This window comes from Cydia amplana, chromosome 11, assembly GCF_948474715.1.
Source record: "Cydia amplana chromosome 11, ilCydAmpl1.1, whole genome shotgun sequence".
In the NCBI taxonomy this organism is placed as follows: domain Eukaryota; kingdom Metazoa; phylum Arthropoda; class Insecta; order Lepidoptera; family Tortricidae; genus Cydia; species Cydia amplana.
This window is the reverse complement of record NC_086079.1, coordinates 792,880-1,790,578: the sequence shown is the minus strand read 5'-3', so window position 1 is coordinate 1,790,578 and position 997,699 is coordinate 792,880. Positions and strand designations below refer to the sequence as shown.

The 997,699-nt window shown below is 38.2% G+C and overlaps 28 protein-coding genes and 1 non-coding gene across 35 annotated transcripts; 18 read left to right on the top strand and 11 right to left on the bottom strand.

The window, feature by feature from the left end:
- The first annotated feature begins 13,328 nt into the window (after nt 1–13,328).
- LOC134652033 (beta-1,3-glucan-binding protein-like) lies at nt 13,329–31,170 on the top strand. Its single transcript, XM_063507185.1, has 8 exons — nt 13,329–13,493; nt 18,043–18,267; nt 19,367–19,614; nt 26,108–26,241; nt 27,255–27,421; nt 28,277–28,501; nt 29,020–29,165; nt 30,982–31,170. Exons 1-8 carry the CDS (start codon nt 13,364–13,366, stop codon nt 31,162–31,164), a joined length of 1,458 nt encoding a protein of 485 aa, XP_063363255.1. The 5' UTR covers nt 13,329–13,363; the 3' UTR covers nt 31,165–31,170.
- Nucleotides 31,171–32,506: 1,336 nt separating this feature from the next.
- LOC134651952 (beta-1,3-glucan-binding protein 1-like) lies at nt 32,507–41,726 on the bottom strand. Its single transcript, XM_063507084.1, has 10 exons — nt 41,534–41,726; nt 39,836–40,060; nt 38,712–38,911; nt 37,293–37,426; nt 36,214–36,380; nt 35,199–35,343; nt 34,429–34,508; nt 34,044–34,180; nt 33,476–33,562; nt 32,507–32,647 (listed from the first exon to the last, which is right to left on the bottom strand). Exons 1-10 carry the CDS (start codon nt 41,640–41,642, stop codon nt 32,546–32,548), a joined length of 1,386 nt encoding a protein of 461 aa, XP_063363154.1. The 5' UTR covers nt 41,643–41,726; the 3' UTR covers nt 32,507–32,545.
- A 985-nt stretch (nt 41,727–42,711) lies between these two features.
- On the top strand, nt 42,712–53,842 carry LOC134651950 (beta-1,3-glucan-binding protein-like). Its single transcript, XM_063507083.1, has 10 exons — nt 42,712–42,847; nt 47,060–47,168; nt 47,425–47,543; nt 48,411–48,592; nt 49,627–49,763; nt 50,367–50,533; nt 51,091–51,215; nt 52,706–52,823; nt 52,964–53,094; nt 53,608–53,842. The coding sequence occupies exons 1-10, from the start codon at nt 42,712–42,714 to the stop codon at nt 53,806–53,808; spliced, it is 1,425 nt and encodes a 474-aa protein (XP_063363153.1). The 3' UTR covers nt 53,809–53,842.
- An 8,133-nt stretch (nt 53,843–61,975) lies between these two features.
- LOC134652025 (calcium-transporting ATPase type 2C member 1) lies at nt 61,976–125,283 on the bottom strand. The gene is made up of 18 exons (XM_063507178.1): nt 125,075–125,283; nt 115,749–115,847; nt 109,659–109,824; nt 95,885–96,041; nt 95,133–95,391; nt 92,770–93,007; nt 90,698–90,829; nt 89,223–89,389; nt 88,447–88,592; nt 78,145–78,347; nt 77,646–77,825; nt 75,308–75,493; nt 73,954–74,080; nt 71,371–71,540; nt 69,141–69,304; nt 65,455–65,692; nt 64,807–64,946; nt 61,976–62,614 (listed from the first exon to the last, which is right to left on the bottom strand). Exons 1-17 carry the CDS (start codon nt 125,174–125,176, stop codon nt 64,810–64,812), a joined length of 2,871 nt encoding a protein of 956 aa, XP_063363248.1. The 5' UTR covers nt 125,177–125,283; the 3' UTR covers nt 61,976–62,614; nt 64,807–64,809.
- Nucleotides 125,284–126,863: 1,580 nt separating this feature from the next.
- LOC134651985 (NADH dehydrogenase [ubiquinone] flavoprotein 2, mitochondrial) lies at nt 126,864–133,067 on the bottom strand. Its single transcript, XM_063507135.1, has 7 exons — nt 132,917–133,067; nt 132,660–132,785; nt 132,044–132,234; nt 131,309–131,456; nt 129,925–129,984; nt 128,803–128,879; nt 126,864–127,018 (listed from the first exon to the last, which is right to left on the bottom strand). Exons 1-7 carry the CDS (start codon nt 132,950–132,952, stop codon nt 126,919–126,921), a joined length of 738 nt encoding a protein of 245 aa, XP_063363205.1. The 5' UTR covers nt 132,953–133,067; the 3' UTR covers nt 126,864–126,918.
- A 132,436-nt stretch (nt 133,068–265,503) lies between these two features.
- LOC134651932 (zinc finger protein 3) lies at nt 265,504–350,985 on the top strand. The gene is made up of 3 exons (XM_063507051.1): nt 265,504–266,447; nt 345,882–346,721; nt 347,073–350,985. Exons 1-3 carry the CDS (start codon nt 266,363–266,365, stop codon nt 347,984–347,986), a joined length of 1,839 nt encoding a protein of 612 aa, XP_063363121.1. The 5' UTR covers nt 265,504–266,362; the 3' UTR covers nt 347,987–350,985.
- A 4,348-nt stretch (nt 350,986–355,333) lies between these two features.
- LOC134652152 (uncharacterized) lies at nt 355,334–360,362 on the bottom strand. The gene is made up of 7 exons (XM_063507315.1): nt 360,243–360,362; nt 359,736–359,866; nt 358,935–359,157; nt 357,988–358,140; nt 357,577–357,752; nt 356,260–356,331; nt 355,334–355,653 (listed from the first exon to the last, which is right to left on the bottom strand). Exons 1-7 carry the CDS (start codon nt 360,276–360,278, stop codon nt 355,407–355,409), a joined length of 1,038 nt encoding a protein of 345 aa, XP_063363385.1. The 5' UTR covers nt 360,279–360,362; the 3' UTR covers nt 355,334–355,406.
- A 4,475-nt stretch (nt 360,363–364,837) lies between these two features.
- On the top strand, nt 364,838–375,975 carry LOC134651909 (activating transcription factor 7-interacting protein 1). The gene is made up of 4 exons (XM_063507013.1): nt 364,838–364,938; nt 372,003–374,066; nt 374,167–375,102; nt 375,189–375,975. Exons 2-4 carry the CDS (start codon nt 372,050–372,052, stop codon nt 375,650–375,652), a joined length of 3,417 nt encoding a protein of 1,138 aa, XP_063363083.1. The 5' UTR covers nt 364,838–364,938; nt 372,003–372,049; the 3' UTR covers nt 375,653–375,975.
- A 2,640-nt stretch (nt 375,976–378,615) lies between these two features.
- On the top strand, nt 378,616–549,800 carry LOC134651931 (E3 ubiquitin-protein ligase RNF144A). Of its 2 annotated transcripts, XM_063507048.1 has the most exons (12): nt 378,616–379,047; nt 421,750–421,790; nt 435,138–435,831; nt 463,699–463,846; nt 469,237–469,378; nt 471,690–471,819; nt 512,541–512,703; nt 531,241–531,371; nt 538,502–538,702; nt 546,989–547,078; nt 548,682–548,776; nt 549,491–549,780. In XM_063507048.1, exons 3-12 carry the CDS (start codon nt 435,178–435,180, stop codon nt 549,600–549,602), a joined length of 1,866 nt encoding a protein of 621 aa, XP_063363118.1. In that variant the 5' UTR covers nt 378,616–379,047; nt 421,750–421,790; nt 435,138–435,177; the 3' UTR covers nt 549,603–549,780. The 2 variants fall into 2 exon arrangements, with proteins under 2 accessions (XP_063363118.1, XP_063363120.1); XM_063507050.1 differs by lacking the exons at nt 378,616–379,047; nt 421,750–421,790; nt 435,138–435,831 and adding an exon at nt 439,851–439,963 and having other exon boundaries at nt 549,491–549,800.
- LOC134652372 (uncharacterized) lies at nt 501,460–503,524 on the top strand. The gene has a single exon (XM_063507547.1). The coding sequence runs from the start codon at nt 501,488–501,490 to the stop codon at nt 503,522–503,524; it is 2,037 nt and encodes a 678-aa protein (XP_063363617.1). The 5' UTR covers nt 501,460–501,487.
- A 6,071-nt stretch (nt 549,801–555,871) lies between the features above and the next one.
- Nucleotides 555,872–557,814, bottom strand: LOC134652151 (transmembrane protein 223). Its single transcript, XM_063507314.1, has 2 exons — nt 557,372–557,814; nt 555,872–556,249 (listed from the first exon to the last, which is right to left on the bottom strand). The coding sequence occupies exons 1-2, from the start codon at nt 557,748–557,750 to the stop codon at nt 555,957–555,959; spliced, it is 672 nt and encodes a 223-aa protein (XP_063363384.1). The 5' UTR covers nt 557,751–557,814; the 3' UTR covers nt 555,872–555,956.
- Nucleotides 557,815–558,213: 399 nt separating this feature from the next.
- LOC134652020 (DNA topoisomerase 2) lies at nt 558,214–597,531 on the top strand. Its single transcript, XM_063507173.1, has 19 exons — nt 558,214–558,409; nt 559,144–559,384; nt 559,743–561,642; nt 562,284–562,423; nt 562,834–563,036; nt 564,892–565,040; nt 567,346–567,583; nt 570,205–570,362; nt 571,247–571,455; nt 572,445–572,579; nt 574,892–575,030; nt 577,573–577,696; nt 579,822–579,836; nt 580,561–580,716; nt 583,463–583,615; nt 587,560–587,676; nt 590,952–591,120; nt 593,383–593,633; nt 597,364–597,531. Exons 1-19 carry the CDS (start codon nt 558,395–558,397, stop codon nt 597,529–597,531), a joined length of 4,680 nt encoding a protein of 1,559 aa, XP_063363243.1. The 5' UTR covers nt 558,214–558,394.
- Nucleotides 577,126–920,973, bottom strand: LOC134651923 (uncharacterized). Its single transcript, XM_063507037.1, has 13 exons — nt 920,876–920,973; nt 920,127–920,802; nt 919,916–919,978; nt 913,317–913,464; nt 912,637–912,755; nt 910,859–911,095; nt 910,143–910,299; nt 904,787–904,926; nt 903,095–903,194; nt 897,175–897,297; nt 895,270–895,554; nt 893,064–893,211; nt 577,126–577,172 (listed from the first exon to the last, which is right to left on the bottom strand). Coding segments are annotated over exons 1-12 (2,184 nt in total). The 5' UTR covers nt 920,878–920,973; the 3' UTR covers nt 577,126–577,172; nt 893,064–893,077.
- Nucleotides 602,480–602,592, top strand: Trnal-caa (transfer RNA leucine (anticodon CAA)). The gene is made up of 2 exons: nt 602,480–602,517; nt 602,548–602,592. It is a non-coding gene; the product is annotated as a tRNA-Leu (tRNA).
- Nucleotides 602,747–784,537, bottom strand: LOC134652037 (uncharacterized). Its single transcript, XM_063507190.1, has 7 exons — nt 784,283–784,537; nt 679,150–679,189; nt 632,053–632,291; nt 627,667–627,815; nt 610,578–610,671; nt 610,060–610,214; nt 602,747–603,869 (listed from the first exon to the last, which is right to left on the bottom strand). Exons 3-7 carry the CDS (start codon nt 632,200–632,202, stop codon nt 603,578–603,580), a joined length of 840 nt encoding a protein of 279 aa, XP_063363260.1. The 5' UTR covers nt 632,203–632,291; nt 679,150–679,189; nt 784,283–784,537; the 3' UTR covers nt 602,747–603,577.
- Nucleotides 733,806–736,927, top strand: LOC134652035 (balbiani ring protein 3-like). Its single transcript, XM_063507187.1, has 3 exons — nt 733,806–733,852; nt 734,704–735,718; nt 735,854–736,927. Exons 2-3 carry the CDS (start codon nt 734,721–734,723, stop codon nt 736,917–736,919), a joined length of 2,064 nt encoding a protein of 687 aa, XP_063363257.1. The 5' UTR covers nt 733,806–733,852; nt 734,704–734,720; the 3' UTR covers nt 736,920–736,927.
- LOC134652150 (pancreatic lipase-related protein 2-like) lies at nt 788,473–790,477 on the top strand. The gene is made up of 3 exons (XM_063507313.1): nt 788,473–788,683; nt 789,186–789,486; nt 789,796–790,477. The coding sequence occupies exons 1-3, from the start codon at nt 788,584–788,586 to the stop codon at nt 790,475–790,477; spliced, it is 1,083 nt and encodes a 360-aa protein (XP_063363383.1). The 5' UTR covers nt 788,473–788,583.
- LOC134651954 (uncharacterized) lies at nt 792,412–800,551 on the top strand. Of its 2 annotated transcripts, XM_063507091.1 has the most exons (11): nt 792,412–792,538; nt 793,003–793,149; nt 793,515–793,761; nt 794,254–794,379; nt 795,296–795,435; nt 796,830–796,989; nt 797,386–797,479; nt 798,285–798,425; nt 798,947–798,967; nt 799,059–799,144; nt 800,400–800,551. In XM_063507091.1, exons 1-11 carry the CDS (start codon nt 792,466–792,468, stop codon nt 800,488–800,490), a joined length of 1,326 nt encoding a protein of 441 aa, XP_063363161.1. In that variant the 5' UTR covers nt 792,412–792,465; the 3' UTR covers nt 800,491–800,551. The 2 variants fall into 2 exon arrangements, with proteins under 2 accessions (XP_063363161.1, XP_063363160.1); XM_063507090.1 differs by lacking the exon at nt 798,947–798,967 and having other exon boundaries at nt 798,285–798,446.
- On the bottom strand, nt 804,379–820,263 carry LOC134652371 (uridine-cytidine kinase-like 1). Of its 3 annotated transcripts, XM_063507546.1 has the most exons (12): nt 820,118–820,263; nt 815,082–815,206; nt 811,184–811,363; nt 809,845–809,951; nt 809,024–809,194; nt 808,621–808,757; nt 808,033–808,219; nt 807,417–807,506; nt 807,000–807,159; nt 806,201–806,346; nt 805,333–805,530; nt 804,379–804,546 (listed from the first exon to the last, which is right to left on the bottom strand). In XM_063507546.1, exons 1-12 carry the CDS (start codon nt 820,168–820,170, stop codon nt 804,430–804,432), a joined length of 1,671 nt encoding a protein of 556 aa, XP_063363616.1. In that variant the 5' UTR covers nt 820,171–820,263; the 3' UTR covers nt 804,379–804,429. The 3 variants fall into 3 exon arrangements, with proteins under 3 accessions (XP_063363616.1, XP_063363615.1, XP_063363614.1); XM_063507545.1 differs by lacking the exons at nt 811,184–811,363; nt 815,082–815,206; nt 820,118–820,263 and adding an exon at nt 810,729–810,830; XM_063507544.1 differs by lacking the exons at nt 811,184–811,363; nt 815,082–815,206; nt 820,118–820,263 and adding an exon at nt 810,437–810,503.
- LOC134651943 (threonylcarbamoyladenosine tRNA methylthiotransferase) lies at nt 823,045–829,908 on the bottom strand. The gene is made up of 8 exons (XM_063507071.1): nt 829,736–829,908; nt 829,085–829,259; nt 828,270–828,427; nt 827,556–827,822; nt 826,393–826,558; nt 824,935–825,042; nt 823,997–824,162; nt 823,045–823,478 (listed from the first exon to the last, which is right to left on the bottom strand). Exons 1-8 carry the CDS (start codon nt 829,905–829,907, stop codon nt 823,071–823,073), a joined length of 1,620 nt encoding a protein of 539 aa, XP_063363141.1. The 5' UTR covers nt 829,908; the 3' UTR covers nt 823,045–823,070.
- On the top strand, nt 833,503–880,364 carry LOC134651967 (protein trapped in endoderm-1). Of its 3 annotated transcripts, none has more exons than XM_063507110.1 (6): nt 833,503–833,614; nt 860,939–861,192; nt 866,771–867,017; nt 872,963–873,065; nt 878,041–878,258; nt 879,966–880,364. In XM_063507110.1, the coding sequence occupies exons 2-6, from the start codon at nt 861,075–861,077 to the stop codon at nt 880,327–880,329; spliced, it is 1,050 nt and encodes a 349-aa protein (XP_063363180.1). In that variant the 5' UTR covers nt 833,503–833,614; nt 860,939–861,074; the 3' UTR covers nt 880,330–880,364. The 3 variants fall into 3 exon arrangements, with proteins under 3 accessions (XP_063363180.1, XP_063363182.1, XP_063363181.1); XM_063507112.1 differs by having other exon boundaries at nt 833,504–833,614; nt 878,041–878,246; XM_063507111.1 differs by lacking the exon at nt 833,503–833,614 and having other exon boundaries at nt 860,935–861,192.
- On the top strand, nt 882,992–890,984 carry LOC134652003 (ATP synthase subunit d, mitochondrial). Its single transcript, XM_063507157.1, has 3 exons — nt 882,992–883,200; nt 883,270–883,488; nt 890,793–890,984. The coding sequence occupies exons 1-3, from the start codon at nt 883,082–883,084 to the stop codon at nt 890,977–890,979; spliced, it is 525 nt and encodes a 174-aa protein (XP_063363227.1). The 5' UTR covers nt 882,992–883,081; the 3' UTR covers nt 890,980–890,984.
- A 428-nt stretch (nt 920,974–921,401) lies between the features above and the next one.
- Nucleotides 921,402–927,210, top strand: LOC134652149 (tektin-B1-like). The gene is made up of 8 exons (XM_063507312.1): nt 921,402–921,717; nt 922,276–922,492; nt 923,042–923,256; nt 923,909–924,047; nt 924,796–924,879; nt 925,299–925,436; nt 925,669–925,754; nt 926,975–927,210. Exons 1-8 carry the CDS (start codon nt 921,509–921,511, stop codon nt 927,159–927,161), a joined length of 1,275 nt encoding a protein of 424 aa, XP_063363382.1. The 5' UTR covers nt 921,402–921,508; the 3' UTR covers nt 927,162–927,210.
- Nucleotides 927,211–930,593: 3,383 nt separating this feature from the next.
- Nucleotides 930,594–935,402, bottom strand: LOC134652368 (serine palmitoyltransferase 1). The gene is made up of 6 exons (XM_063507540.1): nt 935,275–935,402; nt 934,542–935,005; nt 934,038–934,305; nt 932,689–932,848; nt 931,654–931,777; nt 930,594–930,914 (listed from the first exon to the last, which is right to left on the bottom strand). Exons 1-6 carry the CDS (start codon nt 935,299–935,301, stop codon nt 930,599–930,601), a joined length of 1,359 nt encoding a protein of 452 aa, XP_063363610.1. The 5' UTR covers nt 935,302–935,402; the 3' UTR covers nt 930,594–930,598.
- A 2,091-nt stretch (nt 935,403–937,493) lies between these two features.
- On the top strand, nt 937,494–938,749 carry LOC134652369 (laminin subunit beta-1-like). The gene has a single exon (XM_063507542.1). The coding sequence runs from the start codon at nt 937,548–937,550 to the stop codon at nt 938,655–938,657; it is 1,110 nt and encodes a 369-aa protein (XP_063363612.1). The 5' UTR covers nt 937,494–937,547; the 3' UTR covers nt 938,658–938,749.
- A 1,870-nt stretch (nt 938,750–940,619) lies between these two features.
- On the top strand, nt 940,620–943,389 carry LOC134652370 (putative inositol monophosphatase 3). The gene is made up of 4 exons (XM_063507543.1): nt 940,620–941,173; nt 941,996–942,144; nt 942,299–942,446; nt 943,168–943,389. The coding sequence occupies exons 1-4, from the start codon at nt 940,678–940,680 to the stop codon at nt 943,380–943,382; spliced, it is 1,008 nt and encodes a 335-aa protein (XP_063363613.1). The 5' UTR covers nt 940,620–940,677; the 3' UTR covers nt 943,383–943,389.
- An 11,750-nt stretch (nt 943,390–955,139) lies between these two features.
- On the bottom strand, nt 955,140–968,965 carry LOC134652148 (ubiquitin-conjugating enzyme E2 W). The gene is made up of 6 exons (XM_063507309.1): nt 968,902–968,965; nt 968,447–968,538; nt 964,819–964,921; nt 958,481–958,636; nt 956,451–956,526; nt 955,140–955,271 (listed from the first exon to the last, which is right to left on the bottom strand). The coding sequence occupies exons 1-6, from the start codon at nt 968,923–968,925 to the stop codon at nt 955,258–955,260; spliced, it is 465 nt and encodes a 154-aa protein (XP_063363379.1). The 5' UTR covers nt 968,926–968,965; the 3' UTR covers nt 955,140–955,257.
- LOC134652255 (cilia- and flagella-associated protein 157) lies at nt 960,242–962,127 on the top strand. Its single transcript, XM_063507426.1, has one exon. It carries the CDS (start codon nt 960,280–960,282, stop codon nt 962,125–962,127), a length of 1,848 nt encoding a protein of 615 aa, XP_063363496.1. The 5' UTR covers nt 960,242–960,279.
- Nucleotides 968,966–969,300: 335 nt separating the features above from the next.
- On the top strand, nt 969,301–987,123 carry LOC134652026 (N-acetylneuraminate 9-O-acetyltransferase). Its single transcript, XM_063507179.1, has 12 exons — nt 969,301–969,650; nt 969,879–969,975; nt 970,458–970,561; nt 971,908–972,061; nt 973,340–973,601; nt 975,122–975,357; nt 977,054–977,329; nt 978,224–978,366; nt 979,190–979,356; nt 982,167–982,408; nt 985,335–985,450; nt 986,582–987,123. Exons 1-12 carry the CDS (start codon nt 969,518–969,520, stop codon nt 987,031–987,033), a joined length of 2,382 nt encoding a protein of 793 aa, XP_063363249.1. The 5' UTR covers nt 969,301–969,517; the 3' UTR covers nt 987,034–987,123.
- Nucleotides 987,124–997,699: the final 10,576 nt, after the last annotated feature.

Here is a 997,699-nt window from a genome sequence, read left to right as displayed (position 1 = left end):
AAAATTTCCAAAAACCGGATCGACAAAAAAGTTTTATTTAGCCATAGAATTCGGTCACAAAATTTTACGAAAATCGGTTAAGAATTGCGACCTGTAGAGGAGAACATCCGGACATACAAAAGCAAAATGCCCGAGTCAAAACGTACGAGGGGTGTTCAAAATATTCTCGGTATGAGAATGAAAACAAACAAGTACGAAAAGTTTGATATTTTTATTTTTCAATATACTCCCCCCCTATGTTCATACACATAAAAGATCGATCAATTATTTTTTTTAATCCCTCGTAAAAATATTTTTTATCTTTCGTGTAAAAATGCTCCTCCACTGCCGCCTTCAATGCTTCATCGTCAGAAAATTTATTTCCACGCAGATCCTTTTTAAGATTGGGGAGCAAAAAGAAGTCGCTGAGGGCTAAGTCCGGACTATACGGTGGGTGAGTAACAGTTTTAAACCCACATTCAACAATAGCTGCCTTGGCAATATGAGCAGTATGGACGGGGGCGTTGTCATGCAGAAGCAGAATACCTTTGGTTAACTTTCCTCGCCTCTTTTCTTTAATTACATCCTTTAATTGACGTAGAATGTTAGCGTAGTACTGTCCTGTGATATTTACACCTTTTTCTTTATAATCGATTAGTAATACTCCTTCACAATCCCAAAATATCGTGGCCATGACCTTGCCAGCTGAAGGGATGACCTTGAACTTCTTGGGATGAGCTGAACCCTTAATGTGCCACTGCATGGACTCTTGTTTACTCTCTGGGTCATAATGATGAACCCAGGTTTCATATCCAGTAACTATTCTTTGCAGCACCTCATCAGGATTTTCACCGCACAGGTCAATAAAATCGGAACAACAAGCTACACGCATGTCTTTTTGAAGCCGAGTCAGCATTCGCGGAACCCATCTTGCACTTACTTTTGACATATTAAGATGGTCATGTATAATATCATGTACGGTACCAATAGAGAGATTGGTTACTTGTGCTATAGATTTTACCTTCACTCGACCATCTTCCAATATAAGTTTTTCCACTTTATCAATATTTTCTTGTGAAGTAGCTACTACAGGCCGGCCAGGTCTAGGGTCATCTTCAATACTCTTCCTTCCGCGTTTAAACTCGCTTGACCACTTTTGAATGGTAGATAAAGAAGGAGCAGACTCACGGTAAACACAATCCATTTCCTCTTTTATGGTTTTTTGATTTTTACCCTGTTTTGTCAAGAATTTTATCACGCATCGATGTTCTAATTTAGTTAACATTGTCAATTCGCACATGATGTTCATGTTTGTTCAGCAATTGCAGAAAAACAAAAGACCATCTCGGTTCGAATTATACTTTTTTTTAATGTCAATGAATAAACCTTAGCGGCCAGTAACGAAAGAAATTTTAGAAGAGGTCGTAAGATATCAATACCGAGAATATTTTGAACGCCCCTCGTAGACCTTCGCTACGCTTCCGTCAAAGAGTAGATAATTGGATTGTGACGTCACATGCTAGTGTTTCATATAAATTCCATGGTAACAAAATCGTTTTGACAGTTCGAAAAAAGAAACTGATTTGACTAATGTTTGACTAGTAGTCAAATTCCTGTTAATACAAATTGAACATCTAAAAATATAGAATATTTTAATTTAACTATGGTTATGCTAAATGATGGTTATTTATGATAACTTTTTGTCAAATAAAACGACCAAATTACACTCCGGTTGCTTTTTAAGTATATTATCCTTATTTTTAGCATATCAGATTGTGATGAAATGTATAAAACAACGGGTTTATTTGAAATTACGAGGTTAAAACCATAGTAAAATGATAAAATATGTAGGTAGGTACTAGGTACATCACAGAATAGATAAAATTCTAAAACAAAACACTGTCTAAATGTATAGGTAATTCACCTTACTACAGGTGTGGTAGGTACAAGCAGCAACACTCCTAACTGTCCATCGGCGGACCTTATGCCTTTTGTAATTAGGTTTAAGGACTGTCAGTTACCAGTGTGGCCGATGGTACTATACAAAGTGCTTACGATCTATCATAGTCAGTATATTATTCTCTACTAATCATGATCTATCACGAGTAGGGGAGCGGGGGGCTTGTTGTAACAGTTTTAGGAAAAAGGCCTGTATTGTCTAAAATATGTATAATTTTATGATTCTGAGTATGAGGGTTTGTAAAGTATTTATCTAAGCACTAATTCCGATTACAAAATAATTTTAAATGTTTACGCATCTTTCACACCAGACACTTTTTGAAAAACTGGGAGTTGTTACAACTTATCCCGTAATTGGGGCTTGTTGTAACCATATTAGGAAAAAGGCCTGTATTGTCTAAAATATGTATAATTTTATGATTCTGAGTATGAGGGTTTGTAATCTAAGCACTAATTCCGATTACAAAATAATTTTATGTTTACGCATCTTTTACACCAGACACTTTTTGAAAAACTGGGAGTTGTTACAACTTACCCCGTAATTTTTTTTTTCAATACCTGGTCGAAACAGAGCTCATATGCACATCCACTCGCTTCGATGTCTGGCAGGGTAATGGCGGTGTTTACGTTATTCCTCGAGTTATAAGAAAGTCATTCAGCAAAAAAAATTAAATAGTTTTTTATTCAAAATTGAGCGTTACTACTTACCCCTGTTACAATAAGCCCCCGGCTCCCCTACTGATAATATATGACCGCACAACTCTTCACCTGAATGACGTCACTGTTGCGTCATAACGTCACTAACGGTTATCGATATCGAGTGATAAAATACATTATGATATTAAAAGCATTGATGGCCTCTTAAGGACTTTCTATGTCGATTTGTAGGTTATCTAATTATTATTATTTATAGACAGGTACATAGATTCTTATACCTTTAAACGAGCAATTCTTGTACATTTACCTACATATATATTTATTTATTTATTTATATATTTCAGGGATCTCGGAAGCGGCTCTAGGATTTCGATGAAATTTGCTATATGGGGATTTTCGGGGGCGCAAAAACGATCTGGCTAGGTTTTATCTCTGGAAAAACACGCATTTTTGAGTTTTTATATGTTTTCCGAGCAAAGTTCGGTTTCCCAGATATTATTATTAAATGTATAAAATAGTTCGCGAAAACCGTTCCAAAGATTTTCCTGTACAAAATGTCACGATATTTTTTTTTAGATTAAGAGGAGGTGGAAGATCACGTTTCCATACAAACGTAGTCCCCATTTTCCTCCCTAGATATTAAAAAAAATCAAAATATATTTATTTCAGGAAATACAATAATCAATAAAAGCAGTACAGTGATCCCCACACTAGGCACAGCCTGTTACGTGGGAATCTTAGAGAAATACCGAATAATAAATTTGCCACTATAAATATCAAAGCAATTACATTTTAGGTAAATAAGAATTTTTTATCTTATCTATATTGACGATATGCGAGCGCGATATACTAATATTGATATAAGATTGGCTTCATACTTTATCTTAATAAATCCCGAAAGTAAACATCACGCATATTTTTTCCTGAGTTACGGCTATACGGTACGTATAGTCAGCTGCAGAGATAGTTGACCCCCTGCAAACAAATTTCTATGCAGGGGTTAGTTATCTCTGCAGCTGACTGTATATCGTCGCCCAGTACTTATAGTACAAGATTTGCTTAGTATTGGTGCTAGGTCTAAAAATCGTTTCTGAATCCCTTGGCACTCAAACGTCAACATGTACATACATGTAGGTACATTCTACAAGTGTATAGGGGCAGTAACTCTGTGTGCTCACCAAATTGCATGCAAACGGTCGTGCTCGCGGCATTTTTGTAGGTTTTGCTTCAGTCACACCGTAGTGAATAAATGATAATAAATAAATAAATATTTTAGGACATTCTTACACAGATTGCCTAATCTCCACATCAAGAAGGCTTATGATGTGGGTATTCAGGTATCAATGTGACTAATTCCGTCATGGGGACTATTCCGTCCATTAGCGTTTTTCTCGAACAACGAAGAAAATTGACATTCATCAACAAAGGAAAGCGCTTGCTTTTAGTTTCCGCAATCAAAAGCAAATGGGTTTTTTTCCTACGATTGAAAATCAAAGAAATATACGCTCGTGGACGGAATAGCCCCGATGACGGAATTAGCTACATTGACCTTATATATAAAATACTTACCTACTGATAATATACAAATAATTAAATACATAGAAAACAGCCATGACACAGAAACAAATATAATGTACCTACTAGTCACACAGCAGCTTGAACCGTTGAATCCTTGAACATCGAACATGTATTTCTGAAATAATAAATTGTCAATTTTATATAAAAATTAGAAGAAGAAGAAGGACAATTTATTCCATAAAGCAGACATACACAGGACAGGACAATGAGATGAAAGAAATAAGACAAACAGAAAATAATTAAAAACAGCAAAATAAAGATAGAATTAGAACGTTTATTGCAAACATGAAAAATTACAAGGCTGCATGTGATATGTGAGTAAGTATACTATAGTTAAAACTCGCAACACTAAGTTACCTACTCCATGATGATGGCATTTGCAACAATTCCGAAATAGTATTACAGTAACTGTGGCGTAAAGCCAATGAGCAATGAGATGGTAACATAGGATTGCATCATAAATATTATTCGGCTTAAAGACATTGTTAAGTAATTTGAGACGGAACTTAAAACGACGGGAGAGTGATAAATTTAAACGAACGTATTCTGAGAACGAGAAAACCAAACGCTCGAAAGTAATAAATTAATAAAACAAAGAAATATAAAAACAATACAATTTATGTTTCTAGTTAGGGTCTAAGGAAGTAAAAGAAAAGCAATATAGACAAGTGTGCGATAAGACAGTCCAAGGAAAAGAATAAAGAAATGTATTAACTCTTAAAGTTGAATACAACCTAATATGAAGTCTATCGCTGACATATACGAGTGATTATGCAATGCAGGCACTACTCTGGTTCCTTCAAATCTTTGCAGAATAAGTCGACATCTGCAACACAACGGGCTGACACTCGAGATCACTTCCCATGCGACTCCAGCGCCGCCGGAGGTGCGAACGCGACAGCGCGGGGCGCCAGTACGAAGGAACGAGACGGAGCATTTGCTGGGAGGGGCTGCAAAGACGCCGGACCAGAGACGAGCGAAAATCATCCCTGTTACATTGTATTTAGGTTAAGATAATATGTAAAGAATAAAGTTGTAGTAATTAAGTTTGGTTAAGTTAGTAGAGAGAAGTTGAGGACACTTATTTGAAAGACGCGGAAGAGATAGGTCGTCTGACTAATTCACCATTTTCACGAACAACAAGTATCTCAATATTGTTCCAAATAGAGAGTTGTAAAGCCAGTGTCGAGTGGCAGACGAGCAGCTAATCCAAAGCTAAGTACTCTGTTAATGTGAGGTGACAAATCGGATATACTGATCAATTTATTTCATCATATTTTCATAGCGTTGTAGGGCAAGGCCGTAGGGCTTTGTCGATTTAGTGCCATAATAAAATTATCCGATTAGTCACTGAAAATTGACCCCATCGTGTGTATTTGACTGTGTTGGGCTGAGGTATTGGTTGAGAAGAAAGAAGAGTATTAATTATATTCTTCTCCTTAAACCGCGCCGCGGTGATTTCGGTATCACTTCACATCATTCCCTTGTTATTTCCTGAAACTTATCAACCAATACTAGGCTATTATATTCTGATTGTGTATTTGTCTTGTAAATTTCGCTACTCTCGTTCAACTTTTAATAAAGATAGCGTAACTAGGCCAGTTTGGGAATATATAGATAATTTGTCTCCATGGTTATAATATTATAATAAAGGGTCTATATTTTTGTATGCGTAAGCTAGTGATTAGGTTAGTTATATTGGTAGTAGATCAGATTTGGTTTGTTGTAAGCAACATGTTAACCTTTATTTGAAAAGAGACCAAAAGAATAATCTGAAGGGGTTTCTTCAGCGATTCTTCCTCTTTGCAGTGTCCACCTTTCCGAATCGCGGGTAATAAACACCTATAAATTGATTTGCTTTTAATTTAGTGTTTCCTCTCATACTATTTCCATACTTGCTCTAGGCCCTAAGCCTTTATAGTTGCCTTACAGCTAGTTTGGACAGACAAGAGGGTATTTTGTTAGATACCGAGCTAATATCCACTTATACCTTACATACCTGGCTTTAATAAACGACTAGAACCGATTTCAGGTAAAGCTCTGATGTGTATTGGTAGTTTTGACGCGGCTAGAGGAATTACACGACGACGCCACCCGGCCTGACTGTGGACGGCCCTAGCACGCCTTTTGGGTTCATTGTAAATTACAGATATCTAATTTCAGCCACTTGTTTGATTAAGGGTTCATTGCTATTATATTACGGGGCGAATAAGCCGTTATCATTGCAACTGCGGGTCTAGGGACTAGATTAATTGCTAGTACACATCACGGTTATATGATTTGCGTAGAACAACCTGTGTCTACCTATACGAGGCGCCGAGGGTTAGCTTATAGTGGCCACTCACAAGTAATAATAAAGGTATACCAGTTAACATCAATTACTATTACAATCCAACATCATATAGTGCACTTGTGCACCTGCTAACCCTCCATACGATAATGCTAGCTAGCTTACACACTTATTAGACACAGGCTCTACGTGGGTAGCTGACGAAACAGTTCTAGAAGTTTTAGTACCTCAGAAGCTGCCTTGTTCAGTACAGTTCACTTACGCTTAGGAAAAACTGTTCCGCGCCTCTCCGGCGTTGGACGCAACACCGGTCGAGAATTAATTACTTTCGTCCCAGACGAACACGAATTATAGTGGTTCAGGCTCTTTCTGTGAGGAAGTGGTTCTGAGGTGTGTGGCCAAGGTTATTGTTTGTCCAAGCTTCAGTCTATAGGGCCAGAATACCATTACAGCAAATGGACTGTATTTTTTGGTGTACCTACTTTACTAACTTATGAGAGAGTAACTGAGCTTACCGGTGTTTTTTTCCTTCTGCTGCTGGCAGAGGCCTCTGCGGTAGATTGCTGCTTCCTGGTTACACTTAAAATAGGTCTCTTCGGTTTTATATTACTATTAGGATATATTATGTTACTCCTCCGCGTGATGGTGACACTAAAGTTGGCAGCTATTATGTTTTCTACACCTTTTTATGTCGCCGGCCAGTAGCCTCGCTACCTCAAATAAGTTAGTATAGCGTGAAGGTGGAATACTAAACAGTAACAGACTCAATAAATCAGAAATATACCTACGTACCTAAGTAGAGACTGTTCGTAAAGAGAAGAGTCGTGGAATGTATTGGGCCCCATACATTCCACGACTCTTCTCTTTCCGAACAGACTCTATTAAGTACCAAGATTTGAGTAGTACATTTTTGCTAATTGTTACCCCCGTCGCGACGTATACAAATTGTACTTTTACTGGTTGTAATGCAATTCCGTAATTCCGTTAAGCTGCGAACGATTGAGTGGTTCCCGCGGCGCTGGCAATTGAATGAACTGCAATATGTCGCGACGAACTATTCTGCTACATATTTATTTTATAAAAACATAAAATCCCTACTTATATTATACGTAAATGTGAAAGTAACTCTGTCTATTTGTCTGTCTGTTACCTCTTCACACTTAATCCGCTGTCCCGATTAAGATGAAATTTGGTATGGATAGTTTGAAGGCCGGGAAAGTTTAGGGTAACATATCAATCATGAATTTATTCATCATTATCATTCCACGCGGACGGAGTCGCGGGCAGAAACTAGTAATTATGTATGTACGAATAAAATATTATATCACATGATTTATAAAATAAAATGGTTTCACAAAAAAAAATGTTTTTACTAAATTCCAATAGTTTTATTGCTACTCATACTCCATTTATACTTTTTGTTCTTGTTCTCCTGCTATCCTAGTAACATTACATTATTTTATGCATTTCGCTCGTACTTGTTCGTACATGTATCTATTGGCGTGAGCGAGACGCAAGAACAATTGCACAAAAATAAATGTAAGTAAGTTTCTAAATTGGCATCTTTATATAATACAATACAATATAAGTCCTCTTTATTGCACAACCTCAGAATAAATGTACATGGAAACACAAATAATACATGAAAACAGAGGTAAACAACCTTCGGCCTTATCGCTAAAGAGCGATCTCTTCCAGACAACCTTTAGGTAGTGGACAAATAAAACTGATATATGAAATAATTAAGAGGTGCAAAAAAACTAAATTTAAACTAGAAAGAATATCTTATTTATTTTGAATAGTACGGTGTAAAGTTCGAAACACTCGCTGGGCAAACAAAGCGTTTAGTGTAAATCGATGACAACAAACAACCCCGTCCAATTAGCACGAGGGTTTATTTTTACGACAAACATAACGAGAAATATGTTTACACGAATATATCGTGAAAATAATGGGGAAACGAGAAAGGAAAGGGGAATTATTGGTCTCACATAACATTGTACGCCCGAAATGGGCAAGCTGATGAACTTCTGTGATATTTATTAAGACCTTTTTCCGCTTATACCAACAAAGCTTTGACAATAAAGAAATCTTACATTATCTTATCTTCACATAGGTAACGGTAAGGTAAATTTTTTTTTGTAAATTTATTGAAACGCATGTTTTATTATTTTCCTTTGTTTCTCAACATTGTAGTATTGTTGGCAGGATTATTTTAGATATTTCAATATACTGTAGGTATAATTATTATTTCAATATTATACATTACAAAAGTGAACCCGCAAAGTATTTTAGCCCAAAATGCTCATTTTAATTAACACTTTCAATGCTGAATATCAAACTAGCGGAGTAAATACTTAGCAGTAAGGGTTAACGCAGGACGTGACCGAAAAGCTGAGCTAAATAATACCTGTTCATAATAGAAGACCTTCTTAAATTATAATAACTATCTGGGAGACCGGGCTATGCTCGGAAAAGATATAAAAACTCAAAGTCACGCGTTTTCCCGGAGATAAGACCTAGCTAGATCGATTTTTCGCCCCCAAAATCCCCCATATAGCATCGAAATCGTTAGAGCTGTTTCCGAGATCCTCGAAATATATAAATGATTATAAACTAACGGTAGGGAGATTATAAACTTAACTTACCTAACCTACATTAGATTATAATCTAACGGGTTCACAATCTTAGTACGGTGTCATATCCAATCTACTGTTTCTAACAAAGTGATAAACAGATTAATCATAAATGATCGGTGTTTAGTATTAAAGTAAAACTGCCTTAGTATTTCGTCAGGCGCTTATTATATAGTTTATTTAAGAAAAATGTACAAATGACGGACTTAATGCGTAAAGGCATTCTCTACCAGGCAACCATTGTATATATTAGTTTAAAGTCTATTTTTTTATTCGGTAGACTAAAATGACATTTCATAGTATGAAATGACATTTTATGTTCATACTATGAACTGTCATTTCAGTCTACCGTATAAAAAAATAGACTTTAGTAATTAACCCTTTACCAGGCTAAAGGATATACAGGGTGGCTAAAAAATAACTGCATTTCCGTTGCCAGGGAGGTTTTGGGATTATACTGAGCAACTTTTACTATGGGACCAACCCCGAAATTGCGAAATCAAAAATTGGCTGTTTCTTTTGGCTGGTCCATTTCTATGGGAAGGTAATTTTTTTTCGCGTAATCGGGGTTGGTCCCATAGTGAAAGTTGCCCAGTATAATCCGAACACCTCCCTGGCGACGGAAATGCAGTTATTTTTTAGCCACCGTGTATAATTCCCACATTTCACACGGCACTTCAAACAAGTGTTCTATTTTCGACCAGTAAGACTGACATTCGATTGTCATTTTTGAACTGTCAGCCTTGTAACGGTGAACTACAATGTGAAAACGCTTTTCTAGTTGGTCAAACCAATTTGTCAGTCAGTAAGAACCAGGAAAACTATACTCATCCTTTTCTTTTGGGTGTAAGACAAATATAGTATGATTATCTCTGTCTATGTTTGAAATGAGACAGTCCTTTGACAAACTATAGTTGCGGCTTGCCCAAAAGCTAAGTGTGACGGGGGAAGTATCCTAATACGAACAAGAACCTAATCCCGAAAACCAATGTCACGTCCTGAAAGTTGCGCATAGTTTTCTATTCTATCTCCCTCTCTCTCCCTCGGCTGTTTCATCTCATCAGAAGTTTAACACCGTGTCGTGGTTAGGTATAAGTTGTTTGACCTGATCATTATCTCGATACGGGCGAAGTTAGGTGATAGCTGATACAATATTAGGTTGGGAACATTTCACGTAAACAACTGTGCGGTTTAAGAGGAATTTCCTCCGCGGACGCTCTGGCTGTGGAATGAGTTCCCTTCCGATCCGAGGTTTTCCCGAGGGTCTACAGTATGGGGTTCTTTAAAAAAGGAGTGTACAGGTTTTTAAAAGGTCAGGTCGACAGCGCGCACAATTAATAGATAATTCAAGAGTCTAATTAAAAAAAAGCGGCCAAGTGCGAGTCGGACTCGCCCATGAAGGGTTCCGTATTTAGGCGATTTATGACGTATAAAAAAAACTACTTACTAGATCTCGTTCAAACCAATTTTCGGTGGAAGTTTACATGGTAATGTACATCATATATTTTTTTTAGTTTTATCATTCTCTTATTTTAGAAGTTACAGGGGGGGGGACACACATTTTACCACTTTGGAAGTGTCTCTCGCGCAAACTATTCAGTTTAGAAAAAAATTATATTAGAAACCTCAATATCATTTTTGAAGACCTATCCATAGATATCCCACACGTATGGGTTTGTAGAAAAAAAAATGTTGAGTTTCAGTTCGAAGTATGGGGAACCCCAAAAATGTATTGTTTTTTTTCTATTTTTGTGTGAAAATCTTAATGCGGTTCACAGAATACATCTACTTACCAAGTTTCAACAGTATAGTTCTTATAGTTTCGGAGAAAAGTGGCTGTGACATACGGACGGACAGACAGACGGACAGACGGACAGACGGACAGACAGACAGACAGACAGACAGACATGACGAATCTATAAGGGTTCCGTTTTTTGCCATTTGGCTACGGAACCCTAAAAACCTATAACAGAGGGTCCAAAAATAAATGGCTTCCATTGGTTGTAATAAGTCCTTGTAGTACAAAACAATTGCGCCTACTCATACATAGGCACAACCACGGCACAACAAAGTAAATTGAAACGTCATGTTTATTAAGCTATTGACCTTAATTACTAGGGCATAAGAACCAAACTCAAAAACCATAATGATCTTGAAGTGAAATAATGACCGGTAAAACCAGACGCGTCTTAATATAGACTTAGAAAAGTAATAGATTACCTGTTATTTTTCTCATTAAATTTTTTTAAATGGTTTTAAAACGGCCAAAGTTTAAAACACGAATTGAACAGGGAACAAAATTATTTTTTTAACCGACTTCCAAATCTAAAAGGAGGAGGTTATCAATTCGGTTGTATGTTTTTTTTTTTTTTTTTTATGTTTGTTACTCCATATCTCCGTCATTAATGGACCGATTTTGAAAATTATTTTTTTGATTGTATGTATATGCATACAGATTGGTCCCGTTTTTGTCAAAACCCAGTTCTGATGATGGGATCCATGAGGAATCGAGGGAACTCCTCAAATCTTAAAGGCACACATATAGTGATTTTTGTATTTTTATCAACAACTCAAGCATATACATTCAAAAAAGTGACATTTGATGAAGTGGAACTGCTGATGATGATCAGAACGGAACTCTTCAACGATGCATAGCACACGTCTGACGATTTGTCCTCTTCGTTATGTTTGTTAAGCAAGTTAAGTTTTTAAGCTACATTTTTGTCAAGCTCGAGTGCTGATGATGGGATCCATGAGGAATCGAGGGAACTCCTCAAATCTTAAAGGCATGCGTATAGAGATTTTTGTATTTTCATCAACAATCAAGCATATACATAAAAAAAGTGACATTTGATGAAGTGGAACTGCTGATGATGATCAGAACAGAACTCTTCAACGACGCATAGTTCACGTTTGGCGATTTGTCCTCTTCGTTATGTTTGTTAAGCAAGTTAAGTTTTTAAGCCACAATTTTGTCAAGCTCGAGTTCTGATGATGGGATCCACGAGGAATCGATGGAACTCCTCCAATCTTAAAGGCATGCGTATAGAGATTTTAGTATTTTCATCAGAAAATCGAGCATTTTCGTTAAAAACTGTCGCATTTGATGAAGTGGAACTGCTGATAATGATCATAACGGAACTCTTCAACGACGCATAGCTCGCATTTGGCGATTTGTACTTTTCGTTATGTTTGTTAAGCAAGTTAGGTTTTTAGGCACATTTATGTCAATCTCAAGTCCTGAACATGGTATCCATGAGGAATCGAGGGAACTTCTCAAATCTTAAAGGCATCCGTATAGAATTTTATATATTTTCATCAGAAAATCAAGCATTTACATTAAAAACTGTGGCATTTGATGAAGTGGAACTGCTGATGATGATCAGAACAGAACTCCTCAACGACGTATAGTACACGTTTTGTGATTTTCAATTTCGATTTTGACTTGGATTGGGCCCCGGACTCCGGACTCGGACCCGTACTCGGACTCGGACCCAGACCCGGACCTTGACCCGGAAAACCACTATGATACCTAAACTAAATCAACCACTATGATTACCATAAAATGTATACATATTACCAAATAAAGTATAATGCTCGTTAAGTGGGTTAGGCTAGTAGTTAGAGAAGTCGGTTTTTTTCTATTAAAGATTATTAAGAGTACAAAAGTACCTACATGATTCTTATGCATTTTATTGTTTGCTCAAATCGTTGACCTCCTGTAGCCATCGTAAAATTAAGAGAGTCAAAAGCTATTTTTTTGAAACATTTTTGAGTACCTATTTGGAATACAAATGAGAAAACGTGATATAACTTTTGGTGTTTCGTCCACAGAAGTAACCTTTTTCTGAATTGTTTAACCCGATGTAGATCATTTTTCACACCGGCACAGAATAAGATAAGATAAGATAAGATAAGATACATTTATTTCATTATAAATACCTACCTAATAGTATTAGGTACAGAAGGTTCACTCTCTAACAAAACGATAGATATGACCGCTAGGTGGCGCAAGCGCGAGCAGGCGTCCGTTTCGTAGCCGTGCACGGCAACTATTATACTATGGCTAGACACCAAAATTGGTGAGGGCAGCATGCGACGCGACGAAACGGAGTGAGCCACGCCTGATACCGGTTAGCTACTTTTTACCGCTGACAATTTTTTTGTCCAGTTCTACCCATTCCTAGCCCAAACCAGCGCCCGCGCACCGACTGACCACATCTCTTGTCCAGTCTGCGCTCAAATACCACCGCGGTCGGACGTCATGTACAAAACTATTGTTTATTTATTATTGATCACCGCGTGCCGCGGGCAGCCTCGGGCGGCGCAGTATGTAGTACCTAATGCTGTGTTGGAAGCTATTTATCCTAAGGGACTTAGGGTGTCGGTGCCAGGTATGTTATATAAATTATAAGCTATATAGCTTATAATTGTTAGCTTGTAAGATTTTTATTATTGTATGTATGTTAGTTTGTAAGGTATGTATCTATGGGCCTTAGTTGCCTGACAATAAATGATATTTATTATTCTTTATTTATTTATTTATAAATAATTATGTTCTAATTAGAGAATAGGTTTATACCCTTCCATCCCAGTCGAGTTCATTTTCGGAATCACCCGGCATTATGAAATCTATTAATTAAGAACTTACCTAACGCCACGGTAAACCTATTATTTTATTTAGTACCTAACAATAATATTTTTGTCTTCAAATAATTCTAATTACTTATTTAAACAACATTCATATACTTAAGCATGTTTTATTGGTAGCTACATTTCCTCCCTATTTTATAAACACAAATCAAATCGTTATTCCATACGATTTTTAATAGGCTTTATATTTATTAAAAAAGTGGCAAGTAGAATTTTAACACATGCCAGCCTTCTTGGCACCCTGCCCCAAGGCACTGAGTTGGAGCCAGTTTTATATTTATAATTTTAGTTGTTGTAGTTAGTTGTAGTTTTTAATTTTAGTTTATATTACTTGTTATTGTACACGTGCATTATTATATAACAATAAAAAAAATCATAGGTAAGTAAGTTACTAAACAAAAAAAAACAACTTAATTTTAACAACATTAATATTATTGTTCCTAGTTCCTACTGATATCAATTTAAGTTATCGTCACAAGTCACAATTTCCCGTGTATTAAATGTAAATAATAACATTAATCTCTTAAGGAAAAAATAAGTATTTTTGTTTTTCCTGTTACTGTGTCACTCATTGTACCAACCGACGTTCATTCAAACAATTAGCATTAATAACGTAATGGACAGGTAAATTCATCAAGTGAATTCAAATACAAATAAAGGTAAGGTCAATGTGGCTAATTCCGTCATAGGGACTATTCCGTCCATTAGCGTTTTTCTCGAACAACGAACAAATTTGATAAATTCATCGACAAAGCAGCGATTGTTTTTAGTTGTACCTATAGCAAATGGGTTTGTTTCCTACGATTGAAAATCAAAGAAATATACGCTCGTGGACGGAATAGTCCCTATGACGGAATTAGCCACATTGACCTTATTTATTCTGAGTACGGAAACAACAACGTTGTTTTCATTAATTTCTCTTTTTTTTCTATTATTATTGTATATTGGTAACCAAAAACTTACATTAGGCAACCATAGATTAATATAATATTTAGGCAACCCCTCATTGAGCAGTATTAAATCATCCTATTAGGTACACTGTAAAAAAAAATGGATATTAATTTTACCTTACAAAATGTTGAACTGGGGCCCGTTTCTCAAAAGCTTGTAACTTGTAATACAAGTGGAAGTCCCTTTCTAACAAAAGCAGTCAAAAAGTAACATCCGCTTGTATTACAAGCTTTTGAGAAACGGGCCCCTGGTATATTATACAAGTCCAGTTAAGACGAAAGTGGAGGACCCACGCGAAATCGCCTTTTGATACAAACGTAGTACTCATTTTCCTCCCTGGATATTAACATTATTGAAAATATTTTAACACAAATAGTTGTATATCAACCACAGCTATGCCCCTACGTATGATTTTTTTCTAATTTTGACTGATTATAAGAGTTAGAAGCATTTAAAAATTAGTATGAAATCTGTTTTTCGCTCCTAATATTAAAATCGAAAATAGTCAAACATAAGCCATGGTTAGACTGACAAATTATGTAAAAATATTTTCCATAATGTCAATATCCAGAGAGGAAAATGGGGACTACGTTTGTATGGACAAGCGGCCGTCCCCTTTCCTCTTAAGTGTGACAGTCTCTTAAGAAGCCGAATTATTGGATTTAGTTATATGTAGGTACTTTTATAATTCCCAAATCGTCCAGTCACTGACTCGCAACGCAATTACCGCTAGCTCCCTAAAAAAATTGCGCTAGCCAAAGGCATTGACCTATTATAGTCTGAACATGGTCTGAACCGAAAGGCCTTATCAAACTATAAGGCCCGCTCTAGATACGCTGTTTTTATCTTAGATCTCTGGAGGTTTGTTAGCCTGAGGTACCGGTTTGGTTGGTAAAATTATCTCTTATTTAATTTAGGGGAAACTGGGGAGGGTTGATCACCCCTTTTGTTTTTAGCATACATTTTCTTAACTATTTGTAGTATTGAAAAACTTTATAGACCATACGATTCAGAATTTATCTCTTCATTAATAGTTTGAATTAGAACAGATTTGTGCAATAAATTAGACCATTATTTAATGAAAACCCATACTGTTGACTTTTACCATGTGTCCCCTATGTAAGGGAGACTTGTTTACCCCTGGTCGGGAGCCTTGATCCTAGGGGGATCAAGTGACCCTGGTTCTTGGGACACATGGTAAACAGATTTTTACCATGTCCCCCGTACCAGATTCGCATTGATTATATAACTCGGATCGCTATTAGCAATGCATCTATAATTTGTAAAATACACAGCAAACATATATATATATTGCATCTTCCATGCTTTGAAGTTGTATTTCCGGTAATCAGATGTCTAAGCCGAAGGGATCAAGTCTTCCAGATTTGGGGACACTTGGTAAAAAGATTTTAAGTGGCAATGTCATATTTCGAGGGTAGTATCTACATTAATTTATTCACTTTATCTACAGAAAATTAATATATGAAGATATCAAACACAAATTAATCCATAATCTTATACTTTTAAAAAACAATGTAATCGTATTATCCATAAAACAACATAAAATAGGGAATCAATTTTTGAACCAAAAAAAAGTTAAAATAAAACAAAAATCTAAGTTATTAACATAAAATTTCTTGTAACAAGCTAAATTTTTTAAAGTTATTATGAAGGTATTTTTAACGTCAGATACCTACAGCAATTTAAAAAATTTTACCCATCTCTGGTCGTTATTGTTTACTATATTAAATAAGTTTAGAAATTTACTGCTCACGTTTCGAGGACGGTGTTTGAGCTGCATAATCCTAAAATCCTTTCTATGGACCGTCGGTTCTATAGTACATAAGGTCGGAAAGCCATTGAAATAGCATTTCATCCATAAAAACAAATATCGCCGGTTGAAAACCAAATATCGTTATAAGTGTTGTTTGTCGACCGAGTAACATCCCATGTGTGCAAAACGTTTAACTTGATAAACAAGACCAAGTGCGGGTATAGTTCGTAAAATGTTGATGTCAACTTTAGTCTTTTCAAAGGGCACGGGGATAATTCCGTTTTCGGAGTTCGGAGTCGGTTGTATAATTAAAAACTGAATTATACGCCATTAAATCCCGTTTTAATAAACAATAATGAGTCAAAAACCTTGAAAGTTTAAATCAGTGTTTCTCTTGTCGTAATTTTGCGGCATGATTTACTAAAGAAAAGAAAATATTTATGATAGCTCTATGAATCATTTTGTAAGTAAATTTATTACAATGTATACTTGATCGCTTTGGGGGTGACATGATCCCGGAAACATATCTCCCCTGAAGAAAAAGACAAAGTCTCCCCATACATAGTAAGATTATAAAACGTGCCGTACTCGAAACGTGTGTTCGCGTATATCAATGTAATTCAAGTTAATCATCACTTCAATAAACAACAAATAAAATAAGCACACTCACTAACATCATTTCCATCTCATATTATAAAATAAATCCAGTTAAAGCTTACCGAAAATTGAATATAGTACGCAGAAAATCTTTCACCATCCGCCATTTTTGAACCACTGACTTTTCCGATACAGTGCCATGACAGAACGTGAAGTTAGGAACGAACGAATGAGTGTTAACAGTGCAAAAAAATGTATCTCGCTTGGTTTGATTAAAAATGAAATTTACCAAGTGTCCCCTAGGGATCGACCCTCCCCACCCTCACCTACTTATAAATTGTGTAGTTTGAGTTTTAGAGAAGTATAATATTTAAGCAATTTAGTTTCGCTGTATGTATAGGAACCGAATATTTTTCTTCTTAGCTCTTTTCATGCAATGTATTAGTATTTGATTTTTGTAGGTCGCTTGTTAATATATTTGCGTTATTTTTGTGCTTTTTAAAATTCAATTATGAGGACATATTTACTACGGCAGTGAACCTGCCTGCGAAATTGACTGTCATTTCAAAAACCCACAACACACGTTAATTTTGGCTAACTGTGGAACTTAGCCGATTTAGGACGGTAAGAGTCCTATGTCCTATATGATTAGACGAGTGGACACATGTTCAGTGACGTTCAGATTAATATAAGTTGGTTCTGTAGCTATATATAATATTTTACTTAATAGGGTATTTGACTGTATTTAAAATTAATTATTGCAAGAAATGCCATGCAAGAAATAAATCACCAGAAGATTAATAGAGAAACGTAGACAGCAGTTATTTTAGACACAGTTTATATTTTAAAACCCGTATAAAACTATAAAGAGTAGGTAATTTGATCATGACGTCACATGCTAGTGTTTCACATAAATCTATCTATCTATTTACTTCTAGTTACGTCTATTTTATAAATTAAATTTCCAGACGATGGCTTTTCCCTTTTCGCCTTCCACGGCAAGCTGAACGAGGAGATGGAAGGTTTAGAAGGTGGCCACTGGTCCAGAGACATCACCAAGGCTAAGGACGGAAGGTGGACGTTCAGGGACCGAGAGGCCCAGCTGAAGCTAGGAGACAAGATATATTTCTGGACGTATGTCATCAAGAATGGACTGGGGTATAGGCAGGATAATGGCGAGTGGACAGTCACAGGTGGGGTTTTTACTAATTTACCTGTTGTTTAGTTGGTAATATATTAAACACCACGAATAGTACGATGTATGTAAAATTTTCTTTGCAGGGGGTCACCTCACCTCTCTCTGCAGCTGACTATAACCCCTAGCCGCCCAGACATCAAAACTTGCCATTACAAATGCAATTTTGATTTCTCAAAATAAGATTCAAATTAGAATGGAACGGGAGACCTTTTTACAGGCCTCTGGGCGACAAGAGGATACATCTTCGTCTAGCTTGTTTTCTGAGCTTCATATTTGCCGATCAATTTAATTTTTCCATGTCTGACGTGCCTCAAAAATGCAATACAATTTGACTTCCAAATCGAGCAGTGTTCCACACATTTCTAAATCCCGGAGCTCAAAAGCATGTTTAGTTTTAGGTCTAAACGCAATAACTATATTACCTATGCATAGGGCTGCTATCCGTCCGGGTTTCCCCGGATTTGTCCTAGTTTTGAGGCCGTCCGGGGGGGTTTATGAAAGATAAAGCGCCTGTTTTTTATAATATTATTTTTGGACACGTCCGGGGAAAAAATGCGATTTACGCCAAATGTCCGGGATTTTTAAGTCTATGTCCGTGTTCGGCGAATTTAGAGATGCCATCCCTACCTATTATGCATCGAATAGTGGACGATAAGCCTCAAGGGTCCGTTACGTTTTGTAGTCACATCGGAAATTGAGTAGGTTATTCACGTGCTGCGAATAATGACATTTGTTTTTAGTTGGGTAAAAGTTTTATTGCAAAGTTTTTGCAAACACGCGGTCAACGCTCGATTAGCCAAACCACAAGTAAAATTGGACACAGTTTTTGTACCACTGTGTACTTAACAGTAAACAAGTTATTTTATTTGTATCTCTAGTTTGTCAAAGGACTGTCTCATTTCAAACATAGAGAGAGAATCATACTATCTTTGTCTTACACTAGTACTAGCACCCAATATTTATATAAGATATAAACGTAGGTTATATTTTACATATCTAGAAACACTACAAGTAACTGTAATACATAAGTTCATCACCTTTTCTTCTTGTGAATTGTCCCTATATTGTATTCACTATATTTACCCAATTTTCAGAATTCGTCTACGAAAATGGCACCAAAGCCGACCCAGGCAACAACCCCAACTACCAACCAGACAAACCACTACCAACCTCCACCCCTACCCAGCCCACCCAACCTCCCCCCACATGTAAACCAACCCCTACGGTAGTACTGGGGAAGACCGTGTGTAAAGGGGAGGTCATCTTCAGTGAAGAGTTTGATAAGAGTGCGGTGAAGGATTTGACACTTTGGGAGGGGGAGAACAAGTTTCCTGATGAACCGGTAAGTTACCTATAAGTGACTTTATTAGTAATGATTAACCGGTAAGTTTTATTTTGAGACTATTAGTAAATTTACAAGTTTACTAATAAAGCTTCTTAAATCTTATACCTTTAAACGAGCAATTCTTGTCTATATATATATATATATATGTCGGCGACGGATGGTCCCGATGGCGGTGGGCGCGTGGGGGTAGTACCTAGATGTATTACTTCACAGCCAAAATAGTAGGTATGCTACCAACGCATGAAGTAAACATTCAGATTCGTTAACCATACTAGTGCCTACTATATTTCAGTACTAAATAATCACGATAACTAAACGATCTTACGATGGAATCGGGTTCAATTAGAATAAAAATATCACATAAAATCGTTCAAATCTTTATTTAAGTCAAACTACACCGGCTCCAACCCTACACCTCTGACCCGAGAAGATTTAACCCGGCAACAAACTCGGCGGGACACATCTTTTCAAAACAACACATAGTTTTTTTATTTTACAAAAGTAAGCTTCTAATGGCACATAAGAAATCAAAATAACACTTGGAATAAAACACTTAGCTAAACGGTTAAACAACGTGAGAATCTATAAGCTTTCAGAATAATCCTTCAGGTGTAAGCCTTCAGGAACGTAGCGAATTAGGCACGAGCTTGGCTAACGTCCGATCTCTAGCGCGGTCCGATCAAGAAGAAGGAAGCCAGTTCCAGCGGTGGAGCCAACCGCTCCCGCCTCCAATTCAAGTTGGTAAACCTGCCTGACCAGTCTACCAACATAACGACAAAAATGCCTGCTCGTGCCTACGTTCACTCAAGATACCCCTCTTGACGTTCTAAAGCCTTCTACCTGTCATCTTAGTTCATCAATACGCCAATAGATGGTGGCGTTACTCTCTACGCAACTTTATGATTCCGTTACAAGCAAATAATATGTAGCCAAACATTGCTAATCGACTTTTACAGGCGTCTAACTATGAACTGTAATGCTGCAATACGTCTTTCTGGTGTCTCGCTCCGACACGGCCGTCCTGCGCTACACACGTCCTCGTGTGTGGGTGTATGCATTTGATACTGAAACAAAACATACAGCACAGTATCTCATCGCTCGGTCATTCCTGACCAACAATTTGGTTCTCACCCAAATTACTATTAAAATCAAACTTTGTTATCAATCAAACCAGAAAAAATAATTGTTCAAAATTACTTTAACAATCCTCAATTCTCTAGTCAAAAATAGTCCATCGAGCAACGACTAAATAAAATAATCATCAGTAATCATCGCCGCTATCTAACGGATACACTCCAATAATCATCGCCTCCATCTGGCGGATACTCTCAAATTTATGTGAAAACAAAACAATCCCAAACATCAAAAACACAAATCAACAAGCTCTAATTCATTGCTCGACAGTATCACTACTATTGTCGTCAATATCAATTTACGGGGAAATTATCTGGCATTAAAAAATAAATTGGTCATATGTGATCTAAATTTTTGTAAGACATCTTAAAATAAATAACATTCTGAATTGATAGTTCCAATTTTACTCATATGAACACAATACATAAACGGGAATTCATTTTTAACAAAACAACACCAGTCCTTCGGTGCATTGCCAGTCCTTCGGCAGATACCAGATCCTCGTCAGAAGTAACCATCTCAGCCGCGTAAGTGCTACTCCTCGCAAAGAGCATTCTGCACATAAAAAGCAGACCACGTGCACCTCTTACATGCTCCGGCACTTCTGATGCGGTCACTAAACAATACCCAGTCCATCGGGCATACTTTCAGTCCATCGAAAGCAAAACAGTATTGCCCAGTCCATCGGGCGTGCCTTCAGTCCATCGAAAGCAAAGCAGTATTGCCCAGTCCATCGGGCGTGCCTTCAGTATATCGAAAGCAAAACAGTAGTGCCCAGTCCATCGGGCGTAATTTCAGTCCTACAAAAGTACAGGTTTTCAGTCCGTCGAAAGCAAAACAATGTTAACAGTGAATTCCAAAAAAAGAAAATAAAAACAGGTCTTTAAATCATGTTACTCAGAACCATTGGTACTATCAGCGTCAACTGATCAACTGAAACTGAACATTACTGATCAAAATCACTAAAGATAGCTTTCTTCTTTAACTTTAAAAACAAACTCGCTCAAGACTTCTATGCAGAAGTAAAACATCTCAAAATAATCCCAACGAAATGGGAACTGCTCACCAGCTTAATAAAGTATGATGCACGCGACCAAGTCAAAGGTGGTGGTGGTGAGGTCCAACCCAAGCACGGAGGCTGATCCTTTCCGCTTGCCGTTGCCGTTGCTGCGGCAGATTGCGAGAGACACGATGTGGTTCAACATAGCTGGCTGTTACTGAAATCATCATTTGCACTGTATCAGGTTTATCATGAATGCAGGCTAAACTCAAAAGGTTTATGAAATGCAAGGTAGCAGACACAAAAAAACATGTTTCCAATGTATACGGGACTTCAAAAATCTCAGAATAAAATTTAAACTTCAATGAGTGCGTTTTATTTCCTTCTATGAACAAACAAACACGTGTTCCAAAAATAAGTAACAAGGTAAAATGGGCCAATACGAAAAGTGACAGCTTATTAGTTACGTTCGACTGTTATGCTTCGCCATTACACTCAAAATAAAATTCACTAATAAACAATTAGAACGAAACCTGTCCTTTTATTTCCAAATCTCCAGCACAGAAGATACTGCACAGCTGCTTCTGTGTCACGGGCGTAATGGTGTCTGCAAGTTCGCTCGGCTCTGGCTGCAGGACACTGTAACATTAATTTTCATATGCGTAGCTCATGTTTCCATAGTATACACTATTTGTGATCTATCACGGCATTACGAGCAATAATTTGTCCCAATTTTATTAATCACTAAACGTTACAGAGTAAAGATTACATAATCCTATGCATTGGCAAATCAGCAGGATCAATTTCTAACGGTGCATTGTATTTTCATGAAAAAAAATATTTTTTGAGGGTAGATGCACAAGTGAGCGATGAAATAATATCACGTCGCGACAGCCAATATTTGATTTTAATTAACAATATGGATTTCATACCAAAATAACTTAAGATCACTTAGATTTAAATGGATTTTAAAAATTAATTGTATGTTCAAATCAATTATTGAGGGTAGATTCACAAGTGAGCGATGAAATAATATCACGTCGTGATAGCTAATACTTGGTTTTAATTAACAGTATGGATTTCAAATCAAAATAACTCAAGATCGCTTCGATTTAAATGGATTACAAAAATTAATTACAAAGAAACATAACGATCCCAGACATGACGTCACGTAACGACCGCTATGCTCGACTGCCTCAATCATAATTCACAATTTCACAATAATTCTCACCAAATAACAATGAATTACACTCACCATTCAATCAAGGTTAGACACGTGAGCTTACCGTTACCAAATGACCAGATTATGGAATGTAGGTCACCAGAAATACACCACGGTCCCAGGTGGCTGTGTAAGCAATACATGAAACTCCGCATCTATCCCACTTGCTGATGTCGGCGACGGATGGTCCCGATGGCGGTGGGCGCGTGGGGGTAGTACCTAGATGTATTACTTCACAGCCAAAATAGTAGGTATGCTACCAACGCATGAAGTAAACATTCAGATTCGTTAACCATACTAGTGCCTACTATATTTCAGTACTAAATAATCACGATAACTAAACGATCTTACGATGGAATCGGGTTCAATTAGAATAAAAATATCACATAAAATCGTTCAAATCTTTATTTAAGTCAAACTACACCGGCTCCAACCCTACACCTCTGACCCGAGAAGATTTAACCCGGCAACAAACTCGGCGGGACACATCTTTTCAAAACAACACATAGTTTTTTTATTTTACAAAAGTAAGCTTCTAATGGCACATAAGAAATCAAAATAACACTTGGAATAAAACACTTAGCTAAACGGTTAAACAACGTGAGAATCTATAAGCTTTCAGAATAATCCTTCAGGTGTAAGCCTTCAGGAACGTAGCGAATTAGGCACGAGCTTGGCTAACGTCCGATCTCTAGCGCGGTCCGATCAAGAAGAAGGAAGCCAGTTCCAGCGGTGGAGCCAACCGCTCCCGCCTCCAATTCAAGTTGGTAAACCTGCCTGACCAGTCTACCAACATAACGACAAAAATGCCTGCTCGTGCCTACGTTCACTCAAGATACCCCTCTTGACGTTCTAAAGCCTTCTACCTGTCATCTTAGTTCATCAATACGCCAATAGATGGTGGCGTTACTCTCTACGCAACTTTATGATTCCGTTACAAGCAAATAATATGTAGCCAAACATTGCTAATCGACTTTTACAGGCGTCTAACTATGAACTGTAATGCTGCAATACGTCTTTCTGGTGTCTCGCTCCGACATATATATATATATTTCGGGGATCTTGGAAACGGCTCTAACGATTTCGATGAAATTTGCTATACGGGGGTATTCGGGGGCGAAAAATCGATCTAGCTAGGTCTTATCTCTAGCGATTAGGTTTTCTGTAGAAAAACAGCACCGGAACAGCCATTTGACGCTCAGTTTATCTCTTAACTAGTTTGTACATATTTATAAAACAATACACTCCTTTTTTGGGGCAGTCGTGTAAATATTCGTTTTTTTTTGTATATTTATAAAGTACTTATAATAAAATTATAGCAAAACTTTTGTGTAGAATTAGCGATTAAGATATTTCGGAGCCACGTCATATCCGCAGTTTACGAGAAAGAAAAACGATTCCCAAAAGCCGGTCGTAACATGCGATTCCTGAATACATCATAGTGAACTCATATGTGTAGATAAAACAGTGTACTTAATTAAGTGTACAAAATTAGGTATTAAGACACTCGTGTGATTCAATGCCTACTTATACTTACTTTGTTCGTTTCATAAACCCGCACACTCGTATTTTAAAGCCTTTCATTATGTAGCAGTCACATAAACTACTATTATCTCACCTCAATAATACTGCCCCACCACGTACGAGTATAACAACAGGGTTTTATTGCCTTTATTGGAAAACCAGTCCGAACGTGTAACTATTTTGTTGCGTGAGAAAACTGTAAAGGCAATAAATAGTATTAACTGAACATCGGTGGACCTTACACCTTTGCAATAAGGTTTACGGAATGTCAATCAACAGTAAGCAGTATGGTGCAGTCAGCTGCAGAAAAAAGTTACCACCCCTACATAACTACTTCTATGCAGGGGTGGCATGTACCTTTTCTCTGCAGCTGACTGTACAATTAAATACGTTCTTAAATCATAGGATAATAAATAAAAGTGTAGTAAGGCTGATTTGTGACCAAATGATATTTTTTGACCAAACTGGTTTTCACGGCGGCGGGAAGCAGTTGTGCATCGTCCCCGGGCCTGAGATGGGCTCTTTTTGGGGGGTATGTGGGCCCCACCTCCGGGCTCTTTCCCACTAAACCCACACGTTTCCCACAATGTGCCGTTTGGGGTGGCGTCGGACAGCGAACATTCTACCACAATCAAACTACACTGAACACACACCCAACTTGTCAGTAGAAAAGGCGCGAAATTCAAAATTTCTATAGGAAGTCAACTCTTCGCACACATATTTAAAGACGCCGTGTGGTGCCGGCGTAGAATGTCACCACCCCCTATCCTCGCTGTGCGTGTCGTAAGAGGCGACTAATGGATCTTACGTGATATGCCACAACTCACACGTTCACCTGGACGTTTGCAAGTCACTGCATTCCCTGCCAGTCGTGTCGGTTACACGGTCCACTTGTGCCAGGAGGCTGGGAACGAGAGAGTGGGCTTGTAGGGGCGCAACTATTTGCTCACAATAATCTAGTCACGCGCAGATAACCCCGGCAATGTTAAATTTGACGTCTTTTTCTACTGACAAGGTTGTTGTGCCAGAGTAGGTATATATCACTGGGTTTTTGAAGTGAAAACTTCTTTAGCTTTTGGGCTTTTTTTAGTTTCTTCGTTGGCCGACCGGTGGGACTCACCGTGGCTGAAGACTGGGTGCAGCTACATGCCCCAGTGTGTCAGAATTTATTTTAAGATTATGTTTGTACTAACCCTAGCTTTAAGAATTAGTATTTATGTTACTAACACATTATGGACTTTTGTTCTAAATAAAGGATTTCAATTTCAATTTCAATTTTAGCGGCGCTGTGCACTTTTTGAGGTGGGGAAAAAATGTTAAACTCGAGACAGATCACGTGACCGTAAGACGGACACGTGACCTGATCGAAAAACTATTACATGTAATGTCATTGAGTTTTTCTTTATTGATTTAAATGCCATCTAGTGAGTTTCGAGTTCGAGTACTAACAGTTCAGTGCTTGGGTTTCAAGTAATTAACGCTAACGCTAGATGGCGTTAACGCCATCTTTGAGGTTAACCTCAATTATACATAGTGCATTTTGCACTAGTCATTGAGTTTTCACTTCTGCCGGCACTCCCTGAGTGCAACCCGTTGTTTTTTTTTTTCAGGATTACCCGTTCAACGTGTACATGGCGCGAGGAACGATGGAACTAGAAAACGGACAGCTGGTCATCAGCCCCAAGTTACTGGACACCATGTATCATGACGGCTTCGTGCAGGAGTCCTTGGATTTAAGCGATATGTAAGTTACACAATACATTGTGACAATGTGTAGAGAAAGGCAAAGGGAAGGTACTCACAGCTCGTCCTTTCAATTGTCCAAATGGGGCATTATCTATGAGGGACCTTATTATCGATGGCGCTTACGTCGCACAGCGTCGCGCAGCATTGTATTTATATCGGAGCATCGTTAATAATGGCGTAAGCGCCATCGACAATAAGGTCCCTTTTCATAGATAACGTCAAAAATTACAGTGCACTGTTCACTCCTTTCACTCGCGTTTCGGGGCCCTTTGGTTTCGGAAGGCACACGCGACACTGAGGGTGCAGGACTTCACCCTTTCGAGTTATTTTTGAAGAGTCCGGGACACACACGCGCGATGTGTGTCAAGCTCGGAGGCAGATCGCATTCTGCCGAGCGTTCCCGAATCATCGCCGTGGATTATGATTTTGGGAAGGGGAGGGTAGTTGGAAACTGCGCATTGTCACAACATAATACGCTCTTGAGCTATAGATCTATAGCCCCATGGCCCTGCCATTTTGCAGAGAAAAACTTAATCGAAACAAAACACGTGACTATTTTCACACGTTATTTAAGTTTCGATGGGATTTTTCTGTCAACGATTATCATCTTGGCTAGCCCCCCTGTAAACCTTCGCTCTCGTTTGGTCAAATACCTGTGAATTATGATGAAGAATTAACAACTTTTATCCATTGCCACCTATTGCGTTGCGGACGCGATATCAGTATTTTTAGGGTTCCGTACCTCAAAAGGAAGAAACGGAACCCTTATTGGATCACTCGTGCGTCTGTCTATCTGTCCGTCTGACGCAGCCTATTTTTTTAAAGTTTGCTTGTACCTATACATACACGTCGCAGTTTTTCTAAGAGCCACTTGCAACATTCCACTAACCCAAAGTTAAGCGGTTGAACCGTTAACCCAGTGTCAAGTTATACTGGTAACCATGGTAACTCCAGATTTAACCGGTTAACGGGGTTAGTGATTGGTGTCCCTAAGAGACAGTTTTCCCCCAGATGCACAGGCACCATAGACACCGCACAGTGCAAGCGAGTTGCGAACGGAGCGGACATTCTACCCCCTGTGATGACGGGGAAGATCACTACCAAACACAAGTTCAACTTCAAGTTCGGCCGAGTGGAGGTGATGGCCAAGATGCCCGCTGGGAGCTGGTTGATACCTGGTTTGTACCCTAATAGTGATTGTTATTGTTAAGATCCTCACAAAAAGAGTGATAATGATGATTAGTAGTGCTGATGATCGTGAGAATGGAGGAAAAAAATCATAAAGCGGACCCTATAGGCTTCGAAGCAGCAACTGAGGTCGCAACCGGGATAAAAGCTAAAATGAAGGAAATACTTATGCCCTAAAATAGCGATTCATCATACTCTTATCCGTATTATATTTGACGATCGACATCCTTTACTTCTAATTTCATCCTTTTCCTGTGTCAGAATGGATATAATAAATAGCACTGTTTTATAGTTTCTAAAATATGCACAACTTAGGTTTAATAGAACTTAGCGCTGTTGCTCTTCTAGCTTCTAGCTTGCTGTGCCTCTGACAAATGATGACTCACGCTAGACCGGGCCGGGTGGGGGCCGAGGCGTCCGACATGTCATTTTCTATGATGGCTGATCAGTGATCACGTGGTGCTATCCATAGTAAACGAAGCGCCGGAAGCTCCGGCCCGGGCCCGGCCCGGTCTAGCGTGAGTCATCCTTCAAACGGAGATGTTGGCCGAGACTAGTTTAATAACGAGCACATTCGGTACCGCCGGTGATAGACAAACACTCAGAATTGTTCGCAAAAACTCAGTTCATATTTTATAGGAACAGGAAAATCGAGGCATGGGACGAGTACATATAGAACACGTAAGAATATTTCTCCCCGATTTTATAGCGAGTTCTTCTACAATGTCACTAACACTGACAGTTTGAACAGCGTTCCGTGTTCCGTACTGCAATTGTTTAACACCCACTCCACAGTGCTTTTTGCTACTAAACGAATTCCTAATTTTATTACCTCATTTTTTTAGAAATCAACTTAGAGCCCCGTGAAAACTTCTACGGTTACCGCCGCTACGAATCCGGACTAATCAGAGTAGCGTTCGTAAAAGGCAACGCCGAGTTCGCGAAGAAACTGTACGGAGGTCCGGTACTGTCCGACACTGATCCGTTCCGGTCGCAGCTGATGAAGCAGAAGATTGGCATTGAGAACTGGTGCAGTGGGTTCCATAATTACACCATGATTTGGAAACCAGGTGAGACTCGTGACATATTTTTCTCAGATTTTCTTTATACATAAAATTGTACGGAGGTCCGGTACTGTCCGACACGGATCCGTTCCGGTCGCAGCTGATGAAGCAGAAAATTGGCATTGAGAACTGGTGCAGTGGGTTCCATAATTACACCATGATATGAAAACCAGGTAAGACACTTGACATATTTTTGTTAGATTCTGTTTGTTTCTAAACTGTATGGCGGACAGGTAATACGAGTACTGTCCGACACGGATCTTTTCCAGACGATTGGCAGTGTGAACTGGAGTTGTATGTCGTTGTTTAACACATTCATTACCACCCAGCCAAACAAGACATCCGCGCCAGGCCATAAAAGTTTCGTCATAAAAAGCTGTAGTACCACAATCCCGTTTATCGGGTCATCCGGCCTGGGAACGAAATGATAAAATACCCGATAGTCGGATTTTCGGCACTGAATGTGTTAAGTACCCACAAACACAAGCCTTATTAAGCTAATTATCTACAATATTGTTTCGCAGACGGCATGGTGATGCTGGTGGACGGTGAGGAGTACGGGCACATCGAGCCCGGCGAAGGATTCTACACAGCCGCACGACAAGCTGCCGTGCCGCACGCCGGCAACTGGCTCAGGGGGAGCAGTGTGATGGCTCCTTTAGATCAACTGGTAATTTTATTTATTATTTATTTTATTTATTTAAACTTTATTGCACAAAGATATACAATTATGTACTAATGGCGGACTTAATGCCAAAAGGCATTTTCTACCAGTCCCTGTATTATGCGTTCGAAAACCGCAAACGGCCAGCATATAAAGATGAACAATTTTCTTAGAAATAGTTATTTGTACAACAAGTGATCAAAGTTTGATATTTCTTCGAGTGCTTATTTTGAGTCCCGTGCAAGCGAAAGATTCTATAATAGATTCACGAGCGTAGCGAGTGAATCTAATTTAGAATCTTGAGCGTAGTAAGGGACTCAAAAGCGCACGAGATGTAAATAACTTTGATCTCGTGTAGTACACAACATTTTTCACCTCAGCGCAGTGAGAACATACCTATTAGACAACTTGAAAAATGTAATCCTTGTTCATCACTTAATACCTGCACTCATGTTTTCTTAAGATATACAAACAATTAAGTTTAATTACCGCAATGGAACACAAAAACAAAACGTAATAATAAATTCCATTAAAATAATATAGAAATAACAAACATTAACTAACACTTCAATCGACAATTTAAAAAAAAAAATCTTTGTAAGATACGGTCCGAATTGCGGATACGGTACTATTTGTCAACTATGGTAGAAATTCTTAAAAGTAAAATAATTAATTTTGCGTGATGATCTGTGTATTTTTTGAGTTCGTTATTTTAATTGTACAATAAAATACCTAAAATATAGTATTTTATCAGTTTTTATCAAATCTTAAACTTTATTTTTATTTATTAATTATTAAGAATTCATACTCGTACGTGGTTTGGAACGATGCGGTCTGAAGTTTTTCGGGGGTCTATTATAAACCGTGAATATACTGTTGAATGTTGTTTTAACTTTTTTTTGTCTATTTCTTTTTGCTAACAGTGTGAAAGGGACAGAGATAATAGAACCCAAGTATTTCGAACTTTTATTAGACCCCGCATGTTGAAATGACATTTGACTATAAAGGTCACTTGAATGTCATTTTGTCTCACTCAGTGAGCAAAATCGCATTTTGCTCACTGTTTTTAAGAATCAAAGTACCCTTGTTCGAGCTGCTGAGGTGAAAAAAATATTATCTGTGAAGCGCATAGTGCAATGTGTGTCGCAATCGATGTAGGCTCTAGACCAGGGGTTCCTAACCTGGGGGTCAGGGATCGGATACCGGTATTTTTTGTATGGGAACGGAAACGGTATTTTTTCGTTCTTTGCTAATTACTTCATTTCTAATTGAGCAATCTAATAATACGAAGTCGTAACCTAAAAACACAACTGAGTCCTACATTTCAAGTATAAAATAATTCGAAAAATATGGCTATTTCTAAGTTTTTACAAAAAACCGGTTCCGATCCCTGCTGGGGGTAATTACCCCCGTGGGGGTAAAACAGGTATTTTACGGGGGTAATAAGCTAACCTAATATACCTAACAATACAATAAACGTACACGTTTTATTTTTTATTTCCATTGGGAGGAGGGGTAAAATCAGGTTCCCCAGTTAGTCATAGGGGTGACTGGACTGAAAAGGTTAGGGACCACTGCTCTAGACTACCTCCCAAAATACCTCTTTAGTAGCTGCAACCAAAATCTGCAAAGATGCTGTGGCCAATGATGAATGTCATTTCATCAGGCGGCCCGTATGCTTGTTTGCCACCTAAGTGGTATAAAAAAATCTTCGAAGAAATCTGATATTTAAAACCATTAATTAGGCTCACCCACAACGATACATTTACGAAAATTATAGTAAGGAGACGTGAAATCCTCAATGAATTAATATTTTTTTCAGTTCTACATTTCCCTGGGCCTGCGAGTGGGCGGTGTCCACGATTTCCCGGACGCCGCGGACAAGCCGTGGAAGAACAAGAATAACAAGGCTGTCCTCAAATTCTGGGAAGCTAAGGACACCTGGTTCCCGTCCTGGCATGACGCTAATCTGAAGATTGAGTCTGTTAAAGTTTACGCTTTATAAGGAAAATGAGAAAAACTAGAACTTCAAAAACTTATTGTATATCCCTCTCTTCCTACCAGTTATCGAGTCATAGAGAGACAAAACATTCGATTCTAAATTAAACGTTGCTTTTGGCCGGAAAATTATGCCGCGGTAAGTTGAGGGGTCTGGTTGCTGTGAACAGTTACTATTTCATTGTTTATATTTGTTATGTGTGTGTGTGTGTGTGTGTGTGTGTGTGTGTGTGTGTGTATGTGTGTGTGGAATTTAAGGTAAAAACAATGCAAATATATCGCGTTAGACCCTTTTGTGAAATTAAATATGAATATCCTCCGTTCACCTAATTTTCATGAGACGTCTCACTAAATGATGACGCTCCGTTAATTTTGACTGTGATACAGATCTATCTAATTTTAGATTAGAGTAAGATGATTTATTTCACGAAAGACAATTACATAACAAGTTTGCATTGATGTCAAAAATATACGAATTTCTATCGTCAAAATAAAAATAAAAATTTAATTATGTATTGTGTATCGACGTCTGAAGTATTAAATGCTGTGGTGGACGAGAAAATAGTACGTAGCACAATGCATTTTGCTGGTAACTTGTGGTACCTATTAAACATGATTTGCCTTCTTGAATGCTTTCAAGGTTACCCATTTAGTGGATTATGTGAGCTTTAGTAGACATGACTTTATAAGAATGAGTAAGTACAAGACTTTGCTATGAAATACTCTCTTTTTGTAAGTAAAGTGGTTTGCCAATAAAAATACAAATAAGAAACAAATGCATTTTATTAACGTACAACATGTCATGTAGTATTAGAAGTATTAGAACAAATTAAATTATTTTCAGAAAATAGTTTAATTTGTTTTTATTTCAAGTAGACAAACTACATTGTTGTAGTGACTACAATATAAATTATAAACTTAAATAAATGAATGAATGGCACAGGCACCTGCCGCGATAGCAGAGGACGCTGGTTCGATTCCAGCCTGGGGCACTGGAGGCCTTGGTCACTTTTTCTTAGTATATGACATTTATTTAAGTTTATGTCATGTAGTATTCATTTTTGAATTAAACAATGGAAGACCTAACTACTAACCCGACTACGAACGACGAATATTTCTATATCATTAATTATTTATTATAGAAGTCTTAAGAAGACTTTAAGTGACATCTACCGCCAGAGTAAGTATATCTACTAAACATTCTTAACAGTAGGTACTAAGTACTAACAATTCAAATTGGTCATCAAAAAACTTACACAATAACGTCACTCACAGTCTCACACACGTAACTCAATTGAATTAGTTTTCCAACGGCTGTTATGAATAGTCGGGTTTTTCTAAAGCTGCTTTAACTACTGCCAAAAAAGGCAAGTTTTTTTTTCTTTCTTCTATAAAGCATACACCCGCACGTAGTCCACTTGCAGTGCGCTGGTGTCGTCGTACCACGTGGCGTACCACTGGTCTCGGCTGTTCCAGAAATTCAACATGGCCTGGAATGTTACAAAATAATTCATCATTTTGCCCTCGCTGAGTTATAGATGGAGTTATTCGTTTTAGTCTCATACTTGTATAGAGTTTTTCGATTTCTACAACAAAATGATTGCGCGATGCAAGTATAAAGCCAGCGCCATCTACCAATGACATGTGCATTTCATACCAGGGATGTTGCGAATATCCGCATCCGCATCCGCAACCGCGGAACTTCCGCATTATTTTCAACATCCGCATCCGCATAAAATCGATGCGTAATTTAGTCATTAGCCAAAAAACCTATCAGAAATGAGCAGTCAAGCGTGAGTGGGACTTAATGTACGGAACCTTTGGAACGCGAGTCCGACTCGCACTTGGCCGGTTTTTTGAAATAAAAATTACTAAAATGTAATATTTGACGTTTTTTATGTATCTATATTGACATCCGCATCCGCATCCGCGGATGTGAGCCTTTAAAAATCCGCATCCGCGGTTGTCAAAAAATCGGCATCCGCAACATCCCTGTTTCATACTCTGACATTGTGAGGTGCGAGCTGCGGCGAGCAGCGACATGAATCTCACGTCATCCCGATGTGTCTTGAGTCAGGCCCATTTGAACGTGCACCTGACGTCAAGCCGATATTTGAATCTCGGTTTGGAACTATTACAGGTACGGACTAGTCAGAGCGATGTAACGCGCGAATGACAGCTAACTGATATGTTTCAAATATGGGTTTTATCATGTTTTATGTCAGGGTACACGTTCGAATTGGCATGAGTGTTGTATAGGCACATTATTCCGTTCGTACCTACTACTTAGGCTGTTTCAAATTTCAAATGGTTCATACCTTGCTGTTAAGATTCTTCCAGGGTTTAATGTCGCTGTCTGGGAACTCTCGTATGCCGCCCACGTTCAGACCGAGGGATATGTAGAACTGTGAAAAAGACAGTAAGTTTAATGACTTTAATGAGACAGAGAAGAGAGAGAGAGGTTGTTGGGTGAGAAACTGACGGCATATTGGCAAAAACAGGAGAACACTAAGAAGATGATGAAGCAAAAACTTGTCTTAATAAATTATATAAAAAAACAGACATCACACTACGAGTAAAGAGAGCTGAGCAGGGATTCAATCAAGAGTTTTTAGATATAGTTCTGTGGTTACAAGAGTGTCCCCCACCAAGACCCCACTTATTAAATATATTAAAAACGGGTCACTCACGTATTTTAAGTCGAAAAACGCTCGACATGTTTCACTTCGTACCGAGAAGTGTCATCAGGAGCTTGCGGTTATGGTGACGGACCGGCGCAGACTGCGGGCCGCAGCTCTCCGCGCCCGATTCGACCCCACACTTAATTTATTTGGTTACAGGATTGTCCCCTGCCAATTCAACCAATGGATTTCCCCGTAAACTTACCAGTTTGTCAAAAGGAGCCATGACGGAACCTTTCAGCCAACTGGACGCGGCGGTAACGTTGTTGTCTTTCGCACTCTGGTAGAAGTTGGGCTCGACCGACCCGTACTCCTCTCCGTCCACGTACAGAGATATGCCGGCTGCAAATAGAAATACAATTGACAGAAAAAGCGCTGGTGGCCTAGCGGTAAGACTGGTAAGAGCGTGCGACTCGCAATCCGGAGGTCGCGGGTTCAAACCCCGGCTCGTGACAATGAGTTTCTCGGAACTTATGTACGAAATATCGTTTCATATATACCAGTCGCTTTTCGGTGAAGGAAAACATCGTGAGGAAACTAGACTAATCCCAATAAGGGCCTAGTTTACCCTCTGGGTTGGAAGTACTTACTTGGTTTCCATAATAATGTGTAGTTATGAAAAGCTGAACTCCAATTGTCGAACCCAATTTTTCCTTTCAAATGCATTGATCTGAAAATAATTTGAAATTATCAATGAATTTTGTGAAGATGCCTAGCGACACCTAGTGTACTGTAGGAGAACTAGACTATCGTAATCGCAGCGGCATCAAATATCTAAAAGTTCTTGCGCTAAAATTAGTTACCACAAAACATCTGCTTACAACTATCCAATGGGCACCTAAAACCTTAACACTACCATAGAGAAATATGTTGTTGAGATAAGACTTTCCGGTCGGTGCTACATCTATTGTCAAGTAGCAGTACTGATAGTTCCGCTACTCGATGCTAGATGTAGACACTGAAATTAATAGTCTTTTTGGTACCAAAACTGATGTATGTAGTGATCTATGTATTTTTTTCTCTATGACACTACCTACGCATCTTGGTATACGAGTAATTCATTGCTGTAACGTACAGTCAGCAGCAATAGTTGCTAAGCGGGCCAGGTGTTCAAAATGATCTTGATGCGACTTTATTGTTAAGAGAATAAGAGCGCGTCAAGGTAATTTTAAACACCTCGCCCGCTTAGCAACTTCTGCTGCTGACTGTACTAGACTTCAATTTTGTTGATCGAATACTCACGCTCCGCGATTGTTACGACATTAGGGCTCTAGCTAAATTGGACATCCATAGCGTAAGTGGGAAATAACCAATTTAACTAGGACCCTAAATGACGTAACAATCCGTGTCGCGACCGTACCTGTAAGGTTCGGTATCGCACATGATAGGTCCCCCATACAGCTGCTTAGAATACTGCTTGTTTCCCTTCAGACACGCGATGCGAAGAACACCTGAGGAATACTTCCATATGCCATATTCTTTGTCACGAGGTTCCAGCTGGATTTCTGGGAAATATAAAAATATTTGATAGTTGGATATTGAAAATATTTCCATGGAAGCCAACTAATGTTACGTAAGTATCTGATCTGTTTTACACAGATCTGTTTGTTTGTCTGATCAGTTCACGCGCACTCAGTAGTTCGTTGCAAGGTCTGCCATCTTATGGCCTAAGTCTAAAACTTAAAGTTTACATTCACATTTCGCGCCTATTAAACAGGGGGCCCCGTAGACAACATGCCAATCGTTAACGCTACGTCACGGAATAAATTAATAGTACTAGGTACAGAAGATTCACTCTCTAACAAAACGCGTCTTTTGCGACAAATATGACCGCTAGGTGGCGCAAACGCGAGCAGGCATCCGTTCCGTAGCGGACCGCGGCAATTACTATGGCCAGACACCAAAATTGGTGTGGGCCGCATGTACTTGTAGCGACGCGACGAAATCGCGGAGTGAGCCACGCCTGGCTACGTAGCTAGGGTTTGCACGGCGGATCCGAAATGTATGGGAATATCCGCGGATCCGGATCCAGATCCGGATAATTTCATACATTTCGGATCCGGATTGCAAACCCTATACGTAGCGAAGGATACGCAACTGTCACGGTCACGCTAATATGGAAGAGTGATAGACACAAAGCGATTCGATTGCGAAGCGCAAGCTCATGCTCCCGAAGCCCGTAGCATCGATTATGTTACTACTTAAACACAAAACAATAGTACAAGCGTCTAAATACGAAGGCCAAAGGCCGAGCTCCGCGTAGGGCCGAAGGCCCGAAGCGTCCAGGATGTCAGTGATTGTGGCTAGGCCGCCTGTAACTGCCTTCAGAAGAGAGTAACACTTCCCGCACGATCCCTATAGAGACCTACACTTACCTGGATACAACCAGTCCCCCAAAGGCATTTTGGCGCTGACTTCGACCCTGCCATATTTGAAGTTGAACTTGTTCTTGGTGGTGATCTTGGCTGTGATGATGGGCGGCAGTATTTGAGGTCCAGAAGCAGTTTGCTCACATAGCGACGTGCCGAGTGGGCCGGTACATCTGAAATTAAGCAATTAGTTATGAAATAAAATACGGGGGTATCGACGCCAATTACAACTTTTGTTCCTTTCGGTGTCGAGACCCTCGGTCCGTGGGGTCCGGGAGCTCAAAATTTGTTTACAGATTTGGCCAAACGGCTGGTTGAGGTCACTGGGGACAAAAGAGCTGGCAGCTTCCTCGCTCAACGAATGAGCATTGCAGTTCAGCGAGGAAATACTGCCAGTATCTTTGGTACTATGCCCCAGGGCTCTTTAGATATAGATTTTTAGTTTTCCCTTTTTTAAGTAGTAGTTTTAGTTTTGTAGGTAGTTTTAATTTTAATTAGGTTACTTTATACTTATTTTGTTGTTAAGATTCATTATGAAAGTTGTTTTAGAAATTTTGAGGTTAATAAAAAGTCACCTCAAAATTTCTAAGGGGTCTCAATTAGTCTAAAACTTTATTTCCCGTTTTTAAGTATATACCTATCCCCATTTGGGAAATAAATTTTTATTTGAAATGGGAATTTGGGTCCCCGTTATCATCAGATCATGATCTGATGATGGAATCTTGGAGAAAACGAGGGAATAAAAAAAATTAAGTTAAATTAAATTAACAATAAAAAGTAACCTAAAATTAAAACTACATACAAAACAAAAAAAAATAAGTAAAAGAAAATTCTCAGTAAACACCTATAAATATGATGTTGATATTTTTATAGCACTCGTGCATTAACTCCATGAAAGCACCGTACCATATTGTCAAATAGAACTGCTGAAAGAACTGAAGAATTTTACGAAGATTTTTTTTTGTTATTTATCAATCATAAAGGGCATAACGGTGATCTCTTTTTTATCAAGGTAATTCTTAAGATCTTTCATTAAAATCAGCTTTTATGGGCATTCTCCGTTGGCAGTTTTACCTCTAACTTACCTAGTCGACAGGTCCAAGGACTGCCTTACGAAATCTTCTCCATATTTGGACTCCAGGAGGATAGGTTTGATGATCAACCGCCCATCTTGAACGCGGAGGTTGCGGTCGTTCAAGTACACGTTGAATGGAAAATCCTGTGAATAAAAATAACTAATGACTAGCCATATGGCTACGAAAATAAGTTTAGATTCTACTATACCTTTATCTATGGGGTATTTTTTGGCTTTAGCATCCCTCATCCCTTGTTGCGTGCAATGTTTTGTGGAAGGCGCAAAAAATAAGCCGGATTTTACTGAGTCATAATTTAAGAACTATAGCAGCTAGAGACATGAAAATTTAAGTACAAAGTAAGTTTTGTCGGTTGGCAGGTAACTTAGATGCTCTGGAAGGACATATGCAGGGTGGCTAAAAAATAACTGTATTCCCGTAGCCAGGGAGGTCTTGGAATTATACTGAACAACTTTTACTTTGGGACCAACCCCGAAATCGCGAAAAAAAAATTGGGCTCTTTCATACATTTTGGCTGGTCCATTTTTTTTACCTACTACATATTACCACCTCTGAGTCTAGTAGGACGTTCATGCATAAAGGCCAAGCCACACCGGATGCGTGTGCGTGACGTGCACGTACACGTACGCGTCTCGCTGCGTTGTAGAATACGAAAACACATAAGAGAGGACACACCGCTTGCGTGACGTGTGCGTGACGTGCGCGTACGCGTGACTTGCACGCAACGCAGCTCCGACGAGACAAACCGGCTGCGTACTGCGTGCACGCGTCCACGCAGCGGAGCGGCAACGTCGCTTCGTTGCGTGCAGTGATGACGTTGTGTTTAACTGCGATCCCTATGAGAGGGCGAACCGAGCAGGTTCGGACACGCACAGCTCGGTGCTGCATAGGTGCTGTGCGTGTACACGCGCAGCTCGCTTGTATTTATTTACAACTCGGTCGGTGCGCGTGCTGGTTTTTAATATGGATTCAGTGATAAAAGAAAAACTAATTAAAATCTTTCGTCAATACGAATGTATATTTACAACATAGCACAAAGATTACAAAAAAATACGTCTTATATAAATAATTTGGCCTGTGGGAACAAATCGATGTTAGGTATTAACCAGGCATGTTATATGTGTAATAATTGCAATGGCGGCATTAGGTGAGCTGCTTCCATTTGCAACGGGAGTCACATGATGTAGGTACTGTCGCAGGAGTATTTTATTTTACTGCACGCATGACTGAGCTGCAGCGTGCACCTGCGTGGCGTGTGCAGCACACTGCGTGGCGTGCGCTGCGTGACGTGCGCGTCACCCGGTGTGACAGGGGTGCTGCGCACGTCACGCAGCGCACGCCACGCAGTGTGCTGCACACGCAGCCGGTGTGGCTCGGCCTTAAAACAGTACGTAATGGTATATTACTCACTGGTTCTTGAGGGAACTTAATTTCCGGCGTCCAAATATTCCCCTTCGCGATCCCAGAGTTGAAGTTATCCTCGAACAGGAGCTGCCCCTTGCACACATATCCTGGCATCGAGACTTCCGTGGTAGATATGACGCAGGGGAAGCCGGCTGGTATGTATTCTGGCTCGGTGTTCACCGGGTTACCGGCTTCGTCCACGTATTCTGGATGGGAAAGGGAAAACTTTTGAAAAACCAGAGAAGCTGGTAATTTCTGGACTGCTGAAAGCCAAACGGTGTATAGGTATGTCGTGTGCTAGAGTATATGTATAGAAGCTTCCTTTATGGTAAATGGTGGCCGCTTACAGACGAAAGGAGTGCCTGGCGTCTGTTGGCTCGTTGGGTGGGCGATATTCGGAAGATTGCGGGTCACTTCTGGGTGAAATTAGCTCAGGACCGGGATAAGTGGCGTACTCGAAGAGAGATCTATGCTCAGCAGTGGGCGATAAAAGGCTGATATGATGATGATGATGAATTGGTTGAAAATGAAGATGGTTGTCACACATATGAGGCAACAGTATGATAGCCACTGGACATCCGCTCTGGCGGCACCCGTCCCAAATACTCGGAGTGTCTATTTGTAGTAATCTAGAAGGTATTTGGCTAACTCTAAAGACTACCAAGAGATGGCGCTGCAATCTATACAACTATAATCTCATTTGTTAATTTTGGTTCACTTGTATTAAAGCTACGACACAAACATGTTACAAAGCCTGTTCAAATTATAAATCTCTCCCGCAGTCAGGTAAAATAATAACTGTGGAATCGATCATTCTTCAACAGATCGCAACTTTATAGAATAACAGATATTTTTATTCGTTATTAAATTGTACAACGGGACTTAATCGCGTATCTAAGTTTTAAGATTCGTTGTCCCCGTGGTCTCGGAGAAGACAACGCCGTCCTCGAAACGTCCGAGGTAAATCTTAAAACTTAGATACGCGATTAAGTCCCGTTGTACAATTTAATAATGTGTAAAAATCGTGAAAGTTTAAATCAGTGTTATTTTTATTCGTAAACACAAACTAAACAAAATACAAAAATTGCTTCTACCAAAGAGAATAGAGTGTTTACTGTGCTTTTACTAACCTGTGACTGTCCACTCCCCGTTATCCTGTCTATACCCCAGTCCATTCTTTACAACATACGTCCAGAAATATATCTTGTCTCCGACCTTCAGCTGCGCCTCTCGGTCGCTGAAGGTCCATCTTCCGTTAATGGCTTTTGTGATGTCTCTGGACCATTGCCCTCCTTCAAGACCATTCATTTCCACGTTGAGGTTGCCGTGGAAGGCGAAGAGGGAAAAGCCATCGTCTAGAGGACAAAAAAAAATGTTATAGGTACAGTGAGCTCTATAAGGCTTGTGTGACAGAACCCTATGGAAGGACCTGGTCTTCAACAGAAGGACGTGATGTCATGAGGACTGAAGAAGAAGATAAGGTTTGTGTTAAAATTGTAGGCGCGAAGAGTTGATCAGTGATCAGTGATCACACATAGAAAATTGAAAATTCGCGCTTTCTTTTTCTGACAAAATGGGTTTACTAAACTTTTCTAATTTATAAATATAAGTTAAATTTCAGTTTATATTAAACGAAATGCCGATAAGGTCAAGTGAGGTAAATGCAACTATGGGATTATTGCGTCTCTCCGTTCTTTCTCGAATACGATTGGTCGAAACGCCCTCTACTATGCAACGTTTCATTTCCAAGTAGCTCAGGCATGAAACGTTGCATAGTAGAGGGCGTTTCGACCAATCGTATTCGAGAAAGAACGGAGAGACGCAATCACCCCATAGTTGCATTTACCTCACTTGACCTTAGCCATAAAATGATGTATTGTGAAACTGCTAATAGTCAAGCGGTTAATTGTTATGACTGCATGTATTGATGTAATACTTGGATACTGTTTTTCGGAACTTACGTACTACTATATAAATATCATTTGATATTTAACAGTCGCTTTTCGGTGAAGGAAAACATCGTGAGGAAGCCGGACTAATCCCAATAAGGCCTAGTTTACCCTCTGGGTTGGACGGTCAGATAGCAGTCGCTTTCGTAAAACTAGTGCCTACGCCGATTCTTGGGATTAGTTGCCAAGCGGACCCCAGGCTCCCATGAGCCGTGGCAAATGCCGGGACATGGACAACGCAAGGAAGATGATGATGATTGATGTAACAGAAAAAATATAAGGACGGTGACCTCAACTAAATACTTTTGACGTCATAAAAGAACTTATTAGCATTAGCACACCTATTGACCATCACTGGGTACCGCAAGAAACTGTTCAAACAATTAACCAATATTTTTTCCTGTTTTAAATATTCTTTAAGAAATTACCCATGCGTCATATCATGTACAGTTAGTTAACAGCAAATAGTTGCTAAGCGGGCGAGGTGTTCAAAATGATCTTGACGCTACTTTATTGTTAAGAGAATAAGAGCGTGTCAAGGTAATTTTGAACACCTCGCCCGCTTAGCAACTTCTGCTGCTGCTAATGTACAACCAATAGCCTTTTTTTCTAGTTTTAATTCAAATTTATTGTAAATACATACTATACATATCTGTAATCTCAGTAATTAATGTTAAAAAAATGTATACAGTATGGTCCCGTTGAACATTTCATTTAAAATCTAATTTAAATAAAATATTATAGTACAAAAAAAATTGTCTTTACTATATTATTATATTGAACTATCGGAAATATTGAATGATTCAATGATTTGCAGCACTTCGTTGATTGCAAATAGTGACTGTGTGCAAGATAATAAAAAAACAAGCAAATACTTACCAGGGACAGACACTCTAAATCCTTTAGGATAAATAGCCTCCAATTTAGCCGGAGGCACTTCATAACATACCACCACACTCACACAAACACACAAATACAATAAAAACATTATATGTTTATTGTAATTATTATTAAAATCAAGTATTATGTCTTATTCCACGAGAATATCACTAGCAGGTCATATTTATAAGAATAAAATGTTTTATAGGTTAACAGAAATTGAACACTCGGAATTGATCAGCAATGAACCTTAAGTCCTTACAAATAAGGTTTACGTATTGTCGATTAACGATGGTACTATGAATGATGACCATACGCATCCACAGCTAATTACAAACTAACCACAAGCTAGACATCGTTCTTTGTAAACTATTGCTCATCAGCAAAGCATTTTATATCTTATGTTGTAGAACTTAAGTCTTATTTCGTTTGGTTTGTTCTGTGTTTGTATTGTTACCGGATCTTCCCAAATGAGTGGCTATGTTAATAAAGATGGTTCACTTTTGGCAAAAAAACTTGTTTTCTGTTGAATTGATGCCTTGATTACGTCAAATACGTAAGAGTCATAATATTTGAGGTACAAACTTAATTAAATTTAAATACACTAGCTCAACTGTGAATAATATATTTGCTTTTCGATTATGATTCCTCAGCACTGTGAATGTACTCGCATTTTCTCAATCGCACAGGCCAATTCGAACGTGCAGTTGACATCAAATTGATATGGAATAATAACATCAATAAATTGCTCTGATAATTAGCTTAAGATAATATTTATGTTAACGATTCATAAGTGCTTGTTGCTAGGCCTACATGAATAAAGTATATTTTGAGTTTGAGTTTGAAACATATCGGTGAGCTGTCATTCGCGCGTTTTTTTCGCTCTGGCTTGTCCGTTCCTAATATAATCCCTACTAATATTTTTAATGCGATAGTATAATATCTCTGTCTGTTACGTTTAGGTACATAAATTGCTGCACCATTTTAGGTGAAATTTAGTACGGGGATATTATTTATAGTTAAGTCCCGGTAGTTTTTATTAGATAACTCATCTACAAAGGAGGAAAAAAGGTGGTGGAATTTTGTATTCATGTGAGATATGGAAGTATTCTACGCAGACGCACTCGCGGGCAGGGGTTAGTAAATAAATAAACCCAACTAGTATGTCTAGTATCAAAATGGCCGTGTCCGCGCTCGGTCGTGCGCTTGCACTGGTTTTCCTGTTACGTCTCGCTAAGGCCGATGACACCTATAATGTGCCCGAAGTCACTATACAGGCGTTCAAGCCTAAAGGATTTCGGGCTTCTATACCAGGTACGCTAGGAATATAATAGATGTGAAAATTATGTGAAAGTTTTTTTTAAGTAAACTTTACTCATGTTTGAAAAAGTAGAGTTTACTAGCTTCTGCCCGCGACTTTGTCTGTGTGGTATGATCACTAGAATGGCGATACGAGCAGGCTACGTGTCGCCGCCGGTTTTGAGCAAACGCTCGCATGCTACTCGCCCGCGCTGACCGAATAACGAAGTAAACATACCTTTTGCGCCACAATAACCTTCAGATTAAGAAGCTAGACTTCAAATCTGTCTAAAGGAGGCGTATCCATTCACCACGCACACAAGTTTTTACTACCATTGTTGCGCGAGTGTTAGTTAGTAAATATGGAGAGAAACGAGCGGCGACACCGTGCACCGGTTCCGATACTAACTGCGCGCGATAGCCATTCTAACCTCTTTAATATGTTCTGTGGGTATGATGATGATTGACAGACACTATTTATATGTCCTTCCCCCGGCCTCAAACTAATATCCCCATACCATACATACAATTCCTTCTAAAAGAACTAGGTAACAAACAGAGTTATTTCGCTTTCAGCAAGTAAGGTAAACGTAATAGTGCTCGGCATACTAATGGCCAATTCGCTAGGTGCACGACTGGTGCCCTGCCCTCATTTTGGCGGACTTTCTACGTTAAATCTTATGGAGTAAAATTAGCTCAAGCGGCTGCCGCTAGTACTAATGGCGGACATTCCATAAGATTACCTGTGTTTGTGACGATCAGCGCCACTTCCCCCTCCACCGACTTCGCACCTTGCCAATAGATGACATCCTGCTGTCACCTCTATTGACAATGACTTAAGTTTCAAGATGACATGTAATACTGGGACCGTCGAGCACCAGTACGTTTACCTTATTAGGGATTAGCAGGAATTGACATCAGTTTGAAAATGTATATTGTGATTGCATTTTGTCGTAAATATAAATATCGGAAACGTGTTATGAAATAAAAGTCACATTCATTCATAAAACGTGTAAATCGACCGAAAACATCAGTTTATCTTATTTTGTCAATGGCCTTACGAATAGGCTAGGTATAGTCCGTCAACCAAATCTTGTCAGTAGCAATGTAAAGCAAACTAAAGTAGGGCAACACTCAAAGAGCAGTATTGCGCTAAGAAAAGCAGCAATGTACATCGAACCAAAATATTTTTTTTTTCCGCTGAGCGCGCCCTGCGTACGTCAGTTCAAATTGTCACTCGCGGTTTATTGAAAAAATTTGAAACGGACGGACAATTTAAAAGCGATGTTAAAACAATGTTAATCAAAATGATGAACAAATTTGAAGATATCAAAAACAACTCTCTATCGTAGTGCTTATATTCTCTTTGTTCCCTATCTATGTCTTCTAAGTTTACTAAAATAAAATCATATCAAAATGCAGATAATTAGATAGTGCATATATTTGTTATTTACAATATAATATGCCACTTGTTAATGTAAATTAGTGTACTCTTCTGGATGAATATGACATACCGTTGTAATTTTTTTGATTGGTATATATTGTACAATAGGATTACATATTAAAAATAAAACAACTGATATTTGGGTGTTTATTTAATTTAAAGGTAAATAAGATAAGGGTCACTTTAGCTTACACTATAATTCAGGTCATTAATTGAAAAAATATAATGAAGTTACCAATGTTACCGGGTCACTTCAACCAAGCATAATACTCTGTAGTATTCTATTGCATCTTTGTAAATAGTCACAACTGATTGCTGAAAATATTAGACATGTGGGCCTATGGACGGTTTCCAGGACACAATTTATGGTCTTGTTGGATAGATTTAGGCATACGTTTTAATTTTATTTATGCCTTTCAACCCTAAAACAAAAAAACTGAACATAATCAGTTCTTCCAGTGTGTACTTGTCATAACCTCAATTTTTAGTAATGTTTACCATCAACGAGCATGATTGTACATTGTAGGCCCCTTAGCTTTGCTTATTCTTATTTAATGTATTGGTATTTAATGGTGACAGCAGAAATATCTCTTGAAACAGAAACGATTCAGAATGAAAACCAAATGAAAACAAATAAGGTGACGGCTGTCGTTCACGATCCACATTCCACAGATAAAACACAGATGACACGCATTTTGGAATTATTCGAACACAGTGTTGCTAACCCGCGATTTTTCAAATTTGCCGCCTTTTACTACTGACAAGATTTGGTTGACGGACTTTACCTATTCGTGTACTTATACAAAATATAATAAACTTCTTCGTAGCATACCTACTTATATGTTTGTATATTATGCATTTTTAAATGATAATTTAGCTAATATAATTTAATGTTTTATGCAACCGTATCTTTACTCGGCTATAGAAATATACTTGGTCAACCAGATCTTGACAGTAGAAAAAGGCGGCAATTTGAAAAATGTAGGCGCGAAGGGATATCGTCTATTGCCTGAATAAAGAAAACATTCATTCATTCAAACATTCATTCATCGTCCCATAACACATTGACATTTGTATAATTATAATCAATTGTTATTTTCCTACTTGACGATGATAATATAAATTCGTATAGATTAGTGTAAAATAATTTATATTGTAATTTCATATTATGAAATAAATAAATCTAAATCTAAATCATAGAAAATTTGAATTTCGCGCCTTTTTTTACTGACAAGATTTGGTTGATCAGCTATATATGTATAGGTACCTAAAGTATCTTTGTTATATAGTTGGTTTAATCCCAGTTACATTTTAACTGGTAGGTAATTAAACTTCCTTAAACAACAAACACGCGTTATCTCTCAATATAATTAACTCAATGCTTCAAATTGCAATAACATAATTAAATTCATAAAGTTTAAACCGTTTCCTGCTAACTGGACAACATAAAAAACATGTTTGTTAAATAATGTGTAGGGAATCCCTGTGTTTATTGGTTCTAAGAACAGCTAAAACTTTCGAGTATTGTGAATCATAAAATACAAGATTATGATACAGTCCATAATTATGATACGATAACGATACAGTCCATAATTATTATACAGTCCATAATTATGATACAGTCCATAATTATGATACGATACAGTCCATAATTATGATACAGTCCATAATCATGATACAGTCCATAATAATGATACAGTCCATAATTATGATACAGTCCATAATTATGATACGATACAGTCCATAATTATGATACAGTCCATAATTATGATACAGTCCATAATTATGATACAGTCCATAATTACGAATACATTTTGTTGTAGGGAAGTACCTGTTACTAAAATTCCCCGCAAATGTTAAGGCGACTGATGACCTCAAACGTCCTTGACATTGAACGCGTCGCTCGCATGAAAAAAACAGTGATATAATTAAGGAATTTTATGAAAATGGCCTTGTTTAAATATTTATGTTGTGGTAATAATTACTTTACAAATAGTTTGGCTACCTTAAAATAGGGTGAGTAGGGACAAAACAAACATTCAAACCTCGATAAAAAAACAACGGGTTGCACTCAGGGAGTGCCGGCATAAGTGAAAACTCAATGACTAGTGCAAAATGCACTATGTATAATTGAGGTTAACGCCATCTAGCGATAGCGTTAATTACTTGAAACCCCTAAGCACATCACTGTTAGTACTCGAGTTATATTAATACCAGTTAGAGCGAAACTCACTAGATGGCATTTAAATCAATAAAGAAAAACTCAATGTATGTAACAGTTTTTCATGTAATGTCATTGATTTCTCTATTGATTTAATTAAATACCATCTAAATGGGTGGCCATCTAAATCTTACGGTCACGTGATCATCTTACGCTGTCTCGAGTTTAACATTTTTTTCCCCGCCTCAAAAAGTGCACAGCGCCGCTAAAGAAGTTTTCACTTCAAAAAATTCACGTGATAATTTCCATTCTTATTTAACCTTTTGAACGCCAAGAACACCTAAAGGTGTCGACTCGTTACTAATCGTGCCCACAGCGCCAAGGACCGCTATAGGTGTTATGGCGGACGCTGTCAAAGTAACCTTAACACTTACGAATAGGGTTTACATTAGCTCGCTTGCGCCCGGGATCTTGGAGTTTGAGTGATGTTTATGTTTATGATAGCATAAAGCGTTCAAAGGGTTAAGCTTCATTCACTTGACTAGGCCTGATGCCTATTCTAGGCCCGTTCAATTCCTGTGTCCATGGACTCCATGGTAGTTTATGAACATAAACTTTTCAGATGCCCCGAACCTAGCCCTCTTCGTATTCCAAGGCAATATCAACAGAAAAATCGAGTCGACACAAGTGGGTGAACTCCACGGCGAGGTGGTATCACCCAAAAATGGGAGGTTAGTATAGAGGTTGAATTTAAATGTAGAAATATATGCATTTGTCTCAGATAATGCCACTTGGCACCATTGTTCTTTGGATAATTCTAAGCTAACTGACTAATTAATATGGCTCAGTGACCCAAAGAGGACCAGGTCATGGGGGTAACCGAACTGAAAAGGTTAGGAACCACTGCGGTAGACCCTTAGATTGTGACGGAGTGTAGAAGTGGCTCCCCTTACGCAGAGTTTCGCGTAATATTCCCTATTAAAATAGGTGGGTGGTGGAGCTACCCGACGTGGCCCTGGCCGTCGGTGACGTCATCAACTACCACGTGTTCGCGTCTGTCAGGAGTGCTGCCTATGTGAAGGACAAGCTGACGTTTACTGTCACCAGTAAGTTCACTTACCGCCCGCTTAACACATTCAGTGCCGAAAACCCGACTATCGGGAATTTTATGAATTCGTTCCCAGGCCGGACGACCCGACAGTCGGATCGTAGTCTACAGCTTTATAATATGACGAATAAAATTTTGTGATCTGGCGCGGATGTCTTTGTTCGGCTGGGTGGCAATGAATGTGTTAATGTTCCGTTAAAACTACTCGTATTTTCTCGGAAACCTTCGTATTTGTCATGCTACTTCAGTCAACCTCAGTCCTCAGTACTCTTTGTACCGAGACTGACTGAAATAGCAAGATATGTTCATACGTTTCCGTAAAAATACGAAGGAAAACAATTAAAATGCACTACATGTGTACCTAATAGCAATTTTCTTCATAGATTTCTAGTTTTAACCATAAGTAATAGTCAGTGACTACATCTGTCATCATCTGCCTATATTGTAACGCCGGAGAAACACATATTAAACTCGTGCCTTTTTTTCTTTATCTCTCTCGGTCCATTACTCATTTCTTCCTTAAACTCTTTTAATTTTTGCATTTCTATTTAAAACTGATTATCAATGAACTTACGCCGTAGTTTAATCGTTGAGCATGACCGGCGATAATAAAAGGTTATCTAATATAAGGCAAAACAATAATAATTAAGTACCGATTGTAGTTTTGCATAATATACATATAACCCTTCAAGTGGCGTTCAACCCGTGAGTGGTCGGATCGAAGTGGCGGTCAATCCGTGAGTGGTCCGATCGAAGTCGCGGTCAACCGGATCGAAAAGCAGTAAACTGGCGGCCCACGGGTCGATGCGAAAACCAGTAGACTGTTTGAGATGTGTAATATACCTATTTACAATTTTTTTTTAAGAACTGGAAGATTACGCGCCTCTTGACGCCCCAACGACCCCCAGGAACCCGAACTGCGCGCCGACTATCACTCGGGTGCGCGGGAGCGTCGCGTGCGCAGGACAGACCCTTTTTGAGGAGAACTTCGATTCATTAAGCACAGACATTTGGCAAGTGCAGCAATATGTTCCCGTGGATCATTCTGTAAGTGTCACAATCTGTTTATCAGCCCTAAGAATCGTGTATTCACTCTTGGCAAAGCACCATCCCAAATAGCAAATCTTAATCATTTAAACGTCAACTTAAGTGACGTACGTCGAAAACTGACGTAACCTTGCTACCTGGAAGTTAGGGATAGCTATCTAATCTATAATGTACAGTCAAGTGTAAAAATATGGGTGCATAAATACAACTTACTCAAAAACATGTCCCATACTTCTTAATTCGCTGACATTTATAAGAGCTATGGAACATATCTTTGGGTATGGTGAGTGAAATTTTTAGGGTTCCGTACCCAAAGGGTAAAAACGGGACCCTATTACTAAGACTCCGCTGTCCGTCCGTCCGTCCGTCCGTCCGTCCGTCTGTCACCAGGCTGTATCTCACGAACCGTGATAGCTAGACAGTTGAAATTTTCACAGATGATGTATTTCTGTTGCCGCTATAACAACAAATACTAAAAACAGAATAAAATAAAGATTTAAGTGGGGCTCCCATACAACAAACGTGATTTTTGACCGAAGTTAAGCAACGTCGGGCGGGGTCAGTACTTGAATGGGTGACCGTTTTTTTGCTTGTTTTGCTCTATTTTTTGTTGATGGTGCGGAACCCTCCGTGCGCGAGTCCGACTCGCACTTGGCCGGTTTTTTACTCTTGACTGTACCATATGTGTGTTGGGTCTCGAATAGTGGCAGTAAATCAGTATTTATGTTTTTGAAGTGAAAATGGCGCAACTACAGTTAGTTTTTACCAAATAAAGTGATCCACTGTCCGGTGCTTCCCTTACACTAAGTAACATGATTCAAAATTAATAGTAATTTAAATACCAAAACTCAAACCCTGTTCTCCCTGTTCTCTGTTTCAGAGTTGAGGATGCAAGCAGGATAAACGCCTACCTAATCAGACACATTTGTTTATTTATACAGGATGAGTTCGGGGTCGTCTAGCAAGAGAACAAGACGTCATACAGAATTCAAAGCTGAGCCTAATGATGTTGTTAATTTGTATAATCTTTCCAGGAGCATCCCTTCGTCTCATATCAACGTTCTGCAGTCTCTGTGCAGAATGGGAACCTGCGCATCGTCCCATCACTGCAGCAGAACCAGCCAGGGTTCACAGCTGACAGCATGCTGGATTCCTTGGATTTATATAAAGGGTAAGACTTCGAGAACTTACCAGTAAAGACCTGCAGTCTGCTCCCCACTTTGGTTTAAAAAAAGGTGAATGAGGACCCTATGCGCGCTGGAGGTGTGGTGTGGTGAGGTGGGGTGTGATGGTAGGTGCTTTAATATAAATTATTCCCATCTGTCCCTTCGTATGGCGGGGACAAATGGGAATACACCGCTAGAGTGAGTGCCTTATCTTAGCCCCTCCTGAAGATCGGCCTTCAACCTTCCACTGAACGAAAGCGATTCGTACCACTTTGTTTGTGATTCTTGCAATGGACTTGCGGGGGAATAAAAGACGAAGTGTCGGTAACCTCTGCCTAGACCAGGACCGTATTAGCGTGAGTTATCCTTTACGAATTCGATTTTAGAAGCATCATCACTACATATTTAGTATAAAACAAAGTCGCTTCCCGCTGTTTGTCTGTCCATATAGATGCTCAGATCTTTAAAACTACGCAACGGATTTTGAAGCGGTTTTTTTTTTAATAGATAGAGTGATTCAAGAGGAAGGTTTATGTGTAATTTGTTAACCCGTGCGAAGCCGGGGCGGGTCGCTATTCAAGAATGAAGACAATGAACATATTTTTCAGATGCACTTCAGAAACATCAGGCGCCTGTTTTGTCCAAGCCAACGATGGCAGCGGCATCATACCGCCCGTAGTCAGCGGTCGTATCACCAGCAAGTCCGGCTTCGCGTTCACGTACGGAACCGTCACTGTGAGGGCCAAACTGCCGCAGGGCGACTGGCTGTACCCAGGTTAGAGTTAAGAGACAAAGACAACTGTTACTTACTTGGCTGGAGCGATGACCCAAAATGAGTCCTGGCCTCTAACACAAGAGCACGCTACTTTGCTCGGTCCAGAGCGGTATCACGCCAGCTTTCGCCGACGCCGAGCTCACGGAGATCCGCCTCCACTCCGTCCACCCAACGATATTTAGGATGACCAACAGCACGGCGTCCCGTTGGTCGACCCAAGTAGGCCCTTTTGGCTGCCCGATCTTCACCCATCCTTTCGAGGTGGCCAAGCCAACGGAGACGATGCGCTTTGGTTTCACCTATTATGTTCGGCTCGGCTATTAGCTGTTCTATTTCGGCATTCTTTCGGATCCTCCAACCGCCATCGTCTCTTATGACGGGTCTGTTAATTTCCTTCATTAAGTTAAATTAGGTAGGTACTTACTGTAGTTTTATTTATCCAAAATTGAAGTTCAGTGAGTGAGTGAGTTAGTAAGTAGGAGTAGGACACTTAATAATTTCTAGTGCTTGAATAATTTTCCAACCTTAAATGACGACATAGCTATGTTCTTTTTCAGAAATCTTACTGGAACCTTTGATGAAGAAGTTTGTCTTCGGCAGTGTGAACTCTGGAGTTCTGAAGATAGCGTGTTCAAGAGGCAACAAGGAGCTAAATTCCGGATCCACTAACTATGGAAATAAAGTAAGAAACATAAATGATTAGGTCCGATGATACTGCCATTGTCTTCACTGGAGACACGTGGGAAGACGTGAAACAATCTGCAGAGCTAGGTTTATCAGAAGTTGCCTGCTGGCTCCGATCTCGTCTCCTTACTTTAAACCCAACGAAAACAAACTATATTTGCTTCACAAACTACAATAGTTCACAACCTGGCCCCATTTATAATATAAAAATCCACACATGTAATAACAATATACAAAACTGTGCCTGCTCTATTATAAATAAAGTTGAAAGTGTTAAATATTTAGGGATACTAGTCGACCAACGCCTATCATGGCACTTGCAAATAGAGCTGCTCATGAGCCGTGTCAGGAAGCTTATATGGGTCTTTAAAAATTTAAGACATATCGCCACTTCACAACTTCTTAAACAAATATACTTAACCCTAGTTCAATCAATAATTAGTTACTGCATACCGGTCTGGGGAGGCGCCACTAAAACCAAATTATTAGAGCTCGAAAGAGCCCAGAGATCACTATTAAAAGTTATGCACTTTAAACCATTCAGATTTCAACCGTAGACCTATACAAGCTTTCAGATGTATTAACAGTAAGAAAACTCTACATATTATTTGCAACTTTAAAAATACACAAATCTAAACCTTATACACCTATCATACGAAATACAAGGAGAAACTGTAACATCATTCCAACCTCTTCAATAAATACCACTTACGCTAGTAGGCAATTCGTCTATAAATCCGGCAAATTATACAATATCATACATAAGCACTTAAATATATATCACTTACCATTTTATGAATGTAAAAAGATTATAACAGACTGGCTTAAATGTAAGAATTATTATGATACAGAAAACTTAATTCAAAATGTTTTAGGACTATAAACGTATGTTTACACACACACATACACATACACACGTACACACACACACACACACACACACACACACACACACACACACACTCATTAGGACTTGCAAGTCCATTTTTTCATTAAGTTATAAACTTATAAGTAATTATTTTTGTTATTCTCTGAATATTTTATTCTCCATATTCATTTAAAAAAAAAAAAAATTGTTAAAATTACCTACTAAGGAAGCGCTGTGCCTCTTAATACAGGTATTTGTTACTTAAAAAGAGGCGCCAACACTTACAACTGTATAAGTAATTCTTAAAACGAATAAACCTTTTTTATTTATTTTTATTATTTTTTTTTTACCTACCTACCTAAGTATATATTTTTAATTATAGGTAATAATTTTATAAAACTGTTCGCTTAGAGTTCTAATAGGCAAACTACATTCCAACTGCTACTTTTATTAGGAATCACTCCAATAAATGGGTCAAAATACTAAAGATAAGCTATTCTAATGCTAACCATTTAACCCTAGGGGTATAGTTAAGGGGTAATTAGGAAACCGAGGGCTGGTCCTGGAAGCATGAGTCAATTTTCCATTTATTTACAAAATGTAAAAAAAATATTTTACAGGTGCTGTACAGCGGACCCGTCATTGATTCTTCGTGTCATGATACATTACTTGTTAAGAAGAATTCTAATACCTTCTGGGGTGACGGCTACCATGACTATTCTGTTAAGTGGACTCCAGGTGCGTCATCATTTTTAGTCGTGTCGTAATCGTCGTAATACCTAACATGTTTGTTTCTGTGCCATCTTTTCTTACCTTAATATTTCCTTGGAAATCCGCCCATGAACCAAGAATTGGCAAGTTTTGATGTATTTTTACAGAGCGTTTGATACTGTCCGTGGACGGACTGGAGTATGGCCGGGTAGAACCAGCATCGAACGGGCTGCGGGGGCTACTACCAGCCTCTTGTGCCGCTGTACAGCAAACTGGGATGGCATCTTTTGATGATCACGTAAGTTGTTGTATTTGTTAGGTATGTAGAAAGGTAGAGGGAACATTCTGCGCAAGCAACTATCGACTACTCGTACTTGGTCCGCGGTGTATCAAGCGGACATGGCACCTTTTGATGAACTCCTACCCATGTCGCAATAGCAATTGTTGCATATTTCTGTGTACCTACTTCATTTCGTTATATGGGCACCAAGAGGAATTCCATTGCAGAACTGAGACAAGTAACGGTATTTTAGTCAAAATCTCGTCACCCTTATTACCTAAGCAATAGAAACTAAAAGTAAAGTAATTTCTGCAAGGTAGATGTTGGTGGACTCTAATATTGCCTAAGTAACGATATTTTGACTAAAATACCAATATCTCAGTTCTGCAATGGAATATCGCTTGGTGCCCATATAACGAAATGAAGTTCATAGATATACCTATCTAATGACCAGCTACTCGTAACTCATCTCTGTTGGTTTTTGGACTATTTTGCCGCAGTCCTTCGCATCATTAGAAACATTTGTTTCAGTTCTACATAACCCTCGGTTTGGCTGCGGGCGGTCATACAGAATTCCCTGATGGTTCGCTATCGCAGAGCAACCATGAGAAACCCTGGAGGAACCAGGCCTCGAAGGCGGCTCTCAGGTTTTGGAACGACCTCGACGCGTGGAAAGCGACGTGGCGGCAACCAGAGCTGCTGGTTGACTATGTCAAAGTGGTTGCTCTATGATTGTGTTGTGCGGTGACAGGGATTGTAAGGAAATAGATCTATCTTTGAAAATGTAGTATAAATTTACCAAAGTGTCTAGAAAGTTCGAGATCTAATCTCACTACGTCCAAGACATTGGTTAATAATGATTTCAGATGTGCAAGTTGCGAAGTTTCCAGGAAGTTGTGAAATTCTCGGAAATATTTACAGGTAATAAATGAAAGTTTCATTTCGGAAATCGATCCTCATAGAAAAATTTAAGAAGTGGCCGAAATTATTCTATATATTCGGAAATTTCGAAACTTTCCGACAGTACATCAGAAATAATGGTTATTCCCTTACCTATCTCGATCTCATCCTTACCTTTACGGTATTATCTTTGTGCCATGTTTATTAATAATACTATCAGGGTGCCTAGCCAAGATGACAATCGCTTACGCTACGACAACGAAACTCCTCATAATAGTGTGACATCACTCTTCTACTTTAGTGCGACAGTGACAGTTGCGTTTCGTTGGCTACGGAGCGTAAACGATTGGCTATGGCTACGCACAGGGATGCCAAAAATGTGACAATAATAAACAGATTTTCATATAGGTATTTGTTTTATTCATACCAATAATTTTACAACTTTCTACATTACAAGAGCTTCAGATGCCTCTATAAGTATCTTAATATCTACAGAGAGTCAATCCCTATTTTTTTTTATTTAGGTACTAAACATTAAGAAAACATCAACAAGCGAATAAAATAAGTGGGTATATATATATCTTGGCTGTTACATGGTGTGATTACTGATTACACACTTTTATTCTAGGGCCAACCCTATAATCGTCAGATTTTTATAGTCTGGCAAACACACCTTGTTAGTCAGTAAGAACCAGGAAAATTTCAATCATCTCTTTCCTTTGGGTGCTAGTACTGGCGTATGAGAAAGACAGTATGATTCTCTCTGTTTATGTTTGAAATGAGACAGTCCAGTACGGATATGATGGTCGTTCTTGTCTACGTGACAGCGTGATAAAACGGTGTCCGTCACTTTCTTTCCCACGGTGTTAAACAGTGACAGTTATTTTATCACGTGGATAAAGATGGATAAAGCTATCCATAATAGGCTGGCTGTAGGGCTAAGATGGTTGGTTTTTTATCATTTGTCATCATGCCTGTCACTTTTTAACAAGTATTTAAGTGCGAAAGTGACGCATGACATGACAAGTGATAAAAATACGACCATGATACTGTAGTTGAGCCAAACTATAGTTTATAATACTTTATATGCAACTGCAATTTTTTCTCAATTTCAGGATTGGTCCCAAAGTAAAAGTTAGTACATCTTACATTTTATATCTTCTGTCAGATATATCGGAGCAACTTAGGGTGCTCAAAAATACCCGAACTTGAAGTCTAATGCAAATACAGACGTGTTCACATATTTATGAGCGTGCTACTGAGCAATGTAATTTGAATTATTGATGGTTCACTTGACTTTTATTAGCCATTGATATTTTAAAAGCCAATTGCAACAATAATGATTGGAAAATAATTAAGCCAAGTGAAAACAATACACAAATATTTATTATACCTGTTTGGTTTTCAATCAGACGATGTGTTATTTTTTCTATGGTTTTACCTATATTTTATTATTTGTATATTTTGTAGCATTTATTTGGTGTTTAACAGTTTTAGTGTAGATTTAATTAAACAATAGTAACTGGCCAGCGGTGTGATTTTTTTAAACGCGTTGTTTTTTAAATGGTGTGATTATAAAATCCTAATATGGCAAATTATTGACAAGTATTGGTAACTTTTAGATGCCGACCAGTAAATACTACATACTTACAGTACTAATCTAAGCCGAGTTTTCTTTGAAAGGTCACTTAAGAAAGTTTCTATAGGCCGATGGAAGTGATATAATTTACAGTGTCGCTATATTAGAAATTCTAAAGATGAAATAACTATAATGATAGCGACGCGAGAAAATTATTGTGATTGTCTAATAATAACTGGTAAGATATGACATGAAAATTTACCTTTATATTTGTATATGTTTGCAATGATTAAATTATTGCATTGCAAATACTGCAATGCCATCGCGATTCCTAAGTTACATTTAATTATTTAGAATGTAACTGAACTTATAGCATTGAAAGCGTATTACGGCTATTTTCAGTCCGTACCGCGTTACCGGACCATCATATGGGGTAAATATTCAAAGCATAATATATACATATATAGACACTTTTAGTATTTTATGTAAAATACGACAGTTAAATGATTCAAAACTAGTTTAAAATATATTATGAGCGGTACTTTCGTTTACTCACGTCCAGAAATGAAGAAAGAGCGAACGTATAAATGCCAAATTTATCTAATATACTTAACCGTACAGAAGATATGACTCGTCACATTGATGCTATTGATACGTAGCTATTAAAAATGCCTACTTAGAAATAATAGTTTGATACAAACAACCCGCGTTTGTCCTTTAATTTGTATTTATGCGCCATTTTATCTTGTTATGTAATCACTACACCTTATAAAGCAAAGTCCTCAGCCGCGTCTGTCTGTGCGTTTGTATGTTCGCGATAAACTCAAAAACTACGGCACGGATTTGCATGCGGTTTTCACCTATCAATAGAGTGATTCTTGAGGAAGGTTTGTGTATAATTTGTTAACCCATGCGAAGCCGGGGCGGGTCGCTAGTTGTGTATAAAGTGAAGTTACGTGAAAAATGTGCAACGTGTAAAGTGTCCATCTTTAAGTAAGGGTACGTATGATGAAAAGCTAAGTATTTACTTTTGCCCTTCTTTAATATAAAAAGTTCACATCCCGCCACTTAAAAGCAAAAGCATAGATAGAATTAACTACATACTTATTTAAAGTACTTAAACGAAAACATACACACGAGCACCATATAGACAAGTGATCAAATATGCCACCAAAGGTAATAGACGGGCTTTAATTACCTCTTTGTTGGCTAGCAACTCCAGCCTCCGCCGATGAACAGCTGCCAATTCCCGGAAACTTGAGCGACTCATTGCTCTCAATAACATACATCATTTCGGGTCTATTAATAAAGTTTTGAGCTGATACAATAAAGGAATAACATAACATTGCCTTTACAGAATACCCAATCATATAATTATTTTCAAAAATAACATTAATTTATTCATTGGTGACATATTCACTGTTTAGACTTGAAAAATAACCTGTCAAAAGTAATTAAAATGTGGCTTCCCATCAAAGAAGGGTCCTTAATCCGTGTGCTTCATAATAAAATCCTTTTTAACAGAATTTCTGTTGGAATTTCAGATAAAAAGGTTCTTATTGCACTTGAAATATAAGAACCCTTTTGTGCTGGAAAGCCACAAATATTCCCAAAATGTTATTGGTGAAGTTATTAAAGTGATAGTTCAAAGCAATCATGCTTTTAACAAGTTATGTTTATCGATTCTATCATGTATACATCTATCAGATCGTATGTATAGATATTCTGAGAGCCAGTAATAAAAATCACATAATTTAATACTTAACACTTTTCATAGACTACAAAGCCCAATCACACTTCTCTCTATTTGCTGAAATATCCCTCTATCTCTTTCCTTAATATCTAAAACGAAAGTGACGTAGAAACAGTGTAAATACAACAACGAAGTATGTTGCGAGCGTATAATACTCGTATCATAAGCCAAATTATAGACGGTCAAGCAAATCTTGTCAGTAAAAAAAGGCGCGAAATTAAAATTATCTTCGCGCCTACATTTTCCAAATTTGCCGCCTTTTTCTACTGACAAGATCTGCTTGACCAAGTATAACGCAAAATATACGTTAGTACGTCAAGTCTAGTTTGAAAATAATCTGATCTTTGCTACTGTTTTACATTATTTTTACTCTAAAATATAACCGAGTGTATTTAGAATTTGGTGAAAAGCTCACGTTGATATGACTGATTGAATGATATCATTCACAGGATTCCATTCATTCAATGTTATTCATTCTCACTAATAGATTGTTGTTAGAAATTAACTATGACCCATTCTTTTAACACAGTAGATATGATTTGTGTAATATCGACCCATTTTTTTTTGTTTTTTATACCTAGACATATTGGCTATGTTCAGGCCATTGCTATTGCCAAGCGATTTTAGACTATATGTCAAATTGTATGTAATTTTTTAGGCCTCTATATATTACTTTTTTATCATTTTATTAAAGAATAAAAGTTAACTTCCAACATACAATAATGGTCCACAATTTTAATAAAAAAAAATGCCAATGATGAGATTTAACTCATACTGTCCCTTCCTCGCACTGTAAAGATGAAATGGACAGAAAAATACATATTATGAGACGACATACAAGTTTTTAAACACGTCTCTAAGTTCTAACTTGTAATCACAATAGTACTTTAAGCACTTTCTAGACAAGTATAACAATTATGTACCTACTAATATTTAAGCCCTTGCTACACGGTCGCCGACAAGCCTTCAGACCGCGTGGCCTTGGTCCGACCCGGACCGTGTAGACAGTTGTTTCCAACAAAATTTGACCAAAACTGACCAAGGTCAGACGGTTAGAAGGCTTGTCGGCGACCGTGTAGCAAGGGCTTTATGTAGGAATAGTCTGGGAGACTTGAACCGTATAAAAAAAGTACCAAGATTCAAATATATATTTTCGCATGCATGTTAATGGAATAAATATCGATAAGTAATAGTGGAGACCTGATAATAGATAGTTTATGTGACTTTTACATAATAAAAGGAGTGTGTGAAGCGTAATGTGTTTATGAAGCGAGCTAAAAGCGAGTTTCATAAAAACACCACATGAGTGTTTTAATGCGTGATTATGTTCATACACTGCTTTATTCTATAGGTATAGGTACACAATATTACGATATTATTATTATTGTATATGTTATTATAACAAAAATGCTGGCCGTAATTTACGATATTTGAATGCATTATAGAGGATTTATGATATCATACAAGCATAACATATGTGTAGGTAAAATAAATACTTTGTTTTGACCCTTTTTTTATAAAACTGTTCAAGTCTCTCACCTGGGCATGTCTCTCGGACCCCCCCTAACCTATACCGTATGGAACCTAACTGGGTAGCAAACATTTAACAAACACCTTAACTGACGTAATATTATAACTATCAGATTTTTATTCGTAATATCTAAATGGTATAACTTTAATGTCATTCCTATGACCATTATATTAATTTTAATGCTGGTTGTTTGAGGTCTATAATTTACAATAATGGCTAAAATGTGAAATAGATAACATAGGCCGTTACTAAACTAATAATTGTAACAAAACTGGCCTACATTTTGTTACGAACCCGGTATGTTAGGAGCAAATAAAATTACATTTATAGACGACCATCGCGAAATTTATTTTATTACCTCCTGTTATAGATCCGTCTATAAATGTGAGTTAATATGTGTTCTAAACGCGAAAGTTTTAAATATACATATAATTAAATTATTTTGAAATAAAAAAATGTGTTAAAAAGTAGAAATACCACAATTAAATTACAAAACTGTAATAATAAATTATTTCCATTTAATTTGATGAATTGTAACTATTGTAACGAAGTGGATACAATATAAGATTTTATTATATAATAGTCACGTTATCTATTTTGCATTTTACCCTAATATCGGAATGGTATACATTTTTATAAGTATTTAGATCATTCAAAAAAAGCTGAAATTCTATTACTGTTAACTGGGCGTCTCTGTCGCACTCTTATTTGACAGAAAATCCAGAAAGAGAGAAAAATGTAATACATACATTTATTAGAATCGGACCATGCTAAGTCTGCATCGCAATGAGCCAATGACAAAGTGTGGCATGTCATCATTAACGTCAAATTTCTATGAAAATATGATGTTAATAATGATACTCCCAGCCTTTGTTCTATTCTAGTCGATGCATAGTTAGCTTAAACTGACTATAATAACATTAATAACATACATATAATATACATATATTTTTTTTTTCATCACTTCAGCTTTTATTAAATGATTAATAAATTCAGTTCCTACCTAAAGATTGAATAGAATAAATATTAATTTGAATACTTAAGAGACCATATGCGGCTATAATTATAAATGTTATTTATTCTAAATCTTCCTACTTGAGATGTTCACAAAATGCTATTAGAAGCTAGCACTTGTACCAAATACTCATTTCTCTGGTAAGTTACTAAACAGAAAAAGATGGTTATATTTATTATGCAACTTTATCTTATGCGTAACAAAAATGTACGTACCCATTGTTCGCAAAATATGCCCAGAGAAGCTAGGACTTATGGCATATACCTCTCTGGTAATTTACTAAACAGAAAGTGAGGGGTGATGTTTGTAACATAACTTTTTGTTATGCATAACAAACACGTACATATCAGTTGATTAAATAAGAAAGAACGGAATTACGTAAAAAATAATCTAGTTTAGAAACCTACTAAGCCTCACTTGCACCGTCCCACTAACCCGGGGTTAACCTGTTAAACCTGGAGTTGCCATGGTTACCAGTATAATTTGACACTGGGTTAGCGGTTTAACCGGTTAACCCTGGGTTAGTGGGATGGTGCCAGTGGCGCTAAGTTACGTAAAGGGTAATTTCACGAAAGTAACGCAAGTCAAGATTTCATTGCATTACTTTTTGCTTAGAATGACCCTAACTCATTGAGTGCCGGGACTCGCTCGGCGTGTTCTGTTCATAGTCGCTTACCTCTACAAAGCGGGAAAACGCTGGGATCGGCTACGAGCGTAGCGCTACGAAGAAAAAGTTGTTCTAAACCAAAACTAGTGTTTACGAATCAAATCCTACACGTATTTTTACTACATATTTTATTTATTTAAAAAAAAATTGTGAACAAGCTAGGCCGTTCTATAAGTTATTTTATTTACACAAGTTTATTTTAAAGAAGGTAGAAATGCTACATTAGTTGTTTTGGTTCTAATATTCCTTACAAAAGTTAGATCCTACTAAAAACATGCCACGGTAAAAAATAAGACTAATATAATCTAGCAATCAGTACAAAACTAAAAACTAAAATTAATTTACTTAAAAAAACGTAATCACAACATATTTATTAAATTACACTTATAAATAAATGTTTAAAAATTCGACAAAATACTGAGGCATTCACAAAAACCGTAGAAAAATAAATTAAAATGAATAGGAAAATATTATGTTACTAATTTCTTCCGCTAGATGTCACCTCTTATGCGATAGCATGTTATGTTCATTTATTTCAAAATAGACCTTATTTACATGCAGCTAGGTCCTTTTTTAAATAACAATCTTTTAAAGTATTTCAACATGCAATCAGGCACAAACCGCAGAAATATCTAAGCAGGTTAGGTGTTCAAAATAAACTAAACACGACTTTATTGTTAAGACAATAAGAGCGTGTGTAAGTCATTTTGGACATCTTGTCCAGTTAGCTACTACTCTGACTGTACGAAATAAGTATACTTGCATACGATTAGGTAATATAGTTCTTGTCCAAGAGAGACGCATTATATGAATGCGTCTCTGTTGTACAAAAAAATATTAAATTTCAGAAACGCGACCCTATTCAGGATTGCCATAAAACAAACCTAACGTAACCTAAGCTACCTATAGGGGATAAGCTTCCGAAAATCCTGAAAAGTTAACGGTTTCAGTATTATGACTAATGATAATATGACAAACAATACATTATGACTTAAAACTTTATGGGAAACAAAGGCAATTGTATGTTCAATTTCATTTAAATAACTTATGATTTTAGGATGTCGCTATACTGCGAGAGACCAAAATAGTATTCATTAAATTCTACTACAATCATTTTATATTGAGTGTAAATGCCGATTATTTGAAATTATAAATTCTTTACAGACAGTTTTACGACTTTTACCACTTAACAATTTATTACATATCTTGGAAACTAGTCTTTTAAAGATGTTTTAGTACAATGCTAATTTATTTTAATTTAGATTCCAAACAAAAAGTGACCTAAGTTTTCCATAAATACTCGTAATGTATGAGTCAGAATTATGACTTTAAATATAAAATGTATATGAAAAATCGTCATAAAACTGTCAGTAAATTCGGGAAGTAAAAGATACATTTATTCTCAAAATGTCGAAAATTAGTTTTCAAGATTTAAGAACTAGAAAGATCCATCTAAAAACCATACTTTTGCACTAAAATTTACTCAATCAAAATCTTACGTTCGCCATCTAAAGGTTCACCAAGCCAGCTACTAAAACATTCACTACCATCCCTATTGACCGTTCTATACAAATCTTTAGCGTACTCATTGTCACTACGAGATAAAAACACGTCGGACACCCTAAGTTGGACCGGATCACCCGATGAAGAGTCTCGGAGGTGCACGAAATTATCATTATGAGACTGTATCACGTTTGAAACTGTATGCCTGGGGACTGCGCTTGATGAAGGGTCTCCGAGTCGCACAAAATTATCACTATGAGATAAATACACGTTTGAATCTCTGAGTAAGGGGTCTTCACCTGATGAAGATTCTCTGTATTGCACGAAATTATCACTATGAGATAGAAACACGTCCGAATCTATGTGATGCCCGGGCTCGCTTGAAACTGTGAGTTGCGCGCCAGATGAAGAGTCTCTGAGGTGCACAAAATTATCACTATGAGATTTAAACACGCTCGAAACGATAAGTGGGTCGTTTGATGATTCTCTAAGGTGCACTGATGATGATGGTTGACACAAGTTTTTTATACTGTCCGTTTCGCCACAAGTTTCTTTGAGTGCGTTGTGGCTTACTCCTCCTTCCGCTCCTCCTAGAATGAAATAAAACAGAAGTATAGTGGTTATTGGCACAAAATGCAGTGTAATTCGGGAAGTTACAATACGCCTAAATGTAGAATTAATTTGGATAATAATACAGGAAAAAAACTAATGTTATAAGATAAGAACATTAGTTTTTTTTCCGTGTATTATTATTCTAAAATTTGTAGGCATTCGTTTTTACAAAAGCGTCTGTGCTCTGACGCTACAATCAAGAGGCGAATCAAGGCTTTTCAATTTAATCCAGTACCGAAAAGTCACTGATAAACATCAAATGATATTCAGGAGATTTCTAATTAACATTATTTGTGGTGGGTGGTTTGAAATTGTGATGTCTACCCCAAACTTTTTCATAGACTTTTCGTCGGGTAGTTATACAAATCTCTGTCATTTTGCTGGGACATCATTTAGCCGCGACCACGACCAGTGAAACCTGTTGCGAACGTCGGAAAAAAAAAACAAATTCGCAATAGACCCGGTTACAAATATGTTAACTTTTATTATTTTATAATATTTAAAACATATTAACTCACATTTATAGACGGATCTATCGCGAAATTTATTTTACAGTATATATGGGGCTACATTTCCGCACTAGTGCGTAAAATAGCACTTTTCGTGCGTATGTCGAAACTTTAAAGTGCCATATGTACTGTAAAACGTTGTTCGATACACGTGCGAATAGGTAATTCGCAACTCGTGTCGATTTAAAACACTCCCTTCGGTCGTGTTTTAATTTATCGCCACTCGTTTCGAATTTCCTCTTTTTTTTCGCACTTGTATCAAAAATAACTATTATTACATCTATTTACCGACGTTTCGACACAGGTTTCACTGGTCGTGGTCGCGAAAACAGAGATTTGTGTAGCTGGTCTAATCAACCTTTTATTGTCACACGTTGCTATGGTTACGGTCTCCTGAGTCACTCGTAAAATTCTAGGTTTTTCGTATTTAAATGAACCAAACTTGCATTTTATCTAATCTAATACCTTTAAACGAGCAATTCTTGTTTATATATATATATATATATATATATATATATATATATATATATATTTTTTTTTTTTTTTTTTTCGGGGATCTCGGAAACGGCTCTAACGATTTCGATGAAATTTACTATATAGGGGTTTTGGGAGGCGAGAAATCGATCTAGCTAGGTCTTATCTCTGAGAAAATGCGCATTTTCGAGTTTTTATGTTTTCCGAGCGAAGCTCGGTCACCCAGATATTGGTAGTTATAAGACCTTTCCATAATGGGACATCTACTGAGCATGTTAGTAGAACATGGTACAGCAGTTCTTCTAACAATCTATGCTACTATTGTCTCCTCGCTGATGGGACAGAATAACAACAAGAAATTGTTGATTGACCCAGCTATCATTCATTCATTTATTTATTATTTTGTACACAGAAGAGCTTGCTTTTAGAATGCTGATGGGACTGCTCCACAGATGCAGCGCCTCAGGTATAGCTGGTCAACCAAATCTTGTCAGTAAAAAAGGCGCGAAATTCAAATTTTCTATGGGACGATATCCCTTCGCGCCTACATTTTTCAAATTTGCCGCCTTTTTCTACTGTCAAGATCTGGTTGACCAAGTATATGTTCGTAGGCGCTCGCGTTGATGGTTTTCACGCCATAATGCGCAAAAAGTACGCGTCAATGCACAGGCGATTGAGGGATAGTCACAACAGCATTCTAAAAGTCATTGCTGATAGGATGTGTAGCTGTCAAATACAGAAACAGTGGGTAGACAGTCTCAAGGGGTGTGTCGTATCTTATGACAAATAGTTTTTAAGATCGAATTTAAGCGAATTTAAACTGTTGTGTCGCGTTTAAACATGTCGCGCGAGTGACTTAAAACAAGTGAGTCTAAACCGTAAAATTATTCAAAGTGTTTAAGATATTATACCTACTGTGATTTTAATCTTTGTTTTATGTTTTTAAAAATTTTAATTAGTTTTTATGTACATACTTAATTTATTAATTTTAACTGTTTTTAATTTTATTTTATTTTATTTATTGTATTAATTGTATTTTAACATTGATTTGTATTATTGTAATGTGTTATTATTATTGTTTTTGTAATTTTATTTAAATTTATCATGTACTTATGGATCATAGTTATCTGAAATAAATGTATTTTGATTTTTTTTTACAGACATATTTCTGAATGTGCTAGACCCACCTGTCATACGAAGTCCAGCGCGTCGTGCGCCTTGGTCGGGAACTTGCCAAAAGAACGCTTCTTGAGCGACCGCTCCACTACTTTCTTAATTTCACTCACGATGAATACACTCGACGTTAGGCATACTAGGAAGATGATATCTGAAAAAAAAAGGATTAAGTTTAATTAGTAAAATTAAAAAGTTATTTGTGCAAAAAAAGTTCTGCAATGGAATTTCTCTTGGTGCCCATATAACGAAATGAAGTAGGTACATAGAACAGCGCTGGTGGCCTAGCGGTAAGAGCGTGCGACTTGCAATCCGGAGGTCGCGGGTTCGAACCCCGGCTCATACCAATGAGTTTTTCGGAACTTATGTACGAAATATCATTCGATATTTACCAATCGCTTTTCGGTGAAGGAAAACATCGTGAGGAAACTAGGAGGACTAATCCCAATACGGGCCTAGTTTACCCTCTGGGTTGGAAGGTCAGATGTCAGTCGCTTACGATTATGATTATGATTATAAAATGACATTCGAATATAAAGGCAATTTGTAGGTATGTCATTTTGTCTCAATCAGTGAGCAAAACGGCATTTTGCTCACTGTGCATTTTTAAGCAGCAAACTATCCTTGTTCGAGCTACTAAGGTGAAAAACAAATGCTCTTACCATGTCCGGTTAGTGATTCAGTGAGGAAAACCCTCTGCAGCGGCGGGAAGTACACAACCAGCATCTGCCCCACCAGACTCAATGTAACAGCTGCCAGGAACATCTTGTTCGAGAACAACCCCACTTGGAACACCGATTTTGTCTGCGAGCGGCACGAGAGGGCGTTGAACATGTCGAACAGGACGAAACAGGTGAAGGTCATTGTCGTGTCGCGGGGCGTGATCTTGTTATCTGACATCTGGGGACAATCAAACATCAAATACAGAAACAGTGGGTAGACAGTCTCAAGGGGTGTGTATCTTATGACAAATAGTTTTTAAAATCGAATTTAAACTGTTGTGTCGCGTTTAAACATGTCATCAACATTTATTCAGCAAATTGACCGAAGAGCTGGCGGCTACCTCGCACAACGTATCAGCGTTGCGATACAGCGAGGAAATGTCGCCAGCATCCTTGGTACAATGCCTCAAGGGCCTATTTTAGATTTAAGCTAGTTTTTTAATTTCTTTTAGTAATACCACTATATATATAGCTGGTCAACCAAATCTTATCAGTAAAAAAGGCGCGAAATTCAAATTTTCTATGGGACGATATCCCTTCACGCCTACATTTTTCAAATTTGCCGCCTTTTTCTACTGTCAAGTCTCCAAATTACATTGCGGGCCATTGAGGTTAGATCAATTCAGCCAACCGATCAAATGACGCAATGTAACTCACATGCGAGTTCTCGCACCGTCTAAGTGAGCCCTAACTATGCCAAAATACGCGACTACACGAATTATTTCCCCCCATTGGCAATTTTTGGTTTACTAATGATAGCAACGAATCCAGCCAACAAAGGCTGTGTCGTTAGCAAAAATATAATTATCGCGAAATCGCGGAGTGAGTCCCGGCCTATAGTCACGTTGAATACATGTATATGCCGGTGGAAAATGTCGTTAGCTAGTTTGCGCACGATACAGCGACATCTACCGGCACATTGGGTAAACGTTATTATTTCATGACAGACGGAACTTTGCTTTGGTTTTATCAAAGTGCAATCTTTTCGAGAGATGGCGCCATAACCTTTGGCCTACTGTCGGGTCGATGGCGTTAATTTCAATATTTAACAAATAACACAATATCAGTGAAAGAATAACGGTTAAAGTCAAATGGCGTTCTAACAGTTTTAATCTTCTGTCGAAAGATGGCAGTAAATTTACTGTGGTTACGTAATTTACCATGACAGTAACTCTCTATACACTCTGTTCTCTTTGGTTTTATTTTTTTCCACCAAAATGCTTAAATATCAAATTATGAGAAGCGCTGGTGGCCTAGCGGTAAGAGCGTGCGACTTGCAATCCGGAGGTCGCGGGTTCAAACCCCGGCTCTTACCAATGAGTTTTTCGGAACTTATGTACGAAATATCATTTGATATTTACCAGTCGCTTTTCGGTGAAGGAAAACATCGTGAGGAAACCGGACTAATCCCTAGGCCTAGTTTACCCTCTGGCTTGGAAGGTGAGATGGCAGTCGCTTTCGTAAAAACTAGTGCCTCCGCCAATTCTTGGGATTAGTTGTCAAGCGGACCCCAGGCTCCCATGAGCCGTGGCAAATTGACGGGACAACGCGATTAAGAAACGAATCCAGCCAACGAAGGCTACATCGTTAGAAAAAATAGATTTATGATATAGGAGGCAAATCCTATAGTTATGATGAAAATGCTATCGTTATGTTGAAAACATGTATATGCCGATGAAAAATGTCGTTAGCTAGTTTGCGTACGATACAGCGACATCTATCGGCACATTGGGTAAACCTTATCATCTGTTATATTAGGGTTCCGTACCCAAAGGGTAAAAGCGGGACCCTATTACTAAGACTCCGCTGTCCGTCCGTCCGTCTGTCCGTCCGTCCGTCTGTCCGTCCGTCCGTCTGTCCGTCCGTCCGTCTGTCCGTCCGTCCGTCTGTCAGCAGGCTGTATCTCACGAACCGTGATAGCTAGACAGTTGAAATTTTCACAGATGATGTATTTCTGTTGCCGCTATAACAACAAATACTAAAAACAGAATAAAATAAAGATTTAAGTGGGGCTCCCATACAACAAACGTGATTTTTGACCGAAGTTAAGCAACGTCGGGCGGGGTCAGTACTTGGATGGGTGACCGTTTTTTTGCTTGTTTTGCTCTATTTTTTGTTGATGGTGCGGAACCCTCCGTGCGCGAGTCCGACTCGCACTTGGCCGGTTTTTCATACTTTGTATGGCGGTCGCGGAATGGAAAGATCGAAAAATGTACGGAAATCTTGGCACACTTTTTTTCTCCTATTAGGATCAAAAGAGCTCATGATTCTGAGTAGAAATAACATAAAAAGTCCCAATTATGGAAAAAAAGTGTAGGGAACAACTTTAAATAAAATGGCCCTAGTACGTCTATCTAATCTAATACCTTTATAATAACGAGCAATTCTTGTTTATTTATTTATTTATTTATATATATATATATATATATATATATATATATATATTTCGGGGATCTCGGAAACGGCTCTAACGATTTCGATGAAATTTGGTATATGGGGGTTTTCGGGGGCGAAAAATCATTCTAGCTAGGTCTTATCTCTGGGAAAACGCGCATTTTCGAGTTTTTATATGTTTTCCGAGCGAAGCTCGGTCACCCAGATATTAAAGTAAATAAGTGAACGTTAAGTTTACTCACCTCCCTGTTGAATACCCACAAAGTCCCAGCTATAATGATGGCGGCCGACAACAACACGTTAGCAAGTAGAGATCTCGAGATAATCCTTCGTGTCGTGTCTCTTGGTCGACGGCGGATATATATATATAAATAAATAAATAAATATGCAAGAATTGCTCGTTTAAAGGTATTAGATAAGTGAACGTTAAGTTTACTCACCTCCCTGTTGAATACCCACCAAGTCCCAGCTATAATGATGGCGGCCGACAACAACACGTTAGCAAGTAGAGATCTCGAGATAATCCTTCGTGTCGTGTCTCTTGGTCGACGGCGGATATATATATATAAATAAATAAATAAATATGCAAGAATTGCTCGTTTAAAGGTATTAGATAAGTGAACGTTAAGTTTACTCACCTCCCTGTTGAATACCCACAAAGTCCCAGCTATAATGATGGCGGCCGACAACAACACGTTAGCAAGTAGAGATCTCGAGATAATCCTTCGTGTCGTGTCTCTTGGTCGACGGCGGATATATATATATAAATAAATAAATAAATATGCAAGAATTGCTCGTTTAAAGGTATTAGATAAGTGAACGTTAAGTTTACTCACCTCCCTGTTGAATACCCACCAAGTCCCAGCTATAATGATGGCGGCCGACAACAACACGTTAGCAAGTAGAGATCTCGAGATAATCCTTCGTGTCGTGTCTCTTGGTCGACGGCGGATATATATATATAAATAAATAAATAAATATGCAAGAATTGCTCGTTTAAAGGTATTAGATAAGTGAACGTTAAGTTTACTCACCTCCCTGTTGAATACCCACAAAGTCCCAGCTATAATGATGGCGGCCGACAACAACACGTTAGCAAGTAGAGATCTCGAGATAATCCTTCGTGTCGTGTCTCTTGGTCGACGGCGGATATATATATATAAATAAATAAATAAATATGCAAGAATTGCTCGTTTAAAGGTATTAGATAAGTGAACGTTAAGTTTACTCACCTCCCTGTTGAATACCCACAAAGTCCCAGCTATAATGATGGCGGCCGACAACAACACGTTAGCAAGTAGAGATCTCGAGATAATTCTTCGTGTCGTGTCTCGTGGTCGACGACGGACTACTTCGTGATCCACGGGCTCCACGCCGAGAGACTGCGCTGGGGGCCCTGGAAAAAAAAACCTCGTATCGCCCAATGTACATTAGGATGTACACCTAGCTTCGATGGAATGTCGACCTTAAGAGGCAACAGGAGTGGTCATTTCTTCATACAAACGTACTCGACTGTTTCCTCCGTGGGTTTTGAAGCTAGAGCAATGATTTTTTCAACACAGATTAATATTGTTAATATCTGTGTCGGACCGTTTTGATTTTTTTTTTATTTTTGTTTTTTAAGGCGCTAGAACTCTTCAAAAATTGCCAAAATGGCCTAATTGACTATGCCGCAATGAGAGGCGTGGTATTCAAAACTGATAGCAATTAGCCAAAAAAGCAAAACGGTCCGACACAGATAATTTCATAATCATTTAGATTTCCAAATTTGGTAACCATTGGTTAAGTTTTGGAGGAGGAAACAGTCGAGTACGAAACCTCGATTTTTGACATTTTACGCAGGATTTTTCGCCTTGTCCTTATCACACTAGTTTTAGAAGCCGCTTCCGTTAGCGAGACGGGTATATTACCTAAAATATTTAAATCTCAGCTCCTGTTTCGTCTTAATCACAGGGCGGACACGCCATACATCAAAAATCATTTGCGTTTATATGTGTGCACGTCACGTCACGTTTGTGTATGTGTGGGTAGTCGCGTTACTGAGAGCACGCCAGAAGTCCGTCAGATTCATGTCGCGGGGCGAGGTAATGCGAGTCGGGGCGGGGCGGTGCGTGGCCGTTCTGTATGATAATACTATTACTTATTCCGTGCCTTAAGAGCCCATCAACGTGCACACTAGCGCCACTGCTAAATAATCGTGATTATATATTACAATTTAACGAAAGATATTAAAAAAAACCGGCCAAGTGCGAGTCGGACTCGCACACGGAGGGTTCCGCACCATCAACAAAAAACAAGCAAAAAAACGGTCACCCATCCAAGTACTGACCCCGCCCGACGTTGCTTAACTTCGGTCAGAAATCACGTTTGTTGTATGGGAGCCCCACTTAAATCTTTATTTTATTCTGTTTTTAGTATTTGTTGTTATAGCGGCAACAGAAATACATCATCTGTGAAAATTTCAACTGTCTAGCTATCACGGTTCGTGAGATACAGCCTGGTGACAGACGGACGGACGGACGGACGGACGGACGGACGGACGGACAGCGGAGTCTTAGTAATAGGGTCCCGTTTTTACCCTTTGGGTACGGAACCCTAAAAAGGGGGCCGCTACGTACTGTATATTGTATTAAAGTACCTTTTGAATACATCAAACTAGTTTCTATGTTGCTGGATTCGACAATCTATAAACTCAAAACAAAAACGGCCGTTTTAACTTTGGACGCATAGATTGACGAATCCAGCAACATAGAAACTAGTTTGATGTATTCAAAAGGTACTTTAATACAATATACAGTACGTAGCGGCCCCCTTTTTTAAATATCTTTCGTTAAATTTAAATAAGCACGCCAGAAGTCCGCCAGATTCATGTCGCGGGGTGAGGTAATGCACCTTAGGATCGACTTTAATCATGAGAATTTTTTCATTATTTTTCCCTTATGATTTCTAGATATTTTGTAATGTCAAGTCTGTCTGTTCGGACTTTGGACTAAGCCCAACATTTTTAGGGTTCCGTACCCAAAGGGTAAAAACGGGACCCTATTACTAAGACTCCGCTGTCCGTCCGTCCGTCCGTCCGTCTGTCACCAGGCTGTATCTCACGAACCGTGATAGCTAGAGTACTAAACATAACTACTACTGAAATCGGAATAAATACGCATACTGATGAGAACCGGGAAGTACCGGTACCGGGTCTTCAGAACCGGTTCTTTCGACACTATAAAATTTCTCGGTTCGGTCGGTTCTCAAATTCCCGGGAATTCCCGGGAGCATGCCCTAAATGCACCGCCCCGCCCCGACTCGCATTACCTCGCCCCGCGACATGAATCTGCCGGACTTCTGGCGTACTCTCAGTATAGCGACTTACCCACACATGCACATTGACGCGTGTACAGACGTGCCGCGCACACATATAAACGCAAATGATTTTTGATTCATTTTCCTGTGACTATGATAACTCACCGTCCATAATAATGTTGATCCACAGTATCTGCATGGCGTTAAGGGGGTTTGGTATGCCCATGAGCGTAGCAAGAGCGATAAGCGATAACGCAGCAATCGAGGTGGATAGTTGGAAGCGGACGAAATTGCGAATGTTGTAGAAGATGCATTTCCCTTCTTCTATCGCGGCGCTGAAAATAGAAATAACAGTATATTAGAACAAATTAAACTAGTGGCTCTGTGAGCTGTAGACCTCGCGAGCAGAGCTTAAAACTGAATAAATGTATGGCAAAAATATTTATTAAAATATAGGTATAGTACATGTAATATAAACAAAAAATTAAAAACTACATAAAGCTACAAACAAAAATTAAATGAATACGCTTAACCCGCGCTTGATAAATAAAAAATACGAAATTTTAATTTTTTCAAAATCAAAAATAAAATAAAAAACAACTATACGAAATTTAAGTATTAAAAAAAATACAAAAAGTTATGTAGCAGTATACAATTACTGGGGATGGAACCAGGGACCTCCCGATGCAAACGAAAAAAGCGGCCAAGTGCGAGTCGGACTCGCCCATGAAGGGTTCCGTATTTAGGCGATTTATGACGTATAAAAAAAAACTACTTACTAGATCTCGTTCAAACCAATCACACAGTCACAAAATTTCACGAAAATCGGTTAAGAATTGCGACCTGTAGAGGAGAACATCCGGACATACAAAAGCAAAATGCCCGAGTCAAAACGTAGACCTTCGCTACGCTTCGGTCAATTATTTTCAGAAAATATTCATTTATAATATTATTTATTAATATTTATTTTATTTTTTAATATTATTTCCAGCCTGGGGCACTGGAGGCCTTGGTCACTTTTTCTTAGTATATGACATTTATTTAAAGTTTAGAAATAACAGTGTTCAATGTGAGTTAACATGTGTTCAAAACGCGAAAGTTTTAAATAATAGAAATAACGGCGTTGATATGAGTATTACTGCAATGTTCTGTCGCCAGAGTGCAGCATTAGTGCACATCCTAAACCATAGTAGAAGAAGGGAAGTATATTATAGAGCAGCGGTCGGCAACCCGCGGCCCGCGGGCCGCATGTGGCCCGTGAACCTGTCACTTGCGGCCCGCGAGCCTCCCTGGCTATTTTGTATGTAATATTGACAAACGACAATGTCTAGTCTAGTCATAAATATTAACAACGTGCGGCCCGCGTCAACTTCGTTAACTACTATGTGGCCCTTGGCTGCTAAAATGTTGCCGACCGCTGTTATAGAGTAACTAAATTTACATTATTTATTATTTTTTTATTTTAGTTATTTATTACACAAAAGTTACAACTTGATAGTAGCGAAGTCATCATCAACTAGTATCATATCGGCGGCCTCCTTACACACGTCAGTTCCTTTTCCCATAGCGATGCCGGCGCGTTTTAAACATATTCCAAACATTTACATGATGGTAACTACATTTACATGATAGTAACTAAACTTACATGATGGTAGCGAAGTCATCATCAACTAGTATCATATCGGCGGCCTCCTTACACACATCAGTTCCGTTTCCCATAGCGATGTCGGCGCGTTTCAAACATGTTTCAAACATTTACATGATAGTAACTAAACTTACATGATAGTCGCGAAGTCATCATCAACTAGTATCATATCGGCGGCCTCCTTACACACGTCAGTTCCGTTTCCCATAGCGATGTCGGCGCGTTTTAAACATATTCCAAACATTTACATGATAGTAACTAAACTTACATGATAGTCGCGAAGTCATCATCAACTAGTATTATATCGGCGGCCTCCTTACACTTGTTTCCCATAGCGATGTCGCCGAGTTTTAAATATGTTTCAAACATTTACATGATGGTAACTACATTTACATGATAGTAACTAAACTTACATGATGGTAGCGAAGTCATCATCAACTAGTATCATATCGGCGGCCTCCTTACACACATCAGTTCCGTTTCCCATAGCGATGTCGGCGCGTTTCAAACATGTTTCAAACATTTACATGATAGTAACTAAACTTACATGATAGTCGCGAAGTCATCATCAACTAGTATCATATCGGCGGCCTCCTTACACACGTCAGTGCCGTTTCCCATAGCGATGTCGGCGCGTTTTAAACATATTCCAAACATTTACATGATAGTAACTAAACTTACATGATGGTAGCGAAGTCATCATCAACTAGTATCATATCGGCGGCCTCCTTACACACGTCAGTTCCGTTTCCCATAGCGATGTCGGCGCGTTTTAAACATATTCCAAACATTTACATGATAGTAACTAAACTTACATGATAGTCGCGAAGTCATCATCAACTAGTATCATATCGGCGGCCTCCTTACACACGTCAGTTCCATTGCCCATAGCGATGCCGGCGCGTTTTAAACATATTCCAAACATTTACATGATAGTAACTAAACTTACATGATGGTAGCGAAGTCATCATCGACTAGTATCATATCGGCGGCCTCCTTACACACGTCAGTGCCGTTGCCCATAGCGATGTCGGCGCGTTTCAAACATGTTTCAAACATTTACATGATGGTAACTACATTTACATGATAGTAACTAAACTTACATGATGGTAGCGAAGTCATCATCGACTAGTATCATATCGGCGGCCTCCTTACACACGTCAGTTCCGTTGCCCATAGCGATGCCGATGTCCGCGCGTTTTAAGGCCACGCCGTCGTTTACTCCGTCCCCTGAAACGATTTAATAATTCATTATTTTTAGGGTTTCGTTGTAAAAAAAACCGGCCAAGTGCGAGTCGGACTCGCGTTCCAAGGGTCCCGTACATTAAGTTGCGCTTGACTGCACATTTCTAATAGGCTTTCCTGTCATCTATAGGTAAAGAACTAGAGGGGGAATGGTCGGACAGACCGATAGACAGACAGAGCACGAGTGATCCGTTCCGTTTTTTCCTTTTGAGGTACGGAACTCTAATTGCACTACGCGTCGGCCCGTCTGTCCGTCCATCCACGGCTTAGAAAGGTAAGTGCTATGAAGTTGTAATATAACTAATAATCTTCTAATAATTACAATATAATGCCCAAAACTGCCGACGATCTCGATTCTTCAATTTGAAATGGATTGTGTTTTTTTGCATAATACTTTTTCGTAGAGTTTCACCTCTTGCTCAAATCAGTAAGTAGCCTGTATAAAGTATTAATCATCACTTACCAGTCCTCACACCAATATTTCATAGCCGTTGCGGCAATTTCACTATCGATAACTTATGTTTCGGCGTGACTCGGTAGAACACGCTAACAGAATCGACCCGCCCCGGCTTGGCACGGGATACCCTTTACAAGTTATACACCTAAACCTTCCTCAAGAATCACTCTATTGATAGGTGAAAACCGCATGAAAATCTGTTCGGTAGTTTTTGAGTTTATCGCGAACAAACAAACAGTCGCGGCGGCGGACTTTGTTTTATAAGATGTAGATAATACATAAACAATGACCCTCAGGGTCATTATTTACTCTATACACCATCATCGTCTTTGTATAGTTTCCCTAGTAATTCCATATTATTTGTATAAAACATCTCTCACCTGTCATCCCAACGATATTTCCTAGCCGCTGCAACGATTTCACTATCGATAACTTATGTTTCGGCGTGACTCGATAGAAAACGCTGACAGAATCGATGACTCGGTCCAACTCGTCGTCTGTCATTGTGTCCAACTGGTCGGCGGAGAGAGATTGAGTAGGAAAAGCTAATTACTTACGTTAAGCGCCATAAATACTATTTTAACAGTGCCATAATAGACTCTGGTATAGCCTACAAGTACAATTTCTCACTTATAATGCCCAAAACTGCCGACGAACTTGATTCTTCAATTTGAAATGGATTGTGTTTTTGCATAATACTTTTTCGTTGTCTTAAATCATTGAGTAGACTGTATAAAGTATTAATCATCACTTACCAGTCATCCCAACGATATTTCCTAGCCGCTGCAACGATTTCACTATCGATAACTTATGTTTCGGCGTGACTCGGTAGAACACGCTGACAGAATCGATGACTCGGTCCAACTCGTCGTCCGCCATTGTGTCCAACTGGTCACCGGAGAGAGATTGGGAGTGGAGCACGTCTAGGCCGACCATTTGAGCTAGAAAATAAAACATTCTAGTTAGGATGGCTCTTATAAAGATATTATCCAAGTAAAGTTAGCATAAAATAGATATGTGATGTGATATTCTTTAGTCTTGTGTCTTCTAAATCAATGGATGGATTTTATTGATTGAGCTGTGTATCGGTTTGTTTTAACCTTGGGCGTATTGGTGGTATTTCATCTGTCAAATTTCTTGGTCCAATGTGTATTTGCTAATAATTTGTAATGAGAGAGTGATTTGTAGATAATTGGGATTAAAAAACTCAGCTTAGGTCGTAGTGGGTCATGTATTCTGCTTCAGTGAATGTTAGTGCAACTTTCTATATACGTACCAACAGGAAGCGCAGTAGGCCTGGCGTCTCCAGTAAGCATTTTCACATCGACAGCAGCTCTACGTAGAGTAGCGATGGCGTCGCACACGCCGGGTCGCGGGGGGTCGCACACTCCGCACACTCCCGTGTATGTTAGTGCGTCAGTCATATCACTATGACTAACTTATTGTATAGTAATAATTATATAAGATAATTGGGATTTAAAAATCTCAATCGTAGTGAGTCATGTATTCTGCTTCAGTGAATGTTAGTGCAACTTTCTATATACGTACCAACCGCAAGCGCAGTAGGCCTGGCATCTCCAGTAAGCATTTTCACATCGACAGCAGCTCTGCCAGCCTATTATGGATAGCTTTATCCATCTTTATCCACGTGATAAAATAACTGTCACTGTTTAACACCGTGGGAAAGAAAGTGACGGACACCGTTTTATCACGCTGTCACGTAGACAAGAACGACCATCATATCCGTACTGCGTAGAGTAGCGATGGCGTCGCACACGCCGGGTCGCGGGGGGTCGCACACTCCGCACACTCCCGTGTATGTTAGTGCGCCAGTCATATCACTATGACTAACTTATTGTATAGTAATAATTATATAAGATAATTGGGATTTAAAAATCTCAATCGTAGTGGGTCATGTATTCTGCTTCAGTGAATGTTAGTGCAACTTTCTATATACGTACCAACAGCAAGCGCAGTGGGCCTGGCGTCTCCAGTAAGCATTTTCACATCGACAGCAGCTCTACGTAGAGTAGCGATGGCGTCGCACACGCCGGGTCGCGGGGGGTCGCACACTCCGCACACTCCCGTGCATGTTAGTGCGTCAGTCATATCACTATGACTAACTTATTGTATAGTAATAATTATATAAGATAATTGGGATTTAAAAATCTCAATCGTAGTGGGTCATGTATTCTGCTTCAGTGAATGTTAGTGCAACTTTCTATATACGTACCAACAGCAAGCGCAGTGGGCCTGGCGTCTCCAGTAAGCATTTTCACATCGACAGCAGCTCTACGTAGAGTAGCGATGGCGTCGCACACGCCGGGTCGCGGGGGGTCGCACACTCCGCACACTCCCGTGCATGTTAGTGCGTCAGTCATATCACTATGACTAACTTATTGTATAGTAATAATTATATAAGATAATTGGGATTTAAAAATCTCAATCGTAGTGGGTCATGTATTCTGCTTCAGTGAATGTTAGTGCAACTTTCTATATACGTACCAACAGCAAGCGCAGTGGGCCTGGCGTCTCCAGTAAGCATTTTCACATCGACAGCAGCTCTGCGTAGAGTAGCGATGGCGTCGCACACGCCGGGTCGCGGGGGGTCGCACACTCCGCACACTCCCGTGCATGTTAGTGCGTCAGTCATATCACTATGACTAACTTATTGTATAGTAATAATTATATAAGATAATTGGGATTTAAAAATCTCAATCGTAGTGGGTCATGTATTCTGCTTCAGTGAATGTTAGTGCAACTTTCTATATACGTACCAACAGCAAGCGCAGTAGGCCTGGCATCTCCAGTAAGCATTTTCACATCGACAGCAGCTCTACGTAGAGTAGCGATGGCGTCGCACACGCCGAGTCGCGGGGGGTCGCACACTCCGCACACTCCCGTGTATGTTAGTGCGTCAGTCATATCACTATGACTAACTTATGGTATAGTAATAATTATTGTATAACTTGACTATGACTAACTTATTGTATAGTAATAATTATATAAGATAATTGGGATTTAAAAATCTCAATCGTAGTGGGTCATGTATTCTGCTTCAGTGAATGTTAGTGCAACTTTCTATATACGTACCAACAGCAAGCGCAGTGGGCCTGGCGTCTCCAGTAAGCATTTTCACATCGACAGCAGCTCTGCGTAGAGTAGCGATGGCGTCGCACACGCCGGGTCGCGGGGGGTCGCACACTCCGCACACTCCCGTGTATGTGAGTGCGTCGAGCGACGCGCCGCGTGCTAAGGCTATGATTCGGAGACCTGTAAAAACGGTCGTTTTAATTGATATAGCAAACAAATTCAACAAAAAAAAAGAGTTTGAAGTGACTTATTTTTTGCATCACGTTTTTAATGAAATTTTTATCATATTTAAATTAACAGACGATATTATGATATTACTTTACTATAGCTTTTTTTGCTAAAGCAATGGACATGAATAAGATATTATGATTGGAAAAGTAATTATATAGTAGTTAGAATGATTTAAACGTCTAAGTCCCGCGCACAATTTTACATATTCCATAAACTATTTTGAATTCTTATACAGTAACTAAGGGTCTATTTAGCTCCGAAAACTTACCCATTCTCCCAATATTGTACGCCTCCGTCATAAAATCGTTCTGCTTTTCTTTGGTGACTGGCGAATAGTTGCCCGCGCTATCTATATACTGTGTGCACAGCGGCAATATCTTCTCTATAGCTCCCTTCACAAACACTTCTTCTTTCAGCTTGCCATCGTTGAATTTTGGGGCACATTTCACCACCATCATCTTCGTTTCTGAACTGTAACAAGATACATACATTGTGAGATAAACTCACACAAATAGATCAGACGGCCTAGCCAAAGAGAATAGATAGAGTGTATAGAGAGTTACTATTATGGTAAATTATGTAACAAAGTTAGTTAAAACTTTGGTTTTCTAGGATAGCAGTGCCGCCACATAGTGGTCGTAATATTACGGACGCAAAATGAATGTTCCTTCAATCACCACCCTCTAGGAAACCGCGCCGTTTTGTTTACATAGACAACGATCTAGTGACGTCATTTCACCGCTGTGTTACGGCCGCTATACGAGGGGCGTTCAATATATAATGAGAATGAGATGCAAACTCTTTAAATATTAGGAAAGTAAATACTGGCCGGTAAAGCTAATCTACCTAGCAGATTGCCATGAAAAAAAACTAACTGTTTTTTGTTTAAAAATAAAATACGGCGATATCTTTGCGATACTATTGAGTACGTTAGCGAAAATGAAGAAAATTGAACTGCGCGCCGTTATCAAATACTTGTGTTTGAAAAAATTTTCTACGGACCAAGTCAATTTAGATTTACGGGACACTTTAAGGTCTAATGCTCCTCCGTATTCGACAGTCGCACGTTGGTGCGCCGAATTTAGACGTGGAAGAACATCGACCATGGATGACCCCCGCTCCGGACGCCCTACTACAGCAGTAACTGAAGAAATTGTGAAAAAAGTCGAAAACTTAGTTTTGGCGGATCGTCGTGTCACGGTTCGTTTTATTGCAGAAAATGTAAAAATTTCAACGGGGAGCGTGCATAATATTTTACATGAACGCTTGGGTATGAAAAAGGTATCAGCGCGTTGGGTACCCAGAATGCTTACTGACACGCAAAAACAAACTAGAGTCGAGATTTGTCAAGAAGCTTTGGACCTGATACAGCAAGACCGGGAACTTTTTTTGGCGCGATTTATAACAATGGACGAAACATGGCTCCATCATTACGACCCTGAAACGAAACTGCAGTCTATGACATGGAAAAGGCCATCATCTCCAACTCCGAAGAAATTCAAGGTGGGCCCATCTGCCGGTAAGGTCATGGGCTCTGTTTTTTGGGATGGTAAAGGGGTCGTAATGATTGAGTATCTCGAGCATGGAGACACTATTACGGGCACTTTATATGCCAAACAAATAGCAACATTGCGCAATGAGATCCGTGAAAAACGGCGAGGTAAACTCTCTAAAATTGTGTTGTTCCATCAGGACAATGCACCGGCACACAAGTCCGCCGTTGCAATGGCTGCAATACGTGATGCTGGGTTCGATATCATTAATCATCCTCCGTATTCACCAGACCTCGCCCCTAGTGATTTCTACCTATTTCCGAGATTGAAGGAATATCTAAGAGGCAAGAAATTTGAAGACGACGACGCGGTAGTCGCTGCAGTACAAGATTTTTTAAGTACTCAAGATGAAACCTTTTTTAGAAATGGAATTTTAAGTTGGGAAAAAAGATATACTAAGTGTATTATGCTAAAAGGTGACTACGTCGAAAAATAAAATAACATTTAATAAAAGTTGTATATAACATACTCATTCTCACTTTTTATTGCACGCCCCTCGTATGAAGTCACTACTCTCAGAAGAGGCTAAAAAGATATTTTTATTTGTTATAGATTTTTTCAAACGGTACAATACCTTCTCATAAGTGGGTTAATCAACTTTTTCTAGTCACACGTTGCTATGGTTACGGTCTCCTTAGTCACTCTTAAAATTCTAGGTTTTTCGTATTTAAATGAACAAAACTTGCATTTTTGGTAGTTATAAGACCTTTCCATAATGGGACATCTACTGAGCATGTTAGTAGAACATGGTACAGCAGTTCTTCTAACAATCTATGCTACTATTGTCTCCTCGCTGATTGGACAGAATAACAACAAGAAATAGTTGATTGACCTAAGTAGACATGTAAGAATCTAGTACATATAAGGTACAATGGGGCTTGCATAATCATGTTACTGATTTAAGTCCCTAAATAATAAATAGAAAAAAAAATTACGTACTAGAACGTTGTCTATTTAAACAAAAGGCGCGGTTTCCTAGAGGGCGGTGATTGAAGCAAAGGAACATTCCTTATGCGTCCGTAATATTACGCTATTGGCAATGTGCGAAGTCGGTGGAGGGGGAAGTGGCGCTGATCGTCAAAAACACAGGTAATCTTATGGAATGTCCGAGATTAGTACTAGCGGCAGCCGCTTGAACTAATTTTACTCCATAAGATTTAACGTAGAAAGTCCGAGAAAATGAGGGCAGCACCAGTCGTGCACGTAGCGAATATGCCGGCACCATTTTCCTAAGAAACCAGAGCTTAAGCCGTAATAAAAAAAACTGGGAAAGTAAGGCTCAATTTCATTCGTTCAATGGTGGGTAGATACATTCACTTTCACTGAATGAATCAGCCACTTACAAAAATACTGTTTATCTACACACATGTCATTAGTGCTCTATAATGCGTTCAGAAACCGTAGGAAATGACAAGCTTTATTACAACCAATTTTACTATGAGAACTTTCTTATCTGTGGTAGTAGGAAAATTTGTACTTTAATGTACATAACGTTATAGATTTTTGTAAGGTTATGAGTTTAAATTTGGAACAGCAGTCAAAACTCAAGTGGTTTAAACTTTCACGATTTTTACACATTATTAAATTGTACAACGGGACTTAATCGCGGGACATAGTAATTTCAATCGGGACGAGGGTTTCAAGATCTCATCCCCATGGAATCCAGTCATTAGTAAATGTAAGCGTAAACGAATATCGACAGTCGATAAATCGAATATCGTTAGTGTTGTGTGTCGACAGAGTGACATCCCTAGTGCGCAAAACGTTCAAGCTGATAAACAAGACCAAGTGCGGGTAGTTCGAAAAACTCGCGCGGTTAGAAGATGTTGATGTCAACTTAAGCCAGTCTTCTCCGAGACCACGGGGACAACGCCGTCCTCGAAACGTCGGAGGTAAATCTTAAAACTTAGATACGCGATTAAGTCCCGTTGTACAATTTAATAAAACTCAAGTGGGTCTCTATTCTAGTATCCATAGATATTAAAACAGTTATCGATACGAAACGTCAATTTAGTACATATGTTTTTTTAAATATAAACCGCACGACATTTGATCTCGAGTGACATGAGAATAGGGACTTCATTCTTTTGTCTAGGAATTAAAAAAAACTACGGATGTGTGACATGCGTAAAAAAAGTTTTCATTCACCGCCATTTGACGTACAGTTTATCTTTTAGTTAGTTTTAAGTATGTGTTTAGGTAAAGTAGTGTATGTAACTGTACATAATTAGGCATTAAAACACTCGTGTGATCCTTTTAAGAAACCCACTGACGTTCGTTTCTTAAACCCACACTCGTATTTTAATGCCTCTCATTATGTAGCAGTCACATAAACTACTTCGAGGTAAATCAAAAGTACACTGGTACGTACATACTACGACAACACAGCGTTAAGATCGGTTTTCCTAGGATAGCGGTGCCGTCATATAGCGGCCGTCTCCATACTAAATTAAAATTATACGGCTAAATATGGATGTCGTAGTATTTGTATGGAGACGGCCGCTATATGACGGCACCGCTTTCGGAGGAAACCAAAGCTTTAGCCAGTTTACACTCGGTACAGCGACATCTACCGACAGATTGAGAAAACACGCATTATACCTTTGTACAGTCGACATTATGTTAACATTGTTCGGTATTACAAAGTGTAAACATATCTTTGACGTCGACTGTATATTGCTGAAAGGTTTCAGTGGGTTTTCCGCGTATTTAAAAAAAAATGATTTTGTTATGTGTCATAGGTTGATATTCCATCTGTCCAATATCTCGGTCCAATGTGTATTTGAGTCTCACATTTTTGCTTAATGTGAGAGTGAGACGCAATGCACATTGGACAAAGAAATTGGACAGGCGGAATACCACCCTAATGTATCTCACTCCACACATCAGTTCAGACTATTAATTTCAGTGTCTACATCTAGCATCGAGTAGCGGAACTATCAGTACTGCTACATCTATTGTCAAGTAGCAGTACTGATAGTTCCGCTGCTCGATGCTAATAGTCTTTTTGGTACTAAAACTGATGTATGGAGTGAGCACTCTATGTATTTTTTATTTCTATGGCCACTAAAAGTGGCGGTTCATCTATTTCATTCGGTACCGAATTACATTCAATGAATGAATCAGCCACCTACAAAAACTAAAACAGTTGGTAATCTCTATAGCAAAAGCTGCATTGAATATTATCAAGAGTACATTTAGTACGTACTACGACAACACAGCGTTGGCCGGTTCACGCTCGGTACAGCGACATCTACCGACAGATTGAGGAAACACGCATCGGACCTGTTGTACAGTTGACGTCATTATATTAACATTGTTCGCTCTCACCACTGACAATCCAACCTCTAGACTGAGCTTAGGCCAATTCTTTCATGAAACCCATGGTATAATAATATACTCCGCCTGGTACTCTCTTCCGAGATTCGCGAATGACCTAACTGTCACTTGCCTACGTCATCATGCTGTTTACAGGTTCTCAAACTTTAAAATGTGGGAGAATTTTAACCAAATGTGAAAATTATTTTAACGGCATTAATTTTAAGTAATTCATGTAGAAACATAGTAAAATAAAACAAATCTATACTGCCCTTTTCACCCCTACTCTTTACAGTTCCGAATAGAACAGCCAACCATTTTCGTAACAAAACATTAATTACCAAGCTTACGACGTGAAAAGTTTGGAAAACACTGCGACTGCTGACACTGAGCGAGAAGGAAATAACAATTAACACGCGTTCGACAAGGATGACGGTCAGGGACAAAATGGCGGATTGTCAAATGTGACAGCGCTATCCTGTGTTGCCAGTAGTGTAAACAGAATTACCCGAACGTCTGAAATTTCTTTCGTGAATCGGAAGATATTGCTAACGAATAATTAAAAATGACGTGTTATTGTAAAATTTAAGATAAAATACAAATAAATGAAAATTATAAAGAAATATTTTAACTTATTAACCATAGATATAATGTACCCATGTAACATGTTATGTTGAAATAAAGTGGCAATGTTATTGTGACGTAGGCAAGTGACACTCTGGGAAGAGAAGACCATGTTTTATTAGACCATGATGAAACCGATGCTGCCAAAAATACGGGGGTGCGGGGGGACGAGGTGAGCGAATCCCGTGCCGTGATTGGTCCGTTCAAAGACACGGACCAATCACGGCACGGGATTGACTCGGAAGATGGAGTAACGCTACCGTATGTGTGGCAGAGGGAGTAGCGCGACTGTGCTATGTCTAGAGGTTGGATTGTCTGTGGCTCTCACTAAGGGTAAGGTACAAAAGTAAACATATTTTCGACGTCGACTGTACATAGCTGAAAAGTTTTTCCGCGTGTTAAAAAAATATTTTTGGTAATCTGTCATCACGAAAAAATCACGACAAATCACGTTGTGGAGGGGGGGGGGGTGGGAATATGAGGAGACCTATCTGACCTATCGCGTATTTTTTTACAGTGAACGAAACTAAGAAAAAATATCTACCACATGAATAGATACTTTTACGAAAATAGATAACTAAACAAGATATATTTACAATTGGTGGTTCATTCACTGAACGGTGAATGACTGTCACCTACAAAAAAACAACTTGTTTTGCTCGACTTGTTGATACAAATCAAATTATACGGTCGTATCAGAGCGGTCTAGTATATTTTACGTTGACGTAGTGTTAGTCAGTTCATGCTCGGTACAGCGACACCTATCGGCACACATGAAACATTAAAATTGAACCTCATTTTTATGCTGTACCACTCCATTAATCCGGTCTCATCTCCGCGCGTTCCTCCCAACAGTTAAGATCGGTTTTCCTAGGATAGCGGTGCCGTCATATAGCGGCCGTCTCCATACTAAATAATAAGGCTACGAGGGTGAATCAAAAAGTCCTTAGAAATAGGGTCAAAAACAAACGAATATCATTTTTATTTTTTTTACTTGTCAACATAATTTCCTTCTTGTTCTATACATTTATTATACCGTTTTTCAAGTTTTTTTAATCCATCATAAAAAAACGATTTTTCTTGAGCCTCAAAAACTCCTCTACGGCACCCATGACCGCGTTGTTGTCGTCAAATTTAGTTCCGCGAATGTGCTCCTTTAGTTTCGGAAACAAGTGGAAATCACTAGGAGCTAAGTCTGGCGAGTAGGGCGGATGATCAAAGATCTCAAAACCAGCTTGGCGGATTGCAGTGAGAGCCATTTGTGATCGATGAGCTGGAGCATTATCATGGTGAAAAAGCACTCCAGCACTCAATTTTCCTCGACGTTTTTCTTTGATTGCATGACGCACTTTTGGTATCAAATCGGTGTAATAGGCACCTGTAATGGTTTTTCCTTTAGGCAGATAATCAATAAAAAGGATTCCTTCTGCATCCCAGAAAACTGAGGCCATAACTTTACCTGCTGTCGGAAATACTCTAAATTTCTTTATTGGAGGGGAGGATGGCCGTTTCCAGGACATGCTTTGCTTTTTTGTTTCAGGGTCAAAATGGTGAACCCATGTTTCGTCCATTGTTACGAAACGACGATAAAAAGTGTCCGGATCATGCAAGATTTTCTTTAGATTCCGCTTCGAAACTTCTAAACGCAAGTCATTGTTAGCCTGCGTTAACATTCACGGAACCCATCTTGCTGACACTTTTTTAAAACCCAAAACATCGGTTAGTATTGAATGTACGCTACCAAACGAAATTTTTAGAGTCTCTGCTATGTATTTAATTGTTAGTCGCCGGTCGTTCAAAACCATTTTCTCAATTTTTTCAACGGTTTTTGCGTTAACTGAGGTAGATGGCCGGCCGGAGCGGGGGTCGTCTTCGCAGCTAGATCTGCCTCTTTTAAACTCGGCAACCCAGAAAGCGACGGTGGAATAGGGTACAGCACTAGTGCCTACGGTTTGCTGAATATCCAAAAAAAATCCTTGGTAGTCATTTTTTTCATACACAAGTACTTTATCACGGCACGTAACTCATTTTTTTCCATAATGGGACGTTTTAGTCGACTTATTTCGCAAAATATTGATTTACCATGTAACGGCGGGAACAATTCGAATGAAACCAACTGTCAAATATTACGTTATAATGACAGTTCAAAACATTGATATAGTATAAAGAACTGGATACCCAATCAGCCGCCAAAAATGGCCCCACAAAAGTAATGTCAAAACAGATCACGCATCACTTTCTCGTTTAGTCTTGTTTGAAACGCTCAAATGTGAAGTTGTCAACAATTACGAAATGTGCCGTTAAAATATGTAAAAATAACAATGATAAAACAAGGAAAAAGGATGGAATGTATTTCTTTCGGTTAGTTCTTTGGATAGCATTACATAATTTATGTAATCTGGTGGTCATTTTATGGTTTTGAATAAATTAATTTGTTAGTACCAAAGAAGGGATGTCAAAGAATAAAAATCTAATGAGTCGATGTGAGGTCAATATTTTTTTATATTTTTATATGGAATTCATAAGGAATAATATTATGTTTAAATTCAAGATTTCCAAGAAAACCTATGCGACGTGCAAAGTGGACTGCTATTTAATTATAGCAAGAGATAGGGGTGATGCAGTTTTAAACAAGGCAAAACGGCACTTGTGTGTTCGGCCCATTTCCGTTTCCGACATATACACCACCAATAAGGGCTTATATCGACTAACTGTAAATGCTAAACCTGTCTGAACACAGTGACAACCACAGGATTTTTTTTATAAAGTATAGGTAGACTTTATAAAAAAAAACCAATCAGTACCTAAATGTCCCCGTGCACCCGTACTATGAGTAAATGTAGATCTTAAATACACAGTTATTTAATAATAGAATTTATTTCAAGGAAATTAGTATTTAAAGACGTATACGAATTAAAAATTTAATTTGTTTGAATTTGAACCACGAATTAATTTTATTTGAGCTCCCGATTAAATTAAATTTGTTTTATTTATTACTTCAATTGGTTTTCCTGTACCGTAATACATAATATTAAAGTGTACCAAAGTGACTCCATTCGTTCATTATTCTCATTTGACGTTGTTTGACGTAAATACGTTACGTTTAGTGCCATCGGACTAAATTTTTTAACAGTGTTGGTACTTATGTTTGCAAATTTGACACTTAATGCTACGGCTTTAAGCTCTTTTCTGTACGAAACATTTATCTTGACTCAAAATTTACGTAAGCGTTTTTTTCATCAATGCAAATGTTGCGAAACGTCATTGGGATCCACATTTGTTGACGTTTTTGTTCTGCTTTGTGTGTCTATTTCTTTTATATTAAGTCAGTGGTTCAAAATAAATAAAAAACTTCATTTAAAAACTTTTTATAAACAGCCAGTTCTAAGGACTTTTTGATTCACCCTCGTAAATATGGATGTCGTAGTATTTGTATGGAGACGGCCGCTATATGATGGCACCGCTTTCGGAGGAAACCAAAGCTTCAGTGTAAGGCCTGAGTGGACGCTCGAAGCGGAGCGTTCGGCGGGGCGTGCAGCGTGGCTGTGGGCTCACTCGTGATGTGAGCAGCGTGCACTAAGGCCGCTCCTATACGCTTGCATTTGTTTAACATGCACGCCGCACGCCCCGCCCCGCTGCACGCCCGACTCGAGCGTCTACTCAGGCCTTACACTTATGCTGTTGCATTTGCTCTTTGAACATAGTCTAATAAAACATGGTCTTTCCCAGAATGACACAAGCCTACGTCACAATAACATTGCCACTTTATATAGCGCTGTCGCATCACCGGCGCCCTGGACCATTACGACAGTTTTCTTGGTAGAGTAGATACTTTTACGAAAATATAAAAATAAATAAACAAGTTATATTTACAATTTACAAGCGGTGATTCATTCGCTGAATGACTTTATCACCTCCAAAAAACGAATAAGTAATAGTATATCATACAGACTATACGGTCGTATCCGCTCTAGTATATTCTACGTTGACATGATGTTACTCAGTTCATGCTCGGTACAGCGACACCTATCGGCACACATAAAACATTAAAAACTAAACCTCATTTTTATGCTGTACTAAAGAGTATAGATTTTATAGAGTTAAGCTTTGGATTCCTCCGAAAACGGTGCCGTCATATGACGGCCGTCATATAGCGGCCGCAAAAGACGGCCTTCTTTACGGTGGCGACATGTGGAAAGTACCACGGCGTCATAACACACCGTCATCCACCAAGGTCAAAGCGGCAAATTTGAAAAATGTAGGCGCGATGGGATAACGTCCCATAGAACATTTGAATTTCGCGCCTTTTCCTACTAACAAGATTTGCTTGATCATCTATAATTTACTTGGAGGATGAAATATCATCAGAAGAGGAAAATAATCGTAGTACGGAATCATTTATTCAAATCTCGTGTCATTTATTCAAAATGGCGTCACCGCTATCTAATAAAACGTTCACGAAACTATCGACACCGTCATGACGGCCGTCATCTTACGTTACGTTGACAATCAACGTAACGTAACGCCGTCTAGGAAACCGCGCCATCTTGTTTACATAGACAACGTTCTAGTGACGTCAGTCAACGCTATATAGCGGCCGTAATATGACGGCACCGTTTTCGGAGGAATCCAAAGCTTAATATGACACAAATATACGGTAGTTTTACTCCATCTTCGAGTCAAGTGTCAGAATCCCGTGCCGTGATTGGTCCGTGTCTTTGAACGGACCAATCACGGCACGGGACTCGCTCACCTCGTCCCCCGCACCCCAGTATTTTTGGCAGCGTCGGTTTCATGAAATAATTGCTCTAAACTCCGTCTAGAGGATTCCTAGTCTATGTTATCAACTGTCTTGCTGGGTAATAAGGATTAATTTTACTTTACTAGTACCAGGCGTGGCTCACTCCGCGATTTCGTCGCTTTGCTACAGGTAGCTAAAAGTACATCCGTTCGGCCCCAATTTTGGGTGGCGCTGTCGCCACTTAGCGGCCATATCTGTGCTGATCGTAACAGACGCGTTTTGTTAGAGAGTGAGTCTTCTGTACTTAGTACTATTATTTATTCTGTGCTAGTACCTGAATGGTATCTCATGCAGCCTGGTATATTGTGTTCTGACATCATCCATTCCGTTCTTCATGGCCGCCGCGAGTAAAGCGCCCTCTGTCGGCTGCCCGTATAGAGTTTCGTCGCGGATGACCGCGTTGTTGCATAGGACGCCCACCTGAAATTAGATTTTGAACGCAAATTGAATCTTATTGTTATGGAAGAGGGTGTGTTTTGTCATTTTGTCACTTTTATTTGTCATTTTTATAGTTTTCAGCGGCCGCAGCATGGTTCCAAGGGAAGATTTTGTATTTTTTTCATGGGAGTCATTTTTAGGGTTTTCGGGGTTGAAGTCATTTAGGACTACTACTTACACACATACTAACATATGTACATAGTTTTTAGGGTTCCGTACCCAAAGGGTAAAAACAGGACCCTATTACTAAGCCTCCTACTGTCCGTCTGTATGTCACCAGGCTGTATCTCACGAACCGTGATAGCTAGACAGTTAAAATTTTCACAGATAATGTATTTCTGTTGCCGTTAACAACAAATACTAAAAAAGTACGGAACCCTCGGTGGCCTTTGGCGGTCAAAAGGTTAAGTGTAAGGCCTGAGTAGACGCTCGAAGCGGAGCGTTCGGCGGGGCGTGCAGCGTGGCTGTGGGCTCACAAGTGATGTGAGCAGCGTGCACTAAGGCCGCTCCTATACGCTTGCATTTGTTTAACATGCACGCCGCACCCGCCCCGCTGCACGCCCAACTCGAGCGTCCACTCAGGCCTTACACTAAGATCTACCACCGTTTTACCTCAAGCATGGTCTGTAGAGCAGATCGCGCTACGTCCAAGTCTCGTCCTTTATAAGCACGTAGTTGGATGTCGCCGCGTGCGTTATATCCCGCGCCGCGAACTTCCGCAATATGGCCGCCGGAAGTAGACATACAGGTAACTGTCATCTCGTTCTTCGTTAGCGTTCCTGTAAATAACGTGTTAATAAATCAATCAATAAATAATATTATAGGACATTCTTACACAAATTGACTAAGGGCCACTTGCACCATTCTAGTAACCCAGGGTTAACCGGTTAAACCTGGAGTTACCATGGTTACCAGTACAATTTGACACTGGGTTAGCGGTTTACCCGGTTAACCCCGGGTTAGTGGGATGGTGCAAGTGGCGCTAAGTGTGGGTACTCAGACAACGATATATATAATATACAAATACATAGAAAACACCCAACACTCAGGAACAATATCTGTGTTAAACACAAATAAATGCCCTTACCAGGATTCGAACCCAGGACCGCGGCTTAACAGGCAGGGTCACTACCCACTAGGCCAGACCAGTCGTCAAAATATAATCGTCGTTAATATTATGTAGGTATTTAAGTTCTCTAGATCCAGCTTTTCGGAATGTCAAAAACCGGCCAAGTGCGAGTGGGACTCGCGTTCCAAGGGTTCCGTACAAGTTCGACTCACGCTTGACTGCACATTTCTAATAGGTTTTCCTGTAATGTATGGGTAAAGAACTATTTTGTGTTTTTTTTTTTTTTTCAAAATTTTAGACCTAGCAGTTTATTTATATATATCTCCGTTGACATTTGCAGGGACGTCAGTCTTTCCGTGATCACAGTTGGTGCAACTCAGCTGAAACGGCGGAATTTAAGGTAAAAACAATGAAACTATATCGCGGTAGACCCGTTTGTGTAAATAAATATACAAAACGCGAGAGTTTATAAAGTGTTAAGATACTACCTATTTGTTGTTTGTATTATCGAACGAGCGAGCGAAGCGAAGTGAAGTTCTTACATTCAACTCAGAGCACACACGGCTGGCTAGGGGCACGTCCCGGCATTTCGATGATTTTAAACTGAACTATCAGAGGATAGTTTGATACACAATAACTTAAGTAAATTTGTTCTAATTTAAATGAAATTGGGTAAACGTGTAGTTGAGGGCATTATATTTTAGTCATTAAATTATGAGCAGGCTCGATCAAGGGGTTATTGAGCTAGAAGAGCTTACAAGGCTAAAAAGCTATTTGTCAGGGGTCTTGCTATTCTGGTCATCTTTTTTGCAAGAAAGTATGGTCGAGTTTGGGTATCAGATGAAAGTGCTCGGCTTACACATTTATAATATTATAGTTTTTAAATTTACAATTTTAAAATAATGATCTAACATTTTGGCGAACCGCGAGTTCTCAGTTCGGGGCGAACTACTAGTACCTTCAATTGGTCTTTCATTCATTCACTCTTAAGATGTGTATAAAATAGTGCAATACGAACCAGTCTTGTCACTGCAGATGACATTAACACAGCCGAGAGTCTCGACGGTGGGTAGTTTTTTCACAATCGCGTTGCGCTTGGCCATCCGCATCACGCCCAACGCGAGAGTCACGGTCACCACTATGGGTAGCCCTGAAATGGAAAAAGACAGGTTAAGACTTGTAGAATTTTCAATCAATAACCTTCTGGCCACAGACAATCCAACCTCTAGACATAGCATAGTCGCGCTACCCCCTCTGCCACACATACGGTAGCGTTACTCCATCTTCGAGTCAATCCAGTGCCGTGATTGGTCCGTGTCTTTGAACGGACCAATCACGGCACGGGATTCACCTCATCCCCCCGCACCCCCGTATTTTTGGCAGCATCGGTTTCATGAAAGAATTGGCCTAAGCTCAGTCTAGAGGTTGGATTGTCAGTGCCTTCTGGCTGACGGGTATTTAAATACAGATGCACTCACAGAGTGTCCATAACAGTAGTTTGTGTTACAAGGGATCAAAATGATATATTTCCGTCAAGGGCGTACATTGAGTCCTGAATGAAGCGATGGATTCTACAATCTGCATTCTAAAGTAGAATCCTGAGCGTAATGAGGGATTCAAGTGTTAACGTCCAAGACGGAATAATTTTGATACCGTGTGACACATACCTACTGCTTTTCATATAAACTATGAGAAAAATAAAAAAATCTTAGTGTTGACACAATCTGATGCTTAAACAGATTATTTAAGCAAAAAAAATAACGTACAAAAAAAATGTAAAAATAGTGTGCTAGAACAGAAAAGTGTTACTTTGATCCCTCCTAGCAGGGAGGAAAAGTGCCACTTTGATCCCTCCTAGCAGGGAAGAAAAAGCTATTTTCTGAATAGGAGGTGTGAAAACATTAGTGTCCATGGAGTGCGCTCTCAAGTACTGGGCGCCTTCAGACCAAACGGTCGGGCGAAGCCCTCACATACTGCACAAAAAGGTCAACATTTGGAGCGCCCTTCGCGCGCTCACATTTGGGGGCGCATTTCATACCAGAAGGAATAAGAGCGCGTTTCGCGCGCCCTCGCGTACTGTATGTAAAGGCCCGACATTAGAGGCGCCTTTCGCGCACTCGCCAGACTCGGCGACAGCCCCTTGCACGGTAAAGCGCTGGTGGCCTAGCGGTAAGAGCGTACGACTTTCAATTCGGAGGCCGCGGGTTCAAACCCCGGCTCGTACCAATAAGTTTTTCGGAACTTAATGTACGAAAAATCATTTGATATTTACCAGTCGCTTGCCGGTGAAGGAAAACATCGTGAGGAAACCGAACTAATCCCAATAAGGCATAGTTTACCCTCAGGGTTGGAAGGTCAGATGGCAGCCGCTTTCTTAAAAACTAGTGCCTACGCCTGGGATTAGTTGCCAAGCGGACCCCAGGCTCACATGAGCCGTGGCAAAATGCGAGTACAACGCAAGAAAGATGAGCACGCTCTCACATACTCTCGGAATTGCCTCAAATCTCATATCTCACCCTCAGGGATCGCGGCGACAGCCAAACTGACACTAATGGTGAACCTGGAGAGCCTTCCCCTGAAGCCAGCCCGTCACCATGATGAAACCGATCATGCAGAAGGAGTATAGGGACAGCTGGGCCCCGAGGATGTCCACTTGAGGACTTCAACTGTCATAGTTCCAGGACTATACTCAGCCTAGGGATTTTAAGGGCATCTAAACTACTATCAAGACAGCTTAGACACAGACAGCCCTATAACCCAAGATCTCTAAAGAAGACTGTGCTTACATATGATGTTTTTGGAGTCAAATTCTTAAGAGTTCTTGAACTTGCAAAAGCCAGCTGCTGTCTTTAGATTCCAGTCGGTTCTACTAAAACGTCATACCTTGAGTGGCTAGACTAGACAGTCTATGAATTTAAATTGTAAGCGTTCACTTGTTCAGGGCTTATTAGAGAAACTCTCACCTCCTCTCGCTTGGAATCCATGGATGTTTTGAGAGAAATCCTCGAAGACTTTGGAACTTCTGTTGAAAGAGTTATAACCATTGATAACTAGGGAATTTTCAGTTAAAAGGACAACTCTGGAACTTACCTTCAGGAATCGCAGCAACAGCCAAACTGACACTAATGGTGAACATCTCCTGGAGAGCCTTCCCCTGAAGCCAGCCCGTCACCATGATGAAACCGATGATGCAGAAGGAGTATAGGGACAGCTGTGCCCCGAGGGTGTCCATGGACTTCTGCAGGGGCGTCTTAGGGGCCTCTTCGGCTTGCATCATGCGGAAAATGTCGCCGAATTCGGAGCGTTCGCCTGTGCTGACCACTATGCCCTGGAAATGTCAATGTTAACTTGTATCTATGGGGCTTTTAAATGTTTTATAAGTTTTAGTCACTCGCGCGACATGTTTAGGAGAGCCTACGGGGCGTTTCTGAAAAGCTTGTAACTTGTAATACAAGCGGATGTCACTTTTTGACATCTTTTGTTAGAAAGGGACTTCCACTTGTATTGTATTACAAGCTATAAGCTTTTGAGAAACGGGCCCTAGGTCTCCATTTATAAGCACTAGCAGTGCGTGAGTAGCGTGGTCCGAAACATATCGCGCGAGTCACTAAAAATATGTCAGTTAAACCGTTTAATTAGCTTAGTATTAGTACGACTCACGACAAACTTTAAGTTCGATTTTGATATTATTGAATTTGCACCTCGTACCAAACATCCAATACTTGGGGAATAAGGGATTATTTAGACGGCGCGCGAACTCGTATACGATTTTAGTTACATTGCGGACCATTGAGGTTACATCAATTCAGCCGACCGATCAAATGACGCAATGTAATGAAACTCGCATACGAGTTCTCGCACCGTCTAAATGAGTCCTAAGTGTCTAGTACGTGAAGCTGTTTTTAATATTTCTGATAAAGCCAAGCTGAAATTTGGCATGATAACTTGTCGTCAAATTCAACCATATATATACTTAATACAGATTTAAACAAGTTATCTATCAAGAGAGTTGCCTCACGCGTCACCGACAAAACTTGTCATTCCGGCGGAATGCCCCGCTTGAGGAAAATGAGTTAAAATACTCTTATGAATTATATATTTTTTATTTCAAGTGTGATACCGATTGCGAATATAAGGATGATTTAGTCTTATGTCGATCTTCAGATTCCTACGTCCGTAAATAAAGGGTAATTAGGGTAGATACCTAAGGCAATATTTTTTTTACCTAATTACCACATATGACCAGCGTTCCCATAAACGCTAAATATACATAATAATCCTTATTCACTCTCCCAGCAGCGGCCTTATTCGGTAGTATATTCTTAACCGCCAGGTCCGTTTCTCCCGTAAAGGAACTTTCGTCTATAGCCAAATCCGTAGAATCCTAATCTTAGCATTACCACACCGCACCAGGGTACCCATAAAAGCTATATTATCCTTATTAACCCTCCCAGCAGCGGCCTTATTCGGTAGTATATTCTTAACCGCCGGGTCCGTTTCTCCCGTAAAGGAACTTTCGTCTATAGCCAAATCCGTAGAATCCTAATCTTAGCATTACCACACCGCACCAGGGTACCCATAAAAGCTATATTATCCTTATTAACCCTCCCAGCAGCGGCCTTATTCGGTAGTATATTCTTAACCGCCGGCTCCGTTTCTCCCGTAAAGGAACTTTCGTCGATAGCCAAATCCGTTCAATCTAAACTTAAGTACGAAAACTAACCTTAGCATTACCACACCGCACCAGCGTACCCATAAACGCTATATTATCCTTATTAACCCTCCCAGCAGCGGCCTTATTCGGTAGTATATTCTTAACCGCCGGCTCCGTTTCTCCCGTAAAGGAACTTTCGTCGATAGCCAAATCCTTTCAATCTAAACTTAAGTACGAAAACTAACCTTAGCTAATGTGTGGTAATCCACACCGCACCAGCGTACCCATAAACGCTATATTATCCTTATTAACCCTCCCAGCAGCGGCCTTATTCGGTAGTATATTCTTAACTGCCGGCTCCGTTTCTCCCGTAAAGGAACTTTCATCTATTGCCAAATCCGTTCAATCTAAACTTATTAACAGAGTGTGGCCCGTGTCAACTTCGTTAACTACTATGTGGCCCTTGGCTGCTAACAGGTTGCCGACCGCTGCTTTAGACATCTAAACTTAAGTACCAAAAAACTAACCTTAGCATTACCACACCGCACCAGCGTACCCATAAACGCTATATTATCCTTATTAACCCTCCCAGCAGCGGCCTTATTCGGTAGTATATTCTTAACTGCCGGCTCCGTTTCTCCCGTAAAGGAACTTTCATCTATTGCCAAATCCGTTCAATCTAAACTTATTAACAGAGTGTGGCCCGTGTCAACTTCGTTAACTACTATGTGGCCCTTGGCTGCTAACAGGTTGCCGACCGCTGCTTTAGACATCTAAACTTAAGTACCAAAAAACTAACCTTAGCATTACCGCATCGCACCAGCGTACCCATAAACGCTATATTATCCTTATTCACTCTACCAGCAGCGGCCTTATTCGGTAGTATATTCTTAACCGCCGGTTCCGTTTCTCCCGTAAAGGAACTTTCGTCTATAGCCAAATCCGTAGAATCAAATAGTCGTAAGTCAGCTGGAACTCGGTCGCCGACGTTGAGATGGACTATGTCGCCGGGAACGAGATTTCGGGCGAGGAAGTGCTCGATGCTGCCCTCACGAAGGCTGGAAGGAAAGTGAGTTTTAAGTAGGTGAACTTAAAGTTGAAGTTTGTTTAACCATCTAATCGTGGACATAGACATGCTAGACATGGTTACTTGTGATATTGTGAACCTTATGGCTTCGTAATTAGAGTTCAACCAAACAAATGGGAGGGACAAACATTGTTCAGTTCTTTTATTTACTATATTAGCGATATTCTTGCACGGATGCCTTGTTTTGTGAAATAGACCTTAATGATATGCAGTTACAGTTTAATTTACAAGTAACAAGTAGGAGAGATGAGTTTATTAAGTTCTTCTAGTGATTTCTCGGAGCGATACTCTTGTACAGTCGACGTCAAAGATATGTTTACATTTTTTGCCTTATTACAAAGGAGCAAGGTGCAAAAGTGTAAACATATTTTTGACGACGACTCTACTAATGCCAGGACTTTATCATGAGTACCTACATGTGATATGTGCCTTAATTATGTGTATGTAGTTAGAGTTCAAATTACCAGTTACAAGTAGGCGGGACGAGTTTATTAAGTTCTTCGAGCGACTTCTCTGAACGATATTCTTGAACGAAGGCGACGGTGACCACGATCATGATGGCGACGGTGATGGAAATGGCGTCGTCGTATTGACGCATGATGATACTTACTACGGCGGAACCTACAAAAAAGAGGAGCGTTAAATAGGGAATAATAGCGAATGCAGGGCGAAACTTATATTGTGAATAACATCCCTATAATCCAAACCTAAATACGGCCCTGGCGAGTTACCGCTGACTACTAACTTAGTGCAGTTATACACGTACAGCGGTGCGCGTATGAATTTAACTTAAGTATGTATTTTAACTTACTTCTACCCACTGTACTGTGACGTCTGTGACTTAACACAACTTTTGGTACTTTGTTATTGTTACTTCCCATACTTGTATATACTTTGTAGATAGAATCAAATTGTCACTCACGGGCGCAAACTAACATAGAATAATATAATAAATTAGTGTAGTAAAGTATCTATCTATAAAATCTAAAATATAATAGGTAGCCTAATAAAACTTGGTGTTTTTGATAAGTCTACGAACTACATGGTATACTAAAAATGTCAGCTCTCTAGCATTATCCAAGCCGAAACTACGAGGGTTCGAAAATACGACGAAACGTGCCGAGAAAAACATGCACTGCCTTTTGCCCTTTGTCTCGTCTTGGCAGATAGATTTAGGTAGGTATTGTAGGTAGCTATAGTAGAGCTATCTCTACTAGGTTGTTTACCTACTCATAACTTTTCATACAGCTCCGCTATGAGCTACCCCTTTTTGTTTTCCCATACGCCCGCTATACCATCGCCCACACTGTTAACTGTCCATCGGTAAACCTTATTACAAAAGGCATAAGGTCCACCGATGGATAGTTAAGAGAGTTGCTGTATGTACATACTGTTGTATATGTGAATAACGAAACACTTCACAGAGACTCGAGTGTATTTCGAGGCAACTGAAAGCAAACATAGCTGTACATAAGTCGGCTGTTTCCTGTACGGCTAGTCGGCTACCATCAGTTTGGCACTGACATAAACACCATCGAGAACGTAATTTACTTTCTATACATCTCGCTCGTACTCGCATATTAGTGCGAACGAGATGTATAGAAAGTAAAGTACGTTCTCGGTAGCGTATATGTCAGTTTTGACACTGTCAGTGACTCATGGTACGGGCTCTGAAAGCAAACATAGCTTTACGTAAGTCGGCTGTTTCCTATATCCTTAAACATGTGTGCGAAACATACCGTGAAATCACTTTTGGCATGGAGTTAGGGAGGCAAATAAATATAATGTCTTGAACCTTTTTGGCAATTTTCGTGGCAGTGGATATATGTTACTAGATATAGGTACACTAGCAGATATACTTAGTACTTTTACGGTGCCGAAATATCTGGAAACTCGCTACAACTTTATGGTAACAGAAATCAAATTTCTTGGTCATAATGCTATTTATTATTTGGCGGAGTAGCAAAGTAGTAAATAACTTCATGATTATTTTTAGCTATAATCTAAATAACCATAACTTCAAATAGTAAACACATACAGTTTCAATTTTCAGATTCACTGAGCGTAAGCTATGATCTAAATTCTAAACAATACGTCATGTTATTCCATTAAGTATGTCTGTTCATTGTCATCTAAATGACACGTGAAGACTCAATAATAGTGTATTATTATCATGATGTATGTATTGACAACCATAAATGTGAAACGCGGTGCCGAAAGGTATTATTATATAATTTATATATTATTGAGCTAACGAGTATGATACTCAGTAACGTATATTATAGAGTATTATATTCCAGACACTACAGATTTATTTACTTATAATTCTAAATACCTATAATTTCATTATATTAGATGTCCATTTTTGTGATTAAAAAACATTCGGAAGTATACAAAATTATAGCGTGTCAGTTTTATTTTCGATTTTCCTCGAATACGCCATATCATTGACCCTTCGACCTCATTTTAAGAGTCACACGAACCCGCCCCCAATAAGCCGCTCCCATACTTACAATCGAAGTTATTCTCTCATTTTAAAACGACATGCTTAAATAACACGAAACTTGGCATGAAGATTTACGTAACGTATACTCGTACATATATCTACATAATATATGGGACATCATCTATGAAAAGGGACCTTATTGTGGATGGCGCTTACGCCGCACAGCGTCGCGCGGCATTGTATTTATATCGGAGCATCGTTAATAATGGCGTAACCGCCATCAACAATAAGGTCCCTTTTCATAGATAACGTCACATATGTCTAATATCTATGTCTGTATATGTAGTTTCCGTTGTTAATATTTGTTATACGAAGAAAATAGAGCTAGTAGAAGTTTTGTATGTAAAATTTCTACTCTCTCTAATTTGTTTGTTGCAATTTTAAGTTCGTGTGACTCTTAAGGCAGCTATGTGAACATTCCAATAAAAATACGGTCAAAGACACAATACAGTATACTTTGATGGGCTAAATTTTCAGTAATCATACATACCAAGATATATATCGCTATATTAGCTATGCTGTGTCACCACTTTGCTGATTGCCCTAAATTACTACCGACAACGTATTAGAGTAGGTACGTTATTATTCATGAACGTATGCTGAAAGCAATATGAATTAATAAAACGTGAGAGGTATAAGGCTGGCGTAGTTTAAAATCTATAATATTAAGACGAAACAGGAGCTGAGCCCGATCTCAATTTTGAGGTGAATATCGCCGTTTATAAAACAAACGAGATATATAGAGCTTTGTGCGAAAAACTTAAATTCGCTGTATTTTCTAAGTATATTGTAAGTATCTGAAGCTATATAAACTAATTACCGAACTAGATATATATATACCTTATCCTATTGTAAGTACAGTTTCAGAGCAATCTAACTAGTCGTTTTAAAATAGATGAATGAGTTGTTAGATGAATAAAAGATCGAGATCCATAGCAGACTGGTTTATTTGCAAATGTGCAACTACCGACATACTTGTAAGTCTACCCTACGTAACACTTCCCTCTCATTTCACAATAATAACTTATACCTAAACTAGTTATGATTTGTAACTACAAGAAGCTACATGCTCATATACCTAAGGCCATGTTCAATTTAACTAATTAAAATGGCACTACTAATAAACATAAACAATGTCATATGTATATCGGGACGCAGGTACTTATTATACATATCTATTATGATTTAGGTACATAATATTTGGTGTAGGTACATAAAGTCCACCATAGTATCTTATACAATATATTGTAAATACAATAGGTATATTTGTTTAGCGTAAGTTAACAAAAATAATGGAATTCTGTCTTAACTTAAAGATCTTGTTAACTGTACCATCGTCCCCATTGTCAACTGACAATAAGTAAACCCTATTTCAAAGACATAAGGTTCACAGGTGCTAAGTTATTGCTTTTTACATGATTTTCCTTATCGATAATATGGATGAAGTTCAAGGTTGTGTTGACACACTTATGCAAGTTATGCAATCTATCATTCTTATCTTTACTTATTATTATGAAATAGGTACTAGATATTAGGTATTGAAGTTATTTGCGGAGTGTATATTAAATTTAGTACTTAAGTAACTAGATCATTTACCTACTTTTTTTGTAATTTTTCTATGCAACGCAAAGCGGCCTGTCGCTTAATTCGACCTTCGACCTGCGGCGAAGAGGGCCCCACTTTACAGTCGGCGTTTTGAACTGGACTTTTTACAGCGGGCAAGTGCGACTCCGGTTCCTCTTCTGCAAGCTGCCACTCATCCACTATGCTCTCTTTTACGATAACTTCTCGTTGTCCGTCATCTGGCACCACAGGATCTTGGACTTTAGTAAGAGAAAACCGAGACTTGCGTTTATCCTGTAACATTTGGTCAATATGCCGTTTGTGTACCAGGCCATCTCCTGTTTTAACAGAATATGATACGGGGCTCTGGCGGTCTATAACAACCCCTTCCGCCCATTTTCTATTCTGCTTGGTATAATCTCTGATAAGGACCGGATCTCCAACGGTAGCTTGGCGTGGGCGCGAGGCTCGGCGTTGCTCACTGGCGACCTGGTGTTCGCGCACGACTTCACCAGCGTCAGGCCGCAGCAGGTCTAGGCGTCCACGTAGCCGCCGCCCCAGTAGCGCGACCGCCGGTTCTCGTCCGGTAGTGCTGTGCTCCGTGTTGCGATAACTGAACAAAAACCTACTCAAGGCTGTTTCTGCGTCTTCGTTTTCAACGTTTGCCTTTTTTAAGGCTCGTTTTACGGATCGCACAGCATTTTCGGCTGCCCCGTTGCTTGCCGGGTGGTAGGGCGGAGTTAGGGTTTGTTTTATACCATTCTTCTCAAAATATGTCCTCAGTTCAAGTGAACTGAAGGGCGGTCCGTTGTCGGATACCACCCGTTTAGGCAGACCGAAACGCGCAAACATTCTCCTAAAACAAGATATAACTGTTGACGCAGAAGTATTGTTGACTTTTTCCGCCTCTATCCATTTAGAGTGCGCGTCAATAACGATCAAATAATATTTATTGTTAAAAGGCCCTAACCAATCGACATTTAAGCGCGACCAGGGTTCCTCGGGCCACGGCCACGAGTGCAGCGGCGCCGGCGCCGGCGCCGGGCGCACCGCGCGGCAAGCGTCGCACTCGCGCGCCGTTCGCTCGATGTCTGCGTCAAGCGTCCCCCACCAAACATAATTACGCGCAATTTGTTTCATTTTAATGATCCCCGGATGCCCCTCGTGGATTTCCTTTAAAATGTCATTTTGCAAGGTCATGGGTATTATAATTTTATAGCCCCATAATAAACATCCTTGATCAATATGAATGCTGTCTTTACGAATGAAAAATGATTTTAGCATATCATCACTTACAGTTTTCGGCCAACCGAACATGACATACCCTATAACTTTACTCAAAACTGGGTCTCGCGCGGTCTCGGTTTTAATATCTTTAAAACTGAGTGGGAAACTTCTTTGAATGAAATTTAGATAACTGCCTGCCTCGTCCTCTCTTTCAGCTCGATTGCCAGTCGAGGGCAAAGGAAGACGAGACAGCGCATCGGCATGGCAGTTCTGTACAGACGTTACAAATTCAATGCTAAAATCGTAAGCAGACAACGTGACAGCGTAACGCTGTAATCTACTCGCAGCTGTGACTGGAATGCCTTTATTTTTACCAAAAATGTAACTGAGGGGTTTATGATCACTACGAAGTATAAAGCGCCTGCCATACAGGAACTGGTGATGTTTTGTTACCCCAAAAACAATAGCTAAAGCTTCTTTGTCCAGCTGCGAGTAGTTTTGCTCCGCAGCGCTGAGCGTTCGCGAAGCGCAGCTGATCGGGCGCTCGCGGCCATCTTTGCCACGCTGCGCCAGCACGCAGCCAAGCCCGTACGCGCTGCTGTCAACCGACAGCACCAGCGGCAGCGTCGGGTCGTAGTGCGCCAGCACGGGTGCGCTACACAACACCTTCTTGATTTTGGTAAACGCAATATCGCAATCGTTGCTCCACACCCAATCAACATCTTTTTTTAATAAATTATACAACGGTTTAAGTATGTCACTCATGTTTGAACAGAATTTGGAATAAAAGTTTACTAAGCCCATAAAGCTTTTCAATTGTGTGACATTGGTGGGACGCGGGGCTGCAACTATTGCGTTAATTTTTTTTGTATCTGTATGCAAACCGTCCTTATCAATGTTATACCCTAAGTAAGTTACACTATCTCTAAAAAATTGACATTTATCGAAATTAATACGGAGTCCATTTTCTTTAAGTCTCTGCAGAACTGCCCTTAAATTAGCCAAATGTGTTGCCCTATCTTTTCCGGTGACGCAAATATCATCTGCAAATACTGCAGTCGACGGCAGGCCGCTAAGAGTCTCTTCCATAATTTTTTGGAAGTTTTCTGGTATACATTTAATACCAAAAGGTACTCTCTGATAAACAAACGTTCCTACATGTGTGGTTATAGCCGTCATCGGCTGAGACTCTTGTTCTAATAGACACTGTTGGAATGCATTTGATAAGTCTAATTTTGTGTACTGTTCACCGCCTCCTAACGTTGCAAATATCTCTTCTATTCGCGGGAGTGGATAATGAAAGTCTTTGAGAATAGGATTTATTGTGATTTTATAATCACCGCAAATACGGATATCACCATTCGATTTAATAACCGGGACGATAGGTGTTCCGTAATCCGACCGCTCGACCTTGTAAATGACGCCCTCCCGCTGCAGGCGCCCGAGCTCGCGCTCCACGCGCTCGCGCAGCGCCAGCGGCAGCGCGCGCGCCTTCACGAACACGGGGACATCATCCGTTAGGTGTAAACGAATACGCGATTTAAAAGTACCTAGACCCTCCGCAAATACCTCCGGATACTCTTTTTTTAACAGTAGTGCCACCGAATCGCTCTCAGATATATTGTGACATTCCATATATTCCAACAATTTTAATTTTCTTATCCAAGTGCGACCCATAAGCGGGGGCCCACCATTTTCAATAACATGTAATTTAAGTTTAGCCGAATTTTGTCCACAAATCACATCTACATCAATATAACCGAGCGCCTCGATAGGATCACTAATATAAGATTTTAACAACAACACATTTTTGTTAATAGGTAAATGTGACAAATGTTTTTCATAAAACAATTTCGAAACTGCAGATATTTTACTTCCCGTATCAACTTCAAATTTATAAAAAGTACCGTTCACGGATAGCTTCACTAAATACGGTCCGTCGTTATCTCCCTTCGAGACCAAATTATAGAAATGGCAATCGTCATCGTCCGAATCGCTACTCTTATTTAAAAAGTACTGACCTTTAGCCGTCCTCTTATTGGAAAAATCGCCACTCTCACCTTTGCGCGCACACATAACTTTTAAATGGCCCTTGACGCCACACGAATCACACGTAAAGTTTTTGTACCGACACTTATTTGGTGGATGAGTGGATTTCCCACATCGCGCACACGGGCCCCGCTGTGGCCCGCCGCCGCTGCCGCCGCCGCCGGCGCCGCCGCCCGGGCGGGCGCGCGCCCCGCGGCCGGCGCTCACGCGGTGCAGGCCGTCGTCGGCCGCGCCGGGGCCGGGGCCGGCGCCCGCGTCGCCGGCCGGGGCGCACGCCGTGTGCGCGTGCCGCTCCGCCGCCTCGAGCGCGCTGGCCAACTCCACGGCCCTCTTGTAGTCTATGTCTTTCTCGGCGAACAATCTAGAACGCATATCCTCGCTGCATAACCCCGAGACGAATTGGTCTCGTAGATTTTCTTCGAGGCCGGTTCCGAAGTTGCAGGTTTTAGCCAAATGTTTTAACCCTTGAAGGTAAACGCGGATGCTTTCACCCTGCTGTTGCACCCTTTGCCGAAAAACGTGTCTCTCGGCTATCTCGGATCTTTCCGGTTCTAAGTGTTTCTTTAATAAGGCCACCAAATCGTCGAAACCTTTGTCCTCCGGATGGGCAGGGGAGCACAAATCACAAAGTAAATCGTAACACTCGCCACCGACCACCGTTAACAACGTGGGCACTTTTAGGTCGTCACTTATGGCATTTAGCTTAATAAACTGTTTTACGCGACGCACATAATTGTCCCAATTAGATTCTAACGAAAATGGTTCTATTTTACCGTATGGCATGTTAAAACGAAGCGTAAAGTACTTTAAATTTAATTTTAAACTCGACTGCGCCAATGTTAGATGAATAAAAGATCGAGATCCATAGCAGACTGGTTTATTTGCAAATGTGCAACTACCGACATACTTGTAAGTCTACCCTACGTAACAGAGAGCGTAACTACGTTTGTATGGAGGATCGAGCTTGCTGATGAGGACTCTAAAATACTGTTTTCATCACACTTACTAGACAGCCGACGTCCCAATCAGAGGATAGATAGAATACAAATAGGTATGCATATCGTAGATAACAAAAACAAATATGTAACATAACATAATCCTTGGACTTTCTCGTATCGGCTCAATTTCGAAACTAAAGCTGGAAACAAATTATCGGACGCGGCTGACGGACGCGGCTCACAGCCGCGACTTATAGGTATCTAGATAATGAATATACACTGAACTGTGCAAACTATCGGAGGTAAGCCGTGGACGTAACCTTGTGCTGACTTTAAGCCTTCGGACATCCGACAGAAATCTGGCGCGCTGGATGTTCCTGACTGTGCACACTTTTATGTCGCGCGCGTCAGCCGCGTCCGATAATTTGTTTCCAGCTTGAGGATTCACTATACAAATATAAATTTCTTGCCTTTCAGACTCACCTATATTGTACAGTCAACAGCAGAAGTTGCTAAGCGGGCGAGGTGCTCAAGTCATTTTGAACACCTCGCCCGCTTAGCAACTAATGCTGCTGACTGTACCCTTACCTGCCTTGGATATTTCATTGCATCTAATCTCAAAAGCCAGGGTTGACCCTTTCAAGGGTCAGCTGGGATGAGATAGGATCACTGTATCTTACATCAAGTCAGGATTACAATCATTAAGCTCAGACTCATGTCACGACAGCAAAACTTAGTGCCTGACAGATTTGATTTAACAGCAAGTCTATCAAAATTTATTATATTACAAGCTTTTTATTAAATTGCAAAGTACCTATGTATCTATGTATGTATGTATGTATGTTAGTATGTTTGTACAACACGTCAAATCTTGAGAGTTAAATTTGACCCACTTCCCGACTTCCAATGAAGCTGAAAATTTGCATACATATGTAAGTCGGGTGACAAATTGACAATGCAATATTATGGTACCATCGAGCTGATCTGATGATAGAGACAGGAGGTTACCATAGGAACTATGTGATAAAACAACGCAACCTAATTGTGTTCAATCAATCAATCAATCAATCAATCATTTATTTATTGCACCATTTATTGTTTCGGGTTTTTTATTTTATTTTATTTAACGTTCAATTCAGGCCAGGAGCCCATACAATTATTACATACAATAAAAAGAATTAAAAATTAAATTACACACCTAAATGAAATAAAAATTTAATTTTAGTATTGTCTCGATGAGTATTAGTTGCCTGTGGTAAGAAAAGTACAGTCAGCGACAAAAGCTTGCACCAAAAATAAATTTTTTGACAAACCCTTATTTGATTGTAGCTGTGGTGTTTTTGCGGACGGTGGCACAGAATAAATAATAGTACTAAGTACAGAAGACTCACTATCTAACAAAACGCGTCTGTTACGATCAGCACAGATATGGCCGCTAGGTGGCGGCTTATGGCTTTCCCCAAAATTGGGGCCGAACGGATGTACTTTTAGCTACCTGTAGCAAAGCGACGAAATCGCGGAGTGAGACACGCCTGACGGTGGTGGCTGTGTGGTGTCTTCGTGTTATGAGAAGATGCAGTCAATCTCACTCACATAACAATGACATAAAACAATGAGGCATGGATCAAAAAGGTTTATTGTTATTGTTAATGGATCGTATCAATAACATTAACATGTCCAACCTTTGCCCTGAACAGGCGTGGCACACTCCGCGATCTCGTCGCGTCGCTACAAGTACATGCGGCCCACACCAATTTTGGTGTCTAGCCATAGTAGTTGCCGCGCACGGCGCGCACCGATTACGGAACGTACGCCTGCTCGCGCTTGCGCCACCTAGCGGTCATATTTGTCGTAAAACACGCGTTTTGTTAAAGAGTGAACCTTCTGTACCTAGTACTATGATTTATCTGTGCTGACATAAGTATCCACTTCTCTGTACAGCTAGTATGGGTACTTAAGTTGGGGCATTTACTGCAAACATTATAATTTTAATACATCATCATAGGCGTGATTATATGTATGTGTGTATGTATGTACATCATCATCATCACCGGCCTATATTACCTATATAGGAATATAGGAACAGGCAGTAGGAACTGCTGAGCATAAGCGTTCCCGGACAAGAGGCTGAGGTAGCGCTACCCAGAAGCTATGCCTAGAGTTGTATCGTTCTTGAAAACGTTCTCCCTTTTGTATAGAGAACGTTGCTCGAGAATATTTCCCATAGTAAATTGAGAATATTCTCGAGAACGGCACAACTATGTATGTAGTCTGAGTATTTTAAACGCACAGGTATTTTCACTCTCACGAGACGTTCACCGGTGTGGCTACCACCAGTTTGGCACTGACATAAACGCCATCGAGAACGTAATTTACTTTCAATGTATCTCGCTCGTACTCGCATATTAGTGCGAGCGAGATGTAGGTAAAGAAAGTAAATTACGTTCTCGTTGGCGTATATGTCAGTTATGACACTGTCAGTGACTCATGGTACGGACTCGGAGAGCAACTGGTAAATTCCTAATACTAGTTCTCACGACATCATTATCATCAAATTCTCGTTCAGCCTGTCTGTCTGTCTGTCTTCTCTTACATACATGTACCTACGTATTGGTTTCCCTGCCTTTTTTCCAAGAGTTTTTTTTTCACTATTAATACCGAATCCTAATAATTTTATTGATAATGACATAGTTAAAGTCAGTGGAGGTTATAATGATAATCACCTGTCGCCGCGGGGTCATTGGCACACGCATGCGTCTACACATTTAACAGACCTAATGTGATCTTTATTACAAAGAAATAAAGTCCACAAATGGCCAGTTACTTGTGGGCGGCTAAATTAGCAAACCTCTTATCTCTTTCGAAAGGTTTGCTTTATGTGGACTTTATGTGTTATTCGCTAAAGTAGAAAATCCCTAATCTCCTTAAAATGGAGTTACGAGGTTTGTGATTTTGGCCGACGCACGTGTGTTGGTCGTCACACCGGTGTTATTTCGCTAATAGCGATAGGTATTATAAAAAATACGCATAATAAGCGTTCATATAAATACAATGCACACATTAATGTATCGTGTAAATTATGCATAGCCACCAGCAAAAACCGGCCAAGTGCGCTCGATCGCTTATTAATCAAAACATACGAGGGCCGACTGAAAAGTTCGCGGCCTTAGAATAAAACCGTGACATGACATGAACCCCTTAAAAATCCTTTCAAAATGAAACAATGAATTAGAAATACCCAAAGAGGGAGTGAGACCGACACATGACGTAGTTCAATATCGCCATAGAGAAAAAAATACATAGAGTGCTCACTCCATACATCAGTTCAGACTATTAATTTCAGTGTCTACATCTAGCATCGAGTAGCGGAACTATCAGTACTGCTACTTGACAATAGATGTAGCACCGACCGGAAAGTCTTATCTCAACAGCATAAGACTTTCCGGTCGGTGGCGACATCTATTGTCAAGTAGCAGTACTGATAGTTCCGCTACTCGATGCTAGATGCTAATAGTCTTTTTGGTACTAAAACTTATGTATGGAGTGAGCACTCTATGTATTTTTTCTCTATGATATCGCTTCGCGTCACCACCGAAAATACGTTAACAATTAAACACGAAAGACAACAAGCGTAAGCGCTGCAAGCTTTCATACATCTTAAAAAAATTATTGTCGCTGGGGATTGTCGCGAGGGCCGACTGAAAAGTTCGCGGCCTTAGAATAAAACCGGCCAAGTGCGAGTCGGACTCGCGCACGGAGGGTTCCGCACCATCAACAAAAAATAGAGCAAAAAAATCGTGTTTGTTGTATGGGAGCCCCCCTTAAATATTTATTTTATTTTATTTTTTAGTATTTGTTGCGATAGCGGCAACAGAGATACCTACATCATTTGTGAAATTTTCAACTGTCTAGCTATCGCAGTTCATGAGATACAGCCTGGTGACAGACGGACGGACGGACGGACAGCGGAGTCTTAGTAATAGGTTCCCGTTTTTTACCCTTTGGGTACGGAACCCTAATAAAAATAAAAGAGAGTATTAAAGTAAATGTTAATTATTAATGGTTAATAATCGTTAGTAATGGCGGTAATATTTAAACTGCCAACGAGGCGGGGAAAAAGTAGCATAGCTTTTTTCCCCTTTTTTCTAGCTTAGGCCGCGAATATTTCAGCCTCTCCTCGTACATCACATGAGTTAATAAGATTTGAAAAATAGAGCCACTACTATTATTTAGCAAGTTTCAGATAGACGGAACGGAAGAAACATTTCAGACATCTAATAAAAGAAAGTTAATTGTTGTGAGTCGGGAATCGAACCGGGCTAATGCCAAGATAATCCGCAAGTTTCTAAAAATATATAACGAATTTTCAAGATAAAATCTCCGCAGAGTATAATTAAAGTATTTTTCACTAGCATTGTTGTTTGACATTTATTTTCCCAGACTAATTAATTAGTTACCTAATCTAAAATATTTTTACGCACGTACATTATATTTTTTATTAGGGTTCCGTACCCAAAGGGTAAAAACGGGACCCTATTACTAAGACTCCGCTGTCCGTCCGTCCGTCCGTCTGTCACCAGGCTGTATCTCATGAACCGTGATAGCTAGAAAGTTGAAATTTTCACAGATGATGTATTTCTGTTGCCGCTATAACAACAAATACTAAAAACAGAATAAAATAAAGATTTAAGCGGGGCTCCCATACAAAAAACGTGATTTTTGACCGAAGTTAAGCAACGTTGGGCGGGGTCAGTACTTGGATAGGTGACCGTTTTTTTGCTTGTTTTGCTCTATTTTTTGTTGATGGTGCGGAACCCTCCGTGCGCGAGTCCGACTCGCACTTGGCGGGTTTTTCAAAGACAGTTCTGAAAATACGCACATATAAATTTGGGGCTTCAAAGTCTTCAAACAATAGCGGTAGGGGAGACCGAGGTAAGTTGTGACATTGTAGATTTTTTGGAACCATTTAAATGTTAGCGAGTTCGCAACAGTGCGCATTTGTTAGTAACTTTAACTAACAAACGCGCGCTATTGCGAGCTCGTTATTAGTATAAGTAGGTAGATTCCAAAAAATTTACGATGTCACAACTCTCCTCTGTCACAACTCACCTCGGTCTCCCCTAGTGAGAGAAAATCAGACACTATAGGAGAGCTAAAGCTTTCAGAAACCAGATGGCCTATTTTGAAGATAATCACAACTGCACTTTATTAATTTATTTTTTTAATTTGATTCTCTTTCTTTAATTTCTATCATGATAACATGATCTTGTACTGCAATAACTTCCAAAAATTAGTTGCTAAATATCAACAATATCTCAGCAATAACCACCAACAGTTCAACACCTGTGTTGAAAGCCCGATAGTTAGTGGCAGACTTCCAACTCTCAGGTGTTACATTTCTAAATGTCACTATTATTTTGAGAATGAGCACTCGTTTTATTATCACTTTTCATTATTGCCTTTACGGATTTGTGTCTGCATAAAAATTAAAATATAGTTTGTCAGAGGACTGTCTCACTTCAAAACCATACTATCTTTGTCTTACACTAGTACTACCACCCAAAAGAAAAGGACGAGTATAGTTTTCCTAGTTCTTACTGACTGACAAATTGGTTTGACCAACTATAGATAAGATGAAGTAGAGTAGGACCAAGTAAGGCTAAGGCTGTAAGACTCTAGCATCCTCGACTTATATGGTCCTCGCCTATTGGCTACCTATCTTCGCTCCACAGCGGATCATCTTTCACCTTTAACTGGTCATGTGAGAAAAAGACGGTTGTATAAAACACCTGGTGAGAGAAAGAGACAGCACTCACCAAGTAGCAGCAGTGTCAACGGGTTCTGGAACTGCTCGATATACTTCTTCCACAGCGGATCCTCTTTCACCTCGAACTGGTCTTGTGCGAAAAAGACGGTTGCATAAAACACCTGGTGAGAGAAAGAGACAGCACTCACCGAGTAGCAGCAGTATCAACGGGTTCTGGAACTGCTCGATATACTTCTTCCACAGCGGATCCTCTTCTTTGACCTGGAACTCGTTGGGACCGACGAAGTTCATTCGGTCGTTCGCCTCCCGCCATGATAGACCGCGGCGGACGTCTACGTGGAGACGGTCGGCTACCTGTGAAAGAGATAGATGCAGTTTAATCAGCCTGAATGAAAGCGAAAGCAAGCGTTGGTAGCAATCAATGTTACCAACGCTTGGTTGCTTTGCTTGGTTATTGTCATGTTGGCAACTTAGGAGCAACTTTCAATTCGGAGGTCACGGGTTAAGCATTAAGAACCGGCTCGTACCAATGAGTTTTTCAGAACTTATGTAGGATATAATTGTAATGGCTCCCCTACACGATGGCCCAGCGCTGGACCAGCGAGAAGGCCATGCGATGGTTATGGTTCCTCTACACGATGGCCTAGCGCTGGACCTGCGGGATGGCCATACGATGGTTGAGAGCACACGCACTATGGAATGGGCCACATGTTGATGCGTACGCACTATCGCTGGCCCACTAGCTTTAATGTGCGGACGAACAACCGACACCGCGGCCATCCCATCGCCATCCCGCCGCGCCATAAGCCATCCGACACCACTACCCTCTCTAGACGCTGGCCCATCTTAGTGGACCAATATGATGGCCTTGATGGCCCATCATGTAGAGGAGCAATAACAGTTTTATTTTGGTGAAGGAAAAGATTGTGAGGAAACCACAGTGTTTCAGTAGTATTAGAAGGCCAGATGACAGTCACTTTCGTAGAAAGTAGCAACTTTTACGGTGCAATAAAGTTTAAATAGTTTTTTGTCTCTTTTATTCAAGAATAAGCAAGCTATGGCTACAATCTTGCAGGACTGAATGAAAAATGTAAGGATACTATAGGGTTTACGTCAGAGCGGACACGTGGTACACTTTCATTGATAAAATCTCTCTTGAAAGATAAGATTATTCTACAAAAATACGCTATCCAAAATCTAAGCTAATGTAATAAAAATCTATACCGGCATGATAAGGTTTTATCAACTATCTGGTTTCCTATGACGTACAGATACTACCTACGTGTGTTTGTTTATAGCTTTCAATGCATGCATTTTCACGGCTAGCCAGTTTATCTTATCTTATCTTATATTTTAAACGAGCAATTCTTGTATATATATTTCGAGGATCTCGGAAACGGCTCTAACAATTTCGATGAAATCTGCTATATGAGAGTTTTCGAGGGCGAAAAATCGATCTAGCTAGGTCTTATCTCTGGGAAAAGCGCATTTTTGATATTTATATGTTTTCCGACCAAAGCTTGGGGCCCAGATATTGATAATTGGGTGGATCAATTATTTCTAGGTGTTATTCTGTCCGGTCAGCCAAGAGACAATAGTAGCATAGTTTGTTAGAAGACTTTGTACACCACCTTCTTCTGAAGTTCTGACACGCTTTGTAGACAACCCTCAATGGAAAGGGTTTATAAGTATCACAGGAAAGCGTGTTTGGTGAATTTAAATGCCTAAAAATCAGGTTTTAAAGAGTGACCCAGGAGAACGTAACCATGGCAACGAGTGACAATAAAAAGTTAATTCACCCAATTATGCCGGTATGCGTCCATGTTTTGCAATAATCGACAACATACACATATAATACAACCCTTCCTTGTCTTTGTTCTGAGCAATTAAATCCCGCACGTCAGTTACAGTCATAGACCACCTGCGATTGACTCCGCAAGAAGTAGCACTTAACGAACACTCATGGTCAATTGGCACCACTCACCGCAACACACAGGCCTTATTATTAGTTGTTTATGCAGAGCAATTGACGACCACCGCTCTACGCCCCGCTAGCTCCCCGTGCTACAATTTTCAATTATATTTTCAATACTACGTAATGTAACTAAGGGATCGCATCCGGAACACCACGCTGCGCTCTAAAACTCAAATAATAGATGTAGCTCGAAAAGCGGCCAAGTTAAAGTGGGACTGGGCTGGTCATGTCTGCCGCATGCCGAATGACTTATGGGCCAAGATAACCACAGAGTGGGTGCCCCGTGAGTCGAACCGGGGATCCGGCAGACCTCGTCGGCGATGGCGGGATAACTTAGACTCCTTTTTGAGCGACTGGCCAGATGTAGCTCAAAATCGGGAGGAGTGGAAGAGGAGGGGGGAGGCCTTTGCCCAGCAGTGGGACACAATAGGCTCGCAATAATAATAATAATAATAATGGCTAAACTTCGTCAACCAGGAGGCGGAGATGACCGCCCTGGCCCGCAGGATTTTATAAGGATTGAGCGAGGAATCTTTCAGGGCGACAGTCTGAGTCCCCTGTGGTTCTGCCTAGCTTTGAATCCCCTCAGCACCCTGCTGAAGGATTTGGGACTAGGTTGCCGGCTCCGGAGTGGGGGTGAAGTCATTTCTCACCTTCTGTACATGGATGACCTCAAATTATTTGCACCAAATAGCCGAGACTTGTTGGAGCTACTGAAAACCACCGACGTCTTCAGTAGTGCCATCAACATGGAGTTTGGTGTCGATAAATGTGCGGTTATGCATGTACAGCGGGGGAGGGTTGTAAATTCAACAAATTTACAACCTTCTGAGACAATGTCTTTCAGATCTATCTCTGAGTCAGAAACCTATAAATACCTTGGTATGTCACAGTCGTTGGGTATTGAGGACGAGGGTATTAGACGGTCGGTGAAGGAGCGCTTTTTCAGTCGGCTCACAAAAGTCCTTAACAGTCTTTTGTCAGGAGGCAACAAAGTGCGCGCCTTCAACGCCTGGGTAATGCCCCTACTCACATACTCCTTTGGCAGTGGACTCAGACCGAGCTGGATGCCCTGGATCGGAGGGTCCGATCACTGCTCACCGCGCATCGCATGCTACACCCACGCTCGTCAGTTATGAGATTGTACATCCCACGGAAATGTGGAGGCCGAGGCTTCCTAAACGCCAAGGATCTCCACAACCGCGAGGTGTACAATCTCAGGAATTATTTCCTTAACAACGACTGTGGGATGCATCGTGATGTGGTGGCAGTAGACAGGAACCTCACGCCGCTCTCCTTGGCAAACGAGAACTGGCGCAAACCTGTGGTACTAAGTACTGCGGATCGCAAGGCGGCATGGGAGAGTAAGGTGCTACACGGGCGGTTCTACAAGGCCCTCACGGGACCCGATGTGGACCTGCTCGCGTCGGTGAACTGGTTACGATTCGGGGACCTCTTCGGAGAAACCGAGGGTTTTGCCTGTGCAATTGCGGACGAAGTAATGATGACGAACAACTATCGGAAATATATCCTGAAGGACGGTACGGTCGACATCTGTCGGGCATGCCGTCGTCCCGGAGAGTCACTCAGGCATATCATTTCCGGTTGTTCTCATCTTGCTAACGGCGAGTACTTGCACAGACATAATCTCGTAGCCAGGATTATACACCAGCAGCTTGCTCTTCTATACGGCCTTGTGGACCGCGAAGTACCGTACTACAAGTATTCACCTGCGCCAGTTCTCGAGAATGGTCGTGCCACGCTCTATTGGGATCGATCTGTCATCACTGACAGGACTATTGTAGCCAATAAGCCTGACATTGTGATAATAGATCGATCGCAACGCCGGGCCGTGCTCGTTGACATCACCATCCCCCATGATGAGAATCTCGTGAAAGCCGAGAAGGACAAGTCCAGCAAGTACCTAGACTTGGCTCACGAGATAACCGCCATGTGGGATGTTGATTCGACGATCATTGTCCCGATAGTCGTTTCAGTGAACGGTCTAATAGCGAAGAGTCTCGACCAACATCTTGAGAGACTCTCGCTAGGTGGTTGGATCAAGGGTCAGATGCAGAAGGCGGTGATCTTGGACACGGCGCGGATAGTCCGCCGGTTCCTCTCTCTGCGGCCCTGACCACCGGCAGCTTGGGCCTTGCCCCGCTGCTGGCGGCACCCTAGGTTAGGTTTTTTATAATATGTTTATAAGTATTTTGTATTGTTTTTGTAAGTGTTTTTGTATTTTATTTTTATATCCATATTATAAAGTAACCTAACTTAAGACCAAAAATAAATAAAGAGAATAATAATAATACTACGTAATGTAATGTACAGTGAGCTGCGAATATCATGCAGAAATTATGAATGAATTCATTGATAAAGTCGCCATGTACTTTTGCAGCTGATGGTAGTGATGGTACAACTACAGCGACCCATAGGAGCATGCGGGCATTGTGCATGTTCTATGTTAAATCTAAATCTGAGCAGTAATAGCAGCCTAATAGGTTTCCTCGGTAGATAATATACGATTCTATGTAGTAATTGATCGTCTAAATAGTAGATGGTCTGTGGTTTCATTAGAGCCAACAGCTCGTGCTTAATTGACAATTAGTCGTCCTTTGTCTAAGGGTAAAGGTCAGCTCTTGACCTAGACGGGTTCGGAGCGGAAGTGCCTAGGTATACCTATAGCTAATATAGGGGGCGTAGGCTACATTTCTAATTACCATAGGGGAGACCGAGGTGAGTTGTGACAGAGGAAAGTTGGCGACTGTTGGCGAGCTCGCAACACACGGTAACAACAACGCTAAAAAGCGCTCACCTCACCATACATCGCCCTCAAGGGGGTATTGGCGGGCATAGCGTTTATAAAAGAACCTGTATCTTCCTATCTAGTGGGTAAGTGATCTGTGGTTTCATTAGAGCCAACAGCTCGTGCTTAATTGACAATTAGTCGTCCTTTGTCTAAGGGTAAAGGTCAGCTCTTGACCTAGAGGGGTCCGGAGCGGAAGTGCCTAGGTATACCTATAGCTCAATATAGGGGGCGTAGGCTACATTTCTAATTACCATAGGGGAGACGGAGGTGAGTTGTGACAGAGGAGAGTTGGCGACTGTTGGCGAGCTCGCAACACACTGTAACAACAACGCTAAAAAGCGCTCACCTCACCATACATCGCCCTCAAGGGGGTATTGACGGGCAAAGCGTTTATAAAAGAACCTGTATCTTCTATCTAGTGCGTAAGTGATCTGTGGTTTCATAAGAGCCAGCCGCTCGTGCTTAATTGACGATTAGTCGACCTTTGTCTAAGGGTAAAGGTCAGCTCTTGACCTAGACGGGAAGAGGGTTCGGAGCGGAAGTGCCTAGGTATACCTATAGCTCAATATAGGATGCGTAGGCGACATTTCTAATTACCATAGGAGTGTTGTGACAGAGGGGAGTTGTGACATTGTCGATTTTTTGGAACCTATTAACTGTTGGCGAGCTCGCAACACACGGTAATAACAACGCTAAACAGCGCTCACCCTACCATACATCGCCCTCAAGGCGGCATTTGCGGGCAAAGGGTTGATAAAAGAACCTGGATCTTGTATCTAATCTAATGGCTAAGTGATCAGTGGTTTCATTAGAGCCAGCAACTCGTGCTTAATTGACAGTTAGTCGTCCTTTGTCTAAGGGTAAAGGTCAGCTCTTGACCTAGACGGGAAGAGGGTTCGGAGCGGCAGTGCCTAGCCGCCTAGATATCCTATAGGATTCTATATAGATTAGTAAAAGATAAAGTTGTTATTTACTGAAAACATACTGGCATTTTGATTTTTTCAACGCGATATTTTTTTATTATGTCAATCTGCCGACGCAACGACAGACCTATATTAATTTATCTCTCGCATCGACTGATGGTCCCTATGACAATTGTTTCAAGTTTGTTTTGCTTGGCGTTAATTAAAAAAATAATTGAAGATACTCATATATGTTTTATCAGAAACCGTACGGTGTGGTTTAACCGTATTATCATTACTTAAATGTTACGCTTCTAAATAAAATAATGCGGTAATTTACCAAAAAAAATGTCTACAATAAATTTACGTGATTCCATATATAGCTTGGCGTTTCTACTATAAAGGGGTATAGTATTTTAAGGGGCCCACTGATTACCAGTCCGCCGGACGATATCGGCCTGTCAGTTGTTCGGAACTGTCAACTTTTTGTTCTAACTGACAGACCAATATCGTCCGGCGGACTGGTAATCAGTGGGCCCCTTAAAATACTATAGGTATCTTGGAAAGGGGAAGGTGGAGTAAAGCTTACCTCCTCCCAGGTGAGGATGGACCCCTCTACGGCGCTGATCCACATGTCGCCGGCGCCTACTCCCACGTCGATCACACGCCGCTCCTCCGGGTTGGAATGCTGCAACAAACACAAAATGTTACATACTTACAGTCTTACATACAAACTACAAAGTGAAATCCCCTACAAATCATTTTTTTATAATATATTAAGGTAAATGTGGCTGATTCCGTCATAGGGACTATTCCGTCCATTAGTGTTTTTCTCGAACAACGAACAAATTTGATAAATTCATCGACAAAGCAGCGATTGCTTTTAGTTTCAGCAATCAAAAGCAAATGGGTTTGTTTCCTACGATTGAAAATCAAAAAAATATACGCTCGTGGTGGTAGTCCCTATGACGGAATTAGCCACATTGACCTTACAAGGCAAACGAGCAGACTAATCCCCTGACTTTTAATTACACAAACGACCTCTAACCGCGATATAGTTTCATTGTTTTTAGGGTTCCGTACCCAAAGGGTAAAAACGGGACCCTATTACTAAGACTCCGTTGTCCGTCCGTCCGTCCGTCCGTCTGTCACCAGGCTGTATCTCACGAACCGTGATAGCTAGACAGTTGAAATTTTCACAGATGATGTATTTCTGTTGCCGCTATAACAACAAATACTAAAAACAGAATAAAATAAAGATTTAAGTGGGGCTCCCATACAACAAACGTGATTTTTGACCGAAGTTAAGCAACGTCGGGCGGGGTCAGTACTTGGATGGGTGACCGTTTTTTTGCTTGTTTTACTCTATTTTTTGTTGATGGTGCGGAACCCTCCGTGCGCGAGTTCGACTCGCACTTGGCCGGTTTTTACTTTAAATAACATCTTATTTTTATAGCTTGTGCAACTCAGTTTTTATTCCATTTTTATTAATAAAAATGTCATGGATAGTTTAAATTATCTACTGTTGTGCTGATTATATATGTCCACTTTTGACCCCAATTCTCATTGCACCTCCTCCTCCTCCTTGCGTCGTATTCCTCAATATTGAGGGTCGTGACCTCCCTTTTGCATCATTTTCTCTCTTACGATCTTCCTCCATCTGCTTCTGTCATTGGCGGCGTGGAGACTGGAGAGCCATATGAACTCCTCAGTCAACAGGGGTTGCAATTCATTATCTCATTGCAATCGAGTCACTAATTATTCAAGGTACTAATCAACTTAATGACTTATTTTTATGTAAGTAGGTACAGGTAGGTACTACGTTCTCGAAGGTCGATCAAATTTAATAAATTTTTATTAATACATTGAACAATCAATAAGACCGTCAAGGTTTTTATTGGTATTGAATGTACATTATTTTTTCCTTTTTATTCAAGTTTTAACACGCAACAAATATATTATCGTTTATTTTATTAGTTTGTTGAGGTTTGCATCCAAATCAATGTTTCTTAGGGTCATTTGTTACGTTCCAGGGTTAGCCAACTAACTCAGAGTTAACCGTTAACTCCGAGTTAGATGGCTAACCCTGGAACGAGCAAGTAGCTCTTACGAGGGGCGTTCAAAATATTCTCGGTATTGATATCTTACGACCTCTTCTAAAATTTCTTTCGTTACTGGCCGCTAAGGTTTATTCATTGACATTAAAAAAAAGTATAATTCGAACCGAGATAGTCTTTTGTTTTTCTGCAATTGCTGAACAAACATGAACATCATGTGCGAATTGACAATGTTAACTAAATTAGAACATCGATGCGTGATAAAATTCTTGACAAAACAGGGTAAAAATCAAAAAACCATAAAAGAGGAAATGGATTGTGTTTACCGTGAGTCTGCTCCTTCTTTATCTACCATTCAAAAGTGGTCAAGCGAGTTTAAACGCGGAAGGGAGAGTATTGAAGATGACCCTAGACCTGGCCGGCCTGTAGTAGCTACTTCACAAGAAAATATTGATAAAGTGGAAAAACTTATATTGGAAGATGGTCGAGTGAAGGTAAAATCTATAGCACAAGTAACCAATCTCTCTATTGGTACCGTACATGATATTATACATGACCATCTTAATATGTCAAAAGTAAGTGCAAGATGGGTTCCGCGAATGCTGACTCGGCTTCAAAAAGACATGCGTGTAGCTTGTTGTTCCGATTTTATTGACCTGTGCGGTGAAAATCCTGATGAGGTGCTGCAAAGAATAGTTACTGGAGATGAAACCTGGGTTCATCATTATGACCCAGAGAGTAAACAAGAGTCCATGCAGTGGCACATTAAGGGTTCAGCTCATCCCAAGAAGTTCAAGGTCATCCCTTCAGCTGGCAAGGTCATGGCCACGATATTTTGGGATTGTGAAGGAGTATTACTAATCGATTATAAAGAAAAAGGTGTAAATATCACAGGACAGTACTACGCTAACATTCTACGTCAATTAAAGGATGTAATTAAAGAAAAGAGGCGAGGAAAGTTAACCAAAGGTATTCTGCTTCTGCATGACAACGCCCCCGTCCATACTGCTCATATTGCCAAGGCAGCTATTGTTGAATGTGGGTTTAAAACTATTACTCACCCACCGTATAGTCCGGACTTAGCCCCCAGCGACTTCTTTTTGCTCCCCAATCTTAAAAAGGATCTGCGTGGAAATAAATTTTCTGACGATGAAGCATTGAAGGCGGCAGTGGAGGAGCATTTTTACACGAAAGATAAAAAATATTTTTACGAGGGATTAAAAAAAATAATTGATCGATCTTTTAAGTGTATGAACATAGGGGGGGGGAGTATATTGAAAAATAAAAATATCAAACTTTTCGTACTTGTTTGTTTTCATTCTCATACCGAGAATATTTTGAACACCCCTCGTACTGTGGGTTATCGGTATAATAATACACAGTGTATTTTTGATACTAGACCTGTGTATCCGCCGTATACTGTAGAAAACGGCCCGACATACAGTCAAAGAATTTAATTTCAGTACCATTTCGTACTTTGTTACAGTGACAATCAATATGAAAGTTACTAGGGACCTTATACTATTGTCATTGTGACAAGGTACGAAATGGTAATAAAAGATAAAAGATAGTTTATTCAAGTAAGCATATTACAATAATCTTATGAACGTCAAATAAAGCTACACCGGCTCCAACCCTACTCCTCTGCCCCAAGAAGATTTAAATCCCCCCTTAATTAGAGGAGGGTATCCCAATATGGGACCGGCAACAAACTCGGCGGGACACATCTTTTCAAAAAATTAAATCTTATAATTAACATGCATTACGAGTAAATAAGGAAAAAAATAAAATTTAAATTACTGAAACTAAATTCCTTGACCGTACGAATACTAACGAATTACGAAAGCAACTTCGCTCTGCCAATAAACCCAACATATAAGCCAGGTAATAGCGTGACGGTTTTCATTCATCCATTAGTTACACTAATTCATTATCACAATCACTACGATATCTGAAGAAAAAGAAAGGAAATTGGCGCGATTATTGTGCCACAATTAAGTAGACTTATTCATTGATAATTGAATACAGGCGCTATTCACTATCACTACTACATAGTATAAAAGAAATGGATGTCGTTTTCTAGGTTCTCGGGGGTACAAAATTCGAAAATTATTACCATTATGGAATCCAAAATGGCGGACACGTGTTTTTTTCGTAAAAGTCGCGATTTGCACTGCGCTGCGCGTGAGTTTACACAGTCGCTTCCCTCTTTCAATTCATGATAGCGTCAAAGGAAAGGAAAGGAAATTGGCGCGATTATTTTGCCACAATTAGGCTCATTGATAATTGGATACAGAGACTACCTATCTGATATCAAAACAGGTAATTCGAAGGTACCAGTTAAACTGTTTCACTACACCTTATGAAACAAAGTCCCTCGCCGCGTCTGCTTGTGTGGATGTATGTTCGCCATAAATTCAAAAAAAGCGGCCAAGTGCGAGTCGGACTCGCCCATGAAGGGTTCCGTATTTAGGCGATTTATGACGTATAAAAAAAAACTACTTACTAGATCTCGTTCAAACCAATTTTCGGTGGAAGTTTACATGGTAATTACATCATATATTTTTTTTAGTTTTATCATTCTCTTATTTTAGAAGTTACAGGGGGGGGGACACACATTTTACCACTTTGGAAGTGTCTCTCGCGCAAACTATTCAGTTTAGAAAAAAATGATATTAGAAACCTCAATATCATTTTTGAAGACCTATCCATAGATACCCCACACGTATGGGTTTGATGAAAAAAAAATTTTTGAGTTTCAGTTCGAAGTATGGGGAACCCCAAAAATTTATTGTTTTTTTTCTATTTTTGTGTGAAAATCTTAATGCGGTTTACAGAATACATCTACTTACCAAGTTTCAACAGTATAGTTCTTATAGTTTCGGACAAAAGTGGCTGTGACATACGGACGGACAGACAGACGGACAGACAGACAGACGGACAGACAGACAGACATGACGAATCTATAAGGGTTCCGTTTTTTGCCATTTGGCTACGGAACCCTAAAAATACTGAATGGATTTTCATGCGGTTTTCACCTATCAATAGAGTGATTATATTGAGGAAGGTTTAGATGTATAATTTTTTAAGGTTTTGTGTAAACCGCGGGTCGCTAGTAATATATACAAATTATTTTCAAAATTCAAGTAAGACGTAAAACACAATGTTTCTTGTACCACTTGCGAGGAACTTTTTAGTTTAGTTAGGCAAATTAGCATTTTGCCATTTAAAAAAAAATAAAAAGTGATTTAAAATAAGTATAGGCCGTATTTCGCTCATTTACCTATCAACTATCAACTCTTGGTAATTTATAATATACTAAAGTGTCATTCAATAGAACTTGCTAACTATGTAAACAAAAGTTACTAGTAAATTGACATTCAGTGTCAATTTTAGTATGGCGGTTTATTTACATAGTTAGCAAGTTCTATTGAATGACACTTTATGTATATTTTAGAGATGGGCCGAATATTCGGTACATGGCATATTTAGCAAGTTGTCCATTATTCGACCAAAGTGCCGAATATACGGCAATTTTTTTTATTATGTTTTCCTTGTAAAATGTAAGTTCCTCCAGAAATGTTCAAGTAGGTACATATATAGTCTGTCGATTCGGAACTGGCCCCGAACGGCTTATCCTTTGTCTACCTCCTCTACACGATGGGCCAGCGCCGGCCACTCCAAGGGACGCAGCCATGCGGTAGAATGAGATAGCAATATCAGTTGCTCCCTCTAACGCATAAATGCGTCCCTTGGAGTTAGGGTTGCCAGATGGTCGGGATTTGGCGGGATTCTCCCGATTTCTAGCATTGGGAGTGTTCCCGATTCCCGACCAAGTGCAAATTGTCCCGAAAAACAGGTTCACGTTATAAAACAATGATTTCAAGTTCCGAACTGTTGTCCAGCGAGCGCGCGGGGCATGCGTGGCGAGAGATTGTGCGGTGAGGGAGCGATGGTTTTTTATTCCCGACTTAAGTCCCAAAATTCCGAAAAATTAATATTTTTTCCCGATAATAGCGCCTTTCGAGCTGGCAACCCTACTTGGAGTGGCCGGCGCTGGCCCATCGTGTAGAGGAGCCATGAAACCGCGTCTACGGACTATACTCTCTTCCAACAGTTTACGTTTTCCCGTTTTCAGTGGTCCGAGGGCGAGGGCCTACTGCGAACCACATCGAAGTGGCTTGGGATAGGCCCTCTGGGGCCCGTTTCTCAAAAGCTTGTAACTTGTAATACAAGCGGATGTCACTTTTCCAATTGTATTACAAGTTACAAGCTTTTGAGAAACAGTATGGTATTTAACAAGGACGAGGTTTGAACGTCATAAATTACGTGTGAATTCACACAGCTTAGTTATTGTCTCGACACCGCCGTAGTCATCCAAGGCCTCCATTAACACCATTGCACTTCCCTCTCTACGTAGACTGTTTGTATATAACATCTGTACAAACTCAGACATACAGTCAGCAGCAATAGTTGCTAAGCGGGCGAGGTGTTCAAAATGATCTTGACGCGACTTTATTGTTAAAAGAATAAGAGCGCGTCAAGGTAATTTCGAACAAATCGCCCGCTTAGCAACTATTGCTGCTGACTGCACATATTGTAACTGTTCTGAATGATTCACGGTTAGTTTCACTAGACTTATATCGACCGGGATATGGACCGTGATTACCTTTTGTATTTTTTTCAAACTCCCGATTATTCGACGCAGTTACATGCATCTTGTTCACGGGTAACGGAACGAATGAGGGTAGACCGAGCGCGATACACAACTTTGACACCCACCCGCTATCTTCAGTTACCCGTGAACAAGGTGCAAACTGCGTCGAAATATCGGGAGCTCGAAAACAGTACAAAAGGTAATCACGGTCCATATCCCGGTCGATGTAAGTCTAGTGATACATATTGTATCCTATACAACTATTCATTGATGATGATAACAAATCCGCGGCCCTATTATGGTCGCCGCTGTATCGTTTAGATTAAAAGTTATGTATCAATGGCCTTGCCATACGTCAGGATTTACCCTGACATGTCAGCATTTTTTGAGGCCTGAGAAAGGACATAGCCTCCTAAGGCTCAGCCATACAAACGAAACACCCAAAATTAACCACTGAAACTTGAACCTAAATTGTAGAAAATAGAGTTGATTTTGCGTTCTATGAAAAATTGAACGAAACAAAGCAAAAGCGACTCTGTTCCAATTGAACATGGTTTAAATACCATCAAACTGAATAGGTACTATAGGTAGGACCTTGGGCCTTAGGAGGATAGGATAGTTTTTATCAATCATCATTATCATTATCCCACACAGATGATGATGAAGTATGTAAATAATATTGTCGTATTGTTACAGATGTACCTAGTGCATAATTATTTTCCATCGTATTTTCAATTTCAGCCAGTCTCGGTACAAAAAGTACTGACATTGACTGAACTAGCATGACAAATACGAACGTTTCCGCAGAAAATACGATGGAAAACAATTATGTGCACTACATCTGTACCCACATATATAAAAGTTACGGATCTACATACTCTATAACACTGATTTAAACTTTCACGATTTTTACACATTATTAAATTATACAACGGGACTTAATCGCGTATCTAAGTTTTAAGATTTACCTCCGACGTTTCGAGGACGGCGTTGTCCCCGTGGTCTCGGAGAAGACTGGCTTAAGTTGACATCAGCATAGTCTAACCGCGCGAGTTTTTCACACGCGGACGCGTAAACGTTCAAGCGGATAAACAAGACCAAGTGTGGGTAGTTCGAAAAACTCGCGCGGTTAGACGATGCTGATGTCAACTTAAGCCAGTCTTCTCCGAGACCACGGGGACAACGCCGTCCTCGAAACGTCGGAGGTTAATCTTAAAACTTAGATACGCGATTAAGTCCCGTTGTATAATTTAATAATACATACTCTATGTTACTTACTCTATGTGTAGAGTAAATAAGCATGAGTTTCTTTAGATGCTTATATTATTATTTCTCTAGCAATGCAATTTCAGCACCAGCCAAAACCAACAGCAATATTTATTACAAATCTGTTCAGTTTCACGGTATGAAGTGAATGTACTAAATATAACTCCGTATGAGTCAGCTTCAGAGAAAATGATTATGTAAACAATAAGAATGTGTGAACTGTTTGAGTGAAAACTATTAGTGTAAGGCCTGAGTGGACGCTCGAAGCGGAGCGTTCGGCGGGGCGTGCAGCGTGGCGTCGGGCTCACAAGTGATGTGAGCAGCGTGCACTAAGGCTGCTCCTATACGTTTGCATTTGTTTAACACGCCGCACGCCCTGCCCCGCTGCATGCCCAACTCGAGCGTCCACTCAGGCCTTACACTTATGAGTGTTTGTAATCCTAGTAGCATGCTAGCAGCAATATGATGTTAACACATTTTTTTTCAATTGTAATGGGATTTAGTTACTTCAAATAGCAAGAATTGATTTTGATAAACTGTTAGACCCTTATTTCTCGCCCTTTAAAGTTGCTGCTGCTTTCAAAGATGAATTTAGGATGGGTACTGCCGTGGCCTGGTGGCCTAGCGGTCCAAGTTGTTAGCCGCATACACCTGGCTAGCATGACTGACTGACATGCCTTCTTGCGGGTGACTATGTATCTAGCGATTGTATGGAGTGAAATAGATGTCATATACTTCACTCCATACATGAAGCAGAGGGTATAAAAATCGCGGTAGGCCTCCAGTACAGTCAGCTGCAGAGAAAAGGTACCCCCCTGCATAAAAGCTTGTATTCAACGGTGCTAAGGGGTATAGCATTTGGATAATTAGTCAAAAACTAGTGTTCAGTCTACCAAACTGAGATTTACTTTTCATTTATATGGGTGACCATCTTAGCTAATTAAATTGACAATTAATATAGGTAACAATAATTTAACTTGTAGGAAATTTCAATTTATTACTTAACCTGTCGTTTCCCACGATATGACGTCACCCATAAGCGTTCTAGCTGACACATTAATTTGTACACATTAGTATCAACATTTCAGACAAAGAATATTTTTTATTCACATTTCTGGTCAAGTTTCACATCATAGGAAAAATTCTTGTGGAAATGTACGGTTAAATTCTTCTAATTGTTATGATGGTAGGGAAAGCCCCAAGTAGATATATTATAAATGTCTGATAAACTATGACCCGAATGAAAGACTTAATTTCAAATGATAACAGTTATTAGTCTACAATTTTTATGAGTATTTATTTATAGATTGTCAAAGGACTGTCTCATTTCAAACATAGACAGAGAGAATCATACTATTCTTACACTAGTACTAGCACCCAAAAGAAAAGGATGAGTATAGTTTTCCTGGTTCTTACTGACTGACAAATTAGTTTGACCAACTATATCTCGTTTTAACCGACAAAGAAAGTCATTTCACTGCAAGGTCATTGTTAGTTTTGAATTCCTTTTACTTGTTGAATTTATTTGAGAAGTAAAAGTGCTTCTCACGTCGCAGAGAAAGTGTAAACTAAAAAAACAAACACGCAAGGTGATTCATTCGAAGTGACACTTATGATACGAGTCCACGACGAAAGACCACACGTGTACTTGCATATGAAAAGTCATTGCTTAAAATCAATAGTTAGTGCATTGCGTCCAAGTAGAAAGATCTAGGTCGTATAGAAATGACGACGTAAACTGTGCCTAATTTCTACCCATCCAGACCTCTACCGGATCCCCGCCCCTATAGCCTATCCGGCTTCCATGGCGCTTCTAGATAGCTTTATAATTTCTACGTACACATAGGTCACCGCTACAACTAACCCTAAACACAACTACCTAAATCAATAACATCTCAAAAGGTACACAATATGAAATCAATAATTTCAACTAACCAGACTGGCGGTGTCTTGACTGTCTAGCGAGTATTTATCAGTTTCCTTCCCTTGCTGCTCGTTGGTGAAACTCTCATATTTACGACTGGGACTACTTTTCATTGTTAACACAACGTATTAGGGCTTAGGCCTCGAAATACATTTTTGAGCACCGAAAACCACAACACAATCCACCAAGACCGACGACAGACAAAAACTGACAGGTGGTGAGTGAATGGCATTGACAACAAGAAAGGAGTGAATGAAATGAACGTAAGAATGTCATCACCATGATCACCGAATGATACAATTTGACGTATTATAATCTAATGTTGCCAGCTGTGACCAATAGACGAAATGCCGGGGATTTTTAGTTACGCTTTTTCCTCGGTTTTAATTGCGGATTATTTTTAATTTTAGCGTAGCTAGGCCATTTTACTTAGCCAGGAATATAATAACTTTCGGTCACTCACATAAACAAGTGCATGTAACTAAGATTAAGCACTTACTTTTCTACTGGGAGGTGTATCCAGTGTATACTCCATAGGAATTTGTGTGTATTCCTTCTCAACATCGTTAGATTTATTGCGGCGGAACATTTCAAAACACAATTCATATTCAATGACACATTTTTTTCCTCAAAAACTTTAAAAACTAATCACAATATACACACGGTTTTCGTTTAGAAAATAAGTTAAAGAGACTACTGTTACTGCACATTATGACTACAATACTGTCACATAATACGAAACACGATTATTTATCAGCGTCTTATCAGTACGTATGTGTAGGGCTTCGTGTAACTATTAAATTAACACGCCGAAATCGTGCCTTATCTCCTTGTCATAAATAATCAGTACTTAGAGATGAAATGAAATCTTTTCTATTAATTACTTCGTTTTTTATTTTATTGTTAATCACGTAAATCACGTTAATAGCATTTATTATCAATGATCATTCCTTACAGCATTAATTGCTCTTCTTTTTTAATTTGTTTAAAAGTGGGTGCCTATGTTTTTTTAGACGTTAGGTTTTTAGATTTATACCAAGAAAAGTCTGCAACGATTTTGACAGCACACGCAGTGCAAGTGTTATTTTAAACGTTAAACTTCTATGAAATAATGACGTATAAATGCCACTTGTGCCGAGTGTGCTATCAAAATCATTGCACGCTTGTCTTGTTCCTAACTCTAGTAAGCCTGACCAGTAATATATGTGACGTTATCTATGAAAAGGGACCGTATTGTCGACGGCGTTTACGCCATTATTAACGATGCTCCGATATAAATACAATGCCGCGCGACGCTGTGCGGCGTAAGCGCCATCGACAAAAAAAAGGTCCCTTTTCATAGATAATGCCCCATATGATCATTGTCAAGAGGGCGCTGTTATTCTCATTGTATAGGGTGACAGTTGACTATACTATGAAGAAAGTAGTTCCCATGAAATTCCGCAACATGGCGCGTGATCATATATTCATGGTCATGCTTTAATAATGGTAGCATTGGGTGCTCAAATAGGCCCCTTATTTGCACTCTCTCTCTCTCTCTCTCTCTTTAGCCCTTTTCTACCCTTCGGGTGTAGGCATCCTTCATTTTACGCCATTCGTCACGGTTCTGTGCAACCTGGAGCCACTTCTTGCCCGCAGTCCTTTTGATGTCGTCTTCCCAGCGTATATTGGGTCTACTTGGAGGACGTTCTTCAGCCCATGGTCGCCACTCGAGTATTCGTTTACGCCACGAGTCGGTCTTTCATTTGCACATCGAACCAGAAGTCCAGTGTTACCAGCCCGAAAATAAAACTCCCCCTGATTGCTAACATGATCTTTATTTAAATACCTATTAAATAAAATTTACATAAACTTGTTACGACTTGAGGGCGGGCTGCACGCCGTAGCCGGGTCCCGTGGGCTCCTCTGTGAGCGACGTTAGTCCTCCGAGGGGCTCGGAAGCGAAGCGCCCGTTTCTGAGGGAAAAATGTCAAGTATTCCACCTGTCCAATTTCTTGGTCCAATGGGTATTTGCGTCTCACATTTTGCTTAATGAGAGAGTGAGACGCAATTAGGGTTACCAGATACAAATTTCGGTAGCGTTGGCCACCCGATTGAGCCGATAGCCGCATCAGCGCAGTACACGGCCCTAATAAAGTGCAATTGTATTATTTTGGTGAGTTTGTAGTTAAATTTAGTCCGAAACAAGATGTTTTACCTACATTAATTTTAATCACAGAGGCAGAGGATACTTCTTATTATATTCTTATCTTTGCAAATGCGAATATTAGATATGATTTCGATTTCTAAAAACATCTAAAGTAAATAAAAAGGTACTTTTTAGAAAAAGTCTATCAATTCAAAAAAATCCTGACATTTTCGTGTTCCGTCCCCATTCCTGATAAAAGGCCAAAATTCCTGACATGTCAGGAAAATTCCTGTCATCTGGTAACCCTAGACGCAATGACATTGGACCAAGAACTTGGACAGAAAAAAAAACGCCATTAAAAAAAATAAAAAAAAACTTGTACAGATGGAATGCTGCTGCTGGAAGCTGGAACTATCTCCTATTTTTTCGGCGTTTGTGGGTATTGGCAATTTTGACGATAGCATCCCTAATAGGGTATTTGACTGTATTTAGAGTCTGTGCGGAAAGATAAGAGTCGTGGAATGTATGGGGCCCAATACATTCCATGACTCTTGTTTTTCCGAACAGACTCTAAAATAAATTATTTTACACCATGCATGAAATCAACTACCAGAAGATTTATAGAGAAACGTAGACAGCAGTTATTTTTAGACATTTCTATTTTAAAAGTAGGTAATATAATTGTGACATGTAGGTAGTCAAATACATATAAGTTACTCTATGTCATGGTATAATAATATACTCCGCCTGGTACTCTCTTCCGAGATTCGCGAATGACCTAACTGTCACTTGCCTACGTCATCATGCTGTTTACAGGTTCTCAAACTTTAAAATGTGGGAGAATTTTAACCAAAGTTGAAAATTATTTTAACGGCATTAATTTTAAGTTATTCATGTAGAAACATAGTAAAATAAAACAAATCTATACTGCACTTTTCACTCCTACTCTTACAGTTCCGAATAGGGTAGCCAACCATTTTCGTAACAAAACATTAATTACAAAGCTTACGACGTGAAAAGTTTGGAAAACACTGCGACTGTGGACACTGAGCGAGAAGGAAATAACAATTAACACGCGTTCGACAAGGATGACGGTCAGGGACAAAATGGCGGATCGTCAAATGTGACAGCGCTATCCTGTATCAGTGTTGTCCTGTGTTGTTGTGTGTGTGTATCCAGTAGTGTAAACAGAATTACCCAAACGTCTGAAATTTCTTTCGTGAATCGGAAGATATTGCTAACGAATAATTAAAAATGACGCGTCATTGTAAAATTTAAGATAAAATACATATAAATGAAAATTATAAAGAAATATTTTAACTTATTAACCATAGATATAATGTACCCATGTAACATGTTATGTTGAAATAAAGTGGCAATATTATTGTGACGTAGGCAAGTGACACTCTGGGAAGAGAAGACCATGTTTTATTAGACCATGCTCTACTTGGAGGATATTAGTTGTATCCTCCAAGATGCTCTATGTCAAATACCATATTCTGTCAAGTTGTCATAATAAATATGAGAATCGACAACTTGCGTTTTGTGTTTTCATATACCCTGAGCATAGTTTTGCTTTTTTAGTTACTCTAAAAGAAAGTGGAATAGTACCTTGGTCCTGGGAGTGGTTTCTCGTCCTTTTTCAACTTCTGGATGATTTCTTTTGTGTCTTCAACAGTAAGATCTTCCTGTAATTTAATAACATAACGTTAGGTGGATCATTTTATTTAAAGTTGTACCCTACACTTTTTTTCTCAAAATTGGGATTATTTTTATGTTATTTCTACTCAGATTCATGAGCTCTTTTGATCAGTGTCCCAAAAGTTCCATACATTTTTCGATCTTTCCATTCCGTGATCGCCATACAAAGTCTTATGCAAAATGGTAACGGAATGGGAAAAAAACCTTGGGACAGTTTTTTACTCCTATTAGGATAGAAAGAGCTCGTGATTCTGAGTAGAAATAACATAGAAATTCTAAATTAAAAAAAGTGTAGGGCACAACTTTAAATAAAATGGCTCATGTGCATTTGACGACTGGTCTGGCCTAGTGGGTAGTGACCCTGCCTGTGAAGCCGCGGTCCTGGGTTCGAATCCCAGTAAGGGCATTTATTTGTGTAATGAGCACAAATATTTGTTCCTGAGTCATGGTTGTTTTCATGTATTTAAGTATTTGTATATTATATCTATCGTTGTCTGAGTACCCACAACACAAGCCTTCTTAAGCTTACCGTGGGGCTTAGTCAATTTGTGTAAAAATGTCCATTAATATTTATTTATTTATTATTATTGAGGTAACTTTGACAGCTTTTCGGATCAAGATTTTCACGAGGGGCAAAGTATGAGGTTCTTCAAAAAATGATTATACTGGTTGTTATAGAGTTGGCAACTCGCAGGTAACAGCTCAGCAGGTACCACTAGCGACATCTATCACGTCTACCGTAAGAGACATACAGGGTGCCCAGTAATTAATGGATAACCTTCTAACCACCGACAGGGCACCTTAGGCTGGTCCAGAAAATGCACTTATAGGTCTAGTAAAAGTTTCGTGGTTTTCGAGATAATCGCACTTTTCTAAATTTGAAATTTGAACTATTAAGAAAAGTTCGATTATCTCGAAAACCACGAAACTTTTACTAGACCTATAAGTGCATTTTCTGGACCAGTCTAAGGTGCCCTGTTGGTGGTTAGATGGTTATCCATTAATTACTGGGCACCCTGTATATGTACTTACATAATAATCGTCGTTTATTTGAACCATGGGGGCGTTCACGCAAGCTCCCAGGCACTCGACCTGTAAATACAAAATGTAGTCATTTTCCCTGATTGTTCGAACTGCAGGCTGCTGGTTTATTAGATTCGAGAGGAAGATGGTACGGCCCATGGGCGTAGCCAGCCAGTGTAGGGGGCGGCAAGTCGATAGGCCTGGGGGGGGGGGGGTAAATTTGAGCTCCAGGGGGGGCAGCTGCCCCCCCCCCCCCGCCTGTTACGTGTCTTTTACTTGTTGAAAGTGAACAGTAAGTGAACATCTAGTTCACTTTCCAGAGTAAGAACAAATGTTTCTTAGAGAAATTTTACCCTGAATAATAATACTATCGATTAGTATAATGAAATAGGGAGTGTTTGATTTTTTAATTTTAGTTGGTTCGAGTCCCGGGCGAGGCAAGCGAGTTTTAGAAAACCTTTGAATGCAGTTTTGTTTCTTTTTAAAAATAAAGGAATGTCTCCTTTAAGTAAAATGAGCCAGCTTAAGGATTTAAGGTAGTCTCCCTCCAGGGCCCGACTTATCTTTCCACACTGTATAGTAATAATAAATACTACACATAAAATGCCAATTATAGAGTGGGTCACCTGTATCGCTAATTGTCAGATTACTGGGCGTGCCGGATCGGCGGCGCTGGGCGGAATACCGAGCGCTACTCAAGCGCGCTAATTATTCTAATGTAGCAGTAGCAATTATAATAGGCTACATGACTAATTTTCGTTTATGGTATCAATCGATCGGGTTTGTTTTTAGGATCAAATGTCTATATAGGACCCATTGCATTAAAGTAACACAAAAGTCAGAAATTGTAGTCAAAGGCCGACAGTCGCACTTCACTCGCGAAACGCCCTATACAAAACGGCCAGAGGCCGTGACGTCATCGCCCATCTTGTAGTATGGACAAAACAAGAAAATTGCGTTTTTGTCGGTGAAATATTGCGTTTATGTATATAGTTGCTATACAATATTTTTTTGGATGAAATGTAAGGAATCGAATGGTATCCTTACTTTTATCGTTTTTGGAAGTTAAAAAAAACTTAAATTTTGAAGCTTTCAGGTCCTGTCATTTTGTAATTTTTCAATATTTTATTTTAATATCCACATTATTGTGATAAATTGCTCGTTTGCTATCTATTTTACTACATTTTGTTATAAAATTCAACATGTGTCATCATCTCATCATCCCTATTATTCTAATGTAGCAATTATAGCTGGTCAACCAAATCTTGTCAGTAAAAAAAGGCGCGAAATTCAAATTTTCTATGGGACGATATCCCTTCGCGCCTACATTTTTCAAATTTGCCGCCTTTTTCTACTGTCAAGATCTGGTTGACCAAGTATATAATGCTTATACCTCAGACAGCGTGAACTTGCCGCAAGGGCTGTTGCCTCCAACCTCGCACCCGGTCTCCTCTTTCAGAGCCTTCATGATGGCATCGGAGCCCCGCAGCCAGCAGGGCGTGGTCGTGCAGATCTGCAAGTGGTATTTGCCGACTGGTTTTCTGAAACGTAATATGGAAGAGAGAAGTTCACAAAACAGCAAACCTTTGAATGTGACAGATAAGGACTAATGATTATTCCACCAAATCCATTTTCTTTCTCTTTTCGCCATTTGTACACAAGTTTTTCTTTTGTGCAATAAAGTAAAAATAAATAAAATGTTGCCAAGACTGGCTCAAACTGTCAAAAAATTATCAGACCTCATATAGAGCCAAGCCTCTAACTCTACACACCCTACAGGATTCTCGACCTCTACATTGGACCCACAACATTTAAATATCCATCTGGATATATAGCACATTTATGGGTCTCTATTGTTTCCCAAAAAGTTTTAAGTCATAATGTATTGTTTGACTGCATTTTCGTTATTCATAATCTATTTTGTTCAGATACATCACTTTACAGGACTGCCATAAAACAAACCTAACCTATCTATAGGATAACCTTACGAAAAGCTTGAAAAGTTAACGGTTTCAGTTTTATAACTAATGATAATACGATAAACAATACATTATGACTTAAAACTTTATGGGAAACGAAGGGACCCCTACATTTATTTACAATATTTTACAGAAATAATATAACTCACCTAATAAACATAGTGTAGAAAGTAGCAACCTCATAAACCCTCATCCTCGGCAGGTTCAACACCTCGGCCACCTTGTGCATGGCGGAGATGGGCAGCCAGCCTCCGCTCTGACGCTGCGCCAGATCCAGGAGCGGCATCATGGCTGCCCGCTTGTGGCCTTCCGGGTAGATCGCTAGGATTGCTTCCATGCGCTGAAGGTAAGAAAAATTACAGTAGTTTTTGAATCATTAGAAAGGAACTTCACAATATACACTTAAATACCAAGTATACAAACTTAAGTGTGCAACTGTGTTTTATCATCACGAATTATACAATTATAATCACTTTCTAGCACTCGTAGGGTGAGTGCTATAGTTATTGGCCGCTCTTAACAATTAGGTTGGCTTTTTTTTTCTGATTTATTAAGAATGGCCAATTACCATGTACAGTCACCAATTTTACTGTAATTTTGCACTAAGTATGAATAAATACTGTAGGATATACTAATTATGGTACATTAAAACCAATAAAACAGACATAAAAACGTGGTTCTAGATTAAACAAAAGCATTTCTTGTCACTAAATCTATGAACACAAATAGAAGACGTTTTAATGAAAACAATTGAAGGTTACCTACCTTTTTATTTTCCGGCGTAAATTCGAAGGGGATACTCGGATTGTCTTCGGGGGTGTCGCGATGGACGAACAGGTTGTCGCTCTGCAGCGTCGAACTTGTCTGCAGAGCCCTGGATGAGGCACGCCACTGCAAAAGACATCTTTATCTGAACCATCGCGATGGTGAACCGAGAAAGCAAGTGTCAAACCGATATTATATAATTGATTATTTATCATAAGAACAATTTTTAGACATGAAATGATTTGGAAATAACGTACTATTCCCTGAACTCCAGTTCTGAGGCTGGACAGCATGTTTGTTTTTGCTGTTTTACGTAATTTTTAAGTGCAAAGTTGCGAAGCACTGTTCGCGAACCACTCGTTTTGATGATAACTTCACCCGAAATACTTTGCAGTAGTTTGACAGCTACGTTCGAAAACATTTTCCAGAAGCAAAGTAAAATATTATGTTTTTTTAATTTTATACGGTTATGAAAAACCACGACACCTACTATTTCTAGTCTCCTGAATTTTGTATGGAACATGATTTTTATGTTCAAATGAATATTAAAAGACTTGTATAAAATGTATTACTGCAAATTGTATGTAATCATAAGTAGGTTTCTGAATGATCTGTCTTTCACTTGTGGCTAATATCCGAGCAAAGCTGTATTCCACTTGCTTTTCAAAAACATAAAGTGGAACGCAGTTTTAGCTGTGTTTTTCTTCTCAAAAATGATTACCTTCTGCTGCCTTCTGCAAAAATACGTACACGGACTGTCATTGTCTGACCAAATTATGATACTACGTTCCGCCGTTAGATGTCGCTAATTATCACTTTTCAGTTTCATAAGTTTCACCAATTCAGTTATTAACGTTTTTATGTTAACTAACAGATAATTTGATTTTATTACATTTGGTCCAGCAGAAACGATTAAAACGAGTTGAAATACAACAGCTCTAAACATCAATCAATACGACATCAATGTACGCGGTAATGAATACATACTTGAACGAGATCAGCGTATCACCGATTCGCTGTAATTGATAATTGGTAAATAAATTTTAAATGGCGATAATTGAAAAAAGGGACTTATTTATTCAATTTCCTATTGTTAAAAATCATATATTTATTTAATAAAAACACTTAACATAAAAACTTATAAATAAAAAATTTGGCCTAGGTCGTGGTCGCTCGGTAGGGTACCCTTAAGGCTGGCCGCATTGCCCCGCTGGATGGCAATGCTGATCCGCTGGGCAAAATATTGGCCAGCCCTCTGGTCACCAGAAGCCTCTATAAGGCGCTTTGACAGCTCCTCATTGTTAAAACATTATCCGGAACATAGTAAAAAAAATAATCTTGGGTGATAAATATGATCAAATTTATACAGGGTGTTTGGCACATGTACCGACACAATATTTTGGAGGGTTTGTGGTGTCATTTCCTTCCCTTTCTTCCTTGGAACCTTGGTCCTAGGAGCCACGGATCTGGAATAAGATTTTTTTATTTTTTTCATAAATCATCTAAAATCTGATTTTCGAAGCCCCATAACTTTTTTTATAGTCTTAAATGCATACTTTGTTTGTTAGTCTTAGGCTTTTTTTTATTACAAATAAACTGAATTTAAATTTAAACTAATTTTAATTTAGCTGATACTGGTAGCTTCGTCGTGTACCAATTGTGTTTAGTTAAAAATTCGATTATCCGCTTTGTAATCGTTAAATCGTTTCTCTAAAAAGTTACGCACACATGGAAACGCTCCAAGTCGCACACATGGAAAGTCTAGGTTTAGTTTGAAATCTGAGGGTAGTCAAATTTTAGGTGGCGTCACGGAAGTGCATGTGGTTGTGCTGCGTCGGTCAATTGTTAACTACGTACGTTGTGTTTGCTACGTTGCTATTATTGACTTTTGTTACCGTTGTTTTAACTTTGCTATTGTCATGCCTAACTACACTAACGAAGAGTACTATGAAAAAAAATAAAAAAAATCGTATCTCTAGATCCGTGGCTCCTAGGACCAAGGTTCCAAGGAAGAAAGGGAAGGAAATGACACCACAAACCCCCCAAAAAATTTTGTCGGTACATGTGCCAAACACCCTGTATGTAGTTGAAACACTACAACTACATAATGTTCAAGTTCGCTGTCAAACAGGCCAACAAAGGTTTGACCTTTATCTTTTTATGGCCTGGACGTAATGTTGAGCATGCGACCTACAGACGTTCTTGGAAACGTCTACCTAGAGATTTAACTGCCGATTTATTGCTATAACTAGTTCCTAAATATATTTAAATGCATATTTACAAAAAGTTAAACCTATGGGTTAAGGTTAGGCTTCTATTTTAATCGTAATAATCCGGTTCGCAGCAACATTTACCTACTTAAGAGCTCTTCAACATGCACACTAGCGCCACTGCTAAACAATCGTGATTATTATGAACTCAAAACAAAAACGGCCGTTTTAACTTTGGACGTATAGATTGACGAATCCAGCAACATAGAAACTAGTTTGATGTATTCAAAAGTTACTTTGATACAAGATACAGTACGTAGCGGCCCCCTTTTTTTAAATACATTTCGTTAAATTTAAATAATCGCGATTATTTAGCAGTGGCGCTAGTGTGCACGTTGATGGGCTCTTAACTTTGGACGCACCAAGCATCAAGATCGCGTAGTCATTTGCTAGAAAATAACGAACTATACAAGTGGAGGTATCTTTCTAGCCTTACATGTAAGAGGCTTCGTTATAGAAATACATAGGATTTACCGCGAAAAACGGATTTTGAATAACAATTAGGTAATAACAGTTTTGAATGATTCACGGTTAGTTTCACTAGATTTATATAGATCTGAGAACAAGATGCATGTAACTGCGTCGAAATATCGGGAGCTCGAAAACAATACTAAAGGTAATCACAGTTCATATCCCGGTCTACATAAGTCTAGCATTAGGTAGTAGTCAGCAAAAATGTACTATGCTTTGTAAATAAAGTAGATCTTACACTACCTCCGGCCAGAAGTCGTGAGCGTGATATAACTTTATCTACACTCTGCTTCATCACGCCATAGGCACATTTGGCTCTAGTTAAAGCAACCAGCCTCAAATTATAGGGCTCCACACGTAATTGTTTTTTATTGCTTTCTGTGGAGCCCGCGGCACGATTCGACGCTTCTTTATAATAATATCTTTGATTGAAATGTGCATTTAGATAAACAAAGATAAACTAGAAATACGCAAAAAGCTTCTTTCAGAATTGAACTGAAGCTAACAGCAATTTGAAAAGGAATATTTTGTAATTCCGGTCTTCTTTCGTCATATTTGTGCATTCACTTATTTGTTTTATTTAATTTATTTAGAAATTTAAAGTAGGCAACAAGACCCATATTAGGTACAAATACCTTACAGACTATAACATAGGTAATATATATGTATTTTATATTTTATAAACTTAAATATTAAACACTATTTAGGCGTCAAAACGGCGTGGCTCCGTTGAATCGTTTGGTCTTGTGTCGGATTCGGCAGTTTGCCCCGGAACCTCCGAAACCTCTCCGAAACACTATGTATTGATTGAATTGATTGAATGTTAACTAACATAATACAAATACCTAAGGCGCAAACAGCCAAGGTTTCAAATAATCTCATGTTATTATAACCATTCAGGACATTATGGTTGGTTGACTTATGGTACTTATGGTTGACTGGTAGAGAATGCCTTTTGGTATTAAGTCCGCCATTTGTACATAACTGTATATCTTTGTGCAATAAATTTTAAATAAATAAAAATAAAATAACTTCTAACGAATCGTCTCAGATGAGAGTGGTAGACATGTAAGTTCAGCCCCCATCAGATATAAAAGAGCAGCCGAGGTGTTCAAAAATACAGTGTCTAAATTTAACAACCTGCAATAATTTACGGGATGAATATACTTATAGTTCTTAGCAACTTTTACTATGGGGCCAACCCCGAAATTGCGATAAAAATTTACTCTCTCATACATTTTGACTGGCTGATGTTGATATATCATCAACATTTCACGCATACGAAGTTGCGGGCAGCATCTAGTGTGATATAAAAACCATTTAAGTAGTTTGTCAATAGCTTTCATTCGCACCTCTTATAAATCAATCTTTAATTCAATAGATACTGCACCACTTTACTGTTATTTATCGGAACGATTCAAATCTAGCATCCAATTTCACTTGCATTGTCGCAGCGCCCAGTTCGGTGTTTAATGTTCCCAATTTAATTTCTTATCTGTGGTGTCGGACCGTTATTTAATTTGAACGAAGAACGAATGCGCCGCCATGTTTGTGGCGCAGTTCGCGCTTTTAATTTTGAGGAAATGTATTGTATAATTGTATTTATATATAGCTGGGCAAGCAGATCTTGTCAGTAGAAAAGGCGGCAAATTTGAAAAATGTAGGAGCTAAGGGATATCGTCGCATAGAAAATTTGAATTTCGCGCCTTTTGTTTACTGACAAGATTTGCTTGACCAGCTATAATATATATAAGTATACCTATGTATATTGTCACCTAGTACCCATACTACAAGCTTTACTTAGTTTGAGGCTAGCTAGGTTGATCTGAGTAATGTGCCCCGAATATATATTATTTAAATTGGTAATGGATTTATGTGTGTCACTTTATTGCGGGAAAGCGAAGTTGAAAGCGAAGCTATCCCTTTAAGAAACTTTTCTCTTCATCTTTGCGTTGCGTAGGGTCAAGGTCTACTTTTGGCAAGCTAATTTCAAGAATTTTCCTTCCAAGAACCTTCCAAACTAGAGGGAAACTACTCATTAAGGGCAAATTTCCTCTTACCGCTAAAACAACTTACCAAAAGTTACCCTCATATCATATCTAATTTAAGACTAAGCCCCTAAAACCCCTAAATTCTAAACCCTACCCTAGAACATTCATATCCCCCTTTAACCCGTTTCTCCCACGGACACGTAATCAGGTCACCAATGACAACCAAAACTCAACTCTAAATTTAAAAAGTCAAGGCCGTTTTTCTGCAAGCAAATTTCGATCCCTAGGACTCAAGGGACACAGCTATCTACATGCCTATTGTCTGCCCGTGCCATGTGCCTATGCTTCCGTTTGAAAAAAGAAAAAAGCGAATGAATAGACAGTGCGATCGGCAAAACAACGACAGGGTTGCCATGACGACTGCCGCATCTATGCAGATGTAATAGCTGTCTATGGATTGTTGGATCGGATGTTTCGGAAATGGTGCATGAGTTGTCATCGTTGTCGATGCCTTATAGACCTTATAGTACACATTTCGGTTTATATTACTATGAATTAAATTGCAGCAAATAAACAAGATTTCAGTCTTCAATTAAAATAAATATTTTCTAAATCGATTAGTTGTATGTTATAAAATGAAATATAGCCGGTCAAACAAGTTTGTCAGTAGCAAAAGGCGCGAAATCCCATTTTTCTATGGAACTACCATTACCCTTCGCGCCTACCTTTTTTTAAATTTGTCGCCTTTTTCTACTGACAGAAATAACTTGACAGACTATAGAAAGAATGACTAAGTCCACCGGTGGCGGGAATCGAACCTTGAACCTCTAGGCTACTTACCCCGTCACGGCGGTACCAGCCCCAATATTTTATCTTTGATTCAAAATATTTAATAAAACAGTTTTATTTGTTCCCTAAGTTCATTGTACGAGTATGTTATACAGAATATTGTTCAATAGTTTGGCAGCAAGCTTTTTTCATAAATGGCATTTAAAAAATTCAGTATCATCATGGACTAACCTATTAGGTAACCTAGGTTAGTCCATGGTATCATGCATTTTTCAAACGGCAATATAACGCTAGTTTTTATCGTTAGTTGACTGAACTCTATTGTAGGAAAAAAGTTACTATTGACGCAAAAAAATACAAAAAAATTTAGTGTAGCAAATTTCGCCATCCGAAAAATCGATTAAAAAACTTTTACGGTACTAAATTGTTTAAATCCGCACCCATGAAATGGTTAACGTCACGTCTGGTTAATAATAAATAAAACAACTACTTATTATAGCTAAAAGGCGTTAAGTTCGGTTAGTTATATTGTTGAGAGCGTAGACTTACGAAATGGATGGACTTGCATTTTCAAACTGCCGGCCTAGCCAAGATGACGATCGCTATCGCTCGCCATCGAATCGCTTTGTGTCTCTCTATCACTCTTACTTATTAGTGTGATAGTGACAGTTGCGTTTCATTCGGTACGGAGCGTTAGCGATTGATTGGCATGTTGGCTACTGGGCCTGTTCGTTTGAAAGTCACACGAACCCGCCGCTGAAACGTCGCTCCCATACAATCGATCATGAACATTTACGTAACATACCTATGTAGGTATGTTACTATGTAGGTGCTTATACATATCATCATCATCATCATATCAGCCTTTTATCGCCCACTGCTGACCATAGGCCTCTCTTCTCTTTTATACTGTAATATGGCAATTAGCCACTTTTAGTGTTTAGCAGTAACTCTTCGGTTTACTGCGACAAAAACGCATATAGCTAGTGTCAGCGCAACCTAACATGTATATATGTATAGGCAGGCATTTATAGAATCACACAAACAAAACACATCACACTTAAGGTGTTTCAATACATAATCCCACCACCTGCTCGAAACATATAGGTGTATAACAAGTCGCCTCCTGTTATTTGAATACATATATAGATATAATATACTTACCAGACATAGGTCACGTACTCTTAGTTTTCGTTGATTAAAATTGTTATTGATATACAAAGAAAATAGAGCGAGTAGAAATTCTGTATGCTAGAGCATCTGGGCGTTTTTTTTAAGTTGTCCCCTACACTTTTTTTTCAATATTGGGATTTTTTATGTTATTTCTACTCAGAATCACGAGCTGTTTCTATCCTAATAGGAGAAAAAAAGTGTCCCAAAATTTCCATACATTTTTCGATCTTTCCATTCCGCGACCGCCATACAAAGTCTATGAAAAATGTTGACGGAATGGAAATAAAAACCTTAGGACACTTTTTTTCTTTATATTTTATATGGTTATAAAATAGAGCTTAGAAAACGTGTCATAATAAAGTTAACGTCAAATTTAAGAACAAATCTAGTCCATATATTGGATGTCATTGAATAAAACTGGGATAGTTGGCTTATTTTGATAATTATTCACTTAAAAATAGTTTCTTTGGGAAAGCAACTATGATTATCCGTATAACAAGGAGTACCAAGTTATGTAAGACGATCAAGTCGTTCAATTATAGACTTTGTTACGTAGGTTTAAAGCTTTTAAGCACGCAACAACATGGCAGCTTTGTCGTCAAATAGATTAAGTGGTCACTTTCATAATTAACGACGCTAAAAAGTAATCATTTACAAGTAAAAAGTTAAAAAAGTATAGGTAAGTAACCTAATTTTTACGCTCCTCCGTGTTTTGAAAGCACATAAAAATGTTACAAGAGCTACAAAAAGCGGCCAAGTGCGAGTCGGACTCGCCCATGAAGGGTTCCGTATTTAGGGGATTTATGACGTATTAAAAAAAACTACTTACTAGATCTCGTTCAAAACAATTTTCGGTGGAAGTTTATATGGTAATGTACATCATATATTTTTTTTAGTTTTATCATTCTCTTATTTTAGAAGTTACAGGGGGGGGACACACATTTTACCACTTTGGAAGTGTCTCTCGCGCAAACTATTCAGTTTAGAAAAGAATGATATTAGAAACCTCAATATAATTTTTGAAGACCTATCCATAGATACCCCACACGTATGGGTATGAAGAAAAAAAAAATTTTGAGTTTCAGTTCTAAGTATGGGGAACCCCCAAAATTTATTGTTTTTTTTCTATTTTTGTGTGAAAATCTTATTGCGGTTCACAGAATACATCTACTTACCAAGTTTCAACAGTATAGTTCTTATAGTTTCGGAAAAAAGTGGCTGTGACATACGGACGGACAGACAGACGGACAGACAGACAGACATGACGAATCCATAAGGGTTCCGTTTTTTGCCATTTGGCTACGGAACCCTAAAAATGAATTCATTGTTAAATCCCCTTCATCGTAATTGACCTGTGCTGATGGTGATGCTGCGTTAGATAGTAAGCGATCATCATAGCTTAAGGATCTATAGAAATATGAACACTCCTTACAAGTACAGGTCGCTTGTCAACACAGTGTATCTTTAGGAGCCCAAACTAGCGCGGGAAATAGCACTTTCCGTGCGTATGTCGAAAGTTTAAAGTGCCATATTATGTACCTACTGTAAAACGTACTTGTACGAATCACGTGCGAATAGGTAATTCGCAACTATAGTTCGTTTTTTTAGCATTAGAAAGAAGGTAAGCGATCTTAATATGTGTTTTAATAAAAAACGCTTTTTAGGGTTCCGTACCCAAAGGGTAAAAACGGGACCCTATTACTAAGACTCCGCTGTCCGTCCGTCCGTCCGTCTGTCACCAGGCTGTATCTCACGAACCGTGATAGCTAGACAGTTGAAATTTTCACAGATGATGTATTTCTGATGTCGCTATAACACCAAATACTAAAAACAGAATAAAATAAAGATTTAAGTGGGCCTCCCATACAACAAACGTGATTTTTGACCGAAGTTAAGCAACGTCGGGCGGGGTCAATACTTGGATGGGTGACCCTTTTTTTGCTTCTTTTGCTTTATTTTTTGTTGATGGTGCGGAACCCTCCGTGCGCGAGTCCGACTCGCACTTGGCCGGTTTTTTTTAACCTTTTCGACGCCGTGTCAAACACAAAAGCTGTCTCTCAGACGCCACATCACCGAAGTGTCAAAACTGAAATTGAACTTTATGCATATGCACCTAGGTCTATGTTACTCTGTGGTCTATGACCGATTAATAGGTCTTTGGCGTTGGACCTGCGGTGCGTATATATCGGTCATTGGCGTCCAAAAGGTTAAAATCAATAACTATTACTTATGAAAGCAGAAGAATATAAATGATCGTATTAGATTCATAATTGTTACATATTCGCCGTGACTTATTTTTAAAACGTGTTTTTCAATTAAAAGACACATAAGTATATCAAGATTCTTTACCTTATTTCTAATGCTAAAAAACGAACTATAGTGTCGATTTATGATAAATTCAATCTGCTATGTCTATTTGTGAAAATGTTTGGTAAATAAACGATTTGTATTTGTATTTGTATTAAAACATTTTAATTTATCGCCACTCGTTTCGAATTTCCTCTTTTCCGCACGTGTATCGTAAATAACTACATATTTGATATTATGACAGTTCGACTGCACCAAACGCCTCTAAATAATTGTCCACGTATCAGCGATCTTTTTGCCGGGAATCGAACCACAATAGCTTCGGATAACGGTCCCATCGAGTCGTCATTACATGCTGCTTTTTGTTGCCATTCTTGCGGGTAAAAAATCTTCTCCAGTGCGGTTGATGAGGATTGGCGCGTGGTGAAGATAAGATTGGTTTTTCAGGACATCAATATACAATGTATAGCCGGTCAAGCTTTGTCAGTAGAAAAAGGCGCGAAACTAAAATGTTCTATGGGACGATTATACTTCGTGCCTACATTTTTTAAATTTGCCGCTTTTTTCTACTGACGGAAATGGCTTGACGCTTGACAAACTACATACATATATCTAATACCTCTAAACGAGCAATTCTTGTTTATTTATATATTTATTTATTTATATATTTATTTATATATATATATATATATATATATATATATATATATATATATATGTATATATATATATATATATATATATATATATATATTTCGGGGATCTCGGAAACGGCTCTAACGATTTCGATGAAATTTAGTATATGGGGGGTTTCGGGGGCGAGAAATCGATCTAGCTAGGTCTTATCTCTGGGAAAACGCGCATTTTCGTGTCTTTATATGTTTTCCGAGCGAAGCTCGGTCACCCAGATATTATTTGATAAGAAAGAACACTCTCGCGTCGAATGATGGATGGTCCATATGACAGTCCCTTCAAGTCTCTTTTGGATGGACTTAATTTAAAAAATAATTGTAGAAATATGTTTTATCGGATTTCTATTACTCTAATGTTACATTTCTGAATAAATTAATGCACTGAAGTTAAAAAAAATGCCTACATTAACATTTCAAGTATACATTTTAGAGTAGAGTAGAGTAGAGAGCGTTTATTCGTGACCAAAAATAAATAAATGAAAGAACAGTTACTCCAAAATTGTTTTTTTTTGGCATAATGCGCACGGGTTTTTATTTTATTTTTATCACATAAAGGAATCGCGATTACAAATTCATTTTAAACTGCTGATACACTATATTATAATAAAATACCTCTATAATGGTTAGTTTCCATTTTCCAATTTCGTAAAAAAATGTGATTCTCTTTTTAGGGTTCCGTACCCAAAGGGAAAAACGGGACCCTATTACTAAGACTCCGCTGTCCGTCCGTCCGTCCGTCCGTCTGTCACCAGGCTGTATCTCACGAACCGTGATAGCTAGACAGTTGAAATTTTCACAGATGATGTATTTCTGTTGCCGCCATAACAACAAATACTAAACACAGAATAAAATAAAGATTTAAGTGGGGCTCCCATACAACAAACGTGATTTTTGACCGAAGTTAAGCAACGTCGGGCGGGGTCAGGGGGTACTTGGATGGGTGACCGTTTTTTTGCTTGTTTTGCTCTATTTTTTGTTGATGGTGCGGAACCCTCCGTGTGCGAGTCCGACTCGCACTTGGCCGGTTTTTATTTTGAATTTGTATCTGTCATTGTTTTTTTTTTTGTAATTTTATTACCTATTTGTATTTTTTGTGTGTATTGTGGCAAACAAATAAACGCATTATACATATATTTAATTCTAATAGAAAAGAGCTATAATAACGTTATTCCAACAACCAATCCAAGCCAACCTCACCACAACAAGAGGCGCCACAACGCGACAAGTGTTAAATTAGAGCCGAGGCGCGAAGACAGGGACAAAAAACAAAAAAAGAACCCGGAGAGAGCGGGACGGAGACAAAAATAAACAATTGCAACGATATTGCCTAGTTCTAGACACTTTCTAGGTCTCTGAAGAATGCTTCTGAGCGATGAAATACAAGGTAAGGTATTTTTGTAAGGATGCTGTACAACTTGTTTGTTTCATTTAGTTGTGTTATTGTCTTGAAGTTAAAGATAAATTTTACTCATCATAAATATATATTAGGGTGTTAAAACTAGAGATGCCCCGAATAGTGGTTTTGGCCGAATACCGAACTTTGGCCCCTCTCTCGACCGCAACGCCGAATATTCAGCGACCGAATACTTATTCGGCATGACATGTGAACATTTTCAGTCACAATCATTATGAAAACTGATCGCCAACAAAGCACAACGGGTGCTACTACTGCTAAGATATATTTTTTGTTGAACAGAATAGGGTATTTGACTGTATTTAAAATAAATTATTTTACACCATCCATGAAGTAAAGCTCCAGAAGATTAAAAGAGAAACTTAGACAGCAGTTATTTTTATTAGACACAATTTCCATTTTAAAACCCGTACGTATATAACTATGAAGAGTAGGTAATTTGATTGTGACGTCACATGCTAGTGTTTCATATAAATTCCATAGTAGCAAAATCGTTAGTGACAGTTCGAAAAAAGAAACTGATTTGACTACTAGTCAAATTGTTGGTGAATAAGTATTATTATAACTAAACTAATGTTTGTAAGTAAAACCTAATTATAAACTATCCCCACAAAAAGGCCTATTTCAGCCATTAGTAGGCATACTGGAAGTACTCCTTTGCATTAAGTACTTTGCATTATTTTCTTTAAAAAACTAAATAATTAATAAGAAATCCCCGCATCTGTAAATGTTTATTAATATTAAGTAACAAAATCTTACACGAGCAGTTTTATTAGTTTTATTACGTATCACCGTTAAAGGTAAGACACAACTGCTAGCTATTTGTCCGTCCATCTCCCAAACGAGAAAATAACACACGACAAAATTAAGAAAATAAACGACACCAAGGCCGCACACTGTCGCATCCAAGTTTAACGCACTTAACAAAAACTGGCGTAATTGTCTCTGGCTCAGGGTTACCAGTCATATTTAAAAGTCAAAACGTGGTACAACACTAGTTCGTCAATTCACCGGAAGAACGAATTTCATTTAAAAATATGTTGGCGCGAAGGGTTGTCCTCCAATAGATACTCGTAATTTGAATTTCGCGCGTTTTTCTAAGGACAAAGTGGGTTTGCAGAGTATACATTTAATACATTTTCGTTTTGATAGACCATAATAATGTCAATTTTGCCTTTTTTCTTTCCTTCTAAATACCTACTTCAGGATTACGTTTTAATTTAACGTCAACTATTCAATGATCAAATGTACTAATACAACGCATCAGAGGTAACAGTTCCTATAGTTATAAAAGATCCAGCCTTCGTTCATTTTTCTTTTGCATTCATGTTTTGTTGGGCTTATTTAGCATTAGAAAAAAGGTAAACAATCTTGACGTGTCTTTTTATTGAAAAACACCTTTGAAAAATAAGTCACGGGCCACGGCAAAAGTAACAATTATGAATCATATACGATTATTTACATTCTTTTACTTTCATAAGTAATAGTTACCTACAGATTTAAACAGCGTTTTTCAATTTAAATACACGTCAAGATCGCGTTGTCTTTTTCTAATGCTAATAAAAACTAAACTATAGCCAAATATCGAGGCATATGAGATCAATTTCCTTCCACCTGTCCTGTAGGTAACCCTACACGCGCATGAATGGCGACTAACCGGGAAAACGATAAAAACGACGCCCCATATTCGAGAAATGATTAAAAAAGAAAGATGGAAATAAAAGAAATGAAGCGCACGTACCGGGTTTAAAAGTAAAAAGAAAACTATCCTACCAGAGCGTGAATGAAAAACGCTACGCCCGCCACCGTAATCTTGTGATTATTATTTTTATTTTCGTGTCTTTTATTTCTTGTATTTTTGTTTATCGTGTACTTATGTAGGTCAGTTCTTTTTGGTGTGCAAGGTCGGTGCTTGTTTTGTGGTAATTATGGGGGTACGTTGAACTGTTTGGATGGTGTATTGACTTGAGGCGTCTAGGTATTGGCGTTTTTGCGATTCTTTTACGCTTTGTCCGTCTGTATTTTCTGGATATGGGATACAGTAGTTATTTGTTTGATGTCAGATGTCAGTTTGAAAACATGAGGTACCTACGATTAGTAGGATGTGGAGTTTATTTATAACTAGGTACCTATATAATGTATAACCAAAGAGAATAGACAGTATACGAGTAGAGTATAGAGCACTGGTTCCTAACCTTTTCAGTCCGGTCACCCCTATGACTAACTATGGAACCTGATTTTACCCCTCCTCCCAATGGTAATAAAAAATAAAACGTGTACGTTTGTTGTATTGTTATATTAGGTTAGCTTATTACCCCCGTAAAATACCAGTTTTACCCCCGCACGGGCGTAATTACCCCCAGATTAGGAACCACTGGTATAGAGGGTTATTGTCATAGTAAATTTTGTAGTCACAGTAAATTTACTGCCATCTATCGACACACGATTAAAACTAAAAATGAAAATGTATGAAAATATAAATATATGTATGTAAATTTTGAAACTGACTGTGACTCATGGTACGGGTACTGATTATAAACAAGAGTTAAAACGCTTCTGATTGTTCTATTACAAGTTGTAATTGTTTACAAGGTTTATAAAACGGATCTCAGCTTTTCACTATTCAGCTATTAATTTTCCATTTTCTGTTACTTTCAGACATACATAAATACTCGTATACAAATATCCCGAGCATTTCTTAAGAAAAGGCGTTTTTAATAAACACTTCCGACTCCTTCTTTTAGCCTTAACAAAGAATGTACAAAGAAAACAAAGGATGTGAGCAGCCCAGAAATTAAAAACAAACAAATTACAATGGGCCCGATTCGGATTTTGAAATGGACATCTATAAGATATCTTTTAGACATCACCAAGATACGATAACGATATTTTTAGGATCTAACCTGTCAAATTTGACATTTCCGCGATTCTGGAGATACTCTTGAACGATTTCCACAAGATATGACTTAGAGATCCAATTCACATCTAATAGATATCTAACTCTATCTAACGTAAAAGTGACATTGGCTGCCGAATTGCGCTGTAAAAGAGAACTAGTTGAAATCTAAACTATAACGTATCTAGAATGGATCTAGTACGTATCGTCTCTTGTGAATATCTTGAAGTTCGAATACGGTAGGTCTACTTTGTTATTTGTTGTGTAAAAATCGCATTTCAAAGTTCTATGCTCCTTTATGTTTGAAAAAGAAGGATTAGTTAGAGTATTCAGAGGGGCTACCGCACAAAACCATGCATTTCGCAAATTGCGGGCACTTTTCTCTGTCACTCTAATTACGCCTTCATTGGAGTAAAAGAGAATGATCCCCGAAATTTGCGGGATTCGGTTTTCGCGGTAGCCCCTCTGGGGTAGACTCTTGTTTAGCCAGCTGTAAATTAAATTGTTATAAATGTGTAAATTAATTGGATGTTACACTTGGCCCGATTCGAACTTTAAGATACCTACGTCAATTAATGGATTTAGAAACGATATGGATTAGATATATTATGTCAGTGTCAAAACTCAAATGTGGCGCTTCTTCAAAGAAAAACGTCACTTTTGACACTGACACATCTAATCCATATCGTATCTAGATCTATTAATTGACGTAGGAAGCTTTGCGGTTTGATTCGAACTTTAAGATAAGTACGTCAAATATTACGTCTAAATACGATATGGATTGAAAGTGACGTTTTGGTTTGAGGAATATGAATATGCCAAAAAAATTAAAATAATGTTTCTGGTTCAGTTTGACCTATAGTTTCATGGTTAGGTATACATATAATTATTGTGTGGTTAGTTTCAAACGCATATATAGGTCTGGCAAGGTGTTCAAGATAACTTGAATACGTTCTTGTTTTCTTCACAATAAAATTGTGCACAGATGATTTTGAACACTCCACAAAACTATTTCTGCTACTGAAAATACTACTCAAATGTAATTCTTCAAGCCCGATTCGGATTTTAAACTAGACATCTAGACATCTATTAGATATCTATTAGACATCGCCGAGATACGACAACGATATTTATTAGATTTATATAGCCTGTCAAATTTGACATTTCCGCGATTATGGGGATACTCTTGAACGATTTCCACAATGTCTAAAACGTCTCGTTATGTATTTTTAGATCTCAAAACGATTTTGAAACGATCTTAATACGATAATTTAAAGTAAAAGTGTCATTGGTTGCCCGAATTGAGCTGCAAAAGATATCTAGTGGAAATCTAAACTACCAGGCGGTCTAGCATGAGTTGCGTTCCCGCGCGCGAGTCCATACTTGAAGTCGCGCTAGATGTATGGAGTCGCGCGCGAGAACGCAACTCATGCTAGACCGCCTGGTATCTATAGGACGCGTATCGTCGTGAGCGTATCGTTCTCTTCTCTAGAAAACGGATCTTGTTTTCCGAATCCATTCTAGATACGTTATAGTTAAGATTTCAACTAGTTCTCTTTTGCAGCTCAATTCGGGCAACCAATGTCACTTTTACGTTAAAATATCGTATGCACGAACGATTTCCATTAGATATCTATTAGATGTGACTTGGATGAGTATCCCAGAATCGCGTACTTAAATGTCAAATTTGACAGGCTAGATCTTAAAAATATCGTTGTCGTATCTTGGAGATGTCTAATAGATGTCTAGTTCAAAATCCGAATCGGGCTCCTATTTTTGACTCATCACCAGGCCTCGGAGTTTTTTTAGCACGGTAAGACTAAGGAGAGCTATGGAGTCTTTGTTAACATTAAAATTAAATTCATACTCATACTCATCCTCATTAATTAAGTTCGTCCGAATCGTTTTATAAATACTTAGACTACTTATATGTAATTAATTCTGTTTACATATATTTAATTAAATGTTATATTATAAAAAAGTAATAATATGTATATGTGTATGTTAATATTATTATATTACCCATATTGCAGTGTCATCGCTCCAATATTTTATTTAAGTACTTAACGTACCTACATACTATAATTACTGTTAAGATAAGGAACTATACGTTGTCACTGGCCGCTTTAGATAATGCACTTAATGCACTGTCAAAGGACTACCTCGTGAGGCTATATCTCTTAAAGATGAAGGGATGAAATCAACTGGATATTGTGAAGATTGCTGCCGTCACTATTGGTGTCTTGTAAATGATGCCCATGAATGCGACTTACGACGTTTATACTGCCCATTATGTGTGAACGAACTGTTTTGTAGACGTAAGGAAGAGTAACGCATAACTATTCTAAAATATTGTAGCTCTATATCAACCTTAATGAATAATAAACAGTTTTAATATCTATGGAATATCGTTTTAATATGTCGAATACGTATTACCAATGTTTATAATCATAGGTTGCATGTCTTAAGTACTTTTTTAAGTGATAGGCCACTTATGATTAAACCTCTTTACCTAAATATGTGTATGAGTAAATCAGATGTCACATTATGTCATGAATATATAGTTACGTATTTCGTTATTGTGATGATCGCTGATATTTATTAGGTCTAGAGCTGTACATAATTTACTTGTACTTAATTAATGAGGATGAGTATGAGTATGAACTTAATTTTAATGTTAACAAAGACTCCATAGCTCTCCTTAGTCTTACCGTGCTAAAAAAACTCCGAGGCCTGCTCATCACCAAGAGTGTTTGGTGTTTTAACGCAACCCCCACCCCCTGCTACAAGATCACGTGAAGAACGTTTGAAAGTTGGTGCGATGAACGTTTTTATTGGGTAAATACGTATATAAAACAGAGCGGATTATTTGTTCTGATTACATTTTTTAATAATATTGTTGTTTTTGGCATTCCCGCGTTGAAGAAAATTTGCACGTGATATCTTCTCTGACCCCCACTTACAAAGTGTATCTCAGGCTTTAAAAACCTAGGTTACTAGGTCATTAACTTTCCATAGAACATAAAGACTTCTTATTTTTATTTCCAACCTAATACAGACTTTTTCTATTTGTAATAAACGGTCAACAGAACAAGTTAGAACGCTAAAACTACCAACATATCGGTAGTTATACAGATAACATAAAACGACTCGCCATCGCCGCAACGCATTTAGTCATCGCTCTTAAAAAGTAAAAATAACTCTGGTCAGAGTCTGCATCTCAAGTCTCAAGGCCAAATCCTGAATCCTGCTACTTGAGACGCAACATACAAAAAGACACAAGCAAAAATAGGACGGGGGATGTCGTGTCTTCGTCCTTTGAAAAGGGAAAGTGGTAGTTAAAGCGTTAGCAAGAGTGAGATGAAAAAATGGACGGAGGGCAGAAAAGGAGGGGTGTAGGGTTAGTGCGTGGGAGGGAGGAAGATGGAAGAGAACCGGTTAATTTTGAAGGGCTTGGACTACGACTATAGGTGATTTTCTTTATGGTTGTGTATTGATTTAACCGAGTTAAGTTTTCTTTGTTTGTCGTAAGTCAATGGGTTTGAAAAAAGAGCTTTTGCGGAAAGAACGGATTTTTTTGCTCTTGCGCAGCTGAAGATGTTTGATCTAGTAACCTTTTACTTTGCTTTTTGGTTATATTTTAGGGTTCCGTACCTCAAAAGGAAAAAAACGGAACCCTTAATAGGATCACTCGTGCGTCTGTCTGTCCGTCCGTCTGTCCGTCTGTCACAGCCTATTTTTTTAATTATTTTTTATGATACAGATAGACGAAACAAATCGACTGATAACAGACGTTACAGAGAAATCGCCTGATAGTAAGAAATTACCGTTGCCTATGGACACCTGCAACACTAGAGGGGTTGCAAGTGCGTTGCCGTACTTTAGGGGAGTACGCTCTTTTCTTGAAGGGTTGAAGATGTAAAGAATGTTGACAACCAATATTTTTATTAAGTATAATCCGTCGGGAGTCCTTCCTCAGGCTCGAGTGCTCATGGCGGCCCGAAACATGTCGCCAATAGCGACTAAAAATTCAAGTGAGTGAAACCGTTTTCGTCTAAACAGACTATCAAAATTGTTGCAGATCTTGGTCTAACCTTAGGTCAGAAATCAGAAATCAGAAATTTATTTGCTTAAAACACTGTCAGTACAAAGGTATACAGAGGTATTAAGTTCCACATGCTTTGTCAGTAGAGACATGCAAATATTCACACTTATTCTAGTAACTAAACTATCTTTACGAAACCATAATTCAATACATTAATTAACATTTAACATAGGTCCTTAATAGCTACGAGCAATTTCATCTCTCTTCAGGAATTCGTTAACAGAGTAGAAGCATTCCTCTAGCAACCATATTGAGAGTTTTCTTTTCAGTTCCCTTAAGGACAAGTTTCTGAGACTATTCGGAAGAGCATTAAATAATCTAATGGCCATCGGATAACAACTGTTCTTAAATAATTTTATTTTTATTCTAGGCAGGTACAAGTTATCTGGGTAACGAGTATTAAAACTCCACACATCACTCACTTTTTTAAATAAGTTTGGATTTGTCTTTACAAAAACACACATTTCATAAATATACAGTGATGGTAATGTTAAAAGTTTAAGCTCTTTGAATAAAGGTTTACAAGAAACATGTTGTCTTACGTCACAAATATTGCGTATGCATTGTTTTTGTGCGATAAAAAGTCTATTTATATGTACCGAGTTACCCCATATCAAAATCCCGTATCTAAGTATCGAGCAAAGGTCTTCTTACTTTTTATCAAATAAGACCAGATTCAATAACAAAAGCAAAACCACACTCATTAGTTCAAATATACTCGCGCTTACTCCCAAAACGTCATAACCGACGCCATTTTAAAAGCAAGCGCCGCCATTTCGTGAACTTTCACTCTCATCCACCTGTAGTTCAATGACCCTTACCTACAACTGAATCACGCGAACTTTATCCTCAAGCGTTGACTTTTCATGCAAAACCTGTTTGGATGAGCCATTTCCAATTACTGAGTCAGGGATCGTTATAGCATGGAATTCCGGTAGCGAGATGATGTATGTAGTTAAGTTTCTTAAAGACAAATTACATCAAGGAAAAGATCAATCTCTCTCTGGACAAAGACGAAATCTCTATTCCGGCTTTGTATAAAGAAATGGAGACCTAGGCTTTCCGAAAATGTCGCGCGAGTGACCAGAAATACGTAAGTTAAACCTTATTAATATCTGGGAGACGAAGCTTTGCTCGGAAAATATATAAAGACTCAAAAATGCTCGTTTTCCCAGAGATAAGACCTAGATCGATTTTTCGGCCCCGAAACCACTGAAATCCGTTTCCAAGATCCCCGAAATATAGGTACCATATACTAGACCCTTTTCTTTCATGTGTCAAATAAAGGTGACAGTCCATTTCCAACCGCAGCCGCACTACTGTTCATTTTACTATGGAAATTGACAGTACCAGCGACGCGTTCAGTACCAGTAGTGCAGCTGCGGTCAGAAATGGAATGTTACCCTAAGTGTACGCAATACATTGCTGCTCCATAAATTTTGAAAAATTCATTACGCTTTAGTGGTTAAGATACTAACTTAAAATTACCTTGTAATATCGGTTCATAGTACTAAAATCTACGTTTGGTTACGGTTTGAGGTAATATTAAAAATACATGCTGTATAAATAACTAAATATACATATATACAGGAATTGCTCGGACTGAATATAGTTGAATACCCTTTTCACTGGGTTATTTCTTCAACCCCTAGGCAAATTTAGCGAGTGAATATATCATACTGAGCAACTAAGCTTTTACTATGGGATCAACCACGATCTCCATTTTTAACCCCCGACGCAAAAAGAGGGGTGTAATGTTTGAAGCCAATGTCTGTCTGTCACTCTGTGGTATCGTAGCTCTCCAACGGATAGACCGACTTCGATGCAGTTTTTTACGTGAAAGCTAGTTTCTTATATATATGTTTGATGTTTGATAAAAATCGATAAAACTCTTTTCCATGTAAGGCATCTTTGTCATAATAGTTATTTGTTTTACAAGGGGGCAAAGTTTGTTCTTTATACCGCTCGTGCTAATATTGTTACCCGAGCAAGCGAAAGATTCCAAAACAAGCTACGCTCGTGGTTCAAAAATGGAATCTTGAGCGTTGCGAGACTTGCGAGGGTTTCAATATTAGCACGAGCGGTATAAAGAACAACTTTGCCCCCTCGTGGGTTAAACAACAACTTTGCGCCCGAGTGAAACACAAAATTTTTCACCACACCAACCCGAAGAAAATATTAACTCTGTAAAATATCAAACAAAAACAAACCAAATCAAATCCAAATGAAATTTATTTACTATCATTCAAAATCATCATAATTTAAAAGTCAATTCAACCAGCAAAAATAAGTAAATTTTGATTACTTATGCCTCACATGTGAATAAAATGCAACTTTGCTATCGGTTTTTAACAATCAAGAGAGCTTTTACCAGTTTAATGTATTATCTAAACCTAGTTATTATGTATCAATATATATAATAAGAGATGGTTCGCAGAAGAGTAGATTCAGTAATGAGAGATGTTGGTGCGGCCTGGCGGTGGATTCGCAAACGTACGAGTCCAAGGTCAAGGGAAGGAGGACATGGGACCCGTGGAGTCGAAAGTGTTTATTATCTTTTATTATTAGCCTATTTTATGTCCCACTGCCAGTGGCGTGACACTCCTCCTTTCCCTCCCTTCCCTTCCCTGCGCGTGCACTATCTTATCTGTGACCACAGATAAGATAATGACCAGAGCTCGGCGGGGATGAGCTATTTACCTTATTATTTGACAAGTCTTAAGTCATATTATAAGGAAAATAGCTCACCCGAGCTTTGATAATGACTTTTGGATTTAAACAACCCAGAAAGGGACAGTGCCATACATTAGAAAGGGGCAGCATGATTCGTCCCTGAACTTCGGTTTTGTAGGATGAAATAACCTCCTCTTTCTTCCGCCACTCATCACGGCTTGGTACATGCTCAAGCCATTCGCTGCAAAAAGCGTTGTCGTCGTATATCCTCTTTTTTAGAAAAGGTAGAAAAGGCCCACCGATCCGGGCTCAGCAAACGTTATTGTGTATCTCGATTATTCTCGATCATAATTATAACTATCTAGGATCTACTTTCTTTCTTTCTTAAATAGAGTTGCAAAACATAACCATTAAGATCGTTTCGACTTTCGATAGATTCACTCATAAAATAGATAAGTAGGTACCACTTGTATGGTGTACTGATGATGCATATTATATTTCACCAATTACACATTGGCTACCTCTTCGTCGTGGAAATATACGTACCATACATAATTATATCTATGTAGAGAAGAAAGGGTACTACATATTATAGGATACGGTATGCGACGGATTTCGACCACCAATTTCATTGCAAAATTTGTTTATACCTAAATAGTACATTAATACTTCACATCAATTTGAATCTCCACGGTACCTCTGTTCCCAAGACTACCAATAAGTATTTGTGTCCACACCCACACACGTACACGTTTCTCGCATGTGTGTCGTGTCCGACACAGTGCACAAGAATGCAACGCGTTGTTGACACAACCAACTTCGATATTCCTTTATTTATTGCTATAAAAACCCATTCATATAACTACGACGGATTTTGAACTTTGTTAGGCAAACTTTAAAGTTGAAATTTTGATTTGTTCTTAAGTTGCAAGTTTATCGCTTAATTCAAGGGATTATGGTATCAATTTCCAGCGTTTCAAAGTGTAAATTGGGTTGGTATTTTTGGGGTGTTTAATCCTTTTTGGGTTTAATACGTAAATGGTATTTATTTGAATAACGATTTATAGGTTGTGTCTGGCATTTTGGCAAGATTGGCGGATAAGGGGGTTGTATTAAAAAGGCGATTTCAGGATTTAAATTCGGGAATGAGATATCACCGCCTTGACCTATTGTTTTAGAATTCGGGAAAGATAAAAGGCTGACCTGATTTAGCTGCTCTTTAAGCTAAGTCCTTTATTTCGCATATTCTTAAATCTTGAAGTCTAATTCCCTCTCTTGTGCGTTTGAATTTCTAAGTAGGTACCAATACCAAGTAAGTTTCTGAAACACTATGCAGATGTTTACAGAAACAATGTTTCAGCTCACATAGTGTGGGCGGTCTGAGATACATTGAACTTGGCGACAAACAATAGTGTTTACTGCAACTGTTTCTGTGTTTCTGAAACACGAGGATTTCTGTTTTTGAAACTGTGTTTTAAAGCAAAATGTGGTGAATATAACGTGGCTTTAATCAGTCATATCATATCCTAATATTACGATAAGCCAAAACGACTTGTACTATGGAGTTGGTAAAAGAAACTAAGGCGATTATATGAGCTTTCGATTATAAGATGATTAAATGCGTAAAAAAATGTTTGAATATTTTTTTTCAGTTCAGCTATGAGGGAAAACAGAAACAAATCATCCTTTAAATGCAATTCTTATTTCTTGTATATTTATATTATTTCGGGGATCTCAGAAACGATATCGATGAAATTTGCTAATATATGGGGGTGAAAAATCGATCTAGCTAGGTAGGTAACCCCGGCGCCTAGGTAGGCGCGGTTTCCCCGTGCGAAGCCGGGCGGGTTGCTACTTGCTAGTTTTACTATAGAAGATAATTGCTCTAACACGGCAGTGTTCTTGTATTGCGATGCACTTGAATGACGTTAATCTAGAATATCTAGTTGAAGCTAGGATGTAGGATCCCTTAATGATCTCGTCAGTACCTCGGACCCTGTCCATCTATCCCTTAATGTTGTAGCCACGATCCTATAAGCACATGTGTTATATTTTTGTGTTTGGATCGCTGGCTCTGTGGAAGCAGGTGAGCTTTTGAATGAAACAAGTCGAATGAAGGAACGTCGCATATAATTTATGATTTCAATAGGAGGTTATCAATTCGAACGTAATAAAAAATCTGTACAATATAGGCGCAATTTTACTGTATGCTCCACTAAGAGCTCTTTCCCACAGTGGGAAATGTACCCACAAAAAGCTGGACGTCAGTAGAAATAAGCTCTAAATGGGCAATTTTTTTTGGCAGATTTTGACAAAAATTGGTAAGATTGAAAAGCTCCTTATTCTGGTCGGAATAATCACGAAATCCAAATTGGGGACAAAAAAAAATTTACCTATGAAAATTCCCACTGAGTTACGAAAAATTCCATACGTGAAAAAATTCCAGTGAAATTGTGCTAATGTTGTAAAGAATAGGGAAGGAAGAAAAATGAAAAAACGACAAAAAATTGCCCAAATTTTCCTCTGACTGAGTTACGTAAAGTATTTTCGTAACACAACGAAAATTTACATTCCTACATTGTCCCAAATTGGGATTTCTTATTTATTTCTCCCAGAATTATCAATGAGGTGCTCTTCAAACTTACCAAATTTTACCGACGAAAAAAGAAAAAACACAATAAACAAAATTGGCCCATATCGGTATGTCCACCTACTGAATATGTAAATTTATTAATTTCCGCTACCCAAAGGTTGTCTGGAAGAGATCGCTTTTTAGCGATAGGATCGCCTGTTGTTTACCTCTGCTTGTATTTCTGTTTTATTTGTATTGTCTTCTTTTATTGAGGTGTGCAATAAAGAGTATTTGTATTGTATTGTATTGTATTGTATTGTATGTCTAAAATTATTATTTTTTTGCTACAACATTGGTCAGCTATCCAGTTAAGACAGGTACATTACGACCCCCGTGTACCTTTTGTTAATTAATGACAATCAGGATCTTCGTGCGTGTGCGCCGTTCCTCGGTATGGTAATCACCTGATTATTCTAGAAACCTTTCAAAACCAGCCTTAAGTCATAGGCGTAACGTACAATTTTCAATACATATTTAGGGAAAGATACGATGTATAGAAAGTTACTATAATATTCATTTGTTCGCTTGTGAACTTTATGATCAAGTGATAAAGTCTAATTTTGGTTGGCTAGTTTAATTGTTAAGTACAGTTCATATAAAACAATGTATTGTACAATAAGTACTCAACATTTATTTCACGTCTCAAACTGAGATTGCTTTAATTCTGTGTTTCATTTAAATTAAAGAAACCAGAAATTTACCGATCTAAAAATTTAAAAAAATACAGGATTAAAGCAACTATCGAAGAACGTCATGCTCTTAAACATTGACATATATCTCAGGACGGGCTTTACGGGCACTAATAAAAACCGGCCAAGTGCGAGTCGGACTCGGGCACGGAGGGTTCCGCACCATCAACAAAAAATAGAGCAAAAAAATCGTGTTTGTTGTATGGGAGCCCTCCTTAAATATTTATTATATTTTATTTTTAGTATTTGTTGTTATAGCGGCAACAGAGATACATCATTTGTGAAAATGTCAACTGTCTAGCTATCGCGGTTCATGAGATACAGCCTGGTGACAGACGGACGGACGGACGAACAGCGAAGTCTTAGTAATAGGGTCCCGTTTTTTACCCTTTGGGTACGGAACCCTAAAAATGGTAGTAGTTCAGCGTTGTCACTCACGAATTGCGACCAATCGCGCGCGTGATGCGAACTGATCAACCAATCGCGTTGTAGCGGTGTCAGACCGCTGTACTGGCCACATTCATGCCCCATTCTTATTGCCCGTAAGGCCAGTCCTGAGATATAATATGTCAATGCTCTTAAAGCACACTTTTGACGTTGGCTAAATCATCATAAATTTGATGGAAGCATTTAAAAGAAGAAGATATAGACTAATACTGAACCGGACAGCTTCAATATGGATCTCCGCAAAGTAACGCCTGATAATTCATTATTCCAAATTAAGATCTTCATCATACATTTCGTCATCTCTTTTCTTCAAATGAGCCAGGTCAGTTTGTAATAATAAAATATTTACCCAAGAATGACATAGATAAACCAAAGATTAACCGTGACACCAACAAAAAATATTCAAATCCAACAGAAATCGAAAGTGGCCGTCATACACTTTCTCACCGAAACAGGTTATCAACAAAAACATTATATTAATTTGGGATCCTCACAAAAAAGCGATCGCCAGACGGAGCAAAAAAACTAATGGCCACGGAAAAAGGATCCAGTAAAAAAGGAAATAAAAAAGAAAGGGTTTGGACGATACAGGTTGATGTTGATTATGTGGGATTGGATAAAATTCTGGTTGTTGTGGCAGGATATTCACCTCAAGCTTTAAAATGACTACACAGTAGTGTGAATGAAATCTTTGTATGAACTCACGTAATTTATGCTGAGTATAATAAATACAATTATATATATTTGAAACAATCTTACACAAATCAGATAGGCGGCCGTCAAACAATGTTTTTGTATGTCTAAGTATTATATCTTCTAGATAATTTTCGTAAGTGACCTTTTCTGAATGTAGAATGTTGCTGCTACGATTCTATTTTAATTATTTTTTTTATAAACTACCAGACCTACTAGGTATTTAAATAAAATGGTAAAATCTTTCCTCTTGCCATAAGTTGTAGGTCAGGAATTTTTTTAGCTGTCTCGGCTGCTGCAAACAGCTGAGCTGATGCTGATAAAAGCAATTATTGATGACGATCAAAGCAATAAAAGACGTAATATTCTGTTTAAGTATAACATTTATTATCGCTTTATATCTTGTCACGAATAAAATTGATGTGTTGTGACATTGCCCATCGAATCCCCCTGTAGAGGAGTTTGACATATTTTTAGTGTCAATGTTAGGTCGGGAATTCTGTGCACCGTCCAGACAGCAGAATGGGCCGTTCTTTAATTGGTCGTTTGTTAAGTAACCTTTAGGACAGTGGACTATCTCCGATTCCGTAGATGTAGATATTGGATATGGAGATCGTAATTGGCTTATTTTTAGGGTTCCGTAAAATTGGCAAAAAAGGGCTCATTTAGACGGTTCGAGAACTCACATGCGAATTTCATTACATTGCGTCATTTGATCGATCGGCTAAATTGATGTAACGTCAATGGTCCGTAATATGTAACTAAAATCGTATACGAGTTCGCGCGCCTTCTAAATGAGCCCGGACGAACTGTAGGTACTTAGTTGTTATTTTCTTTATCAGTCTGTCTATACGTAACGGGCATATTACTCAAACAGTAAAATTTATGTATAATCGTAATAAGTGAGCCGATACTTAGTAGGTACATACATCATTTGTTTATAACCTAAAATAGGATTTTTTGCTTCATTAAATCATTAATTTAAAAAAAACGTAGACTTGCAGGCGCAAAAAATAGTTTTGTGTTTACAGTCACCACACGGGATTGTTATGTCATTTAGGGTTCTTGCTAAATTGGAAATTCTATAGCATTAGCATTGAACAACCAATTTAGCCAGGCCCCTAAATGGCGCAACAATCGCGGAGCGTGACGGTACATCATTTTAATCTTTAAATAACTCGGAAGAAGTCTCAGATCGTTTTAGAGTATAATTAACGAGTCACTATTAGAAATAGCAGTATTATTCAGCCAAACTGTTAGGATTTTGCTAATTTCAATACCTCGTGTACACTCGACAGCTAACTACTTATAATGAGTGTCTGTCCCTGCTGTGACCTATTTACAGTTCACCTACTATCGCATTATGTCGCGGTTTTATTAACCTTTTGGACGCCAATGACCGATATATCCGCACCGTAGGTTCAACGCCAAAGACCGATTAATCGGTCACAGGCCACAGAGCAACATCGACCTACGTACATATATACATAAAGTTCAACTTCAGTTTTGACACTTCAATGATGTGGCGTCTGAGTGACAGCTTTTCTGTTTGACACGGCGTGGAAAAGGTTAAAAAAACTCAAGATAAAGTGTGTTCGGATATCCTTAATCTGATATTTGCTCCGCATAATACATGCATATGCATATCAAAAATCTTATGCGATCCAAACTATATCCATAAACCTTACTTTAATACCGAGATAAAAATCTTATAAATATTCCCACGTTTCCACCCCCTCAGATTACACCTCCAATTCCATCCAATCTCTTAAACTTCGACTTTATTCCATTTTAATAAAAACTATGTGAACCGCATTAATAAATTTGTTAAAGCTCTTAAACTTACATAATCTTAATGCTTAATAATTGCGCCAAAACCAACCTTGTATTCTTAAGATTAAGGGTGTTGTGAAGTGAAAGATAAGTTGGTATGTCTGGAAGGGTTAAGCCGACGGTGCACGGAGATGGCCGAGTGGGCCCGATCGCCGACGGCTCAAACAGGTGCTCTATCCATCTTCTGATGACCGGACGCTACGGTGACGGACAATTCTTGATACTTGATCTTAGAATTACATATTTGACGTATGTACTTTTACCATTTTTTTTTGCCCAAAACTTTGGCCACATCCTCGCTTCACACGTAATACTCGGGTTACGTGAAGCAAAATAAAAAAAACTAGCGACATCTAGCCATCAGAACCATTAAATATTTCGATGGGCAATCTCCCCCTTATGGCCATCTATCTGCCCCGGAATTACCCTATGATCAGCATATCAGCCGAATAACGTTTACCGATATAAGTGTGTCACCTCTAAAAAAATTACCACGACCGGTCCTACGCTATCCGAAATTCCGAATCCAGTGCAACGGTTTACTGCAATTAGATCATGATTGATATATATATGTAATACGTACTTACTATTCATAAGTGCTTGTTGCTATTTATAGGCCTACATGAATAAAGTATATTTGAACCTGAGCATTAAATGAGGAGCTTTCGGGGCTCTATTTTCCTATTCAGAAAGTGTAAGGAGGTGTCGTGGCTACTGCTATTGAGTTTAATTTCAGTGCGTTTCCATTATATCCAAATAGGACAGAAACGGTATATTACAAACTTTAAAAAAGCGTACAACGGGACTTAATCGCATATCTAAGTTTTATGATTGGTGTTTTAAAAAGTGATTGATGAAGAAACCTGAGCACGAAGCCTATTTTAGAGTAGGTAACCATAATGTAAATAAAGTAAAACTTTAACATATATGGTAGGTTATACCATTCGATTGGTATTTAAAGGTTCTTAGATATTTTTTGTTTTTGGCATAATACATTTTGTGTAAAAATTGGTCCTAACCGTAAGTTTTAAACCATAGGTAACTCAGCCACACTAAGTAACCTAAAAATTCAAAATTTTAATAACAATGCAAAGTTATAATTATATGGTCGATCACACCGATGATGGTCAGTTCAAGTGTTGTTGTTATATAAGTGACAGTCAAGTATCAAGTAATGTACGTCCCGTATGAGATCTCACCTGGACGGACATAGCGTTTACGAAGAATGCGTGTTTTGCCTCACTAGGGAACTAATTAAGATTTACGGCAAAAACTAGCATCTAGTGGGGCTAGGCGATCCGTGTGTCAATGGGATGCAGTCATGGCCATGTACATAAAATGAAAATATTCTAACGTTCTTAAAAATTACAATCCGTCTAGGCTAAATGCCCGATTTTGAAAGAACAAGGTGTATAAATGACACTAACTATAAACTACTAGCTTTTGCCCGCGACTTCGTCTGCGTGGATTTAGTAATTTGGGTAGCTTATTTTTTATCCAATCTGATTTTTATCGATTCTCCGTACAAATTTCCACCCCCCTTTTCACCCCCTTAAAGGATGACTTCTGGGATAAAAACTACCCTATGTCCTTCCCCGGGACTCAAACTATCTCTATACCAAATTTCAACAAAATCGGTTGAGCGGTTTAAGCGTGAAGAGGTAACAGACAGACAGACAGACAGACACACTTTCGCATTTATAATATTAGTATGGAATTTTACAAGCTTAAATCTAAAATAGGCCCTTGCCCTTCACATAAGATGATCTTCCAATTTCGATACCTCATCTCCCCCCCTCACCCCCCTAGATCCAGCGCCCGGCGCGTCGAATGCGCCCGCGCAGCGTGACGTCACCGCCATTGTCTTTTTGTCGCTAACGGCCCGATTGGCTCTGGTTGCGCCGTGGTTAACTAGATGGAGTACCTAATTACTGTGGGAGGCATGTTCCAAGTTTGAAAATAAGATTCTGCCATGAATCTAGTATTTTAAGATTTAACTGGATCGGGCATGAGGGGTGGGAGGAAATGACGGAACGGGATAGTCTTATGTATGTAGGAGTAGCAGCGAAAGCGCTTAAATTATTGTTTGTCCTTGTCACAGTCTCACTTTTTTTTTATTCCCCACCGTAAATTAGTATGTACATTATGGTGGGCAACAAATAAATTCGACCAATCATAGTGTAGCATTGCGTATGTTTTGTCCCTCACGGAGGCACGCGTATACCACTTCTATAGGATTCTACCTTCTATGGATTATGCTAATTTATTGAATCAGGCAATACTTTGCGGAAATTCATATGACATCTTTGGCTATCAACGGATATGAAATTCAAAGACGTCAACCAACTTACGCGGCTACAGCCCAATATCAACCTTCGTGCATTCCGATAAGGTTCACGATGACGCGCCGCGCACGTTAGGCGTGGCATTCAAAGGGTTAGAAATTTGTACATTATATTTATGAAGAACCATGTGTAGAGTTTTGAAAAAACCGGCCAAGTGCGAGTCGGATTCGCACGGAGGGTTCCGCACCATCAACAAAAAATAGAGCAAAACCAGCAAAAAAACGGTCACCCATCCAAGTACTGACCCCGCCCGACGTTGCTTAACTTCGGTCAATAATCACGTTTGTTGTATGGGAGCCCCACTTAAATCTTTATTTTATTCTGTTTTTAGTATTTGTTGTTATAGCGGCAACAGAAATACATCATCTGTGAAAATTTCAACTGTCTAGCTGTCACGGTTCGTGAGATACAGCCTGGTGACAGACGGACGGACGGACGGACGGACAGCGGAGTCTTAGTAATGGGGTCCCGTTTTTACCCTTTGGGTACGGAACCCTAAAAATCTCGGCAGGGAATTCATTACATCTGGATCGTTTATGGAAGAAAATTCCTCTAAAACGTCATATTATTTGATTGTACGAATGTTATTTTTCAATTTATTCATAAAGATAAATATGAACTTTATACAGCAAAGAACAAGAGAGAAGAGGTTTTTTTTAATAAAGAACAAGTCGATTGATATGGATACAATTAATGTAAAATCAAATTAAAATGATATTTAGAGAACCTGAATATGCATTCAGAGACGTTTACGCACACAATCATTAAAAATCGTGGGACAATTGAATGGGCATAAAGCCCAATCATCAGTGTCCTACCACTTCGGATTCTGCAGATTTCGGTAAAATAAATCAGATTTCGGCCGAAGGTTCAGTTACACCACCGAAAATATTTATTCCGTTTGCTATATGGGGGTTTTCGGTGGCGAAAAACCGATCTAGTTAGGTCTTATCTCTGGGAAAACGCGCATTTTTGAGCTTTTATACATTTTCCGAGCAAAACTTGGTCTCCCAGATTAAATCACTCCCAATAAAAGTTGTTCAGTATGACCTATAGTCACTACGCAGAGTATGGCTGGTGGTTAAAATTTGACCCTGTATAAGTATTATTGCGTATGAAAACCTTTCCAAAATCTTTTAAAATAGAAACAATACATGACACACCCAGTAACAATAGACTTAGCTCGTACCATGAGTCACTGACAGTGTCAAAACTGACATTTACGCTATCGAGAACGTAATTTACTTTCTATACATCTCGTTTGCACTAATATGCGAGTACGAGCGAGATGTATAGAAAGTAAATTACGTTCTCGACGGCGTTTATGTCAGTGCCAAATTGATGATAGCCGTACTTATGTCACGAATACGTGTCTTCCACCAAACGCTAAAAACACCGAAAACACATCGAAGGTAAATATTAGCCTAGACGTCACTCTTGTTACTGCCTAAATTTCTAACAGCTTAAACACAATATACCCTCCCTACTAGTCAGAATGGGAAAATAGACCATATTTGAACTAGACCCAGCAAACGAAACGAAACGAACGAACCGCCGAACAAACATAACGAACGAAACGTCGGGATGTAGTATAAATTCAATATACGCGATATAATCTGTTTTAATAGTTGTACCTATTTCATGAGTAACTATCCCGGTAACCGAAGACAATATTATAGACCCAGCAAATTATTGTACTTTGCGTGGCTCTTTTGTAGGTGTAAAGTAAAGGTCCCGTTCGGATTTAAAATTTTAAACTGCAACAGCATTACTGCTGCAGTTCTTTGTTGCCGCAAATGCCACAATTCCCGGTGGCGACGTCGATGCTGCCAAAAAAGACTTTTTTTCAAGAAGTTTATTCTAAATGTAACATTTTCTGCAATAATACAAACGGCAGGATGACTGCAGCAGCATTGTATCGCGACATTACTGCAGTCTGCATTGCCTACCTACCTTGTACCTTAAGAGTCTCCCGATTTCTCCAGGATTACTTACTGATCAGATCCTGACATAATTACTACCAATAGAACTGTGAAGTAGAATGCCTTACAAACATAAAATAATTCTCAAATCGGTCCTGCCATCTTCGAGAAATTGGGGAAAAAACCCGAGAACCAATTGAGAACCTACTTTTTTGAAGTCGGTTAAACAATCAACACGCTGGAAGTTATCGGGCATCGTATTTTGACAAAAAAATTCGACAGCAAAATAAAAATCAGCCCACTAGGTACAGAATGTAGTGCATAATTATTTTCCATCGTATTTTCACGAAAACGTACGAAAGTGTCTTGCTATTTCAGTCAGTCTCGGTATAAAAAGTACTGAGGTTGACTGAAGTAGCATGACAAATACGAACGTTTCCGAGAAAATACGATGGAAAACAATTATGCACTATATATATCTGTAGTACTCGTACCTCTACAGATACATATTCTCTAGTTAAATCTATAGTCTGTGTCAGAATGGAAAAAATGTACGTTTGATGGAGTGTAGTTTATCTTTCGCTGGGAAAACAGAGTGGAAAAATATCGTGTTCCAAGGAAAATATTCGAAAATGAAAAAACAGCAGACCGCCGCGCCTAGGGGTGGCGGTTGAGAAAATATTGCGAAAAATTACACGAGAGATGAGAGGTGAAATTAGGCTACATCATTTTGTGACGTGTTTTTAGAGAGATTTTTGTATTTTTAGTCTGTAGCACTACATTTTTGTATATTTAATGTTACGGATCTTGGATAATACCATAGGTCTAGAATGTATAAGATTGCCTGTCAAAAATCAAAAGTGCATCGAAAATGTCAAGTGTCATTGAAAGTATTGAATTCAAAAATATTATGTGAATGCATAAGATATTTGTTTTTTCTTTTAAACCACGCGGCCATTAGCGGCTGCTATGATGCTCAAAAGTCAAAAGTGGTCACGTTTTCTGATTTGGAGTGGGCCTCTTTCACGCTCATGAAATCTTTAATTACGTGATCGCTTCTGTAGAGTCCAGACGAGCTGGGCAAATCGACCGATATGACCAGGAAAATAATTGGCGCCAATCTCATATAGCGTCCACACGTACACAAATTTAATCACCAATTTGCATTCCATAGATACTAACTTCGAAATTTGGCATTTTTGTGTCCGCTTTTTCTTTAATTCGTCCGCTAATTCGATCGGACAATTTCATCAGATTGGCGAAAAATTGTCTTGTCCGGACTCCACTTTCCCTTTTCCACATCATTTAGTACATCACATCGTAGGCAACCCTAGCGTTAACCAGCACTCGCAAAGCGTTGTTTTTGATGCGTTGTTTTTGATTCAGTCCTATAAGCGCCCTCAGACGATCGAATGGGCTCTAAGCCCCACAAATTCGAGCCTATTACTGTAGTAGTGTAGTAATCACTTCCAAAACGTTTAATACCGCTTGTATTCTACTTGCACTTAGATCTTTTCAAAAATAATGCGCACTTACGAAATAATCACTTTCAAAACGTTTTAAACTTGTCCTATTTTACTTGCACTTAAGGCTTTTTTAAATAATGCTTGCGTATGAAGTAATTATTTTGAAAAGGTTTTTAAGGTTACGCGCTGAGCTGTACTTACGATCTTTTTGTGATTAGCACTTTTGTTTTCATAAAATTAAAATAGAGGGTGGCATGTTGTTTTATGCGCATATGCAGTAGAAAAAATAAATGTAGGTACTTACAGGTCGTGTACAGGGTTGAAACATGCATATAAGGACATTCACTCATTAATTGTGCGTATGTGGTAGAAACCTACGTAAATATATTAAGAAACGATGCCATCCTTATAGAGTAAGAAAAAAATAGCTGGATATACGAAAGCATTTTTGCCCAAGCTGAAAAATAGAGACCATGATTTAGACGCTATTACTCGGTATCTATAAAATTTACTGTAAATATGAAAATGTATGTGTTTGAAAACTGTTTTTAAACATTTTTTCTCTAAAGCATAGATAGATAGATATAGGTAGATGTAGAATACTCTTTTTTGGAACACCTCAGTAAAAAGATACAAAAGTAAAGAAAAGAAACAATTGACTAAAAATTGAACCAGACAACAGGCGGTCTTATCGCTAAAGAGCGATCTCTTCCAGATGACCTTTGGGTAGCGGAAACAGAGAAATTAATAGAAAAGGTAGGTGTCCCAAAAACGTTATGAAGCCTACATTTACACACAATATTTAGGAAATGTGAACCAAAATTCTTCAACAGTAATCCAGTTGTCCAGTGGGCACGTATGTTATTCTTCGCTTACCGGGGCCAATATTTTCGCAGCCTAAACCAACAGGGCTGAATATTTGCTGTTCCGTACTTCATTTGGCAAATCTATTATGGGAGTTTGACGAATTACTGGAAATTGGAATGATTATGTATAAAGAAGAACGTCACATTCTGTGTTTGTCACTCTCTGAGGTCGTCACATTCTGAATACCTACGTCAATTTCTGCGAAGGCCACTTTCTGAGGACGTCACTTTCTGAGTACGTCACTTTTTTTAGCATGCACGTGCAACGAACAATGGATACCAGCAATTCCAGCAAACATATTAGCTGTATGGCATAAGGCCATTTTATCTGATGTGAAGTGACGTACTCAGAAAGTGACAGCTCAGAATGTGGCGTTCTCGAGATAGTAACGTAGTCAGAATGTGACGATCTCAGAAAGTGACAAATTCAGAATGTGACATCCTCAGAAAGTGACGTCCTCAGAACGTGACCTAACTCGAAAGTGACCTCCTAAGAAAGTGACAATACTCCGCCTAAACCGGGGATCGGGACTTTTCTTTCTTATCTTTCTCACCAACAGTTTTATTTGGTTAAAGACCATATTAACATAAGTCTTCCATTGAGTCTACCTACCAATATGGTTGCCAGTCATACAGTCAGCGTCCGCATAGGACAGTCGTTCCTAACCTGGGGGTAATTACCCCCCGTGGGGGTAAAACTGGTATTTTACGGGGGTAATAAGCTAATCTAATATAACAATACAACGAACGTACACGTTTTATTTTTTTATTACCATTGGGAGGAGGGGTAAAATCAGGTTCCCTAGTTAGTCATAGGGATGACCGGACTGAAAAGGTTAGGAACCACTGGGTCCACTGGCATAGGAGCTCATACAGTGCATTTTCCAGCTGAAAAATTGGTTGGAAGCTTCGTGCCGTTATCGTACAGTCAGCAGCAGAAGTTGCTAAGCGGGCGAGGTGTTCAAAATGATCTTGACGTGATTTTATGGTTGAGAGAATAAGAGCGTGTCGAGGTAATTTTGAACAACTCGCCCGCTTAGCAACTTCTGCTGCTGATGGTACAAAATCCCCTTCAATTTTTCAAAGCTCGTGTCAAATATTATAGTAAACAAACCAAATTGTCAGTAAATAAGAACAAAAAAACTATACTCATCGTTTTCTATTGGGTGCAAGTACTAGTGTAGTGTAAGACAAAGATAGTATGATTCTCTCTGTCTATGTTTGAAATGACACAGTCCTTTGACAAACTATAGAACAATTTGTTTATTTTTTTCTTAGATTTTCTATTTTAGCCTACTGTGCATAACAATCAACAGCTGAAGTCTAGACATCGATGTCACCATAATCGATTATCGCCTGAATCGATTTTCGCAGCGGCCCACGCGCCGATCGATTCTCCCCACTGTCACGCACGTCCTGCCGGCAACTCGAATCGACGCCGATTCGGTTTTTTGACGACTCTTACATTTTGGGGTTCCATTACTAAGACACCTGAGGGCATATTGAGATTTTCTACAGAACCTTTGGCTTTAGAAATATGGAGAGAATTAACTTTTTTTAAATTTCAGAAAAAAACTACGTCTGTCTACGGCGTCCATGTAAAAAAATCTTCAGCCCTATATTTAGAACTTTAAAGAACTAACATTTCAAGGACCAATTGATATTTATATCAAACGTTTAAAATATGTTGTCATTAGACGCCGGTCCGTCACCGTTAACGCAAGCACCTGATGATACTCCTCGGTACGGAGTGAAACATGTCGAGCGTTTTCGACTTAAAATACGTGAGTGACCCGTTTTTAATATATTTTTTCTACTCCCGTACTTTGATTTGTCATTTAAAGGGTCGTGCACACATCTTTAAACCCCTATCTTATAGTTGTCAAGTCTTTAGTCTATTCCCCAAAAAAGTACTTATTTGTGCATACACTCAGTATCTTTTTGGCACTTTTACGATACTTCGTGTAACCACCACTAAAAAATATTGTATGAAATACATTGTTGCCAACCTAATTTTAATTGTCATCTGTGACAGGATGAGTGAACGATAGACATGTTTTTTTATTTAATTCATTCTTTTCCCGCCCGTACCCTCCCTTCTTTGCTACTTCTTGAATGAAAAATATACAATTTTATTTCAAAGTATAAGTGCTTGGTCGTAGAAAAAGTATTGTATGCAACGTTGTTTAACTGAGTCAAAAAATACTCGTGGCCTCTTTATTAACAATTTTCGGCCTCGCCTCAAATTTTTACTCACGCCACTCGCCTTTTTTGACCTCTCTTAAACAACGGTTGCATAAAATACTATAATATACACCATGATTTTGTTTTAAATGCTCACGGAAGTTTTGTTATTAAAATAATAGTCTGTTTAAGTTTTGCTTCTAACTGTCGAAGATGTTCTCCGTCTTAAAAGAAGATTCTTCAGTAGGTACCTAACCTACATCACTTAAGCTCTAAAGAGCTATCATTTCATAGTCTCCAATAGATATAATCTTCTCAATAGGACTACTGAACCCTCAAGCATCAGGTATTGGAACTATCAGATTTCTCACTTCGCTTTTTTCTCACCGTTTTTTGGCGCGTGTCCGCCCGCGGCAATCTCGGAGTAATATCTTTTTTTACGAACCCCATTGTGCCGGACAACGGCACTGAGTATCAGCCATACCGTGTTTTTATTTAAATACTTACGGTAGCGTACTTTTAGTACAGTTTCGCGTGTTATTTTGGCAAACAGTTGTGGCTTGGCTAGGCTATGGGTGTATTTGATGTCTGGGTCAAGAGAATCAGAAACCTCGGGTATTTTTTATATACAAACGCAGTTATAAAAGATCTTTGATTTTACTTTCCATAGAGAAATATGCTCAAAAAAAGTTTTTTTAATCAATTAGTGCTTAGAGGCATAACGCTGTGCTTAATCGAATTGCTGGCGAAGGCGAGAAAACTGCTAAGTTTAAAGAGTTTTATTCAAGTTGACGCCATCTTAAAGGCCGGCAACGCACGTACAACCCCTTTGGTATTGCGGGTGTCTATGGGCGGCGGTAGTCGCTTACCATCAGATGATCCGTCTGCTCGATTGCCTGCTACCTATATCATGAAAAAGTTGACAGATTGCCATCGTGCAAGATATCACACACAAAAGACCAAACTTAAATCAGTTAACCAATTTATATACCCCCTCAAGCTTGCCATTTTATCACGAAAAAAAAATACACATCTGTTTTTTTTCATCCTGTCTGCCAAAAATCCGTCAAACTGCAGCCTCCGGCGCAGCAGCTGTCAACTCACACGCATTACAGACACGCGAGAGATAACTGCTTGCGCTTGCGCATGCGAACTTGGCGGTCATTTATGAAACGGGTTTACTCGGCTGGCTGCTGGCCGGTATAACTTGGGCTGTTTGACGTGTTTTAATTACCGTGAATTTAGCATATTACTCTTGGACAAGCAGAAAAACTTTAAATGCTACATTTACACGTTTGGCAAGTCTCGACAAGCATCCATAATTAAAAGCGTGTGAACGGGGGTGTTTGGCTTGGCTTGGCTTGCAAGAGCTTATCGCCGATTCGGGTCAGTGGGGCTACCGCGAAAACCGAATTTCGCAAATTGCGGGGATCTTCCTCTTTTACTCCAATGAAGTACGCTATTAAAGTGACAGAGAAAAATGCTCGCAATTTATGAAATTCGGTTTTCGCGGTAGCCCCTCAGTGTCGGTTTTTGAACACGGAGATCAAAGGAATAGGTACAATACCACCTGTCCGGAATACAATAACTCACTTGTAAGCGAGTAAATGGTATTCAAGCGTTTGTATAGGCTTGGAGCTTGTAGGCGGCTTGTATTCTAGGCATATCAAAAGATGGTCCAAGAGCTGGTAGAAATTTTAGGTTAGGTATTTGAGGCAAGCTGAAAAATTGTCTCATACTTCTATAAATATCATACCCTAACTCAGAACAGCAACAGCAAAAACAACCAAAGTTTTATAACAATTCGCTTTATTGAATTTAAATTAGAAAGAAGAAAGGAAAAGAAACATTGATTTAACGCCATAACACAAAACAAGAATAACAAAAACATGGGAAGCTAAAATGGCAAACTGCGGCGCAGTTTTTTAGTGGGGACCTAAGGTATAAACTAAGAATTAGTGGCGACACATAGGTACGCCAACGACATAGACAAACAAAAGACTAAAAGTGTACTTTCCCCTCCCTTTTTGGGGGGTAGGCACGGTACGATCTCGTAGCTAATGGGCCAAATCAGCTTTGTTTGACCTTAGGAACAATCGTGCCAAGCGGCATCGCCTGAGTCAAAAGTGCATACTCACTGCACTCACTTAGCTTACGAGCTTAATTTCAAAAAAAAACTAAATTTTGAAAGGATTTATCTCGGAAACTGTTCAATCTACAGAGACAGTTCTAATCTCATATTGTAGCAAATTTAGTCTTCTTTAAAAACGTCTAAGGAAGGTACTATCAAAAACTAGTCCTTTAGGGTTAGAATCGCCCAAAACTAAAAAAAAACGAAATTTTCGCGGCTTTTTTGATTTTTGACAAAGTTGCGTTCGGCGCTCGAGGTCACAAATTGGATTATTCATTGGACCAGCATCATAAACAAGTCTGCAAAAAATCAGAACTACCGGATTTGACGCAAACGCAAAATGTATAAAATTACTGGATCAATAAGCTTTGTGAATAACAAGGCATCTGTCAAACATGACACGTGCTTTTCGTGTTAAGATTCCCGAACACGCTTTTTTCGGCTACTGGTTGCGTCCGGCACTTACATATCTAATTTGACTGGTGATTACATGTTCCTTAAGGTATGCGAAACTTGTTTTGACTAAAAGTTTTATGCAACATTGTTAAACTTTGTTAAAAACGAAAAGGAAGGCAGCGGAACTAATAATAAGCTTTTAATTAAAGTAAACTATTTTTATTTTATTTAATCATCACTACATAGCATAAAACAAAGTCGCTTCCCGCTGTCTGTCCCTATGTATGCTTAGATCTTTAAAACTACGCAACGGAATTTGATATTTTTGATGCGGTTTTTTTCAATGGATAGAGTGATTCCAGAGGAAGGTTTATGTATAATTTGTTAACCCGTGCAAAGCCACGTGGCGGGTCGCTAGTATTGTATATTAGTCTGTGCGGAAAGAGAAGAGTCAAGGAATGTATACTCTCTTCCCTTTCCGAACAGACTCTACCTATACTTGTATATTACTTATAGTTTGTCAAAGGACTGTCTCATTTCAAACATAGAGATACTATCTTTGTCTTACACTAGTACTATCACCCAAAAGAAAAGGATGAGTATAGTTTTCCTGGTTCTTACTGACTGCCAAATTGGTTTGACCAACTATAGTTGCTAACATTGTGTCTTATTGAGGTGCGCAAAGAGTATTCAATCTATCTATGTTCCTTTGATGGCGCCTTGTAATTTTTGACCACACCGCGGGTTAGTGGGACAGTTTTGGCAGACATTTTGCTAAAATTAATGGATTGTCAGCGGACAGTGAACTCGAGCAACAATTACGAAGAGAGTCGCTTTTGTTAGGATGTTATCTCTTTAGGGTTCCGTAAAGGGTAAAAACGGGACCCTATTACTAAGACTCTGCTGTCCGTCCATCTGTCTGTCACCAGGCTGTAACTCATAAGATAGTGACAGTTGAAATTTTCACAGACGATGTATTTCTGTTGCCACTATAGCAACAAATACTAAAAACAAAATAAAATAAATATTTAAGAGGACCTCCCATACAATACAACAAACGTGATTTTTTTTTGCCGTTTTTTGCGTAATGGTACGGAACCCGTCGTGCGCGAGACCGACTTGCATTGGCCGTTTTTTTTTTGTTTTGTGATATAAAATTTATTTCATACCTACTAGTATTAAAAATGCGAAAGTAGCTCTGTCTGTCTGCAAGTCTGTCTGTACCCTCTTCGCGCTCGGAGCGCTGAACCGATTTAGATGAAATTTAGTATGGAGATAGTTTAGGCCCGGGGAAGGGGATAGGATAGTTTTTATCAATCATCATTGACATTCCACGCAGATTAAGTTGCGGGCAGAAGCTAGTAATAATGTAGGTATTAGGAACATGTAGGTAAATTATAGCTAAGGAACATAGACAAGCATACATAAACATACGTTGTAAGTACATAAATATGAATTTGATTGGTCTGTCTTACTTGTAATAAATTCACTCGATCGTAAAACATTTTTCTACACAACCATACCAAATACAGTTGCAATTTGTTACCACTAATGTCATAATTAAGCACAGCTTTAATGCGTACGCGCACCTAATGACGCGCGAAATTCGCTATCCAACCTTTTACACGCGAAATTTCATAGACAAACCACGATAATAATGTATAATGACTTGCAAAAATAGACCTTAAATCTATGTCATAAGAGTGATGATGAAGGAAAATTTATTGTGGTAATTCTGTAAGTACCATAAACAATGAAGAAGAATCACAGTGAAATTATAAGAAGCTTAATGACTGTCAGATAAATGGGCTGATTATTATTGTGTTGTGATATTTTTTCGTCAGTTTTAATAAAATGTTAACATATTTAACTAGCTATTTTATTCTATAACAATATGGCTTATGATATACTTACAACTAGAAATAAATGGAAATTAGACATGTTTTCTTGAGTTTTGTCGATTGAGCCAACTTTAATCTTTTAAGGTTTTGGTTGGAGTCTGCCCTTGCAAATATTTAGTCTAGTTTCTGTTGTGTTTTTAGTTTTCATGCATGTATTTAGTCATTACATGTGCTCTTGATTAAAAACGTGTAATATTTCAACATAAAAACTACAATTTCCGTTAACAATTTCAGTGTTTTAACATCTAACCAACTCTAAAATGTGAACCATTCATTATCTAGCGCCAGTTTTTGTTCCACCAATTATTTGTCTGTCAATTATTTAGTGTGATAAGTAACTGTCTGTTTTAGCGGTCAGTTATTGGGGAATTCGTGTTAATTTACGATTTAAAGCAATTACCCCTAATTGTTAAGGTACGCGAGCTTCTGGTTCTATGTTATTAATTACCTATCTTATTTTTTTGCATTGCTTCAATGAAACGGGATATAGTTGAGTTGTAGCTTTACCTATTCCAGCTCAGGCAAAAAAGCAAAAAAAAAACTGAAAAGAATTGTAAATGATTGACGTCACATAAAAAAGTAAAAAGCGTTGCAAACTTTTGCGCCCATTCATTATCAGCGGATGTTCTATTATTGCAAAATTACAAACATAACCTGATACAGATATCATCGAAATCACTTCTCTATCAGACTATAAGCGTAACATGTAGGTACAAAAATACCATTCGAATGAGAGCTTCCTCTTCTAAATCGTGCCGTTAAAAATAGCCCTTTCTCCTAATAAGTACTGTCTCACACTGTTAATTTACATTTCTTGAACCTTATTGCAATCACATAAGGTTTATCTATGGTCAAACATTTTTGTAAGTACCCATGTTAAGAAAAGTAGTCGATTACGATCTTTAGATGATAATCGATTAGGTATTCGATTCGAATAGCGAGTATTAGGCAGATGGGGAACTTATTTAACGGTAGCTTTGACAAGCTTGGAGCACAGTGGATGCTATAGAGATGCTATACTGCTTACTTTCACTGTTAAAAATTAGGTGTGTTCACTTTAGTTTAGTAGTTTTGTATTTTATTATAACAGTCATAATACCTACGTTCCACAATTATATACTTACTCTATGACAATCTATTAGGCAATATTTTAAACATTTACTATTCTATTAGATACTCGTATAGGTATGTATCTGTAATGTGGAAATTCAATTGTATAGAAATATCAAATCAAGAACATGTTAATGTCAGTATGTTTACCTTTGTAAGGTTTACGAATGAATATGGAGGGAAGTAACGGGAGAGAAAAACCGAGGAAAATATGGATGGACTGTGTGAGGTGTGAGAGATGATATGAAACGAATTGACAGATGATAGGAAGAAAAAGACATGCTGCGCCGACCCCAAATGAATGGATAGGGGCAAGCGAATGATGATATCAACTCAAGAATAGAAGTTTCAACAAAAAGCGGTCTTATCGCTAAAGAGCGATCTCTTGCAGACCACTGGGGAGTCGCCAATCTTTTAAGTTTTATAGGTTTACTTGTTTTTGATACTGTAGTTCAGCCATACTCTAAGTGTGTTCCGCGGAACCCTAGGGTTCCGCGACACCCCTGCAGGGGTTCCGCAAGAATTTAGAACACTATGCTTTAGTCGCCTCGAAAAATTTTACTATGCCGCTACCGTATTGTAGGGTTCCATCAAGTATTTCGCTTTCCAAAAGAGTTCCGTCAAAAAAAAAGATTGAGAACCGCTGTTGTAGTTTAATTTGATATCATTTCACTACACATCTTGCAGTGTGCTACTAACTCACGTGTATCACGAGTGACGGACGGAAGCTCGCGCACGTACAAATCAGATGTTAAGTGCTTTCAATCAGTAGCAGTCGTAAGTAACGGGGTCGCAGGTTACGATGGGAACAGCCCGTCAGCTATGCTAAATAACATTTCTATTTTTACATTCCGCTTTTTTATCTTTATTGTTTTATTAGAATCGATAGAGCTCGCGATAAGTTAAGTCATAGAATTCTCAATTTTCCCGATGGTCCGTATATCTCGGTTTTCCCCTGTACTTTATACAAAATGATTAAGTTTCATGTGGCTAATTCCGACATCATCATCATCTTCCTCGTGTTATCCCGGCATTTTGCCACGGCTCATGGGAGCCTGGGGTCCGCTTAACAACTAATCCCAAGAATTGACGTACAATTCCGACAATGAGTGTATATTTCTTTGATTTTCAATCGTATGAAAAAAACATCGGCTTTTGATTGCTGAAACTAAAAGCCATCGCTGCTTTGTCGATGAAATTATCAATTTTGTTCGTTGTTGTAAAAACGCTAGTAGACGGAATAGACCCTATGACGGAATTAGCCACATTGACCTTAATTAATCTGATGGTGTCTATATAAAAATTGCATCATGCTAATAACTTGTGACAAATGTTATAACATAATCAATATAAATACACCTAAATCCAAAATTACGTTTAGGTCAACGACCATGGCCAATTATAGGTAACCTATGTGACGATAAGTCGTTTTTTAAGGCATAAGTCACCTTTAATTGACTTTTTTCAAAGGCATCCAAGCCATTACGAGTTGTTTATATTTTATTGATTAGCTTGTCCAGTATATTATTAATTTGTTTACACGTTTATTACTAACTTGTTCAAAGACACCTGTATTCTAAAAGTAAAATTTGACATTTAAACAGGGGGACTACTGTGCTGCCCCCTATAGATCAAAGATCACACACTCTTCACTATCACTTCTAAACTAAATCCCTACTAATATTATAAATGCGGAAGTAACCGTCTGTCTGTTACCTCTTCACGCTTAAACCGCTAGACTGATTTAGATGAAATTTGGCATGGCGAAATGTTGAGGGAGAAACCAGTAGTTTAATAGTTATTTGTACAACAAGAGATCAAAGTTTGATATTTCTTCGAGTGCTTATTTTGAGTCCCGTGCAAGCGAAAGATTCTATAATAGATTCACTCGCTACGCTCGTGAATCTAATTTAGAATCTTGAGCGTAGTAAGGGACTCAAAAGCGCACGAGATGTAAATAACTTTGATCTCGTGTAGTACACAACATTTTTCACCTCAGCAGTGAGAACATATTAGAGAACCCGAAAAATGTATTCCTTCTTCATCACTTACCTCTATTCACTCATGTTTTCTTAAGATATACCAACAATTAAATTTTCACCTCAGCAGCTCGAACAAGGGTACTTTGCTACTTAAAAACAGTGAGCAAAATCGAATTTTGCTCATTTTGTCTCACTCAGTGAGCAAAATGCGATTTTGCTCACTGTTTTTAAGTAGCAAAGTACCCTTGTTCGAGCTGCTGAGGTGAAAAAGTATATATATTCTTCTTCTTCTTCTCACGTGATGGTCTCATCGGAAGACCACCGCTAGAAGCTACCAGCAACATGCTGAGATAAGGCCTTTCGTGGCACTTTAATCTTATTTTGTGTTTTCTTTTATATTATGTTTTGTTTCGTTTATTTTTGCTTACGTTACGAATAAATTATATTCTATTCATTATATTCTATATAAGTCTACTCTCAAGTGATTTATTATCTTAAAGAATAAATTCCGCTCCGAATCTAATATAAAAAGAGTAACCTAGTCTAGTCCGTAAACCTAGCACCTGCGCAATGACCCTAATTGCCATGTAACTGTCGTCGGCGCGTGCGGCGCACATAATTTAAGTATACCAAATCTGAGTCCAGCTACATAGCTACTGGTTTATAATATAGCTAATCTTGAAGGGGCCTAGGCAAGTGAGTACATATCTGACCACGCCTCTATTGTCAAGGCTTTAGAGTGCGTGTTCAGATATTTTTGAACGCCTCGGCCGCTCCGATACATCTGATGGCGACTGCACCTACTGATGTGACGTAGAATAATTTTACGAGTATTTCCAAAAAACTTAATTTTCTATGCACTAGTCCTCATTGAAATCTAGATCTAGTCCGATATCGCTAAGCCTGTCGTCGCGGTGGCTGGCAAGCGGGTTAATCATGGTCTGGCTAATGCTCTCTCCGCGCCGCAGAACCATCTGCTTACATTGCCACCCTACTGGGCATACCAAAAAACAGACACTTTTTTACGTACGGGCGCTAATTTTTTTTATACTTTTGATAAACTCAAAAGTCGATATATTTGGCATGATAACGTTAATAAATTTAAAAGTGGAAACATTACTGTCTTGGGTAAGACTTGAACTCATCCAGAGGCCGTGAGTTCAAATTTCATCCAAGACAGTAATTTTTTCACTTTTAAATTTATTATCAGCAGCATCGGTCGCAGACGTTTCTGCTTGTTAAAAATAAAATTATGATAACGTTATATAACGTAGCTTAATATTCTGCAGGTTATTAAGGTAGCCGCCACCCGCGCCACGTCCCCGTCAAAGCAGACTTATTGTGGAATGCCCCCTGCAAGAAAATTCACGTCTCGGAAACTACTCTGCACAAGTGCACACGAGCTTCGAGGAGCATATCGTAATCTCTCTCTATCACTCTTCTACACTAGTGTGATACTCGTGATAGTGACAGTTGCGTTTCGTTTGCTACGGAGCTTTAACGATTGCATGTTGGCTACGCACCCAGAGGTGATCATTCCATTGCGGGGAGCAACAAAGTTTTACGTAGCACCGTGTATCATTGTATCATTTTATTTAAATACTGGAATAAATAAATATTACAGAACATATTTATACAAATTGTCTAAGCTCCACAGTAAGCTCAAGAAGGCTTGTGTTGTGGGTACTCAGACAATATATACAATGTACAAATACTTACATAAGTATTATACATAGAAAACACCCAAGGAACAAATCGTGAACAAATGCTCGCCACACAAATTATTGCCCTTAACGGGATTCTAAAATATTTTCGTATTACGAAACGCATGGTCACTAGGTCACTACCGACTAGGCCAGACTGGTGTACAAAGGTTTTAGATTTTAGGATGACCAATTAAAATATTTTTAGCTTGTTCCTGATTCCTGCGGCATTGTGAGCGTACCGTCAAATACTTCATAGTCGTGATTTGGTTAGGTTTTTCGGATCAACGGTGTCGTGTGGTTTCAGCCGTACCTAATGATAGTCTGATCCCGAATCTGCAGATTTGCATCCACCCCGTTCAACCTTCACGATCTTTTTACAAGCTTTTATTTAACTTGCTATGTACCTATGTATGTTTGTACGGGTCAAATCTTGCAAGTTTTTGACCCACTTCCCGACTTCCAATGAAACTGAAAATTTGTATAGTATGTGTATGTCAAAAAAGTAAAAATCAACCATTATGGTGCGACTCTGTCCGTCCGTCGGTCTATTTGATGATGTCGGATTTGAAATTTGGAATGTTTGGAATAGTTATTGTCGTATACAATGCGCTCGCGCGAGCCGTTCTCATACAGTCGCCGTCAGATATATTGGAGCGGCCAAGGTGTTCACAATATCTGAACACGCACTCTAACGCCTTGACAATAGTGGCGTGCTCAGATATTTATGAGCACCTTAGCCGCTCCGATACCTATATGATGGCGACTGTACATGTCAGCTTGAGATTGCAGTTTTCTAATTATCATTTTGATTTGATTATCAGTAGGGCGTCGTAGTGTTGATAATAATATTCTATAATGAAATTGTCCATCCGAATGGAGTTGTAGACCAGATTGCATGCTCTTACGGCGTATCTCGGATCTTTAACAGTACCGCTATAATTATTAACTAGAGATGGAATATATTCGGCAAACAGTTCGGCGTGGTAGCGTTAGCACATTTATTTTTGTTGGTCTATTTGTTAACACAGAATCGAAAACATCATCATTATATCAGCCCTTTATCGCCCACTGCTGAGCATAGGCCTCTCTTCGAGTACGCCACTTATCCCGGTCCTGAGCCAATCTCATCCAGAAGTGATCCGCAATCTTCCGAATATCGTTCACCCAACGAACCAACGGACGCCAGGCACCCTTTCGTCTGTAAGCGGCCACCACTCCGTTAACATTTTGGGCCACCTGCCATCACTTTGCGTGGCAACATGTCCCGCACAGCTCCATTTAAGTTTGGTAATGACGTATCCGACGTATCGTACCTACATATGCCTACGTAACATTTATTTTCCACAACGCCGCTCCAGTTTTTCTGCCCACCGTATCACGCATGCGCCGTAAGGAGATGAGCATGACATGCACAACCTGCGGCCTGACATTACTTCATTAAGATTCTATTAACGGAAGCGTTCTGCAACAACCACCGATCAAACAGGCTTAAAAACCAGAGAAAAACAATGAAAAACCAACCTTAAGTTACCGGTATAAGATTGGCTTTCGAATGATAAGCAAATTGGTTCTTAAGGTGGAAATCAAAATGGCAGCGCTGGAAGCTGGAAGTTAAGCTAAAGTAAGACGTATTTTTAAGTCACTAAGGTTGAATTTAGGTTGAAAATTCAATGGTCAATCGTGAAAAGCTTGACGAAAGAGATGGACAGATTTCCTTCTTTTTTTCGTTGCAAAATTGGAGATCGGAAGTCAATTATCGATAAAAAACAACAAGGTATGAATGGTACGCGTAGGAAAATGGATTGAAAGTTACTTTCAAATTGTCTTCAAAGGAATGTTTTTGTATTTCCGTAAACAAGATACCTACAGTAAAAGTTTCCTAAAGATTAAAAAAAAGATTTTGCTCGCCTTTGTACGATGATTTGACGGTTTAAATGATAAGCCAAAAAAATAGTTTGTTTTCTGGTGGTTTGACAGCATTGAAAATTTTTAATAAACCATAAAATTATCTAATTTTATGGTTTATTACAAACTTTCAATAAAAACTTTTGTATGTAAAAAAGCTAGATGCTATAAGCTCCGTAGTCCGTAGCGTTTATGTCAGTTTTGACACTGTAAGTAGGGTTGCCAACCGTACTATATTATATAGTATTGTACTATATTTTGGCTCTCTGTACTATATACTTTTGGAAAAATATAGGTATAGCACGCTAAAATACTATATTTCCTATTAAACGTATATTACACTTATGTTTAGTATATTATCTAAAAGTACTATATTTTTTTGAAATGTACTCGGTATATTTTTGATGCCTTATTGTGGAAAATACTATATTCCACCAAAAAATAGTTGGCAACCCTAACTGTAAGTGACTCATGGTACGGTCTCAGGGACCCGTTTCTCAAAAGCTTGTAACTATTGTACCTAATACAAGTGGATGCCACTTTTTGACAGCTTTTGTTAGAAAGGGACTTCCACTTGTACCTATTACAAGTTACAAGCTTTTGAGAAACGGGCCCCTGTTAAAATAATGTTGTTGTTGATGATTTAAATTTGAAGATGATTTAAATTTTACTAGAGATCGTGCAGTAATATTTTGTTTTTCTTAAGAAAACTAGTTTTAGTTATAGTTTTTCAGTATTTCCAGTGTTGTGAGTGTCCGGAAGTCCTGGCAAGTCCGCGGCTCGGCGCGGAGCCAAGCGGAGATTTATGCCGAAGCCTCTCTCATGCGTGGGCCTGAAGATTTATGGAGTGGGAAATTTGGCCACATAGGTTTTGCATTAAATTCCGATAAATTCATCATCTTCCTCGCGTTGTCCCGGCATTTTGGCCACGGTTCATGGGAGCCTGGGGTCCGCTTGGCAACTAATCGCAGGAATTGGCGTAGGCGCTAGTTTTTACGAAAGCGACTGCCATCTGACCTTCCAACCCAGAGGGTAAACTAGGCCTTACGAGTATATTGGGATTAATCAGGGTTCCTCACGATGTTTTCCTTCACCGAAAAGCGACTGGTAAATATCAAACGATATTTCGGTTGAATATATAATAATAAAAATTCGTTTATTAAAAGAAAAAAGTTAAAATTACATTAACTAGCTCAGGGGCCCCACACTAGGCTAGGCCTGTGTCGTGGTGACCGCTCTATACAGAATTACTACAAACATAAACTTTTGGGGTATCCTCTAAAACTAGACTATACTTTGTGTGATGAAAAAACTATGCGAAATGTGACAGTAAACTCTGTCTGCCTGTCTATCTGTCTGATATACCTCTTCACGCTTAAACCGTTGAACCGATTTAGATGAAATTTGGTATTGAAATAGAGCTCCGGGAAAGACAGGATATTTTTTTAATTAGGTCATATTTCCACGCAGTTCAGCGGTTTAAGCGTGAAGAGCTAACAGACACACTTACCTATAATATTAGCGGCAACAAAAATACATCATCTGTGAAAATTTCAACTGTCTAGCTATCACGGTTCATGAGTTACATCCTGGTGACAGACACACCTCAGACAGACGGGCAGCGGAGTCTTAGTAATAGGGTCCCGTTTTTACCCTTTGGGCACGGAACCGTAAAAACTTATTCAATAATGCTCCAAATCTTACCGACAACAAAAAACGCTGACACTAAACGCTTTTTGCAACTTGGTTTCTCTGTCATTAATTCGCGATTATGAGTGCAGAGATCTATTTTAGCTTGGTACCGACAGCACAACATAAAAGCAACAACAGTTGCACTCCGGGAGTGGCGATAGAAGTGAAAACTCACCTCACTATGTTACCGACGCCCGGTAACACGATACATACGTTTAGCGGAGGTATTCTATTTATTTATTATATATTATTATCATTCTCAAATAAGATCACACTTTTTCATTGACATATTTATTTACATACTGCCATGACAACGTCAAATTATTAGAACATAGGTAAAGACTCTTGAAAAGGAGTCCGCAACATAAATGTCAAATAACATTGAGTTTTTCTTTATTGATTTAAATGCCATCTAAATTATGAGTGGCCATCTAAACCTTACGCCCCTTACGGTCACGTGATCGCCTTACGCTGTCTCAAGTTTACCATTTTTTCCCCACCTCAAAAAGTGCCCAGCGCCGCTGAAGAAGTTTTCACTTCAATAACAATAACATAACACAAAAAAGTCTTAATTTAATTTGTTATTGTTTTTGTTTTGTATATTTTGCGATGCTCGCTGATTTACTTTTAGTAATGTATTCTCATAAAGTGAAATCAGGTACAATTTATTTTGAGAAATAATGTTCTTTAAGCATAATAACTTTAAATTAAAGCCTGACCAGGAATATATGATCACGCGCCATGTTGCGGAATTTCACTGGAACTGATTTTTTCATACTATACTGAACTGTCACCCTATACATGAGAATAACAGCGCCCTTTTGACAATGTTACTGGTCCCCAACTATAGTATATATGTCGCAGTACGATAGGTTATAACCCTAGGGATATAATTATATGTCGTAACAAAGTTATACGAAAGCGATTCATTGCTATCTTACTAGGAATATAACTATAATTAGTTAGTTTAGTAGTGTTAGTTTAATTAGTGATATAGTTATATTACTGGATTAAGTTTAGTGAAATAATTGTAGGTAGGAGTGCGGCGGTGCGGCGGAGGTATAATTATATCCCTAGGGATATAACTATATGCCGTATAATACGTATTATAATCATATTCCTAGTTAGTAATATCTTACCAGGAAAACTAGACGGTTTTGCTAGACGGTAGTCTAGCAAAACTGATAATCGCTATCGCTTCGACAACGAAACGCTTTGTGTCTCGTCTCTCTATCACTCCATATTTAGTGTGACAGTGACAGTTGTTTCGATCGCTAAGTAAGCGATTGGCATGTTGGCTACGCGGCCAGTAGTATAGGTACGTAAGTTTTATTTTGCAGACGCTACGTAGGTGCCTACTACAACAGTGTTCGTCACGCCACGCGACACTAATGGCGGTGTATTGGGTCACTCGTGCCACTGTCAGACACGGTCTAGACTCTAGACACACTAGTAACCGTACCATGAGTTGACACTTGACGTTTACGTTAGCGACTGCGTAAGCTCGATCACAGTACATCTCGCTCGCACAGATGTTTTGGTGCGATAGAGACTTAATATGGTAAAGGTTAACGCATTCGCTGACGCAACGTAGGTAGGTCAGCTCCTGGTAGCGTATGAAAGAGGCTTTACGCATATAAAACTAAAACTTTTAACATAACGCTAGAGCACATTTATAATCATTTAATCCAGTCACGTTCAAAACGTGCGCCCGCGCGCCTCCGCTCCACCAATCAGAGCGCGTATAAAAACAGGCAGCCAATCAGAGACGAGCTGCTATCTGTCATCAGCGTTTGAGCGGGAAATAAATTCGCTATCTTATGCCAAACGGTGGTTTTATGGTTACTTAAACTTAAGTATGTAGCTGTTTAATATGTGTTAAAATAATATTTAAGTTTGTAAAAAATGGAGATCTATGTAAGTAGTTATGTACGAAACATTTGTAAAGAGGTAATAAATAATTAAAGTTTTAAATAATACCTTCGACGCTACTTGAGGAAATATTTTTTTAATACAGTGCCACGGTGTAGGTAATCTAATAAGTAACAGTGGGCCGACGCTTTTGATGTTTGCGTAAATGCCGACACCGCACAAGAACACATCACCTAAACGTAGGGTAGTGCCACGGTAGTGCACACAATATGCACAATTGCACACCTCCTAGGATGGAGCAAACTTGGATTACACGCATTTAGGACCAAATGAAAGTATTAAAACGATTTGCAGCTTGCTGGGAATTAATTCTTGAAAACGCTATTTTTGCATCTAATTTTATTGGCCTAAATTTTTTTAACTTAGTTACAATATTCAGATTCAGATAAGAGTAATTGAGATAACAGGTTAAAACTCGCGCTACTGCCATATGTTTCGTTTCCTTCTAATTTTCTGACTTTACGCCCCTCTTACGGAAGCTATTGCTCCAAGATTAAGATAAGTGGTCATTTACTTGTACAGTCGCCACCAGATATATCGGCGCAGCCAAGGTGTTCACAATATCTGAACACGCACTCTAACGCCCTGACAATACCGATGTAGAGGCGTGTTCAGATATTTGTGAGCGCCTTAGCCGCTCGGATGTATCTGATGGCGATTGTAGTACCTACAATAATGTAACGCATAGAGAGGTAAAGGGCCGGTCACATAGGCGCCTCTGCGACGTCGTAATAGCGATAATAACTAGTTGCGAGATATATGGCGAGTGCAGATTATATTCTGATAGGAAATATATTGAAGTTTTAGTTCAGATGTAGCTTTTAATAGTACAGATTATAGGGGATACAACTATATGTTCTGCTACTGGTATAATGTTAGCAAGGAACTCAGGGCTATAACTGCGAAAATCGAAGTTCACAAATTGCGGGCATTTTTGTCTGTCACTCTAATTACGCCTTCATTGGAGTGAAAGAGAAAGATCCCCGCAATTTGCGAAATTCGGTTTTCGCGGTCCTCTGGTCTTTTGAGTCTAAATTTGAAGAATTTGACTTGTTTTGCGAGACTGCGGTAAAAAAACTTCCGAGTCTTTTAAGGTGACGGTAGAGGTGGGTAAATTTTCAGATTCTGTCAATTTACCCCATTTCACACACAAGCGCACTTCACGCACACTACCTCACTTTACTGGGACAGGTCACTGACCCATCAAGTTTTTTTTAAGATAGCGTTTTGAGTTTAGTGGCCTCCTTTTAGGAAAAGCGTTCCATTGAAAGAAGAAAGAGAAACAATACATTTAATCTTGCTTTCCTTGTCTGTTCATGTCACACGTGACGTATTTAAATTCTAATAATTCATTTGGTTGTTGACAATTTTCTACATTATGGCTTTGTCGAGATACGCGTTTTCTAAAGTTAAACCGAATAAAACCAGATGTCATTAAGTCAGATGTAAAATTTTATTTACTACTCTATACGACTTTTCATAAGGCTCAAAATCAATTAAATGAGAATTTAAATAAATAAAGTTCCGGCAGGGTGCAAAATTTAATTAAGGCGGACAAAATAAAATTTGAAAATATATGGAAACAGTGTTGGCTAATGTACCCCTAATATCTTTACCGATTTACTTTTATGTGGTATATTCGCCTTTTGTTTCACTATTAAATTAATACAATTAAAATAAAAAATATTATACCGGTATTCCACCGGTATTATTTCAGTGCTGAAGCGATTATCTTCGATCGTAGCCTTGATAATGTAGGTGTTGATAGCAGGGATGTTGCGAACATCCGCATCCGCATCCGCAACCGCGGAACATCCGCGTTATTTTCAACATCCGCATCCGCATCCGCATCCGCATAAAATCGATGCGGAGCTTATGCGGATGCGGATGTTGAACAAGTCGGTACAGGAACGTCTTAGCGGCGGCGTAAGTGCTAGGTAATTTCGTCATTACCTATAACGAAATCGTCTAGATCCAGAAAAGTCGGCGAAGTTATTGTTTATTAAATATAACGCACCTATATTCTTGCTCAAATACTAAACGTTTGGTTTTTTTAATAAAAAAATTCTAAAAATGTAATATTTGACGTTTTCTAAGTACCTAATCTTGACATCCGCATCCGCATCCGCATCCGCGGATGTGAGCCTTTAAAAATCCGCATCCGCATCCGCATCCGCGGATGTCAAAAAATCTGCATCCGCAACATCCCTGGTTGATAGTTACTTACGGCGGTAGGAGCGGCAATGAACCCCGTGCAGAGTAGAACGTGAGGTGCGTTGGGATAAGTGCATATATCTACTTATAATTCTTTGGCTGGTTGGTAACCCTCTATATTTTATTTTTTGTTTTACTGTTATTAGGTTAAGGGAGTTTTAGGGAGTGAAAAAAAAATGATTTTCGTTTTATGCGCTCGCGTGTTTGCCGATGGATTATAATTAGACAAAAGAACTTGTTTTCCACGCATCGAATGTAGATCCCTATGACACTTCCTCCAAGTCTTCTCCAATAATGTTTATACCGTATTTTAATTACCTACCTTAAATGTTACATTTCTAAATATTTTTTTTGTGCTATACATACTTCAAAAAAATCGCTGGAGGCCTAGCGGTAAGAGCGTGCGAATTGCAATTCCGGCTCGTACCAATGAGTTTTTCGGAACTTATGTACGAAATATCATTTGATATTTACCAGTCGCTTTTCGGTGAAGGAAAACATCGTGAGAAAACCGGACTAATCCCAATAAGAGCCTAGTTTACCCCCTATGGGTTGGAAGGTCAGATGGCAGTCGCTTTCATAAAAATTAGTGCCCACGCCAATTTATGGGATTAATTGCCAAGCGGACCCCAGGCTCCCATGAGCCGTGTCAAAATGCCGGGACAACGCGAGGAAGATGATGATGATGTGACACATACTTCCAAAAAAATCTACAAATATTTTACGTGACAACTGCTTATAAGTAAATATTATGTAGGTACACTTATAAAGTATAAAGTAGAAAATATCTTATAGGTACATAATATAAAAACCGATCATGTACGAGTAGGATTCACTATGGGTTCCACAGTTACACATTTTTATTGCATATTTTTTGTTTAAGACCAACTCACCTATTATAGGACATAGGTCTTCCATTAATCTTTTGGCGTTGAACTATTTTTTGTATATGTATTTATGTAATACAATTCTGAGTTAGGTTATGGTACATTTTTGCTCACCTACTTATAATTATGTATTATATCTGATATGTCACATGATACCAAAAATCGCCGCAAAGTTAAAAGTTCATTTATTTACGTTACTCATCTTCGGATCACCGACTTACTACTTCCTTACTTGACATATGTGTACGAAATTTCAATTGAACTAGTCCAGTAGTTACGGTGAAAATTGGCTTTAACAAAATGGCAGACACACGAGTGATCTTATAAGGGAGATTATTTTCCTTGAGTGAATGGTATGCATTTACCCCAATGCACCTCACGTTCCACGCGGCGCGGCGTAATCTGGCCCCTATTTCACCACGGTGACAGGTACGACAAAAACATCACTGTTATTGACGCCATAGGCATCCATGGACTACAGTTACCGCTAACACTGATTTAAACTTTCACGATTTTTACACATTATTAAATTGTACAACGGAACCGCAAAACGTTCAAGCGGATAAACAAGACGGGTAGTTCGAAAAACTCGCGCGGTTAGAAGATGCTGATGTCAACTTAAGCCAGTCTTCTCCGAGACCACGGGGACAACGCCGTCCTCGAAACGTCGGAGGTAAATCTTAAAACTTAGATACGCGATTAAGTCCCGTTGTACAATTTAATAATACAGTTACCGCTTACCATCGGGCGGGCCGTATTCGTGTTTGCCACCGTCATTGTACCTATTATTAAAAAAAACTTTATTATATCGGATAAAACAGACATTTCTCTCGCGAAAAAATCTTGTGACAATTGTCACAAGATTTTTTAAAGAATTTTCGGTAAGTCTTGACAGGAAATGAGTTCTGTGTCGCAATTTCGATACAGTTGCCGTGTTTCTTGTGACAATTGTCATTAGCTTCGCAAAATAAGAATTTTTTAGTGGCAATATAATGGAGTTTATTTATTTATTAAAATGTTGGTGGCAAACAAGCACATCGCCCGTCCGATGGTAAGCGGTTACCGTAGCCTATGGAGGCCTGTGACGTCAGCAACAGTGATGTCGACAACTGTCGCACCTGTCATCGTGGTCGTGGTGAAATAGGGGCCAGTAAGTACCTAATAATCGCAGTGGTCTTAAGTGTCACAGACCCTACTGGCGCTTAAGTCCTTTATGACTATTTCTGCCTATTTTAAATTGTTCAAAAAAAAAGAAACCGAATAATTATATCGGACTACCAAATTTTCACGAGAATCAGTTGAGAAATGTGATATGCAAAGGAGAAGAATTCGGACATACGAAAGCATTTTTGCCCAAGTTGAAACGGAGACCTTCGCCAACGCTCGGTCAATGATGGTTTAGGTACAGCTAGCTGCAGAGAAAAGGTACCACCCCTGCATACAATTATCTATCTGGTCGTACCTTTTCTCTGCAGCTGACTGTACACCTATAAAAATGGTTGTCCCTGCTGTAATTTTATACCGGTACCGTACTTTGTATTTCAACCGGTATAGTTTTACCTTCAAAACGAACCGGTATTGATAAATAATAACGGTACCATACCGCTTATACCGTAAAGAAAGCATGATGCAGTCTCTGCTTTGCACGATTATTGTGTGGACAAAATTCTTATAATCACCGAAACATACATACCTACGCACATAATGTCATTGAAATAAAACATTGTTATTTTATAGTAAATTTATATAATACTCGATATATACACATAACAATAACCAGACCGCAGCGGTATTAGCCTGTAAGCTTCATCTCTTGTCTCCAAATCCGCAAAAACTAGTTAGTACTAAATGCTGGTCTTGCTGTTATTTTATTCTTGAAGATTATGGCTTGTTTCTTGATTATTGAGAACAGCACGTAATCGCACACATATAGACGGAACGAACGGCAACAAAGTAGGTGTAGACACTAAGACTTTCAGGTATTAAACGAATTACGCTTCGTATTAATAGGTAAGTAATATTTAAATGAATATATAATATTCTCTAACGTAAATACAAGATTACAATTGACATCAAATGTCATTGACGTACAGAAGTCATATACTTTTTTTTAATGACGCAAAATTGATACCAGCATAATGAAAATCAATCCCAATCAGTAAAACGAGTCTTTAAACTTTTTTCATTTTAAGCGGGTTTTGAAGGAACAAGTTACTTAAATTCAATTGTAATCGTATTGTTTTAGGATAGTTTACTGCTGTTTTCGATCGTTACGACCTGTAAATAACAACAAATCAAATTTTAAATAAATTTATTTACCCTATTTTTTGAAATACAATTTATCTACTGGTATACATTTTCGTATGCGTATATGATGAAATGTCTAAATAATGTCAAAAACGAGCTACAACGACGTACACGTCTGCTTCGATCCAAGGCCAGCGGCCATCTGACTCGAAGAAGAATTTTGAGTGATGTCGTCAATGTATGGAAATTGTACGAAAGTTTACATTTGGGATTGAATTTCTGTGTTGTATTTGTGAGTAAAAATATAAGTAGGTAATAATTTGCTAGTTTAGTTATCTAGCTTTCAAAATCACACAACAACTCAATTACCGTTAAAGGCAAAACTGTAATGCGTGTTGCTCAAACGGAACTCCATATTTTGATTTTTGGATACTTTTAGTGTCGATTTGTAGAGAATTACAGCAAATAAAAAATATTATGCCGTGAAGAGCCGGTACACGGCTTCTTCGTGAACAAATTTACGTATAATTTAATGCAGTTATTAAACATTTCTTGAACAAATTGATTGCACAAAGTGAGCTCTAAATCGAAAACGTCATATACCGTCCCCTTAAGTAAGTAAGTACCGAGCACCCTCTGTAGTAAGGAAGTACTTACAAATGTAGTGCATCATTATTTTCCTTCGTATTTTCACGGAAACGTACGAACGTGTCTTGCTATTTTTATCAGAACTCGGTCGATACTCTCGCCAAAAAATGTATCCCATCAAAAACATTACATGTAAAAAGGTGCAAGTCTCGCAACGCTTTTACTACAAAAAAGTTTTGAGATGTAATGTGAAACCAAGTCGGTTATTTTAATTAATGCCAGGGGGTGTTAAAACCGTATCAATAAGATATCTTTAATTTGTAATACGTATAATGACAGCCAGCACAAAATTACAGGGCGTCGAAAATGGCCTGAGGGCCTACCGCGAACCACGTTCGACGTGTTACTTCCTTGTCACACTTACGTACGAATTTACAAGTGCGACAGAGAGGCAACACGTCGAACGTGGTTCGCGGTAGGCGCTCTGAATCGCTTCGAGAAAAAGATGGTACGGCCGTGCCTCTTTGTTTTGCTCGACTTGGCGGGGGCACTGCCGTGCCCCCAGATTGAGGTTGACTGAAGTATCATGACAAATACGAACGTTTCCGTGAAAATACGATGGAAAATAATTATGCACTACATCTGTAGTAGTTATTAAACTCATCAAAAAGAGGGGTGTAAGACAAAATAAAGATAATCGCCCCTTCCAGATACAAATTTAGTCCAGAATTTTCTCTCTGGATATCAGCATCAGGGATGTCACGGATGCCGATTTTTTGACATCCGCGGACGCGGATGCGGATTTTTAAAGGCTCACATCCGCGGATGCGGATGCGGATGTCAAGATAGGTAGGTACATAAAAAACGTCAAATATTACATTTAGTAATTTTTATTTCAAAAAACCGGCCAAGTGCGAGTCGGACTCGCGTTCCAAGGGTTCCGTACATTAAGTCCCATTCACGCTTGACCGCTCATTTCTAATAGTTTTTTTTGGCTAATGACTAAATTACCTAGCAGTCTAGCACTTACGCCGATGCTAAGACGTTCTTGTACCGACCTGTTCCACATCCGCATCCGCATTGAACTCCGCATCGATTTTATGCGGATGCGGATGCAGATGCGGATGTTGAAAATAATGCGGAAGTGCCGCGGTTGCGGATGCGGATGCGGATATTCGCAAAATCCCTGATCAGCATTACTTACTTATTTAATTTTTTTGACGCAATTTGCTGTTTTGTGTTTTGTGGGTAGGTGGGTGTAGAGTTTGGAGCATTTATAAAATAGTATGGAATTGTTTTTCACGCTTATAATAATCAAAAAGTCCAAAGGAGCAGCTATGGTTAATATTTATAAATCAAATTTCATAACAATATTTTCTATAATATTAATATCCAGGGAGGAAACTGGAGACTACGTTTGTATGAAGAAAGAATCGTCCCCTTTCCTCTTAATTCTAAAGGGTAAAAAAACCGTTTATTCTCTTTGAAGTGAAGACTGGCCAGTAGCGCCTCTTCAACGAGCAACGAGTTGTCTATGCCACATAAATTATCTCAACTACCATCTACTAACAAAATGGCCGCCTGTTTTTATGAGGCGCTCTATGAAATTTTGTTTATTTTAAAATTTAATGCTTTGATTGACTGATGGTTTGATGGGCTGGTTTTTAGGGTGCCGTACCTCAAAACAAAAACGGAACCCATATAGTATCACTCGTGCGTCTGTCAGTCTGTATGACCATTCCCTCCTCCCCCCTTATCGCCGAAATTACTGGGTCTAAAATTTTGAAAAAAAAAAACACCAAAATAGTTCTTAACCTATAGATGACAGGAAAACCTTTTAGAAATGTGCAGTCAAGCGTGAGTCTGATTTAATGTACGGAACCCTCGGAGTCCGACTCGCACTTGGCCGGTTTTTTGGTATATATTTTTAGTTACCTTTATCTTATGTGGTGGCAAATAAGAGTATGGCCCGCCTCAGGCTAAAACTTTAGATTAGCCCATGAACGCTTTGCAACTCTATTGCAATTCCACAACCGGAGCATTCGCCCATAATCTGGGCATATACTCATGTAAGATATATAAGCTGCGAGCCTGTGGGCCCGATTCTGATTTTAAAATAGACATCTATTACATATCTTTTAGACATCACCAAGATACGATAACGATATGTTTAAGATCTAACCTGTCAAATTTGACATTCGCGCGATTCTGGAGATACTCTTGAACGATTTCCACAAGATATGACTTAGAGATCCAATTCACATCTAATAGATATCTAACTCTATCTAACGTAAAAGTGACATTGGTTGCCCGAATTGCGCTAAAGAGAACTAGTTGAAATCTAAACTATAACGTATCTAGAATGGATCCAGTACGTGTCGTCTCTTGTGAATATCTTGAAGTTCGAATACGACAGTGTGACTATTGATGTGCAGTCGAAAAATAATCCAATAATTGCGAAAATGGAAAAAAAACGAGAGCATCATATGTTTGAAAATTGTTCTATTTGCAAGATGATAGTTTTCTCTGTTTTCAGAAATGTCTGAGAACTATTCAAGCCTTTTAGAAACTTTCAGCAACTTTCACATAATGTAGCTGCGACTAAGAGTTAATAAGAATACAACAAACATACCTACCTACTTCACCTATAAAAACCTAACCCTTCTGTGTGGCTTTGGGATAAAAATGAGTTTAATTTCATTCTTATTATCATCCAACATCCAGATCTAAACCTCTCAATAAGACATACACAATAAATATGTAATTATTTCTAAACAGCACCCAAACCCATCGCACACCACTAGTATTCCAACACAAAATCACGTCAGTCACTGGCCATCAGACAACCGTTACTCACCGGCTTTTTAGGCGTTCCTCATTTGAAAATTCGTTCTGCTACAGTTCTATTTTTAAAAAACTCCAACGGCCTTTTTTCTCTACAGTTTGACATTTTGTGATGCTGGCCGGTCGCAATTCGGTTGGAAAATAAAAAAGTTTAATAAAGGTGAAAAACGCGGTAAAACGGCTAATCGATTCGGTTTCAGGTTTTGTGTAACGGGAAAAAAATATACATATAGGGAAAATAAACATTCACGTGGTCATTCTCAAGGTTATAGTTTTATATACCTATTACATAGGTACCTACTTAGTTATAAAATTCTCCGGAGTAGGAAAAAACGGCGAAAAAGAACACGTTTGTTGTATTCCCAGTACAACAAACGTGATATTTTTTGCCGTTTTTTGCGTAATGGGGCGTAACCCTTCGTGCGTGAGTCCGACTCGCACTTAGCTAGTTTTATTTTGTATGTTATTGACACAATGAAAAACTAGGTTTATAAGTTTTCCATTTTCAAAGGATGATGTTCCACTCCGATGAAGTTCGGCCTAACACTCGCTAAACATGGGTGGTATATTATCATCTTATACGAAGTTACATGATGTCTTTGCCTGAAAAATCGCTGGTGGCCTAGCGGTAAGAGCGTGCGACTTGCAATCCGGCTCGTATCAATGAGTTTTTCGGAACTTATGTACGAAATATCATTTGATATTTACCAGTCGCTTTTCGGTGAAGGAAAACATCGTGAGGAAACCGGACTAATCCCAACACGGGCCTAGTTTACCCTCTGGGTTGGAAAGTCAGATGGCAGTCGCTTTCGTAAAAACTAGTGCCTACGCCAATTACTGGGATTAGTTGCCAAGCGGACCCCAGGCTCCCATGAACCGTGGCCAAAATGCCGGGACAACGCGAGGAAGATGATGAATTTATCGGAATTTAATGCAAAACCTATGTGGCCAAATTTCCCACTCCATAAATCTTCAGGCCCACGCATGAGAGAGGCTTCGGCATAAATCTCCGCTTGGCTCCGCGCCGAGCCGCGGACTTGCCAGGACTTCCGGACACTCACAACACTGGAAATACTGAAAAACTATAACTAAAACTAGTTTTCTTAAGAATGAAAGAAATGCCGGGACAACGCGAGGAAGATGATGATATGTCTTTGTCTGTGTCAACCTCCCCGTCCTATCAGCTAATTCAAGCTCAATGCATCACCGTGAACTATTGCCCCTAGCACCGATTCGTGCCCATTTTTTTCTTCCCATTGTTTAGCAATGCTACTAATGCTTTATTACTCGCCATCTGACAATAGCTGCTTAGTCAGCGCTGTAAATCCGTCAGCCGTTGGCCGCTGGCCAGCGGACTTGGCTGACGTGCTAAGGACATAATAGGAATTAGGTACACTACAAGTTGTTCTTTGGCATTTTGTTGAAACATTTTTGCTGTTGATCTACCACACACAGGTTGTACAGTCAAGTGTAGGCAGGCGTGTCCCACTCCGCGATTTCGTCGCTTTGCTACAGGTAGCTAAAAGTACATCCGTTCGGCCCCAATTTTGGGGAAAGCCATAAGCCGCGCGTAGCGCTGTCGCCACCTAGCGGCCATATCTGTGCTGATCGTAACAGACGCGTTTTGTTAGGGCCACCCCACATCTAGCGTCTTTCGAGCGTCGGCGTCTGGTCACCGCTATGGAAAATGACGTCGGCCATAGAGTTGTAGACAAGTAGACACCGACGCTCGAAAGACGCTAGATGTGGGGTGGCCCTTAACATCCCCACAGAAAAGCCGTCATACAACATTTACAGAAAAATATGTCTCATAGCTCTTAGTTCGCTGATATAAGAGTTATGGGACATATTTTTGAGATGATTTGTACACCCATATTTTTACACTTGACTATACCATCGCCCACACTGTTAACTGACATTCATAAACCTTATTACAGAAGGCATACGGTCCACCGATGGACAGTTAAGAGTTGTTTGTACGATGGACGTTCATAAGATCAGTGTTCAAGATAGCTCTCTTGTTTGTGTATGATACGGATCCTGATCGAATATTTAACCCATTTTTTGCTTTTTGTCGAAATATGTAGTAGATTGCGTCACAAGGGAGCAAAATGAAATATTTACGGCGTGGGCGTACATTGAATCCTGAGCGTAGCGCGAGGGATTCTAAGATATAATCCTGCAAGTGAGCATAATAGTCAGGGATTGAAGTGTTAACGCCCAAGGTGGAAATAATTCTGCTACCATGTGACACATACTGCTATTCACATCAACTATAGGTTCTATGAGGAAATATTATTTAAGCTAAAAAAATAGTACTTATGCAAAAAAAAATGTGTCCTAGAACAGAAAAGTGACACTTTAATCCCTCCTAACAGTGAAGAAAAAGCCCTTTTTCGAATAGGTGATGTGAAAAGGTTTTTTTCTGCTATATACAGCACAACCGAATGAAAGGTTATGGGAGGGGTCGAGGGAAAAAACGGCCAAGTGCGCGTCGGGTCACGCATAATGGAAGGTCCCGTATCATGCTAAAATGAATATGTATTTGGTAGTGTCCAAAATGTGTACTTACGTTTCATATATCTTGAGTGGGAGACGGTAACACCAAGAATATAATTTATATAGTAATATATATATATGAAATATATGAATGTGTACTAAAAATCTAGTATATATTGGAATGGATATGTATTAGGTAGTAAGAAATGTGTAGGGTGCATATATCTTGAGTGGGAGAGGCGCTAACGCCGGCGAGCTGGCGGGCTGCCAGTGACGAATTTATGGTCGTGTAGTACGACCATGCTTATAGTATTAGGAATATATATTATCGTATCGAAAATACTATGAAACACGTCGGGAATAGGTAGGGAATGCCTCTATCCCATATGAATGTGGCTCTATCTATTAAATAGCACAATTCTGCCACACCACAAAATGTGTCCAAGTCGTCCCGGACGCCCTTGGGAATATATGGGAATGGGAACATAATAAAAACTAAAGATCTTTTGGTTGTCAGACAAAATGTGAAGTTACTGATATTTTCATTTCACCCCACCTCTTAAATTAAAACTAATCACTATTTAGGCGACAGAACGGGGTGGCTCCGTTAAATCGTCAATAACTATATACCTTGTATCCTCGTATTGCTTTCTTCAGAATCAGAATCAGAATGCTTTATTTGTAATTATGCTATTCTTTTTGTCATTATGCTGTTTTTTTATGATATAGAAATAAAACAAGCAAGTCAATCGTGGTGGTAAGCAATTACCGTCACCTATGGACACCTGCAACAACAGAGGGGTTGCAAGTGCGTATTTCAATACTGTCCTATATTTTCTACCAAAGCATGGCCACATGAATGCGTGCATTGCCGCATACGTCGCGTCTCCGACTAGGTCGCTGCTCTCTGGAAAAGTGCGAGTCTGATCGCCGTTTAAATGATTTATTACTAGCAGAGTGATCAAACTGTGATGTATAAGCCAATTCGAACTGAACTGACATCAGAATTATATCAGACCGGCTAGCATGAGTTGCGCGTGCGAGTCCATTAGGTATAGGTACTTCAAGTCGCGCTAAATGTATGGAGTCGCGCGCAAGAACGCAATAACTCATGCTAGCAGGTCTAGATGGTATTAGTCGTGCATCACGCTTGCGCCAATACATGTAAGTATGGGCAATCATCATTAACTTAAGAGTTATTCTCTTGTCGGTGGAGTATCTTCCAGCATTCCTTATCTTGTGCCAGCTCTTTGACTTTCTGTTACGACACGACCCCTACTTTTTCTTTCACTTGTTCTAAAAAGCTGCGTCTAGGTTTTCCTCTACCCCGCTTGCCTATCCTCCCCTCCAGGATAATTTTAAAGAAGTGGTCGTGTCGTATTAAGTGTCCAATCATTCTTCTGCGTCTGTTTGCAATAGTGTTCAGGATAGCTCTCCTTTCAAGATTCACTCTTCTTAGCACCTCCTCATTCGTTATCCTGTATGGGCAAGTACGAGAAAATGCACAATAGCACAAAAATAATAATGTCATTGCGATGTCAGTGTACGGCCGAATTGGTCTGTACAGTCACCACACAGGATTGTTAAGGATTGTTACGCCTTTTAGGGTCCTAGCTAAATTGGTTGCTCCATACTTATGCTATGAAATGTTTAATTTGGCTAGAACCCTAAATGACGTAACAATCACGGAGCGTGAGTGTACAATACAACACAGTTTGATCACTTTGGTAGTGATGGTAGTGAGAGTTTCTCAACGAACTAAGAATTACTATGGAGTCTGAATGAATGATTGAAAGAATGATTTATTTGCTTGAACATGGTACCTACATTAGTGTTGTGGAATGTATGGGGCCCAATACATTCCACGACTCTTCTCTTTCCAAACAACTCTACCTAAAGCTTAGCTTGACAACGTCAAATATTGTCATAAATTGTGACGTTATCTATGAAAAGGGACCTTATTGTCGATGGCGCTTACGCCATTATTAACGATGCTCCGATGTAAATACAATGCCGCGCGACGCTGTGCGGCGTAAGCGCCAGCGACAATAAGGTCCCTTTTCATAGATAATGCCCAAATTAAACAACTAAAATGAAAGTCAGACGACAAGCTATTTTAAAACATTCAGCAATTACTGAATTAAAAGCCTGAAAACATTTTTCATAACACTAATTGGGTCTAAATTTAGCATTTCACTAATTACCGAATAAAAAGCATAACAAATCAAATGTAATGGCGTCGCTATAAGGAATATTACGCGAAACTCTGCGTAGGGGGCGCCACTCCAACAATAAGTCACAATCTAAGGGTCTACCGCAAACGAGAGAGTCGAAATTTTGTTATCTAACCTCTCTATCACTCTTGCATGTTCGAGCGATAAAAACGCAGATAGCCGAGTTTCGATTTCGCGTTTGCGATAGGCCCTTTGGAAACAAACCGCCTTGATGTATCAAAATCATATTGGATTGTCTGTGAAAACTTGTCAAAAAAACAGTTTAAGGTACAGTATGTCAGTTACTCTATGGTATACTTAAGTCACTAGTGCTGCACTCTGGCGGCAAAACATTGCAGTAATACTCCCTATTGGGCCTAAATTTAGCATTTGACTAATTACCGAATAAGCATAACAAATGAAATGTAATGGCGTCGCTGTTAAGGGTAAACAGAGCCGAAACGCGTCAATGTCGGGGGTGGGGGGTGGTGCAGTTTTTTAGGGGGGCAGCCCCCACAGACTGGTCATGACGGTGCACCGATGTTGTGCGGTTGGAGTGGATTGGCTCGTGTTCTGTGGTATGCAAATTAACACATTCGGTACGGCAACGCGAAACTCAAACTTACTGCCAGTGCGTTACGAGTCATATACTTCCCGTATTGAGAAAGCCAAATTTGCGGCACGACCAACATTTTCCCGTACCATGTCCTGACTTTAAAGGTCCCTACAGACCTGGAATGTTATCGATTTGAACTAAAAGTCATTCTGATCAATAGACTATATTCTTGTGTATATACAGCTGCCGTCGCCCGCGGATCTGTATAAAATTCCAAAAGATATAGGCATTTTTCGAAACCCTTATATTTCGGGAATTTTAACCACCGCCGCACCAGGGGTAAGACAAGCGCAGATAGCTGCCGCACCGGCGGAAAGTCAAATACGGCCAAATGCTTCCCGTAACGCAGCGAATGTGTTAAAATCAGGGATCGGAACCGGTTTTTTGCAAAAACATAGAAGTAACCATATTTTTCGAATTATTTTATACTCGAAATGTAGCACTCAGTTGTGTTTGTATGTTACTACTTAGTATTATTAGATTGCCCAATTAGAAATGAAGTAATTAGCAAAGAACGAAAAAATACCGTTTCCGTTCCCATACAAAAAATACCGGTATCCGATCCCTGGTTAAAATATAATATTGTATTTTTTTATATGTATGTACAAAATGATATGTTCAAACAGATTGTTATTATTGTTAACCGTTGAAGTGCATTTACCTATTATTGCGGTTTTTTGTCACCACCACACCACAGCCTCGAACATACATACTGGGGCAAGTTGAGGGCAAGCGCGCTAGACGAAGAGCTCCTGCAAGATAGTCGGATTCCATTAGACAAGCATGTGGTTCCATGCAGAGGGCAGCCCACATACCCCTTGAGTCAAGGCTTATGATCGCGTTATATGGAGGGGCATAATTGTTGGTCACGGTCCTCAGTCATGAGGGAACGACGAAGAAGAAGTACTGGATAAATTAATGTTGATGTTTGTAATAACTGTGGTAGCGGTTCGCCGCCGCATGCTGCCGCGATTATGGCGTTCAATGGAGCAGATGGAGCGGATGCAGGCGTATTAGGATAGGCGTATCCTATGGACGCCTGCAACACCTCTGGAGTTGCAGGCGTCCATAGGCTACGATGACCATCAGGCAGGCCGTATGCTTGCTTACCAATGATGTGATAAAAAAACCATCGTCTACCCTACTTCCGCTAGTAGCCAGTTTCGTCGCCCTGACTGCACTCGCGTCCATTTTGACGTGTGGATTTTTTCCCCGCTTTATTTCGGCGCACACACGAGCACGATCAGCCATCGATCGATCACTCCCCCCCCCCTCTCCACCTGGACACTATAATTGCGAAACATCAGAACGTTTTCAAAGCAGAATCTGTTATTCAGGAAACTCCATGTCTCGTTCTGTCATCGCAATAAAAAGACACGCGAAGCATAACGTTTTTTCCGCTCTTCGCGTCATTTCAGGATCGATATGACCTTGAAACCTTTAAAAATAGAGGGTATTCCCATCTTAAAGTACGGCAACGCATTTGCGATGCCTGTGTAGGGTTCTGTAGTTATCCGTCCGCCACAATAAACTGCATTGAAAGGGGGCTAATATTCTATACTACTTATACTAGCGACCCGCCCCGGCTTCGCACGGGTTAACAAATTATACATAAACCTTCCTCTTGAATCACTCTATCTATTAAAAAAACCGCATCAAAATCCGTTGCGTAGTTTTAAAGATCTAAGCATACATAGCGACAGGACAGACAGACAGCGGGAAGTGATTTTGCTTTATACTGTGTAGTAAGTAGTCTTTATTGCAACGCGTCTCATAAAGCCTCATATTATAATTACAACTGACCCGTGGCAGCAAATTACCCGCCCTAGTGGTACCGCTCATTTAATGCCAGATGTACACACTCATCGAGAGACCCCGAGATATGCCGTGAACGAGTGCGTACATACATACACGTTCGTCGTCGCAATCGTTGACACAATCGTCTCATCTTATCCTTCTCCAATTGGGTCGGATTTTTGCCAAGACTCTCGGCGAGAGGCTCTCGACAAGTGTGTACAGCCGGCATAACAGTTGTCACCTGCCAGAAAGTATGAAGATTCCACGAAAGTTCATATTTCACCACGTCGTCGCACGTTTCACTTATCGCATAGCCAATAGGGAGCGTGCATGAACTACAGGGGGCAGCACAGGAGCCGTCAAATTTTTGGCTCGAGGCGTAAATGTGAAGAATGTGGGTGGGAAGCGATAGCGATTGTCACCTTGGCTAGGCCGGCAGAACGGTAGATGGCAGCGCTTAAAAAAACTATTCATTTCGCTAAAAAAGTACATACATATGTGTGCAAAATCCCTAGTAAGTATGAGATTATGTGCGCGGTCACTAAACTTGCTTTGGTACATGTTTATGTTTCCGATTCAGGCCACAAGATGGCAGACCAACGCGCAGTGTCCCTATAGAAACTGTATTGTATTGAGAACGCATCTCATAAAGCACCATACATTTGACCCGTGGCAGCAAATTAGCAATTAATGAATGCAGTGAGGCCCGGGCAGGGGGTGCCGTTTTTTGTTACTATATAGGTAGCCTGCACTGGACTAGCGAGAGATTCATGAGGGTAAGTTCTAAGGGATCGGTCTGGGGATAAAAAATCGAATTAACAGTGATGAATTTTGGCCATCCCGAAAAGTTTTAGTTTATTCAACGGCCTCCGTAGCCTAGTCGGTAGTGACCCTGCCTACGAAGCTGGAGGTCCCGGGTTCGAATCCCGGTAAGGGCATTTATTTGTGTGTTCATCACAAATATTTGTTCCTTAGTTATGGATGTTTTCTATGTATTTAAGTACTTATATGTAACTATATATTATATGTATATATATCGTCGTCTAGTACCCATAACACAAGCCTTATTGAGCTTACCGTGGGAGTGGGACTAGGTCGATTTGTGTAAGATTGTCCTATAATGTTTATTTATTTATTATTTATTTATTTATTTGTAGGTTAAGAGGTCGAACAGCAGTAGATTTTGTAAAAACGGCCAACTACCGTTACGGTACTGATCGAGACAAACCGTCAAAACATCGAACTGTCTAACTCTTAACGCCTTAACTTGCCCAACCGCTGGGTCACGTAAATTAAATCGGATCCCTTTGATTGACAAAACATAATGCTTGAAAGTTATAATGTAATGATTAGTCATAATTCTGAAACCGTTAACTTTTCAGGAATTTCCTAAGATTATCCTATAGATAGGTTAGGTTTGTTTTATGGCAATCCTGAAAAGTTACGCGATTCTGAGAAAAACAAAATTATGACTAACGAAAATGCGGACAAACAATACATTATGGCTTAAAACTTTATGGGAAACAATAGATACCCCAATTAAATACATATTACGTTTTTCTAATTTAAACCCATTTCTAATGGTTTCCACAGTAGACTACCTAGATTACTTATAGTTGAAATATAATGTCCGTAATACTCACAATGGTTTGACCGACGTTGCACCTGCACCTTCTAAGCTCAGTGACTTAATCGTCCGAACTGAAACTGATACCCATAACAAGCTGACAGCCTGCAGCAATATTAAATTCTAAGGGCACCATTCACTAACCAGGGGTTAACCGGTTAAACCTGGAGTTACCATGGTTACCAGTACAATTTGATACTGGATTAAAGGTTTAACCGGTTAACCCCGGGTTAGTGGGTTGGTGCAAGTGGCGCTAAGAGGCATTGCTTAGATGTCACTAGATAACACTGTAGGTATTATATTTTAAATATTGGTCTAAAAAGTGAAAAACACTGCTTCTGAATTGAAAAAAATGGGACCATGCTTACTTCACAATAACAATCGCAATAATTTTTAAAACCGTTTGATTTTGTAAGGTCCTGGACAGTTTTCAATGCCCATTTTGCCATTTTTACGTATCATCGTATCATTTTTTGCACAATCACAACCACAAGTTTAGAAGCGCTCTTCTAACCCCGTGTGTTAGAAAGAGACTTCCGCTTGTAAATTGTAATTTGTAGCTTTATTAAATAGGCCACAGCGCTCATCCTTATCATCGTAGCAAATGAATTAAACCTGATATCTTCGGACCGCATCCCTGCCATCTCACCCACTGCACACCAGTCATTTTCAGCTTTTTTCGCAGCGAGCCCGCAGCATTCGTTTTTCTCGCCCCCACCCCCCACCCTTTCAACCCCCTCAACCCCCCAATAGCGCCGTGCGGGGAATTTGATTAATGCAATGTTCACGATAATTATTCCTGTTACTATTTTTTGACAGGCAAAAAAATTACACAAAATCTTTTGGCCGTTTTTTGCTGTTGACGGACTTTGTGGCTGAATTTTTTAATAAAATAGTCTTTTGGACGTTAAATTACGGGTTTGACGTTTTGGAGATTTTATTTTTGAAGGCACGCTATTCGTGGGATAAACGAAATTTACTTACGTAAGTATAGTACGTACGTATAGCTTTACGGCTACCATCAGTTTGGCACTGACATAATACTATTACTTATTCTGTGCTGACATAAACGCCATCGAGAACATAATTTGAATTGGAATTGAATTGGACGTAACCAACAGGTCGCAATGTAACTAAAATCGCATGCGAGCTCGCGCGCCGTCTAAATCAGCCCTTACTTTCTATACATCTCGCTCGTAGGTACCTACTCGCATATCAGTGCGAACGAGATGTATAGAAAGTAAATTACGTTCTCAATAGCATAAGCATATATGTATGTCAGTTTTGACACTGTCAGCAGTGACTCATGGTACGGGCTCTTGTCACTTGTGTGTTTAGCAAGCTATTGCGAGCAAGTTTTGATATTATGTAGCCTTTAGGCAAAAGGTAAAGCATAGTCCGTTGTTCATAGGTTATTTAGGGTCTCCCCACAATTAACAACGCGGAACTGGCAATTAGGGCTTCCAATACCGGGATCCCGGGATCCCGCCTTTTTATACGCATTTTTCAATACCGGTATTTTTTAGCACGCACACACGGATTTTAATAGCACGCGCAGTGCAAGTGTTATATTAAACGTCAAGCTTCTATGAAATTATGAAATTAATTACAAATAACACTTCCACTGCGTACTGGTACTGCGTATGCTATCAAAATCGTTGCAGAATTTACTTGATCTAACTCTAACTGGTCTCTAGTCCGCATTTTATTATTGAAACAAGATCGCTGCCTAATGCGTCAGATAAATATTTGGTGGTTGGTGGTGGCCTTACTGGTCCAGAGTTGCAGAGGACAGAGTACAGTGGAGAAGGTTGGAGGAGGCCTATGCCAAGAGGCACACCGAACTGCGGGACATATTGTAGTAAAAATAATAAAATCGACTTAATAACCGTTGTACCCAAGGATCGGAATAAAAGGCTATATAGATAGATAGATAGATAGGTTGGTGGTAGATGAATCCTGAAGTTATGTGAGTGATGAATATGATAATAGAGTCAGACCAAGAAAAGTCTGCAGCGGATTTGATAGCTCACGCAGTGCAAGTGTTATTTTAAACGTCAAACTTCTATGAAATTGTGACTTATAAACAACACTTGCACTGCGTGGGCTATCAAATCCACTGCAGACTTTTTTTGGTCTGACTCTAGTGACATAATTAGTTTTATAATTTTATCAAAAAAAAAAACGAAAGAGCAAGGATAACTGTAATAATGGCAAACCAATTTTGACGGCAATTTGAAAAAATGTTGTCTGGTTGGTTAAGTTGGACTACAAATGTGACTGGTGAGGCGAAGTCAACAAATTGGATAAAATTATTGCCAACCTGGAGTGTGAAATAAAATTATTGCAGATGGCGGCATTGATTGTTTATTGTTGTAATAGCTTTTAGGATATATCTGGTATTCCAGTGAGCCTTTCTAATTCCCCTTTTTAATAAAACTATATATTTTTAAGCGATTCATATCCAATACCGGGATCCCGGGATCCCGGTATTGATGAAGACAGTTTCGGTATTAATACCGGTATTGTGAGAAGTCCGGTATTTGGAAGCCCTACTGGCAATAGAAAAAAAGCGATATGTTTACGAGTAGGTAATGTAGGTATCAATTATCTCAAACCCAGCAGCAAAAGTAGCTGAGCAGTAGGTGTTCAAAATAATCTGCACTGCAAAATTACCTTATTATCTTAAGTACCTAACAATAAATTTAAAGTGTGTAATTATGCTTTATAAAAAAAATCTAGGGGCAAATTAATAATTAAATCCCGATTTAACCCACGTTTCAGAAAAAAAAGTAAGAATATAGAGGAGCCTCGTCTATTTCATTTTTCAACAGCAAAATCCATTTCCTAAAAAGAACCGCTTCACGCAAAACGGAACCAGATCGAAATTGTTGAAATAAAAACTAAGGTGAATAAGCCATCTAAAACAATCTCCGCAGACAATATCCGGTGCCTTCACTCTTGCATAGAGCGCTCCAAGCTGTTTTAGAATAGTTTTAAGCTGAATTGCACTTTACTGAATACTTGTTTAGAATTTAGAATGAAAATTGCAAATGGTTCACTCTTGCATGCATCCTCCAAGCTATTTGCAAATGACATAATGATTTTTTGCTGAAGCATACAATAGTGTTAAGGATTAGGCGTATTAGTTAACCTAATAGGTACAGTCTGTTTTGAATATTAAACTTTGTTCACGTGACTTTTAAGTCTTGTCACATGTTATCACGAAATTGAGATATGTATGCAAGTATCTAAACTAAAAAAATCATCAGATAGCAAATCCTGAACTTACCTACGTGAATCAAATTTTCAAACTATTTAAATTTATTTTATTTCTTATATCTGCCATAATAGTCATAGGTACATGTAGCCAAAGATAAGTTAAGCTTACATACAGATAGCAAAGAATCAATAATATTACCAGATACATAATATAAGTAAGTAGATAGTAGAACAATTTATCTCTAAGCTTAGTAAAAATAGCTTACCTAATACAAAACCTGAAAACATCCATTTTCCTATTGCAACAGAAAACTAAAGGCTTCGCCACAAAGGCGCGTTTTCCGGGCGCGGCGTGAGCGGGACGCGGCGCGTTTACATATATAAAATGCTCACGCCCCGCTCACGCCGCGCCCGGAAAACGCGCCTGTGTGACGAAGCCTTAAGTACCAGGCAAGCATGACGTCCAAGGCGATGCAACTATTCCATTTCAAAAACGTCTTTGAAACAAAGTAAGTCACCGGCACTTACGTCTTTTTAAAATTCACGAATCACCAACCGCGGTTTACTGCTTAGTTCGAAAACGTCTTATAAAAATATGCTTTGCAAAAAAGCGGGCATAAGATCGTATTAGTATGCCATTAAAGTTTACATTTGTTTAAATAAATATCCCTTGAAGTAACTATTTATGTATTGTCTTTTAGTATGGAAAAAGCTGCAAAAGATTGATGCAAGCGGCAGGGATGAATGGTCATGATTGTACAGTCGCCATCAGATATATCGGAGCGGCCGAGGTGCTCACAAATATCTGAACACGCCTCTATTGTCAAGGCGTTAGAGCGCGTGTTCAGATGTTTTTGAGCACCTCAGCCGCTCCGATACCTATATCTGTTGGCGACTGTACAGTCACCTGCAATAGTATGTTACTCATCGAAGGCCGCAAAAATATGTGACACGGCCTTATAGCTCTACAAATAAGATCGTGTCAGATATTTTTGCGACCTTTGTTGTATAACATATTATTGCAGGTGACTGTACAAAGTTTGTTACATGGATTGTCGTTTTATCTCATTTAAAAGTAAAGAAATTAGGCGTTATTGTATGATTTGTATACCTACAAAATTACTTCACAAATTATACATAAAGATAATGCATTTCGAAATTATTTGTAAAGGACTCAAAGTCTCTACAAAAGACTCGGGTCTCTATCAAGTTAAAAATAACTCGAGTTTTGGGCAGAGAGAAAACCTGGGTCGAGTCTTGAAGCAGAGGACTCAAAGGACTCGAGTCCTACCAAACACTACCCAGAATAGACAGAGGGCCAGGCCCACAGCCAAGCCTGAGCGCCTACCGCGAACCACGTTCGTCGTGTTGCCTCTCTGTCGCACTTGTAAATTCGTACGTAAGTGTGACAGGGAGGTAACACGTCGAACGTGAACGTTCGTTCGCGGTAGACCCTCAGGCCCTCTTAATATTGATGAGGATGATGATCGAGATTAAACTTTCGTGAGACATATTTTATATTCGACTAAAAGTTCAAGTGAGTGAAACCGTTGTCGTCTAAACACTTGGAGGATATAATCAAACGGAGACGCCATGTCTGTAATTTTCTGTACAAAACAGTCTGCCGATTTTTGCGGGGGAGGGGAACGTCAAATGTATGCGTAACGTAAAAATAGTCATGTCAGATAAACGTCAGTCCATACATTAATGTGTATGACCGTTGGCCGCCTATTTTCGACAGAGGGGAAAGCCTGTTAATGGCTACTCCGTTTAGTTGTATCCTCCAAGTCTAAACAGTTATGTTAGTCTTATAAAACAAAATAAGATGAGATTTTTAAAGTTCGAATTGGATGCAATGTATCGCTTAACATACTTACCATTTTGACCACCCGTCTGGGTTTGTATCATTTTCATACTAATGTGAAAATAATTGACAAAAACTGTGGCCACATGACGCGTGTCAACGAAACAGTTTTTATTGAAACTGCTACTTAGAAAGTATTTAGCTTGAGCGAGAATTCTAGTTCATTGTTAAATGGTTCCGTGTAAAATATTATAAAATTTTTTTTGGGGTCCGTACCCAAAGGGTTTTACTATTACTGGGATACGGGACCCTATAGTACTAAGACTCCTCTGTCCGTCCGTCTGTCTGTCTGTCACCAGGCTGTATCTCATGAACCGTGATAGCTAATAGACAGTTGAAATGTTCACAGATGATGTATTTCTGTTGCCGCTATAACAACAAATACCTACTAAAAAGTGCGGAACCCTCGGCGGGCGAGTCCGACTCGCAATAGTCAGGTTCTTTTTTTAGCGGCTCTAATCTCGCGATTTTCGTTGTCTCAGTTTTTACTTCTGAAAATCTGTTAATAATTTATTTAAAACGCAAAAATATCAATTAATGTGCTGGTGTACATAATTAATTTTGTAATTGTAAACAATTAAACTTAAAACATATTTAAATATTAAAAACAAAACTTCCGTGAGGCACAGACATAATTAAATAAGTATATTAAAACGGGTCACTGACGTATTTTAAGTCGAAAACCGATCGATAGTGCCACGATTCTTATAAACAAATAAATCGCGAATAAAAAAATACAAAAAATGTTTTGTGTGAAAATAAAAATATCATATTTCACCCTCCGGTATTTTGTAAATAACCATTAGCCCCACAACTGTTACATCTCTGAATATGCTTCAACTTCTTTTTAACCCCTATTTAACCCTAAAAAGGTTCCCGCGTTGAAAGAAAAGGGTAAGTATCGCGTAATGAGGCGCAACAGGCAGGCCGGTGTGAAACTTATCACTTTGACATTAGGCTTGCGTTTGAATTTCGAATTTAAACACATGTTAGTTGAAAAAGAAATAGAAAAAGCTAACTTTACACCTACTTGAAGCGCTGGTGCCGCTGGTGGCCTAGCGGTAAGAGCGTGCGACTTTCAATCCGGAGGTCGCGGTTCAAACCCCGGCTCGTACCAATGAGGTTTTCGGAACTTATGTACGAAATATCATTTGATATTTACCAGTTGCTTTTCGGTGAAGGAAGACATCGTGAGGAAACCGGACTAATCCCAATAAGGCCTAGATTCCCCTCTGGGTTGGAAGGTCAGATGGCAAACGCTTTCGTAAAAACTAGAGCCTACGTCAATTCTTGGGATTAGTTGTCAAGACCCCCGGCGGACCCCAGGCTCCCATGAGCCGTGGCAAAATGCCGGGATAACGAAAGAAGAAGACACCTACTTGAAGATAACAAAGTAGATTACATGCACTTTCTTCAGAAAGTGTATCTGAAACTACTTTACCTACGTAATATTGCATATAATATTTTCTAACTACACGTTTAATAAGCACGCATGAACTGACAGTACATAATCTGGCAAATAACTATTTTATCGCCTTCCGAACATTCCCAGGACATTACACATGACGGGTCAAGTGTACGATAAAAATCAAAGGAGTTGTTCATCTCAACAAAAACAAACCAAAACACAACCATAACACGTGTACTTAAAGTTTAAAATTCATTGGCACTTTTAAACATCCTTACAATATCCTTGCTGGCAGGTCGTGACTGTCAGAACTACATATACCCACTCGATTTTAAACCTAAACTCTTTAAACTAAGGTTGTTTTCAGGTTGTAAGGATAGTTAGGACGCTGCATGAGGGTGGAATCCGACAAAAAGCGGCCGAACCGGTCGGACCGGCGATTCCGAGACCGCTCTAAACGAATCAAATGGTCTAATAACATATTCATATTTTTTAGATTGATTTGACTGGACTCACCCTCAACCAGGAATGTAAGTAGCTTTTGATTTATTCAAAGATGCTTTGGATGTTGATTCTTGTATATTCCCTTGGGTTTTGCCTTAATATTAGGTGTGTTCCATTTTGGAAGAGATTTAAGTTCTGTGGTCAATTCAATAAGAAAACAGAATCAGATTTCAAAAAATCCGTGATTCAAGCGTAATTGCCACTTTATATTGCAAAAAAATGCGTAGCAGAAAATATAACAAAATATTGGTAATAAAATAAATAGGTAGGGTCACCATTTTTGCTTTAAATACCTACTATACCTACTTATATTGGTAGTGCCATAGAAAGGGTTAATTAATTACCTTCAGCCTGATAAAATTGTATAACAATTTCGGCAGTAGAAATGTTTCAATGTTATTTTGGAATTTATGTACTTACTTGCTTATATAAAACTATATACAGGATGTCCTTAGCCATTGGACACACCCTAAAATCCCACGTAGGGTTACTTTTCAGGAATGCTCTAACGTTAATATTTTTTTTTATTAGAACAAAAGATGAAAAAGGTGTCATACTATTTATTACCTTAAGAGCTAACACATACAGGCAGGCAAAAAATTAACAAATTACGATTTTTTTACTTTGGAGCAAGTAAAAAAATCGTAATTTGTTAATTTCTTCGTAACCGCTACACCGGTTGTTATAACACTTTGTATACAGGTTCTAAATACCCTAATGTATATGTACATTTCGGCTTTGTCCAATGGCCAGGGACACCCTGTATTACATCAATACACATCGTCGTCTAATACGTGCCCACAACACAAGCCTCATTGAATTTAAACCTGCTGTGGGACAAGTTCGATTTGTATAAATAAATTGTCCTATGATATTTATTCATTAACATTGTATGCATTTAGTAAGCGAATACATGTTACGAGTATACGTGGTAAGTAATAATTTAGAATAACAAAAACGCCTGTGTTTTTGCATAACAATTTTAAGTGTTTTGTTTTTAAGTAAGCGTGAGTTGCATGTTGTGTTGCATATGATAGTGGTTTAAAGATCCTTGGTCCAATTTATAAAATTATACCGAATCGTAGAAAAATTATCAGCGACAAGTGAATTTTCAAAAGAAAATATGACGATTTCCGTAATTTGAATTGATATCTGCGCCTATGGTACCTGTATAGTTAGTAACTATAGTCGGACAAAAAACGTTGTCAGTAGACAAAGGCGCGAAATTCAAATTTTCTATGAGACGATTGCTCTTCGCGCCACTTTTTTAAATCTACCATTTTTTTTCCTGACGGAAATGGCTTGACAGACTATAGGTACATAGTAGGTAGAGAATACCTCGACAGGATTTCTACGGAACCACAACTTTAAACCGAGTTCAGTGCTGCCAACAAGTCAACGGTCAGCTCCGACCTTCAGTCAATATCAAGGAAGTTCAACCAGTGAATGTGGCATTCCGACGGCCGATGTAGACCGTAAAAAAAAGAAAAAAGGTTTACGCATGCGACTCTGCGAGTACGCTGAGAAATAAGTCGAGCGTGTGTCGAAGCCGCGTGCCGAGGGTTCCCTAAAATTGATAAGTACTAGGAATATGGTTCACTTGTCCACTTTATTGGTCATGGGTATCCTCATAGGTACCCATAGAGCTAACCGACTTACTCGTACGCGCGGTTGATTAAGGGCACATTTAGACGATGCGAGAACTCGGATCCATTAGGTACATTGCGGGTTTTGATCGGTCGGTTAAATTAGACGTAACAAACAGTGCGCAATGTAACTAAAATCGCATGCGAGTTCGCGCGCCGTCTAAATCGGCCGTTAGAGTCTGTGCGGAAAGCGCTGGTGGCCTAGCGGTAAGAGCGTGCGACTTGCAATCCGGAGGTCGCGGGTTCGAACCCCGGCTCGTACCAATGAGTTTTTCGGAACTTATGTACGAAATATCATTTGATATTTACCAGTCGCTTTTCGGTGAAGGAAAACATCGTGAGGAAACCGGACTAATCCCTAAACGGGCCTAGTTTACCCTCTGGGTTGGAAGGTCAGATGGCAGTCGCTTTCGTAAAAACTAGTGCCCACGCCAATTACCGGGATTAGTTGCCAAGCGGACCCCAGGCTCCCATGAGCCGTGGCAAAAATGCCGGGACAACGCGAGGAAGATGATGATGAGAGTCTGTCAGGTGCGGAAAGAGAAGAGTCGTAGAATGTATTGAATCCCATACATTTCACGACTCTTATCTTTCCGCACAGATTCTACCTAGTTTTTGCTACTGTAATGTAAACCCACCCAACAATAGTCCAGTACTACAACTGCCCAGTAGTTCAATACGTAATTAAGTATCAATACCAATGTTCTTTTTGGTGTCTGAGTTTTTTGTACATGACATTAATACATTGACGTTCTGCAAATATATCACATTTGAACGATGATAAAAATCATCATGTTTCGGTCGAAGGTTCGGTTTCGGCCGAAACTACAGCAAAACCGTAACTACGGTAAAGATAAAGACAGTATAATTTTTTAAGTGGGCATATTACAATGCGCTTATAATCGCTTATGAACGTCAAATAAAGCTACGCCAGCTCTAACCCTACACCTCTGATCCGAGAAGATTTAAATTAGGTACTCCTAAAATTTTCGGCTTCAACTTTCGGTGTCGGCAAAAACTCCGGTTAGAAATTAGTACGGAACCCTAAAAATTTACTTGTACGACCGCACTGTTGTTGGCAGTACGGTGAAGGGGTAATAAATGTAATAATAGTTGCGTTTCGGATTAATACCGTAAATACGTGATTTATCACATAAATATAATTAGGCTTAATAGCATTCTGTCTGTTTCCGCGAATCGATAAGTTTAGGTTACTGAGTTATTTCAGGTACAGTCAAAGAATTTAATTTCCGTAACATTTCGTACCTTGTCACAGTGACGCTCTTATTCTCTTAACAATAAAGTTGTATTTCTCTTCTTTTAAATTTATTCTAAGCTTAATAGCATTGATCGCAGACGTTTCTGCTTGTTAAAAAATAAAAAATAAATAGTATGGGTAGCGCATCGTAACTGGTGAATTTCCAATATGACTTGGAACTCCGGTAGCCGTTCAAGAAGTATAACGCTCTTACGGTAAATAGATGTCGCTCGGGTCCCCTTGACCCATATGGTGGAAAGATTTGCTGGCTATGGATGAGGTCTTGGTGGCTCAGATGGCAGAGCGCTGAAGTATCGATCCAGAGGCCGTGAGTTCAAGTCTCACCCAAGACAGTAATTTTTCCACTTTTAAATTTATTCAAAGCTTAATAAAGTCGCGTCAAGATCAATTTTAACACCTCGCCCGCTTAGCAACTATTGCTGCTGACTGTACTTTCAGAGATACTGAGGAAAAACGTCAATGCGATCGCGAAATCACCATCAACAATCAGTATAGCTCAAAAAGATTGTAATATAATGTTTGCCATATTTGTGTGTGTGCATTAAAATCAAAATATCTGGGTGACCGAGCTTCGCTCGGAAAACATATAAAAACTCGAAAATGCGCGTTTTCCCAGAGATAAGACCTAGCTAGATCGATTTTACGCCTCCGAAACCCCCCATATAGCAAATTTTATCGAAATCGTTAGAGCCGTTTCCGAGATCCCCGAAATATATATATATATATATAAATAAATAAATAAACAAGAATTGCTCGTTTAAAGGTATTAGATAGATAGATAGATAAACTTATGATAATGTGCCAATTATGTTTCTATTGTAATTAATCTGTAGTTTGACAGGTGCCATAAATAAATAATTAAACCATGACAGGTTATCAAGATGGATCCGGTACGAATATCGGCAATTAATCCTGATTACCTTTATCTAATAGGTGTCAAATATAATTGATGTTGTTTGTCAAATGACACAAGCGGGTCGATTCGGACTTTAGGTCAGTATCACGGCAATAGAATACATTATCTATCTTATACGAAATAGGATTTTAATACTTAATATTACGCATTTAGAATATTACTTTTACATTACAGAGGTATTCAGGTAAAATCTCAGTATTTGACCCAATAAATGACACTCTGCTGTCACCTCTAAATTAACATAGCAAATTACCTAAGAAGTACCTACTTATTTTTCCGTACGACGGCCGCTACCTAGGTTTTAGTAAGCGTTTTGAGGGTAGTACGGATGTCATATTTGGACTCTCATTTCTGATTTTCGCATTAAGTACTTATGTACAATTTTTTTATCAAAATGCCGCATTTCTCCGCCCTATAGTAGACTGGTAGAGAATGCCTAGAGGCAGGGTCGACTAATCAAAAATGTTAGACTTTGGATAAAGTCGATGAAAAATATCTCCATCTCTACTTTGCGTACGTGTGTCCTTTCATCTACATAACTATACGCCCAACTACAGAATAATAGGCGGGTCAGCACAGTTCATAATGTATGAGAGCTCTACATGAATTCTCACACTAGAGATTTTTTGAGATGTGATAACCTATGTTGCAAATACTATATTTTTAAAAAAATCTCCACAAAATATGTCACATGGTTTTAATAAATCCAAACTATTATTAAAATAGAAAAAATATATCAAAACATGAATCCGACACTCGAGATTTTTTAATATGCAGTTCTCAAACATATACTCATTATGTATTTATATTTTCTCCCAGCTTGACACCAAAACCAGCTCCCAATAATTTTCTTTATTAAAAATATTTTTTTATATAAAAATAACAACTATGTGTACATAACAATTACATGTTAATTAAGCTCTGTATATTTACTATATCCTACAAAAAAATCTCTCACGTAAATTAATCCATTTAATTACTATTAACCATTTTTGTTTTGAAAATGTTTTCGTTGCTTCGAGAAAATGGACAGTGGGTTTGTTTTTCACTTTCTCAAATCTCTTTCTCATGTTAGTGTAACAACAAAAAATCTCCCACGTATATGTAATATTGTATGGAATAAAACCATTATTAAATCATCCAAGCTATTTAAATTACCCTAAATGGCGGATACTGATTCACTGTAGAGAACGTTTTATCGACTTCCATATCTCCGTCTCACTTCAATGTTCGCGGCAGACGATTGTTCCGCTTCAACAGCCGAGAGTTCGCGATCCGGTCGACCGTTAATTTTCCCATGACTATCTTACCCAGTTTCATCGGTATGCGTTGCGCGCTTACTTAACACACCTCAGGCCAAGCTCCTATAAAACGCGCAATGCATGCATGCATTGCGGTATCTCCTATACGTCACATATGTCAGCTATGAGGCTATGACATGGCTATGACAGACTGTGGCAGTTAGTTCCAAACAAGTATACAGACTTGTCTACCCACCATAAAGTTTAGCGTAAAGAGAATATATCACTCCTTAGTGAAAAACCATACGGTTTGTGCGAAGTTGAGCGTTATGTCAATGCTAATAAAGATGATGGTTTGACTTACGGAAATGAATAATATAATATCATTTTATTTTATATTTCCAATTCCCGTTTCATTTACACCCAATATTAAATCTTTTTCCGTAATAAAATGCGTATATAATTACTGTCAACATCTGTATTTATTTTATTTCTTTAACCCCCGTTATTCATAAACGCGCTACAAACCTCAATTAGCTAATAATAGTAATAATCGTTTGTTCTTATCTGTCACTTTAACTTATGTATTTGTAAGTAAGGGATAAACATAATTGAACTAAATCAGGCCCGTAAAGTTTATGAATAAAGTGGTTAATCTTTATTGCACAAAAGAAAAACCTTATAGTACAAGAGGCGGACTTAATGCCATAAGGCATTCTCTACCAGTTAACGATGGCTTGTCCTCCGGCCCATTTGATCGATGACCTCCTTTGATTATTTATTTTTAATGGACGCCAAAATCCAGACAGGAACTTCGATTTTGACATTTACCACAGTAATGCAGTCGGTAGCAATGTCGCGCTTCAAAATTGCTGCAGTCGACTGCATTGCTGTAGAAAACGTGAAAAAGGTCATTCAAAGGGTAATAGGGTTATATACACCGCGGGATTTAATAACCCGAAAGATTTAAACCAACGATTTTAGAGCCTAATTAGAGTATATAAAGTTATATAACACATAGTCCAAAAACCCTTAATTTAAGAGATATTAATTATTTAAAACAAATCACAAGTAAAAAAATCTCAATTCTAACACACCCTTATGCGTGACGTAGCCACCAACTAATTTTACACGCAGACGCACTAACTACATGGTTATTAGCCAGTTTCACTTAATTAAGTTTGATATCCTACAAAAAGGTTTCACTACCGAAATTTTGTTCTGTTCTCAATCACGAGAGTACAAACTATTTACCTTTACGATAACTGGCTGATAGTTTGACGAAAATGACGAAATTGATGTCAATAAAATGACATATTTCATATGTCACACAAGATAACATCTTTAAATTTGATTGACTGTAATAAATAAAATTCATTTAGCGGATATTCACTTTGTGTACGGATTTGGAAACCCGAAGAACTATGTGCTTCCGGCACGACGGACCCACTTCAGCCTAGAAGTTCGTAAATTGGCTAGACGAACAATACCCTGAGAGGTGGATTGGCCGTGGAAGCAACGTTCTAACCTGGCCCGCCCGGTCACCCGACTTAACGCCATTGGTTTTTTCTATGGGGAACTCTGAAAGATAAGGAAGGAATACTCAATACCAGTGAACTCTGGAGAAGAATTATTAATAAAAATTCGAACGGCTTCCGAAGAAATAAAGAACACTTTTGTAAACCTAAATAATCAAATCCATTTAAAATTAAATCTTTGTGCTGGAAACGGTGGTACACACTTCGAAAACCTAATTCATTAAATTAATAAAAAAGCGTAATTGTTTAACATAGTTGTTTATTTTACTTTACTCGGTATAAATCAACACATCGAGAATTTAAAATACGTACTGATAAGCATGATCGATATTTTAATAAAAGGTCATTCAAGTAATCATCCCTTTCCAGCTGTAGTATGAGTTAAAACAATAAGAGGCATGATTTCTTTCGGATATAATCATGGTTAATGGCTTTGGTTACCTCACTCAAAGGAAAAGATTTTATCGCAAAGTTTCAACAATAATAACTGCACTGTACCTACTGTTGTAGTAATTAATAAAGTTTTGATACAATTTGTGGTATTTTGAGGTGCCAATCAATTGAAATAATTTCAACGTAAACATGATCCTAGACATAACTTGACAATTCTTGTCATGGAACACATGTCACTGCATTCGCCGTGCATCGTATGATATCGGAGTGATTCATGAAATGTCATGCTCGCTCTCTGTTTCTCTACTTGAGATTAATTAAACTCGCTCACTCTCTGAATAAAGGTTTGTTCACAAAGAAGCGGTAAATTAATATGATTTAATTTGTACTGAAATAGTAGTTTAATTAAAATATATAATTGGACCCATGTTGATATAACATTATTTACTCGTACTGTCGTCAAAAATACGTGGTTTAAATCTTTCGGGTTATTAAATCCCGCGGTGTATAAAATGAAATGATGCATTAATAAAACTTTAGTTAATTAACAATATTATATTAAATCATTAACAACTTTGACAGCACGATCTCTTCGCAGGTAGGTGCTCTACAAGGAGTTTATATTACAACATTATTTCCAAGAAATAATCTCTCATTGTTACGAAAATGTTGGTAGGGTGGCTTTAGGTTACTTTTCGTTCATATCGTCTTGGATATGGGTGAACATGGTGTTAATACACTCAGTATCAATCAACCTGTAAAGATATTGTAGCCTGGCCTTTTCTCGAAAAGTCTTCTAGAAAAATTTACGCTCATGTCGTCTCGGATATGAGTATATTTGGTATCAGTGCATTCAGTATAATATCCTGAACACAAATATATGAGATGACAAGCGCGAAAGTGGTGAGGGTAGTTGCTATGACGCAAAGTTTTTACCATTTTTCTTTTAAACATACCATGTGGGGTACCAAATGAAAGGGCCTTGTGAGTAGATCACAAATATATAACACACTGTAACACTTTTACTACTTAATCCAACAAATTATTTGAAAACGTTCAAAAATTTCACAATGAGTTGAATTCCAACTGCTCTAAATTGACTAAGATAACTTGATCCCAAGTTTCCTTGCAATTATACGTAATCGAGGGCCAGGCTCATACTAGTTCTCATGTCGCGATGCGCTAACGCTAACAAAAACTAAGCGTTACGAATTGCTGACATTTGCTTCTTTTAGTTTCACTCTACTCAAGCATCGGATGACAGGATCGTTGAAAAGGGACAAACATATCCTTTGACGTTACGTTACTCTTCTCGTGAATTGTCAAATTTTAAAATTCGAAATTAGCTTTGGAATTTGTCCGGGTGGCTATTCGAAGTATAACTTGGTGGACGGTACTTACTAACCAAATAAGCTTGAGATCCAGTATCATAGATAGTTGTAAGACTTCAAGGGTCTATTTATATCTGACTGTGCATCCTGTATTCTAAACGTTTTGTGAATAGATATAAAAATTGACACCTATCATTTTTCACATAAACACAGACACTTTATGCATTGAATTATTAAACCTTAACGCAATGCCATAAGTCATAAGGTATATTTTCCTAATATACCTTGATGCTAATTCGAACTTTGTTATAAAAGATGTCATTTTATATAATTCGCGCGTGTATTTCACTCGTACTAGATGAAATATGTATTGGTGCGAGCGAGACGGTTGGGCGAATGATAACAAAATGATATCTTTTTGACATCTTAAACAAAGTTTGACTTGGCCTCTGTGGAAGCCTGGAAATACAGCATACTTCATTGACTTTTTATGCTGGAAATTGATTTAATAATTTCGAGAAAAATAAGTATGTTATTCTTCAATAACTTGTACAGTTACTGTCAAAAAACTAGAAATGTCCATTAATTGTGTAGAACATTATTAGCTGTTTGTTTCCAATATCATGCTGCTATTCTGCGAATATAGCAGTTCCTCAGGCAGATAAATTAAACATGATCGAAACAAATACTATTAACCACAATAGTAAACTTTTCTCTCAGTGTGGGATATTCTCGGTCATGAAAAACTTACAAAGTTATTGTTTTTTTCATTAAATCTATAATTAATATTATTGTCGGGAGAAATTCTGACCGTGTAGTCGTGTAAGCTTCATAGCCCATTCTTCAAAAAATCTCTAGTATGAAATTACTGTTTAGGTAGTATAAAATATAAAATAAAAAAAATGTTATTTCTCAAAAACGGGAACAGATATCAAGTTGTTAATTCGCAGCCGGGTAGTCAATATGATATATAATTCACCCGTGTAGAAACATTTGACTGTGCAATTAATGTAACTTTAACTTTATATTGACTCCACTAATAAATAATAGTACTAGGTACAGAAGATTCACTCTCTAACAAAACGCGTCTATTACGACAATTATGACCGCTAAGTGGCGCAAGCGCGAGCAGGCGTCCGTTCCTTAGCGGTGCGCGGCAACTACTATAGCTAGCCACCAAAATTGGTGTGGGCCGCATGTACTTGTAGCGACGCGACGAAATCGCGGAGTGAGCCACGTCTGGCTCAACTAAATTTTAATTTATTCGCTCGACTATCCGCCCAAGGACAGTGGCTGCACTCCGATGCACTATAATGCCATTTAAATTTATAGCTCATATTAAATTAATCGACTTGTTTTTACAAATCCAAGCTGATCTTGATTGCAATTTACATTAAAAATGCGAGTTTTATAGTTTTAGCCATTGGCGCTGTTTATTTTTGAAAACTGCGTAGTTTGTTAATTTTTATAAGATTAGTAAACTGACTAGCCCAGCGGTTCTCAATCTTTTTTTTTGACGGAACCCTTTTGGAAAGCGAAATACTTGATGGAACCCTACAACAAAACAATAGTTTTTAGAAGTGTATTTTTTTATTAATAAGCATAATAATTATGCTTATTTTATTATTCTAAATTATTCTAAATTCTTGCGGAACCCCTGCAGGGGTGTCGCGGAACCCTAGGGTTCCGCGGAACACACTTTGAGAATGGCTGGACTAGCCATTGCAAGCGAATTCGTTTGTGTAGAAATCGTTAAGATGACACCCTGTATACACTGTTATTGCGCTCCCGTACTAACTTTTAGGCCCCATTTCACACCATAGAATATGAAAGAAAACCAATTAAAAGTAGAAAAATGCACTTGAACCCTCGACCACCGGATCGCTAGCCCATCAGTGCTCTGCCATCTGAGCTACCGAGACCATAGGTAGGTACTCAATCTCAATACAGCGAATATTACCACCATATATAAGCCCTAGGGAGACTCATATATAGGCTTAGGGTTAGGGGGTATCTTTCGCAGATGTTTCTGCTTGATGCAAAATTAATTTTTATGAAAACACTAGCTTTTGCCGGCGACTTTGTCTGCGTGGAATAAATAATTTGGGTACCTTACTTTTCAAACAAATCTGTTTTTTAGTCATCCTTCTTTTCATCTCCAAATTGGCCCACTCTATAAATTTCCACCCCATTTTTTACACCCTTAAGGGATGATTTCGGAAATAAAAACTATTCTGTATTCTTCCCAACAGCTCAAACTATCTGCATACCAAGTTTCATCTAAATCAGTTCAGCGGTTATTAATTCCCCCATACGAATTTCCACCCCCCTTTTCACCCCCTTGAGGAGTGAGTTCTGGGATAAAAAGTATCCTATGTCCGTTCCCAGAACTCAAAGTGTCTGTATACCAAATTTCAACTAAATCGGTTCAGCGGTTTAAGCGTGAAGAGGTAACAGACAGACAGACAGACACACTTTCGCATTTATAATATTAGTATGGAGTATGGATTTCAGTTCCACGGTGATGGTCCCACGTAAAACAGGTAAAATGTCATGGAGATCGATTCTAATTTAACAATTTGTAATGGTTTTGATCTAAGTAAGGCTCCTGAAAGGCCACGCCGCTACCAGTCCCCCTGAAAAGTCGAATAGGCCTGTTTTTGAAACATGTTCATATCAGGCTCAGTATAACGTTCTCCAGTTTGAATTCCCTTCCCAAGTCCAACAAACGAGTCTAATTAGTTGCCCTATTTAGGATATGAAAGACTCAGACACTTACTCAGAAAGAGAATGTTGAAAATAACGCCTAATGAGTCACATGTAGAGCTGTGAAGGCAGAATCTTATGAGTCTAAATTAGGATAAGACTTTCAAAGATAAGGCCGCCTTGTCTTAAAATTGTATAATTTTCTGTGTAAATTTAACTTTATGGTGCAGAATAAAGAATATTTACTTACTTATGAACACAGTAAAATTTTACGTGACATTACGCTTTGCTTAAAGATTTTGAGGGTTTGAGACGTGAGTCGTTTCTTATTCTAGTATTTTTGGTGAGAGTCAGAATGGCGGGTGTATGTAAACAAAAATAAACAAAAAGCATACCATATTTTAGTACCTAATTTGTACTATTTGGTACCTCATATAAAAAAATTAGTACCTCACGGTATTTAAAGTTATTACCAAAAAACGTTACACCCGCCAACCTGACAGTCAGAATGGCGGGTGTATTTTATTACGCTATGATCCCGCGATTATTGATAAATTCTATAAAAGCCAAATTTTAGTACCTTTTTAATACTTTAATATTCAGTTATAAATTGAGCCATTTTATTTGTGGTTTCTGAGTTTTACTCATTTGACACTTTGCATTGCTATTCAAAAATTTCAGGCGCTTTAATTTTTCACCGTATCGATATCGTTTTTGAGAAAAAACGCTACGCTACAACTATTTTTATTACGCCAGGATTTAGTACCTTTCATGTGTAATCTGTTACCCTTTCACGGTTAATCTGTTAGGTTCAATTAACTATGAAAATTACGTCTTACAAATGGCCAGGCGCCATGTCAAAGGATTCTTCCTAAGAAGAAATTCCGCTCTTCATTGTGCATGTAATTGTGTACCTAATACCTATTAACAATATACCCACTAGTTACCACCAGTTGTTACCGCTGGTACTTAACTACTGGGAAAAATAATTCCCAATATAGTTGGTCAAACCAATTTGTCAGTAAATAGGAACAAAAAAAACTATACTCATCTTTTCTTTTGGGTGCAAGTACTAATGTAAGACAAAGATAGTATGACTATCTCTGTCTATATTTGAAATAAGACAGTCCTTTGACACACTTTAGTTACTACCAACTCGGTTTGGTGGTACCTACTGAGTAGATACCACTGGCACAGGGCGAACACGCCATACCTACATCAAAAATCATTTGCGTTTATATTATATGTGTGCACGACACGTCTGTACATGCGTCATTGTGTGGGTAAGTATGTCGCTTATAGGGACCCGGCTGACTCTCGTGCGGGCGCAGGGCAGGCGAAGCCGAGGCTTGCCGAGGTCGGCCGAAGTGACACAAGTTGACACGACGAGCCACCCACCGCATGGGAAATTTCGACCGAAATACGGTATAGTAGTTTATGTGTTTAAAATACGAGTGTGGGTTTAAGAAACGAACGTAATAACACAATACACCTACTGTTACACATACTGTTTATGTGCAATAAAGTGACATACATACATGCATACATACATACATACACCGGCATTCTGAATGTTCTGTCATCGCGTCGCTAACCGAACTGAGCGCTCGGCAAAAGCTCGGCAATCTGCTGTCGCGGGGCGAGGTAACCCGAGTCGAGGCGGGGCGGTGCGTGTCCGTTCTATATGATAATACTATTACTTATTCTGTGACTAGATGACAAAGAACGACTGACACTACTTCAAACGTGCGAGTCGCACTTTTGAAGTAGTGACAGTCGTTCTTTGTCATCGGTTCTGTGATTAAAAATGACAAAACGCAATGTGGGATTGCCTGTGAGCATGACGTAGCTAGTTAGACAGTTACACTAAATAAATAAATAAAATTAATGTCTCTGCGCACCAAAAATTACAATACAAATACAATACAAAACAAATCCTCTTTATTGCACAACCTCAGAATAAATGTACATGGAAACACAAATAATACATGAAGACAGAGGTAAACAACAGGCGGTCTTATCGCTAAAGAGCGATCTCATCCAGACAACCTTTAGGTAGTGGAGAAATGAAAAATGATATAATTAGGAGGTGCAAAAAAACTAAATTTAAACTAGAAAGAATACCTAAAAATTAAATGCAAGTGTGTGCGTAAATTGTCTATGTGAGATCTCTAGTTATGTCATGTTACAACATAATATCTAGGAGAACGAGCTTTGCTCGGAAAGCATATAAAATCTCAAAAATGCGCGTTAGCTAGATCGATTTCTCGCCCCCGAAAACCCCCCATATATATACATAGGTAGTAAATTTCATCGAAATCGTTAGAGCCGTTTCAGATATCCCCGAAATATATATTATATATATATATATAAATAACTATATAAAGCTGATGGAAATAAGTAAATAACGAAACATTTAATCGAGGGTATAATCAGGATCAAAATGGATGGAAATATATTTTTCATTTCTCATGCTCTGAAAGAATGTTGTTCTAAAAGGTGTTGATGATACATTTCTGCACTACTTAGAGCATGTTACGTTAAGTTCCAAGTAAGACTGTATTAAATTTTTAACGATAAGCAATTGAAATTTGAGTTTAAATGGATTTGTTATACAATTTCCATTCTGATATTTAACTCCCCATTCCATAAATAACGATACTTTTGCCTAAATCAGCGGTTCTCAATCTTTTTTTTGACGGAACCCTTTTGGAAAGCGAAATACTTGATGGAACCCTGCCCTAGTAGCACGGTCGCATTTTTATCGTTTATCACCATGCCTGTCACAAGCATAATAATTATGCTTATTTTATTATTCTAAATTATTCTAAATTCTTGCGGAACCCCTGCAGGGGTGTCGCGGAACCCTAGAGTTCCGCGGAACACACTTTGAGAATGGCTGGCCAAAATGTTTAATTGTAATAAGTACCCTCAAGATTTAATATATACTTTTATACTTAGTCATGTTTAAAAAAACGTATTTTACTTTGCTCGTATTCGAAATGAAAAGTAGAATGTTTAACTCGGGTGAAAGGCCTCGGACTATTGGCGCTCTCACTGCGTTCGAGCACCAAACTACCTCGGCAGACATGAGTGCCTTTCATCCCTTGGTTAACAATCTACTAGTAACACACCTTTGTTTTTATTATGAAATGATGTAAAAAAAATACCGCGTTGTTATTTGAAGTCGAGTGTGAAAATTATTATTTCTTGTAAAGATTAATAGAGTCTGTACGGAAAGAGAAGAGTCGTGAAATGTATGGGCTCCCTTACATTCCACGACTCTTCTGCACAGACTCTATCGACTAGTCATATGATCAATATGATTCGCCCGGATTATCATAATCCTGACTGACCATAATCAAAATTGCGTATGAAAGTGCCAAAACGCTGAGCGTGACGTGCCTATTTCTGTAAATTTAATGAATGTATAGAGAATGTATACTTAGTGAACAAAATCTAGGTACATTTATTAAGTGATTGTTAATAATAAATAATTACAGCATTCGTTTATTTGATTTGATTTCTAATGGTTTAAGTATTTTCCTCGCGTTGGTGTGGAAAGAAATGTTTCATTTGGTAGCAAAGGTTTTTTTCTAAGCCTCATGCTCTGAAGTTGAAACCCTCGCAACTTTCAAGATTACTGTACTTTTAGAACCACGCACTACGCTCATGGTTCTATTTTTGGAACTTTCACTTACTCGTGTATCAATATTAGCACGAGGATATAAACAACAACTTTGCCCCTTGTAAAACAATTGCACATTAATGTGCCCAATAGGACGGATAGTTATTGTATATTATTATAAATATTATAACGAGCCTTAACAAAACGATCACGTGTACTTTAGGCATTCTTATTGGAATAATTACATCTATCCATTTTTGGGAAACTTTCTGCTGAAAGGGACGGAGAAAACTACTGCAACTCGTAGCAGCAAGTTAGCAGAAAAGTGTCCGGAGGAAGGTTGTATGTGTAACATGAATTATTATTTTTATTATTATAAGCCTATACTATGTACCACTGCTGGGCAAAGGCCTCTCCCCTCGATCTCCATCTTATTTGATTAATCACCATGTACTTAAAAGTAGGTATTAGGTACACAATTACATGCACAATGAAGAGCGGAATTTCTTCTTAGGTAGAATCCTTTGACATGGCGCCTGGCCATTTGTAAGACGTAATTTTCATAGTTAATTGAACCTAACAGATTAACCGTGAAAGGGTAACAGATTAAACATGAAAGGTACTAAATCCTGGCGTAATAGAAATAGTTGTAGCGTAGCGTTTTTTCTTAAAAACGATATCGATACGGTGAAAAATTAAAGCGCCTGAATTTTTTTAATAGCAATGCAAAGTGAAAAATGAGTAAAACTCGGAAACCACAAATAGAATGGCTCAATTTATAATTGAATATTAAAGTACTAAAAAGGTACTAAAATTTGGCTTTTATAGAATTTATCAATCATCGCGGGATCATAGCGTAATAAAATACACCCGCCATTCTGACTGTCAGGTTGGCGGGTGTAACGTTTTTTGGTAATAACTTTAAATACCGTGAGGTACTAATTTTTTTATATGAGGTACCAAATAGTACAAATTAGGTACTAAAATATGGTATGCTTTTTGTTTATTTTTATTTACATACACCCGCCATCCTGACTCTCACTATTTTTGAAGGGCGAATCAAATTGATTCAAGTCTGATTACAAAAACTTCGTAAAATTCCGGGTGGCAACATCGATTTTGACATTTGTCGCTGAATCGGAACAGTACGTTAAGAGTCTAAAGGGGTCCACTGATTACCAGTCCGCCGCACGATATCGGCCTGTCAGTTGTTCGGAACTGTCAACTTTTTGTTCTAACTGACAGGCCGATATCGTCCTGCGGACTGTAAATCAGTGGGCCCCTTAAGAAACGAGTCTAGTTCTAAAGCTAAGTTCAAAACTCGAGTCACTAACAGCACTAGCATATGCCCTACATCGCGCCCTACGGAGAACTATGTCAAGAACTTTCTTAGCTCCGTGTCTTTATTTCACTACTTGCTTCACTTTTACTTTTTATTTCACTTCTACTTGGGTACTTGGAACACGTGGAGATTATAACCGTGTGTGTACAGATGTAATGCATAATTGTTTTCTACCGTATTTCCTCGGCAACGTTCGTATTTGTCTTGGTATTTCAGTCAACTTCGGTACTTTTTGTACCGAGACTTTTCTTTATTTCTTTATCTCTTTATTTATTCATAACAATAAAATTATTGTGTTGAACATAAGTTTAAAATTAAAAATATATTCTACATTAAATTATATGAAATTAAAGGTTAATTAGCGATCCCAAGCTGATGATATTAATGAAAGTATAAATATAAATATATAACTGCACATAATTTTAATTAAAATTGTATCATGGCAATCAAATGTAAGTAAATATCAATCAAGCAAATAAAATGTTAAAAAACTTACTGAAATAGCAAGACACGTTTTTACGTTTCCATGAAAATACGATGGAAAATAACTTAAGAGTACTTATAGAGTTAGTGCCTATTATCCCCAGGAACGCCAGCTATTTTGTCAATATGGCGACGCTTAGCTTGGTATTGACGACTGGTCTGGCCTAGTGGGTAGGGCCCTGCCTAAGCCGCGGTCCTGGGTTCGAATCCCTGTAAGGGCATTTGTGTGATGAGCACAGATATTTGTTCCTGAGTCATGGTTGTTTTCTACTCACGGACGAGCCGGCCAAACAACTTTTTATTGATCTCAGCATATTGACAGTGCCTTCTCTCTATGTTTTCGAGGTCGGTAAGTATGTAAGAAGAAACCTGCATGAGTTCCCGATTGCAAACCCTCATTCCGCAAGGAGGAAACCAAGTCTGGTTGTCCCCGCGCATAGGCTTCAGAAAACCGGCAAGTCTCTTGGTGTAATGGGTGCTAAAATATATAATAAAATACCCGAGCCAATCAGAACAGTTACTTCAGATTGTGCCTTTGTTCGTAAGCTCAAAATTTATTGTACTAAAATGGCCTACCACACGGTAAATGAGTTCCTGGAGAATTTAATGTGATCAAGTTCCCATGGTATATTAGATTAGATAAGATGTGTAATTGTATTGTCATTTTAATTAAACCCAATATGTTATTGTTTTTAATCTCTTAATGAAGTTGAATTATGGAATTGTTGACATTATTTAATTTTATTGACATATGAATCTAAATCTATTAATTATCATTTGTAACGAATTATTATTAAATATGTAACTGACAGTGTATGATTAATACCAATAAAAATCTATCTATCTATCTATGTATTTATGTATTTGTATATTATATATATCGTTGTCTGAGTACCCACAACACAAGCCTTCTTGAGCTTACTGTGGGACTTAGTCAATCTGTGTAAGAATGTCCTTTAATATTTTTATTTATTAAGCTATAAGTCGGTACAACAGCCAGGTCTCAAGTATTCCTATCTAGGTCTCCAGGAGAGTTCTAGAGCCTGTCACAGACCGAGTCAGGAAAGCCCACGTCTGCGGGTGAGTGACACGCTGTCCTCGTGAAGGTCGCAACTAGTCAGTGGATAAAGGTGAGACTATACTGAATAGAGAAATACGTACAGAATTCTCTTTTTAGGGTTGCGTACCTCAAAAGGAAAAAACGGAACCCTTATAGGATCACTCGTGCGTCTGTCTATCCGACCATTCCCCTCCTTTCTTTCTGCAACTACTGGGTCTAAAGTTTTGAAAAAAATACACAAAATAGTTCTTTACCTATAGATGACAGGAAAACCTATTAGAAATGTGCAGTCAAGCGTGAGTCGGACTTAATGCGACTTAACCCTTGGAATGCAAGTCCGACTCGCACTTGGCCGGTTTTTTTAATTGGGTTATAATACCTTACAGCAGACATACATTTATTTTATAAAACTACTACTGTAGAAACGCATGGTTGAGGACTGTCAACCATCTAAGTGGTGAAGACGGAATGTTGAAAACTGAGCTGTCTGTGTCTGTAGTCTTACCTCCACGTGATAGTTGACGTAACGACTGTTATACAACTTATACATATATTAATGGCGACAGCCACAGATGGTGACGGCTGCCTCATGGCATTATCAAACAAAAATGAAATAAAAGGTAACTCAAATGTACCATCAGCTGCAAAAGTGCGTGGTAACTTTATAAATGAATTTATTGTTTAGACTACTTTAGACGACAACGGTTTCACTCACTTGAATTTTTAGTCGCTATTGGCGACATGTTTCGGGCCCTTCGGGGGTCCTTCTTCAGGCTCGAGTGCTCGCGGCGGCTGCAACTCGTGCACTGATGACTCGTGAGTGAAACCGTTGTCGTCTAAACAGTTTAAAATATGTCTCACGAAAGTTTAATATCGAATGAGTTCATTCATCATTTCTCCATGCAATTTCGCAGCTCACTGTACTTTACCATCAGGCGAGATTGTGAAATCGTGGCTTACCTTTACCTACCTAATAAAAAAAACCGGCCAAGTGCGAGTCGGACTCGCGTATGCAGGGTTCCATACCATTACGCAAAAAACGGTAAAAAAATCACGTTTGTTGTATAGGAGCCCCACTTAAATATAATTTTATTTTGTTTTTAGTATTTCTTGTTATAGCGTACCTACACAGAATTACCTATATCATCTGTGAAAATTTCAACTGTCTAGCTATCACGGTACATGAGATACAGCCTGGTGACAGTATGTAATAGGGTCCCGTTTTTACCCTTTGGGTACGGAACCCTAAAAAAAGGTAGCTCTTATGGTTGACATTACAGCATCGGACGGTAACTTAAAGCGGTGCGGTCATACACCAATACACCATACACCTGCTAATATGGCTTCGTTTATTCTTCCTCGTCTCGGATGCCCTGAGGGCATTGACCTATAAGCGGAACCAATTCATTAACAACACAATCTATAAACTAGAATAGGTACTTTATATAATTTATTTTATTTGTTATTTGAATATTGTACACTCATCTTAAATTTATTATTCTTAAAATATTATAGGTATGTCAATATGAGAGATTTACACACCAATAAAAGTAACTTAAAACAAAACGTACGATCTAAATTAAATAATGTCAAAAGAAATCTTAAAAAATAAACAAATAAACACTGACTTAATATAAAAGAAATAGACACACAAAGCAGAACAAAAACGTCAAGAAATGTGGATCCCAATGACGTTTCGCACCATTTGCATTGATGATAAAAACGCTTACGTAAATTTTGAGTCAAGATAAATGTTTCGTACAGAAAAGAGCTTAATGTCGTAAGCATTAAGTGTCAAATTTGCAAACATAAGTACCAACACTGTTAAAAAATTTAGTCCGATGGCACTAAACGTAACGTATTTACGTCAAACAACGTCAAACGAGAATAATGAACGAATGGAGTCACTTTGGTACACTTTAATATGTATTACTGTACAGGAAAACCAATTGAAGTAATAAATAAAACAAATTTAATTTAATCGGGAGCTCAAATAAAATTAATTCGTGGTTCAAATTCAAACAAATTAAATTTTTAATTCGTAAGTATACGTCTTTAAATACTAATTTCCTTGAAATAAATTCTACTTATTAAATAACTGTGTATTTAAGATCTACATTTACTCATAGCGCGGGTGCACGGGGACATTTAGATACTGATTGGATTTTTTTTATAAAGTCTACCTATACTTTATAAAAAAAATCCTGTGGTTGTCACTGTGTTCCGACAGGTTTAGCATTTACAGTTAGTCGATATAAGCCCTTATTGGTGGTGTATATGTCGGAAACAGGGAAATGGGCCGAACACACAAGTGCCGTTTTGCCTTGTTTAAAACTGCATCACCCCTATCTCTTGCTATAATTAAATAGCAGTCCACTTTGCACGTCGCATAGGTTTTCTTGGAAATCTTGAATTTAAACATAATATTATTTCTTATGAATTCCATATAAAAATATAAAAAAATATTGACCTCACATCGACTCATTAGATTTTTGTTCCTTAACATCCCTTCTTTGGTACTAACAAATTAATTTATTCAAAACCATAAAATTACCACCAGATTACATAAATTATGTAATGCTATCCAAAGAACTAACCGAAAGAAATACATTCCATCCTTTTTCCTTGTTTTATCATTGTTATTTTTACATATTTTAACGGCACATTTCGTAATTGTTGACAACTTCACATTTGAGCGTTTCAAACAAGACTAAACGAAAAAGTAATGCATGATCTGTTTTGACATCACTTTTGTGGGGCCATTTTTGGCGGCTGATTGGGTATCCAGTTATTTATACTATATCAATGCAAATAAAACACAAACTCTTAGTCTAAGCTAGCCGAAAAAATCATTCCGCGATCCCAGAAGTACAGTCAGCAGCAGAAGTTGCTAAGCGGGCGAGGTGTTCACAATTACCTTGACGCGCTCTTATTCCCTTTACAATAAAGTCGCGTCAAGATCATTTTGAACACCTCGCCCGCTTGGCAACTTCTGCTGTTAACTGTACAAAAACTACAAGTACAGCTACAGGTAGGTAATAAATTTAGCCGATCGCCGACAACGGGCAAGGTGCCCAGAAGGCTGGCTGGAAGGGTGATACTTTCTTTCTCGCACCTCAAAATATACCTAAATACGAGCGAGACAGACATATTCGAACTTTAAGACACCTACGTCAAATATTAAATATCGAAACGATATGGATTGGATATGTCAGTGTCAACGTTTTTGTTTGAAGAAATGTACGTCACTTTTGACACTGACATATATCCATATCGTTTAGATATCTAATATTTGACGTATCTTAAAGTTCGAATATGGCTGTTATATCAAAGAGTGTCACACTACTTTCCATTTATAAGCTGATCCTCATGACATGAGTGATGTGTCTGCGCGTGGGCGCCTGCGCGTGCCTGACCTTGCCCAACACAACCCGCGTTGTCTAGGCGGCATATACTATATCTGTGGCGGTAGACGGCATCATACATTCAAATACGCGTCGGCTTCCTGTTATCAATGGATATTTATTGTTGTTATTGTTGCAGAATATAAGGAAACCCCTTTGGAAATATATATTGAACCTCTGATATATAAACATACTAGCGACCCGCCCCGGCTTCGCATGGGCAGTTCAACGAATTTACACAAAACCTTTACAAATTATACACCAAAACCTTCCCCAAGAATAAATAAATAAATAAATAATATAGGACACAAATTGACTAAGCCCCACGGTAAACTCATGAAAGCTTGTGTTGTGGGTACTCAGACAACGATGTATATAATATACAAATACTTAAATACATAGAAAACAACCATGACTCAGGAACAAATATCTGTGCTCATCACATAAATAAATGCCCTTACCGGGATTCGAACCCAGAACCGCGGCTTCACAGGCAGGGTTACCTACTAGGCCAGACCGGTCGTCAAAACTAAATTAAAAGAACTACTCTAGGTATTAATAGGTGAAAACCGCATGAAAATCCGTACAAGTAGTTTTTGAGTTTCGCGAGCATACAGATAGACGCGGCAGGGGACTTTGTATTACAATATGTATATTGATGTATTGATAGATATGTCAGTCAAGTAATTTCCTTCAGTAGAAAAATGGGCAAATTTAAAAAAATTTGGGCGCGTATGGTAATCGTGTCATAGAAAATTTGAATCTGGCGTTTATAATGACACATCCTCACTTTGTTCTATTCAAATCGGTGCAAGTTAGCTTACTTTATACTTACGTCTATACTTTGGTCTTGCACAACACGACCTGGGTTGTCTAGCCGGTCGACTTGGACATCATTCATTCAAGTACTTGCCGACATGTGTTACATATCTTGTTGTTATTGTTGCTGAGGAAAATTTTTATAAATTAGATCTTATAGCAGGCATATTATCGACACATCGGTTGAAAGAGGCATACACAAATTATATTTCACTCAATTAAATATGACATAGGTTATATGTACATAAGTAAGTAATAGTATATATAAAACTTTCTTCACTTTCTTCAGAAAGTGTATCTGTAACTACTTTTAAGTTATTTCGCTTTCACTGAACTGTGACGCGGTGGGCAAAATTATGATAATGGGCAAAGTTTCATGATTTTTCCGCACGAAACAGTGTAATGTTGCACGAATTACAAGTATCGGGGTCATCGAGAACAAGGGTAGGTCTCCAATCTCGATTGTCTTCAAATCTTGGCACGTGGACAGTATGAAGACTAGTAATTTTGCGCCAACTAGTTTATGAGAAATTTAAATAAGTGTAATTTATGTATAGAGAATGAATGTGTAAGAATTGGACCACGCTAACTCGGCATGTCATTTTCAGTGATAAAGTTTGGCAATCTGACGTTGCAGTTGGCATGCAGTCAGTGTGCAGTTCCCATACAAATTGCAGTCGGGTTGCAGTCCGTCTGTATCGGCCCTTACGGTTTACCAAGATTATCAAGATAAGAAATATGTAATAAGATATTATACGCTGTTTTGCCGTAAAAATTTATATGAAAATATTGGTGTTTATTATAATGACCCTCGGTCGCCGAGATATTATTTTAAAAAGCTACAATTACCGACTGAAACCACTGCAGGCTTGTGAACGGCATTTCCATTGTCCGAAAGTGTAGCCACTTGAATTTCATCAATACATTCGGGCACCTGAAGTGTACGCCCAAGTTGCCGAGCTTTCCATAAATTAGCTCGCGTCGTGAAGCCTCCACTGTACACTGGAGGACAATATCTGAATATAGTGAATATGCATGTTGTTTTTAGGGTTCCGTACCCAAAGGGTAAAAACGGGACCCTAAGACTCCGCTGTCTGTCCTTCCGTCCATCTGTCACCAGGCTGTATCTCACGAACCGTGATAGACAGTTGAAATTTTCACAGATGATGTATTTCTGTTGCCGCTATAACAACAAATACTAAAAACAGAATAAAATAAAGATTTAAGTGGGGCTCCCATACAACAAACGTGATTTTTGACCGAAGTTAAGCAACGTCGGGCGGGGTCAGTACTTGGATGGGTGACCGTTTTTTTTGCTTGTTTTTTTTGTTGATGGTGCGGAACCCTCCGTGCGCGAGTCCGACTCGCACTTGGCCGGTTTTTTTGCATTCGCAAAATTACATGAGAGCAAAATATTTCACTACAACCCGCCCCGGCTTTACACGGGTTAACAAATTATACATAAACCTTCCTCTTGAATCACTCTATGTATTAAAAAAAACCGCATCAAAATCCGTTGCGTAGTTTTAAAGATCTAAGCATAGATAGTGATTATACGTAACAGCTACTAGTTTCTGCGTACAACTTGAGGTTTACAGGGTGTCCCAAGAAGTAGTGATATACTGAAGCTGGGAGGTAGAGGACCTAGAGGGCTATCTGAATCACCCCCATGTATGTTCCGCGATTTTTCGTATTTTCGGAGTTATGATTTTTTTTAATTTTTCACCTATCGCCGAGTACGATGAGATTTTTATTTATGGTGACGTGAATTATTGCGGTAGATGCTTGATTTTTTTTGTGTGCTAAGCTGATAGATAGGCCAATTCAGTATGGTAACATTTACTATCGTTAGATCTCTGAATGGAATTTAAAAAAAATTTAATGCCAAGAAAGATAAAATTACCCAGTATGTTTTATTTTTCTAAGCGCCCTTGAAGTTGTTCGATGAAATTTGCTATATGGGCATTTTTGAGGTTTTATATGTTTTCCGAGCAAAGCTCGGTCTTCCAGATATTTATCCGCAAGTAGTTACCTAAGTTTTGTTTTATGCCGACAATTTGTGTGGAATTTAATTTTTCTTAACCAAGAAAAACTTGCAACAGAAATGTCCCGTTTCCAATGTCCCGCAGTGCACCGATCTGTCAGCAACTTTGCCCATGCATCGCCGGAAGACGAATGAGTGAAGTTCCCCGCAAAAAGTGCAGCAAACATTACCGCTCCGGGCCTTCGGGCCTTACAAGACTGAAGGGCTTTATTAAAACTTTTATTGTCGTAAAAACTACTGAGAATGTTTTACAGTGAAAAACAATCATATTTTGCCTATTGGAAAACGGCCACCGTAGCCTATGGTCACTTGAAACTTATTTATTCACATATACGCGGATATCGTAGCCTAATAGACGCTTAGAGATGATGTAAAGCTGTAAAGAGATTCATGTGTTGAGAACTTGACAGTAAAAACAAATGTTGACAGTAAGAAACAAATAAAAGACGAATGGCCGCAAAAAGTGCAGCAAACATTAGCGCTTCGGGCCTTCGGGCTTGAAGGGCTTTATTAAAACTTTCATTGCAGTAAAAACTACTGAATGTTTAATGTTTTAAAGTAAAAAAAACCGGACAAGTGCGAGTCGGACTCGCTCACCGAGGGTTCCGTACTTTTTAGTAGGTACTAGCGATCTGCCCCGGCTTCGCACGGGTTAACAAATTATACATAAACCTTCCTCTTGAGTCACTCTATCATGGAAAAAAAACCGCATCAAAATCCGTTGCGTAGTTTTAAAGATCTAAGCATACAGACAGACAGACAGACAACGGGAAGCGACTTTGTTTTATACTATGTAGTGATTTGTTTTGTTATTCGCTAGCTGCACGACTGGTACTCCCTCATTTTGGCAGACTTTCTACGTTAAATCTTATGGAGTAAAATTAGTTCAAGCGGCTGCCGCTAGTACTAATGGCGGACATTCCATAAGATTACCTGTGTTTGTGACGATCAGCGCCACTTCCCTCTCCACCGACTTCGCACCTTGCCAATAGCAGCAACAGAAATACATCATCTGTGAAAATTTCAACTGTCCAGCTATCACGGTTCGTGAGATACAGACAGTGGTAACTGACAGACGGACAGTGGAGTCTTAGTAATAGGGTCCCGTTTTCACCCTTTGGGTACGGAACCCTAACAATCATCCTCCTTTCCTATTGGAAGACGGCCGCCGTAGCCTATGGTCACTTGAAACTTATTTTGTATACCGTGTACAACTAGTGTAACGCCCTTCCGATTGTACGCGGACATCATAGCCTATAGACGCTTGTGAGCTCAGAGATGATGTAAAACAGTAACAATATTCATAGTATTGGTAGTAAGAAACAAATGAAAGACGAATGAGTGAAGTTGGTCGCAAAAAGTGCAGCAAACATTTACCTATCGCTCCGGACCTTCGGGCCTTCAGAGGGCCTACCGCGAACCACGTTCGACGTGTTGCCTCTCTGTCGCACTTGTAAATTTGCACGTAAGTGTGACAGGGAGGCAACACGTCGAACTTGGTTCGCGGTAGGCCCTCTGGACTTCAAGACTTCAAAATTAAAACATTTATTGTTCGACAAGGTTTTTCTCTAGAAACTACCAGTACAAAAAATTCACGCAATGGCATTATGGTCCTGTAAAGTAGGTACCTAGTAAAAAATCGGAAAAATAATCTTCCGTCAAGCTTATAATAAAGTTAAAAGCGGAAAAATTACTGCCTTGGGTGAGACTTGAACTATAGTATATATCTACCAACGGAACAACTCTTTTTTGTGCCGGGGGTTTAAATTAGTAAATATGTATGAAAGCATATATTGTGTATGTATTTCATCGTATGGCAAATACAATACAATTGAAAGTGTACTACAGTTATTACATTATGTAGGTATATGTATCATATGCTACATATACACACATATATTGCCATGTAAACCACAGTTTCACATCACCGAATTTTACACAGCAGCCTTTTTAAACAAAAAGAGCAATTAACAAAATTAACGTCCTATCCAATATGCACGAGCACATGCACATGCAGTTGCATATGCACTATATGCAGTAACAGAGGAAATAAATTGGGGAAAGCTCATCACAAATTCAATTGGGCTTCATTTGCTTTATTTCCGAGAGCCAATCAATTGCCGAAAAAAATGGCAAGAGGTGAACACGAACTGGGGGCTCGGGACCCGTAATACACGCTTTTCTGGGCCATTTTATTCAAAGTGCAGCACCTTTTTTCAAATTTGTGAATTTTTATTAAGTATCTATAGAGTATGTATATCGAGTAGCGACCGAATGGGCACCACAGATCACCCGAGGCAGAGGTAGACCATAAATGAGATGGTGACCTGGACTCATTCTGTGGCGACTGGCGGGAGCATGACGAGTGGCGAAAGACAGGGGAGGCATTTGCCCAGCAGTGGGACACAATATAGGCTATTTAAAAAAAAAATATCGAGTCAAGAGAGACGAGTTATTAAGTAAATGTTAAACTTAGGTACTCTACAATGTATGACATGGCACAAAGTTTTGGAACAACATTTTAGAAAAATATTTTTCTTTTATTTATTTAGAAATTTAAATTAGGCAACAAGGCCCATATTACAAGTACCTTACAGACTAACATATATATACATTATTTTATACACTTAAAAACTAAACACTACGTAGGCGACAAAACGGCGTGGCTCCGTTGAATCGATTAGTGTCAATTATAGCAACTTTAAAGCGGCCCACAGATTATTAGTCCACCGGACGATATTGGCCTGTCAGTTGTTCGGAGCTGTCAACGATATCGTCCGGCGGACTGGTAATCAGTAGACCCCTTAAGAATAATTAAAAACGACTTTGCTCAAAAATGGCTATGGCACAAACGTATTCTCACTTCAGCCGACGAGACACTGCCTACGGGCCCCTGCCCGGGCCCGGGCCGTAGTCCAGCATTGGGCTTAATCTGAAAAATCAACACGCGCTCCAATAATGCCTGTCACTCGATCGAGGGCTAATTGCCGAGACTATTATAATTGACAGACTCAAAGACAACATTTACCTACGACATATATGACTCATTTTAAATAAAATTAAAGCAAATAGCGTAATTATTGCAAATCGAATTTTAAAGGCATAGAACAAATAATTTTTCCGAAGATGTGAACTCAGATCCAACAAGTATATAAATAGTTGCGATAAAAATAAATTTAAAAGGTTTGCAACTTTTGCAAGTAATAGGCAGCGAAAGAGCTTCTATGAAATTATGGCGTTTAAAATGACACTTCCTACCTTCCTTCGTAGCCTGGTAATTTGGGGGCAAAATATACCAGTGCTAGTGAAGTAAAGTGGGACCAAGACAAGTCTGCAACGATTTTGATAACAAACGCAGTACGCAGTTCAAGTGTTATTAAATTGAAACGTCATTATTTTATAGAAGTTTGGTCCAACTTTACTTAACTAGCACTGATACATTTTGCCCCTAAATTACCAGGCTATAATGTTGACCCATACGGTCCGATTCCAATAAGATACGTCAATTAATAGATCTAGAAACGATATGCGTTAGATATGTCAGTGTCAAATGTGACGTTTCTTCAAACAAAAACGTCATTTTTGACACTGACACATCTCATACATTTCGTTTCTAGATCTATTAATTGACGTAAAATGTCATTCTATGGAACTTGTTAACTATGTAAACAAAAGTCAGTAGTAAATACATATTTTTGGACAGTTTCACTATGGCGATTTGTTTACATAGTTAGCAAGTTTCATTAGAATGACACTTTATCTTAAAGCAAATAGACCAACCTCTACTAGTTAGGCGGCTACCCTCGCTTCTCTCTTTCTACATAACTAAAAGTTAATCGTTACATAAAAGTGGTTTAAAGAATCGGTTCAAGTGATCCTCGGCAAGCCCGGCACTGAACCTGCGACCATTTGTTAAGCATCCGTCCGCCGCAAACAGGGATTAATGCATCATGCAGCTAGGGAGGGTTTGAGGCATAAGCTTCTAGCTCTTGAAAATATATCTTAGATTCACACAAATGATACAAAAATAAAAAAAACCTACACGTAGTTTACGAAAACAAAACTTAAAAAAATAGAAAAACTGACTTCAAAAAGGACTATTAAAATTTTGACATTGAAAAAAAACTTGTTGTCGCTCTTAATATCTTTACGTCACCTACGCTACGAGAGGAGAAAACCTCACTTCCTGGCCAAGGTAAGACGTAAAACTTTAGACAAACCACGGGCGGTAATTCGTGAAGCCCCAGATCGCATATTTAGAGCATTCGCGAATTCACCTCCCTAGGTATATAATGTACTATCTTATATCCATTTTTAGCAACGAATAGGTATATAATTATATATGTATATGTTATTTATTATAGAACCTTAAATATAAATACAAACGAAATATATAAAAAATACTTATTCTACCTAGGCGGCGGGTTCCTACGTTTCTTGAGTACCTAAAAAATACTGTAAAATGAAATAAATTGCAGTTCTCTCATGACTTAAGCTCCGCCGCAACCCCAGAGCGCGGTCGTGAAGTAGATGGATTACAGTCGCGTTCCGTCGTATCTATAAGGCACTCTCATTTAGGGCTTGCAATTCGAATATTCGAATATTCGAATTTGTCGAATATTCGACCTGTTTTGATATTCGAATATTCGGCCGCTCAGGTTTCGAATATTCGAATATTTTTTATTACTGTAAAAAAATCTATGTCATCCGCTGTAGTTACAGTTTCTGTGTGTTTTACGGGTATTTACAGCGAATGAGGAACGGTAGGTACCCAAATACGAAGGAAATAATATTTTTACTCTATTTCTCTCGATAGACTTCGTGAATACAGTGAAACTAACTAACCTAACTCAATTTAAAAGAAAACGAAATCAAAAAGTACCTATGTTATTTTTACGGTGCGTAAGTTTTAAGTTAAAGGGTCATTCTGTTTATGCAGTACAAGCGTACGTTAAGCGAATTTTTGAAGTCTAAACCTTGCCACTAGGGCATGCTCCCGGGAATTCCCGGTTCTCAAATTCCCAGGAATTCCCGGGAATTTTACTGTGTCGAAAGAACCGGTACTGAAGACCCGGTACCGGTACTTCCCGGTTCTCATCAGTATGCGTATTTATTCCCATTTCAATTGTAGTTGTCTTAGTACTTTAGCTCCGGTCATTAAATAACATTTTAATAATGGTGCTATGAAACGGGGGACCTAAAAATAACCCGACAAACTAACCTAGTAAATTGGTAATTTGTAAAAATTCACCAAGTTTTCTATTTCAACTTTGTTTTTATCTGAAACATCGTTCAGTACTTTTATGCCGGTTACATAAAGGACTAATGATATTAACAATCCATGTATGTTTGTGTCATATGTCCCAATGGAGCCTTAAAGCTACTAAATTACACCTATTTAGATGAATAAGGTATCTATCTATACATTTTGACCCGGATGACTCAAGCTATAATCTTTAAACAACTTTTAAATTACAAGTAGGATATTATTTATTTATTATATTCGAATATTCTTCTTCTAGGTTTGGTTTTATATGAAAATATTCCGTTCTCTGGTTGAATTTTTAACTCCTGTATCCCGTGCCGTCATAGTGCTGAGTGCATCGACTACGGCCGTGTTGCTCGTTCACCTTTAAGCCCAGGCGCAGGCAAAGTGTGCCGGTTAATTTCGTAAAATAGGTGGGAACGCTAAAAGTGCTTTTTTATACAGGATACTTCCTGTAACAGGAGCAATAAATTAAACTAAAGGCTGTACTCCTCAAACTGACCAAGATTTATTCAGCAACTTTTAAAAATTATGAATCCTTTAAACTTCCTCTTTTTGGGTTTGGGTCATCAGTGGGTTTGACGTTGCTTGTCACGCTTTAAACATAACATAACTTTGCAATACATTACGTCTTAGAATAAACTTTAAAGTGTAATAAAAATCAAAACATGCGTTATTTTCAAAAGTTGCAAAAAAAATGTTGGTCAGTTTGAGGAGTACAGCCTACAGTTTAATTTATTGCTCCTGTTACAGGAAACATCTTATATAAATTAAGTCGTTTATTAATCCTTATGAAATGGTTCATATGTGAATAAGTAATTCATAAAAATTGTACGCTAACACAAACAATTTCTTAAAAAGAATCATATACCTTGAGAACCGGGAAGAACCGGGAATCCCGGTTCCGGCCATGTTCAAAACCGGGAAATAAAATTCTTGGTACCGGAACCGGTACTGCATGCCCTACTTGCCACTTATCGCAATTCTCAAATTTAATCATACCAAACCTGCCCAACTTGGTAATCTAACCATGCACCTTTAGCTGACGAATAATCCACCCAGTACTCAACTAACTTTTTCCCTTAAATATTCCAATATTATATAATTAGCCGACCATTAGGAATAATAACTTGCCAAAACAAATAAAGTCAATAAAGATTCAAAATACAATGAAATTAAAGGCCTTTTTACAGGCCTTTGAGTGATTACAAGTTAATTTAAATCGGAAAATAATTACCTACTAAAAAAAATATCTTACATACCTGTGTTTGGATGGTTAAAGTTATATTATTTCACGCAACGACGCATTTATAATAAGTTTTATCTACAAATATTAAATACGTCTAATTTTGGCGTTTTACTTGTTTTTATAAATGTGGGTCATCTTATAAATAGTAGGATGATAAAATCGAGTCAATTAAGTGGATTTCTGCCAAATATCCTTAGTTTTAGCAATATGTGAAAAAAGCTTTTGAAAAAACGATAATAAACCGATTTCTCGTTCCTTTTCTTATTTTTTGTAATATTCGAATAATTATTCGAATATTCGAATACGTCGTCAGAAAAAGTCGAATATTCGAATATCTGAAAGTTTCGAATATTTGCAAGCCCTACTCTCATTACAATACTTATCCGCTACGTATCCAATATTAAACTCCGTCTAAGCTATCTCTGCACTTGGAACCGACAAAATGTGGTTTATGGTGGCACTGCTACACTCTGCCGCTTGCTACGTATCCAAATGACGGCGCATCTGGCGCTAAACCCTGTTGAAATCTAATTATAAATTCACTCTTTACACTTAAAATGTTTATAAATGACTATTAATAAAGTAAATTGCAGTTCTCTCATGACTTAAGCTCCGCCGCAACCCAGAGCGCGGTCGTGAAGTAGATGGATTACAGTCGCGTTCCGTCGTATCTATAAGGCACTCTCATTACAATATCCTCTACGTATCCAATATGATAACGTTCCACGGAAATTAGTTCACTCGAAGTCGCGGTTGGGGTTGAAACTTTAATAGTGTTTTATACAACCGTTGTATAAAGGGGCCCACTGATTATATTATACCAGTCCGCCGGACAATATCGGCCTGTCAGTTGTTCGGAACTGTCAACTTTTGCGTTTAACTGACAGGCCGATATCATCCGGCGGACTGGTAATCAGTGGGCCCCTTCAAATGCGAAATAAAGGCCGGAAACGTAATTGCAACCCCTCTCGTGTTGCAGGTGTCCATGGGGGACGGTTATTGCTTACCATCAGACGATTCGTATACTCGTTTGCCTCCAAAATCGTAAAAATATCGAATTAGGAACTGGGCTATAACCGCGAAAATCGAAGTTCGCAAATTGCGGGCATCTGTCTCTGTCACTCTAATTACGCCTTTATTGGAGTAAAAGAGAAAGATCCCCGCAATTTGCGAATTTCGGTTTTCGCGGTTCTAATTTAGCTTCCAAGATTTGACCCACATTTTGATACCAATACAAATGTCAAAATAAAAACATAAAAAAAAACTGCACTAGCAATTTGTAATGTTAATTTCATTGGAAAACGTTCTCAGGCTAGGAATTTGATTAATATGATCTACATTTATACCATACCACACCACCACCACCATACCAATTACCATACCATACCATACCATACCATACCATACCATACCATACCATACCATACCATACCATACCATACCATACCATACCATACTATACCATACCATACCATACCATACCATACCATACCATACCATACCATACCATACCATACCATATGACGCCAACTGAACGCAAAATAATTGCTTATCATCACAAAAACCATGCAAGCAAGATTGCACTCTCCATTATCACTTGCTTCGTACATTTAATTCAATTCTTTTCTGTAATCAATATTAAACCATCATTAGCTTCAGAATAAAGTTGAAAATACAACGGCAGAATTGCGAGTTAAGTCGTTTTGAAAACTAAAAAATGCTGAATCATTTCACTGTCAAACAAAGCGAGGCGCTTAAGAACTCCGACAAGTTACTTTTCAAAAGTCATATCAGCTTCTCGCGGCATTTCAAAATGAAACCTTAACTACCTTAGTTTAAAGTTAACTTTCCACTGGCGTTCTAAAGTTAGATATGTGTAAGTAAGAGTAAGAAACAATAGTTTTCTTTGTGAGTGAAAGAGAGGAGTGTAGTTCGGCAGCTGGGTCTGGTCTAAGGTCTAATGCACGATGTCTGGCCGGTGACGAAGATAGATGGGTCTGCTTAGCGCTTGAGACGGAATTAAAAAGAAAATTGTTTCGAACATAGTCTGTGGTCTATTCAAATGTTTGACGGGATTTTGTTTAATGAGACTGTGGAATGAGCTAAAGTCGACCAATCTAACTATGCATGGTAATGACAGTGTGGTTATAAATGTCATCATTAATATCAAATTTCTATGCAATGAAGTTTAAAATGACACTACCTCACTTTGCTCTGTTGGAGTGGGTGCAAAGTTAGCTTATGACTCGTATTTTTAAGTTTAAAGGTGACGTTCAGATGTCAACTGAAGACTGCAGCTGCATTAGTGTAAGGCCTGAGTGGACGCTCGGAGCGGAGCGTTCGGCGGGGCGTGCAGCGTGGCGTCGGGCTCACAGGTGATTTGAGCAGCGTGCACTAAGGCCGCTCCTATACGTTTGCATTTGTTTGACATGCACGCCGCACGCCCCGCCCCGCTGCACGCCCAACATGAGCGTCCACTCAGGCCTTACACTTAAGGATCTCACGCTAGACCGGGCCGGGACCGGGCCGGAGCTTCCGGCGCTTCGTTTTCTATGGAAAGCACCTGATCACCGATCAGCCGTCATAGAAAATGTAGGACGGCCCGGGCCCGGCCCGGTCTATCGTGAGTCAGTTATCCTAGTTGAACGCAAAAAATTAAGTGTCCCGGTAGGCGTTAATTGTTCGTTTTTTATTCGTTCGTACGTAGGACGTTATTATATCGCGAATTACGAGAAATAAAACAATATTTATTGTTTTAATTCTTTGTTGATATAATTATAATGTATTCTCACAACGCTATCCAAACATAAAATTACTTAAGAGTCCGCAGCAAGCTCGGCCTAATTTCAAACGAAATATTAAAGCAAAAACAATTTTTGTATGAATTAAATTTACTGTATTTTTTATTTAAATTAGGTATGGTATCTGAGGCTAATTACAGCGGGCTCAGCATTGTTCCATTTTTATCGCCTATCACTATGCCCGTCACTTTCGCACCTACAATCTACATACCTACTTATTAAAACGTGACAGGCACAGGTGACAAAGCGATAAAAATGCGACCATGCTAACACCGCAGGACTAGATATACCTTATACTATAGTAAATACCTACCTACAAAATTTCAGAGAAATCTAGCTATTCGTTTTAAAATGAGAGCGTAACTGGGCGTTTTTTTTTTAAGTTGTCCCCTACACTTTTTTTTCAAATTTGGGATTTTTTATGTTACTTCTACTCAGAATCACGAGCTCTTTCTATCCTAATAGGAGAAAAAAATTGTCCCAAAATTTCCATAAATTTTTCGATCTTTCCATTCCGCGACCGCCATACAAAGTCTATGAAAAATGGTGACGGAATGGAAATAAAAACCTTAGGACACTTTTTTTCTCCTATTAGGATAGAAAGAGCTCGTGATTCTGAGTAGAAATAACATAAAAAATCCCAAATTTGAAAAAAAAGTGTAGGGGACAACTTTAAAAAAAAATGCCCAACTACGTTTGTATGGAGAACCAAGCGTGCTGGGGACTCTTAACATGACGTTTATTTATTTGTTCATCAAAATTTATCTATCCTGATAATTAGTAATAAATACTGCCTGTAAGCCTCACACGCGTGTTAACCGCCATTTGCCATGAAGCGAATCGTTGCGTGCTTGTACTTTGCTTTGGCCAACGTAACTGGCATAAAATATAATAATGTGACGCTCGACGCTGTCCAAATGCAGTTGCTTGACTTCAAGTTGGAACATCCGGTAAGCATTAAAAAAAACGACCAGTAACTATAGCTGGTCAAACCAATTTGTCAGTAAGAACCAGGAAAACTATACTCATACTTTTCTTGTGGGTGCTAGTACTAGTGTAAAGGGGCCCACTGATTAACAGTCCGCCGGACGGTATCGGCCTGTCAGTTGTTCGGAACTGTCAAAATTTTATTCTAACTGACAGGCCGATACCGTCCGGCGGACTGTTAATCAGTGGGCCCCTTTAGACAAAGTATGATTGTATCTGTCTATGTGTGAAATGACGAGACAGTCCTTTGACAAACTATAAGTATATTTTTTTTCTTAAGTCGGACTCACGCTTGACCGTTGAATCTTTATAGGTTTTCCTGTTATCAATAGGTAAATAACGATCACACACATTGATGTCATCATTATCTAGCTATTTCTGTGTTTTTTCCTAAAATTTTAACCTAGTAATTTCGGAGATACTATGTCAAAGGGTACGCTCGAATTATCCTCCCGAGCTCCCTTTTCCTCACTTTATTCACAACAAAGTCGTGGCTGAACTAACTTAGGCGGACTCTATCTTAGTTACTAACCAACTGTACATCTGTTACAGAAGCCCATAGGAGTGCTAACGACGAGCGCCGGCAAACCAGTCGAGATAAGAGAGTCGGTCACCCTCAACACCGATCACTTCAACAACCCATATTTCTGGGACCTACAGAGCGCTACAGATCTCGAGCGCATTCCCCCGCGCATCGTCCACGCGCGCGGCACCGGCGCCTTCGGCTACTTCGAAGTCACCAACGACGTGTCCAAGTACACCAAAGCAGATGTCTTCAATCACGTAGGAAAGAGAACCCCGGTCGCCGTCCGGTTCTCCGTCCCCAACCAACAAATCGGCGGCATCGACCTCACGAGAGATATAGGCGCTTTAGCTGCCAAATTTTACACCAACGAAGGCAACCTAGACTTACTCGCCATAAGTGTACCAGTATTCTTCTTTAACATGCCACATTTGTTCCCCTTTCTGCCTCATGCAATGCAAAAGAACCCTAAAACGAATACCTTCGATTCTACTGCGCGTTTTGACTTAATGAACCGCATACCTCAAAGTACTCACAGATTCATGTGGCTATTCTCAGATTATGGCCTCTCTAACGGATATAGGAAGATGGATACGTTTACTATACACACATTTGAGCTTGTCAACAAACATGGTGATAGCTATTTTGCGAGATTCAACTTCAGAACCGAGCAAGGTCTAGAGTTTCTCACGGATCAAGCTGCTAAAGCTCTAAGAGCTAATGACCCCGACTACAGCAATAGAGACGTTTACGACGCAATTGAAGCAGGAAAATTTCCCTCCTGGAGACTTGACATAGATGTGATACCAAAACACGATATCGTTAAGCTCAACTACAATCCTTTCGACATAACAATTTTATGGAGAAACGGAACGTATCATACAGTTACGATTGGACGCTTAGTTCTAAACAGAAATCCTACGAATATGTTTAAAGATATAGAACAACTCGCTTTACATCCTGGCAATCTGGTTCCAGGCATTCCTGGGCCACATGATCAAGTCTTCAAAGCGCGAAGATTCTCTTATAGAGACACTCAGAATTACCGTTTAGGGATCAATCACAACAACATACAAGTCAATGAACCGAAATATTGCCAAACCTACAACCGGGATGGCGCACCGCCTGTACACAACATGAGAGACGCACCGAATTACTATCAGAACTCGTTTAACGGTCCAGTTCCGTACGTAGATGTAGCTAAACCTAAAGAAGCGTTATCAATTATGAGCAAACATGCGGTAGATTTACAAGAGGCCGCCCACTTCTACGATGTTATTACAAACACGGAGGGAAAGAAGAACAGGTTGGCAATGAATTTTGCCAATACGCTAGTGAGTACGGTGGACTTGGTTAAGAAGAAGGTGCTAAGGATCCTGTACTTGGTAAGTGAGGATCTTGGTCGTCGCACGGTGGCCGCGCTGCCGGTGGCTCGGGCGCAGATGCAGCAGCAACAGCCCAAGCTTCATGTGGTCGAGAAGTACCCTAGGGTGCTTGACCTGGTACCAAACGTATCCCATTAAGTGCTGTATGTTTATAGCTAAGTACTTTGTTTTTTTAAGGTCAGCCAGCATCTACTCTAAAAATCTAGAGCTAAGCCACTTGTATTCATGGCACACTTTCGCCTGTCATCAGAGTTCACTCATAGTATAAGTAGCTCTAGCCTAGTTATTATTCTAGTATTTTCCTCGCTTCTTTAGAGTAGTTGCATTTGTCCCATAGTTGCATTAATTGCCTTACATGGCTGAATTTACTGCACCATTATGATACTTACTAATATTCAATCCCTGCTTCTCCAATCTCCACCTTACCTTTCTGAGATATTCAGTTTCTTGGCTCCTGGCTGTGGCCACCGTTTACGGTCTAGCGCCAATCTTTCTCTCACAAATCCATCCAATAAGACACGTTCATACAAAAATGTCTTTACTGTCTACGCCGTTAAATTCTAGAACGAGTACCGTGTCCATTAGGTTGAGGTGATCCCAATCTGCAGTATCACCATCACGCAATAAGAGGCTGAAAGAATTGTCGCTTCCCGTCACTTGATTCTGATTTTCTCTAATATTTCTTCTTCTTCTTCTTTCTCTTTGCCTTATTCCCATTCTTTGGGGTCGGCTCTCCTCGTTCTCATGCGCCAGGACCGTCTGTTCTGAGTTGTCTTTGGGGTAAGTTTGGGGTTTTTCTCTATTATTTATTGTGTATTTGTATATATTTATTTATTAGGTTGTTTGAATATTAAATGCAGATTTTATATTTGTCCTAACCTAACATTGAACCTAACCCGTACGTAGGTACCCTATGTAACACACAAATAAATGCCCTAACCAGGATTCGAACCCTGGACCACCTGCTTCGTAGGCAGTGTCACTACGGACTCTATCCTAGAAGGCCGGACTCTATCTGAGCTAAGAGGCCGTTTCACTAGGCTAGGAGGCCGTTTGAGTTCTCCGTACTACTCCGTAGTATAATAGGATAGGTAATTTCTGAGCAATTTCTCCATTACCAAGATAGAATCTCGACCCTCGTAATTATAATGTAAGAATAAGAAATGAAAATTATTGTCAGGGTTCCGTACTCATATTAGCACGCGTATAACCGGGCATAAAGCAAAAAAAATGGAGAAGATTTTTACATTGTTAACTGATCATTTATCTAAAAGTAAGTGCTATATATATTTAATATTAACTGTCGCATGCACCCGGAAAGGTGGGCCCTGAGTGTGACCCACAGAACACCATAGATGGTGCAGGCCAGGGTGTAGGCAGATCGAAAAGGAGATGGCGGGACGACTGCTGGGACGCATTCTATCCGGACTGGTCTAGCCTAGTACTAGTGACCCTGCCTGTGAAGCCACGGTCCTGGGTTCGAATCCCGGTAAGGGCATTTATTTGTGTGATGAGCAGAGATATTTGTTCCTGAGTCTTGGGTGTTTTCTATATATTTATGTATTTGTATATTATACTATATATATCGTTGTCTGAGTACCCATAACACAAGCCTTAAGCTTAAGCGGGAAAGTACAAACAACAGGGTCGAGTGAAGGAATACGAGGAGAGGAGTTTGCCCACACACCTGGAATCACTGGAGGCAATTTTAAAGCTTTCCTACGTATATACATCCGTTTAAGCAAGTAATATGTTCTAAACATATATTTATTTAGTAAGTACTATGCCGCGAAGTAAAAAAGCGCTTTGTAACCCTTTAACTCACTTTTTGCTTCGTCACTATAAGGGCAGGCATAGACCCGCGGAACCCTCCTGTAGTGTTCTGGGGGCTCCGTAGAAACGGAAAGTGGCCGGCGCAAGGACGCCCGGTGTCCCTCGCGAGTTGTAGCGCAAGTCACGAGTGGCAGCGACTAAGTCTGCCTGTCCACTGAAGCGGAACGGAGCGGAGATGTGGGGATTTGGGGAATCGACCCATAGCGTCAATAGATTACAACCAAGCTCCGCTGGGTTCGGAATAGCGTCATCGACGCTATAGGGCAGACATACTAAAAGGCGGCATCGTAAAACAGCGGTCTTGACATCACTACGAGAGCCGGGAATGGAGCAGCATTATGACGGCTGTCATCTAGAGATCGGTTTTTGCGCGTGATCGGCGTCGCGTATTACCTAAGTCCAAAACTCTGATTATTATTGTGATTCCCTAATAAATATTGTTTAAAATGGTGCTCTGGTGTTTTTACCCTTACAGCTTCAGAAGTGCGATAGTGGATTCCCGCCTACTACGATATAATTTGTCGAAATTGACATTACGAAATTTACCGCGCGTAGTCCTTCCTTGTTTCATTGTTCTGATCGTTAATCTGATTGTAATGAGTAAATGCACCAACACCACTCATCAGTTAGGGACTTAAATATACAAAGTCCAAGATTGGTGTCAAAATCATACCTACAAGAATAGCCTACAAAACTAACCTGTGCCGGCTATTGGCTGGCGTATCGTACCTTTGCCGTGTGTTTTGTGTGTTTTGTGTTTGATTTCAGATACCTATTTCAGTTTATGTACATCAATGATCATGACTGTCAAAAATAATACATATTGACAGTGTAATAAGGCTGCTGGCATGTATGTATATTACAATATTCACAGCAGAAGATCACAAGATATAAGCTGACAGATACCATTAGGTACTCTTGAATTTTGATATTGGTATGAATAAAATAAATCCTTGGGATTACAGAGTAACTCAGGTAAAAGTTAACTCAGGTAAGAAGTCTGTGTTGATCCAACACCTAACAATGCTCCGGGCCCTCCGGGGCCATAGTGGTAAATATTCACTGCCTCACTTATATGTTGTGTTATTTTTGTAATCTATGTGCTTTCAGATACATAACATAATGTGATTAAGTATGTCTACATGACATATTAACAAAATGCTATGATCATTTTCTAAAGTTTGTGTCGTGGTGAAATTTACATTCAAGTAAAAAGCATACAAAACAAGTTTGGTAATGTAAACTTAGCCTTGATTGATACTATATGTATGTTGGTATTATGCTTTCATGATTAACAATGAGTGCTATTTAATACTTTATCCTTTCAGTCAAATTAAAATAGATTACAAGTTTTCAAAAACACTGGAATATTGGTTACAACGACAATGAGGAGAAATTACTTGTTGTTTCATATGTGTGTGTGTGTGATATTACACATGCTTATTGCAACTGAAATAATGCTTTGTTGGTGTGTTTTTGGTTTGTGTAATTTCCAGAAATTTGACAGCAATGATTCTTGAATTGAACGACCATACCGTCGTTGAACGCACTAGAGTGACTATCGGGTCAGGCCTCTATAATGAACCCAAATGGACATGGATAATATTTCAAAGTTAGTTGGTTATGGATGCCAGGTATAATATGTCCAAGTGTTCAACTAATTCATTATATGGAGAAAATATGTTGATACTTAATCTCTGATGTCATGGAGAATGAGGTATTTATTTAGAAATAAAATGCTTGTTCATGTTGTACATGTATACTAACGGTTAGTATGTGTTACATTGACTGTGGGTTGGTAAAGTGCGCTTTGTGAATAAGCGAAAGGTGACAGTTATTTGTAGCTGGTTAGTATTGTCTGTGACAAAAGTAGTCGCTCCATGTTTCCGGAGCCTCCTCGGACTGAATATTTTAAAAGACAGTTCATATCACATATAACCTCCTGCATCTTTGCAATTAACATTAAGCTGCAGACATACTGATAAATAAAGCAGTAAATCATTTGAGATGTTGAGAAAATTTCTGTCTGTACATATTATTGATTGGTTCTATGTATGAAAAATGTTATGAATGTTTATACAAATTAATTGCATACAGCTTATAGTATGTTGTGGTTGTTGTTTTGTTCATTGGGATGTTGGTTTAAGTTTGCATTGCAAATATTTTTCACAAAATGTCATGTTATAAAATGAACAAAAGACATATATTTAAACAGACTTACCAAACTAATGAAAGTTATTGGCATGACATTGTCAAGTGTTTGAGTTATTGACAATGATAATCATTTGTGTTCTAACAGTATGTTTCAGATGCATTTCCTTATAACAAAACTTTATTGCTGGTGAAGTTTTGACCATAGTTTTATAATACTTGCACCGATGAAGTATGATTATAGGTGTTTCCAAGGTTTAATCTTGTCAAAGAGATGAACATATTGAACTAGATACTTACTGAGCTGAGTATGACACTGGTAAAGCAGGTTGTTGCTAATGGTAAGCGAGGTGAATACTTTCAGGAGTCAATATGAATATTGACGGTCTATATGATATACATGTCTTTACATACAAGTGCTACTGGACTCTAAACGTACCGGTCAGTTAAGTGTTAAATGGATGAATATTAAACGAAGGTAAATAGCTTGGTTAAAGCTTCCAAATAACTATTTTAACGCATTCTCTGCTAATGAACATTGACCGAAGAATATCATGTCATGAGCTACTGTTTGAAGTTATTGACGGTTTTCGTCTGAACTTGTAGTGTGTTATGGTACCGTTTGCATTAATAAACAGTACACTTTTATTACTTCTGGGTTTCATAAATCAGAAGTTATAAATAATAATATGTTTCACAAATTTTGTGGGTTCACTAAGTATGTATTTCATTGTTTTGAAAAATGCATAAATTGTGGTTTATTATGTTATGAACTCATTTACCTTACAATGTGTGCTTGCATGGCATTTAACAAAATTATTTAGTTTTGTGCAGGTATAATTTAACCTGGATGATGATGTGTTGAGTTATCTATACATAAAATGCACATGCACAGCTGCAGAAAATCAACCATGTGTGTCTTGGGATTGGAAGCTTTATGGTTTAAGCATATGTGCCATGATTTGACTGATTGATCATTATCAATATACACTTCATGATGGTTGAAAAATACAATTTGTGAAACCTCGATAAGGCGAACCTGGGTAAGAGAGGAACCTCGATAACATGAACTTCTGTTCAGGCTCTACTGTAGTTCAATGTTGGTATCAGTGTTGGCCGTAATGTGTAATTCTAATTAACAATTAATCATTTCCATTAACCATTAAATCCGCAATTAGTCAATTGCATTACGCATCAATTTAAATTAAGTTAATTAGAATTGAATTTTGAGACGTTTAATTAAATTGATTGTCAATCTAAATTAACGTTTAATGCAATTAAATCAATTTTTTCATAAACTAATAATTAATGTTACTATTGCTTAGAAACTTGGAGCTAGGTATTAAAATTAAAAATAAGCATATGAATACAAGCTTCAGTGAATTATCAGGTCGTGATATTTTAAAATGAGACAACAAAATGACCCGGAAACCTGGCAGTAGGTACCTACTGGAACTCAGGTTTGGTGCAACATAGACACACGCCGTTTAGGCTATTCGACTCGTCACAATGAGCACTTGGGAGAGCAGTACCCAAGATGGAGCTGATGCTGAACCTTGGCTGTACCTAGTGGAACTCAGGTTTGGTGCAACATAGACACACGCCGTTTTGGTCATCCGACTCGTCTTGATGAGCGCTTGGGAGAGCAGTACCCAAGATAGAGCTGATGCTGAACCCTGGCAGTACCTAATGGAACTCAGGTTTGGTGCAACATAGACAAACGCCGTTTTAGTCATCCGACTCGTCTTGATGAGCACTTGGGAGAGCAGTACCCAAGATAGAGCTGATGCTGAACCCTGGCAGTACCTAATGGAACTCAGGTTTGGTGCAACATAGACAAACGCCGTTTTGGTCATCCGAATCGTCTTGATGAGCACTTGGGAGAGCAGTACCCAAGATAGAGCTGATGCTGAACCCTGGCAGTACCTAATGGACCTCAGGTTTGGTGCAACATAGACAAACGCCGTTTTGGTCATCCGACTCGTCTTGATGAGCACTTGGGAGAGCAGTACCCAAGATAGAGCTGATGCTGAACCCTGGCAGTACCTAATGGAACTCAGGTTTGGTGCAACATAGACAAACGCCGGTTTGGTCATCCGACTCGTCTTGATGAGCACTTGGGAGAGCAGTACCCAAGATAGAGCTGATGCTGAACCCTGGCAGTACCTAATGGAACTCAGGTTTGGTGCAACATAGACAAACGCCGTTTTGGTCATCCGACTCGTCTTGATGAGCACTTGGGAGAGCAGTACCCAAGATAGAGCTGATGCTGAACCCTGGCAGTACCTAGTGGAACTCAGGTTTGGTGCAACATAGACACACGCCGTTTTGGTCATCCGACTCGTCTTGATGAGCACTTGGGAGAGCAGTACCCAAGATAGAGCTGATGCTGAACCCTGGCAGTACCTAATGGAACTCAGGTCTGGTGCAACATAGACAAACGCCGTTTTGGTCATCCGACTCGTCTTGATGAGCACTTAGGAGAGCAGTACCCAAGATAGAGCTGATGCTGAACCCTGGCGGTACCTAGTGGAACTCAGGTTTGGTGCAATATAGACAAACGCCGTTTTGGTCATCCGACTCGTCTTGATGAGCGCTTGGGAGAGCAGTACCCAAGATAGAGCTGATGCTGAACCCTGGCAGTACCTAATGGACCTCAGGTTTGGTGCAACATAGACAAACGCCGTTTTGGTCATCCGACTCGTCTTGATGAGCACTTGGGAGAGCAGTACCCAAGATAGAGCTGATGCTGAACCCTGGCAGTACCTAATGGAACTCAGGTTTGGTGCAACATAGACAAACGCCGGTTTGGTCATCCGACTCGTCTTGATGAGCCCTTGGGAGAGCAGTACCCAAGATAGAGCTGATGCTGAACCCTGGCAGTACCTAATGGAACTCAGGTTTGGTGCAACATAGACAAACGCCGTTTTGGTCATCCGACTCGTCTTGATGAGCACTTGGGAGAGCAGTACCCAAGATAGAGCTGATGCTGAACCCTGGCAGTACCTAGTGGAACTCAGGTTTGGTGCAACATAGACACACGCCGTTTTGGTCATCCGACTCGTCTTGATGAGCACTTGGGAGAGCAGTACCCAAGATAGAGCTGATGCTGAACCCTGGCAGTACCTAATGGAACTCAGGTTTGGTGCAACATAGACAAACGCCGTTTTGGTCATCCGACTCGTCTTGATGAGCACTTGGGAGAGCAGTACCCAAGATAGAGCTGATGCTGAACCCTGGCAGTACCTAGTGGAACTCAGGTTTGGTGCAACATAGACACACGCCGTTTTGGTCATCCGACTCGTCTTGATGAGCACTTGGGAGAGCAGTACCCAAGATAGAGCTGATGCTGAACCCTGGCAGTACCTAATGGAACTCAGGTCTGGTGCAACATAGACAAACGCCGTTTTGGTCATCCGACTCGTCTTGATGAGCACTTGGGAGAGCAGTACCCAAGATAGAGCTGATGCTGAACCCTGGCGGTACCTAGTGGAACTCAGGTTTGGTGCATCATAGACAAACGCCGTTTTGGTCATCCGACTCGTCTTGATGAGCACTTGGGAGAGCAGTACCCAAGATAGAGCGGATGCTGAACCCTGGCAGTACCTAATGGACCTCAGGTTTGGTGCAACATAAACAAACGCCGTTTTGGTCATCCGACTCGCCTTGATGAGCACTTGGGAGAGCAGTACCCAAGATAGAGCTGATGCTGAACCCTGGCAGTACCTAATGGAACTCAGGTTTGGTGCAACATAGACAAACGCCGGTTTGGTCATCCGACTCGTCTTGATGAGCACTTGGGAGAGCAGTACCCAAGATAGAGCTGTTGCTGAACCCTGGCAGTACCTAATGGAACTCAGGTTTGGTGCAACATAGACAAACGCCGTTTTGGTCATCCGTCACATCTTGACGAGCACTTGGGAGAGCAGTACCCAAGATAGAGCTGATGCTGAAGCCTGGCAGTACCTGCAGGTTCAAGATGTGACGGATGACCTAAATAGCGTGAGCCTATGTTGCACCAAACCTGAGTTCCACTAGGTATAGCCAGGGTTCAGCATCAGCTCTATCTTGGGTACTGCTCTCCCAAGTGCTCATCAAGACGAGTCGGATGACCAAAACGGCGTTTGTCTATGTTGCACCAAACCTGAGGTCCATTAGGTACTGCCAGGGTTCAGCATCAGCTCTATCTTGGGTACTGCTCTCCCAAGTGCTCATCAAGACAAGTCGGATGACCAAAACGACGTGTGTCTATGTTGCACCAAACCTGAGTTCCACTAGGTACAGCCAGGGTTCAGCATCAGCTCTATCTTGGGTACTGCTCTTCCAAGTGCTCATCAAGAGGAGTCGGATGACTAAAACGGCATGTGTCTATGTTGCACCAAACCTGAGTTCCACTAGGTATAGCCAGGGTTCAGCATCAGCTCTATCTTGGGTACGGTCTCTCAAGTGCTCATCAAGACGAGTCGGATGACCAAAACGACGTGTTTCTATGTTGCACCAAACCTGAGTTCCACTAGGTACAGCCAGGGTTCAGCATTAGCTCTATCTTGGGTACTGCTCTCCCAAGTGCTCATCAAGACGAGTCGGATGACCAAAACGGCGTTTGTCTATGTTGCACCAAACCTGAGTTCCACTAAGTACAGCCAGGGTTCAGCATCAGCTCTATGTTGGGTACTGCTCTCCCAAGTGCTCATCAAGACGAGTCGGATGACCAAAACGGCATGTGTCTATGTTGCACCAAACCTGAGTTCCACTAGGTACAGCCAGGGTTCAGCATCAGCTCTATCTTGGGTACTGCTCTTCCAAGTGCTCATCAAGAGGAGTCGGATGACTAAAACGGCATGTGTCTATGTTGCACCAAACCTGAGTTCCACTAGGTATAGCCAGGGTTCAGCATCAGCTCTATCTTGGGTACGGTCTCTCAAGTGCTCATCAAGACGAGTCGGATGACCAAAACGACGTGTTTCTATGTTGCACCAAACCTGAGTTCCACTAGGTACAGCCAGGGTTCAGCATTAGCTCTATCTTGGGTACTGCTCTCCCAAGTGCTCATCAAGACGAGTCGGATGACCAAAACGGCATGTGTCTATGTTGCACCAAACCTGAGTTCCACAAGGTACAGCCAGGGTTCAGCATCAGCTCTATCTTGGGTACTGGTCTCCCAAGTGCTCATCAAGACGAGTCGGATGACCAAAACGGCGTGTGTGTATGTTGCACCAAACCTGAATTCCACTAGGTACACCCAGGGTTCAGCATCAGCTCTATCTTGGGTACTTGTCTCCCAAGTGCTCATCAAGACAAGTCGGATGACCAAAACGGCGGGTGTCTATGTTGCACCAAACCTGAGTTCCACTAGGTACAGCCAGGGTTCAGCATCAGCTCTATCTTGGGTACTGCTCTCCCAAGTGCTCATCAAGACGAGTCGGATGACCAAAACGGCGTGTGTCTATCTTGCATCAAACCTGAGTTCCACTAGGTACCGCCAGGGTTCAGCATCAGCTCTATCTTGGGTACTGCTCTCCCAAGTGCTCATCAAGACGAGTCGGATGACCATAACGGCGTTTGTCTATGTTGCACCAGACCTGAGTTCCATTAGGTACTGCCAGGGTTTAGCATCAGCTCTATCTTGGGCACTGCTCTCCCAAGTGCTCATCAAGACGAGTCGGATGACCAAAACGGCGTTTGTCTATGTTGCACCAAACCGGAGTTCCATTAGGTACTGCCAGGGTTCAGCATCAGCTCTATCTTGGGTACTGCTCTCCCAAGTGCTCATCAAGACGAGTCGGATGACCAAAACGGCGTTTGTCTATGTTGCACCAAACCTGAGTTCCATTAGGTACAGCCAAGGTTCAGCATCAGCTCCCTCTTGGGTACTGCTCTCCCAAGTGCTCATTGTGACGAGTCGAATAGCCTAAACGGCGTGTGTCTATGTTGCACCAAACCTGAGTTCCACTAGGTACAGCCAGGGTTCAGCATCAGCTCTATCTTGGGTACTGCTCTCCTAAGTGCTCACCAAGACGAGTCGGATGACCAAAACGGCGTTTGTCTATGTTGCACCAAACCTGAGTTCCATTAGGTACTGCCAGGGTTCAGCATCAGCTCTACCTTGGGTACTGCTCTCCAAGTGCTCATCAAGACGAGTCGGATGACCAAAACGGCGTTTGTCTATGTTGCACCAAACCTGAGTTCCATTAGGTACTGCCAGGGTTCAGCATGAGCTCTATCTTGGGTACTGCTCTCCCAACTGCTCACCAAGACGAGTCGGATGACCAAAACGGCGTTTGTCTATGTTGCACCAAACCTGAGTTCCACTAGGTACAGCCAAGGTTCAGCATCAGCTCCATCTTGGGTACTGCTCTCCCAAGTGCTCATTGTGACGAGTCGAATAGCCTAAACGGCGTGTGTCTATGTTGCACCAAACCTGAGTTCCACTAGGTACAGCCAGGGTTCAGCATCAGCTCCATCTTGGGTACTGCTCTCCCAAGTGCTCATTGTGACGAGTCGAATAGCCTAAACGGCGTATGTGTATGTTGCACCAAACCTTAATTCCACTAGGTACACCCAGGGTTCAGCATCAGCTCTATCTTGGGTACTGGTCTCCCAAGTGCTCATCAAGACGAGTCGGATGACCAAACGGCGTGTTTCTATGTTGCACCAAACCTGAGGTCCACTAGCTAGATAAAAATTACGGGCGCCTTTATAAAATTACGATATATTTTTGTTAATTGATAATTATCAATAATATTTTTAATTGTCATTAAAAATTGATTTAATTTTTAATGGTTTGTGAAGCATTAACCATTAATTCTTTTTAATTTTTAATGGTTCGAAATAAATTAATATTAATGCAAATTGATGTTAATGCGAATTGACAATTAATTTTCCTTCAATGGTTAATGGTTAATTCGAATTAACCTTTTCAATGGTTAATTTTTAATGGTAATTGGGATTAACGTTCGGCCAACACTGGTTGGTATAGTAAGAGCGTTGCCTTTATTTAGGGGCACGGAAGAGGCAAGCCAAGTTGCACATGATCATTTACAATTGGTTGCATAGTAGCAACTGCTTATTATTTTATATTTTCCATGTTAAAGGCAAATGCTGTTATTTCAGGTACCGTTTTCAGATTAAGAACTGACTACGAGTATATTCTCAGATTAGGAACTGAGATATAATTTTATTAGACACTCGGATTGTGAACTGAGTGATTATTTTACTTATATTACTTACTCTCGAGTTTGGAATCGAGTTGTGATTTTGTCTTATCCCAGATTTAGAACTGGGTTACTGTTTTCATACTTATGTGTTTTGTTAACAGGTTTGCCGACTAAAATAAACACATTGTGCTTGATTAATTTTATTAGACACTCGGATTGAGAACTGAGTGTTATTTTATTTATATTACTTACTCTCGAGTTTGGAATCGAGTTGTGATTTTGTTTTATTCCAGATTTAGAACTGGGTTACTGTTGTCATACTTATGTGTTTTGTTAACAGGTTTGCCGACTAAAATAAACACATTGTGCTTGATTAATTTTATTAGACACTCGGATTGAGAACTGAGTGATTATTTTATTTATATTACTTACTCTCGAGTTTGGAATCGAGTTGTGATTTTGTTTATCCCAGATTTAGAACTGGGTTACTGTTGTCATACTTATGTGTTTTGTTAACAGGTTTGCCGACTAAAATAAACACATTGTGCTTGATTAATTTTATTAGACACTCGGATTGAGAACTGAGTGATTATTTTATTTATATTACTTACTCTCGAGTTTGGAATCGAGTTGTGATTTTGTTTTATCCCAGATTTAGAACTGGGGTACTGTTGTCATACTTATGTGTTTTGTTAACAGGTTTGGCGACTAAAATAAACACATTGTGCTTGATTAATTTTATTAGACACTCGGATTGAGAACTGAGTGATTATTTTATTTATATTACTTACTCTCGAGTTTGGAATCGAGTTGTGATTTTGTTTTATCCCAGATTTAGAACTAGGTTACTGTTGTCATACTTATGTGTTTTGTTAACGGGTTTGCCGACTAAAATAAACACATTGTGCTTGATTAATTTTATTAGACACTCGGATTGAGAACTGAGTGATTATTTTATTTATATTACTTACTCTCTTCAATGTCTGCTATAGAGCTTTAATTATTATGTGCTCTTTAAGAAGGGCTGTTACTTTAGTCTTGGCAAGGGATGCTATCCTTAATAGGCTACTTCCTGGCGCCGGTAATCGCAACAGAGGCTTTAAGGAGCGGCCTGTTGCTTGTCACTATCCTTGAGAGGGTGGTTGTTGCTGATATTTGCAGTGTAGGCTTTAAGAAGCGGACCATTGCATGTGATATAAGACTATCCTTCAGGGGATGGTTGTTACTGGTATTTGCGGTGTAGGCCTTAAGAGGCGGACCATTGCATGTGATATAAGACATCCTTAATAGGATGGATGTTACTGGTATTTGCGGTGTAGGCCTTAAGAGGCGGACCATAGCATGTGATATAAGACTTTCCTTAAGAGGATGGTTGTTACTGGTATTTGCAGTGTAGGCCTTAAGAGGTGGACCATTGCATGTGATATAAGACTATCCTTAAGAGGATGGTTGTTACTGGTATTTGCTGCAATGCAGGCCTTAAAAGGCGGACCGTTGCATGTGAGCTTAGATTATCCTTAATAGGCTAATTTTGTTACTGGTATATCTGCAGTGCAGGCCTTAAGAGGCGGACCATTGCATGTGATACAAGACTATCTTTAACAGGCTAGTTTGTTCCTGGTATCTGCAGTGCAGGCTTTAAGAGGCGGACCATTGCATGCGATATGATATTATCCTTAAGAGGACCATTATTCTACTACCGATAAATGTTTTATCTATATCGTATCGTACTATTTGTTGTTGACCTTGAGAGGTTGGCTTGAGACCTTGTTTACAAAAGGATATTTTAATGACCTTAAGACTGATGATCTCAAGGTTACCTTGAAAGGGTTGCTTGCACTTATACCTTCTAGGGATCGCTGGCGAAGTACCGGATCCAGTAGAGTTGGAGGGAGTGCCTGTTCGAAATACCCAGTTGGAGCGAGTGCGTGCACTGGGCTCCGTGACAACCTTATCGTGAAGGGCTGACTTCTACGGTCGTTGCGCCTACAAGGGCAGTGGTGTCCTAGCCTAGGCAGCTCCGCACATGCATGAGACGTGTCCCATGTTAGCCTCTCACGAGTTGTACGCATTTTTGTGCGCGCATGCGAGGGAGTCTTACATCCTACAACGGAGAAGCCAATTGTGAGTTTGTTCCAAGTCTTTGCTTTTAAAACGACACAAATAGTCATTGTTACGTTAAGCGGTCAGTATGAACGCACCGCTCAATGGAAGGTTTGGGTTAGCTGCATGGGTATATGCATGCTAGAAATTTATCAAAATCTAATAAATCCTTCAAGGTTATATGACGTTATTCACAAGAAAATAATTTATGTTAGATGGTGTTACAAAAAAAGGGGGTGGTTTATCTACCTGCCGCTAGATGTCACGCTCATCGCAATATTTTATTATTTTGCATAATTAATTAATTGGTATTTATATCCTCTTGGTGTCATATGCACGTGAATTAAGCCTTTTGTGTATTTCAAGCAAGTGCTGAGCAGACTTGCATATCCTAACACCTCTCATACCACGGATTATTTGGTACCTAGCCTGGTCACGCTTTCTTACATTTGGTTCAGTCGGCTTAAGCCCTTACTCCAATTCGACTGAAATAGAACTAAATATCTTGGTGTAAGTTGACAATAACGAAATAGACCGTTTCAACGGAACTCGAGTCGAATTATTCAAACGGACCAAGGCTTGTATATCGGCTGAGCGTAAAAGGTGCTTGTTCAATTCGCAGAATATTGAACTGGTGGAGGCTACATCCACCTGGTGAAGACCCAGCTTGCTGCGACTGCGTTGGCTGTGGCAGACTTCAATGGCTGCACTGATGACAGTGACCTGCGGGGCGCTGGTCGGGTCAGGCGATGGCCGAGCTAAAAGGCGGCATCGTAAAACAGCGGTCTTGACATCACTACGAGAGCCGGGAATGGAGCAGCATTATGACGGCTGTCATCTAGAGATCGGTTTTTGCGCGTGATCGGCGTCGCGTATTACCTAAGTCCAAAACTCTGATTATTATTGTGATTCCCTAATAAATATTGTTTAAAATGGTGCTCTGGTGTTTTTACCCTTACAATACAAAAAACAAAGTTCGCTGGGATTTTTTTAACTCTCTCTGTCTCTGAACTTTTGAAATCTCGCGTCGAATGATGGTCCCTATGACAGTTCTTTCAAGTATCTTTCGGTTGGACTTAATTTAATTAATAACTGAAGAAATATGTTGTTACCGTATTTTTATTACATAAATGTTACCTTCACTACATAGTAAGTAAAAAATAAATTCGCTTCCCGCTGTCTGTCTGTCCCTATGTATGCTTAGAGATCTTTAAAACTACGCAACAGATTTTGATGCGGTTTATTTAATAGAGTGGTTCTAGAGGACGGTTTATGTATAATTTGTTAACCCGTGCAAAGCCAAGAAGGGTCACTAGTTCAAAATAAATTAATGCTTAATGACTTCCAAAAAATTGTCTACACACATTTTCCGTGACAGACTCCATATAAAAATCAACTTTCATGTTATAAAAATCAGCTATAAAAATGGCTCGAAGTTCTTCACTTGGACCGCCTCTCACGTTCAGGTTCTATAAGATTTGTGGCGTGCGGGGGTGTTTTTCCAACTGCTTACGGCCGTCGAAAGCTCATTCAAACCAGTATAAAAATGATTAAGTACAGGTACAATTATACAGATGTGATTTTTTTTATGTAATAGTCAGCAAACGAGCAGACGGGCTACCTGATGGGAAGCGGTCACCGTGGAGTGGACGTAAGCAACATCGGAGGTAGGAGGAGCCACTTATGCGGTACCAACTCTTGAAAATTTTGAAATCCCAGAAAATTTCTTAAAAGTTGCAAATGTTCTCAACTTTTTTTGGAGAATTTCAGAGAATTTTTTATCTTGAAAACGGAAAGTTTCAAGAAGTTTGCGCCCATTGTAGAAAATTCATCATTTTGGAAAATTTCCAGTGACACAATAGGGTATTTGACTGTATATAAATAAAATAAATTATTGCACACCATGCATGAAATAAAGCATCAGATAATTACCAGAAAAACATAGATAGCTATTATTTTTAAACACAAGTTATATTTAATAAATCGGATAGAAATATAAAAAGTATATGAGTTGACCGCGTGACGTCACTATGTAAGGTTTCATATAAATTCCATATTAGCAAATCGTTTTGACAGTTCTAAAAAAGAAGCTAATTTGACTAGTAGGAAAATACCCTATAGTTACTGGTTTGACTATAGACTCATTTTGTGCGCTACACTCACTATCAGTATAATGTCATTATTTTGTCATTACTTCAAATATATTAAACTTTTTTAATAACTTCATTACCTTCCATCATTCTCTCTGTCATTTCTGATTCCATCATTTCAATCAATTCACTGTCAATAGTAATGTCATTTCTAGTATCATTACTTTGACATAACTCAAATACTGAAGCAAGATATTTAAATAACTTCATTACTTACCGTCATTCCTTCATGCCAATCCTTACACTATCACTAAAAATGACTTTTCTTCAAAGTAATATCATTATTCATGATAGTGTCGGATCCGTATTGGGTAATCGCGCCAGCCGAGGAAGTAAGTAATAAGTAAGTACTGGTTTGACAAAGTTCAACTCGCCTGTAGCCTGTTAACATGTTAAGCGTTGGTAACACACAGGGCAGACGAAGTGAGTTCGTTTGCATGCATTCTTCTCTAAACTAGTTTCGTACGAAAGTGACTAACCAAATATTTCAACGCGGGAACCTTGAAAATAGGTTAGTTGTGGGTTGGGTGTGAAATGGTGCACATTTTGTATTTGTTTTTCTTGAATACGGCAAAAAAGAAAGGATTATGATTTTTCTGCAGTTAGCATCAACAGTAGCGGATAAAATAATATACAGCTGGTCAAGCAAATCTTGTCAGTAAAAATAGGTGCGGAATTCAAATTTTCTATGGGACGATATCCCTTCGCGCCTACATTTTTCAAAATTGCGGCCATTTTCTACTGACAAGATTTGCTTGACCAAAAGTATATGCCATACTGTAGGGCTAAGATTGCCGGCTCTTTATCATTTGTCACCATGGCTGTCACATTCTAACATTTCTAACAAATATGTAAGTGCGAAAGTGATAGGTGATAAAAATGCGACCATGATAGCTGGTCTGAACTATTTTCCAAATACCTACTCGTAGAGTTAAATGTCTACACTAGGTACTGTAAATATTTTTAATCACAATAACTCAGCGGTCTTCCTTGTCTCCCGATTTGTATGAAAATGAAGTGTTTACCACTGCGTTATCATCTTTTTACATTAATCAATTATTATTTTTACAGTACATATGGTGCTATACTTTCCCGCACTTTCCGTGCCTATGTCGAAAATGGGCCATATGTACTGTAAAACGTTGTACGATACACGTGCGAATAGGTAATTCGCCACTCGTTACGAATTTCCTCTTTTCCGCACTTGTATCGTAAATAATTATTTCCTAAAATTCCTCTTTTCCGCACTTGTATCGTATATAACTATTTCCTATTATATCGTTCAGAATCAGGTAGTACAATTTGGGAATACAATTTTTAAACAAGAATCTATTTTTTTTTTTTCTAGCAATAGATTAATGGTCCTGAAAAAGTAGAATGACCCCAGTATTAAATACCGGCGGTCGTCACCCAAGAACCTTCCTGCCCTAAGGCCACCGGTTGTGTACAGTCAGCAGCACAAGATGCTAAGCGGGTGAGGTGTTCAAAATTATCTTGACGCGACTTTATTGTTAAGAGAATAAGAACGTGTCAAGGTAATTTTGAACACCTCGCCCGCTTAGCACCTTCTCCTGCTGACTATACTTGTATTTATTAGTTATAATTAGATCAAGATTAATTCCGCAGCGATTTTGATAGCATGGACTGTGCAAGTGTTATTTTAACGTCATAATTTCACAGAAGACGTTTAAAATAACACTTGCACAGTCTATGCTATCAAAATCGCTGCAGGGTTATCTTGGTCTAACTCTACCTCTCTGTTCCGTGGCCACTGATAGAGCCGGTAGCCAATAATTGTGCTTTTGGTAGATTGACGATGTAATTACCGTGTGTAGTGGCTAGAATAATATGGATAGTACTTGTTTAATATTTATATAATTTGAGCTTGATAAATAAATAAATGAATAAAAAAATATTATAGGACATTTTTACACAAATTGACTAAGCCCCACACAAATTGGTAAGCTCGTAAAAATAAGCAGGCTTGTAAAAATGTAGTATAATTATTAGGGTGTTTGGTACATCGTTTGCCAAATTGAAATGGCAGATACGTTGATAATTTGCTATTTTCTCATGCCCAGAAAAAAATTGCGCACATTTTTTTCTGCTCTACGCCAGTTTTTCGTAAATTTCAAATTGTTACGTGCGCAGTAGTGAGAAAAACCGTGGGCAATTTTTTTCTAGGCATAAGAAGATAGAAAATGACTCAACCTATCTGCCGTTTTAATTTGGCAAACGGTGTACCAAACACCCTGTATAAAGGAAAAGTAATTGTCGTATCCACACTAAGCGAACACTTGTCTTGATCACTCACTATTTACAGATGTGATGTGAGCGAGCTAAGTACGTGCACACGCGCTGGGGGCACTGGCAGTAGATTACACGGAAGTTATTCTAACCTTCTGTAATTTTTGTAGAATCCGTAATGGTAATTTCGCCCCCCGCTATCGTGGCCTTATAGGGTATCGAGCCCTAGTATCGTATCGTAATCGGTAAACCAACATATTTTGGCTAAGGGTCAGTTGCATCAAACTGTTCGTATCGTTAAAGAAAAATTAAATTAAAAATTATTTATCAATCAAGAGTAAATTACAGATACTCATACTCATATATTTTATTGCATTTCATGTGTACAGAGGATCTTAGGGCTAAGTACAGTTTCAACATGAACCCTGCGAGGGTATAGCAACATAACAGACTAACTAAAACTAAACTAAACATCTAGATCTCACTTAAAAAATCTTGGATACAATAATATGCTTTGCTAATTAGATATCGCTTTAATTGCACTTTAAATCTATTTATGTTTGTTTCCACCTGTATTGACTTTGGAATTTTATTATATATATTGACTGACATGGCAAATGGACCAGAGTGGATCATTTTCATGTTTGAGTTAGGGCGGGCTAATCTACACATATAACATTATAGTATTTAGTACCTCTTTTTAAGTAAATTATTACCTGTGTTAAGAGGTACTGCTCTCTTATTTTAACAAAAACTCTTAATTACCTATATAATAAAATCTTATAAAATAAAAATAAAATTAAGAAGAGTTCGCTAAATTTGTATGTATGGAAAGTTTCATAGTAAAGCCGTAGTGTGTGCGCCATCTATCCGAGAATGACTTTTTCTTGATTTCCGAGGCACGTTTTTTCCTTAGACTTTATTCATCTTAATACGGAGTTACATATGTCTATGGTATGGTAGTATGAACCTATTCCCCGTCTCGGTGTGCCGTACTCTCAGTCCAGTTACTGACCTCCTTCGTTTTTTTTTTTCTTTTTCTCCTAATAACGTAGTATTTGGAAGATTAATACGCCAGCGCTAATGCATATCATTATTATGAGTGGTTTTTCATAAATGTGTTTTGGCGTATGGGTATTTGGACTAGTATAATATGGCTGGTATGGCTAGCATGCCCTGGTCAATCTTCATGATTGAAAAAAAAACTATATATTGGACAATCTTACACAGATCAACCTTACAATTATCATAAAGTACGTCGAAGCTAACTATGCACCGAAAGATTGTGAGGAAGTGTCATTATACGCGTCCTATGTAATGACATTTTTACATTTTGTAATTGCAAATGCCATGCAGAGATTGCAGAGTTAGCTTGGTTCAACTCTTACCTTTTCAATGCTATTCAGTCAATTAAAAAAAATACTAAATATGTAACTACCTAAATAAAATTATAATAAAATACAATGTTAAGATAAGTAAAGTTAAGTTAAAAAGTAAATAATAAATGAAATTCATGCCGCAGTCCGACTTGTTGGAAGAGGTGGTCTCGTTATAATTGGGTAGGTTTTTTTTGTAGGTAAGTATATTTTATGGTTAGTGTTTTTTATTTTATTTCTAGATTTAATTCAAGTTTATTTTAGTTTTTAATTGTTAGTTGTTCGAAAAAATAAAGCTAAGGTTAATCTGTTAGTGCTAATATTACATCATAAAATAAATCACTACATAGTATAAAACAAAGTCGCTTCCCGCTGTCTGTCTGTCCCTATGTATGTTTAGATCTTTAAAACTACGCAACGGATTTTGATACGGTTTTGCATGCGATGCCGGGGCGGGTCGCTAGTAAATAAATAGAATAAAATGCTGGCTAAAACTCGTGCTAGCCTGTCGCCTTCTTTCATTTCACTTTGAGTGAAAAGTATAGACAATTTGCATAAGTATTGAAATGGGCTAAGAGATCAGTGAGGGTTCTAAGTCTTTTTGCATTCCTTTATCTAGTTTCCTATTTAACATTATTCAGATCGGTCGATGTATAAATGCAAGTCACAGTTATATGTTTGTCTAAGGTAACTTTGCACTGATGGTAACATAACAAAGTGAGGGAGTGTCATTATAAACATTTTGAAATTTGACATGAATATTTTAATTTTATAATTTTATCCCGAGTGTTCTTAGCCATGTTTCATGAAAATCTGTTCAGCCGTTTGAAGATCATCAGCTCTTATAATTAGCTATAATGGTACAGGAATTATATACATTTCGTTTCAAATGATGTGACTATACGTTTACGATACTACGTTTATAATAAAATTAAACGAATAAATATTATAGGAAAATTTTGCAGATATTTACCTAACCCCACAGTAAACTCAATAAGCCTTGTGTTGACCATTCTTAAATTTATTAATTATTGTTTTTTTTTATGTAGGGGAGGCAGGGGAGACTTGATCTTAAGGGAGACTTGATTCCCTAAAATATAAATGTAAAATAGACCTAAACAACAATTCTAAATATCTACTACATTGTCAAAATAGCGATTAGTTCCTTTTAGGACATTTATTTTTCATTTATTGGCAATCATTATTGGTTTTTTAATTAAGCTGACCATGTCTCCCCAACCAATTTCCAAAATGATTTTGGCAAAATCACGTCAGAGTTTTTGAGACTTGTATTGTATAGGTAGGTGTACATAGTTGTAGTAGATAAATCGGGTTTTAGTAGGTAGTTATTTTTTACATATTTAGTTTGTATTTATATTTAAGTTTCTACAATAAATTTGAGTTCAATAAGTACATACTTCGATCTTGTGAATAGTTATAAAATAACATAGAATAACATAGTTTTATATTCCCCGTTCTTCTAATTCCTTCTAACAAGCTTCCATTTTGTTCCAAAAAACTACACGAGTTTCCTTTGTAACAAGAAAAAGGAAAAAACGAAAAACTGACCGAATGCATCGGAGAATTCGACGAAAATCATAAATCGAAGAGTGGATATGCAAATCCTACGTCATTAGAACGTACGTAGACTGAAAACCTTTCGTATCTATCATTCATTAGCAGTACTGGTACTAACCATTTAGATAAAAAACATCATAAGTCTAAGAAAAACTCAGGTTTTTAAACCCTTTTGGAATGACTAGGTGGAATCGAACACGACATTTTTTACAATCCCCCGCACAAAGACCGCCCCACAAGCAAACCGTACAAACACTGTCAATGTGTGAGTGAAAAAAATCCAACTGACCCCCCACACATACGCGGCGCCGCGAAAAAATCACCGACACAAAGAAAGTCTACCGAAAACTTCAATACGAACTTTTACACGCACACTTTTATAACCCTCACACAGATGATATACGTACGAGGATGGTTGGTTTGTGTGCGTGGATGCAGCGCGTTCAGATGCAAGCTAAACTTAGATGTGCATGTGTGTGTGCTCACAGTTGCAAGATCCGAAAACTTGGTGGAGACGCATGTGCACGCAACTTGCAGCATCAACCCCAACCCAAACCTAACGTTATACGCATGAAAATAAAGTTCATTTTCATTTGACGCGATTGGCATGTAAGGCTTTTTGAGTGTGAAGCTTGCTGCGCAAGCGGGTAGTTTTCATATAAAACTTGGTGGCGCGAGATGCAGCGAGCGGGACGGAGATAATGCATCTCTTTCGCCACCCGCCGCCCGCGGCAGGGGGAAGGGGGCAGTGTCGCGTTGATGAACATTTCTCTCGTTTTTCTTTATTTTTACGCGAATCGTTTTTAAAGGGTTTCGTCATAATTGCTAAGAGATTATGTTGACAGGGGTGTTCCTGGAGTAAACAAATACTATCACGTGTCTTGGATTACAATTATTCGCTACGATAAATATTTTGAAACAATGGAAACAATATTCACATTTCAGAATTTTTAATGATACCTACTTACCGCTTTTGTTACGGCCTTGCCGTATTGCTTTTATTTATCCAAAAAACAGTAGAAGAATTTTACTTTAATATATATTCGCGGCTATATTTCTCAATGAATATTTAAAGTTTGAACGAAACGCAACAGTAACATTACACGTACATGTGCTAAGAGAAACAAAACGCTGAAAAAAAAACAAAACAACCAAGTAAACACGCCGGTCGCGGAACGCGGGAAAACCTTTCCCGCCTTTTCTCTGAGACGTTTTTGCAAAGATTTCTAATGCGAATCTTATAAGAATAGGTACCTACTTATATGTATATTTTTAATTATTACGAAGAAAGTAAGATTCTAACAGGAAAAATTAAAGTTTAATGATAGTTGGATAGATAAAAGAATGCTTTTGTTGAAAACTCGCGCCCAGTTCCAAAACCATTATTAAAATTGGCTTTTTAAATGTACGTTACGTCCGTGCACTCAGAATTTCACCGGCCAGTATTTTTAAATTTGGAAAACCTAGGATGATCCGTGTTTAGGCATATTTCAGGCGCATCCACAGCGAGGGGAAGAGAAAAAACAAAAAAAACGTTCGGCGGGCGGCAGTTAGGCAGCAGCCACGGCGCGCGCCGGCCGCGTCCAACCTTCATATTATTTTATTACGTGTTTCATTTCGCGTAGCCTTTGGACGGCGCTAGTTTTGCGGCGCGAACGTGAAAATTGTGACTTTGGACCCTAAATCATGGAACCGTTTCACTCGACAAGCAAAAATTATTATCCCTCGGCAAAATTATTCAAAATAACCGCAACTATACGCAGTTCAAACTAGGTTTTCGTTTCTATCTTTTTGTTTGACACAAACTACAGTTAAAGTTTTAGTTGGTATTTTTTATTTTTTTAACAAACCGAGAAGATGACACTGTAAGCGACAAGGACTCGTACAACAAGAATTAAGAAGGAGAACAGAAGAGAGGTAGAAGATGGCGCTTGCATCCTCTGTGAGCTTGTACTACTCGATAGTGCAGCGGGCGGCGAGGCACTATTTAGAAGATTACTGTCATACAGGTAAGATTAGAAAAAATAGTTTTTTTTTTTTTTTTTTAAATATACTTCCCTTTTTTTGTAGGAAAAATCCTCCAATAAAAATATCTAAGTAAGTACAGAATAGTAAAAATGGTCTAATATGGTATTAGTAGGTACCTATATTCAGAAAAAAACAACGGAGTACAGAAATGAACAAAAATCACTTTAATAGATCAACAAAATCATTAATTAAATTAATGTTTTTTTTATTATTCTGTTACAATTAACAATGACCGGGAGATGGCACCCTGTAAACAAATCATCCTATTAGACTTATTTGCCGTATATTGAAAAATAAAATAAAGATCAAACAAACTTATTTATTGCAGAAATCATTGATCCAAATAACATTTACATTATTAAATTTATTTCATTCATTAAAGTTACATAATAAAATATGATTAAATTAATTAATTAAAGTTAATTACAAAAAACACACCTTAAAAAAAATTATTCTACACTTAACCTAAAATAACCCCCCCTGCATCGTACCTGGCTCAAAGGTTATTTACATTTACAGTTCATATTAAAATTAGGTACTTACTAGTAAAAATTATAAAAATTCATGATTAATCAATCAAATAAATACTTACGAAATTCAGAAATAATGGGTAAATTCCTGGAATAGACAAATACTAAATTTAAATACTAATTATTAATACAATTGTACATTATATTTTTATTTATTACCATTTAGCAGATTAGAAAAAAATTATAAACAATGATTACTAAATTCTATAAATATAAAAACGTAAAAATTATTAATGATTGTAAAAAAGTACAGAAATTAACTAAAAAATTAAATAATTTCATTATTCAATTAAAAAGACACTAAAGCTCGAGAAATAAGTAATAAAGTTAAACGAATGTAGTTGAAACCTAATAGCAACTAACTTGCCGGCGGAACTTTAGTCTAATTACCTAGTTATGGTAACTATAACATACATCATATGAATATGTATGAACGTGAAACAGCTCATCATAGTCATGATGAATGCTAAATAATGACACCTGTTCATTGCCCGACTGTAGTTGCGATTTGAGACATACATTTATATTGGACGTCCAACACGTTAAAGCCTGTTCACTGTCCGACTTTAGTTGCAATATATGTATATTTATATTGGATGTCCAAAACGTTAAACTCGTTAAATGACAAGATTTAAAAATTATACATTTCAATTTCGTTGTCGCTTCAGACATAAAAATCCTGCATAAGGGAAAATTAGTTTTTTTTTATTAAGCACTGAAACTTAACTCTAACGCTTAGTGAAGAGTTATTTCGGTTTACTAAGGTGTCATTGGAAGTATGGCTGCTCGCGGCTAATTTGAATTATGCTAAGTAAGTTTAAGTTAAACACTTAAACTAGATGTTTTAATCTGACCAGAATGCCACTGTGCAATAACTTTATAAAGAATTAGGCTGAAGTAGGAAGCGGAGCATATTCCAGTTTTAAAAATAGGATACCACAATAAAATAAATCTATACCCTATAAAAGGAGAAATAATAAGAGAAATAGTATTCGAAAACGAAACGTAAAAAACGTGAGTATCAGAAATGTCAGAATATACTACCGCCGCGCCGCCGGCACTCATCTGGTTAATTATAATTGCACTTATAAATAATTAAAATTAAATACTTACTTCCTTCAACGGTAAGACCAAACACGTTTTTATAATAAAACCACATTTATATTCAATTCGATCAAAAGAAAATACATGACTAATTATAATTGACACTTCATTGTATTCTAACTTATAAAGACCTAATAACGTAATTTTAATAAAATATACATACATCTTTCGCTTCCTTAACTTTCATAACTTTTCGCATTCCTCATACACGCTCGCCGGTTTAGGGTGCTCTTAGGGTGCTCTTGACCTGGCCTTTCTTCAGGATTTCCCCGATTTGATCAGAGAAAGCCCGCTGAGGCCTACCCCTTCCAACTCCCGCTTCTACTTCTCCCTTATACAATACACACATAAAATATACAACGATAAATATGTATATCCTAAATTTACGAAAATTAACGGTGAGACAGCGCCTTTCTTCAAACAAAAACGTCACTTTTGACACTGAAAATTGTTAATAAAGTTCGAATCGGGCCGCCTTGCTGTACAACGAATGGCCAGCTTTAAACTAAATAATACAACTTATTTTAAAATTGTAACGCGTTTCTTTTTAGTTTTAGTTTTAACCGAGACCGAGACCCAGACGAAAGGTAAAAGTAATTGCTTTTATTTGGCGTTATTGTTATCTTTTATTATAATTGAACTGTTTAATTCTAATTTAAGCACCGTCCGAGTTAATTCTTGCGATCATTGGGTAGCTAAGTATTTTTAATATTAACAACTACCTATAGTAAAATAGACGCCAGATTTGTAATAAATTGTACTAAGCAGAAATGTCATCTTTTAAAAAAGTGATAAATACTTAATGGTCTCTTTGGTATACCTAAAGAATATTCAAAAGTATTGATTAATAAATAAATAAATATTATAGGACATTCTTACACAGATTGAATAAGTCCCACAGTAAGCTCAAGAAAGCTTGTGTTGTGGGTACTCAGAAAACGATATATATATTATAATATACAAATACATAAATACATAGAAAACAACCAAGACTCAGGAACAAATATCTGTGCTCATCACACAAATAAATGCCCTTACTAGCATTCGAACCTAGGACCGCGGCTTCACAGGCAGGGTCACTACCCACTAGGCCAGACCAGTCGTCAAATGTATTATGTTGTTAATGTATGTACCTACTTAATAAAACAGTGATCAGATTCGCCCTCTGCTTGCCCTATGTCCAAAAAAAGCCGTGAGCAAAACAACACAATAATGATTATAAAAATAATCTGTAAAATATCGTGACTCTAATAAATAACTTAAAACCATAATAATATATACCAAAACCTGATGATACGTTTTAGTGTACAGTACAAATATGCACAAAAGTGTTAATTTAAGAAATTGATGTATGAAATAAAAGTTTACTTTTACTACGGCGAGGAAGTGTAAATAATAAATTTTAAATTAAATTTTCACATAGGTTTTATTTTGTAAACCTTTAAAATGAATCTTTATGTTTAACTATTAAAAATAGAAAAGAATAATTTTGGGATACCTTTTTCGACATGACGATTTAGTATATAAAGACCATTACAGATGTTAAAATGGAAGCAAAAAGGAAGAGATGGAAGCTAAGAAGAACTTACATTTAACAAGTGAAAGAAAAAGTAAACGTCATGTCGTATCACACGGTCAAAGACAAGGCACATCACATGATAGAAATACTTGGAAATTGCTCCACAATCAAGAACCCAGTTCTTAAACACATACGGAAATATATATTTTTTCCAAAATGACTTCCATGAAGAAAGCTTTCGAAACACCATTGAAGTCTATTGAAGTAGCCTAAAATTATATTTTAACTTTTTAATTCCTCGTCAAAGGGCTTAATTTAAATATAAACAATAACCTACATGGTGCAGTCAAAGAATTTAGTTTCAGTACCATTTCGTACCTTGTCACAATGACAATCAATATGAAAGTCGAAATGGACTTGAAATTGAATTCCTTAACCACTTGTACAAATCACTCTTTATACGAAATGCTCACATCTCACATTCCACTAATTTTGCTATTAAATTGAATCACGTCCCGCCGGCGTCGACCAACAAAAAGTTACAATACTTTTAATTATTTCACAATAAATATTCTAGTTTAGCGGTTTAGTACAGTGCTTAAAAATTCAATTAGTTTGTTTGACTTGTTTGTAATGAAGTTGACGAAAATGAACTGCTTGTTTTAAAACATTTTTTAATTTTACAGAGCGTCGAACTTACTTGAACTTTCTTGTTTTTCATATATTATTATGTACCTACCTATTTTGTTCTACGAGTATCTAGCTAATTCAAAGGTTTAGCGGTGCTGTGCACTTTTTGTGATGGGGGAAAAATGTTAAACTCGCGAGAGGTGTCACGTGACCTTAAGACGTAAGACGGACATCATTGAATTTTTCTTTATTGATTTAAATGCCATCTAGTGAGTTTCGCTCTAACTGGTATTAACATAACTCGAGTACTAACAGTGATGTGCTTAGGAGTTCCAAGTAATGCGACTAAATAACGCTAGATGGCGTTAACCTCAATTATACATAGTGCAGATAGTGCTGCAGATATTTTGCAATAGTGATTGAGTTTTCACTTCTGCCAGCACTCCCGAGTGCAACCCGTTGTTTTTTTTATTAGTTGTTAGTAATTTTTACTATTACTTTAGGACATAATATAATTGTAATTAATGTAGGTAAGCAATTATAATTAAGTACAAAACAAAAAAAAATGTTTACGTACTAAGTACAAAAAGGCGGCCAAGTGCGAGTCGGACTCGCCCATGAAGGGTTCCGTATTTAGGCGATTTATGACGTATTAAAAAAAAACTACTTGCTAGATCTCGTTCAAACCAATTTTCGGTGGAAGTTTACATGGTAATGTACATCATATATTTTTTTTAGTTTTATCATTCTCTTATTTTAGAAGTTAGGGGGGGGGGGACACACATTTTACCACTTTGGAAGTGTCTCTCGCGCAAACTATTCAGTTTAGAAAAAAATGATATTAGGAACCTCAATATCATTTTTGAAGACCTATCCATAGATACCCCACACGTATGGGTTTGATGAAAAAAAAAATTTTGAGTTTCAGTTCGAAGTATGGGGAACCCCGAAAATTAATTTTTTTTTTTTCTATTTTTGTGTGAAAATCTTAATGCGGTTCACAGAATACATCTACTTACCAAGTTTCAACAGTATAGTTCTTATAGTTTCGGAGAAAAGTGGCTGTGACATACGGACGGACAGACAGACGGACAGACAGACGGACAGACAGACGGACAGACAGACAGACAGACAGACATGACGAATCTATAAGGGTTCCGTTTTTTGCCATTTGGCTACGGAACCCTAAAAACACATAACGGACTTTGGACGCCCGGCTAGTCAATGCGTTTATATATTAACGCAGTGCATCTTCAAATGTTAAGGCCAAAGCCACTCGTGTTTGAGCTTTTTAGAAGAACATTCTTGCAGGCCTTATTTATTTATTTTACAGAAACAATAACCCCCTACAAAAAAATTGCGCGGTGCGGGAATGATCATTTTCAGTCATTTTTAGTTTTCAAAGTATTTTAAAACTCGTAATTCATAGTGGTATGATATTATTATAGTGCACTACCTATCTCTAAACACGAAAGTTGTCCGCAATTATTTTTTTGATTGAAAAAAGCTAAGAAGCATTTGTCCACAATCTCTCCCAATGGGCCAGTTTAAAAAACTTTACAATTAGCCATACTCTAAGTGTGTTCCGCGGAACCCTAATAGGGTTCCGCGACACCCCTGCAGGTTGTTCCATCAAGTATTTTGCTTTCCAAAAGGGTTCCGTCAAAAAAAAAGATTGAGAACCGCTGCTTTACATTATGTGTTTATTTACTTCATTTAACACTATCATCAAGCAATTATCATTAAGCTTTACTTCGTGACACAAAAAGCGACGGGTAGAAATACCTAAAAGCTAGCACTTTCGTTCAGCACAGTCCGCCGCCCGGCTAGTAAGTACGTTTATATGCAAATCCAGTGCATCTTGAAATGTCAAGGTCAGAATGCACGTAATTGGGGGACTTGTTTCTGCACTTTATTGCATTGTTAACGATAAGTTTAAGGGGAATTAAATTGGCAGATTGAGACAATTGGAGGGGAGTTTATTTGTATGTTGCACTGTTAACTGGTCATTGGTAAGGGTCGGGTGCACTAAACCGTCTGTCACCGTTAGAGTTCGCTACATTTTGTTGTATGGAAAGTTACATAGTAAAGCGCCGCGGCGCGCCGGCTGACGTTGAACAGTCTGTCAAGTGCGGATGGTGCAACTGGCACTAAATCTACGCATTGGCATAAGAGCCCGTGAGTGACTGACAGTGTCAAAACTGACATATAGCGTATACATCTCGCTCGCACTAATATGCGAGTACGAGCGAGATGCATAAAAAGTAAATTACGTTCTCGATGGCGTTTGCCATACACAAAAACTGCAAACTGCAAACTGCAAACTGGTGGTAGCCATACAGGTCTACGGCAGGGGTCACCAAATGGCGGACGGCGTTCCGCATCCGGACCGCCGACCTATTTTATTTTTTTGCTTATTTAATAAACTCAAGGAAAAACGGACCGCGATGGTCATTTAATTTTAAGAACCGGACCCCTGAAGAAACACCTCTTTTGACACAGACTTTACTTTTGATGCCGACTGTACTTTCGACGCGTAGTCTTGACTTTTGATTCTGACTATACTATCTACATCTACATTCATATAAATCGTAATAAAATGGGATGCAGACATGTACCGATTAGGGGGCTAAGTAAGGCAGTGACTCGCGTTTTTGCTGCGGGAGTAGCGGCGCGTGAGATTGGCTGCGCGCGCGCCGGCTCGGTTTGAGATGCGCCGGCGCCGGTCATATGGCGAGGCGCCTGTTTGACATGCTCTAGTCATAGGACTGGGGTCTGTTATCATATTGTATATAACAACATGAGGGCAACATGTCACTGCAAGTGCAATAAAAACACTTGAACACTTGAGATTCGCCGCTCATTTATTTATTAGGGTTCTGTACCCAAAGGGTAAAAACGGGACCCTGTCCCTGTGGGTCTCTGGATCTCAAATGGTCTGAAATAAGTTATTTAAATTTTTTATACCTAGTCAGCATATTCTTAATTCATGCATGCATGAATTCTATACCTAGTAATTTGTATTTTATTTTTTTCTTACTGCATGGTAATCATAAGGTGTAATGTTTTGAAAAGATGTGTCCCGCCGAATTTGTTGCCGGTCCCATATTGCAATACCCTACACCAATTCAGGGGGGATTTAAATCTTCTCGAGGCAGAGGTGTAGGGTTGGAGCTGGTGTAGCTTTATTTGACGTTCATAAGCGCATTGTAATATGCCTACTTGAATAAACTATCTTTTATCCTTGGTACAATGCCTCAAGGGCCTATTTTAGATTTAAGCTAGTTTTTAATTTCTTTTAGTAATACACTGTATATATCTTGTTTGTAAATAAATGATTATCCAGATCTTTTATCTTATATTATCATAATCGGCCCGGCAAACCGCACAAATTAGGCTGATTGTGAGTGGTCCAGTAGTTCGATTGATAACTGACAATTTGCGGATTTACCTAACATTCTAAGCCTCGTTCGCTGGCTTGTAAAATTAGGCTTTCTAATTTCGCGGAGGCATTTTCTTTAAGGCGGGGTATGCTAAGGTATACCTACCTAAAATGTTTTATTTATGTCACAAAACGCGTGTCATTCATTGAGCAATAAGAATATCGCAGTTAAGATTTTTAATGGTTAGAAAACCATTAAAAATATTAACTGACATTTGACATATTTAATTACACAAACGGGTCTACCGCGATATAATTAGTACGAATAGTAATATTTATTAATTTAATAATCCATACTAATTTATGGTGGGGAATAAAAAAAATGTGAGACTGTAACAAGGACAAACAATAATAGCGCTTTCGCTGCTACTCTTACTGAAAGATACATAAGACTATGGGCCCGATTCGGATTTTGAAATAGACATCTGTTAGATATCTTTTAGACATCACCAAGATACGATAACGATATGTTTACGATCTAACCTGTCAAACTTGACATTTGCGCGATTCTGGAGATACTCGTGAACGATTTTCACAAGATATGGCTTAGAGATCCAATTCACATCTAATAGATATCTAACTCTATCTAACGTAAAAGTGACATTTGTTGCCCGAATTGCGCTGCAAAAGAGAACTATTAGTTGAAATCTAAACTATAACGTATCTAGAATGGATCTAGTACTTACATGTCGTCTCTTGTGAATATCTTGAAGTTCGAATACGGCAGTATCCCGTTCGGTCATTTCCCCCCATCCCTCATGACCGATCCAGTTAAAATACTAGATTCATGCGCGGTACCTATTTGATCGGTCGGTTAAATTAGAGCCCGTACCATGAGTCACTAACAGCGTCAAAACTGACATATACGCGATCGAGAACGTAATTTACTTTCTATACATCTCGCTCGCGCTAATATGCGAGTACGAGCGAGTCGCATAGAAAGTAAATTACGTCCTCGATGGAGTTTATGTCAATGCCAAACTAGTGGTAGCCATATACAGATGTAACTTAAATAGTCCGCGATGTAACTAATCTCTCGCATGCAAGTTCCCGCGCCGTCTAAGTCTGCGTTTCCACCATAGACGTGCGAGGATGCGTATCGAGGGATATGTTTGTTAAGAACCAATAGAAAATTGCCTATGATATGTAATGAGGTATGAGGTCATCCTAATGATTCTTAACAAACATATCCCTCGCTACGCATCCTCGCACATGGAAACACAGCCTGCCAACATGAGCCCGTGACCCCCCGAACGCCAGTGTCAAAAATTTGTTACTGAATTAATAACCTCTTTCAACCATGGTCTCCCGCGATACAGGCCTAGCCCTGAAACTCCGTAGTCAATCTAGTTATGCACCAACTTTTCGAAACAACTGCTGTATACCTTTTCTGTGTTCTAGTTGTGCAATAGGGATGATGACATATGTTGAATTTTATAACAAAATCTAGTAAAATAGATAGCAAACGAGCAATTTATCATAATAATGTGGATATTAAAATAAAATATTGAAAAATTACAAAATTACAGGACCTGAAAGTTTCAAAATTTAAGTTTTTTTTTAACTTCCAAAAACGATAAAAGTAAGGGTACCATTCGATTCCTTACATTTCATCCAAAAAAATATTGTATAGCAACTATGTACATAAACGCAATATTTCACCGACAAAAACGCAATTTTCTTGTTTTGTCCATACTACAAGATGGGCGATGACGTCACGGCCTCTGGCCGTTTTGTATAGGGCGTTTCGCGAGTGAAGTGCGACTGTCGGACTTTGACTACAATTTCTGACTTTTGTGTTACTTTAATGCAATGGGTCCCATATAGACATTTGATCCTAAAAACAAACCCGATCGATTGATACCATTAAAAAAAATTAGTCATGTACCCTACATTTTTTATCTTTATTTTTAACTGTTAATTATAATTACAGTCCAAATTGTCTGGGACGGATACGGGACAAGGCAGTTGAGGGGTTAATCATCTCGCGAAACACTGCGAGCACCAAATCAATATCAGATTAAAGTCCGAAGCCCCCTGGCTCACGTGAAGGTCCATGCGTGCGCGCACAGTTTACAAACATCACCACCATATCCGCTGATACGTTTAATGGCCTGCTTAGGCGACAATTGTGATAAGTACTGTAAATTACCGATAACCGGTGCCTAGCCAAGTTACGTTTATAAATAAGGATCCGAACGACAAACGAAACTTAAAATGCTGACTTACCATATTAATGATCATGTTACATTATGGTATACCCGCCCCGGCTTTGCACTGGTTGACAAATTATACATAAACCTTCCTCTTGAATCACTCTATCTATTTAAAAAAACCGCATCAAATTCCGTTGCGTAGTTTTAAAGATCTAACTAAGCATACATAGGGAAGCGACTTTGTTTTATACTATGTATGTATGTAGTGATAAATAAACTAAACTAAAACTTGAGTAATGTATTCGATTGTCCTTTGTCGATACTGCCATGTTGGCTACGGTCCCTGATCCATACACTTCAAAAAAGCTTTAAGGGGTCGGCTAGCATGTGATACTTACCTACATTTTCCATCAGGGTGCCTAGCCAAGATGGCAATCGCACATTTTAACGAGCAGAAAACCAAGCATGTGACAACTTTGGAGTTGCTGGCGTCCGTAAGGTCCGTAGCGTAGGTCCGTAGGGCTTTTAGTCGTTTGCCATTGAAGTAGTATACAAATACTACAAAAAAAAAGTAAGAAAAGAATAAAATTATGTAATAGGACAAAATATTTTTTTAAACTTCCGGCAGGACTCAAACCCTCGTAATGTGTGTCTCGTAATTTTCTCTCTTTTACATTTGAACGTATAGTGAAAAATATGGTCTTATTCTAGCGTTTGTCACGCATTAAGATATGTCACGTCCTAATTGAAACAAAACGGATGATTTTCCATCTTTATCACGCAACATATACCCTACTCACGTGTAAGCTCACGGCACTTTAGTTTACAAACATGGCATTCGTCGATATCCGCTTATTATGTCGGCGACTTCCGTTTGCTTACTCAAAAGTCAGCTTCTATACTTAGGGCCAGTTGTACCAAACACATTTGAGATGAGACTGATCAACGTCAGCCGGCGCACCCCAGCGCTTTACTATGAAACTTTCCATACATAGAAATTTAGCAAACTCTTTAACGATACGAACAGTTTGGCGCAATCGACCCTTAGTCAAAAGTGACGGATGATTAAATACTTATATATCTTTATCACGTGACAAAAACTAGCCTCACCAGCGTACTAAATGACAGGCGATAAAAATCCTACCATGCTACAGCCGCAGTTTAGAAACATGGCGTGTGTTGATAGTATTAATGGTTCCAATGCGCTTGCTATGTCGACTTCCGACCGTTATTGACGAATTTTACTGACTCAAAAGTCAGTTATACACAGTCAAAAGAGACGGATGATATATCTTTATCACGAATAACTCTAACCCAGGGGTCACCAAGTGGCGTGCCGCGATGGTCATTTTATTTTAAGAACCGGACCCCTGAAGAAACTAATTGGTGACCCCTGCTCTAGCCTCACGTGTAAGCTTACGCACCTCCATTACAAAATGGCATCCGGTGATAGCATTAATAATGGTCCGATTGCAGTTATTATGTCGAGAGCTTCCGACAATAACTTTATTTACTTACTCAAAAGTCAGTTACCACACTTAGTCAAAAGAGACGGATGATGTATCTTTATCACGTGACAAACTCTAGCCTCACGTGTAAGCTCACGCAGCATACTTCAGTTTACAAACACGACATCCGTTGATAGCATTAACAATCCGATTGCACATATTACGTCAAGAGCTTCCGACAACAACTTTATTAAATTTACTCAAAAGTCAGTAATTTTATTACACTTAGTCACAAGACACAGATGATACTCGTATATATCTTTATCACGTGACAAACTCTAGCCTCACGTGTAAGCTCACGCAGCGTATAATGTACTTCAGTTTACAAATACGACATCCGTTGATAGCATTAATGGTCCGATTGCGTTTATTATGTCGAGGACTTCCGACTTAACAGTCGGAACCTACTCAAAAATCAGTTACGTTACACTCTGACCACGGTAACTTTGCATAAAGTTGGCACTGTTGGCAGTAAGAATGCATACATATCCCTATTAAGCTCCATACTCGACGTAGCAATGAAAACTTAGCGTAGACCGACTGTAAGGATAAGAACTGTTTATTGCCACATACATGAAAATAAAATAGAGTTAGAATTACTTACATAATAAAATGAAACAGTTATCATTATCAATTTATATACAGAACAAAAGTGAGAAGATTTTTTGTACCAGGCAGGGTTCCAGTCCAGTCTCAGCGTGTGCCAGGCCTAGATGCCCGGCGCTGGTTTTCAGACCGGTCCCGGACTAACCACTTGCCACACACAAAACTACACCACTTGGTCAGAAGAGAAGGATGATATATCTTTATCACGTGACAAACTGACCTCACGTGTAAACTCACGCGTAGAGTACTTGTAGTTTACAAACAGCGTCCGATAGTTTAATGGTTCTATTGCGTTATGCTTGAGGACTTCCGACTGCTATTGAGGAACTTTATGGATATGTATGCATTGTTGCACTTTATTGCTTTGAGATAGAGTTGAAAATGGGTAATATTTGTGTTGTAAGTCTGATCTTGGGGTTGGCTTTTGATCAGCTACCTACTAATTATTACAAATAAAATTACAAAACTTTAAAACATAAAGACACTACATTAACCCTTTTTAGGGTTCCGTAGCCAAATGGCAAAAAACGGAACCCTTATAGATTCGTCATGTCTGTCTGTCTGTCCGTCTGTCCGTCTGTCCGTCTGTCCGTCTGTCTGTCCGTCCGTATGTCACAGCCACTTTTCTCCGAAACTATAAGAACTATACTGTTGAAACTTGGTAAGTAGATGTATTCTGTGAACCGTATTAAGATTTTCACACAAAAATAGAAAAAAAACAATAAATTTTTGGGGTTCCCCATACTTCGAACTGAAACTCAAAATTTTTTTTTTCATCAAACCCATACGTGTGGGGTATCTATGGATAGGTCTTCAAAAATGATATTGAGGTTTCTAATATCATTTTTTTCTAAACTGAATAGTTTGCGCGAGAGACACTTCCAAAGTGGTAAAATGTGTGTCCCCCCCCCTGTAACTTCTAAAATAAGAGAATGATAAAACTAAAAAAAATATATGATGTACATTACCATGTAAACTTCCACCGAAAATTGGTTTGAACGAGATCTAGTAAGTAGTTTTTTTTTATACGTCTTAAATCGCCTAAATACGGAACCCTTCATGGGCGAGTCCGACTCGCACTTGGCCGCTTTTTTTGGCAATGTATCTTACACGGTAGTCACGGTACACAATTTAACACCCATTTTCGTGTTTGTGTTCTAATCTAGTTCTAGTGTAAATTTTGCACTTTCGAGCTATAAGCGAGGCTTAATCTCACTTTTTTTTAAATTTGTCAATAATAGGGTTAAATAAAACTACAAGAATTATATTTTAGAAAAAATCTTACATAGTATGTATTAAAAAAAACTGTATGAAACAAACAAACCATTAAGGGAAAGCTACATAACTACTTATAACGCTGTCTGTCAGCTGTCAGTAAAACTTACTGTATACGTAACACGCATTAACTAACAAGATACAACATATTTAACACTTAACCATCTGTAGATCTTATCTCAATGCAATAAGGATTAACTTCGAATAGTCAGTTACTTCTCTAGAAGAGTTGCTTTGGAAGTGGAGATCCAAGTTACGATCTGATGTCTTCATCTGTCAAGTACGTAGAGAAAGTTCAAAACATTTAAAATAGTTAAAATCAATTAAAAAATATATACAATGTGTTTTCGTAAAATTCTTTACATTTAAAGTATTTCTTACACCGCCCTCAAGTCCATATAAAAAAAAAGTATTTCTTTGGTAACTCTATCTAACATTTAGTAAGTACTACTACTAATTCTGAAAATTGGTGGAAGAATACACACAACGGGGTCGAGTGGGGTTAGTCAGGGTTTTATTTATTTAGCCTTTCTCAGCTAAAAAATATAAAAAATCTATAAATGGAGCACACACTACTACTATAGTTTTAGATGTCAATGTCGACTAATTAGATACCTAATTGGCACAAAAGCTAGGTTCTTGTTTGAAATTATGTAAATTGTAACACAAATAATTCATAAATTACTACGTACCTACTACGCTTTTAATAAATGATAAATGGACTTAATTTATTCTTAATAATAATAATTTAATGTTGTAGGTACCATTTCGTATCTTAATAGTAATGAGGTCCCTATCGACTTTCATATTGATTGTCACTGTGACAAGGTACGAAATTTTACTAAAATTAAATTCCTTGACTGTACCTATACTCAGCCTGAATTATATCCAAGCAATCACATTTCAAATAGCTATCCAATTATAAATAAAAAATCATGTCCTTGTAACATACCCTACCAAAAAAACTCTCAAACAAACAGAAAACAAAGGCACTTAGAATAATCCCATGTCTCCCCCATAAGGAAGGGTGCACACTCGTGAAATAATAATGCGGGTGGGGCGTTCAAGGTCGCCGGTCAAGGGCAACTTGCCCTAGTTCGCAGGTTGCAGTGTGCATACAGCTTAAATATGCAACAATATTATTTTTTTAAATTAAGAATTGATTTTGTTTTTTTTCTAAGTTCATATCGTGTATATCAATCGTAATATATACTCTGTCAAGCAATTTCCGTCATTAGAAAAGATCGGGAAATTTAAAAAATATATGGCGCGTAGAATTATAGTCTCATAGAAAATTTGAATTTCGCGCCTTTATCTACTGACAAACTTGTTTGACCGGCTATAGATCATAGAGCTAGAGCTACCACAGATAACAAATCTAAGTGTCTTGCATTTAAATTATAATATTTATACGTAATATTTTGCAAACCCAGATAGCTATCTGAAAGATGCTTCTCTCAGTCCCAAATCATCTTACTTTCTTCCATTATAATAATATTAAAAAAAAGAGAATAAAAATACAGACAAGTAAATTAAAAATCTAGACTGAAATATGACTAAATGTTTTTAATTTAAACATGTCATTAAAATAATAAAACAATTATGCGGTCTTATTTCTTTTAAGTAAAATAATAAAAAATGCCGACAAGACACATTTACATCGTAATTAGGTAGTTACTTAATTTAAATAGCTATTAATTTTTATGCCCCGTTTGACACGGCGTGTTCTTACTATAATTTCGTATATATTAACTCGTCAGTTCCCACGGCTCATATATGAGCCAGAACGCCTATGGCGACGTCACATCGTCGGATTTGACAGGTAAGCAAGTTAGGTTTAGCCGTGACAATGGGGTTGGCAACTGTCAAAGGTTTGCATAGATGGCGCCATCATAGCTTGCCCCTTTTTCTATGAGATTTGGCTTAAAGGGCTGACATCCAGGGCATTAACGTATATCATATTCCGTTTTCATTAGGTCAGTAACATTCAAAGTTAGATTTTTTGTATATTCAGCGAGAAATTGTTTCAATATCATCATCATCACTATAAAGCTTAATAAATTATATCTCAATCGATATTTCCAGTGAATTATTAAGTAGCTTATTTATCTACTTAGTTACTGGTAAATAAAATCAAAAGACACCTTCCACACAGTGATTGGAACATTAAAAAGTTACTGTTCTAACTCAAACGAGGCATAATACTTTAATGTTTAGTCGTAAAGTGAACAAATTAGTCAAATTACCCACTGACCATCCAACATATGTTGAACACAACATCCAACATATGTTAAACAGACATGTTGAATAGGTGTGACATGTTAATAAATGACCCTTAACTACGAAATAGTACCTTTCCACATTCACGCGCTCGAAAGTTTTAATAGTGTTGCGTAGTGCGTCTTAGTGTGACAGGGTACTAGTTAGCCCTTTATTTACAGAATAGTTGAAGGGTTAACTAGGATAGGGTTGGTCTAGTAAATCTGATCAGATCTTTTGACGTATTTAATTGCATGCGGATTGTCTCTTGGTCTGGGGTTGATTGTTGACTGATTTTGACGGTATCACAGATTAAATAATAGTACTAAGTACAGAAGACTCACTCTCTAATAGCAAAACGCCTCTGTTACGATCAACACAGATATGGCCGCTAGGTGGCGACAGCGCCACGCGCGGCTTATGGCTTTCCCCAAAATTGGGGCCGAACGAATGTACTTTTAGCTACCTGTAGCAAAGCGACGAAATCGCGGAGTGAGACACGCCTGACGGTATGTCCAAACTTCAAACCCCAGCCGTTATCAAGGGTTGGCAAAAGTATTTTTAGGGAACCCTAATTTCACTGTTGGTGCTAACTTAAGTTCTTGGAAACTTTAGGTAAATTTAGGTAAGGTAAAGACTGAAGGAAACTTTCATTTTGGAAATGGAAAATTTAGATACCCATTCAAAAATAAGAGAAGTATTCGACATTTTTTCACGTTGAAAGTTTGCAATATTGGAAATTTTCCGACGGCACAGCAGTACAGACAGGTACGTACCAGGTAGGTAGATAGTAATCTAGTAACATCCTAATAACTAAAATCATAATTCCAAAATATACCTAGAATACCCCACATATCATATCCCAAAAGATTTTTACATCAAGCATAAAAATGTGAATTGCACATTTCCATTCAACGTTAAGTGTGTTCTACACTAGTTAAGTACCCCCTATCCCGACTCGAATCGTGTAAGCCGGCCTTAACTCTCTAACCGCTATCTAATTTATTTGGTCGCACCTCAATTAGGCGCCCAAAGACACGTAACTGCATTAAAAGTCATGCCAATTTGGACTTTTTGTCTATACAAATAGGGTTAAGTATGGTTTAATATGGGGGATATTTAACTCAAATTTTCTCGAAGTGTAATTAGATGTTCTCACCTCAATTAGGTTTAGGTTAAGTGGAAAATGTCCCTATTTCCGGGATTCTTAGCCAATTCAAATAGAGCATATCTTCATACATCAAAAGTCTAGCTTGAGTATCTATCTATAGAACCCAAAGTAGCCAGTCGCCATCAGATATATCGGAGCGACCGAGGCGCTCACAAATATCTGAACACGCCTCTATTGTCAAGGCGTTAGAGTGCGTGTTCAGGTATTTTTGAGCACCTCTGCCGCTCCGATATATCTGATGGCGACTGTACTTGTAAAAAGCTACGTCGCGAGTACCACAACACAACCTAATTGCATTCTAAACCATTTTGTACTATAACGGCCCATGGTTATCCCTAGAACTTAGTTTTTGTAGATATTATAACGATTACGATTCAATTTCAATTAACGAAGCGCCCGGAAGCTCCGGCCCGGCCCGGGCCGGTCTAGCGTGAGTCATCCTTTATGAGAGGTTGTGACATAGTTTTCATTTAGGTATAAAAACTGTTGAAGCTCCCAGTGAAGAACAGCGTAGGCACATTTTACGGTAAAGGCTCGCGAGTCTATTTGTATATGTTTCTATTAATTGTTCCTTGCTATCGATAATTTTCTTCAAAACATATCTACTTACTTACTATATTTTATATCCCCTCACTAATTAAAGAGCAGGCTATCAAATTAATTTACTTATTAGAACTACAGTTTTGCGCCTCCGGGGCGAAACTGGTTTTTTAAAATCTAGATGAAACTAATTACACTACTGCTAGAAACAGGTGCCCTCAAAAATGTTAAAATATTTCGCTTTTTAATTTACTTTGAAGTTTACAGTGTATCTTTAAAGATTTAAAACTAATCAAAACGTTATTCTTTTTTGTGTTTGTTTCCCGATTTCTTAAATACGACCGGACCAATTTATTCACATTAGTGACATATTTACTTTTTGATTGGATTTGTCGGTAAAAGATTATCATCTTGTCTACGATATACCTACAGTCGCCATCAGATATAATTTGTGAGCGGCTAAGGCGCTCACAAATATATGAACACGCCAATTGTCAGGGCGTTAGAGTGTGTGTTCAGATATTGTGAACACATTGGCCGCTCCGATATATCTGATGGCCACTGTACTCAGTGACAAGTTGTCACGCACGGTCACGTGACAGACAATGCATTGAACCTGCGTCTGTGGGGCGTCTGGCGAGTAATTGCGTAACCGGGCCAATGCCGGGGGACGCGGGTTCAAAGTCATGACGCGCAATTGACGGACCAGACAATACAGTCAGCATCAGGGACATGCTATACTTGCTTAGTTTTGCGGGTTCAGCATAACCGTGAAAACCGAAAATCTCGAGCAACTATCTCTGTAACTCTGATGACGCCTTAATTGTCTGTCTGTCTGTCTTCTTCTTCAACCTAGCGTTTTCCCGGCCTCGCCCCAGGGTCCGCTTTTCCGCTCAGTCTTCTCCACTTCGCCTGGTCTTCGGTGTGAGATTGTTCTCTTCCATGTCCTTGTCCGTTATCACGACGTCCAGCCAGCCAGCCTATTAAGGCAATTATGGAGTAAAAGCACGAAATGTTCTATTTTGGATATTCGCGGCAGTAACCGCTGTTACGACAGCCATTGCGGCCAATCACACGCTTACTAAAACGTCATCTCGTTTGAATGTCGGGTTTAAGGGTAACATTCCATTTCTGACCGCAGCTGCACTACTGGTACTGAACGCGTCGCTGTTACTGTCAATTTCCATAGTAAAATGAACAGTAGTGCAGCTGCGGTTGCAAATGGACTGTCACCTTAAATCGATATCGACTTTATTATTACGCAATAATAAGATTTCACAAATAATCAATTTGTTGTAACAAAACAGTGTATCACGCTGGCCGTAATTTGCGGTAATTGAACGCATCTGAGGGTTGATTATATGTGTGTAGATAAATCAATAAATATGATTGGACAATCATACATTATACACAAATCTACCTAGTTCCACAGCAAGATTAAAGCTTGTGTATTGAGAACTATATAAACGATAGATTTATATAATCGAATTTAAATTAAACTGTTGTGAAACATAGGTACTAACATTGAATAATTTTACGGTTTAGACTCTTGTTTTAAGTCACTCGTGCGACATGTTTCGGAGAGCCTAGGTCTCCTGCCGTGCACGGCGCAAAGGAGACCTAGGCTCTCCGAAACATGTCGCTCGAGTATACATATTTAATTACACAAACGGGTCTACCGTGATATAATACAACAAAAACAAACAAACAATTAAAACAAAACAATTAAGACAATTAAATTATATCGCGGTAGACCCGTTTGTGTAATTAACTATGTGTACAAAACGCGAGAGTTTAAAGTGTTATGTCGCTCGAGTGACTTAAAATAAGTGAGTCTAAACCGTAAAATTATTCAAGATTTATATAAGTACTTAATAAGTACATATCCATAACTCAGAAACAAATAGTTGTGATAAACATTGAAGTAAATGCTCTTACAGGGATTCGAGCTTAGGTATAACCTCTCTTATGCATCAATGGTTAATAAACAAGGCATAATTTGTGACGTTATCTATGAAAAGGGACTTATTTTTTCGATGGCGCTTACTCCATTATTAACGATGCTCCGATATAAATACAATGCCGCGCGACGCTGTGCGGCGTAAGCGCCATTGACAATAAGGTCCCTTTTCATAAATAATGCCCCATTTGACTACTACGGCGACTCATATTGCGATATATCGTGAGGTATCGCGTCTGCAGTCAAATTTAGCCATTCCCTGTATTTATTGTATTGCTTTATAAGGCTTCGTGTCGGATCACCCGTAAATCAGTTGGAAGTAGCTTCGATATCGCATCAGTAAACTTACACTATAACAAGGGGTGGGGTGGCAGTGCCGGCGAGTTTACACGCGGGTAGACCACACACATACATACACACACGACACATACATCCATACACGCACATTTACATTTACATACCTACTCACGCGGCGGGTATAGACCGCGAGCCACGAACAGGTTTCCATGACCAATCGCCTCCCAGGCGATAACTCCTATAGTGGTTAACGGCTACGTATGATGAATCCTCGTGGACGTCAGCTGCCGCTCCGTTGGTGGGTTGAGGAATGGCAGCAACCGAAACACGTAAAAAAATAAAATATTTTCAGTCATCGCCTCCCGTTTGATACTTTGCCAGATGATAGTTTAGGTGCTATTGTTAATAAAAAAAATCGTCAGCCGGTTGTATCGCGGTGGAAACACCGTCAGCTGGTCACATGAACATGTAAAAAAAAAAATTTTTTTTCAGTCATCGCCTCCCGCTTGATACTTTGTCAGATGATAGTTTAGGTGCTATTGTTAATAAAAAACATCGTCAGCCGGTTGTATCGCGGTGGAATCACCGTCAGCTGGTCACATGAACATGTAAAAAAAAAATTTTTTTTCAGTCATCGCCTCCCGCTTGATACTTTGTCAGATGATAGTTTAGGTGCTATTGTTAATAAAAAAAATCGTCAGCCGGTTGTATCGCGGTGGAATCACCGTCAGCTGGTCACATGAACATGTAAAAAAAATTTTTTTTTTCAGTCATCGCCTCCCGCTTGATACTTTGTCAGATGATAGTTTAGGTGCTATTGTTAATAAAAATAATCGTCAGCCGGTTGTATCGCGGTGGAATCACCGTCAGCTGGTCACATGAACATGTAAAAAAATTTTTTTTTTTCAGTCATCGCCTCCCGCTTGATACTTTGTCAGATGATAGTTTAGGTGCTATTGTTAATAAAAAACATCGTCAGCCGGTTGTATCGCGGTGGAATCACCGTCAGCTGGTCATATGACATGTATTGAAAATGCTGTATGTACCTATCCTGACTTATGTTTTATATTGTTTGGCGATTTTAATCTAAATTCATGTTCGTCTAATGTAAAAAGTGACTTTGATATTTTTTGTGACTTCTGTAAATTGACTCAGTATAGATATGAGCGCCGATTGGCATTTAGTCGGCGGCGGCGCGCCGGTCAAAATTGGTCGGCGGCGGCGGCGAATCGGCGGCGTGGCCTTGAAACACCTTCGATTAAATGAAAAAAGAATTCAAATCAAACTTTTACCAAAAAAACATGTTTTTGCTGTAAGAAAGTTATGAAATAAATGCATTTTTTATTTTCAAGGATAATTTATTGAATAATGGTACGAAAAAAATGATATCGTATAAACTGTGGATAAGCGGTATCGCGCGGCATCAGAGGCGGTCTTAATCTTGGCAAGGCTCTGGCTGGAAGATCTTAACGATGCCCTTATCTTTTGTGCTAAGTTAAAAATTGCGGATTGACTGTATCAGGGAAACGTCTTGTCGACAGTCCAAAGGAAAGCGAGCTTCGTCATTAACCAATATCGATTCAACAAAACCGATTTGTGTCAAAAAGTGAGGCCCAACGCCGAGCTCCATGTAACACCGAAGACTTGATTTCGACGCCTCCCAATGCGAGGCCAGAGGAAGAGTTGCAGGTAAGCATACAGCTAAGAATCGAACGCCAAGTGTAAGCTTGGCTGACGGCCGAACGCCTGGAGCGCCGATTGCGGCGTGCTTCTGTGCAAGGCCGAGCTGCAAAAGAGCAGAGCGAGGGCGCAGGCTGATAAAGACTGAAGCCATAGTGTTAAAGATCTGGAGCTTTCCTGCGGGCGCATTCGTGCGACGCCAAAGGCCGAGCTAAAATGGAGCTAAGATCGGATAAGGAGCAATGCTCAAGCGTTTTAAAACAGGTCGAAAGTTGAGCTCCAAACAGGGCCAAAAACTTGCAGGTTCAGATAGCGGCTTAATTCCATGCGAGCGATGCAAGGCCAAAGATTGAGCTGCGAGAGAGCAAAGCTTGAAATTTGAACAGTGGCCAAGTTTAATTGAGCCCCGATTCCGACACCCTTCCGTGCGAAGCCAACGGCCGGACATTTGGACGTGGAAACGCTTAATATCTCAAAATTAACCCCATTTTATACCCTTTAAAGACGTTTAACCATGCTTGCAATGGTTAAATTCGCGGTAAATGACGGACGGTTAGCTGGCAAAATTAGTTATGCATTGGATCGGTAATCCAAAGATGTGGGTTCGAGTCTCACGTTAGCCAGAGTTGATCACAGTTAATTTTTTCATTGTGATTGACATATGTCTAGTGTATACATATATACAAATTGTAATGTGGAACGTTCCACAATAAAAATGGAAGGAAATCAGTATGTTTATTACAAGCATATTAATTTCGTTTCCCCAAGACTAGTAGCGCGGTTACTAGACAGATAAGTTTGCATTTGCCTTCGATATTTTTGAATTATATTTTGAATTATATGGGCCTAAAATACCTTTTGAATGTCTATAAACTATTCGAAGTGGCGCCGTTAATGATCTAAACTCGATAAAAAATATATTATCTGATTCCGAAAGTAGTAGTAACTACCAAGGTCACGCCGATGCCACGCCGATAGCGCAGCATCGGCGGCGGCGGCGCGAAAATTTTGTCGGCGGCGGCGGCGCGCCGGCGCGGCGCTCATATCTAACTCAGTATAATAATGTTCTTAACGATCATGGGGGCATGCTAGATCTCGTGCTGAGTGATTTAGATGGGGAACGGCTGTCGGTAGACAGCATATGCCTGTTCTGATGAAATGCTAGTCCCGATGGACGCGTACCACCCACCCCTTGCGATTTTGGTGACATTTCCATGCGGCCTGCCTCCGCCGTCCGTGCCGCCGCGCCCGCGCGCCACTTCCTGCCCTGACTGGAACTGGCGTAAGGCCGACTACGAAATGCTTTATTCGGCCCTGACCGCTATTGATTGGACCGATCTCCTAGCAGCTACTGACGTCGACTGCGCTACTGAAATCCTGTATGCTAAACTTTATTCTTGTATTAATCAATTTGTTCCTCTAAAAAGCCACTCTAATAGCCATTCTAAATACGTATACCCAAAATGGTTCACAGGGGAAATTATACGTAATATTAAATTGAAATACTTTCACTTGAAACGCTTTAGGCGGGAGGGCAAAGATTTCAACAAACATATGTTCAAATATTATAGATCACAAGTGAAATATTTAATTGATGAAGCATATAAACTTTACATTCAAAATCTACAATGCAGTATTGTTAACTGTCCGAGAAGGTTCTGGGATTATGTTAAAGACAAGAAAAGGGAACGACAACACAGTAATGAGTCATTCTATGTCGATGGAAATGTGGTAAGTGGTCAGGGCGCTGCGGATGCCTTCGCTAATTATTTCAGCTCAGTGTTTCAGCAGGATAGGCCGAACCTGGACGCGGCGGCCGCAGCGCGTGGGGCATACATTTCTGGTGACTCCAGGTCAGTTTCCATTCCCTTCGTCTCTGAGTCTGATTTTGAGGCGGCTATTCGCAACCTTAAACACCGCTCTTCGGGCGGGCCGGATGGTATCCCAGTATTTCTGGCCAAAGATTGTGCCGATACCTTGATTACACCTCTGATGCACATATATAATCTCTCACTCAATCACTCCGCCTATCCAAATCGCTGGAAAACTTCTAGGGTGACACCGGTTCCTAAGGATGGTAACAATACAGATATTACTTCTTTTAGGCCTATAGCTGTTCTTCCTGTGTTTGGTAAAATATTTGAAATCATGCTTAACCGCCAAATAAGTCTACAGGTGGCTAATCGCTTGCATCCCAGTCAGCACGGCTTCCGTAAGTCGCGATCTACAGTCACGAATCTCGTTGCCCTCGCTGACTATGTATGCAAAGAGATGGATGAAGGACACCAGGTCGATGCTGCGTATTTCGACTTCAGAAAGGCATTCGACCTGGTCGATAACGACGTCTTGCTGAGCAAGCTGGCGCTAGCGGGCTTCACACCAAAGCTATTAGATTTTTTTGCTAATTACATGAGTGGCAGGCAGCAGTACGTCAGGGTGGGCGGCTTCGAGTCTAATGACTACTGTACGCTGTCTGGTGTGAGTCAGGGCAGTACCCTGGGGCCTACTCTTTTTCTCCTTATGATAAATGACTTACCGGACACAATCAGTGCTGCTAAATGTCTTCTTTTCGCTGATGACCTGAAGCTGTTCCTAGGCATTCGTAGTATTAGCGACAGCGCAGAGTTGCAAGCTGATATTGATGCTGCTGCCAGGTGGAGTGAGAGAAATCGACTTCCCTTTAACGTAAAAAAGTGTAAGGCGATAACTTTTTCGCGTAAACGTTCTGCTCTCCAAACTGGGTACAGCTTAGCGGGTTCCTCCTTGGAGAAAGTTAGCGAAATTCGTGACCTGGGTTTAATATTAGATAATAAATTTGACTTCCATTCGCATATCAATAGTATTTGCAAGCAGGCCAGTAAAACCTTAGGATTTGTAATGAGAATATCCAAGCAATTTCACGTTGGAGTGGCTAAGGTTCTCTATAACGCATACGTGCGCAGTAAGTTGGAATATGGTGCGGTTGTCTGGGATCCATATGAGGACAAGTATTCCCTAATGCTTGAAAAAATGCAACGAAAATTTGCACGTTGGTTGTATAAAAAAGCATATGGTTATTACCCTTACCTCTACCCTTCCATCTTTGTCTCGGGGATGGTTGGGCTAGACACGCTCGCATTGAGGCGGAGGGTGTTGCTCCTGGTGCACTATCTCTCAATCATTCACCACCAAGTTGATAGCCCAGATGTGTTAGAGAAGATAGGGTTGTTGGTTCCTAGGAGGATACCACGGGATGTGGACGGGGCGATCGCGCCGCGTCGCCGGCCGTGTGTGTTGCTGCGGCCGTCCGCTCGCACATGTTACGCGAGGCACGCACCTACCACGCGTGCTTTATCATTTCTCCATCTTATGCTCACTCAACACGTTGACGCTGACATGTTCGCCGATAGTTTAGCAAATTTGTGCAAAACTGCTAGACAATTTTTAAATTTTCATACTGCATGACATTGTATAGGGTAACAACATGTAATTGTCCCTAATCTGTTTTGACATTTAATTTATTTTATTGTTTTGCTCCATTTCTGTTCTCTTAGAGTGTAAGTAAAATTATAATTTTAATTTGTATGACATTTTTATGCGCATGATTTTATATTTTTGTATGTTTTTAATTGTCCTTAATTAATTAGCATGTATATTGACAATGTATCTGTTTTTCCTAGCGTGTAAGTGATTTGGTCTGAAACTGTAAGCTTACATTGTGTTCAATAAATAATAATAATAATAATATGAACATATATTAGATTTTATTTATTTATTTGCTTGATATGTTCATGTGACCAGCTGACGGTGATTCCACCGCGATACAACCGGCTGACGATGTTTTTTATTAACAATAGCACCTAAACTATCATCTGACAAAGTATCAAGCGGGAGGCGATGACTGAAAAAATATTTTTTTTTTACATGTTCATGTGACCAGCTGACAGTGATTCCACCGCGATACAACCGGCTGACGATCTCTTTTATGAACAATAGCACCTAAACTATCATCCGACAAAGTATCAAGCGGGAGGCGATGACTGAAAAAAATATATTTTTTTTACATGTTCATGTGACCAGCTGACGGTGATTCCACCGCGATACAACCGGCTGACGATTCTTTTTATTAATAATAGCACCTAAACTATCATCTGACAAAGTATCAAGCGGGAGGCGATGACTGAAAAAATATTTTTTTTTTACATGTTCATGTGACCAGCTGACGGTGATTCCACCGCGATACAACCGGCTGACGATTTGTTTTATTAACAATAGCACCTAAACTATCATCTGACGAAGTATCAAGCGGGAGGCGATGACTGAAAAAAAAATTTTTTTTTACATGTTCATGTGACCAGCTGACGGTGATTCCACCGCGATACAACCGGCTGACGATTCTTTTTATTAATAATAGCACCTAAACTATCATCTGGCAAAGTATCAAACGGGAGGCGATGACTGAAACCAATTATTTTAAATTTTAGATTGTATTTATTTATTTGCTTTATAACTTCATGTGACCAGCTGACGGTGATTCCACCGCGATACAACCGGCTGACGATTTTTTTTATTAACAATATCACCTAAACTATCATCTGACAAAGTATCAAGCGGGAGGCGATGACTGAAAAAATATTTTTTTTTACATGTTCATGTGACCAGCTGACGGTGATTCCACCGCGATACAACCGGCTGACGATTTGTTTTATTAACAATAGCACCTAAACTATCATCTGACAAAATATCAAGCGGGAGGCGATGACTGAAAAAAAAATTTTTTTTTACATGTTCATGTGACCAGCTGACGGTGATTCCACCGCGATACAACCGGCTGACGAGTTTTTTTATTAACAATAGCACCTAAACTATCATCTGACAAAGTATCAAGCGGGAGGTGATGACTGAAAAAAAAAAAAATTTTTACATGTTCATGTGTACAGCTGACGGTGATTCCACCGCGATACAACCGGCTGACGATTGTTTTTATTAACAATAGCACCTAAACTTTCATCTGACTAAGTATCAAACGGGAGGCGATAACTGAAAAAAAATTTTTTTTTTACGTGTTTCGGTGGCTGCCATTCCTCAACCCACCAACGTAGCGGCAGCTGACGTCCACGAGGGTTCATCATATATGGCCGTTAACCAGTATACGAGTTTTCACCCGGGAGGCGATGACTGACGAAATTTGCGCCTGGCTCGTGGACCAGTACATTTTATACACGCAGGCTTATTTTTTATCTGATTTTTAGGTGAATAAGTTAGTTACACTTTTAGTAGTAATAAATACTCTAAAATATTTTACTTACAATTGTAGACTTGTGACTGTGACTGATGAAAGTCTATCAAAAAACGCAGTTGAGGTTGCTTGTAAAACTCACTACGTATATACCGTCGTATTTACGTTCCGTATTTCCCTACGTACCGTCGGTTTATAAGCTTTTGTTTTATTTATACTGAGTGTGGCCTGTAACAGGAGCCAAAATTTAAACTTGAGACTTAATACTGTTAATGAATAGGTAGTTAGGTAGTTAACTTCTTATGGTGGTAATCCGCGGTATTCGGAAAACAAGATCCGTTCTAGAGAAGAGAACGATACGATATGTACTAGATACCAACTAGTTTAGATTTCAACTAGATATTATCTTTTGCAGCTCAATTCGGGCAACTAATGTCACTTTTACGTTAAATTATCGTTTTAAGATCGGATCAAAATCTTTTTAAGATCTAAAAATACATAACGAGACGTTTTAGACATTGTGGAAATCGTTAAGAATCGCGGAAATGTCAAATTTGACAATGATCTTAAAAATATTGTTGTCGTATCTTGGTGATGTCTAATAGATATCTAGTTCAAAATCCAAATCGGGCCCAAAGTATCAAAACTTCAGCATTTTCAGAAGTACTGAAAAAATGGCATTTTGTATGCTACATTCTCGTGAACTGCCTCTCTTTTAAAACTGTATTGTGTTGTATTTTTAAAGTAGACTCTAGATATAACCCCACTAAATGAAAATGGCAAAAGTTTCGCTGTTACTCGCACCCCGCCCCGCCTAGACTACGCGATATCGCGGCTGCACTTGTCACGCGATAGATCGTGCATGCTGTCTGTCTGCATGCCGTGTCATTATCTACTTATAATGTGTCTAATCCTTTGAAAGAGCTGCAGATGGACTAGTCAAGATAAGAAAATAAATGAAAACTAGATATACTTTCTTGTTTTTTTTTTTCTATTTAAATTTCAACCTTTTAAGGTTTTAGTTACAGTATGCCCTTGCAAATATAGTCTACCATCTATGTGTTTTTAGGGTTCCGTACCCAAAGGGTAAAAACGGGACCCTATTACGAAGACTCCGCTGTCCGTCCGTCCGTCCGTCTGTCACCAGGCTGTATCTCACGAACCGTGATAGCTAGATAGTTGAAATTTTCACAGATGATGTATTTCTGTTGCCGCTATAACAACAAATACTAAAAACAGAATAAAATAAAGATTTAAGTGGGGCTCCCAAACAACAAACGTGATTTTTGACCGAAGTTAAGCAACGTCGGGCGGGGTCAGTACTTGGATGGGTGACCGTTTTTTTGCTTGTTTTGCTCTATTTTTTGTTGATGGTGCGAAACCCTCCGTGCGCGAGTCCGACTCGCAATTGGCCGGTTTTTTTTTTGACATTTACGCTTCATATAAATTCATTATAAAAACTAAAATTTTGCGTCTGCCCCGTCTTAACAGTCAAGGATTTACCTACTTAATAAATGTAAAGGTACATTAATATTAAAAATATCTTCAGCGTCCACACTGCTCCCGAACCCTGACCTCGCTCGGGCGGACGTGACGTCACTTCCCGACTAATTGCACATGCGCCATGCGCCGGCGCAAGGATGCACTTATTGGTGCAGCCATCAAGCATTTAAGCAAATGAAAGTTCATTTACATGGGAGCTTGGGGGGAAGAAAAATAAACCTTTTTTTACATTTAATTTAGCTATGAACCTACTAATAGGGTATTTCGCCAGTAACTGGCCACCGGCTAATAAGTGGCCAACCTAAACTAAAAATTAATTCTATTCACCTATAAATTAACCTAGAATTCATTTTAGTATTTTAAGGTTTCAATAATTGGCCAGCTTTCAATAACTAGCCACCTTACATATACTAAAATGAATTCTGTTTATAGGTGAATAGAATTCATTTTTAGTTTAGGGTGGCCAGTTACTGGCGAATTACCCTATATTGTAAGAAAAAACTAGTTATTCTCTATTTAATTTTGTTTACACATACAGATTGGCCGGGTAGCCTAAAGGTCCATGGCGTTAGCCGCGTGACATAACGCCGGTTCAAATCCGGCCTACGCCATCACGGCTTACGGCCCGATTCGAACAATGCTTATAAGAAGTACCTACGTCTGAAATTCCAATAGAAATTCAGATAAAAAGGTCCGTATTGTAGATGAAACATACGTTGTAGAGTCTTTAAATAATAAATACATTAAATACTCTTTATTATACACCTCAATAAAAGAAAACGATACAAAAATAAAACAGAAACACAAGCAGAGGTAAATACTATGCATTCAATATTAATCTCAAACTGTACTGAGACTAAGATCAAGTCAGTGTCAAATCATAATCATATTCTAAAACCGGAATAGGCCTCTTTCGTAGAACGATACTATTTACGTAAACTGTTGAATCGTAACCTGACTACGGCGTAGCGGGCACTTCGTAGCCGCGTAGCAAATAAACCTTCACCCTTCTAGATAGAGTAAGAGGAAAATTTGAACTGACGAAATTTAATTTCACTTGAAAATACTGTTTTACTATTTATTATTGATGTATCCAACTAACCTCTTTGTAGTATCTGTTCGGGCGAATTACTGTTAATTAAGTCCTAATTTTAAACTTCTAGTAAGAAAATGGCCGCAGACGTATGCCTAACTAAAATAGTAGAGAAATAAGGAAGCTTACAGTCCTTCATACATTCGTTTCTTTACTTAATAAATAATAGGTTGTATGAGATGTATAGTAAACGTATAGTAAGTTACAAATAAGTTAAGTATCACAAAACTCGCTTAAAACTTATTATAGGTTATTATATGGGTTTTTATCGATGCATCTATGCTAAAATTAACGAACGTATTTTTCAATATCATACTAAAACCTGACCAGTAACATCCAGTAATATGAGAATTGTCAAGAGGGCGCTGTTATTCTCATATATAATGTGACAGTTCAGTATAGTATGAAAAAATTAGTTCCAGTGAAATTCCGCAACATGGCGCGTGATCATATATTCCTGGTCAGGCTTTACACCAATATATTATATTCTTTACATTGTATAGTTCCTAACATAAACTAAACAGCAATTGCTTAAAGCACGAGTATTTTCCCGCCAGTACAAAATACTTAAACGAAACACATCGTTAACAAAACTTCACCTACTTTACTTTATACATTCTCGTGAGGCATAATTCTGTAACTTCTTTCCCGACCTCCGTACACAAAAGGACGTAAGCGACACTACTTTTATACTATAAGACGACGTTTCCTTTCTACGGCTTCTAAATAGGCCGGTTTGCATGTACTGGAAGCTTGGAAATTAAACTTTATCTCAAAGGAATAAGATTTATTTTTGCAAGCGGCTCCCTCTTATTAGTGGATTTGGAACTGTAAGGTTGGAAATCAAAGAAACATTCTTCTCATCTTTGTACAAACAGCAATACTCTTAACTGTCCATCGCTGGACATTATCACAAAAGCGGCCAAGTGCGAGTCGGACTCGCCCATGAAGGGTTCCGTATTTAGGGGATTTATGACGTATTAAAAAAAACTACTTACTAAGTAGATCTCGTTCAAACCAATTTTCGTTGGAAGTTTGCATGGTAATGTACATCATATATTTTTTTTAATTTTATCATTCTCTTATTTTAGAAGTTACAGGGGGGGGGGGGCACACATTTTACCACTTTGGAAGTGTCTCTCGCGCAAACTATTCAGTTTAGAAAAAAATGATATCATTATCAATATCATTTTTGAAGACCTATCCATCTTAATGCGGTTCACAGAATACATCTACTTACTAAGTTTCAACAGTATAGGTCTTATAGTTTCGGAAAAAAGTGGCTGTGACATACAGACGGACGGACGATAGACAGACGGACAATACGGACATACAGACAGACATGACGAATCCATAAGGGTTCCGTTTTTTGCCATTTGGCTACGGAACCCTAAAAACGCATAATGGCTCCTCTACACGATGGGCCAGCGCCGGCCACTCCAAGGGACGCAGCCATGCGGTAGAATGAGATAGCAGTATCACTTACTCCCTCTAACGCATAAATGCGTCCCTTGGAGTGGCCGGCGCTGGCCCATCTTGTAGAGGGGCCACAATGTCCACCGTGGGCGACGGTGCGTACTGTAAACTTATTAAATACAGTTTTTCATAATTCTTTAAAACAGCGGCTGAAACTTAAATTTCAGCTTTAAACTAAATTATATTATATTTATTATATTTGTTCTATAGAATTGCTCTAAATGACTATTGTTTTATGTGGTTATTTTATTGACATGAATTTGCGAAATCACTTTTTTTAATGGCGTGATGGAGTTTTTTATGTCTTTGACTTTGACTATAAAGCTATATCGGCGGTAACATAAATAATTATGCAGTCTAATAGTACTAACTAAAAAATCGTTTTTTGTTCCAAGAGTGGCCATCTACTCGATGTACGGGGTGAATTAATTCCTTGGAGTTAGATTTATGATTTCTGTACCTATCCATATAATGCCGTACTTTTAAATAAAAATAACTTAACCTATTTATTAATTTCTTACAGCCCCATCTACCCTTAGAGAGGCAAGACATATTCATCTGTTGCAGCCACGGGGCTGCAGGTAGGCAGGCTATATGGATACCCTGTCTGCAACGACAGCTAAGCTAATGCACCAAAAACTTGTCACAAAACGCACCAGCCCGCGGCCCTCAAAACTAAGGACAAGCCATTAAAACCCAAAACGCACAATAGCTACCACTACCGGATTGGCCCCATTGACACCATCACCAATTAAAAAAGGGAGGCGCCGTTTCGTCTCCGTTTTTTCAGCAGACGGTTTTCAGGCCCCCACCCCTCGCTGTACAGAAAAATCAATAACGCAGCACTTTTTTTCCGAGCGTAAAGCATGCACCGACATCGTGTCAGTGTGTGCGTGCCGCATACATGCGGATTTTTTTCCGGTATTAAAAATTCTTGCACCTGGATTAGGTGCATCCCTAGCGGGTTAGTATACGGTTTTGGATGACTGTCCTCTGGTTATATGAATACAACTTTGGGAACGATTTTTCAAGGGCTTAGTCACCTTTTCTTTAGTTATATTATTCAATTCCGTTTATTCAATTCATTTATTTAATTCAGACATACATATCCATAAAATTTTTAGTAATTACATATTTACAAGACTTATTATATCATGACATTTATTTCATTTTATAGGTTATACAAGTTTGACAATTGAAGTCCTTATTCTACTTTAGCCGAAGATATATCTACATGTCAGTATAATATTGTTATCTTAAACTGGATATTTCTATTAACGTATTTCAGTACAAACAAACAGTTTCCAAGTATTTTCCTGCTTGTAAGATTCCCATACCGCTATAAAGATGTGGGAGTAAAGAATCCCTGCTATTGCAGGCATCTTTACAATCTTCACATCCATAAGACCATATGTGCCATATAAATATATAGAGAAAATGCCGTTTTGCTTTCAAATACTACATGTGTCTCGACCTTGTAGTCTGAATGAGCTTCCGCGGTCTCAGATGCCCTTTGTAATTAACAATAACATTCAGAAAAAGCTTTTAGAAATCCCGTAGGACTCAGGACATCCATTTGCATAGATTCCTAATACCCAATGCGGGACAACCGCACAGCACTAATTGCAAACGCAGACTAACGTAAAAAAAGCATCACATTTTAAAAAAGGAACTCTTTGCACATTTTTATTTAGCGGCCGTGACAGAATCGCGCTGTCCCGCTTTCGCAGTATTGTTCCGAGCGGATCTCGTCATCAGTCCATCTTTGTCTGTCGCCTCTTTTTAAATGTGCAAAAATATAAAAACGCGGAATCGGTGTGTGTGTGTGTGCGGTGAGGCTGTGTGCGTCGTTAATGGTTGTTTTAGGGCTTTGCCCGATCATAAGTCAATATTTAAGTTGAACTGCGAAACAGAAATGTACTGAGCGAGGCACAGTGCTTATTCAAATTCATGTTATAACAGAAAAATTATTTCATATATCTTATATGAAAATATAGTTAAAGTTGGAACTGACACCCAATTGCTACAGTAACCAATGTAATCAAATTACCTATAAGGCAAACGTCCTAATCTTTGATAACCTAGTTAGAATAGTTTATTAACTATTACTATTGTATTCATTTGTCTATTGCTTAGAATTAAGAATTAAGACAACTATTTAGGCTACCGTCCAGCACTGAGACATTTACGATTTCTGAACTGGACTCATGTCACAGGCCATTTTCCGTTGAAAACTGAAACGTCGGACGTCTCGGTCCGGACCCGGACCGTTCTATCGTGAATCATCCTTTAAGCAGGTATCCTCACGATATTTTCTTTTACCGAGAAACAAGTGACCAATACCAAATTATATTTTGTAAATAAGTAGGTAGGTATATAAATCGCGTGAAACTCATGAGCTGCGGGCGCAGCATGGTTTCACTTTTATCGCCTGTCACTATGCCCGTCACTTACATACTAGTTAGAACGTGACAGGCATGGTGACAAGCGATAAAAATGCGACCGTGCTACCGCCGCTGGTTTGGAAACAGTATGCCTTTACTCTGCTACATGCTTATAAATATAAAGATCCCAAATATTCTTCTTTAAAATAACAAGCGATGAAACACGGTGCAAACAACAAGATGTCCCAAACGCATTTGTGAAGAATTGGCCACGTTGCCACAATGCGGACAAACTTTATTCAACTTGCAGTCCGTGCCAACCACGAAATACAGGTTTACACTTAATACATCTAACCGACCGTTTTAGACCATAAATTTTAACAAAAAAATACGACTAATTGCAGGGGGCCAATTTCGAATGCGGGGAAATTTCAACTAATCGAAATATCTTGACTGATTTTTACCGTATTTACACACGGAAGCATCAGAAGCTACTCTGACCATTTAATATCGGTCAAATTACATCTGAAAGAAAGGTGCCGCGACACAAACATACAAAAAATACCTTTCTACTTTCACCTGTTCAATTAGCGCTCTGTTTCATCCAGGCTAGTTTTTGTGATGGACATAACAAGAGCAGTCCGACTGTTTGTCTGTGGCCTTGTTTAAAAATAATCCTAGTCTATGACTTCACACAGACAGATTATTTTTACCTATTAACTTAGCTAAACTATGAAATCAAATCAAATCAAATATCATACATACAATAATAAAAATCTTACAAGCTAAAAATTATTTCGGCGACACGGTGGTTTTCTGTTGTGTCACATGTTCCGGTGTAGGGTTTCGCAGATACCCACGGAACCGCCGAAACACCACACCCTTCGGCCAGAAGTACGCGCTGGCGATGGTTTCCAGCGTGGATGTTGCGAATATTCGCATCCGCATCCGCATAAAATCGATAAGTATTAAATCTTGACATCCGCATCCGCATCCGCGGATGTGAGGCTCTAAATATCCGCATCCGCATCCGCTTCCGCGGATTTCAAAGAATCTGCATCCGCGACATCCCTGGTTTCCAGCAGCGAACTAAAACTACGAACTAAATGTACTATCGCCTCCGGACCGATAGGATCTTTCAAACCTTCAAGAAAAGCGTACTCCCATCGTCAAGGCAGGCTTTGGCGTTGCAGGTGTATTTTCGCTTACCATTCGACAATTCGATCATTGAAAAAAAAACATCTGTTTAAAGGGGAACACCCAAATATTCCGAAATATGTTTTTCCGACTTTCATAACCTCGATTTTCATAATCCCGATTTTTTATATGTCCGAAATATCGAAATTACGACTTTGAAAACCACGAAAGAAGAAAATCACGACTATGCTATTACCGAAAACTTAAAATCCGATTGTCATATGCACGAAAGCTTAAAGTTCCGATTTAAAAAAAAATCCGAAAATATTTTTCCGAATTTGTCTATTCCGAAAAAATCATTGACCGATCGGAAAAAAAGTAATTCGGTATTCAGAAATTCGATCTTTTGTAAACTCGGAATAATGAAATTCGTGATTTTCAAAATAAGATTTAAACGCACTTAGACTTAAAAGTCTATATGTATAACTAACGAATCCGAATCGGAGCAGCCCACTATCCACGTGGTCTTGTCTGTCCTACCCCTAGAGTGTAAGTAAAAAGCCGGAGGCGCGGAGGGGAAGCAGCCCTCGCCCGCCGTAGCAAAGCGCAGAGCATTTGTGCCTGCGCTTTGCTACGCAAGGGCGAAGGGGCTGCTTTGCCCGTAGCGCCGGAGCAGATGCGGAACACGACTCGATAAATTCGGAATTTTATAAATGGGGATAGTTAAAATAGGAATCACGTCAAATCGGAATTCAAAATTTCGGAATAATGACAATTCGGAATTCGTGATATCAAAAATCGAAAATGTTAAATTCGATGTTTATCACTATCGGAATTTTTATATTCGGAATTATGTGGTTCGGAATTTAAAAAAATGGGCTTTTTTGCTATTCGGAAATATATACTTTCGTGATTTTCATTAGGGTTTGCTCCCGGGAAATACCGGTACCGAAAGTACCGGGAATTCCCGGGATTTAGAGCCAAGCAAAGAACCGAGATTTCAAAATTATAATCCCGGTACTCCCGGGATTTTCGGGACTAAAATTTCCGGTACAATATTTGACTGCTTTCTGTTACTTAGCATGAAATATCATGTTTTATAAAGAAAATAAATATATTTTATCCATCTAAGGCTGATGGTAATACTTTTACGGCTGCCCACTACATTAAAATAAATTAAAAAAAAAAGTCAATGGGTTTGGCAATGCCGACAATATAAAATTGCGTAATTTGATACTTTAAGGAGTTTAAGGGCATAAATGTTTGTACGATAAATAATTTTATACGAACAATTAGTTATTTCATATTTGTATACTAACTAGAAGCAAAAATAGAGACAATTTTGTACTTTTAATTCAAATTCAAACACGGTACTTACATATAAGAAACTCACAAATGATAATGATATTTTAAATTAATTTAATAATTCTGGCTGAATAATTTGTTGATTTGTCGTATTGATAGTTCTGTTATTATATGTTCGAAGGTCCACAGCCCATTTTGAACGCATACGAAAATTATCAATTTTTTTAATCCTTTTTCACAAAACTTCTTACATATTAAAAAAATGATGATATTACTGAGCCACAATTCAGTTTTTGCCAATCAACAAAGATAGTAAAAATATCATGTAGTTTAGGAAAAAAAAAACAAATTAACTTAATGAGTAACTTAAAGACACATATTATGGTACAAAAGAAGTGTGTACCTTCACTGTGCTACTTTTTTATTGTTTTAAGAAAGATTCGTGGTCGTTTTACCCTTTTTTTACTGAAAATTGATGTGAAAACTGATTTTTGAAGGCAGTCCCGAAAGTACCGAAAATACCGGGAAATCCCGGTTCCATTTTTGCCCGGTACCGAAAATCCCGGTTCTTTTAAACAGTACCGGTTCTGCAATCCCTAATTTTCATCCTTCGTAATTACGACAGTCGGAATTTTGATCCATCAAAATCCATCCATCCAGCATCCATCATAGACCCATCCATCATAGATCCATCTAGCATTTAAAAATCGGAATAATAAAGTTCGATATTCTAAAATTCAGCATTAAATATTTCGGAATTATGTAGTGTACCCACTTTAAAGACATAGTAATCTTTGAAATAAGGCTTATTTATTGTCAGTTAACATGGACGGTGCAACAAGCATTGTTCAACAAAATCGTCTAAGTTTTCATGCAGTTCATGTCAAGTATTGTACTCATAGGATATTTGTTAGTAAGTAAGGTAAACGTACTATTAGTGCTCGACATGCTAATGCCCAATAGATGACACCCTGCTGTCACCTCTATTGACAATGACTTAAGTTTCAAGATGACATGTACTGTGGGACGCCGTCGAGCACCAGTACGTTTACCTTACTCGTACTTACTGTCAAGTCAGTGCACATTTAGCGTGGATGAATTCTAGCAATATACATTTATACGAGTGTATTGATGAGTATCAACACTACTTTTATTAAAAATAGTTTGTCCTTATCTTTGATTTCTATGTCGGTATTTGTCAAAAGATATAAATAAGTTCGTGCGCGTAGGCGAAATCTTTCATTCAAGAAAGCAAAAACTAAAGCAAAAAGTAAAAACAAAAACTTGGAGTAAAAACGACAAACAAGTTTGGAGATGGATAAAAATATCACTTTGCTAATCTGCTTGATTAATTACCGTCATAGTTTATTTATATCTAGTTTTACCATTGTTTAGCATCAAGTAACGATTAATTCAATTAACTGTTGTACATATATAATAAATCTAATCAGAACAAGTAAAAGCAACGGTAAAATGTATTCTTGTACAACATTCACTCTAACTGTAACATGACTTAGGCGATCTACTTCACAATCATACAATCTAAAACACTAATTTTGCACAACGTAAAAAGCTTACACCAGTCAACACAAAAAACGAAAGTAAACACCCAATCTGTTTTCCGACAAAGCCCTCTCATCACTTACGGCACGTGAGAAGAAAAGCAAACAACTGGACAAAAGCAAAAGGAAAGATAAAAAGAAAAACACCGTGGTCAAAACGCCACTGACCAATTCTTCCTTTTCACCCGTTTAACGCATAAGAAACTCCCCTATAAAAGCAAGTTCTAAAGCAAAAAGTTTCCCCGCGACCTCACGCAGTCCTTTTATTGCGATCGTGCCCCTGGCCTCACTCTTTCTTACCTCATAACACAGTTTCCCTTGCCTCTTTTTACTCCTTCCTTTTTTGCCTCCCCAGGTGTGTGTGGAAAAAACTTCACCCTCATAAAAGTCTCGGCGTGGAAACTTTTTAAAGAGTTGCCCTAGGTCCGTGAAGTTCTTTATGTCTGAAGTTACAACATTATCAACGCTAGATGTATCTTAGAGACTTGAAATTAATTTTAATTGAAACGATACTTTTTTTTCTTTTGGTTAGCAGGGAGAGGATTAAAATGTATGCTTTAAATGTATTTTTTTCGGTTTTCCTGCAGTTTTTAATTGCTTTTAGATCTAAAAGTCGTTTTTAATTAAAACATTTTAGGAAGTTTTCCCAATTTTATCTAAGTAAAAAGATTTACTCTACTCAAACATCAACGTTTAACTGTAGTATCTCATTAGGGCACACCTCGTACGTAACATCAATTCAGGAGCCAACATAATAAACTGCATCGTGTATTTTTCTACGGTTTTCATTTTCTACAAAGTTGTTCATTAAGTTATAAAGGAGGTCAAATCTCTTGGCTTTGCCATGGTCGTTAAAGTCCACATACTTTGCTGGGCAAAGTGAAAAGTCTTGGGATTTGTACAGGCTTTAGATTAAGTTAACAAACCGAGCAATTTGTTTAGGTTTTAGAAACGGGTGTTTATTAAAAGGCGGAGGGTTTAACGCCAATTAAAATTAGCATTCAGGTCAACTTTCCGTGTGTTTTTAAACAAATTTAAATTCTTTCATGTTAACCCGTACCTTAAGCAATGTATATCGTAATCATACTTTATTGAAGTTAATGTTATTTAAGGTAATGATTATAACAAATATGAGTTAAAATAAAACCATCTTCATTCCTACTTGGTCATTTATTTTTGTATCCAATGAATCAGTGAAATATCTATGGCTGACAAGAATGACAGACCAATATGGGAGAATCCGCTCGCGAGAAAGATAACGTCTTACGATATAAGTTTACTCAGCGAGCGTGAAACGGACCGCATTGTCTCCAGCCAGGATTCATTAAGAACGTTCATCAAACGTATCGGCCGCCAATTCCCAATTTCCCGGATCGCGCATTTGATTCCCGGACAAAGCTCTCACATAGACAGGCATTCTTTCGGATTTCAAACTGGATACATGATACATGACAGCGAGGGGGGGCCCGCATGCCTTTATCTACTTCCCCTCTAGCCAACAAACCTAAAAGGATCTCTGGTGAAAAACCTACGTCCGTCGCATTCGTCTTTTTGTGTTCCCGGCGCGGGGGGGGTTGGAGGTCATTTTTTATTGGTGTTGGTGTATAATGCACATTTTTGCACGGCGCTTTGCACGCGATCGAGCTCGGGCCCTGCAAGCGTTAGCACACACACTAGGACAACGTTGGTGTGTGTACACAATAGCCGCGTCGATTTTTATGTGGATAGCATTTTTATGTTCGTATACAACGTTATGACAGTACAGGTGTGACGCATTATCCTAAGTGCGGTCTGTATTGTAATCACGAGGAGCGTGAACAGTAATTTTCTCAATTTTTAGGCTGCTCAACAAACCTTATTTATGACTAAGCTTATTTATGGCTTTATGTCTACTGAATACTGATTCTAAAACTGTAATTGTAACGTATTCTGGCAAATAAACATCTCTATTTTATTCTGTTAACTTGAAATACTTGAATGCATGTTTCTTTAAGTAATTTTACTATGTCAGTACCTGAACTCAAAGCTTACAAGTGTAAAACGGCATTTAATACGCGCTTGACCAGTGTCGAGAGGCGTTTTAGTCAGTGTTGCTGTTGCTACTTTAGAATTTTAAATAAATTTGTAACTTATATATCGCTTAATAATATGTCTTTTGATAATTTAACTCTTACTCTAAGATGCAATTTTATGCACCAATAACACATTTTAAACAACAGCTAGCATTCTATAAATGATATGGGCAGGGACGCTTGAAGATTTAACATCAGCCATGATAACATTTTCACAAAAACCAGTATTAAAGCACACACCCAACTACAACGAATACATGGTCGAAAAGTACATAATACGGAGTGACGTACGAAAAAATCACACCCCAGCAACGGGTGGGGGTGGGGTGGCAGTGTTTTTATTTCCCGATTGGCGGATTGCAGCCAGCAATGATCGATGGAATTAACGTGGCGAGCCAATTTGAAATTCGAATGTAAATTAAGCTTTTAATTTATAAATTTAATCTGTGGATTTAAGTAGATCTCTTTGCTGCCTTAATAATTAAAACTCAGGGCTAGCCAACATGAGATATTTAAGAGTGATATAGAGAGATTACTGTTTCGTTCGCTACGGCGCAAACGATTAGCGTCTTGGCTGGGACATCTGATCAGGCGGCCTAGCCAAGGTGACGATCGCTTCCGCTTCGCCATCGAATCGCTTTGTGTCTCTCTATTAAGGCTTCGTCACACAGGCGCGAGTTCCGGGCGGCGCGTGAGCGGGGCGAGAGCGTTTTATATGTAAAAACCGGCCAAGTGCGAGTCGGACTCGCGCACGGAGGGTTCCGCACCATCAACAAAAAATAGAGCAAATCAAGCAAAAACAAACGGTCACCCATCCAAGTACTGACCCCGCCCGACGTTGCTTAACTTCGGTCAAAAATCACGTTTGTTGTATGGGAGCCCCACTTAAATCTTTATTTTATTCTGTTTTTAGTATTTGTTGTTATAGCGGCAACAGAAATACATCATCTGTGAAAATTTCAACTGTCTAGCTATCACGGTTCGTGAGATACAGCCTGGTGACAGACGGACGGACGGACGGACAGACGGACAGCGGAGTCTTAGTAATAGGGTCCCGTTTTTACCCTTTGGGTACGGAACCCTAAAAAATGGCGCGCCCCGCTCACGCTCCGCCCGGAAAACGCGCCTGTGTGACGAAGCCTTTACTCTTTCGTATTAGAGCGACAGTGACAGTTGCGTTTCGATCGCTACGGAACGTAAGCGATTGGCACGTTGGCTACGCGGCCAGTAAGTGTATTAATAAAGTCGGTCCAAGATATCTTTGCATAGTCTGTCAAACTGTCATCTTAAACGCCAAGTTTCCCTAAAACTATGACGTTTATGTATGACTTTTCCACACTTTGTTTTGTCGAACTCATTGCAGAGTTAGCTTATATGAACTCTAGTATACCTAATCATTTGTGTTCGTTTCGAAACTAATGACCTAGACGGTAATATCTGTAATGATCTCATTCTATAAGTAGAAATATGACTCAGATAAAAAATTGCGACGCAAATTATCTTTCCATATTAAAAGGAGCTACCTACCTGGTCTTAATACATACATAGGTACTTTTAAAAACTATGCATAACCTTTATCAACCGCATATTTAGATACGTCGAAGCTCCTTGGAAATAACAATATTTACAAGTATTATTAAAAGCACCTACGCTTAAGATGTCCCTTAAAATATGACAAACAAACAATAATAACAAACAATAATTTATTTGCAAAAAAAGGGTAACGTTTACAGGTATTAATGTAAGTAAACAGTAGGTTGTTTCACCTTTTCGGCTGTATACAACAGCATGCAAATCCATGAAGGCATAATTACATTTGAAAACTTAATGACTATATTACCTTTAACATTTTATTAAAATTATCATATATTATATAGTTACAGCCATTTATATCGTGATCGCAAAGCCATTATAGACATTTATATATAAATTTATACAGACTATTACTCTACGTTATTAAAAAAATCTTGAGTACTATAGAAGCACCGATCAAGAAGCCAATTTCTTAAAGTTTGCTTAAATATATTGCCTTCTAGAGCTTTTATTTGAACAGCAACTTGTTATAAATCACAATACTCATATTAAAAGCATTTTTTTTATAAATGCTAGTCATACATCGTGGCTGATTGAGGAGATTTTTATATTGCGGTCTTGGATTAGCACAAAACAAGTCTGAACGCTTTACGAAATAATTTGGAAATCGCTTAACAAAAGAACAAATGTTTAATATATACAAGCATGCTAAAGGCAAGATGTTGAACTGTTTGAACAAAGGTCGACAACTGGTACATACAGGAGCATTTGCAATTACACGTATACATCTCTTTTGAATCTTGAATGCCCTTTCAACATCCACGGAGTTACCCCATAGGATGAGGCCGTAGTTGAGAACGGAAGCTACATGTCCATGATAAGCTACAAGCGCAGCTTCAGGAGATACAGAATCGCGTAACTTTCTTAAGGCATATACAAAACGATCGAGCCTTGAACATATTGATGTTATATGTTCTTTCCAGTTTAGATAGGAGTCGATATATAAACCCAAAAATTTTATTGTTTCAGTTTTCTGAAGAGCTGCACTGTCAATGTTGATATTAAGATGAGGAGGGGTTGCCCCATATGAATGGAATTGCATATATTGAGTTTTGGATAAATTTATGAGAAGGTTGTTATTGATTATCCTATTATTAATGTCCGTCAAGGCTTTGTTGACCAAGAAATTAGTAACTAAAATGGGAAAGAAAGAAAAACAAAGAAGAATAGCCAAATGAAAGCAAGTTTTGTGTACAAATTAGTTTAATTTTGTTTTACTTTGATCAAAAATGTACCGTTAAAAGTTAAAACCACCCAATTGTAGTCACGGGGCCTGTTTCCCTTTCCCTTACTAACAAAAGCTATCAAAAAGTGACATCCGCTTGTATTACAAGTTACAAGCTTTTGAGAAACGGGCCCCTGTACTACAACTATGACAAACAAGTTCAATCCGTAATAAAATCAAATCGTAATAGAACTAACGAACAAAGATATTCGAGTTAACTTGAACCATATTTGGGAGCTTCGGTACCCATGTATTATGACGCCCAAAACTTATTCAAATATCATCTCTAGCAACAACAACAGAAACAGAATACTCCGAAAGGAGAATAGATTGGCGTTTTGTATGTTTAACTCGTTCGCGTCTTTCCTGTAGACGTCGCAAAGTTAAGAAAATCTAAAGCAAATTTTTTCACTGCACCGTTACAGGCGTGATACGTTTTTTTAGTAGGTTTACAGACGTGATACATTTTTTTGTACTTGTGACTCAAATAAGAAAACTTTTATTGTATTGTCCGCAGAAGAGACCTTTTGACCTAAATGTTCCTACTGATGCTGTAAAACCGTTCAATAGGTTAAATGTAAGAATTCAACACACTGAAAATTTCGTATTTGCTTGAGCCATGTTCAAATCTTTAAATCCTGCGGGCGCAGCACTGTTCCATTTTTATCGACTATCACTATGCCCGTCACTTTCGCACTTACATACTTGTTAGAACGTGACAGGCATGGTGATAAACGATAAAAATGCTACCGTGCTACTAGGGCTGGTCGTGTCGATTATTTTCTTAATTTTTCGATGTTCCGGAGCATCCTATGTTTCACTTCCAAAACCACTATAAATAATGACATTACTAAATCCACTGCGAACCACGGCAGACAGCCCACTACAAAATACATCGCATAGGCTCGCGTCCATCAAAAATTCAATACTGTCCACTCATAAAAAAGCCCGACTTCATAAAAAAAATTCCCAACGCATAAAAATCTTTTCAACGTATTATGTTTTTATTGCCATGCATCCCCAGTATTGGATAAGCGTTGTATATATTTCCGTTTCCCGTTTACAAATTAAACACACCCCGTGGGGTGGTGCCACCCTGTATATGCATTTTGCGTATTTACGTGTATATGATTTACGCCGTACATTTGGCATAATTGAAAATGAAAAATGGCCGCTGTAATGGCGGGTGGACAAAGGTAATTCGAGTGACGTGAGGGATGTATTTTTAGGTTATCTAGTGTTTGTACGATGTCATTACATTTGGGGGTTAAAGGGTAGGTACTTGTGCGAATTTGAGGAGATTTCTCATTTGTTTTGTTATTGTCGATTAACTTTATGGGTTATCTGCGACCACGACGAGTGTATCCTGCCTCGTAACGTCAGAAAAACAAAATAAGTTCGCGATAAACCTCAATTCAATTAAGTTTTAATATTTATGTGATCAAAACGCGAAAGTTATAAACGTTATATCAAAGCGGCCAAGGAGCTCTATTATCTTAACAAGCGTCTATCGGTATCGCCGAGACGTTACAGATAAATATTATATTTACATATTTTTATGGGTTTAGGCGGAGTATGTCACTTTCTTAGGAGGTCACTTTCGAGTTAGATCACATTCTGAGTTTGTCACTTTCTGAGATCGTCACATTCTGAGTACGTCACTTTCTGAGAACGCCACTTTCTGAGCACGTCACATTCGGACTACGTCACTTTCTGAATACGTCACTTTTTTAGCATGCAACGGGCGCCTGCACGAACAATGGATACCAGCTATCATATTAGCTGTACTGCATACGACCGCTTTTATGTATGACTTACAGGGTGTTTTTTTCAGTGGCCATTGAAGGGAAATACGAATCTATAGACGATAACGGGAAACTGTCATTGACGTTTGGATTCAGACTGCAAAAGCAATACTGCAAATATGAAAAAACATCCTGTATGTCATATGTCATACATAAAAGCGGCCGTATGCCGTACACTCCGTGCTGGTATCCATTGTTTGTACAGGCGCATGTTGCACGTGCATGCTAAAAAAGTACGTCCTCAGAAAGTGGCGTTCTCAGAAAGTGACGTACTCAGACTGTGACGACCTCAGAAAGTGACAAACTCAGAATGTGGCGTCCTCAGAAAGTGACGTCCTCAGAACGTGACCTAACTCGAAAGTGTCGTCCTAAGAAAGTGACATACTCCGCCTAAACCTTTTTATGTACACTGTATAACTTGTGTTTTTAGCATTAGATAAAAGGTAAACAATCTTGACAGGCCTTTTTATTGAAAAACACTTTTGAAAAATAAGTAACTGCAAATGTATTATGTTATGTAGCAAGGACATTATTTACATACATTCTCTTGGTTTCATAAGTACCTATACCTAATATAGTTTTTTTATTAACACACAAAAATAAAATATACCTAGTTACAATTTTTTTAAACGATTTTCAATAAAAAGGCTCTTCAAGATTGTTTACCTTTTTCTAATGCTTATAAAAACGAGATTCTCCACTCCGATAAGTCTAGTCTAAAGTCACAATCACAACTTGTAATATAAAGCTAGCCCATATAATGAGTGACCCAGAGTCCTAGACTAACTTGTAAATGAAACCGAAAGTTTGCATCCGAGCTCTGCTATTATCATTTACATCTCAAGGCCCGGTATATGTTGAGCTTCCTTTACACACACTTGTTATAATGGCTTATATCATACTTGTTCTGGTTTTAGAAAGGAGAGTTATTGGAATGACCGTAATGTCCGTAATGTGGTGTTTAAGGATTAGGTGTTTACTATTGCCGAACATCATACGACTCATAATACGTAACTTTGTTTATTTGTTTTAGTGTAGAAATTGTACTTTGAAAGTTGTCGCAACTTAATGCAAATCTATAGTCCAGTAGATAAACATACTCGTACCTATATGGTCTCGAGGTACAACTGTGGTCCTCGAGTTAAATATGGAATTATTAAGTACCAATACCAATGTTTTTTTTGAGTATTTTTTTATAAAAATATTTGGCTTTAGAACTAGGAAGATATTTGAGTTAATTTTGAACCATAATTAGATGTTTTTGGGCTATATACGGTGAGTAACGGTTGACTATGATATACCTAGTTAAAAGTTTTGCTGCGCGTGATTGCATCATTGTGTTAAGTTTTGTACTTAAGCCAAAAATAGCTAGTCCAATTAATCATTTTCTAAAATACCCCGCTTTCGAAGTTACCTCAATAATAATTTTCAGATACTAATAAAGAATCCAAAAACATAGACAACGGGAAGTGTTGGTATGTTTCAAACTTCTGGCTACACCGCTTTCAGAGGCCATTCACCCCGCGACTAACTTATGCATTAGCGGCCCCGCACGCCTTTATGTCGTTATCGTTAAAGTCCTTTTCCCTTTGACACGGCGCCTCATTAAAAATGTCCCAAGACTTTATGACCGACCTTGTGCACTTGTCGTGGCGCTTATTTTTTGCGCATTAAAGTTCATTTTTCCTCATTTTGACCGTTTTTTTCGGATAAGAATTTTTCCTTTTCAGCTAGGATGTTTTCAATTTAAATGTGGAGTTGTTTAAGAGTGTACGGAAAATTCTGTATGTACAGTGAGACTCATTTATAGCACAATTTTCTTGGGTTTCCCAGTGAGTGTTAAAATATTTTACTTAAAGCTTTGAAAACATGTATTTATGGGACAAATGTTAACGAATCAATGCTTTTTAAACATTCGAAACAAAACTTTAAAGAATTATTTGTTTGAGACTAATACTAAATCACTTTACATCTAAAAGCGTACTCCCATCTTCCAGGCCGGCAAAGCACTTGGAACCTCCCCTGGTGTTGCATGTGTCCATGCCGTCCATGGGCAACGGTAAATGCTTACTATTAGGCGATATCTTTATATGGGGCATTATCTATGAAAAGGGACCTTATTGTCGATGGCGCTTACGCCGCACGGTGTTGCATGGCCGCGTATTTATATCTGAGCATCGTTAATAATGGCGTAAGCGCCATCGACAATAAGGTCCCTTTTCATAGATAATGCCCCATATTGTTCAATCAGCCAATATTATTATTATGTTACTCTTCGAAGGCCGCAAAAATATGTGACACGCTTTTATGGCTCTACAAATGATCTGTCAGATATTTTTGCGGCATTTGTTGTGTAACATATTATTGCAGGTGACTGTACTTTACACTAAAGCCTTCCAGCTTTCTCGGCGCCTTACTTTAGGTATAGGTTAGGGCAATAATATATTTCTGTTTTTAATTTAAGCGTTTTTCAATTAGGTTATTTTCGAATTGCGAGCTCTATATCAAATAAAACCCACGACAGAATCATTAAAATCGCTAATCACCTCGGTAATTAATCACCAAGCGCGCACGCCATTGTAAACTCATTAACCAAATCAGTGCGATAAGCGGGGCAATGACCTTACACTTTTTTTTGTCATTAGCGAAACACGCGAATCGCGAACCCTTCGAACTGACAGGCCAATCCGAGTTTTAGTTATTCGATCTGTTTCCGATATGATACTGGGCGTTTTTTTTTGTTGTCAACCTACACTTTTTTTTTCAAATTTGGGATTTTTTATGTTATTTCTACTCAGAATCACGAGCTCTTTCTATCCTAATAGGAGACGTCACCATTTTTCATAGACTTTGTATGGCGGTCGCGCAATGGAAAGATCGAAAACTGTATGGAAATTATGGGACACTTTTTTTCTCCTATTAGGATAGACAGAGCTCGTGATTCTGAGTAGAAATAACATAAAAAATCCTAAATTTGAAAAAAAGTGTAGGGGACAACAACAAAAAAAGCGGCCAAGTGCGTGTCGGACTCGCCCATGAAGGGTTCCGTATTTAGGCGATTTAAGACGTATAAAAAAAAAACTACTTACTAGATCTCGTTCAAACCAATTTTCGGTGGAAGTTTACATGGTAATGTACATCATATATTTTTTTTAGTTTTATCATTCTCTTATTTTAGAAGTTACAGGGGGGGGGACACACATTTTACCACTTTGGAAGTGTCTCTCGCGCAAACTATTCAGTTTAGAAAAAAATGATATTAGAAACCTCAATATCCATAATATCCATAGATACACACACGTATGGGTTTGATGAAAAAAAAATTTTTGAGTTTCAGTTCGAAGTATGGGGAACCCCAAAAATTTATTGTTTTTTTTCTATTTTTGTGTGAAAATCTTAATGCGGTTCACAGAATACATCTACTTACCAAGTTTCAACAGTATAGTTCTTATAGTTTCGGAGAAAAGTGGCTGTGACATACGGACGGACAGACAGACGGACAGACAGACAGACATGACGAATCTATAAGGGTTCCGTTTTTTGCCATTTGGCTACGGAACCCTAAAAACGCCCTACTGATCTGGCAGTGTCAACTGTCAAAAGTGACGTTTTTGGTTGAAAAAAATTCACTTTTGACTGACATATCAGTATTCAGTATCATATCGGAAACAGTTCGAATAACTAAAACTCGAATTGGCCCGTGCCTCAATTATTGACGTATGGAAGGAAGGGTGTAAGTGACTGCAACTTATAGAAGTCTATAAGGACGTAAGTGACGGTTTCGTGTTGAAATGTGACATTTGTATGTTGGTAGGTTGGTCCTTCAATATCTACAGTAACTTAAGACGAAAGTGGAGGACCCGCGCGAAATCGTCTTTTCATACAAACGTAGTCCTCATTTTCCTCTCTGGATATATTAACATTATTGAAAATATTTTGATACAATTTGTTGTATATCAGCCACAGCTATGCCCTTAGTACGTTTGATTTTTTTCGAATATTAAATTATTATAAGAGTTAGGAGCATTTAAATTTTTTTATCACATTTGCGCACCTAATTTTTACAATAATCCGTCCCCTTTCCTCTTAAAGGACAAACGGAAAGGATTATGAACTAATAATGCCAAAACGATTTTAGTCACCTAAAAATTAAGTTGACATTGGCAAATTTTATGATATATACCTAAAAGTAGCCTTGCCATAAGTTTTACGATGTAAATCTTCTGGTTGCATTAAATTTTGATGGTACAATTTTACGAAACTGATTTTTATCCTTATTTACAATACAAGGACATCAAGTTAAAATCGTACCACGTGTTTTGTATGCTTCCGTAAAAATATATGCTGGCAGTCCAGATATAGATACATTACAAAATACCATTAAAATAAAATTTTGACTTAAATAATTAATTTGTAACACTGGAAGACCGGAACCCACTCGCTTTTTACATTAAAATACGCACGAATCCGACTCAGAGGGCCTACCGCGAACCCGAACGTGTTGCCTCCCTGTCACACTAACGTACGAATTTACAAGTACGACAGAGAGACAACACGTCGAACATGGTCGCGGTAGGCCCTCTGAATGTTCGGTCCATCGATTATAATTATTCCCATATCCTTACTCTGAACGGGAGAGCGACAACCTGGCGGCTAAAAAAAGTTCGAAACCACGATGCGGAGTAAAAATTAACCATCCTATGCAGCGTGCTTAAAAACTTCAAGATAAATTAGTATGCTTAATCAGGCCTGCCAACCTTTTTAAAAAACTCTTAACCTGTATAGTAGGCGAAGGCACGCTTCGTCAGCCAAGCACCCTTGCTTGGTGCATAATCTGGTAAAAATAGAGCCTCTTGTCTGTGGTCGAGTATCGCTGTCTATGGGACGGCTTATTTTTTACTTTTTCGTCTCAATGATGCATTATTACATGGCGCGCTGAAGTATGGAGAGTGGGGTGGTATTTTTAACAATGTTTTTATGCACTTAGGTAGATCTAGATACTAAGAGATCTAGATTCTATAAGTATAGGTAAAGGGCTCCACTCATGTTGCAACATATTATCGGCTAAGTCGGTGCAACGGATTGAATCGATCGATCAAATGCAATGCATGCAATTTATTAACAGTAACTCTGTGGAGGCCATATACTTTATTTAGAGCTTTTTAGGGTTCCGTAGCCAAATGGCAAAAAACGGAACCCTTATAGATTCGTCATGTCTGTCTGTCTGTCCGTCTGTCCGTCTGTCCGTCTGTCCGTCTGTCTGTCCGTCCGTATGTCACAGCCACTTTTCTCCGAAACTATAAGAACTATACTGTTGAAACTTGGTAAGTAGATGTATTCTGTGAACCGCAGTAAGATTTTCACACAAAAATAGAAAAAAAACAATAAATTTTTGGGGTTCCCCATACTTCGAACTGAAACTCAAAATTTTTTTTTCATCAAACCCATACGTGTGGGGTATCTATGGATAGGTCTTCAAAAATGATATTGAGGTTTCTAATATCATTTTTTTCTAAACTGAATAGTTTGCGCGAGAGACACTTCCAAAGTGGTAAAATGTGTGGCCTCCCCCCCCCCCCCCCTGTAACTTCTAAAATAAGAGAATGATAATACTAAAAAAAAATATATGATGTACATTACCATGTAAACTTCCACCGAAAATTGGTTTGAACGAGATCTAGTAAGTAGTTTTTTTTTTATACGTCATAAATCGCCTAAATACGGAACCCTTCATGGGCGAGTACGACTCGCACTTGGCCGCTTTTTTTAAGTATGTATTATGTTTATTTCAAAGACATAATCAGTTTATCTTTAGCTAATTTCACTACAATACGGCGCGACATAAAAAAAATTTCGGTAAACCTTCTCGCTCCTATTTTTTTTTAATTTCTTTTTTTTTGTAATAACATGTAAAGCACGTTTGCCGAAATTTAAACAAATCCTTTCTTAATTCCTACCATTACGATTTAGTAAATAGAATAGCTACTAAACTTGGTCAAGCAGATCTTGTCAGTAGAAAAAGGCGGCAAATTTGAAAAATGTAGGCAAGAAGAGATATCGTCCCATAGAAAATTTGACTTCGCGCCTTTTTTTACTTACAAGATTTGCTTAACCAGCTATAGTAAATTACAAGAAAACAATATTATTTATATAAATGCCGCTCATAAAAAGATAAGCCCGAAGTAAGCTCGCCGCAGCTTATCTGAAGGAATGAGCTTTCCGATTGAAAAAACGAGGCCGAGAGGATTTTCGTGCTTATGCAAACGTAGGTATTCTTAATATAATGCCTATAATACTAATTGGGTCCATGCTTAGGTATTGATAATAAATTTGATTAAAAAAGCCCTTTGTGCTTATTGCATGGCATTGCTGAGACCCTCAGTGCGTTGAAAAAGTTGATCGCCGTATGCGAGGGTTACGTTGATCAGCATGGTCTTAGGTACAATTCAACCAAAAGTGAAATACTAATTTTTAAGGCTCCAAAGTATAACTCAGATCTAACTGTGCCTAAGATCATGCTGGGAGGAGTACCCCTAAAAGCCTCAGATATCTAAGGCATATGCTCACCGGAGATCTGAAGGACGATATGGATCTGGAGCGTGAGAGGAGGGCCATGGCGGTAAGGGGCAATATGGTTGCCCGCAGATTTGCACGTTGTAATACACAAGCAAAGTTAACGCTCTTTAGGGCATATTGTCAAACTTTTTACACGTGCAGTCTGTGGGCAACATTCACACAGAGGGCGTATAACACGCTGAGAATTCAGTACAACAACGTCCTGAGGATGCTGTTGAAACTGCCGAAGCACTGTAGTGCCTCGGGCATGTTTGCAGAGGCGCGAGTGGATAACTTTTACGCAATTAGGCGTAAAAGAATAGCGTCTGCTGAAGCGCGTGCGTACCAGTGGCAACAGCCTCCTGAGGACGTTGTCCGAACGTCTGGACTGCCGCCTCACGAAATACTGGGTAGAGGTGATAGGCAGGGCTAAATAACCCATCTTGCCCCGTGTTCCTCTCTGCACGCATTAATATTAAGGTGGTAAATATAGTCAATAGTTATAAGTGTTTTTATGTAAGTACATACTAACATAAGATGTAAGTTTTTCTGGTTAACTAACAAAAATTTGGATCCCATGGTCTGAAATAAACAATTTTTTTTTATCACCTTTTCGTGGATCAAGTTTTTTTTATAACACGCACAACACTACAGAAACAGAACAACACAACACAACAGAACACACACACAGAACAGAACACAGAAGTAATAATAGAACAGAGTAGTAACAGAAGTAATGTTTATTAGACATAGGTAGGTACTATGTTCTACATGATGTTTCAACTTTCAACTGCTTATCTAATAGGTTTTAAATGGATTTCATTCATATCTGCAGAATTATACGCATGCGACCCAGAATTATTTCCCCTCCTCCCTATTTTGTTGTTTCACATTCCCTCAACTTTCAGCGTAAAGAAAATACAGTGACCCAAATTCAGCCTTGTTTCTTTTGTGAAAACCACTTACATCTATTACATTCCTTTCATGATTCGATGAACCCAAGTTAAGAATTCAAACTATTCAATGTAACACTTCATGTTTCAGAGAAATTCAGTCTCTTTGTCTCTAATTTCAAAAGGTCCTAAATAAAAAGAGGATATTATTACTTATGGCATTTTAGTTCGGATGCGTCTCGTAATTAGCTTAAAATAAACTTGTCTCTCTTCGGTAGGCAGTTTGGAACGCCCATCCTCTCACAGATAATAACTGAAGATCATAGACTAACGACTTTGTTTTTAATGGCGCTAAAAAGAAAAGTTGTCATAGTTTTTGATCCGCGGTCGTCATAATTTTAGTAAAGACTTTGAAATTAAAAAAAAAGAAAGCGTTTAGTCATTTTCTTTTTAAATTACATGATTCAGAGACAAGTTTAGCTGGTCAAACAAATCTTGTCAGTAAAAAAGGCGCGAAATTCAAAACTTTCTATGGGACGATATCCCTTCGCGCCTACATTTTTCAAACTTGCTGCCTTTTTCTACTGACAAGATCTGCTTGGCCAAGTATAGGTACAACCTTGGAGGATACAACTAAACGGAGTAGCCATTAACAGGCTTTCCCCTCTGTCGAAAATAGGCGGCCAACGGTCATACACAATGTATGGACTGACGTTTATCTGACATGGCTATTTTTACGTTACGCATACATTTGACGTTCCCCTCCCCCGCAAAAATCGGCAGACTGTTTTGTACAGAAAATTACAGACATGGCGTCTCCGTTTGATTATATCCTCCAAGGGTACAACAGTGTCTATGCCAGTTACGTTTTAAATGCGTATAAATAATACATAATTAAATTGGTTCTTTTCAAGGACTTGCCGAAAAAGTCAAACCGCCCATTTAAAATACAATTAAAATAATTATAAATTATTCACCACTGAGATGAATTCATCGGAATCTATCCTTCCGAGAAGCTCGGCCGACTCCGCGCACTGACTCACAAGAGCAAAAAATATTTTAGTTAAGCAGCGGCTCGAAATTCCACATAGCAACATGATGTAAACGTTTAAACAAACATGTAAACTTGCCAATACAATAAATACAGGCAAATCAATTTTGCAGTATAAAAATATGACCTTGTATGATATGAATCTCTCCTGCACCAACATATACCTATGTCTCTGTTTGACCCAATAATTGACTAGTGCCTTGCCTTTTGGCATCCGTTACTTGTAACTTTTTCTTTGTTTATGTAATAAAAACTAATAAAGTTTATAAGTAAATACCTAAATAAAAATTCGGGAAATGTAGAATTTGTACACGAGTTCGATCACGCCGGCCTAATTTCTTAAATTTTCCGCCTTTTCTACCGACAAAATTAAGTAGCTTGGCAGACGAGTTATGCGTTTATTTCTAACAAAACACAGTTGCACTAAACATTACAAGTTCCGTGAAACAATCTCAAATACAGGGCTTTATTAGTTAGTCGTAAACTTAATGTCACTACTTATCACGACAGCTCGTAAATAAAATACACTCGGGTGCAAAGAAATCGGACCACCCCAGCATTTTTATCATTTTTTCAATTTCTGTAAAAACTGTATGTGCTACTGTGACATATTATATACCTAATGAAAGGTTGGCTTTTCCTCTATAAATTGATGTGCTTTTCACAGGTTTACTTCCAATATTTTCAGGCTTTCAGGGCTAAGAACTTTGTCACCCTAAAAATGCATACTGGAGTGAAACTTATGCATAATGGGAAAACTGCGATTCTAAAGATATCAAGTAAAAATTAAAACAATTTTCAGCATTTTAATACCGTATATTGCCTCCTCTAGCCCTACGACATGCAGTCATTCGGTTTTTCATTGATCTTATGAATTTTTTTACAGTGTCTTGAGGGATGCCCGCCCATTCTTCTTCGATCGCAGTCTTTAGCTCCAGTAAGGATTCAGGGGCGGGATTTCTGGCCCGGATTCTTCTTTTCAGCTCGTCCCAAATGTGCTCGATCGGGTTTAGGTCAGGACTGCGGGCTGGCCACTCCATGACTCTGATGCCGACCTCCTCCAAGTACTCCTTAGTGATCCGGGCTGTATGCGGCCGAGCGTTATCTTGCATGAGGATGAACTCATCGCCGATATAACCCGCAAATGGGACCACATGATCAGCCAGGATTTCCTCCACGTACCGACGTGCAGTCAAACCGCCTGAATTCGGTCTGGTACCTGGCCCTGTGATGAACACAATGTCCGTCTTCGCTTCCAAAGAAATACCAGCCCAGACCATGATTGACCCCCCACCATAAGCAACACGTTCCTCGATGCAGCATTGAGAGAACCGCTCCCCAGGTCTTCGGTAGACTCGTACCCGTCCGTCATTGCCAGACAAAGTTATCCTGCACTCGTCGGAAAAAAGTACGGAACTCCATTGCTGAAGGGTCCATTCTTCATGTTCGCGAGCGAAGACGCGTCGTTGTCCACGATGTATTGGGGTGAGTTTTGGGCCATTTGCAGCTCTGTGAGCTGTCAATTCCTTCTCCTTCAGTCGTCTTCTAACTGTCCATCGGCTGATAGACACATTCCTGGTCTCTAGGAGCTTCTGCTGAAGCTGAACGGCATTCAGTCGACGATTTCGTAGCGAGGTAAGAACGATGAAACGGTCATCTCTCTCAGAAGTGATGCGAGTTCTGCCAGTTCCGGGTCTTCTGGATAACGTCTGATCTACGCGGAATCTCTGGAAGACACGTTGAACCGATGACTTCGATAGGTTGAGTTGTCGAGCCACTGCACGTTGACTAAGCCCTCCCTGCAATAGGGCAACTGCTTGGCCGGCTTCAGTCGAGGTAGTATCCATTTTTCTCCAGTTTTTCCAGGTTCAGGCGATGAGAGTAGTGTTCAGGAAGACGTACCAATCACGAATGATGCGTAAACAATGATAATGACTGTTTTTATACCTAATGATAAGTGGTCAATTAGTGCATGCGCTAATGAGGCAGTTGGAGGGGGGTGATTTCCAGGCCCATATTTTGCACAATATCCATCCCCACTCCTGAATATTGATGTCATTTGATAGGGCAGAAAATTATCTACCACGTGGTATTTAAATTATCATGATCGAGGTTACAGTTTTTACACAAATTGAAAAAATGTTGAAAATGCTGGGGTGGTCCGATTTCTTTGCACCCGAGTGTAGTCATAACTCACAAACTATTACTGAGATACTGAAAACAAATTATCCATGACCGAGTCAAACAAAATATAGCCGGTCAAACAACTTTGTCAGTAGAAAAAGGCGCGAAACTCAAATTTTCTATGTTACTCTTCGCGCCGATTTTTTTTTTAAATTGCCGCTTTTTTCTACTGATGGAAATGGCTTGACACACTATTGTATGTCATGAGATTCTAGCCACTCCCGTAAATTGGAACGTAATAAAAAAAACAAGACTCTATGGTAAACAGATTCTTTGACACCTGTGTCGTTCAAACACTAAAATGGAAACGTGAGAGCATCGAAGCTGGAGCCCTAGAGGACATTAGCATTTGTCGAGGGGAGTTGTGGACCGAAATAACGCGGCGGCGCGTCACCAATGCGCTTCGTTTGCTTTATGGACAGTTATTGCGAGCCTTTAATTACGGCGGCCATTTTGAGGATTTGTGTAACGTCAAATTTTGGCGCGAAACGCTGTGACAGGTTGTTTATGGTCACGGACTGAAAAGTAGAGATGTTCTATCTATGGTGTTCGTAATACGATAGAGTCTGTGCGGAAAGAGAAGAGTCGTGGAATGTATTGGGCCCCATACATTCCACGACTTCTCTTTCCGCACAGACTACAGCATATAAAATCTGGGGGCACGGCAGTGCCCTCGCCAAGTCGAGCAAAACAAAGAGGCACGGACTTACCTTCATTTTCTCGATAAGTGTTACTGTTAACTTTTATTACATTGCCTTAATTATAGTTTGGCATGCTATTTGCATCAGTAGAAAAAGGCGCAATGAAAAATGTAGGCGCAAAGTTTGAAGTTTGAAGAAATTCGAATCTCGCGCTTTTTTCTAATGACAAACTGGATTTGCTGAAGAATATTTATTTAAAACAATTTCGTTATATTTGTGGGAAAAAATATACATAGTGTTGATGAGTTTTAAGATTTTTTATTCAATGTTATTGGCTCTAAGCTACTACTAACTAAGACTAAGCCCCACGCTGCCCTCCTAAGGTAAAAGGCCGTATTTTCAAAGAACACTATATGAAAATACGGCCTTACTTTAGGAGGGCAGCACGGTAAGCTCAAGAAGGCTTGTGTTGTGGGTACTCAGACAACGATAGATATAATATACAAATACTTAAATACATAGAAAACAACCATGACTCAGGAACAAATATATGTGCTCATCACACAAATAAATGCCCTTACTGGGATTCGAACCCAGGACCGCGGCTTCACAGGCAGGGTCACTACGCACTAGGCCAGACCGGTCGTCAATAAATGAAATAGAGTGAAAGGCATTTTCAGATTCTTAAAACCTTAGACTAATTACGCCTTAAAACATTGTCTTTCAATACCTTGTTGAGAATTTAATGTTGCGATAAGTACATATTGAAGATTTTTGCAATAATAGCTGCAACGTAAACTTATCATGTGAATTGCTGCGGGCGCAGCACGGTTCCATTTTTATCGCATATCACTATGCGCGTCCCTTTCGCACTTACATACTTGTTAGAACGTGACAGGCATGGTGATAAGCGATAAAAACGCGACCGTGCTACGCCGCGTATAGCGTGATCGCGTGATTATAAAGTTGCTGTCATTTTTTATTGTGTTTCATAAAACGCCAAAAACTACAAACAGATAGCTAAAGATAAAGTTTAGATTCGTTAAAATAAATAACAGGTTAACGCGAATTTATTAGGTAACCTTTTACATATATCCGACGTTTCGAGTCCATCTTCGGAAACTTTCGACACAGAGCGCCTACAGCCCTTGCTACACGGTCGCCGACAAGCCCCTCAGACCGCGTGGCCTTGGTCTGGACGGACCGTGTAGACAGTTGTTTCCAACAAAATTTGACCAAGGTCAGACGGTTAGAAGGCTTGTCGGCGACCGTGTAGCAAGGGCTTACCGCGAACCACGTTCGACGTGTTGCCTCTCTGTCGCACTTGTAAATTCGTACGTAAGTGTGACAGGGAGGTAACACGTCGAACATGGTTCGCGGTAGGCCCTCAGGTTACATCGGTCGTGGTCGCTGATAACTGAGGGCCTACCGCGAACCACGTTCGATGTGTTGCCTCCCTGTTACACTTACGTACGAATTTACAAGTGCGACAGAGAGGCAACACGTCGAACGTGGTTCGCGGTAGGCCCTCTGATACCCCAGCAAAATGTCAAACAAAACAGAGAGTTGTGTAACAACTACCCGAAAAAAAAATTCAAGGAAAATTTTAAATGATACGAGTACATATAATAGTTAATTTAATTATCGTCGGCATTACGTATGAGTATTTTATTGTTACAAATATACTCCAATAAGATCTTAATAAGATTCCTGACACGACAATACAATCTATCAATCAATTTATCGAATCGCGGCAAGTGCGTGCCGTTTAACTGAGTGCATTTGAAAGGGATATTCACAATTACTTGGCATAACAATTTAAATTGCTTTTCCGTGTTCAGCCAATGTGGCGTTCCACGGATAAAGGTACCATCTGGCGGTTGGCATTTACGCTATTATTAACGACACTCCAATACTAATAATGCTGCTACGTGACGTAAACGCCGACCGACATAAGGTACCTTTTCCCGTGGAACGTCACAAATACGTTTTAAAGGTGCAGACCATACCTGTCGAGTTGTCCCGGAACATTGTTTTCGATGTAATGACAAGTAGGTATTGTCTGAATGGGACATTCTTTTTTTTTTTTTTGCTTGGCCTTGAAGGTCCCATTTTGGCCCATTCTATTTCCTTAAATTGCAAGGAAATTGATATGTGTAATATATTTCAAATTCATGTTTACGATACATAAACGTTTAAGTACCTAAAATCTACGTATACTTATACATTATAATATCTCCTTTGGGTACCGTCAGTGTATGTTGCCTTGCCGAATGTTGCCTACTATTCGGCCGAATACCGAAAATCTGTTGCACCTACTTAAAAAGAAAAATTGCACAATAAAAATAACCAAAAACTATGTAGGTATATTTAGAATGTGTTCTTGGAAAGTTGTTAAATACGAAGACCCTTTTTTGAGCATTTGTTGATTAAAAAACATTTTATTTTTATCATGAGTCTGTTTTGTTTGACTCTATTCATTTATGCTGTTCAACAAAAATATATCTTAGCTAACGTCATCTAACGTTGAGTTTTGTTAGCGATCAGGGGCCTTATTCGACATGCCACTTTTGACGTCGCATGTTGAAGTTCATTTGAATCTGAACAATCATGGGTTGTCGAATAGGTAAAGTGTGTCACCTGTCAGTGAATCTCATGTAAACAAATCATTTCATCGCTAGACTTGGTTGTCTATTGGTATGGCCGCCATGTTTGGATTTATGACATTTAAAAGGGGATTCTATGGCATAGAGTAAACTGCATTTCTATTTTCTATAGTTTTTTGATTCCCCTACTCGACGCAAGATGGAGTTAACAGTCAAATTTCGATCTTGGCGTTATAAAAATAAACCGCAAGAACATGACATGCAGTTGCGTTGGTGTAGATCTATCATGAAAACGAATATATGACAATTGTCCAGAATTAAAAAAAACTTGACAATAAACATACAGCAATACATATACCACTAAATGTCAAAAAGAAAACAGATTTAGTATAATTACTAGGTAACAAATTATATATAAAGTTTAAATTTTAAACCAATCGTCGTGGGTCCTAACCCCGGCTCTTAGCAATGAACTTCTTGTAACTTGTGTGAAAAATATCATTTGATATTACACCAATTACTTTATGGTGAAGTAAAATATCATGAGTCATGAGGAAGACGGAGTAGCCAGTAGCCACAATAAGCTATATTTTTGTCCTCTGGGTTAGATGGCAGTGAAATAGGGAGAGATAGTGAAGAATGCGGCAAAATAAGCATTTATTGTGTTGTTAGTAGTTAGTAGACTAGTTTTTTTTTCTAAAAATGAAAATTGACGCAACAGCAAGCTCATAGCCCCCTATGAGCCAGTCTGTTAGGTGCAGGCTTAAGGGCTAATCCCGGGGGAAGCGGAGCGTCGGCGACTAGCTGGTGCATCTGCTTATTAACCTCTTCTCACTTTTACCTCAGGTCCTTTGATTAATAAATTAAGGTAAAATTCGTAAGAACTAGTGCCTGTGTCATATTCTAAATTGGACGCTATGCCTAATTAGTTGTTATAAATTAAATACAATAATTATTTATTTAATTAAATTTATAACAACGCAACGTGGGGTTATTCATGATGAATTTTAATGGCTTATATAAGACAGCGGTCGTATATTGCCTCAGAAATTTGGATTTTGTCAGTTTGAATGAACAGCAAACTGGAGACATTGAGGTTAATTTTAAACTTATTATTTTAGGTGTTCGTAAGAAATAAGGTATTGACAGACATTGACGGAAAATCGCGAAAACCCGGCCAGGTGCGTCGGACCACGCAAAACGGAGGAGGATTCCATACTTACTTCTTCTACCATGTATCCATATGCCAAAATAGCAACAAAAAAGCCAAACAAAAATACCGTTTCTTCGCAGCACTAGATTTCAGTCCTTTTTTTAGAAAAGTAATATGTTTAGGTATATGTAAGTAATTTTGTTATGTGAAACTTATATGTTGTGTTACGAGACTTACGAGTAGGTAACTTTAAACTTGAACAGCCTAACAGATCCCAATAAGGCCTAGTTTACCCTCTGGGTTGGAAGGTCAGATGGCAGTTGCTTTCGGAAAAACTAGTGCCTACGCCAATCCTTGGGATTAATTGTCAAGCGAATAATAGGTTCTCATGATCCGTGGCAAAATCGAGATAACGCGAGGAAGAATAACTTTGTCACAAGAATATTTGGCCAAATATAAATCCTTACTCTCGTGTATTTGACCTACCTACTCGTATTGAGTCGTATTTTGCCACCTAGTAGCCTCGAATTGGTTGTTATATGTGGCTTTCCATAAATTAAGGGTCCTTATGCTTCAATAAGGACGTTTTCATGGGGTCCCGTTGTTTCCCATAAAGTTTTAAGTCATAATGTATTGTTTGTCATATTATCATTACTCATAAAACTGAAACCGTTAACATTTCAAGATTTTAGTTAGGTTATCCTATAGATAGGTTAGGTTAGGTTAGATTTGTTTTATGGCAATCCTGAAAAGTGACGCGTTTCTGAACCAAATGAATTATGACTAACGAAAATTCGAGCAAACAATACATTATGGCTTAAAACTATCTGGGAAACAATAGAGACCCCGTTTTCATCTGAAGTTGCAATAGAAATTGAAAAAGCCACATTTTTTCAAGTTTTTACTTAGTTTCATCTGTCCCGTTGGTTGTCTGTCTGTTCCAATGTGATTCCAATAAAATCATGCAAATTAGATCCCAACAAAAACATAAATGTGAAATGAGAGCCAAGTTCAATATTTAGAATACGTGTCGTTGTTGACTCGCCGACAAAAGAATTGAGATCTATATGGGTGCCAAGTTCTGTGCTGTGTAGAAAATCCTGAAATTATAAAGGATTTGTCTTGGCTAGTTTTTAACAACAAACCAAGTTTTTGAAAAACTAACAGAAAAATATATATTACCTATATGCCTATACGTAAAAACTAGCCAAGACAAATCCTTTATAATTTCAGGATTTTCTACACAGCACAGAACTTGGCACCCATATAGATCTCAATTCTTTTGTCGGCGAGTTAACAACGACACATATTCTCAATATTGAACTTGGCTCTCATTTCACATTTATGTTTTTGTTGGGATATCATTACTTTTTGTACAGAAATTACTATAGTATTCATCATGAAAGCAGTTTGCCTAAGCTGAAAAGGAGACCCTCGCTAACGCGCGGTTAATTGTCAAAAAGTTTCAGTTTCACATTTTTTCTTTTGTATACGCCTTATAGTCTACTTTCATTCCAAATATCAAGTTTCTAAGTAATCTAGAAGTGGGTTAGGTTTTTGGTCTATAAGTATTTTTTTTTTCCATCGATATATCAATAATTTCCAGTTTTCAGATTTTTCCCTCTATATGCACCTAATAGTCTACCTTGATGCCAAATATCAAGTTTCTAACTCATCTAGAAGTGGGTTAGGTTTTTGGTCTATAAGTATTAATTATTTTTTTTTCCATCGAAATATCAATAATTTCCAGTTTTCACATTTTTCCTTCTATATGCACCTAATAGTCTACTTTGATGCCAAATATCAAGTTTCTAAGTGATCTAGAAGTGGGTTAGGTTTTTGGTCTATAAGTATTAATTATTTTTTTCCATCAAAATATCAATCATTTCCAATTTTCACATTTTTCCTTCTATATACACCTAATAGTCTACCTTGATGCCAAATTTCAAGTTTCTAGGTCACCTGGAAGTGGGTTAGGTTTTTGATCTATATGTCAGTCAGTCACAAAAATGCCGGTTTTTAAAGGTTAATTTATCAATAACTGTTTGAGCTATGTTTATGAAATAGTGTATTTTGAACAAGCTAAGGGACTTGAATACATGTGCCAAATTTCATGTGTGTAGGTTAAGTAGGTTTCAAGTTGTGAAGGGGTCAAAAGTAGCTCGAAATGGTTCGTGTAATATTACACACGGTTGCTGCGTCGCCAGTTCCTTTTTCTTTGAACTTGGCTGGACACGCTACCGCGTGTCTAGATTTGACCCACTTCTCGGGTGTTCAATGAAGCTGAAAATTTACATAAGTACATAATATGTAATATGGGTGACAATACAATATTTTTATGGTTACCATCGAGCTGATCTGATGGTGATGATACAGACAGTGGTCTTTTAAGTCTTTTTAACTTTGTGATAAAACAACGCAACTTAATTATATTTGAAAATATTTAAAGAAAAATACAGTCAGAAATTAGAAATTTTGTTATCTAACCTCTCTATCACTCTTGCATATTCGAGCGATAAAGAGGCAAACAGCTGAGTTTCGATTTTCGCACTTCCCGATAGGCCCCTTTGTAAACAAACCGCCTTGATGTGTCTATGTCAAATTATTAATTGTCTGTGAAAACTTGTTAAAAAAAAGTTTAAAACAAAGGCGTAGGCAAAGAGTAGTATAATATGTATATAGCTGGTCAACCAAATCTTGTCAGTAAAAAAAGGCACGAAATTCAAATCTTCCATGGGACGATCTCCCTTCGCGCCTACATTTTTCAAAATTGCCGCCTTTTTCTACTGTCAAGATCTGGTTGACCAAGTATACCTATATAGCGCTGGCGGTACACCGAGAAATTCAGTAAAATGCTGCAAATGATGTTAAAGGTATGAAAATCGGAACGATTGATCTGTAGAACATTTGAAACAATTTGACCCGAAGCACCAACAAATAAAAAAAAGCGGCCAAGTGCGAGTCGGACTCGCCCATGAAGGGTTCCGTATTTAGGCGATTTATGACGTATAAAAAAAAACTACTTACTAGATCTCGTTCAAACCAATTTTCGGTGGAAGTTTACATGGTAATGTACATCATATATTTTTTTTAGTTTTATCATTCTCTTATTTTAGAAGTTACGGGGGGGGGGACACACATTTTACCACTTTGGAAGTGTCTCTCGCGCAAACTATTCAGTTTAGAAAAAAATGATATTAGAAACCTCAATATCATTTTTGAAGACCTATCCATAGATACCCCACACGTATGGGTTTGATGAAAAAAAAATTTTTGAGTTTCAGTTCAAAGTATGGGGAACCCCAAAAATTTATTGTTTTTTTTCTATTTTTGTGTGAAAATCTTAATGCGGTTCACAGAATACATCTACTTACCAAGTTTCAACAGTATAGTTCTTATAGTTTCGGAGAAAAGTGGCTGTGACATACGGACGGACAGACAGACGGACAGACAGACGGACAGACAGACGGACAGACAGACAGACATGACGAATCTATAAGGGTTCCGTTTTTTGCCATTTGGCTACGGAACCCTAAAAAAACGAGAGGAGTTATGACGTCATCTTTTTTTGTAAGGAATAAAAAAATATTGTTTAAAAACCTATCGTGTTTGGTATTACACGAAAGGGCTTTCTGAGCCGATTCCAAACATATATCACATCATTACATTTCAGTATTTTTTTTTTAATTATAATATAAATAATTTTCAAAACATACCAATTAAGTTTGGGTTTCTCCAGATACAATACGGTAAAATTTTTTTTGTAAAATATACCTCTAATCTTATACCTAATATCCTCATATCTAACCCTAATAAAGCAATTTTGAAATTATATACATTTAGGTTTTTTTTTATTTTTCAATTTTACATAGTGTGATCTATGAATCTCTCAATTAAATATTTAAAAAGAAAGCATAAAATTAATATATAACGGTTTTTTTCAGAAAGTCGCTTATATCTCGGAATCTATAAGTCGTAGTAAAAATTGTCTATGTAATAATTAAGAAAGAATTAACCGAAAAAATTCACCTTTAACGTCCCCCCTTTCCCGAGTTCTCCACCCCTCACTCATCAGAACTTTTTCTTACTTAAAGCTTAGATATTACCAAAGGAACATGTAATAGTATTTTATGCAACTGTTGTTTAAGAGAGGTCAAAAAAGGCGAGTGGCGTGAGTAACAATAACAACAAACAACAACCGAAAATTGTTAATAAAGACGCCACTAGTATTTTTTGACTCAGTTAAACAACGTTGCATACAATACTTTTTCTACGACCAAGCACTTACTTTGAAATGCAATGAAATAATAATAAAAATGGATGATGATGATTGTTTCATGTCCTAATGATCACATTAGGACATGAAACAATACTACCAACTACACTAAACCTAACCAACCTATCAAGGTTGTTCAGTGCGTGGGATTCTTAAGGGGAACGAAAATTTTATTATTTTTGCGCTACGACGCACGGTTTAGGAGATACAGCCCTATAAATATTTTTCTTCCTCTTTTTCTTTTTTTTTCTTTTTTTTTTCTTTTTTTGTGTTTTTTAAATCTTACTTAAGGGTTTCTTAATGGGGAACGAAAATTTGATTATTTTTGCGCTACGACGCACGGTTTAGGAGATACAGCATTATAAAGTTTCTTTTTTGTGTTTTTTAATCTCTTTTTTGTGTTTTTTTTTTTTAATATTAATTAGGGTTTTTTACAGAGGAATGAACATTTTAATATTTTTGCGCTACGACGCACGGTTTAGAAGATACAACCCTATAAAAAAAATCTTTATTTTTTTTTGTTTTTTGTGTTTTCTAAATATTACTTAGGAGTTTCAAAGGGGAACGAAAATTTGATTATTTTTGTGCTACGACGCACGGTTTAGGAGATACAGCCCTATAAAGATGAAAATAATCGTACCATTAACCAAAACATGTATATGGTTTACTCATCTGTCAGAAATGACAATTAAAATTAGATTGGAAACAATGTATTCCATACAATATTTTTTAAGTGGTGATTACACGAAGTATCGTAAAAGTGCCAAAAAGATACTGCGTGTATGCACAAATATTTTTTTGGGGAATAGACTAAAGACTTGTGTTGATAACTATAAGTTAGGGGTTTAAAGGTGTGTGCACGACCCTTTAAATGACAAATAAAAGTACGGGAGTAGAAAAAGCAAGTTTCAATACTCTTATTTTACCCGAATGACATTATTACTCGTATTGAGTAATTCGGCAGGGCTATTATTACACTTTGTAAAATTGAAAAATTAAAAAAAAAACCTAAATGTAAATAATTTCAAAATTGCTTTATTCGGGTTAGATATGAGGATATTAGGGATAATTTGAGGTATATTTTACAAAAAAAATTTATGGTATTGTATCTGGAGAAGCCCAAACTTGGTATGTTTTGAAAACTATTTTTATTATAATTTAAACAAAATGACTGAAATGTAACTATGTGATATATTTTTAGCATTGGCTCAGAAAGCCCTTTCGTTTAATACCATACACGATAGGTTTCTAAACATTTTTTTTTATTTCATACAAAAAAACATGACGTCATAACTCCTCTCGTTTTTTTTATTTGTTGGCGCTTCGGGTCAAATTGTTTCAAATGTCCTAAAGATCAATCGTACCGATTTTCAGACCTTTAACACCATTTGCAGCATTTTACTGATTTTCGCGGTGTACCGCCAGCGCTAGAAGTGGGCAGCAAAGAGTAGTATAATATATAGAACAGTCGGCAGTCAACGTTTGTTCCTAATAAATATAACATTGATGAATCCAGGCGGTTTGTTTAAAGAGGGCCTGCCGCGATACCAATTTCGTTATCTGCCACCATTAAATTTCGCTCGTATATGCAAGAGTGATAGAGAGGCAGATAACGAAATTTCCCCCCCACCCCCCTTTGGATGGTTCTTGTTTGAGTTATAATGTCACTGTATTGAGGACTCAACCTTTCCATTTTTAAAGTGTTTTTATATCGACATGACACTGGCTACTGTAGTAAATGCCAAAAAAGAAAAAAAAAACGCTGTCATAGTAATCGTCAATCGAAATAAACAACGTACAAATATCCAAGAAAAAATTGCAAAATAGTATATGATAAATATGTAAAACATCATTAATTATCGAATTAAGATTACATACAACTTTGTGTAAAAAAAATTGAGGCAATTATACAGCCCGATTATACGGGTTACATCTTGAAAAAGATGATTATCTTGGAAAGAAGAGTAAATATACATAGGTGAACATAATGGTGAACAAAGGTATAGTAAAATAGGTAGGGACATAATTCAGGGTTTTCTTGTCTGGTCCACGCATACTGTACCTATCACGACCACGGCACGGCCGTCTCCTGCTAACTTTTCGCTATAATAGTAAAATCATAGGTCTAATATCTATGATTTTAATATTATAGCGAACAATATTTCATGTTCATGATCTCGAATTTAAGACTTTAGCTTAGATTTATGGCGTGCGGCCTAGCGCGCGTTGCCTCTATGAGGAGCTGTCAAAGCGCTTTATATCTGTATGCTTTTGATGATGCGGATCAGCATTCTTATCCAGCGGGGCAAGCGGGCAGCCTGCAGAAGGGCACCCTACCGCACTTGGTAGGTCACTACACTCACTACCAGGATTTAGGGCTAATAATTTATTTATAAGTTTTTAATACCTTTAAACGAGCAATTCTTGTATATTTATTTATTTATTTATATGTATATATATTTCGGGGATCTCGGGAACGGCTCTAAACGGATTTAGATGAAATTTGCTATATGGAGGTTTACGGGGGCGCAAAATCGATCTAGCTAGGTTTTATCTCTGGGAAAACGCGCATTTTTGAGTTATTATATGTTTCCCGAGCAAAACTCGGTCTCCCAGACATTAAGTTTTTAATTTAAGTGTTTTTATCATGTTTCATATTTAAACTTACAGATGTGAATCACCAGCAGAGTTTTTGGAGAGGTGTGGTTTTCTTATGTCCTGTTACCAACCTGAAACACCATACCTACTTAAATATCAGAAAATAATAAAGTGAAGAAAATTAAATAAAGTTGAATGCTTAAAAACTTTAATGTTTTATTAAAATTAAACGAAAAAAAATGTGTAAACTGAAATAGATCTAATTTTTTTATTTGTAGTTGAATAACATATATGTATTTAATCTCCTTTAATTAAAAATCATCTCTGAGTAGATACATATTAAACAATAGGTACTTTTAGGTCTTGGTAGTAATGTTAGGTTTTATGACCTACTGTATTTGACTATATTACTTACCAAGACCGAAGCCTGACCTGTCAGTCACCAACTATTTTGATGCTCTTTGTAGGTAGCATCAAAATAGTTGGTGACTGACAAAGTTACCAAGTTACTAAGGTAGTAGGTACCTATATAGTAGGTAGCAGTAGCGCAATATTTAGTCAAAATATTTTGACTAATTTAGATTACTTTTATGCCAAAAAAGTAATACAAGCTATTCATGTTCCACTTAGTAATAAAATACGGACTTTTCTGAATATGTGGTTTACGAAATGTGTTAAGAGCCAACAGGAGTGGTCATTTCTCCATACAAACGTACTCGACTGTTTCCTCCGTGGGTTTTGAAGCTAGAGCAATGATTTTTTTAACACAGATTAATATTGTCAATATCTGTGTCGGACCGTTTTGCTTTTTTTGATATTTTTGTTTTTTAAGGCGCTAGAGCCCTTCAAAAATGGCCAAAATGGCCTAATTGACTATGCCGCAATGAGAGGCGTGGTATTCAAAACTGATATCAATTAGCCAAAAAAGCAAAACGGTCCGACACAGATAATTTCATAATCATTTAGATTTCCAAATTTGGTTACGATTGGTTAAGTTTTGGAGGAGGAAACAGTTAAAAGTAAACAGGAAACAGGAGGTTTCGTACTCGACCTCGATATTTGAGATTTTTACGCAGGATTTTTCACCTTGTCCTTATCGCATTAGTTTTAGGTGCCGCTTCCGTTAGCGAGACGGGTATATTTACCTAAAATATTTAAATCTCAGCTCCTGTTGGCTCTTAAGGTACAACTTGTGGTTTATTAACGTGGTTTAGAAATAGGCAGCTTGAGTTGAGAGAGGTGATGAGTAAATTGTTTCATTTTTTTACAATTTTGAGCGTTTATAGGAGAATGTGTGGAGCAAGCATTATTTGACGTGTAGGTGTGGGTTCAACAAAAAGATCGCTTGTCAATAAGGCATTCTTGCTGTTAAAATTCAATTATTAATAGCCTTTATCGACCATCAGCAATGTAGTCCCTTTTTGATTGATGGAAATTGTCACGTAAGTTCCACTACTCGCCGCCGCATCGCCTACAGCGCATTCGTTGGTCTATCGCTCACAAGATGTCATTAATTCATGTAAACTTACGTACTGAAAAAAAAAAGTTTTACTCTTTGCTATAAATTACCCTTTCGCACGTCAAAAACTCCAAGATGGAGCCGAAGGTCATAGAGAAAAAAGTCTACATTTGGAATCATTACTTGTCAAAATTTGACATTAGCAATCCACAGTTAGGTGACAACCAAACCAAACCATTATAAACCTTAAAGTAATAATAAAACAAAGTTGTTTTTTGTTAAATTATTGTTTGTACCAAATGAACTTCAGCACTTGATGAACTTCAAATGAACTTCAACAGTTGAATTTCAAATGACGCGAAATCTGACAGTTGTACATGTCGAATAGGGGCCCAGTTTTCGTAATAATTGTGACTCAAAATGTTCGCATGTTATGCCGAATATTCGGTATTCGGCCGAGAGAGGGGCCGAATATTCGGTATTCGGTATTCGGCCAAAACCACTATTCGGGGCATCTCTAAAGTAAACCCTAACTGGCTCAACAATTCCGTGACTGTATGACTGATAAACTTTAACAATCTATAATTTACGTTAGTACAAAAAAGGGTTTAAATTAAAACTTACAGTGCTCACAATTAAGCTATTTCTCTTTACGTCATTCTCATCAAAACTGCATGCTAATAAATTACGCGTGGGACAACAAAAACACAAACTTAAACAGAACTTGTTATTTTATGCAAACCACTCTATCATTAATCATTCATATTTTTGCTTCCAAAATATCAAAGGCCACGTTATTTTGAGCACAATCCTATAGAACGCATTCAATGCCATTCTGTTGTCTGCACTCGAAGCGAGGAGCGCGGACACCGCATTAATTGCATTGTATCTAAAACCACTCCAATAAGTAATTTACAGTGGTAATGCTGCAAAGGGCCTAGCCGCAATCCTATAGTGAAACTGCCCCTGGCTAAAGTGTATACCTTTCTTAGGTGCGTTTATTTGTCTCATTATAAGATATCGTTTTACCAAATTTAAGGCTAGAATCCCCTTGGTTTGGCTAAAAAACTAAATTAATTAATTTTTTTTAGATTTTTATATAAGTAGTTGTTTTCACATTATTTGTAAATGTGATATATATAAGTTTTTTTTTTGGATTTCATACAACGTTGAAAAATTTCAAAGTAGTTGAGCACCCCCTTGTAGTTGAGATAAAGTTACAAAACTTGGTGTACATTATCAGCATAATAAGTGTAACCAAATAAGGGGGTGCCGCTTCTTCTAGCTAGAGTTTGAATTTTTCCCATACAAACGTGCCCTAAAGTACGTAAGAAGGACGGCCTGTATGCATTAGTAAGACATTTTTACCTTACTGCTCCAAATGGATTTTTATACAAAAAATATATTTAATGCAATAGTATATTCTGCATTAAATAACAAAAATGAGGTCGCTATCTCACAAATATAAAAAAAAAGTTTAAAAAATTAAAAATATTTTTTTAAGCCTTTATAAACAAGTTACAACCTTGATTTTTTTTTTTGGAAATATACTAATATTAGATGCAATTAACATCCAAATTTCAAAACAATCGAACCACTAGTTTAGCTACAAAAAAATAAAAACGATTTAAAAAAAAAACATTTTTTTAGCCAAACCAAGGGGATTCTAGCCCTGAAATTTGGTAAAACGATATCTTATAATAAGACAAATAAACGCACCTAAGAAAGGTATACACTTCAGCCAGGGGCAGTTTCACTATAGGATTGCGGCTAGACCAGATCATTCCAGATTATTCATTAAATCCAGATCATTTTCTGTATAAATTATTGATATAATATAGGTATAGTTGGTCAAACCAATTTGTCAGTAAATATTGAATTAGATACAGATCTGTAAGTGTCATAAGTGACGTTTTTGGTTGAAGAAATGTCACTTTTGACACTGACAGATCGAATTCATATTCTAAAATTAAAATTAGAATACGTCTGTCACTCATTTACTTAAATATCTATGGGGAAAATGTTATATGCGGAAAAGATCCACCTATTGCATTCCACATAACAACCGCATACGCAGTTAAGCAAAAGTAGACCCTGAATCTGCGGTAATAAGAACCTCTAACATTCATGTCTAGACACCTGTAGTCCCGCGTACTGAGGGGCTACCGCGAAAGCCGAAATTTGCAAATTGCAGGGATCTTTCTCTTTTACTCCAATGAAGGCGTAATTAGAGTGACAGAGAAAAATGCCCGCAATTTGCAAAGTTTTCGCGGTTATAGCCCTGAAGTACCTGAAGGGCTGAGCAGCGTTCATTAGCCAAGCAAGCCCTTCGCTCGCTTAGCTTATATATAACAGCCTTGATTTGTCACCGTCTACGTTTTATTTGTCCCTTCATGTTTACTCTCATTTATTCGCCGCGATCCCTTGGCTGCGTGTACAGTGCATTGCCCCGTACCGAAATAAATTGTCGCGACGGAGTGTCGTGCGTACAACCGGTACCGATGGCGGCCGGATAAAGAACCCATACCCAATGCCAGACATGCGTTCCCGCCAAAAGGAGCTGTCACTTTCGCGTGGCTACGTTCCGATTCACGCATGGCGGTTGACTCGCGGCCAACTTGACAAGCCACCGAAGTAAGCGAGCGATGAAAAGCGCGCGAATCCGGAACGACGAACGTTTTTTGTTTTTAAAAAATTTCATTCACTTGTCTCTTCCTTGAGTGATTCAGTGTTTTTGCGCACAAAGGACGTCGTTACGTCGGGACATCGACAATTTAATTAACACGACGTTAAAATATGATCCTTTCTTCCCGATGTTCAGGTTATTTATTGGTGACACACACATTTGTACGTTGACGACCGCTTTTATTTAAGATAAGTGTACCGCAAACAAATTTTTGTGCGGTACACTAAAAAATTAACACTTTTCAACTAAACATGCAATTATAAATACTTAATATAACAATTAAAGCTAGTAAATTTCCGAAAACACTTAAAGGCAATAAAACGAACAGTAGCAAATAGCACGTCTTAAAATCACCCAATAGACAGTAATCGGTTCTCCGAACAAAGTGTTAGACGCCGCTGTATTTAGTGCCTGAATCACTACAGTATGTTGCCAAAGTTAACTGACCTATCGTAAACCTTATGCCAACGGCATAGAGTCCTTACGCTAGTACACTCTTGCGATCGACAATGAAAACGAGTTATGTCGACCACTAGCATTTTCATTTAATATAAGTTCACGATTGAGAATAAGATTATCGGCCCGATTCGAACTTTATGAATGTATGATACATCAATTAATAGATCTAGAAACGATATGGATTGGATATGTCAGTGTCAAATGTGACGTTTCTTCAAATAAAAATGTCACTTTTGACACTGACACATCTAATACATTTCGTTTCTAGATCTAATTTGACGTATCTTAAAGTTCTAATCGGGCAGTATCCATCTTAATTTCTAGTGCTCTCGCATTACGGACAGACTGACACAGAACATAAAAGCTTTACACCTACTAAACTTTGACCTATATGAGAAATATACAGTGTTTTTTAATAACCTGCAATATTATACGATGATAAATAGTTCAGTCACCTGCAATATTATGTTACTCTTCGGAGGCAAAATATGTGACTCGCTCTTATGGCTATAATGTATAAGATCGTATCTATCAGATTTTGCGCCCTTCATTGGGTAACATATTGCAGGTGACTGTTTAATGTTTATACTGAGCAACTTTTAATATGGGACCAACCCAGAAATAAATAAAAATTCGCTGTTTCATACATTTTGGCTGGTTTGGTCTTGATATTTTGTATGGGAGAGACAATTTTTTCTTCAACATTTCGGGGTAGTCCTATAGTAAAAGTTGCTGAGTATGACATCACATGTGTTGACGATATATGTATGGTAACTACCTACCTAAGTACTGCGGTTATTTTAGTTTAGTTTAGTTGAGCGCATCGCCAACAAACTGTTTTACAGTTTGGCGAAACTTTAATTATAGGTACACTGTAAGTACATCAAGATGACTTTGTTTCCATTTGTCCAGACGCCAATATAATACATACATAAATAATATACATATGTTCGAGAGTCATGTATATTGTTCTACATGTATTTATATACATATTACATATAGGTACAATACAACGTTAGTCATAGCTTAACGTGCTTTAAGAAAGACCAACTTTTGTACGAATAAGTGTAAACAGATTATGTTTAGTTTAAGTAAGACGTATTTTTATGAAGGTTTTGAAAATATTGTTTATATGTATATTCGCATGTTATGGCTAGGGCAGAATTGAGTTGGATAGAATTAAAAACAACTTTGGAACATTCTTGTTTTGTTCGCATAAGAAACATTTACACAAAGCAACTGAAATAAGTTGAATCTTATAACTTTAAACGGGCAATATTTGGGCCCGATTCGGATTTTGAAATAGACATCTTTTAGACGATATGTTTAAGATCTAACCTGTCAAATTTGACATTTGCGCGATTTTGGAGATACTCTCGAACGATTTCCACAGGATATCACTTAGAGATCCAATTCACATCTAATAGATATCTAAAGTCTATTTTTCTATTCGGTAGACTAAAATGACATTTCATAGTATGAAATGACGCATGATGTTCATATACTATAAAAAAAATGCATTTATTTCAGACTTAAGTGTCCATAGTTGACTATGAAATGTCATTTTAGTCTACCGAATAAAAAAATAGACTAACTCTATCTAACGTAAAAGTGACATTGGTTGCCCGAATTGCGCTGCAAAAGAGAACTAGTTGATATCTAAACTATAACGTAAGTATCTAAAATGGATCTAGTACCTACGTGTCGTCTCTTGTGAATATCGTGAAGTTCGAATACGGCAGTTTGTATATTTATTTATTTTAAATATATATTTCGGGGATCTCGACAATGGCTCTAACGATTTCGATGAAATTTGCGGGGTTTTCGGAGGCGAAAATTCGATCTAGCCAGGTTTTATCTCTGGGAAAACGCGAATTTTTGAGTTTTTATATGTTTTCCGAGCAAAGCTCGGTCTCCCAGATATTTAACATTTATCGGTGAAAATGTGAAAGTTCATATAAACACTTTTCAGTGAATCAGCCGATTTAAAAACCAATCAAAATGACTTGCCACCCAGCACACTTATAGACCCATTATATCGGTGCAATCAAAAATAATTGTCCGAAATCTTCAATAACCACAAGAACTTATAAAGATTATCTTTTATCTCAATTCTTACACCAATTCTCGCTTGAACAGTGGCCAAGTTAACTTTGCAGACGCAGAAACTGTTTTTATTTGATATTGTGTCTTATTTTGAGCGTGTTAAGGGTGATGGGTGGTGTTTTTGGGTGCATTAGGGTTTAATCCGGCGAGCCTGCCGAGCGGGTGACGTCTGCGACCATCCGTGAACCCGGTACGGTGCGCAGAAACACGATTTATTTACATGAATCTTTATGGATATCCTACTGAGATAATTAATTTTAGGGACCAATATTATGGGCCATAAATGTTCGGGAAAACTGGTAAGTTTTCTGTGGACATTACAAAAGTGAACGATTTGTATTTTGGATACATTTTTCGAAGGTTTTTTTTTTATTATTTTAAGAATTCGGAGGTTTTAACATGCCTATAAGGTTAAAATACGAGCTCTTACGAGTATCTTAATTAATTTGGAAGGATTATGGTTTAGCTTTGAAATTTAAATGTATATGTACATAAATATAAACTATTTATTTATTTTTAACAATCTTACACAAATCTACCTAGTCCCACAGTAAGGCCAGTGACAACAACATCAACAGATACAGACAAATTAACGGCAATCAGTGACTAATAAGTACTTACATTTCCCATACAATAAAATTTAGCGAACGTTTTAACAGTAACGAGAGACGGTTTTGTGCAACCGACCGATAATCCTTTTTGTTTGTACCTTTTATTGTAAAGTTAAAAATAAACTAAGTACTTTATAATAAAATTAAAATCTTAACTAATCTAAATTTAAAAAAAAACATCTAAATAAGTCCCCTGCGGCATTGTACCAAAGATGCTGGCAGCATTCTCTCGCTGAATGGCAATACTTAGCAATGCGAGAGAAAGCTGCCAGCTCTCTGGTCACCGATTGTATCTATGAGCTTTTTGCATAGTATACCGATAGTAAACGTATTATCAAAAATAAGTTATTTTGCCGACCGTAGCGGGACGCAGGAAGGGGCGGGCTGACTGGACCAGTTTCGAGGCCCCCGCGCACTCCAGACCACTTGCCCAGCGCCTGCGCAGCCGTAGGTCAGGCCTTGTACCATACGTGGACCTTCTACAGTGTAGGACATTCAAAACGGGTCAATTTCCTTCATTCTCTATAGATCCAGTCGATACATCCAAAATCGATCTAGTGAGACAAGTTTTTCTTCTTAGATCCAAAATGTATGTTGACATTTAGAAACTGGATCTATCTATAGGGATAATACTTAATATCATTAGATCCATTTAATTTTACTATGATCAAAATGGATCTATAGAACTGTTTTAATCATCCGTTTCCAATATCAGACTTATTTCTATCACTACATGTATAAAACAAAGTCATTTCCCGCTGTCTGCCTGTCTGTACTCTGTATGTACCTATGCTTAGATCTTTAAAACTACGCAACGGATTTTGATGTGTTTTTAGGGTTCCGTAGCCAAATGGCAAAAAACGGAACCCTTATAGATTCGTCATGTCTGTCTGTCTGTCTGTCCGTCTGTCCGTCTGTCTGTCCGTCCGTATGTCACAGCCACTTTTCTCCGAAACTATAAGAACTATACTGTTGAAACTTGGTAAGTAGATGTATTCTGTGAACCGCATTAAGATTTTCACACAAAAATAGAAAAAAAACAATAAATTTTTGGGGTTCCCCATACTTCGAACTGAAACTTAAAAATTTTTTTTTCATCAAACCCATACGTGTGGGGTATCTATGGATAGGTCTTCAAAAATGATATTGAGGTTCCTAATATCATTTTTTTCTAAACTGAATAGTTTGCGCGAGAGACACTTCCAAAGTGGTAAAATGTGTGTCCCCCCCCCTGTAACTTCTAAAATAAGAGAATGATAAAACTAAAAAAAATATATGATGTACATTACCATGTAAACTTCCACCGAAAATTGGTTTGAACGAGATCTAGTAAGTAGTTTTTTTTTATACGTCATAAATCGCCTAAATACGGAACCCTTCATGGGCGAGTCCGACTCGCACTTGGCCGCTTTTTTTAATAGGTAGAGTGATTCAAGAGGAAGGTTTATGTATAATTTGTTAACCCGTGCGAAGCCGGGGTAGGTCTCTAGTAGCTTAATAAATGTTAAGCTTCAAGAGTAGTCACCCTGTTCAGATTCTCTCGTTTTATCCATACATGCCTATACATGCCTACATTTTAATCGTTGGAAATATTTTTCCTGGCGCGTTGAACATGCCATAAACTAGATGCTAAGATTAATCCAGTGGTGGGCAAAGTACGGCCGGCGGGCATATGCATGTCTGATGTGTGCAATAGGTATGTGTGATATAGTATTTTTCAAGCAGGGTACCTACGGTGACAGATACCATCTCAATAAAATGTATAACCATAAAACGCAAAATCTCGCAAAATTAAATTGTGATGCCATCTGTCACCGTACCCACCCTATTAACAAAAATACTATAATATGTTTGGTATAGGAATATGTGTGAACTTACTGACAGTTAATCCAATCCATCCCCAATCTTACCCACGTCTTAAACCCACCCTCTACTAAGATATATCTCCGACCAAACTCGCCCTAATCAACTCCTAATTTAAATTAATCACTGCATGCATCCATCATTTTACTCATACACCCTCGAACTATTTACATACATTACGTGCACAGACTACCACCAATACACGCCGTATTATAAAGCATATGTAGACCGCGATGTCAGCTCATATGTATAAGGTCAAGTGAGGTAAATGCAACTATGGGGTTATTGCGTCTCTCCGTTCTTTCTCGAATACGATTGGTCGAAACGCCCTCTACTATGCAACGTTTCATTTCCAAGTAGCTCAGGCTTTATTACTAGACGACGGGAGGGGGCGTTTCGACCAATCGTATTCGAGAAAGAACGGAAAGACGCAATAACCCCATAGTTGCATTTACCTCACTTGACCTTAGGCGCTTTCAACTTGTGAAATACTACGGAGCGGTATACATACTACCCGATTTAACAGTTAATAATACTACAATAGTCCATCTTTAAAGCCTATAATCCATTCCGCCTACCGATAAAGCGTATACGAATTTCAACATCGTGAGGAAACCGGTACAGGACCAATAAGGCCCAGTTTACTATCTGGGTTTAAAGGTGGGGGAAAGCTTTCGTAAGAAGTAGTGCCTGCGCCAATTCTTGCCGAGCGGACCCAGGCTCCTTTTGAGGCGTAGCAAAAGGCTGGTATATCGCTAAGATGATTTATAATTTATATTGAGTAGTGTACAAGTCGAAAATGTGGATGCAACTCGAATGAACAATCGCGCTCTCATACGAAACTTTCTGTATGCTCTGTCTAATGAGTAAATCTGTGATTAAATGTTAACCCTTTGGTCGGAAATACTCCGTGGAAACACGCGGGACGAGCATTCCCACCACCACGTGCTGTAATATAAGTCTTATTGCTTAAAAAGAAAGTAACAGTGCTGTAAAAACATGGCTTCCTAAATGGAAGTCATGAAAGCCTGGGGACACAATTTGTGACGTTCCACGGAAAAAGGTACCTTTTGGCGGTCGGCGCTTACGTCACGTAGCACCGCATTAGTATTGGAGCGTCGTTAATAATGGCGTAAGAGCCAACCGCTGTAGTGCGGGACGTTAATTAAGACAACCAATCGGTTATAAGTATGTCTTTATTCCGGATATTGTTCCTAAGTGCCAGCGAATATATAATAAATAATAAGGCTACGTAAGAGTGTGCGTGGCTTAGCGCACACTACACCGCCATAGGTACCTTTACCGGTGGAACGTCACGTTTGACATTTTTTTTCGTCATCTTTCAATATTTGATTATTCGGCCGTGGCATCTACGCAAAAGTGGACATTTCACAGAAGTCAATTACTTGTTTCGAATTGGTTACATGTTTAATTTAGACAGCGTCCCATTTCTCCTGATATAATGCAAATCTGATTTGGATCAACGGATAGGGGTTATAAACTAGGTAGGTATTAGGTAATAATCAGGACGCAAAGTCTCTGATTTTGGAATTTCGAGAACGATTTCTAAAAACCAATGGGATTCCAATTTAAATAGCAATTGGATTTTTTTTTTAACTCATGTTGTGATAAATATTGTTGTTTTAAATCACAATCATTCTTAAATAGGTACTTTATTATAACTCGTTTTAGATATTGATTGACCTGACCTACTACAAAAAAAACCGGTCAGCTGCGAGTCGGACTCGCGCACGGAGGGTTCCGCACCATCAACAAAAAATATAGCAAAACAAGAAAAAAAAAACAAGCAAAAAAACGGTCACCCATCCAAGTACTGACCCCGCCCGACGTTGCTTAACTTCGGTCAAAAATCACGTTTGTTGTATGGGAGCCCCACTTAAATCTTTATTTTATTCTGTTTTTAGTATTTGTTGTTATAGCGGCAACTGAAATACATCATCTGTGCAAATTTCAACTGTCTAGCTATCACGGTTCGTGAGATACAGCCTGGTGACAGACGGACGGACGGACGGACAGCGGAGTCTTAGTAATAGGGTCCCGTTTTTACCCTTTGGGTACGGAACCCTAAAAAAACAGCGTATTCAGCATCAACTCTTTAAAGTGCATCGAGTTTAGTAAAACCGCATTAGGTAATATTGATTAATCTAGATTCTAGGCCCTACTTATAATCTAACTAAATAACTACTCCGGTACGAAAACAAACCCACTCGTTTCCACCCATCCCACTATAATTTAAAAGGGTTAAAACAAAAAGTTAATTCGTAGTGACACCCCACATGCCGAGCCATCCGGCGTATAAAAAAGCCCACAGATACAGAAACGTCATTATAAACTTGAAAAAAAAAAGAAAATCGAAACGTAATCCGTCTTTCTCCCTCTGGGATAAGCGAGTGGATGAGACGGAACAATAAAGACCGGCCCAGACGTGACGGGATCTGACGTTTCCTCCGCATCGAACGATTATAAACAGATGTTATTCAGCCATAAATCTCTGTCTCGGAATGACGTATGAAAAGTACTTTACTTATAAGATTTGCGTTTGTAAGATGTAAAATTGATGGTAAGGCTTTCGTTCGATTTACATGGCGAAGAATACTTATAAACGAGGACCAAATCGACTTTATAAATTGTGTCAGTAAGTATTTTTAATAACCATAATTTTCATTGAGTCTTCAAGACAAAACTGAACTAGGATCTGACTCTGTGAGTAACCGTGAGTAACCGCGCGAAAACACCATAAACAATGACCAAGCAAAAAACATTGTAAGCAACGTATTTAATTTAAAATCAAAACAACTGAACACCAACGGTCATTTTAATTTGTTCCAGCACATTCCAATTTTAAACTAGAGCGTACCATAGACATAGAGCGATCCGAAATAAAGATATTGTTAAGATTGTGGCCGATAAGTTTGTATAGTAGCACGATTTTATCTTTAATCGACTAAGTACGTTAGTGGCCAGAAGACAGATCGGGCTTTAACGATGTGCTTTAGAAGAAAGAAAGAATCTTTAACTCTTTTGTTTTGTTCGATTGCAATGATGATTAATGTGATAATCAATAATAATAACATTATTAACGACATTGGTGATTTTAAAGAGCGAAACCTGTTTTGCAGAGCTTCTTGGTTTGAACAAAAAGTTTCGTTACTACTTGATTAAAATGCCTTGCATTTTATTTTGCAGTTCTTGCAAGTTCTTGTAATATATATCGATCGGTATCGAATAACAAAACTTAATGGTATATTTATTAAATTTGCTACATGAACTTGGTTGGTGATCGTTGTGGTGATCGTACTGAAAATACCAGTTCACTGTCACACGTAAGACAACGCCATATTTTTAAACTTTTGAAATTTGTCTTCAACGTCCAACATTCATCGATCGACATTACGACATAACTTATGTCTCTTCCAAATTTGAACACAGTCAAGCGATTTTGAGCATTATTTGAAGTAGATAAGAAAGTTTGTTTTTTTTGGAGGGAATCTGATCTAGCTGTCAAAAACGTTGACCGCGAAGAGAATGTGACCGCAAAGTTCCATTACTCATTCGTTTGAGCGACACGTGTAAATCGTGTAATACGGGCTTAAATATATGTACTTGCTCCGAATTAGGTTTTTTATTGGTCAAGTTAATGCAGTTGGTTGTTTGATATTGTAAATTAACGGTCATTTTAAATGTAGTCGCTTCATCACGTCATGATGTGACTGATGTGAGTGATGGGGATTCAAGTGCATACCTATACATAATACGTAGAGAAATATACAAAGAGTATTAAAAATTTAGCATATGTTACTATACTAAAAAACGAATCGAAAGACAACTCATTCATTACAAAAAAATTGTAGCTACGGTGGAATTCGCAAAATAAAAATATGTACAATCAATACAATCATACAACAAATTTAAATTTGGCTTGGCTGCAGGCGGTATAATGTCGTTTAAAACCTTTCTTACAAGATGTATTCTTACAAAAACTCACAGGAATATTTAACTGAACTCCAAAGAAACATTTTAAACTCGCATCGCAACTCTCATAAAGAGTATCCAGAACATTAGGTTGCGTTATCCGCCATTCGTATTTCCTTATTGCCGGAAACGTTTCCCGCGTTCTTGTAGTGCTCGGTCATTAGAAACTGAGCCGACTGCCATACACTTTTACAATGAAAATGGACACTTTCGAAGTTATTTGCATTTTATTTCTGTCTTTTTAATGCGTTTTTGCAAACAGAAGGAGGGATTAAATTAGATTAAATGTTATCCAGAAACAACTTATCGAATCCTAAATCGCTTAGTTATTTGGAACAAAATAAAATAGGTATACCTATAATATACAGAGCATTACAACCCGGTTTTACCCCTTTTCTTAATTAAGACAATCGATTAATAGCTAATTGAGGCTTGTAGAGCCTTTATAAATAACACTATTAGCGAAAATGTCTTAAGTAAATCCTCTTTCTGTCCTATTTACATGCAATAAAAACACTCATAAACTTATTTCTAAAATTTACTTCTACTTTCTAGTAATAAATCGTACTCTTTAGTAATACGTTGCTATAAATAATATAATATTCATACCGAGCTCATAACTCAATCCCTAGTCATGCCACGCCAAAACCTAGTCAATAAACCAAATACAAACCGTCTGCATTAAGCTCTTGGATACAACACGTCACCTAGCGTGCCTTATCACGAGCCAAAAACTTTTGCAAGGCAATTCCACCCTTTACTTTCGCTACGTACGAAGCAACTCTCACGGCAATATAAGCATTATCAGCATTAAAACAAAGCTTAAAACAAAACTAAACCATCAAGGAAGATATACCTCCGAAAAAGTTATCAGTAGAATTGCAACAATGCAAAGTAATGCAATAAATCGAGTGAATTTCGGGTAGCGTGCATCACATAGCGTGTTTCAGTAGCGCATAACTGCAGGCGAAGAATTTAATAAAATGTCACGCCCGCAGTGCCAGACGTTTTCGAAAGCATATTCCATATTGAATACGGAAACAAAGCCGATAGACTATTTAGGTCACGTGCAGGTAATATAAGTTGGATATTTGAAAACAGGGATAACGTGAACAAAACCTGTTTTATATAGTATCCTTTGCTAACCCGATGTAATCCTCACATACAATTTTCCTCTGTTTATTTACTTAATAAGAACTAGATGTTAACAGATTTTTTCTTTTATTTCCAGACACGACAGCACCATACGTCCTATACAAAGATGGGGTGGAGCGGGCCCCACCGGGCACGCAGTGGGGAGGCGGGGTTCTCGACGGCGGCTACCAGCCCATGCAGCACCAGAGCCCGGGCGGACCCTCGCCGCAGCCCGAGCCGCAGCTGGCCTCCCCTGCCCCCTCGCCCTACCCTCCAGCACCCCCGCCCCCCGACCAATCCGCAGAAGAAGCCGCCCAGCAACTCGCACAGCAACAAGCTCAACAGCAAGTCCAACAACAGCAAACGTCACCTGAACACATGCAGGTCGAACAGCAACTTCAAAACCAACCGCAAACGCAACCCACTCAGGACCACCTCGACCGCGGACCCTGCTTCATACCGCAGCCAGACCTGAACCAACAGTACACGCCGTATTTCAAAGAAACCAGACCCGCCAGCCATATGTTAGGCGGCGGAGGCTTTCCGCTGCATTATCTGAAACAGAACGGAGGCGTTCTCTCGCTAGAAGGCCCGCTCGACCAATACGGAGCTCCCGAACTCCGCCACTTACCTGACATAGTGCAACCGGAGCCGCCGAAGCCGCGCAAACACAACCCTAACTCGGAACTGAGGCTGTTCAAATGTTTGACTTGCGGGAAAGACTTCAAGCAGAAGTCGACGCTGCTGCAGCACGAACGCATCCACACGGACTCGCGGCCGTACGGCTGCCCCGAGTGCGGCAAGCGCTTCCGGCAGCAGTCGCACCTGACGCAGCACCTCCGCATCCACGCCAACGAGAAGCCCTACGCTTGCGTGTACTGCCCGCGCTCCTTCCGGCAGCGCGCCATCCTCAACCAGCACCTCCGCATCCATTCCGGTGAGAAGCCATATACGTGCGGGGAATGTGGCAAACATTTCCGCCAGAAGGCCATCCTGAACCAGCACGTCCGCACACACCAAGGCGAGCGCTATTCACACATATATGCCCCTCCCCCTCCCCGCGCGCGGCGCCCGCAGCGCCCCGCGCCTGCCGGCGCCGCGCGCGCTCCCCGCCGCCCCCAGCACGTTCGACTCGGTCTCGCATCCATTGGCCTTCCTATCAAACAAATTCTCGGTCTCCTCGGCGCGAACCGTTCGACGCTCCTGTAACCGTCCCTAGTTCGATTAACCCCGTCGTTATATCCCGGACTCCGGACACCCGACTGACCAAACTGTTCGATTTTTGCAGATGTCTCGCCGCATCTGATCTTCAAGAACGGGACCACGCCGACGTTGTGGCCGCAGGACGTGCCGTTCCCCCCGGACGAGGGAAAGGAGGAGGTGATGTCCACGTTCGGCGACGCGGATGGCCAGAACGGGGAGCAACGCGGGTCGTGCTTCTCCCCGGGCGACACGGCGCAGTACCCGGCGTACTTCAAAGACACGAAAGGGCTCAACCACGGGGTATTCGGCTCGGGGCTGTCGTTACAATATCTGAAGGGAGGCAAGTTACCAGACGTGCTAGGCGGCCGCGCGATGCCCCTGTTCGTCCGCTGCCCGATCTGCCAAAAAGAGTTCAAGCAGAAGTCGACGCTGCTGCAGCACGGCTGCATACACATAGAGTCCCGGCCGTACCCCTGCCCCGAGTGCGGGAAACGATTCCGGCAGCAGTCGCATCTCACGCAGCATCTCCGCATACACACGAACGAGAAACCGTACGGGTGCGTGTACTGCCCGCGCTTCTTCCGGCAGCGGACCATTCTCAACCAGCACCTCCGTATACACACCGGCGAAAAGCCGTACAAATGCACGCAATGCGGCAAAGATTTCCGGCAGAAGGCCATCCTGGACCAGCACACGCGGACGCACCAGGGCGACCGCCCGTTCTGCTGCCCCATGCCGAATTGTCGGCGGAGATTCGCCACGGAGCCGGAGGTAAAGAAACACGTGGACAACCACATGAACCCGCACGCGGCGAAGGCGCGGCGCGCGGAGGCGAACAAGACGCCGCGGCCGCTGCCGCCGGCGGCGGCGGTGGTGAAGCCGGAGCTGTACTTCCCGCAGTGCTACGCGCCGCCCTTCCAGCAGTTCCCGCCGACGACGCAGGAGTTCAAGCCGGCCGTGGGCCCGGGCGCGCCGCTGGCGTGCCTGCCGGCGCAGTGACCCGCGCCGCCGCCGCGGTGGCCGCCGGCCCAGCCGCAGCCGCACGCGTCGCATGACCTCTACGCCGTCGACCGCCTCTACTAGAGGCTCAGTATACGAGCGCGCCCGCGCCTATTAAATATACGAGATCGCTGTAAAAGAGCTTCGATCTGTAAATAACTAAATACCCAGTATGTACTCTCCGAGTCGCAGTGTACAGTATAAAGTTCGTCACGAATAGTGTTACCGTTGAGAAGCGAGTACAGATAGCGTTTTTGCTCCGTAATATTAAGTTACCACGTAAGAGTTAGGTTTCTCGGTGATTCTTCGAGCTCGAATTGTTCACGATATACGGATCCAACCAGAGATTAGACGTTTAAAAGTCTACGTTTAAATCTAAAGTAAGGTTAGAATCTTTTACCACGAGCATATTTCGCGATGAATGTCGTAGGTTCGGCGTTGTGTGCCTATGTAATGACTTTACATAATTTGTAGACTTATTAAGTTAATTTTATTTACGAGTTTTAAGAGATATGATCTGGCAAATATAGGGAAAGAAATGCTCAAAATATCATAAAATTTAGATAAAGTATAAGTTCGGGGATAACTTTAGGTGATTCAGAAGCTTTTTGAAGTGTAACATCAACAGATATCTAAGAAACCAAAAACGTAGGTTACCTTTTGCCATCATGACATTTTGTTTTTAGTAAATACTAAATTTTCTGTTAAATTATATGAATGCATTTAATGAACTAGAGCTACTGCGATATCTTCGTAACACATAGTGCCAAATAACGTAGTACTTTTAAACTTTTCTACAAGCTTCTATTATAGTTGGCCTAGATTAGGTTGTTACCAGTTTTTTCAACGATGTGACAATTTGAGATGCATTTAGTGGAAAGGGTCAGACTGAGATAGGACTGTGATAGCTAGGTAGGTTAGTGTCTATTCGCTCACTTAGCATAACTGGGGATCGGATGTTTGGATTTGGACCGACTCTAGAGAAAGAGTTGTCAAATTTTAAATTTCATTTGTTTACGATTTGGAATTCGGAATTTTAATGTGACGTAAACGTGTCCGTCGTGATTTATTCAAAATTGTTCTTATGCCTTTTTTCCGCGGCTTTTGCCGCGCTTTCGACTGATTTGATTGTAATTTCGAAGAGTGAGATTAGCGAATTTTACCAATTAGGGTTCGTGTGTGATGTCGCCAAGTGCTTTGCGTAGTTTGATCCGAGGGACGGAGAATGCCAGAATAATCTTATTACTAATTTTAGCTTAGACTATCTCGAATTACCAAGCAATTCGATCATTCATCGCGAAATAAATATTTAGAATAGAAGAAATAAAGATATATATGAATTTATGGCGTTGTGGAAATATTCTGGTGTTGAATGATGCGTCCTCGATTATTTCGCGTCCAAGATAGTTACAGGTAGCCCTAGTACGTTCAAGAGTAGTTCGGACGAGCCAGTACCTAGTAGTGACAGGAGATATATGTGATATATCGTTGTCGAGGCGTGGGCACAGTCGCGCAGACTCTAAACCGCAGGCACCAGTATGTTTCCACCCCCCACATTTTATCCTCTGTGTTTGTCTATAGCTTACGTTACGATATATGTGATGGTTTCGTTTTCCTACTGCATAATATGAACTGTTACGTACCTTTAAATAATAGTTGTAATAGTTGTGGGAGTCACATTACATTTGGATGCATTATTATATTTTACCACTTCACAAATTGAATGCATTAGGTACGTTTAGTGTATTACGTCAATTTTATGATGAATTATCACCCATTGGACAGTTACAAAAAATTGTAACGCTGCAATGGCGCCCGAACTTTATATACCTACTGTTTTCGCGCCATTGCCGCGTCCGTCTCGCGTTTAGTTTACTCGTTCAGTTTCCTATCAAACTTTCGGAGGTTTACTAAAAAACATCATTATCGAAGAAAATTATAAAGCCCGTGACAGTGATTTGCCACAGATTAAGTGATCCTCCAGCCCGCGGCTGCGCGCGCGCCGCCTTCGCCTAGGGTTCCGTTTCGATATATTTTGTAGTTCACAAAGTTTTACAGCCTTAAATAATAATAGCTGATAAGTATTTTTATACAGAAGTTACACGCATGCGCGCGCGCGGCCGCCGGCTCCCGTACAAAGTTTGAATACAAACAATACTACACAGTGCCATAGCCGTGGATTAACCTCAGATTTATACTTATTAGATTTTTATACCGATACAAATGGATTTAATTTTTAAATATAAACAAAGGTGATTAAGTATACAGAGATTACAGATGATATTTTATACATTTATTACAAACAATATTATTAAAAGTAAATGTGAAATAGTTTTAAAGTAAGTGTCGTATTGCTATGTACTGCGATGACAGGTTACGTTCGTATCGCGGGACATTGCGTCCGCGCTGGTAACGCTCACGCGTGTCAATGTAAATACATATCATTGGACGATTCTCAGGCAGTGTTCCAAATTTTAAATTCAAACTGATTCCGTTAAAGCCAAATCTATCTTCGTAGCTTGCTTGGGTTGGCACACAGTTTAGTTCGGAGTAGGTATTGGAACCGTGGCCATGTTATGTTGGTCTGGCTCATGTTTTGTTAAGTTTGCTCAATTATCGAGTATGTATTACTTTTACCTAACGTTAATTGTATTAGTTCTATACATAATTATTGTGTACGCGAATATTTGTAAAATATTTTTTAGAGAGCACGGTTTAGCTTTTCTTAACTATTGTTAAGTGCTTACAGGTTTTTGTGTCGATCGACATTCAAACGTAGTTTACCATTTCCGACATCTTATTCCGAAGTATTGATATGCCGTATATTGTAAGCGTGCCGTCCAACGTACTCTTCTCACATGCTTTTGCTCCAATCTTTAGTTATTATAATTTATAATCAATTACCATCACTATAACAATCGCATGTCTTCACTAGTACCCATTAGCGATAGTTCGGTTCTTGCCTTTTCTATCATCTTATAATGGAATCAAATTCCATTCGAGATTAGCCACAAAATGTGGGCTATGTCACAGACTACCTACTTATCATAGATTGACAGAGTCAAAGAATATTTGGCAACATGAAAACTAGATGGCGCCACATACTAACAACAAAAATGTCGCTTCATGTAGCGCCATCTAGTGACATCAACGAAATATTCTTTCACTTCCGTATATCTATGATAACTGCTTATCTGTGGATATATAAAGAAGTTGCTTCGAGCGATCCGAACGGATCTTGAACTTCTATGCTCTTTTAATATAAGAGTAACCTTACCACTTAATTAATTTTGTATACTTTTATTGTTAACGATAAAAAGGAGAGAATAAGATTGCATTGTCTTTATATACTCTGCATGTAAACTGATAACAGTGTCAATTGTATGTAATACAATGTTTTCCAATAGCTCTGAACCACAGCGTAGCTTGGTAAAAAAAATGTTAAGACTTTGATAAAAGCATTTGATGAATTCCTTTTTGATTTATGCATTTATTTGTGATCTCATTGCAGTCTAAAAATTTAATCGTAATAAGTAATTGGCAAAGACTCTTTAAGTTTAAGTCTGATTGTACGAATGGTTTATATGCTTACGTAAATATAATTCAAAATTTTGTATGCCCGAAATCAGCATACGAAAACTCCACTTACCGGATTAAATTTGTATTTAAAAACGTTTTTCTTAACTTTAAGGACTAAAATAATCAAAATCAGGCAAGTGGGGTTACATTTAGCACTTATTATTTCCTCACGTGTAGTTTCCAATTTTGTAACTGATTCAAAGTAGAAATATCAATTTATAAATCCAAAATTCGTACTCTTATCATATCAATTGATGTTTTCTACGATGGGTCTCTCGTTACGGTGTAAGCTTGTCACGATGTAACCAGGGGTGACGGAAGCTTAGTAACGTTTAGTTTATAATACGTTGGCTACGAATTATTTTGACGTCTTCCATTGCCGCGGCGGCGGCGCTGAACATCGGTGTCGCGGCGGTATAGCTTTATTTGTCTCGTTTTCCCTCGGAAACCTGCAGCTAGTGCAGTTCAGTGCAATACACTTGACATTTGGCGATGTATATTTTAATTTAATTTGCTAGTATAGTGCGAATAATTGGTAGCCAACCGGCCTACTAGTTCGTTAGATACCTACGTACTCACTGCCACACTCGCCGACCGCTCACGACGGAAATGATGATTTCTTATCACAATAGACTTGTTGAAACAGTTCCACAGTAACATAAGTGTTGTTGAATTTTTTATAAAAGATGAACATATTAGATAAATGATCTTGTAGTCTGGATTGAGTTTTTTACAGATTTTATTGAATGCAGTTTTTACGTCATAAGATGCGTCGCCTATCAAGCTTATTTTTGCTACAATACTTATTTAAAAAGCAATACAATTCATTATACCGACATAGTATAAACAATACATATACAGAATATACAATATATACAATACAATAGATTATACAATAAAATGGTGATATATTATAGTTTGTTTTTATACAGGAGCGGGATAGGCGGCGCACCTACAGATTGGTTTCATTAATGGGTGCTGTTATATCATTAATTGTACATATTTATTGTAATATACAACAATAGACTGGTAATTTTACACTGTTGTAGGTTTCTACAGAGTTATTAGCCGGAGCTGCGGGGGGTCCGAGTATCGCAAACGTTTTGTCTATGGGATAAGTTGTCTTCCAATATTTATCATTTGCTGAATTAAACATAGCATTTATCTTACGAGGATTGTTTGATGAGAAAAGCTTTAGGTAAATTACTAACGGTATTTATTTTCTCTGAAAGGTAAACCCAGAATAGCTACTTGCATTAGAAATATAAATATCATTACCTTCTTACTAAATCACAGACGAACGTACCTATTTAAAATAATGCTTAAATTGCATAATTCTGTTAGTCATCTGTGTATACCTCATTTGCGCAAAAACTTTACATAACGTTTTTTTTTCATTGAAATATTGTGAGAACCAGAAAAAAAAACATTACACTACAACACATAAACATTATAGCTACTTGCATTAGAAATATAAATATCATTACCTTCTTACTAAATCACAGACGAACGTACCTATTTAAAATAATGCTTAAATTGCATAATTCTGTTAGTCATCTGTGTATACCTCATTTGCGCAAAAACTTTACATAACGTTTTTTTTCATTGAAATATTGTGAGAACCAGCAAAAAAAAACATTTCCCCCACCCACTCCCACTCTGATAAAGTTAGATTTTACTCTTGATAAAAACGTGATTAACTTTCTAAAGAAATTTAGAATGTTTTAGAAGCAAACATGCATACCATTGCAAGTAGTTTATAAAATTTATATTGGAGCAAAAAAAACCGTCTTTCACAATGAAGCTCATATAGAGAATATAGGGATGTGACTTTTAGATCTAGAACAGAAGATTATGTTTAATTTAGTACCTGCTCCCATGAACATGGCCTAATCACCCCCCATAGCTCCCGTCCGATGTTACACAATAGAGTATATTTTCGTACATAACTACAAATACACCGAAATAGACTATATGAAATTGATTTTAAATAGACAATCCCAGAATACAAGATCTAACTTTTTACACACAGCCGTATAAAACCAGATTTAAGTTTTATTTTAAAATAGGTTTCTGTTTATAAAATTTGAAACAGTTGGCGATATGGTCACGATCCAGGCGATAAAATTAATGTTGGCATATAAAATAAATTGTAAATATGTTTTTCTAGTATACGTTCTTCCAAAATGATAATATCAGTATTAAATACAAAATTCAACCTTTTTTAGGTCAAAAGTAAGTGTGATCTATAGAAAATTTTTGCATTAGACTTTCTTGGTGTATCTTATAATAGTTACTTATCTTTAGTTATTGTACTTTTATTTAGAAGTATTTTACGTATGATCTTGCCTAGTTTTGCATTTATGTTAGTTACATTATGATTATGTTTGAAGTTGATACCATCGTATTTATGTATATTAATATTGTATTAAGGGTTTTGTTTGTTTTTTTGACATTAATAGAAGTAAAATGTTGTAAAAAGTAAGCTCGTTGTATTTTATCAAATAAACACTTTTTAGTCCAACTGAAGCAATATTATGCAGTTTTATTTAACCACAACCACCTTGTTACGAAACTTAATGTATGAAAATCATCATCATCACCATTAGGAACAGTACTAGATACTCATTATCAATTCAGGTTAGTGATTAAGTTCCAATGTACCAATACTTTAGTACACAGATAACACGTTTCAGTGATGAGTAAAATACAATTTTAAACTTTTTATAAATGCGCCATCTATTGAATGTTCAGTCTAATCTACCTACTTTATCACCTAGATGTCGCTAGCTACATACTAAAATAAACCAACGGGGAATGCTGGCCAATGATAATAGAGGAGATTAAGATTTCCGACGACGATCCTCTCTTTTTAAGTAGGGAATTACTCAATGCCATAGAAAATGTCGTTTTTGGATTCAGTATTTTTTATGGTTATAAGTTGGAAAAGGTTTTTTTTGCTTCTAAAGAAGTAAATACAGTACATATTTTGGTTTGCACTTTATTTAGTTTTTCCTAATGACTATTTACATTTTCATTAATTAAAGCTTAATTTCCATATTTCACAATGAATTAATATAGTCCTAAGTCTTCTTCTATCTATCGTTTACCCACATAAACCACTAGATGGCGCTGTACGGCTGCAGTATATGCCGCGGTAGGTAAGCTATTCAAATGCTAGCCTTTTCACAATCTACTTAACGAAAATCGTATTGCACCGTGCAGTGCCATCTAGTGCAACCGTCAAACTTCAAAACCGGCATCTGCTAAGGTATTTTTGTCTATGCTTATAGAATAAATACGTAAAGTCAATAATACGCACGACACACCGGCAGTTCAGCACCGGATTCTCTGGTCACGAAATAAATTCAATAATTATCTATGGCACCTGATTTATTGAATGGAAAAATGTCTATCCTCCTACCAAAGTCGGAGTTTCTTTTAAAATAACACATTAAGCTATAATTAAAAACTGCAAAAATGAACCTGGGGCTTATACCTTACCTTATACCTTACGAGGTTATGGTCACAGTATATGTACAGTCACGCTCCGTGATTATTACGCTATTTAGGGTTCTAGCTAAATTGGACATTCCAAAGCGTAAGTATGAAACAACCAATTTAGCTAGAACCATAAATGGCGTAATCGCGGAGCGTGATGAATTTATTCTGAGATCTGAGATGCGGGCTCTGAATTGCTGTTTAACTAAATTCTGCTCGTGTATAATTGCCTTTATCAATAAAAATACGAATATGTTGCGTCGTGCGCCTAAAACAGTATTAAAACTCACCGCTCACAGATTCAGATACAGTATCGACACACCACAGATACTCGTAACACTCAACTATCATTCCTTCTCATTAACTTGTCTATGCTTTCCTGGTTTTTATAAATGCACAGATCCATAAAAGTCAGTCCCAGCAACAGGCTGTGCCCAAGCATGTCTTTAGGTAAGTCTTTCTGCGACCTGAACATGATTTTGAGATTTTCGGGTACTCTGACCTGGGATTCTAAAGTGTTTTGGAGTAACATTTCTACTGTTTGGTCTGTTGATACACGTTCGTTGCCGACGAGTGTTCCATATAACCTGTAAATGGAAATTCACTCAGATTAGACCACAGATAAAAGATGTAGCAAATTAGACAGCTTAAGTAGATGGCGCTGTAGGGCACATTACAATTTGTCAAACATATATTAAGTTTAACTTCAGCTGTCAAATTAGACGAGATTTATTGTGAAACTTTACGATTTAAAAACTCTGACGAGCAGTTAAGGCTTCGTCACACAGGCGCGTTTTCCGGGCGACGCGTGAGCGGGGCGCGCCGTTTTTTTACATATAAAACGCTCACGCGCCGCCCGGAAAACGCGCCTGTGTGACGAAGCTTTTAAGTTTCGTAAAGTCAAGTCGCAGAAGTTCTAACAGTCAGTTTTCAATTAAATGAGTGAAAACCCCGATAGATGGCTCCACTATATTTACGTATGAAATGAAAGTGCTTCACAATTTAAAAGTATGTGTGTGTAAATTCGGGCAAAAATAACATACGCTTAAATTAAGTTACAAGACGCTAAAAAGCGACATCTGGCGAGAAATGGAAGGACTTTTTAGTAGTTGCATCGAAAATTTAATAGATGGCGGTAAAACGGAAAGGCCTGTCGTTAGTTTACGATTAAAAACCCCAAAAAATATATTTACCTATATGGAAGTGAATGTCTTAGAAAGTATACTTTATGTTTGGGAACATCCTCTTTATCTTGCTCTTCAAAGCTGAAACAACAATAAACATACGCTTATAAACAAATAAACATTACCAATAATCTATAAGGTAGGTAGTTCCTAAAATAAGATCTTTTTTTATTCGAATCCTGGTGGCCTACCGCGAAAACCCTAAATCACAAATTGCGGGGATCTTTCTCTTTTACCTACTCTCATTAAGACGTAATTAGAGTGACAGAGAAAAATGCCCGCAATTGAGGAACTTCGATTTTCGCGGTCACAGCGCTGGCATTTCAATGGGGTTGGCAACTGTCAAAGGTTTGCATAGATGGCGCCATCATAGCTTGCCCCTTTTTCTACGAGATTTGGCTTAAAGGGCTGGCATCAAGGGCATTAAACAAACAATAATTTGGCACGATTCTAGGGATTTTTATTCGTGCTATGATGGCGCCATCTGCTAAATACTTCGACCGGCCAACCCCATTCTCTCCAGTTTCAATACTAGTAAGGTTTCTGTCCAGCGCCATCAGTGTTTAGCTTTGCGCGGTCAAAGAAAAACGTGTGGTGTCACTAGATGGCGCTGCCAGGCTGCTTGCTAGAACTCCCCCTATATTCGCCAATTCTAGTTCTCAGTATCTTATAGGTATCCTTCCACGGCAGAAGGAAGATCTTACATGCAACAATTTTTTGGATAATAGCCAGGTAATGGCTGCTGTCAAGACATAAAGGAGATATTTTGTTTTTTTAAATAATTCTTGGCGGTCTAGCATGACTTGCGTTCTCCCGCGCGAGTCCATACTTGAAGTCGCGCTAGGTGTATGGAGTCGCGCGCTAGAACGCAACTTACGAGTACATACTTTTGACGCGTTTTTGTAGTGCATAATTGTGGCGCTAAATTTCAAACTCGGATAAATCCATTCGAACCTCTCAGCAAATATCTACCGTATTACCTTATCTTAATACCAAAATCGCATAATCTGATAGCTATGGATCTACCCGAGCATAGAGAAAAAAATACATAGATTGCTCACTCCGTACATGAGTTTTGGTACCAAAAAGACTATTAATTTCAGTGTCTACATCTAGCATCGAGTAGCGGAACTATCAGTACTGCTACTTGACAAAAGATGTAGCACTGACCGGAAAGTCTTATGTTGTTGAGCATAAGACTTTCCGGTCTTGAAATTAATAGTCTTTTTGGTACCAAAACTGATGTATGGAGTGAGCACTCTTGTCTTACTATATTTCTCTATGACCAGAGTTTGAAATTAAGCGACTCAATTCTATTCTACTTACTCAACATTACTAGAATTGATCATAGCCACAATCATAGCGATCATCTGAGCTTTTTGCAAGTTCACCGCTATGGCCTTAGCGTTGTTAGGGTCACTGCCGGCGGCCCGGAGGGATGTGGCTTCGGCCTTCATTACATATATGTCAGCTAGAGGTAGACGGCGGGTTATGGACGATGCCTGGAAAAACATACAACTGAGAAACATGTATCACTACATAGTATTAAACAAAGTCGCTTCGCGCTGTCTGTCTGTCCCTATGTATGCTTAGATCTTTAAAACTACGCAACGGATTTTGATGCGGTTTTTTTAATCGATAGAGTGATTCAAGAGGAAGGTTTATGTACCTATAATTTGTTAACCCGTGCAAAGCCGGGGCGAGTCGCTAGTGTAAGTATAATACAAAACAACTTACAATATCATAAATATCAGTAATCTGAAGTTTCTTCCCATCCGGATAATTGATAGGGTCATATCTCCAGTCAGCCACCGTGTAGTCGCTCCGGTTGATCAGGGTCCAGATAACTGAATTGACGTTGATGTATACCGCCAGGACGGATTGGCAGTTCTGTAAAGACAAGCATTTAGTTTTAATTTTTTTTTTTTGATACAAGTTTTTATTGCCAATCTAGTCATGTCACGCTCCGCGATTGTTACGCTATTTAGGGTCCTAGCTAAATTGGTTGTTCCATACTTACGCTATGGAACTTCCAATTGGAAGTTAGTTAGATCCCTAAATGGCGTACCAAACACGAAGCGTGACTGTACATAACATACATCATTTTTTTTTAATCAATACAGCAATATGGACTAATTCTAACAGGGCATTAGAAACTAAGAAAATATTGCATTGCACATGTGATACAGACAAATAGTAACATATCAAAACATGGAATGAAATATTGATCAATAATAGATTACTTTTAACTATACATACTAGAAAAGACTAATCTAAATGTAAAACCGGCCAAGTGCGAGTCGGACTCGCGCACGGAGGGTTCCGCGCCATCAACAAAAAATAGAGCAAAACAAGCAAAAAAACGGTCACCCATCCAAGTACTGACCCCGCCCGACGTTGCTTAACTTCGGTCAAAAATCACGTTTATTGTATGGGAGCCCCACTTAAATCTTTATTTTATTCTGTTTTTAGTATTTGTTGTTATAGCGGCAACATAAATACATCATCTGTGAAAATTTCAACTGTCTAGCTATCACGGTTCGTGAGATACAGCCTGGTGACAGACGGACGGACGGACGGACGGACGGACAGCGGAGTCTTAGTAATAGGGTCCCGTTTTTACCCTTTGGGTACGGAACCCTATAAACGCACACCTATAATTTATAAACCGAGTATAGACTCACCTGTCTCACACTGTCACTTAAAGCTGGATGCAAAATCTGTCCCTTAATCTTACTACTCCTCTTCTCTTTTTTCTCTGGACCTTCAAGTATGCTATCATACAACTTGATGGCGGTTTTCTTAGTGAAACCATCAACTAGTTCTAAGTCAGATAATGTGTTAATTTGACCCTTGTTGCTTCTCCATTGAGAGAACTTCTTTAACTTTGCTTTGCTGATGTCATAGCTGAAATGTAAGTTTGGATTTTGTTATAGAAATGCAATGGGAAGAAACAAACGTATAAGCTATAAGCTAAGGCCTATTTTGGTGTTTCTAGGGTTCCGTACCCAAAGGGTAAAAACGGGACCCTATTACTAAGACTCTGCTATCCGTCTGTCTGTCTGTCACCGGACTGTCTCTCATGAATAATGGGCGGACGACGGATGCAATATATGTCAAAATCATGTTGTCTTATTATGCAATATATGTCAAAATCATGTAGTATATCATTTGACATTATTTTGACGTATATTGCATCTGTCGTCCGCCCATCACTCATGAACCGTGATAGCTAGACAGTTGAAATTTTCACAGATGTATTTCTGTTGCTGCTATAACAGTAAATACTATAAACAAAATAAAATATATATTTAAGTGGGGCTCCCATACAAAAATCATCCTTATGTAGTATGGATTATAGTGGCAGTAGGGATTAAAACACTCGTAATATTGTTATTACAAAATTTATGATTAAGAATAAATGCAAGTCTGTGTACTGTAGTACTATACATATTGAAAAGTAAATAACAATACATAATACATACTCTGAAATTTCAGATGTGGAGTCATTGATTACTTTGATAATTTTCTCCTTTTGTACATCTGAGTATTTGTCGAACCCCTGACTGTAACATCTAGGACTGGTTAACACTCGGCAGTTTGAACAAATATAACCCTGTAAAATAAATAAAACTATCAACATAATTAAATAACAACTAGCAACCCGCCCCTGCTTCGCACGGGTTGATAAATTATACTCCTAAACTTTCCTCAAGAATCACTCTCTTGATAGGTGAAAACCGCATATAAATCCGCTCAGTAATTTTTGAGCGGGGGACTTTGATTGATAATGTGTAGTGATTGTAGGTCTACCGTTTCAAGGTTGTACCTCATCATAAAACGTATAAAAAACCAACTACTGGCCGTTTTGGATTTGAAAAAAGAAGTACAACATAAGTATAACTTACACCCTTATTTATTTAGAGGTTATGAAGTTTAGGTTATGTTTCTCTTTATTACAACAACTACCTTGTAGTGAAATTATGACTTACCAACTTTTTCCACGATTGTGAGTAAAGAGATATCATTGTAACATTAACTCAGCATAACAAAAGTAACTAAAACATAGCATTTAACGCTTGTAAAACTTATTGAAGATCCGATCACAAATCAAAACAATGTCATGTCAATTCAATGTCAAAATTGACATTGTCAACTCGGAAGTATCACAGAGCTACAAATATAATTTTATTTTCAATCACAATAAAATTATAGGAATGTCATGACATGACTCATGATCTCATTGAAGATGTTATTATAATAATGATTATTTCTCAGTTTACAATGCCAGGATTTATAATGTTTTATAGAAAAGGTGGCCAGCAGCAAAGTTTATTACAGCGCCATCTTGTATAAGTTACTAAATCTAGGTCGCTAAGGGGTATCTTCTTAGTAGTTTGTGCTAAGGGGACAGTATGCACGATGCTCAAACCGCTGATTCAGGAATTTAGCTTTTGTTGCGTAGGAAATCACATAGATGTCACTAGATCAGCCTTCATTATTTACTTGATAAAATATTTTAAGCCATTGAGCAGCGAAATAGTCGATATGTCGCACGATCGGCACGATACTTGTAATAAATACCCTTCTGAGGATGACAATGTAAACAAGTTAATAGCAATCAACTGGTTTGTTCTGATCTGTAAAATAAGACATGATTGTACCTATAATGGTACCTACTTTAATGTTCTTATTAATTGGTACCTAATCAAGTAATCATGTTGTTAAAAATCTTCTGGTTTGCAATAAAACCAATGACAGGTGATCCAGCCAGTCTATGATAAGACACCGACGTGACGTCCGAATTCGAAATACAAATAACAACTGAATGTTAAAAGAATTCTAAACAAATGCAAAATTTGATACCAAGGCAACCAATCTGACAAGTTGTCAAACGTATCTGTAAATAGACATTCAATTTCGAAGTCATTTCCGAATCACAGTTCAAAACGGATCGAGCAGCTTGTATTCTAAAATAAGCAACTTCTAGAAGAGAATTCAAACAGAAGAAAACCAATTACCATCAGAAAGCAGACGGCTCTCAAGGGCGCGACAAAGCAAGACGGCAATATTTCGCTCCCACTCTTACTCGCGGATTATCGTTTAACAAAATGGCCACCACTCCCGCTCACAGCGCGCGCTGCAGACGGACGCCTGTTTTCATTTAGACCTCGACTTTCTTGCGAGTTACAGTGGTTGGGGCTGCCGACGCGACGTTTTGCTACGCCTGGAAGAGTTCTGGAGTGCTTCTAAACCACAATTAAGACTCCGTCCAGGATTTTATGGCTATTGGTAAGTTCTCATTTTCATCTCATTGTTGTTGTTTTCAGGTTATGTTATGCCGGCTGACTCCAAAACTGAACTACCCACAATTCTGGTGTTCTCATTTTGTATTTTTATGACCAAGCGTCAGCGTAGGTCTACGTTTAATTGACCGAGCGTTAGCGAAGGTCTACGTTTCAGCTTGGGCAAAAATGCTTTCTTTTTGTCTGGATGTTCTCCTGTCCTGTAAAGGTCTCAATTCTCAACCGATTCTCATGAAAATTTGGTAGTAGGTCTACCTATTTTTTTTACTTGATTCTGTGACTAAATACCTATTTTTTTGTCGATTCAGTATTTAATTATTATTTTTTCAAAATGGCGGAGCCATACATTTATTCACTTTAAAGAGTTTAAAGTACTTTAAAGCTATCCTCGCGAGGTCTACAGCACACAGAGCCACTAGTGACTAGTCGCATTATTTTGGTTAATTATTCTTTATTTTGTCATCGCGTTAGCTAGAAGTAGGTACTGCTGGAACCATAGAGTTATATATGGAACAGATAATTTATTAATATATACCTACTTGTCAAAAATAATTATGCAAATTCAATTTTGCGGTTACCTTTATTTTTTTATTAGTACCTACTTCAAGTTTAATCGTATTATACTGCGCGATCAGCGCGATGACATATGAGAATATATAAGTTCTTATAATGTCGCGCAGTATAAAGTAGCGAAATGGCAGCGGCGCGTTATCGGTATTTCGACGTACGAGAACGAGAAGCGACGTTGCCACTCAGTGCGCGGCAGACTTTAGATAATGGCATGCCGAGTTGAGTCGTGATCGTGATTACGTAGTGGGGTTGGCAACGCTGCCAACGGTACTCCTACTCTACTGGCAGTCTGGCACATTACATGCCAAGCGAGCACTGTTTATCTGCCAAAGGTTTCGCAGCTGGTCCGCTAAATACACTGCTAATTCAATGTTTTTACTATCTGTTTTAATCCTAATCTATTCTGGGAGCACGTGTTTGTTTTCTTGCTTACCCTCTTCTTCTGTCTTCAGACAGATAGTTGGAAGACCTGCTAATTAAATAGAATGTTAATAAGTTTTTATTTTTCTAAAATTGTTGGGCTGCACTGTACTAATTGACTATTAGGTCCTGTAATCACCGTCTAATGCTATGACGACCTTGAATTCTGATCTAATAATTGTATCAAATTTAAATGTATCCAAATAATGCTTATAAAATTAAAGCTAACTGAGTAAGACCTTCTTGAGTTTATGCGCATCTACTATAATATGCAAAATCATTGCAAGACTCGTACAAGTCATACATATAAAAATGTTTTTTATTATTTTACACTTAAAAAATTATTTTAGAACAATATCAAGCAAACAAAAACTTGTATACAAACTTAATGGATTCCCGAAAAAAAGGAAATAATAGATGTACAAAGATCAAAATAAAGTCATTTAGCAAAAATGCCAACGCCCGCCATTTTGACATCTAACCATCGACGTACGAAAGAACGCTCCGCTGACGCTGCGCAAACAACCAGTCATTCCTTTCACTCCTACGCCAATGCAATGGCGAAGCATCTAGCCATCTCCCTCTTTGCACTCGTTATGCTATACAATTTATAAAGTGTAATTCCATCGGGTATGGAACTTCTGTTTCGGGGTCACCGTTAACAACTTTTAGAAGCATACAGGCGAGACCTGAATTTTTGGTTACACTGCATTGACGAAAAGTCTTCTTTATGCAGAGTTTTGAAGTAATCTACACATCTTAGTTGCGAGTATCGAGCGAACTACATATTACAGAACTGATGTACGCTGCGATTTCAAGTCATCTACAATGTTCCCTTTCCTTTCTCGACCCTTGGATTGAAGGGTTTTATTTTGATTTTGCCCGGTCAATGCTGAGCGCTATACAAGCGGCATCCAGCAAGCCACCGGAGATTCGGAGAGAGCATTGAACTCCCATGACGTTTCTAGTGGTGTTATGAATTTCTCGATAAAATTATTTTGCCATAATAGTTTAATTGGTTACGCTAATCCTACAGGGAATTATGTTTTATTTTGTAAGTAATTAAGAATATGAAAAGGAGATTGATTAATTTTGCCGTTTTGAATTTATTTGTCTTTATTTATAGTTTGATTTATGGGACAAAAATCCTCAAGGTATTTTTCTTGGGTTTTCTTTTGTTACTTTCGGTGGTAGTATAAGTACCAATTTTTTTTAAAATCCTACCTAATCTATTCTGCTAATGATATTGAATAAAAAATCACACGTGTTTATGGGTTATTTATATTTTTGGCGTTGGGACATAAACTGATAGGTACTTAATCATTTTCATCAAGATTAATGTCATAGTCATATCATAACTCCTAATTTGTCTATAATTAAGATAAGGTTTGTGTTATTTTTTTTTTGTCTTACCGTGCGTAAAATATCTTGGGTTTATTTTTGGTCTTCCATCATAATCTCTTATTAAATTCAGGGTACGTCAGGCAGGTGTCAGACTCTCAGTCAATATTCTTTATTTCTTTAAACCTTTAATATTATCTTCATCGCTGACGTATTGAAGCCCCTTCGGCTGGCTTCGGAAACGCTCGGAAGACCTCGGGAAGTAGTCAAACGACCGGCAATGCGGACCGGCCCGACAACGCTTTCCGTAAAAGCGGCAACGTCGCTCGAGCCAGTGCCAGAAGGCTAGAACTGAACTCGACCCGGCCGCCATTTTGAATTAGCAATAACGCGATTTGGTATTGACGCTGGCACGGAGAATTATTCACGTGGCAATTTATGTTATGTAGGTCTGAACTGTCATCAACTAATCACTGATACCTATTTATTCCATATATCATGTATCCTCATATTCCTCATTATAATGAACTAATTGATTTGCCATAAATCAAATCTGTAAATCATTACGCTAAATAAACAGATGACGTCATCAAGAAGTTTACATAACCCGCTAGAAGTAGAACAGAAGAGAATGAGACCATTCGAATGAATGAAACGTGACCCCGCTTCGATAGCGTGTACTTAAGTACGTACAAATTGCACAGAGTACACGTGCAATACAGAGCGCGCTTCATGGCCGCTCTCCAACGATTCGCCGCGCCGTTTCCTCGCTGCGATAACGGTATAGAGTTGTCTCGCTCGCTTGCGGCCGACCGCAATGACGGGGAGTAAACGGGTTGTCTCTGCGCTGCGCTACTCTGTTGTTTTTAGTTCGAGTTTTTGCCACGGGTTTAGGAGTGCCGCCTGTGTCGCCGCGGCGGCCATTTTCTTCTCTTTCTGCTGCGCTGTCAGTGTCCCAACAGCCGTGCGGGTGGACGCTTGTTTGGCGCTGTTTGTCATCTTCTTGATTACTCTCCCTACTTCTCGATTCTCTTGTTCAAGGGCATCTGAGGTAGGTATTAATAGATTTAAGTACCTACAGTAGTTAGAATGTACCTAAATGTATTTGCGTTCACACTTTGCTGTAGCTATATATTTATAGAACGTATTTGTAGGTATTATTAAATTTAGTTTTTTCTGGGTTCTTTTCTCTTTTTTTATATACATATATTGTTTTAGATATCAAATAAGTATTTTTAACAGTATTTTTCTGTTTAATTTTGTGACCTTCCGTGACAGATGTAAATTTTTTTGTAGTTTAGTTTTTTTTTCATCTTTTCCCGTAGGCGTAGCTATATTTTTAGGCATCCAAGTTTTTGTAACCTTCAGATTTAGCGTACAACTACTTTTTCGACCAAAAAAATGTTTTTTTTTTTACTTTTTTTACTGTTTACTTATTTATGTTTCGCATATCATCTGTCAAACCCTTTTGTCATCTTTCATTCATTGGTGTCATCAAAAAACATTTTTTGAATGTGTTCTTTAGGTTCAACATTTTATACCCATCAAAATGAGACACATCAACTTCGACACAGGCTTTCGACTTTCCGTTCGATCGCTCCGACTTCCACCTTCACCTCATTCGTGTTTATTTTCAACCGAGCGCTCACTCGCAATCTATCTCGCTCCCTCCAACGGTCCCCTCGCTGCGATAGAGCGCGACGACTACGTTTCTATCGACATGGCGATCAGCCTGCACCATTTTGTAGACTGTTGAGTGGGGAATTTATTCCGGTATTCTACGGCGCCATGTTGAATTTTCTGGGTCTACGTAGGTTGTTGTTGTTAATGTTGCTATATTGATGAATAGGTGATGTCTTTTAATTTTTTTATCTAATATTTTTCACCTACGTACGTTACTTGTTGTTTAATTTTTTTGAAATATAACTTCCTCTCTGTTGGTTCATTCATATTTTTTTTATTTCTTTGTTAAAAAATAACACGCGTCGGGTAGCTTGTATTAATCTTGTAAACTCTGTTCGGAAAGAGAAGAGTCGTGGAATGTATTGGGCCCCTCATACATTTCACGACTCCTCTTTCCGCACAGACTCTATCCATGAAACCACAACAACATTATTTTTATTAAGTACTAAAATTTTAAGAATATTTTTGACTTTTAGGATATGGTGGTACCCGCCGCACCGTACCTGAAGATCTTCCGCGAACATAAAAAATCGAATTTTTCGCTGTCTCTTGGTCGGATTTGCTTAAAAACGATTTTATTATAAAGCCCTTGCTACACGGTCGCCGACAAGCTCCTCAGACCGCGTGGCCTTGGTCTGGACGGACCGTGAAGACAGTTGTTTCCAACAAAATTTGACCAAAACTGACCAAGGTCAGACCAAGGTCAGACGGTTAGAAGGCTCGTCGGCGACCGTGTAGCAAGGGCTCAAATGAGGTATTGTCATTTTACCAGGTTAAACCTGGAGCGAAAAGTTGATGTCTTTTCGTATAATGTATAAAACATTGAACATTTTGCGAGAACACGTGTTATCTTTTCTTTGTATTTAGGGTTTTTTTTTTTCATTATTCTGACTTTTCTATAGTTTTTTTCTTGATGTCATTGACGATTTTGCTGACGTTGACAAAATACTATTTTGTGTCCCGTCGAAGTCATTCTTCAAATCAATGTAGTTATAATCTTATAATACTTATAATTCAATTATCTGCCTAGCTTTGTATTGTAAGTATATTTTCCATTTGCCGTAATAATTTGACGTTTAATGGTTTTGTTGTTGTTTCTACAGACTTGAAGCTTCCAAAAACAGGTTTTTCGTAACGGTTATTTCTCTTTGTTCTGTATGTTTGAATATTTAGTATTGTTTATTTGGCTTTGCAAACTAAACAAGCCGTATTTCGCATGATTTAATGTCACTGTCAGTTTCTTTATTTTGTAATAGGCCAGGAGCTCCATTGTTTCGTTTTCCTGTCATTCCTGTCACAAGATATTTACCTTTATATCACAAAATTCATTTATTTATTTACGTAATTACGTATGTAAATTGTTACTTTCTCAAATTGTAGGTCATTGTTTTTTTTAAATGTTAATTCAGTTTATAACTTTTTTATAATATTTAAAAACAGAACAGTGTACCTATACGTTTTCTTGGAGTTTAAATTAATAATAAAATGTTTCAACCGAGCACTTGCCGACGGCTTGATCATCTGACATATATGGAGTGGAGCCACGCCCTTTGTGATTCAAACCAACTGCTGACTTGGGCCCGGTGTCTGTGACTGTGACTATAATGTTCTCGGATACCTTGATTAGGGAATGCATTCTCGCACCAAGATTGGCGATTCGCGATCTCGCACGAAAAATCTGAATCGAGATAGGGTGTTTCGAGATCTCGACCGTCATCGTCAGACTTTCGAGATCGAGATTAATCTCGACGAGATCGAGATTATACAAGAAGTAATTAAAAATGGCTTATTATTAACCGGGCAACTAAAATATTAAACAGGAACTTTCATTGGGCATATAATAATATAATTTGGCTGTGCATATTTTTGCGCCAAAAAATTTATATTAGCCTCAAATATAAGCATCATATTATTAAAAAAACTGGCAGCAAAATCAAACCACCCAAAAATATTATAGGGAACTTGAAGTGTTAGGTTGGCGTCTAAAATAATAAATTGGCAACTAATATTGTAAAGCGATCATAGAACTTGGTTGTCATCTAGTTCTTCACACCTAAGTAATTATAATTGAGCATATCGTTTCAGCTAGGTAGTATTTTAACACGAAATTTAACTAATTTAATGAATATTGGTCACTTTTTAGCTTTTTACACAAAACACCTCAAATTAATTTACCAATACGCAATGGTCAGTATACTTAAATAAGTCGAAATTCCTAATCATGAAAAACCTAATGGCCATTATACCATTAGATCTTTCAATTTTTAATTACTAATTTCAATAGTTACCACCGTGTTCTGCAAGGGCGTATTTACCCTAGGGCCATCCGGGCCATGGCCCGGGGCGCCAACCCTCAGGGGCGGCATGGGGCGGCATATGCCGCCCCTAGCGGATTGCGTTTTGTTTGTCTTCCTTGACTTCTGGGGCGGCGAAACGTATTGGCCCGGGGCGCCAAATTTCAAAATACGCCCCTGACTGTTCTGCCAGAGTCAACAGATAGGTGCGACGACGAGCGAAGCGAGGAGGAGCGTGTTAGGTTGACCGTGTAATGACCAAACAAAATATTTTAAAAGAACTTCATTTTTGAATTAATGGACAGCAGTTTTCTTTTTAACATTGTGCTTCATAAATGGTCTCCAATATAATAATTTAGTTGCCAAATAAATACTTGGTACCTGCCTAAAAATAATCAAAAGCTGTAACGGCATTAAAATACAGCTCATATTGATATATTTTAAGGCTCCGTTTTTGTTGCCAACCTATTAATTTTAGTACCTATTTCTATTTTTTTTAACTACCCAAATTCGATTAATTAGATGACCGGTTAAATACGTGCCATTAAAAATGTGCTAATCTGGTCAAAAACTCTAGAATTCTGTAAACACTACTTATTTAGGGTACACCATGTTATGTATTGAAAATAAAAACAACAAATTGAATCAACATTTAACAAAAAAACTACTTTTATTAAAACAAGATAATTCTTATTTAGCTCTATGTAGCACGTAATCATGTTGGTAAGAAAAACTGGTAATTATTATTTTTAATTATACATAATTGTAACGTGTTTGACTTAGAAAATCAGCATTTTGAAAATGATTTCGTAAAAAACAGGATACTCAAGGTATTGTCGGCCAAGCGGCACCTGTTGGTTGCAAAAAGGCCAACAGCAGAAAACGCTCGCTCATTATTCCGCATAAATTCGGCACAGACGATAATGTGGCGCACAGTGCTATTATCGTCGGCTAAAGCTGGCTACACACAATAGTACTGCCTGAACAACATGAATCTAAGGTAAAAAGATTACTCAAAACAAAGTAATTCACAGAGATCACTCTTTCAATCTCGTTCGAGATCTCGAAAATTTTAATCGAGATCTCGACCAAGATTACATAAATCGAGATTCCCTATCAACGAGATTGAATCTCGCAAATTCGTGTGAGATCTCGCGAGATCTCGAAATTGCGAGATCGAGATTGCATTCCCTAACCTTGATGTATTTCAGATAAATTACAAGTATTATCGTCATTATAGTTATATTTGCGTAGTCTTTCTTGTTTTAACACATATATATAATACAATTTATTTCATTGAAAATATCCAAAAATTAAAACAATCATATATACTTACGCTTAAATAGTAGGTACCTACTTAAATACTATAAATGAAATACTATAATATATACAAAAATACAAAATGTACGTATTAATTTAAACTTTATTGCACATTTGACATTACACGATATAAATGGCGGATTTAATAATTGATAGTTATCTTGATAATTATCGTGAGTTTTACGCCTGATAATTATCGATTTGATAATAACCTAAAATATAAAAATATGCCCCAAACATTATTTTTAACTAGGTATCAAAGAATTTAAATAAAATTAATAGGTAGGTATAGCACAATCCATACCTGGGATAATTATCAAAGACTATAATTGAACCCTGAAGGTTATCCTATAAATAGGTTAGGTTACTTAGGTTTGTTTTATGGCAATCCTGAAAAGTTACGCGTTTCTGAACCAAATAAATTTTATTATGACTAACGAAAATGCGGACAAACAATACATTATGAGTATTATGACTTAGAACTTTTTGGGAAACAATAGAGTAAACCCTTTGTTTATTTTAGTTTATATATTCTAATTATTATGTAATGTTATCATGCTGTCAAGTTATGCTTATTACATATGCGAAGTAATTTGATACTAAAATATTATATTACGCGAATTGATATTATGACATGACGTTCAATTTAGACTCATGTTTGTACCAATAACAAAGGTCGGACCAATATCGGACGATTCTCAATCTCGAACGAAACGGCAATGTCTCTCTATCGTATCACTCTTCCAAGTTCCATATTAGTGCGACAGAGAGACATATTATTTCAGCATAAACGATTAGCATCTTGGCTAGGCCCCACAGAATTATATTAAATACTAAATTACATAGAACACTTTATTACAAACTTAGCAAAACATCTACGTTCAGAAACATAATATATATTCGCGCTATAAAAATGCCCTTAACCCTTATCTTGCCAAGGCTCAAAATATCTTAAATATAATATTTTTTTAGATTTTGGTCACCTATTGTGCATACTAGACTATAAAAAAATAAGGAAAAAAATCCAAGTTTTCCCAGTTTCAGAAAATCATATGTATCATATTTGATACAATGCCAATCCCTCGACAAATCAGTTACCTACTTTTTAAAAGAAAAATGTGGATTTTAATAAAAATAAAACATGTAGTGCAACAGAAATCATCATTTATTGTTTATTAAACGCAATCTAAAGCATCAGATGACTATTACACCTGTAAAAATAAATTATATGTACGAGTACGAATATCTTATCACATGGGTGAAAAATTTGCTCCCGTAAAGTTTCAAATCAAAAAAGTCGACAACAAGAAGGTAACAAAGGAAAAGTAAACAAATAAATAAAAGCAAAAAAATTTTTTTTTTTTACTTAGGGGGCATTTTTGGGCATACACAAAATTTACCGCGCTACGAGCTACGGCGTAGCAATAATGCTACAGCGTACGAATATACAGTTAAAAAACATCTAGTACTTTAAAAAAATCAAAGTTCAGTAACCAAATAATACGATAACTAATATGACATATTCGAAACATGTTTTGTAACCCCACAAATATAAAAAATATTTAAAAACAAGTAAACCTATTTTGACGACAACTTGGCAATGTATTAAATGTAATACAATCTTTTTGACATGTATATTTCTGAGTTCTTGGTAATGTATCAAATATAATACATAACAGTTTCGTGTAAGATTCTGTGTATTAAATGTTTTAAAATTCGACCGCAATGGAAATATGTATGCACTAACAGATAGTTAATGCATCAAAATGTAGATTATGGGAAAATACATATTAATCTAAGAAATAAGTGCAAAACTTCCAATACGAAACGAAATTTGTTGTTTCCGCGACGCCATGTTGATTATTACTAATTAATTTTTTCTATAATAAAGGAGAGTAGCTCGACATATTTATGGCAGAATTATTTTGTTAGGTAATAAAGTTAACCTGTTAGATTTTTTAAAGTTCATTGTATCACGGGTGTTACAATGCCAAGATAAGGGTTAATACTGTTAATAGGATCGCACCCTGGAACCCTAACTGCCCTTATAATTTCTAATATTCTGTCTGACTGAAAATCTTATCTATTTATATTTTATCTCAAATAAGTAGGTATCTTTTTCTAAAATGTTGGAAGTATTTTTTTTTTTACAATACGTATAGCATCATAGTTTGCCAGACTTACTTCAGAAACCCACTAATTAAACAACAAAACATGAGATGATTATGAGGTGGATTTAAAAAATGCTTTGTTATGGCATAATAAATTAGAGTGACTGCTATAATAATTGGCCACAACATAGTAATTGGCCACTCCTAAGAAATCAGAAAGACACAAGCCATTGAGAAGTCTTATTGTTCAGAATGGCCAATTACTATCTAGTGGCCAATAACTCCATCCGTATTGAGAAAATAACTGACTTACATTACATTACCTTTTCAAGCAAAGTATTTGAATATGACACCGTTGTTTATTGACAATGGTATTAATTGTAAGTTGTAACATGATATACGTACAAAGATGGCAGGCCAACGTATTTAATAATGTTGATACATCTTTTTTTTATATATTGTAGGATTTGTAGGTATCTTTTCAAATATAAATTACCTATTAGATTAGACAATCGTTTTAACAAAACAATTTACAAAGTGATGTGTTTATTACATCATTATTTTGATACATTATGATAAATAAATGTATTGTAGCGTAGTGATTTCTTATATATTTGAATGTATCATTATTAGTTGTCGTCCACAAATGTAATAACTTATACATATTTAGAAATACTTTTCTAATTGCAATTTTGTTTTCATTTCAGGGTGTACATTCCACTCCATGGCCACGGACATGAAATAATAAATTACGATGCAATTAATTTTAGAAACTGAAGCTTCTGTAGACTTCAAAACAAAGATGTCTCTTACTGACAATGTTGAAAAGGCTGTATCGGACATTCTGATTGGTGTCCAAAACGGAGACATTCCCAATGGAGATGCTACAACAGAGGACAATGGAGCAGCCGAAGAAACAGGTAATAATGATCTGCAAAAGATAGAACAACTGAATAAGGCCGCACCTATTGACACAGATAATGTTTTACAACAGAATGGTGATACTACCGTCAGCGAAAATAACATAGCTACTTCAAACGATTGTAATACCACAGATATTCCCAATGAAAACAATTCCTTCAATAAAGAAGCGGTTGAAAATATTGAAGAGCTTGCGCAGCCTCTTGCTGAAAATGATATTCAATGTGAAAATACTACTGTTGAGGAAACCCATATAGAGCATGATAGTGATAGTAAATCTAATGAAACTGAGGCTAATTGCGACGGTCCTGCAAATGGCCAAAATGAAGACATGAGTGAAATTAACATGAATGCAACAGAACCTGTTGACACGGTCTGCAATAATACTGAAACGGAAGCGACAAATATTGAAGCAAGTCGTGACGATGTCAGTAATAAAACTAGCCATCCTTGTCCTATTGAGAATATTAAACAAGAAATTACTGAGAATACCGAATCTGTTACAGAGGAGTCTAGCAATAATGTTGATTCAAATATTAATCTTCATGAAAAAGTTAATATTAAACAAGAGGATGAAGAAACATCAATTTGTGATGACATGAATACGGACGTATGTGAAGACAGTCTCATAAAAAAAGAAATAGAAGAAACCAGTAGTCAAGAAAATAATTTGGAATTAAATTCCATTTCTCATAAAACAACTGATGTGCCTACGCAAGCGGAATCGGTTGACAGTAAAATAAAAAAAGAAATAGAAGAAACTAGTACCCAAGAAAATAATTCGGAATTAAATTCCATTTCTGATAAAACAACTGATGTGCCTGCGCAAGCAGAATCGGATGGCAGTGACATAAAATTACCTAAGACCAAGCCAGAAATACCAGAAAATGCACTTGCATCTGAAGAAAAAGAAACTATGGAAACGGAAAATGTAGAGGATGATGCAAGTGATGAAAATATTGATTTGATACGTTTAGAAGCTAATGATACTTGTGATAAAATGAACGCTGCTGATATTACCGATGAAGCTGATAAGGAAGAATTAAGTACTAATAACGCAAATGATAATTTGAACACTAGTGATGTGACAAGTATGGACGTTGACGCAAATATGACCGCTAGCGATAAAGAAAAAACTGAAATAAATTCTATAACACCTGTTAGTGCTACTGAAATCACTGAATCAAACGTTGAAACAAATTTACCCAATGAACAGAACGTTTCTCAACTTGAGGATGACAAGAACACCGATGATGTAATCGTTAATTTAGATGATGATAAAGACAAAAATACTGAACCTGAACCTAAAAAGGTTGAAGCTGAGACCACTTTAATAAAAGTAGATGATGACGAACCTATCTTAAACCGCGATGATCTAACTGAAGTAACAGATAATTTAGAAAAAACATCAAGTGAAGAACAAATGTCAGTTGGTGACATCATTGATTTAGATGAGCCAAAGGAGTCGCAGGACTCTAAATCATCAGACGAAAAAAGTAAGAACGAAAAAGACAATACCAATAACACGGCAAGTGAAAACGATAAACCAATAGAACCGATTTTGAAATTGTCAAATACATTAGACATTTTATCTGATGATGACGAGGAGCAGGCGCCCAAAAATTCAAACACGGATAATAGTGATAACAAATGCATCAACATTGAAGATGATGATGATATCATGCTAATAGATGACGATACCAGTGGTAATGAAAGCAAGATTGAATCTACTAAAGAGCAAGAAGTTGAAAAGCAGATAGAGTCAAAACCTGCAAGTCCGGCTGACAGCGAAAAAGTTACTAACGATAGCAAAATTATAGAAAAAGTAGAAGATGATGTTGTTGAAAAAGGTAAAAATAGTTTTTAGGAATAAAATTATGTACCATCAAATTCAATGTTTCTAATGTCACAAACATGATTTATAAAAATACTAATTTGTTTATTTTACAGATGCTCCAGCCCCAGATAAAGAAGTCATAGTAACGACAACGTCACCAGACATCAGTGAAAAAACCGAACAAAATAAGTTCGATAAGTTCGATGCTGAAATAAAGAAACCGCTGATTCCTGAAAATTTCCTTAAAACATGTAAAAAGAATTTAGTAGACATGACAAGGGACGAGCTAGAAGAATTCTGCGTTCTAAAAATAGTCGAAAGCATCTTGGACAGAAGCAATTTGAGTGAGATCAAAAACAAACTTAAAACTTTAACGCAGAATATAGAGGAGTACAAGAAAAAAGCAATGATGCTTCAGAAACAGAACAGAGATCTCCAAGTGGTGTTCAAGTCTGTACAGGAAGACGTAAAGAAAGCGAGTGACGCGCCAATAGTTCCGTTGAAAATAACGCGATCTGTTGGCATGCAGGTCCTAATGTCAGATAAAACTGATAAAAGAAGGAGGGCTGGAATCGGCATGCCTAATAATAATAATTTTGTTAACAATAATAACAAACAGGTACGGAACCCTGTGGCGCAAGGCCCGCGACCACAAAAGCCCCCTACGCAGCCCATTCCAGTCCCTCGACTCGTCCCAGCAAGTCCAGCTAAAAGTACTCCTCAACAACAGGTCAACACAAACAAAGTCACAAGTCCACTTCCCAATGGGGTCAAGAGTGTGTCGCCCGTACAGAAAGGCGAGAAGCGGACACACAATAGAATGCAATCCGTAACTGTAGATCTCACGGACGATGAGCCTCCGACGAAGATGGTGAACCGGACGGGACCAATGCCGCCCGTCAGACTTGTCCCTTCGCAAAACCTTCTAGCTGCCCCAAGGACCCCAAGCGTGAACAGCCCTAGAAAAGTATACATACCTATTAGCGGACCTCAAGGTCAGAACGTCAGGCCTGGCCAGACGATCATGCTAAAAACTGTTCCAACTCCCGGTAAGTCCAAAGTCAATGTAATTTCTTCAAACTATTTAGCAACATATTAAATATTTTATTTAAATGATGGCTTATTTTAATTCCAGGGCCAAGACAAAGAACTGCTCCTGCTCATATGGTCAGGATGCCGCACGGAACGATGCGGATGACTCGACCACAAGGTATAAGGCATCCAGCCCCGCTGCCTGAATGTATGAAACAGTACCAACCACCCAACTGGAAGGCGTTGCCACCAGCGCCCGACCTGAAGCTTGCTAAAGTAGAAAACGGCATTGTAATATCTTGGAAAATAGAAGGATACCAAGAAGACAGTTATGAAGAAATAGCCAGTTACCAATTGTATGCCTACCAAGAAACGACCTCGCCACCTAGCACAGCTTTGTGGAAAAAAATAGGGGATGTAAAGGCCCTGCCGTTGCCAATGGCTTGCACTTTGACACAGTTCATGGCAGGATATAAATACTACTTTGCCGTGAGAGCGGTCGATATTAGATCCCGCCTTGGACCATTCAGTTTGCCTGGAAGCATTCTTCTTTTAAATAAAATGTAAGACTGATCCATTATTTTTATTCTGGTGCTGCAAGCAGTGAATTAATATGCCAAGTGATTTGTTGACTGATATTGTTCGTATTATTTATTTTATTCAAAAGTGTACAGTGCGGTGTAGCGCCGTTTTTAAATAAGATTTGTGTAAGTTCTAGTTCTTAGGTTTCTCTAGAAATAGCCAGCATCGAGTATATGCTGTTGATCTCTTGGTTATACTGATATAATAATTCAAATGATAATGTGCTTAGATAGATAATATTTGTAAGAAGTTTTACGTCATCTGACTATAAACTTTTCACTAGACACGTTTTGTAATACGTTGTATATTTACTTCAACTAAAGTCTATTTTTTTATTCGGTAGACTAAAATGACATTTCATATTATGAAATGTTATTTTATGTTCATATTATGAAATGTCCTTTTAGTCTACCGAATAAAAAATAGACTTTAGGTACAATAAATTCAACTAAACTGCTAACTGGTTAGAATTAAAATTTCCGGAATTTAATATCTTATTTTATTTCTACCGTCGTTTCGTCGATTGAAAAAGGATAACTTGTAAGGTAAGTGGGTAGTTTGTTAGTGGGAAATAAAATTAAGGACTTGTAAGAAAAGTCAAGAAATCATAACAAAATAACGCATAGGGCTCCCGTGCTATGTAAATGGAGAGTCATCTCATGATGTCATGACAGTCTGCATTGTATGCTGCCATCTAGTCTGCGTTAAACGAAACTGATTACGTTTGTCGACGAAGTGAAATAAATTTGTATCGCGCAGCAGGTCTACCACAACAACAAAGTGGCCATTTCTTACATCTTGAATGTTGCCAGTTAAATGTAGTAAACTACTAATAGTAGAATAACAACGGTTTTAGGTGTTGCATCGCTGCGTCACTTTTGTTCATCATTTTGAGAAACGATATATCCCATCAAAAACATTACATGTAAAATGTGCGCTTCTACTACAAAAAAGTTTTGAGATGTAATGTGAAACCAAGTCGGTTATTTTAATCAGTGCCAGGGGGTGTTAAAACCGTATCACCGTGCTCGACCAAATGTCATAGAGGGACCCTGGCAGTTTTCGAAGCAGCCATTTTTTTTTTCAAACGGGCCGACTTTTTTTTTTTTTCAAGTTTGTTCTAGCGCGCTGAAATTTTGCTCCCGGAAACTCGGGGTCCCCTAGATTCCTAAGGAAAAAATGTTTGAAAAATGTTTCAATTGCGGAAAATCTGGTCACTTTTATTTTATATGGCAACTTTTAAACGGTGCCAGATAGGTGGGGGGTGCTCGACCAAATGTCATAGAGGGCCCCCATACAAAACAAACTGCATTAAAAAAAATTCAAAATGGCCGACTTTTTATTTTTATTTTTTCAAGTTGGTCCGAGCGCTTGTATGTAGTGCTTCCAAGCGTTCTACCAAGTCAACTGTCTTGATAAGCGAGCCGTCGGGCCGAAGGCCCGGCGGCGAAGCGTCGAGGCTCGCGAAGGCCGAAGGCCGAGCTCCGCGTAGGGCCGAAGGCCCGAAGCGTCACACGAGAGGGGGAAGTTGGAGCTTAAACACGACCCAATAGTAAAAGTGGCTTAGACAAGTGCCTCTTTGTTTTGCTCGACTTGGCGGGGGCACTGCCGTGCCCCCAGATTATGGAACTAGCGCAACTTTATCAACACTCACATTTATTCAGCAAATAGGCCACAGGGACACTTTTACTTATCAAATTTTTACAAGCATAGTGTTTGAAAAGTCTCTAAGTGTCAGAGAGCTAAAATATATATGTACATATAACAGCAACATTCCAAGACTTGAATTCTTGAATAGAAATAAAATTAGACAAACCGACAGGAACCGAAAGAAGTGTCTCAAGTGAACCGAATGAACACCGCTCCATTTACTACCCAAACTACCCTATTGTGACGTCATTGCGACAAAAGTCCGGGTCTAGACATCATTTACAAATAATAGGCAAAAAGGAAAATTGTAGCAATTTCGTTTCGATTTAATAAACCTGAAAAATCTAGTTGGTCAAACCAAATTTGTCAGTAAATAACAACAAAAAAAACAACGGGTTGCACTCCGGGAGTGCCGGCAGAAGTGAAAACTCAATGACTATTCCAAAATGTCTGCAGCACTATGTATAATTGACCCATCCTCCTTTCTATTGAAAAACTTTAGTTCCGAAATTGCTGGTCAGTGAGCTTAAATTTGTAGCGTTAATTGTTTAAAATTCGAATAGAAATTGTAAAGTTACCTTGCAGACCTCGCATCTAAATATATTTGGTCATGATCATGATATTTTGAGTTTTATTCACCAGTACTAGAGTTCACTTTTGTTAGCGATTTCATCAAGATGTAGCTATTGAATTATATTTGAGTAATATAAAGTTAGAATGTAACTGTGAGATCCTCGTTTTGAGCCCGTACAAGATTAGAACATTGAGCTTTATTGCTTAATATAAAAGTCCAGTTTTAAATAATTGACCTGATCATGATACGTTATGACTAAAGTTCTTTGGTGAATAAAAACGAAACGGCAGGCACAGGCATACATTTTCGCCGCGCGGTAGAAAGAGAGGGTTACGTTTTACGCTTTCGCGAGTTTAATATTTTATCCCCATCACAAAAATTGCACAGAAGAAGTTTTCATTTCAAAAACCTATGCTCGTCCTTTTCTTTTAGGTGCTAGGACTAGTATAAGACAAAGATATAGCCGGTCAAACAAGTTTGTCAGTAGAAAAAGGTGCGAAATTCAAATTTTCTATGGGACGATAACCCTTCGCGGCTACATTTTTTAAATTTGCCGCTCATTTCTACTGACGGAAATGGCTTGACAGAGTATAGTATGATTATCTCTGTATATGTTTGAAATTTATGAGACAGTCCTTTGACAAACAATAGTACATAATTTAATTTAAAGCTGGCATCATCGGAGCTGTCAAAACTTTATGGCAATGTTGGCAACAGTGCTTGGTTCTATCAGCTCGGCACTCCGCTCATCCAGCAGTTTTCGATAAAATTCGGTTGCGTGATAAGCTTACGTGTGTGAAAACATTCAATTTATTTTACTCTCTAGATCACGTAAAACGTGTTATTCATTGAATTATCTCGTATATCTGCGAGCAATCAAGTGTAGTCACAATTACGGGTGTGGATCGTGAATATTTTATTAGATTCTAGAAAAAAGTATCTACTACCTATTTGATTTGACATCTAGCATTTCGCAAGTTTGACAAAGCTGTTTATTTGTGTATGCCGTGATTGTCGTGTGTAAATTCGGAGATATTGGTGTATTTATTAGTGCGTTAGTCTATAACAGGTGATGTGGTGAACGAAGTGTCTGTTTTTGTGAAGTTTGTTTGGAATCGTGATGTGTTTGTGTCTGCGCTCAGCTCGCTCGACCATGGTAAGTTCGTTTTGAAACTCATAATAATTAGCGACATACTTTTTAACGTTTTTGACTATTACATCACTTGTTTACGTTAATGTGACATGTCGTTTGGATGCTCGTGCGCTTTATGATTAGTAAATAGTTGTTGCTTAAATATTTCATTATCAAATTATCAGTTCGAGTAATACAAAGAGAGAGTATTGGTATGTGCATCGTTCTTGGAAGAAATTAAAAGATTTAAATTGCGCACTTTATAAATTCATCACGAAAGTGACATTATTGCTAAGTAGGTAATTGTCAAGAGTCAAGGTCATTGTGTTGTTTCAAAAAGCACGCCTATTGTGGATACTTTATTTTAACTACTGAATTAGGTGTGCTCATGATACCTTAGCTTAGACCAGTGTTCAATCTTTTTCATGACGGGACCCCCTTTGTATGAACAAAATATTTCGCTTATGTATTGCCTTACAGCTGGTAGAGGCTTACAGTTTGAAAAACACTGGCTTAGACTATCTACATTTCCTACAAATGTTATTTAAATCAGCTGTGTAAAGGCAAAAGAAGGGAGGTATTCATTTAAACAGGTATATTTACAGTTGATTTCATTAAAGTAATGAATGTAATGTAATACTATTTGCTAAGTATGGTTTCATACAAACTTCTATGCATTACCTTCTCTGCGGCTGACTGCATTACATGACATTACTTAATAAACCTTGGACATCACGTGAACATCACCAGCTGAGTAATTGAAACTGTATCAGAATTTACACACACACACACACACACACACACACACACACACACAGGGTTGGTGCGTTCGTTTTCGTCCACTTGACGAAATTTGAATATAAACCTACATTGGTGCACAAATTTGTATGTATTGCAATCCTTAATGTCAAAACAATATATCTATCTACATAAAAATGATATTTCGCAAGTAGACAATTTATTTGTGCCTGGGTGAGGAAACTTAATCCTTATACAAAAACATTAAAACTAACTATGAATTAAGGATTTAAAAACTAAACAAAAATTTAAATAAACCTACTTAAAAATTAAACTAATACTTATAATATTATATAAAAACTAAAATATACTAATAAAATAGATGAAAATAAAAATAAGTAAGTTGTAAAAAGAACACCCCTCCTAAGACCTCCGCCTGCTGCATTGAGCCCATAACGCTGGCTGTGTTACCTCTCTGTATTGCCAGCAATATGCGCTGGGAGAGGTAAGCGCCACCCCTATGGTCTCCCGAGGCGCCGACCAGCCGTGTGGACAGGTCCCCCATGAAAATGATTAGACTAGTAGACAATTAAAAATCTAATATATTATTTGCGAATATGTCAAGTGGACGAAAACTAGAGCATGGATGGAAACTGGCGCACCTACCCTACATACATTACAGCAAAAATAAAAGTTTGTAAAAATAACAATTTAAAATTCAAGTCACAAACACATGATTTATTTACTAAAATCTTATCAACTTAAGAGATATTGACACTGACTATCAAACATCAAGTGTACTTATAATGGTGATTAGATAGCCATGGAATTATAATGCTACAAACTGAACAGATATACATTAATCCATACTAATATTATAAATGCAAAAGTGTGTCTGTCTGTTACCTCTTCATGGTTAAACCGCTGAACCGATTTAGTTGAAATTTGGCATAGAGAAAGTTTGAATCCCGGAGAAGGAAATAAGTTGTTATGTCAGAAATCATCCTAAACCCGTGAAGCGCCCTACCAAGACACGTGTGCTGGTAATTAGTATCCTCCTAAGGCCCAAGGTCCTACCCATAGTACTTATTAACTTTCTTATTCAGACCCAGCTCCTACAACAATTGTGTAGTCATAGCGTACCACGGTCCTACCAGTAGGACTTAATAGAAAACCCATCATTTTGTTTTCAAATTTTGCGCTTATCGAAATTGGCGTGTACGAACTTAAAAGGACTGTTTTGTTTTGTCTGTGAGCCCTTTAACAAATTCGTAAAAAAAAATCAAAGTGCTGTACAAGGTGCTGTATAAGTACAATAACATTAAAAAAAGTCTTTTAAGTACTTGGGTCTGAATGAGTATAAAATAATAGTACTACTGGTAGGACTACGGGCCGTACTGACTACATACCTACTCAATTTTTCGTTGGGCCTTAGGAGGGTATAGGAGTTCCATACTACGGTAATTCTGGGGTGCTCCACGGGTTAATGAATTGCCAGTTAATTGATATAAGCAATTAAGCATTATGTTCAAATTGAATGATTGCCATTAGTAAACAAACAGATAACTGATGGGAGGTGGTAAACAAACAATAAACATTTTTTATTTACTGCACCAACCCACTAACTCGGAGTTTACAAGTTGAATCGTTAACCCAGTGTAATTGTACTGGTAACCGTGGTAACTCCAGATTTAACTAGTTAACCCCGGGATAATGAATGGTGCAAGCGGCCCTTAGGGACGCAACGCAAGGGACCTGTCTCGATATCGGGAGAAATCATTTGTATAATTGTATGAAACGGCCTTATGTTTCGCGATTTCGGAGATGGTCTACTTCAATTTGATTCATTTCAATATCTTTAATGTCAAAAACACATGTCAAAATGTACAATACAAAATAAAAAAAAAATTAAAGTATACATAACTTACCCTAAATTAAAAGTCTAGGTTTAATTATTGGATACAGCACTTAAAGTAATTTCAAAACTTGTGATTTAACTTTTTTTTTGCGTTTCTCTAAATTTGTCCATGAGTGTAGTTGTGTGCTGTACTTCTTAAGGCTAACTTAAAGGCGTGAGCGGGGCGTGTGCGTTTTTTATGTAAAAACGCGCCTGTGTGACGAAGCCTTTAAGGTATAATAGTCATATTTAAATACTAGTTACGTAAAGCACATAAATAAGAATTATTTAAATTGAATCAATAATGTACATACAATTACAGGGTACTATTAAACTTCTCGTTAAGTGATTAACGTTAGATTGAAACCATGTTATTACCATTAGCGTTAATCGGGTCGTAACATTGAAAATATTTAAATAATACATCGCTTACCTCCCTACTATTTTTGCATTAATAATAGCATAATATTAAAAACCTTTTATACGATTTAAGTGGGGCTCCCATACAACAAACGTGATTCTTTTGCCGTTTTTTGCGTAATGGTACGGAACCCTTCGTGCGCGAGTCCTACTCGCACTTGGCCGGTTTTTGTTTCTTATTATAAATGCTTACAAAAACGCCAAGCCATTGAAACTCTTTCTATAAACGCTCTAGAATTTTTCATTTAAAGATTTTAAAGCCACATATATATTGCACTGATCCAGAATTTTAACAAAACAAGTTTGCCGTATATAAAGTAATTAAGCAACCACTTACATGCAAGAGATCGGTAAAGATTTTGGAAGCTGGTTATACCACTTATACTGAAAACACTCACTGACCTTAAATATACCTTATCTCCGAGCAATAAGGTTGACCGACTGAAAATATACCTTATTTCAATGCTGTAAGTTTCACAAATGTTCACTTATTCCTCGGATTGATGGTATCGTAATTATGGACTATATTGTACCTTATTTCAATGCAGTAAAGTTCAAAAATGGTCATATTGTCGGACGGACCCATAAAAAGAAATCGCTGGCCGGGACGTACGGTTTACGACCGGGGTCAATGACCGATATCACGTTCCAAACATAATTGAAACAGATCGGGAATTGATTTAGATTTGATGATGAGATTGATTGCGATAAGAGGTTTCATAGTGTATTTGTTACCAAGCGAAGCAATGGAAAAGGAATCCAAACACTAGTGTTAAAATTGACATACAGTATACGGGTAAAACATAATTCGAAAACAAGTTTTTTTTTGTAGGTACGTGCACACTTATTTTATTGACATGATGCCTCTTGTTCTTTGCACATCTATTCCGCCATTCCTAAGTCCAATTCAAAGTCCGCCAGTCATCTCAAGCGCCTAATAAATCCAAATTTCGACTTTGGAACGTCTTGGAACAGTTTAAAACAAAGTCGCTTCCCGCTGTCTGTCTGTCCCTATGCATGCTTAGATCTTTAAAACTACGCAACGGATTTTGATGCGGTTTTTTTTTAATAGATAAGAGTGATTCAAGAGGGAAGGTATATGTATAATTTGTTAACCCGTGCGAAGCCGGGGCGGGTCGCTAGTATTATTAGAAGCATAAATGTCAGCCTAATTTGACACCGAGTCGCGTCGAGATCATTTTGAACACCTCGCCCGCTTAGCAACTTCTGCTGCTGACTGTACAAACTCGTTCTCTGCCTGTCTCGGGGTCTCTCGACGACTCGTGTACAGCCAGCATAACAATTTGAGGAAGATAATTACCTATATGAAGGAAAATGTTCTACATAGCGTGTTAATTAACAATTGCACTTTACATAAGAGTAATTCTATAGGAAACGAGTAGGCTGCTCATCATGTTACATAAACATAACATTGCAGTTATGTACACTGTTACATTAATTAGTCGGGAAGCGGAGATTTCCTTAGGATAACACCATATTCTTAGCGGGTGTGGGTAAAGGTTCCGTCACACAGGCGCGATTTCCGGGCGGGACGTGCCGCTTTTACATATAAAACGCTCACGCCCCGCCCGGAAAACGCGCCTGTGTGACGGAACCTTAACAGGCGTGGCTCATAACGCGATTTCGTCGCTTTGCTAAATTGCTACAGATAGGTAAAAGTACATCCATTCCACACCAATTTTGGTGGCTAGCCATAAGCCGCGCGTGGCGCTGTCGCCACCTATAGCGGCCATATCTGCGCTGATCGTAACAGACGCGTTTTGTTAGAGAGTGAGCCTTCTGTACCTAGTACTATTATTTATTCTGTGACCTTAACTGGATCTGACGTCCGATTTTCTATCCCGGGGGTCGCGGGTTCAAATCTTGGCTCGTACCATCGCCCACACTTGCCTTTTGTAATAAGGTCCACCGATGTATAGTTAGGAGTGTTGCTGTTTGTACCCAATGAGTTTTTAGGAACTCATATATTATGTATTATGTTATGATATTTACTACTAGCTTTTCAGTAAAGGAAAACATCGTGAAAAAACCTGCATATCAGACGAAAGACGGCTGCTACTATAGATTAACCGCGTCTAAAACTAGTTTATAGGTATATTACATTTTTGCTTAATTAACAATACAATCAGCTTGATGCAGCCTTCAACCCATTGACTTATATCTCAGGATTGGCCCTACGGGCAATATGACTGGGGCCAGTACGGCGGTGTGATGCTCGTGAAGTTGACCACCCCATATCGTTTGCCCGCAAATGGCATATCTATATCGTTAGTTCATCGTTAGTTCACGTTTGTTCAGTAGGTAAAATCGTAAGGACCCGATTCCAACATCGATTTTTTTTAAAAACAAAATGGGGGTGGCTGTCTTCACGCTAGCCACCCCATACCACTTTTTGCAAGTTTTTTTGGTCTAGATAGCAAGATATTCGTTAGTTCATGATTGTTCAGGCATTGGAATCGTTTGGACCCGATTCCTTCATTTTTTTATTTTTTTTTAAAGTGGGGTGGCTGTCTTCACGCTAACCACCCCACCCCGAAATCAGTCAAACTAACTATGTGAAGTCATCGGGCGACGTTAGTTCACGTTTGTTCAGGCATTAAAATCGTTAGGATCTCATTAGATTTGCTATAAAAAAATAAAATCGAAAAATTCATATTGGCTAGCCGAGATACTAGTCAGTAAGTAAGTAGGCGTAACTAGCAATCGACACAGATAATAACGATTATATGCCCTAAATCAGCATCTATAGACGATCTATAGCCCAGACAGTATAGTAACATGCGGGCGCTCAAAACAGATTAAAGGATTTCCGTAGTTTTATATTTTTTTATTCTATGGGGGTGGCTGTCTTCACGCTAGCCACCCCATACCACTTTTTGCAAGTTTTTTTGATCTAGATAGCAAGATATTCGTTAGTTCATGATTGTTCAGGCATTGGAATCGTTTGGACCCGATTCCTTCATTTTTTATTTTTTTTTAAAGTGGGGTGGCTGTCTTCACGCTAACCAACCCACCCCGAAATCAGTCAAACTAACTATGTGAAGTCATCGGGCGACGTTAGTTCACTTTTGTTCAGGCATTAAAATCGATAGGATCTCATTAGATATGCCGTAAAAAAAAATCTAAAAATTCATATATATGGGCCAGCCGAGGCAAGTAATGTGTCTAAGTCGACGGCTGAAAAAAATAGTCAGAATCGGGTCCTTACGATGCCACTTGCAGAACGATGTCAGCAGACCATGCTTATTCGAGATAGATAGGTCATTTGCGGGCGTTCGAAATAGATTCACCGGAAAAAAATAAAACTTGAAAATCTGAATTACTCAACTTATGCTCCTAAGTCGACGGCAGAAAAAAATAGTCAGAATCGGGTCCTTACGATGCCACTTGCAGAACGATGTCAGCACACCATGGTTATTCGAGATAGATAGGTCATTTGCGGGCGATCAAAAGAGATTTTCCGGAAAAAAATAAAACTGGAAAATCTGAATAACTCAACTTATGCTCCTAAGGCGACGGCTGAAAAAAATAGTCCGAATCGGGTCCTTACGATGCCACTTGCAGGACAACGTCAGAAAACCATACTGATTCAAGATAAATAGGTCATTTGCGGGCGTTCGAAACAGATTTACTGGAAAAAAATAAAACTTGAAAATCTGAATAACTCAACTTATGCTCCTAAGTCGACGGCTGAAAAAAATAGTCAGAATCGGGTCCTTACGACGCCACTTGCAGGACAACGTCAAAAGACTATACTGATTCAAGATAGATAGGTCATTTGCGGGCGTTCGAAACAGATTTACTGGAAAAAAATAAAACTTGAAAATCTGAATTACTCAACTTATGCTCCCTAAGTCGACGGTTAAAAAAAAAGTCCGAATCGGGTCCTTACGATGCCACTTGCAGGACGAAGTCAGAAGACTATACTGATTCAAAATAGATAGGTCATTTGCGGGCGTTCTAAACAGATTTACCGGAAAAAAATAAAACTTGAAAATCTGAATAACCCAACTTATGCTCCCTAAGTCGACGGCAGAAAAAAATAGTCAGAATCGGGTCCTTACGATGCCACTTGCAGAACGATGTCAGCAGACCATGCTTATTCAAGATAGATAGGTCATTTGCGGGCGTTCTAAACAGATTTACCGGAAAAAAATAAAACTTGAAAATCGGAATAACTCAACTTATGCTCCTAAGTCGACGGCTGAAAAAAATAGTCAGAATCGGGTCCTTACGATGCCACTTGCAGAACGATGTTAGCAGACCATGGTTATTCGAGATAGATAGGTCATTTGCGGGCGTTCAAAACAGTTTTATCGGAAAAAATAAAACATGAAAATCTGAATAACTCAACTTATGCTCCTAAGTCGACGGCAGAAAAAAATAGTCAGAATCGGGTCCTTACGAAGCCACTTGCAGAACGATGTCAGCAGACCATGCTTATTCGAGATAGATAGGTCATTTGCGGGCGATCAAAAGAGATTTTCCGGAAAAAAATAAAACTGGAAAATCTGAAGAACTCAACTTATGCTCCTAAGGCGACGGCTGAAAAAAATAGTCCGAATCGGGTCCTTACGATGCCACTTGCAGGACGACGTCAGAAAACCATACTGATTCAAGATAAATAGGTCATTTGCGGGCGTTCGAAACAGATTTACTGGAAAAAAATAAAACTTAAAAATCTGAATAACTCAACTTATGCTCCTAAATCGACGGCTGAAAAAAATAGTCAGAATCGGGTCCTTACGACGCCACTTGCAGGACGACGTCAGAAGACTATACTGATTCAAGATAGATAGGTCATTTGCGGGCGTTCAAAACAGATTTTCTAGAAAAAAATAAAACTTAAATATTAGAATAACTCAACTTATGCTCCTAAGTCGACGGCTGAAAAAAATAGTCAGAATCGGGTCCTTACGATGCCACTTGCAGAACGATGTCAGCAGACCATGCTTATTCGAGATAGATAGGTCATTTGCGGGCGATCAAAACAGAATTGCCGGAAAAAAATTAAACTTGAAAATCGGAATAACTCAACTTATGCTCCTAAGGCGACGGCTGAAAAAAATAGTCCGAATCGGGTCCTTACGATGCCACTTGCAGGACGACGTCAGAAACCCATACTGATTCAAGATAAATAGGTCATTTGCGGGCGTTCGAAACAGATTTACCGGAAAAAAATAAAACTTGAAAATATGAATTACTCAACTTATGCTCCCTAAGTCGACGGCTAAAAAAAAAGTCCGAATCGGGTCCTTACGATGCCACTTGCAGGACGAAGTCAGAAGACTATACTGATTCAAAATAGATAGGTCATTTGCGGGCGTTCTAAACAGATTTACCGGAAAAAAATAAAACTTGAAAATCTGAATAACCCAACTTATGCTCCCTAAGTCGACGGCAGAAAAAAATAGTCAGAATCGGGTCCTTACGATGCCACTTGCAGAACGATGTCAGCAGACCATGCTTATTCAAGATAGATAGGTAATTTGCGGGCGTTCTAAACAGATTTACCGGAAAAAAATAAAACTTGAAAATCAGAATAACTCAACTTACGCTCCTAAGTCGATGGCTGAAAAAAATTGTCAGAATCGGGTCCTTACGATGCCACTTGCAGAACGATGTCAGCAGACCATGCATATTCGAGATAGATAGGTCATTTGCGGGCGTTCGAAACAGATTTGCCGGAAAAAAATAAAACTGGAAAATCTGAATAACTCAACTTACGCTCCTAAGTCGACGGCTGAAAAAATAGTCCGAATCGGGTCCTTACGATGCCACTTGCAGAACGATGTCAGCAGACCATGCTTATTCGAGATAGATAGGTCATTTGCGGGCGATCAAAAGAGATTTTCCGGAAAAAAATAAAACTGGAAAATCTGAATAATTCAACTTATGCTCCTAAGGCGACGGCTGAAAAAAATAGTCAGAATCGGGTCCTTACGATGCCACTTGCAGAACGATGTCAGCAAACCATGCTTATTCGAGATAGATAGGTCATTTGCGGGCGTTCGAAATAGATTCACCGGAAAAAAATAAAACTTGAAAATCAGAATAACTCAACTTATGCTCCTAAGTCGACGGCTGAAAAAAATAGTCGGAATCGGGTCCTTACGATGCCACTTGCAGAACGACGTCAGCAGACCATGCTTATTCGAGATAGATAGGTCATTTGCGGGCGTTCTAAACAGATTTACCGAAAAAAAATAAAACTTGAAAATCGGAATAACTCAACTTATGCTCTTAAGTCGACGGCTAAAAAAAATTGTCCGAATCTGGTCCTTACGATGCCACTTGCAGGACGACGTCAGAAGACCATACTGATTCAAGATAGATAGGTGATTTGCGGGCGGTCAAAACAGATTTGCCGGAAAAAAATAAAATTTGAGAATCTGAAATACTCAACTTATGCTCCCTAAGTCGACGGCTAAAAAAAATAGTCCGAATCGGGTCCTTACGATGCCACTTGCAGAACGATGTCAGCAGACCATGCTTATTCGAGATAGATAGGGGATTTGCGGGCGATCAAAAGAGATTTTCCGGAAAAAAATAAAACTGGAAAATCTGAATAACTCAACTTATGCTCCTAAGGCGAAGGCTGAAAAAAATAGTCCGAATCTGGTCCTTACGATGCCACTTGCAGAACAACGTCAGAAAACCAAATTGATTCAAGATAAATAGGTCATTTGCAAGCGTTCGAAACAGATTTACCGGAAAAAAATAAAACTTGAAAATATGAATTACTCAACTTATGCTCCCTAAGTCGACGGCTAAAAAAAATAGTCCGAATCGGGTCCTTACAATGCCACTTGCAGAACGATGTCAGCAGACCATGCTTATTCGAGATAGATAGGTCATTTGCGGGCGATCAAAAGAGATTTTCCGGAAAAAAATAAAACTGGAAAATCTGAATAACTCAACTTATGCTCCTAAGGCGACGACTGAAAAAAATAGTCCGAATCGGGTCCTTACGATGCCACTTGCAGGACGACGTCAGAAGACCATACTGATTCAAGATAGATAGGTGATTTGCGGGCGGTCAAAACAGATTTGCCGGAAAAAAATAAAATTTGAGAATCTGAAATACTCAACTTATCCTCCCTAAGTCGACGGCAGAAAAAAATAGTCAGAATCGGGTCCTTGCGATGCCACTTGCAGAACGATGTCAGCAGACCATGCTTATTCGAGATAGATAGGTCATTTGCGGGCGTTCGAAACAGATTCACCGGAAAAAAATAAAACTTGAAAATCAGAATAACTCAACTTACGCTCCTAAGTCGATGGCTGAAAAAAATAGTCAGAATCGGGTCCTTACGATGCCACTTGCAGAACGATGTCAGCAGACCATGCTTATTCGAGATAGATAGGTCATTTGCGGGCGTTCGAAACAGATTTGCCGGAAAAAAATAAAACTGGATAATCTGAATAACTCAACTTACGCTCCTAAGTCGACGGCTGAAAAAAATAGTCCGAATCGGGTCCTTACGATGCCACTTGCAGAACGATGTCAGCAGACCATGCTTATTCGAGATAGATAGGTCATTTGCGGGCGATCAAAAGAGATTTTCCGGAAAAAAATAAAACTGGAAAATCTGAATAACTCAACTTATGCTCCTAAGGCGACGGCTGAAAAAAATAGTCAGAATCGGGTCCTTACGATGCCACTTGCAGAACGATGTCAGCAGACCATGCTTATTCGAGATAGATAGGTCATTTGCGGGCGATCAAAAGAGATTTTCCGGAAAAAAATAAAACTTGAAAATCTGAATAACTCAACTTATGCTCCTAAGGCGACGGCTGAAAAAAATAGTCAGAATCGGGTCCATACGATGCCACTTGCAGAACGATGTCATCAAACCATGCTTATTCGATATAGATAGGTCATTTGCGGGCGTTCGAAATAGATTCACCGGAAAAAAATAAAACTTGAAAATATGAATTACTCAACTTATGCTCCCTAGGTCGACGGCTAAAAAAAAAAGTCCGAATCGGGTCCTTACGATGCCACTTGCAGGACGACGTCAGAAGACCATACTGATTCAAGATAGGTGATTTGCGGGCGATCAAAACAGATTTGCCGGAAAAAAATAAAATTTGAGAATCTGAATTACTCAACTTATGCTCCCTAAGTCGACGGCTAAAAAAAATAGTCCGAATCGGGTCCTTACGATGCCACTTGCAGAACGATGTCAGCATACCATGCTTATTCGAGATAGATAGGTCATTTGCGGGCGATCAAAAGAGATTTTCCGGAAAAAAATATAACTGGAAAATCTGAATAACTCAACTTATGCTCCTAAGGCGAAGGCTGAAAAAAATAGTCCGAATCTGGTCCTTACGATGCCACTTGCAGAACGACGTCAGAAAACCATACTGATTCATGATAAATAGGTCATTTGCGGGCGTTTGAAATAGATTTACCGGAAAAAAATAAAACTTGAAAATATGAATTACTCAACATATGCTCCCTAAGTCGACGGCTAAAAAAAATAGTCCGAATCGGGTCCTTACGATGCCACTTGTAGGACGAAGTCAAAATACTATACCGATTCAATATAGATAGGTCGTTTGCGGGCGTTCTAAACAGATTTACCGGAAAAAAATAAAACTTGAAAATCGGAATAACTCAACTTATGCTCCTAAGTCGACGGTTGAAAAAAATAGTCAGAATCGGGTCCATATGATGCCACTTGCAGGACGATGTCAGCAGACCATACTGATTCAGGATTGATAGGTCATTTGCGGGCGTTCTAAACAGATTTACCGGAAAAAAATAAAATTTAAAAATCTGAATTACTCAACTTATGCTCCTAAGTCGACGGCTGAAAAAAATAGTCAGAATCGGGTCCTTACGATGCTACTTGCAGGACGATGTCAGCAGACCATACTGATTCAAGATAGATAGGTCATTTGCGGGCGTTCGAAACAGATTTGCCGGAAAAAAATAAAACTGGAAAATCTGAATAACTTAACTTACGCTCCTAGTCGACGGCTGAAAAAAATAGTCCGAATCGGGTCCTTACGATGCCACTTGCAGAACGATGTCAGCAGACCATGCTTATTCGAGATAGATAGGTCATTTGCGGGCGATCAAAAGAGATTTTCCGGAAAAAAATAAAACTGGAAAATCTGAATAACTCAACTTATGCTCCTAAGGCGACGGCTGAAAAAAATAGTCAGAATCGGGTCCTTACGATGCCACTTGCAGAACAATGTCAGCAAACCATGCTTATTCGAGATAGATAGGTCATTTGCGGGCGTTCGAAATAGATTCACCGGAAAAAAATAAAACTTGAAAATCAGAATAACTCAACTTATGCTCCTAAGTCGACGGCTGAAAAAAATAGTCCGAATCTGGTCCTTACGATGCCACTTGCAGAACGACGTCAGAAAATCAAATTGATTCAAGATAAATAGGTCATTCGAAACAGATTTACCGGAAAAAAATAAAACTTGAAAATATGAATTACTCAACTTATGCTCCCTAAGTCGACGGCTAAAAAAAATAGTCCGAATCGGGTCCTTACGATGCCACTTGCAGAACGATGTCAGCAGACCATGCTTATTCGAGATAGATAGGTCATTTGCGGGCGATCAAAAGAGATTTTCCGGAAAAAAATAAAACTGGAAAATCTGAATAACTCAACTTATGCTCCTAAGGCGACGGCTGAAAAAAATAGTCCGAATCGGGTCCTTACGATGCCACTTGCAGGACGACGTCAGAAGACCATACTGATTCAAGATAAATAGGTCATTTGCGGGCGTTCGAAACAGATTTACTGGAAAAAAATAAAACTTGAAAATCTGAATAACTCAACTTATGCTCCTAAGTCGACGGCTGAAAAAAATAGTCAGAATCGGGTCCTTACGACGCCACTTGCAGGACAACGTCAGAAGACTATACTGATTCAAGATAGATAGTTCATTTGCGGGCGTTCAAAACAGATTTTCTAGAAAAAAATAAAACTTAAATATTAGAATAACTCAACTTAGCTCCTAAGTCGACGGCTGAAAAAAATAGTCAGAATCGGGTCCTTACGATGCCACTTGCAGAACGATGTCAGCAGACCATGCTTATTCGAGATAGATAGGTCATTTGCGGGCGATCAAAACAGAATTGCCGGAAAAAAATTAAACTTGAAAATCGGAATAACTTAACTTATGCTCCTAAGGTGACGGCTGAAAAAAATAGTCCGAATCGGGTCCTTACGATGCCACTTGCAGGACGACGTCAGAAACCCATACTGATTCAAGATAAATAGGTCATTTGCGGGCGTTCGAAACAGATTTACCGGAAAAAAATAAAACTTGAAAATATGAATTACTCAACTTATGCTCCCTAAGTCGACGGTTAAAAAAAAAGTCCGAATCGGGTCCTTACGATGCCACTTGCAGAACGATGTCAGCAGACCATGCTTATTCGAGATAGATAGGGGATTTGCGGGCGATCAAAAGAGATTTTCCGGAAAAAAATAAAACTGGAAAATCTGTATAACTCAACTTATGCTCCTAAGGCGACGGCTGAAAAAAATAGTCCGAATCGGGTCCTTACGATGCCACTTGCAGGACGACGTCAGAAGACCATACTGATTCAAGATAGATAGGTGATTTGCGGGCGGTCAAAACAGATTTGCCGGAAACAAATAAAATTTGAGAATCTGAAATACTCAACTTATGCTCCCTAAGTCGACGGCAGAAAAAAATAGTCAGAATCGGGTCCTTGCGATGCCACTTGCAGAACGATGTCAGCAGACCATGCTTATTCGAGATAGATAGGTTATTTGCGGGCGTTCGAAACAGATTTACCGTAAAAAAATAAAACTTGAAAATCAGAATAACTCAACTTACGCTCCTAAGTCGATGGCAGAAAAAAATAGTCAGAATCGGGTCCTTACGATGCCACTTGCAGAACGATGTCAGCAGACCATGCTTATTCGAGATAGATAGGTCATTTGCGGGCGTTCGAAACAGATTTGCCGGAAAAAAATAAAACTGGAAAATATGAATAACTCAACTTACGCTCCTAAGTCGACGGCTGAAAAAAATAGTCCGAATCGGGTCCTTACGATGCCACTTGCAGAACGATGTCAGCAGACCATGCTTATTCGAGATAGATAGGGGATTTGCGGGCGATCAAAAGAGATTTTCCGGAAAAAAATAAAACTGGAAAATCTGAATAACTCAACTTATGCTCCTAAGGCGAAGGCTGAAAAAAATAGTCCGAATCTGGTCCTTACGATGCCACTTGCAGAACGACGTCAGAAAACCAAATTGATTCAAGATAAATAGGTCATTTGCGGGCGTTCGAAACAGATTTACCGGAAAAAAATAAAACTTGAAAATATGAATTACTCAACTTATGCTCCCTAAGTCGACGGCTAAAAAAAATAGTCCGAATCGGGTCCTTACGATGCCACTTGCAGAACGATGTCAGCAGACCATGCTTATTCGAGATAGATAGGTCATTTGCGGGCGATCAAAAGAGATTTTCCGGAAAAAAATAAAACTGGAAAATCTGAATAACTCAACTTATGCTCCTAAGGCGACGGCTGAAAAAAATAGTCCGAATCGGGTCCTTACGATGCCACTTGCAGGACGACGTCAGAAGACCATACTAATTCAAGATAGATAGGTGATTTGCGGGCGGTCAAAACAGATTTGCCGGAAAAAAATAAAATTTGAGAATCTGAAATACTCAACTTATGCTCCCTAAGTCGACGGCAGAAAAAAATAGTCAGAATCGGGTCCTTGCGATGCCACTTGCAGAACGATGTCAGCAGACCATGCTTATTCGAGATAGATAGGTTATTTGCGGGCGTTCGAAACAGATTCACCGTAAAAAAATAAAACTTGAAAATCAGAATAACTCAACTTACGCTCCTAAGTCGATGGCTGAAAAAAATAGTCAGAATCGGGTCCTTACGATGCCACTTGCAGAACGATGTCAGCAGACCATGCTTATTCGAGACAGATAGGTCATTTGCGGGCGTTCGAAACAGATTTGCCGGAAAAAAATAAAACTGGAAAATCTGAATAACTCAACTTACGCTCCTAAGTCGACGGCTGAAAAAAATAGTCCGAATCGGGTCCTTACGATGCCACTTGCAGAACGATGTCAGCAGACCATGCTTATTCGAGATAGATAGGTCATTTGCGGGCGATCAAAAGAGTTTTCCGGAAAAAAATAAAACTGGAAAATCTGAATAACTCAACTTATGCTCCTATGGCGACGGCTGAAAAAAATAGTCAGAATCGGGTCCTTACGATGCTACTTGCAGGACGATGTCAGCAGACCATACTGATTCAATATTGATAGGTCATTTGCGGGCGTTCTAAACAGATTTACCGGAAAAAAAAAATTTAAAAATCTGAATTACTCAACTTATGCTCCTAAGTCGACGGCTGAAAAAAATAGTCAGAATCGGGTCCTTACGATGCTACTTGCAGGACGATGTCAGCAGACCATACTGATTCAAGATTGATAGGTCATTTGCGGGCGTTCTAAACAGATTTACCGGAAAAAAAAATTTATAAATCTGAATTACTCAACTTATGCTCCTAAGTCGACGGCAGAAAAAAATAGTCAGATTCGGGTCCTTACGATGCCACTTGCAGGACTACGTCAGAAGACCATGCTTATTCGAGATAGATAGGTCATTTGCGGGCGATCAAAAGAGATTTTCCGGAAAAAAATAAAACTGGAAAATCTGAATAACTCAACTTATGCTCCTAAGGCGACGGCTGAAAAAAATAGTCAGAATCGGGTCCTTACGATGCCACTTGCAGAACGATGTCAGCAAACCATGCTTATTCGAGATAGATAGGTCATTTGCGGGCGTTCGAAATAGATTCACCGGAAAAAAATAAAACTTGAAAATCAGAATAACTCAACTTATGCTCCTAAGTCGACGGCTGAAAAAAATAGTCGGAATCGGGTCCTTACGATGCCACTTGCAGAACGACGTCAACAGACCATGCTTATTCGAGATAGATAGGTCATTTGCGGGCGTTCGAAACAGATTTACCGAAAAAAAATTAAACTTTAAAATCGGAATAACTCAACTTATGCTCTTAAGTCGACGGCTAAAAAAAATAGTCCGAATCGGGTCCTTACGATGCCACTTGCAGGACGACGTCAGAAGACCATACTGATTCAAGATAGATAGGTGATTTGCGGGCGGTCAAAACAGATTTGCCGGAAAAAAATAAAATTTGAGAATCTGAAATACTCAACTTATGCTCCCTAAGTCGACGGCTAAAAAATATAGTCCGAATCGGGTCCTTACGATGCCACTTGCAGAACGATGTCAGCAGACCATGCTTATTCGAGATAGATAGGGGATTTGCGGGCGATCAAAAGAGATTTTCCGGAAAAAAATAAAACTGGAAAATCTGAATAACTCAACTTATGCTCCTAAGGCGAAGGCTGAAAAAAATAGTCCGAATCTGGTCCTTACGATGCCACTTGCAGAACGACGTCAGAAAACCAAATTGATTCAAGATAAATAGGTCATTTGCGGGCGTTCGAAACAGATTTACCGGAAAAAAATAAAACTTGAAAATATGAATTACTCAACTTATGCTCCCTAAGTCGACGGCTAAAAAAAATAGTCCGAATCGGGTCCTTACGATGCCACTTGCAGAACGATGTCAGCAGACCATGCTTATTCGAGATAGATAGAAGATTTGCGGGCGATCAAAAGAGATTTTCCGGAAAAAAATAAAACTGGAAAATCTGAATAACTCAACTTATGCTCCTAAGGCGACGACTGAAAAAAATAGTCCGAATCGGGTCCTTACGATGCCACTTGCAGGACGACGTCAGAAGACCATACTGATTCATGATAAATAGGTCATTTGCGGGCGTTCGAAACAGATTTACCGGAAAAAATAAAATTTGAAAATATGAATTACTCAACTTATGCTCCCTAAGTCGACGGCTAAAAGAAATAGTCCGAATCGGGTCCTTACGATGCCACTTGTAGGACGAAGTCAAAATACTATACGGATTCAATATAGATAGGTCATTTGCGGGCGTTCTAAACAGATTTACCGGAAAAAAATAAAACTTGAAAATCGGAATAACTCTACTTATGCTCCTAAGTCGACGGCTGAAAAAAATAGTCAGAATCGGGTCCTTATGATGCCACTTGCAGGACGATGTCAGCAGATCATACTGATTTAAGATTGATAGGTCATTTGCGGGCGTTCTAAACAGATTTACCGGAAAAAAATAAAATTTAAAAATCTGAATTACTCAACTTATGCTCCTAAGTCGACGGCTGAAAAAAATAGTCAGAATCGGGACCTTACGATGCCACTTGCACAACGATGCCAGCAGACCATGTTTATTCGAGATAGATAGGTCATTTGCGGGCGATCAAAAGAGATTTTCCGGAAAAAAATAAAACTGGAAAATCTGAATAACTCAACTTATGCTCCTAAGGCGACGGCTGAAAAAAATAGTCAGAATCGGGTCCATACGATGCCACTTGCAGAACGATGTCAGCAGACCATGCTTATTCGAGATAGATAGGTCATTTGCGAGCGATCAAAAGAGATGTTCCGGAAAAAAATAAAACTGGAAAATCTGAATAACTCAACTTATGCTCCTAAGTCGACGGCTGAAAAAAATAGTCAGAATCGGGTCCTTATGATGCCACTTGTCAGCAGATCATACTGATTCATCTATATTGAATCAGTATAGTCTTCTGACCTCGTCCTGCAAGTGGCATCGTAAGGACCCGATTCGGACTATTTTTTTTAGCCGTCGACTTAGTGAGCATAAGTTGAGTAATTCACATTCTCAAATTTAATTTTTTTCCGGTAAATCTGTTTCGAACGCCCGCAAATGACCTATCTAACTCGAATAAGCATGGTGTGCTGACATCTTTCTGCAAGTGGCATCGTAAGGACCCGATTCTAACTATTTTTTTCAGCCGTCGACTTATGAGCATAAGTTGAGTAATTCAGATTTTTACATTTTATTTTTTTCCGGCAAATCTGTTTAGAACGCCCGCAAATGACCCATCAATCTTAAATCAGTATGGTCTGCTGACATCGTCCTGCAAGTGGCATCGTAAGGACCCGATTCTGACTATTTTTTTCAGCCGTCGACTTAGGGAGCATAAGTTGGGTTATTCAGATTTTCAAGTTTTATTTTTTTCCGGTAAATCTGTTTAGAACGCCCGCAAATGACCTATCTATTTTGAATCAGTATAGTCTTCTGACTTCGTCCTGCAAGTGGCATCGTAAGGACCCGATTCGGACTTTTTTTTAGCCGTCGACTTAGGGAGCATAAGTTGAGTAATTCATATTTTCAAGTTTTATTTTTTTCCGGTAAATCTGTTTCGAACGCCCGCAAATGACCTATCTATCTCGAATAAGCATGGTCTGCTGACATTGTTCTGCAAGTCGCATCGTAAGGACCCGATTCTGACTATTTTTTTCAGCCGTTGACTTAGGAGCATAAGTTGAGTTATTCTAATATTTAAGTTTTTTTTTTCTAGAAAATCTGTTTATAACGCCTGCAAATGACCTATCTATCTTGAATCTGTATGGTCTTCTGACGTCGTCCTGCAAGTGGCGTCGTAAGGACCCGATTCTGACTATTTTTTTCAGCCGTCGACTTAGGAGCATAAGTTGAGTAATTCAGATTTTCAAGTTTTATTTTTTTCCGGTGAATCTGTTTCGAACGCCCGCAAATGACCTATCTATCTTGAATAAGCATGGTCTGCTGGCATCGTTCTGCAAGTGGCATCGTAAGGACCCGATTCTGACTTTTTTTTCAGCCGTCGACTTAGGAGCATAAGTTGAGTTATTCCGATTTTCAAGTTTTATTTTTTCCCGGTAAATCTGTTTAGAACGCCCACAAATGACCTATCTATATTGAATCAGTATAGTCTTCTGACGTCGTCCTGCAAGTGGCATCGTAAGGACCCGATTCGGACTATTTTTTTTAGCCGTCGACTTAGGAGCATAAGTGAGTAATCCATATTTTCAAGTTTTATATTTTTCCGGTAAATCTGTTTCGAACGCCCACAAATGACCTATTTATCTTGAATCAGTATGGTTTTCTGACGTCGTCCTGCAAGTGGCATCGTAAGGACCCGATTCGGACTATTTTTTTCAGCCGTCGCCTTAGGAGCATAAGTTGAGTTATTCAGATTTTCCAGTTTTATTTTTTTCCGGAAAATCTCTTTTGATCGCCCGCAAATGACCTATCTATCTCGAATAAGCATGGTCTGCTGACATCGTTCTGCAAGTGGCATCGTAAGGACCCGATTCTGACTATTTTTTTCAGCCGTCGACTTATGAGCATAAGTTGAGTAATTCAGATTTTTACATTTTATTTTTTTCCAGTAAATCTGTTTAGAACGCCCGCAAATGACCTATCAATCTTGAATCAGTATGGTCTTCTGACATCGTCCTGCAAGTGGCATCGTAAGGACCCGATTCTGACTATTTTTTTCAGCCGTCGACTTAGGAGCATAAGTTGAGTTAATCCGATTTTAATGTTTTATCTTTTTCCGGTAAATCTGTTTAGAACGCCCGCAAATGACCTATCTATCTTGAATAAGCATGGTCGGCTAGCATCGTTCTGCAAGTGGCATCGTAAGGACCCGATTCTGACAATTTTTTTCAGCCGTCGACTTAGGAGCATAAGTTGAGTTATTCTGATTTACAAGTTTTATTTTTTCCGGTGAATCTATTTCGAACGCCCGCAAATGACCTATCTATCTCGAATAAGCATGGTCTGCTGACATCGTTCTGCAAGTCGCATCGTAAGGACCCGATTCTGACTATTTTTTTCAGCCGTTGACTTAGGAGCATAAGTTGAGTTATTCTAATATTTAAGTTTTTTTTTTCTAGAAAATCTGTTTATAACGCCCGCAAATGACCTATCTATCTTGAATCTGTATGGTCTTCTGACGTCGTCCTGCAAGTGGCGTCGTAAGGACCCGATTCTGACTATTTTTTTCAGCCGTCGACTTAGGAGCATAAGTTGAGTAATTCAGATTTTTAAATTTTTTTTTTTCCGGTAAATCTGTTTAGAACGCCCGCAAATGACCTATTAATCTTGAATCAGTATGGTCTGCTGACATCGTCCTGCAAGTGGCATCATAAGGACCCGGTTCTGACTATTTTTTTCAGCCGTCGACTTAGAGCATAAGTTGAGTTGTTCCGATTTTCAAGTTTTATTTTTTTCCGGTAAATCTGTTTAGAACGCCCGCAAATGACCTATCTAACTCGAATAAGCATGGTGTGCTGACATCTTTCTGCAAGTGGCATCGTAAGGACCCGATTCTGACTTTTTTTTTCAGCAGTCGACTTAGGAGCATAAGTTGAGTTATTCCGATTTTCAAGTTTTATTTTTTTCCGGTGAATCTATTTCGAACGCCCGCAAATGACCTATCTATCTCGAATAAGCATGGTCTGCTGACATCGTTCTGCAAGTGGCATCGTAAGGACCCGATTCTGACTATTTTTTTCAGCCGTCGACTTATGAGCATAAGTTGAGTAATTCAGATTTTTACATTTTATTTTTTTCCGGAAAATCTGTTTAGAACGCCCGCTAATGACCTATCAATCATGAATCAGTATGGTCTGCTGACATCGTCCTGCAAGTGGCATCGTAAAGACCAGATTCTGACTATTTTTTTCAGCCGTCGACTTAGGAGCATAAGTTGAGTAATTCAGATTTTTACATTTTATTTTTTTCCGGTAAATCTGTTTCGAACGCCCGCAAATGACCTATTTATCTTGAATCAGTATGGTTTTCTGACGTCGTTCTGCAAGTAGCATCGTAAGGAACAGATTCGGACTATTTTTTTCAGCCTTCGCCTTAGGAGCATAAGTTGAGTTATTCAGTGTTTCCAGTTTTATTTTTTTCCGGAAAATCTCTTTTGATCGCCCGCAAATGACCTATCTATCTCGAATAAGCATGGTCTGCTGACATCGTTCTGCAAGTGGCATCGTAAGGACCCCATTCGGACTATTTTTTTTAGCCGTCGACTTAGGGAGCATAAGTTGAGTAATTCAGATTCTCAAATTTTATTTTTTTCCGGCAAATCTGTTTTGATCGCCCGCAAATAACCTATCTATCTTGAATCAGTATGGTCTACTGACGTCGTCCTGCAAGTGGCATCGTAAGGACCCGATTCGGACTATTTTTTTTAGCCGTCGACTTAGAAGCATAAGTGAGTAATCCATATTTTCAAGTTTTATTTTTTTCCGGTAAATCTGTTTCGAACGCCCGCAAATGACCTATTTATCTTGAATCAGTATGGGATTCTGACGTCGTCCTGCAAGTGGCATCGTAAGGACCCGATTCGGACTATTTTTTTCAGCCGTCGCCTTAGGAGTATAAGTTGAGTTATTCCGATTTTCAAGTTTAATTTTTTTCCGGCAAATCTGTTTTGATCGCCCGCAAATCACCTATCTATCTTGAATCAGCATGGTCTGCTGACGTCGTTCTGCAAGTGGCATCGTAAGGACCCGATTCTGACTATTTTTTTCAGCCATCGACTTAGGAGCATAAGTTGAGTTATTCAGATTTTCCAGTTATATTTTTTTCCGGAAAATCTCTTTTGATCGCTCGCAAATGACCTATCTATCTCGAATAAGCATGTTCTGCTGACATCGTTCTGCAAGTGGCATCGTAAGGACCCGATTCGGACTATTTTTTTCAGCCGTCGACTTAGGAGCGTAAGTTGAGTTATTCAGATTTTCCAGTTTTACTTTTTCCGGTAAATCTGTTTAGAACGCCCGCAAATGACCTATCTATCTCGAATAAGCATGGTCTGCTGACGTCGTTCTGCAAGTGGCATCGTAAGGACCCGATTTCTGACTATTTTTTTCAGCCGTCGACTTAGGAGCATAAGTTGAGTTATTCTGATTTTCAAGTTTTATTTTTTTCCGGTGAATCTATTTCGAACTCCCGCAAATGACCTATCTATCTCGAATAAGCATGGTTTGCTAACATCGTTCTGCAAGTGGCATCGTAAGGACCCGATTCTGACTATTTTTTTCAGCCGTCGCCTTAGGAGCATAAGTTCAGTTATTCAGATTTTCCAGTTTTATTTTTTTCTGGAAAATCTCTTTTGATCGCTCGCAAATGACCTATCTATCTCGAATAAGCATGTTCTGCTGACATCGTTCTGCAAGTGGCATCGTAAGGACCCGATTCGGACTATTTTTTTCAGCCGTCGCCTTAGGAGCATAAGTTGAGTAATTCAGATTTTTACATTTTATTTTTTTCCGGTAAATCTGTTTAGAACGCCCGCTAATGACCTATCAATCATGAATCAGTATGGTCTGCTGACATCGTCCTGCAAGTGGCATCGTAAGGACCAGATTCTGACTATTTTTTTCAGCCGTCGACTTAGGAGCATAAGTTGAGTAATTCAGATTTTTACATTTTATTTTTTTCCGGTAAATCTGTTTCGAACGCCCGCAAATGACCTATTTATCTTGAATCAGTATGGTTTTCTGACGTCGTTCTGCAAGTGGCATCGTATGGACCAGATTCGGACTATTTTTTTCAGCCTTCGCCTTAGGAGCATAAGTTGAGTTATTCAGTGTTTCCAGTTTTATTTTTTTCCGGAAAATCTCTTTTGATCGCCCGCAAATCCCCTATCTATCTCGAATAAGCATGGTCTGCTGACATCGTTCTGCAAGTGGCATCGTAAGGACCCCATTCGGACTATTTTTATTAGCCGTCGACTTAGGGAGCATAAGTTGAGTAATTCAGATTCTCAAATTTTATTTTTTTCCGGCAAATCTGTTTTGATCGCCCACAAATAACCTATCTATCTTGAATCAGTATGGTCTTCTGACGTCGTCCTGCAAGTGGCATCGTAAGGACCCGATTCGGACTATTTTTTTTAGCCGTCGACTTAGAAGCATAAGTGAGTAATCCATATTTTCAAGTTTTATTTTTTTCCGGTAAATCTGTTTCGAACGCCCGCAAATGACCTATTTATCTTGAATCAGTATGGGATTCTGACGTCGTCCTGCAAGTGGCATCGTAAGGACCCGATTCGGACTATTTTTTTCAGCCGTCGCCTTAGGAGCATAAGTTGAGTTATTCCGATTTTCAAGTTTAATTTTTTTCCGGCAAATCTGTTTTGATCGCCCGCAAATCACCTATCTATCTTGAATCAGTATGGTCTTTTGACGTCGTCCTGCAAGTGGCATCGTAAGGACCCGATTCGGACTATTTTTTTTAGCCGTCGACTTAAGAGCATAAGTTGAGTTATTCCGATTTTCAAGTTTTATTTTTTTCCGGTAAATCTGTTTAGAACGCCCGCAAATGACCTATCTATCTCGAATAAGCATGGTCTGCTGACGTCGTTCTGCAAGTGGCATCGTAAGGACCCGATTTCTGACTATTTTTTTCAGCCGTCGACTTAGGAGCATAAGTTGAGTTATTCTGATTTTCAAGTTTTATTTTTTTCCGGTGAATCTATTTCGAACGCCCGCAAATGACCTATCTATCTCGAATAAGCATGGTTTGCTGACATCGTTCTGCAAGTGGCATCGTAAGGACCCGATTCTGACTATTTTTTTCAGCCGTCGCCTTAGGAGCATAAGTTGAGTTATTCAGATTTTCCAGTTTTATTTTTTTCCGGAAAATCTCTTTTGATCGCTCGCAAATGACCTATCTATCTCGAATAAGCATGTTCTGCTGACATCGTTCTGCAAGTGGCATCGTAAGGACCCGATTCGGACTATTTTTTTCAGCCGTCGACTTAGGAGCGTAAGTTGAGTTATTCAGATTTTCCAGTTTTATTTTTTTCCGGCAAATCTCTTTTGATCGCCCGCAAATGACCTATCTATCTCGAATAAGCATGGTCTGCTGACATCGTTCTGCAAGTGGCATCGTAAGGACCCGATTCTGACTATTTTTTTCAGCCGTCGACTTATGAGCATAAGTTGAGTAATTCAGATTTTTACATTTTATTTTTTTCCAGTAAATCTGTTTAGAACGCCCGCAAATGACCTATCAATCTTGAATCAGTATGGTCTTCTGACATCGTCCTGCAAGTGGCATCGTAAGGACCCGATTCTGACTATTTTTTTCAGCCGTCGACTTAGGAGCATAAGTTGAGTTAATCCGATTTTAATGTTTTATCTTTTTCCGGTAAATCTGTTTAGAACGCCCGCAAATGACCTATCTATCTTGAATAAGCATGGTCGGCTAGCATCGTTCTGCAAGTGGCATCGTAAGGACCCGATTCTGACAATTTTTTTCAGCCGTCGACTTAGGAGCATAAGTTGAGTTATTCTGATTTACAAGTTTTATTTTTTCCGGTGAATCTATTTCGAACGCCCGCAAATGACCTATCTATCTCGAATAAGCATGGTCTGCTGACATCGTTCTGCAAGTCGCATCGTAAGGACCCGATTCTGACTATTTTTTTCAGCCGTTGACTTAGGAGCATAAGTTGAGTTATTCTAATATTTAAGTTTTTTTTTTCTAGAAAATCTGTTTATAACGCCCGCAAATGACCTATCTATCTTGAATCTGTATGGTCTTCTGACGTCGTCCTGCAAGTGGCGTCGTAAGGACCCGATTCTGACTATTTTTTTCAGCCGTCGACTTAGGAGCATAAGTTGAGTAATTCAGATTTTTAAATTTTTTTTTTTCCGGTAAATCTGTTTAGAACGCCCGCAAATGACCTATTAATCTTGAATCAGTATGGTCTGCTGACATCGTCCTGCAAGTGGCATCATAAGGACCCGGTTCTGACTATTTTTTTCAGCCGTCGACTTAGAGCATAAGTTGAGTTGTTCCGATTTTCAAGTTTTATTTTTTTCCGGTAAATCTGTTTAGAACGCCCGCAAATGACCTATCTAACTCGAATAAGCATGGTGTGCTGACATCTTTCTGCAAGTGGCATCGTAAGGACCCGATTCTGACTTTTTTTTTCAGCAGTCGACTTAGGAGCATAAGTTGAGTTATTCCGATTTTCAAGTTTTATTTTTTTCCGGTGAATCTATTTCGAACGCCCGCAAATGACCTATCTATCTCGAATAAGCATGGTCTGCTGACATCGTTCTGCAAGTGGCATCGTAAGGACCCGATTCTGACTATTTTTTTCAGCCGTCGACTTATGAGCATAAGTTGAGTAATTCAGATTTTTACATTTTATTTTTTTCCGGAAAATCTGTTTAGAACGCCCGCTAATGACCTATCAATCATGAATCAGTATGGTCTGCTGACATCGTCCTGCAAGTGGCATCGTAAAGACCAGATTCTGACTATTTTTTTCAGCCGTCGACTTAGGAGCATAAGTTGAGTAATTCAGATTTTTACATTTTATTTTTTTCCGGTAAATCTGTTTCGAACGCCCGCAAATGACCTATTTATCTTGAATCAGTATGGTTTTCTGACGTCGTTCTGCAAGTAGCATCGTAAGGAACAGATTCGGACTATTTTTTTCAGCCTTCGCCTTAGGAGCATAAGTTGAGTTATTCAGTGTTTCCAGTTTTATTTTTTTCCGGAAAATCTCTTTTGATCGCCCGCAAATGACCTATCTATCTCGAATAAGCATGGTCTGCTGACATCGTTCTGCAAGTGGCATCGTAAGGACCCCATTCGGACTATTTTTTTTAGCCGTCGACTTAGGGAGCATAAGTTGAGTAATTCAGATTCTCAAATTTTATTTTTTTCCGGCAAATCTGTTTTGATCGCCCGCAAATAACCTATCTATCTTGAATCAGTATGGTCTACTGACGTCGTCCTGCAAGTGGCATCGTAAGGACCCGATTCGGACTATTTTTTTTAGCCGTCGACTTAGAAGCATAAGTGAGTAATCCATATTTTCAAGTTTTATTTTTTTCCGGTAAATCTGTTTCGAACGCCCGCAAATGACCTATTTATCTTGAATCAGTATGGGATTCTGACGTCGTCCTGCAAGTGGCATCGTAAGGACCCGATTCGGACTATTTTTTTCAGCCGTCGCCTTAGGAGTATAAGTTGAGTTATTCCGATTTTCAAGTTTAATTTTTTTCCGGCAAATCTGTTTTGATCGCCCGCAAATCACCTATCTATCTTGAATCAGCATGGTCTGCTGACGTCGTTCTGCAAGTGGCATCGTAAGGACCCGATTCTGACTATTTTTTTCAGCCATCGACTTAGGAGCATAAGTTGAGTTATTCAGATTTTCCAGTTATATTTTTTTCCGGAAAATCTCTTTTGATCGCTCGCAAATGACCTATCTATCTCGAATAAGCATGTTCTGCTGACATCGTTCTGCAAGTGGCATCGTAAGGACCCGATTCGGACTATTTTTTTCAGCCGTCGACTTAGGAGCGTAAGTTGAGTTATTCAGATTTTCCAGTTTTACTTTTTCCGGTAAATCTGTTTAGAACGCCCGCAAATGACCTATCTATCTCGAATAAGCATGGTCTGCTGACGTCGTTCTGCAAGTGGCATCGTAAGGACCCGATTTCTGACTATTTTTTTCAGCCGTCGACTTAGGAGCATAAGTTGAGTTATTCTGATTTTCAAGTTTTATTTTTTTCCGGTGAATCTATTTCGAACTCCCGCAAATGACCTATCTATCTCGAATAAGCATGGTTTGCTAACATCGTTCTGCAAGTGGCATCGTAAGGACCCGATTCTGACTATTTTTTTCAGCCGTCGCCTTAGGAGCATAAGTTCAGTTATTCAGATTTTCCAGTTTTATTTTTTTCCGGAAAATCTCTTTTGATCGCTCGCAAATGACCTATCTATCTCGAATAAGCATGTTCTGCTGACATCGTTCTGCAAGTGGCATCGTAAGGACCCGATTCGGACTATTTTTTTCAGCCGTCGCCTTAGGAGCATAAGTTGAGTAATTCAGATTTTTACATTTTATTTTTTTCCGGTAAATCTGTTTAGAACGCCCGCTAATGACCTATCAATCATGAATCAGTATGGTCTGCTGACATCGTCCTGCAAGTGGCATCGTAAGGACCAGATTCTGACTATTTTTTTCAGCCGTCGACTTAGGAGCATAAGTTGAGTAATTCAGATTTTTACATTTTATTTTTTTCCGGTAAATCTGTTTCGAACGCCCGCAAATGACCTATTTATCTTGAATCAGTATGGTTTTCTGACGTCGTTCTGCAAGTGGCATCGTATGGACCAGATTCGGACTATTTTTTTCAGCCTTCGCCTTAGGAGCATAAGTTGAGTTATTCAGTGTTTCCAGTTTTATTTTTTTCCGGAAAATCTCTTTTGATCGCCCGCAAATCCCCTATCTATCTCGAATAAGCATGGTCTGCTGACATCGTTCTGCAAGTGGCATCGTAAGGACCCCATTCGGACTATTTTTATTAGCCGTCGACTTAGGGAGCATAAGTTGAGTAATTCAGATTCTCAAATTTTATTTTTTTCCGGCAAATCTGTTTTGATCGCCCACAAATAACCTATCTATCTTGAATCAGTATGGTCTTCTGACGTCGTCCTGCAAGTGGCATCGTAAGGACCCGATTCGGACTATTTTTTTTAGCCGTCGACTTAGAAGCATAAGTGAGTAATCCATATTTTCAAGTTTTATTTTTTTCCGGTAAATCTGTTTCGAACGCCCGCAAATGACCTATTTATCTTGAATCAGTATGGGATTCTGACGTCGTCCTGCAAGTGGCATCGTAAGGACCCGATTCGGACTATTTTTTTCAGCCGTCGCCTTAGGAGCATAAGTTGAGTTATTCCGATTTTCAAGTTTAATTTTTTTCCGGCAAATCTGTTTTGATCGCCCGCAAATCACCTATCTATCTTGAATCAGTATGGTCTTTTGACGTCGTCCTGCAAGTGGCATCGTAAGGACCCGATTCGGACTATTTTTTTTAGCCGTCGACTTAAGAGCATAAGTTGAGTTATTCCGATTTTCAAGTTTTATTTTTTTCCGGTAAATCTGTTTAGAACGCCCGCAAATGACCTATCTATCTCGAATAAGCATGGTCTGCTGACGTCGTTCTGCAAGTGGCATCGTAAGGACCCGATTTCTGACTATTTTTTTCAGCCGTCGACTTAGGAGCATAAGTTGAGTTATTCTGATTTTCAAGTTTTATTTTTTTCCGGTGAATCTATTTCGAACGCCCGCAAATGACCTATCTATCTCGAATAAGCATGGTTTGCTGACATCGTTCTGCAAGTGGCATCGTAAGGACCCGATTCTGACTATTTTTTTCAGCCGTCGCCTTAGGAGCATAAGTTGAGTTATTCAGATTTTCCAGTTTTATTTTTTTCCGGAAAATCTCTTTTGATCGCTCGCAAATGACCTATCTATCTCGAATAAGCATGTTCTGCTGACATCGTTCTGCAAGTGGCATCGTAAGGACCCGATTCGGACTATTTTTTTCAGCCGTCGACTTAGGAGCGTAAGTTGAGTTATTCAGATTTTCCAGTTTTATTTTTTTCCGGCAAATCTCTTTTGATCGCTCGCAAATGACCTATCTATCTCGAATAAGCATGGTCTGCTGACGTCGTTCTGCAAGTGGCATCGTAAGGACCCGATTCTGACTATTTTTTTCAGCCATCGACTTAGGAGCATAAGTTGAGTTATTCTGATTTTCAAGTTTTATTTTTTTCCGGTGAATCTATTTCGAATGCCCGCAAATGACCTATCTATCTCGAATAAACATGGTCTGCTGACATCGTTCTGCTAGTCGCATCGTAAGGACCAGATTCTGACTATTTTTTTCAGCCGTTGACTTAGGAGCATAAGTTGAATTATTCTAATATATAAGTTTTTTTTTTCTAGAAAATCTGTTTATAACGACCGCAAATGACCTATCTATCTTGAATCTGTATGGTCTTCTGACGCCGTCCTGCAAGTGGCGTCGTAAGGACCCGATTCTGACTATTTTTTTCAGCCGTCGACTTAGGAGCATAAGTTGAGTAATTCAGATTTTCAAGTTTTATTTTTTTCCGGTGAATATATTTCGAACGCCCGCAAATGACCTATCTATCTTGAATAAGCATGGTCTGCTGGCATCGTTCTGCAAGTGGCATCGTAAGGACCCGATTCTGACTATTTTTTTCAGCCGTCGACTTAGGAGCATAAGTTGAGTTATTCCGATTTTCAAATTTTAATTTTTTTTGGGAAAACTGTTTTGATCGCCCGCAAATGACCTATTTATCTTGAATCAGTATGGTTTTCTGACATCGTTCTGCAAGTGGCATCGTAAGGACCCGATTCGGAATATTTTTTTCAGCCGTCGCCTTAGGAGCATAAGTTGAGTTATTCAGATTTTCCAGTTTTATTTTTTTCCGGAAAATCTCTTTTGATCGCCCGCAAATCCCCTATCTATCTCGAATAAGCAGGGTCTGCTAACATTGTTCTGCAAGTGGCATCGTAAGGACCCGATTCGGACTATTTTTTTTTAGCCGTCGACTTAGGGAGCATAAGTTGAGTAATTCAGATTCTCAAATTTTATTTTTTTCCGGCAAATCTGTTTTGATCGCCCGCAAATCACCTATCTTGAATCAGTATGATCTTCTGACGTCGTCCTGCTAGTGGCATCGTAAGGACCCGATTCGGACTATTTTTTTAGCCGTCGACTTAAGAGCATAAGTTGAGTTATTCCGATTTTCAAGTTTTATTTTTTTCCGGTAAATCTGTTTAGAATGCCCGCAAATGACCTATCTATCTCGAATAAGCATGGTCTGCTGACGTCGTTCTGTAAGTGGCATCGTAAGGACCCGATTCTGACTATTTTTTTCAGCCGTCGACTTAGGAGCATAAGTTGAGTTATTCTGATTTTCAAGTTTTATTTTTTTCCGGTGAATCTATTTCGAACGCCCGCAAATGACCTATCTATCTCGAATAAGCATGGTTTGCTTACATCGTTCTGCAAGTGGCACCGTAAGGACCCGATTCGGACTATTTTTTTTAGCCGTCGACTTAGGGAGCATAAGTTGAGTAATTCAGATTCTCAAATTTTATTTTTTTCCGGCAAATCTGTTTTGATCGCCCGCAAATCACCTATCTATCTTGAATCAGTATGGTCTTCTGACGTCGTCCTGCAAGTGGCATCGTAAGGACCCGATTCGGACTATTTTTTTTAGCCGTCGACTTAAGAGCATATGTTGAGTTATTCCGATTTTCAAGTTTTATTTTTTTCCGGTAAATCTGTTTAGAACGCCCGCAAATGACCTATCTATCACGAATAAGCATGGTCTGCTGACGTCGTTCTGTAAGTGGCATCGTAAGGACCCGATTCTGACTATTTTTTTCAGCCGTCGACTTAGGAGCATAAGTTGAGTTATTCTGATTTTCAAGTTTTATTTTTTTCCGGTGAATCTATTTCGAACGCCCGCAAATGACCTATCTATCTCGAATAAGCATGGTTTGCTTACATCGTTCTGCAAGTGGCATCGTAAGGACCCGATTCAGACTATTTTTTTCAGCCGTTGCCTTAGGAGCATAAGTTGAGTTATTCAGATTTTCCAGTTTTATTTTTTTCTGGAAAATCTCTTTTGATCGCCCGCAAATGACCTATCTATCTCGAATAAGCATGGTCTGCTGACGTCGTTCTGCAAGTGGCATCGTAAGGACCCGATTCGGACTATTTTTTTCAGCCGTCGACTTAGGAGCGTAAGTTGAGTTATTCAGATTTTCCAGTTTTATTTTTTTCCGGCAAATCTGTTTCGAACGCCCGCAAATGACCTATCTATCTCGAATAAGCATGGTCTGCTGACATCGTTCTGCAAGTGGCATCGTAAGGACCCGATTCTGACTATTTTTTTCAGCCGTCGACTTAGGAGCGTAAGTTGAGTTATTCAGATTTTCCAGTTTTATTTTTTTCCGGCAAATCTGTTTCGAACGCCCGCAAATGACCTATCTATCTCGAATAAGCATGGTCTGCTGACATCGTTCTGCAAGTGGCATCGTAAGGACCCGATTCTGACTATTTTTTTCAGCCGTCGACTTAGGAGCATAAGTTGAGTAATTCAGATTTTTAAATTTTATTTTTTTCCGGTAAATCTGTTTAGAACGCCCGCAAATGACCTATCTATCTCGAATAAGCATGGTTTGCTTACATCGTTCTGCAAGTGGCATCGTAAGGACCCGATTCAGACTATTTTTTTCAGCCGTTGCCTTAGGAGCATAAGTTGAGTTATTCAGATTTTCCAGTTTTATTTTTTTCCGGAAAATCTCTTTTGATCGCTCGCAAATGACCTATCTATCTCGAATAAGCATGGTCTGCTGACATCGTTCTGCAAATGGCATCGTAAGGACCCGATTCTGACTATTTTTTTCAGCCGTCGACTTAGGAGCATAAGTTGAGTAATTCAGATTTTTAAATTTTATTTTTTTCCGGTAAATCTGTTTAGAACGCCCGCAAATGACCTATCTATCTCGAATAAGCATGGTCTGCTGACGTCGTTCTGCAAGTGGCATCGTAAGGACCCGATTCTGACTATTTTTTTCAGCCATCGACTTAGGAGCATAAGTTGAGTTATTCTGATTTTCAAGTTTTATTTTTTTCCGGTGAATCTATTTCGAACGCCCGCAAATGACCTATCTATCTCGAATAAGCATGGTCTGCTGACATCGTTCTGCAAGTCGCATCGTAAGGACCCGATTCTGACTATTTTTTTCAGCCGTTGACTTAGGAGCATAAGTTGAATTATTCTAATATTTAAGTTTTTTTTTTCTAGAAAATCTGTTTATAACGCCCGCAAATGACCTATTTATCTTGAATCTGTATGGTCTTCTGACGCCGTCCTGCAAGTGGCGTCGTAAGGACCCGATTCTGACTATTTTTGTCAGCCGTCGACTTAGGAGCATAAGTTGAGTAATTCAGATTTTCTAGTTTTATTTTTTTCCGGTGAATATATTTCGAACGCCCGCAAATGACCTATCTATCTTGAATAAGCATGGTCTGCTGGCATCGTTCTGCAAGTGGAATCGTAAGGACCCGATTCTGACTATTTTTTTCAGCCGTCGACTTAGGAGCATAAGTTGAGTTATTCCGATTTTCAAATCTTAATTTTTTTTGGGAAATCTGTTTTGATCGCCCGCAAATGACCTATTTATCTTAAATCAGTATGGTTTTCTGACATCGTTCTGCAAGTGGCATCGTAAGGACCCGATTCGGAATATTTTTTTCAGCCGTCGCCTTAGGAGCATAAGTTGAGTTATTCAGATTTTCCAGTTTTATTTTTTTCCGGAAAATCTCTTTTGATCGCCCGCAAATCCCCTATCTATCTTGAATAAGCAGGGTCTGCTAACATCGTTCTGCAAGTGGCATCGTAAGGACCCGATTCGGACTATTTTTTTTAGCCGTCGACTTAGGGAGCATAAGTTGAGTAATTCAGATTCTCAAATTTTATTTTTTTCCGGCAAATCTGTTTTGATCGCCCGCAAATCACCTATCTTGAATCAGTATGATCTTCTGACGTCATCCTGCTAGTGGCATCGTAAGGACCCGATTCGGACTATTTTTTTAGCCGTCGACTTAAGAGCATAAGTTGAGTTATTCCGATTTTCAAGTTTTATTTTTTTCCGGTAAATCTGTTTAGAATGCCCGCAAATGACCTATCTATCTCGAATAAGCATGGTCTGCTGACGTCGTTCTGTAAGTGGCATCGTAAGGACCCGATTCTGACTATTTTTTTCAGCCGTCGACTTAGGAGCATAAGTTGAGTTATTCTGATTTTCAAGTTTTATTTTTTTCCGGTGAATCTATTTCGAACGCCCGCAAATGACCTATCTATCTCGAATAAGCATGGTTTGCTTACATCGTTCTGCAAGTGGCATCGTAAGGACCCGATTCGGACTATTTTTTTTAGCCGTCGACTTAGGGAGCATAAGTTGAGTAATTCAGATTCTCAAATTTTATTTTTTTCCGGCAAATCTGTTTTGATCGCCCGCAAATCACCTATCTATCTTGAATCAGTATGGTCTTCTGACGTCGTCCTGCAAGTGGCATCGTAAGGACCCGATTCGGACTATTTTTTTTAGCCGTCGACTTAAGAGCATATGTTGAGTTATTCCGATTTTCAATTTTATTTTTTTCCGGTAAATCTGTTTAGAACGCCCGCAAATGACCTATCTATCACGAATAAGCATGGTCTGCTGACGTCGTTCTGCAAGTGGCATCGTAAGGACCCGATTCTGACTATTTTTTTCAGCCGTCGACTTAGGAGCATAAGTTGAGTTATTCTGATTTTCAAGTTTTATTTTTTTCCGGTGAATCTATTTCGAACGCCCGCAAATGACCTATCTATCTCGAATAAGCATGGTTTGCTTACATCGTTCTGCAAGTGGCATCGTAAGGACCCGATTCAGACTATTTTTTTCAGCCGTCGCCTTAGGAGCATAAGTTGAGTTATTCAGATTTTCCAGTTTTATTTTTTTCCGGAAAATCTCTTTTGATCGCCCGCAAATGACCTATCTATCTCGAATAAGTATGGTCTGCTGACGTCGTTCTGCAAGTGGCATCGTAAGGACCCGATTCGGACTATTTTTTTCAGCCGTCGACTTAGGAGCGTAAGTTGAGTTATTCAGATTTTCCAGTTTTATTTTTTTCCGGCAAATCTGTTTCGAACGCCCGCAAATGACCTATCTATCTCGAATAAGCATGGTCTGCTGACATCGTTCTGCAAGTGGCATCGTAAGGACCCGATTCTGACTATTTTTTTCAGCCGTCGACTTAGGAGCATAAGTTGAGTAATTCAGATTTTTAAATTTTATTTTTTTCCGGTAAATCTGTTTAGAACGCCCGCAAATGACCTATCAATCTTGAATCAGTATAGTCTGCTGACATCGTCCTGCAAGTAGCATCGTAAAGACCCGATTCTGACTATTTTTTTCAGCCGTCGACTTAGGAGCATAAGTTGAGTAACTCAGATTTTTAAATTTTATTTTTTTCCGGTAAATCTGTTTAGAACGCCCGCAAATGACCTATCAATCTTGAATCAGTATGGTCTGCTGACATCGTTCTGCAAGTGGCATCGTAAGGACCCGATTCTGACTATTTTTTTCAGCCGTCGACTTAGGAGCGTAAGTTGAGTTATTCTGATTTTCAAGTTTTATTTTTTTCAGGTGAATCTGTTTCGAACGCCCGCAAATGACCTATCTATCTCGAATAAGTATGGTCTGCTGACATCGTTCTGCAAGTGGCTTCGTAAGGACCCGATTCTGGCTATTTTTTTCTGCCGTCGACTTAGGAGCATAAGTTGAGTTATTCAGATTTTCATGTTTTATTTTTTCCGACAAAACTGTTTTGAATGCCCGCAAATGACCTATCTATCTCGAATAAGCATGGTCTGCTGACATCGTTCTGCAAGTGGCATCGTAAGGACCCGATTCTGACTATTTTTTTCAGCCGTCGACTTAGACACATTACTTGCCTCGGCTGGCCCATATATATGAATTTTTAGATTTTTTTTTACGGCATATCTAATGAGATCCTATCGATTTTAATGCCTGAACAAAAGTGAACTAACGTCGCCCGATGACTTCACATAGTTAGTTTGACTGATTTCGAGGTGGGGTGGTTAGCGTGAAGACAGCCACCCCACTTTAAAAAAAATAAAAAATGAAGGAATCGGGTCCAAACGATTCCAATGCCTGAACAATCATGAACTAACGAATATCTTGCTATCTAGACCAAAAAAACTTGCAAAAAGTGGTATGGGGTGGCTAGCGTGAAGACAGCCACCCCCATAGAATAAAAAAATATAAAACTACGGAAATCCTTTAATCTGTTTTGAGCGCCCGCATGTTACTATACTGTCTGGGCTATAGATCGTCTATAGATGCTGATTTAGGGCATATAATCGTTATTATCTGTGTCGATTGCTAGTTACGCCTACTTACTGACTAGTATCTCGGCTAGCCAATATGAATTTTTCGATTTTATTTTTTTATAGCAAATCTAATGAGATCCTAACGATTTTAATGCCTGAACAAACGTGAACTAACGTCGCCCGATGACTTCACGTAGTTAGTTTGACTGATTTCGGGGTGGGGTGGTTAGCGTGAAGACAGCCACCCCACTTTAAAAAAAAATAAAAAAATGAAGGAATCGGGTCCAAACGATTCCAATGCCTGAACAATCATGAACTAACGAATATCTTGCTATCTAGACCAAAAAAACTTGCAAAAAGTGGTATGGGGTGGCTAGCGTGAAGACAGCCACCCCCATTTTGTTTTTAAAAAAAATCGATGTTGGAATCGGGTCCTTACGGTTTTACCTACTGAACAAACGTGAACTAACGATGAACTAACGATATAGATATGCCATTTGCGGGCAAACGATATGGGGTGGTCAACTTCACGAGCATGGCGGTGTGACACCGCTACAACCCGATTGGTTGTTGACTGCGCATCACGCGCGCCCGGCCGCGCGATTGGTCGCAACTAGTTGCGTTAGACTGCACGAATTCGTGAGTGACACCGCTGAACTAGTACCATTTTTAGTACACGTAAGGCCTGTCCTGAGATATATATATATATACGTCAATGCTTCAACCAGTCGTAAACGCAGTAAAACGGTAGACCGACAAGTGAAACAGTTAGTTTAAAGTATTTTTGCACCGTGCACCGCTGCGCCCTGTAGAAAGCGCAGTGAAAGTCGCCCGGCCGGATCGGCTTATGTCCTGCGATACCGATTGGAAAGCCCGAAAACGTGTATCTGCAATGGCACGGCAAGATTTGCGCAGATATAGTCCGGCTAATTCAATATTTCGTAGGTAACAAGCCAAGTTCAAAAGAAAAAAGAACTGGCGACGCAGCGGCCGTGTGTTACACCATTTGGAGCCACTTTTAACCCCTGCGTAACCCATAATCTATTAAACATAATAGTACATTACATACCTAGGGAGGTGAATTCATGAATGCCCCAGATCGGCCATAAATATGCGATCTGCGGCTTTACGAATTACCGGCCGTGGTTTGTCTAAAGTTTTACGTCTTGCCTTGGCTAGGAAGACTTCCTAGCCAAGGCATTCCATCGCACTTAGTGCGATCCCACTTACGGGCCTAGGGTGACGTAAACATATGAAATTCAAATCCTGAACTTTAATTACACCCCAAGCAAACTAGAACTTGGCACCCATATAGATCTCAATTCTTTTTCCGGCGAAGTCAACAACGACGAATATTCTTAATATTGAACTTGGCTCTCATTTCACATTTTTGTTTTTGATGGGATCAAACTTTCGTCAGTGGGGCGACAGTGGCGACACATGATCAGTTCGAGCATTCTCGGCTCCGTTCGGCTCAACATTGCTACGAGGAATTATTAGGGTTGGCACGACTTGACGTCCCTTTGCGTGGACAACCACAGATAAGATAATGACTTGAATTTTGACAACCCTAAATAGCCGAAAGGGATAGTGCCATACATTAGAAATCGAATTCGTCCTTCGTCTCTGAATCGCTGTCAAAGTTGTGTTGTCGCGTTTATGTCAAAAAGACGTTTAAGGTTCCGTCACACAGGCGTGTTTTCCGGGCGGGGCGTGAACGGGGCGCGCCACTTTAACATATAAAACGCTCACGCTCCACCCGGAAAATGCGCCTGTGTGACGGTAAATTCTCACACGGATTAAAGATCACGTGTTACTAAACAAAAACGTTAATGATAATCCTTAATGAAAAAAAAACTTTTAGTAACAAGTTCTTATTCTTGTTATTAGGGGCTATATAAGGCTCTATAGCCTATGTATCACTGCGACCATACACGTAACACTGTAACAAGTTTCTAAATATGAAAAACTGACGGATAAAACTGTTCGAATTTAATACCTGAGACTTTAGTTCCAAAAATAAAAATGATTTTAAGATATTCTGACGACAGTTTAATTCCGTCAGTTCCATTTTAAGAATTGTATTATAAAAGAAACAAAACTTTAATAGGGCTTTTAAAATTCCTTTTATTTCTGGAATTTACGGCCCTTGAACATGAACAGTCGTCTTTCCTTATTAAAACCAATTAAAATAACAAAATTAATACCTTGTTTTTTGCATAACGATATTTTACCAAAAACCGGTTTCATATAAATTACGGTGTAAATTACAAGATGCCCGTGCCGATTGTTTTTGTTCGCTTCAATCGTGCGAATTTATGGATTCCTGTACTTAATTTAAGCTCTAAAGGCTTCGGCACACAGACGCGTTTTCCGGGCGGGGCGTGAGCGGGGCGTGAGCGTTTTGTATGTAAAAGCGGCGCGCCTGGCTCACGCCGCGCCCGGAAAACGCGCCTGTGTGTCGAAGCTTTAAGATAAACTTTTTTTAAACAAGCCTTAAAACTGCGTTTCCACCAGAGGATGCGTCGTGAGGGATGTATTATTTGTCAAGAATACTCGTACTTTCGCTCACTCTCTTGTTAATTCCTATGACCTATCCTTAAAATCCACCCATAAGATTCGAAGGCATTGTTATTTGCAACAGGGATGTTGCGGATGCAGATTTTTTGACATCCGCGGATGCGGATGCGGATGTCAAGATTAGGTACTTAGAAAACGTCAAATATTACATTTTTAGTATTTTTTTATTAAAAAAAAAATGAAACTTTTAGTATTTGAGCAAGAATATAGGTGCGTTATATTTAATAAACAGTAACTTCGCCGACTTCATAATTATTAATTAACAAAGAAAAATATGAATGTCAGGAAAAATATTCGGAAATCAGGAATTTTGTCAGGAAATTCTAAATTTGTATCTGGTAACCCTAAACTCACGGCAATTGGAACTGAAACGTTTGCAGCGCCATCTGTTTATATCTTTGCGCGTTTATCCCCATTGGATACGCGGTGACCTCGCTTTAACCTCTAGCCGCCCAGAGGCCTATAAAAAGTCTCCTATTCTGTTGTAATTTGAATCCTTTCTTGACAAATCAAAATTGCATTTGCCTTGGCAAGTTTTGATGTCTGGGCAGAAAGAGGCTTTTCCACTTACCAACTCTCTATTATTAGCCAATATGCAATTAATCCTGTTACCACAAATCTGTCCTAATTATTAGATTAACGGTACGGTCAGCAAACAAGGTTGTTCCATTATCCTCCTAACCTCTTAGTATTGGTAAAGTAATTGTGTCGCTGACCGAATCTGGCGTGTTTCTTTCAATAGCGTCAATTGACACGTTTATGTAAGTATGCTGTTTACCTTCACTGTTAATATTGTTTGTTTTTGACGTGATAACGTCTTATAAATCGATGACATTCGATGAACACCCGTAGCATGCACGAAAAAGTGTCACGTTGTGGACAGATCTCCATGCTAACGTATAAAAGTATGCAATTTATCATCATGTTTTCTTAAGGCTTCGGCACACAGGCGCGGCGTGAGCGGGGCTCGCCGCTTTTACATACAAAACGCTCACATCCCGCTCACGCCCCGCCCGGAAAACGCGCCTGTGTGACGAAGCCTATATGACGTTATCGCGCAAAATTATCATCCGTAAACCGACTTTACAGACAACCATTTTATTTTTGTCTATGGCAAAACGTTCACAAGAATTGTTGGTGATAATGGTGCTCACAATAAAAGCTGGCAGTAAAGGGAAGAAGAAAAACAGTTTATTTTCTAAAAGTTACAGACGTATTTAAAGTCCCCTGCCGCGTCTGTCTGTGTGTTTGTTTGTTCGCGATAAACTGAAAAACTACTGAACGGATAGTCATGCGGCTTTTACCTATCAATAGAGTGATTATTGAGGAAGGTTTAGGTAATATATAATTTACCAAATATATAATTTGTTATGGGTTTATGTAACCCCTGCGAAGCCGGGGCGAGTCGCTAGTCTATATTAATACATATTATAAATGCGAAAGTTACTAATACCTCCTCACCACGGTTGACGATCGAAGGTATTTTTGGCATGTGGTTTAAAACTTAATAGTTATTAAAAAAACATTAATTTAATAGTTATATTGCCAAAACTGCGATTACTCACGAAACCATAGCACATAGGTACAGCAAAATGCTGAGTAAAAAAAATATTACGTGACTTTTTTAGAAATCACGTTATTTCGTAAATTACGTTCTAGTATCAGATTAAAATGTGCTTTTGTAATATATATATTGTTGAGAACACATAATAACGATATATATTATACGGTCTGTATTTCTCAATTCAGCGTGCACATGGCTCCGTTATACGACTGCTGGCTGTACATTCTTAAGATTTACGACTTTCAGCGACAAAATGACCTCGGTGCGGTCCCTAGCTGCTTCTAAAAAGTACTTACCAGTTAATATCTATAAAATATACCTACGTACGGGTTCGGCACTATCATGAATAATGACATTACTTTGAAGAAATATCATTTTTATTGATAGTGTAGGGATTGGCATGAAGGAATGACAAAGGTTTGTCAAAGGACTGTCTCATTTCAAACATAGACACAAAGAATCATACTATACTATCTTTGTCTTACACTAGTACTAGCACCCAAAAGAAAAGGATGAATATAGTATGAGTACTTTTTGGTTCTTATTTACTGACAAATTGGTTTGACCAACTTTAAATAACTTGCTTCAGTATTTGAGTCAAAGTAATGCTACTTCAGTCAACCTCAGTACTTTTTGTACCGAGTCTGACTGAAATAGCAAGACACGTTCGTACGTTTCCATGAAAATACAATGGAATATAATTATGCACTACATCTGTACTACTTTATTCTCTTAACGAGAGAAGATAATTTTGCTAGTTTAAGAAAACTTCATCTATTCATAGAGAACCCGTTAGCAATGCAATGAAACTCGCCTGGGAATGCATGCACCCATTGCACCCACGTAATGCATAAGCAAGCAGCTCTCTAATGCTTAGAGCACTCGTTCATTCTACTTTACACTTAACTTACAAGATTTATTCTTTCTAGGTTTCTAAACCACACCCATACCGTATAAATACTGGTTGCTTACAAAAAGTACGATTTATGTTATCCTACAACTTTGTAAGGATAAAGTACAGTCACCTGCAGAGATAGTTGACCCCTCATGCAAACAAATTACTATGCAGGGGGGTCAGTTCTCTCTGTAGCTGACTGTATCTACTACTACTGTTTTGGTGATATTTTAAAACATTGCATTTAAATTTTAAGTAGGTATTTAGAATTCATCATGTCGATGATGAAATCATTATTGTGGAAATGGGTCGGTTTATGGAAGATTGTCACATAATATATGTTTATTTATTGATTTATATTAATTTTGTCTTAGTAAGTATTCCTTATTTATATTTGTTATTTTTGAACATAATAAGCTGCAATCAAACCACAAATAAAGTAATTGACTTGACGACCTGAAAAACGCGTATAAAGCTACAAAAAAATAAACTAAAGAGGGTCGTATAAAAACAAGTTTTTATTGCACTCCCTCGAGTCTTGACTTTGGACGATGTACGTGTAACTAACCTTGGACGTTTTTGGACCAGTCGTAAACAACAATGTACCTATATTTATGTCCAGCAATTGTTAAGTATACGATAATAGGTACAGGCCATCGCGGACACGCCAATGTCCATTGTCCATAGTATTACGGAAATCGGAGGGTCTACCGCGAACATCGAAATTTGGTCATGTAGCCATAGTACAGAAATATTTCTTATATGTGCGCATTGTGCGCAAGTTAATTTCTTCGAGCAGTCAGCCAAAAATGCAATCATGGCAAAAACTTACAGGAAAAACTGGTAAGTAAAAAGTAATACCATGGTTGCAATAAAGAATTATGATTATGATTATGATAAATCCTGCCTGGGGCCCATTTCTCGAACGATATTAGTCTAATATTATTTGTGTGTTGTCATGGCAACCCATACGATTTGACAGTTCGTAGAGTAATAATATTAGTCTAATATCGTTCGAGAAATGGACCCCTGTCAAGTCGTATGGGGGCGTTTTTTTTTAAGTTGTCCCCTACACTTTTTTTTCAAATTTGGGATTTTTTATGTTATTTCTACTCAGAATCACGAGCTCTTTCTATCCTAATAGGAGAAAAAAAGTGTCCCAAATTTTCCATACATTCTTCGGTCTTTCCATTCCCCGACCGCCATACAAAGTCTATGAAAAATGGTGACGGATTGGAAATAAAAACCTTAGGACACTTTTTTTCTCCTACTAGGATAGAAAGAGCTCGTGATTCTGAGTAGAAATAACATAAAAAATCCCAAATTTGAAAAAAAGTCTAGGGGACAACTTTAAAAAAAACGCCCATGGGTTACCATGGCAACACACTAATAATATTAGACTAATACCGTCCGAGAAATGGAGTATGACTAAGCACTATTATAATACATATTATGATATTACCGTCGTTCCTTTGTACAGTCGCCACCAGATATATCGGAGCGGCTAAAGCGCTCACAAATATCTGAACACGCCTCTTGTCAGTGCGTTAGAGTGCGTGTTCAGATATTGTGAACACCTTGGCCGCTCCGATATATCTAAAGCCCTTGCTACACGGTCGCCGACAAGCCTACTAACCGTCTGACCTTGGTCTGTCCTTGGTATGTGGGTCCGTCTGAGTTGTCTGGCTAGACGGTGGCAGACCACAGTGTGTTCAGAACTCGCGGACGGACAACACGTACTGCAAGCGCACAAAATGGCCCGTAAACTTTCAGAAAGTTGGCGTGGCATTAGTACCTACTCACTTACTCAGTGGTGTATGGCCCTAAGGGCGGCGTATGCCACTCCTGGCGGATTGCATTTTGTTTTTCTTCCTTGACTTCTGGGGCGGCAAAACTTATTGGCCGGTGCGCCAAATTTCATAACCTACTCATACTAGTGCAATGACAAAAAAAATAAGTTTTTGTCAAAAATTTCATTTTTGGTACAAGCTTTTATCGCTGACTGTACTTTTCTTTCCACAGGCAACTAATACTCGTCGAGACAATTCTAAAAACTCCAAACACAATTAGGTCGCGTTGTTCTATCACAGGGTTGCTATGGCCACCTCCCGTCTCCATCATCAGATCAGCTCTATGGTACCATAATAATGCATTGTCACCCGACATATGTATGCAAATTTTCAGCTCTATCGGAAACTAGAAAGTGAGTCTAATTTAACTTGCAAGATTTGACCCGTACAAACATATTTACATACTTACATTAGGTATATTGCAAGTTAATAAAAAGCTTGTAAAAAAGAAAAGGGTATATGAATGAAACGCTGGCTCAGAAAACGGCATTTGTTGAGTCATTTCAACTTAATGAATTTGCTGGACTACGCTACTGGGACATACATAACTTTCTAAGAATGAAGAGGAAAGTATTTGATGAATTATTGCTACTGAGTACCCATGGCATGGCTATTAACCACACGAGCGCACACGGCGCGTCCTCCAAGCGAAATGGCCTAGTGCGGTTGGCGACGGGCGGCTACACGGTTCCGGACCGACCGCTCAGACCGCGGTCGCTGGCGCGCGCTCGCATGCCAAGGGCGTCCGGAGGTCAAACGAAATTTTGTTGGAAACTACTGTCTACACGGTCCGGGACGGACCAAGGCCACGCGGTCTGGGGGCTTGTCGGCGACCGTGTAGCAAGGGCTTAACGGCGACTGTACACCTTTGTCTTTGCACATACCAGTTACCATTTTAAATACCTCTGTTGTTGTGAAATCGATATTGTTCAGTTTAGTTCATCGACCATTGTACCGACTTCCTTGAATGAACATTGTTCAGATTGTTCTCTCTGTCTGTTGCAGGTGCGGAAGGGAGATAGACAAATCAGCTTTTCCTCATAATGGTATGTAACACATGCAATAATTCCTATATTACTACTGTTTGAATAAGTTAATATTATTATATTACACGCGTCGGTATATTAATTTTATGCAGACAAAGACCTTAATGGTTTATAAGTAACGCTATAAATGGCGACTATAATATTACTACACCTTATAAAACAAATCCCCCGCCGCGTCTGTCTGCGTGTATGTATGTTCGCGATAAACTCAAAAACTACTGATCGGATTTTCATGCGGTTTTCACCTATCAATAGAGTGATTCTTGAGGAAGGTTTATGTGTATAATTTGTTACGGTTTTGTGTTAACCGTGCGAAGCCGGGGCCGGTCGCTAGTACGTACTAAGTAGTAATAATAGTTAAATGACTTTGATATGACTTAAGCATGATGTCGTTTTAAAATGAGAGCATCATTTCTATTGTATTGGAGCGGTTTTAAGCGGCGGGTTCATATGAATTATGACTTTAAAGGGTTCATTTGACGGCGCGCGAACTCGTATACGATTTTAGTTACATTGCGGACCATTGAGGTGACATCAATTCAGCAGACCGATCAAATGACGCAATGTAATGAAACTCGCATGCGAGTTCTCGCACCGTCTAAGTGTAAGGCCTGAGTGGACGCTCGAGTTGGGCGTGCAGCAGGGCGGGGGGCCGTGCGGCGTGCATGTTTAAAGTGTTTAAACAAATGCAAACGTATAGGAGCGGCCTTAGTACGCTGCTGAAATTACTCCTGACCCCGACGCCACGCTGCACGCCCCGCCGAACGCTCCGTTTCGAGCGTCTACTCAGACCTTGCACTAAATGAGCCCTAATTTCCAAAACTGGCCAGTATTTTCGCTTAATAGTATTGCAACCTGCGACATCTACCGTACACAAGAAGCTATTATTTATTTATCCCATACCTGTTTGTTTCCAAAACAAGCTCCGTATTCGTTAATACCCTATTTTATTTAATACATTAATTATATGTTGAACGGCTGTATTTACTTGAGTTTCAATAACATATTATGTCTTTCTTACTATGTGATTACGAGGATTTAAATTAAACTAATATATCTCCATTATGAAAATGAGATGGGTCAATAAATAAAAATTGGCGGAACTCTCTAGATAATTTAAAAAATAATGGAATAGCAATAAGTAATTATTTCAAACTTGTATGGTTTATATTGGTTTGTGTTAAAACCGGTGTTGTGTACCGGTTTGAAATCTAATCGCGACTGGTTTTTATTTTGGCAAGCCCCGACACCAACACATTTGAATAACTAAACATTTGTATGGTTTCGTATTGGAAGATACCTTACAATTTACAATGTTTTATAATGTACATCATTAAATGATTAACCTTTGGATACCAAATACGTTTAGTCGTCACGAGTACTCGTAGACTAGACGAGAGTGTCTAACGTAGACTTAGACGTTAGCGTATATGTCAGTTTTGACAGCCGTGACCGTTAGCTTATGCTATCTAAAAATAAAAGCCGCTTATGCGCTTATCTTTTACTTACATCTAAAAGTCAAACACTATGTCAAAAGTCAGACATTATGTGATGCGTTATTTTATACTATGAAGTGATAGTTTGTTTATAATACATAATACGCGTATTGAGCCGGTGAAAGCTATTATATTATTGATGCAACTTTCAATTTTATACTTCCACTCTGTTGTGTAACGTGTGACAAAAAGTTCTTTATGATGAAGTGTGCTCACGAAGTCACGACATAATGTGGTCGTTCATCAACTGGTAATCTGGTATAGTTTTGTTAGCTAAACATTTAAAAATCGTTTTGAAATTCGCCATGTGTAGGTACACTCTTGAGGGGCTACCGCGAAAACCGAAATTCGCAAATTGCGGGTATCTTTCTCTTTTACTCCAATGAAGGTGTAATTAGAGAGAGAGACAGATGCCCGCAATTTGCGAACTTCGATTTTCGCGGTTATAGCTCTGAAATAATATGTACTACAAAATACATATAAATAAAATCGTATTAAAATCTACTCAGGTTCGATGACATTTGTTTTTTAAAGCTTATTATTTCGTAAATCATTTAGTAACGCTATATTTTATGTTTTTGTTTTTTTAAATATATTTTGTCGTCTTATACGTTTGTATGACTGCAAATTGATTGATTGAAATTTGATTGAAGAATGGTTTTCGAAGACCGGTTTAATTTTTGTGGTGATTTTACGTTAAAAAAAACTATGGGTCGACATGCTCAACAGTGACATTTTAATCAAATTTCACCTTTTATAGTACTAATATGATAACCTACTGATTTAAGCTACATACTACGGTCAGACAGGCAAAGCAATGAATAAGACTGTAGGAAGGTAGAGGGCCAATAGTACTCTCTCTAGGTGGGTCAGGTGGGTGTTATGCCTGGGGACCAAAGTCCACCGAGAGTTGGTCGGAAGTTGTATATATCGCAACTGGCATTTGAAATTCCGTAAGCGCGATGTAGGTTTGTACCAAATTGCGTTCTAGCTCCCTAACGCCATGTGTTAGATTGTTGTGGCACGACGTCGATAGAGACAGCTAGAGGAGACGCCACAAGACCGACGAGGCATGGCGGAACTATATCTGCTACTGATTCTTTATTGAACTCAAAAAACACTATAAAAGTGACAATTCAGGGGTCTACCGCGAAAACCGAAATTCGCAAATTGCGGGGATTTTTCTCGTGTACTCCAATGAAGGCGTAATTAGAGTAACAGAGACAGATGCCCGCAATTTGCGGGTTATTAGCCCTGTTGCCAAGTCTATGACGTGACTACGATTGTCAATGACAGCTCATTACGTCAAGGCACGGACTTGCACTTGTGGTTTGCGGTGGTTAAGTAAAGTATACCCCTGTTGTTAACTAACCATCGTGAACCTTATAGTGAAGACATAAGGTCCAAGTTAGTTAAATGTTGCCGTTATTATACATATGTATAGCGTGTGCTGTTTGTGTTCGAGGCTAACTTAATCATACTAATAAAGCGTCTTTTCGAATTATGTATGGTTGGTTATTGTGATAATGTTGTATTATTCGGTTGTCTATTTAAGTAACAAGGATTATTTTATTACAGTACATATGGTGCTACTTTACCGCCCTAGTGCGGTAATTAGCACAATACATGCCTATGTGCAAAATTTGAAGGGCCATATGTAATTATGTACCTTCAGGATAATTTCGAACCCTGTCAATACAAAATTTACAGTGACATAACAAAGTGACATGCAAATTAAGCAACATTTATAAATACATAGCCAATAACGGGGTAAAGACGAATGTAATTAATTAAAATACTCGTGTCTCTACCAACACTATAAATAGACTTGATTTGTAATTTATATTAATCACCACAGGCTTGATCATATCTTTATCTGAATAATTATCCTGCTTCCGTAAATTAGGCCAATTACCATATTATCATATTCTCATGAGAACTGTATTATTTCGCCTTGAAACGAGTAGACAATAGTATTGCCAATATAGCAACATTAGCAACTATAGGTGCTTAAATGTAGCAACTTTTGAATCCATTAGGCACCCAAATTTCCCAATAGGTAACTTTTTCCATACATTGAAGCACCCAAAAAATTGTTTACATAGCAATGTTTTGCCTAATTAGTGTAATTAGCATTTTTATTCCGAGTTGGCAACTGCATGGCCGGCTATGAATGCAACAGGTATGCGACAAACGTGATGTAAGCTTTGCTGCAACATCTTATCTAAATATAATAGGTACAAAACCGTTGATACAGGATGTTTTGTCCGAATATATACACGGTGCGGTAGCTAAACAATAACTGCATTCCCGTTGCCAGGGAGGTTTTGGGATTATACTGAGCAACTTTTACTATGGGACCGACCACGAAAATATCTATCTATCTATTTCAGTATAATTCCAAAACCTCCCTGGCAACAGGAAAGCAGTTATTTTTAGTCACCCTGTAAAGCAGAGGGAACATCAAACACTGTATAATATAAGAGGCATTTGCTCTTAGAAACCGTGTCAACCATGAGAAGCCGGTTTTGGACATAATAAACTATTTAATATACGATTTTTTTCCTTTGTTCCTATTGTGACGCTCGTAAATCGTAAACAAAACTATTTTGGCAATTTCCATTGGTGTCCATGTAAATTTTCCATAATAACGTAGGGGGCTATTCATGAATTACGTCATTTCAAAAAGGGGGGGGGGGGGGTCTGGACACCGGATGATGGTAGCATGACGTAGGAGGAAACGGGGTCATTCGAAGCATGATTTTTGGAGGATTTTAGGGGGGGGAGGGGGCAAAAAATCGTCAAAAATAGATGACATAATTTATGAACAGCCCCTAGGTTGCATTCATCGCTGAATATGAGTGCAAAGTCAAAAGGGGACTATACGTTTGTATGGAGAAGTTGTTGTCCCATTTGAACACGCTGAAAAAAATTATGTAAACCAAATAAAATGCATTTGAACAGTCATGTGTAAAAATATGGGTGTTATATTCTTAATTCGCTGACATAAGAGCTATGGTACATATTTTTGGGTATGATGTGTGCAGTTGTGCACCCATATTTTTACACTTGACTGTACAGAACATCAGCCCGCCTGCAATATGCTCCATTTAGAATTTGCTTTGAACACCCTGTCTACAAAATGTATTTTTAGCCAACAACATAAATTCTCTCAATTCTTTCCAAACAACACCGTTTTAGTAGACGTTAGGTGTTTTGTTTTTATTCGAATTTTTCGTGAATGGTGCTTTTACGTCCGCCAAATTGGGGTCTAGAAAAACAAGCTATTATGAGATTTATACAGAGGTCATCTTGTGGATGTTTTGGACATGTGCATACTTTTGGAATCGAGTGCTTTTACTAAATCAACTTCATTTTAATGGTGGTCGATAGGCGCTGCTCAGTTCACACACATGTAGGTTGCAGTTATCGATCCATAAGTGGGCGTTACTTCACAATCAATCAACTGGATTGAACTTAATCTCTGGGGATCCGGAATTCCGGATCGTATCTTGCTGACTGTTATTGCAGCTGCGGTGATTTAAATAGTTAATTACAGTTGGGGCTTGAGAGTTAGAGCGGTTTCGCACTACGTCCGATCCGAATCCGATCCGAAACCGTGAAAATATGGTCCGAAGTAGCCGTAGAACTATTTCTATGGTAATCTACGCACTCCGTCATCCGATTTCGGAAAGAAATCAGACGGATTTAGTGCGTAATAAATTACCACAGAAATAGTTCTACGGCTACTTCGGACCATATTTTCACGGATTCGGATCGGACGTAGTGCGAAACCGCTCTTAAGGGCTTAGGTTACATTACGAATAGACGATGTTCATAAAGTTGGCAATCTATTAATTCGCAACTGTAACATTTGAAATTTTGAAGTTTATTTCCTACTATATATTACCTTTTGACTTCCAAGTTCCTGACTGACTGACTGAGTTTTCGTGTTTTCACTTTTACTCAACAAAGTTAGCATTTCCCTTCCCTGTTTTAATTAGCTTTCTACAAGCTGCCGCGTGCCAAGACTCTAATTAAAAACCTACAAGGCCGATGTATCGTGGAATTCACGGGTAATTATAACGTCTCGAATACGCCCTTGCTGTATCATCATAATTTTAAAGGGGCCACTGATTACCAGTCTGCCGGACGATATCGGCCTGTCAGTTGTTCGGCACTGTCAACTGACAGGCTTCGAAGGTTAGACTTGTGCGTTCTCTGGTTTTCCCAATCTTTCTGTACGGTTCGGAGACATCGACAATCCGAGCCAATCTGACCAAGCGTATAAACGCGTTTGAGATGTGGTGTTGGCGCCGGCTTTTACGAAAACCGTGGACAGCAATGCGTACCAGTCACTCCATACTGGAGGAGCTACGCATAAAACGCCGGTTGGCAACGATATGCCAACGATATACTTCGGACACCTCTCACGTCGCTCTCCTGATATCCTGGAAAGAGTGATAATGACGGGCAAAGTTGAAGGCTCGAGACCTCAGGCCCCTCCTCTTACTAGATGGTGTCCTCAAATTACGGCACCTATGCAATTAAAACTGCACGAGGCCATGAGCTTGGCGGGGAACAGAACCCTATGGAGGAACCTGGTCTTCAACAGAATGACATGATATCACGATCCGCAGTATTGAGGGACCGACTGAAACAGAAGAAGTTTCCCTTGCTTCATCTTCAATTGCATATTCATAAACATCCTCAGCGTCATAAACATACTTTACTACCTTAACACACTGAATTACTGGAAAATAACGAAGTGCATATGTTTATTTATGACGTTATGACGCATTTTGTACTTCTTACAATTCGTCCTTCATGCTATAAGAACAATTGCTTAATAAAATGTGCCTTTCATTTAATTACTTTGAGATTTCAGTTCGTATCTTCTTAATTACCTTACGAGTACCTAGATTGTGAAAATGTGTAGAGTCTAGACTATTATAATTAGGTTATGTTAGCAACATATCTAGGCAATTTAGTAGCGTGTTGAAACCCGCCAGGCGTTCCTTCATTCATTCATAACCAGAATTTACAGATAAAAAAAAATGTGATTCTGCAAGCTGTAGAAAGCGAACCGCCAAGGGCATTTTGAAAATTTTCTGGAAACGGTATTGACCGAATCATCCATTATAATTATTGAATCTGCTCACATTATCACGAGATTCGATTGTGTAATGCGACCTGAAGAGAGCAGAGGGCCTACTCCGGAAAACGAAAATAGAAATTTCGTTATCTACTTATATTGGAGAATAACGATAGAGAGGTTACTTATAAAACGCTCACGCCCCGCCCGGAAAACGCGCCTGGGTGACGAAGCCTTTATAGTTTTAAGACTGTATGCTTTAATTTGACCTACATCCAACGATTTAGGTTGTGTGTCTGTGTTGTATAGATAAGATATATACCTTTTTTTATTGCGTTTCACGATATTTGTCGACGAGTGAATATCGTAAGATGCGGAACTATATTTTTACTAGTATAAAACGCGATCAAAATTTATGTTTATAGGTAATATTCTTTCATAGACTAATGTCTTATAGCTATAGGTAGGTAATTAACATCCCAAGGGACCCCTGAAATCCTAAATGGAAATACGAAACCTAATCAAATCAAATGCTGATGTAGGCACTGGGCATCTAGGCACTTCGCTAAAAAGCTAAAATTTTGCTAATTGATTCATTCAGCGACATTTTAGGTTTTTTTAATAGTCTACAAAATGTTTGATGTATTTATTTATTAATATACCTTACTTAATTGGCTCGCTATGTGGTTGTTCTTATTGTGACCAATTAATGCACATCCAGCTGCAAAAGTGCATACTTACTCACTTTATGAATGAATCCCATTTATAATTTGGGTATGCACTTTTGCAACCATTACGAGGAACGAGATCTGAACACACTTTTATATGCTCCATCTTATCTTATAGTTGAAGTTATCTGTGGTTCAATAATGTGGCTAATTCCGTCCACGAGCGTATAGTCGTTTGCTTTTCAATCGTAGGAAACAAAAACCATGTGTGTTTTTTCATGTTTTATGTGTCGTTTTGTACAATAAAGTGTTTTACTACTACTACTACTACCATCTGCTTTTGCTTGCTGAAACTAAAAGCAATCGCTGCTTTGTCGATGAAATTATCAATTTTGTTCGTTGTTCGAGAAAAACGCTAGTAGACGGAATAGTCCCTATGACGGAATTAGCCACATTGACCTTACATTAATTATTTTAAGTTTTAATGTTTCACGGTTTCTATTTAAGGTATTGTTTGTGAACAAAACATGAGTTCGAAGACCTTTTTTTAGAGTAGCACTAATAAAAACGGAGGTTAATTTCATTGCTTTGGTAAATAAGGCATTTCCTTTCACATCTTGTAATTTATTGTAATTTGTATTTTGTAATAAATTACATGAATAATAATGGTTGGTAAAACATAAATAAATAAATATTAGGGGGCATCTTATATACCTAGCTCCAAACAAAGCAATGCTCAAAACATGTTTGTACAAGTATTTTTTTAACTTCAGTATTTGACAAAAGATTCATTTCCCTCTTCGATCGTAAACTTCACGATAAAATAAGAAAAAACAATTAAATAATAATCCATTGTATCATTAATACACATAAAATAAAATAAATAGATATTACTTACCTGCACCGTCCTAAAGGAATGATAACGCAGAATTTTCCAAGCATTACTGTTCGTTAAATAGAAACACAACAAAACAAATCGCATGGCAATTTATGGAACGTGCCATTTGATGACGCTACACGTGCTTGTCATTGGCCAGAGAAGAGTAAATAGTAAAGACTGCTAGCCTTCACACAAAGTGTCATTAGACATTAAAACGAAAAACGTGACCAAGACTAATTACGAATGTATCCAGAACCGAAAGTGTCAAATATAAATATTGGCGAAAACGTCCATGAGATAAAAAACGATAGAGACAAATGACGAATGAGACTAAAAAAGACCATGACGAAAACAAATAAGGTAAGACATAGTAAGAGAAAGAGAAATTATAGAATATTACCAAAGAAGATAATAGTGACAAAGAGCGAACAAGACGAGTGACGAATACAGAATGAGTGAATGCACGACGGATCTGAAATGTATTGGAATATTCGCGGATCCAGATCCGGATAATTTCATGCATTTCGGATCCGGATTGCAAACTCTACGAATGAGACGAGCGATGCTGATACCAATTTCGCGATGTTTTAAAAAGATCCTGGAATCTTGCATAGTGGCGCGTAGTAGAAAAAGGAGCACGATTTTATATAGATATTGCCAGTCTTTCACACGATCTAGTCTCTGGCCGGGCAAACAATCGTTCATTGTTTGTCTGTACTGCCGTGTATGTAATTCCGCTATCAGTCTTCAATATCATTGGTAATGTTATGTTTGAGTCTGTCGTTAAGTGTTTCTAATTGGTAGAAGAATAGGGGTATTAATGTGTTATACCGACAGCGGCTGATTCTGCTATTTGTATAACTTAAGGCTAACACATACCGGGTGCATGCAACACGGCATAGAGTGGCGCATGCGAGGCGGCATTATACAGACACAGTTTCGGTTCGCAATACGCGGGTGCCTTATCCTCTAGCCGCCCATACGTCAAAGCTTGCCAAGCAAAATGAAATTTTATTATGTCAACACAAAGTTCAAATTAGAATGGAACAGGAGACCTTTTTATAGGTCTCTGGACTTTTGCACCACAAGTAGAATTATAAGACAAGCAGCTATCAGTTCTTCAATCTTTTATCTCCATTTTTGTCGACCCGATTTTGAAAGAAATGAATGCTTATTTTTTTATGATTTTTTTAAATATTGTCTAAAAAAACTCTTTTTTCGTATCTAGTTTGTTGGGACGGATCGTAGATATACGAAATCTACATATTTGGGTTCGTCTTTGACGTCTCGAAAAACGTGTCGAGGATTTTAATTTTAAACTAACACAAAAGTTATGGCCAGAAACCAGTTTTAGGCCTATAATTGTAAAATTTTGATGCCAAATATCTCGAAGACTATGAACTTTGAAGTAAATATGGTATACTATATTGCTTAAAGCCGTTGCTGTTAATATAATAAGCTACAAAAAACATTAGAAAACTAAGGGATTCAGATCGAGGGTCATTGGCGTGAGGGAGTCCATTAAAAGGGCGCTACCAACGCAAAATTGTAGTTTTTTTTCTATTGCTGCATTATATTTTGATTACACTTCTTTATTATATTTTCAAGTTTTCTCTTCTAGGTATTGAGGTTGGTTGCTCTTCTCGCAATTACAGTTAGTAAATACTCGGACAATTCCATTTCGTTCCGAGAAAGCTTGATATTTTCTCATTTCCAGTGCCCCTGAAATGTAATCGTCTGGAAATGGGGCCAATTGGGGGAGGCGGAGACATTGGACCTGGCTTTTGTAGACATACTCGATAGCTAAGGGCAAAACGGATAAAAGTTACAATTACAATAGGGACCGTGCGCGTTGGAGGGTCTGCCACCTTGTGGCCTGAATCGGAAACATATGTGCTCATGTACATTGCCAAAGCAAGTGTTACCATCTACCGTTCTCGTCGGTATGTTTCCTTGTGCATATTAGGTTCTGCCATCTTGTGGGCTACCCCACAAGATGGCAGAATAAAAGACACATTTACGCCTCGCGCCAAATTTGACAGCTCCTGTGCTGCCGCCTATAGTTCATGCACAGTAATGAAACTAACGAGGTTTGAAAACTTAAAAAATCTAGGTTTTTATGGTATGGAGTAGAATTTCCTACTTTGGAAGTCGGTTGTCATGCATATACAGGTGGCCTAAAAATATTTTTTTCTTACTTCAAAGATCTTTGACAAAATATAATTCTAAACAGTCAATTCAACTACGATAAACGAATTATCTTCAAAGCATCGCAAGCTTTGATTTCATTTCAATGCATTCCTTTCAATTCAAAGTAAAAAGCCGTCGAGAGAACAAAACATTTTAATTATTTTAAGTACTAAGTACAGGATTTTAGATCTAGGTTTATTCAATTATGTAATTTATGTACCATGAAACCTTCATAAAGTCTACAGACTTAACTGTTAACTGTATATAGCTATAGACTCGTGCCGCACAATGTACATTAAGATGTACACTCAGTTTCGATGGAATGTCAACTTTAATTAAAAACAAAGTAGGTAGCATTTCATTTGTCTCGTAAAATTTTCAAACAAATGAAATTCAACCTAATTGAAAATACAACAAGATTCTATTTTCCTTGGCTATAATTCTGCATGGTGGGCGGCACGAGGATTAGACTAGCGGGATTTAATTACTTAGACATTCATCCCCTTATCTCCATTCAGTTCATTTAATTTAAAGTTTCAGCTTTAATCTTTGATGTTTAAAGCTGGCAGTAATGGAGGACGGTTTTAAATAGGTAACATTTACCGATATGGTTTATGAGAAGATTTTACTGAAATATATCTTAATTATATGACAGAAAAATGGGTTTCGTTTTGCGTGGAAAATGGACGCATAGTCGTGCTTACTTACTTGGCTAGCGCGATGTCCCAAAATGAATCTTGGTCTCCAACACAAGAGGACGCCACTTTGCTCGGTTCAGAGCGGTATCACGCTAGCTTTCGCCGACGCCGAGGTCACGGAGATCTGCCTCCACTCTGTCCGTCCAACGATATTTAGGATGACCAACAGGACGGCGTCCAGTTGGTCGACACAAGTAGGCGCTTCTGGCTGCCCGATATCTAGTGTAGTTGCAAGGAGCGATGCAGGTATTATAAACACACTCCCTAACGCGTGATAACTGCTTACATTACACCGATAACGCTCTTACCCCTATCTAATTATACCTCCTCCTTCCAATTCCTATTCAACTATCGACCCAATCCCACAGAGCGTAGATATCAAAGTCGAGTGGCGGGATAGTTTAGGTGTTTACGTGACCTTGCTGATAACCTAGACCTTGATATATGAACATATTGAACAGTGTTACGTATACGTACTCGTGGTAGGTATTCTCTGGGCGTGATTTTAAATATGTTGATATGTATTTGAAAAATCTAACGAGATCTGCTGCTCCTCAGTTAGATTTTTTTGTGTGTGGTTTTGTTAATGTTGTATCTTTTGGTCAATCATACGAAGTTGATGAAATTGATAAATGATGAGGAATAATACCTTATTCTAGTAAGTATTTTAACATTTTCGTACAAAACGATTATTGCGAAATTATAAACTAAAGATAAGAAGAGAAGAAAGAGAACACACAAAAAACACATTCAGAATATGTATTCGCTCTACCTTCGCTACCCTAATAACTTGGTTGACAAATTTTAATAATAATAATTGAAAAACACTTTTGAATTCAAAATGATTAGTCAGCCAGTCAACTGCAGAAAAGTATGAAAATGTATCAACGAACCAGATACCTAATCTCTATGACTTTGCTAAATATATACTTGACCTACAAAACTGTTCCAGAAATCGAGATAATCAATTCGGATCCTCAATAACATGCGGTGTCATTTCCCCATTTTTAAAATAAGGTCGGCCGTGAGAAGCATCATTGACCTATATGAGGGAGCTTCAATATATTTTTGTTGATATAAACTTTGATAAGAGTTACTCTCATACATCTCGTATTTCAATTTTAAATTGGGAATAGGCCTTCCTGCTGGACATAGGCCTTCTCCAAGGATCTCTGCTCGCATCCAACGGTTCCCCGCTACCCGCGATCATGACCAGTGCCCTGTTTATCAAAAGCTTGTAACTTGTAATACAAGTGGAAGTCCCTTTTTGACAGCTTTTGTTAGAAAGGGACTTCCACTTGTATTACAAGTTACAAGCTTTTGATAAACATCAGGGCACAGGGGGCTGAGGGAGCCTGCCGCGAACACCGAATTCGCAAATTTCGGGAATCTCTCTCTGTTACCTATTGAGGCGTAAGAGTGACAGTGGTAATTGTTCGAAATTTACGAACTTCGATTTTCGCGGTTATAGACCAGAGCGGAGGTTCGCTTTGCTAATAGGGGCCATCTTGCTACGTCCTTCGGTTCGCGTTCGCCACTTAGGAACCATGCTGCCCGGGTTATTACTTAAGAGTTGGTTTTTTTGCAGATCTACTTATTTCTATTTTATTATCTTAGTGCATTGTAATATGTCTAACTTGAAGAATATAGAGTTTTCTCTTTAAGTAATTTTGGCAAAAAATAGTAGATAAGTGTTTACGTTACGCTCAGTTGCACGAACGTTGTTCATTTCAATGCCACTAAATAACAGCTGCGCGTGCACTTTGTTGACACATGACGAATTAGAAAGTGACAAAGTGTTATTAATTATATAGCGAAAAAGAATATCCATTTTTTTAACCGTATACAACGTCCAAGCAGTGCCCATCTAAAGTTGAAAATTTTTTCAAATTAATACTTGCACTAGTATCTAATAGATCTTTTTTGCTATCAGCCAAAATAATTAAATGGGAATATAAAGAGAAGTTACTACTACTAAGGAATATTGTAATGAGACATTTCTGTTAAAATTGCCCGTTTATTCGTTTTATTTCTGCTTAATCTTACGTCATTCCAAAATAATAGCAAAGAAAACGGGTCACATTGCATGAAATTTGCTCTTATACGTATGTTCTCAATTAAGAAACTTGCACGAAGTTGTGCCCGTGCCAGCAACCATACTTTGTATTAAGTTAACGGCCATTTTTATCCCATATTTTTCTTAGATTGGCAAATTGCCCTCGAAAAGTTGCCTGCACTTTGACAGGCGTATTGTTATTATAATTTACAGAAACTCCAGAACACACCCAGCGTAAACTAACGGCCTATTCCATTGTTCCAGGGGTATTCCTCACCGCGGCCGCGTCGTACCGCCGCCCACCATGCTGCGTCCGGAGTCGCCCCTCGCTGACCACCGCAGCCTCCTGCCGCGCCGCCTCCTCCCCGTCAAGGCCCAAATAGCCCCCGCCGACAAACGCAAGAACCGCCGCTCCCTCGAACTCAACCCACCCACCGACTACGAATACCCCAAGCTCCTCATCTCCAAAACCACTGACTCACTCAACACAGCGAAAAAGCAAGAATCCGCTGATAGCTTGAAGAGACTCCTAAAAGACGATAAGAAGAAAGTTGTTAAACAGGATTCCACTGAGAGTCTTAAGAAAGCTTTCTTAAGCAGACAAGACTCCAATGATAGTAAGAAGGAGCCTAAGCGGCCGAAGCAGGATGTCAAACCTGAAGTCAAGCGGGGAAGCGATAAAAAGGCTTTACTCGAAACAGACAATTTCGAGGAGACTTGTAAAAGATTATATGAACGCAGGACAGGCGCCGCTCGTCCGACTTTACCCCCCGTAGCTGAGAAAGGGCTCGAATCTCCAGAATCTCCAAACAGGAGTCCTTTAACTCCTGGAGTGGCTGCGATTGCCGAGGGTGTAGTTCGGTGGGGAAGTGGCTTGCTCTCTCCCAAAGAAGAGCCTAGGTTGAGGACGGCTAGGAGTTGGTATGGATATGGGACGCTGCCGACTGATAGCGAAAAGGTAAGAATCATTTTAACAGTGAAACTTATCGCTTGTACAGTTTAAGATATTGGTCGAAGTTTCTAGCTCAAGATCCGCTTTCGTTCTCACGCCAAGGCCAGAAACGAATCCCCTAATATTATAATAGGTATCTAAAAGGACACCAAAATATAGTAGAATGACCTCGTAGTGCGAGAAAGAATACCGCAATTTTAACCCTACGAGTCCGGATTAAGGTTGCATCCGAAAAATTGCAACCGCGTTATTTACTCAGGTTTTATGTATATCAAATACGTGTAAAACCAGCCACTTTCTTAGTCTTATAGGTCATTACGTCAGCACCATAAAAAGGTGCAACAATTAGCACGCGACATGGAGTCACGGCCGGTCGTGCTAGCCTACCTAGATAAATAAGATTATAAGCACGATTATGATATCAAAGTCCATTCAATGAATAATTAACTATTATTAGCCTATAAGAGTGTCCCACTGCTGGTCGTAGGCTTACTCTCTTTCCCGCCATTTGGTCTTATCCATTGCACACTCCCGCAACTCTTTACAAAATGTATCAAGGTCGTCCCGCCATCTCCGTTTTGGTCTTCTTCTGCCCCAGTCTGTGGCTAGTTTAGTCCAGCACTCCATGTGCAATCGGCAGACGTGCCCTGTCCAGTCCCACTTTCACTTGGCGGCCTTCATGCCCACATCCACAATGCCGGTTTGAATGAATAACCAATTATTTTCTTTTGTTTAACTACAACAATAGGCGTTACGTGTAAAAGTAAAGGCGTTATAAGTGAAATTTTATCAGCTATGCCTTACGTTTCACCGTTATCTTGTAAGTCACAATGGAAATGGTTTTTAATTGTGCGTAAAACTTATTAAGATGGATACTTTTACTTTTAACTTGGTGCCGTTTGTACTATTTCTATAAATGTACCTAATGAATTGCTTATAATGTAATTTTATAATTATGTATTTACTTTTTACTCTACAGTTACGTTTCCAACAGTCCGAATTCAAAAATAGTGACTAATGAATAATAATGTCTATTTGAGTACCTACCCTAGGGTGGGAAATTGGATTGGAACTCAACAATTTGTTTGTTTTTGTATATCAATATACAAAAACAAAATTAAAATAAAATAAATAAACCAATGCTTAATTACTTTTAAGTATTAGGTAAGGTAAGGTCAATGTGGCTAATCTAATGCCGTCCATTAGCGTTTTTCTCGAACAACGAACAAAATTGATAAATTCATCGACAAAGCAGCGATTGCAGTTGAATTACATTATTATAGGTGAACCAGGATCTATTGAGGGTGCGCCATGTTGCGGAATTTCACTGGAACTAATTTTTTCATACTACACTGAATTGTCACCCTATACATGAGAATAACAGCGCCCACTTGACAATTATCATATATTACTGGTCAGGCTATACATACATGAAGAAGTAGTAGATATAATATAATAGACATTAAAAGTGGGTAACACCGGTAGCGGTAAACTAGCCTATACTCATTTCTCATACAGTCCACATGTCTACAATACAACAAGTATGGCGTCGATCCATCGGCATACCTATCATCGCCAACAATAACTGTTCGTGAACCTTATTCCCAAGACATAAGACCCATCTATGGCCAGTTGAGAGCTGTTACCTGTTCAGAATTCAAGAACGCGACATCTGTGCCAACGGCGCGTGGAAATAATGAATAACAATGTGTTTTCAAAACAGCATTGTTCGAGCCGAGAATGTACAAGCGTTACAAGTGCACGTGTCCTCACGTCTTACTTGTTGCACAATTTCTAAAAATACTGTTGCTGTACATGTTATACTTAAAGACAGTTTAAGCCATGGGGCCCGTTTCTCAAAAGCTTGCAACTTGCAATACAAGTGGAGGTCCCTTTCTAACAAAAGCTGTCAAAAAGTGACATCCGCTTGTATTACAAGTTACATGCTTTCGAGAAACGGGCCCCTGCACCCCTTGCACATGATTGGCGCGACAGTACCTCGCGGTGAGATAAACTACCCGTCTTTTTCTAACTGTTAACAAAAGAGGGACGGGTAGTCTATCTCGCCGCGAGATACTGTCGCGCCAATCATGTGCTAGCCCGGCCGAAGTGGATCTAGGCCTCCGACACCAAAGACCGCCATGCTTCTCTGTCCAAAGACGTTTCTGTCCAATCGAAGGCGCCGAGTTCGCTAAGGTCTTTTCGACAAAATATTAAATATTAAATACATATAGCCTAATGTCTAATGTGTGATGTATGTGTGTAATGTGTAATGTTATGTCTATTGTCTGTCAATATTTATAAAACCATTTCTGTAATTTCTATTGGCTGTATTATATTAAGGGCTAATTATAAATTTTCCTTATTTGATAATATCACCAGGGTCGACAGGTTCACGTTTTGTAAAGCTACAACTTCGCTGCTTGCTTGCTTCTCTTTCGAACAAATAAGGTTGTTAAGAACTTTAATAAGAGTCTAATGTAAGAGGTTTGAGCTACTCTATCCAGTTCAGTTAAGACTAAATATAAACTCCTAAATTCCGGTTGTGTTACAATAGAATTACAACTAAAAAAAACACAAGTAGTTATTAGTGTTATTACCTTCAAGCAATACGTATAAATAGTTTAAAATGAGTCACACGAATTGTCAACGATAGCACGATTTACGTCAGAATAATTACAAACAAGTATATAAATTATATCGATTGTTTATAAATCTCAAGCTAACATGTTCTCTAGAACTGTGTTTTTCGAACTTTTTCATGTGGCCCTCGTGACATGAGATTTTTTTCACGACACACCCTTATTGGCATTACGGCATTGGCATTATTGGCGGTCTTACGGTCACGTGATCGTCTTACGCTGTCTCGAGTTTAACATTTTTTCCCCACCTCAAAAAGTGCACAGCGCCGCTAAAGAAGTCTTCACTTCAAAAATTTCGCGATCTGCCCATAAAAGCGATGTATGTTATCTATCTATCTAAGTATGTATATCGTTGCAAGCTTTACTTTGCTCGATCTGTTTTTCCCAAAAAAAACCTACAACTGAAGCTGCTGAAGTTTGCACTTCATTCATCTTCTTCCTCGCGTTGTCCCGGCATTTTGGGGAGCCTGGGGTCTGCTTGCCAACTAATCCCAAGAATTGACGTAGACACTACTTTTTACGAAAGCGACAGCCATCTGACCTTCCAACCCAGAACTAGGCCTAATTAGGATTAGTCCTGTTTCCACACGTTTTCCTTCGCCGGAAAGCGACTGGTAAATATCAAATGATATTTCGTACATAAGTTCCGAAAAACTCATTGGTAGTTGGTATCAGCTGGGATTTGAACCCGCGACCTCTGGATTGAAACTCGCACGCTCTTACCACTAGGCCACCAGCGCTCTTTCAGCGACATTTTGTTTTGTAATGACGTGTACAAAACAAAAAACATGATAGAAAACAGCAAAACACGGTCACGGTCAGTTACTCGTACAGCATCTCCGACGAGGAACTTAAACACGGATACGGAATGAGACACAATTAGACTCCCAGACGTTTTTGTCGAGGAAGCGACGGGAATGGGAACTGGAACTCATTCCGCGACTAACCACCGTGGCGTACTGTCGTGCGCACACGCCGGCGTATGTGTGTGTTTTAAATGGTCATTTGTGAACCTCCCCTATGTTGCTATGCTAACTTAGTGCGTGCGTAAAACAATTGTGGAGTTTTGGTGTACCATTTTATCTCTGGTGGTTGATTTTATAGTATAATGTAGATGAGTTTTGGGAATAATTATATTTTGTGTTAAATTTTAACTTACCAGCTTCATGCAGCTAAGCCTTCAACGTAGCTGTCCATATCTTCTTACCAACTGCCTCAGTCAAATGGTAAACCTATAAGTGCTAATTTTCTTACTAAATCTTCCCTATTATAATTTTTGTTAGTGTGTGGGTTGTTTTGGTACAGTGTATTTTAAATTGTGTTTTCATGTTAAATAAGTTATAATACGTCTGTGTGTGTCATCAGTGCGCGCGTACGGTTATCACTGTTATCAGTGAGTGACAAGTGACATATGACCGCAGGATTACCGTATCATTTGATTACGTAAATCGGCGTATGCCTTATCGGCAATGCCGAATGAAGTTCGCAAGGCGAGGGTGAGGATAACCTTTGTTGTTTATATTTTATTTTGATAGACCTGCAGTTTGTTTACTATTTTTTATCTACTAGTAGCTCTATGAGCTACTGACCTCGCTAACCCACAGGGGCACAACAAATTTAAAAACAAAAACACGAGTATCAGTAGTGAAATGCGACTTATATAATAGAGACGATCAAGCGGACCAAAGAAATAATTTTTGTCCAACCTGACGGGGACCTTCGCTTCGCTCTGTCAATAATCTGTGCAAAACTGCAGCATATCAGTAAAAAAACCTGTATCCTATCGGTTAAAAACCCATTTGTACAGTGGACTAATCATTCGTTTGATCTGACTAAACGTAAACTACCCACATTATTATACCATTTTGTTTATCTTTACATTCCTTGCAATAGTTGCGATGCTATTCTCTAAAGTACATAATTCAAAAAGGTGTTTCATAATGTTTCGGCCAAGGTTACGAAGGTACATTTGGGCGAGTTGAAAAGGTCTTAGCCAAAGTAACTAACAATTCTCTGTATAATCATTAATTGTGAGTGCGTAACCCGATCGTTAGTTTTGAACTGTCAAGAAATACTTGTACAAACAGCAATACTCTTTTAACTGTCCATCGGTGGACCTTATGCCTTTTGTAACAAGGTTTACGAACTGTCAGTTAACAGTGTGGCCGATGGTACTGTCAATTTTAGAGCTTTTTAGGGTCCGTGTCCGTACCCAAAGGGTAAAAACGGGACCCTATTACTAAGACTCCATTGTCCGTCTGTCTGTCTGTCCGTCTGTCTATCTGTCCGACCGTCTGTCTATCTGTCCGACTGTCTGTCTGTCACCATGCAGGCTGTATCTCATGAACCGTGATAGCTAGGCAGTTGAAATTTTCACAGATGATGTATTACTGTTGCCGCTATATAACAATAAATACTAAAAAGTACGGAACCCTCGGTGGGCGAGTCCGACTCGCACTTGTCCGGTTTATATATGACATGCTGTCGCGTGTTTTACACAGGTTGACGCTCTGCATTCTGCATGGGACAGTCACCTATCTATATTGAATTACTTTCCCACAAACAATGCAGATTATAATTATTATAATAAAAATGACACGCTCACTTAATTAATCGCAGGGGGCTAACGCGAAATTGTAGTTTTATTTGGTCGAATTGATTTGTTGCCCACCAAAATCCATACTAAATTTATTGGGGAATAAAAAAAAAGTGAGACTGTGACAAGGCAAGGACAAACAATAATAGCACTTTCGCTGCTACTCCTACTGAAAGATACATAAGACTATCCCGTTCGGTCATTTCCACCCACCCCTCATGCCTGATCCAGTTATACTAGATTCATGGTACAACCCGAATCTTACAGATACCTAGAACATACTTAAGTAATTCTCAATTCAATTGATATATTAGTTGATTGACCCACAATCACGATCGTCTAGCCGATCCGTCTCATCCGTTCACTTCGTAACGGACTTCCTCGTAATGGCGTTCACCCCTGACCCCGTACCGTTTCCTTGAAGGAAGAGGCTTGTTCAACGTGCATATCAACCGTCTGCACCAGAGACCAGTGAACAATAAAGATTGGTACTACACATGTCCCACTACCGGGCCTGGGGCTTTTGGGGACATTTACCCGTGTGAGGACGTCAGATTTGCTGGCGTGCCTCTGTACAGTGCAAATTTGCTCACGATGTGTTCTTTCACCGCAAAACAAATTATCAAATGATATTTCGTTCCGTAGGTATCCTCCTCCTTGCTTCGTTCTCCTCAGTGCTGAGGGTCGTAGGTATACATTGTACAAAAGTTCCGAAAAGTGTCACGCCTTAAATATAATTTTCTCCTACCAGTTATTTCTAAATATAATGGCGTTGAATCGATTTTCACTTGATGACTTTAAACCTAATTGTACCCAAGCGCCCTTCATGGACTTAGCCAAAGTAAAACTTGAATTTCACATGCAATTTCGTATTTAGATTACCATTTCTTATGATTTACTCGTCTTTTGTCCGAACACATGATTCAGCAGCGTACGCGCATGTTGACCGTGTCATTGTCACACTCCTAACGGGTTCATATTGGTGTTCGCCGGTTTGAAAAAAGAAAGTGTTCATGTATTGTCACTGATACTGATAGCCTGTAACCTCGTAACCTAGATGTAAATACTGTATACAATGGATAATAAGCCTGTTTCTTGTAACAATGAGTACCATTGTCGGAATAGTTTAACGAAAAGGACCCATCCTAAAAAAACGCCTTAAAAACGGAAAATTCATATTTTATTGCCAGATTTTTGTGAGTTGGATCCTTTTGCCTAATTACGCCCAGTTAACTGATCATTCATGACTATGGTTTGCACGACGGATCTGAAATGTATGGGAAGAACCGCGAATCCGAATCTAGATCCGGATAATTTCATACATTTCTGATCCGGATTGCAAATCCTATTACTGAGCCTAATTGCAACAACATAAAGTCTATCCATAGAAATGTCAAACTTCCGTTACATAAGCATTATCCTGGCCTTTTTGGGGTTCCGTACCTCAAAAGGAAAAAACGAAACCCTTATAGGATCACTCGTGCGTTTGTCTGTCTGTCCGACCATTCCCGAAACTACTGGTTCTAAAATTTTGAAAATTACCTATAGATGACAAGATAACCTATTAGAAATGTGCAGTCAAGCGTGAGTCGGACTTAATGTACGGAACCCTTGGAACGCGAGACCGACTCGCACTTGGCCGGTTTTTTTTTTATCACGGCTCGCTACGGAGCCAATAGGATTCGCTTGGTAACCTAGTGCGACAATCTTTACCTGATGATATGAAACGATAAGATGAGTACAGGATTATTTGTTTATCAAGGTCAATTTTGTTGTTTTGTCCCGTGATCGGGTGTCCCGTGACCAGGATACCAGGATGTTTGTGACGTTCATCTGTCACGCGAAGGGATGTGAAAGAATTGACTTACAAATTGCTAGATGGGCATTTTATTAACGGCCGGAAAGCAATCGTTACAAAACTGACGGTCAATGTCAAACCCCATACATTTTGTCAGGAATGTGACGGTTAGACGGTTAGACTAGGGTTTGCACGACGTTTCCCCTCTTAAAAAAAAAAAAAAAAAAAGGGTTTGCACGACGGATCTGAAACATATCGGAAGATCCGCGGATCCTGATCCAGATCCGGATAATTTCATACATTTTGGATCCGGATTGCAAACCCTAGGTTAGACGTTACTGAAACACGACTTAAGTCGCGCTTTAAAGTACAAGTTAAAATGAAATTGTCCAGATAATTCATAGAATCATGCGATAAATACTTTGCGAAAATCTACATTAGTTAAAACAAAAATATAGCTTTGCTAATCCACGAATGTGCTAGTCAGTCAATGCTAACCCGTTATACTTTAATTCAGTGATTTGGTCGATTTCTACATTAATAAAAAATAGAGTTAATTTTTACGCGTAACTAACGGTCGTCATTATTACGTAGCAATTTCTCAATTATAGCATTCTTTACAATTCTTAAGGTTGTATTTCAGTTTATAGCATTCTTCCATGATATTTCCTAGCAAGTACTAATTGTAACTTTTTTCTAACAATAGGTACAGCATTTATAATAATTATTGTACAAGTATGACAATGAGCTAATAAATAGTTACTTTGAAACATCCGTGACAATATAGACGATCTGCGAGTAATTAAAAAGTCAACGAGTTTTATTAAATATTACATCAAAAGATACACTTAGTGTTGTTAGGAACTCGAGTCTTTTGAGTCTATATTTAAAAGACTCGTCTTGTCCCGAGTTGAGTCGTTTGTTTACTTTTTTTAAGCTCAACTCGAAATGACTCCGAATAAAGACTGCGTCAACAATTTTTCTGTTTTATCAGTCTAAATTAACATCAAAAAGAAACTAGGCGGTATTGTATAATTTGTTGACATAACTTATGAACTATGAATAGGGATGATGTTGAATTTTATAACAAAATCTAGTAAAATAGATAGCAAACGAGCAATTTATCACAATAATGTGGATATTAAAATAAAATATTAAAAAATTACAAAAATACAGGACCTGAAAGTTTCAACATTTAAGTTTTTTTAACTTCCAAAAACGATAAAAGTAAGGGTACCATTCGATTCCTTACATTTCATCCAAAAAAATATTGTATAGCAACTATATACATAAACGCAATATTTCACCGACAAAAACGCAATTTTCTTGTTTTGTCCATACTACAAGATGGGCGATGACGTCACGGCCCCTGGCCGTTTTCTATAGGGCGTTTCGCGAGTGAAGTGCGACTGTCGGCTTTTGACTACAATTCCTGACTTTTGTGTTACTTTAATGCAATGGGTCCCATATAGACATTTGATCCTAAAAACAAACCCGGTCGATTGATACCATAAATGAAAATTAGTCATGTAGCTTATTATATGTAAAGACAATAAGTTTTGCAACGTTTTTGTAAAAACTAGAGAGTTCTCTGAAAATAATACTCGAGTTTCTACAAAAGACTCGGGTCTCGCACAAGTTGAAAAGAACTCAAGTTTTGACTTAAATTAGTGTCTGAAAAATACTCGAGTCTCTACAAAAGACTCGGGTCTCGAACAAGTTGAAAAGAACTCAAGTTTTGACTTAAATTAGAGTCTGAAAAACTGACTCGAGTCTCAAAGCAGAGTACTCAAAGGTCTCGAGTGTTAACCAACACTAGTCACATCAAAATTCTTGTATTTAAAGAGTTATTTCTTTCCCCCGTCCATTAATTTTTTCATGGCAATGTCGAAGATGTTGACAGAATAGTAATAATCTATAGTTTACCTGGAAACTGTGAATAAGATTTGTATTGAAAGTACACTTTTTATAGGATAAGCTAGTAATTGTAGTAACTCTAAACTCTAACTAAAATTATCATTATTACAAATATCATCCATGTACTTTCATCTGTAGTTTTCGCTTGTGTAGGCCCCATATTTTTCACGTATATGTCGTATATGCTCTGTACTGTACCTACTGTAGAATTTACCTTCGTTGATGTCAGGCAAGGAACTTTAATCATTATATAAAAGTCGCTTGGGGTTTCATAAATTTTAGCACTAGGTAGGTATACAAAATATAAAATTTGCTAAGTAAACCAGCGGCGGTAGCACGGTCGCATTTTTATCGCTTGTCACGAAAGTGACGGGCATAAAAATGGAACCAATGCTGCGCCCGCAGGCCAAACCCAATTTGGCCAAGTTCCTCTCTGCATTGGAAGGTTATTACAGTCGTATTTGTAGAAACTAAACTTGTGATTAGCTGACCAAACAGACCCCGGGCTCCAGTCTACTTTAGGATCCAAGTGGTGTAACCGTTATTATGATAGGTTTGCCCCCAGTGGGCTTAACAAAGGACACATACCTAATATGCACATTATCATCGTGTCAAATATTTTTGCGCGCATGCTTGTGCATATAAGATATTGCAGGTTAACGTATTGGAATATTTCCAGAATGCAAATTCTTCGATTTTCCTCCACAGTAATTGTCAACTTGTCCATTTAATTGCGTGTTCCATGTTTTGTTTTTTATCACCCCGGGGTCACTTCAGGTCAGGACGGCCAAGTGAGTCACACGTCCTTCAGACGACGACCCAGTTCCTTTATCTCTGCGTGTTAAAAACGTACGATTGTGAACCTTAACCATTATACCTTAGCGGGTACTTTTGAATGTAGTTTTCTACACGAATTTAATGTTCTTCCCGAAGAGCTAAGTCTCCTTCTTCCTCGCGTTATCCCGGCATTTTAGCCACGGCTCATGGGAGCCTGGGGTCCGCTTGACAAGTAATCCCAAGAATTGACGTAGGCACTATTTTTTACGAAAGCGACTGCCATCTGACCCTCCACGGGTTTCCTCACGATTTTTTCCTTCACCAAAAAGCAACTGGCAAATATCAATTATCAACTGATATTTCGTAACATAAGTTCCGAAAAACTCATTGGTACGAGCCGGGGTTTGAACCCGCGACCTCCGGATTGAAAGTCGCACGCTCTTACCGCTACACCAGCGCTTTTTTTTACCCGAAGACCAAGAGTATTTTTAAATAGACTGTGTAGTTAATTTGCTTGGAACCGCATAAATATAACTGCATGCGTTGTGGTTTGGTTATTGGTTTATTGTAGTTAGCTTTTTAATTAGAATTTCTGAGATTGCTTCGTCCTCGTGCTTCATAGAATTGTTCAGGTACGCAATAAAAGGCTAATACTGCGACTAGTTTAACAGGGTGCCTAGCCAAGGTGACAGTCGCTTGCGATACGACAACGAAACGTTTTGTGTCTCCCTATCCCTCTTTCTTACTTGCGCCACTTGCGTCGATATTGGCTATGCATGTAAATGAATTCATTAGCAAAGCAAAACAATAAGAACATGCTATATGTATATGGGTATAAAACGTTCGAATATTAGAACATTTGTGACTGTATTTCTATAATTAAAGTGTTATTCTCAATTGCATCTATTTTGAGCTGGTTGACCTGAAATTTGGCTCCAACCTCCATTGTGGTCGTCCGATGTCAATACCAATCTGATCAAGTGGTATGAGCCAGAACATTATTATAGCTAAGTACTTCTTTATTTAGCTTCGACAGTAGTACAAGTGAATTCTGTGTCAAAAAGTGAAATCTTTGGCATTGAAATAACATGTCTCAAGTGTTAAAATAACTAAGTAGCCTATACATGTTCAACAATAGGTAAATTATGTATAAAGCTATAAAACTATTAATCATGATTTATCTCTTGCAGCGCTGTGAATTCATTAGAATTTTACTTACAATGAAATTTGTTTGAATTTGAACGTGATTGAAATTCTCTGCGTATTTATGAAAGGCGGCATTTAACCTCTGAATAGTCTGAATACTTTTAAATGTACACGCTCGTGGCTATCATACTGATTGCCATTCACAAGCTCCAATAGCGCACCGTAACACAGAATACATAATAGTACTAGGTAGTCTAGGTACAGAAGATTCACTCTCTAACAAAACGCGTCTATTACGACAGATATGACCGTTAGGTGGCGCACGCGCGAACAGGCGTCCGTTCCGTAGCGGTGCGCGGCAACTACTATGGCTAGACACCAAAATTGGTGTGGGCCGCATGTAATTTTAGGTACTTGTAGCGACGCGACGAAATCGTGGAGTGAGCCACGCCTGACCGTAATTTAATTAGCTTTACTATACGGTACAGAAACATAACAACTGACCATCGATAGACCTTATCTCTTTGTAATAAGGTGTACGAATGATTCATATAATTCTGACACATGGTTTATTCTGAGACGCTACCGTTACCATCTAAATTTGTCTTGTCTACCTTCATCTCTACCGCTCTTGCTATCGATTTTCGTAAGAGGCCCCTACTGCAGTATCTGCATCAGTAATTGATTTTTATGATTTAAAAGTAGAGTTAGTGTTGGGTAGGACTCGAGTCCTTTGAGTCCTCTGCTTCAAGACTCGACTCAGTTTTTCAGTCTAAACTCGAGTTCTTTTCGACTTGAAAGAGACCCGAGTCCTTTGTGGAGTTTTGAGTCCTTTTCAGAGAACTTTTATACAAATAATTCCCAAATTGCATTGTCTTTATGTACAATTTGTGGATTAGGTACATAAATCATACAATAACGCCAAATTTCTTTACTGTTATTTCGGAAAAACCTATAAAATTGTTGACGGAGTCTTTATTCAGAGGCTCGAGTCCTTTTAAGTTAGAAAAGACTACTAACGACTCGACTCGGGACTTAAAAGACTCGGAAGTTTTTTAAGCGCAGAGTCACGTAAAAACGAGCTGAGTTGAGCTGATTCAGACTTAAAGGACTCGAGTTCCTACCTACACTAAGGCGGCTAAGGCCCACTTGCACCATTTCACTATCCCGGTGTTAACCGGTTAAACCTGGTGTTATCATGGTTACCAGTACAATTTGACACTTGGTTAACGGTTTAATCCCTTAACCCCAGGTTTGTGGGATGATGCAAGTGGGCCTAAGTAGAATAGGCAGTAGGCATACCGTCTGCATCGGTGATCGATTCGCCCGGTGTAACAATGGCAGGCGTGTCTCACTCCGCGATTTCGTCGCTTTGCTACAGGTAAAAGTACATCCGTTCGGCCCCAATTCTGGGGAAAGCCATAAGCCGCGCGTGGCGCTGTCGCCACCTAGCGGCCATATCTGTGCTGATCGTAACAGACGCGTTTTGTTAGAGAGTGAGTCTTCTGTACTTAGTACTATTATATTTATTCTGTGACAATGGTAACAAAACGGTCTCGGTCTGGACTGGACGCACGCCAAGTGTTTACGCCGTCAATGGTGTCATTTGTTTACGTTCACGAACGACATGCTTATAATATGAATGATGTTTACTAGAAATGGACGGATTGTTGCGTTGCGAGTTGCGATAACAATGCTAATTAAAAGGTGTAAGAAATTGAGGGAAAACGAGATTGATTTAAACTTACGCTTTTTTTAGGGTCGGCAACGGGCATGATTATAGTTATGCGAGGCTACGGTGACTGGTTACCATCAGGCGGGCCATATGCTTATTTGCCACCGACGCGGTATTAATAAACCGGCCAAGTGCGAGTCGGACTCGCGTTTCAAGGGTTCCGTACATTAAGTCCGACTCACGCTTGACTGCACATTTCTGATAGGTTTTCCTGTCATCTATAGGTAAAGAACTATTTTGTGTATTTTTTTCAAAATTTTAGACCCAGTAGTTTCGGAGATAAGAGGGGGGGGGGGATGGTCATTTTTTGCCTATTTTCTTGAATAACTGCGAAAGTATTAATCCTAAAATTATAAAAAATATTATTTGACATTCTTACAATGAGCTCTTTCATTTGATATGTAACTCGATATAGTTTGAAAAACTTTATTTTTTAATTTTCTCATTTACCCCCCAAAAATGCCCTCCATATTTAAAATTCATTTGTTTACGTTACACGTCCATCTTTGGGTCATAAACTTACATATGTGTGCCAAATTTCAACTTAATTGGTCCAGTAGTTTCGGAGAAAATAGGCTGTGACAGACGGACGGACTAGGGTTCCGTTTTTTCCTTTTGAGGTACGGAAATCTAAAAAGTCTAAAAACATGATTGATTACAGCAAGGTCTATAACTCACAGACCCACTATGTTAAATAAAACACATTTAATTATTAATTAGAGCCCGTACCATGACTCACTGACAGTGTCAAAACTGACATATACGCTATCGAGAACGTAATCTACTTTCTATACATCTCGCTCGCACTAATATGCGAGTGCCAGCGAGATGCACAGAAAGTAAATTACGTTCTCGATGGCGTATGGCACTGACATCCAAACTGGTGGTAGCCACACTGGTTCCTATTACTCGCATACAATTTACATATATGCATCTCAGTTTCACTCGTGCCGCGCTAACGAACACCATTGTTCGTTTAATCTTGTGCCTCGGTGAACTATTTCATTTCGTGTTCGACATTTGTCTGATGAACTGAACAATTATGCATTTTATGTACCGCCCACACTGTTAACTGTTCGTAAACCTTATTACAAATAGCATAAGGTTCACCGATGGACAGTTAAGAGTGTTGCTGTTTAAGCAAACAAGATGTTATGTTTATTGTCACTGTCTATCTAGCTGTTACCTCACGCTTCGCGTAACTACAAATTTGGTAAAGAAATAGTTTGAGTAGGGAAAGACATGTATACTTAAAATACTATACATATTTATCACGGAACATACGCAGACAAGGTCGCGGGCAGAATCTGGTTCTGATATATAATCTACCTAACCTTTAGGGCCGTTACAGACGGACTGCAATTTGTATTTGAACTGCACGCCGACTGCATGCCAACTGCAACTTGGCGGGTTGCAGTCCGTCTGTATTGGCCCTTAGCTGTCCTAAATACCCCAAACATGTATCTACGATTCTACATCCGTAATTGTCACGAATTGTCAAAGATATTGCAATGTCTTTCAGTTAAATAATATACCTAATACCTACCTACACTAGTATAAAGAACAATACTTTGGACAACAATAAACTAAAATTAGCTAAGCCCAAGACCAGCTTATGTTTTTAGAAACAATGGTAGTTTACGAGCGAACATGTGGATTTTGTAGGAAAACCTATAAGTATTAAGGAATTCTGTATGGAACAACGCTTGCAACAATTCGAAACGGTCATACATAAGTTAAGCTTTTTTCTAAAGAGAGAAAAATTCTCACGACCCGGTTGGTATGAAAAAAGTATACCGCGTACCCCTAACTGGGCGCTGATTCGAACATTTATTGTTATTTTTAACAATCTTTTATTAGGTCGACCTGTATGTAACTAACTTAATGGAATCTTGCAAGTTAAATTTGATCCACTTCCCGGTTTCCGATTGAATGAATGAATGAATGAATGAAATCGTTTATTCACAATGAACATATGGTAAAAATAGGATCTTAATTTAAATACATTGCTTCCCATTATACATTCAGTCAATATAGACATGTGAAAATATTTGTCAGTGATATATAGTCACTCAGTCATTTAAAATTAGATACACTTACAGGATTAATGACAATTTTCGCCAATATTTATAATAGTAGATAATTAATTTAGTAACAGGTCAAATAAAATAGTAATCAGAATAAAAAAAAAAAAGAAATTACAATTAAAATAGGAATAAGTCATGTCTTTTAAATATATGTAAATTAACTGTCAGGTTATATTCAAAATGTATACAATAAAAATTCGTTAATACTATAAAAACATTTATCGATCAATATGTTATACAGCTTTGTTTTAAACTGGTTTATTGGCAATGTCTTTAAGTCGGCTGGTAGTTTATTAAATATAGTAATGCACATGTTAAAAGCGCTTTTTCTTCTAAGTGCTAATTTGTTACTAGTTTGTAATGCTAACCTACAGCGTCTATGTGACCGTGTTGTTTCCTTATCTTCTACGAACGTGAATAGTTGAATATTGTGTTTTACAAAAACACATATCTCGTAAATATAGAGACAGGGGAAGGATAGTAACTTATGTTTAATAAATAATGGTTTGCAAGGCTCCAGTCTATCTACTCCACAAAGGGTTCGGATACATTTTCTTTGAGCGACAAAGGCGCGATCAGCGTTAACAGAATTACCCCACATAATTATGCCGTATCGTAAAGTAGACATAATGTATCCGTGATAGGTTAGTAAGGCAGTTTTGAATGAAACAGTTCGTTTAATGCGCCAAAGCGCAAAAATAAATTTGTTCAGTTTCATACAGACCATGTCTACATGTTCTTTCCAATTGCAATGTATGTCGAGTGTCATACCGAGGAAAACAGTGCTATTTACTTGTTCAACTAAGCCTAAGTTATGTTTAATGACAACTTGGTGGATTTTAGATTTATATGATTTAAATAACATAAATTTGGTTTTGTCTACATTGATTTTAAGATTATTAAATTCTAACCAATCGATAATATCTCGCAGACCTGTATTTATTTCATTTTCAAAATTATCTATGTCTGTTCCCTTGATTACTAATGTAGTGTCGTCAGCAAATAATATACAGTTATGGTTTGTGGAGTCAGGTAGATCGTTTATATAAAGAAGAAATAAAAGGGGTCCTAAGATACTCCCTTGCGGAACGCCATGCTTATTTACTTTAAAACACGACTGGGCCACAGAACGCTGATTATTAATGACTTGTTCTATTTCAGTGCATTGCTCTCGATTTTTTAGGTAACTCTCAATCCAGGAGTAGGCTGGCCCACGTATTCCATATTTCTCCATTTTATCGAGAAGGCGTTTATGGCAAACCGTGTCAAACGCCTTTGTCATATCGAGAAATAGTGAGCTGAACTTTTGCATACACATGTAAGTCGGGTGACAGTGCAATATTATGGTACCATCGAGCTGATCTGATGATGGAGACAGAAGGTGGCCATAGGAACTCTGTGATGAAACAACGCAACCTAATTGTGTTAGGGGTTTTTAGAATTGTCTCGATGAGTATTATTATTATTATTGGGGTGGTATCGGGCCTTTGAGTGTCACGTCGACCAAGTATTGATCTATTGTGACGGCCCTTTAAAGTTCATTACTAATGCCCGTTGCATCCAGAAAATTACAGATGCTTTGGGCCGTAACGTTCTGTACCTCATAGGGTTGCAATACATGCCGCCCTAAGTAGGTACTTCTTTTTGACATTAGTGGTCCACAGGAGTAGAGAATGTGCATTGCAGTCTCCTCTGACTCCTGGCAGAACCTGCATGTCGCATCTTGTTTCTTGCCAATTTGAAACATGTGCTTGTTCAACTTACAGTGTCCAGTCAGTATTCTAGTCACCGCGCAAGTTTTGTGCCTTTTGAGCCCCAGAAGCTCCTTAGCGATTTTGCTGTTGAACCCTTTGATTAGAGCTTTCGAGTGTACTCGATGAGTATTAGTTGTCTGTCGTAAGAAAAGTACAGTCAGCGATAAAAGCTTGTACTTACCAAAAATGAAATTTTTGCCAAAAACTTATTTACTCCTTATATTTGAGTATTTGAAAGACTACGCGATGGCTTTGCGCCTATAGTGGTGTAGTGTAAATTTCATTCGATAGCGTGACGTGACGTACACGTTTACGTTAAGTAACTTTGTATGGGAATTTGAGTTTCGAAACGTCCCGCTTGGCGCGCTGTTCGATCCCATACAAAAATAGACATAATGCATACGCGAATGCTCGTCGCTATCGAAATAAATGTACGAGGGGTATTCAAAATATTCTCGGTATGAGAATGAAAACAAACAAGTACGAAAAGTTTGATATTTTTATTTTTCAATATACTCCCCCCCTATGTTAATGCACTTAAAAGATCGATCAATTATTTTTTTTAATCCCTCGTAAAAATATTTTTTATCTTTCGTGTAAAAATGCTCCTCCACTGCCGCCTTCAATGCTTCATCGTCAGAAAATTTATTTCCACGCAGATCCTTTTTAAGATTGGGGAGCAAAAAGAAGTCGCTGGGGGCTAAGTCCGGACTATACGGTGGGTGAGTAACAGTTTTAAACCCACGTTCAACAATAGCTGCCTTGGCAATATGAGCAGTATGGACGGGGGCGTTGTCATGCAGAAGCAGAATACCTTTGGTTAACTTTCCTCGCCTCTTTTCTTTAATTACATCCTTTAATTGACGTAGAATGTTAGCGTAGTACTGTCCTGTGATATTTACACCTTTTTCTTTATAATCGATTAGTAATACTCCTTCACAATCCCAAAATATCGTGGCCATGACCTTGCCAGCTGAAGGGATGACCTTCAACTTCTTGGGATGAGCTGAACCCTTAATGTGCCACTGCATGGACTCTTGTTTACTCTCTGGGTCATAATGATGAACCCAGGTTTCATCTCCAGTAACTATTCTTTGCAGCACCTCATCAGGATTTTCACCGCACAGGTCAATAAAATCGGAACAACAAGCTACACGCATGTCTTTTTGAAGCCGAGTCAGCATTCGCGGAACCCATCTTGCACTTACTTTTGACATATTAAGATGGTCATGTATAATATCATGTACGGTACCAATAGAGAGATTGGTTACTTGTGCTATAGATTTTACCTTCACTCGACCATCTTCCAATATAAGTTTTTCCACTTTATCAATATTTTCTTGTGAAGTAGCTACTACAGGCCGGCCAGGTCTAGGGTCATCTTCAATACTCTCCCTTCCGCGTTTAAACTCGCTTGACCACTTTTGAATGGTAGATAAAGAAGGAGCAGACTCACGGTAAACACAATCCATTTCCTCTTTTATGGTTTTTTGATTTTTACCCTGTTTTGTCAAGAATTTTATCACGCATCGATGTTCTAATTTAGTTAACATTGTCAATTCGCACAGGATGTTCATGTTTGTTCAGCAATTGCAGAAAAACAAAAGACTATCTCGGTTCGAATTATACTTTTTTTTAATGTCAATGAATAAACCTTAGCGGCCAGTAACGAAAGAAATTTTAGAAGAGGTCGTAAGATATCAATACCGAGAATATTTTGAACGCCCCTCGTACACTAGGGGTTCTGTTTCAAAACTTTCAAACTTACAAAGTTTTGTATACATGTTACTAACTTCGTATATAATTCCAATGACGAAGCAATCGTTTTAGTATATGTTCCTGTATAGTAAATGAAGGTAAGTTTCGTATCAAGTTCTGAACAAAAGGTAAATTGCTGAAAGGTTGTTTGTTTCGGGAACAGAATAGACCCTTTGAAACGAACCGAATCCTTATTTCCCCTGTACCTATGTAATTGGAAATCTAGGTTACGGTGAAAATACGAATGTTTTGTGTTATGAGAATATTCTTTTATGGTATTCTGGGAATATTCTTTTATGGTATTTTTATGAAAGTCATTGTTTTACATACCTATTAGGTCTCAGGTAAATAAAAAAAAAAATAAAGGCACAAAAGCTGTCACGCTAACGCCACGTCACCGAAGTGTCAAAGCTGAAATTGAACTTTATGCATATGCACGTAGGTCTATATTGCTCTGTGGTTTGTGACGGATTAATCCGTCGTTGGCATTGGACCTGCGGTTCGGATAAATCCGTCGTTGTCGTCGAAAAGGTTAAATTAAAAGGTTTCGTTTCCCTGTGTTATTACTGACTGTTATTAGCGGAATTGGTGACAAGTTCGGAAGGAAGAGGAAGGTAGACATACAAAACAACTGAAACATTACCACAAGTTTAAATGACTGTTTATGAGTCAATCAGTATTCAGAAATAGGTACATAACTACATACTCGTAATACATACAACCTTAGTAACGGAAATTGTCATTAGATTCGTTGAAATACTGTATTTCCTTGAATTACTTTATAAAGTATATAAAATTTTATTGTATTCTGACAGTAACATCCTTCTCTGTGTAATTGTTTACAAAAGGCGATAATCTAATCTTCATAGTCATAACCATCTCGAGTCTGTACATCCACTCCACTATTATAAATAGCAGTAGCAATGTAAGTAGGTAGGTATTCTTTTGGTAGAATCAATTACCAGGGTGGTTCAAAATACCATTTTTTATTCCGATTATTTGGGGCATCCGGGGCATCCCTTACTTTTTACACTTCTAGAGAATTAGACAGCTAGAGAATGTCAACAAATGAAAAAATTCAATTTGTTCTTATTTATTTTTAAATAATAATAATATAAATTTAGTAAGTACCTAGTCTTACTTGATTCATTAAATAATAAGTCCATAAATCGACAATAAAGTATTTTTTAAGTTTATAGCGATTTTAATTTTCTTTGAATACTGAAAATAACCCTAAACCCATTTTTGTCTGCGTCAGTCATGTGTGCGTATAGGCGTATGATAAAACGCTATGTCATTTTGTTATCCTATTTATTTAAAAAAAAAATGTAAATGTAAGGTAAAAATGTATTAGGTACAGAGATAAGGTGTTAACATACAATTTTGCGAGTTCATTTCATCTAGGCAGTAGGCATGCAAATTATGCAAGTCACTGAAGTATTATTTATTAATTTGTCTCTGAAGTATGATTCGCAAATACTATTTGTATCATCAAATATCACTAGCATGTTTTTCTCGCGAAACCGACCTTGCAGACGCCATTTAATCTCTTTCCCCCAACGAAAAGACCTTGGATCTGTTTATCCTACTTCATCCCATTTGACACGACTCCGATATACGCGGGATTCTCGGCGCGGAAAAAGGTCAACGGCAACATTTGACTGACCACATGTGGACTTTATGGCTTTGCAATAAGGATTAAGAATATATAGTTAGCAATGGACGATGGTCCGACACGCTGAGATTAGTAAACAATACGCTTTGGAGACGTTACTTCTATTGAGTTCTGTCATGAAGGAATGGGTACCATCGCCCACACTGTTAATTGACAGTTCGTAAACCTTATTACAATAGGCATAAGGTCCACCGATGGACAGTTAAGAGTGTTGCTGTTTGTATCAGTATATATTATATTTGTTATGTGTTTTGGCATTTTATGCGAGGTCAATAGATATATGTACCCTACCCTAAATGAGCTGTTTCATACTTTTCCTCGAATTATATAGGTATGCCAATGTTTTCTATGGAATAGTTGTTTCATGCTGATCTTTTTAATAGTACATACATACATAGTTATAAATTATAATTTCCTCTCAAATGTAGGTAGTGAGTAAGAGTGTAGTAATATATTGTTGTTGTAATGTTTGCGTTCCCACAAGTCTATGATTGATAAGTAATTTTAAATTTAGTATCGTATCGAATATTTACATATTAGTCGAAGAGTGATATTTACTTCGTGTCTACACTCCTACAAAAGAAAACTAAGCGTCAATATTACCTCGCTCATGAGCACGTAATCGTGCACGAAAACAACGAATATTGGAGTCATGTGACTTTAGTGCATGTCTCATACAGGCCTGTTCCCAAAATAGGCCATCATAGTGTCCTCCGAAAAGAAACCACAGCTTATTTCGATTCCCGGAGCGGCAATCAGATTATTAAAATATGTTATTGATATGATAATACTGTATGTGCATCACGATCGCACCAATACAAAAGCGCACCGGTACTAAGAACAGTATCAAATCATTAACAATTGCAATGAATCATAATACTGCTCCGGATTTCGCAATCCCGTTTTATATAACGCCAGGCATTCGGCCAAGCGTTTGCGTAATATTTACGGAACTTCGGTGACATCTGCTAGACTATGCTATAAATATATACGACTATTTGTATTTTTATTTTGAAATTCGGTGCTTGGATACTCGGAAGTGTAATGGTTTGTTTTGTAGTCATTAACAAGGTTGACGTGTTCACGGTCGCGTCACCGAACTTTTTAACAATTTTTATTTATTTTTAGGGTTCCGTACCCAAAGTGTAAAAACGGGACCCTACTACTAAGACTCCATTGCACTATCCGTCTGTCTGTCACCAGGCTGTATCTCATGAACCGTTATAGCTAGACAGTTGAAATTTTCACAGATGATGTATTTCTTTTGCCGCTATAACAACAAATACTAAAACGTACGGAACCCTCGGTGGGAGAGTGAGGCTCGCACTTGTCCGGTTTTTTCTGACCACCTACCTATGTGTATCATTCTGTGCTCAGAAGTGTATCTAATCTTTTCTTACTCATTAATCAAGGTTGAATTTCATGGTTACACCGAAAATATTTTTGATATATAAATATTAGTAATTTAATAACACAACGAAAGTTACATTGTACAGCGAATAAAAAAATATAAATTAATTTTCGGTTACTGATGAAGTTAAAGTGACATCACAATGTTTGTGACTCCCCACTCCCCCATGTCAGAACATGTCACATTTTCTTGACCCCCTCCCTCCCCCTAAACGTGTGACGTAATTAATGGATGACCCCTTATACTTATACTTACATAAGGTATAAATCAATAAAAATCATTATATTTTTATTGCGTGCAGATTCCTGTATATATAGTTCCTTTTACTGTGATTATCTTAATCCCCTCTGCAATTAAACTGAGACTATCCTGTTATCTTTCAATTTTATCTTTTCACATTTGTTCAGATTGTTATATTATCTAAGTTGTTATCTATTAAAGGTCGTGTATATCAATTAATATTATAGCTCGTCTACACGATCAATCATGAATACAAGTGTATAATGGCTCTGTGGCTGACATGTTGCTGTTATATCAAGCTACTTATATTTTGGTTTGTTTTATATCTATTATAGTTTGTAGCTTTCTAATAGACCCCGAAGGCTAATCCTATTGTCTATTGTTCAGTAAAACCGCACGTGCTACTTACCTGCAAAAAAGGGTCCTAATTATTATATTTGGCACCTGAGCGCGGGCTAGTCCAACGCTCAAAAAACCAGTGTAGGTGCGCTCTCCGATAACGCGCCTTTGTTACGCATCTCGATGACACATTTTTGCCTGGGTCTGTAGCGTTCGACTCGCCGGCACTCAGTAACCGAAGTACCGATTTTTTATGCAGGTGGTTGTGGCCCGTGGCACGAGCGGTTTTTCTTAACAATAGACAATAGGATTAGCCTTCGGGGTCTATTAGAAAGCTACAAACTATAATATCATATTTACTGTAATTGTGTATGCAATTAGATTTTGGAACTGGAATTAAACTGCAGCCAGCTGCAAACCGCCTTTGAACAACGATGAGGGACTTTTTGGTCAGTCCGCTTTCGACTTGTAAACTTGTAACTTTTAGCTTTATAAATGCGCTAAAGCATAGAGAAATATAGTAAGACAAGAGTGCTCACTCCATACATCAGTTTTGGTACCAAAAAGACTATTATTTTCAGTGTCGACATCTAGCATCGAGTAGCGGAATTATCAGTACTGCTACCTCCGCTACTCGATGCTAGATGTCGACACTGATTTGTCTTTTTGGTACCAAAACTGATGTATGGAGTGAGCAATCCATGTATTTTTTTCTCTGTGGCTAAAGTGAAGAAGATAATTAAAATAGTTCGTGAAAACTGCAAACTCCCCCTGTGCCAACCCAACCCGCATGTTTCTTATCCGTCCAGTCCGCCATCATTAGAAATCAGATGACGTCAGCGGTTAGTGTTCGTTGTTTGTTTGCAATCAATCGGGATTCGCGCGGAATATAGATGAGCTGAATGGACAGGCGACATGTTTACTTGCGTTGCGTATCGTCTGATAACGTCGGAGGGCCTTTACAGAATTGTGTCGGGTACTTTACGCTATTTTATTACGTTTGGTTCATTACTTGCCCGAGCAATCGCGAGACTGCAATACGGTGTCGGGCCGTACAGCAGGGCTAAGATGGACGGCTGTTTATCATTTGTCGCCGTACCTGTCACGCTCTAACAAGTACGTAAATGCGAAAGTGACGCATGATATGACAAGTGACAAAAACGCGACCGTGATACCGTTGTTGTTCTTTAACTATAATATATTCACTAAATAATACTTCAAGACTAATTAAAAAGTATGTAGTTTTAAACTCCTTATCGGTCTGTCTAGAACTCTAGACTACTATAGGCGTATTACACTCGCTGACGTCACAAAACAAATATTGTCAGTACAATAATCCGATTGATAAACAGTAAACACGCACTCCACTCACGTGTGTGATTACACACGTGAGTGCTGATTTAACACAATTACACACTCCGTTAATTCCCAAAGATGACAATAGTTGGTTGACTGGCTGTTGAATGGAAAATTGGATAATGTGCAATTGTGCAGCTTTTAACACGATACACATTTATCAAATGAAATGTGCATATACTGCATGTGCTTATGCAGTTTTTCTTCGATTATTGAATTTGATCGTAAGTAGATGCACCCTGAAATGTAACAACTCCATATGAAATTAGCGAGGGTGCTGTGTTCTGTAGCCTGATAAGTGATAGGTGATAAGCCAAGCGGTTTCGCGTCAGGCGCCATACAGGCCATCTGCAATAACAATTGTGATTGATTGGTCATATTTTGGTCAGTTACTATCACGCACCGCATGTTTTTATTACTGCCAGTGCCATCTGTGACAATAATTGCATGACATCACAGTTCCACTATCATCTGCCAACTAATGCGAGCTAATCAGCGAGTAAATAAGGAAATATGTTAGTCAAGAAAGAATGTTTGCGAAATTAATTACATGTTGGCATGTAATGTTTACTTGTACCGAACGATTATACACATGCATATATTGCATATAACATGTAACATTATCTTTGCGGATAAAAGTACCGTTTCGTGAGGTTTTAATAAAAATAACCAAAACAATGTTTGTCTTTTAATCTGTCATTTTGACTTATGTATTAAGAACGGGATATAACATAATTTAACTAAATCAGACCAGCTATCACGGTCGCATTTTTATCACCTGTCATGCTTTGCGTCACTTTCGCACTTACATATTTGTTAGAACGTGACAGCCATGGTGACAAATGATAAAGAGCCGGCCATCTTAGCCCTACAGGCCCGTAAAGTTTTATGAATAAGGGGGTTAGACTAGACATCGTACATCGAGTCATAGAGAAATATAGTAAGACAAGAGTGCTCACTCCATACATCAGTTCAGACTATTAATTTCAGTGTCTACATCTAGCATTTATTAGCATCGAGATTATGCTAATAGTCTTTTTGGTACCAAAACTGATGTATGGTGTGAGCACTCTATGTATTTTTTTCTCTATAATCGAGTTAAGACTCGGGGCTAGACTTTTAATTAAATAGGTTTTACACCTCTTGAACGACGTCTACTACGGATTGAGATACTGCTGAGTTACATGTAACTGTAAGGCTTCGTTCACACGTATGCCAGTATTGAATTCAAGTTGCTACTTGAATACAAGAATGTCACGTATGTTTAGATAGTTCAAGTTTTTTGTTGCCTCGATTTTATTGTATTGAATGTTCAAGTCTTGTATCGTGTGGCTTAAGTCATTTTAAAATAGAGCTGTCAATACTCAAAACAAAAATCTAAAACCAATATTGGTATACTTTGAAGTACCTATCTAAACTACGTCTATCGACAGTAACCAGTAATCGAACGATACCTTTTGGCAGACACACACGAAAACCACTTAGATGTTATCTGTGCTGTGCTCATGGTAATGGTTTTGATTATGGTTGCGAAGTTTTAACGATGTGCCAGATGGTTTATAAGATAGATTCATCATCATCATTGGCCTTGAAGTCTATTACCGACTATTGAAACAGTGTCAGGTAGGGCGACAACGTTTTTCGTGGCTATGTAAGCCAATACGGGAGCGGCAAACACAACCACAGGCCTGGCAGGTGTAATTTTAAAATATGTTTAATAGCATATCGTTTCGGCCGTTCCAATTTTAATTTGAAAATGTCACTGTCAAGTCAAAGGATCTTCCACATATGCTTTATCAATATCTGGGTGACCGAGCGAATAACTCGGAAATGCGCGTTTTTCCAGAGATAAGACCTAGCTAGATCGATTTTTCGCCCCCGAAAACCCCTATATACCAAATTTCATCGAAATCGTTAGAGCCGTTTCCGAGATCCCCGAAATATATATATATATATATATATATATATATATATATATATATATATATAAATAAATAAATAAATAAACAAGAATTGCTCGTTTAAAGGTATTAGATTAGATTATCATCATTCATCAATAATTACCATGATTCGCATAAAATTCGGGCCTCGGGCCGAAAAATGTTCATATTTCGGCGAAAGCATTAATGTATGTGCTGTATTCTTTCCATATTTTACTTTTATACTTTTATATACATGTTATAATTATAAATAACCTAATCTAAGACTTAGATAAATAAAAGAGGCAAATCATCTTCCTATAACACTGCCTGCCATCATAGTTGAAAATGTAACTAAAAATAAAACATGCCTTAAGAATGTTTATGTATGTTTACACATAAACAGATTCTATTAAAGTTCCAACAACACCTTACACCTTAAGCAAAAGCTTATAAAAATGGCTGTTGTTGTTAAATAAGGAAGTAAACAAATCGTTAAAAGTTAACGATGCATATGCAAGCCACACAAGAAGTTTATGTCATGAGATGAGTGTCTTGAACGAAAGTGAGTGTTTAGTGCGCGTGTATGTAGGTAATGTAGGTGTGTTTATATTTTTATACGAACCTTTTACTTGTGCTGATGCATGCGCCACAGATTAGGTTGAGAAACTTTCTATAGGCAGATGTATTATTTCACTTTCATAACTTATAACTATTCTTAAGAATTAAGTTTGTGTTTTTCTGTCCTTTTAAATGTCTGAAAGAAGTTTTTTCGTGTTACTTATTCGTGTTATTAATTTGAGGAAAATGTAAATGTATGTATTAGTAGATAAACTACGTTTCGTAGTAAGAAAACGTAAATCATTTCGTTATTTTGGGTTTGCATATAAAATATTGATTGCTATATAAAAGTATACGGAATAAAACACGAATGTTTAGACGAATCCTGATAACAAATCCGGACGTGAACGGGCAGCATCCGAGTGATCAGAAAAGAAAATATTTATACGAAATACATATATATCTGGATCTTCTTGTCCTAAGTTATCCCATTATCGATTCTGTATGTTAAAGCGCGACTGTTTCACGAAATCCGGAAATCTTTACGGAACTGTATCTCTGAGGCCGGGCTATTTGGCACGATATCAACTTGCCAAGCAAGCTATCCGTATGCGATAGAGCAGGTTTTATTCTATCACGTCTATTTCCTATCTGAGGACAGAGGGTAACTTTGCACAGCCAGCGTCTATTAAGGCCTTTGCACACCGGCTGCGTGTGCGTGACGTGCACGTGCGCGTGTGGCGTTGTAGTATACAGATCCTTATGAGATGGCACACCGCTTGCGTGATGTGTGCGTGTGCGGCTCCAACATCCAACAGTGCACGTCAATTTCTATGGTAACAAAGGTGTGTTGCGATACTTGCGATATATTTGGCCCCGTTGCCTGCCACTATAAATTTTTAGCTGACTGTACAGTCGCCATCAGATATATAGGAGTGGCAAAGGCGCTCACAAATATCTGAACACGTCTCCATTGTCAGGGCGTTAGAGAGCGTGTTCAGATATTGGGAACACCTTGGCCGATCCGATATATCTGATGGCGATTATATTACAATGAAACTTAAACGCGGTAGTGCGTTTTTTGAAAGAAGTTAAAGAAACGTCTTTATTTTATTTAACTTTTTTAGAAAAAGGTTGCACAGGCAGGTTTTTCGGGCGGCACGTGAGCGCACGTGAGCGTTTTATATCTAAAAGCGGCGCGCCCCTCTCACGTGCCGCCCGGAAAACGCGCCTGTGTGACGAAGCCTTAATGGTCGTCAAGCTAATGATTTTAGTTATAAAAGGGTCAAAGGTTATAGGTTCAGTTGGGTTGGGCGTTATTCAATTAAAACAGGTGGGAAAAGCTGCAAGCTTTTCTTTACTTAAAGTCCTGCATACAAATACGGTATTTATAGTAGCTAATCCACTGGAATATGTTTAATCAGTCCGATAAATACGCTGCGTGGGGTATCCGAGGGATTGTAACAGCAGCACTGATCTTCGATGGACCTTATGTTCATTGCAATAAGGTTCACGTATGATCAGTTAACAGCGTGGACGATGGTACTATACTATCCGCAAACCAAACTGACTCGAGATCATATCACCATCTCTTTCACTCTGGCTTCGACCATGCTAGTGTGAATGAGAAGTTTTACGCACCCGGTCGTTACGTCGTTAGTGTGGTTAACAGTACAGCAACGCTTTCAAGTCACCATATGTAGACCATATGGCATTAGAATAAGGTTTACTAATGATCAAACAGTGTGCACGATTGTATGTTAATGCCCGTCGGGACATGACCTGCAGACTGATGTAGTATTAACGTAGGTCTTTCCATTATTGATGTTGGGACGCATGTAAAGTTGTAAACAATATTTATCGATTATTATAAGTATGCCATTGTTAGAAGAAATCACGCACGCATTAAATATATAAAGTGTCGACGCCATTTTAATTATTATAGAAATCATATCCCATTTAATTACGTTGTAAACAGAGAGCGAGGCGGCTATATAAAAATGACAACTACATATAAGCTTATTGTAGTGTTGTGTACATTACAATTAGGCTGCGTTTCCACCAGAGATGTGCGATGATGCGTGACGCGGGATGTGTTCCACCCCTAAGGTCTTAGGTCTTCTAGTGACCGTTATATTTCACCATAACCTCTTTGTCCGCAGTTGGGAGCAGGCGCGACGGGCCCCGGGGCCAGGGCGCTGGAACTGATCCTCAGCGGAGGCCTAAAGTCTCTGGCGAGGCCCGCCCGGCCTGTCCGCAGGGCTGCGTCGCGGGACTCGGTGCTGTCGCAGCCACAGCCGCTACTTGAAGGTGAGATCTGAGATTAAATTAAGATAGCTTTTGTTTTCAGGCATCTAAAGGCCAGGGTACCTAATACTAACATACAGGGTGTCCCAGAACTACCACGTCTGGTGTCAGATACTAATATGTCTTAAGCAAGTAACACTGCATCGCAGCTGGTTACAGGAACAATGACAAAAATGCTGACTACACATAAGTAGGTATGTATAATATGTTAATATGTCCAATCGGCAACGTTTAGCTCGTTTGCTATACCTAAACCGGTGTACAGTACTGTGTACAGTGAGCCTTCTGTACGTAGTACAGTCTCCACACGGGATTGTTACGCCGGTCCTAGCTAAATTAATTGGTTGTTTCATACTTACGCTATGGAATGTCCAATTTAGCTAGAACCCTAAATGGCGTAACAATCACGGAGCGTGACTGTACTATTATGTATTCTGTGGTATGTCGATATTTCATTTTGTCAATCTCTTGTTTTTGCGAAAAACAAGACCTAGGTCTACAGTTGTGGGTTTTCTTTGCGAATTGTCAGTTATCATTGTTTACGATTTACGATAGTACGCGAGTACTAGCTGACGCTCATGGCGCCAACACTCAATCCATTACTCAATTAATAAGTGCTAAAGTTTTAATCAATATAAAACGGAATCACTTTGAATTTAAATTGTCTCCCACTTGCTGATTGGAAATAGGACTTTATATCTAAAGTGCTACGTTCGCTTTTGAATTGAGACTTGAGAGTAAACATCCGAATGCATAAATACTACTAAATTTTGACTGACAGCACTGACAGCAGTCGCGATCTTTCTAAGCGGCGGTAGTACGGTTGCATTTTTATCGCTTGTCACCATGCCTGTCAAGTATGTAAGTGCGAAAGTGACAGGCATAGTGACAGGCGATAAAAATGGAACTATGCTGCGCCCGCAGAACTCAATTTCAACCATTTGAGAGTCTCATCTTAGAATATTAAAAGACGAACAACTCACTCGATATATATTCAAGAGCAATCAAAACGGGAATTAAATACAGAGTATTAAAATTATTTTAAACGGGCTACTCACGAGCGTTTATTCGACTTAATAATATTAATAGGGTTTAAAATAATTACTTTTCGTAGTCGACATCTAAGCGCCACTTGCACCATCCCAGTAAACCAGGGTTAAGCGGTTAAACCGTTAACCAAGTGTCAAATTGTACTGGTAACCATGGTAACTCCAGGTTTAACCGGTTAACCCCGGGCTTACGAAATAACTCGCGTTTTTGTAAGAAAACTGATGTATGGATGGACTATGGAGTTACCATTCTTTCTTTACTTATATTTCTCTATGGTCCGTACGGATGGTATGGTCAGGGATGTTGCGGATGCCGATTTTTTGACATCCGCGGATGCGGATGTCAAGATAGTACCATAAAAAACGTCAAATATTACATTTTAGTAATTTTTATTTAAAAAAACCGGCCAAGTGCGAGTCGGACTCGTGTTCCAAGTACTTCCAAGGGTTCCGTACATTAAGTCCCACTCACGCTTGACTGCTCATTTCTAATAGGTTTTTTGGTTAATGACTAAATTACCTAGCAGTCTAGCACGCCGATGCTAAGACGTTCCTGTACCGACCTATTCCACATCCGCATCCGCATTAAATCCGCATCGATTTTATGCGGATGCGGATGCGGATGTTGAAAATAATGCGGAAGTTCCGCGGTTGCGGATGCGGATGCGGATATTCGCAACATCCCTGGTCCGTACAATGCGATTGTTTCAGCCACCTGTTGATAATGATGTCATACAATACATACATGTATATTATAAATATGTTCGAGGCATTGTCATTGTTCAGAACAAAGTCCGGGTGAGGAATTACAGTTTCTTCACGTTGATTCAAAACGTGAGGTTTTTTTTGTTAATAATTATCGCCTACCTATTTGCGAGGGTTTTTGTATTTGTTTTATAAGTTAATACTTTACCTTTATAGTAACTACTTTACTACTTTGACAACGTATTAAAAAACCGGCCAAGTGCGAGTCGGACTCGCGCAAGAAGGATTCCGTTCCGTACCATTACGAAAAAACGGCAAAAAATCAAGTTTGTTGGATGTGGAGTCCCACTTAAACATTTATTACAAGGTGTATTTAGTATTTGTTGTTTACGTACTCGCAATAAGGAAGGGGGGTGGGTAAGGTAAATATCACGATGGGGGAGGGGTGGTCAGAGAAGATATCACGTGTAATTTTTTTTCAAAGCGGGAAAGCCAAAAACAACAATATTACTCAAAAATTTAATCAGATCAAATATAAATCCGCTCTATGTTTTCGCTCGCTCGTGATAAGCAGATTTTTACGATGCCTGTTTTTGAGAGATAAAATCTTGAACATACACGCAATACAGAAGAAACGACATTAGACTTGCTTAGCGTCTAAGAGTACCCGCATCATAATTATCACGTGATCTTGTGGCAGGGGGGGGGGAGGGGGTTGCGTAAAATCACCAAATATCACCAAGGGGGGGGGGGGGTCAAAAATAGGCCAAATATGATCACATGATTTCTGGACGACCTCTTTGAAGCGGTTTAAGTCGTAATTCACACGGTGTTCAATAAAACGAAGTTAAGTCAACTTGGCAACCAGGTTGATTGGCAATTAACCCGCTCGCCTTCGCTTAGTGCAGCTTCTTAGAAGCTTTCGATGCACTAGGTTAAGTGTTATAACTGTAGACCTAGTGAATAAGGGTACAAGTCTCGCGCAGCTTAGGTGTAAAGGGCATAAGTGTAACGTGGAACTTACACCCTTTTACACCGCGACTGAGACTTGTACCCTTATTTACTAGGTTTATTATCCAAATTTACTTATTGTCCATGTCAATTGTGGTAGTGTGTGTAATTGCGAAAGTGTTCTGGAATGTTCCAATATGGGATGTATACTTAGGGTTGCCATACGTCAGGATTTTTAGTCCCTTGTCAGGATTGCGGGGATTGGCGAGTGTCAGGGTTTTTTATAGGCTTCAACTGATCACTACTGGAAGTTAGCTTAATATTTATTGTTGGACAGAGGAAAGGGAAGGTTATGCTGTAGCTAGCATATGGTGACGAGTTAAGGGGCTAGTGGCCCACTGGGTAATTTTTTTGAAAAATTATCTTCCGAAAATTTCAGGATTTTAGGATCATGTCCGCAGATAGATAGATAAACCATTTATTCGCTTGCCACAATACACACATATTGACAAAAAAATAGAAACAATAACAATATCAAACTAAAAAAAAATAAAGAACAAGATGCATCACTAAAAGGTAGGTTTGAAGGTAGATATGTAGGTAGGAATATCCGTAGTTTTGTCAGGATATTCCATATTTCCATATGACAACCATACATACATATGATATACATAGGTATATCTATCTCTACAGCGGATTGAGCTCTTCGATCTACTATCAAAAAGTGCGACTGGAGAAAATTTAATCTCGTTTCGACGAAATTCAAGTTATAAATGTTAAGGATAGAGATAAAACAATAGTTTACCAAAAATATGTTGCCGTACCTTGTTCGTAGCACATAAAGGCGTATAGTACGGCTCTTCTGAGGTGAACTTTTCGCTTCAAACCGTAATTTTTCAAACAAAGGCCATTGTCTCTATTATCGCAAAAGCGCTTGCTCCCGACTTGGCACGTGCCAGTACAACATTCATATTGAAAAACAACCGGTATCGTCATAGTATTAAGGTTCAAATTTAATGTCACTGATATTCTAGATATTACGTTTTGGTAGTGTAGGACGATAAACCGCCCCGAAGCGATACGGCGCTCATATTATTTTGATACTTAGTGTGGTGTTAAAAATGAAACGCGGTTATTTATTATATTGTTTTATTTAAATTATTAGCTTGCGGTGGTAAATGTAATAATTTACAAAGGTGCAGCTGCAAGCATTGTTATTTTTTCTTATCTTTAAAATAACGATACTGTGAAATTAGCACCTCTGATGTGATGCCGACGCATAGTAACAATAAAAACACTGATAAGGCAAACGTGGAGCTTTGAAGCGCAGCTTTTCTAACAAAACGTCACGTGTCAACGGTCAGAAGAAAGGTCGGTTATAATATAAGAAAGAAATTGATTATATCTGATTTTTTATGACACGATTTTATCTAGTATTACGTATAACTGTTTATATACCTACACGGAAAAATTTTGATTATACCTATGTTAAACTTATTAATCTTAAATTTACATTGTTACCTTAGATTTTGTTATATAACAAATATACAACGCTTTATCATAAATAACCGTGTTTCATTTTTAACACCACACTAAGTATCAAAATAATATGAGTGCCGTGTCGCTTCGGGGCGGTCTATCGTCCTACACTACCAAAACGTAATATATAGAATATCAGTGACATTAAATTTGAACCTTAATACTATGACGATACCGGTTGTTTTTCAATATGAATGTTGTACTGGCACGTGCCAAGTCGGGAGCAAGCGCTTTTGCGATAATAGAGACAATGGCCTTTGTTTGAAAGATTACGGTTTGAAGCGAAAAGTTCACCTCAGAAGAGCCGTACTATACTTTTACTTTGACTCCATCCTTTCATCAGCCACACTTCATCACTTTCATCCCAACCCCTTTGTCTCCTTCCTTTGTGTCAAGAAATTATGTCATGCTCCTACCGCCTTTATCACTGGATTTTATACTGTATCCTATAATTTTACAGTCTATTTTGACTTGTTACAGTTGTTCCGTTGTTCCTAGTTTTGTTTATACCTACGAGAAATAAGTGAGGATATTTAATCACGCCTAAGTGCGATATTTGTAAACACCATTAAGTCGGGGCGCTAATGAACTCGTAGGTATTCATCGTTGCTGTGTATGGTATATAAGTTGGTACATACAGTAGTTGAGATGAAACAGATACGATTTGTATTAATTTCGATTTGATTCTATGGTGCGTTCTAAGCAGAGATATTTTAGCAATTACTTAGAATTTATCAACGATTCGTCCACCAGCCGTCAACCATTTTGTTAAATATTAATAAATATTTCGGGACAACGTTACACAGGTTGATAATCCTAAACTAAGAAGGATGACTATGGGTACTAGGCGAAGATATACATACGAGCGAAATGTACGCCTCAATGATAATAAGTCTCCTAGTCTCAGTACCATCGTTCACATAGTTAACTGACAATAGTCATCATCTTCCTCGCGTTGTCCCATTTTGCCACGGCTCATGGGAGCCTGGGGTCCGCTTGGCAACTAATCCCAGTAATCAGTAGTGGCAGTTAACTGACAATAGTGACAATCAAATAATCTGGTCAGATAAGGTGGCTGTTAGTTTTATACCTGGCTCGGTCTGTAAACCTACCATGTTCTCAACCTCTAAATCCCTTCTTTCTCCCCAGGTCTCCGAAAATGCTCGACAGTGCTCGCGCTCACCGACCGCGAGAAAGTCACCGAGCCGATCCGCGCCCATAACCGTCTGCGGGCGCCCTCCGTCTGCTCCCGATGCTCCTCGCTGCTGTCCCTGGCCGGCGCCGGATCCAGGTAACTGAAGTAGGGTTTGCAATCCGGATCCGAAATGTATGCAATTATCCGGATCTGGATCCGGATCCGCGGATCTTCCCATACATTTCGGATCCGTCGTGCAAACCCTAAACTGAAGCGCTATGCTAGACAATTCTCTGACTGCGAGAAGGTCACCGAGCCGATCTGCGCCCACAACCGCCTTCGAGCACCCTCCGTCTACTCCCGATGCTTCCCTGGCTACCGCCGGATCCAGGTAAATGATACGCAAGTCGCAGCTCTGACCGCAAGCGTGTCCCAACTGATGCACGACCACAGCTGCAAAATTTTCTTCAACGGCGACAGCGGCGTGTATTCGATGGTGGCCAACCGTTGTGCACACGCCTCTTCGAACTCGGAGAGTGTTCGAGAAAGGTTCTCCAAGCCTGCTGTCTTCTTTGTATCAATGAGCCTTCGGGGAGACCACTTGGTCTCCACTCAAAACCGCGCTTCTTCTTAATGTTAAATCACTGATATATCAATGCTAGAGTATACTTGTTAAACCTCCTTCATTGCTCTTTCAGGGTTGAGGACCGTGTTGAATGCCCTTTGCAAGGAGTCACAAGCTTATTTGATGGTATAAGATAAGATATTAAGCATTAAGCAGGAATATTCCCTCATTGGGGCCTGTGCTTGACCAGGTGATGCTTCTTTTGAAGAAGTGCTGAAGGCGTTATTATTATGTACAAAGAAATTTCGGTTCCTCGCGAAGACTCTTAAAATCCGCTTGGGGAGATTTTTTACTCCCTCTCTAAGGCCAATATAAAATATCGGTATCAGCTTTACAGTTTAATCTACGTTAATAGTGTTTTATGCAACCGTTGTTTAAGAGAGGTCAAAAAAGGCGAGTGGCGAGAGTAACAATTTGAGGCGAAGCCGAAAATTGTTAATAAAGACGCCACGAGTATTTTTTGACTCGGTTAAACAACGTTGCATACAATACTTTTTCTACGACCAAGCACTTACTTTGAAATAAAATTGTAAATTTAACAAATATGTTTAATTCAAGAAGTAGCAAAAATTGAGAGTACGGGAGAGAAATGAATGAATGAATGAATGAAATTTAAAAAAAACATGTCTATGGTTCACTTATTTGTCAGAGATGACATTTAAAATAAGGTTGGCAACACTGTATTTCATTCAATATTTTTTAAGTGGTCATTACACGAAGTATCGTAAAATCGTCAAAAAGATACTGCGTGTATGCACAAATTCTTTTTTGGGGAATAGACTAAAGACTTGTCTTGACGACTATAAGGTAGGGTTTTAAAGGTGTATGCACGACCCTTTAAATGACAAATAAAAGTACGGGAGTAGAAAAAAGTGTTAAAACTGATAAAAACCAAATTATTCCGCAATGTTGGAATTATGCATGCAGCAATAACAAAATTGCTACATGACATGAACAAATCTTTTCATTAAGGCAACCTAGTTCCCACCTAAAATAACAATGGCATTTTCGCATATCGCTTGTCAATAAAAACCTGTGATTGTGTTTTGTCATTGTTAAATGCAATGCTCAATGCCAAATGTCATTTAGGGAGAATTAATGAAAAGTGCTAGCCCCGCATAGCGGGCGTGTGAGTGCCTAGGTGTTCGATGTGATAACGAAATGATCTGATTTGTTAACATTTTTGACACCGCTCCGTAATAGAAAGAGTCGGATGCTTTATCTTCTCATTGTCACGTAATCACGTAAATCAGGTTTGGATACAACTGATACAAGTGCCTCCATATGCCTCTATATAACCTTGGTATTAACTTTTGTAGTTTTATGTTACTTTCTCACAGAGGTACTTGCCACTCTTGCCAGTCAGTTTTTAAGCGTTGCCTCAGGCGTCCCAGTTGTTTGTGCTGAGTGCAATGCCACGCGCATATTATGTTTGTACATATTTGTTTAAAAATGAACGCCACGCCCACTTAGACTGCGTTTCCACCAGAGATATGCGAGGATGCGTAGCGAGGGATGTTTTTTTAAGAACCATTTCACTTACCCTCCTCGCTCAACCTGAAGTAATTCTATTGTTTAACAAAATTTTCCCTCCAATCGGGCAAAATTTTCTCTGGCTGAAACGCAGCCTCATCGACTATTCGACCGTCCACTCTGTTTGCACATACTGGCTGGTTAACTGGAAGAGATCCCTTTTAGGGATAAGTTCGCCTTTGTACATAACATTTATATTTTTGTTTTGTTTTTGTCCGTTTTATGTAAACCTGTTTATGTGCAATAAAGTGACATACATACATACATACTGGCTTAGTAGCGATAGTAATTTTGACCTTTTTCGTGTAGATACTCCCTGGATGGCGCCGGCGGAGGCTTCGTACCGGCCGCTCCGGTCAACTGCAAGCTTTGCTTGGAAGACGCCGCTCCTGACAAGGTGACCGTCATCGGCGGCTGCGGCTGCGCGTACTGCACTAAGGTAAGGCTCTGATTACCTATTGAGAGTCACATGGAATTACATTCTGAAATAACATGAACATTCAAGTGACATATTTCCATGTCTGGTATTAGTTTTCGTTGCTAGCATTTGTCATTCATAGGGGTCGTCGATTTTGTAGACCCTCTCCCCCTTGTCACACTTTTCATAGGAAAAAGATAGTTCTTTAATACCTACTGTCTCACTTGGGATGACCCCTTCCCCCTCCTCCTGTTGCTGTGACGTAATGTGTGGATGAACATAGATTTTAGAGCGAGTAGAAAAGTTTATTTTACTCGCTCTATTCGAATCTCGCCATTCGCAGGCTTTTACCACCAGCAAAGGCTCTTGCACCATTAGTTTGCCATCTGCGGCCAGTTTCTCAAAAGCTGGTAACTTGTATTGTAAAACAAGCGGTTTCACTTTTTGACAGCTTTTGTTAGAAAGGGACTTCCACTTGTATTACAAGTCACAAGCCTTTGAGAAACGAGCCCCTGGTGATAAATAACATGATGCAGGCCATTTATTGTGACCGCAGTCAGGGTCACAATGCCTGCTTGGCACTCTGCCAGATTCCAGCGACTGGGTTGTCCCGGAGAACCGTCCGCAATTGATTTAGATGCGGCCTATATAGCTTTACTTACTCTCTGGACTTTTTTAAAAATCTATTTAGGAATTTATGACCAGGTTCTTCTCTGGTGAGGACTCGTAATGTGACCAAGGGAGTCGTATTGTAAAGCCTTGTGAACGTCGTCTGCCGCTCCGTTGGTGGATTGAGGAACGGTAGCCACCAAAGATTATGTAGAAAATAAAAATATTTTTATTAATTCCTCCCGATTGGGAATTTGTGAAATTACAGTTCTGAACCGTCTATTCTAAAAATAACAAAAAAATATTTAAAAAAAAAACAGTTCTAGTTGACTATAAATTATATTTTGCATTTTGGGGCCCGTTTCTCAAAAGCTTGTAACTTGTTATACAAGCGGATGTCACTTTTTGACAGCTTTAGTTAGAAAGGGACTTCCACTTGTAATACAAGTTACAAGCTTTTGAGAAACGGGCCCCTTGTCATTAACGACTCCTATCCTATTCGGATATCGGATGGACTTATATAGCTAAAAAAGTTAAGAGGAAACTGCCCGGACATTCCGATTCACGCATAACTTGCAATAATTAGTATATTTATTTGACTACGAAGTTCCAAGCCAGTGGCGCGAGAAACGCGCCCATTAAAATGTCCGCTCGCGAAATAATTACGGACGTCGTACCCATTCCAGTTGCCGTGCGAGTCGATCATCTTGCTAAACCAATGTTACCGAGACAGTGAGAACCGTATTCAGGGTTGTCATCTTGTCATATGGAAAAATTTAATATCTTGACAAAAGTCCCAACATCACCCTAAAAATCCTCACATTCCTGGACCGTCAATTTTCCAAAGTCTAAAAGAGCTTAAACCCCTTATTTCATAACCTTTAACCACTAGTCCACTTAACTCGCGACTATTCTATGTGCAGTAGTTACAGCATAAACTTCCCTTTCTTCCGCCGAACTACTAACTTAGTTAAGCTAACTTTTAGTAGTCTTTTGAGCTTTCTAATAAAACAGAAATCCATGTATCAGGGGAAATCACTACACCTTAAAAAACAAAATCCCCCGCCGCGTCTGTGTGTGTATGTATAGTGATGAGCCGTGGGAATTTTCCCGGGAACGGGATTATTTCCAACGGGAATATTCCCGGGAATATTCCTTTGTTTCCGGGAATATTCCCAAATCAAGGGAATATTACAATTCAGATTGGGTAAATCAAATTTTAAATTAAAGTTTGTTAAAATATGTATAATACCCTGAAAAATAAAATGACGATCACAAAAAAACCTCGTCTTTATTCTAGAATTTCTAGATACATAAATTATACATGTTTTAAATACTAAATTTTAAGCTTTTTTTTAAATCACACAATCGTTTATCTTTTTCTCGGTGCTTTTTATGTGCAATATTTGTTTATTTGTTATTTGAGAGTTCATGTCTCTATCTCTTTCTTTCAATATATTGGTATCCCTTCTTCTAAAAAGATACACCATGGTGCACTTACTCAGTCTTCGAACGTATCTGGTTCTATCAACACGTGCGTAGATGTGCATAAGTCATGAGGCCGAAAAGTAAAGTGTTTGAACATTTTACTACTCATACAGTTAACAACAAAGTCACGTTTTGTTACAAATATTGCAATACTGTGTATTTATTTAAAAATGCTACGAAATTCGCCTGCCATTTAGGCAAATGTGCCAAAACACCATGTGACGTTCAGTGTTTCTTTAAAAACCGTGGAAAAAATAAGTCCAGCAGTGCTGCAAGTGAATCGCATGGTGAACCTAGCGGTTCTTCACATTCTCACATTCCATATCAAGAGCCAAACCAGGACTCTACTGTGTCTGATATCACAGATAATAAAAAATGTTCCTAGAAAAAATATTTAGTCAATTTACTGTGATTTTTAATTAAACTGTGATGATTTTCTAAAATTTGTTTTCTTTTCAATTTTTCCAACAACTATGGGCATATTCCCGGGAACATTGGGAATGCTCCCAGGAAATATTGGGAATATTCCCGGAAACATTGGGAATTTAGTTGCCTGTGTGAGTTACACTGTCTAATGTCTCAGTTAATAGTTAAATGGATAACGTTTTGATAGAATCCCCTATAACACAATATGTAAACATTAACAATTTCAAAATTCCCCAATGTTCCCTTCGTGTGGGAATATTTCTGGGAATATTCCCAGGAATATTCCCACCTAGGGATTATTCCCGGGAACGGCACATCACTATGTATGTATGTTCGCGATAAACTCAAAAACCACTGAACGGATTTCCATGCGGTTTTCATCTATCAATAGAGTGATTCTTGAGGAAGGTTTAGGTGTATAATTTGTTAAGGTTTAGTGTAACCCGTGCGAAGCCGGGGCCGGTCGCTAGTCCTCACATATGGCAACCCTAGCTCTAATTGTATTTCATAATTATGAATTATTCGTTATGTTCGGCTCAGTAAGCAGCAACAATATCCGTGCAGTTTATTTCAGCCGCTCGCCGCCTCGACCTTGCACTTGCGAAATTGTGTAACAATGTATGCGAACTTGCGTCGAGCCAGCGGGCCGGCAAGTAACTGGAATGTGCTACTTGAATGGCTGCTTACTTACAGTGGTTACAGTGATTGTGTTGAATGATACATATTTGTTAGTCAGTTTTGACACTGGCTCTGCTGAAAGTAGGGTTGCCAAACGTCAGGATTTCTCCTGACATGTCAGGATTTTTGGGTTCTTTGTCAGGATTGCGGGGGAACTTGACGAGTGTCAGGATTTTGTGGGAAAGTAATCGTATTTACTTGTCGTCGTAATAGCTCTGGATATTGACAGCCATTCATGTGGTTGTGGTAGTGGTATTTGGAAAAGGTTAATAAACATCTCTGTACTTAACTTAATGTTGACCTTTAAATATTAATTTAATTGTTCCCTGCGAAACAAACATTCACTTACTGGATCTAAAATATTCAAACGATAATCGTCTTTGCACATATTACATTAAAGCTCATTTTATTCTACGCATCTTCTATTAATACAGCAAATGCCAAGGTAATCCAAATTGATGCTACAAAGAGTTTAGAAGTTACCTTTCTCATTACGCGAAAATGAACTCTGACCTTTAGCGTTTATGGTCTTAATTTGCTGGCAGGTCATTATACAAATCCCTTGGATTTATATAAAGTTGTTCCTGAGAAAAATAGGTTTTTATTAATATTCTGGCTTGGGGTGAAAAGGTGTTGTGGATTTTTTCGTGTGAAAAATGTTTATCGTTATTTACTTTGGGTGGTAATTTTATAACAGAATTAGTATTAATGAGACTGCTTTTTATAAATGTTGGTATAGTGATCCACATTTAACATGAATCTTTGAAATACTCGAAGTTATAAACACACCCTAAATACAGGATGCTTCCTGTAACAGGAGCAATAAATTAAACTAAAGGCTGTAGGGCAAACCTTGGCTTATCGGTGATACTTGGTAATTCGGTGATACTGCGTTATAATCTTACACAGTTCTCACCATGAGGAAATGCGAGCTATAAAATTGTTGGCAGCTGTTAGTTTTGATGCTTGCAATTGGGTTGGCAGCGATTTAATTGCTTACATTTCAGCATTGTAAGCTCAGCGTAAGATAACAACGCATCATCACCGAATTACCAAGTATCACCAATAAGCCAAGGTTTGCCCTACTCCTCAAACTGACCAACATTTGTTCAGCAACTTTTAAAAAATTATGAATCCTTTAGAATTCCTCTTTTTCATACAAAATAAATATTGCCTTCAATGTACGCTGACATCAGTGTGTTTGACGTTGCTTGTCACGCTTTAAACATAACAAAATTTGCAATACATTACGTCTTAGAATAAACTTTAAAGTGTAAGTAATAAAAATCAAAACATGAGTTATTTTCAAAAGTTGCTGAACAAATGTTGGTCAGTTTGAGGAGTACAGCCTACAGTTTAATTTATTGCTCCTGTTACAGGAAGCACCCTGTATATATTATATGCCTGATTTTATCACTAACAATAATATGACTGATGATACTTTGATTGACTAATCTACGACTGTGATCTCTATTTGTATTGTCCTAAAATGACAGTTGGGCTGAGATTGGGTAGTAAATTGGTCAATTGAACTGTCATTTTCTCAAGTCAGACATAAATAACGAAGCTTCGTCATGTCGATATAACGGGCTGAATGTCATTTTTTTGACAGATTTTGATAACATTTAGTAGGGTTGAAAAGCATCCTCGTTCTGGTCGAATATAGGTATACACAGAATCCCGATTCAGGAAAAAAAATGTAAATTCCCGTTACAAAAAATTTCATACGTTTTCGTAACTAAGTGGAAGATTTTGTAGGACATTCGGTGAAATTGCACTTAAGTTGTAAATAATAGGGAACTTTATCTATCCACCAAATTTTATGTAGATTTATATTACCGTCGGCGCATCGCATGAGTCTCCAACATACTATTTGCATTTGCACAAGGTACGTGGCAAACAATTCGTCAAGTTCTAGGCAACGTGTTCATTCACCCTTGCATGGTCACCATTGCGACAACTGTTGGACTGGGGCCAGAATTGGTTATGTCAATGTTGTGTGGCGGTGGCGGTGACCCCATACCAGAAAGATTCTAGCATGTTCTGATGCTAACTGAACACCAGTAGACCTTAATGTCTTTGCAATAAGGTTTAGGTACGAATTGACAATGTTATTTGGACTAGCTGTAATTTTTAAATGGGTGTTTACTGTAATGTTCACAAAAGTGTCGGCCTTTATGGCAGGCAGTACGTATCTGCTCTCTTGCAAATAAAATGTAAATGTAATATATGTATTAAATAGATCCTAACTACAACCACATTAATGTAAATAGAACCTGATATAATCTACATAGATTGTAATTTCGTCTGGATCAGAATTTCGAAGGATTCTGTATTTATCCAGCATTGACATATCGTATTATATTAAGCCGGCATATATTAGCCTAATACCTATTCAAGCGAGGCGTTGAAAAGGTCTAGTCTAGACGAAAAGGAATTCCTCTGAAAATATATTGAATTCTTGATATAACAGGAGACACACAATATCTACTCTGCCTGCTCATGTCCCTAGTAAAATTAACCGACTTACGAAATATTTTTCTAAGTATTGGGGGTTCCCCATACTTAGAACTGAAACTCAAAAATTTTTTTTTCATCAAACCCGGGGTATCTATGAATAGGTCTTCAAAAATGATATTGAGGTTTCTAATATAATTTTTTTCTAAACTGAATAGTTTGCGCGAGAGACACTTCCAAAGTGGTAAAATGTGTACCCCCCCCCCCCCGTAACTTCTAAAATAAGAGAATGATAAAACTAAAAAAAAATTTTTGATGTACATTACCATGCAAACTTCCACCGAAAATTGGTTTGAACGAGATCTAGTAAGTAGTTTTTTTTTTAATTTGTCATAAATCCCCTAAATACGGAACCCTTCATGGGCGAGTCCGACTCGCACTTGGCCGCTTTTATTTGATGGTAACTTCACAGTCCCATTGTTACCAGGGGCCCGTTTTTCAAACGGATGTCTTTTTGACAGCTTTTGTTCAAGGGGCCCCAGGTTATGATAATAAATAAATAATAAAATAAGTGTCACTTTATAACACTGCGCGATTGAAAGAGACACACTGTTTATCGTCATCGCGTAGACAATTATGAACATCATAATCATCATACTGGTGATGCAATTCTGGTGTAATCAAAAAAACTAAAGAAATATGTTAGGAACTCTACAGGTGGTATGAGTTTCTTTTTCTCGTAAATTCTCTTATCTGTAATAGTAATTAAGTACATATTAAGTAATTCTCGTAAAATCTCGTAAATTTGCTTTCGGAAACCGCCATTATTATTTTTTTAAAGGTTATTTTATTATTTCTCATCTGATAAACTCCATTGTAATGTAATTTTACGGCAAGACCTTTACTTGCTTAGCTAAATTGAATTCTAAAAATAGTTTTAATCTTTACATTTATCCGGCAAAGGAGAGTAGATTGATGAAACAGCCAAATTTAGCTCAAGATAATCTGAACTTTACTCTAGCAGACGGATTACTATTAAGTATTCATATGCTTTATTAAGTATTAGACTTCGCCCGCGACTTCTAGCTAAAATCATTCAAACACTCTGTTTAGATATAAAGAAAAAAATGTCTGATGTATATAGTAACAGACGTTTCTGTTAATACAACATTTAAAGTCAAAATAAACTATTAAAGTCTGTGACAAGTGCAATTACACTTGCATTAGATATTGCAATTACGTTAGGAGTTGGATCACTTAAATTCGATTTATGAAAAAGGTGTTGGTTTTTCTACGGTGAATGTATGAGAATTGTAAGATTTGTATGGGATTCAAGGAGCTGGTGAAGGGAACAGCACCAATTTTCAGCCTGGCAACATAAGTTTATTATGGCTCCTTTACACGATGGGCCATCATACTGGCCCACTAAGATGGACCAGCGTGTAGAGAGGGTATAGTGGCATCGGATGGCTTTATGGTTCGGCGGGATGGCGATGGGATGGCCACGGTGTCGGTTTTCCCTCTGCATATCAAAGGTAGTGGACCAGCGATAGTGCGGACGCATCTACACGTGGTCCATTCCATAGTGCGTGCTCTCAACCATCGCAGGGCCATCGCGCAGGTCCAGCGCTGGGCCATCGTGTAGAGGAGCCATTACAGCCTGGGGCCACAACAGAGGTTGAGCTGCGGTCTAATATGATGCTGTTGTAGATACGCTGCACTATAATTGGAAAAACCATTAAAATGCCTTAGTGCCCTCGTTGGAAAAACCCTCAATACAATTTCCTCCGACCAGATGAGTCAGTGCGAAATAGTGCGAATCCGTACACAGCTGATTGCCCGCGTCACGCGCTATTTTTATACAACCGTTTTAAAATGCCGCTTTCTTGCACGAGCAATCCAATTTGCAGGGAAACCTACGCAGGCGAAAGGTTAAGAGGTATTTCTAGCTGAGAGTCAGCATTGGTAGTTATTTGGATTCATAAAGCCATGTTATGTTAATGGCATGTTCTCATTCATAACCTGGTAACATTTTTCTTTTATATGTAAAAAAAAACAATAAAGAGTTATTTTTCCGAAAACATGGAATAATAATTACCTATACTCCCTTGATCTCAAAACTGACTTATTGTATGTATAATAGGGGACACTTTTTAATTTTTTAATAGTCCCCGTGTAGGCAGAAATAACCCAAAAGTTGTTATTTTTTCAAAAATATTACCTACATTATTTTCTATAAAACTGAAGTATTCCACATTACATGTACATGAAATAAAAGTTATGAAAACTGTATCCTAGTTAAGAGTCCATATATACGTATCAACTTTAATACTTAAATGGAAAAACTCAAAAACGATTCCCAACACCGAAATCCCCTTTTAGTTTACCGGTAGGTCCCACCCGTCATATATATTCAGCCGAGTGTCCTGGATGCTCGGCTATGAATTTTAAACGGTACCTGCGCGACCTTTGCCGGCCCGGTGCATCGCTCGCGATGTAGGCCAGTGGAGCGGCCCGGAAAATGTCGCCCCTGACGTCAGTCTAGGGTTGCTACTTGTTCTTGTTACACGTCAGAATTCTGACATGTCGAGAGTTTCGTCAGGCGAAAGGAACAAGGTGTTAGATTTTTAAACGCTTCCTGCTTGAGCTTTGCCGGTGCATCCCTAGCTGCTGTAGGCCAGGGGAGCGGCCCGGAAAATGTCGCCCCTGACGTCAGTCTAAGGTTGCTACTTGTTCTTGTTACACGTCAGGTTTCTGACGTGTCGAGAGTTTCGTCAGGCGAAAGGCACAAAGTATTGGATTTTTAAACGCTTCCTGCTTGAGCTTTGTCGGTGCATAGCTACTATCGCTGGCGATGTAGGCTAGTGCTAGTGGAGTGGCCCGGCAAATGTCTCCCCTGACCTCAGTCTAGGGTTGCTACACTTCAGAATTCTGACGTGTTGAGAGTTGGGAGAAGACGTACAACTATTAAAAATATCACAGAATACAGAGGGGCAAACGACGATCATCAGCTTTTTGTTATGGCTTTACATAACTGTTTCTGGTATCACATGGTGCCCCCTGTATGCGCGTGTTTTTTAGGCATCATGAATTCCTCAACTTGCCGTAAAAATCTCAGGATGTTTTTCTTAGTTGGCATCCCTAGTGACTCAATGAAGATGGCGTCTATGGGCTTTAATGAATGGACGCGTGTCTTTTGAGGTGTAGTAAATGCTCGCTTAGAGCTTATTCATACGCACGCGTTCTAGTGTCAGTTGATGATGATATTGTATGGTTGAACAGCTGTTGGGCTATTTGACTCGTCAAACTGAGATGCCTAATAGTATTTGGCTACTTTAGAATAGTTTAGAAGCATGTTATCGAATCGATCCGAATTTTGAAGTGATAACTTCTTTAGCGGCGCTGGGCACTTTTTGAGGTGGGGAAAAAATTATAAACTCGAGACAGCGTAAGGCGATCACGTGACCGTAAGGGGCGTAAGGCGATCACGTGACCGTAAGCCTCGTAAGGTGGCCACTCATAATTTAAATGGCATTTAAATCAATAAAGAAAAACTCAATGTTATTTGACATTTATGTTGCGGACTCCTTTTCAAGACTCTTTACCTATGTTCAAATAATTTGACGTTGTCATGGCGGTATGTAAATAAACATGTCAATGAAAAAGTGTGATCTTATTTGAGAATGATAATAATACATAATAAATAAATAGAATACCTCCGCTAAACGTATGTATCGTGTTACCGGGCGTCGGTAACATAGTGAGGTGAGTTTTCACTTCTATCGGCACTCCCGGAGTGCAACCGTTGTTGCTTGTTTTTTGTGCTTTACCAACGGTTTCAGACTAGTTCTTAATACCAGTTCGTATAGGTATCTATGCTTTTTGATCATAGAATTATCGTACTTGGAGGAAAGTTATGAATACACTCCACTCTCCTTCGGTGATGATTTTCGAGATATTTTTTTTGATTGGTGTTGGTAGCGTTGGTGCCTTAATGAAGATGGCGTCTATGGGCACTAATGAACGAACGCGTGAATTTATTAAAATATATATGTCGGAATCGTGGGCGTATCATACTATCAGGAGCACATCAGGACCTTCAATCATGGATGACGAGCCCTCGTCAATGAAATACGTTATTCAACTCACAGTCTTTACTGGATAAGACTGATTACAAATCATAGCACACGTTACACTTCTTATTCAAAGCAAACCAGTGGATTAGACCCAGGAACCGCCACAGACGTCATCTTCTCCCGTTCATTCTCATCATGTTCTCCTCTGAAGATTGACAGCATCACTTCAATTGTTCTGGCTTTCATTTGTTTTTGACAGCGCACTCTATGACGCCTTGGCGGAACTGCGCCGAACGCCACTCAGGTGTACCTACACCCTAGTTTGCTCTATTTGTCAATGTTCAAAGCGATAGATGGCACAATTCAGCCATTCTCCGACATATATATGAAGGTATCTAATCTAAAGGAGCATATGTTTTTCACAACTGTCACCTACGCCACTATTCGAGTACTCCTCTCTGGGGATCACTTTCTAAAAACCGGCATTTATTATATATTTTTTTGTAAATACCTTCTGGAAAACCCGACGCGAATTCCACAATCTGATCGCTCGCGGATATTGAAGTGAATATTAAAAATGGTTGTGCTTCGATTATTGAATGTAGGCCACTGGAGCGGCGGCTCAGCCCTTCAGCGTTCCAGCAAGTGTTTCAGCAATAATTGAAAAACAATATCTGAATAATCTACCTTTAGACAAATCTCCATATTTGAAATCGCGCTTAACATATATGGAGTCGTGCGTCGTGGGTGACAATGCAACTCATGCTAAGGGCTTGTTGCACAAATCACACGAGGTTTGAAAGGGTAGGGAGGTTTGGTGGACAGATCACCGAATCCGATCACGAAAAAATCACATCAGATTTATAGCCAAAAACCTCACCAAATATCACCAAGCTTGTCAAAAAGTAGCCAAAAACACCTCGCGTGATTTGTGCACAACCCATAAGCGGTCTGCTACTCTACAGTGTCTACATGTCGCCATCATAATACATATTGAGGTCAAGGTGTTCACAAATATCTTAACTCTCTTTATTATCAAAACGTTAAAGTACATGTTCCGATATTTTTGAGCACCTTGGCCGCTCCGATATGTCTGATGGCGACATTGGCGACAGCAAACTTTGGTCACATTACACTGTTCAGTCTAATGTAATTTGTCCGTACATAACTAAACTATAATTGTGTTTTTAACAAAAATATTGATAGAATTTTCTTTTGTTCCAGGTAACTATTGCATTGAAAAGGCATCAATTGACAATTAGGTATAGATAGATAGGGAGAGTGACTCACCCGAACCCGCCTCCAAAACACCGCCCCCATACAATCGAAATCACGCTCTTATTTTAAAACGACATGCTGTAAATACAGTTTTATAATTTGAAGTTTCTCGATTTCCTTATTAAAAAGTTATTATTGGTACTTATTCTCTTCACGAATTTCTGTAGGCCTATTAGCAGTTAGCATATGATTGGCGCGACAGAATCTCGCGGCGAGATAAACTACCCGTCTTTTTCTAAGTATGTTAATTAAAAAGGGATAGGTAGTCTTTCTCGCCGCGAGATACTGTCGCATCAATCATGTGCTAGCCCGGCTGTATGACCTAAAAAAATGTAAGAAAATATTTCTCTGTCATTCCAATTTAAATTTCCTTTCTTTAAAGGTTATTCGAATGAAACCAGCTTCAGAGGAAAATAATTTTATGGTGAATTGAGTTTAATTATTTTCTTTGTAATCTCAATCAGTTACAGTTAGTGGTTTTGATAATAGCTCCATTTGTATTTTCTGAATTGTCTTCAGTTAACATTTTAAAAACATTGACAAATCCATCGGTACTGCCGCTTTGCGGATCGTCCTTTTAAATTTCCTTTTTTATACGTAACGTATTTTAACAGCTTTTTATTGTCGTATTTTCTTGATCCATAATCACCATACAATACAGTCTTTACAATTTAAACTCTGGTAGGCTCTCCTTAAACGAAATATAACGCAACAGTCCGATTTTTTTAAAAGTTGACTGTACCTCTCTGTGGCGGGGTATCCATAAAACTCGATTGTCCCCAGCTTGCTAAATCGGACAATTTCACCTTATGTTGTAATGCTTAAAGAAAAGTAACCTAAATTACCTACTTCAGTTCTTCGAGTGTATGTTTGAAGACCGATACATTATTTATCACTTGTTGCAGCCTATTTTCCCACAAACAGATGATGAAGCACAGTCCAACTGTGTTTGTTCTAAAATTATTATCATTTCATTTGTAGGAAAACTGATCTTTATTTTGATCCTGGCCTGGGTTCGCATTTCATCGCCATTTCCACTATTATTTTAAGTGTGTTTATGAACTTTAGTTGCCTTTGTAAACAATACTTGTTTATAATATTGTCTTCGGTTACCGCGATACTTACTCATAAATATGTACTTGTTTATTTAAATCGTTTGTTTAGTTTGAAATTGTGTTGTTTTATGATGAAAGTTTTGTCTCCTACAAATTGATTCATCATTTGTCTTTCTACGAGGCTGTGATTTTAATCGGGAGTAATATCAAAATTATCTTTTTCCCGCAAATTCCTCTGCGTGGGATGCTGATAATGATTGATAAAAACTATCCCAGGTCCTCAAATTACCTTCATTAACAATTTCGTCTAAAACTGTTCAGCTGTTTAAGGGTGAAGGGGTAACATACAGACAGACAGAGTTACTTTCGTACTTATGTTAGTAGGGATTCCTAAGCTGTTATTTATATTTGCAATTATATCTAAGAAATTATAAGACATTGATGCAATGTTAGTAATGCCCATGTCACGACTTTACGTAACAACTCTTGTACAATGAATCATCTCAATTAGTTCAGGAAGTGGCATTTGATGAGCAAATTGAGAAGGCTCTGGTTACTTTAATTAATTCGCTTGAGTCACTGTTGAACACCATGGCAACTGTGAAACTAGTTTCACGCTTGTTTTTTACACGTAGTTAAATCAACAGGATTAAAAAAGTGACTAACATTTTTAATATAATAATACGAGTACAGTCGCCATCAGATATATAGGAGCGGCCAAGGTGTTCACAATATCTGAACACGCACTCTAACGCCTTGACAATAGAGGCGTGTTCAGATATTTGTGAGCACCGTGACGGCACCGATATTTCTGATGGCAACTATACCTATCATACCTATGGTTAACTTATTTCAAACATGTCACTAGCGTAGCGTCTGCCCGCGACTTCGTCTGCGTGAAATGATGACGATTGATAAAAACTATCTATGTCCTTCTAAATAAATTTCATCTTGTTAAATCTTGTTAATCACTAAAAGTGTTTTATTTGGTTTTCTTTTTTGTCTAAACTTCGTCTTCCCTTTTTTATAACCTTAAAAATGAACAATAAGTACAAGTGTTTCCAGTTTTCAGTATGTGTCCGTTTGTGGCACCTACTCGGTAGTCAGTACCAGTTAATCCAACTGCATTGCTTACAGCTCCATCATTTAACCCTCGCAATGCCCAGCTGACGTGAAATCCAATTTGCTTCAACGCGGGCACGTCACGCCCGTCCTTCACTATGTCACAGCCTACAGCCCTTCCTGTACACCCTCCATTCAATTCCAAACCTTAACACAAAGGCTGTAAGCTCGTAGTCCCATGGGTCGTTTGTTTATCCAGTGTGAACGAATCACTTAGAGCAGGCCCGCTAATTCATATAATCCGACTATAGTATTACGCTGATCCAATTACTGCGGTAGTGTTATGGAGGAATAGATTTTTAGCATGTGATGGTGAAGATTATTGTAAAGCTATGTAACATCGTAAAAAGTATACTTTGTCGGTCGAAAAATCTTGAATAAGATATGAGGCGCAAAAGTCTTTGCTATATAGATAGCCATGTTCAGATTTTATAAAATTTCGCGTCAATCGTCGTAGAACATGCCGATATATGCTAAAGTTAGAATCATGATGATATCAACATCCAGCTTAGAATTTATCAATGACTACAGAATATATTATAAGTTCTACATGTCTAAACGCTTCTCACTGCACTCACTTTGACATTTTTCTGTTTGGCCCTGTGGTAAACTGGCAGTAAATGCCATGAGATAGGCATTAAGTCCGCCATTTGTACCTTTTTTTGATATGCAATAAAGTTTGAAATAATAATAATATAGACAGTCAAATAACACAAAGTACCTACTTGTTGTAGAAAATGGGTCCCATGCCTCTCCCCTGAGGCGCACCTGGATATATGAAAGCTACTTCTGCCTCACGGTGACTCGTTTCGGATCAATCATGAATAATTTAGCCCTGGCTTTGGTGAACACGAAGTATCGCATTTCCATAAATTGTGTTACCAAACTGAATATATTAAAACAAATTACAGCGCCTAGAGAAACGAATTGCGGTAGGTAGAACTTTTTTCATAGAAAATACTTAAGCATTTGACCAATCTGACCACACAGCCAATTTGTAACTGAATACCATTGATATAGTATAAAGAACTGGATACCCAATCAGCCGCCAAAAATGGCCCCACAAAAGTGATGTCAAAACAGATCATGCATTACTTTTTCGTTTAGTCTTGTTTGAAACGCTCAAATGTGAAGTTGTCAACAATTACGAAATGTGCCGTTAAAATATGTAAAAATAACAATGATAAAACAAGGAAAAAGGATGGAATGTATTTCTTTCGGTTAGTTCTTTGGATAGCATTACATAATTTATGTAATCTGGTGGTAATTTTATGGTTTTGAATAAATTAATTTGTTAGTACCAAAGAAGGGATGTCAAGGAACAAAATTCTATTGAGTCGATGTGAGGTCAATATTTTTTTATATTTTTATATGGAATTCATAAGAAATAATATTATGTTTAAATTGAAGATTTCCAAGAAAACCTATGCGACGTGCAAAGTGGACTGCTATTTAATTATAGCAAGAGATAGGGGTGATGCAGTTTTAAACAAGGCAAAACGGCACTTGTGTGTTTGGCCCATTTCCCTGTTTCCGACATATACACCACCAATAAGGGCTTATATCGACTAACTGTAAATGCTAAACCTGTCGGAACACAGTGACAACCACAGGATTTTTTTTTATAAAGTATAGGTAGACTTTATAAAAAAAATCCAATCAGTATCTAAATGTCCCCGTGCACCCGTGCTATGAGTAAATGTAGATCTTAAATACACAGTTATTTAATAAGTAGAATTTATTTCAAGGAAATTAGTATTTAAAGACGTATACTTACGAATTAAAAATTTAATTTGTTTGAATTTGAACCACGAATTATTTTATTTGAGCTCCCGATTTAATTAAATTTGTTTTATTTATTACTTAAATTTTAATATTTTCCTGTACAGTAATACATATTAAAGTGTACCAAAGTGACTCCATTCGTTCATTATTCTCGTTTGACGTTGTTTGACGTAAATACGTTACGTTTAGTGCCATCGGACTAAATTTTTTAACAGTGTTGGTACTTATGTTTGCAAATTTGACACTTAATGCTTACGACATTAAGCTCTTTTCTGTACGAAACATTTATCTTGACTCAAAATTTACGTAAGCGTTTTTATCATCAATGCAAATGGTGCGAAACGTCATTGGGATCCACATTTCTTGACGTTTTTGTTCTGCTTTGTGTGTCTATTTCTTTTATATTAAGTCAGTGCTGAATACCATAAATGTTAACGGTAAATTGTTATGGGTTTAAAATACGCACGTGACATTAAAATACATAATTATGAAAAAAGTTTTCCACAATCACTTGGTAGTTTGGTAGCAAGTCGACGTTCATAACGCCTTAGGCGTCGTCCCTTTGATCTTTAATAAACCATTCCGTTCGTAACCAGCAATTTAAATTCCAATTTTATATTCAATTTTCATAAAAGAGACTGGTACGTTTAAAATCTAGTTAGCCTAATGCTTTTATGAGCTAGCTGCTTTTATATTTTAGTCTGACCTTGTTATTACACATTTTTTTTACTTGGAGTGTGTATTAATAGTTGGATTTCATTTATTTGAGTGGTATGAAGTGAATGATTGTTCAATGAATGGTTCAATGATTACAAAATATCTTTGGCTACACAAAAACTGCCTGGTTTTCCTGTTTGTGATAACATATAATACTGAACATTTCTATGCAAAATATTTTATCTCTAGTCTGTAATCAAGGTTCGATTCGTTCGCAAATAAATTATGTATTTTTTTTTATTAAGGTTATCTTTTAACTTGGGCCTGGTTAAATGCTTATTTTGCTAAGAATTTATTTGCATAGGAAAAATATCGGTAAAAAGTTCAATTAAGATGTGACAAGATTAAAGAAATCCTAGCATTGAGTCTGCACGAAGGCGTGCAAATACTTATATAAAAAAACAGGCAATAATTACAAATGCAGAAAATAATTTAAATAATTATAATTTTTTTTTATCATTTATCGCTACGAATAAGACATCCGTTATGTACTGTGACATTAAAGGCGAAAACACACTTATCCCACGTACGCAACGTATGCTGCATTATGACAATCTGAACCCTGAAAGTTGTATGCAGCTTAGAACAATACTTGTCATGCGTTGCGTTGCGTATGACAAATATATTCCTAAGCATACAAATTTCAGGGTTCAAATGTTATAATGCATTGCATACGTTGCGTACGGGGGATAAGTGTGTTTTCGCCTCAATACATGCGGTATTGACGTAAGGTATCCATCCGATATAAACAAAGACCATAACAGGCCAGTTGTTTGTACCTACATATTTGCTTAATATGAAGAATACCTACACGGGAAAAACATAGTCACTGTGACGGTGACAACATTTTGAGTTATCGCGGTTTGAAAGGAACGATGTACATAATTAACCATATTATTTTCGTATATAGGTGTTTGTGAGAAAAAAGGAGTTATATTTATGATTACAGAGGTAACAGAAGCTGTAACTAATAGTTCATTGAGAGCTCTACATTTTGTGATTAAAATCTCATTTTTCAAATAAGTGACTAGACATGTTCTTTCCGTGTTCCCTTCATATAGTAGTCAGTACTAGGACAAATTTAGCCTATGCAATCAGAGACAGACGTCATATAATGACGCCAGCGTAAACGATAAGACTATCATCATTTCGTAATTATTGTGTTTGTTTGCAAATTGCCGTAATCTGGCTCGTTTTGCTTGTTAACCGCAATTTATATTGTAAAGTGTTTGTATCGATACAAGTGTGTTGCGATGGAAATGTTTTCCTTTTCTAGTTAATCTCATCATCATCAATATTTAAAAGCTATGGTGTTGTCGGTGGAGTAATCACCACTCTTCTCTTTGCTGGGCCAGCCTTTTAACTCCCTCGTAAGACACGACAGAAACTTTTATTTGGCTCATATATGTGATCCTGGGCTGGCCCTTCCTCTTCGTCTTTTACCCTTAATCTTGCCCTCCAGGATGTTTAAAAAGAATATGTCGTGCCGTATCAGGTGTTGTGTCTAACAGGCATCTCTTCTCTCCTGTCATGCTCAGTACCTCTTCGTTCGTCTTCCTTTCTGTCCAGCTAATCCTTAGCATCCTTCTAATTAATCTAGTTATCTACCTGAAAATTGATTTGATAAGTAATAAAGTTTGCTTTTTATTAGGTATATTTTTGTTTAATTTTATGAGTGGTAACCATTCATATCGGTATGTGCAGGAGTAATACCAAAATCGGCTTATTCGGTAGTGATGACGTAGCATGCTACGAATATAACTTGTTACATGATCATAATATTCATAATGATTTAAATATTTGCACATTATTAATTTTGCGCTCAAAACTCGCAAAGCAAATTATGAGCCTGAAGCTCCCTCTATCTCTGTATCTATCTGTTTTCATCAGCTCCTTTAGCTACGGAAAGATTAACCCTCTTATTCATAAAACTTAGCAAAGTTCTGATAGAATTTGCCTCTGTTTATTTAACAAACAATATCTGGGCGACCGAGCTTTGCTCGGTAAACATATAAAAACTCGAAAATGAGCGTTTTCCCAGATATAAGACCTAGCTAGATCGATTTTTTGCCCCCGAAAACCCCCATATACCAAATTTCATCGAAATCGTTAGAGCCGTTTCCGAGATCGCCGAAATATATATATAAATAAATAAATAAACAAACAAGAATTGCTCGTTTAAAGGTATAAGATAAGATAAATAAATAAACACTCGATGCAAAACATCAGATAACTGGCAATGTGATTGAATTTTTTTAATTAACATCGAATAGTCCGCGTGACATGAAGGTCATGAAGTGATAAAGTGCGTGAAGATTAATTTGACTGATTGACGCTTATACATGTAGGTATTTAATTAATCATTAGCGAACTCGTCTCAATTCGACCGGATTGCCATAAAATTTCAGCATATCTACCATATTTCCGGATATAATTACTAAATAATTTAACTGCGGTGCCTACTTTTGGAAAATGGATATAAATTTTAAGTATGTAGGTAAAAGGGAAAAGCGAAATGAGAGCACCTCCCAGGCTTGCATTTTCTTTCGGAAGTTTCATATATGTTTAATTTGTATCATATAAAAGCAAATTCAGTAACATCCACAGGTAAAATAGTAGATTTTGCTATTTTTGCTTCTGTATGACTCATTTGTTTAAAAAGTTTCGAATTGGTACGTAAACACGAGTTCAACTTGTTATACGCTACTGAAAAAGTGAAGGTTACTCTTTTAATTCTTCGAATGACAACGAGATACTCAGGGCACATTACCGTATTTTAACATTTTTTCCTGAAAACGTGGCCCTTTTTTATGCCACCTTTCCCTAAACATTTTCCTTAAAAAAATCTGTTAATAGCAGCGATGGAAGTGGAAAGATTTCCCTTTATATCAATTTAGAAACGTCCAAACATTTCTTGCGTTGTTTTTCTGTTTTTGTTTAGAGGCCATTCGCAAATTACAACATCTCCAAGGAGATTAGTGTCCGGCCGAGTGTGACAAAGCGTCTTTATTGAGACACGATTTTTTCAGGTTCTCGTTTGTGTAATTTAATTGTCAGGGTTGTTGCCGAGCAATTAAAATAAACCATTAGGTATTGCAGTTTCTGAGTCTTCAGTTGATGAGGCCTTGTTGCAAGTCTGATTTTTAGGCCCCCCCCACATCTAGCGTCTCCCGAACGTCGACGCCTCACCAACGCCCGCGCGGCGTCGACGCCGCGCTCCCGCAGCGCCGACGCGACGCTGCGGCGCCTCTCGAACGTCGACGTCGCAGTGTCGTCCGCGCGGCGTCGGCGCCGCGGCAGCGCCGTGCCTCCTCGACGTCAGTGGCGGCTGTCGAGCGTCGGAGCGTCTGACTGAATGTTGGTCGCCGCTGGCGTCGCGGAGGCGCTACGCGGGCGCGGCGTCGGCGCCGCGCGGACGTCACTGCGACGTCGACGTTCGAGAGGCGCCGCAGCGTCGCGTCGCCGCTGCGGGAGCGCGGCGTCGCCGCCGCGCGGGCGTTGGTGAGGCGTCGACGTTCGGGAGACGCTAGATGTGGGGGGGCCCTTAGAGTCTGACCATGCTAACTCTGCACGCACATTCGTCATCGGATATATCGGAGCGGCCAAGGCTTCACGCCTCTATACTCAAGGCGTTAGAGTGCGTGATCAGGAATTTTTGAGCATCTCGGCCGCTCCGATATATCTGATGGCGACTGTATTTGCAGTGAAAGATTTTAGAACTGTCAAATTTCTGAAAATGGCACCTTACACTTTATCACGTCATAGTCGGTACAAAGAAAGTTTAGTTTAGACGGACTCTCGAGGTTCTTCTTAAAGTGGGGAATATTTTAATTGAAATCTATATCAAAAAGTTAACTGGAGTTACACATTTACAGTGGCGACAACTGGTGAGCACAAAAACGGTAGCCCTCATTAGTGTGAGCGACCTTTAAGATCGTATCAAAATAATATCAAATACATAACAATTTGTTAAATCTGAATTGGGCTCACAAGCATTCGATACTGCGCTCATCCGTAAGCAAACGTCTTTGGTTTGCCCTCTAAAATAATATGCGTATCTTTTGTGAGCGTCTCGGTAAATATATTCTCAAAGGTACGCCTAATCTTTTTTACACTGTATTTTCCTTTTCAAAATACGTTGTTCTTTTTTGCCTTACGTAAGAGTGTGGGTATTACTTATAGTGTTGGGTTCATTATGGTACCTACATCTATTTTTTTGTTCGCGTCATCATTTTTTAGGAGTTAGGCCTATACATATTATACATGACTGTATATTTATATTCAATGGTAATATATATTATGTTGTTGTATTATGTATTTTTCGTTACATCATATTTGCGGTTTCTGTTCGATGGAAGAACCTATTAGTAAACGGAGACATGACAGAAGGACACTATATGTATTTGTTTATGTTGGTCTGTTGCCAGAAGCCTTTGCCTATTAAAAAAAACATTAATCATGCACTTTTTATGAAACGTGTAAACAAGCTGCGCGTGGGCACATTATTACAGTTTAGTTTTACCTTGTACTTACTTATCTTTTGTTCAGAAAATTACCGCCACTACGTCGCACAGTCACCGGTACCAGGAGCCCATAAAAGCGCAGAGGTTTTCGCGAACGCCGTGCATACTTGACTTGCACAACCGGTCACGTTCGCGTGCCGCACACAGCATTGAACATTACGTCATGCATTTTATTTAGCCTTATGTAGAGCTGTGTACGTAAGCACGGCCAATTCGCAACCGGTATGCCACACTCCTTCTAACTTATGCGGCCCTGGTAGCTTGAGCGCTTCTAAGGATTCTTAAGGACCCTGTAAGGACGCAAAGTACGTCTTTGTTACTCAAACATGCACATTTTTCGCAATACTCTTGAATGCAGTGTTCAAAAGGGGCCTTAAGAAACTAAAGAAACATATTGTTTTTTAGTCCTTCAAAAATTGTATTTAGTCACGCGAGATACCCAGGTGTGACTAAGTAAATATTAGATCCTTAAAATAGCTACGTCGAGATAGCAATGGTCAGCATTCTAAAATTAGCTTGAGACGTATTATTAAATTTGGTTACGTATGAGTATTTAGCGCAGAAATTATTTTCGGGTTTCAACGAATTTACACATTTTATGGATCCTGTCTTTGGAACGTCCGACGTCTGTTTACACTTTCATCTTTGATCATTCACAAATATTTTTACAGAAACGGTGAAATTATATCAGCATCTTAGAAAATGTTAACCACACCGAAAATCACTAGGTCTCCATCCATCACAGTTATATTTTTAATATTATACCTATCCAACCAGTTTTTGTTTCCGGAAACAGGTAATTCTAATTTACGAGTAGAATTACACATGAAATCATGTAAGCTACTAGCTACTATACGGAAGTTTGAGAGTATGACCTCGCCCGTGTCCACCGGTTTTTTGGCGTGCGTAATGCCAAGTTCACTCGCGTGACCTTTATCATTATCATTATTATCAATTATCACAACATGTCGGCTATGTTACATAACTTTGTTTTCTTCTTGTAACGCCGCGACCTCGTTTTCAGTTTTTCCGATAAAGGCTTCAACTTAGACTGTTTGAGTAATGATCCGAACGTGAATGTGCTTTTTTGTGTGCAAAGTGTTTTATTATTCATTGAAAAGTCAAAGTCACGAAGGTAGATAAAAAACTACATGTCACTTTTGCTCAATTTGACATCTGTCACGATTGTCTTTGTGTTAAATTAGTAAAGATTACAAGTACAAGGTACAGTAGCATGTGTCAAAAGTTATAAACTTTGACATAACGATTTGCCTGATGTTTATTTATAACTTTATTTTGCCGATCTTTATTTAGAAAAGTATATGTATGTATAATTATGTTGATGTGTTCATCGCAGTCATTCTAAAGTTAGCATAAGGTCAATGTGGCGAAAACTATCTATCAGGTAAGACCGTCTACAAACTCTTTCGTCGCTTCTAACTCTTGCGTTTACATACTCCACTTACAGAATATCGGTAGAGCAAAAGGAGCGCAGCGCTTCCTTTCTGATTGTGTATGAGTGAAGGACGTATTCATTAAACACTGGAGTTCTTGTTCTTGCCCTATGACGGTCTTCCCAACAAAAATGGTATATCCGATCTTCTCCACATCGACCTTAATTATAAAACAGGTTAATGGTCCATGCGTCGGACATTGGAAAAGCTTCCGATGCTCCAAAATAACGTTGATTGATTTAGTTTTACGATCGGATATCAATCATTTATGATTGCATTTTTAACGGAGATTCGATTGGTCATATTGTGATATGTTGAATTATAATAAAAAACTAATGTTTTTGTCTAAAACTTATTTGGAAAGTGGGAGTTATGAATTAAATAGTACAACATTTATACCACTAAGTTAGTCGTTCACAGGTATCAAACTCTGCCGAAACTCTCTCTCTCTGTTATTACACCTACATCTCCATCAACATGTTTTAAGTACTTTTCCGATCTTACATTAATTAAATAAATAATTGTTATTACCGTGTCTGTGTTTGCACTCGATTTCTCATCATCATCTCGCATTTTCTCGGAACTTGGCACATAACAGGTAAACAGAATTTTCCGCCTGACTCCACATGTTCGCAAATAGCCGTTCAGAGACACTTAGCAACTAAGTAATACGGCTCGTGTATGATTTATCTGTCACAATACGTGTGTGTTAGGTGGCGAGGTAATAATAATGTGTTTATCGTAAATAACTTGTATTTTAATGTGTTTCCAGATTTCTCGAAACCTTGTGTTGCTAATAAATGACAAGTATTATTTACTTCCTATTAATAGTTTTTCGGTGTTCGTGTTTTTTAGTGTCGTTAGATCTACTACAATGTAATTTTATTGTTGTATATAACAAGTCTGCATAAGGATCCCAATCGGATATTTAGTTATCTTTTTGGATGATTTCCATGCCTACATAAAAGTTTTTCTGTTGCTCATTTTTTGTGTACCTACAGCTATCCTAAGTTATCCTACCCGTACAATTTTTAGGGTCTTTTTCACTTTGGCTTTCAACCTCTGCAATTATGTATACGTAGACTAGACTTTGCAAATAGCAGTGCATCACGACGCATGTTACAGATAGAATTCGTAGAAAATCTCTGCTTCTCTCTCTGAAAATCAGATTGCCTTTCCACAAACGTGCAGCATTCTGCACTTGCCATCACCAGTTTTGCAATAAACTAGCCCCAAGTCCCACTTTAGTGGCATCGCGCCTGAAGGTCAAGCCCAAACTCGTTTACATTACGGCGTCGCCTGGCGGATACTGAGCCAGGATTAAATCCACTTCCGCTCTTAGCGCCATTTCCTTAACTTGTTGCTGTTTAACAGGAAGTCCAATTAGCCTTAAATCTAATTAAAATATAGAATGGCGTCTTAGCATAAGTCGTTTATCGCGGATCAATATGCAAGGAAGAGATTTTGTAGTTTTTTTTGGTTTGGAATTTTTGTGTTGTTACTATATCATTGATAGAGTCCCTCTGACCTAACTTTAGACCAATAGATATAATATAATATCAAAGTGAGGTAGTGTCATTTTAAACGTCACGTTGAAACACTTTGTCATTGCAAATGCCATGCAGCGTCTTGGTCTGACTTTATTTTGTTGTACGTGGTGCGTTTAATCTCTCATTATTCATTTTGCATGTATCAATTAATTAAAAATAAAACTACGCGCCTTTGTGTATTTTCGCAAATAAATTAATATAAACTTAAGTATAATATTTTTTAATTCGGAAAAACTTCTCACAGCTACTTATCCTGTAACATACATAACTCATATTACGCTTCTCTCTCGTCCATTTCACCTCGCATCATTTATTATTCCATAACTCATATTCATATATAATTCAGTACGAATACAAGATGGAGATGACATGAATGTGGGAAAAGCATTATGCTTTTGATTAATGAACTAAATCTGTAGCTGATATTTATGCTTGTATTTCGGGTGGTCAATGACCACTAGCTATTATTGCAGTTTTTCAGGTCTTTGTACTTGATCTTTACGCAAGTCTGAATTTTTGTGTAAGTAAATACATTTCCTGCAGTGTATGTAGGGTTTTTATCCATATCATCGCTGTGTCGTGGTGCGAAGATGAGAATAAGTTATATCATTTCCACCTTACCCCGCAACCCTTGACCCAGGACAGATGAGAGTACAGCAGTCTTGGCATCATCAGGCTTCAGAATTAGCTGACCCCCCTCCCAAACAGTCATATACAGGGGGGGGGGGTCAAATAACTCTGCAGCTGACTGAGCACTTATTTTTCCTATTTTATCTTATTCACCTCGCAATTGACATAGTTCTTCGTGTGGCGTGCCGCATAGCAATGAGCCATGTGAATAATAATATCGTAAATTCCAATCAAACGTGAGATACGGGATGCATTTCATAGCTTCTGCGATGAATGCGCCCTACATACCGGGTAAGGTGATAAGCACTATTACTGGATTATAAGGGAGTGCCTTAATGGGATTTAAATTTTATTATAATAGGTATTTACTCCGTTGGCTCACGACCCAAAATGAGACTTGGCCTCTGAGTCCTCCGACACAACACAGCGCCTCTTTTCTCGGTCTTGTGCGACCTCTCGCCAATTGTTGCCTCGAAGTTCGCGCTGATACGCCTCCACCATGTCGCACCTGGGCAGGCGTGGCTCACTCCGCGATTTCGTCGCCTCGCTACAAGTACCTACAAGTACATGCAGCCCACACCAATTTTGGTGTCTAGTCATAGTAGTTGCCGCGCACCGCTATGGAACGAACGCCTGCTCACGCTTGTTTTGTTAGAGAGTGAATCTTCTGTACCTAGTACTATTACCTAGTACTATTCTGTGACCTGGGGCGTCCGATAGGTTGTTATAATCGAAATTTGAATAGTTTCTCACAGATATGTGAACTCGACTACAACTACTACAAGCTAATAAGTGCATTATCAAGTACAAATATTTTAAATGGCATCTGTGCAAAATGGCAGGACACCGCGACATTGACAGCTAAGGTGTTCCTAATTAGAATGCCTACTTACAAACTGGTTATCTCTGACTCATCGAGCACATGACATATTCTCTTCTACACGACACTAATACAGCCCATTAAGATCCATTTTACATTGGCACGTCAAGTTTAAAGTGATTATTAGCAATTCCATCGTTGTTCTGTCTTGTTTGTAGAATCACGGTCATAAACATGTATACACTATTTCACTTATATTATTGGGTAAAAGTGAAGTTTAGCGTTTACATTGTCATTTGATTTAGTTATTTATACTTACTAGGAGCGTGTCACTATCAGGAAAATTTTCCTGTATTTAACTGTATATATAATATATATGTTTAAGTTTATTTTGAGCACATTTAAGAACATTTTGATTTGTGGCTTTTCTATTGCCCTAACTAAACTAAACACTTTATTGCACAAAACAAGTACATAACACAGAGAGAATACAGTAAATGTGTACAAAGGCGAACTTAAGCCGCTAAGGGATCTCTTCCAGCTAACTTTTAAGTAACTGAGAGATACATATGAAATGGTAGTCAAACTAAGATAAAATGTAAATGACGGCGAGACTTAAAAGAAGTAGTTAACCCTAGAAACATAACTAAATACGATGCGATGCATTAGGTGCAAAGGCATATACATATATGTTATCCATAAAAGTTAGTCTGTAAGAAGCTTTTGATTCTGGATAAGAATGGAATCGATTGGCATTATAAAGTTGAGGATTTTATCCACAACCTGTAAATGCCAATCGGTTTGAATTAAAAAGTTAGAAAAGGTCTCAGACCATTTTGGAATAGTAGGAGTCTCAGCGCCTAAAAAAATCCAACCTGAAAATATTGGTTCTTTTCTTAGTGATAAGTACAATTTGTCTTTAAAATCGGTAGCAAATAAGTAAATATATGTAACCTGTTTTTGGCACTTTGCTACTGTTATTAAAATGTATAATAAAATAAACTAAATTACAGTACAATAAACCTAACCTTCACACAGATTCGGAACTTAAGAATGCAAATTAAAATGTCGGAAACTCAAAATCGCCTTGATATTATAAGGAGTTATGGTCGATTAAGACTAATTAAAAATCACTGTTTTCTGAATTGAATGCATTTAAAGTCATATGTCATATGGATATGCAAGGTTAGGTACGTGTAAACAGTGCTGTGTTATTTCACTTTTATTTATAGATTATTACAGTCAAGGATATATACAAATACAAAAAAAAGTAAATACCATTTACATAGTTCATTGACAATCCGTAAAAATGATTGTACAAATACTACCTTCTGCCTGCAACTTTGTTCACGCATAAATAATTACGATTTCCGTGATAAAAACTATCCTGAGTTATATTTATATTCTTCCCCGGAATTCAAACTATCTGCATACCAAATTTCGTCTAAATCGGTTTAGCGGTTTTCTAATCATGAAGAAGTAATATACAGAGTTAGGGAGTTACTTATGTTTTTATAATATTTATTGGGATAACGTCTGAATATTACTGTTAAGAGTTCTGTACGGAAAGAGAAGAGTCGTAGAATGTATTGGATTAGAACCCGTACATTTCACGACTCTTCTCTTTCCGCAATAACTCTAAGTTTAGTAAATACGAAACGGTTCTCGGGTCCTTTGTCTTTAGTATTTGATTAAACCAGAAACATTTCACCACCCCTATTATCAATACCAATCCATATTCAAAGTCACCGATTATCGGTTACCTACGCGTCCACACCGAGCGATCCGCCCACATCGGATTTGAATAATCGTCCACATAATTGCCAATAACCGGCGGCCTCACGTGTGCTTTATTTGCTCCGATACCTCTTATATTCTCTCAGACATCTTACTTTTAGTATCATAAGGTCTTAAGTGAATGTTTACCTTGTAAGCTCTTTGACTTTTTGCATTGAGGAGCATCGGACCATGAAAACATTGAGAGTGTGGGATTCTTGTGATATTGGGTATCTTTTTGTGTTTTGAGAACAAGGGAAGTTGGGAAGGCTACAGAAGAAGAATGTGTCATGTAAAATAGTAAGTACTTAATAAACACTTTAATGTCTTTAATATATGAAACGAGGATATATGTAACAACAGATATAGGAATTTAGAGTATAAAGAAGAACTTTAACAAAAACAAAATTTATAAATTGTACAACGGGACTTAATCGCGTATCTAAGTTTTAAGATTTACCTCCGACGTTTCAAGGACGGCGTTGTCCCCGTGGTCTCGGAGAAGACGTTTAATAATGTGTAAAAATCGTGAAAGTTTAAATCAGTGTTAAAACAAAATTACATTTTTGTTAAGATAACAAATGAAGTAAAGTTTTAGTTGGTGATAATTTTGGCCCTACCCACTAAAATTCCGGCGTTTCGCCCTCTTTGAAATGATGTGAGCCTAGCAGACGCGTTGTGCCTTCAACCCACAGACTTAGAATAAAGCAACTATAGACGGGATTACCTCACGTCTGAACCTTATACGTCTACTAGACTATCACTTGACTCAGGCAAGACTTTGCTGCTATTAAAAATAAAATTCGTGCACCAAAAGACTGGGGGTCTAAACTGTTAAAGCACGGAATTATGTACTTATTATTGTCAATTATAGGTTAACTCAACTGTCACCTCTTTTCCCATATGTTGTATTAAGTTTTGCTTTATTTTATATTATTTATTTTGTTTTTATTTTGTGTTTTTAATTTAAACTGGTTGCCCTGAAAACCAGCGCCATGGCTACGGACGATAGTCATCGGCATATGCTGAGTGGCATCCATTAAGTAGAATAAGATATTTGCACATGTTAACGCGCACACAAATACCTATCACAATACCTAGTGACAGCATTATACATGCATTTCTTATTTAGTCGCATTACAAAAATCATAGCAAGAGGACGTGTTTTAATTTCCCACTCAATAATGAACCTTACTGCATTCATCATATGGTCCAAACGATCCGGATAAGGAAAAAGTGCATCGAGTGCCCGCCGTCCGACACCTGGCCGCGAGAACAAAAGAATGTGATAAACAAGCCGATAGAAACAAGTTAATAGATACGATTTCAATGCAATTTAGTTTCAACTTAAACAATTTACTTCGAAACATTGTGTTTACTTCTGTGTTTACTTCTAATTTTACTTCTGTTTTTACGTGAAAGTGAAGATTGAAATTACGAAAAATGGCTACGGTGGATCAATTGATGACTGTTTTGCAAGATACGGCAAGTTTACTTCAGAAAACACAAGTGAATTTAAAGAAATGCGCTAAGGCACGATTAACAAGAGGTTATGTTGAGGCGAGATTAAGTTGCATACAAGAGTACTGGGCGACGTTCAAACGAACACATCAAGAACTTATAAAGGTTATGCCACGCGAACAACGGGCTGTTACGCAATATTTTATTAATGAAGAATACTTTATTTACGAAGATCTATACCTGAACATTGAAGGCGATCTTAAGGACTTATTGAACAGCAACACAAAACAAATCAACCCCAATATAAGTAACTCGGATAACCAAGTGGGAAAATTACCTCGAATTCAACTTCCAAGTTTTAGTGGTGGTTATGAACAATGGCCCACTTTTAAAGATTTGTTTTTGTCAATTGTGCATAACAATGCGTCGCTTAGTAATGTACAAAAATTGCATTATTTGAAGACCAGTGTATCCGGCGAGGCAGAGGCGATTTTAAAGCACGTTCAAATCACCGAAAGTAATTATACACAAGCGTGGGACATTCTACAAAAGCGTTATGGAAACAAAAAGTTAATAGTGAATTTTATATTGAAGCGGTTATTTCTGCAAAAGAAATTAAATACTCAGTCGGCCACTCAACTCAAATCATTATTGGATACTACAACTCAACTCAGGGTCAGGGTAGCAATTTAGGGCCTCTCGAATTTTTATTAATGATAAACGACTTACCTAAAACGGTAAAAGATGCTAAGTGTTTATTATTCGCAGATGACCTTAAGTTGTCCCTGGCGGTAAATACTGGTGATGACTGTAAAACGTTGCAGGCGGATATCGACAGAGTCGTACAGTGGAGCAAGAAAAATCTTCTACAGTTCAATACCAAAAAATGTATGACTATCTCTTTCTCTCGGGCGCGTACTCCCATTCAAAATAGTTATAAGGTAGATGGAGATTTGATGGTTAGAGTCTCAGAAGTAAGGGATCTAGGAGTCACTTTTAACACTGAGTTAACGTTTCGAAATCACATTGTGAATATTTGTAAAAAAGCATTCAGGAATCTAGGTTTTGTACTAAGGACGGCTAATGGATTCACAAATATGAAGGCTATAACATCTTTGTATAATGCGTTGGTTAGAAGCCAGCTAGAATACAATGCTGAAATATGGGCTCCACACGAAGCAAAGTATATTTTTATGTTAGAGCGGATACAGAATAAGTTTATTAGGTATATGTATATGAGACAATACGGCGTCTATCCGTTTTATCCGCTGATGTATCCGACATTGTTTATTTTAGGCATGGTCGGATACAATCAGCTGAAAGTCAGAAGGGAGCTAGCACTCGTTACATACATCTTTAAGCTGCTTAGGGGAAAAATATACAATGCGGATATATTGGGGTCGGTGGGTATTTGTGTTCCGCGCGCTTGCGTGGCGCGCCGTCAGCCCGGGCTACTGGCCGTGCCGCGCGCGCGCACCAAGCTGCTGCGCGAGGCGCCGATGACGCGCGCCGTGCGCACCCTGAACCTAATAGCCTCGCATATAGACCTATTTTCATGTACTACGAGTGAATTCACTAAAGTAGCTTTAATAACTCTTTGTTATATTGAATAGGTAAAAATATGATTTGTTAGATATAGGTACTTGTGTATTTGTATGTAATATTTTGCTACATTATCGCATTGGGTGCAACCTGTAATGATAATTGTATGTGTGTAAATAAATAAAATAAAAAAAAAAATAAAAAAAAAAACTGAATGCTTAAATAGTTTACAAAATTTGAACATGGCCACCGATTCCTGGGATCCTTTAATTATTTTTCTGGTAGTGCAGAAATTGAACCCGGAGTCACACAAGGATTGGGAGGAGTATGCTCACAAGGACGATTCCGAGGAATTACCCAAGTGGACAGACTTCGTCAAATTTCTAGAAGCTAAATTCCGAACGCTAGAGCTCATCACCGCTTCTTCATCAACTCCGCGCGAAAGAAATGTAGTCAAAGAACGCGCGTTCCACGCCACAGAATCACAAGCAGAGAAGAGTTGTGTCATGTGTAAAGGTAATCACACACTCGCTCATTGCAAAGAATTTACAAAAATGCAGCCTAATGAGAGATGTGAATATACAAAAAACAATAAGCTATGTTACAATTGTCTAGCACCAGGACATGCGGTTTTCAAGTGTCGATTGCCCATGTCATGCCGTATATGTCGCAAGCGCCATCATTCACTCGTCCATGTGACCAAGAGCCCGGAAACAGCAGAACAAGATACTAAGACCCAGCCGACGCTCCCCAAGGTCAACGAGACTGAAACAGAAATTCAAGCTACCATGGCAATTGCATCACACCACACAGCTAGACATAGTGATGGCTTGTTAGCAACTGCGATTGTAAACGTGAAGAGTGAGCAAGGTCACACCATTGCACTGAGAGCTCTTATCGACCCGTGCTCACAGGCATCTTTCATTAGTGAGAAAGCGACCCAATTACTTAAACTTAAAAGAGAGACAACAAGAGCAAGCATAACGGGATTGGGGCCTATAAAGGCGAACGCAAATCAAGTGGTTCAATTAGAGGTTTCGTCGCAATATCAAACGTCGTATTCTATACAGCTTCGAGCCTATGTGATTTCCAAGCAATTGACCACTCAAATGCCCATGAAAACCATGAATACAAGCAACTGGTCTCACATACAAAATCTACACCTGGCCGATCCAAGTTATAACACACCAGGTCCAGTAGATCTTCTTCTTGGAGTTAAAGTATATGCGCAGATCATTCAAGAAGATACAACAATAATCAAGGGTCCACCGGGTACACCATGTGCTCAGAAAACATACTTGGGATGGATCCTGTTTGGAGATAATGGAGAGACGGATACAAGTATACAAGAAAAATGTTTCATTACGATGCATCATCAAGTCGATGTTGATGATCTATTGAAGACTATATGGGAGGTAGAACCAGATACAAAGAGAACATTAACTGAAGAAGAACAAACATGTGAAAGAATTTACGAAAGTACCTACAAAAGAAATGAAGAAGGAAGATACATCGTCAAATTACCTTTAAAAACAGAAGTACCAAGAGCATGTGAAGGAAATACAAGAGAAATAGCACAGAACAGATTAATACAACTAGAGAGAAGATTTCTAAAAATGCCAAAGCTCAAAGAAGAATATGTAAAGGTGATTGATGATTATATTGAACAGAAGCACATGGAAAAGGTACCAACCGAAGAAATACATACAAAGAAGAGTGTATACTTAGCCCACCATGCAATTATTCGAGAAGAGAAGGAAACTACAAAGACGCGCGTCGTGTATGACGCGTCGTGTAAGGGCACCAATGGTTTCTCATTAAACGACGACCTCCTGGTTGGGCCAGTTTTACAAGAAGATTTGAGAAGTTTGATAATGAGATGGCGAATGCACGCTATATGTTTCGTCTCAGATATTCACAAGATGTATCGGATGGTGCTGACAACTAAAGAAGATTCCGACTATCAAAGAATTTTATGGAGAAGTAGCAGTGACAAGCAAATAGAGGATTACCGTCTCCTGACAGTAACTTTTGGAACAGCTTCAGCTCCATATCTGGCAGTTAAGACGTTGCAACAGCTGGCTATAGATGAAAGAGACGAGTTTCCTGCTGCATCAAAGATGATCAAAGAAGACTTCTACGTCGACGACCTGATGTCGGGATGTGACACCATCGTACAAGCCATAGAAGCCAACAATCAATTGCAAGAAGTTATGCGAAAAGTGGATTTCAGCTTAAAAAATGGTCATCCAATAGTGTTGAGTTCATGCGCAGTTTGAAGCCCGAAGACAGATCAGCTAATGCGCATCTTGATTTAAACATGGACGGCACGATCAAGGCACTTGGTGTTCAGTGGAACATGGGAACAGACCAGTTCGAGTACAACCTTAACCTCCCAGAGGTAAACAATCACATCAGTAAACGAACAATTTTGTCTGATATCCAGAAACTGTTTGACCCTCTGGGCTGGATCTCGCCGTGCGTCCTGATGGCTAAAATACTGATACAGAAGTTGTGGCTGGCGAAGGTAAATTGGGACGAGGAAGTGAGTCAACCCTTAAAAGATGAATGGCTTCAATTAAGAGCAGACTTGAGACATGTCAATGAGATCCGTGTTGATAGATGGCTGGACACTTTGAGCACTGAAGGAACAAATATTCAGATACACGGATTCAGTGACGCCTCTATCTCTGCCTACGGTGCAGCCGTTTACATTAGAGTCGAAAAGGCGGATGGCACAGTCAAAACAAGGTTGATTGCTTCGAGAACAAGAGTATCTCCCGTGAAGACTGTTTCCTTACCCAGATTGGAATTGTGTGGAGCTGTTGTGTTGGCAAAATTGTTAGGACAAGTCAGCCATGCTATGAGAATACCGGCTTCACAAATATTTGCATGGACAGACTCTTCCATTGTCATTTCATGGATTTTCGGCGAACCACAGAGATGGAAAACGTTTGTGGCAAACAGAGTTGTTGAAATAACAAACAATGTTAGTCAAAACCAATGGCATCATGTCACTTCAGAGGATAACCCCGCCGACATTGCTTCCAGAGGAATGTACTTGTCAGAATTGAAGGCTTCTAAGCTATGGTGGGAAGGGCCAGAATGGCTAACTAGAAAAGAAATAGAATACAGAAGACCAAATGTCGTTTCCACCGACATAGAAAGGAAGAATGTGATACAGACAAATTTAAACGTGTATGGAAGCGAGATGGAAAGAAATTTGACAGACCAATTTAAAGAATTTGATAATTTACAAGAATTAATAAAAACAATCACATATTGCCGCAAATTTCTGAACATGAAGAAACTGAAAATAGACAATTTCAATCTAACAACTCATGACTTGGACCACACATTGCAAATATGTGTACAACTTGTACAAAAAGAAGAATTTGGCGAAGAAATAGATAGATTAACGACAAACAAACAAGTACACAAACGAAGCAATATAAAATCTTTAAATCCCTATTTGGAAGAAGGTCTACTAAGAGTAGGAGGAAGGCTCAGACTTGCAAACATAAATAATGAAGAAAAGCATCCCTTAATATTGGGCAACAGAAACAACTTAACTCCTCTTATAATAGCAGATGCACACTTGAAGACCTTGCATGGTGGAATAACACTCACGATGAGTTATTTACGTTCCAGATTTTGGATTATAAAGTCAAAAAATTTAGTAAGGGCTCACGTCAATAATTGCCTTGTATGCGTCAGACAAAACGCTGCTCCTAAACCACAGCTGATGGGAGACCTGCCAAGAGAACGAGTCACACCTGCCAGGCCGTTTTTACATAGTGGCGTCGACTTTGCAGGACCTTTCACTACCCTAATGTCTAAGGGTAGAGGAGCAAAGACCACGAAGACGTATGTGGCTATATTTATATGCCTATCAGTTAAATGCATACATCTAGAACTAGTCAGTGATCTGACTTCTGAAGCCTTTATAGCCGCCTTCAAGAGATTTGTAGCCAGGAGAGGAAGATGCAACCATTTGTGGAGCGACCAAGGAAGAAACTTTGTTGGCGCCAATAAGGAATTAATTAATGCATGGAAAGAGGCACAGCTAGAGTTTACTAGAGAAATTTCCGATTCCTTGGCTAAAGATGGTACGCAGTGGCATTTCATCCCCGCCTATAGTCCGAATTTTGGTGGTTTATGGGAGGCTGGTGTAAAATCCCTGAAACATCACTTAAAAAGAATCATCACCTCTCACCTTACCTTCGAGGAATTTAACACGGTCCTTTGCGAAATTGAGGCATGCTTAAATTCAAGGCCGTTATGTCCAATTGATAACGACGATACAGACAGCATAGAACCTCTTACACCCGGGCACTTTCTGATCGGCGAAGCACCCATAAATGTCCCATCGCCCGACTTGAAGGATGTTAGAATGAGCTCACTGTCACGATGGCAGCACACACAGAAATTGGTCAGAGATCTTTGGTGCAGATGGCAGCAAGAGTACCTGTCACGTTTGCAACAGCGACCAAAGTGGTTGAAAAGAGTAGAAGAGTTCAAAGAGGGACAGATTGTTCTCATTAAAACCGACAATCTTCCACCTGGAAAATGGGCTCTCGGCCGAATAGTCGCTAAACATCCAGGTCCAGACCATATTACGCGAGTGTATAGTGTTAAAAGTGGTGATAGTGTGACGAAAAGACCAGTTACAAAACTATGCTTGTTACCAATAGAGATTAATGATTAATGTACTAATTTATTTTGCATGCTTTCAATTTATGTATTAAAATGTATAATTGTTTTTAAAGGACTTAGTAGTCCTTTGGCCGGCGGTATGTTAACGCGCACACAAATACCTATCACAATACCTAGTGACAGCATTATACATGCATTTCTTATTTAGTCGCATTACAAAAATCATAGCAAGAGGACGTGTTTTAATTTCCCACTCAATAATGAACCTTACTGCATTCATCAGCACATATTATATGTTAAGCTTGTACACCAAATAAACCATTTCTATTCTGTTCTATTCTATTCTAAATATGCATTTACGATTTCACATGCTTGTTGTCTGTTCGCATCACGGCGCTAGGACGTCGGGATTCTTGTATGGTGCAATGAACCGACGTACGAAGCGTGGGCAGAAAGGCATGCAAGCTGCAGAAATGTTTGAAAATAACTGGAGTATTTAGAACTAACTAGAACATGAGTGATAACCACTTTGAGAAAACACTCAGATTAAAACAATTTATTACTACACCGGTAGATTTTCAAATTCAAATAATTTTTGGACGCGAATCACGCGAAGTGCGAGGGACGCGGGGAAGTGTTTTAGGACTGCCCTGTCTGAACTTTTATATTTGACCAACAGGTGATATCTTTTTTGTTAATATTTCAATAATAAGACAAACAGTTATTTCTTTATCTTCGTTCCAAATTTGTATAATACTGTAGTAGAGGTATATTACGTGTTATACAAATACGTTTATGACTAAATATTATACGAAACTTTTACTAAACCTATGAGTTATGAGTCAATTTTCTGGTCCAGCCTATAAGGGTAGCGTCTGCACAAATTTGGCTAAGAAACTAAAAGGTGCTAACATTGCTTGCAATTTGATTTACACAACTTATTGTGACTTTGATGTTAGCTTGCAAAACACCCCATATGTATTCATAGGCCGCCTAAATTACGCAAATACCAAGGGTTAAACCCCACTTAGGCTCGTGCACAGACTGAAACAAATCCACTAAGCAGCCCTTTGCGAATCGTGGCACGTTCCTGTGAACCTGACCGCGAAATCTCTTGCCCAAGACGCAATCTTACGTGCGGTATGAAAGTTACATAACCGAACTCCGGCGTGTATACAAAGAGCCTACAGCGAAAATCGTGTTGTCGGCCTCTCTATTGCTCTTGCATATCCGAGAAATAGAAAAGCAGATACTTAATTACTTACTTACTGCTCTGTGGTGCAGCGACTCGAATGTGGATCTTGGCCTCCGACACAAAGACCGCTATGCTTCTCTGTCCAAATCAAAATCAAATCAAAATACATTTATTTCGGATAACTAGGGCCCATACGAGTACATAAAATTTTTAGATAAAATTACAAATAAGAATAATCATACCAAATTTAAAATAAATAAAATCACATAAATTAAATTTACAAAAGCCGAAAGCCGTTTGAAGTAGTTTAAGCCAGGGCAGACAGGCAACAATTTTTTTAAGCCTGAGCCCAAACCAGACTGACGCTTTGTGATTCATTAATGTACCTCTAGCCTCTAGCAGATGTATAAGACTTGTGATGACATATACAGATTAGAGAAACAACCATTCTATCGTTCTACTTACATTTGTCTCTCCCTCTAGTGATGGGTAGGACATCAATTTAAAATGAGTTTGTATGAGTACCTCATTTTCTAAAATGAGGTGTTACAATGTCTTACTTCAAATGAGGTGAGGTACTAGCATATTTTCAGCGTCGACTATTCCATTAATTCCAACGGCGATAAAAATATTTAATGTATATACATATTTATGTATTCATCACTTCCTTTATAAATAAATAAATAGTAACATTTAATTGGAGTGCAATTCTGGAGGTTAAGAATAGAACTATTAGGAGAAAGATAATTTTAGAATCAAGTAAAATGAATAGAGGAGTGAAGTAAGACATTTTTGCGGTACGAAGTACTGCGACAAATTAACAAAATGAGTGGTACAAATGAGGTGCCTCACGAGTGAGCGACTCAACACTATCTCCCTCACCTCTGGTTCCATTTTCCTGCCAATTTAAGATGAGAATTAAAAATTACTCAAATGCGTGTGACAATTTATGAACCTACCTAACCTATATAAGATCCACCGTTGGTAAATTAAGAGTATTGCTGTTAGTTCAGGTAATCGAAGCCGTCTGTAAAACTGAACGTACCTATACATCTAGCCTCGACTATAAATAACCTAACTACGAAAACAACACGGCTGGAGTCAATTAAAGTAAAAGCTAATATCCTGTTGCGTGTGAAGTGTGTGTTAGGTAAGTACGTGTGGAAAATGTATGTGTACAGGTATAGCTATACTCCGTCTGTGCTATGTGCTAGAACAAGTATAGCGTTACTATAAAATAGTTCCCTAGCTATCTATATTATTTACCCACTGTGACAAAACATTTGCTGCTGCTGCATTTGCATTGCTGGGAGCAAAACGAATGAGAAATACAATTCCATATTTTGTTTCTCTTCTCTAAAATACGAAAGAAAACATACAACATGACAACTTTAATCAATAATCATTTAGCAACCCATTTTTCATAACAAACATATAAGTGTTTCGTGTAACGTCTTGCGTGCGCCACCACCAGTGAATTTTATTTTAATATTAGGTACGACTTTTGCTCAATCTTTTTCTCGTGTTAGAAATTTATGTTCACTTAAATGTTAGGTTTCTTGTGATGTTCCTTTAATCAAATTAGATTTTGTCATAAAACCTAATTCCTCAAGAATTCTTACAGTCTTATAAAATAAGTAGACCTATGAAATCTCGCAAGAGACAGTCTCATTCACATAATGGGAATTCTTACCGAAATGTGTTCGCTAAATTTAGACTGTCACATGATCTTGGAAATTCTAAATTTCTTAAGTTATGTCTCAGGAATTTTTATGGCTTTAATTAAACTTCGGCTATTTAGAAGTTTTCTGGCCCTGAAAACCCATAGGTTGTGAATTTCTAGAGTATTAACATTGTTATTCGAACCTAATTCTATATTTAATAACCATTTTTCCTTTGTACTTGCTTAATTTACTTATTGTGGGAACAAACAAATTCCATACATTTGGATGATCCCGATACTCTTAATTTTATAACAATTTAAGACCTTGGCACTCTTGGCAGCAGTTAAAAAAGCAAAATAATGCTATATATTTACTCACGACGATACGGTACATTCTATTTTTAGCCGTCACTATTACATCGATTTTCTCGTAAAGTGTCATTTCATGGAACTTCCTAACTATGTAAACAAAAGTCACTAGTAAATTGACATTCAGAGACATTTTCAGTATGGCGGTTTGTTTACATAGTTAGCAAGTTCCATTGAATGACACTTTAGTTATTATGGTACGAAATAGTTCAATTGACGTAAAAATGTCTTTAAATAGTAAAAATAGACAAAGTTTTATCAAGGATTAAAAGAAGATTGTGGTAACGCTAACGAGACACCAATAAACTATTATTTAGGAAATTGATCACTGGGGTCTTTATAATTCACCACAAACAATGGTCTATAGAGACATTAGAGACTTTGTGATAAAACAACGCAATTTCATTAAGTGTGAGCTCGTTAGGTCTTGATTGACGACTAGGTAGAAAATGGATGTCCTAAGAGTGAGAGAGACTGATTACAGCAATAAAATTTGTATTGAAAATGAAATCCCATCAAAAACATTACATTTAAAAAGGTGCAAGTCTCGCAACGCTTCTACTACAAAAAAGTTTTGAGATGTAATGTGAAACCAAGTCGGTTATTTTAATCAGTGCCAGGGGGTGTTAAACCGTATTATCAATAAGATATCTTTAATTTGTAATACGTATGTAAGTTCGTTTTGAATTTAGAGTTTTAGGGTGTTTTGGGACTGGGGTATTTTGTTGTTAGGCTATTTTGAATTTATGTTTATATGAGAATATGTGTTTTTGACCTTATGTTGTACTGTGCAATAGGGTAAATTGAGTTTAGGTTCAAGTGAACCGGAAACCTTGCGAGCACACCAGAGACAGCATCGGAGTAGAAGCATATACAAGAAACATCATCTTATAACATTGTAATGCATTGCTAAATACATAGACCACACTATTGTAAGTTAATCAATACAATCATTGTTTGACCATCACTGCATGAGCCATCATCGCAAGGTTACATACAAATCGTGTCCAATGTAACCTTTCGAGAATCTCCCATATGTTCTTAACACAATATATAAGTTCGTTACAAATGCTTCCAAAGTGCAGAGAAGTTGAAAATTAAATAAAGAAGTTTGTTAAGATAAGTTATATCTTATACCTTTAAACGAGCAATTCTTGTTTATTTATTTATTTATATGTATATATTTCGGTGATCTTGGAAACGGCTCTAACGATTTCGATGAAATTTGGTATATGGGGGTTTTCGGGGGCGAAAAATCGATCTAGCTAGGTCTCTGGGAAAATGCTAATTTTTGAGTTTTCTTATGTTTTCCGAGCAAAGCTCGGTCTCCCAGATATTAGTAATAGTACTTATATGTCAGCGGTCTTGGACTTGTAAAGTTAATAGAAGAGTTGAAAGTTACGACGAGAAATGTGACTTTATAATACATTACATACCAATTACATACCTAGGGAGGTGAATTCGTAAATGCTCCAGATCGCAGGTGTTTGTGGCCCGAACCTAAGGTGAGAGCCATAAATATGCGATCTGGGGCCAAGATAACTCTGCAGCGATTTTGTTAGCATAGACTGTGCACGTGTTATTTTAAACGTCAAACTTTTTTGAAATAATGACGTTTAAATAAACACATGCACAGTCTGTGCTATCAAAATGCACTGTGTACCACCACTACAGATGAACAAGTTGCGGAAAGTTTCAAAAAAGTTGGAAAAGTTATCGGAAATTTCAGGAAGATTTCATGAGGAATCAAGGGAACTCTCATTTTGGAAACGTAAAATTTCAATACCCATAAAAATTAGAGATGCTTTCGAAAATTTCCAACGTGGAAATTTCAACAATTTCAGAAACTTTCCGACGGTACATCAATAACCACCTTTAACGTGTACGGTAACGGTGCTATTCACCGGTTTACAGTTTTACAGTCGAAATTTTATGGAATTACAAGTTTTACTTTCGAATTAGCTCAATAGAAGATGCAGTCACGGGGAGGTAGGGGTAAAACGGCTCGCTTCCAGTGTTATTTCCCTTCGCAATAATAAGCACCATGCCATTATTGTCTCGAACAAGACTGCAATCATCTTGTAGGAAATTGCGTCCGCTTTCCCAAGTCAGTGTTCAGTAACGACGCTATGATCAAAAGTTAAAGTAAATGTAACATAACATTACTCTTAGAGGACGGAGAAATGCTATAATGAGTTTGAATGAGAAAATAACTCTGTCAATGCACATATTATCTCTTCACGCTTAAAGTCAGAGCACAAAGGCTGCGTCAGAAATCAGAAATTTATTTGCTTAAAACATGGCCAGTACAAAAGTATTTACAACAAAGTTATTGAGTTTCACATGCTTTGTCACTAAATAAATGCAAATATACACATGTATTCTAGTATAACTAAACTATTTTGGCGAAACCAATGTCAATATATTAAATAACATAGGGCAATTTCTTTTCTCTTCAGGAATTCGTTAACAGAGTAGAAGCATTCCTCTAGCAATCATTTTGAAAGTTTTCTTTTCAGTTCCCTTAAGGGCAAGTTTTTGAGACTATTCGGAAGAGCATTAAATAATCTGATGGGCATGGATGGCATGTGCTTAAATCACTCCAACAATTCTGACATATCAGGGAAATTCCTGACGTATGGCAACCCTAAATGTATATTGTATACAGCAATCTGCAGCTGTGTATACACTGTCTATGTATAAGGCTAAAAACAGTAAATAGCAGGTATTCCCGGGCATTGAACGAGTCTCCACTGGATTGGAAAATGATCAGCATCTGCATTCAAGCACAAAGCTATCGATTCTATGTCCGTCCGGGACAATGCCGTCTTTGGAGTCGGCGTGAAATATGACGCCATTGTGCAGAGTCGATATCGGGAAACCATCGAGGACATTTCAGCTTTGGTTATTTTAGCAATTTCATTGTATCAGTGTGTTGAGACATCAGAAACAATTATAACTTGAAGATTGTATATATAAATGAAACACGCCTTTTACATTAGTTACCGTAAGATCAAAAAAGATCCGAAAATTTCATGGTTTTTCAAGAATTTGACAATGGCCCGATAGGGTTACACTTGAATTTTACAAGAACATTTGGCACTTGTTAACCAATAAAATAAAAACGGGACAAGTGCGAGTCGGACTCACCCACCGAGGGTTCCGTACTTATTGGTATTTGTTGTTATGGCGGCAACAGAAATCCATCATCTGTGAACATTTCAATTGTAGCTATCATGGTTCATGAGATACGGTACAGCCTGGTGACAGACATACAGACGGACAGAGGAGTCTTAGTAATAGGGTCCCCTTTTTACCCTTTGGGTACGGAACCCTAAAAACCAGCAGGTATTTAATGCAAGGAAGAATGTAGTAATAAAATGGGCTAAACGTATATTCTCTCTTGTTACAGTGCATGAAAGCGTACGTGGAGTTCGAAGTGTGCAACGGAGCTTACGAAGTGTCATGTCCAGACGCTCGGTGCCGGGTGGGCGCAGCACTGGCTCTTGAAGAGATCTCGCTACTGGTGGACGCTAGCGTCATGGAGAAGCATCTCAAGTTCAGGCTTAACCATGGTGAGTCTTATGACAACACTTAGATGGCTGGCAGTCCTCAACTGTGCGTTTCTCCAGAAACTTCCTGCCTCGCACAGCTGAACTGTGGAATAACTGTAGCCTGCGGTATTTCCGGATCGAAACGACCTTTAAGCCTTCAAGAAAAGGGCGTACTCTCATCTTAGATGCCGCACTTATAACTTCTCTGGTGTTGCGGGTGTCCATGGGTGCCATTGACCCTTTGTACGCCTCGCCTATCGTGTGCGGCGCGTCATCGTGAACCTTGTCAGAATGCACGAAGGTTGATTTTGGGCTGTAGCCGTGCGCGTCATTTGACGTCTTTGGTGACTAAAGAGTTAACATGAGCCGGGTCACATACCCTGAAGAAAGCAGCTGTTCGTTATGTGTATTCTGCCATAGACCAGCGGGTCCACTTGAACGTTAACCAACTACTTTTCAATCTCACTTAAATTTATGACCTTTGAAATGGCAGTGAGGCATGGCATGTGCTTTAGGGACACAAGCTGCGACTTGAAATTTTACTTACCTTATGTACTTGGCTGGCACGATGACCCTATGAATCTTGGCCTCCAACACAAGAGCACGCCACTTTTCTCTTTGCTTTGCTTTGACTTGAAATGTTGATAAAAGTTATTTTGCTTTGATCGCAACGCGTTAGCAACGTTTCTGAACGCATTAGATCGACTATCAACACAGATACGGTTGCTGTGTTCCTGACACACGTGAATGCTCGCGCTAATGCTAAAAACAAATGGACTTGCGCTCTGATTCGCGCGTTTCACATAGGGCTGTCAGGTGGGTGTAGGATTGCCGGTTTTTATTTTATTTCAACCGAAAATAAAACGATGAAAGAATATTCTAGGGCTTATAATGACATTTTTGATCCACACTTTTCTTGACAGTTGTCAAAACGAATCATTAGAGCCTTAACTTAACTCAATAGGTTAACCAGTAGCTATCGAGGAGTACTATCGAGCTGTTTTGATGACTATCCGAATTATTGTATTATCATCTCAATTGCATATCTTGCAGGTTAATGGTCCGAATCTGGGCCACGGCAGGATAATGGGATCCATGAGCAAACGAAGGAACTCTTCAATTATTACATTAGGCATTTGGTTACTTTTATTATTTGTAACTGCTAAATTATTCGCTAACGAGACTTTCCTCCCTCCCTCCCTCCTTGCATCGGTTTCCTCATCACTGAGGGCCGTGGCCACTTCTAGGGAACAGCTTCTCTTTGACAATTTGCCGCCACCTCGTTCTGTCTGTCGCCGAATGTAGGGCACCATGGAGCATTGCATCAAGGGCTGAGCGAATTTGGTCTGTCCACCGCATTGGGCTCCTGTAACTCGGCTTATCGCCTTCGATTTTACCAGTGATTACTAGCTTTTCCTGCTTTTCCAGGTTATCACTGCAACCGAGACTGCTATCGAGACTTTAATCCAAAAACAATTCGTCGACACCCCTATCTTCCGCATGTCACCTGCATGGCATAATCCCCATGCTATTTGCATGACGCGCTCTATTTCTCCATGCGTCAGCATACACCATGCGTGAATGTGATTGCCAATAATGCCAATAATATAGTTGGTCAAACCAATTTGTCAGTAAACAGGAACAAAAAAAACTATACTCATCCTTTTCTTTTGGGTGCTAGTACTAGTGTAAGACAAAGATAGTATGATTCTCTCTGTCTATGTTTGAAATGAGACAGTCCTTTGACACACAATACTATCGAGAACCATCTTCCGATATCGTTATATCACATTTAATTACACAAACGGGTCTACCGCGATGCAGATTCTTTGTTTTTTACCTTAAATTCCGACGTTTCAGCAGAATTGCAGCAGCTGTGGTCACGGAAATGAAGGTAAAAACACGGATTTAGAGTTAATAAACTGGATCGAGTACATTGACCAAAAAGTGTGTCCACATGAGAAGTCAAACTAGAGCCCTGCATCTCGTTCTAATTAGGGTGACCATAAGACATCTGTATGTGGGATATTAGGATAACATGGAATATATCAGTAGGGTGTGTCATTTTCTAAATAAAGTGAAATTTTAAGTGGTCAGGTTTTTTTTTCATTTGTAGTCGGCCTCTTTCGCACTCACTCATGGTATGTTCATAAAGGTAGGCTACCCTTTTGTCCACTTCAGTTTTTTTAAGTATAAGCGTCATTGAAGATCTGTTTAGCAAATATGACGTTTTTTTTAAAGTTGGTGCCTTTTTTCTATTGACGGAAATGTGTCCTACCTATAAAGAATCGATGTCATATATAAACAGTTTAACACACCTAACAAAATATTATGTATAAATGAGAGTCCGTAATGTTTAAGGAGTTAAGCACTTTGGTTTTAAATTTTGGCAATTGAAGGGATGTTTACAAAAACAACATACCTGACTACACTGGTTGACACCTGAAACGATTAACAATGTATGTTCTTAAAAAAGTGTCAACCGGTCTAAGCAGTTATGTTGTTTTTGTAAACATCCCTTCAATTGTTCTACAACAAATCTTAAATTAAACATGCCGTATTAAAGACATAAGGTACCTATTATGTTAAACTTACTTTTACATTACCTACGTTAATAGTATTAATATTACATTACCTACGTTAATAGTATAATATATAATTTAATATTCCAATTTATTTATTGACATTATAATCCTGAATTAATTTATGTGACTATGTAGATGCTATTTTATTAAATAATTGGTAACTTTAAATGATTATGTTATATAACCTGATAGAATCGTATAAAGTCCTATATAACTGTAAATATAAGTACCTACTATTGTGTGCCCTTACAGGGTGTCATGAACTGGCCTCTTAAATTGTAACACCTTATTATGTACATGAGAATGCAATATTGAATAAATGACTAAATGACTAATAATAACTAATAAGAATTCTGTGAGACCGATTCAAAACGTGCCGACATCATAGTCACCCTAATGAGTTTGACAATGTTGTCTTGTATTTTTATAGTAAAATGTAATAATTGTGGCTTTCTTGTGAAACAATATTCCACAATTAGCAATTATTTCACTCCAACAACCTTTAACACAACATTTCTTCACAATTTTTAAGAAATTTCGCATTCACGTGTTTTGAAGAAATGTCATCAAGTTGGGGATACCAATTAATATTTAAAGTTACTACAACTTCTACCATACTAAAATTTAGTTTTTTTTTGCTGTGTATGTGCTTGGTTTAATCAGTTAATAATATTGGCATCATAATTATTTACAAATTACTTAAAAGATATCAGAACTGTAGTCTGAATATAGCACTAAAATTGTATAAGAAGGTAATTAAATTCAGTAGTTTATTGATATAATTTCTACCATAATGGTATCCATAATGGTTTCTTTTTTTTTTTTTTTTGGTATCATTTGATATTTACCAGTCGCTTTTCGGTGAAGGAAAACATCGTGAGGAAACCGGACTAATCCCAATGCGGGCCTAGTTTACCCTCTTGGTTGGAAGGTCAGATGGCAGTCGCTTTCGTAAAAACTAGTGCCCACGCCAATTACTGGGATTAGTTGCCAAGCGGACCCCAGGCTCCCATGAGCCGTGGCAAAATGCCGGGACAACGCGAGGAAGATGAAGATGATGAATGGTATCTTTTTAACATTGGCAACATGTGCGAGTGAGACACAGGGCTCGGGTTTTTCTATCTCAAGTGGACCGTTTTCTCTAGTCTGGTACGAACAACTTTCTGTCTCGGTGATAAGGTTCAAATTAGTATGGCAAAAAAAGTGACAACTCGCTCCAGTTTAAAAAATATAACTTCATGGGTAAAAACAACGAAACTATATCGCCGTAGACCCGTTTGTGTAATTAAATATGTGTACGAAACGCGAGAGTTCAAAGTGTTATATCGTTATATCAGGCCCCACGTTATATATTTCACCACGGCGACAGGTGCGACAATTCGACAAATGTCACTGTTGCTGACGTCACAGGCATCCATGGGCTACGGTTACCGCTTACCATCGGGCGGTCCGTATTCCTGTTTGCCACCATCATTGTATTATTTTAAAAAACTTTATTATATCGGCAAAAACAGGTATTTCTCTTTCGAAGTTTATGATGATGATGATGACAATTGTCACACGATTTAATAGAACTTTCGGTAATTCTTGACAGGAAATGAGTTCTGTGTCGGAATTTCGTGACAATTGTCGTGTTTCTTGTGACAATTGTCATTAGCTTCGCAAAATAAGTACGTACTTATTTATTGGCGATATAATGGAGTTTTTTTTTAATTGATATGTTGGTGGCAAACAAGCACACCGCCCGTCCGATGGTAACCGGTTACCGTAGTCTATGGAGGCCTGTGACGTCAGTAACAGTGATGTCAACAATTGTCGCACCTGTCACCGTGGTGAAATAGGGGCCAGGTAATTTGTGTATAGAAATTTTATACGAATTAAGTGACACTATATACTTAAGTATGTCATGAAGACTAGTCAATGTAATTTAATTTCACACTTTCAGATAGGTAGGTTTATAATTGCCTCGCTTACGCCGTGATTTAAGGCTTGTGAGTGGCATTTTTAATTATGCCGTAGGTACGGCGTTTTATTTATTTATTTGTTTATTTAGATTAAGGGTTAACTAGTATATCCCTTGCAGTAAGTATTTATAAGTAGTCTTCAGCCTTAGGCTTAGGCCTTGATTTATTCTAGCCAGTCATATTTCGATATCGGTACCTGGGTACCATTACGACGTGCTAATCCAACAGCTTACCAAGCGCAGGTGGGACCAACTTTCCGATTGCGCATCATAGGAATTACGACACAACTTGATTGTCTTAATATAATCTAAATAAATGTGTAAGTCGAATAAATGGGACGATCTTAGACTAATCGAGCTAGCCCCACAGACCCCACAGTAAGCTAAAAAAAACCGGCCAAGTGCGAGTCGGACTCGCGCACGGAGGGTTCCGCACCATCAACAAAAAATAGAGCAAAACAAGCAAAAAAACGGTCACCCATCCAAGTACTGACCCCGCCCGACGTTGCTTAACTTCGGTCAAAAATCATGTTTGTTGTATGGGAGCCCCACTTAAATCTTTATTTTATTCTGTTTTTAGTATTTGTTGTTATAGCGGCAACAGAAATACATCATCTGTGAAAATTTCAACTGTCTAGCTATCACGGTTCGTGAGATACAGCCTGGTGACAGACGGACGGACGGACGGACGGACGGACGGACGGACCGCGGAGTCTTAGTAATAGGGTCCCGTTTTTACCCTTTGGGTACGGAACCCTAAAAACAAGCAAAAAAACGGTCACCCATCCAAGTACTGACCCCGCCCGACGTTGCTTAACTTCGGTCAAAAATCACGTTTGTTGTATGGGAGCCCCACTTAAATCATTATTTTATTCTGTTTTTAGTATTTGTTGTTATAGCGGCAACAGAAATACATCATCTGTCAAAAATTTCAACTGTCTAGCTATCACGGTTCGTGAGATACAGCCTGGTGACAGACGGACGGACGGACGGACAGCGGAGTCTAAGTAATAGGGTCCCGTTTTTACCCTTTGGGTACGGAACCCTAAAAAGGCTTATTAGTTATTATAATATATAGATAAATATGTACATAGAAAACATCCATATTTCCGGAACAAATATGTGTGATGAACATCCAAATAAATGTCCTTACCATCATTTAAACCCGGGACCTCCTGCTTCGTAAAGTGTCATTCTATGGAACTTGCTAACTATGTAAACAAACCGCTTCAATTTACTAGTGACTTTTGTTTACATAGTTAGCAAGTTCCATAAATGACACTTTAGACAGGATCACTTTTATTTGTCCCGTTTCTTCGTTAACACCTGTTTCTCGCGCTATTTCAATATGTAGTTTCAAATTAGGCAAGCCGATGGCGATCGAGTTAGACGACGGATAGACACGCGGCTGGGTCACAGACTCTGGTTACCTAAAACCAGTAGGAACAACAAGCAAGGGTGCCTTAATGCCTTTAAACTTAGCTCACAACGTCACGCGATCCCCGCATTTGCGTTTACTTTGATACCTTGTGATTTTACGAAGTTTCTCCTTGTAATATCGCCTCTGGGAAATGAGAAATTGTACTGGATTAATGGGCAGGCAATATCGGAACTCTGAAGATATAAGAGAGTCAATACAATAGATATTCTTTTGGTGTTCGTCTCTTTGTTATCTATTTTTTGGTATAGTTACTTTACAAGTTATTTTCGGAAACAAATTATAAATATATGGCTGATATGAAGATTATGAAGGCCTCTTGAGACAGTAAATTCTTATGAAACTGTTATGGATAATTGGATATATTATGATCTGCCAGTTGTCAAGTGTCATTTATCCAAACAAAAATAAAGGTATCTAATCATTTGGTCAGAGCACGATTCCATTAATTCATTTTATGCATCTATTTTATATGTAGAAGAATGCTTTCGCATGTTAAGGGGCCCACCGATTACCAGTTCGTTGGACGATATTAGCATGTCAGTTAAACGCAAAAGGTGACAGTTCCGAATAACTGACAGGCTGATGTCGTCTGGCGGACTGATCATCAGTGGGCCCCTTGAGGCTGTTTTCTTCCACAACCAATTCAAGTGAAATTTTACCGATTCAGGTCTGAGAAATTTTCAAAATGGCAGAGCCCAGGAATTCGCGAGGTCGACAGCTCAGGACGCCACTAAAGTAGTTTATTTTTTTATTTTCTTGTTATGGACTTGAGGGCGGTGTTGCCCCTAGTCAACGTCAAGTAAATTGTTATTTGTTCTTCATTTTTATGGCTTTCAAAATTATGGCTTCAGTCCAGTAGGACTTTTTCGCCAGTATCAAGTTGGTATCTGTATTAAACAGTCAGTGTACGGTGATTTTAGCTCTAAAGCAATAGCCGGTCTTTACAAGCACCACGTGGACTACCGGCTGTTGACTCCAAACTGGTGGTTAAACGCGTTTCAAGATTAATTCTCCATTCACTGCACACTACCACATTAGTTTACTGTATAAAAAGCTATCGGTATTACACTTTAAACAATGTTAATGAGCATTTGAGCAAAAAAACAAAGGAATTAATCACGAATCGTGACTATCAAGATGGCGCTCGAACCGGAAGTCCACTAAAGTAGTTGCTTTCCTAGTCTATGTCCTGTACAAACAGCACCACTCTTAACTGTCCATCAGTGGACCTTATGCCTTTTGTAATAAGGTTTACGAACTATCAGTTAACAGTGTGGGCGATGGTACCCAGTGTCATATTGTAGCCCTTTTCTCTTCCTAGTAACAAATATTATTTCGGTTTGCGGTCGGGCCCCGCGTGAAGATTGTGTTGTTCCGCGGTAACCGCTTTCGCTTCCAATGGCTGAAAGTGTTGAATACTAATGCAAATGACTATAGTTATTTGTACAACAAGTGATCAAAGTTTGATATTTCTTCGAGTGCTTATTTTGAGTCCCGTGCAAGCGAAAGATTCTATAGAATCTTGAGCGTAGTAAGGGACTCAAAAGCGCACGAGATGTAAATAACTTTGATCTCGTGTAGTACACAACATTTTTCACCTCAGCGCAGTGAGAACATACCTATTAGACAACTTGAAAAATGTAATCCTTGTTCATCACTTAATACCTGCACTCATGTTTTCTTAAGATATACAAACAATTAAGTTTAATTACCGCAATGGAACACAAAAACAAAACGTAATAATAAATTCCATTAAAATAATATAGAAATAACAAACATTAACTGACACTTCAATCGACAACATTTTTGAAAAAAAAAATCTTTGTAAGATAGGGTCCGAATTGCGGATACGTACTATTTGTCAACTATGGTAGAAATTCTTAAAAGTAAAATAATTAATTTTGCGTGATGATCTGTGTATTTTTTGAGTTCGATATTTTAATTGTACAATAAAATACCTAAAATATAGTATTTTATCAGTTTTTATTAAATCTTAAACTTTATTTTTATTTATTAATTATTAAGAATTCATACTCGTACGTGGTTTGGAACGATGCGGTCTGAAGTTTTTCGGGGGTCTATTATAAACCGTGAATATAAAGTCCGTCAACCAAATCTTGTCAGTAGTAAAAGGCGGCAAATTTGAAAAATCGCGGGTTAGCAACACTGTGTTCGAATAATTCCAAAATGCGTGTCATCTGTGTTTTATCTGTGGAATGTGGATCGTGAACGACAGCCGTCACCTTATTTGTTTTCATTTGGTTTTCATTCTGAATCGTTTCTGTTTCAAGAGATATTTCTGCTGTCACCATTAAATACCAATACATTAAATAAGAATAAGCAAAGCTAAGGGGCCTACAATGTACAATCATGCTCGTTGATGGTAAACATTACTAAAAATTGAGGTTATGACAAGTACATACTGGAAGAACTCTTTCGAACTTTTAAGATTATGTTCAGTTTTTTTTGTTTTAGGGTTAAAAGGCATAAATAAAATTAAAACGTATGCCTAAATCTATCCAACAAGACCATAAATTGTGTCCTGGAAACCGTCCATAGGCCCACATGTCTAATATTTTCAGCAATCAGTTGTGACTATTTACAAAGATGCAATAGAATACTACAGAATATTATGCTTGGTTGAAGTGACCCGGTAACATTGGTAACTTCATTATATTTTTTCAATTAATGACCTGAATTATAGTGTAAGCTAAAGTGACCCTTATCTTATTTACCTTTAAATTAAATAAACACCCATATATCAGTTGTTTTATTTTTAATATGTAATCCTATTGTACAATATATACCAATCAAAAAAATTACACAGGTATGTCATATTCATCCAGAAGAGTACACTAATTTACATTAACAAGTGGCATATTATATTATAAATAACAAATATATGCACTATCTAATTATCTGCATTTTGATATGATTTTATTTTAGTAAACTTAGAAGACATAGATAGGGAACAAAGAGAATATAAGCACTACGATAGAGAGTTGTTTTTGATATCTTCAAATTTGTTCATCATTTTGATTAACATTGTTTTAACATCGCTTTTAAATTGTCCGTCCGTTTCAAATTTTTTCAATAAACCGCGAGTGACAATTTGAATTGACGTACGCAGGGCGCGCTCAGCGGAAAAAAAAAATCTTTTGGTTCGATGTACGTTGCTGCTTTTCTTAGCGCAATACTGCTCTTTGAGTGTTGCCCTACTTTAGTTTGCTTTACATTGCTACTGACAAGATTTGGTTGACGGACTATACTGTTGAATGTCGTTTTAACTTTTTTTTGTCTGTTTCTTTTTGCTAACAGTGTGAAAGGGACAGAGATAATAGAACCCAAGTATTTCGAACTTTTATTAGACCCCGCATGTTGAAATGACATTTGACTATAAAGGTCACTTGAATGTCATTTTGTCTCACTCAGTGAGCAAAATCTCATTTTGCTCACTGTTTTTAAGAATCAAAGTACCCTTGTTCGAGCTGCTGAGGTGAAAAAGAATTTACTAGGAAATTTATATATTTGTTCTCTGAAATACAAAATGTATTTCGCTTGCCTTTGTATAGTTTAATATTTACAATTTATATTAATACTGTATGTGGAGTGTTCTTAATAGCGAGCGTGAACATAGCTGTTTCATTTGAAGTTTTGAACGTTATGTTTAACTCGGATTCAGTTACATTTAATTCAGCCAGCCTATTATGGATAGCTTTATCCATCTTTATCCACGTGATAAAATAACTGTCACTGTTTAACACCGTGGGAAAGAAAGTGACGGACACCGTTTTATCACGCTGTCACGTAGACAAGAACGACCATCATATCCGTACAGGTCACTCGAGGAAGTTGTCAACAGAATTAGGTTTATACTTTAAAATATAATTTATGCGGTTGGAGGTAACTCGAATGTTATACAGATTTACTACGAAAACGATGGCACTGGCCAATACACACCAGACGCGTAAATATGTAGAAACGTACAAATCGATTCAGAAGAGTCGATGTTTTTTTTTTTTTTTTTTAATTTATTGTTATATAAAAACACATACATAAACAGTAACAAAAATTTCGCCAAACTGTAGAACAGTTTGTTGGCGGTGCGCTCTTATCTTTTATCTTAAATTAAAAGTTAGTAAGTACCTAAATCTAAAACAAGCTCAAATAGAAGTGTACAGAAATACAAACAAGTATAACTAGTTAACAGTTCACCTCGATTTAACTGCACTAAAAGTAATAATAATGCTATGTAGTGTACATATACCTATACTAACAGTGGTTTTTAGAATAATTATTTAACAATATTTCTTTAAGCTTTGCCTTAAGACTACCTATTTTTAATTTATTTTTCTCCAGTAAGAGAGGATATTTATTACAAATCTTGGGTGTTACATATTCTTTAGTTCGTTTACCGTAATAATTCAATGTCATGTCAAATGCCTAAAATGGGTATAAATCTTATGCCAGCTCTAATAAATCGACCTGTACTAGCAGAATATTCATATCGATGTCTCATAATTCAGTGTGATAGTAAATAAACCGGGTAAAATATTCAATCTCATGTTTTCCCCGCGCTCGCGAACTGGGCCTGAGTAGATTGACATACTTAAAGAAGTCCATCTTAAATAGAAAACCCTTGAGAGACTCGGCCGTATTAAATAAATGGATCACTCACACTAGTTGGTCACACGCCTTTGTTGCCCAATCCTTATACTCCTCATGCTAATGATAATTGATAAGAAAAGGTTGACTGCTAGGTCATCCTCGAAATGGATCAAAACATGTCGAGGTGTCATGTGCATTCAATTTGCGAGTGATTCCGGTTTAATTTACATATTGAATAGCATAGTTCTTCTTCAAATAAAAATTACTTAAGTAATATCATACGCAAAAGAAAATCGCTACAAGAATACTGCTTACCGATATGAATCGGGACAAAGAGGCAATAGCAGTGGCCAGTAGTGTTACTATGATGATGATGAAGTCACGCTTGGACATGAACATGAAAAAAAAGATGCAACCGAGATAAACGTTTAAGACGTTTAAGTTAAGTGAGACATTAGAGACAAGCAGTCGTTGTATAAGAGATTTGAACTTACATTCTAATGTTCAGATATAGGTTACAAAATTACCGAAGATAGGTAGGCTACTGTCATTGTCCGTACACTATGACGGTACCCTCTTATCGGGCTCGGGATTTCATTGGTTATGCAATGTTTATAAGCCATATCTTATGGTAATGTATGGACCTACATTTGCGATTATGTACGGCAGGAATATTAACACTTTCGCTGCTAAAAATGTGGGAGTCGGGTTCATTAAGAATTGGGGATTGGGTTGTCATTTAGACTTCGATTAGGAAAGGTTTTGGAATTGTTGTAAGACGCCTACACACAGCCTTCACGGCAGTAAGTTTTTAGGCACTTGAAGATTGCAACTAATTCTTAATAATAGGAGAAAGGCGATGAAAGCCGATGAGTTGAGTTTAAGTACCCACTTTTCTACACAGCTGGTATGACGACGTGGGTACTTAAGCAGCACGTAAGTACTGTACTAAGGAATTATATAGAAATATTTATTAAATAAATATTTGACTACTATTTACTACTTACTTACTTGGCTGGCACGATTACCCATAATGAGTCTTGTCCTCTAACACAAGAGCACGCCACTTTGCTCGGTCCAGAGCGGTATCACGCTAGCTTTCGCCGACGCCGAGCTCACGGAGATCTGCCTCCACTCTGTCCGATCAACGATGTTTGGGATGACTAAGTAAGTAGGCCCTTTTGGCTGCCCGATCTTCACCCATCTTTGACTACAATAAAGCTGCGTTTTCTACCTGGGATGTGCAAAGATGAGTGGCGTGGCGAGGGATGTGTTTTTTAAGGACCAATAGAATTTTGTCATCTAGACGAGAATAGGTAAATTAAGTGATTCATTCATTCTAACAAACACATCTCTCGCTACAAATCCGCCCACGTCTCTGGTGGAAACCGAGCGTAAATGGATCTAGCAATTAGGTACCTCTTAAATACTGAAATGTCTTCAGCAAATACACTGCCAATAAACTTAATCTCCTTTTCGATTATTTCCAACTTTATTATTGTTCGATTAATTTTCCTTTCGTTGATTAGGGACCATGTTTTCCTGTTGCTATTCCAATATATGTAATCTTTTACTTATAGTTCCTTCAACCTATCCCTTGGGTTTTATAAAAAAAAATCCCAGGCTAAAAAACAACTAGGCGGAAAACTTAGGTTTCGTTTTGCTGTTTCTTTTAAAAATAAAAATAATATACTTTATTACGAGACCGCATCCCGTCTCAACTACACTGAAGAGGGATAACAAAATGTCTCTCTACGGAAATTTGCATTCAATATAAGTATAACCCATTTTCTTTGCTCTTTAGTTGAAATTGGCGAAGCGGCAAATGATGGTAGGTAAATCATGACTATAAATAAATGTTGACTTTACCGCGGATAAATTTGTTTTGTTCACCTCCGTTGCTGGTTGCGGTTACGCCCCATTTTGCAAATTACTGATGTAAGTACTTTAATGAATTTACATTTTTACTTTAGGGCAGGGGGCCTAGTCAAGATGACAATCGTTGATAGAAAACGCCAAATGAATCTTAAATAATGTATGGAAATAGTCTCGTGACTTTTCGTAGCATTCCGCTACATTTTTACTTTTTTGCGTTTGTCGATGTAAATACGATTTTCATCTTAGCTAGGCCCCCGGGTAGGCCAAGCAAAAGATGATAATGCTATAATATTCTACTATGTAGGTAATCTATGGTCACCTTCCGTCTGTAGTGCGTGACAAAAAAACGAACATCGAGTTTAGACTCGTCAGAAACGTCTAGAATAATTATTATTAATTGATAGATGTACAAAATGATTAGCATAATCTACAGAAGCTTTGGGAAGAAAACTCAATCTAAAAATTACACTTTTGATAGAAATAATCATCTGATATTATTCATCTGATTTAGTCTGGGACGATTCTTTTCTTTAATATCTTAATTCCCATCTTATTTTAGTTCACTTCATAACTGTTATTACGTCAATTTCTCATATCAAATTTTGAGTCATTTATCTTATCCAAGTTTCATCTAACTGACAAATTCTCGAACTGATAGATCTTTCCGTTAATCTCCTACATTTATCCCCGTCGGTATACGTTTCAATATCATTCTCTCGAATATGAGCGGTGAAGCCAAAATTTTATTACGTAGCTGGAAAATAAATCACTGTCGAGGAGTATTAGAATTTCTTACTCACAACAACAGCGAATATAAAGGTCAAAATTAGACATTTTGATGAAATGTCAGACTTTGGATTATCTATGCCTATACTTACTTAGATAACTAGACATAGATTAAGGAGACTCTGATATTTATAGATTAAGAATTTCATCCACCTTTTTTAGGGTTCCGTACCCAAAGGGTAAAAACGGGACCCTATTACTAAGACTCCGCTGTCCGTCCGTCCGTCTGTCACCAGGCTGTATCTCACGAACCGTGATAGCTAGACAGTTGAAATTTTCACAGATGATGTATTTCTGTTGCCGCTATAACAACAAATACTAAAAACAGAATAAAATAAAGATTTAAGTGGGGCTCCCATACAACAAACGTGATTTTTGACAGAAGTTAAGCAACGTCGGGCGGAGTCAGTACTTGGATGGGTGACCGTTTTTTTGCTTGTTTTGCTCTATTTTTTGTTGATGGTGCGGAACCCTCCGTGCGCGAGTCCGACTTGCACTTGGCCGGTTTTTTAGAATCGATTTTCGGATTTGTATAAAAATATTAGCCTCCACCCGCGACCTTGTCGGCTTAAAAGTATTTGAATCTCTATTTTAACCCCTATTTTTATTCCTTTGATGTTTAATTTAAAAAAACATTTCTTAACATACCTAGCTACTACAACATTTGAAAAGTACGTTTTTCTACTCCAGCACTTAAATGTGTCAATTAAATGACTGACAGTGATATCTAAAGCAATGTCATTTGAATGATTTTTCTATAGGCTCATAAGATGACTGCTAGCAGTCATCTTATGAGTATAATACAACTGCTTTATTTTTTTTAAAGATACAAGTTCCGATCATCTTGATTGAAAGAGGTATGTTTTCATTTACAATAATAACTCTTTTTTTTTTTTAAATAATAACTCATTTTTTTTTAAATAATAACTTTATTTTTTAATATTTTTTTTTTTTTTTTTTTTTTTTTTTTTTTTTTTTTTTTTTTTTTTTTTTGCTGCAGCTGTCATAGAAAAAGTAATGTATGCAACAGCTCATAATTGGTTCTTAAAATTCTCGGGTCTTTTTTTACAAAACTCGACTACGTCTCGTTTTGTAACTTCGACCCTTGAATTTTAAGAACCCTTATTATATCACTGTTGCATAAACTACTATTCAAATTCCAAGGGTCCTTCAAGAATTTAAGTACTTACCTAGTGCATTATCTGTCAATTTAACTAAATCATTTGTTGCATATGCAATATGCTTATAATTATAAGATTACTCGTTCAAGAGTAAATTATAAAGATACAAGAAGATATAAGATATAAGAAGGCATGCGTATCTCACGTACTTGCATTGCATGCGCATTGCGCACATCTCGATGTCACGGTCGTGTGTTGACTCCACTAAGGTGGTTCCACACGATCTTACGCCCGACTTATTCGTCCGTCGGGTATATGTCAAGCGGCTAGTAATATGTTTTTGTGGGTCGTGACCCCTTGATATGTCCATCTTCGGCATCATGCATTAGCGATTTGGGCAGTCCATCTAATTTTTTTCGCGTTTCTTCACATTTCCCCTCCATCTTTCCACTCACATACATAAAATATGAGATACGGTATGGCTACTGATTGGGACGTCGGAAATAAAAGAATTTTTCTAATCCCAAAATTAATGTTTCCTTTGTGTCCTGTGGTTTTTTTCTAAAATCTGTACCTACATACCTATATAATCTCCACAATCTAACCGGAATTTGTAAAAAATTACCATGATACAAATCCGCTAATGATACACGTGTACAGCTTACACGTACCTAATGTCATTGGCAACGAAGCTTCGTGCGAAACGAACTTTGATTAGGTTTGCTTATTCATAAACGAATTTAACGCTATTTTTGTGTTGCAAACCGGTTTTATTTATAACCCTTAATATGTGCCATTAATCACTGTATACAATGTATTTGAATGATCGGTTTGGTGCCAAGCAAATGTATTTCAATATAATACTTCAATATGTAGATGCCGTCATTGTATTGTTCTTGTGGTATTGGAAAAATATCTAGACAATTGTTTTATTGTCTCGTTTTGCTCATTATTTGGTATTCTCTCGCATAGGACTATACAGCCACGAACGCAAGTGTCGTCACCAGGATGCTGCTTAAAACATCTGACACAGATGAAAAGGCCTATTATTATTATCTGGTTTTTCATATTTTCTAGGCTTTCACCGGATTACTGCTATGCACGGGCCTAGGCCAAGTGCATCACAGAGGTAAGTGTAATATCTATTATCTCTTCATAAGGTACAGCAGATTGAGCGTTCCTGACCGTTGTGTGAATCTTCAAGTTTGCGGTAAGTGGTTCAGTAGTTGGCGCTATGGAAAGGTTTAAGGTTGCATGGGTAGTTGATAGTGATGTTGGTCTGATTGCAGCAGCAAGCGTTTCTTGGTCAGTTTGTAAGAATTTTCTTATAATGCGGCATGTATTGAGGATGGCGGCTTTCTGAAGGAGATGGAATGTTTTGGGCGGTAATTTTAAGGTCCTTAGAGATTGATGTAGCTGTGTGGGTAATTGGGTATAACGCCTGTAGTGGATAAAACAATCGGTACTTTTATCACTTTCTGTAGATGCCATATCCGGATTATTTCCTCTTTCAGTTCAATGTATTTGTTAAGTTTTTCGGCTATGGTACTTTGTAAGTTATATGTATTAGGTACGGCTATATCTATGAGGTATCCAGTTTTGCAAGTTTTGTCTATTAATGTGATGTCAGGTCTGTTATGATGAGTAGTTCGGTCAGTAAGGATAGTTCGGTCATAATACAGTTTGGCTGTTGGGTTGTCTAATACACTTTCAGGTTTATATTTGTAATATGGCTCTATTATTATTGGACAAATACCAAATAATAGGCAAATGTTGAATAATAAGATTAGGTTTAGTGTCTGTTTGCCCGTTTTCAATCTATCAATAAGTAAACACAATATTACCACAATCACCGTAGAGGCAAGAGCAACACACTCTTTCGGGTGGAAGCAATAGAAATATCTGTTTTCAACGCATGAAGTAACAATCTATACCGTAAATGTGTGAATAAATTCTTAAATAAATGGTCTACAATTCTACATTACTAAACATATAATAATGTCAGTGCGGTTGTTAAAACCCAGCTAATAAAATAGTTTCATTCCATTTTACGCCGATGCAATCGTAAAGCGGCGGTTCGTATTGCATGCAACTACGCAATAAAACCTATAGATACGGCTTTTACTACAGTTCTTAAGGAATCACATGAGATTGAAAGGATGCCCTTTGGGCTAACAACTCTTCCTACATTTTCTAGGCAATTCTTCTCAAACATTTTCCTGTAGGCCTATCGCCGTCGTGCTTATATCGTTTATCGCTGTGGATACGCCATTGTTATTCGTTTCGCTTATTCTGTGTTTAGATGCCTTCTTCGTCTTCTTATGGTGCCGCCTCCTGCCGGAGGTTGGCATTTTGGTTGTTTTCACTTTTACCGCTGCAGCTCGAAGCAGCGATCTGGTGCTTATCTTGAACCAGCACCTGAGGTTTTTGAGCCACGAGGTACGTCTCCTTCTACGTTTTCTTTGCCTTGGATTTTCCCTTGTATTACCAGCTGCGGGTGGTATTTGTCATTTTGTAATCCATGACCAAAGTACTGCAGTTTCCGAATCTATATAGTATCTAAAACGTTTCTTATCTTTTGCACTCTGCTGCACGCTGTCATCCGTCCATGAGATTTTCATTAAGTATTCTCTTGTACACCCACATCTCAAACTCCTCTAGGTGTTTACTTACGAGTATAGCTTTAGTAAGTAAATGCCTTAAAATCCTGTGTGACATCGTGATTTACATGAACGCCTTAAAAGGGAGGAAAAAAAGAAGGAAGTAAACGCGCCCTTTACACGTCGCTTCCTATTATCATTACTACATGATAAATCCATTACGATGATTCATTATGCCAGCCTTTAACGTCACTATGATGTATCGATATCGATTTTTTTAATGTTTATCTGAGTTCACTGCCTTGTGAGACTGACCTAGAAACGTGACGTTCAGTTTGAGTTATAAATAAAGACACGTGGTTGATAGGTGCAGTAAATACACTAGTTTTTATTCTCTTGGCAATAAAGATGTGCCCAGAAAATTACGAATGTGTGAATTGTGTTCTAAGATGTCCTTATTTGATTTTGGATTCGATGTTCCACGTTGGATTTGAGAAAGGAAAATGTCAAAAAGGTATTGAATGCATGCTCTCTTGTGAATATGAAGCATTGTTATTCTCAATGTATTTAGATTTATTTAAATTTTTCGTAATGAATATTTTAAATATTTCGGAAAACATCCCTGGCTTTTGCGTCGCAAAATTATGGCTCAAGTGGGTGAATCTTTAAGGTCAACGCAGCGCGTTCAACGACTTTTGTCCTCGTACTTCAAGCAACCCGAATCTTTGTGGTGAAACCTGTTTTAGCCGAAACTGTGTTCTTCCATAAAAGGCCTGGACGGATACTTCACGGAATTACGGATGTGGTGATCGCATATTTAACAGGGTCCGAAGACCGCGTAAACGAAAACGTGGTTTAAGGTCCACATTGCGCTAGCGTAAATAGGTGTTGTAGATTCTTTAAACAGTCTTAATTTAGATCAAGCATTACCCAAGTTAAAAATAGCATCTCGGTGACTAAGCTAATCGTTTCTACATTGTCTGTGTAATGAAGAGGGACTATAATTAGAAAAGCGTGCACAGTACCTTAACCGACGGTGTAATTGAAACACTCTTGTAACACCGTCGCTTTAATTACTTTAATACTTTAAACGCGGTGAGAGGTGTTGGCATGTTGTTTTAGCTTTGAATTAGGTGTCCAGCGGGCGCAGCATGGTTCCATTTTTATCGCCTGTCGCTATGCCCGTCACTTTCGCACTTACATACTTGTTAGAACGTGACAGGGTGACAAGCGATAAAAATGCGACCGTGCTACCGCCGCTGATGTCTGATATTGAGCACATATAGAAGTAATCAAAGCTAGTATCTTAATTGTTATTTGTTCTTGTTTTTTGTTGTTCAATTCTGACAAAATCAGCTCATTTCAGCCAGTCTGTTAAAAGAAATACTAATATGAAAGGCTTACAATTGCTACAATATGCACTAATGTGATGGTTTTCAAGAGTGATCCTGAAAACGTAACCATGACAAGGAGTGAAAAACCAAAATTGATGTACTCTTTAAAATGTAACCTTGAAAAATAAAAAACAAATGAGGAGAAATACACACAGAAACTTACATTTTTTTTTTGTTAACAGAAGTGGCGATGGACGCGAACCGCGCCTTCTGCCCCCGCGTCGGTTGCGACACCGTCGTGTCGCTGCGCGCCGCCAGCCCAGCGCACTGCCCGACATGTCGGCACGACTTCTGCTCGCAGTGCAACCAGGAGGTAAGCTTTTTGAAGTGAAAACTTCTTTAGCGGCGCTGTGCACTTTTTGTGACGGGGAAAAAATTTTAAACTCGCGAGAGGTGTCACGTGACCGTAAGACGTAAGACGGACGTGACCTGATCGAAAAACTGTTACTTCAATGTCATTGAGTTTTTCTTTATTGATTTAAATGCCATATAGTGAGGGTCGCTCTAACTGGTATTAATATAACTCGAGTACTAACAGTGATGTGCTTAGGGGTTTCAAGTAATGCGACTAAATAACGCTAGATGGCGTTAACCTCAATTATACATAGTGCTGCAGACATTTTGCAATAGTGATTGAATTTTCACTTCTGCCAGCACTCCCGGAGTGCAACCCGTTGTTTTTTTTTGTCCAATTTTCAAGTGGTGACTTTTTTTGCGTGTGTGGTTCCTGTTCCTTAACTCACCAACCGAGCGGCAGCTGATATTCACGAGGCTTCATCTCCCTTATCACTTTACGGAGCTATCTTCCGGGACGCAATTATTAACGAAGTTTGCGCCTGGCCCGGAATCTATTACGACGCATTCGCCGGATCTGGAGTCTGGACGCGCTTTAACATTGTATAATACACATTTCTATCCAGGGGGTCAAGGTGCCTAGCCAAGATGACAATTCCTTGCGCTACGACAACGAAACGCATTTGTCTCTCTATCACTCTTTCATATTAGTGCGACAGTGACAGTTGAGTATCGTTCTTTCGAGAGCGTTAACGATTGGCATGTTAGCTACGCACCCAGATTTCTCTGCAGCTGTTTATACTTTTCTAAACACAACTTGTAGGTACACAATATTAATAAAATTGTGAGATTCACCAGTTACTATCTATACAGACTCACTCGCTATATCGTAAAACAAGAAAAGCGCAACGTAAAAACAGTCGGTTTTCACCATAATAAACCGCGTCGCACCCATTGTCCAATGGAAAGCTCCCGACCTATTGTGCTCACGCGCAGTGTTATTACTATGTCACCGAGCGATGGCTCTCCCGGGTGAACCATATCGCAGCATAGTCGGAAGTGGAAGTGCTGTTTCCAATCAGGTATTTTTATATTTCATGACATTAGGGACGCAGTTTAACATTGTAGTTTTAATTGACCGTAGATTTTTTCTCATAATTATTTGCCCTAATAAGGTTCTGATTTTCACTAGTAAATTCATCATTCAGAGACAATTTCAATCCATTAGTTAGCAAGTTCCATAGAATGACACTTTACTGATAAAGTGCTTCAACACTCTACAGTCACACATATTGATTGTGTAGACATTTGATTTGTCACGTGTTTGTTTTGTGTACGGTACCGTTTCGAAACGGTACCATAGCATAAGGATGCTACCGGTATAAAATAATAAGTATCTTTCTTCTTCTTATCTCTTTCTTATCTTTAAACTTAAATATCAATTTAATCTTGTAATTTTAGGTGTTACTCGTATTATTAGGTTGTTATAATTCGTAGCTGCCTTTTTATCCTAATACACTAATAGTAATTATGGGCCTCAAGGTCACTCTACATTGGTTATCAGCACTAGATTTGGTGTGCAATGGCAATAGACCCGAATGCACAAATGGTCGCGCGCCATGTGCGCTGGGAAAACCTGTGGGAGTGGGAACGCGCATTTACGCGCTAGAGGCTGGTTTTTTCACAGGTTCAACAGCTGCTAGACGAACTTATCGCGCGATAAAGATAAGATAAATCTCAGTTTGTCAGACTCAGACCACAATTGTTGTTATATTTCTAGGGTGCCTTAATTGTCTTGTCTATTTTCATTAACTACAGATTCGCCTCACAACTTAAAAATCACATAATCTCTTAAATTAAAACTAAATGAATTCTTCAGACTCGTAGTAGTAGTAGTAGTAGTAAACTCTCTCTTTATTGTACAAAAAGACATATTAAAAATAACATACAATTAGTAAGAAGTACAAAGGCGAACTTAACCCTCTGAGGGATCTCTTCCAGTTAACCTGGTGTGGATGGTCTTCAGACTCGTATTGAATATCTACCTATTTCTACGGGCATTCATGCTGTCGTCTCTAGAATGGCGGGCAGAAGAAAGGCTAGGATTTATAGAAGGGCTATACAATGCCCTCGCTGAGCACCACTTAATGTAAAAGCTTACCCGGTACAAAGAATATTGGCCTCTCTATACAAGTTTTTAGTTTTATCATAGAGATAAATATTAGTAAAGAAAGAGTGGTAACTACATACATCAGTTTTGTTACCAAAACGCGAATTATTTCGTAGTCGACATCTTACGTCAAGTAATGGAACTATCAGTACCGCTAGTTGTCACTAGATGTCACAAGTTTCGACACTGACGAAAAATGTACTACTAAAACAATTTACAACTAATACTATAAGCAGAAGGAGTTGAAAATAGGGTTCCGGCGGTTAATCCGGTTATAATATTAGCTAATAATTTGATTGTCGAGCATTAGAGTTTTTGTTTGCCGCTACATCTATTGTCAAGTAGCAGAACTGATAATGTCCGCTAATTGACGTTCGATGATAACTATACGAAATAACTCGCGTTTTGGTAAGAAAACTGATGTATGGAGTTACCACTCTTTCTTTACTTATATTCTCTATAGTTTTATTTGTCGTGCAGCGTAGGCCGTAAAGTATCATTCAATAGAACTTGCTAACTATGTGTAAACAAACCGCCATACTAAAATTGACACTGAATATCAAATTTTAACTTTTGTCATAGAGAAAAAAATACATAGAGTGCTCACTCCATACATCAGTTTTAGTAACAAAAGACTATTAGCATCTAGCATCGAGTAGCGGAACTATCAGTACTGCTACTTGACAATAGATGTAGCACCGACCGGAAAGTCTTATGCTGTTGACATAAGACTTTCCGGTCGGTGCTACATCTATTGTCAAGTAGCAGTACTGATAGTTCCGCTACTCGATGCTAGATGTAGACACTGAAATTAATAGTCCGAACTGATGTATGGAGTGAGCACTCTTGTCTTTATTTCTCTATGCTTTTGTTTACATACATAGCAAGTTCTATTGAATGACACTTTAAGGTCCAACTTAATTTGCCTTGTTGTTGGACAAACATTAATGCCTCCTACCTAAGCCATGTAATAAACGAAAGTTTTTAAAATTCAGATCGAGTCGCTACCTAAAAAATTAATCTATGGAACTTGCTAACTATGTAAACAATCCGCCATATTGAAATTGTCTCTGAATTCTTTCTCATCGACTCCAGAATGGCGGACTTAAGAATGGCCGGTGTAGGATTTATAGGATCCCCGTTACAATGCACTGAGCAGTTAAGCACCACTTAATGTAAAAGCTTGTCTGGGACAAAGAATATTGGCCTTTCTATACAAGTTTTAGTGTATATTTATTGTGCAGCGTACTTAGTTTAACTTAAGTATATAGCCTTCACTTCACTTTGGTATAGAAATCAAAGTCATACCTATGATTAATCAGTGGCGGCGCGTCCATAAAAGCCGATTCCCACCGGCTTGCCTGTTTTTGGAATGATTGAGCAGAGTTGTAAAGGAAATATGTAAGCCAAATTAGCCCCGGCTTTCCTATGGATATGTTTGACGCGCCGCCACAGCTATGATATGTATGATACATTATATATAGTTTCGGTTTCGACAGCCAATGTCTTTTGGCGCAAGCGTCTATAATTAACATAGTCCTAGTTCTCTGTTTGAGTGATAACATTCATCATACGATTTATTGCGCTTCAATGTTCTGGTTTAGATTAATGTTACCTATTTATGGCGCGATTAAATATATCTCATACATTCAAGACTCATCTGTTGTGTATGTAAATATTGTTTGTCGATGGACAAAACGTAAAGTTACAAACAGTGCCGCACACACGTTATAACTTAGAGAAATGTCAGCCTAAATACAATAGGAAATTTCGGTTTGATATGTTAAATAAAATATATAACCCGACCTGTTTTTCGCGAAAGTCGTTTAGTTAGTGTTACATTTCAGGTTTTTTTGCTACTTTGTATTTTGCCTCTTTTAGCAGAAACCATGACCTAATGGGTTCTCGAAGTAACCGAGTTAGTTTTTTACACAAGATAAATCTGTTCTAGTATAATAGCTAGAGTCAGAACTAGCTAAATCTGCATTGAATTCAAATGCAATGTCATCATTAATGACAAATTTCTATGAAAATGTGATGATTATAATGACACTCCCTCACTTTTTTCAGTTCAAGTTGGAGCACTTGCAAAGTTAGCTTATCTAGGTATGCCTGGGGCCCGTTTCTCAAAAGCTTGTAACTTGTAATACGAGCGGATGTCACTTTTTGACAGCTTTTGTTAGAAAGGGACTTTCACTTGTATTACAAGTTACAAGCTTTTGAGAAACGAGCCCCTGGCATATTAATGTCACATATGAGACAGCTCAGTCTATTCATGCAGTGTACATAATTGATGGTCGTGTTTACTTGTGTTAATTCACTTTCTTGTCCAAACCCATATTTGTACCTAATCGCGTAACGGCACTGGGCAGATTAATTATAAATTATATCTCGGATTGTTGTTAATCAGAGCCACAATTTTAAACTGACAGACAGTTTGAGAACTGATATATTGGCTTCACAAGTGCGCCGGAAATTGGACATGAGTTTAATCAGTTTTAGTAAAATAATTCTTGTCCTTATAAAAGTGCGTGATTACGAAGTATTGAAGGTAAATTGGTTTATAATGTTGTTGTCATAGTCATGTGTTATTTGCCATTCCTTTTGAACTCACTCTTTATACCTAGGTATGTGGCATATTTGACTTTATGAGTTAAATAATTAGCAACAGCCAAACAGTAACCTAACCTAACCTGTCTATAGGATAACCTTACGAAAATCCTGAAAAGTTAACGGTTTCAGTTTTATGACTAATGATAAATATATGACAAACAAATCAAACAATACATTATGATTTAAAACTTTATGGGAAAGAAAGGGACCCCCAAACAGTGATATAAATGTTTTTAGGTTAATAATAGTGAACGACACGCCATAAAATACCTACAGCCTTAAATGCCTTTAGCTTTAGGCTATAAAATTGGCCTAAACTGCATAAACAAAATCGAGCACAAACACATTTTAATTACCAACCCAGAACCCAGGCGCCTAAGGGATGTATAATATAAAAGGCACACTCACAAATTGCCCTCCTTTTGATCTGTGTATCTGCCAAACGAAAGTTAACCTTAATAATCCAACTTAAAGTTGAATTTGTATTATGCTAATTATGTTTCTAAGGGTCGAAGGGGTGATATTTGGTGTTAAATTAGAATTAAGCTGGGTCTTTGCTTGCCGTAGGTATGCAGTGCAGACTCCAAAATGACATTACCTACATTAACATCTTCAGCATCAATTAATTACAATCCATACATATTTAATCAAAGCGTTTACGCATATGTAATCGTCAGTTTAATATAAATTTATAAATGCATTGAACTGACTATCCATCGAGGCCAATTAAAACATACATTGTGACACCAAAATGATATCTAAACGATATATCCATCGCGCGTGTATTCGCTCGTACTTGCACATACATGATACATGTGTTGGCGCGAGCGAGACGCACGGGCGACAGATATCATTTTAATGTCACAATGTAAGTTGGAATTGGCCTCATGGGCTCGATCAGTATGCAGATTTAACGGTTTTTTACATGCTGTTCAACAGTGTGATGAATCGTCGTTACCCTAAGCCCTAAGTTATAACGATTAAACCCTACTAATATTATAAACGACTTCATGTAACTGATTTAACATGATTTATCTACAAAAAGAAGGGCCGAAGACAGTATTTCAGGATCAATTTGTTGCTGGTCCCATATTAGGATACCCTCCTCCAATTGAGGGGGGATTTAAACCTTCTCGATGCAGAGGTGTAGGGTTGGAGCCGGTGTAGCTTTATTTGACGTTCATAAGCTCATTGTAATATGCGTACTTGAATAAACTATCTTTTATTTTTATCTTTAATAATTGGGTTAGTAACACTATAATTTAATTTATATTCATACTCAAAACATTACCAGAGTAGTTATTCACAGGACCTTCGGATAGTTCAACGTCATCAATCCAATATCTGTGTCAATACAAGCGACTGACCATTTATAGCCCTTAAGTTATTGTAATAAGGTATAAAAATGCTCAGTTGTCGATACATTTCGGCTCTATTGTATTCAAATTCGATTCCAATGCCGTGCCGTGTCGTAATCATTCCGTGGAGTCTTGTCGTGTTCGCTGCTTAATGACATAATGACTGTTGCCTAGGACAACAAAACATTGTACAACCGTACGTACAAGTTGTGTACTTAAGTACTAGGATCTATCATCGTCCATCTCCATACGTTGTTATCTGGCAATTGGATTGCAACATTGACGTATATCTCAGGACTGGCCTTACGAGCAACAAGGATGGTGCATGAATGGGGCCAGTACAGCGGTGTGACAACGCTACAACGCGATCGCGGCGCGAACCGCCACCTTTAGACTGCACGATTGGCCAATTATTCGTGAGTGACACCGTTGAACTTGTACCATTTTCAGTGCCCGTAAGGCCTGTCCTGAGATATACGTCAATGGATTGCAAAGACATGAGTTCCAGATTGTCAGTCGAGTGTTGCTTTTAATGACTATGATATATATTTGATATATGTATGTATATATATATATATATATATATATATATCCATTAATATTATTCCAATCAACGTAGGTCTTATTATTAATTATGTTGTTTTTTTTAGAAAAAGGGTTTGGCCACAGCTTGGCGGGTTTTAAGCCCATCCAGCGTTATAGAGGGTAAATTACCTCATCATCATTTGTTATAGAGTCTGGTAGGTATATCTAAGCATTCTAAGCTCATACCTAAGCAGCAACTTCGTTTTCCTTGCGCATGATTAAAGCGTTAAGCCTTTCAAAGATTATGTACATAAGTATACTTCAGAAATTGGACACGTGCCGCAGTGACCGGATAGCCTAGAGGTTAGGCGTTAGGCTAGTCGCGAAATCTGAGGACGAATGATGGAAACCGATGTGCACTGAAGGGTTTGGTCACGATTTTTCTCAGTTTATAACGTTACAGATGTTTTTCTTTGTCAACAGTGGCACGGCAGCATGTCGTGCGAGGCGGCAGCGGCGTCGTCGTCCATGGCCGGCGCTGGAGCCCCGCTCCTGCCCGACTCGGAGCTCATCAAACTGTGCCCGATGTGCCGTGTCCCTATCGAGAAGGACGAGGGATGCGCGCAGATGATGTGCAAACGGTGCAAGCATGTGTTCTGCTGGTACTGCCTGGCGTCACTCGATGTAAGTGTCTTCTTACTCTTTAATATAAGCAATAAAGTGCGTAATAAGTAAGTATACTGTGTCTCCACGACTCGGAGCTCATCAAACTGTGTCCGATGTGCCGCGTCCCTATCGAGAAGGACGAGGGATGCGCGCAGATGTGCAAGCGGTGCAAGCATGTGTTCTGCTGGTACTGCCTCGCGTCGCTCGTCTTACTACTACTGAACATAGGCAACAGTGTAAGAAGTATGTTGTGTCTCAATAGAGCTGATCAAACTGTGTGTGATGTGACGTGTCTTATAAGAGCGAGGGATGCGCGCAGATGATGTGCAAGCGGTGCAAGCGTGTGTTCTGCTGGCACTTAGCGTCGTTCGATGTACATAAGTGTTGTTTTATCTTTCTGTCTATCAATCAATAAGGATGGACATAGGGCTCAAAGCGCCGCATACGGCTCCCAGCAACCCTTTATGAGTTTTGTCAAGTACCATGATTAACTAAATACAATAAGTACTTATACAGAATTTCTTGCTCCGTGGTCGTAAGTCTATAGTTTTTATACCTCAAAGGCGATTATTTCTTATGGGTATGAGGCACGTTCGTTGCCACTTCAAGGCCTTCAAGCGTGCAATTCTAAAAATGACTTGTCACAGTGACAATCAATATGAAAGTCGCTAGGGACCGCATATTATTGTCATTGTGACAAGGTACGAAATGGTACTGAAATTAAATTCCTTAACCGTAGGTATATCGGTTCGGTTCCCTTAGTTAATTTTTATCAATTCCACCATTTCTCATTGCCTCAAAGAAAATTCGACAATAATTACTATTTTTTACAAACAAGCTAAATGTTAGCGCACTTCGAGGAAAGTAAGTACGGGTTGGGGCTACCGGCCCTTGATCAATTATTACTTAAATCATACAAAGTCAACATAACTGCTATTATTGAAGCAAACGGAAATGTTTACATTATTACAACAACAACATTGAGAGTATCTGTGTTATTAACCCCGATTCTTTGGGAAATTGTTTTTTTGTAACCTCAATATCTTCGTTCAATATGCCATAACTGTAATCTGGCTTGCATTTCTCTGAAATAATGACGCAATAATAATACAGATTTATGTTTTTCACCCACTTTTCTTTTAAGCACCGAGCTGGATTTAATCTTCAATGAAATCATAACACTGTCTTGAAACTGGGACAGTTTATACAGAAAATCCTCAAGACCTGTTTAAAAAAAAAAAAAAAGTACATACTGTATTGTCAGAAATAGTGAAGACTAACAAAAATAAATCGCCGGCTGAGAATACGTTTGTGCCATATCCATTTTTGAGCAAAATCGTTTTTTAATTATTTCTAAAATAGGTAACAAAAAATATGCTATAATTGACACTAATCGGTTTTTGAAAATACATATTTTTCAAAAATGTTGTGCCATATCCGCATTTTACTATAGGATAATTACATTAATTACACTCTGTTAACAGAAAATTATCACAAAAATGTGACATATCCAAAATTTTGGTGTCATATCATACATTGTACGTTTAACATTTACTCATCAAAAACGGATATGGCAATAATAAATGTGCTTTTATTTCATGATTACCACTTTATCACAATATTTGTTTATAAATAGTAAACATATGTGCCTAAATGATAAATAAGTTCAATATTTCCTACTTAAATGTAAAACTTTTAGAGAAATTATTTTGTTTGCTGCTGTTCGCTCTCCTGTAAACCAATGTAAGTGGCGTATGACACAAACGTATTCGCACCCAGCGAAATATAAAACTTTAAGTAGGTAAGTAAAAGTAACAATGAAGTTAGGTTTAAATTTTGAATTCGAATAAATAAAATCAGCAATAAAAGCTCAAAATTTCTAAGTACTTACGTAATGCAGACTTCAGAAGCTGTCTGTGTAACTTTTATTACAATATTTACAAGTTAATTCAAAGTCACAAAATATAAGCATCTAATTAAAATTAAAGAATTTGAAGAGTTGGCATTGAAAATTAGAATTAAGATTCTTGCTCTTTTGAAATTTACGTAGATCACAATTTAAACTTCATTTTAGTTTCATATTTTAGTGAATTCTGTGTTTACATCGAATATTCATTTCAAAATTACTAAGTTTGAGTAGGTAACTATTATACGATTCAATTATGTTAAATGCTTTTCGTTTTCCAATTATAAATTGTGTGGACCAGAGAAGACGATATACCTATAGCTATTTGAAAATCAATTAGAATCTTTAATAAACGTATAAATCTCTGGTTTTTCACACAGTTTACCTACTCTATGGTTCGTTAACTTTTTATTAGATTTTTTTAAGTAGTATGATTAATATCAGTCGCTTGAGAAAACACCTAGTGGGAATTTTGTATGCCAAATGAAGCCGGTACAAAATCACTGACTTAATATAAAAGAAATAGACACACAAAGCAGAACAAAAACGTCAAGAAATGTGGATCCCAATGACGTTTCGCACCATTTGCATTGATGATAAAAACGCTTACGTAAATTTTGAGTCAAGTTAAATGTTTCGTACAGAAAAGAACTAAATGTCGTAAGCATTAAGTGTCAAATTTGCATACATAAGTACCAACACTGTTAAAAAATTTAGTCCGATGGCACTAAACGTAACGTATTTACGTCAAGCAACGTCAAACGAGAATAATGAACGAATGGAGTCACTTTGGTACACTTGAATAGGTATTACTGTACAGAAAAACCAATTGAAGTAATAAATAAAACAAATTTAATTTAATCGGGAGTTTAAATAAAATTAATTCGTGGTTCAAATTCAAACAAATTAAATTTTTAATAAGTAAGTATACGTCTTTAAATACTAATTTCCTTGAAATAAATTCAACTTATTAAATAAAATAACTGTGTATTTTAGATCTACATTTACTCATCGCACGGGTGCACGGGGACATTTAGGTACTGATTGGATTTTTTTTTATAAAGTCCATACTTTATAAAAAAAATCGAGTTGTTCCCACTAGTTACCACCAAGTTCATATCAGTGGTAACTACTAGGATTTTTTTTCCCACCTTTTACCACTGGTAACTACTGGGAAAAATAATTCCCACTAGTTACCACCAAAGCGAGTTGGTGGAAATAACCCAAAAAAATCCTGTGGTTGTCACTGTGTTCAGACAGGTTTAGCATTTACAGTTAGTCGATATAAGCCCTTATTGGTTGTCGGAAACAGGGAAATGGGCCGATCACACAAGTGCCGTCTTGCTTTGTTTAAAACTGCATCACCCCTATCTCTTGCTATAATTAAATAGCAGTCCACTTTGCACGTCGCATAGGTTTTCTTGGAAATCTTGAATTTAAACATAATATTATTCCTTACGAATTCCATATAAAAATAAAAATAAATATTGACCTCACATCGACTCATTAGATTTTTGTTCCTTGACATCCCTTCTTTGGTACTAACAAATTAATTTATTCAAAACCATAAAATTACCACCAAATTACATAAATTATGTAATGCTATCCAAAGAACTAACCGAAAGAAATACATTCCATCCTTTTTCCTTGTTTTATCATTGTTATTTTTATATATTTTAACGGCACATTTCGTAATTGTTGACAACTTCACATTTGAGCGTTTCAAACAAGACTAAACGAAAAAGTAACGCGTGATCTGTTTCAACGTTACTTTTGTGGGGCCATTTTTTGCGGCTGATTGGGTATCCAGTTCTTTATTCTATATCAATGTACAAAATACATGTATACATGTATAAACTCAAACAATTAGAAAAAACCCCAAGTATTGGATCTTGCGATAGGTACTATACCTACTAACAGAATTGTATCGTTTTCCTCATGACTCTTATTATGTAGTTCCTATTTTATATAAGTCAAATACAAAATATCACTCATCTTTGGCATGCAGCTTGTGTGCATATGTATATGTAACGATCTAATTTTATTATTCTGAAACGCTCCCTTACTATCTAGACTAGACTGCAATGTCTAGTCTAAATAGCCATGTAGACGATTTTAAGACCCTGCCAGAATAAGCAGTCGTGGACCTGGGAAGGCCGAAATTCTAACTTTTCCCTTCCTTTTTGTAAGTTTTTTTCTTTTTATTTGTAATCCATTGACATGTAGGTACATATGCCATACGATATAATTACACAGGATAATAGAAAATAGTCTGATCTGTACTACAAGCAAGGTAAGGTCAAGTGTCTGCGGCTTGACCTCGCTTGACCCCTGCTCTTTAACGGTATCACTCTTAATTACACAACGCAATGCCCAAAACAAAGCAAGTGCCGCACAAGAGAAAGTGCTTTAAAAATACTTGAAATCAACCTTTGTGCGTTATAGAAAAATATTCTAACGCGTGTTATAGATGGTCAAGCAAATCTTGTCAGTAGAAAAAGGCGCTAAATTCAAATTTTCTATGGGACGATATCCCTTCGCGCCTACATTTTTCAAATTTGCCGCCTTTTTCTACTGACAAGATCTGCTTGACCATCTATATAAACATTATTTTCTGTATAACCTGAAAAAATCTAACATAGATGTCATTATGCTAAAGACTATTTAAAAAACACAAATCAAAATAATTATTAAATTAATTACATTTGTTCCAGTTTGAAAAAAGATATTTCACCTAATAGTATGCCATCATTAAATAGTCTTCATTTTTAGCAATTCCACTGCATCAAATGGCAAATAAACTTAATATTAAATTATCTTTTTGGTACGGAAGTACGGAACCGTAAAAATTATCATGAATAGAGGTCTTGATCCTTCAAAATTTGAAGTCGGTTAATAATAGGTTTCTATCCTGCTTTTACATATTACGGTTTGTTTTAGGGGTTTTCCGCGTTGCGTCTTACGTAATATGTATTTTTATAAACATCTACCTACGGGTACCTAAGTTCTTTTACACTTAGGTATCAGAAGATTTATAATATGTATAAAACAGCAGCAGTTAAAATATGAAAAAGGACTTGTTATACTCCACAGACAAGACATCCTCTAGACTGAGCATAGTAACGCTACCTCCTCTGCCACAAATATACGATAGTTTTACTCCATCTTCGAGTCAAAGTGTCAGAATCCGTGCCGTGTCTTTGAACGGACCAATCACGCCACGGGATTCGCTCACCTCGTCCCCCGCACCCCAGTATTTTTGGCAGCATCGGTTTCATGAAATAATTCCTCTAAACTCCGTCTAGAGGATTCCTAGTCTATGTTATACTCTAATAGTCAGTTAAATACTTAAACGAGAATATCATCAACATGTCGTCAACGAACGACATAATGATTACCATAACAGTTTAGTATAATAACTATGATTATTTGTATTATAATAATGATTATGTGCGAAATGTCGCAGATTGAAGCGGTCTTGATGTCTGTATAATGATGTATCTATCTATCTCATACCTTTAAACGAGCAATTCTTGTATATTTATTTATTTATATCTATATATATTTCGGGGATCTCGGGAACGGCTCTAACGATTTCGATGAAATTTGCTATATTGGGGTTTTCGGGGGCGAAAAATCGATCCAGCTAGGTTCCATCTCTGGGAAAACGCGCACTTTCGAGTTTTTATATGTTTTCCGAGCAAAGCTCGGTCTCCCAGATATTTTATGTCTACATGTGTCTTTACGTGCATTAAAGTTAGGGCTCATTTAGACGGTGAGAAAACTCGCATGCGAGTTTAATTACATTGCGGTATTTGATCGGATAAGTTTACAAGGTCTATCGTCGTCTTCGTCTGAATATTCATCACTCACCAACATGCTTCGTCGTATTCAAAATTTCCCATGTATTATAAAATAACACAGCGAATATCCGTGTTATACTGGATTCTTGAAATACCGGATTGCCAAAAATAGTCTTGGTTAAACCAATTCTGTATTAAATATTTGAAAATCAATTAAGTATCCTATTTTGACACGACCTTGGCCGTGAGCAGCAATCAACGTTAGCGGGCTCAACGCTGATTGGTGCTGACGAAATGCACATTTCGCTCGCACTTGTCGGTGCGCGTGAGTTTCATAATGCCCGGATTCTGATCCATATTTTGTTAGTAAGACCACAGAATAAAATAATAGTACTAGGTACGGAAGATTCACTCTCTAACAAAACGAGTCGCCGTCGAGTTACGATTACGACAGATATGACCGCTAGGTGGCGCAAGCGCCACGCGCGGCCTATGGCTAGCCACCAAAATTGGTGTGGGACGGATGTACTAGGAGGTATTTGTTGCGACGCGATGAAATCGCGTAGTGAGCCACGCCGTAAGACTTAAAAACTACTGTTAATTATGTACATTATATTAAAAATACTTGGTATTATCAAAATTTTACAAATCCTATAATGTCTAACATGAAACCAATGCGCCAGCAATCATCTCCGAAATGTTGTTGTTACTTTATTACCCCTAAGCCTGTCCATCATCGAGACGATTTTGTCGCATAGCCGCGTGAAAACCGTCTGTAAGGGCCACGGCGTACATGAGCGATGCACTACTTACACCACGTCGGCAGCCGTGGGACAGCCCCAACAACATTCTGCCTTATTAAGTATATTGCACTCGCAGGACTCATAATTTACGGGACATTAAATGGTCAATGCAGTCATCTTGGCAGTGGGCGGGGCACATTGCACGTAGAATCGATGGCCGTTGGGGCGGAAAGGTTCTCGAGTGGCGACCACGTACCGGAAGGCGCAGCGTGGGTAGACCCCCACAAGGTGGACTGGTGACCTGGTAAAGGTCGCGGGAGTCCGCTGGATGCGGGTGGCGCAAGACCCGTCATTGTGGCACTCTTTGGGGTCTATGTCCAGCAGTGGACGTCCTCTGGCTGATATGATGATGTTGAAAGGCTCAATGAGGCCATAAAAGGTTGAGATTAAAACCATATCAAATGGTTAAAAGAGAATCGTCCGGTGACTCGACCGCGACCGCTGCATTGATTGTATTAACATATTGATCGGCGTTTATTTTTAAATCCGCGCTGCAAAACAAGACACAACCTGTTCTGAGTGCGCAGAATTTAGATCGCTGTTTTGATGTCATGCTGATGAATGTTATTCGTTCAAACTATTAGCGACACACCCACAATGATTTATAACTCAAGATAGGTTATAGGTGTTCCAAAATTGAAGCTCTTACCTTGTGACAAATTGTACAATTTGCCTTTAGTCGCGGCTGGACAAGCGAGAAATGTGCACGTGCTCATGAGCTCCCGCACACCGAAAGAGAAAGAGACGAGCTTAGCTTATGTTTATCAAAGAGTGTTACAAAGATGGATGGAATGAGAAAATTAATCAAAAATAACAGATTTCTTCGTAGGCACAGAAATAAATATGGAAGTATTTTTTGAGCTCCTCAAGTATTATGAGTATAACCTCTATCTATGGTTATATAATATCATTGCACACCCACTGATGTTAGATTTGGTATAGTCTAGGCTACGTATACGAGTTATTGTAATATTTTCTCAAGCACTTATACACACATCAGATGCAGCTTAGTAGCCCTACTTCTTCTTCATAGTCTTATTCTATTAGAGAGCTAAGGACCACCACACACTAGCGTCTTTTGAGCGTCGGCGTCTAGTCAGCGCTATGGGAAATGACGTCGCTGCGTTGTTGCGTCGTCATTTCCCACGTTGCGTCGAGCAGCAGCCATAAAGTTGACTAGACGCCGACGCTCGGGAGTCGCTAGTGTGGGATGGCTCTAAAAAGATGATCCAAAATTGATTTGTTTTAACTGCCAAACAGTAATACATAGTACGTCATAAAATGGTAGATTCTGTAAATAAGAGAGGAAGACAAAAAGATGTGAATTATTTGTGTTCCCCATTAACATTCCTTAAAACAAAAACAGTCTAGGTGTAGTCTAAAAAGAGTCATTGACTGCGGAACAGGTCACAGATCTAATCTAATTTATTTATTTATCAATTGAATAGCTTTAAACGTGCAATTCTTTTATATTTATATGTATATATGTTTCGGGGATCTCGGAAACGGCTCTAACGATTTCGATGAAATTTGCTATTTGGAGCTCTCCAGGGGCCGAAAATCGATGTAGCTAGGTCTTATCTCTGGGAAAACGCGCATTTTTGAGTTTTTATATGTTTTCCGAGCAAAGCTCCCAGATATTAGGTTTAATATGAAGTAAGGCACAAAAACTCGTTTGCCTCCAACATTAATCTACTGTCTGGTACGCAAGGCGGCTAAAGAATTATATTTTCACGTGGCCCAAAAAGTTACAAGTTACAATTTGCCTTTAAAAATGTTTGTTTCATTTCAGGATGACTTCCTGCTCCGTCACTACGACAAAGGGCCATGTAAGAACAAGCTGGGTCACTCGCGCGCCTCCGTGCTGTGGCACAGAGCACAGGTAGGTAAACAACCAACCTGCTTTCCACTGCTGGGATTTTTCTTTGACACACTTCGTGCAAGTTAAGGAGAGATTCCAAAAAGTTGGAAAATTTATCTGTTATTTTCACAAGGTTGAGGAAGTTTACATTTGGAAATGCAAAATTTCGTTGCCATGGAAATATGAGATTTTTCTGACGATCAACTTGTGGTTTTCACCAGAAGGTTTACACGCCTTAGACCCAACTAGTACTTAAGTTAGTAGGGTAAGATGATGAGGTGTGCCACGCCTGTATTTACAAATTATGTACAAAATTTGCATATTGTGGACAAACGGCTTTTAATTACAAGGCCTTTAAGGCCTCTTTTTTCCATAATGGGCCACCTACCAAGCATACTAGTTGAACGTGGTACAACAGTTCTTCTGTGCTAATATTATCCCCTCGCTGACGGGACAGAATAAGAACAAGAAATAGTTGATCCACTCATAAATGGAGTTAGAAATGTATATACATAATTCATAATAATTATAATAATTCATTTATTGCGTTTATAATCATGTGTTACATAAGGTCTTACAAAGGGCATTTTACAGCTAGCGTTCACATGAACCCCGTTAGGGTACATAGCAATGTACTTAACTAAAACTTAATACTAAAGTAAATTAGTGAAAAATAATTAAAAATTTAACAATTAATAAAAATATTTTTCATTTTAACTAGTTTACAAAGTAATAGGTTAAATTTAACGTCGACAATAAAATAAATTAGTTCAATTTATGTATAAGTATATAATTATTAAAAAAAATTCATTTAGGTATATGTAATAATTAATAAAAATAAAAATAAATTAATTCATTGTTTAGGATTCAATTGAGTGTATAAGAAAATATGATATACATTTTATTAACATTTATATTTACAAATACCTATATTTTTTAATTCGATAAGGTTGTATCATTTAAAAATTCATTAACAGAGTAATAGCATCTTTTAATTAACAGATCTTTAAGTTTTCGTTTGAACAATTCATCTTTGGTTTCATTTTTTATTTCTTCTGGTATTTTATTCGCTATTAGTATACATCGGTAATACGGACCATTTCTGAACATTGATAATTTTGAAGCTGGTAATTCTAGCTGGTTTAATTGATTTCGTCTCTGTGATTTTGTTACTTTTTGTTTAAATAAATTCATGTTCTTCCTAACAAATAGAGCTGCTTCCAGAATATAAACAGAGGGTAACGTAAGGATTTCAAGTTTAATGAAATGTGAACGACAGCTATCTGGTACATACATACATACATATAATCACGCCTATTTCCCGGAGGGGTAGGCAGAGACCACGGATTTCCACTTGCTACGATCCTGGCATATCTCTTTCGCTTCCGTTACTTTCATAACATTCCTCATACGCGCTCGCCGGTTTAGGGTGCTCTTGACCTGGCCTTTGTTCAGGATTTCCCCGATCTGATCGAAGAAAGTCCGCCGAGGTCTGCCCCTTCCAACTCCCTCTTCTACTTCTCCCTTATACACTCTCTTTGTCAACCATCTTTCACTCATTCTTTCCAAGTGTCCAAACCAGAGAGAAATGTATCTGGTGTTAATAGGTGGCTGTGTATTCCAGGTGGTGGGCATATTCGCCGGGTTCGGGCTGCTCCTGCTGGTCGCCAGCCCGCTGCTGTTGCTGGCCGCGCCCTGCATCGTCTGCTGCAAGTGCAGGTGAGGACTTGATGACGTTACCAAATCTTTTTTCTTATTATTAATATATCCTTTTCCTAATATTAGAAGTTCGTTTGTGGCGAAGCAAAAAGCTGTTTCGTCGCAGGGGAGATGCACCTCTTAGCATTGGCTTGCAATCCATCTAGGAGAAGGATACTCCAAAATTAAATCCCGGTATGGAGTTACCGTAAGGCGCGAGTAGGGTCCGACCTGAAATAAGCGGCAGACTCCTGCAGCCGACCTGCCTCCACACGTATTGGCTCGCCTCTCCTGTGGGTTAAGACAGTGAAGCCGAGAGGGTAATGCAGGTGCTGGGCATCCCTGCGTTTCCTTAATTCCGTCCCAGGCGGTGTTAAGTCTGGAGAGGTTATTGTCTCCGATTTGCACCATTAATCGTCTGCAATAGACGCAAAGGCCAATGGAATTAGAAGTTCGATAGAGCGGCCCTGGTTGATTGTGTCGATCGGTCCGCATCGGAGTTCACAATCTGTCATTTCTTGTAGGTAGGTACCTACTTACGCTCATGTAATTACTCATGAAACGCTAAAGAATCATGAGAAAAAGTATTCTTAGAACTTCATGAGTGTACTCGAGCAGTGAGCACACTGAAACACTAAATGGATCTTTCCCTCGACTAAGTTATTTTCTAATTTGGTTATCCTCGCATATCTTTTAATTTTGTTCAAGATTCTCACCAGCTTCATATCATTTCAGATTATGCAACCCCAGCACGAAAAATCTCGAAGAAGTCGACGAAATCGAGAGCATAAGCCCCGGACGCGAGGGCGACGAGGAAATAACACGCGCCAGGTACCTCTCCGACTGACGCAAGAAGCGCTCCAAGGAGGGATCCGGGCGGTGGTAGGCCACTGGCCGTGTGTGGACTTTGTGAGGTGAGCTGTGATTGGTCAAACGTAGAAGAGGGAAACAGTGATTGGTCAAACGTAGGAGCGGTGATTGGCTAAACGTGTCCTGGAAGTTGGAGAAGAATTTTGACTCGACTGTTAATCGCCGAAGGATTTTTGTTGTGGGACAGAAAGATATTGACTGAGGGCTTTTGTGTAGTTTTCAGCCAACACTAATAAGAATAATAAGAATCTGGCCAAACGGAGGTAATCGTCAAAGGAAGAATGGTCATAAATCTTACACAAGGACCTTTCAATCTTTCTGCAGGTATTTATGGTTGACTTAAGTACCTATCTAATTTTGACGACCATTTATTGGGCAACCATTGAGTGTTGACAAATGTGATGATGTACCTAAAGGGGCTGAATGAGTCAAGATTTCATAAAAGGATGTTGATTATTATTCACGAACACAATGGTATTATTCGAACATTCAGCCATTGACATTGGTGTAGAGATTTTTGCCAAGCGAATACCGGCGATAATGTAAATTGAACACTATGATTATTATATAAATATACCTACTTACTTGATTTTGGCCAAGGTTATTGTATGTGACAATGACTTTTGATTGCAGCAGATTTACTCAGAAAAACGAAATTGGAGGCATTATAATTTCGTTTTTTAGTTTTGTTCAGGGATTAAATTTGTAAAGATTGTTCAGGTACCTACTGTATTTAATGTTGCATGTTCGTACATTGCTGTTTTTTTGTGATTAGTTGATTACTGACGATGGATTACGAAATCCTGACCGTAAATAAAAAAAATTGTCAGTTCAAGGTCGTCTTTTCAATTCAATGTTGTATAATTTGTATGACTTCTTAACTTGGCTTGTAACATTCAAAGCCGTATTTGATCTCTGATTGTTATTTGGACTTTTGGCAGAATATAAAGAACCGAATAAATTTGTGGCAGTAAATATTTATAAATATTAAATGCACTGCCCATCTCACTCTTAACTGTCCATCAGTAGACCTTATGCCTTTTGTAATAAGGTTTACGAACTGTCGGTTAACAGTGGGCGATGGTACTTTAAAACAGCTTGTAGCTCACATATTGATTTGAAGCTTGTTTATATATGTTTGGGGTTGGATTGGGGTGAAAGAGACTGATATCGACGGATGTGTATTCGAGTGCCAATGTTTTTCTTTCCGTTTTCCACTAATGCCAATTTATTTACGCTTTTTGCCAACTTTGGACTTTGCGGCTGTGTCAATTACATTGACAAATTTATCATTAACTTGTTAATGAGACTTAGCTTCTTATGTTGACAATGCAATTGACGTAGCGATGAAGGGAATTTTATATATGGCGATGCCACAATTCTATAATCGCGTAATAAATTTGCGTCTAAATTCTAAAAACCAAATATTAAAACAATGGTACTATTCTTTAAGAAATTGTATAGAAAATGCACCCGTTTTCTTTACGTTTGAATAGTTGAAGTTGCTAAGCGGGCGAAGTGTTCAAAATGAACTAAACATAAGAGAGTAAAAGCGTGTGTTGTTAATTTTGAACATCTCACCCATTTAGCTGCTTCTGATGAATGTACAGGCAAGGAATTTAATTTCCTACCCATTCTGTACTTTGTCACAGTGACAATAGTATGAGGTATCTAGCGATTTTCATATTGATTGTCACTGTGACAAGGTAAGAAACGGGTCCGAAATTAAATTCTTTGACTGTCTAAATATATAATTAATATAATGTCTTGGACAACGAATCTTTGAAGGATTTTGAAAGTTTCTCGAACGATTTAGAATAAAGATGATGGGATTGTATCATGACTTTTCACAGAAATGTAATGTCATACCATTGAGCTGTCTTTCACCTCTAAAGATGGCATGCTCTTTTATAATTGTAATTAAGACATGGATGTTAAAGTGGAACATATAAATTAAACAGGTAATGATGGATATTAATATGTATATTTTTTATAAAAGATAGTATGCAAAGCGTACTTGCGTATTGTTTTGTTAATAACACGTTTTTGAAAAGATACTTAGGCTTGTTACTTCAAATCTAACTTCGATAATAAATTAAATAACACAGGGACCTTTTTCTTGTGAAATATCAGTTTTATTAATTACCCAACCTGCCTAGTTCAGTACACATCTCATATTATTAGACTGATATTTCATATAAAAGAGGCCCCTGTCGTAAAAGTGTTAATACACTTTCATTGCTAAGTTGAATTTTTAACAATTTTTTGGGTACTTGGCAATGAAAGTGTCATCTATTTTTCCCTATAATAGGCTATTTCTTAAATCAAAATCGTCTAGATTTCTAGATAAAACACAAAAATAAAAAACATTTTCGACAAATGATCTATTATCGTCCATTTTATTAACAACTACTTACTATATATTTCTTTATCAAGGAATTCCTGCATCACAAAACTTTCGTATTTCCTCAAATTCTTTTTAAGAAAATGAAAGAAAGTACCATCACGCTCCGCGATTGTTGCACCATTTAGGGGCCTAAATTGATTGTTCAATACTATAGAATTTCCAATTTAGCTAGAACCCTAAACAGCATAACAATCCCGTGTGGTGACTGTACCTACAGTGAAATATGAAAATGAGTTAGTGTTAATAAAGTGGACAATCGTTCTTCTGAATTGTCTGTGATTGTCGCATTATTGCGCGATAAAGCGTCCATCTCTTATACTTCGTTTTTTTTTAGCATTAGAAAAAAGGTAAACAATCTTGATGTGTCTTTTAATTGAAAAACACGTTTTAAAAATAAGTCACGGCAAATATGTAACAATTATGAATCTAATACGATCATTTATATTCTTCTGCTTTCATAAGTAATAGTTTTTGATTTTTAAAAAGCCTTTTTCAATTAAAAGACATGTCAAGATCGCTTACCTTCTTGCAAGTTTTTTCTAATGCTAAAAAAAAACAAACTATAGTGACAACTTTATTTATTTTATCATACAGTAAAGCGATAATTATACGCCCGAACTTTCTCTTACATCGATAATGAAATTATAAGATTTCTTCTCAATTTAGATTCGTAGTAAAAGGTCCAAAGTATTAGTAAAATATAGAGTAACTGCAATGCAGTGTGAAACAGTGCATATGTCAGGAATATTTTTTTAATCACCTGTGATCCATGGAAGGCAGTTAGTATAAAAAGTTAGACAAGATATCCTTTTGGCATGAGTTTTTGAAATTTAAAAGCGGGGAAATTAAATGTTAGTACCGAAATACAACTTACCTACTACCTAATAAGTCCTTTGTCACCAGATAATAACTGTTGAATGAAAGCTATCTCACATAGTTTTTTATGGACATTTAACTGAAAGTACGATAATGGTACCTATTGCATAAGTGACATGTGCGATTATAATCTACTACAAAACTACAACAGCTGTATAATTGTCACATATAAAATAGGGCCCTTATTGTGAACTAAATTTTCCCCATCAAAGCATGCCATAAGGATACCCGGAGTCTACATGTACGTAATACGCACTGCTTTCATGTCCTGCACACAACGCCTTAACTCTTAACTTAGATACGTTATTTATTAATGTAAATAAGGTTTAATTAATGTATGTACTTAAATAGTCGAGGATCGGTGACGTTTTGGAAATAATAGTTGCACGCAGACGCTGCTTAATGTAATAATATATTGTATTGATGTTTTAGTATTACACAGTATAAATATTACAAGTATATTAATTGTAAATAAAAGTGGGAATGTCAGTACTTTTATACAAGAACTTTAGGATTGAGATAAAGTAAGACAATGTATGCTTAACTGTAAAATCTCCATAAGTTATCCTCGATTTTTTGGAAGTATAAAAAGCTACTCGCTCTTATTTCCAACTCTAAACCTTTTTAATCTGTCAGCTCCCACGGCTCATATATGAGCCAGAACGCTTATGGTGACGTCATATCGTGGGATTCGACAGGTTAATCAATCACAGTCAAAATAAACTTCAATTTCCAATATACCTACAATTATTGATAATGCTTGTTAAAGTATTGTTCTGAAAACATGTAATTTAAATTTGATCTTTATCCAATACAGCTTAGCGTTCAAATCTACGTGTTAGTTCTTAATCAGAGGATGCGTGCAACAACTGCTTTTGATCAAAACATATCAATATTATGCATTTTTCTGCTGTTATTTGGTCTAAGTTTTAATTAGTTACACATACACAAAAAATACCCTATAATTACATCTAAACTGGGGCGAGTCATACTGATACCAAAATAAAATGTTGAACTCACGTATTAAAGTTACAATCACGCGACATGTTTCGAATTAATTGAGCATCATAATCATGAGGTTTATTTCCAGTGTTTTTATCTACGCGTCGCGGCTCGCGGCGTAGAGTGAAAAATAATTGTGACTTCAATATGTGACTAATCATTTTATTCTCATTTTAAATAATGTTTTATTTAACCAAAAGCTAAAGTCATCGGTCCCTAAGTAGCTTGTCGTAGCAGGCTAGTTAAAGCATTTGTAGACTTAACTCGACATGTCTGTAGGTGGCTAGGCTAAGTTATTGTACTGTACGTTAGGCTAAGTTGACTGTAAAATCACTTTCCTCTATGGTATTCACGTAAAGACTTTTTTTCATTAAGTTTAATATTTTGTTGTGTTGATAAGACACGTTGTATATAGAAAGAAGTCTATTTTTTGTTATTGATCTATTTCTTCTTGTTTATTTTGTGTTGAGACATAGGTACTTTCCGTTACTTTAATTGTAAACGATTTAATAAAGATTTTTTTCTGACAAATCTCAAGATGGTATTTTTATTATTCCCTCTAAACGCCCACTTGCTGAGAGAGAGAGAGATAGTCGAAAAATTAACCCTTAAATGCATGATTTTTTGTATAATTTCCTAATAAATTGAAATAGATGGGTAATGTTGTATAGCTTGTGGAACAAATAAAGAAAAAAATCTTATTATTTAAAAAATAATATATGCATATTGAGCCACGGGCCATCAAAATATACGATGTAGATCTACATCATAATGCATTTAAGGGTTAAAGGGCCATATGTACTGTAAAACGTACGATACATGTGCGAATAGGTCATTTGCAACTCGGGCCGATTTAAAACACTCCCTTCGGTCGTGTTTTAATTTTTCGCCCCTCGTTGCGAATTTCCTATTTTTCGCACTTTTATCGTAATGTACTTACTGTTAGAGAAAATTTATAGAAAACATTACTGTTACTACACATATGATTTCTTTGAGAACTTGCTGTGGTAAAAAGGACATCACGAGGAAGATGATGATGATTACTTCTTTGACCAATATGACATTATGTTAACGCTCATCATTGGCCTTAAAGTCTATTAGACTATAGACTGTGTCAGGTAAGGCGACGTTTTTCGTGGCTATGTAACGGCCTGGCCACGACATTGCGCCATTGCCCAGTCGCGCAATGTCGTGGCCAGGCCGTAAGCCAATACGGGAGCGGCAAACACGACCACAGGCCTGGCAGGTGTAATGTACCCGTGGCCAACAGGTGTTGCTCTGATGGCGCTTGGCTCGCTTACTTGCGAGTGTCTTAACACTACCTACATTGCATTATAAGTGTTGATAGTTAGAATGAGTACAAAACTACATTTGTAAAAAGTATTTATTTACAACAGGAATAATTTAAATCTACATCTTACTCGTACTCAAACTAGATGCAGTCAAAAATAGGATACGTCATCACTATTACAGCATTTTACTTTATCTATGATAATTTGATTCATATACTTGGTCAACCTGATCTTGACAGTAGAACAAGGCGGCAAATTTGAAAAATGTAGGCGCGAAGGGATATCGTCCCATAGAAAATTTTAATTTCGCGCCTTTTTTTACTGACAAGATTTGGTTGACCAGCTATATAATAGTTTTCAACCACATTCTTGAAAAAAAAAAAATGTAAAAAAGGTTATCTACACTAATTTTTAAAATGTCAAATGGCTACTAAACTCTAAACTAGAAGCATTTTATACTGTAGCAACAGTAAGCAAGGTGCCTTAGTATGTGTTGCACTAGCATAAGTTTTGCTAAAATATAAAGCACTTATATTTTAACAGATATTTGCCATTTTCAAAATTACCCCATTTCAAAATAAACCCAATGGACCGGGTTGCTTTGAGTTTGATAAAAATGCAGAATGTAAATAATCTATTTAACATTTTTCTTGACTCTGCTTTGTGGGTCCTCATTTATACAAGTTATGTTCTTTGGAATCTACATGAGTGATTCATAAGTCCATAAAAAAATCTTACATAAACGGTACCAAAATTACCATTTCCTCGCCAATCCAGCTGTAGCATCAAACAAAATGGGGTTCTTGAACTCTCCTTTCATATCCAGCATATAATGCATCCAAGTGTTTTTCACCTTCACCGGAAGTTGAACCCTGGCGTTCTTCCTAGCTTCCTTGCAACAGACGTTTTCTATGGGTACTTTCATGATGCGGTTGGCCCCGAACGGAGCATACGTTACGAAGGATAGATGCTTGCCTCCCTTGTGGAGGACGAGGTAACGGACTGACTTTAGGGTGTACATCCATATCATTGCTAGAGAGCCTGTGCCTGTAAATAAAAGGTAAGTATAGTATAAGTATGACTATAATTATAGCAAAAACACATTGTGACATGGAAATGAAAGCCGAGGAGATGCATGTAAAAATTGTGCCTTTTAGATGCTTGCAATGACACAATTGCCTTAAGTAGGTCGGTACCTAGATAGGTTCCTTTCGGCCGTCATCGCAACCACGTTTCGCAACCAGGTGCGACGGAAGAATTTTCCTTGTCTTGATACGCCACCAGTTATCAACGCGTAAACCATTTTACGCATTGGCAACTAAGTTTCGCAACCAGTTGCCAAATAAATAAATATGTTGTCCCTGGCGAAATATATAAATTATATTTATAAAGCAATGCTGCTTTTAACATCTGGTACTACTTTTGTGGCTATGGGGCATCCTCCAAAAATACAATTATCGTTTTCAGGAGTCCGTGTGATGCAGCCCGTTTCGTTATTTGCATTCATGTTCATTTCAAAACCAAGCAAATCCATGTTTCAGAAAATTGTGACATTAGTAGAACAATCAAATAAGTAGTACATAGTAGCATTATGACGAGCAAAAAGATTACAAGATTACAAGTTACTGACAACTAATGTGTGAGAGAGACATTCATAGCATGATTATGCAATTTCCTTACCTGTAAACTTGTTCAAATGAATTCTACAGTTTAGTTGCGTATAAAGAATAAACGGTATTTTGGCACAAATATACGACAAAAAAAATCTTTGCTGGCAACTGGTTGTGTATTACGTTAATTATTCCTCATTTACAACTAGTTGCAAACAAAGCAGGAAAATTCTTCCATCGCACCTGGTTGCGAGACATGGTTGCGATGACGGCCGAAAGGGATAGGTTGACATTTGTATATCGATATAAATAGTATATCTCTATTAATAACATAAATATGAAAGTAAGTCAGTCTAAAACCTCTTCATGCTTAAACTGCTGAAGCAATTTAGATGAAAGTTGGTATGGAGATAGTTCGAGGCATGGGAAAGACATAGGATAGTCTTTATCACGCAGACGAAGCTAGCAGAATATAGAAAAGAAAAAACCTCTCAGTTTAAGTGAAATTAAACATATGTTGCTCTAGAGTGATAGTTGATATCAACTATACCAAACTCACCAACTAAGACAGCTACGCCACCAAGCGTATTCCTATACTTATTATCACCAAGATTTATCCTTCTATACCACGGTGTGTCGTCCGTTATCTTCGACCGGTCCACAGGTGCATCTTTCAGAGATGTGAACGCGAACGTTCCTAAATACATCCAAAACATGTACTGCACTACTGCAAACGCGTTCATGTACTTAAAATATTTCGGGTTCTCATATTTGTACAGAATAACGTCTTTTACAACGTTGGTATTAACTTCATGCACAGATTTTGTTGCAACCGAGCTGAATGGTGCGTTTATCTTGATACAGTCACGACATGGTAGCAATGTTCGGTAAGTCGCACTTTTCTTCAGAATAATTGAGGCCAACGAAATTAATGACATGTTTAATTTCAATGGTGATGATACCTCTAAGTATTTTGTGATGATTTTTTGGTAATATTCATTTGTACACATAACCTCAAAACTGTGAAGATGGAGAAGTGTCAAACTGTCAAGTGTCAAATTCTTTTTTTTTTAATCATCGGATGCGTAGTCTTTAATACTCTGTCCCATGATGCTAGTTTTCGCGTTTGGGCAGGCGTGTCTCACTCCGCGATTTCATCGCTTTGCTACAGGTCTGTACTTAGTACTATTATTTATTCGGTGGTTTGGGGGCATTTTTTAAATTTAGCATGCTCAATTTGGTGCTCAAATATCACCATATACCTAAAATTGCTGATTAAATTGGATATCAAATCGGTCGATTTCATCATCCCGTCTGGACTGGCTTCGAAACAGCCGGCGTCCTATGACCATAGACAAAAGGCGTCTAGCATGCGTCTAGCCGTTTATAGAGCAATTTGTTTTTCTTGTCTATGGACATTGTCAGCGCGTCGTCATTTTGTGGTTGTCGTGCTATTGCAATTTATTAGAATTAAAAATGTTAACTCTTAAAAGTAATTACTAGTTACTCACGTTTTGTCTTAATTTTAAGACAATCAATATATCGCGTAGATCGCACACGCTTTATAAGCACCACGCACAAAATGGCTGATATAAAGGTGAGTGCGAAATCTTGGCGGCATTTTGGTCGGTAACGGTCAAAATTATATTTTGTTGTTGAGAATTTCCATATGCATACTTTGACTTGATATTGTGTTAGTTGTGTTACTGTTATGGGTATTGTTGGGATGTAATCTGAGTGTTCGAATTCGTATTATTTGCAACCGTTACTGTATGTACTTTCACGGGACTCCATAATTTATTTATTATTGCAACAGCTCGTTGTTATTGATCAACTGGACGCTGCGATTATTTAGCTCATGGTTTTCCGTTTAATCAAGTTAAAGAAGGAATATGAAGGAGGAGCTGTGGGGTTAAAATTATTTTTAGGAGATACTTATTTGGGGGTTGAGGGTAGATCACGATTTCCCTCCATTTGAAGTAACGGATAATGTTGACCTTCGGGGATGAAGTTTGTAGATCAACAACATAAAAAAATACTTAAATGCAATCATTTAAGATATTTTGTTTAAGTATTTAAATTAATTACCTAGTTGAATAAGGTCTTTACCTTTCTCCCCAAAACCCAAATCTTTACCTTTCTAAACATATAACAATATTGATTAGATTTTGCACACATACAAATAAAAACCTTCCAAGACAAATAGTAATTTTGATTCCAATGAAAATATAAGAAATATGAAATTGAAGGCTTCTTTTAGGCCTCTGGGTAGCTAAAAATTGTAAGGATTCATATTATAAATTGACTTTTTCAACCAAAAACCCTTTCCAGTCGATGTTCAACAAGATGTCGGCAGCCACAAACGGCACCGGGGATGCCCCGGTGGCAGCACCCGCTTCCAAAAACCAGAAGGGTTCCATCGAGAAGATTTACCAGAAGAAATCTCAGCTGGAACACATTCTGCTCCGTCCGGATACATACATCGGGTCTGTGGAACGGGCCCATGAGACCATGTGGGTCTTTGATAAGGAGAAGGAGTGCATGGTTCAGCGGGAGCTGAATTTCGTGCCGGGTAAGTTCTAAATTTCCTTCTTAACCCTTTAATGGGCATAATGGTGTCAGAAATGACTCTAAATCTGGGGTCACCACTTAGTTTCTTCAGGGGTCCGGTTCTTAAAATAAAATTACCAATTGCAGTCCATTTCTACTTGAGTTTATTACCTAAGCAAAAAAATCAATAAAATAGATCGGCAATCCGGATCCGGACCCTGGTCCGCCATTTGGTGACCCCTGCTCCGAATTGACTCCTATCACTTTTCATTAAGTTAAGAATGAGTGTATGCATCTTTAAGAATCGATGAATAAAGATATGTAGGGACTTTTAAGTAATAAAATTGAAACTTGCTACAATAAAAATCATTAATTTGCAGGTTTATACAAGATATACGATGAAATCCTGGTGAACGCGGCTGACAACAAGCAAAGAGATCCCAAAATGGATGTAATTAAAATTGAGATTAACCAGGAAACAAACACTATCTCAGTGTACAACAACGGATGCGGCATACCCGTCGTCATGCATAAGGAAGAAAAGATGTACGTGCCCACCATGATCTTCGGGCACCTTCTGACCTCATCCAACTACAATGATGAAGAGGAAAAGGTGACGGGAGGCAGAAACGGCTACGGTGCAAAACTTTGCAACATCTTCTCCACAAAATTCACCGTTGAAACTGCTTCCAAACAGTACAAAAAACACTTCAAGCAGACCTGGGGCTCCAACATGACAAAGGCCTCCGAGCCTAAAATTAAAGAGGCGGGGCGAGATGATGATTTCACTAAAGTGACCTTTAGCCCCGATTTGGCTAAGTTTAAAATGGAGAAGTTAGAAGATGACATTGTTTCGCTCATGTCGCGCCGAGCTTACGACGTCGCTGCCTCAACCGCGGGTGTTAAGGTGTATTTGAATGGTGAAAGATTGAAAATCAATAAATTTAAGGATTATATAGACTTATATATCAAAGGTAAAGAAGATGAGAACGGACAGCCATTGAAGGTTGTTTACGAGAAAGTCAACGACCGCTGGGAGGTCGCTCTGACTCTATCCGACAGAGGCTTCCAACAAGTCTCCTTCGTAAACTCCATCGCCACCACTAAAGGTGGAAAACACGTTGACTCAGTAGCTGATAATATCGTTAAGCATGTCATTGAAGTATTAAAGAAGAAAAACAAAGGCGGCGTTAATATTAAGCCTTTCCAGGTTAAGAATCATATGTGGCTGTTCATTAATTGTTTAATTGTGAACCCGACCTTTGACTCGCAGACGAAAGAAAACATGACTCTCCAAGCAAAGAGCTTCGGGTCAAAATGCACGTTTACAGACAAGTTTATAACAGCGGTAAGCAAGAGCGGGCTGGTCGAGTCGGTCCTCACTTGGGCCAAATTTAAGGCCCAAGCCGAGCTTGTCAAGACTTCCGGTAAAAAACAGAGTAAACTTAAAGGTATACCGAAGTTAGAAGACGCAAACGACGCTGGTACGAAAAATGCACATCTCTGCACGTTGATTCTCACTGAGGGAGACTCGGCCAAGACTTTAGCCGTGTCGGGGCTCAGCGTAGTGGGCCGGGACCATTACGGAGTCTTCCCCTTAAAGGGTAAACCATTAAACGTGAGAGACGCGTCTCACAAGCAGGTCCTTGAAAATGTTGAGATTAATAACTTGATTAAGATTCTCGGTTTACAATACAAGAAGAAATATAACACTATGGATGACTTGAAAAGCTTGCGATACGGTAAATGCATGATCATGGCCGATCAGGATCAAGACGGTTCCCACATCAAAGGTCTCATTATAAACTTTATACACCACAACTGGCCCGAATTGCTCAAGCTACCGTTCTTAGAAGAATTCATCACGCCTATCGTGAAAGCGACAAAGAAAGACAAGGAGATATCTTTTTACTCTCTCCCAGAATTCGAGGAATGGAAAAGGGATACTGAAAACCATCACACGTACAATATAAAGTACTACAAAGGTTTGGGTACCTCCACATCTAAGGAGGCTAAAGAATACTTCCAGAATATGGAAAGGCATAGGATCAAGTTCAAGTATGGCGGGCCTACGGACGACCACCATATTGAGTTGGCATTCTCGAAGAAAGGCGCTGACCAGAGGAAGGAGTGGTTAACGAATCACATGGATGAAGTAAAGCGCAGGAAGGAAATAGGGCTGCCGGAGAGATATCTGTACACTAAGGAGACTAAAGCTGTCTCGTACTCGGATTTCGTTAATTTGGAGCTGGTTCTCTTCTCTAATGGTGACAATGTTAGGTAAGAAAATCAATTATTTATTTATTTATTTATTTATAGCCTTATTTCAGAATACATTTTTATTTTTTATTATATCTACAGTTTTCCTTAATTTACTACGGTAACTGATTCTGTGTGCCTTTGGGCAAAGAAAATCAATTGCTAATTATTCAATAATTTTCAGCTAATTGTCCGTTGGCAAACTGCAGCTTGAAAGTTATATTATTTTTATTAAAATTTGCGACTTAAAAATATCTGATAAATTTTTTTTCTGCAGCCAGATGCTATAGAAATAGTGTTGTGAATAAAGTTCATTTCGAGGCTTAAAGACTCGAACCCTTAAGACTCGAGGCTTAACGCCTCAAAGCGCGCGGCAAAGACTATTTCTTACATCCATACGCGTAAAACAAATAAATACAATTCTCAAATATAGTAGTTTTCAAGGCTCAAGTCTTTAAGCCTAAAAATAAGCGTTATTCACAACACTGTATAGAAATTTTTTTGCCCATTTCTTTTACATATATTTCTCTCTCTTTCTTTGGCAAATGCGGCAAATTCCCAATGTTTTTGTATTTCTTATGAGCGCAGTAAAATGAGACATATTTTAGTATAAATATTAGTCATGACTGCTTATGTTGTTCCTAATAAATTGTATTTCTCAGGTCCATCCCGTCAATGGTGGACGGGCTGAAGCCTGGCCAACGTAAGGTGATCTTCACGTGCATCAAGCGTAACGACAAGCGAGAGGTCAAGGTGGCGCAGCTGGCTGGTTCCGTTGCTGAGCATTCCGCTTACCATCACGGTGCGTATACTTATACCAAAGAGAATGTATGGTATAGAGGGGTCCGGTCATAGTAAATTTTTCAGTTGCAGTAAATTTACTGCCATCTATCGACAAACGACTAAAAGTCAAAATGAATTTAAAACTATCAAAACATTTTATATATATGGATAAATGATTTTATTGTTTTTATATCATTTTGATCCATGTTCTGTCACTGATGCCTATGTGTTAAAAAACTTAAAATTGTTAAATATCAAACGGTCGGCCGGTTGACGACAGTCAACGCCATCTAGCCGAGCATAGGCCATAGGTGTGTGCGCCATCTATCCGAGAATTACTTTTTCTTGATACCGTGGCACGTTTTTTCCTTAGACTTTATTCATCTTATACATATGTCTTTGACAATAATATGTTACTTAATCCAACAGGTGAGCAGTCCCTCTCGATGACCATAGTCAACTTGGCCCAGAACTATGTGGGGTCCAACAACATCAACCTGCTGGAGCCCCGAGGCCAGTTCGGTACCAGGCTCAGCGGGGGCAAGGACTCGGCCAGTCCCAGATACATCTTCACGCTTATGTCGCCGCTGGCCAGGCTGATATTCCATCCACACGACGACCCACTGCTTGTGGTAAGTTATCTATACAACTAGAACTACGTGGGGTCCAACATCAACCTGCTGGAGCCCCGAGGCCAGTTCGGTACCAGGCTCAGCGGGGGCATAGAGAAAAAAATACATAGAGTGCTCACTTCATACATCAGTTCAGACTATTAATTTCAGTGTCTACATCTAGCATCGAGTAGCGGAACTATCAGTACTGCTACTTGACAATAGATGTAGCACCGACCGGAAAGTCTTATCTCAACAGCATAAGACTTTCCGGTCGGTGCTACATCTATTGTCAAGTAGCAGTACTGATAGTTCCGCTACTCGATGCTAGATGCTAATAGTCTTTTTGGTACTAAAACTGATGTATGGAGTGAGCACTCTATGTATTTTTTTCTCTATGGCGGGGGCAAGGACTCGGCCAGTCCCAGATACATCTTCACACTTATGTCCCCGCTGGCCAGGCTGATATTCCATCCTCACGATGACCCGCTTCTAGTGGTAAGTTTTCTATAAAGTAATTCCTAATTGTACGCAACTCTATTATTTCGCGCCGCGTTCTATTAAATATAGCATAATATAATGTCCTATGACACAGATTAAATTGTTTAACAGTTCTTCTGAACAGATATAGTCTGGCAAACATAACTGGCCATAAAAGTGCAGGTTATTGGTCGTACGAGTATGTGTCGGCGAAACAATGCTAGGGTTGACAATTAGAAAATTAAAGATTATAAAGTAGCCTATTCACTTAAATTAATTATTATTTCCTAACAAAGATGGTAAGATCCTATAGATGAGTTATACGCGTGCGTCCGTAAGGGACAGAACATACGCAATGCGACAAAATGATTGCTCGGGTTATTTCATGCCCACCATAAACCATACTAAATTTACGGTGGGGAATAAAAAAAAAGTGAGACTGACAAGGACAATCAATAATAAAGCTTTCTCTGTTACTCCTGAAAGATACATAAGACTATCCCGTTCTGTCAGTTCCCCCCACCACCACCAGTCCATACTAATACCACAGAATAAATAATAGTACTAAGTACAGAAGACGCACTCTCTAACAAAACGCGTCTGTTATGATCAGCACAGATATGGCCGCTAGGTGGCGACAGCGCCACGCGCGGCTTATGGCTTTCCCCAAAATTGGGGCCGAACGGATGTACTTTTAGCTACCTGTAGCAAAGCGACGAAATCGCGGAGTGAGACACGCCTGCTAATACTAGATCAGTGGTTCCTAACCTTTTCAGTCCGGTCACCCCTATGACTAACTAGGGAACCTGATTTTACCCCTCCTCCCAATGGTAATAAAAAATAAAACGTGTACGTTTGTTGTATTGTTATATTAGGTTAGCTTATTACCATACTCCGCAACGGAGCTAGCAAAACCGTAGCATATGACAGTTTTGTGTCAGGGTTGGCGATTATGATGAACCATTTTGCTTTAACTTTATTGTATGTAAGATTAATAAAATTGATCAAGAACCTTGTTGACCCTCTTCCGATAGTTCCGATATAACCCGGTTTAATTTACTGTCAAATAATATAAATTAACAGGTCAATGTCAATATTAGATGCGTTTCAATGTATCTGTTATTTTATTTATAAAATTACGGTTTTTTACATTTCTTTCAAATATTAACATGGAATTTTCATTGCTTGAAAATATTGGTGTGTTTGAAAACAAAGAAAAAATATTTTTTGTACTTTAGTTTATGCGTAGTAGTGATAACCCTGACGTACAACTGCTACAGATTTGCTAGCTCGGTTGCGAGGTATGCTTATTACCCCCGTAAAATACCAGTTTTACCCCCACGGGGGTAATTACCCCCAGGTTAGGAACCACTGTACTAGATTGATGTTTCCACAGCACGAGTTTGAAGACAACCAGAAGATCGAGCCGATGTACTACATCCCCATCCTGCCGATGCTGCTGGTGAACGGAGCTGAAGGCATCGGCACCGGCTGGTCCACCAAGATCCCGCAGTACAACCCCAGGGACATCGTCGAGAACATACGGTAAATGAATAAAAAAAAAAAAAAAAAAAAATTACGACCTATGCCGCTGTGGCCCGGTGGCCGAATGGCTCAGGCACCTGCCGGGATAGCAGAGGACGCTGGTTCGATTCCAGCTTGGGGCACTGGAGGCCTTGGTCACTTTTTCTTAGTATATGACATTTATTCAAAGTTAATGAATAAACAGTATTAAATACATAGAATCTATGTATTTAATACTGACGGGGGCGCGCCGCCTTTACATATAAAACGCTCACGGCCCGCCCGGAAAACGCGCCGACGAAAAACCTTCAGTCAATTTGTGTAAGAATGTACCTATAATATCTGATATTATAGGTCCGTTCCTACACAAATTGACTAAAGGTTGAAAACTAATATCTGATATTATAAGTACATTCTTACACAAATTGACTAAAGGTTGAAAACTAATATCTGATATTATAGGTACATTCTTACACAAATTGACTAAAGGTTTTTCGTTAGCGCGTTTTCCGGGCGGGGCGTGAGCGTTTTATATGTAAAAGCGGCGCGCCCCGCTCACGCCTCGCCCGGAAAACGCGCCTGTGTGACGAAGCCTTTAGTCAATCTGTGTAAGGTAAACTCAAGAAGGCTTGTGATTACTCAGACAACGATATATATAATATAAAAATACACAGAAAACATCCATGACTCGGGAACAAATATCTGTGCTCACCACACAAATAAATGCCCCCACCGGGATTCGAACCCAGTAGGTAGGACCAGAGATGGGCATCATTCGAATAAACTTTTATCGGAATAATCATTCGAATAAACAATAATTCACGACTTTTTTATTCGCGGATGATTCATTCGCGAATAATTCATCCGCGGATGATTCATTCGCGAATAATTCATCCGCGGATGAATCATTCGAACACTTTTCAAATGACGAATGATTAATTCGTTATTTCATTCGAATAAATCCACGAAGAATATTTAAGTTTTTTGGCTTATTCCATTCAAATAAACGACACGAATTACACGTTTCATATGACTTGTTTTTTTCAGAAGTTAAAGATTGTTAAGGGTTAAAAGCTAAGCCCAGGTAGTATAATAAAAAAAGGACTAGCGTGAACAATGAATTACTCACACACAAAGTTAGTAACTTTCTGGCATGACCTAGAAAGAGATAGCTGTATAATAAAAGAGTGAGAACACCAAATTTGCTTAGCAGTTGTTTGCTTCAGAGCGAATCTCACAACGCATTTATATTTACAGTAACTGTAACTGTTACTATTTAGGTAGTTGCATTGCACATTACAGTTGCCAATCTTTTTAAACCGTGAAAAGTTAATAAGGTATTCGAATAAACAAATTATTCGTGGCAATTCATTCGACGAATAAATTATTCGCGGATAAATTATTCGACGAATAATTTATTCAAATAAGAATAATCATCCGACATTTTTATTCGTCATTCGCGATAAATTTTGTTATTCTTATTCGTTATTCGTCATTCGAATAAATTTTGCCCATCTCTGGGTATTACTGAATCGCGATTAGAAAGGGATTGAGATAGCTGTCAATCCATACACTTACGTCAAAATCAATATGGATTGACAGCTATCTCAATCCCTTTCTAATCGCGATTCAGTAATAGGACCATCGGCTTCACAGGCATGGCCACCACCCATTATGCCCGACCGGTCGTCAAAATATTTGTGCCATTTTCAACCAAAAGGTCGGATGGAGGTATTGTCGGTTATCAGTTATTTCCATAAAGTTTCAATTTGGAATCAACCTTATCGACGATCGACAATATGGCCTACCTTTTAGTTAAAAACGTCACATTTATAATTTTAATTTTTAACAAGCAGAAACGTCTGCGAACGATGCTAGTCACATTTATAGTATTCAAGGATAAATTATAGATTTAAGTTGATTTAACACCACCAAAGATCCATTGAAAGTAGTTTTTTTTTTCATAGACACACCGCGCATGTAACACCTCTGGAGTTGCAGGCGTCCATAGGCTACGGAGACTACTTTTTTTTTTTAAACATGACTTTGAAATACATACAAATTATACGTTGTAATCTTTTATGTCAGCGGTCGGCAACCTTTTAGCAGCCAATGGCCACATAGTAGTTAACGAAGTTGACGCGGGCCGCACTTTGTTAATATTTATGACTAGACTAGACATTGTCGTTTGTCAATATTACATACAAAATAGCCAGGGAGGCTCGCGGGCCGCAAGTGACAGGTTCACGGGCCGCGGGTTGCCGACCGCTGTTTTATGTAAATGCGCCATCTTTCTTTCCAACCTCATTGTGTAATATTTTTTCAGCCTTATGCTCGACGGCGACGAGCCAAAGCCCATGCACCCGTGGTACAAGAACTTCAAGGGCCACGTGGAGGGGTTCGGCGACAAGTACGTCATTTCCGGCGAGGCGGCCATCTTGCCCGGCGACAAGATCGAGATCACCGAACTTCCGGTCGGCGTGTGGACACAGAACTACAAGGAGAATGTTCTAGAACCCATGCTGGGGACGGATAAAGTGAAGCCGGTCATTTCTGAGTACAGGGTGAGCCATTTTGGATACGTTTTGTCTTATTTTTGAAGTGAAAACTTCTTTAGCGGCGCTGTGCACTTTTTGTGATGGGGAAAAAAATTTAAACTCGTAAAGCTTTGGATTCCTCCGAAAACGGTGCCGTCATATGACGGTCGTCATATAGCGGCCGCAAAAGACGGCCGTCTTTACGGTGGCGACATGTGGAAGGTACCACGGCGTCATAACACACCGTCTTCCACCAAGGTCAAAGCGGCAAATTTGAAAAATGTAGGCGCGATGGGATAACCTCCCATAGAAAATTTGAATTTCGCGCCTTTTCCTACTGACAAGATTTGCTTGATCATCTATAATTTACTTGGAGGATGAAATATCATCAGAAGAGGAAAATAATCGTAGTACGGAATCATTTATTCAAATCTCGTGTCATGTATTCAAAATGGCGTCACCGCTATCTAATAAAACGTTCACGAAACTATCGACACCGTCATGACGGCCGTCATCTTACGTTACGTTGACAATCAACGTAACGTAACGCCGTCTAGGAAACCGCGCCATCTTGTTTACATAGACAACGTTCTAGTGACGTCAGTCAACGCTATATAGCGGCCGTAATATGACGGCACCGTTTTCGGAGGAATCCAAAGCTTAACAGGTGTCACTTGACCGTAAGACGTAAGACGGACACGTGACCTGATCGAGAAACTGTTACTTCAATGTCATTGAGTTTTTCTTTATTGATTTAAATGCCATCTAGTGAGTTTCGCTCTAACTGGTATTAATATAACTCCAGTACTAACAGTGATGTGCTTAGGAGTTTCAAGTAATGCGACGAGATAACGCTAGATGGCGTTAACCTCAATTATACATAGTGCTGCAGACATTTTGCAATAGTGATTGAGTTTTCACTTCTGCCGGCACTCCCTGAGTGCAACCCGTTGTTTTTTTTATACACTACGACTGGAAAATAGGGCGCAACTCAAGGATGCAAGGGTCTAAATTTGACAAAAACGAACTTGAGGGAATTTTTGATTGTCATATTGGATATCGCGTGAGACATTAGGAGTTTTAATACAAGTAAATTGAGAACGTTAGAACATAAAAGGTGGAAATGCAGGGATCCATATTAGTTATTTTAGATAGCTTATTACTAACTTCCAAGTAACCTCTTTCTTGAAGTTTTTATCTAGAATAAATCGTCAGGTGACAAGCAAAAGTCACTAATTACTATAAAATATTTAAACAAAAATCAACCTTCTATTCGTACTAATATGGTTCTCTATGGCTATGAACTTGTGGTGGTACTTGTAGCCTGACGAAATAGTGTCCTAAATGTCCTAATAAAGAAATTAAAAATAAAGAATTTTTTTTTAAGGGATTGTGCGCGTTGGCGATCTCTTGCAGCCTAAATCATAGAGAAATAAAGACAAGAGTGCTCACTCCATACATCAGTTCAGACTATTAATTTCAGTGTCTACATCTAGCATCGAGTAGCGGAACTATCAGTACTGCTACTTAACAATAGATGTAGCACCGATCGGAAAGTCTTATCTCAACAGCATAAGACTTTCCGGTCGGTGCTATATCTATTGTCAAGTAGCAGTACTGCTAGTTCCGCTACTCGATGCTAGATACTAATAGTCTTTTTGGTACTAAAACTGATGTATGGAGTGAGCAATCTATGTATTTTTTTCTCTATGCCTAAATCGAAAGCTTAAAGTTGACATTGAGTCATTGACACTCCCCTAAATAAGATGGTGCTGGCTACCCCTAGTTCACATGCTGGCGTCTTGTCATCTTGTCGCTAACTGGAATCTTAACTTTTGTCGCAGTCTTGATTTTTTCACACCATTCAAATATCAAATATCAACATTTATTCAGCAAATAGGCCATAAGGGCACTTTTACACGTCAATATGGAATTTACATACAGCAAAAAAAAACACATCAATAATTATAAAATACAACTAAGCCGTAAATATCAAATCAAACTAACATAGAGATGTATAAAGCCTCTAAATGTCGAATTACAAAAAGCGGCCAAGTGCGAGTCGGACTCTCCCATGAAGGGTTCCGTATTTAGGCGATTTATGACGTATAAAAAAAACTACTTACTAGATCTCGTTCAAACCAATTTTCGGTGGAAGTTTACATGGTAATGTACATCATATATTTTTTTTAGTTTTATCATTCTCTTATTTTAGAAGTTACAGGGGGGGGGGGGACACACATTTTACCACTTTGGAAGTATTCAGTTTAGAAAAAAATGATATTAGAAACCTCAATATCATTTTTGAAGACCTATCCATAGATACCCCACAGGTATGGGTTTGATGAAAAAAAAATTTTTGAGTTTCAGTTCGAAGTATGGGGAACCCCAAAAATTTATTGTTTTTTTTCTATTTTTGTGTGAAAATCTTAATGCGGTTCACAGAATACATCTACTTACCAAGTTTCAACAGTATAGTTCTTATAGTTTCGGAGAAAAGTGGCTGTGACATACGGACGGACCGACAGACGGACAGACAGACAGACAGACAGACAGACAGACATGACGAATCTATAAGGGTTCCGTTTTTTGCCATTTGGCTACGGAACCCTAAAAAACACAAATATACAAAAACTTCATTTAATCAGGAATACAACACAGACACCACAGTCCGCTTTGTGGTGACCCTGCTGCCGGGGAAGCTGCCCGAGGTGGAAGCAGAAGGCATCCACAAAGTGTTCAAGCTGCAGACCACTATCTCCATGACCTGCATGAACGCCTTCGATCACAACAACTGCCTTAAGAAGTGAGTATTAAATTTTGAATAAATGTCATATACTAAGAAAAAGTGACCAAGGCCTCCAGTGCCCCAGGCTGGAATCGAACCAGCGTCCTCTGCTATCGCGGCAGGTGCCTGAGCCATTCGGCCACCGGGCCACAGCGGCATATTAAATGTTATACAAGGGTCTTTATTGGTTCCCAAAAAGTTTTAAGTCATAACATAACTAGCGATCCGCTCTGGCTTCGTACGGGTTAACAAATTATACATAAACCTTCCTTTTGAATCACTATTAAAAAAATCCGCATCAAAATCAGTTGCGTAGTTTTAAAGATCTAAGCATACATGACAGACAGACAGCGGGAAGCGACTTTGTTGTATACTGTGTAGTGATGTATTGTTTGTCCGCATTTTTGTTAGTCATAATTTGTTTGGTTTAGAAACGCGTAACTTTTCAGGATTGCCATAAAACAAACCTAACCTATCTAGGATAGCCTTACGAAAATCTAGTCTACATTTTAAAACTCTACTGCCTAAATAAAAATATTGAAACACCAACGTGTGCACAAAGAAAAAACTCCGATGACCCATCTACATAGTCAATAAAGCATGTATCTTGCGTTCCTATCTAACAGTTATTTATGAGACGAATTAACTCTGAGCCATGAAAATCCAATATGGAATAGTAATTTTTGTATAATATGGTAAACGAATAGAGACAGGACTAGATAGAAAGGCATAGCATGCTAGAGGGGGAGAAATAACGATACATATATTATTATATACTTATTATTTGTACATTATTGTGTACTTTTATTATGTACCTATGTTCAAACTCTTTGAACAAACGTCTTTTATTATTTATTATTATTATATATCAACGCGATACTATATACGTCAGCTTATTCCAGATACGATAAGGTGGAAGAGGTTCTCCGCGAGTTCTACTCGCTCCGCATGAGGTACTACGCGCGCCGCAAGGACTGGCTCGAGGGACAGCTGCAGGCCGAGGCAGACAAACTGTCCAACCAGGCCAGGTTCATCCTGGAGAAGTGCGACAAGGGGCTGGTGGTTGAGAACAAGAAGAGGAAGGCCATGGTCGAGGAGCTGATCAAGCGAGGTATGAGGGTAAACAGGTTGGAAGCGGAATAACAGACCAATAAGGCCCAATTTCAGTCGGTAGCAAAGTGTGTGTCAACCCTTGTGTCTTGAAACACTCTCAATGCTCAAGGTTCCATTTTTCCAGATATTCCATTATGGATTCTTTCACCTCCTCAGGTGTCAATATTACGAGGGGTTAAACAACAACTTTCCTCCGTGTAAAACCCCTCAAAAGGAAAAAACGGAACCTTTATAGTCCCCCCCCCTTTATCTCTGAAACTACTGGGTCTAAAATTTTGAAAAAAATACACCTATAGATGACAGGAAAACCTATTAGTAATGTGCAGTCAAGCGTGAGTCGGACTTAATGTCCGGAACGCGAGTCCGACTCGCTCTTGGCCTGTTTTTAGGGTTCCGTAGCCAAATGGCAAAAAATGGAACTCTTATAGATTCGTCATGTCTGTCTGTCTGTCCGTCTGTCCGTCTGTCTGTCCGTCCGTATGTCACAGCCACTTTTCTCCGAAACTATAAGAACTATATTGTTGAAACTTGGTAAGTAGATGTATTCTGTGAACCGCATTAAGATTTTCACACAAACAGAAAAAAAACAATAAATTTTTGGGGTTCCCCATACTTCGAACTGAAACTCAAAAATTTTTTTTTAATCAAACCCATACGTGTGGGGTATCTATGGATAGGTCTTCAAAAATGATATTGAGGTTTCTAATATCATTTTTTTCTAAACTGAATAGTTTGCGCGAGAGACACTTCCAAAGTGGTAAAATGTGTGTCCCCCCCCCCCCTGTAACTTCTAAAATAAGAGAATGATAAAACTAAAAAAAATATATGATGTACATTACCATGTAAACTTCCACCGAAAATTGGTTTGAACGAGATCTAGTAAGTAGTTTTTTTTTTATACGTCTTAAATCGCCTAAATACGGAACCCTTCATGGGCGAGTCCGACTCGCACTTGGCCGCTTTTTTTTAAGTAGCACTGTGTTCCAGGTTATGCGCCCGACCCGATCGCTGACTGGAAGAAGCGCGCCTCCAAGATGCAGGGGCTGGAGGTGGTCGATGAGGAGCCCGAGTCCGAGGAGGAGCCCGAGCCGGAGCCCGAGAAGGGCAAACCCCTAGACCCAGGTAATCAGTTTTTCTAATAGTATATTAAGCTTGCTGAGTGGCCTAAATGGGTACGAGTTTGAAAAGCTTGATTAGGTATAGTTTGTAGCTTTCTAATAGACCCCGAAGGCTAATCCTATTGTCTATTGTTAAGAAAAACCGCTCGTGCCACGTGCCACAACCGCCTGCATAAAAAGTCGGTACTTCGGTTACTGAGTGCCGGCGAGTCGAACGCTACAGAACCAGTCTAAAATGTGTCATCGAGATGCGTAACAAAGGCGCGTTATCGGAGAGCGCACCTACACTGGTTTTTTGAGCGTTGGACTAGCCCGCGCTCAGGTGCCAAATAGAATAATTAGGACCCTTTTTTGCAGGTAAGTAGCACGTGCGGTTTTACTGAACAATAGACAATAGGATAAGCCTTCGGGCTCTTCTAGAAAGCTGCAAACTATATATCACTAATATCACTATTGGATACAATAATTTTTTAAGTCATAATGTATTGTTTGTCATATGGGGCATTATCTATGAAAAGGGACCTTATTGTCGATGGCGCTTACGCCGCACAGCGTCGCGCGGTTTTGTATTTATATCGAAGCATCGTTAATAATGGCGTAACCTCCATCGACAATAAGGTCCCTTTTCATAGATAACGTCACATTATCATTAGTCCTAAAACTGAAACCGTTAACTTTCGGGATTTTCGTAAGGTTATCCTAAATATAGGTTAGGTTTGTTTTATGACAATCCTGAAAAGTGTCGCGTTTCTGAACCAAATAAACTATTACTAACTAAAGTGCGGGCAAACATACATTATGATTACATTTTTTTTGGAAATAATAGAAACCCAGGCGGGCTTCGAAGGGTATAACTTGAACGCCACTTGTTACTCACGTGGGTTCTAGCAAAATTATCAGTGCTTCACCCGAAAGAGTGGAGCGTATTACTGAGCCAGAACCCTTCTGTTTTAACACTGATTTAAACTTTCACGATTTTTACACATTATTAAATTATACAACGAGACTTAATCGCGTATCTAAGTTTTAAGATTTACCTCCGACGTTTCGAGGACGGCGTTGTCCCCGTGGTCTCGGAGAAGACTGGCTTAAGTTGACATCAGCATCTTCTAACCGCGCGAGTTTTTCGAACTACCCGCACTTGGTCTTGTTTATCCGCTTGAACGTTTTGCGCACTAAGGATGTCACTCTGTCTTAGGGATGTCTGTTTTGCTGCAACGCACACAGCAAACCTACCTTATTGATGCTTCTTGTTCTTTTGATATTGTTATTAATCGAATTTAAACTGTTGTGAGACATAATAACATTGAATAATTTTACGGTTTAGACTCGCTTGTTTTTAAGTCACTCGCGCGACATGTTTCGGAGAGCCTAGGTCTCCTTTCTCAAGCACAGTGCGAGCAGCGTTCACGACGGTCGTGTCGCGCGAGTGACTTAAAACAAGTGAGTCTAAACTAAACCGTAAAATTATTCAATCGATATTGTTATTGTTTTTTTTTTGTCAATATGTGTGGCAAGCGAATAAATAGTTTTTCTCAAACATGCAATGAAATGTCGTCGCTCCGGGCGTTATATCAGGCTTCGAAGTATCACGTTTAGGGCGGAGCAACTCCAGAGAACTGTAAAGAAATTTCATACGAAATTGAAGGCCTAGGCCGGGAAGTAATTTTTTTTTAAATTCTAATGTAAACATGGGGTCTGTGTCCATGAACAGGCTAAACAGCTGAATCATATTTTTTTTTTTAATATTTTTAGTGAATGAATGGTTATCGGACCAAAATATCCGTGTTAACGCCTGTTATACACGAACGTACTGATATTAAGAATACGAATCTGTATGATTCAATGTGTTGATGAATAAACTTAAAATTTTGTCTATACGTAAGTCACCAGAGACCATAGACAATAGTTAAAATCCTCTGCATTTATTTTATTTATAGAAATTGAGATTCTTATTATCAGATTGTGTATAATGGCCCTAATAAGGTCTATTCGAACACTACACACGCGAAATACGGACGACTTCCGTAAAAAAAAACAATTATGGCGGGATTGGAAGGAAAATTAAAAAACTTTTGTTGTGAAGTTGGATTTTTATTATAAAGATTATAAATTTGTTTTTTTTGAGTGGTGTATTTTTTTATTTCATTGCATGTTTGAGAAAAGCACTATACATGGCTAGCCGTGAAAAGGTCTTGCCGGCTTCGTATCGCTATCCGGCCTCCCTACGGTCGGCCGGCTATACCTACTCACCCGCCAAGCCCTTCTTTCCCGGCGTCTGCTGTAATGTACTATATCTATCTACGGATGTTTCAGAGAAAGCATTCCAAGCGCTGAAAGAGGTGAAAAAGTTCAACTACCTGCTCGGCATGTCCATGTGGATGCTCACGAAAGAGAAAAAGGATGAACTGCTCAAGCAGAGAGACCAGAAACTCACCGAACTCGAGGCCCTTAAGTAAGTAACTAGATAGATAGCGTTTAAACTTAGAATAAATTTAAAAGCGGAAAAAGCGGAAGCTGGAGTATCGATCCAGAGGCCGTGAGTTCAAATCTCACCCAAGACAGTAATTTTTCCGCTTTTAAATTTATTCTAAGCTTAATAGCATCGTTCGCAGACGTTTCTGCTTGTTAAAAATTAAAATTAGATAGCGTTTATTGGTAAAAAGTAATATTTTACATGTCAACAGTTATACAGTTCATCAGTATTTACATATTGCGGTAAATTTAATTTCATTGTAATAATTTAAGTATGTACTTTAATCAAGGAAAGTCACATACTAGTATACATTCAAGCAAATTAAATTCTTAAAATAATATATGTCATATTTATAGTTTAATTAAGTATATATTTGTCAGATTACAATTTAGTTTACAGATTCCCTGTGAGGAATTCATCGATAGTGTAGTAAGCTTTTTCTTGGAGCAGCATTTTTAAATTACGTGCAAATATTTGGTCGCTGGTGGAATCAACTATTGCCTTAGGTAGCGAATTATATAATTTGGGTCCCATGACACCGAGCGACTTTCGAAACTTTGCTAGCCTATATCTCGGAACAAGTAGCTGGTTTTGTCGTCGAGTGCTTCTAACATCAGTCCTAGTGAGAGTTATGTAATTATGTAGATTTTCCCGTACATGCGTGCAGGCGATTTGTATATAAATACTTGGTACCTCGATGTATTGCTTCCCAAATGTTCTTTCTTAAGTTGAGATTCCACCAGTGAATATGCTTGTGCCGCGCAGTGTTGCACACTGTTGGAATCCCGCCTTAAGAGCCACCGCCTTCCATTCCTTAATTTCTTACTTTTTTTTGGTAATAGGGATGTTGACAATTTTTTGGAACTGGTTTCATTTTGTAGATAGACACGTAATAATTACAGAAAAAAATATTAAAAAAATATATTCATTAATTTTGAATAAAAAAACATGTATAATAAGTTTCGTGTTTAAATTTCGCGCCTAAACGCTCCAAACTGTCACGTGACCTTGATGACGTAACGGCGTTTTAAACAAACTGCTGTCAGTCATTTTTTTAAATTCTTTATATGGCAACTGACAATTTTTTTAAAGCGTTAACACACTACCGCATCGGACAGCGACCTTCTTTCTCGCTCTAACTTATAGCTGCGTCCTTAACGCACCACCTTACACACTATCGATTCGTGCGCCGCACCGCACCAAGATCGCGTTTCGGTACGATAATCTGTAGACACTTAGGCAGGTTTTATAACTTGTCTTTGGTGATTCCACTGTGATTACGTCACGCGCTCCGATTGGCGTTTGCAGTCACGTGATACTGGGCATTATTTGAAATACTTTTGATTATTTTTAATCAATTTATTACGCATATTTACACTTGCAAAATATGATTTTCCGCATTCTAATATTCCCTGCTATGGTAAAAACACATGTTATATATTCGCGATTCATGTCAACATCCCTATTAATATGTTTCGTGGATCTGAACACTGCGTCGGCTATGGCGCTGGAAGTTTTCTGCCCGATTGACTTATCCTTAGGCAATGGCGTTGGCCAGTCGAAGTATTTAACAGATGGCGCCAGCATAGCTTGCCCTGCCAATCCCTAGAATTGGTAAAAATTCTTGTTCTTTTCAATAAAATGTTATGCCCTGGATGCCAAATCTCATAGAACTCAACTATGATATGAATCAACTTGAGTGAAACAAGAACTCAATTAGAGAAAGGGGCAAGCTATGATGGCGCCATCTATGCAAACCTTTGACAGTTGCCAACCCCATTTCCTGCATTTTATGGATCACTAGACTTATACCTGTAGGCCTGATTTAGACGGCGCGCGAACTCGCGTGCGATTTTAGTTACATTGCGGATCATTGAGATTACAACAATTCAACCGACCGATCAAATAACGCAATGTAATGAAACTCGCATGCGAGTTCTCGCAGAGTTTAAATGAGCCCGTACCCTGCATAAAATTAATGTTTGTGCGGGACATTCTATCATACTCCTTAGCGGTATCTTGGTCGCGTTTTTATCACCTGTCATGTCATGCGTCACTTTCGCGCTTACATACTTGTTAGAACGTGACAGGCATGGTGACAAACGATAAAGAGCCGGCCATCTTAGCTCTTCTGAATAGGGAATATTACGCGAAAGTCTGCGTAGATGGCGCCACATCAACAACAAGTAAACAATCTAAGGGTCTTCCGCAAACGAGAGTCGACATTTTGTTATCTAACCTCTCTATCACTCTTGCATATTCGAGCGATAAAGAGGCAAATAGCTGAGTTTCGATTTCGCGTTCCCCGGTAGGCCCTTTGTAAGCAAACCGCCTTGATGTATCAATGTCATATTTGATTGTCTGTGAAAACTTGTCAAAAAACAGTTTAAGGTACAGTATGTATAAGTTACTCTATGGTATACTTAAGTCACTAGTGGTGCACTCTGGCGGCAAAACATTACAGTAATACTCCCTATTTGAAATGCTCTGTGTGATGAAAACCATGTTTTGTTATTAAAAGGAAAAAGACTCCATCAATGCTCTGGCGCGAGGACCTGGACGTGTTCCTCATCAAGCTCGAGGATGTGGAGGAGAAGGAGCGGCAGGAGGAAGTCACCACCAACAAGAAGACCGCGAAGGCACTGGTAAATATCCCGTACAACTACTGCTACCATTGTAGACAATCTGGACGAAACACAATCTAATGCCATCAATGTAGACAACCTGGACGTGTTCGTCATCAAGCTCGAGGATGTGGAGAAGGAGCGGCAAGAGGAGGTCACCACCAACAAGACCGCCAAGGCACTGGTAAATATCCCGTACAACTACTGCTACCATTGTAGACAATCTGGACGAAACACAATCTAATGCCATCAATGTAGACAACCTGGACGTGTTCCTCATCAAGCTCGAGGATGTGGAGGAGGTCACCACCAACAAGAAGACCGCCAAGGCACTGGTAAATATGCCGTACAACTACTGCTAACATTGTAGACAATCTGGACGGACAACAGAATCTAATGCAATCAATGTAGACAACCTGGACGTGTTCCTCATCAAGGTCACCACCAACAAGAAGACCGCCAAGGCACTGGTAAATATCCCGTACAACTACTGCTAACATTGTAGACAATCTGGACGAACAACAGAATCTAATGCCATCAATGTAGACAACCTGGACGTGTTCCTCATCAAGCTCGAGGATGTGGAGCAAAGGCCAAGAGGAGGTCACCACCAACAAGACCGCCAAGGCACTGGTAAATATCCCGTACAACTACTGCTACCATTGTAGACAATCTGGACGAAACACAATCAAATGCCATCAATGTAGACAACCTGGACGTGTTCCTCATCAAGCTCGAGGATGTGGAGCAAAGGCCAAGAGGAGGTCACCACCAACAAGACCGCCAAGGCACTGGTAAATATGCTGTACAACTACTGCTAACATTGTAGACAATCTGGACGAACAACAGAATCTAATGACATCAATGTAGACAACCTGGACGCGTTCCTCATCAAGCTCGAGGATGTGGAGCAAAGGCCAAGAGGAGGTCACCACCAACAAGACCGCCAAGGCACTGGTAAATATCCCGTACAACTACTGCTACCATTGTAGACAATCTGGACGAAACACAATCAAATGCCATCAATGTAGACAACCTGGACGTATTCCTCATCAAGGTCACCACCAACAAGAAGACCGCCAAGGCACTAGTAAATATGCTGTACAACTACTGCTACCATTGTAGACAATCTGGACGAACAACAGAATCTAATGCCATCAATGTAGACAACCTGGACGCGTTCCTCATCAAGCTCGAGGATGTGGAGGAGGTCACCACCAACAAGAAGACCGCCAAGGCACTGGTAAATATGCCGTACAACTACTGCTAACATTGTAGACAATCTGGACGAACAACAGAATCTAATGCCATCAATGTAGACAACCTGGACGCGTTCCTCATCAAGCTCGAGGATGTGGAGAAGGAGCGGCAAGAGGAGGTCACCACCAACAAGACCGCCAAGGCACTGGTAAATATCCCGTACAACTACTGCTACCATTGTAGACAATCTGGACGAAACACAATCAAATGCCATCAATGTAGACAACCTGGACGTGTTCCTCATCAAGCTCGAGGATGTGGAGCAAAGGCCAAGAGGAGGTCACCACCAACAAGACCGCCAAGGCACTGGTAAATATGCTGTACAACTACTGCTAACATCACTACATAGTATAAAACAAAGTCGCTTCCCGCTGTCCCTATATATGCTTAGATCTTTAAAACTACGCAACGGATTTTGATGCGGTTTCGTCATGCATGTTCACTTTTCGGAGAGTATGTATTTAAGTTTAGTATTTAGTGCATTAGTGCATAGCATAATATGTATGTTTAAAACGTAAAAATGAGCGCGATCTCACCAACAAACTGCAATCGCAGTTTGGCGAGGAATATAACTTGTTATAAATTGTTGTTTACTTTATGATAAATAAATAAAAAATCTATTATATTCAAGAGGAAGAGGGTGAGCATTCAAGAGGAATGTTTATGTATAATATGTTAACCCGTGCGATGCCGGGGCGGGTCGCTAGTTGTAGATAATCTGGACGAAAAACAGAATCAAATGCCACCATTGTAGACAACCTGGACGCCATGAATATGGATGGTGCTGAAAAATTCTTCGCTTTTATTTTAATTACAACAGTCTCCATACACATTGTTTTAGGTTCTATTAACAATATGTTTTTCTTTTTCCTATTATGCACCCTAGATGGATAGAATGAAGGTATGCGATAATATTAAAAAATAAATAATAATTATTATTTATTTCAGAAAATAGTTTCCATAATATTAGTAACTTATTATTGTAACTTATTATTAAGATATTATTTTCTTTTTTATTGCTTAAATTTAAGTATAGGTAACTAAAGTCTATTTTTTTATTCGGTAGACTAAAATGACATTTCATAGTGTGAAGATCATGTGTCATTTCATACTATGAACTGTCATTTTAGTCTACCGAATAAAAAAATAGACTTAAGTTTTGACCGTCGTATTCTATGATACAGCTGGAATACCACCCTAAAGGACTCGTTTTATTTGATCAAGTACTTAATACTTACTTTCAAGAAACTGGTCAAAGCACACTTTCTCGAGTTGCAAAAGGGAAACCACCCCCTCACTTAAACTCCTAACTAGCTCATAGGAAATCAAATAAAATCAATAAAATAAAATGTTATACGTATATCTATATATATATATAGAAGGGGCCAGGCTGAAAATCAGCGCTGGATATATGCATGCCACATATCTAGCACGGGCTGAGACTGGTACCCATTGCCTATAACAATATGAAATTTAAATTAATGTTAGTTCCTACCTACTATGTTTAAGGTGTTTATTCTAATTGTAAGATATCTAGTTGTAAGAATGTAAGATTTCTAGTTGTGGCAATAAACTGTTTTTTATCTTTTATCTTATCTTTTATCTTAATATAAATCTGTATTCAGGCAAACAAGAACAAGAGCCGCAAATCCATGTTGGACATCGCTCCATCAACGAACGGGCGTAGAGTGGAACCGAAGATCTCTGAGGACCTCATCAAGCGTATACAGGCCGCCGAGAAAGCCAAGACCAGGAAGGAGATCAAGAAGGAATACGACCCGGTAAGTTAGCGTGTATCCAGGTACCCTAGCAAGAGTCTAGTCGACGCTGGACACTAACGGACGTAGAGTGGAACCGAAGATCTCTGAAGACCTAATCAAGCGTATTCAGGCCGCCGAGAAGGCCAAGACCAGGAGATCAAGAAGGGGTACGACCCGGTAAGTTAGCGTATATCCAGGTACCCTAGCAGGAGTCTAGTCGACGCTGGACACTAACGGACGTAGAGTGGAACCGAAGATCTCTGAAGACCTCATCAAGCGTATTCAGGCCGCCGAGAAGGCCAAGACCAGGAGATCAAGAAGGGGTACGACCCGGTAAGTTAGCGTATATCCAGGTACCCTAGCAAGAGTCTAGTCGACGCTGGACACTAACGGACGTAGAGTGGAACCGAAGATCTCTGAAGACCTCATCAAGCGTATTCAGGCCGCTGAGAAGGCCAAGACCAGGAGATCAAGAAGGGGTACGACCCGGTAAGTTAGCGTATATCCAGGTACCCTAGCAGGAGTCTAGTCGACGCTGGACACTAACGGACGTAGAGTGGAACCGAAGATCTCTGAGGACCTCATCAAGCGCATACAGGCTGCCGAGAAAGCCAAGACCAGAAAGGAGATCAAGAAGGAATACGACCCGGTAAGTTAGCGTATATCCAGGCACCCTAGCAGGAGTCTAGTCGACGCTGGACACTAACGGACGTAGAGTGGAACCGAAGATATCTGAAGACCTCATCAAGCGTATTCAGGCCGCTGAGAAGGCCAAGACCCGGAAGGAGATCAAGAAGGAATACGACCCGGTAAGTTAGCGTATATCCAGGTACCCTAGCAGGAGTCTAGTCGACGCTGGACACTAACGGACGTAGAGTGGAACCGAAGATCTCTGAAGACCTCATCAAGCGTATTCAGGCCGCTGAGAAGGCCAAGACCAGGAGATCAAGAAGGGGTACGACCCGGTAAGTTAGCGTATATCCAGGTACCCTAGCAGGAGTCTAGTCGACGCTGGACACTAACGGACGTAGAGTGGAACCGAAGATCTCTGAAGACCTCATCAAGCGTATTCAGGCCGCCGAGAAGGCCAAGACCAGGAGATCAAGAAGGAATATGACCCGGTAAGTGTCTTATCTTTTAATCAGGTTTCATTCATGGTCGAGTCCGTCATTTTGTGACTGAGCTCGACAGAAAACGAGATGAGATTTAGGGCTCATTTAGACGGCGCGTGAACTTGTACCTATACGATTTTATAGCTGGTCAACCAAATCTTGTCAGTAAAAAAAGGCGCGAAATTCAAATTTTCTATGGGACGATATCCCTTCGCGCCTACATTTTTCAAATTTGCCGCCTTTTTCTACTGTCAAGATCTGGTTGACCAAGTATAGTTACATAGCGAACCATTGAGGTTACATCAATTCAGCCGACCGATCAAATGACGCAATGTAATGAAACTCGCATGCGAGTTCTCGCACTGTCAGGCGTGGCTCACTCCGCGATTTCATCGCGTCGCTACAAGTAGCTAAAAGTACATGCGGCCCACACCAATTTTGGTGTCTAGCCATAGTAATTGCCGCGCACCGCTACGGAACGGACGCCTGCTCGCACTTGCGCCACCTAGTGGTCATATCTGTCGTAAAAGACGCGTTTTGTGAGAGAGTGAATCTTCTGTACCTTATACTATTATTTATTCTGTGGTGGTACTGGTACTCAGTAAATGGATTATATGGACACAATGTACAAAATAAGGGAAATTAACAATCAAATTCATAACATCACGAAGCCACACCTCGGACACTGGCGATCAAATGTATGAAACAAACGCGTTCCTACGCACACAGCCTAAGCTCGTGTAGGTGAACGCGTACCATGCTTGTGTGAGTGAGATAAGACATTGTAGGGTAACTGTGAGGTAACCGAGAGGTGGGCGGCACTTTCAACGGGAGGCAGGGAGTGTCCATACTGTAGTCATAGTCATAGTCATAGTTTATTCATAAACAATTTTCATTGTGTTTGAAATTAATTTACATATACATTTTCTTATCTATATCATAGAGAAAAAAATACATAGAGTGCTCACTCCATACATCAGTTTTAGTACCAAAAAGACTATTAGCATCTAGCATCGAGTAGCGGAACTATCAGTACTGCTACTTGACAATAGATGTAGCCACCGACCGGAAAGTCTTATGCTGTTGAGATAAGACTTTCCGGTCGGTGCTACATCTATTGTCAAGTAGCAGTACTGATAGTTCCGCTACTCGATCCTAGATGTAGACACTGAAATTAATAGTCTGAACTGATGTATGGAGTGAGCACTCTATGTATTTTTTACTCTATGTCTATATACACAAATTATAATGTCACGAACAATAAATATTACAATTAAATTTTATTAAAAGAAAATTAAAATATAAAACACGATTAGAACAATATTATAAATTAATAATATTTCATTTGTAAAGTCAAAATTAATATTTATTATTCATGTCAAAAACATGAATTAAAAATCTTAAAATATTTACAGTCATAATACTTGCATTAATCTAAATTTTTACTAAAATATTCCTCCACATAGTAACATTTATATTTACATTGTATGCTAGTACTCTTTATTATACTGTGACGAAGCAAATAATGACTTTATCCGGTCTACCGGTTTAGCCGGTCTACCTAGCTTTATTTGACGTTCATAAGCGCATTGTAATTATGCCTACTTGAATAAACTATCTTTTATCTTTATCTTTTATCTTTAATAAATTTCCAGGATGACCCAGCCGGCATCAGCCCGTCGAGCGGCGAGAAGAAACCCAAGTCCAGGGTGAAGAAGGAAAAGGCCGAAAAACCGGAAAAGGCAGAAAAGAACGGCCTCAAGCAGAGCAAGCTCAACTTCAAGAAGGAAAAGAAACCCAGCCCCAAAGTAAGTATTCTCGACTTATTGAACAACTACCCCCATCCAGTGTTCGAAAGGATAATTATCAATGATAGTTATCTTAGGAGACAAATGGCAAGAAATGGCAAAGGATAGGAAACAATGGGCAAAATTGGAGGAGGCCTTTACCCTACAGAGGGGTTCTCATTACAAATAAATATATACCAATAACTAAATTGATAAAAATAAATTGAACCTTAGACATATATTAAATTATAAAAATAAAAATAAAAATTAAGATTTCATAAAATATTTTCTGAAATAATAAGACATGTTTAATAATGATAATGTACATCATATATTTTTTTTATCCTGTACAATATTTATATCTAAAATTACAAATTAAAATTATAAATTTAAAAAAAAGACAACGCTTCAAGTCGTTCCCGGCGCAAAGGTGCCCATGATGCTCGCAGCATTGCCACGCTGGATCACCAGGGACAGCCTTTGCACGAGGAACGACTCGGAGCGGGGGCCTTCCCCTTTCTGTCTGAGTCGACGTCCTAAGTCGCGTGTGAAGCGTTTCGCGTCGGCTCCCCAGCAACCCGCCGTTTCAACTGCGAAAGGGACGATTATGTAGGCAGGGGAGAGGGGATCATATTTACGACGCTTCACATCCGCTTGTGTTTCCGCTGCCGCTCCGGCCACGCGTGAGGTACGGCTGACATGGGAGGCGGCGAAGGTGCTGACGCACGTAGCGTCCCATACCAAACACCGCCCCCTTTCCCAAGGTACCAAAGTCAGGCCATCAGGCCGTTTACCGTCGGTACGACTAAGACCTGGTGGCTCAAGTACCGATGGCACACCAGCTGATCTAAGGGCCCGCTGGATCGTATCGTTTAGGGCATGGTGGCGCGGATGCCTACCTGCACATCGGCGACAACTCAGTGCGTGATGACCGTCAGCACCCACCATGGAACCGCAGATGCATAAATGTGGTTGGCATACATCGCAGCCCAGGCGGAGAGCAACGGCCACGCGCAACGAGTTGCCGTCGAGTAAGGTACCCAATTGGGGCGAAGGCAATGCGTGGAGCCATGCCCCTGATTCTGGTTGTGATACTGCCAGAAGCCTCGCACGGTCTACACCCGCGGCACTCTCAATAAGGTTGTCAATCGAGGCTTTAGAGCGGGTGTCGTCCCACGCACGCTGTATTTTGGGATTCTCTGGCACAGTCGCTCCCTGGTTGATGCACAACCATTCCCTTAAGGCGTCAGCCACAAAGGGAATGCACACCCTGTCGCCATTTTTAGGTAAAATACGAGCAACGAGGTCTGCCACCCCATGGGCCGACGCCAAAAAGGCCGGTAGACTCACATCTTGAATACGACGCACACCAAGGCCACCGTGACGGACTGGAAGAGCTGCTTGTGTCCACTGGTTATCGTTCATCGAGATGTTTACGATGGACTCAATTGTTAACTTTATAGTGGCATCGAAGCAACTGATGTCGTCGGGAAATAACCAAACCGGGGCCGTACGCATAAGATAGGTTACTTTAGGCACGGCGAAACATTTTTGTAAAAGGACCAAAGCTACATGCGGATTAATATCCTTGAGGCGTTCGCCGGCAAGCAGGAGGAGCTCTTTGCGCGATAGTAGAGCCTCGGGAACTGCAGATGGAAATATAGGGGCTCCGAGTAAGGTGAAAGAGTTGGAGTTAAGTTCCGTAAGCCCAGGCAATATCGATGAGAAGGAGGGAAGGAAAGAAGATGACTCCAACCCGCAAGCGAAAAACTCGCATTTGGACGCATTAACTTCTAAACCCAAATCATTAAGGCGCGAAAGCAAAATAAGCAAGTCTCGCTTTACCTCTTCTGGTTTACCTCCAATGGTCCCATCATCGAGGTACCAGATATTGAGTGGGGACTTAAGTTCAGCGATTGCTTTTTGTATTGAGAGGCTAAACGTGAGGGGGCCCAACGGATCTCCTTGTTGAGCACCCACTTGAGACATAATGCGACTGGAACCATAGAAGAGGTTGGAAGGAAGGTGATAGACCTGATAGAGGAAGGGGTAGAGAATTGGAATATTCTCCCTTACCTCGTTTAATAAGGCGTCCCTTTCAACCGAGTTGAAGGCGTTTTTTAAGTCCAGTTTGACTATCACACTACCTGCATTTTCTGGATCTAAAGCAAAACTACGCACTGCATGTATCGCCGCTTCGCAACCCAACGGTGTCCCGAAACCTACCTGAACTGGCTGAAGGTAGGAAGCCATCTGCTCTCTTACCGCGCGGCACCCAAGTTTAATAATTATATTTTGAATAAATAATAATTGTATATGGATAAAAATGAAAATGTATAATAATTTTTTTTTGTTGCATGTAAATGAAATGTTATACTGCATGTAAAAATAATGAGAAAATAAAAGGCTTATTTATTTATTATATTATTTATTAGTTATCTTGATAATTATCGTGATTTTTATGCCTGATGATAATTATCGATTTGATAATAACGTAAAATAAAACAAACGCCCCAATCATTATTTTTTACTATCAAAGAATTCAAAGAAAATAAATATAGCACCATCTATTACTTGGGATAACTATCCGATATTTATCGGATAATTGTCGCGATAATTATCAAAGACTATAATTATCTGGATAATTTAGAACCCTGCCCCTATCCAAGATTTACCTGCCAGAACATTTCAGGAGCAATGAGTGACGATCTACTAAAGTCTTGGAGGATACAACTAAACGGAGTAGCCATTAACAGGCTTTCCCCTCTGTCGAAAATAGGCGGCCAACGGTCATACACAATGTATGGACTGACGTTTATCTGACATGGCTATTTTTACGTTACGCATACATTTGACGTTCCCCTCCCCCGCAAAAATCGGCAGACTGTTTTGTACAGAAAATTACAGACATGGCGTCTCCGTTTGATTATATCCTCCAAGACTAAAGTAGAAGATCGGCATATACCATCTTTGGTTGGGTAGACCATCATAGGGCAAAAACTCGTGTTTAATGAACACGTACTTCGCTCATACACCGTCAGAAAGGAAGAGCTGCGCTCGTTAAGAGTTAGAAGCGGTCATACCTGATAGGTGGTATTCGCCACATTTACCTTATTATTAGAAGGACCATTAGAACTTTAAGACTATATACCTATGTATATGTATTATAATAAAGCTTACGCATTATGACTACGATGTGTTATGCAATCCTATTTAGGATTCTCAAAGGTCGGCAACGCTTAAGTGGCTCCTGTGATGTTGTTTATGTCCATGGGCGACGATGACCGCTGCCCATCAGGCGGCGCGTCTGCTGGTTTGCTCACATAAAAAAATCCTATGGTGCAAGGGGGCCGGCCACGGAACCGGCGGAACTAGCCAACACTTTTTATGCAAAAAATTCCTTGTTGCCTAAGAAGGAAGATGGTATTTTGCCTCGCTCGCTGTTTTATATAATAGGGATGTTGACACATGTTGAATTTTATAACAAAATCTAGTAAAATAGATAGCAAACGAGCAATTTATCACAATAATGTGGATATTAAAATCAAAATATTGAAAAATTACAAAAATACAGGACCTGAAAATTTCAAAATTTAAGTTTTTTTTAACTTACAAAAACGATAAAAGTAAGGGTACCATTCGATTCCTTACATTTCACCAAAAAAAATATTGTATAGCAACTATATACATAAACGCAATATTTCACCGACAAAAACGCAATTTTCTTGTTTTGTCCATACTACAACGTGGGCGATGACGTCACGGCCTCTGGCCGTTTTGTATAGGGCGTTTCGCGAGTGAAGTGCGACTGTCAGACCTTGACTACGATTTCTGACTTTTGTGTTACTTTAATGCAATGGGTCCCATATAGACATTTGATCCTAAAAACAAACCCGATCGATTGATACCATAAAAAAAATTAGTCATGTAGCCTATTGCCTAATTAGTATATGTTTCCGTTGCAGAAGAAGATGACCTTCGACGGCAGCGATAGCGAGGAGCTGTCAGGTTCCGACGCGGACGTGTCCGCGGAACCCGTCATCCCGAGGGAGCGGACCAACGCCCGCAGAGCGGCCACCAAGGTCCGTGTTCCTTGTTCCTTGTTCCTGTACGCCTAGCACATGTTTGGCGCGACAGTATCTCGCTACGAGATAGACACACACCACTACACGTCGTTTTCCAACTGGACTTTTTCTAAAATAAATATCGAAAACCCGATTCTTTCAAATCTGGACGTTCTTGGGCTCATTCCAGGGATCGGAACCGGTTTTTTGCAAAAACTTCGAAATAACCATATTTTTCGAATTATTTTATACTCGAAATGTAGGACTCAGTTGTGTGTTTAGGTAACGACTACGTATTATTAGATTGCCCAATTAGAAATGAAGTAATTAGCAAAGAACGAAAAAATACCGCTTCCGTTCCCATACAAAAAATACCGGTATCCGATCCCTGGCTCATTCTATTCAGAATCGACAGCACTCTCCATCCTACCATTAAAAAAAGATGTCCCAAAATGTCAATTCCATTACGTCACGTTTTTAGTATGAGAAAAAATTTCACTTGTATGTAACGTGACGTAGTGGAATGTACAATTTTCATACAAAAAATTGGGACATCTTTTTTTAATGGTAGGATGGAGAGTGCTGTCGATTCTGAGTAGAATGAGCCCAAGAACGTCCAGATTTGAAAGAATCGGGTTTTCGATAGTTATTTTAGAAAAAGCCCAACTATGTTAATTAACGCATTCACTGCCAGCAACCCGCACTATCCGTAGTCGCTTTTCGCTACATACGGTTTTCCCATGTCATCGGCTACGCTCGTAGCGCGTAGCTCGCGCTGGCATTGATTGTGTTAAAGAGGGACGGGTAGTCTTATCTCGCGAGATACTGTCGCGCTAATCATGTGCTAGTCCGGCTGTTCCTAGAGTTAGACCGAGAAAAGTCTGCAGCGATTTTGATAGCCCACGCAGTGCAAGTGTTATTTACACGTCATAAATTCATAGAAGTTTGACGTTTAAAATGACACTTGCACTGCGTGGTCTATCAAATCGCTGCAGACTTCTCGGTCTGACTCTACTAGTTAAAATGACACTTGCACTGCGTGGTCTATCAAATCGCTGCAGACTTTTCTCGGTCTGACTCTACTAGTTAAAATGACACTTGCACTGCGTGGTCTATCAAATCGCTGCAGACTTTTCTCGGTCTGACTTTACTAGTTAGAATGACACTTGCACTTCGTGGTCTATCAAATCGCTGCAGACTTTTCTCGGTCTGACTCTACTAGTTAGAATGACACTTGCACTTCGTGGTCTATCAAATCGCTGCAGACTTTTCTCGGTCTGACTCTACTAGTTAGAATGACACTTGCACTTCGTGGTCTATCAAATCGCTGCAGACTTTTCTCGGTCTGACTCTACTAGTTAGAATGACACTTGCACTTCGTGGTCTATCAAATCGCTGCAGACTTTTCTCGGTCTGACTCTACTAGTTAGAATGACACTTGCACTTCGTGGTCTATCAAATCGCTGCAGACTTTTCTCGGTCTGACTCTACTAGTTAGAATGACACTTGCACTTCGTGGTCTATCAAATCGCTGCAGACTTTTCTCGGTCTGACTCTACTAGTTAGAATGACACTTGCACTTCGTGGTCTATCAAATCGCTGCAGACTTTTCTCGGTCTGACTCTACTAGTTAGAATGACACTTGCACTGCGTGGTCTATCAAATCGCTGCAGACTTTTCTCGGTCTGACTCTACTAGTCGCGGGATGCGGGAGGGACGTACCGACTGAGTATTATGGGCTATAGGAGCCCGTAAATACCGCATTGGGCATAGTATATATTGTGCCTGACCATAGAGAAAAAAATACATAGAGTGCTCACTCCATACATCAGTTTTAGTACCAAAAAGACTATTAGCATCTAGCATCTAGTAGCGGAACTATTAGTACTGCTACTTGACAATAGATGTAGCACCGACCGGAAAGTCTTATGCTGTTGAGATAAGACTTTCCGGTCGGTGCTACATCTATTGTCAAGTAGCAGTACTGATAGTTCCGCTACTCGATGCTAGATGTAGATACTGAAATTAATAGTCTGAACTGATGTATGGAGTGAGCACTCTATGTATTTTTTTCTCTATGGCCTGACACAGAAATGGCGCCCTAGATAGGAATCAAATTTGCACCCCCCCAGACGAAACGAACTAACGAAAGGGTTATTCTTATTGAAATCAAAGAGAATAGATAGTATAGAGGGGTCCTGTCATAGTAAATTTTGTAGTCACAGTAAATTTACTGCCATCTATTGATACACGACTAAAAATCTATAAAAAAATATACATATGGATAAATGATTTTATAATTTTATATCATTTTGACCCGTGTTCTTTCACTGATACCTATGTGTTAAAATTTCTAAATATCAAACTGTGTCGTCAACGCCGTCTAACCGAGCATAGGCCAAAGGTGTGTGCGCCATCTATCCGAGAATGACTTTTTCTTGATTTTCGAGGCACATTTCCATCCTTAGACTTTATTCATCTTATACGGAGCAGGGATGTTGCGGATGCCGATTTTTTGACATCCGCGGATGCGGATGCGGATGCGAACTTTTAAAGGCTCACATCCGCGGATGCGGAAGCGGATGTCAAGATAGTGCCATAAAAAACGTCAAATATTACATTTTAGTAATTTTTATTTTAAAAAACCGGCCAAGTGCGAGTCGGACTCGCGTTCCAAGGGTTCCGTACATTAAGTCCCACTCACGCTTGACTGCTCATTTCTAATAGGTTATTTGGTTAATGACTAAATTACCTAGCAGTCTAGCACTTACGCTGATGCTAAGACGTTCCTGTACCGACCTGTTCCACATCCGCATCCGCATTAAATCCGCATCGATTTTATGCGGATGCGGATGTTGAAAACAATGCGGAACTTCCGCGGTTGCGGATGCGGATATTCGCAACATCCCTGGAGTTACATGTCTTTGTTGAAATGTACGTTTATTTTAGACTTCATATGGTATATTTCTATGGACGCCACTCCGCTTGTACATTAACTTAACACCAAACCTATAAATAAATAAATATTATAGGACATTCTTACACAAATTGACTAAGTCCCACAGTAACCTCAAGAAGGCTTGTGTTGTGGGTACTCAGACAACGATATATATATAATATACAAATACATAAATACATAGAAAACACCCAAGACTCGGGAACAAATATCTGTGTTAATCACACAAATAAATGCCCTTACTAGGATTCGAACCCAAGACCGCGGCTTAACAGGCAGCGTCACTACCCACTAGGCCAAACCAGTCGTCAAACTAATTTTACCATTATGTCCACAGGTCCAAAAGTACAAGGACTCTGAGAACTCTTCGTCGGACAGTGAGCCCGAGCTGCTGGACAACAAGGTGTCCGACACGGAGGCGCCGGCGCGGGCGCTGTCGCTCAGCGACGATGACTTCAACGTGAAGAAGACCGCCAAGACCAAGAAACCCGTCGAGATGGACGCAGGTATGCAGCGCATTCATAACATGTAGTACAAGGACTCAGAACTCGCCGGAAAGCGAGCTTGAGCTGCTGGACAACAAGGTGTCGGACACGGAGGCGCCGACGCGGGCGCTGTCGCTCAGCGACGAAGACTTCAACGTGAAGAAGACCGCCAAGACCAAGAAGCCCGTCGAGATGGACGCAGGTATGCAGCGCATTCATAACATGTAGTACAAGGACTCAGAACTCGTCGGACAGTGAGCTTGAGCTGCTGGACAACAAGGTGTCCGACACGGAGGCGCCGGCGCGGGCGCTGTCGCTCAGCGACGAAGACTTCAACGTGAAGAAGACCGCCAAGACCAAGACCAAGCCCGTCGAGATGGACGCAGGTATGCAGCGCATTCATAACATGTAGTACAAGGACTCAGAACTCGTCGGACAGTGAGCTTGAGCTGCTGGACAACAAGGTGTCCGACACGGAGGCGCCGGCGCGGGCGCTGTCGCTCAGCGACGATGACTTCAACGTGAAGAAGACCGCCAAGACCAAGAAACCCGTCGAGATGGACGCAGGTATGCAGCGCATTCATAACATGTAGTACAAGGACTCAGAACTCGCCGGAAAGCGAGCTTGAGCTGCTGGACAACAAGGTGTCGGACACGGAGGCGCCGACGCGGGCGCTGTCGCTCAGCGACGAAGACTTCAACGTGAAGAAGACCGCCAAGACCAAGAAGCCCGTCGAGATGGACGCAGGTATGCAGCGCATTCATAACATGTAGTACAAGGACTCAGAACTCGTCGGACAGTGAGCTTGAGCTGCTGGACAACAAGGTGTCCGACACGGAGGCGCCGGCGCGGGCGCTGTCGCTCAGCGACGAAGACTTCAACGTGAAGAAGACCGCCAAGACCAAGACCAAGCCCGTCGAGATGGACGCAGGTATGCAGCGCATTCATAACATGTAGTACAAGGACTCAGAACTCGTCGGACAGTGAGCTTGAGCTGCTGGACAACAAGGTGTCCGACACGGAGGCGCCGGCGCGGGCGCTGTCGCTCAGCGACGAAGACTTCAACGTGAAGAAGACCGCCAAGACCAAGACCAAGCCCGTCGAGATGGACGCAGGTATGCAGCGCATTCATAACATGTAGTACAAGGACTCAGAACTCGTCGGACAGTGAGCCCGAGCTGCTGGACAACAAGGTGTCTGACACGGAGGCGCTGTCGCTCAGCGACACAGACTTCTACGTGAAGAAGACCGCCAAGACCAAGAAGCCCGTCGAGATGGACGCAGGTATGCAGCGCATTCATAACATGTAGTACAAGGACTCAGAACTCGTCGGACAGTGAGCTTGAGCTGCTGGACAACAAGGTGTCCGACACGGAGGCGCTGTCGCTCAGCGACACAGACTTCAACGTGAAGAAGACCGCCAAGACCAAGAAGCCCGTCGAGATGGACGCAGGTATGCAGCGCATTCATAACAAAAAAGGTCGCAAAAACTAGTATTTCAATTAGCCACGATTTCTAAGACACAGCCAGAATGTCATTACATTTATCACTGAAAGAACTCAAGCCGAAAAAACAACGGGTTGCACTCCGGGAGTGCCGACAGAAGTGAAAACTCAATGACATCTTACACTCTCGCGAGTTTAACATTTTTTCCCCGTCACAAAAAGTGCACAGCGCCGCTAAAGAAGTTTTCACTTCAAAAATTCATCCGATATTAGGCTGTACTATACTCAGAGCACAGAATACTAGAGAGGGGCCACGCCGCCGATGGCCGCGTCGCTGTTGTTAGCTACATGAGCATACTCACTTCAACAATATTTAATATTGCAATACATTGCTGCTAAACAAAGTTACATTATTGCAAAGCCAAGTGTCTACGCCGCGATGAATAGGGTACAAGACGATAAACTCCCTGATAAATTGTCTCATAGTACAGAGGACCTACCGCGAACCACTTCATTAAACTTCATTCATTCGTTCGTTTATTTGCATCTTTATCACTCTTGCTCTTTGTGTGGGGATAAAAAACTTGCGACAGGCGAACTCAATACAAATCGGCCAGCATGTCCGATTTCCTCATATTCATAAATCTATGGTACTATAATACTAAACATGAACGTAATGTTAAAATGTTTAAATTTTATTGTTTTTATGTTACTTATTTTCAAATTCCGGTCTTTCCGAATGTTTTCTGCAAGTATTTTTTTTATTGAGAAAGATTATTTCTCTTCCTGAATGTTCAATCTAATTCTTCTACTCACTTGCAATTTACTTGTCCACAGACTGCCTATTCGACTCGCTCATCGAAGAATCCAAGAAAGACGAGTCCTTCAAAAACTCGCTCAACCATAAGTCCCCCTCCCCGGTCGCAATCTCCAGCGACGAAGAACCCGCCTCCCCACCCCCCAAGAAGAAGGCTGCACCGAAGAAAAAGGCTGAAAAGGCTGAAAAGGCTGAAAAACCTAAGAAACGACCCGCGAAAGCGATCAGCCTAGATAGCGACGAGGATGACAGCATATTTGATAGTAAAAAGGTAAGATTTAGCAATTTTTTTTAAATTATAAATGGGCTTAAGCTTTGGATTCCTCCGAAAACGGTGCCGTCATATAGCGGCAGCAAAAGACGGCCGTCTTTACGGTGGCGACATGTGGACGACCGGTCTGGCCTAGCCTAGTGGGTAGTGACCCTGCCTGTGAAGCCGCGGTCCTGGGTTCCAATCCCAGTAAGGGCATTTATTTGTGCGATGAGCACAGATATTTGTTCCTGAGTCATGGTTGTTTTCTATGTATTTAAGTATTTGTATATTATATATATCGTTGTCTAAGTACCCACAACACAAGCCTAGAGCTTACCGTGGGGCTTAGTCAATTTGTGTAAAATGTCCTCTAATATTTATTTATTATTTATTTATTTATGTGGAAAGTACCACGGCGTCATAACACACCGTCTTCCACCAAGGTCAAAGCGGCAAATTTGAAAAATGTAGGCGCGATGGGATAACGTCCCATAGAAAATTTGAATTTCGCGCCTTTTCCTACTGACAAGATTTGCTTGATCATCTATAATTTACTTGGAGGATGAAATATCATCAGAAGAGGAAAATAATCGTAGTACGGAATCACTTATTCAAATCTCGTGTCATTTATTCCAAAATGGCGTCACCGCTATCTAATAAAACGTTCACGAAACTATCGACACCGTCATGACGGCCGTCATCTTACGTTACGTTGGCAATCAACGTAACGTAACGCCGTCTAGGAAACCGCGCCATCTTGTTTACATAGACAACGTTCTAGTGACGTCAGTCAACGCTATATAGCGGCCGTAATATGACGGCACCGTTTTCGGAAGAATCCAAAGCTTAACGTCCCATAGAAAATTTGAATTTCGCGCCTTTTCCTACTGACAAGATTTGCTTGATCATCTATAATTTACTTGGAGGATGAAATATCATCAGAAGAGGAAAATAATCGTAGTACGGAATCATTTATTCAAATCTCGTGTCATTTATTCAAAATGGCGTCACCGCTATCTAATAAAACGTTCACGAAACTATCGACACCGTCATGACGGCCGTCATCTTACGTTACGTTGACAATCAACGTAACGTAACGCCGTCTAGGAAACGGCGCCATTTTGTTTACATAGACAACGTTCTAGTGACGTCAGTCAACGTTATATAGCGGCCGTAATATGACGGCACCGTTTTCGGAGGAATCCAAAGCTTTACTCATGGCCACAGACTAGCCGAGGCTAAGACGTGGCCTACGATGGAGCGAGCCTGCCCAGAAGGTGCCTGTTCACCCTTGATGTGAAGGTTGCCGGGTTATATGAGCTCGGAGATATACTGGATCAACCAAATCTTGTCAGTAGTAAAAAAGCGGCAAATTTGAAAAATCGCGGGTTAGCAACACTGTGTTCGAATAATTCCAAAATCGCGTGTCATCTGTGTGTTATCTGTGGAATGTGGATCGTGAATGACAGCCATCATCTTATTGTTTACATTCTGAATCGTTTCTATTTGAAGAGAAATTTCTGCTGTCACCATTAAATACCAAGATTATGCATGACCTCAAGCAAAGCTAAGGTGCCTACAATGTACAATCATGCTCGTTGACGGTAAACATTACTAAAATTTGAGGTTATGATAATTCACTCGAACTGACGTATGAAGGGCGGAAAAATAAACACGTTTTCGTTCGATGTACATTGCTGCTTTTCTTAGCGCAATTCTGCTCTTTGAGTGTTACATGGTGTTACCCTACTTTAATTTGCAGTACATTGCTACTGACAAGATTTGCTTGACGCACTATATATAGTTCGTTTTTTTAGCATTAGAAACAAGTTGAAAGAAGGTAAGCGATTTTGACATGTCTCTTAATTAAAAACACTTTATAAAAATCAATAACTATTACTTATTTTATGCTCTTTACGTAGGACTGAATCATCTGTATTTAGGTAACAGGTTCGTATTATTGATTGTCCCATTAAAATGAAATAAGAAGACAAAGAACGAAATAATACCGGTATTTTTTGTACGAAGAAAAAACCGGTTCCGAGCCTTGCTATACTTCGTTTTTTTTAGGATTAAAAATTTGGTAAACAATCTTGATGTCTTTTAATTGAAAAACACTTTTTAAAAATCAATAACTATTACTTATGAAAGCAGAAGACTATAAAAGATCGTATTAGATTCATAATTTATTTTTAAAATGTGTTTTTCAATTAAAAGACACATCAAGATTGTTTACCTTATTTCTAATGCTAAAAAAAACGAAGTATAGACGCCGGCAAGGAATTCCATTCCTTGGCAGTGCGCATAAGAAACGAGGAAGCAAAGCGCTTCGTGCGAATAGGTCTACCAAGTTACCAACCAAGATAATAAGATAAGATAAGATATCTACCAAGTAAGGATGCAAACCGGCCGTGCGTCTAAAAGTCCGATGGTAGAATGGGAACGGTGTAATAAGCTCGAGGTTTGCTTTATCCAGTGATTTACCTGCTTCTCCGTTTCCGAAGAAGTGGTTTTAGAAACCTAAGAAAAGTGAAGGCGATTAGTCTCGATAGCGATGACGATGATAGGTTAGCATATTTGATAGTAAAAAGGCGAGTTTCGTGGGATTTATCCAGTGAACTGTAGTTATAGTTTCGTTCTGGATTTATACATGTATTTTGATTCTTTGACTTCTTTGATTCTTTAAATTTTATATGAACTACTTTTTGGCAAAATTTTATGATTTTTGGTTTTATGGTTTTTATGCTTAAAATATTGTTGGAAAACTATGGAATTTGAACATGAAAAGTACGCATCGAGTCGACTCTAAGGTGTCGCTCGGTGGATATTTTGTCTTGATTTTTGAATATTGAGATGATATATAGAGATAGTAAATATTAGCTTCCAACATGTAATAGGTCGTTTTATTTTTATTTTATTTTATTTATAAGGCACACTATACAGACGACATTCAATACATGATTACAATAAAAGTGGTAGGCTTTGTATAGAAATGCCACCCAAAATAAGTGAGCACAGCAAGAACAATAAATAATAACGAGCATAAACTATCCTAAAATTATAAAAAAAAAACACTACTACCGTTATTCTTTTTGAGAAATAAAAATATCTTTAAAACGACTTAATTATTAAATTACATAAATGATCTAAACATGTTAAATTGCTTACTATTGTTGTTGTATTCTTAAAAACAATGTAGTTTTTTTTTCAACTACGAATAGTACTCTGTCTTCTACCGGCGTGTTCATTCTTATTAATATCAGGGGGGTGTCACTCCGCAGTTTAGGTACATTTGGCCGGCGCGCCCATCGGACAGGCGTATGGCAGTGGGCTGCCGCTCCGCGTGCACGATAGTCGTGTCACGCGGCGCTCGCGCAAAATTGAAAACAGAATGGCTTCGAAACTTACTTCCGTGAGAATCAGACATACTATCTCCGGATAAAAAATGTATGTTTACATAATCAACGTTTGTAATTCCTACATATTTATCTTAAAAATAATAAAGTGGGTATAGGTATAAAAACTTGTCAAGTGATAACCCCGTGCCGACACTCACAGCTCGGTCATAAAACTGCGGCGCGCAAAGGAGATTCACGGTTCGTGCGCGGTTATAAGTTTCAATTTTGCTTGCAGGCGGCGATATAGGTGTAATTTTGTACCTAAATCTGACTTTTATGAAGGAGTGAATTTTCTGTACGGTAGTACTATTAGTTATTCTGTGTTAATATACCAATACAAATCATTCCAGGACAAAAAGAAGTCGAACCCTAAAAAGAAGATCAAGAAGTCTAGTAGTGGGTCCGAGTCGGAAGGTTTCCGCGCCTCCCCGCCGCCCGCCCCCGCCCGCCCCGCCGCGGGTAGGGCACGTGCACCCGCCAAGTCCAAGTACACGTTCAGCGACACGGACAGCGACTAGGGAACCAGGGACTAAACCAACAAGGGTTAGTAGTATAAAAAGAAATACTTGTACTATGTAAATACTTTATATGTATTATTTGACGACAAAAACTCGGCCGTTTATAACATTGTCTATACCTGAAACTCGAGGAATGATCTAAGACACATTCGTCAGATTCCTTTTTCGTCAGGATAAATTATAGTCACTGACTTAATATAAAAGATATAGACACACAAAGCAGAACAAAAACGTCAAGAAATGTGGATCCCAATGACGTTTCGCACAAGAAGTCTAGTAGTGGGTCCGAGTCGGAAGGTTTCCGCGCCTCCCCGCCCCCCGCCCCCGCCCGCCCCGCCGCGGGTAGGGCACGTGCACCCGCCAAGTCCAAGTACACGTTCAGCGACACGGACAGCGACTAGGGAACCAGGGACTGAACCAACAAGGGTTAGTAGTAGAGATGCACCGGATATCCGGTTACTATCCGGTATCCGGCCTATCCGGCCGTTATTTTAGTATCCGGCCGGATACCGGATAGTGACCTACTATCCGGCCGGATACCGGATAGTGACCTACTATCCGGCCGGATACCGGATAGTAAAATTAACACATTTTGGGGTAAAAAATGGAATCTAAAAAACAGTCACGGTCGTAATGCTAACGACACAGTAGATAGAAATGAATACGTAATCAATGTCACACAATACACTTATTTGTTTACACAAAAATACGCGCGCGCACTTGTAACTATAAACGAACATACTATGTAATGACATGATAAAACTCGATACGATCCTAGAAATGTGTCCGCGCGAACGTTCACTACGAAACAGGTCGAAACCTGCACGACGCGCACCTGCAAACCTCAAAATATAGGTATAGTTCTGCCGGCCGAATATCCGGCGGCCGGATACCGGATATTCGGCCAGTGTCCAGGCCGGATATCCGGTATCCGGCCAAACAACTATCCGTTGCATCTCTAGTTAGTAGTATAGTTTGTAGCTTTCTAATAGACCCCGAAGGCTAATCCTATTGTCTATTGTTAAGAAAAACCGCTAGTGCCACGTGCCACAACCACCTGCATAAAAAATCGGTACTTCGGTTACTGAGTGCCGGCGAGTCGAACGCTACAGAACCAGTCTAAAATGTGTCATCGAGATGCGTAACAAAGGCGCGTTATCGGAGAGCGCACCTACACTGGTTTTTTGAGCGTTGGACTAGCCCGCGCTCAGGTGCCAAATAGAATAATTAGGACCCTTTTTTGCAGGTAAGTAGCACGTGCGGTTTTACTGAACAATAGACAATAGGATTAGCCTTCGGGCTCTACTAGAAAGCTACAAACTATATGTATTACTTGACGAAACCACAGCATTTAACCCATCGAGTCGAGCAGGCGCGTCGTACCACAAAAAAAAGTCAAAGACTCGGACGTTTTTATCATTGTCTATACCTGAAACTCGAGGAATTAATGTGCTGGGATTGTGCTCACATGTTTGTCGCAGATTATGCGCTATATGCTAGCCTGAGCGCGAGTAGAATTGCACTAAATAGACGCACATTCTAAAACTATCCCGCCCGACCTTGAGGCGTAGTCGCAGAATCCGGACGCCCTTTAATGTAAAACCTTTGACCTGAAAGCCGTTATAAAAAAAGACTGCGGTAACTTTTGGTATCACAGAGTTTGTTGTTTCTTAAAATAATAATTAATTATCCCACACGAGTTTACTATAAACTTACCCGAGATTGCTTACCACGTGTCAAATATTGCCTAATTAAAAAAAACACAACGGGTTGCACTCAGGGAGTGCCGGCAGAAGTGAAAACTCAAAATATTATATTTCCGATTAAACGTATTTTACACTTATGTTTAGTATTTTATCTAAAAGTACTATATTTTTTTGAAATTACTATATTTTGGATGCCTTATTCTGGAAAATACTATTTTCCACCAAAAAATAGTTGGCAACCCTAGTCTTACGGTCACGTGACACCTGTTAAGAGTTTAACATTTTTTCCCCATCACAAAAAGTGCACAGCACCGCTAAAGAAGTTTTCACTTCAAAAATATTAATTCCCCGCCAAACAAACAACTAATGGTCGCTCTTCCGTCATTACTAAAATTTAAACACCTGTTTGATATTGATACAAAATCACGGGTGTTCCTCAGGGATCGTGCCTCTCTAATACCTTGTTCACCATCCTACTGAACGACTTGCCAACGGCGATACAAGGCGCGGAGTTATTTATGTATGCCGATGACGTCACGGCAGTCGTCAGCACAACCGCTGAGCAGGACCTGGAAGAGACGCTAAATCACGTATCGGAACAGCTGCACGAATGGTTCCAGTTGAACGGTCTGGCACTCAATAAAGATAAAACGTGTTTTATGACTTTTAAACTAAATGGTCACACAAGCAAAGCCCTGAAGGTGTGTGCGGGCGGTACCCCTATACAGCACCTGTCTTGCACGCGCCTTCTTGGCTTCCAGCTCGACAACGCGCTAACGTGGGAGCCGCACATAGACGGACTCTGCGATTCGCTAGGTGCACGACTGGTGCTGCCCTCATTTTGGCGGACTTTCTACGTTAAATTTTATGAAGTAAAATTAGTTCAAGCGGCTGCCGCTAGTACTAATGGCGGACATTCCATAAGATTACGTGTGTTTGTGACGATCAGCGCCACTTCCCCCTCCACCGACTTCGCACCTTGCCAATAGGTTGGGGCGCGCGTGCTTCGCGCTACGGCGCCTGACACAAACAGCGGGAGGAGACGCAGTGCGGGAGTGCTACTTGATATTTCGCAACAGTTCACTCACTCCTTACCTACGGTGTCGAACTATGGGCGCGCGCCTCCGACTGGAACCGTGCGTTCGTAATGCAAAAGCGTGCGGTCCGCGCGATGGCCGGCGCGCCTGCAGATGCTCCGGCACGACCCCTTTTTCGTGACCTTAAGATCTTACCCCTACCTTGCTTATTTATAAGCCAGGCAGCGGTATTGACACGAACGAACCTCGAAACATTTGAGCGAAAGGGTACCAATGCTAATTACAATCTCCGCAGCAACAAACACCACAACGGACTAGTCGCCGAAAAACATAGACTCGTGAAGTCAGAAAGACATTTATTATTTAGGACCCGCTGTTTACAACCGCTTGCCTGACAATATCAGAGATGCAGCTACTACCGCGGCGTTCAAGGTTAGGTTAAAAAAGTGGCTCTTGCAAGAGCTATTTTATGACTACAAAGAATTTTTACAATTACCTTTAATGATGTAATAATATATAACCATAGAATATAATATAATAATATGCAAGAATATGCAATTATGATACCTATGTAATTCTACTTATACTTAAATACTATTGTATACCTACTGACTTATAACGATGTGTTATTAATAATAAATTTCATTTCATTTCACTCGATCGGGCAATATTTGACTTAGATAACGTTAAATAAAGTATATCTGAAACTTTCGAGGCAAGAACTTGTTTTAAATGTTATTTTTGTACAAAATTGTCTTGTTTCAGATCCAGTATTTTGTACATAAAGCGAGTTGCGCCAGCCCGATGTCCCTCCCTGTCTCGAAGAAATATCACTCATATTTCAACCCTAATCTTATTGTTATAAGATTTATTTTTCTACCCCCGACCTATTAGGTTAACTCGTGGACGCACGATTTTATTGACGGACGGAGTGACGAACTCTACATAAACTAAAACAATTTTATAGTTAAATAAACCTTAAGCTCCAAGATGGAGGCTAATAGTAATTTTTAACGTAGACATACATTGGAATTGTTTGTATGTATGAAATGGACAATTGTATATAATTCTTTGGAAATTATCCTTATTTTCTTCTTAATTTTGTTTAACCTACTTTTTCAAACTTATCCGTATGGTGTAAGTCTTTCTTATTAATTTATTATGTCGATTAATCTCAAATTAAGTGCTATTTGCTTAATTATTAAGTTTTGATAGGAGGATTTTACTTTTAGTTTGATCTGTGTCTTGAATGCTCTCATTCCATTTATTACCTTATTTTAGAATGAAATATTTTCATTGTCAATTAATATTACAATTCTATTTAATGTTATTTCTATAAGGATGAGTATTACTTATCGTTTAATTATAATTCTGTCATTGAGTGGCCTCTGATTGTTCATTATCTTAGATAAAATTTGATTCTTTTCTGTTTCGACATTTAATTTAACTGTTTATTAATTTCCATTGACATGTAAATAAAAGAACAATTTTAAGGATTAAACTTGTGTTTTAATTTCCTAAGTTTTACAATAGCAAATCTCTAGAAACCAATTTTGACTTTTGTCATATTTACTATTGATTAGATGAATTGTAAGTCTGAACAGCGTACAAAATTAACATATTAGACATACAAAAGTACCTATGTACATAATGTATGCATATGGGTGATGTTGCCAATATAAATAGTCGTAAATATTCAAGTGGGTCATTTTCGTTGAAAAAAGTTAACGTATATTAACTCGCATTTATAGACAGGTCTATCTCGAAATCTATTTATCGTCGGGTAGTTGCACAAATCTCTGTTTTGACATTTTGCTGGGACATCAGTTAGCCGCGACCACGACCAGTGAAACCTGTATCGAAATGTGAAAATGTCGGTAAATAAAAGTAATCAAATAAATTTCGCGATAGACCTGTCTATAATATGTGAGTTAATGTGTTCAAAACGAAAGTTTTAAATATTATAAATATAATATTCTTTGAAATACATCTTCGCTATGTATCAAACTTCCCAGAATAGAGTGCATGGCATTTAGATTTTGCTAAATTTAATCACAATGACACACTGATAAGATTGGGAAATACATTCATTACAAATATTACAATCATACATACATATAATATAATACAATATGCTTGTGTTCAGTATCGTCACGCGATTTTTTTTATCAGAACGCAACGTTGAATTTCGTGCGCTCACGCAATGTCAGGATGGCCGAGCGGTCTAAGGCGCCAGACTCAAGGCAACTTGCCCGCTCAGCGGGCGCAGGGCGTTCTGGTCCTCTTTGAGGGCGTGGGTTCGAATCCCACTTCTGACAATAACTTTTTGCTTTTTTTTGCCACAATACATTAATTTGTGAAATTGGTAATTGAGACGGTATAAATAGACACGGTAATCTGTGTGTACCATTTTCCCAAATATATTTAATATTATAAAAAATAAAATGAAACAAACATTTTTGTTACAAAATTTTATTAATTACAAATAAATTTAATTTTAGTTCAAATCACATATTCAGATACAGGCGTATTAAAGTAATATATTACTGGTTTACTCTCAATCTGTAAATAATTCTATATAAAATAATGAATCCACCGTTTTTTTTACTATATAACATTTTGTATTTTAATAATTTTACGTAAATTCAATATAACAGGTAAGTTTTTATTATAATAAGTAATATGGCATTTGCTTTAAAGATTGTTAAATTAATACCTTATTAATATATTATTTACAATTACCATTATGTTATCATTAATTATAAAATAACACATCGAGTAAATTTTAATATATATTGAACATTGAGGCGAAAGTGCCTATAAGTCGCTTTAAATTGTCGTAGAACATTGTAAAAAACACAATATGTATTCTATTCTTACTCTTTTCAAAATCTCTTGACTAATTCCAAATAGCATGCAACTATCTGAACCAAGGGATAAATATAAATAACGATTACAATGTAAAATTGTAAACATTACAAGAAAGTGCTTAAAAATAGCATAGACAAAGAGTTCTCAAAAAATATCCATTTCTGCACCAAAATTCACACTGTTAAAACTTCTTAAAAAGTTTAAAATCGTAATGGGCCATAATAATCGTATTCCTAAGAATACGAAAGAAGTTTAGAATATTCGTGTGAATACATGGAATTTAATTTAAATATCATTTACCAAAAATGTTCATAGAGTAAGTAATATAAAAATGGCCCGTCGACAAGCGGGAACTTACCCAAAGTTTCCCGCGCAAAATTCAAAATTCGAACGATGCGTTCAGAAATTAACCTCAAAATTTGTAAGCTACGTTCAGTACCTGCTTAATTTGCTCTCCCTGTCCGAGTAACCTTTAGCGCTTTCGCGGTCCGAATACTTCCCGTTATACTTATTATATCTATCACTGTGTCCATTTTGTCTGTAGGGCTTTTCACTGGCGTTGTAGTGTATTTCCGAAGGCCCTATAGTCTTGGACCAGTGGTGGGTCCAGTAGAAATCGTCAGGGTACTGTGGGTAAGGGTTCTCGCGGCAGAGGACCACGCAGTAGATGAGGCTGCCCACGAGTGTGATGAAGCCGAATATTAGGAAGACTATGCCCAATATCCTGGAAAAGAAAAGAAAATAGAAAATATTTGGTAGGTTGCGTTTATGTTGTCTCTGCGGGCGAATGATGGTCGCAGTTATAGGTGTGGTTGCGTGACAATGACTGTCTGTTAGGTTCAATCGTGGTATTAAAATATATATGATTATTGATTGCTCTATCACGTCGCTATCACTGTACAGTCGGCATTAAAAAGTAGCAGATCCGGGCGCGTAGCCAACGTGACAATCGTTAACGCTTAACGCTCCGTTACGTAGGTATCGTAGTCTCTCTCTATTACTCTTCGCCACTAGTGCGACAGTGACAGTTTCGTTCGATACAGAGCGTTAACGATTGCATGTTGGCTACGCACCCTGACTGTATAAGGGTCAAAAGTAAGTACCTATAGTAAAAAAATCCCGCCTTTTACCACTGGTAACTACTAGGAAAAATAATTCCCAGTAGTTACCACCAACTCATTTTGGTTACCACTGGTAACAACTTGGTGGTAACTAGTGGGAATAACTCATAGGTACATTATATCACTAAAATAAAAATAAAAATTCGGTAACGGTGCTCTCACTCGCGTTCCTTCATTTAAATTCCAGAGATGTGAAAAATACTTTATAAAAAGTATTTAAATACAAAATACAAATACTTCCTTGATATACTATTTCAAATGCAAAATACAAAATAGTTTTTGAATTTGTATTTAAAATACAAAATACGAAATAGGTATTTTCAAAATACTTTTTAAAAATACAAATACTTTGCGATAAAAGGTACTCTGAATAGTGAATACCTCGTCTGAATTAAAAAGTATTACTCAAAATATCCGAATTGAAAAGACTCTCTTCATTCTTTGAAAACAGTGTGTCAATCAGTCCTCTAAGTGCAAATTTCTAGTTGTTTGCTCATATTAACCGGAAGGATGGATGGATGATGGTTTATAACGGACAATTTTTAAAAGCATTAATTTTTTTTTTTTTTTTTTTTTTTAATTTTATTGATATATTTATTTCAAGAAATATAAACAACATAAAGTAACCTAAATAAAATTAAAACTACCTACAAAACTAAAACTACTACTTAAAAAAGGAAAACTAAAAATCTATATCTAAAGAGGGCCCCTGGGGCATAGTACCAAAGATACTGGCAGCATTTCCTCGCTGAATTGCAACGCTTATTCGTTGAGCGAGGAAGCTGCCAGCTCTTTTGTCCCCAGTGACCTCAACCAGCCGTTTGGCCAAATATGTAAATAGATTTTGAGCTCCCGGACCCCATTTAGATTTGTAATGTTTTACAGCTAGTATAATGCCTCTCGTTAGTGTGATGAAAACGTCTCGTTTGTGCAAAAAAGTTTCATCAGGGCAGAATAGTTTGTTCTCCTCTCGTACCTTGAAACCCTCGCAACACTCAAGATTCCACTTTTTTAACCACTCGCTACGCTTGTGGTCATGTGCGACGTTACTAAACAGATTCAACAGTATGAGAGAGTTGCCAGGATTGTAACATCAGAAGAGATTGTAACTCCTACCTACATTACCTACTATAAAGTATTTTGTATTTTGAAAATAGAAAATAGGTCCCAAAAACTATTTCAAATAAAATACAAAATAGTTTTCTTCAAAAGGTATTTAAATACAAAATACAAAATAGGTATTTTGCATTTAGTATTTGCATTTTAAATACAAGTATTTCAAATAAGTCACATCTCTGTTAAATTCGCAAACTACCATGCCCTTGACCATATCTTTAAAACCAGAATCTATTTTTAAATACTTAACTAATAAACCCTGACCTTTGTCACATTTGCATACTAGACCATCATTAACTATGATGTCAAGTAACGTTAGGATTAAGTCATCTAATGATTCGCGAGAGGACGTTTCTGTCGCTGATGTCATGTGGCATGGCTGTCCTAACAGCAAAACTATTACGCACAGAATAAGTAATAGTATTATCATACAGAACGGCCACGCACCGCCCCGCCCCGACTCGCATTACCTCGCCCTGCGACATGAATCTGGCGGACTTCTGGCGTCCTTTCACTGAGAGTCGCTATACTGAGAGGCTCTCAGTATAGCGACTTACCCACACATACACAATGACGCGTGTACAAACGTGCCGCGCACACATATAAACGCAAATGATTTTTGATGTATGGCGTGTCCGCCCTGTGGCTATAGTTACTATCAGCAAACCAAAATGACGATCGAGATCATACCATCGCTTTCACTCCTGCTACGACTATGCAAGTGTGAATGAGAAGTTTTACTAACCGGGTCGTCAGTTTTGTTTGCGAATAGCATAATTGAACTTTGGTAGTTCTTATGCCTTTGCAATAAGGTTTACGAATTGTCAAAACAGTGTGGACGATAGTGTCACTCTAATTAGGTACGCTTTCATTGGAGTAAAAGATCCCCGCTATTTGCGAATTTCTGTTTTAACGGTGTAGGCCCTCTGGTTCGTGTGTACGGTAAATTAATTGAATAGGTTCTGATCTTATTTATATTTATTTGGAAAATAAGTATGCCTAAATAATAATTAATAAGCCACCCGCGTCATGTCATAAGGCCCAAAATAATAAGTTTAGGTACTATATAAATAGGTAATAAATATGTAACTCAAAATGTCATTAGGTACAGTAGCCATCAGATATATCGGAGCGGCCAAGGTATTCACAATATCTGAACGCGCACTCTAACACCTTTACAATAGAGGCGTGTGCAGATATTTGTGAGAACCTTGGCCGCTCCGATATATCTGGTAGCGACTATCTGCTGTACGTTGGTAAATAAGATCGAAGCACAATGAAAACTCGAACTCTCTTTTTAAACCTGTAGCAATTTAGTGACTTATAGTAGTTTATGCAACAGTGATATAATAAGGGTTCTTAAAATTCAAGGGTCGAAGTTACAAAACGAGACGTAGTCGAGTTTTGTAAAAAAAGACCCGAGAATTTTAAGAACCAATTATGAGCTGTTGCATACATTACTTTTTCTATGACAGCTGCAGCAAAAAAAAAAAAAAAAAAAAAAAAAAAAAAAAAAAAAAAAAAAAAAATATTATTAAAAAAAAAGAGTTATTATTAAAAAAAAAGAGTTATTATTAAAAAAAAGAGTTATTATTTAAAAAAAATTGAGTTATTATTTAAAAAAAAAAAGAGTTATTATTGTAAATGAAAACATACCTCTTTCAATCAAGATGATCGGAACTTGTATCTTTAAAAAAAATAAAGCAGTTGTATTATACTCATAAGATGACTGCTAGCAGTCATCTTATGAGCCTATAGACAAAGCATTCAAATGACATTGCTTTAGATATCACTGTCAGTCATTTAATTGACACATTTAAGTGCTGGAGTAGAAAAAATGATTAATGATTCTGGATAACTGTCATGAAATATCGTTTAGCAAATTCAAAAACCTTTTTTGTCACAAATGACTATCACAGTTATGTTGGTGGCCTATTTTTTCCACAAATTGTTTTTTAATGTTCTCCAAACAAAGATGCAACGGGCACAGTATACAGTATGCGGTTGAGGATTGTTAGAAATTCTTAAGTACCTATATTATCTATATGTATAAGTACCGGGTATTACTTAATTTCTATCCGATATTGTCACTGGTGGTCTACTGACAAAATAAGTTTCATTTTGTTTGCTTCTAACGTCAGACGTCACCGATAATCACTTGCAACTTGCGATACATTGCGGCGTTTGATTGATCGATTGAATTCGTTGCTCCTAATACTTAGCTAGCAACTGTCTAAAATTATATCGCATGCCAGCTGTTGGAATCAATCATAAATTATAATCTGTATATGTTTTTAACCCCATTTTAATAACTACCTATTTAAGTTGTTATTACCGATTTTATTAGTGCTATACTTAATGTATGTAATGTAATGTACCTAGGTATGTGCAGCAAGTGGCGGAGCGTCCATAGAACTCGATTACCTAATTTAAGACAATTGAGCGACATATTATTGTTATATACCTAGTTTCAATATTTGACACGTGTACAAATCCTCCAGGAACAGAAAGTTGTATTCTCATAATGTTGAATTATCGAAATGTTGGATTCTCAAAATGTTGAATTCTCAAAATGCTGAATTCTCAAAATGTTGAATTCTCAAAATGCTAAATCTCAAAATGTTGAATTCTCAACTTTACTAGACGGAGCCCCTCTTCGCGGGGCTCCTATTTCTAGGCGGTTTGCCCTTCGGGCACCTGAAGCTACCTAACAAACCTAACCTACCTACCTACGCTTTTTTCCCCAAAGTATAATGTTTTCACGGATATCAGACTAAATCAATAGGTAGGTAGGTTAGGTTCGTTAGGTAGCTTCAGATGCCCGAAGAGCAAACCGCCTAGAAACCGCCGCGGTCTAGTTAAGTTCAGGAGTAAATGTTTCTTGGAAAACCTTGCGGGAAAGTATACATTTTGAGAATTCAACTTTCTGTTCCTGGACGGTACAAATAGGTAAACTTCTATTATGTACAAGGGTAGGTACTTGGTGGCCTAGCGGTAAAAGCGTGCGACTTGCAATCCGGAGGTCGCGGGTTCAAATCCCGGCTCGTGCCCATGAATTTTTCGGAACTTACTTATGTACGAAATATCACTTGATATGTACCACTCGCTTTTCGGTGAAGGAAAACATCGTGAGGAAACCGGACTAATCCCAATAAGGCCTAGCTTATCCTCTGGGTTGAAAAACTAGTGCCGACGTAAATTCCTGGGATTAGTTGCCAAGCGGACTCCAGGCTCCCATGAGCCGTGGCAAAAATGCCGGGACAACTCAAGGACGACAATGATGATGAGGTAGGTACCGTAAAACGGGGTGAGTAGGTTTCGCGGGGAGAGGTGGGTTATGAATGGGGAGAAAAGGTTTGAGAGAGGGGTGAGAAGGGAAAATCGATCCAAGAATCTTCCAAAATCACCTTTGTATGAAAACCGCTCTCACCCCAAATACGAGGCACTACGGCGGGGTGAGGTGGGTTTTCCTCTTTATCGTCAAAGTTATGCAATGGAACTACCCAAAATAAAATAAAAATACAAACGTCCGGAACACTTATTATATACACCATTCAGTTTTCATATGTAAAAATAAAATGTTATCGAGGTTTGAATTTCAGTTTTGACCCTACTCACCCCATTTTACGGTACTTGGTTGTCAGATCATACCGTGTGAACTATCCATGATTTCAGACTCGAGATGAAGCGAGTAGGTAAAGACTACCCTCTGACCCCCTTCATATCTATTGTTGTAGTTACGCATGATCAAATAATTACGCCGCGGTTGCAACCCAACCGAATGCACGTTTTCAACGAATTGTACGAGGGTTTGGCAAGCCGTAGGTACATGTTAGTTGCGAAACTGTTCAATTTGGCAAACTGCATTTATTTGTAAACAATTCAAGACGATCAGTCAGAAGCTGTATCTAGTAAACCGCCACATAAACCTATCCATTGAAAGACACATACGAATCAGAACCGAACTGAATTCGATACGCAATATTGGTAGTTGGCGTTTTTTTTTGTTGTCCCCTACACTTTTTTTTCAAATTTGGGATTTTTTTATGTTATTTCTACTCAGAATTACGAGCTCTTTCTATCCTAATAGGAGAAAAAAAGTGTCTTAAGGTTTTTATTTCCATTACGTCACCATTTTTCATAGACTTTGTATGGCGGTCGCGGAATGGATAGATCGAAAAATGTATGGAAATTTTGGGACACTTTTTTTCTCCTATTAGGATAGAAAGAGCTCGTGATTCTGAGTAGAAATAACATAAAAAATCCCAAATTTGATAAAAAAGTGTAGGGGACAACAAAAAATAAAACCCAGCTACGCATTTTTGTATTCTAGGGTTCCTGTTACTAAATACGTTAGTTTCTTACGATAAAAAGAGCTCGAAGATATTTAACCAATTTTTACGGATGTACAATGAAAAGTACACCTAAAAGAAAAGTAGGCTACAGGGGGCCGATTTTTGAATTTCGACCACTCGATTTCGTGTATTTCGTTAAATAATATCTCCACTACTAGGCATTTAAATTCTACTAATAGAATTGAAATCGAGTGGTCAATACCAATAGATTCCAAATTTCGATCGCTCGTATTTCAAAAATTAGCATTTCGCCGTTTTCCACCGATTTTCGAGTGACGAAATCGAGCGATCGAAATTCAAAAATCGGCCCCCAGGTCCTTACCAGACAAAGAGCGGCTCGAAGAACTGGAGAACGATGACGAAGCCCAGCGTCACCAGGATGAGGCCAAGGTTGAGAAGCAGCATGAGGCAGCACATGCCCTTGACGTTGGGGCAGAACGGGTTGGGGGCCGCCATCGCGTCTACTTTCACACCCGCCTGAAACATGGGGAGATGGATTCCAATAAACTAGTTTGAAATTAGTTAAATTTACCTCCGACGTTTCGAGGTCGGCCAGTCTTCTCCGAGAGCGCGGACATAGGTACATAACGATAAAATATGTTTCGTTTAGAAGAGGAATTCACAAGTTGTAAACAAATTCACGCATTCACTGCCACGCCCCCTAGGAACAAACTTGTATGATGGTCGACGCACATGTGCGTCGGTGGCAGTGAATGTGTTAAAGGCTTAAGGCCTAATAAAATATCGAAACTCGAAAATATTTTGTGCATGGAATGGTACTCAGAATAGTCAGAATTACTGTTCCTGCAGTGTTATATCTAGATAAGTTTATATGTTTACCTTCCGTGATACTTTGGAGCGGTGTGTGGACGCGACAGAGGGCGCCACCGCGCTGCGGTAGGAGTACACGCTGCGCGGCGCACGAGACTGCCGGCTGTAACAAACATACAAACAAATATTATTCATTTGAAAATTAAACTGCCCCACCTCTTAACACTAAGTATATGTGTGACAAATTCTTACAAACAAGTACCTATAAGTATCGCCAAATTTCATCGAGATTCGTCCAACCAATTTTGTGTGTACGAGGAATAAGTATGTTGAAACAACCAAATACTTTTACAATATTAAGTATAGTAGGATCTACGCCAATATTGACATTTAGCTTTTTTCAACGCGTGGGTCGTATCGGCGTTATGCGCTTACACGCGCCCTATATTTCGCTGCATCTATTACAAAAATGAGCTTATACGCTCGTATAAAACGCTAGTCTGAAACCGCCCTAATACAATTTTCTGGGAACAGATAATTCTCTCTCCTACTTTCGGGGATAACATACATTATTAATTTCATCTAATATTAATGTGAGTTAATATGAATCAACGGGCGATGTCAACCGTCGTGTCGCGGTTTAGCATGCGTGATCATTCGTCACCACTACTTAGACTCAGCAAGTCCGCATTATTACGCGCTTACAATGACTATTCTCCAATATAGGCACTCTTTCTGGAAACTTACAATTCTCTTCTCATTTAGGAGTAGTTCATATGAAGCCTTCATCTCATATTAATATGAATTAGCGGGTGATGTCAACCTTCGTGTCGCTGTTTAGCATTCGCGATCATTTGTCACCATGGACAGCCAACAACAGACTCCGCAAATTGTAGTCTTTATAGAAGACTTGTAAAACTGCATCTCTCAGTTGTATCATTTAGGCTTCGTTAGGTGAATGTGTTCAATTCACGATCAGCTACAGGCTTCGTCACAAAACAATACCGCGGCACAGAATAAATAATAGTACTAAGTATCGATCAGCACAGATATGGCCGCTAGGTGGCGACAGCGCCACGCGCGGCTTATGGCTTTCCCCAAAATTGGGGCCGAACGGATGTACTTTTAGCTACCTGTAGCAAAGCGACGAAATCGCGGAGTGTGACACGCCTGACCGCGGTAAAATCTACAACTGGCTTCGCAATTTACTCTAAAAGTATACATTTAATACTACCTACAAATAAAAAAAACACCCTAACGCGCCGCCAGCGGGTAGTGTTACCAGCAGGCTGGCCGCATTTCGCCCGTTGAATGGCGATGCTAATACTCTGGCCCAAATACTGGTCAGCCCTTTGGTCACCCGTGGCATCCACCAAACGCGACGCCAAATAAGCGCCGGGCGCTGTGCCCTCATGGCCTTAACTTTCGACCTGATTTTAGAATTTTATCCTACAACGACAAAGTTACGACGGTAACATCATTGGCCTTAGCGTCTATTGCAGACGATTTATGGTGTAAAACCGGGGAGACATCCCATTACACCGCCTGGGACGGAATTAAGGAAACGCAGGCATACCCAGCACCTGCATTACCCTCTCGACTTCACTGTCTTAATCCCACAGGAAAGGCGAGCCAATATACGTGGGACCGATATACAGGGTATACAGGGGACCGATTTTTGAATTTCGACCGCTCGATTTCGTGTATTTCGTTCAGAAATATCTCCACTACTAGGCATATAAATTCTACTAATAGAATTGAAAACGAGTGGTCAGTACCACTCGATTGCAAATTTTTATCACTCGTTTTTCAAAAATTAGCCTTTCGCCGTTTTCCACCGATTTTCGAGTGACGAAATCGAATGATCGAAATTCAAAAATCGGCCCCCAGGTCGGCTGCAGGAATCTGCCGCTTATTTCAGGTTGGACCTACTCGCGCCTTACGGAAACTACATTATTATCTTTTTTCGTTACAGGGGTGATGGTCCTCTTAACATTGGTTTGCAATCCATATAGGAAAAGGATACGAGGGTAACAAGTAACAAACAAAAGTGTAACAGGTAAGTGAAGTTAAGTGAAGTGAAGTGATCAATGCTTGTCACACAAAGCAGATCCCCGGTCACGATCACGACGAACAACGAATTCCGCCTCAAGGCCGGTCCGTGGCAGCACGACCGTGTCATGATCATACACGACACATGACACATCGCAGATTAAGGTGAGACCCGCTCATGTTACGAATTAAACGTTCTTATAATCCACAAATTAGGTACTCAACTCAGTGTTGTGTACTAACCTTAAAACTACGCAACGGATTTTGATGCGGTTTTTTTAATAGATAGAGTGATTCAAGAGGAAGGTTTATGTATAATTTGTTAACCCGAGCGAAGCCGGGGCGGGTCGCTAGTTTACATATAAAACGCTCACGCCACGCTCACGCCCCGCTCGGAAAACGCGCCTGTGTGACGAAGCCTGGTTGCCAGAGCTCAACAAGGGTGCGGAACTGCGGAGTGTTAGGGTCGGCAGAAGCGCATGTAACTCCTTTGGAGTTGCAGGCGTACATATGCTACGGAGACTGCTTACCATCAGGCGGGCCGTATACTTGTTTGCCACCGACGTAGTATAAAAAAAAAACAAATTTGAAAAACAAAGTGAACTTAGCGTTTTGTTTAAAAAACTATTGAACGGATTTCCATGCGGTTTTCACCTATCAATAGACGTGATTCTTGAGGAAGGTTTAGATGTAAGTAGGTACCTATAATTTGTTAACCCATGCGAAGCCGGGGCGGGTCGCTAGTAAAGCTATAAAACAAAGCTGCCGTCAGCGTTCAATAGCGACAAAGAACATTATATCAATGCATTTTAAAAGACGAACCTAAAAAACTAGACAAGTACCTACCTAAAGTTTTGATTGTTAATTTGTTACTCATATTAAGAAACTTTTGTGATACGTAACTCTACTCTTGTGTACGTCGCTCAGACAGAAGTAGGTATATACAAACTTATTTTACATCTACATATAATATTAGTAGAACATACGAGCCCCTTTCACGGCTTTCTAAAGTATTAAACTTAACGCACGTTTATCGTTTTACGGCTAAATCACTTAACCCAGCTAACAAACAACCTCTATTACTCACAGACACACACTAACCACTTCATTCTACACTCCCATCACTGACCTAACTTAAAAATCAATTCCAACGGCCATACAAAGATGTTTAATAGGTATTTTGATTATTACGGCCTCACGTTTAGCTTTAACTAGTTTCTTTTATAAGGAAGTTTGTTTATGTTTTATTGTGGACGCCTAAAATCTCGTTTTTCATCCGTGTCGGGACTAAATCTTTATTAGCGGCTGTCAACTTGATGTTCTAATACGGGAACTCACGGTTAAGTCGATTGGACGATTCGACATGGCTTGAACAGTTTGACAAACACATATGTAGGTAATTCGTATAAATTTGTCGTAAATTACTTATAACATTCCTTTATAACGTTTTCTACTCATATAAGTTATATAACTACATAGTTATTATTAGCAATTAAATGTTTCTAGGTGTGGACAAGTTTGGATTGCTATTTTGAGTTATTTGTAGTAATCTGAACGTTCTATAAAATAACGAAAAATTGTATAAGACCTAATACGGCCAGAAAACTGAAAGGGATTGAAACGAAGCCGAAGTAAAACTTTACTGATAATGAAATAGTTAAAGTACCTAAATCTTTGTTTGGTATTTTTAAAAACTTATGTTAACGTAACATTATCATAGGACCACCTAGCATCACTTAAAAGTCAAATTGAAACGAACTCACTTGGTACTTCCGTTCGACTCAGTAAAGTGGTAGCACATCAAAAAGCTCAAAAAGGCTTACTAAGCTTTTTACTAACAAGCTTTGACATTTATTTGAAGTCAAATATTTCTTCAGCCTACTTTTATCGGCTCGTTATGTCCTATTTAGCTTTTTTTACTTGATTGGTCTTGGAACACGATTTGAATTGAACGGGAATAAAAAGTGGGGTTTATTCGAAGTATTTTTGATTAATATGGATGACCCTGAGTTATTTATTGGGTTAAGTGGCTTCTTATTTGAAGACGCTACCTGTTTAATAAAATTAGAAAGCTAGTTTTATTATATGAATATAAATTATGTAATAGCTTTGTATATAGTGGTATTTGATTAATTACATATTTTATAGAATAAGAATACTGTATGTTTGAATGGTGGTTTTACTTTGGTGGTGGTGGTACTCAATTACTCAAAAACGGCTGAAATTTAAGCAATGTGGTTGTATTTTGATACACAGATTGCTTAATATAACGTGGAATAGGTATAGTCAGCAGCATAAGTTGCTAAGCGGGAGAGGTGTTCACATTACCTTGACACGCTCTTATTCCCTTAACAATAAAGTCGCGTCAAGATCATTTTGAACACCTCGCCCGCCTAGCAACGTCTGCTGCTGACTGTATCTACCATTGGACTTTTTTATCCCGAGATTCATGCTTTAAGGGGGTGAAATGGAGGTAAAACTTTGTAGTAGTGGTAGCAGTAGAGGAGTATTGTTGTACAAAACAGAAGATATATTAAATGCTATTACTAAGCGAAAAGCAGGCAAGCTTTTCCCTTCCAGATCTCTTCCAGTTAAGCTACTATCTAGCTTCGTGAGGTTAAGCTGTAACAACAATAAATAAGTAAATAATAATAACAAGAGACGGCGTATCTTCTAATCACTACATAGAGTACATAGTATAAAACAAAGTCGCTTCCCGCTGTCTGTTGTGTATGTATGCTTAGATCTTTAAAAGTACGCAACGGATTTTGATGCAGTTTTTTAATAGATAGAGTGAGTCAAGAGGAAGGTTTATGTATAATTTGTTAACCCGTGCAAAGCCGGGGCGGGTCGCTAGTAACAATAAAAAGGAGTTTAATGTCCAAAGCGTTAACGTATGAGAGCGTCCGCCACAATAACCCAAAATTAAGGTAAGTAGGCTCACGTAAACACAAAAAGTACCTACTAAAAAACTTGTAATGTACCAAAAAAGCCCCAAAATCAACATTCGTGACGCGCGGCGTGACGAATCGAGTTTACCTTCCACCTTGTCCTTGGTCACGTCCTAATTATATATGGCTTAAGTACCAGCGGCGGTGCGTCAATCAGATGGTTCGGGGAGTCAGAGTGTAGCATGCTTTTCTTAGCTGGGCCATTTTATTTAAAGTTGTCCCCTACACTTTTTTTTAGCTGGGCCATTTTATTTAAAGTTGTCCCCTACACTTTTTTTTAAATTTGTGAATGTATATGTTACTTCTACTCAGAATCACGAGCTCTTTCTATCCTAATAGGAGAAAAAAAAATGTCCCAAAGTTTTTTTTCCCATTCTGTTGCGGATGCGGATGCGGATGTTGCGAACATCCGCATCCGCATCCGCAACTGCGGAACTTCCGCATAATTTTCAACATCCGCATCTGCATCCGCATCCGCATAAAATCGATGCGGAGCTTATGCGGATGCGGATGTCGAACAAGTCGCTACAGGAACGTCTTAGCGGCGGCGTAAGTGCTAGGTAATTTCGTCATTACCTATAACGAAATCGTCTAGATCCAGAAAAGTTGGCCATGTTACTGTTTATTAAATATAACGCACCTATATTCTTGCTCAAATACTAAACGTTTCGTTTTTTTTTTAATAAAAAAAATATACAAAAAATGTAATATTTGATGTTTTCTAAGTACCTAACCTTGACATCCGCATCCGCATCCGCGGATGTGAGCCTGTAAATATCCGCATCCGCATCCGCATCCGCGGAAGTCAAAAAATCTGCATCCGCAACATCCCTGGTATGAACGTCGTACCTACCTAAACGTATGACGTCGATTTTTTCAAGATTTTGGTGTAGGTAGGTATATACCTACCTCCCAGAGTAACAAATACAACTGTATATTTCATAGAATATGGTACAAACATTTTAAAAATGCTTAGTATGAACTATATCATATTCATCTCGCATTATATTAATGGTTATTAAGGGTTAAAAAAACACATCCTACCTAGAGATCGCTCTTCAACGATAAGACCGCCTGTTGTCTGCCTCTACTTTGAATCAATTGCTCATTTCTTTTTTTTTTTTACTGACGTGTGCCAATAAATAGTATTCTATCTATCTATCTATGTATCCTACGTTGCAATGCAACATAATAACCTAAACTAAATAGTCAATACCTACTGCCTCAAGTACATAGTACATAAGATAGAGATAGACAATTGTTAAGAAGTAAGTACAGTACATATATAAATCTTAAAGTTCTTGTCACTAACTTCTTCTTCTTCCTCGCGTTATCCCGGGATTTTGCCACGGCTCATGGGAGCCTGGGGTCCGCTTGACAACTAATCCCATGATTTGACGTAGGCACTAGTTTTTACGAAAGCGACTGCCATCTGACCTTCCAACCCACAGGGGAAACTAGGCCTTATTAGTCCGGTTTCCTCACGATGTTTTCCTTCACCGAAAAGCAACTGGTAAATATGAAATATTTCGTACATAAGTTCCGAAAAACTCATTGGTACGAGCCGGGGTTTGAACCCGCGACCTCCGGATTGAAAGTCGCACGCTCTTACCGCTAGGCCACCAGCGCTTTTTGTCACTAACATTCCAAATATTTTTTTTTGCCCTTCAACCAAAGTGCATCCCAATTCCCAAGTGCATTCACTCGTAATGCATTTGGTAAGAGGTGGTCACAGACCCATGAAATTACAAATATGATTGCTATAAGTTAATTAACCTTTTTACCACAATCCTCTGGTCACACGCTTTCAAAACTCAAATCCGAAACAATTCCCATTTACCCACAAAAAGCGAAGATAGGCCGGAGAAAGGACAAACTCTTTTGAAGTGCCGCCTTCACTTTGAAAGAAAAAGGGCATTTTGATACGCGATGGACTGGATAGATTTTTGAGATACCATAGACTAGTAAATGAATCAAGAGTATTAACCTCCAATAGGTACCTTCATTTAACGCCGCTTGCCTCGTAATTGACGTAGGTTATGGTTAGTAAGTATGTAATATTTATTAGCACAAAAATTAACAATATATATAATAAAAGAACTTATTAAGACGAACAGAACATTGTGCTAATATATCCTCACTCAGCTTGATGTTCCGAAGTGAGCCTGAGAACACACAACGAGACGCCGATTTTCTATTTTAATGGTGTTTAACGAAGGTAAAATCAGGATTCAACATGGCTCTGATGTGAGGGTCTGCTCGCAAGATGGTTCACAGTGTGACATTTTTGCTACCGTGTTCACCCACACAGAAGATACGATTCTCCATCAATTGCTCAAAGGATAACTGGAAAAGATTATTATATTAAACAAAAGTAGGTACTTCATAGCTAATTTTAACTTCGTAACGTTATAATTTCCCTATCACTGTCCCAGACACAAAAGTACAGTAAGTAATAAAAGTATTTAAAGTTATTTTAGTATTTTTTTTTAATTATATAGACATAGCCACGAAAAACGTTGTCGCCCTACTGACACTGTTTCAGTAGTTTGTAATAGACCAATGATGATGATGAATATGTATATCCCTCTGACCCCTCTGAAAGAGTTAAAAAACTTAAAGGGTAGATTATTTATCAAAGATAGGTTATCAAATAAAATCCATGTCTTCATGTTTTCATACTCACAAACTTAGAATGTAAACATAGTAAATAATGCCACATACAAAAATAATGTGGCATCCAGCTTGTATATGGATGTTGTCAGTCTTCTATATTCTCTAGCCTCTGTAAGAGTGTAGTAATTTAGTAACAAATGACTTGTCACGGTGCGGGTGATGTCGTGACGTCTTGTTTCGGGATCGACTGTGACTGTCATGGTTGTGATCGGTGGGCATCACGGTTCTGGCCGAGTTATTCCGGTTGGCAGTCTTCTATATTTATAGTTCGTTTTTTTTAGCATTAGAAAGAAGGTAAGCGATCTTGACATGTCTTTTTATTAAAAATCACCATTGAAAAATAAGTCACAGTAAATATGTTAGAAATATAAATCATATACGATCTTTTACATTCTGTTGCTTTCATAAGTAATATAAACTAATTTTTAAAGCGTTTTTTTATATTTTTTAATAAAAAGACAAGTCATAATTGTTTACCTTCTTTCTGCTAAAAAAAAACGAACTATAGGCACTAGCGCGAAATTCAAAATGCATTCGCATCTTGTTGTTCCAAATTATCCGCCTTCTTTTACTGCCAAAACAGGCTTGCCAGAATATAAATACAGTGCAGATTTGTCCCGTTGAAACCAATTCAAGACAAACCGTTAGAAGTTGAACTGAACGCAAATTCCAACAGTTCTGTTTATCGGCTCATGGCTCGGGGCCAGTAACTCATCTGCATTCGCCATTAATTAGGTCGGAGATCGTTCCCACACTGCTCTTTACAATGAAAGGTCTTAAGATACTTGGTTCGTACACAAATTTAGAGATGTGCAAGTTGGATTTGCAAGACCGAAGTGATTCCAGAATTGTTCCGTAAACAAATTTTTCAGGAATTATGTAATTTTGTTAGTAGGTTTACTTATATGTTTGTACACATATTTAATTACACAAACGGGTCTAGCGCGATATAGTAGACCCGTTTGTGTAATTAAATAAATATGTGTACAAAACGCGAGAGTTTTTAGTGTTTTAGTGTTTTAAATTTGTGTAACGAATGTCTACAATTTCGGCGTCAAGACGGCAGTTTTAATTACGTCATGTCATAAGTGTCATAACCGGTACAGAAGAGACATCTTTTGTGTTTGTGCTTGTGAATAATGTCAATGGGCCAGACGAGCTCTAATATTATGTTATGTCTTCAGCAATTAACGCAATCATAATACGTACCTATCATACTGGTTGTATTTTCTGTGATATTTTCATATGCTTTAGGTAAACATAAACATTGTATGTCCAAATAACATTATTTTTATGACCCATTTCCTTGATTCCTGTTACATTTTAGGAGAAAAACAGTTTTTTTTCGTACCTATTTGAACGTTTAACATAAGTTCATCTCAAAAGCTTCAAAGGCACTTATAGCCTTCTCAAATCGAAGATAAACTGCATCTTAATACGCTCATGGAATGCGTACGCGTTCCCGTGAATCAATTCGCGTTGAAGTCGTAATTTCAATGTAGCGTAGCGGTGCACTGTATCGATAGAGCTGTAAACATTGTATAAGTTCACTACTTCACTGCCAAGTTAATGCAGTTAAAATACAATGTTTGTTGACAGAACGCAAAGCGTTTCCGTTTCTGCTTGGTAAAAAGTTCTTTCAAATGTCTGCATGAATGTTTGTGAAATTTCTCAATCGATTGTCGTGAAATTAAGGATGACTCACGTTAGACCGGGCCGTGTCCGGGCCGCAGCTTACCTTTCTATGACAGATGACCGTTGATCACGTGCTGCTTTCCATAGAAAACGGTGCTCTGGAAGCTCCGGCCCGGACACGGCCCGGTCTAACGTGAGTCATCCTTTATGTGAGTGCTCGATATTTTTTCCGGTTTATAGTTTTTAGAATAAAAAAATGCGGTAAAAAAAAACTCGAAGTTCAGATATTTTTTGGAAGGATTGTCGCGTGTAAATTGTCATGTGAACATTTATACAATTAAATTAAGATTAACGAAAACAGGTCACATAGTACATACTTATAGAATTTTCCATACTGTGGAGGGGACAATATCGTCGGTGCGAATAAAAAAATCGCCATGTATTTTTTAACTACTTTACAGGAGACGAAAAAAACTGTTTATTTTCGTGTTTGTAATATATTTGTTGCACCTGTATTTTTTTTCTGGTAGATCTATTTTAGTTTTTACATGATACTTATGCAGAAAATAAACAGTTTTTTTCGTAAAGTTTTACAATATAAATTATTTTAACCAGAATTTTGCTACATAGCGACTTAAATTTGGTTCACTTAAAATCGTCATGTGTAAAGTTTACACATAGCGATTTGTTGCCAAAGTAACGTAGCACGAGAAATGACACATAGCGGATTTTAGGGTCAATAAATCGCCATGTGCAACATTATCGCCATCACCCTCGACGGAAAACAAGGCATTTAATTTCGTTATGAGCAAAAAAATCACATAGCTATTTTTAAGCACAAATTTTGTTAGTTATTTTCAAAACTAATATATGTAGATATAAAAAAAAAATATTGATATAGGTCGACGGGAAATTGAAAAAGGAATTAAAATACATATGCCAAAATCAAAAAATCGTAAAAAAACACATAGCGATTTTTTTATTCGCACCGACGATATTAAATAATATTTGTCTCAGCCGGGCTAGCACATGATTGGCGCGAGAGTATCTCGCGGCGAGATAGACTACCCGTTCCTCTTTTATTAACACAGTTAGATAAAGACGGGTAGCCTATCTCGCCGCGAGATACTGTCGCGCCAATTATGTGCTAGGGGTGCAGGTAAAAGGTAAGCCTGAGAAAACATACATAGTTTAAACTTAAAATTTACTCTACCTACCTCTCTTTATTACCGTTATTCAATCTTTAACGGCACTAATAACGCCGGTATTGAACCTGCGACCCCACATTTAGGCCGCCAGTTGCCACCGATACCCACATATCGATGGATCGAGTCGATTGTTATCTGTGAATAAGATCACTGGACCAATAGTTACGCCGTTTTTACCGCAAAGTAAGCGTACTAGATTGCCTCTAATAGAATCCGCATTATGAAGCTTGTCAAATTTGCTCGCAACTACAAACTAGATAGATAGATAGTTGTAGTTAGATCAAAGCGGTCACGTTCGCTTGACGAATTTCCAACCCATATTTCCCTTAAGAGATATAAAGAGATGAATAGGGTATTTGATATGTCAAATATTATTTTACACCATGCAAGAAATAAAGCACCAGAAGATTATTAGAGAAACGTAGACAGCAGTTATTTCTAGACCGAATTTCTATTTTAAAACCCGTATAAAACTATAAAGAGTAGGTAATTTGATCGTTACGTCACATGCCAGAGTTTCATATAAATTCCAAAAGTAGTAGCAAAATAGACATAGACATAGAAAATCGTTTTGACAGTTCGAAAAATGAAACTGATTTGACTAGTAGTCCGCCCCGGCTTCGCACGGATTACACAACCTTAACAAATTATACACCTAAACCTTCCTCAAGAATAACTCTATCGATAGGTAAGTAAAAACCGCATGAAAATCTTTTCAGTAGTTTTCGAGTTTATCGCTATACATAAACACAAACAGACAGACGCGGCGGGGGACTGTTTTATACGGTGTAGTGACTATCCGTATACTACATACATCCTTTTGTAAGACCAGACCCACGACAATTTATGAGTAAAAGCAGCTATTCGTGATTACGGAGCTATTACGGAGTAATAAAGTCCAGTTGATTTGTTTACACTTTTTGCAAATTCCGCTGCATCAAAATATAGGTCTAAGAGTGAATCATGGCTTGTATCTAGGCCGCCATCATAACAGACTCCGTAACCTATTAATTTGAGCACCGTTAGCATCGCCACCCCGATCCGATCCGAGGACTATTACGGCAGGCCAGACGAGCGGGCGAAACGCGGCGGTTTTTCTTTTTCTAAAATTGAGATAGAGATACATATAATATTCTAAAATTTTGCTACCGACTTCATTAAAGTAGCTTTGTTTGTGTTATTTATGTTATACCTACTTTTTAGAATTAATTGTATTTATGTATCTAGGTTAATAAATGTAATTATAGCTATAAATAAATAAAAAATGTTATTAAAGGCAGCTTTGTAAAGTACTCGTGATAGCTACAGTGTTCAGTGGTTCTACTGCGCAGTATTTCGGACATTGAATACTTATGATATGAAGCGTCCAAACTTAAATATAACTCAAAGGTTTCAAATATATTCCAAAATGACCTACCTTAGTTATTCATCTTCGCCTTGGTATGGCTACTATTTAAATAAAACAGGGCATAGGCAACATATAAAATTAAAGAAAAAACTTAGTTGTAGACTTTAATTTCAGACCACGTTCGGACGTCGTTGTAGCTTTTTTGGAAGCCGATTCGGACTTCATCTAATGTTGTAAGCGAGTTGCACTGTTTATTAAATTCAAATTGATCATGACTAACTTGTTAAAAAGATTTGATATTCACAAAACGTGTGACAATGCCCACTCGTCTGCGCTGCTCTGTACAGACAAAACCTTTGCATAAAAGCGTCAGATTGGCGTCAAATTACCTGCGCGGGCGCCGGTCGCTTCGCGCATGCGCGACAACCCCAGAAGAAGAACGGAGTAAAGGTCTATGGAGCACGTACCAAGTTAAGACCATTGTGGTAAAATGTACGCTTTAGAAGATAAAGGGAGTAAAATCTAAGGCGTCGGTGGATTTAATGCAGTTTTGCTTTGAGTTGCGCGCGCGCACATTGGGGCGTAGATGATCGGTAATGACGATCGATCAAGATGATGTCTATCGAATGATGAAATCAAACATTTGTGACAATTCAGTGTTTGTATTGTGCTCAATAGTCAAACTCATCACAGATAGTTGTAGTTACCGGCCTACAGGAAACTACTCTTAATTAGTATTGGTATGGTCTTCTGGGGCCTAGCCAAGTTAACAATCATTGTCTCTCCGGTGTTACACCATAAATCGTACAATAGACGCAAAGGCCAATGATATATCTAAAACCTGCCATTTAGAAATAACCCACATAAACCTCCCATTGACATCGCGCTCACCGAACAGTTTCGTAGCTACATCATAACAGACAGACGGACATAAATCGCCGCAGATTTATACGCCGCGTCGAGCTCGTGACGATCCCAGCATTGTGGGTTTGTGAAATGGACAGACCACTTGATATTAGATGAAGCATGTGAGATTCAGACTTTCAAAGGTAGGTAATCTACACATTTGCGTTGTCATGCAAATTGTGTAGTGATATTCATTTTAGGTGCATTTAATTTTACTTCTTTTTAAATATCACACATAAAAAAATATTTGTACTAGTGGATTTTATAGAATAGAATAGAAACTTTTTGCAAGAATACGTGGGTAAAAGATGTTACAATATAATATTAACCATATGGCTGGAACAAGCACGTGAGCAAGGCTCACAGGTACGCGAAGCTTAAACTTGCAACATGGGAGTGGCACGGGAAACCGGACACAGGCTCGGTGTACACTGAAATGATAGAGGCTCGTAAAGTTTTTAAAGGAAGGCTGAAGTGGTGTCAGAACCACCAGGACCAAATCAAAATGGACCGATTGGCGTCTCATCACTCTGGCGGTGACTTTGCGAGCTTCTGGAAAGCTACAAACAAACTAAACCCTAAAGGCGGCGTACCTGTGAGTGTTGATGGTATTTCCAATCCCAGGGAAATAGCAGACTTGTTCAAGTGCAAATTTACACTTAGTTCTCCCTTGGGTCCGGCGTGTAGGGCTTTCGGGGCTGAGTCGCAGAAAGGTGAGTTGTCTGTTTTTATCTATGCTAAAGATATTTCTAAAGTAATTAAAAACATGACAAAAGGTAAGTCACCTGGACGCAACGGTTTAAGCATCGAACACCTGAGGCACGCGGGCCCTCATCTACCTCGTGTGCTGTCTCTGCTGCTCAACCTGTGCCTTAGCCACTCTTATCTGCCGCCTGAGTTGTTGGAGACTCTGGTGGTGCCCGTTATTAAGAACCGGACAGGTGATGCTTCGGATGGGTCCAATTACAGGCCTATCTCCATGGCTACTATTGTGGCTAAGGTGTTTGACAGTGTGCTTAACTCATATTTGAGAACCCATATCAAACTGCATGACAATCAGTTCGGATTTCGACCTGGACTGTCAACAGAAACAGCAATCCTTGGCTTAAAGCACACTGTCAAATACTAAACAGATAGAAAGACGCCGATATACGCCTGTTTTTTGGACCTGTCCAAAGCTTTTGATCGCGTCTCTTACGACATCTTATGGCAGAAATTACAGAAGTCGAAGCTACCACCAGAGTTCATTCACCTTCTGAGACATTGGTATCTCAATCAAGAAAACCGTGTGAGGTGGGCGGGCGAGGTTACGGAACCGTATAGGCTCGAATGTGGCGTACGACAAGGTGGGTTAAGTTCACCAATATTATTCAACTTATATGTGGACGCGCTGATCGAGCAGCTTAGCAGCACTCATGTCGGTTGCCATGTGGATGGCTTATGCCTAAACAACATCAGTTACGCTGACGATATGGTGCTGCTGGCGCCCTCGGTTGGCGCGCTCCGCAAACTTGTCTCCATATGCGAGTCCTATGCTTCCTCACAGGGTTTGATTTACAATGGTAAAAAGAGCGAGGTAATGGTTTTTAAGGCCGGTAGCAAATGTCCCTCACATGTGCCCCCAGTTCGACTCAATGGGACCGCTCTCGAGAGAGTAAGTAGGTTTAAATACTTAGGGCATATTGTTACCGACGACTTAAAGGACGATGAGTATATAGAGAGAGAACGGAGAGCGTTATGTGTAAGGGCGAATATGGGCCCGAAGGTTTGCTAGATGTTCAAAAGCGGTAAAAATAACTCTGTTTAAGGCATTTTGTTCATCCTTTTACACAGGTAGCCTTTGGGTCAGCTATACCCAAAAATCGTATAATGCTCTGCGAGTGGTGTACAACAACGCCTTTAGAGTGCTGGTTGGGCTGCCTAGGTTCTGTAGCGCTTCAGCCATGTTTGCGGAGGCGCGAACTGATGCCTTTGCAGCAATCATACGCAAGAAAGCGGCCTCATTACTGCGTAGAATATAGCGCAAACAGCATTCTAAGGATGATTGCTGATCACGTTTGTTCTCCCATAATTATTAGTTTAATTAAATTAATTAAGTCTAATATAACTTTTAAGTATTAATATAGTTTTTAAGCCTTATAAAATGTAATACTAACACAAGGGGATCACTGTTATCTTAAAGTAAATAAATATACATACATACATACATACATATTAGGCACAGTATTAATATTAAACCGAAACAGCATGCAATAAAAAAGTAAAATCTACCTACTTATCTAATCCTTATCCTCCTGTATTTCTGTATTAGGAACTTTGTTAATTTACCTATTCTTAAATTAGTTTTCCCTCATAAATGATGTATATATAGAAAAATTGGGTCAGTTTTTAATCAATACTTATTACTTGTGATTATTGTTCGTGTATTCTTTGTATTGTTTTGCTGTAATGAGCAATAAAGAGTATTTGTATTGTACTGTAAACATGTCATAAAACGGCGTCTATTGGTGGTAGTCTGTAGTGAAATGGCAGCATTTGACGGAGGAATGTTTATGTCCAGGATTAGCCTACTTCAAGTACAATGTATGCCGAAGTGGGAAGGTAGTCACAAAACTTGGAGGATATAATCAAACGGAGACGCCATGTCTGTAATTTTCTGTACAAAACAGTCTGCCGATTTTTGCGGGGGAGGGGAACGTCAAATGTATGCGTAACGTAAAAATAGCCATGTCAGATAAACGTCAGTCCATACATTGTGTATGACCGTTGGCCGCCTATTTTCGACAGAGGGGAAAGCCTGTTAATGGCTACTCCGTTTAGTTGTATCCTCCAAGTCACAAAATATATAGTCCGGTGGAGCACTTATAGCCGAAATATAAAATACATATTTTTTATTTTAATAATCTGAATTCCCTTAGACTCCTTAGCGCCACTTGCACCAGCCTTTCCCTCCAACTCAAAATTCCGAACACGTCACGTATCGAGTGCAATTTACACTAGGGGTACAGAAACGGAGACGAAACGCTTCGAGTTCGAGTTAGCTTGTGACCAAGCTCATAAAAAATTACCGATTCTATTGAACCTCATTATACTCGTAGATCCTACTTTTATTTGTGTGAATATTATAGTTTGTCAAAGGACTGTCTCATACCAAACATAGATAGAGATAATCATACTATCTTTGTCTTACCTGATGAGTACCTGATGAGGTACCTATAGTTTTATTGCTTCTTATTTACTGACAAATTGGTTCGACCAACTATATGTACAAATTTATGTCGGCCCAGACAAAAGTCATCTTGCCATCTAAATTGAAAACTTATCTCGCTCCCATTTATTGCCATCGATAACATAAGCTGTCTCGCGCTTAATGAATTTTAATCGCGATTTAACCAAAGTAGTTCGATTTGTAGCGATACAGTAGGTCAACTAGTTCAAACCCCGGCTCGTACCAATGAGTTATGCGGAACTTATGTACGAAAAATCATTTAATATTTACCAGTCGCTTTTCGGTGAAGGAAAACATCGTGAGGAAACCGGACTAATCCCAATAAGGGCCTAGTTTCCCCTCTGGGTTGGAAGATCAGATGGCAGTCGCTTTCGTAAAAACTAGTGCCCACGCCAATTCCTGGGATTAGTTGCCAAGCGGACCCCAGGCTCCCATGAGCCGTGGCAAAATGCCGGGACAACGTGAGGATGATGATGACAGTAGGTCAACTAGTTCGATGATTTGTAGCGATACAGTAGGTCAACTGAAGGCAACATTGTGGCTGCCTGCTAACGGGAGCTACATTCCGGCTGATATCGCTGTCGTATTGTTTAAAGACAATCAAGACTGAAAGGTTAAAACTTTTATGCCTTTTATGGATACATTCCTACAGTTCCATTGAACTGAATAGGTACTTGTAAGAACAGACGGCATTATAGCCCTTCCCCAGAGCTCTGATGGGCGAGCCGTTGGCGTGTTATTTATTTTTATTTTTTTATTTACATCATGCAACAAGGCCCATATTACATGTACCTTATACATAGATAGACTAACATACATATAATTTTAAATAATTTTGTTATGAACGGCTCCAGCCGTTTCGGTGTCCTCGGTGTTCTAACATATCGCTATAATTCTTAGTATTCTTACCTGATCTGTGAGGGAGGTCTGTAGGCGCCGCTAGTGACGTACACGTCGCTATCGGCCCGCGGCAAGCCGTTGGCGTGCTGTGAACGGCTTCGGCCGTTGCAGTGGTCATGCATATATCTCACCTGATCCGTGAGGGAGGTCTGTAGGCGCCGCTAGTGACGTACACGTCGCTATCGGCCCGCGGCGAGCCGTTGGCGTGCTGTGAACGGCTTCGGCCGTTGCAGTGTTCATGCATATATCTCACCTGATCTGTGAGGGAGGTCTGTAGGCGCCGCTAGTGACGTACACGTCGCTATCGGCCCGCGGCGAGCCATTGGCGTGCTGTGAACGGCTTCGGCCGTTACGGTGTTCCCGGTGCTCGCCGGATGGTGATCGTGTCCGTTCGTCCATTGTCTGAAAATAAAAAAATGGCATTAGCAATTGATGTAGGTACAGAGAACCCGTCGGACAGTATAAGGTGATTTTAGGAGAAAATAGTTACGCTTAACTTAAATGCATTAAAAAATTAAAACACAAACGGCCGAGGGTTTTAGTAAATGTCCATCAACAAGCTATTGGCGGCCGCGGTGATACGCAGAACATGAGCTTCGATCAGCTCGGCCAATTTATTGAATGCTGTAAGCCATAAACTTACATATATAAGAGTGCATTACCTATAAGCATACTCTGGGGTTTTGGGTGCGGCATTTAGTGCATTTATTTATTTGTTTATTGTAAAATGAGGTAAGGTCAATGTGAATGTGGCCACAGAATAAATAATAGTATAATATAGTATATAGTAGTATTATACTAGGTACAGAAGACTCACTCTCTAACAAAACGCGTCTGTTACGATCAGCACAGATATGGCCGCTAGGTGGCGACGGTAGCGTGACGCGCGGCTTATGGCTTTCCCTAAAATTGGTGTGGAACGGATGTACTTTTAGCTACCTGTAGCAAAGCGACGAAATCGCGGAGTGAGCCACGCCTGATGTAGCTAATGGCTCTTCTGTCTACTAGCGTACAACATAAAAACAAAATGAAACATGATAGAGCTTAGGGCACATTATATGTATATGTAATAATTAAGTAGAATTACAAAACAAAACATGAAAGATTAATAAATAAAACTTCATATTTTTTCACGTGGTGTTACAGTTGCTTGTTTTGCCACTATTGCCCCCATGTCCCATTTTGACCCATGTCCCAATTCGCAAATGTATCTACTATTTAGTATATCCGATAGGAAATCGCCCATCGCTTGTAACATAGCCCGCCTCAAGTGCTAACGTTCAATATTTAGCATTGCAGCGCTCATAAAACACCAGTGCGTATATTAATGCCATCTGTTTTAGGACGGGAACATTCCGGCCTCGTAGGGTTACCACACGTCGGGAATTTCCAGGGATTCTGATAATTTGATTTAATTAATTCCTCAAAACGCTATCGCTATGATTTTTGGATCTAATTCAATTGGCCTATCTAATACAATTTCTCGTAACGAATTTCTTATTAGACACCTATCCGAATAGATGTCTAATATGAAATTCAGGTACATCGGGTTGAACGATCAGAGTTCCCTTTGATGATTTGTCAGGTCTCACACTGGCCTTTGCGTCTATTGTAGACGATTTATGGTGTAAGACATTACACCGCCTGGGACGGAATTAAGGAAACGCAGGGATGCCCAGCACCTGCATTACCCTCTCGGCTTCACTGTCAGATCTACGGGCGGAATATCAAAGTCAAATTCGATGGGGATCTTTCAAAGTTATACCTACCTACTGATTTATTACAATGCGAGTGAGTTTCTAGATTTTTCGGTTTTACATTGTGGGACAACCTGCAGAGACGGTGCTTCTGTTGGGTGTCCTTTTCCGAGATTCGAGCCTATAATATCTAACTTTAGAGGAGATATTTTTTAATAAATGAATGACATACCTACTGTTTTTTATTTTACCATTTTTTTTCATTTTTAGGGTTCCGTAGCCAAATAGCAAAAAACGGAACCCTTATAGATTCGTCATGTCTGTCTGTCTGTCTGTCCGTCTGTCCGTCTGTCCGTCTGTCTGTCCGTCCGTATGTCACAGCCACTTTTCTCCGAAACTATAAGAACTATACTGTTGAAACTTGGTAAGTAGATGTATTCTGTGAACCGCATTAAGATTTTCACACAAAAATAGAAAAAAAAAACAATAAATTTTTGGGGTTCCCCATACTTCGAACTGAAACTCAAAAATTTTTTTTTCATCAAACCCATACGTGTGGGGTATCTATGGATAGGTCTTCAGAAATGATATTCAGGTTTCTAATATCATTTTTTTTCTAAACTGAATAGTTTGCGCGAGAGACACTTCCAAAGTGGTAAAATGTGTCCCCCCCCCTGTAACTTCTAAAATAAGAGAATGATAAAACTAAAAAAAATATATGATGTACATTACCATGTAAACTTCCACCGAAAATTGGTTTGAACGAGATCTAGTAAGTAGTTTTTTTTTTATACGTCATAAATCGCCTAAATACGGAACCCTTCATGGGCGAGTCCGACTCGCACTTGGCCGCTTTTAGGTACTTGAAATCAGGGATCGGAACCGGTTTTTTGCAAAAACATCGAAATAACCATATTTTTCGAATTATTTTATACTCGAAATGTAGGACTCAGTTGTGTGTTTAAGTAACGACTTCGTATTATTAGATTGCCCAATTAGAAATGAAGTAATTAGCAAAGAACGAAAAAATACCGTTTCCGTTCCCATACAAAAAATACCGGTATCCGATCCCTGCTTGAAATACCTACTTAAAAGATTGTCCCGTAAGTGTAAAATGTATAACGACCAAACGGTTTACATTCGTTATAATTGAGTGCCTTATCAAAGGGTTACAGAGGAGTGGGTGGTATATAAAACATGCCAGGAAATTTCAGTTTTAATTTGTTTGGTATAAATGGTAAAATTGCCAACCCTACGTCGGTCCAATATTTACGAGTTCCCGGCTATGTTCCAGCAATTGATTGAACGATAACTCCAGACCAAAACGCTTCAATAACTCACATGTTTCTTATGTTTCCGATTCGGAATTATGAATGTTTTGTCCACGAATTGATTACGATTTTACCTCCTTCGGATTCGGAGGATATTTCGAATCAATAATTTTGAAACTTATCTGACTGCAGGCTCAAAGTTATGAGTATCCCGTTCGTATCATAAATTGATTGTGTGAAATTGACTCTCGGATTCGGGCGAAAATTCTTTCATAACTTAAGTTTAATTGTTTCCTTACAATATAAAGGAGTATCTTAATTATAAGTTTTAATATTGTTACAAGTGCTATTGTGTGCTAGTTTGCCTTTAATATTGATGTGTGTGTTAAACAAATATTTTATAATCTTGTAAAACCCATATAAAAGCAATAAATGAATTGTGAATTAAACCATTTTTAACTACCTACGTGTCGTTTTTTTATCCTCGACAAAACGGAGTGCATTTAGGGTGCAAGCTGATTGTTTGCGTGTACTTGTGCATACAATGAATGTTTTCATCTCCAAAACGGCTAGGCTAATTTTAGTTTTGTTTAGGGTTACCTATCTGAAAAACCGGTAACGGTTTTATCCTATGAGCGATTAATAACAGCTGGAGAGAGATTTGACCTGCCTACCTGCTGGAAACATTATCATAAAAAGGGGTCAGGGTGCTTAGCCAACATGTCAATCGTTAACGCTCCGTAGCGTATCCATCTCTCTCTATAACTCTTCCATATTAGTGCGAGAGTAACAGTTGCGTTTCGTTCGCTACGGACAGTGTCGATTGGCATGTTGGCTACGCACCCGGCTTATTTGGATCGATTTATAAATACTAGTAAGTGAAAAAACTGTAAATGTCTACGGATATTTTATAACGGTAATAAGACAGGTGGTCGAAACTCCTCGATATGCGATCGAACAATCGTGTACCTACTATAAGATTACTAAGAATCGTATGCCAAATCAATAATGGATTCGCACAGTTTGATATGGGTATCGTGTCAAACGAACGGCGCAAGACTTCCAATGGGCGTGTTTTGAATCATGATGCTCATTTTGGATTGACACAGACCCATTGTTTTACGAGGTATTTACCTGTCTGCCTTTGTGAGTATTATATCAATTTACAGTTATAAATAGATACATACTTATGATACTTTATATAACAAGCTATTAGTGCTATTTGAATTAGGTACTTATATGAAGGTATAATGTGAATGTATTTATAATATGCCGCTCTAGGCCCCAGGCCCTGTAGTAAGCACTAGCTGCCCCTTTCTCAGCACCTGTCATATAGACTGCCGCCCCAAATATCTGGACGCCCTAGGCCCGGGCCTACTCAGCCTTAGGGCAAATCTGCCACTGCCGGTACTAGTACAGTCACAGAATAAATAATAGTACTAGGTACAGAAGATTCACTCTCTAACAAAACACATCTATTACGACATGACCGGTAGGTGGCGCAAGCGTGAGCAAGCGTCCGTTCCGTAGCGGTGCGCGGCAACTACTATGGCTAGACACCAAAATTGGTGTGGGCCGCATGTACTTGTAGCGACGAGACGAAATCGTGGAGTGAGCCACGCCTGCCTTAGGGCAAATCTGCCGATATTTGTAGTTTACTTCAGAACTTACCGTGTACTCGGACAAGGTTCTTTCCGACGGAGCCCTATGACTGTCATTCTCATCCCTCGGCGCTCCGCGGTGCAAGTAGGCCCCCGACGACGGCGAGTCCGCCCCCCGGTGCGTCGCCACGTAATGGTTACTCTTCACTTTGTGCGCCATCTGTACCGCTATGTTGGCATCTTTGCATCAACTGGCCATGTTCTTTTTTGTCTGTGGTTTAGTTTTTTTAGTGTAAGTTCGCAGTGAATCTGAAACAAGAGAGTTGACGTTAATCATTGATTAGCGTAAGATTAAAGAGTAAAGAGATTAGTACGGCTACCATCAGTTTGGCACTGACATAAACGCCGTCGAGAACGTAATTTACTTTCTATACATCTCGCTTGCACTAATATACGAATACGAACGAGATGCATAGAAAGTAAATTACGTTCTCGATGACGTTTATGTCAGTGCCAAAGGTGGTAGTGGTATAGGCGTGGATAATTTGTAGCAATTCTGCCGGTATTCTAGTCCGCCTGTGCAAGTTTTTTTTGCTATTTGCATTCCATTCATTTTATAGATAGTGGTCATGTAAATTCAAGGTTCTTATTGTTACGTTTAATTATAGTATTTTACAAATAGCATGGGTACGGTGACAACTGTCATCTTCATACAATTTATAACCTTAAAACACAAAATCTCGCAAAATTGTATTATGTATATGATAGCTGCCACCGCACTTACGCTATTTGAAAAATAACTAGTACTTAAGTAGGCAACTAGATATAAGTAACAATGGAATAGACAATTAGACAATGAAGACTTTTCTTGGTTACACTAGGGACGGACTAGGCCCTAGGGTGACGTGGATTGACGTCTTTTAAGCACTGGTATGTCCTTTAGTTTCTGTGATTTGATTTCATTTACTTACTTAACTTGTAAAACAAAGTCCGCCGCGTCTGTCTGTTTGCGTGCATGCAATGTTCGCAATAAACTCGAAAACTACTGAACGGATTTTCATGCGGTTTTCACCTATCAATAGAGTGATTTGAGGAAGGTTTAGGTTATAATTTGTCAAGGTTTTGTGTAACCCGTGCGAAGCCGGGCGGGTCACTAGTATTTAAATATAACAAAACAAAGTCCTCGAGATGGAAGCCCGAACGTGTTACTATTAAATCACTTGTCTGATTGAATAATTCAATTGTTATTAGGTCAGCAAAGGCTATTGCTTGGCCTTGGCTCGATGGAGATTTGCGGTAACGGCGACCGCATTCTAAAACCTTTGATATCTAAACCTTCAGTATCTTTTGTACCTTAGAACAAATTTTATAGTGGAAAAAAACTGCCTTGTGTGAGACGAACTCACGGACTCTGGATACCTTTACTACCTTTACTAGCAACAGTCAAGTGTAAAAATATGAGTGCATACACCTTACTCAAAAATATATGTCCCATAGTTCTTAATTCGCTGACATAACTCTCTTTTCTCAACATTATTTTCTCACACATTGATATGTTTAACATTCCGTTCCCGTGGAGCGCCCTACCAAGACACGTGTGCTGGTAACTAGTACTACGGTAATTCTGGGGCGCTCCACGGGTTAAGTTTAAGTATGAGGTTCTTAGTACTTTGAATATTTAATGCTTAGAATATTTTAACTTTAACTAATTTTTTTCCCCATTAATATCTTTTATTTTTAAATTCATTATTAATGCCGACAAATGTTTGTTCTGTGGATATTGTTATTCCGTTGTTTATTTTTTGTATACGTGTTAGTAGTTAGTGGCAACTTCATTGGTTCATGTATTGAATAATATTAATATCTGTAAGTATTATTGTACCGTTTGTGCCCAAATAAACATTAAAACATAAGAGTTATGGGACATATTTTTGAGTATAGTATTTGACTGTACCTGTATCGGCCTTATGTCTGTCGAGTGCATACTGCATAGATCTATAATGTACAGGATTGCCTATCAAATATCAATAGTGCGACCATAATCCAAACATAGTGCGACCAATTATTGCATTCAGAGATAATAATATATGTGACTGCGTAAATTATTTGCTTTTGTAATAATACCTAAATATTCCATATCCTATGTGTCGTGCGTGTATAGTTGTATACCGATTTCCAGTACCTACTCTAACCTTACGTTTTGGGTATCCAAGCGGCCGTTAAGAGCCGCTAAAAGCTTAAAAGTGATCAGTTTTTTATTTACACCTAGTCTGCCTCTTTCGTTCATTTACTATAAGGTACCTTTTTTGCAATTAGTACAAAATCTGCATTGTTCTGTACTGTATTTCGAGTTTGATATGCTTGCATTTTTATTTTTATTCCTTTTCCATAGTATCTAAGGATGACTCACGCTAGATCGGGGCTTCCGGGACTTAATTTTCTATGACAGATGACCGGTGATTACGTGGTGCTTTCCATACGAAACAAAACAAAGCACCAGAAGCTCCGGCCCGGACCCGGCCCGGTCTAACGCGAGTAATCCTTTACGGTACTCTTTTCGTACTTGCTCTAGGTCAATCTTATTGGTAGGTGGACGTTTTCTAACATAAATATCGAAAACCTGATTCTCACAGATCCTGGTGTTTTTGGGTCCTTTCAACTCAGAATCACTAGCATATTCAAGTCTGATGATAAAATAAAATGTTCCAAAAATTTGTATGAATATTGTACGTTCCACTACGTCACGCACATACAAGTGAAATTTTTTTTCATACTAAAACGTGACGTAATGGAATGGACATTTTGGCACATCTTTTTTTAATGGCGGGATGGAGAATGCTGTCGATTCTGAGTACGACTAGAATGAGCCCAAGAACGTCCAGATTTATTTTAGAAAACGCCCAGGTAGCTATTTTATGCAGTGGTTAGTCAAGTTCCAGTGCCCTACTGATATTGATTACAAGAGTATTGTTCCGTTCGCTCTCATTATAAGTAAATCTGACTCGATTTAGGTTTTCATTTCATTTGACAGAAACGCAATTTAGCTTTAAGGATGACTCACGCTAGAACGGGCCGGGACCGGGCCGGAGCTTCCGGCGCTTCGTTTTCTATGGAAAGCACCACGTGGTCACGGCTCAGCGGTCTTCTAATGAGATGTCGGACGCCTCGGCCCGGGCCCGGGCCGGTCTAGTGTGAGTAATCCTTTATTCTGACCGGATTCTGTGGTCAATCTTTAAGTTATGAGTAACCTTTGAAATGTAATGAGAATTTTAGTGAAAGTGCTGTGGTCTCATTCAGATGAAAGATATTCATTGTGTTGGGATATTTTGATTTGTCACTCTTGAATTTAAATGAATTTTCCCATCATTACTTTAATTTTCTAAGAGATGACTGTACCGCATTTGTAAAATGTTAAACCACAATTTAAACTATTATCTTTGACCAAATAAATAAGCAGAAACTAGGGAATTGACATGACCTTTCATTCAATGGCAAAATGAGATAAATTTCCAATCTTCGAATTGGCTTCCTTCTGGCCTATTCGAACTAACATTTTGATATAAAAATTATGTTATTTTGTTATCATTTACGCGTGTATTTCGCTCGTACTGTTTCGCGCGAGACGAGCGGGCCAATGATAAATAACAAAATGTCATAATTTTTACATCAAAATGTAATGCAACTTTGGGAACATATCAAATTATTTTTAACAAATATTCAGTACTTATATTTCAGTTTACAATCAAAATATACATAAGTTTGAACATACCTACTTGTTGCGTTTTTTTTATACCACGTTGGTGGCAAACAAGCATACGGCCCGCCTGATGGTAAGCAGTCTGTGACGAAGGAACAAATATCTGTGACGAACACAAATAAATGCCATTACCAAGATTTAAACCTGCTGTATAGATTACTATACCATTAGGTAAGAGAAAACCTATATCAAAGCTTGTACTTTACCATTTGCGATATTGTCTCCCAACAATACAATTTACATTTTAGACAAATTACATGTAACACGATAAGGTTATATGTGACGTTATCTATGAAAAGGGACCTTATTGTCGATGGCGCTTACGCCAGTATTAACGATGCTCCGATATAAATACAATGCCGCGCGACGCTGTGCGGCGTAAGCGCCATCGACGATAAGGTCCCTTTTTATGTATAATGCCCCAAATGTGAGCTTTGCACATTCACCCTTGACCGTGGGTCCGACACATGCAAATGAAGTTGTCCAATTTCTAATGATAATAGCTACGCGCATACTCGTATACCAAGGATGTAAGGACATTAGATATCGCAAGGGCCAAAACAAACAATTTAACCTTTAAGTTTTTTTTCTACTCGTCGACTTCAATGCTTGAATTAAGACTTCGTATACCAAAGTGAAATCGCATACTTTTTTCACTATGGGACCCCAACTCAACTATAATATTCATTTCGATGCAGTTTAGTCAACTATAATATTCATTTCGATACAGTTTAGTCAACTATAATGAAATTGACCAATCGAAAGCGCGGAGCAAGTACCAGGGCCTCATGAGTTATATCATATCATATGAGTTACGAGAAGGTGTCGTTGACCAATAAAGCGGCCGGGGGCGCGGGGCGCGGGGGCCGGGTCGCGTACGAGTATGAAGGTATCGCGGCTGCTCGCGCATCTTAGCTGTATACTTTTGGTTTTTTTACCTACATATATGATTCTTCTAATAGTTTTAAGTATTTTTTTTGTTGACTCGTAGACAAAGTATTGTATACAATAGTGATATAATTAAGCTTTTCAATCTCCGGCCAAGTCCGAGTCGGACTCGCGTTCCAAGGGTTCCGTACATTAACCAATTTTTAACAAAGTATTTTTTATGTGGAACGTGAATAAAATGTCTTTAAAAAACGTGTAGGGGTCGGATCAAAAACTAAGTACCTAATTAAGCCCGAGTCACGTTTGACTGAACATTTATAATAGGTTTTCCCTTCATCTGTTGGTAAAGAACTTTTTTGTGTAATTAGTAATTTCCTTTTGAGGTACAGAACCGTACGATATCACATCTCACCTTGGTCTCCCCTACTAAGTAAAAAATTGTGATCCTAAAAGCGAAAATGTTGATAGTATAAAATCGCTTGTTCCCTGCATTGCTCCACTAAATAAATGATACAAAACGTTCTCTACCTATTTCTCTAAGTCCGCGTACTTTCCTTAGTAGGTCAGAGGCTGAACTTTCCTAAGATCTAACATATAGATACCAGTTCAGCGCGCTTGTCTGCCTGTCACATACGCATATTGACCCCCTTTGACCCGGGACCATCCGGTGTAGGTTGAACTGAGAAAGCTATCGTTAAATACTGGTTAATTTTACGAGGATCGTAATACCAATATTATAAATAATTGATCTCACTTTGACATCCGCAGTGCATATTGCTATCACAAATATATCAATGCGGTTGAATTGCACTGCGAGTGATGACAAAAAGGGATGAATTGAGATCAATTTGTACAGTAAATAACCAAAAACTGTACTTATTAAATACTTAATTTCTTCACGTTTTTGTGTAAAACTGATAACGTTTCATACAATGACATGAAAATCCCTACAGTTCCTTAAAATACTTTTACACTTGCTTCACAATCAGGATCTCTAACAAATCCCAGATACTTAGATGGTCATTCTGATCAGAATTCATCATATCATTCATAACATCGTAGCAATATTTTGTCGATTTGCATAATAATTTCATGATTACATTTCTGTTAGGTGCATTACTATGGCAGGTAAACAAATATACTTACCTACTAAGGGCCACTTGCACCATACACTAACCCGGGGTTAACCGGTTAAACCTGGAGTTACCATGGTTACCAGTACTATTTGACACTAGGTTAACGGTTTCACCGCTTAACCCCGGGTTAGTGGGATGGTGCAAGTGGGCCTAAAATATTTTATACAATTTACTTTTATGGTCATTTAGCCTTAGTTTCATAATAGTGGGTCAGGTCAGAGTTTAATTTTGCCACAAAAACCTTTCCAAATTGAAGAAGATAACTGGCCAGCAAGAAACCGTAATTCACAATTCGAAAAAAAGTTAAACTCAAAATCGCTCGTCAATTTATTCCACGTTCCATCCACTTTCGTTTTCCGAATTAGAGATGCCACGATTCGATCCTTCGATTGTTCCGATAATGGGCAATCGATGATCGACTCAGACTGTCGAATCGAGGTCGAATCGATTGCTCGACAAAAACTTGACTGACATATCAGGGTTTTGGAACAATTATGGGAACTGTTCGATTGTGGCGGCTATGGATTCTTTGTTAGGGCGTATATACCTAACCTTAATTTTTAAGGTTTTAACTACCAGTCGTTATTAGATAAAGTTTATTGGAAGCTAATCAATCTAAGTAAGCGTTGGTAGTTTAGCGGTAAGAGCGTGCGACTTTCAATCCGGAGGTCACGGGTTCAAACCCTGGCTCGTACCATTTAGTTTTTCGGAACGTATGTCCGAGTATTTATAGTCTGTAATTTGTGATAAGCAGTCAAAATAATCTACAGACTCTTGAAAACTGCGTGTTACTACACATATTGCAAATATTCATGTGGAGTTGGGTTAACTCCAACTCTCTATTTATCTGTAAGTAAGTAATAGGTACTTAGTTTACTTTGGAAGAGCGTAAAAACATTCAAATGTCCAATTACTATTGATATCGCATTGGAAATAAAACATTACTATAAATATTACTTATCCATAATGGTATTTAAAGCCGAAGGTAATGAGCTATCAGTTTTGTGACCATAATTTTGTAGTAAAATGTGTTTTGTTCAGCACCATTAACTTAGTGTCATTTTGTTTGCCGTTTTATGGTAGATAAACGTAATGGTTGGTGGTGGTCATAAAGTTATGCTAAATAAAACGGGACTGCTTTGAAAATACTATTTTATTAGCCGAAGTGTGTTGCTATACGCCTCTCTAAGGCGTGTAAACAAAAAGGAATGCATGGAAAGATTCGTAGGGTTCTATATATCGAATATACCTACCTATCTGAATATAACAAATCTATATATGTACCTATCTATGCACATACCTACTATCTATCTATCTGTGAACAGCTGAGATGGCTGCCAGGGTGGGTTTTAAAACTGCCAAATCGCAAAAAAAATCATATACCTATTTCGTTTGATCAGATGTTGATGCGTCATTTTTGTTCAGAAGCGTTAAGCGTTTAGAAAACAACTTGTATTATGAGTGTAAAACAAACATTTATAATTTAATGCTGATAATTGTATTGTAATTTAGTGTGTAGCTTTTCGAACGGTAAACATACATTCTATCAGGTATGGTCAATTGATGGCGAGAAGAACGTGATACGTAGCTGGGCGTTTTCTAAAATAAATATTGAATACCCGATTCTCCCAGATCCTGGTGTTTTTGGGTTCTTTCAACTCAGAATCACTAGCACATTCAATTCTGATGATAAAAAAAATTGTCCCAAAATGTTGTATGAAAATTGTACATTCCACTACGTCACGTTACATACAAGTGAAAATTTTTCTCATACTAAAAACGTGACGTAATGGAATGGACATTTTGGGACATCTTTTTTTATGGTAGGATGGAGAGTGCTGTCGATTCTGAGTAGAATGAGCCCAAGAATGTCCAGATTTGAAAGAATCGGAAAAGAATTTCGATATTTATTTTAGAAAAAGCCCAGCTTTTACCTAATGCCGCGATGGGGAAAATTTTCATAAGGCTCGCCAGGTAATCACTATTAAGGCCTACATTTCAGTAGATTATTTATTTCGGGCACGGTTCAATTTAAAATACTTGATTTTAAATACAGTTAAGAGTTAAGATCTCTCGATCTGCATCCGCTCCCACTGTGTCCCCTCCTGTTCAGTGCATGCAAATGCACTTTCTTCCTTGTTAGCGACCGCTAATAGAATCGCAATTATGCGCCCGCGCACCCAATAATGCGGGGACTTGTCCGAAAATTACCCGTTTACATGGGTTTAGTAGCCTGCATGCCAGTAAGTACTAGTTGAGCTGACATTGAGTCAGGTTCCGCCGTGGCGAGGTGGCCTAGGTTCATGGCGTTAGCAGCGATGACTAAAAACTCCTTCACCAGTGCTTCGTCACTTTTTGAGTTTATAAGATCTATTTCAGTTTATAATTTATATATGTAAAGTAGTTGATTTATAATTTATATATTTTGATCAAAATAAATTGATTTGTTCTCAAAGTTGTCTAGTTAAAACAACTTGGCTATATAATCGGTATATGGTGTCTATTTGTTGATTTTGGCTGACCAACATCAACAGTAAGAGGAAAAAAACCGGCCAAGTGCGAGTCGGACTCGCCTTCCAAGGGTTCCGTACATTAAGTCCGACTCACGCTTGGATGCACATTTCTAATAGGTTTTTCTGTCATCTATAGGTAGGTAAAGAACTATTTTGTGTATTTTTTCAAAATTTTAGACCCAGTAGTTTCGGAGATAAAAGGGCGCCCCCGGTCGGACAGACAGACAGACGCACGAGTGATCCTATAAGGGTTGTTTTTTTTTTCTTTTTGAGGTACAGAACCCTAAAAAACTATACTTAGGTAGGTACATCTTTCAAATAAAGTGATTCTCTCTGCCTACTTCGTAGAATATCGACATGGTAAAGTTACTAATCAGGCAAGTAGCTCGCACTAAGCGCATGTAAAGCAAGCACAATACTAATAGCCTTACTATTGAGCACTCGTCGTGTTTAAAGCGCTGTAATTGGCTGCTTTTATGCACCTATCGGCTTGCAATGAAAGGTCAAAGATAATTTGCATGAAATTATATTAAAGGAGGTAAATTTTTAATTTGTGTTTATTTACCCACCGGCGTTATATTACTTAGCCCAAAAGGATAAACTACTTATTGATATACCAATTCTGTTAGTTTCGCAGTTAAGACGAAACAGGAGCTGAGATTTAAATATTTTAGGTAAATATACCCGTCTCGCTAACGGAAGCGGCTCCTTAAACTAGTGCGATAAGGACAAGGCAAAAAATCCTACGTAAAAATCTCAAAAATCGAGGTTTCGTACTCGAGTGTTTCCTCCTCCAAAACTTAACCAATCGTAACAAAATTTGGAAATCTAAATGATTTTGAAATTATCTGTGTCGGACCGTTTTGCTTTTTTGGCTAATTGATATCAGTTTTGAATACCACGCCTCTCATTGCGGCATAGTCAATTAGGCCATTTTAGCCATTTTTGAAGGGCTCGCCTTAAAAAACATAAATATCAAAAAAATCAAAACGGTCCGACACAAATATTGACAATATTAATCTGTGTTGAAAAAATCCTTTCTCTAGCTTCAAAACCTACGGAGGAAACAGTCGAGTACGTTTGTATGGAGAAATGACCACTCCTGTTGGCTCTTAACTTGGCACAAAAAACGCGTCTGTTTTTTGCACGCTTATATTGTACTAGTGCTATGTACTTTTGTGGGTATTATTATTCTCGTATGGTACTACTTTAAGTATTTGAAAAATAGTACCTATTAGTCCACAAACTGTTACACAAAAGTAAAGAAAAACAAAACAGATACCAAACACTCAAGGTAAGGGGGTCGACAAAAAATTCTCATCCCAATTATTCTAATCTATTACCACTAAGTTGTTACAAATGGTAAGAACCTTACAGTCAATCCACATTAGTGTCTTTCGAGCGTCGGCGTCTAGTCAGCGCTATGGAAAATGGCGTCACTGCGCAGTTGCACCAACGCTGCGTCGTCGAGCAGCAGTCATAGAGTTGACTAGACGCCGACGCTAGTGTGGGGTAGCCCTTACAACAGTTACAACTGAGTTCGTGTTATGAAAAGATTGATAAGACTGCCCTAGGCAATATAAATATAACAAATGTAAAACGAATTAAAACAAAGGAATTGGCTGACCCAGATCCCAGATCCGCGATAACTCATTAGCGATTACAATTCCTGTGGCAGGTTGCGAATGAATGCGTACCTAATCGATTCCTGCGTCGAATCGATTCAATCGATTCTTTGGTAAAGTTACGAGCTTAGACAAAGGAATACTACATCTAAATCTTTCTGTTTAGAACCTGATTGACTGGTAGATAATATTCTGGTTTAAAATTCCATTTGTGCTTCCATGTATATAAAAATAAAGTTTTTATAAGTCCTACATAAGACTCGTAAAGCAAAATCATGTGGCCGCAATTTTTATGCTGTGGCAGTAACCTTAAACCTACATATTTTTATAGATTTTCCATGTTTTACCTACGTACGTACATCATATCAAAAGTACCGGAAACCGGATCAGACTACGCTTAAAAGTATCTGCCATTGTGTAACGTAATAGTTTAACAAAAAGATAAAACTGTATGTAGAACAATTAGATTGTGACAGGTATTTTAGAACGCGAACATGTAGAAACATAATATATCTTTGGAAAATACCTAATTCATTGATGTTTATAATTCATTCGTCCTACTATTGATGTTGACTGTACCTGGTATTTCTCTTAGGCCCAATTGCACAATCCCCCTAACCCTGGGTTAAGCGGTTAAACCGTTAACTCAGTGTCTAATTGTACTGGTAACCATGGTAACTCAATGTTTAATCGGTTAACCCCGGGTTGGTGATTGGTGCAAGTGGCCCTTAGGTAACTAAATGCATGAAAAATGCACTAGATTTTTTGCATTATTTACGCAACACAACCGACTTTGCATACGACTATTAAGCGCAATGCTTACGTCCTAAAAGTAAAACCAATGACAGGTTTTACAATTTGACATTTACCAACCGGTCATAAAATTGTTTTGAACGAACCGAACACAGCTTTCCTCTTACCGTGACAGAGAACAAATACAGGGTTTTATTGTTTTACAAAGCTGTTCTATTAGTCTGTTTGTTTTCGATGTTTGGTCACATTAACTGTTTAGAACGGAGCGTTTAGTTGACTTTAGTGTAATGTAATGGGTACATGTTTATTACTTGTATCGTTTATTTTACTTCTTAGGTCTGGGTTAAAACCTAGTAAAGGATGACTCACGTTAGACCAGGCTGTGTCCGGGCCGGAGCTCCCGGCGCTTACTTTTCTATGAGACATGACAGGTGATGACGTGATGCTTTCCATAGAAAACGAAGTTCCGGAATCTCCGGCCCGGACACGGCCCGGTCTAACCTAAGTCATCCTTAGGAAATTGGAGTATATAAATGAGGCCTCAATCTTAAGAGTAGGTACATATAGGTACCTGCTAATTATGCATTGAAATATTTTTTTCAAAAATATCAGTGGAATTTTCAAAATAAAGTTCCAGGGAGAGGGCAGAATATACAACTTTACGACATCTGCGCGGACGGGTCGTGGGCAAAGTTTAGTAAATCATTATTCATTTAATTAAACGTCAAATGCATAGATACTTGATAAGACCCTTCGGCCTAAATAGCGTTACTTTACTAATAGCCGCGAAAGCCAAAGAAAACGTTACACAATGCGATCATTTAAAAAGTAAAGTGAGCTATCATGATCATTGCAATCATTGGCGAAAGATCACTTACATGTTAGATTGAGCAAAAAATTGCGGTCAACACGCATTGGCGCTGCCAATATGGATGATCGTACCTACTTTTAGTTTAGCAATAGTGAATCAGGCTATAGATACTTTGCTTAATGTACTATCATATTTATATCCCATTAAATTTACAGTAATTTCATCCAAGGTCGGCAACTTAAAATAAATGTTCCCTTTTAATGGCCTGATTGAAGTCAAGTTGGGTTTAAACAAAGACGTAAGTCGCTGTTAGATTTTCGCGTTACGGTCATACTTTTAACCCAGTGGGTAGGGCCTTCCACTTTTGCAATTATGCCCTCATCCATCATATTTTTTTCTTTATATTATGTTAATCATAACCATATAAAAAGGGCTGGGCACAGTTTTTTGTTAGTGACAAAATCGGCGTGCCAGAATACATTTAGTATGAGAATGCAACCGCTCATGTCAGTCAAGTACACATATTCGTTTTATGCCTATGTACATTAATATTAATTGTATTAGGTATACAATGTAAATGCCTACAATACAATATGAGGGTAAACAATAAACATTCTTCTAGTATAAAATGTAATAGAATGGTGCGGTTTCCAGTATTGCCACAGAATAAATAATAGTACTAAGTACAGAAGACTCACTCTCTAACAAAACGCGTCTGTTACGATCAGCACAGATATGGCCGCTAGGTGGCGACAGCGCCACGCGCGGCTTATGGCTTTCCCCAAAATTGGGGCCGAACGGATGTACTTAGCTACCTGTAGCAAAGCGACGAAATCGCGGAGTGAGACACGCCTGGTATTGCATAGCATTAGCAAGTAAAACAGCACCTATTGGTTACACCGCGAGTTCGTAAACACTACACAATGCGTTGTCTACGTCAGTTAGTCTACAACCTACCATAACAAGCAATGATTGATATCATTACGCGCCAAATATCGTGTTGTAACGCCTGGCCGCAAATAATGACTGCATTGTATATGAATAATGATTGCCAATGATAATTAATTCGATCTGACTGACAGGTACATCTATTAGTGTGTCCTTGAACTGAGCTTTACGCTCGATTTCACTACATTTTGCTGATAAGTACCTATGCAATGATGATAACTGATTAGCAGTGTCCGACCAAAAGCGGATTTTTTGCTGAAACCGAAGGTTCGATTGGATACTATGGAACCGACTACTTTATATCGACAGCGTAAGTAGTTCTCTATTATATTATATATTTATGTATGTATATATAAGTATGTGTATGTATTTTTATTTTGTTTATTTTTTTGCATGGTAATTTGTCTGTTTTCGATGTATTTAGTAATAGGTTTATTTCATTGCATTTGCAACACCTACTGACATGTGTAAATTTATTAATTTCCGCTACCCAAGGGTTGTCTGGAAGAGGTCGCTTTTTAGCGATGAGACCGCCTGTTGTTTACCTCTGCTTGTATTTCTGTCTTCTTTTGTATTATCTTCTTTTATTGAGGTGTGCAATAAAGAGTATTTGTATTGTATTGTATTGTAGTTCTCGAGATATTTAGCTATGTGATAGACAGACGGACAGACAGATAGAGTCGCTCAATAAGGGTTCTTTTGGTACGGTACGGAACCCTAAAAAAGGGATTCCCTCATTGACCCCTCCGCATTAGGATTAGTGCATTCAAAATGTCAAGTCTGCCTGTCAATTCCGACTTTCTTATTTTTCCGCTTTACAATAATGTATAAATTAAGGCGGTAAGCATCAAAAATGACAGAAAAATAAAATAAGTACAGACCATCCATCATAAGTGAGTTGATCAGGGCGGACAAAGGGTATTCGAATTATATTGTGTTCGAACCCGGCCCTTGCGCGGTTCATAATGTCCAATTTTGATGATTGTATTGAACAGTTGATATTTAAAATGACCTTACTTTTGGTAATTTTAGATAAGACCTTACATTGATCAATTTTTGATAACAGTATAATCTTGCACAACGCGTGCCTAAATATTTGACTTAATTAAAGCCATACACATACTCAGAATTAAGTAAAGTGAAATGTAGCGCGCGTATTATGCGATAAATACAGTGTTGAACGCATGCGATCAACGGAATGTACGAACAATGACATTTAACATTATATAACTAATGACACTATATTGTTTTACGATGTAAGAGCATTATAACACTTTAAACTCTCGCGTTTTGTACACATATTACACAAACGGGACTAACGCGACATATAGTTTAATTGTTTTTATCTTAAATTCCGAGATGTAATTAAGTAAGCGCATTGTCATTCGTCATTGAAAAATATACTTGTAATTGTATGGGATGATTTCTTCATACCATTTGACAGCAGTTAACTGTCAGATAACTAATGTGTCCCATAGCCGCCAGGGCCGGGCCACAGTCTTGCAAAGAGGGAACATGTACCTATTTACTTACAAAATGCAAATAACTTCAGCATAATATTTCATTACGTTGCGCTCCTTAGTTGCGGTCCAATTATTTAAGACCATCAAAGACACAATGCTTTGCTTCTAATACCACATTAAAATTACTACCGTGAATATATTTTAGTAGCACTAAAACCCCCTTTGAAATCCTATTGCTACATTTTATACGCAAATATTTTACGACTATTCGTGCCATTCGATTGTAAGCAAGACAATTTGCATTGCAAATCTAAAAGATAATATCAAGCTCGATTTATTGCAAACTAAAATATACCCTATTTTAAATAGCTAAGGTTTAAATTTGGAGTGAACTAGCCACTCTGCAAGAGGCATAGTTTACAATATGACCTTATAAAGAAAGGTACTGGCCACCTAAAATGGAATTCAATACGATATACTTTTAAAATATTTCGAAAATGGAATGAATGTAAATTTGATGACTTTCGTTTAGATAGTTTCGTTAAGGTATTGCTATTCGCTGTTGTCGTTGTTGTTAATGTGTGTTTGGTTAAATTTGGTCATTAAATGACTTTATCTACATACTTACCAATATCATAAACCCTATTTCTATATATAATGCGTTAAGGAACCGCAAACTTCGGCCTGATAAACTGTTTCGTTACAATATTGTTTTTATTATCTGTGAAAATATTTTAATTGCCTATCTAATAATTGCGTCATCTTCGATTTTAAAATGACATTAAAATTTCGAACATATCTAAAAACAAAGGAATTTGGGTTGACCTCATTTCTAGTATCAGTCGAGATGACGTTTTATTTAGTGTTACGAAACGAGCTGAAACAACAAAGAGTAAATTAAGTATATTTGAAACACTCGTATTTGCCATTCATTGCAGCAATCACATAAAGTACCTACTATTATCACATTTGGCATATTTCTTCTATCGTTTTATCGTACCGTTTGTTCAGAAATCAGAACTCTTACGCTTTTTAATTTTATATATTTGTTTAATTTTAACTGCACAAACTAAAAAATATCTTACTAAGTATTTTTTACCTTAAGGCAAAGCAAAACATTAAGGCGGAACATCAAACCAACCTATAATAAACTAGTTCTTATTCAAATAACTTTTTTCAAACACTATTGTCAGTAAAAACTATACAGTAGCCGAAATTCACATCACGAATCACTATGAATGCATTCAAATTCAAATTTGATTGAGTACACAAAAGATCAAAAGCCTTCGGCCAAAACAAAAAAATAAATAAAAAAAAGATACAACACTACCGATAATGATTCCATATAGTTTTAAATAACATTACGTATTATTACGGCGGTACGTTTAAAAAAAAGGTCAATCGATTTTAACTTTTATAGTAATGTAATAAGGTGTTTGTCGTAGAGCGTGTTACATTTAAAAAAGAATAGCCGGCCGATCAGAAAGCAATCTGCTTGGGATTAGTTCCGACGCCTCCCGTCAACGTGGTGGTCAATCATTGCTGCAACAGATAGTTTAATGTTGTAGGAGATACTCCACTTCATAAAGAAGAGTACCTTATTTATTTTTTAATTCGAAGTTTTTGTATAGAAATACTCGTTTGAAAATCGGTTAAATATGTCGCCTATGTTATCTAGGCCACTTAAGGAATGAATTGTGAACTCATTCATCATGACGTATATTATATACTGAGGCACAGCCACATTATCAGTAGTAGAAAAGGGCGGCAAATAAAAAAAACTGTAGGCACGAAGGCTTTTTTTCTACGGACAAGTTAGGAGTGTTGTGTCATACTCAAGTACACGACACAAATATGTCTCATAAAACCTTCCTACCTATTGCATTACTAAAATATTGCTTGCAAATGGAACAAACAAAAAAATAATTTCCTAAAGTTTTTTGACAGCATTCATCACAGAACAATGTCAAATGTCAATGAATACTCTCTGTTTTATATATACTTAAATCCTCTTGTGGCAAGTGAAAGTTATAAATTATAATAAATGTAACATACATGTTTATAAATTTTCAGTGGCTTATCTGCTTATAATTTAATCTGCCTTCTCTCGCGATCATTTGACAGGCAATACACATATTTGTTCACCGCGCATATCAAAAAGGGTGTATGTGTCTATGAGGCTGACACACGCTTGTGTCTTTACCAATCTGACCGGTAGCTCTGATGCATGTTATGACATCAATGCGCTTGCGCATAGATTATGCAACTTGCATATAAATTATGAGATCGACTGATATTTTTGTATAACCGTGCAAGAGGTTATTGAACTTTTGTACGAATTAAAATTAACTGTAGAAATTTGTTTTGGTACTATTATATACATGTTTTGGTACTATTACATATATATTTTTGTAGGAAAATAAAAACAACGCGATAAACGCTCGTCGTTTCTACTGTAGGTATTGAGTATATTACGTTCAAAATACTATCTCCCAAAAACACTTGTTATTGGGTAAATACGCATTAAATTTTTGAGTTGATATCTTCCATGACCCAATCGTGATCATTAGTGATATTTTTTTCACGCCCAACCCCCCCCCCAAACGATCACAGCTTTCTAGACGACCCCTGCATTTGTACTTGTAATAATAAAAACAGTCCCTGCCCAACATTTTGGTGCGTACCAATTTGTGAACACATTAATCTTCCAGTCGAAATGAACCGATCACGCCGATATCACGATCACGGGGTGATATAATCTAATTTATTTAAATTAAACCACCAACGTAATCTCCTAGTAATAAACTTTAATAAAAGACTCAATTATTATACGTGATTGAGTTATTTTTTACTAACCCTTCCTAAAAACGTCAACTGATGCGCGCGGCTACAGCGCAATATAAACCTTCGTGCGTTCCGATAAGGTTCACAATGACGCGCCGCGCACGACAGGCGCGGCATTCAAAGGGTTAAAGCTCATATCGACAGGAGTTAAAATAAAAGAAAAAACGTTTAACAAGCATGTCGGTTAGATCTGTATCGGTAACAAGATAAGACAGGCGGTAATATTAGTTATTAAAGATGGGAGTTAATGAAAACAATGATTAGTAGATATAGTTGGTCAAATCAAGTTTGTCAGTAAATAAGAACAAAAAAAAACTATACTCATTCTTTTCTTTTGGGTGCTAGTACTAGTGTATATAAGACAAAGATAGTATGATTCTCTCTATGTTTGAAATGAGACAGTCCTTTGACAAACTATAGATAACTTCTTAATTTTTTTACGCGGAAAATTCAAGATGCATCAGGTACTCCCAAATTAATCTCTGTATTAGGACCTAGTATGTCACCGACCAACCAAGAATAAGTATTAAATACTACCAAAGATAATAGATAGTACCTACAGAGGGTTACTGTCATAGTCAATTTTGTAGTCACAGTAAATTTACTGCCATCTATCGACATAGGATTACAACTAAAAATGATAATATATAAAACTATCAAAAAAATGTATATGGATAAATGATTTTATTATGTTTAACCCATGTTCTTTCGCTGATAACTATGTGTTAAAATTGTTAAATATGAAACGGTGTCGTCAACGCCATCTAGCCGAGCATAGGCCAAAGGTGTGTGCCAAAATGACTTTTTCTCGATTTCCGAGGCTCGTTTTTTCCTTAGACTTTATTCATCTTATACGGAGTTACATATTATGTCTTTGATATTACTATGACAGGGTAACGATTACCAACTAATCTATGCTAACAATAAACCATAGACAGAGAATCTCGTGAAAGCCGAGAAGGACAAGTCCAGTAAGTACCTAGACTTGGCTCACGAGATAACCGCCATGTGGGATGTTGATTCGACGATCATTGTCCCGATAGTTGTAACAGCGAACGGTCTAATGGCGAAGAGTCTCGACCAACATCTTGAGAGACTCTCGCTAGGTGGTCGGATCAAGGGCCAGATGCAGAAGGCGGTGATCTTGGACACGGCGCGGATAGTCCGCCGGTTCCTCTCTCTGCGGCCCTGACCACCGGCAGCTTGGGCCTTGCCCCGCTGCTGGCGGCACCCTAGGTTAGGTTTTTTATAATATGTTTATAAGTATTTTGTATTGTTTTTGTATTTTATTTTTATATCCATATTATAAAATAACCTAACTTAAGACCAAAAATAAATAAAGAGTATAATAACCATAGACACAAACTTAATTGTAAGACTAACAAACACAACTAAACCGCATTTATATATTAGTCACAACAACTGAACTCCGGGGGGTCTTTTACCACAACGTTAAGATAAACCATGAGAATAAGCAGTAACATCCAAAACTATCAATAAGCCACGACGTTTATAGTTAATTAAAATAGCTTTACCTTCGTTTACAGCTAATATAAATATAAAAGGTCAGCGCCGCGCCGTGGAGTTTTAATAGTTTTAAATATAGAAATAATTCCGGTCAAGTGCGTGTTGGATTGCGTAACGCGGTTCCGTAGATAAGTTAGTCAAGTGCGAGTGTGACTACAACTTTACGAAGAGTAACGACAAGAATAACATACCAATTTTAATTATTTATAAAAAAAAAATCGGGATATGTTTAGTAAAAATCGCGAGAGAATAATATATGTAGTAGTATGATTTCTGAATTAAGATTGCTAAGGACATGGAAAAAAAAATCCTATGACCAAACTCGCTTTAAAAAAACGGACATACTAATTATTTTATTATTAATATGAAACAAACGGTCGTACAGAAAATATTGTTAAAGTTTCTTCTCTTAATCTAGACCTATAGTTTCCATTTTTGTTAAACATACATTTATAATAGAAGCACGAAAAAGTACCGATCTTGGCTTAGGTTCAGCTGATTAGTAAAAGGTTACACAGAATATGCGAAATCAGTTATACATAAAACTCAATGAAAGGCAATGAAATACATGTGCTACGTTGTTAACAACGTTTGAATAAGTATCGATTATATAATTATTATGATCAGTCTAAAGGCTGTGTTGTAATACCTACCTTCTTAAATTTTGATCCTTTATTTAGGAGGATATCATTATTTAGGAAAGTCGCATTTTTCAATAAATTATAGTACTATTTCCTGAATTAGGTCACTAATATTATTTAGGTATGTATATATGAATAACATGGCTTATTCTCCCATTAAGACTGTGTGTAGGGAACCTTAAAATTATAAACCCAGCCGAAAGCGTGACTCGATCATAATTTGAAAGAAATAACAGAATCCGGCGATTACCTGCGGTGGGTCAAAATGAAGGCCGAAATCGAAAATAATGGGAGCAAGGAATTAGGTTAATCTTACGTTGGTCCAATTTCGGAACCTTTTCAAACGCACGCGAGGACCAAAGGGTTTGGCCGTTAAAAAATTATACACACGACAACTATATATACCAAGCCCAAAAGCTCCCATTGCAGGGCTCGGAACTGGTGTTTTTAAAAAAACCCAAAATAGCCCAATATTTTGAAATATTTTTATACTCTTTACGTAAAACTGAATCATGTATGTAGGTAACAATTTGTGACGTTCCACGGGAAAAGGTACCTTATGGCACTTGGCGCTTACGTCGCATAGCACCGCAATTGTATTGGAGCGGTGTTAATAATAGCTTAGGCGCCAACCGCCATAAGGTACCTTTACCCGTGGGACGTCACATTTGTATTATTAGATTGTCCCATTAAAAATGAAATAATAAACCAAAGAACGATAAGCGTACCTAATAATACCGGTATTTTTCTATGGAGCAAATACCGGTTTCCGAGTTTCCGACCCCTGTCTCATGGTCCAAAATTCATTCGAAAATCGTGAATATTATGTGAATATCGTTGTACGATAGTAAAATCTGTTTATAAATGAAATTAAAAACTCAAACAAAACGGGAAAGAACACTGGTATTTGAACTTAATTACGTATTGAGCTAATAGATGATTTTTATGGTTCTTAGTATCTTTTGAATTTATGCTTTTTGAACTTTTTTTTTGAAAATTTGAAGTGCATCAAATTGGTTCCTTTTAAGAAAAGACATCAACGAGTAGAGTCTGTTCGGAAAGAGAAGAGTTGTGGAATGTATTGGGCCCCATACATGCCACGACTCCTCTTTCCGCACAGACTTTAGAGTCAGTGCCCCGTGCCCCAACTTAGTAGGAACACTAGGAACCCACGTCGCCATATCTAGAAAAGTGATTACTTAATGTTAGGGCACCGATGTTAATACATAAGCTCAGTTACAGAAGCCATCGCTGACCGTTGGGACAGATCCCTTAGAGTAGTAATGGGCTGGCTAAGATCAAAAATATGATTTCGATAATCCGAGCCACCAGCATGTGTATCCGTGGGACTCGGCACAGATTCAAACCCATCCAACATTTCTTCGGTCTCAATGACGGTGCAGCCACCATACCCAACCCGTCTACCTTTAAATACCCTGCACTAGCGCCATCTTCTTGTTGCTCATTTCTGTTTTTTTATAATTTTACATTTTTGATAATTAAACGTTTTGGAATATCACAGTTACAGTGATTATGTACTATATGCATTTCTGTTTACACGTTCATATTTACATAATTTTGAAATATTCTATTTACAATATGAAAAACTTCCTTTATTGCTTGTGATATTTTGCAAACATTTATATATTTTTTTAATTTTTTGACATTTCCGCAGCTTTTGACAGATTTTAAATTGCAAGCGTCTAATAGCCTATGTTGATTTGTTGAACCGTACCATATGCTTGTTAACCGCCGTATATCGAACAGATTCGTGATATCGACATGACTGACGTTTACAAGGCTAAGTAGGAATCCGAATGATGGATCGGCTTCGGTATCGATTAGCACGGATCGCTTGATGCGACGGCATTTAATCGATCTATTAATCGATTCATGTTTGGGTGGCGGTATACGTTGTAGTGGTGGCAAAAAAATTACAATAAGTAATATCATTTATTACTTCTGATAAGAATCGAATGAAAGGGTATTGCTTTGCGTATTTTATAAACTACAGCTGTTTTTAGGGTTCCGTAGCCAAATGGCAAAAAACGGAACCCTTATAGATTCGTCATGTCTGTCTGTCTGTCTGTCTGTCTGTCCGTCTGTCCGTCTGTCCGTCTGTCTGTCCGTCCGTATGTCACAGCCACTTTTCTCCGAAACTATAAGAACTATACTGTTGAAACTTGGTAAGTAGATGTATTCTGTGAACCGCATTAAGATTTTCACACAAAAATAGAAAAAAAAACAATAAATTTTTGGGGTTCCCCATACTTCGAACTGAAACTCAAAAATTTTTTTTTCATCAAACCCATACGTGTGGGGTATCTATGGAGACGTCTTCAAAAATGATATTGAGGTTTCTAAAATCATTTTTTTCTAAACTGAATAGTTTGCGCGAGAGACACTTCCAAAGTGGTAAAATGTGTGTCCCCCCCCCCCCTGTAACTTCTAAAATAAGAGAATGATAAAACTAAGAAAAATATATGATGTACATTACCATGTAAACTTCCACCGAAAATTGGTTTGAACGAGATCTAGTAAGTAGTTTTTTTTTATACGTCATAAATCGTCTAAATACGGAACCCTTCATGGGCGAGTCCGACTCGCACTTGGCCGCTTTTTTTAATTATTATGTTGATAGAGTTATAGTAATGAGTAATGAAATAATAATATCAAAACAGAGTTAGCCACCTTGAAAGACCACAAACTGCAATCGCAGTTTGGCGAGGAAAATAGTTGATAGAAAATAGTTGTGTACTTACTGTAAGATAAATAAATAAACAAATTGTTAATCATTGGCGATCATTGTCAAATACTTGAAATTAATGTTTTTTTTCATTACTGTAAATTTTTCCCACTATAAGCAAAACTTAGGACGTTTTTCAGTATAGTAGGTACTTATACCGGGTGGGGTCTATAACAGGATCATAAAATTAAACTGTAGGCTATACTTCTAAACCTGACCAACATTTTTTATCGGCGACTTTTTAAAATATGTATATGTATATGTCTTGGCTACAAAACGAACTCAATTGGTCTACACAGTTTTCGAAATTCAATAAAGCCCTTACTAAGTGTGTATACCCAACCAAATGGTCACCACGATTAGTCGACCACATTCCTTGGCCTCTGACCTGGGTGTGGTTGCTGTGATACAGGGCCCAAGTCGCGGTGGGCGCGGCTTACCAAACTAAAGTTTAAGTTTAATTCGATAAATTCCAATATAGACGCGGCAACAGCGTTGAATTACTGAGAGCGGGACAAAGATAACTGTGAATGGCATTTGCAATGACAACATTGCGTCCGTGAAGGACAAAACATAGGCAAGTCGACACTAATATGATTGGTCGAATTTATTTGGTGCCCACCATAATCCATACTAATTTACGGTGGGGAATAAAAAAAAGTGTGAGACTGTGACAAGGACAAACAACATATAATAGCGCATTCGCTGCTACTCTTACTGAAAGATACATAAGACTATCCCGTTCGGTACATGAGCGCCGTTTTAAAAGCTCTAAGTGTCAATATTATTGGTAATTCCGATTGAAGCAAATTTTCCAACGCGCACTGACTCTATAGTCAATACTAGCCTAAATAATATAGCCTTTAGCGTTGCCATGTGTGTGGCGTTTGGCCTAAAATTAGATAAGGTAAACGTACTAGTGCTCGACATGCTAATGCCCAATAGATGACACCCTGCTGTCACCTCTATCGACAATGACTTAAGTTTCAAGATGACATGGACTGGGACCGCGTCGAGCACCAGTACGACCAGTACCTTTGATAGATAGATTTATTTATTTTATAATACAGATTACATTATAAATTGCAGGCATGTCAATCTACAAGAATTCATATTATATGTGATAACCAGTGGAATGTGAATAAATTCAATTTATATTAGGTACAGAGTATCTACACTCGAATTCACCTTTTGTGCTTAGAAGTTATTAAAGGCACAATCTACCTAATTAATTAATCTACATAAAATAATACCTACGCACCGCGGTGTACTTTGCATTGTCATTGTAATGGCTCAGTAATAGATACCCTTATAAGATTGCCGGCTGCCGGAATTATCTTGAGCAACTACATCGCTTAAGGCGTTTTTCCAATCACCGATAAGTTGGCGTGAATTAAATGAATAAGTAGACAAAAATTAGGATATTAAACATTTTGACGACCGGTCTAGTGGGTAGTGACCCTGCCTGTGAAGCCGATGGTCCTGAGTTCGAATCCCGGTAACGGCATTTATTTGTATGATGAGCACAGATATTTGTTCCTGAATGCATGGTCTTCTATGTATTTAAGTTTTTGCATATTATATACCTATATCGTTGTCTAGTACCCACAACACAAGCCTTCTTGAGCTTACCGTGGGGCTTAGTCAATTTGTGTAAAAATATTCAATAATATTTATTATATTTATAATATTAAACAAATTTTGGTCGGACTGATGTATTTTTATTCCCTCGCGCGACATGTTTCGAGATCGTAGGTCTGAATGTTCAAGCATTTGAAAACTTATAGATACATAGTTTTTTTTTTAATATTAGAAAAATCGTTAAAAAAATATTCCTTAAATAAAACAAAACAGGATCGTAAATGAGACTCATGGGTTGTGTCCGATCGAAACTCGTCCAAATCAAAACTGAATTCTTTTAGTTCGGCCGAAGCTTAAAAAGATTATTATGGGTGGAATATGGTAGGTAAATAATTAAATCGGTTGGTAATCGCACTGCCTCTGTCATGTTCTAATTATTATTTATTAAACATGTAGAAAATGCGAAAAGTTTATATAAATTTGGAAAAGTTATCGCACAAGAAATTTCGTTTATGGTTAGAGGTTAGAGGAAATTGCGTTCCATGTCGGAAAAATCTCAATTTTGAGAACTTTGCGTCTGCTCATATGTAGGTACTTAGGTACATACCTACTGTATTAGATAAAGATATAGCCTATCTATACAAAAGGCAAAAGGTACCTACAGTACAGTATTCATTGTACGTTCACTGTCAGTCCTATTTTGACCGTAAACGTAGAATGAATTATCATGTCACATCATAATGGGCTATCCAGACATTCCAGACTACCTAATGCATTGTACTGTATCTCTATATTTAATGGATATAATATAAAGGATACCTTTATTCTATGATATGACAAGTATGTAACACAATCTTTAGAAGCGATACGTTTGCAAAACTGCCTATACCTAATCTCCACATCATAAGTCACATTCCGATTCTAAATTTGAATAATTACGCCCAACATCATAATGCGTGTGCTCAACCATTCGCCGTTCAAATTTCAATTTTATCACCAACACATTTAGGCGAAGATGCTAGTTTCAAAACAGCAAGTAAACGGCTGTAGTGGTGTCAAGGTCAGACATGGCGTGCATCGAATTGTGCACGAAGTTTGTGTCAAAACAGACGATTAGTTCTGCAGCCGGTAGCGATTGTGGCAGGTTGCCTTTCCCGTGTGAACTTTTAGGATTTGGGGAATTCAAGTTTGAAAAATTGGGAGGCAACCGACATAGGAGGTGTTGAGTAAATACCTACTAGTGGTTCTGTGAGCTGTAGAGACCGCTAGGCCCATGGCACAGAATATTAGTACTTATTAACGAATAAGGATAGCACCGAATATCCGGTGCATTTCTAATCTGAGGGGCTACCGCGAAAACCGTTTTTCGCAAATTGCGGGATCTTTCTCTTTTACTCCAATGAAGGCGTAATTAGAGTGACAGGAATTTAATACCCAAAAAAAAATACACAAACGGGTCTACCGCGATATAATTTCATTGTTGCTAGTTCTACACTTTAACCGCGAGAGTTTAAAGTGTTATAGAGTGACAGAGAAAAATGCCCGCAATTTGTGAACTTCGATTTTCGCGGTTATAGCCCTGTACTATCTTACATCTTGCCTTTGCTTGATTCTAGGTACAGTCGAGTCAGCATTTAAATCATAGTCATGCGGAACAAACGGATACGTATGTAAAGTATGTTAATGTTACAGCCATCAATAAGGAGGTATCTTGGCGGATCTAGTGAGACCTTTGACTGACGGTATACGTAAAATGTCTAATAATAACAGTACACTTTTAACGCAAACTGTGGATATAAATATTATTTGTAAAACCATAAGTGGGTGGCATATATTTCTTAGATACTTTTGGCCAATCTAATTGATAGCTAACGGGGTGGACTGTATGATGAGATGATGCAAACACGTAGATATTATAATTAATTTATTAAAAACAACACAAGATATTAAAAGTAAGTGCGGAAAGCCAAGAATTCAAAAACGTAGAAAAGAATATAGTTTTAAACGTATAAAGGAGGTCGCACGCCAGCCAGTCGTCAACACTAATATTTTTTGCCAATGCCAATAATATCTGCGACTTCAAAATGAGTGCATTAGGTTTATTTTCGGGTTGCGCAAATTCGATCATATATCAAGCTTTCGTTCGCAGCTTAAGTGGTTGCCTATCCGTTTCCGTCGCAACATGCATATTCTCTCCCTCCTGTATGCCACACTGTTTCATCCCAATACTCCCTGTTATCTCAAAACCCGGTTTAAATATCTTTCCTCCATTAGAGGCTCTCAAAATCTGCTACTTGTTCCTCCTCCTTCTTCGTCAAAATTTTACATTAACTCTTTCAGTTTTCGCTCTGTCCGGCTGTGGAATGCTCTGCTTGTTGATATCAAACGTGCTAAATCACTATCTATTTTTAAAAGCCTATTAAAAAATCATTATTTATCTCTTTCATAATTTTTTCAAAAGTTTTCTTATAACTCCTCGCCGTTGTCCTTTAGCCTCCTTTGTCATTTATATATTTATTTGTTATTTATATAATGTTTATATAGTAATAAATGTAGTATATTTTTATATCTTATATTTGTAGTGTATGTATTTTATTTTATTTTTATTATTTGTTTTATTTTCGCGCCACCCGTTAACTTGAATCTGGTTCGCCGTCTCACTATCTGAAGGTTGTCTGGAAGAGATCGCTATTTAGCGATAAGACCGCCTGTTGTTACCTACATTTTTGTACCTGATCATACTTTTGTACTATTTCTTTTGTAGTGTGCAATAAAGCATTTTATTATTATTATTATTATCTGCGGAGAGTGCGGAGATTTTACACCAGAGGTCAAAATCGATCCGATGGCGGCGCACCGTAGACGACCAATCTGCTTCATCTATGGGCCATCGGACATTATGTATGTATAGGTACGTACACGTACTTGTGGTGCATTTTGTTTCAAACACTACCTACCATTGAAGCAGACTGTAAGTTCAACATTTGCCCAAGCTGCCTCAATTTACCCACAATGTAAACTAACCCAGTTCTGTTATCTAGTATCAGGTATCACCTGAGTCCGTATCACAGTAACCTTTATTTGACACCCACAATAATTGGCTGTTGACATTTACTGGCCATCATTCCGATTGCTACCGAGCATAGCCGAGTAAAGGACTAAAATACCAAAATATTAAAGAGACTGATAATCTGATAATCAAATCAAAAACCCCCATGACTGAAGAACAAATATCCGTACCTACTCATCACACAAATAAATGCTCTTACCAGGAAATTAACCAAGGACCATCGGTTTGCCAGATTGCGGTAATCACAGCCAGATTACCAAGCGCTGGTGGCCTAGCGGTAAGAGCGTGCAACTTTCAATTCGGAGGTCGCGGGTTCAAATTCAAACTACGGCGCGTACCAATGAGCTTATCGGAACTTATGTACGAAATATCATTTTATACCTATTTACCAGAGTTGCTTATCGGTAAAGGAAAACATCGTGAGGAAACCGGACTAATCCCAATAAGGCCTAGTTCTCTGGGTAGGAAGGTCAGATGGCAGTCGCTTTCGTAAAAACTGCCTACGTCAATTCTTGGGATTAATTGTCAAGCGGACTCCAGGCTCCCATGAGCCGTGGCAAAATGCCGGGACAAAGCGAGGAAGAAGAGAGGCTGCAGGGTCACTGCCGGTAAGGGTACACAGTACAGGTGTTGTTGGTAAATTGAGATGTTATCTTATCTCGGGGTCTCAAGGTCGAATGTTAAATGCACCTAATTGAATGGTTCCCGGTCAAAGATACAATACTGATAACCAATATTCGATTATTTTAAAGGTAACGCAACTTTATTTACAGGTTGGATTATAGAATAAATATGATGAATTAACTTCGGTTTGGTTTGGTACGTTTGAAAATAGAAAAAATTCGTTTAATACCTATGAAATGAAATCTACCACCTTATGTAATGTACCTATGAAAGCTATAAATTACTGCATACTGAAAATATTTACGTGACGGACTTTAGATAAATAAACTTAGCACATAATGGAACTATCCAATAAATACCTATCACGTTTGAATTCCTGTTCATGCCCTGTTTCATCTCCTTACGTGTTGTTTCATCTGGTTAGGTACTTAGTGCCGAGGAACACCTTATTACCTGAAAATAAAATAAAGTACTGTTATACAGAGGTATAAACATATTTCAATAAGTGATTAAAGAGGCATGCAAGCAATTTTTTATAGACACATTTTTTTTTGTATTTCGTAGGTAATCAAAATATGATACTGAATGTGCCCTTATCTTTCTATTTTCATTCCACCTTGTAATTATACTACTTACTACTATATGTATAGGGACATTGCGCTAGTTTTCGTCGATGCTCAAGTTTTCGTCCACTTGACAGATTCGTAAATAATCTATTAATCTATTTGATTTTTAATTTTCTACTTGCGAAATATCATTTTTATGTAGAAGATATATTGTTTTGTCATTAAGGATTGCGATACGTACAAATTTGTGCAGCAATGTAGGTTTATATTCAAATTTTCTCGTGGAGGAAAACTAAAGCTGGACGAAAACTAACGCACCTACCTTATATTACTTGTTATTATGTCTTTGCTAACCGCCTTTCTACTTTCTATTCTATTTCAATTAGTTAAATCCCGATGAAGAGATACGGCAGACATTCCCGGAGCCTGTTTACTGCAGATATATGGTTATGAATCCATAAAGTACATGTTAGGTTGTAGCGGCTATCGTGATCCGAGTTACCATCGACTACGAATATAATTATCACGAGCCCTTATAGGGTTGCCATTATTTCGAAAATGTTGTTGGTCAAACCGAATTGTCAGTAAATAAGAACAAAAAAAACTATACTCATCCTTTTATTTTGGGTGCTAGTACTAGTGTAAGACAAAGATAGTGTGCTTCTCTCTGTCTATGTTTAAAATGAGATAGTCCTTTGACAATCCATATTTACTTTTTACTAGTTATGTTGTCGACCAGGCGGTTTAGCATGAGTTGCGTTCTCAAGCGCGACTCCATACTTGAAGTCGCGCACGATGTAGCAGGTCGCGCGCGAGAACGCAACTCATGCTAACCCGCCTGAAATGTAAGTTGTCAACCCTACCGCAGCAGCACATTCGCAGCAAATTTATTAGAAGTTTAGAACGCTATGCGTAACAGTTCTCATTTATCTGCCGTTTGCATCAGTCAATATCCCTTTTTACCCCCGACCGATTTTTTATACAATTTTTTTATGTTCTGGCGATCTTTTTGTGAAACTCTTAGAATTATATTTACATCAATAAATAAGATAATATAATTACCCATATGCAATAACTGCAATAAGTAGCTACTATTCATAAGTGCTTGTGGCTAAGCCTACATGACTAAAGTATATTTGAACTAGGTATTTGAACTTTGTATAGTTTGTATCATGATGTCAACCCTACCGCTCAGGGCAGTCGCAGCAAGTTTATTAGAATGCTATGCGTAACGGTTCTCATTTATCTGCCGTTTGCATCAGTCACCCCTTTTTGCTGTACTGTACTGACAATACTGACATGACGGCCGACAACCAAGTACTACAGTATGTGTTGGTCATTATTTACCTGGAATACCATAAAGGTGAACTTTTTACAAGCTTTTATTTAACTTGCAATGTATCTAATGTATGTTTGTACGGGTCAAATCTTCCAAGTTAATTTTGACCCACTTCCCGGTTTCCGATGGAGCTGAAAATTTGCATACATATGTAAGTCCGGTGACAATGCAATATTAGGGTACCATCGAGCTGATCTGATGATGGAGACAGGAGGTGGCCATAGGAACTCTGTGATAACCCTTCGAGTGGCATTGTCCGCCTCGAGGTCTCTACGGTAAGTGGCGGAGGCCGCGAGACGGACAGACTATAACAAGTCGTTGAATGGCGGCACCTCAGATTGAACGATGGGTTGAGTGGCGCAGCCATTTTGGAAAAATATACGTCAAGTGGCGGGGCCTCAACGGGTGATCATCGCGAATTTGGCGCGTGTTAGAAATATGACCATTTCCCAAAAAAATGTATGAATGATATATATAAACTATATATCACTAAATTCAGCATAAAATGGCTTATTTGATTGTATACCAATGAATTCCATTATATTTATGTGAATTATGCTAGACTTGTTCTAATCTCATATTACCAAATTTTTCTTCTTTCATGTATAAAAATACGTATAATTAGGAAATAAAACAATTAATTGTAGAAAAAGCAGTCTTTATGACTAAACAATACATTTAACACGATTCACACAGTTTATTTAACTTTTTATCACTGCGTATTCCGTTTAAATGTTCGCGGCTCGACGGTCGGCGCGTAATGGGTGAGGTGGGGCGGGAACATTTCTAACAAACTTTGTTTTACGCGAGAATCCGACCGTTAGGGAATACCATCCTTGTTTATTGACAAATGCATCTTGCAAGAGTGAGCAAGCTAGGCATAGTTTTAACGGTTTTATTAAAATAAAACGAAATGCAGCGTCGCACAGAGGCCGCGAGACGGTCTCTGCCAATTACGGGCTTGTTATGACCGAACCTTCTCGCGACCGCCGCCAATTAGGGGAGTGTCCGCGTCGCGGTCTATGCCACGCAGAGGCATATTTAAAAAAATGGCCGCGCCATTTCTCCTACCGTTCAACCGGAGGTGCTGCCACCCGAAGGGATAAACAACGCAACCTAATTGTGTTTGGGGTTTTTAGAAATGTCTCGATGAGCATTAAGTAGTTGTCTGTGGAAAGAACTGTCAGCGATATAAGCTTGTACCAAAAATGAAAATGTTTGCCAAAAAAATATTTATGATATAGCCCCCTTACGATACCAAAGGGGGCGTAGGGGGGCTTTGACGATGGGGTCACACTCTTTTCTTGAAAGATTTTAAGGTAGTATCGGTCCGGAAATATAACCGGCGACAGTTAATTTCACAGTTTAGCTATGCGAGGCAGGAAGTTTCTGGAGAAACCCACAGTTGAGCAACCAATCCTTAAAGATACCTGACTGCCAAGTAATCTACCGTAGGTAGCCATTGTTTGAAAGGGGCCTATGATGGTCGAGCTTTAATAGTCTGCGAATGTAGCTGTCGCGTTTTAAGAGTCACACAAACCCGCCGCCAAAAAGCGCTCCCATACAATCGAACACTCATTTTAAATCTATACGCTTAAATTACATGAAACTTGGCATGAACATTAAGTATAGTTATTGATCTATTGCCTGTTACTAGTTTTAGTTGCTAAAAGTTGTTATAAAACGAAAATAGAGCGAGAAGTTATGTATGTAAACAAGCATTTTCGTTTCCAATTGGTGACTTACCCATGACACAATAAATGGTGAAAGCGCAACCATCCTATACATGCAGGAAACGCAGTGGCCATGGGACATTCAATAACAATACGACATCTACAGTTTACGACGGAAAACTATCAGACAATCATAGAAAACAAAGGAATGTATTTTCTTTACCTTCTTCAGTGTGCTTTATGACGTTCAATCCGACACTCATTTTATCAAGGAAATTGACAGATACAGTGGCGGATTCAACGCCGCCGCAGTAATATCGCAACAGTTATGCAGCTGCAGCTGTCATCCGAACGTCACATTTATTCAATGAGGCCTGCCGTCCTCGGTAGGATGTACGGATACAAACGGTATCTTTCGAGAGAAAATAATCTTGCAAAAACAATCATATATCGCGTCATAAAAATGATAAACACAAAATTGCTTGCGAAACTTTCAGTTGTAAATCCATAGATAACCAAAGTTTTTAATTAATAAAGCCGGTAGCACATTAACGGCAATTAACTGGCGACGTGCGGGCTACCAACGTCGCGGAACGAACATGGGGCCAATTAAGCCTTGCACACATGGGACGCAGCAGAGTAGAGTTACATCGAGTAGCCTATCTTTAAAAAATGGCACTAAATGAACCGCCCACGCGTCTACCTTCAAGCAAGGCACGGGCCCTTACGGAACCCTTTGTTTGACATAATGATTAGTCATAATGTAATAATTGACAGATTATCATTATTAATTATTCTGAACGCGTTTACTTTTCAGGATTTTCGTAAGGTTATCCTATATATAGATAGGTTCTTAGGTTATGTTTGTTTTATGACAATCCTGAAAAGTAACGCGTTTCTGAGAAAAATCAAATTATGACTAACGAAAATGCGAACAAACGATACATTCATATGACTTAAAACTTTATGGGAAACAAGAGAGACCCGACAGCTTATCATCAATTGACAATCATCATCATTTTAGCCTCACGTCGCCCACTGCTGAGCATAGGCCTCTCTGTGTACACCACTTATCCCGGTCCCTATATTTTCTATAGACCCCGCGAATCCCGCGATCTTCCGAGTGTTGTCCACCTAAACACCATTGAGTTATTATTAGTATAGAGAAGCCAAGAGAAGATAGTTTGGTAGCAAACAAAGAAATTGTCGCAAGCGCAACCTGGTCCAACCAGAACGTCGTAAGCGCCGTAAAATTCAACGCGTGAGATTCACGCTCCGCTTCTATGGTTTGTTGTCAAAACGACAACAACTCATGGCGCAAAATACTGGTTCTCTATGTCGGTTCTATACGTAGTAATAGTTCAATGCTAAACACGAGTTAACGGACGCCAGGCGCTCACATCACAGCTAGGGAAGGGGATCTTTTCATTAGCAGTTTACTGTCACTATCCCTACACTATGACCACACTGGAGGCTCTCGCCACCCAGGCTGGCAACACCGGCTTCATTAAAAAGGATTAGGATTTTTAACGGGCCACTAAGGAAGTTTTATTTAATTGCTTTTTGGTTTGGGTTAGTTAAATTTCTTCCTAGAAATTGTAATTCCGGAGGTCGATTCTAATGTTACAATTTGTCACGGTTTTGATCAAATTTTTAATATGACCTTGAAGATTGCTTTATTGATGCATATGAAATTAAGTGAAATGACGATTCTATACACGAATCTCAAGGTCGTTTTATATTGGTTCTGGTTGGTTCGAGAACTCGAGGACCGATCAGAATACGTCACAGACTCCGTCATTAAGTATCATTGGATAAAGTATAGGGTAAAGGCACCAGTAGTCAGCCTTATAACGACTTTTTTAAGTTTGAACGTTCGGCATTTCTACAGGATTAGTCGGATAATTAAACAAATGATATGGTTAGATCAATTGTTTATCATAGTTTTAAAACAAAATATTTAAAAAAATAACAATTCTCTTTATAATATCTCTAATTAAGTTTAAACAAAAAATGGCACTTTTCTCCAGTAGTCAGCCTCCAAAATCCAGTAAGCAGCCTCTGTGTACCCAGTACTCAGCCTATATAAACTATTCATAATAATTAGATCAAAATCACTAATATTTATATCAAAATCAACGATATTATAATATTTCTTTTTTCTTTATTATTTTTGTTACTGTTATTGTAGTTAGTTGTAGTTTTTAAATTTTAGTTTATAATTTTTTGCATATATCAAAATCAATGATGTTATAATATCTATTTTTTATTCATAATTTTAGTTATTGTTATTGTAGTTAGTTGTAGTTTTTAATTTTAGTTTATTATTTTTTTTGCTTATATGTATTACTTACTTGTTTACTTATTTAATAAAATAAAAAAATCTTATAGGTACATACAATTCTTATGACACGAAATTTGTTGCCCATAGGTACTTAACTAACACTATTCTTGCAAACTAAGAATCGCAATATTTATTTTCTAATAATTAATCCGTCAAAAATTAACGAGGTAAATCCTAATATATAATTATGTTCCTAGTAGGTATTCGGTAAAAAATAATTAAACGAGTCTATTCAGATCTAATTATCATTTTATCATTAATAAACAACGTCATATTATACCGACAAGGAAAATGATAGTTATGTATAGTTAACGTCAAAAATATGTATACACTTATGAACCTTATTTCAATGAGATAGGGTTTAAAAATCTGGACATATTTTTGGCGGCGAAGTACCAAGCAAGGTCAATGGTTGAGTACTGGATCAGCGAAACCCAGTGGTCAGCCGCATTAAAACGTTATTTCAAATGCGGCTGACTACTGGGTTTTACTTTAAATTGACTAGGGCATGCCTAACTAAATTTGAAAATGTAAATTTAACGGTCCTAACGGTCGCATTGGCTCGAAAATAATAAAATAAACGAATAACCCAAAGGTCAGCCGTGGGGGGCTGGGCACTGGATTCTTTGGAAAAAAGTGTTATCCAGTGGCCAGCCCCCTCAATTTATAAGTGAAATATTGATATTTTCATTCAAATATAATGCAATTTAATAGATAAACTGATAAATAAACCAATCATTAACAAAAACAATAACTTTTAACATTAAAACATAGTTTTTCTTGCCTGTTAAGAGAACACCACGTGCAGTAAAAAATATGGCGGACATGACACTATTGCACTCGTCGACAAACAGCACCTTTATGAACGAGTATATTTCTTCCCCCCGTTCCCTCACCGCACCTGTCGTGTGACGTATTAACCAATAAGGAATCAAAGCTCCTATTTGAGTACTCGTGATTTGTTTAAACGAATATACCAGATATTTATGACCAATAAACGACTCAAAAGGCTGACTACTGGTACCTGGCTGGCCACTGGTGCTTTTACCCTACTTGTTTTTGCTATATAAAAGCGATTGATGTGTCTTTAAACCTATTATTGGCGTCTATGGCACTTGTTTGCGGTTTGCGAGAACGTTATGTTTGTGAGTTACAAGTAGATGCCATTATTAGATATAGGTTACCGTTTTTAGATCGATTTACGATCTGTAACCGCATAGCGTGACTTGCGTTGTCGCGCGACATCGCATGATCTGATCTCCACCGTTGAACAGCTGCCAGGCGCCCTCATGAAGAATTAAAGACATACTCTGTTAAATTTTGTCGCTTTCTAACAAACACAAATGTCAAAATGACGGGTGAGGATAAACGATTATCAAGGGCTTGTTATACCTACTTCACCTACTTGACATGAGTTTATGTTAATACATACTTGCCTAGAGTTAGTAAACGAAGTAAAAATGTTTCGTTGTTATGTACCTATACCTTTTCTCTAGCTGTGTTAAGGGGCCCACTGATTATCAGTTCGTCGGACCCGGACGATATCAGCCTGTCAGTTGTTCGGAACTGTCAACTTTTTGCGTTTAACTGACAGGCCGGTTCCGTCCGGCGGACTGGTAATCAGAGTTCAGACAATCAAAAAAGATAATCCTAAAGTGCTGTTTGTGGTGCTTATATATGTACACCACATCGGTCCCTGTGCTGTACTTGACACAACAATTTCAAGACAAACTAAAACCGAATATTGTTTAGTTGTGTAACACAGCAATACTATTAGTATACCTAGAGATTAGGTCTAGTTCTTAGCGGAGCGGTCATCGACCCGAGTAAAGGGCTTCCGATACACCTGCAGAACAACGAAACTCAAACGGAGCGAATCGCGGGTAGCGAGCCCGCTCGGCTGATGGCCGTTTCGTCATTATCCACTGTGCATCGTACATTTTTACGCATAAGGTCAGCTTAGCAATGTGCAAGTTGCAGAAAATTCACCAAATTTCCATAATTTCTGCAAACTACCTAACTAGAAGGTTTGGCAATAAACGTGCAGAAAAAATACCAAGAACATATTTCATAGTTTTTTTGCAATTTTGAAGATTCTGTTTGGCAACATCGCTAGGTCAGCCAGAGCAATTTCAACTATGGGACAAATGCAAATACAGTAAAGATACAAGAAGCGAGTCTCTAGGTAGAGTCACTATACCATGTGTGAACTCTTATAGTCGCCAGCGAGCTCGGCCGAATTTCACCTTCCCATACAAACGAAGTTTTGTTCTCATTTTAAAACTACGTGTTGGATTGTAATGAAACTTTGCACATACAATTACATGAGGTATATCTAGTTCTGTAATTAGTTTATATAGATCCAGTTTATAAAACATACGAAATAGAGTAAAAATAAGATTTGTATGAAAAACTTAAATTCGCTGTATTTTTTTAATTATGGTAGGAACAACATAAGGGTGGAACGCACTGCCGAATCGGCATTGGCCGTAGTGCGCGCGCGCCGCGGTAAGATAACGGTCTGCGATGATAAACTGCCCGCCGCTGGAATTGGGTCGGAACCGAACCCACTAGATAATTACTGGATTAAAGATTATCCGGGAACTGTTACTACAATAGTTGCAATATTGTTGCAATGTTTCCAAGTGTAAAAGGGTAGCATCATATACTAATAGGCCTCTGTTTTTTGGAAAGTTTGTATATGCATACTTACCTCGTTTTTTAGCATTATAAAAGACTACACGAGCGTGACGTGTCTTTTTATTGAACGAGGCTTTAAAAAAATTGTAAGCGATTACTTGTGAAACCAAAAGAATGTAAATGGACGCATATATTATGATTTATAATTGCTGTGAGTTATATTTCAAACGTGTTTCTCAATAAAGAGACACGTCGTAGGTAATCGCGTAGTTTTTTCTAATGCTATAAAAACGAGATATAGAACAATACATTTTTGTCAACCAGAGTTACCGCATAATAAGTGCTGGTGGCCTAGCGGTAAGACTGCGCGACTTTCAATCCGGAGGTCGCGGGTTCAAACCCCGGCTCGTACCAATGACTTTTTCGGAACTTATATCATTTGATATTTACCAGTCGCTTTTCGGTGAAGGAAAACATCGTGAGGAAACCGGACTAATCCCAATAAGGCCTAGTCCCCTCTGGGTTGAATTGTCAGATGGCAGTCGCTTTCGTAAAAACTATATAGTGCCTACGTCAATTCTTGGGATTAGTTGTCAAGCGGACCCCAGGCTCCCATGAGCCGTGGCAAAATGTCGGGATAACGCGAGGAAGAAGAAAAGAGAGAGAGTTATATCGCATAATGTATCTACTAAGCCGTACAGCGCCATCTCGTGTAGCTGTCAAATTCGAAGCACGAAAATGTCAGACTTTACGCATCTAGTGCAATCAATATATCTTATAACTTTGCTACTAGGAGAAACTGAACGTGAACATGAACCACACATGAACACAAACGGGACAATTTAATCGGTGCATGTCCAAGCCACAAATCCCGGTTACCGGTATCATTGGAGCCGGTTGCATGTCCAGATGTACCGGTATCATTGGGGCTGGTTGCGTGTTGGTGTAAACATAGTAATCGATAAATGGGCCGTGCGTCCGCGCCGCGCATTGCTCTGCATTAAGTGAGATTATCGGTAAGTGAGTTTGTATTTACAGTCTTCTGGCCTAGTCCTCACGCGAGCCACATGCGGCTATTTTGCAGGTAGGGGAGGGAGGCCTAAGGGTCCACACCTTTTTTTTGACGGAGTGGGCATTTACGCACGGTGTGTGGGACTCGCCGCTCCTTATCCCTTTCTTGGCGAGAGGGGGGGGAGGGGGGGGGGAGAATTCGGCCCTACCCACTAAACCCACTCCGGCATTTCATCCTCTCTGCCGTTCGTGAGGGCGCACTGGGATCGATGTCATTCCACCACGGCACCCACCGGCAGCCCCGGCTTATCGCCAGAAAGGTCCACACCTATCAATGCGGAATCGGCAAAAGCCGATAGAGAAAAGCTTTATACTAGTTGATACTAGTCTACGCAATAAGAGTGAAAAAGACGTCGCTCCACTCGGCTCGGTAATAAAAACCTAAGTACTGAAAGTGACAAGATGCATTTTACCACTGCACTTGCACAGATACAATTTGAAGGTTTTATAACTATTGGAAACCATAAACACATCTCATGCGTTGGCTATCATGTGGGCTATACATTAGATAGGTACCTATGTGGTCATATAATGGCCGTAGATCAAGCGTGCGGTTGAAGCAATATCGTTTCACCGACTATTTACGCTTTAAGATAGCTGGTTATAGCTTTTCCAATCATTTTAACTGAGCGTTTATTATAAAGTCCCATAACATAAATATAAATTACCTTAGTAGCTTTTCAGTGAAGGGAAAAAAAATGGAAAATATGCAGGCAGTGGATTACCTATAATGGAGGTGCATATATTTGAAAATAATTTTAAAGTTGTCCGCAGAGTGAAGTCCCCATAGGTTAGGTAGTCTAAACGTGGTCTAAACCCTCTAGAACCTACAATAATCGAAGGCATACTTCCGCCTTAAAGGCCGGCAACGCACTTGCAAAACCTCTTGTGTTGCAGGTATAAGTACATGGGCAACGGTAGTTGCTTACTATTAGGGCCTAATAATTAGACGATTCTTTTAAGATCTACGTAGAAAGATAGTTTATTATTCAAGTAGGCATATTACAATGCGCTTATGAACGTCAAATAAAACTACACCGGCTCTAACCCTACACCTCTGCCTCGAGAAGATTTAAATCCCCCCTCAATTGGAGGATGGTATCTTGATATGGGACCGGCAACAAACTTGCCGTTTGCTCGTTTACGTCCTATATCATGATGATCGATGATGATGGTGAATGGTGATCTAAAGCTCTCGCGTATCATGGTAGCTCTTACAACATAACTAAAACCCGTTAATAACGAATAATAAAACGAACATAAGACGACAATAACTCGTCACGGAACCACTGATTCATTACGTTCATTAACTGCGAACCGTGAAAACTCGGCATGCCGACGTGGGAACAACTGGTGATATTGTCTAAGAGATAAGCGGCAGCGAGAGCGGGAGCGATAAGCGACCGAAAGCTGTTGGAGATGGTAATATGGCGCCTACTGCGAAAACCGAAGTTCGCAAATTGCGGGCAACTTTCTCTGTCGCTCTAATTACGCCTTCATTGGAGTGAAGATCCCCGCAATTTGCGAATTTCTGTTTCCGCGTTTGCAACCAATGTCACTTTTACGATAGATCGTGTTAGATATCTATTAGATGTGAATTAGATCTCTAAGTAATATCTTGTGGAAATCGTTCAAATTCGACAGGTTAGATCTTAAACATATCGTTATCGTATCTTGGCGATGTCTAATAGATATCTATTACAAAATCCGAATCGGGCCCTAAGTATACGGGTGATGTGGCTATTACAGCTTACCGATTTGATCATTTCATGAAATTTAGAGTTGATCACTTCATGCTATTGGTTATGTTAGGTTTGAATTTTTAATGAGTAGCCAACCAACCAATGATTTCATGAAATGTTTGACATCATGAAACAATTAATTCTATGGTCTGGACACGAATTAAATTCAAAAAATTCAAAGTTGAAAATGTTTATTGCATATCACATTACACATTATTAAGTGGAGCTTATGAGTAAGTAGGTGGGTTTACATGTGACACCCTGCAAGGGCACAGCAACATACTTAATACTAACATGCATATAAATTAACATTGTTAATCATGTTTATCGCCAAAAAATTCACTTAGGTATTACCTAGGCATTTACTTGTAGGTAGATATAAGATATTTAAGATACAGTATGAACTTAAAACGCCATCTCCTGTGACTCATTAATCTGCAGTCCCGTAAACGCCGGCGGCGTTTCGACAAATATTTTCAACTTGACAATACTAATTAACGAAATTTACATCTTACAAATAGCTGCGATATAACTGTTATATTGACAGGGAATGTCTAATAAAATAGGTTTCTATGGAACGCGACCCTCGTTTCTTAGAAAAAAAACAACGGATTGCACTCCAGGAGTGTCGGCAGAAGTGAAAACTCAATGACATTGTAACAGTTTTTCGATCAGGTCACGTGTCCGTCTTACGTCTTACGAATCTTACGGTCACGTGACCTGTCGCGAGTTTAACATTTTATCCCCATCACAAAAAGTGCACAGCGCTGCTAAAGAAGTTTTCACTTCAAAAACTTCATTTTAACAAAGAAATTAACGGATACAGCGGCGACAACAACGACGCCGCAGCAGTACCTAGAGTCTATTTTTTTATTCGGTAGACTAAAATGACATTTCATAGCATGAACATCATGTGTCATTTCATACTATGAAATGTCATTTTAGCCTGTCGAATAAAAAAATAGACATGTAGCGTTGACAACCGACCGGCACCTTTAGTTAGCAGCGGTTTGGCTACACTATGCTTGTTAGGTAAAATGAATGGATTGACTAAAGGCTTCGTCACACAGGCGCGTTTTCCGGGCGGGGCGTGAGCGGAGCGGGGCGCGCCGCTTTTACATATAAAACGCTCACGCCCCGCCCGGAAAACGCGCCTGTGTGACGGAACCTTAAGGTAACTCAGCAAAGAGGCATAAAACCAAGTTTTTTATTTAGTAAACGTAATTTCGATTACACACAGTATTATACAATCGGCCCTAAGTCAGTCTATTTGTTTCTAAAATCCAGTTTTTATTATATTTTACTATAGTGCGTGTTTTTCTACGTATAAAAAAATATTATACTTAGCTTAAACTTTAATAATTCAAGTCCTAAAAATTTAGTATTAAAGATAAAACAAAACTATTAAAACGGATTATATCGCGTATATTTGAATTTATACTGCATCCCGACGTTCCGAATCCTTTACAAAAGCAAAGAGATAAGATGAGTAACTATCGCGGTAACCGAACACAATAAAATTAAAGATAAAATAAAAAAGATGATGTTATAGGCTAGTAACTTTTGCCCTATGATATCTTAAGTGTGGTGGTGCCTTATAAATCCAATATCTGGGAGACCGAGCTTTGCTCGGAAAACATATAAAAACTCAAAAATGCGCGTTTTCCCAGAGATAAAACCTAGCTAGATCGATTTTTCGCCCCCGAAAACCCCCATATAGCAAATTACATCGAAATTGTTAGAGCCGTTGCCGAGATCCCCGAAATATACATACATATAAATAAATAAATAAATATACAAGAATTGCTCGTTTAAAGGTATTAGATTAGATAGATAGATTAATAGATATAGATACAATACAACAGTGCGCATCATTAATTTGACAGCTTACATCAACGTAAAAGCATTTGACACACTTCAAAAGTTCGTCGACGCGTACCATACAAAACGACATAATTGTTAAATTAATCCTTATCTTGTCAATCAGTGTCAAAGGTCAGGCCGTGTCAAATTGTTACAAGTTTGACATCGGAATGTAAGATATTTTCGAATTGTGAAGATTGGTCATGGCATAGAGAAATATAGTAAGACAAGAGTACGTGCTCACTCCATACATCAGTTGTGGTACCAAAAAGACTATTAATTTCAGTGTCTTACAGTCTTATGTTGTTGAGCATTGACTTTCCGGTCGGTGCTACATCTATTGTCAAGTAGCAGTACTGATAGTTCCGCTACTCGATGCTAGATGTCGACATTGAAATTAATAGTCTTTATGGTGCCAAAACTGATGTATGGAGTGAGCAATCTATGTATTTTTTTCTCTATGGTCATGGTTAAAAGCCGAAGCAAATTGACGTGTTTCTAAAAAAAACCGGACATGTGCGAGTCGGACTCACCCACCGAGGGCGCCGTACTTTTTAGTTAGTAGGTATTTGTTGTCATAGCGGTAACAGAAATACATCACCTGCGAAAATTTCAACTGTCTAGCTATCACAGTTCATGAGATACAGCCTGGTGACAGACTTCAAACTTCAACATTTATTCAGCAAATAGGCCACAAGGGCACTTTTACACGTCAACATTGAATTTACATACAAGCAAAAAAAAATTAAAATAATACATCAACAATTATAGACAGACAGACAGACGCAATATATATATGCGGACATACATACAAATTACAACTAATGCAACTAACCAGTTACGTATATTATAATCGAGTTTTCTGACCTTTCATGGATAGGACCTTGTCAGATATATTAACACATTACCCGCCTATTATAAAAAAATACTATACTTAATTCATACTACTTATACTAAGGTGGTTATTAGATACTGCTATGCTAATTTCAGTCGTTTCCCACGCGTGCTGGCCTTGCTCCAGTGTAGAGGTTTTAGGAGCGAGCTGCGCGGGCGCGGGGGCGGATAGTTGAAATAAAACAGTCGACATCAAAAATATGTCAACAATTTTTACGTTACTCCTTTTTAATAAGACGATAAATGTAAACATATCTTTGACATCAACTGCACCGTATAGGGTGAATCACGCTAGAACGGTCCGGGCTGAGCCATCCAAAACTTCGTTTTCTATTACGGGGTATCGATGATCCCGTGATACATTCTACAGAAAATTGAAAATACTATAAAATCATGGCTGTAATAGAGTCTGTGCGGAAAGAGAAGAGTCGTAGAATGTATTGGGTCGCATACATTTCACGACTCTTCTCTTTCCGTCCAGACTCTACGTGATGACACAAAAAATGACTTTTAATTTGGCTGGAATAGTTATTTTCGATACAAGTGCGAAAAAGAGGAAATTCGAAACGAGTGGCGATAAATTAAAACACGACCGAAAGGAGTGTTTTAAATCCACACGAGTTGCGAATTACCTATTCGCACGTGTATCGAACAACGTTTTACAGTACATAAGGCACTTTAAAGTTTCGACATACGCACGAAAAGTGCTATTTTACGCATTAGTGCGGAAAAGTAGCCCCATATGTACTGTAAAAATTATTTGTCAACGTATTTTAGGCCATCCTGCATTGTGCCAGTCTAAGCAAAGCGCGTAAGACCCGCTACACGCTCCTCTTATCCCAACCGCCACACCCTTACCCAATAGTGATGTCTTCCTAGCACCTAAAGTACCTAAACTCTTAATGAACCGATAAGTAAACGACAATAAATCCGGATAATGAGACTGTATGTAAATGTGGTCGTGAATTCGCGGCGTGGCGGAAACGCACGAATGTAACGGTTGGAAAGGATGTTGATGTTTATAAAGGATGCATTGACATAGATATCTAGGGACTGGCTTTACGGGCAATAATAATGAGGCATGACAGGGGCCAGTACAGCGGTGTGAAATCGCTACAACGCGATTGGTTGATGAGTTCGCATCACGCGTGCGATTGGTTGACGAGTTCGCATTACGCGCGCTATTGGTCGCAACTAGTCGCGTTAGACTGCACGATTGGCTGGAATTCGTGGGTAGCACAGCTGAACTAGTACGATGTTTAGTGCCCCATTAGCCCGTCCTTAGATATTATACGTCAATGAAAGGATGACTCACGCTAGAACGGGCCGGGGCCGGGCCGAGCTTCCGGGGTTTCGTTTTCTATGGAAAGCATCGCGTGATCACCCATTAGCCGTCATAGAAAATGACATGTCGGACGACCCGGCTCGGGCCCGGCCCGGTCTAGCGTGAGTCATCCTTAATGGGGGATGGCCCGATTCGAATCATACTTATTAAGAAGTCACAGCGGTACGATACCGGTATGTCAGTGTCAAAAGTGACGTATTTGTTTGAAGAAATGTCACTTTTGACACTTTTCTTAAGAGGCGTGAAATTAGAAAGAAACAAAAGATATGGCTGACGGCACGCCGCGCGAAAATTGCGACGGAATATTTAACGATCGCGCGAGTTTTAACTTCTTACCGCAATGACTCTGAAAATACATACTTCTGTTTAAAATTCTGCCTGTCAAATCCCTTGGCTATATACAGGGTGTAATCTAAAACGTGATACAAGATAATCAAACCTGAATCTTTTCATGATTTTGAACAACTTTTACTATGGGGTCAACTTTGTAAATTAACAATAAAAAAAATCTTTGCCATACATTTTTGTCTACCTCTCCTTGACCATTGAATGAATGAATGAATGAATGATTTATTCACTTGCATACATATTCAGCGCATGCACTTATATACTATATTCATTTCTATGGAACAGCTTAATTTTTTTTAATATTACAAAATTGACCCCATAGTAAAAGTTGTTCAAAATCATGAAAGATTCAGGTTTGATTATCTTGTATCACGTTTTAGATTACATCCTGTATAGGTAGGTGAACCAGGATCTATTGAGGGTGCGCCATGTTGCGGAATTTCACTGGAACTAATTTTTTCATAGTACACTGAATTGTCACCCTATACATGAGAATAACAGCGCCCTCTTGACAATTATCATATATTACTGGTCAGGCTATACTATTTTATACTAAAATCAAAGAGACTAAAATTATACAATTGCAACTACAACTGTAATTTATGAATAAATACAGGATTGGTGGGTAAATGCCTATACTGATCGTGAAAACCAAAGCGGGTATACTTTTTACTTTATGTAGGTACCTACCTACTATAAGTACTATACTGTGTTTATAATCATTCATGTCAACTCTCCTGCTGACATCTGTGTATTAAATATCAGACCTCTATTGTATGCTTTTTCTTGAAACTTGAATAAAGGGCTTATAGTAACAACCTACGCTATAGTAATTAACACACAATACATATTCACTGATCAAAAGAACCAATCATTTGAAAAAATAGTAAAAGTCTCATACAAAAGGCTTTGAAGAATTAAAATATAATTCACGATCAATATTAACTCACAAAACCAACTAAACGATAATGTAAGAACACGTCACTACTGAAAAAGAAGAAAAACACTTTCATTCCAATGTAAACTTTATGTATTTGTAATAGAGTTGAACTTGAAATTATCTGTTGATGAGATTTCAAGCTTTTTAATATCGATAGTGAAGCGTCGCTTCTCTTTGTATAAAACTATTTTATAGTTAATTAGGAGTAAAAGAAAATGTGTAACAACACTAGCTTAACAAAAGATACATCTTGTAAGTTGTTAAGGACGACTGACACTGTCAATCCATTTTAATAATGTTATAGTAAAACAATTTATTTCACAAAACAAGAAGAATAATTGAATAATTCAAAAAGTATTGTATAAAGGCGAACTTTTTATTTGCATATATACCTAAGTATCACGTATAAAGTAGGTTGTACAATTTTATGAACCATACCATCATATCTAAATCGTAAATAACTTAAAATTGTTACGTTTATAATTTAATTAAAAAATTATCTCAAAGACTTAAAATTGATTTTGATTTTGATTACATGGTTGCCTCTATTAATGATGTGCCTATAGTTCATAAGTACATTGTAGTATGTCTAAATATAAGCATGGGCAAGTATTAATTTAGCAAGTGTTTGTAAGAGCGTAGGGTACAGCAGAAAATTATGTGTTTACATGTATGACTATTCATGTGCATAAATTTCAATTTCTTGACTGTTGGTTATATGTAGGTAATACAGATTTTCTAAAATAGTTGTGGTCATTATAACCTGCCTTTAAGGCGTATAATATTCTTAAACTAGATCGAACACAGTTTCTTTAAATAATTGGTGGTATTTTTTATATTATTTATAACAAAATAATTGCACTTAAAAGCCTCGACAGAATCCATTTAGTAACACATATTCTATACTGTGTATACGTAAAAGCATATTATTTAAGTAAGTACATAGTTAGTGGTAATCTTACTAAATCTCTGCAGAACCAATAATAGGTACATCTTTAATGTCAGTGTGCCCGGTACTTAATGCATAAAGCTGCGCCGACACAGATCCATATCAAGGTGCATACTTTTTTACAAATAAATTAATTTTAATTGAAACGTCACTCAGACCGCGCGTGCTCATCTTATCTTTTATCTTATTCTAAAAACTGACCATCTCACTCATCTTAACCAATGTAAAGTTGAGCCTTATTTACGCATAGTTTAAAAGTATCTGTAGGTCAAGATATTTAGACTTAAATATTGTATGAATGAAGTAGTCTGTATATAGATTATAGATGCGATATTAGGTAGTAGGATATTCTAAGTATGCTTCTGTAGTTATGTGAGTAAAATCTTGTGATCTCGATAGAGAGAATATTATTTTTATGGTTATTTGAGAATACATAGTGTAGAGAGGCTGGGATGTAATGCCAAGGTTTTTGATAATTGACACAGGATGTTAATTTCTGCCCGCGACTTTTTCCACTTTTACCCCCAAAACTAACACTATGTTTTATTGGTTATGACTTATGAGTACCTAGGTATGAGCAAAATCACTACACCTTATAAAACAAAGTCCCCCGCCGCGTCTGCCTGTTTGTGTGTTTGTACTTTCGCGATAAACTGAAAAACTACTAAGCGGATTTTCATACGGTTTTCACCATCAATTTAGAGTGATTCTTGAGGAAGGTTTTGAATAAAATAAGTATACCTATTATGTATTATGATGAACATTATTTCGCACAGCATATATACCTAGGGTTGCCAGATGCTCGGGATTTGGCGGGATTCTCCCGATTTTTAGCATCTGTTCCCGATTCCCAACAAAGTGAAAATTGTCCCGAAAAACAGCTTCACGTTAAATAGTGAAAAAGGCGAAAATATTGTAAAATCGGCAAAAAGTAACATAAAATACATGTGGCAAGGGCAAACTAAGAAATAAATTAGTTATACATACATTTTTTTTTTGATTATTGATACCTAATAAGTATAACTATGATAAATGATAATATAGGCAGATAATGAGAAGAATTTTTTTTGTTTGTTCAAGATCTCAAATAATTTATACTATGTTTATATAAAAACGTCTATGGGCAGAGCAGCTGACGTAGTGCCGATAATGTAAAATATCGTTGTTTTTGATACAATTACTTTAATTTGAATGTTTTTTTTCCGACTTACATCCCAAAATCCTGAAAAATTTATATGAATTCCCGATAATAGCGCCTTTCGATCTGGCAACCCTATATATACCTAAGTATCGCCATACAGCGAGGAAATAGCCTTCTGGGCACATAACCATATTTTTTACCTGTAGATTTTTGTGCTTAGTTAATAGTAAGTCTAAGCCTAATTATGTTTCTTTATTTTCTAAAAAAATCCATATATACGTAAGTCTGAACATATACACTGTAATATTGCTTTAAGTACTACAAACTATGAACGTTACAATTTTATTCAGTGCTTAACAGAATTTCCGGCACCATTTTACATAGTAAACTTAGTAATAGAACTTGATGAAGTACAATCATTATTATGATAATAATAACTATAAATATACCTTTTATGCGGCAGTTCAAACATTCATAACTAACGGCATACTAAACTTATCCTTATTACTACGTCATAAAGTTACTATTCCAATAACCGTTTTGTTTAAGTAGCGACTTAATTACGATTATATACCTAAGTACTTAGTAATAAGGTAGCTATTTATTGTACCTATTTATTATGCTATGTTATCTATTATCTCAGTATATTTACGATTATCGAAGCAGGCGTCCTTGGTAGACTATTCCTTGGTTCAGTCGCCATCAGATATATCGGAGCGGCCGAGGTGCTCAAAAGTATCTACGCACTCTAACGCCTTGACAATAGAGGCGTGTTCAAATATGTGTGAGCACCTTGGCCGCTCCGATATATCCGAGGGCGACTGTTCTTGTGTGTTATAAAAAAGGAAGTAAAGTGGTGAGAAATGTTAGAGAGATAAAACCTTTTGGAATGAGTGATTCAAATTCCTAGCTAAGAGGAAATCATGTTGTTAAGTTTGTATATAAAGTTGACGATGTATTTTAACATGTGACAGAACGGAATAAATTATTAACTACACTGGCGAGTCATTGGAATTGTTTCTAACTTACGGTACAATTAAATCAAATCTAGGGATCGGACCTGGGTGATCTAGCCTAATATGTTCATTATGTACAGGTACAGGTAGGTACATATTGGGCTAGGTCACCCATATTATGTTTAATTTACTTTTTAATAGGTATTCGTTTTGTAGGTACTTTTAATTTTAGGTTACATTTCATTATAAGTTTGTTATTAATTAAGCATATATTTGGTTTTAATAAATTGCTTAGTAATACTTTCACATGTAAATCAAATTATTTTATTAGGTAATTAAGAATCTTGATGTGTTTTGAAGTAGGTACATATATAGCTACACTACTTATGTACATAAATTATAAACTGAAATAGCCATAAAAATATTTACCTTAAAATGGTTAGCTGAACGAGATTTCGGCCGTGACTGCCTAAAACAAATAAAAAATCATATAATTAATTACACATACTTACTAGAATAACTTGATAGAGTCACCCCAAGCTAACTCGGCAGCGATTTCGAACTAACCTAAACTAACCAAACATTAAAACAATGCGTAGACACAGGATAAATAATAGTACTAGGTACAGAAGATTCATTCTCTAATAAAACGCGTCTATTACGACAGATATGACGAGCGCGAGCAGGCGTCCCCGTTCCGTAGCGGTGCTACTATGGCTATTAGACACCAAAATTGGTGTGGGCCGCATGTACTTGTAGGTACTTGTAGCGACGCGACGAAATCGCGAAGTGAGCCATGCCTGGCGTAGGTAATAGTGGGGTATGGTTGAAATTTTGATAAACCGTTGTTATGGTATGGTATGCTGTCGGCCATTTTAAAACGTGTTTTCAATTAGGTCCCATTACGCAACTACATCCCTTTTGTAAATAATGACCTGTCACACAATCATGCAGTTTCTCCAGGCTTGTAGCTAGTTCTCGTCCGATAGCTGCAATCCAACCTTTCATGATCTGATCTTGATTTGATATTAATTTTTCATTTTTCTTGAAATGTTTTACTTGAAATGTTCTCATTTGTTTTACAAGAGGGCAAAGTTGTTGTTTAACCGCTCCGCTCGCTGGTGCTAATATTGATACCCGAGCAAGCGAAAGATTCCAAAATTATAAGGAGACATACCACACGAGTAGATACTTTTTCTCGGTTTCGTTAAACATAAATCTTCACTCCGCAGGCCACACAGGAGTGTGGCTAATATCAAATCATAATCTTATTTTAAAGTGCGAATGATTCAGGGATGAATGCAAATGAGCAACAATGTCAGTCCTATAGATACCCGTCGGACTGTCACGTGGAAACTTGGGAAGCATCCCCATCGGTACCGTGATGAAATCCGATACCAGACTGAGAGCGTGTTTTAATAGGGGACTGGTATGGCTGGTTTAAGTTGTGGACAAAACTTGGACTTAGAAATGTCTCTATCTATATTATAAAACAGTATCTACTGATAGACAGCGCATGTCCTTAAACATAATTTAAAAGTTCTACGTTCAGTCGTTTAACTTAACGGTTTGGACTTGGACCTTGAATTACTTGAAATTGTAAACACGTATTTTTTAAAGTCAGGTGGGGTAAGGGAAACATAATTTATTTTACTCGGGGAAGAGACACCGTATGAGTGCCTTCTACGTACCTAAATATTTTTAAGTGTATTTATGAATTATTAATAATTTTATTTTACTTTTATCATTGAATTTAAATAGATTTTATTATCTCTAAGTATCGATCTCTAACTGTTTATTTTCCCTACAAGTGTCCACCTTCCCCCATTTCCTCTTACCCCACCTTACTTATTTTATCCGAACTATACCTACAGCGAACTATTTTTCCCATAAACTAGAGTAATGGGCACTCCGCTCCAATAATAAAGAGCAGGAGAATAACAATACTGACCATTACCGGACAGATTGAAATACAAGGGGCAGACCCGTTGTTAGTCTAGATATCTAGGTATTGCTGCGGGCTGGATAGAGTAGAACAGCTTAGTTACTGTAAGAAAAAACGCTCAGGTTTTTAAACTTATAAACCACTTCCTGGTATCGGATAGAAAAATAGAAAATAGAAGAGGAGTACTAATTAGACATCTGCTACGATATGACCGGTTTCTTAAGAATATCAAAGAGAGAAAAATAGAGGGAAAGAGAAGAAGAGGAAGAACGAGAAAAAAATATTTCATTCCAACCAAAAAAAAGCGGCCAAGTGCGAGTCGGACTCGCCCATGAAGGGTTCCGTATTTAGGCGATTTATGACGTATAAAAAAAAAACTACTTACTAGATCTCGTTCAAACCAATTTTCGGTGGAAGTTTACATGGTAATGTACATCATATATATTTTTTAGTATTATCATTCTCTTATTTTAGAAGTTACAGGGGGGGGGACACACATTTTACCACTTTGGAAGTGTCTCTCGCGCAAACTATTCAGTTTAGAAAAAAATGATATTAGAAACCTCAATATCATTTTTGAAGACCTATCCATAGATACCCCACACGTATGGGTTTGATGAAAAAATTTTTTTTGAGTTTCAGTTCGAAGTATGGGGAACCCCAAAAATTTATTGTTTTTTTTCTATTTTTGTGTGAAAATCTTAATGCGGTTCACAGAATACATCTACTTACCAAGTTTCAACAGTATAGTTCTTATAGTTTCGGAGAAAAGTGGCTGTGACATACGGACGGACAGACAGACGGACAGACGGACAGACGGACAGACGGACAGACAGACAGACAGACAGACAGACATGACGAATCTATAAGGGTTCCGTTTTTTGCCATTTGGCTACGGAACCCTAAAAAAGTTCCAGGTCGTGTCATAACAGAAGGTTAAGGAGTTGGCAGAGGACAGGACGAGTTGGAGATTGCTCCACCGACAAGAGCTCTTATATATAAAGAAGAAGAAGAAATGAGAAGGAGTACAGTCAGCAATAAAAGTCTGTGTCACAATTTTTTGTTTACAGTTGGACTAACAATACTAATTACTGGTAGTTCGTCCCAAAATGAGATAGCGCATTGTAAGAAGTGAATCATTGTGAAACGTAGTTTTTGATAAAAGATGTATAAACTAATAGGAATTAATAAAACAAGGTACCTCCCTGCATAGAAGTTTGTATGCAAAGGTACTTGCTAATATTATTGCTTACTGCACCTTACGATTGTCATCTTGGAAAGTGATGTGCGTGTGCATCCGGCTAATAGATATGGAGCGTTTTCTTGTTTAAACCGTTCGCGCTGTTTTTATCTGTGGCAGGCATCTAGTGCAGGTCATATCTCTAGGCGGTCGTTACGCCGCTATATATCGAAATAAAGGTGTTTACGCCTACACATTCTTAACCTTCGCCTTACACGACCAACACTGGGCAGTTTATAATCTAACTGTGCATTTATATGAGAAATCATATGCATTCAGGGACTTTGGAAAGAAAGCAATAAAAACTGGCATTCTTAGTCTTAGTTCATATAAGGTGCAGGGGGCCAATTTCGACTGCGGAGTAATTTCAACTAATTGAAATATCTTCCATGTTTAACATTATTAACTAGAGTCACACACAACCATACCCCGGCCGGCGAGAGCAAAAATGCGTTGATAGCTTAATAGTGCGAGGACACACACTTTGGTCGATGTCGATAAAAACAACACGATGTACTGGACCACCGTTATGATATGCAGAAGTATTAATTATTGTTGTAAACAAAATTAAAACCAATTGTTTGTATTTATTCAGTATTTTATGTAATTTTCGTAATATACAATTAGCATTTTTTCTAAATTTTCTGATTTTAAACTCCTTCGCCTTGCCGATAAAATCCATTTCATCCAACTAAAGGACCGTTCTAAATCTACTGTAGTAATCGGAGCAAAACGAAATAATTCATAGTGATTATGAATTTGTTCTGTATTAGGTAGTTCCACTTCTCTGCCAGATATCAATTTATTTAAATTGTTTAAAGTTAAAATGCCAACGTTCTTCTTCAACACATTCTGATACTTATTGTGAATAACTTTACCTTGAGGATGTAACCGTAATTTTGACAAGTGCACTTTCAACTTGTGAACTATATTGAAACTGGCTTCGAGACTTAAATTTTGATTTTGTAATTGTTTTATTGTATTAGGTATTATTGAAATATAATTATTTATCCATTTAAGGTCATTCAAAATATTTAAATCGTTCATTGCACGTTTGACTTTCAAAATATACATTGAATCCCTATTAGGGAATGTCTGTATGACTCGCTTGATTTAAAAAAAAAATTGTGCTTAATTAAAAGTCGACTATTCTATCGACATCCATATGTCGATAGAATAGTCGATATTTAATTAAGCACTAGGAGCAGACGCATTTTTGCTCTCGCCGGCCGGGGTATGCACACAACACATGTTTTTCGCTATCTGGACATATACGGCACTCAGTTGACAATGTAAAACATGGAAGATTTTCCGACTAGTTGAAATTATCCCGCAGTCGAAATTGCCCCCATGCACCTTACAGCGTGTATTTTTTTGATACGACCATATGCCCTAATTAACTAACTTTATACGAAATGTTACTGACAAAATATGGAACAAAGCATACATCAGGCAAATCGCGAATGTACTAATAAATAATATTAATTTAAATCTAGCGTCACTAATACAGCGAAAGTTACAGGCGTCTGCGGTTACCTAAAGTATTACCATACTTATATAAATAATTACCATAAAAAAGACTCTATGATTTAAACAATACGTTACAATTTCCTTTAAAATACGTATAAAGCTTTGTCGCTCATTGTACAAGACGCAGGTGGCACACGCTTCCCACGAAAATATACTAACCACGTTTTTTAAATTAATAAACGACAATCCAAAATTAACCTTAACGTAATACGTTTAAAATACATTTCTGATTAGCAGTGATTTCACGCTAGTTCGAATCAACCACAATTACTGTTTTTTGATTAACATCCCTACAATCAAAATTAGACTCTAATTATATAAGCTTAAGGTTTATTTCAGCTTAGTCGTTGTGTAAGATAAGCTGGTCGGTATCTAAGGCGGGTTAGAATCGTGCAAAAACGCAATGAGATCATCAGCGAGTGTCATTTAGATGCAACGTGGAGTGATCTCTGTGACGATGGGAACACGGGCGTTATTCCTATGGATTTCTGGGGTTAGCGAGCGATGGCCTCTTCGAACCAATGTAAAGCCTGACCAGTAAATACAACGTGTCCCAAAATTCAACGATAAGCTGGCACCAGAAGATGGACCTGCTCATGACTACTCGAAGAAAAAAAAATGAAAAAAAAAGAAATTGAAAAATTGTAGACATGGTCGTTAAAAATAACACTAGGGGTGTCGATTTTAATTTTTTTTTGTAATTCCATAATAAATTGAGATATATTTTTTTCTTTTTTTTTCCTCGAGTCGTCATGAGCAGGTCCATCTTCTGGTGCCAGCTTATCGTTGAATTATGGGACACGTGGTATAGTCACGCGCCATATTGCGGAATTACATTGGAACTAAATTTTTCATACTGAACTGTCACTACATAATACGTGAGAATAACAGCGCCCTCTTGACAATGATCATATATTTCTGGTTGGGCTTTATGTGTGACCATGGGCTGGGCACCTTGCAAAGGTCGTGACACATGGTTGGACCTAGGCGTAACTCGCATTGCGTGAGCGTTGTGTTACAGTTACAGGTAAACACACGCCGAATGAACTTTTATTGTATGGGAACGGTTTTTTGGCAGCCGGTCCTGTGTGTCGATTCGGATTTTGAACAATTTGAACTAGATATCTATTAGTCATCACCAAGATATGTCAGTGTCAAACAAGTGTCAAAAGTGACGTTTTTTGTTTGAAGAACACATCACATGAAGAAGACATCACCAAGATATGTCAGTGTCAAACAAGTGTCAAAAGTGACGTTTTTTGTTTGAAGAAACGTCACTTTTGACACTTGTTTGACACTGACATATCTTGGTGATGTCTAATAGATATCTAATATTTGACGTATCTTTAAGTTCGAATATGGCTGTCATAATCGGCATTCGGCATCAAAACTCGGACCGGAAAAACGAACTACCGCTTGTGACCCCAGATGTTGCGATAACCTGGAATCGGACCGTTTACTTGAAAATATTGTTCTGAATAAGTTTTAAAATGAGAACGTAATTTGTATGGGAGGATTTTTGGCAGTAGGTAGTGTGACTCATAATCGGCATCAAAAGCTCGGAACGGAAAAACGGACTACCGCTTGTGACCCCAGATGTTGCGATAACCTGGAATCGGACCGTTTACTTGAAAATATTGTTCTGAATACTGTTATGTTAATTTGAGTGGGAGCTTTGATGACGTAATTCGTAAACGGTTTAATGAAAAAAATTGGAATTCTTACATACTTTGGGCATTCGAATTCTTACCTACTTACATATACAAAAATTGCTCGTTTAAAGGTATGTATGTTACCGTAAAATTGTAAACACTCTTAAGTTTATAATCTCGCTAGTTAAATTATAAACTGACGGTAGGGAGATTATAAACTAACCTAACCTACGTTAGATTGTAAACTAACGGGTTCACAATATTACGGTGTATAAGATAACTAATCATATAGGCACATTTTTATGGCAGTTAGGTACAAGCCCATACCATAATTGGTAATCTACTTAGCAAATTAGAAGAACTTAAGTAAATATTTCTTCTGACAAAATAACAACAAAAAAAGTCGAACCTACCAGATACGTCTGCAAACGAGCTACAATTTAAAAAAAATGGAAATGATTGACCGCTTCTAAAACTAAATCTGATGATCATAAATCGGTTTCAAGCACAACAAACCGTACACCCAGTAAGAAAAACAGTTAAAAGCATACGAATTATGTACGGTCAACATATCACGTCTCTAACTTACCGTAAAACGTCTGGATCTCGTTAAAATCCGATATCATAAAATACAGAATTGACGTACGGTATCCGCTTTCGACACATTGAATGTACAGGATGTCCCAGAAAGTTTAGAATCTAAACTTTGGATCAAACAAATAGGTTAACAGGTCTGTGAAGAACTCTGCATTTTATTAGATTGTGTGTGTGCTAGTTTGGAATTAACCTTTCATATGTTGGGCAATAGTAGATTGTTAACCAATGGATGAAAGTAAAAATAAATTGGATTTGATAGAGCCATTCGAGTTTATGATAATAATTAATTTCTACCGGCTTGCCTATTTAGAAACAATAAGTAGGGAGCATTTGATCTCGAAAATGGCTTAGTAAATTTGTTTTGGTTTGCCTAAGTCAATAATACCATCCATACGTTAAATTTATTGACTTATTGATTTAAGAAAGTACTCTGTAATAACCCGGATATATGAAGTTTATGTAATAGGGTTTATCCTATACGGTAAATGTAATAATAAGCGGAAATAGTGCGGTGACGCAACGGATAGCCGCGGTCAGGCGCCGTTACCCTAGGTAGTTAATATCAGAGGAAATATCGCGGTTCTATACATATAGCGTAGATCAAATAGCTTTGTCAACAAGCCTTATTAGTGTAACGGTTACAAGCTTTTGATAAACGGGCCCTTGGTCGCATTTATGAACCGATTCTCGTAAAATTTTGTGCGATATCAAAATAAGACCAAAACCGTAACAAATAGCTAAATCTGAATCGGGCTCATGTGCATAAATGTGGCCTTTTCAACCAAACGGGTACTTATTGTAGGTTGTCAATAAGACGCTATTTCCATAAAGGTTCAAAATTAAACCAACCTAATCGACAACCAACCACGTCACAGATGATTATCGGACATTCAATGATTTCGGCCCGTCAATCTGCTGTCTAAACATCGTATTGACATAACAGTGGCGTTTCCTGCGTCCGAGACACTGTGTGTTTTTGTTATATAAGATTAGGTATACAAGGTGTATCAGAATTCTTGTTTTTGGTTAAGGTTGTTAATTTTTTTTTACCCTGTCGTTATAAAAAAATTCACAAGAAAACTGTAGTCTATGGACGCCTGTACCTACAGGGCGCATTGCCGACCCTTTAAAAACCAGTACCCTCCTTTTTGAAGAATCCCATACTGTAATCCCTAGAGAAAACCTTGGCTTAAAAAGTACTAATGTACTTTAAGGAGGAGAGTTAAGTACCTGAAAACCTTGCTAGGTTTCGTGGATGAGCTGGGGTATAAGGGGCCCACAATTACTAGTTCGCCGGACGATATCAGCCTGTCAGTTAAACGCAAAAGGTTCCGAACAACTGGCAGGCTGATCTCGTCCGGCAAACTGGTGATCTGTGGGCCGCGGCCGGTCACAGTAGCGCTATACTTGGTCAACCAGATCATGACAGTAGAAAAAGGCGGCAAATTTGAAAAATGTCGGCGCGAAGGGATATCGTCCCATAGAAAATTTGTATTTCGCGCCTTTTTTAGGGTTCCGTAGCCAAATGGCAAAAAACGGAACCCTTATAGATTCGTCATGTCTGTCTGTCTGTCTGTCTGTCTGTCTGTCTGTCTGTCTGTCCGTCTGTCTGTCCGTCCGTATGTCACAGCCACTTTTCTCCGAAACTATAAGAACTATACTGTTGAAACTTGGTATGTAGATGTATTCTGTGAACCGCATTAAGATTTTCACACAAAAACAGAAAAAAAAACAATACACTTTTGGGGTTCCCCATACTTCGAACTGAAACTCAACAAATTTTTTTTCATCAAACCCATACGTGTGGGGTATCTATGGATAGGTCTTCAAAAATGATATTGAGGTTTCTAATATCATTTTTTTCTAAACTGAATAGTTTGCGCGAGAGACACTTCCAAAGTGGTAAAATGCGTGTCCCCCCCCTCTGTAACTTCTAAAATAAGAGAATGATAAAACTAAAAAAAATATATGATGTACATTACCATGTAAACTTTCACCGAAAATTGGTTTGAACGAGATCTAGTAAGTAGTTTTTTTTATACGTCATAAATCGCCTAAATACGGAACCCTTCATGGGCGAGTCCGACTCGCACTTGGCCGCTTTTATTTACTAACAAGATTTGGTTGACCAGCTATACCTCGTTTTTCACGCAAATGGTTGTCAATTTGCGGAAAATAATAAGTAAAACTAACTAACTGTATACCAAATTACCAATGTAAAGTCATTGTAAGGTTGTGTCAAAATATCGTAGTTATTGTCCCCAGTTTAAAAACACGCCGTATAACGTATACATTGTGTGCTTCCGCGGAGTAATATGATTAGCGTTATTTTTCTCGAGCCCCCGCTAATAACGTCGACATTGCGTTTAAAGTATGTATGTATGTGGTTAAGGTCGACATGATATAGAGTTATGTCATGAAGGACAGTTGTGTGGGTGCAACGATAGCAGGCGTGTCTTACTCCGCGATTTCGTCGCTTTGCTACAGGTATAGCTAAAAGTACATCTGTTCGGCCCCAATTTTGGGGAAAGCTATAAGCCGCGCGTGGCACTGTCGCCACCTAGCGGCCATATCTGTGCTGATCGTAACAGACGCGTTTTGTTAGAGAGTGAGTCTTCTGTACTTAGTACTATTATTTATTCTGTGACGATAGTTACATAATTATTAGGTACCTATTACCTACTTATGATGGCGTTATTGTTATTATTGCTCTGTTCGAGGATTGTCACCCATTTTGATGTCATTAATGTCACATTATATCATTTCTGCCCAAAGTACTGGCATGTAAAGTGTCATTCTATGGAACTTGCTAACTATTTAAACAAAAATCACTAGTAAATTGACATTCAGAGACAATTTTAATATGGCGGTTTGTTTACATAGTTGGCGAGTTCCATAGAATGACACTTAATTTTTTTCATATCACGATAAAAGAAGGTAAATTTAGTTTTCACACCTATTCGAAAAAGAGCTTTTTCCTCCATGCTAGGAGGGATCAAAGTAACACTTTTCTGTTCTAGTACACTATTTTTATATTTTTTGCACATATTTTTTTTAGCTTAAATAATCTGTTTAAGCATCAGATTGTGTCAACACTAAGGTTTTTTTATTTTCCTCATAGTTGGTGTGAAAACCAGTATTTGACACACGGTATCAAAATTATTTCGTCTTGGGCGTTAACACTTGAATCCCTCATTACGCTCAGGATTCTACTTTAGAATCCCTCATTACGTTCGGCATTCTATTGTAGAATCCATCGCTTCATTCAGGATTCAATGTACGCCCTTGACGGAAATATATCATTTTGATCCCTTGTGACACAAACTACTATTGTCGTTCAACAGTTTTATATTATTACGAGACTTTCACGTATCAATTTATTTACCTGATAATAAAACATAATACATATTTTAATTGTACCTTTCAGGACCAATTTAGCTCTCACTGACGCTTTTGGACATACCTGTAACAAAAATAAAAAATAAATAAGATTTTTTTATCATCATCAGCCGAAGTCTCAGCCGAAAGACGTCCATTATCAACCTTAATAAAATTACCTATAAATCAAAAGACAATACTGTATCAGTCATATAACTATTCTGAACCATAGAATTCACAATAGAAAGCAATAACGTAAAAAATACAAATGAAAGCCGGTCACATGCAAATATACAATAGCAAATCGAAAGTACACAATTTTCTACGATGGAATCGTATTTTTTTCATATACAATACTTTCAATTTCTTCGAGTTTCGCTTTCCTCGCTATTGTATACCGCTAGCGTGATGTCAATTTATTTTTTTCTTGAAAATGTTTAAACATGCTTATGCTTTGGTAAAAAAACGTCTAGTTGAGAGGTGTCAAATTCATATGGTGATTACTTTTCAGACTTTTCAGATTTGTTAATTGAGTGGTAAATTTTTATTTGATTTTGATATTTAAAAAAAACTGCTGATATTTAATGCCGGGACAACGCGAGGAAGATAATGATATTTAAAAAAAAACTTAAAATTACGGTTTCCATGATTCCAAAATGTCATATTATTTCAATTAGTTTTAGTGCCAAAACATTCTGCCAGACAACTAACGTGCAATTTATTTACCAATTACCTGACATAATGTGGTAGACCTATAATATTTATAGTTCTCATTAAACTAAGAGACATTTTGCTTATTTTATGTATATTGGAACTATAAAACTATGCCTCCTGATTCCTATAATACTGATAATAAATCGGAGTGAAATGCAATCATAAAATAATCTTTAAAGCCATTTAAATTAAATTGCATATGTTTAGGCCCAAGCAGTTTGGTACCAGCGGTCTCATGTTGAATCACAGACCACTTGTTATACAATAATTAGGGATGTACCGACTAGTCGCCGACTATCCGGCCTCATTTGTAGTCGGCGATTAGTCGGCGACTAGTTGGCAAAAATAGCCGATTAGTCGGCACTTTATAAGTGTCAGACAATCAGGACAAAAATAAATAAACAGCAAATATTAACCATAAACCATAATAGGGGAAACCCTATTTTACCCAAATTCCTATTTTGGGGTGCTTACGAAAACTTTTGTTCGAATTATTGACCGTGTGGTCGCTTTCTTATGTCCGATTGTTCGGTTGTCGTATGAATAGCCTAAGTATTTTTTTTAATTAAATTTTTTAGCGTTACTATAATATGATGAATAGCGCGACGAAGGGGGAAAAAACGATTATTTTTTAAGTGATCTAAATCGAACTTAGACGAAACTAATGATCCGGCCGACTAGCCGACTAGTCGGCCGACTAATCGGCCATCCGAGCGCCGATTAGTCGGCTAGTCGGCCAAATCAATAGTCGGTACATCACTAACAATAATATTATAACTAGACGTGTGCGCCGCGCCGGCGCGCCGCCGCCGCCGGTCTTTTTTGCCACGTCGCCGCCGCCGATAAATGATCGGCGTGAAATCGGCGTGACCTTGAGTGTTGTTAACTAGCTATTCCGTGTTGGCATCTGGATATCAATATGGATTTTTTGTATAATATATGTTACAGTTGTCAAATGTAGGTACATCAATTATTAATTAAATGAAACAGAATAGCCAGTTACACAAACTATTTGACACACCAATTAAAGTAACGAGTTATCCTAAGTATTCAAGAAAAATTAAGGAGCAATAATTTATGAAGTAGAATTTTTTCCTGTTAATTGTGAATTCACATTGCCTCACATACGAAGGCAGAATGCTCCATCATGAAAAGACTTACAACTAGGCAACGAAAACAGGGCTCATGTAATGGAGTCAAGCAAAAATCTGAGAACATTGGTGTGCGAGTTTTCGAGACCCTGAGTTTCCTAAAAACAGTCGTGTGCCAAAAATGTCTAGAAGAAAGAGACAGAGTGACAACACTGTAGATTCACTGTCAATCTGCCCCTGCAAAATGCTTGCCCCACGGAAATGTGCAAGCTGTAAATGGGTAAAGCAACATTATTTTGTCACTCGATGCTATAAATTCTTGTAACAAACTGTGCTACTATTGTCGCCTTCCTGACGGGACTCTCCTGAAGAAAGTTAAAGATGAAAGTTCTAGAGAGGTCTTAAGAACAACCATTCCAAGACCAAAGTAAGGCGATTACGTAAAAGCGAGTTTATATCTTGGGTTGATAACCAGTGCCGGTGGTTGCACCGCCGAGATATTTACGCCGCAAATCTGGCATGGCTAAAAATGATATGGCTAAGGCTAACCTCGACAAGATCTGGAAGAATACAGGTATTCGGCGTGCAACTAAAGTGCGCTTGGTACGAGCTCTCGTGTTTTCAATATTCCAGCTTCCAGCGCTTTTGAGATCTAGTGTTAACGAAGATTTCTGCTTATACCTTGGACAGCTTGAAGAACAAACCCCTCCATAATTTCTCAGAGAGCTCAATATCGCCACTCAAATCTTCACAACATGCCATGGGTGAGCCCTTAGATTCTTCGGACATATTAACCAACGCGTGATGTGGAGAAAAACATGAATTTAGGAATTAATGGCAAACGTGCTCGAGTTAGAGCATGTGTGAGATCGTAGACCGCTATGAAGAGGTCGGCTTGCGCCAGTCTGACCGCGCAAAATGGACACAAAGTACCTACATGTGGTCGTAATCCTCAACAATATGAAAACGAGAAAGAAGATAGTTACGCCTCAGTGAGCATGGTGCTTACTGCTTGTACGACAAGAAAACCAATAAATAGAAGCCATAGCAGTCCACTATGTCTAGCAAACTTCAAGGATATTTGGAGTTTTGTTTTGTTAAAGTATGTCATTTTTAATACGATAAGCCAATGAAATGAGATATTGAGATATCGGATCGAAGGTCATTGGGACCAGGTAATCCCTTAATGCAAGCCAGTTAGTAGAGTAATTTAAGTTATTATAGCTATGTTATATTCATTTACAAACCCTATTTTACTCACAGTCTATTCAAAACCATACGTAGTTCACTGACCAGCAACCTAGATTGATCAAATTTTCAAGAAAAACAACAAATTAATGATTTTTCTTAAGAAACCTGAAAGTCAAGGTCACGCCGATTTCACGCCGAAAACACGCCGCCGCCGCCGATTTTTTGGCAAACGCCGCCGCCGATCATTTTTTAATCGGCGCACACGTCTAATTATAACTAAAGATAGGTTTAATCGAGCAACAAACGCAAACGTATGTTAAAATTAACACTGATTTAAACTTTCACGATTTTTACACATTATTAAATTATACAACGGGACTTAATCGCGTATCTAAGTGTTAAGATTTACCTCCGACGTTTCGAGGACGGCGTTGTCCCCGTGGTCTCGGAGAAGACTGGCTTAAGTTGACATCAGCATCGTCTAACCGCGCGAGTTTTTCGAACTACCCGCACTTGGTCTTGTTTATCCGCTTGAACGTTTTGCGCACTAGGGATGTCACTCTGTCGACACACAACACTAACGATATTCGATTTATCGACTGTCGATATTCATTTACGCTTACATTTACTAATGACTGGATTCCATGTGGATGAGATCTTGAAACCCTCGTCCCGATTGAAATTACTATGTTTTTTGATTTCAATGGCTTCCCGTACTTTCCTGCTGTAGAAATGACGATCCGTGGACAGGATTTTAGGGTTATGCAGCTCAATCCAGTAGTTTGGTCCTGACTCCAGTAAATGCTCAGCCACGGCAGACTTCCGTGAACAATATCGTTAGTGTTGTGTGTCGACAGAGTGACATCCCTAGTGCGCAAAACGTTCAAGTGGATAAACAAGACCAAGTGCGGGTAGTTCGAAAAACTCGCGCGGTTAGACGATGCTGATGTCAACTTAAGCCAGTCTTCTCCGAGACCACGGGGACAACGCCGTCCTCGAAACGTCGGAGGTAAATCTTAAAACTTAGATACGCGATTAAGACCCGTTGTATAATTTAATAATGTATGTTAAAATTATCAACAACAGTATACCTCAGCAAAAAATATTGTCAACGTATTTTAGGGGCGCCTTGTGAAAGAGCATCTGTTTGATGACCACAAGTGTTCGTAAAGGGTCTCTATCGTTTCCCATAAATTTTAAGTCATAATGTATTGTTTATTCGCATTTTCGTTAGTCATAATTTGTTTTTCTCAGCAACGCGTAACTTTTCAGGATTGCCATAATACAAACCAAAATATAGGATAACCTTACGAAAATCCTGAAAAGTTAACAGTTTCAGAATTATGACTACTGATAATCTGACCGTCATTACATTGTGACTTTCAATAATTATGTCAAACAAAGGGATCCGGTTCGTAAATGTTTCACGCGCAGTCTACATGCAGCAATCTATGACAGAAAGTTGTAAAGATGGTACCTACACTGAGTTTAATAGCGTTTTAGCTAACGTCAAAAAGGCTACGGTGAATTTCATGTTAGTTAGGATTTATTTGCGTTATTCACCGTTATGTTGTAAAGCGGGAACTGCTTAATCGAAATGTGGCTATAACTATAAGTATCAAATAATATAATTAATAAATAAATAATTGCTGTTGTGTTGTTGTTACCTCTGTCTTCATGTATTACTTGTGTCTCTCTGTAAATATTTTTACCTAAATTTTGTAGACTTGTGTAATATTGACTATTTTTTATTTGTTTACTACTAGCCTCCATGCGCTACTTTTTCTTTTATTTATTTTTTTCACCGTCTAAGGATAAATTAAATAAAAAAAAATTGTTGGAACTCTACAATAATTGAAAATGAGGATGTGTTTTAAATGGCAAGGTACCTTCAAAGGTTTAGGTTGTGTAATTAAATTATAAATTATTATGACCATTAGAATAGAATAGAATAGAATAGAAATAGTTTATTCGTGGCAATAAAGATATAACAGATAAAACAGGGGAACAAATTACATTAAATCTGGAATAACATTTTTTTAACTAAACGGAATTAAATATCTAAGTCTAGGTCTTTAGTCTAACTAAGATAAGTGATTTTTTATCCGCAAATATCCTAATCCGGAAAGAAAATCCTAACAATTAGTAAATACCTAGAAAAAGAATCAGAATGTCTGGCAATTTGCGGGTACAGATTAGAGACATTTACCTTTACTGCGGGTCATATCAAAATTGTTTGTTTAAATTTGAACTTTAATAGCTGTTAATAGAGTTGAATATTGTAACTGCCTTATGCATAAAACATCTGTACGTGTAAAAACGTAAAAATACTAACGTGACTTCCTCGCCATTAGGATTCCGCTGAGACTGGATTAGGGGCCCGTTAGAGAACCCTGGAATTCCAACATAGTTCAAGGCTCTTGTCATAAGACTCAAAAAATACGTTGCGTCGAGTGAGAAGTCACATTTTTTGCAATAGTCACATTTTTGCATTATAAAAAAACTAGCGACCCGCCCCGGCTTCGCACGGGTTAACAAATTATACATAAACCTTCCTCTTGAATCACTCTTTAAATACCGCATCAATATCCGTTGCGTAGTTTTAAAGATCTAAGCATACGTAGGAACAGACAGACAGGGGGAAGCGACTTTGTTAAGAAAACCGGGCAAGTGCGGCCAAATCGTAAGTCATGGACATTGTTGCACATGTCACAAACGAGGGCCAAAAGTCACGAATCTTGTGACTATTGTGACCATTTGCAACACAAGTTCAAGCTTTGAAATTACTGAACATGCTTGAAGATGGAAAAATTTCTTCCTATCCTAGTCGGTAAGGGAAATGACACTCACAATCAAATTAAATTTTTCCTTTCATTTGGCGTTTGTCGATGTATGATTATCATTTTAGCTTAGGGTCACCAGTTACAGTTACCTGCAATAGTATGTTACACAACAAAGACCGTAAAAATATATGACACGATCTTATTTGTAGAACCATAAGAGCGTGTCACATATTTTTGCGGCCTTTGAATATATTATTGCCAGTGACTGTACAGTCAAAAATTTACGCAATGATCCTTAACCTCTATACAACCCAAACAGGAACTAAATAACTTAATGACAAGGGTAAACAAGCAAAACCCACGGAACCCACACACGTGTCGCAACTATTCGCGCACGTGGGTGGTACGCAGAATGACAAGGTTTCGCAAAGGTCGCGGTGGTTCAATTAACTTTTTTTAATGTGTTCGTAGTGACTATAGCAAGCATATGTGGTTGCGGATAGTAGCAGGGTTATCGTGACCTTATGGGCCTTATATAGCCCGCATATGTATGTGAATCAAGTTATTGGTCAATGTGAATCAAGTCAATCAAGGAATGCATTTGTGAATCAAGATACCAGTGATTTATCTGCTGATTTTTTTTCGTCAGATTTCAATAAAATTTTGTGAATAAATAGAGTTGCCTATTCTGTACAATATAAACTTGTAAAATATGTCCTAGAAAAAATTCCACTTACTTACGAATAATTACTATTTCGGGACAAGTTGTCGGCCAGAAAGAGTAAGTCTTTCAACCAGCCAAGTTTTATCTAAACTTTACGAAAAAACTCAACAACACAATAAAAGTCATCCCTTTTACGATTTTATATTATTGGTTGATCAAAAACTTATATACCTACTCGTAAGTAACAGGTATTACCTACTGGTTTCTATATCTAGTACTCACCAGTTTTCGTTAAGCATTTGGAATAACAGTGGACGAAAAAAAACAGTATACTATGTTTGTCGACGCTTAAGAGTATAAAAACTATAAAAAGGGTGATGGAGTGTTAATTTTGTTAATTTTATACGCCCGGCTAATTGATTACACTAGTTTTTTGTGGTTCTAGAATATTTTTGATTATTATGAGTTGTTTTTTCCTTATGAGGGTCTGTCTTGCAAATAGTTGATGCCTTAACGAAGCAGCCAGAATCATAAGTATTTAACTCAAACGATCACTATACAAAAAGTACTATATTAAGCTGAAATGTATACTTATATGTGTGAAATTTGTATACTGAGATGAATAAAACTAAACTAAATAAATACTGCCTAAAAATATGGCACCTCACCTTTTGTGTTTTTATCTTTTCATCAAAAATAGTAAATAAAACCTTAACGAGGTTTATATAAAATAAAAACACGACCGAAGGGAATCGACACGAGTTGCGAAAATATTACCTAACTGCCGTATTCGAACATTTCGAACTTCAAGATATTCACAAGAGACGACACGTACTAGATCCATTCTAGATACGTTATAGTTTAGATTTCAACTAGTTCTCTTTTGCAGCGCAATTCGGGCAACCAATGTCACTTTTACGATTGATCGTGTTAGATTAATCTATTAGATGTGAATTAGATCTCTAACTAATATCTTGTGGAAATCGTTCAAGAGTATCTCCAGAATCGTGGAAATGTCAAATTTGACAAGTTAGATCTTAAACATATCGTTATCGTATCTCGGCGATGTCTAAAAGATATCTAATAGATGTCTATTACAAAATCGGAATCTGGCCCTCAGTAATTCGTACATGTATCGTAAAACGTTTTACAGTACATATGGCATGTTAAATTTTCGACATAGACACTTAATGTGCTAATTATCGCACTAGTGCGGTAAAGTAGCACCATAAATGGTAAATAATTTGATTTAATTTGTTCCCAAAGTTGTCAAAAATAATTAGTTAAAACTAAAATGTTTAATGAATTTAAGCCTTGTTGATCTATAATAAACAATTATGTTTGTATGCCTGTCTGTCTGTACTAATTGCCAGCTCCAACTCCATTCATTCCATTCAACATTCAATAAACCCGTGTAATGGTTACATCAACACACGAACAAATTGAACGCATTTTTCAACGTAAGTGTCCCATTGTGCGCTCAATTGCTATTGGTAGTGTCTAGTGTCGTTTGATAAAACATATTGAATTAGAGAAACATGGTGTGTTGCCAAATATAACGCAATACCTACTTTAGACAAAATAAAACCGTAGTACTTAATACCAATAGTTTTTTTAAAATTGAAAATCATAAATATTAAAGGAAACCAAACCTTCAAAGTAAGGCTTCAATAATTTTTTAGGGTTCCGTATCCAAAGGGTAAAAACGGGACCCTATTACTAAAACTCCATTGTCCGTCTTTCTGTCTGTCTATCAGTCTGTCTGTCCGTCTGTCTGTCTGTCACCAAATTTTCACAGGTGTTGTATTTCTGTTGCCTGCTGCTATAACAACTGACGTGATCCAGAGGCCGTGAGTCCAAGTCTCACCCAGACAGTATTTTTTCCACTTTTAAATTTATTCTAAGCTTATTACATAAGTGCTCGGTATTGAGTGCAATGTAAACAAGAACGTGCATAACGAACTCACGTAACGCAGACAATGAGAAACGTGCGACAGCTTTACTTGCGTGCACGCTTTTAAAACGCGGAATTTCACGGTTTTACTTCCTTTGACTGTAATGTTGTGTTTGCGATTAGAAATGGTTTTTAACCTAGATTAGAGGAAGACACGTTTGTGAATCGATTACATATTACATTGTTTTGAACCTACCTACTTGAAAAAGCGGCCAAGTGCGAGTCGGACTCGCCCATGAAGGGTTCCGTATTTAGGGGATTTATGACGTATTAAAAAAAAACTACTTACTAGATCTCGTTCAAATCAATTTTCGGTGGAAGTTTGTATGGCATTACCATACCTATATTTTTTTTAATTTTATCATTCTCTTATTTTAGAAGTTTCAGGGAGGGGGACACACATTTTACCACTTTGGAAGTGTCTCTCGCGCAAACTATTCAGTTTAGAAAAAAATGATATTAGAAACCTCAATATCATTTTTGAAGACCTATCGATAGATACCCTACACGTATGGGTTTGATGAAAAAAAAATTTTTGAGTTTCAGTTCTAAGTATGGGGAACCCCCAAAATTTATTGTTTTTTTCTATTTTTGTGTGAAAATCTTAATGCGGTTCACAGAATACATCTACTTACCAAGTTTCAACAGTATAGTTCTTATAGTTTCGGAAAAAAGTGGCTCTGACATACTCGGACAGACGGACGGACAGACAGACAGACATGACGAATCCATAAGGGTTCCGTTTTTTGTCATTTGGCTACGGAACCCTAAAAAGGAGGAATATCTCTCGAATCGTCGGGTTTTTAGGGTTCCGTACCTCATAAGGAAAAACGGAACCGTTATAGGATCACTCGTGCGTCTGTCTGTCTGTCTGTCCGACCATTCCCGTCCTTTTATCTCCGAAACTACTGGGTCTAAAATTTTGAAATAAATACACAAAATAGTTTTTTACCTATAGATGACAGAAAAACCTATTAGAAATGTGCAGTCAAGCGTGAGTCAGACTTAATGGTCGGAACCCTTGGAACGCGAGTACGACTCGCACTTGGCCGGTTTTTTTCATTTTACTTCTCACTAAAACAATATTCTCAGTGTACTTAATAGCTAAGTATATAAAAGTTAGGTAAAAGGTAACGAAATAAAAGTAGGTACCTAGGTATGGTAGTTAGGTAGGGTGACTGCTATAGTTATTTTATTAGCCACTACACAATAATTGGCCACTCCTAAGAAATTAGAATAAAACAAGCCAATTGAAGCTTTATTGTTAAGAGTGGCCACAATACGCGTCTCCTAGTAAAATACTCCACATTAGTTTAGAATGTCGCAACCCTAAACAATATGTGACTTTATCTATGAAAAGGGACCTTATTGTCGATGGCGGTTACGCCATTATTAACGATACTCCAACATAAATACAATGCCGCCCGACGCTGTGCGGCGTAAGCGCCATCGATAATAAGGTCCCTTTTCATAGATAATGCCCCATATGTTACGTTTGCACCATATTGTTCAATACTAAGTAGGTTCTTTGACAACTGAAAAAGATAGCGTGTCGTGTGTTTGTATGTCGCTTTGTTCTAGTTGTGTAACTGGCGGTGTCATTCACAGCAGTGGATAAAACATGGCGTTATTTACTGGTTAGAAAAAGGGTCGTCGTGATACTAATTTTCCCATGCGTTGCACTCGTTTTTAGCACCAAAACTTTGTTTGGTGTGATGGTACCGAATGCTTAATCGCGTTAATTTTATTATAATTATATTATAACAAACCATTTACGGTTTATTTAATTTATTATAAATTATGTCAATGTAGCCACACGGCCCACAAAATAAATGGATTGACATTGTATGATTTTCTTTAGTATATCACATCTATGTATTTCCGTTTAGAATTTAGTTAGTGTGACTAGGGTGACTACTATAGTTATGGCCACTACATAGTAATTGGTCACTCCTAACAGTCCTAACATATCAGAAAGAAAAGCCTTATTGTTAAGAGTGGCCAATTACTATACAGTGACCAATAACTAGTAGCAGTGTATTTAAAGCACAACTAAAAATATTTAATAAAAAAAATATTGGTTTCTTAGTTATAATATAAAAATAATATATGTAATTATATTGTGTCGGCGCAGTCAGGTAAAAAGACACTGCGAAAACTGTAGGAACTTCACTAACACGTACTTCCTCCTTAACTAAATACTATACGTATGTTATGACAAATATGACAATACAACAAGTACAACAACCAGAGCCTTATGACATAATTATGTAAATGTGTCCGTCCGTGTCCGTTCCTTGTTTACATGGTAGTCATTACAGCAACAATGATCAGATCACTTTCACTGTCCATGTGCGTACTGTTACACGCACAAGTACTACGTAATTGGTAATTAAGATTTTGTTGGAGTGTAAAAGGTACTTTAGTGAGAGCCGGGAGCGTATAGAGACATACCAAAATAATAGGCACATATAGAAAGTACCAGTTAAACTATATTTACCGCTTTTTCGAAAAAAAAACCATTTTCTAAAAAACTTTGAAAGGGTAACATTTCCTCTTCCCTACTACATATATTGTGATGATCATCATGATATCAATCGTCATTCTTTTTTGATTTTTTCGATTTATGTTTTTTTACCTATTGCAGCAATTTAATTTAATCTTGATACAACTCCCACACTAGTACCATCGATTTATGCAATAAATAGTAAATAAACAAATGCTCTAAATAAATGTAAGCCACACAAATGAACATGTTATCGCTAACAAGAGGTTAATGACTTCCAATTATTATTAACAAGCATATTAATCACAACATGAGCTAATTAGAAACAACAACATAACTAACAACTTAAAGATGGATGTCGCACATAAATCCAATGTTTGTGGAGCTCCCGGCGTTGTTTTTAATTGTTGAAGACCAAGACCCTGAGGGTATAGCAACTATGTTTGTTCGAAGCGTTATTAGGTGCACTCTGCATTTCAATTAGTCATTAAAAAACAACGGGTTTCACTCCGGGAGTGCCGGCAGAAGTGAAAACTCAATGACATTGTAACAGTTTTTCGATCAGGTCACGTCCGTCTTACGAATTTTCAATCTGTCGAATCTGTCGGTCACGTGATCTGTTTAAAAAATTTTCCCCACCTCAAAAAGTGCACAGCGCCGCTAAAGAAGTTTTCACTTCAAAAAGATAGGGTAAGTAGGTACTTCGAGAAACGGTAGGGTGACTGCTATAGTTATTTAGCCACTACATAGTAAGTAATTGATTTTTGCAGGGAACGGGTACGTCAAATGTATAAACGTCAGTTCATATAAGAGTATGCACAATTGTGCAAGGTTTTCGGCAGAGGGGTAAACCCGACTCCGGTTGTTAAATGTCTAAGCCTTTATCCTGTGCATTTTACAATGAAAAACAAAAAACATATGAATACTCGTAGATATATGTAGAATAATATCAACGTGTGTTCACTTTCCTCTCCGACTGTACCCGAGCGCTCTGTACTTTCGATTTCCAAACGATGCAGTATCGAATGGTATCGGCTCAGCGATAACACAACTTACGAGTATCGGGTTACCTACTACCTGTGCTTGAATTAAGTCAACCGAAAATATTATAATTTATAATTTATAATGCCTTCTAAGTTTCATGTTACAATAATAAGATAAAGTCTCTTTAAATCGTTAGCTCTGTTTGCCTTTTTAAACGTATTGTATGGAGCGTAAAATATTTAATGTACCTAGTACGTTAAAGTTCCGCGAAACTGTTAGGCAGTCTGTTAGCTTAGAAACCTTCGTTTAATACGCTCACAGACACTCAAGTAAAGCAACTTTGCATAACAAATGATTTACAACCCATTTGCGGCGAGTGTACCACTAAATGCATATTGAAATGATCCGATCACACTTTCACGCGTACGCATTCCCAGGGAAATGCTCTCGTTGTGTCGCTGTCGTTGCGACACGGTATTGCCGGTGACGACAGTGTGTCGACATCGCTGTTGTCGGTACTAATGGACCATAAACGATACATTTTACTAAACAACACTGTACTAACTATACCCATTAGACAAAAGTAAAACGTAGAGCGATACAGTTATTTTAAACGTTTATCGACATAAGTATCCATTTTCATGTTCAGCACGGATATTATGGTCCCATTTTTATCACCTGTCATGTCATGCGTCACTTTCGCCATTTCATAGTTGTTAGAACGTGACAGGCATGGTGACAGATGATAAAAAGCGACCCTACAGGTATTGTTTAATAGAATAGAACATATTTTTCCCCGGAGGCCGATTCGAACTTATCATTTTAATCTCATTTTGATATCATACTATACTTGTATTTTGGAGGCTAACTGTACTTCAATGTTTGACCTTACGACACGGAGCTTCAAACTGTCATGTCCTACAGACCTTTAACATTCAGCTTCAGCTATCGAAAGCTGCACTAAAGCACTTTTTCTGCACACTGGCAGCCAGTGTTACCAACTTGGACTTTTAAAAGATGCTAGATCCAGAATTATAGTTGGTCAAACCAATTTGTCAGTCAGTAAAACCCAGGAAAATTATACTCATCCTTTTCTTTTGGGTGCTAGTACTGCTAGTACTAGTGTAAGACAAAGATAGTATGATTATCTCTGTCTATGTTTGAAATGAGACAGTCCTTTGACAAACTAGAAGCACAGACCTAAAATGTAGGTGTACAAGATTGTTTGTCAAATATCAAAAGAGCGACGACAATATAACGTCAAGAGTCATTGGAAGTATTAAACTGAGAAATAATAAGTTATTGAGTAAATGAGGGGGGGTGGAAGTTTTGTATCGCAAGTACACATTTGTTACTTTTAGCCCTGGTGGGTAACTTTGGCCATTGAGACTTACTCGGTCCAGGTTATATGCCATGAGGTTGCTTTAATTTAGCTAACCTTTGACGTTTTTTTATTAGACCCTTTTAAATGAGGTTTTCATGTGGGTCAAAGTTCTCCATTGGGTCAAAGTAACCCGAATTTACGGTTTAAAACTATGTTAGTTACCTTAGCTTAACTTAACTTGACTCTAGGAGACGAAATGTTGCTACAATGTACGCAATGTTTCTTGCTTAGTACATGAAAAAACTGCTATTTGGCAAGTTTAGGCTCAAAAGTTGGTAAACTTTACTCTTGTTGGCAACACCGGTGACAGAGGGAAGCGCAATCGCGTCATCGACACGACACAACCCCGACCCGAGAGCCGATTCATTACCGAGGCGAGGACCTTTCTTTTGGGTTGTAGTCGGGTTTCTAATTCCAGCTTGGATTTGTTTTTAGAAGCTTTTATTTATAAGCTAAATTAAACCCACTTCCCGTTATTCGATTGAACTAAAACTTCACATAAATTATGTCAGTTGGGCAACAATGCAATATTATATTATGGTACCATGGAGCTGATCTGATGATGGTCTTAGGAGGTGGCGGATCAGACAACGCAAACTAATTATATTTGGGTTTGATAGTATTGAGGCTGTTGTTGAAAGAAAAGTACGTTGATTGAATTTTTTGTCCAACTAGGTTTCTGTTTTCTAGGTTCTATATTTTGTTCCAAGATTATGAAACGTTCACCCTAATTAATGACTAAATTATCTTTTAAAGAAGGAAAGCCTCATTTCTCAACTTACCATTTTTAAAAGTCGGTTAATATACCTAAATGTGAATAACTTCTTATGTCATCCTGACATTCCATTTTTAAATTTTAAAAGTCGAATTCATAACTGACGCAACTTTACATAATTACTTGATAAGTCCATAATCTCCACCAACATGAATTCAAAAATCGAAAGTGAATTCGACACATTCGATATTGGACCTTCCGCTTACGCGATAAAGTTGACTGAGGATTCAACGGAGGCAGATTCAAATTTGGAATATCATGAATGGGTGCGTCACGTAGTTATTCATATCGCTTGCAGAGCTAAATGTTCGGGTTGAGCCAATGGACTGGACGGCGAGATTAGTTACAAGAATATGTGTGTATGTGTGTGTTCATTTTCAATGGCGCTTCGTTTTCTATGGAAAGTATCATGTGATCACCGGTCATCGTCATAGAAAAGTAAGCGCCGGAAGCTCCGGTCCGGCCCCGGCCCAGTCTCATCCTTAAGAGGCAACAGGGGTGGTCATTTCTCCATACAAACGTACTCGACTGACCTCCGTGGGTATTGAAGCTAGAGCAATGATTTTTTTAACAGATTAATATTGTCAATATCTGTGTCGGACCGCTAGAGCCCTTTAAAAATGGCCAAAATGGCCTAATATCCGACACAGATAATTTCATAATCATTTAGATTTCCAAATTTGGTTACGATTGGTTAAGTTTTGGAGGAGGAAACAGTCGAGTACGAAACCTCGATTTTTGAGATTTTTACGCAGGAATCAGGATCTTTCGCCTTGTCCTTATCGCACTAGTTTTAGGAGCCGCTTCCGTTAGCGAGACGGGTATATTTACCTAAAATATTTAAATCTCAGCTCCTGTTTCGTCTTAAAGTGACCCGTACTCAATCCGAGCGTAATTTGAAAGCCGCAAACATTGATTCACCCGAGACTTAACCTCTTCGGGCGATCAGAATGCCTCCAGCCAAATATGGCGGCGGCGAAGGTTCCGTATCTGTGTCGAGGCTGCGGACGGTTAGCATGCTAATGTTTATTATGTTTTGTTTATTGTTTGTTATCGATGTTGACGTGTCGATAATTTGTTTATCTGTTATGATTACTGATTATTGTCTGTATAGATAATATGTAAGATTAGGTCTCAGCGCTGGACCGCTGGTAGCCGAACGGTGTCATGGCTCAAACTACTTGTAAGAGAAAAAATACTGAAATCTTTTCACACGTGTAAATGTAGATCCATAATGCATTCATTACAGTAAGTATACATCTTTTAGGTCAGCAAAATATCGGTTTTGAACAAGTACATATGTATCCAATACGAGGAAGCAAGTGATGTTTAAAAGTAAGTAAGTATTTCACCATATTTTACAAAAACATATGAACCGTAAACCGTAACGTAATCTATCACCATATAAAAAATAAAGTACCCACAAATGCAAGATCTCTAGGACCGATATAAAAATAGTTTATGCAAAACACTCAATAAGTTATTGCGAAACTTGACAGACTTTTTACTTTATCGGTGCTAATGGCACTTCTGATAAAACTAAAACTAATAATATTCCCGACGTATATGCATTTTAAAACTCATTCAAAAATGTAACTTATTACAAAGATAACAAGGTAGAAAATTGAATGAATTTTCAAATGCAGATACGACAGTTTAAGCTTAACGCGGTAAAACAAGAGTGATTATCTCATTTCTTAAAACTGTGACATTTTCGTACAAGGAAAGACTTATTTGCATAAGTCTGAAGAAGAAATAGCAATCTTAATGTGACGAAATAGAGCTCTGAATTGTTTAATTTTGGACGGGTCGAGGACATTTTGTAGTCAATGGTGCAAATAAATTAGAATATAAATAATAGTTGTCTAGTTGCTGATGTATGAATACCTAGTATTTTTAATGTTTGAACTTATTTATTGAATTAGGATACATAATACAGTAAATTTACACATTTAGCGTTTGCTTCAAATCCGGTAGTTCTGATTTTTTGCAGACTTAGGTATTTATGATATTGCCCCAACTAATAATCCAAGTTTGAGACATCGAGCGCCGAACGAAACTGTCAAAAATCGAAAAAAACTGCGAAAATTTCGGTTTTCTTTTAGATTTGGGCGATCATGACCCTTTTTAACCGCCTTCAAAAAAAAAAGGAGGTTCTCAGTTTGACCCGTATGTATGTATGTATGTATGTATGTATGTATGTATGTATGTATGTATATTTGTTCGCGATTATCTCGCGTTTGGCTGAACCGATTTTGATGCGGTTTTCAGAAAAGTGTTTGTTATATTCTGGAGAAGGTTTTAGTATACATAGATCTGAGCTGATGCTGAACCCTGGATGTACCTAGTGGAACTCAGGTTTGGTGCAACATAGGTAGACGCTGTTTTGGTCATCCGACAAGCCTTGATGAGCACTTGGGAGAGCAGTACCCAAGATAGAGCGGATGCTGTACCCTGGATGCACCTAGTGGAACTCAGGTTTGGTGCAACATAGGCCCACGCTATTTTGGTCAGCCGTCACATCTTGATGAGCACTTGGGAGAGCAGTGCCCAAGGTAGAGCTGATGCTGAACCCTGGCTGTACCTAGTGGAACTCAGGTTTGGTGCAACATAGGCCCACGCTATTTTGGTCATCCGTCACATCTTGATCAGCACTTGGGAGAGCAGTACCCAAGATAGAGCTGATGCTGAACCCTGGATGTACCTAGTGGAACTCAGGTTTGGTGCTACATAGGCCCACGCTACTTTGGTCATCCGTCACATCTTGATGAGCACTTGGGAGAGCAGTGCCCAAGATAGAGCTGATGCTGAACCCTGGCTGTACCTAGTGGAACTCAGGTTTGGTGCAACATATTCCCACGCTATTTTGGTCATCCGTCACATCTTGATCAGCACTTGAAAGAGCAGTACCCAAGATAGAGCTGATGCTGAACCCTGGATGTACCTAGTGGAACTCAGGTTTGGTGCAACATAGGCCCACGCTACTTTGGTCATCCGTCACATCTTGATGAGCACTTGGGAGAGCAGTACCCAAGTTAGAGCTGATGCTGAACCCTGGCTGTACCTAGTGGAACTCAGGTTTGGTGCAACATAGGCCCACGCTATTTTGGTCATCCGTCACATCTTGATGAGCACTTGGGAGAGCAGTGTCCAAGATAGAGCTGATGCTGAACCCTGGCTGTAACTAGTGGAACTCAGGTTTGGTGCAACATATTCCCACGCTATTTTGGTCATCCGTCACATCTTGATCAGCACTTGAGAGAGCAGTACCCAAGATAGAGCTGATGCTGAACCCTGGATGTACCTAGTGGAACTCAGGTTTGGTGCAACATAGGCCCACGCTACTTTGGTCATCCGTCACATCTTGATGAGCACTTGGGAGAGCAGTACCCAAGTTAGAGCTGATGCTGAACCCTGGCTGTACCTAGTGGAACTCAGGTTTGGTGCAACATAGGCCCACGCTATTTTGGTCATCCGTCACATCTTGATGAGCACTTGGGAGAGCAGTACCCAAGATAGAGCTGGTGCTGAACCCTGGCTGTACCTAGTGGAACTCAGGTTTGGTGCAACATATTCCCACGCTATTTTGGTCATCCGTCACATCTTAATCAGCACTTGGGAGAGCAGTACCCAAGATAGAGCTGATGCTGAACCCTGGCTGTACCTAGTGGAACTCAGGTTTGGTGCAACATAGGCCCACGCTACTTTGGTCATCCGTCACATCTTGATGAGCACTTGGGAGAGCAGTACCCAAGTTAGAGCTGATGCTGAACCCTGGCTGTACCTAGTGGAACTCAGGTTTGGTGCAACATAGGCCCACGTTACTTCGGTCATCCGTCACATCTTGATGAGCACTTGGGAGAGCAGTACCCAAAATAGAGCTGATGCTGAACCCTGGTTCACCCAATGGAACTCAGGGTTGGTGTAACATAGACCCACGCTATTTAGGTCATCCGTCACATCTAGAAAACCAAACCAAATTAACTTAATACTAAATTACACTAAAACTAAATAGAGAACCTAACAAACTAGTATATTTTAGCCCAAAACCTAAAATAAATGAAGTACCTACCTATCACTAAAAAGTATAAAATAAAATAAATAAAAAAGAATTAAAAAATTAAAAATAAACAAAAATAAAACCAAAATAAAATAACTTAATATATCTTTTTTAAAAAAACCAAAATAAAATAACTTAATATATCTTTTTAACCGCCTTCAAAAAAAAAGGAGGTTCTCAGTTTGACCCGTATGTATGTATGTATGTATGTATGTATGTATGTATATTTGTTCGCGATTATCTCGCGTTTGGCTGAACCGATTTTGATGCGGTTTTCAGAAAAGTGTTTCTTACATTCTGGAGAAGGTTTTAGTATACATAGATCTGAGCTGATGCTGAACCCTGGCTGTACCCAGTGGAACTCAGGTTTGATGCAACATAGGCTCACGCTGTTTTGGTCATCCGACACGCCTTGATGAGCACTTGGGAGAGCAGTACCCAAGATAGAGCTGATGCTGAACCCTGGCTGTACCTAGTGGAACTCAGGTTCGGTGCAACATAGGCCCACGCGATTTTGGTCATACGTCACATCTTGATGAGCACTTGGGAGAGCAGTACCCAAGATAGAGCTGATGCTGAACCCTGGCTGTACCTAGTGGAACTCAGGTTTGGTGCAACATAGGCCCACGCGATTTTGGTCATCCGTCACATCTTGATGAGCACTTGGGAGAGCAGTATCCAAGACAGAGCTGATGCTGAACCCTTGCTGTACCCAGTGGAACTCAGGTTTGGTGCACCATAGGCCCACGCTATTTTGGCCATCCGTCACATCTTGATGAGCACTTGGGAGATCAGTACACGAAATAGAGCTGATGCTGAACCCTGGCTGTACCTAGTGGAACTCAGGTTTGGTGCAACATAGGCCCACGCTATTTAGGTCATCCGTCACATCTTGATGAGCACTTGGGAGAGCAGTACCCGAAATAGAGCTGATGCTGAACCCTGGCTGTACCTAGTGGAACTCAGGTTTGGTGCAACATAGGCCCACGCTATTTTGGTCATCCGTCACATCTTGATGAGCACTTGGGAGAGCAGTACCCAAGATAGAGCTGATGCTAAACCCTTGCTGTACCTAGTGGAACTCAGGTTTGGTGCAACATAGGCCCACGCTATTTTGGTCATCCGTCACATCTTGATGAGCACTTGGGAGAGCAGTACCCAAGATAAAGCTGACGCTGAACCCTTGCTGTATCTAGTGGAACTCAGGTTTGGTGCATCATAGGCACACTTTGTTTTGGTTAACCGACTTGTCGTCGTGTGCCTATGTTGCAGAGTTCCCCTAGGTGGGTCGATAAACTTTTTTCTAACTGCCTTTAAAAAAAGGACGTTCTCAGTTTGACCCGTATGTATGTATGTATTAAAAGGCGGCATCGTCAAACAGCGGTCTTGACATCACTACGAGAACCGGGGATAGAGCAACACTATGACGTCTGTCATCTAGAGATCGGTTTTTGCGCGTGATCAGCGTCGCGTATTACCTAAGTCCAAAACTCTGATTATTATTGTGATTCCCTAATAAATATTGTTTAAAATGGTGCTCTGGTGTTTTTACCCTTACAGCTTCAGAAGTGCGATAGTGGATTCCCGCCTACTACGATATAATTTGTCGAAATTGACATTACGAAATTTACCGCGCGTAGTCCTTCCTTGTTTCATTGTTCTGATCGTTAATCTGATTGTAATGAGTAAATGCACCAACACCACTCATCAGTTAGGGACTTAAATATACAAAGTCCAAGATTGGTGTCAAAATCATACCTACAAGAATAACCTACAAAACTAACCTATGCCGGCTATTGGCTGCTGGCGTACCTATCGTGCCTTTGCCCTTGTTTTGTGTTTGATTTCAGATACCTATTTCAGTTTATGTACCTCCGTGATCATGACTGTCAAAAATAATACATATTGACTGTGTAATAAAGCTGCTGGCATGTATGTATTACAATATTCACAGCAGAAGATCACAAGACATAAGCTGACAGATACCATTAGGTACAATTGAATTTTGATATTGGTATGAATGAAATAAATCCTTGGGATTACAGAGTAACTCAGGTAAAAGTTAACTCAGGTAAGAAGTCTGTGTTGATCCAACACCTAACAATGCTACGGGGCCATAGTGGTAAATATTCACTGCCTCACTTATATGTTGTGTTATTTTGGTAATCCATGTGCTTTCAGATACATAACATAATGTGATTAAGTACACATGTGTGTCTACATGACATAATAACAAAATGCTATGAACATTTTCTAAAGTTTGTCTCGTGGCGAAATTTACATTCAAGTAAAAAGCATATTATAAAACAAGTTTGGTAATGTAAATGTAGCCTTTATTGATGCTATATGTATGGTGGTATTATGCTTTCATGATTAACAATGAGTGCTATTTAATACTTTATCCTTTCAGTCAAATTAAAATAGATTACAAGTTTTCAAAAACACTGGAATATTGGTTACAACAACAATAAGGAGAAATTACTTGTTGTTTCATATGTGTGTGTGTATGATATTACACATGCTTATTGCAACTGAAATAATGCTTTGTTGGTGTGTTTTTGGTCTGTGTAATTTCCAGAAATTTGACAGCAATGATTCTTGAATTGAACGACCATACCGTCGTTGAAGGTACTAGAGTGGCTATCGGGTCAGGCCTCTATAATGTGCCTGGATGGACATGGCTAATATTTCAAAATTAGTTGGTTATGGATGCCAGGTATAATATGTCCTAGTGTTCAACTAATTCATTATATGGAGAAAATATGTTGATAAGTGACTAATCTCCGATGTCATGGAAAATGAGGTATTTATTTAGAAATAAAATGTTTGTTCATGTTGTACATGTATACTAACAGTCAGTATGTGTTACATTGACTGTGTGTGGTTAGTAAAATGCGCTTTGTGAATAAGCGAAAGGTGACATTTATTTCAAGCTGGTTAGTAGTGTCTGTGACAAATGTAGTCACTCCATGTATCCGGAGCCTCCTCGGACTGAATATTTTAAAAGCCAGTTCATTTCACATATAACCTCCTGCATCTTTGCAATTAACACTAAGCTGCAGACATACTGATAAATAAGGCAGTAAATCATTTGAGATGTTGAGAAAATTTCTGTCTGTACATATTATTGATTGGTTCTATGTATGAAAAATCTTATGAATGTTTATACAAATTAATTGCATACAGCTTATAGTATGTTGTGGTTGTTGTTTTGTTCATTGGGATGTTGGTTTAAGTTTGCATTGCAAATATTTTTCACAAAATGTCATGTTATAAAATGAACCAAAGACATATATTTAAACAGACTTACCAAACTAATGAAAGTTATTGGCATGACATTGTCAAGTGTTTGAGTTATTGACAATGATAATCATTTGTGATCTAACAGTATGTTTCAGATGCATTTCATTATAACAAAACTTTATTACTGATGAAGTTTGATGAATTTCCAAGGTTAAAATCTTGTCAAAGAGATGGACATATTGAACAAGATATTTACTGAGCTGAGTATGACACTGGTAAAGCAGGTTGTTGCTAATGGTAAGCGAGGTAAATACTTTCAGGAGTCAATATGGATATTGACGGTCTACATGATACATGTCTTTTACATACAAGTGCGACTGGACTCTAAACGTTCCAGTCCGATAAGTGTTTTATGGGTGAATATTAAACGAAGGTAAATAGCTTGGTTAAAGCTAACTATTTTAACCCATTCACTGCTAATGAACATTGACCGAAGAATATCATGTCATGAGCTACTGTTTGAAGTTATTGACGGTTTTTGTCTGAACTTGTAGTGTGTTATGGTACCGGTTGCATTAATAAACAGTACACTTTTATTACTTCTGGGTTTCATAAATCAGAAGTTATAAATAATAATATGTTTCACAAATTTTGTGGGTTCACTAAGTATGTATTACATTGTTTTGAAAAATGCATAAATTGTGGTTTATTATGTTATGAACTCATTTATCTTACAATGTGTGCTTGCATGGCATTTAACAAAATTATTTAGTTTTGTGCAGGTATAAGTTAACCTGGATGATGATGTGTTGAGTTATCTACACATAAAATGCACATGCACAGCTGGAGAAAATCAACCATGTATGTCTTGGGGTGGTCTTGGGATTGGAAGCTTTATGGTTTAAGCATATGTGCCATGATTTGACTGATTGGTCATTATCAATATACACTTCATGATGGTTGAAAAATACAATTTGTGAAACCTCGATAAGGCGAACCTGGGTAAGAGAGGAACCTCGATAACATGAACTTCTGTTCAGGCTCTACTGTAGTTCAATGTTGGTATAGTAAGAGTGTTGCCTTTATTTAGGGGCACGGAAGAGGCAAGCCAAGTTGCACATGATCATTTACAATTGGTTGCATAGTAGCAACTGCTTATTATTTTATATTTCCCATGTTAAGGGCAAATGCTGTTATTTCAGGTACCGTTTTCAGATTAAGAACTGACTACGAGTATATTCTCAGATTAGGAACTGAGATATAATTTTATGAGACACTCGGATTGAGAACTGAGTGATTATTTTATTTATATTACTTACTCTCGAGTTCGGAATCGAGTTGTGATTTTGTTTTATCCCAGATTTAGAACTGGGTTACTGTTGTCATACTTATGTGTTTTGTTAACAGGTTTGCCGACTAAAATAAACACATTGTGCTTGATTAATTTTATTAGACACTCGGATTGAGAACTGAGTGATTATTTTATTTATATTACTTACTCTCGAGTTTGGAATCGAGTTGTGATTTTGTTTATCCCAGATTTAGAACTGGGTTACTGTTGTCATACTGTGATGTATTAAATTCGGCCATGTTCACTGATCGTCATTATAACTTGAACAGTAGGGTTCAAGTTGCAATGCGCGCGAGTCAATCGCTGCTTCGTGGGTTTGTGACGTAGCACCGGCCGGTAGTGATCCGACAATTTCGCATGTCTTCTCAAAGTCACCGTGGCTCTGTGGTAAACCGAGCGATACCTGTGCAGGGGGACGGTGGTTCAAATCCCGGTAAAGGAATTCTTTTTTCTTTCATTTTAAGACATTCTTACTTTAAATAGATAGAAACGATATGCAATTGACCGGGCATTCCAGATTATGTTTCAAAGGCGTGCGGTTGTTCGTTAAAATCATGTACCCGCCATGGCAATAATCAAACAAAAATGTAATAAGAAATTGGACTAGAAATGCAGTTACATTGTGATGTTACGGAAATGTTATTTTGTGTAAATTTGTGATCCACTAGAACGAGAAGGGGTAAGTGCTAGTATTTAAGCACAAAATGAAATGCCAAGTCATATCCTAGGACTACAGCATAAAGTGATTTGTTTGTTCTAGCCTATGGACATGCCCTTTACGGTCTGTGACGAATAACGGATTAAATTAAACTCGCTCGATTTCGCTAGCCGATGGCAGGATCAGCAGGGATCCGGAACATAAGTTCAAACCCTCTTGGCGCTCAACAACTTTAGTTTTAAGGAATAAATTTAAGTTACTCGTAGCATTTAGTTTTCCTTCTTTATAATATAGTATTTGTGTTGATTCCGTCCTTTTATTAAGAACCTCGTATTGGACCCGTAATAAATAGCGCCCAACGTTAAAACTTACGGTGTTGGAAATACGGGTAACGGCGGATGACATGCAAAATTGAAGTGTACGTTACTATGATAATTTTATTTGGGGTATAAATTGTAGGTATTAAGTAATTGTTGTTAGTTAAGTTGTGGCTTGGCAGTTATTGTTTTTGGGTGATAAATATTATTTAAGTGTTTTCCCGTGTATTTTAAGTTTTTTTGTAAATTTACCTATTTTAATTTTGTTTTATACAGTTCGTGTTAGCTTTAGCCTTAATTTTATTTAGAGGTATTTTTTTTTTAACTTAAGAAGTAACTTATGACTGGTGCATTTTAGGTTTTCTTTCCTTGCTTTTAATGTATTTTTTATGTATGTTTAGGTTATTGAATTGATTTAGACACATTGTTTTTTTTACTATAAGGCTTGAGCGTTTTATGATTGATTTAATTGTTTGTATTAGGTTGTTTTATTTAAGTAACGTTGTGTTTTAATGGTTTAAAGATGGATCCGAACTACCTTTTGAAGGATGAACTGGAATATGAGCTCGAGTGTCGTGGGGTTACTCTACAGAGTACGGTGCCGGTTTTAAGGAAGGTTTTGAAGGAATTGTTACTGGCGGAATCGTCGGATGCTCAGGTACGCGAGGTTAAGGCACCGGTTCGTAGTATTCAGTCTGGTAGGTCTGAATTGGATATATGCACTAAGAAGCTAGGCGTTTTGTCTAGTTACATTGGTGAAATAGTAGGTAAGCCAGACAAAGCATTGTTCAAACGATTAGTGTCGAGGTTATACCATGTGCAGAATAGAGTAAGCTTAGTGGTGGAGGTTGAGGATGACGATGGTGTTCGGAAAGATGCGCTGGAGCAGCAATGTCAGATATTACTGGAGAAATTAGAGGGACAGGATGAGAGGTGTGAGGATGAACATTTAACGGCGGACGATAAGGCTATTTTGCAGCAGTCGTTGGGGGACCTAGGCGTTAAGATAGCAGAGAAGCTAAGTGGTAAAGAAGGTTCTAAGGATATACATGGTGGCGTGTCTTTACCGAAGGTGGAGGATCAAGGCATGTCGAATAAAAGCGTGTACTTTGGTGTAGATAATTGGGAGGGTCAGGAAGGTGCCAGAAGAATGAAGTTATTGCGATCGTCTACCATCGATGAGGACTTACCAAAACGGAAGCTGGTTCCTTTATATCAATGGGGGCTCAAGTTCTCAGGTTCTAATATGAGCATCGATGCATTTCTAGAACGCGTGTCAGAGCTTAGAGATGCTAGGAATGCCACAGATCTGGATCTATGGCGATATGCTATAGACCTTTTTGAGGCGGATGCCTTGATTTGGTATAGGGCAAATAGAGAATTTGTTCACAACTGGGAAGATCTAGTGCTTTTACTAAAGAGATCGTTTCAAAAACCGTTCTACCAGGAGGAATTGTTAGCTGAAATAAGGGCAAGGACGCAGGGATGTGATGAGACAGTTGTGATCTATTTGTCAATTATGCAAAACATGTTTAATAGGTTACCAAAAAAGTTACCGGAGGGGGAAAAGGTTAGCATCTTGTTAAGGAACATTCAGCCATATTATCAGCGGGCAGTGTGTAGGGATGAATTTACTTCAGTATCGGATTTGAGCAATGTTCTAAGGATTGTGGAAAGGACAAAAATTAGTTGTGACAGCTTTGTACAGCCAAAAAGTTTGAAAACGACTTTAGAACCGGATTTAGCCTATAAAGTAAGCAACAAAGAGGGGACCAGTAAGGAAGTTATGGAGATAAAAGAAGTGTCTGAACTGCACAGCAAACCGATTGTGAATACTAGAAGGTGCTGGAATTGTCGAGAGTCTGGCCATTTATTCCGAGACTGCAAGTTACCGAGACAAAGGTTGTTTTGCTTTAGGTGTGGTCGTTTTGGAACAACTACGAAGGAATGTGTATGTAAGGGAAACGCCCCAGGGGAAAGTCAGAAATCTGCCCCATAGACTTTCCCCAACATGTTAGAACTTCAGATTGGCTGGATTGGTTAGGGGTAATAAAAAGTTATTTTTCGCATACGGATGATAAATTATGTCCGGTTGTATTGCATAAGGAGGGGGATAATCGGTCATATGTTAAGATAAAGGTGTTGCACAAAGATTTTGTGGGGATGTTGGATAACGGAGCCACTCGTACAGTAATGGATCGGGGCTTTGCTAATACACTGGCTTCCATTGGGTTGAAGAGCTATAAAGTGGCACCGCGGTTAATTACGACAGCTGATAAATCTAGGCATACTATTTCAGAAATGTTCGATGTTCCGATTACGTTTGACGATCAATTTAAGGTCATGTCTGTAATGGTAATGCCATCATTAGGCCAGCCATTAATATTAGGTGTTATGTAAGAAAACGACGGTTGGATGACAACTGATTTAATTTTATAAGTCTACCCACAACATCTTCCCCTTTTAAAGATTACAAATTAATATATTTACCCAACACCAGATTACATAACTTGTATGTTGACCATACATACCCCAATCAATAGGGTTTTTTTTTTTAACGTAGTAATGTGTACGTATACCTTATATATATACTTATAACCTAAATGAAAAATGAATAAAAAACATTTTAATGTATGTACCTATAGAGTGATGCGGGACAAAGCGTGATTACTCGGCTATTTGTCCGCCTCGTTTTCTGATTGTTATCATGGGGGAATGTGACTCGACAACACTTTCCTCCGATGACTCTGCAGATGAAAAGCGGTCCATGTCAGGTGACAATTCCTGTTCCGCATCACCCTCATCGTCACAATTAACATTGGCTTGGTCACTAACATGCGATAAGCATTTTATGAGATGTCTCCTATTCCGTCTATAAATTCCCCTTCTATTTTTCACTATATACGATCTAGGTGTACTACTTTTTGATACAATTTGACCTCTCGTTCTGTAATTTCTGTCTAATATTATAACATTATCGCCTTTTTTCAAAGTTGGTAACGCCTTACACCGCTGATCATAGTACCGCTTACTTTTTTGTTGATTGTTAACAATCACGTCGTATTGATCGGCGGGTAGTGGTTTAGGCTGCAGCAGATCAGGATGAACTGGCAAACGACACTTCAACATACGACCCATTAGCATTTGGGCGGGGGAACTCAAGTTCTCTCGCGGTGTGTTGCGATAACTAAGTAGATTTAAGTGAATGTCGGTGTTGCTTTGAATTGACTTTTTCAATATGTTTTTTATTGTTTGAACCGCTCGTTCACTTTTTCCGTTTGCCTGTGCATAATTTGGCGAAGTCGTTATATGTTCGAAGCCCCAATCTGCTGCAAACCGCTTAAAATCTCTGCTGGTATACTGCGTGCCATTATCACTTACTACTTTTTCTGGAATTCCGTGTCTAGCAAAACTTTCTTTTAAAGCCTGTATAACTGCGGAACTAGTTAAATTATTTAATTTTGAAACTTCAACAAATCCCGAGTAGTAATCTACTACTATTAGATAATATTTTTTTAAGTATTCAAATATGTCTGTGCCAACTTGACACCATGGCAACTTTGGCACTTCAACCGGTATCAATGGCTCTCTACTTGGCGCATTTAAGTGATCCTGGCATACTTTGCAGCATTTTACATACGTTTCAATTTCCTTATTAATTCCAGGCCAAAACAAAACTTGCCTAGCGCGTCTCTTACACCGATCAATGCCAAGATGTCCGTCGTGGATGACCTTGAGCATTTCCGCTCGCATCGATTTCGGAATTAAAATTAAATTGTTTTTAAATATTATGTCATCCACCACAAATAATTCATCCCTCATTGACCAGTAACCTTTAACATTTTCTGCCACTTCGTACTTATTGTTCGGCCAGCCCTTGTTTATGTAATTTAACAACGTAACAAAACTGCTGTCCTTCAAGGTTTCCTCTTTAACCAGTCTTAGTTTATTTTGTGACATATTTAAATTAGTCATTAAAAGATCTACCTGATACCTTATTCCGTTACTTACAGTTTCATCGTATTTCTCGGGTAAGGACGCACGAGACAAAGTGTCTGCTAAGTACATATATTTGCCCGGTTTATACGTGACCAATAAATCTAGGCCCTGCAAGCGTAATAACATTCGTTGCAAACGTACTGGGACGGACTCTAATGGCTTTTTAAATAAACTCTCAAGTGGTTTGTGATCTGTTTCCACGACCACGTTTTTCTTTCCATAAATGTACTGGCGAAACTTTTCGCAAGCAAATAAAATAGCCAACATCTCTTTTTCAACCTGAGCGTACCTGGTTTGTGTATCAGTGAGCATGCGCGAAGCGTACTCTACGGGCCGCCCGCCTTGCAGCAAAACAGCGCCCAGCGCGATGCTGCTCGCGTCAACCGACAGCACTACCGGCTGCTGCACGTCGTACAAGGCTAAAACCGGACTTTCACTGATCAGTTTCTTTAGTTTATCAAGCGCGTTTTGATGTACCGCGTCCCAAATCCAAGCTGTATCTTTCCTTAATAAACTGGTTAACGGTTTAGTATGCTCTGAATAACTTGGTATAAATTTTGACAAGTAATTAGTTGCCCCCAAAAAACGTTCCAAGGATTTCTTGTCGATGGGAGGCGGCATTTCAATAATCGCTTTAACTTTAGTGCAGTCGGGTTTCATACCATTTTTGTTGAACACATGTCCAAGATAAGTCACCTCTTCAACACCTATTTTGCATTTAGATTTATTAAATTTTAAATTAATACTCCGCGCTTTTTCTAATAATGCAATCAGCCGTTCGTCGTGCTCCTGTTTTGTTCTACCCCAGCAAATAATGTCATCAATAAAAGAATCGACCCCGTCTAGATTCTCAAGCAACTGTTTTATCTTGGCGTGGAAAACTTCCGATGCACAATTAATCCCAAACGGTAATCTAGTAAACTGGAATCGTCCAAAAGGTGTCGCGAAAGTGCAAAGATCCGCACTGGCGTCATCCAGTTTTATTGCCCAAAATCCCGAATTTGCGTCTAATACCGAAAAATAACACGCTCCGTGTAATTTTGAAGTTAACTCTGTGATTGTTGGTAGTTGAAAATGAGCACGGCGAATAGCACAGTTTAATGGACGAGGGTCTAGGCATATCCTAATATCTCCATTTTTTTTAGCCGCTAAAACGATAGAATTAACCCATAAAGTGGGGTGAGTCACTTTTCTTATCACGCCCAAGTCCGTCATCCTATTCAACTCGTCAAGCAACTTATCACGCAGCGCGAGCGGCACTTTTCGCGGCGCACTCACTACCGGGGGTACGCTCGGGTCGATGATAATGCTATATTCACCCGGTAAACAGCCAAGACCCTCAAATATGTCACTATAATCATCTAATGTAACATCATGAACCCGTTTTATTAATCCTATTTCACGGCATGCTCGTCTGCCCAGTACGCTTTCACATACAATATTCGCTATAGCAAATTTAACACAGTATTTTTTATTTTTATGCCACCAATTTAAATAACAAATTCCTTTTATAGGTATTTTTTCATCACTATAGTTGCGTAATCTCACACCATGCTTGTTTTCTATAATTGAATCACTATAACCTAAGGCAGAGAATCGCTTGTACGACAGTACGCTAATGTCCGCCCCAGAATCTAATTTAAAGCGCTCCGAACCACCGCCATCGCGGGTCAACGTTTCATACCAAACGCGGTCATCATCATCACCATCGGACCGTCCCACAAGCGAAATATTTTCTACCACGGAAACATAAAATAACTCACAATCGTCCTCGTCGCCGTCCGAGTCCTCGTGTACCTCGATGCCGTACATTTTTTTAATACCTCGCGGCGCGTTACACTGCCTAGCATAATGCCCGTAATTTTGACACACGTAACACTTCACATTCATCGCGGGACACGTACCCGGCAAACACTGCATACCACAACCGTGACAGCTCGCCCCCGGCTGATCCTGCCCGGCGCTGGTGCTGGCGCGAGGCTGCGCCCTGGGCTGGCGCGAGGCGGCGCCCCAGGCGCCCGCGCCCCGGCCCCGGCCGCGGCGGCCCCCGCGCGCGCCGTGCTGGCGGACGCGCACCGCGTCCACCCGCGCCGCCGCCGGTGTCGCCCCGCCGGACTCCAAGCTCCGGCTACCGTCGACCGACACCTCATCGGCCTCGCACATCTTAATCGCCTTATCTAACGTTAATTCCTCGACTCGCAACAGGCGATCCCGTACGATCCCGTTTTTTATGCCGCAAACTATACGATCACGAATAAGCGAATCTTCCAAAGTCCCGAACTCGCATTTTTTACTAAGTAGCTTCAGAGCCACGACATATTGGCCGATCGTTTCTCCTTGTTCCTGGCTCCTCGTGAAGAAAGTATATCTAGCTAATGTTAGATTTGACTTCACTCCGAAGTACTCATCAAATTTTTTAAGTACCGCTTTGACGTCTTCTCGGTCAGTTTCGTTTGTGAATGTGAGCGTTTGATATACATCAAAACCGTCTGGTCCTATCAAATTGATGAGTAAACTCGACTGCACAGCTGATTCTTCCTTATGCACCCCAGATGCTTTTAGGAACAAATTAAACTGTGTTTTCCATTTCCGCCATGCGTCAGCCCGGCTGACGGGGCTGCCATCCAAATTGAGTTCCGACGGTGGTCTCGCGTGTTCCATACTAGTTTTATGTAGGTAAACAAACTGAAACACTAACTTTGTTGCACTTTTACACCGAACGCGAACGCAAACTCAATTTAATCGTAATTTAAAACACCACCGCTGCCACCATGTTATGTAAGAAAACGACGGTTGGATGACAACTGATTTAATTTTATAAGTCTACCCACAACATTAGGAAAAGACTTCTTTGATGAATTTGGGATAGAGTTAAAGTTCAGAGGAGCTGCAAGTGAGGTATTGTGTTTAAATGGCACCACAAAGGATATTCCCGTCATCGTTTCTAGGGAAGATTTGGACGCGGAACAAAAAGGCGAATTGGAACGTGTCATATTAAGGATGAAAAGTGAAGTTGGAAATGGATTGGGTCGTACAATGATTTTAAAACACAACATTGATACAGGTGACAATAAACCTATTCACCAGAAACAATATAATTTTTCACCAGTCATAAAAGCAGAAATCGAAAAAGAGTTGGATAAGATGTTGGCAGATGATGTTGTGGAACCTTCGTATAGCTCGTGGTGCTCACCTGTGTTAATAGTAAAAAAGCCCAACGGTGAGAATAGGCTATGTCTGGACAGTAGACAACTGAATAGGGTAACAAAACGGGACACTTATCCTTTGCCACGTGTGGCTAATATTCTTGACAACTTACGCAATGCCAAATTTTTAAGCACGATTGATTTGAGGTCTGCGTTCTGGCAAATACCTCTGGATGATAGTAGTAAAGAAAAAACAGCGTTTGCGGTAGGGGGGCGAGGATTGTTTCACTTTAAGGTAATGCCATTTGGGTTGGTTAATGCGTCTCAAACGCAGCAGAGGCTGATGGATATTCTATTTCACTCCAATGAAGATAAGGTCTGGGCATATTTAGATGACATAGTCATTTGTTCCGCGTCGTTTGAAGAACATATAGATCTCATAAAAAAGGTTATAGAAATTTTAAAAAAAGCTAACTTAACTGTCAACGTAGATAAGTGCAAATTTGCTCGCGCAGGCATGCGGTATTTAGGTTACTTGGTTGACAAGGATGGGCTTAGGACGGACCCTGAAAAAGTATCTGCGATTATTAACTTTCCCAGACCACGAAACTTCACTGAATTGAAACGATTCATAGGCTTAGCTAGTTGGTACCGGAGGTTCGTAAAAGACTTCGCAGAAGTTGCAGCACCTCTTCATGATCTGACAAAAGGTAAGAGGAAAAAGTTATCGTGGACTAAGGAGGCGGAAGGGGCATTTGTTAAACTGAAGACGCTTCTTACCTCTGCACCCGTAGTGACCTGTCCAGATTATACCAAACCTTTTCTTATACAGTGTGATGCATCTAGTAGTGGTATTGGCGCAGTTTTGTGTCAGAAATATGAAGAGGTGGAACGGCCTATAGCATATTTGAGTAGAAAGCTAAATGACCGAGAAAAGAAATATTCCACATCTGAGAGAGAACTGTTAAGTATAGTGTTTGCAATCGAAAAACTTAGACACTATATAGATGGAGTACATTTTACAGTCGTAACTGATCATAGTGCTTTACAATGGCTTCATAAAATGAAAGATCCACATGGCAGGTTAGCCAGGTGGGCTATGAAGTTGCAACAGTTCAGTTACGATATAATCCATAGACCAGGTAAGAGCAATATAGTTCCCGATGCGTTATCTAGGGGCATGGAAAGTAGCGTTAGCGTTAGTAGGGCAGAAATAAATAACTTGGAAATCTTAGAGCGACATAAAGATAAGTGGTATAGGTCTAAAGAAAAGGAATTGCAGGACAATGTGTCTCCCGAGTGGAAAGTTATGGATGGTATGCTATATAAAAAGGTAGTGTTAAAATCATTCCCAAACGCCGAGGACGTCTGGAAATTATATGTCCCAGAACCGCTAAGAATCAAGGTGCTTACAGAATGCCATGACAACATAACTGCAGGTCACTTAGGGGTCCGGAAGACGTATTTCAGGATAAAACAAAAGTATTTCTGGCCGAACCTTTTGAGAGAGGTAAAGCAATATGTCGCAAAGTGTGATAGTTGTGCCAAGCACAAAGTTTCACAACAGGGACCATTAGGGTACATGGGGAACCATAGAGAGGTGACACGTCCATGGCAAATAGTTTCCTTAGATTTGATGGGACCTTTTCCCAAAAGTAAAATGGGGAATACAATGTTGTTGGTAATGACATGTTGGTTTAGTAAATTTGTACTTCTGTTTCCCTTAAGGACTGGTAAAGCAGAAAAGATATGTGACGTGGTAGAAAATCAGTTTTTGTTGTATGGTGCACCAAAGGCAATAATATGTGATAATGGTCGACAGTTTATTTCGCAGCTCTTTAAAGACTTAACAGATAAGTACAATAGTAAGTTGTGGTTTACTCCAAATTATCATCCTCAGAGTAACCCAACTGAAAGGGTTAACAGAGTAATTGGTACCATGATCTCGATTTATGTCAAGCCAGGTAAACACAATATGTGGGACGAAAATTTACCAAAAATCGGACATGCTATAAGAACCGCGGCGCACGAAACGACAGGGTATACACCTTCATACCTATTTCTTGGCAGAGAGACAACGGTACCCAATGTTAATAGACCAAACTCACTGCAATTGATACAGAGGCCGGATCATGAGTATCCTATAAATGTCTCAGGATATTTAGAGGAGCTAGAACAGAGGCATGAAATATATACATTGGTTCAACAAAGGTTACGAGCAGCTCATGAGCAAAGCCGGAAATTCTATGACAGAAAGCGGAATCCATGCAGTTTTAAGGTGGGTGATATGGTGTTGAAGAGGACAAAACTGCTATCCAGTACACCTAATAAATTCATGGCTAAGCTAGCTCCAAAATTTGAAAAGGCGATCATAGTACATAAGCTTTCTGACACTGTGTTTCGTCTGAACAATGTTTTTGGCAAATGCGTGGGTAACTGGCACGTAAAGGACTTTAAGCCGTTAGTGCGCACTTAAAAAAAAAAAAAATGTTTTTTTTTTATTGAGGGAGGAGGAATATGTGATGTATTAAATTCGGCCATGTTCACTGATCGTCATTATAACTTGAACAGTAGGGTTCAAGTTGCAATGCGCGCGAGTCAATCGCTGCTTCGTGGGTTTGTGACGTAGCACCGGCCGGTAGTGATCCGACAATTTCGCATGTCTTCTCAAAGTCACCGTGGCTCTGTGGTAAACCGAGCGATACCTGTGCAGGGGGACGGTGGTTCAAATCCCGGTAAAGGAATTCTTTTTTCTTTCATTTTAAGACATTCTTACTTTAAATAGATAGAAACGATATGCAATTGACCGGGCATTCCAGATTATGTTTCAAAGGCGTGCGGTTGTTCGTTAAAATCATGTACCCGCCATGGCAATAATCAAACAAAAATGTAATAAGAAATTGGACTAGAAATGCAGTTACATTGTGATGTTACGGAAATGTTATTTTGTGTAAATTTGTGATCCACTAGAACGAGAAGGGGTAAGTGCTAGTATTTAAGCACAAAATGAAATGCCAAGTCATATCCTAGGACTACAGCATAAAGTGATTTGTTTGTTCTAGCCTATGGACATGCCCTTTACGGTCTGTGACGAATAACGGATTAAATTAAACTCGCTCGATTTCGCTAGCCGATGGCAGGATCAGCAGGGATCCGGAACATAAGTTCAAACCCTCTTGGCGCTCAACAACTTTAGTTTTAAGGAATAAATTTAAGTTACTCGTAGCATTTAGTTTTCCTTCTTTATAATATAGTATTTGTGTTGATTCCGTCCTTTTATTAAGAACCTCGTATTGGACCCGTAATAATACTTATGTGTTTTGTTAACAGGTTTGGCGACTAAAATAAACACGTTGTGCTTGATTAATTTTATTAGACACTCGGATTGAGAACTGAGTGATTATTTTATTTATATTACTTACTCTCGAGTTTGGAATCGAGTTGTGATTTTGTTTTATCCCAGATTTAGAACTGGGTTACTGTTGTCATACTTATGTGTTTTGTTAACGGGTTTGCCGACTAAAATAAACACATTGTGCTTGATTAATTTTATTAGACACTCGGATTGAGAACTGAGTGATTATTTTATTTATATTACTTACTCTCTTCAATGTCTGCTATAGAGCTTTAATTATTATGTGCTCTTTAAGAAGGGCTGTTACTTTAGTCTTGGCAAGGGATGCTATCCTTAATAGGCTACTTCCTGGCGCCGGTAATCGCAACAGAGGCTTTAAGGAGCGGCCTGTTGCTTGTCACTATCCTTGAGAGGGTGGTTGTTGCTGATATTTGCAGTGTAGGCTTTAAGAAGCGGACCATTGCATGTGATATAAGACTATCCTTCAGAGGATGGTTGTTACAGGTATTTGCAGTGTAGGCTTTAAGAAGCGGACCATTGCATGTGATATAAGACTATCCTTAAGAGGATGGTTGTTTACTGGTATTTGCAGTGTAGGCTTTAAGAGGCGGACCATTGCATTCCTTAAGAGGATGGTTGTTTACTGGTATTTGCAGTGTAGGCTTTAAGAGGCGGACCATTGCATGTCATATAAGACTATCTTTAAGAGGATGGTTGTTACTGGTATTTGCTGCAATGCAGGCCTTAAAAGGCGGACCGTTGCATGTGAGCTTAGATTATCCTTAATAGGCTAATTTTGTTACTGGTATATAGGGCTTGCAATTCGAATATTCGAATATTCGAATTTGTCGAATATTCGACCTGTTTTGATATTCGAATATTCGGCCGCTCAGGTTTCGAATATTCGAATATTTTTTATTACTATAAAAAATCTATTTTATCCGCTGTAGTTACAGTTTCTGTGTGTTTTCCGGGTATTTACAGTGAATGAGGAACGGTAGGTACCCAAACACGAAGGAAATAATAGTTTTACTGTATTCCTCTCGATAGACTTCGTAAATACAGTGAAACCTAACTCAATTTCAAAGAAGACGAAATCAAAAAGACTGTTATTTTTACGGTGCATAAGTTTTAAGTTAAAGGGTCATTCTGTTTATTCAGTACAAGCGTACGTTAAGCGAATTTTTGAAGTCTAAACCTTGCCAATTATCGCAATTCTCAAATTTAATCATACACCAAACCTGCCCAACTAGGTCTAACCATGCACCTTTAGCTGACGAATAATCCACCCAGTAAACTAATATTTTCCCATATTCCAATATTATATAATTAGCCGACCATTAGGAATAAAAACTTGCCAATACAAATAAAGTCAATAAAAATTCAAAATACAATGGAATTAAAGGCCTTTTTACAGGCCTCTGAGTGACTACAAGTTAATTTAAATCGGAAAATAATTACCTACTAAAAATATATATTTCACGCACCGACGCATTTATAATAAGTTTTATCTAGAAATATGAAATACGTCTAATTTTGGCGGTTTAAGGTGAGTTCGACTAAGATCGGACACCGGGTAAGATCGTATGATTCAAATTTCTGCCTGTTGCGGGGCTTTTTTTTAATTACAAAATTGTCTCTATTTTTGCTTCTAGTTAGTATACAAATATGAAATAACTAATTGTTCGTATAAAATGATTTATCGTACAAACATTTATGCCCTTAAAGTATCAAATTACGCAATTTTATATTGTCGGCATTGTCAAACCCATTGACTTTTTTAAATTTATTTTAATGTAGTGATCAGCCGTAAAAGTATTACCATCGGCCTTAGATTGACAAAATATATTTATTTTCTTTATAAAACATCATATTTCATGCTAAGTAACAGAAAACAGTCAAATATTGTGCCGGGCATTTCAGTCCCGAAAATCCCGGGAGTACCGGGATTTTAATTTTGAAATCCCGGTTCTTTGCTTGGCTCTAAATCCCGGGAATTCCCGGTACTTTCGGTACCGGTATTTCCCGGGAGCAAACCCTAATTGCATCACCTTGCCAGCATTAAAAAAAAGCCCCGCAACAGGCAGAAATTTGAATCATACGATCTTACCCGGTGTCCGATCTTAGTCGAACTCACCTTACTTGTTTTTATAAATGTGGGCATCTTATAAATAGTAGGATGATAAAATCTAGTCAATTAAGTGGATTTCTGCCAAATATCCTTAGTTTTAGCAATATGTGAAAAAAGCTTTTGAATAAAACGATAATAAACCGATTTTCCGTTCCTTTTCTTATTTTTTATAATATTCGAATAATTATTCGAATATTCGAATATGTCGCCAGAAAAAGTCGAATATTCGAATATCTGAAAGTTTCGAATATTTGCAAGCCCTACTGGTATATCTGCAGTGCAGGCCTTAAACGGCGGACCATTGCATGTGATATAAGACTATCCTTAAGAGGATGGTTGTTTACTGGTATTTGCAGTGTAGGCTTTAAGAGGCGGACCATTGCATGTCATATAAGACTATCTTTAAGAGGATGGTTGTTACTGGTGTTTGCAGTGTAGGCCTTAAGAGGCGGACCATTGCATGTGATATAAGACTTTCCTTAAGAGGATGGTTGTTACTGGTATTTGCAGTGTAGGCCTTAAGAGGTGGACCATTGCATGTGATATAAGACTATCCTTAAAAGGATGGTTGTTACTGGTATTTGCTGCAATGCAGGCCTTAAAAGGCGGACCGTTGCATGTGAGCTTAGATTATCCTTAATAGGCTAATTTTGTTACTGGTATATCTGCAGTGCAGGCCTTAAGGGGCGGACCATTGCATGTGATACAAGACTATCTTTAACAGGCTAGTTTGTTCCTGGTATCTGCAGTGCAGGCTTTAAGAGGCGGACCATTGCATGTGATTATCCTTAAGAGGACCATTATTTCTACTACCGATGAATGTTTTATCTATATCGTATCGTACTATTTGTTGTTGACCTTGAGAGGTTGGCTTGAGACCTTGTTTACAAAAGGATATTTTAATGACCTTAAGACTGATGATCTCAAGGTTACCTTGAAAGGGTTGCTTGCACTTATACCTTCTAGGGATCGCTGGCGAAGTACCGGATCCAGTAGAGTTGGAGGGAGTGCCTGTTCGAAATACCCAGTTGGAGCGAGTGCGTGCACCGGGCTCCGTGACAACCTTATCGTGAAGGGCCGACTTCTACGGTCGTTGCGCCTACAAGGGCAGTGGTGTCCTAGCCTAGGCAGCTCCGCACATGCATGAGACGTGTCCCATGTTAGCCTCTCACGAGTTGTACGCATTTTTGTGCGTGCATGCGAGGGAGTCTTACATCCTACAACGGAGAAGCCAATTGTGAGTTTGTTCCAAGTCTTTGCTTTTAAAACGACACAAATAGTCATTGTTACGTTAAGCGGTCAGTATGAACGCACCGCTCAATGGAAGGTTTGGGTTAGCTGCATGGGTATACATGCTAGAAATTTATCAAAATCTAATAAATCCTTCAAAGTTATATGACGTTATTCACAAGAAAATAATTTATGTTAGATGGTGTTACAAAAAAAGGGGGTGGTTTATCTACCTGCCGCTAGATGTCACGCTCATCGCAATATTTTATTATTTTGCATAATTAATTAATTGGTATTTATATCCTCTTGGTGTCATATGCACGTGAATTAAGCCTTTTGTGTATTTCAAGCAAGTGCTGAGCAGACTTGCATATCCTAACACCTCTCATACCACGAATTATTTGGTACCTAGCCTGGTCATGCTTTCTTACATTTGGTTCAGTCGGCTTAAGCCCTTACTCCAATTCGACTGAAATAGAACTAAATATCTTGGTGTAAGTTGACAATAACGAAATAGACCGTTTCAACGGAACTCGAGTCGAATTACTCAAAAGGACCAAGGCTTGTATATCGGCTGAGCGTAAAAGGTGCTTGTTCAATTCGCAGAATATTGAACTGGTGGAGGCTACATCCACCTGGTGAAGACCCAGCTTGCTGCGACTGCGTTGGCTGTGGCAGACTTCAGTGGCTGCACTGATGACAGTGACCTGCGGGGCGCTGGTCGGGTCAGGCGATGGCCGAGCTAAAAGGCGGCATCGTCAAACAGCGGTCTTGACATCACTACGAGAACCGGGGATAGAGCAACACTATGACGTCTGTCATCTAGAGATCGGTTTTTGCGCGTGATCAGCGTCGCGTATTACCTAAGTCCAAAACTCTGATTATTATTGTGATTCCCTAATAAATATTGTTTAAAATGGTGCTCTGGTGTTTTTACCCTTACAGTATGTATGTTTGTTCGTGATTATCTTGCGTTTGACCGAACCGATTTTGATGCGGTTTTCAGAAAAGTGTTACATTCTGCAGAAGGTTTTAGTGTACAGTACATGTTTGGTTTGAAAAACCAATTGGACCCCGTAGGTGGCCATGCTATCCGTATACCTACCAACAAATTTAAGTTGCTGAAACCGATTTAGATAAAATAGTGGGAGTGGGAGGCGGACTCGGACTGGGACTGGGAATGGGAGTGGGAGGAATATACATACAAATCGTTTAGCACCAAAACGTCATATTATGTTGTGTCGCGATTATCGTCGAGTTAGGCCATCACCAACATTAGTAGGTAGTTACTAGCCCAATATTAAATGGAGAGCCTAACAAACATATTTTAGCCCAAAACCTAAAATAAATGAAGTACCTACCTATCACTAAAAAGTAAAAAATAAAATAAAATAAATAAAAAAGAATTAAAAAATTAAAAATAAACAAAAATAAAACCAAAATAAAATAACTTAATATAATATCTTTTTTAAAAAAAGGGAACCGCCTTCAAAAAACCAACCCACTGAAAAGTACAAAATAATTTTTATATGGCACCCCTTTACGTGTCCAGTCCCTATCCCGTCGTAAAGCAAATTTTTGCCAAAAAGTAATTAATACCTAATAATAAGAAAAATGATAATCATCCGGGTAATTACTTAGTTTTTGAAGGCGGTGCCAAACCAACAAAAACATTCTTTACTACCAATCAGAAAAAAAATACGAGTACGTAGTACCTACAAAAACTAAATTAATGAGTAAACTAAGTATGTCTTTATAATGCAAGTAAGTGCAGCATTCTTCGTTGTCTAAAATATCGGTTCTCAAAAATTTTGGTTTGGCACCGACTTCAAAAACTAAGTAATTACCCGGATGATTATTAATTTTCTTATTATTAGATATTAATTACTTTTTGGCAAAAATTTGCTTTACGACGGGATAGGGACTGGACACGTAAAGGGGTGCCATATAAAAATTATTTTGTACTTTTCAGTGGGTTGGTTTTTTGAAGGCGGTTCCCTTTTTTTAAAAAAGATATTATATTAAGTTATTTTATTTTGGTTTTATTTTTGTTTATTTTTAATTTTTTAATGTCAATAAAAAAACACGTCAAGATCGCTTACCTTCCTTCCAATGCTAAAAAACGACGTATAGTACGTACGTACATATAGTCTTGTAAATAAAGTGAAATGTTTATGGCACAGACAGGCTCTTAAATAAATAGATTTAAATAAAACTATAACAGTATTTTAAACACAAACATGCAGCCTCAATGCAACAATGTATGGAATAGCTTCGCGGACTGCGAGAACACCAACTTGTTCCAGAATCCAGATAAATGTCATAATCTTGACCGTTTACCCTCTTTTAGAGAGGTTTGATTTTGAGTTCGTTACCTCAAAGCGAGGACGACATAAACCTTTTCATTTCTAATGCTCTGAAAGAGGGTCATTGTTGTTCTAAAAGGTGTGCAGAAAATGATACGTTTCTGCACTAGAGTATTTTAAGTTCCAAGTACGATTTTATGATTTTGAAATTTGGGTTTAAATTTAAATGGCTTTGTTATACAAATTCTGATATTTGACTCCCCATTCCATAAATAACGATACTTTTGCTTAACTTAAATTGTTAATTGAAAGTACCCTCAAAAATACTATAAAAATGTATACTTAATGTGTTTTTTAAACACATGCATTTTACTTTCCTCGTATTCGAAATGAAAAGTAGAGTGTTTAACTCGGGTGAAAGGCTTAATTTCTGCCGAGGTAGTTTGGCGCTCGAACGCAGTGAGTGCCTCTCATCCCTTGGCTAACAATCTACTATTGTATTGTTCGTATTGTACGTGACACTGACATGTGACATATTGGTATTATAAGTATTGAGATCGCATAATACTGAGTTTCTCGTCCTATGGGCAAGAATTAAGAAAAATTTGAGACGTTGTCGGATACTCGTAATAGTTAAGGTCAAGTGAGGTAAATGCAACTATGGGGTTATTGCGTCTCTCCGTTCTCTCGAAAGGCCCTCCCGTCGTCTAGTAATAAAGCCTGAGCTACTTGCAAATGAAACGTTGCATAGTAGAGGGCGTTTCGACCAATCGTATTCGAGAAAGAACGGAGAGACGCAATAATCCCATAGTTGCATTTACCTCACTTGACTTTAGCGAATATGTCAGTGTCAAACTGGTGGTAGCCGTACGGAAGAAACAACATTCGTTAATTATAATTAGTAATGTCCTATGACGAGGTAAGCATAATAAAGTTATCGAAATATATTGAGGTGAGCAGAGATACAGCACTAGTTAATTGAAGGCTGTAGGCGCTTCAACAGGAAGTGGAGTGTCGCATCGCATACGCATGCCTTCCTGCAAAAGTTGTGCATCTGGGATTACATTATTATGTCCACTTCATTTCCTCATCATGGTGGGTCTGGATTAAATGCAAGACCACATGCAAGACCTTAATTAAAACTTAAACAAGATTTAAGATTAATAAGTTTAGGTACCTATATGTTTTGTATGTACATCTATGCAACTTCAATTTCTTTGTGTTACAATTACTCGCGACAAAGACTAGTACCAGAAGTACCAGAATGTTATGCTGCCGTAAAATCAGGTAGGTACCTAACTATTTAGTCCACAACTTACAAGCTACTATGGTCCAAATTCAAGTTCTAGTAAAAGTATAAGTATTTTTCTAATAATGTTGAGTAGATATATAATATGTATAGAAAGAGCATTTAGTGTAAGTGTATCTAAAATTTTGTTTGTTTAGGTCTCGCGTTTTAAAATGAGAGTAATTGGTTTTTGTAGCTTCAGTGTGGCTACCTTCAGTTTGGCACTGACATAAACGCCATCGAGAACGTAATTTACTTCCTATGCATCTCGCTCGTACTCGCATTTTAGTGCGTGCGAGATGTAGGTATAGAAAGTAAATTACGTTCTCGATAGCGTATTGTCGGTCGTGACACTGTCAGTGACTCATGTTACGGGCTCTGATACCATAGTTAAAAAAATACAGCGAATTTAAGTTTTTCATACAAAAATTGTTTTTGCTCTATTTCGTTATATAAATTCTAGATATACCTCATGTCAATGTCAACATACGTTACAATGAGAACGAAAGTCCGTTTGTATGGGAAGGTGAAATTCGGTAGTTCCTTATGTTTATAAGACAGTAGGTAACAATTTAGTTCCTTGTTTACCAACTATCGTAACCAAATGAAATCAGTATTTTAAGAGTGTCTGACTCAGTGCTAAAGGATCCAAACAGAACATGCAAATATCGCTTTCACCCAATGGGCAATTTCACCGTTCAGAGTTCTGGGCTATACCGCGAAAATCGAAGTTCTCTGTCACTCTAATTACGCCGTCATTGGAGTAAAAGAGAAAAATCCCCGCAATTTGCGAAAAACGGTTTTCGCGGTAGCCCCGCTGCACTCCATTGTGTTGCGTCCAATCGGATTCCGTTATCAGCCAGCCTATTATGGATAGCTTTATCCATCTTTATCCACGTGATAAAATAACTGTCACTGTTTAACACCGTGGGAAAGAAAGTGACGGACACCGTTTTATCACGCTGTCACGTAGACAAGAACGACCATCATATCCGTACAGATGGAAAAGATCGTTTAGTGGATTTTAAACGTTTGTTTAATTAGAATAGGTATGTAAATTTTTAAACAAATCTAATGGTCAGAGAAGATATCACGTGTAATTTTCAAAGCGGGAAAGCCAAAAACCATAATATTACTCAAAAATTTAATCAGATCTATTTGATCCGCTCTATTTTATATGCGTATTTACCCAATTAAAACATGGCCTTGACCTGCCTGCGTTGACCTCACATCAAAAATAGGCCAAATATGATCACATGATTTCTGGACGACCCCTTATCAACCAAATTACCTACTGGTGCAATCGAGGTGTTGTATGTACATCCAAATATTTTTTATTGAGATGTTATTCAAAAATTCTTGCAAAACATCGTTTTAGTGTCTTTTTCATCAGCAATAATACATATTAAATAAATATAACCTGGCGAATGGGACCAGTTTCTCAAGCCACCTTTTACCTGAGCTGAAATAGCGGGAAGTTACGATCTGCACTAAAGAGGAAAGAGTGGGCGATCTTACTTGCCTTGGAACTTGGAAGTGACCGGCACACTTTATCGACGCTAAGTATGCGTAATGTCCCTATATAGAATTTTCTGTTCTTAGACAATCCTGTAGACTCTGTAGAGTCAAAAACACCCAGAGGGGCTACCGCGAAATTCGCAAATTGCGAGAATCTTCCACTTTTACTCTAATGAAGGCGTAATTAGAGTGACAGAGAAAAATGCCCGCAATTTACGAACTTCGATTTTCGCGGTTATAGCCCTGACTGGCTTCGAGAAAAGACAAAAGAAAAGCAAATTTGAAAAATCGCGGGCTAGGAACATACGGTTGAATTGTTCGAAAACTGCGTGTCATTTATATCTTATCTGTGGAACTGTTTTGTTTACATTTCAGCGTTGTTCGATGTACATTGCTGCTTTTTGTTCATTTCCCAGGGATACCATACTTTAGTTTGCTTTACATTGCTACTGACATTTCCAGCTTGACCGACTATATGTAGTAGTTTGTCGAGTCGATCTGTATAAGATTGTCAATAATTTTGTTTTATAGTTGGTCAACCCAATTCGTCAGTAAATAGGAACAAAAAAAATATACTCATCCTTTTTTTTTGGGTGCTAGTACTAGTGTAAGACAAAGATAGTACCTATGATTCTCTCTGTTTATGGTTGAAATGAGACTGCCCTTTGACACACTAAAGTGTCATTCAATAGGACTTGCTAACTATGTAAACAAACCGCCATACTAAAATTGACACTGAATGCCAATTTACTAGTAACTTTTGTTTACATAGTTAGCAAGTTCTATTGAATGACACTTTATATTTCTATATCACCAGACAGTGTTGCAACATGGGTTCACGCGGTGAGTGAAGATGACAGGTGACGTCACGCGCATTGTGCGACTGTGAACAGGTGCGTGACGTCATGCCATTGTATTCTAGGCGATGACTAACCGATTTAACCTGATGATACCTGTTATCTTTTTTATTTCTTTTACCTGTTGTACTTAGTTTGTTTCTTAAGTTTGAAAATATTAAGTGGTACAATAAGTAGATAAATGTACCTAATCATTTTAATGTGCAGTAACTTTTTGCACAAAATAACCTAAATTAAAAACAGCTGAAAAAACATTTTCTATATTAAAATATTTCAGACATCCATCTCAATTGATATGATATGTGACGATACTCAAGTCTTACAATTAGAAAATTCAAGACAAAAACAAAAAGATAGCACAAGTAAAATTACAGCCAGTCCCAAACGATCTCAAGTGAATATAATAAAAAGCGGCCAAGTGCGAGTCGGACTCGCCCATGAAGGGTTCCGTATTTAGGCGTTTTATGACGTATTAAAAAAAAACTACTTGCTAGATCTCGTTCAAACCAATTTTCGGTGGAAGTTTACATGGTAATGTACATCATATATTTTTTTTAGTTTTATCATTTTCTTATTTTAGAAGTTAGGGGGGGGGGGACACATTTTACCACTTTGGAAGTGTCTCTCGCGCAAACTATTCAGTTTAGAAAAAAATGATATTAGAAACCTCAATATCATTTTTGAAGACCTATCCATAGATACCCCACACGTATGGGTTTGATGAATAAAAAAATTTTGAGTTTCAGTTCGAAGTATGGGGAACCCCAAAAAATTATTGTTTTTTTTCTATTTTTGTGTGAAAATCTTAATGCGGTTCACAGAATACATCTACTTACCAAGTTTCAACAGTATAGTTCTTATAGTTTCGGAGAAAAGTGGCTGTGACATACGGACGGACAGACAGACGGACAGACGGACAGACAGACAGACATGACGAATCTATAAGGGTTCCGTTTTTTGCCATTTGGCTACGGAACCCTAAAAATCGCTACTTAATCCAAAATATTACGTTAACCACTACGTTTTAACACAAACTTTCCTCTCCTAATGACACATTAATCAATATTCCTAGAAAAATCGTCACATAACCCAGAACATTCCAGTACAACAGTTGCACACGTTTCCACCACAACTACCTCTGTTATCAACATATCAACGTGCGGTGTGCACTGCACTGCGCACGGTACTGTTGCACACGCTTTACAATTCGAATATATACGGTGCTCGCGCGCTGCGGTTATCAGTACGAGTCAATTGAGCGCTGTGGGAAGTGATAATTGATAAGGTAAGATTGCTAATTGTTTTTGATAAAGGGCGTTTAACTGGTTGTTTGTTTGTTGTTTAATTAAATGGTACTTGAGATGCGATTATATTATTTAATGATGATTATAGACGTTATCGTTAGAGATTAACATTTCAAATTTTACGATTTAGACATTATTATACGTAACTAGCGACCCGCCCCGGCTTCGCACGGGTTAACAAATTATACATAAACCTTCCTCTTGAATCACTATCTTAAAAAAAACGGAATACATAGGGACAGACAGACAGCGGGAAGCGACTTTGTTTTATACTATGTAGTGATAGTGATGTACCTAATACGATACTTTTTGACGCGAGTTAACTTTCACTTTTCTCATTTAAAAAGGTATTTTTATTAAGTGTCTTCAAAACGATACAATACTATCGATCTCAAACTGATATGGAAGTATATACCTAACTATTACGAACGTCCATCATACTCTATGTTTTTATTAGATGTATATTTTGTTTGTGTTAGTCAGGGTTTTATAAAAACATTCTTACTACTTATTCCTCATATCAGACACAATTAGTGTACCCCACTGACAATCCAATCTCTAGACTGAGCTTAGGCCAATTCTTTCATGAAACCGATGCTGCCAAAAATACGGGGGTGCGGGGGGACGAGGTGAGCGAATCCCGTGCCGTGATTGGTCCGTTCAAAGCACGTTGGCACAGGATTGACTCGAAGATGGAGTAACGCTACCATATGTGTGGCAGAGGGGGTAGCGCGACTATGCTATGTCTAGAGGTTGGATTGTCTGTGGTGTACCCGTAATATTATCCGCTTTAAGAAACAAGTTTAATTAACATAATACTTTTATTTTACAGATAGTTTCCTCATCAACATGCCTTGCTGCCAAGTCGCAAACAAACTCCAGTGCAACATGGAGTGCAACAACACCAACTGTTTCTGTATCCAAGATGGCGGAAAATCCTGCATCTGCCTTGAAGAGAAGATCGAATGTCAGTGCAAGACCTGCCAATGTGACAACTGTGCCTGCTCTACCACTGGAGACTGCACTTGTATTTGTCTACGTCGTGACGAAACAGGAAAGATCGTGAAATGCGACGAAAATAGTAAGAAGATTAACAAGGAATGCAAGTGCAAATGTGACAATTCCAAGTGTACTTGCATTGCTACTGATGGTGCCGCTTGCATTTGCATATACCGTGATGAAAGTGGAAAAATAAAGAAATGCGATGACTGCAAGTGTACTTGCAAGTGCAATTGTGATGATACTAAAAACACTTGCGGTGCTACTTGCAAGGCTATTAAGACTTGTAGTCGTGATGAAAGTGGGAAAATAAAGTGCAGTGACTGCAACTGCGCTGCAGGAAACTGCAATCCTCAACCATGCCAAGCTTGTCAGAGGAAAACTGATGACAAAGGGTGCACCTGCATTTCTACTGAAGAAAAACCTTGCCTTTGTGTCTCTAAAGAAGATAAAGGGAAGCTTGTGAAATGTGACCATTGCAAGTGTGATGATTCCAAGTGCACTTGCATTGCCACTAAAGGGGCTACTTGCATTTGTGTATGCTTTGATGAAAATGGAAAAATCAAGAGATGTGATTACTGCAACTGCACTACTGAAACTTGTTGCAAAAATGGGAAGAAGTGTGACAAGGACGGCTGTATATGCATTTCAACTGAGGGCAAATTCTGCGTTTGCATCCGCCAAGACAAGGGGCAACTTGTAAAATGTGATGATTGCAAGTGTAACTATTGCAAATGCAAATGCGACCATTCTAAACGTACTTGCATTTCTACTGGAGGTGCTGCTTGCATCTGCGTCTGCCGTGATGAAAACAGAAAAATTAAGAAATGCGATGACTGCAAGTGTACTTGCAATTGCTATTGTGATGATACTAAAAACACTGGCGGTGCTACTGGCAAGGCTACTAAGACTTGTAGCCCTTACGAAAGTGGAAAAATAAAGTGCAGTGACTGCAACTGCGCTGCAGGAAACTGCAATCCTCAACCATGCCAAGCTTGTCAGAGGAAAAGTGACGATAAAGGATGCGCCTGCAATCCTACAGAAGAAAAACCTTGTCTTTGTGTCTCTAAAGAAGATAAAGGGAACCTTGTAAAATGTGATAATTGCAAGTGTGATGATTCCAAGTGCACTTGCATTGCCACTAAAGGTGCTACTTGCATTTGTGTATGCCTTGATGAAAGTGGAAAAGTGAAGAGATGCGATGACTGCAACTGGACTACTGAAGCTTGTTGCAAACCTGGGAAGACTTGCGAGAAGAAATGTGACAGGGACGGCTGTATCTGCATCTCAACCGAAGGAAAATCCTGCGTTTGCATCCGTCAAGATGACAAAGGGAATATTCTAAAATCCAATTACTGCAAGTCCAACTCTTGCGACTGCAAGTGTGATGATTCTAAATGCACTTGTATTGCTACGAAAGGAGCCCCTTGCATTTGTGTATACAGTGATGAAAATGGGGAAATCAAGAAATGCGATGACTGCAACTGCGCAAATGAAACTTGTTGCAAAAATGGGGAGAAGTGTGACATAGACGGCTGTATATGCATCTCAACTGAGGGAAAACCTTGCGTTTGCATCCGTCAAGATAAGGGGCAACTTGTAAAATGCGATGATTGCAAGTGTAACTCTTGCAAATGCAAATGCGACCATTCTAAATGTACTTGCATTTCTACTGAAGGTGCTGCTTGCATCTGCATCTGCCGTGATGAAAACGGAAAAATTAAGAAATGCGATGATTGTGACTGCATTAGCGACGCTTGCTGCAAACCTGGGAATATTTGCGAGGGAAAATGTGACAAAGACGGCTGTATTTGCATCCCAACTGAAGGAAAATCCTGCGTTTGCATCCGCCAAGACAAGGGGAAACTTGTAAAATGCGATGATTGCAAGTGTGGCTCCTGTAAATGCGAATGTGATGGTTCCAAGTGCACTTGCATTGCGACCGAAGGGGCAGTTTACGTCGGTGCATGCCGCGATGAAGCAGGGAACGTTCAAAGGTGTGGCGATTGTTGTTGCGACAATGTCAAGTCAGTCACTTTGATAAATTAAATAAAAGTGCCTATACAATTATTATTACCTATACCTAGGTATACTATGGAATTTACATATATTAGTGTCGATGAAATATTCTTTCTTCTTATATTCAACATGTTAGATGTAGGTACTTATTTGTTACATTATGAAGACTAAATGTTAGTAGACTTAATAAAACGATGTATTTTTAGATCTAAAAGTCAACCTTATCCAATGTATCCTTCATATATTATTCATGTCGGTGTTTGAGCTATATCAATTTCATTCCTTTATTATTTTAATACAATTAAAATATTCCATAATAAATATCAATTAATCCTCATTCCCCTTTTCATCATGTCAAAACAATTCATAACAAGCTGGCAACTAGTAGTTTTGAGCCACTTAGTAACCCATTAGTATGCCGGACCGTTCTTCTAAAGTCCTTAGTAGGTCTTGTCACGTAGTGTGTATATTCTCGTATCTTAAAGAGCGCAGGCGATTCGTCTCAAGCTAGTAGGGTAGCCATCTAGCCATAGTACAGTAGAATCCGCTTATAATGACATCGAAGGGAAGTGACAAACATACTAAGCGGATTATGAAATCCGCATATATGGTATGGTCCGCGGTATGGTAATTTTCCGATACTAAGGAGCGATACTTAACGTTTGTTTGTTATGTATTATATTGTATTGGCTTTATATGAATAAAGCATAGTTGATTAACTTCTTATTTTGGTTGAATTTTCCAAATTAATCTCAAATTACTCTGTTAGAAATGAGTTTTAACCTTGTATCAATTATCAACTTTCACCGATAATAAAAACTAAAAACAACTTAAACGGCACGCACGCACCAAACGTCCTCGCAGGGAAAGAGTCCCCACGGCCACGAAAACCAGCGAATTTGTCAGTATAACCGGACATAATTCCATAAAAATAGGATTTATAGGTCATAGTAAGCGGTTTGTCACTATAAGCGAAGTCATCTTATCCGACTTTGTCCCAAAGAATTTTATAATATGAAAACCAAACTTCGCACAGTAATGCGTCATAGTAAGCGGTTGGTCAGTATAAGCGGTGTCATCATAAATGGACTTCACTGTAATTGGTTTCTAACGTCACAACATTATCTCCTTTATACCTCCTAAGATAAGAGTCTCCGAAAATTGATTTACCTATTTTTTTATACCTAATGGTCAATTAACCTAAGCTCATAACACATAATGAACGAAATACCTAAATGCATACTACTACTACTACTCATAATACTGTAACATGGGCGGTTCAGTAATAACTATGCGTGATTTATCTTGCTTAAATATATTCGTATTTATTTTAGTCTATATTTGATTAAAATTTGATAATTTTGTTGAAGGGCTAAGTCGGAGCAGTGTTTGTTTTGTATCGAAATGTGAAACCCATTGCGTAGGTACTTACCCAGTTTATTACAAGGATCTCCCATCTTTCTCTAGTATCTCTCTCAAGGTAATAGTAATCTATTAATAATATAATGTTGAGCTTGAAATGAAGATTTTACCTGAAACAATCAAACAGTAACATTAACACAACAATCAATATAACGCATAGTTTCTTAACAGTAAATAATAATTTACAATGATCGTTAAAATAAACTATGATTTTAGTTATCTAAGCAATGTAATTAAGCGAACAGCTTAATAACATAAACAGTAATAAACAACAGTAGAAATAAGACGTAACTCGTAAATGTTTATAGAAAGTAATTGTTTTACGCGGCGCAGTAAACGTGATAATGTGGTTTAGAATATTTATCTTGACCCAGTAAGCAAGTGGCCCGAATGGTTAAACTTGAACTGTAAACTGAGTGATTTGACGTTATTATTCTACAAGATCCTCAAACCGTAAAATGACAGAAATAGGGACTGCAATATACTCATGGAATAATTTAGAGGAATGCAAAATTCATATATTTAGGTATACAGTCAAAACCGTTTGCGACGACATCGTTTAGAACAACATACCGGTTATATTGACCAAAATCAAAGGTCCCGGCTGATTTCTATTAGACCGCCTTATAAAAAACACCGCTTTTTACGACATCGCTTATTACAACATATCTCTTTAAGCGACTACATTTAACTGATATTTTCGGAGAATTATATCTGTTAGAACGACCAGCCGTATTGTAAACATTTGAATAGGTGAGGGCAGTATCCCCTTCCCACATCTGGCACACTAAAGTCATCAAGATCGCAAAAGTAAACAAAAACAACTCGAGTTTAGGGTCTATTGTATTTCTCAAAAACAAAATAGGTACACGTATATGCAGTATAATCGAAACCCAAAACCCGCTTTCTCATTTCTTTTCAGTCAGTTTGTTACTTATCCGAACCATTGACGTATAATAGGGACTGGCTTTACGGGCAATAATAATGAGGCATGACAGGGGCCAGTACAGCGGTGTGAAATCGCTACAACGCGATTGGTTGATGAGTTCGCATCACGCGCGCGATTGGTTGACGAGTTCGCATTACGCGCGGTATTGGTCGCAACTAGTCGCGTTAGACTGCACGATTGGCTGGAATTCGTGGGTAGCACCGCTGGACTAGCCATGTTTAGTGCCCCATTAGCCCGTCCTTAGATATTATACGTCAATGATTGTTGAGTTATTCGTGAAACTTTTAACATGTCGCAAAGTAAAAGAAAATAAATTACATAATTATGTACGTAATGTCTTTTTATTATAATTTTCATGTGAAATAAATAAAATGTACTTTTATTTTATAGATGAGTATATTATTAATCACACATGTAATAATAAGTATTAGGTACGTCATCGGCTGTTACGACTATCGGTTTTTACGACCAAATATGAGTAGTCCCTTCGATGTCGTTATAAAAGGTTTTGACTGTATTTATATAGAGAAACATATCTCTTCTTGTTAAGCTATCAAAGAATACCTTTTTTTTCTTTGAATCAAAATTCAAAAACGTAAAATTATAAAAAAAAAGACAAAATGAGCAACAACAAAAACATGGCGCTAGTGCAGAGTTGAGGTAGTGGGGCTAGGTATGGCTGCACCGTCATTGAGACCGAAGAAATGTTGGATGGGTTGAATCTGTGCCGTGTCCCACGGATGTGCACATGCTGGTGGCTCGGATAAAAGAATACACCTACTTTAGTTAGACGCATTGTCTGATACGCTACTTTTAGTGCTGACTGTACAACTAATTTACCTTATCAAGTACTCCTACAGCATTTCCGAAAGCCACAAACTATACAAAAAACCTAATTTTTCACGTTGAGAGGTAATTGGCCGTATAAACGCTGTATAAGTGTGTTTTAGACAACCTGGCACGGATGCGTGCGTGTTTGCTTGCATTTTGTATTAATTAATCAATTAGGAGCACGATTGGTTAACGGACGAATGGATTTTTGTGCAGATTCTTTCAATTAATTTAAATTTATTTACCCACTTGTATTGCCACATAATATAGAAATTGTATTTGTAGAATAATTCAAGGAGCAAATGTGATAAATATCACATGGTTACTAAGTAGGCTAATAACAATTATTGTCAAATAAGGAAACATTGTCGAGTGATGTTAGTAATTTCTGTACCGATAAAATCTCCAAATCGATCCATTGGAGTCTTATAAAGGTCAAAGAAACAATAAAACCACTTCCTAATACAAGAATTTAATGATTCGGTCAGGACTGTCATTAAATCTGTCCTTTACGTGTCGCGGTGAAAATAGTCTTTAAGAAACTAAGGATGTGATCACTGGGTATTGACAAGCATTCACTAATTTCACTATGAATTTCGTAGAATTTCTTCTTTTATTAAATTTATTTTATTAAAATGAAATAATTATGTGAAAATTGTTGTAAATGGTGCTTAAATCTGAAGATGAATCTGTTAATCATTTTTAGGGTTCCGTACCCAAAGGGTAAAAGCGGCCAAGTGCGAGTCGGACTCGCCCATGAAGGGTTCCGTATTTAGGCGATTTATGACGTATTAAAAAAAAACTACTTGCTAGATCTCCTTCAAACCAATTTTCGGTGGAAGTTTACATGGTAATGTACATCATATATTTTTTTTAGTTTTATCATTCTCTTATTTTAGAAGTTAGGGGGGGGGGGGACACACATTTTACCACTTTGGAAGTGTCTCTCGCGCAAACCATTCAGTTTAGAAAAAAATGATATTAGAAACCTCAATATCATTTTTGAAGACCTATCCATAGATACCCCACACGTATGGGTTTGATGAAAAAAAAATTTTTGAGTTTCAGTTCGAAGTATGGGGAACCCCAAAAATTTATTGTTTTTTTTCTATTTTTGTGTGAAAATCTTAATGCGGTTCACAGAATACGTCTACTTACCAAGTTTCAACAGTATAGTTCTTATAGTTTCGGAGAAAAGTGGCTGTGACATACGGACGGACAGACAGACGGACAGACAGACGGACAGACAGACGGACAGACAGACGGACAGACAGACGGACAGACAGACATGACGAATCTATAAGGGTTCCGTTTTTTGCCATTTGGCTACGGAACCCTAAAAACGGGACCCTATTACTAAGACTCCGCTGTCCGTCCGTCCGGAAATTTTCACAGATGATGTATTTCTGTTGCCGCTATAACAACAAATACTAAAAACAGAATAAAATAAAGATTTAAGTGGGGCTCCCATACAACAAACGTGATTTTTGACCGAAGTTAAGCAACGTCGGGCGGGGTCAGTACTTGGATGGGTGACCGTTTTTTTGCTTGTTTTGCTCTATTTTTTGTTGATGGTGCGGAACCCTCCGTGTGCGAGTCCGACTCCCACTTGGCCGGTTTTTTTTTAAATAATCCTAGATACTCTAGTCATTAAACGAAACAGTTATCCTTTTACATATCCTTTTACACTAAGGGCTCATTTAGACGGTGCGAGAACTTGCATGCGAGTTTCATGACATTGTGTTATTATATGCGAGTTCGCGCACCGTCTAAATGCGCCCTTATAGTGTGAACTAATAATATTTAGACTAATATCGTTCGCGTACTATACTATTTTATTCTTAGTTTTTGACAATTCCAAAATTCTATTCATTCACACGCTACAACATAATAATACTACGCATGAACCTATAATATTACGGACAGAGTTTCGCTTACAACACAACTGTGATTCCAACATCCACCAGTTTCTAAGTATTTACGCGTGACACACACACATTGACAGCCCACATCCACCAGTTTGCCGTCAGACGAATCGAAACGTCATTGAAGTAAACATGTCGAAGAAAAATATAAAATATGCGTAGCTAAATCCTGCTAGAATTGTACCGATCGAAAGAAAAAAAGTCACGGAATAACTTTTCATACTTAAGTTTATCAATTAGTACGTAAAATCACGATAATTTGTTGTTTATAAATTATCAAACTGCAAAACAGGAGTGTGACCAGTAACATGAATAGGGTAATTTCCCGAAAGTAGGGTAATTGATACCCTTCTTATTAAATCATTATGTATTAAGAGATCATTTAGGTAAATGGTTAAATTATTGATTATGCATTTCAAACTAGGTCGGTATGGTAATTTTCCGATACTAAGGAGCGATACTTAACGTTTGTTTGTTATGTATTATAATTTTTTTGTTGAAAACCAGATATGTTTCAAGTTAAATGTATAAATTAAAAAAACATGACGAACGGATTTCATTACGATGCTAAATATCATTAGGTATTGAAAATAATGTTTGGACAAAGTAATTGTGCAATATTGCGCATTTTCAAGACCTATAAAATCAGATACGTACACACCTTTTTTATTGTCTAACGTAAAACTGTCCTAATTTTTTTATTTGAAAACAAGGACGATATTATAAATAATTGGTTCACCATTAGGGGAGAATTTGTGTTACATGGTAACACTCGTCTACACACACACATTCAAACCATCCGCCATTGCAGTGTCACAGTTTGTCTTAGGTGACAGTCCGTCCGTAATATTCTAGGTCCATGATACTACGGCGCGATTCGGGAAATGATTTAGAGATTCACTAGATATGAAAAAGTAAAGATATGTGACGTTCCACGGCAAAAGGTACCTTATGGCGGCTGGCGCTTACGCTATTATTAACGCCGCTCCAATATTCAGCCGGGGCAATGGTACCTTTTTTCGTGGAACGTCACATATCTTTACTATTTCATATCTAGTGAATCTCTAAATCATTTCTCGAATTGCGCCGTTAATTATTATTCAAGTGTGAATTGGCCCTTTCACGATTATTGCGCGCACGCTCAAAAATCCATGTTTTCCTGCTATGGCATAATGACTTTGCATGTCATATTTTACGGCCGTAACAGTGCTTTAATGTGATAAGAATGCGTAATGAGATTTTTGAACTTATTACCATTTTTGTGCGCTGTGCTTGCTAATGGTCCTTGCACAAAACGAAAATAAATATTTTACGAGAAATATGAGGAGGACGAAAGATAAAATCGGGTATAAGAGCTTATTATTTGTAAAACCAACGGGTCTGTTTTGATTGAGGAATAATGTTTTAAATTATTTATTTATTGAGTTAACCTTTGTAGGTACCATTACTGTTTTGTATTTCGTGATTTATTTGTGTAGTAATATTATTTATACCTTGTCGGAACTAAACGTGTTTTTTTTGCCTTGTTAGAAAGAGACTTACATTTGTATTCGCGAATTACACATTCCCCAGTTTACTATAGGCACAACAAGGTTCAAATGAAAAATAGGAAAACTTTTGTACGTTGGGCCTTAGGAGGAAATACGGGTAATAATTTTTAATAATTATAGAAATATACCTACTAGTGGCTCTATGAGCCGTATATAGACCTCGTGAACCACCATGTAATTTTGAAAAATTACCAATATCTGAATCAAAAAAAAAATTAAGAAGTAATTATCAAAACCGCTCACCAAATTTCTGGCCAGGCTGAGACGGAGACCTTTGCTTTCGCTCGGTCAATTAATGTACCATACTTTATTATCCTCCGGCAAAAACAGAAAAAAATTGCTAAATTGCTTACATGTAAAATATCATGTGTCGACGCGAACTGTAAAAAAGCATTTTTATACCCAGTTTCTGTGATTTATTATCTAGACTCAGATCTTTATTGCTTAATCATACATGTATGATTTTGAACCTTTTTCCATGGACATAAGTACTAAAATGTTTGGTAATATTAGTGTACGTCCAGTTATAAACACGAGTTAATAAAAAGGCTATAAGAGTAATTCAAATAAAACGCAGGAAACGATATTTTATTTTTAAATAAACAAATTCGGTATTTTATACGCAGTATCCGTGGGACTTGCTATTTAATATGGTATCATAGTTTTCTCCGAAATTAGTTACAACGGTAAAATTCTACAAATACTATATTTTCTCGTATTCAGATATTAATAAATGTCTATCTCGCCCATAGAAAAATATAATGTTCTTTGAGTTGAGATCATTAAATTCTGTAACCACATATATATTTCGTGCATGTTGTGTCAATTAGAAAAACATGATTGCATTTCATTTTAATTACTACCACCATTTTTATACGTTGTATTTGAAGTCGTGGCAATTTATACCACAGACATATTTCTTAAAACGGCCATTCTAACAAACAATTAACCCTCCTATTATATACTAATCCCCTTGCGGCCCACCACACAAGAAAAATTGCCAGCCAAATTTGAATCAACGGTTTTTAGAAAACAAAATTGAATTTGTTTCACACTGATTTCGACTTTCACGATTTTTACACATTATTAAAACTCAAAATCTTAAAACTTGGATACGCGTTTAAGTCCCGTTGTACAATTTAATAATTGAATTTGTTTCGTTTTAAAATCAAACGAAACAAAATAAAAGCAACTCTGATCCATTCAACAATGTTTTAAATTTCATTGGAAGTTTGTATTGTACTAGTATTAGGACCGTGGGATGCTTGATGCTATAATGTTTATGTATAGAGTCTGTGCGGATAGAGAAGAGAAATGTCGTAAATTGTATTGGTTCCCATACATTCCACAACTCTTCTCTCTCCGCACAGACTCTACTCGTAAACCGTTGTCCCATTTCTGCTAAATAAGTTGTAAATCATCGTGCAACATTGCAGACAAGTTTATGCATGTGGTATCGGCGTCGATGATTTTGCATGTCACCGATTCACGGCTGCGTCATCGCCACTTGCTATAGCGTGAAATGATTCCGTTAGACGCAGTGCAAGTTACAAGCGTCAGCGGAAAGTAAGAATAGATAAGAATATTCTTACTTTCCGCTGATTAGATTCCGCTAATTAGACGTGCTGGACGTGGCCAAGAAGTCAAAAGATACACATAATTACGTATCTATGTAAGCGCAAGGCAAGCGATACGAGTTTATATGTGTCATATCCTGACATCTGAGCAGATCTGGACGAGAGGGGTTGTAGAAATATATGATCACTGAACGGCGTCCAATCGATACATGGCAAAAAAGTGTAGGAATGATCGTATGGTCACGCGTTCATGCGTGGATAGAATATCATCGGAAACAATAAGCCACAATGCAGGTTAGCATGCATCGAGTCTAAGATCGTGCGTTGCTGAAAGAGTGTCCACGATCGCCGCATCACTCAGTGATGAATCCTATAAATGATTATCTTATCTTATGAGGATTACGGCAAAGAAAAAGAAGATCAAATAAGAGCAATCGGAAAACAATTCGATGGAGTAAGAACGCTTGGTCGCATTAACGGCAATTTACAATAAATATGCATGATGGTAAAATATTGCGTTTCCAAATTAGACCAACAGTTTCAACAATATAAAGGTGCTAAAATGTATAAACATTTTTTTGTTATATTTTACCATAACCGTTAACCGCTTATAACTCCCGCCTTCGTCTCGCTATAGTTACGGTAAGCGCCACAATTTAAGCTATCGCTGGGATCGAACCCGCTACTTCTTAACATGCTCATGCACCAAGTCGCGTGATAATATTATATTAGCGTTATGAGAACGGTCCCCGTTATGCGCAGTTACGTTTTTTAACTTCGGTGACATTGTGGATTCTGCCCCACCTGCGATAGAGTTTTTAAAAGTAAATTCGGCTTTGCCAGCCATATCAGAGCTCACGCTTGTAATTAGACTCGCCGTTGCCGATTACGGCATGGATAGTTATATATGGATTTCAAGTGACTAACAAGGATATTATTTTATGATCTTACATATCCATTATATTTATTCATTATAATTTTAAGAGTAAAAGAAAGTAAAAAAGCAAAATTAATGACAGAAGATTACGGACCTGTAAACAAAGATTTGTGCAGATTTCTATTATCTTGTCGTTTTATTTCGTCAGTTTTCGATCAACTTTGGTGAATAGATGGAGCTCCCTATTCTATGAGTAAGTTAATTAGGTACAAATGTACATAGGAATTGTAGAAATGATGTTATGAATTTTGCCAAAAAATTGTTTCATCATATCACACAACTGTTTTTTTGTAGGTACTAATAGATAATCCAATTCGACCTTGCCCGTATTATATCTGGAACTCTAAAAAAAACATAAAACTGTCATTTGCGTGCTTACTTTTCTCTTTATATTCTACAGTACTTATTATACTACACTGCAGTTCAATTTAAACCAAGAGCAAAAAAACACTTTACGTGTACGACAAACCTTAAAAAGGCACTTGTCGACGATCGATCCAAATAAGGACTCGTTGCATGACATCACTTGCTAATTGTAGGCGTAGGCGCATAATGCTTCTCAAAATAGTAATGACGTAAGATTCATACAACTGTTCGGAAATTTTTACGTTTGGGCATAAAGGTCGTTTCAGCCTTATAGTTTAGCGTGGCTTAGCTTCGAATGAATAATGATTTAAGTTCTTATATAACGTTAGAAGCTTTGACGTTTTTGTAAATGTGTTTCCTGGCCTTAGTTATGATTCGTTTCGCTTCCGTAGGCGAATTAACTATACTTATTTGGTTGAAAGTGTATGTAATTAAGCCTATATTTGAGAAGCAGTGGTGAATACTATTACAGTATGATTTGTCGGATAAAGGTTGGTTTTTAAGTTTTTATGTAGGGTCAGTTGTCGAACATTGAAACAATCGTACACAGTGAAACTTTGCGATATCTCAGAAACTAGGTGTTATCAGCTAGTGCCGTCTGTCAAGCAAGGGCAGGCTCAGGGACCCCCAGCACCTCCCCAATACGCGAGCGCGCCTCGGAGAAGGAGCACGTTGCTACGAGCGTTATTGTGAATTCGTGTGACAAAAGTAATATTTTTCATTTATGTTTCGCAATTTTTTACCAAGATATAGAGTCTAGTTTGGCGTTATTTAATTTTTTGTTGTGTTCTATGTGTTAATAAAGTTACTTTGGAACTAAATATTTTTAAATTTCTTTCACTCTTTGGTGCAGTTTTTTTTTAATTGTTTCAAAAAACACCCCCTAGTCTCACAATGAAACATATTTATGTAGTAAACAATGAAACATGATGTTCACTGAACACCAGTATTAGTACACAATGAAACAAACTCATTATTTTTTTAATTAATTAAAGACTATGTGCGAAATTTGTGAAACTAAAATACCATGAAAATTGATAATAATTTGTCTATCATATGACAAAATATAAGATACTTAACTTTAGAAATGGCTGAGATAGGATAGTTTATATGTTGAATGTTTCATTGATGGCAAGGTTAAGGTCACATGTCTAACATTGAAACAGCCGTTTATAATCACTATGTTGCAAGAAAGTGTATGATATCAAGCATGGAGATGCTTAAAACCCTCCCGCGTCCACCTAGTTGGCAATCATGCTCCGTGGACATAAAAGGCGCCTTTCTCGCAGCATGCCGTAAGTGCCGACCAGATTTTCGATTCACAATGAAACTTAGGTGTGCGTACAATGAAACAAGTCTTTCGCTTTTAGATATTTCAGCAATCTTATAACGATTCCATATTTTGGAAACCTTTTAAATAACAAATTTCAGCCTACCACTATTTTCTCCTTTCCTTTCTCATTAATTGATTGAAAGGATGTATGTATTAATGTAACTTATTTATTACAACGTTTCAATGTTTGTTAAGGATGTTTCATGGTAGACTATATATATTACATCTGTTTCACTGTAAAAATTAGAGTGTTTCATTGAAAACATGCACAAGTACACAATGAAACAAAACTCATTTTTCAAAAAAAGCACAGAAACTGTTAAAAATAAGTAGAAACCAAGAACGCCATATGATAGCCAAATAAATTGTTTATCTTCATACGAAATATCACACTCATAACTTTAAAAACACCAGAGATAGGAAGGCTTAAACTTTTAGTGTTTCATTGATCAACAACTAACCCTACATGACACTGAGCGTGCCAGACACGCGACAGCACCTGTGCGTTTTTTTCTATTCAGTAGGCCTAGCAAATGATTGGCGCGACAGTATTTCGCCGCGAGATAGACTACCCGTCTTTTTCTAACTGTATTAATTAAAGAAGGACGGGTAGTCTATCGCCGCGAGATACTGTCGCGCCAATCATGTGCTAGCCCGGCAGTTGTTTAACTGAACAAGTTTGTACAGATTCCAATTTCGCTGTAACTTGAACATTCACTCAAGCAGAACAAAGTGCATTGCAGCTTTTAAGGAGATTCGGTGAATCGTTCTACGAACGCTAGTACACTCTTCTGTTCGCGAGAATGCTCAAGTCTGTCAGCACCTTAAAAAAACTGGTATGTGTGTATGAACATACAGATGTAGTGCATAATTATTTTCCATCGTATGTTCACGGAAATTTACGAACATGTCTTGCTATTTCAATCAGTCTCGGTACATAAAAGTACTGAAAATACCATGGAAAACAATTATTCACTACATCTTTAGGTACCTATTCTCTATTAGGTAATACATATTCACAACAGGAAAATAACAAATGAACATTGAACTTGTTTTTAAGCAATTACTCAAAAACTATAGTAAATCACAGTAAACAACTGCAAAACATCTGTTCATTCATTTAGTAAACAAAACCTACGTAAATTCCTTTAGGATTTCGGAATATCACATTAAGCGTACAACGTAAATCCAAAAATAATATTTAACGCCCATTACATTCCATAAGGTTGATGGAATCTCGTAAAATGCGCAGGCGACGTCTAAAGGCTTGTTCACAATGTTACCTCTCCTTGGATATCCGATTGTATCATCTACACCCCACACTAGCGTCTCCCGAGCGTCGGTGTCTATATGCAAGTCTATATAAGTAAATTGGCGTCGTTCGGAATATAAGTTTAGTGTCAGGATCAAAATTATTTTTGTTGTCTTGTTTTTTGTCCCCAAAAAATATAATCTACAGCTAGAAAGATATGCGATAGCATTAGTCGTTTTTTTTATTTGATAGAAGACGGATATACTAGCGTGACAATGGTCCGAAACAAGACAACGAAAAGAATTTTGATCCGGCAGCACCACTCACACTATTAATTGGCTAAAGATTCACGGATACAGTCAGAAGTCATCACGCCCTTCCAGCTTAATTTGACTGTAATGTGTGTAAACCGGCTTTAAATTTTAGATGCGTCAATTACTGTCATCGCGCCATAATCCATCCAGAAACCATCGTGTCGCCGAAATAAAATATTTTTTAGCTTGTTATCGGCCTCCGTAGCCTAGTCGGTAGTGACCCTGCCTACGAAGCTGGAGGTCCCGGGTTCGAATCCCGGTAAGGGCATTTATTTGTGTGTTCATCACAAATATTTGTTCCTTAGTTATGGATGTTTTCTATGTATTTAAGTACTTATATGTATCTATATTATTATATATATCGTCGTCTAGTACCCACAACACAAGCCTTATGAGCTTACCGTGGGACTAGGTCGATTTGTGTAAGATTGTCCCATAATATTTATTTATTTATTTTATTTATTTGTAAGATTTTTATTATTGTATGTATGTAGTTTGTAAGGTATGTATCTATAGGCCTTAGTTGCCTGATAATAAATGATATTTGATTTGATTTGATTTGATAATAAAATATGGCTTTTAACTTTTCGTTGTCGACGCGATATACACGACCAAAATAAAAAGTCCTTATATTCTAAACTGTATACAGTGTAAACGCGCTCTTAGTTTGCGCGGACGACCGGTCGATTGCCTTTTGTTTTTGGAAACTAAATTAGTTTTCGACACAAATCTGCATTTACTTTGTACTAACGATGTTGTTGTTTTCGCGTGTGTACAAAGGTGAGTGGAAATGTACAACCTGACTGATGGTAAGCAGCTATCGTAGCCAATATGCTCTTAGATCAACAAAGGTGCCGATTACATTTTATCTGTTTTAGGTTAGGCGAGACGGGGTAGCATTGCAGCAAGTTAAACATTTGAAGGCTATTTGAAGGCAATATAATAGGACCTACTGTTTCTCTTGTCCCGATCAAAATAAATTTACCTATATAGCAGAATTATGAGTGCTTTACCTGAAACATTGGAGCGTATTAAGGATGATTCATGTTAAACCGGGCCGTGTCCGGGCCGGAGCTTCGAGCGCTTACTTCTCTATGACAGATGACAGGTGATCACGTGAATCTATCCATAGAAAACGAAGCTCTAAAAGCTCCGGCCCGGACACGGCCGGGTCTAACGTGAGTCATCCTTTACTGTGCCAAAACACTTTTCTTCTGCAGCAACGCACACAGCAAACCTACCTGCCTTTTATTGATGATTATTCTTTTTTTTTTGTATTATGGCAAACGAATAAATGCTTTATCTATCTACCTACCTATCTCAATGTTTTGTATGCAAGACAGTCGTCTGTAAACAGGCAGTTGGCCAGGATCCAAAGGCTTGTGTCAGGATAATGTGAGATATCACGAAAATAGCATTTAAAGCGTTTACTTAATCAGAATGCATTTAATCCTGTTGTGCTGGAATGCTTAGCAAAGTCTTTTGTTTGAAGAATGCTACACACAAGATTAAAACAGTTTAACCTTGTGTGTAGCATTCACTCTCAAGAGAAGAGTCGTGGTATGTTGGGGCCCAATAAATTCATCAACTCTTCTCTTTCCGAACAGACTCTATATATAAATACATAGAAAACAAATCAACCATGACTCGAAATCGTAAAAATTGAGGACAACTTGATAGCCTAAATTATAATGTCGAAAAAGTTGACATACCTAAACAAAGTAGGTATACATACTGTAAGTAATACAAATCTGTATTTGTAGTCGATGAATTTATTGGGCCCCATACATACCACGACTCTTCTCTTTCCGAACAGACTATTATACATATATATCGTTGTCTTGTCTAAGTACCCACAACACAAACGTTCTTGAAATTACAGTGGGGCTTAGTCAATTTGTGTAAAAATGTCCTATAATATTTAATATAATTTATACGCTATATTTCAGTCAAACAAAAAACCATAACAAACAAAAAAACATAATGTTACTGTAATAGATGATCACTATACTAAGTATGCCAAGGTCCAACCATTCATAAACCTAGCCATGTATCAGTGTGTTTACGACCTATGATACTTTTATTGCGACTAGTATTTTTATGTAACGTTTTGTTTGATGTTTAACCTAGAAAAATTGTGTAAATAGTTATCATAAAGTCCAGGTAAAGTATATCTTGATAAAAATTAGGTACGTAAAAGGTACCTGTACGATTTAAATTAAATCAAGTTTTGGATTAATTAGAATAATTATTAGATTAATTATAGAGCAAAACAAGCAAAAAAACGGTCACCCATCCAAGTACTGACCCCGCCCGACGTTGCTTAACTTCGGTCAAAAATCAAGTTTGTTGTATGGGAGCCCCACTTAAATCTTTATTTTATTCTGTTTTTAGTATTTGTTGTTATAGCGGCAACAGAAATACATCATCTGTGAAAATTTCAACTGTCTAGCTATCACGGTTCGTGAGATACAGCCTGGTGACAGACTGACGGACGGACGGACGGACGGACGGACGGACAGCGGAGTCTTAGTAATAGGGTCCCGTTTTTACCCTTTGGGTACGGAACCCTAAAAATGGGATATCCTGTCAAAAATCCGGACATCATCCGAAAAATCCTGACATGTCATCATTCAAAGAATCATGTCTAGTTATGCTGTAGATGGGTATCTATTGTTTCCCAAAAAGTTTTAAGTCATAATATATTGTTTGCCCGCATTTTCGTTAGTCATAATTTATTTGGTTCAGTAACGCGTCACTTTTCAAGATTGCCATAAAACAAACCTAACATATCTATAGGATAACCTTACGAAAATCCTGAAAAGTTAACGGTTTCAGTTTTAGGACGAATGATAATATGACAAACAATACATTATGACTTAAAACTTTAAGGGAAACAACGGGGGCTGTGGGTACATTCCTCCTTCCATTGCCCAACTTTAAACTTTTGGCGAATCTCTAATGGTTAGTTACAAAAAACCCTGACACTCGCAAAGTCTCGCGATCCTGACAAAAGGCCAAAAATCCCGACATGTCAGGGTAAATGGGTATGACACGTTCATACGTGTCATCACCTGCGTAATAAGTATGACATCTATTTCTGTATGAACAGAAATAAACTCTTGCCTACCTAAAATAAGCTTACAAGTAGGTAACTGCCAAAGTGGGGCAGTAGGTAGCATCTAAATACCTCTAAGCATACGCAGGATTCAACCCGTTCTTAATGTATTCGTTGCTTTATTAGGACTGGTCCGGTGACGGTGACCCACACGGGTAGGGTTACCAGATAAAAATTTAGAATTTCCTGACAAAATTCCTGATTTCCGAATATTTTTCCTGACATTCATATTTTTCACGACGACGACGGGGGGGGGGGGTGTCTAGCCGTTAGCGATGGCCATCCGATTGAGCTGTTAATTAATAATTACGAAGTTATTGATAAATTAAGTGGATCTCATTTATTTATTTTTTTACAATGTTTTTGATTACTTTAAGTAAATAAAAAGGTACCTACTTTATAATAAAGTCTATCAATTCAAAAAATTCCTGACATTTTCGTGTTCCGTCCCCATTCCTGACCAAAGGCATGATGACATGATGTCAGGAAAATTCCTGTCATCTGGTAACCCTACACACGGGGAATCAGAAACGGGTTAGCATTTGCAAACTTGCTTGGAGGTTTTTGCTTTCAGCTAATGTTGGAGATTGATTCTGGATTTACGAGTATGATCTATTCGCAAGCATTTTAGTAGTCGAAGAAATTAATACACTTAAGCGACTTGGAGGATATAACCAAATGGAAAGGCCTTGTCAGTAATTTTCTGTACAAACAGTCTGCCGATTTTTGCGGGGGAGGGCCACGTCAAATGTACATACATATACGTAACGTAAACGTCAGTCCATACAATGCGTATGACCATTGGTCATAGAGATTCGATAGAGGGGAATGCCTGTTAACGGCTACTCCGTTTGGTTATATCCTCCAAGATAAGCGATGAAAGTTTAAATTATGTATGTATAAAGTTTTAATTTCATGGTAGATTGGGTCACAAGAGAGCAAAATGACATATTTATTACGGCGGGACACATTGACTTTGAATAATGAACGAGGCGAAGGATTCTTTAATTGAATCCCGAGCGTAGCGAAAGAGTGTCACCTTGATCCCTCCTAGCAGGGAAGAAAAAGCCCTTTATCGAATATGTAATGTGAAAAAGTTATTTGCTGACTAAATTACTTAATACTTATGTTTTAACTTATGAGTCACAGCGCGAATGGTTTCGTTGTATAACTGCAATGAGAAAACTTGTTATGTAAATAAATGTTACATTTAAGTTAATTTTATACATAAACGACATTTCAACAAATGTCATATTTAACATGAAATCGTGGTCCATTCTCAATAAAATCTTAAAATCTATGTTCACTTCAGTTAGCATTGTGAGTTAGGTGAAGTTGCTAAGCGGGCCAGGTGTTCGAAATAATCTTGACGCGACTATTGTTAAGAAAAGGCACGTATTTAACCGGTCAACTAATTAATTGAATCTGGGTAATCTAAAAAATACAAATGGCTACTAAAATTAATAGTTTGGCAACAAAAACGGAGCCTTAAAATATATCAATATGAGTTTGTATTTTAATGCCGTTACAGCTTTTGATTATTTTTAGGCAGGTACCAAGTATTTATTTGGCAACTGAATTAATATTTTGGAGACCATTTATGAAGCACATTTTAAAAAGAAAACGGCTATCTAATTCGGCTATTTTGTTTGGTCATTACACGGTCAACCTAACACGCTCCTCCTCGCTTCGCTCGTCGTCGCACCTATCTGTTGACTCTAGCAGAACACAGTGGTAACTATTGAAATTAGTAATTAAAAATGGCATAATTGCCATTAGGCGTTTCATGATTAGAAATTTCTACTATACGTATACTGACCATTGCATATTGGTAAATTAATTTGAAGTGTTTTGTGTAAAAAGTGACCAATATTCATTAAATTTAACTGCTTTTGTGTTAAAATACTACCTAGCTGAAACGATATGCTCAGTTATGATTAGTTGATTACTTAAGTGTGAACAACTAGATGACAACTAAATTTTATGATCGCTTTACAATATTAGTTGCCAATTTATTATTTTAGACGCCAACCTATCACTTTAAGTTCCCTATAATTTTTTTGGGTGGCTTGATTTTGCTGCCAGTTTTTTTAATAATATGATGCTTATATTTGAGGCTAAAATATTTTTTTTGGCGCTAAAATATTAATGCACAGCCAAATTATATTATTATATGCCCAATGAAAGTTCCTGTTTAATATTTTAGTTGCCCGGTTAATAATAAGCCTTAAGAAAATAAGAGCGTGTCAAGGTAATTTAAACACCTCGCCCCCTTAGCAACTTCTGCTGCTGAATGCACATATTTGTTTCAAGTCATCTTCCACCTACACTAATTTCGTAAAACCATCGAAAAACTGAATAGTTTCTCAAACACTGGCCCACTAAACTGGAACATTGAGTACAAACAAACCTTCGAGTGGGTAAACGTCGCCCACAGCGGCCTTGCGCGACAGATGGTGAGTTGGTGACTAGGAAATGTGTATTGATCACATACAAACACGCTTTGTCATTCAAGGAATGTTTTTACTTAAGGGGCCCACTGATTACCAGTCCGCCGGACGGTATCGGCCTGTCAGTTGTTCGGAACTGTCAACTTTTTGTTCTAACTGACAGGCCGATATCGTCCGGCGGACTGCTAATCAGTGGGCCCTTTTAAGGGGTCCACAGATTAGATTACCAGTTCGCCGGACGATATGAGCCTGTCAGTTGTCCGGAACTGTCACCTTTTGCGTTTAACTGACAGGCCGATATCGTCCAGCGGACTGGTAATCAGTGGTCCCCTTTAGAATAAATATCTTACGTAGTTGAAATACTGGTTTTATTTAATAACAAAGAAACATTAAGAGACATAATAAAACTTACTATTATTATGTACGAGTATAAATTAAAGTTCTACAGATAAAAAATTAGGTCCAGGTAGCCATCAGCGGGCAAGGTGCCCAGAAGGCTGGCCGTATTTCCTTATGCAGACTCCGAGCTTATGTAGGATGCTTCTTATCTGGGATAGAGCTAACATAAGGAGGAAGAACTACATTAAATTTAACAATTGGATTCTGGTATCTAGTTACTTATGAACTTAATATTGACAGTCCTTGCTAATACCCTTCTGACCGTGGGAATATATCATCACACTTCCCGACAAAGGTCAGTTATGTGTTTAACTCTCATTAGAGTCATTATTAAAGCGGTTACGAGTTAACCTTAATATGTAACAACTTGTTTCCTTAGAAGACATGTTGCTAGTTTTTTTACGTTTTCTACATTTTTCTTCAATCTTTTCGAAAGATGGCGCACCATACCTTTGGCCTATTCTCGCCTAGATGCCGTTCATTTCAATATAATTACAAACTAACACATATCAGTGAAAGAATAAGGATCAAAGTCAAATGGCGTTCTAACAGTTTTAATCTTCTGTCAAAAGATGGCGGTGAATTTACTGTGGCTACATAATTTACAATGACAGTAACTCTCTATAAAATCTATACTCATTGGTAGAATATAGGGCAATGAGGTGCAAAGCTTAACACAGATGGCGCTGCAGGAAAATGGTTCTATTAAAAATATTTCCATCTGGAGATCTGTGAGTGGCTATCGCGAAAAACGAAATTTTGTTATCTGCCTCTCTATCGCTCTTGTTTGACTCTTGTTACGTCATGTTTTCATAGAAGTTTGACGTTTAAAATAAGTAAAATAACATTTTGCACAGTCGTCTGGGCTATCTAGATACTGCGGACAGTGCGGACGCGGACGTATCTTAGTCTAACTCTAGACAGTAATAAGAGTTCATAAACATTCAATTCTTCACTACATAGTATAAAACGAAGTCGCTTCCCGCTGTCTGTCTGTCCCTATGTATGCTCAGATCTTTAAAAATACGGAACGGATTTTGATGCATTTTTTGATGCGTTTTTTTAATAGATAGAGCTGATAGAGTGATTCAAGAGGAAGGTTTATATAATTTGTTAACCCGTGCGAAGCCGGGCGGGTCGCTAGTGGTCTATAAGGGCCCGGCCACATGTGCGCGGTGCGGCACCGCCGCCGCCGCGCGGCGCGGCACCGCAGAAATCTGCGGCGCCGCAAACCGCTCTGCGGCGACGCCCGCCGCAACGCAAAATTTTGCGGTGCCGCGCCGCGGCGCCGCAAAGCGGTGCGCGTCGCCGCGCGCGGTGCCGCGCGCGGTGCCGCAGCGCGGTGCGCGGCGCCGCGCGCGGTGCCGCAAAGCGGTGAGTTTCGCCGCGCGCGGTGCCGCCAAGCGGCGTGCGGCGCCGCGTGTGATGCCACGCTGCATAGTAAAGAATAAAATTCGACTACCAGTTGTTTAATCAGACATGGATCCCTTCACACGTGTTCTGCTCTTGCTGTTGTTATAGCGATAGCGGTTCGCCAAAAAACGCTGTAAATGGTGTTAAAGGTATCAAAATCGGTACGATTGATCTTTAGGACATTTGAAACAATTTGACCCGAAGCACCAACAAATAAAAAAACGAGAGGAGTTATGACGTCATCTTTTTTTGTATGAAATTAAAAAAAAATTGTTTAGAAACCTATCGTGTGTAGTATTAAACGAAAGGGCTTTCTAAGACGGTTCCAAAAATATATCACATCATTACATTTGAGTATTTTTTTTTTTTTATTATAATAAAAATATTTTTTAAAACATACCAAGTTTGGGTTTCTCCAGATACAATACCGTTAAAATTTTTTTTGTTAAATATACCTCAAATTATACCTAATATCCCCATATCTAATTCTAATAAAGCAATTTTGAAAGTATTTACATTTAGTATATTTGTTTTAATTTTTTCTACTCCCGTACCTTTATTTGTCATTTAAAAGGTCATCTCATACACACACCTTTAAACCCCTATGTTATAGTTGTCAAGACAAGTCTTTAGTCTATTCCCCAAAAAAGTATTTGTGCATACACGCAGTATCTTTTTGGTACTTTTACGATACTTCGTGTAATCACCACTTAAAAAATATTGTATTAAATACATTGTTGCCAACCTAATTTTAATTGATTGATGAGTACTAAGTGCATTGCTGCTAATTTACAAAATATTCATTAGGTTCTATAGTAGAAACAATAAAATTCCTTCAGAAGTCAGAAACGCGCATGTGACACCCGTAATATAGCAAGATCCATAGACTACGAACACCGCTTAGCGTTGCTTGTTAGTCTCCATAGGCTACTGTGGCCAAAATCGAGAAAAAAAAAACTATCCAAAATTGTAATTTAACTAAGAGCAAGTACCAGGGCCTCACGAGTTACTAGAAGGTGTCGCTGACCATCCGGCCGTGGGGCGCGGGGCGCGGTGGCCGGGTCGCGTATCTTAGCTGTATACTTTTGGTTTGTTTACCTACATATATGTCCTATATGATTCCACTTGTTTAAAGTATTATTTTTGTTGAATGAAAAATATTTGTTAAATTTACAATTTTTAATATTTAAAGGTGAGATTTTTCAGTTAATTCTTACATAAATAATTTTTACTACGAATTATAGATTCCGAGATATAAGCGACTTTCTGGAAAACCGTTATACTTATATTAATTTTATGCTTTCTATTTAAATATTTAATTGAGAAATTCATAGATCACACTTTGTAAAATTGAAAAATTAAAAAAAAGTACTTCATGTAATTATTTTCAAAATTGCTTTCTTAGTGTTAGATACCTAATATCCTCGTAGGATATTAGGTATAATTTGAGGTATATTTTACAAAAAAATATTGAACGGTATTGTATCTGGAGAAGCCCAAACTTGGTATGTTTTGAAAATTATTTTTATTATAATTAAAAAAAAGCGGCCAAGTGCGAGCCGGACTCGCCCATGAAGGGTTCCGTATTTAGGCGATTTATGACGTATTAAAAAAAACTACTTGCTAGATCTCGTTCAAACCAATTTTCGGTTGAAGTTTACATGGTAATTGTACATCATATATTTTTTTTAGTTTTATCATTCTCTTATTTTAGAAGTTAGGGGGGGGGGGGGACACACATTTTACCACTTTGGAAGTGTCTCTCGCGCAAACTATTCAGTTTAGAAAAAAATGATATTAGAAATCTCAATATCATTTTTGAAGACCTATCCATAGATACCCCACACGTATGGGTTTGATGAAAAAAAAAATTTTTGAGTTTCAGTTCGAAGTATGGGGAACCCCAAAAATTTATTGTGTTTTTTCTATTTTTGTGTGAAAATCTTAATGCGGTTCACAGAATACATCTACTTACCAAGTTTCAACAGTATAGTTCTTATAGTTTCGGAGAAAAGTGGCTGTGACATACGGACGGACAGACAGACGGACAGACAGACAGACAGACAGACAGACAGACAGACATGACGAATCTATAAGGGTTCCGTTTTTTGCCATTTGGCTACGGAACCCTAAAAACCGGCCAAGTGCGAGTCGGACTCGCGTTCCAAGGGTTCCGCGCATTACACAATTTTTAACAATATGTTTTGTTTAATGAAAAGTCAGTAAAATGTCTTTAAAAAACCCGTAGGGGCCGGATCAAAAACTAAGTACTTAAGTCCGACTCACGCTTGACTGCATATTTCTAATAGGTTTTCCTGTCATTTATAGGTAAAGAACTATTTAGTGTATTTTTTCAATATTGTAGACCCAGTACCTAGTTTCAGAGATAAGGGGGGGAAAGGGTCATTTTTTGCCTATTTTCTTGAATAACTGCTAAACTATTTATCTTAAAATTATCATTCCAAAGTTTAATTAATAATTAAATTAATAAACTTTATTTTGAAACACTTTTAGGTACAGAAATTTACAAACTTTTCTCAAAATGAGCTCTTTCATTTGATATGTAACACGATATCTTAGTTTGAAAAACTTTATTTTTTAATTTGCTCTTTTACCTCCCAAAAGTGGCCTACATATTTAAAACTCATTTGTTTACGTTACATATATGCCCGTCTTTGGGTCACAAACTTACATAGGTATGTGTGCCAAATTTTAACTTCATTAAAAGTGAGTAAAATGTCTTTAAAAACCCCGTAGGGGTCGGATCAAAATCTAAGTACTTAAGTCCGACTCACGCTCGACTGCACATTTCTAATAGGTTTTCCTGTCATCTATAGGTAAAGAACTATTCAGTGTAATTTTTTCAAAATTTTAGTCCAGTACTTTCAGAGATAAAGGGGAGGAATGGTAATTTTTTGCCTATTTTCTTGAATAACTGCCAAACTATTTATCTTAAAATTATAAAAAAAATATATTTGAGATTCTCAAAATGAGCTCTTTCATTTGATACACACACGATATATTTTGAATAACTTTATTTTTTTATTTGCTCTTTTACCCCCAAAAAGTGGCCTCCATATTTAAAATTCATTTGTGTACGTTACATGTTCGTCTTTGGATCACAAACTTACATATGTGTGCCAAATTTCAACTTATTGAAAAGTGAGTAAAATGTCTTTAAAAAACCCGTAGGGGTCGGATCAAAAACTAGTACTTAAGTCCGACTCACGCTTGACTGCACATTTCTAATAGGTTTTCCTGTCATCTAAAGGTTAAGAACTATTTAGTGTATTTTTTTAAATATTTTAGACCCAGTACCTAGTTTCAGAGATAAGGGGGGGAAAGGGTCATTTTGTGCCTATTTTCTTGAATAACTGCTAAACTATTTATCTTAAAATGATCATTCCAAAGTTTAATTAATAATTAAATTAATAAACTTTATTTTGAAACATTTTTAGGTACAGAAATTTACAAACTTTTCTCAAAATGAGCTCTTTCATTTGATATGTAACACGATATCTTAGTTTGAAAAACTTTATTTTTTAATTTGCTCTTTTACCTCCCAAAAGTGGCCTACATATTTAAAATTCATTTGTTTACGTTACATATATGTCCGTCTTTGGGTCACAAACTTACATAGGTATGTGTGCCAAATTATAACTTCATTAAAAGTGAGTAAAATGTCTTTAAAAACCCCGTAGGGGTCGGATCAAAATCTAAGTACTTAAGTCCGGCTCACGCTCGACTGCACATTTCTAATAGGTTTTCCTGTCATCTATAGGTAAAGAACTATTTAGTGTAATTTTTTCAAAATTTTAGTCCAGTACTTTCAGAGATAAAGGGGAGGAATGGTATTTTTTGCCTATTTTCTTGAATAACTGCTAAACTATTTATCTTAAAATTATAAAAAATATATATTTGAGATTCTCAAAATGAGCTCTTTCATTTGATACACACACGATATATTTTGAATAACTTTATTTTTTTATTTGCTCTTTTACCCCCCAAAAGTGGCCTCCATATTTAAAATTCATTTGTGTACGTTACATGTCCGTCTTTGGATCACAAACTTACATATGTGTGCCAAATTTCAACTTATTGAAAAGTGAGTAAAATGTCTTTAAAAAACCCGTAGGGGTCGGATCAAAAACTAGTACTTAAGTCCGACTCACGCTTGACTGCACATTTCTAATAGGTTTTCCTGTCATCTATAGGTTAAGAACTATTTAGTGTATTTTTTTCATTATTTTAGACCTAGTAGTTTCAGAGATAAAGGGGGGGAATGGTAATTTTTTGCCTATTTTCTTGAATAACTGCTAAACTATTTATCTTAAAATAATAAAAAAATATATTTGAGATTCTCAAAATGAGCTCTTTCATTTGATATGTAACACGATATAGTTTGAAAAACTTTATTTTTAAATTTCTCTTTTACCCCCCAAAAGTGGCCTTCATATTTAAAATTCATTTATTTACGTTACATCTTCGTCTTTAGGTCACGAACTTACATATGTGTGCCAAATTTCAACTTTATTGGTCCAGTAGTTTCGGAGAAAATAGGCTGTGACAGACGGACGGACGGACAGACAGACGCACGAGTGATCCTATAAGGGTTCCGTTTTTTCCTTTTGAGGTACGGAACCCTAAAAAAAATGACTAAAATATAATGATATGATATTTTTGGAATCGGCTCAGAAAGCCCTTTCGTTTAATACCACACACGATAGGTTTCAAAACAGTTTTTTTTAAATTCCATACAAATCAGAAATCAGAAATCTGCGGCGCCGCAAACCGCTCTGCGGCGACGCCCGCCGCAACGCAAAATTTTGGCACACATATGTAAGTTTGTGACCTAAAGACGAAGATGTAACGTAAATAAATGAATTTTAAATATGAAGGCCACTTTTGGGGGGTAAAAGAGAAATTTAAAAATAAAGTTTTTCAAACTATATCGTGTTACATATCAAATGAAAGAGCTCATTTTGAGAATCTCAAATATATTTTTTTATTATTTTAAGATAAATAGTTTAGCAGTTATTCAAGAAAATAGGCAAAAAATGACCCTTTCCCCCCCTTATCTCTGAAACTAGGTACTGGGTCTAAAATATTGAAAAAAATACACTAAATAGTTCTTAACCTATAGATGACAGGAAAACCTATTAGAAATGTGCAGTCAAGCGTGAGTCGGACTTAAGTACTAGTTTTTGATCCGACCCCTACGGGTTTTTTAAAGACATTTTACTCACTTTTCAATAAGTTGAAATTTGGCACACATATGTAAGTTTGTGATCCAAAGACGAACATGTAACGTACACAAATGAATTTTAAATATGGAGGCCACTTTTTGGGGGTAAAAGAGCAAATAAAAAAATAAAGTTATTCAAAATATATCGTGTGTGTATCAGATGAAAGAGCTCATTTTGAGAATCTCAAATATATTTTTTTTATAATTTTAAGATAAATAGTTTAGCAGTTATTCAAGAAAATAGGCAAAAAATTACCATTCCTCCCCTTTATCTCTGAAAGTACTGGACTAAAATTTTGAAAAAATTACACTTAATAGTTCTTTACCTATAGATGACAGAAAAACCTATTAGAAATGTGCAGTCGAGCGTGAGTCGGACTTAAGTACTTAGATTTTGATCCGACCCCTACGGGGTTTTTAAAGACATTTTACTCACTTTTAATGAAGTTAAAATTTGGCACACATACCTATGTAAGTTTGTGACCCAAAGACGGACATATATGTAACGTAAACAAATGAATTTTAAATATGTAGGCCACTTTTGGGATGTAAAAGAGCAAATTAAAAAATAAAGTTTTTCAAACTAAGATATCGTGTTACATATCAAATGAAAGAGCTCATTTTGAGAAAAGTTTGTAAATTTCTGTACCTAAAAGTGTTTCAAAATAAAGTTTATTAATTTAATTATTAATTAAACTTTGGAATGATAATTTTAAGATAAATAGTTTAGCAGGTATTCAAGAAAATAGGCAAAAAATGACCCTTTCCCCCCCTTATCTCTGAAACTAGGTACTGGGTCTACAATATTGAAAAAATACACTAAATAGTTCTTTACCTATAAATGACAGGAAAACCTATTAGAAATATGCAGTCAAGCGTGAGTCGGACTTAAGTACTTAGTTTTTGATCCGGCCCCTACGGGTTTTTTAAAGACATTTTACTGACTTTTCATTAAACAAAACATATTGTTAAAAATTGTGTAATGCGCGGAACCCTTGGAACGCGAGTCCGACTCGCACTTGGCCGGTTTTTAGGGTTCCGTAGCCAAATGGCAAAAAACGGAACCCTTATAGATTCGTCATGTCTGTCTGTCTGTCTGTCTGTCTGTCTGTCTGTCCGTCTGTCTGTCCGTCCGTATGTCACAGCCACTTTTCTCCGAAACTATAAGAACTATACTGTTGAAACTTGGTAAGTAGATGTATTCTGTGAACCGCATTAAGATTTTCACACAAAAATAGAAAAAACACAATAAATTTTTGGGGTTCCCCATACTTCGAACTGAAACTCAAAAATTTTTTTTTTCATCAAACCCATACGTGTGGGGTATCTATGGATAGGTCTTCAAAAATGATATTGAGATTTCTAATATCATTTTTTTCTAAACTGAATAGTTTGCGCGAGAGACACTTCCAAAGTGGTAAAATGTGTGTCCCCCCCCCCCCCTAACTTCTAAAATAAGAGAATGATAAAACTAAAAAAAATATATGATGTACAATTACCATGTAAACTTCAACCGAAAATTGGTTTGAACGAGATCTAGCAAGTAGTTTTTTTTAATACGTCATAAATCGCCTAAATACGGAACCCTTCATGGGCGAGTCCGGCTCGCACTTGGCCGCTTTTTTTTAATTATAATAAAAATAATTTTCATTACATACCAAGTTTGGGCTTCTCCAGATACAATACCGTTCAATATTTTTTTGTAAAATATACCTCAAATTATACCTAATATCCTACGAGGATATTAGGTATCTAACACTAAGAAAGCAATTTTGAAAATAATTACATGAAGTACTTTTTTTTAATTTTTCAATTTTACAAAGTGTGATCTATGAATTTCTCAATTAAATATTTAAATAGAAAGCATAAAATTAATATAAGTATAACGGTTTTCCAGAAAGTCGCTTATATCTCGGAATCTATAATTCGTAGCAAAAATTATTTATGTAAGAATTAACTGAAAAATCTCACCTTTAAATATTAAAAATTGTAAATTTAACAAATATTTTTCATTCAACAAAAATAATACTTTAAACAAGTGGAATCATATAGGACATATATGTAGGTAAACAAACCAAAAGTATACAGCTAAGATACGCGAGCCGGCCACCGCGCCCCGCGCCCCACGGCCGGATGGTCAGCGACACCTTCTAGTAACTCGTGAGGCCCTGGTACTTGCTTTTTTCTCGAGTTTTTTTTTTCTCGATTTTGGCCACAGTAGCCTATGGAGACTAACAAGCAACGCTAAGCGGTGTTCGTAGTCTATGGATCTTGCTATATTACGGGTGTCACATGCGCGTTTCTGACTTCTGAAGGAATTTTATTGTTTCTACTATGCACTTAGTACTCATCAATCAATTAAAATTAGGTTGGCAACAATGTATTTAATACAATATTTTTTAAGTGGTGATTACACGAAGTATCGTAAAAGTACCAAAAAGATACTGCGTGTATGCACAAATACTTTTTTGGGGAATAGACTAAAGACTTGTCTTGACAACTATAACATAGGGGTTTAAAGGTGTGTGTATGAGATGACCTTTTAAATGACAAATAAAGGTACGGGAGTAGAAAAAATTAAAACAAATATACTAAATGTAAATATTTTCAAAATTGCTTTATTAGAATTAGATATGGGGATATTAGGTATAATTTGAGGTATATTTAACAAAAAAAATTTTAACGGTATTGTATCTGGAGAAACCCAAACTTGGTATGTTTTAAAAAATATTTTTATTATAATAAAAAAAAAAAAATACTCAAATGTAATGATGTGATATATTTTTGGAACCGTCTTAGAAAGCCCTTTCGTTTAATACTACACACGATAGGTTTCTAAACAATTTTTTTTTAATTTCATACAAAAAAAGATGACGTCATAACTCCTCTCGTTTTTTTATTTGTTGGTGCTTCGGGTCAAATTGTTTCAAATGTCCTAAAGATCAATCGTACCGATTTTGATACCTTTAACACCATTTACAGCGTTTTTTGGCGAACCGCTATCGCTATAACAACAGCAAGAGCAGAACACGTGTGAAGGGATCCATGTCTGATTAAACAACTGGTAGTCGAATTTTATTCTTTACTATGCAGCGTGGCATCACACGCGGCGCCGCACGCCGCTTGGCGGCACCGCGCGCGGCGAAACTCACCGCTTTGCGGCACCGCGCGCGGCGCCGCGCACCGCGCTGCGGCACCGCGCGCGGCGCCGCGCACCGCGCTGCGGCACCGCGCGCGGCACCGCGCGCGGCGACGCGCACCGCTTTGCGGCGCCGCGGCGCGGCACCGCAAAATTTTGCGTTGCGGCGGGCGTCGCCGCAGAGCGGTTTGCGGCGCCGCAGATTTCTGCGGTGCCGCGCCGCGCGGCGGCGGCGGTGCCGCACCGCGCACATGTGGCCGGGCCCTAAATGATGGCCCAATAATGGCAATATTTGTGGCATTCTCAATCAAAAGGGTACTTGTTGTCGGTTGTCAATAAGACGCTTTTTCCATATGGCTTCAATTTGAAATCAACCAGTATCGACAACCGACAATGTGGTACCTTTTGATTGAAAATGTCACATTTACGCGTTAAACTCTTAACCAACCTACATTTATATGCACACTAGCGACCCGCCCCGGCTTCGCACGGGTTAACAAATTATACATAAACCTTTGATACATAGAAACGAAATACCAAAAGGAAATTGGCTTTAATTAACTAGAAGTATGCATAACATAAATTAGACATATAGGATAGACGTTAGGTTTTTAAAACACGTATGTCAATATCATAGACAATATTTAGAAGGCATGTCAACCTTGCTCTTGAATCACTCTATTTAAAAAAACCGCATCAAAATCCGTTGCGTAGTTTTAAAGATCTAAGCATATACCTACATAGGGACAGACAGCGGGAAGCGACTTTGTTTTATACTAATACCTATGTAGTGATTTAAACTTGGTATTAGTAAAGATTTACTTACCTCTGACTAATTAAGATATCTATTAGGTAATATAATGTGCATTTAGACTTGCAATTAGCAATAAGGAAGCTCATAAACGAAGATGCATTTTAGTTATCTTTAACCAAAGAGTATAGATTTTATAGAGAGTTACTGTCATGGTAAATTATGGAGCCACAGTAAATTCACCGCCATCTTTTGACAGAAGATTAAAACTGTTCGAACGCCATTTGACTTTGATCCTTATTCTTTCACTGATATGTGTTAATTTGTAATTATATTGAAATGAACGCCATCTAGGCGAGAATAGCCCAAAGGTATGGTGCAATCTTTTCGAAAGATGGCGCACTATACCTTAGCCATTATTCAAAATTATACAAAGTGAGCGTATATCTTGTGAATTTTATATTAATAATTGGTACTTATATACTATATTACTTACCCGTCGGGTAGCCCTGCCACGATACCTAACCCCATTCCGGCATAATGCATTAAATCGGAATAACTCGACCATCGGGAGATCGTGGGTTTATTTATTGCTATCGTGCTGCTAGATTATCGTAGGCACATATACGTATATTTACATTGATATTACTTCTAAATATTAACACGGACATACATTAAAAAGGTTGTCTAAAGGTCTAAAGGTTGTTGCCGCCGGTTTACCTCGGGTTTTGTTGCTGTTTTTAACCGACTTCAAAATTTCAAAAGGAGGAGGTTCTCAATTCGGTTGGATGTTTTTTTTATTTTAAATGTTTGTTACCTACTCCATAATTCTATTATTTTCTTCTGTTGACTTGTACCATAAAGATAATTTGTATTGTACATATTTTATTGAATATTACCTACGTCCAAAAACATATATGTGCATATTACACTATGTACGATAAGAGCGTGACCGGTAAAACTTGTATTGCGATATTTTAAACCATTTTCATTCAAACGCCTTCTGATTGTATCTAGACTCTAGAGATATTTTCAAACCTTTTTTCTTTAGTTTTCTTGCCCAGACGGCCCAGAACGCAATGATACGAGGGGTGTTCAAAATATTCTCGGTATGAGAATGAAAACAAACAAGTACGAAAAGTTTGATATTTTTATTTTTCAATATACTCCCCCCCTATGTTCATACACTTAAAAGATCGATCAATTTTTTTTTTTAATCCTGCATAAAAATATTTTTTATCTTTGGTGTAAAAATGCTCCTCCACTGCCGCCTTCAATGCTTCATCATCGGAAAATTTATTTCCACGCAGATCCTTTTTAAGATTGGGGAACAAAAAGAAGTCGCTGGGGGCTAAGTCCGGACTATACGGTGGGTGAGTAACAGTTTCAAACCCACATTCAACAATAGCTGCCTTGGCAATATGAGCAGTATGGACGGGGGCGTTGTCATGCAGAAGCATAACACCTTTGGTTAACTTTCCTCGCCTCTTTTCTTTGATTGCATCCTTTAATTGACGTAGAATGTTAGCGTAGTACTGTCCTGTGATATTTACACCTTTTTCTTTATAATCGATCAGTAATACTCCTTCACAATCCCAAAATATCGTGGCCATGACCTTGCCAGCTGAAGGGATGACCTTGAACTTCTTGGGATGAGCTGAACCCTTAATGTGCCACTGCATGGACTCTTGTTTACTCTCTGGGTCATAATGATGAACCCAGGTTTCATCTCCAGTAACTATTCTTTGCAGCACCTCATCAGGATTTTCACCGCACAGGTCAATAAAATCGGAACAACAAGCTACACGCATGTCTTTTTGAAGCCGAGTCAGCATTCGCGGAACCCATCTTGCACTTACTTTTGACATATTAAGATGGTCATGGATAATTAGGAATTAAAGGAACTTACCTTGTGAAGTTCAATTCCAATTATGCGAGAGCTTCAACCGAAGACGATTTAAAGTTTACAAGGCAGCAGTACACGGAATGATGCTGTCTCAGTCACACATTTAGAGCCCACAACAAAAACTAGATTTTTTATCTCACTCGCACACTCCTGGTGGTAGTGGGAACCGGGGCTCGCGCCATTACTTTTTAGAGGCTTTATGAGGTTTTTTTTTTTTTTTTTTTGGGTAATTACTTGGGTTATGGGTGGGAGTGTAATCGTCTTCGGTTGAAGCTCTCGCATAATTGGAATTGAACTTCACAAGGTAAGTTCCTTTAATTCCTAATTATACTTCGAGCTTCAACCGAAGACGATTTAAAGTTTACAAGGCAGATGTTTAGAGTTACTGTATGTACAAAAAAAATAAACAAAACTACATATTTAAATAATCAATTAATTTTATTGAGTCTAACTCAATATTGATTGATTTAAATTTCGTATACATAAATACTTTAATTGATTTATAGCTTGTATGTATAGCAATAACTGCATTAACAACTCATTATTGGAGTAGTTGATTGTATGTATTTAGTTTACTATAGCTGCCACCATTCTCAAATGCCTCTGTCAAGAAAGATAAACTTTGAGAAGGTGTAGCTTCGTAAAAATCATAATCATTATTTTGTCAAAATGCCCACCATGATCTTAATGATGAACTGTACTTAGCAATTAGTATTATTAGAAAATTAGGCCCTGATAATGTTTAGAGAACTATGAGGTGTATGACTAATTTCGCAAACGATTGCCCGATAACCTCGCTGCCACCAGGGAAAGGCTTGCATGCAGCGGGTGGCGGTCTCTGAAAGGAGAATGCAAAAGATATTTGTCAGGATTAAATATTAGTCTATTCGATACTATTAATTGTGACCACAGCGGGTACCATGGCTGTGATGGCCAATTGGGTACTACTAATATCCCTTCCGCTTTATCGGCAATAATCTTGTGTAAGACCTTTAAGATTAGGCAAAAGGGCGGAAAAGCATAAAAAAATATGTTTTTCCAACTAAAAGTGAACGCATCTATAACCTCAGAGTGAGGGTCAAGTTTCCAAGAAGCAAACCTTCTACATTTATTATTTTGTGAGCTTGCAAACAAGTCAAAATCAGGTTTGCCAAAAGATGTTATGATTCGTTTAAACGCATAATCCGAAAGTTCCCATTCTGTGTCTATCTTTATTTGACGTGATTCACGGTCTGCAATTGTATTATCCTCAGATTTTATATAAGAAGCAAAAATATGTATGTGTCGAATTTCACACCACTGCCAGATTTCTCGGGCTATATCATTCAGATGGGTATGTTGAATACCCCCCATTCTGTTGATATAGCATATGGCAGTGGTGTTATCAATCCTTAATAAAATTTGACAATTGTTACGATGACGAGCAAACATTTTTAACCCATAGAAAGCGGCCTTTAATTCTAAAGCGTTTATATGCCAATCTGATTTCGACTTGTCCCAATGCCCTCCTGCAGATTGGTTATCACAGGCAGCGCCCCAGCCAGTAGGGCAGGCATCTGTAAAAATTACAAGATCGTAATTATTACTATATAAAGGACAATAAGAATCATCAATATTATCAATCCACCATTTAAAATCTTTCTTTAGGTACGATTGTAACTTCATTATTTTATTGTAATTTTCAGTATAATCTAAGGCTAAAAACTTTTCTCTTTCGAATAATTTTGTGTATAGCCAGCCGTATCTTACAGCTGGGCAAGCTGAAGTTAATAAACCAATAAATTCGGCAAATTGTCTAATAAAACATTTATTCAATTTAGAAAATTTAATAGCTTTGTCTTTTACTTTTTTCTTTTTTTCATCGGTCAAATTAATTGTCATGTTTTCGGTATTAAATAAAAAGCCTAAGAAAATACACGAAGTATTAGGACTCATCACACTTTTTTTAGTATTAATAATGAAACCTAAGGATTCTAAAAATGTTCTTGTTGTTTGAACATTATTGAAACAGTCCCAGTAAGACCTTCCTATACAAAGAAAGTCGTCTAGGTATTGAACCGATACATAACCTAAATTTCGTAAGTGTTGTATAACAGGTTTTAATAATTTAGTAAACATGTAAGGGGCCGTGCATAAACCGAATGGTAAAACGTCAAATTGATATAATTTGGAATTCCAACGGAATCGTAAATATTTTTTATCGTTTTCGTCAATAGAAACCAAAAAATATGCATCTTTAAGATCAATAGTTGCCATAAAGTCATAACAGTTTAACAATTTTAAAACAGTACGGTGGTCTTCCATTTTAAAATGTTCGACTTGTATACATTTATTCAAGTTTTTTAAGTTTAAAATAAATCTACATGTGCCATCTGGTTTCGGAACCGTAAAAATCGGTGAGATAAATTGACCTCCACACGGTTCGCAGGATGAAATAATTCCTTTTGCCAACATATCAGTTATACACGCATTGATTAACTCAATTTCATTACTAGTATAACAACGATCGTTAGGTACCGAAGACTGAAAAGGCTTATGCTTAAAAGGTATGGAATAGCCCCTGATCCAAGATAAAATCATGGGATCGTGTGTTAACTCACACCAGTTTTTATAAAAATATTTTAATCTCCCAGCTACTGGAATGTCGTGGTCTGGTATCTGCAACGCGGTGCTCAGCGTCTCCTCCCTCGCTGACGATGGTAGCTCGAGCGGCTCGTAGGCGATTCGTGACGGCGATCCCTGGTCGTCGGAGCAGTCGCTGGTGGTCTCCGGGCAGCGGCATACGGGCGCATCTCGGAGGCTGCTGTCCGCGACGCCCCCCGTGAGTTTAAAGCCCCTCGTTGAGGTTGAGTGGCTGGAACTACTTTGGATTGCACCCGCGGCGTGTAAACGGGTTTTAATTCTAATCCCGATTTCTCAATTGCCTTAGACGACTTCAAATGATATTCGTATACCTTTTCATTATTATCTGCAATGCAAAAAACAAAGCGCTGACATGCATTTGTAGCAAGCAGAAATACTGGGTAGTGGGTGCACGCTTATAGCGTACAAGCAGGTAGGAAGTTACAGTACGCATATTTTTGCGATCACCAGTTAAATCTAGGCCATAAATGCACCTATATTCTCAACGCGATATAGGTATAAGTACGCGGAAAATACTCAAATAACAATCCATATAGGATGTTAGGTCAATTACTCGACACTATAAGTGGAGATTTAACATTCCATATAGGAAGTTAACTTGTATTTAACCACACGATATACGTGAGTCAATACGTACCGCGAAGTTTAAAAAATAAATTATTACTAAACTTCGTAATCATATGCACTTAGGAGGCAAGAAACCTTAATCCAATACATTAAGGATCACAGTCGGATGCGAAGCTATTTTCACTTAACTGCGACACTGTTGTTTTTAGCGGTAGGTAGGTCACTAAACGGTAAACACGACCTACCTGGTTTGGTAAATTCCATATCCCGCAAAGACGACTGCATTTCCGATTGATGCACGTCTATCTTTTCCTGTTCTGTAGACGGCGAGCGCGAACTACTTCGTCGACGATTTTTTAACCGTTGTTCGAGTTTCTTAATTTTTCTTAATATACTGTCGTATTCGTCGTCCCTAGAACGCGACCTTTTTCCCATGGCGTAAATCTTTTTGTGCTTATTCGAATCGAAGGAATACGATAAATTAATTTGCTTAAGATACGTGTGACTTCGACCGCACAAAAACGCGTAATGGCGCGAGCCCCGGTTCCCACTACCACCAGGAGTGTGCGAGTGAGATAAAAAATCTAGTTTTTGTTGTGGGCTCTAAATGTGTGACTGAGACAGCATCATTCCGTGTACTGCTGCCTTGTAAACTTTAAATCGTCTTCGGTTGAAGCTCGAAGTATAATATCATGTACGGTACCAATAGAGAGATTGGTTACTTGTGCTATAGATTTTACCTTCACTCGACCATCTTCCAATATAAGTTTTTCCACTTTATCAATATTTTCTTGTGAAGTAGCTACTACAGGCCGGCCAGGTCTAGGGTCGTCTTCAACACTCTCCCTTCCACGTTTAAACTCGCTTGACCACTTTTGAATGGTAGATAAAGAAGGAGCAGACTCACGGTAAACACAATCCATTTCCTCTTTTATGGTTTTTTGATTTTTACCCTGTTATGTCAAGAATTTTATCACGCATCGATGTTCTAATTTAGTTAACATTGTCAATTCCCACATGATGTTCATGTTTGTTCAGCAATTGCAGAAAAACAAAAGAACATCTCGGTTCGAATTATACTTTTTTTTAATGTCAATGAATAAACCTTAGCGGCCAGTAACGAAAGAAATTTTAGAAGAGGTTGTAAGATATCAATACCGAGAATATTTTGAACGCCCCTCGTAGAAGTGAATTTTTTGAAAACATCTGCAAGACCCGTTTTAAATCGTATGTGGAGGAGGTCTTTTTTATTTTTTCCCGTGTTCTGGTAAATCGTAAACATTTTTATACCAACTCCATATAATGCTTCACCCACTTAATTACAAACGCCTTCGATTTATTTATATGCAATCAGCTTGGTTTCGTAACATTTTGGGCCCTTTCGGGTACGTACCTACAGAAGAACACTGCCTCATAATAACGTAAATCGTAAGCGACATTCTTTTTTTTATTGAAGTTTAGGTGGGAGCCTGTCAAAAGATTTTTATTATTTTTTACGAAGCATTGTAGGCAAAAGAACATTCTATTCAGCTAGTACTTTTTTTTCTGTGCCACATCCTTAAGAGCCAACAGGAGTGGTCATTTCTCCATACAAACGTACTCGACTGTTTCCTCCGTGGGTTTTGAAGCTAGAGCAATGATTTTTTTAACACAGATTAATATTGTCAATATCTGTGTCGGACCGTTTTGCTTTTTTTGATATTTTTGTTTTTTAAGGCGCTAGAGCCCTTCAAAAATGGCCAAAATGGCCTAATTGACTATGCCGCAATGAGAGGCGTGGTATTCAAAACTGATATCAATTAGCCAAAAAAGCAAAACGGTCCGACACAGATAATTTCATAGTCATTTAGATTTCCAAATTTGGTTACGATTGGTTAAGTTTTGGAGGAGGAAACGGTCGAGTACGAAACCTCGATATTTGAGATTTTTACGCAGGATTTTTCGCCTTGTCCTTATCGCACTAGTTTTAGGAGCCGCTTCCGTTAGCGAGACGGGTATATTTACCTAAAATATTTAAATCTCAGCTCCTGTTGGCTCTTAAAATATACATGAACCCTGGTCACGCTCTTGTCAAACACACTGTGTAAAGATAGGCTCAGTTCTTTGCACAGCACAAAAAGACCTACCTACCTACTAGTATTATATGATCTGTGCTACTGGTATCAGAATAAATACCAAGTTTGGCATTTATTCTGTCAACGGTCAAATCAATTTCTTGTAATTAATTTTGAGCCCTAACTTCATAAACCAAAAATGTTTTTTTTCTGATACCACCTTTGACCTTTTGTCTGTGTACGTATGATAAGTATCGTGACCGAATGTTTAGTCATCATTTTGTATTATTTTCGAAAAATACATTTTCTGCTCTATAGAGACAACCGAGGTTTGACCCCAAAGATTCCTTGACGTCAGGATTTTTTTTCCCACTTTTATTAGTTGTATCACGAGACGAAACAAGTCGTCGACAGCATTATAAGTAGTCACGCGATGTTAGATTCCTCTGACACATACCATCAAGATACTTACATTACTACCTTGTCATTTTAACTGACATACCACATTTATAACTACAATAATATCATGTTACTTCCACATGGTACAGTCAACAGCAGAATTTGCTAAGCGGGCGAGGTGTTCAAAATGGTCTTGACACGACTTTATTGTTAAGATAATAAGAGCGTTTCAAGGTAATTTTTCGAACATCTCTCCCGCTTAGCAACTTCTGCTGCTGACTGTACATCTCTGTGTCCGAGTTTTATAGTGCCAATAATGAACCGGTCCAAGGTGTAGAGTTATGTAATGGGGAGATAAGAAGCTTCTGATGTCACTGTAGATGTAATAAAGAACAGATATAAAGGCAAAAGGCGGTATAAGGGCTTTGTCTTTCTTTGTTGTAGTTAGAAGTTAAAAATGTAAGATTGTTGGACAAGGGCTTTAAACGGGCCGTTTTGACGAGATGTTTAATAGGCCAAGTAAGTAATGTAAAAAATATGTCACCACAGTGTCACTTAAAGAGTCACAAGAATTTAAGCCGCCGCCGTACAATAAAAGCTAGCGTAGCGTAATTCTCATTTTAAAACGATATGCTGAAAAATAAGTGCATTGAAAACAAAATCTAGGATTTATGTAGTAATGGTGCCTAAACGTATACCTATGTAAATAGAAAGTATAAAGGATGACTCACGTTAGACCGGGCCGTGTCCGGGCCGGAGCTTCGTTTTCTATGGAAAGCATCACGTGATCACCTGTCATCTGTCATAGAAAAGTAAGCGCCGGAAGCTCCGGCCCTGATACGGCCCGGTCTAACGTGAGTCATCCTTAACTCTTAGGTTTAGGACATCAAAGTTTCACTTTAGGTTTCCTAATACTTAATGGCCTTATTTAATAAATAATATATCCATAATAAATGTAAAAAAACAGCATTTAAACAGCAAGCAAAACGGATTAAAAAACGAAAGTCCGATATAATGACGTGATAAATTGCATAACCGAGTGTCTGGGAAACAATAAAAAATACCAGCATTGTACCACAATATAGTACAGATCGTATCAAATAAGCGTTTAAAGACATTTACATACATTAGCTGGGTATTTAATATGCCTGACTAAACTGACGATTTTTGAGATAAAATTATCAAATTTTCAGTGTACGTACGTACATAGGCCAATCAAATAAGATTTTTTCGAAGAATGAATTCCCGGCAGGCTGGACATCGTTTTAATACCTTCATTTCTTCCTTTATGCGTGTATATTTAATCCGAGTTTGCTTAATCCTAGGAGGTGTCCATGTGTGATATCCAGCTTGCTGGGAATTCATTCCTCGAAACGCTTTTTATTGGATCTAATTTGATTGGCTTAACAAACTTGCTTACAAAAAAGGCTGTTTTTGATGCGATATCTCGGTCATGAAAAAACTGATTTTGGAAACTCTTTTTGCAATTTAAGGACACAATATACATAATAATTTATTTTTAAGGAACATAGGTAGGAACACAACTTTGTATCGTTTTTATATTCTCAATAATGATCGCATCTGCATCCTCATAAATATATCAAATTAATGCGGTAACGTAACGTTAAGTGGATTAAAAATAAATGTCAAACCAACTGGATATTCATTGTGTAATCCTTGACATTTTGTAAGCTTAGCTTAATACATAATTACCTAAATAGTGAAGAAAATGTTAAATTGCCACTGTTATTGTTTAAAGGATGACTCACGTTAGACCGGGCCATGTCCGGGCCGGAGCTTCCAGCGCTTCGTTTTCTATGGAAAGCATTACGTGATCATCATCTGTCATAGAAAAGTAAGCTCCGGGAGCTCCAGCCTTATCTAACGTGAGTCATCTTTAATGCTTTATTAACTTCACAAATCTTAAAACATTAATAAAACAAACAGCATATTGAGAATAACACTTAAATAATTGACGATTACAATAATTTAATTAGCGTACATTGTCATTTACAGATTATGCCCCTTGTTAATTAAGTACGGACTTTTAAAGTGAAATAAAAAACCAAAGTGTAATAACAAAAGCGTAACGAATCATCAAATGGTCAAACACAACCAGAAATTACTGTTTTATTATAAGCCCACCCAGGAATTATCAAGCGTCATCCCGTCATGACGAAAAATATAATTATTATATTTTAGTCACGTCACGGGTGATAAGGCCCGCCACACACGATGACTAGTGAAGTGCCATATCCGGGAATAGTAGGGAAATATTACTAGCAATAACAAATCTAAGTCCAATGTCCAAGTGTAGGTAATATTACCACACTTATGGTTTGGTAATATTGATTTACTGAAGCATATTATGGTCACTATTTTCTCACACGAAGAGATATAAGAACTTTTCGTTTTTAGATAAAACAGCTATAATTTTTATGAGATTTAAAGACATGAGTGTAAATATGAGGTCGTCATTTTGGTTAAGCAAATAGCGGTTCAGTTTTTAGTATGCATGCCTTTCAAATTATATGATTGAAGGATAAGAAATATGTATCACATTTAGATTTGTTTGCCGGCAATATTCTAAAATATTTCCGTAAATAACACTGTGTACAGCGCATCACTATGTCTCCCTGCTCCACTTTTCCTGCCAGCCCGCGGCAATATGTCGAGTGCAGCCCCAATTTGTATGGTGGAGCAGCGCCTTTATCGAATGCTTACATCGAGGTAACGTTCAAAAACGTGTCGTAGATAAAATTGTTTACAAAGGTCTCCTAATAAAATTAAAGTTACTCGATTTTAAATAAATAAATATTGAAAGGGCAATCTTAAACAAATCGACCTAGCTCAATAAATAAATACTAGCGGCGTTATTCATTAACGTCTGCTAAGTTAACCAGCTAATGTTAACCATTTAATGGTAATGGTTTTATTTATTTTTGTTTGTCCCTCTCTATGGCATAGCGACAAATAGGGACAAACGACGATCATCAACTGATTAAGTTAGCAGCCGTTTATAAATAACGCCATTACTCATTATAGGTATGTTTTATTTGTATTATTATAAATCTCATATAATCAACACTAGGTATAAGTACAGACAATAAAAGATATTCTCTGTGTAACCCAGCATAATAATTAGTTAACAGTATTTCTTTGCAAAATTTGGTGAATCATATCATCACCTTTATAAACAAAGACTGTGGCGCACATATTTTTAATTCACATTCGATTATATTTCATATTGCGAATTACATAAATATTAATAGTCACCGCGGTCAAGAGGTTAAATTAATTAATTATTTCAAAACTTATATTCTTATGCGTGTTATAACCTTAAGTCGCAGAATACATCAGGTATTTAGCTTCAAACCTGTCAACGAACTTAACAAATCGACTAACTATCACCTAAAATCATTACTTAAATTAAAAGCTTTGTTACAATGTCAAATTAACAAAGTGATTGATGATGATCATGCAGTGTAGGCAGTTAGGAAGCAAGGTGTCGGCCTTCGCACAAATGTCACAGATTATTCATGAATAAATGAATAAATTCATCAGAGATCATTGGAGAATAGTGATCTGGTTTGCCTTAATCGTTTAGATTGTGATGTAAATCGGGTTTGTTTGTCTAGTTAGTGTTGGAAGAAATATGACTCACGCCTCAAAAGACGAAGAACACATACCTGTAAGCCATATTTCTAATATATCTAAGAAAAGTTCTTCTAAAGACTAACTTTATCCACTAGCGGTCCACTACAAGAAAAATCGGCAGACAAATTAATCAATGGTATTAAAATAGAATTGAATTTAAGTCGTATTTCGTATATTAAAAACAAACGAATCAAAAATAAAAGGCACTTAATAATAATTACATTTCATTAGACGTATATAATTTAAGTATGTTTTTACTAGTAGGTATTTAGACAGTAATAGCACCTGCAGTTCATTATTAAAGTCTATTGGAGTCTGTGCGTATCTAAAACTAAATAAATATTTTACAAATTGGAAATTGTCCTTTCTTTATTGTTAACTTTATAAGGCCAAAATTTAAATTTTAACTTTAAATTCTAATGAACAGTCTTAACTTTCCCATGATCTAAAGTTTCCTCTCCACCCGCAGATGCGGTTATCTTGATGCTATGTAAAAACTCCGGTAGTGATCCCTATCTCACAAGTAATTGATACTTGGCAGGCAATTAAAGTCCCAACATGATGCTATGCCTTATTCAAACACCTATTAGGACATATATAGGCGTCCGTAAAAAACGTACAGTCGCAAATATATCGGAGAGTGAAGGCGCGAACAAATATCGGAACACGCCTCTATTGTCAAGGCTTTAGAGTGCATGTTCAGATATTGTGAACACCTTGGCCGCTCCGATATATCTGATGGCGACTGTACATGTCAACTTAAGGCGTCAATTTATACTTTGATCAAGAAATAAGATAAGGGATGCAATTTATAGGAGTTATTTAAGTTGAGGTAGTTGAATTGAAATTTGTAGTTTTAGAATTTTATGTTAACTAGAGGAATTCTTGTGGCTGCAGTTTAGCTCTTTCCGTGTATCCGTCTGTATGTCACAGGCTTTTAATTCAGTATTTTTAATATTATCTATTTTTTAAATTAATATTTTTGTGGCCCTAAGGATTTTGGCCCCTAACTGGGTCTACTCAGAAATCCGAAAACGGAAATATTTATTGTGTAGCTAGTAAAACTTGTAAAACAAACTAGTAAAATATAAGGCGAAAGTTAGCAACCATACACAATAAACCTATCTGGATATTTCGAAAAAAGTCAAACAAAGGGATAGCTATGATCAATATACAATAAATTATGTAGAAATATTTTCCATACAATTATAATCTTACGGCGCTTACTTTAGACAGGTGACGTGATGCTTCCCATAGAAAACGAAGCGCTGGAAGCTCCGGCCCGGACACGGCCCGGTCTAACGTGAGTCATCCTTTAAGTGACATCCATAAACATTTTTCTGCACATACGATCATTGCGTCGGCGGTTGTTTGCTTTTAATCAGTTTCGCAAATTGGTCATCTCAAACCGGCTCCGACGCAACGGTGTGGCAACGGCGAAAGTATTGCGTAACGACGGCGTGTCCATATAAAAGTGATTTCTTCTTATGAGGAGTGGACCTGGTGTGATAAAGCCTTTTTAGTATTCTTTATGGCTCTACACAGTTTTTTAGAGTCTAGGTATTTTGTTGTACTTAGTGTAGTAACAAGAATCCTTTTTAGAAAAGATTGTTTAACTAGTTATTATGTTTAACTTTCAGGTTAAAACAAAAATATTACTTTAGCTAATTCATGAAATAATAACGTGTTAGTCAATCAGTTTTAACCCGTTATATTTAAGACTTGCGTTCTTTTGCATGCAATTAATGTTCTGCATCATCTCAGACATAAAAATCTAACATACATGTATGACCAAAAGAAATCAGAGGCGCCAGGAACATAATTAAAAGAAACATTTTATGTGAGGGTGATCAATTCTTCATCATCATCTTCCTCGCGTTATCCGGGTTATTTGCCACGGCTCATGGGAGCCTGGGGTACGCTTGTCAACAAGAAAAAAACCCCGAGAATTGGAGTAGGCACTAGTTTTTACGAAAGCGACTGTTATCTGACCTTCCAACCCAGAGAGTAAACTAGGCCTTGTTGGGATTAGTCCGGCTTCCTCACGATGTTTTCCTTCCTATTAAATGATATTTCGTTCATAAGGTCCGAAATATTCATTGGTAGCCGGGATTTGAACCCACGACCTCCGGATTGAAAGACGCACGCTCTTACCATTAGGCCACCAGCGCTCAGAGCGCTATGGGTGATCATTCTTATTATCACTAAATAATCAATAAGTATGTAAGTAAATAAATTAAAACCATCCCATTTCTCCGCTCTAGTAAAATCCGTCTGATTTAAAACCTCGTTTAGCTTGCGCATTTCGGGCGATCGTGATTCGTACAAGTAATTATTTATTTGAGACGATTCTAATGACTTTCCACTCTACTTTCCACTGAATAATTAGGGTCGTATTTATTTACAATTATTTAAACTTTCGCATTTTAAACACATAAGTATTAACTCACATTTGTATTAGACGGGTCTATCGCGAAATTTATTTAATTACCTTTATTTACCGACGTTTCGACACAGGTTTCACTGATCGTGATCGCAGCTAACTGATGTCCCAGTAAATAAAGGTAATTAAATAAATTTCGCGATAGACCCGTCTATAAATGTGAGTTAATACTACCATATTTACTTGTTATAATTTTGAATATTTGATATTTAAGTAGCTTATTTTAGTAGCTTAATAAATCTCAATTAGATCCTCCCAATTTGAGTAGGTGTCACTAAGCGTTTTGTGTGAACATAGATGGGCTTTTAAAGACTTTTCTAACCGGACTCTTATACGTATTGTTTAACCATAAGGTAAACCTTGTTAAAAGCTGTATGATGAAAGCATTAAAATGTAAGTATATCGTATGTGTCCAAATCGTTAATTAATTTAATTATATTGTCCACAGAAAAAAACGCCCGTTTATCGGAACGATTTTATACAACACATTTATTTTTAACCGACTTCCAAATCTAAAAGGAGGAGGTTATCAATTCGGTTATATGTTTTTTTTTTTTTTTTTTTATGTTTGTTACTCCATATCTCCGTCATTGCTGGACCGATTTTGAAAATTTTTTTTTTGATTGCATGTATATGCTTACAGATTGGTCCCGTTTTTGTCAAAACCCAGTTCTGATGATGGGATCCATGAGGAATCGAGGGAACTCCTCAAATCTTAAAGGCATACATATAGTGATTTTTGTATTTTTATCAACAAATCAAGCATATACATTCAAAAAAGTGACATTTGATGAAGTGGAACTGCTGATGATGATCAGAACGGAACTCTTCAACGACGCATAGTACACGTTTGACGATTTGTCCTCTTCGTTATGTTTGTTAAGCAAGTTAAGTTTTTAAGCCACATTTTTGTCAAGCTCGAGTTCTGAAGATGGGATCCATGAGGAATCGAGGGAACTCCTCAAATCTTAAAGGCATGCATATAGAGATTTTTGTATTTTCATCAGAAAATCGAGCATTTTCATTAAAAACTGTCGCATTTGATGCAGCGGAACTGCTGATGATGATCAGAACAAAACTCTTCAACGACGCATAGTTCACGTTTGGCGATTTGTCCTCTTCGTTATGTTTGTTAAGCAAGTTAAGTTTTTAAGCCACATCTTTGTCAAGCTCGAGTTCTGATGATGGGATCCATAAGGAATCGAGGGAACTCCTCAAATTTCAAAGGCATACATATAGTGATTGTTGTGTTTTTATCAACAAATCAAGCATATACATTCAAAAAAGTAACATTTGAGGAAGTGTAACTGCTGATGATGACCAGAACGAAACTCTTTAACGACGCATAGCTCGCGTTTGGCGATTATTCCTCTTCGTTATGTTTGTTAAGCAAGTTAGGTTTTTAAGCCATATTTATGTCAAGCTCTAGTTCTGAACATGGGATCCATGGGGAATCGAGGGAACTCCTCAAATCTTAAAGGCACACGTATAGAATTTTCTGTATTTTCATCATAAAATAAAGCATTAACATTAAAAACTGTCGCATTTGATGAACTGGAACTGCTGATGATGATCAGAACAGAACTCTTCAACGACGCATAGTACACGTTTGGTGATTTCGAATTTCGACTTTGACTTGGACTGGGACCCGGACTCGGATCCAGATCCGGACTCGTACCCGGATCCGGTTCGGACCCGGACCCGGACCTGAACTCGGACTCGGACCTGGACTAGACCCGGACTCGGACTCGGACACAGACCCGGACCTTGACCCGGAAAACCACTATGATACCTAAACTAAATTAACCACTATGCTTACCTACCATAAAATGTAGGTATAAAGTATGATGAGGCCAAACCCCTCCTTCTCAAACCCCCGTACACCGCACCGCATATGCGCTGTTAAGTGGGTTAGGTTAGGTTTGAACTGCTATCCTCACAGAACCGAACAAAAGTGGGTTAGGTTAGGTTAGAACTGCGAGCCTTACAGAAACGAAATGCTACTAGAAAAGTGGGTGGTTTTACCTCCTTTTCTACATAGCGCACCATCTACAATAATCTTTCACCGGGCCGCATAGAAGTCGGTTTTTTTTTCTTAAAAATTATATATTGTCATTCTGGCAATAACTGTCAATACCGTCATTTGCCATAAAGGGGCCTTCAACGGCACCAACTTATTATTAGTGACGAAAACACCGAGAAAATAAATTTAATCCCAATAATAAATAGTTTCTTTCATGGGTCAAGGGAACAAACTTAATTGTGATAGTTTACCAGATATACATATATCGTCAATTGATTTTCTGTTTTGCTGTTTATTTCTCATCAAATGCAGTTGACGAAGCAATAAGTAATTTTTCACCTAACGGTCCGCGACGCAAACGGTCGCGCACCTGGCCCCTGGCCATAGCACCTGGCAGGGACTCCACGATTATACTAGTTTGAATTCAAATTAAAACCGAAACTCTGTAGACTTTAATTTAAATCTAGGTGGATTCTAAACTGACATAGATGTCATATATGAAAGAAAAAGTGAAGCCCTCCAGTGCACAGTGGTGACTTGTTCTTTCATATATGACATCCATTTCAGTTTATAATGTATATATAGTAGTGTGACTACTTAAAAAAACACAAATCACATTATTTAATAAATAATTTGATTTGTTCCCAAAGTTGTCTAGGTGAATTTGTAATGGATAAAACTGATTTTGTTAATTATTGGAGTGTGTCTTTATATTTTTTATTTGCACTGCGAACATTCTGTTTCCCCTCATATTTATTAACTTTAAAAGTACCTTACCTTTATTTTAGGTTAGAATTAAGAAACGTTTTTGTTTCGTGCATAATAGTATTTTATTTCTTTTGTAGATTCGTAGATATATTAAATGTATATCTACAGAATACAAAGCTATTTAGTTCAGCAAAAATTATAATTATAGTACCTAAGTAATGCGTGACTTCCTTCATTACATTTGCTGTTAAGTAAGTACGTAAAAGTGCGATAATCACCTATTAAGCCGCAGTACATATCATAATAAGTGTAGTTTTAATCCCCAACACACGTATTTAACATTTAAAGGCCTTCGGGGCTGATCATTTAACAATAACTCCATGTTTACTAACAGAGTTCACTCGATTGATCTTGAGGCCATTGAATCAATGAAAAATCATTCTTGCATCACGGCGAATTGTTCAACGTTTCTAAAGAATTTCAATGTAAATCATGAGTGGTGGTTAATCTTTTGTTATACGCGAAACAAGTGTAAATAGATTGTTTGTATTTGTTTTTTTAGCATTAGAAAGAACTTGAAAGAAGGTAAGCGATCTTGACATGTCTTTTAATTGAAAAACGCTTTTCAAAAATCAGTAACTATTAAGTACTTATGAAAGCAGAAGAATATAAATGATCGTATTAGATTCATAATTGTTACATATTTGCCGTTACTTATTTTTAAAATGTGTTTTTCAATTAAAAGACACATCAAGATTGTTTACCTTATTTCTAATGCTAAAAAAACGAACTATAGTAAACCAGCAATTATTTATGTAAGTATATTCTTAATTAGGTAAATTAACAAAATAATCACGCTAAAACTACTAGGACTACAATTAGCGGGTTATTCCCCCGTTTTGTTATCAACTTTGGCGTCTTACTCTAGTATAACTAATTGAATAATTAAAAAGTTTAAGGTAGATATAATTGGTGAATTTTTCAATAGAAAATACCTCACTGTCGGGAGTGTCGGGGGCATATATATAAACTTACAGGGGTATTTAAGTCACAATTATTTAAATAAAACATTATAAATACGAGTACCTATATAATATTGTGCGTCTTTAATTCTAAAATTATACCTAGGTACACTAACAAGTAAAAATGTTAATATCCAAAAAATAATAACAACCTGACAAGAATCAAATTAATGGCAACATAAAAAGCGTACACAAAACTCAGTCGCTCGTTAAAGTCTTATTAAAGCAAAACAAGTTCCGTCCAAAAATACCCTCGATGACCTAAGCTCGACTTTATACCTCAACCACAGACTTGTGTCATGTGTAGTCGTCTTAATAATATTCTGACATCGGATTAAAATAAAATAAAAATATTTATATATTTAAATATTTATTAATTTAATGGCAGGGAATTTCTACATATAGGTAAACTCAACTATCGATGCTTTTCGCAAACTGCAAACGCTATTTTTTTTGTTTTATATTTTTTCGCTTTTTTAAGTTCGCCTATGTACAAATGATGTTTTCATGGTTTATGTTTTTCTTTTGTACAATAAAGTGTTTTACTACTACTACGACTTTTCCCATATGCTAGTGATCACTGCAAGTTTTTTTTAGAGTGCGTATAATTTTGGAAATATATGAATAGCAAGTCTCAATACCATTGTAAAATAAAGAAAAAGATAACTTTTATACATTCAGCAAAATTATATTTTATTAATTTATACATATATAAAAAGCATCGATCATTGAGTTTATTGATATCGGAACTCCCTACTTGTTATTAAAATTTGCCTCCTATAATCCGATGTGTACAATGTCTAACATATTGCAAACTAAGTAAACCTTTCTAACATTTAAATACAACAATGCATTCCGCAAGTAAATACGTGTGGTGTATCAGTATTAAGAAAAGAAACCTGTAACAAATACATTTTAAGACAATTCTACTAACAAATAACTAGAAATAGTGAATGAATTCGATAACAGAAGGACAGGTTCCGAAATCAATCGGACTCACCTTGACAGTATAGATGTTTTGACAGCTGGTTCGCATCAACAAAGCAAACAATAGCACTTGCACAAAACAGGATACAATCCTCTTAACATCCTTTAAAACCCCCAATAAACTGTAACAAAATATTAAACACCAAAGTTCACTGCAGCACTGGCCGAAAACTTAAAAATTCACTGTTCACTGTCTCGATCGTTTTAAATTTCGAACGCTGTGCGGCGTGCGCTCGCGTCGAAAATCGCGCGCAACACTGACTCGTTGTCCGCCATTTTCTAGCAGCGTGGTGGGGAATAGGAAATAAAATGGAAAAAGACTTCGGTACCTTATGTGGTACTAAGGTTTCGCACTTCGCGTATCATGGGACAAAGTTTAATAGATAGGTATAATAAATAGTTTAAGGAATGCGAATGCTGCTGATTGTACGGATTTTTGCTTTTGCGGTGAATGTCCCCGTACAATAATAAGGTCAAATGATATGTTAGATTGCATAAAACTGCGGTCAGGTTAGTTTGAGAAGTTGGAGGTTAGAATAAGGAAAAAAGAGAAAATTATATGAAATATTATTAGATGTTTTAGGAATGTAACAAAAAAGAAGGGCCTTAGTTTTATTAGGTTTAAAAAAGTAAACGAATATTGTATTAATTATGTATTTTGATTCAGAAACAGAGTGAATAACTAGGAAAAATAATGCAACATCAGATAAATCACCTAAAAATTCTTAAACCTCAATAAGCACTTTGGGTCATCCAATACAAAGTTCTGTAAGGAAATTTCGATTTCGATAGGTGGTTTTTAGAAAAATGATTTTTAGAACATTTTAATTGTTAAGGTGTTTGTAATATTTAGCAACTAACCCCTAGGTACCTTCCAAAAACAGGGGAAAATGGCAGCTTCTGCAGTCCAATTTGTGCTCAACACTACTTCTGCATACCCGTAGAGTCGGGCCAAGCTAACACTACATAGCATTTCCATTAACAAAGTGCGGCATCGTCAATGTTTTTAATTTAAATAAGTACAAGTATTGCAAATATAAGCACTCATTTTAAAAGTTAACGTTTAACAATTCAGTGACCACAAAACATGACACATACAGCGCCATCTGTTTTGGCTATCAAACTAGGGGGCACGTTATTACGTACTTTTATCTCTCGATTACAATCAATATCAAAGTTTTTTGGTAAGTACTTAATTTAGCTTTAGCTGTGGGGTGACACTGCACCTCTCGGGCGTTCTTGGTTCCGTTCGGCTCAGCGTTGCTACGAGCAATTATTAGGGTTGGCAAAACTTGACGTACCTTTGCGTGCAAAATCACAGATAAGATTTACTTGAAATTTTACAACCCTAAATAGCCGAAAGGGATAGTAGATTCGAATCATGATTCGTCCCTGATCGAATCGCTGTCAGAAGTGTCATTTCTGTACGGTAGTACATAAGTACTATTATTTATTCAGCAGTCAGTCCACCAGTCTGCGCCGGTCCGTCACCGTTAACGCAAGCTCCTGATGATGCTCCTCGGTCCGGAGTGAAACATGTCGAGCGTGTTCGACTTAAAATACGTGAGTTTTTAATATATTTAATATTATTTATTATGTGGCTTTAGGTGTATATATGTGACGTTATCTATGAAAGGGACCTTAGTGTCGATGGCACTTACGCCATTATTAACGATGCTCCGATATAAATACAATGCCACGAGCGCCATCGACATTAAGGTCCCTTTTCATAGATAATGCCCCATATCTCCTACGGCTGTACGATCCTACAACTTTTATCGAAGCAACTTTGCTCCGCATGTAACAGTTGGTGTACATATTTACTAGGCGCATGGCTAAAATAAAATTACTCAAATCATTCCACTGTTTGCTGTATTCTCTCGCATAAAATTCCAAGTTTAATCTCATTTTGTAATGTAACTTACGGTTTTATGTGTTCAGCATTGTAAAAGTTATATATATTAGACTGTCATTAAATAGGTATACCCACCTAGTTTTCAGCATTAAATGGACTGGGATATCGTACAGGATATTAACTACGAATAAAAAATAATAAAAATCAATAAAATTATACAGTTTAAAAAACGCCATATCACGATTACTATTATAACTCGAATTACGTCTATTATTTATATTTATTTCCTTTCCTCGTGATACCTTTAGATCGTCCTTGCTCGAGAGACGTATTCAAAACTGAAAACTTAAACAAACCTAAACTATAAAAATACCTACGAGTATCAAAACCAAAACCTACAGATTCTAGATAGAACTTTTAAGGTACTTATTCGATTAATTATGATAGATTTGTTCGTAACTTTGAAAAAATCTAACTAAACAATTTTTAAATTTGATTTCGGTGATGAATATTTTTTTTACTACTAACCCCGGGTTAGTGAATGGTGCAAGTGTGCCGATCGAGTGGCAAGTCGCAAGACGATCGGACAGCTCGTATCAAAACTAGTCCAAAACCATAACGAATTGTTAAACCTGAATCGGGCTCGTGGTGGTGTCTCTAAATATCGAGCGAAATACGACCATTTACGTCTAATTAAATTTGAATACATAAGTACTGGTTTCATCTATTGCTAAATGCAAACTCTAATATCTTAGGATTAATTTATGTTCTTGATTTTCTGTTTGCCTCCAGTTAACAATTTTACCAGTGTGTTTATCTTACAAAAGGCAGACATGATGCAATAAGGCATTCTCTTCCAGCCAACTCAATATCGCCTTATTGTAACTACCATCTTGGAATAGTCGGAATACAAAATTTCTATGGCTACAATCGTCTCAGAATAGGTCCTAGTCTCGATAGACAGTCTTCACCTGTAGACCTAACCTGACCCAGACCTATTATCATGCGGACAATTAAGGAAAACCCAAGTATAGTAATAAATTGGCAATAATGTTATCGGCTCTTGTAAATAGCGCATTGAAATAACTTCAAAAGTACGAAAATTTTGGGACCTTTCCTCAATTGGTTTATTTTTTTACTTATTTTTGGCATTTTCCAATATTTTTAAATAGAACAAACGACCAACGGAAACGGATGTGTTCTCTTCTCAATATAGGTACCAGTGACCAAACATGCATGTTTGCTTATCCTTGTCACTTCCTTGTGTAATGTCCCTGATCAGGATCACCAAACAACGCTAAAAGTACCTTATTTTTAAAACGCCTACTCGGAACTAAGTATTTGCAAATTGAGTCGCTTAACTTCAAACTTGGATAAATCCAACTGTACGAGTGACTTAAAACAAGTGAGTCTAAACAGTAAAATTATTCAATATAAAAAGGTCTCCCGTTTCTTCTGCTTTTATCTTTAAAACTTTCATTTTTACAAGCTTTTATTTAGTTTCACCTGTCCCGTTGTCTGTCTGTCTGTCGGTCTGTAATCAAATTTTGCAAGTTAAATTTGATCCACTTCCCGGTTTCCGATTGAGCTGAAATTTTGCATACACGTGTAAGTCGGGTGACAATGCAATATAATGGTACCATCGAGCTGATCTGATGATGGAGACAGGAGGTGGCCATAGGAACTCTGTGATGAAACAACGCAACCTAATTGTGTTAGGGGTTTTTAGAATTGTCTCGATGAGTATTATTAAAGAATCAAAATTGCATTTATCTGGACGGTAAGGTGCATTCCTACTTGTACCGCAAAGCATATGTATGTACCTATCTAACAGCAGTTTGTTGTATTTTAGGTAGTATTAGTTACTTGAATTATTTATGATACTTTCATCAAAGTAAAATCGCATCCCGTTCCGGTCCGTAATTACACAATAGGGTATTTTCCTACTAGTCAAATCAGTTTCTTTTTTAGAACTGTCAAAACGATTTGTTAATTTGGAATTTATATGATATATTACGTGACGTCACGGTCAACTGAGCTACTTTTTATATTTCTATCCGATTTATTAAATAGAACTTGTGTTTAAAAATAACTGCTATCCGTTTTTCTAATAATTATCCCGTGCATGGTGTGAAATAATTTATTTTAAATACAGTATAATACCCCCATTCTGGACATACGCCCTTTTGGCAAAGCACGATGTATAAGAGTCAATATACAGGACTAGGTACTTTACATAAATGGCACAGCATCTCAGATAAAAGTTAGTTGAGTATTTTAATAGAGGCCACTCAGTCGTAAACGCTTATCTCTTAAAAAAATAATAATAATAATAAAAGATCAAAAATACATTCAGCCAGAAATTGTTGTAGTTTAGTACAATAATAGAAAAAGTCATCAGGATTAAAAACAATACAATAACCAGAAAATAGAGCCCAGAGCATACGGGAGTTGTTAAAATGGTGAAAGTGTTGTTTTGTGTGTTTTTATTTGTTTTTGTGAGAGCGGTGGAATATTCTAAAGCTGGAGAAGGATATCCTGTAGGATTTATTTCCGATTGTAAGTATTTTACTTAAATACTTTTAGGTACCTACTTATATCCTAGATTAAACAGAGGTCCTCATATAAAATTTTTAAAAGCTCCGTGGAAATGGAGAAATTTTCGATGTTCATTTTCCAGGGCATTTTCCGAAAATCCAAAACCATTTTGCGTGAATTGTCGATGTTGTTTTTTGGTCAAAATTGTTTTCGTTGTGTTATTTCTGACCATTCTGGCACGCTTTTGTTTGTGTTCTTTCAAGTAGGTAGGTAAATAAAAAATTCGAGTGCTATTTAATTGCTCATCTTTCTAGCTACCTATATTAAAAACACTATCAATTGTACATATAGTAGTGAATATAACTTTTATAAATAAGAGTAAGTATCACATTAGGTACATGAATGGCATGAACAAATAGCCTTAATTAGATTTATCCAGGATACCTACAAGTTTACGTAAATTGTACCTATCCAAATCGTATCAAATCAGGTTTTTAAGTAATTCATATTTTTGTCTTATCAGGCCCAGGCTCCTGGAAGCCAGCAGCCATCAAACCCAAGTCCTTAGAAAAGCTGTACCTCTCAGTCCTGGGTCCCGGCAACGTGCTCCAGGCCAAGTGGACTCCATACAACTACTACCAGATGCAGCAGTTAGCCAAACATCCCGAGATAGACTTTGAGAAGAAGACTTTCCTCTACGTCGGCGGATACCTGGACGGGACGGGGTTGCCTGTTGGAAGGGTTTTGGGCCAGGTGTATAAGGAGTTGGGATATAATGTTCTCCTTTTGGACTATTTGGAGTTCACTGCGAGGGATTTTCCTGTGTAAGTTATTATTTATTGGCTTCTGCCCGTGACTTCGCCTGCGTAGAGTACTGGGCTATAACCGCGAAAATCGAAGTTCGCAAATCGCGGGCATCGTCTGTGTCCCTCTAATTACACCTTCATTGAGTAAAAGAGAAAAATCCCTGCAATTTGCGAATTTCGGTTTTTGCGGTAGCCCCTCTAATTTTTGTAATAAAAACTGTCCTATGTCCTTCCTTGGGCTTTGCTCGGGCCTTGTATATTGTTTGCCACCAACGTGGTACCTATAATAAAAGAGCACTGCGATTAAAAGAAATGTTTCTGTTCCAGAGCGGTTCGTCTCACCAGGCCAGTGGGGAAGCACGTGGCCGAAATGCTGGCCAACCTAACAACACTCGGCATGAACCCAAAAAACCTGGAACTCATCGGCTTAAGCCTGGGCGGACAGACCATGAGCTTCATCGCCAAGAACTACCGTCAGATCACCGGGAAAAACATCTCCTCGCTCACAGGCCTTGACCCAACCGGCCCCTGTTATAGACACCTCGGTCCGGATCAGAGATTAGACCCCTCCGATGCTGATTTTGTGCGAGTCGTAGCCACAAATATAGATGGCTATGGCATAGCAACTCCAGTCGGACATATCACGTTCTACGTCAACGGGGGAGAGTACCAACCTGGCGACATCTGGTGGCTCCCATGCGATGTAACTTGCAGCCATGTCAGGTCCTACTTCCTCTGGCTTTCGGCGTTATTGAACCCTGGAATTTTCATAGGAATGCAATGCGATTCTATTCAGCAGGCTAGAGAGGCTAACTGCTATGATAGAAAGCCGATGGTAACGAATACGATGGATTTATTTACGGATAGGAGAAAACCGGGAATTTATTATGTGACGACGTTTCATAGGTATCCTTATGGTTTGGGGAAGAGTGGGTTGAAAAGGAGTGGGGAAAAAACTCTAACGCAGTTGGCTTCCCTGAATACAGCTGAAACGTTGTGGGTGAAGTAGATTTGCCTACTAGCTTCGTCTTCCATAGTAAATTCCTATCCTCTGATGATTTCCTTAGTAACGACTGTCCTACCTATGTCCTTTTCGGGAAAAGAAAGTTTTTCCGCCTTCACACTAACTTTTTGTATGGACGGACAAACAATACAAAAAATTCTGAAAAATGTATCTTTAATGTTTCAACCTTAATTGGTACCTTTCCCATAAGTAGGTACATCGTGTTTATTTACTTACTCGTAGCTTTAAATGTATTTAGTACTTATAGAAAAATCTCAGACTAGAGTTAAGGAAACCAACTGTATGTAAGTATTATCTTATTGTATGACCGTTTATTTCATAATACCTACACTAATAAAAGTGTAATGATGTACATATAAGTTGTATTTTTACTCACTGACATCCCACCGTTAAGTTTGACCTACAAAAAACCTTTATTCTACTAAGTATCGTAAAAATACTCCCTATCATATGACCAAATCATAGTAAAAATGGAAGTAGGATATTTTGGGCGCAGTGTCCCGTAAAAAAATGGTTTTATTCTCCACACAAGCTAATAAAGGCTTCTTTATTCTTTAAAAACTGATAGGACACAATTAACTCAAAGGCTCGGTTTGAAAACCAGCACTGAGCCTCCGGCACAGCACATGCTGAGACTGAAACCTATTGCCTCAATAATTGTAACGATGGATTCATTAGTTAAGTACATATATGTATTAGTTAATACGTTTTATTTTTGTGGCAATAAAATATTTGAAGTTTGAAGGGAGGGAGAGGGAGTATTTTATCCACAAGAGTGGCAATGTAATAAAATGACTCATTTGAGTTGTTTCTTCATTTTGGCTTTGATTTGTAATGTTTTACAATTAAGTGTTCCTCGCGTTGGTGTGGTTTAAAAAAATCTAAAATAAAAAAAATCTATTTCAGCTTAACTATAGTTCGTTTTTTTTAGCATTAGAAATTTGGTAAGCAATCTTGATGTGTCTTTTAATTGAAAAACACATTTTAAAAATAAGTTACGGCAAATATGTAACAATTATGAATCTAATACGATCTTTTATAGTCTTCTGCTTTCATAAGTAATAGTTATTGATTTTTAGAAAGTGTTTTTCAATTAAAAGACATGTCAAAATCGCTTACCTTCTTTCAAGTTCTTTCTAATGCTAAAAAAACGAACTATAATAGTTTTGGCAACCTATAAGATGCCGCAGGTACTTTAATGTCAAATTACGACAGTAACAAAATAACCCAGGCCCACATGATAGCTGTCATGTCTGGATTGTCTACAGGGCCTACACAGTCTTAATATTCATTGTCATTGGACGGGATCACTGTCAATTTAAGCAAGTCTAATAAGAGTAATAAGATTCCAGATACCCTACTCTTTTCACTATGTCAAGGCTTTCTGGAACCAGTTTCATAAGACAAAGTTAGACACCATTCCGCCTGGCTGCGCTCATTCATGAGATGTTATATATAACGTCGTCTGTCTGTCTGTCCGTGTTGGTTCAGATTCAGAGACGGAGCAAGTGGCGAAGGATATAGGTGTATGTACGTTTATATATTTCCAGTAGGTACATATGGTGCTACTTTACTAGCACAATACGTGCCTATGTCGAAAATTTAAAGAGCCATATGTACTGTAAAACGTTGTACAATACACGTGCGAAAAGCACTACTTCCTACTTTTCGCACTTGTATCGTAATGTACTATTTTTTATATTTTTCGAACGTGAGGCCTTGTTAAAAAAATAATATAATATGAAATATTGTAATTTTGAACTTCTATTTAAACAAAAGTTTCCATATTCATCTCTTCGGTGACTACTCTATTACGTAAATCCCTCTTTGTGATTCGAGTATTCGAGTTACACTGTACAGTCGGCATAAAAGTTAAAAAAAATGATATTTTTGGCTGAAACTTACTTTATCAACGGTTGCAGGTCGCTACGTTTGCCTGTGCTAGCTCCGATCGTATTGTCTAGCCATAAGAAATGTCAGGCTACTCCCAGCCCGGTGTCAAGAGGCAGAAAGTCAGAGAAATTAAGGACGTGGACTATTTCCAAGGTAACCCTATTTAGAACAGGAAAGTCGGGCCACCTTTTACGATTACATATACAAAGACTATAGGTAGAAGGGAAAGTAGAAGCATCGAGGAAAACGGGGAAACCAAAAAGAACTAAACATAGACCAAGTAAAAGACACTAAACGTAATGTCGTATCCAGCTAAGGGACCTACTCATATTTCTGTAGAAAATGAACCAAAGCTGCCCTAAGGTTAAAGGTGCCAAACATTAGAGTACTGCAAAATGAAAATGTATTCCGTTAATAAAAAATGGGGCTTGAGCAAGCCATCGCTCCACTAATTTTGCAGGCACACATACTCACTTAGGTATTCAGTTTGAGCCGTTCACCGCTAACCCTCGAGTTATTAGCCGTTCACCGTTAACCCATCAGTAAATCGGCGTATAAGAAATCACAGTTTTGTGATAGCGTCCATATCTCTATCCCGAAGATAATTGTTTTTTTAGGAATAGAGAAGATAGAGTATAACAACATGGCGGCGACCACGGACACGAACGTGTATCGTTACTACAGCGGCAGCGAGCGGGTTCACGCGCGAGCGATGGAAGACTGGCTCAAATGCAGCATCTCGCTCACCGAGTTCAGGATGAACGGTAAGGTCGGAATAGGTATTCGGTATTGGTAAGTTGAAGTTTTTTTATAAGGGCGCCGTTGGGGGCGAGCCTCGCGCGCTCCAGAGCCGGGCTCCTTTGGAGCTCTCATATTAAAAAGTCGGTCAAAGCCCGCTGCGCGCGCTCCTAACACAAGCGCCTTCGACGTAAGTATGCCACGTATACCTCTACAACACAATACACTAAAGGACCATTAAGGTTTAGACAAAGTGGCATATGACCACGGCTAATAAAAATATGTCGCGTAATATTTTCTACATGATAATTCCACCTATATTACCGTTTCATACTTATTCAGTTTTTAGAGAATGATTTTTCAGTAGTATTTGAACTTTTTTTTCTCTTAGGTAACGACAAGACCCGTTCTTGGGACGACCACACCAACACCCTTGAGAACCGCAAGCGCTGCGTCAAAGCCCTATTTGAGCTGTTATCCAAGCTGGGCCTGAAGTACTGGACTGGTCTAGACTCGGACCTTATCGAGTGGGAGGATCGATCGCAGTGGGACGACATGGTCGAGTTTGTCAATGAGATGGCTGCGAAATATCATGTCAGACTGCTGTGGTTGGCGCCGGATTTGCATACTAGTGCGAGGTAAGTCTGTCTGTCTATCTTACCTACTTGTCTTCGAGCTATCGGATCCATTCAAGCTCGGAATAGGGTTTGGTTTGTACGTAGACGTATTTTGAAGGCCGAAAAAAATAGTCGATAAGGAACTCGTGTAATTTCGCAATGTACGTTTGATTTCATTTCCATTCAGTAGGTCACTTGTCTCAGCGTTCTTAGCATGATGTCCTTATTGCGATTCTGTTTAGGACCTAAATAAACTGAATTGCTGAAGGATTGTAAGTCGCATAACTCCGTCCCTTAGTAATTCAGTTTAGGTCCTAAACAGAATCGCAATAAGGACATCATGGTAAGGAAGGACAAACCAACGGATTTTAGGTTCAACTATATGAATCAGAATTATGTACAGTTTTAACCGAACTTCAATAAGAGGATGCTCATTCATTACGAAAAATTCGTAGTGGGGTTGGCAGACGGTTGGCTGCATTTTCAAATACTTATGGTAGATATTTTCTTCAGATACGCATCCGGAGCATTAACCAGCCCAGATGCTTCCACATTCATCCACGCCGCTTCTCAAATAAAGCGCTGCCTCGAGATGTCGCAACGACTCAACGCCGAGAACTTCCTCCTCTGGCCTTCCAGGTAACCCATACGCCATACGTCAGGATTTCCCGTCATGACAGGATTGCGGGCCTGCGGGGCAGTGGCGTAGCTAAGCGTGGGCGAAGCGGCTCCTCGGCGACGGCCTCGGGCTTAAGGGGGCTCCGCGGAAGGCAACCCTTTTTAGGGTTCCGTAGCCAAATGGCAAAAAACGGAACCCTTATAGATTCGTCATGTCTGTCTGTCTGTCCGTCTGTCTGTCCGTCTGTCTGTCCGTCTGTCTGTCCGTCCGTATGTCACAGCCACTTTTCTCCGAAACTATAAGAACTATACTGTTGAAACTTGGTAAGTAGATGTATTCTGTGAACCGCATTAAGATTTTCACACAAAAATAGAAAAAAAACAATTAATTTTTGGGGTTCCCCATACTTCGAACTGAAACTCAAAAATTTTTTTTTCATCAAACCCATACGTGTGGGGTGTCTTCAAAAATGATATTGAGGTTCCTAATATCATTTTTTTCTAAACTGAATAGTTTGCGCGAGAGACACTTCCAAAGTGGTAAAATGTGTGTCCCCCCCCCCCTAACTTCTAAAATAAGAGAATGATAAAACTAAAAAAAATATATGATGTACATTACCATGTAAACTTCCACCGAAAATTGGTTTGAACGAGATCTAGCAAGTAGTTTTTTTTTTAATACGTCATAAATCGCCTAAATACGGAACCCTTCATGGGCGAGTCCGACTCGCACTTGGCCGCTTTTTATCACTTAGGGAATACAGTTATTTTGAAAGAAAAGGGCCTCGCAGATGCGACTACGCTCACGGGAGTCTTGGCAAGTAGTGGCCCAGCATAAAGGGTTTGGAAGGGGTTTTCGCTTATAGGAAATGTCACGGCTTTTAGGGTGAATTCCGGCTTTTTGTCAGGATTTTTCATTTCATATGGCAACTTCCAGAGAAGGTTACGACGCCATCTTCCAAAGCGATGTGACGAAAGAAATCAAACTGTTTGCGAAACTGCTGAAGATGACGGTGGATTACAAGGACAGGCTGAACTATAGATGTCAGTTGCTGATTATGCCGTACTGTAGTGAAGGTAAACTTCATTGATAATCTATTCTATTTATTTATTCCAAGAAAGTGTGCGTTGGGGTTGAGTATCAATCAGGCGGGAGTTCTTTCGCTGCCTCGAACCTCATGCTCGATCTGTAAATCTGAGATGTGTTGAAGACCTCAGTTCTTTAACCCTTATCTTGGCAAGGCTCAAAATATCTTAAATATAATATTTTTTTACATTTTGGTCACCTATTGAGCATACTAGACTATAAAAAAATAAGGAAAAAAATCCAAGTTTTCCCAGTTTCGGAAAATCATATGTATCATATTTGATACAATGCCAATACCTCGACAAATCAGTTACCTACTTTTTAAAAGAAAAATGAGGATTTTAATAAAAATAAAACATGTAGTGCAACAGAAATCATCATTTATTGCTTATTAAACGCAATCTAAACCATCAGATAACTATTACACCTGTAAATATAAATTATATCTACAAATACCTGATCACATGGGCGAAAAATTTGATTCCGTAAAGTTTCAAAAAAAGTCGTCAACAAGAAGTTACATCAAAAAGGAAAAGTAAACAAATATATAAAAGCTAAAAAAATGACTTTTTTTTTTACTTAGGGGGCATTTTTGGGCATACACAAAATTTTCTGCGCTACGAGCTACGCGTAGCAATAATGCTACAGCGTACGAATATACAGTTAAAAAACATCTATTACTTTAAAAAAATCAAAGTTCAGTAACTAAATAATACGACAACTAATATGGCATATTTGAAACATGTTTTGTAACCCCACAAATATAAAAAATATTTAAAAACATGTAAACCTATTTTGATGATAACTTGGCAATGTATTAAATGGAGTACAATCCTTTTGACATGTACATTTCTGAGTTCTTGGCAATGTATCAAATATAATACGTAACAGTTTCATGTAAGATTCTGTGTATTAAATGTTTTAAAATTCGACCGCCATGGAAATATTTACGCACTAACAGATAGTTAATGCATCAAAATGTAGATTATGGGAAAATACTTATTAATCTAAGAAATAAGTGCATAACTTCCAATACGAAACGAAATTTGTTGTTTCCGCGGCGCCATGTTGATTATTACTAATTAATTTACAATGACACTTGTCTCCATTATTTTTTTCTATAATAAAGGAGGGTAGCTCGACATATTTATGGCAGAATTATTTTGTTAGGTAATAAAGTTAACCTGCTAGATTTTTTAAAGTTCCATGTATCACGGGTGTTACAATGCCAATATAAGGGTTAACCTAGAAACTTCAGTGACTATGTACCAAGGAGTAACTTACCCTCCTTGGTTACCTACCTACTCTGTAACCATGGAGGGCTGGACGAAAAATCGTAGGGTACCACTCTGCATGCCTATTTGTCATTACATCTCCTTTGCAGCTATGACAAATAAGAGAGACAGAACGCTAATGCGAGATGAGAAAGTGCACAACTACATGTGGGACGTGACAAGCTGTCTGTTCTTCTTGAAGAGCAACAACCTGGAGAGGTACTATAAGGTGTGCTCGCCGCCCGGACACCATATGTACATGGCTAATGTGTAAGTATGATCAATGTCGTCATCATCATATCAGCCTAAATACCAATTCTGGGTACTGAGTGATCCTGGACTCTTGATTTAGAATGATGTAAAGTAAAGATGGTCCAATCCAATCCATTTCCAACTTGAAAAACGTAAAAAATAAGTTGCTTTCATAAACTTCATTTTTATAACACATTTATTGATGTCTGTACTTAACGCTCCCAAATAAATACTTAACTAATTTATCAAAACGAACTATACATATGAATGATATGAATCTTGAAAAATTTCTACTAATGTAGCCACTAAAGAGTTTCAATATGCACCTTCTAAGATATATGATTCAATCAAAACTAAGTTGAAAAAATTGATAAAGTAATACCCACTAAACTAACAGATCTTGTCGGTTTCTAGGTACAACATGTTAGGCGGTGTTACCTTAACGAACGATTTTGATTCGTACAACAGCAAAAAGCTGACTTTGATGATGAAATCCATTGTTGACCAGGTGAGATATTAAGTCGTATCAAATAAGCGAAACTAACAAAGCTAAATTATAATTTCCTTAATCAGCTCTAAATAAGTAAATAGGTACGATCTTAATGTTAATACAGTGAGAGTAGATATCGGATCCGGAACCGATTCCGAATCGCGATCGGGGACCGAGTTCAATACCGGATCCAAATTCAAATCTGTGTAGGTACGTGTGCTGGTCCAGTCTAGATCCGGGAACCTAAGACTCGATTGCGGTTCCGGATCCGGGTCCGAGTTTAGATCCGAGTCCGTGTCCGAGGACCGAGTCAGAGACCAAATCCATTCGAAACCGAAATGGAATATGAATCACGCTAGTGTAACAGGGCGTTTTATTTTTTGTTGTCCCAGACACTTTTTCTTTTCAAATTTGGGATTTTTTATGTTATTTCTACTCAGAATCACGAGCTCTTTCTATCCTAATAGGAGAAAAAAAGTGTCCCAAAATTTCCATACATTTTTCGATCTTTCCATTACGCGACCACCATACAAAGTCTATGAAAAATGGTGACGGAATGGAAATAAAAAGCTTAGGACACTTTTTTTCTCCTATTAGGATAGAAAGAGCTCGTGATTCTGAGTAGAAATAACTTAAAAAAACCCAAATTTGAAAAAAAAGTGTTTGGGACAACAAAAAAAAAACGCCCAACAATTCGTAAAATTATAATTACAAGTTAATTTTGTCTCACGCTCACAGCAAAATCGGATTTTGCTCAACTCCTTTAATCACCAAAGTACCCTTATTCGATTGATGTGAAAGCGTTTATTTGTTAATATCCCAGGGCACAGCGCCCCCTGGCGGCATCAACCTGAAACTCTACCGCCGCGCAACAGACCTCAGAGGCATCGTGATACTCTACATGAGATACGTGGACGCTCTAGCGAGAGCGCTGAGACTCGCCGCCAATATCGTTGGAGAGCAGGTCTTCTCTAAACATGTCCAGGTGTGTACAACAGTAGAGATACTGCTCTAGTTTCTACCATAGACCTCAGAGGCATCGTAACACTCTACATGAGATACGTAGACGCTCTAGCACTCTAGCGAGAGCGCCATAGCCATGCCATAGCCTCCTAAGGTCCAAGGTCATACCTATAGTACCTATTCAGTTCGATGTAATTTAAATCATGTTCAATTGGAACAGTCGCTTTAGCTTTGTTTCGTTAAATTTTCATACAACGCTAAAATCAACTCTATTTCCTACAATGTAGGTTCAAATTTCAGTGGCAAATTTTGGATGTTTCGTTTTCGCTGTGCCTTAGGATAGGCCTCAGATGCATCGTGACACTCTACATGAGATTACATAGATGCTCTAGCGAGAGCGGTGAGAGTCGCCGCCAACACTTGTAACTTGTAATACAAATGGAAGTCCTTTCTAACAAAAGCTGTCAAAAAGTGACATCCGCTTGTATTACAAGTGACAAGCTTTTGAGAAACGGGCCCCAGGTTTTCTCTAAACATTTCCAGGTGCGTAGGTACCTACTATTTCAGTTTGTAAGAATTGATGTGTCCATTGTTCTTGTCCATTACTGGTGCCATAACTTCGTTTTTTTTTCAGCAACGTTACGCGAGTTATCACAGCGGGCTGGGCTCTCGACTCGCCAGCGGTGACGTGTCTATGGAAGAGTGCGAGGAGCACAATAAGTAAGTGCGTCTCTCTCTTAACCCTGCCCTAGAAGATATTTTAAATACTCAGGACTCTAAAGCGTAACTTTGTGGGCCGCTATATTTAGGGTTGCCAGATCGAAAGGCGCTATTATCGAGAAAAAATATCAAAATTTCGGGATTTTGGGCCTTAAGTCGGGAAAAAACCCATTCAAATTAAATTAATTGTATTAAAAACAACGATATTTTACATTATTGGCACTACGTCAGCTGCTCTGCCCAATCTCGCCACGTGTGCCCCGCGCGCGCGCTGACGGCTCGATGCAGGTCGCTCGACGACAGTTCGGAACTTGAAATTATTGTTTTATAACGTGATGCTGTTTTTCGGGACAATTTTCACTTTGTCGGGAATCGGGAACACATGCTAAAAATCGGGAGAATCCCGCCGAATCCCGACCATCTGGCAACCCTAGCTATATTGCTGTCCTAAATAAAGGACATTGGGCTTTACGAGTTTAACTTTACTCGACCTTAAGGAAAACGCTAATAGAAGAGCGAGAGTAAAGTAGGTACTTTCAGACAGATTTCATTGTCATCTTTTTAGTGAAAAAAGTGTACTACCTACATAAAGTCCCGAACGTACTTACAGTCACCACACGGGTACGCCATTTAGGGTCCTACTGCCGTATTCGAACTTCAAGATATTCACAAGAGACGACACGTACTAGATCCATTCTAGATACGTTATAGTTTAGATTTCAACTAGTTCTCTTTTGCAGCGCAATTCGGGCAACCAATGTCCCTTTTACGTTAGATAGAGTTAGATATCTATTAGATGTGAATTGGATCTCTAAGTCATATCTTGTGGAAATCATTCAAGAGTATCTCCAGAATCGCGCAAATGTCAAATTTGACAGGTTAGATCTTAAACATAACGTTATCGTATCTTGGTGATGTCTAAAAGATATCTAATAGATGTCTATTTTAAAATCAGAATCGGGCCCCTAGCTATATTGGTTGTTTCATACTTACGCTATGGAATGTCCAATTTAGCTAGAGCCCTAAATGGCGTTACAATCACGGAGCGTGACTGTACGTTCACACTTTGCGAACGTAAAACGAATTTATAAGGTAATCTACGTAAGATGTTCAATACGGTTATTGTTAAGTTAAAGAAGAAAAAAAAATGTTGCTTCTTATATTCTCTCTTTTATATACAAAGTTAAAATTGGTGTAAGAGTCATACCTACCTATATTTTATGCTGGGTAATTTTGAATTCTATTACAATTGCAGGAAGACTCAAAACCAAAACGAGCCGACGTCAAAATGCGAACAATTTGAAGTGGTGTTCCAACGATACCTCGACACTTGCGACCACATCTGATTATTGTAAATCGAAATTATGTGTATCATCTCTTTCACTCCACAGCATGAGCGATAGTGATGGAGATAGATAATTTAGTGTGTTATGTAGATTGTTTTAAATGTTATTAAAGTTTGGAAATATAGTGGTGTCGGGTAGTTGTGTGAAAACTAAGGAATTGAAAGAGAACGCGATGAATTTCAGAAAAATTCTGCTGTGTAAAGGACAATATTTCAGTAAAGTAGAACAGCACTGAATATAGGAAAATGACATCACTACACCTTATAAAACAAAGTCCCCCGCCGAATCTGTTTGTATGTTTGCGATAAACTCAAAAACGACTGCACGGAATTTCATACGGTTTTCACCTATCGATATAGTGATTCTTGAGGAAGCTTTGTGTATAATTTTTTTACCCGTGCGAAGCCGGGTCGGGTCGCTAGTATAAAATACAACTAGATTTTTGAGTTGTAGTGCCAATTTTGAATAAGACCTTCATAAACTATACATTTATAATTGTATTAACGAAGATATTATAGAAAAAAAATACTTCAAAAATGTCTTGTAACTAGTTTTGAATAAAGTTTATTTATTACATTGGTTTTTTTTATTTCTTTAGGGAATTACGAACCTATACCATAGATAGCCTTTCTAAGGAGGGTTCAGGTTATCAAATGAAAACAAATGTAATTATAATTCAGTGGATTTACTCTCACTTTTGTATTACATATTTTTTTTTGGATTTTTCACAATATTTATTTACACAGACTTATCTAAGTACTTGTGCAGAGGCAAGCCCCGATCGACATAAATCTCGCGAATTAAGTGAAAAAAAAGACTGCATTTTTAGCTTAGCTACATATTTGCTGCATTATTTAATGCTTCCATTTTATGTATGCTGCATTTTTTACTCGATTTAAGCATTTTTTTACACTTTTTCGCGATGCTACGCACACTGTGCAATATTTTCAACAACAAAAAATCGCTTCGGCGTACATAGATCTAACAATATGACCTAAAAAAATAAGCATATTTATAATTAAGCGTTGAGAAATTATACAACCAGTATTACTGTCGCCCCAGCCCGTAAAAAGATTTTTTTTTATCTAATTACCTGGTAAAACACTACAAATTCATTAAAAATATACAAGTTGATAACCAATCGTCCTATACAAAGCACGTTTGATTTTAATCGAACAATTAACAATCGGGCAGGACGTAAGTAACTTTGCGTATTTTATATTTAAAAATAAATATAATATCAAATCGTAAGATATAACACCAATAATATATACACACACAGGAACTGGGGAAACTAGGCGTTTTATAAAATATAATATAATACTGAAAAGTACAAAATATATAAAATAGTGGCAGTACATGGAATAATTATTTGGGATATCAGAATTTCCCGTTTGGAATTATATTTTTTGTGCACATGTATTATTTTAATAGTAGGTACACTTTACAATGAAAATTTGCTTTATTTTGTATTAAAAACAATTGACATTTAGGTTTACATTTTCATCGGAATATTTAATGCATATATTAGATATAAAAAAAGTAAATCATAAGAAGTATAAAACTGGAAGTACATGAACTAAGTTGTTTTATTTAAGTATATTGTAAGCACCGCAAATTGTTATCTTTTACGTTCAATAAAATATATACAAATATTATCCGAACTTAATAAATATTGAATAAATATGATACCTACCGAAGCCTCCGTAAGTCCTAGTCCTATAGGGTCATGTTTGCAGTCAATTGGAACCTACACTGATTAAGTTAAAAACTCGAAATACTTAAGTTAAAAATTCGATTTAAATTTGTCCTTTTTAAAGGACATCGGAACTTGGGAAGGTATATTTTTGTTTATGCAATGTTTGAACCAATTCTGAAATCGAATTAACATACAAACATAATCGTAAGTATAATAAGTGTGTCAAAGTACAGTATTCACTAAAGTACTTATTTCTATACGTATTTAGTTTAACGTTTATGTTGCGACAAGTTACTATGGAAGTTTTTTTTTTGTTAAAAGTTTTAGTTCATTGTTATCAGGTTAGTTTTTAAAATATATAGCAAATATTAAGGTGTTGTTAATTTACATTTATCTATTTAGGAACAACCAATCTTTGGTTCATATTGACTTCATCAGTTTATGACTTCATAATTAAATAAGTTTCAATAAATTATATTAAGAACTAGTTTGTACTACTATTTGTATCTCTTTTCGTTAATTTCTTTAGTTTTAAGTACTTTTTGGATTGACGCACGAAATAAATAATCAATAAATTATTAAGAGATCTTAAAAATATTAAGTAACAAATTGGACTAGATTCAATATCATTTGCTATTTTTGGAAACAAAACCTACAATGAGATATAGAAAATCTAATTATGTTCATTCATGTTAAATTTCATTTGTGTTCGAAAACCTTGGAGGATACAACTAAACGGAGTAGCCATTAACAGAATTTCCCCTCTGTCGAAAATAGGCGGCCAACGGTCATACACAATGTATGGACTGACGTTTATCTGACATGGCTATTTTTACGTTACGCATACATTTGACGTTCCCCTCCCCCGCAAAAATCGGCAGACGGTTTTGTACAGAAAATTACAGACATGGCGTCTCCATTTGATTATATCCTCCAAGTCGAAAACACATAGACTTCCATAGCAAAATGACGACTACATAAAAGTTAATATTCGACGACAATAAAAACATTCATTTTACCTTTTTATAAAATGTCCTTTTTGAAGGACATCTCAAAATGGTTGAAAATACTTTTAAAATTCAGTACCATAGAAAGGCTTTTTAATGACATAAATTATGTATTTTGTACCGAATTGTTCTTAAAAATAAAAACAAATCATTAAACTAAAGATCAGCGTCGAGTCTGCTTTAAATTTAACTAGTTGCTTTCATTATTTCATTTATTTGTATCAAGGCACAACATAATCCCAAATCTGTCATAGAAATCTCGACTTTAAGGCAAAGTGATACCATCGTCAACGGAAGATTTCATGATATTTTTATTATATTTCATCAATACCAAGTTGAAAAAGTTACGTTATCAACGGGGCAATATGCGATTAAATGAATTAAGGATCAAATTCATAATTTATACCCTTCTTTGTTTGAAAATTCATTTATAGTACGAATAGACATAAATTATGTTCTATATAAAAGACAATTCTTAATGCTAAGGACAAAAGTTTACCATGTATGGTAAAAACTTACATTTAATTCATCTAGTCCGTGTCTTGTAAATGTCACGTAAAAGCCATTATTTAATTAATTTTAGAATTGTCTTAATACAAATGTCCTTCATACGTTACAACAGGCAGGCAGATAATAAGTTATAATATTTTTTTAGGGCAACTGTACTAGAGTCAGTCCAAGCTATAACTTTAGACTTGACAAGTAACAAAGTGTGAAAGTGTAAAGGTCATATGTTCATAGAAATTTGCCATTGATGATGGCATTGCCACACTTTGAGCTGATGCCATGCAGAGTTAGCTTGGTCCGACTCTAGTTAGTTAACAGCCTATGGTACCTACTGTCTACGTTTATAGTCGTTTTTTTTTTCAGATTAGAAATTTTTAACCTCAAAAGTAGTGGTAACTTTTTTTCTCCAAAATTTAATCCCAGTAGGTAATTATTAAATTATACAACGGAACTTAATCGCGTATCTAAGTTTTAAGATTTACCTCCGACGTTTCGAGGACGTCGTTGTGCAAAAATCAAAAAATCAGCTAAAAAATCAACTAGTAAAATCAGCTGTAGTTGGCGTAAATCAGTGTTATGCAGTAGGTAATTATCCACCTGTGTCGTTTACATATTGTACCTCAATATACCACTACTTTTGAGGTTAGAAAATTGTAATCTTAAAATATACAGGGTATACAAGTACAGTCAATAATCAGCCTTACGCTGTGGGCAATGGGTTCAGTCTCACTCGTCGTCGGCGGGCTCGGTGCCGAAGTAGCGGTCGCCGAAGTTCCCGATGCCGGGGAGGACGTAGAATTTCTCGTTGATCTCTGGGTCTAAGGCTGACGTCACGATTTTTACCTGAATAACAATTTTATTGAAATATGATTCAAGTTCAAAACTCAAACTAGGGTGCCGCGTGTACTCTAGGGTTGCCATGTCATTCTTAAAGGAATAATTGTAATGGAAGTTCACGACGTCTTTTTAGACACAATTTTGGGATGTCCGTTTTAAAGGACATTTAATATTATTTATTTTAATCATTATTGCACAATACATGAAGGTACAAATGGCGGACTTAATGCCTTAAACTCCTTAAAGCATTCTCTACCAGTCAAACAATGGGTCAAACCAGAAAAATTAAGTAGTGCAGTGTCTTAAAAAGTAGATGAAAAAATGTATATAAACTATATTGATAAACTTACACATATAATTACTACAAATAAACCTACACACTATACATATTTATATACCTAGTGTGAATCATTAAGTTGACGAAGAGTAAAGTTAATACTTGTCAAGGAAATATTACCCGTGGAAAAGCGTAGGCTATCGAATGCACCCCAATCTCAGCCATCAGCAACGAAACCAAACTAATATGTTCTTCGGGCACATCATGGTCGAGCAGCACTCGGTGTAACAAAATGTTAAGACCTAGTTTTCCCACAGAAAGGTCAGATGGCAGTTGCTTTCGTATAAACGAGTGCCTGCACCAATTCTTGAAATTAGGGTGAGCGTACTCTAGGCTACCTTAATATTGATCTTTATAAGGAACGAGTCATTTTCAAAGGAAGTCCTTTAATTAGGCACGTCGTTATTTTAAATACTTTTTTTGGGATGTTCGTTTTAAAGGACATTTAATCTTACCTGTGGAAAAGCGTAGGCTATCGAATGCACCCCAATCTCAGCCATCAGCAACGAAACCAAACTAATATGTTCTTCGGGCACATCATGGTCGAGCAGCACTCGGATGGCCATGATGGCTGCGGCGCCCGTCGCGACTGTAGCGTCCATTAGGATCACGCGGTAGTCTTTTATGTCCTTTGGTAGGCGGAGGTAGTATAGCTGGAAAGAGATGGAAATAATTTGTAACATTGAAGGTTTGATTGAGACACTTGTAATTTTTCTGGTCATTTAGTTAGGCCATGTTCGTTTTATCGAACATTACTGAAACCACAATCATAAAATTAATTTTGTTTTCCATATGCTACAGTCATATCCCAGTTATTTACATTAACATGGACCGGAGAAAATGAACGCAGAAACTATAAAATCTATATATCATATAATACTATTCTAAAATATAGGTCCCGATGTCCTTTTAAAAGGACACAAACAAGTATACTGGAATAAAAAGAAGGTTCCGAATTCAAAACCGCAATAATGACTCTGGGACTATTTATTAAATTCAAATTGAGCCCATTGCTCAAAACATTACGGTTCAATTTAGGTTGCCGCGAAACTTTTTTTTTCAACGGTTGCGATAGGAATCTACAATCATTCAAGTTTCTACCTTATATCTATATAAATAAGGCTCATCTCGGGTCTCCTGGGTTTGTCTGTATAAGTATCTTGCCTATACAGATAACTCTCTTTTATAACTCCACTTCAAATCGAGCCTTTAACTTATAATATTACGGTGCAATTTAGAGTGCGGCGAAACTTCTTGCTGCGTAGCGATCAGAAAAGACTACCATTGAATTTTCAACCTTATTACTATACAATTAAGGCTCACCTCAGGCTCATCAGTCTCCTGGTTGGTCTGTATGAGTATCTTGCCTATACGGATGTCTTTGCAGACATCGCATACGGCTTGTTCCATGGTCTCGCCGGCTCGGAGGATGGATACACCGCAGATTTTCTCCACGTCGCATTTACGACCTTAGGACAAAGAGATAAGGCTTATTTTTATTTGTAGTAGAATTGTACATTTTACGAAGTGCTATCGTTGTATTTACAACTCTAAAACAAAGTGAATAGGGTTAACTTTTTTCGTAGCAGAACATAAAAAAACTTACTTCAATTTAAGGCGCTGGGAATTGTCAACAACATTCAACTCTTTGGAGTATAATATGCTTTTATTTCTTATAATCGAAAACGAACTTTTATTTTGTAATTTTAATGTCACTAACCTCAAGTAATTTTAAGATTTGTTATATTGTACTAACAATATTATGGAACTCTGGATTTGAATTAAATAAATAATTGCAATTGAATTAACTCACTCTATCCAGGCTAATCCCAGCTTGAATTTTTAAAATCGATCTTAATTCTTTAAGGTTATGTTCAAAATCGCCAACTTTTATATCAAACTAGTACTTATACTCCTAGGACCTAAAATCTTTAGCTATACCTTTATTAATAGCAAAAAATACCTTTACCCTTGACCCATATGGTGGAAAGATTTGCTGGCTATGGATGAGGTCTTGGTGGCTCGGATGGCAGAGCGCTGGAGTATCGATCCAGAGGCCGTGAGTTCAAGTCTCACTCAAGACAGTAATTTTTCCCACTTTTAAATTTAAATTTAAAAATACCTTTGTAAGAGAATCCCTGGGGCGTTTCAACGGTCCTCTCCGAGTAAGGTAACAATGATAGTGCGAATTCTATGACGAGTCTCATCAGGCGCTTGGAGTAGAATATGAACTCGTCGCGGGGCGTGTCCTTGTTGCGGATGAACGTGTGGAGACCTTGTACCTGGCGGTGGAAATTTATGGTTACCATCATGTTAAATGGACGAAAAAGTTTATTGTATAAACGAAAAACCTATACAGGGTGGCTAAAAAATAACTGCATTCCCGTTGCCAGGGAGGTTTTGGGATTATACTGAGCAACTTTTACTATGGGACCAAACCCGAAATCGCGAAAAAAAAATTTGGCTGTTTCATACATTTTGGCTGGTCCATTTTCTATGGGAGGGTTGATTTACCATAGTAATGATAGATTTAACTCACTTGTGGTGTATCTTTGAGAAGATATAGGGAGTCTGGTACGGGCTGACCGACGTGTGCTACTGCGAGCTTTTCACGGACCTTGAAGCCTCTCTAAAAAAGAAATAATTAGGTAGCTATAGACATAGAAAAAAACTAATTCAAAACATTACGATAAATGCATTAGTGGTATGAAAAAAATATATAATGAAACTAGGGGATAAGGTTCTGTAGCCAAAATGGCAAAACCGAACCCTAGTTTCGCCATGACAGCTTTATAATATTAAAATTATCGTCCATGAAATATAAAATTAGCGGACACAATATTGACGCTTAATCTCACTTAACATACATACACGAGGAATAATAATTGGCCTGAGATAGATCCTTGTGGTACTCCTATCTTCACCTATATCTCGGACGAAACGATTTTATTTTATGCTACCTTTTGATTTCTCTCAGCTAAACATGGCCCAATCAGATCTAATCAGATCCTTAAAACCATAAAGTAGCAAGTTAATTAAGTATACTAATGAAAATATTGTGGTTTACTCAATCAAACGCTTTGGAAAAGTCGTAGAGCACTAATAGCGTAATACTACTACACAAATGAATTCGATCAATTATTATATGTACTAACCAGCTGCAGTTGTTTGTGGACATGTTGAACTATCAAATGTATGGCAACTTTGTTCTCCCCGCCTCTCGGTACTATGATGTCCGCGTGGGCCATACAGGGCGCGATGTAGCTCTGGTAAGCTGGCTTCACGTGGGTCATGTATTGCTTGAGGACACCTTCTAGGTCGCGGCCGCGTTGGACTATATCCCTGGAAAAAAGACAATTATATTACCTATGGGGTCTATTTTTGTAAAACACTCAGTGTTAACACGAGAATTATGATCAAATCTTAAAAATTTCTACTCAAAAAGTTACCTTTGCAAATATAATGAAGTATATTATTTCAATCAATAAAATATCGCTATCGTCGTTGAAATTAACTGTATATTTAGGCATATTAAAATCAGTAATAGAGTTGTTTTTAAACCCGACGGAAAAGGAAGGATGATACAGATTTACTGTGTCCATCTGTCTGTCTTGTCTGTAGTATCGTAGCCAACAGTTGATCCGATATGAATGCGTTTTCTTTGAAAATGTTGTCTGTTGAGATGGTTTTCAGATATCTTTTGACGATGTCTGGGATTTATACATTTTTATGATTGCTTGTACCTTCTAAGTCGCCTAGCGAGTCTTATGTCAGCATCAGTGTCTACAAACACTTTCATGTCCAACATGTTTAGTACGTCACTGTTATAGAACGCTAATATGCCTTCGAAGATGATCACGTTCGCTCCGTACATCGTTTTCTGAAAACAACAAACATCTTTAGAACTATCTCGTTAGCTAACTTGATTTAAATTTATATTTTGGTCTATCAGTCTAGCGAAAAACCGCTAGAAAGTGCTAGAAACAGAACTTTTCATGCGTTTGGTTTAGATCTGCTTCTTGATTTTCTTAGTAAGAATTCTATACATTTACGGTACTTTTTTCATGTCAAAAGCATCTTAGGTGTCGAAATTTTACTGATGCGTCTCATTTAACATCTAGAGAGTGAAAGAGCGAACATACTCACAGTGCGATTCTCCCTAGAATGCGTGACGTAGTTGTATATCGGCACTTCAACTTTCTTCCCCTCTTTGAGTCTCTGTAGCACTCCACTCAGTAGTTCCATGTCGAAAGCGTCCGGGTGGTCGAAATTGTACTCGTTCCGGGTCGCGGCTTGGTGTTGCTTCTCATTTAATACCTGAGGGATGAAAGAGAACAACTATTATCAAAAACAATTGGTGACAGAGACTGGATTACTTAGTTAGCTCGAGAGATGGAGATTGTAAATTCGAATTCCGGCTTGTTCCAATGAATTTCTTGGAACTGTAGGAAATATCACTTAATATTTACTAGTTGCTACTGTTGAAGGAAAACATCGTAAGGAAACTGAAGGTTAGATCGAAGTCACATTCTTTAAAAAAAAACCGGTTAAGTGCGAGTTCGTTTAACTCGCGCACCGTCCGTACAAACTTTCAATTTTGTCATGTAACTATAATCACGAAAGACTTGACCAGAAACATTGGCTAACTAATTTGCGCGACATGTATATGGGGTTTTCAGGTACAATTCTTTATCATGTGAACCGATTTCAACATTTTTTTTATTTGAAAGAAGGTGTATTTAGTACTACATGTGATCTCATAGATATTTCAAGCATAATTGATGATCAAACGAACTTCTTCAAGTGAAGTTCGATTGAAATTATATGAGTCGCTTCATTTGAAGATATATAGTCATACATATAACCATGTAGTCATAATTTTTCGTTGCTAAACTTGGGAGTGTGAGGGGTTAGGCTTCTCAAAAAGGCCCCATTACTGAGTTATTATGAATGTTTAGTATTCGTACCTTGTAGAAGGAATCCATGCTGACAATAGTGACCCACGGCATGTTAAGAGATTCTATTATTTTCGCGGCGACTGTCGTCTTTCCCGAAGCGCTTGCGCCGCATATACCTAACAAGGGAGAAAAATACCATTCATAAATGTTGTACATGTAATACCACGATACTAGAATGGTCGTATTCTCTGAAAATGACAATTTGTTAATATTGACTATTGCACAATTGAGTTTTAAATGTACCTCCGACGTTTCGAGGACGGCGTTATCCCCGAGGAGGAGACCGGAGAATGAGAACTTGGATAAAGTTTTCGTATATTATGTTTTCAAGTGGAAACATAGTATGATTTGTACCACCACAAACAGTACGCAGTTGTACCACAGACACCCCGCCGTACATAGTACGCCGGTCGACGTGTAATATGCTTTCAATCGTACAATTAATTACACTTACCAATACGGAACGGTTCAACCTCCTGTCCACCAATACAGTTGTACCAAGGCGGACGCCCGGCCGTATATATGGTACGCCTACCGGCGTGTACGGCTGGCGTACGCTTGTTTAACTGCGACGTTGAAGCCTATATTAGGCTACACTCACCAATGAGGAACGGTTCAACCTCCTGCCCACCGTACAGTTGTACCAAGGCGGACGCCCGGCCGTATATATGGTACGCCTACCGGCGTGTACGGCTGGCGTACGCTTGTTTAACTGCGACGTTGAAGCCTATATTAGGCTACACTCACCAATGAGGAACGGTTCAACCTCCTGCCCACCGTACAGTTGTACCAAGGCGGACGCCCGGCCGTATATATGGTACGCCTACCGGCGTGTACGGCTGGCGTACGCTTGTTTAACTGCGACGTTGAAGCCTATATTAGGCTACACTCACCAATGAGGAACGGTTCAACCTCCTGTCCTCCCGTACAGTTGTACCAAGGCGGACGCCCGGCCGTATATATGGTACGCCTATCGGCGTGTATGTACGGCTGCCGTACGCTTGTTTGACTGCGATATTGAAGCCTATATTAGGCTACACTCACCAACGAGGAACGGTTCAACCTCCTGCCCACCGTACAGTTGTACCAAGGCGGACGCCCGGCCGTATATATGGTACGCCTACCGGCGTGTACGGCTGGCGTACGCTTGTTTAACTGCGACGTTGAAACTTGAAACCTATATTAGGCTACACTCACCAATGAGAAACGGTTCAACCTCCTGTCCTCCCGTACAGTTGTACCAAGGCGGACGCCCGGCCGTATATATGGTACGCCTATCGGCGTGTATGTACGGCTGCCGTACGCTTGTTTGACTGCGACGTTGAAGCCTATATTAGGCTACACTCACCAATGAGAAACGGTTCAACCTCCTGTCCTCCCGTACAGTTGTACCAAGGCGGGCGCCCGGCCGTATATATGGTACGCCTATCGGCGTGTAATATGCTTTCAGCGGCCGTACGCTTGTTTGACTGCGACATTGATGTGGTGCGTACGCGCCGCGCCCGCGGCGACTTGAGGATGTTTGATCCTGGAACAATTTAACGTTATTACTTAGGTTTCGAATACTATACTTAATCAAATGTAATTGTTTAAAGTTAAGGTCATTAGAGAAGTGTTCTTGTTTACTTTTGATTAATTAATTGTATGTCAGTTGACGACGGTTAGTGCAAAGTGTAAAGTAAAGTTGGTGTATCGTTTTATAACCTTAGGTATAACTATGGACATGACAAAATGATCATACCTATGTAGCTGCAAAAGTGATATAATATTTATACATATTATGTATAAATATAATTTATGAAATGATCGCACTTACTATTAGCAAAAGATTTGTAGTTACATTTGAGTTACATACATCTAATCTAAGAAAATTAAATAAGTTAATAAATCAAGGAATAAAAGTATTTTAGTCTCTCACTCCGTAATCAGTTATAAAATCGAACCTCGCTTGCAACAGCAATAAAATATTATATTTAAAAGCATATTACAGGAAATTTTCTTTACACAGGCGTCCGCCCTAAAACGCCGTATCTCCATACTATACTATGCAACATATGACGTTTGTCAACTAAACAACAGCAATATATACTTTAGTCATTCACAAGGCCGGGCGCTGGCGACATCGCAAATTGCTTCTAATAACGTATTTATTAGCAGAGACGACCACACATTAATTCTATAGTACCAAAGTACCAACTCATTTGTAATATAAAATGAACATTTTAAAGCGTTTTAAGATTAGGAGTTGCTTAAGAAATGAGAAGATGTATGTATTTACGCGAGTAAAATGAATAAGTACTCAATTTAATTTTTTCGAACAAAATTTAAAAAAAAATGAATATTTGTTGTAGAAAGTAACGTACGTGTTTAAAACGTGTCATTTTTTACAAGACGAAATAAAAAAATGTAATAACGAAAAATAAATTACAAACAATATTAAATTTAGACTAAAGTGTAACTCAGAGATTATTGCACTACAGACATTTCAAACATTTTTAAAGTTCACATTCAAGTACATATATTCGATATTTCATTAATTAAGGTTAAATTAACTCAGGACAAATATTCTAATAAAATGTCTTGACACATTTTCATTATAAAGTAGAGTTGAATTCATAACATATTTACTTAGTATGAATATTGGATACAACTATGTAGTTTTCCTACGTGTAACGCTCTGCCATATAAAACAGTCGGATAACATCTGTCACAGTAAACGTCATAACAAAAAGGTTATGCCGGCACGTTTCACACGCTTCTACATATCATCATTCATCATAAACATATACAAATATAAATAATATTTACAATAAATGTTTCTATTTTCTACTTTATAAACAACTGAAACATTTTAAACACGTGATTATGTCAAACAAACTTCAAAATATTAACCTCACCGAGTTAAATGGCACCCGTGGTCTCTCATACACGAATTGTCGAACAATGAAGACATAAAATGTGGAGTGACTCACGGACATTACCATTTCAACTCAAAAACATCGTATGTCACTATAACTATGTAATGTAGATACGTCCTTCTTAGTGTAACATAACTATTGTGGTGAAAAGCAAAAGATCGTTATGTCATTTTAACATTTTAGTGTAGATACGCCCTTTCGAGTATAACGAAACTGTTGTAATGAAAACAAAATAAACGTATGTCATTGTAACACTCCCGTGTAGATACGCCTTTTCTAGAGTAACATGATTGTTATGGCAAAAAGTCGTATGTGCCGTGATACTAGTAAGGAAATATGACTTTTAGTATGAACAACGTTATATTTAGCCTGGTTGCAAATCGTATGGGTGTTATAGTTTGTTTTTCATGGTGCGCTGAACTAACAGGATAAGTTCATATGTTTATAAATGTAAAACATGAATAAAACAGTATATTTTTGCACTCAAGAGCTATAAAATCTGGTCACCTAGGTCATCTTATATGGAACTTTCCATAACATTAGCAAGGCCAAGAATTTGTCGGACCATGCAAGCATAGGGTTATATTTTATATTGTATACAGGTACAGTCGCGCGTCTTGATTATTGAGCCATTTAGAACCCTATTCTTGCTAAATTGGACATATCGTAGAGTGTATTGTTGAACAAAATTATCTAGACCCCAAATGGATAAACAACCACTGTGCGTGATGGTACCTAGTTTATAACCAGGCATCCGAGTTTTTGTCGCATGGTAAGACTAATAGCAAGCTATGGAGTCGACATTTGCCATAAATGTAAACTCTTATTCATACTCATACTCATGATTAATTTTATTTAATATGAGAACAGATTACTAAATAGTTACTACGTATATGAGTTTAATTTATTAAACCTCATTTGTTGCAATAGAGCCGAAAGTGAATGGAACTGTCACCTAAGAAAATAACCTTCCGCAATTAAAAAAGTTATGAATTAATTCTATCATTACTGTAATTGATTAGTTGTTTACTTGAAAGATATTTTACGTTTCAACATGTGTCCGTCTATACTTTCATACTTATTTAAACGAGAAATTGGAAAGATTAATCAGATGTGCGATTTGGTCTAATCAATTTTATCAGCGGTCAGTACCTACATAACATTAGGTCTTTCGCAGCGATGTAGTTTGTATAGTTGTATGTTAAAATAGTTGAAGTTATGAATTCATAATGTAATAGAAAAATATTTTTTTTATATAATTTGACTAAGATAATATACACGACTGACCGCTCTAAAGGCATTTTAAGATAAATTAAATAAATGAGTATGAGTATGAATAAGAGTTTACATTTATGGCAAATGTCGACTCCATAGCTTGCTATTAGTCTTACCATGCGACAAAAACTCCGATGCCTGTTTATAACTTATGCATCGGTTTCCAATCTGGGTTAACTACTTCATACTTTCATAGGCCTAATCGAGTTTACCTAAATTTTATTTTAATTTTCTTCTGTTTCCTGCTTAAAATTATTTTAAAGTATGGGTGAATTGAGTAATAAACAAATACAGAATGAAGTTAGACACTCAACACTATCTATGTATACATACGCCCTTCTTAAAATTCAGTTAAATTATTTAGTCAAAAAAAAATTGCCAAGTTCACAGAAGCGGAACGGTACGTGAGTTAGTGTAATAAGAAACTAATTTGCAGTTGACGACGCAAATACCGGTAGTACAAATAACAACACACTTAATAGACCTAATTTCGTTGCAATACGGTTCACAATAGAGAAGTGCAAGAATGCTGTGCCTAGTGCCTCCTCGTGTACACACTGTACATCTGTACATACACACGTGTACCAACCAACGAAGGTATTTCACAAGGGACCAGACTCCACAGAGTCCACATAGACCTGTCCCTCCAAGAAATTTCCATACGAAGCTGCTTGCTTAAGGTAGTTAAGTAGTAGGTTGGTATTCTGTACCTGTGGATGGAGGTCGGTACGGGCGCACATTCGGCACCGTGGTCGGCGAGGCCGGGGCTCTGGTAGAATAGTCTTCATCGTCCAAGAACACTTGTTAATCTGTCAGCTCCCACGGCTCATATATGAGCCAGAACGCTTATGGTGACGTCATATCGTGGGATTCGACAGGTTAACCAAGTTCTAGCGCCAATGCTTTTGTAAGTACTTAGATATTACCTATATATTGTTTAAGAACTCTAAGGCTTAGTCCTTTAATATTACAGCGAAAAGGTCGGAAAAGGCAAAAGTCGGCTGACGCTCAGGGCAAAGTTCAGACTTAAGGTTTAGGGTTGGTATTCTGTACCTGTGGATGGAGGTCGGTACGGGCGCACATTCGGCACCGTGGTCGGCGAGGCCGGGGCTCTGGTAGAATAGTCTTCATCATCCAAGAACACTTGTTCACCAAGTTCTAGCGCCAATTCCGAGTCACTGTGGAAACAATATGATGTTACAACTTCAAGAAATCAATTCTTTTATACACGAGTAGGATTCGCCATTTAAACAACGGCGACGGAATTAGACACACAAACAGTACTGTCACCACACGGAATTGTTACGCCATTTAGGGTCCTAGCTAAATTGGTAATTCCATACTTACGCTATAGAATGTACCCATGTATGTATGTATGTATGTATGTATGTATGTATGTACTATGTATGTATGTATGTACAACCTGTGTTGTGTACAATAAAGTGATTACTACTACTACTACTACTACTACTAATGTCCAATTTAGCTAGAACCCTAAATGGCGGAACAATCACGAAGCGTGACAGTACGATGATGAAAATAGTAAAAGTCTTTACACGATATTGAGTGCATATTTTAAAATAGCGATAGTAATATCAATTATAAAACCTAGAGACTGCTTTTCTAATACCGAGAACAACAGTTCTGTTCACATAGGTATCTCATGATGTTCAAGGAATGGATGCTTGGTCGAGAAGTAGAAAGAAACGGACGGTATTTTCTTTAGACTCGTTTAGTAAATTAAAACTTTCAATACAGGTTGTATTTCAATAAGATAAAAAAAAATACTGATAAAAACTACGCAATTATAATAGTTTTTACATAACTATTATAATTGCGTAGTTTTTATCAGTATTTTTTTTTATCAGTATTGAAAGTTCACTATCAGTATCTGCTAACTTTGGAACAGTTAAGATCAAAAGGTATCGAATAAAATCATCGTACGAATAATCGTGAATCAAGTGACACACGTAACTACATAATATTATACTGTACTACTGACCCGCCCCGGGTTCGCACGGGTTAAAAAAAACCGGCCAAGTGCGAGTCGGACTCGCGCACGGTGGGTTCCGCACCATCAACAAAAAATAGAGCAAAACAAGCAAAAAAACGGTCACCCATCCAAGTACTGACCCCGCCCGACGTTGCTTAACTTCGGTCAAAAATTACGTTTGTTGTATGGGAGCCCCACTAAATCTTTATTTTATTCTGTTTATAGTATTTGTTGTTATAACGGCAACAGAAATACATCATCTGTGAAAATTTCAATTGTCTAGCTATCACGGTTCGCGAGATATCAGCCTGGTGACAGACGGACGGACGGACAGCGGAGTCTTAGTAATAGGGTCCCGTTTTTACCCTTTGGGTACGGAACCCTAAAAATTATACACAAACCTTCCTCAAGAATCACTCTATCGATAGGTGAAAACCGCATGAAAATCCGTTCAGTATTTTTTGAGTTTATCGCGAAGAAACAGACAGACGCGGCTGGCGACTTTGTTTTATAAGGTGTAGTGATAATATATCTTGATGTAGGTCAGTTGGTGACCGTGTACGTATTGTTTAAACTGCGAAGGAAGGAAGGAAGATTTAACTTCAACAAATAAGTAAAATATACATCGCATCACCAGAAAACGACCTACGTACAGTCTGAGTATTGGCACAGAATAAGTAATTGTATTTACTACCGTACAACAAGGACACTTCCTACAGAACCGAAGTTTGACAGCGAGTCAGGGTCGAATCGTGATATCCCTTTCTAACTTATGGCACTATCCCTTTCGGCTATCTAGGGTTGTCAAAAATTCATATCATTATCTTATGTGGTCGTGAACGCAAAGGGACGTCAAGTTGTGTCAACCCTAATAATTGCTCGGAGCAATGCTGAGCCGAACGGAGACGAGTTTGCCCGAAGTCAGGAGTGTCTCCCTACTGGTATTGACTGAAGTAAGCTGTAACTTGGTTCTAGGTTAGGTTATCTTGGAATATACTGTTCGAAAAGCAAATAATTAATTTACGCAATCACATATTAATTCTGAATTCAATAGGGATGTACTTCCAATGACACTATTAGACATCATTCCGATTTAATGTGCTTGTGATTTTTGGCAGGCAATCTTCTGTTACCAGTGGCGGCGCGTCCATAAAAGCCGACTCAAACCGGCTTGCCTGTTTTTGGACGCTTGAGCAGAGTTGTAAAGTAAGCCAAATTAGCGGCTTGCCTGTGGATATGTTTGACGCGCCGCCACTGGTAGGTACAGTCCCGCTTCGTGATTGTTACGCCATTTAGGGCTTTAGCTAAATTGGACAACCCATAACCGAAGTATGGAATAACCAATGTAGCTAGGCCCCTAAATGGCGTGACTGTACCATCGCCCACACTCAGAAACTGTCCATCGGTGGACCTTATGCCTTTTGTAATAAGATTCACGGATGGACAGTTAAGAGTGTTGCTATTTGTACAGTAAACTGCAGAGATAACTGACCTCCTGCGTAGAAACTAGAAATTTGTTTGCTGTGGGGGTTTAGTTATCTCTGCAGCTTACTGTACATTCTATACCTGTGCGAACAAGTGCAAGTGCATTTTAAAATATTTCTGGCAACCTGTATAGGTAGTATACAGATATCATATCATTAATGATAATGACTGTACAGTTATGTAGTGTATGTAGAGGAAGTTCTAATTGCGGTACTGATAACAGGTATTGTCAGGCCGTGACCTTAGTTCAGGGCACAGATAACACACAAACATACCTACTAGTTAAATATACGATGTGATTCATGGTATAATGACCTGAGATGGAAAGCGTAAATCTAAACACCGTGTTATTTGATCGAAACTCAACTCTATCCATTTAGGATTAGGTCGAATTTGCAATTATTTTGAGACCCTTAGAATCGTTTTAAAAACCGTGTTTAGTTTTATCGAAAGTGAACTCTATAATTTTAAGCTAAGGTCGAATTTTCGTTAACGTAATAGTAGAGAGGTTGTATCTCGAATAGAAGCGAGGTTTATATTGAACCTTAAGAATAAAGAAATAAGGTTGTATTTAGAGATAAAGATAATGTTTGGTTTTTGGGTTTCTTGTTAATAGACTAGTTTGATAACGGTTTTTCCTTAAAAATAGTTTTAATGAGTGGAAGGTGGGAGGAAGACTAAACTGCGCAATATGGTTATTATTATTACTCTCAAAAGCAATTAAAATGGGTTTTTTCTATAGAGAAAGTTTTTTCTTTCATTAAAAAAAGATGTCCCTGCTTAATATAGTTGGCGTCAAAGATATATTGGCATTTTTCGCCTTATTTCAAAGGAGCACCGTGCAAAACTGTAAACATATTTTTGATGTTGACTGTACAAAAATTAATGTCTCATGATTGCACCAGTGTTAGTAACATATGTATTTATTATATGAGATCCACATTTAGAGTTGTGATTAAACAAGTTTTGGCAAGGCCGCAATTCAGTTTGGAAAGTAAGTTATGTAAAATATGTTTATCAATAGATTTTTTATAAAGAGCATTTTATTATGTATTCTTCACAAAAAATACATTGTCATTTACACATATTTAAAAAATAACTAGTAACCTTTTATTTTAAATTCAATGTGCAAAATAAAGTACAATATAGAGACTTAAAACCAAACAGCTTCCTTATTTTATAAATTCAAATACCTTGTTTTTACTAGAGATGCCCCGAATAGTGGTTTTGGCCGAATACCGAATATTCGGCCCCTCTCTCGGCCGAATACCGAATATTCGGCATGACATATGCAAACATTTTGAGTCACAATTATTATGAAAACTGATCACCAACAAAGCTCAATGTTAGATGATGTTAGCTAAGATATATTTTTGTTGAACAGAATAAAATTAATGAATAGAGTCAAACAAATCAGACACATGATAAAAATAAAATGATATTTAACCAACAAATGCTCATAAAATGGTTTTCGTATTTAACAACTTTCCAAGAACACATTCTAAATATACATAGTTTTTGGTTATTTTTATTGTGCAATTTTTCTTTTTAAGTAGATGCAACAGATATTCGGTATTCGGCCGAATAGTAGGCAACATTCAGCCGAATACTGAATATTCGGCAAAGTGGCCGAATAGGCCGAATACCGAATAGTTGCCGTTTTCGTGGCATCTCTAGACTTTTTACCATTAGAAAAAAGGTGGTACCTGAACAACTTTGACATTTGAAAAATGTTTTTAAATAAATAGTAACTTTTCCTAATCCTTATTAAACTAAAAGAATGTAAATGAACATATATGCCACATAATTCTTACATATTTGCTGTATAGAACAATAAACTACAACTAAGCCCAATCAAATTCGTTTTGGTGATAATATTGATTGATACTAATGGCATGTTTTAAAATATTCTTTAGTGCAAAATATTAGCGTGTTTTTCAACAGCATAATTATTCGCAACATTGTAAACTAATCATGCTTATACTATCTTTATTGTTTGAATTATATCTATTACCTAAGAAGCACCTCTAATCAACCGTTATACTTATTTCCTATCACCTCTTATCACATCTTATCACACTTATATTAGACATTATTATCACTCAAGGTCATGTATTGTTTACAGCCACATAATGGAGTCATTGGTTGTAACAAATATTATTAAAATGAAAAAATAAAAATGTTTTTGTTATTTCAACTCAAAAAACGCTAAGTTAGACACAAGACACAACACTACACCATTTAGTTTTGCTCGCAAATAATCGCAAACCAAAAAAAGCGGAAGCTTCACTGACACGGATTGCTCTTACGGATTCGCGAAGATGAGTGCGGGATCCATCACGTCAGCGGCAAACACGTGCCGCGCGACTCCGCTGCCAACGAACTAAATTAAAGTCTAAAAATAAAAACCACAATGCACGGCCGCAGAGGTTATAATGCACAATGCAGGCGTTCAACTTAAACCTGGACACTCTCGTTATCATCAAAACACACTCCACTTCAAAAAAACCGCAAGTATTAACTAGCACTTGTAAAATAATGAAATGCGGAATTTAATGACAAGAGACAGCTGATCAAACAAACAATTGCACTAACTTAGCACGCTTTTTACCTATCCGAGCTAGCAGAACTGGGGGTTTCGAACTTATTCAGCTTCCCAGCCATCGGAGGTTAACACAGTACTAGATTGAAAATAAAAAATCAATTTTTATAAAATCCACGCCTGTACGGAACACAAGTAATATTTTTGTTTGACGTTTGCAATTTTGCAAGTGACATTCCGTATCTATGACACGCTTAAATGTGTTCGGTCCATGAAGTTGTTCGGTCTTCATTATGGTTCTTTTTACGATACAAAAGCATGAGTTATATATAGCGGTATTTGAATAACAAAGAAGCGATTTTAAATTCCAAATTCCCTATGCGGAAAATAATGCTAAATACTGGACAAACAATACATGTTTATATTTTTATCTACAGTTAGCTTTTAAAAGGTTTCTGAACGCACGACTGACACGTTTCATTCCAAGCAATAGTCGTTTTGATATGCTAATGCATTGAGAAAATTAAGTCAATCAACCGCCGAAGATCATTCGAAGATTGATAAACCTATTTTATATTTATACTTGGTCAAGCAGATCTTGTCAATAGAAAAAGGCGCGAAATTCGAATTTTCTATGAGACGATATCCCTTCGCGCCTACATGTTTCAAATTTGCCGCCTTTTTCTATTATACCTATATATAGTTTGTCAAAGGACTGTCTCACTTCAAACTTAGACAGAGAGAATCATACTATCTTTGTCTTACACTAGTACTAGCATCCAAAAGATAAAAATGAGTATAGTTTTTCTGGTTCCTACCGACTGACAAATTAGTTTGACTAACTATACAAGCGTTTACAACTACTACCAACTTTACATACAATTTATATATTTACTCCTACCTCACCAACCATACCACTCTGTCCAGACTTATTTCGTAAATTGAAGTTTGATTGAAGTGGACGGACGTCCATCGTGGATGACAAAATTTGTTACGAGTAGGTAGGTATATAAAGTAACAATATAGGGACAATACTAGAATACCTATAATATGTGATGTACTATTGTAGATTAAAGATAACAACATACCTACGTATTTAATTTTGTATATGTCGTAGTCAGATCGTATAATCCGCCGTATTACATTACGGCTAGCCGTTTTACAAAACAGGGGCGTTTTGAAATGCGGCGGTTCGACGATTAGCCGGATTGTCATTGCGATACGTTCTTCAATAAGGCGGCCTACGTTTAGCCGCATCGTATCTACTATTTAGATTGTAGTGACCAGTTCTTTTGGTCGCCTATGTAACCGGAGTTTGACAATGTTTGCAATTTAATTTATTTTTACCATGGTCCCACCGCACTACATGTGATTATTTTCCAAAACATTTCCTTCACAACTTAAATAGACGGAGCCCCGCAAGCGGGGCTCCTATTTCTGGGCGGTTTGCCCTTCGGGCGTCTGAAGCTACCTAACGAACCTAACCTACTTACCTACCTACGCTTTTTCCCCAAAGTGTAATGTTTTCACGGACATCTCACTAAATCAATAGGTAGGTAGAGGTAGGTTAGGTTAGGTTCGTTAGGTAGCTTGAGATGCCCGAAGGGCAAACCGCTCAGAAATAGGAGCCCCGCGAAGCGGGGCTCCGTCTAGTTAAGTTGCGATGGAAATGTTTTTTGAAAAGAAACAGTCCGACGAACTCTAGATTTGATGGACACCCCAGCGTTTTTCATAGTTTGTTGTTGTTATGCCAGGCAGCGCCACGAGTGTTAAAAATGGGAACTAAAAACTGTCAAAGCGGCGGCTAATGACTCGCTGTATTACATTACGGCTAGCCGTGTTGAAGAACGTATGGCGCCGAATACATTCCGGCGGATTTTCATTCAGCCGCATTCAATCCGGCTAATCGTCGAACCGCCGCATTTCAAAACGCCCCTGTTTTGTAAAACGGCTAGCCGTAATGTAATACGGCGGATTATACGATCCGACTGCGACATATACAGTAGAACCCGCTTAAGACGATTCTGAGGGGACCTAGCAAAAAAAGCGTTTTAAACGGGAAATCGTATTAAACGTGAACAAAAAAAACTATAATAATGGATGATAATGAGCGAATGTGATCTTAAGTGTAGGTAGGTATAAGTTAAATAATCTAGGAACACTAACGATAGGCTCAACTAGAAAGTCTTGGAGAAACTGGCTGCAAATAAATCTGGGAGCGATAGCTTGCACTCCGTGCTCCATAACGGTCAAGCAGATGGCATCGCCTTCTCACGCCGATAAGGACCCGACAAAAGATATTAGACAAAACAAAAAACCTAATGTAGGTAATAAACACATAAAAATGTTGGCTAACGGCGTATTGCATAACAATACGACGGTTATGACAAAAACACAAACGTACAGATGGTACGTAATGGGACGGATAAGTAATATATAATTTTAGATGGCGTATTAAGCGGGACTCGAGTCGTATTAACCGTGAAAAAATGTATGAAAACAGGCCTAAAATTGCAGGGACCGGCGTAAAATGGCTTATTATACGGGAAATCGTATTAAACGTGATCGTATTAAGCGGGTTTTACTGTATACTAAGTTATCAAATCGTAAATTTAATGCACGGTAATCGCCCATTTTTACAAAACCCAATGATGGGGTTTACAAAAATACCGCAAACGTCGTTGCGGGCAACAGCTAGTTTATACGGGATGAAAGTCTGTACAGGTGAACTCAAAATCCTGAAAACAACGTATTGTGGTTTCTGACACTGCCGAGCGTTACCTAGTTTCTGGTCGTAACAGAGCCATCTAGTGGTCTATTTCGACAAAAAAATCATGCCTAGAGAAGTGTGGCAACGACATTATTAAATGTCATTAAATGTCTATGAGTGTAGTACATATGAAGTTACAATGACACTCCCTCACTTTGTCTTAAACGGACTTAAACAAAGTTGACTTAAACGGACATGTGCTGTACCAAATAAAACAAAAAAAATGCTTAAAACAATTTTATTTACAAAATACTATAAGAAAAACCAGATCAGCCTCAACACCACCGCAAATATCAGAACATATATCGGCAAAGGCACCGCCATTTTCTTTTTCTCAACCCCATAGAGCCCAGAGACCTCACCTTTTTTTAACGGAGCTGTCAAACCGGGCATCTTTGGCTTGTCTATGGGCTGGCCCATCATAGAGTATTTCGTAGCCGCCGTAATTTTGACAGTTAGCATTTTCCCCATATATTTCTCTTCCTTCGGTACTAACACTTGTTCGTAAAATTCGTTGTGGGCCACGAAATAGTTTTTGTCGTGCGATATGTCGGTGACGAGCACTTGTTGTGTTTCGCCGACTTTGTGGCCGTACGGCTCGTACGAGCGGAAGAATTCGGAGAGCATCTTCGTTCGCTTTTTTACCTCTTGGCCGGGTACCTGGAATTAAATGAAAATCCATGTTGTATAGTTTGTCATATTATCATTAGTCATAAAACTGAAACCGTTAACTTTTCAGGATTTTTCGTTAGGTTATCCTATAGATTGGTTAGGTTAGGTTTGTTTTATGCACTGACAATCCAACCTCTAGACTGAGCTTAGGCCAATTATTTCATGAAACCGATGCTGCCAAAAATACGGGGGTGCGGGGGGACGAGGTGAGCGAATCCCGTGCCGTGATTGGTCCGTTCAAAGACACGGACCAATCACGGCACGGGATTGACTCGAAGATGGAGTAACGCTACCGTATGTGTGGCAGAGGGGGTAGCGCGACTATGCTATGTCTAGAGGTTGGATTGTCTGTAATTTTATGGCAATCCTGAAAAGTGACGCGTTTCTGAACCAAACAAATTATGACTAACGAAAGTGCGGGCTAACAATACATTATGACTTAATACTTTTTGGGAAACAATAGAGATTGTCTTCGAATGAAGTCGAAATTCAAGATAAAACCTTACCTTGGTCATTTTAGCAGCAGGCGTGCCCGGACGGGGAAAAAACTGGTTGATGAAGAGTGAAGGGAAGCGGTACTTCCGGCATAGCGTCATGGTGTGCTCGAAGTCCACTTCCGTTTCCGTGGGGAACCCGCAGATTATGTCTGTGGCTATGGTCATGCCGGGAACTCTGGAAAATGGATAAAAAACCTTATGTGACATTTTAATCAAGTCACACTATCCTCGTCCACCATACAAAATTATAGCCAAGCAAGTTTGAATCTTGTTATATTTTCAATTGGGTTGAATTTACTTTGTTCGAAAATATTACGAGACAAATAAAATGCTACCTAGTTTGTTTTTAATTAAGGTTGACATTCCATCGAAACCGAGTGTACATCCTAATGTACATTGGGCGGCACGAGGCTATATAAAACTGTGAAAGGAAATAAAATGGCTGTAATTAAATGCTGTAATACGAGTATACCAATGGACAGACAGCGGATTTAGTTGAAACACCATCCTATTTTCTTCCAGTAGGTCAAAGGTTATGGCGCCATCGCTCGAAAAGATTGCACCATACGGCCTAGTTTCGAGTAGATGGCGTGAATTTCAATATTAACAAATTAACACTAGGGAATGCAAATAGGTTATTTTCGGTTATTTTTTTGTATGGAAATAATCGGTTATTAACCGAAACCGCGGTTATTTCCATACAAAAAATAACCGATTTGCATTCCCTAATTAACACATATCAGTGAAAGAATAAGTATCAAAGTCAAATGGCGTTCTAACAGTTTTAATCTTCTGTCGAAAGATGGCAGTAAATTTACTGTGGCTACATAATTTACTTTGACAATCCGCCTCTATTTCAAATTTTCTTTGCTTTTATTAAAGCCGCTCTTCGGGTATAAATGGCCACATTATCAAAAATGTAATTAGCTCTTAAATAATATGCTCACTCTTTTCTAAGAAAATTTACGACGTGTTCAAAGTCTGCGCAGGAGTATTCCCTCTTCATGTCAGCAAGTACTGCGTCGCTGCCCGACTGAACGGGCACATGGAGGAACCTAGAAACATATTTATTTTCACCACAGCAGCTCGAACAAGGGTACTTTGCTACTTAAAAACAGTGAGCAAAATCGCATTTTGCTCACTGAGAGAGACAAAACGAGCAAAATGCGATTTTGCTCACTGTTTTTAAGTAGCATAGTACCCTTGTTCGAGCTGCTGAGGTGAAAACTTAATTGTTAGTATATCTTAAGAAAACATGAGTGAATAGAGGTAAGTGATGAAGAAGGAATACATTTTTCGGGTTCTCTAATATGTTCTCACTGCTGAGGTGAAAAGTTTTGTGAACTACACGAGATTAAAGTTATTTACATCTCGTGCGCTTTTGAGTCCCTTACTACGCTCAAGATTCTAATTTAGATTATTAGAGTATTAAATTAGAGTATTAAATTAAATTAGACGAGCGTAGCGAGTGAATCTAGTATAGAATCTTTCGCTTGCTTTGGAGTCCCAAATAAGCACTCGAAGAAATATCAAACTTTGATCTCTTGTTGTACAAATAACTACTTCACCACACCAGCTCGGAAAGGCTTACTTTGCACTTGAAAAACTAATAGCAAAGTTGCATTTTATTCACATGTGAGGCAAAGTAATCAAATGCAAATTTCGAGTTGTTTTCTTATGTTTGCTGGTAGAATTGACTTTTAAATGATGATTTTGGATGATAAATATTTAATAACATTCATTTAAATTTGATTAGGTTTGATTTTTTTTTTATATTTTACATTTAATATTTGCTTCGGGTTGGTGTGGTGATAAATGTTGTGTTTCACTCGGGGGCAAATTTTGTTTAACCCTCGTGCTATGAAACCCTCGCAACGCTCAAGATTCCATTTTTCGAACCACTCGCTACGCTCGTGGTGCAATTTTAGAATCTTTCGCTTGCTCGGGTATCAATATTAGCACAATCGAAACATACCAAAATTGTAATACGAGCGTTGCGAGGGTTAAACAAAATTTGCCCCCAAGTGAAACACATAATTTTTCACCACACGAACCCGAATAAAATATTAATACAGTTAAAATATAGCGGCGGGGGGACTTTATTTTATAAGGTATAATGATAGTAAATGTTTTTATAGAATTTTTAAATTTTAACAAGCAGAACGTCTGTGATCGATGCTATTAAGCTTAGAATAAATTTAAAAGTGGAAAAATTACTGTCTTGGCTGAGACTTGAACTCACGACTTGACCCATATGGTGGACAGATTTGCTGGCTATGGATGAGGTCTTGGTGGCTTAGATGGCAGAACACTGGAGTATCGATCCAGGGGCCGTGAGTTCAAGTCTCACCCAAGACAGTAATTTTTCCACTTTTAAATTTGTTTTTATAGAAGTTTATTCTTACTTGTACACTCTCGGGTGCTGTATCACCTTGGCCACCTCGGCCAAGTGTTCCAAGATGTACGGGGGGTTCGTCATGCCCAGTCGCACCCTGCAGCCCTCGGGGATCGCCTGCACCAGGCGCCAGAGTAGAGCGGGGAGGGATGTGCCTATGTCGCGACCGTACGTGCCTAAAATTTAAAAATACACATTTCAACTAAAAATACACGACACCGATTTAAACTTTCACGATTTTTACACATTACTAAAATTGTACAACGGGACTTAATCCGAGACCACGGGGACAACGCCGCCCTCGAAACGTCGGAGGTAAATCTTAAAACTTAGATACGCGATTAAGTCCCGTTGTACAATTTAATAATGTTAAAATACATGTTTGCAAGAAAGCTGAATTATGCTGTATTTTATTTTGTTGTTTTGCTTGTCAAAATTTACTTATTCATTTACCGTAAGAAAGATTATACATCTTATTTTATAAACTGGAGTTTTTTAAGGAACCTTAACAAAAACTGAATTCCATAAGTCGTCTAGGTTAACTGCTAGGGTTACCACAATTCGTTGAAGAATTTGCACTTCTATTAAATTGCTGGTAACCCTCACATAGTGTTAAGTCTAAAATGTTACTAACTAAATATGGATCGCTTTTGGTCCGAAATAAAGACATTTATTTTATTTATTGCACACTGATATATTTCATTTTCAAACTCTGTCGCCTTTTTTTTTCAAATACACAACTTATACAATCTGTGAATCATTGTAAGTAATACCTCCTACTCGTACCTGTATCCTCGCTAGTGAGCCAGATCTCCACCACCCCCTCCTCAAAGCTATGCCTCGCCCGCTCCACGATCTCCTCAGGATAGCTGCCCAATTCTCCTCGGGCATGTTTAGTTTACTACATTAGCCTACCTGTATCCTCGCTAGTGAGCCAGATCTCCACCACCCCCTCCTCAAAGCTCTGCCTCGCCCGCTCCACGATCTCCTCAGGATAGCTGCCCAATTCTCCTCGGGCATGTTTAGTTTACTACATTAGCCTACCTGTATCCTCGCTAGTGAGCCAGATCTCCACCACCCCCTCCTCAAAGCTCTGCCTCGCCCGCTCCACGATCTCCTCAGGATAGCTGCCCAATTCTCCTCGGGCATGTTTAGTTTACTACATTAGCCTACCTGTATCCTCGCTAGTGAGCCAGATCTCCACCACCCCCTCCTCAAAGCTCTGCCTCGCCCGCTCCACGATCTCCTCAGGAGGATAGCTGCCCAGTTCTCCTCGGGCATGTTTAGTTTTGCAGTATGTGCACTGGTTGAGACAGCCCGTGTTGATGGGGATGATCTCGATGAGGGGGTTCTTCCTGACTTTGGGGAGGAGGAGGGAGGCGCCACCTGCTTTGCGGCCTGTGGAGGTCTTCTTTTGGCCGAGCAGGCGAACTGTGTGGCCTGGCGAAGAAAGTTTGGTCAAGTGGTTTGTGACGAATTTAAAAGACCACCATAAAATTTGTCTAAAATTCCTGTAGGTTTCGTTAATAGAATCCGTGCGGAAAGAGAAGAGTCGTACAATGTATTGGGTCCTATAAATTTCACGACTCTTCTCTTTCCACACAGACTATTATGTAAATTTAAAATGATTGCTTTGTAAGAAAAAAGTCCTATATTTTGAGTAAACAAAGTTAATATTTTCAAGTAAAATGCTGCATTCTGGAATCAACAATACCAACTTAAGGTTTATTTTATATGATGTTTAATGTTTGATGCCAATCTGTTACAATTAAAAATTATTTAAATTTTATTGACGTTATTTAGAAGTTACATTAGAACCGTAAGATCCTAAGGGCTTGAGCTATCAATTAATGTTCCATTTCATGCTCTTGTTGTTTTCTAAGTTACCTTTTAGTGTCTCTTCTACAAGCTCAACAATCCTGTCAATCTGCTGCACTCCAACTACACTGATGCCCTGCAGGTAGCCGGCGCGAGGGGCCCCTTGCGGCACGCAGCCCGCCACTACTACATGTATGCCGCGGCTTTTGCCAAGTTCCACCTCATTTCTGTAAACAATTAGGTTGTTAAATATTGTAGTAAAAAAAAGATAATATCGACTTAATAACCATTGTACCCAAGGATCAGAAATACAAGGCTATATAGATACTATAGATAGATAGGTTGTTAAAACATGTTGAACTTTAAACAAACATGAGATAAAAATAGGTACTAATGTCAGACTTTCACTGTCATTTCTGAATTTTTCCTATCGCTCTAATGCAGTTTAGGCGGTCCCAAATAGACTCAAGTAAAAGGTTCGGGCCGGCTGTTGCAGGGGGATGGAGGCCTTGATAGATTAGATTAGATTAGATTAGATTTATTTATTTCATAATATGAAATTACAATATAAATTATTATACACTAATCTATACGAATTTATATTATGATCGTCAAGTAGGAAAATAACAATTGATTATAATTATACAATCTTTTTCTTTGTATTTTTTTTGTTCTGGTTTGAACTGCCATCATGGTCACTACTATAATCAGTTTTGCTGTATATAGATATTAAAACTTGGGTTATGGAGACCATCATCTTACTTAACCACTACTTTCATATTGCACGGTGTGCTTCCTTTTAAGTCTTTTTACTGTTTCTGTCTTGTCCAGTAATTTAGATTTTTCTTTGTATATGACTTTATTTCGGTTGATAATTAACTCACTTGAAATGGTCCTCAGAAGGACTCTTCACAGTGCAGGAGTTAAGTAACCACAGCTGGGCTTGCCACTTGTCCTCGGTGAGGGGGTAGCCGGCCGCAGCCAGCAGTCCTGCCATGTACTCCGAGTCTGAGTTGTTGTGCGCACAACCCCATGTCTTCACGTAGATTGTTTGTGTTCCTGAAAGTTATAAGATACAGAGCACATGATTAGCCGGGTCCACACAGAGCGAGCATACGCGTGAGGTAATTTCCTCGAGCGCAAAACGGCCAGTGTGGACTTGCCTCGGCCGCATTGCCTCGGCTACCCTGTCTACCCTGGCCGTTTTGTGCCGGCTATTGAAGTTGAAATATTTTAATAACAGGCCACGTATGATTTATGCCCTATTCCGCTACAATCCATTATGAAATACACAATAATACTAAGATCATCTCTTTTCACACTAAATATTTAACAAGTCATATGCTTGATATGCTGTATGATGCAAACTATACCGATTTGATTCGATCCTCGCTTTAACCATAATTAGTATACAGAACATTTAAAGCTGCTAGACCGAGCGGAAATTGTATGTCTGTGTGCTAGACTCGCAAAACAACGTAATTACTGTCTTTTTAAATGGTTTCTATCGTAAAATAACACAAGTTTGAGGTTACCTGGAACGACACTTTCTAATATAACTTTTTCCACAGGCTCAGCATCCTTCTCCCGTTTTTTTGACCGTACACTCACATTTTTTCTACTGGAATATCTCTCTTTAGGCGTTATATCTTGTGAAGATATTAAATCTTCTATATCATCAATAATTTCTTCACAAGCACCTGGCATTTTTTATGCATTTTTTATTTATGACGTCGTCAAAACATAGATGGTAGTATTTCTACGTCAAAATGACATTGACAGTGAAGAATAAATAATAGCCAGCGGTCCTAATTGCAAAGAATCTTTTTCGGATTATATTGATTTAACCAAAATGGGAATAGCTTAGGAATTTTAACTATTCAAAAGTAAAAAACATATATAAATTATTTGCTTTTGCATAGAACTCTGGGCGACAAAATAAGTGAAGTAAATCAAGTATTTGCAAATGCATTTTTGTTATTCACTGAAAAACTTAACGTTACATTTGGACTTTTCAGTTCCATGCTTCCTTTATTTGATTTCCAGTAATATCATTGAAATGCCTTCGAATACTGTCATCGTTTGTAAAATGCTTAACAAAAATTACCGTGGTATTGTCTATGGTGTGAGCATATTAAAAAGTTTTTGGTTTGAAAAAAATACCGCGAAATTAGATTAGAACGTGTAATTTGGGAGCAGGTTTAAATACAATTTTGCTTTAATTTTATATTTGTAGCTTAGCTTAGAGATTATTAAATAATTGATGTCTAATGTAATAATAAAGTAGGTAGGTAACTACTGTAGTTACTTACAAAAGCCAAGCTAGGCTAAACTAAGCAAGGTATAGGTTTTTTATACGATTGAGTATTTTTATCCCACTATTCTTATAAATGTGAATATTATGTACACGTACGTTAGGATCTTTATTGTTGACTGAAATTTGGCTTACAATAATACAGATCGTAAGTAATATTATAGGATATTTTTTATTTCTCGCATCGTTTCCTATAATATAAGGTAAGTAATCGCTCACATGGCTATGATCTTTTCAAATTAAAGACCTATAAATTTGTCACATGAAATGCACGAGGGGTCATAACACAATTACAGTCAAATAATCCCAACACATTAAAATTTGCGGCAAAAAACCATTGAAACAGAACCCCAATAAATTGACACATCCGATTAATAATAACGCATCACAATAAAATAGCCAACAATACCAACTTAAACGTGTCATCGCTGTAGCTCTTACGTGGTTAGCAGAAGGTTGATAATCATTTGACTTGGTAATGGGTGTTTTATATGTGAGGAGACAATAAGTCTTACAGCTGCTAATGTTATGGGGGTCATTCAAAACGAATGAACTTGGAGCGAACTTGGCTGTATCGATGGAACCAGTATAAGAATACTACATACATATCTACTTACCGAGATTTTCACAAAGACTACGATCTACGATAATTATAATTAGTGGTACTTCTACACAGAAATGTAATAATGCTTGTGTGATTTTTTTAAACATGACTGTAGAGTAAGTACCTATACATTTTTATAAGTACTATTTCTTGAGGGTACCTACATATTTTACAATTTATGTAAAAGTGTCGTTATTTATGGAACGGGAAGTTAAATTATCCGTATGAAAATTGTATATTAACAAATCCATATAAAGCCAAATTTCAACTGTTTATCTTAAAAAAGTGAATAAAATCGTAACCTACTTGGAAAGTTAAATACAGAAACGTACTTTCTACACACTCTTTAGAACAACAAGAAACCTTTATCAGAGCAGAAGAAATGAAAAAGTTCATGTTACACTGGATGCCTCGAAACCCCAGCTCTCCCAAGTTAGTCCAACTATTAGGAATATATGTTTGGTATGGTGTTATGATAATGGCTATGGGTCTGAATGTGGCGCCTTTATCCTGTGTGGCTTCGATATCGACGGTAAATGCGGACCGGGTGATTGTAGCATTACGATGTAAATGCATGCTGTCGGGTTGTTGATGACTTGTAAAAATAATACCGCCTATTGCTGGTAAGCACTATAAGGTAAGTAAGGTAATTCACTTGAATCCCATTGTAAATATTAACCCATGTTGACAATGTATGATCAGTATCAATAAATAAATCTATCTATCTAAGCTGTGGTAAAAAGAGTTTTGGCTTAGGTGAAACAAACTAAGGACAAAATTAAAGACGAAAAACATGAGTATAACGAAGGTACCTAATGGTTTATTTTACCTCGTTGAACAGTTAAATCTGCTCATTACCTACAGTTTTCAATTTCTACCTTAGGTCAAATATATATATATGTACTTTGAAAACTACATAGTTTTCGGTTTTCGAGTTGATAAAATAATGTCGAATTTTAATCGTTATTTGCAATAATAGGTAAGTAGTCGTTTAAATTGTTTTATACCACAACTATTGTTAATGTTAATAAACATAGATATTTAAAAAGTATACTCAAATTAAATTAGTATTTTTAATTTTTTTTGCACTTGGAAGCGCTGGTGGCCTAGTGGTAAGAGCGTGCGACTTGCAATCCGGAGGTCGCGGGTTCAAACCCCAGCTCGTACCAATGAGTTTTTCGGAACTTATGTACGAAATATCATTTGATATTTACCAGTCGCTTTTCGGTGAAGGAAAACATCGTGAGGAAACCGGCTAATCCCAATAAGGGCCTAGTTTACCCTCTGGGTTGGAAGGTCAGATGGCAGTCGCTTTCGTTAAAACTAGTGCCCACGCCAATTCCTGGGATTAGTTGCCAAGCGGACCCCAGGCTCCCATGAGCCGTGGCAAAATGCCGGGACAACGCGAGGAAGATGATGAATTTTTTTTGCACTTGGTACTTTGGTTGGCGCTTTGCTTTAAAAACATTTAAGTCCGTTGAATAAAAAGAGCATTAAAATAGTTAGCGCTCATTAATTCAATGACAAATCACTCCGTGACAGAAGAGAGAGCAAGTGTTGAAAAGTCCATAACGTAACATTAAGGGAAAGCCTAATCTTCATACATCACCCGGAGACACGCACTAATCCAATTATTTGCTTTTTCTATAATACTTAATTGTGTTGAAAAAAGGCGCCAGCGCCGGCACGCGCCACGCTGTGGTGTTGCCAGGAGCGAGTTAAAACCGGGAAACTTACAAATTCAGTTGGGTTCGCATGAGATATTAAGGGAGATCTCAATTGAAAGTTAGTAAGAATTTGGTAATAAATTATGGTATTTTATTTGATATTATTTCCTACCTGCAATTCAGGGTTAGTTTAGGTAACGCACATAAATGTTTTCATTTTGACAATGTCCAAAAAGTTTGTGCATACCGGCCAGTGGCCACTAGCAAAAGTAGCAAGTTATAATATCTTCACAGTATTTTTGTCGTTGTCACTGCACTGACAAAATAGTCTGTGCGGAAAGAGAAGAGTCGTATAATGTATTGGATTCCATACATTTCACGATTCTTCTCTTTCCGCACAGGCTCTAAATGTGCCGCAGGCCTTAGAGTCTGTGCGGAAAGAGAAGAGTCGTGGAATGTATGGGGCCCTATACATTCCACGACTATTCTGTTTCCGAACAGACTCTATAAAGAATTTCCCATTATTTCTAAAATTTCTATTACTAATGCGAACAGATCACATCTCGTATTCATCGGTGCACATGGATAATATTGTTAGTAAAATATTATTGTCCCCGATTCCACTGCGCACTCTGGCAACACATTTAGCGGCAGCTGCACACAACACAACAAACCGTCGTCAGTTGCATTGCCGCCTCGCTGTGTGTGCGTCGTCCAGTTATTGTGTGTAACTTTCGTTTCGAACGTTTTCGCGCCGCTGTCGAACTAAATAAAATATACGTTTTGATTTGAACTATTGTGGCTTGGAATTTTATGAGTTTTCTTCCAGGTGAGTTGAGTTTTCTATTATTTTTAAAACAGATGCACGTACCTAATTGTTTAAGGTTTATTCAAATTTAGCAATCATTCATAGCTGCATGTTTTATTCAAATGTTTAGCATAAATCTATTTTGTTCAGTGTTTTGTATGGTACCTATCTATAGTTACCGGTACTTATTATAGGTACTCTAGACTAGAATAGAATGATAAAAGTTTGTTTTTATTACAATTAAGGAATCAAGCGGAATAAAAAATAATTATTTTTCAAATGAAGCGGTAAATAAGGATAGGAATTTAAAACTTTTAATTACTTACCTTTTAGGGGTTTAGGTAATCCTGAAAACAAACAAATACCTACCTACATTTTATTAAGTTAGGTGCTTAGTTGTTTACATAATATTTTATTGAGTCTTTAAAAACACACTTCTACCCACATTTACTATTGTGACACATGACATAACATGAATTCGTGATCGTAACATTCGTAACACGACAGAACTATTGGCTATACACCATTGTTTAAATCTTTCACGATTGATTTTGACACCCACGTTACTTTAACATAAAGTGAGCTAGGTTCGTAAGAACTCATTAAGAACTGTTATTATATACATATGTCAATGGTTATATTGTATAATCTGTGTCTAGGTGATGCTTAATGTAGATCTGTTCTGTCGGCAAATCTCATCAGGATTTAAATTCAATTAATTTATGTGCCATAAACGACACTAATGGTATAGCATAAAGAAAAACAAATGGTTAGCAACGCGCATGTGACACCTGGTTTTTGTTTGTGCCTTCCAATTTTGTACCGAAATTACAGATTGGTTGGCCAAAAAGTAGAGTTTACTTATAAATAACATACGATTTAAATCAATAATGATTTAGGTACCATTGCTTACACAATAAAAGATTATAAAACAGATGATACTTCATTGCTCATTTCAAAGCAAACCCACTTTCTGACCATGTAAGGCGAGCCAAGGCCGACACGGTCCCTGCACACGGGCCCTTGGTGTTGAATCTTGGGGGAGCATTGTTTGACTCGTCTTGAGGGGATCTTGTGTTCCGTGCTTGTGTTGACTCGACGTTGGTACGGTCGACTGATCTGTGTTATCTTGTATTAATCTTCATATTATTATCATTAACTACGTGTAGATGTACATACATAATTACGTTTAACGTTATGCCACTACTGGCCTCAGAACATTACCATTTTGAATAAGTTGAAAAATCATCATCATATATTTAAGAGTAAGACTCTTGTCGTTTGGCGGTCTTCTGTCTTCTCTTTGACATCCTTAAGTTTAAAAATAGGCTATAACTATTTACATTTTACATGCGTTTTACATATAAAGAAAGTTTTTTAAAATTGTAAACTTAAAAAACAATAGCAGGAAACAAGGAAGAACAGTCAATTCAGTCAGACCCTTATTTACGCTCTACCAACCATTTTGCCACGGACAGACCAGCATTAAACTTGATATCTATAGCTACGTATATCTGCTACGAATGTAGCAGGCCAAGTTATAATATGGGCTTTACAGACGTCACCGATTGCAGGCGATTTTCGATACACTACCGTTTACTGAGGAGTAGGTAGTGAGTATTATATTCTTTGCTGAGGAACAACGAATTTAATCGATCGATCAAATGCCGCAATGTATATAGAGCCTTAATAGGGATGAACTAGTAGTCAAGACAAAATGTTTTGTCTATGGGTACGCGACCACCTGTCATTTAGTTTTTTAAACCCACAAAAAAGAGGCACGTGTTGACCCTTCTGGAAACCATGTGTTGGAGTTAACCCGAGCGTGGTTCAAGCAGCCATTTTTATTAGGCAGGTTAACGCACGTGATCGTGAAATAATTTGATCACTGTAGTCTGTCATATCAAGCCATTTTCGTCAGTAAAGAAAAGTCGTCCCGACAATCCAGGAAATTGACACTAACAGACTTAAATACGGACACGGACACAGCTGGTAAACTAAATAAAACTTGTAAAATAATGTAGAACTTTCAAAAATTAAGCATAGGTACTTATAGGCAGGTAAAGCAATTAATGAGCTTAAGAGACGAGAGACTGGTTTAACTTGGCCGTAATGGCGTTGAGTGTCCATGTTCTGATACAGACCACTTAATTACGTCAGGCTATGATATCAGTAAAGTTTTATAAAAGTTATCAGTACATTTATATAATTACCCCGTAAATTATTGCAGGTGACAAAATTTACACCCATAGGTAGGTATATCAAATTTTTGACGACAGAAAACACGAGTTAAACCAGCCGCAGCCGCGCAATTTAGTTAAGACTTAAGGTTAGGTAAAATTTTAGTTAAAAACTTTTAATTAAGTCAATAACACTCCCGAGATAACAGAAAACGAGCTGATTAATTGCGAACAGATAAACAATCACTTTGCCGGGTCAGGTTATCACATAATTGGCACCAGATTTAGACGAACACTATCGTCCGCTATAAATGATAATTCGAATACCTTAATGAGAAGACTTAAGGTTCACAGTTCGTCAGTTAAGAGTATTGCTGTTATTAATAATGACTTCTCTGACCTGAAGTAGACCTTATCTCGTTAGAAATAAGGTATACAAACAGGCAGGTTTGTCAACTTTCAACTTTGTAATAAACCTAGTTTCAGAGCAAAACAACGATGTTACCCTTCAATATAGCTTTGAGTGCACTTTAGTTCACTACTACAAATAAAGTAAATAGACTCGGACCAATAAGTGTTAAGGCCTGAGTGGACGCTCGAGTTGGGCGTGCAGCGGGGCGGGGCGTGCGGCGTGCATGTCAAACAAATGCAAACGTATAGGAGCGGCCTTAGTGCACGCTGCTCAAATCACTTGGGAACCCGACGCCACGCTGCACGCCCCGCCGAACGCTCCGCTCCGAGCGTCCACTCAGGCCTTACACTAAGCGAACTCTGCATGGCAGTTGCAGTGACAAAGTGTGTCAATGATGTTATCATTTTTATTTTCCAAAAATAAAAAATTGCCATACAAATGTCGAAAAGTCATCCTCTTCAAAAATTTACTTACTTGTGTTGCCTTACCACCATTAACTACATCGGCATACATCAAGCACCTTGTTGGTTCCTTTTAGGTTTATTTACATTAACTACATCGGCATACAAGCACCTTGTTGGTTCCTTTTAGATTTATTTACATTTATTCAAATAGGATAGATAAAGGCGATATGTAAATAACAGGCTAAAGAAAATATTTGAATTTCTATCGCGCCCCGCACAGTATGTAGATATTCGTCATTCCATCGACAATAATTCAAATACGTAATAAATCTGTCAGATAAATAGGTTGCGGAATTTGTCTCTGGTCAATCATAATAGAACAATAACGTTATTGTTGTAAATGCATATAAAATTCTTGTCTTTATTACCTACTAATATAACAAATTTTACTTAACTAAAATTTTTATTTCTATTTCAGCAAAAATCTACGTATGTATTACCTTTATGTGTCTGTTTTCAATAAATTATATCTAACCACTTTTTTACAGCAGATATATATTCACCTATAACTCTGTGTTGATAACGAATCAAAGTTAGTAATAAACAGTAAGGAATTATTTTAACTACCTATTTATAGAATTTCATCACCTTTCAATCTCCTCGCAGTCGGTTTATAGTATTTTATGCAACCGTTTTTTAAGAGAAGTCAAAAAAGGCTGGCGTGAGTAGTAAAGTAATAAAGACGCCACGAGTATTTTTTTACTCAGTTAAGTTAAACAACGTTGCATTGCATACAATACTTTTTCTACGACCAAGCACTTACTTTGAAATAAAATTGTAAATTTAACAAATATTTTTCATTCACGATTCAAGAAGTAGCAAAGAATGGAGGTTACGGGCGGGAAATGAATGAATGAAATAAAAAACCTGTCTATGGTTCACTCATCTGTCAGAGATGACAATTAAAATTAGGTTGGCAACAATGTATTTCATACAATATTTTTTAAGCGGTGATTACACGAAGTATCGTAAAAGTGCCAAAAACATACTGCGTGTATGCACACATACTTTTTTTGGGGAATAGACTAAAGACTTGTCTTGAAAACTATAAGATAGGGGTTTAAAGGTGTGTGCACGACCCTTTAAATGACAAATAAAAGTACGGTAGAAGAATAAAAAAAATATCTTCCCGTCCATTTATAAACTTTATAAGTAATTTTATTTTAATTTTTAACAAGCAGAAACGTCTGCGATCGATGCTATTAAGCTTAGAATTTTAAAAGTGGAAAAATTACTGTCTTGGGTGAGACTTGAACTCAAGGCCTCTGAATCGATACTCCAGCGCTCTGCCATCTGAGCCACCAAGACCTCATCCATAGCCAGCAAATCTTTCCACCATATGGGTCAAGGGGACCCAAGCGACATCTACCGTAAGAGCGTTACACTTCTTGAACGGCTACCGGAGTTCCAAGTCATATTGGAAATTCAAAAAAATAGTATGGTTAGCGCATCGTCACTGGTGAATTTCCAATATGACTTGGAACTCCGGTAGCCGTTCAAGAAGTGAAGTTCTCTTACGGTAGATGTCGCTTGGGTCCCCTTGACCCATATGGTGGAAAGATTTGCTGGCTATGGATGAGGTCTTGGTGGCTCAGATGGCAGAGCGCTGGAGTATCGATCCAGATGCCGTGAGTTCAAGTCTCACCCAAGACAGTAATTTTTCCACTTTTAAATTTATAAGTAATTTCAATAAAAAAGACTATGTGTTACCTACATAAGTACTCACTTCTAAGAAGTATAAATACCTTCGTCAGTACTGGTCTAAATAACATTTACATGCAAACCGCTTCGTACGCGAGCAATAATTAACTAAGAATTAGCAATAGGTTAGATCTGTGTCAGTGCCTAGTTACATCACTAAGATAAATGACCCACAATCCACTAATGTACGTTAAACTAAAAATAGTAATGCCGTGGACAAAAAACGTAAATATGAGTAACTCTAGGAGCAAACCGCACGAATCAGTAGATACAAAAAGTGGCCTTAAAAATAAATTGAGGTTTTGGATACATAAAGCACCTATAGTATAAAACAAATATACAATTGTATATCTATTGTATTATGTAGACGTAATAATTATGAGCCAACTTAAGGTATAAAAGTATACCTATTATTATGCAAAAGTTTATGTAAGTACCTAATGATTGATGTTGAAGTTAGTAGAAACAGGTAGAGATTTATTGATATGACCTCTGTGTAGGCATAACAAATGAATGCATAATGAGAACATTAGGTAGGTACTACGTAGACTAGAGTCAGTCCAAGTCCAAGCTACAAAGTGTGAAGGCGCCACCATAAACATTGAATTCCTATGAAAATACTTATGACATTTATAGTTTACCTTAGTGGCAAGTCCACACTTATTATTATACACTCTGTGGAGAGTTAGCTTAGGCGAACTCTTATTTCATCAAGTTTTTCCAAATTATATGTTCGTGTTATTTATTATTACTCCTTCGTCTATAACTATAATATGATGATTGAAAGTATTGAAACAGACCGCAATCTGCTCAAGCCCAAAGCTTCCTCCTTCCATCTTTGACAGCAGTTACATAATTAACTATTCCTAACCCCTATCGCAAAGAGATAAAGACTACCAATGATCAGTAAATTCATGCTGATTGTACATCCAGAAATACTAGCCACTTGTGTCTCTTACGTCATTCAACTCATACAAGTGTAATCGATCTTTCGAAACACCGTTACCTTTCGTGTAGACGTTAAAAGTATGTTAATTTTCATCTTGTTACAATGGGATAGAGTGCAAAATACATTCGATTTTACGAAAACTGGGATAACTTTCAGACAATTCGGTAGTTTGGCTCCACGCGGAGTCGCAAACTGGACCAAATTGTCCCGTAATAAGCTTAAATGGAATATTTAAACAGATTGCTATATTATCTTTTCCATATTATGTAGTACCGTCAGGCGTGGATCATTGTTACAAGCTATTATTGTTATTGTTGTGTGTAAGTTGTTAGGCTGTTGTTTATTTTCGCGCATTACTTATGTGCAGGGGTCGGACAAAAAGTGCGGATGACGTCAAACCACTTATAGGATGATTTCAAATAGTATTTTTGATTTTCATAAACAATTATCACTTATCATTTATCAACCTCTTTATTAAACGATATCGCCACTTGAAATGAGTAAGTACGTTTTTGACTGACACATTGTCAATCAGATGAACAATAAATTGACTTCGTTATTGTTTAGCTATTGTATCTTCACGATTATATTTGTACTTAGTCCGTGGTAAACTATTGTAGTTGTCTTCAGTTCTGCCTTAGAACGTCGCGAAATACAAAGCTAAAAAAAAGAAAAACTCCGACGCTGGCAACATTATTAGTAGCCCATATCAGTTTTTAGTTTCGCGCCTAACGTGAACGTTATGCGAAACCGATTTTGTTGAAATTCGGTGTTTAAAAATAGTTTTTCAGTGAAATTTCAGGAATTATTATATCTACAAATATTAATGTGCAACAAACGCCAAGTGGATTTGTATGCTTATATGCTGACGCATGCTCATGCTGCTGTAATATGCATATTGTCAGAATGCATCATAAATAAGAGATTTAATTAAAAATCTATTTACTTAAGTGACTTTGTTCACACAAACTGAAATCCCAAAATGGGTAATTGGGGATTGCAAGATTTTCCAACTTTTATGGGTTAAGTTATATGTATAATTTTAATATACAATACCACATGAGTGGATACACCAAGATCTTAAAGCGGGTTAATTACAAATAGATAATTATATTCTTGGACCTAAGTAGTATTTATTTCTACAAAATATATAGGATCATTTGTTGGATCTTACACAACCACAACCAACCATCAAGATAGGTTTGCCTAGGCTCTAGGCCTATCGATAGCTATCTTTATGAACTGTATTAAGTATAGCAGTCCTTTTAGGAACCATAGATCTTTTTATTCTAGTTTGGTTCCTCAAGAAGATAGGTGTTTAAAATCTATACTACAAAATACACAGTACAATGCAGGTTTGCATCTATATATATATATATATATATATATATATAGCAAGAAATATTTCAGCAGTGGAGTATATACTGGTTATTAAATTTCGTGTCATAAGGAAGGTGATTTTAATGCCAATGTTAGTAAACAATCTAATGATCTAATTTTCGCTCGGATATATTGACATAATCCATTAAAAAGCAATAAGAAGATAACAAATATCCAACTATCTTCACAGATTTTATAGTGAGTCCTATATAATAAATATAATAGGTACATATATTTCATTCATAAAACCCTATAATTGCTCAGAGAAATAATAACATAAGCAATCACAGGAGGATTTGGCAATACAGCGCAAATTAGAATGACACCTTTAAAGATGAGAATGAAAAATCTTTATAATGGCATTTTTAGGCTATTTACCTGGCTTCTTAGGCTAATGTTAAATAAGATGGTTATAAAAGATAATATACAATAAACACATAAAATACCTAATTTAGTCATTAGTGTGTATATATATTTACCAACATTGCCAACAATAACATTTAGTAATTAGAGACATATTATATAATGTATGTCTATCATATATTAGAAAGATCAGGTTCTGAAAATGGTTATTGTCTTACTGTCTCTCTTCTGTGGATAACAGCTTTTGATAACATGTCTAACTAACTATTCAAGGATAACCAGAATTTGAGATGTACAAAGTAATATCACAAAGTAATTTCAATCTGAGCCTTATGTATATGTATATAGATTGAATGCCCTGCAGACAGGAAACACATGACATAGTACTTAGACATGTCCCACCTGTACCTTAAGGAATGTGATTCACTCTTCATCATGATATTAAAAGAAGCTGGAAAAACAGGGAGTAACCACCACAAGATTGGGATAACGCAATCTTTCCAGGTATTCAGAAGGATATAAATAGTCATGGTAGATTGATAACAATTTTGAGATACATACTGATTGCTACTTTCGGAACTATTAAGAGACTTAAAATATAGGTACCGAATGATTTGCTGATAGGTGGATTATATGGAATAAAGAAGTAGCATTCAGAAATCATCATACAGCACATATTATACTTTTCTCTATATACAAGAATCTTACCTATATGAGAAGATGAAATATTTATTCAATTTATTTAACTAAGTCGTCAGATACTAATAAGGCTGACAAATATATTTCCCATGTCGATTTTAAACTTTAAGTCAAAGTGATAAGGTGCAATTTTGTATTAATAATTCCTGTTAAAGGGTTCATTATGACATACTTAATGTATCTTATTTAGTTTTTGTTAACATGCATACCTGTAACTACTTCATAGTGGATCATAGACTCGGTTTATTCCTTATTTTGTCGCCGCACACGCTACTAGACATACTTCCTTTTAGCTCTCAATTTATTAAATCCGTATGGATTAATTCTACGTCTAACGATTTATCACGTTGGATATGGCGGTACTTATATCGCAATGAAAAAGAGTTATTTTTTTTCCATGATTCTCTCCACCTTATCTATAATTAATTACTTTCACAACATTTGTGACAAATGGATCAGTGTCGCGCTAGACATTGTTTAGCTTAATTGTAGATATGTACAATCGATTACATCGATTTGGAAGTTCAAGGAGAGTTTAACGTACATACATATATATATATATATATATATATATATATATATACATATAATGTTTCTACTTTACCATTTCGTTAGTCTTGTCAACAGTCACAGAGTGACAGTTATAAATGGTGCAAGCTTATTGAATAAAATGGAATTTGTTAAACAGAAATATAATTAGGTAGGTAATCATTTAAAGCGAGAAAGAGAGATGATCAAGAAAGTAAACTTCAACAACAAGAGTTCAGCTAGCTTTCATTGATAAATAACAATTATTGTTTTTATTTTTAAGGCGCGCCTCAAGGCCCAAATGACAAAAACAAATAGTGGTTTACTTGAATACATACCTTGCGATGTACTACTTATCCAACTATTATATTATTATCAAATAAATATTGTGTGGATAATTTGATTACCTCAGAACCAGAATAAATTAGAAACTAATTTGTTTTTAGTATACCTACACAAATTATTTATGCAATTCATGATGATTAATAATATCATGTATATACCTACTTAGTACACGTTTTGGTTGGTCTTACAGACATTAATCTGTAATACGAGGTACTTCTCTAAAGCTTAAAGATAACAATGAATCTCAGCTAGGTCATTGAAAGATACATCTTGATATATCAAGATTTGCTCATACAAATGCCTAAGTCATTACCATTTTTATAATGCTAATTAAACGTTTGACCAATAGTTACAGATATTTCAATACAGGCTCTCATGAGCCACGCGTAACGACGATGAGATATTTACAAAGATCGAGAGCTCTCGAGAACCATCCCTAGGTCAGTTATTAATTGTATAACACAGTTCTATAAATTTGTTAATAATAAACTTCCACTTGTTTTTTAACTGTGTACTATCAATAATTATATATTACGAATATGGACAGAAGTATGTTCCTACGAGGCTAAACTTTATATCATCAGATCACAAGTCATATAATATATTGATGTTAAATACTCTAAACATCTACAATAGTTTACCACGGACTAAGTACAAATATAATTACAGGATTAAACGAACTTACCTGAAGTGAAGTTCTATCCTGATTATATGAAGTACTTAGTCCGTGGTAGGAGCTTCCCTCCCTCCCAAGTTAACATTAATTTTGTTAACTTCTTCCCTTGTTAGCCTCTGGATGTAGCTCTAAACTTACTGATATGGGCTACTAATAATGTTGCCAGCGTCGGAGTTTTTCTTTTTTTTAGCTTTGTATTTCGCGACGTTCTAAGGCAGAACTGAAGACAACTACAATAGTTTACCACGGACTAAGTACTTCATATAATCAGGATAGAACTTCACTTCAGGTAAGTTCGTTTAATCCTGTAATTATATTTAGCTAAAACTTATATTTACTAATGTATAAGAAAACGCTCTAAAATGTCATCTTTACTCGAATATTGTGGCAAGTTTCGTGAAATTTATTTTATTCACTACATCACCCTACCACCTGTATTATTAATACCATGGATTTATTTACGATTATTTTGTTATTTCATTAATACTACTTTGTTACTACATGTCACACGGAAGTTTAAACACAAACTCAAACATCATCCTGTGTGCAAGATTACGTCATTTTTACGTCATCCGCACTTTTTGTCCGACCCCTGCTTATGTGTAATTTTTAGGGTTCCGTAGCCAAATGGCAAAAAACGGAACCCTTATAGATTCGTCATGTCTGTCTGTCTGTCTGTCTGTCCGTCTGTCCGTCTGTCCGTCTGTCTGTCCGTCCGTATGTCACAGCCACTTTTCTCCGAAACTATAAGAACTATACTGTTGAAACTTGGTAAGTAGATGTATTCTGTGAACCGCATTAAGATTTTCACACAAAAATAGAAAAAAAAACAATAAATTTTTGGGGTTCCCCATACTTTGAACTGAAACTCAAAAATTTTTTTTTCATCAAACCCATACGTGTGGGGTATCTATGGATAGGTCTTCAAAAATGATATTGAGGTTTCTAATATCATTTTTTTCTAAACTGAATAGTTTGCGCGAGAGACACTTCCAAAGTGGTAAAATGTGTGTCCCCCCCCCTGTAACTTCTAAAATAAGAGAATGATAAAACTAAAAAAAATATATGATGTACATTACCATGTAAACTTCCACCGAAAATTGGTTTGAACGAGATCTAGTAAGTAGTTTTTTTTTTATACGTCATAAATCGCCTAAATACGGAACCCTTCATGGGCGAGTCCGATTCGCACTTGGCCGCTTTTTTTCTTTTGATTTGGTTACCTATAGCAAGCCCTAGTGTAGGAACCCGCTATGTAAGATAATGTGGAATATGTCGTGTAAATAAATAATCCTTAAGCCTAGTACTATTATTTATTCTGTGGTACCGTGCGATAGTGAGACTGAGACATTAGCGTTTGTTCGCTACGGCGCAATCGATTGTCATCTTGGCTAGACCCCCCGGATCTGTAATCATAAAAGCAAACTTTCAGCTTCCATCACGCTTCACGTATTAATGAAAGGTTATCCATTTTTATTGACCAGTAAAAAAAGCTGATCAATTTCAATAAATCCTACGTGTAGATACACTTCATAAAATTGCACACGCAAGTCACTAATATATATAGGTACACTCGTATTAGTGACTTGCGTGTACTAATTGATCTTAACCACAAAACTGAATCAGACACCGACCTACGTAAGAACGAATCTAAACCCACTAATGTCACGGACAGTATGAACTGTTCCACTGACCACTGTTCAGCAGCGAATCTTACCTACCTATGTCTTTTATAATGATTAAGGTTTAAAATAAAGATAAAGATAGTTTATCTTTTAAGTTGGCATCTTACAATGCGCTTATGAACGTCAAATAAAGCTACACCGGCTCTAACCCTACACCTCTTCCTCGAGAAGATTTAAATCCTACCAAAAACATTTTCATGTAAAATGTTGCCAAGACGAAACCATAAGGCTCGCACTGACAAAAAGTTATCAGATCTCTTGTAGAGCTAAGCTTCTAACTTCACAAACTCTACACCTTAGTCAAAATATGTGGCTTGACCGTTTCGCTACTGTCACATGGACGTAAGGTGAAAAATATATTCACTATTAATTATTTTTTATAATACAATAGTTCTTGGAGTAACGAAACAGCCAAGCCACATATTTTGACTAAGGTGTAGCGTTTGTGAAGTTAGGGCTTGTAGAGTTAGAAGCTTGGCTCTACAAGAGATCTGATAACTTTTTGTCAGTGCGAGCCTTATGGTTTCGTCTTGGCAACATTTTACATGAAAATGTTTTTGGTGGGATTTCACTTATTTTTGTAAGTTACTTCCATCCCCTATTTAAAGGGTTGCGCGTGTGATTTAAGGACCTTAAGGACCTACTATTAAAAATCCTTAAATACGTACCTCGGGGCATCTTTTATACAATCTGCTTTTTACTGATTCCCCATACAAACTTCAACCCTCTTTTTCCCCTAACGCCCTTTTCCACCCCCTTTTCACCCTTACGGGGTGATTTTGGGGTTGAAAACCATTCCCGATTACAAAAACTATCTACATACCAAATTTCAACTAAATCGGTTCAGCGGTTATTGATTCCCCCCCCCCCCCTTAGGGGCAAAAAATTTCAAGTTTTTGAATTTTTTTGTTGTTTGTGTAGTAATACTATCTTACATACCAAATTTCAGCTTCCTAGGACTTCAGGATGTACCCTAGAGGTTTTGATGATCAACAGTGAGTGAGTGAGTGAGTCAGTGACGAAATCGAGGTTTTTTAGATATGAATAAAATCTTAAGTATAAAAGCTATGCAATTGAAATTTTTTATGTTTAATAAGTCCACTATTGACATCATATCCCGAGAATTTTGTTTATCTGGTATAATCCAAACCCAAGTTATGAGGGTTCAAAAAAACGACGAAGCGCTTCGAGAAAAGGTAGGTAGTGCCCTTGCGCTTCGCTTTGCTCGTCTTGGCGGGGGCACTACCGTGCCCCCAGATCCCCCCTCAATTGGAGGAGGGTATCCCAATATAGGACCGGCTGCAAACTCGGCGGGGCACATCTTTTCAAAACATTACATCTTATTATAATTAACATGAATTACGAGAAAATAAAAAAAAACGCAATTTACAATTAAAACTTGTCGATTAAGTTAATGTAAACCGACCAGTGTACGTGTGTTTTTATTATATTAAGTTCTAATGGGTCTAGAGCTCAGTTTTACTGGTAATCTGAGACTTTGGCTCACTGAATACATCGGTCTTCGGAGTCATTTTTCATTCACCTTTACCGCGTCACTCGGTAGAAACTAGAAACTCAAACGAATTTAAATACTAAGAGCGGTTTCGCACTACGTCCGATCCGAATCCGTGAAAATATGATCCGAAGTAGCCGTAGAACTATTTCTATGGTAATTTACGCACTAGATCCGTCTGATTTCTTTGCGAAATCGGATGACGGAGTGCGTAAATTACCATAGAAATTGTTCTACGGCTACTTAGGATCATATTTTCACGGATTCGGATCGGACGTAGTGCGAAACCGCTCTAATACAAAGAGAAGATATCTTTTAATAGTACCGTAAAATGGGGTGAGTAGGGTTCGCGGGGAGAGTGGGGTTATGAATGGGGAGAGAAGGGATGAAACGGGGTGAGATGGGATTTTAAGGCTACTGCTACAAAAATAATGTATTCCAATATAAAATGGAGCTATAGTAATACTCATAATAAATAAAAATCGATCCAACAATCTTCCAAAATCACCTTTGTATGCAATCCCATCTCACCCCAATTACGAGGGACTACGGGGTGAGGTGGGAGTTCCTGTTTATCGTCAAAGTTATGAAATGGAACTACCCAAAATAAAATAAAAACTAAAATACAAACGTCTGGAACACTTATTATATGTATACACCATTCAGTTTGCATATGTAAAAATAAAATGCTATCGAGGTTTGATTTGAATGTCAGTTTTGCCCCTACTCACCCCATTTTACGGTAATACAAGAATGTTTAAGTGTAGGCAGACGGATCAATTTAGTCTAGATTGCGTCATTGCAGTTTTTGTTTTGCGAGCCACTGGGACGTCGGGTTTGTCACACGTGTTTATTTTTTATAAATAAACTGTTAATTTTATAAATGAGCTCTTAGTTTAACAAGCTCCAAAAATGTGAGTTAACACTCACAGTTTTGGCACTCATTCGCGTATGATTGGTCCAGGATTGGTCCCACTCTCACACTCCCGCATCATTAGGAATTGAAATCCTTATGGACGTCAAATTATAAATAAAAATTACCAAGTATATATGTAATTTAGTACTTATGTAAGTATTAAAATACATAGAGAACAACCACAATCCAGGAAAACGTTGCGCTTGTCCTTGTCACCCTAATATCCTCCAGACGCGATCTGTGAGTAGTCCAAAATTATATTACCTATAGCCGAGAAAGTTACCTAAATAAACCTCAGGAAACTAAGAAGGTAAAAACCCACCTTATTCAACGTACGAAAACATACCGTAATGAATGTTCTGTGACTCAAAATTGTACAAATCACGTTGGTGGAAAATACAACTAAAACTTTGAGGATAAACAAAATGTAGCAATTATTTGCACACTCATTTTACTAAACACACCATCCTATCAGGAATTTTATTATAAAAAAAAGTAAATTATAGATTTGTATAAAGATTGATGGATAGAGTTCCTTATTCTGTTCAATATAAGTGCATTTGCACCGTTGGTCCTACAAAATCTTCCACTGAGTCACGCAAAAAGTGGTAACGTATTTTCGTTATTCAACGGAAAATTACATATATTTTGTCGTGGCTAAATATTTGTGATTACGTATTTATCACGCCCAGAATGAAGAGAACTCTTCAAACCAGTCAAAAGTACAAATCTAAGTCTAAAACATAATAAACAAAAGAACAGTAGGTAAACCATCTATACAGTAGTGATTCTATGACACAGGTTAATGGAAAAGGAGTGGATTAGGCTTCAATCAGAAAATATGACTTTATAGCTGGCAACGGTATAGGTATGTCCACAGGACATTAACCTAATTGCTACGACTTATGATCGAAACCCAAAAACAACCACGACTCTCTAACCTAACCCAACCTTCCATTTCGTACAAACCTCAATGACAGCAGGAAGGTTCCATGGGTTCCTCCCAACATCACAGGGCGCGAGCCAAGCCGCAAACCCACAAACAAACATGTGGGCTTCAATCGTAAAAACGATTGAATCGTAAAAGAGGAGTGATCTCAGGCGAGTGATAGTTTATTTTTGAGACCGATCGCTACAGTACAGGTAGTGTAAACAGTATTGTATGTCAGGGTTGGACCACAGATTAGATAATAACTAGGTACGTACAGAATTCTCACCAAAGAATATAATACTCACTAGGAGATTCTCACTGTCTAACAAAACCATTGTTTGACGGCGAATCAAGTTGTCCCTCTAGCTCTAACGCACGTCGCAGACGTTTTCTCTTTTTCGCTCACTTAGCCTGTGCCATGCCAATGACTACTTGGAGCAGTTGTGTTGTGAACCGAGTACCTACTTCCAAAGAATTAAGTGGGATATCAAGGCGAAACGAAGACGAAGTATCCCTTGTCTGTAATAGTTTTGAACTCTGTAACAAATTCTTTATATTGCCTGAACAATTTTAGGATGAAGGTAAGTCGCAAAATGATATTCATATCTTATGCAATTTTGTTGTTTAGAGTACCATTACCTACAATCTTAACTGTCTATCGGTGGACCTTATGCCTTTTATAATAAGGTCCACCGATGAACAGTTAATTTAAGAGTGTTGCAGTTTGTACAATGTGTGTTAATGTTGAAACTTGAAGCAAATTTATTCGGCGTCGATAAAAGCATCTGTGTTGATTAACTCTGTGCTTCATCAACTTTTTGGGACTAGCTTTTTTTAACACTCATGCTTTAGGCCAGCATTTCCCAAACAATGGGTCACGACCCACTTGCGAGTATTGAGTAGGCCCTGAAACTACCAGGAAATCTGAGGGTTACCAATATTATTTTATGCCCCCTTTTTAAGATAGTCAAAGTCCCGAAGTTGGCAGTATTTGTTAGGTGGATCGGAGCCCTGTCAACTTTGGGAACCACGTACTGCTTTAGGCGGTTATAATAGGAAGTTAAGATACTGCACACGATGTTCATATCATCATAAATCGATAGGAAGTGTTTACTGGCCGTTTTTAGTGCTTTCAGCCGAGTACATACTGAGGACCAAGGATAACCGGCATGACACAAATCCATAAACAAATTATTTTATTACTAGTTGTGTCTGAATCAGCCCGCGTAGGACTCGGTTTGTCATTTCCCCTTCTACATAAGTATGGATTTCAGAAAAAACCTAGTATGTATCCTTATTTAGGGTCTAGGCTGGAAGTGCTGGGACTTACTGCGATCTTTGAAAAAATATAATAATTTCGTCACTACAGTCATAGAACAAAAGCGATAAAGTGATGTATAGCGTCGATCTCTATAGATTTTCTAGCTGGGTCCATTTCGTGGTGCACTGCACTCCATGTTCTGCTATAGTTGTTGTACATGTACGTACATGTTTTGTGATCGTCACGAATCATCTTTTATCTTACCTTAATATCTATCTCAATTCGCTGACCACTTCAAATTACTATGTTCATGGTAGCCTGTACGTCGGTTTAGGCGGAGTATGTCACTATCTTAGGACGTCACTTTCTGAGATCGTCACATTCTGAGTACGTCACTTTCGGAGAACGCCACTTTCTGTGGACGTCACATTCGGAGTACGTCACTTTCTGAGTTCGTCACTTTTTTAGCATGCACGTGGAACGTGCGCCTCCACGAACAATGGATACCATACCAGCAATCATAATTATTAGCTATACGGCATACGGCCGCTTTTATGTATGACGTATGAGTCGTATGACATACAGGTTTTTTTTTATATTTGCAGTATTGCTTTTGCAGTCTGAATCCGAACGTCAATGACAGTTTCCCGTTATCGTCTATAGATTCGTATTTCCCTTCTATGGCCACTGAAAAAAACACCCTGTATGTCATGCATAAAATCGGCCGTATGCAGTACAGCTAATATGATAGCTGGTAGCTATTGTTCGTGCAGTGCATGCTAAAAAAGTGACGAACTCACAAAGTGACGTACTCCGAATGTGACGTCCTCAGAAAGTGACGTCCGTCCTAAGAAAGTGACATACTCCGCCTAAACCGTTCTGATAAAATTCATCGTTCCTGCTCGCTGCTCGTAACCGTAAATAAGAGCACACACTAAGTTTGCGGATTGTAAATCAGTCCCCGTAAATTCCAGTAAGTATGTTTGCCGAGCAAACTGGAACTCCGTCTACGCAAATGGGGGAATGAGGCATTTCATGCGTGCTGTTGTGCTTTGTTATGTGGTCGAGCTTTACCAGGCGTGGCTCACTCCGCGATTTCGTCGCGTCGCTACAAGTACCTACAACTCCTACAAGTACATGCGGCCCACACCAATTTTGGTGTCTAGCCATAGTAGTTGCCGCGCACCGCTAAGGAACGGACGCCTGCTCACGCTTGCGCCACCTAGCGGTCATATCTGTCGTAAAATACGCGTAGAGAGTGAATCTTCTGTACCTTGTACTATATTATTTATTCTGTGGCTTTACGCACTTGATCAGCATTTTTATTTAATTATTTGTCTGTCTTTCCATATCTATCGTGACTATGGGATCCAGACCTTTGTGAGGCATGCGTGGGGCCGAAGCCAACAGCGCAGAGGGCATTTAAGACAAATTAATCTAAAAGCAAGGGATAGACGTGGCGGATACCACCCCCAAACGCACAATGTGATACATCCATTATTATTAACATACAGTACAAAGGCTTAAATCTATACAAATCCCTGCAAAAGTGTATTTACAATTTGCCTGGTTCGTACGTTTCCGTGAAAATACAATGGAAAATAATTATGCATTACAACTACGGGCGCAGCATGGTACCATTTTTATCACCTGTCACTATGCCCGTCATTTTCGCCCTTACTCGTTAAAACATAACATGCATGGTGACAAGCGATAAAAAGCGGCATTTTTATCGCTTGTCACCAATGCCAAGGTGAAGGGCAACATCGCAAAGCAGAGTTCTCTGTATCTCGCCATGTGGCCAAACATCCACCCCCAGCATGCGTGCAGATAACAATACCCCGCGGCTTAATGGTTATCAGACATTAAACACGATAACTCAATAATGGTTCCCAAATACACTATAAAAGTTTCCCTTATTTATTATTTCCTTAAGCTCTGTTTTTATATCCTAGGGGGGCTAGTCAAGACGACAGTCGTTGATAGAAAACGCGATTCGTAACATAAATAACGCTCATTTCGAGGCTTAAAGACTCGAACCCTTAAGACTCTCGAGGCTTAACGCCTCAAATATAGTCGAGTCTTGAAGACTTACGAGTCTTGTGGGCTCGAGTCTTTAAGCCTAAAAATAAGCGTTAAGGCCCATTTACACGATACAAGATTCTTGAACATTCAATACAATAAAATTGAGGCAACAAAAACGTGCACTATCTAAACATACGTGACATTCTTGTATTCAAGTAGCAACTTGAATTCAATACTGGCATACGTGTAAACGAAGTCTAGTGCAGTTAATTGAATACAAGAAGTGCCAATCCATATTTTATTTTCGGCATGAATTCCGTACGCGAAGGTGTGTTCCTTGTCGCTGCTATAGTAGCAACTGTGTTACGAGAAAGACTGTTAGAAAAACGTAACAAAAGAAGCGTTAAAAATGCGTCCATCAAATTGTACCACACAAGTTATTAATATGGCTTATAAACATCAGCACTGCTAGATCCAGTTCCCATTGAATCCTTCACTTTCTTCTTTTGAGCTTGATATTGCGTTCTTATGCCCTTAAGTTTCTTCGTTATTTCTTTGGGACCAAAACCTTCTACCCCAAATTCTTTTGAAAAAGCTGCAAGGGCAATCCCGCGAGCCTCGCGGTTTTTATAATTTTTATTCTCTGTGTCCCACGAACATTGATGAATTCTATAAATTTCTATGAATTTAATTATCTCCGAACTACCTAATTTAAAATTATTTTTGCTCATTTTATCAGTTTTACCACCCACAAAGAACGTTCAATATTGAATGAAAATCTGCCAATGCAAATCGGTTCAATTCTTGCTTCAATATGGCTTCAATACATCATACTTGATTCAACTTGAAGTTTAGACCTGTCAAGACTTGCATGCAATTATTGCCGTTCAATAAATGTCTTTGGTGTAAACGAAATACGGTCAAGAATATTGCCTATCAAGAATTGTATACAATAATTGCATTCAGGATTTTGGTTATTGCTCATGTGTAAACATTTTGATTCAATTCTTGAATTCAATTATTGAACGGCAAAACTTGCATACAATTATTGCCGATTCTTGTTCAAGAATCTTGTATCGTGTAAATGGGCCTTTATCCACAACACTGACCCATTTGCCTACTTACAACACGCCAAAAAAGTTTTACGTCTTATCTTTCGAAGGCTAAGTGATTCAAATTAGTTCCGACATTGCTACTATTATCGCAAATACAAGACGTATAGCAGTTGCCCCTCTTATCTCTTTTGGTGTTTCTTCCTTAGTTAGAGGTTATAAAGTTTAAATATGTAGGTAAGTACGTCGTGGTAAATGTCGTTGCTGGCTATGTGATGACTGATGATATGAACATGCCATTTAGAATAGCTTAAATATGAGAACGATTATCTTACAATAACAATATTTATACAGCTAATAGCAGACTGAAGAACCTTAAACTACCTTTTATCATGACGTCACATTTTAACAAAACCATAAATGCTTAATTGACCAACCACGTGCCTGCCTTTTAGGCCAATCACGTTACAGGAACACTAAAAATTGAGAGTTGTGAACTTGTGACGTGTGCGATTCACTAACAATGTTATAAACATTAACTTACTAGTAGTGAATACGTCACTAACCAGTACATTTCAACTGTATTAGAAATTCACGGACGAAATCAACTATAGTGGCTGTACAGTCAAGTGTAAAAATATGGGTATGGGTGCATTTAACTTGTAAAAAATATGTCCCATAGTTCTTAATTGGCTGACATAAGAGCTTAAGTATAGGACATATTTTTGAGGATGAAGAGTGCACCCATATTTTTACACTTGATTGTACAATGAGATTTTAATCATCATCGTCACAATTTTAAGACATCATGACTCTTGTCGATGGAATAAGCCATTCCGTTCGCGTTCTTTTCTCGGCCACTGTTTTGAGCTCCGATACGTCACTACGTCGACTGTCTCATTAGCTTGGTCCATACACGTTTCGGTCCTCCTGTGCCTCTCATTATGGTTCCGTGCCAAAAAGGTAAAAAGGACCCCTCTCATGGTGCCTGTCACATTGCTAAAATTTCTCGAGAACTACTTATTTGTATTCTCCCCTCAATTATAGATGCTTACGTGGCAGTTTAATTTTAGTTTTGCGTGTGACTTCTTGAGGTCAACCTATCACAGTAGTCATTAACTACATAATAATCCATCGATTCACGTATCAGCTCTTAGCCGATTAGTGAAGGAAACAAACACTCGAACAAATTGACATTTCAAGCGCTCGCTGTTCGTAAACAATGTACACGTTCTGCGTAATACTGACCAGGCGGTCTAGCACAACTTGCGTTCTCGCGCGCGAGTCCATACTGCCAGATGTCGCGCGCGAGAACGCAACTCATGCTAGACCGCCAGAGGCATACTAGGCCAAGGCATGATATGTATCCGATGAGGTTTTGAGATATACATAAATATAAAAATAAAGAAAATAGAAAAATTTACCGCCACAGACGACATAGACATACGAACTGATTCTGGCATACTTACAGATAATAAAATTGGATTCGAATTGCAGAATTAAGGTTTTCTGATTCTGACGAAACTAAACTCCGACCACGCTAATTTTGCACAAACTTGCCAGTAAGAACACATAACATATCCCTATAAGCTAAATATTTTCGAGCTTTCTAAGGGCTTCATTAAAGTAAAGTAGGTAAATCAAAACCCAAATACTATTTATTATATCTATGCAAGTATGCATTTCTTTATTATTTATTTTGTATATTTCTACTTTAAAATAATTGTAAGTATTTACGTTTCTTTAGCCTACTTATTGAACCAAATCAATCGAAACTATTCAAACCGTAAAGTTACGCTATCGAAATGTAAACATCTATAGCCCGATCAACTTGAACCTTGCCCCATTGGGTTAAAGTTCAGAATGCAATGTCACGATTATGCACGTTTGTTTGTATTACGTTACGTGATGTAAGGGCACATCAGTCGTTATCGGACAAGGGCGTCTGCACACTACAGAAACGTTTTATTTCGCTAACGCTTCTAAGCTTCTAACTTCTTCTGGGTTAAAGTTGTTGAAAACTTTCTACCCCATTTTCTACTCAAGGTTTTAATGTCAAAAATCCTTTCTTAGAGGCTACAACATTTGACGAATTCAGCGGGCGCAGCATGGTTCCATTTTTATCGCCTGTCACTATTTGTTAGAACGTGACAAGCCTTAAAAATGCGACCGTGCTACTGCCGCAGCGCAGGTTTCAAATCCTAATCACTATGCGTTGTCTGTCAGTATATTTAAGTAAAGGAACTATTTTATATGCATTTCTCATTACTCTACTCTACAGAAAGTGGAATATCAAAAATTGAAATATAGGTAATAGAGAGAGAAGAGAATATTATATTTTATCGACTATCGATAAATTATTTTTACGTCACATCTCAGGAATTGCACAGGCGTCTTTAGGCTACGGAGTCGGCCATCAGAGGGACTGTCTGCTTGTTTGCCACATTGAGAAATTTAGCTTGTGTATGGTAGTCCTAAGTTTACAAGCAGTTTGTATGCGCGAAGCGTAGTGGGGAGCGCTGGGTGCGCACGCGCCGGGCTCGGTACTCGTCTTTGTATTGAGGAAAATATGTAAAAATGTATTTATTAATAAATAAAAAGGATCAGTAGGACAGGCTTTGGAAGTTTATCTCAAGGTCAAGGCAATAGTCGCATTTATAAAACCGTGTTATAACGATCACTACATAGTATAAAACAAAGTCGCTTCCCGCTGTCTGTCTGTTCCTATGTATGCTTAGATCTTTAAAACTACGCAACGGATTTTGATGCGGTTTTTTTTAATAGATGGAGTGGTTCAAGAGAAAGGTTTATGTATCATAATCATAATATTTTTATTTAAAATAGATTCTTACAGAACACTTTTTGAAAGTCAATGTAGAGAATAATTTACATAGAATATACATGTGTATTAAAATTACATACCAGGGATGTTACGGAGCTCCGTTTCCGTTTCCGTTAAGTCGGAACTTCCGTTTGGTATTACACATCCGTTTCTGTTCCGGTTCCGTTACTTTTGAAACGGAAGTTATATCGGATGTCAATTATTAGCGTGGCAGCGGGACATGAACGGTGTACATCAAAAACAAACAGGTTTATACCAGTCATTCGCTCATAGCCCCGCTTGCCACGTGCTGCAGTAATTAGATGTTCTGGTATATCCGTGTTTTTGAATTTAAAGTACCTATTCGTATGTGTTGTGTTGTGTAATGTATACCTACTGATAGTACTGACTCAGGCTCCGGTTCTGGTTCCGGTTCCGTTTTCGGTTCCGATTCCGTTTCTGGTTCCGATAAACTAAATTTAAAACATCTGGTTCCGGTTTCGGTTCCGATAAAACCACATCCGTTACATCCCTGTTACATACATACATACATACATATAATCACGCCTATTTCCCGGAGGGGTAGGCAGAGACCACGGATTTCCACTTGCTACGATCCTGACATACCTCTTTCACTTCCGTTACTTTCATAATATTCCTCATACACGCTCGCCGGTTTAGGGTGCTCTTGACCTGGCCTTTCTTCAGGATTTCCCCGATCTGATCGAAGAAAGTCCGCCGAGGTTTGCCCCTTCCAACTCCCTCTTCTACTTCTCCCTTATACACTCTCTTTGTCAGCCTTCTTTCACTCATTCTTTCCATGTGTCCAAACCATCTCAACATACCTTTCTCAATTTTTGTCACTACATCTTCGTTCAGTCCACACTTTTCCCTTATCACACTGTTCCTAATTCTATCTTGTAATCTCACACCACACACACTTCTCAACGCTCTCATGTCCACTGCATTCACTTGGCTCTGATGCCTCTTCTGCCATACCCAACTTTCGCTACCATACATGAGTGTAGGCACCAACACCCCGTGATTTTTGCGACACCTTTTAGCTGCTCATAAAAGCGTTAAGTGCCCCATTCAGGCGATTACCAGCATTCACTCTCCTTACAATGTCCTTATCACACTTACCGTCCCTAGTGAACAAGGTTCCCAGATACACAAACTCTTTCACTTGTTGCACTCTTTCTTGACCAATCAAAATCTCACAGTTAGTCATATTTTCTTCCTTTTCAAATACTATTACTTTCGTCTTGCTTACATTAATTTTCATTCCTTTCCTTTCAAAAGACCCATGCATTCTAGTTACCATCTCCTGCAACTCCTCGCCCGATGACGCTAGTAGTACCAGTTCATCAGCGTAAAGAAGACATTTGACGGGTAACCCACTCATTTTCAGCCCACATTCATCATTTCTCAAATCCTGCAAACTACTGTCCATGAACAGATTAAACAGCCACGGTGACGCTACACATCCCTGCCTAACACCCTTTTCGATGCTAAGCTAAACCATTCAGTGTACGATCCGTTTACTCTCACACAAGCACTGGAATCCTCATAGAGCGATTTCAGTGCCTGAATGAGACGGCCGCCCAATCCATACACAGACAGTACCGACCAAAGTTCATTCCTCACCACTCTGTCATAAGCCTTTTCCAAATCCACGAAAGCGCAATAGACCTTTTGACCTTTGGCCAAATACTTCTCGGCTATGCATCGCAAGGAAAAGACTTGGTCCGTACATCCCATACCCTTTCGGAATCCCGCTTGTGCATCCCATACTTGCTCATCGGTTTCTTTCACTACTCTTTCAATCAATATCTTTGCATACAATTTGCCGACGACGCTGAGTAAGCTAATGCCTCTGTAGTTTTTGCAATCTAATTGTGATCCCTTTCCTTTGTAAAGAGGCACACTGACAGCCTTGCACCAGTCCCTGGGCACTTGACCGGTTCTAAAGCACAAATTGAAAAGGCGATGCAACTGACTTGCTACAATGCCTTGTCCAGCTTTCAGCATCTCGACAGAAACCTTATCATATCCTGCAGCCTTAAAATTATAACTTAATATATACCACGCTTGATTGTAGATAAGGTATCCGACCATACGTGTGTGTCTGTTAAATAATCGTCTACTCTGTAATAACCTTTCTTTATTATTAAAGTATCTTTTATTATAGTTTTGAACTTGTTTTCTGACATATTCACAATATGATCGGGTATCCTATTGTAGCAACGTGTACAGAGCCCCAAAAATGATTTTCGTACTTTGCTTAGCCTAGTTCTTATATCTAATAAATTATTCCTATTCCTGGTATTAAAATTAAAATTACATCATTTTTTTTTAAACAGTGTAAGATTCTTTCTCACATACATTATATTATCATATATAAATTGACTAGGCAATGTCATAATATTTATTGTTTTAAACAATTCTCTTAGAGACTGACGGCTTTTTAAGCCATAGATCGCACGTATTGCTCGTTTTTGTAAGATAAAAATATGGCTTATTATTAACCGGGCAACTAAAATATTAAACAGGAACTTTCATTGGGCATATAATAATATAATTTGGCTGTGCATTAATATTTTGGCGCCAAAAAAAATATTTTAGCCTCAAATATAAGCATCATATTATTAAAAAAACTGGCAGCAAAATCAAGCCACCTAAAAAAATTATAGGGAACTTAAAGTGATAGGTTGGCATCTAAAATAATAAATTGGCAACTAATATTGTAAAGCGATCATAAAATTTAGTTGTCATCTAGTTGTTCGCACCTAATTAATCAACTAATCATAACTGAGCATATCGTTTTCAGCTAGATAGTATTTTAACACGAAAGCAGTTAAATTTTATGAATATTGGTCACTTTTTACACAAAACACCTCAAATTAGTTTACCAATACGCAATGGTCAGTATACTTATAGTCGAAATTTCTAATCATGAAACGCAAAATGGCCATTATACCATTAGATCTTTAAATTTTTAATTACTAATTTCAATAGTTACCTGCTGTGTTCTGCTAGAGTCAACAGATAGGTGCGACGACGAGCGAAGCGAGGAGGAGCGTGTTAGGTTGACCGTGTCATGACCTAATGACCAAACAAAATATTTTAAAAGAACTTCTTTTTGAATTAATAGATAGCCGTTTTCTTTTTAAAATGTGCTTCATAAATAGTCTCCAATATATTAATTCAGTTGCCAAATAAATACTTGGTACCTGCCTAAAAATATTCAAACGCTGTAACGGCTTTAAAATACAGCTCATATTGATATATTTTAAGACTCCGTTTTTGTTGCCAAACTATTAATTTTAGTAGCCATTTCTATTTTTTTAAACTACCCAAAATCGATTAATTAGTTGACCGGTTAAATATATAAAATAAAAATAAAATAAAACCGGTTATACCGGTTAAATACGTGCCTAAAAATATATATAATTTGTTAACCCGTGCGAAACCGGGGCGGGTCGCTAGTATAAGATAAAATATTGTTTATTTAAGTGTTGTCCTATCACTGATGCCCATTTATATTGGTTTGATCTCACTGACGTATTGTAGAAATGTTTGAGTTAGAACGGACATCTGTTTGTCCAGTTTAAAGTAAACTGTCAATATTAAAGTTTAGCCCAACACCATTAATTGACGAATAGGTCTATAAATCTAAATTGGTTGTGATCAGGCTGATTCCCCTTCGAGGAACCGTAAGTAAATTACAATTTTTTGGGGAAAACCTTTACAATTATAGATTTCGTGGAACTTAAATAATTATCTTGAGAAATCAGAGGGATAACCTTGATAAAGCAAATAACATGATAACGTTTGTTAGTTTTAAAGTGTGAAAAATGCAAATAATTAGATGACTGCAGCGATTTTTACACAGTTATATTCTTCTATAAGAAACTACATATTAGGCTATTCCGTAACCCATTTTTGCCAGGAGCTGGGTTTTCGGGAGACCGTATTTAAATCTATCTCTTGCCCAAATATACGTATTTTATTACTTTTTTAGGGATAAATAAAACAGAACTTACTTAGTACCTATGTTATTTGATTCGTTCGTTCGTTAGTCGCCTCATCCGTTGTTAAATTAAACTAGGTACATATTATGCAATTTCTACAGTTACTTCCTAATATGTGAAGTTTACTTCACATTCACTAATCAAAATTCTTTTTAGCAAAAATAATGATTAAATTAAATGTTTAGCTACATATCTTTACATTGACGACTAGACAAACATAAAAACTAGGTAAATGCATTCAGGAAACTGTGTCAGTGGCTAACTTTCCATATTGTATATGCATTCTGTTCTGCATAAACCATGCAAATGAATCGCGTGATTGGCCTGGCGGCAAAAAATTGCTAAGCGGAACAAGTGCTCAAAATTATCTGCTCAATCTCTTATTCCTATATCAATAGAGTTGTGTTTAAATCTTTCTGGATACTTTATCCGTTTAGCTACTTATGCTAGCCGATCGGGATATGGCGCCGGTCCAGTGGTGTTCTAGGGTATTAAACACCTCATGCATGAATAATAAAAACAAACACATTAGTTACTGTTAAAATGAGCGATCGTATTGGCTTAATGGCTATATCGCTAGTTTAACGGTGTAGTATTAGTCGGGCCAGCCAACCATTTTGCGTTTTTGACAGCATTTCAGAAATTTTCTTACCATAGCAGTCATCAACTCAACTAGTCAGCTACTAGAACGATTAACTGGCATTACGACTACTACACGATTATTTGGATTGGTACTATAATTGGATTGCGAGAGAAATAAGATTATAAAATCTTATTTAAGTACTTATTAATTATATACTGTCATATCCACGTTCTTAAAAATTCGAAAAACGAGATGATCCACCTAATATATATGTTTTATTTGGGGTGTTTAGCCTTATTAAAGTTAAAAGTTTATTTTTTTCATTGTCACCTATTTTTGGATTGAACGACTGTGACGCATGGTACCTACACCGTCATCGGTTCTTCAGTGTACAACCCTGACATCGATGATTTCAAGTTTTTAAACACAATACAATAATAATACGACAAAATCATTGTCATTCAATGCGAACTACAACTGCCTTGTCTGTATGTCTGTATGTGCGTCTGTTAACTCTTCACACTTAAACCTTCGAATGGATTTAGGTGAAATTTGGTGTGGATAAAAATTTTAGTCCCGTGGCCTTTCTCGTCCTTCATATGTCCTTTTTGACCGAGCGTTAGCCAAGGTCTCCGTTTCAGCTTGGGCAAAAATGCTTTCGTATGTCCGGATGTACTTCTCTACGTCGCAATTGTCAACCGATTCTCGTTTTTTCTCGTTTTATCGCGGAAATTATAATTTTACACAGGCGAAGTCGAAGACATTATATCTTAAAACTATGACAGTGTTGGTGACAAAACTACAATAACATTATTCATTTGTTTCAGTTGTCACACGATCCAGCGATAGCAACCAGATGGCGCATAAAACAGTGATTCAAACTAAAAGAAAAAACAAAAATGCAAAGTGAAAGTTCGATTTCAAAAGTGTAGTGATGTGCTGACGTTGTCGATAATCGTCACGATGGATCTGGATAATCTGACTGTGGTAGTGAACTCGACGGCGACGATCTCTTATCCGAGAGAGGCGACCATATTGGCGGCCGTGTGTGCGTGTATCTTCAGCGTGGTGGGGGTTGTTGGTAAGTTTATTTCACTATTGTTTTTATATGTAATAATAGATTTGATTAGAGACTATGTTATACAACCCAAAACGCCAAAATTTAAAAATGAGCACAGTTCGGCAATACCAAGTTTTTTTAAGAAAATCAAATGCAAAATTCACAAACGAAAACGACAGTCAAATCACGTAGCCGTCAAGTACCTATAGGAAAAAAAAACTCATTATTTTCTCATTTTCTGCCTATTTAACTAGAATTTGTTACAACATTATCAACATGTGTCATTACATTAACTTAGAGGTATCCAGATACTCGTAAATGTTATTCAACAAACTCAGTTATTAATTTTTGCAATTAAATTAACATATACCTTCGGTTTAAGAATGACAATTAAAAGTCGTATCTTGAATGACTATATTGTCCTTGTGACGACCTATTGTCCGTATGATGGTTAACCCACGTGGTCGAGTTACGTGTATATTCATCGAAAGCGATGACCGTTTGTTTACGCGTCACATTCAAAGCGTCATAATAAAGCGTTCTTTGAACCGCATGAAATAAGATTTTGTGTCAACAAATCGGGTTGCACAAATGTATCTTTTATAGTTAAGAAGTCATATACGTTTTACGAAATAATACCAATTTATTAAGCTTAAATCGATTTAATTACCTACTTACTTAAAGTAGAATTAAAATCATGCAAGGTTAATCCATTTAAACAATACATAACAGCCTAAAAAAATATATGTTGGAAATTACAATATGCCTAGGTACAATTTTGTTCAATAGGTACAATACAAACTCTGTGAATTCATTACATTCTGACTCTGATAATTCGGCACATCGGAATTAAAACGTGACACTATTAAGAGTGCAAATAAAATTGACACGATTTTCTTAAAATAAAATAAGTACCTAATCGATACGATAAGCGTACGCAAACATCACTATCGCTTAGTGTCCGAATAATCGGTCAAATTATCGGTCTGAGGCGCTAAGTGGCGGGACTAATATGACGCATTTAAGGTGTTTATGGTTTTATGGCTTTTAGAGGTTTGTATAACTGACATGTATTTCTCAATTTACGTTTTTTTACATTTTTCTGAAAACTAATTTGCTTTATAATTTGTGCCTTATTGACCATGGAAGACTAGCGAGTATTAAAGGTCTCTATTTCAGCTTGACAGCTCAAAATTTTACATTAAGGTTTATTAAGTACCACAAGCGCAATGCTCAAATACATAGCTAAGCAGATAAAAAATATCCTGTGTTAAACAAAACACCAACACAGCTGTGTAAACATAAATGTTTCACTTATTTTATTTTAAATACCGTACGTAGCACGTGCGGACATCCTGTCAAACATAATATCATCGTCTCATAGTTCAGCAAAAAGGGTATGCATTGTAATTAACTTAACAAAGTCTTTTTTTTTCTCTTACTCTAATTTTCAACCTTCGTAATAGGAATATTACGCGAAACTCTGCGTAGAGGGCGCCACTCCTTCAATAAGTCACAATCTAAGGGCTCATATAGACGATGCGAGAACTCGCATGCGAGTTTCATTACATTGCGGGTTTTGATCGGTCGTTTGAATTGGACGTAACCAACAGCCCACAATGTCAACAGTTCGCGCGCCGTCTCAATCAGCCCTAAAGGTCTACCGCAAACGAGAGAGTCGAGAAATTTGTTATCTAACCTCTCTATCACTCTTGCATATTCGAGCGATAAAGAGGCAGATAACTGAGTTTCGATTTCGCGTTTCCCGATCGGCCCTTTGTAAACAAACCGCCTTGATGTATCAATGTCATATTTGATTGTCTGTGAAAACTTGTCAAAAAACAGTTTAAGGTTCAGTACCTATGTATAAGTTACTCTATGGTATATGTACTTAAGTCACTAGTGCTGCACTCTGGCGGAAAAACATTGCAGTAATACCCCCTATTAGTAATTACTTGATTTATAGTGTCACTTCAAGCTCAATTTGTAAATTCTTACAAAATATTATATAAACTGTTTTGATAGATTCATCATAGATTCTAATTATTTAATAGTGATATATTCTTTAAGCACTCAAAATCAATTAGTAGTAATTTTGTCTTTGATTCACCAACTGAGTCGAATGTAAGCTTTCACTTTCACACAACTTAAACACGAAAGTTAAACATAATAATTATTTGATTTACTTTCATAAATTTTAATTATACGGTTTTACGTACTTAATATAGGTACCTACAAATATTTTTTGAATGTTGTTCAAAACCCTGAGCGGTATTATAATAGTATCCTAATTTGGGCACGTCATATTTGTGCATTAAAGTAAACGTCAGTTTCGTCATGGCGAGTAGGCGGATTCGAATTCGGGGAATCTTTTAAACGAGACGGACTAACAAGATATACTTTCACCGAGTACAGTCAGTGACATAAATAAGTAAATCGCTAAGCGGTCGCATCGTTCACAATTCCAAATGTCTAGATATCATTATTTATACCGTGTACGGGAAAGACATGGTGGATAATTTATATCGATATCGATGAAAAAAGTACATCAATCCCTATGAAAAACCTGCTTTAACAAATAAGTAAATTAATTTCGTGATTTTATTACATTCTTGCTTTAATTTGTAAAAATAAGCCGAGGAGAAGTTACCGAAGTTGCCAAATGTCTATAGCAGCGGTCGGCAACCCGCGGCCCGCGGGCCGCATGCGGCCCGTGAACCTGTCACTTGCGGCCCGCGAGCCTCCCTGCCTATTTTGTATGTAATATGTATTGACAAACGACAATGTCTGACAAAGTCATAAAAATTAACAAAGTGCGGCCCGCGTCACCTACGTTAGCTACTATGTGGCCCTTGGCTGCTAAAAGGTTGCCGACCGCTGGTCTATAGGAAAAGTTATCAGAAATTCAAATGTTCATAATTCATAATAATTATTAATCATACGAGTACCATTACCATCTAATACTTTTTTGAATAATCCCCACAACAATCTTTTTAAATGGAAACTTGTTTATATTCTCATATAAGTTTCCAGAAACTTTCGCGAATGTTCCTGCATTAAGAGAATATCCTGAACATAACTAGTTTGTAGACGACTGTACGTTAACGGAACGTACAGGCGTGTAATTATTTACTTATCCAGTGTAACGTGTTAGTGCTATTAGTATAATTTTAATATTTGGGTGACTGAGATCATGTTTCAGTCACTTGCATAATGCCTACAACCGTAGCGAATCGTAGTCATCTCTCTCTATCACTCGTCTACAGCTCGATACTAGTGCGACTGCGACAGTGATAGTTGCGTTTCGTTCGCTACGGAGCGTTAACGATTGCACGTTGGCTACGCACCGGTCAGCTCAAATTACGCTAAGAGCGGTTTCGCACTACGTCCGATCCGAACACGTGAAAATATGGGTCTAGAAAACTCGGACCGAATTCGGATATTCGCTTACGTACTAGTCCTATCCGAACCCGTGAAAATATGGGTCTAACTCGGACCGAATTCGGATATTCGCTTACGCACTAATCCTATCAGAACCCGTGAAAATATGTCTAACTCGGACCGAATTCGGATATTCGCTTACGCACTAGTCCTATCCGCATACCCCGCCCGCCCCGCTACCCTCTGCTCGTACGCAGCTCGCCTTTAACTCGGCTCGGACGCAGTGCGCGAGCGTTCATACAAATAATACTAAGGCTACTTCGGTCCGTCAAAAATCTTCTCCGGAATGGAGATTCTAGAATGACGGAAAGAAATCGGATGACGGATATCGGATGTAGTGCGTAACTTACCATAGAAATAGTTCTACGGCTACAACGGACCATATTTTCACGGGTTCGGATCGGATTCGGATCGGACGTAGTGCGAAACCGCCCTAACACCACACCAATCAATATAGTAATGTCCCCTTAAATTGCAACATTTCGTGCATAGTTCGAGTAAACAGGGGTCGTCCCTACATCCCTACAGCCCCTAGCTGTCAGGGGGCATCATTCTATTAATGTTCTCGTCACGTTCGATACATTGTACTTAGCAATATACATATTACTTAAATTCTCAAACAATATCGCTATATCAATGGAGTAGGTGCTATTCCCGCTTTCGTACTTTCATAATGACCATAAAGCGGCAATTACATTACACTTCGTCGTTCGCCGCATGCTGCATGCGGCGACCGCAAAATTGTAACGAACACGTTAGTCGGTCGCATTCGGCGATCGACAGCTGCCAACGCTTATAAGGTGACCGAAGCAGTGTAAATACGACATCTGTCCGCCTTATTAGGTCACCGACAGCGGCGACCGCAGATCATTTGATAAAGTAAAACCTGGTGTGTTTTTTCTCAATTAATGGTGAAACTCGTCTTAATAAGTACTCAAAATGTGGTTTATCCATCCTATGAATTTTTTTAAATTGCACATCGCACAGGTCATCACACAAAGTTGCTGTTGCTCCATAGGCGTAACGCTGGGCATATATCTTCCGAACCCAGTAGGTATCTTCGTTTCTTTCTTATTGATTTTAATAATATTTCCTGTATTATTAAGCAAACTAATAAACTAGCTTTCCTAAGCACAAGCTTTGACATCGCGACAGCTCTCAGAGATCTGATGGATGACTTTGTAGTTCAGCCGCCGCATTCGGCCACCGCATTCGGCCACCGCATTAGGCGGACAGACTAGTGTAAAGACGACTTTCGTTGAACGAATCCATTCAAGAGTCATGCGGTCGCCGTAGTAGGCGGACAGACTAATTTGAAGACGACGTTTGTTGGCCTAAGTAGTTTAAAATGAATTCGGCGACCGCATTAGGTGAACGACGCAGTGTAATTGCCGCTTAAGACGGGATATCGGAGATTCTGCTAAATTACAGCTACATAACAGGGATTAAACACACTTTCGTTGTACAGTCGCCATCAGATATATCGGAGGGGTTATGGCGCTCACAAATATCTGAACACGCCTCTATTGTCTGGGCGTTAGAGTGCGTATATTTGTGATAAATATTTGTATCTAAAACATAATCTCTGTTGTAACTGGTACTTAATCGTGACTCGTCCTGACTTGCTGAGGGGCTACAGTGAAAAACGAAAATCGAAATTTCGCTTATCGCTCTTGCATATTCATATTCTATTCGAGCAATATTGGGAAGCAGATAAAGAGATTTTCGTTTTTCGTGATTAGGGTCCAGCGGTCCAGCATTCACACGCAAGTAGATACCTACTAGCAGAAAACAACAACAACTTATAAACAAATTGATGAGCTTCCTAAAGGGTTGCACTTTTTATAATTGTTAAACGATCCTATAAAATACCGTAACAATCGAGTATTTTAATGACGTCCATTTTGCAAAGCACTCAGCAATCGAGTTGAGTGGCCAATCCATTAGCGGGATATTAACGGTTGTTTGTCTTCTATACCACGATGGTGGCAAACAAACGTATATCCTGTTGATTGTCGGGTGCATTCTCATTCTCAACTTAACTATGCAGTTATAGTTCGTGAGGATTTTCAACATTTGGTATCCCCATTAGAGCCTTACTCCACACTCTGCTCCAAAGGTATAAAACTCCCTTCTAAACAGATATTTTTTGTTCCAGGCAACTTCGTCACAACCGTGGCCCTCCTCATGCACCCTAAACTCCGGACCCACGTCACGACCATGTTCGTGCTCTCCCTCTGCGTGTCAGATCTGATGTTCTGCGCAATAAACCTACCACTGACTGCGCGGAGGTTTATACGAGCAGATTGGGGGTTGGGCGAGCAGCTGTGTCAGATGTTCGCTTTCGTGTTCTACGGGAATGAGGCAGTTTCTTTGCTCTCAATGGTGGCTATCACCATCAACAGGTAAGATCATTTACTTACTCCCTTTGCGTCTCTGACCTGATGTTCTGACCATACATATTTACATACATAAGTACATATAATCACGCCTATTTCCCGGAGGGGTAGGCAGAGACCACGGATTTCCACTTGCTACGATCCTGACATACCTCTTTCGCTTCCGTTACTTTCATAACATTCCTCATACACGCTCGCCGGTTTAGGGTACTCTTGACCTGGCCTTTCTTCAGGATTTCCCCGATCTGATCAGAAAAAATCCGAACAATTGTCAGTTATCCCTAAAGAAAGTTACAAAAATCGATCACTGAATCTGGCTTCCTTAAATTGATAAGTGATGACGGTTAAGAATTACACTCAAGCTCTTCAGACTCTCAAGACGTATCTGTAACTCCGGGAACCCTCTTCAAGTGTCATTCACATGGCTCAAAGCTTAAATTGACTATGACTTGAGGCACGTGAGTGACATTAGTGACGTTAGTGACCAATTAAAGGATTTCATTTGATTTATAGATACACTGCAATTAGGTTCACGTTTCTACTGTAGACATATCCGAATAAATGAAAATAAAGCCTTTTCTGATTGAACCCCTATTAGATGTCTGTTTAGATAATTTGCTGGATTTTATTTTGAATTTTTTTTTGGAATTTCAATGGGACAATTGACATCAGTCACTACGAGCTAGGTAAACTTTGTTTTTATCAGGATAGTTTTCCGACAATTGAAGGGATGTTTACAAAAACAACATAACTGCTTATTTAAGAGCGGTTGACACTTTTTTAAGAACATTGTTAATCGTTTCAAGTGTCAACCAGTGTAGTCAGTTATGTTGTTTTTGTAAACATCCCTTCAATTCAATTCCCCCAATTCCTCTAACTAGGGTTTGCACGACGGATCCGAAATGTATGGGAATATCCGCGGATCCGGATAGATCCGGATAATTTCATACATTTCGGATCCGGATTGCAAACCCTACCTCTAACCTGTCAGCTTAGAACAAAATTGGCACAGATTGTATATACGGTTTAATTGCCCAATCAAGCAGTAATTTTAGTTTCTGAAATATAAATATACAGCTTATGTCAACAATTTCACCAGCAAACAGGTATACAAGCCATTAAATTCAAATCATGGCCCGCAAGCACGACAGTTTAGATTGCATTAATATTAATGCATGGTGATAGGTAGACGACGGCCGTTCAACTTTGGTCAGGTTTGTTCAAGGAATTGGTACCTATGGATTGGAAAGGGTTTACGTTGTGCGTTATTTCTCATGCCATGCGCCAGAGTATATTTCTAGGGCCTTATTTCTACTACAGCGTTCATTGTCATAATGACACACTTAGGTAGGCCCACTTGCACCATCCCACTAACCCGGGGTTAGGCAATTAAACCATTTAAACCATAATTATGGTAACTCCATGTTTAACCGGTTAACCCGGGGTTAGTGGGATGGTGCAAGTGGCGCTTAGTGAAACGAATAAAACACTGTCAAAAAGTGTGCAAAAGTGTGCAAATGGTGCACTTGGTCCTAAGGGTCGGTTGCACCAAACCGTCTGTCACAATTAGCGTTCGCTCAATTTTATTGTATGAGAAGATGTTGATCGGTCTGTCAAGTGAAGATGGTGCAACTGTCACTTAAGTCTAATAATTTTAATCAGCTTCTAAATAACAATAGACGAATATTTAACTTCACAACAATGTAACCTTCTCTCAGTCTGTCCCTAATAGAGACAGGTCCTAAACACTTTGACAGCGCATCTATCTTCTGACAGTTCCACACACGAAAACAAATGAAAACGAATGCGTGTGTCAATTAGACACCCCTATGCAGGCCATTTGTGTTACTACAACATTTCAATTCATATGAAATTGAAGTTATTATTAAATGCTGCTGACAACAGTTTTATGTTACGAAATGATGTAAAATACAGCTTTGTTTCTTTTATGTAGGGCAGTGTGTTTGATAATTAATAAGTATACCCACGTAAAGTGTCATTAATAAGTATACCCACTTAATAAGTATACCCACGTAAAGTGTCCACGTAAGTAGAACTTATTAAATATGTAAACAAACCGCCATACTAAAATTGACACTGACTGTCAATTTACTAGTAACTTTTGTTTACATAGTTAGCAAGTTCTATTGAATGACACTTTATGTATTAGGTATGTTACGAATGTCAAAATAGACAAACCTTCGTATCATATCAAAGTTTATGAACCAAACTTCGTTTTCGAATAAGTAGATAGGTGCGTGTTTGCGTGAAAAACCATGGAAAGACCACCAGTTAATGATCATGCTGATGTTGCGACTTGCGACATAAATTTTACTGTCAAAAATTAACAGCTTGTGTTAATGTTAGCTCGTAAACGAAACCACCGCTCCATCATGGTTTCGTTTTTTTTTAAAGATCTAAGCATGCATGCAGACAGACAGACAGACAGACAGCGGGAAGCGACTTTGTTTTATACTAGGTATGTAGTGATGATGCCGGGTTCGAAGTGTTCGAACCAATGAACTACAGCTTGAAAGCTGCTCCAAATTCGAAAAATAAAAATCCTCTTTATTTTACCTTTAATGATCGTTCCATTAAACCAGAGTCGTAACCATGATCGTAACCACCACAATGTCTTACTGAATGACGTAGGTCCTTTGTATATATGTACATACACACTTAAGTTAACACCGATTATACATGGTGTTGTCAGAAAACAAATCTGCCTTTATGTTCGAATAAAATCGGTTTACATGCATAAAAATCTGGTGCATACAGCACAGCATGCGGGCGTTCGAAAATGAGCCTTATTTGGTTGGTGTAGAGTTAAGTTTTACTATGAGTGGTTGCAACTACTGAAACGAAAATGAGGTAAGGATGTCAATGTTAAGTCATAAGCTGAAGCGGTTTTGTGGACTGCGCTAAAATGTTTTTTTTTGGGGAATTTTACTTTTAATAGGTTTTCGTACTCTCGTCACGTATCTATCGTTTAAATGTATCCTCTTCAAATAACACATTAAAAATAAAATATTTAATTAACTTGTCTTAGTTCAAGATTAATAATTAATTAACTTTAACTACGGTTTCTTTTTTATAGCATATACAGCTGTTGTAAATATCAACTCTATTGTATATCTAGCCACTCTAAACAATAATAGCTACACACAATATAGCCACTTATGTAAAGTAAGTAATATAAGTAAAACTAGTAAAAGTAATGCAGATTAAAATTAAAAGTTATAAGATAGTTTTACTACTTACATTTTTTACAGTAAGTTTTTAATTTTTTTAAGAGTAATTCTGGTTTTTTTATGTCGCTAGCATCTTGTTTCTTGCTCGTCCACGGTTCATGTAAAAATAAACCCATTGACGGGGTCGGCAGCCGGCGCATAAAGGCGCTCTGTTCGGCTCGAGTGCCGCTGGGCTGGCTGAGCTGCAGATGAGCCGGGCACCGGTCACGGGTTATAGGACTAGGGTCTTGGATTGCATTGTCATTGGTATTACAAAAACGTAGTAAAATTAATGTTTAGAGTCCTTCTTAAATAAAGTTATCTTCTTTGCACCGACTTGAATAGATCAAAGTTAGTGTAATTATTAAACATCATGATTTCAAATAAATTTGACCATAATGATGTCGTTCCACATTTTATGATATTCCACTGACACCTGTAAAATGTCTGGGTAGGTTCACGTTAAAATTTGACTGTCCTGTCCTTCGTCTTTTATGTTTTCAACGTAGGTACTTAATATCTTTCATATTTCAACATAATTACCAATTTCTATAAAACGTTTTTTTTTTCTCCAATCATGGACATTACTTTTAAAACAAACCGAAATTAACGATACCTACGTTAAACTTAAGTAGTTCTATGACTCGTGTTTATGGTAAAATGTTGTTATTGTACAATCATTATTTGAAATTTTGTAACTGTTTTTAGGGTCCCGTACCCAAAGGGTAAAAACGGGACCCTATTACTAAGACTCCGCTGTCCGTCCGTCCGTCCGTCCGTCTGTCACCAGGCTGTATCTCACGAACCGTGATAGCTAGACAGTTGAAATTTTCACAGATGATGTATTTCTGTTGCCGCTATAACAACAAATACTAAAAACAGAATAAAATTAAGATTTAAGTGAGGCTCCCATACAACAAACGTGATTTTTGACCGAAGTTAAGCAACGTCGGGCGGGGTCAGTACTTGGATGGGTGACCGTTTTTTTACTTGTTTTGCTCTATTTTTTGTTGATGGTGCGGAACCCTCCATGCGCGAGTCCGACTCGCACTTGGCCGGTTTTTTTACCATCTGCTTCTGCAGTAACATCAGTATTCGTAAACGTCTCCTACTGTAAACTCTGAGATTCGTATTCGTAAATACATCAGCAATGTCATTTATATTCGTTATGGCGACATTGGCGACCCTATTGTGTGCTCGTTATGATATATGTTGGTGCTCTTTTATGCACTACCTCGTAACAAAAGTTGTTTGTGTTGTTTATCTCAAGATGTGAGGAATACACAATGGCAGGATTAACATTTTGTTATTTATCTGTTGTAAAGAAGCATATGGCTTTAAAGTTGATGATGTTTTTGTTATTTTTGAAAATCAAACGAACGCATGTTACACAGTTTTTAGCACAATATGATTGACAGTTTTAATGATGTGGTGTGCTGGTGTGAACTGTGGACGCCAATATGAAATTAAAGAAAATCGGCTCGCCCATTCCATTATGAAATTGTGTATTTGTGGACGTTTAACGAGATGAGACAGTCAAACAGTGGTACACGTCAGCGCAGGCGACGTATTCAAAATTCCCCGAACACAACTTTGTATCTTACATAATTGATTCCCACATAAACTATACTTAAAAATAGCAGCATCATACACGAAAGCATCTTTACAACCTTAATTATCCTTTATTGCCAAGCTTTGTTTTAATACCGTAATTATCTTATCCCCAGTCGAGTGTTTGTCTTGCCACTTTCCCACAGCGATAAGGGGAGTGCTGTTTGACGATAAACGATAAAACAAGTGATAACGGCTTACTGGTTTGGAAAGCGTTAATTTATTTATTGCACCTCATGTAGGGTCATTTACGATTATTGTTTGTTAGATTGGCGTATACTCCACCGACAATAGCCATGCTCTTAAATTCTGCTGTTTTATTTCATTTTTTTTTTTTATTTACAAACAAGATATATACAGTGTATTACTAAAATAAATTAAAAACTAGCTTAAATCTAAAATAGGCCCTTGAGGCATTGTACCAAGGATGCTGGCGACATTTCCTCGCTGTATCGCAATGCTGATACGTTGTGCGAGGTAGCCGCCAGCTCTTCGGTCACCAGTTACGTCAACCAGACGCTTCGCGATTTCTGCGAACAACTTATGCGCGCTGGGACCCATTATTTCATTTTATTTTATATAATAGGTCTGCCAACAGCAGTTACTATGATACATTGTTAGGTATAGGTACATTCGATAGGTGTCTTAAGTTTATTGCACAGCTAATTATAGGCACACACCACATGTGTAAACTTAAAGTTAAATGAATAAGATTAAGAAACTAAATAAAATAGGAAACGGAAATGCGTTGTAATTCTACGGTTCCAACTTATGTGTTGAGTGATAGGTATTTATATATGATCTTACATGTTATTTTATTATACATACTAATATTATATGGTACAGGAATGAAGAGGAAGAATGCAGAAGAAAAAAAAACAAAATAACACGATGTAAACGCAGGATATCAATTTTGATCCAATCGTCACGGTCTTTAATTGTTGAGCCGGGTACTTTATTTATACTTACTGGACATTTTATAGCGTATGAATTTACCAACGAAAATAGCTTGAATCCTAAATTACTTAACAATTAATTGTCTTGTGTTTAACGCCATTTTCTTGTGTTAATTATTGTGTTAAATGTAAAGGTGAAATTGTCTTGTTACAGATACACTCTGATCGCGTACTACGACATGTACGCCTCAATCTACACCACCGCCAAGATCTGGGTGCAGTTACTACTCATCTGGCTCGTGTCCTTCGGTCTCATGGTAGGTTTGACTATTATTAAATGGACGGGCTCCCTCTTTTTACTTCTCCTCCTCTTACTGTCTCCTGTCCTGGCCTACTGTTGCTCTTATTACTTTGGACTTTGAAAATAAATATGTGGACGTTTTTATTTCCAATAATTTTCATAGAGGAACCCGTTGGAGGAACCTGCTAGTAACATTTTTAAAACGAATGAAATCTTAATTAATTTACTGATAAAATATAGGCTTATAAATGTTAGGTTAAGCTTTTCAAGAAATTTCACTAATTCCCATGCTAATTACTTTATTTTACACATACATAGCAAGTTAATAAATCATCCATCGTCGCCACTTCGTCTAGACAGTCTTTTTGGAGAGGCACTCCAGACTTCAAATGCGCGGTCCTTAATTATGCCCGTGCGCAAGATATTTTGGGATTCTTGCTCATAAAGGGTTTGTCAGGTTGATGATTAATCAGGGGTAGGGTGACTTTAATAGGTACTTTTACCAGTGATGTCAGTTTCCAAACAAAGTATCTACTTTTAATATATAAAAGGTTTTATTTAATTCCATTCCATTACTTGTGCTTTGAGATCCTTTGTTTCTCTGGTATGACAAAAATAATAAATAGCTGGTACATGATGTTAGAGATATATGTATTTCATACATAAGTGTTTCTAAACTGGTAAGCGGATTAGCGGAATAACACAGAGTACTCATGTTTGCCTGCGTGCCTTTTAATGTATTTCTTGAAATTAAATTTTCGTAGTTTAATATTTTTTTCACCTCAGCAGCTCGAACAAGGGTACTTTGCTACTTAAAAACAGTGAGCAAAATCGCATTTTGCTCTCTGAGTGAGACAAAATGAGCAAAATGCGATTTTGCTCACTCAGTGAGCAAAATTTGATTTTGCTCACTGTTTTTAAGTAGCAAAGTACCCTTGTTCGAGATGCTGAGGTGAAAATTTAATTGTTGGCATATCTTAAGAAAACATGAGTGAATAGAGGTAAGTGATGAAGAAGGAATACATTTTTCGGGTTCTCTAATATGTTCTCACTGCTGAGGTGAAAAGTTTTGTGAACTACACGAGATCAAAGTTATTTACATCTCGTGCGCTTTTGAGTCCCTTACTACGCTCAAGATTCTAAATTAGATTCACTCGCTACGCTCGTGAATCTATTATAGAATCTTTCGCTTGCACGGGACTCAAAATAAGCACTCGAAGAAATATCAAACTTTGATCTCTTGTTGTACAAATAACTATTGTTATATTTTTGCAACAAAAAAAAATATTTGTGTAGTAAATCGTAGTTGTGTTGTGGTGTCATTATTGTGTGATTACAATTAAAACTTATATGTAGGTACTGAAACAAATGAACGTCTTAATCAACATTGTATGAATAAAAAGCTTCTTTCATACTATTCCACTACATTTATTATCACAACAACAAACAATACGATAACAGTTCAGGGAAACATGTATTTACACAGTCGAACCATAGACACGGATTATGAAGGAAGCTAGTTCGTTGCACTTCCATATTGTGTTTAATTGCCTCAAATTGTACATCCGAGAGCTAGTTAATGTGGCTCAATCATTAACTCTCGTTCGGTGTTACGATGTTGGATACAAAATGGTTAAATGGGAAAAAGCTTTCAACCATGAAAGGATTCATGTAGTCACAAAGTACTTACAAGTCACTCAACATTTTTTTTTAATCTTTACTTTACTACATAGGTAACTACGCAAGATTATCGTATCACTTTAAAAATATTAATATAATGTATGTATTTAGTTTAATTGTAATTTCAGGTTGTTTTTATTTATTGTTTTTTTTTGTCATGTTTGTCATGTTTTTGTTCAATAAATGTTTTTTGAGATGTAGATGAGTCACTAATACTTACATTTTTTAGTAAATTCTGTTCATATTATGTAATGCACTCTCCAATCTGTTTATTGTTATTTCCATGTGCACGTTTGAGAGTATGTAATTCAAAAGTGTATTCTGGATTCTGGAGGAAAACTACATACCTACATAAATACATGGACTTTGCGCGAAATTTTAAAAAGTAATCATGATGTCGTTAGCAATGTAGGTACTCTAATAAAGCTGATATAACGCTACCCGCTCCCGCCTATGACTCGCGCCACACATGACACAATAGTTTTACAAATTGGTGCGCCTACCAGTTGCATTAACGTTAACTATCATTCCTATTTCTACGTATTACGGTATTACTCCCATGATGCCGACCGAATTATTCAAATCGTTTCATCCAATTGAGGAATAAAATTTTACGATTTTCTTTTTAGTTTATGAGTTTAAGCACTTAAGTAAAAAATACTTTCTTTGTTTACTTACAATAAAATAAATGACTTTCGTTTAGCCGAATTTAAGTTTACGATTTCGAATGGAATCAATTTAATGGTAATAAAGGCGAGCCGTGCGTGTGTTTTGGTCATAAATGTACCCTACAGTCAAAAAAATTAATTTCCTACCCATTTTGTACCTTTTCTCAGTGAAGTCTCTAGCGACTTTCACTTATTGATAGTCACTGTGACAAAGTACGAAATGGGTCGGAAATTAATTTATTTGACTGTGCCTACCGTTTCAGTAGCCTTACCACGACTGCCGACTTCCTTAGCAGTGTCACACTGACATAATCGCTAACGTATAGTTTGTAGCTTTCTAATAGAGCCCGAAGGCTAATCCTATTGTCTATTGTTAAGTAAAACCGCTCGTGCCACGTGCCACAACCACTTGCATAAAAAATCGGTACTTCGGTTACTGAGTGCCGGCGAGTCGAACGCTACAGAACCAGTCTAAAATGTGTCATCGAGATGCGTAACAAAGGCGCGTTATCGGAGAGCGCACCTACACTGGTTTTTTGAGCGTTGGACTAGCCCGCGCTCAGGTAGAATAATTAGGACCCTTTTTTGCAGGTAAGTAGCACGTACGGTTTTACTGAGCAATAGACAATAGGATAAGCCTTCGGGCTCTACTAGAAAGCTACAAACTATACCTACCTTATACCTACCTATGCGTAACTTTCTTTCTATAGGTAGGTACATCTCACTCGCACCAATATGCGAGTACGAGCGAAATGCATAAAAACTAAGTTTACGCACACGCTAGCGTATAATGTCAGTGTCAAACAGGTGGTAGCCGTACAGTTTCAGTCCTTTAATAGAGTCTGTGCGGAAAGAGAAGAGTAGTGGAATGTATGGGACCCAACCCAATACATTCCACGACTCTTCTCTTTCCGAACAGACTCTAATATGTTTATATGAAAGAATGTCATTCGTAAATTTCCTGAATGGTTGGCCATCGTATATCCGCGTGTTTACAAAATTTATGGTTCGTATAATGAATAAATAATAATAATGAATAATGATTTATTGGTAAATAGTTATTTACACGTCATAGTAGGTACATTATGATATTATACAAAGTTGTAAACACTTTAAACTTAATTTAACTTAAGTAACATGTTATTAAATAACGTCAGTTTTTATTTCCTAATTTATGATTGGGCCAATGACTTATAGTCGGAGAAAAAATCATCAATTTTATAACAAGCTAATTGTATTAATATAGCCTTTAGTTTCCTAACAAACATCTTATCAGTTGGTGTTTGCTTTATATCATCATTCAATGTGTTATATAGTTTAATCCCGAGTACGTCCAGGGTTTTTTTTGACTTGGCGAGCCGGCGCGGGGGCACCCGCAGTTGGTCACGCCTGCGCGTCACAGTGCCCGTCATCTGCCCGTTGGTGGGCAGCGAGGCAAGGTTCCGTCTTATGTATTTACATGCTTCAAGTATATATACACTAGGCAACGTTAATATTTCGAATTTAATGAACAGTTCCTTCGCCGGGTGGTCTTGAGGTTTTTGTGCCATTATGCGGAGTGCACGTTTTTGTAACTTAAATATTTTATCGCGGTCTGCAGCAGTACCCCATAGGTCCACTCCATATATTAGTATGGAGTGGAAATACCCAAAGTACGCTTTTTTTAGGTTCTCCTCAGAGAGGCTATGGGTCAATCTGGATAACGCATAACACGCCGAGGAGAGCCTATTACAAGTATTTTCTATATGGGCTGACCATGATAGTCCTGAGTCTATAATAAATCCTAAGTACTTGACCTCGTTAACCTGCGGCACAGGAATGTCATTCATGAATATATCAAGTTTATCTTTTGTGTTTTTTCTAAGTTGGAAGTGTACTACATTTGTTTTTTCAATATTGAGTAGCATGCCATTCACAGATTCGTCATTCGTAGATTTTTTATAGTCGTATAAGCCGTCTTCGATACAAAATTAGGTGTTTTATAGCTTCCTACAGTTCCTACTGCAAATATGTATTTTGATATAAACGCTCGCTGTGTGGTCTACTTCTACTTCCTACTGTTTTGGAGCGGAAACATAACTTTTAATTGTGTAACTTACCTACATAATGTTTAGTATTAATTGCCAACGTATAAAATAAAAGCTTGTAATATTTATTCATAGCATTAACAAAGATTTAGGATCTCAACTTTTTCAGTATGAGATAAAGTTATTGGCTTTTCTAGTGGACATAATAAAATAAATGGACTTTCTTTAAACCCTTTTCTTGCCGCACTGCCAAAATTATCAATTTTTAGGTACCTATATCTCCAAAGAAAAGACCTCCCCTTTAATGACTTTTTTCGGAAAAATGTGACTGAAACACCTAAGTTTTATGGCAAAACTAACCGCATCTGAATGAAATTTTGCGTTGTTTTAGTCGTATCACCTTCTTTACCATCTCATCACTCGTATTGTCATCTTCTGTTTAACAAAGAGTCCAACAAAACATCAGGAAATGGATTTTTACGTCAATATAATACACACCATCGCACCGCACCGTAACCTTGGTGCGTCGCACTCATAAGTGAGAGCGAGAAAGAGATATCTTTTTATATATAGGCTTATAGGCTTTAAAAGTGACCACGTTTTTTTTGTTTTTCAGGTCCCCCCACTGCTGGGCATCTGGGGCACACTGGGGCTCGACAAAAAAACCTTCTCCTGCACAATTCTCTCCGACGAGGCCGGACACTCTCCTAAAAAGTACCTGTTTGTCTTTGGTTTCGCGCTGCCGTGTCTGGTGATCATTGTGTCCTACTCTTGCATATACTGGCGAGTGCGGGAGAGCAAGAGAAAGCTGGAGGGCCGCAGGTGTGTATGTGGGTGTGTATATCTTGAGTAGTTATGTGAGTACATAACACGGGTTGTGGGTTTAGTATAAGTTTGTGTCGTTTAGTATAATAAGGGATGACATAATTTAGTCGGTCATCTGATTTCACTGGAACGCAAACTCAGTGGGACTGTTCCAGTGTAGGTAGTACCTAAATCACTCTGGTCGAGGAAGATTCTTTGAATTTTCCTAAGCTCGCTGTGGAACACGGCAAAACTTTATATATATATAGGTATATATTTAGGTATATGTATTGAGCCCATCAAGTCATGGTTTAAAAAGACTAGTGCCGTTATTTAAAAAAAAAACACCGCCTAAGGTCCGTTTTTATATGGAAGTACCTACATACATATACATAATTTCTTGCTAGCCAACCTTACCAGTATTATCTGAAGTAGGTAAGTACCGTAAAATGGGATAAGTAGGGATTATTACGAGGGCAGTTGGGTTATGAATGGGGAGAGAAGGGATGACAGAGGGGTGAGTTGGTTTTTACAGGCTACTGCTACGTAAATTATATATTCTAAGAACAAATCAAGCTATTATAATTTCATAATCCCAAAGTGTCGATCCAACAATTTTCAAACCTCACCTTAGTAGGAAATGCCTCGTCACCCCAACTACGGGGTGAGCTGGGATTTCCTACTATTTCGTGTTTATCTTTAAAGTTATGAAATGGAACTACTTACACAAAATCATAAAAAAAAAAAACAAAATACTAACGACCGGAACATTTATTATTGTAGGTATATATAAATCAGTTTGCCACATGTTAAAATAAAGTTTTATCGAGGTTTGAATGTCAGTTTTGTCCCTACTCACCCCATTTTACGGTACCTACCTATACTTGGTCAACCAGGCCGCGTAGCCAAAGTACCAATCGCTAACGCTCCGTAGCGATCGAAACGCAACTGTCCCTGTCGCACTAATATGGAAGAGTGATAGAGACACACAAAGCGTTTCGTTGTCGAAGCGATAGCGATTGTAACCTTGGCTAGGCCACCAGATCTTGACAGTAGAAAAAGGCGGCAAATTTGAAAAATGTAGGCGCGAAGGGATATCGTCCCATAGAAAATTTGAATTTCGCGCCTTTTTTTACTGACAAGATTTGGTTGACCAGCTATATATCTATAGTAGTCTTAGCATACGTTTAAAGCACAGAACTGTATAAAGTAAAAGTACTTATAAAAAAGTGATGTGTGGTGTGGAACGCTCCCAGATAATAGTCAACTGACACGGTTGGCTGGCTCAATTATAAATACTACTTTCAAATCAAGTCTAATCTTTTTTTTCTACCGTTTTTTCTATAAAATAAATTATTTAATCGTATTCTGTCTTCTTCGTAATTATTTTAACCAAACTCAATACCTGGGTAAGTCATTGTGTAAGTTTAGTTTCCCGCTTTTACTTCATCTAGGTATTCTTTTCATGAATCTTCTTTAGTAATTTGCTAACAGTACTGTATAATTACGTCGTATGTATCATCTCTACTTATATCATTTCGGGTAGGTACCTATAATGGTGATCTGGTATAACCCCCACCAACTGTAATAAACTACTTGTTAGCGTAACTAAAATGCGGGAACAGACTGGAATGTTTGATGCAACCGACTGTAACTACCTACTATTGAAACTATCCTTGCTTCACCTTTACTATAATTTCCATATTCATTAACAAATAAAATGTTTTGTCTTTCCAGCAAGCTCAGCGGCCAAACAGCAAAAGAAAAAGAAGAGGACTCCCGCCTAACAACTCTCATGCTGACCATCTTCCTCTGTTTCCTGGCCTGCTTCCTCCCATTAATGATCATGAATGTAGCAGACGACAGCATACAGTACCCATGGCTTCATATAATAGCCTCCATTCTCGCCTGGGCGTCGAGTGTGATCAACCCTTTAATATACGCAGCGACCAATAGACAATATAGAGCGGCGTACGGTAACCTTTTAAAGTTTTGCAAGACCAATCCGGTCATGCGGAGAACGACTTTGGGAAGTCGAACGGTCGGGCATTCGTCTAATTCGCCGCATTATGTGGAGAAGAGAAATCCGACGAGGTTATGAATCGTTTTTTGTGGGTTTTGGTAGAATCTCAGTGGTTTAAGACTTTTAAGTTAAGTCTTTTATAGTGTGACGTGACAACCCCTATTTTCAGTTAAAAAAAGGCGCGAAATTCTAAAATACCTACGAGATTGGAAACTTCGCGGGTTCATTTTAGGGTGCCGTACCTAAAGGGTAAAAATGCAACCCATTACTAAGATTCCACTGTCCGTCTGTCTGTCGGTCACCAGGCTGTATCTCATGAACTGTGATAGACACTTGGTTTTTTCAAATTTGCAGTCTTTTTTTAACGAGAAATTGGTTTGCTATTTGTAACAGAAGTTGGACTATGAAGTATGTGTATAGCATTTAAGAAATTCTAACAGAGGGCCTCCGAAGACTCAACTGGATTCAGATCCAAGGGCGACTGCTATAGCTGGCGCTGTTGCACGAAGCGGGTTCGCGGGTGAACGAAAAATAGTACCTACGAGCAACGCTAAGTAAGGCCTGAGTGGACGCTCTTGTTGGGCGTGCAGCGGGGCGGGGCGTGCGGCGTGCATGTTAAACAAATGCAAGCGTACCTACGTATAGGAGCGGCCTTAGTGCACGCTGCTCAAATCACTTGTGAGCCCGACGCCACGCTGCACGCCCCGCCGAAAGCTCCGCTTCGAGCGTCCACTCAGGCCCACTAGCTGGCGCAGATTTTCCTACAATCGCACCCGCGTGCGTGCGCCCGCTCCGTGCACCCGCGCCAGCTAGCGGACGGCCTAAATGTCTATAGTCTGTTCTAAATTAATTCAGATCTGATTATCGTTGGTTCGAATAAACATTTGGATGTTCAACTTTATTCGACAAAAACCGAACTTTTTTATTATAAACTTGTAAATAGTTGTTAATAATGTAAATACTTACACTTAATATAAATGATTTTGTACACACAGTCAATCAATTCAACCCTAGGCCATTGAAGAAACAATTTAAATTTATATTTAGAAAGACGATTTAGGTACAACCTTATGTACCTACATAACGTCACGTCACTTTGGTAACGCCGCATAGGTGAGTGTATCGTAGCGTAGTAGGGGCGGGGGGGGGCGGCCCGCCCCGAGCGGCACTTTTAGGGGGCGGCAAAATTTCAGAATAAATACCAATAATATCGTATATAATGTCGTATCGTATATTTGAAGTATTTCAGTCGCACTTATTATATTGAAATACGTAAGCTAGGGGCGGCAAAATTTTCATCCGCCCCGAGCGGCCGAGACCCACGCTACGCCACTGGGTGACACCCCTGGAATTGCAGTAACCACATACCCTCAGGCGGGCTGTTGTATACTTGGTTGCCACCGGCATGGTATTGCTGGTAGTTATTACGAAATCAATATAGGTTTTGTGGCCTAGGGTAGGTATAAATTTTTTGACTGTTCCTATTTGACATAATCTAGGTACCAGTGCTTTTACCAAAGTTAAACAAAATACCTACCCATTACTCAGTAATCTTTAAGAACATAAATTATAACATTCCCTGTTTTAGAAGTTAGATAATTTTCCATGTTTTATATTGAACACTTATATATACCTACCAGACTCTGAAGGACATAATTATAATACCTAACCAGACTTATGAATTAAAAAACGTTTAAACATAGGTTGTGTCACAAGGGAGCAAAATACATGATTACGGCGGATGAACAAGCTGGCTGCTAGTTGGTCTCCTAAGATTATGAATTATGATATATATTATGATTTAAATTAATGATTGAATATTACTTTATAATTACTGTGTTCATTTTATTACTCCAACGAAAATTGGAATTAATAGAATTAAGGTTATAGTGGAAAAACTGTTTAGGTTTTACAAAGACTGATAAGTAAAAGTCAATTAGCATATGTATAAATAACGATCAGAATTATATTTGATTAACACGAATTGCGATATGTCTATTAGTTAGTTAAGTGAAAGTAAATTACTTGTACCACTTTATTTTTACCCAGTACTACGAAAACCAAAGGTAAACAAATTAAATGTGTAAATTTAAACATATTGTGTTATTAATACCTACCTACTTAACTAATTTCCAATAACTTCAATTATATCCTTTTCCACGTACCAACATAATGGCGTTACGTTATGATTACCTATGAGAAATGCTCGATGAATGTTACCAAGTAATCATAATTAATGGCTCTTCTTGGCGGGGGCACTACCGTGCCCTCAGATTCTTCGAATTATTAACGTTGGAAACTATACTCTGGCTGGCACACCCACTTTGTCAGTGGAAAAAGGCGGCAAATTTAAAAAATGTAGGCGCGAATGATTGACCTATAGAATATTTGAATTTCGCGCTTTTTTCTACTGACTGTGTGGTGTTTGAGTATAAAACAAACGCGAAAACTATCGCTTTCATTATTATTTCTGTTATATTCTTTAAGTTACCGTATTTTAGAAAGTAAAGCATCACTATCGCGAATCAAGAGATTAACATTACATTACAACAAACAGCTGCTACCGATTATTTTTTAACAAAGAATGAATGGATATACTGATAACTTTTTAAATTCTTCCCGCGTAATAAGTAATACAATTCCTTCACACGATGCTACGCAGTACTAGCATCGTGCAAAAATCTACCAAACGGGCCATGCCACTTCTTGTCATATCGTGTGAAAGCGCTTTATCAAAAAAAAATGTCTATGGTAACTTGACGTCTTTGACTTCTGTCTGTTCCGTTCTGGGTGTAATTTTCTGCTCATAGTTTTATAAAATCGCCGAAATATGGCGAAAAGAATCGCGCAGAGCAACATTTCCTGGGCCTCCTTGGCCGAGAGGGTCCCGGCGGAGCAGAGGACCAACCTCGCCGCCTTCAAAATCAAGTCCGATGGTTATCTTCGAAGGTTAGTTTTGGAGCTGTATTACATAATTTCTTGGCCGATTTTGTTTTGTTAAATTTTGCTTGTTTTAAGGGTGCTAGCGAATCCCCCGGAGCCTCCGAAGATCAATTGGGCACTGTACAAGCAGACAGTGCCTATCCCTGGTATGGTGGACAACTTCCAGAAGCAGTATGAAGCTCTGAAGATCCCGTACCCCGCAGACACGCTGACCGCGAAGGTGGACGCGCAATGGGCTGAGGTCAAGAAGGCTGTGGATGCCTTCGTTGCGGCATCCAACGCTAACATTTCGAAGTAAGTGTAGACATGTACCTAATTAGAATATTCAGTTCCCATGAACTGATAAATTTACTTGTTGAGCTGTCAGTAGACAGGCTATGGATTTCCCTGATAAAAATGATTATGATTATACATAGAAGTTCTGGTACCATTCGTTGTTACACCATTTTCGTTTATTCTTTGACTAACTTAAGTAATGTTTGTTGATGTCTAAACCATTCTAAGATGCTCAAAGTAACATGAAATTTATAGCTATGAGAATTATCTATGAAGAATTTGTTTATATGTACTTTGTGTACTGTGTTTGTCATAGTGTGTTATTAGGGGTGTAAAAATTGTTTGACTTGTTTAGATAAAAACTGCATTCAGGGTGGAACTATCTGATCCATATTTCAAATTATATTGCCCTTACAATAATCAGAGATGTGACTTATTTGAAATACTTGTATTTAAAATGCAAATACAAAATACCTATTTTGTATTTTGTATTTAAATACCTTTTGAAGAAAACTATTTTGTATTTTATTTGAAATAGTTTTTGAGACCTATTTTCTATTTTCAAAATACAAAATACTTTATAGTAGGTAATGTTGATAGGAGTTACAATCTCTTCTGATGTTACAATCCTGGCAACTCTCTCATTCTTTTAACATGGAACTGTTGAATCTGTTTAGTAACGTCGCTCATCATTAAAAAAGTGGAATCTTATGTGTTGCGAGGGTTTCAAGGTACGAGAGGAGAACAAACTTTTCTGCCCTGATGAAACACAAACGAGACGTTTTCATCACACTAACGAGAGACATTATACTAGCTGTAAAACATTACAAATCTAAATTAATGCTTTTAAAAATTGTTCGTTATAAACCATCATCCATCCATCCTTCCGGTTAATATGAGCAAACAACTAGAAATTTGCACTTTAGATAGAGGACTGATTGACACACTGTTTTCAAAGAATAAAGAGAGTCTTTTCAATTCGGATATTCTGAGTAATACCTACTTTTTAATTCAGACTAGGTATTCACTATTCAGAGTACCTTTTATCGCAAAGTATTTGTATTTTTAAAAAGTATTTTGAAAATACCTATTTCGTATTTTGTATTTTAAATACAAATTCAAAAACTATTTTGTATTTTGCATTTGAAATAGTATATCAAGAAAGTATTTGTATTTTGTATTTAAATACTTTTTATAAAGTATTTTTCACATCTCTGACAATAATCTTGAGTAAAAAAAACGCTACTGGGAATTAATTGAATTTCATTAACCCCTCGTATGTAGCCTGTCAAATTTGATCATTGATAAAGTGACCTTGACATTTAAAACAATAGATTTAAATTCTCACGCACGGATCGTGTTTAAGCCTACGAAGGGTTAATTGTTATACAGCTACAGGTCTCTGGTAGGGAGTGTATATGAGATCAATATTTGAGAATTAATCAGTGGCCTCCAAACTATGGCCCACACAAAGGCAAAAATAACGCATGACTAAAAACGCAACCATATAGACAGGTGGAAATCGGCCTGTTTTGAGAAAAGTCGTCGACATCTCTTCTAAATACCTAAAACTGGTATGGATGTGTTCCGCGTGATCTCTAGAATACGAAATGACCGGTTTTAGTTTATGGAGTGGGGGACGGGTCGAAAAAAAGGGGGGCAAAGATGGCGGCCGACCATCATTGATATTTGTTCACATCTTGAGTCCTATGGCACCGATCGGTTCGTGTGAGGTGTCGTTTGAAAGAGTATTAAACGTGCTATTATTGTTTCATAATAACCGTAGTCATAACTGTAGTCGTTTACAAAATATTTTAAAATATTTGATTTTATACCGTGCATGGATGGCATAAGTACTGATTAAATATGCGCCTAACTCAATAAATTACAACAATAACGCAATTATTTTATTACAAAATATACGAGACATTTCATTAGCTTACCAAGGACATAAGATTTATTGGCGTATGATATTATATAACCAAGTAATAATGAATTTTGTTCAGCATGGGTCACTACGCACCGTCACGTAAATGGCGGGCGACCGACGTAAACTTTTCATTATTTCTCGAGTTCTATTTTATTGATCAATTGCTGATAGGTACCATTTGAAAGGTTATTAAACGTACAATAAATGGTTTCTAATAGCCGTAGTCATAACTTTAGTAATTTACGAAATATTTTAAAATATTTGATTTTTTTTACCGTGCATGGATGGCATAAGTACTGATAAAATATGCGTCTAACTCAATAAATTATAACTTTACTCCAATAATATTCTTACAAAATGTACGTAAAATTTCATTAGCTTTCCAAAAATATAAGTTTTATTGATGTATGATATTATATAACCAAGTAATTACGAAATTTGTTCAGCATGGGTCACTAAGCGCCGTCACGTAAATGGCAGGCGATCGGCGTCAACTTTTCATTATTTCTCGGGTTTTATTTTATTGATCAGTTCGTGATAGATACCATTTGAAAGAATATTAAACGTACTATAATTGGTTTTCAATAACTGTAGTCATAACTTTAGTCATTTTCAAAATAATTGAAAACATGATTTTTTACCGTGCATGCACATAAGTACTGCTAAAACATGGTTCTAACTTAATAAATTATAACTTTATCGCAGTTAATGTATTTACAAAATATACGAGACATTTCATTAGCTTTCCAAAAACATAAGATTTATTGGTGTAAGATATTATATAACCAAGTAATAATGAATTTTGTTCAGCATGGGTCACTGCGCACCGTTATATAAATCCCAACAAACAATTAGGCGACACTTAGCACCTATTTTCTTACCTAAAGACAGCCTGGCTCTAGAATAGCTACATCTATAGTCTTAGTTTACAGTTTACAGGCTCTGGTGACATAAAAGTCTTTAAAAGGTTCATCTAAAGATTTAAGATCTACAGTAGCTGTTTTGGGCGCTATATTGCATGTTAAGCTGCTAGTATTATAGCTTATAGCTCAAAGTGAATTGAACAACCTTAACATCTATATGAGTAATAATCTGCAATTTGCACTTAAGGTTCTAAACGTGTGATAAAGCCTTCTACTTATAGCTTTTTATATCGCAATCGCTACTTAACTCTCTTGTATGACTTACAGTCGAACAGAGAAGTTATGAGTCGCTATTATAGATCTAAGATCATGTAGTTACAGACGAGCGTTATTTAAATACCGTAGTACATCTTATAACTGTCAATAGAGTCATACTTAAAAGCTAAAACTACAATGTCAAACGCCAATGAATCAATAGGTAAGCAAAAACTATAAATTGGACCGTAAAATAAAATAGTAAATAAATATAATATAGATAGTTTACTCAATATTGACCTTATCTTACTACTAGTAGTTCGCCCCGAACTGAGAACTCGCGGTTAACCAAAAATTATATAGCGATTGACTTTGTTGCACCTACTTAGGTATGGTAATGGACCCTATAATGGACGTGGAACCGGTAATGGGACATAAAACCACAAATCCTCTAAAATAAGTATGTAAAAGTAGTTTATAAACACTGGCAATATTTTACCATAAATAAGAGTCATAGAGCTGTTTAAGTTTGACTTTTTATTAATTTCGGTTACTTTTTAAGAAATTGGCGCCAACCCAAAAGTTGTCGTGTCACTGGAAAAAATAACCAGTAAGAATTCTTAACAACTTCGCTAAGAGAGGTGAGTCCATATATTAAATTGTAATTAATTATTACTTGGTGTAAACTAGAATGTGTTTTGTTAATTGCATTTACCATGAGATAAGGTATACAACACACTATGTTGTGACTCTAGAGATGTATAAAAAATAGTGGTATTTTGCCCAATCCCATTATAGGAGCTGTAAAACTGTATACCTCCTATGATGGGACAATTTACATAATGATGCTTGCCATGGCGTAATTTCATGTTTAAACAATACAGAAGTATAATTTAGTTACGAACTATGTCAGGAGGTCTCCTCGGACTTCGGATAATTTAATATCGTTTTTAGGTACAACATTTTATTTAACTTGCCCTGTTAGTTTGTATGTTAGTTAGTGTGGCTCAAATCTTGGAAATGGCATTTGAGCCACTTTCGGATTTCCGATTGAGTTAAAATTTTGGATACGTATGCAAATCGGATGACAATGCAATATTATGATAACATGGAATTGATCTCATGGTGGAGACAGGAGGTGGCCATAGGAACTCTGTGATAAACGCAACCTAATTGTGTTTGGGTTTGTTAGAATTGTCTCGATAAGTATTATTAGTTGGCTGTCGAAAGAAAAATACATTCTTACATAAAAGCTTATACCAAAAATTACTAATAACTAGTTTTTTGCCAAAAACTTATTCCCTATTCCAATATCTTATACTGATAGGGTATGTCCATTATAGGGGGCCCATTACTGGATCCACGTCCATTACCGGGGTTCCATTACTGGAGCTTTGGTGTCCATGACTGGAGAAAAAAAACATACTTTTAATTTATTAATTATGTGGAAAATAATTGCAGTATCTTTGATACAACACGCCTGAAACATGAAAGAAGGATAGGATATTCATCTTTTAACAAGCTAAGCGGTAGAACTTTTACATGTATCAGGGAAATATCACAAATACTCCAAATTTGCTCTTAAATGTCCCATGACTGGTGCCGTTACCATACTCGTATAGTGCGACATAAAATAATAGAAAATAAATGAGGACGCCACTTTCTACGTAACTGTCACATTTTTGACGTAAAATGCTTATACATGGCAACAATTTACTATGGACATTTTTGAGTTCCATTTTATTTAATTTCAACTATTTTATGTCGCTCTATAGGCGGCAATGGATCAAAGATCGCGTGGATTTATTGCAAGGTCTGTGGAGCCCTTAACTGATTGATTTAAGCAAAGCGTAGTATGTATAATATAGTTGGCCAAGCAGATCTTGTCAGTAGAAAAAATGTAGACGCGAAGGGATATGGTCGCATAGAAAATTTGAGTTTCGCGCCTTTTTCTACTGACAAGATTTGCTTTTTTGCATCAATTTTGAAGCGCCATTTACAAGTTTAGCATTAAGTAATATAGATGGCGCTATTTTTTCGAATAAAGGGCTTCGTATACGGCTGTCCCTCCCCTGGATTTAAGTCACCACCATAGAGATTAAAATAAACTGTATCTGTGCTAAGCCGAAATATTTCCTGTCAAATGTCAAATACATATGTTATGTTTATTCTAATTTATTTTTATCTTGCTAATTATTTCAAAATGGGAAATTTAAAAACGATATTATAAAAGTGTAAGTCAAGCACTTTCATTTGATACTAAACTCGACCATGTTTCTTGCAAAAAAATGACCAGAATAGCAAGACCTCTCACAAACAGCTTTTTGGCCTTCTAAGCTCTTCTAGCTCAATAACCTCTTGATCGGGCCTGCTCATAATTTAATGACTAAAATATAATGCCCTCGACTACACGTTTACCCAATTTCATTTAAATTAGAACAAATTTACTTAATTTATTGAGTATCAAACTATCTTCTGACAGTTCAGCTTAAAAACATCGAAATGCCGAGACGTGCCGCTAGCCAGCCGCGTGTTCAAAGTCGAATGTAAGAACTTCGCTTCGCTTCGCTCGCTCGTTCGATTACTATACTTAAAAGCGGACTTCACGGATAGTTATTATGTGGACATACGCTGCTACTCAAATAGTAGTCACTTATTTTGCATCCTGGAGCGTGCGGCGACAAATATCTCTTTAACGCCACAAGCCTCAGATCTCACTAAAAAGGTGATTTTAAATTATTAACTACGGAGTGGGTTTTAAAACGTTTTATGTGTAGACGCGTAGAACTGGGCTTTTGCCAAAAGAGTCAAAATATACTTAAGTTTCCTGTGATAAAAAACAAAACAAACAAACCATCATTTATATCGATATTTTATCATTTTGGATACCTACATTATAAAATGTACTGTCAAACAATAATAGAATGCTGCTGGTCTACCAGGCGCTCGCCGCGCCGTGTGTTTGCTTGCTTGGCGAAATTGGTCCTGGCATACCTACATATATGTTTATAGTTGTACGGTAACTAAACAATATTTTTGGAAAGTTAATAAATAGTTTGTTGATTTTATTCTAAAAATTTCACGCTATATTTACTACATTATCTCTTTCTCAAATTATTTCAGTCACTAAGCAAACCTCTAAGGTAAAAATTAAAAATTTTCTTTAATATTTTTAAAATGGTTATTTTGGGCCTCAGATTTCAAACAATCGAGTATTCACAGAAAATTTAATATGCTTGCAAATGGTATCCACCGTGTATCAGAAAAATAGAACCCGAAATATAATGAAAACTCAACGATGGCCGGGCTCCATTTACGTGACGGTGCACAGTACCCATGCTGAACAAAATTCATGATTACCTAGTTATACAACATTATAAAGCAATAAAACTTATATTTTTGGATAGCTCATAAAATTTCCCGTATATTTTGAAAATATTTATTGCGGTAATGTTATAATCTATTGAGTTAGAAGCATGTTTTACCAGTACTTATGTACTGCACGGTAAAAATCATATATTTTCAATTATTTTGTAAATGACTACAGTTATGACTACGGTTATTAGAAACCAATTATTGTACATTTAACATTCTTTCTAATGGTATCCATCACCAATTGATTAGTAAAATAGAACCCGAGAAACAATGAACAGTTGAGGTCGGTCGCCCGCCATTTACGTGACGGTGCGTAGTGACCCATGCTGAACAAAATTCATCATTACATGGTTATATAATACCATACACCAATAAACCTTATGTTTTTAGAAAGCTAATGAAATTTCTCGTATATTTTGTAATAACATTAATTGCGGTAAAGTTATAATTTATTGAGTTAGACGCATGTTTTGTCAGTACTTATGCCATCCATGCACGGTAAAAAATCATATATTTTAAAATATTTTCTAAACGACTACAGTTATGACTACAGTTATTATGAAGCAATAATAGCACGTTTAATGCTCTTTCAAACGACACCTCAAACGAACCGATCGGTCCCATAGGACTCAAGATGTGAACAAATATCAATGCTGGTCGGCCGCCCACATTCCCCCCCTTTTTATCGACACGTCCCCCTCTCCATAAACTAAAACCGGTCAATTCGTATTCTAGAGACCACGAGGAACACATCCATACCAGTTTTAGGTATTTAGAAGAGATGTCTACGAAAATCGTGAAGGAGACGACTTGTGTTTAATTTATCTCCAGACTAATACTACTGCTTTCACTAAGATTCATGATGGCTTATAGACTAAAATAAAAGCTTTTTTTCCCAGCTACCAGAAGGAAATCAACGAGACCAAGGCTCTCCTGCCCTACGACCAGATGACCATGGAAGACTACAAGGACGCCTATCCCCAGGACGCCATCGACCCCATCAACAAACCCACCTTCTGGCCTCACAACCCCGAGGAACAGCTCGACTATGTCGACCCCAACAAACCCGTCGGTGGTCACCACTAAACCAATATTCTATATTGACAGAGCTGTCGTTTATAGTCAGTATGGATTATTGAACTGTCTTGGGCGTCATTTTGGCATCATCTGGTGGTTTGCTGATGATGCTAAAACGAGTTAGTCAACATCTGTGTAATTTATGTAGGAATAAATGTTTATGATCAACTTTCTTTTTATGTTTTATTTATCTTATTCTTATTACCAAAAGGCGGAATTCCAGCAGTGTGCGGCACAAGTCTATTCTGTACAGTCAAGTGTAAATATGGGTGTAGACAATTTACTCAAAAATATGGACAAATCAAATATGGGACATCTTTTTGGGTAGATTTGTGCATCCATACTTTTACACTTAACTGTACAAAAATGCTTGTGCCACACTGGCGGATCCCGTCAGACAATGAATTTGACAGCTGGTGGTCAAAAGTTAACGTTTGACCAAGTTTGACAGAACCATCAACATCAGCTGTTAAATAGGAAGCACGATTTTCTGTACGACTTGACACCATCTTTACGATCAATAATTCTTTACTACGAGGGAAAAGACAAGACATGGAAATAAAACAAGAAAATCCTTACATAATATAAACATTTATTTGATGAATTGCACATTTCACATACTGCAACCAGTGCTCTATGACAAAGTATGGGAATGTTCACAGACAGTAAATGTGTAAACCTACTTCACACAACAGTAGTTTCAATGTACCCTCTATTTCACACATATTTTTCTAGAAATTTGATGAACATAGTTCTAGAGAATTGTCCAGTATCCAAAGCATTATTATTATACTAAGTTCACTAATTCAAGTATTTCTAGGCTTGCAATGCAATAATAAAATCACAATTTTGATATAGATATTCTAAAAAAAAACATTCTAGGCTTGCAATGCAATAATAAAATCACAATTTTGATATAGATATTCTAAAAAAAAACAATGGTGGTTTTTTAAAGTTTTAATTTGTGTGGAGGAAATAGTAGACTTTAAAAGAGGCACAGATCCCTATTTTTAAACACATTATTTATTATTTGCTAATATTAAAAAAAGATAGAGGTGTCATGTAATGTTTTGAAGCTTAAGTTTTTTTTTAATCATACTTTAAATAATAGGTGTGTCAGTACATATCAAATATGCGTAAAGAATAATCTTAATCATAATAATCTTCCTCAGAATTAATTATGTTTAACAACCTGATCTCTGCGGTTAATTTTAGAGGGTTATATTGTTTCTAAATTTGTAAACAAACTAATAAAACTGGAGACTATAGAGAGTATTCTTAAACATCCACCTACATTTAAGTCTTAGGGTGGCAATGATTCACAAAATATTAACCTTTTCGATGCCGTGTCAAACACAAAAGCTGTCACGCTGACGTCACGTCACCAAAGTGTCAAAACTGAAATTGAACTTTATGCATATGCACGTAGGTCTATGTTGCTCTGTGATATGTGACCGATTAATCGGTCTTTGGCTTTGAACCTACGGTGCGGATATATCGGTCATTGGCGGCCAAAAGGTTAAACATTCGTGCAACTCAATTTGCATCAACACAGCTCTTTTTTTATGGTTATTAAAAATCACAATTTGAAGTTCAAAACACAATCCACCTTAAAAATTGGTCTATTTATGATGTTAACTAGACTAGGGCCTCCAGAGTACAGACCAGGGATGTTGCGAACATCCGCATCCGCATCCGCAACCGCGGAACTTCCGCATTATTTTCAACATCTGCAAGCGCATCCGCATAAAATCGATGCGGAGCTTATGCGGATGCGGATGTGGAACAGGTCGGTACAGGAACGTCTTAGCATCGGCGTAAGTGCTACACTGCTAGGTAATTTAGTCATTAGCCAAAAAAACCTATTAGAAATGAGCAGTCAAGCGTGAGTGGGACTTAATGTATGGAACCCTTAGAACGCGAGAGTGACTCGCACTTGGCCGGTTTTTTGAAATAAAAATTACTAAAATGTAACATTTGACGTTTTTTATGTACCTATCTTGACATCCGCATGATGATGTGAGCCTTTAAAAATCCGCATCCGCATCCGCGGATGTCAAAAAATCGGCATCCGCAACATCCCTGGTACAGACCTCGAGTATCAGTATTACTTGGGCATGAACTTGCTGTTGGGCGGCGGCGGTGGCTGCGCGTACATGTTGTAGTAGGAGGCGGGCGCGGCGGGGGGGGGGACGCTGAACCCGCCCGTCGGGGCTCCGCCGAAGCCTCCACTAGAACCGCCTGAGGGAAAATCAAACATTTAGCGACAAAGAACCCACGCGTAATAGGACCAAAGGTCTATGAACATCTACCCGCTGATTTAAAATCTGAAACATCGGACGAAACATTTAGGCGCAAACTCAGAAACCTTTTATTGAATAACCTTATACTCCGTTAAGGAATTTATGGATCTTACTTTTGCATAATATAAATTTTATTGCCTTATTCAACTGACATATTTCTGTTATTAAATATTTTATGGTAATTACTCTTTATAATGAAAAATTGATATATATATATTATATATATATATATATATATATATATATATTTCATATTTATATTTATTGTGAATTACTACCCTGACGATCCTTTTTGGGAGATATAATATTAAATTATATAATGGTTTATGGAATTCTTGCATGTTAGTTTTTAGTTTTTGACGATTGTGATGTAAATTCTTATAATTTTGGCTTAGGCAAAGTTGTACTGTAATTTATTTCATGAAATAAATAATCTAATCTAATCTAATTTGTTCAGCAAATAGGTCCCAGGGCACAGAATAAATAATAGTACTAAATACAGAAGACTCACTCTCTAACAAAACGCGTCTGTCACGATCAGCACAGATATAGCCGCTAGGTGGCGACAGCGCCACGCGCGGCTTATGGCTTTCCCCAAAATTGGGGCCGAACGGATGTACTTTTAGCTACCTGTAGCAAAGCGACGAAATCGCGGAGTGAGACACGCCTGCCCAGGGGCACTATACATGTCCAATTTTTACAAGCAATAAAAATTACAAAATACAAATAAGTAGTTATTTAGTGCCATGGAAGCGAATAAAAATATATTGCTACTGACTTATACATTTTTAAGAATTGGATACGTATGAAATTCATACGAAATTAATATTTTTTTTACATGTATATTGAGGCCCAGATATTGGCGACATTTTCAGAAAAAAGTAAAAATGAGGTCATATTAGACATCTATGAAATAAATTTAAAAATTCCTACAATCCGTACGGGCCACAATTAAAAATCTAAATTTATATATCATGTCCATTTTTAGGGTTCCGTAGCCAAATGGCAAAAAACGGAACCCTTATGGATTCGTTGTCTGTCTGTCGGTCTGTTTGTCCGTCCGTATGTCACAGCCACTTTTTTCCGAAACTATAAGAACTATACTGTTGAAACTTGGTAAGTAGATGTATTCTGTAAACCGCATTAAGATTTTCACACAAGAATAGAAAAAGAAAAAAACATTTTGGAGGTTCCCCATACAACTAAAACTAAAAAAAAAATTTTTTCATCAAACCCATACGTGTGAGGTATCTATGGATAGGTCTTCAAAAATGATATTGAGGTTTCTAATATCATTTTTTTCTAAACTGAATAGTTTGCGCGAGAGACACTTCCAAAGTGGTAAAATGTGTGTCCCCCCCCCCCTGTAACTTCTAAAATAAGAGAATAATAAAACAAAAATAAAATATGATGTACATTACCATGCAAACTTCCACCGAAAATTGGTTTGAACGAGATCTAGTAAGTAGTTTTTTTTAATACGTCATAAATCCCCTAAATACGGAACCCTTCATGGGCGAGTCCGACTCGCACTTTGCCGCTTTTTGGGGTTCCGTACCCAAAGGGTAAAAACGGGACCCTATTACTAAGACTCCGCTGTCCGTCCGTCCGTCTGTCACCAGGCTGTATCTCACGAACCGTGATAGCTAGACAGTTGAAATTTTCACAGATGATGTATTTCTGTTGCCGCTATAACAACAAATACTAAGAACAGAATAAAATAAAGATTTAAGTGGGGGTGGGGACAAACGTGATTTTTGACCGAAGTTAAGCAACGTCGGGCGGGGTCAGTACTTGGATGGGTGACCGTTTTTTTGTTTGTTTTGCTCTATTTTTTGTTGATGGTGCGGAACCCTCCGTGCGCGAGTCCGACTCGCACTTGGCCGGTTTTTTAGTTTCCTAACATTTTCCATTGCAAAATTAATTCATGAATAATCTCCTGAAACGTACTACAACTTGCATATATATATTTTTTAGCAATTACACTAATTCTTACCTCGGCCTCTACCACCTCCTCTAGTCGCGCCGCGTCCTCTGAACCCACTATCACGGTTGCCAAAACCGCCACCCTCGCGGTTGCCGTAGCTACCACCATCGCGGTTGCCAAAACCACCACTACCGCCATCCCGGTTGCCGAAACCACCGCTTCCGCCATCGCGATTGCCGTAACCACCACTACCGCCATCGCGGTTGCCGAAACCGCCGCCTCGGCCGCCAAAACCTCCTCCACTTTGGTAGCCGCCTCCATTGTCGTTGCTGGAGTTATTGTCCCATCGCGAGCCTGAAAATACATATTTTTAGGCACATTGTTATGCCACTTAAAATATTTGTTTTATAAGAAAACATATACGATTTAAAACTAACATAATTGTAATTGACCGAAGCGTAGCGAAGGTCTACGTTTTGACTCGGGCATTTTGCTTTTGTATGTCCGGATGTTCTCCTCTACAGGTCACAATTCTTAACCGATTTTCGTGAAATTTTGTGACCGAATTCTATGACTAAATAATTTTTTTTTGTCGATCCGGTTTTTGGAAATTTTTCAAAATGGCGGAGTCGTGATAGCTCCCGCCTAAACAAATAGTCGTATCGGTATCATAAGTTTTTTCTTATTGAGATATGTTTATAGATTAAATGGCCAAAAATTCAGAAAATTTGTATCGCTGGTTATGGCGGTATTTAGATATTTAGTTTTTAATTGAGAATGAGTAACTAAATTTCGTCAGCTTTAGTAAGAACTATAATGGCGTATTTTGCAAACGTTCGCTTTTTTTGTTTGCATCGGCAGGTCCCTGGTTCCATCCCCAGTAATTGTATACTGCTACATAACTTTTTGTATTTTTTTATACTTAAATTTCGTATAGTTGTTTTTTATTTTATTTTTTTATTTTCAAAAAATTAAAAAAATTGTATTTTTTATTTATCAAGCGCGGGTTAAGCGTATTCGTTTAATTTTTGTTTGTAGCTTTATGTAGTTTTTAATTTTTTGTTTATATTACATGTACTATACCTATTTTTTAATAAAAATTTTTGCCATACATTTATTCAGTTTTAAGCTCTGCTCGCGAGGTCTACAGCTCACAGACCCACTAGTCATAACTGGCTATAAAACATAAATAAATACAAGGTATTATTTAAATTGTAATGTGTGTATATGTAGCTATGTGAGATGTCTTTTTTCATGACCGGGTCTTGGTCACAGTCATGGTCAGACCGGTGCAGATAACATATCTCCAGAACGGTCTTCTATGCCACACCGCGGGATATCAAGTCGAAATGGTAATATGGATACGCCACTTGGCCCGCGATAGGAACAAAACTGTTCGAAAAGTAAACGCTATTTCGGTGTTGGTAATTCGTTTATAAAATAAGGGACCGTAAAAAACATGGGTCTCGACTCGGTCGTTGAAAGGCAATGCAAAACTGATAAGGTAATGCGAGCTTAGTGGTTTTATTGATATATTCAATTGATCTGTAATCAAATTTTCTATTATTAATATTAATAACATATGCAATGCATGATTAATTGATTAACAGTAACATGCCAAAACACTCTCCTATATCGCACACGAATCCCGGATTCCCGCGGCATATCCATACTAGCATAATGATTGAGGTCATTCACCCCAAGTGGCATAGAAATCCCCGATCACTGCGGCCATCGTACATGACTGGTCACCCTCGGTCAGGAGACAGCGAAGACAAGTTTAGTCTGTTGTAAAGGTATACATACCTCCAGAGCGGTCTCCGAAGCGCGAGCCGCCACGCTCGCAGTCTCTATCGCAGCCAGGAGGCTGACCCCTAAAGGAGGACCCCTCCCGGTCTTTTCAATACCCATCGTACATGACTGGTCACCCTCGGTCACGAGACAGCGAAGACAAGGTTGTAAAGGTATACATACCTCCAGAGCGGTCTCCGAAGCGCGAGCCGCCGCGCGCGCCGCCGCGCCCGCCGCCGCGGCCCCCCCCGCGCGCGCCGCGGCCCCCCCTGTCGTCGTCACGATCGTTGCGGTAGCGGCCACGATCTACAGAGTAAAAGTAAAGGTAAGGTAATTTGACACATTAAAAACAAAAAGTAGCAAACGATCCTCGAATTGTTAAAATGAAGATATGCATTATTAAATTGTACAACGGGACTCCCCGTGCCACAACATAATCAGAATCAGAATCAGAATCAGAATTGGTTTATTTTCATAGTTAAATCGGTTAGAACTTGTGTCCCTGCTCCCATTCGAGTCTCAGGGGTGTATACTTGCTTAAGTCTAGGTGAGATCAGTGCAAGTGTGGTGTATTTGATTTAATGTTAGTTACTTTATATAAGGACAACTATCATTGAACGTTCTTTGTTGTGTTCTTAATAACTACTTAAAACTAACTTACAATCTATGTGACCTGGGAACTGTTACTCTTGTACTGAGTGGTCTCCTGCGGTCTTTCTTATTTACAATATACGGAATGTCTCCTATTCTATGGTTAGTGAGCAAGGGGTTAAATTGACCGTAGCCGAGATATGCGTCACCTGGGGTATCAAGGTCCGCTATGTTCAGCTGTTTCAATTTCTCCAGCATATCTTGATGCAAATCGTGGACACGAATGTGCCACGGGTCCCAATCTAATGTGTCCCACAGCATTTCAGTAGGTGTGCGTCGCGGGAACTGTGCTGCTGATTTTAAAGCCATACGGTATTGCCTCTCTATTTTAAGCAAGTTCGTTTTGCTATACCGTGGCAGGAGTTGAACGGTACCATAGTCCAGTACCGGTAACAGACATGCTTGAATGATGGCAAGTTTCACGGTGATGTCTGTTTTTGCATAGTAGCCAATGATTGAGCTGAGGGCTCCACGTATACGCTTTGCCTTTGTCGTTACCAGGTTCGTGTGCGGTCCCATCGTCATTGTCTTATCAAAAATGACTCCGAGGTACTTTGTTTCTTTCTTATACGGCAAAGTCTGGTCTTTCAGTTTAACCGTTGGTTTGTAGCCCCTTTTTCTGGTAAACATGATGCATTCCGTCTTTTCGACATTGCACTTCAGCCCCCAGCGCTTATAATAATCGATGACAGTTTCCACTGCCCATTCTGCTCTGGTTGTAGCCTGGTCTGGACGGGCTGCCCTGTTCAGCACACAGAGGTCGTCTGCATATTGTGACAACTTGATACCTTGTAGTCGGTCATGTTCATCCCATATATCGTGCACGTACAAATTGAAAATAACAGGCCCAAGTATGGAGCCCTGCGGGACACCGTGTGGGACGCGCATCTCTTCTCCTATGGTGGTGCGAAACTTGCCTCGCACTGTCCGGTTCATCAGATAGTTTTCTATCATCTTTATTAAGTTATTTTCAACATTTTTGGTTTGCAACTTCTTGATAAGACCGCGATGATTTATCGAGTCGAATGCCTTACTTAAATCAGTCGATATCATTGCTACACTGTCTTTTACCTCAAGCGCGTCGGTTATAAATTTTCCGGTGCGAAGTATTTGTGTGCCAGTACCTCGTGCTTGTGTGAACCCATGTTGAAACGGTGGTTGTAGTCTACGGCTAATATCCCGTAACCTTGCCAGTATTAACCTTTCACACAGTTTACCCATAATGTTAAGTAACGTTATGGGTCTGTATGATTTGGCATCTCTGTGGTTCTTACCTGATTTGTGTAGGAAGATACACTCCCCTTGCTTCCATCGACTCGGGAAGTAGCCTGTGGAGAGCACGTAGTTTGCTACCTTTTTGTATGCCTCGAGAAATGTTTGTCCTCCGAGTTTTAGAGCGTCCGCTCGTAGTTGGTCCGGGCCAGGCGCTTTTTTGTTCTTAAACCTTCTGAGTGCTATTTTAATTTCATCAGTTGAAGTCAGATCGAGTGGGTGAAACGGAGTTGTCTTCTCTGTCCCTTCATCTTCCGGTGAGATAATAGCTTCTTTAACGATAGCCGCATCAACGAGCACGTCAATCGTTTCTTTTTCAGTGTTGCAGTTCGGAATCTGCGGTAATTTTTGTGGTGGCATTTTCATGCTGCGTTGGATGCGCCACATATGACTTCTATTATTTCGTGGATCTTCGAGAATCTTCAGCCAAGATTCCTCTTGAAGAGTGCGCAACGCAATGGACACCTCGCGTTTCAGTCTATTGTGTTCTCGGCGTAGAGCTGGCTGTCGTAGTTGGTTATGTCGCAAGCGCCACGCTTTTTTGCGTGCAGCGTTCCTATCTATGATGAGTTGCTTGATCTCCGGCGGTAAGTGATCTCGTCTGCAATCTTCTTTTAGCGGAGCCAGTTCATTCAGCGCTGCAGTCAGGGAGGTTTCCAACCGTTCTATAAACGTGTCACAGTCTGCATCGCTGTTAATATCGCCGAGATGTCCCATGGTCTCAGCAAAAATAGCCTCGTATCTTTTGGAGAGTTGTTCGTTTTCGTAGATCGCTTTCATGTTTCGCACTAGCTTTGGCTCTCGAGCCACATCGATGTGTAGATCGAGCAACCAAGGTAAATGATCTGAGCCGATCGATTCAATACCTCTCGCTGTAACTCTGTCTATATTCTGTGACTCATGTGTGAGAATTGCGGTGTCTAGTATACCATTACCTTGACTATTTGGTCTCGACGGCAGTCCAGTGTTGAAAAACGAACAAACATTTTCCTGGAGTAGTCGTTTAACAAGTGTACCGAGGCTTCTGTCTCGTGTGTGGCCAAGTATTCTCATTTGAAGATTCATGTCTCCAATCACGACGGCGCTGCTTTCCATTAGGATATCCTCGAATTCGTCGCGTGCATGATGTTGATTTGGGATCGGGATGTATACACCTTTGATGTTAATTGATTCTCCAGTTGCATGATTAACAACGAGACGGATAGCTACACCCTCTATCCTTCTATCGTCATCCTGCCAGTTAGTAGTAAGATGAGTTTGCGTCCATCTCAGACCTCTAGCTATGTACATTGCAGTAGTAAGGTGTTCTGCTCTGGAATCTGTGATTTTATCATAGTCTTTGATGTTGTATTTTACTTTATCAAAGTCAAGCTTGCACTCGTTTACCACAATTATTTGCGGTCTGTACTTACTTGTCAAAGCTTTCAGTTCTTCGAATTTCTTTCTTAGCCCCTGAGCGTTGACATGCAATATGCGTAGTTTTGCAAAGTGCATGTTCCTATAAGAAGTCGCCATTTGTGAGCTCTAGAAGTATGTTACATAGTTTACGCATGGTTTCAATAAGCATCATCTTTTTGTCCATTGGGTGTACGACGATTGATGCATTTGTGGGAGAGACCTGCTGTTGATTACTGGACTGCCGTAATTGTCTACCAATGTCTGCGTTGCTGTTTGTTTGTTGTAGGGCAGAGGCCGCATTCGCAAAAGAAACTCCTTGTTTAATATTATTCGACAATGCTCTTCTAGCTGTGATAGTTGGTCTCTTATTCTTCGCTTCTCGAGCAGCATGCAGGTCCATTTGCCTTTTAATTTCAGCTTGAAAATGCTCACATTTCACTTGATTTGCTCCGTGCCCTGGTTTGTGACAAGCATAACACACCTCGATCTCCATGTTTTCTTGATTGACTACAGTAACTGTTTCCGGACATTTGCGGCCGTGGCACGCTGATGTTGAATGGTTAAAGAGGTAGCAATTTTTACACTGCACTACTCGTTTAGGATCTTTTTTGTATGGCTCCGGCTTCATTTTGGGAGCTCCAAAAAAGTGATCTGAGGTGTTTCTCATCGCTTGTGCCACGTCTTCGAAGCTATGCGATGGATCAAAAATGACCAGTTGCAGGTGGTCCTTTATTTTTTTGATATTGAGTGGACGGATGCCTATACATCTTTCGATCTCATCAAGTTGTGTCTCAAGTGGTTCATCGTATGTATTATTACGAAGAATGACTCTCGTTGCATGCTGTTGTTCCCCTTTGGGGACGGGGGCTACAAATCTCAGTTCTTTATTCAGCGCGCTAAGAGCTTCAATCACTTTTTTACGAGATTCTCCGTTTTTGGGCTTTATCCAAATTACTTTTTTATTTGGTGTAATGCTGTAGCAGCAACCAAGTGAGATAGTCGTGTCTCTTATCTTTTTAACTGCTTCTGCATTTTCAATCAGTTCACGGTCGGTGATTCGAATCATTGGTATGTGTGCCGATGGTTGCTGATAAGGAACAGACTTAGCCTCTGCATTCGGCGTTGAAGCATTTCCCTCTCCAGTGGTTATATCGGATGTTTTGATGATCGCGTTCTTATCTGTTGTTCGTCCAGAGTGGTCTATTCGGGCCCGCTTCTTACTTTTATATTTTTGAGCCCATTCGTCGCTCGATTTCTGTGCTTCTTGCGTACTTTGTTCGTTGGTTTGCGATAAAGTATCAAAACGGTTTGTGGTAGGAATATTCACGCGTATGTGATCCGCCACCTCGTCCTTTGAAGCATGCGTCGGCCGGCCTCTCGAATTATCTCGACGTCCGGGTGTGGTACTCGCTGTGCTAAGTTCAGTACTTTTGCCGCGCGATTTTCGTTGTTTATTAGTTTTATTGACTTGATTATGTGGGTAAATCATGTAGTCGTTAACAATTTTACATTCACAAATCACGCGTTCTTTGCTGATCAAATCAAGATTTGGAATGATTTTAATGTGGAACTGCTTATTGCATTCACGACAATTTTTATTATTTACTTGGCATGTAGCCGCATTGCACGAAATGATTCGGATAATATGGCTACAACCATTTAATTCATCTTTTTCTATATTGGGTATTAGTTCCAGGAAACATTTAACACTGGTTTCTTTATGGCAGTCACTGCACTTAAGTTGTTTAATGTTGGTTTGGTCACTATGCCACTGGTAAAAGTTTTTTACATTGTTTATTTTCGAGCAGTGCCAGCATTCGACCGGAAATCTGCCATCTGAGTCTTTTAAAATTGACCCTACTACTTTGTTATTGACTTTGCACTTGTTCATATTGTTTGATTGATTATTTACTAATTTAGCACTACTATTTATATAACTAATTTCACTAGTTTGTTCTTTGGGGTCGGCATCATCAGTGTCCATTAATCACCATTTATAAAGATAAGCGGTGCAATGCTCACTAATTGTTGCGTAATCGCACACGTGCGATGCGCACGGGAATAAGGAAAACAACACAGTCTAGGTATCAGTGCAAAACGAAGCGCGGTGCTCCGCTCGACACTACCGCTCGCAACGGCTGCTCGCGGCGAACTCCACAACATAACACACCCACACCCACAGTGACATCCCTAGTGCGCAAAACGTTCAAGCTGATAAACAAGACCGAGTGCGGGTATTTCGAAAAACTCGATGTTGATGTCAATTTTGGCCAGTCTTCTCCGAGACCACGGGGACAACGCCGTCCTCGAAACGTCGAAGGTAAATCTTAAAATTTAAATACGCGATTAAGTCCCGTTGTACAATTTAATAACGTGTAAAAATCGTAATAGTTAATCAGTGTAATGAAGATATGATTTTATCTTTTCGTAGTTAATTTGCGTAAAAATACATTTTAGTACCATAAAACAACAATTCGTCTAGAAGAGTAAATTTCTACATTTCATTGAATAATCAACATTTTACGGTAATTTTTGAGGCAATAAAGAAAAATAAATGAATTGAATGATGAATTGTTAAAAGAGATTATTATCCTTATGTTTTACTGTTGACTCTGTATGTAAAGGAAAGATGGTATTGGTACTGAAATACATTACATCAAAGCAAAGTTGTTTTACATTATCCTTCTATACTGGTTAGTGGTTTAATTGGTGTAATGACGCTAGGAAAACGCGGTTAAACCCTCAATTTTTTGCTGTATTTATAGTAAATAAAGGCACTTACTGTATTTCCCCTTGAAGCCCATCCCGCACTGCGCCAGCTCCAGCAGCTTGGGGTTCACCACCTGGTTGGCCTCTTGCAGTACCAACATTAAATCTTTGGCCTAAGAAATACATATATGAAACATGAAAACAAGTCTCAAAACGGAATTTCCTAAGGTCAATGTGTGGCTAATTCCGTCATAGCTATTCCGTCTACTAGGGTTTTCTCGAACAACGAACAAAATTCATAATTCCATCGACAAAACAGCGATTGCATTTAGTTTCAATCAAAAGCAGATGGTTTTTCCGGCGTTTTAAAATCAAATATATATACGCTCGTGGACGGAAATAACCACATTGACCTTATACGAGGGGCGTTCAAAATATTCTCGGTATTGATATCTTACAACCTCTTCTAAAATTTCTTTCGTTACTGGCCGCTAAGGTTTATTCATTGACATTAAAAAAAAGTATAATTCGAACCGAGATGTTCTTTTGTTTTTCTGCAATTGCTGAACAAACATGAACATCATGTGGGAATTGACAATGTTAACTAAATTAGAACATCGATGCGTGATAAAATTCTTGACAAAACAGGGTAAAAATCAAAAAACCATAAAAGAGGAAATGGATTGTGTTTACCGTGAGTCTGCTCCTTCTTTATCTACCATTCAAAAGTGGTCAAGCGAGTTTAAACGTGGAAGGGAGAGTGTTGAAGACGACCCTAGACCTGGCCGGCCTGTAGTAGCTACTTCACAAGAAAATATTGATAAAGTGGAAAAACTTATATTGGAAGATGGTCGAGTGAAGGTAAAATCTATAGCACAAGTAACCAATCTCTCTATTGGTACCGTACATGATATTATCCATGACCATCTTAATATGTCAAAAGTAAGTGCAAGATGGGTTCCGCGAATGCTGACTCGGCTTCAAAAAGACATGCGTGTAGCTTGTTGTTCCGATTTTATTGACTTGTGCGGTGAAAATCCTGATGAGGTGCTGCAAAGAATAGTTACTGGAGATGAAACCTGGGTTCATCATTATGACCCAGAGAGTAAACAAGAGTCCATGCAGTGGCACATTAAGGGTTCAGCTCATCCCAAGAAGTTCAAGGTCATCCCTTCAGCTGGCAAGGTCATGGCCACGATATTTTGGGATTGTGAAGGAGTATTACTGATCGATTATAAAGAAAAAGGTGTAAATATCACAGGACAGTACTACGCTAACATTCTACGCCAATTAAAGGATGTAATCAAAGAAAAGAGGCGAGGAAAGTTAACCAAAGGTGTTATGCTTCTGCATGACAACGCCCCCGTCCATACTGCTCATATTGCCAAGGCAGCTATTGTTGAATGTGGGTTTGAAACTGTTACTCACCCACCGTATAGTCCGGACTTAGCCCCCAGCGACTTCTTTTTGTTCCCCAATCTTAAAAAGGATCTGCGTGGAAATAAATTTTCCGATGATAAAGCATTGAAGGCGGCAGTGGAGGAGCATTTTTACACCAAAGATAAAAAATATTTTTATGCAGGATTAAAAAAAATAATTGATCGATCTTTTAAGTGTATGAACATAGGGGGGGAGTATATTGAAAAATAAAAATATCAAACTTTTCGTACTTGTTTGTTTTCATTCTCATACCGAGAATATTTTGAATACCCCTCGTATATCAAATTAAGGTACAATGTGATTTGAAAGCTTAAAGGCAAGGTACCTTAGCAGAATTGTTCGGAGTGAATAGCGTGTACGCCGTGCCGGTATTCTGCGAGCGTCCCGTGCGCCCGATGCGGTGCACATAGTCCTCCGAGTTATTCGGGTAGTCATAGTTTATCACAAACTTCACGTCCTCCACATCTGCACCGGAAATAACCTCTGTTACTATACAAGTAAAGTCGATATTGGCTCGAACATAGCACAAAACGAAAGCGACAAATAATTGCAGAAGAAAATGTTTGGAGGAATAACTTTGTTTGGCAGTTTAATAAGGGGACCTAGGTTAGACCCTTGTGGAACTCCCAATACAAAAAATTGAAATTTTGATTGTGTTGCGCATTTGAGTAATTTAAAAGACGAAATTAGTTAAAAGGAATAAGTTAGGTTATCTATTATTAAATTATTACAATATGGCTTGATGTATTGAGTGTTAATACCATATCAACAATATCAAACGCCTGAGCCTGAACAAAGTTATTCCCCTCAACGTGGAAGTCACAAATATTTACCTTTGTCATAGCCAGCGCGTAGATGCTGGAAATAACTGTATTATGCCCTTCAGTGGTTCCGGAGTGTCGGCCAAGACTCGGTGTGCTGACTAATGATCATGTCCTGCTTAACGTCGTCAGGTGGCGTAGGGCAGGTCTTATTTACCTCTAAATCTCTCATGACACTTAACCAAGCATGTATTGCTCTTACATCATTCCCTGGTGATTGAGTCAGCCCCATTTAGTTTACTACAAATAATAAAACAAATATAGCTTTCATTTGTAATTTATGTTCTTGAATTTTAAATATTTTTTTATCGATTTTTCAAGTATTTAATGGATGCTCTATGCAATTTGACTCTTTCTAATCACCATCCCCTTTTAGAGGCAGCATGCTCTAAACAGTGTGCGCTGACAGTACAAATCTGTCATTGTAATGATCATCGTTAAGTCAGCAACACACCCTTAGCCTTTATCTCGACACGCATGCGCCTCTGAAATGAAAACAACATTCGAGAATAATGCCAAGTCAGTCATGGAAATTTTAATACGGGCAAATTCAAATGATAGACAACCATATTCTTACACCTATTGAGAATCTCATCATTAATCCTGACACGGGAATGCTATCACTTGCATTGAAGAAGTGAGCAGAATATTGAAGATAACATTAAATGCCTACAACTGCATGTTTCGATGAAGAAGTCATAATAAATTTAGTTATAGAAATACATTTTATCTCCCACATTTTCAGTTGTCTATCATTAATGTCATAAGCCCCATTTAAACCATTGCATTGTCAATGTATGTTCCAATATTCACTTCAATTTATTTCCTAGTTTTTCACGTTCCCTACAAATATTCCACTTTTCAAATTAACGGCGTACTTTGACCACAAACGCAATAACAACATTGTCCTTCGAGTTATGAACTGCTGCCTTGTAATTTCATCCGTTTTCTTAGTAAAGTGTATATTCTAAACTATTATCTTCTTAGATAGCTTCAATTTCTTCTATCTTTGTGAATATTGGACACAAGTGTATCTCGCTTGCAATGGTCCCACGCTACGCCCTGACTCGGTTCTCAGACCACACCCCGGTCAACAGAGCGAGATCGTTTAACGCAACTACTATAAATAACCTCGCTTCTGTTTCAATAAAAATCTTCTGTTTGATGCCTTTGTTTATTGTATTGGCGGGAATATCACCACCGTGATTAATTTGTCTTTAGGGAGCGTCAGACGAAAGTTATGGCGCCAGCACATTATTTTAATTATTCCTTATGCCATTGTCATTTGACCCCAATGTAAACTCAAAAGTAGGTCGCCTTTATAGAAAACCTCTCAGCTCACGACCTAAATTCTTGAATGTTTATAAATCTTCAATGCTAACCTAATCGCTACAAAACGGAGATAAATAGCATGCTATGCGTTTTCCTTCTGCAGATTTTCTTTCTGTATTTTCCCCAGAGATAAGCAAGGTTTACGTTTCTTGTAAAATTGATTTATATTTTTTTTTATCTTCGGCGCGAATTGCTCAACGCCATATTTCCATCTTGTAGTTTCAAGATAAGTTTGACACCTAAATAGGGAAGCTTCTATGACGACATACTTTTAAAGTAACATAATTTATTTTTCGTTGTAACAGTGATGGCGCCCGAAATTGCTGCCCTCGACATGGTTAGGTGGCACAAACATAAGATGATCAACTTCTGGGCAAATACATTCATAAAATTGGTGCATTCAAATTTTGAACGCAATATTTTAGACCAGAGCAATGTCAATATTTTAGATTCTTTAGTTAGTGGTCACTGATATTGTATGACCACTTTATTCACTTTTAGTGGTTAGTTTTTCGTCTATTTTGACAGTTTTTGTAGAATCATCGGTAATAATGACAAAAAGCCCTGACCTATTACAAAATTGACTGAAAATGTCTTTAAAATTCTCCATGTCTATAATCCAGACATCCATTTATATTTCATTCGTAGAATATTACACATTATGAAGACCTAAGACGGAGACAATTTTTTCAGTACATAATATTTATCTGTGCACATCATTTTAGTTTAATATAAGTTCTTCAGTTGATGGTTTTTCTTACTCCAGTTAGGGATCATCCATTAATTACGTCACACGAATTTCTAGGTTTTTTGACCCCTCCCCCCTAGTGTGACGTCACATTTTTTCTACGAAATCGCCAAATCAAATTGAGTAAGTACCTAAGTATTATTAATATTTTACCAAAGTATTTTTGACGATATAAATATTAGTAATTTTATAACCCAAAACTGCTTAGGAAAGAAAATTAAACGAATAAAAGTTAAAAACGATTATCGTTTTAAAAACTTGTTATTTAAATGTACAGCGAATAAAATAATTTAAATAAATGTTCGGTTACTGATGAAGTTAAAGTGACGTTACAATGTTTGTGTCTCCCCCCTCCCCCATGTCACAATATGTCACATTTTCTTGACCCCCTCCCTCGCCCTAAACGTGTGATGTAATTAATTGGTGACCCCTTATGCATCATGTACATCTACCAATTAGGCTAGCATAAATAATACGATAGTGCTTTGCCTCAATGCAAGATCACAAAAATAAAGTAAAGTAAATAAATATAAAGTGCCAGAAAATACCAACTCGTTTCAAACAAGTGCGCGAAAGAACTGTTTCAAATGTAAATTTTCAAGGTGATTTTTTTTATTATTATATTTTCAGTGTGTCACTAGAGTTTTTAATAGATATTATATCTACCCTAATTTGTATATTGATTCGTATAACGGTCTACATATTTTGATTAGTTCTTTTAGCAAACATTCATTCGTATGTAAAATTTAAAGAACGTTACAAACTAAACGCATTTTCAATCAAATAATGTGATTACACTGTTATTCATTCACAAAAATTCATGTTGACATTACGGTGCCGAGACGAAGCTGTGGCTTCATGATACGAGTTCACTTATCGGGTTTAAACCAATTATAGTTTGTAGCTTTCTAATAGAGCCCGAAGGCTAATCCTATTGTCTATTGTTAAGTAAAACCGCTCGTGCCACGTGCCACAACCACCTGCATAAAAAATCGGTACTTCGGTTACTGAGTGCCGGCGAGTCGAACGCTACAGAACCAGTCTAAAATGTGTCATCGAGATGCGTAACAGAGGCGCGTTATCGGAGAGCGCACCTACACTGGTTTTTTGAGCGTTGGACTAGCCCGCGCTCAGGTGCCAAATAGAATAATTAGGACCCTTTTTTGCAGGTAAGTAGCACGTGCGGTTTTACTGAACAATAGACAATAGGATAAGCCTTCGGGCTCTACTAGAAAGCTATAAACTATACCGCTCATCCCTCGAGATATGAACGTGCGCGTGCGCGTGTTAAACAAGAGTTTAACAATTTTGCTTTAGTGACTTACACCTAAGTCACGAAAAGAGCGTGCTTTTCGTGGCCGAGCCGCTAGTCGTTAAGACAAAACTGTGATTAAATAACACGCCGATTTTCCTCGCATTTACACGGAGATTTCTCTAATATTTTAGTTGGATGCTCTGGTGTGTATGTCCTTACCAAGCCCCCATGCACAGACAAGACATCCTCTAGACTGAGCATAGTAACGCTACCTCCTCTGCCACTCATACGGTAGATTTACTCCATCTTCGAGTCAATCCCGTGCCGTGATTGGTCCGTGTCTTTGAACGGACCAATCACGGCACGGGATTCGCTCACCTCGTCCCCCCGCACCCCCGTATTTTTGGCAGCATCGGTTTCATGAAATAATTGCTTTAAACTCAGTCTAGAGGATTCCTAGTCTATGCCCCCATGCAACGACGTCAGTAGCGACCAGCACTCCTTGAGGATAATTTCGGAATTGCTGTAACACGTAGTCGCGGTCCTACTGGTTCTTGTCACCGTGTGTGTGTGTTTATTATGTGATTATTCGTATCCGCAGCGCCGGGCTGCGAGCGGGACACTGCTATACACGTGTACAGTGCTGTCCCGCTCACGAATAGCACGTGAAACCTTACCAAGCCCCCTCGCAGCAACGTCAGTAGCGACCAGCACTCCTTGAGGATAATTTCGGAACTGCTGTAACACGTAGTCGCGGTCCTACTGGTTCTTGTCACCGTATTTATTATGTGATTATTCGTATCCGCGGCGCCGGGCTGCGAGCGGGACACCGCTATACACGTGTACAGCGCTGTCCCGCTCACGAATAGTAAGTGAAACCTTACCAAGCCCCCTCGCAGCGACGTCAGTAGCGACCAGAACGCCCCGGGGGTGGTTGCGGAACTGCTGTAGCACGTAATCGCGGTCCTACTGGTTCTTGTCACCGTGTGTATTTATTATGTGATTATTCGTATCCGCGACGCCGGGCTGCGAGCGGGACACCGCTATACACGTGTACAGCGCTGTCCCGCTCACGAATAGTAAGTGAAACCTTACCAAGCCCCCTCGCAGCGACGTCAGTAGCGACCAGAACGCCCCGGGGGTGGTTGCGGAACTGCTGTAGCACGTAATCGCGGTCCTATTGGTTCTTGTCACCGCGTGTGTGTGTTTATTATGTGATCATTCGTATCCGCGGCGCCGGGCTGCGAGTGGGACACCGCTATACCCGTGTACAGTGCTGTCCCGCTCACGAATAGCACGTGAAACCTTACCAAGCCCCCTCGCAGCGACGTCAGTAGCGACCAGAACGCCCCGGGGGTGGTTGCGGAACTGCTGTAGCACGTAATCGCGGTCCTATTGGTTCTTGTCACCGCGTGTGTGTGTTTATTATGTGATCATTCGTATCCGCGGCGCCGGGCTGCGAGTGGGACACCGCTATACCCGTGTACAGCGCTGTCCCGCTCACGAATAGCACGTGAAACCTTACCAAGCCCCCTCGCAGCGACGTCAGTGGCGACCAGAACGCCCCGGGGATGGTTCCGGAACTGCTGTAGCACGTAATCGCGGTCCTGTTGGTTCTTATCGCCGTGGATGGCGAGCGCGCGCCAGCCCGCGCGGTTTATGGACTTGGTTATTTCGTCCACCTGCACACAATACAGAATAGATGTAGTGATTAATTATATTCCATCGTTTTTTCACGGAAACGTACGAACGTGTCTTATGCTATTTCAGTCAGTCTAGTCTGGGTACAAAAAGTACAGTGATAGGGTTCCTTTCTTATGGTTAAGGCTACAGTAACTGCTTACTATCAGGTCTGCGGGACGCTTGTATATAACCAATGTGATATAAAAAAACCGGCCAAGTGCGAGTCAGACTCGCGCACGGAGGGTTCCGCACCATCAACAAAACAAGCAAAAACACAAGCAAAAAAACGGTCACCCATCCAAGTACTGACCCCGCCCGACGTTGCTTAACTTCGGTCAAAAATCACGTTTATTGTATGGGAGCCCCACTTAAATCTTTATTTTGTTTTTAGTATTTGTTGTTATAGCGGCAACAGAAATACATCATCTGTGAAAATTTCAACTGTCTAGCTATCACGGTCCGTGAGATACAGCCTGGTGACAGACGGACGGACAGCGGAGTCTTAATAATAGGGTCCCGTTTTTACCCTTTGGGTACGGAACCATAATAAAAACTGACCTTTCGCTTAGTCTCCGCAAAGATAATAGTCTTAGTCTCTTCCTCCGAAGAGATCTCCGTGAGCAAAGTAATCAGCTTGTCATTTTTCTCCCACTCCTCGCAGACATCCACAATCTGCAGGATGTTGTGGTTGGCCGACAGCTGCAGGGACCCGATGTTGATCTGGATGTAGTCGTGGAGGAACTCCTCGGCCAGGTTCCGGACCTCCTTGGGCCAGGTTGCGGACCACATCAGAACCTGGGGAAAGGGGATAAAATAAAATATTATTATTATTATTTGTATCTCCTTTTGGCTTTCACGGGCCTGTAATCCCGGTCTTTTGATAGGCTTGCGTGGGGATAGACACCCATGAACCGGTCTCAGCAGGCATTGGAACTATTGTAAAAAAAAAAAAAAAAAACTTGGCTATTGTAAAAGAAGTCCGGACACCTGCCATAACAATGCTAACTCACGTTATCGAGGCAGGTATTATTATTATTATTTATAAAGCAGGCAGGCAGTTGAAATAACTGATAATGCCTGTATCCAGAGTCATCAACAGAGTTTTCCGTGCTGAGTAGAATTTTAATTTGGATTTGATTTGGAATATTTGGGGACAATCAGTAGGCCTAGCTACAGATGTGCAAGTTGCGGAAAGTTTCCATAAAATTCTACAAATTCTCGGAAATTTCATGAAACTTTCACTAGGAAATATGGGAAATTTAAATTTAAAATTGGAAAATATAACACTTTAAACTCTCGCGTTTTGTACACATATTTAATTACACAAACGGGTCTAACGCGATATAATTTCATTGTTTTTACCTTTACCCGTCGGAATTAAAGGTAAAAACAATGAAATTATATCGCGTTAGACCCGTTTCTGTAATTAAATATGTTAAAATTGGAAAGTTTCAATTCTCATACAAAAATTGTAAGAAAATCCGAATTTTTCTTACGTAAAATTTCCGAAACATTTCTCAATTTTGGAAAGTTTCCTTAGGCACATCAGTAGGCCTAGCACATAATTGGCGCGACAGTATCTCGCGGCGAGATAGACTGGGTAGTCTAATGCGGCTTGTCACTTGTCACTTGCGGCCTGCGAGCCGCCCTGGCTATTTTGTATATAATATTGACAAACGACAATGTCTGATTAAGTCATAAATATTAAATAAGTGCGGCCCGCGTCAACTTTGTTAACTAATATGTGGCCCGTGGCTGCTAAAAGGTTTTAATAACAATACTTCCGTGAGACACAGACATATTCAATATATTAAAATCCGTTTTTTAATATGCTAAAAGGTTGCCGACCGCTACTCTAATGGGATATAAAAATCCCAGAGTTTATTTCTATTGTGTTACCATTTCCCCATATACTTTGTATGGTGGTAACAAAAAGGAAAGTTTGAAAAATGTATTTGGAATGGACATTTTAGGACACTTTTTTTCTCCTATAAGGATGAAAAGGGCTCGCGATCCTGACTAGAAATAACACAAAAGTGGCAAAAAATGTCACAATATAAAAATGAACGAAACGCTCAAATAGAGGAGTAGAATTTCAGGATAAAACAAACAAACAAACAAAGCATAAAACAAATATAAACTTTATTGCAAATCGTATAGTAAATGCTTGGAACAAATTACCCTCTGAAGTTGTGAACTCTACAAGTGTGAATCAATTTAAAAATAGACTCGACAAACTATCAAAACAGTGAAATCGTGCTAAGTGAACTATGATTTAGACGCACCAGCATCAGCTGCCTGTCTAAAACGAAATAATAATAATAATATGCACTAACCTGTCTATCTGGTCTGATTTGTTCGATGATCTTTCTGATTTGGGGCTCGAAGCCCATGTCCAACATCCGATCAGCCTCGTCCAGCACCAAGTATGTGCAGCGCTTCAGGTTTGTAGTACCTACGTGACACAATATACAGGTATACGATTTAGCACAGCGGTTCTCAATCTTTTTTTCTGACGGAACCCTTTTGGAAAGCGAAATACTTGATGGAACCCTACAATACGGTGGCGGCATTGTAAAATTTTTCGAGGCGACTAAAGCATAGTGTTCTAAATTCTTGCGGAACCCCTGCAGGAACACACTTAGAGTATGGCTGATTTAGCAGTATTACCCACAATCTGTTGCATAGTTTCTGGTGAAAGGAAAGCTGTTGTTGAAGGCTAATGATTCATCGAATCGGATTGATAAAGAAAACTGAATCACTGTTGTACGATAAAATGTAAGTACAGTTGGACCCCAGGTGTTGAAAATGATCTGAATACAATAATATAGTAATATTACAGATACTAAAATAGAACACACCTATGACTCAGGAACAAATATCCCTGCCTGTCTTCACACAAATAAGTGCCCTTACTGGGATTCGAACCCAGCACCATCGAAATACTATTGTGTATAGCTTAAATAACTTACCAGATTAAAACATGGGCACAAAAACTTAACAAAATATCACTTACCCTTCTCCAAGAAGTCAATAAGCCGCCCAGGTGTAGCGATGATAATCTCCACGCCTCGCTCGAGGCAGCGCCCCTGAGGCCCCTTCGGAGCCCCGCCGAAGACGCACGTGTTGCGCACGGCCACGCTTTGACCAAAGTCATTGGCGACCTAGAGACAAGATACTGCTGTTAGAACAAGAGTTTAATCCTTTTTTTAAATTTTTTTTTAATACGAAAATGACAGTTAAATTGGCCTAATTGTCTGACCGGTTTGTTGCTCTTCCATTAAAAAAAATATTTTTTACCAATAAAGAAACTACAGTCAAAACCTTTTATAACGACATCGAAGGGACTACTCATATTTGGTCGTAAAAACCGATAGTCGTAACAGCCGATGACGTACCTAATACGTATTATTAAATGTGTGAATAATATACTCATCTATAAAATAAAACTACATTTTATTTATTTAATTGAAAATTATAATAAAAAGACATTACGTACATAATTATGTAATTTGTTTTCTTTTACTTTGCGACATGTTAAAAGTTTCACGAATAACTCAACAATCATCTATATATATAAATGCACGTGTCCTGACTGATTGACTGACTGACTGACTGACTGACTGACTCATCAACGCAGAGCCGAAACTACAAATGCTAGAAAGTTGAAATTTGGACACTAGGTTGTATTTATAAAATGTATAAGAGCTAAGGAGCAATTTTGAGAAATTCAACCCCTAAGGGGGTTAAAAAGGGGATGAAAGTTTGTATGGGGTTCAAGTTTTATTTTGAGCTAGGAAATTGAAATTTTGTAAAAATGTACTATATTAAAAAACAAGAAAATTAATTTCTGCGTTTTCGAAAATTCATCCCCCAAGGTGGTGAAAAAGGGGTTGAAAGTTTATATGGAGATCAAATATTTTTGTGAGTGTTGGACTTGAAACTTTGTATATGGGGATATTATTATAAGACGGGAAAAGTAATTTCAGCGTTTTTGAAAATTCATCCCCTAACAGGGTTAAAAAGGGGTTGAAAGTTTGAATCCATTACAAATGCTTTGAAACTTCTTAGAAAGGCATAATAGCCGATGACAAAAAAAAGTAATTGCGACGTTTTAGGTAATTCAACCTCTAAGGGGGTAAAAAAGGGGATGAAACTTTGTCCTGGGGTGCAAATTTTATTTTAAGCTAGGACCTTGAAACTTCGTAAAAAGGTATTAAATTAAAAAACAAGAAAACTAATTTCAGCATTTTTAAAAATTCATCCCCCAAGGTGGTAAAAAAGGGGTTGAAAATTTGTACGGAGATCAAATATTTTTGAGAGTGCGGGACTTGAATCTTTGTATTTGGGGATATTATTAAAATACAGGAAAAGCAATTTCAGCGTTTTGTAAAATTCATCCCCTAACAGGGTTAAACAGGGGTTGAAAGATTAAATCCATTACAAATGCTTTGAAACTTCTTAGAAAGGCATAATAGCCGATGACAAAAAAAAGTAATTGCGACGTTTTAGGTAATTCAACCTCTAAGGGGGTAAAAAAGGGGATGAAACTTTGTCCTGGGGTGCAAATTTTATTTTAAGCTAGGACCTTGAAACTTCGTAAAAAGGTATTAAATTAAAAAACAAGAAAATTAATTTCTGCGTTTTCGAAAATTCATCCCCCAAGGTGGTGAAAAAGGGGTTGAAAGTTTGTATGGAGATCAAATATTTTTGTGAGTGCGGGACTTGAATCTTTGTATTTGGGGATATTATTAAAATACAGGAAAAGTAATTTCAGCGTTTTGTAAAATTCATCCCCTAACAGGGTTAAACAGGGGTTGAAAGTTTGAATCCATTACAAATGCTTTGAAACTTCTTAGAAAGGCATAATAGCCGATAACAAAAAAAAGTAATTGCAACGTTTTTGGAAATTCAACCCCTAAGGGGGTTAAAAAGGGGATGAAAGTTCGTCTTAGGGTGCAAATTTTATTTTAAGCTACGAACTTGAAACTTTGCAAATAGGTATTAAATTTAGATATAAGAAAACAAATTTCAGCGTTTTGTACGTATAAAATATTTTTGAGAGTGCGGGACTTGAATCTTTGTATTTGGGGATATTATTAGAAGACAGGAAAAGTTATTTCAGCGTTTGGTAAAATTCATCCCCTAACAGGGTTAAAAAGGGGTTGAAAGTTTGTATGGCGTTCAAATTTTATTTTAAGCTAGGAACTTGAAACGTCGTAAAAATATATGTTATTAAAATACAAGAAAACTAATTTCAGTGTTTTTGAATATTCATCCCCTAAAGTGGTGAAAAAGGGGTTGAAAGTTTGTATGGACATCAAACATTTTTTCGACCGCGGGACTTGAATCTTTGTATTTGGGGATATTATTAAAATACAGGAAAAGTAATTTCAGCGTTTTGTAAAATTCATCCCCTAACAGGGTTAAACAGGGGTTGAAAGTTTGAATCCATTACAAATGCTTTGAAACTTCTTAGAAAGGCATAATAGCCGATAACAAAAAAAAGTAATTGCAACGTTTTTGGAAATTCAACCCCTAAGGGGGTTAAAAAGGGGATTAAAGTTCGTCTTAGGGTGCAAATTTTATTTTAAGCTAGGAACTTGAAACTTTGCAAAAAGGTATTGAATTAAGATACAAGAAAACAAATTTCAGCGTTTTTAAAAATTCATCCCCCAAGGTGGTAAAACATGGGGTTGAAAATTTGTACGGATATCAAATATTTTTGAGAGTGCGGGACTTGAATCTTTGTATTTGGGGATACTATTAGAAGACAGGTTAAGTTATTTCAGCGTTTTGTAAAATTCATCCCCTAACAGGGTTAAAAAGGGGTTGAAAGTTTGTATGGAGTTCAAATTTTATTTTAAGCTAGGACCTTGAAACTTCGTAAAAAGGTATTAAATTAAAATACAAGAAAACTAATTTCAGCGTTTTTGAATATTCATCCCCTAAAGTGGTGTAAAAGGGGTTGAAAGTTTGTATGGATATCAAACATTTTTTCGAACGCGGGACTTGAATCTTTGTATTTCGGGATATTATTAAAATACAGGAAAAGTAATTTTAGCGTTTAGCGTATTCATCCCCTAACAGGGTTAAACAGGGGTTGAAAGTTTGAATCCATTACAAATGCTTTGAAACTTCTTAGAAAGGCATAATAGCCGATTACAAAAAAAAATAATTGCAAGGTTTTTGGAAATACAACCCCTAAGGGGGTTAAAAAGGGGATGAAAGTTCGTCTTAGGGTGCAAATTTTATTTTAAGCTAGGAACTTGAAACTTTGCAAAAAGGTATTGAATTAAGATACAAGAAAACAAATTTCAGCGTTTTTAAAAATTCATCCCCTAAGGTGGTAAAACATGGGGTTGAAAATTTGTACGGATATCAAATATTTTTGAGAGTGCGGGACTTGAATCTTTGTATTTGGGGATATTATTAGAAGACAGGAAAAGTTATTTCAGCGTTTTGTAAATCCCCTAACAGGGTTAAAAAGGGGTTGAAATTTTGTATGGAGTTCAAATTTTATTTTAAGCTAGGAACTTGAAACTTCGTAAATATATATGTTATTAAAATACAAGAAAACTAATTTCAGCGTTATTGAATATTCATCCCCTAAAGTGGTGAAAAAGGGGTTGAAAGTTTGTATGGATATCAAACATTTTTTCGAACGCGGGACTTGAATCTTTGTATTTCGGGATATTATTAAAATACAGGGAAAGTAATTTCAGCGTTTTGTAAAATTCATCCCCTAACAGGGTTAAACAGGGGTTGAATGTTTGAATCCATTACAAATGCTTTAAAACTTCTTAGAAAAGCATAATAGCCGATTAAAAAAAGTAATTGCAACGTTTTTGGAAATTCAACCAAAGGGGGTTAAAAAGGGGATGAAAGTTCGTCTTAGGGTGCAAATTTTATTTAAAGCTAGGAACTTGAAACTTCGTAAATAGGTAGTTAGGTAGTAGGTTTTATTAAATAGAGGACATGAAAATCTTCTAAGGGGGTTTAGAGGGATTACATCGAGGACAATTTTATTCAGTTAGGGGCTTGAAACTTCGTAGGTTGTGAAAGACAAGTCTCATGCGTCGTATAATATTAATAATTAAGAAATGATTAACCGTCCTACCGCAATCTCTTGCTGCATAATGTTCTAAGCTAATGTAGAATATATAACCACCAATATACAAATCCACGCGTACGAAGTCGCGGGCAACAGCTAGTTGACGTATAATATCTAAGGACGGGCTAATGGGGCACTAAAAATCGTACTAGTTCAGCGGTGCTACCCACGAATTCCAGCCAATCGTGCAGTCTAATGCGACTAGTTGCGACCAATACCGCGCGTAATGCGAACTCGTCAACCAATCGCGCGCGTGATGCAAACTCATCAACCAATCGCGTTGTAGCGATTTCACACCGCTGTACTGGCCCCTGTCATGCCTCATTATTATTGCCCGTAAAGCCGGTCCCTATTATACGTCAATGTCAACTAGTGTTGAGTCGCTCACTCGTGAGGCACCTCATTTGTACCACTCATTTTGTTAATTTGTCGCAGTACTTCGTACCGCAAAAATGTCTTACTTCACTCCTCTATTCATTTTACTTGATTCTAAAATTATCTTTCTCCTAAAAGTTCTATTCTTAACCTCCAGAATTGCACTCCAATTAAATGTTACTATTTATTTATTTATAAAGGAAGTGATGAATACATAAATATGTATATACATTAAATATTTTTGTCGCCGTTGGAATTAATGGAATAGTCGACGCTGAAAATATGCTAGTACCTCACCTCATTTGAAGTAAGACATTGTAACACCTCATTTTAGTAAATGAGGTACTCATACAAACTCATTTTAAATTGATGTCCTACCCATCACTAATGTCAACAATATGTTTTGGTGCGTCTTGTGTTCGGATAAGTAACAAACTGACTGAAAAGAAATGAGAAAGCGGGCGTTGGGTTTCGATTATACTCCATACACGTGTACCTATTTTGTTTCTGAGAAATACAATAGACCCTAAACTCGAGTTGTTTTTGTTTACTTTTGCGATCTTAATGACTTTAGTGTGCCAGATGTGGGAAGGGGATACTGCCCTCACCTATTCAAATGTTTACAATACGGCTGGTCGTTCTAACAGATATAGTTATCTGAAAATATCAGTTAAATGTAGTCGCTTAAACAGATATGTTGTAATAAGCGATGTCGTAAAAAGCGGTGTTTTTATAAGGCGGTCTAATAGAATTCAGCCGGGACCTTTGATTTTGGTCAATATAACCGGTATGTTGTTCTAAACGATGTCGTCGTAAACGGTTTTGACTGTAAACTAAACATTGGCCGAAGATTCGGTATCGGCCAAAAAATCGCCCGCGCCGTTAAATTTATTTTCTGAGGTGCCGACCGACGTTTCGGTTTCGTTGGAAACTGGAGCAAAACCGAAACCTTCCAGTCCAAAAATCCAGTTTCGATTGGATACCACAGGTTTATCATTTTAATACAGTCGCCATCAGAAATATCGGAGCGGCCTAGGCGCTCAAAAATATCTGAACACGCCTCTATTGTAAGGGCGTTAGAGTGCGTGTTCAGATATTGTGAACACCTTGGCCGCTCCGATATATCTGATGGCGACTCTACCATCACGCTCCGCAACTGTTACGCCATTTAGGGTTAATGTGCAATTCAATTTAGCTAGAACCTGAAATGGCATAATCTGTGACTTGTGACTGTACATAATTGCAATTTAATGGTTTAAAAGAAAGGTAGTTAAAAGAAACTGTCATTTTAGTAAACGGAGCTTAGAAGAGTTTAAGTCCCGAAGCAACAACATAGAAATATAGTGAGAAGGTGATTGTCCTATGCTCTTCATAAACAACCAATGAAGCAAAATTATTAAAAACAGAGTTTTTTGATTGGAATGTTTATTAATGTTAAAAAAACTTGGCCAATAACCATTTCTTACTGTAAATAAATTGCCAATTAAAAATGTTGCATATATAGGTGTATAAACAATTTCTATGTGTTATGGAATTAATACTGATAAACAGATTTAATTAAGATATTTTTTTTTATGAAAGGCCATGTTTTTTAAAAATTTACACTGAATGAAATTATTCACTATTCGTCCAGTGCTGATTTCTATGATGCCAGCTGAGTAAAGTTTTATTTTGAAAAATAATAGGACTTGTTAAGATAAAGATGGATGGTTAAGATTAAATATGTGTACAAAACGCGAGAGTTTAAAGTGTTATATTGTTAAGATAACTTTAAATATTGAGCAAGTGTTATGTTAATCACCTGCTGGCATCAGATCCCCAAATATGCCCAATATGATTGATGAATAAGTTATAATAAATTGGTGTACATACAAATAAAGCTAACTAAAATGGTGAAGTTACTAATCAACAACCTAATGCACTAAAAATATATAAAATGGTGATCAACTGCTGAAAAAACTAAATACACAAAGGTTACGTTCAGAAACCTGACCTAGCTTCAAACACTTTCGGATTTGGAAATAAATACTTTAGAAAAAAATGTTTTTTGTACTAAATCGCCAAAACATTGAGGTTTTCGAACATAGCCTGCCTGCTAAGCTACATATTAATATTTAAAGGTTTACAATTCTTGTGTCCGTTGTGGGATCATCCATTTCTGCTGGTATCCCGTTCATCGCAACTAGAGTCTGGAGTTGCGTAAAAACAAAACAAGTTATTACAAAAATCTTTTCTCATTTAAACAAATTAAACAAGTTCTTTTTAAAAGTGGAAAGGCAGGCCTAAGTCAAACCTAGCTCATGAATCAAACCAAAATGAGTTAAAAATGTAATTTACCTGTTGGATTTGTTGAGCAAGCTCTCTAGTTGGAGCCAATACTAAGACAATGGGGCCATCATCACGCAGCAGCCTCGGTTGATTAATTATGTGCACAATTGCAGGTAAGATGTAAGCCAGTGTCTTTCCCGAGCCAGTTTGAGCTATGCCAACTAAATCTCTTCCTGATAAAGCAATCGGCCAGCCCTGGGCTTGGATTGGGGTTGGACTAGCGAAGCCTTGCTTCAGAATCTCTTTCATAGCATAGTCAGGGAAGCCACCTTCTTCGAAAAAGATGCTAGGGTTAGGCACGTCGCGGCCTTTTACAGTTATTTGGTGCTGGCTGCGGTACGCTTCGACTTCAGCTGGCGTGCGACGAGCGACGCTGTCGCAGGGAACGTAGAAGTTTTTCTGGAACGGAATCAACTCAACCGTATCCCAGCGGATTTTACGGAGATTGCCTCCAGGTTGATCATTTTTAAAGTTGCTGCGGTAATCGTCACGCCCCCCGCCGCCTCGACCGCCACCGAAGCCCCGTCCACCGCCGCCGCGGCCTCCTCCTCTGCCGCCGCCATCTCGCCCGCCAAATCTACTGCCGCCTCTGTCTTCTGATCTATCGCCGCTTCTAGGCCCGCCTCGGCCTCCACCGCGACCACCACGGCCCCCGCCACGACCACCCCCGCGCCTATCGTCATACCTAGACCAAAATTGCTCATTAGAAACGGTAAACTGTAACACAAAAGGAAAGTTTGATGAAAGCGTCTACTTACATTTTACTGTAGATAAAGTAAGATCTTCTTCAGTAACACACTTAAAACAAATTAACTTATTTTACAAGAATTTAGACTCGATTTAAATTAAATATTAAACGATAATGGCGTAAAGAAATGCGAGCTTCAAAGTCGATTCAAGCCGGTCGCCATATTGAATAGTAATGTTTTGTTTTTTTTTTCTATGAGTTGACGTAAACCACACGTAAACAATACGTTTGCTATTCTAACATGAAAATTCGAGTTCAATGCTATAATATCTTAAACAACGAGCACACCAAATAAAAATATGCATTCCTATATTTTTGTCACACTTGTGTTATAAAAGTTTTTTCACTGGCTGAACAAGAATTCCATTGCCGTTGTTGTCTGGTATTGTCTATGATTTTTTGTTAGCGGGAAAATCAAACTGTAATCTTAACTGACTGGCACTATTTCGTAGTTTTCGAACTTATCATACCTATTAAGAATTTAGCGATCAGTTTAATATGTTTCCAAAGAAAATAAAATGAAAACTAGAAAATACATTTCTTATAACCATGACATATTACTTATTGAAAATGTTATTGATCAAACATCCCAGTCCCAGGCTCACAACCACTCCCTCAGCCAGTTGCATTTATTACATGCATCATGGATGCATCTATCCCAGTTTTCGAGAAGCCCTACCCTCGTCTAAGTGTCCTAGACTGGACGAGGAACATCCAAAGGCTGCAGAATGAGGCGAGAGTGCGTCGTTTCGAATCGTACGAGTTGAGAAACAGAGCGACCCAGTTGCGGAACGAGACCTCGGTCACTACGCGATGGGATAATTACGTCAATAATGAGCTGTTGAGGGATAGGCAAGTATTATTTATAGCCTCGTAAGACTCTGTGTACAATTTTTTGTACATAAGTATTCCAAAAAATATTTTGACCTTTCATTGAGTAACTAGGGTTCCAAAATGGTTCCAAATTCAAAAACAAAACAAATGCTTCTGGGTCTCAGGAGGATAGGCAACAAAGGATCTTTGCCCTGCACTTTAATGATAATACTAACCCTTCTTTTTCGGCATTGCCGTAGTTGAGTAAAATTTGTAATATTAGTGTATTGACAAGCTGCTAGCTGGCTACTCTGGCCTCTACCAATTAACAGCTGCCAGGTGTCCGACTGAAGGCACACTACGGCCTAGGCCCTAGGGCATCATCACTGTGGATGTGGATACGTACGCTAGTATAGTGTGCGAGCGGGATAGCGCTACATACATAGGCGCATAGTCTCGCTCACGCACCGCGGTGTGCTTCAGGGAGATATCTGATAAAGAACCGATGCGTTAGACCTTGGAGTACATAATATCTGGCTGCTAAATACCTACCACTAGTTACAATAGTCACCATCACCATAGCCAATTTTTTTCCAGAATATTCCTCGTAGACTCGTTCCGCGACAAACAGCGTTTCACCAGCGAGATGGTTCGCGACGAAATCCGCGCCCTAAAAGGAGAGAAGCACGCCACAGAGCTACATTTGGAGTCCCTACAGGTCCCGCTTATGGTGTCTTCGCAGTGCTTATCGAACAGGGACCAGAGGGTGCCGCCGGAGCTTACGAGGGACCAGTTAGGAGAAGAACTGAATAAGGCAAGTAAAAATATGGCGCTGGACGCGCTGGTTGTCAAAGTTGAACTGTAAAATCCGCCATTTGTATTTTTTGTATAATTTGCAATAAAGACCCGGTGCAAGCGTATTGGTCTGACCTTAGACCTTACTTTCAGTTTTAGGGTAGGTACTCCCTTGAAAATCACATGGCTTTAGTATCTAACGGCACCACTGATACCGGTATTCATTTTTACCGGTATTGGTACTACCCTACCGGTCCGGTATAAAATCTTATGGGTGTAAAGTACCGATTATAGAATCTGATAATATTACCTACCTATTACTTATTGGGTAGATGATTGAAGATTCATTGTATGTATTGTATGTGTATATCTTTTTTAATTCATGTCGTATTCTCACGGGATCTTCCTGTATCTACAATGTAAGTAATAAGTAAGCTCAAGTGGCGATGCAATAGTAAGAAAAAGGGGACTGTTAAAATTGAATGCTAGCAATAGATTAACTCACTCACATTTTTTCACCGATGGGATTGCTACGTTTTGGGTTCTAATTTGATTATACAACTTTCAGGAACTCCACATAATCGAGAACAGCAAACGCACACTAACAGACGTATGCCACATGGGCTGGGAAAAGCTGAAGGAACTAAACAACGTCCTCTGTCGGCTAGAACGAGAAATTAAGAATAAAGAGGAAACTCTTGATTTGGAGAACCATGTGAAGCATTTAGATCGGAATAGCTCTGATATATCATACAAATTGGAGCCTACGAGGATACCGGCTGAGTAAGTGATACGGGTATAACCGGTATTACAGGTGAAACCGGGATGTTAACAGTATTACAGGTGAAACCGGTATAGTAGAGGTACCGGTACTTTAGGTAGGTATTTAATGTTCATAATAATTATCGTCGTTCTAAATTATGGTAATTTCGTTATATACCACAAGATACACTTGAATATTATTGCAACTGGTATTGTGTGGAAATAACTAATATCTACCGGTAAGGTGTACTCGAGCAATTCCGAAACTTCAGAATTCCACTTCCGAAAATGGACTCTAAGTGAAGTATACATATACAGGGTGCTTCCTGTAAGAGGAGCAATAAATTAAACTGTAGGCTGTACTCCTCAAACTGAGCAACATTTGTTCAGCAACTTTTGAAAATAACTCGTGTTTTGATTTTTATTACACTTTAAAGTTTATTCTAAGACGCAATGTATTGCAAATTTTGTTATGTTTAAACAGTGTTTAAAGCGTGACAAGCAACGTCAAACACACTGATGTCAGCATACATTGAAGGCAATATTTTGTATGAAAAAGAGGAAGTCTAAATAAAGCACCCAGTATAATAGATTTAAATATGGGTGATTTTAGAATAGTTTTGGTATAAGTACCATTACATAATTAATAAACAAAAACACTTTCTTTCCGCAGGTCAATGACTGAAGAGAGCCACGTGAATTGCATAGAAAACACTGTGCAGATAGCCGTACAGCTGATGGCAGAGTCAAAGGCTCTGCGTGCCACCATGTTTAAAAGCAGGGAGCAGGCGCGCAACCAGATGTATGCTCAGGTTAGTTCTCTGGGTAATCATCATACCCCGGCCGGCGAGAGCAAAAATGCGTTGACAGCTTAATAGTGCTAGGACACACACTTTGGTCGATGTCGATAAAAACAACACGATGTACTGGACCACCGTTATGATATGCAGAAGTATTAATTATTGTTGTAAACAAAATTAAAACCAAGTGTTTGTATTTATTCAGTTTAAAATTGTTTTAGGGTTATTCTTAGAAACTCGTGGAGGTATCAAGTTGAAATAAATAACAAATACTAATGGCTCAATTAAAAAAAAAAAAATTGTGCTTAATTAAAAGTCGGCTATTCTATCGACATCCATATGTCGATAGAATAGTCGATATTTAATTAAGCACTAGGAGCAGACGCATTTTTGCTCTCGCCGGCCGGGGTATGGTAATCATGTCTTCAGCTGTGCCTTCCATAAAGATATCCACAACGACTGATAGCATTGCCCTCAAGGTAACCGGTCCACCTCGTCCTCTTCACTTTTAAGATAAGATAAGATAAGATAAAAGATATTTACTTATTCGTGACGATCACAAAACATGTACGGACACCTCATCACCATGTTCAGGAACCTTTCTGCACCAGCACCCATCAGTTATTCTCAGAATGGCTCTCTTTTTAACCGACGAAACAAACGGAGGAGGTTCTCAAGTCGACGCGTATATTTTTTTTTAGTAATCCGTATCACTTTCCGTTTCGGCAGTATATTATACGTAATCTGATGGTTTTTTTAGTCTCAAGAGGTGGAGATGATAATGCGCAGACGCGTTTACGACCAGCAGAGAGCGAGGAATGAGATGGAGTGGCAGAAATACAAGGTAAAGCACTAATACTAGGTTTCCTAGGCGCGAGTTTCACATTCTAACTCTTCTCATTATAAAGGTACTATCACTTTCACAGAAGCACACTGTAATAGTACTTATACTTACCCACGTTGCATCCCTGATGATGATGACGATGCATCCCTACTAATATTATAAATGCGAAAATAAGTCTGTCTGTCTGTTACCTCTTCACGCTTAAGCCGCTCATACTATTTAGATGGAATTTGGTATGATATGATAGTTTAGCTTGGTATGATAGTTTGCGGCCCGAGGAAGGACATAGGATAGATTTATCAATCATCATTCCACACAGACAAAGTCGCGGGCAGAAGCTATAATATAATACATTAATGGAGTCAGTATTTACAAGATTTCTTTTTTTTAATATTTTGAACTGCCGGTTTTGTTTTCAGCTGGAAAGCAACCTTGCAAAGTTGGATCGTGAAATTGAATCCCTTCGCGCGGCCGTCGCCGACAAAATCAACCCCACCAAACTTGTGGAAACTCGCTTGGAGATGAGAATGAAAAGACCGGTGTTAGAAAGAGTTCAGGTAATTTACTCCAATAAATTTCATGTGTATATATAAATATTCAAGGATTTTAGGCACCCGTTTACCGGTAAAATTCGATACCGGTACCAAAAAATCAATGTTTTCCAACACTGCGGTAGTTATCCATACCTACTCCAGTATACCGGTATTAAATAGGCACCCATGCCGATAAGTTTCAATGTCACAAACCGTTCATGTTAAGTTAATCACATTTTTAAGATTGTATTTTTAGGATATACCGATGCGTGGGCTGATGGAGGAGTATGAGAGAGTTCACATGAGCTCAAATATGCTCGAGAAAAAATTGGAAGATGCTTTGTAAGTACCACCATCACAATACCTAACGTAACTAATCTGATCAAGTTCCTGCAATCTAAGGTGTATTAACACATTCAGTGCCAGCGCGAGCTACGCGCTACGAGCGTAGCCAATAACACGGGAAAACCCGTATGTAGCGAAAAGTGCCTACGAACAGTGAACTCCCCTAGCGAGTCGCTGGCAGTTAATGGGCGTTTTTTTTTGTTGTCCCCTACACTTTTTTTTTCAAATTTGGGATTTTTATGTTATTTCTACTCAGAATCACGAGCTCTTTCTATCCTAATAGGAGAAAAAAAGTGTCCTAAGGTTTTTATTTCCATTACGTCACCATTTTTCATAGACTTTGTATGGCGGTCGCGGAATGGAAAGATCGAAAAATGTATGGAATTTTTGGGACACTTTTTTTCTCCTATTAGGATAGAAAGAGCTCGTGATTCTGAGTAGAAATAACCAGGGATGTTGCGAATATCCGCATCCGCAACCGCGGAACTTCCGCATTATTTTCAACATCCGCATCCGCATCCGCATCCGCATAACATCGATGCGGATTTAATGCGGATGCGGATGTGGAACAGGTCGGTACAGGAACGTCTTAGCATCGACGTAAGTGCTAGACTGCTAGGTAATTTAGTCATTAGCCAATAAACCTATTAGAAATTAGCAGTCAAGCGTGAGTCGGACTTAATGTACGGAACCCTTGGAACGCGAGTCCGACTCGCACTTGGCCGGTTTTTTGAAATAAAAATTACTAAAATGTAATATTTGACGTTTTTTATGTACCTATCTTGACATCCGCATCCGCATCCGCGGATGTGAGCCTTTAAAAATCCGCATCCGCATCCGCATCCGCGGATGTCAAAAAATCGGCATCCGCAACATCCCTGGAAATAACATAAAAAATCCCAAATTTGAAAAAAAAGTGTAGGGGACAAAAAAAAACGCCCTAATGTGTTAAGCCTTACATAAACAACTATCAATCAAGGTCTAAAAGTAATCTACTGAGCAAGAAGCATGAAGGTTTCGCTAAATGCGTCTATCTAACAAATAAAGTTGATAAAAAGAGATTTTCTATATATTGTAAACGGCCCGCTTGTCATTTTTTATCGGCTACCTATCCCACGCTAATCTAATACGGGTCAAGAACTTACAAACCTTTTTAGAATCTCAATTGTTTCATATCAAAATACCGGTACCGGTTCAATGTGCCATCCTCTCCCCAGAACAACATACCACGGAATGTACAACCACCACCAGCGAGTTACCAAGGACCTTCAGTACAAGAACCAAGCTCTAGAGACAGATCGCCGTCTCATCGAGATACGTAAACCGATTCATGGTCCCGATGAGACAGAGTTTAAGAGAAATGTGGGGTACTGTCATATGAGAGATGAGTTGGTACCGGAATAACCGGTATACGGGTACCGGTAGTGGATGTAAATTGAGTACCGGTATTAACGTTTCCTGTAGGTAGCACCGAGTACCTGCTGCTGCTGAGTAGCTACCTGCTTACTAAAACCGGTAAAATAAGAACACTATTAGATACTAAGATTTAGACACCAGATTTCTTTGACATCATTTAGAATATTTAGATTAAGCGCAAATTGAGCAATTTTTCCTATAATTATTTCGGAATACCGGTACTGAGGGTTAGAACAGCTAACCTTTAAAATAACATTAAATTATTCTTAAACAAGGCATTGAATAAAAAATAATTACAAATCATATCATAAATTATTGTTACATTACTTACATTAACCGGTTCGGTACCGGTATTACAGTAAATACTTAAGTATGTGTTCAATTCCACCAGCAAGAGTGTTCAATGTAATTAAGGATAGTTTAGTAATAAGAACACTTAGAAATCGATAATGCATTTATTAAAAAATAATATAACAAGCGATGTGCAATAATATAATTAATAATCTTATTATGATGACCTACATAACGTATTTCGAACAATAAATTTTAACATCGTTATAATATTTAGGCCGTTTTGCGCTCTTTTTGACTGGAATATATATACCAGTATGCCAGTTCTTAAATAGTGATTGTATAATACTGAGCACTTTAACATAATTATTGTTAACATACTTCATTGTGACAAGGTTTATATCTACATATATTTCGATTGAGACAAAATGGTACTTACACGTAAAAAAAACTATAAAAAATACAATTATATTCCAAATTATTCAGTACGAGTAAGTATTTTAATACAATATTTAAAAGTTGGAATGATAGCAGTAATTAAAATACCTACATACCACAAATGTGGTAAAAAACATGCGGCTACTATTAATAAATGGCATCGTTAATAATTTAGCATGAGAATCACCGGTAACTTACCAGTTTACCGATTTACCGGTAATTTCCATATATTTTTTGCCGGTTTGCATTCCCTAGCTACAATGTTTAGCGTAGCCTGTTTAAAGAATATACTTGTGAGAAATACCGGTAACGTACCGGTAATATCTATACATTTTTACCGGTTTTCATTCCATAGCTACAATGGTTACCGTAGCTTATTAAAAGATAATGCACAAAATATACTTATGCACTTAACTCAACATAGGCGTTGGCAGTATCGGGAACTTTGGTTTTAGAATATTGCTTTGGTAATCGCTAAATATATGTAAAGGCACATGATATTATGTACTTTGCGTATCTTACGAATGTAGCTTAGTTAATAAGTGCTTAATACTTGAGGGATGTCTGTATAATATGTTGAGAAATACTTGGAGTTAATCAAGTTAATGTTATTATAATAACATAACTATTTGAACCATATTTAATAGTATATAACTATTCTATGTGTAGTGAAAAACTAATACCGGTATACCGGTAATTGTGACCATGTTGCCTATTTAGAATTAAATACCGGTATTTTTGCATGTGTAAAACTATTAAATGTCATATAATAGTGAAGTTTAAAGTTGAATGTACTTCAATATTTAACAACTAACCGCTTACTCCTAGTATTAAGTAATAACTTTAACCATTATGAAACATGTGTTATTCGTGTCAACATTATAACATATATTATAATATTATTCTGATATGTTAAACTATTTTATGATAAATTATTATTTAAGTTGCGACGTCATATTAAATGCATTGTATACTGTGCTTAGTTAAACAAAATACCCCATGATACTTTAAATGCTATTAATGTTAATGTTAAAATCATTCCACTATGTTCTATGATTGAACTGAGTAGAGTCATTAGATAGTGTTGACTCAAACAAATAAGGAGTCAAGGAAGTTGTTTAATTCGCATTTTACCCTACAAAAGCTATTCAGAAAATCCTCGATATTGCTCTATGTCAAAACATAATCTCTAGAGATGCCCCGAAGTGGTTTTGGCCGAATACCGAATATTCGGCCCCTCTCTCGGCCGAAGCGCCAAATATTCGGTATGACATGCGAACATTGCAAATCACAATAATTATGGAAACTATTCGCCAACAAAGCACAACGTTTGCTAGGATATATTTTTTATTGAGCAGAATTAATTAATGAAGTTAGAGTCAATCCAATCAGATTATCAGGCCCATGATAAAAATAAAATATTTTGTAACCAACAAATGCTCGGAAAATGGTCTTCGTATTTATCAACTTTCCAAGAACAAATTTTAAATATTAAATACAGGGTGGATTTTCTTTTTGGGTCAGTGAGGGCAGCTACCAGATCCTGTGCTGCTACGAGAAAACGGTCTTAGAACACCTTCCCTCGATTTCAAATGAATGAAGATTGGCTTTTACAGATTTTGGAAAAAACATACAAGGTGCGAGAAAAAGGTCATTTTTGACAAACTTTTTTTTATGCCAATCGATCCCATTCCTATTGAGGATCAAAAGCTTGTATGGAAGCAAAAAAAAAATTCCGGCTAGTAAAGCTACAAATCGAGGAAAACTTTTCCAATACAATTTGTATGAAAATGAAAACTTTTATTTTTCAGATGCTATTTTTGTATGCCAATCGATTCCATTCCTATCCAGTATCAATAGTTTCCTAGGGGTCAACTTACGATAATGTACTAAAAAGCCACAAATTAAAGAAAACTTTCTCCATACATTTACTATGGAGAAAATGTGAAATTTTATTCACAATTTTCTACCTCGCCCATCAGTCCTACAGCAATGTCTTCATACAGTATTATGGTTCTTAAATGTAACAGGACTGATTGGCCAGATAGAAAACTGTGAATTAAATTTCACGTTTTCTCCATAGTAAATGTATGGAAAAACTTTTCTTTAATTTGTGGCTTTTTAGTACATTACCGTAAGTTGACCCCTAGGAAACTATTGATACTGGATAGGAATGGAATCGATTGGCATACAAAAATAGCATCTGAAAAATAAAAGTTTTCATTTTCACATAAATTGTATTGGAAAAGTTTTTGTGGCTTTTCTAGCCGGAATTTTTTTTTTGCTTCCATACAAGCTTTTAATCCTCAATAGGAATGGGATCGATTGGCATAAAAAAAAAGTTTGTCAAAAATAACCTTTTTCTCGCACCCTGTATGTTTTTTCCAAAATCTGTAAAAGCCAATCTTCATTAATTTGAAATCGAGGGAAGGTCTTCTAAGACCGTTTTCTCGTAGCAGCACGGGATCTGGTAGCTGCCCTCACTGACCCAAAAAGAAAATCCACCCTGTATACCTACCTAGTTTTTGATTATTTTTATTGTGTCCTTTCTCTTTTTAGGCAGGTGCTAGATATTCGGTGTTCGGCCGAATAGTAGGCGACATTCGGCCGAATACCGAATATTCGGCAAAGTGGCCGAATACCGAATAGTTGCCGAATATTCGTGGCATTTCTAATAATCTTCCTTAGACTCACCTCTACAACGCCGTCAGCTCGGGCTTAGGCCCCACTTTCTCATAGGCCTCATCCAACAACCCGCACACCAAGCCAATATTCCCATCATTCAGCTTCCTACTCGAAGCTAACCGTATCGAAGGTTCTGGACAGCTATGTTCTACGTCCCTTAGGTAACCTGCTACGGAGATAGCTACGCCTCTCTCGAGGCAGTAGTTGGCGATGTTTTTGAGGTAACTGTGTTTGAGGCGGTCCGTGAGGTCCTTTTTGAGGTAAATGTGCTTGATTGGAGAAAGGGCGTGCCCGCGGAATGTGTAGTGCTTGAGGTTTGAAAGCGCCCTGGAATTAATAGTGTTTTTTGTACAGTCAGCAGCAGATGTTGCTAAGGGCGAGTTGTTCAAAATGACTGACACGCTCTTATTCTCCTAAGAATAAAGTCGCGTCAAAATAATTTTGAACACCTCGCCCGCTTAGCAACTTCTGCTGCTGACTAACTAAGTGCATTTTATCAAATGTTTGACAAAGATTTTAAATGTTAACTTCCCGTATTATTGAAAACCTTGTATAAGTACATTGTATTGTCATGAGCATGAATCATCTAATCTAAAGAAACTTCTAACGCTTCAAGCGTTATCAAAAATTACTCGTATGACTCATAACGCATACTTTCATTCCAATAATGATTACGTTTTTAAGATATTTAATGTGAAAGCGAGATTAACTGTAATAGGGATGTTTCATGTACTTAAAATAAATTATTTCAAACCGTGCACGAAATAAAGCACCAGATAATTATTAGAAAAACATAGACAGCAGCTATTTTTAAACACAATTTGTATTTAATAAATCGGATTGAAATATAAAAAGAAACTCACATAAATACTTAAATATATACATACAAACATGAACGCTGAAAACAGTACACTCTTTTTGTTTGGGCAGTCGTGTAAAAAGTAGGTGAGTTTACCGTGACGTCACTACATTCGTTTTCATATAATTTCCATATTAGCAAATCGTTTTGACAGTTCTAAAAAAGAAGCTGATTTGACTAGTAGGAATGTAGCCTATTGTTGCGTACTTGTCTAGTTTTTTGGAGCTCTCCTCTAGTTCAGCGAGGATCTCGGGCCTGGATTCCATAATGTCGAGGCCGGATATGGCGGCCTGCGTTAACATCGGAGGTAAAGACGCGCTGAAGCAATAACCTGGAAATAATTTAATAATTTATCAAGCCATAAAAAAAGTTACCTAAGTTCGGCCAAAATCTGAACCTGCAAACTTTAGCTTTACCTTCAGTTTACCCACCTACAGAGCAGTTTATAAAATATTTAGGTACGGAAATCGAAAGAAAAAACAATACATAACCCATGTTTTTGCGCTTCCAATTGTTTTACAATCAACAAAAACTCATAACAAGAAGACGGATAGGCAACACCGCCCTCAAGTCCATTAAAAAAAAATTAAGAAGATGGATACATTGTGATACTTATCACGATCTTTTTTTCTCGTATTGACAAATAAATTATATGGACGTTCAATGAGGAATAGGAATAACTGATTGACGTGTTTTATTGCTGATCTTGTTTTTTGCGCCGGCCAAAAAACTTTGTCAGTAGAAAAAAGCGCGAATTCAACTTTTCTTGGGGACCATAACCCTTCGCGTCTACATTTTTTAAATAAGCCGTTTTTTTTACTGACGGAAATGGCTTGACAGAGTATAACTCCGCAAGAACTTGGAATCCTTAAATATACTTGGTCAACCAGATCAATTGTTATATTATTTCCAAAATGTTACCTATTTTATTTTATTGTAACTAAGTGTACTTCAAACACAATCTTGTATTGTTGATGAATAAATATGATATGATATGAATCAGAAATTATTTATTTGCATTGATACAGTATGGGGATGTTATGTTACAATATAATTATAGTCTATCATGTACCTAGCTTGCATGCAAGCGTGCAAATTCATCATTATAATCATAAGATTAAATAAATATAAAATGTCAAATTGAAATAATTGAAAAAAATTTACATAATAGGCATATCACAATACAATTAATAACTAAAGATCACTAATTGGTTGGTTGGTGATTGGTTTTATAAAACTCACCTAGGCCAGAGAGGCGCTGGTGCTCCACGATGAAGTGCGAGCCGGCACAGAAGCCCCCGACGCTGGCAAACGAGTGCTCTAGGGACCCGACAATAAGGTCCACCTCGTCGCGAGGCACGTTGAGGTGCTCGGTCAGACCGCGCCCGTTTTTGCCTAGTACCTGAGCATAAATAAGAAAATTTAAACTTTAATAAAACATCGTGAGGAAACCTGCATACATCTGCGAAGAAATTCAAAGGCGTATGTGAAGTCCCCAATCCGCATTGGGCTAGCGTGGGGACTATAGCCCAAGCCCTCTTGCGCATGAGAGGAGGTCTGTGCCCAACAGTGGGACGTATATAGGCTCACATTATTATTCTTATTATTTTTTATAAAACTTTAATAAGGATTCATTTATATGGTGAACTCGCATGCGAGTTTCATTACATTGCGTCATTTGATTGGTCTGCTGAATTGATGTCACCTCAATGGTCCACAATGTAACTAAAAGCGTATACGAGTTCGCGCGCCGTCTAAATCAGCCCTAACAATGTGAAAGTGGAGCACAGAAATTAAACTGGTACGGTCACCAGCAATAATATATTACTGTTTGAAGGCGGCAAAAATATGTGACACGCTCTTATGGCTCTACAAATAAGATCGTATCAGATATTTTTTCGGCCTTCATTGTGTAACATATTATTGCAGGTGGAGGTGCAGAAAGAAAGGTCCACATTTCTGCAGGGAAGACGAGATAAAGAAAACAGCAGGAACATTCTGGAGAAAAGTTACAATGGATAGGACTCATTGCAGATTTACCTTTAGATTGGCCTTTGCCAAGAGACAAAGTGACTTAGTGATAAAATATTTTTTAATTATTAAAAAAAATTATTTTACTTCATTTGTTTTACAAACAATAGCTAGTGTTATATAAGTATTCATTTGTTTGAAGGTTGTCCAAGGTAGTACAAAAAACTTTAGCCCATTGTACCACGAACCACGACTTTACCGTGTAAGAAACATGATGGTGCCTACAAATGATGGTGACTTAGTGATAAAATATTTTTTAATTATTAAAAAAATATATTTTACTTCATTTGTTTTACAAACAATAGCTAGTGTTATATAAGTATTCATTTGTTTGAAGGTTGTCCAAGTTAGTACAAAAAACTTTAGCCCATTGTACCACGACTTTACCGTGTAAGAAACATGATGGTGCCTTTAAACACCACAAGCCTATCATATGCCAAAAAGTTTTGCAGAAATGATGATGATTTGTGGTACAAACGAAATGGCATAAAGATTTATGGCAAATATATGAACTCTCAACAGAAATGACAAATTCACAAAATTATAACACAATAACATACCCCAATACTCAAACTCTCGTCCAAAATAATCCTTAACTTGAACTTCCGTGCCAAAGCGACCACTTCCCGAAGTGGGCACATTTCTCCGGTATTGAAGAACACAGCCTCCGTCACAAGGAACGCTCGTCTCCGGGCACTCAACTGCTTCTTCTCTTTGGCTTCGGTGAGCAGCGCTTCTAAATGTTGCATGTCATTGTGTTTGTAGTAGCAAATAGTGCTACGGGCTGCGTCAAAACCTTTTTGGATTGCGAACCAGACTTTTTCATCACTGAAAAACATAAATTGAAGAGATACATATATAGCCTTTTTCTACTGACAAAATTGACCAGCACCAGCACCATATTATAAGGCATAAGGGTATCAGAAATTCTGCAAAATTAAACCCTATCACTTTGAAACAAAGTTCAAAATCCTCTTGTCTCTAGATTAAAGTAAACAACAAATAAATGGTGTGCCTAATTAGTAATTTGCATACATCAAAAAAGTGACACAGAAAAAACTTACGCAAAAATAATATCCTGTTTTTTAGCATAAGCCGGTATAGCACTGGCGATTGTGGAGAACCCATATGAATACACACACGTCTCTTCCACTTCCAGGAACTTGGCTAGTCTCTCCTCAAGCTCTAAATGTACGTCAATCGTACCGTAGAAGCCTCTCGGACCGCAGGATCCAACACCGTACTTGTGCAAGCATTTTATTGCACTTTCCATTATTAATTCCTCCTTATCGAAGCATAGGAAACTAGTAGCACCAACGTTTAAACAGTTATCATCAATTTTGCCCATAATCGGAGACTCTTCGACTGTCACGTCGTGTTCTACCAACGGTAAGGTCTTCCATGGAGTATAGTTGCCGGTGGCTAAAGCATCAGTGTGCGGAGAGTACTTTTTTGGTTTCTTAGCAAAGAAGAAGTATGTGGAGGCGAGGAGTATTTTGAGGGCGATCAGGACCGTCCACCAACCGGCCTGGAAATAAAATGTATTTTATGCTTAATGTAATGTAAATTCGAAAGGATAAGTTGTCATCATTTATTGTTATCAATTAGGCCAAAATATGATATAAAGATGAAAAAGTAAAGATTAAAGTAATTTTCTCCAGTCTAGCCTAAATTAAAGGATACGAATAGGTTATTACATATAAGGATTCGATAAGTCGTTAGCCTTGAGAATGTTGTAAACCATAAAACCACGAAAAACTAGCATATTTTAATTTAGAATAATTATACATCGCTTACCATGTTAGATATATCATTGAGGATCATATTGTATTTGAAAGAGTAAATCGCTGGACAATAGAATTTCAATTAATAGGTAAATTCTGAACAAGATATTAAATTAATGAAGAAATAAATTTACAGAAGTCGGCACAGTTCGCCACCGCGAGCGATACACGCAAAGAGTAAAGTAAGTATATAGGTAAAGAGAGCCCTCTTGAAGCATTTTATGGAAACTCATTTGAAAGAGCCATCTCTGATTCTCCGCCGATACTAAGTATGTTTGTGTGCGTGCACAACTACATATGCATCCATACGTGTACTTTCGTTCCACATAATATTAGGTCTACTCGGGCGGTTTACAAGTCCATTTTTTGTTTGGTTTCTTGTAACAAAAACCTTCAATTATTTACAAGAAATCAAACAACAAATGTACTTGTAAACCGCCCAAGTAGACCTAACATTATGTGGAAAAGGTTAATGTTATCAATAATGGAATAAAGAAAAAAACAGAATATTAAATTCAATATGTTTATTGCATACATGTTTTACATCACATTATCGCTAGGAAAGTACAATTTTAGGTAAACAATAGAAAAGAAAGCGAGTGTGGTGAAAAAGCATCCACACACAAGAAAATACATGATTAAGAAAATATGATTAATTTACTACGCACAATACAAGCACATAGTCTAGGCATTGTAGCAGATTTATCGATAGTGGCGTGCCTTATCAAAAGTAGGTACTTATTAGATACCTACCACGAAATAAATTTACTCTAAAATAGCGTCCATATTGCACAAAATAACACAGAACTCAACGCACTTTCTGGAGGTTTTCACAACAGGGCATGGCAGGGCAGGGCAGGCATGTGTTTTCATTCGGGCTATAATCTAATTTCCTCCAGCACCATAACCAAACCATAACGAAGAAAATGGCTCAACCATCACTAAAATATTTTTAATTTACGCTCTTCCAGTGACAGCTAAAAAATTTCATGTCTTGGCCATATACCTAGTATTATATACTTAGATGAGCTATACGCGTGCGCCCGTGAGGGACAGAACATACGTGATGCGACCAAATTAAAAACACTTTTTGACGTTCCTGACAACCTACCAAACATAACCTACGTAATTTGGTCGGGTTATTTCAAAAGCGCTTTCTCTGCTACTCCATACTAAAAGTTCTATAAGTGCATCTCGTTCGGTCAACTGGCTCCTCGCCCATTTCGTCTATATAATTATGATTGTACATTGTACCTCTATGGTCTTGGCGGTTATGCAATGTTGCCAGCATAAACAAACAGCATAATTAAATCACATTTTAACAAAACTCTTATTTTTTCGCAAAATTAATTGAAAATTATAATAATTAAAAATATTAATTCGTATTTATTTTTATTTTAATATTAATGCCACCAAAATTATATGAATTTTATAGTGACATCTGGTGACGTAGTTTGTGTAATCGGAAGTCAACTTTACGCAATAGTATGTTGTCGGGAGCAAAATATAGAAATCGCCTGCATCTTTACTGACGTTAACTACATTCCTAGTGTCCCCCCCCTGGATACACGCACGATTGAGTTGACTTTGACAATGACAGTGACACATGACAATGGCTGCACACATAGATGTATTATAGTGACATGACAGTTTGATAGGCATGACATGACAGTGACGGCCAAGGACAACTGCAAATCTTTTTTTAAGCCGTATTTACCATTATAGATTTTTTTGTCGTACAGAATTTCGTACGGCAGTGTGGGCACTAAACCCTGTAGTTCAAGATTTTAAATTTAAAGTTTGGAGATCAACTTATGTTGCAATGACGATTCGGCGATACCACTAAACCAAATTTATCATAAATTTATGATTCTTATAACCACCAATTCATTTATTCTTATAACCCAGTCATACTGTGTCATGTCATTGTCCCATAGATTTGTCATAATGTAAAATAAATGAATAACTAACATTAAAAATGAATTCGCTTCAATTATTGTGAGTTAAAATTACGTCTCGAAATCAATTTCCTTCTGCATTGAGCCGTGAAATGGAATTACAGAAATAGTTCTGAAAAACGATTGAACTCAGACGTGGTTCTTCCAGTTCCACGTAGTACCTACTCAGTAGGTCCTACTGGCTACTGTACAATACCACAGGCGGTAAATATTATCCTACATTCAAGAAATAGAGAAATGGGATAATCTGCAGCCTCAGACAGAAAATCAGTGAAAGTGGTATAACGTTGAGGCGTGAGCTGGTTAAGTATCAACTCTTACTCTTAAAATGGTTCCACAATTGATTTTTGACTTAGTTGTATGTATTCTCATCGTCGCGGGCGAAGTATACGAGCGTGAGCGTGAACGTCAACACGCTCTTTTAAGACTTGACCGTAGTTGCGATCTCGGCTCCTGCTTTCCCGTCTCCGGGGACCTCCTCATCGGTCGTGAAGATCGCCTTTCTGCTACGTCTACGTGTGGAACCTACAAACCCGAAAGATACTGTGAAATTACAGATTTGAGAAGGAAAACCTGCTTCTGGTGTGACTCCAGTGGCGACACCGTAAACAATTTAAAATTAAACCATAGAATACATAACGTTATTTACAAATATTCCGGAACGCGTGGCGAATCGTGGTGGCAATCCGAGAATGGCAAAGAAAATGTTTCCATCCAGTTGGATTTGGAAGCAGAATTCCGTCTTAATCAATTAATCATGCAGTTCAAAACATATTTACCAAAGGCCATGTTAGTAGAGATGTCAACCGATTTTGGGAAAACATGGCGTGTATATCGTTATTTTGCGTACAATTGTACTGAATCTTTCCCCGGAATTCCGGAGATAACAATCTCTTTGATGGAAGTTGCTTGCGAATCGCTATATTCTGGAGTTATCCCATCAACTGACGGGATTTTTAACCTTAGATTTTTACCGCTAGGTGTCGGTCCGTATTCCGAGGAAGCAAAGATTTTTTTACGCACGACTAACCTTCGGATCAACTTTACAAAACTTCACAGTTTTGCTTCAAATGGCGAGATATTATACAATAGTGACAATAGAGCGGCAATTGGAGATAACTACTACGCCATTAAAAAAATAACTGTTCTTGGTTCTTGTTTCTGTAATGGACACGCAGCAAGATGTATACCGTTTTCCGGAAACGACTCAAATGACAACATGGTTTACGGTCGCTGCAAGTGCGCTCATAATACGCTCGGAATAAATTGCGAACTTTGTGATGATTTGTTCAATGATTTACCTTGGCAGCCAGCTGTTGCAAAGAAGACTAATGCGTGTAAAAAGTGTCCCTGTAATAATAACGCTACAAAATGCCATTTTGATCCCGAACTTTATAATAAAAGTGGAAAGTTACGTGGTGGTGTTTGTGATGATTGACAACATAACACTACGGGTATACAATACATCATGAACGTTGCCGAAGGACATTTTATCAAGATCCTCACTTAGACATTCAAGATCTTTATTTATGTAAGGCTTGTGCCTGCGATCCTAAAGGTGTTACAGATCCAAACTTTATGTGTCATGCCGAAACCGATTTATTAAATTAACAAAACTGCCGGCCACTGTCTACATATGTAAAAGTGGTGTCTCGAACTTCAATAGTACTAATATGGATGGCTGTGATGTGAGAAATGCAATGGAAGAAATTACGGGACAATGTAAATGCCAACCAAATATGATTGGACGTAGGTTTTATATTTTATTCTTTACTCCATGTATTTTCAAACACAATCATGTATTGTTCATGAATAAATACTATGACTATGACTATAGTGATGGGTAGGACATCAATTTAAAATGAGTTTGTATGAGTACCTCATTTTCTAAAATGAGGTGTTACAATGTCTTACTTCAAATGAGGTGAGGTACTAGCATATTTTCAGTGTCGACTATTCCATTCATTCCAACGGCGACAAAAATATTCAATGTATATACATATTTATGTATTCATCACTTCCTTTATAAATAAATAAATACATAGTAACATATATTTAATTGGAGTGCAATTCTGGAGGTTAAGAATAGAACTTTTAGGAGAAAGATAATTTTAGAATCAAGTAAAATGAATAGAGGAGTGAAGTAAGACATTTTTGCGGTACGAAGTACTGCGACAAATTAACAAAATGAGTGGTACAAATGAGGTGCCTCACGAGTGAGCGACTCAACACTATATGACTATTCCCCAAAAAAGTATTTGTGCATACAAGCAGTATCTTTTTGGCACTTTTACGATACTTCGTGTAATCACCACTTAAAAAATATTGTATGAAATACATTGTTGCCAACCTAATTTTAATTGACATCTCTGACAGATGAGTGAACCATAGACATGTTTTTTTATTTCATATATATATACCCGGATTCTTTGCTACTTCTTGAATGAAAAATTATTTCAAAGTAAGTGCTTGGTCGTAGAAAAAGTATTGTGTGCAACGTTGTTTAACTGAGCCAAAAAATACTCGTGGCGCCTTTATTAACAATTTTCGGCTTCGCCTCAAATTGTTACTCACTTTATTTTTTATTTTTTTTTATTAGTACACAGTTTGGTCGACATTGCGACTAGCGACTGCTTTTTTTGGAAGAAGATTGGTGACTGGGAGAAGATTGGAAATTGTTACCACTCGCTTTTTTTGACCTCTCTTAAGCAACGGTTGCATAAAATACTATTATTTTATTAAGTGTATAATATGCTTTATTTTGTTGCTGAAAGTGTAAATTGTTACAGGAGGTCTTTGGAGGTTTATTAGAAATACTTGAAGGCACTTTTAGTTTGTCAATACATTATTTATTTTATAATTTATAATCACAACATTTCACGACTTATCATGACGGCGGATGGAAGTAGAGTAGTTTGACATTCTCAAGTTTGATTTAAACATCATTCAAACTTGAGCTTCTATAGCATTAAATGTGTCAAGCCAGTGTCGATTGCATATACACCCTCTTTATTCCAACAGAAAGTCCGGTAGTGTAAGCACAGTTTATCATCATAGACATTGAAGATTTAACGTTTTCATTTTTCAATTTTTGTTGTCAAAAACAGTTGGCAGTCTGTAATTTTTTCATAAATGATTGAAATAACCATAAAATGTATGTCTAATGTAATGCTAAATTTTAGGTATAAGCTGGGCATTGTAATTACTTTACACATAGACTAATGTAATGTAACTTTTGAATTCATATCACATTGTACTGTGTATAAGCTGGAATTGTAATTTGTTTCGTTTTATGTTTGAGCTGATGGCCAAGTTGCCAATGCTCGTAATAAATTAAAAAAAAAAAAATTGTCAAAAACAGTAAATTTGTCAAATGCTGGCGAAGTGGCGAAATTCACTTATCACGACGTATCATAACAAAATTTACATATAAATGAATTAAACTAAAAGCTTTCACAATGAATTTCAGTGGTACATTAAGAATTAATAAATTCGCTTGTTTCATATTAGGTTTTATATTATTTCTAATCATTTATTGGCGATCCGGCGGTGCCACTGTGACTGACAAAAGTGATTTAGTGAATTTGAAACATTTGTTAAAAGCTGGTATTTTTGCGGCAGAGCGTGGTGGCAAGAGAGTTGTGAGTCAAAAGAATGGGGAATTAAACGTTCAGAGTAAAGGGAAGACGCAGGAAGGCGCAAACGATCCTGTAACGGATGCAGACTTAGCTTCGCACTGCGCGATGTATTACAGTTTGAAGAATACGTTTCCTAAGTTGTCTATAGTTTCGGAGGAGCATACGGGAGTGGCTGGCTGCAGTGACCAGGAGGCCATAGACTTGGAGAGTACGCCGGCGGGGCACGGTGTGATAGATTACATGTTTGATGAACTTGTTTACATTAAGGATGTGACTGTGTGGATTGATCCGTTGGACGCTACGCAGGAGTACACAGGTACAATGAGTCTTACATTTTGATTTAATTGCCTTATAATAAATTGTGATACATTTTAAAGTTCAAATGTGGAAATTGGTACGGTTAGGTCTCTCCTGCTTTACTCAGATAGTTTTTCTTATAAGATACCTTTCACATGTTCATACATCGGGGTTTTCGGTGCGGGAATGTTTTACACTAGCCAAATAACAGGTAAAAACTAAAAAACGATACTAATTTAACATTTCTAAGCACATTTGGACCTTACTACCTACGTTTAATTCATAGTTTGGTAATTATTTTACAATAAACAAAGTTATACATACACGAAATCATTCCCGCACCAGAAACCCCGATGTATGCACATGTCTTACATGCTCTTTTTGTAGAATTTATTTTAAAGCCGAGTGCGAGCACATGCTACATGCTATGAGCATAGCCGATAACATGCTAAAACCCATATGTAGCTAAAAGCAACTACGAACAGAGAACTAGCCTGGCGGATTGCTGGTAGTGAATGCGTTAATCTTACAATATTGGCATTCTGTAATAATCAAAACAACAAAGCTTGTGATAATAAAATTTTATAAAAATACTATTATTCAATTAATTTTATGGTTTTATCCAAAAGTATGTTGAGTTAAACCATAAAATTAGTTTAAAATCAAATGTTAACTCCTATTCTATTTGTATGGTCTACAATATTTTCTAATTCTGAGTAGTACAAACAGCAATACTCCTAACTGTACATCAGTGGACCTTATTACAAAAGGCATAAGGTGCACCATGCACCAATGTACAGTTAACAGTGTGGATGGTACCAAGCTCAATTTTATTTTCTAGAGGGTCTATACCAGTATGTAACCACCATGATGTGCGTGGCCATCAAAGGAGTGCCAGTTATTGGAGTAATCCACTATCCATTTACGCCACGCACCTACTGGGGATGGTACACCAAGCGGACCTCGGACAATATACCCAGTGTGGCTCATGTGAGTTTTTCACTGATAAATTGCTTTGCCTTTACTTTTACCTTTATCACAAAATTGAACCCTACCACATTGACATAAAGTCCTACTTTGCAAGAAGATGTGACATTAATTATCACTAAATATTTTTAAACAAGGAAATGCCCTGAAATTTCAGAAGGAAGAAAACAAGAACCAGCCCACAGTGGTGGTGTCTCGCTCGCACCCGGGCAAAGTGACGGAGACGGCGAAAAAGGCTTTTGGCGATAAGACCACAGTCATCCCGGCGGCCGGCGCTGGGTACAAGGTCATGACTGTTGTCAATGGTAAGAATCCTCCTGTTTTTTAGGGTTCCGTACCCAAAGGGTAAAAACGGGACCCTATTACTAAGACTCCGCTGTCCGTCCGTCCGTCTGTCACCAGGCTGTATCTCACGAACCGTGATAGCTAGACAGTTGAAATTTTCACAGATGATGTATTTCGGTTGCCGCTATAACAACAAATACTAAAAACAGAATAAAATAAAGATTTAAGTGGGGCTCCCATACAACAAACGTGATTTTTGACCGAAGTTAAGCAACGTCGGGCGGGGTCAGTACTTGGATGGGTGACCGTTTTTTTGCTTGTTTTGCTCTATTTTTTGTTGATGGTGCGGAACCCTCCGTGCGCGAGTCCGACTCGCACTTGGCCGGTTTTTTTTTAACGTCCATCTCATCTATGTATTCTATATAATTAACTTGTTTGGTTTGACGTAAATAAATGTATTTTCTTTCTTTCTATATTATCCTCTAGCCGCCCAGAGACCTATAAAAAGGTCTCCTGTTCCATTCTAATTTGAACTTTGTGTTGACAAAATAAAATTTCATTTTGCTTGGCAAGGTTTGACGTATGGGCGTCTAGAGGAACGTACGAACGTGTCGAAAGTTCAGTCAGTCTCGGTACAAAAATTACTGAGGTTGACTGAAGTAGCATGACAAATACGAATGCTTCCGAGAAAACAAGTAGTATTTGTTACCTATGAATACATGCTTTTACTTTGCCCCACAGGCACCTATGACGTCTACCTCCACACGTCCGTCATAAAAAAATGGGACCTCTGCGCCGGCGACGCTCTCATGAAATCCGTCGATGGCAAGATGACCACCACCAAAGGTGACCCCATCGACTATTCACCTAACGAAGTGAAAGTGACCGACGGGATTTTAGTGACGAGGTACGACCACGAATATTATTTGAGTAAGATGCCAGTTTTAGCGCCTTGAGTGCCAAATGTTTATATTCTAAGGGACTCCGTTAGAACCAAACGTAGAACCTCTTTTATTAGGCCTAATGCGTTTCTCTTTTAACCTTTTAACCGCCGTAGACTGATATATAAGACATACAAAATCGGGCTCATTTCGCCGCTGTCTGATAAATAAGACAAAACTTCGTGTATAGTTTGTAGCTTTCTAATAGACCCCGAAGGCTAATCCTATTGTCTATTGTTCAGTAAAACCGCACGTGCTACTTACCTGCAAAAAAGGGTCCTAATTATTCTATTTGGCACCTGAGCGCGGGCTAGTCCAACGCTCAAAAAACCAGTGTAGGTGCGCTCTCCGATAACGCGCCTTTGTTACGCATCTCGATGACACATTTTAGACTGGTTCTGTAGCGTTCGACTCGCCGGCACTCAGTAACCGAAGTACCGATTTTTTATGCAGGTAGTTGTGGCACGTGGCACGAGCGGTTTTTCTTAACAATAGACAATAGGATTAGCCTTCGGGCTCTATTAGAAAGCTACAAACTATAACTTCGTACCCCCCGGCGACACGAGCACGCTCGATGACGTATTCTATGGCGGTTAAATAGTTATTTGTACAATAAGAGATCAAAGTTTGATATTTCTTCGAGTGCTTATTTTGAGTCCCGTGCAAGCGAAAGATTCTATACTAGATTCACGAGCGTAGCGAGTGAATCTAATTTAGAATCTTGAGCGTAGTAAGGGACTCAAAAGCGCACGAGATGTAAATAACTTTGATCTCGTGTAGTTCACAAAACTTTTCACCTCAGAAGTGAGAACATATTAAAGAACCCGAAAAATGTATTCCTTCTTCATCACTTACCTCTATTCACTCATGTTTTCTTAAGATATACCAACAATTAAGTTTTCACCTCAGCAGCTCGAACCCTAAAATCGCATTTTGCTCATTTTGTCTCACTCAGTGAGCAAAATGCGATTTTTCTCACTGTTTTTAAGTAGCAAAGTACCCTTGTTCGAGCTGCTGAGGTGAAAAGGTTTTTTTCGGGATTTAAGTGTCATAGACGTTATCAGGCGAGTTGTATACTTGTTTGCGGTCGACATGGTTTTAATAAAAACCTTAAAAGCTGTTAGTTGCAAGCTACCCATTTATGATGATGTCCGCTTATCAGGTGCTCCTTTCTTTGCCGATGCCGAACCACTGTAATAAATATGTAATTTATCAAGAAAAATGCATTAAGTCTAATGATTATCGGCCAACGCAAGTCTCCCATTTGTTATTTAACTTACTGTTCTGACAAAAACCGTAATGTATTGTATGATCGTGTTGGAAATGTGAATGACGTTGTATTAAAAAAAATGTGTTAGCAGGGCGTGGAATTTTTTAAAATAAAAATATCCTCTGCTTAAGGCCCTATGTGCATTACAATGTACAATCCGTTTCAATCTAATTTAAACTTTCAAACAATTAAAGTATTTAGAATTTCTTTTATTTAATTGTTTTTTGGAACAATTTTAATTCCAATTAACATAATAAAGTACACAGGACCTTATTATACTATAATTAAGTTACCTAATTTATATATTTTTGTTGTAAATTGAATCGAATTTTAATTTATGTTGCTTTAATAATTATATACAATAATACTATGTTATAAAATTTATTTATTTTTTGTCTTTATACTATGATGTAAATTGCGAGTGTCAAATGCCGAAATTAAAGGTACGTGTATACCTATAGGTACTTAATCGTAAAAATACGTAGGTACAGTAGACGTCGATATGTTTGCATTTTTCGCGTTATACCAAACGAGTAAGGTGCAAAAGTGTAGGTATATATAAGTCTTTTGAAAACGGTAGCATAATAATTACTTTGATCTGACTTTAAAACTGAATTAAATAGAATATGTATTGCAAACAATATACTCAAGGAAACGGTTCACAAATAAAGAAACTCATTTCGTTGCCTTTGATTGTACGTTCAGAATGGTTGAATGGCGGCGTAGCATACATTTGATAAATGAATATTTCACGTGGAAATATTAAAATATATCTATGACCGAATATCGCGAATTTATTTTGTTATCTACCTTTATTTCCGACGTTTAATACATTATATTTTAATATGTGTCAAAACGCGAAAGTTTAAGAGGCCTTATTCCTTAGAGCGTTCACCGATTTCACGAAATAACACTCGATAGATGGCGTTGGCGCTCGGTACGCGAGCGCCGGCAAAGTTAAGCGCGTTTCAACGCAGGCGAGAATAATATTGATACTTTTCAATTTAATTGCAAAGTAACATTATTTTTAGCGTTATATTGGCACTCTTTATTTTATTTTATAAGCATGGTAGTAGTCAATAGAGTGTATGTGTTGGGATAATATATAACCAGAGGCGAGTAAATAATAACAATATTTACCTCTGGCATGGAATTATTGTGACAATCACTCTTCTTATGAATAAGGTGTATTCGGGTATTTCCGAATGAACGAATAGTGGCGGATAATTCCGAAAGCTGACTCTTACTACAACGGAATATGAGTGATTTTACAATGATTTTCGGAATTACCCGAATAAACCTTACTACTAATATTCGTCATTGTAGTAGTGTTGTATTTTCAAACTTCTTTAGCGGCGCTGTGCACTTTTTGAGGTGGGGAAAAAATGTTAAACTCGCGACAGATCACGTGACCGTAAGACGGACACGTGACCTGATCAAAAAACTGTTACAATGTTATTGAGTTTTTCTTTATTGATTTAAATGCCATCTAGTGAGTTTCCCTCTAACCGGTATTAATATAACTCGAGTACCAACAGTGATGTGCTTAGGGGTTTCAAGTAATGCGACGAAATAACGCTAGATGGCATTAACATCAATTATACACAGTGCTGCAGACATTTTGCACTAGTCATTGAGTTTTCACTTCTGCCGGCACTCCCGGAGTGCAACCCGTTGTTTTTTTTTACAAACCATGACAAACCATGAGTTTTGTTTACATTTTTGCTGCCCACAAATTGTCGTCTTTTTGTACTATTTCTGTTTTTAGGGGAAAGTCGGGGCCCGTCCATACTGCAAATAAACATGTTTCTTTATTTGTGATATGCAACTGGCCCTATCTGTTAAAACCAGTCATTGTTTTTATTTAAAACCATGATACCGTTGACTACATTCCACATTTTTTTTTGTTTGATGGCCTCGTCGGGGTCAATACCGAAATCCGATTATTTATATTATGCCATCTTCGCTCCACTCCATTAAGATACCCTGGACAGAGGGCCTACCGCGAACCACGTTCGACGTGTTACCTCCCTGTCACACTTACGTACGAATTTACAAGTGCGACAGAGAGGCAACACGTCGAACGTGGTTCGCGGTAGGCGCTCAGGCCTATGGAACTCTCCGCGCGAGCACGGATTTATACCTACGAATCTCTTCCCGTTCACGGTAGAAAATCAAGCTAGTTGGTCGCCGGCGCTCGAATATGCCAAAATGTATGCGAAATAAATGTCTTCTTCACGAACAAATAACACATGTTGTAGTGTGGAATTGTGGATGGATGCAGAAACAAAAAAAAAACTAATAAAAAAATCCGTGTTTGCTCTACCGATTGATAGGAAAAGTAACTATTAGACGTTCTCAATATAAGTACTTATACCAATTTTTTTTACGATAGTCGCAAGCTACGTAGTACGCCGTTTTATAAACCGCGTAGTGTTTACGCGGTTTATAAAACGGCGTAAACACTACGGTTACTGTAGGGAGATATGACCTTTTAAAATATTTCGCAGTCACTCATCATAATAAATAATAAAATAAGGAAAAACCCTAACTTAAGACAAAAGATAAATAAAGAGAATAATAAATTAAATTTATAAGTAATTAATAATGATAAAAGGAATATTATAATTATTAATTACTTATTGCAACTTATCTTGCTCATAGTTATTTTACAATTAATAAAACTTATATTTGTACCTTAGGTAAGTAGGTAGGTATCTTTCATACAATCTATAGTTTAGGTAAGTAGGTAGGTACTTATTTGTAAAATAATTTCTAAGCGTCGGCAACCCTAGCTTTGTGCCGGTGCGCGCGGTGCGGGGAGCGGTGCGTTGAAGGTCATTCCATTGTATTTTTGTGTAGGTATTAAAACGGTAGGCATTTGAGTTTTCTTTGAGAGATAAGTATCTGTTCGTAAGAACTATAATATAGCCCTGTGCCCTGGACCTCATCTAGATCGATGGTACTCGTCAGGGCAAAGCTATTGAGCCCAAACACGATATAGTTATGATGAGTAGATAAGGAGTTCTGGTGATCAACTCCTGACTCCATTATGAGAACCTGGACCTCATCTAGATAGATGGTGCTCGTCAAGGCAAATCGAATGCGCCCAAACACGATGGAGTTATGATAAGTAGATTAGGAGTTCTGGTGACCAACTCCTGACTCCATCATGAGACCCTGGACCTCATCTAGATAGATGGTGCTCGTCAGGACAAATCTAATAATCCTAAATACGATGGAGTTATTATGAGTAGATTAGGAGTTCTGGTGACCGACTCCTGACTCCATCATGAGACCCTGGACCTCCTCAAGATATATAGTGCTCGTCAGGGCAAATCTAATGAGCCCAAACACGATGGAGTGATAATATGTAGATTAGGAGTTCTGGTGACCAACTCCTGACTCCATCATGAGAACCTGGACCTCATCTAGAACGAAGGTGCTCGTCGAGGCAAATCTATTGAGCCCAAACACGATGGAGTTATGATGAGTAGATTAGGAGTTCGGTGACCAACTCCTGACTCCATCATGAGAACCTGGACATTATCCAGGTCGTCCGGGTATAATAATAATGCAAAACCTAACCAGTATTCAAGTAACACTGAAAACCTATCACCTAGCGAGAGTCTGTTGTTGAAATTAAATATGGTGTAAAAAATGTACTTATTTGTATCAAGATTTTCTAGTCGCTGTATACAGCACTTCTCGGAACTCTCTGGCTGTTTACGAACGCACCATAGTCACCGAACGCCTGACGATCGAGCACAGGTCCGTCCCCTAAGCCGCCTCGGCGGAGAATGAGCGCGCGGCGTCGGTGCAGCGTGATTTATACGTGTTTTAAAATAATATAAATTTACGGCAAGGTAGGTCCTATAGTTATGATTATTTTTTTATGGGTTAACGTATAGTTATAGTTTGCTATAATATTATTTTTAGGGCAAAATAATAGTACAATTTGCAATAAAAAAATATAATGTAACCCTGTTTTCACCCAAAAAATGAAGAAAGTTCGGAAGGTTAAATATCCATTTTTTTTAATGAATCTTTGATTTTCAATAGCCTTAGCCGCTCGTAAAAGATATGGTGAATTGAATTGTAATCATTTCTGTATCAAATGATTCTTGTTTACTGCAAAATTGAGAACCGAAACGACAGTTCTCACTGCAAATTTTGAAAAAGCCTCCCAAGAAAACTCATTTATTTTAGGTTTAAAAAGAGAAAATGTCAACTTGAACGGTCTTACTTGCTAGTTTAAGAAATGATTATTTGAGTACGTTATCAGTTTTTGAATGAATACTAATAGTTACGTCGTAATCTTGAATGAAAAAGGTAACAGATTGCAAAAAACGCTCGCTTGTAGGACTAAGGACTCTTAAAAACGTAAATCTTTGGATGGTTCACCAATGTAATGCAATTATATATTGGTGTGATTAATTCTGTAACTGATAGCAACACTTAATATCGGTGGACCTTATGTTGTTTGCAATAAAGTTTACTTTCGCTGACTATGGCTGGATAATATTTGTACATAACTTATTTCGTTTTTAGCTAACCGCTGAAACTATTACTTGTAATAGTATGATCTGACTTAAAACTATTCCTTGTAATGTACTTATTTGGTAGCATATTAAGAAGTTTTCTTAATAATAACTCTGTCAATTAAAATAGTATTTTCATAAAATAAATTAATGCAACATGTAGATTATAGAATATTAGGACTCTCTTGTATGTATAGGGCTGTGAAAAAATATGTCAAAATCTAATATATATTCTACTTAACCCTTTATACGGCAATAGGGTGTCAAAAATATTTAAAATTGAACCCTATCACATTGAAATAAAGTTCAAAATCAGGTGGGAAATGCAAATATCAACCCAAAAGTATGAATGTTGTTAAGTTGTGTTATGGAAAAGCATTGGTAACCGAGTGATAAGGCTTATCCCAACTTGTGGTCGTGGGTTTATAACTGGGCTCTTTAGTTTTTATTTACAAAAATAAAGTTGTTCTTTAAAGGTAGAGAAAGGCTTATGGGAAATAAAAGGAAAAAACAATGCGCGAGCAGAAAAGTTTCAAATAAAAAAAAGTAAAGTTATTTTATAGCCTCGTCAGACCCAATATAAAATACAATGAACATTATTATTAATTTACAATCAAGTTTACTAAACTTTCTCAAAAAAAGGGTTTTACGAGGTTCGAATTGGGCATTGTGATTCCCTCGATTTTTAACAGGGTGGTAAATAACCTAAATTGGTTGTGTGGAAATTTTAGACGTACGTACAATTTAAGAAATAAAACTGCACATATTAACTGTAACTTTATACATGGTTCATTGTAAAACAGGCCCTGTTTATTGCGACAGTTATAATTTATTATCATTTTATTATTTTAGTGAATTCGTAATTATAGTTTGTCAAAGGACTGTCTCATTTCAAACATAGAGAAAATCATACTATCTTTGTCTTACACTAGAACTAGCACCCAAAAGAAAAGGATGAGTATAGTTTTTTCCGTTCTTATTTACTGACAAATTGGTTTGATCAACTATACATATTTTACATCGGGTCTTTGCGTGTTAAATTACCCTGTCTAATGAATTAATGATAACTTTCCATAATTAATGTTTTATCGTTTTCTATTGTTATTTTTTGTAAACGAAATCATTACAATGTAAATAGTTTATCGTAAGACTTAAAGTAAATTATTCTACCTATTATATTGGTTTTATTTGATCCTTTCACATCAGTTGTTATCCTGTTAACTTATTACATCGCCGTGTAATGGAACGAATCCATTCCAATTGGCTTTGCTGAATGGACGTGTGTCTACGGATAGTGAAATGTTTACTTAAATTAGTGCGGTACCTATTGCAGGTGTCCATGGGCGTCGGTAATCGCTTACCATCAGGCGATGCGTCTGTTCGTTTGCCTCCTATATTATAAAAAATCGGCCAAGTGCGAGTCGGAATCGCGCACGGAGGGTTCCGCACCATCAACAAAAAATAGAGCAAAACAAGCAAAAAAACGGTCACCCATCCAAGTACTGACCCCGCCCGACGTTGCTTAACTTCGGTCAAAAATCACGTTTGTTGTATGGGAGCCCCACTTAAATCTTTATTTTATTCTGTTTTTAGTATTTGTTGTTATAGCGGCAACAGAAATACATCATCTGTGAAAATTTCAACTGTCTAGCTATCACGGTTCGTGAGATACAGCCTGGTGACAGACGGACGGACAGACAGCAGAGTCTTAGTAATAGGGTCCCGTTTTTACCCTTTGGGTACGGAACCCTAAAAAAGCGGAGATCCGTAACAAACCTGAGTGTTATCCGGGTTCAAAAGCAAATTAAACAACAAGGAACATGTTTAACGTTTTTATTTCAATAAATTAAGCAGGTTGTTTTATTCAATACACATGTTATCGCCCTCGTACAATTTCGACAGGAATGTGATTAGCCTAAAGACCGCCACTGAAAGCTGACACTGGGGTTTGAACACTGAAAATTGTGATGATTAAATTATCTTGATCTCATCTCAACAGATTTATAGTTGGTCATTTTGGTCAAGCAAATCTTGTCAGTAGAAAAAGGCGGCAAATTAAAAAAAATCTCCGGTTAGCAAAACTACGATCGCGTGCCATTTAGCTATATCTTATCTGTGGAACTGTTTTGTTTATATTTCATCGTTGTTTGATGTACATTGCTACTGACATATCCAGCTTGACAGACTATCTTTGCATACCTATGTTTAACCTTTTGAGTCTTGCTTTATTGGTATTGTGCATCTGACAGCTGATGTAGATGGCGCTGTATGGGTTCATATATTGTGCAGTAACTCTAGTTGTTTGATAATCCAGGGCCTACAAAACATGTAGCGCATTACTGTGCCAACTATTTCAGCTGTCAAACTAGGAGGCACGATATTGTCTTGGACTTTACAATTTTTCTACAGTACTATCAATAAAGGCTTGAAATCATGAAGATTACTTTGATAATGATAATACGTATACGTAAGCGTTCTAGTGTGCTAAGCAGCTAAATTGAAGAAACTGCAGTTACTGTTTATGAAAACCAGAATCAACTTTCAGTCACCAGTCTTCGGTGCCGAAATGAATTTACGAATTCAGCACTTAAAATTCATCAAATCCGCCATATTTATTTCACATTTACATAGATTTCATCCACCGGTAGAACTCTTTAAACAAAATATCAAAATGACTCACGGTTACATATTTGAGACATCAACACTTACTCTAAAGCTATTTATTCACTGAGAAACATTTTTGTCAGTCACACGCCAACATCATGGGCGCAAGCCAATATAGATCTTATTTGAAAGCACGAAGGTTACAACTTACATTGATAGCATACACTATACGGCCAGCGTTTTTGGTGTCAAAATGCTTACGTTCTTAAATCAATATGAATTCTTTGAGTTTTTTTTATAAACACTGTTTTTGAAGCAATATATATTTCTCAGTGAATATATGGCTTAAATCAAATTTAATTGACCAATCCTAACAGATGCGACATGCCCCGCGATTTATTTATTGCACAATATTTTCTAGCTTTCTTAAACTTATTGTGTAGAGTAGGTACTATATTGTGCAATAATTTGATCTGGAGACCGTAGGATAATCTTATTTTATTTATTTTACAGGATGTACTTGGATATAGTAGAGTAGACATTAAATTAGGGATGTAGACATTTTTTTTTTATGTACCTATCTTTCTTTAACAGAAAAGCACAGAAAAGTTTATGACCAGACTTCTGATAAGATGTGCCTGTCCCACCGCTGACGAGAAAGGGAATAGTAATACATAGATTATTTTCTTTATTATTATTTATTGATAAAAATAGACACGCACGATAAAACCCCGCTCTTAAAAAAATTGGTTCTCGCTAATCGTCAGCGGTGTGACTGCTGCAGTTTTTTTCGTTACAGGCCAAACTTAAGAGAGTTTTTCTTAGTACTTTAGTTGGATATTTTTTTAAATACCTTGCTGTGCCTTCCTGCAAATATGTACCAGCATATTGTTTTATAATAGTTTAAGTTGACAGTCACCACATATAAATATGCAACGATATGAATACAATTCGGTTTTGACCACAGTTTTGGCGACCACGACTTAAAGCTACGTCCAAAAGTAGGTTCGCCAGTAAATTATAACCATACAATTTGAAATCACACTTAAATCAATTATCTGAGTATATCACTATATTTTAGTGACCAGGAAGTTTTTTGAGGTAAATTTTAAGTTCATTTTGACATTTACTTTATTTTCTTATTATGAGAAGACAAGGTTCAGTTGAAAACACAGTTTAAAAAGCAATTAGTACATTTGAGAGCAATGAAATCGTAGTCATCATAACGGATTAAACTATACGAACCGAAAGTATAGCCATGCTGTATAACTTTTCCAAATACCATTCAGTGTTATTTTAAGTTTAGTTTAGACATACCTATATTTAAATCTCTTTTTGTTAAGCTATTACTTTTGACACGAAGTCTGCTCAAAATAATACAATTTTCAATACAAAATGAGCCTTATTCATAGCTTTCGAGTGAATTTAGGTTAACACCGTATAGAATTTATCAACTGTCCATGTCCATTTTCGCGTATCCTGGGCACGGGCACCAAATTGTAAAGACATCCCAAGAATATTTGACAGAAATCCAAAAATTACTTCCCGGTCTATATATCACACTTAAAACAGGTATTTAGATTACATATAGTCGTTTCACACTTATTTGAATTTGGGAACAGTATAACATATCCAAACCTTTGGTTTTATAATACATATCAAGTTGTTTTATTGTGAAAAATAATGTGTATATTTTAGTTTTAAACTTGCTCTTATAAACGCAATACGAACAAAGCTGATAAAGGCATTTTTTGGAAATATATTGTACCTGTCATTTTATTTTTCAAAAATATCCTTGAACTGTGATTCCTGCAGTTAGGCAATAAAAAAAGACAGAAACATAATCATTAGTTAGTGTGTAGTTTTTTACATGTTTTATCAAACAACGATAATTATACTTGCAAATCTGTTACTTGTATAAATCTGACTACGATTATAGGCACATAATTTTACATACAAAACTGTCATGTACACTAAGAAAAAAAAAAACACAGTAAAAATAATGTTTCAAAGTCTAGTTTTCAGCTGTTGTCTACAACCGATTGTAATAAAATTGACAAATACTAAAATACGTTGGTGTAATGATCATGTTTCTGGTTGCATTATAAATATAATCAATAGTTATATACAATTCGAATTCGACAAACAATTTTTCCGGATCTAAGCGGTACATTTATTTGATTTCATATCCTATTATGCTACTTACATTTATTTAGCACTGACAAAATACGATATCCCATTGGTAATGTCGGCCGTGTTTTGTATAGAAATATGTAGGTATATTTAATTATCGATTCTTATTTTTTTTATAATATTAAAGTCTTTATCATCAACATAAGAAACGGGTTAACTATAACTTTTATGAATCACTTGAGCAATTATTTTTTAGGACTTTTTTTCAATCTAAACTAGCCGTCATGTTTTTGCAAGACCCAGTGAGAGTGAGTGAAGATCTATAATTTATACAACTTATTTGATACATTTTGTTACTTGTAGCAATGTATTAAAACTGGAGTAAGAAAAAATATTATTCAGATCTAGATTTATCATTGCATCTATTATGTGTGAAAAGTGTATACATATCTAGATGGAACCCTTGTTTTTTGTCTCGACAAAATAATCTTTAGTGTGTTGTGTGTGTGAAGGATGAATCTTTACAGATTTGCTAGTTGCAGAAACTGAAAGTTAAAAATAACGAACAATTCTAGAACATAGTTTGGTAAGCCATTTCCGTCAGTAGAAAAAGGGTGAACATTTAAAAAATGTAGGCGCGAAGGGGTACCCTCCCATAGAAAATTTTATTTTCGCACCTTTTTCTACTGACAACGTGGGTTTGCCACAATATATGTCACAATAAAAATAAAGTTTACCTTTTGGAAATAGAAATTACCAGTAGGAGTCACCTCATTTGTTAACGCCGAATCTGTAAGTGTAATTTCATATACTACACATGTTACCGATGTCGAGTCAACGGTCGCTAGCGTCTTCAGAGCCTATACCTTAACTAAACCCTTTACCAGACTGACATTTCAAAAATGACAATCGAATGTCAGTCTTACACATCGAAAATAGAACACATGTTTGAAGTCCCGTATCTGGAATATATACATGCCTGTACCCCTAACACATGATTGGTGCGACATTATCTTGCGGCGAGATAGACAACCCGTCTTTTTCTAACTATGTTAATAAAAGAGGGACGTGTAGTCTGTCTCGCCATGAGATACTGTCGCGCCAATCATGTGCTAGCCCGGTAAAGGGTTAATCGGCTTAAATCGATTCGGTGTCGACAAATGTGGCGATTCCTTTTGAACTGTAAAAGTTGTAGTTTTGCTTTAGCCCTAGATTTAGATTTTCCAGTATTTGTATACAAAACGCGACCGATACGACGACGCCCCGCTATATAAGTATGTACACTCGACACTATCACTGACCACATATCGTCCATGCGCGATACAGCCAACGTGCTTACTGGTTACACTGAGTCGTCTGGAACAATGTAAGTACAACATTTTGCTATCTTTTTTTCTTTTCAATAATACGCAAGCCTTAACTGAGAATTTATACTATTAGCGCTTGATTAGCGCCACTTGCACCATCCCACTAACCCGGAACGTTACCATGGTTACCACTGTTACCAGAACAATTTGACACTGGATTAACGGGTTATCCCCGGGTTAGTGAGAATGGAATTCCTTGGCGTCTATATTTCCGAGCTCATATAACCCGGCAACCTTCAAATCAAGGGTGAACAGGCACCTTCTGGGCAGGCTCGCTCCATCGTAGGCCACGTATTCGCCTCGGCTAGTCTGTGGCCATGGCCAAAAATAAAAACCGGCCAAGTGCGAGACGGAATCGCGCACGGAGGGTTCCGCACCATCAACAAAAAATAGAGCAAAACAAGCAAAAAAACGGTCACCCATCCAAGTACTGACCCCGCCCGACGTTGCTTAACTTCGGTCAAAAATCACGTTTGTTGTATGGGAGCCCCACTTAAATCTTTATTTTATTCTGTTTTTAGTATTTGTTGTTATAGCGGCAACAGAAATACATCTGTGAAAATTTCAACTATCTAGCTATCACGGTTCGTGAGATACAGCCTGGTGACAGACGGACGGACGGACGGACGGACAGCGAAGTCTTACGGAACCCTAAAAATGTGGTGCAAGTGGCGGCTCTGCGGGCGCAGCATGGTTCCATTTTTATCGCCTGTCACTTATGCCCGTCAGCCCGTCACTTTCGCACTTACATACTTGTTAGAACGTGACAAGCATGGTGACAAGCGATAAAAATGCGACCGTGCTACCGCCGCAGATCTAGATAAATAATACTCTAACTACATCATAATGACGCAGTAAAAAAAGGGTAAATTGGCCGATTTTTGGTATTTAAATATTTATGTTTGAAGAGCTGGTCGGAATATAAACGAAATCCAATTCCAATCCAATTTCCAACAATTTGTGACAAAAAAATTACCTATGTAAATCAAAACGACAATACAAAATAAAAAGCGGCTCAAATATTAAATAAACGCCAACACCAAATATTAATTTCATCTTAAGTAGGGTATTACGTTAAAAACAACAAATACTACGATAACGAAGCGTTCACAGTAAAATGCCACAGGAAACTATTAAGTAGGTACTGAAATAATAAACTCGGACTTACCGTGATACCACCATTTCGTTTTCTTAGGATTTTTGCTGCAGGTTTTAACGTAAAACGAGTTGTCTGGTGGCCGTTTCTGAAAATAGAAAAAAATAAATTAGCCCTTAAGCAAACCTTAATCTATAGGTACGTGAAATCTGATGATGAATTTTAACTAAACTCGACATTCGACCTAGATGAATTACTTGTCAGTTAAAAAGAGATATTTAGCAATGTGACAGACAGACGGACGGACGGACAGAGTCGCACCATAAGGGTTCCTTTTGTACCTTTTTGGTACGGAACCCTAAAAATTACGTGGTAATCTCACTATTAATAGTTCTGTTAACCCTTAGCCAGGCTAAGGTATATATATTTCCCACATACGGCACTTCAAACGTGTGTTCTATTTTAGATCAGTAAGACTGACATTCGATTGTCATTTTCGAACTGTCAGCCTGGTAAAGGGTTACATCGGTCGGCATGGGACTTCCAACCACTGCAAGATAGTAAGGTAGTTTTCAACCAAGTAGTCTTTGGTTGGCAACCAAATTGTACAGAGCCCTTGCAAGATCGGGCAGGCCAATTCGAGTTTTAGGTATTCGATCTGTTTCCGATGTATCATATCTGTCAGTGTCAAGGTTGCCGTTTCTGGTTGAAGGAATGTCACTGTTGACACTTGACAGATCAGTATCATCTCGGAAACAGATCGAATAACTAAGGGGGGCACAGATTACCAGTTCACGACGATATCCCGTCGGACACTTGGCTGGTGATGCTAGCCGAATAGAGGTGCTCAAGTGTAACTTTATGCTAAGTAACATGTACCGACAAGTTTCAAAATATAGAAGTGTTTTATTTTCGGAGCACATCCGTGTGCTACTTATGTAGATATTTGTGTGCCTTCGTTGCATGCTGATGTGACGACCTATCTTGATCTATTATTTATGGCACCCGGCCGGTATGTAAAAAAGCGGCCAAGTGCGAGTCGGACTCGCTCATGAAGGGTTCCGTATTTAGGCGATTTATGACGTATAAAAAAAAACTACTTACTAGATCTCGTTCAAACCAATTTTCGGTGGAAGTTTACATGGTAATGTACATCATATATTTTTTTTAGTTTTATCATTGTCTTATTTTAGAAGTTACAGGGGGGGGGACACACATTTTACCACTTTGGAAGTGTCTCTCGCGCAAACTATTCAGTTTAGAAAAAAATGATATTAGGAACCTCAATATCATTTTTGAAGACCTATCCAAAGATATCCCACACGTATGGGTTTGATGAAAAAAAAATTTTTGAGTTTCAGTTCGAAGTATGGGGAACCCCAAAAATTTATTGTTTTTTTTCTATTTTTGTGTGAAAATCTTAATGCGGTTCACAGAATACATCTACTTACCAAGTTTCAACAGTATAGTTCTTATAGTTTCGGAGAAAAGTGGCTGTGACATACGGACGGACAGACAGACGGACAGACAGACATGACGAATCTATAAGGGTTCCGTTTTTTGCCATTTGGCTACGGAACCCTAAAAAGAACAAGCCGTTACACCTAAACGGGGCCATTGGTAGATTCCTTTGAAGCAGTTTGGGTTCAAATCCTGGTAGAGTATGTGCGGAAAGAGAAGTGTCATGGGAACCATGGAATGTATGGGGACCAATACATTCCACGACTCTTCTCTTTCCGAACAGACTCTAAGGTTTGTATCTGTGATGAGCTCGGGTGTTTTTGTAAGTTATGGATGTTTTTGTGTCCGTTAAAATAAGATATGTTCGTTATAACGAACATTATCTTCTCCTTGTAGCTCGAGAGCATAGATACTATGGACAGACAAGACTGACTGCACGGATAGCGACGTCGACCAGTCGTCCGTTAAAATGGACGTTGTTCGTTATAATATAACACTTATAAGGAACTTGTTGTATTACCCCTCCTTGCAGCTTGAGAGCATAGAAACGATGGACAGACATACTGATTGTACGGATAGCGCCGGCGACCAGCCGTCCGTTAAAATGGACATTATCCTTTATAACAAACATGTTGTATTACCTTCTCCTTGCAGCTTGATAGCATAGATACGATGGACAAACAGACTGATTGCACGGATAGCGCCGGCGACCAGTCGTCCGTTAAAATGGACAGGCAAATATGCCCGTTGGAGTACACGTGCGGGTGTATGGGTATGTTGTTGCCTATGAATGTGACCTGCAATAAGATAGAAACATACTGTTAATAAATCAATACATTAAAAAAACATTGGAAGGAGTGTGCGACTTTCAATACGGAGGTCGCGGGTTCAAACCCCAGCTCGTACCAATAGGGTTTTCGAAACGAATGTGTAAGATATTATATCATTTGATATTTACCAGTAGCTTTTAGGTAAAGAAAAACATCGTGAGGAAACTGTACTACTTCCAATAAGGCCTAGTTTCCCCTCTGAGTTGAAAGGTCACATGGCAGTTGCTTTCGGAAACACTAATTAGTGCCTGCGCTAATTCTTGGGATTAGTTGTTAAGCGGATCCCAAGCTCATCACATGAGCCGTGGCAAAAAGCCGGAAGGATATACCTTAGCTTAGCTCAGTAAATTGTATTTAGGAATAATTGTGAAGAAAAAATTCACTAAGTATTTTAGGTCTAAATAGAGTAACATAAGTAACATAACATAATATAATTAAGTTATGTTAATAATAATATTAATCATAGAATTTTTCGACTTCTCTATCATTAGTATCTATTTTATAACTGCTTGTTCCTAATACACATTAAAAACGCTGTCAATCATCTTGTTCATCAATAATTCTTCAATATTATATTTTTCCTGTTATTGAAACAACTTAAGAGTTTGTATAAAAGTAAGGTAATGTATAAAATAATGTTTAAACTTATAACAATAATCTCGATACCTACTGCCTTTATCAACATTGAAAGGATCTGTTTTGGTCTCGGCGTTGGGTCGAACACAAAGTAAATACATACATAACTCATAAGCAAATAATAAGTACTAGTAAAGCCTATGGTAGTTTAGTCAATATTTATTTACTCATTCCACGTGCATTTATGACAACAGTAGGTAATAGTTAAGCAGGCATACTAGGTATTAAGTACATAAACGAAGACTCTTTGTAAATTTTTAAGGCCGTCTCAGCCGTCTGCTAGCTGGCGCGGTTGCACGGAGCGTGTGTAGGTTAACAAAAAATATTATGAGCAACGCTAACAAGCGCGGACGCGTGCGACGGATTTTACCTACAATGGCACCCGCGTGCGTACAGTCAGCAGCAGAAGTTGCTATGCGGGCCAGGTGTTCAAAATGATCTTGACGTGACTTTATTGTTAAGAGAATAAGAGCGTGTTAAGGTAAATTTGAACACCTCGCCCGCTTAGCAACTTCTGCGGATGACTGTACAGCAGTATTCAGTAGCTAGAATAGCACTAGAGTCCTTCTATTACTTCTGAATCACTTTTAAAAATAAAAACTTGACCAAGACGCAAACTTGAGGAAAATTTGTAAGGTTAGGTAAGAGCCTTTTGTACGATGAGTTTTCTTTTGTGCAATAAAGTTTAAATAAATACAAAAGACTCATAGTCGTCTTAGGTTTTTTTCCTACATTGATCAAGTGATGTATGACTCGTGCATTCAACTAATTTCACACATCCGCAATCGTATCTAATTAATGAACATCTTACTAAAATAGGCAAAAACTGAACCGGTCTGGTAAATATTATTTATTTACACGCGTAACTAAGCGACCGCGGCCGTCTAACATTTACATTCGCGGATGCTGTCACAACACACTAAGACAAACATTATTTGTAAACCTTTACTATTATAAAAATAATAATAATAATTATGCCACCGAAAAAAGGCAAAGGAAATATTCTGAAAACGAAAGGTGAGAAAGGCGAAAAAAGAAAGGAAGGTGACAAGCCGGATGAAGTTAAAGGTCCCATGTTTACTGAAGTTGAGAGGACATTCCTTGAGCTACAGTTGGCTGAGGCTAACAGGAAAGTAGCGAGACTCAGGACAACAGTGGACAAGCTTGAACTAAGGGATGAGGACATAAAAAAGGACTACGACAAATTAGACGAAGATAGGGCTGACATTATTGCGTACTTGAAGAAAGTTCTAGACAATAAAAATGGGGAAATTAACGAGTTAAAAGAACAAGTGAAAACCTTAGAAGAAGCTAGACTAGTTGAAACAGCTGAACACAAAAAGAATGTCGCTGAGATGGAGAAGAATTTTAAGATTATGAAAGAGCAGCTTACATCAGAATGTAAACTTTTGACTAGTAAACTAAATACGATGGAAGAATTCCGAATCACTAGAAATATTTTGATGGCGAAGTTTGAGAAACAGGAGCGGCAGCTGAAAGAACAAGAAATGACGTATAAAAGGAAGATTTATGAAATTGAAAAGAAATTTGTAATTGGAAAGGATAAATTAAAGAAAGAAATGGAGAATCGCCTTTTGCAACTAGCACAAGATTTTCAAGATAACACGGGAATGAGAATTGCGGCGACAACGCACAGGGTTATAAGAGAGAACATTGCTATTAATAACGAGCTGGAAAAAATATTGGCAAGTCAAGCTAAATTAGTTAGTCAAAATGAAAAGTATAAAGACAGAGAGGACGCAGCCAAACTTGCAAAAGAACTGGCGGAGGAAGAGCGAGACTTGGCCATTAAGAAGAGTATCGCACAGCTCAAAGTAATCGATAAACTCACTACAATCACGCAAAATGTAAAGAAAGACAAAGCGCTAATGGCAGTACAAAACGACAATATCGATCAACTAAAAGCAAAAATACAACAGTTGACAAAAGAAAATGAGAACTTAACATTAAAAGTTAGAATATTAGAACAAAACTTGCACGGGAAAATTAATGAACAAAGTAAATCTCTTGTGTACGCATCAAAAGTTGGAAGAGAAAATAAAAAAATGAAAATGATATTGAGAGAAGCTGTAATAAGCATCCAATCAGCTCTTAGACTAGACGAATGGGCTACTAAAGATGCAGATAGAGGAACCATGGACCGAGAGACATTGCTGCTACGTCTGCTCAAAATTGTATCTCAGTACCGTGATACACTTCGCGCCGAGTCTATAGAAACCTTAGTTTCATTCGAGAAAGTCTACGAAAAAGGCGATCTCGGCTTCATACCAAAAACAAAATCGCAAAAATCTACATTGTCTATAGCTCCCAGCATAATGATATCTGGAGACTCACAGGAATCTTTCAAATGTTCTTCGGAATCATCATCAACGTCAGATTTGGGCAGTATCAAGACAATACCAAGCATGCACATAATACCAGTGTCCGCTGAGCCTCAACGCCCTGCTAAAGAAAGTTTCCAGTCTTTTGTCACTTCGACTAAATCTAATACGAGTGATAGCAACCAAGAATCAGAAGGAGATGACATGAATGATATGGATAAGCAACTGGAACAGAGCAAACTGGAGGTGCAACGGGCGATCTTAAAAGATTTATTTGCTCAAAGAAGACCTTCAAATTTATTTGAAATAGAAAGCGTACATGAAGAAACAAAAGAGCTTGTAGAAGCAGTAGATGAAGCGAAGAAAGAGACGGAAGATATAGTGAATAGAGAAGCTGTAGGTGAAGAAATCACAGAGGGCGAGGAAGTTAATGTGACAGATGACGCTGAAGTGATACTTGAAGAACATCAGGAAAATTAGACTTTGGAAGTTTCCATAAAGTCTTACAGACATTTTGGCATCATTTAAAAAACTGATCTTTTTACTCAAAAACCAAAAGGAAGGAAGCCATTGACTGCTAGTATCATAATTTAGCAGTCTATGCCAGTATGCATATACATTTTTTCATTTTATTACTTATAAAATGTTATTTAATATTTATTTAGGTCATATAAAACACACTAACAGGCTCTTTAGGTAAAACATGAAGCGGTTACTGTCAACTGAATATGCAATAAATACTTTTACGAGCGGTATTTATGTTTTACGATTACTTTCTTTGTAATTTAGCGACGAGAACCTCGCAAACTCCCATTACTCCGCCATTTTGAAAAATTTCCAAAAACGGAGTCAAATATCAGTTGAGAAATGCAACCTTTAGAGAAGCCAGAAGGATTTATGCCCAAGCTGAAATGGAGACGCTTTGCTCGCTCGGTTAAAAAGGGTAACCTTGATTCTCAAACTTACTGATTTAAGCGAGACAAATCTTTATCATTATTATGGAAGTTTACTTATTATAAACATGCATGCATGTTCAGTTTTCTTCTGATAGGGCCCAAATTAATATGCGATGGGAAATTACTTTTTCCCGAGTTTTCTCGTTCCTCCATATCTTAAATAATGATCTAACAAATACGGAAGAACAATTTCAATTTGATAGACGTCGGTATTACTAGTATTATGTAGCTAATGCTAATTGTTAGACCACGCATTAAACACATCCATGTAAAGCTATGTTTACTGGCCGAGCCATACGTAATATGTTATGTAAGCCATTAAACAGCATATGTGGTGCGATTATGGCTCCTGAGTTGGGGCTAAGATGATAAATTACTTGTACAAGCCTATAGTTCGTTTTTTGAGCATTAGAAAGAACTTGAAAGAAGGTAAGCGATTTTGACATGTCTTTTAATTGAAAAACACTTTTTAAAAAATCAATAACTATTACTTATAAAAGATCGTATTAGATTCATAATTGTTACATATTTACCGTAACTTATTTTTTAAATGTGTTCTTCAATTAAAAGACACATCAAGATTGTTTACCTTATTTCTAATGCTAAATCTAATGCTTTTTGCGTAATTAATAACGTAGTTAACGTACCCATCCACAAGCCTTGTCCAGATCTTTTTGAGTATGTTGCCTGCATGATTACTTCTAGCGTTAACTGATAATTAACCTAAAGAAAGATCACCTTCACAAACAAAACGAATTTTATTCTAGTGATAATGCGAAACCAAACAGGTAAATCCGCCTATCACGTGTATACGTTCAATGTCAAGGTAGTATTGGATTGAAAACATTTATTATTGGGCTATAAAAACTTGTAGTAGGTAATCCACGTACAATATATATTTGAGTCGATTTTCGGTTGATAAACTTATTAGTACGAATTCTTGGCTCAATGTATTGAATGTATGATACGTTAAAGCAGCGGTCGGCAACCTTTTAGCAGCCAAGGGCCACATAGTAGGTAACGAAGTTGACGCGGGCCGCACTTAGTTAATATTTATGACTAGACTAGACATTGTCGTTTGTCAATATTACATACAAAATAGCCAGGAAGTCTCGCGGGTTGCCGACCGCTGCGTTAAAGCATGAAACTTGGGAATTTTTGTAGTTTACATACATAGGCACAAAAAATCTACCGTTATCACCATAATATTTAAGACTAAGATATTTTTACCCTACTTCGGTGATCTTATCTCTATCTCGAGGTAATACTCGTAGGTTACTCGAATTTAACTCTCGCGTACTTAAATGTTTGTATTACAAGCGATAACATAAAGTTTGTAGATGTTTTGTTAATATGTTATCATTAACTATTGAAGGCTGCTTTATTAGCCTCTTTAGCGGGCAATGCTTTAAGGATAAATCGGCTTAGAATTCCTCAAATTAATTTCCTAATTAATTTTATGGGGGCATGACAATATTTTGTTCTCCAGTATGGATATGATGGTAGCGGTTATCGATGCGATATCGACAGGGGGATAATGATAGTGTAGTCGTGTAGGTAGTTCCAAATGTAGTGAGACTCCGTTTATATGTCTATGTCTAATTTGTTACGCAGCGTACTACGTAGGCGAACAACACGCGAACGCGAAGCGAAGCGATGCGGCGCGGGGTGAATCAATCCTTTGATACCTATAGAAGTGTCCTAAGTGGGCGATCTTGTTGCGAACGCGAACGCCGTGGGTCTACTGCGCCGCTTCGCTTCGCGTTCGCGATTTGTTCGCTTACGCAAGACACAGCGTTAACGACCTACGTTAATAGCGAGCTAGTCGGCTAAGTGAGCTAGTCGGTTCCAAACGCTTCTGAGCCCCGGAACTTGACGCACAGCACAGAATAAATAATAGTACTAGGTACAGAAGATTCACTCTCTAACAAAACGCGTCTATTACGACAGATATGACCGCTAGGTGGCGCAGACGCGAGCTGGCGTCAGTTCCGCAGCCGTGCGCGGCAACTATTATGGCTACACACCAAAATTGGTGTGGGCCGCATATACTTGTAGCGACGCGACGAAATCGCGGAGTGAAGCGGAGCGGAGTCAAGGAACTAGCGAATGCTCTCGGTACAGAGTTTGTGTGGCGAGAACCGGGAATTCCCGGTAGCGGTACTGTATTTGTGTAGAAAACCAGTACCGGGAGCACTCCCTACAAGGAACTTACCTCTGGAGAGTCGAAGGGGTACTTGTTGGTGAATTTGAACTGGAGGACGAATTTCTCGCCCTCGTACAGGGTGCCGGGGACGCCTTCCATGTGTACTGTCCACCTGTCAACAACATATGACACTCATTTAACCGTTTCGATGCGGGTAGCACGACAGGCGTGTCATCAATGTTTTTAACGTGTGGCGTATGACACGATAGGCGTGCCATCCGCAACGAATACTGGAATCGCCGTCACAGCCAAAAGTTTTCGAAAATGGAACACGCATTGAAATCCTTAATGTGGCCAGCGCCGAATCCAGTGAAGGATATGTTTTACGAATAAATGATTTATGAGTTATGAGTAAGACCTTTATGGCCTACATAAATAATATAACAATATCAGGGGACATCTTACACAGATAAACCTAGCCCCAAACTAAGCAAAGCTTGTACTATGGGGTCTATGGGTGCTAGGCGACGATATACATAGAAAACACCCATGACTCAACAAATATCTGTGCTCATCATACAAATAAATGCCCTTACCGGGATTCGAACCCAGGACCATCGGCTTCATAGGCAGGTTCACTACCCACTAGGCCAGACCGGTCGTCAAATGTATAATGTATTTCTTCTATAATAAATGTATTTCTTCTTCTTCTTCTTAAATATCAGATATTTCGTACAGAAGTACCAATAAACTAATTGGTACGAATTCGTGAAGCTACAACCTCCAGTTTGGAAGTCACTCGCTTTACCACTGTGCTCGTACCGATACTATTGTAATATTTGTAATCATAGTACTACCAGCAACCCTAAGTAACCATAGATGAACCTTATCTCTTTGCAATAAGGTTTACTAACAAACAGATGGTATAACCATTGTTTTGCAATCCATAAATAAATAAACGTATCATACAGCTGACATAATCAGGATTGCATCAAGAAGTCTATTCATAGATTATAGACGGTATATTTGCACGCACTGTTATAGGTAATTTACATATCTTGAATTAAGTCACCTACCGCGTCGCGTTTACAATACAATAGCCATTATTTGCATCTGTTTAAACAAGGTACTATCGAATATGTGAACTCGATGTTACTGTGTGCTTACCGCGAAAATCGAAATTTTATTATGTGCGTATCACTCTTGCCCATTCGAGCGATAGTGAATGAAATAGACGGATGTATGATGAAAGAAATGGTTCGAGTTAGGTCATCAGGTGTTTTGGAAATGTATTTTATCCATATGTTTAGATCAGACTATTCAGACTAAGTGCGCAAACCGCGGACGAATCCCGCGAGTGGGATCACGAAATGTGAAGGTGATAGAGTCGGATAAAGTGTGGAAATGTCATAATACTCATAATTAATGTCAATGTCAAAACTAAACATTTCCTCACTTTGTTCTGTTCAATTGGATGCAAAGTTAGCATAGCAGATAAAACAAACCGGCCAAGTGCGAGTCGTACTCGCGCACAAAGGGCTCCGTACCATTACGCAAAAAAACGTAAAAAAATCACGTTTGTTGTATGGCAGTAGGTTGTATGGCCACTTAAATATTTATCTTATTTTGTTTTTAGTATTTGTTATTATAGCGGCAACAGAAATAGGTACATCATCTGTGAAAATTTCATCTGTCAAGAGTGTCAAGCTATTACGGTTCATGAGTTACAGCCTGATGACAGACATACGGACAGCGGAGTCTTAGTAATAGGGTCCCGTTTTTACCCTTTGCGCACGGAACCCTAAAAACAGACACCTATCGAGAAAAGAGGCGATATTCGCGCATCACCTCCAGTACCTCCACAAGTCCACACTTATGGCTCGCGGCTTCGCGCAATTTTCGCACTGTAGGTGTGAAGTAGGCTTAACGAAATTCGCGAGAATCTAGTCTTTTAACACATTCACTACTAGGCCACAAAAATTTCGTCATATAAAGCTGTAGTACCACGATCCCGACTATCGGGTCGTCCGGCCTGGGAACGAAATCATAAAATATCCGATAGTCGGGTTTTCGGCACTGAATGTTTTAAAGAAACATTGTAATCGTCACCGCAGATAAAGACGAATAAAGAGCAAAACCGTAAAGCTAGGTACACACGATTTTTTCGAATACCTAATAATAAAAATGATAACCGTGTGAACCTTAGCCTAAAGCAAAAGCTATAGTGAGTCATTGTCCTCGTTGTCTTATGATGCTTAATCATTGTGTAGCCTATTATTTGGGTTATTATACGACTAACGACCCGCCCCGGCTTCGCATGGGTAAAAAATATACATAAACCTTCCTCTTGAATCACTCGTATCTATTAAAACAAACCGCATCAAAAACCGGTTCGTAGTTTTAAAGATCTAAGCATACATAGGGACAGACAGACAGCGGGAAGCGACTTTGTTTTATACTATCTAGTGATAATAAAGTGGGTAATTCTGTATCGCATATTCTGGTGATCTCATATGTTAAACGAGTATACGCATTCGACTTTTGAAGGTAGGTACCTACATTTGCTAGGTCAGTAATAATGAAAATGGACCCATTTTGCAAAAAAGACGTATAATATGACCAAAGTACGGTGACTGCTTACCATCAGGCGGCCCGTATGCTTGTTTGCCACCGATGTGGTATAAAAAAAAACAAAGTAATATCACGTAGGAGCGTGAGGGCAAAAACTTTTTTAGTATGTCCCAGAATAATACAAGTACCCATTAAAACTAGGGTTTAAGTTAACTTTGCAGACATGCTTAATAATTAGGCCATTCACCTGTCACTTAGGTAATAGCAACATGTAAACAAGCTAATTTAGAGAGACAGATCAGATGAGAGTAGATCTCATCAATTTGTACCAGAATCAGCTTGAAATGAACTGTGTGGGTGGAACTGGGAATAAGCCAACTACTACAGTCATTGAGCCAGACTAACTGTATCTGATTCGGACACAATAATGTGAAAATTTGCTAAACCAGTGGACAGTGGCCAGTAATTGACGATTTACCCTACATGTTACCATATTTTTCTTTTGGTTGCCATAGAAAAAAGGTCTATCATATCAGCTAAAATTGCAGTCTTAAAATCCTACATATAAAGTTAAGAGGTTTGTGACAATCTAATTACAAATGTAATCACATAAAAAAAAGTTCAATTAACCTCAATATTTTCCTTCCCTATCACATTAATTAAGCACAATAAAATGTTGCTTTGATAAAATACACTTAGACCTTTTTATAGTGATTTAAATTATAGGTAGTGCCTGTAATAACTGTTAGTCAATACCCATAATCATTTATTTCCTTGTATGGGCACATTTAGCCTTCAATCCTATCATTAAGTAGCTATATTGGGTGACAGATGCTACCTAAAATAGATAACATTCATGCATATATGTACAATCACTCGTCAAATGTACGACACACCCGCAAATAATAAGACATATGTGCCAATACAAATATTTGTCTTGTGTCCTACTATAACATATCATACTAGCTAGTGTAACCTCTCTATACTAAATTATTCAAATGAAGTTGAGTTTAATTATTGATATCCATATGTTATATTTTAGCATGCTGTTGTCCTATGCACCAAATTAAAATATCTAATTAGAATAGTTGACATAACAAGGGTCAATAAATTATGGCAAACTTACAGTGTTAGATTTTGGCTGGCCTGATCTCCGTCCACGGTGACTCCCGGTGGTGGCTCCCTCATCAGGGACATTAGTTCTTTTTGTAATCTCCGCTAAAAGAAACATACAAGTTATGTGTAAGTTACGGTGTTATGCATAATGCGACGCGGCGGGTACATTCACTACATTAAGGAAAAATACACAAGTTACATCTACAAGTGTCTTCGTTAAAGTTTTTGAATAAAACACTAATAATTATTATATATGTGGTCAACACAACAAAAGAAATTGTCATAAAAAATCATCTGAAGAAAACTGTCATAACAGCGTTGTAAGTTGCAACAATAAACACGACATATTTTGGCACTATAAAAATTCCTTGGCACCAGTTCCAGGGGAAGGAGAGAAAACTTTTTGCCCTAAAACAAATACGTGATAATGTCGCAGATGGTAGTAATTTAATTATTTTTACAAACCTCAGACGGGGACATAGCCGCCATTTGTATTCCAATTTAGACATATGATGTTACCACATAAAAAAAAAACTTTTAAACATTCAACATTGTATTTTCTACATCGGCAACTCAATTAGTGCTGCCCTTTTAACCGATAAACTGTATTTATATATTTGCTTATATTCTTCTCAGTAATAACTGGTAATAACTTCCTTCTAACTGAAATAGTATTTCTTTTTCCTACTAGTCTCTCTACCATTTGTTTTCAAAATCAGCCTTTTCTAAAAGTTAGTTCGGTTTTGGGCCGGTTGGATAGTGTGAAACTCATTTTTCGATTTTACCTTTTTGCACTGCACCAGCACCGCATCCTTTTAAACGTCAAAATCGTCAAACATTGACATTGATATTTGTTTTAGGTTTTTGAGTATTTTCCATCTTCTTTTTGAATATATTAATTTATCATAATATAACAATAAAATGTATAATTTTTTTCACTGAAATTAATAGCGACTTGTGTGATAATAGTCGTGTGAAGCTTTGATCCATCTACAGACATTATAGTGTACGCGCAATAAATCTATGCTCGTCGGCTCCCAACAAGTTTCGAGTGAATTATTAGAAAATAAAAGAAACCGTGATGGTTTCTCATTCAAAGAAGTCTTCTGCCGAATGGTTCATTGATCAACTGAACGTGAGCAACGCGAAGCTGTTGGCGTTTGTGTTAGTTTTAGGGTTTATCGGCTACCACGGCATTCTGCATTTACGATATGGTAAGGATCTCATATTTTACATTTAAAGCTAAAAACTTATAATAACAATGTGATTTGACCCCTAGCTCTTCTACAACTATATATAGAGTAAAGAGAAACAAAATACGATTCTAAATTTAAAATTTTAAGGTCGTTTTTTGTCCGGCAAATTTTAACTCTTGGTCCTTGGGAGTTGAGTTAAATAAAAATGTACTCAGTGAACTGATGACATTTTTTTTTCTACTACAGGGCCAGACTCATGCACCTGGTTGTTATCCTCGGGCCGGTATAAAGGAGACCACGAATGGCAGCCTTACGGTTGCATGCTACATCGATACTCAAAAATGTAAATAATAAAGTTACAAATATTTATTGTATGGAAGTAACACTCAAGATTTAGTTTAAAAAAATTGTATTCTAAATTCTTATCTTACAATCTTATCCAAACAAACATTATGAGTACAACATTTAACATGTACATAATTATTATCTTTTATTGAAATAATTTTTACAGTACATATGGGGCTACTTTTCCGCACTAGTGCGTAAAATAGCACTTTTCGTGCGTATGTCGAAACTTTAAAGTGCCATATGTACTGTAAAACGTTGTTCGATACTCGCGAATAGGTAATTCGCAACTCATGACGATTTAAAACACTCCCTTCGGTCGTGTTTTAATTTATCGCCACTCGTTTCAAATTTCCTCTTGTTCGCACTTGTATCGAAAATAACTAATTTGTACTGTGTTAAAAAACCAAACCCAAATGTATAGACATGCAAGTGACACAAAGAGAAGTGTAAAAATAATAAAAAAAAACTTGTTTCCAGCGATGCAAGAAGGTGTCTCCGGTACCTAGCTTTCTGGGGGAAATACAACAGCTTTGCATTCATCGGAGACTCCCGGATAGCACAGCTCTATGAACACTTCATAGGTAATCTAATTTTAATATATCTCATACATACTGACCACATTTCTACATTCCTAATGCTCTAATTGTAATTTTTTCCAGTGTTATAATCCTCAAACGTACTAGAAATGATTGACATAAAAAGACCATGTGAAAATTTAACTGTTCTTCATACTTACTAAATGTACGAGAAACATTTTCTATCATTTGTGGCTTTCTAGTACCCTAATTTGATTGGAATCAAAAAACAAGCTTTGTCAGAATGTTGTATATTTTTTCCAAAATCTGTAAATGTCAATTGTCATTAATTAAAAAGTTAAAGAAGGCATCTTATACTTGTATACCCTCAGTGCCCCAGTATTTTGCCTGAGTAAACTTTTCATGGTCACACATTGTGACTGTTTCATGTTTACAGTTAAATATTAGTCAATGATTATCACTGATAATTTATCAGTAATAACTAATAATGAATCATGACTATGAGCTAGATAGATAGTTCCTTATCAAGTTATCACCTTATCAAACATTTGTGCTACTATTCAAATAGGTAAAATCTTCAATGAAATAGGTAAAATTTGAATTGACTTTGTGTATTTTGCATGCCCCACCATGCAAAATACACAAAGTCAATTCAACTAAAAGCGATTGAATTAGCAAAGATGTAAAGATTTGTGAGACTAAATTGTTTTTTTATATAATTTTTAATATATACTTGGTCAAGCAAATCTTGTTAGTAGAAAAAGGCGGCAAATTTGAAATATCGCGGGTTAGCAACACTACGTTTGAATTGTTCGAAAATGGCCTGTTATTTATATATTATCTGTGGAACTGTTTTGTTTAAAAGTCGTAACACACTATCGCATCGCACCGCGACCTTGGTGCGTCGCACCCATAATTGAGAGCGAGAAAGAGATATCTACTTAATTAATAAGTTTAACATACCATACTTTAATTTGCTTTACATTGCTACTGACATATCGAGCTTGACAGACTATAGGTAGGCCATAGACATTTCATAGATAACGTCACATTTATTTTGTATTCTTGGTTTGTATGTGACGTTATCTATGAAAAGGGACCTTATTGTCGATGGCGCTTATGCCAGTAGGTTAGTCCATGCCATTATTAACGATGCTCCGATATAAATACAATGCCGCGCGCCGCTGTGTGGCGAAAGCGCCATCGACAATAAGGTCCCTTTTCATAGGTAATGCCCCAAATACTCTTACCGGGAATCGATCCCAGGACCGCGGCTTCACAAGCAGGGTCACCCACTAGGTTAGACCAGTCGTCTATGTCTGACGATGATAATTAAATGTTTTTTTGCAAATCAGTCTTAAAAATACCCACAGTTTTTGTTTTTTTTACAGGTGTATTAAAAACCCGGCTGGACCCAGACCCCTCATACGCACTAGAGCACCATACCCCGAACAACACATACACCGATGAGAAGCTACGTCTGTCTGTACGTCTGGTGTGGAGCCACGACGTATCAAGGACTATGGTTGAGCAGTTTAGGGCTTGGTGAGTTCAAGATTACCGCATAGTGAACAAATTCATTGTTTTATTACCTGATTTTAGTTTTTAATTACTATTTATTTATTGTTTTTACACCAGCCAAAAATAGGTAAAAAATAAACTATTTTCACATTTCTAATCACATTTGGAGCTTACTACCTATTTTTATTCCGTTTTTTTCCTTTTGAGGTACGGAACCCTACCTCAAAAGGAAAAAACGGAATCCTTATAGGATCACTCGTGCGTCTGTCTGTCTCTCCGACCATTCCCCCCTTTTATCTCCGATACTACTGGGTCTAAAATAGTTCTTTACCTATAGATGACAGGAAAACCTATTACAAATGTGCAGTCAAGCGTGAGTCGGACTTAATTACTTATTTTGTGATCCGACCCCTACGGGTTTTTAGGGTTCCGTACCCAAAGGGTAAAAACGGGACCCTATTACTAAGACTCCGCTGTCCGTCCGTCCGTCCGTCCGTCTGTCACCAGGCTGTATCTCACGAACCGTGATAGCTAGACAGTTGAAATTTTCACGGATGATGTATTTCTGTTGCCGCTATAACAACAAATACTAAAAACAGAATAAAATAAAGATTTAAGTGGGGCTCCCATACAACAAACGTGATTTTTGACCGAAGTTAAGCAACGTCGGGCGGGGTCAGTACTTGGATGGGTGACCGTTTTTTTTGCTTGTTTTTTTTGCTTGTTTTGCTCTATTTTTCGTTGATGGTGCGGAACCCTCCGTGCGCGATTCCGACTCGCACTTGGCCGGTTTTTTAATAGACATTTCACTCACGTTTCACATAAAAAATACATTGTTAAAAATTGTGTAATGTACGGAACCCTTGGAACGCGAGTCCGACTCGCACTTGGCCGGTTTTTTTAGTTTCAGTTTCATTTATTTTGTTAAACATAGGTAACATGAAAGATGGTAGATACATTAATTTATACATTTGATCTCTATGTTTTACCCACTATGCAGTTGGTTTATAATAAATAAGACAGGTAAATTTAGGAAAAATGTGAGATTTGCAAAAAGTTTCCTGAAATTTGATAATAATCTGATAATGTTGTATAGGTACAATAATAAATATAACTCTCTGGTCGTAAGGTTCACAACACGGGTATTCATATGTGGCTGATGGAAAACCACATTTTTAAATCATAAAGATATAACAAGATGGTAGTTTCCACGTGCATATATGTGACACGAAATCCTAATAAGACGTCTTTATTCAATTTGAACCTTATGCAACTCACATTAAAGTCCAATTCACCTTCCAGGGAGCGCGAAGACGAGCCCCCCTCAGTAATAGTGGCCGGCACCGGCCTCCAACTCCTCATGACTCGAAACGCCACAACTCTCGTCATAGAGGAATACAAAAGGAACCTTACGCTGTTGGTACAAGCTATAGATTCGCTTGCACACAAGAATACTAAAGTCCTTTGGAAGTTGATTGAATCAGTGGATAGTTCGAAGTTGAAGAATGAGTTTAAGAAGATTAGTAATAGTGATATTGATGAATATAACAGAGCCGCTATTGAGGTAAGGGTACACCGATTTAGTTTTTTTTCCAAATTCCAAATTCCAAATTCCAAATTATTTATTTGTTAAACATAGGTATGTAGGTCTTATATATAAAATATAGTAACACTTTTCTACTCCCGTACTTTTATTTGTCATTTAAAGGGTCGTGCACACACCTTTAAAACCCTACCTTATAGTTGTCAAAACAAGTCTTTAGTCTATTCCCCAAAAAATAATTTGTGCACACACGCAGTATCTTTTTGGCGATTTTACGATACTTCGTGTAATGACCACTTAAAAAATATTGAATGAAATACAGTGTTGCCAACCTTATTTTAAATGTCATCTCTGACAAATAAGTGAACCATAGACATGTTTTTTTTAAATTTCATTCATTCATTCATTCTTTTCCCGCCCGTACCCTCCATTTTTGCTACTTCATTGAATTAAAAATATTTGTTAAATTTACAATTTTATTTCAAAGTAAGTGCTTGGTCGTAGAAAAAGTATTGTATGCAACGTTGTTTAACTGAGTCATAAAATACTCGTGGCGTTTTTATTAACAATTTTCGGCTTCGCCTCAAATTGTTACTCACGCCACTCGCCTTTTTTAACCTCTCTTAAACAACGGTTGCATAAAATACTATAATTTGTCTTTGTCTGGAAGTTTGAAACATTATAGGTATAGTATTTCCCGGTAGGCTCCCTTGTAAACGAACCGCCTCGATGTATCAATATCATATTTGATCGTCTGTGAATACTTGTCAAAAACACTATGTATAAGTCGTTTTACGGTTCACTAAAGGCGCTAGGGCTGCACTTTGGCGGCAAAACATTGCAGTAATACTCCCTATTTGTAATTCTTAAACGAACGTGTCGATCTTAATACAATTTGACACATCGTAGAATCATAATATCAGTCTAATATCATTCGACAAATGAGCCCTCGGCCCTTTTGAAACAATAAAACGTTGTTCCTTTTTTTCAGCTTATTAATTTTCGACTCTATAAACGGTGCCTTCGACTATTAATTTTTAAGATGCTGAATAGGCTACATGACTAATTTTTTTTTATGGTATCAATCGTACGGGTTAGTTTTTAGGATCAAATGTCTATATGGCACCCATTGCATTAAAGTAACACAAAAGTCAGAAATTGTAGTCAAAGTCCGACAGTCGCACTTCACTCGCGAAACGCTCTATACAAAACGGCCAGAGGCCGTGACGTCATCGCCCATCTTGTAGTATGGACAAAACAAGAAAATTGCGTTTTTGTCGGTGAAATATTGCGTTTATGTATATAGTTGCTATACAATATTTTTTTGGTGAAATGTAAGGAATCGAATGGTACCCTTACTTTTATCGTTTTTGGAAGTTAAAAAAAACTTAAATTTCGAAACTTTCAGGTCCTGTAATTTTGTAATTTTCCAATATTTTATTTTAATATCCACATTATTGTGATAAATTGCTCGTTTGCTATCTATTTTACTAGATTTTGTTATAAAATTCAACATGTGTCAACATCCCTATTGATTCCAGATCCTCACGCACAGCGCAGCCCGCATCTGGAGCGCCCCGCGGCTCGTGGCGCGGGGCGCGCGCGAGGCGGGCGGGGACGGCCGGGCACTAAGTCCCCGCGCCTTACGTCACGACGCGCAGATATTATTGAACATGTTCTGCAACGACCACATGAACTTCAACGACGGCTCGTGTTGCGCCATGCCCGAGCCGCATACTCAGCTTCAGTTGCTGACGTTTGCTATGTTTCTTGTATGGTAAGTACGGAAACGCTTTATAATAGGGTATTTGACCACTAATCAAATCGGTGTCTTTTTTCGAACTGTCGAAACGATTTTGCTTCTATGGAATTTATATGAGACGCTAGCATGTGACTTCATATTATGTCAAATGACCTACTCTTTATAGATTTATACGAGTTTTAAAATATAAATTGTGTCTAAAAATAACTGCTGTCGACATTTCTCTATTAATCTTCTGGTGTAAAATAATTTAAATACAGTGAAATACCATTAAAAAAAAATAAAAAAAAATTAAATATCTTTTAAGAATTTTTAAATTTTTATTAATTTTCCACTACAAAAACGTGTCATGTTGCATGCTATATAAAAATTCGCTTAAATTTACTTTAGTATTAAGTTTTAGTTAAGTACATTGCTATTTACCCTAACAGGGTTCATGTGAACACTAGCTGTAAAATGAATTATGAATTACCCTATTCCCGCCACTTTCAACTTTTACCCTTTTGGTCAATTCGTATCGTAATTTTTTCGGGTACCTCGTGAACACCTTCTGCACCTTGTACATATAAATGTAGAAATCATTCTCACGCTACAAAATAAAATATTGGAGACGAGTTAAGACCTTAAACCAAAGCAAATAATAATATTAATACTAGAAATAAACATAAGCTCGCAATGCCCTTCACTCGGCTCCATAAAATAAAAAAATCATTCATGGGTAATTGTGTAAGATTTTATAATAAACTTCCAAACCATATTACTGAATTATCTATTAATAAATTTAAGAATTATGTAAAGCGTAAACTTATTTCTAAAGCTTATTATACCACACAAGACTACATGAATGATAAAACAACGTGGGATTAATTGTTATTCGAAATGATTATTTATTTATTAGGTGATGAGGAAATTGATATTCCGATGTATGTACTTCTTTTGCTTTTTATTTATTTATTTGACATTTAGATTTTATTCTAGAAACATTCTAGACTAGTATTTTTTATACAATTTTTTTCATGTTTGCGACGATCCTTTTGTGAACTTCTTAAATTTGTGTTAAATTTGATTTGTATAATAATCCAATATTATTATGGAATAATAACATCAATAAATTGCTCTGATAATTAGCTTAAGATAATATTTATGTTAACGATTCAGTTGCTAGGCCTACATGAATAAAGTAGGTATATTTTGAGTTTGAGTTTGAGTTTGCAATATATAGAAACCAGGGATGTTGCGGATGCAGATTTTTTTACATCCGCGGATGCGAATGCGGATGCGGATATTTAATTCCTCACATCCGCGGATGCGGCTGCGGTTGCGGATGTCAAGATTAGGTACTTAGAAAACGTCAAATATTACATTTTTAGTATTTTTTTATTAAAAAAAACGAAACGTTTAGTATTTGAGCAAGAATATAGGTTCGTTATATTTAATAAACAATAACTTCGCCGACTTTTCTGGATCTAGACGATTTCGTTATAGGTAATGACGAAATTACCTAGCACTTACGCCGCCGCTAAGACGTTCCTGTACCGACTTGTTCGACATCCGCATCCGCATAAGCTCCGCATCGATTTTATGCGGATGCGGATGCAGATGCGGATGTTGAAAATAATGCGGATGTTCCGCGGTTGCGGATGCGGATGTTCGCAACATCCCTGATAGAAACTCACCCATATTGCAGGGTAACGGTAACTTTTTGTTCCAGTGGCGTCCTAGCCGGCATAAAAGCAACATGGCGCTGGTCCCAAACCATCCAGCAACGCCTCGGGGGCTATTTCCTCGTCTCCCCCCCTCCAACTACCCCCTCCCCCTTAGCCGCCCTCGCAAAACTGGGCATGATAATGGCATACTTCTATCTCTGCGATAGAACTAATTTCTTTATGAAAGAGAATAAATACTATTCGGAATGGAGCTTCTGGTTGCCGGTGGGATATGTGTTCGCGCTCGGATTGTTTTTTACCGATGACTCGATATCTACCAGGTAAGATCTTATTATCAACGAATACTACCTTGATTATAGGTATCAGTACAGTACCAGACGCATAATTCACCACTTCATTGTTGCGCTTAATTCACCACTATATTACTAACTTCTATTTTTATCTGAGAAAGTTTTTCTACATTTCTATTCTCAACCCACCGGCGGAGCGGCAGCTGTCTTTCACGAGGCTACATTGTATAATTACCACCTTTTGCCCGCGACTTCGCCTGCGTGGAATTAGTCAGCCAGTTAGAGAATGCCTGCGCCTGGATAAAATATAATATCAATAATTTTGAGCGTAATGATTATTGCTTACACCAATTAACAGACAATTCATGAACTTTCTCATTTCCACCCCCCTTTTCACCCTCTTTGGGGATGACTTCCGACATACAACTATCCTATGTCCTTCCCCGGGACTCAAACTATATGCCAAATTTAAACTAAATCCGTTCAGCGGTATAAACGTGAAAAGGTAATAGACAGACAGATACACTTTAGCATTTATAATATTAGTATGAATGTATGTTTAAAAACATAAGCGTAAAGTAGCAAACTTATATTTATTCAAGAAAGTTCCTTCACATGTTTGGGTAGCTATCCCCAACCCATCGGTAGCTGACTTTCACAAGGTTTCAGAATGTCGGGTAATCGGGTTGGCAACTGTCATAGGTTTGCATAGATGGCGCCATCATAGCTTGCCCCTTTTTCTATGAGATTTGGCTTAAAGGGCTGGCATCCAAGGCTTAAAACAAAACAAAAAATTTGACACAATTCTAGGGATTGACACTTGACAGGGCAAAGCTATGATGGCGCCATCTGCTAAATACTTCAGCCAACCCCATTCCGAAAAAAACCATAATTCCATCATATTAGAGTCCATTTTCTTTTCAGAGTCCTACATAGGGAACAAACCAACGAATGGAAAGGCTGGATGCAACTAGTCATCCTAGTATACCAAGTGACAGGAGCCAGCAAAGTGCTCCCCATTTACATGCTGGTGCGGGCACTAGTTTCTGCATACCTGTTCCTTACAGGTGAGTTTATGTTAGACAACTTTTGATATAGTTTTTCATTCTTTCACAAAACAATCCTACGTAGGTCAAAACCTATAATCAAATGATCATGTAAACCTGTAAAGTTATGTACGTATTGTATTAAGTATGAATGGCCTTGAGATACAGTCATGTGGAAATTTTTGGAACCTAATACCTCCGGATCCTTATGTGATTAATAAATGACCCCAAAGCTGTTGTTGTTTGTATACAGAGATCAATTCTTTATTATTGCAATACAATACAATACCTCTTTATTGCACACCTCACATAGTTTACAATACAGGTACAGAAACATAAACAAAGATAATTTGATAGAGGTAATAACAGGGTTTTAACGCTTAAGAGCGTACTCTTCCAGACAACCTTTATTATATTTATTTTGTTCTACATTTAGTACAGTCACCTGCAATAATATAATTTTTAGCTTGTAAGGTTATTATTATTGTATGTATGTTAGTTTGTAAGATATGTATCTATAGGCCTTAGTTGCCTGACAATAAATGATATATTATTATTATTATTGGTTTTTCATATTTTCTCGGCTTTCACCGGATTACTGCTATGCACGGGCCTATATTATTAATAATAATATGTCACTCTTCGAAGGCCGAAAAAATATGTGATACGCTCTTATGACACTACAAATAAGAACGTGTCAGATATTTTTGCGGCCTTCGTTGTGTAACATATTATTGCAGGTGACTGTACGTCATGATACATGATATCAGTTTTCATCAAATTCATAATTTCATTTATTTTTTATCTTCCTATTTAAAATAAAAACAGACTGTTGCGTTTACAGGCTACGGACATTTCACATACACCTGGAAGACAGGCGACACGAGCCTAGTGCGATATTTCCGCGTCATCTTCAGGCTAAACTTCCTGACAGTAGTCCTTTGCCTGACGATGAACAGGCCATATCAGTTCTACAGCTTCATACCGCTCGTCTCGTTTTGGTATACTTTGGTAAGTAACTAGTATATGAGTAATCTGCAGGCTAAACTTCCTGACAGTGGTCCTTTGCCTGACAATGAACAGACCGTATCAGTTCTACAGCTTCATACCGCTCGTGTCGTTTTGGTATACTTTGGTAAGCGACTAGTATATAAGTCATCTGCAGGCTAAACTTCCTGACAATAGTCCTTTGCCTGACGATGAACATACCATAATATCAGTTCTACAGCTTCATACCGCTCGTCTCGTTTTGGTATACTTTGGTAAGTAACTAGTATATAATATAAGTCATCCTCAGGTTAAACTTCCTGACAGTAGTCCTTTGCCTGACAATGAACAGGCCATATCAGTTTTAGTTTCATACCGCTCGTTTCGTTTTGGTATACTTTGGTAAGTAACTAGTATATAAGTCATCTGCAGGCTAAACTTCCTGACAGTGGTCCTTTGTCTGACAATGAACAGACCATATCAGTTCTATAGCTTCATACCGCTTGTGTCGTTTTGGTTTTCTTTGGTAAGTAACTAGTATATGTCATCTTCAGGCTAAACTTCCTGACAGTAGTCCTTTGCCTGACGATGAACAGGCCATATCAGTTCTACAGCTTCATACCGCTCGTCTCATTTTGGTATACTTTGGTAAGTAACTAGTATATAAGTCATCTGCAGGCTAAACTTCCTGACAGTAGTCCTTTGCCTGACAATGAACAGGCCATATCAGTTCTACAGCTTCATACCGCTCGTGTCGTTTTGGTTTTCTTTGGTAAGTAACTAGTATATGTCATCTTCAGGCTAAACTTCCTGACAGTAGTCCTTTGCCTGACAATGAACAGGCCATATCAGTTCTATAGCTTCATACCGCTCGTCTAGTTTTGGTATACTTTGGTAAGTAACTAGTATATAATATAAGTCATCCTCAGGTTAAACTTCCTGACAGTAGTCCTTTGCCTGACAATGAACAGACCATATCAGTTCTATAGCTTCATACCGCTTGTGTCGTTTTGATATACTTTGGTAAGTAACTAGTATATGAGTAATCTGTAGGTTAAACTTCCTGACAGTAGTCCTTTGCCTGACGATGAACAGGCCATATCAGTTCTACATCTTCATACCGCTCGTCTCGTTTTGGTATACTTTGCTATGTAACTCGTATATAACTCATCTTCAGGCTAAACTTCCTGACAGTGGTCCTTTGTCTGACAATGAACAGACCATATCAGTTCTATAGCTTCATACCGCTTGTGTCGTTTTGGTATACTTTGGTAAGCGACTAGTATATAAGTCATCTGCAGGCTAAACTTCCTGACAGTAGTCCTTTACCTGACAATGAACAGACCATATCAGTTCTACAGCTTCATACTGCTCGTCTAGTTTTGGTATACTTTGGTAAGTAACTAGTATATAATATAAGTCATCCTCAGGTTAAACTTCCTGACAGTAGTCCTTTGCCTGACAATGAACAGGCCATATCAGTTTTACAGTTTCATACCGCTCGTTTCGTTTTGGTATACTTTGGTAAGCGACTAGTATATAAGTCATCTGCAGGCTAAACTTCCTGACAATAGTCCTTTGCCTGACAATGAACAGACCATATCAGTTCTACAGCTTCATACCGCTCGTCTCGTTTTGGTATACTTTGGTAAGTAACTCGTGTATAACTCATCTTCAGGCTAAACTTCCTGACAGTAGTCCTTTGCCTGACAATGAACAGACCATATCAGTTCTACAGCTTCATACCGCTCGTCTCGTTTTGGTATACTTTGGTAAGTAACTCGTGTATAACTCATCTTCAGGCTAAACTTCCTGACAGTAGTCCTTTGCCTGACAATTAACAGACCATATCAGGGAGTATTACACAAAACTATGCGTAGGGGGCGCCACTAGCAGGGTTCGCGACAGGCCCTCTGTAAAAAACTAGTCGCAAAACTGTTTAAGGCACAGTATATATAAGTTACTTTATGGCCTACGATAAAGAACATTGCAGTATACCATTAAGGGTGAATTTTCGGAATGACTCGACATTTGAAAGTGATTCGGAATAACCCCATATATTACGGTATTTACTGTCAATAATTATGATATAATAAACTAAAATTATAGTTTGTTTTTATTAAAGGTAAACATTATAACAGCCTATCAGATTGAAAGCATTTAAAAAATACAACACCTACACCTACGACTGTCGCCTCGCTAAATATAATATGAACAGCCTGCGCGATCGGCGACGATTTTTGGACTTCTGTTTTCTGCACAAGGTCGTAAATGGACAAATCAATTGCAGCAACTTACTCGAGAGAATCTGTATAACCGCACCTCATAATGATCCTCGGCGTCCAATAACAAAACCTTTCTCGGTGCCAGTAACTAGGACCAACCTCGGGCTGCAGTCTCCCATGGTACGAGTTTGCACTGCTTACAATGCCTTTATAAAGGAAAGGGATTACATCGACATTTTCATGACCAGTTACCCGCATTCAAAAATAAAATAATGGGCAAGAAATAATAAATAAAAACAATTTTTTTTTTGTTTTGTTACTTTTAAAATTTTAATAACAAATTCCCTATAGTTTTATAGTTATAATTAATTAGTATAATTTTAGATTTAGTTTTAATTGTATAGTTTTTAGGTTAAGTTTGATCTCACTGCGATGCGATAATTAGTCAATGTTAGGTACCCCATAATTGTCATACATATCAGTATTTATTACCTTTAAAATGTGTTTAGCGTAAGTTATAATATGTATGATGTGGATGTACTTTAATAAATAAACAAAAAAAAAAAAAAAAAATAAAGATAGTGTTTTAATATCACAATGTTTTTCCAGATGTTCGTGATCTTCGCCTTACCCCCCGACATAGCACCCTCCTCCACCCACACGGTGGAAACCAAGCCCTACCAGTACCTCTACATCGCGCTCAAGGTCATCGGCCTCCTGAGCATAGTGACGGTTCTATACATGAGCGAGTTCTTCTTCCAAAAGATATTCGTCACTCGGCCGTGGAAGGCGCTGTTCGTTAACTCTGATGATGATATACACCAGTGGTGGTTGCGGTGGAAGCAGGACAGGTTAGTGTATCTGTCTCACTCTTCCCAAGGTCATAAGCCATTGCATAGTGACGGTTCTATACATGAGCGAGTTCTTTTAAAAATATATTCGTCACTCGGCCGTGGAAGACGCTGTTCGTTAACTCTGATGATGATATACACCAGTGGTGGTTGCGGTGGAAGCAGGACAGGTTAGTATATCTGTCTCACTCTTCCCAAGGTCATAAGCCATAGCATAGTGACGGTTCTAAACATGAGCGAGTTCTTTTAAAAATATATTCGTCACACGGCCGTGGAAGACGCTGTTCGTTAATTCTGATGATGATATACACCAGTGGTGGTTGCGGTGGAAGCAGGACAGGTTAGTATTTCTGTCTCACTCTTCCCAAGGTCATAAGCCATAGCATAGTGACGGTTCTATACATGAGCGAGTTCTTTAAAAATATATTCGTCACTCGGCCGTGGAAGGCGCTGTTCGTTAACTCTGATGATGATATACACCAGTGGTGGTTGCGGTGGAAGCAGGACAGGTTAGTATATCTGTCTCACTCTTCCCAAGGTCATAAGCCATAGCATAGTGACGGTTCTAAACATGAGCGAGTTCTTTTATAAAGATATTCGTCACACGGCCGTGGTAGGCGCTGTTCGTTAATTCTGATGATGATATACACCAGTGGTGGTTGCGGTGGAAGCAGGACAGGTTAGTGTATCTGTCTCACTCTTCCCAAGGTCATAAGCCATAGCATAGTGACGGTTCTAAACATGAGCGAGTTCTTTTAAAAATATATTCGTCACACGGCCGTGGAAGACGCTGTTCGTTAATTCTGATGATGATATACACCAGTGGTGGTTGCGGTGGAAGCAGGACAGGTTAGTATTTCTGTCTCACTCTTCCCAAGGTCATAAGCCATAGCATAGTGACGGTTCTATACATGAGCGAGTTCTTTAAAAATATATTCGTCACTCGGCCGTGGAAGGCGCTGTTCGTTAACTCTGATGATGATATACACCAGTGGTGGTTGCGGTGGAAGCAGGACAGGTTAGTATATCTGTCTCACTCTTCCCAAGGTCATAAGCCATAGCATAGTGACGGTTCTAAACATGAGCGAGTTCTTTTAAAAAGATATTCGTCACACGGCCGTGGAAGACGCTGTTCGTTAATTCTGATGATGATATACACCAGTGGTGGTTGCGGTGGAAGCAGGACAGGTTAGTATTTCTGTCTCACTCTTCCCAAGGTCATAAGCCATAGCATAGTGACGGTTCTAAACATGAGCGAGTTCTTTTATAAAGATATTCGTCACACGGCCGTGGTAGGCGCTGTTCGTTAATTCTGATGATGATATACACCAGTGGTGGTTGCGGTGGAAGCAGGACAGGTTAGTGTATCTGTCTCACTCTTCCCAAGGTCATAAGCCATAGCATAGTGACGGTTCTATACATGAGCGAGTTCTTTAAAAATATATTCGTCACTCGGCCGTGGAAGGCGCTGTTCGTTAACTCTGATGATGATATACACCAGTGGTGGTTGCGGTGGAAGCAGGACAGGTTAGTATTTCTGTCTCATTCGTTACTAGGTCATCGGCCTACTGAGCATAGTGACAGTTCTAAACATGAGCGAGTTCTTTTAAAAAGATATTCGTCACTCGGCCGTGGAAGGCGCTGTTCGTTAATTCTGATGATGATATACACCAGTGGTGGTTGCGGTGGAAGCAGGACAGGTTAGTATATCTGTCTCACTCGTTACTAGGTCATCGGCCTACTGAGCATAGTGACGGTTCTATACATGAGCGAGTTCTTCCAAAAGATATTCGTCATCGGCCGTGGAAGGCGCTGTTCGTTAACTCTGATGATGATATACACCAGTGGTGGTTGCGGTGGAAGCAGGACAGGTTAGTATATCTGTCTCACTCGTTACTAGGTCATCGGCCTACTGAGCATAGTGACGGTTCTATACATGAGCGAGTTCTTCCAAAAGATATTCGTCATCGGCCGTGGAAGGCGCTGTTCGTTAACTCTGATGATGATATACACCAGTGGTGGTTGCGGTGGAAGCAGGACAGGTTAGTATGTCTGTCTCACTCTTCCCAAGGTCATAAGCCATTGCATAGTGACGGTTCTATACATGAGCGAGTTCTTTTATAAAGATATTCGTCACTCGGCCGTGGAAGGCGCTCTTCGTTAACTCTGATGATGATATACACCAGTGGTGGTTGCGGTGGAAGCAGGATAGGTTAGTATTTCTGCCTCACTCGTTGCAAGCTCAACGGTTATAGACGATCGCCATGATCGGTTTGCACGTATAAGGGTTAATCAACTTTTTCTTGTCACACGTTGCTATTACGTTGCTATTACGGTCTCCTGAGTCACTCTTAAAATTCTAGGTTTTTCGTCTTTAATTTAAATGAACCAAACTTGCATTTTATGGTAGTTATAAGACCTTTCCATAATGGGACATCCACTGAGCATGTTAGTAGAACATGGTACAGCAGTTCTTCTAACTATGCGACTATTGTCTCCTCGCTGATGGGACAGAATAACAACAAGAAATAGTTGATTGACCCATAAGCATCACTCACACAAACAAGCACTAGAGCAAAATTTTGTCCATTTTCGAATGGGTGTATCTTAATAAAATTATTTATTTTCTAGTATTAGTAGTACTAGTAAAAGTCTAGTACTAGTAAAATCATACATATTACCCAAATATCAGAGATTCAGCTGCAGAAATCCTATATAATAAATGAAAATGTGTCAAGAAATCTGTATGAAATTCGAACAAGCAAATCCACCTTAACCCTTTATAAGGCATAAGGCTGTCAGGAATTATGCTAAATTGAACCCTATCACTTTGAAATAAAGTTCAAAATCAGTTGGGAAATATATTCCCCCTGTCTTATAAAGGTTTAATATGATTTACGCAACTTATATGGATTTCTTTCCGTAGATATTCGATGACGTACGGAATAATCTTTGCCGTGGCGTATCTGGTGGCGCAGCGATATAACTTACTCGATGACAATAATCACAGCAACTTGTTTACACCCGGCGTGTCACTCACAGGTAATGTGTAGTCACAGACAATCCAACCTCTAGACATAGCATAGTCGCGCTACCCCCTCTGCCACATATACGGTAGCGTTACTCCATCTTCGAGTCAATCCCGTGCCGTGATTGGTCCGTGTCTTTGAACGGACCAATCACGGCACGGGATTCGCTCACCTCGTCCCCCCGCACCCCCGTATTTTTGGCAGCATCGGTTTCATGAAAGAATTGGCCTAAGCTCAGTCTAGAGGTTGGATTGTCAGTGTGTGTAGTATAATAACTGTCATTACAGTACAGTCAGCAGCAGAAGTTGCTAAGCGGCCGAGATGTTCAAAACTACCTTGACGCGCTCTTATTCTCTTAACAATAGAGTCGCGTCAAGATCATTTTGAACACCTCGCCCGCTTAGCAACTATTGCTGCTGGTGCTGCCAGTACAGTTAGCTATCTAGTACCTAAGTATTTGTATCTTCCAAAATGAAATTAAATGGTAGCTTTCAGTTAGTTAACACATTAAGTGCCAGCGACTCGCTAGGGGAGTTCACTGTTCGTAGGCGCTTTTCGCTACATACCGTTTTTCCCGTGTTATCGGCTACGCTCGTAGCGCGTAGCTCGCGCTGGCACTGAATGTGTTAACTGAAAAATAAATGTTTGTACTACAGATAAATGGGATATATTGACGCCATAATAAAATCTAGTCAACATGCGTATTGCGTATTGTTTGTGGGCGAGTCAACTTTTTCTTATCCGTCGTTGCCATGGTTACGTTCTCCTGGGTCACTCTTTAAAACACCAAACACGCTATTTAGGGCTCCGTACTCAAAGGGTAAATACGGGACCCTATTACTAAGATTCCAATGTCCGTCCGTCCGTCTGTCCTATCACCAGGCTGTATTTCATGAACCGTGATAGACAGACTAGACAGTTGAAATTTTCACAGATGATGTATTTTCCGTTGCCGCTATAACAACAAATACTAAAAAATACTAATTAAAAAAGGGTCATCTACCAAGCGTGTCAGATGTAGGAGGTGTACAATTCCTTCTAACAAACTGTGCAACTATTGTCTCCTGGCTGACGAGACAGAATAACAACAAGAAATAGTTGATTCACCCTTGTATGAAAATTGAACGGTGTTCTATTTCCACAGCCACACTCCTCGCCTTCATCGGCATCGGCAGCTACGTCACCTACACATTCTTCTGCACCAACATATTCGACTGCAACGAAATCCACTCATACGTCGCCTTCCTACCTATCGTGAGTTACATCATACTTAGAAATGTCTCCGGCGCGTTGCGAACTAGGCATTCCAGTCTATTTGCCTGGTTTGGAACTATTACTTTAGAATTATTCGCTAGCCAGTCACATATCTGGCTAGCGGCTGACACACATGGGGTCTTAGTATTAGTCCCAAGCGCGCCTATATTAAATTTGATTATAACGTCATATATTTTTATATGTGCGGCGCATGAGATACATCGGTTGACAGGGATCATTTTGCCGTACGCGGTCCCTGATGATTGGAAGCTTGTTTTAAGGAATTTCGCTATTTTTCTAGCGATTCTAGTCCCTATAGGCATACATGATGGTATGTTTTAAATTTAGTATAGGTAATTTGTATAAATGTTTAAAAAGAGATACTGTGGGTGGATCAACTGTTTCTTGTTGTTATCCTGTCCCGTCAGCCAGGGGACAATAGGAGCACAGTTTGTTAGTGTCTTTAATACTTCCAAATAACACGCTTGGTAGATGGCTCTTTACGATAAAGGCTTTAACTACTGTAAAACACCGTGTTTGTTGAATTTAAATGCCTTGAAATCACGTCAGAGTGACCCCGGAGACGGTAACCATGGCAACGAGTTACAAGAAAAAGTTGATTCACCATTCTGTTTCAAAGGTTTTGAATATCAGTCAAAGTTTTGCAACATGCTTTTTTAGCATTCGATTAATATAAGCACTTAACTCGTTAACTGTTGAAGATCTCAATTTATTTTTTATTTTGACATTTACGCTTTAGCTACTAATGTACGAGTATATACAATACAAAACATATAACAGAATCAATACAATTAAAGATACCTACATAACAAATCAATATGCCATATTATTCTACAATTTAGTTATAAAAACGAGCGTTAGAGATTTAATATAATAGTTAATATTATTTTACTTTTAGTTTATCCAGTGCACAAATTGTAACAATTTCGATTAGAGACAAAAAGTAGTTGATAATAACATGATCGTGGCTTACAATATTATGTTTGATATACATTTGTAAGAAAAGACGTGTCTAAGTTATTTTCCTTTTCTATTAACTATACTTCGTTTTTTGTAGCATAAGGTAAACAATCTTGACGTGTCTTTTAATTGAAAAACACATTTTAAAAATAAGTTACGGTAAATATGTAACAATTATGAATCTAATACGATCTTTTATAGTCTTCTGCTTTCATAAGTAATAGTTATAGACATGTCAAAATCGCTTACCTTCTTTCAAGTTCTTTCTAATGCTAAAAAAAACGAACTATAGTAAAATGTTTTCAGCAAAATTTTAATATACAGAAGTTGATATCCATAACATAAATTAGGTAATAAAAGTGGATAACTTGTATAGAAATGTGTGCACTAAATATCCTATAACTTATACGTTCGTTTTAGTCGTCGAAGGAATCATAATGTTACTATAAACTAAATTTGTATTACATACCCTTCAGTGATAATTTAAGGTTTCCAAATAGTACAAAATTCACTTGATTGACCAATGCTACACTTGTGTTAATTTTATGTGAAATTTTGCGAAGCGCATATATTACTCTTTGTATTTAGAATTGTAAATATAGCACTTTAAGGATGTAGAAATGTATATCCTTGAATTTATAACTGAACTAATTACATATAAAAGGTTAAAGGCACATTTTATTTAGGTACTTAAGAATGTTTTTTTCATTGATAATTATCTTTTTTAATGAAAACGGTGTTATTTGTCAATGGTATAATAGTACATTTTTAATGGAATCTTGCCATAATTAAATATTCCGTTAAATGTGTCATGTCAATATTATGAATATGATTGTATAATTCTAGATAACAATATTTGAATTTGGTGTTTAGAACCAAAAAGCTGACTTATTAAAAATAATAATTAATATTCAAATGAGAATGATGAGAAATTCGTGAAAATGTACAATGTTGTGTTTTTAATATGTAAATATGAAAAATATAAATGTAATAAAGTATTTTGAACAAATAATTTAATTTTGTCAGCCAAGTACAAGATTTTAAATTGTTTTCATAATTTGTAATGGTAACATTTTACTCCTACACTAATATAATTTTGTTTAAAAAATTGTGATATAAATACCAAGTATTTTGTATATGCTGTATAATAAAAACGCTTAATTATTCAAACACCTCGTCCTGTTGTGTTAGTTTTAAGTTTTGATGCTTTTTTAGCTTGTAATATTTATTACAATATATTTTTGGTAAAAAGTATGCACCATATACAACTTTAGCTATGAAAAAAAAAATCTTTTTTACGCCTGCTATAAAGAAATGAACACGTTAATGATTTTTATCCCTTTGCACACTATTGTCATGTATACGTGACAGTATACAATCTTAAATTATGATATTTTTTTTTAGGTGACAGGGGTGGGTAGGTGGGTATAACATTTTGGAAAAGCTGTTTTGTAATCTGCACAATTAAAACATTTGTTTTAGTCCACCAAATATGTAATACATAACAGGGATGTTGCGGATGCCGATTTTTTGGTATCAGCGTAATTCGTCCCATTTGTTTTTCGTTCATTTCTTATGTCCGTCTCATTCTGTGTTCGTCACTCATTCTTTATTCGTCTCGATCGCTATATGTCCCTATCGTCTTAAGTACAATTATGTAACCTGTCTCTTTCTTAACAAGTCTTTTTCGTTTTTCGTCACGGTCTTCCTAGGACTCATTCTTTCTTATTCCCTTTCGATTTTTGTCTCATTCACTTATTCGTCTCATTTTTTTTCATGCATTCGTTATTAGTCACATTCGTGATTAGTCTCATTCATTTTCAGTCTAATTCTAAGTTCGTTACATTCGTTTTGCGTCTCGGTCACTATTTGTAACTATCTTTTTCCGTCAATCTTATTTTTTTTTAAATTATATCTTATTGACCGAGTGATCGTCATAATTTCATGTAATTTCGTAGTAGTCTGACATTTAAAATAACACTTTGAATTCTGACAGTTCATTTGCTTGGAAATGCTAAGGAGGTATGACTCTATTTATACAATCTGCGTACTTAATATTACTTTAGTACGGGACGATTAGCGAACGTGCCCAAAAAAGAACGGAACGAGTTACCATTAAAGACAAAAAAAGAGTGAGACGAATAACGAAAGTGACTAAAGATAAAGTGCGAATGATATCAAAAAAGAGAGACACAAACAAAGACATAGTCCTAGGAAGACCGTGACGAAAAACGAAAAAGACTTGTTAAGAAAGAGACAGGTTACATAATTGTACTTAAGACGATAGGGACATATAGCGATCGAGACGAATAAAGAATGAGTGACGAACACAGAATGAGACGGACATAAGAAATGAACGAAAAACGAATGGGACGAATTACGCTGATACCGATTTTTTGACATCCGCGGATGCGGATGCGGATTTTTAAAGGCTCACATCCGCGGATGCGGATGTCAAGATAGGTACAAAAAAAACGTCAAATATTACATTTTAGTAATTTTTATTTAAAAAAACCGACCAAGTGCGAGTCGGATTCGCGTTCCAAGGGTTCCGTACATTAAGTCCCACTAACGCTTGACTGCTAATTTCTAATAGGTTTTTTTGGCTAATTACTAAATTACCTAGCAGTCTAGCACTTACGCCGATGCTAAGACGTTCCTGTACCGAACTGTTCCACATCCACATCCGCATCCGCATTAAATCCGCATCGGTTTTATGCGGATGCGGATGTTGAAAATAATGCGGAAGTTCCGCGGTTGCGGATGCGGATGCGGATATTCGCAACATCCCTGTCTAAACAACTTTAGTATAATTATGTAATACATAACGGTTTCACTCACTTTTTTTAGTCGCTATTGGCGACATATTTCGGGCCCGTCGGGGGTCCTTCCTCAGGCTCGAGTGCTCGCGGCGGCTGCACTTCGTGCACGGAGCGAAACATGTCGCCAATAGCGACTAAAAATTCAAGTGAGTGAAACCGTTGTCGTCTAAACAGTTTAAAATATGTCTCACGAAAGTTTAATCTAGATTATACTAAAGTGTATCTTGAATTAGCATTTACTTATTGCGGACAACTGAACTGCACACCGACTGCACGCCAACTGCAACGTCGCCGTGCAGTTCCCATACAAGTTGCAGTTGGGTTGCAGTCCGTCTGTACCGGCCCTAAGCGGTAGACCTATAGCAGTTATCAATTGCTTTCCAGCAGAAAATGCAGAAATGTAGCCATAATATTTAAGTACTTAACTTAAGTATAACCTTTGTGAGAAAATTTGCACTGTGATTTAAGTCTTGTAAGATGTCGGTTACTTAATGTAAATAAGTACAAATAAAATATTGAAACTATACTTTTGTTTCATTTTTGTATACGGTACCGGTAGCGGTAGGGCTGATTTAGACGGCGCGCGAACTCGCATGCGATTTCATTTACATTGCGGACTGTGGGTTACGTCCAATTCAACCGACCGATCAAAACCCGCAATGTAATGAAACTCGCATGCTAGTTCTCGCATCGTCTAAATGAGCCCGTATCCTTCAAACGGCATGGCTTGTCGTGTGCGGCGCGCTATTGTGAACTTTTTCGGAATGCACGAAGGTTGATATTGCGATGTAGCCACGCGCATCAGGGTCTCCCCACACCTACCTATGCGGAACGGCCAACGCCTTTTTTCGCTCTTATTGCGTAGACATACAGCTGTTATTGCGTAGCTTTTTTATATCGGCGATTCCTCGAAAGGTGCGGGGAGACCCTCAGTTGATTTCTGGCGATCAAAGGGTTTTCTCTTTTCAATTCGAAATTACGATTGTCTTACAGGGTGCCTAGCCAAGATGCCGATCGTTTGCGCTCCAACAACGAAACGCTATCGGTTTCTATCGCACATTGTAAGACTGAGTGATAGAGCGACAGAAAGCGCTTCATTGTCGTAACGCTAACGATTGGCATCTTGGCTAGGCCTCCGGATGTGCAAGTTGGGGAAAGTTCCCCAAAAGTTTTTCAGATTTTAGAAAAAAAAAAACATATTTGTGAAAACTTTTTGGAGACTCCACAACTAAGGTAGAGGACGTAATGGGTAACATTAAAAAATAAATATAACAAGCAAAATGTATTTACCTTTATTCTTACATTGTTCGTGAATAAGATGTTAATAATATAATAATGAATAATATACACTTTAATAAACGGGTGGGGATAGTGTAAAACATTATTTACATGAGTCCTTACATTACGTCCAAGTCATCACAATCATAATTTCATTCATGGTTTAAAACAATAGGTGGGGACACTTGGGGCTAAAATAGATATGGAACTATTCAATTTCAGCTTTCTTGTTTTATTTTTGGGTTTAAAGTCACCAAACTTTTGTTTGTCTATGATCTGCCAGTATTAAAAGTGACATTTATTTAACCAGAAACGTCACTTCTGACAAACTGACAGATCAGTATCATATCGGAAATAGATTGAATAACTAAAACTCGAATTAGCCTATTTATAGAATAAGAATGAGATTTATTCAGGACGCTTATATTATATAACAACGTTTTACAAAAACATGTCACAAAAACGATTACGATTTGTATTATTTAACTCATTCAGCGCTAATTACGATACGTTACATACCTACCGGAAAATCGCCTACAAATGTAGTTCAGCGGTGAACATGTTAACTATAAGTAGGTACGTTAATAATGTACTTACGTATATTTTATTTAGAGATGTTATTTATTTTATAGATATTTTTATTGAATTTAGTCGGGTTCATAGTTGCCCACCACACACTCGTGGCGAAATACCTACACGTATAGTCACAGAATAAATAATAGTACTAGGTACAGAAGACTCACTCTCTAACAAAACGCGTCTGTTACGATCAGCCCAGATATGGCCGCTAGGTGGTGACAGCGCCACGCGCGGCTTATGGCTTTCCCCAAAATTGGGGTGGAACGGATGTAGGTACTTTTAGCTACCTGGAGCAAAGCAACGAAATCGCGGAGTGAGCCACGCCTGGTATAGTGTTAACTAAAATAACATTAACCATCATTTAGATATCAAAATATACATTCGGATTGACATATTCGTATCTACGCTTTAGATTTATCAATTAAATATGTAACTTTAATTAACTTTAGCTATGAGAAGGTACAATCTCCAATAGCTCCATATCTATAATAGCCATCGTTGAAGTAAAAGTAAAGCCAAGTAAGTATGCCATGAGCTTTTGTTAAGAGATGTGACCATATGGGTGATATGGGCAATAGCCAATCTTAGGAATATAATTATGTATTATTTAGCTGTCAAAAAACGAGTGCCGAGAATATTATGGCATAGGAAATGATCTAACAACATTCTAACAAACATATCTGTTAAAGTGTAACGTAATACCAAACTTTCTAGTATTTTTTCCGTAAACGCATATATACTACATATAGACGTCGTCAGTTGTCTTTTCTTCAAAATAAAACCAGGTTTTATGCCCATTATTATATTTATGCCCATCAAGATGAAAGGAAACGCCTCGCGCTTGTGTGGTCAAAAATAAAGACAAACAAATTTAATGACTATTTTCAAAGCCAATCATTGGGTAGTTTACATTATATTTATATACTCATTTATTGGTGTGTTATTTATATGGCACTAAACCCGGTTTTATGGAGTTAATATCGGTAAATTAGTAGGTACCTTTTCATGATGTCTAAAGGGAAAGGAAATATGAATGTGTATAATGGTATCTTGTATGATAAATAAACATTCGTGAAACAAAGAGATCAGTACTGCTATTTCAAAGCCATATCATCACACCTCTGCTGTCACTTACATTTTCAGCATAATGAACTCTACTTTCAACTTATTGGCGCAACTATTTTACCGGTTTCAATCAATTTTAAGGCCCACATTCATACATTAATGTCTCTGTCTGTGTTATATAGTTAAACATAGGTTAGAAAACTAAAGAGCTGGTTGCACCAATCACAATAGGAATTTGAACCACGCCTGGAACACATGTTGAATTTTATAACAAAATCTAGTAAAATAGATAGCAAATGAGCAATTTATCACTATATTGTAGATATTAAAAAAAATATGAAAATAATACAAAAATACAGCACCTGAAAGCTTCAAAATTAAAGTTTTTTTTTTAACTTTAAAAAACGAAACAATTAAGGATACCATTCGATTCCTCACATTTTATCCAAAAAAAGATTGTATATAGCAACTTTATACATGAACGCAATTTTCTTGTTTTGTTCATACTTCAAGATGCGCTCTCAGTGACCTTGACGTCACGTTCACATAGCGATTTGTTAGGGGCGGTTCGCGAGTGAAGTACGACTGTCGGACTTTGACTATCATATCTGACAATATTGCTTTAATGCAATGGGTCCCATATAGACATTTGATCCTAAAAACAAACATTGATTGATGCCATAAATGAAAATTTGACATCTAGCCTATTGGCGGACTGAGCAGTGAACTATGAAACTTCCCATACTAATTAATTTAGCGAACATTTTTAACAGTGACACACGGTTTGGTGCAACCCATCCTAAAGCGCGCGGTTGTTTCATTGCGATAAACGCAGCGTTAAACGCAATGCGTTTGCCGCTCACCCATTTTGTATCTAATGTCACTACATTGTTTTACGCGGTAACGCAGCGGGAATTTTTCCTACATCCCGTTGACGCATGCGTGTCATCGCATAAAACAATCGCGCGCTTAAGAAGAATTAAAAAAAAATTTAGGTCCGGGTCCCAGGGCCCGTTTCTCAAAAAATTGTAACTTGTATTACAAGTGGAAGTCCCTTTTCTAACAAAAGCTGTCAAAAAGTGACATCCGCTTGTATTACAAGTTACAAGCTTTTGAGAAACGGGCCCCTGATCTTTAATAATTTAGATGTACTTCGTCAGTTACAGTTTAATCATTTTTAATGTGGGTCTTAAAGTTGCTTAATCATAATGATTCAAGTTCTAAGGTTACAGTTCACACGATTTTCAACCTATTGGCTATAATAATAAAGGTGCACTTACATTGTACGTGACACTACATTGATGGTCCTATATCAAATCACCTCTTGATGAATATTTATGTATCGGGAAATATTGGCGATGATTTGATTTAATTTAACCGCTAGCTGGCGCGGGTGCACGGAGCGGGCGAACGCACGCGAGTGCCATTGTAGGTAAAATCCGTCGCACGCGTCCGCGCCATTTCGCGTCGCTAATACTATAGCTGGTCAACCAAATCTTGTCAGTAAAAAAAGGCGCTAAATTCAAATTTTCTATGGGACGATATCCCTTCGCGCCTACATTTTTCAAATTTGTCGCCTTTTTCTACTGTCAAGATCTGGTTGACCAAGTATAGTTTCGTTCACCAGCTCACTCGCTCCGTGCAACCGACCGCGCCAGCTAGCGGACGCCCTTTGGTACAGCTTAGGCTTGCATATTTGTTTGTTTTTTTTCTCAATGATATTAATAGTTATTACAATTAAGTACAGCGATATTTAATCCAAATCATCGCCAATTTTTGTTAAAACAAGGAAGGTACAAGTATGAATAAAATATCACGGACAAATCAAAACTTTAGGTTTTTCATGAAATATCTAAAATGACACAGTAATACACACATGACACTTAATATTATGAAACTTATATATCGTATAGTATATAATTAAGGCAATTTGAAATTATATTTACAATTTTAAAACTAAAGATGTAATAATTTAAATTATAATAACAAATTATTGATATGCAGTAAGTAGAAACGTTTTGAGCCTTATACTTGCAATCACAGAGTATTAAATATCCAATAATTATTCGATTTATACTCGACAACTTACATTTATAATTATTATGAAAAACTTTAACATATTGCTTATATTTTAATTGAGTGCATTTAGTGTAGGTAAGTATACATATTGTTAACGCAAAAAAACATACAATTAATGCAGTTAATAAAGATGTACCTTTCGTTTTAGGTTTAAACTTTTTTTTAAATATTATAGTTATTGTTATTTTATAGAATTTAATTACCCATAGTTTTTAAAGCACTGAGAATTGTTTTTAAAAGGTGTTAATACATATTTATTTATCCACCTATTTACGCTTCGATAAAGTATTTTACATAGTCTGAAACCAACACAACTGATTTCACTTGTATGTATTAAATTCAATTTATCTGAATGAATTGATGTAACAGTAGGCTGTACATAGCCATGTAGATAGATATAAGAATACATTATTTTTAATATTTCCCTGATGTAATGGATCTACAGTGTGTGGCCTATAACGCGGGAGAATAATTAAAACGTAGATTCTACTCCTCAAACTAGACAATGTTTGTTCAGCAACTTTTAAAAATAACTTGTGGTTTGTATTTTAAAACACTTTAAAATTTAATCGAACACGCAATGTATCACGAAATTGATTATGCCTGTACGGTGACAAGACTGACGGGCGATGTCAATTAGACGGAATTTAAAGTACATTGAAAATATTATTTAGTTTGTTTGAAAAAGGGACAATTTTAAGACTACATAATTTCAAAAAGTTGTCGAACAAAAGTTTTATTGTTTGAGTAGTAGAATCTACGTTTTAATTATTCTCCCGCGTTATAGGCCACACACTGTATAGAAAGAAAATATAGGCAAACTATTTTTGTGATTTAGTTAAATGGCAGTGAAGGCATCTCGTGCGAAAGAATATGTACACAAGGATGTCGTAGAAGGGAGATTTCTTTAGAGCTATTCACACAAACGAGAAAAACTAAGCCACACTTTTAAGAGTTAAGTATTAGAAAATCAGTCTCAATGAACAGGCCATTAATTTATGACTTTCATATTTGCAATAATTTAGCAGAAATGATTACTTACCGATAGGCCTTTAAAAATACCTACCTTTTTATCGTTATTTTTATTTGAATACAATTATAAAATGACCGCTAGCGTTCGGAACTCTTTTATTTGGTTTTCCATATTTATGATCATACCGTTTTCAGTAAATAGGCTACCAAGATTTCCAAAGAATTTAAGATTCTAGTGGCTGAATAGTAAAACTATTTGCTACTATATCGCTGTGACTCGTATGTCGTGTATTCGTATAGTACTCAACAGTAATAAATTGATTAATATCGAAAGTTTTGATTATTCATAATACTTGTTGGTACCTATAGTTTTCCTCGAAAACGTCACGTTCTTTCTAAGTTACCTTTGGATTGTGTTAATAAACAACGTTAAGATTGCTATTATGTATTGATAAAAAAAAACTAAGCACTAGTTTTCGGTTTATAATAAGTTAATAGAATGTGGAGAGTGTGTGAGTTCTAATTTAGTATTATTTTTAAAGTAAATTACTGGTTATAAACGAGTATTTATGAACTTTGATACAACACAAGCCAGCAGATATTATTTTGTCATTTCTTGAAATAATCACACCTATGTGAAATAGTACTGATTTGTGCTATATCAAGTCACTTGGTCAAAGTTGATTTATTTATTATTCATTTATTTTAATGCATTCGTATCTTAGGTACTAACCAAATAGCTTCTTTATAAGTAAATCAGTACTGAAACATAACAGTGCAGCTACTAAATTTGTATGTGTTACAACATCAACGTTTAAATATTATACACTCCTAAACATTAAGATACACATAGACAGTAAACACAAGCATTGGTTCCCCCACACAGTACGTCAGTCTTTGAACAGTCGAATCACAAAAATTATTGCTGGAACTGTATCTAATGACATTAAGCTAGCTAAGATTTTGAAGATAGTATCGGCCTTTACGAAATCATCACGACACCGTTAGCGAATGAAGGTGGGTTATTCGGGAGACAAAGGTCTTCCTCCGATGCTCACGCGGGTTCGTACCTGGTGCAAAGGTTGGCCATCGCCATCCAACGTGGTAACGCGGCAACTGTAATGGGCACCTTTGCATCGTGTACAGCTCGGGGAGGCCTTTTTGAATAAAATATTTTATTCAGCATAGTACCTAGTTAGTTTATTAATTTAGATATACATATCATCAAATTA

Excerpts from the sequence above, each read along its gene's own strand:
- LOC134652033 (XM_063507185.1), top strand. The coding sequence starts at position 13,364 with ATGTACAAAACTATTGTTTATTTATTATTGATCACCGCGTGCCGCGGG. Across the intron at positions 19,615-26,107 it reads ACAAGTTTCCTGATGAACCG|GATTACCCGTTCAACGTGTA; the intron begins GTAAGTTACCTA and ends TTTTTTTTTCAG. Across the intron at positions 29,166-30,981 it reads TGGCTCCTTTAGATCAACTG|TTCTACATTTCCCTGGGCCT; the intron begins GTAATTTTATTT and ends TATTTTTTTCAG.
- LOC134651952 (XM_063507084.1), bottom strand. The coding sequence starts at position 41,642 with ATGTTTTTATTGTATTTGTGTGTTTGTGTGAGTGTGGTGGTATGTTAT. Across the intron at positions 40,061-41,533 it reads ATTTAGAGTGTCTGTCCCTG|ACGATGGCTTTTCCCTCTTC; the intron begins GTAAGTATTTGC and ends TTTGTCCTCTAG. Across the intron at positions 38,912-39,835 it reads CGGGGAGTGGACAGTCACAG|AATACGTGGACGAAGCCGGT; the intron begins GTTAGTAAAAGC and ends TTTCCCATCCAG.
- LOC134651950 (XM_063507083.1), top strand. The coding sequence starts at position 42,712 with ATGGCCGTGTCCGCGCTCGGTCGTGCGCTTGCACTGGTTTTCCTGTTA. Across the intron at positions 47,169-47,424 it reads GTATCACCCAAAAATGGGAG|GTGGGTGGTGGAGCTACCCG; the intron begins GTTAGTATAGAG and ends CTATTAAAATAG. Across the intron at positions 47,544-48,410 it reads GCTGACGTTTACTGTCACCA|AACTGGAAGATTACGCGCCT; the intron begins GTAAGTTCACTT and ends TTTTTTTTTAAG.
- LOC134652025 (XM_063507178.1), bottom strand. The coding sequence starts at position 125,176 with ATGAAAAGTAGTCCCAGTCGTAAATATGAGAGTTTCACCAACGAGCAG. Across the intron at positions 90,830-92,769 it reads TGTTGCTGCGATTCCTGAAG|GGCTACCCATAGTGGTGACC; the intron begins GTAAGTTCCAGA and ends TTTCCATTTCAG. Across the intron at positions 88,593-89,222 it reads CTCTACAGACCATGCTTGAG|GTGGGCGTCCTATGCAACAA; the intron begins GTAAAACGGTGG and ends ATCTAATTTCAG.
- LOC134651985 (XM_063507135.1), bottom strand. The coding sequence starts at position 132,952 with ATGCTGTCCAGCCTCAGAACTGGAGTTCAGGGAATA. Across the intron at positions 132,786-132,916 it reads GAACTGGAGTTCAGGGAATA|TGGCGTGCCTCATCCAGGGC; the intron begins GTACGTTATTTC and ends TGTCTTTTGCAG. Across the intron at positions 128,880-129,924 it reads AAATAAACGACGATTATTAT|GAAGATCTTACTGTTGAAGA; the intron begins GTAAGTACATAT and ends ATTAAATTACAG.
- LOC134651932 (XM_063507051.1), top strand. The coding sequence starts at position 266,363 with ATGGCGCTTGCATCCTCTGTGAGCTTGTACTACTCGATAGTGCAGCGG. Across the intron at positions 266,448-345,881 it reads AGAAGATTACTGTCATACAG|ACACGACAGCACCATACGTC; the intron begins GTAAGATTAGAA and ends TTTTATTTCCAG. Across the intron at positions 346,722-347,072 it reads GCACCTCCGCATCCATTCCG|ATGTCTCGCCGCATCTGATC; the intron begins GTGAGAAGCCAT and ends CGATTTTTGCAG.
- LOC134652152 (XM_063507315.1), bottom strand. The coding sequence starts at position 360,278 with ATGATATCTCTTTACTCACAATCGTGGAAAAAGTTG. Across the intron at positions 359,867-360,242 it reads CACAATCGTGGAAAAAGTTG|GGTTATATTTGTTCAAACTG; the intron begins GTAAGTCATAAT and ends TTTATTTTACAG. Across the intron at positions 355,654-356,259 it reads AGACATTCACTTCCATATAG|GTTATATGGAACACTCGTCG; the intron begins GTAAATATATTT and ends TTCCATTTACAG.
- LOC134651909 (XM_063507013.1), top strand. The coding sequence starts at position 372,050 with ATGCAATTAATTTTAGAAACTGAAGCTTCTGTAGACTTCAAAACAAAG. Across the intron at positions 374,067-374,166 it reads AGATGATGTTGTTGAAAAAG|ATGCTCCAGCCCCAGATAAA; the intron begins GTAAAAATAGTT and ends TTTATTTTACAG. Across the intron at positions 375,103-375,188 it reads AAAAACTGTTCCAACTCCCG|GGCCAAGACAAAGAACTGCT; the intron begins GTAAGTCCAAAG and ends TTTTAATTCCAG.
- LOC134651931 (XM_063507048.1), top strand. The coding sequence starts at position 435,178 with ATGCTGCGTCCGGAGTCGCCCCTCGCTGACCACCGCAGCCTCCTGCCG. Across the intron at positions 469,379-471,689 it reads CTGGCCGGCGCCGGATCCAG|ATACTCCCTGGATGGCGCCG; the intron begins GTAACTGAAGTA and ends TTTTTCGTGTAG. Across the intron at positions 547,079-548,681 it reads TGCTGTGGCACAGAGCACAG|GTGGTGGGCATATTCGCCGG; the intron begins GTAGGTAAACAA and ends TGTGTATTCCAG.
- LOC134652372 (XM_063507547.1), top strand. The coding sequence starts at position 501,488 with ATGGCCACCGATTCCTGGGATCCTTTAATTATTTTTCTGGTAGTGCAG.
- LOC134652151 (XM_063507314.1), bottom strand. The coding sequence starts at position 557,750 with ATGTCATTAATTTCGTTGGCCTCAATTATTCTGAAGAAAAGTGCGACT. Across the intron at positions 556,250-557,371 it reads TGGCGTAGCTGTCTTAGTTG|GCACAGGCTCTCTAGCAATG; the intron begins GTGAGTTTGGTA and ends TTTTATTTACAG.
- LOC134652020 (XM_063507173.1), top strand. Across the intron at positions 565,041-567,345 it reads GACATCGTCGAGAACATACG|CCTTATGCTCGACGGCGACG; the intron begins GTAAATGAATAA and ends ATATTTTTTCAG. Across the intron at positions 567,584-570,204 it reads CGGTCATTTCTGAGTACAGG|GAATACAACACAGACACCAC; the intron begins GTGAGCCATTTT and ends TCATTTAATCAG.
- LOC134652037 (XM_063507190.1), bottom strand. The coding sequence starts at position 632,202 with ATGGCGCACAAAGTGAAGAGTAACCATTACGTGGCGACGCACCGGGGG. Across the intron at positions 610,215-610,577 it reads GCTCCAAAGTATCACGGAAG|GCGGGTGTGAAAGTAGACGC; the intron begins GTAAACATATAA and ends CCCATGTTTCAG. Across the intron at positions 603,870-610,059 it reads TTCGAGCCGCTCTTTGTCTG|GATATTGGGCATAGTCTTCC; the intron begins GTAAGGACCTGG and ends TTTCTTTTCCAG.
- LOC134652035 (XM_063507187.1), top strand. The coding sequence starts at position 734,721 with ATGCCTTGCTGCCAAGTCGCAAACAAACTCCAGTGCAACATGGAGTGC. Across the intron at positions 735,719-735,853 it reads TGCGATGACTGCAAGTGTAC|ACCATGCCAAGCTTGTCAGA; the intron begins TTGCAATTGCTA and ends CTGCAATCCTCA.
- LOC134652150 (XM_063507313.1), top strand. The coding sequence starts at position 788,584 with ATGGTGAAAGTGTTGTTTTGTGTGTTTTTATTTGTTTTTGTGAGAGCG. Across the intron at positions 788,684-789,185 it reads TGTAGGATTTATTTCCGATT|GCCCAGGCTCCTGGAAGCCA; the intron begins GTAAGTATTTTA and ends TTGTCTTATCAG. Across the intron at positions 789,487-789,795 it reads ACTGCGAGGGATTTTCCTGT|AGCGGTTCGTCTCACCAGGC; the intron begins GTAAGTTATTAT and ends TTTCTGTTCCAG.
- LOC134651954 (XM_063507091.1), top strand. The coding sequence starts at position 792,466 with ATGTCAGGCTACTCCCAGCCCGGTGTCAAGAGGCAGAAAGTCAGAGAA. Across the intron at positions 792,539-793,002 it reads GGACGTGGACTATTTCCAAG|GAATAGAGAAGATAGAGTAT; the intron begins GTAACCCTATTT and ends TTGTTTTTTTAG. Across the intron at positions 795,436-796,829 it reads TATGCCGTACTGTAGTGAAG|CTATGACAAATAAGAGAGAC; the intron begins GTAAACTTCATT and ends TCTCCTTTGCAG.
- LOC134652371 (XM_063507546.1), bottom strand. The coding sequence starts at position 820,170 with ATGGCTGGGAAGCTGAATAAGTTCGAAACCCCCAGTTCTGCTAGCTCG. Across the intron at positions 815,207-820,117 it reads AGTTCTGCTAGCTCGGATAG|TGACTCGGAATTGGCGCTAG; the intron begins GTAAAAAGCGTG and ends TTGTTTCCACAG. Across the intron at positions 806,347-806,999 it reads CCAGGGATTCTCTTACAAAG|GTCGTAAATGCGACGTGGAG; the intron begins GTATTTTTAAAT and ends CTTTGTCCTAAG.
- LOC134651943 (XM_063507071.1), bottom strand. The coding sequence starts at position 829,907 with ATGCCAGGTGCTTGTGAAGAAATTATTGATGATATAGAAGATTTAATA. Across the intron at positions 826,559-827,555 it reads GCTCACTAGCGAGGATACAG|GCACGTACGGTCGCGACATA; the intron begins GTAGGCTAATGT and ends TTTAAATTTTAG. Across the intron at positions 823,479-823,996 it reads CTGCTGCTAAAATGACCAAG|GTACCCGGCCAAGAGGTAAA; the intron begins GTAAGGTTTTAT and ends ATTTAATTCCAG.
- LOC134651967 (XM_063507110.1), top strand. The coding sequence starts at position 861,075 with ATGGATCTGGATAATCTGACTGTGGTAGTGAACTCGACGGCGACGATC. Across the intron at positions 873,066-878,040 it reads TCGTGTCCTTCGGTCTCATG|GTCCCCCCACTGCTGGGCAT; the intron begins GTAGGTTTGACT and ends TTTGTTTTTCAG. Across the intron at positions 878,259-879,965 it reads GGCCGCAGGTGTGTATGTGG|CAAGCTCAGCGGCCAAACAG; the intron begins GTGTGTATATCT and ends TTGTCTTTCCAG.
- LOC134652003 (XM_063507157.1), top strand. The coding sequence starts at position 883,082 with ATGGCGAAAAGAATCGCGCAGAGCAACATTTCCTGGGCCTCCTTGGCC. Across the intron at positions 883,201-883,269 it reads TCCGATGGTTATCTTCGAAG|GGTGCTAGCGAATCCCCCGG; the intron begins GTTAGTTTTGGA and ends GCTTGTTTTAAG. Across the intron at positions 883,489-890,792 it reads TCCAACGCTAACATTTCGAA|CTACCAGAAGGAAATCAACG; the intron begins GTAAGTGTAGAC and ends TTTTTTTCCCAG.
- LOC134651923 (XM_063507037.1), bottom strand. Across the intron at positions 913,465-919,915 it reads CCACAACGGACACAAGAATT|GTCGCCAATGACTTTGGTCA; the intron begins GTAAACCTTTAA and ends TCTTGTCTCTAG. Across the intron at positions 893,212-895,269 it reads AGGAGGTGGTAGAGGCCGAG|GCGGTTCTAGTGGAGGCTTC; the intron begins GTAAGAATTAGT and ends ATTTTCCCTCAG.
- LOC134652149 (XM_063507312.1), top strand. The coding sequence starts at position 921,509 with ATGGATGCATCTATCCCAGTTTTCGAGAAGCCCTACCCTCGTCTAAGT. Across the intron at positions 924,048-924,795 it reads GCAACCAGATGTATGCTCAG|TCTCAAGAGGTGGAGATGAT; the intron begins GTTAGTTCTCTG and ends TGGTTTTTTTAG. Across the intron at positions 925,755-926,974 it reads AAAAAATTGGAAGATGCTTT|AACAACATACCACGGAATGT; the intron begins GTAAGTACCACC and ends TCCTCTCCCCAG.
- LOC134652368 (XM_063507540.1), bottom strand. The coding sequence starts at position 935,301 with ATGATCCTCAATGATATATCTAACATG. Across the intron at positions 934,306-934,541 it reads AAACAGGATATTATTTTTGC|TGATGAAAAAGTCTGGTTCG; the intron begins GTAAGTTTTTTC and ends TATGTTTTTCAG. Across the intron at positions 930,915-931,653 it reads AGCTCCAAAAAACTAGACAA|GGCGCTTTCAAACCTCAAGC; the intron begins GTACGCAACAAT and ends TATTAATTCCAG.
- LOC134652369 (XM_063507542.1), top strand. The coding sequence starts at position 937,548 with ATGGTTCCACAATTGATTTTTGACTTAGTTGTATGTATTCTCATCGTC.
- LOC134652370 (XM_063507543.1), top strand. The coding sequence starts at position 940,678 with ATGAATTTCAGTGGTACATTAAGAATTAATAAATTCGCTTGTTTCATA. Across the intron at positions 942,145-942,298 it reads ATATACCCAGTGTGGCTCAT|AAGGAAGAAAACAAGAACCA; the intron begins GTGAGTTTTTCA and ends CTGAAATTTCAG. Across the intron at positions 942,447-943,167 it reads GGTCATGACTGTTGTCAATG|GCACCTATGACGTCTACCTC; the intron begins GTAAGAATCCTC and ends TTTGCCCCACAG.
- LOC134652255 (XM_063507426.1), top strand. The coding sequence starts at position 960,280 with ATGCCACCGAAAAAAGGCAAAGGAAATATTCTGAAAACGAAAGGTGAG.
- LOC134652148 (XM_063507309.1), bottom strand. The coding sequence starts at position 968,925 with ATGGCGGCTATGTCCCCGTCTGAG. Across the intron at positions 968,539-968,901 it reads CGGCTATGTCCCCGTCTGAG|CGGAGATTACAAAAAGAACT; the intron begins GTTTGTAAAAAT and ends TGTTTCTTTTAG. Across the intron at positions 958,637-964,818 it reads ACCCCTTCGACTCTCCAGAG|GTCACATTCATAGGCAACAA; the intron begins GTAAGTTCCTTG and ends ATCTTATTGCAG.
- LOC134652026 (XM_063507179.1), top strand. The coding sequence starts at position 969,518 with ATGGTTTCTCATTCAAAGAAGTCTTCTGCCGAATGGTTCATTGATCAA. Across the intron at positions 973,602-975,121 it reads ATAACAGAGCCGCTATTGAG|ATCCTCACGCACAGCGCAGC; the intron begins GTAAGGGTACAC and ends TATTGATTCCAG. Across the intron at positions 985,451-986,581 it reads ACCCGGCGTGTCACTCACAG|CCACACTCCTCGCCTTCATC; the intron begins GTAATGTGTAGT and ends CTATTTCCACAG.